The sequence below is a fragment of the Talpa occidentalis genome, unplaced genomic scaffold (assembly GCF_014898055.3).
Source record: "Talpa occidentalis isolate TD23 unplaced genomic scaffold, MPIMG_talOcc4v2.1 talOcc4.10, whole genome shotgun sequence".
NCBI classification, from domain to species: Eukaryota; Metazoa; Chordata; class Mammalia; order Eulipotyphla; family Talpidae; genus Talpa; species Talpa occidentalis.
This window is the reverse complement of record NW_023600993.1, coordinates 3269544-4352621: the sequence shown is the minus strand read 5'-3', so window position 1 is coordinate 4352621 and position 1083078 is coordinate 3269544. Positions and strand designations below refer to the sequence as shown.

At 49.7% G+C, this 1083078-nt stretch overlaps 4 protein-coding genes, 2 long non-coding RNA genes and 1 pseudogene across 9 annotated transcripts; 4 read left to right on the top strand and 3 right to left on the bottom strand.

Annotated features, from left to right (window-relative positions):
- Positions 1-5759: 5759 nt before the first annotated feature.
- Positions 5760-15686, bottom strand: CAV3 (caveolin 3). The gene is made up of 2 exons (XM_037519636.2): positions 15573-15686; positions 5760-6114 (listed from the first exon to the last, which is right to left on the bottom strand). The coding sequence occupies exons 1-2, from the start codon at positions 15684-15686 to the stop codon at positions 5773-5775; spliced, it is 456 nt and encodes a 151-aa protein (XP_037375533.1). The 3' UTR covers positions 5760-5772.
- Positions 15687-52784: 37098 nt separating this feature from the next.
- On the top strand, positions 52785-68192 carry SSUH2 (ssu-2 homolog). Its single transcript, XM_037519624.1, has 12 exons — positions 52785-52818; positions 58108-58206; positions 58577-58658; positions 59912-60041; positions 60914-60974; positions 62368-62492; positions 63315-63377; positions 64373-64458; positions 64705-64797; positions 65416-65521; positions 66431-66538; positions 68046-68192. Exons 1-12 carry the CDS (start codon positions 52785-52787, stop codon positions 68190-68192), a joined length of 1134 nt encoding a protein of 377 aa, XP_037375521.1.
- An 18975-nt stretch (positions 68193-87167) lies between these two features.
- Positions 87168-122930, bottom strand: LMCD1 (LIM and cysteine rich domains 1). The gene is made up of 6 exons (XM_037522103.2): positions 122898-122930; positions 99878-99966; positions 96678-96933; positions 93942-94277; positions 89040-89255; positions 87168-87812 (listed from the first exon to the last, which is right to left on the bottom strand). The coding sequence occupies exons 2-6, from the start codon at positions 99964-99966 to the stop codon at positions 87654-87656; spliced, it is 1056 nt and encodes a 351-aa protein (XP_037378000.1). The 5' UTR covers positions 122898-122930; the 3' UTR covers positions 87168-87653.
- A 125899-nt stretch (positions 122931-248829) lies between these two features.
- Positions 248830-298573, top strand: LOC129145794 (uncharacterized). The gene is made up of 4 exons (XR_008551866.1): positions 248830-249147; positions 281409-281625; positions 297301-297412; positions 298554-298573. It is a non-coding gene; the product is annotated as an uncharacterized LOC129145794 (long non-coding RNA).
- A 168298-nt stretch (positions 298574-466871) lies between these two features.
- LOC119237735 (U6 spliceosomal RNA) lies at positions 466872-466984 on the top strand (annotated as a pseudogene).
- A 32040-nt stretch (positions 466985-499024) lies between these two features.
- On the bottom strand, positions 499025-1072966 carry GRM7 (glutamate metabotropic receptor 7). 2 transcript variants are annotated; one of them, XM_054695057.1, is made up of 10 exons: positions 1072186-1072966; positions 854443-854659; positions 745543-745684; positions 738114-738268; positions 699845-699985; positions 676988-677188; positions 668909-669048; positions 600786-601721; positions 537201-537447; positions 499025-500203 (listed from the first exon to the last, which is right to left on the bottom strand). In XM_054695057.1, the coding sequence occupies exons 1-10, from the start codon at positions 1072702-1072704 to the stop codon at positions 500154-500156; spliced, it is 2748 nt and encodes a 915-aa protein (XP_054551032.1). In that variant the 5' UTR covers positions 1072705-1072966; the 3' UTR covers positions 499025-500153. The 2 variants fall into 2 exon arrangements, with proteins under 2 accessions (XP_054551032.1, XP_054551061.1); XM_054695086.1 differs by lacking the exon at positions 499025-500203 and adding an exon at positions 531721-531902.
- Positions 863852-875953, top strand: LOC119255108 (uncharacterized). Of its 3 annotated transcripts, XR_008551826.1 has the most exons (6): positions 863852-864300; positions 864468-864689; positions 865309-865459; positions 865740-865885; positions 873038-873135; positions 873408-875953. It is a non-coding gene; the product is annotated as an uncharacterized LOC119255108 (long non-coding RNA). The 3 variants fall into 3 exon arrangements; XR_005127421.2 differs by having other exon boundaries at positions 873038-875953; XR_008551833.1 differs by lacking the exons at positions 873038-873135; positions 873408-875953 and adding an exon at positions 870014-870209.
- Positions 1072967-1083078: the final 10112 nt, after the last annotated feature.

Below are 1083078 nucleotides of genomic sequence, written 5' to 3'. Positions count from 1 at the left end.
GCTGCCCTGACCCCGCGGCTGCCTCAGCTGGTGGGCGGGTTGGGTTTTCTTGTTTGTTTTCACCTGGACCTGTGATTTCACTCAGTGTCTTTTTACTCCTTCATCCTGGGATCTTGTGAGAGGCAGTGAGTATAGGGATGGTGGCCAGTGGGGTCCAGACGCCCAGTGTTCTGAACTTGGAGTAAGGCCTGGGAATGGGGCCTCCAGTGGGAGGGTGGTGCTAGTAGCCTCCACACCGTGCAGTGCTTTTGCCTTTGAGGGGACAAATCCTAGCATCTTCGGGGAGCCTTACGAACAGGGGATTCCCTTATGGCACCATCTGCCCAGGCAGCCGATGAAAAAGGGTTAAAATGTTTAAGAAACTAGTATCTAAGAAGCAATTGGGCAAGAAAAAGAAATAGAAGGCATCCCAATCGGAAAGGAAGGAGTAAAACTCTTTGCAGACGATGCGACTTTGTATATAGAACTTCCCAAGGATCTATGCATGCATACATGCACCGACACAAATGCATTAGAAAAACAGGCCAGTCAGCAAAGTTGCAGGGTCCTAGTCCACATTCAAAATTCAGTTCAATTTCTTGACACCAGCAATGAATGATACAAAAATGAAATGAGAAAGTAAGTCCATTTATAATAGTCTCAGAAAGGATAAGAGTAAATTAACAAAAGAGATGCAAGACTTACGCACTGAAACCTACAAATTATCACTAAAAGACATTGAAGAAGACATAAATAAATGGAAAGGCCTCTTATGTTCATGGCGCAGAGAGTGAAACATGACGAACAGGGTAGTAATCTCCAAACTGACCTACGGGTTCACAAGGCAGTCCCTATCAAAATGCTAATTGGCCTCGTTATACAAACTGACTGGCCGATCCTAAAATTTATGGAAATGCACAGTACCCAGAATAGTCAACAAACTTTGAAAAAGAACAAAATGAGTGGATTCACGTGTCCTGATTCACATTCCTTGTTTCAAAACTTACTGCAAAGCTATGGTAATCAAAATGGTATGGTACTGGGATGAGGACAGATACACAGTCCAATGGGATAGGATAGACAATGTTGATCTAAACCCTGGCATTTATGGAAAATTGATTTTTGACAAGTGTGACAAGAAAATTCAGTGGGATATAATAGACTTTTCAACATATGGCTCTGGCACAACTGGATCACCCCATGCAAAACATGAAATTGGATCCCTCCCTCACACTATCTATACAAATTAACTCAAATTAAAGCTAAGACTTAAAAAGAAAACAGAGGCATCATTGATGGGAACTTCAATTTGGCAATGGTTTCTTAGATATGACACCAAAAGGAAGAAGAGATTAGTCTGACCTCATCCAAACTGAAAACTTTTGTGCTTCCAAAGATGTTGTCAGGAATATGAAAGACAATTCACAGAATGGAAGAAAATATTGCAAAACATATACTCATATCTGGAATATATCAAGAACTCTTACAACTTAATAACAAAGAGATAAGACAATTTAAAGCATACACAGAACACTTGACTAGGAAAATGAATAGACATATTTTTATATCTCCTCCAAAGAAGATCTAGGAAGGGCCAGTAAGCCCACAAAAAGACACTCAACATGATTATTCATTAGAGAAATGCTAGTCAAAGCCAAAGTGGAATGCCCCTTCATACCCACAAAGATGACTACAGTCAAAGAGAAGGGCCATAACCAGTGTTGGCAAAGAGGTAGAAAAGTCAGAACTCTTCACATTCTCATGCAAAAGTAAAATGGCGGCAACCACTTTAGAAAACAATTTGGGGGGTCTCCAGGAAGCTCAACACACAATTACCATCTGACCCAGAAGTTTCCCTCATAGGCATTTACTCAAGATAAGGGAAAACTTTCTCACACACACACACATTGGTCCAAAAGTATTCAGAGCACCCAAGTTATAACAGCCCCCACATGGGAGTAACCCACATGTGACCAGCTGATGGACGGGCCCATAAAATGTGCTGTGTCTGTACATGGTGGAATATTAATCACCTCTGAAAAGTGCCAATACAGGCCACACGTGGACGAACCTCAAAAATGTGCTCAGCAAGAGCAACCTTTTTGAAAAGCCCCATCGTATGTGGCTCTGTACCTGAAAGTTCCAGAATGGGCAGTCGATGGAGAGACATCATACCTAGGTGGGGTGAATGGGCAGCGCAGCTAAGAGACACGGGGTTCCTTTTTTGGGTAATGACAGTTTTTTGGAATTAGCGATGATGGTGCAGGATTTTGAGCCATAGGCCCCAAACCGCTGAACTGAACACTTACCAAATTAAGCCAGAATTGTTTCCCTGCTGTGTTCAGAGGTGGCCAGCCTGATGGTGCCAGGGACATCTCCTCGGGCAGATCTCTTGTCTCTCTGCGTGTGTGACTCATGGTTTTTCTTACTGTTTTATTTTTCTGCAAGAGCTGGTGCTTCCAGGGGGCCCCAGCGGTTCAGCACTAACCCCTGGCTCTGCCCTGGTGAAGGCACGGGGGTGCCTGGGGGCTGCAGACTGTCCGTTTATCTAAAGCTGCAACCTGCAGGGCCTCCGAGGTTTGTCCCACCCAGGGGACATTATCCAGGGTCCTCTCAGTTGTGAGGTTGGCCGGGAGCGCCTCTAAGGAGTGCTTTCAGCCGTGAGACCGGGGGCGCTGGGGCCCAGAGCCTGGCTGACTCGGTGGCACCTTTTCCATTTGCACACCTGTTTCTGAACTCCCTGTGATGCAACAGGAGCCTCCTGCCCACCACGTTGTACTTGTGCGTGCACATACTCACGCTCACACTCACGCGGCAGGAGCAGCCCGCAGGGTCCATGCGTTTGGGGAGAAGAGGCCCGGAGGCGCAACATGGTCAGTGTGTGCCCAGTGGCCTTGTGGTGCTGCCGTGACCTGCACTTGGCGTCAACACCTGGCTGGGAGTCCCTGTGCCCACCACAGGACTGCTGGGGTGCTCCCGGAGCAAATGCAGCCATGGTGGGGACTGTGGCCTTTGGGGCTCTCTGCTTGCCAGCCAGGGATGCCCGGATCAGAGCCGCAGAGAGCAAGGAGGCAGCGCCCTCGGGGGGGGTCTCTCTGACCAGGGCACAACCTTCCGGGGAACCGGTCGTGAGGCTCAGGGTGAGTCGTGAGTCGTGAGGCTCAGGGCATCAGAACCCATGGGCCACGTCCCCATCCTCAGGAAGGTTCTGGGTGCGAGGAGGCGTGTGTGGCTGACGGCACATCAGCGCCCTGTGGGTACGCGCCCTCCCCTCCGGGCCTCGTCCTGGCGAGGAGAGTATTGTCACTGTTTCTTGTCTTTGTAGTAAAGCCCGGAGACTGTGTGCCACGGGGCCCGGAGGCTGCCTGGGGCGCAGCGGTTCTGACCCCCCCGCAGCCCGCAGAGCATCTCCCGCAGCTTCAGACCCGCCCACAGCGCCAGGTGGGCCGGCAGGCGCCAAGGCCTGGACCCTCCTCCGGGACGTGCCGCTGTTCCGATGGGCAGAGGGTCTGAGCACTGGGCCCCGTCTCCGTGCCTGAGAAATAAAGCCTGTCCGGTCCTTTGGGCTCCTGGGTCGGGAGGGCCGGGCGGGGGCTCTGAGGGCCGTGAGGAGGGAGGCTGCCTTTTACGACAATCCTGGTTTCCAAGCGCTTCTCCTTTTAGTGCTTAACTGCAATGAAACGCCACTAAGTGCAAGATGCAGAGCCCTTGATTTTGTCTGTGGGGGCCCTGGGGTGCCCTGCGCTGCCTGCGGGACTGCTGTGGCCATTGCCAGATTCTGCTGCTTCACCTGCTTGTAGGAGGTGCACACAATAAACTCTGTTTTCATACATTGTGTGGGCCTCAGTTCCCCCCCAAAGCAGTGGCTGCGTCTGGCTTTGCAGACGGGAGCCCCCTGTGGCCACGGAGCACGATGCCGCCTGGGATGGGGGAGCAGGGAGGGGACGGGTCATGGGGAACACTCTGGAGAATCCAGGGGGTTCTAGGTTGCTGTTTGAAGGGACCCTCGGGCCCGTGTCCTCCCATGGGCGTGGGGCTGTGTGGTCTCCACCCAAAATCACCCAGCCCCGGGGCCCCCACCTGCGCCTTGAGGGAGAGCTCCTGGTGATGGGGCTCTGAGCAGACTGGCCCCCTCCCCGGGAGGCTCCTGCTCCCCACGTGCCCCTGCTTGGGGGCTGCCGGGCAGGAGCGGAGCCCTGCGGAGGAGCACGCACGCAGCCCTTTCTCGGGATGTCCCGGCCGTGGGCCCGGCTACGCTCTGCCCCTAGAGGAAAAGCAGCGTGAGCACCTGGAGTCGTAGTTAAATTAATTCCCAGCAGGTGCCAGGATGGGGGTACCTTCTCGTCTGGAGCCCCAGGTCCTGGACGGGACGGCCCGAGGGTTTCAGGAGCTGTCTGAAAGGGCGGGCCTGGAGAGGGTGTCGGTACTGGGCTTCAGTCCCGACCCTGGGGGAGCCCGGCTGCTGCGTCCACTCACGGCCACAGTGGGAAGGGCGGGCAGGGCCGAGCCCCGGGGCCATGTGGAGCTGGGACTGTCCACCGCAGGGTGTGGGTGGAGGGGCACAGGCGTTCACTGCAAACCCGCCAGCTGTCCTGTCTTGGAACTACCAGACGAAGAATTAGGGGACAAAACCTGGTAAAATTTTAGAGCTGAATGGACACTCGGTGTTGTGTTGTGGGTGGCGCGAGTGGACAGTGCAGCCCAGCCCAGCACAGCCGAGGTTGCCCGCGAGGTTGCCCCCCACCTCGGGCTAACGTGGTGCCGGCCCCACCGCCAGGCACGAGCAGTGACACCCCTTGAAAATCTGAAAAGTGCGTGGAAGCTTCATTTCATGACGTACGTGCCGATGGTGCATGAGGAAAAAAGGTCCCCAAGGTGGGGGCACAGGCCTAGAAGGTTCTCTGCTGCAGAGGCGCTGACGTGCTGCTGGACGCCGGCGAGAAATCTGTGGCCCTTCCCAGCAGATGCGACCACGAGAGCCGCTCCCCCCTCTCTCCGGGACGAGTCCTGGGAGGCTCACCGGCTGTCAGACGGCGTGGTCTGGGGGACAGGGTGAGTGGGAGGAGGTGGGAAGCCCCTTCCTGTTGCCTTTTACGTCATGCCGAGGCCACACGGTCAGTTCCCCGTCCCCAGGGCACAGCTCGGCCCGAGGCCCCCTCCCTGCTCTAGGCTGCTGGGGGCCTGACGCACCTGGCATGGGGGTGGGGGGTGTGAGGAGCAAGCCCCGGGCATCTGCCAGCAAAGGGGGGCTCGGGGTTTTAGTCCCGGCTCCCCCACCGGCCCAGCCAGCCCCAGCCTTTCTCCGGTGCTGCCCACTGGCCAGCCCAGGGCGACAGATGCCAGCGGGCAGCCATCTCCCCAGGAGCACGGGGTCGGCCCAGCAGCCGGGGCCCCCAGGGAGCGCAGGCTGGCGCCGGCTCCTGGGCTTGGCAGAGAGCAGGACCCCGCTGTGTCTGGGGCAGGGGCACCGGGCCTCATGGACACACAAGCACAGCGTCCCCCGAATGCAGCCGAAACCTTTTATTGGCACCGTCCCCCACCCCAGCAGCCGCGGGCGGCTCTCCCAGGCGCAGGGCCGCGGGGCCGGGCCTCCTGCTGGCTCAGCCGGGTGGCGGGGACGCGGAACGCAAGGACTTGCAGTAGCTGCCTCTGAGCGCGACGCTCCTCCCACGGGGTGCTGGGCAGCCCGGGCAGGGCGTCTTCCTGGCTCCCCCCGGACTGTGTGCTCCGTCGTGGGGGAAACGGCTGTCCCTAAAGAGAGGGGCCGCCCTGGGGGGTGGCGCGGGCCCGGGCTTAGACCTCCTTCCGCAGCATGACCTTGATGTTGCTGCAGACCTGGCCCAGGGCGGCGAAGAGCGGGTTGCAGAAGGTGCGGATACAGAGCGAGTAGATGTGGCTGATGCACTGGATCTCGATCAGGTAGCTCTTGATGCAGGGCACCACCGCCCAGATGTGGCAGAAGGAGATGCAGGCGAACAGGAAGCCCCAGAGCAGGGCGAGCGGCACGCCCAGCAGCGTGGACAGCAGGCGGTAGCACCAGTACTTGGACACGGTGAAGGTGGTGTAGCTCACCTTCCACACCCCGTCGAAGCTGTAGGTGCCCTTCGGCTCCGCGATCACGTCCTCGAAGTCCACCTGCAGCGGCGGGAGGGCGGCCAGCGGTCAGAACCCCGGCCCCAGGCTTCCGCGAGCAGCACCCGATCCCCCAGGACCAGCTCCCTCCCGGTGGCCACTCCTGGAGCTCTTGCGGGAAGTGGGGGGGACTGGCTGGATTTTTGATAAGCCTCCAGATGCCTCACTCCTGGCCCAGGGGCAGTAGGGTCGGGGTCACCCCCTCATCTCATGGCTGGTAGCAACGCTTGGGAATTGAACGACTCCCTTAAGCCAGTGGTAAGTTACGGGGCAGGACTGGATCCACGGCGGCTCTCAGATTCCTATTATTTTGTGTCCCCTGGGGCCTGGGCAGTCCTGGTCATCCCAAACAGGTATGCGGGTGCCTACAGGTGGGGTGGTGAGTGGACCAAGGGTCCTGACTTCCCAGAGCTGTGTCACCAAGTACGCAGCAGTGACAAGTGCTTGGGGAAAGACAGGGCTGCGTGCACCTGTGGGGGACAGTTGTCTCAGCTCGGGGGGCGGCAAGGAAGGCTTCCTGGAGTAGGAGACAGACTGGAAGGTAGGGGAGCCAGAAGGGGACAGAGATGATGGCTGAGGGAGCTGTTACTGCTTGGAGCAGGCGGGGAGCCCATGAGCCCTCAGAGAGGGACTTGTGCTCTTGGCCTGAGGCGGCAGGGCAGGGCAGGGGAGGGCGGGCAGGCCGGCAGACAGCCCTGGTGGACAGTGGCTGACCTTGGCTTCTGCGCAGGGAGCATCTCGGGTGGGGCCTGGCTATGAGCAGCTTCGGGTGCTGCAGTGGGAGTGTTGGGGGATGGGAAAGAGGGTGCATATGGGGAGTTAGAAGCCCCAGCAGGAGTCCTGGCAGGACTTGATGCTGCCTGTCTTGGGGTGATGGCGTGAGAGAGTGAGGAACATGGATACTGATGGCTGTTTCAGATCCCAATGGCTGCTGCCCTCCCCACCGGTCGGATGCCCTGGCCAGTGCCTCACATAGCCAGACTGGCCTCTGGAGTGTGGCGCAGCCCCAGGAATTCTCCTGCAGAGGGAGGCCTTTGGGTGGAGACCTGCCTCCCTGCGTGGTCCCCGCAGGCTCTGCCTCCTTCCTGCCCGCTCCTTTGGCCCCTCCTGCCTTTTTTGGACCCCCCAAACCAAGAGTCACCCCTTTGCCTCCTCACTTTCCAGGGGGCAGACAGGCCAAGAGGAGGGAGGCAGGGCCTGGACTGAACCTGGGTGTCCTGACTGCCAGGCCAGGTCAGAGCTGGGGGGACGCTGGCCAACAGGGGTGATGACCCTCCAGGGCCTGGCCCATGCCCACTGGTGAGATGTGCCTCCAGGAGGCCCCGCCCTGCCCAGGGAGGCAGCGACCTCCAGCCCCATCACAGCCCAGCCTGTGTGCCCTTCCTTCCGGCCTGTCCCTCCGTCCAGCACCGATGGCTATGTCTGACCTCTGCGAGGAGGCAGAGTGGGAGGAGCCCCGGTGGGAGCGGCCCCACTGGGGTTTGAGCCCAGCTCTGCCGCTACTGCCTCTGGGGTCTTTAGCGCCGGCTTGGCCCCCTGTGCCGCGCCCCCAGGTTCATCACAGCGTGTCGGGCGTGAGAGAAACGAAGGCATGTAAACGCTAGGAGCGTGTTCTCGCCCCGCACGCCTGATTAATAACCACTGGCCACTGGGGGTGACGGAGCACTCCCAGCTGGAAGCTGAAGTCCCAAAGGTGGGCTTGCACCCGGCGCGGTGGCTCATCTGCTGAGTGGCTTCGGCAGTAACTCAGACTCTTGGGGCTTTCGTTCCTCGTCTGTAATGTGGATTTGCCAGTCTTACAACCTTGGCATGAGGAAGTCATTTTTCTACCATTCATCTGTCCATGGACCCTGATCCAGCCATCCATCCGTCAGTCTGTCCAGACAGCCAAACATCCATCCGTTGATTCATGTGTCCATCCATTCATAGCCACCCTCATCCACCAACCATCCATCCATCCACCACCTAGTTATCTAGGCACCCACCCATCTGTCCCCCATGCATCATCCCCATGCATCCATCATCCACCCGTCCATCCACCCGTCCATCCATCCATCCATCCATCCGTCCTTCCATCCCATCAAACGCCCACCCGCCCACTGACACCTGCATTCTTCCATGCATGTCAGCCACCATCCATCCATTTATCTGCCCATGCAAACAGGTAATCAGGGCCTCCCCTGGTGGCGCAGCAGTTGAATGCTGGGCTGCGAACCTGCCCGCAGCCTCTGCAGCGCCGGTTCGATCCCCGGCCACAGGCGAGGGTCCCACATGGTGCGGCAGACCTCTCCTGTGGCGCCCGCTGCTCCCCGCAACAGTGTGCTTCGTCAGTCTGTCTGTTCTGTTCCCCGCTCTGGCTCTAGTGAATTCTCTCACCCTCCTGCACTTCTGACTATACCCAGTGCTTGTATGTATGTATGTATGTATGTATGTATGTGTGTATGTATGTATAAATAAATAAATAAATAGATCAATCTTTAAAAAAAACAAACAGGTAATCACCAGCACCCACTCTGTGCTAGGCACCACCTCCAGTCAGCATTTAGCACAATTCCTTGCACCTGCTATGTGCCCAGTAATGCGAATGATTGGCTCAGTCTCTATGAAGTTCCTATGAACTATATTCCAGAAAATCTGTCAACACCCAGATCCCAGGCAGGACACATGTCAGGCTACCCGGTCGCACAGCCCGCAGCCCCAGGATGGAAGGGGTCCTTCCCCTCATTTTCTGCTTACAGTAACAACCCTACCCTCAAGAAGCTCTGCTGTGTCTTATAATTTGCATTTTTCTCGGAAGCCTTTGGTGACATAGGAATTATTTCCAGTAATCGCCCCCAGACACCATGTGCGGCGCCACACTGGGCTTTCTGGGAACCAGGACGGTGCTCCGGGCTTGGAGGGCTGTGCTGCACACAGGGGGCCGCCGCCTGCCGCCCCGGGGGAGCCTGGGTGGAGAGGCCGAGTGGGGGAGGAGCCTGCTCGGGCCAGAGCCGGTGCCAGTGTCTCAGGAGCCAGGTGACTCCACTCCTTAATCCGCTTCCAGAAGCAGAGGGGAGGTGGATTTTCTCGTGAGGGTGGCGAGGCAGCGGCTGGACCATGGGCTGGACGAGGGCCTGGGAGGGGGCAGCGGGCTGCTGCCTGGGGCGGTGTCCCCTCTCCGGCCCGTTTATTTTTGGAACAGCAGAGAAGGAGTAGATGAATTGGAACGCTCAGCCCCCGCTCCGAGGGCGGGGAAGGCGCAGGGCCTGGTGTCCTGAGGAGGGATGCAGGGGAGGCCAGTCGCCGCCCCCTACCAAAAATACGTCCCCCAGATTCCTGGTGACTCAGTCCTGGGGCATCTGGGGCTCTGGACAGCTTGTCCAGGGCATCTGTGGGTGGGGAAACAGCTCGAGGCAGGGCCGGAGACAGCTGCTCCAGGCTCCCCTTGGCCTCTGAGCTGCTGTTACTGCGTGGCTTAGGGCACCGTGATTTCCTCGCTGGGCCCCTGGGTTTTGTTTTAATTCTAGACCCAGAGGATTGGGCCAAGACCCCTAGTGACATGGAGAGAGTTTGGAGCCAGAAAACTTAAGGGGTGACTTAATTTTACGGGGTCGCTGTAGGGTAAGGTGAAAAAGCATCAGGCTTTTCTGCCCTCCCGCCATGAGGGTGGATGATGGACCTGCGGCCCCGAATGCACGCCTGATGGCGGCACCTGGAGTGGGGTGTGGGCATGCGCAAGTGGGTGCACCTGCGCTGAGACTGGGCCTGTAAGGGCGGGTCACGGGGACGCCAGCAGAGCAGCAGAGAGCATCAAACGACAGAGCGAAAGCCAGACCAGGAGAGCAAGAGTTCCCGAGAGAACGTGGGAGAGCCCAGAGAGAGGCGAGGAGCCGGGTACCTGGTAAATGCCAGGAAAAGTCTACAAAAGCCACGGAGGGCTCCAGGACTCTCCCCTTCACCTGCCCGCTCGGATCATAGAGATCGGGCCCGGTGCCCATCCTGCCACACAGGCGCCTTTTCCTGGCTAGTTACCTGGCAATTTCAAACAAGGTCCCCAGGCCTGCGCCCTCCCCAGGTGAGCACAGAAGTTTGGGGAAGCATTTGGAAACGTTGGCGGGAACTGGACAGGGTCATTGTATCGCCACTACATCGGAGGGTAACGCAAGTGGGAGGTGGTCTCGCAGAGGCCGGCTCTCCATTTCCTCTCTCCTGGCGCGTTTAAGCCCTGCGGGAGTGTTGGTGCAGCACCAGCCGGGCTGGCCCTTCACCCAGGTAACTTGCGAGGCGCCGGCCTGGGAGGCAGACACTAAAATGCAGAGCAGCTGCGAAGGGCCGGCTCCCTGCCTCGGTGAGCGCGGCAGCAGCAGGAACAGGAGTCCCTGGCGTCGGGCGCCCACGTCACAATCGCCCATGGGCGTTGGCCTCTGGTCTTGGTTTCTGCCTAGGCCTCCTCCGCCCCACGGGACAAGCAGAGCGCCCCGCGATCCTTGTCCTGACGTCAGAACCTGACATCAGGTGCCCGCAGCGGCTGAAGCAGGAGTGCGGTGCAGGGAGGAGGGCTTTGGGGCTGCTGGACCTGGGGTGCAGAGCACCTGAGGGGAGACCTGGGGCACCAGGGCTGGGCCTGTAGGTACTTGGGTTCATGTAAAGGGTCTGGGAAGGGACTGAGATGACAGGGCTCCTGGGGAGAGGAGCCCCAGCAGAGGACCCCAGCAGGGGCCCACAGCCCTGGACAGTGCCCCCTGGCTGTCTGCGCCCAGCCCCTCTGCTGCCCTCCAGTGCTGTTCTGGCCAAGCTAGAGGAATGCAGAGCAGTAGAAGAGCCGCACTGAGGCCTAGGCAAGGCTGTGCATCAGATTTTGGGGGGCAGAGTCAGTTTATTTCCCAGTATGAGTCTCTCCCCAGCTCTGTCCTGGCCTGTCTCTTCTCAGCGAGCCCAGCTGCCTGGCATGCCTCGTTTGATCCACCTGAATACACAGGAGGGTTGCTGGGCCAGTTCCAGAACTAGGCTGTGGGAAGGCATGGCAACGTTGACTTTGGGGCCTGAGCCAACATATTGGCAGCTCTTTTTTATATCCTGCTCTGGAGACGAATGGAGTGGCCCCCAGAATACCAGAAGAGGGAGCCCCCCAACTGAGCCCCCCTCCATGGCACTACCTAGCACTCCAGTCCAGGTGACTCCACCCTGCTGCTGCTGGGAGACCCCCTGACACGAGCAGCACTACCCAACAGAACCCCATCACCCCACAGAACAGTGACATCAAGTGCCTGTTGCTTTCAGCCCTCAGCTGACCCTCACAGAGCAAGGGTGAATGAGACCGTGTGTCCTTAGGGGGCGGGCGCTGATTCCGGAGCCTGGGCTGATCTTCTCTAGCACAAGGGGGAAATGTTTGCCTTTGAAAGTGCAGAATATTCAGCAGCCCTGCAGCGAAGGATTTCTGGTGCGTCTGCCTGCTAAGCTCCCCCAGCAGTGGGCCATGTTTTGGAAAACTCTAGACTAGTTGATCCCCGGACGGCCCCACAGGACTAAGTCTACAAGCCTTGGGGCGGGCTTCCCCTCTAACCCATCTTACAGGTATTTGACAGGAGGCCCAACCTTTCCAAAAGGAAGGAGCTGCCACTGGGGAGGCTGGCAGGGAGGGCGACCCTCTGCCCTCCCGTTGGCGGACTGTCCTCTCCTCCAGGCACGTGCTGTGAGCCCTTAGTAGTGTCTGCCCTGGACACAGGTGGGAGGGTCACACCTGGCCCTCACGGTCGCTGCTCCGCCGTCTGATGTCCTTCCCCGCCCTGCGGACCTTGCTGCTCTGTTCCCTCCCCTCGGGGAGCCTCACCCCACCTCCACATTTAGAGCTGCCACCTCCTTGCGAAGCGACATTTCCCAGGGGAAAGTGATGATTTCTTTGTCCTTCATCTGGTTGTAATTTCTGGCTTTAGCCCCTTCTACATACATTTTTACAGGAGAAAGAGCCAGGTCAGCCCACTGTCCTTCGGGGGGTGGCCGTGTGGTCCAACCCGGGGAGCAGAGTTTGTAAGACAGGTGGCCGGGGAGCCTCTGGGGGTTCATGAGCCTGAGCTGCAGGCAAAGTGCTGTGTCCTTCTGAAGGAGGAGGGTGTTTGCGGAAGGTGGATGCTGGCAGGGGGAGGGGCTGGCACCCTTCACCCAACCCCCTGCCAGAGGACTGAGGGGCGCAGGCGGGAAGCTGGAAGCTGTGGCATCTACCAGCGTAGGCACAGCGAGGGCTGCTGGGGACAGCCCTGGGCCCTCTCAGAAGTGGCTTGGGAGGCCTGTGGGTGAGGATGGGTCCTCAGGTACCCTCGGGACAACTGGGAGGCCCGGGGCCCCTAGACCTGCACAAGGCTTGTGGGCAGCGGGGGGCTGCCTGGGTCACCACCATCTCCCCCGACACAGCCAGCACCAGGCACGGTCTGGCACCCAGTCGGGATGCCTAGAGGCAGTGTTGGGGATCAGTCTGCCCAAGGCCTGGCCCTGAACCCCACAGACATGGATGACACCTGCTGGACTGTCCAGGGCCCGCTCCCCGCACTGTCCAGCCTGGGCTCAAGGGCGCTGCCGGGCCCCCCGCAGGAAGCTTTGACCCTGGAAAACCAAGAGGGGCCACAGCCCCGGCTGCCTCTGCCTCCGACTTCTCGTCACGGCTTCTCTGTGAACCTCAGAAGCTCTGGTGGAGAAGACGGGCTCCTTCACCAGCCTCTCCCCACACCAGGGACTCCCAGCCCAGGGAGGGAAAGGGATTTGCCCAGAGTCACACAGCAAGTCAGCAGCAGCGTCAGAGTTGGGGCCAGAGCCTGGGTCTCCGGGGCACCCCAGCATCTGTGCCCGCCGTGCCCTCTGCCGGCTTCTCCCTCCTCCCTTCCTGCCTCTTCTCCCCCGCACCCCCGGCGGGTAGGAGGAGCCAGGTGACCCCACCTGCTCACACAGACTGTCCCCTCCTCCCCTCCCAGCCCAGCACCGGCCTGCCCAGCCGGCCTGTGCCAGTCACCCAGCCCTGTCGGGTGCTCCCTCGTCCAAATCTCAAAGCCTTTTCATTTCTTATTCATTAAAAGTGAGTGGAAGAAGTCAAGTAATTCCCTCAACCAGGAACAGTCGGATATCTATGCCAAATAGTCATTTCCTCTCCACAAAGTGGTTTTTGGGGCCTTTTCCTTAGCCTTCAAGTCCTGCGTCTCTGGGGCTCAGAGCCTCTGGGAGGCTGCTCTCAGCCCAGGGGTGGGGGAACCCCAGGGGAGTGGCCCCAGGGGGAGGGAGGAGCCCCAGGGAGGAGCCCGAGGGAGGAGCCCCAGCAGCTGCCTGTGGCGCTGTCCTTCCTTGGGGATGGTCTGGCCCTGGAACCTGGGGCCAGCTCACTCCTGGCCCAGCAGGACCTGGAACCTTCTTTGCACTTGTCACCTTTTTAAAAAACTGCGTGCTCGTGCTCCTCCCTTGGGGTCTTGTCTCCCTCCCCAGCAGCCTACAGTGGATACCCAGGGGTGCCCTGGGGTATAAAGCTGGCCCAGGGCTGACTCTCTTCCTGTGGGTGCCTCTAGCTCCCGCTCAGCTCACACTTGCCCTGCTCTCTGCCCACCAGGCCCAGCGCAGGCCCCTGGTAATCGCCTGGGGTGTTTCTGTTGTGCAGCGGCTCTGAGGTCGGTTTACCCAGAGGGGGAAATGCTCTGAGCCTGGTTTTACAGGGAAGCAGGCTCAGAAAAACTGGGTGCCTCGGCCAGTGTATTTGGGTGGAAAGGCAGGGTTTGAGACCAGATCTGTCGGCCTAGCCTGGGGCTCTTCCCTCTAGGGGAAGGCCCAAGCCATGGCAGACACTGTTCCACCCCTAAACAATACCTTTAGTGTGTAAAATTCCTCCCTAGGCACCCCTGTTGCAGCACCTGTCACACTGTGCTGTTATGACCCTCATCCCACCCTTCATGGTGTCTAGAAATACTAGCTTAGTGGGGAGATCTGGGTGGGGAGAGATGCCCTGCGTGTAGTGGGTGCTCCTGATTGCCTGAAGAAGTCAGGAAAGGCTTCCTGGAGGAGGCGGTATTTGAGTAGAGTCTTGAAGGGGAGTGGCCATTGGCCACAGGAGAGGAGGCAGAGGCCTCTGGGGTAGCCCCGGGTGTGCTGGTTGGTGTGACCGGCTCCAGGCGTGGGGGCTGGAGACTGGGCGTGAACTAGGAGAAGTAGCAGGTGCGGCAGATTGTGGTGTGTTTTGAAAGCCGGAGCGTCAGCCGTGACCCAGGGTGGGAGGGAGCGTGGGAGGGAGACGCCCCACTGAGGTGGTGGTGCCAGGCCTGGCCAGCTTTAGAAGCAGCCCTTGGCCTTGACATGCGGCCCTGTGCAAGTGAAGAATTCTAACTGGGCTTAATTTTTATAAAAGTGTAAAAACAATACTTGACCCTGCCATTGGAGGACTTTAGAAACTGTTTGGAGCCATTTCGGGCAATGAGGCGATGTCGTTCTGTGCGCTTGATGAAATCGGAGCACAGCCAAGGCTTTCTGATGAAAATGCGGATCCGGACAGGCTGCACCCGCCTCTCCCCTACCTGCCGGGTGTGCAGGGGAGGGGGACGGCTCACTGGTCTCCGGTCCCCGCTGTCCACGGTTACGAGGGATAGGACACCGTTGGGGATCCCGTGGGTTAAATCTCAGGAGAGTTCACAGCACCTGTTTCTCTTTCTTCCTTAAAATCAGGGCTGCCGGACAGCAGTCACACAGGGCACTGCCGTGGGTGGTGGCTTTCCCTGTTGGGGACTGACCTGGGTTCTGATGCACTTGGGGGCCTGAGGCCCCCAGGTTTTGTCCTGTTAACAGCTCTTCCAGTCCCCCTGATGCTGGTGCTGGGCCCCCTGCTCCAGGAATTCTGCTCCAGAAAGCTCCCTGTGGGGCCCGAGTGGAGGCTGAGTGTGTGGGTCTGGAGGCCTGACTCAGGCAGAGACCATGGGGGGGGCCCTCGCCTGGGCATTCACATTCAGGGGCCCAGAGGCCCTTGGGAGGCCCCTGGCCTGGCCACCAGAGCTGGGGTCAAGGGGAGTGCAGGTGTATGCTCTGGACAGGCCTCCACACCTTGGGGTCCAGTCCCCAGGCAGTGCTGGGAAGTGAGTGTCCCTGCAAGGGGCCAGGCCTGCTGGCGGCTGCCCTCCGGGATTAACCCTGCACCCACAGGCAGATGCAGAAACGCCTCCTGGCACTGAAAAGAGCCCAACTTGGCCACTGGTTCTTTTCAGCCCAGGCCCAGGTCCAGGAGCCCTGGGGAGGGGCGGCAGAGTAGAAGGAGGCCTTTCCTTGGTCACCTGCCTCCCCACCGCGCCGGCACCTGGCTGTGCGCGCAGCTGTCTCACTTGGGGCTTGTGCAAGCAGGTCTGGTTGATTTGGAGAAGACAAAGAGAGAAGGTCTCTGGACGGGGGAGCTGACCACATGGCAAGTAGAGCCCTCCCCAGGTAGCCCCCAGATGCTCTGCAACCCGACCCCAGCAGACCCAGCCTACCTTCACGATGTCCTCGTTAATGTTCTTGGGGTCTCGGTTCACCAGGTCGATCTCCTTGCAGTGAATGTCCTTGACGATCTGGGCCTCCAGGTCTGTGTGGTCTTCGTTCATCATCGTGGCGGGGGTCCCGGGGTGGCAGCGCTGAGCTGCTGGGCAGGAGGGGCTAAAAAGACTGGGGCTAGGGACACCAATTCAGTGTCCCCAGACTTGTGCCCCCACTGGCTAAATAGGCCCCACCCTGCATGCCGGCCGACAGCTGTCCCACATAACTTCAGCCGGCCTCTGGCCCAGCGCTCGGTGGCAGGCCTCCAAGCTAAAATTAAGACTGTCGCTCGCCGGGCAGGCCCAGCACGCCTTAAAGGGGGCGCTTGGCATCCCCTGCATGCCCAGGGTGGCTCAGCCGTGGGGCCTCGGGGGTAGGGGGCCAGGGCAGCCCTCTTCCCTCCTCTCACAGCTGTGTGAGTGTGGGCTCACCTCGCCTCTCCTGGCCACCATGTCCCCACTTGAAAAATGAGGCAGTAGTCGAGGCTCTCCTTACCCCTGGGGAGAGCAGAGAGGCCCAGGCGTGAGTCGGGCTTGGGAACTTGAGCCCTTTGGGAACCTTTGGGTTCCTAGGAGTAGTTAGGCCCTGGCCCTGCTCCCGGCCTGGAGCGGGGCAGAGGACCTCCCATGTCTGGGGGTTTCCCCTGGGAAAACAGAGGAGAGTCGATGGACTGTGGTCTATGGAGGGGCTGGCAGCAACACGGGAAGGAGACCACCAGGCAGCCTGCCCACCCACCTCTGCCTTCTGATGCATGAGTCTGTGGGGACAGACTGAGCAGGAAAATAATTATAACAAAATGTGTCAAGGGTTACAGGTCAGAGGTATTTTCCAAACATTTGCCCTTGGAATACATACAGGGCAGTGACTTATTCTAAGGGCATCAGGGAAGACTTCCTGGAGGAGGTGGCTTTAGAGTTAGGTGTTGAAGGACAAGCAGGAGTTTGTCACATGGAACATTTTGGGTGGACTGACTCTAGATAGGACATTCATAGGGCTGGTGTGACCTGGAGTGGCGAGCAGTGTGCAGTGACCAGTGCAGGGGGCTTGGCCCAGACCTGGGTGTGAATCATCACGGATTCTATCTAGAGAAGATGGGAAGCCACTGAAGGCTTCAGAGCAGCAGAAATCCTTTATCGGTGCATAAAGAAGACGCTGGTGATTGCATCTGGGTGGGCTTGAAAGAAGAGGAATGATGAACAAGATGGAGGTCACCAGGGCTCTGTAATCACCCCTGGCTAGTAGTGACAAGGAAGCAAAACAACTGGGACGAGCACAGGTAGAGTCTTCCCCCTCTCTCACGTCACACACGAAGTTCAGAAGTGCCTCGGCGGCTCCACAATGTCCCAGGCACCACAATGTCCATCCTTGGGCTGCTGCTCTCAAAGCCTCCTCATAGTGGCCAGATGGCTGCCGCCGCTCTAGCCATCACACCCGAGTCTAGATAGAAAGCAGGACAGGCAGGCGCGGGAGAGGCTTCCGCCAGCTGAGTCTGCTCCACTAGACAGTTTTCCCAGAAGTCCACCTGACAACATCTGTTTATATTTCACGGGCCACCCTCTTGGCAATGGTGGTTGGGAAATAATTTTAGCCGAACACATTGGTGGCTTGGAGCATGTCACCTGGTGCACGGAAGGCGGCTGTTGCTAAGAAGTCTGTTGCTAAGTCTCTTTAGAATTACCTGTTCTGTTTTATCCTACCCCTGGCTGGGCGCCTGGTCCTCCAGGTCTTAGGGATGCGGATCTCCTCCTGCAATGAGCTAGGACAGAGCAGGAAGGCTGCAGCTTGGGCTCCTTGGGGATGTGCCGGGGCATGTGGCAGGGGTCTGCATCTGAGCTTCGGCCACCGGGACTAGATGTGTCTGGTGAAGAGCCGGGGCAGTGGGAGGCCGTGTCGTCGCAAGTGATGGAGGAGCCGCGTGGGTGGCCTTATCCTGGGGGGGGAGTGGTGGTCGCTGACACCTGGGGTGATAGTGAAGGGTTGTATGTTTCTAAGACAGCCGCTCTGCGCCCTTTCTGACTCCCCATCTCCCTGGAGGTGGTCTCTGTGCCAGCTGGGCAGGGGTGGTCACCGCACGGCCGGAGCATCCGGAGCAGAGGAAGGCCATGCCCGCAGCGCCTGTCTGGACCCCTCAGCCACAGGCTTGGGCATGACACTGCTTCCAGGCCACGGACTTGGGGCTTACTTCTTTGGCGGTCACAGAGCAGGGAGTGGAACCTTTGGAGGCTGATGGCCGTGACTGTTGCTTGGGGTCCCCGTGTGCTGGGGCCAGGTGCTGACTCTTGTCCTGTGGAAGCTAGGGGTCAGGGGTGCTGCCCAGGGGCTAATGCCCACTTTGGATTTCAGAGCAAGGACAGGCTCGGCGTGAGGTGACCAGGAAGGCGCAGGACAGAAGGGGGCTGGAATAAGAGGGGCAGGATGGCCAGGGCCTTATTGGAGGGGACAGAGAAAGGCGGCCCCTCATCTCCTGGGATTGTCCTGTTTCAACTTGGTGCCGACAAAGTGGTGCCAGCAGCCCTTGAGCAGGTGCCCTTTTCTGGAGATCTTCCTTGGCCGCCTCGCTGGCCAGCGGTGTGACCTCGAGTCAGCCTTCACCTTCTCTGTGCCTCGTGTGCTCACCTCCAGCGTGCCTGGCCAAGCCGGCGACCTTCCTCACCAGGGAGAGAACAGCTGACGGGGCACCAGGGGGCCCTGCCCCAGGGGGATGCTGGAAGGAACACACCGAGTGCGGGAGCTGCAGATGGACCTGGCGGCGCCGCTGACTCCGGACACTGTGAAGTGGGGAGCGACTCGCTAAGCCCGCCTGGTGCCCGTGTTTATGGAGGACGCTGCGTTCTCATCTGTGAGACGCTTTCTCGTAGCTGCTGTTTGGCTCACTCAGGGAGAGAGAGAAAATCTTTAATAACGGCCTGCGCAGGAGGACATAAAGTGAGATTGAAAAGAGGAGGGAGAGGTGTCGGGGCCGCTCTCCGAGAGCTGTGGCACCTCCATCAGCAGGCTCCGCAAACTGCCGGCTTTAGAGCCATCATTAGCCAGCGAGATGGATCGCTGGTGCACAATTTCCAAGACAGAGCGGCCAGGGTGGGTGACCGCTAGGAGTTTCAGATCTAGCCAAAGGGCTTCCAGACGATGCTGCTTTCGGAGGCCGAGGCTGCATGTAGAAGATAAGTGGAAGCAATCCAGTTTCCTGGCTGATGGAGGGGGCAGCTTGGAATTTGAAGGCAAAACTGGGAATAACTAGCCATGTGCCAAGCAGCAGGTGACTGTCCTTTAAGTTCTGTTTACTCATCTATATAGTGAGGTTATACAGAGGTCAAGAGCATTATATTATGGTCCTTGATTCCCTTGTATGTTTTGGAGATTTTTGGAATGGTTTCCACAAAGGGCCATGTGACCTGAGGATGCATTAATAGAGACATGCCATCTAGAATGATGGAGGTGACTGCTCCACAGAATTCAACACTGGTCCAATGATCCTTCAAGTCTTGTTTGGTCTCCACGCTTTAAGTAAGGGCTTAGACTAGATCCTATTGAAGAGGGTGAGCAAGACTGTGCAGGAGTTTGAATGTGACTGGTAAGAAAGAGCAAGTTTGGGGTTGAGAAGCGGAGACGCATGGGGAAAGGATAAAGAACTTCACTCTAGCCTCTGAAGGCTTAGAAGATGAGAGCCATTCTAGATGGCCTCAGGGACTGGTGAATAAGTGGCCGACACTGTTTTATTCAACCCAGTGCCTGGCTGTCTGGCTCCTTGAAGATGGTAGCTGATGGGGTTACGGTTAAGGGCACACACAAGGAAGAACTGCCTCTCAGTTTTCCAGCAGTGTAATAGGCTGCTTCAGAAAGGGGGAGCTTCCCGAGGCCAGAATTGTTGAGGCAGAGCAGGATTGGCAAACACGGATCAGAGAGTAAACATTCCAGACAGGACTTGAAAACATTCATGATTTACCAGACTGGTAGAGAACGAAAAGATGGGCCCCTTGTTTAAAAATGTTGAAGAATTTCAGGATGGGGCAGCAGAGCATTCTGCCAAGCTTGGGGTCACTTCACAGCCCGGGGACCTCTGGGTCCTCTCTGGGTGCCTCTCAGGTTGGCTCTGGCTTTAGGATCTGGGGTCATATTGTCTCTGTCCCAACCACCAGCCCGTAGCTCAGGGGCATGCCTGGGTTCTGGAAAAACTTTATTTATAAAAATAAGTGGTGGAGGGCCTCCCTGGTGGCTCAAGGGCTTAAGATGCAACCTATGAAACTATCGGCAGCCACTGCAGCACGAGTTCGATCCCTGGCCAGCAGACCTCCCCTGATTTGCCTGCTGCTCCCCTCAGCAGTGTGTTTCAGTAGATCCACCTGTTCTGCTTCCCACTCTGTCTCTGGTGAATCCTCTCACCCCCACACCTCTGGCCTATACCCCAGTTATTATATGCATAAATAAACAAATCTTTAAAAAAAAATAAGTGGTGGCCAGATGGGGCCCTCAGGCTGTAGTTTGCTAGCATTGCAGTAGCATCCTGAGGGGCCTCTGGGTCCCCTGGAGAAGGCCACTCCTGAGGATCTGGCCACCTCTGTCCTGTGTGAGGTTGGCAGTGCCCCCCAGGAGAAGCTCCCCACCTGAGTCCTGGGACTTCCTTGAATCCCTGCTTCTCTTCCCATCAGAGGAGAGCCAGCAAATGAGCCCTGTGGCGGGATGCCCCTCTAAGGGGGTCAACCAGGGAGGAGATGCCTTCATGGGGAGTCCACCTGGGGCGGGGCCTCAGCCACCTCTGGGACCAGGGATGGCTCTGGGACTGGCTGGGGCTGGGCTCGCAGGCTTGTCTTTCAGACTTTGATCTCAGAACAGCCTGTGCTTTGGGGTTCAGCAGGGCTTCATGCATTCTTGGGCTGGGATTTTTACATATGTGAGTGACTTGGTGGACTTATGTTCCTCAGACTAGAGACCTTGAAGCTGCAGCCAGTGTCTGAACCCTCCTGCTGAGGCTGTGAGGGGCTGAGATTATTACAGGGCAGGGAGAGGGCACCCCAGATTCCCCCAAACCTGCCTGCTCTAAATGGGTTCTGCCATCTGCCGCATCAACACAAAACATATGAGACTATAATGAAAAGGAACTTTAATACAATTAGGAAACAATACAGAAAAAGAATATAGTTTCTAAATCAAGCACCCAAAGTGACCCGTCCCCTCGTGGGTAAAAGTCCACTCAAGTGGGATTGGCCCAGAGCAAGGCCCCAAAGCCTGCCACAAGTCTAAAGCACCTTCCAGTGGGGACCCACAGAAAAGGGTCAGAAACAACCAGACAAGTCTGGGAGGAAAAGAGCAAAATCAACATCAAGACAAAAAACCACCATGGTCCCCTCCCCACGGGTCTCACCCACATCTGTGTCACCCCGTCCACGACCACAAGGCAAGCGCAGGTTCTTCACGTGTCTCTCAGCTTCACGTGCCTCCTCCAGGTCTCCTTCTGGCTCCATCCTGCTTCCTTCCTCCTCAGTCTCCTCTGCAGCTTCTCCTCCCTGCTCAGCTCCACCCTCCCTTGGGTGGGGCAGGAAACCTGGAACCTCCCCCTTTCCTGGGGACCCCCCCTGTTACAAGATGAGAGGAGCCTCCGCCTTCCCTGGTCAGCCTGCTCGGCTCCCACACTCCCTCCCTGGTGGTGGGACGGGAGCAGGTGCAGAGGGTCAAAGGAAGACTAGGATCCCACCCAGGGACTGCGGGTCCGCTGGGGTCACAGACAAGGCAGTTCATGGCATGGCGATGGGAGGGCCCAGCAAAGGGCCTGCATGTGGGGGGGCAGGAAGCTCGGGGAGATGAACCCATGTGTCTCCTGACTGGGGAGACTTCATATGGTGGGTGGGGGCTGAGAGAGCACAGAGGCTCCAAGCCCCACCAGTGAGGAAGCTGCAGCAGTGGCTGGAACTCAGGCGGTCGTGGTCATAGCACGGAGACTGAACCCCTAGGCCACCAGGGAGGCCCAAATACCAAACATTCTTATTGCAATAGAATGTTTGTGGCTTGCAACTGGTCTTAATTTTGTTCAAATAGACGCTATCTTTGCTTTGCAGAGATATGTGAGGACATCGCTGTTGTATTTCATTTTAATAGGCTGGCAGAGCTGGCGCGGGCTATAAAGAAAAATTTGAATTTTTGCCCACATGCATATGTATGTCCACACTTATGTGCATGTGCTGGGCGAGGAGGAGTTGATCTTATTAGGGAAACGGATTTCCTTTTGACAGATCTTAATTTTATGCCCATTTAGTGACCAGGCAAAGATTAATCCAGCAGGTTGGTTCCCTGCAGCCAAGGAAGTTGCTGGAGGAGGGCGAGGTGGGGTGGGCTGGGGGTCAAGGCAGAAGGCAAGGCCAGCAGGGCACCCAGCCTGTGATGACACACACGCCTCGTTTCTGTCCCAGGTCTGGGCAAAGCTCCTAAAACCCTTGGGATTCCCTAAGTGAAGAGGGTGAACAATGTCTCTTATTATGTTAATGAGGTGCCTTTTGGGAACCCCTGGGGTCACCTAAGAGTGGGGCTGGTAGTCCAGGGAGCCGCCACTTGTTGAGGGTTGGAACTTTCAGTCCCTGACCCACCCCCCTCTGGGGAGAGAAGGTGCTGAACTGAGGTCCGTCCCCAGGGGCCCATGAGTTGATCAACCAAGCCTAGGGAATGAAACCCTCATAAACCCCCAGGCAGGGGTTTCAGGGGTCCTCCCTGCTGCGAACAGGTGGTGAACAGGTGGCGGTGCCGGGGAGCAGTGGAGTCAGACTGGGTGAAGCTCAAGACCCCTCCCAGCCCTTGCCTGTGCCTCTCTTCCTCCGGACTGGCCCCGACTGTCCTCTGCAACATCCTGGGGACAGAGAGGATCAGCGCGGTAAAGAGAAGGAGAGCCAGGCCAAGTTTCTAACTTTATTTGCACTCCCGGGCGAGACTCACGGACCCAAGGTGGGGGTCAGTGAAGTCACACAGGTTGCCAGGGGGAGGCAGGCTCTTATAGGGTGAGGAGGGGTCAGGTGGGAAACTGGGTTCACAGGGCAGGAAAAGGTTGGTAGAGTGGGAAGAGGTTTATTGTCTGATTTTTTTTTAGGTGGGCTTCTGCATTCCTGCCCCCAGGTGGGCTTCCTGGTGGGCTTTTGCATGCCTGTCCCCTGTGATGCAGTGATGCAGTAAGATATTTCTTCCAGCGCCTGCGGCAGACTGGGTTTGAATAACGGGGGTCCTGGAACTTCCAATTTCTAGATCAGCTTAGGAGCAGCACAGCTGATCACCAGGACTGTGTAGGTGTGGGCAGTGCGCAGCTTTGTAGGACCCAGACATTCACCTGTGCGATCTGGTGAAATCTCTGGGGAGATAGTGTTGGTGTTACAGGGCAGGGGCGGGGGCACCCCACAACCCACAAGTCTGCCGGTTCTAAATAGGTTCTGGCTCTGCCGCATCATGATGAAACATGCTCCAGTTTGTAAGACCTTTAATGGCAGGGAACTTTAATACAATGAGTGTGCAACAAAGAAAAGACAAAGAATATAGTTTCCAAATCCAGCACCCGAAGTTACCCATCCCCTGGTGGGGAAAATCTTGCCCAAACGGGGTTGGCCCCAGGCAGGGCCGCTGAGGCCCCAAAGTCTGCCAGTTCTAAGACACTTCCTGCTGGGGACCCACAGGGAAGGGGCAGAAGGGGCCAGACATGTCTACAAGGAAAAGAACGAAATCAAAATCAAGATAAAGGCTGCCATTGTCAGCCTCCCCCCTGGCTCTCACCCACGTCTGCTTCAAGCGTCTCCTTCCTGGTCCCCCAGGTCCCGGGTGCAAGCCCCGGGCCCAGGAGCAAGAGCAGCTTCTTCGCATGTCTCTGCTCCACGTGCCTCCTCCAGGTCTCCTTCTCGCTCTCCTACTTTCTCTCGGTCTCCTCTCTGCTTCCCCTCTGCCCTGCTCTGCTCAGCTCTGCTCCACCCTTCCTTGGGTGGGGCGGAGAACCTTTCCCTGGGACCACCCGGGTACAAAATCAACATATTGACATATTTTGAGGTGGCAGACTTGTTCCCCTGCGGTGTCAGAACCGGGTTGGACTGTAGGGCATCCGGCTGGTGTCCGAGCATCAGACACACCTTGGAGACAGGTGCCAGGCCCGCATCCACAGACAGGCTCCAGGGAGGTGCAGTGTTGGTGGAGGAGACCAGAGGACCGGGGAGGAAGCTGCCTACGGAGAGGAGGGGGCGGAAGAGGAGAGCAAGCCCTGGGCAGTAGGCAGTGGCCTCGCACGGCTGCCCCAGGCTGGGCTTGGTGCAGGGGGTGGACTTAGCTGAAGGTGTTGGTACAGGACAATCTTTCCTTTAATAAAGCCGGGTTCACGGGGGAGTTATTGAGCCACAACAGTTTTAAGATTTCTCACCATATGTGCTGAAGAGTAGCTGTACCAGCCAGCGCCTTCAGAGACCACAAGTGACGTCTGGAAGAAATTGATTCGTGGGAAATGAGTAAGAACTGGGGCTAAGTTATTTCATCGAATTTGTCTTTTTGGAGAGTATTGCCTGTGGGGGCTTCCGGGGGGGCCTCTGTGGGTATTTGTTGAGTGAATAAACGGAGGCAAATACGGATGCCCATGAATCAGGCTCTGATTCACATCTGGGACGAGATGACGCGTGACATACTAAACTAGAAAATTCTGTGAATGGAGTACGATAGGGAAAAAAAGTGCTTTGACAGTGTGTGTGCGTGAGCCGTGCAGGCCCGAGGCCCTGGCGTCAGCTCCCACAGGGCAGAACAAGGGCTGTGAATGAGAGTCCAGCCCAATCGCCCGAGTGTCCGTCCTGCCAGGAGGGCAGCGGCTGGCAGCAAATCAGCCTCCCACTGCTTGCTCCGGGCTCTCTGAAGCTATTAGGGCGGCTGGTGCTGTGCCCGCGGCGGCTGCTGTCAGAGCCGCGTCAGGAAACAGCAGCAGTTTTCCGCTGGACTCCAAGGGCCTCTGAATGGGTGTTGTTGAGACACGAGTTCATCCCACTACGTTGGGAGAGCTCGGCGGCCGGGTCCAGTGAGTCCCCAGGGGCCCGTTGCCTCCAGCAGCGGAGAGGCAGGCCGGGAGGCGGCACCACTTGGAAGGTTTTTATAGCCAGAACGAAGGGAACAAAGCGATTATTTCAGGCAAGCTCACCCGAGCGGACCTGACACTCCACCTCCGTCGGTTCAATGTCCCCTTTGGGGAGACGGAAACGGCAGTTTTGTTCTGTGTTTAGTCTTGGCGGGGCTCGCGTTTACGGTTGCGGGTGCGTTGCTCTGGATCGGTTGTGCCTTTTGTCAACTGTGATTTCCCCATCTCCCGAGGCCCGCGTCTGAGGTCAGCCTTTTCCGGTTGCAAATGACAGAAAGTTAAACTGGCTTAAGGGTTAAAACATGGAGAAAAGAAAAAGATTGACCCCCCACCCCCCACGACCTGGCCTGGATCCTGGGCCACCCACCCCCAGGGCAGGGAGAAGGCGGGGTCTTGTAAGCTGTAGAATAGGATTCCCGTGGAAGTGGGGGTTCCACTGCACCAGAAGGGGGAGGAGAAACTAGGCAATCCCAGGGCTCCCAATCCAGGTCTGGCGTCCGAGCCAGCAGGCGGCTAGTGACTGGCTCTCTGAGGGATGTGAGGGGCACACTCAGGGTTTGTCCAGGGGTGGGGGGAGCCGGCCCCTTGGTGGGGGAGATCCCGCTGGGGGTGGGGCCAGGCTTACTGCCGGCTGGACGAGGAGGGCTTGGGGCTGTGAGGTTGCATCCGAGAGACTGGTCATCACCCTGTGGCCATCCCAGGGCCCCAGCGTCCGCAGGGGTGCCGGGTTGGCCTGCAGGCTGCTCCCCACCACCGCAGAAGCAGACAGGCTTCTTCCTGGAGCTGAGGAAGAGGATGAGCATTCAGCTTCCAACGTGCCCCACGGAGAAGCAGGAGACACTAAAGCAGCACAGTCAGAAACACGGCGAGGGCATGCGTGGCAGCGGGCAGATGTCACGGTCTGGTCCTCACAGGGGCATGGGGGTGGGGGTGATGTTGTTGATGGGTTGGGAGAGTGGGGTCCTTCGGTTCACCCTGGGAAAGATTTCACAGAGCTCCCCTTTCACCAGCACCGGCGAGTTCCTGAGAGTTTCTTCAGGACACAGAGACCTTAGCTGTATCCAAAAGGGCAGGTTTATTATAAAAGGGACAGAAGAGGGGAAGGGGTTAAGCACAGCACTATGAAGTAGTCACAGCCTCTGCAGCATGAGTTCCATCCCTGGCCAGGGAGCTACCCACAGGGCGCAGCAGACCTCTCCTGTCTCCCCGCTGCTCCCCTCAGCAGTGGATTTCGTCAGTCTGCCTGTTCTGCTCCCCACTCTGTCTCTGGTGAATCCTCTCACCCTCCCGCGCATCTGGCCTGCACCCCAGCTGTTGTATGCATAAATAAATAAATCTTTTTAAAAAATAAAAGGGACAGAAGAATGAAGGACACTTGCATAGACACAAGCGGGCAGAAAGGGCTGCCTCAAAAGGGACATGTTTGCTGAGAGGGGCCTGCGGCATCAGAGGGGCCTGCGGGTAGCCTTGAGGAGAGCTGCCCTGCCGAGGGAGGTCAGTGCAGAGAAGCTCCTGCATGGAACAGCTCACGGCAGGCAGGAAGCTGCTGCCCTGCGGAGGGACAGAGTTGGGGAACAGGAGCGCCTGTGTAGGCACAAGTGGGCAGGACTGCCACCCCCAGCCGGGGCAGAGAGTGCATGGGCAGAGTCTTCCTCTCTGGGAGGGGCTCACTCCCTCCTGGAGTGGTTGGTTTGTTGTTGATTTTGAATAACTGGAATTTGAAAGGGGCCAGATATCTGCAATGGCCTCAATCTCCATATCTTCACCTCAGGTCTGTGCTCCTGACACTCCCCCATAGCCTCTGATACCTGCTTGGGTCTTGCGCCTGGAGATCTAGGCATTGGCACCTGAGGGTCTCAGGTCCTATAGCTGGGTTAATGGCTCTGTTAATCCCTCCTACCCCTGCCTCCAGCTCCTGGCTTGTGTGACCCAGGCTTGTGGTCTTGCAGAGCCTCCTTTCCAGTTTTTCTATCCTTATCCTCCAGCAGGTGGGAGGAACCCACAAAAGGCCCATTTCTTAGAGGAAACAGGCTCTGAAAAGGCAGTTGTCTGATTTAAAGAGGTATCATTAGCCCCTGGTGTTTGCAAATGGTCTCCTGTGGAGACTCAGAAGGTGCATAACTTGCCTGGGTGGGGAGGACAGAGCAGTTTGTGGGGTTCTGGCCCCTCACCCCATCTCTCATTCTCGAAGAAGCTCTCCTCCTCTGCCTCTTCATGCTGCATCAGACACTGAGCTTGCTTTTTCACCTTTTTTTTTTTTTTTTTAATAAGCTCACTGATCAAAATGAGAAAAAGACCAGGCAAGAGATGATTTGAGTTTTGCAAGACAACTTTGTTGATTTACTGTTACTAATGATGCTGGAGATGGCTCTTTGATGAAGAAATAATGCATTTGCCCTGGTGAGATACTCTCCCGTCTACACCTTTGTCGAAAAGTGCACCACTTCTTCATTACCTAATTTAAATTTTAGGCCTATAAGAGAAGCATTTTAAAAATCTTGCAATTTCTCTTTCTGAGATGTGTGCTCCTGGCATTTGCTTGCAAACCACAGTTGTTCCCAGAAGCGTTAGGGCAGCAGGAGCAGGCTCTGGAGACTGGCCAGGTGAGTGGCAGATGCATTGATGACCATCACTCAGCCTCTTTGAGATTCCTTTCTTTTTATTTCATTCCATTTTCTGTTTTCTATTTCCACTTTTATTAAAATGTCATTGACACTGAAATTTCTTTTAGAAGTGTGCTGAAGATAGAGTTCAAATGCAGAGCTTGGAGGCCCAGGCAGTGGATACTGTCCCTGGCCAGTGTCCCTGCGTCTGCTGCACACAGGGTCTGATGGGCAGGTTTAACAGAATTGCAGCAGCTGCCCTGCCCCTACCCACTCTACACCCACCGCCTGCCTCCTCAGGCTGGCCCCCCACCTTTCCTTGCCTGAGGACTTTCCTTGCTCCAGGAGCCAGTTCTGGGGAATTAGCTCCCACTGACTGCTGCCAGCACCCTTGATTGACAGGAGGTGGTGTGCAAATCCCTGCTGGCACCTGGAGAGGGTTCTGGGAGGCGCATGGGCCACACTGCCTCCTAGAGGTCATTTTCAGACTTGCATGCCAGTCACCCATGAGGCTGCTGGTTTGATAACAAGGGCAGCCTTTTACTGGCACCCTTCTCTGGCTGTATCCACGTTCCCACTTCCCTGCCAGTCTTTCTCGCATCTCTCATACAAGCTACTTGGACTGAAACCTTGTCTCCCCATCTCCTGGGGAACTGAGGCTAAGACGCCTTCCTATCCCGGGGCCTGGCAACTGATTCACCTTTTTTTTTTTTTCCCCCAAATTTATTTATTTATTTTTTTAATTTAAATTTTATTTTTATATTCCCCATACAATTACAACCCCCTTATTTTGACCCCAATCCCTCCCCTCCCCGGCCCCTATCCCCCATCCCCATAGAGTGTCTCTGGTTCATAGTTTTTTGTTGATTTTGATTTTCACTTTCTTATAGTTATTCATTTTCCTGGTCCCTTATTTAAGTTTTCTAGATTCCTGCTATGAGTGAGACCATCTGGTATTTTTCTTTTTCTTTCTGGCTTATTTTGCTGAGCATGATCCCTTCCAGCGCCATCCGTGTTGCTGCAAATTGCATGTGTTTATCTTTTTTGAATGCTGAGTAATATTCCATGGTGTATATGGACCACATCTTCTTGATCCAGTCATCTATTTTTGGGCATTTGGGTTGTTTCCAAAGCTTAGCTATTGTAAACAGTGCTGCTGTAAACATAGGGGTGCAGGTGCTCTTTGGAATGGATGTTTCTGTGTCCTTTGGGTAAATACCTAGGAGTGGAATTGCTGGATCCTATGGAAGCTCTATGTTTAGTAGGTGCAGAAATCTCCACACAGCTCTCCATAGTGGTTGGACCAGTTTGCACTCCCACCAGCAGTGCAGGAGAGTTCCTTTTTCTCCCCAACCTCGCCAACATTTGTTGTTGCTAGTTTTTTTAATATGTGCCATTCTCACTGGTGTGAGATGGTATCTCATGGTAGTTTTGATTTGCATTTCCCTGATTACAAGTGATGTTGAACATTGACTTCAGCATTTTTTGTCCTTCCTGTGTGAAAGTAGGTGTGCTGGGACCTCCCCTTGCTATGACTTAGGGACTAGGATGGACTGGCTCTCTCTTTAAATCAAGGGTTCTTAGCCATTTTGCTTCCTGAGGGATACTTGGCAATGTCCGGAGACCTGTGGTTGTGATGGGTGCTCCTGGCATCTGGTAGTTAGAGGGGGGATGCTGCTGAGTGCCCTATAATGCACAAGAGAGCCCCACCACCAGCCACAAAGGAATGTGCAGCTCAAAAACAGCAACGTGGAGGTGAGCCACCCTATTCCAGGTCAGGGCAGCCCCTCAGCCAGGCATAAGCCTTGGCAGGAGGGAGTCCGCTCCCCCAGGACAACCTTCCAGCACTGATGCGGCCCTGGAACCTCCCCCCGCCCGCCCCTGGCAAACAGCAAGGTGGTGCGGACAGAGGACACCAGTTTTTATTGACAAAGTACCAGCATCTTCAAGGTGTTAATGAATCGGCTGCAGGAACATCAGAAGTAGCATCAGAATCAGCCACGTCTGCTGCCTGATTGCACAGACGACAGCGGCAAATTGAAGAAATGACAAGGTATCAAGGGAAACAGCCGATGTCCCAGCCACAACCCCCCACCAGCCCAGACCTCCACTGGCGAGCACCATCATTTGTGGGTTTCTCAACCTGAAATCCAGGTGACCTTGAAGATAAACCTGGATACCAGCCCAGGTGCACAGGAAATGCTACACAGACTCCGATCATTGGATTATAGGGAATTAGTGATTTTATGACTCAAGAAACATGATCTGCCACGAGCAATATTTGAACTTCCAGTTTTCCTGCAACCTTGCTGTCATCAGATAGTGGTGTTATTTGTTATTTTTGCTAATTTAATAGAACTCATATGGCACACAACAGGCTTTGGTTTCTACTTGGATTCCTCAGGTAACTGGTGATGCCAAACATTTTTTTTCTATGTTATTTTATTACAGCTATTCTCTCCTGGGTAAATTTTCTCCTTGTGTTTTTTTCACATTCATCTTCATGTTTTAATTATTTCTATCAGCTCTTTATATAGCTATTAATCCTCTAACTTGTGTTTGCTTATATGTGGTTAATATTTTCCCCCGGGCTCAGCCTTTAAATCAGGGCTGTAATCACGTAACTCTGTGTGCCTCTAACTTATAAAGCTTGATAGATTCATGGTGTTGCCAGAGGCTGAGCACTTGGAATATTGGAAGTTTAATTTGCAATGAAATGAATTGGCTGGAGAGGCAGTCTACAGCCTCGGAGGGAATGGATTTCTGAGCTGTGATGTCTCCGGTCTGGTGCCAACCGCGTGGCTTAGCGTCCTCTCTCATCACCCCGAGTTCCTCTTTTCCTCTTAGTTCGTTCCACTTGTTAACTGAAGAGGGGCCCAAATAAACCCCCCTCGTAGATGCAGACCTTTGCTGCTGGTGCAGGTCACTGCAAAACGAATGACCCTCCTACCTGTGGGACACCCCTGCCACTCCCAGGTCCCCTGGGGCCCAGGTATGGCTGAGACCGGACCGCAGGTGCGTCTGCTGCCTGCCGTGCGCAAACAGCCAAGCTCCGTGTCAATGGTTTTTATGGCAGGAAATAGCTTTATTGCATTGGCTGAGACCTGCCTCCTGCTCCTTACTGGGCCGGGGCTTCAAGGGCAAGTGGACGGCACAGAGGAGGCTGAGTCAGCACGGGAGACAGGCAGGGAAGCCCCGGCCTGCAGATGTGGTGGCGGTTCAAGCCCCTTCAGGGGTCGCAGGCTGATTTTCAGGGGGGCTTATGTGCTCTGTGGGGGGGACTTGGAGGGTTTGATGTCATTAGGTTACTCCATGTCACTTCTCTTGGGGTCTGACATGTGCCCTAAAACAGCTGCTCCATAGTTTCAGGACCACGTTGACCATTTCTGCTGGTCAGGCTCAGCTGGTTGTGCAGAAACCAACTAGCCAGTTTGTGAGAAAGGAGTTGGGGAGAGGCTGAGAGGCAGGAGGATGAACATGCTTGGACAATTCCTGGCGAGACGGCAGCTCCAGGTTCTGACCCAGGCTTCTGTCCACTCCCATGGCTTGTTTCGCCAAGGAAACTTGACTCAGGCAAACGACCACCCTCAGCGGGTGGCTTTCAATCTAGTCACCACCTGATCTGTGCCTCTGAGACTGTCCATTTCTGCCAGAGCCGATCTCTGGGTACCGCGTGGATCTCTGAGGTTGTGCCAGGTCGAGGGAGCACTGGGCTTGAGTCTGTGGCCAGGGTGAGCCTACCTTCCTCTCCAGCGTGGGACCCCAGAGGGTCACTGACTTCTCTGGACCCCAGCTGCCTCCACCTGGAGTGTGGGTTATGACTGACATTGGCAAAGCTCCCAGCTGCATGGGGTTTCCACGCACCACCCTGCTGCAGTCTCTCAATAACCCTACGAGGCTGGTTCTATTTACTCTCCCCATCTTACAGAGGACGTGATGCCCCTGAAGCAGTTAAAAAAGTACCCTGCTTGGGAGGGTGAGTGTCGGCTGGCAGGACGGCGGCTCCATCTGCGCTTTGAAGGACCACGTGCATGCCAGGCAGCGCCTCGCCATGTCATCCTGCCACTCTGATCATGACCACGCAGCAGCAGCGTCACCTAGAATGACGATTGTTCTAGCATCGTGGTGAAGAGCAAGGGTTCTCGAGCAGACTTCAGAGTTCTGGCCTTGGTCCTCCTACTTTTGGGCTGCATGACTTTGGCAAGTTCCTCAGTTTACTCCTCTGTGAAAGTGGACAGTAATCACAGCACGAACCTCTGAAGACAGTGGAAGGGTTAAATGGGGTGCAGGCTTCCCCCACTCTTGAGAGTGTTCCTGTTTGGTTTGATGGGGTGGGTTTTTATTGGGGTCTGGGGAGGCTCTTACTGTGAATCTACCTGGAGAAGTTTTCAGCACTCCCAGGCTCAGCTGAAACACCCAGGCCGTCAAGCCCCAGCCCCTCCCTTCTGTCTCGCCTCACAGCACCATCCTGCTTGCGAAGTCTTCCGCATCAGGAGGGTTGGGGCTAAACCTCATCCTTGTCACTCCCTCACCTGGGCAGGGGCAGGTGAGTCTCCACCTTTCTGGCCCTGTGTTGTCTCCAGCCAGTGTCCAGTGCACCTGTTATAACAGCGGGGAGTGGGAACATGGTTGACCCCACCAGGCATGAAGCAAAACTACCCCCAACGGAGCACATGGGCTTAGCACAAATGAGCTAAGTTAAATTCACACCCACTGCTTATGAAGACAGCTCAGAGAAGATATCCAAGGGCCAAAATAATAGCTCTGATCATGAAATTTGCTAGGCCCAGATAACCCCAGGCCTCCCATTTGATGGAGTGACCTGCTGGTGTCTGGTCTGTAGTTTTCCTCTCACTCTGTTTCAGGACAAAGATGCTCTAACATCCATCCGTCACCGGCAAACTTCGGCGATCACGCCACGGCTGGCAGGCCATTAAGCGCGGCCGCAGCAGCATCTTGCTCTGAGCCTGGGCTGGTCCCTCTCCCAGGGCCTTCCACCCACACAGCAGTGACGACTCCTGCGGCCTCCTCCATGTCAACAAACTTAATCACTGCGACTGCCCGCTGGGCAGGAGGGCAGGGACTGTGCTCCTGCCTAATAGCTGAGAGGTTTAGGAGGTTCAGAAATTTCTCCAAATGAGGCTGCGGGTAGAGCCCAGGGCTGGATGATGAGCCGGGATCCCCACTGGGCCCCCTCTCGGGTGTCATCCTCAGCCTCTGCTGGCACCTGGGAAGCCTTGAGAGACTTTAAAAATACAGAGTGTCTAGTTGTTTTTTTTCCTAGCAAATAGCAAAAGTGAGCACTGTCACATATAAATGACCTTGAAGGTTAGCCAATATGTCTCTGAATGCCAGTTATCTATGCAGATAATTCCATAAATGATTTTGGTAATCTATCATTTTAAGATGGAGAGGTTTTTCAATGCAGAGGTAAAGTGTAAACACTACCTGTGTAACCTCATAGCTCTTTAGCTGCACAGCAACCATGTACTTTATTTTTTAAAAAATATTTATGCATACAAGAGCTGGGGTACAGGCCAGATGTAGGCGGGGGTGGGGGTGAGAGGATTCACCAGAGACAGAGTGGGGAGCAGAACAGGCAGACTGACCGAAGTACACTGCTGAGGGGAGCAGCGGGCGAGGCAGGAGAGGTCTGCTGTGCCATGTGGGTAGCTCCCTGGCCGGCTGGGGATCGAACTCATGCTGCAGAGGCTGTGGATTGCTTCACAGTGTGGTGCTCAACCCCTTGTGCCACCAGGGAGGTCCCAGCCATGTACTTTAGATATTATTCCCTTTTACCTATAGGAAAACAGGCTCAGAGAGAGAAAGCGATTTTCCCGGGGTCACACAGCAAGTTAGTTGGAGGACTGAGGTTCGGTGCCGGGAGTGACTGGTGCCAAATAAAGTTGTGTTTTCTTCTATATTTGCTACAAGTATCAGAAGTGATGGTCTTGATGCATCTTCCCTTTGATCCCTCCCAGTAGTTAGAAATCACCCCTTTCTTGGCCACAAAGTCAGAGGAAAGCCCCCTGATTTGTCTTTAGGCTCCATCAACTGGTGAAATCGGGCTCTCTGTAGGGAAGACACCCAAGAAGGGTCTCGAGGAGAGTGGGAGTCCTGGGACTGCTCTGCCCCGCACAGGCCATCTCCAACACCATGGGTCAGCCGTGTGCTGTCACTGTGATGAGCCCTTCTGTCTTCTCTCGGGGTGCACTTCCCTGACTGTGGCAGCAAACACGCTTTCCCCGTTTCCAAGGCTCCCATCCACGGGTCCATGTTTATTGCAAAGAATAGGGTGTAATGACTTTGGGGTGGGTCTAAAAACACAAGTGATGCCACCACATCACCTCCTGACTGGAAGATATTTGAGTCAAACACAGTGTGGCAGAAATAAAGATTTGATGTCATTGCAGCTTCCCCACCATCTCCAAGGAGCCTCTGCTATTTGCTTTGGCTTCTGGGGGAGGATCCTGCGTGTGGACTGGGAGCACTTGCAGGAAGGCTGAGTTGGCTTCTGCTGGAGAGGAATGCTTATTAGCAGGGACTGTAAGTTTCAGAAAGACACGGAGTGAAGGGGGTTTCCGGTGTGTCTTGACAGGCGTCTCGAGGTAGAGTTCCTCTCTGGAGGCTTTGAGGAGCTGGACATGTCAATCAAAAAATACTTACCTTGCTTTTCATGATGACCAGTGACCCATTTTTTTAAAAAAAAGCAATGGCAAACCAATGGAAACACTCAATAAGCGTATGTATCTGCACGTGTTTTTATAAACAGAAGAAACTATAAAGTTAGCATTTAGGGGTCACTTTGGGGAGTGGAATGGATGGGAGAGAAGGATTCGGTTTTTCTTTGTACCTCCTACTTGCTTTGACCTGTTATAGTAGCATGCATACTACTTTGTTTTATTTATTTATTTATTTAGGATTTATTTATGCATATAAGAACTGGGGTCCAGGCCAGATGTGGGGGGGTTGAAAGGATTAACTGGAGACACAGTGGGGAGCAGAACAGGCGGACTAACTGAAACACACTGCTGAGGGGAGCAGCGGGGAGACAGGAGAGGTCTGCCGCGCCATGTGGGTAGCTCCCTGGCTGGGTATCAAACTAGAGCTGCAGTGGCTGGTGATAGCTTCATAGTGCTGTGTCTAGTGCTGAGCCACCAGGGAGGCCCTGAGTATTTATTTCAAAATTAGGTTAAAATTGTTTCAAATTTATTTTTGGATCCCAGCTATTTTATTACTCGAATTGTTCCAGCTTTGGCCAGTGGGAGCATCTGTCAGTGCGTCCTTTAGACACACTGTATTACTCTTATCATTTTAATAATACAATGAAGTGGAAAATAACTAGATTTCCTTGTCCCTGTTTCTAGCATGTTGTTCCATTAGAAAGGGAGATGTGCTGGACTGGTCACTCAATTTTATTTGGGTTACACAGACAAGCCTTTAGCAGATGTATGTTTCTCTCCCTCTTAAAGGAAAGGCACATTTGTCTTTCACACGTGAGGCTTGGAAGCTCTGGAATACAGAATCAGAATCTACCTAGGTTACTCTACCTGGGTTTCTCTTTTAAATCGCACACACACAAAAAAAATGACAAGAGCTTCATGTTGTTGAAGAGACTTGTGAAAACCTTGGGCTCTGAGTATTGCCACAACTTCACTTGTAGAGAAAATTACAAATATATTCCAGGGTATTGTTTTGTCTGATTTTACAGTCAAACACTGAACAGATGACTTAGCTGAGAACATCAAATTTTGAGGTTAATTCATCATCAATGAAGAGAAATTGTGCTTGCTACTCATTTATACATGTGGCATCAAAGAGAAATCACTCCTCAGCCCTGGGGATGAGGCCTTAAGTTGAGCTCTTTGAAGCACCATCAGAATTCTTTGGAGTAAAAAACTTAATGAGAAAGAAAACAAGATTGAGTGTTTGCTGGTGTTATTTCCTCCATGTCAGTTTCAAGATCAGCCTTAGGGACAAAAATCCGTTTTTCTTAATAAATCTCTCGCCCCCTGCGGGTCTGCTACCTGGGAGCCTGACCTGAGATCCTTGGGAGTGTTGGCAGGTAAATTTGACATCTGAATACATTGATGGTGAAACTTTGAGAAATTTCTCAGCATTTCACAGGTTGAGAAATGATAGCCAGAATTTCTCTATAGCTATGTCATATCCGGGTGAATGTTTATTTTTTGAGTGTTTAAGTTTGGTGCTATTCATGCTTTCCAAGGAAGAAAACTGTTTCATTGGATGTGTGGGCAAGGTGAATTCCGGATGGCATCAAGCCCTCACCTAGCATCAGGGACCAGGGCTTGGAAACGGTGACTTTATGATTATTTTTTATGCACACAGGACCTGGAGTACAGGCCAGAGGTGCGGTGGGTGAGAGGATTCACTAGAAACAGAGTGGGGAACAGAACAGGCAGACCCACTGAAATCCACTGCTGAGGGGAGCAGCAGGTGAGATAGGAGAGGTCTGCTGCACCATGTGGGTAGCTCCCTGGCTATAGATCAAACTCGTGCTGCAGAGTCTGCTGATAGCTGCATAGTGCTGTGCTTAACCCCTTGTGCCACCAGGGAGGTCGAAACGGTGACTTTAAATGAAAGGACTGAACCAGATGATGGTGTTCGAGAACATTTTTTCTTATACCATGAGTGGAAGGCACATTGGAAACTCTGCAAGGACCTCCTTCTCACCAGCATTCAGTCAGTCTCACCCCCCCAAAGAGTTTTTGTAACTCAAGGTCGACAGCAGCCAAGCCCACGTACATCAAATTGATTTCATAGATCAGGGCAGAAGTTCTCTCTGGTTTCCAGGAAGCAAGCAGGCATTCGTTGCCCACCATTCCACCTTTTTGTCAACATAAAGAAAGGTCGGCAACAGCCTTGACATTGAAAGTGACCTTGATTATTTTTTAAAGATTTATTTTTATTTATTTACACAAGCACTGGGTACAGTCAGAAGCGCGGGAGGGTGAGAGAATTCACCAGAGCCAGAGCGGGGAGCAGAGCAGGCAGACAGACAGAGGACACTGCTGAGGGGAGCAGCGGGCGGCAGGAGAGCTCTGCGCCATGTGGGACCCTCGCCTGGCGGTGGCCTGGGATCGAACCAGCGCTGCAGAGGCTGCTGGCAGCTTCCTGCTGTGCCACCAGGAGAGGCCCTGACCTTGATTATTGAAAGGAATCATGCAGTAAAGAGAAGGAGAGCCAGGCCAAGTTTCTCACAGGCGGGAAAACTTTATTGCGCCCCCGGGTGAGATTCACAGACCCAAGGTGGGGGTGGGTGAAGTCGTGGGCATTGTCAGGGGAAGGCAGGTTTTTATCGGGTGGGGAGAGGAAACACCTTGCAGGGGAGGGCCTGGTTTGATGAGTGTAGGGTAAGGTAAAAGGTATCAGGCTTTTCTGCCCTCCCGCCATCAGGATAGATGAGGGAACCCTGTGATCCTGAATGCATGCCTGATGGCGGCACCTGGAGTGGGTGCACCTGCACTAAGACTGTGGTTTTTAAGGGCAGTGTCATGGGGATGCCAGGAGAAGAAGCCAAAAGAGAAGCCGAGAGAAGGCCGGAGAGCCCAGAGTGAAGACCTGCTGGGGGCCGGGAGGCTGGCAGCCTCCCGGTAATCCCAATAAGAGACCTGCAAAAAACCACTGAGGGCTCCAGAACTCCTCCTTTACCCGGTCTGCTGGATCAGTAAACCTGCACTGTGTCATTCCTGACCCTACAATGAGGAAAAGTGTTGTTTTTCTCAGTCCAACGGTTCTTGAGTCAGTCGTGGTTCCGATGGTATCAGCAGGCCCTCATTCTCGCCCCTGGGTGGGCTTCCTCGTTCTAGCCCCTGGGTGGGCTTTCTCATTCCCATCGCCTGCATGGACCTTTCAATTATGTTTTAGCAGCCGCTGTTGACCCAGGAGAGAAAAGCGAGGGCAGGTGAGCCTACGGGTGCGAAGTAAATGAAGGTTCTGCATCCCTTGGAGGGAAACGATTATTTTCATCTGAAATCACCAGGTCTGTGCTTTGTTTTCAGTGGTGATATTTAATCCGTTCAGAATTTCCAGTGACACTGAAGGAGATGGGTGCTTTGCATCACCCCTTGTTTGGGTTAATGGAAAGGGGGCGAGGGCAGAAGGTGGAGGTGCTCCCCAGGGTCTCTGGCCCTGGCCTGCTCTGACATTTGGGCGTAATGGGATTCTTTCTCCCTTGGCTAAGCTCCGTCTCTGAGTCAGAATGCTCTTTCCCCCGATTAGGGGGAGCTTTCAACATCGTCTGAGACGTGGGTTTCAGGCAGGGCCACGGCTGAGGGGCAGAGACAGCAGAGCCCCCTCGGCGCCCCCCATTCGCACAGACAGCATTTTTCTTTGGGACCGTTGTCTCTGGCTGCTCCGGGTCCACAGGGTGGGGAGTTGCTAGAGGGCCCGGGGCTTGCTAGGGTGTCCTACCTCCCCTGCCAGGCACCTTCTTTCTTCTCCCTTCACCCCTTTCCTTCTTTCTTCTAATTCTTGTTTCTCACCATCTTCCTTTCTTTCTGTTCCACTTCTTTCTGTTGTAGCAATGAAATGCACCCAAGCCAGCAGCTTCTTCCTTCTTCCCCGACTTTTTTAAAGATTTATTTATTTATACAAGAACTGGGGTACAGGCCAGAGGTGTGGGGGTGAGAGGATTCACCAGAGACAGAGCAGGGAGCAGAACAGGCAGACTGGTGAAATACACTGCTGAGGGGAGCAGCGGGCGAGGCAGGAGAGGTCTGCTGTGCCATGTGGGTAGCTCCCTGGCCGGCCGGGAATCAAACCTGCACTGCAGAGGCTGTGGACAGAGTCACAGTGCTGCGCTCATCCCGCTGCGCCACCAGGGAAGTCCAGCTTCTTCCCTTTTTGACAATAACTGTTGTAGAATAGCACCCCAAAAGAACTCCTGCAGTCAAAGTGAAGCAGACCCCAGTGGAACAGGAGTGGGGAGGGACTGGGCGTGGACACTGCTCCGAAGGCCTGGGGGCCAGAGACCGGGGAGGGCCCAAGCTCAGCGTCTATGATTCACTTGCTGGCGTCGGAAGAATCTTTCCTGAGAAACGCTGAAGCGTTGAGGAGATTCTGACCTGGGGAACGTGCCCGGGATGTCTTCTGGATGGCTCGGTTTGCTTTTCTGAGAAATGGGAGCAATCTTGGCTCTTGGGAGGCCCATGGGCGGAGGCCAGAGCACCAAACTGGGAGCCAGACACTGAGGCTGTGGTCCCGGCTCTGCTCTCTCCTGGGTTGGTCATCACCGGCGTGTGAGGAGCTTCTGGAGATCTCAGTTTCCCTGTGTGTGAAGCGGGAAAGTTGGGTTTCTCCAAAGGGGATGAATTTCTCCAATTTAGAGACGTTACTTCCTCACCGGTCCTTTTGACTGTGTTTTTGAAAAGCTGGGCCAACGGTAACACCTGGAGAGAGGTAGACGCTCAGAAATCCTGCTGAACGGGTGGGCGGGAGGATGGATGAGAGGGTGGGGGCCGAGCCCAGTGGACCGGCCTCGGGGGCCGGGAATTGCCAGGGAGCACGTGGGGTGCTGGAGGGGGTCACAGCCCTCAGCCCCTTTGTCGGGCTTCATTTTCTAGGCGCTGCTAACCAGCTCCTTGGGCTCCTGTCTCTGTCACCTGCAGGAACCCCGGCCTGCGAGTGTTTCGGGGTTGGCAGAAGTCATGGGTCTGCAATTTCAGGGAGCCTTGGGCAGGACCCCCACATCAGCAGAGGCCTTGCCAGCAGAGATTATTAAATGATCTGACTCTTCAAGCCCTCCCACTCTAGACTATGTTTTGGAAGTAAAAGAGCAAAGGAATTTCTCACTTTCTAATCAAAGAAAATATACCACATTCAGAGAGCAAATGCCCCTTTTGGCCAATACATTTAGAAGAAAACTACATTTCCTTGGAAGATAATTAATAAATGGGCCTCCCTGGTGGCGCAAGGGGTTAAGCACCGCTCTATGAAGCAGTCCGAGTGCTGCAGCACGAGACCTGCTTGTCTCCCTCTCCTGTCTCCCCGCTGCTCCCCTCAGCAGTGTACTTTGGTCAATCTGCCTGTTCTGCGCCCCACTCTGTCTCTGGTGAATCCTCTCACGCCCCATATCTCCGGCCTGCACCCCAGCTCTTATATGCATAGATAGCTAAATCTTTTTAAAAAAGATAATTAATAAATGCTTTTATAACTGCGTCTATATATATGATGCCTTTTATGGTTCCCTGGTGTGTCACAAATGGTCCCTGCCCCTGGGGAACCCCCCTTTAAGGGAAGCGCATCCAGTGACTTTGGGCTGAGGGCACGTGGAGATTCCGTTAATGAGTTCGTAGCGCCCCCTGGTGGGAACTCTGCCGGAGTTCCTGGGCCTGGCTGCGCTGGCGACCGAGTTCCCAGCCCTGCCCTGGGTCCCGTCCTCAACCACATCTTTATTTTCTCCGCGTCATTCTGTGTTTGTTTCTCAGAAAGTCACAGTGAAAATGTTAGATAATAAAGATGGACGAGAGATCTGGATCCAGAGTCAGGAGATGTAGCACTTCTTGGGCTCAGCCACACCACTGCAGTTCCACCCACATCAATGCTGTTCCAGGCCTCTCTTGCTCTGCGAGACGTCAGTGATTTCCGCCTCTTCGGAGCAGAATAGTGCACCGCAGTGAAGCTTGGGCCTTGGGGGTCCGCTGGCCTGGGTCACATCTGAGCTTAGGCCTCGAAGCAGCTGATTTCACTTCTGTGAACTGTAGCTTCCAGATCTGTGACGCGGGGAGCATGGAGGTGCTGGCTGCTGCTGGGGCGCTGGCGAGGGCCGGCTGGCGGCGTCTGCAGAGCCCTGGCTCTGGACCTGGCGCCTTCTTCAGCAGGCTCTGTTGGTGGCAGTGCCCATTTTAATTAATGCCGCTGTGTTCTGCCAGTGATTTAGTCCATCAGTTTCTAAATGGGGGTAGAGACAGCCCCTTGGATGTGTCTTCGTACTTATTTTGCATTTGGAAATAATCCAAAATGATCCGTTCGTGCTCCCCAGAGCCTGAGCCGCCTCAGCCATGTGGGTGCCGGCGAGTCCCTTTTGTAAGTGAAGGTGCAGGTGGAGCCACACTGGGGGTCAGGATGTGGACAGGGGGACTTTGGGGGGACACCTTCCAGCATCATGACGGAAGATGCTGGCTGGGTGGGGGGACGAGGAGCACCAGCAGGGACAGGACAGGGCACTAGTAAGGCGTGGGGACCGGCTCTCCCAGACCAGGCGGGGAGGAGGCGTGGAGGCTGGAGGTGGAGTTTGGACTTTATCTTGAAAGAAGCAGAAAGCATTGAAAGTTCCCCAGGGGGCTTGGTCTTTTCCAGCTTCAGCCAGCTCTGTTTTTTTCTTTGCAAATGATGTTTTGGAGGTAAAGCAGGCCCGGCCTTTGCATCTGCTCCTGGGTTGTTGGTTCAAACCTCCAGGGACTCATGTCTCACACCCGCCCCGCCCAGGTGCCGCAACCCCCCAGGTCCATGCACCTCCCCAGGGTCCACCGCTCCCCAGCCCTCCCCTCTGGTGGGTCAGTTCTGGGTCAGGGTTAGGAGTTTATTCTTGGGTTGACTGCTCCTTTGTTATGCTTCTCTGGATTCCACATAGAAGCGAGAAAGTCCTGTGTTTGTCTTTCTCCAGTGACTTATTTCCTTGGCACCGACTCTTCTTGAGACCTCAGGAGTGGTGGAGCCGCCCTGGGCCCGGCGCCCAGCCTCCCCGCTATTGGCTGTGTGTGCCCTGCGTGCGCCCGGCAGCTCCCTATGCCTCTCTGGGCTTCTGTGCCTGCCTAGGGAGTGGGGCTTGCAGGAGAGCCGGGGGCTGCCGGGAAGGTGTGGGAAGCCCCAAGCTGTGGGGTGCCAGGGCGGCCCATCACCTCTGTTGGCTTGGGGGGATGTGTGGTGTACCTGGCTCAAGGTTCCTTCAGCAACTGCAGCTGCTGTGAGCAGGATGGAGAACTTTCTTTTCTCTGGCCTGACAGAATGAACTAGAGGGATATTAATACTGGTCCCCGGGGCCTGGCCTGGCCGGTGGGGCTCGTCTGTCCAGCCCGAAATAGTCTGGTGTTTGCCAGGGCAGCGGGCAGGCGGCCAGCCCGCATGTGTAGCCACCCAGCAGAACAAAGCAAGGCTATTTTTACGTTGGGTGGGGGAGGCCTGCACCTCAGAGCCCCACCCGCCCAGAGGCTGGAGCCTGGTCAGCGCCTGTCACTGGGCGCTGGGCTCCTGCAGGCAGCAAGGGAAGCAAACCATGGGGTCCCTGAAGGCCAGGTGTCCCGCAAGGGCCCAGCCCTGCCTCTCCTCCCAGTGGAGACAGCAAATGGAGCTCCGCTCCCAGGGCTGTGACGTGAGCTGGCAGGGAGCAGCCAGGGCTTGGCTGGATCCCCAAGGGGGGAACAGCGACCCCACCCATCACTATGGTGCCCGGTCCTGCTGAGCTTCCCTGCATGCTGACCGTGCTGACCCTTCCCAGGTGCCCCCTCTTATGCTGTTATCTTTGTAGGAGGAGTTGCCCCACTTTCCAGCTGGGGAAAGCAGACTCGGAGAGGCGGAGGGACTTGCCCAGGGTCAACCAGCCGGGAGGCGGTTTGGCCCCGGGCGTACCAGCTGCAGAGCTGCAGCCCTCTTGCCGCCCTAACTGCCGCCCGCACAGGCCCCTGGGCAGGACACTCGTGGGCGTGACGGCCGTGGAGCGACAGCTTCCAACCTGCGCCCAGGCAGTGCCCGCCTGTCCTGCAGGTGCTGAAATAACCGTCAAGCAGGCTTCGTGCCAGTGTGGCCATAAATATGCTCCGACCCAAACAAACTTTGGCTCAATCTTTGCATTTCTCTCCAGCCGCTGGTCTGTACAAAACATCTGGGGTGGGGATCAGTGTCTAGAGAGCCCCCTTTTCCCCAGGCCAGCCCTCAGACTCCTCTTCCAAGCCCAGAAAAGGGGAAACAGACCCTGCAGGGGTTACTGATAAATTTCAGAACCAAACTGCGTCACCTGCTTGCTCTCTGAGGCGGGTGACGCTGGTGTCGCCGGGCACCTGCTGTTGGCATCGCTGTTCTACCCTGGTCCCTGCTTTCCCAAGGACACTTCCTCCCCTTGGGCCCTCGACCCTGCACAGCAGGCCAGCTGGTTCCTGCTCCCTGGAAGCTTCGGAACGGCGCCGTCCCAGCGAGTGCACGGAAGTGGGCACACTGCAGGCCAGTGGGGGTGGGGAGGCTGCGGCTCGGGGAGGCTGGCAGGGGGTGGGGGGCTCCTTTCCCACGTGAATCCCAGCGGTCCCAGTGAGTACAAGGACTGGTCTTGGGCCAGACTCTGCTCCCTTTCCTGCTAGAAGGGTTGATGGGAAGCTGTTTTGTAGGAGACGTAGAAGGCGGGGAGTAGGGGGGACGGATGTCGCCAAGATTTGGGGTCCCTTTTCAGAGGCTCAACAGAGGCCCCTGGGGCTGCTTTCTGTCCGAGACCCGCTCGAGCCCGGCCCTGGACGCCCTTGCTTCCTCGGCTGTTGCAGGCACTGAGCGCAAATTGTCGTCAGACCTGCCCACCCCCCAGAGGGCTTGTGTTCATGACAGCACAGGCTTGGATTGAGCGAGAAAAATATTCTTTTGAAATTCAACTTCCTCTGCTCCATCACGGTGCCAGGCGAAGGAAACAATTGGAAAAGCCCCCCACAAGCTCCCTCTTCTGTCCCCCCATGTCCTGAGCTTAGGGGAGAACAGAGTGGGCCTGCAGCCGCCAGGGCTGTTTGCCGGCCCCTCCCGCAGCCCGCCGCGCGCGCTCTGCCTCGGGAGCGCCTGGGCTCCTGCTGGCCGCGCGTGCAGCATGCGGCTGTGTGGAGAGGCTGCCTGACGGCCTCTGAGCAAAGGCACCATGGTGTGGGCTCTCCCTGGGCCAGCTCAGGCGGCGCGGGAGACCGGCCTGCAGTGCCCTGGGGGTTCAGTGAGTCTGTGCCAAGCTGGCCACGACTATTTTCAATGAAATGAAGCAGACAGAGCAGCGCTACCCGTGCAGCGGGCCCGGAGGCCAGGGAGGCGCTGCTGGTGCTGCATGCCCCGAATCACGGGACCCTGGGGAGGCCGTCCATTCAATGTGGCCTTGGGGAGACGCCCCCTGAAACCCTGAGATGCTAGCTGTGCCCCTGAGCCAGCGTCCGTCTGAAAGAGGATGTGGCGCCTGCAGTTCTCGCTCTACTTGTCTGCCCTGCGAAACCTACACAGGTGTGCTGGCAGTGGACCCAGGCGTTTAAAAATCACATTTCTATAATTGCAAGATTGGGGAGCGACTGGGAGTCCATCCAGAGGAGGAGGGTTGAGCTCACCACAGCACGTTCCAGGCCGGGGAGTGTCCAATGACGCACATGTTGAGTGAAAGAAGCCAGATACAAAAGGGGCTCATGGTACGGTGGGGGAGGGGGGTAACGCAGCCCCCAGACTCACAGGGTGAAGCCCAAGCCACCAATGGATTTGGTGTGTGGAGGTGGAACCTTGGGGAGCAGTAAGGGGTTCATGAGGTCATGGGGATGGAGCCCCCATGGGGGGATTAGTGCCCTTCTAAGAGGAGATCAGAATGGTCACTTGCGCCCTGTCTACGGGGAGACAAGCGCCATCTGTGCACGGGAGGCAGGGCCAGCCTCCAGCCTCCAGCCTCCAGCACCGTGAGAAATTAGCCTCTGGAGGCCAAGCCAGCAGTCTGTTCCCCAGCAGGCCGAGCGGGCAGTGTGATCGCCGCCCTATGATCACGTGTACAAGAGCCACAGCAGGCAAGACCCAGCAGCGGTCTTCTGTGGGGGGTGAGGAGGCTGCCCTTGGGCAGAGGTGCTGGAAAGAGGCACGGAAGTGGGGTGCTTCTGGGTCTGTTCCTCTCCTTCCGTCTGCCTTAGCGAAGATTCACCAAGCCCAAGGTCTGTACAGAAATGTGTTCTATCCCAATGCCATCAACAGAAACAGATAAAACCACCCTCTAAAATATGCTGATTGTCAATCACACACAATCATTAAAAACCAAATTGTAGTCGTTTCTCTGTCATTGGTATCTGCCTGCGCTGAACCTCAGTGAGTGCAGACGAAACGTCGGCTTTGTCACAAGACATAAAGACCAGACAGAAGAACACAGGTCCAGGGAGACGCTGTGCGTTGTCTTTACAAATATGCTGAGCAATATTGATAGGGTGACCCCCACTATGCTTCGGAAGCAGGTGTCTGTTCATAGTCTCTGCAGACATTGACATGTGGACCTTGAAGGCGTGGGGCAGTCATTCTTTTTTTTTTAAAGATTTATTTATTTATACAAGCACTGGGTACAGTCAGAAGCGTGGGAGGTTGAGAGAATTCACCAGAGCCAGAGCAGGGAACAAAACAGGCAGACTGACGAAGTACAGTGATGAGGGGAGCAGCGGGCACAGCAGGAAAGGTCTGCGCGCCATGTGGGACCCTCGCTGGCGGCCAGGGATCGAACTGGTGCTGCAGAGGCTGCGGGCAGCTTCGCAGCCCAGCGCTCAACTGCTGAGCCACTGGGGAGGCCCCAGTCATTCATTTTTAACCCTTGACCTTTGGTAGGTTTCATTTTTTTTCCCCCACAGCATTAGTATATTTCTTTGATCCATAAGAAAAAATAATGTAGGGCCTCCCTGGTGGTGCAAGGGTTTAAGAAGCAACCCATGAAGCAATCCACAGCCTCTGCAGCACGAGTTCCATCTCCAGCGAGGGAGCTGACCCACAAGGCGCAGCAGACCTCTCCTGTCTTGCCCGCTGCTCCCCTCAGCAGTGTATTTCAGTAAGTCTGCCTGTTCTGTTCCCCACTCTGTCTCTGGTGACTCCTCTCACCCGCCCCCCCCACCCCCGCACCTCTGGCCTGTACCCCAGTTCCTGTGTGCACAAAAATAAAAAATAAATCTTTAAAAAAAAGAGAGAGAGAAAATAATGCAAATAGGAAAAGTAAGGGAATGAGGACCTGGAGCAGACGGTGTCGAGCACCCATTCCCACCCTGGGGTTTGTGGTCAACACGGAATCCCTACATTTCTGGTGGTGCTGGCAGCCAGGCTTGAAACCTCTGGCAATAAATCATCTCTGGTTCTTAATTTAGACCCGCAAGCCTGCTCAGCCATGTCCAGTCCTGTGGCTGTTGGTTTGGGTCTACACTGGGGCGAGGAACAAAGGATGTGCCTTGGGATGGCCATTTCAGGGTGCGACCCCAACTTGGCACCCCCCACCTGGAGGATCGGGCAAGACACTCAATGCTCATGCTCCTAAATGATGTCCCTGTGAAGAGTGGTGTGGAGACGCAGAGATTAATTGGGTCTGCCCTGGAAATCAGGGAGGACTTCCCAGAGAAGGAGGCACCTGGGGATGAGGAGGAGTTTGCCAGGCAGACACTGGGAGAGAAGAATGTTCTGAGTGGAGGGGCCTGCACGCATACAGGCTTGGAGCTGTGACTGAGGGTGGATGTTGGGGGTCTGTAGGAGTGTTGGGTGGCTAAGGACTCGGGTGTGGGCGGAGCAGGGGAGATTTTGAGAGATAAGGCTGGGAAAGCTGTTCGGAGCCAGGCTCAAGGTTCGGGTTTTATCCTGATGATGTTAGGGAGCCAAGAAAGCTTGAAACAGGAGACTGAGATCTAAGTGTGCCTGGAGGGAGCACTTGGTCCTTCTCTTTCCTTACTCTCCCCTCCCTCCTTGGGCAGGGGGCTCGGGCTGGTGGAAGAAGAGACGGCCTCTGGTCTTGGAAGCATCGCATCCATTTTGGTGTCTGCAGTTATGCTGCAGGTGGTGGTGGCCACGAGGACACAGACGTGCTGGCCTGTGCGTGTTTTGTTTGGCAGGATCTCGAGTCGGCGATGCTGTTCCCAGTCCTGGTCACAGAGCACCTGGGACCTGGGGGCGGGATGCAGGAGCAGGGACCAGGGCGAAGGGACTGAGGTGGCCCTGTGTGGGGGTGGGCCACACACCAGGGCCGGGTAGGGGGTTGGCAGCCCCTCTGGCCCTGGCACACTCAGGGTCCTCTGAGCACCCCGCTTCCTGTTGGGGACCTGGCAATGGGCCCTCGCCCCCTTCCCTTCCTGGCGAGGACTCACTGGCTATGGGTCCAGAACAGCCCCTGCCAGCCGAGCTGCAGAGCCGTGACAAGGTGCCAACTGCAGAGGGACAGAGAGGACCAGGGAGGTTTGAAGGCAGTGGGGAAGGTGTCAGACAGGAATGTGGGAACACCCCTTCTGGCTTAGGGCCGAGTGTCCAGTTGAGGTGGGATGGGAGCCGACATCATGCGCAGGGAAGTCATTTCTGCCACTTCTGGCTTCCTGGGGGCGCATCCTGGGCTGTGGCTCCAGTTACCCATGGAGGTCTCGAAGGGAGTAGAAGCTTTAGTGAGGGTTGGGGAGAAAAGGCCCAACTCAGTCCCGGAGAATCCCGGCACCGTACGTGGCACCCTGAGAAGTGGCTTGGCCTCTGGGGTCCTCACGCCAATGCCAAGCCCACCTGCCTTGGGAGAGCCCCTGGGCTGTTTGCTGCGTGGCCCAGAGCGAGTCCTTCCCTGGGTGTGACCTGAGTACCGTGAGGAGGGAAGGCCCAGGGCTTCTGCGAGGTGGCACCAGTGATGATGAGTCTCCCGCTGGGCGCGTGCTGGGGGCACAAACTGGACCCCAAAGCCCGGTGATGAAAGGCACCCCCCTCCCCAGTCCCAGCAGGCAGTCACGGCAGCGAGGGGTGCACGCTGCCCCAAGCCCGGGAAAGCTGCTTTCCTGCCTCTTGCCCAGCAAATTGAATTTGTGTTTGAAAATGTAAGTGACCGAACAGACTGGCCTTTTAAAAGCCCAAATTGGTCCTGGAGACAAGTGGATTGCATTAGCAGGGGCGGGGAGGCAGGCCGGGCTGCTGGCAGGCGGCCTCCGTGATGGGATTAGTGCCTCTGACTTGCTGAAAAGGAGCCCCTGTGCCAGGAGCCGGGAATGGAAACTCCTGTTTCTGCCCCATGAGGCCCACAGCCGGGCCATGGACACGTTTCTGGGGGCTGAGAACACGCCCCGTGCCTGCTTCTGCCCAGGCCTGCCGAAGAGCCTGGGCCTTGGGAGCCTGGCCCAGGGGGCCCGTGTTGTCTGTCACTGGTCAGTTTCCCGACTCCCTAGGGACAGACCTTCCTGGGTGCCCAGCTTCTGAGGAAGCATCTGAGCCTCCTGGTCACCCCGAATCCTCCAGTTCTCCTTGTCATGAGGCGTTCTGAGGCTGGTCCCTCTGTTTTTGAGAAAGGGAATGTCTAGAAACAGGGACAAATTGATATTTTATTTTTATTTATGTATTCAAAAGATTTATTTATTTATTTATACAAGCACTGGGTACAGTCAGAAGCGCGGGAGGGTGAGAGAATTCACCAGAACCAGAGCGGGGAGCAGAGCAGGCAGAAGGACTGAAGTACACTGCTGAGGGGAGCAGCGGGCGGCAGGAGAGGTCTGCGCGCCATGTGGGACCCTCACCCAGTGGCTGGGGATTGAACCAGAGCTGCAGAGGCTGCGGGCAGCTTCGCAGCCCAGCGCTCAACCGCTGCGCCACCGGGGGAGCCCCTGATATTTTATTTTTAAAGATTTATTTACTTATGCATACAAGAACTGGGGTGTAGGCCAGAGGTAAGGGGGGGTGACAAGATTCACTAGAGACAGAGCGGGGAGCAGAATAGGCAGATCTACTGAAATCCACTGCTGAGGGGAGCAGCGGGGAGACGGGAGAGGTCTGCTGTGCCCTGTGGGTAGCTCCCTGGCCGGCCGGGGATAGAACTCGTGCTGCAGAGGCTGTGGACAGCTTCATCATGCTGAGACTTACTTAACTCCTTGTACCACCAGGGAGGCCTGACAAGTAATATTTTAATATTACTAGTGGTCTTTCTTTCTCCTGTTTCTTTTTCTATTGTCCCAGAGACGGGACAAACTCATTTTGGGGGGGAAACTGCTCAGACGTCCAGATAATGGGCCAGTAACATCCCCATATGATCATATAGGTCGTGCATTCATTCATTCCTTCATTCTCCTTCCAACCTTCCTGCCTTCCTTCCATCCTTCTGCACTTACACAGCGTGTCTGTGCCAGGACAGGCCTCGGCCAGGGGCCCGGGCTGCAGCACAGTGCCCACAGAAGCACCCGTCGCCTCAGTGGGGCGCCCCACACCCCAGATGCTGGTGGCAGGTCAGGCTCTATCAAGTTGGTGAGTTTGGGGTTCCCTGGGGCATCGCGCCAGGTGGCAGCCAGCAGCTGCCACCTTCCCAGGCTCTGGGGCCAGTTTCCCCTGGTTTCCAGCTGAGAGCTGTGTGGTGAGACTGGTGGTGGGACTTGCAGGAGGCCTCCCTTCTGTCGGGGTGCTGAGGGGGTGCAGGGGGGGGAAGGGATGCAGGAAAGAAGTCAGAGCTTCCACCAGAGTGACGGGAGGTTGCATACCCAGCGGGGAGGATGGCAAGTGTGCCTCGGAACCCACCAGAACACCTGGGAAGTGTGGTTCACGCGGTTGTCACTTTGCTAGAGAAGTGCAGGGCTGCCCTTCCCGAAGCCAAGGAGACGCGGGCCCGAGACTCCCAGCTTACGTCCCTTGCTTTCCCGTGTGGCTGGCTGGGGAGCGAGACTTACGGGGACACAGCCACCTGCTAGCTAGCTTGGTGCCAAAACCCCCTCCCTCCCGCCCCCTGGCCTCTGGCAATGACATGTAGTAACGCAGGGGAGGCAGGGGCTCGGTGCCGCGGACCTTGCTGAATCCTGGCTCTGCGGCTCAGGAGCTGTGTGACCTTGTGGAGGCGGCTCACCCTTGCTGAGCCCCTGCGGCCTCTTCTTTAAAGAGAACACTGTCTACCTGTGTAAGGGTTGCGGCATCTCCCTGTACCCCTGGCATTTGGGGGGCACAAGAAGGTCTCGGTCCCTTTTCTGTCTCTGTGGTCAGGAGCCCAAGTCAGGGCCTGGAGGGAAGTGCCAGTTACCCTGCTCCCAGGGAGAGGCGGGGCTGGGGGCAGTGTTCCAGGCGCCTCCCCCTCAGGCGAGTTTCTCATTTGTGTCAAGCCCATTCTCGTCCATGTGTCCTCAGTTCCCTGGGCACCCTGGTCTCCATCCTCCCTGGCAGATAAGCCAGTAACAATGTTATCTGGGCCTCCAGGCCCTGGGGGGCAGCGTTCCTTTGTTGGGCTGTCTTGGCTGCTGTGGGGTTCTGGGAGGACCCGTGTGATGACGGATGGCCACGAGTGCCCGCCCGGGGCCCGCTGAATGTTCAAGGCTGAAGGAGTGGGTGAGTGAGGGCTTTCTAGGGGGTGGGTTGAGACCCCCAACTGGAAGGAGGGAGTCTGGACTCAGTATAGGGCTCCCCTGTCCTGGGCCAGGGGCAGCCATGACCTGAGGACCTGGGCAGGTCTCTTCACCTTTGTGAGTCTTTGAAAAACATCTGTCAAGAGGAGATAAGAACAATAAGTTGTGGGCCTCCCCCGGTGGCGCAGCGGTTGAGCGCAGGGCTGCAAAGCTGCCCGCAGCCTCTGCAGTGCTGGTTCGATCCCCGACCACTGGGCGAGGGTCCCACAAGGTGTACAGACCTCTCCTGCCGCCCGCTGCTCCCCTCAGCAGTGTACTTCGGTCCTTCTGCCTGCTCTGCTCCCCGCTCTGGCTCTGGTGAATTCTCTCACCCTCCCGCGCTTCTGACTGTACCCAGTGCTTGTATAAATAAATAAATCTTTAAAAACAAACAAACAAAACCAATAAGTTGTAACCCCAACACAGAAAACAAGTGCTGGGGGGATGGGTGCCCTGTGCACTGCTGGGGGGCGTGGTGAAGGGCTCGGCCTCTTTGGAGCATCTTGTGGTGGCCCCGCAACATCAATCCTAACCATGCGGACCCACAGCCCCACCTCTGGGGAGGAATGGAAAGCAAGGTCTCCGCGGGGTGTTATCCACCCATGCTCCCCGCGGCGCGACTGGCAATAGCCAGAAGGCGTCCGCCCAGGGTCCTCAGCGGAGGGACAGCAGAGGAAATGTGCCCGCATGAGGAAGGTGCTCAGCTTCCAGGAGGGAGGCAGCTCGGTGCCCGCTCCTGCCGGGAGCCTGGAGGGCGCTGCGGGGGTGCAGGACACGTGCGGTGTCTGGCCATGTCCGGGGGAGCCGGGGCTGCAGAAGCAGCAGGCGAAGGGGCAGCGCCAGGGCCTGGGAGGGGCGGGCGGTGGTGGGGGTGTCTGTTGGGCCTGCAGCGCAGTCCTGGGATGGAGCGTGGTGACAGTTCCACCATGTGAAAGTGTTTCGTGCCCTGAGCTGGACGCTTAAAATCGGTGAAGATGGTCAGTTCCGTTACGTGTCTTTTTCCCGCATGAGAAATGTTTTCAAATGCGCCGTGGAACCACCCACATCTTCAAGAAACAAACGTGCCTTGACTGGAATTGAGTCTTTCCCCTGCAGACTCTAAGTGGCTGCATCCCGAGTGCCTTAGGAGTCTGCACCCCGCCGCTGAGCACAGGAGCCCCAGCGGATTCCCCCAGAAGCCTGGGAAAGGCAGCAGCCACCTCGGGTGGCCACTAGGGGCCGAGGCCAGGCCGCGGGGCTCAGGCAAGGGGCGCTGGTAGCTGTCGGGGCTCCGGCAAGGCCAAGACCCAGAAGCTGTGCTGTCCCAAAGAAGCAACCGCCGCGGGGCTCACTCCTTGCCGTCAACGGCAGAGACACTGTGCCTGGCACACGCCCGGCCCGCAGAGCTCCTCTGCCCTCGCCCGCTGGGCCCGGCGGGGGAGCCTGCAGCACGGGCTGGCTGCTGCGTCAGCGATGCCGGCTCTGCCCGCGCCACAGCCCTGGGTGGTGGTGGCCATTGTTCGCCTGCTGACCTGTGCTGGCCCCTGCAGACGCATTCCTGCCTGATGCCTGAGCGAGATTAGAAATGTCTCGCCGTGAATTGCTCACTTCCACACATTTGAAGAGACATTTATTTACCGGCTGCGGTGTGGTCTGCGCGCGGGGGCAGGGGGCCGCGCGCCCTCTTTGTCCCGTGCGCCCCGTTCCTTCCAGCCAGCTCTCCCTTGTCTGCATTTTTGCCGCCTCCGACTTCTGACCCCTTTCACACTCAGAGCTCCAACACCTGCTCCTTCTGTTTCCCGGGGAAATCATCTCCGGGGGTCACTTCTTTCAGATGCTGGGGAGGGGCTTGGGGAGCCTATGCGGCGGCTTCTGAAGTACCCGAGATGCAGCAGCGCGCATTGTTGCCAGGCAGTTGTTGTTTTAGTTAAGCCCCAGCAGCCCCACGTCTGTCCGTCTCCCTGCCGTCTGTCTGTCCATCATCTGTGCACGTGTCTGTGTGATATGCGTGCATCTGTCACCCTTCTGCTCAGATACACACACATGCAAACACGTATTTCCGTAAGACACACGCCTTAGGTTGCTGTACCGTGCGCTCCTCCGGGCACACACGTGCATGATGATCCTGTTACCATGGAGACGATTCCGCCAGGGCTTCGAGTGGCTGCTGAGCTTATAAAGGTATCAAAAGACCGTCAGTGGCTCAGGGGCCCGAGCCTTCTCACGCACGTGTGCTCGGGACGCGCCTGCATGCTCAGGCCGAAGGACCCGGGGCTCCCCGCCCCCCTCCAAAGCCTCTTTGTGGACCGTGAGCCACGGCCGGTCTGCAGGCAGCGTGTGTTCTCGTTGCTGTGGAGCAGTGACACCGGGGGGCGGGGGTGAGGGTGGAAGCTGGTGAGAGACTAGACCACGCAGTGGGGCGCCGGGGATGGACGGCCTGTGAGCAGCTGACCCGGCGGCCCCAGGGCTGCCCAGGAGGGCGCCATGGCCGGTCTGCCTCTGGGGCCTCCGGTGCGCCCAGGGGCACCGCCTGATGGGCAGCCCAGGACAGAGGGTGCGTGTGCCCTGGGAGCCAGGCTGCCCTGGCTGGGGAACCCCACCCCAGAAGCGAGGGGCCCTTGCCAGTGGTGTGGTCACCGGCCCTCCCACCCCCACGCCAGGGCCCACGGGTGGGTGCTCATGGCTTAGGGCCAGCCAGAGGGGTTGAGGTCGGGCGTGAGGTAGAACGAGTTCTGAGCCCCGCTGCCCGGGCTTCGCAGGGGACCACAGCAGTTCCGGGGCTGGGCTGGTGAGGAGGCAGCGGTGGCCATGCCCGTGGGATGGGGAGCCAGCTGCCCGTGGTGAGCAGTGGGCGCTTTTCATCCCCAGGGAAATGGGGGGCTTGAGGCTTAAGACTTCAGAGTCCCACCCACTTCTCTCACCCCGGAGAGGTGATCTCCCGGGGTTATTGCTTGTGCCCTGTACCCCCAGCCCTCAGAAGCCCCTGCAGGGGGTGAGTGCAGAGGCACAGGGGTGTGGGGGGCACGGTGACAGGAAGCCCTACAGGAGCCCGCAGTAGGGGCTCCAAGAACCCCGAGGAGGCTCGGTCCAGCTGCACATGGACACCGCTTCCCCGAGGATGTTTCCCCCTTTTGTATTCAAGTCAAACAATGGGCCTGGCACTGTGGGAGGGGCTGAGGCTGGCCCCTCAGATCCCCGCTCGGGCCCAGGGGAAGCGCAGACACCGCTGGGCTGGACATCGGGACCATGGACAGGGATGGGAGCCGGAGCCGGGACGACAGTGAGTACGCTGTGGGGGGGCAGTGCCCCCCTGCCTGCCTGGCCCAGGACCGGGTGCTGCCCTTGGTGCCCTCTGCTTCTGCCCCGTGTGTCCGCGGGTGCCCTTCTCTCCGGCCTGCCCTCCCGCCTCTCCCCCTTGGGTGTGGCGCTCCCGCGCCTGCAGGCTGCTCTGACCTCAGGCACCTCGGGGCGCTGGGCCGGGAGGGTCAGCGCGGAGGAGACCTTTCTTCCTAAGCGCCAGTGCCTTCCATTCCTTTTCTGTCCTTCCTCTGGTTGGCAGCACCCTCTCCCCCGGGTCCGCGTGGAGGACGGTTCTTGTTTTAACCACGGTTGGGCTCAGTTCTTCGAGGAGGGTAATTTTAAGGAAATGTCAGGAAAGGTCTTCCGAGCTGCCGCGCGCCTGCTTGTTCACCCCCTCTCACACGACACCCCCAGTGGCTCCTTCCTGCCGTCACCGCGACAGAAACACAGCGCAGCCCAAGGGCTATTTAAAGAGATGAAGACGGAAATGATATTTTAGGAAGAAACGTGCTGTGTTCTTAAAAGGGAAGCTGTTGGTCCTGAATTTGGAAGGGGCACTGGGAGAGAGCCGGGGCGGGAGTTGGGACCCTGGGAGCTGAGTCTTAGCCCTGCCGGGAATTGGCTGTGTGACCCCGGACGAGTCACTTAACCTCTCTGAGCTGCGATGTTCCCGTCTCTCTCAGGAGATTGAGTCCGGAGTTCTTAATCTGAGGACCATGAAGGGGAGGGCAAGATGTAGGAGTGTGCTTCTCCTTCTCGCGCATGTGTGTGTGTGCAGGGGTGTGGCATGCTTTCTTTTGAATCCCACGGAGGCCTGTGACACCAGCACATTCTTCGGTCTCTAACCCGGTTATCTGGAAGGTTCGTCACTGGCTTACTGACAGTATCTTTCAAACTTTAAGTTCCAGAGTCGAAGCGGGGTCTGCGATGGGCCCAGGCTGACCTTAGAGAGAGCTCAGTTTCAATTTTGTTGGAATCCCTTTTCACACTGAAGCGGGAGCGGCGCAGAGATCTTTTGGCATGGGTTTGCAGAGGCCCGCATCTGGCCTCTGACGTATGCCCGTGGTAGCTGCGTGTCCACAGCTCGTCCACAGGAGGGGTTTCCAGACTGGCTAATGCGGTCATCCTCATCAGCAGTCTTTACTTTGTGCTGGACGTTTCTCTGAGTAGCCAAGGCCAGCTGGAGATTCAAACCCCAGATCTGCCTTCTACTTGCTGGGTGATTTTGCTTAAGTCACTTAACCTCTCTGAGCCCAATAAAAACAGAGATGGTGCCATCTCGGGGAGCTGGCCAAGGATTCACGGGCTGCTGAGTGCCTAGTACAGCAGTGGCCCCAGCAGGCCTGCCGGGCATGTTGGCTCCAGAAGTTAGATTTCTGGGGATCAGATTCTGCCCCCAAAGTTTCAAAATTAAACTGCAACTATTGGAAAATATTGTCACTGGTGCTGGTTCCATTTTGGCATCATGACTTCTGGAAAGTAAAGTGTAAGGAATGGGGACCCGATATTTCTTGGCCCCCTGCTTCTGCCTTAGTGTCACCCCGTGTTCTGATCTCCAATAGAAGCCACCCTTGGGCCTACAGCTCGGGCTGCTGCGGGGCAGGCGAGTGTCCAGAATAGGTTTGCGAAACCAAGAGATTTTCCTCCAGGTTTCAGAAGGGGACCTGCTGTGGGACCCTCCGTTTGAATGTCCCTTCTCAGGTGAGGGGTGGCTCTCCCCCTGACCTGCTGGAGCCACCCTTCCCCGTCCCTGAGTGTGGGCCCCCAGGTTTTGAGTCTGTAATGTGGACAGCTTCAGAGAGAATATTTTCCTCTAGTGGCACACTCGGGGACCAAGGAGGCTGGCAGGGGCATTCTGCGCTGTGACATCCAGCCGGAAGCCGCATTAAGGGCCTTTTAGCACTGCCACCTTTGGGTGCCTCTGACAGCATCCCCGACCAGAGGCATATATCACACCATTGCTGGAGCCCCCCCAGGGCAGGCCTGTCCCCTGTTCTGCCACTGAGGACATCAGTAGTTCACTCTAACCCTGAGTAGATATCTCTCTTTCTTTTCTTTTCTTTTTTTTTTTTTAAAGATTTATTTATTTATGCATATAAGAGCTGGGGTACAGGTCAGAGGTGCGGGGGGTGAGAGGATCCACCAGAGACAGGTGGGGAACAGAACAGGCAGAATGACTGAAATACACTGCTGAGGGGAGCAGTGGGCGAGACGGGAGAGGTCTGCTGAGCCATGTGGGTAGCTCCCTGGCCGGCTTGGGATTGAACTTGTGCTGCAGAGGCTTCAGATTGCTGCATAGTGCAGTGCTTAACCCCTTGCGTCACCAGGGAGGCCCAATTTCCTGGAACTTCTACTCTTGGTCATTATCTGTCCCTCCAAGAACCCTTTGGAGACTTCTTCTCTAACTTGACCAGGTTCTTTAATGGCCCCACATGTAATATGGTTTTAATTGATCTTTTTAGATGAAGATGTCTGAGCACAGGGCTGAAGTAGAAAAACCCCCTCCCTTATTCTAAAAGCTATATCTTTTATGCTATAACTTTTGTTACGATAGACTGAAATCTCTCCCAGAAATGGTGAGAGCCTCTTCAATAAAATGGGCAGCAACCAGAGTCCCTGGTAATATCAGGAGGAGGCTGTTCTCGGCCAAGACTCCAGGACTCGGTGGCCCTTCCTCATTCCTGGCACTGGTCCCTGGATTGGCAATGATCTGAGGTCACGCTATTCTCACCATCAGTGAGGAGGTGGGACTTGTTCCTGGGATCCCTAGTCAGCAGCTGCTTCTGCTTCGCAGGCTTGTCCATGAAAGTCTGTTCCCCTCCTCGGGCTGAGCTGGGGATCAGAGACTGGATCTCTGGCATCACGGTGCCTTAGTGGGAAAGGCTGCTGGACTTCACGGCCAGGGCCCAGCGGTGCGGCCTCACAGGTGGACTGTGGGACCCCAGTGCCTTCCTGGGAGTAGAAGCGCAGCTGTCCTGGACTCAGACCCTCCCTGGGGGGCGGGCCCTGGCCCCAGGGGACCCCCCTTCTCTTTCCCGTAGGCTGCCACTTTTCTGGAAGGGGATGCTGACTCTTCCCCTGTCCCACAGGTAATTTGGGCCTTGCTGCCGAGTCCAGGAGCTTGGACGTCAGCTGCGAGCCGTGGGGAGTCCTGGGGTGTGCAGAGGGGGGCGCCCTGGGCGGGGTGTCGTTTTGCTAGGAAGCTCTTTAAATAGCGTAGGAGATTATAATTTCTTTGTTCTTCTTGGCAAAATACACCTTCTTTCTTTTCTTTATCTTCTCATCACCCAAACGTCCCCGCCGCCTCTCAAGTTGTCTAGATTGTGGGAAAATACACTTAACCAAAAATTTGCCATCTCACCCATCTCTGAACGTGCAACAAGTGCATCCACGCTGCGGTGTCACCGCACTCTGCATCTCCAGAGCCCTTTATTTTGCAAAACTGGACTCTGCACCCACCTAACTGCCAATGCCCCCTTCTTGCCTTGCTCCCCGCCACCCCCAGGCCATCGGCTCAGTCTATGAATTTGACCACGGGACTCTTGCACCCCCTCGTGAGTAATGCAAACCATCAGAGGCATTTGTGGGGAGTGGCTGTGGGAGCCCCCGTCCAAAGGGGCCCTCACACCTGCTGAAGAAGGTCAGGAAGGGACCGACTCGAGCCAGGTGGCTGCGGGCAGAGGCAGGGACCCGACTCCTCTTAGCCCCTGACATACAGGCAAGGGGGAGGAGAGGCCGTTCCAGGGGTAACCCATGAGTCACGTCTTTCTCCACAAGACAAATTCCTGCTTCTGCAAAGGAAAAATACAACACCTGGCGGCCGCTGAGCAGGAACATTGTGGCCTGGGTGACGTGGCGTTTGCCAGCCCCACGTGGGCCCCGGCTGCGCGGCCGGTCGCGGGGGTCACTGGGCGGAGGCGGCTGAGTCCCACGCGCTGTGGCGCTGCTCGGAGCGGGCCCGTCACACCTCTGCGCCTCGGCTGGTCTCCTGTGACATGGGGAACGGTGATCGTGGGAGGCACAAGGGGACCCCGCTTGCACCTTCTGCTGGGAGAGCCCAGGAGCCATGCGGGGTGCCAGGCCCGACAGCCGGACACCATGGAAACCGCCACCCCTCGGACACCGTGCCGTGCCGGCAGTGACGGATGGGACCCCGGGGGAGGGACGCCCCCTCCCCGCGGGCCCCCGGAGGCCCGTATTTTGTGCCCAGCATAATGGCCAGACCAATTTAGCTCTGACGCTGGCGAGGCCGGAGCGGGCAGGGCGCCGGGGTGATGGATGGAGGCTGCCTGCCCCGGCTCGCCCTGGCGCTCCTCCTGCCTCTTCCTGCCCGGTCCCGAGTGTCCGCCCCGTCCAGGAACAGAGGGCCGGGCCCCAGGGGAGAGGGCCGGGATGAAGGGCTTTCTTTCCTTTCTTTCAGCGCGTGGCATTTTCCCGCCTGTCTCCCGGCCTCCAGGAGAACAAAGGAGGAGGAAATCTCCCTCCTGGGGGCGCTGACAGGAGCGTCCGCTGGTCTGGGCTGGGCCAAGTGTCTCACAGCACGGGCGTCACGGCCGTGTCCAGTTCCTCCCGGAGGGGTCACCCGCCCAGTGTCCTGAGTTCCGAGGCCCGGGCGCCAGCTTCCGAGCAGCAGGGGCCCCAACGCCGGTCACCCCGAATCCTGTCCAAGCCTCCATGATGGAGGCCCCGGCCTCATGACCTTATCTAAACCTCATCACCTCCCAAAGGCCCCACCTCCCCTACCACGCATTGGAGATTAGGGTTTCAACATAGGGATTTGGGGGCACACAGGCATGCAGTTGATAGCAGGGTCACGCTGGTATTCAGTGGACAGCTGGTCCAGTCTGGACAGTCCAGGATTGTTGCCGGGGTGGCTGGAAGGGGGGTGCCGGCAGCTCCGTCTCAGAAGGGAGTGCTCCAAGAGGCAAGAAGTAGAGGCTGCAGGGTCTAGTGCTCCCATCGTGCTCCCTGGGTTGAAGGACAGAAGGCTGGCCCTTTGTCTTTGATGGTGGGAGCTGCAAAGCAGCGTGATGGGCTGTAGATGACACAGTATCTACCTCCCGGGCTCAGCTATTGTGGGGACTAATTTCTGGTCCCTATTATTGCTACTGCTTCTGATCCCTGGCCCCCCGCGGGCCTATGTCCCTAGTGAGCCGGGCTGTGTTACACCGTGGAGCTCTTTACAATGCACCCGCCTTCACTGGTCATCTTCCTGTGAAGCCCCATCAACACACCAGTCCCCTGAGGCCCGGGACTCTCTGTCCTGCAGGTGTGGTGGACCTCAGCTTCCAGGCCAGGAGCCCTTTGGTGCCCCCAACCCAACTCCAGGAGACGCCGCCCAGCTATGACTGGCTTTTTCAAAGGAGCGGTAAGTTCTTGGGGTCTTGTTTTCTGTGATCAGTTCCTGGGGCTTCTGCTGACTTGGGGGGAAGTCTTGGAACAGGCCGGTGCTGGGATAGCTCCCCTTTGCGCTGGGGGCCCTGGGAAGGCCCCTGTCCTGGTTGGGAGGGAATGGGGGGACATGGGGTGTAGAGCCTGTGTCCATGCACCTCTGCCACCGTGACCATGTCCATTTCAAGCTGGAATCCCGCAGGCCTTAGCGCCATCATTCTGGCTCCGGGTGCGTGGGACTGCGGCCTGTCTCATATCCAGCCAGGCTCCCTTCACCCCAGAAGCTTCTGCTCCTCTGAGCTGGGCTATCCAGCACTGACCCTACCCTCTACCCACCTCCCCTCCAGACCAACAGGAATTCTTCCCACCTCTGGAGTCTCCAGGGAGAACCCAGGAACAGAGGCACTGGGCCTCCTTCCTGGAACACAAGTGAGTTGGAGGTGGGCTGCAGGTGAGGCGATCCTCACGACATCATCGCTTGTGGTCGCCACTGGCCCTGAGAGCCCTCCTCGGGGGTCTAAGCAACCACAGATCTCCACCCTGATGGGGTGTCAGGACCCCAGGCCTCCTGGATGAGATTCTCCAGGGCTGGAGTCCAGGAGTGTGTCCTTCACCAAGCTCTGCAGGCCGTTGGCCATGAGCCAAAACAAAGTGGCGATGGGAGGGTGGACGCCTGTTTCTGTGGATCAGTCACGCTGTTCACTGATCACCTGTGGCTGCCTTGCCATCTCCCTCCTATGGCCCGTGGAGCCCTGTGAAGACTGATGGGTTCCTACTGAGCCCTTTGCAGGGAAGTTTGCTGCACTCTGGCCCACACCTTCCCTGCATGTTTGGAGAGGCCTGGGGCAGGGAAGGTGGAGCCACCCTTGGGGTTTGACCTTGGTTGGCCTTCCCGTGTCCTGCCTTCAGGGAGTTTCCTGGGTGCTCCTGGCGCTGCTGCTGTCTTGAGCACCCCCTCTCTCCTCTCTGGTCACCCCATTCCATGCCTGCAGACCCCCATTGCACACACAAAACCCTGGGACCTGCAGACCCCTGTGTTCACTGAACCTGGTGCTGGGGATGGAGCGCTTGGGACAGGGAGCCATTGGGAGCAGGACTGCCAGGGAGACACCCACGCAGGGCACAGGGAGGAAGGAGGAGGGACTCCTTGTCCTGGAGGGGGTGTGGTGAAGGAAGGGACAGGCAGCTGATCCTCAGGGAGTTTGCAGGAGGAGGGGAGGCATCCAGAGAGAAGGGGGTGTCTGCCCTTTCCTGTGGATGGTTCCCAGCCTGGCTCTTCCAGGAACGCTGCTCACAGCCCCGGGGCAGGCACCGGACCTGGCCTGCTCTGCCGCCTTCCAGCTGTGGGACCTGCCTCTGGACCTCCGATTTCTGCAAAATGGCATAATTCACCTTTAGGGTGTTTTCTGAGTTCTGAAGGTCTAGCAGGTCTTCTCCCGAGGCCCACACTTCAGCTACAGCAGTTTTGCTGTCGTCCAGAGACCCCCACACAGTGTCTGTTCCCCCCGCGGCACGCGGTCCCCGAGCAGGACGCCCTCCAGCCGGCCGGCTCTCCCGCTGAGAGGGACCGGCCCTGCTGCCCGGGGCGATTCCGTCTGCACCCTGAGGGCCTGGCGGGCCTGGCGGGCCTGGTGGGCCGGGGTGGACCCCCGCAGCCAAGGCCTCCCTGCTCGCCCTCGCAGGGCGCCGGTGGTGACAGAGGCCGAGGCCCGGGAAGCGCTGCTGGGCTTTGTCAACGCCGAGTGCTGCCACGGCCGGGTGGCCGCCAGCGAGCTGGTCATCTGGCAGCTGAAGCGGCAGACCCTGTGCAGGGTGAGGCCTCTGGCCCGCAGCCCCCCACCCACCCCGCTCTCCTCAGCGGCGCCTTAGAGGGCCGTGGGCGGGGGCTGCGGCCAGAAACAGGGAGGACCCGGGGTGGGGCTGGGGTGTGTCCAGGGACGCCCCGGGGGCGGGGCTGGGAGAACTCAGGGGTGGGGCTGGAGGTGGGGCCATGGGCGGCCTGTGGCGGGGCTGGGGGCGGGGCCATGGGCGGCCTGGGGTAGGGGTGGGGCGGGGCCACAGAGAGCCTGGGGCGGGGCCACAGAGAGACTGGCAGAACAGGGGACGGGGCCACAGAGAGCCCGGGGCGTGGCCATAGGGATCCTGGGGCGGGGTTGGGGGGGGGGCTATGGAAAGCCTGGGGTGGGGCTGGAGGCGGGGCCACGGAGAGCCTGCGGCGGGGCTGGGGGCAGGGCCATAGAGAGGCTGGGGTGGGTCCAGGGAGGGCCGGGGGCGGGTCTGGGGCGGGGCCAGGGAGGCCCGGGGCGGGTCTGGGGCGGGGCCAGGAGGGCCGGGCGGGTCTGGGGCGGGGCCAGGGAGGGCCGGGGGCGGGTCTGGGGCGGGGCCAGGGAGGGCCGGGGCGGGTCTGGGGCGGGGCCAGGGAGGGCCCGGGGGCGGGTCTGGAGGCGGACTTGGGCTGGGCATGGAGGCGGGGCCATGGGGCCAGGGGCGGGGCCGGAGCGCAGGTGTGGGGTCACCGGGGTGCAGGCCTCTTGGGGGACAGCGCACGTGCCGGCATCCCTGCCTGCCCGGCCCCGCGGCCGGCATCGCGGGGAGCCGGTCGGGGCCGGGGCGTCTCTGCTGCGCACTCCCGCGCCCTGCCGTGCAGCGGAGCCGGGTCGCGCCTGACTCTGCTCCCCCCGCAGTACCGGCTGGAGACGTTCAGCGAGTCCAGGACCCGCGAGTGGACGTTCCAGCCCTTCTCCGGTAAGCGGCTGCCGGAGCGAACAGGGCGGGACCGGCGGCGCGTCCCGCTGGTCTCCGCCCTCACCTCGGCCACGACGCTGTCCTGCCCGAGCTGGGGCGCCCGCCCTGGGCTGCCCCCCCGGGACACGGGCTGTGGCCAGGGCGGCCGGGGAGCCTTCCCCCGCGCCTGCTGACCCCTCGCCCTCCCCGCCGGCGCCCCCCAGTCTAGCCCGGGCCTGTGCACCGGCCTCCTCTCCCTGCCTCGCGGGGCAGCTCTGTGTCTGGGTGGGCCCCCCTCCGGCCCACGCTGCCCTGTTTCCTCTGCTCGTTCCCTGGACCTGGTCACTTCAGGAAGCCTGTCGGGGGGTCTCCTCCGCTGCCGCTGCTCCCCCGCCCCACATGATCCCGTCCCCTGAGGGCTTGCTGTCCTCCTGCTGTCCTGTCGGAGCACCTGTCCTGCTCCCTCGTCCCTGCTCACCTGCGGTTTCAGCTGCCTGTGCTCACACACAGCCTGAAAATGTGACATGGAGTAAAAGATTTTGAGAGAGAGAGAGAGAGGGAGGGAGGTCATGTAACTTTTGTTCCGGGATTGTGTTATTTCTTTCCTTTCCTTTTCTTTTTTTTTAAAGATTTATTTGTTTATGCATACAAGAGCTGGGGTACAGGCCAGAGATGCGGGGGGTGAGAGGATCCACCAGAGACAGAGTGGGGAGCAGAACAGGCAGACTGACCAAAGTACACTGCTGCAGGGAGCCGCGGGCGAGACAGGAGAGGTCTGCTGCGCCATGTGGGTAGCTCCCGGGCCGGCCAGGGATGGAACTCATGCTGCAGAGGCTGCAGATTGCTTCATAGTGCGGTGCTTAACCCCTTGCGCCACCAGGGGGGCCCCTATTGTGTTATTTCTACTGTTTCTTGCTGTGCCTAGTTCAGGACTCAGCTTCAGGCCTGTGTGTGCACATGGTATAATCTGCACAGGGCTGGTGCCATCAGAGGTTGCAGGCACCCACTGGGGTCTTGAAATGTATCCCTGGTGAATAAGGGGGTGGTGGGTGTGTGTCCGTCTCCTTGGAAGGGCAGAGGTATGGGGAGGTGGCAGCGATGAGGGTGGAGCTTGTCCCCGGCTTCCTGGCTGAGTGCTCAGACCCTTCCTCAGTGACGTTCGCCTCCGTCCCACTCTGACCCGCACTGCGGACAGGAGAGAATTGCAGGCCGGGAGGCGAAGTGACTTGTCCGGAGCCACACAGCTGAGAAGCAGAAGATCCAGGGATCACGCACATCTTGGGTGTTTAATCCTGGGCCCCAGGGGACCCTTGTCTGCAGCCCCGGGGCCGACCCCGCTCCCTGCCATTCGTGAATCCATCAAAGCTTGTCCGCCCGCCAGGGCCAATTCTCACCACAGCCCTTCCCACGTCAGGTCACTCTGTGGACGGGCCACAAAGAGGAGCCTCCCCCCGGCTCTGGGACATCAAGGTCCAGGTCCCCCCGATGTTCCAGGAGGACACCCGGAAGCTCCAGGTCCCTCACTCTTCCCTGGTCAAGGTCAGGCGATGGCGGCTATTTGCCTTCTCTGATAGGGCTCCCCGGGCTCCCCGTGTGTCCTCCAGCTTTGTCCTTTTGAGAAGGAAGCCGGCTCCAGGCTCGGGCTGGTTCCCCGCCTGGCAGTCAGCCCATCTCCAAGAGAACCGGGGGGCCATGCCATTCCATACGCAACTCCGGGCAAGTTAGGGTGTCCAGCTAACAGAAGGAAGACCCCCTTTCGGACCTGCCCACTGGCGCTCCCGGCACCCACGCTCGCGGCCCATCTGCGTGCTCGCGATCTGACTGACCTGGCTGGAGTGCAAGCCGCTGAGGTGCTGGGCGGCAGCGGCGTAAACGCGGCTCGGGCGTTGCCGGGTTTTTCCAGGAAGGCTGGAGGGGAGCAGGTGACAGGCCCGGCGAGGGCTAGAAGGTGTCCACGCTTTTCTCGAGGGTGGGGAAGCCATTTGGCCTCAGTGATTAAGTTCTGGTAGTGAGTCAGAGCCTCACTGGCTCTCCCCAAACTGTGTCCGTTGTGTGTCACCTCCAAGGACGGCTTTGGCTACCCAGGGACGGCCACAGGCTGTGGCCCGGGCGGGAGGCCGAGCGCGGGCGTCAAACGCGGCTGGGGCTTCCAGGACGGACGGGAGGGCTGGGCGGGAGGACGCGGTGACAGCATCTCCAGGCCTCTGACCCTCGGGGGTCCTGGGCGGTGGGCAGGGCCCGCTCCCCGGCCCCGAGCGGCTGTGCCTCCTGCGGGGTGGTGAGATGGGGCACGGGGTACAGGTGGAGAGACCAGGGGCTGGTGTTGGGGAATGAGACCCACGCGGGGCTTGGCTCTTTCAGGAGTGTCACAGGTGCCACGGCCGGGGGCGAGATGCGTGTGGCGGCTGCCACGGGGCTGGCGTGGTGAGTCACGGTGGCCCCGGGGGCATGAGAGAGGGTGTGGGGGCCTGGGGCGCTCACACTGACCATGTGACCCCCGCGGGTATCCACGCACCCGCCTGTAAAGGGGAGGGGGCCAGGGGTGTCTAGTGACCTTCCCTCCAGCGGCCCCAGTCTTAGGGGAGCCTGAAAGAGACCAGGGTGGGGAGCCCAAAGCGGGGACTTCAGAGGACTGGTGGTCGCAAACCAGACCTTGCTGGGGCTCCTGGGGCGCCACCCGCAGGGCTGACCAGAGACAGGGTGGCTCAGAGCCCCACAGCTGTCTCCTCCCGCCGTTTCCCAGCAAGGTCACACCCAGTGTCCACATGGGGAGGGTTGTTGGGCCCCGTGCAGCCCTAGGCCAGGCTCGATGGCATCTGCTTGCTTTTCTGAGACCTTCAGAGCTGCTAACCCTCCCAGGAGGGGCCGAGCTCCTCACTGTTCCCAGCTGCCCCGTTCAGCTGAGTCCTTCAGGCCCACCCTGCCTGCGGCCACCCGGCTGCCCCACCCCCTGGCCACCCTGTGCCCTCTGCGCCCGCTGTGCCCTCTGCACCCGGCTCCCCTTCCCTCCTGAGCCCTCCAGGGCCCCTCCCCGTGGCCTCGCTGTTCCTCCCTGCCCGCCCCCGCCTCTCCCCCTCAGCCTTCCCTGGACTGTCTCTGGAGCCTCCTATGCCACCTGTGGGGTACGCCTGGTCCCGACCACAGGGACGCCTGGACCCGCCCACCCTCTCTGGCTTGTCTGCTAGTCGGGGGTCCCAGAGTCTTCATGGGGATCAGAGCTACGGGCACCTTAGGACTTAGAGTCTTTGAAATTTGGTGGGGCGCCCCGAGATACCCCTCGCCCATTTACAGGGGCTGGGGCTGGGCCGGGGCGGATGTGGCTGCCCGAGGTCGCCAGCCTGGGCCTGGAGCCGGTCTCCCTCGTGCTGCGCGGGGCGGCCTCCCGGGGCCAGTGGGCTGAGGCCGTGCCGTGTCCACAGGCCCGGTGTCCGGCCTGCAGCAGAGCCAAGCGCAGGGCCCGGCCGCCCCGCAGGTGTCAGATGTGCTCCGGGTCCGGCCGGCGCAGGTAGGCGGGTCCCCGCGGTGCTCTCCTGGCCGCCCCGTCCCGGCCAGCGGCTTCCCCCTGCGGCCCCTCCTGCGGGCGGCGGGTGTCCTGCTCTGGAGCCGAGCTGGACGGGCGGGCCTGTGGGGCGAGGGTGGCTCCGAGGGCAAATGGGGCACTGACCCAGGTGTGGGACTCTGAAGACGGGCTTGGGGCGGCTCTCTGGCAGCGGCCAGAGCCCCGAGACTGAGCGGCCCGGGGCCCCCTCAGGTGCAGCACGTGCTCGGGCAGGGGGAGCAAGCCCTGCGCCACCTGCAAGGGGGAGAAGAAGCTGCTGCACTTCAGCCAGCTGGTCATCGCCTGGTAGGTGGCGGCGTCTGGGCCGAGGCCCCGGAGGTGGCGGGGGGCACTGGGGACACGGCCTCGGCGGGTGTCTGCAGAGAAACTCCACTCGGGGCCTTCACAGGGCTGGGTTCTGGGGGAGGAGAGGCTTCGAGGGGCTCCGGAAGGGGTGGGTCCATGGAGAGGCTAGTGGGGGTGTGGGGCTGGCAGGGTGCAGGGAGGCTGGAGGGGGGCTGCCAGGATCTGGTTGGGGCTGCAGGGGGTGGAGGGGGGCTGGTGGGGGCTGGCAGGCCTTGGAAGAGGCGGCTCCGAGTTCAGGTCTGACTTCACCCCTTTCTAGCGCAGCTGCCGCCCTGCACTGGGCCTCCCCTTGGGGAACCAGCCCCTGCTGCCTCCTCGGTTCCATGCCAGGGCCACCCCCATTCAGGGCTGCCCGTCGGGTCGCTGAGAGCCGGGTCCATAGCAGACAGGCGCCCCACTAGCGCCCCGTGTACAGATGGGGCTGTGGAGGCCCAGAGAGGCTACAGAGCTTCCCAGGGCCCCTCGAGGGGTGAGGCCAGAGTCAGCTGGTCTGTTCCCAAGCCTGTGCTCTGGGCCCCCTGCTGTCCCCCCCCCCCCCCCCCCCCCCCCTGCCTCTAGGAAGAACAGCCTGTTTGAGTTTGTGTCCGAGCCGGGGCTGGACTGCCCCAGGGAGCTCCTGGCCAGAGCCAAAGGGGAGAGTCTGTTCAAGGACGAGAGCGCCAAGGTAAGGGCGGCTGCCTGGGCCCTGGGAGGCGGGTCCTCTGGCTTTTGGGGGGGGCGGGAGGAGGGTCCTTTGGAAGGAAGGCTGGGGGCAGAGCTGCCCTGGAGGATGGAGGCTGCTGGGGCCAGCAGGCTTGTCTCCCACTTCCACAAGCTCCCTCCTCACCTGCCTCCCTTCCCCCCAACCCCGAAGCCTGCCAGGGAGAAGGTAACATCTTCACCTCCAAGTCAGAGGGTGAGGGGGGGAGAGGCAGGAGGCTGTGGCTTAGCTGGGGGAGCAGGGATGTGACCCCAGACAGGGTCAGCAGGGAGTGGGCCGTGTAGCCTCGGGGGTGTCCAGCAGGGGTGTGGGCCGCTGGCGGGAGAGCAGGTCTGGGGCTAACTAGCCAGGTGCTGGGGGAGGGGCCCACGCCACCCCTCGCCTGCTTTTAACTCAAGCTTTACGGCACAGGCCTCACCTGTGTGTGCCCCAGGGCTGCAGAGCAGCATTGAGATGGACTCCCTCACCCCAGCTCCTTACAGCCTGGCCCTTCTGGACAGATGTGTGCCCCTGGCAGGATGGGGGTGCACAGCCCCACGCGGGGTGGGTGGGGCCACCGAGAGGGCTCCTGCTCTGGCTCCTTGGCTGGGCGCTCAGCCCCTCTGCGCATCCCTCCAGCTCCCCAGGCTCACCTTGGGCATCGCCCCCCTCAGGAGCCCGGCACCCCACCCCGTGTCCAAGTTAGGGGCCATGGAGACTTGCTGGGTGACAAGTGGGGTTGGCCCATGGCTGGAGCCTCCTGCAGGCTGTGCTGTGCTGATGGCGGAATGGACCCGCCCCTGGGCCGCGGGGCCTGGGCCTCCCTCCCGCCCCTTCTCTGTGGGCTCAGCCGGGCGGCTCTGGGCAGGGCAGCGAGGCGGCCTCTCTCCTCAGGTGTACCCCATTGTGGACTTCCCCCTGCGGGAGATCTGCCAGGCCTCCCGGCGGGGCCTCTCGGAGCACAGCGCCGCCCTGGCCTCCCGAGCCCGCGTCCTGCGCCAGGTGAGCGGGTGTGGGGCGCGGGTCACGCCGCGCAAGCCCAGGTTTTTGTGTGAAAACTTCCAACTTCTTGATACGGGCACAGAAATCAACATGCAGCGAGTGCTGGGCCCGGGCCTGCTTCGGCCTGGGCTACCATATGCTCAAGCTGCCCCCGGGTCAGGCCCAAGCCTGTGACCATTTCTGATAAATCAGCGGCGGCCCAGAGTGGGGGTGCAGGTCACCCACAGTCACGCAGCTGTTAGCGTCCAGGCGGGGAGCCCGAGATTCCTGATGCCAAATCTTCCTCCTGGCACCGAAGACCCGTGAGAAGCCCGCACAGGCTGGGGTGGGGGCGTCAGCGGGGGTGGGGCAGGGAAGGCTCTCTGGGGGCCCTTTCTGGGAGGACCTGCACCCTCCCCTGGTTCCCGCGGCCCCCCACCCCGGCCCGGCTACAGAACCACGATGGTGTCTCCTGCCTTTTCTCCAGTGGCTGCCCCGTACCTCAGGCCCCTGGATTTCAGACAACTGTTGAGTAACTCCTCAGGGGAGGGTCCGAGAGGAGGGGTTTGGGGGCCTTGCTGGAGGGAGGGGGCGCGACAGGCCCTGAGGGTCAGGTGGCTCCTGGGAGGGGATTTGAGAATTAAGTTCCTGCAGACCTGAAATTCCATCAGTCCTGGGCTTCGGTTCCCCCATTTCCAGCAGGAAGGAAATACTCGAGGTGAACCGGAGTGGGGGTGACGGTGGGGGCGGGCATGAGGACGTACCCCGGAGCCATCAGCACCCGCGGGGCTTTCTTTGGTGTCTTAAACTTTCATGCAAATGTGTAACCCACTCCTTGACCTCGCCTTGGCGCGTTTACTATGAACGTGTTGGAGGACGTCATCCTGTTATAGGGCAGCCCCGATACTGAACGGGTGCCTGGCTGTGGGTCCTCACCGCGCGCTTACAAGGGACTTATGAATACTCCACTGCAGGCACACACAGAAGGTTCATAAAAAGTTTATTTACAAGGGAAAAGTCTAAGGAAAATGGACAACTCAGGGAGAAAATAGGGAAATAAAGTCTTTCATGCGTCCTACCCGATCCGCCGACCTGGAAACCCAAAGGCACTCTCAGAGCTGGCCGGATGCTGCGAGCTGGCGGGGAGCCAAAATGGGGGACCCCCCCCCCCGCCAAAGCCCACGTGTCTGCCTTTATACCCACCTGGCTGCTGAACCCCACCCTCAGGTCCCAGCCCCCTTCCCTTGGGTGGGGATGGGATGTGGAGTTCCCAGTGTCTTTGGCTTTGGCCTGGGGTGGGGGTGGAGTCCACGAAGCCTGTATGGGATTAGCTTTAGGACAGCCTGTTCCCCCTAACAATTCCCCACCTTTCTCTGCCACTCCCCCACCTGTAAATTACTGCTTCTGTTGATGGAGCCCCCAAGAGAGTCATCCCACCGGCGGTGGGCGGTGGGAAGCCGGGGAGGTCGAGAGCCGGCGAGGGGCCTGCGCAGAGCACTGAAGTCCTGTTGGCCCCTTGTCTCCGCAGCGCCAGACCATCGAGCTGGTCCCCCTCACGGAAGTGCGTTACTGGTGCCGCGGGAGGACGCACGTCTGCTGCATCTACGGCACCGACCACAGGGTGCACGCGGCCGGCCGCCCCCAGCCCTGCTGCTGTGCCTGCACCCTCCTCTGACGCTCGCCCGCTGGCCCCAGGGGGCACGTGTTCTGCGGGATCTTGCTGCTGCCCCCAGTGTCTGAGCGCCTGGGTGCTGACCGCAGGGGCCGTGGCTAAGAGTTGTGTCCACCCTCACGGCGGCCCCAGGCACGAGGGAGCTTGACAGGACGCAGCAGGGCCAGGACTAGAGGCGCCGACACCGCAGCTCAGCAAAACTCCACGAGGCTCAGATCTGGCTTCTGTGCCAGGCCCCTGCATGGGGCAGGCCCGGGCGCACCCTTGGGTGGGGGCTATACTCTGGTCCTTAGGGACAGAGCCTGGTGGTGGCAGAGGCAGTGGGGAGGGGCTCCCCCAAACTTGCCACCCCTGGGATACAAGCTGTGTTGTGCTCACGTCCTAAAGGTCAGCACCCCAGCCCCAGGGGGACCCTGGGGTTTCCTCTGAGGTCTGGGGGAGCAGTGTCCTAAGGGGTTTTGGTGGTTGTCATGGCTGGAGGCAACACAGTTGACATTTGGTGGACATGTTCCTGGAGGCAGGACGCCCTCGATGATACCTGTGTCTCCCATATCCCCCCACATTCACATGGAGTTTGGTTGTGCAAAAGCCTCACCTGTTGTGACTTAAGATGTTGCTGATTGTTTATCAGCGTTCACCTCTGTGCTCCCCTCTTCCACCTGTCTTGTCTGCAGTGGCTTCTGATCCCCCTGAAGACTTGTGTTGGCTCCCGTGGGGCCAAAGCTGGGGTGCAGTAGCGTGTGGGTTGTGTGTTCTCAGGGCACGGCCGCTGCTGGTGTGTGAGGGGCTGGGGGCAGGGGTGTGGGAGGAAGAGGCCAGACCTGGGTGGAAGCATGGAAGGCGGGTGCTATGGTTTGGTTGTCTGTGTCCCCCAGTTCTTAGGTTGTTCTCCTAACCCCAAATGCCCCCAGTGTGGTGTATCTGGAGGTGGGGTCTCTGAGGGGTGTTTAAGTCATGAGGGCAAAACCATACACACGGCATCAGTGCCTTACAGCCCAGAGCACTATCCAGCACGAGAGGGGGGAGCAGCCTGTGAACCAAGATGCAGACGCAGCCTCCCCTCCCCCCAAAACTGAGCTGCCAGCACCTTGATTTTGCACTTCAGCCTCCAGAACTGTGAGGCATACATTTCTTCTGTTTATAAACCACGGATGCTGTGGTGTTCTGTTAGAGGGTGTCCAGGCACAGAATCTGAGCCCATCCGGGGCAGCAGGGCATTGAAAATGCACCTTCCCAGGCTCACCCATATCTGTTTGGGGCATCAGGGCCTGAGATTCTGTCATTTTCACCCCAAAGTCCCAAGATGCATGTTAAAGTGGGAAATAGACATTTGGATTCTTGAGTTTTGGAATCAGAACTCAGTCTTACATTTCTCTAAACTTCATCAGTAAGTTGGGGATTGTTCCCGCCTTTCCTACCCTGCAGGGGTGTTGGAAAGTCGCCCAACGCACTGGAGCCCTTTGCAAAAAGAAGCTCCTGGTCCCTCTTTTTCTTCCTGGGAGCAGAGAACCTTGACCTGCTCCAGCGCGTCCTGCCCACCAGGGGGCAGCAGGTGCACGCACGGGCCGCCGCAGCGCAGGGTCGGCTCCTGAGTCTCCTGCAGGCGGAACCCGGATAGGTGGTCCCGGTGCGGGGAGCCCCTCGCAGGGCCTGGCTCGTTGAGAGCCATTCGTAGGAAAAGTCAGGGATGACTCTGAGTTCTGGCTCGGTGCTTTTGCAGAATCAGAAAGTTGGGTTGTATTTTTTTGGACATTATTTTTTTTAAGATTTATTTATGCATACAAGAACGGGGGTACAGGCCAGAGGTGTGGGGGGTGAGAGGATTCACCAGAGACAGAGTGGGGAGCAGAACAGGCAGATCTACTGAACTCCACCACTGAGTGGAGCAGCAGGGAGACAGGAGAAGTCTGCTGCGCCATGTGGGTTGCTCCCTGGCTGGGGATCGAACTCAGGCTGCAGAGGCTGCAGTTAGCTTCATAGGGTGCGTCTTAACCCCTTGCGCCACCAGGGAGGCCCTTTTTTTGGACATTTCTTGAAAATAGTTTTTAATGAGGTAATGTGTGTTCACATCACCATGCAGCTACCAAGGCGGGGCGTTGAGTATCTTCGCTCAGTGGGCGGAGATCTCCCTCCCCCTCTGTTCCACCCTCCCTCCCACCGCACCCTGGGTGGGCTGGTCTGAGAAGCATCAGGAAGCCCCCGTGGGCTTCCCAGCCCCTCGCTCAGCCTGCCTGCATGCTCTCCCTTTGCAGCCCAGCTGACTGCGCTGACCTAGCGTGTCTCTGATGTGAGCGCGGCCCCCGGTCATGCCCAGCTCTGTCTCCCTGCATGGACAGTGGCTGCAGAATCCAGCAGGGTGGGAATCAAAGTGACTCTTTCTTGTCCACATGCTGTCACCTGCAAAGACCCCAGCCCCGGGGCTTCCTGTGTGTGGAAAGGGAGCTGAGCCAGCGCGGGGAAGGGGTTAAAGGCATCCTGGCCCCGCAGGGGGACTCTGTCCTTGTGGTCAACAGCGCGATGGGGGCGGGACATGGTGGATGTCTCCCGAGTGAGTCAGGGTTATTTAAAGGTGGGTCTGTGGGGCGTCCCGAGCCGTGTCCTGAATGGCCATGGAGCGCGTCCCTCGGCACGGACAGTCCTGCCCCAGAGACAGGCTGTCCCGCCACCGCGTCACATGGCCCGGCTCTCCGGGACCGGTGGGGACTGACACGGGCAGGTGCACACAGGTAAAAATGAGCTGGCGTTCGTCATCCCGGTCGCTCAGCCTGGCTTCCCCGAGCGGGCGGGAGAGCCGCGTCCTCACGCCAGGCTTCTCTTTAGAGAGGCGGCCCTGGGCGGTGAGGGGGCCGCCAGAGTCTCCACGGTGGGCCAGGGCCGCCCTGGCTCGTACCCACCGGGACACAACTCCACAGAGTTTCCCCTTCTCCATGAAGGAGCCGAAGCCAGCAAGTCAGTCAAGAAGGGGGACGAGCAACCTTTGGGGAGCGTGACTGCCACGGGTGTGCTTTTCCCAGGCGCGCCCAGCGGCTGTGCACCCAGACGCCGTCCGGAAAGACTCACAAGCGCTGACATAACTCGGATGCCAGCGCTGAACGCCGAGAGTGACCTTCGCAAAATATTTGCATCCTTTTAAAATTCTCTTTCTGGGCCAGGACATGAGCGGCGATGCTCACACTATTGGCAGCGTCGCCTTTTAAAATCTTTAATTACAGAAGATTTCAAGCCGGTGCCAGAGAGGAGAGAATAGCAAGGGTGCCTCCCCGCTGAGCGCCCCGCACCGGCACCCAGTTTCACCAAAGGTTAGCTCGCGGCAAGGCCTGCGCCCCGCTCCCGCCGCCCTCGGCTCTGAGCTCATCGCGCAGGAGCTGAGGGTCACGTGGCTTCGTGCTCAGATGCCTCCGAATGTGAGGGGGTCGAACCACACACAGCGGCTGGTGGAGATAGAGTAGGTCAGCTGGAGCGAACATTGGAACGTGGGCCCCCTCTGGGGTGGCGTCTTCAGCTGGCTCCCCCTGTATGTCTCCATCCCCCAGGGAGGGAGGGAATTTCTCTGGAACCCCAAGCTCTTCTGGGGACTGTCTGCTCAGGCACTCAGAGATCGTACATTTTCTGCCTATTTAGGAATTTTTGTTCTCTACAAATTCTGGTGCCCTGAAAAAAGAGGCTTCAGAGCTGAGGGAGCTGGTGGGTGGGAGGGGAAGAGGCTTCTGGGTGCTTCTGGACCCAGGGGGGCTGGCGATGCTGTTTAAGAGCACGCCGGGGTCTTGCCGCTGCTCTGCGCTCCCGGCCAAGCCACTCGCCCTCTCTGGGCTCCAGTGGCCGCAGCCAAGGCCGACCGGGGCCGAGGGCGTGTGCCCTTGTTTTCCCAGCGGGCAGGTCAGAGGCTCCTCTCTGAAGCCCCCGGTCACCACACCCACTCCTAGCCGGCCGGCCCTCCTTCTCAAGGGCCTCACGTCCTCCGCTGTGGGTCATGGTCCCCCCACTTTGAGGGGCTGATTGAGAAGGAAGCACCTGCCGACAACAGTGGAGAAGCGGGGGGGCCTGAGGCCACCTCCGCGGTGTCCTTGACTGCACGTCCCTCGGGGGGCACGGCCGGGTCCCGCTGCTCGGCTCTATTTCCGTCGCCGTTTGGCATGTGTCACCTTGCAGAGGCCGGGCCCTCGGCACAAAGGGCCAGAGTCTGCCACCGGAATGGTAATGTGAGGACGCTTGGCCGCCGTCCCTGGGGCTTCAGTGTTCTCTGGGACCGGCTGAGTGACCCCATCAGGGACTTAATTACTTTCTGGACTAGAGGGCCCTGGTCTGGGGCTCAGCCCCTCGTGTGGCTCCAGGGATCCTAATTTAGGAAAAGGAATCAGCGGGATGGCAGCTGCTGACGCCGCCTGGCTCCTGCCGGCGGCCAGGGAGTTGAGAGGCCCTGCGAGACCCTCGGGCAGCGGCGAATCTTCTCTGCAGAGGACGCCTGGAAGAGGCTCGGTCTTGGAGGTGACCGGGGCCAGGGTGGTCAGCCGAGAGGCCGGGCATTCTGGCCGTGCTTGGTTACTTCCAGTGACGGGGAGCTCAGTCTCCATGGAGACAACCATCTCACTGTTGACAAACTGCACAGCTCCTGCCTGACGTCATGCGCCCACACCTGCCCCGGCTTCCAGTCCCGCCCTGGGTGCCCCACGAGCGACTTTCCATTCCTCGTCCTGTGCCGCCCTCAGATGCTCGGGCAGCTCTCCTGTCCCCCCTGAGCATCTTCTCCAGGCTCAACGCGGCTCTTGCCACCATTGCTTGCACGACACCTCTGTCCCTACCGTCGCTTCCCGATGGGAGCCTGCCCGTCCTGCCCTCCGGATCAAGGGGCCTGGACCTGTGATGGGGCCAGGAGGAGTGGACACTCACTCTATCCGGACCCTCCTGTGTCTGCTGTCCCAGCCCTGCCAGGCAGACACCTGCACATCCCCCGCCCCCTCACCCCTGCTTCCTCACCCGGTGCGCACCCACCGGGACTGGCTGCTGATAGGGGGCCCAAGTGCAGGGCTCCCAACCCGCCGTCCCCACGGCGGTTTCTCTGTGGGTTCCTGCCGCTACTCCCCGCTGCGCTTCGGGCCGAGCCCTCTGACTCTGCCTGGGTCACTCGGTGCCGCCCGCTCTGGACGGGCAGATGCTGGGGCCCGGCCCTGCCTGAGGGCCACCCCCCGTGGCCACCGGCCCATGTGTCCCTTCAGGCTCCTGCCAAGTGTGATTCGGGCCCTTGGGGGTCGTTCCACAGATTACATGGAGCCGTGTTTTCCCCCGGCTCCCAGGGTGTGTGGGCGCCGGGCTGAGGTGCTGTCCCAGTCCGCACACCACCCGCAGGCTCCGTCCAATGCTGCTCATGAGCCCCACTCGGCACCTGGGGGACCAGCCGGCTCTGGGGGCCAGAGGGTCCAGCGGGGGCCGCAGCCCCTGTGTGGGGGCCAGGGGCTGGCCAGCAGGTGGTGAGGCTGCCATCCCAGCGAGGTGCCCAGGAAGGGCAGGGCCCTGGGTGACGGGCGGGGGAGGGAGCCTGCTCCAGGGATGGGCCGGTTTATAACTGGAGCGACTCCGGGCTCACGCGCTGTTTCCTCCCTGCCCTCTCCCGCACCTTCACTTCCTCTCCCTCTGGAGCCCTGGCCACTGAGTTTTCTCCCATCCTCGCCCCAGAGAGAGGGCGAGGCGGGTGCCTGGGTGGGGGTGAGACGCGTTGGGTCACCAGCCTGCACGGCCCGCAGCGTGACAGAGCTGTGGGATGTGGCGTTTCTAGAAAGTCCCACAGTCTGAGCTTTTGCCACAAGGACTTTGTCAACCACTGAACTGTCCCTGGACGCTCACACTTTGGTGGCCAGGTGACAAGCTCCCAGATGGCCCCTCACTCCTGAGGGGGATTGGGGTCCTCTGTCAGGCTCTGCGGGTGTTCTGGGCCCCATCGGAGGTGACCTTGAGCCGGCCCGGTCATCCTGGGATTCAGGATGCTGCTGGGTCTGGGAACACAGCCGAGGCCAGTGGGCTGGGAGCCCGGGAGCACCCAGAGGGCCTGTTCTTTTGGGAAGGCGGGCGGGGTCTTGCGTGGGGTTCTCCTCTCACTGGCTGTGTCACCTTGAGCCGCTCAGCCTCCCTGGGCCTCAGTGTCCTCCATCTCTGAGATGTGGTGATGCCTGCTGGCCCCGTGCAGAATGGCCAGCAGGCGCAGTGGACACTGCTTCCGACCTCACGTGCTGTGGCTCTTCCTAAACACCTGCTGCTTCTGGAAGGGGAAGCGGTGGAGACCGCGGATAACGCCGACTCCTCTGGTGCTTGAATCTCAGTTGCTAGTGCGTCCCCCTGCAGGTAACTGTAAATTCACCTTTCTTGGCTTTAGGCTTTGCCAGAAAGTCTTTTCAGAGGGAAAAGTGCAGCTGCATTCCAGCAGCCACTCTTGGGCCTGGCCTTTGCCGGGCCCAGCTGGGCAGCTCCGAGCCGGGGCCTGTCCTGTGAACAGCAACAGGTGGGCCAGGCCTCGGCCTGTGCAGCGAGGTGGGTGCATATCAGGGCTGTGGGTGCTGGGCCGAAAGTGCCTTTGGGTGCCGGACGGGAGAACAGACTGGGCCACTGTCATCCCACGCCCTCCCCGGGGGCTACTGGCGGGGGTTTGGGGTGGAGGAGGAGCAAAGGGGCACATAACTCTGCTCCTCGACCTTCACCTTCCTCCCCTCCCGTCTCGGGCAGGCCACCGCGGGACCCTGTCACCTGGCTGCCGGCCAAGCTGGCCCATGGGGCGTTGCGTCCCCCGGGATTTGTCCCTCTTCCTCCCGAGTCCCCACATCACTCCATCATTTCATGAGGTTTTCCCAAATCGGAATTCCGGGATGCGGCCAGCCCAGGCCACTCCATGCCGGTCAGCAGATTCCGCCCTATTTATAGGCCCCAGGCAGTTTGGGCCGGCGCCTGTCGGCTCGTCTGGCCGCCTTCACAGACTTTGTTTTCTTTTCTCTCTCTCTTTCTCTATTCACTCTCTGACGATGTGAAGGTAATTACTCTCAGAAGTTACGTGCAGGCATTTTCTAACTGGGAAAGATTCAGAAAATAGAGCAAGATGGGACCAACACAGGGGAAAATGCGTGCTCTGCTCATCCAATTTTGTTGACCATTGGCCTGTTTCCTTCCAGTCTTTCTTCTGAGTGTTTTTGTGCATATCTGTGTAAACACAACCGTGCAGTAAACGAATAAATACTGTGTGAACACAGACGTGTGTGTGCAGGACAGAGTTTGACCTCAACTAAAAGGAGTCTTTGTCCTCTGCTCCTGGACCATGATTCTTGGGCCAGCTGGATTGTAACAGTGGGATTGAGTGGGGGGCTCTAGGCTGGGCAGTATCCGTTGACCTGGAGACTGGACCAGCCATGTGGGGAGCCAGTCAATCTGTTAGGGGAAAGGATGTCCTGCGCAAACTCCATGCAGGCTTTGTGGACGCCACCCCCACTCCATCAAGACACTGGGAACTACAAATCCCATGATCCCCAAAGGGAGGTTGTGAGGACCTAAGGGCGGAGCTAAGCAGCCATTTTCTCTGCTTGTGTTTATAACCAGCCATGTGAGTGGGGCTCACTGTCTTGGCCAGGCAGCGCTTGGTCTCGATGGGCCATTTGGGATTCCAGGTCAGCGGAATGGGTAGGATGCCTTTACGAATTATCTCCCTCTTTCTCTCCCTGATTTGTTCATTTCCTCATTTCCCCTTTCCTTGTAAATAAACCTTTGATTAACCTTTTGTGTGTGCCTGCATTTTAAGTCCCCTTTAAGCACGTGGGTGAGGACCCACAGTCAGGCAACCCATTTTATATCGGGATTGCCCTGTAACAAATCCACTAGTCAGTCAGTTACACCGACGTCACGGAGCCCCAGTAACACAGAGTTCCTGAACCCCGAGGCATCAGTGCACCTGGTTGCGGGTGTCGAGGCCACATGCATTTGTCACGTGGATCTGGGGAGGGCGGCATGTCCATGGCCATGGGGAGGAAACAGTGAAAGGCCACACCTCTGTCACTTCTGGACTCTGCCATCCACGCTGCTTCTCATGGATACTCCAGTCCATTTCCTTTGTCACGAACCATGACCGTGAGTGTGGGGCTCTTGTGGTCCCTGAGTCCTCACACATTATCGACCCCGAGAGTTTTGGGGGCCCTTGCACTCGTACTTGGTGTCCAACGTGAAGGTGGTTTGGGGAGCCCTTTGACATTATAGTCAGTAGTGAATTGACTTCGTGTGTGTAGTTATGTGATTGGGAATTCTGTTCCTGCAGGATGTGGGACTTGAGTTATTTCTTCTTTCATGTGCTGGGAGATTTGTTGAAGCCTCTCAGTTTCTCCATGTGTGAAGTGGGGTGGTTAACTGGCATCCATCAGGTTATTGTGTGGTGGAAGGAAGGTGTGGGGCTGAGGGTCCAGTGCCATCCTGCAGTGAGGGCCATGGGGGTGGGGGATGGTGATGGTGGCCATGCCCATGCTAGGCCATGGGAGTCTGGCTTAGGCTTTGTTTATTTTTTTTAAAGATTTATTTATTTATGCACACAAGAATTGGGGTACAGGCCAGAGGTGTGGGGGATGAGAGGATTCACCAGAGACAGAGCAGGGAGCAGAACAGGCAGATCTACTGAAATCCACTGCTGAGGGGAGCAGCGGGGAGACAGGAGAGGTCTGCTGTGTGCTGTGGGTAGCTCCCTGGCCGGGGATCAAACTCATGCTACAGTGGCTGCAGTTAGCTTCATAGGTTGCGTCTTAACCCCTTGCGCCACCAGGGAGGCCTTAGGCTTTAACTGCTGACTAGCCAGCGGGGGTTGAGCTAGTACCTATTGATCCCTGTTATTTATGGGCTGATGCTAATTTGGCACATTCTGGTGCAGAAGCTCCATCCTGTAACTGTAGGATTATAAAAATTACATAAGAAGAGAAAAAGGAGACAGGAATGAACACCTGTTGGGGAGACACTGCTAATTCATCATTTCATTTTCTCCTCCCAACCACCTTGGAGGGAAACGCCAAGATCCCCATTGTCTAGAGGAGAAAACCGGGTCTCAGTTAAGAATCTTGGCCGAGTAGGCGCAGCCAGCGTGTGTGTGTTGGGGGTAGGGAGTCTCGGCTCAAAGCCTGTCCCTTTGAGCTGGTTTCACCTCTGGACACGGCATGGACCCTTGTTGCCCCAGCGACACCGCAGTTGTGAGGAGAGAAACGGGCGGGGTGGAGCAGGCTGTGGGGTGCAGGATGCTGCTTGAAGAGCAAGATCCTGGCCTTTCTGTTGACACAAAAAGGATGGGTCAAATTGAAAACTGGACTTAGGGGGCCTCCCCGGTGGCGCAGCGGTTGAGCGCTGGGTTGCAAGGCTGCCCTCAACCTCTACAGCTCTGGTTCGATCCCCTGCTGCTCCCCGGCCACTAGAGGAGGGTCCCACATGGCGCGCAGACCTCTCCTGCCGCCCGCTGCTCCCCTCAGCAGTGTACTTCGGTCCTTCTGCCTGCTCTGCTCCCCGCTCTGGCTCTGGTGAATTCTCTCACCCTCCCGCGCTTCTGACTGTACCCAGTGCTTGTATAAACCAACCAAACAAACAAATAATAAATAAATAAATAAGACATGCCTCTAGAAAATTAAAAAAAAAAAAAAAAAAAAAAGAAAGCTGGACTTAGGGCTTTAGGGAGGGTGAGTCTGCTAAGACTCCTGACCCCCACCCTTGGCCCCAGTCTTATTAAGTAGGCGTTCCGCTCATCAGTCCCTGGGGTGCAAAGTGCAGCAGCCACCGGCCTGCGTTCCTGCCATACCTGTATACCTGCTGCCCTGGGGCGATCAAGCGTCCTGCTCCTGTCTCACTTGAAAGGAGCCTTGTACACCCACAGACCCTGCCCTGAAAGAGCCCAGTTTTTCTCTGGAAAAGGGCGGCGGAGGCGGGAAAGAGGGGATGTGGCCCAGTTAAGGGAGCTCCGCGGCATGTTGGCACGTTTGCCAGAGTCACCATATCTTCCCGCAGCCCCTGCAGTTTTCACGGTGATGCTGACGGAGGCAGAGGCAGCGTGTTACCCCACTGACAGTCGGGGAAACCAACGCATAAAGGGGTGGGATACCTTGTCCAGCTTAAACATTTTGCCGGGAGCACCATGGGGAGTGATGTGGGGCCGCTCAGGTGGGTGGGAGCCAGCCCCGGCCAGGGCGCCGGGTTCCAGAGCTGCCACGCAGTCAGCGCTCAGTTCCCTTTTCTTCTGTAGAGCTGCCAAGTCCTCAGGACCCAGAAAACCTACCCCCTGGGCCTTTGGTAATGGAGCATTTTGAAATTGAACCTAAATGAAAAATAAGAGCCTTCATTAGTTTCCTTTGCAGCTTTATCTGCAGAGAAACAAGTGTCGGCCTCTGGAGGGTTTTCTTCATTTTTCTGGGCATGATTCATCACCAGTGTGTGCTTCCTTCAGCAGACGGCAGAGCTAGTGGGAGTTTAATCTCTGCCGAGCGAGCAGAAGCCACATTGAAGTTGGGCGCAGCCACTGGGCAGCCAGCTGGGCACTTGGCACGTAGATCCTGGGACTGAGTGTGGGCTCTGGGGCGGGGGGGGGGGTGTGCTGAGCTCCAAACCAGTCAAAGCTCATGCATGAAATTGGCATTTATTTCCCTAGGTCCACATTTAGGAGACACCTCGGGACTTCAGCCCGAGGGTCTCCCTGGAGGCAGCATAACCAGGGCTGTCTTTGCAAAAATACTGGCCCTTCTGCCCCTGGCCCAGCTGCTGCCAATAGGGAGGTGTCCTCCAGAACTGGGGTGCTCCCTCAGTTTCCTCTTGGGAATCACACGTAAACCTGGGGTGGATATTGTGACCACACTTTAAGCTCTTGTTTTGAGGACCCCAGGGTGAGTGGATTTGGGGGATTATTCAGGAAACTCCTGCTCTGAGAGATCTGTGCTCCATGGATGTGGTTCTTCTAGGTACTTTAACTGGGCAGCTACTATGTCCCTGCGCAGGACCTTGGGGCACAGGCAGCACCAGAACAGATGTGGGGCTCTGGAAGCTGGGATGCTGTTTAATCATCACCGAGGATCTTTGTAGACTTGAAGCTGTGTATGGTCCCTGCAAGGAAGACAGGGATTTGGTTTCCTCCCTGTCTAATGGGGGGTGTTATGACCAGTAAATGAACTGAAAATGCTTTTTCCCCCAAAGTGTCATCCATGGTGACAAGAGGCTGTGTTCACATGTCAGATTTAGAGTTTCCATGGCATTGTGTGATCTGGGGGAGCAATGAGGCCATTTTGTGATCTGGGGGAGCAATGAGGCCATTTTGTGATCTGGGGGAGCAATGAGGCCATTTTGTGAATCTGGGGGAGCAATGAGGACATTTGACACAGATTAAATGGTCCTCTGAGTCAACAGTCCCAAAGATGATATTGGAGCAAAAGAACACCCAGTGGCCCATCCTGGACATTTCAAGGAAACTATTTAAAATTAAATATTATTGGACTATTGATAACCCACAATGCAAGCTGAAAACCCAACTTTCATCTTAGTTTTAAAAGATTTGCTCAAAAACTGCTTTCTCAATTTCATATTGCCTTTAAGAACCTGTCTCTTGTCTTAAAATAAGTCAGTGTTACTGTATTGATGTACATACTTCAAAGAGGAAAAAAACACCAGAACAAGGAAACTTTCTGTTTTTCAAGGAACAAGAAAAACAGAAATACCCTCTCCTCCTGCCCCCATTTTCACCAACTTTGGGTGATAATTCTTTTAATAGCTCTTTTTTTTTTTTTAAAAAAAGAGTTCTTTTTATTGTTGATATTTATGACAAAATCGACCATTTTAGCCATTTTAAGTGTACTCTTAAGTGAGGTCAGGTGCAGCCCCGATATTATACACTTATCACTACTGGCCATTTCCAGTCATTTTTATCATCTCAGAGAGAAGCTCAGCAAAACTTCAGCACTAACTCCCCATTCCCCCTGCCTCCCAACCCCCATTTTACTTTCTGTCTCTATGGATTCCACGATGACATTAGGCACCTGGTGTAAGTAGAGACACATATTTGTCCTTCTGTGTCTGGCCAAATTGCTTAGTTTTAAGGTGTTCAAGGTATAGGGTGTTATGAGCTTGCTTGTGTCTGCTGAGATTCCTATGCTGAAGCTCTACCTCCAGCCCCTCAGAATATGACCTTATTTGGAGATTGGGTCTTTGCAGAGGTAATTAAGTTGAAGTCATTGAGTTGGCACTCATCCCGTGACTGGTGTCCTTTAAAAAGAGGCAAGTTGAACACAGACACAAATAGGGGACAGCCTGTGGGAGACTCAGGTAGAATGTGGCATCTGAAAGCCCAGGGGAGAGGCCTGGAGCACATCTTTCTTGCTGCCTTGGAAGGATCCCTCCCTGCCCTACCTTGACCTTGGGCTTCCTGCCTCCAGAAAGCCGGAAGACAAATTCCTGTTGTTTAAACCACCCAATCTTGGCACTTGTCACAACAGTCCTGGCAAACAGAAATTTCTTCCTTTTTATGGCTAAAAAAATACCCCATTGTCAGCACACTGCGGGTTTTGCTTCTACTCACCTGTTAATGACACTTGGGGCTAGTCTCATCCCCTGACTTCGTGAATGATGATTGGGGGATAAGTCTCTGCTGGAGTCTCTGTTTTTGATTCTCTTGGGGAGGTGCCCAGAAGAAGTGCTGCATCCTATAGTAAGTTTTTACTTAACTGAAAAATTGCCAAACTGCTTTCTGCAGAGAATACACCATTTTACATCTTACCACCAAGGCACAAGGCTTCCAATTTTGCCACATTCTTGGCCCACACTTGTTACCTTCCTTTTGGGGGAATTTTTAAAATACTTGTTCAACAAAGATGGCAGAGTAGGTGCCTAGCAGGTTGCCATTCCCTCAGAGAACAACTCTAAATTCTGGATAAAATATATATGTGAAGGCTTTGGAAAGTGCACTGAAGTGAGCTGATTTTGGAGAGTGTCAAAACTTAAAAGCAGGAAACAACACTGAGTGGTTTTCAGTTTTTATGGCTCTAGCTTGAAAGCAGAGTGTTGACATAGTGAAATAAATTGTAGCTGGAACTACAATAGAAACCCTGCAATATTTCTGGTGTGGGAACCAGCATTAGATTCTTTGGGGCTGCTGTTGACTACAGAAGAGCATGGTGGGGTCGTAGACATGAGAGAGTTGGAAAAGGCAAACTCCCAAATTCTTCATATTCTCCAAAATGCCTCTGGCTGAACATTGAAAATGCACATGCAGGGCAGATGTTAGCAGTTTGCAGCTAAGGCTAAGCAAAAAATTTTTTTTTATAAATTTGCTGTAAACACTTGTAAAATAAATTTTTTAGAAATTACAATGTTATAAACATTAAGAATAAATTTAACCTAAGATATCCAAGACTTTTCCAGTGAAAGGCATCTGCAATTAGAGAAATGAAAGAAGATCTAAATAAATGGAGTGACATACCATGTTCATGGATTGGAAGATTCAAAATTGTAGAGATGCCCATTTTCCTCAAATTGATCTTTAGCTACAACACAACCCTAATCAAAATGACAGTAGGTGCTTTTATCATAATGGACAAGGTGGTTCTAAATTGGTGTGGAAATACAAATTACTTGGAGCCAACCAAAATAATTTTGGAAAGGAACAAAGTTGGGAGACTTACACATCCCGATCTCAGGACTTTTTATAAACCATCGCAATCATGGCAGCATGGTGGTGGCAAAGGGTAGTCAAAGGGATCAGCCAGAGATTTCTCCAGGTGCCTGACTTTCTTTCTTTCTTTTTTTTAAAGATTTATTTATTTATTTATACAAGCACTGGGTACAGTCAGAAGTGCGGGAGGGTGAGAGAATCCACCAAGGCCAGAGCGGGGAGCAAAACAGGCAGAAGGACTCAAGTACACTGCTGAGGGGAGCAGCGGGTGGCAGGAGAGGTCTGAGCGCCATGTGGGACCCTCCTCCGGTGGCCGGGGAGCATCCGGGGATCAAACCGGCAATGCAGAGGCTGCAGGCAGCTTCGCAACCTAGCACTCAACCGCTGCGCCACCGGGGAGGCCCCAGGTGCCTAACTTTCTCTCCAGAGTGTCTCTCCTGATGGAGAAGACAGCAAAGTCTGTTGGAAATTCACCACAGAGTGGGGCTGAGCCAGCTCTGCCTTGGAGTGCTGGGGCCACCTCTCCCTGGATGTTCTGGACCTGAACTTCCCTCTCCAGCTATCCAGGCACATGCCTTGCATTTGGGCTGTTCTGTGGGTCTCAGTCCTTTCCCCCCCTACCAACTGTTAAACGTTCTGATTGGACTAAGTGGCTCACAGCCATTCTCCAGGCTGGTCAGCGGTTTAGCATGAATCTGGAAAGTTTCCTGGAATGAAGGGTGCCCCAGCTGTCATCATACAACATTCATCTGATCTGTGTTTACCTTGAAAATTTGAGAAAGGAGTGTTCTTCAGCAGATGGTGCCTGAGTGATTTTAGTTGCCCAGGCAGTCTGTTTTCAAAGTGGATCAGAAGGCCACATGTGCTTTCTCAGGTTGGGAGGAGGTTGTGGGGGCAGGTAGGTGGTGGCTGGGCAGGGAGGTGGTGGGGGCAGGTGGGGGCGGGGGGTTGCCATTCTAGAGAAAGCAATCATATCTGGGCAAAATTTGGAAGCTGTCACTCTGGCAGATCACCAGCCTAACAGAAACCCAAACTAATACACATTGTCTACAGAAGTCATTCCTGACTCTGAATATGGGAGAAATGAAAAAACAAAACAAAACAAAAAAAACCAACAAAAACCAAAGCCAATCCCCCTGAGGCCAGTGGGGCATCCAGAGGTTCTGACGAGAAGGTGCTGGCTTTTCTCTGGTTCCTTGGAAGTGGCCCTGGAGACATGTAAATATGACTCAGTTGTTCCAAATAAGGTGTTTTCTTTTTAGGCTTCAGGCATTTCATCTAGAATATTGGGCACTTTCTTCCAGGCTTGGATTTTAAGAAGCTTTGATTAATTAAGAAAAAAATGCTTTCCTTTAAAAATGTGGATGTACAGGTATAACCCAGGCTCATTCTCCCACCCAGCACGTGTCTCTGGAAGTCGCGATGGGCCCTCCTGACTCCATGTCCCGCAGTGAGGTGGTCTCAGTCCTCTGTAGTGGGAAACTGTGCAGGGAAGTGTGGAATGTGAAGTTTAACCTCAGAAAGGTGTCCTGTTAAACTTCTGGATCCCTGGAGGCCAGTCCATCTACCAGAGCAGACCACGGTCCTCCATGAGGCTGGAGGCAGCCTTCCCCTCCAGAGCAAAGGCTCCCCAGAGCATCATGTCTAACCAGCTCCCTGTGAGGTGAAGTTCCTCCCATGAATTACTTGCAACAGATCCCATGTCACCTCAGCCATGGACTTTAACTTGTGTGCACACTGCCCACTCAAGGTGCTGAGAAAATGCACATTGAGTGAGTGATCCAAAGAAAGACTCATGAGCTAGTGAGATGCCAGTTGTTTGGGAGACAAGTGACAGAGGCTGACTGAGGACTGTCAGTTGGGAGGGCATTACTGACGGAATCCACGAGGGCTTCCTGGAGGAGGGGGCTCTGGTGCTGAGCCTTGATGCTAAGGGGGCAGCGATATGTGGAACAGCCAATACATTTCTGGACTTGGGCCGGGGAGTTTCTGTGCAGCTTCAGCCCCAGCTGTGTCAGCCAAGGTTGCCAGCCTGTCTGCTCCTGCTCCTTCTCCTCTTATCAGCTGAAGATGGTCTCCTCAGGCTCCTGCCAACCCAAGAACAATCCATTCCCTTGTAGGGCCAAGGCTTGCAATTCTTTGCAACAATGTTTCATAATTTATATATTTGATTAAAACCTGAAGCGGTGCCAGCGCTGCATGATCTAACATATTGGGATCATTTGTGGTTGTGTCACTCTGCTATTTTAAAACCCTCCCTATTTGAATGCACGGAAGCTCATCCTTCACGTTTATTAAACTTCTCCCATAAAAAGTTTAGGACATCTCTATCATCTTTTGTAAGATTAAAGAAAAATAAAGAGGCCACAATAGAGCCCTTAAGACATTTCCTTGAGGGAATACCATTTTATTTAGCCCTTTAAAAGCATTCGTCTTATCTTGCCAGTAATTAAAAAAGTATCAAGACAAATGAGCCTTTAAGGGGCACAGTAATTGCTTCAAGATGAGCTTTGTGACTTGGCTTCCAGCCTCGCTATTTGTGGCTGATCCCCCAGGAGCTCCTGACCCCATCCTGTCTCGGTCCTCAGACTCCAGCGGTGATGTCTCTTCCCGCTTCTCAGATGCTTCCTTCTCAGCTCTGCTCCTGCGGCCTCACCCGCCCTTCCTGACTGGAGGAAGCCCCACTTGGCCCAGGAGGATCCCCTTGGCCACCTCCCATCCCACAGGGCTCCTCTCTTTCCACGTCCTGTGGGTGTGACTGTCCTTTGCATCCCCTTTGAGGGTGGCTGCTTGGTGCCTGATCAAGGGACGGCCAGAGTGCCCCCGCCCTCTGGGCTCAGTAATTGGTCAAGGGAGAAGCTCGTGACCCATCTTGGGCCGATCAAAGCCACCCCCAGGGAATATAAACACCCTGGGCTCCCTGACAGCAAGGGTGAAGGCCCCTTTGGACAGAACGGAGTCCTGTGCCCTCTGATTAGCTGCAAGAGAGGCTGGAAAAGCGACTGGTCTCGCCCCACAGGAAGGACACGGGGTGGAGAATGGCAGCATGTGGACAGGCAACAGTGTTGGCCTCTGGGTGAAATGTTTGATTTAGGCCACTTTGGAGCCCAGTGCCAAGTGTCCAACAGGGAAGGGGCCCAGAGCCTTAGGTGGTTGGTCCTGCTTTGACTTGTGAGGCCTTTCACTAAGGCTTGGGGAAGCAAAGATGTGGAGACTGTTCTCACGAAGTTCATGGAGGACCTTTCACTGGCTGAGAAGCTCAGCACCACAGAATTGGTGCCGGCCGTGGGCATGGGTGTCATGAAGGTGTGGGTGAAGGTCCCTGAAGTTCCGCAGGGTTGAGAGGCTGCTGAGGGCAGGGAGGTCCTCTAGAGTGATGGGCGCCGGCCGCCTTCTTGCCGATGAGGGGAAATCACGCACAGCTTACGCTGCACGTCCTTCCTGTTCTGGCGCAGACTCCCACCCAGCCACGGGGCCCTGCGGAGGAGGAGGTGGACCTGGAGCACCATGTGGGGACACCCGGGCAGAGGCAGCGGCGGGAGTGGTGGCACAGAGGGAGGGAACGCACAGGGCTCGTCCGAGGCCCGCCAGCTGTCCACTCGGCTTCTGAAGCAAGGTGAGTGGGACTGAAGAAAACCACAGAACTCGACCGCCAGGCTGGTTTTGCTTTTCACCTGTGTGTGCAGTGGGAGCCGTGAGGAGGAGGAGGAGGGTGCGCTGGCGGCCCGAGTGTCTGGCAGTTCATCCGCGCTCTGTGTGTCTGGACGCCCCCACACTGGTAAACAGGCCTTGAATCAATGAGTGCTGCTCAACCGCAGGGCCTTTGCACACGCCCTTGCATCCATATTTCACTGCCATCCTTCCCCTCTTTGCCTGCTCGGAGCACCTCACCCTTTAGATGACTGTTCCAGTGTGCCTGCCCCAGAAACATGTCCTCTTCCCATATCCCAGTGGGGAGATCTGGGGGGTCTCCCCAGACCCAATCTCTTTCATATGCTTTATAGCATCACACACCCTCTCCTGCAGCCACAGCGCTGCTGTCTTCCTGACGGGAGCATGTCCCGGGCCCACCTCCAGGCACGGACTGTATCCTCCAGGGCCGGGGGCACTGCCCCGCCTGTGAGCACCTGCCCCTTGCTTCAGGGTGGGAACGGAGCCCTGTAGGCTCAGTGACCGTTTGTGACATGAATGAATGAATGAGCGAAAAGACGAGCGTAGATTCCACTGGTGTTTGGGAGGGGTGAGCAGCTTGTTCTGCCGAGGAGCACCTGCAGGACAGAGTTTCAACAGGAGCCGGTGACGTTTGAGTCACAAGCACGGAACTAGCCAAGGCCCGGCCGGGGCGTGAGGGCTTGATGAAGGGCATTTCTGAATGTCTGGGAGGCGTGGAAATCCAGAGAAAGAAATGGTTTCAGGGCAGAAAGACAATGAAGCCAGGTTTGGAAGGATTCAAATATCAGGGCGGGAACTTGGCTCTTAACTTGAGAGGCAGTGGGGAGGGCGGGTGAGGGGGATGACCCCCCAACTTCTCCTTGAGAAGGTGGACCTGCCAGGGATGCTGAGGGTGACTGGACAGAGGCTCGGACACTCCGCCAGTGGGGGGAGCTGCAGCAGGTGAAACTTGCAGAGCACATGGGTGGGGTCAGGGAGCGGTGGCCAGAGTGGACTTTAGGTGTGAAATGAAAGGAAGTTGGGAGCAGGTTGGAATGTCAAGGGGAAAAAAAGGCGGGGGTGACCGGGTGGCGAGCTCTGGGGACTTGCGCCTGTTTCGTCCTTGTGCTCCAGGAGAAGCTGCGACGTTTTCTCTTAGAAATAGCGGGAAGGAAACTAATTCGGGGCCTGCAGATGCTCAGAGGCCTTAGAGAGGCGGCAGCCCACGCGGGCCCTGTTGGATTGGGCTCACTTCATGTTTGGTTGGCAACATCTCAAAACAGAGGTTTCTCCTAAAACCCCACGCTGTGCAGCTGGTCACCACGTCACCGGGGGCATCCAGGAGCTGAGCTTAGGTGACCCTGTGTGGCTGCTCCCCATTACCGTACTGGCCTCTCTTCCAGGTGGGGGGGCTTTTGTTGCCTGCCTGGCTCCGAGGGCAGCTTCATCCCTATTTAGTCCCAGGTCCCAGGAAACCTTTACGGGACCGTGAAACATGAGCCTCATGCTCCATCTGTGATTTGGGGGTCCCTGGAATTGGAGTTGGGGTTTCTGCCCCTGAGACTTTCACTCCTAGAAGTGTGATGAGGCACCGTTGAGGAAGCATTGCCCAGGGTCACAGCACTCCCTGCTGGCGGCAGCATTTGCGGGGCAGAGCCACCCCTGGGAGGCCCAGTCCCTGAGCTGTAAATAATTAGATAAGGATGTCTGTGGACTTCCTAAGACTTTTATTGATACACATAAAAGTTTTTTTTTATTTAAAATTCAAATTCCATTTGAAAAGAAGGCAACGCATGATGGGTGGGATGCTCGCCCGTCCTGGGGGAGCTCCCACCTTCGGGAAAAAGCAGGCACTTCCTACAGCTATAGGATTCCATCACTCACAAGTGCATTCTGGGAAACTCCTCCTGGAGAGCCCTTGCAGGATGCTGATTGTGTCTTTAGTGGGCAGCTGGGAAACAACAAAAAGTAACTCCACTCTGAGAGTTCTCAGGACACTTCTGCCTTGGGAACTGTGGACCCCTTAGGATCCACCGCCCCCCAGCCTAGAACATGCAGATGGCTATTCCCACTGAAAAAAATCAGTGTCTGTTGTTTGCTGGCCCTTGGGAGGGCCTCAGCACCCTTCACTCCCTCCCAGGGGTTCTCGGGTTCTGGCCTTGGGGGGCAGCCCTTCAGGAGCTTTTGGACTTGCTACAAGTCGGGCACAGGAGCTGCCCCTTGGTGACGATGTACGCCCGGCCACTCAGCGACTGCTCACAGCCCTCGCACACGAAGTGTTTCCGGTGCCAGGCCAGGTTATCCACGCGCTGGTAGTCCTCCGTGAAAATGATCTGGGGGGGAAAGAGGGAACGTGAGACTCAGGGTCTGACCTAGCAGAGAGCACACTGGGACAGGTCAGAGGGGTTCTGCCTGCCCTGTGCTCATTTTGGCCTTTACAGGCCTCCATGGACAGGTCCAACATGTATCTGAGGCAGTAAGTAACGATATTTGGTGAAGGCCATCCTAGTGGGTGACGCGCGGGGGGAGGTCAGCTCGGAAGCCCAGTTGTGTCCTGGGCTGGGGTCCACACCCCGGTGCAGACAGGCGAACAAGAGCTGAGCTGCCAATGGCTGGTCCTCAGGAGGAGGGCGGCCAGGGCCACCTGGGGTCGGAGTAGAGGGTCACTTTGAACGCTCCCCTCCCCTACTGTCTCTCTCCTCTCCCTGTATGGTGAGGAATCTGGGGCCCAGCAGGAGCGGGCCTGCACACTGGCTAAACGTGCCTTCGGATTCCAGAGTCGACCGGGAACCCCTCCCTGTGAGGTCTCACTTAAACACGTCCCAGCTTCAGCGCTGTGGCCAAATCCCCAAATCTCCCTGGGCCTCAGTTTCCACCTCTATCCAAGGGGCTGAAATCCCATCACGTAGGGTTTGGGAGCTGGACGGTGGGGAGGCAGAGCCGGCCCCGCTGGGCTGCACTCATGTCAGGCACACGGATGGTGGTTGCTAGCGCCTGAACTGCTGCCGCCCCGTGGGCTTCCCGTGCGCAGACCACAGCGAGGGCTGGTCCGCTCCCGGCATCTCCCGCTCCCAGGCGGGGTCGTGCCGTGCTCCCTCCTGTCAGCAAGTCCCACAGCCGGGCCTAGGCCCCAGCCAGCCGGTCGCCTCGTGCTAGCTATGGGTGGGGCCCTGGGCCGAGCATTCTCCGGCTGACCCGTCCTCCTCACACGGCGCCGACCGCCCCCTCCCTTATCAGGGGCAAATGCGGGCGCAGGCAAACACACGGCGAACGGGTGCAGAGCCGGGTTTGACCATGGCCGCCTGCCCCCGGGGACCCGTGTCCTCTGACCATGAGCTCAGTGCTGGCACCGTGGAGGGCGCTGGTGCCTGACCACCCTGCTCCCCCCGTGGGGACGGGCCCCATCTTGCAGCTGAGAAAGCAGAGGCTGAGAGCACGAAGCCAGGCCTGTGCCTCAGTTTCCCTGCCTTTACATCCCATCCTCGAGTCTGCCCCGCTGCCTGCGGCCGGGGGTCCGCCCCACCCCACCCCACCCCGCCGCCCACGGCCTGAGGCCTCACCTCGTCGCAGCCGGAGCACCGGGGCCGCAGGCTCTCGCAGTAGTGGCGGCCGCACCAGGGCGCCCCGTCCTTCCAGAAGTAGATGAGGTCCACGAGCGGCTCGCGGCACTGGGCGCACACGAAGCAGGTGGGGTGCCACTGCTTGCTGTAGCCCGCCCGGTCCGAGTAGACCACGGGGCTGTCGGCGGGGGCCGCGCCCTTGCACAGCTCGCAGACCTGGGGGCCGAGGACGCGTGGTCAGGAGGGCAGGGGCCGCGCGCCAGGAGCACCCCACCCGGCTCCGCTTCCTGGGTGACCTGGCCAGCGGCCCTGCCCGGGCCCCAAAGTGGGTGATGTCCTGCCCGGCGAACAGCATGCATGGCTGCTGCTCCCGCCCGAGGCGTCCCGGCCTCCAAGCCCATAATGCACAGCCCGCCACCGCGAGACCTGCGGAAGGGTGTGCTTTCACGGCATGCGGGTCGGGGCTGCCGGCCCACGCCCCCTGGGGTCACCGCCTGGGCCTCCGCCGAGGGGGCGCGGTCGCCGCCTGGCCAAGGACGCCAGCCAAGTGGACACAGAGCGCGTCGGCCACGCAGAGACCCAGGGTCCCAGGGGGGGCTGGACACTCCGCCCGGGCCCCCGCCCCAGGATTTGCTAGGGCGACTGCCGAGGCTGGTGTGGGGGCCAAACTTTGGGGACATGCTTAAGAATGACCTGATCTATGAGCTCAAACCAATTCGCTGCAGACACAGCAAGAGCCAGTCTGGATGCCTGGGCTGCCCCCACGGGGTCTTTCTTTAGGAAGCCCAGCGGGTCTCTCTCAGGCCAGCTCCTTGTGAGGAGCCAGCGTGGCCGGCAGAGCAGTCCTGCGGGGCCCCCGTGGACACTCCCACTGGACTGTGCTTCCGACACGCCTGCACACGAGTCTGCAGATCACCCCACCCAGGGGAGGATGCAACCACTGGGGCACTGACCTCTCACAAGTTGGCCAGAGGTGGGGTCCTCGCCCTGCCAGGGCACACTGCCCTGTCCCTGACCGGATGGGGAGAGCTTCCTAGTTACACGGATCTAAAGGGCAGGCTACAGAACCTTCTGCCCTTTGGGTGGAAGCGCAGGCACCTACTTTGACCAAGCTGAGGGACATTCTGGAGTCAGCTGCCCCAGAGGCCAGGACCCTGCAGGGGTGGGGTCCCCTCTGCCCTGGCGCACTGAACTGGGTCTGGCAAGTTCTCAATGCTCTCCCCAGGGGTGTCTACTCCCTTTCCTTGAAAGTGGGCCCCCCCACAGCAGCTCACGTCACTGAAAGTGTGGTGGAAGGGGCGCTGGGGACGCCCCGTGGGTCATGAAAGGCTGGGGGCTCTCTCAGCCTGCACCTGGGAGTCAGGCCACATGTAAGAAATACTCAGCAATGGAGGGACAGCCCAGGGCCTCTGCTGGGCCAGCCCCGCCTCGAGGCCAGGGTGGGAGTGGGTCAGTGGCAGAAGATTCCAGCCCCCGCCTGTGGCTGCGTGGACAGACACTGATGCTCTTGTTTTTAAGCTGCCATGTGTCAGGTGGTTGGCTCTGCAGCTTAGATGGGGGGCATCGCCGTGGGCTTCTGAAATGAAGTCACCAAGTCACAGAGCAAGGACAGTGGTCGGGGCCACGCGGCCCATGAGCAGGCTGCGAGGACTGAGCCGTCAGCAGATATGGGGAACCCTCTGCACGGCAGGAAGCTGCTCCAGGGGCTGCTAGTTCTGTCCCCGCCAGCCGCTCTCTTCTAGAGGCTCGTGTCCAAGGCCTGTCGGGTTTGAGCCAGAGTGCCTTGTGACACGCTCACGCTCGCAACACAATAAATATTAACACAAGGGCCTTGAATTGGGGTGCTGGGTTCCCTCCAAAGCAAGCACTCAACAACCGATGTAAACAGACTCCCCATCTCCTCTTATGGTGATTACTCACCATCTTCTCTGGCAGCCACGACCCCAGGCTTGCTGTTTTCTCTTTTCTGGCCCATTTCTGGAGCCACAGCCTCTTGTGCCAGGCTCCCTACACCCCCACTGCTGTCCCCCCGAGGCTCCTTACGCTGCAGGGTGGGGGCCAGCGTTAGGGTGACCGGCTTTGGAATGAGGCTCTGGCATCCAAGCCCTCCACCCCTGAGCCTCGGCAACCCTTCTGTGACACGGGGCTGCTGTTGGCCCGGAGGTGGCCCACCCCGCAGGCTGCTTCCTGGGCAGACTGTGGAATGCGGGGCTCCCTGCCATGGGAGGGAACAGGGCCTGCATTTCTAATGGCGTCTTCCTCACGGGTCATCTGGGAAGGGGAAGGCGTTCCTCAAGGCTGCGCCTGCAGAGGGGTGCTCCTGGAGGGGGGTCATCAATAGAGCCAGGCCCCCCAACATGGTGCCCGGGGCTGTGTGGGGGCTGGGGTGGACCAGGGCCCTGGATGAAGCCCAGTCATTCACGAAATGCTAAGACTGGCTTTATGGTTCTTCTAGTTCTGGGGTCAGCAAACTACTTTCATGTTTGCAAATAAAATTTTCTGGAACACAGCCCCGCTGGTCTCCGCTTTAGCTGCTGGCCACGGCGGCTATCATGTGCCAGGGAAGGAGACCACGTGGCTCGCAAGCTCTAGAAGATTCACTAGCGACTTCTACAGAACAAGTCAGCCAGCCCGTTTTAGTCAATGGAATACTTTGCAGGCCACTCCAGGAGAAAAAAAATGCGTCTGAGGCTTAGGTGGCAACATGGGAAAGTATTTATAGTATAAAAATGGGATAGAGGAAATTTTTTGTGGAAAAAAAAACCTCCTTTAATGTCATTAAAATATTTCCTCCATAAAGACGTGGGACACAGATGTTGAGAAGCCTGGTAACCACGGTGAATTTTGGGGGGCTGCTGCCCTGGGGTTCCCACCCCGAGAAGCTGGGGAGGGGGAGCTGGAGGCGGGGAGAGGGACGTCTCTGGCTGTGTCCCCCACCTGTCCCTGGGCCTGTTACCCTCTGTGTGGGCCTGGGGTGGGGCGCTCATTTCGGCCCCCAGGGGGGCCTGGCAGGAGAGGCGGCTGGCTGAGCCCGGAGCCAAACATCTGCCGGGGCAGGCCGGGCAGCGCCTGCCCACAAGTATGTCCCTCGCAGGGGCTAGAGCACAGCTGAGCTGCCAGAGGCTGAAGTTTCCGTCTGAGAGGCAGACTTGGCGCAGGCCGGGGGCCCAGGCCTCGGCCCTCCTGTGCCTGTGTGTGGGGAGAGGGGGGCAGAGGGTCACCCTATAATTTGGGACCAGGCCAACAAGTCTGCAAGACTTCAAGGAAGGTCCTCGCCGCCCTCCAGCAACACCTCGCCGCTTCCCGGGGTCATCGGGCCTGGAAAGGGCGGTGTGGAGGCAGGGCCGGGGCTCAAGCGTGGAGATTGCAGGAACTGCCGCGCCCTGGGATGTCTGTTCCCTTCCTTCAGTTACAAGTTTGGGGTCGGGGGACGGCAGATTCCCTGGCCAAACAGCCAGGCTTGGAAAGTCTGATCTTTGATTTCTGAGCAGGTGTCTGGGAAGCCGCCGCAAGGCAGGCGTGAGGCTGGTGGGGCTGGAACAACGGGGGCAGGAAGGCCACCGCCTGCTGCGCACAGGTGCCTCAGGCCGGAAAGGTGAGGAGCAGCGGGCTGGGCAGGTGGGGCTGGGCGCCCCTCCGGCTGGGAACGGTCCACACGGCTTGACCCACAAGAGCCCACGTGGGTGGCACTGTGGGGGCAGCAGGACACGCGTTTTGGCTGGCAGCAGGGCCTGTTAGACACCATCACCCAACTCATGGCACAGAAAAGCAAATTCCTTCTTTCGTCTTAGTGCTCAGATAAATCGGTGTGAGGCCAGGGGTCTTTGGCTGCCACCCCACATGGCCGAGCTGGTGGGGGGGCGGGAGGGAGGGGGGATGCAGCAGCGAACTGGAGCCGCTGCCAGGAGGAGGGGCCGTGCCTGGTCTGCGTGGAGGCCCAGTGGCGGGAGAGTGGCATGCCCCTGGGGTGTCTGGTTCCAGGGTGACTGCCTCCAACCTGTCCCAGCAAGGCAGGGGGTTGGCGTGGGGACCCCAGGGGTTGGGGCTTTTATTTTCAAGGCCACGGAAGGAATGGAGGCTGCTTGGCTGATTGGGGGGGGGGAGGCCTGGAGACCCTGTGGGTGGCAGCCCTGTGCAGCACTGCGGCAGCGGGGCCTTTACTCCCTGTGGGCTGGCAGACAATCCACCAGGCTTTGCCCTGATGGCCTCTCCTTGTGTTTTCTCACACAGCCTCCGGGCACCCTCCCAGATTAGGCCCCCGTGGAGTCATGAAAGGAAACAGCAGCATGGCTGGGAGCTGGGGCCACCTCATGGCTCCTGGGGACCTCAGAGCAGAGGCCTGAGTCCGTGAGCAGGTGGGGACAGTGTCCTCTGCTTGCTTGGCTTCTGGGAGCTTGGCCGACAATGGGGGTATTAATTGATACTTGAGAGGCGAAGTCAGGTGACACCTCTGAACTCATGGCCGCATCCCCCACCCCCAGCGCATCACCCCGCCAGCTGTGCATGGGGGTCAGTCAGCCCTCTGCCTGCACCTGCTCTCTGAGGCCGCCCCGGCACCCCGTCTGCTTCCTAACCACACCGACATCCGTGAAAGTCGGGGCTGGGTCACTCCTGCTTAGCCTCGGAGGCCAGCGTGGGCCTCCCTGCCTTCCTGTCCCCCTCTAAGCCAACAATTTGCTTGTCTCTGCCCTCAGCTGGGCCACACGTCTTGTATCCTTTACCCACAGCGAGTGGCTAAAGCGAGTGGCACAATGGGTGAGCACCCAACAGCTGTTAGAGGTGTGGCTGTGGGTGTGGACGCAGGGTGGACGCAGGACAGAGTGTGGGAATGGGGACTAGAGTCTCGTGCTGGGGGTCTGGCTGGGCCTTTCAACCCAACCAGGGGGCCTGGGGGAGACTTACGTATTCCACGTCTTTGGACGGGTCCCCGACGTTGCCGTTGGGGGTGGGGGCGGCTGTCTCGGCCCCCTCTGGCTTCTCCTGGTGCTTCCCGTCCTCCTTGGGCATGCCCCCCTGCCCGGGCAGGGCCACCTCCCCCACGCCCAGGGCCTCGCTCTTGTACTGCTTGATGAATTCTTCCATCAGCGCCAGCTCGTTCTCCAAAAGTCCGCAGCAGCGGGAGGGGTCCTGGTCATAGATGGGGAGCTGGTGCATGAGCTGGCGGCGGCGGTACAGGGCGCCCTCGGTGCCCGTCACCGGCTGCTGCTCCTTGGGGATGAGCTCCATGTACTGCAGGCCCTGGGGGAGGAGGAGAAACACGTGAGGCGGAGGCTGGGCTGCCGGGTCTGCAGAAGCCACGGATTCTCAAGGAAAGCGTCCATTTGGCAGCATCCAAGAGAGGCCCCAGGAACGTCGCTCCCCCCACCCCGGGGCCGGTCTCGGATTCACCTCCTGATGAGGATGCTGTGACCTGAGCCGGTCTTGCCTGGGGGTTTGCTTTCATCAAAACGGAACCTCATTCAATGCACACACTGTCCTAACGCAACAAGAGTCAATCTAGTTTAAAATCTCTTTTCCTAGAAGAGAGCGGTGAAGCCACCCCCGGCCTAAGCTATTCTACGGCCGTTTATTTAAAAGTGCAGAGAGATCCTCCCCACCGAGTCGACGGGGTCTCGTCCACACCAGTTCCTCCGGAGGTGAGGGCCCTGTAAGGATGTCAGTGTGTCCGGGTCTGGCGGGAAGCGTTCAGGCCCGGATCGGGGAGGCCTGGGTCCAAGACCTGGCTCTGCCGTCTAAGTCACTTGGTATCCCTGGCTAGCTGTCGCGCGTCTCTGAGCCTCGGTTTCCCTCTGCGGATGCGGGTGAGAGCATATACCCGCACAGTGTGGGAGAAGTGCTTGTAGGGATAGCCATCGGCCTAGCGCCCGACCCGTAGTAGGTGCTCAATAATCAGGAGCAATTTGGTTTCCTGGGACCTGTGTTTAAAGGCTTAAGAATTTCCCTGGCTTTCCTCCTGGCTGACAGCGAGATTCAGCTGCCTTTCCCAGACGGACTCAGTCCCTATCCCTGGGTGATTAAGGGAAAGTCCCTGAGCGCGGGTGGGAGGCACAGCAGCGGGCTGGCAGGCTGGCCAGACGCAGAGCAGACAGGGGCCTCTGGAGCCTGGGGTTTTATGAGCAGCATCAACGCCGGCAATGCCTTCCTCTTGCTAGGCTGGGCCCAGGCTTTTGGGTTTTCACCAGCCAGTTCCTGACGCCCACAGCTGGCTCTTTTACGAGCTGCCAGCTCTAGTTTCCACTGACATCTTGGGAACCAGATGGCTTACCCAGACGTGGCCGCTGCAGGCCGACCTGAGTCAGAACCACCGACATGCCTGGGGGCCAGGGGTTGAGGGGTGGGGGGGTACTTGAGGCCAACTCTGTAGCCCGGGATGTGCCCCAGGGTCCTCCACCCTCTGCTGGCCGTGGACAATCTCATGTCTCCTTACACGTAAGATTAACCCTAACTCGTGGTGGTCGAGCTCACGAAGGCTCGTGTGTTCTTTGAAAACAGGTATTTCAAAAGGCATAATTTAAAAAAACCTTTCTCTAGAAGGGATCGCCCCACTCCCATCTAAATAGCTACTGTGTAGAACGGGGTCACTCAAACCCTCTCCGGGGCAGGATCCGGGGTTCTGCGTTTGCTTTTATCCCCAGCTATAGGATCCCGTGTGGCCTCGTGTGGGGACACAGCTCACCAGTGGGGCCAGATTCTGTTCTGGAGCTCCCTGGTCACCCCTCTGGGGGTCAAACGCTACAAAAATCTCCCAACCATGATTCTGTTTCTGCACTTCTAGTTGGTGGTGGTGGGGGCGCAGTTCCTGGGCCCCATGTCGAGGGTCACTGGCCAGGAGGGTCCTGAATTGTGGGGCTGGATGGGACATGCATGGGACAGCACGGGGATGATGCTTCAGTCTTTGGGGGCGAGAGTAAGCAAGGCACCGTGGCCTGATGACAGCCTGCACTGAAAGCATGTAAGGAATCATGGGGGGCGGGGAGAGGGCGCTAGAGAGAGAGAGAGAATGCGAGCACTGAAGGTCACAAGGACCTTGCCATGCAAAGAGCAGGGAAAGGCCACTTCCAGTAGGGAAGAGCAGGTGCCAGGTCCCCAAGGAGGGGGACTGCTCTGTGTCACAGGAGGGGAGGAAGGTCCGTGCGCTGTAAGGTGTCAGGAGGCACCGAGAGGACCCCCAAAGGCCCCTGTTTTCCCAGCAGAGATTCAACCATGCGGCAGGCTTGCACCCCTTTTATCACATTAACTCACAGGGCCATCTAGGTGTGACCTGGGGACTGGCGCTTGTCAGGGGTACACAATCCTGCGGCTCAGGGTGCATTTACAAGCTCTCCAGGTGATTTCCATGCATGATGAATTTGAGGAGCACCATTCTGGGCCGCTGGGTCAGAAGGTGCCTGCAGCTGGGTTACTTGGGGATTCCTTCAAAGCCACGTCTGGATTTCATAGTCTGGGCCTGGCCTGTGCTTAGGGACTTTCTTTGGGTCCCCAGGACCCCAAGGGGTACAGGCAGGTAGAGGCCATTGCTCTCCCCACCATTTTGTGACCTGCCTCCTCTTACCTCGGCTTTGACTTCAGGAACCCCGGCGCGGGCAGTGTTTACGAGGGGGAGGGAAGCAGCCCCTTGGCTGGAGGAAGCCGCCTTACCAGTTTTTGGGTGACTCCAGGGGGAGCCCACTCATAGGTGATGGTGTCGAAGGTGGGGTCCTTCCCCGTGGCGATGGGGTTGGTCATGATCATCCTGTTCCTCTTGTAGATGCGGATGCCGTCCCCACCCTTCACCCTGGCTGTGAGGGTGGAGTACTTGGAGCCGGTCAGCAGGCGGCCAATTTTGCAGTCATCCTCCAGGTCGGAGCTCAGGCAGTGGGCCTCCTGGCTGCACTTGCATGTCTTGCAGATCTTCCTGTGGGTGGGAGAAGAGGCATGAGCTGACCTGCCGGGAGGAGAGGCAGGTCTCCTGCCGCAGCCTCTGCCCCTCTGAGAGCAAGTGTAGCGTTTAAGTCGAGTAGCTTGGAAAGGTCAGCAGCAGACAGTGGGCACGGGACCCGAGCCTGGAAGGCTCAGGGGCTGGAAGCTGCTTCTGCGAGACTGTGGTCTTCCTATGGCTCTCTCTGTGGGGACTGTGGGAGATGACCTTTGCTGGTGAAAGAGCAGCACAGTTCTCCTCCTGATGGTTTGGATCACTCAGGAGAGATGTTCTGAAGCAAGGTGTCTGGGTGCACCATGGGCTGACCCGGCCCTCAACCTGCCTCTGTCAATAAAGTTTTATTGGCACACACCCATGCCTGTTCACTGCCAATCAGCCAGGGGCACACTCAGAATTTACAAGAGACCATGTGACCTGCAAAGCCCAAAATATCTACCCTTTGGCCTTTTACCAAGAAGTTTTGGTAAAGAACTATTAAGAATGTCTCCCAAGATTCATGAGCCTCGGCAATTCAACTTTTAAACTCTTCAGCATTCACGCTGCAGCTAGAGGACAGCTGGGCAGGGGAGTCAGGAAGCTGCGGCCAGGGCCCAGGGAAGGGACTGAGCAGAAAGCCCACACCTGCCCCTGCACCCCCCGAGAGTGATGTTCCCTGGCAAGGCTTCTTCTTGATCAGGGTGGCGGTGGGAGCATCTGGGGAAGTGTCAAGCTCACGTAAGCCTGTCGTTTCTCTCTGACAATTAAAAACTAAAGCAGTTGGCTGCTGTAGGTCTAGCGTTCGGTTTAGCAATCCAGAGAGTTCAGAGGAAAACCGGGTGTTCCCTTTCTGGCCTGTCGCCCAGGTCTTGCTGTGTCTCAGATATTCTACAGCGAGCGATTTAAGAGCTTGAGAGGTAAAGGGAGTAAGGGCAGGACCTCCCGGGGGGTGGGCAGCCAAGCAAGGGAGGCGTCCCTGCAGCGGCTCAAGCTTCCCAGCCACACAAACCTGCACAGGCCCCGGTGGGACCCCGCGTGCTTCCAAATTCACGCGCCAGTCACCATGCATCACAGGTCCTGGATGGTGCTATTCAGGGGGCCCTGAGGGTGTAAGTTGGGCTCTGGGAGCACTTGGCTGGGAGCACTTGGCTATGTCACAGTGGAGCGTTACCAGCTGCAACATGCTGGGGCCCAGGGGTGCTGCCGAACACCCCACAATGCACTGGACAGCCCCCTCTCCAGCAAAGGATGAGCCTGTCCGGAATGGCAGCAGTGCTGCGGGTGGGAACGTCTCCTAATAGTAAGAGAAGGCCACCCCCGACCACCTGGAAGGGGCCTTGCGTGCGAGGTCCACAGGAAGTAGCCACAGGCTGGGTGGGAGGTGGGGGTGCAGAGTCCTGCTGGCCAGGCCCGGGAGAGAGGCCGGCGGCACAAGGGATGGGGCTGCTGGTGAACAGCTTGGCAAAGAGCAGGCACCCAAAGGTGGAAGGGGCTTCTTTAGCGCAGGATTGCTTCCCGGATGTGAGGCCACCATGCAGCTCAGCAGTCCGGCTCACGGTCAGCGGCTGCAGCCTGGAAAGCGGACACGGCGCCCTCCAGGGAAATTCCAGCACCGCAGAGGGGGACTGGACCCGGCAGGTGGTGCAGGGCAAACAGAAGCGGGCTCCCCTGCTCCGAGGAGAGCTGTTTGGCAGTGGTGGGGCTGGGGGGCACGGCTTCCCTGCAAGGCTGGGTAACAGCAGCTGCGGCTCCCGTGGGGGAGGGAGCTGGAAAGGGGGCGCGGAGGGGTGGGGAGGGAAGGCCCAGCACCCACGGGATCCTGACCTCCCTTCACCTTCCGTCCACGGGCCTGGACGAGGAATGGCCGGCGGGTGCCAGCGACGCCTTCAGGGATGTCACGTGAGACATTTTCAAGTGGAAAATGTTAACCCGCGTACGGCGCTTTTGGGGGCGGCGTCCCGGTGGTGGACCCCGCGCTCCGCCCTCACTGGCAGCCACCTCGCGGGGGCTACACAGGTCACCCATTCTTTCCAGCCGCCCAGGAAAGGTCCCCCCGCCGCTGAAATGGCCGCTGGAGAGGCCAGACAGAGGAAACTGACGGACCAGCCGTGGGGGGCGGACACCAGGCCCGGAGCGGGAGGGGCGAGCGTGTTGAACAGCCCCGGGGCTGTGGCTCGGCGGAGCACACAGTGGGGCTACACCCAGACTGAGTTCCGATGCTGCCGTTTAGCAGCCACCAGCCCAGAGCCCTTCCTCTGGGGATGCCGATCCCCGCTGCTCGGGACTAGCCTGACACTTCCATGGAAGCCTTAGCTCGGTCCCACCATCATTTTTGGAACTGCCACTTCAGGAGGGAGCTCAAGGTCTCTGAGACGAAACTTCCCGAATTATGTTGCCCCAAGGAGCGTCCAAGGTCACCCTTGGGTGTGGGGATAAAAGCTGTGTCTTTGCTGCCTGGCAGAGCCTCCTCCCTCCCCCCAAGCTGGGGGCAGTCCTACCTGGGCCCGGCCTTGCTCTGGGGGTGGGGCATCTGCCCTCCCTCCCTCTGCTTGTCCACGCGGGGGGCAGTGGTGGTAGGGGTGAGTGGGGTGAGGATGGCTCAGGGGCCTCTATTCTTCTCCCGGGGCATGCTGGCCTCCAGCCCACCCACACGGAGAGCAGAGCAGCGGGGGGAGAGCCACCCCAGGTCAAACCCAGGACAGTTCTGCCCCGCTGGACGGCACCCAGGGGTGACAGCTGTGTCTTCTCGGGCCACTCCACGAGGCCGGGCCGCAGCCCCCACCTGAGAGGTTTGGGATGCAGCGTGCTCCATCCTCCTGCTGTCGAGTGGGAGGCACGCACCCAGCCGTCCCGCCCAGCCACGCACACCCCCTCGGGCCCGCGGGAGGCGCAGGGTTCCCGGGGAGGACAGCCAAGCCCGGGCCTGTGCTGACACGGCCGTTACCTCCACGAGTGTGGCGCGAAGCCCGAGCACGTCCCCTGGCACCGCACGCACGGCGCGCCTCTCGCTGACGGCTGCTGGCCCAGCGACATCTGGAAAAGGAGGCAGAAAAGAGGGTGTTTTCCTTCCAAACGTTTTGGACTGGGGAGGCGTGACCGCTCCGAGACTTGGCGGGTGAGCAGAGGGACCGTGTGGGGCGCGGAGGCCTGGAGACGAGCAAGCTGGCTCTCGCCGTTCACCAGGGGCGGCGGGCGGGCGGGCGGGCAGGGGCGGCCCCGTGGCCTCCGTGATCAAGTGTCCTTCCCAGTGAAAGTGCAATGCGGGCGCAGGCCGGCCTCCACGGCTGTCCTGGGCATTGGACTCTCTCTTGCGGGGGGTCCCCTGGACCCACCCCACCCCACCGGTCACCCCCCACCCCACTGATCAGCTTGTCCTTGGATGGACTCTTCTAGCGACGGTCTCCTGTCCCTCATGCACTTGTGATTTATTGACAGGGTGTGATTAAACCAAAGCTACAGGCACAAAGGAATGGCCCTCTTGCCAAATGTTTAGAGCTCAAAGCATTACTTAAATATTTTGCTAAAATGTGGAAAATCAGGAGCCTTTAAGGGCTGGCCATCCTTTGGAAACAGAAGAGCATGTGAGATGGGTTTATTATTCGTGACTGGCCGCCCCGCAGAGCAGCTGGGTTTGAACCTACTCAGCTCTCCCAGGGGGTCTTCAAGCCAAGTGCCTGTCCAGAGACCCAGACCCTGAGCCTCCCTGGCCCTGCAGTCAGAATTTGCACTCAAGGCGCCCAGGAGACTCTAATCATGTTAACCCTGAGAAACTTACTGTTTATGGGGCGGGGTGGGGACACCTGGTGCAGGTATGCACGCAGGGGGCGACTGTAGCAGTGGCAGGGGCCTCCCGACCAGTGAGGCGAGGAGATGCCTGCTGGACTCAGCACGCTGTTGCTCCATCCTTTGGCATCTGCGAACGCCCAGCGGAGGGACCGCCAGGCCCTGGAGAAGCTCACAGCCCTGGGCAGGTGGGGAGGGACGCACATCCCACCTGCTCCAGGAAGGGGTATGTCTGCGGGGTACCCCTTGTGCAGTAGGAAGATGTGCACTTGGGAGTGTGAGAGACCTGGATTCCACACCAAGTTTTAAGACTTACTAGTTGTATTGATCTTGCAAATGAGACTCAGTTTTCTCATAGGTGAAATGGGTGCAGAGATAACATGCACGTACAGTGCCTGGTGATTTTAGGTACTGAAATGGTTGCTGCCATAGCTTTGCACAATTTAGGAGCAGAGGGTGGGTGTTTATAAACTTGGATGGGGAAGTCCAGGAAGGCTTCTCAGAGGAGGTGACCTGGGATTGTGCAAGATGAGCAGGCAGAAAAGAAGGGGGTTCCCAGTGGGAGGGAGGGCATGTGCAAGGGTGAAAAGGCACAGAGGGTCTTGGAGGGTGGGGTGTGCTCTCCCCACATGCTCTTCGAGCCATTTCCCATCTGCTCTTCGCTGCCAAGTGGGGAACAAGCAAGGGGTGGAACTTGGGAGTTCCACTGGCTAAATTCATGGCAGATGTTATATTCAAAGAGGAACAGGGAAAGAAACAGCTGTTCTTCCCAGGACCTCTCTGTTCCCCAGTGCTCCCACAACAGCGGCTCAGCTCCCCTCTTGGGGACCTGGCACTTCACATGCTGCCCTGGCTTTGCGTCCACAGCCTTGGGGCATCAGGTCGCTCTGTTGAGAGGGAGCCTGGCGCCCACTGCCGTCTGTGCATGGTTCTTGTTAAAATGAAAAGGACGGCGCTCCGGCTATGCTTGGTGCCATCCTGTTGCCAGTGCTGGGGTCCCCACACAGCCCTCTGTGCCCCGAAGCCTGGGCACGTGAGACCTCCCAGCTTCGGGTTGGACTAGCCAGTTACAACGCAGCCACCGGGTCACACAGCATCTGGGAGCTTCGTTGGTCACCCTGGATGGAACAGCCCATAAATTAGGCTTCCTCTTTGGGTCACTTCGGGAAGACCCAGGGGCCGGAGGCCTGGACACAGCAGAGCCATGCTGGAGCATTTCCAAACAGGCCATGAGCCTGTGTGGGGAGCGCAGCATCTGCTAAGGAGGGGGGCGGGTGTGGTGCTAACAGGGATCCTACCAGGACAGAGGCCCCAGTGCTTGGCCTGGGTTTGCTGAGAAGCAGCAGTGTCTGGCCTTGTGGGCCGGGGCGGGGGCTCCTGGAGTCCACCCCCCACTGATTCCTGGCAGCCGGACCTGCCCTGACCCCGCCCAGCCAGGCTGCTCCCTGGGAAGTGAGAAAGTGTCCTCTTCAGAGAAGCCTGGTTCTGCCAGATGTTCACAGTGGTTCATGGCTTTGGGGGGACGAGGACATGATCTAATAGAACCAGCTGGCGGGCAGTGGATGGGAAGAACGTTCCAAAAGGCTCCAGGTGTCAGGCCACAGCAGGAGTGAGAGGAGGGTGGGGAGCAGGCAGCTACTTTCAGGGGAGAGGTGCAGGCTCTGGGGTCAGCAGGCCTGGGTGGTTGTCTCAATTTTGTCCCCTTCCTCTGCTGGATTTGAGCAGAGTCTGGGTGCAGGATCTGCAGGGCCTGGGGGAGCTCATGAGCATTCTGGGTGCCAGGTGCCCAGGGAGAAGGGCTCAGCAGGCACTCGTTATGCACGGAGTGTTTGCGGTAGTTGTCATCACATCTTGTGAAGACATCGGCGAGGCCCCAATCAGAGAGAGGTTCTCAAAGATGAAATTTTCTTCCAGCTCCAGAATTTGGGGGGGACTTCAGAGTCCGCTCTGCTAGTGGCACCCTCTCTGGTTCACGTCAATGCCAACTGTCTGTCTAGGGGCTGGAACAGGGGTGACCTAGGACCCCATCCTGCTGGGGGGACTGTTTCCATGGCAACAGAAATCGTGGTGAGGAAACAATGGCCTGGGAGGAAGAGCCGGCGTCGGGTGCACCTGCAGCGGTTTCCCGGCTGACCGTTTAACAGGAGAGGACATTTGTCCACTGTGTGCCTTTCACTAGGTCAGCTCCACGCAGAGGACCGTCCTGTTTACCGAAGGGGTAACCCAGCCAGAAAGAGTGTTTCAAACAAGATGTTCTGGTTTATAAACAGTAGGTTTCTCTGATGTGGGCCCTGGCTCTGATGAAGGGCTCGCGGCAGAGGGGGTGCCTCGCGGCAGCTGAGAGGGGAGCTTGACAGGAGAAATCACTGAAGCATGGGTTCTGAGAACGCAGCGTCTTTCTATCCTCTCTCCCGAGGGGTCGATGAAATGTTTGACAGTCTTCTCTGGCGCAGGACAGGCGGGTGTGGAGCTTGTGCCAGCGAGGAACCGAATCTTGTGGGGAGCTAACCAGCACTGGAGCAGAGAGGCCGGGGCCGGGGGAGTCCACCCTCCTGTGAGCATCTGCCTTTGAGGGGCCCCGCAGGAGGGCTGCAGTGGGGGGATGTCACCAAGACCCAAGACCCACGGAGGACGGAGAGGCACAGGGGATGAGCTTGGAGTTGGGGATTAGAAAGTGGGGGTTCCCCTCCCAACTCTGCTTCTCCCTCCTCTTTAACTCCACCATTTAATCCCTCATTTAACTCCATCCCAACCTCTGAAAAAAAGGACTTTTCCTTTTCCTGTTCCTTGTGCCACAAGAGGGCTGTTGCAAATATCATGAGACATTAAAAGATCATAAAGTAAAAGCAGACACGTATGTATCACGGTTAAAAGAAAATATCTAAGTCTTAGATACAAAGCAGAACACAGCAGTGGCACGACCTGAAGGTCATATGTTTGACCTTGCTCCCTACATTCCCATTAGAGAAATTCCTTTGCTCAACCCCAAGACTTGGAGTTACATGTTGACATACAGAGTTTTGGTCAGCAGAGGTGCAAATACAAATAAGCTTTGGCCTTTTGAAAACGATGCCTCAAAGGCTAGGATTTGCCCTGTAGGCCACTGATTACACATCTAACCCATTGTTCTTAGCCTGTCGTTAAATCACCCACAAACACCTAGGTCTTCAGAGGCTTTTCCAGCTGGTCTAAATATCCCCCCGGCCCCTTCAGCAATGAGCGGGTGACATCTTTGCTGAGCATCATTTTCCATCTGTGGATGAGTCATGATGCCACCTTTGTGATTCCATCTGGACAACACCGCACGCTCTCCCGCGCAGCCCTGGGGCTGCTTTCTGAGCTGGGGCACTGGAATCGACATTAGATGCTATCCCACGTCAACTCCTCGGCCTTGTCCTTCACACGTCAGGCCGAGCAGCCCAAGCCTTGACCAAGCCTGGCCCATGTGCTTTGATGCTTAAAAGCAAGCCCCCCTCAGTGTCCCAGGAGACACCGCGGTGGGTTGGGGGGGGGGGTCAGGCCAAGGGCCACATACAGAAATGATCCCGGAAACCACTACTCTGGTCAACAACCCCACGTAACAGCTTGACCGCCCCCCGAGTGCCCCCTTCCTTAACTGGGACAACCCCGTGAAGCAGAGCCGTTACTCCCGGGGGCAGTGAGGCTGAGAGGGGGCAACTGGTCTACCCGGAAGGCCCGGCTGGAGCGCCTTTGGGTCAGGGTCTCCCGGGTCTCCCTGCATCTGGACTGGCCTTGGCCCATATCCGAGAGGATGGCTGTGGCTGACACACACTGAGAGCTCCTTATGTGCCGGGCATTTTCCTGAGGTAAGCTTCTCGAGGCGCCTCTGAGAGGGACTTGTAGTAACCCCTTTTCCAGGGAGGAGGTAGCCCAGAGAGCCCAGCACCCGGCAAGTGAGGGCAGCTGGCGCTGAGGCCGCAGGCCCGCGTGTCCGCTCTCACCCGCTGGCGCAGGCCCCTCCCTGGCGCGCTTGGCAGCTTACAGCGCACACGCGTGTTCATCTTACTTGGTTTTCACCACAAACCCAGGATGCAGATATTTTAAATTTGGCTCCAGAAAACAAGCTCATTGGAGTGATGGTCCTGGCAGCTCGGACCACAGTTCTCGCGCACGCCCTCGGCCTGCAGAGCCCATGCCTTTTCCAGGCCCCGATGGCGGCCCACACACGGGCAGCGCCCGTCAGTGGAGAAAAGCAGGGGTGCCGGCTTGGCTGAGATTCCCCCGCCCTCCCTGGATGCTCAGTGCCCGGGCGGCCCGAGTCGTGCTCAGCCCCAGATCGTCGCGAGGATTGGACGGAAGCGGCTGCGCGGACACGCCCAGGCGCCGTGTATTACCATCTAACACCAGTCAGCACCAACCCCGTAACAGTCAAGAAGCAAGTCACCCTGGGTTCATCCCCACTGCTAGCAGTTTGTCTGGTTAGGGAGGCGAGCCCCCTCCTCACGTTCCAGCCAGGCCGAGCTGCTTTCCCAGGGGGGAGCGCCGCCGAGGGGCACTGCCCCCGCGAGGCCTTGCTGTTCCCGTTTCATCTACTATTTCCACCCAGGTTCTCTCTCCAACCTCGGGGCCTCCTGCAGTTCCTCTGAATATGCAGGGTCATCTCAGGGCTTTGCTCGTCCACAGGGGCCCGTGTCAGTCCATTTTTTCTAGAGTCGGCGAGTAGCGCCTGGAGCAAACACCCGCCGTTGTGCTTTGCAGACCCTGCGCTGGCCCTGAACTGGGGCAACCGACAGCCCCTGTGAGGCAGTACGTCCAGGTGTTTCGCCTGGGGGTTCCCCAAACAGCACCAGGGAACCTGGCAACACGGCCAATCCCGCCTTCACCCCAGCCCTTCGGAGCCAGACATTGAGCCCAGGGCCCTCCCTGTGATTCGGATGCACGGGGCGAGTCCGAGCTGCTCTGATCGTGCCTGGAATCCCCAGGTGACGTGAGTTAACTGCCCATGGTGGTTGGACACGGACGCATGGCCTGGGTGCCAGCCCTCCAGAGCCCAGCCAGGAAGCCCCGGCAAACCAGAGTGGCGGGTCTCCCTGGTGACAGGGAATCAGAGGCCAAAGAAAAGGCTAGAACTTGGACTTGGCGCCTCCTGACTCCTGAATCCCCACTCTGTGACAGCGTGCTACGGGCAGCACCAAGCAGCCTTTCCCAGGTACCTGTGGGCCCTCCCACTGCTTTTGCAAAGTACCCCCAAATGGGTAGGATTATCGATGCAGGTGCCAGGAGGGAGGACGAGGGTGCACTGGCACTGCACACTGAGGGGCTCGGCCAGACCCAGGGGCATGAAGGCGTCTGTCTCTCTGATTAGCCTCAAGAAGCCCTAGCCTCTATTCTGTGCAGATTAGGGTTCAGAGAGTCTGCAGTGGGCCTGCCAGCCCACGGTGCCACCTCCTCCCAGGGACAGGGCAGCCAGTGCTCAAATGCACCCTACATTACTATCAGTGACCTTTCAGCCCCGAGGATGGGCTATGGGCTGCTGCCTAATTTGGAAGCTGCCCAGGTGATTCCAATATGCAGGCCAGTTTGCGGTCCACGGGCCTCGCACTGAACTCTGGGCTGTTGAACCTGGCCCTCGGGCCCTCGGCTCCTGACTTGGCGACTGCGCCCCTGCCCATAGCTGCTGTGGCCTCCGCGCCCCCAGGTGAGCTGGTCGGGCTGTGATGCGTCTCCTCAACCCTGGGCTATTCCCTACACGAGCTGCCCCCGGGCTTTCCTGCCTGACCCTCACTGCCCGCTGGCAGGAACCCGTCCTCTGGAGTTCCAGGGCTGGCTCACTCCCCAGGGGGCCCTCACCTGGCAGTAGACCCCCAAGCCTGGCGCTTGCCACCTGGGCAGGGTGGTTGGTTTTGGCCTTAGGAAGTATCTCCTTTGGAGGCTGGCCTGGCTGGGGGGGGTCTCTGCCACGCTCAGGCCTGCATAGAGGTCTGGGGGGTCCACTTTCTGAAGCTCCCCCACCACGATCCCACAATTTGCCAGAACAGGGTAACCCAGTAGTAACAGTGCGACGAGATCAACCTACTTGCCCTCATAACTGCCTATACTGGCAGCTTTTCAGGGCCCACCCTCCCAGGGACTGCCCCGTGTGTCCCCAGAGGTGGAGGCCGGGCAGCCCAGGTGCTGGGGGAGGGAGTTCACAGGCATGTGTTAGGTCACCACTGGCAACCTGGCCAAAATAGTGTTTTCTACCTAATGACAACGAACGCGTCCGTCTGGCCCTCCGGCATTAAGTAGTACTTGCTGCTGGCTCACTCCCTCGCCTGGAGCTTGGACTCCGGTTGGGGGGCCCATGCCTGGGCTTCCGGCTGTCCCCAGGGGGAGAGGAAAGTCTGGGTTTGCAGCCTTAATCCTGGGGGTCTTGTCTGATACGCCGCCCTGCCCGCAGAGGGCAGCAGCGGGCAGAGCTGGCAGCCGGGTTCTCTGGCTTGGAGTCTGCCGGCACGCTGTGTGCTACGATGACACCCCAGGCAGCAGCCCCTCTTCTCTGTTGAGACCCCTGGGCTGCAGGGTGCTCACACCGGGGCAGTTTCCTCCAGGGCGGTGCGTCCCTGTGGGCGGTGCGTGCGCGCGGTGGGTGCTGTGCTCACGTGTGCTGTGCTCATGCGTGCTGGGTGTGTTCGTGCAGGAGGTGCCTGCCGTGTTTATGCGTGTGCTCTGTGTGGGGCATGTGTGTTTACAGACGTGGTGGGCGTGTGGCGAGTGTGTGTGCTCGCACGGTGTGATGTGTGTGGTGGGTGCACGTGGGGGTGTTTGTGGGTCTGTGCCAAGTCCGCGTCGTCCACCCCAGGGTGGCGTCCGCCCTCCGCCTGGACAGGCTGCTCAGATGCCCTCTCCCCGACGGGGTCACGAGGCGCAGTGGGCAGACTAAACAAGCCGAGAAGAGCTCGCCTAATCTAGCTCTTAGGGCTGAGGGAGGGAGACGGCTTCTTTTCTTAAGACAATCTGTTTAAAGCCACAGGACGGGAAACATCTGGCGGGGAAGAGCCGATGTCGGGGAGCTGTGTGTGTGTGAGGCTGGTCCCCGGGACCGGCAGCCTCCCAATGTTGGGGTGCCTGCTGTCCCCGGTGAAGTTTTAAAGGACTACTTTTCATTCCCTATGAGAAATTATTTGCTATGGGTCAAGCTAGTTGGTCCAGGTTCAGCTCCCAGAGAATGTGGACTTGGGGTGAAACACGCCCGGGTGCCCTGACTCTTGCAAGTGTCCTTTTTAACAGGTAAAATCAAGTCAAGAGCAGGGCGCTGCCGGGAAGAAACAACAGATTCAGGGAACATGCCCCGGGGCGCGGGAGGGTCCGGAGGAGGCTGGTAGCCCCAGACCCCTGGCCGTGGCGAGGGGCCAATGCGTCTGTCTCCCACCCCGGCCCCCTCACCCTCTGCTCAGGCTCCGTCATGAATTTGCCTCTGGGAAAGTTCTGGAAGCCCCAGCCTTCCTCGCCTCCCTCCAGGTGGCCTTTGCCTTCTTCAGACCAGGCACCTCCCACCACTCCGGAGGGCGCTTTCTATCCCTGTCTGGCTGGCTCCCCTCCCCCTCCAGGGAGGGTGCGTGGCAGGTCCCCGGGCTTCATCAGGAGTCAACTCAAAGGGGAACCCGGCCACAAAACCAGTGGAAAAGCAAAGCCATATGTGCACAGGGAGATATAAAATGAAAGGCTTCTCTGTTAAGACCCTGCCTTGGCCTGCCACCCCCACCCTGTTGGCCACAAGTCCTGAGCCAGGCTGGTCCAGAGGCAGGCAGGGCTGGGGCCTGGCGGGAGGCAGATGGGCGGAGACGGAGACGGCCTGCAGGGTGGCTGTTTCCCAGCCCCACCAGCTCACCCATCCTTAACCGTCTGTGTCCTGGAATCCTCCCGATTGCTGATGGCCACAGCCCTCGCAGCCCCTTGGCCTGGCCTGGCCTGTGGGCTGAGGCCGCCCCGTCTTCCCATGGCAGCTCTTGACGTAAAGCCGCAGGCTGCGCGCTCGGCAGCGAGATGGCGGACGCCTACTCCTGTATCTGTTCTTTATTTCTGTCTCCCTTTTTGATAATTTTACTCCTTTGTACTTTGGGCACTTTTACGAGAAAGAGGCGAGAGGGGACAAGACTCAAGTTGGTGCGTGTTTGCAGGGCAAACCCCTTCAGGCCGGGCCGGGCGGGGCAGCCGGGGCCCTGGGGAGCGGTAGGAGGGACAGTTACAGCCTCTGCCCGCTCAGAGGGGCTGGGGCCGGCTCACTTGGGACGAGGCAGAAAGTTCCCCAACCTGGCCCGGGGACACGTGAGCCTCGCTCCCTCGAAGGGCGGACACGGTGACCATGGCGACAGGGGAAGACAGCAGCCGCGTCCGCTCGCAGCATCCCCTGTGCAAGCCCCAGAGCGGGGACCCAGGCGCTGGGGCTTTCAGGCTAAACTTGTGTTTGCCTTGGACACCGGCTCCCTGGGGTGAATGAGCTGCAGCGCAGCCCAGGCCAGTGAACTGTGAGGAGTGACCACAGGCCCAGCCACTCTGAGACCCGCCCCGGTTTCTAGAAAAGTCAGCTCCTTGTTTGAGGAGCTTGATGCTTCACTGAAGCAGCTGCAGGAGGGGGGTCCTCTTGGCCCCTCACCTTTGGGCTCTTCATGCCTCTTGGGAGACCATGTGGGTTCCTGGGGTGCAGGCACCGTTTTGGGGGCTAGGACAAGCTCTCCCGAGGGCGAGAGGGGACCCGACCTCTCTTGCCACGCAAAGTGCTTCCAGAGGCCCAGTGGAGCTTGCCTCCTTTTTAAAATCCTCTCCTTGGACAGGCCTGCCATCTTTTTGGAAGATATAAGTAGAGCCGCTTTGAGTCAGACTCCATCCCATCCCCCTGAAAGTCCTATCTAGAGAGTGACCTAGTAGCTTGGAGGAGGCAAAATAAAAGAAAGCCCCACAGGCACTGTTGCTCCCGCCCCTTCCCTCGATGAGAAGGGCTGTGGGTCTCCCCGGACCTGATGTCCTGGGGTTACACTTGGAAACGAAAATCTGACTGGCTTCACGCTCCTTAGGTTTCTGCTTAACAGACCCCTTTCAGGCACCCACTGTGACCGCTGCTGCCTTCTTCTTACACACCAGCCTTGTAAGACTCTCAGGATTTTAGCAGCCTGACATTTTAAGAGCGTCCTAAGTCCTAAGGTTGTAGCTGGGGACACATGCACTTTTGTGCCTGTGTCTGATTTCTTGATATGCAGCAGTCCCGATATTTCCAAGGACAGCCCGCGTTGACTGCAGTTAATTTTGGAAATGGGGGAGACCTAGCCAACAAAGTTAGAGACTTTTCTGTCTTGCCTACCTGAATTTTAATATCTTAAAAGGAAAAGTGCAGTAGGAAGGAAGAGCGCTGGCTTTAAAAGTCTGAAAACTTTGCTAATGCAAATGATACCCCAGGGGAATCACACCTACATTCTTGGGGTAACTTACAAGGCAGCTCACACACGCATGCACACACACATCCACCCTCAGTCAACACTGGTGCACAGATGATAAAGAACCCCTTGTGCTGCACTGTAGTGCTTCTAGCAAGACGTTTGCGTGGTTTAAAACAAACATCCTTCTTCTAAATGACTTCCTTCTTCTCTCTTTTTTGCTATTGTGCTTTTAAAATCCACATTAAACCCACTTTCAAATATTTCACCCACCCATTCATCCCAGCGCATAATGCACTGGCTGCACATATTTCCTATAGCAGAATCCTGCGGAGAAGAAAATCTGACACAAGAAAGTCATAGATTCTCAGAAGTGAAAGGACCTTAAAGAGCGGCGAGGCCTGTTTTCCCAAGTCTGTTTTTTTGCAACGGAAATTAGCGGGAGGAGTCATGGGCTCCAGAAGGATTTCAAGGCCTCACTGGGGAGGCTCATCTAACACCATGAGTAGGTAAAGTCAGAAACCAGAGAAGTCAAGTTAATTTCTAGAACATGATCTCTTGAGTGAATTGAGAATTCTTCTCTGAACCATCTTCCTTGGGAGGGATGCTGAGATCCTGGACTCCTCTGAGGTTGTCCAGGCCGCTCCCGCTCTGGAGCCATTTCTCTCCCCCTTCACCTGACCAATTACTTATCCTTCCTGTCCCCCTGTTGGATGGTCTTGGAAAACCCTGCATCTGTGCTTCTCAGCATCCAGCATGACTGTGATTATCTGTCACGTCTGCAACGCCTCAGTTGTCATTCTTTCCTGCAAGACTGTGAGCAGGTCCTCTGTGCACCTTCCTTTTTCGCCAGTTCCTAATGCCTTGTACGTAGGAGCGCCTCCATGAACACCTGTCTGCAGAGTTTCTTTAATAACCCTTGCATTTTTGCCTTCTGAAATTGCCTCCGGGTGCATATAAAGCTGACTCATCACGGGTCTACTACATCTGAGGCTGATGCTGCGGGGTGGGTTGGAAGGAAAAGGATGCGCCCTGGTTTCCAGGCTTCTGGCCACCCCTAGCCACCCCAGCCCCTCTGGCCAGCCTTCTCTGGCTCTCCCTGGCTCCCTGCCCTCACACTGGCTCTGCTGGCCTCTCGGTTCTCCGTATGCGCTCTTACGCCTGAGTTGACTCCACTGGCTTCAGCCGTTCCCCCCAGTTCCCCAGTGATCTCCAGGTGCGTTTCAGCTCCTGGAATCTCTGCAGATTGACCAATGGAACCGCCACCTCATCTTCCTTGCCACCCACACCCACTGGTCCCCATGTTCACGTTGTCACTGCCTGCCTGGTCACCTGGTCCTGCTGTCTGAATCCCAGACAACAGCTCAAGGCAGGTCAATCTGGGAGGAAATGCTCTTCTTTACATAGGACCCTGGCAGCCTTCCCAGTCTGGGGCATCTCCACGAGCATCATGAAGCCGTGAACCCCAAAAGTCATCTGCTCTATACTGTTCACTGCAGCGTTAGTTACAACAGCTAGGACATGAGACGGCCTAAGAGCCCACCAATCAGGACTGGAACAAGAAGAAGTGGTCCAGCCACACCACGGAATCAACACCACTCCACTCTACGGAGAGGCAGAATGTTGCCATTTACAGCAAAATGGGAGGTGTTCCAGGGAATTGTGCGTTGGGAAGCGAGTCAGAGGACAGAGACAAATATTGGATGTTTACATGGCGGATGATTCCACAAGGCAAAATATTTATTAAATCTAGTGGACATTAATAAATGAGGTGAGGCTCCTGAGGTTAAGAGGGGGAGGGAGAAGCTCTGTAGGGGAGGGTGGTGGGAAACACAACCCAATATATGGGAAGAGAAGAAAGGAAATGGTAACGCATTCTCCACTGTCAAGTAGACACGAACGGAAATTAGATACTGTCAAGTAGATACTTGACAGTGGAGAACACATGGGAATAAATCAAAAAACCTCCTTTTCTCTTAAAAAAGTATAAAAAAGAAGGTAACCATAAATACAACAAATAGGAAATAACATCATTAAATTCTAGCAACTGCCTATCACAAGCCCTGAGCCCGGTGTCCAGGCACCATCTGTGCAAAATGAAGTTAAGCAAGAGTTCCAGGGGTGAAAGGTATTCTATTTATTTCGTAGCCAAGGAAAAACATTCTAATAACTTAGGCATGGCGAATAGACGTGGCTGTAAATTCTGGAGGATAACTGCGCGAACCACGACTATTTATCCTGCCTTTGGGAACTTGGGGGGAGGGAGATGAGGTCAAGGAGGGGGTTTCACCTGACAGACAAGGGGGGTTAGAGACACTCCAGTCCCCGACATAGTCTTGGCTCCTGATCTCCCCTCCACGCGGATGGGGGGCCCTCAGCAAGGCAGGTCCATGTCTGACCATGGCACTCAGCCCAGCTCCCACCCCTGCAGATGTGCTAGGTGTGCACAAGGCCCAGCGAGGGGGCAGAGAGACCTCTGGACTGAACTTCCTACATTTTGCCCGTCACCCTAGAAGCTGTGTCACCGCTGCCACCCATGCCACCCCCCGAATCCTGGTTCACGCATCTGTGAAATGGGACTGGCGCGAGGCTGAGGGGGAAGCTAACGCCTGGAGCAATGCAAGGTTTGTTTCACCCCGGCTATCAAGGGTGGCCATGGTGGAAATTTCCAGTGTTTTGGTTCTGGGGAGTGTGTGGGGGGCCATTTCTCAACCAGCAGAGTAAATCAGATTAACTGGACCATTCAGATTTTTTCAAAAGCTGGGGTCCACCGCCAGCAGCAGAGCAATTTCACCCAGCGAAATTCTGACGCGGATTAGCCGACGCCTTCGCGTCCGCTGTCCACGCACGGTCAAGGACTTGGCTCAACCTTTAAGGCACTAAGAGGTGTGGCTATTAATCACTTTTAAAAAAGGGAGTGCCGACTCTTAAGACTTCAGGACTGGAAGAAATACGACGGGCCCAGAGCCTTCTCAGAATTTCCTGCTCTTCAAAGAACACGACTTGGCATTGGTTTTAACGGCGTGGCCGAGGAGAGGCAAACTGCTTCAATCTACCTAGATGGAACTGTTCCACTGGCCCTATTTTGGTGTAAATACTCATCAGGGACTCGGAACACGCTGGAGATAACGGTGGAGTGGTTTGGAGCATGCATCGGCCAGCATTCAGCGGCCCACCCACCCCCGCCTGCCTGGTGTCTCCGCGGGCCGCTCTCCTGAGACGTGGGGCTGTGGGCCAGAGCGCCGAGCCGGCTGCCTCTCCGCAGCACGGCGACCACTCACCCCTGCTGGCCAGATCTCCAGCTGGAAGCAGGAGAAGGGCCTTGGGGTTCAGAGGAAGGTCCGAGTGAGTTGTCTGAAGATGGAGGGCATCGGGCTCATCCCCCACCCTCAAGTCAGCCCGTTGGCAGCACGTCTGAAGGAAGCTAATCAGCTCGGAGCAGACAGCAAGCTCGCAGGGTCCAGTCTGGAAGGCTGCCTTCCCGCCCCCTCACTTTCATTCACTGTCACCTGGAGACCCTTCTGAAAGGGTATTGGGGCCTCCCTCCCGCTCCTGTGCCCCAGGGAAGGGCGAGGGCAGAGGTGAGGGTCTCAGCCACCCTCCCTCCCTCCTGTGCCCTTCCCTCTCCAGGCCCTCCGCCTGCTGCTCTTTCTCAGGTGGGAGAGCCACGTGGCCCTTCCTGCTTTCGCTCCCTCTCCTGGGCCCTGGCCCATCCACCTGTTACTATAACGGAGCCCCTACTGTGCCAGGCTTTCCAGGGGACAGCCCGCGACATTTTGCTGTCCAAAGCATTTGTTTTTTATTTTTGGTGTCGCCTGCTCTGAGATGGCGCCAGACATGCTGTGTAGAAGCCAGGCTCTGACCTTGTTCGTCGAACACCCCTCTTCCCAAAGACTGATTTTCTTCAGTCTGTCATTAAAGAATCCTCTTTTCTTCTAATTATCACAGAAATGGCTTCAGAATTTAAAAGATGAAACTTGGGGCGCACACAAGTGCGGTATCTGAATGTGTCATGCTCCCTCACACGCACGTGCCGAGCCTGGCAAAGGGTGTGAGTGTGGGGGTTCCTTTCTTCCGTGAACATTACGTATCCTCAGCTACTTTACTTCCCTCTGTCGCTTTCACATCTACATCCTCCTGCAAAAGAGGGTGAGTTGTCTGGAGTCTCAAGTCCCTGCCAGAGGAGCCCCCCTGCCCCCCAGGCTACCACCCTAAAGGGCTTCAGTTGGGTGGCAAGAACCAGTTCTCTGATGAGAAAATACACCTGTGCCTCTGGGGCTGGGCAGACACATGGCAGTGGATTCCACCGTTCAACGTGGATGTGATTCCCCAAGTCAGAAGCCAGGCAGGGGGGCCTCCCCGGTGGCGCAGAGGTTGAGCGCTGGGTTGCGAAGCTGCCCGCAGCCTCATCAGCTCCGGTTCGATCCCCGGCTGCTCCCCGGCCACCGGAGGAGGGTCCCACATGGCGCGCAGACCTCTCCTGCCGCCCGCTGCTCCCCTCAGCAGTGTCCTTCGGTCCTTCTGCCTGCTCTGCTCCCTGCTCTGCCTCTGGTGAATTCTCTCACCCTCCCGCGCTTCTGACTGTACCCAGTGCTTGTACAAATAAATAAATAAATAAATCTAAAAAAAAAAAAAAATAAGTCAGGCAGGGGGCCGTGGGGGTCAGACGTGGAAGGTCTCACACTGGACGGGGAGCCGCCCTAACAGCGCCTTCCTCCCAGTGTTTCCATGCTCTGCTCAGATGTCACTCCCGGGTCAGGGGAGGCGCTTCCTCTCTGGAGTCCCTAGTGCAGGCTCTACTCTGCTCAGGTCGCAGCGGCTTCTGGTGGCCAGCCTGTGGCAACCCCTGCCGTGCTCTTATTCTCTTTACCGTGTCACCCCCGTTAGTTTCTCAAGCAGTGACGCCCACTCTCATGCTTGACACACGCCTGTCGTTTGTCAAGTGCTGTTGTTAAGAAGAGGACAGATGCGGTGAGGACAACTTTCAGACCCACTGTAGTGATGTCAAGATGAAGGCTCAGAGTTGTCCAACGTGAGTTGACCAAGGCCCTGGGAAATAACCAGCGAAATGGCATCTGAACCCCGTTTGTCTGCTCTGACTCCGGCCTCAGACTCTGGGGCCGTCTGCAGGTGCATCAGTGGGGGTCTGTGTGCAGAGCCTCATTGCTGGGGGTGGGGGTCTCCATCTTAACACAGGCTCTTCTGTCTGACATGAAAGCACCCCCTTCTCAGCACATTTCAATTGCTTAAGATGGGGAGGATCCCACAGGAAACCAGTATTACGGAAATAGTCCCGATATATGAAACCCGAGTCTGCGATTTTGTGGCCCTCGTGCCTGTTGTGAGTTAATGAACAAGCTCTAGCAGGGAATCCGACGACACTATTTCAGAATAGAGACCCGCATAGCTGCCGCGCGGGGCCTCTGTCTCAGCTGTAACAGGAGAGGAAAATATCCGATTTCCATCTGTGTCAAGGGCACAGGGGCTGCTCGGGCCAGGACTGCTGCCTTCTTTCTGAAAGGCAAGACTGGGGCTATGAGGATACAATGTTTTTCTCTATTTATGATCCCTGACACCCTCAATTCTCTGCACAGACCCCCCAGTTAAAAACCCCTCTTCTGTCTACTGACAGGATTTAAAAATAAAACTGCTACCCACTTCCTCTAAAGCAAGAAGCCCTCAGGTGCTGACTCGTCCCCGTAGGAGGCAGAGTCCCTAACGAGGACGCTGGCTGGGCCAGGGCCGCGTGGACAGTGCAGGCATGCCCCCGGGGGTGATGGCTCTCCTCCACATGGGCTGATGGCAAGGCTGGTTCCTTCCCCTCCACCTTTTCCAGGCTACGGATTAGCTGGGTCAGCCTTGGGAATCAGTCCCCGGAATGCCACTGAGTCATAAGGCCCAAATAGATGCTGTCACCTGAAGGGCAGTTTCTTAAGGGGCATTAGTCAGCGGGGAGTCCTTCCCTAAGCCCCTGCCCTTCAGCGCCTGTGATGTCAGCACCGTGAAGGACAGGGCCAGAGGTGTTGGGTTGCCTCTGGGGACATGGGCTGAGCATGGACAACTGGTCTACCCCCATGTCTGCAGGAGGCTGACAAAGCCTGAGAGGGCTTCCCACCGCCCCCAGCCTCAGATTTCACTCAGTGCCTGGTGGAAAATGCCACAACTGGAATCACAAGCTCACTCTGCTGTTACCCTGAGGCGGTGGCTGGGGCATCGTGGGGCTCTTGAGTGCACATGGGAATCTGAGATGGGGAGAAAAGGCAGGGAAAGGCGTGTGTGGTGGGAAGGCCGGGGACTCACTGGACTTGAGTTCACATGGCAGGACTGAAACCTGCTTGTTCACTGTCTCGAATTTGGTACCCAGCACAGCTGGGCCACGGCAGATGCTAAGTGAACATTTTGCTCAAGGAAGACAGGAGTGGCTATTACCCTTCCTTATAAGCAGGAGGTCTGAGCCCAGCGAGGGTGTCTGTATAAGATCTCCTAGCAGGGGGCCGAGGGCAGGGCTGCTTTTGAGAGAAGTCGCAACCAGACACCCAAGGCAAATTGTTGTCATTGTCACAATATTGCATATGATGTGGTCGGAGGGTATTTATGGCTTTATGGCGAGGTCTAAGTTTAGCTACAAAGAGAAGGCCCTGCAATCTGATATCTTCAAGCCACATGTGACGTAGGTAATGCTGGTCTCCCGCATTCCAGCACTTAACTACCTCGGGGACGTGCACGCGTGCGGGCTGATAACAGGGACCCCACTTCACAGCAGCGCTGAGGCATCCACAGACTTAGATACTTCACCTCATTCAGCTATTTAAACGCAGAATGCAAGTTAACCCTTTCTCTCAAATGAGAAGTAAGAGGGGTGGAGAGTGGGTGAGCCCCTTGGTACTGCCTGGGCCTCAGGCAAATGGCAGGATTACAAGTCACATTGAGAATTATGTGCACACAATGGTACCCCAAGTGACGTCCACAGCTCAAGTGTCTGCCCCAACCTCTGCATTTGAAGGCACAAGGTTGACAAGAAACTGGGGCATACCCGGCATGGAAGGGACAGAAGAGAGAAGACACCATTTCCTCCTTGATTCATAAGCTACACGGTGAAGGCAGGACAAGCCTCTCAACAAGGGCACGTGGAAACGTTGGCTCTGCCTTGTCCCCGGGTCCCCTCGGACACATAAAGGCCCGCGCCAGCACTTTAATAGGGTGATTCATTTGCATTGTTCTCTTCAGATCCGTTTGACAGAGGGTCCAAGGTTTCAAAACAAAAAGCCAACCCATAAACACACCCCGTGGATCTGAAACAGACTCCACGGCGGGGTCCCTACTCCTTTGTCTTTTAAAAAAGCTACTTCTAGATGGAGCCTTTGCTCTCCCCTGGTAAAGTGCCCCTGGGCTGGGCTGTTCTGGTCCTGATTCCCATGTGGCCCATGAACCAGGCTGGCCAGGCATGAAGAGAGACATTCTGGAAGCCAAGCTCAGCCCCAGGCTAGAATTTCCTAGAAGCTCTAGAGTAGGGACCTCCAGGATTTTTTTTTTTTTTTTTGGTGGTGTCAGTGCTCATTCAATAATTTCAGCATAAAATCTTATGATTTCTTAGCTTGTCTCTCTGCCAGCCTCCTCCTTGAGAGTTTGACCAGCTTTCTAGAAAGCCAGGAGAGATCTAGAAAGTCCTGGTTCTAGCTCCAGGCAATGGTTCTAACTTGGGGGTGCAGGGGCTGGTGACAGCACGAGCGTCCTCCAGTTCTTTCTTGTAGTAGAAAGAACTTAGGTTTTGGAATCAGGGAAGATGGTGTGAGCTCGTAAGCTGCCCTCATACGATTTCAGGCAAGTTCCTCTAAACCCATGGTCTGGCAGGACATGACTACTTTTGCATCCTAGTCCTCAAGGCTAATGAGACGGGCTGTGAGGAAATGTCAAGCACCCTGGGGTGCTCAGCCGCTCCTCTCCCTTGCCTTTCCCTGACAGTGTGTGTCCTAACAGCACAAACACGGTTTGGGCCAGAGTCCCCACAGGTGATATGTCTAAGACCAAGCATGTTCCTTCTGAGCAGAAAAGTGGTAGAAAGGATTTGTTTCTCACAGAAAGGAGCAGATAACGTGCCAGTGAGTTCCTGTGAGGGTTTTATGAATGGTAAATGGTAGGGTTGTTTCTGTCTTGGCGCAAATGCAATTACATTTCCACATCAAATGCTTGGGCTTAGGTAACAGACGGAAGGTTTGGGTGCACGTGTGAGACCCAACCTCTTTTCTAGCTCTCTAAGAAAGCTTTATCTAAAGCCTTTCTAGAAGGCTGCGCATGCAAAGCTCAGAATGGGCTCAGGACACGGTGAAGGGAAGGAAGCATCACGATCAGGGGGACGCCTGTCGGGGTCGCCCCTGCGAGGTCCTGCCAGCTGCCAGCCAGCTGTTCCTCCCACTATCATATGACAGGATGGGGCTATTTCTGTGGGGCCACTTCAGCAGCAGCTGCCGCCGCTCCCCTGATGCCCCATGAAGTTACCCACAGCCTGTTTTCAGCAGGACAGAGTTTTAGGCCATGTCCCCATGGTCATTTCTTAGTGGGTCCCTGTCCCCCAGGGACAGGGAGGGTCCATGGGCTGGAGGGAGGAGGCCGTGTTCTCATCCAAGCTGAGCTCTTCCTTGGAAAAGGGGCGTGTCCACAGTGCCCCGTGAGTCAGAGTGGACAGACGTGAGGACAGCCTGCTGGGAAGGCCCTCTCATTCTCAATGCTGGGATGGTGTTGGCTGAAGGGGGCAAAACTAAGAACGCCCACGTTCCTCTATCTTTCAGGGGAGAGTTCCCCTGGCCATACACTGGGGATCTGAATGTGCCCCATTGGGAGGGTGATTCTCCTGCCCAGAGGCCAGCCCAGTGCCTTTCCTGGGGCCAATGGACGCCCATGGGCTGCAGGAGGAGCCGTGTCCTCCCTTCCCTGCTCCTTAGCTTGCCCTCCTGGGAAGTGCTGTTGGTGGAGGGAGGGTTAGAGCCTGTGGGGGGCGCTGTCCCTCCTCCCTGGGCCCTGCCTGGGCTCCAGTCAGCCTATTCTGGGTCTTCCTAGTCACCTTCGGGAGAAAAGACAAAAGTACAGGCTCTTCAGGGGAGAAGCAAGGTCTCCCCGCCCTGCTGGGCAGTGTCGCCGGCCTTGGGCAGGAGAAGGTGGTTTAGATGGACGCCCGGGGTGAGCAGCAGATGAGCGGCTCCCTGCCGCCCCACCAGGTGGACGGCCACCCCGCCCACAGGCTCAGACACCTCCGAGCAGCACCTGCCCCTCGCCAAGTAATGGCTTCAGCCGTGATTGGGGAGACCCTTTCAGAGGGACTTGGAAACGCTCTTGCTCTTTTAACAAGGCGCTTTGGGACCAAGCTGCGTATACACCTACGGGCCTCGGTCCAGGGCCGTGGCCATTACGGTTGGTAAGTGACAGCTTAATACATTTTTAAGATCGAGGGAGCCAGTTCTCGAGAAGCCGTGTTTACGTTGGAGCGGCTGGCCGGGCGGGGTGCCAGGAGCTCGGGCTGCGGGAACTGGAGGTGAAAGCAGGAAGGGCTAGGACAGAGGGGAGGTGCGAGCCGGAGGACAGGAAAGCCAAGAGGGGTGTGAGGGGGGTGGGGTGTAGGGAGTTGCCAGCGAGCCTGGCAGGCGCTTAGGAGAACCACCGTTGACATTGCTCCCGGCTCATGCCCGGTCACCAGCTCTGCGTCCTGGTCCTTCCTAAGTTCCTGCCCCAGGGGCCCCGGCAGCTGCAGGCTGGTCTTCCTTCGGAGCCTGCCGGCCACCTCGGATCTGGAGCTTGATCCTCCACGGCCACATCTACACTGAGCAGCGCCCCCTAGGGCCCTTGACGTCCACAACCGCAGAGCCCAGTGCCTGAGGCCAGTGAACCGAGCCAGCAGGGATTTTGTGTCTGCTGGGCCAGAACCAGACGAGCTGTTTGGCAACTTCCCTGGCTTATCGAGGCGGAGCAGCCAGCTCTGGCTCCACTGAGTGCAAGCCCGTTGCTCTTCAGACGGGGCAGTCTTAAAAGGGTGTCTTTCCATCACCGAAAGACTCTTCTCGGAGCTCACACTGTCACCCACACGCACTGACTGCAGACAGTAACAGTGGCCGGCTCTCTCGGTGAAGGACACCACAGGGCCCCGGCGGTGAGCTTGACATAGAGCTACACACATGTCTCCACAGTGCACACCTGACACTTCCGTAATGTCCCACGCAACGTTATGTCAGTTGCAGGATGTGGAAGCAGCTTGCCAACTGCATGAAAGAGAACACGTGGTTGACTCCATCTCACTCAAGGGTCGTGACCCCTTGGGAGGGAGGTGCTGCTCCCACTTCTCAGCAAGGACCAGACTCAGGGGTTGCTTCGCTTGCCTGAGAGCACACAGCCAGTCAGCGGCAGAGCTAGGACTGGCATCCGGAAGGGAGGCCGGGGATGGTTACAGGGACATTCATAACCAGATTCGTGAAGACACTTAACAAGCACAGAAGCATGGGTCCCAAACAGACATCGGTTTCACCAAGAGAAATGGGCCCTTGTCACCCAGGAATGCTGGCATTCCTTTCCTGCCCCCCATAGAAACAAAATGGCCCCAGAGCAGCCCGGGGAGCCTTCGCGGCACTGAGGGGAGGTGTAGGGGACCAGATGTGTGCGCTGCACGGCGTGAGTGTGTGATGCATGGTGAGGCCCTCACTGTCTGACTGGCTAGGTGAGCTCCAGGCCGCTTGTCTCTTCAAGATCTTCTTATGACTGTCCAGTTGCCGGGGGTTCCATGCACCCCCTCCCCTTTTGGGGCCATGGCAGTGAAGACAGCTTGAATCCGTTTTAAACCACATCTCGTGGTGTAAATAGGTCCCTTGCAGCTCTAAGAGATTGTTTCCAAACGCCTAAGTGTGATTATGGGCCTTGAAGCCAAATGCTATAGAAGTCCCCACTGTTGCAGATTTAAAAAGTAAATATGCAATAAAAGCTTTTCAGCATGCTGCAGAGATGACACAGGGCTTAATCACTGCTGTCACGCTCGGCCAGCGGCTCCCCCCCCACTCACTTCCCTGCCCTTGACTGGGTGAGCTAAAGACATTGGTGAAACTACAAAGTGGTCTTCCTCCTGTTTGTCCCAGTCCTGAGACGGAAAAAATATTAGCCCTTTCATCTCAACCCACCGCATTCTTCTCTAAGCCTGTAATTGGATCTAAATGGAAAGTAAACTCCTTGCAGGCCAAGGAAGTTGGCACTAGAGGGTGACAAGGAGAACATGTTCCGCCTCTAATCTGGATAATCACACTCCCATGCAAAGGAAAATAGAAACAAGTCTTTCTGCAAGTGGGGTGTTGGCTGGCAGCCCTGGGGGTCCTCCGCGGGGGTTCTGTGCACCCCACCTGACTTTACAGGGACTCTGGACCGGTATGCAGTAAAACCTGCCAAAAGCTGACTTCCTGGAGCACAGCATTCAGCTCTGAACTCTTACTTTGAATTTGGGGAGGCGGTTCAGATACACAAATATCCCAGGGCTCCAAGTTAAAGACATTAACACACAAAATGTGCTGCACACGGACATTGTGAGCTGCTGGGCGGAGGGGGGGTACTCGTGACTTTTGGAGGCCTGCTGTGTATCGCGTGCTCTGTGGGAACGGAGATGAGGAAGGAAAGCTTGCCCCCAAGGAGCTCGGGAAGATGAGCAGAGAAATAAGAGCCGCAATGCGTGACTCACTACCAGGTAGAAAGGAACAGGTACTCGACAAAGGCCTGCAGTGTCATGAGAATCCACAGGAGAGAGGACTTGGTTCTGCAAACAGTCCGCAAGTGCAAGGGGACACGGTACATTCCAGAGATGGCCGGTGAAGTGGGCGTGGGGCGCACATCCAGAAGGGTCCAGCAGACCCTGGGGTGGGGATCTGGGGCAGGGCAGCCAGGCAGGGCGCGGTGACCACTCAGAGGTGGGGCTGTCCGGCCGCTAAGAGGCTCACGTGTATCCTAAATTTGGTTCTGACATGCATTTTCTTGTTTTGCCTCTTATTCTACCTCACAGGCAACGGCAAAATTGGTCATGAAAGACCAGTTCCTCTGGAATCGGACTTTAAAGTGGTCGGCTTAACCCACGGGGCGCCAGCGCTGTCACTCTGCTAGGAGAGCCCAGGTCCGCTCAGACAGACAGCAAGACTCAGGACTTGGCCAACGTGGTGCAGCTGAGAAGAGGCAGGGTGGGGGGCTTGAGGAGCACCCCGCGGCCTGCGGCACCTACTCTCCTGGCCTGGGCTGACTCTGCTCCCTTCCTGCTCACGCGTCTGGTGACCCGGCAGGTGACCTCCCCAACCACAGGCAGGTAAGTCGCAGGGGCCTGGTGCTGGGAGCCTGGCCTGGGGCCTGCACGGCTCAGCGTGACCTCGGGGCGCCCCAGCCCTTCTTGAAAGGGAAACATGCAGACCCTGGGGGCAGGGGTGGCCCCCAGCACTGCAGCCCCTGGGGCAGGGCAGTCCTCTCTCCAGTGGCTTCTCATGACCTGCAGGGTAGCCCCCAGGGCTGGCACCGCCACTGCCCCCAACTAGAGAGACCTGGGGCTGGGGGGGTCAGCGCAAGACACCAGGGTGACAGCACAGGGGAGACTCCGAGTCCACACAGCGCCCCCAGCTCCCCTCGATCACCGGAGGGGGAGACAGGAGGGGGCTGGCACCCCCGCGGACCCCGATACTGCCATCAGAACAAGCGTCACCTCACTGCCTGTGCCCGAGCATCGCGCAGCACAACACCTGACCCCGAGGTCCGAGGCGCGGCTCGGGGGCGCGGCGCGGGGAGGAGGGCCTGGCGGCCCGGCCTGCTCACCTCTGCGCCGGGCGGGTCCTGGGCCGGTCCCGGGCCGGGTCCTGCGGGCGGCGGGTGAGCGGCGGGAGCCCAGCGGGGCCTCTTTAAGCGCGAGCGGCGCCCGCGGGCAGCGCGCCAGCCAATGGGCGCGGGCGCCCCCGGGCCGGCCAATCAGCAAGCGCGGCGCCGCCCGGGAGGCCCGGCCCCGCCCCCAGGCCCGGCCCCGCCCCCAGGCCCGGGGCCAGCGGGCCTGACGTCAGCGGCGGCCCCAGCCTGGGGGGGGGGGCGGGGGGCTCTGGGGGGTGGAGTGGGGGGCGGCGGGGGGGGGGGGGGCACCTCTGTCCCGAGCACGCCCGGAGCCCGCCCCACGCCCGGCCCCCCTAAAGGGCCGCGGGAGGGAGGGGTGGCCGCTGCCGCCCCCCCAGGTCGGGGGGCGCCTCCCCCAGGAAGGCGGGAGGTATTTTTAGTGAGCCGGGTCCAAAAATAAACTCCGGGCCGCCCTCCCCCCCCCACCCCGCCCCAGTGCTGCGCCGTCAGGGGCGAGTGGGGTTTGCGGTGGCTCCCGCTGACCTTCCCGGCGGGGGCCCCCCAAGTCCTGGAGGGGAGGTGCGGCCCCGCGACTTTTGCTTCTGGTAAACTCGGCGTCTGGGAAGCTCGAGCGTCCCGGCCGCAGCGCCCCAGATGGCACCTTGTGGGCTCCCGCCTGGCAGCTGAGGATTTTCTGGGGGTCACTGAGGGGCTGGGCATGGCCGGGGCCACCCGTCCTTCTCCCCGAGGAATCGTCTGGAACCTCCCGCCAGAGGCACCTGGGGAGGCGGGGCCCGAGGTCAGGGCCCTGTAGGGACGGACAGGCCGCAGCTGTGGACGGGCACCTGGATGGGCGGGTGTGGACGGGCAGGTGTGGACAGGCGGGTTGGGGGGGACACTTCTCCCCCCCAGGAGCCTCTGACAGCACAAGCCCTGCCAAGGGGCCAGCCACGTCCTCCCTCCGCTGCCCTGTTTGCCCCTGACCCACATGGCTCGGTTGAGCTGGTTCTGGTTCTGCAGACTGGGGTCCGCAGGCACATGCCCCTGCCCTGCGGAGGACCCAACCCAGGCCTGCTCTGCCCCCCGCTTCTCAGGCCTCACCCGCCCGGGCAGCGCCCGCCAGGAGCCAGGGCGCCAGGGGCTCTGAGGGTGGCTCACAGCACATGAGCCGGGGCTGATTTGAGGAGACTGGGAGCTCAGGGCACATTCTAGGACCTTCTCTTACAGGAGGGTCTTCTCTCCCACAAGCTTCCTCCAGCTTGGTTCTGGACATCATCTCAAACTCGCTGGGACCCAAATTGTGATCTCCTGTCCACATTCCTGGAAAGGGGTTTCTCCTGGTGCTCCCCTTGGCTGACATGAGGGGTGGCCTTTGTCTTCTTGGCTCGATTCCCGGTGTTTTTGGGGTTTGTCTTGCTTTCTTGCGCTGTGGCCCCAGAGCTGGTGATGGATGCTCAGAAGCTGTGGGTGGAATGAAGGGGGGTGGCCCCTGTTGAGGCGGGACAGGGGAGAGACAGCCCGGTGCTCTACCTGGTCTGGCTTGTCCAGACTTCCCAGGTGGGCTGCGTGCCAACCCGCGTGTGAACACAGTGGCCAGCGCAGCCTGGCCTGGAGGTGTCCCGTGCGCAGCTCCTTGAGTGGCAAACTCCACGGTAGTGGCTCGCAGCGGAGCTGGCAGGCTGGGTGCTTTGTGTTTAAGAGCTGCCGGAACAGAAGCCCGCGGGATAACAAAGCGAGCTTTATCCCTTGCACACCAGGCAGAAGGCCTTCCCGGTGAAGTCATTTCCCACTCGCTTCCCAGCCACCCTTCTTGTCCCATCTTGAACAAATGTTGTTCTGTGGAGGAGTTCTAATTTTATTAACCCTAACGCTGTTGAGCTCCAAACTCAAGACCCCATTCTTTCTGTTTATTTCCCCTTGGCCCTGCTTCTGATTAAGGAGGCAGGAGTGACCACTGGGGGTGGCCCATGCCTCCTTCCTGGAGAAGGGCCTGTGGTGGGCAGTGAGGTGGCCTGCTGGAACCTGCTTTCTCTCTAGCTAAGAATGTGAACTGTGCCACTTTAACCCCTGCGAGATGTCCAGGTAGCAAACTCTGGACACCTGCCAGATGTTCAGCCAGATGTTCAAGGGGATCTATCCTCAGATGCTGGCTGGACACTTGGACAGGGACTTGTGATTTAGGACTGTTCTGGATAATGGGGCCATATGGTTCTTACCACTCAGGCCCAGCTAGAAAGAAAATGGCCTGTCCTTTCCAGGTCAGGACTGTGGAGCAATCTGATTTTCCTCAGGCTCACTACGCTGTGGTTCTGGGGCTTAAAAGAAGCTTCATTCACCTCCTTGGGGTACTGACCTTAAGCTAAGGCCAGTGATAGATTCCCAAGGAATCCCCTGGGAAATAAGAGTCCCTCTCTTTCAAGAATGTCTTGGTGTAAGAAGTATCATTGGGCTCCCTGGTTGGCAAAGTTCTCATCTTACTCGGAGTTGGGGAACAATTAAGGACTCTACCCAAAGCCATACAATCAATAAGTGGCAGATTCCAGCTCAGTCTTTGTACCTCTACACTATGTCCTTTTACCTCATTCCCCTGCCTCCCCCCTGAGGATTCTGGGGAACCGATTACAGGGAGGGGTGAGCACAGCCAGTGAGATGGTGGTGGCTTCCCTGGGCTTGCCCAAACTGGGAGCCTGGTCTTTAAGTCTCCTACCCTTTTCACCATTCTTCATTCATTTGTCCATCATCCATCCATCCATCCATCCATCCATCCATCCACCCACCCATCCATCTATCCATGCATCCATCTATCCATCCATGCATCCATCCATTCATTGGTCCATCCATCCATCCATCCATCCATCCATCCATCCATCCATCCATCCACCCACCCATCCATCTATCCATGCATCCATCTATCCATCCATGCATCCATCCATTCATTGATCCATCCATCCATCCATCCATCCATCCATCCATCCATCCATCCATCTGTCCATCCATAAATCCACCCTCCCACATACCACTGAACTGAGAACTACAGGGGTTAGTTAGACCCTAGTTGAGGACAGGACAGACAGTGATAAGACAGGAGGGGTTTCTGCCCTCACATAGCTTCTATTCTATGGGGGGTGGGGTACAGGTGCCAGGCAGGTGAACAGATAATCAGATAACTGGGAGTGGTAGTGAGCACCTCAGAGGACAAAGATGGAGGATAGCTTCCCAGGAGGTGTGGTGCCTTGAGATCAGATAGCCCTCACTGCTAGAGGAGTGACATGTGAGCTGGGACCCGAAGAAGTAGAATGAGTCAGCTGGAGTAGATCTGCCTGGAAAGGACATTCCATGAGGGTGGAGTTATGAGACCAAAGTGGGTAGGTGGGTGGGTAGGGACTGGGGCTCATGTGTCTGCATGATCTTGAGGATCCCTTGGCGGGAGAGTGCAGGAGATGGGCAGGGACTAGATTCTAGTGGGCCCTGTGGATATGCTGAGGAGTTTATTCTCTTTTCTGAGAATAGTGGGAATTTAAAGATCTGTCTTTTCCAACTGAGACGTAGTGTGTGCCCCATAGGTCATTAAGGAATATCTAATAGTCACAGAAAATAATGTAAAAAGAAGCAGGTAAAGTATTTCTAATACATTTTGCTTAATCTGTTGCCTTTTCCAAAATGTTGCCTTTTCCACCTGTGGTTGATATTACCGAGATGATCTGTGTTCTTTTTTGGGTGTTTATGCTCACACACATGTGTGCCTACATGTGGGAGTATGTGCAAGTATGTGTGTATGTGTCCCACTGAGTGGACATCCCAGTGGTGTTCAGGCACATAACAGAAGCTCAGCGGTCACATGTGGCCAGGCCAGGGCACTGGATGGAGCCATGGTGGAGAATTTGAAGCTGGGAGTGACTGTATCTGATTTACTGTTTAACTTAAAGCAAGGACACCCGGGAGGTACTGATAGAAACCTGGCTGGTAACTAACAAGCCCTCATCATCACATGGGGACCCAGGAATGGAGCATCTGGCCTGCGATCTGTTTCCAGCTCTAGCTGGGCAGGACTAGTTACCCAAGCCACAGAGCTAGAAAGAGGCCAAGCAAAACCTGGAACCCAGACCTTTGGGTTTCATGCCAGACATTTAGGGAATCTCTAGAACTCATGGCTCACTGGGGTAATGTTTTTATTGCCATGACATAGAAAGTGTAGCCGACACAGTTTCAACATGCGAAAGGGAGGAATGGCTTCTATCTACTGGTGATTGCATAACATACTATGTTCATGGAAAACACCCATCGCATAAGAGGACGTACACATAACCCAGGAACCACAGTGCATGTTTTAATATGGATTAATTGGTTAAAAATACCATGCGCCACAAAAGCATATTTTATTTGGCATCAACTCGAGCCATGTACCTTTGATATGTCAGTTTTCTACAACTTTGTGTTTTTGGTTTGTTTCCTGCTGTTTTTACGTTTAATTTTAGAATAACTATCTTGTGTTCTCCAGATATGTGGATGGCCTTCTAGGCCAAAAGAGTCTTTGCCTAAAAGGGCAGAATACCTAGACAGAAACAAAGCCTGATCCTTGACCCCACCCCACCCCAGTGCCTTCTAGCTTATCTCTGAGGGGAACAGTGGACATCACAAGGAGAACATGTCCTCTGTGGAGGAGCACAGCGTCATTTGACCTGGCTCTGCGGAAAATGGTGTGGCTGACCGTCATCTGCATGACCAGTTGTGACTCAAATTTATTGTTGCTCGCTGGGATCAAGTGATCAGTTTGCTCTGAACAATAGCTGTACCTGTCACCTGATGGTGCAACGGAGCTGTGTCCTTTGCCGGGTGACAAGGGACCCAGAAGATCTCTCTATCACAGGACCTGGGGAGGGGGCTGCAGCTCAGCATTAGGGGCGACATATTTAGGTCTCTGAAACTTGAGGATGATTTTCTTTCTTTCTCCTGCTGTACAAAGCGCAGCCACATGTTCATCTGAGACTATCTGTAGTGAGAATTGTTCTAGGACACCCCGCGGAATACCCCGTGCCTGTGAGCACAGATGGTGCCTGTAACTTGCTTCTAGACACAGAGGGTGGCAAGGGCGGTAGGCTGTCGCTCCGGGGGGTCGTGTGTCTTATGGCAAAGGCGAAGGCATTTTGCAGATGTCGTTCAGGTCCCTGATAGGTCAGTCAAGGGGGAGATTATCCTCAGTGGGCCCCACCTAGCCAGGTGAGCTCTGTGAATGTGCCTGGATGTGGCTCCCTCTGCTGCCGTCAGGCTCTAGGAGCCTTCAGCCTGGATGAAGTGATCCCTCTGGATGTTCTCTGTGTGCCCTCTGGAGTGCTCCTTCCTGCCTCCTCTGTCCCGGGTGCTGACCCACATACAGGCGCCCTGGCAGTCCCCCTTCGGGTGCAGCCACTGGGGCCTGGGGGGACAGCAGAGGTGGGTGTGCTTGTCCAGGCTGGCCTGGGGGCAGCTCTCGCCCTTGGCCCGTCTTGTCTGAGGTGGCCCCTGCTTCCTGCCACCACTCACCCAGGGTGCTTCCTCCTTCCTCATGGGCCCACGGACCCTGCTTTCTCCTTCACCGAGAGCCCCTTTGTTCAGTGCCCCCCAGCTCTCCCCTTCCAGCACCACCATCCTCTGCCAAAGCCCCGGTCACTGCCTGGTCACTCCATGGCAGCCTTGGTGGGATGTGGTACAGACCGTGGAGGGGAGGGTCCTGGTTTGGGAGTCAGACAGAACTGGTTCAGTTGCCTGCTTGGGAACCTCAGTTTACCCACCTGTAAATGGGGAGCAATAATCCCAGGCTCCCGGGACTGCGATGCTGAGGAGCTGTGTTGGCGTACAGGGTGCCTGGCAGGAGGGGGAGGGGTTGGCGCTGGGCTGTCATGTCTTTATTATCTGCTAAATTCCATGTAGGTGGCCGCCAAGCGTGGCTTTTAGCAAACCTTCCCTGTGGCATTTTAGGTTTTGCTTAGTCTGGACATGAGGGCTCTTTTCTCCCTTGCAACTGGAAAATGACATTAAATGCATATTGTCCTTAGTTTGTGACATCACAGATTCTCAGGGGGAGGACAGGACCTCTCAGTACAGTTCAAAGGGCATTTTAAGTGTGTGTGCTCGAGGCAGGTTATAATAACAAGAACATAATCGGGCTCTTGTCTAGCTAGCTGTGTACATCCCAAGAGTTCCTCTGGGAGCCGGTGCCGTTCCAGACGTCCCTGGGCAGAACTCCAGAGCTTCTGAAAGATGAGTGTGTTCTATGGCTGATGAACAAGGTATGAAGACACCAAATCCCCCTGACGAAGGCCAGTGATGCCTTGCTGCTGATCAGCCTTCTGGAAAGACGAGATGAGCTCACTCAGGAGACAGGGGTGGACGGGAGATTTCAGGAAAGAGTCATGGTTATCAGAAATTAGGCAGGGAAAGATCTGGGGCTTCCTGTTAACCCCCAGCTGTTTTCATTACTCGAGACATGTGGCCATGACGTCCTCTGACTCGGGTGGACACTGAGGCTGGAGCCGTTGAGCGGATCCTGGATTAGAATGGAAGGGGCGGGGTGCAGTCGCAGGGCCACGGGAGGGTGACTGAGCAGTGCTTTCCAGTCGGGGGTTATTACCCCCTGAGTCATTGATAGGGGCAAGAAAAAGAGAATTGAATTCTTCAAGGTTTCCAAATTAGTAATTCTATAGTCCCAGAAGGACCATCCTATCCCAAGTTATAATCCTGTGTTTAGGGGGTTCATTTTTCCTCATGCTGAGGAGGTATCTTCGTATCGCCTGGTTGAACTTGCGTGATCCATTTCAGTCATTCATGCACTGAGGCTCCCGACGATGCAGTCCCTAGGTCTGGGATTCAGCCATCTGGCCTGTCATTTCATTGGTCCACCAGCTGTTCCGTCTTTCAGCAAACACATCTTTTTCTGTCCTAAGAGCTCCCGGGATATGGCATGCAGCTGTGAAAAGAGATTCCTGGGATCCATTCTCCCGGGGAAGACAGATGTGAAACAAGCAATTACAATGGAAGGTGATGAATGCGGAGCAGTGTGACAGGGAAGGCAGAAGATGCTCAGCCTGGCCAGAGCAGACAGTATTCTGTTGCCTAAAACATCAGATTCCAATGGCTTAATTTCTAGGGCCTCCAGATAAATAATCCCAAACACTCCTCCACTGGGAAGAGCAAGAGGTCACATCTGCAGAACTTCCTCCAGCTGGCAGCTCTGAGCCAAGTCCTTTACAAAGATGGTCACACTCCATCCTCCCTACAACCCCATGTTGGGGACTCTAGGTGTCCCCATTCACAGAGGAGGAGGTTGGGGTGCCAAGAGGATAAGCAGGTGGCCTGTAGCCACGTGGAGTGAGTGGCAGAGTCGGATTTGGAGCCTGGTCTGTCTGGCTCCAAAGGTCACGGTAAAATCTTAAGTGCTTTCCCACCTTCCCCCGCCCCAGAGTCCCCACTTGTCTAATCCAGGGACTGGACAGCCTGTGACCAAAGGCACTGAGAACTTAGGGCAAACAGAGCCTCCCAGCTAACACCTGAATTGCCCAGGTCCTGCAGGAGGTCGTGGCTCATCAGGACGAGAGTGAGAACTCAGGGTGACCAGGTCAGAGGGCATCGTGGAGTGAACCGGGTTCCTCGCTACAGGAAGGCATGAGAAAGCCTTGTGGGAGGTGGCCTGTAACATTTTGGAAGACCTTAGGCAATCCAGCCCAGTCATGACTCCGTCTCATCCTCGTGTGTGCATCGGAAATGTAGCTAGAATAAGATAAACGGGGCTAGAAAGGCTAATGTCCACGTGGCGTCTTTATTTAGTTTAACGAGATCTATTGCACACATTCGCTTTCCTTCTCAATGACCAAAAAAATAGAATGAGTCAGTCATTTTTACAAAAATAGGTCTTATATTTCAAAAGAAAACAATGTTTTCCCTCAGAGAACAGAGCTTTCTCTCTCTCTTTTTTTTTTTTCCTCTCCTTATGTGCCCTTCTCCAGCTCAGTAATATATATCTCCTGTCTAGGTGGGAGATTATTTTGAGCTAATTTGGAAATCAGGCTTAATTTAGATGTGATTCATCTTCCGATGGAGTGGTACCTAAGTTTGGTCCGAGTTGGGGATGGCTGCTGCTGGTGATTCAGGCTTGCCGGTCAGCCATCTGTCTTCCAGCACTTGAGAGGTTACTGAGTCGCTCTGATGACTCAGCCCAAGTGCGTACAACTGTGAACGCACCGGTGACTCCTTCAGCAGTGACTTGGTGTCGCTGGGTGGTTTGAGAGGATTCTGTGCTCCTGAGTGTGTGCCACATGCTCTCAAGGAAGGCGTGAGTGAGTCATGTGCCCGTCTCTCTCTGTGAGTGATGTTGGTGCTCTGCGGTTACCGTGCACCCTCTCCTCTTAAAGGGATTCTTTCACCCAGCCCCTCAGTCATTATTTAAGGTGTGTCTTTCCTACAGGCTCAGGACCGATAAGCCTCATGTGCTTGGGCCCTGGAAGACACAATGGCATTGCTGCTTCTTGGCGATAATTAGCACCCCCTTGTGGTGTCCTACTCTTACTCTTGTCACCATCACTTCAGTCACCGCTGCTAACACCGTCACAGCCATCCCTGTCACCTGACATGACAGCAACAGCCTTTGCAGATGTGATTAAGGGAAGGATCTTGAGATGTGGAGATTATTCTGGATTGTCCTGGTGGGCCCTAAAGTGGATCACAAGTGTCCTTATAAAGAGGGGTAGAGGGTGATGACGTGTGCAGAAGAGAAAGTGGCAGTGTGGTCACAGAGACACAGCTGGAGGGAGGCACCCACAAGCCAAGGAGAGCCAGCAGCTTCTAGGAGCCAGAGAGGAAGGGATGGTTTCTCCTCTAGAACATCTGTAGGGAGCAGGGGCCTGGCAACATGCTGTTTTCCACCTGCTGGCACTGATTTGGGGTTTCTGGGCTCCAGCACTGCAAGACAAGACATTTTTGTTTTAGGTCACCTGATTCTTGGTAATTTGTTACAGCAGACAAAGGAAGCTGCTAGAGGCAGCCCTTAGCTCGGGGGTGGGCCATGGCACAGTGCTTTTTACACCTGTCTGGGACACTCTGGGGGCTGTGTGGGGAGAGACAAGAGGGGCCAGGAGGAGAAGCAGAGGGGCCAGCAGGCATGCAGGTGCGGTGCAATGCAGCAGTGGAGGAGGAGAGGAGCAGAACGCGCGCGATTTTCTTAAGAGGTAGATTGTGGAGACTTGATTGTCATCGGGAAAAGCAATTGAAAACTCACCAAGAATGTAGGCTGAATGTCAATGTGGTTTATGACAGACACACAGAGACTTCTGGTGTGGGAAGTTAGGCTCTGTCATACCCCCGGTGTGTGAAGAGGTGCCCAGGGCGGGTATGTGGCATTTCCCCATTGTCCTGCGGCCCTAACCACCTGCTCTGTTTTGAAGCTGTCCCTCATCCCTTTTCAGAAGTATATGGGCTACCAGTCAACCAAGGAGATCTTCCATGACACCTCAGAGGGGATATGTGACACTGGCGGGGGGCATCTGGAGGATGTGGCTCACCTGCCACCATAGAGAGGTCCCAAGGACGTTTCCTTGCTGTCATTCACTATGGCTAAGACACTGCACCTACCTAAGTCTCCATCGACAGGCAACTGGATGAAGAAGTCATGGTCTGTAGACTTAATGGAATACTACCCAGTCGTTAAAAAGGTTGAAATAGTGAATTTTGCCACAACACAGATAGGCCTGGAGGTGATGGTGGTAGGTGAAGTCAGAAAGTGAAAGACAGTTACAGGATGGCTTTGCTCATATTTGGAATATAAATAATCAAAGAAACAACCGACAAAACTCATGGGTTTTGTGAACGATAGGGTGGCTAGGAGGAGTATGGAGTGAAAAAAGAGGGCCAGAGGCGTTGATGATGTGTTGGCATCACACAGGGACTTTGGTGGAGGGTGACTGAAGCTCTACCCCTGAAATCATACAGTTGGTAAACGTGGTAGATCAATAAAACCTGATTTAAAAATGAAGCAAAACAAAACGCAGGCTTTCTGCTGGGCCTCAAACATCAGCCTGTGTCAGTCATCTGGGGGGGATCTTGTCGCTGGACCTCAAGCAGATGTCCAACTGCTTGATGAGCACATACTGACAAATGTGCTCAGGTGACCGGGGCGGGGTCTCGGTCCTTTGGAGCGGTCACCTGGCGCCCGTGTGTGCGTTTGGCTCTGCCTGGGTGGGTCTGGTGCAGCCTGAAGTCCCGGCATTTCTAGCAGCTCCCAGGGCTACCGCAGTCGTGGTTCAGATTCCCCTTGGGGACAGCCGTGCTCCCCGGGATCATCGCAGAGCAAGTCCCCATGTGCCCAAGATGAGCCTGGCTCTAGCTGGAAGGTGGTGCTACAGGTGTTGGAAGGTGCCCGGTCAGCAGCAGGCCCTCTGTGCCCTGGCCTGCTTCTGGGTGGCAGGTCCCTCTCTCAGTAGTGACAGGCTGCCGCCCGTCCTACTGAGCCAGAGTCAGCAGTGGCCAGATTCCCAGACGAGATAGGGGTGCCGGGGGCAGGCAGGTCTGTGTGGCTCGGGGCCCATCACTCAGTGCCATTCTGACACAGTCCTGGCCATGGTCCTGACCCTGCCCGGAGGAGAGACCAGGCTCAGAGGCCGCAACACATGATTTCCTCCCTAGCTGTGACCATCGGCCACCTTCATGGAGCCACCTGCGTGTCTGACTGCAGGGCTCGTTTGCTCTTCTGCAGGCCAGAGTTGCCGCAGGCCACTCCGAAACCACCCTCCCACTGGAAGGACATGGCAGGGGCGAGCAGCGGGCATTGCGGGAGGAGGGGGTGCGGTGAGCCCGTGGTCCAGCCCAAGTGGGTGACCTTGGACAAGGTTTGGGGCCTCAGTTTTCTCAGTCAGAAAAACGGGAAAAGAAAACCTTCCTCTGGGGCATGGATTGCACCGTGAGCTCATGTTCCTGCAGGACTCTGCTCGCCCAGACGCCCGATAAGACTCCGGCCGCCCTTGCTGTCGGACCCGCTTCCGCCCGAGCCTCCTTGGCCCTGGCCTGCAGTCAGGCGCTCGCACCTTCCTCGAGGTGCAGTTCTTGGCGTTTCCTCCAGTGAAATTCCACAGGGGCGGGCGGCATTGATCGTCTTCCAGACACTGTTTTTGATCATCGACCAATAGGAAGGGTTTGGGGGGCCGTGTACCGAGCTACATTATCAGCAGCGCTTTAAAAGGAAATGAATGGAAATGCTCGTTATTCCGGCCATTAGTCCAAACTTGGAGCAAACAGGAATCTCTAGGTCCAAACATTTCCCCTGTAAAGCTTTGTTTACCTTGGAGACCAACGTCAACACAATTAGGTTTCAATATCAACAAATGGGAAGGTTCGCAGTCAAGGGCAGCGGAAGCCTTTCATGTCCGGGGTCCCTGGTGGCCAGAGCGCATTAACACCTTCCTTTCTAAACCAGGAGGAGCGCCCCGGCAGGAGGCCCCTCGGGTGAAGTGGTCAGGAGCTGCCGGGAGGGGCTGGGGCATGAGGCTGAACCACGGGGGATGCTGGGGATCTGGGCAGCAGGTGCCCAGATGGGCGTGCACTGACCTGCCTCTCCCATTGCCCATCAGGCCAGACAGGCCTTGTCCCTGGCTCACACCGAGCAGAAGAAGCTCACTCATTTGCTCACATTCGTACACACGTTTGCCAGAGGCCTCGAGTGGGTCCGCCAGGGCCAGGTGCCGTGGGGAAGGCCCCACTGGACGTCCTTGCCTTCCTGGCGCTCCCCTTCGAGTAAGCTCCACCTCCGAGTCTGGGCCTCGCCCGAGATCAGCAATGTAAAGGGTCCCAGGGCAGGGGCCTTGGTGGGAGGAGAAACCACAAAGACCACCTCATCTGGGGGTGCGTTGTCGTTCTTAGGGTCACTTTCTTGAGAATATTCCAGAAGCTGTGAGCCAGGCGTGGAGAGCTGAGAACCGCTGCTCTCAGCTCCTGTCCATTCTCTTTACTTCCCATGGCAAGCCCTCGCCAAAACCTCTGATGGGCTTCTACCTCCCTGAGAACATTCCTCCGTGTCCTTGCAGAGAGGGGTTCCCAGAGCAAGGGAGGGAGTTTAGGGATGAGATGGGGGTTTGCTGCCTGGCGGCCACCCATCCTTCCTAGGCTCTGGATGCGTGAGCTTCTCCAGTTTCCCTCCACCCTGTTCCAGCCTCCAGCCCCGTGCCCAGGATCTGGAGCCCTAAGTCCAGCCTCCGATTCACTGGCTCTGAATTTTTCTCGATGGTGAGATGCCAAGTCCCTTGACCACCAGGCTCTTGGGTGTGGAGCTGCTGCGGGCGTGGTGTCCACCCGTGACCTGAAGGGGACGATGCTGCTCACCTTCCCTCCCCCGGTGTCTCCACAAAGAGCTGGCCCAAGAGAGGGCTCCTAGTCTCCCCGCCCACTGTTTACCTTCTTATCTGAAAATATGCCTGGATTTGCAAATTAGCCAAGGGAAACAGAGACATGTTTTTAAGGCTGGCGACTTGCTTTTTGTGTCTGCCAATGTGTGTGACGCCTAAATGGCTTCTCTGTTCCTTGGCTGGTGTGGGAGGGAGGGAGCGCTCACCTACCCGCGTGGGAGGGCAGTGTCAACAGGGCCCCACCCTCTGCTGAAAGTCTGGTTTTCTTTCCACCCTGAGTCCAGGCAAGGTGAGATGCTTCAAAGGGCCAGCAGGGCCAGAGGCCCAACCCAGGGTCCCTCCGAAGTGGAGGTAGTGCAGGCGTGGGTGGTCGAACTGTAGGTTTAGGACTTGGAGGAAGAGCCGGGTGATCTGTAAAAGGTTCCAAGGGAGGAAAGCCACTGCAACTCTTGCCTGCACCATCGGGGGAGCAGGGAATAGGGGTGTTGGCGGAAAGGGGTCTTCTTTTTTTTTTTTTTTTTTAAAGATTTTATTTATTTATTTATACAAGCACTGGGTACAGTCAGAAGCGCGAGAGGGTGGGAGGATTCACCAGAGCCAGAGCAGGGAACAGAACAGGCCGACTGATGAAGTACACTGCTGAGGGGAGCAGCAGGTACGGCAGGAGAGATCTGTGCGCCACGTGGGACCCTCGCCAGGCGGCCGGGGATCGAACTGGTGCTGCAGAGGCTGCCGGCAGCTTTGCAACCCAGCGCTCAACTGCTGCGCCACCAGGGGAGGCCCAAGGGGGTCTTCTTTTCTTTAGCTTACTTCAGGCCACTGTCTAGTCATGCCGATATGGGCTACCAAGACCCCAGAGCAGTTGTTAGTGTGTGTGCACCTACTGTGTGCTGAGGAGAGGCCAGCAGCTGGGCCCTCACTCCCGGGCTCACAGCATCCCGCTGAGGAAGGGTCTTCCTTGTTGCCATGGGTGCTCAGCTCTGCAGGTTGATAATTCTAGGGTTCCCAGAAAGGACGTATTTTAATAAGAATAGGTCTCTCGGACTACGCTTTAGCACAAAGCTCAGATGTTGACATGGATTCACACCTGAGCCTCTGGCTCCCTGCCCCTTTATCCCTGGCCCCAGCCCATCCCATCCCAGGTGGCCCTTATCCCAGACCCCATGTCTGCCACCTTGGGCCCTCCTGTCTCTGTGACCGTATTGTATCTGCGCATATGTGCACACTTGCGTGGTCTCTAGTCTCTTTAGCTCTACAGAAGCGGTGGCCAAACTCAGTGGGGACTTGGTTTTTCTAGGTGCTGCTCTGCTGAGCTCCACCCCCAGGGCCGCCCATCCCAGGGCCCCCCGGGGACTTGCCACAGTTGGTCCATCCCTCGCCTGCTGCTGAGCTTCAGGAAGGTTGCCAGACCTTGACCTGTTTACAGCCTCTGAACATTCTTGGGTGTCTCAGCTTTCTAAAGTGGTTACACCAGTTCACCTGCAAACCAGCAACAAGTGAGAGTCTTCAATTGGCCTTCAGGCAAGTGCCGGAATTGTCAGAATTAAGGTTTTGTTCCCAAGCTGACGGACACATAAAAAGCTGATCTCTCATCCCAGTTTTCATTTGCATTTTCTTGACCATAATGATACTGAATTTCTTTCATCTGTCTACCTACTTATCTATTTGTCTATCAATCTATCTATCCCCTTATGTTTCTTTTGTGAATTTTCTGTTTCATTTGCCTACTTTTTCTATTACATTGGTTGTATTTTGCTTGCTGAGGAGGCATTAAGTCAAGGAGCAGGTGGCAGAGGGCTTTGCAGGATGGGTAGGAGTGCGCTGGATAGAACTGAGCAGAGATTATTCCAGGGAGAAGGACTGTCTGGGGAGATGCAAGTGTCGTTACCCTCTAAGTAAGAAAAGTATTGGTGCAGGGTGTGGGCTACTGTAAACCGGATCATTTTTGGTTCCTGGTCCAGCACCTGAGGATACAGCGTGGCTGTTTGTGTCTATGTCCTGGATGCTAACATGAATATTGTGTTAGGGTTTCTTGGGGGCCTTTGCCAGAGATGTGTTTCTCATGGAGCAGATGTGGACACAGAGGGGAAGCTGAGGCCACAGTTGGTCTTTGAAAGAGGCTCAAACAGTCAGGACTCATCCCCACACCATCTCTGGACTCCCTTCTCAAGTGGACCTTCCTGATGGTTCCCTCTGAGCCCCTGCCCCCACCCTGGGGGGTCCAAACTGACCCATGAGAAATGGTTTCACTCATGATGAAGGGGCCCCGCAGGGACCCCGGCACGCCCACGAGGCTCGTGTGGCTGTCTGGCCGCAGGAGGAATTTGGACGATCAGGGAAGCGTTATCAGGGGATGTGGCTCTTTCTGTTTCTTCTGCTTTATCTCTTCTCTCCATTTTTGGAGATTTTCAGGCTGGGGAAATGTGACCCCTTGGAATACGTTTTTAAAATTGTTTCTCATCCAAGAAGTGACTTACTTGGAGAGACGCTCATTCATATCCCCTGTTGTCATTGTTTTTGTGCTTGGTGTTCCAGAGGTGAGCTCCGGGGTCGCGATGCCGGCAGAGGTCGCCCCCTCGGGGAGCTGGGGGTTGCCATAGATGCAGACACCAGCAGGCCACGTGCCCCGGGAGGCCTGGGTTTATGTTGTGCCTTGGAGACAGCTGTGTTCTGTGGGGAGCTGTTTGCTGCCTGGTAACGGGGTAGATCAGGGCGCAGGGGAGAGACACCCGCTATGCGAGGCAGGACCCTCCCTGCTTGGGGATGCAGACTCTGGCGTGGGACCTGAGTTCAAATCTGCTCCAATGCCTGCTACCTGTGTGATCTCAGCAGGTTACCTAACCTCTCTGGCCTCTATTTTTGTCATCTTGTGCTGAGAAGACTAGATGGGAACAGGTGACAGGAGGGCGCTCAGGGCGAGAGCAGACCCAGGCTGTGTCCTGAGAGTTAACAGTAAAGCCACGGTCACCTTTCCGGAGGCGGCAAAGCAGAACACCCTGGGTGTCCCGCGGCGTCTGGCCTGCAGCCCTGGCTCTCACCTGCACAGCCGTGGGCACGAGCTGCCGGAGGTTCGCTAGTCTTGCCTGTGAAAATAGGGGTGAGGTCCCCATCTCACCCAGTGAGAGGATTAAGACAAAATACGTAAATCTTGCGGCATGATGCTGTGCACAGAGCAGGTTCCCTGCTGGGTGAGCCCCCCAACTTTCCAAGAAGCCTGATCGCCACCTGCCTGTGCTGGGGGTTGGGGGGTCCATCCTGTTGATATGTTTGTAGCCACAGAGGAGAGAGAGGGCATTTCCTCACACAGCTCAGGTGCTGTCACTTCGGAGCAGAGGCCACCCAGAGGGCAACGCTCCATGTTTTGGGTGGAGCTGCCTGTCCGTATGGAGACAACCCCCATCCATTTGGAGACAACATGGGGTCCTCCCGTTCATGTGGGGATAAGATTGGGTGTAGGAAAAATCCTTCCCCACCCCATGCTTCCTGGGCTGGATGAATCAAAACAGCAGCAGGCAGGTTCGCAAAGAAAAACCAATCAGTTTAATAACATGTATGAGGAATCGACATGGCTGTACATTCTAAAGAGCCGTGGAGCAGCACCGGGTGCTCATCCTGCATCAGTGCCCTGGGGCATCACGGAGAGGCGGGGAGACAGCTCATGAGCTCATGACACCTAAGAAGGGGTGGCCTCTCTACGCTGAGAGTATACGGGAGTTCAGACAGGACACGTTCACTGATGGGCGCCCCCACCCCGGGTGAGATGTGCAAACTGCATCCTTTAGGTCGTAAGGGGGGACAGTGGTTGCTGCTTCCGCTAGGGAGGGACAAAGGACTTGGGCAAGGGCGAGAGCTTTCCCTTAGCCTCTAGGGTCCTCGCTGCTCTCAACCCCAAATGATCTGCGTTCTCTAAGTCATGGCCAGAGACGCCCCATCCCAGGGCCTCCATGGACCTCCAGCACCGGCGCCGAGGAGATGGAGGCGCACAGGGAGAAGAGCTGCCCCGACCTGCCGGGGAGGAGCCTGGACTCCTGGGAAGGGCATGTGCAGGCCCCGTGCATGGCTGGTCTCCTTCTGCTTCAGTGCTACATTTTTGCACTTTCACTTCAAAAGCATGTTGGGTGCCTCATGCCCGCCTTCACCACTCTGACAGGAGTGACTTGTGAGGGATGAACATGCTCCCACAGGACACTGATGAAGCTTGGGAAACCACAGGCCCTGGAACCCAGGCCCTGGTGGGGCCTCTAGAATCCCTGCTGGGAGCCCAGGTCTGCTGCTGGATGGAGGCCCTCATGGAGGCTTGGGCTGCGCTTCCAGAGCCCACCCTGCTGCTGAACTGGGCCCACCAGGCAGGTGCATCATGATGGCTAAGTACCCCTTCACATTTGGGGTCCATGTTTGCACCCAAATGCTCTTTTTTCCTTTACCCATGGGCCTCAGGGATTCAGCCTACTCTGTGTTTTTCTCAGTAGCTGCCATTATACCCCATCCCTTGGGACACCCCACCACTGCCTGGTAGGGGAACATCCAGTACCCTCAATTCTCTTTTTCCAGCTGCCCCACAAGCCAAGTCCATAGGGGCATCTTTCTTTATTTAGTACTCATCCTCAGGAGACATCACAGCCACATTGGCTATGTGTTGACAAGCTTTGACTTTCTCTGGATGGTAAATAACAGCATCAAGTTCTTTATTTTCTTGTTACAAGACTGTAGAGTGTTTGCTGGCGTGAGTGTAGCATCTGCAGTAAGGGAACCTTCATTCTGTAAATGAACAAAGGATTTAAATCTCCTTTGTCTTATATTTCTATTGCTGCATAACAATTTATTCACATATGCAGGGGTTTAAAACAACACCATTGCCAGTGAGCTCCATTTCTGTGGATTTGGAGTCTGGCAGAGCTTAGCCAGGTCCCTGGCTCCGGGTCCTACCAGCTGGCCACTCAGGTGTGTCCACCAGGGATGTGGTCTCATCAGAGGCTTGACTGTGGAAAGAACCTCCTCTGAGCTCCCTCAGATGACTGCAGGATAGATGGGTTCTATGTCCGCAGGACTGAGGGTCCCCATTTTCTCTCTGGTTATCAGATGGGGGCCACTCTCAGCCCCAAGATGCCATCTATGGTAACTTGGGCCCCTCAAAGTGGTGGTCAGAACATGGCGCTCATCTGCTGGGCTGGAGTCTTAGCTCAGGCGATGCAGTTACGACTGGGGAAAAGTGATTGGAATTGGAATATATTTGTACCTGCTTCATCTACCTTCTGAACAGCTCAGTCAAACCCTTGCCAGTTGTTTTCTAGGTAAAGTAATTGTACTTGAATTAAAATGATCAGTTCCTTTAGTTCGGTGAATGTTTGCAAAGGCCTCTAGTAAAGAGGCAGTGCGGCTCTTCCCCATGCACACACTGGCTCAGGCTGCCCTCTCTGAGGCCCCAGCCGTCCATGCTCAGCAGCATAAGGCTCATGGAATAGTTAGAATTTCACTGATTGAAGAATTCCACATGCTGGGTCCTTGTGTGAACTTGACTTCTGCCCCTATGGTGCAATTGTGGGGCATCTGTAAATATCAGTACTAAATTCCCAGGGCAAAAGAGGGTAGCACCATGAGCATGAAGCATGAACATGAAGCAGAAGCAGGAAGCAGGAAGCAGGAAGCAGGAAGCAGGAAGCAGGAGCAGGAAGCAGGGAATAGGAAGCATGAGCAGGAAGTAGGAAGCATGAGCAGGAAGTAGGAAGCGTGAGCAGGAAGTAGGAAGGTTGAGGAAGGAGCATGAGCAGGAAGCACAAGCATGAACATGAAGCATAGGCAGGAAGTAGGAAGCATGAGCAGGAAGCAAACACTTCTTGTGGATGAGAGGCGCCGACCCAGCGGAGGTTACGTACCCAGGTTTTGGTACCCTACTATTCAGGCTTAAATCTCTTCCTGTTCTGTGATTCTGAACCTGTGGCTTAGCTTCCTCTCTGCTGCAGTTATCTCATATATAAAGGAGGAAAATAATAAAGGGACCTCATGGTTTGTTGCTAGGATTTAAGGAACTAACACCTGTAAAGCCCTGTTGGGGGGTAAAGTAAACACTATAAAGGCATCTGGTAAATTAAGAACAGAAGGTCAGATATTTTGAGTCTCTTGAAGACCCTCAAGGTAGATAAGGAAACTAATAAAACTGCAAGTTGCTTTTTCATTCTTAAACGTCAGCATGTTTGTTAGAGAAAAACCGTGGGCTTGGAGGCAGGAGACCTGTGTCAGCCCTGCCCTGCCCTGGATGGCTGTGTGACCTGGGCTGGGTCCCATAATTGCTCCACAAGCATCTTTGGGGTTGAGCTAGAAAGAATGACCAACACTCAGAGAAGAAAAAGACCCCGTTAGCAGTGGCTTCCAATTTCTGTGGCTTGAAGGCGTCGCTTTGGCTGATGTCAGGCGCTCTCTGTTGTCACCGAGTGCAGAGTTGGGAAGACAGGCTCTCAGTTGCGCGGGGAGGGAGCCAGCGGGATAGGCGTGCTGAGCCCTGCTTCTGCCCACAGCACTAAGCTAATCTGAGTGAAATGGAGCCCTCTGCTCCAGCATCAAAGCACCGTGGTAGGGAAGAGTAGGGAGTGGCGTCCTGCTCTTGCAGCAGATGCCTGGAGGCGGGGTCGGGTTTGTCCAAGGCCATGCTGCCCTCTGGGTGGGATGACCTGGGTCAGAGCCTGGCCCCGGGGAAGCGCTCAAGAGACAGACACGACACACTGCTTTGTGATCTTCTGCCTTTGATCTTGGTGCTTCTGCAACAGAAGGAGAGAGTCAGCCATTTCTCCAGTGTCCCGCTGGTTTTCCAGAGCTCACCCCTAATTGTCATGCTTCTAAGGAACTGAAAAATGTCATCCTTTCCATGGAAGTGCGGATGAGAGCTCGGGGTTCAGAGGCTCAGTCTTAGATGTTTAGATAAAAGCCGAGCATTGGGCTCTCGCGCTGGGCAGAAGGGTTGTGACTCGGAGAGAAGGTGCGGGCGTGTGTGGAGCCCTGAGTCCGCAGAGGCGCGTCACCTAACCCTAGAAGTGGAGACACTCATCCGGCCCTGCTCCCCGCTCCTGGAGGAAGATGAGGCTCCAAGCAATGCATGCACCTGCAAGTCTCACATCACATTCTTGTGCACCCCAAGAATGTGAACCCCAGCAACGGGCAAAGCTTGGTTCTTTTCCTTGTCCTTGCTGCTCACACTCGGGCTTCCCTGTCCCGTGAGCTTCAGCGAGGCTGTTTTCCAGCACCCAGGTAGAGACCGTGTGAACGAGCGGGGCCTCGCCAGTCCCAGGACACCTCCGGGCAGTGGGCCTGGCCCGCCCCCTCCGTCCACCAGCCGCAGAGCGGTGGCACCACCGATGTCACAACCAGTGGCTTAGAAAAACACAGGGGCCTTGCTCTGTGCCTCTGGGCTGTTTATATGGAATTGCTCAGACCGTGCCCCTGGGATGCCCAAATCCCTGGCCGCTTGTGGAGGGAAAATATCCACCCCTGTTCCATTTCTGGTTCCAGCTGTGCACATTCCACAGGACAAACAGTCCATTTTAGCTCATGGCCGAGCGCGGCCCGAGGCCGCAGAGACCCTGCCCGACCAGTCAGTGCCGCTTTTGTCTCACGCTGGGTCCGGGCCCGGCCTGGAGCAGTCCTGGGGTTCACGTCTCACCTGCTGGCCGTGAAGGGGGTGAGACTTCCCGCGAAAGCACCTTTGTAAACACTGGCGAGAACATCCCCACGCCTGTCACGCGGGTGTTCTGCGCTGGCAGCTGCCTGGGAGGAAGAGCAAACCAGAGTATTTTTCAAAGACCGTGAGAACCCGGACGGTCAGCACAGAAAGGAGCTTCATCTCCCATTGCCATCCGGTGCCGCCTTCATCAGACACTGCTCAAGCCTCTGCCATCTCTCGGGCAAGACTGCAGTAGAAGACACCGGAGCTCGGCGTGGTTCTCGTGAACGAGGTGGCTCCATTAAACACCTGCCCACACGCCCAGTGGCGCAGCTGTGAAAACGACGACAAAAAGGAAGGACGAGGCCCAACGACAGCACCGCAGAGACCTGGGCCCAACTGCAGGGGGAGGGAAGCCTCCCCCAGGGAAGTGACGCCTGCGCAGTGGGTGGCAGTGCCCGGGGGAGCGGGGGACTCCCAGGGAGAGGGCACAGCCAGGGCAAGGAAGTTGAAGACGCGACGTGTTTGATGGAGGGGAGACCTGGGGGGCCGAGTCACTGTGATTCATGAGAGTGTGAACAGGTGGCACTGGGGAGGGGGCAGGGGCGGGAGGACCTTCCCACCAAGCCCAGGGCCTGGCTCTATCTCCTGAGGGCAACGAGAGCTTCCTGCCCCCAGAACGGAACGTGACAATGGCGCCCACATCCAGAGCAGCTGCTAGGCCGGTCTGGAGGAGACAAAGTCAGGTTACGCATGGGGCTGGGAGGTCAGGTGTGTATTTCAGAGGTCAAGGGGAGAGAGGATGGTGGTTTGACCTGAGTGGAAGCTTTCCCTCCACTGAGGAGGGAGGCTGAGGAAGCTGCGTGGCTGGGACTTGGAATTGACTGACAGACGGATTGACTGAGATGGGGAAGAGCAAGGTGGCGCCACAGGTGAATTCCGGACTCATGGGTTGTGTGACCAGATGGAGTTTCATCCCCACCACTGACATGATCAAAGCCCGGGTTTGTGGAGTGTGTTCATCCACTTAGGCCAAGCTCTGCTGCTGTGACCAACGGCCCCCAAATCTAAGCGACTTAGACAACGTTCCGTCCTTGCTGTGTGATGTGGCCACACGGTCAGCTGCCGTCGTGTCCCACATCCTCTCTGCTCGGGACCCAGGGTGATGGAGCAGGGACTGTCCACAGAGGGGAGAGGAAAGAGATCGGGTGAGCTTTGGAAAACCAGGACAACGCCTCGGAAACGACGCACAGCTCTTCCTCCGCACGGGACAAAGCCGCCCTTGTGCTGCACGTGAGGATAACTCTGCTTTATGGAGGTGCCCCCAAGTGGGCAACATGCGAGACGTGGGTAATAATAGTGTTCACGTCACAGGAGTCACGTGATGAGGGGAAGATGAGAGCAGCACCCACTGGACACCCACTCAGTGCTGCCCATTACCACATGCGTCACTCCACCCAATGCCCAGGTGTGGGGTGAAAGCTGGCGCCATCTTTCCCTGGGCACGTGCCATGTGCCAGGCACTGTGCTGAGCTGCCTTTCAGGTGCTTTAAGGAGATGATGGTCTAGCGGGGCTAAGGAATGTGGCCACAGAGCCCAGGGGCCCCACCCCAGTGCTGCTTGGAGGGGGCACCCAGGCCTTCCTTGCCTTGCACCCCCTGCATGAGAACACATGTCTGCCATTCCCACGCTGTCTGGAAGCAGGACTGGCCGGCAGGGCCCAGCAGACGGGCTCTGGGGGAAGGGCATTCTGGGGAGGGCAGAGCTGCCTGGGGGGGACCCCTAAAGCACACCACAGGGTGAATGAGCTTGTGTACCCACCACCCCCAGCTGGGGCCTCCCCAGGAATGTTGGGGCTGCAGAGCATGTCTGAGGTTTCACAGAACCCCCAGAAAGCTGCCCCCTTTTGATTTTGCTCAGGATATTCGAACAAGGAGTTGGGGGGGTGGTGAGGAGAAAGAGTTAACCTCCACTGGGGAACTGTTTCTGTGTCAAGCGAGAGAGAGACTGTCCACAGTTGTCACAGGGAAGGAATTTGGAGGAATTTGAAGGAATTTGGAGGAATTTGAAGGAATTTAAAGGAATTTTATGGGGACATTTGCCCTAGTGATGGAGGTCTAACCCCTTCTTCACCTTCTCTCTGCAGACCTTGAGTGAAACTCTACGCGTGCCACGGGGAAGGAGGGGTGTGTGTGTGTGCGCGTGCGTGTGTGTGAGTGATGGGTTCACGTTGACACATGGCAGGCTCACTCTCCAAGTCCAGTTTCATGTGGCAGCCAGGTAGGCAGCTCTGCGTGGTCAGCATGGAAATTAAATGATAAGCAGCGTCAGGAAATGGACATGTAGAAACGGGCAGGTCAGAGTGAATGACCTTGGGCATCAGCTGAGAACTTGGGCCTGACCACTCCTGGCTCAGACCCCTCCCAAGCACACGGGCTCGGGCTGGGGGCTGGAGACGGAGGCGCCCCTGGCCAGGGTGGGGAGGGTGTCCTCACGCGCCCTCCAGGCGCTGCCAACACTGGTGGATTGTGGAGAGAGGGCACAAGGGGGGAATTCGTTTCAGTTTCAAGATAAACAGTGTTGCTTAAAAACCCAGGCCCAGATGTGCCCATCTCTGGGGGTGGCGCAGCAGCTGTTTTCCTGGGAGGTGAGAGCAGGAAGCGCCTTCATCCGAGAGGGAGGCCGGCGTGGGGGCTGAGCCGCCGCCCGCAGCATGTTTCGAGGGCAGACTCTTCATGCTTTCATGGCAGGAATGAGAAAAATGAAAGGTCTCCATGACCCATTCCTTCCATGTCCCCGCTGAATGAGAAAACACGCCTCAACCCCGCGGAACCGGGGCGCTCTTCCAGAGAAACGACAACTGGTTGGTGAAAAATGGTCCCCCACGGCCAGCCCGTGACCCCCGCCCTGCCCCACTAGCCCCCCGCGCCCCGCCCCTCTCCTCCTGCCCTCTGTGCCCTGCTGGTCGTGGTCGTGCCCCGGGGGCCGGGCCGGGCCTGGCGTTCTAAGGGTCTCCGGCTCCGGTGAAGTCTGAGTCTGTAATGAGGACAGAGAGATCTTTCCAAGAAAAATACGTGCTAAAAAAGCAGCACATTCATAGTGCTGGGAAAAAAATCCGGTCAGCACTGGGAATGGGGGGCCAGACCACCTTGGGGGGTTCGGTGGGCGCAGGTGGGGGTGGGAGGTGCAGTCTGGGGACGCGTGGGGTGGGAGGCTCAGAGCCGGCGCCCCGGAGCCCCGCAGCGTTCTGTTGGCTCCTGCCTCCTCTGCCCCGCGTCTCAGAGCTGGCCCCTGGCGAGGCTGACCGAGGGAGGGGGCGCTCGAGGGAGCAGAGGGCTGGAGAGCTGGCTCCTGTGCTTCTGGAACAACTCTGGGGGGAGTCAGCTCAGCTTGAGAGGTGACTGTAAACAGGCATCCGTTTCAGGCGGAGATGAGAGGGGGTGATACCGACCCACCGTGCCGTCCGCTGGTCCCGGCAGCTCCTCTCGCGACCCCGTGGCTCACACACACGCCGGGGTCAGAAGGGGGGCTGGACCCCGGGACCCAAACGCCTCTGTACTGTATGGTGTGGGAACGGGGCATGGCTGCTTTCTCATGGTGGCCCCGTTTCTCCTGGAAGCTGCATGGGCTCTCTCCGTGCGCTGGGATGGCTGCGGTGCCTCCCGGTGGCACAGGGTGGCACAGATTGGCCCAGGTGTGCTGGGCCTTGCAGCGGCATCCAGTTCAGTGGCACCAATGTGAATTGAGTGACTGCGGGTGGGAGCAAAATGCAAGACCTGAGACTCCAAAAAGAACCGGGCCTCAGGGACCCCCCCAGAGCTGGGAGGGCGCAGGCCTGGGGCGCGGGGTGGGGCGTGGGGCTGGCAGGCTCCACAGCAGTCCTGTTAACAGGTGAGGGTATGAGCTCCTCTTTTCAGATGAGGAAACCGAGGCACATATTTCCCCAGCACCTACCTGCTGCTTCCCAGCACTGAGCCAAGGTTCACCACAAGTGATCAGAGGGGGGCGGGAGCATGGGCTGGTGGTGGTGGTCGGGGTGTGGCTGGGCATGAAGTGGGCAGTGGTGGGTAGAGGAGGGGTTCCCAGCCAGCTGCAGGAAGAAGGGGGTGTTGGCTTAGGCTGGGAAGAAAGAGCAGGGCTGCACACCCTCAGGGACCCACCTGGGCCATCCCTGCACCCAAGCCAGCCCCACCCAACCCTCAGGGAAGGGCGTTCCAGGAGCGCAGAGCAAGCAAGGACAGACCCCAGGTGGGAAAAGGAAGCCCTAGAATACGTCCTGACCTAGTGACCAGGCCTGGGGCGTTCTCCGTGCCTCCTCTGGGCTCCTGTAGGGGCGGGTCTCGGGCCTCTGAACTGAATGCATTTCCTGTGATTCTGGCCGACAGAGAAACTGCTCACAAGTTCAAACCAAGTCCTTTTCCAGGCGGCTCGGGGTGTGACAGGCCGGGCTTGACTCCCGTAAACATGCGGGCCCGTTTGGTCCCGCTGGGGCCCGACCCAACATGACCCTCCCCTTTACATGAAAGGACACCGATGGCGACTTCCCTTATTCCCCCTGCGGCCACGAGAGAGGAATCTTCACGCACAGTCTCCCGAGCGTTCCCTCTCCCAGCCCAGGGCACACGGGGTCCTGCCAGCGAGGTGGCCGCAGACTGTCCGCTTCCATTCCTGAAGCTCGACCTTCTCCCGCCCAGCCCCAAACTGCCCCAGCCCTGCCCTGGGCTCGGGAGGATGCTTGGAGGTGATTTTTGGTGTTTAGAGGCCAAGAGGCTCCCGAGAGGCCCAGGTTGTTCGGTGGTGTCCTGCCTGCCAAGACCGTTCAGGTGGTGGCTGGGAGGCAACAATGGAAAGTGCCAGAACCAAGTCGCATCCCTGCCCCGCCTCCCTGGCGCCTCGGCATCCTGACAGACGCAGGTCCCCAGCTGCAGATTCGCTTGAGAACAACGAGCAACAATTAGAAAATTGGTTTGCACTTGAAATTTCACTCTGGTCTGGATTTTCTCTCCCCGTGGACGACGCTGTGTGGGGCCGGTGAGCACCGGAGAGGGGCCGGGGAAGGACACAGCCGGAGTCACAGTCTCAGCAGCCCTGTCCCCCCGTCCCTTCCCACTCCTGCCCTGCTTCCCCTCTGCCCCCGGCCGTGGGGCATCCGTCCTCAAGCCCCCCAGACTGTCCTCTCCCTCCCCAGGTTCTATCAGGTTCTGTCTTCTGGGTCACGTCCCCGTGTGTTCCCCACTTCCACGGAGTCGTAGCTGCCTTTTGACCTGCCGCCGCGCCCTCCCCGGAGTCCCAGGAGGCAGAGCTGTGTCCCTCCTGGTCCCCGCACCGTGTTGTGCTGCACGTCCGCACCTGCTTGCTGAGATACTGAGCAGATAACGGTGAAGGTGAAGGTGTTCCCGGAGCCCCCGCCTTCTTACTTAGGTGGGCGCTGCCAGTGGCCTCTGGGGACTGTCTTTTGTGGGCTTGTGGCTGAAGGAACTTTTCAGTCCTGCTGTGCTCACTGCCCCCCCTGAGCTGGTCGGTTCCAGCCACCCCCAGTGGTTCTGGGGTCCTGGCTGGATTCACACAGACCTGGGAGGTCAAGACCCTTCCCAGCACTTCCTCGGGGCCTGGGGAGAGTCTCATGCCCGGAGGCTTCGTTTCTGTGGGCAACTTGGGGCCACCCTCCTGCCCGGGCGTCAGGTTATGAGGAGGCGGCAATGGCCCCACTCCAGCATCTCACGCGCTCTGGAAGGGCCTGAAGTACTGGGGCGGATGAGGAGGTGGAGGCTCGGCTCGGCGCCCTCAGGGCCGGAGGCGGGGTCCCAGGGGATGGGGGTGACCTTTTATGGCTTCTGACAGCGGAAGAAAGAACTCCCGGCTTCCACCTAGGCTTCCAAAGAGCGTGCTGTTCCAGAAATAGTTTTTAAAAAACAAAATGTAAGAATGTTTGATTCCAGCCCAAGAATGGATGTTATGTTCTTTAAAAAGGAAATGTCAGCAGCGCGTTGGGGGCAGCATCTCGTGCCGGCCTCCGGGCCTCCCTGCCCGAGACCTTGCTGCAGCGGGCGGGACCCGGCTTCCCTCTGACCTCAGAGGACACCCCCGTGGGCGGCACCGGCACCAGGTGGGCGCCTGGCCTGAGCCCTGGGTGGGCTGCATAGCCCTGGCCCTGCACAGCCTGCTCCCCTCCGCCTGCCCCTCTGCGAGGCCGGCGACCAGAGACGCGAGGTGGGGCGGAGCGATGCTCAGTGCGTGCCTGCCCTGGAACTGGGGTGCTGCCTCCTCTGCCTTCCCCTTCTCCTGGCCCCCATTCCCGGGCCTCCACCCGCTGGACCACTGGCACAGCCGCTCCTGTCACGGCCGCGCGGTCCTCATCCGCCGGGTCTGCACCGTCGCCCTGGCCTCCTCTCACGGCAGCCCTGCCCGGCCACAGCCCTCCGGCTGCTGTGCTCCTGCTGCCCCTGCACCAGCTCCTCCTCACGGCTGCCGGCTCACTGCTCCTCCCCCTCCTCCCTCCCCTCCCTCCTCCCCCCTCCCTCCCCTCCCTCTCCTCCCCCCTCCTACCCTCCCTCCCCTCCCCTCCTCCTCCTCCTCCCTCCTCCCTCTCCCTCCTCCCTCCCTCCTCCTCCCCCTCCTCCTCTCCCTCTCCCCTCCCCCTCCTCCCCTCCTCCCTTCCCTCCTCCCTCCCCTCTCCTCCCTCCCTCCCTCCCCTCCCTCTCCCTCTCCCTCCTCTTCCTCCCTCCCTCCCCCTCCTCCTCTCCCTCCTCCTCCCCTCCTCCCTCCTCCTCCCTCCCTCCTCCCTCCTCCTTCCTCCCTCCTCCCTCTCCCTGCTCCCTCCTCTCCTCCCCCTCCCCTCCTCCCCCCCTCCTCCCTCCCCTCCTCCTCCCTCCTCCTCCCCTCCTCCCTCCCCTCCTCCCTCTCCCTGCTCCCTCCTCTTCCTCCTCCCTCCCCTCCTCCCTCCCCTCCTCCCTCCCCTCCCTCCCCTCCTCCCTCCCCCTCCTCCCTCCCCTCCTCTCTCCCTGCTCCCTCCTCTTCCTCCTCCCTCCCCCTCCTCCCTCCCCTCCTCCCTCCCCTCCTCCCTCTCCCTCCTTCTTCCCTCCTCCTCCCTCCTTCCTCCCTCCCTCCTCCCTCCCTCCTCCTCCCCTCCTCCTCCCTCCCCCTCCCCTCCTCTCTCCTCCTCCTCCCTCTTCCTCCCTCTCCCTTCTCCCTCCCCTCCTCCGTCCTCCTCCTTCCTCCTCCTCCCCTCCCTCCTCCCTCTCCTCCTCCCTCCTCTCCCTCCCTCCTCCCTCCTCCTCTTCCCTCCTCTTCCTCCCTCTCCCACCCCTTCTTTCTCCCCTTCTTCCCTCTCCTTCTCCCTCTTCCCTCCTCTTCCTCCTTCTTCCCACCCCTCTTCATCCTCCCTCCCCTCCCCTCTCCCCCTCCCCTCCTCCCTCCCCTCTCCCTCCTCCCTCTCTCTCCTCTCCCTCCTCCTCCCTCCCCCCCCTCCCGCTTACTGCTGTGACATCTAATACTATGTCCTTTTTGGTGGTTATTAATAAATATTTATTACTATTTATTTATTGGCGACTGAAACAGTCCTTTCAGAAAGTCAGTAAGGGGCCTCCCCGGTGGCGCAGTGGGTTGAGCGCGAGCGCAGCGCTGTGAAGCTGGCCGCAGCCTCTGCAGCGCCGGTTCGATTCCCGGCTGGCCGGGAAGAAACCCACATGGTGAGACCGACCTCTCCTGTCGCACCCGCTGCTCCCCTCAGCAGTGCACTTAGATCAGTCTGCCTGTTCTGCTCCCCGCTCTGTCTCTGGTGGATCCTCTCATCCTCCTGCGCATCTGGCCTGCACCCCAGTTCTTGTATAAATAAATAAATCTTAAAAAAATCATAAAAAAAGAAAGTCAGTAGATAGAGTTTAGTCAGAAAGAATTCTGCTGTGCTCTGGAACCCCTGCGTAATAATGTCAGCGAGAACAAAGTTTCCTGCTGGTCGTCTGAGTCCAGCTATTCCTGTTGGCGCTGCGGTTCCCTCGGTGCCTCAGACAGGACTCGCCCGTCAGCACGGCCCCAGCTGACACTCCCCCGCCCCGCCTCACCCCCTCTTCCTTCTCCCTTCTCTTTGCCGTTGTCCGGTGCGACGAGGTGGCCGGTGTGGTTGTAAACACAGCCGGGGGGCGCCCACCTCGCACCCCGTGTCCTGGCCGCCTTCTTGCCGACGCGGCTTTTGGACTCCCACTGCGAGGTGTGGACGTAATTTTCAGAACTAACTTTATTCACTTATTCATTCTCTTTGTTATTATCGTGTCAGCGGTTTACACAACTGTAGAACTCTGGGGTGACATTTTCACCCCGCCTGTGCACACGCTGCCCACACCTTGCCCCACACCCAGGCCTGCCTGGCCCCGCCTGTGCTCTGCCTCTTCTCTCCCCATCCCTCTGCGAGCAGGGAGTCTGTCACCAAGTCTAACAACTCTTCTTGTTGCTCTTTGCCGGAGGATGTCTTCTGTTTCTTTTTGTTATTGATAGTCCACAGGTCAGTGAATCCCCCAACCTCTGCCTCTCACTGTCGGGCTTGCATCACTCAGCATCGTCACCGCAAGGTCCATCCATTTCATCCCCAAAGGCACGGTCTCACCTTTTTCAGTAGCTAGTAGTATTCCACCGCGTGCACACGCCACCGTTTCTTGCTCTGTCCGCCTGTCAGGGGACGCTTGGGCTGTTTCCCCTCCTGGGTGACTGGGCCGCAGGGCCGTGATGCGGGAGGATGTACGTCTTTTCATGCTAGAGTTTTCCTCTTTGGGGGTAAAAGCCTGGCAGAGGCGTCGCTGGATCCTGTGGGGTTTCCATTTTATTCTCCTCCGATATCTCCATGTGTTTCCCAAGGAGGCGGCACCAACCTGCATCCCGGCCCTCAGTGTGAGTCTCCCTTTTCCCCACCTCCTCCCAGCACAAGCTGTTTCCGTTCTTCTTGCTCCAGGCCTTGCTCCCGGGGTGAGGCAGAACCTCATTGTGGTTTTTGCATTTCCCTTATAATCAGTGACACGGAGCAGTTTCCCTGTGTCCGTGGGCCGCCTGAGTGTCTTCCTTAGAAAAATGTCTGCTGAGGTCTTTAGCCCATTTTTCGGCTGGGTCTTCTCTCTCTCCTTGGATAGTGTAAGTACTTTGTATATTTAGGAAATCAGTCCCTTGTCAGATGTGTGATGTGCAAATATCTTCTCCCGGTGCGTAGGCAGCTGAGGAGGGGGCCGGGGGCGGGGGTGGGAAGAGAAAGGGCCCGAGGATTCCAGGGGACCTGTGGCTCTGCACACTACTTTGCTAAGGAAATGTCCCTCTGCCTCCCTGCTGGGTCAAACAACACTGTAGACATTTGTTGTAGGGAGTACCTATGCATCCTGGGTAATTGACAGCATCCCTAGGTATGCCCCCACGTCCCCCCAAATGACTCCCATGGCAAAATCACCCCAAGTTGAGAGCCAGTGGTCAAGATGGCCTGCTGCCTCTGGCCCGCGGCATCCTCAGACTCCTCCCGGGAATGCTGTTCTTCCTGAGGCTGTGAGGACGCACGGGTGGGGTTGACTGACCCAGAACTGGGGTCTCAGAGAAATGGGGCCCGATCTCTGGCACCCTGGGTGCTCCCAGATGCCTTGGCTTCTGCCTTCTGGAGACCTTCCTTTTCCTTTCAGATTCCACCCCCGTCTGAGAGTCAGCCACTCTCTTTCACTGAGTTCCTCCTCTACTTGAGTCAACCCAAGTCAGTTTCTGTGGCCTCTGCTCAAAGACTCCTCATGGCACCGTGATTGATCTGCTCCGGTTATGACCTGGTAACTCCAATCCAGGAGCTAACGGGTTCCCGGCCATGGGATGGGTTGGCCCCTGCTTGACCGTGACCACATCGCCTGGCTTCCAACCCCTCTCCCTTCACATGTGCTCGTTTGACCACCTTCCTGTCACTCTGGGGTAAGTTGGGTCCATTGACTCGAATAATCAGCACCCCGCAGTGAAGGGGGTGTATGTCACCCAGAGTTGGCCGGGTCTATTGCTTCTGGAGACAACATCCAACTAGGAGACGTATGTCTGGATGGTTTCCAAGGTTTTATCTTTTCCACGTCTCAGATACGGTTCTTCCTCTCCAAAAAAGGAGTTGTTCTCTTTTTTTTGGGGCTTGGGGACTATCCGTTCTGTTTTCCTGGAAAGCTATCTCAGGCTCTGGAGCTCTTCCACTCCCAGGGATGTGGCGTGTGGACCGCTCTTGGTGTGTGGAGATGCCTGTTCGGGTGGGCGTGTGGCTGCCTGGGGAGCTCTACCGGTCCTTCCCGCCAGACTTTTCCCAGGCCCCCTTCTCCAGATGTGGCAGACATCTCTCTGAGTTTGCTGGGGGCTGCAAAATAATAGGAGAAAGCATTAGTGGTGGCATGGAGGTCTCCTGAAGAACTCATCAATCCTACATTTAAATCATCAGGAGACATTTTGACCATCTGAGAATGTTCTTTTGGAAATTGCCATTAAGAAAAACCTTCCTTTCTCAAGGATCTGTTAAGACTCACTAGCCCTGGTGCTAAGAATTAGGCAGTGTTTCTTTTTCCCTCTGGCTGCCAGGAAGCTCATTGCTATAGTTGATGCTACATGGAATTCTTTGTTATCTATGCTCCCAGCCGTGTCTCATATTTTCTCTCTCTTGCATCTTCCACTGTCGAGATGTACTTTCCTTTTTTGATTTTACTGGTCTAGTTCTACTCTTTGTTGTAGACCCCCCCTGCCCAAAGTCCTTTTGAGAAAGAAGTAGGGTAGAAATGAATAATTTTTAGCCACTTGATGCTCCTATGAGATCGAAGAGACTCTGCCAGGCATCTGAGCTGTTGAATCCTCTGACTCCATCTGACTCCACCCTCCCCCACTCACACACACTGGAGTCTGGTAAATGGATCAGGTCCAGACATATCACAGACACTCATTCATGCTTTGATTATATTTCCTTTGTTTTGTTAATCCTTGGTTCTTTGGATTAGAAAAGATCATGTGCCAAGATGCTTAGTTTATTTCAAAGTGAGGGAAAAAGCATTTAATGTAGGAATCATAAGTGGGTGGCTGGCATGAGGGCTGTCTCAGCCCACAGAAGCATCTCATTCTGCCATGTTGCTTGGTCTCCCCAGCATTTTAAGAGGAAGGGGACCCCCTCAGTTATACAACCAGCAGCTCAGCCCCATTTGCCTTTCATTCCTTCAGGCCCACCATTTTGTGTGATCTGTTTGCCCCTTATCGTTATTTGTATTTCAGATGCCTGCTTTGTGGTTATTAACCCAGTTTACCAGCTGGTAACAGATGTATAAAAACGAAATCAGTTTTGAATTACAGGAATTGTCTGATACTGAAGTCATCCCAGATTTCCATTGAATGGTACCCACTTTGCTTTCTCTTGGTAAACTTGGACCTCAGGATATTTTTTTAAAGATTTATTTTATGGGGCCTCCCTGGTGGCGCAGGTGGTTGAGCTCAGTGCTGTGAAGCTGTCTGTAGCCTCCGCGGCACAGGTTCTATCCCGGCGGGTGGGGAAGATGCCCACATGGCTCAGCAGACCTCTCCTGTCTCGCCTGCTGCTTCCCTCAGCAGTGTATTTCAGTCTGCCTGACTGAATAAATGAATAAATAATTCTTTTTTAAAAAAGATATATTTCATGCATGTAAGAGCTGGGGTGTAGGCCAGAGATGCAGGGGGTGAGAGGATTCACCAGAGACAGAGTGGGGAGCAGAACAGGTGGATCCACTAAAATCCACTGCTGAGGGGAGCTGCGGGAGACAGGAGAGGTCTGCTGCGCCCTGTGGGTCAGCTCTCCGGCTGGGGATCGAACTCATGCCGCAGTGGCTGGTGATAGCTTGATAGTGCTGAGGCTTTAACTAGCGTGCCACCAGGGAGGGCTTGACCTCAAGATTTTAATAGAAGTTTGTCCAATGTTGAAATTCTATCTGTGGGCATTGAAATTTTTAGATGTATTACAACTGGACTTTGGAGGAGAGGGAACTTCCTATAGTGGATTTTAGTCCCTTAATATCCCAGAGAGAAAATGACATTGCATGGTCACAGCCCGGCAGGTTGGGTGTTGAGGGAGTGGGTGGCATCTGCCCCCATCCCTTCCGATACCTGTGAATTCCTATGAAACCGTGGAACAGCCACAGCAGCTCTCTGGAGAGAGATGTCTCTAAACTGTCTTCAGAGAAATCTTGACTGGATGTTTTCTCAACCCTGCTCTGTCGTGAACCTCTGCAGTGTCGCTATCACGTTGGAATTGAACACACCTTTGGATTAAAGGTGTATTGAAAGTGGCATGGGCTATCCAGAGAGTGAAAGGACAACTCACAAAAATGGCATACGATGTTTAGTCATCAAGTATCTGACGAGGACTGATATCAAGAAAATATAAATAACTCTTACAACTCAACAAAGAGACCAGCCCAAAGGACTTGAACAGATGTTTCTCCCAGGAAGATGTATGAATGCAAAGGCGCTCGGTGTCATTCGTTGTTAAGGACATACTGGATCAAACCCACTATGACTAATAGATTATACCCATTAGGATGGCCAGGAAAGAAAGCAAGGAAGGCAGGTAGGGAGGGAGAAATTTGAATCTTTATACATTGCTGATTGGAATGTGAACAGGTGCACCCCTGTGGGAATAGCACCACAATACATTGAACCCAGAATTTTCTAGATGTAATTCTGCTCTACATACAGATCAAAAAGAATTGATAACAGGCGTGCATACACAACCATGTATATGTGACTGTAGCAGCACTACTCACAGTGGTCCAAAAGTGGTCATCGTGGAACTATCCATCGGCTGCTGACTGGATAGACACACGTGGTCTACCCGTACAATGGAATATTATTCAGCCACAGAGAGGAATGAAGTGCTAGTACCTGCTCTAATGTGGAAGACCCTTGAAGCCAACACAATGCAAAGTTGCAATTTCCAAACATGTCCCCAGGATGTGAAGTGAGGACTTCCTTTGTTGTATGATGCCATTTATAGCTGAGAATAGGCAGATCCAGAGAGAGAGAGAAGGCCGTCAGTGATGTCAGTGACGGCCAAGGGCTCGGAGTGGGCAGGAACGGGAGTGATGTTTTGTGAGTAAGGAGTTTCCTTTAGGGTCATAAAATAGTTCTGGAACTAGGCGAGGGGATGGTTGCACAACACTGTGAAGGTACTAAATTCCCACTGAAATATGTACTTTTAAGATGGTAGATTTTTGTATGATGTGTATTTTACCACATACGCCCACACACAGACCCAAAATATCCACAGTGAGCACATCTGGGCTAGAAGAATTTTCTAGATTAAAAAACACACTAATTGGAAAAAAAAAAAAAGTCCTGTCCATTTTTGTTTCAATAGGATTTGTGGAGATTCTTTATATTTGGGTATATTTTTATTTTTTTTATATCTGGGTATATTTTGAAAAATGTAGACTATCCTCTCTGGCACGCCAGTGTTACTCCAAGTGTGATTTATGGTCGGCAGCATCTACAGTCCCTGGGATCTCACCAGGAATAGGAATTCTTGGGTCCCCTGATCTCCTAAGTCAGGTTCTTGGGAGGTGACCCTGGATTCTCGGCTTTCCCCAGCTCTCGGGGATGTCTGTGCACAGTGGCTACTGGCACGGCTTCTCGAGTCGTGGGTCGGTGGTTATCCACGTTTGTGTGGGTGGAGAACTTGCCACGTTTGTGTGGGTGGAGAACCTGTGGGTTCCCGAGTCCAGAGAGAGGTTCTTTTGATGTGGATGAGGCTGGGAGACCACCTCTCTGACTGTGTCCAGGAGATGCTGATGTGGAGGTGGGGAGCTCATCTGAGACCTGCGAAGACCATGGAGGCAGAACTGATTTTCTGACTTTGGAGGCATGACGATCACCTGGGAAATTTGCTAAGAATGTGGGTCTCTGGGCTCCCCTTGGATGTTCTGAGGCATTAAGTCTTGGACAGGGCTTCGGAATCTGCATTTTAAGCAGTTGCCTCAATTGATTCTGATTCAGGGGGCTTAGGACACCACATTTGTAAACCACTAGTCCAGACAGGAAACTCTCTGAGGGCAGAGGACAGTGTTCTAGTGATCTTGCTAGAGCTGTCACCCCAATAGAATGAAATGGGGTTCACTTGGGTGGGAATGACAAGTCCAGGACTTGAAGCCAGGTGATCAATCACACTGGTTAAAATGCAGGCAATCTGGCTTAGCTGTCATTGAGCAATAAAAAGGAAAAAAAATCACTTTGTGGTTTTGTTCAGTGGCATGTGCTAAGAAAACTAAGGTAAATTTGGTTTGATTAATAGAAGTATTGTGCCTAAAATGAGGGAGGGTATAGTCTCATACTTACATGTATAGTTCAGACTATACAAGGAGCATCTTTAGCTCCAGATGCACACATTCTATGCACACACTGGGGTGGGACATGAAACTAACATGTATTGAGCAGCTACTAAATGCCAACTACACATCTCATTTATTTTAGCCCATTGAATGCTCACCGTGACCTGATGACATGTACATTATGCCCGTTTTCAAGGTAAGCATAATTAGGGCTGCCAGACAGGGGAAGACACCTGCCTGCTCATTTCCTACTATCTGGGTCCCTCGGTCAGTGCCGTGGCACTGAGAGGGTCCTTTGTGGCCTGAGGACAGAGCTTCACGGTTCCCAAGTTCAACATATTGTGGACGGCTTCCCAGCCCAGCGCTGGGATGACTTACTGTTTGCTTTGTGTCTCTGCTATGAGCTTGGTGTAATATTTACCAAGTGGTCGGCTCTGTGGACACAGCGGCTGTGAGACTGTCTGTGTTTGCCCTGCTCAGCTTCCTGGTTGGGCCTGTTTCCATGGCAACAGCCTTTCCTGTCAGCAGCCTGGAAAGGGGGATCAGATGGCGCCCTGTCTGGTATTGCTTGTGTGGGGCCTGATGTGTAGGCGTTTTCTCTTAGATCCTTCTGGAGAGAAGGGGAGTAAGTCCCTCTCATGATCCCCCCACCATATTTTCCTGTCTTCCCCAAGCAGTCTTTCCAGCGTTGTGTTTACATGGGCCTGGGGGTGGTGGGGGTTACTGTTGAGGTGGGGGGGAGTGCATTTCTCTCCAAGGACTGTCAGGGATCCTGGGCCTTTACAGGGCAGTAACCCGAATTTGGAAGTTGTGATGGTCCCCCTGGGGCCCTCCTGGGCACGGCTGTGCCCCTTGGGTCTCTACCTGCCTGCAGCATAAGGTTTTGCTCCTCTGCAAAGCTTGGCCTCACCCCTGCTGCTTCAAAATGAGCCCCCAAACTCCCAGGGCATGATGACCAGGGGAGAAAACTGGCGCACACACACACCTCAACTGTTCTGCCGACCACGCTAAAACAGTAAACCAGATGGGGGAATTGATTTTAATATTTTATTTTGCTCGGTATACCCCAGGGAGGATCACTTCAACAGGCGAGGGATGTACAAATATCACCAAGGTGTCTTAGGCTCTTTGTTCCCACCGAACTGAGCCTTCAGAGTCTGCTGTGGTTTATGCTTCCAGCACATTCCGATTCCGGCGGCTGCAATTCATGTGCACCCACTGAGCCCCTGCCCCCTCCCCAGCCTCCTCATCCATATCCCAAGATCCTCCCCAAATCCCCACCCCTGGGGGCACAAGACTTTAGCCATCCGAGTGCCGGTGCTGCCGGCGCGCCTTTGGGCCTTTGCACCTGCCCTCGCACCTGCTGGTCAGGAGCCCTTTGTACCTGAACTTCATCTCCTAAGCCCAGCTCCCCTGGTTTTTAAAGTTGTTCCCCCTCAAGTCTCTTCTTCTTCCTGCTCTCTCTCCCTCTCCCAGGGCCCTGTGCCTATCACAGCTCCAGCCCGGGTGTGTTGCATTGGGATTATTTGCTTCAAGCCCTTCTGTGGGGACTGGTCATGAAGCCCAGGACAGGCCTGGACCTCGTCTGCAGCTCCCAGGACAGGTTGGAGCGAGCGACTGCAGGAATAAGCACCTGACGCTGGCCCCAGCAGACCGTGCTCCATCCCAGACCACTGCCGTCTGGCCGGCGGTGTTTGGGTGGCGGAGTCTGAGCCAGACGGCTCTGAGGCCTCTGCCTGGGCGTCTTCTCGCTGCCTTCCCACGCACTCCCCGCATCAGACCGTGCGAGCCCAGAGGAGTGTTACCCGCCAAGCCCTCTCTGGTCTGAGCAGCCGCGTCTGGCATGTGTCAGTGTCGGGGAGGCTGGCTTCCACCCACACTGCCCCTCCCAGCCGTGTGGACTGCAGTAGGCAGACCTGGCAGCCCCTCACCTGTGTTCTCACCTGAGCAGTGGGGCCAGGATGTGCTGCTTCTGGCAGGTAAGGGTTAACTGAGACACAGGCCCCAGACACAGGCCCCGGGATGCCACAGTGGTGGCATCACCTTTGGCGACGACTATAGAAATCAGTCCCCTCTGACCTACAGTGATCTGGGCTTAGCGTTCCTTGGATTTAAGACTTTTCTGGGACGGAGGCCAGGTCGGCTTCAGGTCCAGTCCCTGGTGCCTCGTTTCTCCCGGCTCCCTTGGGCTTTGTGTTTGGTGACATCTACTGGCCACACCAGGCAGTTGTCAAGGCGGAAGCAAAGCCTTAAGTGACAGTTTCCCAGTCACATCGTCCGCCCCTCCTGGGCACGCCCAACAGGTTTGGCTTGAAATGAGGCTATTGAGGTCCCCCAATTTTTTTTTTAATTTTATTTTTTAATTTTTATTTTTTAAAATTTTATTTTTATATTCCCCATACAATTGCAACCCCCTTATTTTGACCCCAATCCCTCCCCTCCCTGCCCTCCACCCCCCATAGAGTGTCTCTGGCTCATAGTTTTTTGTTGATTTTGATTCTTATAGTTATTCATTTTCCTGGTCCCTTATTTAAGTTTTCTAGATTCCTGCTATGAGTGAGACCATCCGGGATTTTTCTTTTTCTTTCTGGCTTATTTCGCTGAGCATGATCCCTTCCAGCGCCACCCATGTTGCTGCAAATGGCATGAGTTTATCTTTTTTGAATGCTGAGTAATATTCCATGGTGTATATGGACCCCATCTTCTTGATCCAGTCATCTATTTTTGGGCATTTGGGCTGTTTCCAAAGCTTAGCTATTGTAAACAGTGCTGCTGTAAACATAGGGGTGCAGGTGCCCTTTGGAATTGATGTTTCTGAGGTCCCAAATCTTGCCACAAATCTGGGCACCTTCCGTCAGGGCTCCGCAAGAAAGGGTTAGGCAGGTCTCAGAGAACGGGAGCAGGGGAGAGTGAAAACTCAAAATACACCACATCAGGGGAACGGCTGCCGCGGAGCAGGGCGGCCTCCCACATGTCTCTTATCCGCATGTCTCTTCCAAGCGCCTGCACATGACCCCCTCCTCTAACTCAATCTTCCCGCGTGTCCTCCTGTTTATACAGAGCTCCCTCCCAGCCAGCTGGGACTTGTAATCCAAGGGGACTGCCTGGAAGTGGGGGTGGGGAAAATGTGCCTGTTGTCGGCACTGTGCTGCTTCTCCCCCTTCTATGGCGCTGCCTCAATAACAGCAACTGATTTACAGTGACGGCTCCACGGATGAATTCTTGACTTCATGGTGGTGAAGGAATGATGTGCACCAGGAGGGCTCATGCCTTGAATTTTGGACCAGGGCTTTGTTTTCACTTTCAGCACAGTGTTCAACAAATTACACGAGCTCGCTAACATGTATAAAATGGGCCTTGGGTTCGCTGATTTTGCTCACCTGTAAGTGAATGAAAGTGATAGAAGCACGTTCACGGCCGACTGGAGTAAGTTATGCTGTTCCGCAGGTTAGGTGTATCGAAAACATTTTTGTTATAGGGCAGCCCCGATACTGAACGGGTTCCTGGCTGTGGGTCCTCACCCACGCGCTTACAAGGGACTTATGAATACTCCACTGCAGGACACACAAAAGGTTCATAAAAGGTTTATTAACAAGGGAAAAGGAAAGAAGGAAAATGGACAACTCAGGGAGAAAATAGGGAAATAAAGTCTTTCATGCGTCCTACCCGATCCGCCGACCTGGAAACCCAAAGTCACTCTCCGAGCTGGCCGGACGCTGCGAGCTGGCGGGGAGCCAAAATGGGGGACCCCCCAAAGCCCACGTGTCTGCCTTTATACCCACCTGGCTGCTGAACCCCACCCTCAGGTCCCAGCCCCCTTCCCTTGGGTGGGGATGGGATGTGGAGTTCCCAGTGTCTTTGGCTTTGGCCTGGGGTGGGGGTGGAGTCCACGAAGCCTGTATGGAATGAGCTTTAGGACAGCCTTTGCCCCCTAACAGTGTGACTTAGGACATTTTCACGGGTTTCTCAGGACATAACCCCATCCTACTTGGCGGAAGATCTGTACCAAGGATGAGGGGGTCCAGCCTCCCACACCCCCTGAACTCAACTCATTTAATCAGTGAAAAATTACGTCTAACATCTGCTAATTAATGACCCACTAGAGCAGATTTAAGTAGCGATGTTTGAGCCGCTTGAGGTGGAAGCTTCCGGAGCTTGGACCCTGATTGGAGTCCTTCAGAGGCGAACCCATCCTGCCCGGTGTGGACTCCTGATTGGGGAGCTCGGCTGCTGTGGGGTGCGGAGGGAGGGACCTGGCACACTGGCATGCTGCCGCGGCCACGCTCTGTGTGTCACGGTGAGCAACTTGTAATCCCCCCCTCACCCTCACCCGCTGTTTATGTAGCTGGTAGGGCTCGCTGGGGGTTGTAAGGAATAGCCACTTCCCCGCTCCCCGCTGCTCCCCCACCTCACTGGCCCGCCCCTCCTCTCCATGGTTAGTGAAGATCCACACCTTGTCCGGGTGTCACCTGTTCCACACCGGCACCCCCGACATAGGACCCTGCCCAGGAGCTTTATTTCCTCTGTGTTTCCAGGTCTTCTTTGTTGTCCTTGACGGGCGGTTTTGAAGAGGACAGGCTAGATTTTCCCTCAGCGTGGGCTTCTCTGATACTGGTCTTTATTCCACTAAAAAAAAAAAAATTCAATGTGATATAAAGATAAATATAGTAAAACCATGCAGTCAGACATTTTTTTTTTCACACCTATAAGTTCTTTCCTTTTTTTTTTACAAGGAATTGACACACATTCAAAATTCCCTAAATGTCACTCACGCCTTGGCCCTGGAGGGCAAGGAGAGTGATCTGGCTCCTCTTCACAAGCTGATTTCCCGGGGGTGCTCCCTGCTGGCCTCTTGAGTCAGGGGAGAGCCCCGCGGGGCCTCTGGGGGGAAGGATGTTCATCTCAGCACAAATGCTCTGGCCCAGGGAAGCCGCCTTCCTGCAGTGATTGTTTTGCTTGATGCTGAGAAATTACAAACCTTCCAAGGCCCTGTTTGCAGGCTGGGTCCACTTCTCCAGGCCTCTTTGAAATGCAAACTTGTTCCCTCAGCGGACTCCATGCATCTCAGCCTTTGAGAGAAATGCTTCTGACTGCTGCGACCCTCTTGAGTTTGGCGCTGACTTTCCCTGAGATTAAGTCTATCGATTGCCACCTGTGTACCTTTGTGGCCACCCCTCCCTCTTGGGGGAGGGGGGCTGGCATTTGCTTTCTCCAGCCATCATGGGCACTGAGCTCAGCCTTGATATAAACAAGCCCTAATCAACAGCCCTGTGTGGGAGAGGGGACAGGGCCACCCCACAGGCTGGCGGGGTGCGGGGGCTGGAAGACCAAGTTCCTTTCCTTTCTGATGGGTTTCGGGCTTCCTTTGGGACCAGGCACCGCAATGTGACTTTGAAAGGATCAGAGAACCGGGTTGGTGGGGCAGGAGAGGGCTTGTGGCAGAATGAACCCAGCCTGCTGTGGCAGAATCTGCTGAGGGAGCTGGGATGTGGGGTTTGTCTTTCTGTTGGGACCCCTAAGACTGTGAGGCTCCACTCTGGGGAGTCCTCTGCGTCTCTGTATTCTTTTCTGCAAAATGATAATAGTTGTGGTGGCTAAGTGTGCTTAGGACACTGCGAGAAATGTTTTGCAAGCTGAGGCTTTGCAGGGTGAGTGCACTTGGCCAAGACCCAGCCCTGCAGGGACTGCCCCGGGGCCGAGCAAGACCCAACTACGAGGTTGCGCCCTCTCTGAGTGGCCACCAGGGCCTCGCAAAGCTGTGACTGAGATGGTAGATGTCACCTTGGCGCAGGTGTTCTCCCAGGTGTAGTGGGAAGTCCTAGCCCAGTGTTTCCAGCATAGTGCAGGGCTCTGCGCAGGGATGCGGGGGCCAGCGGCCTGCCTGCAATCAACCACTCGGCCCCCTGGGCCCCTAAGTCTGCCTGCGTTTAAATCCTGGTCTGCCACCGACTAGCTGCGTGCCTCAGGCAAATTCCTTGACTTGTCTGTTTCACTGTCCTCCTGTGCAAAATGCGGCAAATAACAATACCTGCCTCATGTGGTTATTTCCAGGGTTACACGAATTTGTCCTCATAAAGCATTTAGAGCAGCGCCTTGTGCTTGGAATGCGCTGCGTGTTTGTTGAGACATTTAATTACCCTCCGTCCACAAGCGCGGGATCCCAGGCCCGACCTAGGAGGCGTCAGTGCCTGAGCTTAGCTGAGGCTTTTGGGTTTTTGTGGCCTCATAACCTTGAGGGTATGAGGCTGTGATTTTTAATACCAAATGGAATAATTAGGTGATGCCTGACTGGCGACTGGGAGAACCTCCCGTGACCCGCAGCACCTCATTTTATTTAGCAATTAGCGAGAACAAATTCACAATTAAGAGTGGAAATGAAAACGTGCGGTGTGCTTTCTGTTAATGAGCATTTTCTCATTATGGAAAAGAATGCGGTGCCTTAATTTAGTTCCTGTGGAGGCTGCAGCCCCTTGGCTGAGGACCCTCGATGGGGGGGGGGTGGGTTGGGACTGGTCCCTGGGGAGAGCTTTCTAGGGGAGGGTGCAGGGAGCAGGTCCAGGAGGGGCAAGGCTCGTGCTCAGGCTACATTTGCCTCCAGGGGCTGGAAAGAGATACTTCGGCAAGACAGACGCCATCAGGGTCTCCGAGCCCTTTCCAGAGATCAGAGGTTTCCAAGCGGCTGCACTACATCTCCCCTTCTTGGGGACTCTCCTTGTGCTAAACCTGGCTCGGGGCTGGGTCCTGGGACTCCTGGTCCCAGGCCTGGTGGTGGGCCTCAGCTCTGCCCCACACTTCCCCGGGCTGGCCAGGTGCTGCGAGCAGGGATGTGACAGATGCTGCTTCTGTGGACCCACACGGCTTGTTCTTATAAGGGATGGGCCAGACCAGGTGCTACCCGGGTCATGGAGCCAGAACTGGCAGAGGACAACCTGCCGGGGGTGCAGAAGAGGGACCAGCAGCATGTTACCTGGGTGAGTGGGAGGTGTTCTGACGGATCATCACCATGCTGTACTGTGTTGTTTTTCCTTTTTTAAAGATTTATTTATTTATGCACCCAAGAGCTGGGGTACAGGCCAGAGTTTGGTTAGTGTGAGAGGATTCACCAGAGACAGTGGGGAGCAGAACAGGCAGATCCACTGAAATCCACTGCTGAGGGGAGCAGCGGGGAGACAGGAGAGGTCTGCTGCGCCCTGTGGGTCTCTCCTTGGCCGGGATCAAACTCAGGCCGCAGTTGGGGGGGGGGGCGGTCATAGCTTGACAGCACTGAGACTTAACCCCTGTGCCACCGGGGAGGCCTGCATTGACTGTGTTTTCAGGGCTGTGCTCTCCACAGCTGCCCAGGGATAATCCTCCCAGCAACTCTTGTCTCTGTTTCGCCCGGGGGGACGGGATGGCGCAGACACTGAAGGCCACGCTCACTCGACCTGCCGAAGCTGGTCTCCCGGGCAGCGAATGTGTGACCCGAGGTTCATGATGCCTCTGAGGGGTGGGGTGTGCCGAGAAGGGAGCGACAGATCTTAATAACAGCTCCATGCTCTTAGTAATTAGTGAATAATACAATCACTTTGGCACTAAGTACGAATTATCAATAACGGATAATAGTAGTTGCCATTTATGGGAAATCCCGAGGCACCGAGGACGGGGCCACATTCATTCTGGGGGTCCGCCTCTCTCCCAACACTCATGCTGTTACAGGACGACCCCAATGGGAAGTGGGGTGGCCTGACTGTGGGTCCTCACCCGCGCGCTTGAAAGGGGCTTATCATGAGACTCAACTGCAGGCTCACACAGAAAGGGCAATAAAGGGCTTATTTACAAAAAGAGGACATGAAGAAAGGAATAACTCAGGGAGGAAGAAAGACAGAGATAAACTGGCGAATGCGTCCTACTAGTTCTGCTGAGCTGGAACCCCAGTAGCATGCAGAGAGCCGGAGAAAAACCAAGCACCCCCACAAGGCCCACCAAGCCGGGCTGCCTAACTCCACCCCCGTTCCCAGCACGCCCCTCTGGTGGTGACGACATTAGGGGTCTGTAGGCCTGGTGTCCACATGGCACAGCAGACCTCTCCTGACTCACCTGCTGCTCCCCTCTTTAGTGGGGGTGGGGGTGGGGTCCAGAAAACCCGTGTTTGTGGAGTTTGTTCAGGACATCTGTCTCCCCAACAACGCCAGCCCTGGGAGGCTGGAGGTTGATCCCAAATAAACCTTTCCTGTTTGGGGGGCTCTGAGCTCTCACCGTGGGCTGACATGCAGTCAGCTTCGAGTCCCCCTCTTCACGCCGGTGCTGGGTGGCGGGCCAGAGGCGGAAGAGAGGGCAGCCCAGGCCCAGCCACCTCCTCCCTGCTCCTCCGCAGGCCCTTCTGCAGCTCAGAAGTCAAGAGCCCGTGCGGCCGCTGTGCATAAGGCCAGCATCCCTGCCAGCAGGGCTTGGCCAGGGGGGAGAGTGTCAGTGTGAAGCTTCTCAACAGGAGATGCAGCCGGGACTCAGAGTGGCCTCCTGAGTGGCCAGGGGACGGGCTTCTGTCACATTTTGGGAATCAGGGCTCAGGAGAACAGGAGTTGCTGGGGAGTAGGGGCTTGGCAGGGGGCCACTGGGTGAGGCCAGCAGGGGACAGAGGAAGGCTGAGTTGCCTGGAGGCTGCTGCCAGAGGCGGGCTCTTGTCCGGAGAGGGGCACAGAGGGACACAGCCTCCTCCTGGACAGGGCTGGGCCTGTGTTGCTGGGTTTTCTTGATCTGGGAGACATAATAGCCGGGGAGGAGCCAGCTGGTGCTGTGTTGTTACAGAGGGGCTGTAGGTTGCCTGATCCAACCATCCAGGCCACAAAGCATAAACTCTTTAGGCTTGGTTATAGCTGGGTTGTAGGCAGGAGGAACGCAGGGCGAGTTTTGGGGGTGGGCTTCAGCTTTTGGGTCTGATTTCACTGCACCTTAATTTCTGAACACACAGTAGAAGAAATGAGCCATTGTATGGAGAGGGGCTGGTCCAAGCCTGACCCCCGCCTGCTGTGGTCTTTGGGGCGCTCAGCTGCCAGCCTGTGTCCCCAGGGAATCAAGAACGCGAGATGCACATGTGGTTTCGCGCTCCCGCTTGGTGCGTTGGGCCTCGCCGGGCACCACCTCGCTGGCCACTCTGGATCGGGAGGGGTTATGCGGCCCCCGTGGGGTGGTAGCAAGTGACAGGATGGATTTTTTTTTTACCGCTCACATAAAAAGAAACAGACCATAAACTGACGAGTGCCACTGCAGAAAATCCTTGCCTAGACAACAAAGCAAAAATGTCTTAACTATAAAAGGACAGGTTGGGAAAGGAAATCCTCAAGTTTCCTGACAACTAAGGGTTTGCATTCTTAAAGCTGAAGGGTTTGTTTGGCTTTTTGTTGATATTTTCAAGACGAATTGCTTTTATATTCTCCAAAACGATGTTGCTATTGGCTTTTCTCGTAAGGGCCGAAAAGGGTTTGGTTGGACTCACAGCATGAGCGCCATGAAACAGACTCATTAATTCATTTGTTCACTCATTTATTCGGCCACCCACCTGTTCAGGCACTCATTTGCTCCCCCCTCACCTGTTGATTTGCTCAGCAGGGTTTCCTCTGAGGTTGGCTCAGCTCTCCTGGAGTATTGAACCGAGTGAGACAGGCAAACCCACATCAAGAAACTGACATTCCGGGAGTAGAAACAAGTCCCCAGGTAAGCGCCTGTGTCGTCGAGCGGTCGGTGCGATGAAGGAAAAACTGATTTGTTAGAGGAGAAATGAGCGCTGGAAATGATTTCCATGAAGAGGACACACGATTATGACCTTCACAGCTTCCACTCCCCTGGGACCTCTCCTTTCTCCTGAGACCCAGTCATTGGAACTGATCCCCACCCCGGGGGTCTCCCTAATCAGGAAAACCCAAGGATATAAAAATGGGGAAGAAAGAGGCTCTTGATGCCCGTATTTGGGGGAGGGCTGCGTGCGTGTGAGGCTGGGCCAGGCCCCTGCCTTCCCAGAGCCCTGCTGTACGGGGGCTGCGCTGGGCCGCCAGGGCTGCCTTCTGTGTCAGGCCTGGCACACCCATAGCCCTGCTCCTCAGCCCGTCTGCAGGGGACAATAATGTCCCCACGTTGCTGGACGATCAGATGAACGACAGAAGCAAAGTATTTGTTACAGTTATTTTTCATCTGGGCTGTGCCTTCCCCGGGCAGGGCCCCGTCTGTCCACTTTATCTACACAAGCTTGCACACTCCAAGGTCTTAACAAGAGATGGTGAATGAAGGACTCCCCAAGGAGCGGGCCTTTGGGAACCCCGCTCGCTACTAGCGTTACTTCCTGCATCTGAGTGTGACTGGGCCCAGGGCTGGTCCACAGCCTGTCATGTAGCAGACGGCTGCAGGGGTGCGTGGAGCAGTGACCAGACAGTACCCCTTTGGTGGTCCTCGCTGGAAACTCATTTGTGGGGGTGTCGCTGAAACTCAAAGTGGTGAGTGCCACCGCCATCTTGCCCACGCACTGCTGGCCGCAGCTCTGGGAAGGAGGCTGCAGAAGCAAATGGAAAAGCATCCCCTCTTCCTGCCTGTCACTCCAGAGCCGTCTGTGGACAGTATTTAGCATGACCCGGTTTCCAAGGGCGAGTTCTCTGCAGGCGGTGATGGGCTGAGACTCTTCTTCCGTGGGTGACTGTGCTTTGTGCTCCTCTGAGTTCTGCCACTGCGCTTGGCACAGGTCTTACTAGATACGGAATAACGTTCACTGAACAATTGAATGCATACTCCATGCATTTGCCTTTTTTTTTTTTTTTTTTTTGGTGGTTGTTTCAAACAGTTTACCACTGCTTTAAGTTTCACCTACAGAATAGCGAAGGGCATTTTTACTCCTTCCAACTCCCCTCCTACTAAGTTTAAAATTAATTGAATTGTCCTGTTATATCTTGCCAGGGTTCATATCACTGATCAATTTGATAAAAATCCATTAAGGAATTGAGCAATTCAGTGGAAAAAATTAATTAAACTGGTTTGAATCGATCAGTTGTTGATTACATTCCCCGGTTGAGCATTGCTGTGATAACCAAGTGAAAACAAGAGCAGTAACTGTTTTTAAGACTAGAATATTAACCAAACTCTTGTGGACCGAGAAAATGGTTACCCAGAAGGCCAACAACACAAACAACTTGAGGAGCAGAATGAATCTGGACTCAGGTGACTAGCGTTTTTTCCGGATTGCAATGTGGAGAGATGGTTGTCACCCTGACTACGCCTGTGGCTGACTCAAGGAAGTGCAGCGAGAGGCCGTGGGCTGGACTGCGCAAGAATGGACAGGCCACTCGGCCACCTGGCCCTCTGGAAGGCAGAACCATACGCATCCCTTTGGGGATGAGTCAGCGCATACACGTGTGAAAGCAATTTGGAATCTGTGGCCATTGCGAGGACTGCACCCATGTGAGAGGCTTCCTATCAGCTCATTGGGGTTAAGTGGGCATTTTGGACTTGCGTAGATGTCCTTAGGCTCTGGGTTCTGAGTGTCTCTGAAGGCCTGAGGATGCACTTTCAATGCAAGGTAGAAGCCCAGGGGAAGGAGTTTTGGACTTAGGATCATCTATGTCTGATCTCCCACAAGTACCCCAGGACCTTTGCACATACAGAGCCCTCTGCTCGGGGTCTTTCCTCTCTATCCCCTTCACTCCTACTTGTTGCTGGCACCATTTCATGTCTCAACTTGCGGGATTGGCCACCTCTCCCTGCTGTATAAGGGATAAGGTGTCTGCTTTTATGCGGCCCACCTCCTCTTTGGTGCTTGCCAATAGGGGAAGTTTACCTTTGTGGTGATTATCCGATAAGTATCCGTATTCCTCACTGGGCTGTGGGGCTGTGACGGCAGGAACCCCTTCTGCTTTGCCGGTGATGGCGATTTCAGTAGGTGTTAAGTGACTGTTGACAATGAGTGAACGAATGAATGAATGAATGAATGAATGAGTCATGTCTCCTGGGTTTGATCTGCTGGTTGTATTTTGGAAGACACTTGGTTTTCTGTGTCTGTGGAAAGAACACTCCGGTGGACTTGGTGTACTGGATCACCCCCAGCTTCCAGAACGACCTCTGGCATACAGGAAGAGCTCAGTAAATGTTTGCTTAATCAGTTAACTCTGAAGTTTGGGGCCTGAGTTTTGACTCTAATATTTACAGGCTCGACAGTCTTGGCGAAGCTGTAGCAGCCTTGGAGGGCAGCATTCAGCCTTATTCGGTATGGCTGTATAACACAGCGAGAGCAGCCGGGAGCCCATTCCTGGGCCCGATCTCTACTTACTAGATGTTTGACAAGACATTTGACATCTCTCTGTGCAAGTCTGCTTATACGCAAAAATAATAATGTGCAGTAGCTCCACATTATTTCAAGCATTAAAAAAGAAAAGCGATTTCAATGGCTTTGCCTAACTTAGCACATATTAGTTATCAATAAACGCTTGTCGCGGTCCCTTCTCGCAAGGGAACATGGAAACCACAGGAAAGGCTTCGGAACCGCTGGATACCAAATGAGGTCAGGTACGGCAAACACCTGGTGACCTTTACCTGCATTCTCTCTCTGGCCAAAAGAAAAAAAAGAGGCGCAGACTCAGTCGTGGCCACCAGGTGACACTGTTGTAACAGCTTTGATTTCTGGGTTTTGGTTTTAACAAAATGAAGTCTTGAGGGGAGAAAGATGGGTTGCATTTAAGAGGGAGGCATTGCTCGATAATGGAGTAATGTCTGTTGTAAATGATATTTTTATGTCCAGGGTCTTACGCTGGGGAATCAGGAAGGGAAATTTTAAAACATTCCTTTAGATTCTTAATTTGGAAACATAAGAACCAGGTAAACGGAAGGTAAAAGCTTGTATTTGCTGTATTACAACAGAATTTATCACAGTGCACAACTTTTCCCTCTTGGAGCTCCATTTTGTGGCCTTCAGTATTTTGACAACTGATGTGTGTTTCTTTTTCTTTTTATAAAAGAAGCCTTTGGGTTGGTGCACAAGTATTTCTTGCTTATCTAACGCGGGCCTTGCCCCGTAGCAGATCCGTCAACAGGGAATCAGCTGCAGTCCGGCGGGGAGGCCCAGGTGCGCTGTGAGAGCCGTGAGCAGGGTGGGGGTGAGGACCCGGATGCTGAAGTGCAGGTGCGCATGGCGTCAGAATCTGCGGGGCTGGATCCCACCAAACCTGCTCCCCACCTGCCCCAGACTCGGTCGTGTCAAAGGCCCGTTGGTTTCGCTGGGTGCATGGCGGCTGTCAGGTTGGGGGCGGCTGGTTCTGATCCGCTTGGCCGAAGCCCGAGGCCTGGCCCTGAGGCTGGCTCTGCACCCTTATCCCTCCCCGAGACTGCTGGGCCGTAGTCTCTTCTCCTTTGGGGAGTGTCTCTCCTGAGCCCCCGTGCCTGGCCTGATGGTCTCACGGAGTTTGCTCTTGGAAGACTCCAGGCAGAGGCTGCCAGTCTCCTGTGGGCCCAAGGCTGGCGCTGCCCCTGTCCTGCGCCAGGATCTCAACGGGTGAGACCTGTGACCAAATGGCATCTGAAAGTAAGACCATGGGAGCTGACAGGTAGGGCTGCCCATGCACAGCCTTTTTTTTTTTGTAAAATCTGGTACTGGGCCTCTCTGGCCCAGGGCACAGAGGTTAAAGTCTCAGTGCTATCAAGCTGTCTGCAGCCTCTGCAGCACAAGTTTGATCCCTGGCCAGGGAGCTACCCACATGGCACAGCAGACCTCTCCTGTCTCCCCGCTGCCCCCCTCAGCAGTGTGTTTCATTCAGTCTGCCTGTTCTGCTCCCCACTCTGTCTCTGGTGAGTCCTCTCACCCCTTCCCCCCCATCTTTCTACACCCCAGTTCTTGTATGCATAAATAAATAAATTAAAAAAAAATAAAATCTGGTGTTAGCACTTGAGGGTAACCTCGGAGTCATCTCTTTCTTAGTCCTCTCACAGACTCCAGGGAGCCGGCACTGGGTAGACCAGGCCTCCTGCTTTGCTTCTTGTCTTGGTGCCAGTAGCAAAGGTTCCTTTTCACTTACCAAAGTGTCCTGGGTTGGCCAATAAATTGCATGGTCACCTGAGATAATGCCTTCATTTTATGGACGAGGAAGCTGAAGCACAGAGAAGAAAAATGCCTCATCCAGGGTCTCCTTGCAGGCATTGACGGAGCTAGATTTGATCTCAGCTTAGTCTCTGAGGCCCAGTCCTAAGAGGTTTCCTCTCTCTCTTAGCAGGGAGGTGGGCTTGTCTCCCTCACAGTCAGCTGTCTGGGGTGCCAGGCACCCTCGGGAGCCACTCTCCATGGCTTGGACACTCTGGGAATCTTCCTCTGCAGAATGATGTTTTTTTCACAAGTATTTCAATGTTAGACAGTCTTGGTCCTTGGAGCACAAATTTCATTTTGGGGAAAACCCAAAACACTCTCAGAGCCAAGTCTTATGAATGAGGTGGGAAATTATGCTGGGGAACACCGTTTGGGAGCCAAATTAAGGCTTAGTTTGAATTGGTGGATTGTTTCTTTGTTTGCTTGTTTGGCTGGTGAAGCTGGCTTAGAAGAAGATTCTCCGGGCGTCGTTCTGCAGATGTGTTCAATAGTGACACCGGCATTAGAATGGGGTTCATTTCCCAAAGTCAACTATTTTTCTAAGTCTCCTTTTATCCTGTCTGGGGCCTGTGACCTACCGCGTAGCTAAACAGATGGGCACTGGGAACGAGTGACTGGGTTTGCCTAGGTCGTTGAAATTCCTGACGTAAAATCAGTTCTTTCACCGGGAGCCAGATGTCTGTCAGTCAGGTTATCGAGCCTTCCTGTCCCCCTGAGGGGATTCCAGGGGGTGCAATTGTTCCACACCTAAAAATGAAATGTTCAGGTCACCTCTGTGTACAGTATAGGTATTTAAGTCTTTCAACTGATGATTTGGATGGGCTTATCTATGCAAAGTAATCATTATGCATTTTAATTGCACTTTCTAATGTATAAAGCGATGTCGATTCTATTTTCTTAATGAAGTTCGAAAGAACCCAGAGAGTCAAGTGAGGCTGGTGTTATCATCCCGAGTTACAGTCCAGAAGGGAGGTTCTGAGCTTGGGTCTTGCTTGTGGTGCCCAGGGCCAGTGTGCATCTGGGCTGGGGGCCGCAGCCCAGGGTCGGGTCCCCAGCTGGGTCCTTTCCACTGGCGCGCAGGCGTCCTCTCCACTGCTCTGTTCTCAGAGACACCCAGCCTCTTGCAGTCTCTATTTGCTGTGGTTGCTGGACTGAAATGCAAGTCGTGGCTTAAAACAACAGAAGTTATTTTCATACTGTTCTGGAGGCCAGAAATTCAAATTCATTCTTAATGGGGCTAGTCAAGGTGTCACTGCGGCCACTGGCCCTCGGAGGGGTCCGGAGAAGCGTTCATACTGTTGCCTTTTCCGGTTTCTAGAGCTGCATTCATTGGCTCCTTCAGCCCCTGGTCCTGTCTTCCCTCTCCAAGGCCTGCATGATGGCGCTTTCCTTTCTTTTTTTCTTTTTTTTTAAAAGATTTATTTTTTATTTGTACAAGCACTGGGTACAGTCAGAAGCGCGGGAGGGTGAGAGAATTCACCAGAGCCAGAGCGGGGAGCAGAGCAGGCAGAAGGACCGAAGGACACTGCTGAGGGGAGCAGCGGGCGGCAGGAGAGGTCTGCGCGCCATATGGGACCCTCACCAGGTGGCCGGGGACTGAACCGGCGCTGCAGAGGCTGCAGGCAGATTAGCAGCCCAGCGCTCAACCACTGATGGCGCTTTCCTTTCTGTCTCTGTGTTGTCTGCCCTCTGTGGTTAAATGTTCCTCTGATTCCCACATATGTGGGTGCCTGGATGGCACCACAGCCTACGTGTTCTTCCAGGACAGTTTCTCCACTTGAGGCCCCTTAACTGAGCTGCAAATACTTTTATGAGTATTTTTGCCATATAAGGTAGCATTTGCCTTTATAAGGGGGTGCCCCATGGGGAGTCACCTGTCATTCTGCCACAGTCACCCCCTTGATCTTCAAGTTTCTCCTCCATCCCACATGCACCATGCAGTCACCCTTCCCCGCTTCACCCTAAGTCTCACCCGTCACTTCGTCGACTCGGGTCCAAGCATCTCACCTAAACATTTTCAGCTCAGAAGTTTCACATTTCCTCATCTCGATCATCTCAACTGGGTGTATGCGAAACTGTTGGCACAATCACAGGTAGGAAAGTTCCCTCTTTGTCTGTGCCCGGTGGAACTAAAGGACAAGTAATCTGCTTCTGAGATTCAGGACAAGGATGCCCGTCACAGGCGATTATGTCCCAAAAGGAGAAAATGGAAGGAAGGAGGCGTTCTTGACCCTAAGCTCCTTCAAAACCCAGCAGAATGGCCCCATCGGGTCTTCCTGCGTAGAAGCCTCTGGTTCAGGGATCTGCGCCCTCAGCTCACGCTCTACCCAGGCACCATCCTTCCTTCCTTTGTAGTAGCCTCTGTTCACAGCGCAACAGTTTTATGAACTTTAGAATAGGTTTCTGGCCTGCAGAATTTTGAGAGTCCTGCTTCTTTCCTTCATGTTGTCCTCTCTCTGTCCCTTTCAGTCCAAATGGGCAGGATTTCTGCTAATAGAACATTCTCAAAAATCATATCGGTCTCCAGTGTATGTCATGGGATTCAGTCATTAGCCCACAGGATTCTGCAGGTGTTCTTGGATGACCTTGATCCTTGAGGCTTCTGAGATCTGATTGAGGGATCCCTGGGGCAGGTGTCTAATTTTTTTTTTTTTTTTGGTGCTAGGCAGAGGCTGTCCAGCCACACTTGAACTTCTCTGCAGATTATGATTTCCTGACAGCCAGTATTGCCTATTGCCTAGCTTTGGCTTTTGGCTGAGGACTTCCCAAACATCAATTCGTGATTCTTTTTATTTTTGGCCCTTGTTTGGTCTCTCTCTCTCCTTTCACATTTTACTTTAAATCATGAAAAGACACCAGGACATACCTTCCCACATTTGTTCTTCAGTCAAATTCCCAAGCTCAGGAATGACAATTTCTGCTTTCCATGCCATTGAAGGGCAGGGCTCATGCCTGCATCTGGCCATGGCCACTTAGCATCCAGGCCACCCCCCACCCCCAGCACTGGGGTCCTGCCCCTGCCTCAGGGGGTCTCATCCCCCTCCTTACCTCTGTGGCCATTCCCCCTGAGCACTGTCCCTTGTGCAGGACCCAAGACTCATGTTTTTTAAAGGCAAAGCATTTGTATGATGTGAAGAGAAGCAAGAGCATATAATGTTTTTTAAAATAAAAATGATATTTATTTAGCTCTTTGGAAATATAAATAATGCAATAAATGCCAAAAAGCAAAGCAAAATGAAAAAAAAACCCTGACATGTTATAGGATTGATCATCTTCAGGTACAATAGCATTTATTAATGAATATAAAACAATTCCTTTTATTATTTTTATCTGCACCGATCCCCGCTCCCCCCACCCAGCTTTAACTACAAGAATGTTTTTGAAAACTGAGTTCCTCAGAACTCAATCTCAGCCCTGAGATTTTCAAGTTGCTTCTTAAGAGAGAAATGTTATAGGGATAAGAGACAGGAGCTGCCTTCATCCACCATGTGGTAAAAACAAAGGACTCACCTTGCAAATGTCTCCTTTTTCATCCCTGAAATACATAGGGCAGTCCATTCCTCAAGGACACACAGCCAGGCTGTCTGCCTGTGTAGAAGGTGATTGGCAGTCATGGGGTGTGTGTGTGTGTGCATGGCGTGGAGGGGCATTCTTGATATGTGTGAGCCCACTGAGAAGTTTAAAATTTTGGGGGAATTTTTCTGGTGCATTAAATCATCAATGCGTCACCTTGACACATACATTCTCCTTCATAGCCACACAAAAAATTGCTCATGTTCTGGTTCAATATAGCACACATTGATTCTGGGGCCTTCTGAACCCTGCTAAAATGATGGAAAATGAATGGTAAAGTTATAAACCTACACAGACCAAGTGCCTGGGAGAGGAAACTATAGTGAATGAAAGATGTTGACAAATATTTGGAAAATGAAAAGCAGATGGACAGGTGGGAGCTGGATTGGCAGGGCGAGAGAACCGGAAGGAAGAGCCAGGAGGGAAGACTCCAGCAAAAGCCACCTCTACCCCAGAACCCCAGTTACTTGGGGCCACAGATCCCTCTGAGGACAGATGCAAAGAAGGGGTTCAGCAGAGGGTAGCACACATTGCGTGACTGTCCATCTTGTTCTGAGGAGCCCTAAATTTAGGATCATCCCCAGTTCTGGGGCTGGCTTCCTCAAGCTGAACTCTGACCCCAGCTGTCTTTAGCTTGTCTACAATCCCATGATCTGGCTGTGTCAATAAGTCACACTCCTTGAGAAGAGGATCTGTGTGTGTGTGTGTGTGTGTGTGTGTGTGTGTGTATGCACTTGTGCACTTTTGAAGCAGAGGGCGTGGGTGGTTATGGTTGAACAATAGTTCAAAGTTCTGGTTTCTGGTAGGAATTTGCTTCATTGGGGGGGGAGCAGAATGACTTCAGTGCTCAATCTCGCAGTGTCTGTGACGATTTCCTCATCAGAGCTCTTCTCTTGGACGTAGTTCCAGAAGTTTATCCTGGAGTCTGGTTCATCAGCCCTCCCAACAAGTCAGTGAACTACCCACCATTAAACAGATGCCTTTCCCATTTTAACTGCTGGGGTCCATTTCTACTGGCTACAGTTAAAAAAATAAAAAACCAAGTCAACCAACCCTATTATCCCAGATGCCCTATCCCACGCTGCAGGGTCGGATAATGGATTCTCCTCCAGGGCATCTGGAGAAAGCTTGTCTCTGCAGAAACTAAATTAGCGGGGTCCAGATGGAGGTCATCAGGAGCGGTGGTTAGCAGGATCCAGACATTAAAGTGAAATGGCGGGGAGAGACTTTCCAAGCTTCTTCTCTATCCGTAGCACGCAGGCGGCCCTGTGAATACCCTCCCCAACCCTAGGCAGAGGTGGGGGGATATTATTGGTAGTAATTGATCACTTCAAGGGGAAAGACTTCCAGTGAATTAGGCAAATTTCTCCCCAATCACGTTCCAGCAAACCCCCCCCCCTACTTATAGAGATTTACTGACCAGCTTTCCCTTAAATATATCAGGGTGTGCAGGAATCACCAGACTTTTGGGGAAAGCTTCTGTTCTGAGATAAGAACAAGCAAAGAAACTACTGGCAGGAAGTGCACGTAATGACTCCAGTAATAATGAAATGAGCAGAAGGCAACTTAATTAAAAATGCTATAATTAACATTGTCAGGGAGAAAAGAGAGACATTTCATTGATGAAACAAAATATGATACTATTTTTGAAAAGAACTGAAAACAAAGAGTTCTTAGAAATTCAAAATATTAAGCAGAAATGAAAAAAATCACTAGCTGGTTGGAAGTTCATGTTGAGGGATTCTCCTGAAAGTAGAATAAAAGAATAAAGATTCAGAGCAGGAGACAAATGATGAGAAAATGAATCAATCTAGTAGGCCCAACAACCAAGAGAGACACAAAAAGGCAGGAATTAAAAAAAGTGTAATATGTTTATACAAAGAACTGAAGAACTCGATAGTTCAGATTGGAGCATCTGTTTACACCAAAGCATAGTACCACGGCACTTCAGAGAGCTGGGGGTAAAAAGAGAAGATACTAAAAGCTTCCCAAGAAGAGCAAATGGTGGCCTCCCTGGTGGCGCAAGGGGTTAAGCACCGCACGATGAAGCAATCCGCAGCCTCTGCAGCACAAGTTCCATCCCCGGCCAGCCAGGGAGCAAACCACATGGCACAGCAGACCTCTCCTGACTCGCCCGCTGCTCCCCTCAGCAGTGGATTTCAGTCAGTCTGCCTGTTCTGCTCCCCACTCTGTCTCTGGTGGATCCTCTCACCCCCCACACCTCTGGCCTGTACCCCAGTTCTTGTGTGCATAATAAATAAATCTTTAGAAAAAAAAAAAGCAAAGCAAAGGGGTCATACATTAAAGGATTGGGAACCAAAATGAGTTGGTTTTCAGCAGCAAGTTTGAAAGCAATTCGTCAGGGAGCAGAGTTGTCAAGGCTGTGCAGTGGTGCTAACCTGGACACCCATACACCTCTAAACTGTTAGTCGTGTCTGAAGGTAGCATGCAGACATGGGCAGTCTCAAAACATTTACATCCAGGGAGCTGCTGGACGATTTGCTCCAAGAAGCAAGAGATAAAATAAAGAAACAAAACACAAGATTCTGAAAACAGAATGTGGAGACAGAGGATCTAACTCTGAGATTCCTAGGATAATGATGAAGGGCTTTCCGAGGGTAGCAGCTGTTCAGAGTCAAGTGACCAGAAACACAGAGACCATCGACCAGTACAAAAATAAAGGTTTTATGGGGAAAATATAGTACTTACGTATTTCCTAAAAGGTTGGACCTTTTTTTAAAAAAAGATTTATTTTATGCATATAAGAACTGGGGTACAGGCCAGAGGTGTGGGGGGAGGTGAGAGGATTCACCAGAGACAGAGTGGGGAGCAGAACAGGCAGATCCACTGAAACACACTGCTGAGGGGAGCAGCGGGTGAGTCAGGAGAGGTCTGTGGCGCCGTGTGTGTATCTCCCTGGCGGGGATCGAACTCATGGTGCAGAGGCTGCAGACAGCTTCATGGGTTGTGTCTTAACCCCTTGTGCCACCAGAGGGGCCCAAGGTTGGGCCTTTTTGAGAGGAGTTTTGTAATTCCCTCAGAGTCTGAGCAAAGCTGGTGATAGAAAACTAAGTAGATGAAAAATAAAGGCAATCACTAACTTTAGGGAAAACACAACTTTGCATAGTCAAGAAATGCAATCAGTGTATTATTGGTTCATCATGAAAATGATTATGTAACCACGACTAGTAACTGTTGGTACATCACAGTAAAGTTATAATACGAAGAAAGTGGCGGTGAAGTGGATGGGGGGAGGCATAGAGTGTAGCAGTGCCGAAACAGGGAAATCAAGGCATAATCCTTAAAACAGTCAACGAAGGCATAAAAATCTAAGTGTAAGAAACACAAAGATAATTGCTGGGAAGAGAAGTTGACAGAGTGGAAAAGTGGGAACAAGGTGGGGACTGGGTGGGTGGTGAGGGGCCTCTGGGGCCCGTGTTCACGGCGACGCTCACCTGGTGGCGCTTGGCTGAGCCGCGCTCCCTCAGCCCGCGCTCCAGCAGGGAGTTATAGCCAGGCGACTCCCTCGCAGCAGCTCCTGCAGGACCACGGCCTCCCCGGCCAGGGCAGCAGGGCCGGGCCGTGGCCTGGACCAGAGTCTTGTTCTGCACCGTTCCCGGGTGATGGCTCATGTCCGAGGAGACACGCACCACCTCTCAGCTCGGTGCGCGTGGTCAGCTCTGGCTTCTGGCTTTTTCTGACGCCCGTTTGATTTCTGGGCTTGTCCTTTCTGTGCCTGTTGGACTGTGAGCGGCCTCGAGTGTTTGTGTTTTCCACAATGAACGATGCCTTTGAAGCTATGTGAAAGGCAACGATCCTCAGATCTTTCTGTTTCCTGGGCAGGCCGTGATTTCAGGGGCACCCGTCAAAGGGCAGCAGAACAGGGGGGCCTCTACGTTCCATTGTGACATGGTCCAGTACGGGGGTTCCCTTGGGGCGTGGGGGGTCTCCTGCTTGCCCTTTCCTGTTATCTCAGGACTCACGGCCTGAAGGAACACAAAGCCTGCTGGCCCGGTCCCCCCAGGAGAGCCTATGAAGAGGGCATTGTCTTGCTTTTGCCCTTTTGCGTTATTTGTGCTAGAATCTCCGCTGTGCGAGTGGTAGGAGACGGCCAGCGGCGCGACTCCATCCTGCTGACCTTCTCATCAGGGCCCAGACGCCTCGCTGGCCGGTGCTGGCCCGGCTACCCTGCTCCCGATCGAGGCAGGGCAGGGGGGAGCCTCTGGAAGTTTCTGCTGCTGACACTGAGTCACAACAGGGAGCCCGGAGGACAGTCGGGTGTCTTTGTCCAGACGCAGGGCCGGGGGGTACCCACGGGCAGCCCCCTGCACCTGCCAGCCCTTCTCACCATGGGGGCACCTGCGGACCGGGAAGCAGGTCGTCAGCAGGAAGCAAGACAGGTCTTGAAAACCCGCCGATGCGCTTGGTCTCTTTCTTTTCCCTCCAAGGTGATTATTTTGGGGCAAGTTCAGTTGTTGGATAAAACTGAAACTTGACTTTGATTTGCCACATGAAGAAATAATCGATCCTTGATGTAAGTCCCAAGTGTAACTTCTATTCATTTTTTAGAATCTCTTTGAATCACCCCCATTCCATGCCCTGTTTGGGGTTCTGTGACAGGACTTAGGGCGTTATGGATTTCCATCTGAAATGTGTGAAATTACTGCTTGATGTTGATTTGCCTTCCCTCTTCCTCCTGTGCGCCCAGCAGGCCGGGGATGCGCATCTCCCACCCAAATCCCATGACCCTGAAGCCGTTTCAGCTCCTATTTTGGTGTTCTTCCTCCCTGACCGAAGGCAGAAGTATTCCAAGAGATACCTGTGGGATTAATAGGGTGATTAATTTAATCCTATTAAATTAATAGGATGGGACTCATGGTATATAAAACTTGATTTTTTTGGTCATTAATATTCTATCTTGAACTCTTTATGATGCCTTTAAATATTCAACTATGATATTCATGGTTGTGGCGTTTTCTATCCCACGACCCTGCTATTATTCATTCCGCCAAGGCCCCAGTGTTAGACATTTAATTTTCCAACTTGGTCACTGTCATAAATAAGGCTATGAGGAAGATTCTAGTACGGGGAGAGCTGCAGGGGTGTAAGTGGAAATGCTGGGTCAAGGGGTAACTTGGCACTTCTTGCTCTGACTCTCGATGGTCCAGAGGCATCTTTGCCTTGACGGGCTGTCCTGGTTATTCCTGCATCCTCGAGCCCGCCCTCATGCTGGGTGTTCACTTGACAATCCCCCAGATTTCACATGCAAGATGCTTAACGTTTTTCCCTTCTGAGCCTGGTGAGGCTGCACACCTCGTGCTTATGGCTTCTTGCACCCCCACCCCACATGTCCTCTGTGCCTCCTGCCCCACCATCCAATCTCCCCTCCTCCCTCCCGCTGTGGGGGGTTCCCCTGGCTCCCCTGCCTGCCTGTCCCTTGGGGTTTGGCCAAGGGGCACCCCAGCAAGGACGGGCTGGAATGGGTAGGAGGAGACAGATGAGCCTCCTGATCCCTTCCTTTGCATGGATGACCCAGATTTGGTCCTGTGTGCTTGATACCCCACGGGACCACCATTGTCACCTCCTGGGGTAACCGGTGGCTGTGCCTGGACCTGCCATTGCTCCTGGGCCTCTGACGCTGCCCCTGTGGGGATCCAGGGTGCAGCTCTGGCCCTTGAAGTATAGGCTGAGCCCCTCACTCAACCAGCTTCTGTGGATTGTTCTTGAATGTTGGGTCTTTTCCTGTGGGTACCAACTCAGAGTGATCTCATCAGCACTCACTGCAGACAGGCTGCGTGTGCTGAGGGGCACTGCCCAAGTCTCAAGCCATGAAGCCCTGCCCGGGAGCCTGAGGCTGATGGTGCCGAGTGCTGGTTGCTCCCGCAGAAGAAGGAGGCTGGTGAGCTTTCATCCCAGGCGTTCTTTGGAAAGGTGCTTTCTAAATAGGACCCACTGTCCCAGCCATGCCATTGATTCTGGTGGGTCTTTGTTTATAGGACCTTCCAGATCCTTCTTTTGGCTTGTGTAGCTGGCGTGAGTACTCAGGGCAACCCAGGCTTGGTTGTCAGGTCAACTGGCTAAAGGACCCTGAGCGAGCGGCCTCAGCATCTTCCTCTGAGATACGGGGGCAAAAATGGTAGCTGCCTGGGAGCTCGTCCTGTCGGCCCTCTCGTCTGTCTCTACTCTTTTCTGCAAGGGTTCAATGAGTGAAGCCATGCGGAGGGATTGGTAGGCAGGACTCAGAAATGGTAGATATACTGATTATAAGTAATGACCGCACTAGACTTCCTTCCTGTCCGGGTAAGTTATGGCACCTGCCCTAGGCGAGAGATGTATTTTCTTTATGGCCAGGCAAGTTTCCAGAGCTGCGAGGTGTAATCCCACCTGCTCCTCCAGGGCCCTGGGTCACACCTAAGTTGTCCATACACTGGATGAGACCCACAAGGCTTCTAGCCGCTTGCACACTACGAGCGAGTCACTTGTAGTGCAGCGCAGGCGTCCCTGACAATGGGTGACACTATTTCTGTCTGCAAATTTCCTGCCACACAAAACTCATCCTTAGGGGGTATCTGGCTGCCTGTTTGCATAGTTCTCAAGGCTCAAGACACGCTCTTCATTTTATTCAGGCCTCTGGTTCTGATTCAGGCTTTCTCCACATCCAGTCCTGGACTGTATTTCTCTTTGCTGCAGGAATGTCGTGGGCACTGCAGAATCAGCCACCTCCCTGTCCTCTACCCACTAGATGCCATGGTGTGCTCCTCGTTATAACCACACAAAAGCTCTCCAGACATTGACAAATGTTCTTTCTGAGACAAAAATCATCCCCAGTTAAGAACCACGACCTGAATTAAACATCTGTGATATTTTTCCTGTTCCCCATAAAGAGTGTTTTTGGCCAACTTCACCAGTGTGGGTACCTGAGCTGGATGCATTCCAGTTTGCCAGTGGTTTGCAAATGGTGAGCAAAGGCCTTAGAATTGACTGCCCAGGGCCCGTTCTGGGGTGAAATAGGGCATCTTCCACTGCAGCTCGTGATCACTGTGGAGGTTTGGCAAGGCCAGATCTGCAGGGTAGACCAGCAGGCTGGAAACACAAGGAAGAGTTGCCATTCAAAGCATCAGCAGCAGAATTCCCTCTTTATGTTGCTCCTAAATTCTTCAACTGATTGGGTGAGGCCCACCCTCACTCTGGAGGACAATGTGATTTGCTCAAAATTGACAGATTTCATTTTTTTAAAAAGATTTATTTATTTATTTATACAAGCACTGGGTACAGTCAGAAGCGCGGGAGGGTGAGAGAATTCACCAGAGCCAGAGCGGGGAGCAGAGCAGGCAGAAGGACTGAAGGACACTGCTGAGGGGAGCAGCGGGTGGCAGGAGAGGTCTGCGTGCCATGCGGGACCTCCCTCCAGTGGCCGGGGAGCAGCCGGGGATCGAACCGGCGCTTCAGAAGCTGTGGGCAACTTCGCAACCCAGCGCTCAACTGCTGCACCACCGGGGAGGCCCCAGATTTCATTTTTTTAATATTTATTTTTATTTATACAAGAACAAGTTACAGGCTAGAGGCATTGGAGGGTGAGAGGATTCACCAGAGACAGAGTGGGGAGCAGAACAGGCAGACGGACCAAAGACACTGCTGAGGGGAGCAGCAGGCGAGACAGGAGAGGTCTGCTGCACCATGTGGGCAGCTCCCTGGCCAGCCGGGAATCGAACCTGTGCTGCAGAGGCTGCAGACAGCATCACAGCGCTGCGCTTAACCTGCTGTGCTGCCGGGGAGGCCCCTTGACTGATTTCATTTTTAATTCCATTCAAAAAGACAGTTTCACAGAAACATACCCAGGTGTAGTTGGCTCATCCAAGGTGACATAGAAATAGCCATCACAAGGCTCAATGAACTTGGTTGCAAAACCATAGGCCTTTGGGATTGGCCAAGAGCAATCCGAATTCATTTTATTGTTAAGACACTGAGGTCCAAGGTGATAGGTGACTTAGCATTATCAGCGGGGATGGAGCCAGGCCCAGGCTGGCTTCCTGACTCTATTTCCCCCCCTTCTCGGCTCTTCTTTCACCTTCTTTCCTATAATGACCATCCAGGGAGGGTCAAAGATTTCATTTCCATTGGCATCAGGCGCGAGACCACACCAGGAGGCCAGGACCTTGGATCCTGTCTTTGCTTACGGTGTCTTTTCATTGTACCATTGATGAGGGAAAAAACCAATCCTGGCCAATTGCTTACCAGAAGGATGTTATTCATGGCCCTGCTTTTGTTATGTGACATTTCATTTAAAGCCACATGTCCCAAGGACCTGTTGATGACATTAAGTGGGGACTCACTGTACCTCTCTTGCATCCACCTCCCTGGTTCCTTTCCACTTAAATCGTCTGCTGGAGCTCTCTACATCCTAGCTCAGAGCAACCTCATTATCCAACTGTGTGATAGATTTTTAGTGAAATGGCACCTTCTCCTTTTCTTAGAAACAAGTTGATAGCAGTGAGAATGTTTTTCTTGTCCCCTTGGAAAAAACAGGCATCAAATAAAAACAGTGATTTTCTCTGTAGCCAAATCAGACAGTTTATCCCCCAGGCTATTGACACAAGAGAATCTGAAAGAGAAAAAATAGCAAATATTTTCAGCCAGGGTAATTCACAGTGAATGAGACAGCAACATATTCCAATTGATAAGAGAAATTAATTCAATATTTCATGTAAGGGCAGGAGAGTCCCTATCAAATACGGGTTTGAGAGCCTGAATTGAAGCTCTAACAACCTCCTCTTCCCTCCTAGAGGAAACACTCTATACAGGCTATTGCCATCGCCCTGCCTTCGATTTCTCTATTTTGTAAGCAAATACTTAGCAGGTGGTATGGTGTTGGTTTCTTGCAACGCCCAGTTCAAGACTCAGGGGATGCGCAAGCCGGCAGAACTAGGAGCTGAAACGTAGTGGCAGAAGGAGATGATGCCAAGCTCTGCTCTGATGTCACATGTGCAGCTGCACCTGCTAAAGAACACCCTCTTGGGGGCTCACCTGGCCCTCACCAGCAGCCGCCTGGAGCACGGATCCCTGAGAAGGGTGTGAGGCCTTGGGAGCACGGGGCTACAGCAGTTGATTGGAAACCATGGCTTGAGAGGTGCTGAGTTAGCACCAGGCCTCCAGCATGGCTAACTCTGGGTTCCTGCTTCTCACCCTCCTGGGTCCTGCATTGCATGTACCCTTGGTGGACTCTCGGAAGCTGCCCCGTGCAGGCCTACCTCAAGGCCTAGTGTTTGCTGCTCTGTTCCCTCTGAAGTGCGCCTGGCTGGTGCCTGTCTACACCTCAGGCTGGGGTCCAGCTGTCATCTCCTCAGGGCGGTTCCTCTGTCATAACACTGTGTTCTGTGTTCCAAGTGTTCCTCTGCCCCTGAAATTCGTAGGTGAAATCCTAACCCCCAAGCTGATGGGGTGAGTGGGGGGATGTTCAGGAGGTGATTAGGTCATGAGGGTGAGCCTCATCAGGGGGGTCAGTGCCCTTATCAAGAGGCCCCAGAGGGTCCCTTGCGCCTGCCTCCCAGCGAGGACCCACAGGAAGGCACTGGTGCCAGCAGGTCCAGTACCAGTGTCGCCGCCACTCCGTTACTTGGGGAGTCCGTGAGGGTAGAGAGGGTCTGTCCTGAGCACGAGCCGAGGGCCGAGCATGGTGGATTTGGGCCTGAATGACCAGCCATATCCTGATCAACACATCTATTAGGGCACCAGGTCAGACAGGGGCTCGCACGTTCTCACCACAGTCAGAACCTCATAAAGATGAACTCAACAAGCTCAAGTTGGACAGACTGTCCTTTGAAGAACTCAGCTGTCTCCTTTGAAGACAGACTGACCCCTGACTCCACACAGACGAGGGGCAGAGGATGTGCAGCCAGCTCTGAAGGGACTTTCTTTAGCCCAGAGGAGAGGCTGCAACGCCCTGGGAATCAAATGCACCAGCTGCAAGGCAGCGGAGCAAATGGCCTCTAACTCCGCTCTTTGGGGCTTTCATTGTATTTTGCTCCTCGGAGGGCAGGGACGTTGCTTCAGACCATGATCTTCTATCTTCCCAATTTTTGCTGGAGGTAGAAAGTGAGTTTCTGCCCCACTTTGCTCTTGACCTCATGTTCTATGCTCGCCGCCATGGAAATCAAAGAAAAAAGAAAGAACCAGCGGGATCGCCCAGCACGTGTTAAGCTCCCCTGGTTTAGAAAGACAGGAGGTCTTGAGCTGAGACCACTGAGTGGGGTGCTGTCCCCTCATGGGGGTTGACTCTGCAGAGGGCTGCACCCCGCATCCTTCCTCAGAGGGCCAGCCTGCACCGGGGCGTCACACCGGGTGCAGATGTGACAGACGCGTGATGGTTGTCTACGTCGCCACGTTGAATGGTCCAGCTGAGCTCCAACCTGGGGGGAGCAGGGTTGGGAGGCTTCAAGAAGCTTACGAGGCTGCCAGGCAATTCAGTCACTTCTGGGGTTTCTGGAACTTTCACCGACTGGCTTGAAAGGGCACCTCCAGATACCATTCTGGAAATTTGATACCCTCAGGTGTCTCTGGCTCTGTTTTGATGCCAAAGAGCCTGAGAAGGAGCCTCAGCACCCACGGCCTGCCCTCCAGCTTCTTCCTGTCTCTTCTCTCGGCCTCTTCCCCGCCAGGGCAGGTGAGCAGGTGATGCCCCTAGCTCTTGTCTCCTGTGTGTCCGTGTGTCATCATAATGCTGCTATCATTGCCCATTGTTTCATTATTCCCTCACTTGATCCTCATCAAAGCCCCCAGAGCTTGCCCCCAACAGGCATCACCCCATCACATGTTATTTAAAGTCCCCCCAACCCCCGCCATTTAGTGGGCAATATCACCACATACCGAAACGTGCACACACATATCTACACAGCTTAATAAATTAAGCGAATTCCCAGCTCATCACTGCTCAGGAAACTGGTGCTTGAACTCACAGCCCCAGCGAGCCCCTCCCAACCAGCTCCCCTGCCCCTGAAGGTGCCACCACCACTTCTGCGGCCACCACGGTGATGTCCTTGAGCTTCGTGTGAGTGTGGCAGTAGTCTAGGTGCTCTCCTGCCCCTGTTTTCTTCTCAGCATTAGAATCGTGCCTTTGTCACACGGCGGTGTGTCTGGTTTCTCTGTCTTGCTTGCAGAATATTGGACTCTGTCTGGCAAATACTGCTTTGAGGCACGTCCCTAGATGTCTTCTGTTGGCAGCTGGCATGTGTTTCTCTTGGGTGCAAGTTCAGCCTCACAGGTGAAGAGTTGCTCTCCAGAGTGATGGAGGCGGCCCACTAGGTGATCTCTCGTTCCCTGCGGTGATGAGCATTCTATGGGTCGGATCCCCGAAGCCCCAGTGTTTTCAGCCCTTTCAGTTGCTGACTTTCTGGTGGGCCCAGGGGGGTCTGGCCATTGGGATTTTTATTTGACTTTCCTGGTTGATGCATGAAGCTGATCGCATTTTCATGGCTGTCGGCCATTGGGGCATCCTCTTTTGGGCCACGCTTATTGTTTTTGTCCTTTTTCGTTTTTCTATTTGACTTGTCTCTTTCTCTTTGATATGGAGGGGTTCTTTCTGTATAATGGGTACGTGGCATTGCTAGTTAAATAAGCGACACATTTCTTCCCTTCTCTCCCACCTCTTGCTTTGTCCTTTCTTAATGGGCTTTTTTGCATTTGTCTGCTGCATTTTTTGTTCAGTATTATATTGTGAGATTTGGTCTTGTTGTGCTGGAAGCTACAGTCTACTCATTTTACTGCTGCAAGATATTTCCATTATTTTTAATTCTAACGTAGTCCACTTGTAATCTTTTCCCTAATGGTACCTGCTGTTTTTGTGTTTATTTTATTGAAGTATTCTTTCCCTGGGATGAGATCATATAAATACTTTACTGTATTATTTTCTGAAAGCATTATTGTTTTGCCTGTCTCATTTATATTGAGAGTCAGCAAATTATGAAGCACAAAATATCTGGCCCACCACCTGATTTTGTTAATAAAGCTTTATTGGCACATAGTAATGGTCATTCACTTACATATTGTCTATGGCAGCTTCCAGGTTGTGACAGCAAAAATGAATGGTGGCTACAGATTATAAAATCTGGATGCCTAAAATATTTACTCTCAGGTAGTTTGCAGAAAAAAAAAAGTTGACTCCTGATTTAGGTCGACCCCAAGTTTGGTTCAAGTGATATTTTCATATCATGAAATGCGCTTTTCACCTCCCACTGAAGAAGGAAGGCAAGTAGTCCATTCTTCTTTCTACAAACATTCATTTTGTGGTGGCTATGAAGGAGGCCCTGAGTGAAGCATGGATGATACGTAGAAGAGAATTCCTATGGAACTTCACAGTTCGGAGTCAATGTCCTTATATAGGTTTTGTTACAGCGGCAAAGCCATGTGCAATTTAACTCAGCGAACTTTCACCAAGTGGAATCTTAAGGTACCATGTGTTGTGTAGGGGACAACAGACTGACACATAAGACTTCCCCCCAGCCTTCAAGGGGTTTATAGTCCAGTGGCGTGGCCATAAGAGAGTGGGACAACCCACAGCATGACCCACCAACAAGACACAGTGGCTTGGTGGCATGACACCAACACGATGTGGCCCTAGAGCAGTGAGCAGATACCTCTTTTGACTCATGAAATATAACTGAGATTGAATTGGGGAACAGTCCTGATTTGAATGTTCTTTGTACAAAATCTGTGAAGTCACCCCCTCCTTGTTCTCAGCAAGCCCCACCACACCCCCTGCTAGGAGGCTGTGGATGAGGGTCTCGCTGTTCATTAAATTAATCATCCTGATAATTATAGGAGTTCAGAAATAACTGCTCAGAAATCAGCCCGAATGGGGGGTGAATCCCAGGAGTCAGTGAAATGCAGCTACGATAGGGCTGTGAATTCTGTGCACACATTTAAGGAAGTGCTATACAAAACAGAAGCTGTGTATTTCCTCAGGGCTCCGAAGCAACTTCTATGGCATCAGGATGGAGACTCAGGCGCCTTCCTCCACTACACATGAGCCTAGATGATAAGCGATGGGGAATCTCTGTACATATGGGGTGTTTTTCCCTTTCTCCCAGTAGATTCCTCTGTAAAGGGACAGGTTTGGAAGAGGCACTTGTCAGAAGACTGTAATTACAAAATAAAAGCAGGAGCAAAATCAGCTTAATAAAGACACGGTGGGCATGAGCAGGTTATGACTCCCTGGCAGTTAGCCAGTGGACACAGCCATGTTGTCTGTGTAGTGATGGGGGGTGCCCTGCACGTGGACGGAAGCCCGAGCTGGAACGTGGAGCCTTGACCTCCTGGGCTGCTGCGATCACTCCTTTGATTTCTGTATGGATCTCTGTAGATCTGCAGTTCTGCTTTCAAATGACCATATTTTGGTTGCTTTGTATTGACAATGTCCCATGTGACTGGTTTTCTCTGTTGAGTCTCCACTTCTCACTCAGGGAGTAGTTTGTGACCCAAGTCACAGAGAATCCCATTTCTTTCCCTCAATATCCCTGGGTCGACAGCGTCCGGTTAGGAAGGGAGAAACATCACTTCGCTCATCGACTGCACGGTGGGAAGGGCCGAGCCACGGTCTTTGAAACTCAGTCCACTGTGCTTTATTTTCTTCGTGCAATATTTTTAGATTAGCATCCTATGGAGAAGCGTTCCCACCAGTCACTCGGAACCCCATTTTCTTTAATAATAGAAGAGGATGATGGGAAGAATCTAGCATCAATTGGATGCTGGTTGTGTGCCAAATACTCATCTGAAAGTACTTCGGGTCGGGACTGACAGATTTTCTGTGGGACCAGAAGGCATTTTAGGTCACAGCTATGCAAATCTGCCCTGGAAGCAAGAAAACAGCCACAGACAATTCTTAGCCAGCAGCCTTGCTGGGTTCTAATACAGTTTTAGTTTTTTTTTTTTTTTTTTAAGATTTATTTATTTATTTATTTATTTATTTATTTATACAAGCACTGGGTACAGTCAGAAGCGCGGGAGGGTGAGAGAATCCACCAGAGCCAGAGCGGGGAGCAGAGCAGGCAGAAGGACCGAAGGACACTGCTGAGGGGAGCAGCGGGCGGCAGGAGAGGTCTGCGCGCCATGTGGGACCCTCCTCCGGTGGCCGGGGAGCAGCCAGGGATCGAACCAGCGCTACAGAGGCCGCGGGCAGCTTCGCAACCCAGCGCTCAACCGCTGCGCCACCGGGGAGGCCCTACAGTTTTAGTTTTTAGCCCAAACAGGCAGTAGTTAGCTATGGGCTGGGCTGGGAGGGTTGGTCTGGAAAGATTTCAGGACTGCAGGTCTGAAGTCCCACACCCTCAAGAGCCCCACAGCCTCCCGACAAGGGGTGGGCCCTGCCAGCCTCTTCCCTAGAATTGGAATAATGCATCTTTTATGCCTTGATGTTATGGGGTCTTGTGTAAGAATTCACTTGAGCAAAAGGCTGCGCAACAAGTCTTAGAAGTTTCGCACGCCCCTAAAATCTCTTCCAGCCATACGGGGGAAGAATCAAGGCAGCTAGACACTGTGTCCCCAGCCTGCACTGAGCCAGGCATTTCCATCTGGCTGTTGTCACAGTTGGGCTCGGACTCCATGCTAGGAGTGGAGACCCCAGCGGTGCTGCTGCAGGCCATCGACGTACTCAGGGGAGGCAGGACTCATATCTGGCACGATTGTTGCTTTTATCACAGCCACTTAGCAGCAGCTCATGACTAGCTCCCAGTTTCGAGAGCTGAGAGAACAGTTCTCTGGCATGGGAGGTGCCCCACCCTCCCAGGCGTGGTGTTGGACTCATGCTTGGTGACCATGACTGTGGAGGGTCCACACGGTCACATCCATGCGTGGCTGGTGGGAAGCAAGGTCTGTCATGCCATTTTCCGGAAGGTGGTGATACTCTGTGTATATTTTATGTAATTTATCTGCTTCATAGAGATCCACCAGCCGTTATGCTTCCCTAAAGATTCTGCCTCCAATACTACATTGAAATTTCAATTAAATCTAAAAATCCATGGTGCTTTTGGCCTTGGTGGCAGAAATTGGCCCGTGTTGGCCTGGGGAACCGTGGGGATAGGAGAGCAGAGATCGGTCTCCTTTTATTGTGCCCAGATCCCCCCCAAATTGGGACCTGGATTCTCCATGGGTGGGGGAGCTCTGGAGAGGGATGGTGACCAGTTACCCTCCCAGCCCCCAACTTCCGTAAGTTGGCTGCCACCCTGGGTCCATTGTGGGAATTGTGCTCAACCTTCTAAGGAAGGAAAAACTCAGACTAATTTTCAGTTTGCATCTCTTCTCCTGGGGTGACATAATGAAACTGTAGACAAAAGTCATTTTAGAAAAGAGGGAGAAGAGCTTCCTCCAGTGTGTTTCTGTCCCGTGTGTAGATTGCTTCTGGACATGGGCTGCAATTTGTACCCAGGAGGGGAGATCAAGAGCACAATAGAAAATTCTACACCAGATCAGTAATGACAGCTCTTCTCCCTCCTCTACAAAGATAATTGATTTATAGATGTGCATTTAGAATTGTTTCTACTGCTTTGTTCTTTAGCACAGAGAACATGGTGCTTTAACAGCAGTTGGTTATTGTATTTTGTTGTTTTCGATGGGAAGCAGCTCTTTGTGTTTTTCTCCTAGGAGACTAGATGGAAGAACCTATAAGAGCCGTCCTGATGGGGCTACATTCTGCTCTGTGTGTGTGAGAGAGAGAGTGTGTATTTTCCCAAGGAAGTAACACTCAGTGAAACAACCAGGTTTTTATTTTGCTCGAGTGTTTCAATAATTTATTTAAGAAAACAGCCTCATTTATGTGGGAGTAATGATGGGACTTGTGAAGGAAGTTTTAAATGTTTTCCTGATTGTTTTTTATATGGCTTATTATTATTTTTAAATTGACTTTTAGTTATAGGACCTCCCTGGTGGTGCAAGGGGTTAAGACGCAGCCTATGAAGCTGTCTTCAGCCACTGCAGCATGGGTTCTATCCCTGGCTAGAGAGCTACCCACATGGCACAGCAGACCTCCCCTGCCTCCCTCAGCAGTATATTTCAGTCAATCTGCCTGTTCTGTTCCCCACTCTGTCTCTGGTGAATCCTCTCACCCCCCACATGTCTGGCCTGTACCCCAGTTCTTGTATGCATAAAAAAAACTTAAAAAAATTGACTTTAAGTTATAGAAAATTACAACAGCATTGTAGAAATTACTGAAAGCAGAGGAGGCAGGATCACCTGTATGTCCAGGTGACTTGTTAACAAAAAGACTGGCTATTTCCAGTTTTCCCCTGCGCTGGACTCTCCTAGTTACAGTGTCCTCCTTGTCTGAATTCCAGAGAATGAGGTGAACGAGGAGCCTGGAAGACCCACACATCTCAAGACAGGTGGATAAATACAAATGTAGAGAACTGAGAAGGGGTGAAGGACAATCTGGTTTGGGGAGGTGCAGGGACAAGCCAGGGCATGGGCTTGAGCTGGCACAGTTGGCACCAACCAAGGCTTCATGGAGCCAGAAGGTGGCACCTGGAGTGGGTGGGAAGTTGAGGTCGGAAGGAGAGTTCTGAATCAGTCTGAAGGGGCTTAGTGTCCTGCTGAGGACCCCAGGCTTTGCCTGTAGGCAGAACAGGCCCTCTCTGAGTGTCCGAGGACCCCACTGGAGCTCAGATCTGCACACAAGGAGCTAGACCAGCGCTTGTGGCCAGCCCCGGGGGCTCGCGCGTCTCAGCGTGGCTGGGGAGGGCGCAGAGAAGTGTGTTTCCCTCCCCTCTGCTCCACCTCAGTCCCAAGACAGCAGGAGGTGGAAGAACCGCCTCCCCCACGCACCCCTGTCTCTCCTGGGACTCCAGCTTCCACCCACTTAGCCCGTGGCAGGGATGGAGGGGTTGAGGCCAGCTTGGAAGGGATGTGACATTGATGCTCAGAGACTAACACCACTGAGCCTGACAGGCCAGCCTGAGGCTGAATAATTGAAGGCGGCCAACAAGGTAAACAACAGGTCTGTTTATAGACTTCTACCCACGGAGCCCGGCCTGCAGAGGCCAGTTGGTGGACTTCCTAGAAAAAGATAAAACCGGGTCACATTTATACCCCTCCCACGGAGACCCCTTCTTGACTAGGTTAGAGGGCACGCAGCAGTCTAAGCAGCTAGAGGAGGGATTTACAGAAAAGAATAATTGTTGGGATTTCTGTATCCTCGGGAGATGACTGTTTCTAGAGGCTAAGAGAGATTTTTAAAAAGCAAGGTAATATGGTTCCTTATTACTATGCAGAAGATCCTTCTACATTTATGCTCAATTACAGCACAATAATGTGATTTTTTGTCTTAAGAACTTAATAATTAAAAAACCCCCTTCTCCTTCCCTATTGAGTTGAAATGAATGTTTTTAGTCTTATTAGTTTTTCCTATTACATCTAGCTGAGGACTTCTCCACGGAGCCCCCTCACACTCCCCTAAACCTGATGAACATTTCAAGCACATTTCTCCGTGGAGAAAGTCCTTTAACGGTTGCAATCTATCAAGACATTCTTTGGAGATTATTACTAAGAAGTCATATTGATTAATCAAAACATAAAGGAAAACAGGAAGGAGCGAAGCAGACGCTGTGGGGCTGAGGACTCAGCAGTCAGGGTGGCCCGGGGCTGGGGCAGAGACACCCCGGGTCCCGGGAGGGTTGTCTGTCTTGGATCGACTTTCATTTTAAGGAAGAGACTAGATTGGAGGGGTAGAAAGAGATGAAGTTAGGAGAATGGAAATGGCTTAGGCTTTTGGCAGAAGGGGAGATAGATTAAGAGAACTACTTTTATTAGTTGCCATCATGCAGCTTAAAAAAAATATGATATTAATCTTGATTCCATTGTCATCTAATTTTGAACAAAGGCATTAAGTCCAAAGTTAGATTCATCAATCATAACACAGGAAATGTTACTGACATCCATTATGAACTCCACAGTTGATTAGTTCCCTTGATTAAATAGTGGAGCTGCTGATGGGGGAACAGGACATGAGCCTGTCGCTCTCGTGCAGACACTTGCCGGCTGAGTCTCCATGGAGTCAAGAAAAGAGCAGTGGGAATAGAAGACAGAGTAGGAGGCTTCAGCAGGAATGCAGGACTCTCCAAAACACAGTCCCTTGTGCAGACTCCAGAGACATTGCCCGGTTCCTTTTAGATATACACAGGGCTGGGGGCGTTGGATTTTTTTGGGAGGGGGGCGATACAGCGGGGGGAATACTCTCAGCTGTCATGAGAAAAGTAAGACCCTAAATTAGAAAAAAATAATCACAGTGTCTGATGTGAATGATACCTGAAAGCTGACCTGAGCCAAATGCCACCTTTTGGGACAGCAGCGGAAAAATAATGTTGAAATGTTCGGTCATATCTTTTTTCCAAGTAGCAATTTTTCTGAGAGATTGGAAACACAGGAGTAGGCAAGCCAGCCTTTTAATTGCAGGTCCCAGTTGGAAAGACATTGTGGGACTTTCTGTTTAACCAAGTTAAAAAAAAAAGTAAACCCAAATGCACCACCTTGATTCCATTCCATTCATTCGCTCATTTATTTACTTGTAGTAAATGGCAAATTCCAGTAGTTTACAGAAATCATTACGTTTCATTGTCAGCTAGTAAACTTGCTTTGAGATGTGCGGTGACTCAATAGTACAGTTTCTGAGTCGGCCTCATCTGGAAATCACTGAACTAGATGCTGTTTCCCGTTTTGTCTCTCTTCCATGGTGCTTGGGTGCTTCTGTAGGACCCCGGTGAGGCTGTGCATCTCTGCTCTCCTGTCAGGACTTTGCTCTCCAGTTTTATATAGATGATAACTTAGGAATCTTTGCAGTTTCTAGACTGACTGAACACTTAGTCAATGGAATGAATTAATGCATGGATGGGAAGCTAGGTAGAGGGATGTGTAAATTATGCCAGAGGATCTGTGGATGTACTGATGATAGGAGGGATGGATAGGTGGTGATGGTATGGAGTGGTGTGTGGTATGGAGTAGGTATGTGTGGGTGTGTGGTAGTGATAGATGGTGAGGTGCACGCATGCATGGATGGATGCAGGCATGGGTGGGTAAGAAAGGGCTGAAAAAATGAATAGATGGGTCAATGGAATCATTGACCCGTCAAAGTCAAGTCAATTATCAAGTCAATAATTATCAAGTCCAAAATTATCAAGTCAATAATCTTGACTTATAATATTTAACATTAGATCTGACAGAAATTTTGCCATTTTTTTTCCTACAAACTTTGAGAATGCTTTAAAGAGTAAAGGTATTGTTTTAAAAATACTACATAAATGCAATGAATGTAGTATCTTAAAATAAAAATAGTTTTTGCTTTATTCTTTTATTTGAGCCTACTTTCTATTTTCTCTCAGAATTTAGGTGTAATATTTGCGATGGTTTCACCTATAGATTGATTAGAAGGGAGCTAGAGGGACAGTTTTATTTTAAACTTATGACTTTTTTTATCACATCTTGAGATATCACATAAAAATTTTATGGGACAGTATTGATAAATTGTAACAATATAATAGCCATAAGCTTTTTCATTTTCCCCTCCTTCTTTCTTTGTGTTTCTGACTGTCCCGAGTACTTCTGCTAGAGGGTGGAAAAAATTAAATTTTCTCATTTTTCTATATCCTTTTTTTAATAGAAAAAATGAGAGGGTAGTTAAAATTTACCCCTGCAGCTACTGAAATAAAAATGATCTATCTTCCAAGCCACTGCTGTAAGTGTTCCTGGAAATTAAATGGTCTGTCTTGAAAACAGGATACTAAACTTTACGCCAGCTTCCTATTCACACGTAGATGTAATATCAAGTGTGTCTCCTCTTGTTACTTTTGTAAGAGCCTTGTTGCTTGAGAGCATGCTTAAAACGTATTGCCATCTAGTACAGTGTATGTTAGAAAAAACTAACCAACACTGGTTGATTCGCGCGGACATTGCCACTGAATCTTTTCCTCTGCATTTTCTCATTTGTATTTGTATGAAAAGTATGACCTATAAAATATACATATTTTTGTTAAATATTTACATTATTTATATACCTGACAATAAGTGTATGAGTGTTTGTGTATATATATATATATATATATATATATATATATATTTTGAAAGATTTATTTATTTATACAAGAAGCGTGGGAGGATGAGAGGATTCACCAGAGACAGAGACAGAGCAGGGAACAGAACAGGCAGACTGATGAAATACACTGCTGAGGGGAGCAGCGGGCGCGGCAGGAGAGGTCTGCTGTGCCATGTGGGACCCTCGCCAGTGGCCGGGCATTGAACTGACACTGCAGAGGCTGCGGGCAGCTTCGCAGCCCAGCTCTCAACCGCTGCACCACTGGGGAGGCCCGAATGTTTGTATATTTTAAAGGCAACAATAAATTGGAAAGTGAGGTCGTATGAGAATGAATATGAGGACTTAAAATATTATTCCTTGTCACTCTCACACCTGAAATGAGCTTGTGACGCATGTAGTTCGTGGCCTCACAGGTGGTAGATATTTAGTCAGAATACTGCAAGGCTTAGTTGTAGTAACAAATAAAACCTTGACATCTCAGTGGTATGACACAGCAAGGTGAATTTCTCTCTCTGGCCACCTTTTCCATCTTGTAAACCATGACATCAAAAATATGTGATTTCTCTCCATATGTATCCAGAGAGGGAAGGGGCCATTGGAAATGGCACACCAGCTTTTAATTGCACCAGCCCAGAAGGATGACTGCCATCTCATTTACAGCTCACTGACAAGGAGTAGTCCCATGATCTGACCCTGAGTTCAAAGAAGTGGAGGAATGCAGGGGACCCACAAAATATTTGGTAAAGGTGAGTTGTCTTTGTTACATTTGGCACTCAGGGAAGCACAGTCCAGGCAGGGATTTCAGCCTGCGCGGTGTATCATGGGGCACCTGAGTCCCTGTTATTTCTGAGACTCTGAGCCCAGTTATACTAAGAGGACTCCGCTTCCGCGTTTCAGGTCTCCTGCCCCCACCGCACAGCTCCCACGAGAAACAGGAATTGTGGGGCAGGAGTGCTGCATTTTGTCATTAACTCTCAGTCTTTTTAACAGGAATCATGGTTTTTTGGGTCCTTTTTCCCAACGAATGGAAAACTTAACTATTTCATTATCCTTTTTGCAGGCTGTAGAAAGAGAAAACACTAGACCAGTATCTCCTTTAGCTAACAGGAGGAGAAAGAGGTTAACTCCAATATGTTGACAATTATTCTACATCATTATCAACAAATATATGATCCATCTGTCCATTTATCCATCCATCCATCCATCCACTCACTCACCCACCCACCATCCATCCATCCATCCATCCATCTACCCACCACACATCCATCCTCCATCCATTCTCTGTATGTTCACCCATCTGTCTGTTCATCCACCTACACATCCATCCATCCATCCATCCATCCTCCATAAGTCCACCATCCATCCATTATCCATCCATCCATCAACCATTCAACCACCATCATCCATCCATTCATCCATCCACCCACCACCCGCCATCCAGATTTAGGCATATCAGGACCCCTCAAATGTCAAATACATATTGCTTACATTTGGCTAGCCTTTTCTGATTACCTTTCCTCTCAGGTAGACAAATGATTCTATTGGTCACATTTCTGTTCACCTTTCAAGAGCTTTTACTCTGTCAAATTTGAAAGGCCTGAACTTCTTTCACATCTGTATCCCCAGCCTAGAGCCAAGGCTTTGCTCCAGGTGCTACAAATGTACTTGCTGTTCACGAGTGGCTGCTTCTCTCTTCCCACCCCTGGGAGGCCCATTTGGTTTGGACCTGAGTCTGCAACTGTAACAGTGTCTTCCCGGCTTAATACAGCGCTCTCCTTTCTGAAGTCCCCGGGCCCAGGAGGTGAAGCACTCTGATGGTGGCTTCTAGTTGACGAGCATATAGTCAGTGCCAAGGATGCTAGAAGGGTTTGCTTTGCAAAAACTACAATAAAAGAGTCTGTTTGACTCAAAATCATCTACAGCCCCGCATAGGAGCTGTGCCTTCACGCTGCTTCTGAACGTGGACCTTCTTCCAGCCGGTCTCTTGACCCCCCATTCCTGCAGCCACTCCCAGCTTCTGCCTTCCATTTCCCTCAAGTCCTGGGACTGTGTTTTCAGTTTCTACCTGGAGACCTGACAGGAATCATGTCCCACCAGGCTGCATGCCCAGCCGGCTGCCGGCAGAACCTGCCTTCTCTGTCTTACCAGCAATACCGGAGCCTCCTGCTGATCTAGACCCACAGTTCCCGCCATGACCTGCTGCTCACCTTCCTCCTCCTCATCTCTGGGCCAGCACAGCCTTGCTCCTGTTCCTTCCCCACCATGCCGCTTCCAGCTACCATTTTTTCCCCTTTCTTTTTTAAAAAATATTTTATTTTATATCATTCTTACATCATTTTTCATTTTTGCACAATGTATGCATTTTCATTTTGGTTACATTCCCCATACAATTGCACCCCCCCACTTATTGTGACCCTGATCCTCTCTCCACCCCCCGTAGTGTGTCTCTGGTTTATAGTTGCTTGTTGATTTTGATTTTTTCTTTATTATAATTAGTCTTTTTCCCGGTCCCTTATTTAGGTTTTTCTAAATTCCTGCTATGAGTGAGACCATCCGGTATTTTTCTTTTTCTTTCTGGCTTATTTCGCTGAGCATGATCCCTTCCAGCGCCATCCATGTTGCTGCAAACTTCATGAGTTTATCTTTTTTGATTGCTGAGTAATATTCCATTGTGTGTATGCACATCTTCTTGATCCAGTCATCAATTTTTGGGCATTTGGGTTGTTTCAGCTACCATTTTTTTATGTTCTTTGTCAGACTCTTAAAACTCTCTCCTCTGTGTCCTTTCATGCTTCAACTCATCTCTCTGTATTTTAATTTATTTTTTTGGCTCTACTCTTCTTTCTCCTCTACTCTTCTTTCTAGAGTCCCAGCTAACGGCATTTGGAGAGCATAACTTCTCTAATATAATATTTTTGATGATTCTATTTACCTTACAGATAATTTCTAGTTCCTAGTGAAGCACTCAAGACTTCCATCATCTGTTTCCAGCCTCATCTCTCTCCTAGACTTCAGCCGAGGGGCACTACTGTTTATTTCCTGCCTCCATCATGGCTCATGCTGTCTATTCCATACGGGATCGTGTCCCTGGATCTGTGTGTGGAGATGTTCTTGCTCCTCTTTCATCATCAGCAGTCTCTGCAGTAGGAATCAATCTCTCACCCGATGCGCTCCAACTCCGGTGTGGAAAATAGATTTCTCGTCAGGATCTGACAATTGGTTGATAAATAATAACTGCCTAGAAAGTTGTGTTGAGAAGGATTCTGAGGTTGTTTCTAGACTCAATGTGTCATGATTGTTAGAACTGTTGGTCTAGAGTGAGACAGAGAGGGGTGGAGCTGTGGATGTTGTTAGATGCTTCTCTATTTTAACTTTGCGCTTCTCCTGTGTGTGCAACATCACTTAATACTGATTGGTGGGCTCTTCAAGGGCCTGCAGTGTATCCTGTTGAATCACACACCCAGCCGCTAGAGTTTACCTGCACAATATCTTATTCTTACAATCTTTAGACACATCCAACCGGTTTGTTAAATAAATTCCCTAGTGCTGGGATATGCTATTTCGATACATAAAATTGAAGAGCCTTTGGCAGGGCTGTATTGCTTTGACTGGGCAGCTTTGTTACTTAAAGTGTTTGCTCTGCAAAGTTTTACTTTGTTAAGGGATCTGACTGTATGCCCGGTTACCTTGGGTGAAAAATGAGATCAGGCACTGCCGGCAGAATGGACGGCATCCAGTACTACAGTGTCGCCTGTAACAGAATTAACTTCCAAGTAGCATTGATGAATTCTGCTGTTAGCCTTATTCTCACAGGCTAGGAAAGCATGTTGTCAGATTTCCAATCCCTTGGTAATAGTCCAAAGCTAAAGTTTGGCCTAATATACACTCACAAGGAGGGCATTATTGATTAGGTGGCCCTTAAAATGCCTCAATGACTCGGACAATTAAACAGTGGTACAAATAACTATAAAATTATTGCTTCTGTCTTTTTCTTCTCCTAGATAGATAGCTCAAGAATTTCAGTCATTCTTTTTAAAAAAGATTTATTTATTTATGCATACAAGAACTGGGGTGTAGGCAGAGGTATGGGGGGTGAGAGAATTCACTAGAGATAGAATGGGGAGCAGAACAGGTGGATTTACTGAAATACACAGCGGAGGGGAGCAGCAGGTTTACTGAAATACACAGCGGTGGGGAGCAGCAGGTGAGACAGGAGAGGTCTGTTGCACCATGTGTCTGTTGCACCATCCCTGGCCAGGGATCAGACTCATGAGCTCATGCTGCAGTGGCTGGTGCTAGCTTGATAGCTGAGACTTTATCCCCTGAGCCACCAGGGAGGCCGTATTTCAGTCATTCTTATGACATGACTTTCAGAAACATCCTCATTCTGTTCTCCCTCTACTGAATACCCTCTATCTGGTGACACACTCAGAATTTGTGAATATTCTAGATGGGCTTTGGCTAGCCAAGATTGAGAACACATCTGTGTGGTTCCACACTCTGTTTCTGTCATTAATTATTTCCTAAGGACACGCTGAATTTCTCAGTGATCCCATTGTATGATCGTCTCATGGAATTGATGGGCATCGGCAAGTCCACGTCAGAAAAATGCCATCTTATTGTACCTTTGCCGGGCTAAGTCTCTTTCTGTTTGATGATGAAGCAGTCTGGCTATAGCAGGACCATCACTGAGTTTCATCATAAAATGCACAGACAGGGGCATAGGTTTGGTCCAGGAAGCAAATAATGCATCAAGTTTCAATCTCGATCATGTCAGCCTCACTCCCATTTCTGCTGTGTTGCCTGCATTCTCAGGAAGCTCCTGTTCTCATGGGCGCAAAATGGCTGCTGGAGCTCCAGCCTAAACCATGCTGGGCTCAGACCCAACCAGAAAGGGAGAACATGGATTTTCCTAGAAGGTCCCAAGCGATTCCTGATAGGACAGATTCGATCACGTGGCCATCCCTAGCCCAATTGCCACGTCTTAGTGGATTCAGTTTGCTGATGGACCAGCCTGGTCACATGACCTGGTCACACGTCCCAGAGCAGGGTCATCACAAAATCGAGGGGAGGGGATGCGCAGACCCCAAGTAACAAATGTTCCCTGCAACACAATTCTACTTCAGACCTTGCACAGGCAGAACTTACAGCTTCTTCATTTTTCATACACCCTCTTCCTACCTTTAACAAATGACCCAATAAATGCTCAAAACACTCGTTGTTGATGGTCTGAGCCCAGAGCAAATGGCTGTAAAGTGAGTGAATTTGAAATGGCTGCTTGATGTTAAAAATATCTTTGTCTCTCCTTTATCACGTTGTGAGCTAGAGACCAAATTGACTAACCATGTCAGTTGCGTTTATGCGAAGGAAAAGTATAAAAACCTCGATCTGTCATTACGAGGACAATTTTGCTCAGTGGCACTAGTGAGAACGGCTGCATCTTCAGTGCAGGGCGAGGGGGCTATTTTCTTGGGGGGAGAAAGCGGCACTTTCCTTAAACCTCACGGAGCAGGGATAAGGGAAGAATGAGCATTCTTTCCTCCAGACTCAAACCCTTTCAGTTGCCTTGTTTAAGACGATTGTCTTCGAGGAGTCAAGGGCAGCTTTATTTAACACGCAGGTTTCAATCTCTGCATAAATCCTGATCTGCTCTGCCCCGGCGCCCACGCCCTTCCTCTGGGGCTGATGATGTGACTCCGGGTGGTGTGGGGACCGCTGGCACCTGTGTCCCTCTGTCTGACTTCCACAGCCATCCCTGTGTCTCTGCTGCTGCTCGTGGTGGTGGTGGTGGGGGGAGGCAGTGGGGAGGCAGTGCGGGGTCAGCAGGGGTGCTCCTGGGCTGCCAGCTTTGCTGCTTGGCTGACTGGGAGGGCCAGATAATTAAGTTTAGGGAGCATCCCTCTGCCACAGGCATATGAGAATTTGTGGGAAGCGTCTGCAGAGGCAGACCCTCACCCAGGACGTGACCCAGATATCTCGGCCCTGTCAGAACAAAGGCCATTGACCCCTTGGGGGCTCCTCACTGCACCAGAACGGATGGTTTTCCTCCTCTCTGCTTTATTCTCCCCTCTCTTCCAAGTCTCCTGAGATCACTTTCCAAACCAGCATCTCCCCTCTCAGTCTTGTCCCAGGACAGCTGTTTGCGACCCCAAACTTTGACATTGGATTTCAAGGAAGAAAAGTCATTTTCAGTCCTTGGTGGGGCTGGGGGTGACCAGGCTCCCCAAGTGATCTGGGGGGCGGTTATCCCAGTGCAGTCTGGGCTCGGCTGGGCCAGCCCTGCTGGGTGGCGCTGGCTGCAGTGAGCTCGGCTCCTTCTGTGGCTTGCATGGACCTGGACCGCGGGGGAAAGCCCTGACCGTGTGCTGGGCTCCTGGGAGAGCTCCTGACTCGCTCAGGGCTTCCGTTCCCCTGCGCGCACAAGACCTGGGCTTTGGGGGCCAGACCGTCCCCATGGGGTGCACCCTGCCTTTGCAGAAGGCAAGCAGTTACAGGTAACAGCTGAACAAATGAGCAAAGCTATGTGCCAATAAATCTTTATTTGTAAAAACAGAGGCGGGCCAGAGGCGCAGCAGGGAGGAGCCCTATTTTGGGGGGTGGGTGCGCGGGCTTGGGGAGGGGCTGGCAGAGTCATTTCTGGCTGGATTTTCTGACAAGCCGGGTCCGGCATGGACATCTCTTGGCGAGGGGTTCGGGAGGTGATGAGGGAGGCAGCTGGAAGGTAAAGCGGACAGCAGGAATGGCAACTGGAAGTTCAAGCTCATTTTTTTTTTTGGAAATGGAAGTGGGAGAAAAAACACTAAATTCTGGCCAATCTTGTGGGGTGGCTATAAGTAGAAGGAACAGATTTAAGAAATGCCATAAAATTCAACTTTATAGGATTCGGGCTTTATAGCCCATGTTGTAGCAGCCACATTGAATAAATGTATGTTTTTCATTATATTTTTATTACACATTTAAAGCACATTAAGGCACACACAGCTATCAAAGAAGAAAAAAATCGAGAAACTTTGACTTCCCAAGTAATCACATCAATTTTACAGAAGCCGTGCTTTCTGAAGGCGGAGAGAGATGCATGCCTGTTGTCCTTCCCGGCTTTCCACTCGCTCATTCTTCTTCGGGGAACAATATTAATAGATGTTTTGCTGCATTTGTCTCCTGTTGCGGGAGCGTTTCCCTTTTCTTTCAAAGAATATCACATCATGGTTGTTGATTCACTTGCCTTTGTGGTGCAGGTAATTGGTTGCCATTCTCAGTCTGTAAAACAACCTGTTTTGTTGGAGGCTGGAAAAAAGACAGAAAGAGCGTTTCCAGAAGCTGTCAAGTCTGAGTAGCCAGGTGATAGTGGGTGGTCTTGGGCGGTATTTCATTTTATTTTTTAAAAAGATTTATTTATTTATGTGTGCAAGGGCTGGGGCACAGGCCAGAGGTGTGTGTTGGGGGGTGAGAGGATTCCCCAGAGACAGAGTGGGGAGCAGAACAGGCAGACTGACTGAAACACACTGCTGAGGGGAGCAGTGGGGAGACAGGAGAGGTCTGCCGCGCCATGTGGGTAGCTCCCTGGCCGGGGATCGAACTTATGCTGCAGTAGCTGTGTATTGCTGATGCTTAACCCCTTGCGCTACCAGGGAGGCCCTTGCGTGGTATTTTATTTCTTAGTTTCGGGGGCTGGTGGAGCTGGTGGGTGAAGCAGGAGGGCCGGCAGGATGGCCTTGTGCTGTGAGGCTGTCGATTGCACTAATGTCCCTGGGGCTGACATGCAGCCTGGGGGCCTGCCCGGAGGAAGGGGCATGTTTTGTTTAATACCAACAGACCATCCAAGCCTGGGCCTTTGGGGCCATGGCAGAGAGGTGGTAACTTTTTCTAATTTTCGTCCTTTGGGGATGGGGTTGGGGGCATTTGGGGCTTTGTAGATCAGGCATCGTGACATCAGGATTCCAGTGGGTGAAAGAGGCACCATTGCATTATTATTTTAAGGACAACTAAGAAAGACAAGATGCTACCAAGGCAATCTAGACAGATTTGATTATAAAACACGTGCCGACTTCAAAGCTGTTAAAAAGTGAGAAAGATGCAAAGCACTAATTTGTGCGTTGAGTGGGTGCATTTCTCTCAGGAGCACAAAACTGCTGCTTGGACTAGTGGCTGCCCTGGAGGGCCAGGTGAGTGGGGAAGTCCAGGAAGGAAGCTTCCCTGCAGTCACACCTGCACATTGTAGGCACACAAATGGGTGAGGAGGCCAGACCTGGAAGATGGGTAACTCTTGGTTGCTTTCGGGGTGTCTCTGCGCTCCAAAGCTGCGTGGCTACAGTGGCGAGGCACGGACAAGACTGCCCAGGCATCTGCAGGCCCCTGCTCAGCTGGTATTTCATTGCTTTTTCTAATCACCTTGGGAAAATGGGCAGGTGCGGTGATGCCCATTTTTCAGAGGGGGAGAGAGGCATCAAGAAGGGAGGAGGGTAGAGGGGCTTAGGGTCTGAATGCAGACCTGCCTGGCTGCTCCTGGCCCAGGGTTCTCTGCGCAGCAACCTGCTTCCTCTCCCAACCTTCTTGCACTTGATTCTTTAACTCTCACCCTGTCCCTGCTCCCTCCCTGTCTGTGCCCCCCAACCCCCAGCAGGAGATGCATGACCTGGAGGATGATTGAATCTGGCTGAAGCTCTGGCATCACAGCAAATAGGATCAATTTATTACACGTACTCATTCCCCATTCTACACTGTCACAGCTGTAAATTGAACAGTGACAAAGTCCAAATAACCTGACAGTCAAGGCAATTCAAGGGCTTGAAGTCAGACGTGCGGGGAGTAGACAGTCTGGGAACAAGAACTCTGAAGCTTGGTCCTCCGAGTGGCTTTGCTCTCTCCTCCCCACTGCGCCCTGCCCTGTGCCAGGTCCTGGACTGACCTGGCTGTGGGGGCTGTGAGTCCTGTGACTGGGCAGATGTGCTTTCCATGGCTCGCAAACCCGACTTAAGTGAAACTGGAACATAACCGCAAAGTCTAGGAATACCACTGCATTCAGGTTCAGCTGGATCCAGGAGCTCAAATGCAGTCATAGGAAAAATCTCCCTCTCTCTCTGAGACTGGCTTTCCTCTGTGTTGTCTTCTACTCATTTGAGACACTGGTGATCCTCGGTAACAGCAACAGACTTCCCAACTCCCAGCATAGACTCAGGGAGAACATCTAATTTCCAATAAGTGCAGTATAAGTTTTTGATTTGACCTTATTGGCCCAGGTTGAGTCAAGAACCTCCTCAGAACCACTCGTAAGCTAGGGAATGTGCGTTTTCATTGGCCGAGGTCTTAGTTATATGGCCACCCCAGAGATGAAGAGATGGGTTCCACAACCAGGAAGGGGGATTGTAGGCATCCCTCAAACAGCAGATGGCCACTGTGATAGCCCCCTGACTCGGTTTCCTCACAATCATCCTTAGAGACCATGGCCTGGTGCATCCCGTTCAAACAACGTTTCTACTCTGGTGGGACTTGATGTCCTCAGGAAAAAGTGGAGAAGATTTTGGATAAGACTCTTTCTGCTTTATTGGCTTCACGTCCTCAGTTATACGCTAGAACATCACTAACCCCTTTCTGATCCAGAATTAAAACTGAAAAGACAATTTCCTGAGTAACTGTCATGTCTGTAAGATTGAATTTGATGGGCACAGGGGGGATTTAGTGTTTGCTTTTCTAGAAGCCAAACTCATTTATTCTAAAAATGCCCCTGGTGTTTGATTGGAGACCAACTCCTCCCACACTGTCTGGAAGGAATTCCACTTCAACTCCATGAGTGGCATCTGGGATGCAGATTTTAAACTATCAGAGTATATTACATCTCCTGGTCCACAGGGATTGGTGCAGGGTGATATTGAGACTCAAGCCATCCAATCAAGGAATCAGGAGACTTTTTTTTTAAAAGATTTATCCATTTATGCATACAAGAGCTGGGGTACAGGCCTGAGATTGTGGGTGGTGAGAGGATTCACCAGAGACTGAGTGGGGAGCAGAACAGGCAGATGGACCGAAGATAGTGCTGAGGGGAGCAGCGGGCACAGCAGGAGAGGTCTGCGCGCCATGTGGGTTTCTCCCTGGCCAGGGACTGAACTTGTGCTGCAGAGGCTGCGGATTGCCTCGGTGCGGTGCCTAACCCCTTGAGCCACAAGGGAGCCCCGGAATCAGGAGACTCTTTGAATCAACTGAACTGCAGGCTCTGTCTTCCCTCTGGACTCAGGCAAGGAGGCTGAGGTGGTGCCATTGCCATGGAAAATCATGAAAGCTGAGGATGAAGCCACTTCTCGGAGGGCAGAACCAAGATGGGGAACCTCCTACCTAACTGCAGTGATTGAATCTAGCTGAGTCTGAAGTCAGAGCTGCCTGATGTTTTAGTTCTTTGAGTCAAGACAACAATGTCTTGACTTTCTTGAGCTGGGTTTTCTGTCATTGGTGGTAAAATGAAATCTGGTTGTACCTAATATCCAATGGCAAACACATGTCAAAATTCAAACCCCAGTGTGCTTAATGCCATCTTGAAATATCTCAAGTTGTCTTCTGGTGGTTGCCAGTAATGCTTGGTGTGCCTTGGCTTGTGGGTGCATCTTGCCTCCACCATCACGTGATATTCTTCTGTGATTTCATATGACTTGCCTATAAGCACACTAGTCATTGGATTTCAGGTCCATCCTCATCCAGGATGACCTCATCTTAACTATTTGCATTTGCAAAGACCCCTTCACCAGTTAAAGTTACATCCACAGTTCTGGGGACTAGGACTTTAACATATCTTTTGGAATTAGGCAATTCAACCTGTGACTTTACCTCTCACCTGTTATTGCTTTATAAATATAAATGCCAACTAGGTCAATAGTATTAGTTGATAGTATTGGTCAATTGGTTGATAGTATTATTCAAATCTCCGGTATTCTGCTACTGATTTTCTGTCTGATATTCTCTTGATTATAGACAGAAGAATATTGAAATATCTGACTATATTTGTGAATTTTTCTTTCTTACAATTTTATCAATTTTTGCTATTTGTGTGTTAAAGCTCTGTTTTGAAACATTCAGGATTGTCATGTCCTCTTGATGAATGACACTTTATTTTGATAAAAAAGACTTTCATTATCCCTGATGATTTTGTTATCTCTAAAATATACTTTATCTAATACAAAGATATGCCCTGCTCACACTAATCAAAGAAAACTGGAATTTACATACTTCTAATTTATTTGTGTCTTTATATTCAAAATGAGTTTCTTGTTAGTAGCAAATATTTGTGTCTTACATTTTTGTCCAACCTGACAACCTCTGCCTTTTAATTGGGATATTTAGACCTTTTACATTTAATGTTATTATTATATGGCTAGGTTTAAACTATCACCTTGCTATCTGCTTTATATTTGACCCATCTTGTCATTGTTCCTCCCTTTCTGTCTTCTTGTGGATTAATTGACTATTTTCTATTACTGCATTTAATCTCCTTTGTTGGCTTATTATCTACAACCCTTTGTTTTGCTATTTTGGTGTGTTTTGGAGTTTATTCTGTACATCTTTATCATAGTTTACCTTTAAGTGTTACTATACTATGTTACGTATAGTACAGTCTTAGTAATTTGCTTCCATTTCTCCCTTTCTGAACTTTGATGCATTTTATTTTTGCATGTTATAAAACTCTCACAGACTATCCTTGTTTAAATGATTACCTTCTAAAGATATTTAAATAAAGAGGAAATTCTTATATAGTTACCCATGTAGTTATGATTTCTAGTGCTCTTCAGTCTTTGAGTAGATTTATATTTCCATCTGATATTATTTTTCTTCTGCCCGAAGGACTTTCTTTAACACTTCTTATAGTACCAGTCTGCTGGTGATGAATTCTTTCTGCTTTTGTGTATCTGAACACATCTTTATTTCACTTTCTTTCTTGAAATATATTTTCACTTGGTGTAAGATTCTGTTTACAATTTTTTTCTTCCAGTGCTCTAAAGATGTTTTACTGTAAGATGTTTTGCTGTCTTCCTGCTTACATTGTTTCCAATAAGAAATGTGCTATCATCTAGTTCCTTATCACTGTTCTTCTGTGCTTAACAAGGCCCATTTCTTATACTGATTTTATGGTTCTCTTCTTTTAGTGATTTTGGGCAATTTGATTATGGTGTGCCGTGTATTTATTCTTACTTTTTTTTGGTGCTGTGCTTCCTTGGCTTACTTGGAATTGTAGGTTTTATAGTTTTAATGAAATTGGGGAACATTTTGGCCATTTTTCAAATATTTTTATTGCTATGTTTTCAAGTTCATTAATATTTTATTTTGCAAAGTTGAATATTAATCCCAACTAACATTTTGCAACTAACATTGACTTTTTAAAAAAAAGATTTATTTATTTATTTATACAAGCACTGGGTACAGTCAGAAGCGCGGGAGGGTGAGAGAATTCACCAGAGCCAGAGCGGGGAGCAGAATAGGCAGACTGACGAGGTACACTGCTGAGGGGAGGAGCGGGTGCGACAGGAGAGGTCTGTGTGCCACGTGGGACCCTCACTCACCAGTGAGGGACTGAACCAGGGACCGAACCAGTGCTGCGGAGGCTGTGGGCAGCTTTGCAGTCCTGCGCTCAACCCCTGCGCCACCAGGGAGGCCCACATTGACTTTTTTTATAATCTCCAGAATTCTATTTTGGTCTTTTAAAAAGTTATTTTTACTTAACATTTTTCGACATTTAGAATAGAACTATAGTAACCCTGTTAAAACCCTTAATCTGCTAATTCTAATATCTGTGTCACTCCTGGGTAGGTTTTCAGTGATTTTTCTCCTCAGTCTAGCTTGTATTTTTATGCTTTTTGTATATCTGATAAATTTTCATTAGATGTCAGCCATAATTAATTTTATCTTTTTGTTGCTGGATATTTCTGCATTCTTATAAATAATATGAAGTTTTGTTTTGGTTAGCAGTTATGCTACTTGGAAATCTGACATTGATCCTTTTGTGTCTTGCTTTTAAGATATCTGAGTTAGGAAACTCTCACTACAGCAATCTGGATAGTCCTAGGGTGTTCTTGTTTGTTTTCATTTCTCAGGCATCAACGTCCTTCATTTTCCAGTGTTTCACCTTTTCTGCTGATTTTTTGGTTGCTTCAGATGGGAGGGTAAATGTTACTTCAACTTGAGCAGAAGAAAATTGTGTTCCAGCCCTTCAGATCATTTTCATTACCTTCACTCAAATTTAAGATGGTTGTCTCCAGTTTCAGATGAGAAAATAGAAGTTCAGAGGCATTATGTTGGATAAAGGAAATGTAGTTTTAGACACTGATTTTTTTCCTTCAGAGTGAAAGCAAGTAATCAGGAAAGGGACTTTACAAAAGAGAAACTGATCACAAGCCCCCTTGTTGTGTCACTTTTCTTTCTTCTAAAAAATAAGCTAACTCTTGATCAAAGCAAGTCCGCCTTCCTCACACCTCCAAGATACCGGTTTCTTCCTTTATTATTTTTTGAACCATTGATTTCTACCTAAAATAGATTTCTACAGTTTGACTTTTGACATTTCTCATTTTGACTTCTTTAGAAATCAATCAGCAACAAAGTGTTACCTCATTTGAAAATGAGACAGAAAAGGGATTACTGTTGCAGAAGAAATAAATATCTCCTTCCAGTATTTTCTCTGAGGGTCTGCAACCAGTGGCATTTAAAGACTGTTTTACTTGATGATGTGAGCTAATGAGAGACTGTCTGGGCTGGAGGCTCCTGGAGTGTGGACTTAATTCCTTGCTGAGTTGCCCATTTGAGAGAGTGACATGCCTCTTGGTTTCTGTCACTATAAAACAGAGACCCCAAAATATCCCAACTCATTTATTTTCCTGCTTCACTGGGAAAGGCTAAGCATAGTCATGGATGTTCTTCCAGCAGGACAAGTTTAGAAGTAAAGAAACTTGATACTTAGCAGTCTCTTCCTCTGATGTGGTGTGTACGTGCCCATTCAGCTTTAGAAGAGATGCTTTGTGTCAGGGTGTCAGAAGGCGGGGACATTTTGTGTGGGGACAGGCCTGGATTTTAGCAGAAGACCCCCAGGCTTGGAGAATGGGGCCAAAGTGGGTTTTTACTCATTACATATACTCATTTACCTCCTGGTACTCTGAAGTTCATTACGATTTAGGCAAGCAATAACCAGGAATGAGCATCCAGCTCATAGCCCCACCGCACAGCATGGCCACCCAAACCCACCCCCATGCACCCTTTGACCCTTGGCTCTGCCAGTCCTGAAATATCTGGACCCAATTCTTTGTGGTCTCCAAAAACTAGCCAATGGCTTCCTGGAAGGCTTCCTGACAGATTGAGACGGTCCTTTGTCTGTGTGTCTTCTCAATGCTGTGCTGTTGCTGAGAGCTCTCCACATGGTAGAACAATCATTCCTTAACATTTATAACTATATTTTAAGTCCCTCAAAAGCTGGGAACAGATTTTAATTTATCTTATTATTTCCAACCCTCTGATGCTCAAAACATTTGAAATAGTTTTCATGGTTATTTACTTAAATTTTTTTAAAAAGGTAAATTCCTGGTAGATCACATGTTAAAGTCAAAGGGCTATAAACTAAAAATCCACCAAATTCCTTTAATCCTCTCAGGCCCCCCACTCTGGAGGTTACCTCTGTTAGGGGGCAGAGGGAATCCTATCTGGGGATATGCATTGAAGGGCTTCTCTGATAGATACTTGAATGCAAGTTCCTGGACACATCTAAATGGGATTATGAAGTGCATATAATTCTGCAGTGGGCTTTTTTTGCTGAATGTTTGGTATTATTATTATTATTATTTAAAGATTTATTTATTTATTTATACAAGCACTGGGTACAGTCAGAAGCGCGGGAGGGTGAGAGGATTCACTAGAGCAGGGAGCAGAACAGGCAGACTGAGGAAGTACACTGCTGAGGGGAGCAGCGGGCGGCAGGAGAGGTCTGCGCACCATGTGGGACCCTTGCCCGGCAGCCAGGGATCGAACCAGCACTGTAGAGGCTGTGGGCCACTTTGCAGCCCAGCGCTTAACTGCTGTGCCACCAGGGGAGGCCCCGTTTGGTATTATTTTTTAATATTCTATTTTTTAAATGCGGTGTTTATTAGTTTTCCAATCAACTGACAGACTTTTAGATTTTTACTCTTAAGTACAAGGCTGCGGAAGTATAGTTGAAAATCTTCAGTCTGCTGCCCACCCGCATGTAGAGATGTTGCTTAGTAAGTGATTTTGAAGTGTTTGATTTATTTTCTTTCCCTTTTCACCGAGATCACACAAACTTTACATTTCAAATCTGAGCTTTATGAAAACAGTTGATTTTCACTACTCTTTCCAAACTATTTCTCCCCCTGCCCCCATTCGAAGCCCAAATATCTCTAGGCACATTTCAAAACACTCTAGATATTAAACTAGTTTATTTTGTAAGCTTGCTGATGAGTTGAGATATTTGGAAAATAATTTAGAAACAATTTGGTGTTCCAAAAGAAATTTCTCATAGCTTGAAGCATTTGAAACCTCATCAAACTTTTAAAAATATTTATAAACTATTTAAAAATGATTAGAAATTTCAGAAAGAGGAGCGTGCTCCTTAGATGTTATTTTCACGTTTTTTCTTTTTTTTTTCTTTTTGCCTGGTAGGATCTGAAAATTCATTTAAAATGTTAGTTTTTTTTCATTAAAGGGATACGAATTCTTATCATCATGCCATCCTCTCTGCTTTACTTCTACTTTCTGCCTTCTGTTCCCATCACTCATTTAACAGATATTTTTGAGTGCCTAGCAGGTGCTCACGAGTGTTCTAGGGACTGGAGTACCAACACTAAATTAGAGATAAAAATTTTAGACAGGGTGGCCAGGAAAAGTCTCATAGTGCATATGCTTTGAGTAGAAGACCTGGAGGACAGCAGGGGGTGGGCTATGAAGCTCTTTTCCTGTTTTTCTTCATATCAACCTGCAGGCTTAAGTTTATTCAGATTAGTTGGTGTTTGTATCTTTGCTGGACTCCTCGGATTCATTTTCTTCTGTCTTACTGCTAGCAGCATCGTGTCGGGGTGAAGCAGGAACTCAATAACTGTTCGAAGTGTCAAAATCACCTAAAAATTAGCAATCTCAGTTTCCCAGGCCGTGCATGTGGAAGCATCCCGAATCGATGGAAGGGCCTGCCCAGACGGACATCTTCCTAGTAGAAATCACTGCCATGTTCCTCCCCATTGTTCAGCTGATGTGCCCTCGAAGCCAGTTAGGCATTGTAGTGTGTCAGCAGACTCTTGAGAAAGTAAATAATTGAACGCTTATAATTCTTAACTTCGAGTAATACCGCCTACCTTATGTTCTGCAAAAGGTCAAAGGAATCAATGCTTATGCTCACTAAACAGTTCACACAGACAATCAGTTGTCACTCAGCAAACATTGACAAATGTTTGAATAAGCTGTGGAGCATCCAAAGCACTAGCTCATGGTTCTGGTTCTCAAGAAATGATTCCATACCTGGGTGTCTGCTATGGGGAGATACATCTGTGAGCATCTCCCTCCTCTTTTCAGTGGAGGGTGTTACTGACTGTCAAACTCCCTATTGCTAATCCTGCATGTCACCTTAAACCCTTCTCTAGGAAGCCACTGGCCAGTGGGGTTCATATGGGAGATGCGAGCCATTGGCCCTTCCATGGTCTGCATTTCACAGGACAGGGAGGGGGCCTAGTCAGAGCCACACAGGGCACTTGCAAAGGAATGAAAACAGATCACTCTCTCACACCCCACACTAAAGTCAGCCAAAATGGACCAGAGACTTGGATGTAAGATCTGAAGCCAAAAAAATGTATTGTAGGAAACACAGGCAAAGCACTCATGACATGACTTTGGTGACATATGAGGAGACCCAACAGCCAGGAAACACAAGTGAAGATAAAAGGAGTGACATCAAATTTAAAAACTTCTGCACAGCAAAAGAACTGTCATTGAAATTAAAAGAACCACCCAGATGGGACCAGGGACAAATATCCAACATCTGCAAAGAACTCCTACGAGTCAACACAATCAAGACACGGGCGGAAGAGCTACATAGACCCTCCGCCAAAGAAGACATACAGGCCCACATCAGAAAGTCCAGAAACGGCGAGTGTTGTGACAATGCAGAGAAAAGGAACCGTCATCTGCTGTTGGTGGGAAGGTCCTGTGGATGACGGGGGGGGGGAGGCTCCTCAAAACATTAACAACAGTCCTACCGTGTGGCCCAGCGACCCTCTCCTAGGTCTCCACCCAACAAATGCAAACATTAGTTCAAAGGGGTGTGTGTTCTCCTACCTTCACCCAGCACCATTTGCAGTAGCCGAGTGAAGTGATATCACTTGAGAGGTGATTAAGTGCCCAAGGGCAGATGAGTGGGTAAAGACGGAGTTGGCCATAAAAAGAAAGATGAAGCGAACTCCTGGTGGCCTAGGGGTTAAGTCTTAGCACTATCACCACTGTACGAATTCAATCCCTGGTCGGGGAGCTACCCACATGGCGCGGCAGACCTCTCCTGTCTCCCTGCTACTCCCCTCAGCAGTGGATTTCAGTGGATCCACCTGTTCTGCTCCCCACTCTGTCTCTGAGGAATCCTCTTGACCATCCCGCACCTCTGGCCTGCACCCCAGCTCTTGTATGCATAAATAAATAAATCTTAAAAAAAAAAAAAAACCGAGCTGGAGCCAGAGGCCACACCCCAGTAGAGGTGAGGTGCCAGACAACGGGGCTTTTAGCGGAGCAGCTTTTCTCTTTGCCCTCTAGCCCCTGGCTGCAGTGGGTGGTGAGGGAGACAGTGGGACCCCGCAGGGGCTCACATCCCGACAGTGCCCTGGAGGCCTGCAGGACACGGCACCTTCAGGGCCGTCCGGTCAGTGGCCCCTGGGCCGCTCCCCATGCATTTCACAGGAGAGAATAAAACCCTCTCGGGTCTAAGCCTCTCTTAATTTGGGTCTGAGGTCACATGCCGTGAAACCTAATAATAACTAATACAGCCGGATTTCGTGGCGCCATGGAATGCTGAGAAAATAGAACAAATACAGGTATTTATTCTTTGAGCCCTTTAAATTAGATGCAGGTGGTATGAGAATCGTGTGCGGGCGTGTTTCAAAATGAAATTTCTCTTATTTGTTTTTATTACAAAAGCTATACAGGCTCATTTCCCACAGATCAGAGGCAAAGCAAAAGAAAATTAAAAGGGCCCCGTCATTCCTTCCACCTGGAAACAATCAGTTACTACCACCGTGTGTTCACTTGCACATCTATTCACTCAGCTGCGTGCGCATGGATTTCAGCGGCGATCATTTCTCACTGCTAGTTTTGCAACTTGCTTTTTTCTTGAGCTTAATGTTTTGTGAACATTGTTCTATACCAAGGGGTGCCTTTTGGGGTTCAGGTTTTCATGGTTTCATGAGTTACCTTTAGGTAGACATGTCATTTCTTAAACAGATCCCCGTCACTGGAATTTTAGGGAGTTTATAATTTTGTGATGAACATCTTGTGGCTCAGTTTTTTATTTTTTAAAAGATTTATTATTTTTTCATGCATACAAGAGGTGTGATTACAAAGGACAATCATGGGGAGGGGAGACAGGGCATCTGGGGACCTCAGCTGGGAAGCCCAGGGCCCCCAAGTCTTCTGGATTCCAGTTGGCCAATGGCCAGTTGGGCCTCACCTCCCCCCGCAAAAAAGGAGGGAGAGAGCAGATCTTTGTCTCCTGGGCCGCAGACTCCCAGTGAGTTCTCTGCAGATCAGCCCACCATAGACCACTGTACCCCCTCCTTCTAGGGCCTGGGAGAACTCCCTGTAGGGTGAGGTAAAAGTATTAGGCTTTTCTGCCCTCCCGCCATTAGGATGGATGAGGGAACCCTGTGGTCCTGAGGTCATGCCTGATGGCGGCACCTGGAGTGGGTGCACCTGGGCTGAAGACTGAGTTTATAAGGGCGGCGTCATGGGGACGCCAGCAGAAGCCAAGAATGAGCAGAAGCCGAGAGGAGAAGCTGAGAGAAGGCCAGAGAGCCCAGAGAGAGTGAGGATTGGCTGGGGGCTGGGAGACCTGCCAGCCTCCCGGCCCCCCTGCACCCCTGCCTGCCCTGTGCCTGGTAAATTGTAGGGTAAAGAAAATGTCAGGCTTTTCTGCCCTTCCGCCATCAGGATAGATGATGGATCCTTGTCCTGAATGCATGCCTGATGGTGGGCACCTGGAATAGGGTGTGGGCATAGGTAGATGGGATTCAGCTGAGCTAAGACTGTGCTTTTTAAGAGCGGCGTCACGGGGTGATGCCAGCAGCTCCAGCCAGCAGCAGCAGAACCTGAAGGAGAAGCCGACGCAGAAGCAGAGAACGCCAGAGAGCCCAGATAGAGTAAAGACTTGCTGGGGGCTGGGAGGCCTGCCAGCCTCCCAGCCCCCCAGCCAGCACCCCTGCCTGCCATATGCCTGGTGAACCCCAAATAAAAAACCTGCAAAACTACTGAGGACTCTGACTCCTCCTTTACCTGGTCTGCATGGGATCAGAGAACCTGCACTGTGCCCAGTCCTGCCCATACATAAATCTAAATAGAAAACCTGTACTGTCTCCCTTCCTGTCCCTACATTCCCCTTCCTCGGTTCCACTGGCATTGGGGTGCCCAGCTGCGGTCCCCAGATGCCCGTTCCCCCTCCTGGTGTTTGCCCTTTGTAATCTGTCCCTTCATCAATCAACCTCCCAGGAGCACTTACTGTGTCTTCAGTTCCCACCTGAGACCTGAAGACAGACTCCAGCCCTAACAGGCATTTGCTAATGAGATTCTAACATTGAAAAGTATTTGTTTGCTCGAAAAAAAGTGATACACGTATTTTTTATTGTACAAAATCTTTTGGTGAAATTCTTTTAAGATGGATAACTGAAACCCCCATTTAGCCTTGCGAAGGAAAATAAGTCCTAAAATATTTATAAGGGAATTGAGAGAAATATTCTATTATTTATAGTCTTGGTTTAAATCATTGCAGAAAAAGGGAGGCGGGCCGACTCCATCTGTGCTCCTGGCGGTACCAGGGGCCTCGGGTCTGCACGAAACCCCAAGCGCCATGTGCGCGCGTGAGGCCGGGTAATGGTTTAATTTATCCTTGAAGTTAATTTTTCAAAATTATCATGACATAAATTAAAGGCACTTTGAGTTATATTGTAAGCCAAATAAATGAGTTTTAGTCTTGACGTCCGTAAATTAGACCTCGGTAGGTAGGAAGAGAGACGTCCCCCGGAGCCACGGACGGGCCCTCGCCCCGCGCTGTATAAATCAAGGGTGCAATTTGAGAATAAAACACTTTTTATGAAATGGAATGTCAAGAGCTCCTTGTTAAATCTGCCGTGGCAATTAAGTTCTCAGGTGAGGAAAGGCCTCGTTTTCAGTGTTCATGAACTGTCATTCAGTCCTGAGCGAGGGGCTCTTCACAGCCGGCGCCCCCCAGAGCCAGCCCGGCTCTCAGCCCAGCTTCTGGGGGGCACGTGGCTCCTGTCCCCCGACCCAGCCCCACTCCCCAGGGCGGCCTTGAGCAGCACTGGGGCGGGGGCGCCCGCAGGTGGCAGAGGGCAGGGGAGAAGCCCGGCAGTGGAAGCTGGGGTCGGGTGGGGGGCGGCTGTCCCCTGTGTCCCAGCCGTGACCACACCTCAGGGTGGTCCTTGTTCCCAGCCAAGCCTCAGAGTCGCGCTGACCGCAGGGTTTGGGTTAAAATGTGAGAGCCCTTCTTCGTGCCACTCACCTGGCGGCCGCCAGCGGGAAGAGGGATGCAGGTGGGGGGCAGAGCCCCGGCGGAGGGTCGGTCCACCCTGCAGCTAACCGCGGCCTCCGCTGACCACCCGAGGGGCCTCCTGGTTTCCCTCCTGAAGCCCAGGTGGCTTCCCTCCCCGGCGGGGGATGCTTCTGCTCACAGGCAAGTGGAGGCCAGCGGGGTGCACTTCACAGAAGAGAAATTGCTTCTGAAGCCATCAAGCCCGTCAGAGCCCCCAGCCAAAGGGCACCGGAGCCGCCGGCTGCCCCCCGCTAGCTTCCTTTCAAGGGCCCCACGGGGAGCAGTGGTGTCTCAGGGGCCGCCAGCCCCCAGGGGAGCTCTGGTGGCTGGGGAAGGGGTCGGGCCGGATGCTGTTGGATGCAGGGGCCTCCGACTGGCAGAGCTGCCCTTGGCTCAGGCTGGATTTTGGGGCGTCTGGCAGTGTGCGGGTCTCGTGGCCTTGCTCTTGTCTGGACTCAGCTGGCCGCGGGCTGGTGGCGTCTGGAGGGCGAGACTGTTAGAGCAGCAGACACCGAGTGCGGCTGGCCGGGCCGCTGCAGGTCTTGGCTGCGGGAGAGCTTTTCTCCTGAGCCTTCTAGAGACGTGTAACGGCCCGCAGTTGAATTGTGGAGGAACAGAATTGCTGCGTTAGGAGTGCGTGCATGGGTGTGTGTGTGTGTGCACGGGAGGCGTGCGTGCACGGGTGTGTTTGTGAGTGTGCAAGGGTGTGTGTCTGCATTGTGCACAGGAATGTGTGTGTGCAGGGGTGTGGGAGCACGTGTGCTGTGCACAGGCGTGCAAGTAAGTGTGAGCGCGTGTGCGTTCAGCCCGCAGCTGTCTGTCTCCGGGGAGCCGGGTCTTTGATGGAGGCACTGCCAGGGTTCCGTGAGATGCCCTCCCCGACCGCCTCCTCCCCCGGGGTCCCCCTCCGCCCACACTGAGCAGCCTTGGTTAGCACCAGGCGCCTCTGTCCCCTCCCAGGTGACCGCAGACGGGCCAGGGCTGAGAAGGAGCAGCCGGCCGGTAGCCCCTGGGCTGCGCTGTGACCTCGGGCCGCGAGGCCTGGGGCGCTGGCTTCGACAGTTGGTTCTCCCACAAAGTGGAAAACCACGATGCTGGCCCACTGAGGGGGGTGGGCTCAGGCCTGGGGATGAGGCACCACAGGAGAAAGGGAAAGCGCTGGCTGACCCGCGGGCTGCCCAGTGAGGCTCCTGTGGAGAGACAGAGGTGAGGGTGGAGGGCGGCAGGGTTGGGGAGAAGCCTCCATGCTGGGAGGGGCTGTCCGCTCTGGGTGTCTGGGGCCAGACCGCCCCCCGTGGTAGCCGGGCGCCTGGCGGTGACCCTCTCCTGAGCCGGCCCCAGGGCTTCTGTCTTTTGCATCGGTGGATTTAGGTTTCAGTAACTGCATCCATCGTGGAGATTTCCAGAACACTAGCCGTCACCTGGCCTGTGCCTTCCCGCCAAGGAGACTTAGTGTAGCCGAATGAAGCCGCGCTGGGCCCACAGGACAGGCTGGGGTCGGGCGCCAGCGGCACCGTGTCCACGGCGGGAGGTGTCAGCAGTGCAGGGCTGGGATCTCCTGTGCCGACTCAGGTGAAAGCTTGCATATGAGTCCAGCGCCTACATGCGTCTGTCATGGACACCGGGAGCAGCTCCTTTAACAAACACAAAAGTATATTCTATCCTCATTTTAAAGATGTGGAAATCAAGGCCAGAGCAGCTGAAGGATTCATAGAGATGATCTTCCTGCGAGGATGCCCCCACCACTGTGGGGATGGTCCACCTGTGGGGATACTCCCCCTGTAGGGATGCTCCCTTTGTGGGGATGCTGCCCCTGTGGGGATGGTCCACCTGTGAGGATGTTCCCCCTGTGGAGATGGTCCACCTGTGAGGACACTCCCTCTTTGGAGATGGTCCACCCATGGGGATATTCCCCCTGTGGGTATGCTCTGTCTGTGGGGATGCTGCCCCTGTGGGGACGGTCCACCTGTGGGGATGCTGCCCCTGTAGGGATGCTCCCCCTTTGGGGATGCTCCATCTGTGGGGATGGTCCACCTGTGGGGATACTCCCCCTGAGGGGATGCTCTGTCTGGGGATGCTGCCCTTGTGGGGATGGTCACCTGTGGGAATACTCCACTTGCAGGGATGCTCTCCCTGTAGAGATGCTCCTCCTGTGATGATGCACCCCCTGTAGGGAAGAGTGTGAGAACCCAGGCCTCTTGGAGGTAGGGAAGAGAGCATGACAAGTTGGGGTGACTTCCTGACTTCCTGACTTCAGCTCTTTGTCCAGACCAGTCTCCATGCCCAGGAGCTAGCAAATGCACAGCACTCTCTCCATCCAGCTGCGAGTGTAATTCTTCTCTGTCCAGGCTTAATGTCGCCACCGTGATTAGCACCTGATCAGGAAATCGCCTCCTACTCCCGCACTCACCTTTCTCCTTCATCTCTGTCTCTGCAGGTGAGGCGAACTGAACGGCAACTGGAGGTTGGAGAACATTCCTCACATAATGAGAGCAGCCTTGGGGGTCCAGCTGAGCCTCCAGGTCATCAGAGGTGGGTGTGCGACTTTCTGCACAGATGCAGTTTATTTGAAAATCTCCTTTGAAGGCTGGGGAAGTGTGGACCCCCTTCCTTTCAAGATGAGCCATTCGAAAGCCACAGTTGCCGGGTGTCTGGGTCTTATTGTGGCTGGTGAGCAAGGCAGGGCTGACCTAGGAGGCCAGGCAGTCGGCACACGTCTGTGTGAGGGGGTGTCTTAACAAGGTGGCCCCCTAAGGAGCGATGCACATGGAATGCATACATTTTCTGAGCTTTCATATCGTCCTGAAATGCACTCTGGGCATATTTTTAATACCATTTGGCTTAAGATATTTATTTTGATCACAGTGTTTTTACTCACAGTCTCCGTTCATTCAAAGAGAAATCTACTCCTCCTTTGAATTCTTGTGTATTACCCCCACTTAAAACTTGAAGAGCTTAATTATAAGTAAATTTCTGGTTGCTGTTTCATATTCAAGTGCCCAATTTATTTTTTCAAACAAAATAAAACAGCAGTTTCTTCTGAAATAACACACATAGTTTATGTTCATGACGCACATTAAATATAGCCTTGGAGTTTCCATGAAGTATGTCTGCTCTGGATGGTAAAGTCAGTCTGCATATTAAAGGCTGATCTCACATCCTTAGAAATGTTAAAACTGCCAAGTAAAATGGAAACTTTCCAAGTAATGGGTTACCTTCTTTTTATTCTAAATTGATGTGTTTATTGGCAATAATGTTTTGAAGGAAGATTGGATCCCATTCTACCTCCAAACACCAGCATTTGAGTCTTTTGATTTATTGTTTATTTAATTTTTTGACATTTGATTCCCCCCCCCGCCCCCCAGGTATTATTGAGACACACACACACATCATTCTATCAGTTTCGGGTATACGACGCAATCAGTCACTATCTGTACACACCGTGGAATGATCACAGGGAGAAGTCCAATCCATATTACCTGTAACCTTACATAGCTGCCAAAGTTTTTTATTTTCTTTTAAGATCTACTCTCTTAGCAACTGCCAAACACTCATCACAGTGTTAACTGCTTTCACGGTGCTGCACATGACACTCAGGGCCTATTCACTCTGTGACTGGAAGTTTGTGCCTGGACTCCCTTCCCCCATGTTGCCCACCTCCCACCTCTGCCTCTGGCAACCACCCCTCTGTTCTCTGTATCTCTGAGCTTAATTTTTTCATTTTGTTTTGTTTTTTAAATTCCACATATAAGTGAGATCATGCAGTATTTGTTTTTCTCTGACTTATTTCATCTGGATAATCCCTCAAGGCCTATCCATGTTACAAATGGCAAGACTTCATTACTTTTCATGGCTGAATAATATTCCAGTGTGTGTGTGTGTGTGTGTGTGTGTGTGTGTGTGTGTGTTCACTTGCCTTTTGTGAATAATGCAGCAGAGAACATGGGGTGCATATATCTTTTCCAACTAATGTTTTGTTTTCTTTGACACATACCCAGAAATGGAATTGCTGGATCATAGGGTGGTTGTATTTTTAATGGTTTGAGGAAGCTTCGTATTGTTTTCCTTAGTGGTCACACCAATTTATATTCTCACCAACAGAGTACAGTCTTCCCTTGGTTCCAGAATACCTCATTATTTTGTCTTTTCGATAATGGTCACTCTAACAGGCATGGGGTACTATCTCATTGTGCTTTTGATTTGTGTTTCTCCGATGATAGGGATGTTGAGTACCTTTTCATGTATTTGTGGACTCTTTGTATGTCTTCTTTCGAACATGTTTGTTTAGACCTATATTTTATTGTTTGTTCTATTTCGACTGAATTGTATGAGTTCTCTATATGTATATTGGATATTAACCCCTTATCAGCTATCTGACTTGCAAATACTTCCTCTCATTCAGTAGGTCACTGTTTTGTGTTGGTGATACTTTGCTGTGCAACAACGGGTCAGAAAATATTAATAGAAGAAAATATTTTTCTGGAAATTATTTTCCTAGAAAAAGTTGCTTGAAAAATTACAATGAACTTTGCCAGACACAGTTAATTTCTTCATGTTTTTATTGATGAAGATCTCCATGAAGGAGTGTGTGTGTGTGTGTGTGTGTGTGTGTACTTTCTTAACTGTATTACAAAAGGTAGACAGATGACTTCTTGACCATTTTTTGGACCAACTTCATTATAATATCAGAACTTATGTGATATGACAGGTAGCCATTTACCTGGACAATTTGACCCTTCACTCCTGGTTTATCATCATTAATCTTCATTTCATGGAATCAAGCTAGAGAATTAAATGTCAACTCTGTGACATTAATAGCATAGATTCATTTCAAGAGGTTGCTTTGATTCTCTCTTTTAGGAGAATTTCTTTATCTTGCCAACATGACCTTCTTTTCAGCTGTTGTTACCTGAAAAATAGCCTTTGTTATTCTTTGTAACTTTTCCACTCTCTCTGGCCTTCAATTTTCTTTTTATCATTGTTCAGATATTTAGCTTTGCTCCCATAAAAGCATAGGAGTATATATTTTTCACAAGTCTCAATGTACTTGCCAAAACACAATGGTGGTTGTTAGCTAGTCATTATTGTGTGTACAGCAGACAAAAGCTCTTTAAAACGAGTGTAGGTTTGTTCTCTAGCAACAGTAATTCAGAGTTGAAGTTTTATCCATCACCCATGGCAGTGGCAGAGGCTAAAACTTGACTTAAGTCTCGGATAAGAGATGTGGAAAAGGAAAACGAACATTAGTGAGGACCATTTAACTGGGTGGGAATGAATATGAACTAGTTTAGTAGAACTAGAGGCTTGTACCTGTGCCATGGGGAGTTCAACTCCCCTCACCTGCCCCCCCAGCATGGCTCCCTGGGCCAGTGGACCAAGTGTTTGGAAAAATCTGTTCATGTGCCAGGTGGACATGTGTTATATTTTCTGACCACACATAATCTTCTGAAAAGCCTTTGGAGAAATTCCTCAATGTGAATATGTGCTACCCAAGGTAGGAATCAAATACTCCCTTTCCCAGATACCTTTGCTTCTGGGACAGTCATGTGACTTAGCCAGTAAGGTGAAAACACGATGTTGTTGGGGGCAGTCATGTGACTTGGTTCAGCCAAATCAGGTGCAAGCATGAGGGATTTTGATGTGAAGTGGCAGGAGAATGTATGGGCAGGGACCACTTTTTCTGGAGTACATCTTTTCATAAAGCCACTAATGCAATGATGACTTCTCTTGCCCATGTCTGTGGGATACCAAGTTCTGTGCAGGAAAATTCCTGACTGCTGTCTTCATAATAGTCTTTATAGCATCCAGTCCAAAGAAGAGGCCCCCTGGCTGTTTGTTGAATGGATGCTTGATGTTTCCTTCTTATTCTAGAAGTTGCTACCTATACTACTTAGAAGAGGTACAGCCATACGATAGCAATGATAATCAATGCTTCTGGCTGACGAGTAACTCAAACTTGACATTTCACCAACAAGTCCAAGTCAGGGAGGTTATATTGCTGTGGAAAACGCACCACTGAAATGAACCCAGCATGACTTCGACTAGGGCCAGATGGAATTTTGCTTCCTGGAAACCTTGGGTAAATAGCAAGTAAGTGGAGTATTGCAAAATGTAATTGTTTGCATTTGCTAGCAAACCCTTCTCGTTCCCTGGTTGCCGACTGGTGCATGCTCAGAATGTGAGTCCAGAGAGTTCCTGGGGAGCCCGGGGCTCAGAGCCCTCCTGTGGTTCCACCTCAGAGCCAGCAAGGACAGGAGAGAGCTTGCGCTTGGCTGTAACAAGTGCTCCCGCTTCCTAATCAGAATTTGCATTGTTTTGTCATTATGGTATTAAAATGTGAATTTTGCTTCTGTGTGCTGTAGAAATAACCAAGTCCCATAACTGTTGCTTTTATTGGTAGCACCTTCCGCTGAGAATCTCTGAGGATCTCATGAGAGGATAATGTTCTTTCCAAATGAGCTATTTTGTAATCACACTCCACATGATTGTTTAAAATGATTATTATTCTTTCACCTTAATATAAAAAGATTTATTTGCCAATACAACACTGAGTTTACCCAGGAATGCTTGTGTTAACTGCTTCTCGGCTCATCAAGGTCTGGGGGAATCTGGAGACTGAAGGCAGACGTTAGTTTCTGATTCTGTACACCTTAAGAAAACGAGGAGCAACAGTTTTTATATTCAAAGGTGAATTTTGCTATTTGACCTCATGCTCACAGTAGGGCGTAGCAGGAAAGGGAAGGAAGATGGAGCAGAGGGAGGTGCTCATCAGGGGAGGAAATTGGGTAGGAGGATAAAGTGAGACTAAGGAATTATCCTCCCTGGGGTCGAGGCTTCTGGAAGCTGTGAAGCTGTTTTTGTCCAGAGGTGGGTGGTGCAGTATGGGGCCAGAGCAGGAGTTGGAGATCCAAAAGAGGTAAAAACAGAGAGAACAGAAGGTCGAGCAGGTGGAAGGGTGAGGGCCAGGCACATGCAAACCCCTGACTTAAAATATCTTCCATGCACATGTGTGTGGGTGAGTGAGCTACATGTCTGGGTGAGCCCAGGTGAGACAGGCACTGTTTTGAGCACCGAATTTCTCCCAGACCCTGACTTTTCTTTTGTTGTGCTGTTTCTCATGGACACAAGCTTTACTTCTATTATAATGACGTCAAACAGGTGTGTCCCTGGAGCAGCCGTGTTCCTGGCCGATTTTAGTGCCTCCCTTCCTTGCTGACTTACAACCTGGTACCCGGTGATGCCTTCCTGACAATATCTAGGGTGCTTTTAGGTGAAAAATCTTGTGACACGATGCTTGGAGGTTTCTATTTCATCATTATTCTGTTCTGTTTATATCCAGACTCTACATTACATGGGTCCAGACTATGATTTTTTTCTGACTAGCCTTACGTGGTTAGTTTCCTATTCTGAAGTCACCTCTCCATTGCTGATTAGTAATCAGAGAGTAAATATTTTATTAAGCATTTACTTGTGGGCCACAGGTCTTTGCTGCAACTGCTCAACTCAACAGAAGCTGCCATGTGCAATATGTAAAAGGATGGGGGAGGTTGTGCACCAATAAATCTTCACTTATGAAAAAAGGTGGTAGGCTGGATTTGGGCTTTGGGCTGGAATCCGTCAACCCCTGTTCTAAATCACTTCCACAGTTTCTTCACTTTCATAATTTTGGAGCAAGTATGCAGTGAGCTCTCATTTCTCATTAGAGTCATGATTCCCAGGTTACTTGGTCATTTTCTTTCTTTCACATATTCAATAGGGAATCTTAGACTAGTGTAGAGAAATAATGTCATCTCAGTGACTCATGAGAGTCTCTCTCTGATCTCATTTTCCACTCACCTCTACCTTCAAATTCCCCGGCCTCCTTGCTGCTCCTTGAAAATATCAGATATGCTCCTGCCTCAGGGATCCTGGCACTTGCTCTTCCCTCTATCTGGAATGCTCTTCCCCAAATAGCCACAGATCTTCCTCCATTTTCTTCAAGTTGCTTCTCCAATGTCACATTCTCAGCAAAATCTTTTGTATTGGTCCATGTCTAGTTAGGAGCATAAGAAAACCCAAAAGTATTTCAAACAGAGAATTTAATCGAGGGGATTGATTTCAAATGGAAAGGCCTGGAGGAACAGAAGGAATCACTGGGCTTACACAGAGACAAAATGACAGCAGGAAGGCATTGGTGTCTGGCATTTTCAAGGAGCAGCAAGGAGGCTGGGGAACTTGAAGGGAGAGATACACAGAAAATGAGATCAGCACTTTGCATGCTTCTAGCCCCTGCTCTAGAAAGCTGAACCTGGAAGGACTAGGATGGAGCAGACCCATCTTAAGGACATGTGTGGCCATCCCAGGTGCATACCTGTCTACCAGGCCATACCTGTCTACTCTACCTGAAATGACAACTCTTAACAATTCATCCCTCATCCTGGCTTTGTTTTCCTTCAGAGTGTGTATCACATACTTTTCATTGCTTTTCCCAGAGTTCTTTAGTTCCTCCATTAATTCTTTGATCTCCTGCATTTCTTTTACTTCCCTCTTTAGGGACTCAATTTCCTTCTTCTGATCTATCACTTTTTTAATCATGGCAATTTTAAATTCTCTTTCTGGAAGGCTCAGAAGTTCTTCCAAGTTGCTGTCGTTGCAATCTGGGGAGTGGTTTTCTTTTTGTGGTGTGCTTCTTTCCTGAGGAGTTGTTAGGTTGCGTGTGGTTCTTCTACTCCCTACTGTCTGTTTTCTAATTTGTCATATGCGTTGGGACACTGTGTTGCTCGGACTGACTGGCATCTTGGGTGAACTTCTCCGCTCCCCTCTGGCTCTTCCAGGAGCCATCTCTGTCTTCTGGGGGAGCTTTCTGCTGGTTTTAGGCAGTTTTTACTGAAGAAATGTCCCTGTTCTAAAATGGCGAAGCAGGATGCAGTCCCTGCGCCTCCGGTTTCAGGCACACTCTTCTGCGCCCCCGGTCTGCCCCGGACGTGGGTACCTGCTCCCTCTGTGGGCTCAGACTGCTGGTCGGAAGGGGCCTGGCGTGGGCTAACTTCCCAGCTGGCCACTGGGTCCTCCAGAAGCCTTCTGCCCTTTTCAAGCAGTCTTAAGAAATTTCCTGTTCTATGGGGTGTTAGTGACTTTTTTTCCTGGTCGCTAGGTGGCGCCAGAGATCTCTCCTATTGTCCTTGGGGGGCTGTTTTTCGCCTTCCCCCACCCCGTGGGACAGGAAACAGAGCGGGAATGATAGGGTACACCTCAACAGCTTTGGGGTGCTGTGTCTGCCTTGTGCCCCACCGTCGTGGAGAAACCACGCCCTGAATTTTCGTGCCCCGGGTCTCAGTTCAAAGCCCTCAGTTCCAGGACGCGGGCTGTAGCCCAGTTCAGTGGCGCGGGAATGGCGCCTTTTGCACCCCGCTCCCGTGCCTGGGCGCCTGGTTCCTGCTCACTCAGGGAGGGACCTTCACCTCAGTGAGGACCTCCGTGCGTCTCCCTGCAAGCCTAGGTCGCAGGCGCGGGGACCTGGGCAGCCGCGATCCAGGTCTGCACTTGCTTTTCAAGCGCGCCGAGCGCGCCGCTTTCCCGCGCCAGCTTACCGGCAGCCCGGGCTGTGTGCGCGTCTCCCGGGGTCTTTGTTCTTCTCTAATGGCGCCCGGAGCCGTTCGCTCACCGCCGCGGCGGATCCTGCAGGGTTCTCCACAGCTCCCGTTCACGGGGTGTGGTGGCTGCAATAGTTCCTTTCCACTCACAGTCCCGCTTGCTGCGTCGTTTGTTCTTGTGGGTCGTTTTAGTTTGTTGTTTCCCTCCTCTCTGCCGGTTGGAGAGTGCCGCCTCTGTGGGCGGGGGAGGGGAGCAGGGTTCTGCGCTTCCCTCCCTTCTGGTCCTCTTTTATGGCCACTTTCTTCTTCGGGTAGTTCGCTGGAGTCACCCGTTTATCTTCCGTGTCCCAGTTCTCACTGGGACCTGCCGCTTTTCCTCCCTATTAACTTTTTTTAATGGGAGATCTTACTCGCAGTGTCTCCTCGCCGCCATGTTGCTCCGCCCTCTCCCACATACTTTTTATGTACTTGTGACTCTGCTTTGAGACACTGCCTATTTTTATTGGCATTGTAAGCCTGTTCAGGGGAGGGACGCTATCTTTGAACCTACTTCTCAGGTGTTTGGCAAATGTTGCTGTGTATTGAAGAGAGTGTTATGAGTTTGCTGGGGCTACCTTAATAAAATACCACAGCCTGGCTTAACAGCAGAACTTTCTCACCGTTCTGGAAGCTTGTGGTCCAAGGTCAAGCTGTCATCAGGGTCATTTCCTTCTGAGAGCCTTGACGGAAAGGTCTGCTCCAGGCCCCCCTCGCTGGTGTACAGGTGACCATCCTCCCCTGTGTCTTTTCATGCCTTCTCCCCTCTCCATGCAACTGGGTCCAGGTTTTCTCTTCTAAGATCACCATTCATATTCGATGGTGCTCATCTAATGATGACATTTTAATTATCACCCTTTAAAAGGTAAATTAAAACTCCAATTGCAGTTACAATTTTCAGTCCTGGGCTTAGGACATAGGATTTTTGGGGGTCACAATTCACCCATACAAACAGCAGAGTAGATTCTCCTTCAACTCTTGTATGTTGTAGCCAAGTTTTCATCCTTACAGTTTTTTTTTTTAATAATTTATTTATTTATATATATTTTACATCATAACCAAAACAAAAAGACACCCTACTAGTTGGGAGAAAATTTTTGCACTCCCTACAGTTGATAAGGGACTGATCACAAAGATATATATATATAAAGAACTCACATGACTCAACAAAAACAAAGTAAACAATCCAGTCAAAAAATGGGCAGAAGGGGCTTCCCCAGTGGTGCAGTGGTTGAGCACTGGGTTGCGAAGCTGCCCGCAGCCTCTGCAGCGCCAGTTCGATCCCTGGCTGCTCCCTGGCCACTGGAGGAGGGTCCCACATGGCGCGCAGACCTCTCCTGCCGCCCGCTGCTCCCCTCAGCAGTGTGCTTCAGTCCCTCTGCCTGCTCTGCTCCCCGCTCTGGCTCTGGTGAATTCTCTCACCCTCCTGTGCTTCTGACTGTACCCAGTGCTTGTATAAATAAATAAATACATCTTTAAAAAAAATGGGCAGAAGAAACTAAGACACTTCTCCAAAAAGGAAATGCAAATGGCCAACAGGCAAATGAAAAAATGATCAACATCTCCCTTGATCAGGGAAATGCAAATCAAAATCACAATGAGATACCACCACTAAGGATGGCACATATCAAAAAAAAAAAAATAGCACCAACAAATGTTGGTGAGGATGTGGTGAAGAAGGAGGTCCTCCTTACAGTTTTTTAATCCAGGTTTGCAGGTTTGAAATTGAGAGCCTTTGCCCCTTGCAATTTACCATGTTTGGTTTTTCCCAGTTTCTCCCCAAACCACCTGGGCAATATGTTGACATGGTGCTTGGGTTGTTTTCTGTCTCAGGACACTTCTCTGTGCGTCTGCAGAGGGAAAGTCTGCGCAGACTGTTGGTCAACAAGCACCATTTCGGGCTGATGGGGTGAATGTCAGCAGCTGTCAGAGATGAACCTTAAGCCTCTGCCACAAAGATCTCGGTGTCCCATGGGCCACAAGAGGGGCGTCTGCCCTGGCACATGTTAGTGACAAATGCCTCGTGCTCACTGCCTGTAACGCAGATCACACAGCAAGGGGCTCAAGATTGCACAGCCTGTCTTGACTGGTGAGGCGGACCTCGTATTTACAAGCCGGGGTTCCATTAGGGTGGACTCCAGCTGGGAACCAGTTGACCTCCGAGGTTGGGAGAGGCTCAGCAGGGACACACGCCCTCCTTGACCTTGATGTAAATGGACTCGGTCATGGACACGCAGGTGGCTCTCATCCTGTCTCTCTGCCGCTTGTTCCATGAACATCCCACCAGATCTTTCCATTCTCTTTCCAAATCTTGAGTGACCTTGGAAATTGCCTAATTTGTCTTGGCAGATTGAAGATAGAGAAAACAAGCCAGAGAGACAGACCTGCTGGTTCCTGCTATTGATCAGCGGCTGGAATGAAAGCTCATTATGAGCTGGAGAGATGTATCAGCCACGGTGTCAAGGGTGGAAAAACTCAAAACAGGCCCTGGCAGCAAACACAAGTGGCAAAATACACACACACACACACACACAGAGGAAACCTGTGCTCCCCCCTTTGGTTAGTTTATTCCAGGCACTCAGCTGTTTCTCTCCAATTCTACCACATTGGAAGTGGCACCAAGAGATAGACCTTGTGTAGACATCAACCGGCTATTAGACCAGTCATGGACTTACAGATGGGTAAACTGAGGCCAAGAGGGATGAGATGATGTGCCCAAGATCCCACAAGGTTGCTCAACCCACATCTCTCTCAACTGAAATCCAAGGGTTTTATTTGGCCATGTTTTCCAGCTCCCCCTGCCTGAGAAGGTCTCAGGGTCCCAGTGTTGGGCTGTAGTGATGGGATCCTGACTCCCAGGGGCCAGTGGAGCTTGAGAAAGATTCCAGCCTGAGGACAGGCCAGGTTCAAGTCCTAGTGCTGACACTTGCCCACATGTGGGTCTCAGCACAGCGCTCACCCCCTGAGCTTTGTGGTCCTTGTTCAGACCAGTGGGCGTAGCTGTGCTGGCCTCCTTGCTTGCCTGGGAGGTGGTGAGATCAAATTGCACATGGACACGCTTGTACAATGCACGGTCTCCCAGAGGGGTTAGCTGCCAGTTGTTCAGATCTAGTTCAGCTGCAACCAGAGATAGAAAATCAGTGTCCCAGCAAAGCTCAGCGGGCCAGACCCAGCACTGTGCATGGTGAAGAGCAGAAGTGGAGAATTGACCTGGGTCCTCCAGAGCAACAGAATCAATAGGATGGAGAGAGACAGACAGAAATTGACTTTAATGAATTGGTCGACATGATTATGGGGCCAGCAAGTCCCGAATCAGCAGAATGGCGAATGGGCAGAAACCCAGGGAAGAGCCTGAAAGGCAGAGGCAGAATCCCTCCATCCCAGGGGAATCTCCAGCTTCTCTCTCCAGGCCTTCAACTGATTGGGCGAGGCCCATCCGCCTACTGGCAGGTGATTTGCCTCCCTCAGCATCTACGGAGTAAACTGTCCATCACACCTGCAAACTTCCTTCACAACAACATCTCTATGGGTGTCTGACAAAACTGAGCACCAGGGACTAATGAACTTGACACAAAATTTACCATCACGGGTGGAAAGTTGGGTTTCTGTTGGGTGTCGGGTGTCAGGTGCTGCCAGGGGCAGAGTAGTCCCTGAGTGCTGTGGGGGCAGAGCGGACGTGGCCTGCCCAGCCCTGGGCCGAGGGTCCCTGCTGTGCGGCGGGGTCACCCTGTGGCTGACGCAATGCCCCCTCACGTTGCTCCGGGAGAATGTGTTCAGGAGCAGCGCCAGCTCCGGCAGCGCTGGGGCCAGCAGGGGTCTGAGGGTCCACAGGCCATGCTGTGGCCCCCTGTGCTCTCCAGATTGGCTCAGTCACAGTGAGATCTTGCGGTGTCAGGTCGCTGAACCTGATGTGGGAAGAGGAGTTTGAACTTCCAATGAGGCAGATCCTTGCTCCCTGTGTCTTGGAGACCCTGGAGGTGGGAGGCGTTGCTGTGTGTCCGAGTCCTCGTTCCAGCAGTTCCAGAAACTATGGCGCAGATGGCATTTTATTTCGCATTATAGGGGCCTTTCACCCGTTGGGACAAGGAGAAACGGCAGCAGGAGATCATGGTCTCCTTATTATCCTGACCCACAGCATCTGGGTAATTGTCTCGGTATTTGTTGTGTGGTCTACACCACTGTTCCTCTCCTGGCTTTATCCTAATGGCTTTCAAACTGCCAGACAGGGAGGGTGAGGCCGAGCAATTTTGGTGGTGATCTGGAGGGATGGAAACACGTGGTGCGCTCAGGTCTGCGCTCCCCGGCTCCTGGTCTCAGTGCGGCTTCGTCTAGCCAGGGCTGCAGCCAGCCAAATGCACTTACTGCTGTCTTTGTTCTGTACCTAAAACTGTGAGTGGGGTTCTCTGAGGTTTTTACTGGAGTGAGAAGGGCACCAGACCTAGTTGTTCTGGGGTGAGAACCTTCTCTGGGGTTTCCACCTGCCGGTCTCTGGAAAGACCTGAGCCCACAGTTATGGGGGTGCTTGACACCTGCTGGGAGTGGATAGCCCCGGCCAGCGCTGCCTCCTGTGAGCCACTGCTTTTATCTCTCCCACTCACAATATTTTTCTGATCAAGAGTTGATCCCACTTCATCTAATATCTCTCCCGATTCCAAGTTCTTTGAAACCTAGAAGCAATTAAAAATTTGTTTGCCTCTTGCATTCATTAAAAAGTTATCTCTGCCTCTTATATTTGTATTACCAGTTGGCTACCTTAGAGGGTTTGAAACGCATATGAAAGAGGCTATGGCTTTTGACCTGCTGAAATTAGGTGGACTATATTTAAGAAGAGAGCTTGTCTTAGACAGTTGTTTTTTTTTTTTTTTTTTTTTTTTTTTTACTTTTTCTCCACCTGAGTCCTCCAGCAGAGTTCTCGTCTATCCTTTGGAAGGTTCTGCTACTGACTTTTCGAGTTGTCCGTGATGGAAGGGATGGAGGACGGCCTCTTTCACCCCTGAGAAAACAACTTGGAATTTGAGCTCTCGCCAAACCTCGTCCCTGCCTGTGGTGGGGGGCCTCTGAGATGACAGAGAATAGCAACCGAGACATATCTTCCGGAAGTTTCCTGTCCTTACCTCTGCAGGAATAGGCAAATTGAGTGAAATGAATTCCAAACTGCTCATAACATTCTATGAGCCTAAATGACACTAACCCTCCCTGCCGGAGAGAGAGGCTATATTATTTTAATTCTTTAAGATGGTGCTGGCTGGAGTCTCAATCCTTGCAGGAAAGGAAACAATTAAGAAATCACAAAATCAGAGACAAACAAGAAGTCCCAGTAGCCCGAGCAGCAGCGCCACCGAGTCTGCCCCTTGAGGTGCTCGTTCTTGGGGGTTCCAGCCATGCAGATGCCAGCTGAGGACAGAAATGTGGACTCATCCCTTGCTTTTTGTTCTGACACATTTTTTTTTTTTAAATTTCTTTTTTTTTATTATTTTTTAATTTTTTTTTAAATAATAAATTTTATTTTTATATTCCCCATACAATTGCAAACACCCATTCTGACCCCAATCCCTCCCCTCCCGCCCCCCACCCCCCAAAAAGTGTCTCTGGTTCATAGTTTTTTGTTGATTTTGATTTTCACTTTCTTATATTCATTTTCCTGGTCCCTTATTTAGGTTTTCTAGATTCCTGCTATGAGTGAGAACATCCGGTATTTTTCTTTTTCTTTTTGGCTTATTTTGCTGAGCATGATAGCAGCACTGTTGACAATAGCTAAGCTTTGGAAACAGCCCAAATGCCCAAAAATAGATGACTGGATCAAGAAGATGTGGTACATATACACCATGGAATATTACTCAGCATTCAAAAAAGATAAACACATGCAATTTGCAGCAACATGGATGGCGTTGGAAGGGATCATGTTCTGACACATTTTAACCAGAGTTTCCTTCAGCCTTTGGGACTAAGGAAGACAATGGTTTTCCGCTCCGAGGCAGGCTGGCGGCCCAGGGCTCCGAATCCGGTCACCACATCTGTGTGATGTCTGGGCCGAGGGGCTGGGGATGCTGAGGCTGAATGCAGGGGGGCCTGGCGGTGCATGCTAGGGCCGGGGTGTTCGGGTGACCTGCAGGAGAGCAGTGGTGTGAGTGAGTGGGGAGCAGCCACTGTGGGCTGGGAGGAAGAAAATGATCTGTTGACTGGTTTAGGGGGCCCCTTGGACAGCGGCCTGGGAGCAGCATCCACAAGACTGGAGGCAGGAGGATGTACAGGCAGTGGCAGCCGGTGGCTCAGCATGGGACTGCGCCCCCAAGATGTAGTGCAGGTTGCCTATGAAAGTGGGCAGGTGTGTGCGTGAGTGTGCGTGTGAGAGAGAATGAGTGTGAAGGAGAATGAGAGTGTGTGTGTGTGAGGAAGAGTGTGAGGGAGAAACCATGGGTGTGAGACAGTGGGTGCAACAGACACTGAGTGAGAGTGTAAGTGTGATGGGTGTGAGTGAGCATGGGTGTGAGCGTGAGCAAGGGGAGGTGTGAGGAAGCATGTGAGGGTGTGTAAGAAAGTGCTTGAGGAGGTGTGAGCGAGTGTGAGTGTGGAGGTGTGAGCAGGTGTGTGAGCGTGCACGTGTGTTGGGTGTGTGTGCAGGTGTGTATGTGTGCGGGTGTGCATGGGGAGAGAGCTGGGGAGCAGGGGGCAAGGGGTGGACTGTGTTGAGTCTTAGCTTTGAGAGACACTGGGCCAGATTGTTCCATGGACCGGCTCGTCGTGCCCCTGCCGGGGACTCCTCGGCATCTGTTCATTCATGCTTTTTTTTTTATAGATTTATTTTTATTTATTTATGCCTTCCAGAGCAGGGGTGCAGGCCAGAGGTGTGGGGGGTGAAAGGATTCACCAGAGACAGAGTGGGGAGCAGAACAGGCAGATCTACTGAAATACACCACTGAGGGGAGCAGCGGGCGAGTCAGGAGAGGACTGCCGCACCCTGTGGGTAGCTCCTGGGCTGGGGATCGAACTCAGGCCATCGCAGTGATAGTGCTGAGACCTAACCCTGAGGCCACCGGGGAGGCCCCGCATTCACATTTTTTAAGGAGATTTGTTGAATCAAGTGAAAGGCTCCCGTGACTTCCTGGCTCTCTACCAGGACATCTCACCTTCGGCTTCTCATCCTTTCTCTAGTTTTTACCTCTGCGTGTGAAGTCCCCAGGGCCGTTGTTTATTAAGCGAAGGTTTAGGGGGTGCTTGCTCTGTGCCGGGGGTGACCTGGAGGCGGCGGATAATGGTGAGCAAAATCAAGACAAGGTCTTGGCCCCATGGCGCCTTCTTTTTTTTGCCCTATTTGAATCTTAGATTTTTGATTTGTTTTGGCATCACATTCGCATTGGGGCGACCCTCAGCATGGCTTTATTTTCCTCAGCAGCCGCAAAGACGGAAATGCTGCTGAAGCTTGAGCCCAGAGCCAAGCCCGCTGGCTGGGGCATCTCTCTAAGAGCCTCATTTATGGTGCCGGCACCCAGGGCCCCGGAGCGCCCCCTGCGCCTAATAACCAGGCGCTGGCGGGCGCCCCTGCGCAGAGCACAGCCCCCCTCCACCTCTGTTTCTCCTGCCAGGGGCTGGAGGTTGTGCTGAAATCAGGACGGAGAGCTTTTTCTTCGTCTCTTCTACCCAACAAGCAAGTTCTGTTTTATTTTAATTTGAGGAGCGCTGGCCTTTCAGCAGCCCTTGCCAGCAGCCGGGCGCGGGACCTGGGGCTGGTGCTGCTGGCGCTGGCAGAGGGAGAGGTGTCGGGGCTCCGGGGTGAGGGCGCAGCTCTTTATAAACTGCGCAGCCGGGCCCGGTGGATGCTTTGTAAATAAATGAGGGAAGCAAAGTGTGATGAACTAAGGTGCCTGCTGCTGTCCTTGGTGCCTGATGAATTTGCAAAACATTTTTCTATTTCCCTTAATGTTTCTCTGCAAGTTCCATCTCATTTCTTGCTCTAATGAGGACATTCTTTATGCCTAAACAAAACCCCTGCTGTTAGAACTCAAGCCTGTTAACCTCCGCATGCTGCTCCCAGGCGGGGCTTGGCTCCGCCTTGGGCTCGGTGGGCTGCCAGCCCCCTGGGGGACCCCTCTCCCAGCTGCCAGCCCCTGGTTCACCCTGTGCTGGGGGGGAGGGGACATGGTGCCCTCCCCGCCCATGTGACGTGTGCACCGACAAGGCCGCCGCGCCCATTTTGGCCCATTGCATTCTGTGCCCCGCGCGGGCCCGGCGCTGGCTGCCGGCTTTGTGCACAGCATCGTGGCCAGTCAGTGGTTAGGCACAGTGGACAGCTGTCCAGCCACGTGGAGGGAAGCCAGGAAGGAACACAACGCATCCTGCTGGAAAGCGCGCAGAAGATTCTAGCAAGGAGGTGGTGGCTGAACTAGGACTTCAAGGATGAGCTTCCCGCCAGGGAGGCAGGAAGGAGAGTTGCTCCTGATCAGACAGGCCTGACAGAGGCAGGGCGTCCATTAGCTCAGGGTGACTGTCCCTTCTCCATGGGGACAGAGAAGAGAGAGCTTGCAGCACGAGCCTGAGTGCCGGGCTGTGGGGCGCCCGCGCCTTTGGCCTTTCATTGGCGATTGCAGGATGTTAAGCAAGGACTGGGGCGGATGCTGGAGGTAGGAAAGCCCTGCCGGGCATGCAGGGGCAGCTGGGGGTACGGTGACCTGGAGGAGGCGCACCCAGTCATGACACAAGGCGGCAATGCCGTCGCCCCCCGGCCCGCCCTTGCGGTAGAGCCAAGCTCCAGAGGCACCTGGGTCCGGACCCCTGCCTCCTTCTCCGGTCAGCAGAGTGTCCAGTAAGCATCTCAGATGCCACCCGTCCCGGCCAGAACTCGCCATAGTCCCTTCTCCAAACCTGCTCCATCCCATCCTTCCGTGCCAGGCGATGGCAGCCCCACCCTTTCCCCAGCTCGCCCCAAGATACCAGGGTGCTTCTGTTGCGTGCCCCTCTGACCATGGGTGCAGTCCTGTCCCCTTGACCGCCTCACCATCTCCGCTCCCACCAGCCTGCTCGAAGCCCCGGCGCACTTTGCTTGGGTCATTGTAACCACGTGTCTCTGCCTGTCTTTGCGCCTTCAATTTCTTGCTCTAACTTCATCTCCCCAGGGAGGTCGACCTTGCCGCCATGTCAGACACAGCAGCCGACCCCTGCTCCACGCTGCGCATCCACTTACCTATTCCCTCTCCCCTCGCCGTGCGTCCCACGGCACCATCATGGTCATGTGCGTGCCGTGTGACTTTCTCAGACACTTATTGTGCCTCCTCACTCAACTGTAGCCCTTCAAGGGTCGGGTTCTTTTTTTTTATTTTTTATTTATGCAAGAGCTGGGGTACAGGCCAGAGGCGCGGGAGGGTGAGAGGATTCATCAGAGACAGAGTGGGGAGCAGAAAATGCAGGCAGACTGAAAGCACTGCTGAGGGGAGCAGCGGGCGAGACAGCAGAGGTCTGCCGCACCATGTGGGTAGCTCCCTGGCCGGCAGGGAATCGAACCCATGCTGCAGAGGCTGCCGACAGCTTCACAGTGCTGCGCTCAACCTGCTGTGCCACGGGGGAGGCTCAAGGGTCGGCGGGTTCTTTGCTTGCTCACGACTGTGTCCCGTACTCTCAGACTCTGCAAAAGAGCCTGGCACAAAGTGGGCTCAAGAAACACTGGGCGAATGACTTAATGGGAAGTTATCTGGAAAGGATGGCAGAGGAAGGTTAGCAGAGGGAAAATGGCACCTCTTGGCATCCTCTTGGCCTTGAAGGTGGAGAGAAGGAAGAGCAAGGACGGGCTCTGTGTTCTTTACCCTGGTGACTCGCCTGGTAAAGGGCAGGCTGGGGAAATGCATCCGGGGGAAGCTGATGAGTTCTACTGGGATTCTGTTGACTCTGCCTGCTTTGACGCACCGAGGTTAGTTGCTGGGCATATGGACTTTGATCAACAGAGAGGCCAGATTGCAATAAGCGCTTGGGTGAGCACCCGCTGTGGTGTGGATGAGTGTGAGGTCCTGGGTGCAGGGAGAGGGAACCCGGCAAAGGGACAAGGGTCGGGAAAGGTGCTGGACATGTGCGCCTGTCTTCATGGAACACGCCAAGGTGGCTGGCGTGTACCAGGCAGGATTCTCGGGTGCAGAGTTGGGTCTTCTTGGCCCACCGGACAACTCTTTGGAAGCTGGAGAAAGGGGCAGGTGTGTGAAGAAGCGAAGCATGAGATGATCAGAACGTCTGTCACTTAGTCTCAGCGAGTCTCTGCGTGAAGCTCAGGCTGCTTCCCGCGTCCTGCCTTCCAGCTGCCTGTGTCCTGCTCCCTAAACCCTCCTCTGAAGCTCCGGGGTGACTCCTATATCAAGATGGCAGACGGCAGCGCCTTCGCCTCAAACATTAAACACACTCGCAATTGTTTTCTTCACTGGATCGTCGTGAAGGCCGTGTTGCCGCCATCAGATGCTCTTCACATTCCGGGAGCCTTTTGAGACAATTTGCTACAGGCCTTCAGACTCCAATTTCTCAGAGCAGTCAGAGACCGCGTAAATGAATTTGGCATGTTTACAAGAGTCGATGGTGCTTGTTCGCCAAATGGGTCTTTAAGGAAATTCAAACAAAAAGTTATTTTCCTTTTCTCTTTTTTTTCTTGCGAACTTCCCTGGGAAAAGGCAGCCAATGTATCTGCAAAGTTCTTTATTAGCTTCCAAAGCAGCGCTGATTGGGAGGGTGGGCGCCGGGCTCGCGTTTGATCGCTGGCTTTGTGGAGCCCGAGGAGCCAGATAAATTCGCCTCTGATTGCCGCCTGCAGCTGCTGGGCAGCTGGCTGTGTCCACGCACGTTGGTGAGGACCTTTCGGGATGGAAACTTTTCAAAAAAAGGAAGCGACGGATTTCTTCCCTTCTCATGAAAGTACAAAGAATACATGGGATGTGCCGCTCTTCCTCAGTTGACGAGTCAGAGCTGTCACCTTCACGGCAGGTCCTCCTCATCTCTGGGCAAAATGGACAGTGCGCGTGGACTTTCTCCTCCTGTGTCTCCTCGAGGTGGCTTCGCTCAGGGGCGGCTGTCGTGCCAGCATCAGCACAGCTGCTGCGAGCGGCAGAGGCCGAGTCTGTTGGGGTCTGTATCGTGATGACAGCAAGGACAGAGCCTCTGGGCAAAACCCAGAGGTGCTCAGGGACCCCAAATCGTAAAGTAGAAAAATCCATGTTGCTCATTCTAAGGGTCTGGGCCAACGGCACGCACACAGGAAAGTAATCAGACTCTGGGGTGTTTAAGGACTTTTAATAGACACATCAATAGAGAGAAGACAAGCAGGAGAGAGGATTTTAAGCAACAGACTCTCGATCAAACTCCAAAGTCGTCTGTCCCCTCGTGGGCAAATGCTCAACCAAACAGGCCGGCCCCAGCATGGGGCAGCTGAGCCTGAGGGCAAAGATGCCAGGAGTCCGGGCACCTCCCAGCAGGGAGGCTAGGCAGGGCCCAGGGCCCAGCGGGCTTGGAGAGAGACACCCCAAATTCATGATGTACCATCCAAGACGGACCACTCCCCACGGGGTCCGGATGACGGCTGCCGCTGGATCTGAAGGGCCTGCTCAAAGCACTAAAGCTGCAGAGCCAAGGCCAGGCACAGCCTACTCTGTGTGTGTGTGTGTGTGTGTGTGTGTGTGTGTGTGTCTGCATTCCTGACACAGCTGCCACTTGCCTCTCCCCGACTACCCCACCCCAGCACCCCCTCTCAGGAGGCCCAGTCCTAGCATCCGGCAGCTGGACCCCAGTGACCCCAGGTGCCTAAGGTGGCGGCAGCAGCATGGAAGTGGTTGTGTGGAAGATGGTGCCTGACCCTGCAGCCTCAGTGAGTGCTGCTCCCCGGCCTTGTGGTGCGTTGGGAGCAAACGTGCTGTCATAGTTGTTAGCAGGTATTCCTGAAAAATCTGCATCTCCCACCTGCTGCGCAGAAATGCCAAGAAAAGAAAGGGCAAAGTCAGATCAGCAGGAAGTTGCTGCCCAAGACTGAGCTCTACCTCCCCAAAAGGCGACAGTGGGAAGGGATTAAAGCACGGTTTGGGAAGATGGGCTTGGGAGAACCAGAGTTGGAGTTCATTGGCTGGGGGTGGGCCTAGGGCAGGAGATTGTGGAGGGGGACGGGAGGGCGGAGGGGGCAGAGCCGGCTGATATCCAGGCTTGCGCTTGATCTGACCATGGAAGGGCAGCGTCACTTTTGGTTGCAAGTGCCAGAATCCTTTATGGGGTCTGGGTCGGGAGACTCCTGGTGTGGATGGGGCTGCACTTACGACTTGATCCATGAGCCCAAAGGGGATCCCTGGACTCCCTCATTCTCCACCTGGCGCCTCTGCTCTCTGCTGCGTTGGCCTAACTTCCTGACAGGCTCTCCTCAAGGGCTAGGAAAGGCGACTAGCAGCAGACCTGTGCTTCTGTGGTTTAGTTCTTCCAACTGCTGAGTGATAGAGGCTCTCTGCCCCCAGCATCTGCTGTAACCCCTTGCCTGCTCCATAGAGCTGTGATGTTTGCAGACCCCCCTGCTGGGGGACGAGGGGCTCCCAGCAGGAATCAAAGGGAAGCTGAGGGCTGCTGGAAAGTTTGGAGATCGCCTGGACTTCTCTGGGATGCTTACATCCTACCATTTACCTCTCGTTTTTTTTGGCAGCTGCTGAGCTGCCAGCTCTGCACCCTTTCTTCCTCTATGACGCTTTTGTTCTCTGCTGCTCAAAACCTCTATTCTTTTGCTCTTTCCAGTCTGATTATAGAAGGCTGTTGTTCAGTGCAGACTCCACAGGAGCTCTGTAGTCTTTGAGCACAAAATTAAAAACACAGCACAGTAGAGACCACTTACAACATCAGTCACCACCTCCAAGAAGACTCTTCACCATTCTTCACGAGAGTGAATATTGTTCTAACCCTGTGCCACCCTGAAGTCTCAACTCACCCCAATATTCTTGGTTATTTCTTCCCTTATGACTTCCTCTCCCTGGAATCCAGCATCCCAACGTTTGCTCAAAATAGTTTTACTTTCTCAACCCTGCCTCTAGCAGGTGCCAGAGCAGTTCATGCCCCATGACTTGCTAAGGAGCTCTGAGAAACCGAAAGACTCCCTGCAAGGTCATAACACTGACAAGAGCTTTGACAGCTCTGCACGCTGTCATGGGGTGGAGAGGGCTTTACTTACCATGCATGTTATTTTCCACTTTTGGAAATTACAGCCTTCATAAGTGACCTTTCCTAGAAAGAAAACTTACTTTTGTCAGTAATGTGCATAAGGTTCATGTGGCCCAAATCAGGGGTCACAAGCAATTCTTTTGCAATGAGAAGAACAGGAATCAGACAGGTATAGTCCAGGAGGGTGAAGGTTTGTGGAGAAGACCTGAATCTCACCCACAACCCAGAGTGGTGCCTAGAGGAGCACATTCTACATCAGGTAAAGTCCACCATCCTACAGTGAGAAAAGGTTTATTGTAAACTCTCTAACTTTCAGGGATGCTTGTTACACAGCGGTGTGGCAGTCGCAGCTGACTGAAACATGGAGGCTGAGAGTCAAACCTAGTCTCTGCCCCAGCTCTTACTTGTGCCAGACTACTCCTTCTCCCTCCCTCTAAGTGTGCTTATTCTTATATTTGCATGAAATTTTCCCTTTCTCTTTCTCCTCTTTGATTTTCAGTTCTTAAAGGATGAAAAATTCATCTCCCCTCTGGTCCTCAGTCCCTACCATGCATCTTCTACCTTTTTGCTGTTCACTAAAGTTTTGGATGAGTGGCATATTTGAGCCTCATGTTGGTGATAGCCACAGCTGGGAATTATGTCCTAATTACGTGTTGGTAAATAAGTATCACTGGTTCCAGGTGAGACCAGATGAGATTCAGAAAAGGATTGGCACAAACTCACCTCCCTAATAATGACAGAGCCTAGACCTGGCAGTAGAAGTATCCAGTTGAACTAGTCACAGGCTTGTGCCACCGATGGTCTCACCATTATTTCTTGGGGTTTTCTGAAAGGGACTGTGATCATAGCATGTGACTGCAGACAATGGAAGTAGCTCACGGATACTATTTTATGCTCTGCCAAGAAAAACCATTTTGTCTGCTGAGCAAATTGGGGAATGTTCTTATCTGTTTCTTAACTCCGTTCATTTCCTGTTTTCACTCAAAAAGATTCCCTTAAAATGATCCCAAATCATGACCTATTGGTGTGTAATATGCTGATATACCTGGTGGTACTTAACTGGTGGTACTTAACTGTTGTAATAAAGATGCTATAAAGCTGTAAAAGCTATAAAAATGGAAAGAATATACATAATAACATTGTGATACTTTGCTTATTCTCCAAGTAACACAAAAAACATTCATCAGATCAAGGTGAAAACATTCCAGGTCAAAGATAGGAGGGGATAGAGTGGTTTAAAAAAGTCCACTCACCCAGTACATTGTGTGATGCTTCTTTGTCTTAATCCTGAAATAGCTTTGGCTGCTTTTAGTAAAATGGTAGCAAAAAATAGGGAAGGCTATTTTAGATAAAAAGTCTCAAAATAGGGCTGTGATCATCTCTTGTCATGTGATACCAGAGAGAACAGATGTGTAACTCTCCAGAAAGTTCAAACTGTCTCTACCTTGGCAAAACCAAAGGACCTGGCAGGACCTCAGATAAGAGGAGAGGGTGAAATTATTCCAGCATCTGGCTGTGGTCTTGGAGGAGAGGACATGTGTCTTGGTCTTGCTAAATGAAGACTCACGAAACGTTGCATATTGGTCTCAGTAAGATAACAGGGATGAGGTCTAAAAGAATGTCACCATGACCCTTTATGTGACATAATGCCCTCTCAACTTCTCTTAGAGTCTTCGAGGGTAGAGTTTGTTCAAGGTATGAGTTTCTGGGGCAAAGGTAACAGGCATTTCAACCAAGCTTCTTAGAGTTGTTAGAGGAACTCAGGGCAGGTCAACTGGTCGACCTCCTGTGGTGCCACCGATGGTTCATCTCCGTGATTTCACTAGAGCCCAGTGTCTGACTCTCACCAGTTTTACTACCGGTGACTCTTAGGGGTATTGATCCCAGAAATATTCAGCCATCCCGATCTTACCACAAATGTATGAATTTTTAGGGGGAATTAGAGCTGTTAAGGAAATTAAATATTCATATTTGCTTAACCAGCACATCTAACATCTCTGATGGAGTCTTGTCATTCTTTCTGTATGTCAGGTATGTAGGAGACTTTGCTAGATGCTAAGATATCCTGCTGAAGGAAGCAGACTCATCTGCCTCCTGGGAAGTGTCTATCCTATGAGATGCAACAAGTCAGTAATTGAATAAAATAACTGCAGATCATGGAAAATGTGAAAGTAACTTAAAACAGGATTATGAGAGTAACTGGCAGGCTGGAGAAAGAGGTGCTCCCTGTGAGTCTTATGGTGTCCCGGCCCCTGTTTCTATTTGTCCCCAAGGACCAGCTCTAATTCTAATAATAGTCTGACGATGAGCAGGACCTGCAACTGCCTTTGTTGACTGAAGCTGTGGCAGTCAGCTCCCTGCCTAATGTGTCTCCTGACTAATCAAGCAAGATCCACGCTCCTGAGCTGGCATTTGAGGCCCCTCTCTGACCCTAGCTGACACTTGCAGCCCTAATTCCTACTGCACCCCAAAGTGCCTTGCTCTCTGTCTGCACCCGGCCCTGATGCTGTTCGCCTCTCCCTCCGCACCTGACTGACACAGGAAAATTCTGGGCGTGGTGTGGAAATTTCCACTGGGCCCTTTTAGTGCTGCCCAGTGTCTCAGATCACCCCTGCCTCAACCCTCTGGCGAAGGACACTGTCAAAATATAAATTGAGCCTCACAGCCCATCTACATCTTCCTCCTCGTGGGACATTTCAAATTCTTCAGCTAAAATGAATCTCCTTCTCATTGCAGGTTGAGCCTTTGTCAAAGCATTTAATACAATTTGCCTGGCAATATAATTACTTACATTATGGGTCTAATTGCACCACTAGCTTATGAATCCCCGAAGGATGGAGTCCGTGCCTTTTACATTTTTTTTTTTAGCTTTATACATTTGCAGTGCTTGGCAGCACAGATCGAATCCATCTGTCTGACCCAGACTTGTTCTAGAAGAAGTGAAGTGCCGTGTGCCCCGTGCCGTGTGCAAGCAAGGGCAGCCATGTCTGGGCTGCTCTCATGTCAGGCATGGTGCTCACACTGGAGACATAGCCTGGAGCCTCTTTTGGCTCCTGTAGGATTAGCTTCTCAAAGAGGTAAGTCCTGAAGTCTCAGTGGCTTACTATGGCCTGCTATTGTCTGTTCATGAGTCCAGTGTGGGGATTCGATGGATAGATTCCCCTCCCCAAATGATGGAAAGACTGGGGTCTCTGCTTCCTGCTCTGGCAACTCCTGAGCCTGCAGATCCATAATCAGGAAAGCCTGAAGTCACTTGTTAGGGCTTTTGTTCAGGAAGCCTGTGAGCTGAGGCCTCTTCCCTGGGGAGCAGAGGAGGGAGTTGTGCATTCATGGGGCCACACCTAGAGGTGGTGCAGCTCATGTCCACCAGGTCTGTGGGTCAGAACTCCATCGCTTGATCTCCTGACATACAGAGGGACCTGGTGCCGGGCTGAGCAGCACCCCGGCCTAGCCCTTCGGTATAGACAATGAGCTCCAGAACAATAAGGATTTTATAGGATTGTTGTGAATGTTAGTCAGCGCCTACACTGAGGAGGTGCCGAACAAAGCAAGCTAGACTTGGGGGAGGAAGAAGAGAGTCTGGTGTTGGGTGTGAAGCTCTTCCTCAGGCCGCTCTCCTTCCTGTGCTGTTTCAGCTTCAGTCACAACATCAGCCACAAACAGGCCGCTGGTGGGGGGCTTGAGGCATCTGAAAGTTTTTGTTTGTTTAAGTGTGAAAGGAGGAAACTCCTAGGGGAAGGTTCTAAGCATTCTCACGAGTGTATATATCGAGTGTCCTGATTAGCTTCTCCTTATAAAGCACCTCTTGAACTAATTAAACTAATTTGAGATGAAACTTTGGTTTGTTTTCAAAGGCCACTCCAGTGCAAGTGGCTGACATTTAGGAATGTCAATTTCCCCAAGTTTTTCAGTGATGTTCACTGGGCGCCCTGGGTGTTCTTGGCCGTTGAGAGTTTTGCTTGGAATCAGTGGACTGCTCCCCGCTGGGGTCACCACCCTGGACGCGCCTATCCAGCCCCCACTGCTCTGCTGACACGGTCAGGTGCCTGCAGAGGGGGGCCGCTGCTCCCCTGGGGATGGGTGGCTCTGCAGGACCCCAGGGGCACAGGAGAACATGCCTGGCTGGCTCTGCTCGTTTGGTCATGGCTGCCTCAAGAACTGTGTTCAGGAAGATTCTGAGTTCTGCTTTGGCCTCAGCAAAACAACAGGCAGATACTGTTTGTGACATTCATCATGTGTATTGGGTGGGTGGTGATGGCATGTGCTCGCCAGCCTGGCCTGCAGCTCCATGCCTCAAAGCAGAGATGGGTCCCGAAGCCAGGGACTTCTGGGGTTGGCACCCCAGATGGGTAGAGGGGACCACTTATGCTTAGATTAAGAGAGCCAGTGGTGCAAGGAACAGCTCTGATAACATTCCTCCCCCTGTACTCTCACCAAAAAAAATATTCTAGACTTTGGTGGAATGAACAGAAGTATAAAGACTGGCTTAGAGCAGCACAGGCAGCATAAATTAAGGGGGACAAGGGAGAGAGGGACATGAGGTGGGGAGGGTTCTGGAAGTTCTCTTGTCAGGACCCTGTCAACCCATTGACATCTTTATGTGAATGAGGACTTGCAGCCCTGAACCCCCAGAGAAGCGAGCGGAGAGTGTGGCCTAGGTCTCTGTCCCCCTCACCATCTCTGCAGGCACCCACATAAGGCACCCCACACAAGGCTCCCACTTAGCATCCTTTTGACAAAGACATCATCCACCTCTCATGAATCATGATTATATGTTCAGTAATGATCCCCCCATTACCCAACATGGTGGAGATTTTTGCTGAATAAAAAATTACTTGTGCAAAATGCACTGGCTTCAGCTATCAAACTATTTGGCAGAAATATGAAGGATGCAGGTGAAAATTTTCCATGAGGACACAGTCTGTCCGTATTTCTCCATGAGGTCTTATTATTGAACCTGAGGTAAATGCTGCACTTTAGTAACTGGCAGCAATGCCCTGCCTTTGTGTTTCAAATTTCAGTAAAAAAAAAAAAAAACAACTCAAATGTCAAAATGCATGTCACTCTCTAAATAAAATTTTACACCAGAGACTGGGAGAAATGTTGCTGTCGAGTCACTGATGTCATGGCTGACAGGACTGCTGATGACAGGGATGGAATGGCTGATGAAGACTGAGAGCACACTTTGCTAGGCATGAGATTGGAGATTTGTGTCTGCCAGGGTTGAATTTTCCTCACTTGCTTTGGTATCACCTGCAACAAAATCATGCTCTGGATCAGAGTCCCCATCTGGAAGTCATCTTCATCCTGGGCGTTGACTGGGAATATGGATCAGTGTCTTAAGAGTGAGCAACTTTGTGAGTCTGTTAATCTTTGTCAAGATGATAATTTACTTTTTTGGGGTGATGCTCCATGATGGCTTAAATTCTGGGTATGAAACAGTCACTCAATACATAAATCTCTTGAGGTGATGGATTGTGAATGTGTGGTAGTAACACATAACAAACATGTTTGTTTTCATGATGGTTCTACAGCAATGCTGTTTCTTTATTGCTGGGTTGGTAGATAGCATGGCTTAGAGGAAAGAGAGCAGACTTGAAAAGTCAGTTCAAATACATGCTCTTTCCGCTTCTTACTGTTGGAGTCACCTTAAGAAAATGAAAGTTCTATGAGTCTGTTTTCTCTTCTGTAAAGCAGGCGTGAGACCATCTACTTCATAGGGAAGAGGATCCCAGATGAGGTGCATGACTATGTTAAATGGCTCAAATAAAGCTCAAGAGTGCTGGTCCGTTTCCTTGAATTGCTTGGTACATTCAGGGAACAAACTATTGTAACCCAGTAAATATTAAGGTAGATAGCTTTTTGGATAAGGTAGTGTAAAGAGAATACAGCTAAAGAAAAGGGGTAAAACCAACCATGAGAGTCAGTTTGCTGTTCATCAAATATCTGTGGCTTTTCTTGCAGGCTCAGATTGTATTTTCCCATGTCGTTTTCACTCAGATGTGGTCATGTGACTTACAGTGGCCAAAGAAATGCCGTGGCAATTCACGTGCGGGAAGGATGGAGAACCAGTGTGTTGTTGGCCATGTTCTCTGTTTGGTGACCGTGTTAGCGAATAGAGTAACATCCGTGAACAGAGCCCACTTGTTGGCCAAATGTGCACATCCATCATGGATGAGGAATAGAGCGCTGGTGTAGAGCTGCTAAGGTTTGGGGGCTGTTTGTCACTGCAGCATAACCTAGCTTATCCTGACTGATAGCCTGATCAACCATTTGGCCAGGTTCAGTGAGTTGATCCTGGCTCTCAGTTCTAAAAAACTTATAGTGTTAAGACTGTCATTGTGTTCGCTTCCACTTCAGCAATGATTTTAAGTTTGGGCAACAGTTCTCTTTGTCTGTGGCCTGATTAGAACACCTCATTTTTTGGAGCCCCTCATTTTTCACCAGTGGCTCTATCAAGGGTGGGACTTGGGAAAGATTTTGTTCCTCATCTCTTCACCAGCCTCCTTTGTAGCTATTGCGGTGCCTGGTAAACATGGTAGCTACTCATCTTATATAGAAATTATACTGAAATAAAACTAAACGTTCCCTTTTTTTTGGTCACACAAAGAATAGCCACAGGTGGGTGGCGCATATACAGAACATTTCCATCATTGCGGAAAGTTCTGTTGGGCATCCATGAAAGTGATATTGGATATCCCTGATACAGATAATTGAAATAATTGAGGTCAGGGAGTTCTCAAGATTTCATCTGGAAGGTATTGTGAGTACCCTGAGCCTTTGGGAAGCTCCTCCAGGAATCTCAATCTATAGAGGTAGCTCTATATTGGTCTCCCAACTTGCAGTGTTAAAAATTCATGTTCTTAGTTTCCCCAGCCACCCAAACTCATGGGCACTAGTGATGGTATAGTGCCCAGAGGATCATGATTCACCCCAAAGTTGGAGAACAGCAGGCCTGGGTTGTAAGGACAGTGGGTCCCCAAGAAGCCCCAAGAACTCTCTTCAGTCGGGCTTGGCTCATGCTCAGGTCAGCCAGTGCTTCTGCCCTGCCAGTCCCCCAAGAGCCTTCCGTTCAGAGTCTGACCAGGAACCTCGTGAAGGTGGTGATGGGGCATGTAGTTCTCAGCTCCTCTTCTGACTTCAGAGGAGGCTCACAGAGAGCGGGACGAGGGATGGCGGTGAGGAATGACCCAGCGCGTGTGGGGAGGGCGTAGAGCTGGCAGGTCTTTGGAGTAATGGATGTTGGTGAGGAATCCCTCGAGGCTTCTGCAGCTGCTACTTCATCACCAGGCGGTCTCTTCCCTCCCTCCTGTCTGCCTCGCCAGGCAGCGTCTTGCTGCACTCTCACCCGATGTCCCAGATGCCTAGGGAGTGGCTTTCGTGACTGTTCCTGGAAATGATCTCCTGCTGGTTTCTGATTATGTCAAGTTCTATCCCCAAGCGCAAGCTAGGGTGCTATTCCCAATAAGCAAAGGTGGTCCCTTCTGGCAGGTGTAGAATGCAGGCGTCCCCGTCACAGGGAGGTGAGGAACACTTCAGGAACCTGTAAACCACGTGAGCCGTTGTGCACAAGTCAGGGTTTCTTCAGCAAACACCACACTGCGCAGAAGGGTCCGGTCAACCGCACGGCTGCACGGAAAGGCAGAGCGGAAATCACGCTGCTCTTACTTTCAAGGGAGCCCATCAGCTGGGGCTGAGAGTGGACATAGAGAAAATCGTCAGTGAGGCCAAGAGGCCCTGGATTACCTCCTGACACGGCCCCAGTGCTGGTTCTCGTGTTCCACCTGGTCAGCCCTTTGCAAAAGCATCTGATTCCACGCTGCCCGCAGAGTCATCTCCTTTCCCTTGGCTTCTAGAACACCTCCGGAGCCTTGCTCTGCTGGGCTTCTCATCCCACGTGAGCCTGTGACTTTATGTGGGTCAAGGTCCTGATACATGCGCTGCTTCAAAGCAGGGCGGTGTCTGGTGGAGGTGGGCGTGGGGGGCGCCCTGGATGGGTGAAGCCAGTGCTGAGAATACGGTTGCGTCCAAAGTCTGCCTTAATTAAAGAACAGGGAGCTAACAGCAGCGTCTGCCTGTTACTCCGAAGCCAGCATGCACGCTAACCAGACAGGAATCATCCATCTGCAAGCAGCGAGCAGGGCCCACCCCGCTGGGAATGTTAATTATGTTTTTAAAGGGAGCCAGGAGCCCCCGGCTGTTTCCCTGCACAAAGCAATAGTGAGAAGAATCACCCAGGGGAGGGTGCTAAAGAGGGTCTCGGGCCTGCACTGCCCTTCTTAGCGCAACTCTGGGACGGGAGAGGATTTCTGGAAAGTAACCGCGATGTCTCTTCCTCTGGGGGTGAGATCTCATCCTGCTGTTCTGATGGTCCCACAGGTGCCTCCCTGCCCAGGCCTGCCCTCCCCTCCTCAAGGCATTGTCCACATCCTGTGCCTGGCTGGAGGCCACCTGCTCCTCTGTGGCAGGCTCTGCTCTTGCTCCCACCCCACGCTCACACACCTTGGGAAATGCACATCCATTCCACCTCCCTTCAAGGTCAATTTTCAGTTGCGCTGTCAACAATTCTGCTTTCATGGAATCGAGGCTGGAAAATTCCCCCACAAGAAAGCAAAACACATCATACATGCACAGGCTCCTGTATGATAATAAAAATTAGAAATATCTGCAGTGCTTGTCAGTGCAAGATTATTTAAGTAAATCTTGGTAGAGCCAAGATTGAGCTGTTAAAATGAATAAGGGAGATCGCTACGCAAGAATGTAGTCGTATTATGCGGGAGAAGAAAGTGGAAGAATAATGTACATTGTAAGAGTCTGTCTTTAGATACAGAAAAATCCAGAATTTTTGCAGCATTCATTTATTCAACAAATATTTATTGAGCATATGCCCTGTGCCAGACAGAGAATTGAAGAAAAAACTGCTTCTGCAGACCTTACATTTTCATCCAGGGAAGCGAGCAGTAGACATAATTAACTGGGGAACTACCTATTTTTGGAGAAGTTAATAAGCACAAAGGGAAAATCTAGAGTGGAGTGGACAGAGCTGACCCCCGAGACGGAGCGTGCTTGGGGCCAGGCTTCATTTTGGACTTATTTACTTCTGTATTGCTCAAATGGGTATTGTTCTCATTAATTTTTCAGAGGAAGTGAAAGGATTTCCCTTTCTGCTGCGTCTTCCACTTCTCTCACTCAGTGAGAGCTTCCCTGTCCCTTTTCAGACACGGGAGTTTCTTTATCTTCAAAATGAAAATGAAGCAAAATCCTCCCTTTTCTGCACGACTCCTCTGGCCACAGACCTGTGCTTCTCCTGCCTTTCCCTTTGTGCCAAAGTTGTCGAGAGTCAGAACCTCCAGAGTGTCTGCCCTTCTCCTCGCAGTCTGCCTGGCCTGCAGCCTCCAGGCAGCCAATACTGCCGCCCACTCCCCTGAGAACTCTCTCCTCCCACCGCTTGGTGTCATCCTCAGTGTCCCTGGCACCCCCCCCTTCCACGGGCTCTCCAGGTCCTGTCCTGGGTCATCTTCTTTGTACCCCTACATCCCCTGGGAGACCTCACACACCTCATTCCTCATGGACTATTTGCTCATGTCTTCCAAATCGGGCCCTCCATCCAGACCTTTCTCCCCAGCTGTTGACACCACATGGCTGGCTGACCCCTTGGGACTTCAAATGGGGCCTGTTTAAAACTGAATATAGTGGCCTCCCTCGTGGCACAGGGGCTAAAGACAGTGTTATCAAGCTATCACAAGCCTCTGTAGCACAAGTTCAATCCCTGGCCAGAAAGCTGACCTACAGGGCACAGCAGACCTCTCCTGCCTTGCCTGCTGCTCCCCTCAGCAGTGTATTTCAGTAGATCTGCCTGTTCTGTTCCCCGCTCTGTCTCTGGTGAGTCCTCTCACCCCACCCCACACCTCTAGCTTACACCCCAGTTCTTGTATGTGTAAATAAATAAATCTTTAAAAATAAATAAATAAAACTGAATGTACTATCTCCCTCTTCAGCTACTCCGCCTGTATTTTTTCTCTGTGGTCGGTTGAGAACCCAGTGAGGTACTGGTGGAGGTTGGGAGCGGAGGCCCCTGATGTGGAAACGTGTCCTCCTTGCACTAGCCACTAAGTGGGTACTCGCCTGTGAGAGCTGGGGCTGGACCTGGGGTGGCTCTGAGGTCCAGGTGACACTGAAGTTCCTGTGTGGCATCACTTCCTTACCAGGCGGGATTGGTGTCTCTCAGCCACCTGGGATCTGGGTGGGAGACAGTGAAATGTGGGTGATTGTGATGTCGCCACTTCCAGGTCCAGCTGTGTGACCTTCACGTGTCCTTACTTCAAATATGCAGTACAGAATATTGACTCATAACCCACAAAGCATCCTAAGTAGGACTCATAGCCAATTTCTCAGCAGAAACCATGTTGGCACTGGGGTGACATATTCTAACTGCCAAAGGACTAAAATCTATTATCCAAGAATTCAAAATATGGCAAAACTTACTTTCAAGGATGAAAGAGAAATGAAATCATTTCCAGGTAAACAAAAGATGGAGATTTTAATAGTTGGCTTGTCCTGTAAGAAATGCTAAAGGAAATTCTTAAGGCTTCAATAAATGGACACAAGACAGTTACTTGAAGTCATATGAAGAAATAGAGAATGCAGCTGAAGATAATTACACAGGTAAATATAAAAGCCAGGATTATTGTGGCTTTGGTTTATAAGCCTTTATTTTCCTCATATAATTTAAAGAGAATTGCATAAAACAAAAATTATAAACTAAATGTGTACGCAATATATAAATAATCCGTGATAATAAGGGTTTTTGTTATTGACTCTAAATTTCAATGAATTTAAAATAGTTATGTAAATTTAAGATGTTAATTGCAAGTCCCAAGGTATCCACTAAAAAATTATCTAAATATATACAAAAAAGCAAATGAGAAAGAAATCAAAATGATACAGTAAACCTGAGTGAAATACGAAAAAGGCAGTATGAAGGACTTAAGGTACAACATATAAAATATACAGAAAAATAGAGCAAAATGGTAGCAGTAAGTCCTACTGAATTTACTTGAAATGTAAGTAGATTCAATTCTCCAATCAAAGGCAGAGATTGACATAATGGAGTTAAAAAAATGATTCATTTATATGCTCTCTACAAAATCACTTTAGATCCCCGCAATAGAGATTAAAATGAAAAGGGTGGGAAAATATATTTTCTGAAGAGTCCATCCAGTGGAGTAGTATTCAGCTGTACACAGGGATAAAGTAACGACATCTGCTTTAACATAGATAACCTTGAACATGTCATACTGAGTGAAAAAAAGTCAGCTTCAAGAGGCCACATCCGTCTGAATCCATTTATAGGATGGGACATACGGAACAGGTGATGTAGAGAGAAGAAGTGGGTTAGTAGTTGTCGTAGGTGGTGGGAAAGGCATTATAGACTCCTTTGTTGGCCCAGGAGCTCCATTGGAGGTCATGAAAAATTGGGGAACGAGGCAGTGGTGATGGCCACACAGCACGGTCAACGTACTTAATGCTTGCACATGTGAAAATGGTTCCAATGGTTCGTTTTTTAAATCTGAGTTTTCCTGGAATAACAAGCATAGAGAAGAGATATCCAACCCTACGATACTGGAAAGATCAGAAAAGGACCGTGAAGGCACTTTTACCACTCTGCCCAGTGTCTTACCAAAAGAGATGCCAGTCAGTGATGGATGAAGAAGAGACGTTCCATTCTGGATGGCTAGGTGGGAAACTAGACCTCAGAACCCTCCTGATCAAGAGGGTTAGGATAAAGAGAAAAGAAATAATTCTCATGCTGCGTCTAAGAAATGTGATGGGGGTGGCACTGAACTCCAGGTCGGGGGGATGGGGACAAGGTTTCTCTGCCGGGATGCAATCCAAAAAAGGCTTTAGAAGCTGGTTCTGAATCTAGTCTCTTTCTTTTTTGTAAATTTAATGCATCAGGATCTACTTTAGACTCATTGAGCTTGGAGATTAGAGTGGGAAAATGTCACAGAGTGTCCTCAGGATTCCTGTCTGTGTTTGTATACTGCTCAGGATTGAAATTTCAGAAACGAGATTCCCTTCCATGTTGCAAATCTTGCTTTTGATTCCCAAACAGGAATCTGACATTGGTTGTGCTTGGCTGAAAGGAAAAATAGTCTGAAGCTAAACAATCTCTAAGTATCCTTTTCTCCTTTTGCTCAAACAACTACTAAATTTTTACCAGGTGGCTGGTCATCTTGGCTCAACCTCTGTTTTGTTATTTTGAGGTTGAACATTTAGTCTGTATGACTCCTCAATTGCTTGCACAATTGCTAATTTTGTTCTTTTATTTTCTGAACAGAAGTCATATGTTACTTTCTGGCTGGTGACAGGAAATATCGAATAATAAAATAGAGTTGCAGTTATCAAAGCAAGAATAATACTTTTAAAATTTATGCAGTATTGAATTCCATAATAGACTGAAATTAATTATTCCCTGGCATAAAATCTCCAAAGGAACAGAAGGTTGTTAACTCTCTTTTCAGGACCAAAAACAAAAAAAGAAGGAAAAATCTGACCCTTGCATACATTGTCCCACACACACTAGTAATTTTTCCAATTGATTCCTTTTGTTTGAAAAACTGAAAGACATCTCAGTTGAAATGTTAACCTGTAAAAATGATTGGAATTCACTTCATAGATAATGTTGTCTAAAGTTAGAAAATAACTAGACTGGTCATGGATCTTTTATTGGGCAAATGAGTATTGGGCTTAAGACTGTAACTGCCTAACAGGTTTATTTCCTGGAGGGGGTGGTGAGAGTTTTTGATCTATATTAGCTCATAGTTAGCTGCTGAGGTCAGGTGGTTGTGCTCTTGTGATGACATATAATTCCTCCTTTTAACCTCACAGAAAGATAAAGTATGACAAGTGAATTTATTTTAAGGATGAAGTTCTTTAAGGATTGAGTCTTCCCAACCTATACCCTGAGATCTTTTGATCTGTATTTGTTAAAATCTCAAAGTAAGCTCTACAAAAAAGGTAGGGGAAAGAAAATGCCATAGGGAAATAATAATATTACAATTAAAATAGGAGTAGCATATGTGGACTTAGTCCTGAGGATGTGCTAAATGCTGGGTTAAGTAAATATTTTTTTAAAAGATTTATTTATTTATACAAGAACTGGGGTACAGGCCAGATATGCAGAAGGGTGAGAGGATTCACCAAAGACAGAGCGGGGAACAGAACAGGCAGACTGACGAAATACACTGCTGAGGGGAGCAGCAGGTGAGACAGGAGAGGTCTGCCACGCCATGTGGGTTTCTCCCTGGCCAGCCAGGATTGAACCCGCGCGCTGAGGCTTTGGACAGCTTCACAGCCTGGGTTAAGTAATTTAATGCATTCTCATTTAAATATCACACACCACTGGAATAAATTCAAGTATTCTTTTTTTTTTTAAGATTTATTTATTTATGCATGCACAAACTGGGGTACAGGCCAGAGGTATGGGGGTAAGAGGATTCACCAGAGACAGAGTGGGGAACAGAAGAGGAAGACTGACTGAAATACACTGCTGAGGGGAGCAGCAGGGAAGCAGGGGAGTTCTGCTGCACCATGTGGGTAGCTCCCTGGCTGTGGATGGAACTTGTGCTGCAGTGGCTGTGTGTGGACAGCTTCGTAGGTTGCATCTTAACCCCTTGCACCACCAGGGAGGCCCTAAATTCAAGTATTCTTTGAATAAGACTTTCAAAGTCTATAACTGGTGAGTGGTTACATTTAGGATTTTGAGCTGAGGATTTTGAGTTATGGAGTTGAACTCTTACCCCATTACATCATTTGGCACATATTGCATTGCAAAGATAAATTGAATCTAAAGTTTGCATCATCTGATGTTTTGTATCGCCTGCAGAATAGTTTCTACAAATTGACCAGGAATAAGTCTCAATCACGCCAGCCTTGCCGAGGTTGGCAGTGACAAGGGTCACTGAGACTGAGAACCAGGAATCTTTTCCTTTATCTCTTCTCTTGAATTCGCCCCAACTAGCAGGTGAATTCTGAGGAAAGTTTGTATTCTTGAGATTTAAAAAAAAATTATCCTGCAAAGTACATAAGAATTAATGAGACAATTACCTCAAAGCTTTCAGCTCTGGGGAGCTGAGAGGTGATTTAAGTATAACACATTTTTCTTCCATGTAAGTTAGTGTTGCATCTTAAACTAAAAATCCTCTTTAAGGAGTAACTCTAGGGTCCTGATACAAATCAACAAGTACCGAGCAGTTTGGTAAAGGCTGACTGACTCTCACCAGCACCGAGATGTGGAAGGCTGGAGAAAGAGAACCATAGAGACAGAATTTGAGGCAGGAAGGACATCTGAAGTCATGCCATCTGTTACCAAAATGAGGAGATAGGATGAAAGGGCAAAACCTGCCAGGTCAGGTATCTTGTCTAAGGTCACACAGCGAGGAAGGATTAAAGAACCAGAGAAAGACTGATGTAAGGTGTCTGCCATCGACAGGGTCCTCAGCTTGCCAAGAAGGATGCAGAGAGGGCTGGGCTGCTGGGCGTACGGGGGTAATTCAAGGAAAAGGCAGAAGGTGAACTAAGTCTAAAGGACTGGCAGGATTTGAATGAGGGAAGGTGTGAGGGAGCCGTATGCCCTGTCATCAAAACTATGAGATCTCCAACTGAGAGACCAGTGAACGCACGGTGAGAAACACCACAACACCTAACTCAACCATTTGATGTAGGCTCAACAGAAAATGCATCACCTGTAATTTACTCATGTTTTCTCAGCCTCTTGGCCCAGTTCTCTTTCTTTCCTCAAACACAGTGGAAAATTACACATATGAGGCATCGAACTGACTCCTATGTTTTTGGAAAAGGGGTGCAAGTAAAAACTAATAGATTATTTCCTACCCCAAGGAGATAAGAATCTATATCCATCCATCTACCCATCCGTCCAGCCACCCACCCATCCATCCATCATCCATTCATCATCCATCCATCCATCCATCCATCCATCATCATCCATCCATCCATCCATCCATCATCCATCCATCATCCATCCATCCATCATCCATCCATCCATCCATCCATCCATCCATCATCCATCCATCCTCCATCCATCCATCCATCCATCCATCCATCCATCATCCTTCCATCCATCATCCATCCATCCATCCGTCATCCATCCATCCATCCATCCATCCATCCATCATCATCCATCCATCCTCCATCCATCCATCCATCATCCATCCATCATCCATCCATCATCCATCCATCATCCATCCATCTATCCATCTATCCATCCATCCATCCATCCATCCATCCATCCATCCATCCATTTATCCAACCTTACACAACTATCAACAACACTCCCTTGTTACTGAGCAGAACATGAAAGGTGAAGAGAGAAAGAAATTGTTGTTCAGAGCAGTAGAGATTGATTGTAGCAGGAGAGACAGTATTAGCAGCCATAAACAACATTTATATTGAGCTTATTATGAGCTAAGCGGTTTAAAAGCTTTACATGGATTCATTTATTTAATTCTCACCACTCTCCCATGTGGTGGTTTCTATGTAAACAGGGATCCATCTCTCCACATCTCTTGGATCTGTTTCCCTTTGTCTTGGCTGGATTCTCCAGTGAAGGCAGGGTTATGCTCAGCTGATTTGGAGCCTGTGGTGAAGGGAAAAATCAGCACAATACCGATTCTATCTTTATTTTTAAAATTCTGTATTTTCATCTTGAAATTTTTGCATTACTTTTGATTTTTAAAAATATGGAATTAAAAATATTTATCTTGATGACTGAGTACTTTTTAAGGTAGACAGTATGGAAGGACTCTCCCCTCTACCTAGGTTGTTAATATAGCCTGTGCCTCCCATATTTAATGTGTGTGTGTGTGTGTGTGTGTGTGCATGAAAACATGTAAGATCTGCCCAGTAAATTTCAATTATAAACAAGTGTTATCCACTATAGATGCCCAGACCTTATTCATCCTGTAGCTGGAAGTTTGTACCTTGTTCTAACTTCTCTCTCTTTCTCTGACTTCCCAGCCCCCAGCAACCACTTTCCACTCTGTTTCTGTGAGTTTGGCTTTTTGCTGTTGTAGTTTAGCTCGTGCATGTTAGTGTTACCAGGTGGCATTTGACTTCTCCCCTCTGACTTGTCTCACTTAGCCCTATCTGGTGGAATTATTCAAGTCATTCCTTTGGAACTTTTGGGATGATCTCTTTGGCCCTGGGACTGGGGTGAGTGAAGCACGTGCCTCCTGTGCATAATCTAATGGGGGGTGACCGAAACAATTCAGAGTCTGAGTGTGAACTGGTGCAGCCGCTATGAAAAGCAACACCCAGGTCCCTTTAAAAATGACAGTCGGGAGTGAAGACCTCCAGCAGTGTTTATTTTCACCCCTTTTCATTGATTTGTTACAAACTTTAGGATTGTTTCTTCTATTTCTGTAAAGAATGTCATTGGTATGTTGACGGGGATTGTGTTGAATCTCCAAGGCTTTGGGCAGTGTGGGCCGTTGACAATATTCACTCTTCTGCTACACGAACACGTGATGTACCCATTTGTTTGTGTCTTAGATTTGTTTCGCTAAAGTCTTGTAGCTTCTTGTGTGCAGATATTTTGCTTCCTGGGGAAATATTCTGAAATATTTTATTGTTTTGGTGTGATTGTGAATGGGAGGGTTTTCCTTATTTCTTTTCCAGATGATCATTGGTTGTGTAAAGGATTATAGTTTCTTTATGTTGATTTTGTATCCTGCAACTTCACTGAAATCATGGATTAGTTCTAACAGTCTTTGGTTGACTCTGGGATTTTTCTATACATAAAAATCATAACAGAGTGTGACGACATTATTTCTTCCTTTCCAATTTGAAATCCTTTTATGTACTTGGCTTATCTAATTGTTCTACTAGGACTTCCGGCACTGAATTGGGTAGGGATGGTTACATGGGCATCCTGCTTTGTCCTAATCTTAGAGGAAAAGTTTTCAATTTGGCGCCGAGTATAATATGTTAACTGTGGGTTGTGTACGCAGCCTTTGTTCCATCGAGGTATATCCTGAGATACTGTGTGTGTTAAGGGTTTTTATTGGGAAAGGCTGTTGTTATGTCAAAGTTCTTTTTCCTCCCCTTACTGAGATAGCCATGTGGTTTTAAGGTTTTATTTCTTTGATTTAATAATGTATTGCATTGATTGATTTGCCTTTCTTGAACCATCCTTATGTCCCGGTGTAAATCCTTTTAACATATGCTTGAATTTGGTTTACTAATATCTTGTCGAGAATTTTCGCGCCTCTATTCCTCGGGGTCTGTAGTTTCCTCCTCTTGTGGGATTCTCACCTGGTTTTGCTGTCAGGTGCTGCTGCCCTCGTAGAATGAATTTGCATGCCTTTCTCCTCCCTGGTATTTTGGAAGACTTTGAAGAGGATGGTGTTCATTTTTCTTGAAATATTTGGTAGAATTTGCCGGTGAAGCGCTCCGGTCCTGGGTTTTCTTTGTGCTGGAAGGTTTTGGTTTCTGATTCAGCCTCTTGAATCTCTTGAAGCTGCACTGCTGCTTCCTTTGCCTCAGCTTCCCTGGCTGTGTCGCATCCGCAGGCGCGGGCACCTCTGTCCAGCTGTGGCCATGGACAAGGCAGGTGTAGCCAACAGGGAGAGGCCAAGGGAGCAGGGCGGCCACTGTGCTCCTGGCTCCTGTCCTGGTGGTGGTTTTCAGAGGAGCCACAGTGCTGCTTTCCACAGCCGGCCCCAGCTCACACCCCCAGACGCCTCACTGTTTTGGGCGCCCTCCTTAGACTGTGCTTCGCTCACCACCCCTCAGCCTAGCCCCTCACCCCTCCATCCCGTATATCCAAAAGAATGATTTTAATAATTGCACCAGCTAGGGCTGCCGTTGGCTTGGCATTAGTCCTGTGTCCAGCTCCAAAGCAGCCCCAGAGGCTGAGGGGGACGCAGGGCTGCTGGGATCTGGCGCTGAGGGTGACTTACCCAGAGCCCCCGAAGCGGAGCCTGCAGCGGGGATTCTTACTCCACCGATTTGGTTTGGGGGTGGCAGGAGGAGGTTGTGCTCAGGGGAAGAGGGGGTGCTAAGTAGGATGTGCTTTTAGGTGAAGACTGGAGTGGGACCCCACGCCATGCCCCAGGGACCCCCGTTTCGGGAGCCCCGCCCGCATCAGTCATTGGCGGGGGCAGGTGGTGGTGGAGGGAGGCGGCTGTTTGGCTCAGGGTCCTTCAGAGAACCCACAGCTCTGAACTGTTCACAGTCAAAGCTCAGCAGCCGCTGGGGCCACACAGTGTCCAGAAAAGGGGGGTCCTGAAGGATCCGGAGGTGACATGGGCGCTGCGAAACTATGACCATGTCCTGTCAGCGTAACCCTGCAGCACGGGAGGGGAGCCCAGCGGCCCTGAGCGACATCTCAGCGCAGGAAGTGCCCAGCTCCCCGCACCTGCACCTCCATACATCCCGGGTGTGTTGAAGGCCCAGGGGCTGTCTGAGCCGCCTGCCTGCTGCCTGGCTTTTAAGTAGAAGCTTTGAAAGCAGGGTCGCTCACCTGAGCGCACCTCCCTGCAGGCGCGGCAGCTCCCTTGTCCCTGGGCACCAGCCCATCAGCTGGCAGTCCTGGCTCCCGAGACAGCCTCACCATGAGCTAGGGGCCTTAGCATCCCATTAGGGGAGCTGTCAGGGCGTCAGAGGCTCCACAGCCTGAAACCTGCTGCGGGGGGCGTGAAGGAGTCGGGGTGAGGGCAGAGAAACCCACCGAGCTGCCCGCAGAGCCCGGAGGAGGCCGCGCAGAGGTTGTGCTGGCAGGACACGCTGCTGCGGGTTCATTAGTGGTAATTGATGCAGATGAAGGTGGTGATTGCAGGCCCCGGCCGGGCCTCACGGGCTCATCTGTCTTTGTTTATCATCACAGGAAGGGTATTGATCACCACCAGGCCGCCCCTCCCTGGCTTAGGGACGGGGAAATTGCATTAGTAAGGCCTGGAGTGTGCTGTGCTCAAGTGGCCAGCGCTGGAACCCCGGTGTCCGGGCTGCCGGCTTCTTGGGGCTTCCTGTGTGGGCGTCTGTTGAGGTCCCCCCACATCCCTGGAGCCTGGCTGTTGCTGGAGCCAGCTCACCATCAGAGATGGAAGACAGAGAGCGAGAGAGAGAGAGCGAGAGAGAGAGAGAGAGAGAGAGAGAGAGAGAGAGAGAGAAGATAGAATTGAAGCTGACGGGGTACGTCATGGTCACAGGGAATTGGAACCCCTCGCTCTTCACATGACCCGTTCTTTCTCCACCTTTAATTCTTCTCTTAAATATCTTTTCAAAAAGGTATTTTGACCACCCTCTCTGGCTGGCTCCCTGCTCTGCATTGCCATCCTGTCTCTCTATCTTCTGCTCTTGACCTCACGCCTCTTCCAGCTCCTGCTGTGTTTTTTTCTGCTCCTCTTTACAGAAAAAATTATCAAAGGAACGATCCACAGGAGCGCATTTCTCACTTCCCATTTTACTCCATCCCCTGCTAGTTTCCAGAGGACTGGCCGCCTGCCGTCCTCTGGCATTTGTTTGCTTGTGGTTGGTTCCTCCCAGACAGCTGTCCTGGAGCCTGCGTCTTTCTTAGCGCCGGGGCCTCTCCAGGGCTGACAACACTGCGAGGAACAAAATAAAGGTGCAGCATTGATTTCCTGAATCAGAATGAATCCCTCTCCAGCCGTTTGTAGGTTTCCAGATGCTGTTCCCACACTGGCTTTTCATTTCGGCTTCTTCTGACCTGATCAGGGTTCTCGAGCACAGATCATGGTATTTCGCCAGTTTTGGGGAGAAGTCGAGCGTGTGGAGTGACCGCCCAGGGCGGTGTGCCAGCAGAGCCAGGCCCAAAGGATCATCCTGTCTCCTCCACGCGTGCCAGGGTGGTCCCTCTGCCCTCCTGTCCCCTACACTGTCCTTGGCACAGTCACTGGCATTTTCTGTATATCCCATCGTCTGTTCCCCTGTCTTTTGACCCCAGAAGCACTGGCCACTGACCACTCCTTTCCCTTTGAGCCATTCCCGTCTCGGCGTGTTGGGTGCGTGAACGAACGGGCATAAGGAGTAATGACAGTCTCGGTGGCTTAACACAACGACGTTTTATTTTGTGCCTATTCTGCCCTCCGTGGTTATAGCGAAAGGGAAAAGAACGGGGCTCAGGGGGTGGGTGGTTTTAGGAGAGGGCTTGGGGTAACCTGTCTCCCTCCCACCCCACCCCATGCGCTACTGTGACTCCCTTGGCTTTTCCCAGACGCGTGGCGGGGAGCTAGGGCTGCAGGCCCCGCCAGCGCCCCTGTTCCCAGCAGTGAACACGCCTAGGAAGGGAGCGGGAGCCCGTCTCGGCCGCTCACGGAGAGGCAGTTGGGGGCTGGTGATGCCTGACCCCAGCTCTGCACACAATCCCCCCGACCCCGCAGCTTTGGGTACTGAGGGTCACTTTCTCGGGCCATGTTTCGTGCTAGTGTCTGTCTCAAGACCTCCTTGGGGATCCCGAGCTGAAACTTGGGCCATCGAGGGACCTTCCTGCTGAGGAGCGCCCGACAGCTGGGGGGACACGTGTGCCACAGTGTCCTCCGGGCTGGGCTCCAGCCGCTGGCACAGCACTAGGAGGGCAGATGCCGCTTGGGACGCTCCCGGCCTCGTCGCGCCGTCCACCGGGCCTTGAGTGCGTCCTCAGCGGTCAAGGCAGGGGAAGTTGTCGCTTGGCCCAGCAGGGAGTGAGTGGGTGTGGGAGGGTCCCGGATTCCCTCCTGGCTCCTCTCTCCTGATGTCTCTGCCCGTGAACTTCATTCTAGGCGCGCGTGGGGCTTTCAACACATCCAGGCAGAAGTGACCTATTCAGCGTGCATCCAAGAGGCCACCTCACAAGTAATGGGTTTTGGAAGATCAATAACCGAGTTGTCCCCAGACTGGCTGGAGCAGGTTTTACATTTGTCGTGAAAAAAGAACAAAAGGCTCAGAGGGGGAGGGCTTGGGCTGGAGAGCGCTGGACGGCACGTTCAACCTCTCATTAACCCCAGGGCTTCGAGTTCAGAAAGTCAACGGTGCTTTCTCCCTTGTAGGGAAGAATGATCTTAATATTTTATGTGCAAATGTTTATCTTTTATTTTTTTTTTCCATTCTGATATGCAACTTCTTTGGTGGCCTGGTTTCTTCTCAAAGTGTGTGAGTGTGTGTGTTTGTGACTGTATGGGATGTGTGTGCGAGTTTGAGTGAGAGAGTTGGAGTGGTGCAAGTGATTATGTGAGTGAACATGAGGGTGAGCAAGTGATGTGGGTGTGTGCAAGTGTGAGTATGTGTGAGAGTGTGTGTGTGTGTGTGCGTGTGTGCACATGTGCACATGCAGGGGTAAGGGTGCATGGGAACCTTTTTACGTGGAGGTATTTTTGTTAAAATCCGTCCCTTTGGGCAATTGCTGAGTCTTCCCACCGCATAGTTTATTTCAGCAGAGCCGCTGTGCAGGGAGGTGCTGCCGCAGGTGTTCTGGAAAGTCCCCGCAACGTCCTCATCTGCGCTTCCAGTTGGTTGAGCTCAAGTTTATTGGACGCCCCCTCGACAGTCAGGTTCTCTTCCCTTCAATCTCGGCAGCGCAGACACAGCCTTGAGCAGACATGTTGCGAGGACGTCCTGCTTAAATATTTGGAAGCAAGATCTTCAGTTGCGATTTTTTGGTGTCTTCTCATGAAGAGAATGAGGTTTGGGTTTGGGGACACAACACCCCTGGGGTAAAGCGGGTTTTCGGCACATCCCAGATGTAGCGAGTGCTGGGGCTGTCGGCGCGGGCAAGCTGGGTGTCGGGCTGGGCATCTGGCCGAGTGCGTTTCATGTCACTTTACCATTGCTCTTATTTCCCCGGTTTCCAGGCTACATTTTTTAAGGAAGCCACTGTGTGCGGGACACACTCACCCTCTGGGGAGCCAAGAGGTTCATCTGCATAAGTGATTTAGAATTCTGCATGGAGATTTATCTCTTCCTCAGCATTTATTATTTATTCAGGTATTCAACCATTTATATCAGTATGGATTCATGGATATTTATTTTACACTTTGAATAATAATCCCAAATTACTCAAATTAGTTGCTCAGATTGCACCTTTGGGAGCTCTCTCAGCTGTCCCTGGGTCCCTTTGGCTCCCACCATCCTTACTTTCTGTAGCTACAGATGTTGCCTAATGTCTGGCTTATGTATCTCCTGCTCCCATTCTAGAATTAGCCTTTTCTCCAATGGGCCATGACGCTCTTCGTCAGAGAACGGTTTGAGAGACCAAGAACTGTGTTAGGGTGTTAGGAATGCTCCTGACTACTGGGTACTGTGTTTAGACCCTCTCAGCTGACAGCAGGGTTTGTGTGTGCTGACCTGCATAGACCCACCTCTCCATAAATACCTCTGCAGGCAACTGTCTATGTCTGCATTAAGGTCATCACGAATCTTACTAATTACTCTGATCCATCACTCGTGACTCATAGTAGCTTCTCTCCATATTGACTGGAAAACTCCCTCTGCAAGAGTGAGAAACCTGAGCCCGGCCTCTGGCCTCCACCCACTGCATCAATTAGCTCTGGAATACAAGAGTGAGATCAGAACTGTGAACTTGCCTTCATGGAAAGAACATCGCCAACAGCAGGACAGGCTTATGTGCCATTTATTTTTCTTTTGATTGTGTAGATTCCACCTATTTGTCATGTTACTTAGATTATTTTCTTTCTCCCACACCTCTTCCACACAAGCTGTTTTGTACATTCACAAAAGAAATTGTCACATTCCATGTTCCTTCCTAGAAATTCCAACTTCATAAATGCCTTGAAAATTTTGCTTCCATCAGGGTTTCCTCTTGTGCTCTGTACTTTCATGTTTTGACAAATGCATGTATCATGTGCCCAGACGTATGGAATCAAACAGAATAATTTCACCATCCTCAAACCCTTTGCGCTTCAAATAGTCAGTCAGCCTACCTTCCTACCTCCTGAACCCTGATTTTTTTGTCTTTACTCTAGTTTTGCCTTTTCCAAAATGTCTTATAATTAAAGTCACAATTCATACATTTTTTTATAGTGACTTCTTTCATGGGCAATATACATTTAAGATTTATCTATATCTTTTCATAGTCTGACAGTTCATTCGTTTTTATGGTTGTATAATATTCCATTATATGGATATACCATCAGTTATTTGTCCATTTACTGCAGGCCCCCTTGGTTGCTCCAAGTTGTGGGTGATTATGAATAAAGGCACTATGAAGATTCATAGGCAAATTTTCAAGTCAGTTAGGAAAAAACCCGGGGCACAGTTGCTGGGTTGTACCATAAGACTAGCTTTGTAAGAAACCACAAACTGTCCTCCAAGTGGCTGTACCCAGCAACAAGAGCTCCTCTTGCTCCATATTCTTGCCCACAGTTGGCACTGGCAGGTTTTTAAGAAATCAGGTATTCTAATAAGTGTATAGTGATAATTGATCACTGGCTGATTCACATACTTGCTTGCCAGCCATGCATCTTCTCTGGTGTGGTGTCTATTGAGATCTTACATCTGCTTGATCAATTTTCCAGAGCATGGAAACCCCTCTTGATGTTGCTGTGGCCCTTGTCTGATTTTGTTATTGGCAAAACCATGAAATTCTTGCAGATGCTCGAGAGTCTTCTGTGCTCAATTAGAACGAATGTGTAGGAAGATTCTCTTTGGAACCTGATGATCTGGAAGGAAGAATAGGGGTTGGAATCTAGTTTGTGTACTAAGAAAAGGATATTGATGCCACGTAGGTAAGACTGAGCGGGATCTCTTGGTGATCAAGCACCTTCTTTCCCCAGTCTCGAATTCTTGCAGCCTGTTTATTAGTTAGGGACCATGTGGCCATCTGTTACAACAGGCAGGCAAAGCATATCCTCCTGACTGCAGACTCTGGCTTCCTAGGACTTCAGTCATCTCCCAGGAGATGTCCAGCGTGAAGACCATCCAGGCCTCATCCTTCCATTTCTGTTGTGGAGAGTCTCTCATTGGGCTCATTCTCACTTAGTTCTAGTTTGATGGATTGACTTGCTTAAAACCTGGCAGGACTCTTCAAACTCCTTGGCAGGGAGGAGGCTGGGGCCCTCCATGTGGAATACAGGCTGGAGGCAAAGCAAACTCTTGGCATGCTGCTTCACAGAGACTTGTAAACAATAATTAAATGGACTTATGCATCCCAATTTTGCTGTTTCATTGCCTTCTTTCAAAACACACGAAGGAGTTTTAGTTCTGATAATAAACAACAAGAATCATAGCACTCTGCATTTAAAGCCAATGGGCTCAATGAGGGTATACAATTCTTGCAATTACAATTTTACTGTTTTGCATATATCCACAATAGAAGAGGAAAACAAGGAGGCCTGGGCCTCTTGGTATGCTGAGAGATGGGCGCTCGTAAACGCATGTGGGGCCACTGGCCATCAGCTCATCTTCAGCCCATCCAGCGCTGCTTGGATTGGTCCTAGGTCCTGGGGGAAGCCTGCGTGAGTTCTGGCATCAGTGCCTGTGCTCAGAATGAGTAAGTGGAGGTAGAAGACATCTGATTTACTTTCAGGCAAAAAAAAAACCACAAAACAAAAAAAACCAGGATGTGGTTTTTGTGCCAAGGCCAGAGCAGAAGAGTGATATGTGTGTGGGCGGGCAGAGTATTACCTACCTTATGAGCTTTTCACTGACCCTATAGCATCAGGGGTGTCTAGAGCACCCCCACAAAGTATTGGTAGCTGTAGTTATGTGCTGTCTGTCCACCGACACTTTCTTTTCCCGTTTGTCAAAATCTCAGAGTTGTGTACCCTGCAGAAAACAGTGACACTTGGAGCGATGAGACTGGTGCTCAAGGATATAAACCATTTTAAGAGCACTATTTAGAGGGAACACACCACATAGTATATCTTTTATGGTATTGTGCCTTGCATTCAATTGACTTTGTGGTAAGGCAGCAATTTTATAAGTTTGTGGAAAAATTAATTTATTTTGATTGTGCATGTTTTCATGTTGGCCTTCTCTCTCTCTCTCCTTTTTTTAAATCAGAGAATTGATAGTTCTCAATGTAATGGTGTATATCACATTCCATTTTCCTAGCCCTGCATAGCATTCAGTGGTTTGTCATGGGCAAAGAGGGAACAGCAAAGCTGAAAAATCTCACAGACCTTCTGGAGTTTAGTCCTTTTATTGGATCAAGAAGGAAACCAAAGGGAGGCAGATGAATTTTGCACGAAGTCCTGCATGTCACTCAGGGGAGTTGGACATACTCCTCACAGTTATTCCAGGGGGCAAGTGAGAGCAGCTCCGGGACAGACTAACAAAATAAATGCACAGGTGATGGAGTTCCCCACCTGCAGGAGCAGACCCCAAGATGACCTGCACGGACTGTGAGTCTGTGAACTCCATTGAGGTGGCCTGCATTTCTCAGGAGGGAGGATTGAACAACGGCCATTGTGTTGTAAGTAGAAATAGAATCAATCACCGATGGGTGGACAAAGGTCGTAAGAAGAGGTTGGTTGTGGTTGAGCTGGAGCAGAGAGCCAAGAGTTCCACACTGGCCATTTGCGACCAACACTTCCCAGTGGCCAAAGCAAACTCACAGCAGATCAGGGTTGTCTGTGAGTTCTTACTATGGCCTTCATGAAATCACCCTAAAAAGCTTGCTCATTTTTTTCTTAATTCAATACACCCCGATATCTCCATAGTGACTCTACTGCTGAGAATCTGGACAATTTCCCTCCCCCTTAGACCATAAGAGATCCCATTTCTCAAGTGCAGTGTTGCCAAAAGCAAACATAACTAACCAAACTCTTCAACAAGGAGATATAAATGAATGATTGAAATGAAATAACCATCAGAGGATGTGGGGTCTGGTTTTGGTGACTCTAGACACTAGGGTTCAGCCCTGGGTCTTATTTGATATTTGATATACACTCGTCAGCAGGTTCTTGATACAGTTGTCAGGGTGCGACCAGGAGGGCTGCTGGTCAACCGCTGTTCTGCGGACGCTGGTGGGGTGAGGCTCAGACTCTGCCTTATCAACCATCCATTCAGGGGCCCCCCTTGGTTACACAGTGGGAAGTGGCTACTGGTATGTTATCATTTCAAACCCCTTCCCCACTTCTTAATCCATCTTGACCTCTGAAATTCTCCAGAGGGATACCACCTGCCATCTCAAAGTTAAGGCTCAAAATGTAAACAGGTGGGGTGGAGAGATGATGGGGTGCGAGGTCAGGGGACTTGGGCCTGAGGCCAACTCCATGCCCTACTAGCTTGTAACTTGGGTCAAATTCCTTAACTGGTCAGAACCTCTGTTTCTTCATCCAAAGTGAAGAAGGTAAGAACATCAGCACCCTAACACAGCAGAGGAGTAAGTCAAATTAGGGGTGCAAGTAAAGCACTCTGCACCTCCAAGTCTATGGAAATCCCCATTCTTGTCACGGGAGCACATTCTGCTTCCCGGGAGTGGATGTGCAGGGTGAGAGACACGTTTGCTTGTGACAACACATTTTCTCTCCATGTTCAAATGTGCTTTTCCCCATAGTCAGTATATAAATTTGATCAGCAGCTTGGTTTGTTAATCTGTAACTTGTGGTATTTGCCTAAGAAGATTTACTTCTCTTGCAAGTGGATGGAGAAATGGTAAATGAGAAAGCTGTTGGGTCATGGAAAATAGTAGTTGGTGGAGGAAACTTCCACTTGTGGGGGGACCATGGAGGAGCAGCCAAAGCCATGACATGAGGGGGCAAGGATATAGCTTGAGAAGAAAATATCTTTGTATATTTTCAGAAGACTTGCTAGTCCCACACTTACTCAGGGTTGAATGGCCTTGTGGTGGGGTGAGTCATCCTCTCTGCTCTTTTAAAGTCACTCTCTGGTTTTAGTCATCATCCCAGCTCCATGCTGCTCACGTTCACACGCCCAGTTTGTGAACACTCAGTGAGAACCGAGATTCGTCACATACGGGATTCGTCACATACGGGATTCGTCACACAGTGATGGGACGGGGTTTCTCCACAGCTTGTGCTGGCTGCATACTTTGCTCATGATTCTCATGGATTCATGTTGATTTTTGTAGCTTTCTATCTAGACTTCCTTTTGATCAGAGTGTATTAAAATCGACAGGTGCATGTGCACAATTACCCTGAGCATCAACATGGGGAGACACATTTGTCTCTGACACGGGAATTTCTTCTTTTATCCTTCAGTTTGGCCTCAAAGAACTTTGCTTATGCCTCCATATGTCATCTCTTCAGCTTACTTATTTATCCTGCCCACCCTCCACAGAAAAAAGGTTAGGAAAACATCTTGTTTCCAGTAGAGGAAAAGGTTTTATATATAGTAGGTGCTAATTAAATAACATGACCAGATAATTTATCATTCGAATGGGGACTCCTTTGTTATTAGAAATGTCAGCATTGTTTAATTCAATAAAGGCTGTGGGGTGACCTGGTGCACATAGTAAGTCCTCAACAAGCATCTGTTGATTTTGAAGTAGTTGAAGCTATTGGTGACCTCTGTCATTACTTTATGATTCAAGGGTGAGTGTGAACAGTCATCTGAAGACCTGTGTTAGTGAGACTTCTTTCAAGGGATGGAGAAAAAAATCTCATCATTACCTTGCTTAAGTCTAGGAGGGAATTTACTCATTCAAATGCTAGAGAGTCGAAGGGTGCAACTAATTCCATGCACATCTGGAGCTATGGGCTCATTCTCTGTGTGTCTCTATCTCTGTCTTCCCATCTTTATCTTCTTGTCTCTGCTCATCTGTGCATGTGGCCTAAGTCTCTGTTGTCACAGAGAGGCTGTTTTTATGTAGCTGGTGCGATGATGGTCCAGTGGTACCAAGTCTACTTTTTAATACCTTTGAGTTTCCAAAAATGAGATATAATCTTTCCTGATAAAAATTCTTTTTAATGAATTGAACATCAACTTGGCCATGACCCTGCCTCAAGCAAAAATCTCTACCTGTTGGAAATAATGATGTTGAAAAACTTTTATTGAGCCCATAGGTGCAGATTTATCCCATTAAGCCTCATCCCAACATTCTGTGCTTGCATTCCTTCATCTCACAGATGAGGAAACAGAGCATCAGGGATATTGAGGAACTTTCCCAAGACGACATGGTAGGTGCAGAGTGCTGGTTTTACAGTCACACTATCCAGGTTCTAATCTCAACTAGAAACTAGACACGACACACAATTTAAAAACTATCATGAGCATCGGCGAAGCAGTTTGCTTCAAAGATTTTGCAAATGGTATATATCACATTGTACTTGTGAGCTGAACAGGTGGCCCTTCCCCCAGTGAAGAGCAAGAACACTGATTCTCTATGGGAGGTGATTTTGCCCCTAAGGATACTGGGCCAATGTCTAGAAACACTTTCAGTTGTCGCTTCCAGAGGGGGTTGCTCTTGGTATGTAGTGTGTGGCAGTCAGGGACGCTGCTACAGGTGCCAGAGTAAAGAGATCACCACCCATGGCAAAGAATAAAGGGTCATCCAGCCAAGTGTGTTGAGTTAGAGAAACCTTGTGCTGGCTGAATAGAGATAAGCCATGAACCTGGGCTTCTAGAAGCTCACATTTTCCTCAAGGAGACATGTAAATAGGTAGTAAAAACACAATAAAGTTGGAGACATTGGGATTAAAGATAGAGTAGGGACAGAGTCACCTTGATGAGCCTTTGAAGGGCTCTTCTGTGAGAACTAGGGGTAGCCCAAAGGATCAGAGATTTCAGCTCCAGAGGACACAAGCAGTGAAGCTTCTGGGGGTGTGGAATGTGTGTCTCACCCCTCTCCCCCACACTGTTGCATCTTCATGCCTACAACACACTAGCATTGGAATGCAGTTCACCAAACACCCATCGACTGGGGACGGAGTCATGACCTGCATTTTTATTCTTTATTCTGTATATTACTTCTTATAATATATGCAAATCTACAAATATTGCAATAAAAACTTCAATTAAAATGAAAGAATTAGAAAGCATGGCTTATCAGAATGTCTTCAAACAAGCAATATGGCCCCCGCACGGGTCTGGAGGCCTGGGAGCCTAGCGGGGGGAGGGTTGCATGTTGGGATTGGAATGGTAAGTAGAGGGCTGATTACACAGACTCTGGTATTCACTGCAAGGGATGTTCGATGTTATCTGGACGTTAGCACCTGAGGTCAGGTGAAGACATTTAGGATTCTCCCATTTGGAGATTCCTTGATTTTACGGTAGCAATTGTCTAGGTGTTGGGGGAGAGAGCAAATCTTGTTGACTGGAACAAGATTTGGTTTTGAGGAAGGGCAGAAGAGGGAGGGTCTTTTATATTAGACAACATTGTGAACAGAAGTGTGGGGTTCCAAAGCAGAAGTGCAGTCTTCGTTAGCAAGGCGAGCCCTAAAGAGAATTCTAGAAGCTGCTACTGCTGCAATAGATGGATGGCCTCAGTGGGGACAGGTTTGATAATAGTTGCTATTTCTCTCTTGCCAGTTTGTTTTCTGTGGAAACAGAAGTGTAACTGGAATGAGCAATAAAGGGGAAGAAATATGTATATGTATATATATTAAGGGAATTACTTTGTTATTATCACTATGAATTAGTCATCGTCACGAGGTGTGGAAATGGAAACCGTAGAACACTCTTTCAGCATTCTTTCAGCATTACCTTTCTCCAAGTAATGATTATCAAACACAAAACTAGAATGGTAGAGCTAATGGGAATTTCATGAAAAAATATCACATGGCTACAGTTATAAAATCTACCTACTGAAAATCTACCTACTCTGTATTCTTAGCAAGTGCTGTTGGAAATGGCTTAATACCTTAGTTCTAAGCAATAGCCTGGCTGTTTTCCACTTTGCCATGAGGAACTTGATGATGCCTCAACATCTCCAAAATCCCTGAGCTTTCATGAACGTGTCGGTGACTTTGTGGTGAACATCCAGGCTTCAACTATAACACTGTCACCATGTGAAAAGAGGCCTGTGACTGCCACAGTAGCCCAGGGCCATTCCAAGGTTGGTTTGATGTGAGCTGCTTTTTTCTGTATTGTTCAAAGTTCTGTAGCATCGAAATGATCAAAGACAGTTCTTCACTTGCTGATGTGCAACAGAAGAGTGTCCTTTGTGAAAAGATCAAAAGTAAATCAAAATTAAAAGATCTAGTTGTTGGATGCTCAAAGAGCATTGTCTGCGTGACTAACAAGTCCTGGACTGGGGAGGGAGTCATGACCTGAATTTTTATTCTTTATTTCATATATTACTTCTTCTATGTGAATCTACAAATACCTCAATAAAAGCTTCAATTAAAATGAAAGAATTAGAAAGCATGGCTTATTAGAATGTCTCCAAACAAGCCATATGGCCCCCGCATGGGTCTGGAGACTGAGAGCCTATCGGGGGGAGGGTTGCATGTTGGGATTGGAATGGTAAGTAGAGGGCTGATCACGCAGACTCTGGTATTCACCGCAAGGGATGTTCGATGTTATCTGGTAGGCAAGGAAGGTCTCGTTGCTGTGTGGGTATGGAGGGAGGCAGTGGAGCTATATGTGTAATTAATATCTGGTATAATAGGGAGGACACCAGCAACGATTAGAAGGGCAATTGGCCATCGAGCTGCATGATCGTGAGCAAGTCATTGTCGGTCTTGGTTGAATTTCTCACATAATGAATGAACGCTGCCTCATTGGGGCATGTGTCCATTGTCCGATCAGATTCTGTGAGATAACTCAGACCTGATATCACTCATGATATGGTCATTGATGACTTGATGATTAGCTAATACATTAAGCAGTTTCACTTAATTTTGTAAAAAGTGCACACCAACACACAGGCAATTTTGTTTTCTGCTGGTGATGCTGGCATATGCAAGGGAACATTGGAGTTTAAAGAAAATTAAAAGAATTCATCACATTTCTCCCTCTTGGCTGGAAAGTTTCTCTGCTTAGATTTGTCACTTTGCTGCAGTGAAGCTTCGTAAGGGTCGCCCCATCACAGCAAATGTGTGTTGCTTATTTTCACACATAACAGATGACTCTTTCATTAACACTCCCACTGCAGCTTTTCCTGCTAGCTTTGTAACAACCATAAATTCATATCCTTACGTGCTTTTGTTATACAGATTGTGTTCTGCAGAGCCACACAAATGCAATCTGTTTTTAAAATTTCAAAGTAATTTAACGTGGACAAAGGCATATCTCAGTAATTATGTTGAACAGTTGCATCTTCTGTATCATTGTCTCCAGAGTTATTATTTTTTTAATGGACTGGTAGCACTATCCTCATCTCAATCCTTTGCTCATCCATCCCTTCCCTTTAGTCTCTTTCTATAAAATTCTGTCCTTTCTCCTTATATGCACTTCCTTGGGTATCTCAACTTCTTGGGGCAGGACCTCAGTTCTACATCTTCAGACGTGGCTGTTCTCCCAGGTGTTGATCAGACCTTCCTGACCCCAACATTCTGTGGTTACTCCACATTGACATCAAATGACGTCAATCAGAAGGACCCATCCTGGATACAATACTGTTCTTTCCTAATCTTCCAAACGAGCTCTGCTCTTTTGAGAGCCACCAGAGCTTCTGCTGATCCATACTGGAGGCATTGGAATCATTTTTCTCTGATCTTCTAGCTTTCTCTGTCTGCCAGCATCAGTTCCAATAGCCATTCAAGTTCTCTTAGTCCAAACTCCAGACACTCCCCCGTGTGTTGCCCTCCTGGCTCACCACTGCTGTGTTGAGGGTCTGTGCCCTGCTCCATTCACCTCGTCTGCTGCCTAGTTCCCTAGTCTGCTGACCTCAAGCCTCTGTCCTATGACCTGTTTCCACTGCTGGCCATTCCAATCTCAATCCCTTCCCGTGACAGAGCAGATCAGTTTCCTGTAGTCATGTCCCATCATCACATCATGCAGCTCACACTTTGCAGGTAACTTCAAAGCGATTCCATGAGAGTGGAGCTTGCTCTCCCACCACATGTGTTGCATGTGACCGTACAGCTTGCTTAGATGCGGGGAAGATGAGGGCACATGATGCAGACAGATTTGCTCCAGAGATTTGCTTCCCCCCTCTTGACCCACCATGAGAAGGGCGTGTCCTGGGCAGCCAGGGCTCCTGAAGCCTCAGCTCTGTAATGCAGATGATTGAGTGAACCAGAGCCCAACTCGCCAGGCTCACTGGCCCAAAGACTCAGGGGGAGAAAAATGGATAAGTTGTCCTCACGCCATAAAGCCCATGGGACTGGGGATTGCTTGTTACCTGGCACTGCTGCAGCCGTCACACGCTAGTGCTCTCAAGCATCCTCAGCTTTGCAGTACTCCCGTTTGTGAAGACTTAATGCTGGCGTCGTGGTCTCTGTCACTTGACTCCATTTTGAAAAAAATGATTTTCCTCACCTTTGTCCTTTCACTTGTCCCTCAAAGGCTACTGTTTTTCCCCTTTAGTGGACTCAACTGTGATAACCACAACCCACTGGAAAGTCTCCCATCTTCAGACTGCTCAGTGTCAAGATCTTTGGTCCATACTTCAAACTCGACCTAGTGCTGCTAGTTATCTAGGTGCATAAGCCTGATAATGCTTCTTCCCTCTTGGAAACCTTCCCAAAGATCCCACTGCCCTCAGGAGATGGCCCGAGCCTCTTACTAGGAACCTTAAACCTCTAGCTTCCTTGTCACTATCCCCTACTCAGCAGCTCTGCTGGATATATGATCTATTATCCAGCCATCAGAGGAATTTGCATTTCTCCAACATAGTAGAATTTCTCTTGCCTCTGGATCTCCATTCTTTCTGTTCCTTCTGCCTGGACACTTGAACTCCATCCCTTTCTCCCCAGTGCATATCTGAATCCAGGTGCACTGGCGCTAAGTTACAGAAACTCCTTACCCTCTATGGCTGGGTGACATTCCTTGTCCCCGCTGAGCTGAGCGCAGCTATGCTGCAGAAGCATCCACACCTGGAGTGTCTGTACTTCTCGTTCTTGTGTCTAACCTGCTGACTGTGGAAGATGAGGATGCTTGAGTCACTCGTGGGCCCAGGTTGAGCAGTGCCGGCATCTTGGAGCTGCGTCATCTAGGACAGATGTTCTCTGCCCCTTGCCGTGCACAGCCCCACCTGGCCCCAAGACCTGCAGCTACCTGCCGGGGAGGTTGGAAGGATTCACGGATTCATGGGATATTGGAGGAACATTTTCTGTCTTGGTCACGGGTTTCCTGGATATGCACCTACGGCCGTTACAGGCTTGTCCTCAACACACAAAGTGTTATGGCATCTCAGCACCTCATCACCCTGCCTGTGTCCACATGAAACTTAGTGATCCTGAAGGCAGATGCTGCATCTGACTTCACGTCACCTTCCAGAGGCCAGTGTAGGACCTGACACTTAGTAACTGGCCACAGCGACTCATTGACTTGATGCTGAATTTTGGTGTCTCTGTGCTTCTAAGAAAACTCCCTGTTCCTTGATGGTCAGAACCTCTTCTCACCCCCAACAATAGCTGCTCATCATCTTGCAGAGATTAGACAGCCAGTGTGCATTTTGGGGATGGCTTAATTTCATTTTCCAGCTTCTAAGAACCCAGGGGAGCGCTGGATTTCTCTTGGAATCCATCATTTCTTGGGCATGAATTCCTGCCTGCAGGAAGTTCTCTTGCTCCTTCTCACAGGCAGAGATGCAAACAAGGCTTAACACAGGGTGGCCAGTGGCCCTGGAAGAGCCCCTTTGTCTCAACTGAGACAACTTCCTCCAGGCCCTGGGGTCTAGGTAGGGTCATCTGATAACCCCAGCACAGCAGGCAGCTGAACTGTCCTTATGTGGCTCTCAGAGTGGGCAGCGTGACGTGCTGGAAGACCTGTGCTTTGGACTCAGGCATGGCTCATATCCAGTGGTACCATGTCTGGGCAGCTGAATTTGGATTTGGTATTCAACTTCTGTGGGCTCCATTTCCTTCCTCATTCAAATGAGGACGGAAAGAAACAAGATGAGGGTAAATAGCAGAGTCAGCACGCTAGGTCTCTGTCAGTGGGTTCTCTGCCCCTGGACTTCTCTGCTGCGGGGAGAGACTGATGAAGAGCTGGGTTGAGTATTTCTGGGGCCGCCTCTCGCTTGTCTATTTGTATTACATGATTTGCTCAGTTCCTGAATACATTCTCTTGGAAGATTTTCATTTTGCTTTGCCTTTTGTGCCAAAAAAAATTGCAACTCATTTTGTATTTGAAAGCTCTGACAACACGATGTGAGGACGACCGGAAACAATATTTTAAATTATGTTCAAATTCTCTCCTACTTTAAGTACACTTCTAAGAAAGCAGGCCTCGGTTTCTATGAAGTATATTTCTCTAATGACACCTCTCTCTTCGCTATTTTGTGTCGAGGTTTTCTTAGGGGAGGGAGAGGGTGAGGCACTAAGCAGAGAGCAGACTTCTCCTGCCCATCTTGCGTTCATGCATATGGCCCTTTCCAAATTGTGCACTCCCTGCCCCTGCTCTCCCTGTGCAGCGCCCGCCCAGCCTGGCAGGTGACATAATGCAATTTGCCTTTCTTGCACGTCTCCCCCTGGAGAAGTGTGGTTTCGCCTTCATATATTCAAGGGCAGCCTTTGCTGGGTCTGGATTGGCATTTGTAATTACACACTGTAAAAATACAATGCAGAGAGAGTTTAACTCTCCTCCCAGACTTACAGACAAGTCGAAGGTGTGAGTATGTGCAGTTCCCCCCACCTGGAAGGTGTGAGTATGTGCAGTTCCCCCCACCTGGGGAGCAGGAGATCGAGTTTCATTGCACGCCTTTGTTCTGCATGAAAATCACGTTCCCTTGGCATTAAAAAATGAGTGTGTGATCTCGTGGTGCTGCAACCTCTGCAGTGCTCCCCACCACTCCTCCTCAGTTATTTTCCAAGCAATGTGCTGTTCTCAACAGCACTCATTGCCCTGAGGTCTAATAGGCTGGAATTAATATGTCCAGACCTTCCTTTGTGAGACCGTAGCAAGTGATTAGTAGACATCTGACATTCTGGAGGCACCGATGATAAACTGAGGAACTCAAATGATCAATAGCGCTTTGCCCAATAAGCAATACGATTGCCCGACGACTGCGTGGACAGGTCATTTTTTCCTTCCTAGATCTATGTTCTGTCACTGCATTCCTTATATTGGCGGGAGGCAGACAGGAATAGCTCATCTGTGATAACTGGAGTTACTCCGTCTACCAACGGGAGGTGTCAGAAGACTTTTCTCCATTGTGACTGTGAGGGTTTTTATTTGATAATATGTCTGTGACATCATCACTGATTAAAACCAAAACAAAATGCATTAAAACTTTAGCATGAGTGAGACAAAAGGCAGGACTTTCAGAACTGAAGGTTGTCAGCTACAATGAATGTTGATTCGTTGGCAATCCTTGTCCCCCACTTTTTGGTGAAAAGCACCCCCTACTTTTCTTTCTTTTTTTTTTTTTAATATTTATTTATTTATTTATACAAGCACTGGGTACAGTGAGAAGCGCGGGAGGGTAAGAGAATTCACCAGAGCCAGAGCGGGGGCAGAACAGGCAGACTGATGAAGTACACTGCTGAGGGGAGCAGCGGGTGGCAGGAGAGGTCTGTGTGCCATGTGGGACCCTCGCCCGGTGGCCGGGGATCAAACCAGCGCTGCAGAGGCTACGGGCAGCTTTGCAACCCAGCGCTCAACCACTGCACCACCAGGGGAGGCCACACCCCCTATTTTTCATGGGGGAACCTCTCCTCCAGTCTTAACTCTTTGACTTAAGTTCCTTCCATTCTGGTGATGAACTGAATTGGCTTAAGTCAATGATCATATTCCACTCCCCTGAGCAGAGTGATTGTGTCGGGAGGGACAGAGAGCCCCTGTCTGGCCTGTGACCTTCACAGCTGCCATGCTCACACTGGGCCCTTGTGGGGAAGGCAGTGCTTTATCTCGCTGTGTGGGAAGCTGAGGATAGGTAAGGTCTGGAGCTGTGGCAGCCACATGGAGGTCAGGAGGAGACAGCCAGCGTGGGAAAGGAATCCCCTGAGAGCAGAGGGGATCTCTGAGACTAACAGAAGAGAGTTCGCGAGAAGCCTCTTGAGTCTCTGTCTTAAGCTGAGTTGAAATAGCTCTGGTTCTAGAACTTCCTAGCTCCGAAGTCAAGAAATTTCCCTTTTCCTGAAGGGAAAAGTTTTCTTTTCAGTTTTCTGCTACTGGCAAATCAGACTTTGGACTGAGTCGGGCACCCAGAGCATCTGTGCCCTCTTTCTACATGGACATCCATATGGAAAGGGGATCCATGCTAAGGGGACCCATGGCATCCCCGCTGGATGGACAGGTGTCTGTCCCCCACATCTGTGGACATCTGTGGGCTTGCACAGTTGTGTTTCCATCCTCTTCCATCTGGTGCTTTCTGTCTCATTTTCTCCTTATTACAGTTTGGGCTGTTATTCATTCTCACTATGTTTTTTTTCTAGTTTATGTTTTTTATTTGTATGTGTGAGCATAAATTCTGGTTACTGATTACTAATCTTCAGCACCCTATTTCCACCCTTTAAATCTATCCGAGCCTCCAGTAAAAGGGGAAATTTGATTTCAACAGCTTCTACCATATTGTCTTTTTATCTTTTCCTTTCCACATCCAAGTCACTCTGCCAAATTTAATAATCAGCTTTGTGACTATATTATAAATCTCCTTTAATGTTCTTCTTTATTGTAATAAATTTTAATCTTTTAGCTTCAGGATTCTTTCCCTTCCTGGGCTAATGAGCTTTCCCAGGTATTTAAAATGATTCACCTGCTCGACTAGTTTATTATCCACCACTTTATATTTTCTCACTCCCCCCAAAGAACCATAGCTCTTTGGAGCTATTGCCATGTTCAAATTCAGGCTCTTTCTATATTGTCATGGTTTAATTCCTCTGCAAGTGATTTCCAGAGTTCACACAGTGTTGTAACATTGCCATATAAATTTGTCAGCAATTCAAGACCGCCCTCAACACACACACATGCACACACAGGCACACCCCTCCCCCATTCCAGTCTTGATCATTGGAAAAAAAGATAGCTTAGGCATCCTCAGTGGCCCCACCCTCATGCCTGGAGGCCCAAGGAGATCTCTCATCACTCGTCTTCTATCTTCAGATGTGTGAGTAGGTCAAACAGGACCTAAAAATCTCTTTTTTCCATCCCTCAACCTCTAAGAAAATCTGGGCTTAATTTGGTCTAGAAAGAAGCCGACTCTTGTCAGCATTAAAGAGCCTTCAGAAGAAGAAAGTCAAAAGAGAGCTTTTTCAGGGATCTATTTTAGTGTTTTCTTGCTCTTCCATTTTCTTGTGTTTCTGGTGCCTCCTTCATTAGTAAGAACAGATTCCTCTCCTGACTTTGGGGTCCTGTACCTGATGACCCACTTCTCAGGTCTTCTATTGACCTATTGACTTTATGTCTTTGGTCCAGTTCTGGAATGTGGGGGCTCCTCTGGGACACAAACTCCGTTGACATTGTCCAGGGCCACACCCCAGCTTCCAACATTCCACTGAATGTCCCATCAGGATATTCATGAGTACCCCCAACTCGACATCTTCAGAGAAGAACTCACTGACCTTGTCCCTCAAAACTAAGTTCTTTATCTTTATTCTTGCTTCAGTTAGTGATTCTGCCTTCCACATGATCACCCTCACTCAGCCCCAGGTGGGTCTGTGACCCCACCTCTTCCACACGTTGCCCCTGGGATATCTGCTACTTGCCAGGTTCCAGCCTGTCTTCAAATGTTCATCCCTCTTCCCACCTTTACCTTAACTTCTTCTAGGAAGGCATCCAGGGCTGCTTTGCTGGGCCTGGCCATTTACTTCTCCACTTCATCTTCTGTAGTGTACCCTCCACCATCTGTTAAAATACACACCATATAATGTTGCTTTCCTGGTCAAAACTCATCAGTGACTCGCGTGTTAGTCCCACCCACTGAAATCAAAGTTTCTGGCATGGCATTCAAGGCCAACTATATTCCAGCCTCAAATTTCTATGGTGCCTGTTGTATACCACGGTGGGCCTGTTATAGACACTAGGAGCCCAGGCTTGAGGCCATATCAACCTAAGTTTAGATTTGGCTCAGCCATTTACTAATTGTTTGACTTTGGCAAAGCTCAGAGTTTTTCTCAGTTCCTATAAAGTAGGGATAATAATTGCCCTCTGGGGTAATAACGGATTCATGTACGTGACATCCGTGAGGCAGGATCACAGTGCCTGAGGCCTGCATGGCTGTTCGCACTTGCTGATCTGGTTGTGATGCAGCTGATCTGGTTGAGTCTTACAGTTGCTGTCACCTCCACAGGTGGCGACAGTCATCCCTCGCCTCTGCTTCCAGCCTATATGACACGTCAAGCCACTTCACCTCTCTATGCCTCAGTCCCCTCATCTGTAAAGAGAAGTAGTTGGGAGAATTAAATTGGTTACTATGCAACAATGTCTGGCCCAAGGGTAAATGCTGGAAATATGCCAGATCTTGTTCTTGTTCTCAAACAGCCGTGAAGGCATCTTCCTCTCCCTTGGTCTGCACCCTTCTGTGGTCCAGCACCCCACTCCCATCTCTACCATCCGTCTAGTGTGGATTCTTAGTTTTCTTTGCGCTGTGGGTGAAGTCTATTCACCTCTTGCCAGGACAACATTATGAAGTCCATACTGTGAAGCCCGTCATGTACCAAGAAAACCAGTATTCACTGAAAAATAATCAACAAAGTCAAAATACCACATTTGTGATCACCTGGCTACTTTTCTAAAAGACTTGTTAAACAACAAGACCTGCCAATTACTGTCATTTCAAAGGAGTGAGGAGCATAAATAAAATTTCTGTCATCTGTAGTATTGTACCATGACATGAAAATACCTGTCATTTCCACTGGTGACAGAATCACAGTGTCGGCCAATATGACTCTGTGCGTGGCCTAAAGCAGCATTGGAAAAAATGCCCAGTGTCACATCAATTGGTGAAAATAAAGATGCAATAGTTTTCCCACCCAGGTTCACAGCTCCATCCAGAGATCTGTAGAGTTCCTGTTAAGAGATCTCTGTCCTCGCCAGATCGTACACAGTCTCACAACTGGAGTGGGCTCTCCTCTCCTATCCGTGTGTGGCCCTGTCTTCCTTAAAGACCTGTTTAGTTTTCATTCATTTCCCCTGCTGTGTTGCTATTCCCAATACCCCGTGTCCTGCAGTCATCACGCTGGTGCAGTGTCTGTGACCAGCGCAGCCCTGGCTGGATAGTGATGGGAGGATGCAGCAGGCAGCCAGTGCTTACCTCTCCCTCCCTGTCTGCCTTTGCAACATCAAGTCCAGCAGGTCTGAGAAAGGATCCATTTTCATTTTGGTGCTGTTGACTGTGCCAGTTGATCTGCTGGACTGACAGATCGTGCCTCTGAAAGGCGTTTTCTAATCCCATAGGCAGCCCTTGCTTAGTGGCTATTAATATGCCAGGCTCTCGGAGTCTAGGCAAATACCCTGATATTTTAGCTCAGTTATTCTGACAACAGCAGGTTTTGCCTTATGGAGTGCATATGTCACCCAGAGCATCAACTTCCCGCCTGTGAGTTATCATGGTGAAACTTGAAATGCAAATGATGTGCCTTGGTGCTCTTTGCAAATCTTTGCTTGCACCTGGCACTCATCTTTCCCGTGAAGACAGAGAAATGAGGGGGGAGGCAGAGGGAAGAAGGAAGGAAGGAAAAGATGGAGGAAAGAAGGGAGAAGATTAGCTTTATTTTCTGTCTTGCCTGGTGCCCAGCACTGAGCAGACCATAAACTTTCTTGAAATCCCCCTGCCCCCCTTACACAAATCATTTGATTTCCATTTTGAATATTCTGGAATCAGAAAAGACTTAAGAATCAAAGGTTTAATAAAAATAGGTCAGGGCAGATTAGTATTTTGGAGCAGCAGCAGCACAGGGCAAGGAGGGCAGGACGTGAGGAAGGGATCTGTGTGGAGAGTGGCTGTCAGCTCCAGAGGTGCTGCAGCCTGATGTTGAAACCCAGTGGGAATGTGTCTGGAGATAGGGCTTCGGGGAGATGGTTAGGATTAGATAACGTCATGGGATGGGGTCCTTGGGATAGGATCGGCACCTTATAAGAAGAGACCGGCAGAGATCCTGCGCTTTCCCTCCCACCTCCCCTCTCCTCATTCTGAGGACTCAGTAAGAAGGAAGCCATCTGGAGAAAGGAATAGAAGTCTCACCAGCCCCTGGGCATTCTTGGTAACTTGATTTCAGACTTCCAGATATCACAATGGTAAGAAAACAAATTTCTGCTGTTGAAGTCACTCCATCTAGGGGGTTTTGTTGTGGCAACATGAGCTAATTAATATAAGTCTCAGCAAATAGAGGATATCAATAAAGGGGTATTAATTATTTAAAGCAAGGACACAAATAGAAATTTGCATTTGAACAGCGTAATAATGGGAATAAAAATATGTTAGAGGGATTTCACAGGAGTTTTGAGTAGGGCAAAAAGAACCAGTAACTTCAATAACTTGAAGTTTCATTATTTGATCTGTCTAAAAACAGAAAGATTAAAAATGTGAAGAAAAATAAGGAAGGTCTATGAAACTTGTGAGTGATTATGAAGCAAATCAACATACTCTTGGGAGGGGTGAAAAAAATCATATTCTTAATAAGAGTTTTAAAAAGAAAGGAGAGATAGGAAATTCAAAGATATTTGAAGGAAAAATGATTGATATTTGATAAACAAAAACCCACAGGTCAAAGGAACTCTGATTTTGAGTAGGATAAACTGAAAGAGTTATCTAGACACATCATAACAAAAAAGTCAATCAAAAGTAAAGAGAGGGCCTCCCCAGTGGTGCAGCAGTTGAGCGCTGGGTTGCGAAGCTGCCCGCAGCCTCTGCAGCACCAGTTCGATCCCTGGCCGCTGGGCGAGGGTCCCACATGGTGCACAGACCTCTCCTGCCACTTGCTGCTCCCCTCAGCAGTGTACTTCGGTCCTTCTGCCTGTTCTGCTCCCCGCTCTGGCTCTGGTGAATTCTCTCACCCTCCCGCGCTTCTGACTGTACCCAGTGCTTGTATAAATAAATAAATGAATCTTTAAAAAAAAAGTAAAGAGACAGTTTTGAAAAAAGCTATAAAAGGAAAACAAAAAGGAAAAGAAAGAAAAAAAAAGCAAATCATCATGTTCAAGGGTCCTGCAATTAAAGCTGATTTCTGATCCAAAAGCATGGAAGCCACAGGGAGCATGACATGTTCAGTAGAGTGAAAGAAAAAGACGAATAAGAATTCTATATCCAGCAAAACTATCTATCAAAGATGAAGGGGAAATAAGATGTTTCCCAGCAAAGAAAATCTGAGACAATTTGTTGTAAGTCCTTCAAGCTGAAATGAAATTACCATAGGGAATAATTTAAATCAACATAAAGGAATAAAATACACCAGCAAAGTTTACAAAAGTAATTCCAAGAGACAGTATAAATGTAGATTTTATTTGGAAGTTTTTTTCAGTTCATAATTTAAAGACAGTTACATAAAACAATGCTTACAAAATTTTGTCGATCTCTGTGCACTTTATTATTATTTTGAAAGATTTATTTTTAGCTATTTATACATACAAAATCTGGGGTACAGGCCAGAATTGTGGGGGTGAGAGGATTCACCAGAGCATAGTGGGGAACAGGTGGACTGACTGAAGTACACTTCTGAGGGGAGCAGCGGGCTAGTCGGGAGAGGTCTGCTGCGCCACGTGGGTCAGCTCCCTGGCCAGGGATTGAACTCCTGTTGCAGTGGCTGCTGATAGCTTCATAGTGCTGTGACTTAACCCCTTGTGCCACCAGGGAGACCCATCACTATGTACTTTATAAAGATGTGATTTGTATCACAATAACAGCATGAAAGAAGGGTGAGAAATAGTGCTATGTAAGAGCAAAATTTTTGTTAATTATTTAAGTTAAGTTGTATTAGTCTGAGCTAGACTGTTTTATATATATATATATCACTCTTACAACTCAGAAATAAAAAAAACAAATGCTTAATTAAAATTTGGATACTGGGTTAAATAGAAATTCTCCAAACTAGCCAAAAAAAAAAAAAACACACATGAAAGATGTTCAACATTAATAATTGTTAGTAAATTTCAAACGAACAAATCACAATGAGATACTATTTCACATACACTAAGATGGATAAAAAGGGGACACAGTAACTAATGCTAGTGAGAAGGTTGAGAAGTTGAGACCCTCATAATTTACTCCTGGGAACGTAAAGTGGTCAACCACTTTGGCAATCAGTCTGACATACTGTATCCTCTCAAGCAACTCTTCAGTGGAGGAGATAGATATTAATCAGGGATGACACAAGCAAATGTAAAATTATGAGTATGAAAGTCTCTGTGATGGAGAGGCATTTGGAACAGTAAGGGGATATAAAGTGTGTCCTTGACCCACTCTTTTCTAAGAAAGGAGCCCTTGAGATGAAATTTAGATGAGTAGTCTGAGGAAAAGGAGAAGAGCATGCCAGGCTAGAGATATAGGATGCGCAAAGGCCCTGGAACAGGAGGAAACCCAGTGTGAAGGAGAAACTGGCAGTCCACAGAAAGTGAGGGGAAGCCAGGTGTGAGTTGAGAGTGGGCCAGTAGAGACATTATTCTTTGTACCTGCAACAAGAGCCATCACCTGTTAGGAATGTAGAATCCCTGCCTCTACCCCAGGCCTCTGGTATTAAAGTCTGCATTTAGCAAGTACCCAGGTGATTTGTAGGGGCAAAGTTTCAGTTGCATAATCTATGCCCGGTGTCCACTTACTGGCCTGCAGGTCCAACCCTCCACTGCCTGTGTGTGCCTGGAATCCTGTTGGCTCGTAGCTCTGCCTGTTCATTGACCAGTTGTCCGTGGCCACTTTTATGCTACAGTGACAGAACGGGGACATTGCCCTGGAAATTGGCCTCAATTCCATGGGCAGGAGAAACTAGTTATGGTTTTCATCTTGGCAGGTTCTCTCTGGCTGCAGGGACGTGAGGTGCTGAGAAGACATACCCTGGAGGAGCTCAGAGTTCAGAGGCGACTCACTTTTATCCTCCAAAATGGTGGTTCACCCCATTTGTGGGGGAGATGTCATCATCATTACCTCCTTCTTATTTGTAACGAAACACTTCAGTGCCTGGCAGAGGGCTCGTCCTCACCCAGTACTTGCAGCCTTCTAGTAACTTGGTAAGTAGCTTGGACTTAGACCTGTTAATGTTTTCTGCCCCTCGAGACTTCTTGTTGGACACGCCAGGTGTCAGGATGCTACGATGCCTGATCTGCATGCAGCAGTGTCCTGTTCTTGGCCTGAACTTGGGACGGTAGAAGCCAAGTCCTTGGCTTCCTAGTGAGTTCCAGGACAGCCTGGAGAAACAGGAATCGGATCCAGTTCCCAGCATGGATAGGACTGTAGGAAGAAGCCTCTCGAAGGTGCATATTTTCCTTCTGTGTCACGAGGAAGCTGGACCCTTTATCCTTAGCTGGGACTCTTGATCTTTAAGGTTCTCTGAGGTTTTTGTCCTTGAGTGGTACAAGGTGACCAAGTGGGGACTCTAGCCAAGTCTCTGGCTTATCCGAATCAGCTCTCTGCATCTTTATTTCATCTAAATGGAGCTCTTCACCCATCATGCATAAACCGTAGTTGATGAGAACACTGGGGAAAAAAAAGAATTCCACAGTGACAAAAGAGGTCTTTGAATTATGCATTGTTTCCGATTTTACATACTTCTGCTCCCTCCCTGTCATCTGTAGAGATAATAGAACATTACTGGCTCGGCTGTAATGAGCGCAACCTTTCCTACCAATTAGGTGTGATTGTGTACACTCTGGTCACACTGCTGGATGGCTAGCTTTTCCTGTCATGAGTTGGCAGCAGTTGAATAAGCAGAATATTCAGGGAGAGAAGTTGGATGTGTATAAACTCATCATGGCAAATGGATATGCCGTCAAACCCACTGTGCGATCAGAAGAAAACGCTTTGGGAAAGTGGTAGCTGGTAGTTTCTGGAAGAGGCTGCAACTTGGTGTATATAGAACGAGGGAAATGCTGTGAGGATAATAAGTTGCTTTGAACACAGATAGATTTTCAGCAGTGTTGCCATCTTCTGGGCAATCTGCCTGCTGCAGAAGTGTTGATTCAGTGCATAAAAGAGCAGTTAGCTGGCTTAGTGGGCTGTCTGATGGGGAGCACGGAAGTAGGGGCAATAGTGTGATGTCAACTCGAACATCTTGTGGAAGTCATTGCTTAGAATTACCTCTATTTATTGCCGTCGATGGTGCTCAGTTAAAACAATATTTTGTCAAGTCATCCTATTTGAGATGCTGAGGAAAAGAGAGAAGCCATCCAGCTCCGTGGGAGTGTGACTGCAGCCTCGCAGGTGCTCACCCTTAATAGACCCTGTGTTTGGTTTGATGCTCTGCGGTGGCCATCTTGAAATTCTTAATAGGTTTTGGAAAACCCTGCACTTTCATTTTCATTGGGTTCTGCACATTATGAGCTTGTTCCATTAAGAAGTTGGCAAGGTCTGCTTCTTGCCTCTAGGAGCTTCCAATAATGTGCCTAGAATCCTACTGGGACAGTAATGGAGGGACTTGATGAATTGTCCTGGGCCTTGGCTCCTTCCCTTTGTGTGAAGAGATCACATGGGCTGTGCTCTGAGGAGAGAAACCAGCGGCCTGAACTACTAAAGTGCTTTTCCCGTGAGAGCGGATGGCCCAGGGCTTCGGGGACACCTCACTTGCTGTCCAGGGAGCAGGGACTGGGCTAGTGAGGCTCATTGATGAGTTCAAGGTGTGACTGGGTCCAGGGGTAGTGGCATCTGACCTCCACTCACTGGGGACTCAAGAACAGCAGGGGGTGGGGGCACAGTACCCAGTGGAATGTAGCTGGAGATATTGGCAAGTCTAACTGGAATATTCATCGAAATGGGAGCCAGATGAACAGGCCAGTCACAAGTCAGAGGCTCAACCCCACATTAAAAACTCCCCATTTCAGATGTCAGACTCGATCAGACCTTTGAAAAGTAGGATGATGCTTTCTCCACGGGATAGGTAAGACCTGCCTGGAATGTCTAGCCAGGACTGAGTATCTGTACCTGTTTCGAAGAAAACTTAAAAAAAAAATATTCATAGTTCAACATCAATTTATGTCAGGCATTTGACCAAGTACTTCCAAGTTTTGCCACCACTGAGTTATAAACTCTGGGTTTTTAGAGAGTCTGGATTTTGAATTGTGGGTAGCGATTGTAGTCCTGCTTCAGGTAAGGTTCAGGTACTGGGGTGATGAGAATGGGGGAGCAGAGAGAGGTCAGTGATTTCTCAGGAGACATCAGCGCCTGGATGCCTTCCATGGTTGTCGGGAGGCCTGGCCTCATTCTGTCCACCCCAAGACACAGACATCCTCCTAGCTGAAGCCAACAGGGACCCCTACCAAGCCGTGAGCTTCCAACCTCAGCATCACCCTTAAGAACCTGCTGCCTTTTTCCCACGGCTGCAGTTTGAAGCCGCTTCAAACACGTGGTTTCTCTGTTTTTGGAATGAAAAATGTGCTGTGGGAACAGGCCGTCCTAGGACTCATCTGTCCTTCCTGTTGCCTTCCAGGCGGTCTCATGGCAGCTCTCTCGCAGAGATGCTGTGGCGCTTGGCCAAAGAGCCAGCCTCGTATTAGTGCCCTTCTGAGCACAGACCAAGGGAAGCCAAGGAGACAGGCTGATGTTTATGTGGCATTTTCTCCGGGGAACATAGCGGTGAACCCCATCCAGGTTTCCTGTGGGCTGCGTCCCTCACTTGCAGCTTTGCTTGGGCCATAAAATTGATCCAGTAGAAGCTGTCAAAGATCAAGCAGAAAAAAATCCTATTCTTTTTTGTTTTGTGGGGAGAATGGTTCTCAAAGTGTTATCTCTGAGCCAGCAGCTGAGCAGGACCTGAAGGCTGTCAAAAATATCAATTCTTAGGTCTCACCCAGATACACTAAATTGGGAACTGGGGCTGGCAATCTGTGATTTGGTGGTAAGCTAAAGTCTGAGAACCCCGGTATTAGAGAAATGATTTTCTTTTTCATGTGTGTCAAATTCCATTTTTGTTTAAGAAATGTTACCTATTCAAAATCCTTAGTTCCTGAGACCCCACAGAGCTAGATTGTTGTGGTTCACTTCTCATCAATGAGGGCTAGGCAGAAGGTTATTGGGTGGGTGCAACATCTTCACAGGGGTGGGTAATTAAAGAAACCTTAAGACTATATATATAGTATACTATACATGTAAACTACATATGTCGTTTATCATATATATGGAATTAGATTATATGATAGACACTACATAGATTTTCCATTGCTAGCCAATTCATTTATTATACATCTATCAAATACATGCCCACAGGTTAGACGTTTAAGGATATATGTGTATGGCTTCATGTGCACACTTATCTCTAATAAAAAAAATAAGGTGCAGGTGGTGAGAGAGAAGTACAGGCTGACCCCAGGGAGTCCTGAGACCTCCAGGCACAGTGTTTCCATGTCAGAGAAAATACTTCCCAGCATATCCTAACCTACCAAGATCCACACCAACCAGCTTGTTGTCAGGGGACCACGGCTCATGTTTCCTGAAGGGCCTTTTATACCCTACTGGAGTAACCCAGGCTGTAACAGGTGAGCCAAACACAGACTTCCAACACGTACCTTTTATTAAACAATGTGCACAAGCTGGTCAAGAACATCTCCTGGGGGTTTTGTCCTTGAGGCAGAGCAGGTCACTAGTTTGGCCATTTCATCCCTTTCTTGGCCATGGCCAGCTCTGTGTCTGAGGCTCCAGGTGTCACAGAGGCAAGAATAGAAGCAACACAGACCAGTTGCACATTGACTCTGTCCCCACACATGGGGATTTCTGGAAATGCTGTTATTTTCCTTCCATAGAGAGCTGGTTTCAGCAGCCATATGCAGTTCCCTTTACCCTTTCTTCTTCCTGGAGAGCGATCACAATGAGTTAGTGAAGCAGCCTATCTGAGACTGTAAAGATGGCATCTCCATGACAGAGGCTGAAGAGAAAGATGCCCTAAGTCTGTGCCCTGTGACATCACTGAGACTCTTTTCAGACTTCTCATTCAATGATAAAATTGGTGCCTGTTTCTGGAGGTGTGGTGACTGTAAAGAAATCCTCAAGGAAGCTAGGGTGTGAGAGTCAACATTTCTTTACATTTTGTCCTTGTTGCCATAGGAACACAACCTCTGTGGTCCTCCCAACACCCTGTGATGTCAAGCGTATACACACCCATCTTGCAGGAATGGAGGTAGAAATCCCAAGAGATGTCAGTTTCTACAGACTCACAGTTAGTAAGGGTCAGGAACAGACTTGTGTCTAGAGCCTCGAGGGAAACTTCTACTTTGGGGGGAGGAGGGACAAATGGCAGCTGAGTGGGGTCCTTAGGTTAAAAAGTTGCAAAGCTCTCTTGAAAACAAATCAGTGAAAATTAGAAGTAGAGCATGGTGGAACACGCTCGGCCCTGGGAGGGGGCTGGGAAGATGAAGGGCCTCTTATCTCCATGGGAAATCAGCCTCTGTTCAGCCTCTGTTGTTAGGAACAATCATTTTCTAGCATCCTGTTTCACTCCTGCATGAAAAACCTACTACAGTGGAATCCAGAAAAAGAGATTTCAGGCACTTTTGGGGAATTCCAAATCGACTTCTATTTTCTCATGACCTTTACTGACTTTAATGTCAGCCGGTAGGTGGTTTCTATAGCCTGCTCTTCGCAAATTGGGGGTATGGCTGAGATGAAATATTGGTACAGTGTAATGGTGGTCAGGAGCCCTGTCTCTGGAATATCCCTCCTGAGGCATCAACCTGAACCCAGTAATTTATCAGTTCTATGAACTTATAGCTCAGTTTTCTTATCTGGAAAATGGTTGCGGTACCTTCAGGGATTTTGTACAAAAAAATCTTTAAAATTACCCATGTTAAATATTTGCTAGCATTTTTTTAAAAAAGGGTTATTTATCACCCCTGGTCCTGTTGTTTACTATGTGTGCGATGCTAGGAAAACAATTCTGTGGTCTTCAATCTCCTCATCCATAGAATAATGGGATGCATGAATTTTCTCTCACAATATCTGATTGAGAAGTGGAAAATTCCATACCCTGCCCCGCCCACATCTACACGTATTCCTAAGGTCCCAGACTGTTGTTTTGTTCACATCTGTTTACCTAGTTCGTAGTATAAAGACTGCCACCTCCTAGTCAATCAATAACTATCTGTTATATGAATGTTTGGAAAAATTTTGCTTCTTGAACATCAGACTCTATGGTCTAACCATGCAAAAATATGTCCAACTGGAGCTTTAAACAAACATTTCTCAAAAGCACTGGGCATGGTCCAGGAGAATGCTCAGCCTGCCGAGCTGGAGACTCGGGGGCTGGTAGTGGTGGTTTCACTCCCATGGGGTACCCTCAGGGATGATCTAAACTCCACTAATTCCCAGCAGGAATGCAGATTCAAAGTCTTGGGGACACAGGAAAAGTAGCATCAACACCTGTTGTCTTTTTGCTCACCTTTTATTTGATGACACCTGGCCTCGTGTCTTTGTGACAATGTCAGACCTATTTTCATTTAATCGTGGTCAAGGTTGGCTTCAGTTCCAGTGTCCTATTTTCCTTGTGATTTGGCTGTGAGAGTAGACTCCCTCTGCTGTCTTCCCCCTACAAACTCAAAGATTAAACCAGGCGATCTAGTTGACTAGCTGATACTCTTCCTCCTCCCTTCTTTGCTGTAGACATAGTGTCCTTGACTACAGAGAGTGACTTTTCAGAGAAAAGAGATCCATCCTGTGGTTGCGGGAGGCAAGTGTAAAAGTGTCCTTGAAACCTTGCAGCAGGTCCTCAAGTCCCCTTGTCATTTCTGGGATGTTCCATCACTCTGTTTACAAGTAGTTCTGAGATGGAAAGCAGAGACATACCTCTCTAGTGTCCCTGGGTTACACCACGGTCAGTTGACTACATGGAAGAGCATCCAGATTGTCAGCCATATAATAGTGGAAGTCATTTTATCTCAGAGGAGCAATGTAGCCCAAACTCATCAATAACTTTCCACGGTGAATTTGACTTCCCACTGGGGAAAATACTGATAGCATCATCACGAGCTCCAAAGAGGCCGGTTGTATCAAGGACAAACAGCCAAACATTGTGAAGCAGGTCACCAAAGTAGCAATATCCACCCCTGGAAGATCAAGCCGGATGCAAATGTCCCCATTCCAGCTCTGAAAAAAGACCATGAAGGTAATGAGGTGGAAACAGGCTCCTGTAACATCCTCCTACCACCTGTCCTCATCTGGATCTCCACCAGAAACAAGTTCCCATTCGCTTTCAGGATTATTGAATTAACATTTTAAACAGGAGTCTGATCACACAGCCGCCTGCCTAAAACCTTCAATAGTTTCCCGTTCCCTTAACATAAAACGCAAACCTCTCTCCAAGGTCTTCATGGGTGGATAAGCCATGGAGTCGAATTCTTTTAAGAAGCTGGAAATTTGCAAAAATGCACTTATTCAACAAGTATTTCTTGAATGGCCGCCTTTGGCCAGGCAGTACACTATAGCCGGAGTAAGAAATCATTAACAATGCTGTGTTGTTGTTTAAAGAATCAAAAAAAAATCTCTGGTTTATAGTTGCTTGTTGATTTCGATATTTACTTTATTATAAATTAGTCTTTTTCTGGGGCGGGGTGGGGAGGAGGGATTAGGGTCAAAATATGGGGGGTGGGAATTGTATGGGGAATATAACCAAGATGAAAATGCATACATTGTGCAAAAATGAATAATGATGTAAAAAATATATAAAATAAAATAAAAATAAAAATAAAATAATCAGAAAAATCTCTTGCTCTGTCAAGTAGGGCCCTGGTGACTGAGGCCATCGAAATGCCTCTGGCGTATGGCAGTAGTGCAGCCCTGAATGCTATAGACATTTCTACCTGAAGACCATGTGGCCCCAACCAGCCCCCTGTCCCTCCCACCTGCAGGTAGCCTGCTCCTGTCTAATGTCCAGTTTTGAGGGACAGAGCAGAGCGTGGCATCTGAAGGGAAGGAGAAAGGACCTTATCTTACACTCCTCACTAGAGGAGCAGGCGGGGATGTGGACTAAATGCCCACATGGAAGAAGCTTGGAGGCGGGAAGTTCATTCCCCGCAAGTGCACAGAAGCACGGAGCGCAGAACAGGTGAGTTTGCTATTTGAACAACACCAGCAAGGACCAGAATGTTGTGTTGGTTTTGATTAAGACTCATTTCAAGGCCTGTGATCTTTACCATGCTGGCTTGTCTCCTGATTCGAGTCAATGTCCACCCAACTCCTTGGAATTCATCTGTTTTCTTTTGCTTGGTGTTTTGTTTTTCCCTTCCAGTAGTGGAAAACGATGCTTTGGCTCTTGTTAGGTTGAACTATGTGAAGTTGATGATAAACATTTTTGATTCACCCAAAATAGCAATTTCACATGGTCTGATCTAAGAAATATGCTTAGAACACCATTGCAGCATATTGATATTAAAAAGAGATCGAACAAGAATGACTGTTTGAATACTAATGAATTAATCAATGATAACTGATTACCGCTATAGATAAGAGGTGTAGCAGGTGGCAAATCCATAAGGACTGACTCGAGGAACCACATCTCAGGGCTCAAGCTGTGACCTTTTGACTGCTCTGTTTGATTAAGAAATTTTGGCTAAAAGCGTCAAGGTCAACTCAACTAACGGGGCAGGGGACAGGTCAGGAAAGGGGCAGATCACTGGGTGATACCTGGGAAGAGACCAGGATCTTCGGGGAGGGGAGGCTTGTCATATTTTTCTGTGGTTGCCCATTCGTTTTTGGCTCCCAGCCTTCACCTGCTTTGTTCACAGGCAGAGTGAAGAAAGGCAGGGAAGAAGGCAAGAACTTAAGACCATGGTTATCACCATCTGTTCTTTGACATGACCTGGAGTTTCCTGGAGGTCCCTGCAGGGGTGCTGAGAGGTCAGAGGTGTTTTGCTTGTGATGCCAAGAGGCCATATGCATTTTCCATTGACGTTTGCAGTGATGATGCAAAGATGATGGGGTACAAGGCTTCAGTACAGATCAAGCCAGTAGGAGTATTTGTAGGAGTAATTGTTGACTTTGCATGATACAGTAAGAAGGGCCAGGTCACTCAGGAATTTCTTGATTGACTTATTCACTGTTAACCCAAAAGAATTATTCTGTGTGGGGCCTCCCCGGTTGAGCGCTGGGTTGCGAAGCTGCCCACAGCCGCTGCAGCGCTGGTTCAATCCCTGGCTGCTCCCCGGCCGCCGGCAAGGGTCCTACATGGCGCGCAGACCTCTCCTGCCGCCCGCTGCTCCCCTCAGCAGTGTACTTCGGTCCTTCTGCCTGCTCTGCTCCCTGCTCTGGCTCTGGTGAATTCTCTTACCCTCCCGCGCTTCTGACTGTGCCCAGTGCTTGTATAAATAAATAAAATAAATCTTAAAAAAAAAAGAATTATTCTGTGTGAAGAAATAAGAAACAATGGAATATTTCTTTTGTGAACAACTGGGCTGTCTTGAGGGAAAGCATTTCTCAGTGGCTGCAGTGCAAGAGCCACTGCTGCTTCATTTTTGGAGACCGTTCTTACTCGGAAAACAACTGACAAACGATGGTTCTTTAGATGTGGGCATTTGGCAGACACTCTCAAAAATGAACGAAATAAGCTTGTCACTTGAAGAAAAGCCACTGACAGTGTTGCCAATGACAAATCTGAGCGTCCACACAGACATGTCTAGAATTTTGGGAAACTGGTTTATGCCAACCTGAGCTTGGCAAATCCCTTTCTTCTTCCCCTTTCTGTCCTTTTCATAGAAATATGGTCTGAGTGTTAACAAGCAATGCATTTATTGTTCTAAAATAAATTAATACACTTTCTAGTTCTCCATTTTAATTTAAATATGGAAAAATAAAGCTTCCAGATAGAAATGCTTCCTGGAGATGTCATTCGTTTTTGAGGACATACAGATGTTTGCAAGGAGGTTGACAGACTCCTCTCTGAGCTGTCAATATTTTGTCCCTTTAGATAAACTCTGAGAGAGGCCTTCTGCTAACCACTGCTGCACCATCATTTCTGAAGTTTTCCCTCATGTACTGGCTCTTTGTATGTGTCTCTCTTTTTCTTTCCATTATAAACACTTAGATCTGGAAAACACGTTTGCATGATTCGATTAGTTACCATTGGGCTGGGAGATTTTCATCTTCGCTGCCTTATAGCTCCCAAAATAATTTTATGCTTTCAGTGAACCCTCGCGGGGGACTGTCAAATGGAAAAGCAGCATTATAAACTCATATGAGGTTAAGAATCCAGAAAGAGTAAGAGAGAATGAGAGTAATGCCGATGAAAATAGAAACCAGATACACAAAATGACAAATGTAAATGCTGGAGATGATTCTATTTTGGTAAAGTCTTGATGTGTCCATTTCTCCTGAAACATCTGTTCTGTGCTGTGCTGGTTACTGATGTTGCTATGATTCTGCTTGACAAGGGTGGCAGATTTAATGACAACAGGATTGCTAGCATGGAAGCGACACCTCGCCTGCACCCCCGACGAGAATGCTGGGCCCCTCATTGAGATTCTCAGCAAGTCACCGTGATGGCTGGTTCATTGCGCTTTCTAAGTGATATTAATAATAATGCTGCCGAAGCCGTCTAACTCTGGAGTGGGTGGGCTCTGGGGGCTGCTGTTATAATAGAAGCTGAGGGTTAGGTCACATAGAAACTTCAACAATATTCCATTTGGAGGATATTACCATCTTATTGTTTTCACATGAATTCCATTGGGGGTTTTCAGCAGCTGATTCCTTCCCCTATCTGGACAATTATCTCTTATGTAAGCTGAAAGCATTAGACTAGAGCGATTGTCTTTAACCAGCAAAATCTTAATCTGAAAATTCAGTACAGAAGAGAGAGAAGAGCTGCTGGCTTAAAGATGGGGAAACATAAGATCTCTTCTTGGTCTCCACATGTCAACAGCCCAGCCCTGACTTCCATCCTGTTTTCTACTCTCTGCAGAATTCACCAGCTCCTCTGTGCTTTATCATTTGAGAGTGACCATACCGGAATTCCAGCTCTCTGTCCATACTGCACCTCTGTCTCTTGGTTTTCTTACTGTTGCTGCTAATAGTATCTTTCCACAGCACTTTACAGTTTATAAAGTGCTTGTAGGTATCCCTTACCTGATTGTCCCTCACCCCATTATTGTAGTTATCCCTCACTTGATACTGACGAGGTGCGTAGGATCATCTCCTTGTTACAGATGCAAAAATGTGGCTTGAAATAGTCATAACTTTTCCAAGATCCCACAGTCAGGAAGAGACACAGCCCCTGGAGACTGGAACTCAAAGCTTTGGTGTCCATGGCCTTGGTCTTGATGACTCACAGAAATAGCGTTGTTGCTCCCGTTTCTCTCATGCACAACCCCAGGAACCCGAGCCTGCCTCTCTTGTCCACCTGTGAACTACTCAAGAGGGGCTTTGAGGCTATCTTGATGGGAACTCCCCAATCTTCGGCAAATTGGGATAATTGGTCACGGTAAACCAGGCCTACCCAACAGACCCTCAAGGTGCACGTCGTGACCCTGGTGATCTTCAGTTAAAATTGTATGTGGCAAACAGACTGGGGGTCTGAAAACCAAGAGAACTAGTTCCTCTGTTCACCAGTGGTGCGACCCAGGTAAGGGGTTTCAGTGACATCAGTAATCAAAGGAGGGAATAGATGGACGTGCCTGGAGCTGCCCATTGTGCCCGGTTCCTGCTCCTGCAAGCGGGTGAGGACCGTCCAGTGGAAGCAGTGCTTGTTTTCTTAAACAAAATCACTTGCTTTCAGTTTCCCCACTGGAAATTATGCCTATAGAAACTTAGTTTAAAATATTTAAAGTTTAAAAGAAATTATTAATACATCCAGTAAATAATTCATTCAAATAATGAATATAGGACCTATCAGCATTATGCAATGTTCGGTTAAGAATAAAAACATTTCATTTAGCCTTCCATGTTTTATTCAGCAATTTTGATCATTTTTATGAAACTTAGAATGGAAAGGAAAGAAGCCATGCATTGTAGAAATTAAAGAATGCGATCAGAAACAGCAGAAGAGAAGCTATGTTAGCGCAGACAAATGTGCAAAGAAATGGATCATGAACACGAGACGTGGCTGATGCCTTGTCAGGTTTCCTGCAATAAACGATTTGTGGAAACATGCGCTAAGAACATGGATACAAATGGGGTGCAATGAGGGTTTCTTGGGAAAAGCATGAGCTTGAGTCACGTGACCTGGGTTCTAGCCTTCGTTGCTTACCAGCTCTGTGACCTTGGACAAGTCATCCCCATGCCCTTTTTTCCTCCTCTATCTCCCCATCTTACAGTGACCTTGGAAATGCTAAGTAAGATACTGAATAGGTCAGTAACCAGGGAGAGCACAATGACCAGTGACCCTTTCGGGCCAAGAGCAGGCCAGCGGGGGCCAGGGGAGGGAGTGTGGCTGCCGCAGAGAGGCAGTGACCAGCAAGGAGGGAGCAGGCAGACCTCCTCCTCGTCCTGCCCTCTGCTTCCTTGATGGCGTCTTCCAGAAGGCAAAGTGACTGGAGGCAGGAGGACAAGGAGCCTGTTGCTGCAGCCCATGGATGTTCGTCTTCCCAGAGAAGCCCCTCTAATGACCCCAGGATCAAAGTGCAGGCATGAGCAATAGGATCTGCCTGTAACACAAAACTGCACAGAGGCAGCATGGAAGCTGCTGGAGCTGTGGTGCCTCCTTGTATAGGGAGCTTTAGTCTTCCCCCATGACCCAGAAACCCACTCCTGGATGCTTACCCTAGAGCAGTGGAGACGCTCTGTGTGAGTCTTCATAGCAGTGCTGTTCAGGATCTGCCAGCCTGGACAGGTGGCCCCACGGGTGAGTGGATAAACAGAACGGGGCATCCATAGGACGGGGTACCGGCCAGTGGGTGAGGAGTGACCCTTGCTGCTCTGACAAACAGGCTGTCTTAAAAACATGCTGAGGGAAAGACGCCGTTCTCTGAAGGCTACAGGGATTGATTCCACTCTCACGACCTTCTCAACACACAACCGTAGTGAGGAGGACCTGGTGGAAGATGGTTGCTGTTGGGGTGGGGGAGAGGGTGTGACTCTGAATGGGTGCCTGGAGCGGGCACCGGGGAGGTCAGTCTGTTGATTGTGGTAACAATTGACACAAATCTCTGTGGTAAAGTCCAGAGAACCATACATCAAAAAAGGCCCATTTCATTATATGTTCTTTTTTTTCAAAGTTGAAAACAATTTAATATATTGTATTGTTTCCTAAAAGTCCCTACATACCTCTATTATTTGTCACATATGCCAACTGAACACTTGCTCAAGATGCTTCCTTTTATTCTTTTTTCAATTTATTTGATTATTATTCTCTTTTAAATTTTTTTTATATATTATTTTTACATCATTTTTCATTTTTGCTCAATGTATGTATTTTCATCTCGGTTATATTCCCCATACAATTCCCCCCCCCCCTTATTTTGACCCTAATCCCTCCTCCCCTCCCTATGTTCTTTTTAAAGTAAAAAAAAAAGTCAAGGGCCTCCCCAGTGGCGCAGCGGTTGAGCATTGGGTTGCGAAGCTGCCCGCAGCCTCTGCAGCACCTGTTCGATCCCCGGCTGCTCCCCGGCCACCGGAGGAGGGTCCCACGTGGCGCGCAGACCTCTCCTGCCGCCCGCTGCTCCCCTCAGCAGTGTCCTTCGGTCCTTCTGCCTGCTCTGCTCCCCGCTCTGGCTCTGGTGAATTCTCTCACCCTCCCGCGCTTCTGACTGTACCCAGTGCTTGTATAAATAAATAAATGTAAAAAAATACCGTATTAAAAAAAAAGTCAAGCTAGTTATCTGGGACATACATGTGAACAAATGATGGATTTGTTCTTAGGACAATAATGATGAGCTATTTGTCCAAAGTTGAAGAAGCTTCCATCCAAGCTGAAGTAAGAGAAGTAACTGCAGAATGGCCTGACAACATGAACCTTGTGTACATGTAGATTTTGCACATGTGAGATGCGCAGATCTGCCTGTCATCGTAACGTGGCAGCCTGGACGGGGGCAGCAGATATGAGGGGAAGCTCTGTGTGAGGGGGATGAAAGGTAACGGACATCGGGGCTGAGTCTGAGTGTCAGAAAGTGGACCCCCTGGGCAGATGGAGTTCAGGGGTCCGGAGCAGAGTTCAGACATGAGCCCAGGACAGAGATGGAGATGAGCTGGCGGTGGTTTGGCTGCATCACAAGTGTTCAAGGCAAGAGGCCATCCAGCTCTCGGCAGCTGGTTCCCAAGCAGTGGGGAGAAAATAGAAGAAAAAAGGGGAATGTTGGGGTTTGGGGGCTCAGGGGTAGGCACTGGAGTAAGGCACAGCTGGGCTGGCTGCTGGCCCTGCTACCTCCTAGTGTATGACCTGGGACAGTTTTGACTTCTTGAGTACAAGAAGAGACCTTTCCCCACTGCCTTGCTGTGAACATTAAATGAAGCCCCTCAGCTGTCCAGGCAAGGAACTAGAGTCCACGCCCAGTTACAGTTCAAGTCTAGTCCGCAGAGGCTGGTCACAGCAGGACCCTGCGCCCTTGAGCTGTGCTTCTGGGGAGCTGCTCACTCTCCTAAGCTGCAACGCCTGCAAAATGACAACGATCATGCCCCCCACCCCACCCATGGGCTTTGGGGGTAAGGCTTCCGCTGAGATAATAACCATGATGATGCTCTGTGAGCTGGAAATTGCTATTCAAATGGACTTTGAAGGCCAGAACCTTCAGGGAGAAATGTTTTCTTCTTGCTTCTGGGTGTCCTGGAGACACAAAACAAGCCTCCAGGTCAGGGCTGGACTCAGAGTAGAAGAGGGTTAGGAGGCCAGGAGGTTTGGCCAGAGGCACCAACCAAGCAGTCAGTGGGGAGGCCCCAGAGGGTTTCACCTTTGACCCTGGGGATTAGTTCCAGGGACCACCAGATGGGTGGTTACAGCAGTGGCTCCCGAGGCAGAACTTGCTGTAGGAACTTGGGCCAGTGGTACAAACAGGCTGTCAGGGTTCCTGGTTGATGGGATAAGCCTCTGTCTGCTTGACTCAGGAGTGGCCAGGCCTCCCAGCAGAGGCGCAGGCCCTGCCTCTTATCCCTCTCACTCTGTTTATCCAGTGGCTCTTTCTTTTTTTTAAGATTTATTTTTTTATTTACTTATGCATACAAAAGCTTGGATGGAAGCCAGAGGTGGGGTGGTGAGAGGATTCACCAGACACAGAGTGGGGAGCTGAACAGGTGGATCTACTGAAATACACTGGGGAGGGGAGCAGCGGGGAGACAGGAGAGGTCTGCTGTGCCATGTGGGTAGCTCCCTGGCTGGGGATGGGACTGGTGCTGCAGAGGCTGCGGATAGCTTCACAGTGCTGAGACTTAACCCCTTATACCACCAGGAGGCCCTATCCAGTGGCTCATTTTGAACAGTGCAAACTCAGGCCTACTGCTTTCCTCCAGGTGGCCACTGCACCTTCAGCTCTGGCCACAGATCAGTGATACCTGACACCCCCGAACCAGAATTCACCCTGCTGTCCCACTGATCCTTTGAGTGACAAATGAATAGTGGTTGTTGGGAGCCATCACGGCTAGGGGGTGATGCGAATGCAGCGTTATTGTTGAAATGTCTGACTTAGCACAGTAAGTTCCTTAAGTGTTCTCAGTTTTGTCTTTGGTGGGTTGAAATGTATGATGCCTGATTGTCATCACCCCCTAGGACATTTATCAGGAGTAAGCAGAGAGACATATGTGAAGGACTTAGCACAGTACTCAATGCTAAGCAAGGGAATGATCAATGAGTCAGCACCCCGAGGACAGTGAGTTGGGAAGAAACTCTAAAACAAGGTCTTCCTGGCTGAGTCTGTTTCCTTACCTCCTAAATGCTTAGAAAAAATGCTTGTCTCACTTAGAAAAATGCTTGTCCTGCTCCTCAAAGGGAAGCTGGGTGGGGATGGAGGTGAGCCGCTTGCCATCTGAATTGCTACCCAGGAGTTAGGGTTATCCTTCTTATGGGAGTGGAGCCTCTCGTGCCAGAGTTTCTATCATCAGCATCCCAAGGTCATGGCTTATGTAAGCGTGAGGATGAGCAGCTCTTGGGTTTCAGCCGGCGCTCATGAGTTGTCTGCTCATCAGAATTAAAACCTTCCTCGACACGTACCATCCCGCTCGCAGTAGCGCATCCGTCCCTCGGCTGGCCCTCTCGCCAATCTGACAGCACAGCACAAGCAAATTGCACTTTGATTGCAAAAGGAAACTGCAAACTTTGAAAAAGATGCAGGGTTTTGTAAAGATGAAAGGGATGATGGAGAATTTCTCTAATCTCATGCAAAATAATTGACAAATGAGGATCTGACAGGGTTGGACCAGTTAATAATTGAAAAAGAGAAAAATCGACAAGGAGGCTGGCATGCCAGGCTTCACAAGAGAATAATTCGATGATTTGAATATCAGAGGGTGCGGGAAGCCTTTGGAAAAGTTGATGAAACCTCAGCATTTTTGGCAAAAATTATCCTCTTCATGGCCGTTCTTGGAGCCGTGTCATGTCACGCTATTATGTAATTTCCTCGGAAAAGGATCGCTTGTTAATTTTAATGGTCATCAAATGACTGCAGGATAGCCATGCTTTTATTAAATATAAACTTATTTTTAATGGATTTTAGTTTCATTTGTTTTCACCATAACATTCAAATTTTCTCCACCCTCCATTTTCCAGGAAATTTTGGTTCCCACTTTTCATGGTCTTCTGTCGTCAGTGTCCCACGCGCAGTTAAGAGTTGTGCTCCTTTGTTTCTCCCCGTTAGGTCCAGAGAGTTCCTAGAACAACCACTTACCTGGAGATTTCAGACACGGAAGCTCCAGCAGGTGGTGAAGGTGGGAAAGCATCGGTCCCGGCCCCCGAAGTCTGCCGCTTGGGTGAGTTCTATTTTGCAACCCACCTCATGAGCTGGTAGCAGCCGGCGAGTGTGACCGTAGTGACCTGACAGAAGGCAACAGCTGTCACGTGCTTTCTCTCTTCTTGGTGCCTTTGGGTGTGGCCGAAGCTGGGGCCACAACGAAACTCTTCTTCTGTGGAAGTGAAGGAGCTTTGTGAGGACTGGGTGAGACCCTGGGCGTTGAAGTCTACTGAGCCATGTTGCACAATAGATGCTAAAGTAGCGCAGTCCTGGGTATTCCAGGAGACAGTGGCCCTTGCTTCCTGTGCTCTGACTTCTTTCACTTGAGTGTATTTGTGGATTCCCTAGATTGCTCTGCTCTCCGCCCACCCCAGCATGCACACTCTGGAAGACCGAGTCTCATATTGTATTGAAGTTATGTCTTATGTCTTCTGTTGGAGAGCGGGGGTGGGGGAAGACCCACTTCTGCTTTGTAATCATCCCAACCTTTGAGGTCCCGAGGGGGAGGTGGGGAGCAAGATGGTCTAGAAGAGGGCCTGGCAGTTTCTGGCCCAGGGCCATAGGAAGGACCACTGCCTCCTCTACTATTGTCCTTTGACCATTCCTTGATTTCACCCTTAAGACAAATATGGTACCCCATTGCACCAGAATTTCTAGAACTCACTGTGTCCAGAGCTAGAATCAGCCCAACAGTGTTCATTATGTCATCCATGCAACTCACCGGACAGTAACGCTGTGAGCTGATTACTTTATAGACAAGGAAAGGTGTTTTGTAGCTAAGTTGGAATGACTTGCTGGAGCTCCTGCCTACATCTAGAACTGGAGGCGGCACTGGACCCCTACAGGTCATCAAGCCCCTTCCTCAGGTGTGGCCACAAAACTCTACTGCTCTGGCCAAATGGGGGCACCATGGAAGCACCTTGAATTTTTATCCTTGCTGGACTGTATATGATATTTCTCCAAAAAGTTGCATTCCTAAAATCATTTTTCACCTCCGCACTGTTCCCTGAGATACGTCAGGCAGGAGGAATCCCATTTTACCTATAAGTATTTATGGTTTAACCAAGGTCATGTATTTAGTCAGTGGCAGAGCTGGACGACCACACCACGGGGCACCTGGCCCCGTCCTTGTACCTGACATTCCCAGGTCCCCTTTTCAGCGCACATTGTGGGATGTCAGTCCTCGCTGGGTGTCTGGCGGCCAGCTGTGCGGGGGTGTGCTGCAGAACAGAGATGGGGAGAAGCTGGTCCTGTGGGGATGCCTCTCCTCTCTACTCCAGAGAGTGCCATCCATCACCTTGTCACCACGGAGCCCCGGCGGATGCCTGCCCAGCGAGGCTGCGGGTACGTAAATGTAATGGAAATCAGTCAGGGGCCAATTTTCCCTATAGAAAAGGGAATTGCATTTCTCAGGCATGTGGGCAAAGAGAGGTTGATTAAACATAAAACATTTCCACAGAGGGGGCAGCGTAAAGGAAGACTCCAGCTCTGCCTGTTCGGGGAGGGAATTTTCCTGCAGAAAACTCAACGCAGGGCCTTCGGTGCCGATAATTCCATCTGACGGGCGCTCTTGTCTTGGGATTGCTGATTCCAGCAACTTGGAGGCACTCGCGCTGACCTATGTTCTGTCATCTAATTTGTCGCAAGATTTTGAAGTTTCCAGAAAAGGATGTGAAATGTGAAATCATGCAGGAGGTAATGGGGTGGTTCGCCCTACATTTGGTCATGTCACCGGCTGTTGACAGAGATCAATAGTTCCTTTTAGAGTTGGCACCCTTGGGTATCGGCTGTGCTGCCACGTCTGGGAACTGACTAGCTCTCTTGTCGGGGACAGCGGGTAGGAGGAAAAGCAGTAAATTAGTGCTTGGAGTTAGGACAAGTCGCCAGTCAACATGTGCACCTCCTAGCAGGAAAACACGATGAATGTGGACTCGAAATCATCGTAGAGATGAGGCAGCCCAGGGCCGAGAGTTCATTTTCTGGCCTAGGGTTCTATGGGGCCAGTGCACACGGATTTGAATGTGGACCTTCAGTTCTGAAATCCACACCCATCATTCTGTTTAGTCTGCCTTGCTACCTCTTGTTCTCCTCATTTGTCTATCATTATTACTTCCTTCTGTCTATATTTGCTGTCATCATTTGATCCATTTACTGTGGCATTTTTGGGATGGCTTTTGTTTTTTTTGACCTTGTTTGCCACTGTGGCAATTATTTTTCCATGTCTCTGTGAACCACTATTACCCATCAGCTCTCAGCATGATGCCAAACTTGAGAGCCTGCCCCCAAGACATATTTTTATTCATAGATTTATTGGTTCACTGATTCTCCTGTTACTATCATCCCTGTGTTTGGTTCTCTGAAATTACCACCCATTTCTCTGCCTAATAATTCAATCAACATTACTGAGGGCCGTGTGGGGGTACAGTGTTTCATCTCATGCCCTCTGATCACGCCCGTAGGTAAAGATGAGAATCGGCTCAGGATGGAAAGTACATGCTTCGGTGCATTAGAAGAGAATGTTGCCGTTGTTTTTGCTCCATGCCTATTTGAAACTCTTGCATATTTCCTTCAGCGTCTTTATTCCCAAGACCAAAGGGTCACAAATGAAAACCGGTGTAAGTTGTATTTTGACATTGTGTTTAGCAGGGTTTTCTGGAGAGCCAGAAGGACGAGGGCGTGTGTGTGTGTGTGTGAGAGGCTGTATGCATGTGAGTGTGTGTGTGAGTGAGTGTGAGTGTGTGTGTGTGCATTCTGCAGGAAGAGACATAGAGTATGAGCACATTTCCACAAAGTTTTAAAACACACCCAAAAAGCAAAGTTTACAAGCTGCCTGGAGGGACATGTCTGCAGTAGTGTCAGCCCCACACCCCCCGGGGAGCAGCACATCCTCTAGGAAGGAAGGTGGGTGAATGCACGGTGTGGGGGTCTTCAGAGGACTTGAGCCACATTGCCAATGTTTTCCTTCTGAGGGGAAGTGTTCAGGTTTGCCAGGTGTGGCAGTGGGTGAAATGGTGTGTGTTTTACTATTTTGTGCACATTTTTATAGGCTTGAAATATTTGCTACTCAAATGGTCGAAGTGCTTCCTTTCCCTCTCGAGAGTGCCTGGCCGTGGCGGGCTGTGTCGTGCCTGGGCCGTATCTCAGCTCCTCCACCAGCGCCTCAGGCACGCGGGAGTGACAGGGGCTGCTCAGGGTGGGTGGGAAGGAGGGGAGGGGCCCCTCGTCGGAGGACAATCCCCCCCAGCCTGTGTGTGTGCTAATCTGTTTCCGTGGCCGGACTGAGTCTATTCAGCGCGCAGCGGTGGATCCTGAGCATCCCCACAGGAGCACACGCTGTCAGGGTTCCGAGGAGGAAGCGAGGAATACACAAGCAGGCGACCCACGCCTCCTCCACCACCCCGGGGTCCAGACACATGGCTGCTGAGTCTCAGGGCGGAGGCCGTGCTTCACCTCAGCGAGCAGAGCACCCTTCATTCCTTCCGTGTGGAAGTCCTGCTGGTCACCCTCGTCCTGCTGGTCACCCGCCTGCCATGTGGAAGGGCGGTTTGGCCACACACCTAGGGAGGGTCAGAACTGCACCGTGGTCTTCGTGGTGGGCAGTTCTGTTCCCCCTGCTGAGGATGCCGAGTCGTGGCTGGATCTCTCCTGAACTAGATTTGGGGAGAAAGTGCTCTAAATTGGAGAGACTAAAAATGGATTTTTTTTGTTTTGGTGCAAAATCTGCAACTTTCAATTTGCCAGTTACGTGAACACAAATGTTTACACGCCTGTAAGATGGAAACGGAGGGGCTGCTTCTGGGAAAACAAGTAGCTCTGCCGGCGAGGCCCAGTGCAGGGGAGCTCTGCACCCCAGGCCCTCAGGGTGGCCGGCGCAGACGTATCACCGAGTAGCTGCCATCCGCAGGGACTCCGAGGCATCGGTGATAAGGGAGCTGGTAAAAGTAGTGCTTTCCCAGCCTGAGTGGAGGTTGGAGCAAATACAAAATTGCATCTTAAAAGTTGGCTGAAGGAGAGGGGCCGGGTCTCTGAGTGGGGTTGCTGAAGGGAGCCCTGAGGGAGTGATGTGTGAGCTCCACCCTCACACTGGACAGGAGGGAGGGGGCCGCAGGGACACCCCTGGGTCACAACGGGTTCCTCCGTATCTGTTGGCTGCCAGACATCTTTCTGGGTGATTAGGATAAAGAGGCCACTCCTTGCAAAGCTTTTGCATTCGAGAAAGGACATTTCAAAGCAGAAGAGACAATAACTACGTGATAAAGTGTGTCGGGAGGGAGCGAGCGAGGCGGATGAGGGTGAGGAGGGGCAAAGAGAACCACGAAGGTCTCCAGGTTGAGGCCGCTCACCCCTTTGAACAGAATGACCACCATGGCCTCTTACAGTGGTGGCCTCCGGGGTGGCTGGCTGCAGGGGAGTGACTGGCTTTACAGACGCTGACTCAGGCAGCAGGCCCAGCCGGCTCCAAGGCGTGAGTGTGCCAGGCATATCCAGAACCCAGAGGAGGATGCAGGCTGAGCAGTGTGGACAAGGGCAGGGGAGCGGGCCTCCCGTCCAGTCCGGAAGGGACTGGTGGGCTCAGGTCTGGCTGGAGCTGGTGCCGCCATCAGCTGTGGCTTCTGCTCCGCGGGGAGCAGCTGCTAGGGGTTTGGGGAAGAGTCCAGGCAGGAACTGACTTCTCTTTTAAAAGGCCTTCTCACTGCCACGGGGGACATAGGGGCAGGGGCGAGGCCGAAGCCCAGGCCACGAGGAAGGTGGAGGTGACTGCTGAGAGGTGCTCGTGGCCTGGCTGGGCAGAAGCAGAGCAGGTGATGAGGGGGTCCCCCCTGGCTGCACCCTGAAGTCAAGGTCATGGAGTGGGGTTATGGTGGGGACAGTCAGACGCTTCTGCAGAGTGTCCAGCCTGAGTGACCCGCAGGCTCGACTTGCCCTCAGCTGATGTCCCTGCTGGGCGAGCTGGGGGAGGCGGCTGGAAGTGTGTTTCTGGACATGCCGAGGGGAGATTCTTGTTTCCTGTCCGGTGGAGACACCGAGGAGGTGCTGGGGGAGGACCTGAGGGCCACCAACACGGGCCCGAGACCGGCAGGGCCAGCGAGAGCAGCACCACACTTTTGTTTTTGTAACTTTGGGGGAAATGTGCAGGGTATGTCCAGATGGGAGTGACCTGGTGAGTGATGACCCTGGGGGCCGGGGAGGCTGGCGGCTGGCCAAGGAGGAGGTTCTAAGGAAATGGGTTTAATCATGTGTTGGGAAAGCTTAGAGATTTTAAGCAGAAATGCTTGATGGGATGGGATTTGCCTTCTGAGGGTTCCCTCTAGATACGGCAAACTGAGGGTTGGGCGCCTGGTCGCCAGCGCACTGAAGCTCAGACTCTGTGGCTTGGCCAAGTTGTGGCCAGGGCTGGTGGTGCTGTTTGGCCCCCAAGTCCTGGCCATTGACTCATGCACTTTTTAATTCAGGAGGTCTCTCAGAACTTCTAGCCCAGTCCCTCGGGTGAGTGCATCCAAGGTTTCCAGAAGCAGCAATTTGCAAATGGAATCATCATTTCAGTGCACCAGGGGGAGGTTGCTATTTAAAGTGTGATTCTGGGAAATCCTTTGTCAAGCCATGGATCCTTTTGTAAAGCAAATAATCCACTTTCCAGTTTACCTGTGGAGCAGATATTATTCCTCAAACTTCAGGTAAATCTATAAAACTAAAGAGCGCTCAGAATGTTCTTTCTCAGGGACAGGAGCTGTGGCCCTGAGGCCTGGATTGGGGTGGGGAGAAGCCGGGGAGAACCCCTGAGCAGCAGGGGCTGGCTTGGTGTGCTGGCAGGCCCTCTACCTTTAGCTGAACTCTTGGTCCCAGATCAAGGGGGCCCAGTTTCTCTCTCTCCCATGCTTCCTTCCCTGGCAGTGCTGCCCCCTAATCCCCTGGCAGATGTGCTGGATGACACCACAAGGCTCACCTGCTCCCTGATTATCTCCAGCCAATCAGAGCCTCCCGAGACTTCCACCTGTGCTTCTGTTCTCCCTGGATCATGAGTAGTAAGTTTGAAGCACATTCAGATGAGCAGATGGTCAGCACGTGTGTACACGGAGAGAGAACGCATGGGAATAAATGCACACAGGGGTAGGTGGAGCCAAAAAGTGGAGAATAGCCAAAAAGTGGAGCTAAAAAGTGTAGAACCCAGTGATGTTGCCTAAAGTTCTAGATCAATCAGACCAGGATCCAAATCCAAACCCCCTAATGGTGCTCTCTAATTAGCAGAGTACTGCAAAGGAGAAGAGCTGTAACACCCCGGATTGGAAGCAATATGTTACCCGCTCAGCACGACCTTGGAAATTACTATGCTTTAATGATCTAGTTTGCATGATCCATTATTTCTGGTGACTCTCTCCTCAATGGTTTCCGTTGTGTAATTATTTCTATCTCTTCTTGGTTGGTTCATCTTTAATTGCTTGAGATTTGAGGGGAAAATATTGAGAACACTCAGTTGTTCTTCTGAGGCCGTAATATTTATTATTTCCAGGAATAAATACATTGTAGATTTTCGTGCTTATTAATTTTTGATCGCAGAGACTATCGTATTATGCAAGGTGTGCTGTGAGTACATTTAAATTCATTACATAAATTCCATCAGGAGTATTAATAACGATTTGATGATTTTCATTATTATGTCACTAAAGATATCGCCAAATTTCAGTTTCTTCTGTTTCCAAATCCCACTGGGGATTAGCATAAGCCTTTCTCATTGTTATTGTAAAGACAAGCAATGTGAAAAGGGTGTGGGGTTTTCATTTTTAATTCTTGGTAGAGAGTGGGGACTTTGCTCAGAGCAAAAGGAGCTGACTTAGGCCTGCGCTATCGTATGTCAAGAGCAAATGTAAGCATTGCAGTTTCCCACAGTAACCAGAAGAGTCTCTAGCAGTGGAAGGTCCTACTGTGTTCATAGGTGATGGCACTACTGCCATCCAGCACACAGGGGAAGCCTTTAGTTTTGGATTAGCTTGTTGTTGTTATCTTTGATTATATCGCTTTGAAGATCCATGTTATCAATTCTGCACAGTGGCTTCTGTATTAATTAGGTAGATGACGATAAGAATTTACTCCAACATGCAGTGGTTTAAAAAATGATGCTTTGTTATCTCTTACACCACATGTGGTCAGCTGTTCTGGAACTGCACAGCTGCATAGTGCTGGCGTAGGCATCTCATGAGGTTGCCACCAGATGCCCACCAGGATTGCTGTCATCTGAAAGGGTGACTGGGGCTAGAAGACCCAGTTCCATTTGGCTCACTCATGTGACTGACAAGTTAGTGTTGCTAGTGGTGGGAGGTCTCTGTTCCTCCCCACGGTTGTTTCTACAAGGAGACTGCGATGCCTTCATGACACAATGGCCAGATTCCTCAGAATGAGGAATGAACATTCCAAGAGACCAAGAAGAGGCACAATGCTCACCAGTCAGCAGCACACATCCACCATACAGGCCATTCTGAGTCCGTGGGGAGAAGAGTACAAAAAGGTGGAAAACCGGAGAGCAAGAATCATTGGCCGCCATCTTGGAGACTGGCCACCACCACTGTGACCAAGTGACTGTCTCTTGAGGCCAGCTTCATCAGTCATCAGAGATGCAGTTCATTTTTCTGTCACGTCTGTGAGAGATAGCCTGTCCCAAGCATGACTATGAAGCCAGTGGTTTATGTCTTCAGAGTCCCCTGGTCTGAGTCCTTTACTAGCATAATAATGCCCTAGTTATCTCCTCCAGGAGAATCCAGACCTTTTCCTTTCATCATGGTATTATCCCACAAATAACCTCTGCAGCATCTTAGGAAAATTGTGGACTATTTTTTTCAGAGCAATGTATTTACATATGACTATACATGACAGGTTCAGTAGATTCAGGAACTAAATAAGGATCTTTCCTGTCAAGTGAGTTAATCCTTATTTAGAGTGAGTTAAGATTTTTTTTTAATGAAAGAGGTTAAAAAGCAATCTATACATTAATTGGGGAAAAAATTAGGCAAGATTCAGGAATTATCTGTGCAGACACAGCCAGAAATAATTATTTCCCTAAAGAATTTGATTCTTTAATCTCTCAAAAATAGAATGATTCTTACTCCCTTTGGAACTTTAAAATTTCTCATGTATTTCATATCTTTCCCCCTAGTTCTTCCTATGCCGTATTCTCCCGAGTAAATCATTTTCTAAAGCAACCCCCCAAGAATGAGAGCCTCACTTGCTCTCAGTGTTCAGAGCAAAGTGTAAAGCCTCTTTACACTTTCACATTTTTCTCACTTATATCTCCTTTTCCTTCCAGCTTTTCATTATGTAGATTGACTTGGCCTTTCTTATAAAGACTTTCTTGCCTCTATTTCCTTCTTAGTATTCTATCTTTCTGCCATTGTTTGATCGTGCATTGACACATCCAAGCAGTCAGCTTGGTGCTAAGGAGCCCCTGGAAAGCGAGGGCTCGCCCAGGAGTAGGGTGAGGGAATGGAGGGCTGAGAGTGAGTACTGCATTCTCTTTGTGCATTCTGGTGGAAGAGGAGGCCTAGGAATCTTGATGCATTCATTGTGTGTGTGTGTGTATGTAGAAGAACTGGAGCACAGGTCAGAAATGTGGGGGGTGAGAAGATTCACCAGAGACAGAGTGGGGAGCAGAACAGGCAGATCTACTGAAAGACACAATGAGGGGAGCAGTGGGGAGACAGGAGAGGTCTGCTGCGCCATGTGGGTTGCTCCCTTGCTGGGGATCAAACTCAGGCCATAGAGGTGATAGCATTGAGACTTAACCTCTAGACCACCAGGGAGGCCCCCATACATTCGTATTTTTGATCTCTTTACACTTTCACTTAGCAGTAATTGATCTGAGAGAAAAATCTTTGGAACACTTTCTGTTTAGAGAGTCTTGTCCATTTGAGGCCCCTGAATCAAGAAACCAAATCGCACAACCTAGTTTCGTCTAGGTTCTCCTGTTATCTTGATAAATTCTCACTCCGTGTGCTCCTTGATGGACTCTTTTTATAGATTTCTATCAAAGTCAAAAGATGACAACAAAAAAACACGCATCACAAAACATTAAGTTTCGACTTTGGTGTAAATTAAAATCTCCATTAGTTGAGCAACTTTAGGACTGGGAAGCAGCACAGTCCTTGCTCAGGGGTGCAGTACACACTTAAGGGCTAGTTCATTGGTTCACTGAAATTCGAGGTCAACTCAAGATGCTTTACTTCCTCATACCTAGTCTTTCAAGGTTAAGGGGGGGGGGAAATCGCCCATGTGGAAAAGCAGAGAGAGAGAATGGCAGAATTTAAGAGATCCCTACCCCTGATTGACCCCTAAACTGACTCTGATGGGTGTCACACCCTCATTGGGTTATTTATATGGCACAGATGGCTTTAAGGAAGGACATGGTCCTGGACAGATGTGGCCTAGTTAGATGAGCCTCTCAAAGGCTAGGATCATTCTAGAGATAGGGTTTTGAAATCTGCAAGATTTCATGGTAGAAAAAGCCTCCCTTGCGGGTTTTGAAGGAAGAGGAGCCACATGTTGAGGATCTGAGCTCCTGTGTGGCTTCCCCGGGCTTGCGACGGCATCTAACTTGAGGACGTACAGTATCTGCCACAGGAACGAACACAGGTTCAGTGCCACGAACTAGTGAACCTGTTAGGGGGAACAGGCTGTCCTAAAGCTAACTCCACAGAGGCTTTGTGGACTCCACCCCCACCCCAGGCCAAAGCCAAAGACACTGGGAACTCCACATCCCATCACCACCCAAGGGAAGGTGGCTGGGACCTGAGGGTGGGGTTCAGCAGCCAAGTGAGTATAAAGCCAGACCCATGGGCTTTGGGGGATCCCCATTTTGGCTCTCCGCCAGCTCGCAGCGTCCGGCCAGCTCTGAGAGTGCCTTTGGGTTTCCAGGTCGGCGGATCGTGTAGGACGCATGAAAGTCTTTATTTCCCTATTTTCTCCCTGAGTTGTACATTTTCCTTATTTCCTTTTCCCTTGTAAATAAACCTTTTATGAACCTTTTGTGTGTGCCTGCAGTGGAGTATTCATAAGTCTCTTTTAAGCGCGTGGGTGAGGACCCACAGCCAGGAACCCGTTCAATATCGGGGCTGCCCTATAACAAACCCAGTACAGATTGAATTCAAATCTCACCATCAAATGGCTTCATTTTGCATACGAGAAAAATGAGACTTATTGGCTGATTTCAAGTTGCCTTTGAAAGCTGTGGTCAAATTTTGTGGATTTATGGTATACATCACTTGTCTCTGGGCCTGCTGGTGCTCAGGAGCAGGGAAGGTCAAAAAAATGCAGTCTTAACTCTTCTGGCTGATTAAGATTCACCCACACTTTTCATAACAAAGGCTCCTGTTTGAAACTTTCATTTTCTGCAGTGAAGAAGGCATTGCAGACTGAGTGTCTGAAGGCCAGTTGGCACCAAGTTGCCATGGCCACGGCCTACAGACACACACGACATTTATGCACCTGAACAACATTCCAAAGGCCATAAAGATGTGAGAAGTAACCTCATCTTTTCTTCAGGATTCTCACACAGAAAGAAGTCAGAGCGCCTGAAGATCTCAGGAAAACTGCCTCGGCCCTGAGGTCGGAGCCTGGGAGTCTGAGGATTCAAGGGACCCTTTGCTGTGATAGTGTCTTCCCTGGACCTCTCTGCCTCGGGGGATTCCATTCCCGCATTGTTTTCTGTGCTTCTTTGTGGAGCTGGATCTGAAAACCTTTGAGTTCCACACCAACTCTAGTAACCTGACGTCTTTTGAGAACTTTTGTGGGAGGTTTTAAAGGGACAGTGGAGCGTATGAAGCCACTTTCATGGTGGATGCGAGTCTCTTTCCTAGAGTCCTCTGGCGTCTACATTCTGCAGAAGTCTCCCTCCAGGGCCTCTCCCGGTCTCCTGCCCCCAATTTCTCTTCTCATCCTTCTGGCCCACGGGAGGAAAACTACTCCCTCCCTTTTCTTTTGTCCTTCTCTGACATTATGTTCCAAAAGCTTAGGCTCGAAGCATCTACTTAATTCCATATCAATCTTTTCTCCAAAGATTTTAACTCTCCCTAAGACGGCATCTGGCGCCAGGTAGGAGATGAAATCGCATATGGCAATTAATTGCTATTTTATTATGCATCCATTATTAGCTTAACTTTCCCATACCCTGTGTTGTTCTGCAATCTCTAAAGCCCCTGCTGGGCCTTAACTACCTCTCTGTGTCCCAGTTCTGTTGGCAGAATGTTCTAGAACACAGTTACAGTGGCTGCTGTACCTTCTGGTTTAATGAATGAACCAATTCTTACTGCATTTTGAGTGAAGGTCACTGCTGGGACCCAGAGCGCCAGGCGCGGGCCAGGTGTCTTATGTGCTTTAGCCTATTTAACCCCCTCCCCACCCACGGCACTGTGAGGAGGGCTTCAATGTGTCCCCCTTTCATGCCCTTTCACACATGTCCCATTTTTGCACGTGTCCCAGAAAGGGCCAGGAAGGGGGTGAGGGCTGGAGGCGGGCTGAGCCCCGGCCAGTCCTGAGCAGCCTGGGGAGGATCTGGGATGGGGAAGGCGCTGCCTCATGAGCACCCTCTGCTCCCCCACCCCAGGGGTCTGAGGGCATCCCGCGGGCATCCTGCCACCTGCTCAGGAGGCTGGCGGAGCTCCCCTCGGGGCACCTTCTTGAAAGCCACCTGCGATGGGAGGTAGCGATCACCATTTTACCTGCCTGGGTCCTCCTGTCCCCGGGGAGGGGAGGGGCCCTTTGACACAATAGGGTGCTCAGGCTGCCTCCCCATCCTGCTCCGAGCTCAGGCGAGGGGTCAGGCGAGCCCTAGGATGTCAGTGGCTCAAATCGAATATCGTAGCACACACGACTCAGGGAGTTGCCCCCTCAGCTGAGACCTGCTGGACTTGCGGCCGCCCCGTGGGTGCAGCCTGGAGCTGGGATCCATCTCATCTCTCCCGACCCCAGGCCACGGCAGTGGCCTGCAGAGAGCTGGCGGGTGTGGGGGGCAGACACGTGTGTCCCGTGGCTGGTTGGTGGGCTTCCCGGTGCAGGGGAGGGAGGGGCTGTTTCACGGTTTGCTGGTAGCTGCTAAGCCCCGGTCCTCACCAGTGCGCGCAGGACAGGTTTGCTCTTTGCTCGGGGAAGTGGCAATTCCCCTTTCAGGACTCCTGACTTTTACTCCTGCACCGTCAGCTCGCCCTGTGCTCCAGGCAGGTCAGCCTGGGTTGTGGGGGAGGAGCACCCACCGAGGAGGAGGGGCAAGGTGAGGGGGGTCCATTTGGGCACAGATTTGGATGGTGAGAACCACATAAAGTCAAACCTCCCACTTTATCCCGAAGCCCACAAGGCACTCCCCTGGCCAACATGCAAGGGTATTTTCTTTGCATCCCGTGTCCACAGGTGAAAATCTTGCATTTCAACAGGCGTGACACCCTGGAGGCAGGTAAGGCGGGCGGGTGAGCCAGTTCTTCCTGGCAAGCCCGGCATCCCCAAGGCTGCAGAAGGCAGCTCCAGGCTTCACCTCTAGGTAGGTCTTTGGAGTTGAAATCACACCAAGAGCCCCTTTTCCAAAGGAGCAGAGGCTGGTGACCCCTCTTTATATTATTGGTGTCAGATGAAACATTTTTTAGAATAAAGTATTGCTTTAGCTGTTACATCCAGCTGCTTAAAACACGCAGCGACTGTCATTTATGTTGGCTGCCCACTTCTTATCTTGCTTATTTACAAAGAAACTGGCTCACCATCCCCTGGCTTTCTCCCAGAGTTAACCAGGAATAATTTTTGTTAAGGTTTGTCCTCTGAATTCAGACTTAACTGGGCCATGACGGCAGCTGCCACCACGAACGTGTGTTATTTACGTGTCCAGACAGCAGCTTCCGGCTGCAGACATGGGGTCTGCCTCCCCCCACCTGGCAGAATTAACTACCGTAGGGGAAGTGAATTCATGGCGAACTGTCTAACGGAAGAGTAAGGACAGCAGAACACACAGTTGCCAAAGGGAAGCTTGCCGCAGAATTTAAATCTTGTCCCTGGCTCCAGACATGGAGGGTTGGAAATGCAAATTGTTCCTTTGAAAACTCACTTGTGAATGGAAGGCACAATCCCTGAGTTAATGGACACCATGGGGATTGTGCCCTCCCACTGGCAATTTGAGGAGTGTATTAATTATCAAGTTATTGGGCTGCCGGCTCTTCTCTCGCCCACCGCCGGCCATCCCAGCCAGGAAGCTGTGTTTGGGTTCCGTCAGGTTCTTAATCTCATACTTGTGTGAACTTGGAGTGACTCAAGTGCAGTATGGCATGGGCTGGATGATTCTGCTCGGTTAGAAGAACATCCAGACTTCCAGTCCTGGTGGAAGGAAATGGAATGGGTGACAGCGTGTGCCTTTCTGGAAGCTTCCATCAGCGATCTGACTGCGGCCATCAGCAGGGAACTGCACCTGGAGCAGCTTTGCTTGGCAGAGGACCCTGCTGCGGGCCTTGTCCTGGGGGGATGAGAGGCGTGTTCGGTCACTGGTCACGCCCAGGTGGTGGTTTTGATATGCTGATGGGTCCCTACTTTGGGTGTCTGCAAGGCAGGGCCACGCCTCCAAATTTTGTTTGGAAAATTTTATCATGTGAAAGAAGCATCCAAGAGGCCATTCCAGGAGAGCCAAGAATGGTCTTGGGTGCTGTTCTGCTCCTTTTCTGGTTCAGTATTTGGGTTGTCCCTGGGCTTGATGTGTGTTCACCTTCCTTGGCTTTGCCGGAGACTCTGAAGGTCTTACTCAGGTCTTGCCGGTGGCCCAGCTCCACATGGGAGCTGGCTGGAGGGTGGGCGGTCACCAGGGGAGAGGGAAGGTGGGAGAGACTCAGGGGCTGTGTCATGTGGCACGGGCTGACAGCCAGCCTGCTTGGGTGTCGTCAGACAGTGTGGACGGGGAGACCCGGACAGGAGTGTGGGGTGCTGACTCTGGCGTCTGTCCCTGCCAGCGTCCTGGTGGAAGACCACGGCTGTGCGGGAGAGTCCTTTGTAGATGCTGTGACCCCCCTTCTGCCACATGCTGTTTCCCTCTGTGGGTCGCTGTGAGGATCTGTTGAGAGGGCAAGCCCGGGAGCATGTTAGAAAGTAAAGAAGGTGGCATGGCATAGGTAATAAACCTTCTTAGAAATGCAAACTACACCCTCTGATCCAAACCTACACTCCAGCAAATACGCAAGACAGATTTTCATTCTTAAGCATCTATTGGAAAAAATATGTTGACTTTCCCTGTCATAGACAAATGGATGTGACATCAGAGTTGTATTATGTCAGAGCGAGTAATTCTAAAGTTATTTAAGAGATAAGTACCAGCTAGAGATTTTTTTCCTGTTTTTTTTTTTTTTTTAAAGATTTATTTATTTAAACAAGCAGTGGGTACAGTCAGAAGCGCGGGAGGGTGAGATAATTCACCAGAGCCAGAGCGGGGAGCAGAGCAGGCAGAAGGACCGAAGTACACTGCTGAGGGGAGCAGCGGGCGGCAGGAGAGGTCTGCGCGCCATGTGGGACCCTCGCTGGCGACCGGGGATGAAACCGGCGCTGCAGAGGCTGCGGGCAGCTTTGCAGCCCAGCGCTCAATTGCTGCGCCACCAGGGAGGCCCCGAGATTTTTGTTTTTTCTGATTGATTTTTTTTGGGGGAGGCAGTAGGAGTTTGTCTCCAAGGATAATTGCCATTAATAGGAATGAGATATTTTTCCAATGTCCACTACTGATTTATGTAACAGGACAAATGTAACAGGACACATTTATGTAACTGGGCAGTAACCTAGTGACTAGGAACCATAAATGATTTCCAGCCAGCAACCTGAAAAATAGATCAAGCACCTGCTGGTTATTAGAACCTCTTGTCTTGACATGTCATTAAATAATCCAGTGTTCCATGTAATGCAGATGTTATTAACTCATTAGAAACAAGTGAGGACACCAGGTCTTCCAACTTCCCTGAAAATGAAAACAGGGATTGATGAAGCAAAGTCTTTCCATCGTGACATGTATAGCTTGTGTCTTCCTCCTCCTTGCTATAACCTTAGAGAAAACCCAGGGTGCCTGTCTTTGCCCAGAGTCGGGTACTCTGGGAGAGGGCAAGCTGAAGACAAAGGGAGGGCTTGACCTGAGTGGTTGGACCGAGTAGATCCCACGAATGCTGGCTGCGCACCTGCAGCGGTGCGGCACATTCACAACAGCACACAATCCAGGGGAAGGGGAGACACTGGAGGTTGAAGGGGAAAGTTGTTACTTATTTCTTCTCCTCTCCCCTGGCGTCAGGGTGAACTGACTTGCCCAGGTCAGAAGTGAGGAACAGAATCCGGTCTGGGACGTTTGCATCAGCAGGGCATCTTTCTTCTGAGCAAGCTTTTAAGAGCAAACACTAGGTTAAGGGACGATTTCAATTTTCCGGCAGTTCAGAATCTAAGACTCTCCTAAGAACACTGCCTGGAGCAGATGGCGGCCACAATGAACTTGCCAAAGAGAGATGGGATCATCCTTGTATTTGAAAAGCTCTCCGTTTTAAAACTTGTCCTTGCATAGGTGTCTGTTTCCTCTCGGTGCTTTCAAAGTCAGAGTCAGACTCTGTTGTGCGGAGAGGAAATTTTTAACAAAACAACTAGTCGAGGGCTGGGCATTCATGATTTGTAACTGTCATAAAATTCAGGCAAAGAACTGAGGATCCTGGATTGTTTGGAAATGGGAATTATGATTGCATTGCGCTTCTGTCATCTACGCTTGCATCCCAAAGTGCCACTGTTTTAATGGTGGAAAAGTTCCATCCACAAACCCATTTACTTTTTCCCCCTGAAAATGAATGAGCGAGCCACAGCTATCCTTAAAACAGTGAAAATAGATGTCAAGTCATGCACTGTGAGATTGATACCAGAGCAACCCCTATAATTGATAATAGAGTGAAAACACTGAGTCCTGTGTCTCCCATCTTTCAGGGTGGTAGGTACGCCTTCATCCTTCGTCCCATTGGGCATTGATTGTGGTGGGGAGTCCTGATTCAGGATTCAGCTCATCTCTGAAGGTAATTTCTTACATGGAAAGGAAGACAGACACCTTGGCCACTGTGAGGATGAACACTTTCTGCTAAGACTGATTGAGCTGCCAAAGAGGGCACCTTTCTTAAGACCAGGCATGACTCCCAAAGTCCCATTCACTTCCACTGCCATCTTACCAGAGCAAGACTTGGCATGGCCAATCACTAGAATTCATTACAGTGAATCCAATTTTTCCCGTATGTGTTGGAGGTAACTCAAATGTCAGGACTTAACATTTAGCCCTTGTCCCATGTTTTAACTCTCTTTTATTCATGCAAACAAATGTTTGCCTTTCCCCTTCTGTCCCTCTATTAAACCTGGATGAAATAAGTTCTTCCTGATTTTATCTGGGTTTTCCAAGGGAGTATCTTTCCGAGAATGGTTTCCTTAGGCCAACCTTTGTGAAACTGTGGTTCAAGAATTCCCTGAAGTTAAAATAGAGATTCTTGAGTTCTACTCAAGACCTACTGAACTAGAAGGACCGAGGTGGAAACTCAAAGATCTAAATATAGGACACTTCCCAGGTGGTTTCATGCATGCTCGTGTGTGAAGAGCACTGCTCTAGGCTTGGGTAGAGTCCCAGGTGTGTAGTGTCTCATGTTGCTGGGAAATTAATGATGGGGAAAGAAGCATGTGTGCTCTTGACCTGGAAAAGGATGCTGGGGGAGGTCTGTGCTTCGAAGTAGTGACTCATAGGACTTCTGTCCTCTCGAGAAAGACCCTCTCTGGTTTGCTGGTCCCCTTTAGGTTATTCTCCCATTTCAGCGGCCATCATCCTGCATCTCTGAGTGTTCATTGATGGCATGTCCCAGTGCTGCAGGTGCTTGGGGAAATGTGGGCTGAAGGACTGGCTCTGGGAATACTTGCACTCACCCCTCCTCTGTCTCCTTTCCCTCAACCTCATTGAGGTTTCACCATCTGAACTGTCTCCCCATTTGAATGTGACTCTGTGCCTGCCGTGGGTGGGTGAGTGTGGCTGCATCATATGCTAAAATCTTCTACCCGTCTTGTTGCACTGCTTTGGACTCTCATGCAGCACAATCCATCAAGACCTACATCTTTCCATCCTCACTCACCTCCTAGGGAGCAAGGGAAGAATCCCCCATCCTGCAGTGGTGTTTTGAATCTTTCTTATTCCCAGCACAGAACCTGTGCTGCTTGATTACTCTGGTTGCCATAGCTACTAGTCTAATTTCCCTCCGGATCTGTCTTTGCTGTCCTGTGTTCCCTATATGTTTTCTCTGTAAGGGAGCTTTCCAGAAATTTATCTACTTGGTGTCATGAGGAAATGCAACATTAGGACATCAAAGTGGACCATTCGTCGTTTCAGAGAATAATCACTCCGTTCCTGATGTTATATTTCAAGAACAAAACACTGCAAAATCCATCTTCCTGAATTCTTCCCTTGGTTTTCTCCATTTTCCTCCCTTCTTGGCCTGAATATTTTCATGTTTTTCTAAGAGCCTTTGTGATCATTGTTTATCTAAAAAATTGTCGTGAACTTCTTAAGTATTTCCCAAAGTTTCTTATATCCATGGGCAGGTAAATGTCTACATTTCGATTTTTCATCTTCCCTGAGATTTTCATTTAATGTGAGAAAGCAGAGTCTTCCAGCACTGTTGTGAAGTCTACTGTTAACAAAATATTAGCTATTTTTTAACTGTGATCTTTAGCCTCTGCCCACAAGGGCAATTGCATGGCCTGAATTGTTCAGAGGATTCCCTAGAAATCCAGTTAGAATCAATGACTGTTCAGTGTTATCCTTCCAGATTTATTGCAATCTGACCTTAGGTATGTTGCTCCAAAAATATCTCAGGAGCCTAAGAGAATTTTTGCCTTGCAGGGTTCCATCCCACTCACCAAATCAAATTTAGAAATACAAAGTGAATTGGCATGGAGCGTGCCAACTTTTTCAGAAGGCCAAGATTTCTCAGTGATTGGGTTACCTGTTTTGAAAGATTATCACCATTATTTTCTGCCCCTCATTTTGTGGCTTGTTTAAAAGGAAATCACCCACAGATTTGAAAGGAATGCCAAATACGTGGGTCATTTGTGCTCAAAATGACGAGAAAGGAGAATCCAGGCTAAAGTGAACTCGAGATTCTGGAATTCTTTAAGGGAAAGATGTTTCAGCAAAAGCACAATGGAAATGATTAGTGCAGTCATTTGAAAACAACCAAGATTTTTTTTTTTTAGCTCACCTGTGTCTGCAGATTCACCAATTCAGGCACATGGTTGAGCCGAGTTGACAGACTTGTCAGACTCTGAAAGGCTTGTGGTGTAAGGTGTTTTGATGCTTGGCGAAGCATGAATCCAATGGAACGTGAATAAATTCATTCTTGGGATTTGTAAATAGATGCATTAAATGCCTTGACTATTTAATCCACTAGTTCCTAATAATATTTGTTGACATGGAAGATAATAAACTGTAATGACTCCTAACCTCCTAAATGGGGATAATCCGTAGGTGCTGTCATCGATATGGAACAGTGTAGAAAAAGTTTCAGGAAAAAAGCCTAATTATAATAAAGTGAAAATCAAAATCAACAGGCAACTATAAACCAGAGACACACTATGGGGGAAGGAGGGAGTAGGATCAAAAAAAGGGGGGTGAGAATTGTATGGGAATTATAACCAAGATAAAAAATGTAAACATTGTACTAAAATGAAAAATGATGTAAAAATATATAAAATTAAAAAAATAATAAAAAAGGGAAAAAATCATGAGATTAACTTAAAAAAAAAAGGTCGGGTTTCAGTGGCTAATAATACATGTGCTGCCTCTGCTTAGACTAGTTCTTGATGGATATTACAACCTTCTCATGGGAAAAAAATGACAAAAATAACTTAGTATTTGTATGCTCAGACACTTTTTAGACACTTTTGCTCATTATATCCATTTTTTAGCATTAGCATTTTAATTTTAAAGACAACCACCAAGATGCGGAAAGGAGGTCCCTATTTGAGAAAATACCTGAGAAATACAGCACATTGAAAGCACCAAGTGATTTTCTCTGAATCACTCCAACAACAGCACAAGTCGTCTTCCAAACCCGATCTCCTGAAAACTGAACTGAGAAAACCAGCTGTGGTAAAAGACCTGCGGTCTCTCTGCATAGAAAAAAACAACAACCGTGTTTGTGGAACCAAGAAGCGGGTTTCCCCCTGTGTCAACAGAACTCTGTAGCCAAGAGAATATGTCATTTTTGAGTTAAAACTGGGAGAGACCCTTCCTTCCGTCCCTCTCGTCTTCAAGATGGCGGCTCGGAGGCCCAGGCTCCGGGTGGAAGAGGGTCTCCAGGCTGAAGGTAGCAGAGCTTCTTCAGAGCCTTGATCTCAGTGGAAAGACAAGAACAGAGACTAAGTTGGTTCCTTGGATTTCTCTGAGTTCCTGCCTTGTCTGGACACATCTGAAGCCCTAGAGAAAGCAAATTCATAACTCTATGTGATTTTATCATATTTCTTTGAAACCTGGACATTGGAATAGGTGCTAAATCTCTAATCAAAACGTTGGTTAAGCAGATGACCTACTTTGGGGCCTACTTTGGGACCATGATGGGAGACAAACTTTTTCTCAGTGTTTTTGCGGTTTTGCCTTTTATCCGCTCCGGGAGAGACCTCTGAGATTTTTCATTTTCTAGCATTTACAGTGTTATGCAGTTGTTTTGCTGGAGGGATTTGTCTTTTATCCTGTTTTTCAGTGTGAGGAATTGTTGACCTTTTGAGGACACAGCATTTAACGAGGTCCCCACACTGCTCAATGAAGCAAGATTCAGATGCTGGCCACTCAGGTGTGGGAAGAGGACTGGGTCGCGAGGGCGGGTGACTCACACCCCACAGGAACGTGTCCTCTGGAGGAAATGGAATTAGTTCCCAATAACTTGCAGAGTCTTTAAATCTGGGTCTCCATTCTGCATTGTGTCAAGACAGGGTATCTCTTAATAGTCTCAGCGATGGCAGAGGTGATTGTATCTTAGAGCAATTCCCATAAGTTATTTGGAAAGGTAAACAGAAATAGAGGGGGAACAAACCAACATATTTTGTTTGTAGTCTTTGAAATCCATAGCCAGCAAATAGTCTTTGAAATCTATATCATTTTATTACAGCGTCATAAATTTAGCAGGGGCCCTACATTATTCTGAAAGTACAAACCTTGTTGTAATGTAATATTTTATCACAGGGTGCAGACAGGCTCTGGGTCAAATTATGGCTGCTACAGCTACCTCCACAGAAAGTTCTTGAGTATTAGCTTAAAAAGAAGTTTGTTCTTTTTTTTTTTATTTTCAGAAGGAGACAAGGATTCTATTGTGTCTTATCACGGGGAGAAGAAAGACATCTCCCTTTTGAAAATAAAACATAATATTTATCTAAATAGATGGGGAAGAGTCACACCTTTCCTCGAAGACTGAGACTAAATTGTGTCTGTCCTTTCTAGATTTTTCCCGCACTGCTCTATCCATGCTGCCATTCTGAATATTAAACACACCGAAGGGCCTGGGCTGATTGAAGGCAAACAAATCCTAATTGATCCAATAAAGATGTTAGTGCCAAATATCTGCTGGTTCCTTAACCACATAAGAATAATAAAGGAAGCCTGGCTTTTTCTGAAGGAGCTCGGCTTGGAGAGTATCATCAGCGTCCGGTGACAGCGGAGTGTGACGCGTGACAGTGGGAAGCAGGAGCCACAGGGAAGGGGCTTGTCGCACCCTCAGGCTCTCTGTGAGAGCTGAGAAGAAAGTACAGCAGCGGCTCGGGGAGGACACTGACGTTGTCCAGTGCAGGGCAGCGAGAGAGCGGCTGAGCAAGGAGAGCCGGGGAAGGCGGACGTCTGCGAAGACAGAAGGAATTTGCCTTCAGGTGCAGGAACACAGGGTGGCTGAGATGCACTTGGCTCTCCCAGAAAAGGCTCCCGCAGTGCATCATGTGCCCAGGATGCCAGCATGTGCGTCGGCCACGGTGCCAAGTACAGGGTGGCAGGAGCTTCCTGGAAGCGGCTTTCCCCTTGCAAGAGCCTGAGGAGGTTGCCTGGGAAACCACGTCTGTTACAGTATTTATTTCTGACGTTAAGGCAGAATATTTAGAGGGTTTTTTTTTTTTCTTATTTCTTGAGCAGGGCGGGGTGGGCCGGGGTGTTCTTGGCCTGCAAGGGAGGTCTGATGTCAAGGAACACTGCGACAAGCTTCTGCCCATAACCGTCCGGGGGTGCTGGCACGCGGGCTGCAGGTCCCCAGCGCGGGGAGGCTGCTGGGGCATGTTCTTCCCCGGAGATGTCTCTGACTTGGACAGGCTCTCGCATGCTGACACGTGCCGGAGCGTGCTGAGTGGGGTTCGGGCCAGCGGTGAAGATGAATAATTCGATGAGGCAGTAAACGAAGGTCCCAGGCTGCTTGTCGCCGTCGGCCCCTGTTTAACGGTGCCAGCTGCGCGCTGCCTGACAGTCGTGTTATCTTGGGTTCTTTATTTTTAAGGAACTGGGACTGTTGCTGGCTCGAGAGAGTTGGTGCAGGGCGGGCCTGTGGGCTGGGAGCTGGGAGACGAGGCTGGAGACCTGGCCCCTCCCAGGGCTGGTGGTCCCTGCGCCCCCACCGAGTCCCTGTGCGCCGGGCCCCCGCCCCAGGTACCTTACCTGCAGGACTAAACTCAGCGAGGGATGGGCAATTCTGCAAACACACCAGGGCAATTATCAGAAGTGGGGATGGATGTGGGCAGGAAGGACCCAGGGGTTCAGTCCATCATGAGTGTCAAACCATGCCTGGGAGCTGAGGACATCAACTCCCCCAGTAGAGAAAGGCAGGAACGCAGCTGTGCTCAGGGCCAATATGCCGATATTTTGGAAACTTCCATTGTCCATGTGTGACTCGAAGGAGCTTGCGGGGCAGCAGCAAAAAGCTGTGTCCCCAGAGCATGGCCATGGGACACCTGCTTGTTCAGGACAGGCCTGGGGCCTAGGGAGGGACTTGGATGACATCTGGGGGAGACAGGTACCAGAACAACCCGCAGAGAACATGTGCCCCTTGAGAAATTTGAAGAGGCCAGCCGAGGGGCCAGGTCACGGCGCGTGGGGACGTAGGCCGCTGTCCCGGCAGCTGGTCACAGGCCGGGCGTCCGGGACAGAAGCGCTGGAGCAGAGCTGGTGGCATCTGCTGGCTGTGGGGGAGACTCAACACAGGAGGCGCACGGGGTTTAGTCACGCGGTGGACTTTTTCCTTGACTCCCTGGTGGAGAAACAGGCAAGTGACCAAACTTTGTGGCCTCTTTTCTGGTGCCAAGAATTCATTATTTGGTGGCGCACAGGGTTAGGTCACAGCACTATGAACCTATCACCGGTCCCTGCAGCTCTAGTTCAATCCCCAGCCAGGGAGCTGACCCACATGGCACAGCAGACCTCTCCTCTCTCACCTGCTGTTTTCCTCAGCAGTGGATTTCAGTGGATCCACCTGTTCTGCTCCCCGCTCTGTCTCACCCCCTGTACCTCTAGCCTGTACCCCAGTTCTTGTATGCATAAATAAATAAATTTTTAAAAAAAGAATTTATTATTTGGAACAATTCCATGGACTATAGTCCAGGAGAAGAAAAGAAATGCTGCTGCTGTTCCCAGTACACACCACTGATGATTCTAGAAACAAGAAGAACCAGCACGGGATGGCGAGATTTCATCCGTGTGATAGATTCCTAATGCTTCGTTATCCTGCAGTGAGAAAAGTTATCTGGGAGGGAGGCAACCAGCAGTTTTGACTTTTTCAGGCATGTTTTCAGCTGCCTTTGGGAGGGGAGTGTGATTGTGTTAATTATTGTTTCTGCCCCTGCACGTCTCTGGTTCTGCATTTTACGAAGACCCCATGTGAATCATTGGAGGAGCAGTAGTAATTCTTGGGGTTACTTTTGGCAGCAGGTGAAGGCTGGGGTGCGGATGGACATCCCTGTGTGGCTCAGGCCCTCTCAGGCATGAGCCCATGTCCCTGGCATTTACTTCATCAGTGTGTGCGGCCAGATCCTACCTGCGCAGTCAGGTGACTCTGCAGCTGACCAGCTGCCCCCATGCACTCGCCAGCAAGACCTGAAAAGTGAGCCTGGGCAAGGGAAGCCGGTTCTGGAAGGGAAAATCATAAAACACCCAGGCGTTGTCACAGGGATTTGCACAGGGCCAGGAGTGGGTATCGCCTGGTGCCTCTTTCTCGATTGATTCCGCTGGAATAAGCCCAGCCATGTTAAGAAAGCGATAGTTTAGGATCCAGCGCTAACTCATCTTGCACGCCCACTGAAGTCTTCAAGGGGCTTGAGAGCATTTAGTAAAGCCATTTCCCTGTCAGTGGCCTCTCTTTAATTCCATGGTTATGAAGTGATGTCTTTCCAAACCCCTCATGAAAAGAAATTACGAAGAGACAAAGATGCATCGTTATCAATTCGGAATAAATCCTGCACACTCTGCAACACGGCGTCATTGAGAGAACATCACCACTCCGTGCTAATTGCTTTATTATGGATAAAAGCTTTATGATTAACTACGAGGGACACTCCTAAGTCATCATTGAATGTGAAAGTCTACTTACTTCTGCCTCTAATGGCTTAAGCAGAATTCTTCCTAGAGTGATGGAAAGCCTTGTTTGTGGCAGGGACTTTAGCCAAGCGATTATTTAACAAGAAACTGTATTCATGTCATGTTTCAAAAATAGATGATTATGAATATTTTCTTCTGACTGCTTGCCCTATCCTGGTGGGCCATCCATCTCCACAGCCTGGTGTTGAGAATTTCCTAAACCTTACAGATCTGCAAAGGCAGGCACCTTGCTTTTGCAAGGTTGAACAAATTGTTCACCAAATAGTGCTTCAAAACAAGCTGTCTTTATTACATCAAAGCTTCTGTGGGTCTGAAATCTGGGTGTGACTTAGCTGAAGCTTCCATCAAGGTATAGGCTGAGATGCCGTCTCGTCAAGGCTTGACTGGGGCACTGGGGGTGATCTGCTTCCAAACTCAGTCGAGTGATTGTTGTGAGCTTTCCATTCCTCATGGGCTGCTGAGCTTTCCATTCCTCATTGACTGCTAGGCTGAAGGCCCCAGGTCCTTACTGGCTGTTGACCAAAGGCTTCCCCTGATCTCCTGCCACTGGGGCTCACCCTTGGAGAGCTTTCAACATGGTCGTTTGCATTGTCAGAGAGAGCAAAGAATATGGTCAGATGGAGTCTAAGCAAGATGGAAGACTTAGGTTTCTGTTACATCACCATGGAAGTGACATCCAGGCACTTTCACCATATTCTGTTTGCTAGAAGCAAGTCACTAGATCCATCTACTCACAAGGGAAGGAGTTCCCCGGGGCCGTGAAAGCCAGGATCCAGGGCTGATCGGGGACCATCTCAGAGCTTGCCTGCTGCAGATGCCAAGGGCCAATGTTTGCAATGGGTCTGAACCTGTGATGACTGTCTAGATGTGAAGCCACCACACTGAACGCCATGGTGGAAGATGGCCATCCAGGTGTTTACAAAGGCAGATTTAGGTGACAGCCCAGACGGAGTTAAAGCCTGACTCCATGATGCTCTGATCATATGAATGTGGGCAGGATGCTCAGTCCCTCTGCAAAATGGACAGGATTCCTGCACAGGGCAGGAGGTGTAAGTTTCTCAGGAAGTTGCTCACTGCACAGTAGGTGGTTATAGGAGCAACCGTCGGAGTATTTCGTATGACCCCAGCAGGTCCAGCTCTGTTTTGGGCATTGACTTGCTCTGCTATTCGTGGGAACCTGCTTCCATCACTCCATCTCATTGTCTGCCTTAGTTTGGAAGGTGCGTGCTACAAGTCATGGAAAACTACAGTGGTGAAACAAAACGGAGGATGTTTTTCTCCAACACTTGGGAAGGTTGCGTAGAGCTAATCGCGTAGTTTGGCGATGATGTTTCCAGAGAGCCAAGCTCTGCCTTCCCTTTTGTGTCTTCATCCTCTACGTGTTGGTCTCTGTGTTCAGGCCTGTGGCTTCAGAGTTGCTGGAGAGTTGGTCTTCTTCCTTCCCATCTCATGTCTCAGCAGGAAGAAGGATCCTCAAGATCACAGCAAGGAAGCGTTAGGAGGATGAGTCGGCCTCCAGAGAGAGCAGTCCAAGCTTAAGAAGGACAGAAGGAGGCCCAGAGTACGTCTAAGAAGAAGCCTAAACGGACATGATCTGGTATGATTATTGATGGTAGAGACCGATGTTTATGTTGGAAGATTAAGGAAAGCGAAGGGAACAAAAACAAACAAACAAAAAAATGAGGCAATAGTCAGTTCCAGGGAAAGCAAAATATCCAGTAGCGAAGGCAGTGAGGTCACAGACTGTGACAGGGGTTAACCGCAGAGCTTTCACGTAGCCACCTCGGAAATGAAACACGCACAACAACCTGTATGGTCCCTGAGTCTCAGTCTGCGTTTTGTGAAATGGAGATAAAATGGCAACTCCCCGAGCACCCCACAAAACACGCTACCCTCAGAATCACTGTTTACACTATTGGGGTTTCTCCTCATTTCTACCTGCAGTGGACGGTGCCGGCTCAGCCCTTCCTGGGACCTTGTCCTTAAAGCCCAGTTTTTGAACGAGGAAGAATCTGTACAAAAATGGAACTGAATAGGGCCTCCCTGGTGGCGCAGTGTGTTGAGCACAGCTCTGTGAAGCTGTCTGCAGTCTCTGCAGTGCGGTTGGATTCTCGGCTGGCCAGGGAGATTCCCACATGGCACAGCAGACCTCTCCTGTCGTGCCCCCTGCTCCCCTCAGCAGTGCTTTAGGTCCGTCTGCCTGTTCTGCTCCCCACTCTGTCTCTGGCGAATCCTCTCACCCCCCACCCCAGTGCCTCTGGCCTATACCCCAGCTATCGTATAAATAAAAAATGAATCATTAAAAAAAAGAAATGAATAAAAAAGAAAAAAAGCTATTGGAAAGTCGCAAGTTATTTGCTAAGTGAAAACAAACAATGTTTCCCAACCTCCCTAATCTACATGGTCCCCGCTGTGCTCAAGCCCCATGGCTCCCCAACAGCTTTTGCCACAACCCTCGGCCCTAATGGACTGTTGACTCCGGTTAAATTTGGCTTCCAGGATGGGGTTTGTGTGTATGATGTACAGTCTGCAAGAAACATGGGGCTAGTTTTGTTTTAGGAAATGAAGATTAATAACCAGCAGCTGGTCCATTAATAACCTTGGGCGTGTGGGACAAAAACAAATTTTTAGATAAATTTGTAATCCCATAAATATTGGTGAAGCAGTTAACTTCTGATTCTAAATTAGTTAAGTTTCTAAGGTCATAAAACATTTTTACTGCAGCTTTCTTTTCTAAAATATCCAGCTGGGACCTTCAAGGAATAGCTACCATCCTCTTTCAACCAGTCTTTTATTTCTGCAGTATTTGTAGAGGGTGCATTAGGATTTTTGTTTGTTTTAATTGAAGTAACAGTGCATATAACATTATGTAAGTTTCAGGGGTTCAACCTCGAGGATCAACGCCTTACCTACTTTATTGAGTTTACCCCTATATCCAAGTGTATCCTTCACCCTATAATTAACTGACTCCTTTTACCAGATTCATCATGTTCCATCTTCCTTCTCTCTGAGAGCCATCAACTGCCCCATAGTTGCAAAGTTTATTTTTGTGTTATTTAGTCGTCTATCTATTTGTTTTCTCTATTTACCACATGAGTGAAGTCATAGTGTTTGTCTCTCTCCGTCTGACTTATTTCACTAAGCATAATACCCTCTAGGCCATCCATGTTGTCATCCATGGCAGAATTTCATCTTGTTTATTGCTGAATAGTATTCCATTGCTCATCAGTGGGCACTGTGTTGTTTCCAGCTTCTGGCTGTTGTAAATAACGTTGCAGCAAACAAACTGAGGGCCCACATGCTGAGTGGGAGTAGTGAGCTATGTAGTCAGCACTGACCCAGGAGAAAATTAGTAGAGAACTAATTGAATACATGCCTGTATCTCCCACCCTTTTGTCATTTCATCCAGCCATTTGCTCGTCATGGCCTGCGTGTCATTCATATCTACGAAGGCGGCAAAGACTAATCAGAATGAATACTTTTTTTTTTTAAAGATTTATTTTTATTTATTTATTTACACAAGCACTGGGTACAGTCAGAAGCGCAGGAGGGTGAGAGAATTCACCAGAGCCAGAGTGGGGAGCAGAACAGGCAGAAGGACCGAAATACACTGCTGAGGGGAGCAGCGGGCGTGGCAGGAGAGGTCTGCGCGCCATGTGGGACCCTCCTCTGGTGGCCGGGGAGCAGCCGGGGATCAAACTGGTGCAGCCGAGGCTGCGGGCAGCTTCTCAACCCAGTGCTCAACCGCTGCACCACCAGGGAGGCCCAAAATGAATACTTTTATGTGCAGGGGCTGAATATCTAGAAGGGGCTCTGTTAGGGAACCCAAGACACAAGAGATGTAGCAACGTCTCTCCTGTGAGGCGGACAGGGGCCGGTGCCATGGTCATAACTAGGTACCCTACCTGGCTCAGAAAAGAGAGGGCCCCGGCTTGCGATGGAATCTGATGCATGAGGAGGATTTGTTAAAATTAAACCCTTGCTTGCATTTTTAGAATATGTGACATGCTGGGTATGATCAAGTTTTTTTTTTTTTTCTGTAGAAGAACTGGGGTGCAGGCTAGTGGTGAAAGGATCCACCAGAGATAGAGTGGGGAGCAGAACAGGTGGATCCACCGAAATCCACTGCTGAGGGGAGCAGCGGGGAGATAGGAGAGATCTGCTGCGCCATGTGGGTCAGCTCCCTGGCCGGGGATCGAACTCAGGCTGTAGCGGTGATAGCACTGAGACTCAACCCCTGGGCCACCAGGGAGGCCCCTGATCAAAATTCTTATTCCAATCAGTTAATTATCTCTATTTGAAATGACAACTTCTGTAATCCAGATTATTCCAGGTTGTGACTGATGTCTAACTAGCAAAGTGACTTTCCTGTTTCCCAAAGTGAAAATACCTAACTTGGTCCTTACTTTGCCGATGCGGGTCCAGCAGGACACTTGTCAGTACCTGTGCTCTAGCAAGCGTGTGGGAATGAGCGGGTGGAGTCACGTAGCTGTGGGACAGCGGCCGTCATGTCCGTTCTGGAGTAAATCGCACAGAACATTGAGGTGGAGATAAGATGAGGCTTTACGATAAAGACTTAAGAGCTGAAAAGCTGAATATTAGGAACAAATCCTATCCTTACACCATGGCAGTGCTCGGTTTCTGCCACAGGGAGTGCGGCTTATTCCTTTATGCACCTGCCCCCACTGCAGGTTCAAGGCTGGTGCACAGTAGGTGTTCAGAAAAGGCGTGTTGGATTAATTGTTGGCTGTCTCGGGGATGCAACCATGAATGAGGAGTTATCTGTGTGGGGCAGTCGGCTGGGCCCACCCTGGACCTACGAGCCGATTGTTGCTTTACGGCATTGAAGTAGCAAGGGTGGTTGTCCACTTTTCCTAAGTATGGCCTAGGGGGTCTCCAAGCAGCACTGGAATCTTGGTAATTTGGGATGTTAACATTTTCCATTCTACCTCCCAAATCAATATTCTTCAAGTGAGCCTCGGTTCTCCTGACCATCCAGTGACTGAGTGGGCGGAGGGCAGGAACACCGACCCGTCTCACGGGTAAGGTTGTGAGGGTGACACGATCAGCTGGATCTACAAGCTCGGGCAGATCGGATTTTCATGTCCAGTTTGTACCCATGAAGGACGTTATTCAACAATAGATAGCTGGGGACTTAAACTCAAGTCAGTTTCTCGTCTGCAAGCTGTGGCTGGTTTTGTGGCTGTGGACTGAGTAATGTGAATCCACTGCACCCAGGGTGAGAAAGGCCTGGTGGGTGTTGTGTGTTTCTGGGTCAAAACAGTGATTGCAGCAGGTGCACGGTGCCCCGCCCTGATCTCCTGGGCCCCTTGGGGGCACCCTCAGCCCCCAGTGGCTGGAGGGCTGGCTGCAGACAGCTCACAGCTATCCCCTTCCCTGGAGAATTGCCTGGACAGATGGAGGTGCAATTGCCTGGGAGAGGCTCCCCCACAGCCCTGGTGGATTAGGGCTATGGAAGCCCCTGCATCTCGGCGGGGATGCCCTGTGCCTGCACTTACACTGCAGAACTCCCGGGTCAGGTGGCTTCTCCTTCTGCCCTGGGGGGCCTTCCTGCCCCGGAAGGATTCTTGTTTCAGGCCTGCTACTAGGGCTCCCACCCGGAGTCAGAGGTCAGAGGTAAACTGAATTCAGATCAGTGAGCTGCAGCGTCCAGTGTGTGTCTTTCTGGAAGTAAAATGCAGAGCTGTGCTCATGGCGGCAGCGGCATGTATGTCAGAGCTCCAGCAGCATTTCCTTCAAAATTAGCTTCACTGGCGGGGTGGGGGCATTCTGTCTGGTGACACAAGGGGTTAAGTCTCAGCACTATGAAGCTATCCACAGTCACTGCAGCATGAGTTCTATCCCCAGCCAGGGAGCTACCCACATGGCACAGACCTCTCCTGTCTCCCCGCTGCTCCCCTCAGTAGATCTGCCTGTTCTGAAGTGAGTCCTCTGGTGAGTCCTCTCACCCCCCTGCACCTCTGGCCTGCACTCCAGCTCGTGTATGCATAAATAAATAAAATAAATCTTTAAAAAAAATCACTGGGGAGTTATTAATTTCCTATGAGAACAAGACTCTGCTAACAAACTTGAATGCAGGTCTCCCCCGCTATCCAAAAGCAGACTGTTCCTATTTGGTGTGACTGGGAAGGTTGTTTTGGTTAGTGGTAATGGCATTCCTGAAACCCCCAACCCCCCCAAGTAACCCACCCAATCGTGGCGAATAGGAAGGCTCTGTTGGGGTCCTGGGCACAACTGCAGGCTCGTGGCCAGGCCCCCGGCGCTGTCCACCTCCAGCCTGACTGCTTTCCTGGGGCTCTTTCCTCTTGCAAGCCTGGCTTTGGGGCTGCAGAGTCACGTTCAGTTCATTGCTTTGCTTTTCACTTCTAACCACAGTCATTTCTGGATCGCCCTGGATTCCTTTAGACCAAACAACAAGAATGAAACAACCCGTTTGAGATATTTGACTCCATCTAAATGTCAGAATTTTATTGCTTTGGGCACAGGCCGTTGCGAAACTTCCAGACCAAAGCTAAACATGTGCATTGTGTTCTGCAGGAAAGGTTATGATATTTCATACAAAACCGAAGGAAGGAAAGCATCTGCATATACAAGTAAACAACTTCTCAGAATTTATTCTTCAGACAAGATAGTGCCAAGAGAAGCGTGCCTGGCTCCCGCCATGCCTGCGTCGGGGAGAGAGGAACACTTAAAATTATTAATCAGCGCTCATGAAGCCGACAGGCTGCTTTCGGCTCTAAATCCATGCCGTTGTAGAGTTTACAGACCTCGGAAATGATAGCTTACTGCCCGAGAGGAGGCAGGCAATATAGTTCTTCAGGGTAGACGCTCTTAAAAATAGGTTAATGTATAGCATCAATGATTCCTGGGGAGGCCGTCCTGATCACATCATCGCACACTGTTGCTTGGCGCCTGTGTAACAAAGCTGGCACGTGGTCACGGTGCTGGCAAATGGAGCTACAACACTTCGGACCTTGTATTAAATAATAACACAACCGTAAAAAAATAGATATATGGAGAGAGAGGGAGGCTGGTTTAGGGAAGATGGTTCAAAGATCGCTTTGCCAAATTGTTGTCCTTCCATTCACTTGGTACTTACTTATTAATATTTATTTATTCATTTATTCACTTATTCATTCATTCATTCATTCATTTATTTATTTATTTATCTATCTATCTATCTATTTATTTATTTATTTTGTAGTGAGACACTGCTCCATAATGAAAGATAATTAGCTCCTGCTCTCGTTTTTGGTCCTGAATGCTGAATGTTAGTTGTTCCATGTGTATGTACCTGGATAACAATTTGATATGTTCGCTGGTATGTTTTATTCCTAGTGAATAATTTAAATGCTTTTTTTGCTTTACCAGGACAGAGCTATTGATTTTGGGTGTGGCTGTTTTGGCTCCTGCCCTGTAGCACCCAAGTCCAACTGAGGTGAGGCTTTTGGGTTTGAAAGCAGACTTTCCAAATGCACTGGAGAGAGCGGTTTTGAGAGGAAGGCCTTTCAGTTGTAAAAACCTGACCTTTTGATGTCTAGAGAACACAGCCTAAATTTTCAAATATAAATAACTAGGTCCAGAGGAGCATGTGGCTGAGCAGAACCAGCTTCCTGCCTTCTCAGTAAATATTAATCAGTGCGGGTTAGTATTGTCAATTGACGTTACCTTTCAGACTAGATCAGAGCCCACAGGTGACCTCTGGCTTGAACAGAGTGGTGGAAAGTCACCTGAATAAATGGAAATATCAACCCCACCTTCACGGGCAGGAGGGGATTGCTGAACTCCCAAACTATGAAGTAGGCAGAAAGGCAGACCCAAAATATAGGGGCCGAGCAGGGCCGTGTGTCAAAGGATTATCTTAAGAGTCTACAGATCTCAGGAAAAGCCTGGCGGGGGCTGAGTGCAACCATCAGGGCCTCAAGCTGGAGCCCCAAGGCATCTGCTTCCCCAGGGTCTTTGGAGCTTCTGCAGGTGGCTGTGGGGAGACAGCGGGGCGCCCAGCGCTGAAGCCAGAGTTGTTGCTCCACCTCATGCAGCGCCAGCGTCCCGGGTGGAAGGGGAGCTGAGGTGTCCTGTCGGGGCCTGGCAGTGGGGCGACGTCGGGTAGGGTGTCTTGAGCCCTGTCCTGACCAGCCTGGCTGGGGCGCGTGGAGAGCTGCTTGGCGTGGGCTCTACCGGGCCTGTGGGGCTCTGAGCATGCCAGCATATCACGGAGGAGGGGGGTGATGAGCTGACAAATGCACAAGGCACGGTGACGTCTGTCTTGCTTGGCAAGCATCACACTCCATACAGCTAGTAGTAAACCCGCGAGTGACCGCAGAGGGTCACACACGTAACGCCTTTAAGAAAAACAGCAATTAAACAATCAGAAAAGAAGCAAAGGCTCTGAGAACAAGGCCCAGTGTACCCCCAAAGGGCCGAGCTCTGTCCAGCCGATTCGAGCCGATGCGGGACTGTCCCCACCACCAGGAAGGGCTGAGGGCCCCTCTGGCGCAGCAGGACTGCTCAGGCATGATGCCCGCCTTTCCCACCAGAGGGCACCGCGGCTCCAGCGCAGGAGAAGGCGGGCCTAAGGCCCAGAACCGCTGCAGGAGGCAGCTGGCTGCTGGGGAGGGGCTCTGGGGGCTGCATCTCCACTGAGGTCACAGGCCCCCTCTCGTCCTTCCACGGGACCCGTACCCATCACAGCTGCGCAGGATGCTGGCGCCGATGCTGGCGCTGGTTCCTTCGGCTACAGCCAGGGGCCTGGGCTGATACGGGGAGAGCCAAGCAGAAGGCAGGTATGGGACCCTGAAAACACAGTTCAGCCTGGGGAGACTTCAAGTGCACCCCAGGATGGGATCCCTGCAGGCCCACACTCCAGCTTGGGACCGTGAGAAGGAAAGGAGTTCAGATAATGAGAAACTCCTGGAAAAAACACTTTAACAACACGAAAGCAGTGCACAGGGGATGTCTGGGGTGAGTGCTTCCCCGGGGGGACAGTTCCCAGGCACGGGCTTGACGGGGACGCAGTTGGTAGATCGACTTCTAGATCCAGCAAGAAAACAAAATGTAGAAGCATCTCATTTAATTGCATTGCAAGGCAAAGGCTGGGGAGGAAGAGAAAAGGGGAGAGCAGGAAGGAGGAGGGTGTGTTTGTGTCTCCAGCTCCCAGGTCAGGGGGCGTCTGCGAGGAGCCCCGGCTGTCAACAGTCCTGGGGTCGTATTGGAAATGGAAAAGGCCGAACTATCTAAGCAGGCCCTAAGTTCATGACCTCCGGCTCTGCTACATGGCAGCAATCAGTGAAGCCTGCATTTGATCTTGCTGACACGTTGGAGGTGTATAAAATTTCAGGAGATTGGAAATGGGTGTCTTTGCCGACTAGGACGGAAACTGTGAAGAATGGATCACGGCATCGCTTCCGAGCAGGGCATGACTTTGGGTGCAAATTTTTGAACTGAAAAATATGGAAGAACAAAAATGTCACCCCCCCAAATTAAATTTTTTTTTTTTTAAGACCAGGGAGAAAGATCTAAGGAAACCTTCACCCAGGCGGGAGCAGGATGGAGCTGCCGCCGTGGTTCTGGTGAAACGAGCTGGCAGCACCGCCCCTTGGCCTCCTGTCTCTCATGGGACAGAGGTGAGATGCTTGGATTGTGAGCTGCAGATCCTGCACTCGGGGGGTGCCAGTGACCCGGCGTCGCTCCAAACCCTGCAGCTGTGTGACTTGGGACAGAGCCTGCACCCTCTGAGCCTCTTGCAATGTGGGGAAGGAACGCCCCTGTACTCCCGCGTGCGTCACGAGGGATAAGGTGACAAGATCCTTTCATGTCAGCAGCGTGGTGCCTAGAAAGTCAGAAGCACCTGACGAACGCTGGCAGGCCCCGTCCTTGCAGAACAGACCAGCTAGTGCGAGAAAAGGACACGTGTCCAGCGTGCAGACAGGACAGGTGCTGGCGCCAGGCGACGCCAGGCCTGCTGACGGGCGAGGCTATTTCCATCCTCCTCTGCCTCCCGTGCACAGCCACGCGACTTCATTTGGTGAAGTGACCAGGACATTTCTTAGCACCACCCCCAGCCCAAGCATCACGACGTGGTGCGCGCAGTCCCTAGCCACCCACTGATGCACACGACCTCCAATTCCCTGAGTCCCCAGCCCTCCTGGGCCTTATGTGTGGGTGTCCCCCAGACAGGTGTCCTGCTAAGACTTTGGAATTTCCAAATAAAGGGCCAGCCAAGATGTGGCCCATTTTGAAGAAAGGATGAACGTTCTCTGGGGTCACTCGTGACCCCCCCATTTCTGAATGAGTGTGGGCTGGTGATTTTCCAAGCCAGAAGGCACTTTTTCTACAGTTGCTTCAAGTCTATGCACTTTAAAAATACCGTGACATTTTGCTTCTGAGACAAAAGTCAAATGCAAAAAAAAAAAAAAAAATCACTTCTACAAATGTGAGTATTAAAGACTTAATTTACAAATGCAAACAAGATCAGCTGCCAAGATGCCAACACAGTAACTTAGTTTGCAGACTGGGAGATGGTGGATATTCTTGTACCTGCTGGCACCTGCGCGTCTGCTGCCTTCTCAGGGAGAAAGAGGGTGGTTCCGAAAGCCCGCCTTGGCACCCTTCCCACCTGGACATGGAAAGGCAGCCGGTGGGCTGGAGGCCACACCTGGAATCTGCTCAGAGGACCCGCGGGAACTGCGGGCGCCAGGCCATGTGCTCAGCAGCGCCCACAGGTGGCCGGAATCCTCCCCTTGCTCTTGCCATGGGGCCCCAAGGGGACTCAGTCAGAGTGAGGGTGATCTGGCCCAGATTGTTCCAGACACAGAAATAGAAGCTTCATAGGAAGAAGAAGGGCTTGTCTACGTGCCCCTTCAACAGCGCTTCCAAGATCTCAAGGGTTCAGTGCAAGCTCAGAACGGATCCATCTCAAACGGGAGAAAAGACCGGTGGTGAATTCGAATAAGGATGTTGGACAAGAGGGTCACGTTTCCTGGGGACTCAGGTTGCTGGGGTGCGGGAGCCCCTGCCGGGACGGGCGGTGTGCAGGGAGGCCACCCCTCTTCGCGACCCGCTCTCGGCCTTGCCCCGAGGTGGCGGCAACCTGGGCCCGTCACGTGGCCTCGCTCAGCTCCTTTTCACTTACGCTGCTCAGGCTCAGGCCTCTGTCGCTGCTGCAAACACCGCAGCCGGGTTGTTCTCTCAGTTCCCGTCACGTGCGCCCTCCAGGCCTTGCCGGTGACCCGGGTGAAAGGAACCGGTGTGTGTGTGTGCGTGAGTCGGGAGCCAGATAAGCAAACGTGTTGTTTGCAGAGACACTGGGGGAGGCTCAGCCTCCCAAACGTGGCCCCGCCCGGGGACTGCTCTGGAGGCCTGGGGTGCAGACACGGGCTCCGTGAGCAACACCTGCCCACGGCCGCTCTGTCCCTGTGGAGGCAGCACTTGCCTTTGGCTGGGTCTCAGGACACAGATGGTGGGACAGTAGCAGGTGACCGTCCATCGTACAGGGCTGAGCAAGGGCTGGGGACCCAGGACAGCGGTGTGGTTGGCCACCCCACTGCAGAGCTTCACTGGCCTTGGTCCACCTGAAGGCTCCAGGACACAGCCCCACCCCATGGGCTCTCACCGACCACCCCAGAAGAGCCTCGGGCACTGCCACCTTCAAAGACTCTTCCCGAAGTGCCTGGGCCTGAGACTGCATAGGCCACAGCAACCTCCATTCCACCCGGACAGATGCCCACCCGATGCCCACGCTGACCACCAGGCACCCCGCCCAGACTGGGCGTCCCCCGAGTCCTCTGCTGTGGCTGGACCGTGTGGACACGTGCCTCTGGCGGGTGGTGAGCGTCTGCTCCACGAGCCCTTGGCCTCCCCAACTCACGTCCGAGGCCGGTCCCCTTGTTTCATGCCCCCTACTCCGGACGCAGCCTTCCCACCTCCGTTCCATCCCCAGCCCCACGAGGCTGCACCCAGTGGCCTGACTGAGGTCGAGGCTCTGCAGGGCCTTGTGTCAGAGCTGCCGTGGGTTTGCCAAACCCCCCATGTCTGCCGTCTAGGCTCGGTGACCAGCTCCGGCTCCCCAGGGCAATCTCTCCTTGCTCCAGCCTCTCTCCCCTCCCCTTGGTCTCACCTCATCTCGTTTATTTTCTCTTCAGCGCAACTTGGTTCTCTCCAGCCTGTCCCCCAAGCCCTGGGTCAGCTTCCCTCTGACCTGGATCCTGATCATCCCCTGCTGGGGTTCTTCTGCCCTCCAGCCACGGCGCCATGGCCACGCACACGTGCCCCACTCTCCTCAAAAGTGCGTGCACGTGTGTGCGCGAGTGTGTGCAGCGCCACACACACACACGCTTTCCAGCTCTATCTACTGTGTCCACATCTACTGCTAGTCTGTTTATATCTGTATAAAATCTATATCTGGGCCTCCCCTGGTGGCGCGGCAGTTGATAGCTGGGCTGCGAGCCTGCCCGCAGCCTCTGCAACACCAGTTCATTCCCCAGTCGCCAGCGAGGGTCCCCCACACACACAAAAAATAAAATAAAATCTATATCTACGTGTCTAGGTGACCTGGCCTATGGCTATATTTAATCTATACCTGCGCCTGCGTTCAGGTCGTGAGAGCTCACCTGTGTCCATGTAAGATCTGCGTGTCTGTTCTGTAATCTAGATCTACCCTCCGTCTGCGTCCATAGCTAATCTACTAAGGGTCTGCATTGAATCCACGCCTGTGTGTCTGTCCGCGTCTCTGTCTGAATCTAATCTTTAAGCCAGGATCACAAGGTGGACCCTGTATGTCAGTGACCCCTGCTCAGAATGCCTTCAGATACCATGTGGGGGGCACGGGGCCCCCCCTTGATCCCGCCCCCCTGCTCTAGTTATCCCCAGCGCACACGTCATGTTTGTGTATTTCTGGGGTGACACGTATTAGGCCGGTGAAAGGTGGTGTTCGTTGTACATACGGCTTCACATTTTCCATTGTTTTTAATGTTAAAATAGGATGTCTTCACGTAGTCAACGACTGTGAAATGTTACCATAATTATAGAATTACCCAGAACTCTAAAACATAATAAAGTTTCTATTTTCGTCCCAGGGCTCACTGGAAGAGTTATTAATATGAGCGAAAGGGAAGCGACGGAATGTCCCCAGGCCCCGCGGGAGGAAGGTTGCCCTCCACGTCCCCTGCCCGGCGGCGTTGAAGCGGCTCTTTATGTCCCTCCCTGCCCTGGCCCTGGTGGTCAGCTCCAAATGCACCTAATTTCACGGTCAGCTGGAGCCGGTCAGCGCGCCTTCCTGGCCAGGCCGAGACCGCGGCGGTGTTACCGACGGCCTCATAAAACGCTCTGCGATAATGAGGGTTCTGCAGGCCACGGCCGCTGAGTGCATGTCAGAGTTGTCTGAAGGCGTCTGTCTCGATGAATCTGATTTGTTTTGCAGGAAATACATCAATTCCTTAATTATAGGGTAGTGTTAAAAAAAAAAAAAAAAAAAAAAAAGCCCAGGCATGAGGAATTATTTCCAAAGCATGACAGAATTGGGCAAACTTCTTTTTGCTGGATTTGATTTCCGTGAATACCAGCTTTTAAAAGTGTCTCTTTCTAGTCGGGGAGCCGGAGAGAATGGTGCAGTCCTGGCTCCAGGCCCCCGGCGTGTGACCTTGGGCGTGAGCGCAGGGTCTCCTTGCTGACCTGGAAGGGCAGTCCTTCTGTCTTTGAAGGTAATACTTACTTGTAGGAGGATTAATTAAAAATTTGAGGCACTCAGGTGAGAAAGGAATTTGAGTCACGCCCACACCTGGCCTTCCTAATGCCCCTCCTCCTCCTGGCTCCATCCTAATCCACAACCATTTCAGGTTTTTACTTCCTGGGCAGTTGGGGTGGTGCCCTAGGCTTTCTGCGTTGCCTTCCTACGGGCTGCTTTGTGCCTTAAGGGACCAGTCGGGAAAAAGCAGCTGCTTGGCACCTTCATAGCAAGAATAAAATAGAGCCAGGAGTCGGAAGGGTACTGGGAAGCCACAGTAGCCAAATGGGATGGAAGGTACCTCCGGGTTTAACAGCTGCAGAGAGCCTCTGTCACTCTGGGGCTCAGAGGACAAGAAGACAAGGAGGGGGTGCCCCAGAGCCCAGGAGCCTGGGTTGCTAGCGTGGCTGACACCAGGGATGACACAGTCACTGCTTGCAATACCACCTGTGACGGAAAGAAGGGGGGGCAGATACCTTGTCCCCACCCACTGGAGCCGGGTCTGATTGAGGGAAGTGGAAACCATGTGTCAGGAAGATGTGGGCAATGTAGCTCACCCCCCACACCACCCCCCCTACCACCAGAGTAGGTGGAAGAACAGGGAAGGGCCAGGAGCAGATTGGATGCAGATGGCAAAGCCGGCCGAGAGCCAAAGCAGGGAGGCGCCCCATGTGTTAGTGTAGGGAAGTGATTTTCAGCTTTTCTGCCCTCTGGCTATTAGCATTGCCCTGCCTGATGGGGCACCTGCACTTGTTACACTGTGGTAAGGTGTGTTGTTGACGTCTGTGGGCCATGGCTGCAGTATTGAGATATTGGCCAAGAGAAGCAGAGGCAGGAGAGAGAACTGGAGAGAAGGGGAAAAAGAAGCCAGAGAAGCCCAGAGTGAAGACTTGCCAGGGGCTCGGAGGCCTGCGGGCCTGAGCGCCCCGGCACCCCTGCCTGCTGAGGACCTGGTTGCTGCACCACATGCACAGCTCAGAGAAAGCCTGAGAAAGGCACCGAGGGCGCCAGGACTCTCCTTTCCCAGGTCTGCTCCAATCATAGGTATCCTGCTCTGTGCCATCCTGCCACTAGAGTGAGTAACCCCAGTTTCTGCCTCTGCATCAGGTTAAAAAACCCAACCCCCAAGTTTTCCCCAAGAAGAGCGGCTGAACTTTCTATCCCGGGTGTGCCACTGCCGGGCACAAGCAGCACCTGCAGCTTCTGTTGCCCCTGGGAGTGGACGCGGGAATCTGGAAGGACTAGGGAGCAGCAGGGATGGTTTTCCTGGAGGGGAGGGGAGCGTGGGGGTTGCCGCCATCTTGAATGCAACAGGAAGTCTGCAGGGCTAACCCGAGAACCTTCTCTCGCCAACGTCATGGGCAGAAGTGAGCGCAGCAATCCGCTGCCGTGCCGGGCAGGTGACATCTGTGCGTGCTGAGCAGGAACCAGCAGCCCCGGCACCACGCCTGCTTTGGGACCACAGTGGGTGGCAGGTGCGGGTGGAGAAGGACGTGGGTCAGCCTGGCCCTTCCTCGAAAGGGCTTTCTGACAGCGTGGGGACAGACACGCAAGTCCTAGTCCTTCGAGAGGATGCTGCGGGCGTCCCCAAGTCACCTGGTGCCCTGTTATTGGTCAGAGTCCCCCACACTTTGGTTAATACTTAGAAAATGTCAGCTGATTTGTTTTAGTTTCTGCCTCTTTCCACAAGTGTATGAGAAAAATGAAACAGAACATGAGGTCAGAAAAGAGAGAAATGGAGAACTTCCATGCCCCCACCCCCACCCAGAGCAGCTCCCACAAATGCTCAGTCCGCCTCTGTGTACATGGCAGCTGTGAGAAAGCGTCCTGAGTTCTGGCAAGACTGATGTCCTTTCGACTCTTGTCTGTGGGGAGGCACTGCACTTGGGGTTTGCAGGTATCATTATGTAAAAATGAACTTCACGTGTGGTAAATTGTCAAAATCTGCCTTTGAGACATGCTGGGTGCTTGGGCCACTGACCGAGTTTTACGTGGACACAGAGAAGCCATTTTTGACTTTTGGGTGTGTTTGGCCAGTTGCTTCCTGTGGTGTGATACCCCATCCAGGCCTGTGTTACTGTGTGAGAATCCAGCGCCTCACACGTGCAGGTGCCTTGCACAGATGCATTTGCGTTGTGTGCAGTTACGGAATCAGTGCTGCCCCAGGTATTTGTTTATTTGATTTTGCCCATGTTCTTAAAACTCAAGCTTTCCTTTGCAAGAGTAATATTCAAAGCTTTCATTTTTTTTTTCAGTACCAGAAAACTAGAACTGGCCTATGTTTCGTGAGTCATTTCTCCTCCACCTCCCGCTTCCTGTAGCCATTGTCCTCATGGGCCTTGCTGGGCGCTTGGGCGGGCACCCGGCCTCTCTCCATTGGATTCCCACGGCCACCCTCTGCCTGCAACACCTCATCCCCTCTGTGGGGCTGACTGTGGAGCAGCCCTTATAAAATGGGCTCTACCCTTGCCCCCCTCTGGCTTAGTGATCTGCAGAGACTGATGTTTTCAGGGTCAAGTGCCAACACGTGGAGGGAGTCTGACCAGTCTGTTCTCTAGCCACGTTTGCACAGCCACCTTCTCTCCGTGCAAAGTGATCCCTTCCTTTTCCAAAGGCTCCACGCCCTCTTTGTTCATGCCTTTGCACATGCTGTTCCATCTTTCCCGAGTACCTCTCCTTCCTCTGTTCACCTCGTCAAATCCAGGGGGCCAAGTGCAGTGAAGAGGTCAGACTTTGCATCTGGCTTTACAAGCTGAATTAATTTCCTTCTTGCTTAAGGTTAGATGTCCCTGATTCTTTCATCTGAAAAATGACTTAGTGATACCTGTTTTGTAGGTTTCCTGTGGAAATTAGATAGTGTAAAAAAAGCACGTGGGGCTTAGCAGTACATAAGTCATAAGCGTTTCGATTTTCCATCATGTTGCTGTTAATCATAATATTAGCATCAACATGGATTTTATTGATCACCTGCTGACGAATCACTTTTATCGAATGCATTTTAGGACATCCCACACCAGGGCTAGCTTTGCCTCTTTGTACTCATCCTATGACGTCAACACCCCTCTCTGCGTCCGTGATCACGATACTGTATTAGAAGAAAGAAGGGGTGGAGGGATCCGGTTGTAATAGCAGCTTATTTCATTTATGGTATAGTTTATTTTGCTGTTCTTTATCCCAGTAAAGACTTAATAGATTTTTTTTAAAAGATTTATTTATTTTTTTAATTTATACAAGCACTGGGTACAGTCAGAAGCGCGGGAGGGTGAGAGAATTCACCAGAGCCAGAGCGGGGAGCAGAGCAGGCAGAAGGACCGAAGTACACTGCTGAGGGGAGCAGCGGGCGGTAGGAGAGGTCTGCGCGCCATGTGGGACCCTCCTCCGGTGGCCGGGGAGCAGCCGGGGATTGAACCGGTGCTGCAGAGGCTGCGGGCAGCTTTGCAACCCAGCGCTCAACCGCTGCGCCACCGGGGAGGCCAAGACTTAATATGATTTTATATTAACACTATCCACTGTCCAATCTCCCTCATCACCACAGGCATCTGGAAGCTTCTACAGTGCTACACTAGAATGTTAGAGACACTTTAGATGGTAGACATTGTTCTCCCAATTTGCATTTTGATTTTGTGCTTACTATTTTCTCTTAACCAATTTCTCACTCATGTAAGGCTCTCTCTCTGAAAATCATGGCTCTTCTCCTTTGCGGCCCGTCCCCTCAGGTCATTTTATCCATTGGTCCCAGGACAATCTTTCTGACTCATGGACTTGAGATGTCATTCAATATGTCCGTGGTCTTCAAGGGCTCCCAAAACCTACGGGATGAAAGTCAAACCAACCCGGTGATTCGGCCCCTCTGGCCACGTGTCCCACCCAGCCTGCTGCAGGGTCTCTGCCTCCCCCGCTGCCTCGGTGGGTGTCCTCCATGCACAGGCTGCGTGCTCAGATGTTGCAGGCGACACTCTGCAGACACGCCAGGTCATCAGCAGCTCATGAAGTAAAAGATGAGACAAAAACTGAATCAAACAAACATGATCCAAAGATGAAATGAGAATATTTATCTGCTTGCGTGAGTGGCTGGAAGACTCGGAGCCTCCTAAGTGAAATGGGTGCACATGGGACTGAGGGCGGCTCCTGAGTTGTTCTCTCAGTAGATCCATGTGATAGAAGGGGTCGCAGTCAGTCCAGACGTAGAATAAACTCAGACCTAAAATGTCATTGATCAGAGGAGATGCAGGGGGTGTAGGCCTTGGGTAGCAGCAGGGTAGGGCGTGGCATCCACAAGTGACATAATTTGGCAAGAATCTGTAGGAGTATCTAGGAGGGAGAGGGGGTGTGATGCCGGTGCAGTTTCCAGTCTGGCTTGAAGATATTCCCAACATCCAAAAAAAAAAAAATATATATAAATAAAAAAAAGGAAACTCAAGAGGAGATTTCAGAAAGAGCTTGACTTGGAGGAGCGTGGAAGTGGGGTCTTCCGAGGAAGATGTCTGGTGGTTGTGTGGGGGAGTGGGGTGACGTGGGTGTCACAGAAGGCCGGGGCCGGCCGTTGCTGGGAGTGACAGTGCTTCAGTAGAGAGAACAGAAAGAGGATCCTTTTCTCCCCGCCTCCCCGGCCTCCCCCCTTGGCCCTGCAGCCCCAGACTCACCTCCTGCACCCCAGGCCCCTCCAGGACCTGCCATCCCCAACCGTTTTTCTCTCCACCCAACCTTGGCTTCCTCATCTTGACCTCGTATCTCTTGAGTTCTCCAGAACTGAAGTTTCTTTCACCTCAGCTGCATATCCAGCATTTAACGAGATGCCCCAGGTTTCAGAAGTGGCTCCCGCCTCCCTCGGGAGCTGTCTTTAGGATCCTTCCCCGCGCTGACCTTTCCCTCCTCCGAATGCTTGAAGTGCATCCCGCGACATGCCTGACATTTAGCGCAGTGAGTCCTGCTGTTTATTTATCTGGTTAGGCTCTGGCATCTCCCCCTTTAGACAGTGGCTCCGGGAGCACAGACACTGCTGTCCCCTGGGTTGAGACTACACCCCGCTCAGAGCCGGCGCTGTTTTAAAGGCCACGTGACTGGTATTTCCTCATCTTCCCCTTTCACCCTCAACATGCAACTCTTGCTACTCTTGATATCTGTTGGCCCCAATTTTTCCATCTGAGGTTTCTAGCTTGATGACTCAATCGTGGAGATAAAAACATGGCTTGTTATGACTCACAAATTATAGAGACAATTTGAATAGACACTTCTGCTCACCTTGTCATTCAAAAGTACCTTCTACCTTCTAAATACACGATGATGCTTCATATAAGCGCCGCAGTGAAGGATGAGGTGATAATTAATACGTCAGTAATTAATCATTCTGCTCAGCCCATGGTGGGTCATTTGGTGTAGTTGCTGATGTTGAGATCATTTTCTCTTCATTACAGTGACAATCCTTTAAGAGGAATCTGAGCAAAATGTAAAGGTTTCCATGGATTTGGGACAGTGGAGTCAGAAACCCCAGGGCTCAGAAGGCAGCATATCACTGTCTACCACAGGGTAACTGGTTTCTTTTCAAGAGCCAGCTGCGCAGAACTGGTAGAACTCTTGAGAAAAGGGGTGCAAGGTGGAGTCTGGGATCAGCAGCAAAGTATCTCCATGGCAGGGAAATGGACTGTTAGGGCACCCGTTGCCTTCTTGGGCCACGTCTTACTCTAAGATGAGGAAACTGGGTTCTGGAAGAGGGAAGCTTTCAATGACTCAACGTATATGGAGACCTACTATGTGCTGGGCAATTTACATCTAACACCAGCTTCCGGGTGTCTGCACAGCCTGTTGAGAAGAGGGAGCGTGGCTTCAAAGGCCTTGGTGCTGGGCTCCTTCTTCCTGGAATGTTCTCACCTGAGATTTCAGATTCACTCTCTGATTTCAACTAGGTCTCTGCTCCATTCTTCTGGAAGGCTCTTCCCTTGCCATCTCTACAAGTCACTCACTGCTCTCTTACCATATTATTTTAGTTTTATTCACATGTTTTTAATTTCTTCAAAGAACTCTGGAGATGAGGAAGTGCAAGGTAACTGTGGACTTTAGTTTTTCTCCCCTTATCAATCACTGCCTGACTTTTGTGTATGTATACTCTCTCATTTTCCCGCTAGAAATAAGTTTTGTAAGCTCCCCGAGGTCAGTTATGATAGTTTTATATATTACACATTTCCATATCTAGAGCTGTGTCTAAAATAATAGATCTGCTCTCTATCTATACGCACATACGTACACCCACTCCTGCAGGTGGGGAGGGCATGGTGAATGTGAAAGACATTTTGGAGACTATTATTATCACTAGATAAAACCAGCCCTCTCCCAACCCACTGACTAATCATTCATAACACCATTTGCTGAGTGCACACTCTGTTCATATGTGAGATTGCGCTAATGACTAGTTGCATAAAGAATTAACGTGGACACATAGCGCTTGACTTATAATTTAATTTGTTTGTTAGATCATATTATAAATGACAACAGGTCTGGGTTACATTCTCAGAGAGTTTCTGCTTGACCATACTGCATAGATTGACTTTCAAACCCTGCATTTCAACTTTTCAATTACATGTGCCAAATCACAGCCTTGCAATTAGATGTCTGAGTTTATTTGTAACTGTTCAGATTGTCCTCAGAGGGGGAGCTAAGGCAGCCATTGGTTGGGTGTTCACTGTGCCTCTATCAGTTCAACAGGATCACAGTTCTGTGAAGCAGCACTTAAGAGCCCAGGCTACTGTCAGAAGATCAAGGTTTATGCAATGAGAGTTTACCTCGCACTGGTTGGAGTGACTACTGTGAAAATATCAGTAACTAATAAGTGTTGGTAAATTGGTACAGCCATTATGGAAAACAGTGTGAAGAATCTTCAAAACATTAAAATAGAACTTCCATATAATCCAGTAATCCCATTTCTGGGCATTTATCCAAAGAATATGTAACACTAATTAAGAAACTTATATGCAGCCACATGTTCACTGACGCACTAGTCACAACAGTCTAGTTATGGAAACAACCCCAAAACTTGACAATGGATGAAGCGTTAAAGGAGATGTGGTCTGTGCACAATGGAATACTACACAAGTATAAAAATGATGAAACCTGGGCCTCCCCGGTGGTGCAGCAGGTTGAATGCTGTGCTGTGAAGCTGTCTGCAGCCTCTGCAGCGCGGGTTCGATTCCCGGCTGGCCAGGGAGATACCCACATGGCACAGCAGACCTCTCCTGTCTCACCTGCTGCTCCCCTCAGCAGTGTCTTCTGTCCATCTGCCTGTTCTGCTCCCCGCTCTGTCTCTTGTGAATCCTCTCACCTTCCCACGCCTCTGACTGGACCCCAGTTCTTGTATAAATCAATCAATAAATAAAAACTTGAAAATAATTAAAATAAAAGGATGAAACCTTGCTATTTGCCAGTAGAACTTGAGGGGATTATGCTAATGAAGTAAGTCAGAAGGAGAAAGAAAAATGCCACGTGATTCTACTCATTTGTGGAATACAAAGGCTAAAAAAGGCCTTTAAATTCCAACATAAAGGCCTATATTCCAATATATTCCAATATTAGGGCTTTTATGTTCCAAATGAGCAAACGAAACAAACCTTTGACTCCATAACAGAAGGATGGTCCCCAGAGGGGGTCGGGGAGAGTAGGGAGAGTTGCTGGGTGGTGGCTGCGCTGACACAGTTGCTGAGGTGAGAAATGCTGAGAACGAGTGTTGCTTGAATAATAAAAAAAAGAAACCTTAGCTCTCGGATGCCCGGTTCTCCCATTGCTCTCGTGCCACATCCCCGCTGGCACGGCGGTGCTCCGTGAACCGTCATCAGATGCGGAACAGAAGACAAGTTCACGACATTGTTTGGAAAGCATTTCGCCTGGAAGGTGAGGTGCCTGAATTTGCATCCAGAGAGTCTCCGAAGCCCACATTTGCTCCACCAGCCCAGAGCATCAGCGTCCAGTGTGGAAACTGGAGGACAGGAGACGCCCGAGAGGCAAGAGTTACAGATCCGCTTTGAAAGTGTGATTGAGGTGAGAAATAGGATGACTGTTCTAACTGACAACATTTTATATGAGATGCTACAGTTGGTGTGATGGGGAACATCTGTTTAGCATCACATGCGAAATAAAACTTTCCCTGTGACGTTTTTTTGGCTCTCGAGTCTCCTAGAAAATACTGGGTGATGTATTGCCTGTGAATATCAATGAAACAAATTAGCTCCCCAAATGCCCTACTGTGCTTCCACTCAGGAGCCAGCGTGTCTCATTAGACTCCTGCTGATCGGAAATGTTCAAGTGGGTTCCTTACTTTTCATTTTAATTAAATAAGTGGACAGGTTCTTGATTCCCAATGGGCCAGAGCAGGGGAGGTGAAAGGGGGGGGGGGCCTCACTTTTAAGCAACGCTGTGGGGCTGTGGTGGATTTTATTCTTTCTTGAAGAAACCCCAGAAGCAATCAGCAAGTTTTTTTTTTTAATATATTTTATTTTTGGATGGCGCTGGAAGGGATCATGCTCACCAAAATAAGCCAGAAAGAAAAAGAAAAATACCGGATGGTGTCACTGTAGCAGGAATTTAGAAAACCTAAATAAGGGACCAGGAAAAAGACGAATTATAATAAAGAAAAAGCAATCAGTAAGTTTTAAGACAAATAGAATCCAGAGGTTTTGCTTGTGGGAGAAAAGGTAGAAAGAAGGATGAAAAAAATATTTCCTACATGACTGCAGAAGAATGGGCGCCAGCAAAATTAGAAATTGGACCTGGCCGTTTTGGTAAGTGCCTCAAAGCCGTGTAAGCAGTGAGAGTGATTTTAATTCCCCACCTCCCGCCGAGCTGTTGGGAAAGACTGCCTGCGTCCAGGGCACGTACATTTTCCATCTGGATGGACTGACGGGCAGCCGGAGAGCAGAGCTGGTGCTGACCCAGAGCCTGGCCTTCCAGCCCAGAGCCGAGGGCGCTGGGTTTGATTTCTTTGACTTCCAGTGTCCCATGGAAGCATCCTCACCTCAAGCCGTTCCACTTTTCGTCACCTTATAATCACATAAATACCTTTTGTGCTGCCAAAATGAGGCGGCACTTGACAGCAACGGGGGCCCTTGTGGGTGTTGCCAGGAAAGGGGTTTCCCTTCCCTTGAGGACCAGCAGGTGTCTCCAGGCAGCTTTGTGAGGGACACGGGCCGCCTCACTCCAAACTTGAATTTGTAGAATTTAGCGCCCTTGTGGGTGAGGAGGAGTCTGAAGGGGCGAATCTCCAGGCACCTCCTCTCTGTACCTGCAACCCACCTCCCTCCTTAAACCCTAACAGCTCAGCTTTAACTTAATTTACCCATTGGGTGTCTGGACCAGACGCCACTTGAACAAATCTTACATGGTTACGCTCAGGCCAGGCTGATCCCTTGGGATGTCCAGAAGAACGCCTCCAGAAGGCTTTCTCTAGGACCCTAAGTATGTGATTTGGGACCTTTGAGAAATCCTTTGTCTATCGGTCGCTGTCTCCCTGCGCACACATATGTGTGTATTTGCAAAATTCCCTTTATTATGTTTATTGTGCTTGTGCTTGTCTGGCACCGAATGCGATATCTGCACGGTCTGTCCTTGGTCTGCGTCCCCAAGACCCGTCCCAATCACCCAAAGTCTGTGGTTTATGTTAGTGGTTGATCTTGATGTTTTACATTCAGTGGGTGTGGACCAAGGTGCACCGACGTCATCACGGTATCGCTCAGAGCACTCTTGCTGCCCTAAAACACAGCTGTGCTCCACCTTGTCATCTCTCCCTCCTCCAACTCCTAGCAACCATTTTTTTTTTCTTTCTTCCTTCTCCATAGTGTTTGCTGTTCCCAGAATACCGAAGAGTTAAAATCATACAGTCCACAGGCTTTTCAGAATGGTTTTCTGCAATTGGTGACAGGCATTTAAATTTCTTAAATGTTTTTTCTGGGCTTGAGTGTTCATGTCTCTCTAGTGGTCCATAATTAATGTTCTGGAAAATTCTGCAAATTTTATTATAATTCTGCAATTTTATTACAATTCTGCAATTTCAGTATTTTTCAAACTTTTCCATCAAAGGAATACTTCTCTTTTTAAGCATCCCACAGAGCCAGGTTCTGTATAGTCCTCTTGTGGGGCACCTCCCCCCAGTATTTTCCGAAGTAGCTTTGATTCTTGGCCGGAATCTCTACTAAGAAGGCCCTGGGTCCTTGAGTTTTCTGAGATTACCTCGTCGCTTACCTTCTCGCAGCCTCTCCAGCTCCAGATTCTTGCTTGAGCTGTATTTTTGGTTTTGCTTCCTTTTGTTCTACTTCTCTTTGTTTCTGATTCTCTTCAAAGATGGCTATTTTCTGGAAAACTTCCTATTTGCCATCTCCCTCTTCAAATGTGACAGCTATAGCTAATCGGTGTCATTGCAAGCATGGCACAGGAGAAACAGGACTATCCTATTTCATAGAGTCTAGGGTGTACATTTTTTCACACCCTGGCTTCTCTGAAAGTAGACTCCATCTTAGGATAAAGGTTGTAGGTTTCACTGGTAGCAGTTTTTTCCTTTTTGTGTTACATAAAATGCTGGTGTATCTCACAATCAATATAATCTTAGATTTGATAAAATATGGCACTGGTTGTATTTACTCAAGGGACATGTGTTGTGAAAGCCCGTACACAGATGCTCAGGAGACATTAGAGGGGCCTTGTGCGTGGATGTTCAATGAATGAATAAATCAAACTTTGCTGTTGCTGTTGTTGCACGTCACCTGAGATGTGGGGCTCTACCTTGTTTCCTAACTTCAACACAGATACACACAGACACGTATGCATATGCACATGCTCACACATACACAGCCCTTTCAGCAACCAGCTCCACTAACTGAACTCCACTCAATTAAAATTCAATGTCAGGCTTACCTCTTCATCAAACATACCAGGTGCCTTTTCTCACACTGAGATTCCAGAACAGTCTTTCTCTTTCCCTTTTTACTTTCTCAATTTTTGAAATAGAGTTGACATATAACATTGTGTGTTGGGTGAATGTGTTGATTAGGTGCATTTATAAGCTGTGATTCAATAGGGTGGGCATTGCAGTGAGGCTAGTGCCTCTGTCACGTCACATTACCCTTTGTTTCTTTGTGACAGGGATGGTTAAGATCTAGTGTCTTAGCTGATGATTATGATCAAATGTTTTTATATTCTTTATACAGTGCCCTAGATCTCTAGGGTTCATTTATCATCCTTGGAAAGTCTATATTCCCTGCTCAGTCTCTCTCCTAGCCCACCTCCCCAACTCCAGACTCAGTAGCTACCATTTGACTTTCTATTTTAATGAGCTTGACATTTTAGATTCCACTTTTAAGTGATATTTTACAGTGTCTGTGTTTCTCTAATTTAACTCAGTTAATGTCTTCACAAGGCAGGATTTCCTTCTTTTTCATGGCTGAATAGTATTCCACTGGGTATATATTGCTCACCTCTTCTCTGCCCGTTCATCCCTTGATGGAAACTTGTTTGTTTTGCTACTTGTCTCTTGTGTCTAGTGCTATCACACACACAGGAGTGCAGATATCTTTTCAAGATTCCTGTTCTCATTTTCTATGGATGCACAGGCACAAGTGGAATTGCTGGGTGAGAGGATAGATAAATTTTTAATTTTCTTAGGAGCTTCATATTACTTTCTGCAGTGACCACCCATCTATAGCACGGATCCTTTTCTCCACATCCTCACAACACTTGTTCTGGATTGTCTTTAATTTTATTTTCTCCTTTCCTCCCCCACCCCCAGTTCCTTTCCCAAGCAGAGCCCAAACCAAACTTTCCCCCATTTTATGTAAGGAAATGTAGCAATCTCCAGCTTTTTCAATCCTGACCAAGGTGACGTCAGCATAGCAGCAGCTCGGGCTAAGTTCTTTCTTGCAGACTCCATTTAGGAGGGGATGGAAGGAAGGATTAGGTGTGGTTTTGGTTTGGGGTTTACATATGGTTTCTAGACCATTCTGGGTGGGTGGCCCTATTACTCTGTTATAATGTCCTGCAGTGTCTCCCAGAACTCTCCCTCAGGTCCACAGGTGGACATCCCGATCATCAGGACCTCGGCTCCTATATCAGCTGACATTTATTTTCCTTATTGCAAGGTCAGTTGACTTTGAAGTCACACACACGCGTGCGTGCGTGCGCGCACACACACATACACACACACACACACACACCCCAATAACGTCTTTTCACGTGACGGTTGTTGAAGATCTTAAAGAAAAGTGTCCCCCGACCTCTGAAACTTCCTTGCACACACCATCATTCCATCATTTCCTTCCTCGGTGCCTCGTGTGTCCAGGCTCCTGGATGCTTCACAAGGAGACCTGAGGATGTGCCCGGCTTGCAGGGTTCAGCTGGGTCACAGAGGCGGCGCCCAAGTGGTCAGCACCCGTGTGGGTCTGATTTCCTTCATCGTGCTTCTAACCCCAAATGATTCAATTTCCCTGTTCATTGTCTTTTAAGTCTTCATTACAGTGTCATTCCCCAGGGACAGGGTCTCACTTTTAATCACAGGTGTTTGGCAAATAGTAAGGAGATGCTCAAAAATGTATTGATTACCCGTCTGATGCCGTGAACAGGCGAGCCTTTCCCCGCGGCCCTCGTCCACGCGTCACTCCCACATTCCACGCGCCGACTCTCTCCCCAGCCTCCGGTGCTCTCGATCAGAGACTTCACCCAGGTGACTGATCGCGTTTCACTCCTCGCGGATCCGCGTCCCTTGCCATGTAATAGATCAGCAGGAGCTAAACACGGAAAGATCCATCTCCACCCGCCCTAGTCTTTCTCTTCCCATCAAAACAGACCTTGAGCAGCGCCCTCGTGATCCCCTGGGGCCAGCCTGCCGTGGGTATAACAAGCAGTTGTTATACCCAGGAATAGGGAGCATACCCACTGGGCTGTTAGGTTCTCTTGATCTGGGGGAGGGGAAAAGAATGCATAAAAATAGAGGGTGGCTTGTTTTATTTGCTTGGTTTTGTCAGCACATGTTACCATGTCCCATCCATAAAGAGGAATATTCTAAAACTAAGGGAAAATCAAATGAGAAGCCTGATGACTCTTCACAAGAGGAACCAAAGAAAAGTTGTCAAAGAGTAAGATTTCTAGACATGTTCTCCTGTATCTTTTTGTAAATCCCCCCATTGAGAATGTGGTTTTTCAGGGACACGGGAGAGATTTGACATCTCTGAGCCGGGACGAGCCTGAAGCTCATAGCATGGCACATGTGATTCTAGACGGGTCCGTGGGCAGGACTGTCTCCTGGGGTGCAAAATATACAAGCTGTCTTCTCTTCTTTCCAGGAAACTCAAAGGAGGCCATTGTGAAAATACATAAAAAAAGCAAGTTTGTGTGTGTGTGTGTGTGTGTGTGTGTGAGTGTGTGAGTGTGTGAGTGAGTGTGTGTTCCTGCAGGGCTCTGAGATCAGGTGATACTAATGACATTAAAAAGCAGCTGATCATTTCTTACCTCCACTGAGCCGTGGATTTTATAACAGGTTTGCCATTGGGGATTGTTGTTTTTCATTTTAGATAAATGCAGCATTTGGCACCTAAATTTGCCCGTAAGCAATGGCTGAAATTCAGTTCTGGTCTCGAAGAAAAAGCAGCCTAGCAAGTAGAATGTCAGAGCTTGGGGTGGGCACACAGACTGCAAATTCTATGGGCCACCGGACCCGGGGTGTCTGGGCCTGGAGGACGGCGTGCAGGGTTATCTGACGTGGTGGGGGCAGTGAGATGCTTCTAGAACACATCGCAGAGCACTCTGAGTTACAGAAGGCTTTGAGCAACGCAGAGCAGTCCTTGTCTAGAGACGTGCACGTTCTGTCCCGCCCGAAGAGTCTTTCCCACTGCGGCAAAGGAGAGCGGCCGAGGCGCACGCTCTGGTCTGCACACGTGCCTGCTCTGCGGACACTCTTTTGAAGTAGGTGAAGAATCTGTCAAGTTCCCTCATGGATTATGGGGTAGCTGTTTAGCACGGGGTCACTTTATATCTGCACAAAAATCATGATTTTACCCTACTTGTAAAATAACCTTTCAAGCGCTCCTTAGGGGGCCCCCAGGGGTGGACGCCGGCGTGTAGGGGTGTGGCGCACATTCGTGCTGGCTTTCCCTCCTCCCCTGGCCTCCCTCTCACCCACGCTCCTGAGGCCTGAGTCCCAACATCACCCGCCCAGGCCATGCCCAGGGCAGGCTGTTGTCTTGGTGTCTGCTCTGAGCGGTGGGGGCCGGGGCTTCGGAACATGGGGTTATTCTCTACATGCCAGTTGCTGGTATTTGGGCAAACTGGCAATACAGACGGGACTCCTGCCACTCAGCTTGAGCGCCACGGACTGAGGATGGCAGCGCCATGAGGCAAGAGGAAGCTGGCAGGAGGGGGAGGTGCCCCAGGTGTTGCCTGGGGGAAAACAACGCCGAGCCCAGCGTGGGCTCATTCTGCGGGGCCCTGTCCTGGCCGGGAGGTGACTGGAGCGGGTAGAGGCGGGTCCCAGGGCTTGAGGGAGCACAGGGATGGCGCGGGAAGCCCCAGGAAGCCCGCGCAGTGACGTGACGAGCACAAAGTAGCTGAGCAGGGAGGCAGGGGGCGGCCTGCCCTGGGGGGGGCGGCAGGGCTGGGGGTGTGCTCCTGCTCAAGGGGCACCTTCTCCCCTGGCCCGGCCAGTCCAGCTGCCAGGGCAGCCCCTGCCCTCACAGGCAGATCTCCACGTGCCTCCTGAGTCCATCTGCTTTCCGGGAAGGGCACGGGCCGCGGGGATGTGGCTCCACAAGGTGGAGCAGGAAGAGGACCTGCCAGGGGGTCCACCGTCCCCGTTTTCCTCTCCTCTTGCCGATGACACTGTCTCCCCCCAAAGTTGAGTCCTGGGTAATTAGCACCGCAGCGCCAGCCCCTGATTCCTAACGGTGCTAATTAAGCCATTTAGCTTGTCTGCAGACACCGAGAGGCATATCAAGGCTTCCCATACTTGAAAAAATAATGAACCTTTCATACCAAACGCTCGTTACAGTAACAGTTCCCAAGCCTGGTGTTAATTGTGCCTCTTGTTATGTGGTTGCCGTGGCTCTGCCTCACACCATGTAATTACCTTCATGCCTTAATAGTCAGCAGGTAGGAAGCACCAGAGCCCCCCACCAACCCCCCACCCCGCCCCCGTGGAAGGGGGTCTCTGGGGCTCTCTGGTGCCCCTCACGGCACCTCGTCAGCAGGAGTGTGACAGACTAGGCGGGTTTGTAGAAACCAGGGACGTTCCTGTCCACTGGCTTAAAAATATTTGTACACCTTTTGGAGGACGTTTATTGTGGGGAGTTTAGAAAAGGAGCGGCAACTCCTACAGGTCAAGTTTTTTAAAAATTTAATTAAATGGTATTGGGGTAACACTGGTTTGTGACACTGTGTGCACCTTAGAAGTGCAGGCTCTGCCCCTGGGGGTTACCTGCTGCCCCCACCACCAAGGCATGCAGTCCCGAGGCTCCATCTAAAGAGCCCAGCTCGATGGTGAAGAGAGCATCTCGCAGTGGTGCCCAGACACTGCCTGGAGTGTGTGCATGTGCGTGTGCATGTGTATGTATGTGTGGTGTGTCTGTACAGGTGCATTTGTGGACTGTGTGCATGCAAGCATGTAAGTGTGTATGTGCATATACTTGTGCACGTGTGTATTTGTGGTGTGTGTGTATGTGTGTATGTGTGCATGTGTATATGTGTGTATTTGTGGTGTGTCTACATGTGTATGTGTACATTTATGTGGTATGTGCATGCAAGTGTGTATGTGTGTGTGTTTGTGGTGTGTGTGTCCCTGCAGTGTGTGTGTATTTGTGTGTGTGTGTGAGAGCTCTTGTGAAGTAACTGCCATCAGCTCCAGTCATCCTGAGTGGTGTCCTCCAGCGTCCAGATGACCCCAGGTCTAGCTTTCCATAGACGTGCACACTGACACTCTAGTCCTAGGAGTGGCTCAGAACTGAACCCCTCTTGCTCAAGGGTGGCCCCACAATTCCAGCTTCTACGCATGCGAGTACCGGTGGCTTCCCAGGGGCTGCGGCGTGGTGAGGTCCGCAGGCCGGAGGCTCCCGCTGTGATGAGGCCGTGGCTCTGCAAGCCGACGCCAGCCCTCGGCGCCCTGTCGGCGTCGGCGGCGTGGAAGGCAAGGTGGGGCTCGGGCCTCTCGTGGCGTGTGTCATCCGCCAAATCACCCACTAGATGGCTGGGAAGACCGAGGTTTAGTGTGTAGGTGTGGTCAGCCGTGCACACGGCCAGTTCAGGCCCCTCAGCCACCCCTGGCGCTGCCACCCAAACTGCAGGCTGCCTTGTCTTGGAGACCAGACTGTGCCGAGCTGTCGCTTCGGGGAGAGTTTAGCGTTGAGCCGCCGCGTTTACCTGGAACCAAGTACGAAAATCCCCAGTGGCAAATCTGGGATAATATCAGGGGCTCAGCTGGGCCAGGAGTGATCGATTATTTGTTTAATGTCGTTAGTATTACCTAATCTCAGAACCCCGCAGGCACCCCCAGCCTGCCCCCCCCCAACCTTTACTGAAATAGCTGTGATGGCTTTTCTCCTCTCAAAGCCAGAGCACACGGGGACACGAACATGGTGTCCTTGGAAAAGGGGGATATTGTCTTGCGCATCTTGGCGCAGAGGGACCTGTGGGGTCACTGGCCCCGCTGTCACCAGCTGTGCAGGGATTGCCCCAGCCTGGGTGCTGGAGGTGGCACCCAGGGCCCAGGCCCGGTGCCTTAGGGCAGGCATTTACTGCATTTCTGTTCCTGCTTTCCTGGTGGCCTCACTCTGCTCCGGCCATGTTTCCATGCTGGAAAAGCCTCTCCACGTGCCAGGGTCAAGCCTCCTGTGGTGCCCCCGGCCAGGCCACCCTGACACTAAGCAAGTGCTCTGTCTGCAGTGGGGAGATGCTCACGGGGCGAGGATGAGGCAGCAGAGGCAGCCTGGGCACGGGGGAGAGTCTACAGGCCTAGACACGTATTCCCTGTGCCCTTCTCAGCCCTCCTGCGGGCTCTGTGCCCTGGCATGGGTGGCTGAGACCAGTGGGGAGCAGGTGACACCCCACCCCATTTGGAGGGGGGGCTGGTGGCCTTGAAGAGGGAGCCAAACATGGGGTGAAGTGCTTGTGACCTGGGAAGCCCATGCATCTTAGATTCAGCACGTGCTGAGCTTGTGCACCCTGAGCGTCCATAGAAGAAGACCAGAGTGTGGACCTAACTCGGAGGACATTGAGATAAAGGGAACGGGCTTTGCCATCGGCTCCAGGTCCAGTCGGCCACTGCCTGCCCCCCCGAGTCCCAGAGCCCCAGCTCGGAGGTACCCGCCTGCTTTCCCAGCAGTCACCGCTGCTGCGAGTCCTGGCGTCCTGCGTGTTTCCAGCCTCCACGTTCTCCAGCCACCTCCTGGGCGCCCTGACTGCAGACCCAGTGTGTCTGCGGACTGGACTTGCCGCTGGTGCGGGTCATCCTTTCAGGAGCCGCCCTTAAACCACGGCGGAGCCAGCTGGTGGGTACGCACGCCGGCTGCCGTGTCTCTGCGGGATGGGGTGCTGCTCTGCGTAGCCCCAGGGTCCCCGCAAGATCAGTCCTCGTACCCACGTCGGTCCCTGCTCATCTCCACTCCCTGTCACCTTGGCTGCGCTGCCCAAAGCCTCATTTCCAAGTTCACGCCAGGGCTTGCCTTCTTCCCAGAGCCACGCTCTGCACTCAAACAACCTTCTTGGGTCTGGAAGACAAATAACGTCACTGTCCCGCCAGCCTCCAGGCCTCTCCGAGGGTTTATCGGGAAGTGGGCGGAGGGGCTATTTCAAGATAATTTTGCAGGAAGAGAATATGAAACGGGAGGCACTCGGGAGCCGGGACCATTTCTTTGGCTACCACGTGTGGCGTCCTACTGTGTGCCAAGCTCTGTGCTGGAGAGACAGATGTCTTGGTGTTTGTCGTCGAGACAGAGGTTAACTGGGAGTTAGCTGTGGTGTCCCAGGAATGGGAGCTGACATTTGCGTCCTGTCCTCTCGGAGGCTGGGGCGCCCTGGCCCTAACCTCACAAATCCAGCCCCAGTCCAAGGACTCGGAGCTGCTTAAGGCTCCGTCCTCAGGGGCGGCTCAAAGCTGCTAAGCAGGTGTCCTCCCTGCCATCTGTCCCTCTAATCACAGCCCCTGTGCTCCTATTAGTCTCAGCGAGCTCCGCAGAGGCTGAGGGAGCAGTCGGGACCCCGCTTTGTCCAACACCGCTCTTCCCGGGCTCCCCTCCAGACTCACAGGGCTCGTGGGGATGCCGACTCGGCCCAGGATCCCAACAACAGCGACACCGTGATGTCTTGCGGTCTCGCTAATTAGCCCCGCCAAAGCCATTACCAAGGAGAGCCAGAGAGCTGAGGCGCTCAGTGATGATTTGGCTGGTCTCCACCGTGGCCAGATGGTCTCTGCAAGCCCCCACGTTCTCAGAAAAATTCCACATGGAGGCCAAGCTGATGTCCTGGAAAGCGCAGACAGAAAGAACACTCCGGGCACGCAGCGGGCAGAGAAGACAACAGTAAGTAGGACTACTAGTGATTGAACCTGTGCCAGTTTTGGGGCAGCCCTTCCACCGGTTACCAGGTCGAGCCTCTCGTCTCCCTTGTGGAGTCGGTGCTGAGATGACCTCAGCACTGAAGAGAGGCCCAAGACCTTGGGAGCTTGTCCAGGGTCACTCAACAGGAAGATGTAAAGCTTGGGATACAAAGTCAGTTCTGTCTGGCTGCAAAGCACATTCTGGAACGATGTAGACTATTTCTCCATCCCTTAGTAGAAGGGTCTCCCTTAAATCTCTCACCTCCCCAGCCTAGAGCTCGCCCTGCCGGAGTGCCCCCCGATCGGATCGCACAGGCAAGCCCTGTCCTGGCGGCCATAACCGCCGTCTGCTGACCACCTGGCTCCCCCCTTGTACCCATCCACGGAGGCCACTCTTTGCGGTTCTCGTGACCCTTTTGACCGTAAGTCTTTGCATTGTAACTGGCATGGAAAATGCATGTAAAATGTATAAAACCAACTACTTATTTAGCGAGTGAATGCAAACAATCAAACAAGAAGGACCAGTGATGCTTAAGTGGTCACTGAGCTTCATGCTCACAAGGGTCTAGCAGGGTGTGCTGGTCAGCCGGTGTTGGGGTGGGGGGAGAAAGCCCCCTGGCCTGCGTGTCCCTGGCCGTGATCCCTGTCCTACAAGCACGACAACGCCGGAGGCAGAGTCAGGACAAGAGCGTGGGGTCAGGCCGCCCCCCAGGGTGACTTTCTTGGTTTATTCTCAAGTCTAGACAAAATCAACCTCCCCTCTGGTGTTTATTCTCCCCTGTCGAGCGGGCTCGGGATTCGTGGTTTGCACACTCTCTGTGAAGGTGTCCTTGCTTTGTCCTTCTACCGGGCTGGAGTAACTGGGGTGGGGAGGGAGAAGACAGAGGACTCGGCCCCGGTTAGACGGCAGGAGGGCCCGAGACCCTCATGCTCCCATCACCCTGGCTCCGGGCCTGCCTTTCTCAGGAATGTCTCCAGGCTTTGAAGACTCCACTGCTTGTAGTCAACTTATGTCCAACTGGACATGCTTCCTCTAGTCAGACACAAACACAGCTCGTCAGCTTAAAGAGCCAAGCCTCAGTGCATCTCAGAAAGCTGGTCCTGAGCTGAGAAGCAGCGGAAGGTAAGACACCGTGTGCGAGGTGCTGGGTGGTGGAGGCACGGGACCGGCTTCCTCATTGAGAAGAGCAAGTGACGCCCTGAGAGGTAGCTCACCTGCCTCCTCCTGTGTGCCTGTCCCCTCCCTCTCTATGGCCATCTGCATCCCAGCAGCGGCCTCAGCCTGCACGGGCTGTTCTGGCGAGGACTGAGAGCATGCGGGGGCCACTGTACACCCCTGTTGGTTACCGACAGGGGTGTTCCTTGGCCCCCCAGCTCAGGATGGCTGGGCTCAGTCATGAGGCTGAGTGTTCATCCTCCAGAAAATTGGAAAACACAGGTTTCGCTCAGCAGAGAATTGTGTCAAGTTAAGTCACTGATTTGGACAGTTTTGCATGGAAAGCCTGTCCCAAGGGGTGCAGGGATTTAGAGACAGAGAACGAGCTGGGGATGTTTGCCTTCTTCCGGGCTTGGGGGAAATGGATCCCCTCAGATGCGGGCGGCGCCGCCCACACAGCCAGGCTAATTAGGCCTCTTGCCTGGCGGATTCTCTCCACCCCTTAGTCAATATGCATAGGGCACTCATTTAAAATTCGGATGCAGAAGGCGTGTGTTGAAGCAGCGGGATGTGCCAGGACTTGGGAGGGGAGCAGAGAGGGAGGACATGAGGGAAACCAGTTCTTTTCCTCCAGGAGCTCTCGGTGCGGCAGCCGAGGACAAATGCAACATGGAGATAAAAATATGAAAGAGAAAAATGGCATTTGGGGAAATGAGGGGAAGAAAAGGCTCTGGAGTCAAATCAAATTTATTTACCCACCTTAAAGAAGTTACCTGGTCTACTGGGCTCCCGTTCTCCTGCATGTGAGGGGGATAATGATGATCGGATCTGTCTAGCAGTTGCTTTGGGGATCAGGTGCGATGATTTATGGAAGCGCCGGCCTGGAGCTCCCCTGTAAAGCTCAGCCACTTCGGAGCCTTCCTGGGGGTGTCCTCTGGGGCGAGTAGCGGGGCGGGGGGAGAGGAGCTTGGGGTATTGCAGGAGAGAAGACCACCATATGTTTGGGTAATATCTCACACATCAATTAACCCACTGATTATTGGGGAGCAGGAATGGATGCAATTTAAAAATGAAACTGGAACAAAGTCAGAAAGCGCTGATAGGCCTTTTAGGAGGAGCCCCGAGCCTCTGTGCTGCTCAAATCACACAATGAGCTGGAGAGGGGAGTTTTGAGGTGGGGGTGGGGGTTGAGGGGGTGGGGGGTGCTGTCAGGAGGCCCCATCCGGAGGTGCAGATGAGGAAACCACTGCATTTGACAGTAGTTGGCGCCTTGGAGGTGCAAAGGCCTCTCACCCAGGGAAGTCAGTGATGAAGTTTCGGGAGCCTCATTTCAGGGATGGCGAGAAACAAGCACTGACACCAAGGAGAGAAGCAGAGCCAGGAGCAGAAGGCGGGGTGACTTCACAGAGACCAGACGCACCTCTGGGGGGGCTGGGCTGGCAACTTCAGTGCCTCCGAGATGCCAAGTGGGCTGGGGCTTGAAGAGAGGCCAAGAGCTGAAGCAATTAGTGGTTCATTGAAGGTCTAATTAAAGCAGCTGAGTAGAGTCTTAGATTGCAACCGAGTAAAAGAGGGGGGTAAGGGAATGGGGCAGCGGGTGCATGTGGCTCCTCAAAGGCCTGGGAGGGAAGGGATGGACAGATCAGGCTAACTATGTGAGGCCTGGGAAATGAGTAGGAACTAAATACCTTAAAAAATGGGGATGGAAGGGGAAGGAATTGGTTAAAAGAGAGGAACTGAAATCACTAAGAGGAGACTCTGCTGGCCGGGCCTTGCGGGTGTGAACTTGGCTGCCCTTGGGGTGTCTTCCCTGGGGGGGTGTCTTTTCTGGGGGGTGTCTTCCCTGGGGGGTGTCTTTTCTGGGGGGTGTCTGCCCTAGGGTGTGTCTTTCCTGGGGGTGGCTGCCCTGGGGGGTGGCAGCCACTGTGGGGGTGGCACCCTGGGCTGGGCTTTCCCTGCGGTGTGAGGTGGTCTCCTGAGTGAGGGGGGGGCAGCGGGGCAGCCTTGACTGGATGAATGCACTCGGGAGCAGCCCCCACAGACAGCAGGAAGGCCCGTGGTGACAGGTGGAGGCTTGAAAGCATCACGCAGAGAGGAAACCACACGCATGCAGCAAGGAGCTCTCGCTGTGAACCCTCCTGCGCGCGGGAGCCCGGGGAGCCGCTGCAGAGAAAAGCGGGTGCAGGGTGGGCTCGGGTGGAGGGCTGGAGGGACCTCGCAGCAGAGATGTCGGGTAAAGGAACGGGGGCTGCCGAGGGTTGTGGACGCAGCAATTAGGGGAGCCAGGCTGGCGGGAGGAGCCGTGGGAGGAGGCTGGGAAGCTGGAGTGCTGGGCGATGGGGAATAAGAGAGGGGAAAAGCGCCCCTCGCCGTGGCCCCACGTTCTCGCAGGACACCCCAGAGCATGAGTCTCTCTCTCCACTGTCCATGGACACAAGTGAGGGAGCAAAGTCACCGTCACTAAAACAGCCTCCAGAGGGTGTGCACCAGTGCAGGGGCGTGTAGAGCCCCGATGAGCGTCTGCGGGGCCTTGGGGGGCCTGGAGCTTTCAGGGTGGAGCGGAGTGTCTCTGAGTGTCTCTGAGTGTCTCTGGAGCAGTCCCAGTGCCAGGCTTCTGATAATTCCATGTCTAATGACCTGGGCTAGCGTGTGTGGGGTGGGGGGGCAGGCCTTTAGCTCCACCTTCATGTCTTCCCAACATTAGAATATCAACAATTCCTGCAGGTGACATGTCCAGGGAATGGTCAGCGTGGTCCAAGGGACATTTCCTGCAGGAGCCTGCAGAGGCGCGACTCAGTCATGTGCATCTCACAAGTGACCTCCACAGTGAGCTCTAGCGTGAGCCCGGAGCCATCCCCGGCTGCTCAGGGCCATGTGGCCTGCGTGAGGGTCTCCCACATCGCGCTGCAAGTGGGAGCCGAGGATTATAGAGAGGAAACCCTTCGACTCTTCTTAAAGAAGTAGGATATTTGGGGGGCAGACCTATGGAGGGAATAATCTTACTGACAGGTACTCATTTGCCTTTGAACTTGCGCTTTTTGGTGGAAGAGGGAGGAGAGAGATTCCCCAGAGTCCATCCACGAGGGGTAAATTCTTACAGCTGCTTAAATTTATTTGTTTCTTTTTTAAGGATTTATTTATTTATGCATACAAGAGCTGGGGTGCAGGCCAGAGGAGTGTGTGTGTGTGAGGGGGGTGAGAGATTCACCAGAGACAAGAGTGGGGAGCAGAACAGGTGGATCTACTAAAATTCACTCCTGAGGGGAGCAGTGGGGAGTCGGGACGCAAATACCAGGTACTTCCATTGCAGACAATGCGACAAAGCAAAATACTTTTCAAAACTAGTTGCCATCAATGAAATGGGATTTCTGAAGTTAAGAGGGAGGAGGCAGAGGGAGAAAGAATCAAAGCGATGTAAGGGATACTGGTGGGGAAACGTTTTTTTAAGTCCCATGAATGTTTGTGCAAAATCTGGTGTCCCCACCATCAAAAAGGCTGGTCATGGTCTGGCCTTTGCCTCTCTCTGCGTCTTCCTTGTTCACAACCTTCTAACCCAACTGGAGGAGCTCAGGCCCTCATTTAGCCCCGTGTTTTTCTACCCCAGGACCTTTGAACATGCTGCCCCCTTCCTCAGCTGCTTTCACCCCTACTTCTGCCGTGGTTGTATTTTCTTCTCCTTAATGTTCAGCGAGGATGTCCTCTCTTTGGAGACACTTTCCCTGACCTCTCTTACCCCAAAGAGGCTCAGCTCTGATTTTGAGCTCCCTGAAAGCCTTGTTTGACATCTGCATGGCACTGCCTGCGAACTGGGATGCTTTTGTGTGTGTGTTAACACGATGGCAGGACCTTTATCCATGTTTCCCCCTTCTCCGTAGTTATTCCAACGCAGAGCATGGAACGATGTAGGCATCCCATAAGCACTTGTTAAATAAGTGAAGTGATAATAACAGTAACCTTTCATGAAGCTTTCCGGCACCCAGGCAATTGTTAAGCACAATCCATGGAGTGATGTACAGCTATCCTATCCACAACTCCGCAGAGGGGGTTGTCATTATTTCCCCTGTTCAGATTAGCAGGGAGATTAGGTAATTTACTCAATGGCTTTTAAGTGGCTGAACTGGATTTTAAATTGTGACATAAATGTGTGCCATCAGGCCTGACATTTTATTTCTATTGCTTTTTTTTTTTTTTTTTTATGAGTAGCAGACTGGAGGCCCAAATTCAAATTGCCCAGAATTCCTTTTAAACATGTAATAATCAGCCAAGTTTTTAAAACCCTACAATTAGTCCTTCAACTTCTCCAAATCTGCACCTCATTCTCGTGGTATTGAATCAGCTGCCTCAGTCTCCGTTTAATTATTCAGGAAGTTTCCAGAGGCCTCTTTCCCCTCTGAATCGAATCCCATCTCTTCATGGCCTCCATTAGCGAGGTGGTGAGAAGCAAACAATCACTGTGAAATATGTATTTTAATAGGTATTTCAGCTGCGTGGAAGATGTGCAGGATCCCGAGAAAACAGCATCCCAACCTCTGCAGAATCGCGTCCGAGTGGTCTTTCATCAGCCTGCGCTTTTATTCCTCCCCAAGAACTCTAAGTCCCCGGAGCTGTTTTAATCTTGGCTCATTAAAAGTTAATATAATTTGGATTGGCGCTATTCGTTGTGCGTCTGGACACCTCATTTACCCAGCTCAGGCTGGGCTCCGGTGCACCAAGCCTCCTCCGTGCACAGGGTGGTGTCTCCGCCTCACCTTCCCTCCGCTTGCACACCCAGAAGGGAGTAATCAATAGCTGATCGTTGATAAATGGTAATCGTTCACCAGAATACAGATTCAAATGTCAGCCTCAGAATGGATGCCCGCTCTTTGTTGTTGGGTAATTCAGGAATGTCAGGAGGTAACAAAGAGCGATTGCTATGCCGCAGCCGTTATCCAGCCAGGGGGAGTGTTCAGCGTTATTGCTTGAGCTGTTGGGAAGGTAGCGGCCACCCGCGGCCGGGCAGCTGTGCGAGGAGCTAAGTCAGCTCCCGCCGCTCAAGCGTGTCCCGTGGAGGAGGCCGAATGTCCCTGATCCCCCTCCTAAGAGTTAGGGTCATCCTCTCTGACTCCAGTCATAGGAAAACCAGATAGTTACATGCCGGAGAGTGGGGACTGGACGGGGTTAGGAGAAGGAGACCAAGCAGTGTTTGCAGACTGAGCCCACCCCGTGGTGTAGGGTAAGGTGGAAAGTGTCAGGCTTTCCTGCCCTCCCACCATCAGGGTAGATGAGGGAACCCTGCAGTCCTGAGTGCATGCCTGATGGCGGCACCTGGAGTGGGGTGTGGGCAGAGGTAGATGGGATTCACCTGGGCTAGGCCTGGGCTTTTAAGGGCGGTGTCACGGGGACGCCAGCAGAAGCCGAGAAAGAAGCAGAGGAGCAGAGAAGCCGAGAGAGAAGCAGAGCCATGAGAAGAGCAGAGAGAACGGGAGAGAAGGCCAGAGAGCCCAGAGTGAAGACTTGCCTCCCGGCCCCCAGCACCCCTGCCTGCCGTGCACCTGGTAATCCCAATAAAACCTGCAAAAGTCACCGAGGGCTCCAGGACTCCTCCTTTGCCCGGTCTGCTGGATCAGAAAACCTGCCCAGTGGCCTGTCCTTCCCCTACACGTGTCCACCGGAGACAGTGTCCTTGGTGGGCACCGCCATTTCCTTGGGCACCCTCAGCCCTTCCATTGATTGACTCATTGTTCTCATTCGGTTGTTGGCTCGTTCACCGCAAACCATCCGCAGGGGGCCCGCTCTATGTGGGCGGTTGCTTCAATACGAAGGTACAAATATGGAAAAAAAAAGATTGAACTGTGGACCTTGCCTCCGGAGTGATCATGCTCTGGGAAGGCGAAAGACAGACACCAGCAAGATCGTCACGAAAATGCGGTGTGATGGCATCTGGGGCGGAGGCTGCTGGAGTTATGGGAACACGAGCTGCAGGGGTGTTAGGTGAGTGAGAAGGGGTGGAGGGGATTGTAGATATTGGTCTTGGATGAGTAAAACATCATCATTCCCCAGGTGGACGTGCGAGACAGGACAGTTTAGGGGGAGGGGAACGTGGCGAAGCTTGTCTGGGGGAGAGCGAGCAGATTCAGGAGCTTGGAAGAGAGTGAGAAATGACCCGGAGGGAACGGACGGCAGGGCGAGCAGGGGGTTCCACCACGCTGAGAAGTGCCAGGCTCTGGCCGGCTGCCCACCAGCTTCTGCAGGTTTTACAACAGGACATCACATCCACATTTTACATGACGCGCTCTCTGAAAGGCGGGGGCGAGCGTGTTGCACGGCTGAAGAGCCCAGTCCTTGTGAGCGTCGAGGCAAGAGTAAACAGGGAGAGGCCGAGGCTGGCTCACCCAGAGGGAGAGCTGGAGGAAGAGCAGGGGCGGGGATGGGAATAGGGTATTTGGAAAAGGAGACATCGAGTTGGAAAGGACTCTATGGCTTTCGGGTGAGGATGGAACAGGGGATTGGAGGTCTGGGGCTGGAGCTTGGTAGAGATGTCAGTGAGGAAGAGACAGAGGGAGTCGAAATAACTGTGGAGTGGGCATTCTGATTGTTGAGGACACGATGGGGCTGAGGACCCGGGGCAGTGTCGACATCCGGGGGAAGGCGGGTGAAGGAGGCTGATGTGATGAAAGGGGTTGGGAAGGTCAGCAGGTGCCTCCGAGGGCCACCCTCTCGTCCCACGGCTCCACTAAAAGGAGACTCAGTGAGGAAGAATCCAAGTTGGCCCTTAGAAGGAGGATGTTTTGTAATACTTTGTCTTGCCCACTTATGCTCATGGGCTCTAGTGAAGTTTAGTTGACCATCTATTTTGTGCTAATTGGAGAAAAGTGAAAACTGGGTGTGGCGATGCTAGTAGTTATTTCAGAAGAATCAGAGACATCTTGGGAAATCAGGGTGGACAAAGCTGTGTGTCGGAGAAACTCACCGGCTCCTCACAAGAGGAGAGGACCGTTCTCATACTTCCCAAAGTGACGCATTCTGCTGGCAAACATTCTTCACGAGTGGTTCTGCATTCTCCCTTGTAGTCAAGCTTGGCCTGAAGCCCGAGGAGCACTGGTCTCAGCTTATTGGTGGCCTTTTGGCACCGAGAGTCCCACATAGTTGTCGAGTTGCCTTTGGATAGGTCATAGCTGGTTGGGGGGTCCTGGTTGAGGAATGCCTCCCCTCTCAGCATGTTAATTCATTCACCGAGCTCTTACTGAGACTCTCGGAAGCACTCTGGACTCTGGTCATAGAGTAGTAAAAAAACACTCCGCATCCCCGCTCCCCTAGGGCTATTGGATGATGGCAGGAGAGAGAAAGATCAGTCCATAAACCAATCAATTGTCAGCAGGCACCGACAACAGCTTTGAAAAACGATGGCAGGATGAGGGATGGAGATGAAAGCAGCCTCCACTGAAGACCAGAGCCCCATCTGCCGTGTCCGCCGAGACGCCAGCCAGGGGAGCCTCTTGTCTCAGCCTCTCCTCTCATCCCTGCTGGCTCCTTTGTTCCTCTTCCATGTTGACACCTATGGGCAGCAGCTGGTGGATTCCAGAGACTCACAAGGTCCTGCTGTGTCTTCTTTGGTTCTTCCATCTATGGAGTGACTCTTCTGACGCTTGCTGCTGGCTAGATGCTGCTGGCTGGGGGTGGGAGGTGGGGAGCAGCTCCCTGCAGGCTGCAGCGGTGCCCACTAGCGGCACATCCTGGACCAACCAGCTTCTTGGTTTTCAGTATTTATTTCTTTAATTTAAACTAGTTTCAGTAATTGGCACAGTTGTGCATAAAGTCGAGGAAACAGTCAAACGCAGGAATTTTAAACAGTTTCTTCTCTCACACACTGCCTCCTAAGTGTTGCCTGCTCCCTAGCAGGTGTCATCTCTGTTTCTCTTGTGTTTTCCTTGTATGTATGGTAGCGACCCCGAGGGCAACCCTGCATGCCTGTGTCTTGTCAATATTTTCATGTCAGGATGTGGCTGGACTCTCATCTTTGGGCTCGGCAGCTCAAGAAGGTCTTTGGGCGTCCTCGTAGGGCTAGAAAAGCCAATTACATACTAACAAGGGGACTCCAGTTAAATTTAATGCTCGTGGACTTCCAGAAAGAGTGTGATGAGAATGCGCAACCTGTCACGGCAGTGATGCATCTGATATGGACTAATTCCAGAACACACTGTGAGCAGTCATTGCTTGGTGCTTCTCGGAACGCCCCACCACCGCCTGATGGGGATCCCCTGCTGATCTGGGGTCACTACCCACACGCTTGCTTGCTTTCCCCCATGAAGAGTCAGCTCCTTGTCACCAGGCTTTGTCCTATTTCATCCCAGGCCATGGAGGCTTTAATTTGCATTAATTGAAGGAGGATCACATTGCATGTTCCAATTAATTGCCTTTTTAAAGGAAACTTGGTGTAATCATGCAGGGCAAACCAATTCCCAGTTTTATGAGTATGATACAACTATAAACATAAACACGGCTAGAAGGAAGTCCTATCATTAAATTTTAGCAGGATTCCACTGCCCACCAAGTCTCTGAATGTGAAACCCACAATATCTTTTATGTGGGGAGCAGAGGTATTTCTCCTTGAGGTATCCAGCAGAATAAAGGAAGAATTAAGGGGCCTCCCTTGTGGCCTACCCCCCGGTTCTTGTATGCGTAAATAAATAAATCTTTTAGAAAAGAATAAAAGAGGAATTAAAGCAAATAAGTAAAATTTAAAATATGACTTTCTCTCTAAGGACGCACCCCCAAAGCCTCCAAAGATTTCCGACACGTGGCTAAGGGCACGTGCTCAGTGAATGGCCTCACCCTGAGTGCTTCCTGCAGGGTCCGCATCAGTGCATGGTGCCCCCTCTCTGGGGGCATCTCCTTCCCAGGGCAGAGCAAACTCAGCCCCAAGAGCCATCTCTCGGACAGGTCAGCCTGTGCAAGGCTTTCTTGCTACGTCCTTCCCTCTGTTCATTCCGAGTTCCTCCCTTTTCCCCTACAGCTCCCGACCTCTCGTCAACACCCAAACCCCATGAGCCACCTCTGCATCTGATTCTGAAGCCTCCAACCAAGACCTCAGGATTTAATGTTATTTAATATTGGGACAGTTTGCCACCAAAATATAGTCAGGCGCTACCAAGAGAACCCAAATTTGGAGTGAGACAGACCTAAAATCCTGTGTTCTCATGTTCCATGAGGTTTCTTTCTGGCCTCCGGAAAGTCCCAATTTTACTAAAGCTAAAATGTGAGCAGCACTTTCTCACTCACTTCATTATATAATAAAAGAACACATGGAAGGAATTGAGAGCCAGGACTCAATTTTAGAGAATATATTAGATCTAGATTATGCCTGAGATTGTTGCTATCCAATAAAAATATGAGACAAACCACATGTGTCACCTCTGGAGTTTTAAATTGTCTAGTGGTCACATACAGAAAGGTAAAATGGTGGAAAACACTGTTAATAATATATTCTATTTCTCCCTGTCTACCCAACATTTAATCATCCCATATCTAATCTCTATAACAACTAGAAGGAGGTAACATATTTTGGGGGTGCTAAGTCTTCTGAAACTTACACTTGTGATCTTACACCAGGAGCTCATCTCAATTTGGGTTAGTCTTGCTTCAAATACTCAGCAGTCATGTGTGGCTTTTGCCCATTGCACAGCTCTAGGACTGTCCTTGTGTTTTATCTCCAATCCATTATGAAAGAGAAGATTAAAGGGACTATGAAGTTGTAGAAAAATCGGGAAAAGGTCAGATGGACTAAGTCAGGACCTCCTCTTGTGCACACTGAAATCCACAGATGCGGAAATCTGCAGACGCCCCTGGCCAGCCGAGACGTGCTCCCTCCTGGCCAGCAGTTGGTGGAAAAAACACAACATTAATTCAGACATATAAGCATAAAATTGCATCTTTCATCAGAGATCTTATTTTCAGCAAGATGCGAAGAAGTCCTCTTCCTAAGAGATGGGGAAAGAAAATGAAAACTTAAAAGGAAGATTGGATATAAAATGATGTGCTGAAGTTCTAAGGGGTCTTTTGGAGACCACCTGGATTAAATCAGTATTTTTGTGCTCTTTGGAGGGGTAAGGGGTGGAATTAAAAGAGTTAAGAGTCCAAACATTATTTTCCTAATGAGGAAGGAAGAATAACCTGTTATACTCACCCACAAAATCACTGAATCAATAAATAATTATGGAGTCCCTAATGAAAGTACTAAAGAGCTAACATTTATGGATTAACCATGTATCACTCAGTGTCTTGGGTAAAATGCCTGGACTGGACAAACCATATGTGGGCATGATCCCAACCCCACTGTGATGTATGAGGGAATTGGGGTGCAGAGGTTATGCTTATGTCTGATGCAGGAGATAAGGTCACCCAGGAAGGGTAGAATCCTGACTCCATCTCAGGCAATCTGATTCTAGAAGTGTTCCTTTAACCACTGTTAGGTGGCTTTGGGAAAATGAAGATGAATCAGTCAGTTCTTGCTTCTAATTACACGAGAGGCCCAGAAATGGGGGTAAGATAGACTTATCAATAAATCTGAGAAATGATAGAACAAATTAGAAGCATGAGAGAGGCAAAGCATCCAGTGAGAATTCAGCAGCGCGCTGGGAAGCACCTAGGACGCTGCCTCCTTACCTTACATGTGAAGACCGAGTGGCTCCTGGGCTTGTCCAACTGTTCAATGACAGAACCTTCAAGAACCAAGCGCTGTGTTTGCAGAGAGTGTGCTACACAGTCTCTCCAAAGTGGTGGCTGTTTTAATACCTCCTGATTCCATTTTCTTTCCCCTAATCTGTTTGTGCTTCATGTGCAACCTTTCTAGCTAGAGGTTCCCGTTCTGGGGAACATGGGTGAAGATTGCGCACCGCCCCGGTGCTGAGGTCAACACTGCGCATAGGGGTAGAGAAAGCCATCCCTCCACCTTCTTGCTCTCTGGCCACTTGAGAATATGTGTGGATATCAACTAAGGGACATTTCAGCTGAAAATGGGGAGATTTATTGCTCTCAGCTTGTCGTCTTACATCTCAGAAGGCGAATTTTATGTTTTTCCAGAGATCTCACTTACAATGCAAGCGCAGCCCCCTGATGATCTTGGGAAATATCTGCAGATGTTGTTCTGCATCAGCTGGAGACCCCCAGGCCACATTTTTCAACACACAAAAACCCTGTCACTCCCGAATGACATTATGTTGCCTACATCAGTTCTCGGTGACATGTTTGGGTACTGAAAGGCAGTATTTCCCAAAATGCCTGCAAGACTTCCTCTGGGGAAAAGATTTACAAAGTCAAAGACATTTGAGAAAGACAGTTAACATATTTCTCAGGCTTGAATACGCTAATGTGGAGCTTTAACCTATAAAAACTTGCTGAAAATCATGGATCAAGAGCTTCACCTCACCACCCTTGTTTATTTTTGTCTATTGAGGAATAGTTCCTGCATCTAGGGTGGGCAGAAATGTATTCATTCAAACTGTATGAAATTGTACCATATTTATTTATTTATTTATTTTAGGATTTATTTATGCACACAAGAACTGGGGTACAGGCCAGAGGTGTGGGGGGGGGTGATTCACCAGAGACAGAGTGGGGAGCAGAACAGGCAGATCTGTTGAAATACACTGCTGAGGGGAGCAGCGGGGAGACAGGAGAGGTCTGCTGTGCCATGTGGGTAGCTCCCTGACCAGGATCAAACTTGTGCTGCAGAGGCTGCAGATAGCTTCACAGTGCTCCAACTCAACCCCTTGTGCCACCAGGGAGGCCCCCTGAAATTGTATCATTTTAAACCTGCAAAAGTGGGTACATCCTATTTTTCTTAACCTAGAACAGACCATATTCAGCTTAATTAGGCCACTGTGTGGAAGCTTAGTTCTGAGAAATGTCCAGGCTTTTATACTAAAGCTTGGCTCCTGATTCACAATAACTTCCCAGCTCTCACCCCTAACTTAATCTATACCTGTTTTTGATGTAAGTCCTAATCCTGCTTGCCTCGAGTATTTCTGTAGCTAGAGGTACTCTTCTTGAGTCCCCAGAGGACCCCCCCCCACCCCCATGAGATGTGCCTAGATAGTGGCTCTTCATGGTGAGCCTCTCATGAGATAGTGAAGCTTTTGAATATTAATATTAGATTAATTTAATTCCAGCTTCACACGTCTAATGATCTTCTTTGCCAGAAAAATTCCACCCTCTATGCTAGAGACAGTTAGGTCTAAGCTCAACACTCTATTGATAGTTGCATTTAATTTGCAAAAAATCAATAATCATGGTAGAATTAACAGTGGAGATTGTGGTGGTGAGAGTTTTAAAAATACTATGTTAATAAAATCCATAATCCATTCAAATGTGAAGCACAAAAATGGAATTTAACTACTGTTCAAACAAGAAAGAAAAGCAAGAAGAAATGCAAATCTTTCTTAAGAAATGAAAGGTTTTGTTTAAATTTTTTGAGAAATGTAGAAATGAGATTAAAATGACCAAGTGTTTTGACTCAAAACCAGCTAGATTGTTGCACGCTGAGATGCTGGCTGTAATTCCCAGTACAACGATTAGAGGCAAACGTCAAAGAAAATATAGAAGAAATGACAAGGGAATTAAGATGTCCCCTGGAAAATAATTAACCAACCCCAAAGAAGGGAATAAGGTAGGGAGAGAGGAAATATAGGCACAAGACAAGAAAATAAATAGTAAGGGGCTGATAGGAATTCTGTAGATAATTGCATCACCTATTCAAAGGCAAGAATTTGCAGAATGAATTAAAAAAATCAAACCTGTCTACAAAAGATGCACTTTAGTCTCAAAGACATGCGAGTTCAAGGACACAAACAAGTACCGAGAGAGCCACGTGACTCTGGACCCCTAGAAACAGAGGTAATACCTACCGATGCACTATCTTAACTTCCTAAGTGTTAGTTGCTGGTGATGCAGCCAAACAGTGGTAACATGCCCCTTGAGACCGAGGCATCGCGCGTCTAGCTGTGTATTGTCTAATATATGGCCTTTGGCTCTGCAGAGCTATTTAAATTTAAATTAAGTTAGAAATTCAGTTTCTTCTCAGCACCAGCTCCATGCTAAGGGCTGAGCACTCAGAGGCGGCTCATGTCTGCGAATGGGATACAGAGACATCTCATTCCTCATGTGGTTGAGTCCTATCAAGCCCCATGAGCCTGGAATGAATGAACACTGGGTTTTCCTGTGAGAGGAAGCACAAGGTGAGGTTCTCATGAGCCTCTGCTTATGACATGCTCAGCAACCAATTGACACATAACCTTGTGTTTCTTAACACATTGTAGATTTGCCCTGCCAACTTATGGCCAGCCATGGCACCGTGCCTTGTGGGACGAATCTCATCTAACCCTTGTATTTTCTCCAGAAGTGGCATCACAGCCTTCTCGCATTTAGGAGTGCTAGCTGGCATCCTAGCCCTGCTCATGGGGTCTTTGTAAACAGTGAAATCACTGGCACAGTGTGTGAAAATGTGAAAAATGTGCCACTTAAGTAGATCCCCCACAGATACCTGTCTAGATGCTGAATCAAGAAGGCCGAGGGTGGTCTTGTTGAACCTTAGCACATCTGCACATGACAGTAGAACACCATGATTTTAGACTCTGGGGGAAGGTAGGCAAATTCACACACTTGGAATCTACGCCAAACAAGAATTGACTGTGTTCCCAGCACTGCATACATTTCTACTGGAAACTTTGGTCTGGAGAATTTGGTAGATTTTCCAGCTTCACCGGTGTCACCCTCTGAAGACAAGCAGTCCTCTCACGACCTTGGGAAAGAATGACGTGCAGGTGACATGGGTGGGAAACTGAGCACAAACCCACATCCAACCAGCGACGGGCATATCACGGCAGGCCAACCACACGCTGGCTCCTCACCTCACTGTCTTCAGGGGCCAGTGGTGTTTCTCAGACCCAGAGAGCTGTTCCACTTTGCAGGAGTTCTGATCAAGATAAACATGCTTGGGGCCTCCCGGTGGCGCAGCGGTTGAGCGCTGGGTTGCGAAGCTGTCCACGGCCTCTGCAGCACCGGTTCGATCCCCGGCTGCTCCCCGGCCACCGGAGGAGGGTCCCACATGGCGCGCAGACCTCTCCTGCCGCCCGCTGCTCCCCTCAGCAGTGTCCTTCGGTCCTTCTGCCTGCTCTGCTCCCTACTCTGGCTCTGGTGAATTCTCTCACCCTCCCGCGCTTCTGACTGTACCCAGTGCTTGTATAAACAAACAAACAAACAAATAAAAAAAAAAAAACATGCCTCTATAAAAAAAAAAAAAGAAGATAACCATGCTTTTTCCTTGAGTCTAACTTCAGCTTTAAATTCACCTTTCATAACTACTTACCATTTCAAAAGCAGCCCTGTTTTTTTTTTTTTTTAAACAAATAATCAAGCTGCTCTTAATTTCACGATGATGAGAAGACGAAGAGGCAATGTTATTTGAGTTCAGCAACTCTGTCAGGTGTTCAACAACAGCTTACAAAAGCAGTTTAAAATTTTAAGCTACACCTGGTGGGGCCAAATACTGTTTAAAAATGAACAATGATGGAAAAAATAAAAATATTTAAAAATAAAAATTAAAAAAAAAATTTAAACTCAAGCCACATAAAAACGATGTCTTCACTGGGCATGTCGTGGTTAAACAAAGCCTAGTTTGGATTGTGAAATGCTGGAATTTGGGAAGTAGTGTGATGACCTCTAGATGACAGCATGAAAGACTTGGCAGTGCAGCCTCTCTGGGAAAGCCGAGGGGCACTGTGGCTCCTGCGCTGTGTGGGTCCTCAGAGCGGCCTGGTCTGAGGCCAGAGGCAGCCCTGACCACATATTCCCGACTCCCTGTCTGTCTGCTTCAGTCGCCACGCTTGTACCTCCAGAGCCTTGCTCCAGAGCTGGTGCAGAGTAAGCTCTCATTAAAAAATTGTTGAATTGAATCTGCCTTTCCCTGTTCACCTTCCTGTGGTTATGTCGTTAAGCAGTAAATTAGTCAGAACAACCTAAATTGGCGAGGAGAAAACAGAAATACATTATCCAGATAAATAGAGAGAGGTGTGTGGGTGGCCCGCATCCCCAAAATGACTTCCCTCAGCACCATTTTACTTAGCGATTGTTAGGGAAGCCTTAATTGAACCAACCTGCACTTGCATGGCTCAGGAAATGCTCCTCTCTCTTGTCCTGAATTTCCAGATGGACACGAGGCAGCAGCAAGACCCTGCGCGCCCAGAGTTCAGTGCAAGGGACTCTCTGGCTGGTGCCAGTTGCATGTATTAATTGAACAGTTTCTCCCGAACTTGATTAAAACCCCCATGATGCCCTGAATAGATTTGGCCTAGAAACCACTCTGACAAGGTTGACGAATCCATTTTGCCTGTGGAGTTTGAGCTTTTGTTTGGAAAGGGTTTCTCATTTCTTGGTCGTGCATTCCTTTCTGGCACCAGCCTGAACAGCAGCCAGAGAACAATGCTGCACCTAATTTGCTTCTGCAAATGAGAGCAATTAAAATGACTCAACAAAAAAGATGGTAGCTCTCAGATGATTTACACACCAGGAGAGAGGTGTGATGACTGTTTATTTCTCTATCATCTGACTTGCCCAGGGCCCTGGGAGTTTGGGTGTGAAGGCTTCAAGTCGCTGTTGGGTGCACCCAGGCTTCTTGCTGAGACAGGCAGTGTTGTTGTGACCTCTGGTATTGGAAGGAATGGGCCCGTCGATGCCAGGTCATTGCCATCAAAAGAACACACACAGCCAAACATGGGGGACCTGCTCGTGAACTGGTAGCCCTGATCCATGAGTTGTGGATGTGTGTGTGTGTGTGCTTGTGTGTGTATGAGTGTGTGTGCGTGTGTGTGAACTGTCTCTCAGTACAAAGAGCGAGAGCATCTATTGTAGAAAGAGCTTGCTGAGCTGCAGAAATTTGATAGTCCTTGACGCTATTCTTTTTTTTTTAAAGATTTATGGATGCATACAAGAACTGGGGTGCAGGCCAGAGGTGTGGGGGTGAGAGGATCCACCAGAGACAGAGTGGGGAGCAGAACAGACAGACTGACTGAAATACACTGCTGAGGGGGGCAGTCAGGAGACAGGAGAGGTCTCTGCGTCATGTGGCCACCTCCCTCCCTGGTCGGGGATTGAACTTGTGCTGTAGTGGTTGCAGATAGCTTCATAGTGCTGCGACTTAACCCCTTGCACCACCAGGGAAGCCCGGCACTAGTCTATTCTTTTTCTTTTCTTTTTTTTTCTTTTATATATTTTTTACATCATTTTTCATTTTTGCACAATGTATGCATTTTCATCTTGGTTATAGTCCCCATTCACTTCCCACCTCCCTTGTTTTGCTCCTACTCCCTCCTCTCCCCACCATGCCGTAGTGTGTCTCTGGTTTATAGTTGCTTGTTGATTTTGATTTTTACTCTTAACCACCTTTGGGTTCCTTGAATCTGATCTTGACCTCTAGGCACCCCTGTGTCTCAGGCATGGCCATAGTCTTCAGGAGGGTCTCACTTGTGATGTCTTGTTTCTCTCTGCACCTCACCTTGTCCCACTCCCTGACCCATTATACCTGGTGTGACCTTATTTTGGTGTTTCCAACAGGTTGAGGTCTTTCCAACCTCAGGGGGCAGGCCTGTGCTGTCACTCTTGCTTACCACCCACCTCCCACCTCCCACCTCTCTGTATGTAACTCTCCTTTCTGTCCTTCAGGTAACAGCTTAAATGCTACTCATACAGGTCTGAATTACATTTACTCTCATTATATGTCCCTTCATATCATGTTGTTCTTGCATTAATTATTATAGTTTGCAAGCCAATATGGGTATATGGTAGTCACCCAACACTCTGTAATAACTCCCCACCTGAATTCTCTGCAGAGTGCCTATTCATTTCTTACTTTTTATCATCAACTGATTATTGTCTACCCTTCCCCAGAACATAAGCTTCATGAACATAGGAACTTGACTTTTCTTCATAACTGCATCCCAGGGCTGGGTATAAAAGTGTGAGCATTGAGTTTGAGCTCAGAAAACACATGGGGAAGGACAGATGTTTGGATCAGCAGTGGGTGAGTGTACCTTGAAATATGCCCTTTGTCATTCTGAGGCCTAGAGGAGATACTGATGGAGGATGATGGGCTCACAGCTCTCCAACAAGGTGGTGATCTGGTTGTTAGTGTGATTCACCAGGAGGAGTGCAGAAGGTAGGAAGGGTCTGTCCTCAAACTTTGAGGGTATTTCCAGAGTGTCAACTCATCCAGGCCAACAACCTCTACCACCTCCTTGAAGGTTCTGTGAAATCCTGCTACCATCGTCATATCTGCCAGCTATACTCTTGGTGCCAAGTTCACTGAGGGGCACTACTATTCCCTTCCTCTGTCACAGCACTCAGAGCTCCCCCATCTGAAATAACTTGAGGAGTGGCAGAGACAATTTATTCTCCACCTACCCATAATTAGGGGTGTTATAATTAAGGTGAGCTTCCAAGAAACTCCACTGCTTCTTTGGGCCACAGCTCTTTCAAATCCTTGATAAATTGTCAGCACTTCCTCCCGCTAATGCCAGGTTGTTCATCTTTTTCTCTTTAATTTTCAGAGACATCCTCCACTGAGTCTGTGAAAGGCCTCAGTACTAAGATGGAAGGATAGAATCTACAATCTTAAATCTCTCTAAGATGTTGACCTATAAATTACTGTCTCTTTTCTATGTTCGGAATTGAGTACAGATAGAAGGGGCTGACCAGGGATACAATGAAATACTCTGTTGGTAATGCGGATGTGTCTGAGACCAGCCAGATGAGGAAAAGGCCATTAAGTGGGCATTTAGTTTGAATAATGGCATTATTGTGTTGCTCTATCATATTTTTCCGGTAGAAAAAGATCAGTAGTCTTATTACATTAGTGACACTTTAGCAACTTAATACTATACAATCCCTCAGAAAAGTGAGGTCTGGAATAATTGATTGGTTAGTTAGTGAGAATTTCCAGCCCTGGACTATGCCTGGACTCTCCTTAACAAAATCATCTTCATGATAAAGCTTTAAGTAGTGGCTGGACTCAGTGTTGTTCAGATCTATCCTGATCTATCCAGATCCATCCTGACCCACCCAGTTCCACCCAGATCCATGATGCACTAAATCACCAAGGATGGCTGGCAACTCATACGCCCACAAGAGCTAGGCTGGTGATGAATGAGTGATGCCAAAAGATCAGAGGGAAAAGGACACTTACCACTTGACTCTATAGCAGTGGAAAAGGATATACAGTCAGCCATAAAGGGTGATGGACAGTTGACCTGGAGGATTCTTGGGAATGGCAGGCTGGTGGCCAATCAGAACCACATGCCCCATTGGAAAAGGTCTTTACTATTAAACTTCAGCCAACTGTTCCATGAAGATGAGCTTGATCTTGTCAGGTCTCCATGTGCTTCAGTATTAGCGAGAAATCTAAATTTGGGGACAAGATTTACCAACTTTAATGATTATCAATTAATTGCAATTTATTGTGATGTTTTGTTTGTAAATGCTGTGAGCTCTCTGAATAGGTTGGTGCCGTGAGGTCTTGCTCATGTGCTGTGTCACGTAGGTGTCATTCAGTGTTGAGTCTAGAGCTTCACCTAGTATGCTCTGCAGGTTTCCGGGAAGGAGGCTGAATGAACCAACATGGCGGCGCACAAAGTTCAGGGTTCTCTTGAGGCAAAGTTGGGAGGCCACTACCCAGGAGTGACCCCTTCACTCCATGCACTCCTCACCTACCACCTTCCCCCAACTCTGGAGGCTGAGAGGCTAGTCCACCTGTCAGCTTGAGGCCAGTTCCCTGAAACATGGTACCCACTTGCTGGGTGACAGCCTGGACCCTCTCCAGTTCTTTAAGAACCTTCTTCAACCCCGGTGTCCTAAAAGGCCACGCCCTGCGCCTGGTGTGGGTCATTCCCCTCTTGGTCCTGTGCACTCCCTGCACCCTGTCAACACAGGAACTCGTGTTTATTTGGTTCTGAATAAAATTTTTACATTTTTTGATCATTTCATTCCCTCAGGGTTTTTATCCTCTTTCTAGACCTGTCAGTTGAATGTCGTACTTCTTGATTGAATTCTCCCAATATTCTTATTATTCTCACTGCATTGCTCCATCTGTGGGACCATTTACCTTAACTTCAGTTGGATTTCACCATCTTTTTCTTTCAACAACTGTCGTGGAGTTTTGAAATGTTGGCTCTTCTGTTTGAAGTCTTTAAGAGTTACCGGAACCCCCCATTCCTTCGTGACAATAACACGACAGTCTCATTTCGTGAATGTGATGCCTCTTCTCACTAGCATGATACCCATTATCCTGGAAGTGTCCCTTCCTCCATGTGTGCCCTTTTCTGCTCTCGTGTCAGTTGCTGTCTCTCGCTTACCAACTTGTCTCCCCATTACTAGCTTCCTGAAACTTTCTGGTAGTCGTCTGTCATCTGCCATGTGCAGAGTTCAGCAAAAACCAGAGAGTCCTATGTGGGCTGCGGGGAGCTTGCTGAAAGGCGGGCTTCTCTGCAGAATGACTACACAGGACCAGCTGCTTCACTGGGGCCCCAGAAGTTCTTTTCTCAGTCACAGAAGGAGCTCCCGGGGGACAGCCCAGTACTTACTTGCTTGGGGTAGAGAGGATGGAGGCAGGGGTTGGAGGCCTGACTGGCAGTGCCCTTGGGGCCCAATTGCAGACGCCTCCATGTGACTTCACATAAACCACTTGTTTTCCAACTGCAGCTTCTCCCCAGTCTTCACAGAGCTTGCACCTCAAAGTAGAGAAATCTTAAATTCATTTCTCCCTAGATAGCGCTTCCAGATTTAGCCAAGGAACAAAATAGAAGCTGCCTAGAAATCTTGACTTTCGGTTGAATGAGGAATCCTTTTTTTAGGATAAGTAGGTCCCATGCAGTCATCCATTCTCTGAAATGTAAACTTAGCTGGGCCTCTTGTGTTTGATCTGGAACCATCTCCATGGCATACCCCTGAGGGCTGAGCAGGAAAGTAACTGCCTGTGTGGGAATGTGTGGCGCTGGGCTGTGGGGGACTCCCAAGTTCCTGTACCCACTTTCCACATGTCCTGTTGGCCCTGCGGCCACCCCCACCCTCACAGAACCTGTCCCTTCCAGGCCGTGGTCTTCCTGGACTTCTCAAGGCCTCTCAGCTCCCACGTTGATGCCACTCTCGGCGAACCTCCTGGCTTGTGGTTTCTCTGTTGCTCTCAGACTTCATCTCACCTAAGTGCCAATGCATTTGAGGGAAAGTGCTGCCAGGTACAGCTCCAGGCCACCATGGCGAGAGCGGCTGGATTCCTGAAATGTTACAATGCAGAAAAGGCAGGCTGGAGAATTGGCCACACAGGTAACGCTGCCGTGGTTTGGGCGACATCTAAATTAGTCACATCTCCAGTGTACTGTCCTCTCCTGCTGCGTGGTCCCTGCAGAGCCACAGCTTTTGTAAAAATCCATTTTCCTCCATTTTGTCATTGCAGAGACATTCTAGGCAACGGCAGGGACCCGCGCCCCCGCCTGCCCATCCTTATTCCGTAGTTGATGGGCGTTTCAGGGGCTCCTGCGGTGCAGCAGGCAGAGGAACGGGCTCAGGCCATGTGGCTCTCTGTGTCCACCAGGCGTTTGAGCGAGGCAGGTGGGTGGTGGAAGGGGAGCCGCCCTGGCCTGCGGGGCCCAGCCCTGCCCACACTGCCCTGCCCGCAGCCCTAGCGGCTGCCCCAGGAACCACCTGCTCCCACTGCCCCCCGCGGTGCTGCGGCGGCTCTTTCAGACAGAGCAGAACTTCTGGGACAGCCGCAGCGCCCTGCAAAGGCCAGGAGGCAGCACCAAGCCCCCCACCCATGCAGCAGAGAGTCTTATCCATCCTTTCCACCCCTCTCCACGCTTGGGGCTCACGTCCAGAAGGGGCAGAGGGGGGCAGAGAAGGACAGTAGGGAGAAGTGAGGTGTTGGGGTGACCAGCGCTGCTGGGGGAGGCAAGTTAGGAGGGGGGCCAGGCAGGGGGCATTTTAAACCAGACGCCTGGGAAATGCTCACAGACTAAAGGCCTGAAGAGGCAAAGGGTGAGCCGGGGGTGACTGGAGGGAGGGAGGAGAGAGAGGAAGCAGCGCTTGCAGCTGTGTAGAGGCAAGAGTCTGCCTGGAAAGTTTCAGAAGGAGCCAGAGGCTGCAGAGGCTGTGGAGCCAGCAGGGGGGAGGACAGTGACCAGAGGGGAGGGGACATCACACCAGTGATGTCTGTCATCAGCTCCCGTCTTCCCTGCTTGAAGGGGGAAGCCTCCTTGAGTCCCCTGCCCCACATGAGCCGGGGGCGAGCAGGGACAGGGACTGGCCTGTGTCTCCCCAGGACCTGCAGGCCCACTGCGCTTTCTCAAAGTCCTCCTTATCTCTAGTCTCCTCTGGGAACCCCCCTCTGATGTCACTGCCACCCTGCCCTGCCCTCCCCTTCAAGCCAAACCCGCCCCTTCTGGGAGGACCCTGCCTCTGGGATGTGAAGGATCCTGCCCCCTGCCTCAAGCCCTCAGTGCTCCTGCTGTCCAGGCCTTGGATGTGACCTCACGTGTGGCGACTAGATTCCCCAACCCCACATAAAACTGAAGGAGTAGGGGCCACATCTCCTTGGGGCGAGTGGGAGGTGGTCCGGATCCTAGTGCAGCTGTGAGCGCCCCAGCCTGGGGGGACATGGCCCGGGAGCCGGCCTGTTCTGGGCAGCACGGCCCAGGCTGAGGAGACTCTGGCAGCTGCTGTCAAGGTTGAGAGAGCCCTGAGGACCCTCTGGATCTCGTTCATCCAAGACTCGAGTCATAAAGCAAAAGGTGGGTGAAACGAAGCAGCCCACTGGCGTGTTCTCCGGAGCGTGCGGAGGGGCCATCCCGTCCTGACCGCCAGTGAGCGGGAGTGGGTTTCCATGGAGGCAGAGCTCTGATCGCGGGGAGCTGCGCTTTCTCTTCTCTCGAGAACAAGCTGACAGTGCTGCTGCCCCATCTCCTGCCCTTTGTCTCGGGCCTGACCCGCAGATCTGGGGGTGGCTCTGGGGCTGCTGCTGGGTGGGGTCTCCTGCTGGCTGCAGATTGGGGACTGGATGAGATGGGCGGGCTGTGTGCGTCCCAGAGGCCTTGGCCAGGGGCACTGGGCCCCAAGGGCCTCGGGCTCACCTGCTGTGTGATGTGGCCAGTTCTTCCCTCTCTGAGCCTGAGGGAATCCTCTCGCCTGTGACCCGGTGCCCTTCTGTTCTCTTGCACTTCGAGGGCCTGTTGGGCTACCTGGTCTGTGGACCAAGTGAGCAGGTGTCCAGGATGTGCTTCTGGGTCGCCACCTGCACCTTTGTGCACGGAGGATGAGGTCCCAGGGCCCCGCCTGCTCCCTGCTGCTCCTCTCCTGCCCAAGGCCAGACCCGGCCAAGGCCCGGTGGACCGGAGCCCTCCACGCCCACCGCAGCCTCCCACTGGCCTCCCCTGAGTCCGCTCCAGAAGGATCCTGCTGCTTCTGCAGAGAAGGGCGCATAGTTCCGCCTCGCCCAGCTCACCCGGAGCACAGAGGTCGCCGCTGCAAAGCCGAGAGTGGCACAGCGGGCTGCACTCAGGGGCCTCCCTGACCGCCACCGCCCGGCCCCTCTTGCGCCTGGGCTGTGTGGCTGCCCCGCTCACGGCCCCTCCGCTGGGAGGGAGAAAACCAGGGCTGTGTGTGCCACGGAGGTGTCCCTTTCATCATGCTGTAGCCTCAGCTGTCATGTTTTACAGGTAGAGTCGATTCCTCCTCCCTGCCTCCCTCTCCCTCCCTCCCACCCCTTCCAGCCCTCTGCTTCTATCCCCTTCCTTTCTTTAGCAAATACTTGCTGAGAACCGGCTAGATGCCTGGCCTTCCCTGCCATGGGGGGGGGGCAGCATAAATATGGCAGGCAGTGTCTCTGAGGGAACGTCTGATAGCCAGAGAACGCAGGGGGCTTTCTCGGAAGGAAGGTGGCCAGGCCCCGGGCGAGGACCCAGGGCTCTGCACTGCGGGGTCGGAGCCTTGGGGACGGGAAGCCTCAGCTCCTCCTCGCCCGGGGCCTCCTGCGCCGAGCCCAGCCGGTCTCTCCCCACATGGTTGTGGTGAGATGCTCCAGCCAGCAGCTGCGTTTTCAGAAAGCTCTAGAAAGCATCTCTTTCACTTGAGCCGAGCCCAGGCCACGGCATTCACTTCTGCCTCCCGAGAGTGTGGAGAAAATCTGCTGCCACTTGGTCCGCCTGCCCCTTATTTGAAGGCAGGTTTCTTGTCTGCAGAGAATCTCCCCTTTGACGCCGTGCAGATCCTCTCGTCCCCGGTGCCTCTCATCCCCGGTCCTGGGCTTGGCTGTAGCCTCTCCCTCCTTCCTGGCCACTCAGGATGTCTGCCCTCCAGGCATCGCTCTGACGAGTAGGTGGGGAAGGGAGCTGGTGGGACTTACCCTCCACCCTTTGCTCTCTGTGTGGACGCTTCTGGGAGTTTCCTGGAGGACACAGATGCACCCTGGCGGGAAGACACATTTGGGGATCTTCGTGAGATTTTATTTGGTTATATCACCCCAAATATCTTGGGCGCTGTTAGGAGCCTCAGAGACAATGTACCCCAACTCAGTTGTTTTGCAAGAGGGAAACTGAGGCCAGAGAAGTGCCTGGCCTGAGACCAGACAGACAGCAGAGTTGACAGTGGGGACAAACCCAACACCCGCCCCGTGTGGCCTGCTTAGCATCCCGACCTGCAGGGACGTCTCCGCCCGCACGGGCGTCAGGCTCAACAGGGAGAGGTTCCCTGTTAAGTTTCACCAAAGAGTGGTCCACGCCCCGGGGGTCCTCGCTTGCTCCGAGGGGCGCCCAGCTTCAGGAAGGACACACGTGGCCCATCAGGAAGCGAGGGGGGCCCCCAGGCCAGCCCCACCAGCCCGAGGGGCCGTTAGGGTAAGAGAAATGACTGTTGAGCCTCTTCCTCCTCCCTCATCTCCACTGAACAGAGGTCAGTGGGTATCTTTCCTGGAGTCAAAAACAGCACTTGACTTGTTCTACCAATAAAGATTTATCAGAAAACAGCTGCAAAATATTTATCAGAAAACAGCTGCAAAATGAACTCATTCATTTGCAAAATATTCTGACTGCTTCACTCTACAAGGGCAGGGTTGAGTCGTTGCCATGGACACCACAGAGATGGCGAAACAGACGATGTCTCCTACCTGGCCCTTGGCAGGGACAGTCTGCTCACCACTGCTGTAGGGCGTGGAGGTTCAGTCATTGCTCTGACCACAGCCCCAAATTTGCTCGTTCCCCTGTGCAACCTCTTTGCTTGATGCCATTAAGGTAACGTTGATTGAATTGCTTTATTTCAATCAATGCTTGGAGTAAAATGGTGCCAGTCATCAATACTACCTCTTATTTATAGTTAACAAACACACAAAACCATGCCAGGAATGGTAATTACCAACTTTGGGGGAGTGGGGACCTATGGGAATGGGAGCTGGGGAGGTAGGTTGAGGGTGCTTTGTAAGTTTCCATTAAAAGCAAGCGTTCTGAAGAAAATATTATGAAATATTAACTTTGGTTACATTTGGCCTCTGGATTCTCTTACTGTTTTTTGATATTTTTGTTTGGCTTATACAATATATTTTACATGTAAAAGTACAAATGCAAAGTTAAGGCAGGCAGTTCTCACTGGATAAGTCATTTAGTATCTGTTTTTTTTTTTTAAGATTTATTCATTTATGCATACAAGAGCTGGGGTACAGGCCAGAGATGCGGGGGTGTGTGTCTGTGTGAGAGGACTCACCAGAGACAGAGTGGGGAGCAGAACAGGCAGATCTACTAAAATACACTGCTGAGGGGAACAGCAGGCGAGACAGGAGAGGTTTGCTGTGCCATGTGGGTAGCTCCCTGGCCAACCGGGGATCAAACTCATGCTGTAGAGGGTGCGGACTGCCTCATAGTGTGGTGCTTAACCCCTTGCACCACCAGGGAGGTCCTAATATCTGTTTTTTAGAATAAACCTTTAGGTGGGAGGTCTCCCAAAGTCTTTGGTAAAGTCTTTCTCTACTTAAGGAATACGAGGTAACAGACATCAGACCCATAGAGAAGAAATCTCATCAAGATACATCAGTCCACACGTATGTATTTCATGTTCTGTAGTTGAAGTGCACACTCAGATATGTTCTCCTGTAAGTGAGTCAATGTAGAATGTGACATTCCATTACCCTTGCTCAACCCACCAAGTGGTGTTGCTGTAACGATTGCTTACTGCGTGTTCTTCTGTCTCCTTCTGTACATTTGTAAGCAAATGAACATTTCTTTCCTTTAAGCCCATGAATGATCATATGTTCTGTGAATTACTCTATGGCCTATGATTTCCTTGGGGATATTTCTACCTCAGGACATGGAAGCCTGCCTCCTTGCATGCAATGGTTCAATAGCATTTCGTTCAATTCCTGTGTCATATTTCATTGAGCCGTGTCCCTGTGTGAGCCATTTGGTAATATCATCAGCCCTCTGTAGCCATGATTCTACAGTCACGATTCAGCCAAGCGCAGATAGAAAATCTGTCCTGTGTGGCTGCACCCAAGGTGGTTGTGTGTGCGCTGAACATGTACAGATTATTCCTATTGTTCTCTAAACTGTACACTACAATGGCCACTACACAGCTCTTACACCGTGGAAGGTATTATTAGTCATCTAGAGTATACGGGAGAGGGGATTGTGTAGATCATTACAAATACCATGTCATTTACACACGGGACTAGAGCCTCCATGGATTTTAGTCTCTAGGGGGGTCTTGGGACCAACCCCCCTCCGATGCTGAGGGACCACCGCACAGGTTATTCCTGTCTTTCTGTGTGTGCCAGTGTTTTTCCTCTGCTGCACAGTAAGGCTTACACAACTGACCAATCTATAAGGAATGGAAGAATCTCTTCATTCAAAACTTAAAGAGAACTGCCCATCACTTTGGATCTACATTCTGCACGGTGAACTCCGTAGATACTTAGCCACTATGAGACACACATGATAAATGAGTGGGTTGGAGCAGCAATCATTTCTCCATTAATTATTTCTTCATATTAACTAAGATGATTCCTTTGTTAATGGTCTTTGTACACGTGTTAAATGGGGTCAGGTTGTCCACGCTTTGGCAGTGGAAGCATGTGATTTTGTCTTGTCCTGTTTTTGATTGGTGTGTTTGACAGATGACCCCGTCCTGCTGGGAGTCAGAACTGAGGGACAAATCCTCCCTCCTGGTGCAGGTCTGGGATAAATTAAAAGTTCTCAGGATGAAGCCTTAGGAACAAGTCAATGTTTCCTCACTGCACACCTGCCATGGTGCTGCATACGTGACCTGAGGCAGCTGAAATTGGATGGATCCAATCACAAAACAGATTTCTCTGTATTTGTGAGACCTCCTTGTTTTGAGAAGACACTCAACATCCATCTTAATCACTTTCTATTTCCCCAAAGATTTTGAAAAGTATCATGGCTTCTCACAAGTGTAACTGAATAGGGTTTGTTTCCGAATGATGTACCAGCATGTCCTCACGGTGCTAGGTGTGACTTTTTTGAATCTATAGTGAGATTGAGCTGTCATTGAAGAGAAGTTAGGAAATTTACGATTAAACCAGATAGAAAGACCCCGAACTATTATCTTTTCTTTGCGAGATGAAGCTTCAAGAGTGTAAATTTAAAACAACAAAATATCTCTCCCAAATTAATTGAGAAAGAGGCTGGATTTAGCTCGGTGAAGTTGCCTAGCAACCCTGCAAGAAGCTGGAAAAAGGATGAGGGTGTTTTTGTCTCTGGGCACCACTTAAGGCAACGAGTTTCCTTGAAGGATGTGAAAAAAACACTCTGCTCTTTTGGAAGTTTCTAGTTAAAAATGTCTGTGATCCATATCCTATTCTTGGATGGCCTGTAAATCAGATTCAACATTCAAATTCAGTTCAGCTGGCACCTCTTCCATGAAGCTTTCCCTGACCACCCCAAAGTCTCCCTGAGCTGGGACCTCGCTGCTCTCTCTGAGCCCTGCATTCTGTTACCTTGCACTCCATACAGCACCCTAGATTCACTGGCCTGTCTTTTATCTGCTGCGCGCCTGTCTGCCCAACCTGATGGCTACTAGCACTGGCTCCTGTTTTTAATTTGCATCTTCCATGAATAACCCCATGTCTTGTATTATGGTAGATGTCCTGGCATTGTTTGCTGGATAGATGGATTAGTGGGTGGATGGGTGGTTGAATGAGTGGATGGGACAGATGGAACAGGGAATGCATGAATAAATTGAATAGCCAATCAGGCTTCAGTGAAGATACGACTAATTTTTAACAGATGTATCAAGGGCTCTATTATAGCAGGTATAAAATATATGGAGTGAATCCTACAGAGACCCTTGGGAGGAACTATGTGACAAGGCTTTCTCAAACCCTGTCCTAACAGTTGGTTTGAAACTGGGTTCTTTCCTCCTGTGCTCTGTTCTTGGACCCACAGGCTGCTTGGCCTCAGCAGTCCCGGCTGGCTCTGGAGGTGAGGTCATCTCACCAGCCAGTTGGCCCCAACTTCCCAGCCAAGGCCTGCTTGTGCACTGCTTCTCCTTGCTCACTGGGCTCTGCCTGTGGTGTCGCACTCTGTGGATTAGTGCTCAAGCGCAGCTTCTTCCCTTTCATTTTTCGTGTAGTAGTCTTCATCTCAGCTTGGCATTTGGAAGATTCTGTGGGAAACTCTTGATTCCCTGTGGCTATTCCCAGGCTTATTTACAACTGCAATAACCTCAGAATTCCCCCAGATGATCCTCTCGCAGGCTATTCTGCTTTGGCTGTTTCCTGAGTTTTGGAGCCATACAGGGAGCACCTTCCTCACTGCTAGGCCTTCACGTCTGAGGTCTTTGAGAGACGGTTTTGGTCAGCATCACTGCAGGCAGCAGATGGCTTGCAAATTGTGCCCTTGCCAGAGAATCTTAAAAGGGCACTATTTGCAAAGCATGTCCAGTGTGTAGGGACTTAAGAGAGAAAAGGAACTGATTGCTCTGGGGCTGGAAATCAGTGAAGGGGAGTGAAAAGGAGTGGCCACCAGAACCTTGACGAAAAAATGAAGAGACAGAGAAGAGCAGAGTGTGTGACGGCGTTTGCTTGAGAGGAGAGGAGAGCTTCGTTCAAACCCTTGGAGGGGTGGGGAGGCCCCGGGAATCACCATCCTTCCCTCTTCGCTTCCATGCATCTCCTGCTGATGTGCTCAGTGACTCGGTCCCACTGGAACCAGGGGCAGAGGATTCTGAAGTAGGGGCTCTCACCGGCCAGCCCTGGGGCCACAGAGGGGGTGCGTGGTGGAGCGGGGAGGCTCAGGGAGGCGGGAACAACACAGCCTCCTGGGAGAAAGCAGACAAAGCGGGTCCCGAGAACGAGGGTGCGCCCCACACTGCTTTACTCCACAACAACTCTGGGGGGAGATACATCATGTTTTCTTTTGCCTCGTCACCCCCTTCTGTGAACTTTCTCTTGCTTCTCCTTGGCATCAGCTCCTTAGGGGACCCATAAGAACAATCATCTCATAAAAACAAATGCAACGTTCTTTGGTCACTGCTGCCTCCGGGGAGAAGTGCAGCCTGAGGGGAAGGTGTCCTCAATCTCTGCCCCTGCTTCGCTCTGCTGTCTCCTTCGCTCAGTTCTCACACTGTAGAGCGTGACTGGCTGACGAGAGGCCTGCACCATGCTGACTCTGGCCGGGGACACAGGTCCCTGGAGAGATGACCACTCTTGAGGGTCCCTCAGCTGCTTCTGGGGTTTCAGCACCACCAGGTGCAGAAGCTTCACCCTAGACCACCCAGAGGGGACAGGCCCAGGCCCTAGGCTCTGTCTGCGTCTCAGCTCCAGGTCTCTGCAGACACAGTGGGGTTCCCCTGGCCCCAGTGGGGGGCTTGGGGTGGTTCTCATAGGCGTGGTCCCCGGAGCTGCCCAACGGGCAGGGGTTGGCGGGCATTCGTGATGGAGCCGACAGTTCTCAAGAAGAGAGGCCAGTGTAAAGGTTTAGATTTGTGGTGATCTCAGACTCCCCAAGAGTCTTGGGTACCCTTCCCACCACTCACGTTTCGATATAAACTAATTTGTTTTCTAAATAGTTGTCAGCTACTCCCCTAAGATGAAGACTTCAGTGCACATTTAAGACATCATCTTAGTGTCCTTTGTGGCTCAAGTCCTGGCAGCGTGAAGCAACATCTACTCCAGGCTTTTAGCTGTCGGGTGTACGAAGATCCAAGTGGGAACAGAATGGACTTGGAAGCGCAAGACCCAGGTGGGGTTATTTCACTCATTTATGAGATCTCATTGGTTAACCAGCTTGTTTCTTCATCTCAATAATCACCTCTCCTCATGGGCTAGGCCCCAAGTGATAATTCACACTGAAAACTTTTCTGGGGGTATCGGACCTGGTGACTTTGGAACACACCCTTGCTTCTTGTTTGATGGCGGGCGCCTCCGAGTCAAGAGAGTCAGACCTACGTCATCAAGGTATGATGCAGGGTAGTGTTGGTTTTATACTGTCCTTGGCCCTTGGAGGTGGCTTCTAGATGTTACTTGTAACTACTCAGTGGAATTCTAGGCACCTTGGGAAGGAGATAAAATCTGGTTCTATACCTATTAGTTGCCATCATGGCTGCCACCCGCGCAACCCTTCACCTGGTCCTCGGAAATCACCTTCCAGTTCCACAGCAGCTCGGGGCTTCGTGTGCCCCCTCCTCCTTTGCCAGGACTGACTCCTGATGTTCCTTTCCCTCCTGCAAAGACTAGGGGAAACAAAACTTACAGTCACCCCAGCTCATGTTGCAGAAGATGCTAATGAGTTCACAGCTCCTCTCAGATAGCCACCATATGCATTTTTCTGGGCACAATTTGGAGATTAAAAGTGAGTGCCACAAAGTGGTTTCTGGGGAGAGAGATTCAGACCCTGGGCTAGTGCGTGCCATCGAGCGGTGTCTGTCTCCTGTCATCACAGAGGGGAGGCCTGTGCTGTACACCCGGGGGGATTCCTTGCTGCGGGTCTATCCTCTCTCAGGCAAGGAAAATTACAGAAGACTTGAACAGGCACAGAACAAAGTCAGGACTTCTTCTTTTCATGACAATATTGTCTATTGCTCCTACATGGGTCACCCTTGGCCTCACTGCCTTGCTCCTTCCATCTGTGAAGTGGGCCTAATTCCCATCCTGCTTTTCTGATGGGTGGTTGACGAAAGCAAAAAAATACCATATATGAACCATTTCATGAAGATCCAAGAATCTGTTCCTGGAAGTCTGAGTTTCATGTAGCTCCCAGTGCAGAGGGCACGTCCAGTCTCCAAGAGTCTAGTCCTTACGTGTTTACTCTCCCCTTAGAAGGAAGCTCCAGGCCACCCTCTCCCTCTGTTGGCGGCAGCAACCTTTGTGACACAGTTTAGGTTTCAATTGTTGGGAAACCCTTTCTTTTTTAAAAAAATGATCCAGTTTATTAGGATGAGCAATAGGGGGGTGTCAATATTGGACGTCACCTCAAAAACTGTTCTGGGATCTTAGTAGTATCGAGAAAAAAGGAGGCTTGGTTGTAGATGTCCGTGGGATAATGTGATTTGCACCAGTTCCTTTATTCTAAATTAATTTACAACCGTGGTGCCTAAGAGTACAACTTATGCACGCGCCGTCTGTCCTACACCAGCCATTTTCTACAACTTGCTACACTTTTCTAAGAGGTGTTTTTATAGACCTGGTTCTAGAAGCACGGAGGTTTATATTTCAGGTGCATTTAATCAGGTTCTGTAGTGAAATGACTGGAGAGTCCTTCCTTCCTTTTTTGCACCGATGGGCAGAAAGGCGCGGCTGAGGAGCTCTTATTTATGATGGAAACTCAGCTGAGTTTTCTGCCTCAGCTGGCTTGTCAGCCAATCAAGGAGCTGCATGTCTGCAGGTCACAAATTACGGGCTCTGTGGCTTTGCTGGCAGCACGGGAAGGCATTTAAAGCTTGAATAAACAAAGCACTCTGGCATTCTAGAGATTGGCTTCACCGATTCCTTCCTTCGGATAAAGTCAATTTCCTTAGTAAAGAGAGCATATTTCTGACCTCTGTTCCCCTTCTTTGTTTTCAAAGCCAACACTCCGTGTGTTCAGTTCCCACAATGCAAGCGTCACATGGGTCCTGATGGAGGGTCCATCTTTCTCTCTTTGAAATGGTTCTTCCCTGTGAATACCCAGCCCGGGATGCTCTGTGTGTTGGTTTCTTGATTTGTCAATGAGCTTTGTGCTCTCCGGGGTCATTTCCAGGATTCAGTGAGTTAAGTGTGTGGCTCTTAGATGTGGATTCAGCTCTCTGTGTGCCCTGGCCTCTGGCTGCCGCCATCTATGTCACCCCCAGGCCTTCATGGGTGTTGTCTCATAAAACATGAGGGGCCTGGGCCTCTCCTCCTCCTTGTGCTCTGGCGGAATTCAGAAAGATTGGGCCCGCTTGTAGGGTGATCTCTAAGGAGAGAAATATGAGATTTTATTACTGAAGCTTCTGCGTTTGAGCGTCTTTGCCTTGGGAGCAGAGTGATGGATATTTGGAGTACCCCAAAGCAGAATAATGAATATTTGCTTTTCGCTCATTTTTTACAATTTTCCTGAGCCAGAAGCAGCAGTGGCTTGTGCTGTCATTTTGGAATTCCCTAGTTCTACTGTGGGCGCCTTGCCTGATTCGGTTATGCTTTATAAATTTTAAAATGCGATTGGAGTCTCCACTCCTTCATCTCCGAGTCTGAGAAACCTGAAAGTGAAAAATACAGCACAAGGCTGCACTAGCTAGGATTCAGTTCAGCTGCAGATGAAAGAAATTCAAACAGCAACAGCCTGACAGAGAGGAGGGCCTTTTCCCCTCTCGCCCCAAAGATGACCCACGGTGGTTGGTTGGACCAGGGCTGACGCATCCCTCCTCTTGCTCCTCCAGCCTCAGTCTACCTCTAGCTGCAAGGCTGCCCCCATCACTTCAGCCATCATGCTCACATTCCGAGAAGGAGAACGGCAGAAAGGAGAGGAACACAGGATGATCCCCTCTGAGCTTTCGCACACATCAGACTCACACATCAGACTCTTCCTACTATTTCAAAGGAAGAATGAGGGCAGGGGAGGAATTTTATCTAGAATTTGCAAAAAAGGCCTTCCCATCTGGGGGTGTATTGATGCCATCTCAATCAGCTGGCCTTGTCGGAGCTGTGTGGCCTGTGGTGTCAGAACCGACTCCATGGGCTCCAGAACCCGACCTGTTGTACTGGCTCCTGCTCAGCCCCTGGGTGCCCCCGGCCAGTGATTAGGTATGCCTATTCAGCGCCAGGCCTGGCTGGTTCCCCCCATTTCTGGTTCCCCCCATTCCTGTCCTTCCCGCATCGATGCCATCTCCACACTTTTCATGTACTCCCATTACTGTACATGGCATGGTGAATGTAAATAAATCATATTTATAAACAACCAGACACTGGGCCTCCCTGGTGGCGCAAGGGGTTAAGTCTCAGCACATGAAGCTATCTGCAGCCGCTGCAACATGAGCTCTATCCCTGGCCAGGGAGATATACACATGGTGCAGCAGACCTCTCCTGTCTTGCCCACTGCTCCCCTCAGCAGTGTATTTCAGTATATCTGCCTGTTCTGCTCCCCACTCTGTCTCTGGATCCCCATAGGTGTTGATTTTATCTTAATTATTGCCAAAAAAAAAAAAAACTAACATGTTCATTACATCCACACTTTTCACTGGATTCCATGCAGATCTATAGAAGTGAGGGGACTTCTGGTCTACCGGAGGCGGAGGTCTAGATCTTGTTGGTTTATGCTTGGACACGCCTAGTTCTTAGATTAGAGACAGGACAAGGATGATTGGGATAAAAATCTAGACATTTTGCGTTACTTCAGAACTGTTGGAAAGATAGGAGGACATTGTTTTCTCTTGGAATTTTTACTAGAGATTTTATTTTTGTTTATCACAGCAGGCCTTGTCTTGCCTGGCCATTTTATTTGAATTATTCAGATACCTCATGAGTTAAGATGGTCTCATCTCATATTTCCAGCTCATTAACTAATAACCAAAATCCCAAGTAGTTAAGGCATTTACAAATGCCATTAACTGCCATTGAATTTTGTCTCCCTGCTGAATTCTGCTGAATAGTTAGGTAGAAACACCTAACCCTGGGCTCACATTAACTCCTAGGTAATGGCCTTCTGGTTTCTTCCCAGGGCACGGGACTAGTTTTCTACACCATGAATTCTCAAGGCTGTTTTTCCCATTAACTATTATGCTGTCCGGAAACCTGTTGTCAGTTCAAGGAGAGGTGGAAGAAAGTTTGTAAGTCCCACTTGTCCAAACACAATTATTTCTTTGCTTGCTTCCTCAAAGTTCCATAAAAACAAATGTAAGGATACCCAAGGGTTCCAGACTCCTTCTTCCAGTTAGGTAATAATGTTAAATTCCTTTTTACTTAAATACCAAATTTAAGAAGTGAGTGCTTCTTGTGTGTGACTGCGGAACACTGACTTTAGGAGATTTGATTCCTCACTTGTCTCTGGGCAGCCACAGAGAATGCTTCCATGTCCCACAAGTTCCTCCTACTGGCTATTCCTGCCCATTGTCTGTCACTTGACCTTCTAGAGCTCTCTCCTCTGCTGCTAGTTACAGCTTATGTGAACCCAGGAAGTTCACTTTCTGTAACTGGGCCTGGGCCCAGCCTCTGTCTTTCACTCACCCTAGTGGTAACTAATATAGGGCAATGAGGTTTTGAAATGATAGAAGACAACCCATCGTTGTCTTCAGCAGATCTCAGGGACCCTAGGCCAAGACCCCCTCTGAAAGACTGACTAAGGGATCTATTAGGAGTCAAGTTGTGTCCCCCAAAATATATGCTGATCTCCTTAACCCCCAGTACGTCAGAATGTCATTGCAGATGTAATTTGTTGGGGTGATGGTGGAGTGGATGCCTTAATGCTCCATGACGGCGGCCCTCTAAGAGAAGGGTGCCAAGTGAAGACAAAGACAGATTAGAAGAATGCAGCTCAAGAAATTTTTATTGCATTACTAGTTCACAATACTATATGTGATTCAGGGGTGTAGGGTCACAGCTCTTTGTATGTATGTTGCCACATACCTGTGCCATCAAAACATCCATCTTCTTCCACTGCATCCCATTGGTCTCTTCTCTATTTGCACCCTACCTCTCTTGTTGCCTCAATTCTATGGTCAAATTTATTCCATGGAGTCATGTCATGGCACAAAGAGCTAAGAGACCTGAGCCTAAGTCACTTTAAAGCTCCCCCTTTACTGTGTGAATTTTCAAAAGCCCCCCTCCCCATATCTGGGAGCTTCCTTTTCTTTATTTGCAAATAGGGAGGATTACTCCATTCTTACTGACTTACACTTTTTTTTTAAAGATTTATTTATTTATGTATACAAGAGCTGGGGTACAGGCTAGTGGTTCAGGGGGTGAGACGACTCACCAGAGACAGAGTGGGGAGCAGAACCACTGAAATCCTCTGCTGAGGGGAGCAGCGGGGAGACAGGAGAGGTCTGCTGAGCCATGTGGGTCAGCTCCTTGGCCAGAATCGGACTCGAGCTCAGAGGCTGAGAATAGCTTCATAGTGCTGTGTCTTAACCCCTTGCACCACCAGGGAGGCACCCCACTTACTCTTAAGGTTAAAAATGGTTGCCCATTAAAGATCTCATGCCTGTAACGTAGCTCGCAGTCATCTGATGAATTTACTGTGCTCCTCTGTAGCTAGAGAGGAAAGGGCAGCAGGCCCAATAATTGCAGCCTTTAAATATAAATACTTGAAGGAGCCACCTCGAGGTCTTTAACGATAATCCATGAGCCTCGTCTTTTTAATGTAAGGTCCCCCTGGCATGAATAGATTGTTACAGCGGCTCATTTTCCATCTTCCAGCAGATTAACTGCTTGTCTGAACTCCTGAGAAAAGGAATGATGAGCCTCTGAGGAGATGAGGGACTTCTGACGAACTCATCTGTTTTCGTCTCTTGTAACCAGAAGTTACCGCTGGGCCCAGGTGCCCCGCTGCTCTGAAGGGTGGGGGTCCTCAGGATGACTCATAGTGGCAGGTGGGTGCGCCGTCCATCCAGCCCGGGAGTTCATGGCCAACAGCTGGGGAGGAGGGACACTGGGATAATGATAACACATCAATGCCTCCTTCTCCCCGTTGTGTGCTCCCTCCCTCCTCCAAACCAAAGGCCCTCCCTTCTTCCCTGGGCCACGCCTGGCCTCCCAGCGGGTGCCCCTTCTTCCACCCTCACCCACCCACTTCTCACACACTCAGGACCATCTGGAAACCTGACTTAGATCTGTCACGCACAGACGCTGAGCTCTCCACGGTGGGGAGCTGGCTTTCCCGACCACCACAATCACTTGGTGTTTCCCTTGGTGGGTATTTATTGGCGGGGGCAGCCCAGGTGACCCCTGAGCTGCATTTGTCTCCTGTGGCCAATTTAAAGCTCTGGAATGGTTACCGACGGCAGGAGCTCAACACAGAAATAAAGCAGAAAACTGTTTTTAAGCTTCATCATTGGAGAAGTGACGGATGGACGATTTTTTCACGCGGCTCTGTTTTATTGGTATATTCCTCAACGAGCGCTAATCAGACAGACCTGGGCAGACGGCCTGCGGAAGAAATAAATATCATGCGCTGGCAGTAATTAATTTATGGCAGAGTGTGGTCTGGAGGGGAAGTGCATCTGTAAAATTCTGGGAGAACTTGACAACATCCTATCGAAGCAGAAATAAAATGTCGTCAGTAAATGGTGAAATGCCGAGGACACTGCTTAGTTACCTGCCTCGGGTTGCTGGGCTGCTCAGGGCCTTTGGCTCCTGCTGGACGTGGGGGGTTCATTCCTATCAGGCAACTGGAGTGCAGCAATTTCTAAACAGAGAAAATAAGGAGCAAAGGAGATTTTGTGAATTTTTATTTGAAGATCACTTTTCTCGAACAGTGTGGGAATGAGCTTCCGGATGGGTTCACCTTCCCTGCTGGGTCTTCCAAGAACCCCCAACTCAATTGTTTTGGTTCAAATAAGCAATCGTTCCGATGCTGTCATCTCGTAGAAATGTGATTGCTGTGACCAGTAGACATGACTGGCCTGGTCGTCCTGCTGAGTTTTTCTAGAATCCCCTGCCCCAAGCCTGAAGTCTTGCTGACGGTTCTCATTGTATTCGTTCAGATGCCCCGGAATCAGAGCCTGAGGTGGCAAATCCTGTGCAAGGAGATTGTGGAGGAAGGAACGCAGGGGAAATCTGGGCACAAACCTGATTTCAGGAGAGTGTCGCCTCAGCTGCACCCCAGCAGGTGCTCTGAAGGGAATTGTGTCCCAGCGCTGCCCCCCTCGAGGATGGGGCCCAGCCTCTTGTTCTCCAGGCCAGTTTAGTGATTAATGGTGGGGAGGGGCGGACAGTTTCCCAGGCGAGGTGACCAAGGGCAGTTCTTATTTGGAGATGAACTCACCGCTGAGCTGCACTAATGGGGGGCGGGAGGTGTATTAGCTCCCCAAAGGGCCCCTGGGTGGGGCACGGTCCTCACCCACTCAACTCACCTGGGGAAGGAGAAGGAAAAGACTGACAAGTTGGTGTATGAACTCAGTGCTGTGAAAATAGCAAAAATAATGATCTTCCACTGACCAGCAAGTCTCGGCCTCAAGAATATTTGACTCCTGGTATTGCTGGTCACCTTTTCCTCCTCGAGAAGTTAAGCTGGTAAGGAGCTCATGCTTCTCTGATGAGGCTGTAACCTGAACCGTGTGCTAGGAAATCGGTTGCCTTTGCCACAGGGACGGGCTTTTGCACTGGATCACAGAATCGAGGGAGCTTGCCTGAGTCATCCTTAGCCAGGAGGAGGCACTGCTGAGAGGAGCCTCTCACATCCCCCCTCTGCGGAGGTGCCCCACAAGCCCAGAGGACTCCCCCCATGCTCATCCTGACCTGGGGGCCCAGAGTACCTCAGGTCCTGGTCCCAGGGGCCCACTGACATCTGTCATCATCCCAGCCAGCCTGAAGAGGACCCCGATGCTGGAAATACCCCCCTGGGAACATGGGGACAAGCTTGGGGCAAATTAGCACGGGTGACGCGGTTTTCTCTGCCGTCTATCTTGTAGTTACGTAAGTTTACACACTCCGTCCTTCTCCAAGACCGTCGGGGGCTGGCGGGTGTCTCTCACCTGCAGGTGCAGCTCAGGGGACAGGGGGCGCGTCCCCCGCCCGCCTCCTCCTCCAGTTGGCTTTGAGAGCACCTGAAACTCTGGCCTCCACGCCCTGTGGACCGAACCGCACGCCTCCTTTGCTTCTCCTGCTCTTCGTCTTCAGTCCCTCCTCGCCCTCTTCTGCCCTCCCCCAGTGCGTTTCCCCTCCCTCCCTTCTTGAGTGTTAAAAGCTGCCATCCAGTCCTTTGTTCTCCCCATCTCTGCCTCCCTCCCGCCTTTCTCCCACCCTTGCTCCTTTTCCTTTTCTCCTTCCCGCTGCACATGCTGCATTCCCCTCTTCCCTCTGCTTCGCTCTCCCTCCCGCCTCCCCTCCTCCCAGCCCTCCCTCCTGCTCATTCCCCCCTTTCTCTTTGCACCTGCCCTCCCTCTTCTCTGTCCCTGATCCCCCTCTTTGGCTTTCTCCCCCCAGGGGCTGCCCCCAGGTGGCCAGGAGGCCTGAGGTCTCAGACTGGCATCTCAGGCTCCCCTGTGATCCAGAGCTCCTGCTCAAACTGGGGTTCACTATGATTAATTTGGTGACAGTGATGCAACTGCGTGCTCTACACACCAGGGTTTGATGATCCAGGGAAGACCCTGAGGGTGAGGGGCAGGCCACCCAGCAGACTCCCCTTCCCTCGTGAGTACTGAGCACAGGCTTAGCTCTGTGGGCCCCTGGCCACCAGGGTCCCCGTGCTGTGGACGAGCAGCTCTGCCAGGCTTCGGGACGCTGTGGTCAGATCCCTGCCATGAGTTCACCACCCACCAGCCAGCTCTGAGGAAGGTCTGTCTCCACCGCCTCATGCTCATTAGACATCCATCTGCCTCGGGTGCTCCTTGCCAGCTGCAGAGGGTGATGCACTGTGCATCCCAGAATATTAGAACAATTGTATAACCGCAAGGCTGTCCAAACCAGGAGACCAAAAATAATGGGGGCATCTCTGTCAAGGCCTTTCCTCTCAGTTCGGAGGTTAAGGAGGGCAGTGGTTTTAGTTGGAGGGTCATAAGCTGGACAAAAGATACTCCACCGCAGACACCAGTGGGCACTTGCAACCTCAGACCACAGCCAGGATCACTGTTGGCTTGGTCGAGGGAGTGGAGGTACTGAGCACCTTTTGGCAAGAGCCCTGAAGAGCCATTAACTGATTTTGTGACTCCACAAAGCCCTGCAGATTGCAAGGGCATTTCCACAGAGATGAGTTTATGGATAAATAGGTGAAAACAGAGGATGCTTTATCTCTTGTGGGTGGTCTGGTGATAACCACAGGGAGGCATGTTAGCTATGAAAGTGAGTTTCTAGAAGGAATTGATGCCAGTCATTTCTTTCCTTGGTTGATTTGCTCTTCTGACTTGGTGGCAAGTGATTTGACACGAGAATGTTCCAGGTTATCCTTAGCATTACTCTCCGCTCCATTCATTGGATCATTCAGTTGTGAGAGATGGAAGCTAATTAATGCCCAGAAGGCTCTTTTCACCATAACTAGGAGGGAGTTACTGGACTCTGGAGACCATATGCGAATGTAGGGGCCAAGCAGGAAGACCAGCAGCCCAGAGGAGCAGGGCATCAGAAAGCCTGACGGTGCGGGGGTTGCCAAGGTCAAGGAGGGATGCTATGAAGATGTGAATGCCCCAAATCTGACCCCCCACAATCCTGCATAATTACTCTAGACAGTTTTGTTTGTTTTGTAAGTTGTATTGAACATTCAGGTATTGGCTCTGGCTCATGGATTTGCCATAAAATCCAAGCGTCGGCAGCGTATCTGCACTGGTCGACCTCAGGAGAGGAAGGTTAACCGGTGCCAAGGCAGCTTCATTCTCCATCTTCTTCTGAAGCTACAATTGTCTGGATTTCCTTTAAGAAGAGGAAAGACTCTGCTTCCTTGCACATAAGTCATCACATCTACCCCCCAGCTGATGCCTTTGGGCCATGGAATTCTCATGCCTTTACGAGCCTCCTCCCAGAGTCACATGCTCTTGTCTGTGTTGATCCAAGCACCCAATTTCAGGATTGATTCCACATGGGTCACCTGATGACCTCTGACCCCATCTCCTATGACCAAGAGGTCACCTTGTGGCAAGCGCATCGTCAGGTTTATGTGTTTGGTGAAGGGGCGGGTAGTTAGGGGAAAGCTTGGGTGTGGCTGGGAAGGTGCCTCAACAGGTGTCTGCTGTGCGATCACATCACCCCAAAGCTTGTGATGAGGTGCAGGCCAGGATGAGGATGATGGCATCACGGTGTGCAAGTGTAGATAATGAGTGGGGCTGTTACTGTGTCCTGATTCAGAAGTATTGTTCTTATCAATGTGCCCTATAAAGCTATGAGGGCTGCATAGAAGTTTCCATATATAGACATGTACCATGCTCTTCGAGCTCATGCTCCCAAAGGCAAAAACATTTTGCTCTGATCCCGAAACAGCCAGTTCAAAGTAAACAATCTATGGGATGTTTTTCACTGGTTGTATATGTCATTGCTCTGTGTTTTCTTAACACTCATGTTGACTACTAGGGGGCCTTGAGGTGGCAGTGGCAACATGTCCAGCAGGTTGACCAGTATCTATCGCTATATGACATATAGAAATCTGTAACACGTACCTGTATCTCTATTTCATGGACAAGGTGACCTCGATAAGAAAATTAAAAATCATATTGAAAAGTGAACACCATTCCAATTATCCTATTCTGCTTTTAATGAAAAGTTCTTATTTTCTCTCACTATGTGAGTTAAATTACATTCTCACTGCCCAGCTCTCCACTTTCCCCTTGAAGAAATGTGTCTAATTCCCTACCTTTCAGGTTGACTTCTTGCTGTGCCAATAACTTCTTAAATAACAAAAGGGACCAGCAATAAACCCTGAGGTATGAGTTTTATAAATAAAATCTATACCTCCATCACCACCGCCACTCACTCAAGTGCACGAACCCATAACTCTTCTTTCTCCAACCAAAACCAATCAGTCACCGGTTCTGCCAATTTCTTCTACTTGATGTCTATCAAACCCAGCTCTTTCCTTCAATCTTCTCTGCACACGGCTGCTCCCCTGGCTCGGCTCCGCTTCGCCTGGCCTTTCTGCTAACAGACATTCTGTGGTTCATCATTGTTTTCAGAACCAAGTCCGCTTCCCCAAGCTGCTCTTCCAGAATCTTCCTGCTCCTCTTGTTCTCTTTACTAATTCCCTCTACCCTCATTCTCCTTCCTAGCTAAAGGTAACAGACACAAGCACGAGGAGAACAGAAAGGAGAAAATAAAGTCTGGCGTGTTGCTACATGCCTGGGCTTGGCTGGTTCTGCAGCCAAGTGAGAAGAAGCACACCAAGATTTAGCTCCTCTTGGCTCCACAGCCTTTGTAGTCATTTCTTCTTTATCCACATACTGGTCCCTGAGAGGATTTCAGGGCCTCCAGTGGCTTCTGAAGGAGCCCCTGGACAATTTTGCCTCCTTATCTACTGTCCATCCCATTGCTGGTTAGTGGGACGAAGGAGGTGAGAAGGCCAGAGTGGATTTAAAAGCTTTTCCGGAAAGTTTTTCCGTTTCTCTCTTAGAATTCCTCCTTCAATAGTAAGTGTTAGTTTGCATTTGCTCACAAATGTAGGTCATGGAGGGGATGCTTTGCAGATGTTTCAGTATTTTTCCAACTGTAGAGAAGACAAATTTGGATATCTTGGTTTGCTCTAAAATGATCCTATGTGTACCCTTTAAAGAAAGGTAAATGTGCAGAAATATATTATAGAAAAGAATTAAGAGCCAGAAATCACCCCCGACATCTGGTTAGGGATAGAGAACACATGAGTTTGTTCTGGAGCGAAAACCCCCAGCGGGTTCCCAACCTTCCCTCTCAGTGAGGGGTGTGAATGATCACTGGAAAAAAAAAATCCTCTTTCTGGAAGTCCTGGTTCTGCTTTCTTGACTTTCTAGTTTATAATTTTTGTGGAGTGGGTCATATGTCTATGAGTCCATTCCACAAATCTCTATCTTGAGCACCTACTATGTGCCAGTGGCTCCTCCAGTTCCAAAAACAGATTGAAGAGTTGGGTTGCAATTGTCCAGACCTTTGATGAAATTCAAAACCTATTTTTAAATTAATTAAGTGAGTGCTTCACAGGTCTTATATTCTCAGTGCTTCTTGCCGACACATAGCATGCAATCTAATCAACACAGGACGAGGGCTTTATTGAGTCATTCCAGGAGGTGTGAGCGCCAATGCTATGAAGACACACTGTCCCACTGTCCTTCTGAAACAGAACATTTCCTGCGCTCCTCCCCTGGACCTAATGTCTCGCTAGACATACAGCTAGCAGCATGCGGACCCTCCTTTTGAAATGCTCACAGCCTGTTGGGAGGGAAGAGGCGCAGGGCTGGCCTCACCTCATTCTGCCTTCCCGTTTCTCAATCTCCTCACTCCCGGTGGAGGTGGAGCATCTTTAAACAAAATAATCCATGGAAGTTCCCACTTGAGTGGCGTTCAATGTCTCTACTCTTTCCACGTCTATTGATTCATCCTAATGATATTAAAGCAGAAAACAGCTAACATTTATTGAGCACTTATTTGCCAGGCAGGCTTCTAAACGCCTTACGTATATTACCACATTTATCCTTGTAACGACTCCATGAGTTAGGTGCTTTTATTGTTGTATTAATAGTTAAAGAAGCTAAGACAGACCCAGTAATTCTGAAGAGATTCTCTCTGTCAACATGAGGCTCCTCCCTTCTGGCCCTGGCCTCCTGAGACCAGCAGTCTTGCTGTGCTCCACACAGAGTAAGGGAGTGGCTTGATGTGAGGAACCTGGGTGAGGGCAACGGGGTGGATGCAGGAAGGGGAACGAAGGGACAAGGGACTTAGGGGTTTCCATCTCAAGTAGGCTCTGTTGACCGAAAAGCAGCCCCGTGGAAACGGTACAGAAATCCTTGCATCTGGAGCCGACCATGTCCGAACTTGACTGGAACTAGGCATCATTCCTGCTGGTGGAGGAGAGAACATGTACATGGAAAGACCTGGAAGGCAGGCAGTGTGGCTGGACTTGGGGCAATAAAAGATGGGCTGGGGTTGGAGAGTCAGGAGGGTGTGCCAGGCAGGGCCAAGATTACTCGAGCTGACCTGTGAGTGGGATGTACTTACCTCAGCCCTCAAATAAGGTGGAGGAAGCCCTGGTTGACCATCAGCATTACCCCATCATCAAGGAGGAACTCCCGTCTGCCATTCATGGTCCTGAATCACCCCAAGTCAGTGGCTGCTGGTTCTCTTTAGGTGGCGTTTCTTATCAAGAAACTGAGTCCTGTGAAAGCTGTGTGAAGGCCCCTCAAATTACTAAAAATGGATCTACCATATGACCCAGCAATTCCACTCCTAGCAGTCTACCCAAAGGACACAAAAACATTAATTCGAAAGAAAACCTGCACTCTTATGTTTATTGCAGCACTATTTACAATAGCTAAGATATGGATACAACCTAAATGCCCCCAAACAGATCAGTGGATCAAGACAATGTGTTGTGCATACACAATGGAATAGTATTCAGCAGTCAAAAAGGATAAGCCCATGCCATTTGCAGCAATGGCGTGATAAACTCCATGGATACAGCTGGAAGGGATTATGCTCAGTGAAGTAAGTCAAAAGAAAAAAGAAAAATATTGGATTGTTTCACTTACAGGAGAAATATAGGGAAACCGAACATAGGGTCAAGAAAAAAAGACAAAACTCGCAGGCAAACTATAGATCTGAGGTACACAGCAGGGAAGGAGAGGATGTGGGGTCAAAACAGGGGAGGGAAAAGCACAAGAGTCTGTGGTGAGGGCTCACGGGTGATGTGGGGCCACAACTGCGGGGAGAAACCAAATACTGTTTGAACAATTATCTAAGAAAATAAAAACAGTCAATAAAAAAAGAAACTGTGATGCAAGTGGACATATGGAAAGGAAACGTGTCTCCTGGGGAGAAGCGTGTGGTCAGGGACTTTTCTGTTTCGCTGTCATCCCCAATTTTTCCTCCTGTCTACTTGGTTCTCAGTAAGGCTCTCGTCGGGGTTCTAGTGACCTGGGCACACCAGCAACTGGAACTACATGGAGGGAGATGCCCCACCTCCCTGATCCCCGGGGAATGTTCTTCCCTTCAGATACTCGGCGGGACTGACTTACTGAGTCCACCTTAGAATCAATGGGGACCACCAGGAGAACTTCCAGAGCAGACTGGTCCAGCTTAAAGTGCTTTCCAGGGGTAGGAGTGGCTTAGAGGAGCCAGGATCACTTCTGGAGGTGAAGAGGCAGGTATGTCATGGCAGTAGCTTGAGTCCCTGGGCATGATGATTTTGAAAGGAAAGAGACAAGAAAAAATGAGGCTGGGCAGTCCCCAGAAACACCTACTCTGCTCCTGAGGCTCTCTGTTCTCCAAAATATTGTTGCTACAGAAAATACACTAGTGATTGGTGCTTTTTTGCTTTTTTTTTTTTAAGATTTATTTATTTATGCATACAAGAGCTGGGGTGCAGGCCAGAGGTGTGGGGGGTGAGAGGACTCACCAGAGACAGAGTGGGGAGCAGAACAGGCAGATCCACTGAAATCCACTGCTGAGGGGAGCAGTGGGGAGCTGAGAGGGGTCTGCTGCACCGTGTGGGTAGCTCTCTGGCTGGCTGGGTATCGAACTCGTCGTGCAGCAGTGGCTGCGGAAGCTTCGTAATGCAGTGCTTAACCCCTTGAGCCACCAGGAAGGCCCTGATCATTGCGTTTTTAAATATAGCTTTTCTTGAAACTTAGCATTTGAGGCCACACAGTATGGCAGGTAAAAGCCTTAGAGTCTGAATCTTAACACTGGAATTCAAGTCCAGATTTCCCCCTTTGCCAGATGTTTGGTCTCAGATGATTTCATTCCTCGGTTATTATTATCTGCATAGCGGAGACACTAATAATCATACCACCAAGATGCTGAGATTGATGACATTTATAGAAATCTCAGAATAGTGCTGAGCTCATGGTTAAAAAAAAACAGTAAATTTCAGCTAATATTACCTGTTTGCTTAATACACGCTGTTTCTCTGTTCCCCACCGCGTACGCTAAAATAGAGCTACAGCATGAAATGGGTTAGGGAATCTCTGCGTAAGGACATCTGTGGGAATTGGGAGACTTGATGTAATTTTAAAATGGCTCCTTCTATATGTCCAGTTTGCAGTATCCAGTTTTGAAATGCAACAGAGGCATTTGAAAGAGCTCTCCCAGTCTGCAAGCTGGTGCAGGGTGTTAGTGTTTCTGTGTAGAGACATTCCCGAGCCCTTTCAAGGAACAGATGGACTTAAATATGAATGAATGAAGTGATAACCTAGGTGTAATTAGTTGGGAGGGATAATGGCACTGTTATTAGACTGGGGATATGTAGAATTAGAGAAGGCTCCAAACACCTATCCATCATCACCTGCAAACCTTTCTAGGAGGTTGGGACAGAGGGAGCTAGGAGACCTCACTTTATAAGGTTGATTCCATTGCTGGTGCCAAAACCCATCCAGCCATTTTGTAGTCTTGCAAATCTCTCTCTAGAGACAATGGGAAGATAATTTTCGAGGCAGCCAAGCCCACATAACCAGTAAAATGGAAAAGAAATTAATGGAATTGTTTTTATATTCCCTCTCACACTCATCTATAATAAGTCATATGGAGACACAAGTGTTTCTGCATTTATCACACAAACAGTCCCTTTGCTCCTGATGGCCATACTTCTATCTAAGTTTCAGAGGAGTAGATGGATGGTCCTGAGTCCGGGAAGAGCAGCATTCACGCACAGATCGTTACCGCAGAACCCCGCTGGCTCAGCCCACCTGGCTCATCTTGGAACTGTCCGGCAGTGGGGAAATGAGTCCAATAAATTCAAATCAGCAGGGCAGGGACAGACATAGCCTTCCCGTGCCTTTGGCCCATCCGCCATGCTGCAGCTGGCACGTCGGGAAGCCATGTTTTCGGGACATCTTTTTTTTTTTTTGCACAACATATCTGGAACCAAGAGCAGACATTTCAGGCAACTTGGGGGCTCTTGAACAAAGGTGTCTTCATCCTGGAGGAAACAGATGGCCGAGCTCTCTTTGCTTCATGCTGATGTATCACCTTTTTATCTGAGATCTTGAAGTATTTTGTGTGTAAGAGAGCATCAGCCAGTTCCCAGCCAGTGGACCAAGAGAAACCCAGATGCGCAGGATGAAAGAAGCCTCTCTTGTCCAGCTCAGTCTTGAGGACCTAAACTGTTCCTTTGCTGAAACTGAGCCATGGAAAGAATTTTGAACTAGAAAGTAAGAGCAAACTCATTTGAAAAGTATATTTGCCCAAGGCGATGCTTCTCTTACTGTGGCCAGCTCTCTAGCCTGGGGTGCCTGGTGATACATGAAACCTCAGGATATAGTTAGATGTCCTTAATGGAACATCTGTTCTACCCGAGGGTTAGTATATCAGTAGGGGATGCATTTGGGTGCAAGTAACACAAACAGTGCCTTAAGCAAGTGGGGACAATTTGCTGACCTAACAAGATTTCCAGCCTTAGCCAAGTAGGGAGCTTGTAGGGACACGATCTCAGATTTCAATCTTTTCATCCTTAGCAGCCATCCTTCAGCCGCTTTGCATGCCAGCTCTGTCCTATTCCTTGCCCCATTAGCAGTGAAATATACTGCTATAATTCTGCTGTGTTTTCAGGGATTAAATCTGCATACAAGGTGGGAGGAAGAAAGAAGGTGATTGGTCCATGACAGATGACTGTCTCCTTCTCAAGAGAAGGTCCTTTCCACGATCCTATCCCTAGAGAGCTAGCATTTGGAGGGACAGTCACACATCAGAACTCAGAATTGCCTCCATTGACTAGTGATTCTGTCTCCGTGCTCATCACGTTGCCACATCGAACTAAATTCCCCTTTTGTTAACAAGGATAAAGTGCCTGTTTGTTGCTCAGTGAGGTGAACCATTGGATACAGTTCATGGCAGAATGCAAAATGTGCATCTGATTTTAAACAAAAACTTGAAGAGACTATAAATACAGGTGCACCTATAAATATAGGTGCATGTTCTTATACACTTGTCTAACCCAGAGTTCACCACCAGTGTGAGCTCTGGACTCTGGCGATGACAACGTGCCAGCGTAGGTTCATCAGCCAAAACCACACAGCCTCCGGTGAGGCCTGCTGAGGCTCCCTGCACATGCGTGGGGGCAGGGCCATTTGGGAAATGTCTGGACTTTCAAATTTACTGTGAACATCAACTAAAGAAAAAAATGTAAAATGATTGTGGCTCTTCAAAAAAAATTGCAATGGGCAAGTGTATATTTGGCAAAAAGATTCCTTGGAAACTAGGTTTTCCCTTTGACCATGGTCCAGAGCGATGCCTTGAGTCTTGGCTTTATCGGGCTTGAATTCGCAGCAGAGGGTGGTCTTCCCTTGAACGGGGTCAGGAGTCCCATAGAGATGGATAAAGCCAGCGCATCTTAAAGAGGGCGTTTCCCAGGGGAAGTTCTGCATTGTGCTGGCTGAAAATGAGCCCCACTTCCCCTGATTTCTTCTCCTTTACCACATCTCTGATCTGATGATGATAAGCTGCCTCATTTTAAGATCATTTCTTTCTCAGTAAGCACTTTGCGGCAAGAGGGGCTTCTTTCCAGTTCCCACCCAGTCACGCGCTGACTCAGGGACACGACCCTTGGGTGAGTCTGAATGAGTCAACCCCTGCTGCAGAGAAGAGCAGCCCCGCGTCGTAGCACCTTGGCACACAGTGATGCTCCTTGTCCATTGTGGGTGTCCACAGTGCAGAGGCTCGGGTCGTCTTCAGTGCTGTGTCTGAGGGCCCCACAGGTGCTCCAGCAATGTGCATAAGCACACACAAGGGCTTATGTGCTCCCACTGAGAAGTGATGCTTCCCTGGACCCTGAGTGAGTCACGTGGCCACATTTCAGGTCCAGCGGGCGGGGCATTGGCTCCTCCCTGAACCTGTTGAGAGGACGCCTGGCATGGCTGGACGTGAGCGCTGCTGATCACAGGTGACTAGTTCTTTTATGCCTTTGCTAGCTCATCTGTAAAATGAGGATGCTAATATCCCTATCATAGTAGGAATTATTTATGAAATTGGAAATGAAATAATGAATTGAAAAGTTCAGATTGTACCATATTCAGAAATTAATAACATTAAGTGATATTATTGGAATGAATCTATACCTTTAAAGGGTACTGCTACCCTGAGTAGCATTATTCCAGGTTTGTTTGTCTGTTTGTAGAAATATTTCTTTTCTGTAAAGTGAGTGAAATGAGTCAGTTACCTAATCATCAAATTTGTTTCTTCTTCTGCCCCTACCATGTCTGGAAGCAACATCATCATCCATCCATTACTCAAGTCATAAAGTTAGGCGTTATCCCTAACACCTGCCTTTTCCTCATCTCCCTAATTCAGCCAATTCATTGAGTCCTGTCCAGTCTGCTTGGTGAATTACCATCCACCCATTGCTACCCTCTGTTCCAGCTTTTCCCTAGAACTGCAGTGTCACCTCGCAGGCAGCACAGGATGGAGGACAGACAAGTCAAAGTGCAAGTAGAGAGAGAGAGAGACCTAGTGCAGCTTGCACCTCTGGATATGCAGTGGCTATTTCCCGGGCAGTCTCATAGTTATTGGGGGTCAGGTTCAGGGAAGGTGGACAAGTCCATGGAGGAATGTGTGGAGGATGTCCTCTGTGGTGGGGATGTGGATTGGGGGTGCATTAATGTCTGGCACAAGCTGAGGGGGAGAGAATAGGGGCTGTTGCTGGCATGGGGTGGGGGTGGACCTCATTGTTCCTCCTAATCAAAACAACCTGTCTCTGGTCCCTGTTCACACTGGACTTCCTGTCAAGGTGTCTGGCTGGCTATGCTAATCTGGCCGTAATGTCCACCTGCTGTTTTCAGCAGCTACTGGTTTTCCAGAATGTTCCTCATACCAAGACTTTTGTCCTGGTGAGAGGCCCCTGCCTGACTCTACAGTTTAGCTTGACCAGCAAGAACTCTGGGCGCCAAGACAACATGCTGAGAAGAAGGGGCTTTGGAACCCACACTATAGCTCCTGGCTCTCAGCTGGCCTCTTCAGTGTCCACTCTTGTTTTCCTCTAACTCTATTTCACATAGGAGTCAAAATGATCTTTTTTAGTGCAGACATGAATAAATTCTCTCTGGAGTACATCCTTAAATGACCATGAGTATCCTTGGTTGCTAAGGAAGGCCTCAGGCTATCTATGAACACAGGCCGCTCTCTGCACTGAGCTACATTCGAATGCCACAGGGCTGAGAGAAGCAGCTTGTGTTTCTCCAGTTTGCTTTCACTAAACTCTGATGTCTTTGGCCAAAGCTCCTCATACATCTTGGTGGCCACGTGGGGTCGTCTCCCCTCTTCCAAGTAGAACTGTGGCCAAATGAAGTAGATTCCAAGTCCAAGATTCCCCTCCTCAGGGTATTCAGAGGGCTCTCACTTTACCAGAAAATAGAGCTGGAATTACTTGCTTCCACTTGTCAAAAGCCCTAAAACCACGCCTACGTCACAGTACTCAGAGTTGTGAGCCTCAGCGTGATCACAGAACACATGCCCATTTGAAAACCTGTATTGGTTTCTCTATTTTTAACATGGCACATAGAAGCAGACATGAGACAAATTAAAAATGACTGTTGTTACACTTGGTTCTGTCAACTCCTCTGAACGTGATTCAGACGAGACTGGGCTCTCGCTCCTGAACGAATCGCCTTGGTCACTCCCTGAGGTTCTAGTCCACTCGGTAGATGTGCAGACATTTGTAACTGGACCTTCTTTTTTCTCCTTGGTTGAGCATAATTTGGAAGATCAACATGGTGGAGGCAAAATTCACATGTAGACAGATGTGTAAATGTTGACTATCAGTGCAAGGAATGTTGACAAATGTATGCACGAGGTGAACAACCAGAATGAAAATGAGGGGCGTTTCCATTTCCTACCGAATGTTCCTTGCTGTCCTCCACCACAGCCAGCCCTTCCCTCCTCTGCTGAAGGTGATCTCCAACCTGTTGTCTGCTACTCGTGTTGAGGTTTACCTGTTGATAGGCACTTACTCTTTGGTGTCTGGCCTCTTTTTCAAAACAGCAATGCTTTTAGGTTTCTCTATTTTGTATGTCCTAGCAGCTCATCTCCCCCACATGACATTCTGTGAATGTAACACAATGTTTACCTGTTCTTCTGTTCATGCACCTTTTTCCAGTGTAGAGCTTGTATGAATACAGCTTCTGTAAACACTGCAGGTGGGTCTCTTCTATGGAAGTGTATCTTTATTACTCCTGAGTAATTATGTCCCCCAATTTAGCTTAATTTTTAAATGTTCCAGGATGTTCTTGAGATTAAAAAACAAATTCAATAGTAATTCCATTTCAGTATTTTAAATGGAGGTACTGTTGGTAAGATGCGCCTTTGAAATCTATCAATTCAGAGCAAAATTTAAAGAAATATTAGTTCTTTGATACAGTAAGGCCCATCCAGCCAACAATAAAACGATTTACAGATTTATCAGCAATGTCAAATCTCACACAATATTTTCAGTGCTAGACATTGACAGCAAACTTCAGACCGCCTCCCTTGAGTTTCCAGTTGGTTTTATTGTTTCTTAAAGGGAAGACAAGGGGCAGGTAGGAGCAGGAGGAGGGTTAAAGGAATAGCCCATCAAACATCTCCTCCCCTTTTGATCACCTTTTCTCAATAAACAGTAGTTCCACAGAACAGTAGGGCTATTCTGCAGCGTCTACTTAGTAATTTAAATGAGAGAAAAGATGACCAATGTGTTTCACATTCCCTTTCAGTTTCAGTTTATCACTAGTGGCTTTTCAGAGGCTTAAGGGTAGATGGTGGAAGGTGAACTGCTGAAGAAGCACTGACATTGATTAGTGATGTCTAATCAATGTTGGCTCGCTGTGAGATGTCTAGTAATGTCTGCCACTGGTAGGAGAGGGGTGAATGGTGACAGGTTTTGTCAACCTTTCTCTGAACCTTCTGACCCTGGAGCCCCACATGTCATCTCCCTTTGGAGAACTTTCACTCACAAGGCATAGTAGGGTAATGACCTTTTGTTTTTGGAGAGTGTCAGAAGGTTCATATGCTTATGAAATCTGGGGAACCTTTGAGGAAAGCACATCATCATGCTTGGCAGGTGTGACATTACTTCTCTGTCTTGTGTTCGCTTTCACCACTGGAGATATTTTTATTTCTCTCCCCTGTGTCTCAAGAGTAACAACAATATTTAGTTCAAACAAAACCTTTTTATTCAAGGGCCTCACACTGTAATGGGTAAAAACTTGGAAAATGCCTGTGGGAAATTAGAAGAACAAGTTGCTTACTCACTTTCAGCCTATTAAAATCATCCTGAACCTTATAAACCAAAGGATGTTTTGCTCCTGAGGGTCTGCTGCTGCTTGGTTTCAGCACTTAGGAATAATCCAAGGAAAGTAAACCCAGAGTCTGGGAAGACTTGAGCAAAGTTTTGAACGAGACGCAGAATTCAGTTACCTCCCTTTTTATTTTGTTTCCTTGCAAAGCCCATGGATCATACACACGTTTCTTTCTGCAAAACAGTTGAGAATTAGCGGTAATTGGGACTATTTACATTCAATGCCATCACAACGGAATCAGCTTTATTATATTACAGAGGGATGATTAATAGATGCCAGGGATTAAAGATTGCATCGCAGCGGGTAGGCCTCTTGTCTGATCTGTCATTTCGCTGATTACAAAGGCATGCAAATTATATAAACAGAAAAATGATTTTCTTTTATGCTAATTTTAGCTCAGCCCACCTGCACATTAACTTGTTTTCAATTAACTGGTGAAAGGTGGCCTCCAAGGGAGATTTCGGTCTCGTTGGCCCACCCCCTCTGATATCAAATGCAGGGTATGATAGTCTCATTTCCACCTGAGTTTCAGTGCCATCTTTTTTGAACCCATTCTTTTTCACTGCCCCCAAAGAGGAAATTCAAGCAGCTTATATGAGCAGTAGAACGTGGGGCCTGATTCTGGTTATCTTCCGAAACACTGCACACATGAAAGCAATATTTGCAGCAACTTGACGATGGTAATATTTTCTTTCCCGAAATGTGTGCCCACTTGAAAAGAATCTTTAATTTCATCATGTTGAATCTTTAATTTCATTAAAGAATCTTTAATTTCATCAGTTGCACACAATGGCAGCCTCTTCTCTGCCTCCATCACGGGTCCAACGTAGATGCAATGAGGATGAACCATTTTAGGTTTACTTCTACTGAAGCAAGAATGGAAAATAAGCACCATCTCCAATCCCACCTTCAAGCAATTGGCAGTGGTTTCCTGGAGCCCTGTGTGACCGGATTCAGTTTCAGTGGAGAGACGACAGGATCAGTTCTTTGTGTCTGCTCTAGGCAAGTAAAAGCATTGGTGGCTTGTGATAAAGGGTTCCCATGTGTGCATTAGAATTCAGTCTTCTGTTAGGCTGTGAAGCTCTGAGGGCAAACGCTGTGTGCAGCTCCTTATCACAGTTCAGTCCCAGGCACACAGGAGCTGAGAGCTGAGCCCCTCGGCTCTGGAGTCCCGTGTTTGCACTTGATGGCATCTCTGCTGCTTACCAGATGAGTGAGCAAGATTTTAACCTACCTGTGGTTCAGTTTCCTCTACTACAGAAAGAGAACAGGGGAACTACTAATCCATAGGGTCAGGACACTTTGTCTCAGGAAATAATGTCATGCCAGGCTTAGTACTGTGCCTGAGACACGGTGGATGAGTCGGCCATGCTTGCTTCATTAGGAAGGAAACATTTTGATGTAGCTCAAGCTCAGTGTTCATTTAGACCAAGAAAACATAGGGAAAGAGCAAAGGCAGTCCTGCCGGGGTAGGTTTTTATGATTCCAAAATCCTCATTATAGGTTGTTGCTGAGAGCGAGTCTGTTTCATTGTTGGGAATAAGAACAATGAAAGGAGCAGCCAAAGGAGGCACAGGTAGAGGTTGGGAAAATGGGCTTCATTTTCATTACGTCACGCCTGCTTTTTGTCTTCCCATGCACAGTCCGGATGTGATACCAATATGACCTGAGGATTCTTTAAAGGGCATTTCAGGGCATGTCACCACTGCCCCCCATTAATTAAGAGGCTCCCTTTCACTATGAGCTATGGCCCCTCCACACCCTGCGTTTGCACATTACGCAGATCATCTCAGTCCCCTCAGCAAACCTGTCAAGTGGCCTTTGCTATCCTTCTACAAACAGGGAACTGAGGCTGAAGGGGAGTGGCCATTTTCCCCATTCCCTGCTCTTGCAAGTTCCTGTGACTCCCAGGGGTCCCCACTAGTGTTATAGGACAGGGAAAGGGTCAACTCAAACCCCGCAAACCTGCCTATTCTAAATGGGTTCTGCCATCCGCCGCATCAACACAAAACATATAAGACTTTAATGGGAAGGAACTTTAATACAACTAGGAAACAATACAGGAAAGGCAAAGAGTCTAGTTTCTAAATGAAGCACCCAAAGTGACCCGTCCCCTCGTGGGTAAAAGTCCATCCATATGGGATTGGCCCAGAGCAAGGCCCCAAAGCCTGCCACAAGTCTAAAGCATCTTCCAGTGGGGACCCACAGAAAAGGGTCACAAACAACCGGACAAGCCCGGAAGGAAAAGAGCAAAATCAACATCAAGATAAAAGCTGCCATTGTCACCTCCCCACGGGTCTCACCCACATCTGTGTCACCCAGTCCACGACCACAAGACAAGCGCAGTTTCTTCACGTGTCTCTAGGCTCCATGTGCCTCCTCCAGGTCTCCTGGCTCCATCCTGCTTCCTTCCTTCCTCAGTCTCTTCTGCAGCTTCTCCTCTTCCTGCTCAGCTCCACCCTCCCTTGGGAGGGGCAGGGAACCTCCCCCTTTCCTGGGGACCACCCTGTTACACTAGGAGTCAGGGAGCTCTTGGGAATGAAGGGAGATCCCAGAGCAAGTGTTGGCTCCTGGGTCATGCCTGCTCAGCTCCAAGGACAGGCAGCCCTGTGCTGGCTGAACGTTCCTCACCTTCATCTTCTCCTCTAAAGACGGATTAAGCAGGCCAGGTGACATTCGACATCAAGCTCTGGACATTTGAGAATGGTTTTCAGAAGCTTCTGTGCTTTCATGTCGGGCTGAAGTCAAGGCTTTTCAAACTCCAATGCGGTGTTTGCCTCCCCTGGGGTCTTGCTCAGCTGCACCTTGGCTCAGAGGGGGCGGGGCCTAGAATTTTCTGCTTTTCTTGAAAACTTTCAGGTGAAGCTGGTTCTGTGAGAGCCCAGTCCATCTGTGAAGCTTCCCCAGAGAGCTTCCTGCACACGACTGTGTCTGAATATGCAGACAGGCAGAGCTGGTCCACGGGCTTGGGGAGCGCGTGGGGCCTCCAGATGAATCCACTCCCTCCTCGAGACTGACAGGAGCTGAGGCTGCTTCCCAGACTTGCCCCATCATTAGAGACACTTGGTGGTTCAAATTCCAACTCCCAGCAGCCTCTCCTTTAGAGACTCACATTTTTCTCACTGAATCTGTTGGCACATGAAGACAAACATACTCTTCGTACATAAGACATTCGATAAAAGAGCTTTAATACAATTACTGTGCAACAGAGAGAGGAGAAAGAGTAGAGTTCAAATAGTTTCCAATTACGCACTCAAGTTTACCCACCCCTCTCGTGGTAAATGCCCAAGTGGGGTTGGCCGAAGCAGGCCAGCTGAGGCCAAAAAACTCGCCACGGTCTAAGGCACCTTCTGGCAGGGACCCAGAGGGGAGGGCAGCAGGGGCCAGGCAAGTCTAGAAGGACAAGAGCAAACTCAAATGATAAAGGCCACCATTGTGGGCCTCCCACGGGTCCCCACCCATGTCTCCTCCAGGGGTCTCCTGCCATGTCCCCCAAGTCCCCGGCACAAGTCCCAGGCTGAGAAGCCAGTGCGGCTTCTTCTCACATCTCTGCTCCACGTGCCTCCTCCAGGCCTCCTCATCCTCCTTTCCCTTGTTTCTCAAGTCCTTCTCCCAGTCTTTCCTGGCTGCTCCTGGATGCCCACCCCCACCCTCCCTTGTGAGATCCCAGAACTTTATGAGATCCCAGAACCTCACAGTATCCCCATCACGTGAGGCTAATCAACTCGTTCAGGCTCCAGAGAACTCGCAGGGATTCTTGGGAAAGCGCGTAGGTGATAGAGAAGCGGCAGAGAGTCGAGGGGGACTGAGAAGGTGAGGCGGGAACTGGACAGACGCCCGCCGCAGGCAGCGTGCCCAGGCCTGTGGCCCTGGGGCCGCCGAGAGAGCTGGTCCAGCAGCGCCTGCAGCGTCCTCTGTGGCGGGTCTGCTTCCGTGGCGGGAGGCGTCTCACTGACACACAGGTAAGGCAGATGCCAGGAGGGAAGAATCGTGGGCTGGGAGTGGCTGGAGAGGTTAGCTGAGGGCCCTGTCTGAGTTTCTCATGTGTCCTCACTGGCTATCCCACCCTGGGCCGTGGTGGCCACAATCATCCAAGTCACTGGAAATTGCTTTCTGGAAACAACCTTTCTAATGAGGCTTTACCCTCCTGCGCCAGCGTTTGGAGTCACCTATAATCCCTTTTCTTCACTTTTACACACACACCCACGGTTCCAAGTTTGCTCAGATTGTTAGTTCATAGAAAAGTTAGACATGAGGGCAGTTGAAGGTTCAAACGTGCCCTGGGGAGAGAAGTTACTGGGAGACCTTTTGGGTCTGGGTCTCCAGACCATCCATGGATAAGGGTTTCCAATACCAACATGAGGACTAATTAGAGCAGAACTACCTTAACCTTTGTGGCGCCCCGCCCCGCCGCCGGCTGCTGGAGGCTGTGGCGAGGACTGGGCTGCTGTGTGGGCAGCAGGCCCCACATTCCCGGAGAGGCGTCCTCTGGGCTCTGGGGAGAGGGTGGTCACTCTTGCCAGATTAGACCCTTTGCGACTCTCTCCCTGAGGCTCTGAGGGCCGGCAAACATGGACTTGTGATGACGGTGGTGGCTGCTTTGTTTACAAATTATTCCACCCAATTTTTCACCTCAAGAGTGCCTAGTGGACCGAAAAGGCAACGACATGCTGAGGAATGTCTAGGCCATTGCTCTGAAGGTCTCCTCTACATCATTTTCGTAGCCCAATAACTTAAGAGAAGCTTGAGGGTGAAGAAGCTCACAAATGCCCAGATAATAAATATCCGAGGCATCTGGGGCCCAGGGGTCTGTTGCAAGAACTTAACTCGCTGGCGGAAGAAAGCAGCTGCGGACAATGAGGTTAGGCCGAGGTGGGCAAGGGTGGCCACAGGGACTGATGCCCACAAACCGGGTGTGGGGACCTTGAGGGAGAGACTTCCTCTGCAGACAGTACAGACTATGGGGTTAGGGAAACAGGCAGAAGGTGACTCAGTGCTCGGGGTGGGGCACCCCACGGAGCCCCCTCAGCCTCCGTCATCTGATTTGCGCACACACACATGTCGCCCGAGTTCTCGTGGTGGTGAGGATGCCCTGGGCCTTTCCAGCTGGATGTGACCAAGGGGCTGTGGAGGTCATGGGGCCCTGGCCCTCTTTGTTGATGGGGTTTTGCAGCCAACAAGGTCAGTGGTGCCCAGTGGACCTTGAGTGAAAATGGCAAGTGGCTGAACGTACCAATGTCCCTTTCACCCTTCAAATACCCAGCTTTTCCGTCAACAGGCTTGGGAGAGGCCTTGTTAAGTGTGGCTTTTTCCACTCCACAGCATTCTTGTCTGAGAGTGACTTTGCAAATCTCCGAAACAGGCAGGAGTGCCTATTATGCACATATTCTTGGCTTGGGCAGCTTCATTCCCTCAGGCAGTTTTGAACTCTGTGCTTTTAAAGTGGAGGGCTGGGGAGGAGAGGGAGGCCTGGTAACTGCGGTGGCTATTTTTATTGCTTGCAAGTTTTTCAAGCTGAATTTCAACCAATCCTTTTAATCAACTCTTTGAAAAGACCTTGGAGGCTGAGTCTTGTGCGTTGATTAGACTGAGTGAGAATGGTTCTGTGGGTGAACGTGGGCCCTGGATTCTGGGTGTCTGTGCTTTGGTATGTCTGGGGGTTTGGTGAGGAGTGGCCCGTGACTCCTGCTCTGTTACTAATACTCGGAATATACTAGGCTGGTCCTGCCTGGGGTCTGGCTCTGCTGCAGCGATGGTGATGGGGTTTAGGATGTCACTAGAGCAAACACTTCCACCACCATGGAGAAGGAGGCGCGAGGGCTTCATGGCTGATGTACCCTCATTCGCCAAGGAACCTGGGCTACCTCCAAGGGGTTTATCATCTCTGCCCCACTGCACCACAGCCCTCAGGAGCAGCTTGTGTGTTAACTCTATGCATTTCATCCCGTGTTCCCGACTCTCCTTCCGCCTCATCGCTCCCTCCACCCCACAGACCCACACACTCTGATCATCGAGGGTTCGTCAGGTTATCTTGCTTAGGATGATTTAGATCATTACACAAATCAACCTCCCCGGCCCCCGCCAATTCCCATTTTCTCCTTTCTCTCCCACTTTCAACCCCATCGATGAGATTTGGGCAGTCAATTTTCTTTCCAAATTTCCCAACCTGCTTTCTTTCTGACCCATGCAAAGTTCAGATTCAACATTAACTTTAGAGGTGGAGAGAACACTATTTGTGCTCTTCAGTTTGATATTTCCCTATGTATTCTTAATTTTCAGAAATCTAATGCTAATCAAAAATCTTTACTCTCCTCCTGGACCTTAGGATGTCCAAATTCTAATCCCCTCTGTGTGGATTACATACTATTGCTGTTCAGCATTTGACTTCAACTTCTCTTTTTAGCTCCTCATTGCTCTTATTAATTCACAGAGGCTGTACCTGCCAAGCTTCTCCCACGTATGTACCTTGCTCCCCCTTTTTTTTTATATAAAATTCCTTCCTTCACAAGTTCATATTTTAGAAATTCCTTTGAGGAAGGTTTGGGGTGGTGATTTCTGTGTGTTGGCTTATCTGAAAATAGTGTTTTATGTTTTTCTTGAGAGTTTTCTGCGGGAGACATAATTCTAATTGACAGCTATTTTCCCTCAGAAGTTTGAACATGTTCTTCTCCTGTGTTCCCCTTCCATTCTTGCTATAAAAATGTTTTCTGTCCATCTAATTATTACTTCTTTTTTGGGTGGTTTGTTTTCCTGTAGCTGCTTTTAAGACTTTTTCCTGAGTGTGCTATGGTTTCACCACAAAATGTCTAGCTATAGATTTGTCATTGATTTTCCTCAGAACACCTTTCCTTCCCAAAACCTCAAATCCATGTTTCTTTGTGAATTGGGAAATATTCTCAGCCATCATCTGTCATGGTAAGTGGTTCATGGGCCATTTAAAAATACATGTGTGTGGGTGGGGTACGATAAGACATTTGTGGAGGCGTGACATAAACCCCTAAAACAGAAGCAGTTTTGTAAGTCAGCACTACTTCAATTAAAAAAAAAAAGAAAGAATAAATGTGTAACCTACCAAGTTGCTATAGCCTGCTTATGTCAAGGAGGTCAAGTTGGTTGATAATGTTGTTTAACTTCCAGATTACTACTGCTTTTTCTGTCTATTTTTCCTCATAATCTACTTTTTCTTGAAAGAGGTGGGATAGTCTCCAACTACAATTGTAGATACACATTCCTTTTTGATCTATTTTGAAATTCTGTGATTAAATATATAGTTGGAGTGCCTGTGTCCTTTTCGTAAACTCAACTTTTTCCTCATGAAATGAGGAAATATGCCTTATCTGGAAATATACCTTAACCCGAAGTCTAACATATCTGTTTCTTGTATAGAAAATCCATTTTTGGATCAGCAGTTTTTGCATATCACCTCTTTCTCCACCAACCTTCTTTTGACCTATGTGTGCCTTTATATTTAAAGTGCATTTCTGGTAGACAACATGTGGTTGAGAGTTGATATTTCTTGGGACTACCTTTCTACCATTCGAGTTGACCCAAATTGTGTGGTCATCCTGGTCTGATCTCATTTTGGTGATTAATGGAGAGAAAAATGGACTTGATCAAGATCACATGTGTAGAAGCTGCAGCTATGAATAGAAAATTTGGGTGTCTGATTGCTCAACTTGGCAGTGACCTTGTTACTCTACAGACCTGACTCATCTTTTGCACCAAAATACGATTCCTCAGATATCCTGTGGTAAGTCTGATTTTCAAAGAAATGTTTCAAGTAAAATGTAGGATGAGAACCACTGTTCTGGCTTAGTTGGAGTCTTTGACTTGACTGCTTCAGTGACTTGCTCTCAACAGCAATATCCCACCTTGGTGCCAGGAAACTCCTCTTAGAGCTTCAGAGATCTTAGACCACTAAAAACCTTTGTAGTGTGGGACTGGACATTTCAAAAGTCCAGTGTTCTTTCAAGGGAGGGGAGAGAGGAAGGTCTACCCATTGCATATCTGGCCTTTAAACTCTTTTGATGTTTCTCTTCGTGAAAGTGGATCCTGTTGCGTTTCCTTCTCCCCATACGGCTAACATGCAATGGTCCTCTTCAATCTTCGATTCCTTCTGGGATCCATTCAAAAGGACAAAACATTCAAAGTTCTCCCTGAATGTGAAGGGTCTGCCAGTTGGTTTGGTTAAGAAAAAGAAAAAGGTGATGATTAAAAAAAAGAAAGTATATTTTTACTCTTTTGAACTTGGAATTATGGAACTATTCAGAATTCCAGGAAAGCTCATTTTTACATGACTCCTAAATCTGCAATATTGTAACTGATTTACAATGAATATCAGTTATGCCAACACACGGGTTTGATTGGGAAGATTCAAGGGTGGCGTCCAGATGTTATGTGGGTTTTGATAGGTGATGGTGTGCACTTCCTACTAAGTCCTATCCAGTCATTGTTCCAAAAAGCTCTAACTTGAATCTAGTTGTGTCTTTATCCTCATCCTGCAGTTAATATGAAATACAAGAGAAAGAACAAGTTAAATGACCCCATGAGAAACCCTTTGTGCAAATCACGGATCGACACAGTCCCTTTAGCTATTTGACATGGCGGGGCGGGGGGGGGCGGTGGGAGGGTGGAAGCTCTTCCACATCTTTGCACCTAACCTATTGTAAAGACAGGCCATTATTTGGATTTCATCTTGGACAAAATGGCTTATAAAAGTTTTGAGGGACAACTGGGTTGAATATGGGGTGAGAATTTCATGTTAAGACAGTATCACTTGTGTTTCGTATGTCCATGATACTGAGTTGGTTTGTTAAGCAAAATGCCCTTGTTTTTTTTTTTTTTTTTAAAGATGATTGAAGTACTTAAAGGATAAAACAGGTTTGTAAATTACTTTAAAATATCTAATAATATTTGAAGGCTTTTATACAGAAAAATATCTGCTTCCTGTAGTCTGTGAAAATATTCTTAATAAAAGTTTGGAAAAATCCACTTATTATTTTTCATGATCACACGAACCAGTCACTCCTTCCCAGGCCCTGCTTTTTCTCCATGGAATGAATCAAAGTTTGTGAAATGTTTTATACATGGGTGGTTTTGACTCCTCCCCCTAGAATGTTGGTTTGACAGGAGGAAAGAGCTCCTCTAGCTTTACTCTCCACTGCAATCCTGAAGATGGTTCCAGATATATGGTAGTTGATCAAATGACTTTTTAACTAATTAAAATAGCAGAATGACCTATGATGGGATCAGTAATTTAGGGGAAGGTCATGAAATGCCAGGAGAGGTCAGATAAAAGACTTAAGGCAGTGATGGGTCAGTGAGATGTGACTGAAGGCTTCCCAGCAGACCGTGACATGATCCAAATTATTACAAGATTTCCCACCTCTGCAAAGAGACTTCCAATCCTTGATCATCCGAGTGCTTGCATAGGAAAATGGCAAGTAGACAGCAAGTCTTTGTGATTTGTCACTGACAAAAAGTTTGAGTATTTTTTATGAAGTCATTTATCATTCTGTAGTAATCCTGGTCACAAAACCTATGTAAATATTAAACTGGAAGGGACTTGGGGTCTCTGATGGAAAAGTTGAGGTAGGACAAAAATTGCATCTCAACAGAAGAAACTCAGGGAGCACCTCCCAAATTGTTGGCAGGTAATATTTGTCCTTAAGATGGTTTCTTACTTTTGTTCAGTTGTAAAATACCACGCAATGTACTCAAAGATACTTTCCACTTACCTAAGTGATTCTTCTGAGCATTTGTAATTAATTCTTCTATTTTTGAGCAAGTGGAAATGTCTGTCATCTTTCCCCACTTCTCCCATCACGTGAGACACTACAGCTGTTCAGTGGTCCACCAGCAAAAGGAAGGTACTACAGCCTGGAGAAAGAAAAAGGCAGTCTCCGTCTTTATCTGCATTTTCAAATTAGGAAGGGAAGAAAATTCCAATTTCCTCTTGCTATGTGACAAATCACTCTAATATTTAGTGGCATAAATCAACCATCGAATTAGGCTCATAACTCATGTGGTGAAGAATTTGAACAGAGCAAAGCAGGGGGGACTGGGCTCTGTTCTACAATGTCCAGAACCTCAACTAGGAAGCTCTGATGACTTGTGCTAAAACCATCCACAAGCCTCCTCACTCGTACCTGTGCGTTGGGATGACTTGACAGATGAACTCAGCTCAGCTGGACTGTTAACCACAGAGCCTGTGGGTGGGGTCCTCAGGTGACTTGGGTTTCCCCACAACATGGTAGCCTACGGGTTGTTGGGCAACTTACTAGCTCTGGACATTAGCATTCCAGTGCCCATTGGAAATCACGTGGTATCACCTCCATTGTCCTTTATCAGTTAGAGCAGTCCCCAGAATTCAGGGGAGAGATCTTAGATTCCACCCGCAGAGGGGGAGAGGCTTGTAATCATGTTCTAATGCTGCCATGACTGGCACAGGTGCGCCACCGCAGACACTTGCCTGTAGCGATACTTGAGATGAGCCTGCTTGTTCTCGGGTCTGCAGACTTGCTGTGAGACTGGCAGCCTGGGCGCTGAGCTGCTGTCCTTTGCACATGGTTCCTTTTTATTTCTAGTGCATGTTCTATTGGATCCTGCTCACGCACGCAAGGATAGTGTATAAATGAGTTCTCATACACCAGCTACCAATTTTCCATAACTGTGCTTTATAAACATGAACACAAACAAATTCTGCAGAGTCCAAACAATTCTGCAGAGGTAAAGGATCACCACGTCGTTTTAAGATGATGAGTGGCCTCTGGTTCCTCCCAGTTCTGATCATCTATGATTCTGAATTCACTTTCTTCATGATATGTCGAGAGTTGATTCTATCAGATCACGTGACTGGTAGGCAACTTGGTCCAGTCATTACGCTTCTGAATGTTGACCTCAAGAAGTGTGACCAGCAAACAGGAACTTTGTAAACTGTACCAGCAGTCCCCCTTAGTCAGTTAATTATTGAAGAGTCCCTCCCCAATGCTGTTGACATGTGTGTCGTTTGACAAGGCAGCTGCAGTGCCCGGGCCTTTCGGGAAAGTAATTCTGTAAGGAAATTGCCTGGGATAGAAGATGTGGGACTCAGCTGGGTGACATCATGTCACTGCAATCAATATGGGAACCAAAAAATCAAATATTAATGAAAGATGGATTTGTTCGTGCACAAGATGGGTATTTTTTGTAAATGCCATTTTATTTCTGTGGCCAATGCCGAGTCTGAGCTCACTGACACTAAACTCAAGGTGACATTTCTCATTTCAATTATCTCCTAAAGTGTCTTCCTCCTCCTCTTTTACCCACCTCTTGTTGAGATCCGTGTGCGACATAATGAAATACTCCATCAGCCATGGAGTCTGAGGTCTGGAGAGGCAGGAGAGTTGTGTTAAGATCTCTGAATGGAGAATACATCCTCGTTGGAACCAGCATGTGCATTTGAGAAGCATCTTCTTTAAAAAAAAAAAAAAAAAAAAAAAAACAAGAGAATTTAACCTTAAAAGAAGTCTGAAATTTTATTTAGCAAATTAGCTGTTAATTAACTATAATTTGGAAGCTTTCGAGTTCAGATTCATAGGGATTATTAGCATAATAGCTAACACTTACTGAGAACTTATGCTGGGTATTGTTAAAGAATCTCTTGTCTTTTGAAGAATTGTTGCCCATTTTTAATCAATCCCATTCACAAGATCTGCTAACCATTCTGGTTTTTTTGATTGCTTATTTGACATAATGTGAAAGCATCCAGAAAAATTAATGGAGAGGAGAAAAGGCTATACAAATAATTATTTGGTGTTTCTTAAGCTGGCAATAAGTTGTTGAGCAGTTTCTGGATTGATAATCTTGACTGGGTTGGACAATGAATAAGGAGTGCATTGAAGGCCTGTCCAAATAACTGAGCTGGTCAAGTCCATTAAAGCAAGTCCAGGGCAATTGTTTCCAGAAGTATGGAAGACGTGCCAGTTGCTGCCATTTTGATCTGCTTCCCATCAAGTCCTAACAATCTCAGCTCTATCTTAATTTGGAATGGATCATAATTGCTCATTTGGGTATGTAATAAACTAAACATAGACATTCTTTACAAAACATTTAACAATGAAGGATGGTGTCATTAAATAATCATGAAGGAGTAAAAATTTGGAGTGGCCATGGCATTTTGTGAGTCTCAATCTGAATGCACAAAAAAATCAGTTGAAGGCAAGAATTTAGAGTTTCTTGAGCAGACAGTGTTGCAATGGAAACTTCTTTGAGTGGAGATGGGACTCATTTTTTGATAATAGCCTGGGGTAAAGGATTGGATGGAGAATTATTCCACCTTTGCTTCTCTTCCTTTCCTTTCCCCCCTCTGTGGTGGAGAGAATAATGGCCCATCAAAGGTGTCCACATGCTTATCCTTGGGCCTGGGGGTATGTGTCCTTACACAGCAAAAGGTACTTTGCAGATGCAAACCAAGTTAAGGGTCTTGAGGTGCTGTGGAGAGGATCCTGGTTTACTCAGGGGTGCCCCATGTAATCACAGGGGTCTCCATCAATGGGAGGCAGGAGGGAAAGAGCTCGAGAGGGAGGTCAAATCATGCCCTTACTGAGAGGGGCCATGGGCTAAGGAAGCAGGTAGCTTCGAGAAGCTGGAGAGTGGTGTGTGGGTTCTCCCCTAGGGTCTCCTGAGAGAAAGCAACCAGCTGCCCCCTTTATTGTAGCCATTTAAGGTTCATTTTTTGACTTTCGATCTACATAAGGATAATAAAAAATCTGTTGTTTTAAGTCCTTCAGTTTGTAAGTCAGAAATAAGAAATTAATACAAACTCTGGCCCCTCCCTCTACGCAATTACTTGGAAGTGAATGAGCCAGGGTCAGAAAACGTGAAGGCTGCATTGGCAAGGTCATTTGGGAAGATCTTGCGGAGGCGATGACATTTATGTGGAGATTCCAGACCAAGAGGGGTGTGTGCGGTGGAGCTGTGTGTGGTTCGGGGTGGGTGGTGGCTGGTGGTCATCTCTCCAGATGGGCGGCCAGTAGAAGGCTGGGCGGGGTGGGTAGCGGCACTCAGGCTGCTTTCACAGAGTAAGACTTGGTCTTGTCAAGCTGGAATCATTCTTCTAACCTCAGTGAACAAAAATATCACTGTCCCTGCTACATGGATGTGAAGGCTCTCCTAACATTTCCCTCATGTGCCGACATTCTTCCTCCTCAAGACATGGAGGGGGTTTGAGTCACTGGTTTGGGTCTAAGCCCCAGTCTAGCTTGGGTGATGATGTCTAGTTACATTCTGTGCTGAGAGTGATGGAGGCTGGCGTGGCTGACTTGGCACTGAACCCAACTGTTAGGGAGACGGTAGCTGCTAGGCATGGCCTCTTACCTCCCGCATACGACTTGAGTGGGGGTTGACGGATGGGCCAGTTGATTATCTTTCTAGCCTCTTCTCACCTTTACATTTTAGTTCTCATTTGTGTTCAAGGCCTTTAATAGAATGATCTCACCTTCCCCTGTTTCGAGCTCTTGGCCATTGATGGTGAAGCTATGGATGCCCCGTCCTCTCCCACCTGGCCTTAACCCCACCCCTCTCTCATAGAAGGTGGAAGAGTGAGAAGCTGGCATGGAGAATTCAAGTTTTTTAGTGTTTCCCTTTGTAGCATCCAGTTAACTAAACAGAGTGCTCCTTTGGCTTGAATTACCTGGATCATTACCTTTCTGAAAGATACTGACTTATTATTGTAACAGATGGAAAGGTACAGCCTTTATAAATGACAGAAGGAAAAGCCGGGTAATCATTGAAGGCAAATCAGGTCACCGGCAACGTAACACTGTGTTCGTGAGTAATTGCTTTGTTTCTCTCATCCTAAATCTTAGCATTGCCCTGTCTCATATTTGAATTGTCAATCTCACCACACACGTACTCCTTGATTTTTCCTGTTTATTCCAACTCTCTTGAAGGTCCCTCCTAATCAAATACAGTAACTTTCCAGCCCTTGCTCTTTTTTTTTTTTTATTTCTCTTCCTGGTGACGTTTTAGACATCTTAAAATACATTCTACCAATAGCTGTGCTGCCTCACTCTCATAGCTTGCCTATTTTTTGAGGTTACCTTCCTCCTCTGCAAGTGTTCCGTCTCTGACTCTTCATCCTCAGGCAAAACTCAAGGACTCCGCTGGGATTTGCTCTTTGTCGTGTTTTCTTTTTTTCTACTTTGACTTTGCTCTGTGGTGCTTTCTCTCCCAGGCTGACCTCTCTACCGAGCTGCATCTTCTCCACCTGAGATAGGGTCTCCAGGCAGGTTTCTCCATCCAGGCCCCTCCTGGTGCTCGTACAGGGCTTGTCAAAGCTCGCCACTCAGCCCACAGCAGATCAGCCATGTAAGCGTGTTGTTCTGTGTCTTAGTTGTTTAAATCCCGGCCTGTAGGTCTGGACTGTCATGTGGCTCATGGTCCAGGCCTCCAAGCACCATGACCAGGTGGTTCTGCCACCAGTGGCTTCTACTGCAGTTGTCCTCTCCAGACTTATGTCTACCAGAGCTTAGGTCTACCAGAGCCTCGGGCAGTTATTCCAGGAGTGTCCATGTGTGTCTGAGAGGGGTCCACCTTCCGCCAGCCCCTGGCTGCTGGCAGTGCACACATGTCCAGGAGGGGTTGAGAGCCTGACCTGCCAACCCTGGGGGCCTGTTCGCCCACTCTCTTCCCAGCATCCCAGCTGTGCTTCTGCAGCCACGTTCTGGCTGAGAAGGCTTGAAAGATGTTTCCAACTGCTCCTTCCTTCCCTGTGTCCCTGGCTTATTTCTTATGAATGAAGGAAGCTGAAGTCTGCAGAAGTGGGGTCCATGATGTCGTGGCCTTTAGGGACATGACCTCATGGTGAGAGGCTGGTCAGCCCCTTCCATGGACTCCTGGCCACATGCCCTACTTCAGCTCAGAGCCCCCTTCTACAACAGTCTAGCCTTTTCTTTCGCAACAGGCTCTCCAAGTGCCAGAGAGTTCACTCACCATCCCACCCCTGGAACCCATATTCTGGAGTTACGTTGGCTTCTGAGTGGAATGCTATTGAGCTTCCATAACCATTTGGTAATAAGGGTCCGTCTAAATGGAGCAGCAGCTGTGGCTGTGGGGATGGAGAGGGAGGGCCGTGTACAGAAGATCAATGATGAACATTTGAGAGTTCACTGTGAAGGCAGGGCAAGGAGAGGGTGGATTGGGCAGCAGTGATAGTTAACGTGCATCGAGCCCTTCCTTACATGCTGGGCACTGTTCCAGGTCTACTCACCTCATCTCCAGGGAGGAGTTGGAAATCATTAGGGTTGAACCAGCTGATGGAAGAAGTCGGGGACACTCAAAGGAAGGCCCAGGGGTCCGTGTGGGTCATGGGCTGTTGGCACTGATCCATGATGCCAACAACATAGAAAGGGAAACCAAGGATTAGAAACTTCTGGCAAGTTGAAAGTACCTTTCTGCTGTTTAATATCACAGTAGAATTTTCACTTCAATGGTTTATGTCTTTGCTTTGTATTTCACGTTTCATGTAATTTGCTTTTCTTGCATCTTGTGTGTTAGATGCATATGATATTATTACATAAAACATGGATCTTCTGCATCAGGGAACAGATGTCTTATTGCCCGCAGAGTGTCTTGCAATAGTTTCCAAGCCCCCCGATCTTTTCGGGTAATACGATGAGAGCAAGAGAGAACCCTAACATTGTGAGACATGGAACTTATTTATCTCAGCCCCTCCCCTGCTGCAGAGAGAGAACCTTTACCCTGGAATATAAATGCAGCCTCTCCAGGAAGCAGGGGGCACGGGATCTGGTGCCTCCAAGGACTGGACTCTAAGCTGATGGCTCCAGGAGCGACACGTCTCCAAATTCCTCCAGCGCAGTGCACTCTCCCTGGCTTCCAAGGGTTATTTGCCATTAAACCTTCCTTTACCCAAGTTTCCCAGTACTCGGAAAGCTTAGACAAGCAGAAAGGTGTGGACATGGTCACAGAGAATGAGTCCGGGCTGGGGCTTCCTCTAGTCAGAAGGGGAATCGAAAACCTAAAAAGCCTCCACTCCCTGTTTGCTGTGAGGTGTTAGTCTAAGTGACCCCAAGGAAATCAAGACTTGAAGCCAGATTCAGAGAGGGGCAGGGTAAAGACTGTGTTCACATGGCATCTTCCCTGGAGCTTAGAGGAGAGGGGAGTGACACACAAGCCATCAGTCACCCTTAAGGGAGACCCGACAGAGGAGACGTGCTCTCCAGCGAGCAAGGAGAGGGAAGAGGAGGGTCAAGACCCCGAGCTGGCTACGTGTCTGCATTAACAGAGAGAAGGGGACCCCTTTGGGGTGTCTGGGGGTGGTCATTGGGGCATCCAGGGGAGTGGGGCTGGCTCAGGCTGCAGGTTCCTATGGCCCCCTCTGTGGCCCTCACCTTGAGGGCACCATTGGCTGCCCTTAGGCTCATTCTGATGAAATCACTTTCAGGTGCTAATTCTTCCAGAAACTGGATGCTTGCCAGAACCAATATTTGACAATCTGGATCTTTTTTTAAATAAAATCTCACATTTCTGGCTTCTCTCTCAAGAAGCATCTAAAGGAATAGCTCAGGCAGGGTCTGCCTCTGCCCTGGGAGTGAGGCCTCGAGCACAGCATGGCTGTGTCTGCAGAGACCTGAACGGGAGGAGCAGCGCCCAGCCTGGACACCCCTCCCGGGGCCGCCCTGGCTCTCCTGGCCCCTCGCTGCTCGGCATCTTTCCCCAAAATTTTCTTTTGGAAAATATGCTTTCGTATCTTGAAAACAAAGCTCTCCCCTCAAAGCATGATGCTGGGAGCTGACCCAACCGAGGGTGTTGAGAGCTGAATGTCCAGCTCAGCTCTGCGGTCCGCCCGCCGTCTGGAGCGGCCCCAGGTCACACCTGCCCACGGCTCCTGCCCAGGATGGGGGCTGTGGCAGGCAGTGGCTGCCTGGCTAGCTTTCCATTTTGGGCTCCATTGGCTGGAAGCAGGTGATTTGTGCTGGAAAATAAAATGTGGGAAGCAATGATGCATGTCACAGGCTGACCTAGAAAGTTTCCAAGAACAGCGTTTGCTTTCTCCACGCTTCCCCTATCCTGCTGATGCTCTGGCTTCCCACGTGCCCAAGTCTTGACCTTCCCGAGAGGCTCCTGCCCTGGCGCCCTGAGTCTTTGAAAAGAATCACCCACTGGGATGGGAGGTCTCCTTGATCTGGGGTGCCTGAATAGACTTTACTGCAGAGGCTGACACATGGCTTATGTGTTCACTTGCCCAGATTTTAGGATCGCCAGAGTAGTGTTCAGCCTCCTGACAAGAAAGCCAGCTCTGCGCCTGGGGTGGGGAAATCGAGCTCTCTGGGCCTCAATTCCTCAATTCCTCCTGTACTATGAAGAGGCGAATATAAAACCTAAATCTGTGAGAATTAAACAGGAGTGATTTGTGTAAAACATTTAAAAGCGTGCCTGTCAGTTACAGGGATCCAGAAAAAATCTTAGTTGTTGTAATTTGTGGGCAGATTATTTGTCTTCAAATTAATGGGGTTAAAGCTTTATAAACGTTTCTGCAGATGAGACTTTGTCATCGTCTTCCCAGTATACGTGGTCAGATCACAGAGTCGTATTAGACAAAACCAACCCCCGTCCCTGAAATCCAAGTTAAAACAAAAATCTAAGAAAGTAAGCAATCTATTGTCTGTATTTTATTTTATTTTAAAAAAATATTTATTTATTTATACAAGAACTGGGGTACAGGCCAGATGTGTGGGAGGATTCACCAGAGACAGAGCGGGGAGAAGAACAGGCAGACTGACTGAAATACACTGCTGAGGGGAGCAGCGGGTGAGACAGGAGAGGTCTGCTGCGCCATGTGGGACCCTTGGCAGCCCGCCAGGATTGAACCGGTGATGCAGAGGCTGCGGACAGCTTCACAGGGCTGCGCTCAACCACCTGCGCCTCCAGGGGAGGCCCTATTGTCTCTATTTTAAATTGCTACAATAGTCTAGATTAGAGGACAGAACTTTCTGGAAGTGGCCATCCTGTCCACTCCTTATTTTCCTTGGACTGAGCCTATTGCACCATCAGACTGATGGCCTGTGGGGGAGGTGGCCTGTTCCGGAGAGAGCCGAGGCCCTGAGGGGTTCTCTGCACTCCTGGGCAGACCAGGTGCATGATGGCGCAGACAAAGCTGCCACGGGCTGGAGTCCCGGGGTGAACGTGCAGGCTTGGTGCTCACTCAGCGGGGCCGCGTCCACTGAAAAGCAGGACTAAGCGGGGGGATCACTTGACTCCCAGGACCCTCAAGGGCCGGGCAGGACTGGAGCTGAGCAGATGCTCCTGGGGTGCTGGGTCTGGCCGGCCAGCACTCCTGGTTTGGAGAAATGCAAAGAGGGAACAGCCAGGAGGGGCAGCCCCAAGAAACTCCTACAGTTTCTAGGAAGCTGGCCCACGGGGCGAAATCTCCTCCCCCACCCCTTTAACCTGTGTCAGAATGGCCTTCATTTGACCTCTGACCCCCCACGCCCTAGTCACTCTCATCCCCCACCCAGTTCAGAGGCTCCATGTTCCTCCCTCTCTGGACTCGCTTCTCGCCGCCTTGACATCACCGGGATAAATCAAGGCTGACTTTGCCTTGACTCCAGGGGAACGCACCAGCCTGGATGGATTCATTTATCAGAGAGCTCAGGGAGCCCTTCATCAGGCCCCAGGGCACATCCTGTGTCCCCAGCGTCCGTCCCCAGGCGGGTCCCCTCCCAGACAGCAGCTCTGGAGGAAGGCACTCGGCCCTGGGAAGAGACACGAGTGGATCATCAGGAAATCCAGCGCCGGGCCCCGGGCCCTGGTGGTGCAACAAGTTCAATTTGCAACTGATTTGCTTCCCACACTGAACCTCACCTACTGCGCCATGAAGTGCATTTCGGTCTGCGTCTCCTAACTCAATCAGCATTCATTTAATCATGCAGATTCCGCGGAGGTAAACACCCCAGGACTGGAGACAGGCAGGTCCATGTCTGCTGGCCTGAGCTGGCGTTTGGCAGGAGTGCCCTTCCCACCCTGCGCGGGGTGCCCACAGGGGCAGGTGGCCCCACCGGGCAGGCGTCAGAGCTCGGCCACCTTCCTGCTTTCTGTGCCTCAGCTCTGGTGCTCCGCCTGGCCTGATGCATTTTCGTGCCTCACAAGCAGGAGGGCCGGGAAGAGCCTTTAGAGTAAAGGGCATTGCCGAGGTCGTCAGCCCTGGAAAGAGCACCCTGGGACCTGAGCACTCCTCACCCAGGTGGGGAAACTGGCCCCCGGGGGAAGGAGACCTTTCTGGTGGGTGGAGCAGGGCCAGGGCTTGGCCTCCAGACCCGGGGCTGCTCCCGCCGGGGAAGGGGTGAAGGTCTTGTGACGTGGGACACAAGGGCAGCTAGGGTGCCTGGCTCGTTGCTCAGAGGAGTTGAGCAGCTAAAAATATTGAGTAAGAAATGTGAGAATTGAATGCAGGGAGGCCTCGGCGCCTTCCCTGCCTGTCCCCTGAGCTGTCCCTGGAATTGAAATCACTGAGAAAATTTCTGTGAGGAACTTTCAGCGAGAAGCCTTGTGGGGAGCCTTGATTTTCTACACCCCCCCCCCACCGCCCCATGTTTCATGAGTAGAAAATGATTATTAGCCATTTGACTGTTTGTTCAGCACACACTTCAGTGGCAATACCAAGTCCTCCTCCTGGAAGGAAAATGCATCTGCAGCTGACATTTTGCTGGGTTTCCTCACAGGCGAGACTCGGAGGCATGTTCCTGTGCACACACCGTCCAGCTCTCTGGGACCTGCCTCCTGTGGGAGCCAGTTACGCAGAGTTGGTTTGTTAAAAAAGATGAGAGGCATGGAAAGGGTTGGCGGCCAGAGGTTGGAAGACAGGGGTGTCACTGAGGCGTCTGTGGGTGGCTGTGTGGCCCGGGTGAGTGCAGAATCCCGAGAGGGCATTATACGTACTGAAATAAGCCAAAGACAAGCACTTTGGTTGCAGCTTTTGTTCTGCTTTTGTTGCAGAAGGCCACTCCCCAAGGGGGACGAAGGGCTGTAGTGAGTGGTCCCAGACCAAGGGAGCCATTTTCCCACCCCTGCTTGCATGCAGCTGCCGTGGCCTACAGCTCCCAGCAGGCCACGCCTGGCCTTCCTGAGTGGGGGCAGCTGGCAAGGAGCAAGGCAGATATATAAATAAAGGTGACCCTAGGGAGAGGGGACATGTGGGTGAGAGAAAATGGAGAGGATGTTGGGACTTTAGCGTTAAGGAAGAGACAACGGCAGCCACTATCTTGACCTCACGGTGATTTTGAATTAGGGGTCTCTGCCGTCCCTGCTCCCTGGGGCCTGCCTAACCTCTTTTTTTTTTTAAGATTTATTTATTTATTTTTTAAAAAAGCTTTATTTATTTATACAAGCACTGGGTACAGTCAGAAGCGCAGGAGGGTGAGAGGATTCACCAGAAGCAGAGCAGGGAACAGAACAGGCAGACTGACGAAGTACACTGCTGAGGGGAGCAGTGGGCAGCAGGAGAGGCCTGCTGCACCATGTGGGACCCTTGCCCAGTGGCCGGGGAGCTAACCGCCACTGCAGAGGCTGCGGACAGCTTCATAGCCCAGTGCTCAAACGCCTCGCCACCAGGGGAGGCCCTAACCTCTTTCTTGTGCTTCCTGCTCATGTGCTCGTATGTGCGATTGACCTGGTTCTGATGCTTTTGGGCTCCAGGTGCCCTGCTTTGGGCCAGGCCTGTCTGGCTGGGCATTTACCTATTAGGGGATTGGTAATACTGGGGGTTCGATTGGATCCTGTTTTTTAAAATCCTTTCTTCTCTCTCTCCCTGCCCTTTAAACTTCCACACCACCTAAAGCTCTCCTTGAGGGTACTAAGGCTGCGTACCTTGCCTTTGTGCCCAGGGATGGCTGCACCCTTTAGAAATGGGTTGTTTCCCCTTTGCAGTTTGGGGTCCCTGGGCTTCCCTTGGTCACATGGTTATAATTTGTCTCTCGTGGTATATAGAGAAAGCTGAAAAATGAAGTAAAGAAAACAAAACCATGGTAGGCTGTAAGGCTAGTCATTAATCGTAGCTACCAGAAGCGGAGGAGAAAGGCGGAGCAAGTTAGGTGAAAGGGGGCAGCTGCGTGGTGAAGGCAGAGCTGAGCCTGGAGTGGCGAACTCGGCATCCACGTGGATTTGCAATGTCGGGAACTGTATAGAATGTGATACTGCAATGTTGCTGCCATTAAATAGTGATAATGTTAATGATAAAAGAACTTCACCATCCAGCAGTTTGGTTTTTAAATTACCCATTACAGTTTTTTTGGTGAACATGACATTTTCCCTGCCCAATTGAAGTCCCCTCTAGTGACCTCACTCATGACAAAGGGCTCGTGCATTGAGGCATCGCTTTAATATCCACTTCAGTGCGGGCACGCAGGTCTGGCACATAAGCTAAGTCGTCCAGTGTGTTCCCAGCCCACCAATTTGCCAAGGTTCAGAGAGTATAAATATTGTTTAAAATGTAAGAAAGAGGTCTTTGGAGGAGTCAGACACTTTCAATGAAAATAAGGAAGGTGGTAACCTCCCTAAGTACTTCAGCTAAAAACCTAGATAGACGGAACCGAAGCTGTGAGATTCTGAAACTTTGCAGCAGTGGATGCCCTTTGAAGGTTTCAGGGCTCAGAACTGCTCTTTCGGGGCCCGAGCATTTGCATTTTTAACCACATCTGGTTCACGTAAATGTCTTCGATTCTCGGAGGAGCATTGCCGTGATGGTCAAAATAGTGCATCGTGGCATTAACTACATTAAGTGTGTTTGCTCACAGCCTGAAATTACTACATCAGTCAAGAAAATTGCAACTGGCTTGGTTTCACATTGGGAGAGAGATTTACTTCTGAAGCTGGAACTACGCAGAGCGATTAACTGGAAGGATAATGCCATTATCAGAAAAACTCACACAAAAGGAGCTACTCAAAGGTGTTATACAAGTGGGTTTGGGGGAATCATCAGAGAGAATTTTCTAGGCTGACACATTGTATAAGAGTTGATTTTATCTACCAGCCTTACTGCTTCGCAGAATGTGTTAATACGGGTATACGTGGCGCCTGCCTTGTTAGTGTCCTCACCCAACTGGTGACCTGCTTCTCACTTAGAGCAAAGACGGGGTAGCGTTGATGCTATAAAATGTTACAGTAGAATGAAAGGGGTTAAGTTAAGCATTGCAGTTGTCAGTTTTTACTGGGCATTGGGATTGCCTGGGCTGCTTGCAGTCCTGTAGAGTCCAGGGTGTCACAGCCAGGTGTTCCGGGTCGTCAGACGCGGGGCAGCCAGAGCTGCAGTCGCAGCACGCCAGGTGAGTCTGACACAGGTGGCTCCGAGCACGTATTGTCAAAATTGATACAACTTCCTCAGTGCTGAGAGGTGGACATGGAGAACCTTAGTGTGTGACTTGGATGAGGTCATTGGAATCCGGACAGCAGAACCAAGGCTGGAACCCAGGGATCCGGTCTCACGCCCCCAAAACTACCTGGGTCTCTGGCTGTCCCTTGCCACTGTAGGATGCCCTGGAGGCAAAAGCAAACACGTATTTCTCAGTTTACAACTGGGATCTCTCAAACAGGTACAGTTTCTAGCAGGTCATTGGGCTGATTCTAAATCCTACTTTGGTTTCCCTGCATCTAGTGACTGCCTTGGGGCTGGTAACCTCAGACACAGCCCAGTGTTTGCTGCAGCTGGAGAATCTAGAAATCGTAAGAGGGAGTAGGACACTGGGGTTCATGTCCAGGCCAGTCATCCAGATGTGAGGAAGCTCAGACCAAAGTGATTTCCTTCCGCATCATAACACCAGCAGTTCTCCTGCCCAGCCAGATAACTCATAACTCACTTCAGTTCCAACATCACTCAGGGCTACCTCAGACCCCACAGGAGGCCTCCAGTCCTATAAGTCTGTGCCCCTACTTTAAACACTAAGGCGTAATGTCCCCCAGACGCCCAGCTGAACCCGCAACTAACTGGGAGTTCCCACGACCCCACCTACAAGTTTGAAATTGATTAGGGCAACTCCCAGAACTCAGGAAAGAGCTGTTTACTGTGACAGCTTTACCATAAAGGCTGTGGCACAGGAGCAAATAGAAGAGGTGATGGGGCGAGGACAGGGGACGTGGCTCTTCCCCGTGCTCTCCAGGAGTGGCACCCTCTCAACTCATCAAGGTGCTCCCCAACTCTGTGTCTCCATGTTTGACCAAGGCTTGAGCAATTCTATCCTGGCTCCTGTGGCTGGACTCGGTGCCTGTCCTGCTCCTCCCCCAGAGACTGGGGCTCGGGGCTGCCAGTCCCCACTCTCTGGTCTTGCTGGTGACCAGCCCTCCAGTCTCAGACTCCCTATGGGCCTTGCCCTGAGTCACCTCAATAGCTGGAGATCTGGTTGAAAAGGCCTTTGTAAGCAACAAAAGACACTCTTGACACTCAAGAAATCCCAAGGGGTTCCAGTGCCCGGTGCCAGGAACTCCAGATAACAACATCCTGTGTTGCAGTATCACATCTTTTCATTTTATTTTGAATAAACACTGCTGTCAGAGGGGCTGTTAGTCTTATTGACTAATCTGTGCGCTCACACCAGGAGGGGTTTGCTCCCCAGGCCTGAGTGACGCGCTGGAGCTATATTACAAATAATTATGTGTGCTGTTTGCATTTCTTATATTAAAAAAGATGAGAAACAAGATGGCTTTATAGATTATTTTGTACCTGCCTAAATGCTGTCATGGTGCATAAGGAAGGAAAGATTTATATAGGATGGTGCATTACCTTGTTAGGAAAGTTAGGCTGTGGTGATGAATAAAGCGCGACAGTGTAGAGTGTATAATGTGCTTCCATGGGTGTCGTGATGAGAAGCTCGATGGACCCACGGCTGGGTCAGACCCTGAGCTGCCTGCACCGATGCAGCCTCGCCCTGGGATCTGTGGGCCACCCCCACCGGGCAGGTGCTTTGGCCCCTCCATGAGCCCATGAGGAAACTGAGGCACATGTCTTTGTCAAGGTCACAAGGGAGCATCGCAGCTTGGAAAAAGGTTCCTGAGTCCAGAGCCCTGCCCTGTGCTTTAAGTCTCCCCCACTACCCCTACCATGACCCGTGCTAGGAGCCGAGTGGCTGGGGCAGTCACGGCCATTGCTAGTGGCCATTGCTAGTGGGCAGCTGGCTTCTGTCTGTCTCTGCTTCCTCCCTTGGCCTGGATGGGATACAACTCTCTGACATGTTCAGTTTGGCTTTTGGTGACATGTTTGCTGTTGAGCGATGGTGCCCTGCACTGGGGACCAGATGTCTTGTTAGCCTGGGGATTCAGAGAGTGAGCGGCAGCTTCCTTGAGCAATTCAAGGGCCAGGCCCCTGTCTCCTCTAACCCATAACACCTACTTCCAGCACATTTAACGCCAACATATTTACTTTCTCTGTTTTATGTTTAATAAAAACAGAGGCCGGGCATTCCTGGTGGTGCAAGGGGTTAAGACACAACCTATGAAGCTATCGTAGCTTCTGCAGCGTGAGTTTGATCCCCGGCCAGGGAGCTACCCACATGGCGCAGCAGACCTCTCCTGACCCGCCCGTTTCTCCCCTTAGCAGTGGATTTCAGTCCTTCTACCTGTTCTGCTCCCCACTCTGTCTTTGGTGAATCCTCTTACCCCCCTACACGTAGTCTGGCCTGTACCCCAGTTCTTGTATGCATAAATAAAAAATAAATCTTTAAAAAAAATAAAAATGGAGCCATCTCCTGGAGTCATATGGAAGTGTAAACGCAGAAGAGTGATTTTGGACGAGATGGTGACTCAATTTTCTCTATAGTTTTGAACCTTTTTTAGTCAACCTGGGGATGTGGAAATAGCAGACCAGGAGTCCCTGCTTGCTTGGGATGAGGCCAAGGCCCAGTGGTGGGAGAATAAAACTCAGTATTTATGAGGGGCCAGTTTCCTTTGGACAATTTCAGAATAAGAAATGTTCTTAAACCAAAGTTGTGGCTCTAAGGACCCAGAGATCTTGAAATGCAAGTGCAACAGAGACATGGATTTCCGCGGACTTGGAGTGAGATGTGATTGCAGAAAAGAATTTTTTGGAAGCTGTGGGCTTCTAGTTTTCTCATTTTTCATAAGCATAAGAATGTTCTGTCAAGTTGGGCATCCTGTTCCCAGTTACCCGTAGTCAAAGGAGAGAGCTTAAGTGAATGCAAAGCAGGAGAACCAAAAATATCTAGAAACAACATTTTGGAAGCTTCCATTTATTTCCTTTTATTTATTTCTTTATTTTTACTTAAAAACATACTGGGGTAGAGGAGAATGAGGAGTAATAGCTACTCATAAAGACTGACTGTTTTAAAACAATTTGGGAAATCACTTGAGGATGTCTAGAAGGCCGGGATATGTAAAGTGCTTGTGATCACTCTCCAGAACTTTCCATATACACAATAGTGACCATGATAATTATGGCTGTGAACTTTAAGATACGTTCAGTTAGGTTAGTTTATTACATGTGTTTTTAACTTCCCAATCATGAAATTGATTTGCCATTTGAAAGTGTTTCATTTGGATGCAACTTTGACAGAAGATGTGAGCTTCCTTTGTTCTCTGAAATTATTAAGGGGCTTGGAAATAGCTGAAAGAAAACCAGGGAGACAAAGGCCTGACATTCATCATTATTGGCTGATGCATTCGCTGCCTCCTCTCTATCTTGAGGATGTCCAGGAAATGTGATTTTGGGGGAAAAGAGGAACCAGGTAGGAGGAAAATCTAACAAAAACAGCACTGAGTTAATCTCGGGAAATTGTTATCATAAATAACAATAGAAAGAAGCTCTTCTGGTTGAAATACGAAGTAGATATCAGGACCTACCTGCTCTTCATCAGTCATTTCGAGACTGAAATGTGGGCAGAATGTCATATTTAATAAGCGTTTTCTCAGAAGTTATTGAAGTGTCTTAGGGCATGGAAGGAGAGAGTTTATATCTGCCAAATTCACTATGTGATAAAACTTTTACTCACCTTTATATTCAACTTCAGGAACCCAAACAGCATTCTCGGGAGTTGGCAACTGGGTGGGAAAATTGCTGCATTGACTGTCAAATAGCGTGGAAGCCAAGTCTTGGCTCCCCCGGCTCAAGGGTTGCAAAACTGCCAGTCTTGAGGCTCCCAGGCCTGCCGACTCCTCCTTTGCAAAAAGAGTTGAGACTGACTCACAGGAGAACCTATTATCCTGAATCTCTTCGCATTGGAGTATCTGGCATAATACAGGCTCTGTATGTTTTTGTTTTGGACACAGAAAATATCAGGACCTGAAAACTCTTCTAATATCTCCTCTTAAGGAGTAAGACAAAGGAACTGAAAAATCTAAACCAAAACTAACCCTAATAATATGACTGCAGAATTGCGGCTGCCAGAGGGCTAGGGGAGGTGGCAAGGAGAGGTCCCCAGTGGGGCAGGAGGATGGATGCTTTTGTGGAGGGGTGGTGTGATCCTAGTCTCCTAAACCATAGACAGCGTTGCACATCAATGTTACCGTAACAACAATCATCAACACCCTCCTCTTTTTAAAAAAAGTTGTCTTTTCTTAGGTCAGTAGCTGTTCTGACTATCATCTTGTTCAAAGAGCAACACACAACAGCCAGTGACAATGGACTAGTGCGGCCTTATTCCCCCCTAGGCCATCATCAAGACCTATGAGCAGGCGCGTATTACCCTCATGCTCTTCTGTGAACTATACTGGATCATTTCGAAGCCCCACCTGTGATCCCAGGCCAGATCCCCACTGCTGGCGTCTGGGATCGCTGTTCACAAGGGTAACATTGACTGTCCCATTCCGTGGGGTGTCTGGTTAGGGACAGACAGGTAGTGTTTGTAGTTGAGGTTGTCCGTATGGCTGTCCGTGGCTCGTAGGCAGTGTAAGGAGGCCCCCTGGTGTGTCACTGTCCCTTTTTTGGGATTATCCCAATCTTCTGGGTTGTTCGGAGGGCTGAGCACTTGGTAAGTCTCACACTCGGCTATCTCCCCGTCTTGCTTAAAGAAGACATAGTGACAGCAAACCACTTATAAAAACAAAAAGAATCATTCCCTCTCGGTTTGGATTCGAAGGAAGACCACATATTCAAATAGGTCCTGCTACAAACAATTATGGGATGTATTTATTTTTATCTTCTTCGCTTCCTCTTCATTGCTTTCAACTCTTCTTTACAATCCACTTTAGTTGTGTCTATTAAAGTCACCCTCTAGTGAACTGCTAGTCTGTCTTTAATAAAAAGAGGCAGTCATTCAACATTATTGGGATGGATCTTATGTCCTCCACTCTCTATTTTTTTGAGTTTTCTTTATTTTATTTATTTCTTTATTTTCCTTTCTTTACATTCGTACAATTGAGTCATACTTTTTCTTCCCTGCTAATTTGGAATATCAACTAAATATCTTAATTTTGCTAAGTGATTAGCTTCATATTGTGAGAGTTCTTAACCCTCTCCCCCACTCCACATTTCCCCCAGCATTTTATTTTGAAACATTTTAGACATATCATACAGCTGGGTGACTCTTACAGCGAACACCTGCGTGTGCTCTACCTGGATCCCAGAGATGACTTTTTAATTATATTTGCTTCATCAAAGACATCACTTATTTGCTGCTGTTTGCAAGAGTGCACAGGCATTTTCATTAACCAAGAAAGTACATTTAAGTTTTCTAAATCCCTGCTCAAGAAGAGGGCCTCGAGTTAATGTGCCTTATTGAATTTATAAAGGCCACTTCCACATCCCAGGAGACCGAGTGACCTCAGAAAAGACTCATTATGCGAACAGTGGGACTTTCCAGGCTAGTATCATGTTCACTGGCAGCGAGTGTCTCAGATTTTCATCTTCTGAAGTTAAATTTGTTTATCAGATGCAATTAGATGTCATCTACTGCCATTTCAGAGGAAAAGTAATTAAATTTGCCAGAGGTTGATCATTTTTAAGTAAACATCCAGATGGTCGTCTCGACCTATTCTTTATTTATTAGAAATCTCTTTGTAATAAGTTTGAGCTGATTTCATTCACTTAAGCTCTCTTAAATGTGTCCCTACTTGTGTAAATGATCAATGAAAAATAATTTTAATTATGTTATTATTGCATCTACCTTATGAGGTGTGCAATTATTCCCTGAACCTGGAACTTATCAAATTGTAAAATAAAGCATCTGGTTTCAAAATACTGAAACACACAGATGAATCATAAAACAAGCAAAACCCAAGGATGGGAAACATGAAGAAAAATAATTAACATGTCAAATGTTCTAAAAAAACAGCAATGTATGTATTTCATGATCAGGCGCTTTGGCATTCTATTGTCCAAGTGATGACAGAAATATAAAAGAAGTATAAAATAGGGACTCTGGATGGTGGTTGTCCCAATCAATCACCTGCAGGAAATTACTAAAAACCAATGCCCGGGGGTGTCCGTTCATGCCTGTGTGGTCACCCGTGGACCGGACAGTCCTGGATCTGCGATGCAGTCAGTCATGTGCTCCAGGTCCCCACGCCATTCTGGGTCAAAGATAGTAGCTCCTCCCTCCCTCCCCCTGATTTCACAGTCCAGTAAAGGCACCAACCTGCACCTCCAGTCTGGGGGGAATCTGGGGGCTCACCTGTGATCTCCCTCTTTCTTGTTCTCATCTGACTTTGAATAAACCCCTTCCTTCTCCTTCCTCGGGTCCTCTCTGTACCTTCAACACCCTCCCTTTCCTCCATCAAAGTCCTCGGCCTCTCCCCTGCCAGCCCAGGTCAGCTCTATTCCGAGGTGCTCTCCGTGAGCCTTCTGGCCTTCATCACCTTGTTCTTGCTCAAGTGCAAATTGGATCGTTAGTCTCCTCTGCTTAAAATTCTGGAATGAAGCTTCATGGTTCTCAGCACAGCATTTCAAAGAGCTCTTGCTTTAGCTCCTGCCTACCTGTCCCTGCCTACCTGTTTCTGCTGACCTGTCCCTGCCCACCCATCCCTGTTTACCTGTCCCTACTTACCTGTCCCTGTTTACCTGTCCCTGCCTACCTGTCCCTGCTTACCTGTCCCTGCCTACCTGTCCCTGCTTACCTGTCCCTGCCTGCCTGACCCTGCTTACCTGTCCCCTGCCTACCTGTCCCTGCTTACCTGTCCCTGCCTACCTGTCCCTGCTTACCTGTCCCTGCCTACCTGTTCCTGCTGACCTGTCCCTGCCTACCCATCCCTGTTTACCTGTCCCTGCTTACCTGTCCCTGCCTGCCTGACCCTGCTTACCTGTCCCAGCCTACCTGTCCCTGTTTACCTGTCCCTGCCTACCTGTCCCTGTTTCCTGTCCCCTGCCTACGTATCCCTGCCTACCTGTCCCTGCTTACCTGTCCCTTGCTCTCCTCTCCCCTCCCCTGGTGTATGGCCCTCTGTATTCCTGGCCTCATTCCACAAAACCTGCTCCCCGTCTGAGCCCACACTTTCTATTCTGGACCCCACTCCTGCTCAGGGGTGCCTCTCAGGCCTGGGAAGCCTGTCCACTTCATCCTTTCCTTCCAGAACGTAGCAGCGCCTGCCACAGGAGCAAGGCGGTGAGGCCGAAGAGTCACTCACGTTTTGTTCTCTGCAGAGGGACACTGTTAACCGGGAGGGGCAGGGGATGCCAATGGGGAATCAGCCCCTGGTCACAAGCTCCTCCTGCCGACCTCGGTGTCCACTCTCAGGTCAGCCTCAGTTAAGGCTCAGTGCTGGCCGCTGCGCGAGGCTGCGTGGACTCCTTGTGGACCCTGTGTTCCTCGTGTAGCCTGTCTCCCGCTGCTTCCGTCATTCACTCAGCTGTCCTTTCATGTACTCATTCATTCATTCATTCAGTGGCTGGATCCTCCCCCCAGGAGTTACAAAGCTGGAGACACACTTCCGGGGCTGGGCTCATGGCAGAGGGAAAAAACAAAAGCAGAGGCCACTGCTGCCCTGGTGGAGACGAGCCGGCTGCAAGCCAGAGGACGCCTTGAGAGGGAGTCCCGCCTCCACTATGCTGAGGCCAGGGGGGAGACTCGGGAAGGCCAAGGAAGAACAGAGACAGAGATCTTGGGGGCCGGCCCTGGGCATCATGGCGGAGACAGGGTGCAGCCCCCCATCCCCCATGTGGCTGTGGTTTCTCCAGGAGCCGCGCTGAGGGGTCCAGATGTCACACCTGTGGGTGCACCGTGACCTGCGGGAGAAGGGGCTGCTGCTACCTGGACCCACATGAAACCCTAAATACTCACCCTTCACATGCAATTTACTTGCTTCCAAATACCTCAGCAGCCAGCTCTCTGGATGAGGCCTCGTCCTGCTCAGAGGAGAAGCCAGATGAAAATGGATCCTCACGTTAACATGCCGACAATTAAGCCTTTAAAAAAAAACCCTGCCGCAATGATGCAATAACAAGCGAGAGAGGACGTGTTTGAATTCATTGAAGCTTAAAATCAAATTAAGCAGATAAACGCCTGTTTTGGATCTATGCGAAGACGGCTATTTAAGGAGTTAATTCTTAAACAAAGGCTCCTGTCAGGGTCCTGAGATAAATAGTGTATGTTCAGGGGTAAAAGGAAGCCCCACATTAGACAAATTTAAATAATCTAGACTCCTGCAAGAAGACATTCATATGCATTTGGCTGCCTTCTCGGGGAAGCGAGCCGGGAGCCTCCAGCTCTGATTCCAGAGTGCCCGACGCCACATCCATCCACGTTAGCGCGGAGGTAATTTAATACTCACCCTCGTGGTACACATCTCCCATCTGTTTATCTTACTAATGCTGATTTCCAAATCACTGTCTCAAAAATAAATATACCAGGAAGCACTGTCTGTAATGATTCAGGGGGGAAAATCCCTTCCCCTGAAGAAGCGCAATAGAACCCCGAAGGTCTGTCATCTGGGTCTTGCTGTGACTTCCCACGGGACCTTCATTGACATCCCTCCGCTTTACTGCCCCTGACTTCTGGGTGCTAACAAAGTGAGTTTAATTCTCCCACAGAGAGAAGCACCATAAATCATATGGCCAAGCTTAACGTCAATAAGCCAGGAAATGTGTGTTCTTCCCACAGATACTATCTTGAACTTTATTACACGCATGTGGCTATGCCAGCTTGGGAGAAGAAGCTAAAACAGCGTAATACAAAGCTCTGAGAGCCATGTTACCCGAGCCATGTTACCAGCAGCTCCCCAAAGTCTGGCTCGATCATTTCAGAGACATATTAGTTCAGGATCTTCACGACTGCAGATCTTGACCATGAACTCTGTGGTAGTGAAGTTACTGCTTTTCTGTGAAAAGGGATGAAGGAGACCAAGGTTCTTGCACATCACAGAATCTGCATAAGCTGGTGACACAGGAAGAAAATCATCAGAACTCCAGGAAGCTTCCAGAACCCCCAGCAGGAACAGCATGGGGGTCTACCTTAGGGAGCGCGTGTGGCCGGGCGAGATGCTCCTGTGTGGCGAGGGAGGGTCTAAGTGAAAGCTGCTCCAGCTCTCCTGTCCCTCGGGCTGGTGACACTGGGTCTGACTCCGGAGCTGTCTCTGGTGCTAGGCGGAAGCTCCAGCCTCTCTCCACCAGCCGCCCCTCCTGCTGCTCCGCTCAGCTCCCGGTGTCCGGGACTCTGCGTCTGTGTCAGCCTGGCTGCCCCCAGCTCAACGCAGGGCGTCGGGACGGTGGTTCTCTGTAGTCAGAAGTCACACCAGCAGGGGCGCGAGGGAGCCTGGGAGCCTGCATGCCCAGGGCAGGAGCTTTGCCTCCACTTGAACTCGTTCCAAACCTCCCTCCACCCTCAGGTCCTACTTTGAAAATCACATCAGTCCAGGGAAGAGGAAGCTCTAATAAGCAAAGGAGAGAAGCTTTGGCGACCACGGCAGGGACTGAGGACCTTCAGGAAATGGGTTCATACCTCTGTCTCTCTCCTTTCACCTTCCCTCTCCTTTGTATCCCTTTGGCAGACGTTCGACATCCTGGAACCACCTCTTTCAGTCCCCAAATTCTGTGGGAAGGGAAGCCTCTTCTGTTACCTGTAGGTTGACCCCAGGAAGCACATTAACTTCTGTGCACACGACTAAGCGTGTGGCTCCGCTGGCACTGGGTTTGGTCTCCGTCACCCAGGGCCAGGCCAGCCCTCACTGGCTTTTGTCTGTGGGGCTGTGTGGGTGAAACAGTTTGTGATTTCACCATTCTCAAAACCCTACTTGAAAGAAAGCTTTCCCCAATCAGGTAACATGGCTCTCAGAGCTTTCTATTACGCTGTTTTAGCTTCTTCTCCCAAGCTGGCATAGCCACATGCGTGTAATAAAGTTCAAGATAGTATCTGTGGGAAGAACACACATTTCCTGGCTTATTGACGTTAAGCTTGGCCATATGATTTATGGTGCTTCTCTCTGTGGGAGAATTAAACTCCCTTTGTTAACATGCGAATTGGCGCAAGAAAAAAAAGCATCTTGTTTGTTGAAGGCCCTTGAGATTTGGCATTTGTTACAGCAGCGAAACTGAGCCTGAGCTGTTGATACAAGCCATTTCTTTAGACATTTGCATATTAAACCCGTAGAGAAGCTGCACTGGCTCTGCTGTGCAGGCCTTGAGCCAATCAGCATCCCCGGAGGAGGCATGAGGATGACACACCCGCTCCAGAGGTCACAGGCACAGTTCTCTGACCGATGAGGAAAGGTGTGACCGTGGGCGGCAGTGGGATGTTCTCTTTCTCTGTTGGTGCCACCAGAACAGCAGTGTTTGGGAGGAAGGGGTGGTTGTCGAGGAGAGGAAGCCTGGGCTGCTAAACACAGGTGTCACTAGGGCTTCCTCCTCTTCAAAATTCTGGAATAGCCCCCCATCCACCTCCCAGAGTTGCTGGTTCCTCTGGAGCTTTGCAGAGGTCATGGGCAGGTGGCGCTGAAAAGGTTTCTAGAAATTGAAAGAAAAGGATCATTTAGTTTGGAGTTGGTCTGTCCTGTGTGAAGGTGGCAGAAGTTCATTTCTTCCTCTCCTGGCAGGAGACCAGAGTCCTCCCTCCTGCACTTCATCTTTTGATTTATATCAAAAACAAAGTGACTGTTTCATGTCCTTTTATGAACCAGACTCATCATCATTCACCAGCTTTAGCTCCCAGAAGGCTCTGTAAAAGCAAAAGCTGCAACCTCAAAGCCAGGAGAGCCCGGGGGTCAGCCTTCATTAATAAACCCTGTTCTGTGCCTGTCCGGGTCCCGTCCAGACTGCATGAGACTGGCCCCCTGCGGGCGGGGAGGGATGGCGCATCTATGGCCAACCCGCCTCGGTGCCAGGCGCTCCTTGGAACAAAAGTGCCTTAGGGAAACCTGCCTGCCTGACTGGGGGCACTGCTTTGTGCTGATATTTGTGACCAGGGAGAAATTATGGGCTAAACCCCCCAAACACACCCCTTTTAATGAAGACCTGGGCCCTGGTGACCCAGAGGACTAGATGAACATCATCCGTTATCTTGTTTTCCTGGACTCTAACAAACATTTCCTTGGGAATTGCTTCTGGGATTTTCAACCTGAACTGAATGACTGTTGGTAAAATATAAATGAAGACGTTTCTCCCTGTAACTCAACCCAACGGCTGCAGGAGAGGCCCGTCTTCCTGCCATGCCGGGTGGTGACTGACGTCCAGGCCATGGGGGAACCCGGGTTTTCTGTGTTGCAGCCCGACTTATTTTGCCTGCCGACTGGGGGAACAGAAACACGGATTCATAGGCTTTACCTGTGAATAATGGCAAGTGGTGTGATAATTCTTCGATGTGTGGAGAAACAGAGAGGGAGGGAGGGAGGGAAATGAAGAAACAGAAGAAGACGGGGTGGGGGGCAGAGGGACTCTCCAGGGTGGTGAATTCTGTCTTTGCGGCAGTGGATGGTGGAGCAGGGTTTGTGCTCCGTTCCCTCCGCCACATCAACATTCCTGGAGCCGGGGCCTCCCGGTGATCCTTGAGATGGGTTTCCAGGCTCTGTGCTGCGAGCCATCCCCTCCCGGATGTCTGTCAGCCTTTCCTGACTCCGCCGTGGAGACGGTCCCCCCTCGGTCTCGGACCGCACGTGTGTGCACCTGCAAATCTTGTGTCACAGATGAGCGAGCCTTGTTCATGCTGCCAGATCCGCTAACATAGCTTTTATTTTCATGGTTGCCTTCTCAGAAGGGATATTGCTTTTTTATGTGCATTAGCTATATAGAGTTCCTTTCCCAAATAATGATTTAAAATGAAGTGAGTTGATTCCAAGAGAAACATTAAACAAGAAGCAGAGATGGCGTGAGGAGATGATCACAATTTAACAGTTAAACTACCCTGGGGCTGTTGCTTTGGAAACATGGGGTCACAACAAATTGTTCTTCTAATAGATGCAGAAACAACTGACCACCAGCCCTTACCATGATGGCACGGACACACACACACACACACACACACATCCGCACGCCAGTTGCTTTGTATATCTACTGCTTGGCTGACCTTGCACGGGGCATCCTGTTACCATCCACATGTCCATGTACATTACATAGAGTTCATGGATATACACACATGCACAGACACACACAGACATGGACACACACACTGTTTTTAGCCACAGTTACTTTCTAGACCCAACATTCTTCAGCCCTCATGGAGGTGACAGCCACCATCTTCCACTGTCTGCTCCTTGACTGCCTGGCACGATGCACATCACCTCCTGCACCTCATTTAAGACTCTTAACCACTAGCCATGGGGTAACACTGGCACCCGATTTTTAAGAAAAGACACCGAGAGCTGGATACAGTGAGTCAAAGGTGCCGCCCGAGAAAGAAGCCATGCCTGGCTGGCAGCAAGGGGCTGACACAGATCTTACCAGAGAGTCCCCCCGAGGCCCAAGGTGAGGTGTTCCTGGAGCCCTGGGTGGGGTGGGCTCCCTGCAGAGGGAGGTGGGTGCAGCTTGGAGAGTGGGCGTGACCCCAGCATGCAGGGTGCAGATGGCCCTGCAAGGACATGACCCTCAAATGGCACCTGGGACACTGGAGGGGGAGCCTCCCTTGACCAGCACCCCATTTCCAGCCTGGCCATTTCATGTCCACGTGACCTTTATCCGCACCAAGCCCCCTGCCCCCCACACCTTCCCCTGTGCGCCTTGGCCAGCTGAGCCTTTGAGCAGCGCTGCTTGGACCTTCCACTTACCACTGGCCATAACCTGGAGCAAATCACGTCCAAGGCTATGGACAGACGGGTGTGGATTTACAGCACGCGCCGCTGGCTCTCTCCGCTTGCACCGCTAATTACAGTTCTCTAGCATGGCCTCAAGAAATCGGCTGCTTCCGATCATCAACCCCAATCACCATAGAAACACAAAGTGAATCATGTCCTTTAAAAGTTATTAGATACTTTTCCTGTTACTTCTAAGGAAACACTTGCGCCGGCACTTGGCCTTAATTTGACAGACATCAGAACCCGTGATGGAACATCGCGTCACTGCACACCAGCCACTTCCCAGAGGGGGTTGCTGTGATATGGGCGAAGAGAGTGAATTAATTTCCATGCATTAGCGAGGAACAATGCGAACCGTATCCTCTGGCTGATGCACGCCTCACCAGCAGAGCAACCACCTGCCCAGCACAGGTGCGCTACTCCCCGCGGGCGGAAAGTGGGCGCCGTGCACCGGAGACTAAAGCCGTCCCCTCCGGACAACGTTCTGGGTGATGCGCGCAACATCCTGATCTCCACCAGCCCATCTTTACCTGCTCCTGTGTGGTTCTGGCGCTGGTCGTGCTCTTGCTCTTCCCGGGGCCAACCCCGCGCTCGCCTGCGCCTCCCGACAAGGAGCCTGACCCCCAAGCCTGGGTTCCTGGCTGGCCCGGCAGGGATCGGCCCTGGCAGGAGGTTGGAGGCCTGGGGAGGAAAGATAGGAGGACGCTTCCCTCTCTCGCTGTTCCAGGGCCTTCTCCACTGTGGTGGACACTGAGGGCTCCAGCCAGCTGCTCCCCCCAGGGGTCGTGTCTTCCAGGAGGCTGCAGAATCATTTCTGTTGCCGCTGCGGGGCCATCTCTTGGCTTCTTTCAGGCTCTCCTCTCCCGTTGTCCATCCCACCCTGGGGTGGCGGCGGCTTCTGTAGGAGGCTGACCTCTGGGGGCTTCGCGCTGCTTTAAAGCTCTGAAACGGAGCTCTGTTCTAAGGAATACCCCACACCCACCTCTCTGCTGAGTTCCCTGTTCTGGGTTTTGGCTTTTGTCTGTGCTCTGGCATATACGGCTCCACATCCAGGGGGGAGCAAAGTCTTGTGGCCATTTGGGGACCATCTGATCGCCAGCATCCAGCCCCAGACCCGGAGCTCCGGAGGAGGCTGACCAATATGTGAGTGTGATCTGTTTCTCACACCCAAGGAGCAGCTCTGGGGAAGGGATCTGACGAGCGATCTGCACATAGTGCAAATATAAAACTCCTGACAATGCTGAGGCCATGTAATCACCTCACTTTCCAGCAGAAGAAACTGAAACCAGTGGGGCTTAAAATGTGGCTTAGAAGAGAAGTGGCTTTCAACTCAACCCTTGCCTGTCTGTCCATGACCTCAGAAACTAGAAATATTTGTTCCACGGCACAGCGCTGCAATCACAGCAAATGGCGGGGCAGGGGTGCAGGGGAGCGACAGCCTCTCCCCTTGCATGTGAGCCCCTCGTGTCTCTGGGACCCTGCCAGCGCCAGCTGGTCTGGGCTGCACCTGAGGGGAGGGGCCAGGTCAGCCAAAATCAGAGTGACTAGCTCTGTTCTCCTGGGGTAAGGTGAACCCTCAAACCCTTACCTCCTGCACCCACCAAGTCCCAGTAACAGGCATGCAAGGAGCGCTGAGAGGGAGAGACACAAGGCAGCCTCCATGTGGAAGGAAAGTCGCCCTTGATTCCCTAATATGACCTTTCAGCCTGCTGTTGAACATACAAGTCCATACGCCACCGTGTCTCTGATTCTTTACGCTGCCCTGTGGCCAGTGGAGTCTTGGGCCCCAGGGGCAGTGGCCTGGGGCTCGGGCCTCCCTTGGGCAGGGAACAGGAGCTGTGGGTGAGAAGGGATGTTCCTTCCGCTCCACGCTGTTACCTGGGATCGGGTCTGAGTGGAGGGTTGGGGCACGCATGGGGGAGTCTGGACTGTACAGAAGCCGCCGGAGTTGATGTTTAATTATGGTTATTAATCCGATTCTGGTGAATGTTATTCTGTCAGTATTTCGAGCGGTGGAGGAGGCCCGGAAAGGACATTTCTTGGCCTTTCGGGGCTGACGAGCGCCCGTCCTGCCGGCAGCTGTCCAGGCCCGGCCGTGGGTCCTCGAGCAGGAGCCTCAGCCTCCGCGCACCCACGGTGGCCACTTGCATGAAAAGAGAATTTGTGATTTCGCATTTCACGTGGGTGTTCAGGTCCAGCAGATTCTGGGTTAATCTGAACTTGGTGAAGCAATTTGTTTCCTGGTGGACCTCCCTGGAGAGATTGCTCTGGAACTCATTTATGGTTAAATGAGACTAACAGGAAACCAGCGAAACCCGCCGGGGTGGTGGGCGAGGCAGCTGCCTCTCTGGGGTCCGGCCCGCACACCCTCTTCCCTCGGCGGCCCGGACGGAGAGGTGATCCGGGCAGGCGACTGGAATCTGAAGTCGGAACATCACTTGAAACTGTAGGGGCCAGAGCAGCACAGGATCTGGGGCCCTTTCCTGCAGACGCTGCTGGGGACACAGGGGCGTCGTGGGAGGGAAGCGGTTCCTCCCGGCTGTGGCTTCCACTTGAGTTGACTTGGGGTGTTGGGGGTGACCCTCGTACCTCCTCACAACTGCCCTGTCAAACCACAGCCACCCACATTCACACACACAGACACACAAGTACCCACACTGATATGCATTCACCCGCATCCATGCTCACTCGCAGACATCCACACTGAAACGCACACATTCACACACCCACACTTGGACAGCACACTCACACCTGCACATTCACACCCCCCCATGTACTCACATGCATTCACACACCTACACACACAGGCATACACACACGCTCACATACACCCGCGCTCACACATGCACTGTGCACACCCCACAGACTCACACACACTCACTAATGGAACCACTGCTCGGCCTCACCTACACACACAAGGGCCACACAATCCCCACAGGGGGCTGAACATCATCTTATGGACACGCTGCCTTTCCGAGTGACGCCTGCGGCCTCTGGGTCTCTCCGGGCACGCCCGGTTCTCCATCTAATTCCAGCCCGGCAGCCTGCCCGTGGGCTTCTCAAGAATGAAGTGCGTTGGTGTTGCCTTGAGTGGGGATGATTGACGGTGGGTCACGGCGTCCCTTTGGCGGGTAAAGCCACGGCGAGAGCAGTGACACCCCACTGGGTCCCTGACCTCACGGGACGGAGAGGTGGTTACACAGAAGGGGGCGTCTGACCAAGGGCAGTGATGCTAACGGAGGAAAATCAGCACCAGCTCGTGGGGACGGAGGCAAGATTGACCCCCCGGTGTACAAGGCAATTGGCCTGTGATTTTCACACTGTACTTAGTGTGAATTGTTTTGGGGGAAAATAAGGTTTATTGATCAGCATTTGAAAAACCAATTAGTCCTCTGCTTGCTTGAGAGGGAAAATAAGATTCGTTGTCAGAGGCAGACAGAAGCAGCGCGGGACTAACCAGCGCCCGGGGCTAGGGCGTCGGTCCTGAAGCTCTGGAGACCCAGTGAGAAGGGGGTCCTGGCTCCGCCCGACCCCCAGCCCAGCCCGCCCGCCGGGGCCAGCCTGTCCTCTCTCCTGTGGCCACGTGGTTTAGGAAACAGCGCTTTTTTGTTTGCTTTTCTCCTCCATCTCGCCCCCTAGTCTTTGCTCCTGATGGAATAACGGAAATCTGTGGACGTGGCCAAAGATCTGAAAATCAGCCATTTCTAAAATCTATCACGTGCACATTCACTCCGAGGGATGAGCAGGTCTAGGAGGGAGCACTCGGAAGGGCAAGTGGGTTCGAGAATGACTGGATTAAACACAGTTTGATAGAGAACTTTCCTGCAGGATCTAGAAGAGTCTCTAATAAGCTAATGTAAATGGTGGCTCTTGAAAGAGAACTGGGGAGAAGAGGCTGCCTCCCCTGTCCCCCTTCTTTTGCTGGACCTGTTTGTCCACTCCTCCATCTGCCCCCCACCCACCCCCAGTTCCTCACGCTGGGGTGCAGGGGTGCTTCAGAGCTCGTCTCCATGCCTGACCCCCCAGGGTGCGCCACGGTGAGCTGTGCTGGGCACGTGGAGACACGTGGAGCACCTGCCAGCTGTGGCCCTGACCTCCAGGAGCAGGTTCCTGCAGTGCTCACACGCCTGGAAAGCAGGAGCCAGGCGCCCCCCGCGGCCAGTCCAGAGGCGCAGCCTTCGCCTGAGTTGCGCCCTCTTGAGTTGACTTGTGCAGAGATGAGTCCCCTGAAAGCCGGAGACGCTTAGGGAGTCGTCACAATGGCCAACTCCTGCTCTACAATTCCAGGAGCGGGACCCCACCCCATGATCTGCCACTAGCTACACGGGGTGTGACAGTGGGCACGGGGACCCCTATATGCCCAGTGTGCCCCACACCCCATCACGGGGTCTCTCATTCCTCAGTCTGCCTTTGCCTTTTCCTCCGTGTTGCCCCCGCCTTCCCTCCTGTGCACCCACATTGCCTGTCTTGGCATGTTTTCCCTCAGCCTCTCCCCTCCCTTCCAGCCCCCCACCCCGCCCTCCTGGTGGGAGCTGCTCTTTGGCGCTGCCTTGCGTGTCGGCGCTTCCAGCCCTCACTGCCCAGCCCAGACCTCCATCTCCACCTGCTGCGTCCCGGGCCGCTCTTGGCTCAAGCCGAGCCATCTGGAACCTCATTCATCATCGTCCCGCAGCCGCTCGCCCTCCAGACTTTGCAATTTTCTGTTATTGGCAACATCAGTCTCCCTCTTTGAGATCTTAGTCATTAATAATAATGATCATATTGGTTTTGAATTTTTCCTCTGGTGGAAATCAGGACAGAAGGAAAAATAGTGAAGGACAAAGCTGTGGGAAAATTGACCAGATGCCCCTCCTGGGCATCCCGCAGGTGACGTGGCCCCACCAAGTGCCACACGGCTGGGGGCCGTGGGTCTGGGAGCTGGAGCTACATCTTGGGTATCACCTCCCCTCCTCCGGCGGGCAGCCACCCCGGCTTCCCCTCCTCCAAAATACCCTGCCGTTTCATCAAATGGATGCTCCCCGGATTCCCCTCTTTAACTTATACGTAGATCAAAACCGACCCAAGTGCATTCAATCACCACGGTTTTATGGATCTCTGCTCCTACCAGCACAGATTTATCAAAATAACTGTCCCGTCAATCGCTATGCAAGGATGTTTGGTTTTATTTTCTATTTATTGAGGTAACATTGGTTCACAACATTTTATTTATTTATTTATTTTTATTTATTTATTTATACAAGCACTGGGTACAGTCAGAAGCGTGGGAGGGTGAGAGAATTCACCAGAGCCAGAGCGGGGAGCAGAGCAGGCAGAAGGACCGAAGTACACTGCTGAGGGGGGCAGCGGGCGGCAGGAGAGGTCTGCACGCCATGTGGGACCCTCCTCCGGTGGCGGGGGAGCAGCCGGGGATCGAACCGGCACTGCAGAGGCTGCGGGCAGCTTCGCAACCCAGCGCTCAACCGCTGCGCCACCGGGGAGGCCCCAGGTTCACAACATTTTATATGATTCAGGGATGAGGGTCATGCCTCTTCAGATTTATCTTGCCACCCCACTTCCACCACAAACGCACCCATAATTCTGCACCATGGTCCATTGGGCCCCCTCTCATACTGCTCCCCACTCCTGGTCTCTACTCCAGTAGCCTCGGTTCTAGTCGGGTTTGTCTTGGTTTGGTTTTGTCTGCTCCTTTGTCTCTTTCTCTATCATCCCCATAGGTGTGAGTTCATGGCATACATGCATGGAATACTACTGAGCCAGGAAAAAGGACCACAGCTTATCATTTATGACAACGTGGCTGGAAGTGGAGGGATTAGGCTGAGTGAAGTCAGTCAGATAGTGTTTGAGTTTTATCTTTGCTTCTGCCCTCTAACGCTGACTCCATTTGAGAGGCGGATACGGAAGCCTAGAGGGATTTAGCAGCTTTGTAGTTGCATCAGCAGGAAGTGGTCAAGTGGGGTCAGACACATGGAGGCCAGACAGTGAATTCTTTAATGTCTGTAAGTGTCGGTGTGATGTTCTGTCTTTATCAGCCAGCGCTGTGTGGAGAGGGGCACGCCGATCTGCAGCATTCACTGGTATCTGTGGTGTAACTATTCTCACACCGACCGACTTTGAGCTATCTATGTTGCATCACTGCTTCACACTAAGCCACAATATCGAGTAACCAGCTCTGGGGATCCTGTGCGGACCAGCTCTGCACAGACCAGATGTACATGCTGTGCTCGTGGAGGTTTTTGATCTGCTCCCCAGTGACGATGGCAGGATGCTAGCCCTGGGAAGACAGTGTAGACTCCAGGTCGGGAGGCTGGAGAGATGAGATTGGTGTGAACTAGGGGAGGCTGGTTTTAGGGGACAGTGGGATTTACACTGGTCTCTGGGAGAAGGCTTGGGAGGTAGCGGGGTTGTCTACCTCCAAAGGGCCAGGCGGGAGCTGGGCTTCACACGGGTCGTGGGACACGCTGACCGGTCCTCTGGTTATTCTCTGTCCAGCTCATCTCTGGAGGAAGAGCCCAGCCCCCACGAGGCTGCAGGAGACACTCTCTCCCCCCCTGCAGCTCCCGGCATGCCTTTAAAATAAAATTTTATTGATTTGCCATTTATTTGCAAAACGATGTGGCTTCAGGAATATAGCTTCACACTTTGATGTGTGAATATGCTCCACTCAAAGCTTCCAGAAAAATACACCATCCTGTCATCTCTGCAGCTCCCTCCTCTCTGGCAACGGCCACGGTTTTCAGAGTCTAAGAGCTATTTTTGTTTACCAACTTGTCTTTGGTTGTTTATATTCCGCAGCTGAGCGAGACCATCCGGTGTCTGTCTGTCCCTTCCCCAGTCACTTCACTTCACATCCTCACATTCATGAATTCCATCCAGATGGCCACAAAGGCACTAGTTCATCTTTTTTAATAGCCGAGTAGTATTCCCTTGAGCATGTGGGCACAGTGGCCTTATCCAGCACCCACCAAGAGCACCTGGGGGGACCCCACCGTGTGCAGGGCTGCTGGCAGTGCAGGAGGGCGTGTGTCCACCCAGCATTTTCATTTTCTTCAGAGAACTACAAAGAAGTGACATCGCTGGATCACATGGCTTTGTCCATTTTTAGCTGTTGGAGGACTCTCCACACCATTGTCCATAGAGGCTGCACCCAAGGGCTCCAGCCCTGCCAGGAGTTGCTCTTTCTCCACAGCGTTGCCGGCACTCATGCTGTCCATTGCTTCTCCCCGGGGAGCCGTCGCTCACTGTGGTCTTGCTCTGAGTTTCCCCGAGGAAGGAGGAAGGGAGGATGCGCATCGCTTCGGTTGTCGGAATCGTCAGTGTGTCTTCTTTGGAGAATGTCTGTTGAGGTCTTTGCCTGCTGGCATCTAATAATTAATGATCCAAAGCCTTGGCTGGTGAAGAACTATCCATCCCCCAAATTGCCTCTTCCCCAGACTGTGTGTAACCCCTTTGAGGGGAAGGGGTCCATCTCTTGGGCATCTCTGTGACTGTCCCAGCAGGGAGCTGGCGCCAACTCAGACACAGCCTCCCTCTGCCCGTCCATGAGCTGTTACCCCCATGAGAGCGAAGCTGGCTTCTGTAGCAGTGACTCCTTAATAAAAGCATGACCAGCGGGTGCTGACTCACTCGCCAGCCATGCCAGGTGACAGACGCTGAGCTTATCTGGACCTGCTCACTAATTTGTAAGATGAGGTGTTGAGATGTTGTATCACATGGGAAGGGGGTGGTCTCCGGGGAGGCCTGAGGAGCTCCAGCTGCCCAATGTTTCCATATTTCATGAGCCGTAAGGGTGCAGAAGGCTTGCTAAGCAACACCACAGAGGCTGCGGAGCTGAAAGGGGCGGAGGGTGTTTCCATGACAAATCCAGAACACAAAAAAATGGTGGCAGCTTGGGATAAAGGAAAACTCTTCCTCTGAATGTAAAGCCTTCTAGGATGGGATAAAACCAGGGAGAGCAAGAAAACAGGCCGTAGCTTGGAAACAGCATCTCTTGAAGTTAGGTTGGGGAGAAGTAGGCGGCCAGCTTAGTGCATAGTAGGACTTGAATTCAAAAGCTTCATGTGTGTGAGCCCGTGATTTCAAGAACATGGCATGTGTCCAGGTCAAGTGAGTTGATCTCTCTGGGACTGAGATTTCTCTCTAAGCAGGGGCACTCAGGACACCTGCATCCTGTTAGATCTCTAAGTGCTGCTACGTCCTTTGCCTGGCAGTGCTCGGCGATCTCAGCAGATGCTCAGGTAAGTGTAAGAGAACACCCACTTTGTAGATGAAGAAGATGCAGCATTAACTCCCTGGTCCATCGTGCAGGGTGTCACAGGTGACAAAAGGTAGAGTTTGTCAGTCAGTCCAGTTCCCTCTGACCTCAGAGTTGTACCTATGAAGGGCTGTGCCTGGGGCTGCCCTTGGAATGGCCAAGGAGGGTGCATTTCATCTTCCATGTAGAAGTGGAGGAGAGGCCCGCGTGTGAGTGGTGGAGCCAAGCTCTACCACAGGTGGTTGGTGTTAATAGACGCAGGTCTTGAATCAAGGGGTCTCCACCCCCACCTCCGCAATGTCTCTCATCACACAGATCAATATTTGTGTTTCAATACGTTTCCATTTCAACTGATGTTTTCATTTGCTTCAAATTCAATTTGCTTTCTTAACTTTCAGCTCACAACCTAGCAGTCCAGGCCTCAAGGTAGGATCCTCAGAGCCAGCAGTGCTGGTGTTGCTTCAGTCTATTAGCCTTGGAGAATCCCAGGCCCACCCTGGTCTTCTCCATCAGATCTGCATTTCAGCAGGCTGTCTAGGTGATTTGCATCACAGTGAAGTTTGAAAAGTTCTTTTAATTACCTCCTATTGTTCAGAAATGTGTTCTCACATGAATGAGAAAGTTGGATAATCTTTTACTTCAGTGACTCTCAAACTTTTTTTTACGTGTAAGATAAACTAGACTCACTTTTAAATGTAGATCCTTGGGGATGACGTGCAAAGATTCTGTTCCCTGAGGCCTGCCGTGGACACGAGATGGAATTATTTTAACAAGGTGTGCAAGTGATTTTGATGCATGTCATCTTTGAAACACTTTTTATAGCCCCTTTGTAGCTGGGTGTTTATAAATATCTTCATTATTTTCCTTCAAATGAGTGCCTGGAACACTTTTATAACACAATTGTCAGGACTAGGATAGATCTTGAAGATTCTGGGACGGATGCCTGAAACAATCAGATTAATTAAACATGGTATGTAAACTACTCTGAATAATTTCTCTGGCACAGCATCATTATGCTTCTCCAGAGAAGTTCAGATAGTCTCTCGCTCCTCAATTCTTTATCTTACAGTCATATAACATGATTTGGCTTTAACAACATAGGGTTTGTATTAGAATTCCTGGTTGTTGGCTACATAAACCCAGTTGAAGAATGAAGCAAATGGGACTCTATTGGCTTGTGTTACTGAAAAGTTGAGAAATATTAGCTTCAGGTAGGGCTGGATCCAGAGGTTCAAAGAGACACCTTCTTTCCTCCAATTTTCTCTCAATTTTCTTTGTCTGCATTGACTTCCTTTCTCTTCTATACAGAGGTGTTTTCTGCTAAGGTGGGGAGAGGAATATGGACATATGATACTTGCACAGGGGCCTGTTACTCCTGGTTCCACACTCTACCACAGTGGGGTCTTGGGGTGCCCGTGACTCCATGGTCATGCTCCCCAATGTGGTTGGCGTATGGAGGCACACGTCTCATCCTGGTCCGTGAACATCAGCCGAGGTGTGCTGGGGTCCACTCTGACCTCTGAATCCTTCTCACCCTCGCCCACTTGTTCAGCGCTGCTCTGGCTGTCACCCCAGCTGCACCTGCTTCCATGCGCAACATTCAGTCAATTTTGGTATATCTAGGAAGCATTGTTTTGCTTGATTCCTCAGAATTACTGAATGCTTTTAAATTCCAATGTTCACTAAACTACCACTTAAGAGAATAGTAAAAGCCTCATTGTTGGTGGTTTCGCTTTGTTTTAATTTCCAATCTGTTACTGCCCCGCACTGATGAAAGCACACATTTGGATGTGGTGGAGTTCCAGATTGCTCTATATTTTTCTAAATGCCTGCTCTCAATTTGGTATGTTTCTGTTTGTAAATATGCACGTGTCTGTTTCTGGATTTTCTATTTTTGTTCTGCTGGTCTATTGGTCTTTCCTGTGCTGACACAACCGTGTGTAAATTCCTGTGGCTTTATGAGTCTTACTATCTACTGAGATGGGCCCCTCCTCAGAGCCTGGATTCCCTTTCAGGAGAAACAGCAACTCTTGGAACTTTGCTCTTTCATGTAAATTGTAGAATCAGCACATCCAGCTTTATGAAGAAAATTTATAATCTTTTCACTAGAATTTAATTGGCTTATAAATTTAGGAAGAGTTTTGATCTCTCTATAAGGTATCATCTTTTTTTTTTTTTAAGATTTTTTTTATTTGTAGAAGAGCTGGGGTGAAGGCCAGAGGGGGTCCACCAGAGACAGAGTGGGGAGCAGAACAGGCAGATTGACTGAAATACACTGCTGAGGGAGCAGCAGGGAGGCAGGAGAGGTCTGCTGTGCCATGCGGGTAGCTCTATGGCTACCCTGTTTTGACCTCTTTCCTTCTTACTGCCCTGCTATTTGTCTCAGATCTACGGTCAGCTTGCAAGTTTTTTATTTTATTTTATTTTTATATTCCCCATACAATTACAACCCCCTTATTTTGACGCCAATCCCTCCTTTCCCCACCCCCCACCCCCCATAGAGTGTCTCTGGTTCATAGTTGTTTGTTGATTTTGATATTTTCTTTCTTATAGTTATTTTCTTTCCTGGTCCCTTATTTAAGTTTTCTAGATTCCTGCTATGAGTGAGACCATCCGGTATTTTTCTTTTTCTTTTTCTTTTTAACTTATTTCGCTGAGCATGATCCCTTCCAGCGCCATTCATGTTGCTGCAAATTGCATGTGTTTATCTTTTTTGAATGCTGAGTAATATTCCATGGTGTATATGTACCACATCTTGATCTAGTCATCTATTTTTGGGCATTTGGGTGTTTCCAAATCTTAGCTATTGCACATAGTGCTACTATAAACATAGGGGTGCAGGTGCTCTTTGGAATTAAACTGGTCCAACCACTATGGAGAGCTGTGTGGAGATTTCTGGACCTACTAAACATAGAGCTTTCATATGATCCAGCAATTCCACTCCTAGGTATTTACCCAAAGGACACAGAAACATCAATTCCAAAGAGCATCATAGGCTTTGTTCTAAATTCTTTATGGTCTTTTTTTTTTCCCCATGGCATTGGTTGTAATGTCTCCTCTTCAGTTTCTGGTTGAAAATCAAAACCACACTGAGATATCATATCATTCTTGTTAAGATGTCTGTTATTGCACATACATATGTAGCATGTATCGATCAGGATATAGAGAGAAAGGGACCCTTGTCTTTTGTTAATGGAAATGCAAACTGGTGCAGCCACTGTGCAAAACATTGTGGAAGTTCCTTACTAAATCAAAATAGAGCTGTCACACAACCCAGCAATCCCGCTTGGATGTCCATAGTCAAAGGAAGTGAACTCATGATCTTGAAGAGATTCCTGCACTTCTGTGTTTATTGATGCATGAGCCACTATAACCCAACCATCGAAGCAAACTAATGTGTCCATCAGTGGATAAAGAGAATGTGTTATTAAACATAATGGAATATTAGACAGCCCTAAAATAGAAGGAAATCCTGCCATTTGTGATGACATGGGTGAACTTGGAAGGCATTATGCTAGGTGAAACACGCCAGACACAGAAGAACAAATACTTCACAACGCCACTTATATGTGGAAGCCGAAATAGTTAGACTTGTGGAAGCAGGGAGTTCAATGGTTCAGAGTCTGGAGGAAAGCAGAATGGGAGACATTAGTCAAAAGGTACAAAGTTTTAGTTCTACGAGATGAAGGAGTCATCTACTTTACTTGGTGTGTATTCATTGTACAGTGTAGAGCCAGTAGTAATGTTCTTAAATGTCTGCTAAGAGAGTTGACTTTATGTGAAATACCCTTATTGCAAAATAACAGCAATAATCCATCAAGAGAGCAGGAGGAAACTTTTGGTGGTGATGGTTTCACACGAATATGCTTATCTCAGAATTTATTAAGTTGCACAGGTGAAATATGGACAGCTTTTACTTATCCATCATTCCTCTATAGAGCGATATAGTTCGATATAGTTGATAGTGTTCCCTTTCTTAATTCTCTAAGAAATCCTATGTGCTTTGGAATTATCAGTGCATTTTCTTTCACTAAAATTCATTATGACAGTATCTGGATCTGTCATTTTTTTCTTTCGGTGAGAAATGCTTAAATATTTGTTCAAGTTTTATGGAAGATACAGGACTGTTGACTTTTCATTCCTGATTCAATTTTATTGAATTTGATTTTCCTAGAGACATGTCCATTTTGTCTGTTTCCAAATTAGCATAGAATTGTTCATAAAAACACTGTCTTAAAATTCGTACTGCGTCTCCTGAGGCTACTTTGGCCTGTGGTTCCTCACGCAGGTTCTGCTTTTCTCTTGCTCGATTTTTGAGCCAGCTTGGCTTTGCTTTCTCTCCTTCTCTGCCTGGTAACTGGCCCCATGGGGCCCCAGCCCACTTTGTGGTAGCCCCACTTCTTTTTTTTCTTTCTCACTACCTCATCTCGCTCATTAGCCTTTATATTTTGATTTCCCAGTGGCTTCCTGTGTAGTTTTAACTGATATCAACATTTTGCTTTATCTTCCCACTCAGATTTTTATCAGTGCTCACTCCTTGTGAGAGGAGCTTGGAGGTAAAGGTGCTTCCTCCTGACCTTCCAATCACTCCTGACAGGGGAGTGCTGGCCTGGCCCGTGGCTACTCCAGAACATGGTCTGAGTTCCCTCCCCCGGCTCCTGCAGGAGCAGTCTGTGCTCAGGTGCCGCAGGGCTCCCCCCCAAGAGCAGACTGTGGCTTAAACTCCACCTTAGCCATCTCTATCCCCTTATTGGTAAACTGGAAATCCTGAGACCAGGTCCTGCATGATGCAGGTGCCCTGGACCTCACGCTCCCACACCCGTGATGCAGGTTATGTGACTATGGCACGTGTCCCTTCATGTCATCCCTTATCTTGTGGATAAAGACAAGGGAACAAGATATTTTCTCAGCCTATGAGGGCACATTGTCTGAGCCCGAGAGGCACGAGTGGGCTGTGGGTTGTGAGAGGCCCAGTCACCACCTTTTCCTTTAAGAAGCGTGGTTTGTACAGAGTCGAGGTCATGGCCAGGTGCTGGGGGGTCAGGGAGGAAAGGGTGATGTTGGCCCATGGTACGTACTTCCAGGTACAAGATGAGGGGGTTTTGGGGTCCAGTGTGCAGCGTGGGGTCCATGAGAGCCGATGACACGGTGTCATATCCTTGGAGTTGCCAGATCTCTGGTGTTCTCACCACAACAAAAAGTGTAGTTTTGTGAAACGGTGGACGTGTCAGCTGACCATCTATCAGTAAGGATGTTACGTATATGGGGTATGGAATCAGCATATGTACGCCTGATTACATATACCATGTCAATTACATTGCAATTATGCCAATTGCATGTTACATGTTAAGTATAGCTCAATAAAGCAAGTACAAATTGTGGGCACTGTTTATAAAAATGTTCCTGTGCACACTCTGATGTGTAATTGTCTGTTTCATATGTCCTGCACCGACTGTCTGTCCACTGAGCAGTCAGAATATCTGTTTCAGAAAGTAAGAGTTTTCTTCCAGGTCAGCCGATGGCGTCTGCTTGACAGTGCAACCGCCTGCGTCCACGCAGGCCCACCTATCTGGAGTCAGAGTAAGCGTCTGAGGTGGACAGATCCATTTCTTAGCATTGTTCTCTTGCTATTCCTTTGGTATCATAACGGCCGTAAAAGGAAACCCAGAAACAGCTTATGCACTTAGAAACAGATGCGAGATGGTTTTCAGCTATTGGAGCGGCATGAGGGATGTGTCGCTGGAGAAGTCCCGGAACTCTCGCTCCGAATGCATTTGGAGCTTTCCAAACTCTCCTGCCTTGCATCCACCTTCCCCTGGGATGACTTTGCACAGAGGCAGGAGCTGAGCAAGACCATACAGAGCATGTCAATAATAACCGAGTAACAGAATGCCCTTCTAGCTCTGTTTCAAAAACAAATGGGGCTGTGTTGGGCCCCAAATCATAAATATATGCATGTGTGCTCCTGTCTGCACGCGGTGCTTGCAGGAGAGCGGGAGCGGTGAGGAGGGAAGTGGAGAGAGGGAGAAAGAGCAAATTATCATAGATTCTGACCTAATGCTCAGAAGCGGAGAAGTATCAGAATATTCTGAGTGTTTCCAATAGCTATGCTAGTGGGATATGCATAAAAAGGTAAACTCAGAAAAAATAAGTTTAAAGACTTGAATCTTGAAAAAATCAACGATGAATAAATCTATTAGAAGTCCAGGCATCACAGTGCTGTCGTGGAGATTAAATGAGGTAATATATGCAGTTATTTAGCAAGTGCCTGGTGCATCATTGAAGTAGCCAAGTTTGTTATTAATTCCCACTCTTCATTTAAAATGTGTGTATTTACAAAGCCCTGGAATCATCTAGCTTCTAGTGCTGCTTCTCAAAATAAATTTTGCAAAGTGAATTAATGGTGGAGATAATTTTTCTGGGGGAATGGTTCATCTTGTCAAAGGAAGTGTTTGTTTTCTAGGATTTACGAGGAGTAGGAGCAGATGAAAAATTATTTTCTAGATAGGAAGGATCACATAAATGTAGTAATGGTGATATGAGCACAAACCAGGCTGATTTAGTCTTCAAGGCTGACGGGAGATGGGCTTGAAGCTCAGAGCATACCCATGGGCAACTTGAGCTTACTCCTTCTGAATGTGAGTGTGGGGTGGCATGTAGGGGGACAGCTAAGATGCACTTAACATAAATCGCCTCTAAGTTGTTAATATCCTTCCCGGACCCCAGGGGATTTATTTATTTATTTTTAAAGATATATTTATTTATGCATACAAGAGCTGGGGTATAGGCCAGAGGTGTGGGGGGTGAGAGGATTTACCAGGGACAGAGTGGGGAGCAGAACAGGCAGACTGATGAAATACACTGCTGAGGGGAGCAGCGGGTGAGACAGGAGAGGTCTGCTGCGCCATGTGGGTAGCTCCCTGGCTGGCCGGGGATCGAACTCATGCTGCAGAGGCTGCGGATTGCTTCATTGTGCTGTGCTTAACCCGTCGCGCCACCAGGGAGACCCTCTCTGTTGTCTTGAAGGGCAAAACTAGTAAGACACTTTGGACAACATGAATGTTTCATTGACTCTCAAAGGAGAATTGAGGTACATATTTATATGCTCATTTATCATTCATTTCAGAGTAGTGGCTTCTGGTGTCTGCACTTCCTATTACCTGTTTTACATATTCTCGTGTGAGTGACTTCTTAGCAGCCTTAGAGAGGTGTGCTAATCGCCAACGTAACTCTGAGCACAAGTAATCACTTAACTTATACACGAAAAACATCTATGCTGTTTCACAAACTAAGATGCCAGCTAGACCCAGAATCCTCTAGAAATAGTCTGACCTTAAAAGTGTGGTGGTTTTGGAAGGTGAGCAACTGATCAGATAGACACATAGATGTAGCGCAGGGGTTTTATCCCAGGAGAGCCCAGCCTTTGCATCTAGCACGGGGTTTGCCCCAAATCAAAGGTGAATGGAAAAGGTGATGATTCAGTCAATACCTAGTATCTGCAAAGTGCTGGGGAAGCAGCAAGTAGTGAAACACTCTCCTTCCATTCAAGTGGCCCAGGCTGCTGGGGGTGACAAGCTCGTCATCATAAATTTACAGACGCTGCGGCAGGAACTGGGACAGACTCTCCCAGGATGGAGCTCTGCAGTGGGAGCACCTGACTGTCCTGAAGGATGTTTCGTGGGGGAGGAGAAGCCAGAGGGGTCATGCACGACATGTTGTTCTGTTCACCTGATATTTAGGGGTGCATCAGTGGGGACCCCTCTCTGTCCCTGGCTCATGAGGTTTGCTGTGCTGTCAGTATCACACCAGTATCTGAGCCAAGCTCTGAAAGAACCCTGAGTATAATTCAGCCAGATTCAAAATAAAGGGGAGAAGAAGGGCTGGGAGACAGTGAGCGAAGACTTGAGCTCAGAGGTGGCGGAGTGCGCGGCTGCTGATGTAACCAGCAGGGGGTCCTGGGGAGCCACTGCTCAGGGCTCTGGGTGCACCCTGTACCCCTATTGGATGTGAGCAAAGAGTGAGATAAGGCAGGTCTGAGAGATTGAGTCTTCTGTGATCCTTGTATAGATGCATGATGGATGAGGCAACCCGCCGTGGATAGAGGAGAGAGAAAGGCTGTTATGACGCGGAATCATGAGGCCATTTGTTTCTACAGCAAAACATGGTCTAAGCTGATCGTGCTGGTCATATCAGAAAGTGTAGAGTGGACAATATGAAAGTCCCTGTTTGTTGTCTTCTAGTTTTCTATCTTTCCTTCCTTTTCTCCCTTTCTTTTTCCCTCTCTCCTGCCATCCCTCTGTCAGTCTAACCCAGCATCCATCCATCCGTCCATCCGTCCTTCTGTCCGTCCGTCCATCCATCCGTCCATCCTGTCTATCTAAATAGACACGTGTAGAATTCACACAAGTTGAGCCTGAGGAATGTGACATATATCCTGCTTTAAGATGCGGTACATACACACCATGGAATATTACTCAACCATCAAAAAAGATAAACTCATGCCATTTGCAGCAACATGGATGGAGCTGGAAGGGATCATGCTCAGCGAAATAAGCCAAAAGAAAAAAAAAATACCGATGGTCTCACTCATAGCAGGAATATGGAGGATCCAAATAAGGGATCAGGGAGAAGAAAATAATTATAATAAAGTGAAAATCAAAATCAACAAGCAAGTATAAGCCAGAGACACACTACGGGGGTTGGGGGAGGAAGGAGCAGGATCAAAACAAGGTGGGAATTGTATGGGGAATATAAAAAAGATGAAAATGCATACATTGTGCAAAAATGAAAAATGATGTAAAAAATATATAAAAGAAAAAAAAGAAAAAAATACATTACCAGCAGCCCAGATATTCTCCATATGCTCACGTTAACCTCCTCTGCCCTAGGAGTAGCCACTATCTTGACTTCTAATAGCACAATTATTTTAAACTTTGTGTAAATGGACAAGCTGCATTGTGTACTTTGCTGAGCTCAGGTTCTTGCACTCAGCATTATTTTTTGAGAGATTAAATCCTATCACATGCAGGAAACTTCATTTTATTGATAGATGGTTTACTGTTTTATGAATGTATCAGCATTTATTTATGCTACTTTGATGTGTTGTTTCTGTTTTTTGATGATGACAAATAGTGCTGCTGTGAATATTCATGAGTTTTGGGAGAACTCATATATGTATTTCTAGTGTGTATTTACTAAGGAATATCAAAGGATATGACTAGATTCAGCTTTTGTAGATACTGAAAAATGTGTTTTTCAGAAGAGATTGTAGAGTTTATATTCCCACCACTAATTATGGAAATTTCAGTTGCTCCATGTCCTTGACAACATTTAACACTGGCCGCTCATTTTTAACCTCCTGTGGGTGTGCAGTCATATTTAACTTTTGTTTTCATTTTCACATCCCTGATGACTCGTGAGGTTGAGAATCTTTTTACATATTTCCTTGCCTTTGGGATATCTGCTTTGTGAAGTGTTTAAGTCTCTTGCCCATTACTTTAAAGGATTTGATAATTTTATTGCATTTTATATCTATCTGAATATCAACCCCTCATCAAATGTAGGAGAAATATCTTCTACACTTTGGCTAGAATTTTTACTGTCTTAACATTTTTTTTGATAAACACATTCTTAATTTTAAGGTAGTAGAGTTTGTTCACCAATTTTCTCCATGATTATTGCCTTTTATATCCTTTATAAGAAATATTTGCAAATTCGATCAAGGAAACAGCCTATATTACAACTCCCCTTTGAAATGACTTTTGATCATGGAGATAGGGAATCTATGAATCAAGACTCTTAATTTCCATAGTAATTTCCAGTGGTCTGGCCACCTTGATCTGAAGGACCAGGTGCTGTTCACAGCTCTCCAGTGTCATTTTGTCATGATCTAAATGTCTCAATGTGTGTGGCTTCTTGTCTAGATTCTGGTCCTTTGAGCTTTTTGTCTTCATTGCACCAAATCCTATAGTATCATAATTATTGAAGCTTTTTCAGTCTAGTTACCAGTCAGCATAAATCCACCAACTCGTGATGCTAGATTTAAACCTTTGGGAATTTTGTACAACCATCTAAAGGAAGCATCTTTTCAGTTTGTGTACACAATCCTGAATCTGTCAAATTTAATTAAGTACACAATTATTATGTATCAGTTTGAGAAGAAGTGAGACCATTACAATTTTGAATCTTTCACTATCAATAAACATGGTGTGGTCTGTCCCTCTGTTTGGATCTTTTTTGATTTTAAGGTTTTTTTTTGGAAGGGTGTGGGGAGTTTCCAAGTCAAGCAGCTGTCATTTTTTTGCCAAGTTTGTAAGAGAAAGACATACAAGTGGTGAGAGAGGACATCCTTGTCTTGTTCCTGATCTTAAAGGAAAAGCCTTCAGCTTTTCACCATTGAGAATAATATTGGTGGCGGGTTTGTCATATATGGCTTTTATCATGTTAAGGTATGTTCCTTCTATCCTGAGAATTTCAAGGACCTTCATCATAAATGGATGTTGGACTTTGTCAAATGCTTTCTCAGCATCTATTGATATGATCATATGATTTTTATTTTTCTTTTTTGCTGATGTGTTGGATTACACTTATCGATTTTCATATGTTGAACCATCCTTGTGACCCTGGGATGAATCCCACTTGATCGTGGTGTATTATCCCTTTGATGCATTGTTGGATTCTGTTGGCAAGGATTTTGCTGAGGATTTTTGCATCAGTGTTCATTAGGGAGACTGGCCTGTAATTTACTTTTTTTGTGCTGTCTTTGTTTGGTTTTGGTATGAGTGTAATTTGGCTTCGTAGAATGTATTTGGTAGTATTCCTTCTTTTTCAATTTTTTGAAAGAGTTTGTGTATGACAGGCACTAATTCACTGCTGAACGTTTGGTAGAATTCATTTGTGAAGCTGTCTGGGCCTGGGCTTTTGTTTTTGGGAAGTGCTTTGATTACTGCCTCAATTTCACTGCTTGTAATTGGTCTGTTTAGGTGTTCTATTTCTTCTTTATCCAGCTTTGGATGATTATACCATTCTAGGAATTTGTCCATCTCTTCTAGGTTGTTGAATTTGTTTGCATGTAAGTGTTCATAGTAATCTCTGATTATTCTTTTGATTTCTACTGAGTCTGTTGTGATTTCTCCTCTTTCATTTATAATCCTATTTATACATATTTTCTCCCATTTTTTCTTTGTGAGCCTGGCTAGGAGTTCATCTATTTGTTTATTTTTCCAAAGAACCAACTTTTGGTTTCATTGATCTTTTGGATTGTTTTTTTAATTTTTATTTCATTTATTTCTGCTTTGATTTTTTATTATTTCCTTTCTTCTGCTGGCTTTAGGGTTTTTTTTTGTTTGTTTGTTTGTTTTCTTTTTCTAGGTCTTTGAGATGTGAGATTAGGTTGTTTCTTTCAGTTCTTTCTTGTTTCTTGATGTGAGCCTCTATTGCTATATATTTTCCACTTATTACTGCTTTTGCTGCATCCCATACATTCTGGAAAGTGATGTCCTTGTCATTCAACTCAAAGTATTTTGTAATTTCTTCTTTGATCTACTCATTAGTCCAGTGGTCTTGCAGTAGTGTGGATTTTAATCTCCATGAAGTGGTAGTGTTCCTTTTTTCTTTTCATGATTTCTTTCTAGTTTGATGCCTTTATGATCAGAGAAGATAGTTGGAATGATTTTGATCTTCATGTATCTATTGATGTTTGTCTTGTGGCCCAATATGTGATCGATTCTGGAGAATGATTCACGTGTGCTTGAGAAAAATGTGCACTCGGATTTTTTTGGGTGCAGTGTCCTATAGATGTCTGTTAAGTTCATGAGTTCTATGTCTTTATTTAGGGTTCTAGAATGCACATATATTTTTTTATTTTCTGTACATATTTAAATAACAGTACGAACTAAAAATGATGATAATGATTATCCTCATTTCACTTTCAATCTTAAAATGGAGGATCAAATGTTCTTTCATCAATAGCAAAATTTCTTGTAAACTTTGGAAGAATAGCCATAGTCAGTGAAGAACCTGAACTCATGAAGCAGCCATTTGAGGTCTGCTGTTGTCTGTCTGCCAACATTTTTTTTCAATTTCCTATTCAAATCTACTTTTTAGTTATACTTCTACTCAGATGGTCTATTATTTCTATATCAGTTCTAGTAAACTTAATTTTTTTTCTAATATTTCTGTCTTTTAAGACAAATCCAAACATCATTGCTAACTGTCACTGTGATATCTATAGGATCTGTAGATGTAGCTCCCTTCTAATTATGATATGGAATCCCACATGGCTCATTCATCTTAAAAAAAAAAAATCTCTATTCTTTAGACTATTTTCTACCGAACAATTCCCCAATCTATAAATTCTCTCTTCAACATTGTTTATCTAATACCAGGAATTTTATTTCCTAGTCTTATGATTTCAATTTGATTTGCTTAAATAAATTATTATTTCCTAAAAAAATCCTTACTATAGCTTCAAACTTTTTGAATAAATAGTTATTTTGAAAATCCTGTTTCTGATAGCCCCAACATCTGAATCTCTTTATGAGACTTACTTAATCTCAACTCCTGGTAAACTGAGTGATAAGATTTTTAAAAATTTTATCAAGGTCATATATTGTGTGAAAAATTCTAGAGATAAATTCAATAATCTGATGATGCTATCTTCTTTGAGATAAAATTTAATTTTCCTTTCTGTAGTCTGTTGCGTTAGTGACATCTATCTCCTGGGTTGAGTTGCTGTCAGCTGGGTTTTAGTCTTTGTGTTATTCTGTTTCTGCTTAGCCTTTCCTTCTTTGATATACTATTTCCATGATTCATGGAGAGTTGGAGATGTTTACCTGGGCCCCTTGTTTTTGGCGGCCCCTAAACCCCAATGCTTAGTTCTCCAACCCTTGAGATGACTTCATGTTCTGCTTTAGTCTCGCACTGCTGCTTCCTGCCCATAATTGGCACATAATGTCTGGTGTCTCTGTGCCCCTGCTGGTGTCTGCTATTCCCATTATTGGTTTGTCATCTGCCAAGTTAAATTGACAATTACCATGAGGCAAAAGTCAGGATCACCTTTGTAAAAAATTCCATCCCTGTAGTCCTTGCTACTCCAAGGTTCCTTGCCTTGTTGCCCTTAAAACCTTTAAATAGGGCTTCCCTGGTGGCACAAGGGGTTAAGTCAAAACACTATGAACCTATCCATGGCCACTGCAGCACAAGTTTGATCCCCAGCCAGGGAGCTACAGACATGGCACAGGAGACCTCTCCTGACTCTCCCGCTGCTCCCCGCAGCAGTATACTTCGGTCAATCTGTCTGTTTTGCTCCCCACTCTGTCTCTGATGAGTCCTCTCAACCCCCCACCTGAGCCCCAGTTCTTGTATGCATAAATAAATAAATCTTTAAAAAAAACCAAACAAACCCTTTAAATGTACTATTTTTTAAATATTCCATCCAAAATTCCTACTTATTTTCAGTGGGAGATTTGATCCGTGTCAAGCTAAAGATGGAAGAACTGTAAACCACATTCCTCTGGAGGGTTATAAGACTACTGCACATGGGATGTTATCAGGTCATCAGTTTAGAAAGATCATTCAGTTTACTAAATTTTGGGCCCATGGGGAAGCCTGAGAACAGCTAATGCCTGCTCCGAGTCATGTTGATTTGAATTCATCAGAAGCACTTGTCACTGAAAATGTCATTAAACCCTTTATAAAGAGAAGCCTCCTTTTGAAATTGAGCATCTCGTTATTATGATTCTTGAGAATTTGGATTTTATTTCAATGAGACACACCTGTTATTTTTCTGGTGATTGTTGTTGATAACACTTGTGGTTTTAGAAATATTTTGATGTAAGCAGAGAGCCTAGTATTTAAAAAAAAAATCCACATAGTCCTGAAGACCACATGACTTTCTTTTTTCAAACCGAGTGCTCCAGGAAATATCCATTTTTAAAAGATGATTTGCTGACACTTTGAATCTTGAATCCAAGTTGCTGATTCATGCAGTTTGAGGTTCAGAGAATTATTTAAAGTTATAGCTTCCCAGGAAATAACTGTGTTGATGTCGGAGGAAGTTTGTAAAGCTGTGAATTGCAATTGCAGCCTGGTAGATAAGGGACCAATATAACAATGGGGCTGACCTCTGAGCTGTTATCGAACTTTTTGTTTTTAAATCAGAGAGGGACCTCATGTGACCCAAAGCAGATCACTGAGCGTCTCAGAGCTTCAGCTTCTTTATTTGTAAAATAGGCAAAATCCTATAATCTGTTTAGATTTATGCTGCAGGAATGGAGTTCCAGAAACACAGAACATGCTCCAGTTTCATTTCTCCATGGAAAAGCTTTCCCTGGAGTTCCTTCCCTCCACAGAGGAAATCTGGGAACGTACAATTGTGTTCAAATCCTTAACAAGTTCAAGTTCAGTTTTGCCCATGCTGGACAAAGAACAAGTCTGGCAAGGGCCCTGGGTAGATTCAATAATGTTGCATTGAAGTTAGAATTGTGACATGATGACTATCATTAAATTTATCCTCATCTCTTTTTTTTTTTTTTTAATATTTACTTATGTTTTAGACAAACTGGATATAGACCAGGGGTCACAGGGTGGATGAGAGGACTCACCAGAGACAGAGTGGGGAGCAGAATTTGCAGATTTACTGAAATGCACTGCTCAGGGAAGCAGTGGGTGAGACAGGAGAGGTCTGCTGCACCATGTGGTTTAGCTCCCTGGCCAGGGATCGAACAGTCTCCAGCGGTGATGGCATGGCGGTGATAGCACTGAGACTTAAGCTCCAGGTCACCAGGAAGGCCTATACCCATCTCATTACAGCTTCCTCTCTCAAGTATAATCTCAATATAAGCACAATCACAAGATTGATCTGTAAATAAACTCAGAAGTGTTTCCCTGTGCACATCCACTATGAAACCAAAGTATTTTGAAGGTCATTTCACCTCTTTCCAAAGGTGAAGGTTGAGACCCAATAGGGGGAGTGAGGTGTGTGATTATGGCGGCTCAGTCACTGGGCAAAGACAGTCTCTTCTTACTGCTCAGCTCGTGCTTAGACACTTCTTTGCTGTCCACGCCAGCATCAGCCACCTCACAGACATTTCCTTTGATGAGTTAGAATGGAACCATATTTTCAGTGAGGGCTAGGATCTCAGGTTTAAGAAAGCGCCATCACCAACAGTCCCTTGGGGGTAGCCCTTCAAAGGCTCATAAAATATAATACACATTTTTCTATACCATGTTGGAGGAAGACATGAAATATCCTCATTACTTCACTATCTCCTTTTCCCAGTAGCATGAGAACTGAATGCTTTCTCCATATCCTACAGTTACTGGTCAGACACAGACACAGATCCTGGCTTGCCTTTGGGGCTCTCTGGTCTAAAAATGAGCAGGAATTGATGTTCTGTTTGGGATTGGCCAGTCTGGGGTTTACCTTCTAACACCCACTCAGAGACTCTGTCCATTCAGTAAATTGGTGGGCAGAGAATTGCTGCACGATGACTGTTGAAGTGCTCCTGTTCCCTTTTATTCCCTGGGATTTGAGAAATTACTTCTGACTAGTAAGCAATGCAAATCACATCACTTTTCATTTACCTGCTTTCATCCATTTTGCATCTAGTTTTAAGTTTGTCACCTAAAGGTAAATCTTGCTTCATTTCCCAGTTCCAGGGGGATGTGAGCACTGCCACTCCGAGCCAGCAATACTCATTTTTGCTGTCTCCGTTATAGAAAGGAAAAGGTAAGCCGTGTGGCTTGTCCCACTCAATGGTATAAAGTGGTCATCTGAAATTTTATTCCAAAGCCCATTCTCTTTCTATCACTTCCACGTTTTTCAAATTTGTTTTTATGACGTGCTAAAATATCATGGCTCTGCTAAGACTTAGAAGATGAATGGATGGATGGATGGATGGATGGATGGATGGATGATGGTTGGATGATGGTTGGATGGATAGATAGATGGGCGGTTAGATAGATACATGAATGAATGATACATATATAGAAATTTTAAGGGTTTTTTTAATCACTACTATGTTCTTTAAAATTAGGAGCATATTTTTGGTCAACTTTTAACTGAGTACAACTCATAGGTATCATTGTCCATGTTTGGTGCTGTATTTGCAAGATATTACTGTCAGCAAATGATGGTTTAATTTTTTAATTTGTGGTGAGATGAAAGAAAAGACCAGAGCTGGACTTAATCATAAAATTGTATCTTTCCTCCCAGCGAGGGATGAATGATATCATATGAAGTTCTGAAAAGACATTTCCCTACAGTGTTTGAATAGAGAGAAGTGGTAAGCCTGGCAGGCCTCTAAGCGGCTGTATTGTGGCGGGCACACACTCACTTTGTTGGCTCAAGTTGTTTTTAGGAAAACACAGAATAATGTTGTTTTAGTGGTTTTACAGGTTCCCCCCAATTTTTATTAGAGAATTGAATTCCAGAATTGGAAATGTTTTAGAAATAATAAGAACTTACATAGCGCTCTCTTTATTTAAGGCACTTTATATAAAATAATTTTCCAACACTGGATTGTGGGATTCTGTACATTTTTCAAAATGGGTATGAAAATTGATAAAATTTAAGAACCACTACAAAAATTTCTTTGTTCTTGTAAATACCTATAGTGTTTCCTGTGTACTTTGAAAATATTAGTCAATCTTTTCAATTCTAAGATGTTCCTTTTTTTTAAATTATTTTGCCATTGCTTCCCCACCCTCGCTCCCTTGCCACACTCCTGCCCCTTTACCCCCGCCAAGTCTCTAAGATGTTCCTTTTCCCTACACTTAATGTCTCCAAAATCAGTATATGATGTAATGATGTGTTTCCCTTCCTTATATATAAAATAGAATATTTTATTCAAATAAATTTGATAACTCATTTGGTCTTCATTTAAGCCTTTGAGAAATACTATCATTCCCACTCTTGAGGTATGGAAACTCAGGCATAGAGCTATTGATGAACTTGTCCAAGGGCAAATAGCTAACAATGGTGAGGTGGTTATTCCAGCTCAGGCTGTTGAACTTGAGAGTTGGATCACTCTAACCGGTGTGACTGTACGGCTATATCAAACATAGTGTTAAGAAGGTACACATACTGTTAATAAGATTTGCCAGTGGTTACAACCAAATTGTTGTAGCTTCACCATTATGCTATAAACTGGCTTGATGTCTGAGAAACATTCCCTGCTGTTCTTACCAAATACTGCCCCCATGTCACTTTAAGATGGGGAAGATTGACAACTGCCTGAGACACACTGAATCTCAGAAGACACAGCTGGGAATTGAGTTCCTCTGAATCCATAATGTGATGGAAAATGTTCTGTCCTGGCCAGTGATTAATTTATAATAACTGGGTCCATTGTCATTCCCTCATTTAGATTTTCAGCTTGGAAAACCAGTAGAGTCAACATTATCTATAAAAGAGATTCAGAACAGACTGCACTGGGTTGAAACACAAATCTTGAAGACCCACCAGAGAATTTCCAAGGGTGATAGACATAACACGCAGCATCTGTTAATGAGAACAACGCAGAAGGTTGCAGTTTAATATGAAAGGTCTTTGGTTTGGGGGGTTTTCCTTTGTTAGGAGCTTCTTGGCTTTCTCAACTGACCTTGACAAAAGGGCAGAGGGGGAATATGACAGAGTAAAATGTCATTAGCCACTGAATAATACAGAAATGGCTGCTTGTATGAACCCTCTTGAAAGTAAGAATGTACAGTAACTAGCATGGTTTATTGAGCTAATGCTTTGGTCTATAGCCATTTGTATGATCTTTCGGGGAAAAAATCTCCTTTTGGGTCCATGTGGTATGTTTTCATTTTCTTAGATATTTGTAAACAATGATAGTAACAACAGCCATATATTTTTAAAACCAAAGGATGTTTTATTTTTCAGTTATTGCACTATTTTATATTTTTATTGTATATTGATTAATACTGGTTATGGTTCCTTGAGGTTATTATATGTTAGTTGCAGACAAAGTATATCCATTAGTTTTTGCTGTGTAACAAACACCCCTAAAACTGAATGACTTAAAAAAAAAAAACACCTATTTGGTTAATCCATGGCTCTGCAAACTGGCAATTTCATTTTGCTTTATTTGAGTTATTACTCTTCTCTCAACTGGTCTCACTTACACACTGTGATTAATTGTTGGGATGGTTGGGAGCTGGTTCATCTTTAGTTCATGGTCTCTCACCTTTAGGCAATTTTTATAACTGAACAAGTTTGTAGGAAACTGTGTGAAAGCTTCCAAATTTCTTTAGGCACATTGTCATCTCTGCCCCATGGTTTTGTCTAAAACCAGTCACAATACCAGCCTTTATTCAAAGGAAAGGTAAATAGAGTCCAGCTTTGGATTGAAAGGGCTGTAAGTACACCTTGCAAACATTCGGGCTGTAGGAAGCCGATGTGCTTGTAGGCAGACTACACCAAAGAGTGCCATCTTGGCATATGGATTATCTTGTACTTGTTAAGAAATATCCAGTGTGGTGCTCATTTCAGCGGCACATGTGCAAAAATTGGAATGATGAGGAAAAGATTAGCAGATTAGCATGGCGCCTGTGCAAGGGTGACAAAAATTCATGAAGCATTCCATATTAGGGAGAGAGGAAGGAAGATGGATCCAGTACAAAAAGTGCTTTGCAACATCCCTTTGTCCTTGCTTGGAGAAGATGATTTCCCCATGTGGAAAAGTACCCTCCCTGTAAGGGAAGAACAGAGTCATCTTGTCACCAGGCCTAGCGAACTTAGGGTCAAAAGGGTTGTGTAAACAGACTTGTTGCTTTTTAAATAATTCTTAACCCAAAACCTTTTTTTCTTCTCAATTGTCTAAAAAGAATATGAAATTCCATATGTATGAAATGAATTTTTTTCTCTGGTTAATCTGGCTTATGTCAATATTACTCTTAGACCAGCCAAAGGACCTAGAAGGTGAGAAATAAAATAGATTTCTTCCCTACAGAGGGATGGAGATCAATGTGATTTTTGTCATCTATGCCCCTTAGACTTGCAGAGGTGCTGAGTGGATAGTCTTGCTTTTCTTGTTTCTGTTCCTTCTTATTATTCATGAGTATGTTCTACCCGAGCATCTAATGTCACATTTTTTTTAAGATTTATTTATTTATGCATACAAGAATTGGGGTACAGGCCAGAGGCACAGGAGGATGAGAGGATTCACCAGAGACAGAGTGGGGAACAGAACAAGCAGACTGACTGATATATACTGCTGAGGGGAGCAGCATGCATGACAGGAGAGGTCTGCTGCACCATGTGGGTCACCTCCCTGGCCGGGGATCAAACTCATGCTGCAGTGGCTAGGGATTGCTTCTTTGTGCTGTGTCTTAACCTCTTGTACCACCAGGGAAGCCCCACATTTCTTTTTTTTTTTTTTTTTTTTTCCAGTGGGAGAGAGGTGGAGGGAAAAAAGACCATAGTTTTCCAAATAAGCAACCCTTTTCACCAAGTCTTGCTACCTAATGGTGTCTGTAATTATGTGTATCTATAACTAATTACACCGTCACTTCAACCTCTTCTAACTCACCACAGTGGCTAACAGAGTATATTAAAGAATTTATTCAAAATGTAATGAGAACCTTCCACAAGATGAGTTCTTGATGTGCAAAGGGATTGGAGCCTATAAGACGTGTAGGGCAATGGAAGGAACAGAGGATCCTATTCAGAGAAGAGCCATCTTGAAAAGCACAGGTAGCACCGAACATAAATCATGCAAGGAGAAAATTGGTTTTACTTGGTGGCTAGATGATGATCTAGGATTAAGAACTAGAAATGATAAGAGTCAGGTTTATTATAAAATAGGCAGGTTTTTATTTTAAGCAATTGGGACTTTTTCAGAATGGAAAAGAGTTGTATCAGGTAATAGTTCAGAGCCTGGCAAATGTGGAGTCAGACTGACCTGGTTTCCAGAGTCCCATCTATGATCTGGAACAAGGTAATTAACTTTCCTCATCTATAAAATGGTACTAACAAAAATTTGCACTTTCTGGTAGTATTTGAGGACGCAGTGAGAACATATTAGGTATGGAAATTCTCACTGTAGCGGCTGTCTTGGCAAGTGCTCAAGCGGTGAATAGTTAATAATAAAAACATCTCTCTGCCCAGAACTGACCAGAGGACACTGGGAACAGGACACGCAGTAAAACGCCGGGAAATAAAGTCTGCTCGTCCTTACAAGCTGCCCATATAAATGCCATGGGCCGTGCTATTAACTGTTTTCTCGCACCTGTTACAATTGCCCTGATGGTTGAGTAAAAACCTGCCTTTCCCTCTGTCCATAAAAACACATTATTACTATTTTGGTCCAGTCCTAATTACTATGGATTAGAACCTTATTTTCTCTTGCCGGTGTAATCAATAATTCCCAACGTGCAGAACTATCTACTTCCAACTGTAACTTCATCTGAAAAATCATTATTTCAATGATCATAACAACTTGTTTTCTTCCTTTTTGCCAACATCATTCTTCACCAGCCCAATGCTTTAGGTGACTTTTAAAAAAAATCAATTTAAGGGATAAAATGCAGTGTCCGGAGGCGGGCAGAGCAATGGCGGCTGGTGCCCAAAGCGGTGGCTTCTGATTACCAACCAGCCTGAGTGGCTCTGGGGACTGGAGACAAATCATTCAGCCTGTAGCGGCCTTATCAGTTTGTTTGTAAATTGGGGCTGTTTGAGTTACAGGGTATCTCGGAGCTTTCACCAGGCTCATAATGGGCTGGCGAGACTTGGATAAAAGATGCTAATAGCGTTTCTGGAAAGTTGGGCCATTTGAGTGATGACCACAGACTTTCCTTAATAAGGGCTAGCAGTCAGGAGCGTGCAATCAGAGAGAAAATCCATTTCTTGTGTCCAGCCTGCCCTGCTTAAAAGAAATACCTTGAGAATTCCTGCTTTGGACCAGCCAGAATCTTCCACAAGAGTCCTTTAAATAACACCTGCTGTCCTGATTCTACAGGCCTGTATTTAGATACAGATGTGTAGTTTGATCAGTACAATACAGAGCTGTAGAGGATACACAAGCATATAAATGTGGACACAGAGGCCCGTGTGCATGCATGAATAAGCAAAGGGGTCATACATTTTCAGAGGATGCTAGAAAAACAGCGAGATTGTTACCTGGATAATTCTAAAGGTCGCCCATCAGAATTCAGGCACTGACATCTGATTGTCTGGGTGTCAGTCACAAGCCAGGCTTGGTGAGCGCGGTGCCTGGGTGCGGCACCGGCTCATCCTCCAGCGTCCCTGGCACAGCTTGCTCAGGCCAGGGAGGGAGCCGCCGGCCTCTGAGCTAGATGGGGCCCTTGAAGGGGGACGTTTCCAAACCGAGATCTACTGTAAGTGGGTTTTGTAGACTAGGATAAAAACAAGCCAAAAGATGCCCTATGCCTAGTCTTATGTCTAATTGTGGACATGATGGGACTCTCAAAACTCTCCCTGCCCCCCGCTTCGAGACCAGCTGCAAGTCTGGGGGTGCTCAGACTACCCACTTTCACTTCATAACTGGCTGCAAATTTGGAGGTTCCCACTCCCCTCTCAAGTTTGACATTTCTCTAGAAGGTTCGCGGCACTGCTGCAGTTCTAGCGTGGAGCAAGGACAGAGGGGACCAGCCAGGGGACCTGTCCTGGGGTTGGGAAAGTTCCAGGTACAAGGCTTCCATGTCCTTGGAGATGGGGCACCCTCCCTGCCAGGAGCATGAGAGGGCTCGTGGGGTGCTGTCAGCTGAGGCAGCTCCCGAGCGTCCATGCAGTCTTGTTGGGGTTTTGCCTTCTGGGGTTGACGGATGACTCTTTGGGCAGGAGGCTAAGCTCAGGCTCAAGGCCCTCCCGGCCCCCAGGCATTGGCTGATATCACGTGACTCAGTCCTCTCCTCGCCACCTGTCCTGAGCCTCCTTGTGCGCCTCAGCTGGCTGAGAGCAAGTCACCTCCTCTGTATAACGTGTGGCCTCGGGAGCCCCCTGGCGCAGGAGAGCCACCCTGGCGTTTGGGAAGTCCCAAGGGTTCAGAGGCTCCATCCCAGGAACTGGGAACAGAGGCCGGTCGAGTCCTTTATTCCCAGGTACTGCCCTGTCCTAAAGCCTGCAGCGGTGCCTGGTGGACAGGACACTCCAAATGGGGGGACACGTGAAGTCCCCACGTCTCATGTAGAACGTGGCTATTAAGAGCTCGATAAAATTTGCCAGTGGCATTACTGGCCTTGACCGCCTCCCTCAGCCCCATCTCAGAGGATGGCCGGACTGAGCGTCCTCGGCAGGGAATCTCCGCCTGCTGCAGTGCGCCCGGGCAGAGCCGTGGCCACGGCGGACCAGCCACGCGCGTGAGGGGAGCAGCTCAGTAAAATGACTGCCAAATGGCATTGGAGCCTTTTCCTCCTGTAATTAATTATTGACAGTTTACGCTCATTACACTTCCGGGGAGGAAAAAACACCAATTATTAATACTTCATGAAAACTCCCACAGATTAATTTGCTTTTTTGATGATTATTTTGGTGTCCTCCAAAGAACCTCTCTCTGCTGAGAATGGCGACTGTGTGCCCTTTTGATTCCCAAATTATTGGTTGGAGGAGCGCACATGCCACCTGTATCCATCAGCAGAAGCAGCGAGGAGAAAAACAACATAGAAACAGGAGTTTTCAGTTTAAATAAGACTAAACCAGGCGTAAGATTGAATCTGTGGCCTGATATCGGCTCTGACCTCACAGTGATTTCTGTGAAAGTGAAGGGAGTCAGCAGAAAATGAGGCGCACGCGCCATGGAGGATGGGGGAGCAGGTGTGGCCATGGCCATGGTGTGTGGAGGAACCCCACTACAGAGCATTCCAGGTCACACCCTCCGAGGAGCCCAGAGAAATCGGGAGCTGGGGCTTCAATGCTGAGGAAGCTGCCCCTGGGCCCTGCACCTGTTGAGAAGTGATTTGGGGCTTCCTGGGAGCCTGCGGAGATGCCATCAGGGGGTGCCGTCTGCCCGTGGATGTCAGCTCGTGCCTTGGTGCTCACACCTCATGCTTCACACTTGAGATGGTGAACGTGTGAGGAATTTTCCAGAAAACTCCAGGTTGGGGCAGAGTGTTGGAAGCACCAGCTTTTGTCAGGTGGTCTGTGGCAACTCAGACAAATCCCACAAGCCCTCTGGGGCGATGCAGGGACATGGGGGTGTCGCCACAGTGCTCCTGAGTGTGGACTCCTGGTTCGGTCCTACCTGTATTGTTGGTTTGTCTGTCGGGGGGGAGTAAAGGACGTCAGTGCACCCCTTGTCCTGGTGTCAACGCAGGGAAGTTTCCAGAATCTTGGGACCAGGAGGGGCACGAGCAGGTGTGTGTCTAAGGCCAGTGCTGGGGCCGCATGAATGCCCAAGGGAACCTGCTCTGGTTTATTAAGATACAGATGTATTTCTTAAAATTCAGAGTCCAGGAGTGGGGCCTGCTCAGGTGTGGCTCTGACAAGCTTTCAGGGCCAGACCCCCTTTGAATGCAGGGTGTGGAAGGTTCTGGACACTGCCTTGCAGTGAGCGCTCTCCAGGGGCAGGTCAGGGCCCCCAGCAGTGCCTCTTCTGCCAGCACACGTGCCTCACATGTGGTGGTTCTCACAGCACTTCAGCCTCTGTCACGATTCTTCTATTTTCATGGCGGGTGTGACATTTGTTGTTACTATTGTTGGTTTGGGGCAACTTAGCCCATATGAGAAGGTGCATTTAGCTGGTAGATACATGTGCTGCAGCCAACAGCGCCACCGCCGGCTGTCCACACCTCCCTCTCCCTCCTCAGGCCTCCCTATTCCTGAGGCACAGCAATGTTGAAATGACGTCTTTTAAGGACCCTAAAAGGGCCTGTAAGTGTCCATGTGAAGGAAGAGTCACGTGTCTCTCACTCTAAATTGGAAGCTAGAAACAAGGAAGGCGTGTCAGAGGCCAAGGGAGGCTGAGAGCTGCTCTCTTGCCTCAGTGAGCCGGGCTGTGGGGCAAAGGAAAGGTTTTGCAGGGAATGGGAAATTCTGCTCCAGGAACAGCCTTCTTGCTGATAGGGAGACTGTGGCTGTGGTCTGAATAGAAGGACCAGCCAGCCACAGCATTCCCTGCAGCCAAAGCCTATCCTAGAGCAAGGCCCAAACTCTATTTAGCTCTATGACAGTTGAGAGAAGCTGCAGAAGAAAAGTTTGAAGCTATCAGCAGAGGTTTCAGGAAAGACATCTTGTGCATAACCAGAAGTGCAAGAAGCAGCCGTGCTGATGGAGGAGCTGCCGCTGGTGAGCCAGAAGACCTGGCTGAGATCCCTGATGAAGTGGCTACACTGAACAGTGGATTTCCAGTGGCTGGGAGTCTTAGATTGAAAGTAGATGCAACCCAGGACGCTCATAGCTAAAGAGGGGAAGTCAGTGCCTGGCTTCAAAGCTTCAAACGACAGGCTGACTCCCTTGCTAGAGTCTTATGTAGCTGGTGACTTTGAGTTGAAGTCAGTGCTCACTGACCACCTGAAAACCCTCGGGCCCTGGACAGTGACGCCCAGCTTCTCCGCCTGTGCTCTGGCAGTGGGACAACAAAGCCTGTGGCTGTTTACAACATGATTTACTCAAACCTCTAAGCCCACTGTTGGAAACGACTGGTCTCACACACACACAAATTCCTCCAAAATGTGGCCGCGCTCACTGGCAATGCACCTGCTCCCCAGGAGCTCTGATGGAAACGTGCCAGCAGCTTCATGGCCATGTGCTGCCATCCTGCAGTCCATGGGCCACAGGAGTCATTTCGATTTTTAAGTCTTACTATTTAAGAAACACATTCTGGAAGGCTATAGCCGCCATGGACAGAGATTCCTCTGACGGTCTCGCTCAAGGTGAAACTTTTGTGCATCACTGTCTTGCATAACTGAGGTAGCTACTTATGATGAAAACCTGAACTTGACAGACATGGCTCAACCTTGAGAAACTGAGTATCTGGATGGAGGGCAGTACAAGGTTTGAACTGAAAACCTTTGGAGAGGACTCACCTTGAAGAACACTTGTGATTCATGCGGGGAGGCCAAGATACCAACATGACCAGGAGTTTGGAGGAATTTGATTCTAGCCCTCATGCATGACTTTGAGAGGGTCGAGATTTCAATTTAGAAAGTAAGATGTGGGTGTGGTGGACAGAGCAAGAGAGCCGGAGTTAGAAGTGGAGGGTGAAGACTCGACTGAACTTCTGCAATCTCATTCTCAAACTTGAACAGATGAGGACTTGCTTCCTACGATGAGCAAAGAATGGTTTCTTGAGATGGAGATTACTCCTCTGAAGATGCTGTGAGCCTTGTTGAAATGACAATCAAGGATTTAGATTATATATCAACTGGGTTAATAAAACAGCAGTAGGATTTAAGAGGATTGACTCCAATTTTGAAAGAAGATCCACTGTGGGTAAATGCTGGCCAACAGCATGACATACTCAGGGGGCTGTCCAGAGCAAGAGCCAGGCAGGGAGGCTCTTCACTGTCATGATGTTTTTAGAAATTGCTGCTTCTTCCTCTACTCTCAGCAGCCACCGCCCTGACCAGTCACCTGTCATCATCATTGAGGCACGGCCCTCCACCAGCAAGAGGATTACGACTCATTGAAGGCTTAGTGATGGCTAGCTGCTTTTAAATAAAGCATTTTTAAGTTAAGGTTTGCATGAGTGTCATGGCACTAAATAGACTTCAGTACATTGTAAACAAAGATACTTGTGTGTTCTGGGAAATTAAAAAATTCATGTGGCTATTTACAGTGATCTAAACTTTATTGTGGTCCCCTGGACAAAACAGCTTTGGGTTTAACTATTTCTTTTAAGATTTATTTATTTATGCACACAAGAGCTGGGGTGCAGGCCAGAAGTATAGCGGTCAGAGGACTCACCAGAGACAGAGCGGGGAGCAGAACAGGCAGATCCACTGAAATCCACTGCTGAGGGGAGCAGTGGGCGAGACAGGAGAGGTCTGCTGCGCCCTGTGGGTAGCTCCCTGGCCGGGAATCGAACCCATGTTGGAGAGGCTGCTGATTGCTTCATAGTGCTGCGACTTAAGCCCTTGCGCCACCAGGGAGGCCCCCTGGGTTTGACTATTTCTTGCAAGTGAAATAGATGAAATGACAACCATCTCCGGAGCTTGTATTTCTGTTTTGAATCCAGCTCCTCTCTGCTCTGCTCCTATTTGTTGCATCCTGCTTGACTCTGTTACTGCTCCCCTGACTACGGCTTCCCTTCTGCATTTCCAGCTTGCTTTTGTGGATCATCCTTCATCCTTCCCGTGACACCTCTGAGGTGCGCCGGCCTCTGCTAACTTGCCTACACACATTTCAGGTGTGTAGACCATGTGACCTCTGGTGCTATATTTAACTCTGCCTTTATAGCATGAAAACATGCACAGATGACACATGAGTGGGTGGATGTGACTGCATTCCAATAAAACTTTATTAAAAAAATACACCAGAAAAAAGTGGGATTAGGTTCATAGGTCATAGTTTGGCAATCCATGGATTAAGAATATAGATCCTCAGCGAGGAACACCAGTAGTGAATAGATAGGTTGAAAGGATAGGGGGACAGGTCGCCCAGGGAAGGGGTAGGAACTTTGGTGAAAGCTAATGAGGGCTTAGACTAGAGCAGAAAGATGGGGACCTGAAAGCGAAAGTGGAATTGATGGGACCCTACTCGGGGACCGACAACCTGCAGAGCTGGCATCAATGTCGGGTAGGGTTTGGAATCCATAGTGATCAAATAAAGTATGACTTTTTACCGGCATGTTTGGAGAGGACACAATGGATTAGCCTGGGGTCTGTTGCTTCCAGGCTACGACAGTTTGTGTGAGTGACGTCCTTCAGGATTTATGAAAGCCCACGCAGATTTATGCTACTGTTAATGATGCCAAGTTGGAGAAAAATTATATGAGGTTTCAGGTTTTAGGAGAAAAGCTCTTTTCAATTGTCTTCTTTCTATTATAACACGAAGATTTATTTTCACCATTAATTGAAGTTTTTAGAGTTAAAGAATTGTACGCCAGTTATCAAATAATTGAGTTCCCCTTCTGCTCAGAGGCCCCTGGTGGGTAATTAGGTCTATTCAGGAGCAGTCAGTAAGTCAGACTTTGTATCTGAGGTGCCATGAGGGGAAGGTGACCTTGACAGACATGTCTCAAATCTAAGTGTCTGTGTGGGGAGCCTAAGGCTCCCCTCTGTTAAATAATAGAAGCATTAAATTATATCACAACGGAGTGTTGTGTCAATGAACCCTACAGCTGGAACAGATTAATTCTGTAGTTAAACATCTAAGAAACACCAGTTATGCACTTTGGTATCCAGAAGAAGGGCACAGCAAATACCATAGCAAAGCCATGTGAAAGAAAATCCCATAGTGCTGAAGTTCCAGTCCATCTACAGTTTCTCCCAGTAGCACCTATAAAAGCTTTCCTTGATTGCTTTAAATCAGGACTGAAATGAATTGTGCTCACAGTCTTGGGTCCTCATGTCTTTCGGTCCTGTGTCCTCAGCATCGTTCGGGAACAGGTCAGAAATGCAAATTATTTTTTAGAGCCGAGTAGTATTCCACTGTGTATTTACACCACATTTTTGAACTCTTGCCATTTGTGACAATGCGGATAGAACTGGATGGGATGGAGCCAAGTTAAATAAGCCAGAAGGAAAAAGATATACCAGATGGCTTTACTTGAACGTGAATGCAGAGAAACCACGAAAAGGGTCAGACAGAACCAAACTAATAACAAACCCTAAAAATCTCACCATGGACTTGAGGCTACAAGATGGGGAGGGGGCACCGTGGACCATGTGGCCTGAGGGAGCCTTGGTGGAGGGTGTGCGACAGCATCTGAGGAAGAGTGATCCTGTGCTCGAACCACAGAGTGCTGTCCACCAGCGTGCCCACAATAAAAGCGAATGAATGAGTGAATGAATGAATGAAATACCAATTCTCGGATGCCTCCCCAGCTCTGCCCAGTCAGAAATTCCAGGTTGGGCTTCCATGGTGGAGAGTCTGATGCCAAGTTTGAAAGAGACTTGTACAGCTGCCCTTGGAATCTCCATCTGGGCTGTCTAGCAAATCCCCCAAAGAAGCTTTTAAGGAGACCCAACATCCGGTGCACTCCAGGCCAGAGAAATTAGGGTCTCCAGGAGTGAAACTCAGGCAACAGCTCTGGCTTCCCTCCTGCTGCTTGGGCCTGTCCCCTTTCGTGGATGACATTCGGCGTGTCTTGCTCACTGTCCCAGGAGGGTGTTTCCACGGTTGTGGGTGTCTCTGTGATCACACACCTACTTACTGCGCCTGTATTGGGTCTCCCATTTCAGACACGTGCGAGGGATTAATCATGTATCTTTTCTAAAGCCTTCCTAAAACAGCTTTGGGTTTAACTAGTTCTTTTAAGATTTATTTATTTATGCATCCAAGAGCTGGGGTGCAGGTCAGAAGTATAGCGGTCAGAGGACTCACCAGAGACAGAGTGGGGAGCAGAACAGGCGGATCTACTGAAACACACTGCTGAGGGGAGCAGCGGGCGAGCCAGGAGAGGTCTGCTGTGCCCTGTGGGTAGCTCCCCGGCCAGGAATCGAACCCATGTTGGAGAGGCTGCTGATTGCTTCATAGTGCTGCGACTTAAGCCCTTGCGCCACCAGGGAGGCCCCCTGGGTTTGACTATTTCTTGCAAGTGAAATAGATGAAATGACAACCATCTCCGGAGCTTGTATTTCTGTTTTGAATCCAGCTCCTCCTGCTCTGCCCAATTTGTTGCATCCTCCTTGGCTCTGTTACTGCTCCCCTGACCGTGGCTTCCCTTCCGCATTTCCAGCTTGCTTTTGTGGATCATCCTCAGAACTCCGCCCCTCTGTGTCTGGGTCTTATCAGCTTTCTCTGCTCCCCTGGACTCATCCCTTTCCCTCACCCCATTCTTTTATTGTTAGAGCCTTTGTCTTCCATATCTCGTCTGGCCATCTTCCGTGTAGAGCAGATTCTCATGCTCTTGTGTTGTGTTTTTTTTCTTTTCTCTAATCAATCGGTACAGATTGGCTGAGATCCGATTCTGTGGCATCTGCACTGACAGTTACACTGAGTTTCTTTTTGTTTAGTTTTGTAGGACAAGCAGGTTTGTAGTTAATATGCCTCTGCGTTCTCACGGAAACCTCCAAGGCCCCGCAGACTGATCCACTTTTTTGGTAACTGAAGAGGCAGCAAGTCTGCAAGGTCACAGCAGGGGTGTCCCCTGCATATCAAGCAATCACCCTCTAAGGTCAAGGTCACTGAAGGTGATGCAGAGGCAAGTGGGGGTTCCCAGGGGCTGTGGATGACTCCTATGCGGACGGAAGTTGGGAGCCCACAATCAGATATTTTAATTCGTCCATAGTAGTAATAATGTTAAAAGATAATTTTCATTCACAAAAAGATACAGTCAGAATTCTCACACAGACCTAAAATGAGCACGTTCGTTAGCGATTTCACGGAGCTCTTTATTAGTGAGCCAACCGGCCGGCGACTCTCACAGGCCCCCAGGGGAGGGGGAGACGCACACATTTATGTGGGGGAAAAGGAGGTTGCAATGAGCGCAAATGGAGACCAGCTGCTCCCCCACGGGACGGGGGTGAGGTCGGCAGATCCCCCAGCACAGCTGACGGTGGCCTCAGCTCTGTCGCAGAGAGTCGTCTCGCAGCTCGAGGGGACGAGGCTAGGCGCACCCGCCGCACCGGCCCGAGGCTGGGGCTCAGCAGAGGCCTCATGCTGGAAGGCGCCCTCCCGGCCTGGCGTCGAGCTTGTGGCTCCTCAAGGCACAGTGTGGGGCCGGGACAGAAGTGTGTGGCTGTTTTTGTGGGCGTCTCAGCGCGACGTGGCCGGGGGTCTGACCCCCTGTGTGTTAGCCTCCACACCTGTGCATGTGCCCCTGGGCCAGGGAGGCCCTGTGGTGGCCCCCAGTCTGCAGGAACAGACGGGATCAAAGCAACGAATCGTAGTCTCTCACCTTCGTGGGGGCCAGTGTCTGACGTCATGGTGAGAGCAAGGTGTTCCCGGGGCAGGCCCCACTGTGGTAGCCCTGATGTCCCCTCGGCCCGTGGCTCCTGCCTGCACCCCCAGCCTGTCTCCTCCTGGCCACCGCCCCTCTGGGCGCGGCCTCACAGGTGTCCTCCTCCGTGTGTCTCTGTCCCGATGCCCCTGTCCTCGGAAGCACAGCGCTGTTGGGACTGAGGTCCTGACGCCTTCAGGGCCTTGTCTTCCTGGGAGCACCTGCAAAGACCCTATTTCCAAATAAGGTCACGGTTGCAGGTACTGGGCTTAGGACTTCAACAGGCAATTTGGGGGGGGTGCAGGTCGTCAGTCACACCACCCATTCTTCCCTCAGAGACCCCGTTATTTTCCAGACTCTGAGCTTTCACATGTGGGGTTCCGGAGTCCTCTCATCTATGAAGGTCGCTTGAACACAGTGTTTCGTGCTGCCCCACTGTGTGCAGAGCATTGCACTGACTGTAATGGTGGTGGAAGCAGAAAGGACCCAGCCCTTAAGACCCTTCTAGATGGTAGGGGGGACACAGATAGGGCGACAGGTGGATGACGAACCTCAAACTGCACTTGGTGTTGGAAGGAGGGAAGCAGGGAGTTTGGGGTGACTGGGGAGGGGACACGCCAAGGTCATGGGGAAGGTTCTCTGAGGAGGTTACAGCTGAATGCGGTGCCGCACAGGGTATGAAGGGATGTCCCCGAGAGCTTGGGAACAGTGACCCAGGCCCATGCCCCCCCAGCTCGGAGGCCCCGAGGCTCCCGGGCAGGGCCAGCGTGCCACCCGGGGCAGGTGACTGGTACTGCCTGGGGATGTTCGACACGGCTGCGGCCTCCCAGACACTCTGGCCTTCAGGTTAGCCCAGGTGGCGAGTGGGACGCCATCCCTCCTTGCAGGTGCGTGAGCATGAGGGGAGACCACAGGGGTGGGGTGCCCCCCACAGGGAGAGCACTGTGCCGTCTTCGGTCCTTATTACCCCAGCCGCCCAGCCTGTGGGCAGGGAGGTGGCGAGGCGAGGAGCCCACGGGAGAACAACGCAACTCGCACCAGCAGGACCTGCCGCAGCTCAGCTCCCCACTGCAGCTTGGAGCATGGGGAGAGGTGCCTGCGGTTGGATGGGGCTGCTGCAGGGGGCACCACCGTCTAGACGCTCCCAGTGCTGGGGGAGAGACCCGGAGGGCACCACCTTGCAGACCCTTCTGCATGCAGTTTTAGCAACAATGAGCATCCGAGGGTAACTGCAGCCCCTTCCAGGCTTCCTGCTCCCGGGCGCGGCCTCTGTGCAGCCCGGGCCTCGCCCTCTGGTGGTGATCGTTTGTATTTCGCTCGGCGGAAGCAGCAGGGCAGGGGGATGTTCTTCAGGAGCGGCTGGGGCACTTCTGGGCCTGGGCTCGCCCCCCCATTCCCCACCGCCCCTTGCAGACAACAGGCATGGGACAGGGCCGGCAGGTCACTTACCCTCAGCTCTGGCGTCTTCGCCGCGTGTCAGACACTGAGAATGTGCCTGTCTGTGCCCACGGGGATGAAAGCTCGCAGCGGGCAGGGTGTTGTCTGGTCCTGGACCCCAGCACGACGCCAGTGCCGGGCTCGTCGTGGGCACTGTGTGCAGAGAGGGCGAGGGAGTGAGGAGGACAGGCATGTGGTCGAGCCGTCGTGGGGAAACCCAGGTGCACGTCAGCAGTCGGGGCCCTGGGCACCAGTTAGCTGGGAGGGACAGCAGTGATCACAACGTGGGGATAATCCAAATTCCAAGAAAAGTGACACGTTGGTTCTTAGTTCATTGGCTGCAGGGTAAGTGCTTCGGAATGACCAGGAGTCCTGGCGAAACTGCAGATGTCCGGATCCCGCCGCACACCTTCTGGCTCAGAATTTCAGGGGAGGCCCCCAGGAGCTGTATTTTTAACTGAACTTTTGAGTCTATGGGGTAGTCGTTGTGGGCGCTAAGCTGTGAAGAATGGATGCTTCCGTTGCTGTGCCAAGGATCCTCTGCTGGGAGAGGCAGGGTGGGGCGGGGCGGAGAGGCCTGTGCAGCTGGCAGAGGGTCCCGTTTGTGCCCATCACGTGCACAAGCACACACACCCGCACATGTGTGCCTTCACCTCCCTCTGCCTGTGTCTTCAAGCCTCAAGTCAAGTGTGTCTCCTCCAGACAGGCCTGTCTTGACCGTGGCGTGGTTGTGGTTGCAGCTTCTTTCCATTAAGCGCTGGGCCCTGTTCCCCCTCCCCTTGAATCCAGGCTGGCCGGCTCCACCCTGACCACTGGCATGGCCCTGAGTCCCAGTGGCTCAGTAGCAGCCTCGGCAGGCCTGACCGGCTCTGGTGTCCCCTTGGAGTCCTGCCCCCGCCATACGCCGAGCCCAGCCTGCCCCGCGAGCTGATGGGGCACACAGGCTGGTCACCCTGATATCCCAGCTGGCAGCTGCCAACCTCCAGATGCTGACAGCAAATTCGGGAGTGACTCTAACTGAGATCACTGTGTCAGGTCCCGGCCAGCAGAGCTGCTTGGCCTCCTGCTCCATTTGCAGGAAACAAGAGCTGCTATTTTAAGCCCCTTTGTTAAGAGGGAGCCCTCTCCAGTCAGGGGGGCTTTGGCAATAGGCAACGGACACAAACACCTTCTCTGAAGGCCTCGCCCCTGCACTGCCATTTTGCAGATAGTCTTCTATCTCCTTCTTTCTCATTATTTGAAGTTATTTGCTTATTTTTGCCTGACGTTTGCCATAAGAATGTAAACCTACTGCAATTCTTTGTCTTTCTGTCTCGTTTGTGGATGAATCGCCAGAGCCTGGCTGGTGGTAGATGTATTGATTCAGCAAATACGTTTCCTACAGGCCTGCCTTGCAGCTTGAGCTCCTAATCCTGTTTCCCCAAGGCTGGCCCGACAAGCTGCTCTCCCGGGGTCTGTCGTGGGGCTGGTGGGGAGCAGCTTCCCTCTCGTGTGAGATGGTTTGCTGGAATTGCCAGCTTGGGGGGATGAAGCGGGCTGCCCAGTCTGGAAAGCCTCTCAAGGGACCCACAAGAACACATGTGTCCAGCACCCCAAGGGGCTCCTGTCACATTTGGTTTTAGGCCCAAGTCCTTTCTGCTGCTCTGACTGCTGATAAAACTGGGGAGGTTGGGAGATATTTTCAAGATTTTAAATCATTTTGGACAGAGCCACCTCCTTCCAGGCCACAGGCTGGCGGTAACTCTGCCTGCAGGTGATGTTGTCCACTTCTTGAGCGTGCAGGAAGGAACCCCTGGCACGCCTGTCTTGGGTGAGGGCTCTGGGTGCTGTGCACAGACCCAGAGTCCCCAGTAGCATGTCTCTTCTTGGGGTACCTGGCTCTCGCCGTTTTCTGATCTTTCTTTTCCCAAAGGGGATGTAGGCTCTTGGCTGAAAGTATGCACTTTGGAGTCTGACCTCCAGTGTTGGTGGACAAGTGTCCTCAGCCCTCAGTGCAACCTCGGGCCTCTGTTGCATCAGCGGGGTGATGAGGACACCTACGTTTCAGGGCTATTGCAGGAATATTTGACCTAATATACATGCACCGTGACCTGCCTACAGAAAGATCTGTGAGTATTCTTGGGTTGTATTATTATCGGCATCCATTATCAATCAAATAACTTTGGACACAATTGGGAAATCAATCTTAGAATCTGAAGTTGATGATCAGATTCTGGTAGGAGAGTCATTAATAATCATCAGTATTAACAGTGAAGATAATTCCGTTGGCCGGCTGTCTTCTAATAATCACCCATGTCAATAGGGGTAATAATTACATTTGCTCAGCTCCTTGCGTTGAATAGACTGGGCGCTGAATCACTTTACATTCTGTCCACTGAATGCTTGGTGACCCCACAGGAAGCAGGCAGCTTTTGTTCTTTTATAGATGAGATAATCCAGACTCAGAGAAGCAGAGAGTCTTTGCCCAGGTTGCACGGGGCAGTAAGTGGAGGCTCAAACCTAGGTGGGCTGTCCCCGAGCCCCACCCAGGGTGACCTCTGATTGCCCACCCACGAAACAGGCAAGGTAGACTCGCTGACACAGGACACTGCACAGCAACCAGGCCGTCTCTGCAGAAGGCTGGCCCCTCAACTCCGCAGAGGTCCTGCCCGTCTCCCCACAATCCTCACAACAGTATCAGAAGGTAAGTGGCTTCCTCTTTTCCAACATGGTGGAAAGTGAAGGTTGGAGAAACTCAGTGCCTTATTTTAAATTTCTCTGCTCTTAAGTGACACTTTGACGTTCTCCAGAGGCCCCGAGTTCAAGCCCCTCACTCTTTAGCCAAGTAGCACTGGCTGACACCCCCTACCAGCCACTGGCTCCTTGATGTGAATTCCATCTGAAATTTCAGCCATGCTGCTGGAATTTCACAACTTAAGACAAGAGGTGTTGGAAGGACTCTGAGACCTATTCCACCTCCATCCAGAGCGCCTTTAGCTACTTAGGAGGACAAACTATTTTTGGAGACTTTGGGGAACTCGTGCTTTGTAGCTAAGTAATATTTTCTATGAATTAATCTTTAAAAATGCTAAAGAACTAAAATATTGAGCTTGGTCCTAAGTGTCCTTCTTGTGCACAGTCTTATTGCACACACTGTAGAGCCATGTTTCATAAAAGGCTGCTGAAGGTAGGTCTAGGTGGAAAATAATCAATACAGCTTTGCAGAGTGTGCTATTAAACATGTCTTTACTGAGCTATGAAGCTCTGAAAGGAAATAAAGCATCAGCATCACAAGTTTATTTTATGAAACTCCCTGGACCAGAGGCTGCCAAACTACAGCCCAGAGCCCACCCAGCCTGCGGCCTGTTTCAGTTCAGCCTGTGAGCTGGTCATGGTATTCACGTGTTTAATGGGTGGCTACAGCCAAGGAGAACATGCAAGAGACTCTGTGTAACTTACAAGGCCTGAAATGTTTCCTGTCTGGCCCTTCTTTGAGAAAGTTCATTGGACATCAGCAGTGTCACCATGTCACACTGTCACGGTGGTGGCTGGTCACTAAGGCAGCCATCGGCATGTCCTTCTCTCCTTACACATACAAGTGACTCTTTACTGTCTGTCCTGTCTGTCCCTGCACTGTCTGTCCTGCTCCTCGAGTCTGGGCTGGCTTGGGAGTTCTGAGATCGCTAGAATATGCGGCTAGTGAGGGACAATGAGGGGGACCACACCTGATGGGGGGTCCTGCAGCATCCAAATATTAACAACATGTGAAACAATGGTTTCTCTTAACTAAAAAAAAATATATTGGGGCCTCCCCGGTGGCGCAGCGGTTGAGCGCTGGGTTGCGAAGCTGCCCACAGCCTCCGCGGTGCTGGTTCGATCCCCGGCTGCTCCCCGGCCACCAGGGGAGGGTCCCACATGGCGCGCAGACCTCCCCTGCCGCCCTCTGCTCCTCTCAGCAGTGTACTTCGGTCCTTCTGCCTGCTCTGCTCCCCGCTCTGGCTCTGGTGAATTCTCTCACGCTCCCGTGCTTCTGACTGTACCCAGTGCTTGTATAAATAAATAAATAAATAAATAAATAAATAAATAAATAAATAAATAAATAAATAAATCTTAAAAAAAAAAAATGTTGCCAGTGACATTATGACAGTTTAGATCCTAACCATTAAGAATTTGTAATTTCCACCGTAGTGTCTTGAAATGCCAAGGTAGCATGCACAATTTGAATTGTCTTGCTAGAGAGATGATATTGATGTACTGCAGAACCGACTGGAGAGAGAGAGAAAAAGAGAGAGAAAGAGAGAGAGAGAGAGAGAGAGACCTAGCTGAGCCAGCCCCATCAAGGTCCCGGGTGTACTGGTGAAAGCAGTCTGAGTCCAGCAACCAGCCCAACGCCAACGGAATACCCACAGGTGACCCTAGTGGGCGCCACTCAGTGCAGAAAAGCTGGCTGATCGTCTCATTAGTGTCGCACCATCGTGAGCTCTAAGACAGTTGGTATTTTAAGCCAATGAGCTTGGGAGTCACCCGCTCCATAGCAGTGCTGACGGGAACAGTGTCCTCGCCACCCACGTCACCGCCACTGTGGTGGTTTTGCAGACGGTGTCTGTGCCGCGACGCTCCACTGTCAGGTGTGCTGCACCTGCAGGACAAGAGACGCGCTGCTCGCCCACTGCCCCGGCTTATCCAGGGCCTGTGCGCGGCCTGGGGTGTTGATGTCCAAGAGCTAGTCCTCTGTTATCTGCCTGCAGCCACGGTTCTCTAGGGGGTTATGAGATCACACTATAGGGAGAAAACAGGGCTGTGCCAGGCACCGAGGCCAGCGGAGGTGGCCAGATGCACAGCGATGGGCTCTTGTGATGTTAATTCTGAAATTGGAGGCCCTTCTTTCAGCCCACAGGGCGGCTGCTTCCTCCCTGTTGTGACAATTCCGTGTCCTTGTCAGAAGCAGGGCGCCCTGAGCGCTGTTCTTCCTTATCACACTCCTGCTTACAAGTCCCCAGCACCCGCCCTGTCTCCGGAACATCTCGCTTCTTTGGCTGCGCGTGACGCCTGTCCACCATGTAGCCCCATCTGCTGCCTGAAATTTAATGTCCCCGAATTTTCCTTTGCTCCCAGAACACAGCAAGTCCTCAGCTTGTGGCCTGCGTCTCCCCTGAGGGAGTCCCGTCTTCCCTCCTCCAGGGCCCCTCCACTCCCACGCCTGGGTGTCCCCAGGCCTCTTGCCAGCGGCCTCCTGCCGCCCCGCGTGTCTGTCATGGCGCTTGCACACGTGGTTAGAATTTCTCTTCCTTGGTTAGTTTTGCCTCTTGAATCCCTGTTTTTGCACCTGTGCAGTGGCTGCACTGTCGCCAGCCTGCCTGTGGGCTCGTGGCACAGATTAAAGGAGACATCCCCTGAGGAGACACTTGCTGAGGGCGAGGCCCTCGGAGACCCTCCCTGGCTGCCCCTGTCCCCATCGCACTCGGCTCCACCACGTCTTGGCAGAGACCAGGCCCCTGGAGCCAGCCACCGGCCGAGTTGCTCCCGGCCCCGCTTTAACCTGACTCGTCCCTGCTTTCTGCCTCGGACCGAGAGCCACCTGCGGCGGCGGGAGACCTTGAAATAGAAACACAGCTGGCACAGAGCTCCGGTATGTCTGGGGACGCTGTGATGGGCAGAAAAGGCCGTGCCAGATGTGGCCATTTGTCCAGCCCCCTTGGTGGGCCGCCGGACGGCCATCTCTGCTGTGCGTCATGTTTTCCTCGTGGAGAGCCAAGGACAAACCTGGGCCTGGGCCCAGCTGTTCCCTAAAACGCCGCAGCGCCCTCCGGCTTGTGAGGAAGGGAGCGGGAAGGTGGCATGAACACGCAGGTGTCCGGTTTCGGAATCTTCACTTTGATTTATGTTCTCTTTGTCTCTCCCGCTGACACGGGGTGTATTAAAGCAACAGATTGAGATGCGGCTTCATTTAGGCACCCTTGCTGCCTGCTAATTGATTCTGGAGCGCTTCGTCTTTTGGCTTAATATAATTTATGGCAAACTCGAGGTTTCGTTGATAACATTTTGATTGTCATTGTCACGTGAAGTGGCTGGTGCAGCACAGGCTGCCTGTGGGCAGAGGATAGTCAGCCTCTGGTCACTCAGCCACCCTTCCGGGAGGGGCGTGTGGGCCAGGGCAGGTGAGTCACGTGGCCGTGTCAAGGAGCAGGGTCTGCTGCCTGCTGTGCTCCCTGTCACGGGCCAAGAACGAGAGAGTGTTCAAGAGTCACAGACAAGCAAAGTCCCGGGACTCCAGGCAGTACGAGCTTTGCTTCCAGGTGTTTAAGCAAATGAGGGCGGCTGCTCAGCCCCTGGAAATCCTGTAGCAGGGAGGCCTGAGAGAGAGGCCGCATGCAGGACCCCGTCCTGTGGAAGGTGAGCACCCCTGGGGTCCCTCCAAGGGAGGGTGGTGCTTTGTGACATGGGGGTTTGTGACTTCCCGTGCATTTAGGAATATGTAACTTTTCCATCCACTCCACCCAAATCACACTCACTCTTCTGCTCAGAAGCCCCCCTCCCTGGCCCTTTTTTTGCTAATAACATGGCCAGGTTTACGCACTTTTCCAGCCTGCAGTTCCCGGCTCCTGCCTCAAGCCCCGCACCCCAGCTGCCCTGGCTGAGGGGCCCACCGGGCTCCCCGGGCTCCACACATTAGACGTGCTGAGCAGGGTGTCCGTTGCTGCCATAACCGTTTGCCACGAGTCCACTGGCTTCAAGCCGCACAGATGCACTGTCTCGGGACAGCTCCGTGGGTCAGAAGCCTGGAGAGACTCCACCGCACCCCAGGTGTGGGAAGGGATGGATGCCTTCCCTGCTGGGGGCCCGGGGAGCGACTCATTCCTGGCGGTTGGAGGACCCTGGGCTCTTGCTGTGGCTGGTTGTCAGCTGGGTTCAGACTTAGCCCCCAGAGCTTGTCCACGGTTTTCTCAAGCTCCGAGTGACCCCTCCCGCAGCGAGGCTGGAGTCCCTCTCCTGGGGCACATCCATCCAGCATCCTCTGCTCTCCTACCTTGTGGCGTCCAGTGACAGAAAAATATAGCTTTTGGGGCCCAGTGATTTGCCTGAGCCTGCCCAGAAAATCCGAGGGAGGTTCTTCTCCATTTTAAAGTCTGAAGCCGTCATTAAATTGCAAAGTGCCCTTTTCAGGTACTTAAGATTTTAGTGCTTGGTGTTTGCAGGTTCTGAGGACTAGGGCGCGGGCATCCTCCCCTGCTGTGCCCCCCTGAACTTTCAAATTCCAGCCCCAGCACCCCTCCCTGTCCTTGTCTCCCCACCCCAGAACCCGCACATCCCGTCTGGTCTCCTCAAGCCCTGGTCCCGTCTCCTCTCCACCCCACGCCAGTGTTCCTGCTCTTTGCCTCTAGGAGTTTCGAGGACACAGCGATGTTTCCGTCCACATTCCCTCGAGGCCAGCTCAGGCCTGGCACGAGCAGCCTGGCTCAGTTCACTTGCTCGGACATGCACTTGCCACCCGTGTTTTGGAACATTCCATTTTAGCAACCTCTGACCGCTCCCAGCTGTTCTTCCTCCCTCCATGACTCCAGATCCCCCCGGAGCAGGACGAAGGCTTTACCGACAGATGCAATCATCCACGTTGAGGCTCCGTCCCAGACTCACGCTCAGCCAGCCCCGTGTTCTTGACCGTCCCCACCCCCTAGAATCAAGTGATAGAAGACTGGGGTCCGCGGGCCTCTGAGGCGTGAGCTGTGCCTGTCTTCACAGCTGAGCCATTTTATTTCATCCTTCTGCAAACCCCTGTCCTGCGGGCCTGCCTGTCGCTGCGTCAGATGACATGACATGACGTTCAAAGCCGGCTTTCTGTCCCCTTTCCTGCGGGGGCCCAGTGACCACAATCCTCCCTCCCGGCTGGGCGTCCAGAGCCCCCCACGCCTCCGGGCTGCAGAGCGGGGTGTGTGAGGTGCGGGGAGATCACAGAAGTGAAGGCCGACTCCGGAGCCAGCGCGCCCCTGCCCTGCGGGCCTGCTCCCCGCAGCCCTGGATGTGGCCCGGGGCATCCTGTGTCTGCAGAGAGGCCGAGGGAGGCGGGGAACAGAGAGGAGCAGGGAACACATTTAGCCTGAAGACACGAGCAGCAGCCAGGCCTGGAGAGAGGCCCCCCGGCAGCCCTCAAAGAAGTATCCTCATGGAGATGCGCAGCCTCCCCGCAACAGGCAACTTGGAGAAAGTGTATTTTTTTTCTTTTTTCCAATTTTTTCTTTTTTTTAATATTAAGGAGAAGTTGTCAGGCTTTTGAAATTATTTCTAATTCAGCCCAACAGTCCTTGAACGGTGAGCAGAGCCGTGGTCTCCGGAGCTTGTTAGATTTTCTTGCAACGGTTCATCCGTGGGGGCGCCCCCTCACCCCCTGGGGACTGCTGACGCATCACCCCGCTTTCTCCCTCAGCCTGAGCTGCCTTCCCTGGCAAAGCGCGTGGGATGGAGTGTTCACTTTTTTTTTCTTTTCTTCATTACCTGGTGTTCATGGCGTTAAAGAGAGTTCATTGCTCTGCTTTTGAGGGGCCCGAGTGCACAGCCGTGATGGGGGGCAGCGAGGGGAGGGGTGTTGTGCGAGGGTGAGGGAAGCTTTCTCCCAGGTAAACGCAGATCCGCCCCCCAAACTCAGATCCAGAGCCGACAGAGACTGGAGTCTATAAATCCCGTGCTGACCAGGCAAATTCTAAATTGGCGTCTTTATTTGCTGCATTTGTTTATTTTTAGTGCGAGTGTCTCCGAGGCAGGCATGGGGCTGCGCAGGGGCCGGGCGGGGCTGAGCCTCAGATGGGGCTTGGCACTATCTGCCTGTGCCCGCCTGGCTTTGGGGACACACAGCTCGCCCCCCTCCCCTCCGCCAGGTGTGCTCATGAGTTCCCCGCCCCGTCTGGACTCCCAGCTTTGCCTCAGTCAGGCTTTTAAGCCTCTTTCCAAGCATCTTCCTCCAGAAGGAGAAGAAATGTTGGGCCTGGGGGCCTCTCAGCAGCTGCCCATTGTGAGGTGCTCACCTGGCCGAGGCAGCAGGCCGCTCTCCAGAAACAGCTGCTCTGTGCTGGGAGAGCCGCGGAGTCTCCACACCACCGAGGTGCTGCCGCCTGCACGATGCTCCGCCTCTGTGGTGCTTCAGGAGAACGATGGAGCCTGGTCCTGTGAGCTGCTGGGTCTCTGCGGAGAGAGGCGGGCTTGGCCTGGGACGAAGACCTTCCGCTGGGGCCTGGGGTGTGTCCAAGGGAAGAACAATCAGTTTCCAGAATCCAGGATATCTTTGGGGTCAGTGGTGAACACGAAGTTCTTTTACCCCCAACTCCTGTGACCTGCATGTAAGGCGGGTGTCTTGTATGCAGCTCACAAACCCCAATAGTAGGGCCTCCCTGGTGGCGCAGGGGTTAAGCCATCAAGCTAGTGCCAGCCACTGAAGCAGGAGTTCGATCCCCGGCCAAAGGGCTACCCACATGGCGCGGCGGACCTCTCCTGTCTCCCCGCTCCTCCCCTCAGCAGTGGATTTCAGTAGTTCTGTCTGTTCTGCTCCCCACTGTGTCTCTGGTGAATCCTCTCACCACCCCCCTCTGGCCTGCACCCCAGTTCTTGGATGCATAAATAAATCTTTAAAAACAACACCCAATGGTCATTGTCTTTTAATCGGCCTGCTAAACCCACTTCACGTCATTACTCAGCTACCAATGTTTAGATTCAAGCAACGTCTTAGTGAGGACTGTCTGTCCTGCAATAGTTTTCTCCCTTCTTGCCTTCTGGATGAGTAAATTATTTTTGTATTACCCTCAGCCTCCTTTGTCTAGATCTCACATGTGTGCTCTAAAGTACTGAAAGCTCGTTTGCATTCAGAGTCTTCGCTGCAAAGGCATCTGGGAAATGTATCTGCTTCTGCATCTTCCACGTAGAAGAAGCGTGGAAAGGAGCTGAGAGGAAAATGCCAGCGTGAGCTCACGGGGCGCCTGGACCAGGCTGATCGTTGGTGTGGAGAGTGAGCTGCCCTGTGTTCATGGGCTTTCCAGAACCAGCCAGCTACCTGGACATGAGCGGATGGACGCCAGCCCCAGCCTGACCCAGGACCTTGGCCGTAGATGGACACCACACCCCCAGCCTTGACATTTCTACAAGATTTCTGCGGCTGAGCGGGCCGAGCGGGGGAAATGACTCCGTGACTTACACTTGATTTTCAAGAGCTTTCAGCAAGTTGAGGCTGGTAATTAATAAATGGGAATAAGAACACAAATAAGCAAAAGACATTCCAAAATCCTTTCCGTTCGGGAGGCAAAGCCTGCTGAGAGGCACAGGCGTCTGACTTGCTGGGCGGGGAAATACCCTGCCTATATTGTACCTTTGATGACTTTTGCCTCCATTTTTAAATGGAAACATGCTGCCACATTTTAGAATCATGCTTCGTGTTCGTTTGGGTATAGAGCAGAGGAGAATGGAAGTGAGCAGGGAGGGGTGGAATCAGAGCTGTGCTCGGTTTGATTCCAAGACAGTTTGGCAGAGAAAGTGCAGCCTGCAACGGAGCAGCTCATTGTGATGCCTCGTGTGTGAGCCAGAGTCTGAATAGATAATTTGCCTTCAAACATCATGGCGAATGGAGCGAATGTGGTGAGAATTGCTGCTACCCGGAGAGCAAACAGGCTGGCGCAGCAGCCTAATGATCGATGCAGAATGCATCCTGGCGGTCCTCTCCAGACCTGCTTGTTCCTGCGGTGCATGTTAGCGAAGCAGCTCTGGGGACCGTGTGGGTTGCAGCAGGCTCCCGAAGCTGTCTGGAATACAAGCTGCCCTGATTCAATGCTGCGTGGAATTCCCAGTGCTATTTCCCTTGGAGACAGTGCACGAGCGTCTCTGTCCTTTGTGCCAAAGCAAGTTTCCAGAATTACATACTCCTTGGAGATCTCCTAGGTTTGTCTTATTGAGGTTAGTGATTCTGAGTCACAAATAGCTGTCGTTATTCAGAAGTTGCCAGAAGTGTGAAGGTTTCTTGATCTCTCCTAGGACAATAGTTTGAGAAACACTGTTTTCTTAGCTAAGGGGCATTCCTAGTGCCTCCTCCTGTTCTCCATGCCGTAAGCTAAAGGAACGAACTACAGAGGTAACATGTTTGACTATAATCTCTCTCTCTCTCTCTCTCAATTTACCTTCCTGAAGCAAAATACAAAACTGAAAGAAGACTGTAGCTTTTTCATGTTTACTGCTAGGAGTCTGGGTGTGATGTCCGGAGGTGCAGCAGCCACTTTATGAATGTGAGGCTGAAAGTCACACATCAGGATGCAAAACAGGAGAAGAAAAACAATCAGGGTCTTGACATGATCCTTCACCATTTGCAATAGACCTCAACTCCCTACAGATACTGGCTTAAGAAAAACTCCTATGTGTTAGTTTCCTGTTACTTGCACCAAATCCAATCCTATTTGATAATATTTTTTGAATATTTTAAGCTTGTCCCCCAGACTGCTCCTTTGCTCAGGTGATACTTCCTCAGGACAAAACCCCTCACCCATATCTCCCCCTTCCTGCCTCCACACTGAAACGCCACTCCTCAAGACATAACACTCGGTGTTTTAATATTTTAAAACTTCTGTGTGTGTCAGACCTACAGTACTTGTCATTTATTTTAAAATGGCGGGGAGAGAAAATATAATTTATTTAAAAGGAGTGAGTTTTGTGTAATCCCAAATAAAACTAAAGAACACAGTGGACAATGGATTTAAAAAAATAACTTTAATAAGAATTTTTGAAGCATATGAAGTTGGAAAAAATTATAACAAATTCCCATAAGCTCCAACCTAAAGCCAACAGTTACATTTTGCCATATCTGCTTTATCACATAAAGTAGCTCTTGGAGTCTGAGGGTCCCTCCAGGCACCACTTCTAGGAGGTGGTTAGAAAACCATGTTGGTGTGAAGGAATCTTCTAGAAAAATTCACAACAGCTTTGCCAAGTTCACTCCTGAGATGGACTATTGGGAGACCCTAGAACCTGGTGGGGGACATTACTGTCCTGTGTTCCCACCCTACCTTTTGTCCAGGAACCTTCTAGAACATGGTTCTCACAGGGTGATGTTTGCTGGGCAGGGAGAGGGACAGGCTGAGAGCTCAGAGCTCAGTTCGCCCAGGGCTTCTAAATCTGAGACCCTGGGATCCGATCCACCACCTGCTTTTCAGCAATTCCTCCCAGGGGATTCTCATGCTCGTGCAAGCCTGTGAAACAGCATTCTAGGGGACTCTGCTGTTCAGTGCCAGGTGGCATGACTGAGCGCTGGCCTTGTTCATTCCCTTTGTGTAAATCATCTTGGGGAGAAATACCACACACAACTTTTCCCCTAAAACAGCATCGTAAGGGACAGTCCATGGCCACAGGTGAAGTAGAGTTTGATCCCACCAGGGTGGTGGATCCATTACCGACCGAGCTCCCCTCGGCTCTTGGGTGCTGATTACCTTCATTAGTGCAATTGATCTGGTCATCCAGATAAAATGCAAAGCAACACAACTGGCAAATTAATATTTAAATTGCTCTGTCTACATGTCTGATGAGCTGGGACAGGTGCATGCCTCTCCTGCAGGTCAACCTAGGGGAGCTCATGTTCATATGACATTTGTCTTCCCCATTTTTGAGTCTCTCCCCAAAGAGAGTGAAGAAATGGACTGTGTGTGATTCCAGCCTTTGGGAACATATATCCCAATACTTTGATCTGGAAGTTACTGTCCATCCCAGTGAGTGGTGCCAGTCATACTTAATGAGAGGCTTGAGATGGAGGAAATGTAGACAAGAGCAAGAAATTGGAGAGTGCTGAGGGATTTGTGAGTAGATCTGCCCGCAGCTCTGCCAAGTCCCTTCCAGGGGATGTGGCCCTGGCCCCTCGTGAAGCCTGAGTGTCACCAGTCTGAGTTCTAGACTTCTGCTTGAGAGAGTGGCAACAAGAGGTCAGTGCCACCAGGCGAGACAGCTGGGTGTGTTGGAGTTAATGGGATCAGCCATCCCTGTCTACCTGAGATCTGGGGACTTCCTGGGAGGCTGGACTTTGCTGCATCCAGCGAAGTCCCTTGTCGTGGCCCGTGAGAAGCCTGATCAGAGTAAAGAAGGGGACCCTCTTATTTCTCTGTGATGGATTCTTGCTGTGGACATGAGGTTCCTCCAGTAGCCAAGGTGTGTGGTTGTTTCAGGTATCACCAGGTGTCATTTTTCAGCAGGTGTATGTATAGACTAGGAGACTATAGACTAGGAGACCCAGGAGTACACATAGAAAAGGCACACTTGTCTGTTCCATGGAGAAGAACCATCACTTTCACTTGTCAGGGCTTCCTAATCTGGCGAATGTCCGTGGCACTGGAGGTGAGGGGGCCAGTGGCCCTTCCCACGCACTCCCCAGTTTCCCCTTGGAGGTGACCACAAGCCTGAATTTTATAATCTTTGGGGTCTTGCTTTTTCCACACAATGTTACGTTACAACAATTTATTCCAGTAATTTCACTGCTGCATCCTACTCCACAGCTTGTTTGTCCATTGTTCTGTAGATGGACTTGGGGTCATTGGCTGGACTGGCCGCTGAATGGACTTCTGCGAGCAGCCCCTGCTGGGCTCTGGGTGCCCGTGAGAAGTGCTTCTTGGGTAAGTGCCAGGTGGCAGAGCTCCTGGGTCATAAGGAACATGAACGTTCGACTTTATGGCACGGGCTTGTGTGCCCAGGCGGTGCCAGTTCGCGCTCGAGTCAGTAACACGGGCGGCTGCTTCTGTGTGCTGGACTGTATCTTTCAGCGTTGCCGCTTGGGTGCCAGTGGGAAGTGAGCGCTCACTGTGTCTGCATCACTTTTCCTAATTACTAACCAAGTTGAACATCTCTTTGTGTCTATTCATCTTACGACATCTATGAAATGCCTGCTCTTTGGGTGTTGAGTTGTTTGGTCCTTTGTAATTATTTTACTTGTACATAGGGCTGTGTGTATCTTCTATATGACTCATACTTTGTTTATATACGTTCATATTCTAGGGGCATGTTACACACACTCTGGTGTGTATTCTTTGTACACATGCATATTTCTTCCTACTAAGTGTGCCTAATATTAAGCCTTTGGTGATAGAGGTATTTGCAAATACTTCTCACCAGTTATAGTTTTACTTCTACTTTAAAATCTCTTTTGATGAATAATAGAGTTAATTTTAATAGAATCTAAATGACCCACCATTCCTTTTATGCTTGGCCTTCTTTCTGTCTTCTTTAAGAGTTTTTTTTTTTGGTTGTGACCTAGACCCAAGACAAAGATACTCCCATGTATATGTGTGTGTATATATATATATATATTCTTATGTGTATTTACATATATACTTACACATATCTAAAACCTTTAACAAGTAAGCCTTCAGTCCCCCTGGAATTAATTCTTGGAATGTAAATGTTCACTCCCATGTTCCCGTGACTAAATGCTCTCACTCATGTCTGCAGATGACAGAGACCCGTAAGCATCACTCTCATCCTGACCCCTGGGGATTTGGGCTTTTCTGTCCAGTGGTGACACAGAGAGGGGCTGACTTCTCTGGTGAATGAGGGTAGTTCCCTCATTCCCTAATATCTACTGTTCAACAGGCTTTAGTCCCTGGTGTTCATGCGTCTCTCAAAACCATATGGTGGGGGGCCTCCCCAGTGGCACAGCGGGTTGAGCGCCGCACTGTGAAGCTGTCCACAGCCTCTGCAGCGTGGGTTCAATTCCTGGCTGGCCAGGGAGATACCCACATGGCGCAGCAGACCTCTCCTGTCTCACCCTCTGCTCCCCTCAGCAGTGTCTTTGGTCCATCTGCCTGTTCTGCTCCTCACTCTGTCTTTGGTGAAATCTCTCACCCTCCTGCGCCTCTGGCCTGTACCCCGGTTCTTGTATAAATAAATAAATCTTAAAAATATACAGGGTGGGGAGATTTAAAAAACATATATCAGAGTATAAATCCATCCCCAAAGTTTCCATTTTAATTAGGCTTGGGTGGAGCAATTGCATCAACATGTTCAGAAGCTCTGGAGGCAATTCTAATGCAATCCCAGGGTCAGGAACCCCTGTTCTGGAGTTTGTACTTAGAGATGATTTTGAGTAGAGATGATTTTGAGCCAGCCTCTTGAAACCCATAAAATGATATCAAAATGAGCTTCCCTCCACCCTCCCCACGGTTATAAATACTGTGCATGCTCATTACAAAGCAAGGGGAAAGCTAAGCATACATGATGCATAATTGCACATCTCATTTTGTAGATTTCTTGCAAGCTTTATCTTGGTGTGTATGTGTGTATTTATGTAGTTGGGGGTCACCTTGAAAATATCAGTGTGAGCATTTTTCTGTAACATTTGTTCTTCAGAATCACCCTCAATACGGTTTAACAGTCCACCTCATCATAATTATTATTATTATGCATTGTCCATACATACACCTGCTGTGTTGAAATCATATTTAATTCTGTTAGTGATTTGTTCTTGTATATATGGTGATTGTAATTGCTCTGCTTGGGGGAACAAAGAATCCGTGATGAATGATTAGCAGTATGATGTCCAGAGTCAGCGAGAGCCAGGTTCAAATCCCAGCTTTGCCACTCATCCGTTGCATGACATCAGGGAAACGACTCTGTTACTCTGCCTTTTTATACTACTCTTAAAAACGAGGGTAATAATAACCTTCCCACACTGGGCTGTTTTCAGGACTCAGTGAGACGATGGATGTGACTTGCTTGACTCAGGGCTGAGCACATAGTGCCTGGTGGATCTTCCTCCAGTGCATGGCATCTGGGAAAGAATAAGGGCAGCCCTGGGCCTCACTCAAGTCCATGTGACTGGCCTGGCCTGACCCGGTTCCCCCCATAGTAGGCGTTCCTGGGAGGAGACAGTCAACACCACGATGGACTCCAGCCGTGCCCAGCTCAGTGGCAAATACAGAGCTGGCTGGTGAGCCCTGGTTCATAGGAGAAGGTAAAAAAAAAATGCTGATTTCACTAACAATGGCTGCTGCTAGCTGGCAGGCTGAGTCAGCGCTAGAATTCGTCCTCCCTGGGACTTCCCTGCCTTTGAGAAGCAAATCTCAGCTACAGAACTGAGCATGAGCACAGGCCATGGGGGTATTTACAAGTGCCTCAGTGGATCTAAGGTGCAATCAGGGTCGACAGCCAGATTCTTTGGGGTCAAGCAAAGTGATCTCCCTCCAGTGAGCTTCTCAGAAATGCAGAACCCCAAGCCCGACCTGTTGAAGAGGAATCTGCCTTCTTAACAGGTCCCCAGGGGCTCACAGGCACATTTAAACTGGAGAAGCTGTTGGAGAAGAGAAAACTTCCAGGAAAGACATCAGGATTGGTGCATGCTGTCACCCTCTCTAGAGTGACTGTGGATGGGTGGCTTTGAGCGAGAATGATGGCACAGGGAAAGGCAGCATAACCCACGGTGTGTGAGAGGAGAGGAGCATATGGGGTCAACGATGTCAGGTGATCTGAGAGTGAGAGAAAGGGGTGTTTGGAAGGCGTAGGTGTTTGAGTCACATGTCCCCCGCTGGCCATGCTCACGTCACCCATTGTCCAAGCAAACGTGCCAAAGGATGTTGGCTTCCAGGTCAATGTGAGGGCCACTGGGGATGGGCTTGATGGTGTGAATGTCCCAGGGTTGTCCTGGCAGATCCTGCAGGTGCCCTGCGCACCCCGGCTCGGTGGGGGGCCCTGGGGAGTGACGTGTGCTCCAAGTCTGGAGGAGGTACAGCTTAAGCAGTCCTCGAGGGGGAAGAGCTTGGAAAGAATTTGTGAACTTGACTTGATTCCCTGGAGACTTGTCAATGCTTGGAGAGAGAAAAGCAAATCCTTGAAGCAACTCGGGGTCCATGAAGTGACAAGTTGTAGTTTGACTTTTCACTCTCGTGATTGAGTCAGAGTAATGCCATAGATAGAAGCATCTCGACTTTAACACGGCCTGACAGCTCTTCTTGCCTTTGGTTTCTTTCTTCTTTATTTTAATTGGGTCCAAGAAAATAGCACAGCTGACTGTTCTCCAGTTCTGCGTATTTCTTCCTGAAGAAACAGCCACCCCTGCATCCATCTACTGCTCTTCAGTGCACCTGGCCATGTGCCCCAGATTCCTGTAGAAACTCCAGGGCTCTGTTAGAGGCTCTGGAATCTTCTAGAATACTATCAGTACCTTATTGGAGAAATAGTGTAGAGGTTGGAAGGGTGGAAAATAGATATGAGTGTCAGGCTCTAAACAGACAGTCAAGAGAGAGATCAAGATCAAGAAAAAATGGCAAATAAAATAGTGTTTGGTGGAGATATTGAGGGGTTTTAGTTCCCTGGGGTCTAATTGCTTTTGTTGACATGAAGTGACGGTCAGGGCTCTGTTCTGCTGGGTGCCCTGGCTGCTTTACTGTCAAGCAACATCATGCAGTGACTCTGATTCCCCATGTCCAGCCCAGCTCCGGACTCCAACGCTGTTCGAGGTTGTAGTTTTCAATCTCAGCTGACATATTTTGATCATGAAATGAATATTCTAGAACAACTTGATGGCGAGAGGCCTGATGAGTGAGAAGACTTGAATCTGTGTCCTGTTCTCATTGCAGAGATGAAGACATGAAGGGAGCCAAGGCTGCATGGATTCCCCGAGGTGGCTGCTGGTAATGAGGAACGCAGAGCTCCAACCAGGTGCTGTGATTCTGAGTTCTTTGACTCACTGCTGGGTTGGGGGCAGAGGATTGGGGGAGATGGCTAGAACTGCATTTTGAGGATTAAATATATTAATGTCTTTAAAGTATACATTGAAATTCATGTAATGTGTGAAGTCCACACTATGTATCCGGTCTGTGAGGTGTATGCATACCTATGCCCTGTTCATGGAAGTTTGAGCTGGTGTCATGACTACGGCTTTCTCAGTTCTACCCCGAGGACCCAGAAGCAGAGCTGGGGCGTTGGTATAAGTTCTTTCCAATCATAAATGGCACTGCTTTAGCTAACCCCCTGCACTCTTGGGTATGCATTTGGGCAGCTTGGAAAGTCTCTTTGTAACTTGCTTGTAAAAACAAGAAATTCTACTGGGCGAGACGACAGCCCCACTTGTCAGTATGTTGTTTCACAGAGGGTGTCTGTGTCTGGAATAGAAAGCACCACATGCCGTATTTTTAAGACCAATGTAATAACCCGATAGTGCTAAAGCTGCTGGTGGCCAGAGTGGAGGTCACAGCAGCTAGCAGGGAATGAAGACAAGCGGACCCTGTGCCAAGCTGGCTCAGTCCTGTGTGTCAATTTCCCCTCAGAGCCTTCTAGACCCTATGCGATAGGCGGTGCGACCGACTCTTTTCTCCAGCTGAGAAAATGGAGAATTGATGTAATTCCATCAAGGACGACTAGCAGGTGGGGGGATTGCTTTTGGAATGTAAAATGTGGATGATCTAGACTCAATTTTGCTTTCAGGTGTTTTCTTCCCCTTTTATCTGTTATTTGTAGGATGTTTAAGAGACAAGGGAATCTGGGAGAAAGATTAGTTCTTCTCAGTCTGACATTGAAATGAGAGTGGCGGGCACCTAACAGGGCCAGGGCAGCTCAGGGGCCGCAGGAGAGGCCTGATGCTGCCACTTGTGGGACTCAGATGTGAGTCATTGTAGAGTATCTCTCACCATTTCGATGCACAGAGAGTGGTTTAAATACAGGTTGGAGTTTGGGGTCAGGTCCTGAGTGCTAAGCACCCATGTCACCGTGTAGACATTATTTTGTGCTCCTGACATTGAAGATGCTATGAGCTGACCGTGAGGGCATACTTCCTACTGCTGAGATTTGGGAACTTCCGGTGTTTATCTCGCCAGCCACACGGCCGCCATGTTTGTCTGCATATATAGACAAGTGCCTTGCTGTAGTGATCTTCCAGTTATGTCTTTGGGTAATTTTGCAGACATGTTTACTTTCCATTGACCGGCCCCCAGATGTCTGTTGATGGAAACAAGTCCCTTCTCTATTTTCCCTTCCCTCTGGCATTGTTGCTATTTTTGCTGGGTGACATGTTGAGTACATTTCTGAGGGTAGTCAGGTCTCAACTTCAGTTACCAAGAAAAATAATGCACAGGTTGGGAAGGCCTCCTTTTCTGGGAGAGAATTTAGTGGCTCTGCATTTAGAATGTGTGTTTCAGCTCTGGTGGTGAGTTAACGAGTTTGCTTCTCCACACTGCTCCCTGACTTGAGAGTTTATGAAATAGACTTTAACTGAAAGGGGATAAACAACTAAAATATTTATTGCAGGAAATAAAAAAGTTAACCAAAGTATTTTATTGATACATTCTTGGACAATATCACAGAATTGAGAGAGAATGGAAGGGAGGGGTAGTTTTTCAGCAAGGGTTTTTCTCTTCCCACTAAATTGGCACATAAGCAACAAGATTAACGAAAGTACTTATTACAAACAGTAGAAAACATACATGCTTTTTTTTTTTTAAAGTCCTTATCACACTGGTCAGTCATGGGGGAGCATGAACAAAACCTCAAGACATGAAAAATCCATATTCTGGTCTCCAAATAGCGTCATCATTATTAAAATTATTGCAAAATATCCATATACCCTAATGAAAATAACAAAAGAGAACACAAATACAAATATTGAACGGAAATTGGTAACATGTACTGTAAAATACGTAACTGGCATGCATTCTGAAGATCAAGACCTCTATTCAGTCTAGCCGTTACCTCCTCCTAGGGCCTACGTCTACCAAGGATAGGTGGACATTCTTCCTCAGCACAGTTTTTGGTCTTTAAATATCATTTTGTCTTAAAAAATATAACATGATTTGCAGCGCTCCTATTGGCATTACAGAGTCCTGTCACAGGCGGTTCTGTTTTGAGTCGGCCGAGATCTTTCGAAAAATTGAACTGCTCTGAAATTCTCCCCAGTGTTCCACCGTCCGAGTGAACAGGGCTCTGAAAACCAGGCATTCGAAAACAAACAGCGAACCAAGGTACAACCAAGGATGGCAAAGTGCAAGAGTCCTCACAAACTGTACAGAAAGTCTCTAGAGGTCCGGACAGCGCTCGGCCCCACCGCGGTGGCCCGGCGCCCGCTGGTCACCCAGAGAGCCAGTGGGACTGGAGTCTCTACTCTCCCTTTGGCAGGGAAGGTCCGAAATTGCAGCCGAGTTGGCAGTGCTGATGCCAGTGACTTATTAAGCCAAGATAAAGGAAGAATATTTCATAAAGCAGCCATGTAGGACACTTGGATCCTCTAACGTTAGTCTCCCGGCCAGGGAAGCTCCACCGGTGATGGGTGGCGGGCAGGACCAAGAGTCCTATGCCAGGTTGGGTGACGAAATAACTGAGGGTCTTCCTCCTCCGTGGTGCTGTGGCCTGGGCCAGGCTAGATCACCAGGTTATTATAACTGACATACTTCTTTTTTGCAGCAGGGCCTGAAAGAAAAAGGTGCAAGAGTTAGTGGTGGCAGTGGCCCTGTTGGCAGAGGTAGGAGCCGCGTCTGTGAGGCCTTGGGGGCAAAGTCGAGATGGGGGGTTCATGGGGGGACACACACATTGTTTTGGGTCCCTGGGCTCTGAGTTCTGAGGTTTCGTTCACTAACTTCTCAAACCCTCTGGGTTCAGTGTCCGGAGACGTCTCCAACCTCCCTCTTGACGGTCCAGAGGGCGAGTACTTGACACAAGCATGGCGGGGTTTCTAGCTGGCTCCCCTGTGCTGAGGCCACCCAGGTGGCGGTGTGTTTCGAGCGGCCTGGGCTGGGGAAAGGAAGCCCTGGGGCCCTGGCACTGACCTGGGTGGACTATAGATCAGCTCAGCCAGTGTTTCCTCCTCCAGTTCTGAGTCACACGGTGACCTTACTGCAGGCTGCCTGTTAGAACGTCATCAGCAAGTCCTACCTGCTCATGGGCCCTGCCTTCCCATCCTGGTTTGACGCGTGCAAAAATCTCCGCGAGTCTCATGTGCACAAACCTACGCTTGCTTTCCTCGATGTAGACTAAATTATTTTTCCATTTGGTAAGTGATTTCCAGACTCATCTTCACTGACTCACTCACTCACTGACTCACTGTGTCGATTGCCTGCCAGAGGCCAGGCTGAGGGTAGGCACTGGTGACAAATCAGATCCTTTCCTGCCCACGTGCTGGAAATAAGGACTCAAGCTCTAAAGCGGGACTCTGCTTTCTGTTCTTATTCTCAGTCCTGAGTAATTCAATTTCTGTGACTGGACATGTTCTTAGTCATTCTGCACCTGCTCGTTGGACATGAAGTAACTGCCGTGTGCTGTTCGGCAGCGGCTGATCTTACTGACTGTTCTCAAACCCTAAATGGTGGTGTTCATGGAACACAAACAAATTGTACAGATTCTTTCAGAACCTGTAAGTAGGGATTTCAGTGTGAATTTAGTGGAACAGAGAAGCTGCAGTCACAGACGGCTGAGAGTTTGTGTCTGTACAGTGAGGAACACATCTGGGCACCAACACAGAGAGACGGTCTTTCTGGATTAAAAATTTGGATCCTGGGGGGCCTCTCTGGTGGTGCAAGGGGTTAAAGCACCGCACTATGAAGCAATCTGCAGCCTTGGCAGCTTGAGTTCGATGCCCGGCTGGCCAGGGAGCAACCCACATGGCACGGCAGACCTCTCCTGTCTCGTCCGCTGCTCCCCTCAGCAGTGTATTTCGTCAATCTGCCTGTTCTATTCCCCGCTCTGTCTCTGGTGGATCCTCTCACCCCCTGCATCTCTGGCCCGTGCCCTAGCTCTTGTACGCATAAATAAATAAATCTTTAAAAAAAAATTTGGATTCTCCTTGAAAATCCCCACTGCCAGATTCATTTCTCTATTAAGTCATCTTTGAAAACTAGAAATAGGGGGGGATAGAAATCCAAGAAATGGAGGGTCTTAGAGACAGTCTGGTCATGTGTCCAGTCATGTGTCTTCACCACACACACACACACACACACACACACGCAAACACACACACACACACACACACACACCCCTTCCAATGCCGGGGCCTTCTAGGCAGGCTCCCATTGCCACCCAGCCCTCGTTGTCTTCAGTCCTGTTACACTAGACGATCCCAGCTGACAGTTGCAATAAACAGCCACAGCAAGCCCTGTGAGCCGTGGACAAAAGGAGAGAGGAGAAAAACAAACAAAAAAAATCCAGACACTTGCACTGACCTAAATACTCAAGACCACCTCCACTGTGTGAATAACTAAGATTGTTTGCCGCGGACGCCTAGCTGTCCAGGACAGGGAACGAAACGTACTTGAAATTCCTCTCCCAGATTACTTTAAAACACCAATTACTCGGAAAGAGTCTGCACAGAGAATAACTTAGACAATAATGTCCTTGCAGGCAATGTGAACATTAAGCTGTCACCAAGACGGGGCGATGTCTTTAAAACTGAGAAATGATCATGGAAATGACACTTGTGTGGATTTCTGCTGGTTTCCAGCGGCCGCAGTGAGTGTGTGTCATTCCCCCTTGGAGCTCAGAGGGGTTGAGCGCTCAGAGGACCAGAGTCCTGAGCAGGGGACTCTGCTCTCCAGGCAGGCTCCCCCTGGACACACCTGGCCAGGTCTGACCAGCTGCATCACTTCCTTGAGGGGTGACCTAGACCCCGCAGGTGTGGCTTCTCCGAGCCTGTGGGCTGTTGACATCCCAGGCTCTGCGGTGGGGACAGTTGCGGTCACTTACGGGCTGTTGACTACACGGATGTCCAAGCTGTCGGGTTTCTCCTGTAGTAAAAGAGCTTGTGTATTTTAAACTGCAAAGTTCTAGACACTCCATCAGCCTTCCCCCTGCTGCTCTGGGGAAAGTCCTACGAACGTGGCCATGAGGGATGATGGGAGCAGGCAGGGCCTGGGGGGGGGCAGTCCACGCACCTGCCCAGAGCGACGGCCAGTGTGTTGTTTATTGTGAAGACACGTTAGACTTATGAGTAGACGAAACAAGTGTCTAGGGCGTCTGTTAATTCCGTTTATTTGCATCGTCACGAGATCTGTGATCCAGGGAAGAAGATCGCTTCACTCAAAATAGTTGTGCCTTGAAATCGTGGCTAAGGAAACAGGCTTGTGATTTTCATAGAGCTGCTATTTTTCTCTCCTGCTTCAAAACTAAAAGTGTTTAGGGAGGAGAGCAGCATGGGGCATGGTCCCTATGGAATGTTCGAAAGTTAGCTGCATCGGCAGTTCTCAAGCAGGGTGCCTTGAGCCGGCGCTGACCCCGAGGGGCGTCAAGAGCGGGGTAATCACCGTGAGTCACCAGCACGCCTTTGCTCCGGGAGAGGGGTCAGGCGTGGCACTTTATCCTTGGGATATTATGAAAATCAAACGTAATTTAACACTAATTTCAGTCAAGTCGTTGTTTGTGCTTTTCTCATGAACTTTTTTGTCTCACAAAAATTTCATCTCACAAAAATTCCATTTGCCAAGTGGCTCACTCAATACCCGGGTCGCACAATGTCAGGGGAAAAGGACAGATGTGACGACGCCAAGGACTCTCTTCAGGATGACGAGAAACACTGAATCATGGAAAACACTGATGGGGTGCCAGGGAGGAGGCTTCCTCCCTCAACCTACTTCTGCTTTCTTTTTTCAAAAATACGGTGCCATCACTTAATAATGCTACACCAAGTGTTTCCTTGAGTTCTTTAAAACAGTTGGCTGTGTGGGCCTCCCCGGGGGCGCAGCGGTTGAGCGCTGGGTTGCGAAGCTGCCTGCGGCCTCTGCAGCGCCGGTTCGATCCCCGGCTGCTCCCCGGCCACCGGAGGAGGGTCCCACATGGCGCGCAGACCTCTCCTGCCGCCCGCTGCTCCCCTCAGCAGTGTCCTTCGGTCCTTCTGCCTGCTCTGCTCCCTGCTCTGGCTCTGGTGAATTCTCTCACCCTCCCGCGCTTCTGACTGTACCCAGTGCTTGTATGTATGTATGTATAAATCAATCAATCAATCAATAAATCTTAAAAAAAAAACAGTTGGCTGTGTGCACAGACGTAAATATGCATAAGGGTGTGTATGGTGTGATTCAGATGGACATAGACACAAAAAAACCGCAGGCCCCACCCCAAAAATCACAGGCCCCTCTAGTGGCATCTTTGCTTCAGGGGCTCTGCCTCCCTGTAGGGGTGGGTGGAGGCTTCCCAGCTCCCATCCCCAAAGCCACTGATGTGATGCTGTGGGCTCCCTGCTGTGCTGCTGTCCACAAAGCTGACTGTTGTGCCTCCTCAGATCGCACTCCTGACTTTTAAACCACAGCGAGCTATTTTCCCTTCAGCGTCCTAGGGAGGGCCAACACAGTCTGGGGAAATCAAGAAATCAATTCTCAGTTCTGCCCTGAAAAGAGCCAAGGAATGAACTAGTGTTTCTTTAAGAAATCTAATTTGTACTGCACGATATACAGTGCCAGGCAGAGGCTTCCACATTCTGAGATGATGCCCAGCAAGCCAGGAGGCCGGGTCTGTTTTGAACACTGTAAGCTCAACTGAGTTGATATCTGGGGCATTTGGTTGATGTTTTGCCCTGGGGTGGGGGGAGAACCCAGCATTACTACCTCAGAGACTTCGACTTCTTTGTGCTGCGCTCTGCCTGGGCACGATAGAGCTTTGGAGGCTGACTGCGTAAGCGATGCCAGGCCGTGGAGCAGGTGGACCTCAGCAGCCACGTCTGGCTTAAGGATACCGTTGCAATCCCAGCCACACTGGCTGAGTGGCAGAGTGGAACTTGTTAGCCCTCCTGAGTGAAGGCTCCTGCTGACACCGTGTCTTGCTGCCTGCAGTAGGAGCTTCCCAGCGCAAGCATGGATTCCCTGAAGTCATTTATTCAGCTGTTACTAAGAGTGCACAGTGTAATAACTAGCTTAAAAACGAGTGGTGTGAAGGGAGTGGAAACCATCTCCAACCTTGAACAGTTCCTGATCCCATGCAATTCAGCATGTTTCCTGAACACCTACTATGTGCAGACACTTATAAGTAGTGTGCAATGCGGCACCATCTGCATCCTGCTCTTAGGATATTGTGTTCCACTGGGGGAGATGTCAGTTGTTATAAATAATTAGAGGCAGCCAATTCTTGTTTTTCTTGGCCGTTCCATTCTATAAGTTCCCCCCAATGTTGAGCAATGATCCATGGCTCCCAGAGCAGGATGAACCGAAGTCATTAGTGCACTGCAAAACACACACATTTGTGTGCAAGAAACCGGCCGGCAGAGCACTGCCTTGTCTGGCTTCAGCTGATGTGCATCCAGAGACTCAGCTGTCTCGTTGCTCTGCAGGTGACAGCCAAGTGCCACCAGCACCGGCTGGGGCTACAGACCCATCTTGGTCAGTGGGCGAACACAGCTATATGCCAGGTCAGTTGTCTCTCCAGCTCTGGGCTGTGGTTGCTGCCCTGAGGAGGGAGGGGTTCCAGGTTCACAGAGGATGGCATTTGAGGGAAATGTGAGAGAAGTTTTGCAAATCACCAGATCACAGTGCTGTGGGGGAGCCCCAGGGGCTCTGATAGCAAATGCTGGACCCCCCGAGCACACAGGGGTTCTTGTGGGCGTGAGTGCTGAGGAGGAGGACAGGCATTGGTCTGGGAGACCCAGTTGAGAAGCAGGAGGGTTGCCTTGTGTCAGAAGACGTGCAGGCCTGGGCCTGGGTGTGAGATGCTCTCAGAGAATCCCTGTGAACTCGACTGGTGAGGATAATGATGGGATAGTGATGTCAGAGATTGCACTGCTTCGTCAGCTAAAATACTTTGGCGTAAAGTATCCTGGTGTCTGTGGTTAACTTCAAAATTGTTGCAAACAAGACCACATGGATCCAGAGGGAGCAGATCCAGGACAGGCCGACAGTGTATCTCACGGGGCTCACCTGCCGCCTTCCAGCTTCCTGCATGTGTGCAAAATTTCATGATGGAACGGGGAGGTCTCTAAACTCCAAAGCTCGATGGATGTTTCATGCTGTGGAGGGAGTTGTCCTTCCTTTGTCTCCCAACACCTGCCACACTCGAGCAGTGTCTTTTCACTGAGAAATGTCTTGGGAGCGTGTCTGTGGCCCGGGCTGAGTGATTGGCAGAGCCGCTTCCAGATTAGAAGGTGGCGCCGTGGGAAAATCCTGATGCTAACACAGGAATAGGCTCCATTCAGCTGTGTGACCGTGGGCAAGTCACCCAACCTCTCTGTGCTGCCACACCCTCCTCTGAAAAACTGACCATCCCTAGAGTCTTATGAGGATGAAAGAAGTGAAGGCCTGTCAGGCTCTTGGCAAGGCTTTGGGATAACTTGGCTAGTGCATTTTAGCTCCAACCTACAGTCTTTCTGGATGCGTCTGGAGACGCCCTCACACACACCCCACACGGACCCAAACAAAGGTCCTTCCAAGCAGGAGGTTGCTCTCCTGCAAAATGAAGCTGCTTTAGTTTGGGCTTAAGGTTCTGTGAAGGTATCAGCTCGTCTGGAGGAGGCTGGAGTTGCTCAGCGCACCCAGCATTTTTCATTTCTTCAAAGGAAAAGGAATCGTCGGCCCTTCCTCGATCTGCTTCCACTTCCCTCCAGCTGCCTGTCTTCCCTCCAGCTGCCTGTCCTGAGACCTGCTGCGCCAGCGCTGGTGTTAATCAGCAGAGCCAACGCAGGAAGCAGGGCTTTGCCAGTTTCCACTGTGGCGAAAGTTCCAGTTTCTGCTGCCCATGCAGCTTGTCCCACACTGTCCACACCACCCCCACCACGCTGCAACGGGTCATCATTGATTCCAGGAAGCCACGCTGAAGCCCTCTTATGTTATTTGCAAATCAATTGCTCTGCAGCAATCGCAAATGTGTGTTTATTTGTATATTTCTTTCATCCATTTTGATTTAATAAATTGGATTTCTACTGATGAGTGCCACATGAATGTCATTTAGATTAGCCGAAGCGAGTTACCCTCTACTTATTCACGACTCAATTTTGCAGTTTAGAATCGAGCTGTGTGTGCATTGCTAGAGCACAGTGCAGGCTGAGGCAGCTCCCAGCAGGTCCCATCAGACAACTTGGCTGGGCCAGCCACACCCGCCCACAGTGTGGGAGGTGCTCAAGCTCGGGTCTGGGCCATTACCACTGATTAGCGACATGATCCCCAGCAACTGCCTTTCAGGGTGCTCCCCAGCACCTGAGGCAGGCTGTGATACCCCCAGGGTTTGTCCAAGTGACACAATTTGTGCAACAACTATATGGAGTGACACAGAAGCCTTCAACTCTGTGGAGATAATAGGCCCCCCAAATTACGGGACCCCCAATTATGGGACCCCCAAATTCTTCTCAAGAGGTCTTTCCTAGATGTTAAGAAATGCCTGGCTCCTAATGAGGCATCAGAAAGTAGAAGGGTTCATAGTGGAGTTGGCTGGACTCTGGGCATGTGCTGGACACTGGACGGTACTTCCCAGCCAGTGCCGAGGGCAACATCAGCATCCCTCCCTCCGCTACGTGGAGGCTTGAGGAAGGGCCGCATCCAGTGTCACAGCAGATACTGCCTTTTGCAGCTGTGGATTTGCTGCAGTGGAGAAGGCTCTCACGGCAGGCTATGTCAGGGTCACAGTGGTTCCCATGGGCCAGTAACCATCAGAGCACCCTGCCCTCTCCCTCCAGCTGCCCCTCCCCAGTCACCATCATCCTTTGCAGTCTTGGATTATTTCACTTCTGGTTTGTGCATCTGGCTCCTTTCGTTACTTCTCTCCTGCAGAGGGTGAGCCCGCCCGGGATCTGCCTTGCCTTCCTGATTATGTCCCTGCGCATCATCACCCCAGCTCTATTTGTGTTAAGGTCAAAGTTTGGGCAATATTTCCTGTCCACCCATCATTAGATAAGGAAGAAGTGGGTCAACAACGCCATTCTGCAAAGAGAACGGCGGAGAAGGTCGGTTCTCAGGACACTGAGCACTATCCGGCCACACCTGTAGCCTCTCTGGACTCAGCTGCCTGATCAGAAGAGGCCCCGGGGTCTTCCAGAATCCCCACTTGAGCAACAGAATGTTAATACCCAGAGCACTTCCCCGAGGAGACTGAGCACAGTGTTATTTTTTGAACATTAGCATTTGAACTCGAGGAATGAAGCAAGGAGGGAAACCCACGCCCCCGGTGCGCACCCCCCTCGCTCCCTCGGAGCCAGGAGCTACTGGACACGCGTTTTACAGGCCCGTCACTTTCCACCCAGCTGTTTTGATGTCCTGCAAATACAGCCCCATGGCAATTTCTAGAACCAACTGTGAAAACTGAACCCATCAGCAGCATCATTTGGCCGTGGGCGGATCCAGTGGGCCGTGTGCAGTGTCCCGCTGGACAGATTTCCTCTGGGCTCTGCATCCTCTGTGGTGTCCAGGAGCCGACGCAGCCCTGGCCCGGCCATGGAAGTTCCTTTTCCATAAAACCCGGCAGGTGCTCCCCACTTGCTAATAGACGCCCCCGGCTTAGTCCCCGACACGTCCAGGACTAAACATCAGTGTCGCTTTTGCTGGAAATGATGCTGCGTAATGGTCAGTTTATAGACTCGAAGCTACATTTTGAAAACCATTATTTTTCCCGTAGGCAGAAGAGCGGAAATGATGGCAGGGAATGCGTCCCGGCGTGGGGAGTGATGCCATGCGTGGGGGCGGCTGGCTCGGACAGGCCCTAGGCAGGGGCAGCCTGCGCGCATCGGCGGGGGGGCGTGAGCGGGCAGGGGGCCGTCCACCCCGGTTCCTGAGCCCTGAAACATCCCCGGCACCTCAGCGAGCGCCGTCAGCTGGTTCCAGGCGTTGGCGCCAGAAGTCGAGTTTCCCAGATACTCTGCACCAGCTCAGGGGTCCCCACCGTGGAAGGGGAGAGCACCCTGGGGTCAGGGGGCAGGGTGGAGGGGACTCCGTCTTGCAGGGCTGCTGAGCACCTGCCCCATTCCTAGGGGGAGAGGATGCGCACACACTCACACACACACACTCTCACACACACACACACACACACACACACACAGAGACAGCATGTAGGGGGGAACGAGGAGAGTCTAGGAGGCAACAAATGATTTTAAAAATGAAAAGCCTGAATTTGCGACCCTTGAGTCCTGATTTCCGTATGTGCAAAGTGTGTAAGTCGAGTGTTAATAAACAGACTGGCGGGTGTGGGAGGGGGTCCGCATCCCCAGCCTGTCACTTCCCGTGTGACCGTGGCAGGCTGCCCTGCCTCTCTGTGCTTGAGTTTCCTTAACTGTTGAGGAAGAATCTCGGCGGGGCATCGAGTCATCGCGCGGCCCCCAGGATCCTGCACGGGCCGAGCAGCCGCTGGCACTTAGTGGTCACTCCCTGCGTCCTTGCTGGCCGCACCACGTCCGTCCCTGATCAGCACGCAGCTCCTGCCCTCTGGCCCCTCCCTTGCTTTCTCTTTGTAGAGACAAGAGACGGGTATAGGAATGAGGTATTTTGCTGCCCAGTCTATAGGAATCGTGGGACGAATTCTTCTGTAAACCTCTTTGCAGTCACAAGGGATTCCAGGGTTCAGGCTTGCCTGTGAAGGGACGTGTCTTTTAGTTCTGGGCGTTTCTTCACTCATTTTCCCAAGAGGTGTTTCACTTTGCCCGCCACACTCTGCCGTGGGCCCTGGGGCACCTCTGAAGCATCCTCGCCACAGCAGCAGGTGCAGGAGGCCGTGTGCTGCGGGTCACTTGGATGGTGTCCAGATTCCGCTCCCGGCTGTGAGTCTCCTGGCTCTTTTCAGCCCCTCCTCCCCTAAGGGGACTGGTGCCATCCGGACCATCCCCAGGGCCACAGGGGGGCTCACCGTGCTTGGGGGTGGCAGTGCTCTGCGGGAGGCTGAGACGGGAGCCCTGGGCTGCTGCCCGAGGTGGACGACTGAGCCTCATGGGCCAGGTCTGCTCCCCTGTGCATCCATCTCCTCTTGTTTTGACCAAAGGACACGTCCATGTGCTTTAACCTCCTTTTTAACATGCGGGTTGGTGGCGAAGACCCTGTTGAGTGTGGCCAGTCCTCTCTCGATGTGGTTTGGCAAGTTAAATAAAGGGGAACCTCGGGGGCTCAGCTGGGGGGCTCAGCTGATGACCACGCTGCTTCCATGTCTCTCTCTAGCCATCACCCTCTGCTCTGGAAGGGTGTGCGGGCTGCCATGATCTCTAATCATTCCTTTGGATGTGGCCGGCTAAGGCATCGCCCTCCCAGAGAAGGTTGCATTTCCTGGCGCCACGTCAGCTCTGCCACTGTCCGTGAGGCCGACAGGCTCGGAGAACCCTGAGGGACGTCTTTGGAAATGGACGTGGCCCTACTGCGTGGGCTGTGATCTCTCAGCAGATTCGGCGGCTTCGGTCCACTCTGTGAAGCTCCTCCGGTACCTAAGGAAGTAGTCACTCCCCAGAAGTACTTGAGTCCCTCACGGTTGAAGGATCTTATTTCCATTCAGAATTGCTTAGACCTTTCCCCAAAGACTCCCAAGGCAGGAGATGCGGTGCTTTGCCAATTCCCTAAGGTGGCGTCTTGTGGGTAGCTCTTCTCCCTACTGTTTCTTTTAGCTGACGAGGAACTCTCTAAAACAGACACTCTTCTTATAAACATGTTTTCAATTTGCTAATGTTTTCCCCAAGATCTTTGTATAATCAGTAGAAAAAAGTACAGAATGGGAACGGAAAAAAAACAAAGACTAGGAAATGAAGCCAACAAATACAAACAGCCTTTGCCCGCAGGCGCCGTCACGGGTGGGCACGGGAGTCAGCCGGCAGTGAGCGCCCACTTAGCCTCGTTCCCGCTGGGCGTGTCCTACTACCCCGGCCCCTAGGAAATGCCGGTTACTGGAGTTGGCAGGAGATAGGTGACACCCGCTCACTCACTATAATCCGGTTTGGATTAAAACAGCTTCTTCTCCCAATGGCGTGGAACAAGAAAGAGAGCAGCATGGAGAAGCCAGGCTACCTATCGTTTCTAGGGTACCTACGTTTGTAGGGGCGTTTATTTCCAGTTCCTCCACAGTGAGAGTGGAACAGTGGACAGTGTCCTGTCTCAGCAGATGGGGTGTTAAGTCCTTGGACATGTGAGTGACCAGCTCCAATTAGCTCAGGCACTGGTGGCCAGGGCTGCAGACTTCCCTAGTGGGCCCTTCAGCGCGAGCCCTTTATGCCCACAGAAGCAGAAGGTGAGTCATTTCTCCAAATCTGTCATGCCAGGAGAGCCCCGAGTGCCACATTTTTGGCAGGAGAAGCCTAGGTTCGGCCGTGACTTGGGCTGGGAACGAAGCGCCCCGCCGGGTGGGTGCTCACTGGCCATGGGCTTGGAAACAAGACCCACTTAGCATTTTCCGGGACTTGTGAACGTGACCGCGTTGGAAACAGCCTCCGCCGCTGGGATCAGTTTGGACAAGCTGGTTCGGGTCAGCAGAGACAGGCAGGCTGCGGGCTCCCTGTCAGCGTGGGCGGCAGCCGCTGGAGCCAGGTGGAGAGGAGCTGAGAACACTCCGGGCTGCGGAGCTGTTAGTCTGGGTGGGGCTGAGGCTCCACGTTCCCACACCCCGTCATACCATTACTTAGGCACGTGCTGTGGGCCTAGGGTTTGGCCCCGGTTCTTGCCATCCCGCTTGGCTGGGCGCCAGGAAGGTGAGTGACAAGGCTGAACAAGGTGCCTGAAATTACCTGTAATGAAGATGACGGATAATCTCCAGCGATTACTGTGTCTGTGAGTGACAGGGTTGCACTGGGTGCAAGATCTTTTGCAGCAGCAAAAATGAGTCCTGTGGGGTTTCCAAGTTGTTTTTTTTTTTTTTTTAATGGAAATAGGCTGAGATCTGTGAAATCAGGCATTCTTCCACCCAGATGGGGCCGATGATGGACGTTTAATGCGCTTGAAGGAGAATATGAGCCACTTGAAATTACAAACCCAAGCTAGAACGAATGCAGAGTGTAATTCTTACACCTGTGCAAGGCCGGCATTTACACTCAGAGGGGGTCCCCTGAATTCTTCAGATAGCACCACAGGCCCCAGGGAAGAGGGCGCTTTGGGGGGCAAAGGATAGGATCCAGGCCAAGGAAGCAGGGCCCAGGAGCCTGGCAGTGTGCCTGGTTGACACAGCACTGGGCCACCGACTCCCAGTTCTGGAGAAAGGTCAGAAATCCTGGGGGTCCGCCTAGCCAGGCCGGGGCACTGAAGACACCAAGCAGATGCCAGATGTTGAAAGCAGATGTCTTCAAACTTGTTTGGTCCCAAACTTACATGAATTCTGCCTGGAAACCCCACGCGTCATAGAGAGGCTGGAGAAATCGGGTTGATATGAGGGGGAGCTGCCTGCTCAGCCACCAGAACCCTGACTGTCCGGCCATGACGCCCCGAAGGCCAGTGCGCTGGGTGGCAGGCCAGCATGTCAAATGGGTACACAGGCACAATTTTAAGATTAGATATAATTGCTATTTATATATCACATTTCTAGTCTGTTTATTTATACAGAGGTAGGTCATATATAATTTTTTTTTCTGAGAGAGAAGGCTTGAGCAGACGCCTCACACCTACCCACCAGCATCACCCAAGTCCCAGGTGCTCTGTCGGGTCCAGGCGATGGCATGAGCTGCAGTAAAACACAACCTTAGGCCGCCAGATGTCAGCTTCACAGCTGGGTGCTTCCCACCCCCCATGCTGCCCTCTGAGGCTCCATACACAACCCCTGTCCTCCTTCTGGCAAATGCTTCAGTCCCTGTGAGCGGAAGCCTGGTCAGCGGCCCACAGGACCTCAGCTCCCTCTTCCTGCATCTGTGAACTCAAATGCCTGCTGTTTGCTGCCTTCCTCTGTCTCAGCTGACAGACTGTGGCCTTCACCTACCACCTCCTAGTCAGCCTGTGAGATGCAAATGCACTGCCTCCTCCACCAGGAAGCCTTCCTTGACTTCCCCAGGCAGAATAAGCTCCTTTCTTCTTTCTGCCCCTCTAGCAGTCTTTGCTTTCCACACCATTAGCTATTCTGCCATCTTTTGTTTTCTGTCTGTACTATTATTTCTTCACTGTGTTGTTGGACTTGAAGGCGAAAAGAAAGCAGAATTGTGGTGAGGCATATAAAATTCTATGTCTTGTAAAGTCCTATCGTTAGGATTATCAGTTTACAGAGTATGGAAAATAAGGTCAGTTGGGCCCTTTTCTGCAACATGTTCTATCCTGGTGCAGCCTGAATCCTGCGAAGCATGAACGAGGTGGCCGGAGGGCAAGTCCTGCACACCCAGTGCTGGAACCCACAGGCAAGGAACCCACAAGCTTCCTGAACGGCTCTGTCTTGGCTGGAGAGCCCGCAGGGGGAAAGAAAAAGGGCTCTAGGGCCTTCTGTGGCAGGCACAGGTTCCTGGGAAAGCTTTGTCCATCTGGCCTAAATGTTGTTGGAAATTTCTGGTGACCGTGATAGTTCCACCATCTGCTGGTATCTTGTAAATTGTGTTTTCATCATCCATTCAAAAGGACGGCTTTGATAAAAAAGAAAAGATAGCTTATCAGCCGCCGTGCCAACTTAACATGGTGCTGTTAATTATTGTGCCATTACTACGTGCTTGTCAAGTGTCAGTCTCCATGGAAACGACTCCACGGGTTTTTATCGACCGCAGCGTCCGCAATGTTCATGCTAAAGCAGATACCATCCAACACAGGGTTTGACATAAAAGTCTATTGATAAAGACCTTAAAATAATTGGCCTTGTATCTTGGAGAAATTGCCCTAGAATCCAACGCACAAGTAACCATAACAAAATCGACTAGGTTTGGGTGATTCAACTCAGTTTATCCATGTTGGGGCCACACACCTGCTGGGGTGATTACTTCATACATGGACATCAGACCATGCTCTTCATTTTAGTTCAGAACTCTTCTGTCGTTCCCATTTGCTTTTAGAACAAAGGCAGACCTTTGTCATCTACTCAGCAAATATTGGTGCGGCTTGACAGTGTTTCCTGAGCTGTCGTCCCGTGCGATTCCTTCTCATCACGAGGCCCTGGCCTGGCTGTCATGCTTGCCCTCCTCCTGCCCCACAGTCTTTGCACATGCTCTTCTCATGGCCTACATGGCTTTCCCATCACTCTGCATTCACCCATGTCCACACATCGCCCAAGCAAAGCGTCTCCAGAGAGCTAGCCTTGACCTCAAAGCCCCTGTGCTCTTGGCCACAACAGTTTCTCACAGCACAGTTGGGTATTTATTAGCTTGAGGGTCTGTCTCCAGCTAGACTGAGTTCTTTGACTCTTGGGGAATCTGTGGTTCTTCTTGTAAGACTCCCGGGTCATTCTGGTTAGGTGGACGGCCCATCTAACTTTGTTCAGAGGGACGATGTGAGGCAGAATGCTAGCAGATGTCCTTTTGGGGGGGACTCTTAGTTGGAACGAGTGACCACAGTGTGGAAAGTGCCTCTCGGCACCATCGTTTGCAATTTTTTTCTGTGTTTTTCTTTTTGTGGAATGTCCTTTCTGCAAAGTGCCCTTGCTGTCCAAAGATGGCTTGGGCAGCAGAGTTGACTGAGGTCTTCCATCTTGGGCTGCAGAAACACACTGTCGTGACAGCCCAGCGAGGCCTGGAGTGACCGTGCTGAGCCTATCTATCCAGGACGAGGAGCCTTGTCCGGGAGTGTGGGGTTAGCACTAAGGCTTCCAAGACGGAAATAAGCAGAGAGTGAGCAAGAGCCAGGTCTTGCTTTCTGCAGGGAGCACGGCTGATGAGGTGCTCTCCCACCTGGATTTGAGGTTCAGGGCGGCGTGTGCTCCTCCCACGGTGGATAGGAGCTGGGGTGCCCCAGGAGGAGTCTACCCGTGCGGGGCCCTGAGGGCCAGGTAGGCGGGAAGACAGCCACGTGGCCTTCTAGCTGACTCACATGGGCAGGGGCGCCACGTTTGCATCATCTACCCTGGGTGCTTCTGCCACTGATACTGAAGCCTTTTGGGGGCCTCTTTGGCTGCCGGAGCACCCCATTAGCAGCACAGATGCACCAGTAAATGGAGCGCCATTGCTTTTGAAAACACTTGAGAGAGAAATGCTTGAACGGGATTCAAAATCCATCCACACGATCACATTTTCATAGCGCTTTTCCAATAAGGGGGGCACTATTGGGTTGTCTGCATATAAATGAAACTGTTAAACATGTCTGAGTTACTGTGAAAACACTTGCAACCTTCTTAGCTGCTCAGATAAAATGAGTGTTTCACTAGGTTCTCAAGAATTTGAGGACATCGTCCATATGCCTTGGCCAGAGAGCGTGTGTGGCTGTTTCATGCCCGTGAGTCACTATGAAATGCCCACTCGTGGTCGGGACCCTCGGAGTTTTCACGGAAAAGACTGGAATGTTGAGAAGCCCCTTGTGAGGAGTAGGTGTGATCATAAACAAGTCATTAAGCATCTTGCTGCTCAGCGGGACCAGCAGGGAAGCAAAAGGGCGAGAAACGCAGCGAGGAGCAAAAGGTGTTGATTTTGGAGACAGGGCACCGTGGTTTTCCATGGGTCTTCTTAGTGAAGCTTCCATGTGGTCAGTCCTGAAAATGACTTCTGCCTCTTACTCTAACAGAACTCGCTGGACATTTCAGAAGGAAGCACGTGACTGTGGCAAGTTGAGAAACCCCTCCCTCACCTCGTTTTCTGCAGGGCTACATGCAGGCCCCGTCCCTCCTGGGGTCACTGTGACGCTCAGTGAGCTGTCTCTGCAGAGCCCTGAGTGCAGAGACTGCCTGTGAGCACCTTAGGCTGGAGGCAAAGCTGCCTCCCATCCCCAGTGCCACCTTTGGGGCGGGCTTGCTAGTGAGTCGACGTTGAACTAAATACCTTAACATTCCTTCCACAACTGAGCCCCCACCCAGGAGGCAGCGGAGCCAGTTCCAGATTTCCTACCATGTCCAGACTGTGGACAACCCGGCAGCAGAGTCTCAAACAAGGTCTTCCAAAGGCCTCTCAGAAGACTCTGGGTCAGAGACTTGAGAATCTGTGTCCGAGAGCAAAGGGTCTTGTTCCAGCCACCTCGACAGCCACCTGGCGCCTGGCCCCTGTCCCAAGGCCCAGGATCCCGGGGGCAGGGCCCAGGCACAGGTGGGTGCAGAGGGCCCTGGCGACCCCAGGAGTCCGTCAGTGCTGAGCAGTCAGAGCTTCTGCACGCCCGCCTGGGACTACCTGGTCTGCTCGCTGCTAGGTTGCGATGTTGGACTAATATTTGCATTCATTTTCTTCTTACTATCTGTCTCTTTTGAATTTTTTTTTGAAAATGTCATAGTGACATTTGAAAAACAAAAGTGTTTTTGTACTCTGAGGCTGTTCTGATGAGAAGGCTCACCCCTTCCTCCTCCTAATTATTCAAGAGCCGACTTACTGTTAGCAATTAGATGAAATCTGCAGTCTGTAATTAAGATCAGTGTATATGACAGTGCCAACGGGGCCGGAATATTTTATTATTTACCCTTTTATTACTTTTGGTGCTTTAAACCATTGTACTTGCAAGAATAACCTAAACACTTGGTAAATGAAATTACAGTGTTGCCGGTTTTATGTTTTCTGCTGAGAGCGATAAAGAGCCTTCAGAGAGCAGTAACTGATCTGTGTCAAGTTTTCACATTCACGGTTTAATTGAATGACCCAGTGACTCTGTGAGTTGAGATGAAAATGCTTATGTCCAGTGAACTTGATAGGGGGAAAAGGCTGTCCTAAAGCTCATTCCATACGGGCTTTGTGGACTCCACCCCCACCCCAGGCCAAAGCCAAAGACACTGGGAACTCCACATCCCATCACCACCGAGGGGAAGGTGGCTGAGAACTGAGGGTGGGGTTCAGCAGCCAGGTTGGTATAAAGCCAGACACGTGTGCTTTGGAGGGGTCCCCCATGTTGGCTCCCCACCAGCTCGCAGCATCTGGCCAGCTCTGAGAGTGACTTTGGGTTTCCGGTCGTCAGATCGGGTAGGACGCATGAAAGACTTTATTTCCCTATTTTCTCCCTGAGTTGTCCATTTTCCTTCTTTCCTTTTCCCTTGTCAATAAACCTTTTATGAACCTTCTGTGTGCGCCTGCAGTGGAGTATTCATAAGTCCCTTGTAAGCGCGCGGGTGAGGACCCACAGCCAGGAACCCGTTCAGTATCGGGGCTGCCCTATAACAGCTGGCGCCCAACGCAGTTTCCAAGCTTCACCCGTGGTTTGACCAGCCCAAAGTAATTTTTCTTGCGTTGGTCACCATAAAGCAATCTCTCCCAAGGGTTAAGTTTGAAGTCAGCTTGCCTGGTAAAAGCTGGGCATGGTCAAAATCTTTCACAATCCCTTAAATGCACAGAGTCCAGAGTGTGGTACAAAGACCACACATGGACTTGGTTAGGCCCTCGTTAGAAACGCCATGTTAGCAAACTGTCAGATGCCCGCCTGCATCTTAACAAGATCCCTGGGTGAGCCCAGGACATTAACATCTGAGACACGCTGCCTTGAATTATTCATAAGGCCAGGAATGCAGACGCTGGAGAGGCCAGGATGACTTACTGGGCTTCTAGGTGCATTTCTGCCGAAGCTCCGCTTCCCCCTAGGCATGGAGACCTGGCTCTGGAATGAACAGGGAGAGCAAGAAGAGCAGCTTCTCCTGCCTTCTCTTCCCCTCTCCTCCCACCCTTGCAGAACCCACTGCTTGAATTCAATGTTGCTTTTCAACACATACATCACAACTCCCACTGCCTTACATACTCAGCTCAAAAAGTGGACTCTCCATCAGCCATGAGCCAGGGATGGTGCCAGGGAGTGAAGATACAAATGCCAAGGAGGGAAAAACAGTGCCCGTCACCAGAGTTAGTGTCCCTGGTAGGAATCCCTGCCTGGGGACCACGTACTCTTTTGGATAAGAGGGTGTTTTCTGGATGAAGCTCCTGCCACCAGTAGAACCTCTGCCCCCAACTTGCAGAAGTGATGGCATCAGGGGCATGCCCTGCGTGAGTCCCCAGACCCAGGCCCCCACATACCAGGGAGAGTGGTGATGAGACGGAAATGCATCTCCTGGGAGAAGCTGGGCTGCGTGCCAGCAAGAGCCCTTCCGTGGCTATGCCCAAGTCTGTCGCCACACGTGAGCCCAAGTGAGCGGTGCCAACGACATGGCCCAAATCAACACCCCCCCAAATCGTCGGCACCAATTCCTGCTCCTGCTCCCTGGAGGACAGGAGGCGAGTGCTTTGTTTTCACGGCCCTCTTGGGATTGCACGAGTTGTGCTTCCCTGGCAGCTAGCTCTCTGTTTCTCTTGGGGAAGAAGAAACTCCACTTCCGGAGGGTAGGGGGAAGCCAGCGTGAGACTCATCTGGTGACTTGACCCCAGGATCCCAATTTCTTCCTGGCACCTTAAATGACTCACATCTGCGCCCGCTGTGTGTGTCCTTAAAGTGGCACCACTCGGTGCCCAGCATGTCTAGCGGGTGTCGGGGCGATGTCTTTAATCCCTCCCTGAGCGCACACCCCGCGCCTCTCATCCCCCCGTGCGTGGCCGCTGGATGATGATTTATCATCTTTCATCAGTCATTGCAAGTTGCCTCCACATGGAAGGAACAAAGCCCATATTACAGCGTATTTATGACCAGCGCCACTGACTATCTATGAAGAACCTAAAAGCTTAGTAATCGTCTTCAAAGACTAACTGTAAAGCTTGGGGAAAAAAACTCCAGCTGTTTAAAATTTGAAATTGTCAGTCGAATGCCTGCTGGAGACTCAAGCTTTCTATTTGTGCGTCTATTTTAAAACAAAGCTTTTGAAGACAATTGTCCCGATTTTGAATTTTTCCCATTACGCTGCCAGCCGAGGGCTTGCTGCTCCCTGGGGGCGGCTGCTGCTGAGTCGTGGGTCCCGGACGCCGGCCTTCCTGTCTGGCCACGGTCCTGGGTCACCAGGCAGGTTTGCGAGGTCATGGGGCAGCCACACCATTTCCTTATCTGAGCACAAGAAGAGGAGCTGAGGGCTCCCAAGGCAGCGCTGATCTCCTCAAAGTCCAGATAGCCTCTGAAGTGCCAGCTGGGGACGGAGACTGTCTGGAACAGCAGCCCTGTGCCAACACCACATCTGGCACCATAGTGTGTGCAGCGCCCGCAGCCCTGGAGGCACCTGACGGGTCCTTGTAGGGCCAGGTGAGGCAGCCGGGTTGGGGGACGGGCGCCTCGAGTTTGGTCTCTCTAGCTGCCAACCCGACTCCAATCTTGGACGGGCTTTCTGTGGGCGACGCGCTGGTGGCTCCTTCTGGGGTCGCAGAAAAACCATCAAGTTGTTGTTCTTAAGAAGAGTCCACCTTGACACCATGAATAGGGTTAGGAGTTTGGAGCCGTCCTAGGTTCAGAACCGTCACTGCAGGCCTGAAAAGGGGGGCCAGGGGAGACGTCCCTTCCCGGCCTCCCGGGAACACAGTAAAAACCCTGGTGCCAAAGCAGGAAACAGAACAACGCCAGGTGGTTTTTAAAGAGTGCCCGGAATGGCCCAAGGAGGCTGCTGTCTGCTCCCCGCCAGAGGCATGGTCTGAGTCAGCTCACCTCCAAAGTACATATTTGACTCACTTTTACTAAGGGGTGATTGACATCTTCTATGACATTAAATGCACAACACGGCGGCTCCATAGTCGCATATCTTGTGCGGCTGTGAGAGCCACAGGAGGGCCACTGAACAGCCAGGACAATAACTAAAACGTGTCTGTCTTGTGACGAGGATTTTAAGATCTACTCCCAGCACCATTCGAACGCGCCCCGCGGCACTAGTAATGAGTCGTGTGCTGCACGTGATGCCCCCCACGTTTTTATTTCCTAAGTGGAGATCTGTGCCTTTTGACCTCCTTCACCCATTTTGCCCACCTGTGGTCAACAGTCACTGCTCTGTCTCCTATATCGACAAGTTTATTTTCTTTAAATTTTATTTTTTTTAGAGTCTGCATTGACGTGAGATTGTGCAGTATTTGAATTTCTCTGAGTTATTTCACTTATCACAAAGCCTTTGAGACACATTGACATTGTCACGAATTGTCAGCATTGCCTTCTTTTTTATGACTGAATACTGTTCTAGCAACTGTCTATGTGTTTGTGCAGGAACACGTGTAGACATACAGAGTACAGAGGTCACGCGTGTATATGTCCAAATGCGCACACACAGATCCCACAATTTCTTGATTCCCTCCCATTGATGGACGGGCACTTGGGTTGTTTCTATTTGCTATTATGAATAGTGTGGTGGTCAACTTGGGGATTTCTTTTTGAACTAGTGTTTTCACTTCCTTTGGACGTGTACTCGGAAGTAGAATGGCCGCATGACGTGGTGATCCTGTTTTCGGTGTGCTGGGGAATGTCTGTACCATTTTTACAGAAGCTGTTTCCATTTCTCTTGCTGCCAACAGAGTCCAAGGGTTACTTTTTCTCCACATTCTCACCAGCACTTGCTATTTCTCATCTTTTGACAAGGGCCATCCTAACGGGTGCGAGGTGCTTTCTCGCTGTGGTTTTGATTTGTGTTTCCCTGATGGTGAGTGATGCTGAGCCTGTCTGCACGCACCTGTTGGCTGCTGGTGGGATGGGAGAATATAAGGCTTTTAGATTCTTTCCCATATTTAAATTGGATTGTCTCTTGGAGTTGTGTGCATTCTTTATATGTAATTTTGTATGTTAGATGTCCTATCTATAAATTGCAAATGGAGCAGGTAGTTAGTTTGCCTTTGCATTTTGCTCTGGCTTCCTTTGCTGGAGAGAAACTTCTCAGTTTGATGGAGTCCTGCTTAGGGCTACATCAGCTATGCTTTAATTGCCTTTACTGCGGGAGTCACAGCCAAACATCCGTGACCAAGGCTGATGTCAAGGAGCTTCCTGCCTGTGTTTGTTCCTGGGGTTTTCCTGGCTTGGAGTATTACACTCAAGTTTTTAATCCATCTTGAGTTAATTTTTCTGGATGATGGAAGCTAGGGATTTTAGCTTTTGCACATGGCCGTCTAGCTTTCCCAGCACCTCTGTTGGAAGAAAATTGTTATATTGAGCTATGGTGTCGAATCAGATCATTTCTAGACCATCTTTCATTTTATAAAAATAGCATGTTTGTTGCAGAATATTTAAAAGGTGCCAATATCATGTGTGTGTGTGTGTGTTTATCAAAGAACTCTGACCACATGCACCCTTAGCTTGACACTCTGTCCATATACAGGCTGGAAGGAGGGGATAGTCTCATTCTGTCCTTTGTTGCCAAGTGTCTAGTAAATATCCCTACAACAATGGCCTTTCTAAAGTTTATATAACTGAGTTCACACACAGTGTCACGGAGTCTGATATCGGAGCTTCTTTTAAAAATTGGAGGGTCATTTTGTTCCCAAACCCGGAAGCTCTTTGACAGAAATAAACTTTGAGTTTTAAGCTTTCAGGTCAGAGATTGGGAGCACTCCAAGCCCCGGGGTGAAAGGGCTGCCTGCACTTTGTACTGTTTTACAGATGATTCTCTGCTCTCTTTAGCTTCAGCATTTTCCAGTGCACAGTTTCCAAGTTCTGAGCAAACAGCCGAGGACTCAGAACCATGTGTCTCTCGTGATGCGTCTGACCCTAGAACTTTGCATCTTCTCTTTCCGGTTGCTCTTCAGTAATTAAGCCCCCAGGGCTTAATCCTGCTCCAGGTGCCTCCGCAGCCTCCAGGGTAGACATTGGGGCTATTCATGGTGGCGTTTTAATGCATTTGCCTCTCTTTCGCCAGCCTCATGCATCATATGCTTGTCCAGTGGCTTTCAACTGGGGCAGGTCTTCCTCCAGAGAGCCTCTGGAAAAGCCTGGAGACATTTATGATGTCACAACTGCAGGATGGAGGTGCCACGGGCATCTGGTGGGTAGAGCTCAGCCAGGGATGCCACTTAGCTGTCTCCCATGTGCAGGACGCCCCTGCACACAGCGTTGATAGTGCCACCCCAAATGTGACTATGTCTCGACTGCGAAGCCCTGTGCTCCAGCTGTACCAGATGACGCAGCCGCTCCGGTGCCCACCACCTGCCACTGGTGCGCAGGCAAGATCAGGAGCATGACCTCTGGGCCCAGGTGGGGGATGGTACCCAAGATCCTCTACTCATTACAGGGGTGCCTTTGGGAAAGTTACCTGAGATATCCATGCCTCGCTCTCCTCCCCGGGTGATGGGCCAACGATATGTATCTGGCAAGGTTGTCATGACTGAGTGCGTGCGCATGGGGTAAGTGCTTGGCATCGTGGTCGTGTTGGGGGGATGCCAGACCCACCGCCCAGCTCACCTGCTAGCCACCTGGTCCCTGTTGCTGGACTCGAACTTTAATTAAGAGGCTCCCCCTCTGTCTGGCACCCCCTGTGTTACCTTGTTCTTGATGTCACAGTGAGCATGTTGCCTCGCTCCCCCAAGAGCACATGGCTCCTTCCAGCCCTTTCCATGCTTGTCTTGGGTGTCAGCGCACTGTCCGACGAGGAGCTCGCGCTGTCCCTGCTCCTGTGCATTGTCAGCTCCTGCAGGAGGCGCAGCCTGTCCTCGCTCAGGGCAGCCTGTCCTCGCTGTGGCCCGGGCTGCCCCAAGAGCTGGCACGCTGTAGGCCATCTTGGTGGGTTTGGGGTGAGACTCCCAGCCCAGGAAGTAGCACTTTCTAGTAAGTTATTTACATATAGTTTAGAGGCCGTTTGCTTAGAAGTGAGCCGCCTGGAAGTCCATCGGGCAGAGGCGCTGTCGTGGAGTCCAGGCTGCGATGCTGTTGAGAGGCGAGAGCGAGAGGAAGCTCGAGACCGGAGTGTTCCCACCAGACTCGCGCCCCAGTGGAACAGCACATGACGGGCAGGGGAACCTTCCCATCTGCAAGGCAGCCACGTCTGGAAACCACTGTTGGGCTGAGTTCACTTTCCACTAGACGCCACAGAAGGGGGGTCCCTGTGCCCGAGAGCGAGCCTGCGGGCTATTTAGGGGGGGCTGGGTCCGGGGCAGCTGGTCCACCCCTCCGTCCTCTCGCTGGGCTGGGGCTCGGTGCTGTCCAGCGGCGCTTCCCGTGAGCACGTCTGTGCCGCATTCGCTTTGCTGTCTGACCTGACAGTCATCAGCTAAGGGGCCCGGCGAGAGCTTCAAATGTATCTCATGCGAGAGACGGACGTTTTTAATTTTATGTAACTGTGTAATTTTATGTAATTGTTAATAAATTTAAAGAGCCACAGGTAGCTCCTGGCTGCCTTACAAACCCAGCACTTAAGCAGCTCCGCCGGTGGCGTCCGTGAGCGCAGGCGTCGCGGCCGGTCATGGGCATTGCATGAGCCCGGCGCCGCGGGAAGCATGCTGAGACGCCAAGGCAGCCCTGGTAACAACTACCTTGCGAGGCAGCTACAGCATCACACCCGCTTTCCGGGTGAGAAAAGCAATGCGGCGAGACTAGGCGGCGCTCTCACATCACCGCCAGAGCTGGAGACTCGGGAGTACCGGCCCAGCACCCTCGGCCTGAAGCTGCATGTCAGGCTGCCACAAAGAGGACCCCCCGCCTCTGCTAAAAGTGCTGACTCAAGCAGGGGCCACCCTGACCATGGCCACTCCCAGCCCGGCAGAGAAACACCCAGATTTGAAAATAGGGCTCTCTTTGGGACCCTGAGCTAATGGAGGCAGCTGGACTGGTAACTCAGAAGGCCCAGGTAGAGGCGGGTCACCCTCGGGGCCTCCAAAAGGCCCGGGTCTGTGGCCACTGAGTGCAGGAGAGAAGGCGAGAAGAACTGGCCTTCTGATCTCGTGTTGCCATGGAGATCCAGCCTTCAACAAAGATGGCTGATGCCTTCGGCTGCAGCCATGCGGAGCGCCAATTAGCATCATCTTTATTTAGTCTGCAACACCAGACTGCGAGCGTCTCCAGAGAGAAGACCCTGAAATAGCTTCCCACAGCGTGAGCAGACAGCCCGAGATGGCTGCCTGGAACCTGGCGGAGGCTGCCTGTGAGATAACCCAGAATCATGGGAAAAAATTCATTGTTTTAATTAATATCCTGGAAGACACCGTTCGTGAAAGCGATCGCCCTCACCTCAGCCCCACTGGGCTCGTGCTGCTTATCAGGCAGGATTCAAAGGAAGCAGTTCCCAGCCCCGGGCGCATCAGAATCCCCGGGGAAGGGTGTGAAGCAGCACAGGGGACGGTTCTGATGAGCACAGGTTAGGAAGAAAGGGTTTCAAGTAGACTGAAGCCGGACCCGGAATGCATTTCAGATTTCTTTTTTGGCAAATTCTCTGCCATAAATAGGGCTTTCATTTTTTTTTTTTTTTTTTTTTTTTTTTTGCACTGGGCAAAGAACTTTATTAACCTTTGTTTCCAACACGATCCCCAGGTTTCCTCAGCTTAATTAGCTGCAGCGGATGAAGGGCGCATATGCAGACACGGGCAAGCTGCGGTGTCCGAGGGGCTCAAGCTGCAAAATAGGAGCAATCCCGATGGGATCAGGTCCAGGGACAGAGTTTTAAAAGGCCATCGTAATTAAAACAGCAGCTCCCAGGAACTCCTGCAAGTTTTACCGTCTCCAGAAGTTGTCTCAGTTCCGGCCAGGCCTCATCTACACTTTCTGTGAGCTCTGGAGCCTCCTCCAGGCCCTCCTCCTCGTCCTCTCTGCTGCAAGCGGTGCTCTGCCAGCCACAGGTGGATCGGATGCAGCTTTGCTGGCCCCTCGAGTCTGACTGTCGTGCTGCGCTGGTTCCCAAGGCTGAGCTCCAGCTTTCCAGCCTGCGCTGCCGAGGTGAAGGGCTTCGCCGAGGACACCGGGCCTTGCGGTCGTTGCAGGGGGCATCTGTCCCTTGGTGAGTGAGCGTGTGTGATCACCCCGTCAGTCCCAGAGGCGGCATTGACCCGCCTCCTTCAAGGAAACCAAAGCTGTTACCATCTGCTGGAGCCGCTCCACCAGCCCTTCCTCCTGGCGCAGTCCCCCCGCCCCGGACACTGGTGCCTGCAGCTTGGCGAGTTTCTTCTGGCTCAAGACAATTTCTTTCATTGTATTGGAACAGAAAAGGGAGCACTTGGGGGCCGTGGGTTGGTACTCGGGGGTCTCGGGCAGACCTGCTGAGCCATGCATAGGATTTTTAAAGTGTCCTATATGCTCAACTACCTGCACACCAGCAGGTAGTCGTGATCCACGGTGACCTTGGCGTTGCAGGTCTCTGCCGGAGGTCTGGGGTGCCTGCCAGGTGACGGGGTGCAGCTCAAAGGAGGCTCCTTTGACTCTGCAGTGAACCTGCACCCTTAAGACCTTGCCACTGCAGAAATGATCAATACTAAGTAGGCTGGAGACGTCCTGACATTTCAATCTGAAAATCCTGTGGGTTTTTCTAGACAAAAATGAGATGCAGATGGATGCGTGACACTCTCAGGCTTTATTGTGCGTGATACAGAAAGATATGGGCACATGAAATGGGGAAGAGGCTCCGCAGGGCTTCTCCAAGCTCTTCCCTGGAGGAGACACAAACAGAAAACCCCATTAATCCAGGCGACGGCGGGACCGCAGTGATGACTAAGGTTTGAATCAATCTGGTGCTGAACTCCATGCTCAGCACCTTCCTTCTCTTTGGTCTTCACATCCACCCTCCGAGGGTCTCGTTTCCAGATGAGGAAACTGAGGCATGGGGCAGCACTTTGCTTTAGAGGCAGCATTTTGCCCGCTGGGCGTAAGTGGTAGTGTCCCTCCTGATTCTGGTTCCACTTTCTTTTGTTCTCTGAGGAGCTGAGTGGGATCCCCAAGGATGCTACTGTCCCTGCAGCTCAACCCAGCTTGGACTGAAGCTCAGTGTCATGGGAGATGAGCTCCTCAGGCTGCGAGGAGACACAGCTGGCCCTGCACCAGGGCCACTCGGGACGAAGCTCCCGGTCCCAGAGCAAAGTCCCTACCAGGCGTCACATCTGGTGGTGATGGGAGCAGCTTCCCGGGGGCCCGAAGGACCAGACCACCCTTTGGTGTCACGCACAGCTGCCTTGGCAAGGGAGCAGGTGCTCTTCACCTGGAGAAAAGCAACAGCTCAGTCTCAGCCTGGATTTGGACAAAATACGGGAAATTAAAATGCAAATGGAATGTGCAAACATGACCAAAAAAAAAAAAAAAAGAGGGCAAGAGGAATTAGGTTCCTACAAGGAGAATCTAGCATTTTCCATGCGAGCCCTAGGAGGCCAACTTAATCAAATTTGCAGCTCACACAGACGATAATGACCCCGGTGGCGAGTTTCTTTATAGAGCTTTGCTGTGGCAAAATCAGAGAGAAACTGGTGAAGAAGCTGTGGGTGGAATTAACTTTTCACACTTGTGGGCCAGGGAAGTGCCGTTTTTTAAACACTAACAATTCCTCCTCCAAGGTGGGTGTCCCCTGCCAAATCTCCACCACTTAACGCAGGGCAGTCGGCTTCGAGCCATGAGTAAAGGATGCCTTTGTGCTTTTAACTCTGAACAGGCTGCCCTCAGCCCCGGCGGGCAGCGGGCTCTGGTGTGTGCTGTGAATTTCGGTGAATGCTCAGACGTAGGCGTTCCCGGCTCTAGGAGGTCATGTTCTTGGGGCCAGAACTACAGTCTTAATTTTTCACACCACCTGAAGAATCCACGAGTGGGCGGGTCTTATCCTCTGTGAACCACAGAGAAACAGAGAGGGGGGCTCTTCTCGCCCCAGAAGGTGCTGACATCAGAGTGTGACCCCTGCTCGGAGGTCCAGACAGGCGGTTGCATCTTCAGGAAGCTGAGAGCTGGGGAATCAGGTCATGAGCACAGTGAGGCTGACGGTTAGGTCACGTAGACAGGCGCGTCCTGTCCCCCTGAGGAGAAGGGGTGTGACCAGAAGCTCCCTGCAGCCACCGTGCCCCTCCCCGGTGTGTAACGTGGAGCCGACCTCACTGCTCTGAGCCTCGGTTTCTTCATGTGTCAAGTGGGGACACCATCTAGCGGGTGCTGGACACTCGGGACGGGGGCGCGGCAGGGAGACTTCAGGGCGCCCTAGGGCATGGACAGCCTCCTCCGCAAGGGTCACTAACTAGAAATTGCTGCGAGGCGTGCGAGGCCCTGTGACGACCCTCCGGAGCAGGTCTGTGTTCAATGTCAGCTTGATACAGACCCAAATCCAAGGCCTCAGCTGGAATCTCTGGACTTTTGTTCACTGATCTTATTGTCACGTCCGAGCGCCAACAGGAAACCAGTGTGTTCTCACAAGCAAGGGTTTCGGCTCATGGCTGTTCTTCCACGCCACACACCCCAGGAGCACCATTTGTAAAGTGAGCGTCTGCTGCTAGCTGGCCCGGCCCCCGGGGGGGATCCCAGAGGGCATCACAGGCCAGGTGGCTTGGGCCCGCCCAGCCCTCCGCAGCCCCACTGAGCCCCTGGTGGCCTCTTGTCAGTTTCTCCAAGTGCAGAGACCATCAGTGGCCCAGGGAGGCCACAGTGACCCAGGACGGAGCCGGGCACCTGGCGCCCCCAGAAAGCTCAAGGCAAACCCTGCAACTCTCAACAGCTGGCAGCGACAAACTAATGCCACCAGCAAAAAAGAGAGTGGAAGCCAAGCAAGTGGAAACGTGGAGAGATGCAGGGCTGGGCACCGCCCTCTGCAGAGGCGCCTTTGCAGGCGTGAAGCCCGTCTCCCCGGGGCCCGCCAGGGAAAGCGTGTTCCCGTCTGAAACAGGCGGAAAGCGACGGCCGGCTGGGCTGTGACTTATCCAAGATCAGAGACCCAGGGGCGGAGGACGCGCTTCCTAAAATCAGAGCCAGGGTTCGCACCCTGGCTGGGGCTTCCTCCTCAGCCGGAGGGTAGGGCCGGCTCACCCCAGTCACAGCCACCGCTTGCACCCACACTTACAGAGAGCGGGCTGCCGGCTCACGTCGCGTTCCCCTAAGCGTGTGGGTCGGCTTAGCAAGAACAGGCTTTGAGACGTGTCCTCAACGCTCTGTGCAAGCTGGGGTCCTCAGAGCTGGCTCTGAAAGAGGGCAGAGATGTAAAGAGAATCCAAAGCTAATCTTAAAGTTGAAAAGAAAAAAAATGAGAATATTCATGTGGATCATAAAGAGAAATAATGATTACCTTTGGTCCGAGAGAAAGTTAATTTAAAATGCATCCAAGTTCCATTGTACAGTCAAAAAAAAAAAAGTCTGTGAAGTGGAGACACGTCCTTTGTGGCGGACATGAGGCCGTCCCGGTGCCGAGAAGCCGCTCAGCCGCAGGAGTGGGAGGAGGGGATCGCAGGCGCCCACCGCCCTTGGCTAGGATGTGGGGAGTTTCCTTTCCACGCGCACGTGAGCCCTGGGCCCTGACTGACTGCGCTCCGGCCTCCGAGACGCCGCCCGTAATCAGAAAGCTACCAAACTGATCAAGCCGTTGTTTATACCGAATGCAAAGCTGCAACCCTTTCAGATCAGCCCCGCGTCCCTCAGAGCCCTTTCCAGGGGGAGCGCAGAGCAGGCGCCCTGTGCAGGGACGCGGGGGAGCTGCCCACCATCCATGCGCGCAGGCCCCGGTGCACAGCGGGGCGACTTCAGACCTGGTCAGCTCCTCGAGGGGTTACACAAGGCAGAGGCAGTTAGGTGACCGTAAATCTGCGACACAGTTTCAAAACCTGTGACATCAGGGACAAAACATGCCTGTCCGGGAAGTCTTCATCCCTTAGATATTTCACCTGCAAGAAGACAATTCTGCCGGGGGAGACACAGGCTTGGCGCTTCCTTACTGCTGACCACCCAGATGTCCATTTGTGCCTCCCGTGTCGTCAGTAAGGGGAGGGGCCTAGCTCCATGCACCGAGCATTTCTAAAGGCCCAGACATGAAGGCAGGTCCCCTGACAGCTGGGCAGCTACCCATGTGCCTCTGAAACGCCCTCCCCAAGGCAGCGCTTCAGCCGCATGCGCGTGCTCTCCTGGCCCCTGCACACTGTGTTCTTTTGCACCCCAGGCTCTTGGTGCAGCGTTGCCTTCGGCCTCGAGTGTCTGCCTTGGGCCGTCCAGAGTCCCTCATCCTTTGAGACCAGCTCAGCCAGGCCTCCTGGGTGAGGCCTTCCTGGCAGAGCTCGCCAGCCCCAGTGTAGGCCTCCCCCTCCAACCTCTGTGCGCTGCATAAGCCCTACGCTTGTCTTCAAGTCTCCCTCAGCTCCGGGCTCCCCCAGGGTACCGTCCCCGGCTGTCCCCCGTTCTAAGTCGGTGAGACAGGCCCAGGGGGAGGGGCTGGTCAAACATTTCTTGGATGTTGCAACGTAAAAACACGCTAACCACTCGTCGATGCTGGCCAGAGGGCGGGCGGCACCCTTGAATGGGATCTGACATCGTGTTTATGATGTTGGGGCATGACGTGTGTTTGTTTTGTGCTAAGAACTGGTATAAACCCCACTTGGGTGAGCTGCTGTCTATTTTTTAAGTCAAGCTGAAGTTGCAGAACATAGATGATGAGCATTGGTTGGTTTTCGAGGATGTGGAGAGCGACCAGGCTGGTGTGAGAAAGGGTGTGATTTCCAGAACTCCAGGCAGATAGTGGGCCGGGAGGGCCCCAGAGCTGCATTCACTTCTCAGGCCATTGCCCGTGAAGGTCGGGTAACATATTCTTTGCTCTGCCACACTCACTGAGTATTTGAAAACGGGCTTTAAGTTGAGGAAAGCTCGCGTGAACCCAGACCTTTCTCGGGTATGTGAAAGAGGCCGGGGAAGCTCAGGGCTGTGCGCTTCCAGTGGCCTGAAAATGTGGACGAGCCCAGCATAGGAATTAGCAGAAAGAGGAGATGTTTACCATCATACAGCCGTTCAACACATTTGTGGAACACCTCCAGTGTCACCAGGAACGTGCTCGGAGGCACAGTCCCCCTAAAAGCAGGACTCGGGGCTGCGTGAGCCCTGGTGGCTGAATGAAACCCTGTCTTTCCCCAGAACCCCTCCCCATGGCCTGCACTGTCCCTCCGTGCAAGGCCACCTGGTCCCTGGCCTGCTGAGGCCCGTTCAATGGCGCTCGGTTACTTCAGTGCATTTTACCCTCAACGCGGCAGGCGGCTGGCGCTCTGCAGGGTCCTCCCCATGCCATGGAGAGTGGAGCTGATCCCCGGGGCGGGGAGGCGGGGTGCTGTCTCTGGAGGTGGTGCATGGAAATGGGGCTTAACCCAGGTTAGGTTGCCGAGTCTGCGTGTGCACCTGCTCAGTCCAGCCCCCGAGACACAGGCTTGCTTTGGTTTCCCTCTCGCCTTGGTTCGGGCGCCGGGACTGCATATGAGTCTGCCCCGCGTGGCAGTGCCAGCCGGCCCTCTCGAGTCTACACACATCTCTTTATGGTCTGGGGTCCCTGCAGCATCCGCCTGGGAACGATCTGCACACGCAACACAGCCCCTCCTTTGACTGTTTCCAACACGGGCAGGCTCGCGGTGACCCAGACAAGATGCTTCTGTCCCCCACGTGACTCGCGTGACCGGGGCCAGCGTCCTTCCTGGTCCTCGCCCCGCAGCTGCGGGAGTGGGGGTGCTCCCTGGTCCCGCTACCTTTACTTTGGCAGGGCAGGGAGCACCGACTCCAAATCTTTGAAACCAGGTAACTGCAGCAAAATCTTTATTTCTGAACAGCACATGTTGTTTTTTTTGTGGAAGGTACTTCAGATATTTTCATCTTGCACTGTTGAGACCAAAGGCATCCGCCAAGGATGGAGCTGAAGACAACGCCAGGCAGTGTGAGATTCAGCCTCTCGGGCATGTCCCGGTCTCTCCCTCCTCTATTCTCCCCAGGCTCGCGGGGAGGTGGGGGACACTGCAAGCCTTGGTGGTCTGACCAGCCTGTGCTCATCAGAGACTTGAGATCTCGCTGGCACGCGCTCCCCTAGGCCCTGGGAGAAAGCGCGCCCCACTTTGCAACTAGGACAGAGGATGTGGATAGGAAAAAGGAAGTAATGAGGGACAATGGTCCAGAATGAGACAGAGAGCTGCCAGCGTCTGTGGGGAACCGACAGGAAATGCAATCGCTCTTTGAAGGTGCCCCTGTCTTGTCTTTGGAGCAAAAGGGATGAGAGATAAAGCAAGGTATGCACACTCAGAACAGCACCCTGAGAACAAGAAGCGGAGGGAAGTTCTGCCAGCAACATGGCCGAGAGCTCAGCAGTCCCCCGCCCCCGGGACGTGACCCCCTGCTCCCCCAGTCTCCCTAAGGAGGGTCTCCCTATTTTCTGAGCATAACAGGTGGTTCAGAGGAAATCCAAAGGGACCCTTTTCTTCGATGCCACCCCCAGGTTTTAATAACGCTGCTCCGTGTTGCTCCCCCAGTTTGGGATGCCCCAACTCCAGCTTATATTACTTGCCAAAGCCAAGATGTTGCCCGCTGGCTTACAGCATCGCCTGGGCTGGGGCGGGGAGCAAGGGCAGGAGTAACGGCCAGTACTGTTGCTCCTCTACCCAGAGCCCGGGGTCGGAGGGAGCCTCCAGGCGAATCAGTTCCTATCCTGTGCCCACATCACACAACTTACCGTTTCCTCTAAGCTCTTAGTCTGCATCCTCTTGGCATTCGTGGACATTCTCGGTGGGACTCATCTTGGGACCCCAAGGTCCCCACTGAGGCCCCCCCTTTGAAATGCCCGCGCTGACCTGTGGTTTCTCTGTGACCCACACACCTCAGCTGGCCCCGCCGGCAAGCCAGCGGCTGCTTCTCTGCAGCCAAGAGGGCACCAAGGGCGTCTCGTGTTTAAGATGGTGGGACCAGTCATTTTATTGTTTAATGGGCCCATTTCTGGGAAGGCGGACACTTCTCTGCGCGTACCTCACAAAAACCAAGCCAGAACAAACCTTTCTACTAGCCTTGTAAGCAGCTCCCTTCCCTCCCCGTGAGTTTTCCGCACTGTTACCTAAAATCCGAGAGTGAAAACATTTAACAAGCTTCTCTCCCCACTGGTGGGTGAAAGGGAGGCACGTATGGGAGGGATCGCCAAGCGGCCGGCCTCGACTGTCTCTCCCAGACGGGACAGACTGCACAGACCCCGCCTGGTCCTCAGAAGCCAGGCGGGGACGGGAGCTGCCCACCGCGCAGGCTCTGCCCACTGGCCATCCTGGAGACACGTCTTCAAGGCCCCGGATGGACAGACCGTGGGACAGACCATTAGGCACAGTGCTCGGGGAGGCATTTCCAATTCTCAGTGGAGACAAGAACACACAAGGAAATAAAAACGAGCTCAGGTCTTACCTTTTGGGAAGCAGGCAAGAGCTATACTGTTGGTGGGATAGTGTACCAAGTCACAGACTTTTGCACACTCTTTCTTACTGGTGGTGCACAGTCTACAGGAAAAGTAAACACACAGGCATGTGTAAAATCAGCACGCACACAATATTCCTCTTTATTCTTTTTGTCTTTTTCTGCTTTGGGAGACGAGGCTGAGCTGGAGACCACCGGCCGCCCCTCTGCCGGGCTCAGCGGGCAGCCTGTCGCCACCAGCACCTCGGAACGGGGGAGTCGGGCCTCTCGGGCCAAGGCTTTGGCTTTGACTTGCTGGAGCCGGAGCAGTGTGGGCACAGGCCCCAGAGGGCTGATCTACCTGGTCAGGCCTGGCTTTTCCTCCTAACCCTTTTGCCTCAGCCTAGTCCAGTCCTGCTGACCAGCCTGCGTGATGAGTCCAGCGAACGAAACAAATAACACAATGTCGAGGATGTTAGGGATCCAAACAAATGAAGCAGCACAAAAATGAAGAAGACAAAAACCACAGCAAATTCGCGGGCGCACGAGCGTGTTCCGGAATTCCTAGGCGATGTCCGTTTCCAGCGGTTTGATTTTTTGGCATTTCTCTCTGTTTCCCTATCAAACACCTCTTTCTGTTGAGCGTTCTGTTAGTTTGGGTCACTGTGCCTTCTTTGAGCAAAGTGCAAATTTTTATCGCTCTATCTTGCTTAGACTATTATAGATGAAGGTAGAAAAGAAAAATCACTTCAGAACATATTAGATTTCCTGTCTTAGGTTGTTTTCCTAGAGCATGCTACACATAGCCCACACTCCTTGGCTTCAACTAGTCTGAAGCGTCGCTTGCCTGTATCTCAGGGCTGGTTTATCAGCCATAAACAGCCCCACACCCTAGAAGGGCGTGTGCCCCAAGCCGTCCAACCCTGCCATCTCTAGCTGTTGCCAGGCTGACCACTCTGGGCACGGCAGCAGTTTCCCTGCACTGCCTGGGGACCTTAGCTTAGATAATGGGTGAGCGTTTAGTATGAAGGTCGCTTGAACGTGCCATCGAAATGCACGGCAATCCTTTCCAAGGAAGCATCTGGCCAGAGGATCACTCGCAGAGCATCTTCTGGTTCTACCCATCGGGTGAGGATGGCAGCTGTCCTTACCCACCCATCCCCAGACAGCCATGCTGCTCCGTCAGCATCACCCCCCAACTGGACACAGACTGGGGGGCCATGGGCCAGCCCAGCCCCCAGACTCAACCAAGCCTCCCTGTTTGTCTGACATCTACCCGTGGCCTTGAACATACCTGTGCCAGGTCAGCAACAGAAAGGGCAGGGAACATGCCATGTTCAGTGCCATAAGGTGAGGACCAGGGCTTGAGGCCCCCTCCCTTAGGAGGGCATGTTGAGAAGACTTGACCAGACCTGCAGCTGCCCACCCAGGTCGGGCTCTCCCGACCCTCCAGCCACAGGGATCTTGTTTATAAATGAAAATGCCATCATGAGCTGGGCCACCCCAGGCCCCCTGCTGCTATGCCATCTGGGTGCAGAAAACCAATTAGCATTGGGCTGCCTCTGATTAGCTGTGATGTCCATAGCACACAGGCCCCTGAAAATTCTGAGATTTACTCTGTTTACTCTAGACAATCTTTTCTTCAAACAATGGCATTTTAACTGACGCAGCAAAACCTAAGAGGAAAATTGAACTTTTTTGGGAAACGATCAGGCAGTGCTGGGCACCTTTAATGTCTGCCCCATGAAACCAACAAGCCAACGTGACTTTTGTGGGCGTGAAGCTGCACGTGGAGCTGGATGGTAGGCCGGGCATGCACCAGAGGGCACACTGCAGGGATGGAGCAGAGCTGCTGAATGGAAACACTGACAGCTGAGGAGTAGATCGACACTCAGTGGTTAGAGCAGCAATGAATACAGGACGTTTCTATTTCGTTATTTACTTGTAGTGCAGACTCAAAACTACCTCCTCTCGGACACTGTCCCTCAGAGAGCAGCATGTGAAACTTCCCCTTTGGAAAGACACCTTCCTCTTTCTAGCACAGGGTCTGTGCTTTTCTTGGCTTCTTTTCAACTAGACAACTTGATGTCAATAAATAATTCCTCTGTGTCAGTTACCAAAGTTTAGGAATTTGAGTTAAATAGAAGTTAATATTCCCTTGCTTCAGAAGAGTCTTTCCTGTTCTCATTAATGGAGCTTTTCGCTACTGTTTTTCCCTAGATATGGATATCGTACGCTTTTCGCTACTGCTCTGTCCCTGTGTATGTTCGTGTCACATGGCCAGGGACGGGTTTTCCAAATAGGGTTGCTATCAGCATCACTTATTGGCATGTCAGTGGCTCCTTTTGAATCATTGTAAACAATTTTTGTTCATCTTTTTGTCTCATTTCAAACATTTTGTTCCTTTAAGTGGAATTTGCTACAGATAAATATTGTTGCTAAAACTTTGGGAGCTAATTCCAATGTGGGCTCAGGTTGAAATCCTTGCCTGTTAAGATACAGTAATTTCTGGAACTATTCTTCCCAGTCCAGGAGCCACAGCCACAGCCCACTACTTAAAGGATTTAAAACAAAGTCAAACGAACAGTGTACCTCCTCAGTTACACAGCCGTGTTTCAAGTCGGCCATGGCCGTCTGTGGCTGGACAGCATAGAAACAGGATGTGTCCATAGTTACAGAAAGTTCTAGGGACACGCTGTTTGTGGATGTCTTCAGATGCCTCCTCAGGAATTTTGAGAGCCGGGTCATCAGAAACCACGTTTGGAAGTGTGTAAATTGCTTCCAGTGGTTTAGCAAATCTGGGGTCAAAGCCTTCCTGGTGTTTTAGGGGTATCGGCACCAAGCCAGAAATGCTAAGACATCTTTCAAAAGCCCTTTGAACTAGTTGTGAGACAAAGACTCCATTTGATTCCACTTTGGTTTCTGAATGTTTATCTTTGTGGAGACGCCATATGCACAATGACAAAAACCAACACCACTCTGTCAAGAGAAAGGTGCCCGGTGAATTGCAAATGGCGTCACCCTTTTGTTGGGGGTAGGGCAGGGGGTCATTGTAGCTTTGAGTCAGTAAGATGAGGGCTCTACCCGGGCAGCCTTCTTTGAGCTCAGTACCCTTGTCTTTGTAGCAAGTAATAATACATTTCACAGCATATTGAACAGGGACAGCCACCCCCACCTTATATTCTTCATATCGAAGGTGGATTGTCCAATGAGGAAACCAAGAGCAACTTCTGTGTTGGGGTTGTGACATGTCACTCACAATCTAAGAACCAGAAGAGCAAAGAGAAAGAAGCATGGGTTTGAATCAGACCTGGGTCTCACCCCACCACTGCTGCTAGTGAGGTGTGTGATGCGGGGGCATCTCTCACAGAGCCTATGTTTTATCAGTTAAACAATAACAGTCCAGATACTACAGATGTTTTGTGAGGAGTTAGAAGAGATTTTTCCATACAGAGCATTCTACATAAGGCCTATTTCAAAGGGCAGCTGGTGGGAGTATGATCATTCATGGTAGCTTATTATTAGTGTTTGTATTAAAATCTTAACAACGATTATCACCCTCCGAACAGCCTCAACAAGGATAGAACCACATCATGAAAAGTTAAAGAGTAGAAATTGTGTTTGCTTGAAAGCTGGTCATTTTTAAATAACATAGCATTGGGTTGACTGGCCAAATGCACAATTTTTCATTTCATCATTTTCCTTCACTGAATGAAACTTTGACCACCTTTTCTGCTTATTGATTTGGCTTATATCTAGCGTGTGTGTGTGTGTGTGTGTGTGTGTGTGTGTGCATGTGTGTGTGTATAGGTAGGTATAAATGTAAAAGTGTGATTGGAATATCTCCAGGAAAATGTCTTCATGATAACCCAGCACCTGGAAATGTACTTGAGGCAAAGATTGTTCCCTTTTCAGGAATGAAAGGAAATTAACTTTTCAATGAAATCCTCTTTTCTAGACCCGTGGTGTTTTATGACACGCTTCTCTTGTGACACAGAAATGGTTCTTTCCCTTGGATTGGGTTGCTGAGCTTTAGGAAAGCTCGGTGAGTCTCTGGGTCACACAGGTGCTAAGTGGAGGGGTAGGATTTGAACCCAGGTCTGTCTCTGCCCGAGGCCTCTTTCTCCATGACACTGAATACAATTTTTATCCGCTTCCCTCCTCTCAAGCAGCCATTGGCTCTGAAGACACGGGACCAGTGCCCACACATGTGACGTGCTTCTCCCTTCTCACATTCACCCCCACCGACAATTTTGCAATGGAGGCTCCAACTCAGCTGCCTCCTGCTTTGCAGAGATCTCTATCTGTCATGTGCAGAGCTTAAAGGATTTACCTCTGGCGGCCTCCTCCTGCTTGGCAACAACAGCCAAAGCCCTTGGCTACAACAAAATCAGCTCAAATTACAAAGACAGTATGTCTTCTGGATGACTTAATGGACAACCTGAACTCCCCCTTGACTAAAAATAGGAAGTGTCATCAGCGCTTGACTCTGCATCATTTTATATGGAACTCACCAAAAACGTACTGAAATGCAAGCCTTAGAAATGATGTTTTTCATCTAAAATTCATTCTTAACCACCATAGTGTCTATAGAAGCAGCAACTGGGAGGTCTATGCCTTTAACCTCAGGTTAAATGGCTTTTGTATATTTTTTCTTATTTGTCTGGATGCACGTCTTCTTTGGGGTCATTTGCAAAGGTGTCTAACAGCCACCCAGGGGTTGCGGATAGGCCCAGTGGTACATCAGATCTGATCTCTCACCCTTAATCCCAGTGCTGATATTTTCTCTTGGATGGAATGGAGGGTTCCACAATGTTTTGGTAGATGCTTTTCTTGTGTGGGGATGCCCTCTGCATGGCAGTAACTGGACCTGTCCGCTTGGCTGGACATTTGCCGAATTTGGTCAATATTTTATATTGAATAAAATTAACATTAACATACATAGGATCTGTTGTTCCATAAAGAATCCTAACTTTCTCCACATTCATGTTCCAACGGAAGGTCAAGCTATACCTCCAAAGTTCTTAAATATTTCAACTCCAGTTCAATCAATTATTGAAATCCCCCTACTTTCTTGAGAAAGGGAGCCAGATTGCTGGGTCACACGTGCCATGTGTTTATGTCCATTGGAGGGTTGGCTACCAAAGGACTAGAAGCCAGGCAGGGGGAGGTTTCACACTTCTGAAGCTTAGTCTCTAAATGCTACTTCCCAACAGGGAGCCCAGGGAATGGTGGCAAGAACAAGGCAAACTCTTCAGAGCAGAAGTTCCCACTCCCTAAGACAACCCAGTCCGTCAGACAAGGAGAGTCATGGTCTCTCTCCAAAGGCAGACAAGCTCACACCACATGGCCTAGCACTTCCAGATGCACGGCGGGAGATGAAAAGGAAGAGAGCTACTTACTGTTTGGGTCTACATTTTCACAGAGCTCTGTCTTTGCCTCACCGTTGGGCCTGTCACTGGGTTTGTGTGACAGCCGCGATGACATGGTGGCTGCTGTGACGACGGCCTTGAAGCTTCGCTTCCGTTTCTGGACATTGAGTTCAGGGTGGAAAATGATGATGTACACTTTCGGCATGTAAAGCATCCCCAGCGCCACGGACGCACTTAGGTTCATGGAGATTGTGAGCGTGGTAGTTTGTATGTAGAGCTAGGAGACACAACACACAAGACACTATTACAAATAAAATGACCGCAGCTGGAGTCCGAACATGTCCAGCCATGTCAAGAATGACTATGGCTGGGAGCAAGCACAGTGACCTCCAGGGTCTTCGCTATAACAAGAAGACAGCACGTTTATTGGAGAGCTTATGCATATATTAATTGACGGAATGCCATTGGTTGAATTTGTGGGTAACTCAGTGGATCTACCTGGAGGAGTCCCCATCATAGACTTTCAGAACAGACCTTTACCCAGGATGCAGTTAAATATGAAGACATTCAGGCCACAGAAAATTGTAATCTTGAGTAAGAGGTGGCGGTTCTGCTCCCCCACACGTACACAGAAGTATTAACACTACTTGAGCTCTTGACACATGGAAATTCTGGGGCTTTATTTGTATAGTCATTATGTCAATATATGTCTCTCTTTCTATTTTTTAAAAAGACTTGCCTTCACTATACCTACAGTGTAATGAGTTGAGTATTCCTAAAAAGTAAATCTTGTGGCTTAATTCTGATTTACAAAATGCCAGTGGCAGGAGGCCAAGACCTCGTGGTGTTGGCTGGTCCAGTCTACACTGACAAATTACTAATTGGATTCAACACTTCATTCTGACACAATGTTGTGTGTGCTTTGAACGGTGACCCCACGGCTGTCCTTGTTTCCTTTCACTCCCTTGGGAAGTGGGTGGAGGGACCATTCACTTGTGCACAACATGCTTAATCATTTCCTTGGTTGAAAACTTGGCAAGATGATGGTTGTGTAACCGAAATACATACAATTTTTATTCATTGATTGTATCCCTCCAAAGCAAGAATTATATGAACAAAGACATGAATAAGTAGATAGAGAAGCACATTTTAATCACAAACTATAAAAGAAAGCAATGAATAGATTCTGTGGCTTAGTTCCTTGACCATGTATTTGATCATGACCTTTCACAAATGTGCCTTCCTTTGATCTGAGGATAAAATGCCTGTCCGTACTGGAGTGTACAGCCCCCCAACCCCCTCCCTGGTCTTCACTCTGTCTATCTTTTCAGACTTATTTCCCCCATAGCTCCCCTCACTTTCCCTCTGAACACACTTCTACTTCTGAGTCTTAGAACGTGCTTTCCAGTGAGCTGCTCTTCCCCCTCGCCACAGGCCAGGCCAGCCTCTTCATGTGCATGTGCTCCAAGACCTTGTTGGTCTGCATCTGTGATTATACATCCAGTACCCAGATGGTTTCACTGCCCACCTCCCCTCTAAGCCATAAGCTCTGTCCAGGCAGGAAGCTGCATTTGTGCCTGTCACTTGCAAGCCGGCCAATCACAGGCCTTTCCTGAACATGCCAGTGGGGCACGTGCCTGTGTGGTATGGACAACCTCTTCCTGTCGATGACTTTTCTCTAAAGACACAAGCACTTTTGCCAGACTTAGGACTTGCCCGGACATGTCCAGTCTTATTTCTTCAAACAGAGACCCCAGTAAAGAAATGAGAAGAAACTTGGCCATCTCGTCTGGCAGTCCTACAGTTTCCTGGCAAATAACCATTTGAATGTGTATGTTTTGGAGTGGTTTAAAGGAGCTGCGAGTTGCTAACTGTGTAACACATATAACAGATGCAAAATGGAAAGACAAAGCAACATGGGGTGAATGACCCTTGGGCTGTGAATTACACCATATTCTAAAATTAAGCTCATCTCTTCCCATGAGGTTGGTGTTAGCCTTTCAACTCCACCCCTCCCTGCTAGACTGCACTGTAAAGAACAGCTCACTATTCCCACAGGGCTCTGTGAGCCTGCACCACGGCTACTGCTGACCAGCTGCTAATGAGGGCTTTGTGAATGGCAGCGAGGCCAGCGCAAGACAATCTTGGGCGCCAGGCACCCCTGGTATCTGAGGGTTTGCTTCTGTTCCTCTGATCTTGAGCAAATTTTGTAGTTAAAGAAATAATTTGTTTCACTTCACTGTCTGTAACTGTAGATTTCACTATATATGTGTGTGCATGTATGTCCACAGACATGGCTCCTTGACAAGGACCGGCTAAGTGCTTTGAGACTGCCAAAGCGAGCCTGCGCGTTTCCTGGAGGGGTGGATTTCATGCCCCTCTGCCTTGAACCCACTGAGACTGATATTTCATTTTGGAAATGTCTCAGACAACATTTTGAAAAGTGTCATGTGAAAACCAACATGAATGTCATGGCCAAATTCCCACCCCCCAATCCTCCTGACATCATGACAGAAGAGCAAGTGTAGAGCAAGTCGGTCTGATTCATTTCTGTGACCTTGGGCAGATGACCTCACCTCCCTGGGCCTCCCATTGGCCCCTGTCAGTGGGGTTAGTGGTGTCAGCCCATAGGCTGTGATGACTACACGAGTATTTGTTCAGTGCCTAGAATGGGACACAGCAATACCACAAAAGTATTTTTAAAGATGTGTCTTGGCGTCATGATAGGAAGGCTCTCTTTACAGGGCTCTAACCCACTGAGGCCCGGGGTGGGGAGCGGTGACCTAAGTCACTCTCTTTGCCTTTGGTAGCTCCCTTTGGTCCTCTGAGTTTTCATGCCAGCATCTCTTCAGAAGCTTCCTTTCACAAGATACCACGTGCCTTCCCTAGTCTGTGGTTGTTCCTATTTAACTGGGTGCTTGCTGTCAAGGACACTACCTGTTCAATTTGGATGTTTCACCCCATTTTCCTGTACCTTCCTTACACTAGCATTACAGCCATGAGGGCATTGGTGATTGCTATTGACCTTATCGAGGCACAGGGCCTTTCCTTGCACACATGGTTTTGTCCTGTGATGTAGCTTCTCCTAGGCTGGGCCCTCAACAGGGCCCCAGTCTGTCCTGGCTGCCTCTGAGTCAGCCCTGGTGAACGCAGGTGCCTCCCCACCTAGGTGGATCCTTGACGGCCAGCCCTGGGAGAGGACCCGGACTGCTTGAGATTTTCCACGTGTTGTAATGCTGAAGCCTGAATTTTGGCATCAACCAAAATGCATTTCCAGAATCCAATTTCTGCTCCCTGGTCGGATATGGCTTTTCTCACAGCTGCCATGCATAATCCAGCTTTTCTAACTAAAGAGCATTTAGGCAAGGGATTCTGAGTGAAGCCAGCACTGTATCCTCAGCACAACTGAGTCAAGAGCTTTGAACAGTGTTCCAGAACAGCAGCTTTCCGCAACTCTGGTACATGTCACCTTTGCTGTCACCGTTCTCTCTCAGCTGTCATTTATGAAATGAAGATAATAGTTCCTATCTCTGATGGTAATTTTGTAGCAATGTAATGAGTTACTCCATGGAAAGCACTTAGCAGAATATCTGAGAAATAAGTACCCAAGACACCGTTGCTGCTAATGCTGATAGTCTGCCAGATATTTCCATGAGGTTGTTGGGATGGAGGGCTTGAGATAAGGTTCCTCTGTCACTGCTTTCATTTGATTTAAACTTCTCACTTGTTACACTGGCTGCCTGGGTTGTCATGTCTGAAACACCAGGCCTGTTCACGTCTCCTCTGTGGAATGGTAGCAGTGGTTATGACAAGAAACTGGAAATCATGTGCAAACGTTGAAATTTGCCATCTCTTCTGTGTAACTTTCAGAATCAGTTTAATTGAAGATTACTTTGAGAGATGTCAAGGCAAGTTAATATTTGTAATGGGGACAGGTTTCCAACTTTGAAAACCAGAGTACTTTTGATATTAGCCAAAGAAGAACAAGACCAGAGTTTCAGGCCACAGCGATACAGACACAACCCAAGCGATCAGGAAAACCCAATTTCAGAATTTTGGGTTTGTTGAAATAGACATGAAATAGACTCACCCTGAGGGAGATGCCTTGGTAGTAAGTGTGCACTGCAAAGAAATCACCACCATGTTTTCACTGATGAATCACCACCTTTATCTGTATGAAAATCTCATTAGAGAAAGAGCTCTGCAGCTATTTGGTGTTGTCAAGCCATTGATATAAGAGATAATTAACTTAGGTCCACATACTGTAAATTCTGTGTTAATTGTGTATTCCAGAGAGGCTGTGTGAGAGACACCTCACTTCTCCAGCCCTGGTGTGTTTATGCTCTTAGTGGTTTGCCATTTTTGGACATTACCAAGTGCCTGCCCTGGACAGGCGCTAGGCCCAGCACCATGATGACAATGACAGGCGTTCTTCCTGCCTCCAGGGACCCACACTGTAGCAGGGGGCGGGGGGCTGAGGGAGGCAGTGGAGGATGGGCTGGTTCATCATGTAGGATGCATCAATCATGCACCACCTGATTTTCTCAGTGTGTTTTGACTGTGCTTTTCCCCGTTGGAAGGTCTTTGGCTCACTGGCTTTGCCTGTGATACCCTGTTTATATTTAATGCTCGATCCAGGGGGACCTTCTGTGTGAAGCACCCCCACCTCCTAGTCAGGACAATGTCCCACCGGTCCTTTAATGAGGGAGAGCCCCAAAGAACACCTAGCCTGGTCTGCGGAGAAAGGGAGTCAGTGGGGTAATGATGCATGCTCTGAAAATGCAGATGCCTCCCCATGAGCTCCACCAATCAGGGGGTCACGAGAGCATAAGACAAAGTTCAAGCCCACGGATGTGACTTTTTTTTTTTTAATCTGTAGGAAACACTACATGCATGCATGCACCCAGCTGACTCAAGCTGTGTGGGAAAACAGAGAATGCCTCTCCACGTACCTCAGCCAGCTGCCAGCTGCCCCCTCCCACAAGTTCATGGTCAGCCTCCAGCGGCATACTTCTGGTACCTGCTTCTTCACACAAATGTCAGGTCTTCTAAGACCAAGTGCCATTTTATCATCACATTTATGCACTTCCATCCACTTGACATATCTGGGACCAGGCCGCCATGTTGGTCGGAGTGCTGTCCGCTGCATTTAAGGTCGCTAATGGTGTTTTGAGTATTGTGTCCCTAAATCAGTTTTGCCCACGAGACCTGTGTTTCTTCATTGTGCACTTTTGCCTGACAGTGATATCTGAGAACATCTATGTCACATTTTAGCAGAACTGAGTGGGTCATAAACATGCTGTCTGCCACAAAGAACGCACTTATTGAAATCTGGCTGAACAGAAAGTCTCATACCTGCAGCAAGTATTAGGTATGATAAATACCCTTAACATTCAACAGTGTCTTAAGAAAAGCTATGATTTGTGGTCTGCCAGAAGTATTATTAATTTTCGCTGTTGTGTTCTCACTTTTTAGCCTGGAGATGGCAATAGTACAACTCCTCTGAGGTTGTTTGGGATCCAGTGGGTTGACCATTCCAACAAGGTGCTCGTGGGATGGATTGATTGCTTGTTTGCCTCAAACATAAAATGACTTGTTTGCTGCACTGTTCTTTTCCATATCATCATTATTCATTTTGAAATGATGATCTTTCTTATGGAATCCACAGAAAAGTAGCCTATTGTGGGGAAAGAAATCTCATTATGTTGGCTTCTGTGCTGTTTGAAAGAATGCTCAAACCCCTATTTTATCTGTCATTGACTATTTTATGAGAAATAACCAATTTTGAGTATCCCGGGTGACAGTGGAGATAAGGACAACACAGTGGTAATGGAGTCTTCAGTGGGATGGGGGAAGTTTATAATTCTCATGACAACTCAAAGTTTGTGTAATAGAAATGAAAAATATGTCTGATGTAGTCACCGTAAAGAGGAAGGGTAATTACTATCTAACAAGTGTTCGGAACAGTCATATGACTCACATGAAAGTTCCTGGCAGTTAAGATCAATGTTTTCCATCCTTGCCACCTGCACCTTTTGCTTCCTAATTAGAGTAGCCTCACTTCTGGGAAGTAAATAATGGTGTGTGATTGGGAATGGGACAGGATGTCGCAATTAGGACTTCCTCAGCCATCCGGTGGGTCAATACACAGAAGGCTCATGCTTCATTGTAAAATAATAAATGATGATAAAAAGACTCAGTCTAATGCTGGGGGTGGGAAGTACTGCTTTTTCCAGGGAGGTAGATTTGCATCTTCTAGAAGGATGGTGTGATGGAAAGAGCAAGATCTTTGATTTTAGAACTTATTTCAAATCTTGACCTTGGACTGGTGGTTGGTGACTTTGGACAAGCTGCTTCAGCTCTGGCACACAGCAGCCAAAACTCAGACCCAACAGTTTGTTACCAGAGGGTCTGTTTCAAAATCCTACCTCATTTTACCACCACCATGGAGACCTTCTCACTGTCTCGGAGATGAAAGGAAATCACATCGGAAATAATGAGGGCAGTAGGTAGATAGTAAATAGAGGGTGGATATTCATAAAGAGATCCCACCAGGCCGGACAGTCCAGAACACACTCTGGGGACAAGTGTCTGACATAGAATTACAAACAATGGCGACAACTGGATGATTCTTGGACAAGACCTCGTTCCATTGTGTTTTCTTTTTCTTGCTTAGCATCTCCAGGCACACAGGATAGTCCACACGTAATCACATTCTTTGGATCAAGTCAGACAAGTGTCCCAGGTGGAGGCAAATCAGCTTCTGGGCACGAGATCAGCACTTGTATCCTGCTGACGTCACTGTATCCCAGGGCTCGCCCCCTGACCAGGAGCCTGGGCTGTGCCTGCCCCAGGTAGTGCCAGCAGCGTGCTGCTGCTGTCATTCCCGTGGACCACACCTCTGGGGTTCTGTGCTTTGCTCTGCCGGCCACCCCGATGGGCTGCAGGTCCTCTTGGGTGCTGATTCTTGCAGGCCAGTCATGGCTGGTCACACTGGCCATGCACAGGCACAGCCTGCATGCACCCAGGTGCTGCTTTCTTCCACCGGGGCTCTCACCCCTCTGTTTTGATTTCTAGATATCACCCCCAACAAAGGCCAGGTAGGAGTTTGACTCTGATCTAACCATTCATGGCCCATTTGCTCTGTTTGTTATCTGGCTGGGGAGTCCCACAAATGTGAGGGCTCATGTGAGGGCTCAGCCTTGCAGTGATTCAATGTGGAGAGGCAAAGTATCTTCCCACCATCAGCCTGGGGAGACACGTCTGCCAGACCTGAATGAATCCTGGGTTCCATTCAAGACTGAATGCTGGGCTTTTTGTGGGCAGCAACATCAGATTGTCTTATAATGTGAAAATGCTGGCATGGGCTTCCCCAGGAGATATAGCTCGTGCTCTATAGTGGTGTCCTTTATCACTTTGCAGGCCAACGAGTGGCGTTCAGAAGTCTGAGCTTAGGGTGTTCAGCTTCTAAAGTTGTCATTTGAAATAGTCGATTTACAGAAGTCCAAAAACTGTCTAATCTTGCCAGCCTCTAAAATCATCTTTATAGTTCTGGAGAACCTAAGATGAGAAGACTCAGATGAGAATTTCGATGTCAATTAGTGGCTCCAGGACAGAGACAATCTTGGCATCTCTTGGACACTGTGTTCTAAGCTGGACTTGTAAAGAGCGCGTTGAGACTGGACCCCGGAGTGTCATTTACAAGAGGATAGCGCCAGACTCTTTTAAAAGGAAGGCTGCTTCTCATCTCAGTATGTCAAAGCTTTTGACAATGGCTCTCAGATGGACTTTGGCAGGTTTTGATCGCCCCAGTCAGCCAGTTTTCTCTTTCCTCTTGTTAGTTCTGGCTGTTTGTTTTGCTGAGCTCCCCCTATTCCTTCGACACGTCTCTTTCCCTTCCAGCAGTGAGCTCTCATAGCTCCCTTCCTGCCCTGCAGGCTCCTGCTTTGCCCTTGCAGGACCTCCCAGGGTCCCCAGTATTGTCTTGGCTGCCCTGCTTTCCCCCCGGGCGGCAGCGTGTCCATGGAGGGAGGCAGGCATGGTCCTCTGCTCTGACCTGTACTCAAGGTGGTACCGAGGCCATGTGCCCTTGGTCATGGGCAGAGCAAATCAAACGGCTGGAGAGGCCGGCTGACTTGTCCATGGGGAGGTCACTGTGTCCTTTGAACGCCTCAAGGAATTCAACTCCATCCTGGTTTAAAACCCACAGGACATTTCACCAAAGAAGATATATACAACTGACCAATAAACTCATGAAAAGACGGTCAATATCATATTAGCTATCAGGGAAATGCATTCAAAACTAGTGTAAGCTACTACTTCATGTCCACAGTGATAAGTTATAATAATAAAAAAAAAAAAACAAAGAAAAAGAGACAACAAGTGTTGACAACATATCTTCTTTGGTGAAATGTCTACTTAGGTCCTTTGACCATTTTTTAATTGGGTTATTTGTCTTTTTACTCATTACTGAATTATAAGAGTTCTTTACATATTCTAGATCTAACCCATGTCAAATATATAATTTGCAAATATAAAAAAAATTAAAAAAAAAAAAACCCACAGGAGCAAGTTACTGCAATAAGACAAGTGAGAACTGTAGACAAATGGTTTCCAAGGTCATGATTAGGGCTGCAATCTGACCTCCAGAGTCTTCCCTCTACGCCTTCCAGACTCCTTGCCAGGCCTGAGAAGCCACTTTCAGGTCTCATTTCTCTTAAAAACTCAATGCGGAAGACAACTGCACCAGCAGCTCCAGCAGTCTTACTGCATTCAATGTTCAACTTCCATCACACTTCAGATGAAAATCAAATCTTTGGCATGGTCAAGGGACTCAGCAGAGTCTTTTTCTAGCCTTTTCTGAGTCCTTCAGATGAACCATGCTCTGTACATCCTCTAGGCCTTTGCACATGCTGTTCCCTCTGCCAGAGATGCTGTTCCCGCTCCTCTTTCCCTGACTACCTCCTACCTGCCTTTCAGGTCTATCACTTCCTCGGGGAGGCTCCCCTGATGCTCAACTGTAGATATGCCCATCTGCTCTTGCTTATAAGATGTTATTTCCATTTGTGGCGTTCATTACAACTTGTGATGATTCATCCATTGTGTGTGTTAGTCACCTCACTGGATTCTCCCCCAGGAGGGCACAGACTGTATCTCTGCCTTAATGGCCACAGCTCCTGGAACACAGGAGCTTCTCAGCTTATTGCAATAGCTGAAGAAATGAGTGAACACGACCTAGGAGACCAGTGCTCTGCAGTCAGGAGCAGACACCCAGTGTACCTGGCATGGCCTTGGGCGTTGTGGTTTTGGAGGGCAGTCTGGTAGCTGGTGTGGGAACTCAAGCATGTCCCTCAGCTGTGCTAGGCCAGGAGTGTGACACTTACAAAGCAAGGCAGGATGGCATCTGCCTCCTGGAGCGGGTGGGACAACTCTGCAGGGGCCTGTTCTGAAGCTCTGCTCCCCAGGACTGTTCTCCAGCCCACAGCTTTCCCAACCATCAAGCGCATCCAGATACTTTTCCTCCAAGGCTTCCCCCTCCTGGCCATGCCCCTGCCTAGCCCCAGCCCTCACAGCTGATACACACCTGAGATACAACACAGAGATGGATCGGCCCCTAAGGTAGGACTGGCCAAGTCCTACACAGAAGCCAGGGCGGGAAAGGACTTTCCAGTAAGTCAGGCTGTCGAATTTATCCACCCGGCTCAGGGAGCAGGTTCTGTCTGAGACACACAGGGTGCTCGCTGCTCCTTCTGTGGGTGCAGGCCACGTGCTCGCAGCCTCCCTGCTCCTCGTGCTGGGCTGCCGGCCACTCTGGCCTCTTGGTTGTCCCTGACCAAGCCACACACTTGTCCACACCCGGCTCCTGCTCAGTGCTCGTGCCACACTCTGGTTTATGCCTGTTCATCCTGCCTCTGCCCCAAGCCACTCCCGCCCCCAGGGCTCTGCGAGTGAGCCTGGGGGACGTCTTGTGTTACTAGTCCTCGCAGCAGCACAGGGGTTCGTGCTGACTCTGTGAGTGGCATCTGCTCCCCCGCCTGCAAGCAGCTAGTCGGGGTGCATGTTGGACCCCCAGGCCTGGCCCTCTGGGCGGAGGTACAAGGGTGTTACGGATCCTGCCAGGGGAGGACGTCTGAGATGTGCAGAGGCGGTGTTAGGAGTCTCCATCCGGGCGTTCCCCAGAGAGGTGCAGCCCCTGGGGTCCATGCTCCATCCCGGGAGGAGAGCCTGCAGGGCCAGGCAAGGGAGGAGCCGCTGAGTGGGCCTGGGCGCTGCACGGGCCTCTGAGCCCCTCTACCACGCATTCCCCGAACAATACAGCGTCATTATCGGTAATGACTCCCGGAGCAACACTGACAATCAGCCACCTTCCCTACCAGCGAGCGGCGGGGACTCCTGAAAAGCTTGGGCTGCCACCCAGGTTGCCACCTGGCTGTCTCCTCACAATGGAAAAGGAACTGGTTGCTATGACGACTCAGTGACAGGTTCCAGCATCGGGCTTTTTTTTTTTTTCCCTGACAAAAAGCTGCTCACTTTGTCTTCGCTGAGACCACAGGCACAGTGTGGTTTTCCAGTGGGATTCCTTTTTTTTTGCCTTTCAAAATCACCAATATCACAGAATAATCCACTCTCCCTAGAGCATGTGCTGGCTCAGGGGAGGCTCTGCAAGCAAGTGGGGGGGTGGCAGCGGAGAGAATTGTGGGCACCCATGGGTGGTCTGCAGGGAGCGGGCATCATGCTGGACATCCACCCCCAGGATAATCTCACTCCATGTCACGTCAACCCTGTATCAACCCCAGCGTGCGTCTGAGTCTCCTCACAAAAATATTTCTGGCTTAGTCTTTGGCAGGAATTGGAATTGATATCAGCGCCATAGCTCCGCCTGTGCCCAGCCCGGGCCAGCACCTCTCCTACCCTCCCAGGCTGGCCCTGATGACCCATAGCTCCTTCATCCTCATTGCTTCCATGTTCAGGCCTCTCTCTGGGCCTCTGGCCTGCACTGACTCCCGCTAGGAACCCCTAACCTGTCTTTCTTTTAACAAAAAAAATCCATCTCCTTTAGAGAATATCACAGGCATTTCATGAAAACGTTCACTAAGCACATGAGCAGGTTGCTCTCTCCACACTCAGAAAATACCTGGCTCACGTAGTCTCTTTATCATTTAAGATTTTTCTTTTGCTGCGGCTCCTCTTTTCATTCTCTTAATAAAGTCTTTTGAAGAGCAGAATTTAAACATTTTAATGAATCCCCCTTTTTTGATTTTTTCTTTTATTGAGCGTCCTTTTGGTTGACAGATTCATAAGAAATCTGCCTCACTCGAGGGCACCGAGATTTTCTTGCACATATTCTAGAAGTTTTGTAGTTTTAGGTTTAGAGCTATAATCCATTTTACGTTAAGTTTGTATGTGATACTGAGTATGGATCTCAAGCGGTTGGTTCGGATAGGAATAACATTCTAGCACATTCTGTCAAAAGGGCACAGCCTTTGGACCTTTGACACAAGTCAGTTGTCCATTGACATTTGGGCTTATTAGTGGACTCTTCAGTTCCATTAATTGACTTCCTTTATGCCGATATTTTACTTTTTTTGGTGATTAGAGCCTTATAACTATTAAAATTCGATGGAGTTTCCCTTTTTATTTGTTTGAGAGTTGTTGTAGCTCTCGTAGTTCCTTTGCATTTCCACATAGAATATGGAACTGTCAATTTGTGTAAGAAGTCTGTTGGAATTCTGATGTGAATTGAATTTATAGAATAATTTAGGGGGATTGCCTTATCAACAATATCGAGTCTTCCAACCAAACAAAATGTATGTCTCTATTGAAATTCACTTTATTTTCACTCAGCAACACTATACAATGTTTATAGGTTTGCTGCATTTTGCTTTGCAAGACAAAATTGGAGGGAAGATCCTACATCTATGAAAACAGAATGCCCAGCATTCTAGTATGTGTGTGTTCTTAGAATTAAATTCCACTCAAATATATCTGGTCAGAAATACAGCAAGGTGATGCTGCAGTCACCTGGGGGCCTCCTTTCAAGTCGTATCCAGGTTCCACTGCCCTATGGTGAGGGGCGATACCTAAGCACCTGCTCAAGGTGGGGACCCCAAGACCTCACATTGGAAAGCTCCAGTTTGTATGAAAAGTGATCTAAGTATAATAAGACTTTTTTTTAAAAAAGTGAAACCAAAGTTCTGACGTACTGCTTCTGCTCTGGCCTGTAATTGTTTTTATTCTACATTCTTCCCGGTGAGCAGAATTCCAATTTTTCTGTAGCTGAGAAAGAAGATGCTCATGGTACCTGACCCTCAGTTTCCTGAGGTAAAGAACCACTGTAATATGCTGCTGGGAGGTGTCTGCCTGGCCCCAGTGCCAAATCCTGGATGGATGAAATACTAGGGAGACAGCCTGGAGGAGAAGGTGGTTGACTCTAGACATAAGGATATTGGAGAACAAATCGTATTAGTCATTTTGAAAACACCTGTCAAAGTGCTGGCAGCACAAGTGAGGTCCCTAGCTCAGGGCCCCCCTCCCTGTGCAGCCAGCCAGGTCTTGATCCTTGCTGAGAACACATCTATCTCAGAGGCCTTCATCAACATGAAGCATGAACAGGTGTCTCACTCATATACCTACTGCATGTGAGCCGGTGGGGCTTCCCGCAGGTGATCACCTTCCTGCCAGACAGGATGCGTCTCATGCTCTGTGATGAGAATTCCCAACTCCTGATGCTACACTTTGTATCAGACCTGGCGCTATGGGCATTCCGTGTGGTTGGTTCCAGAGAGGCACAGGCTGGCCCTTGTTGGAGTCATGGGAGATGCTTTTAGATTTTATTTTTATTTATGTATGCCTACAAGAGCTGGGGTGCAGGCCAGAGATGCAAGGGGTAAGAGGAGTCGCCAGAGACACTGTGGGGATCTATTGGAATCCACTGCTGAGGGGAGCAGCAGGGAGACAGGAGAGGTCTGCGCTCCGTGTGGGTAGCTCCCTGGCTGGGGATCAAACTCCTGCGGCAATGGCTGAAGATAGCTTGATAGCACTGAGACTTTACTCTCCTGCACCACCAGGGAGGCCCGGAAGATGCTTAGAAATGGACACTGGCCCTCTGCTCTCACCTACACACCCCTCTACTCCCTCCTAGGACCTCAGCTCAGAATAAGCCGCCTGTTCCACATGCGGGTCTCCCTTGCCCCGAGTAAACAGGAACACGCAAATTATGGGGAAGCCACAGTATTTCTTTTTGCTTGTGGGGAAGACTGGCAAGGGCCAGCAAGTTGCAGCTGATAGAACTATGAGCCCTTCAGACAAAGGGGAACTGAGTACTGAGCTGAGGAACTGGAATCACTGTTACCATTCTAAAAACTGTGGTTTGTGGTAATTCAAAACCTTTGATTAAACCACCAGCGCCTGTTTGACCCTGAATATCCCCCGAATTGTGTTTATATAAAATATTAGTACTGACCTTTTAAAAATGATCATCCCCTATTATCTTTTCATCAATTTTGAAAATAGTGAATAAAAGAACTAAAATGCTTGTCAACTGGGGAGAATGTGCAGAAGAATGGAATCTAGGACACGGACTTTTAAGTATTCGATGATTTCTTTCTATTTTATGTTTGCCACTCCGGGGACTAGATTATAAACAATATCTGGATTTTCCTAGGACATGTTATTACTGTTTTGTTTTTTTTTTTTTTTTAAGGTTTATTTATTTATTTATTTGTACAAGCACTGGGTACAGTCAGAAGCGCGGGAGGGTGAGAGAATTCACCAGAGCCAGAGCGGGGAGCAGAACAGGCAGACTGATGACATACACTGCTGAGGGGAGCAGCGGGCACAGCAGGAGAGGTCTGTGTACCATGTGGGACCCTCACCAGTGGCCGGGGATGGAACCGGCTCTGTAGAGGCTGCGGGCAGTTTTGCAGCCCAGCACTCAACCGCTGAGCCACCGGGCCTCCCCAAAACTCTTTTTCCCCCAAAAAAAGACTTCCTTTGAAACCATGCCAGCTGTCAGCAGCCTTCATCACAAGGGCGCCATCAGCCTGCTTGACACGAGCTGTGAATCTGAAACTTGACCCTGGGTCAAGCCACGGGTCGTGCTCCAGCCACAGCTTGTTGTTATCGAATGTCACACACTGAATGAGTCGGCAAAGTAAGAGGACTCTGGATAGAATTACTGTCAACCTCTAAGTAGACAGAATGCTACGGAATAGCAGCCCTGGACGAATCTTCCTTTCCCCGAAACTAAGTTTCACACAATCACCTGTTTTTTCTCCACCACTTTTCAGGATACCTTTATTCAAAAGACTAAGGTGAGGTCTCATCAGGGGTTTGTATGTGGCTTTGGCTAATCTCCCCGTTAGGGATTTACCAAACCCAGTTTAGTCGCATGAAACCCAGCAAGGCTTAACGCTTCAAGAATCCACATCAAGTTTAGGGTGCACTTCTGAGGAGGTCCCCGCACACCCTCTCTCCTTCACGCAGCCTTTAGAAACGCCTTTTGATGCACATGGACACATGGACTTGGGGGTTCTAGAGAAATGTTAGGAAGAGAGTGTTCGTCTCTGTGCAGCCCCAGCCCAGTCACTGTGGGGGCGACCCCCCGGGACACGCCCATGGCCCCCCAGCGCTGGAGCCTCAAGTCTGCTCTGTATACTGAGAACAGCGGTCCTGCTCTCATCGGTTGGGGGTTCCCCCCACTTTCCCCGGCAGAGTGGGGTGTTCCCTGTACTATGATTAGTATCACCCGCCTTTGCCTTCTCTCCCCTCCCTGTCACCACCGCACTCCCCTCTCCTGACATTTTAAGGTGCCGTCTGAACGTCTTGGTTATTTCATTGGCTTTTCTAGGACCTCGTGTTCAACCTTTTTTAAAAAAAAATGCGTCACTTCGGCACTGGAAATTATTTCAGACAGAGAGTCTCCCTCTGGTCATGTCAAGGACAGAGCTGCACGCTGCTTCTTGTTCCTGGGTTAAGAGTCGCGAACTTTGGACCTTTGAGCCGATGCAGCGCCGGGAAATGTCGCAACTATCATGGGCCATGTCAGTGCGCGCTCCTCATGCCACTGGCCCACGCCCTCATTAGTGAGCACAGTCCCATTGTTACATCCAATTTGCCCTTGAAGTGTCCTTTCTTCTCACAGACAGGTTCTGCTGGGTGCCTTGTCCCCCCCGGACCTCAGTGTTTGTATCTGTACAAAAAAGTGTCATTCCACAACAGCGGCTCTGAAATGCAGGTGCATACAAGTGACCCAGGCACTGCAGCGCAGGGTCGCTTCTACCCCTCTTTGATTCAGCGGGTCTCGAATAAGACCTGGAATTTTGCGGGTTTTTTTAATATTTATTTATTTATACAAGCAATTTATTATTTATTTATACAAGCACTGGGCACAGTCAGAAGCGCGGGAGGGTGAGAGAATTCACCAGAGCCAGAGCGGGGAGCAGAGCAGGCAGAAGGACCGAAGGACACTGCTGAGGGGAGCAGCGGGCGGCAGGAGAGGTCTGCGCGCCATGTGGGACCCTCCTCCGGTGGCCGAGGAGCAGTCGGGGAATCGAAATGGCGCTGCAGAGGCTGCGGGCAGCTTCGCAACCCAGCGCTCAACCGCTGCGCCACCGGGGAGGCCCGAATTTTGCATTTTTAACAGTCTTGGTAGTTTCCAGAAGGGCGCCCTTTGTCTGTTGAAAGCAGCTCACCTGACTTTCTCAGGTCTCTCCTCAGGCGGAGGTGCTGTGAAAGGCATGAGCTAATGTTGATCTGTTTCTAGGCTGTTCTGTCTCTCGCTTTTACAAAGAAACCGTGTGCACCTTGTGCCTTGTAAATGCCAACACTGGGCAGACAGGGGCTGGGAGAAAGCACCGCTTGGGCCTGGCAGCCCGCCCCCGGAGTCCCTCCCAGTGTCCAGACAAGCGAGGCGGCCAGATGCCTTCAGTTCTCTTTCTGACTTCCAGGACACATGACCTGGAATCTGCCCCCTGCTGCTCGGCCCCTGTGGGGGACACGATCAAGGGACTGACTTTCTCAGAGCCTCAGCTTCCTTGTCTTGAATGGGTGGGGGATTATCCTCCTAGGATCATGTTCTGTGAAATAAGTCACTAAAATCAGACGGAAGGCTGACAGTGGCACGGGCATTTAGAAAACGGTCAGTTAGGGGTAGCTGCGGGCGGTGTTCTGCTGGGGACACTATTCCCCCTTGGCCCCCCGCCTGCCCTGGTGCCTGCTGTTGGGGGGACATAGATGGGGGAGGGGGCCTGTCTGCTGTGGGGGGCCAGGGCCTGGAGACTTTGGAAGAGGAAGGCATAGCTAGGCCCTGACTATCGCTGCTGCGGGCAGGGGGTGTGAGGGACATTTGGAGGTTTCAGAAGAAGTGTTTGTGCAGAGATGGGGTAGATTCAGGGGAGAAGCAGAAGGAACAGGCTTGGTCTTCTCAGCTTTGGGGAGCCTACATGGAATTCCAGCGTTAGTGCGCTTGCTTTTCTACCTGACTTTGAGCCGCTCCCCCCCAGAAGAGGCAGGACGCAGCGGGCGGCCCAGGCAGGGGCCCTGAGCTCTGGCTTCTCGTGCGCTGCCAGTTTCCTGGCCGAGATTGAGAGAAGCCAGAGGCGCAGTCACCCACCCCACGTCAGGCCGCTTGAGGGCGGGGTGGGGCGCCCTGTGGGGTGTGGGCGCAGGCCCCGGCCCTGTCTCTTGGATGAGCCCTTTGTCCAGGTTCTTTGTCTCTGTTCAGCCAGCCAGCTGCGTCCACCACTTGGCACCTGCTCAGGCGATCACGCTGCCCTTCGGGAGTGGGTTCTATTTTCCTCTTCTCAGATGTGTTCAGGGTCCTTGTCCAGTCCCAGAGGGGTGTGGGGGGGAGTCGGCAGGCACCCCGCAGGTGTGCTTGGCCAGAGGGAAGGGATTCCTCTCCCACCTGCAACCCACTTCGGGCCAAGCCTCTGTCCTGGGTGGACTGGCCCCTGAGCGGCTCCCGTGTGGCCTCCTCCTGCCTTAGTCCCATCTCTCCTGTCAGGAGGAGGGTGGGCTCTGTCGCCCGCCCCACCCCACCACCTTGGCAGCCCTGCTGCCAGAGCGAACCTCACTTTGGGCTCACTCCCTTGTGGAAGCGCCCCATGGAGCCCAAGACAGGCTTTCACCCACAGCCAGCACCCCGGCTTCATTCCGAGGAGGCCTAACGAGATGTATGTAAATCTCTCCCCTCCACCAACGCCTCAATTACGGAACAGGAGCTCTGCCCGTTTGCCCGACTTCTAGAAATTCACCCCACCCCCTCTGGTCCGGCAAAACAGGCACTAAGAAGCCTATAAATAACCGTCTAATGCCACATCTCTGCAGCAGCAGAGGCTGGTGCTGCCGACACAAGACTCGATGGCTCGCCGACAGCGCAGATGAACCCGGCTGATGTCGGCACCACGGGGAGGGAAGGCGGCGGGTTCCGTGTTCACTAAGAAGGGACACCAGCCCCTCGTGCTCTCCAGTGTGAAGCTGCGGCTGTAGTGCCCAGGCCCAGACCCACAAGTCTGTCCTTTGCAGACGCCGCCGCTGACCTCTAGGAAGGAGTGAGACCCGGGCCCGAGAGCTGTGGGGTCCCCGCCCTCCTCAGGCACAGACCTGGCTGCATGAACGCCCCTGCTCTTGCAGTGCCATGGGGAGAACGTGAAGGCGCACCCCGTTTTCACTCTCACATCAGGAGCCACAGTTGGAGCCAGGGTGGGGGTCAGGGGACTGTTGTGAGTTTTCATCAGCCCCTGGCATCCTAGGCTGTTTTCTCTGTTTCTTTGATGAGGGTAATATGACCATGGGCTTTGAGTTTTCTCAGCCTACTCTTCAGACATGATGCCTGCTTCCTCTGTGTAAGACGGACCGGAGGCCGCGCCCCGTGGACAGCAAGACGGTAGCGAATGTTTTCCTGCGTCTGAAGGCCACAGGGTCAGGGCCCTCACAGGGGGCGAGGAAAAGCCTTCCACAAGGTGAGCAGAGAGTTGCTGCCTCAGCAGAAGAATTATTAAAGTGGTGCAGACATTTCCCTACGGCCCGATGGGGGGCGTCTCCCTCTTACGTAGCTACAACTGTCGAGGCCCCGCGCTCTCCATGTGTCTCGCCGGATCCCTGTGCATGTGGCCGTGGCCAGGGCTGCCATGACGTCCAGCGGGCAGGTGCAGAGGGGCGGCTCAGGCGAGTGACATCCCCCTGCAAGGCCGCACGGACCGGGACGGCGGAGCTCCAGTCCGCGCCCGGGTGTGGCTTCGCCTGCCTAGACGAGCAGGGTCTCCAGAACCACGGCGCTGGCCCCATGTCACGGCTTCAGAATATCCAGAAGTTTTTCCAAATTACCGTATTTTCCTTGCGCAGGGGAAAGTTTCCTGCCCTTCTGAGGAAGCTGGCTCGCGGAGAGCCGCATTCAGATGGAGATAATGTAGGCAAGAACATAAAAACAAATAACTCACCCTGTAATTAAGTCCTCACATTTTCCATCTGAAGTCTAGATAATGATGAGATGTAATTATTATAAAAATAACAATCTATTATCACCACTATGAAATAACAATTATTACAGAATTCAGACTGGCTGGGAGCGTCTCTCTGTGTTAAAGCAACACGCCCCCATTTTCCCTCTTACCAACGGCGGGGAAATGTGTGTGAGAAATAACACAGGTCACGTAACACGATGAGGGACAACGTGGGGGAGGCGGGTGGTAAACAGTTGGAGTCAGTCAACCATCACTCTTGACCTAAATGCCAAAGCTACCGGTGTCCAGGGAGGGCAGAAGGACTCTGCGATGAGGTGATGGTCGGCAACACACCCCCACTCTGTTCGTAGACTGAGCCCCCCTCATAGCCCTGAGCAACCAAGCACACGCCTGCCCTCCGCAACAAGGCAGGGGATGCATCTGTTTTGGAAATTGTACCAAAAGGTTTGATTCACCGCTTGGCCAAATAAAGGCCACAGTTGTCTAAGGAGAATGTTGGGGTCATGCAAGTGGCCCCGTCCCGGGCGAGCAGGGTCCCCGCCAGAGGCAGCGGCGGGAGCAGTGCCTGCGTGTGCCTCGGGGGCTTGTCCTGCCAGCCAGCAACCTGGCCCCCTGCACCCCACCGGCCCCCTGGACGCCACGGGCCGGGGCTCCAGCCAGGCTGAATGAATCTCTGGCCTGAACGCACCGCACGCCAGACCCCGGCATGTTGGGGAGACCGTGGTTCCAAGTGGCCTGGAAGGAGGCACCCTCTGTGCAGAGCTCAGCTGAGCCTGGAGGCTGCTGGCTTCCCAGGACGGGGCCTCTGTGCTCTGAAGTCCTCACTCTCTCCCAGCCTCTTCTGTGGAAGCTCCTGGTGTTCCTGCCACACACGCCTGAAAGCAAGCTCATGACGTGTACCATTGAAAGCCATGGCCGCTTTCCCTGGGGTCTCCTGTGGGGGCTGCAGACACCCTTCTTGGCTGGAGCAGGCCCAAGCTCGGCAGGCTCTGCCATGCCGCTCGGCTGTGTCCCACCACGCCCCACTCTGCACACTGCTGAGGTGTGTCCAGTTCTCTCCCCAGGAAGCAGAATGGCTGCTGCCTCTCCAGACCCAGCTCCCCGTGGCTGTGCCTTCTGGAGGATGACCTGTCCAGTGAGCTTCTAGATCTAGAAGGTGGAGAAGGAAACTTGTCCATTTGTACTTTTCTAGGGGACGCAGAAGGAAATTGTTTCTCTGCAGGTGGCCTTCTGGGGGCTCCCTGACGCATCTCGAGTCAGGGGGGTGAGCATTCCTGGGGCAAGGTGGGGTTTCTCCTGCTGCTGACCATGACACTAGGCTCCTGCGGGGACATGAGCAGAAGCAGCAGCCTGAGGGCTGTGCCATCCTCTACCCTTTCACCCCACACCTCCAGGCTGAACCTGCAGGCCTGGGCTGCTGCAGAAGCTGTGCCTGGGAGTGTGGGGCCAGCCAGCAGCCCTGGGCGCCTGAATGGAAATTCATGCAGGAGGTGGATGGGGGAGGCAGGGACTGAGCAGAGACCCCAGCCCTCTGGACCTGGCCAGGAAGGGAGGGTGAATCCAGGGTGAATTCCTATGGGAAGGAAGACCAAACTGTTCTCCTTGAGGGCCCACAACATTATGAGGATTGCTTGTGGGCTGGCAAGGTGTTAGGGGCCATCCCCTAGGTCACATGGGTCTAAAATCTCCCTGGGAAAATCCAGATAATTGAGACCGAAGACGTTTCCATGGTAAAATATCAGGACACGTGGTCCAAGACTTCTTTTCCCACCAGCAGCCCACGGATTGCCCTGTCAAAGGTTGTGAATTGAGATGCCAGTTTCCAATATTCAGCATGAAGAAGAATAAGGAACCATCCCTCCATTTCTGTGTCTTTTAATATTCTGGGAACTTGTCTAGAAGGCAACTGAATTATTTAGGTAACTTGACAGAAGGAATAAGGGAAACTCATGTTATTCTCTGACATGATCTATATTAAATGGCGACCAGGAGGCGAAGGGGGGATTAGGTCTGTACTAGGAAAGGTATTTCTGCAAATTATATTATTGGAAAATCTGTAGTCACAGAAACTTGCTCAAGTGTGTCTGAAGCTGCGTCTCTCGTCTTGTGTTCAACGGGCATCTCGGTCACTTAACTGGACGTTAAACCATGACGGAGGTTGTCTGTCTGTCATCTGACAATCTTCCAGGCCAGAAGGAGACAATCAAGAGCATGGGATGGTGCTGCCCTTAGGGGCTGTCCAGTCCCTTCTCACGGGGGTGGGGGCACTCGGTACACAAAGAGACTTCAAAAAAGAAATAGCCTTAGATCGCCTCCCCACAGCGTGACCCATCAGGCTACAATGGCTATGATGAGGATAATGATGTTAATAACCTCTTTTGTGCTTTAGGATTTAGAAAACGCTTTTCTCCTGCCTGATCTCTAACCTCTGCCACAATCCTGCACAGCAAATGTTGTCAGCCTCATGTGACAGTGCTCCAGCAACAAAAACAAGCTAGTCCCCCCCAACTCCCACCCCCACCCCGCCCTGGAAGCCAGCAGGCCCCTCCTAGGGATCGAGCAGTATGCATGGTGTGTTTAAAAACCTACGTGTTCATGTCAAACACTGAGCTACTAATTTCCTCTGTAGACGTCTCCAGGCCTGGTCAGGGTTTTTGACTCCCTCTGCCACAATCCCAAGGTGCCGGCTGCCCTGTCCACCTGCTGGCCTCAGTGGCCTCCCTGTCCAGTCCCCACGGATGTTAGAGCTCATGGCCAGGCCTCCAGCAGCGTGAGGTGTGTGCTAAGATAAAACGTCCAACAGAGAACTCTAGAGCCAAGTCTGTCTCCATGGTGTCATTCTCAGAGTGGCCCGAGTTGGATCTTGGACTCCCAGGTTTGGGGGCCAAGATTCTGCCTTTTGAACAATCAAAGTCAATGACTCTGTGAAGTGACTGAAGTGCCAGTGTGTGGGAAAACGCAAGGAGCACCGTCCTGGGGACTGGAGACAGGACCTCCCCTGCCCCCGGCCCTTCCACTCGCCTGTCCCCTGTCTCTGAACTAGCATGTCTTCAGGCGCCACGGCACAGTGCTCCTTGATGTGTGGTGTCAGGCTGTTGTTGGGGCTTTCCTTGTTCCTTGCTGTAAAATGGGGTGAGAACATCGCCTCCCCAGACACCATGTATCGTGAGATTCCGCCACTAGGTCTCCATGAGTGCCTGCCTCGGAGCAGGCCTGATGCCTGCTGTGGGGTTCGGCAGCACTGCTGGGAACGGGGCCTTACGGGGAGCTGTGCAGACACTGAATCCTGGGGAGCCTGCCCCATGGACCCGTGTGGCCCTGAAAATATTTCGTGTCTCACACTGGACAAGCAGATTCTCAGAGTCACGTGGACCCGCACGGTTTCACATATCCTGTGGCCTCTCTCGTCGTCATATGCACTCAGTTGCTGGACTAAAGGTCCTTCCCAAACGCAATCTGTGGATTTCGTCCTATGGACAGGGCCTTGTGAAGGTGGGCAGCTACACACACATAAGCATCTTAATCCCCAATACTTCATTCGTTCCCGTGAACTTGACAACAGCTGAAACGCCGGCCGTCGTCCACGAGACGACATCAGTGCACCTGCCTGTTAGTTTTTTTAATTACTATTATTTTTATTTGATATATTTTTACATCATTTTTTATTTTTGCACAATGTATGCATTTTCATCTTGGTTATAGTCTCCATACAATTCCCATCCCCCTTGTTTTGCTCCTGCTCCCCCTTCCTCCGGCCCCGTCGCGTGTCTCCGGTTGATAGCTGCTTATTGATTTTGATTTTAAGCGTCTCTTGGCAGTTTCCTTTAGGTCCCTGGTGACACGTATGGTGATTTTAAGCTGCCGCCTTGCTGGATGTTGAAAATGGATGTGCAAAATGTGGCTGTAGGCCCAACTGTGTCAGTGCTTTCTGGGTTTCCCTGGCAGCCAGGGGTGGGGGTGAGAGAATTCACCAGAGACAGAGTGAGGAGCAGAACAGGCAGGTGAGGAGCAGCGGGCAAGACAGGAGAGGTCTGCTGCACCATACGCGGGTTGGCTCCCTGGTCAGGGATTGAACTCAGGCATAGTGGTGACAGCGCTGAGACTTAACCCCTAGGCCCCCGGGGAGGCTCAAATATGGTCTCTTAGACCCAAATCTGCATTTAGTAAGAGGCCAGTTCCCTCCTCCGAGGCCGGCTGATGTCTGACTGGGTCACATGCCTTGTTAACAGCCCCAACTACTCTGCGGGACTCGCTACCCACAATGTACGTCTCTCAAATCACTAGCCCAAGCTTACGCGGCCTCAGATGGCAAGGCTAGCTCCATGAAGCTGATTTAAGCATAGCTCTCCCTGACGAGACTCGTTTCATTGTGGATTTGCGTTATCAGGGGCTGTACGTGTGAAAAGTGAGGCGGTGGGGAATAGGGTCAGGGTTCAACCCACTAACCTGCCTAAATAACGTCGGTGTTTCAGGAGTCCCCCAACGTGCGGACGAGCGGGCATGGCGGGCGGGAGGGCACAGAACTCGGACGGGCTGAGGACCCTGCGGGAAAGAATTTATATGGACTCCATGGATTGAGGACACGGACACCGTTTGCCCCGTTATGTGTGGTTTTGTTTGTAATGTGGATCGGGGTCTTCCTGCAAGTACTCAGACATTTGAACGTTATCTTGTTACTCAGGGGGGGCTAAGGAAACTACTGCTGATGCTCGGCTCCTCTCTTGCTGTCTTCCCAGCTGCACTGATGTGCCCCACGGCCACGGGGACTGCAGGACCCGCCGGGGGACGGCTGAGCAGCACTGCCCTGGAAGGCCTTTCCGGTCTCGAGATCGGAGCCCCCTCAGCTGTAAGTGCCGCCTGCTGTTTCACGGTTTGATTCTTTATCTACTTCTCCTTTAGTTTATCATGAGATGCAGTCTGGGGCGTAGCCCAGGATGTGCCTGAATTCTCTGAACGGGGTCCTCATATCTCCTTTCTGTCGCTAATTTGTCTTCTACCGCCTCCTTTTAACTGAATAGAACAGGGGGTTGATCTCACCATCAAATTCTAGGTGACTTATCACTGCCGTGGTAAAGGGTCCAAGCGAACACCAAGAAGTGGTAAGTTCAGGAAAGTTCTGGTCTAGAAGAATCTGGGAAGCAGCAGGAGGAAATAGGATTCACTGCTTCATTTGCAAGGAGTCACTATTGGAAACTGAGCTTTTCACTGACCAAACTGGCGAGTGATGAACTGAGTAAACGATGCTGTTTAGAGAGACTCCACCAGGCCTTAGTAGTAATCATGAGAGAGCCAGTGGAAAAGTCCATCTCTTCCTTTAAAGGCTCTTAAATTCTACTTTTGAAAAACAGCTGCACAATGACAACTCCTGTCTTCCATGGAAGGTGGTTTGTGGATGACAAAGGAGCTGTCTGTCAGAGCAGACTCCACTCCTGGAGTTGAACTCGGAGGTCTCGCCGCATCACACTGTCCTGATTTCAGCCTGGACACAGCCCTATGTCCTTCCCGGGAAGCAGGTGGCGTCGGTGCAGAAGGCACCGTTTCTCCCTCTTGTCTCCAGGCTTCCAAGCCCTGCCAGACTGGCACCAGTCCGGAGACTTTGGCTTGAAGTAACAGGCTCTAGCTACTGTGCTAAGTGGCACCACCCAGCCGCCCTTCAGATTCACTTAATATATAAACTAAAAGGGCAAACAGAATATATTTCCTCCTCAGTGCTTGCTTGACTGGTATTCAGGCTTTCAAGTCTTCACCTTTATCACTTTCCATTATTCCAGAAAAAGTGGAATCTTTAACATTTTAGTTTGAAGTTTGCGGTCGTAAAGTGCCAGCATGCAGGGCATGGAACACCTCCCGAGCCCCCGCTCGTGCCAGATACCGCCTCTCACTACACAAAGCACCGAGCAGCTGCTATGAGTTCTCACAGCACATCATCAGGCACTACAGATCCTGCTCTTCACATCCTGCTCAATGAACTCATCAGCTCTCCAAAACGCCAATGGCATAAAATTTCACACACGCACACTGTCCTGCTGACACTGGCTCTCCCCCACTTATGCCATCTGGCGACCCAAGAAAGGAATTGATGACTTGCTCAATTTAACCCAAGAAATAAGTATTGCTCAGCTGTAAGTCAAAACCCTGTATGGGGCCTTGTGCGAGAGCAAAGATAAGTGGGTTGCAGACTCTGCCCATAAAAGTTATTTGCTATGAATGGGGAAAAAGGACGAAAGCAGATGCCTTCTGCAGCAACAAGGTGCTAGGAGTTGCGAGCTGGGTACATGCACAGGGACGGGACGGGGTCGCCACATGTTTTTGAGTGAAAAATGCAGACGCTGAAGAGAACTGACGTGTGATTTCAGTGATACGGTGCTCAGGAGCAGGCAGACCCGCTGACGACTGGGTCTGGGTTACAGTGCCTGGAGAGGGGAGCATTCTGGGAGATAGAAATCCACCTTCATTATATTTACCAAGTGTCTACCTTGGTCAAAATTATTTCCAAACGCAGGGAACACTTCCTATTTCACTGCATCGTGTCTATGCATGTGTGTGCCAGCACTGGTTAAAAAATAGGAACAGTGGTCACGGGAGCTTGCTAAGACGTCAAGAAGGCGGTTGCCTTGACATGAGCTGTAACAGATGCATTGTGTTTAATAAAGAATACTTCAGTGGGAAGGAAGAAGGCTGTCGGGAGTGTTCATGGACAGACCCGCAGTTCAGAAGTAACACAATATGTACAAAGGAGACAACTACATCAGAGCGATTGTTTTGTACTGAGAGGCAGCTTCCACCCTGCCTGGAATCATTAGGGGAACAGGAGACATTCACCACTTGGGGAACAGCAGAGCCGGGAGGTGACTGGGTTTATGGGAGGTGAGTCCAGCCACGGTGTGTTCTGCAGATGGAAGTAGAGACAGGGCATTGACAGAAATGAGTTTGGAGGCTGTTAGAGCCAAAAATGGTGCTAGATCTGTTGCTTGAGAGCTAAAGGGCGAGGGGAAGAAGCACATTTAACATATGCTATGTGGGGACTGTCTTTGAGTTGTCTTGGCGTGGGAAGAAAGGATACAGAGGTGGCCTGCTGGGAGGAAGAAGCAGGTGTGGCAGGTGTGGCAGGTGTGGGAGGGAGTTGGTCATCCTGGTAGAGAGAAGTCAGGGTAGACAGGTGAGTGCATCTGAGCAGACAGTCCACAGCTGGCGAAGATGAAAATTTCAGAAGCTTTTGGGAGAATCTCTCAAATCATTAGCTCTCTGGGACTAGCTTCCGCTGAATTATTCCCCCGAGAATATTCCTCTTGAATAGTACACTTGCAGTCCTTGACTGAGCTCTTGGATGAAAATGACCCAAGGAGCAAACCATGGTCCCATCTTGTTTTGATATTGTCTTTTTGGGTTCTATTCCCAGTTGTTTTGAAGACTCGGCTTTCAGCCCATGGAAGGCACTGCCACCTTTGCTGCGAAGGCCTCCCCGGAGGGGCCTGCATCCAAGCTCGATGGAAGGGAGGCAGCCTTGCGTGTGGGAGGTGGTGTGGGGTAGGGTGGACGGCCTCCATTATCTCCATTATTATCAACTGTGATCTTGGGCGCGTCTTTAGTTGTAGTTGGAGGTTCAGCTTCCTCTTCTGATAAAGATAATGACGTCTACCTTCGAGAGTTATTCTGAGCACCAGCTAAATTAATTGGTGTCAAAATGCACTAGAAACTGCAAATCACTCAAGAAAATCAAGGAGCTGTTACGCCCTGTTGCAAGGCCAGGCTGGTCTTCAGGCGCTGGGGCCTCCGACAGGGCCCGGCCCCAGGACAATCCAGAGGCAGATTCTTCTTCCCAGAGGGTCATTTGCGGCTCTGGCCTCACGCCCGCCAGAGGGCACGGGCCTGCTGGAGCGAGGGGCTGGGAGTCGGGGAGAAGAGGCGGCTGGTGGGCAGAGGACCACGCGTGCTCTCGCGCACCTGTTGCTGCCGCTCCAGGGCCCCTGCTGTGGGGACAGGGCGAGGCCCCTGTGCAGGTTGGCTGACCTGTCGCCACTGCAGTGCGGTGCCAGGAGGGCATGCCCGGAGGTGCGCTCCTGTCAAAGGACTTCAAGTCATGTTTCCAAACCCAGGGTCGCCCCGTGGCGCCTGCTCCTGCAGAGCCTGGCGGGGTTTCTGGAAGCAGAGTCTGTCTCCCGTGGGGCTCTCGGCGCTGGAGCGGCTGCAGGTGGCACTGGCTCTCACGGCTGGGCCCAGCAGAGTGGCGGGCAGGGCTGCTCAAGGCCAGAGGCCATGCTCCTCCGTTCCCCCTGGCTGCCTGGAGTTCTGGAGGGTACGGAAGGGATCTCCTTTGGAGGGGGCGTGTCTGCGGGGTTCCCCTTCCTGCTGTGCCTGCATGGCCGAGAACCCCCTTGAAGAGAACAGACCAGGCCGGTGGCACCGCAACCCAGCTCCAGTGTTGCCATGAGCAGCCACGTAGGGGTTGTTTCCACGGCCAAGGGACAGGCCCACCGCCTCATGTGGGGACCACTGGGTTCAGCAGATCAATGCTGACTCTGTGTGTGATCTGCCGGGGTCCTGCAGGTCACCCCGTGGGGACTGTCTCTGCCATGAGCAGGGTGTCCGGGCAGGGGAGGTTGACACGCTCAGACCTGATGTGCAGCCAGGGCCGAGCGGGTGGCCCAGGGCTCACGTCACGTCAAGGTAGGGGTCTCTCTCCACCTGCATCCCTATTTAGCATAGAGAAAATAGTCTGTGCTAAAGGGGTACCGTGATTAGATGCTCGCAAGCGTCTGACCACCTCCATGCCAGGGCCTCCTGTGTGCTTTTGAAAGGTAGAGTCGCTGCAGGGTAGTTAGAAGCTGCAGGGCCCAGCAGACAGCTCTTCTCTCCTCACCTCCAGATGGTTCTAACGTGTTCTCACGGAAATGTCCTCGACACACTGTTCTCAACGTGCAGAATGAGCATGTGTTTTTATGACGTATCTGCGCTACGTCCACTAAGTCCAGGCACGATTATAGTCTCAGGGGAAAAAGACGACCAGGACACAGCCCCGACTTCATCTCCATGAAGCCCAGTGCAGGGTAAGGAAAAGTATCAGACTTTTTTGCCCTCCCACCATTAGGATTGATGATGGATCCCTGCGGTCCTGAATGCATGCCTGATGGGGGACACCTGCAGTGGGGCATGGGCCTGCGTAGATGGGATGCACCTGGGCCAAGAGACTGGGCCTATGAGGCCAGGGCGGCAGAGGATGGCGTGGCGTGGAGTACGGAGCCGTGTGGCGGAGTGCGGCTGCGAACAGCGGAGAACGTGAAAACACCAACAGGTCTGCTTGGCCGGTACGGGATGGTTGCGGTACAGCCAGTGACAGAGACAGAAGAGCTGCCTGAGCCTCTGTTCCCTGACCCGACCTGAGCTGAAGTCTAGGACCTGGGAGGGAGACAGGCCCAAGGAGAGGCTCGGCCGAGAAGGAGCTAGCACGTGCACACGGTATTGCAGGCTAGCGCGGGGCCGCAGGAGGGACAAGCCTCAGCCACACGTGCTGGTGGTGACCAGGCCGCGTGTGATCAGAGTGGTGGGTGCGGCCGTGTGCTTCTGGGGGCAGCGGGGATTAGCGCCCGTGGGTTGGCAGAAAGTCCGAGCGGCAAGCGACTCCCAGCCAGGGCGGCCGTGAGCCTCCACCAAGGGGCCACACGCAAAGGCAGGGGGCTCGGCCCAGAGCTTCCCGCTGAGCAATAATGAATTTCATCTTAAACACTAGTGACGATATCATCTAGAAAAGTTAATTAAAGATGCCATTTCATTAGAGAGTCAGGCTGCTGTGACAGCCTCATGCCTCAAATTTCTTGATGAAACCGACACCGTGTTCAACATCCCTCAAGTTCCGCTTGACTTCAGCCCGAGCTGGCTCTCCCACTGGAGAGCGCGAATGCCTTTCCATCTGCTGAGTTCACCTCTCAGGATTTCCGGGCCCCACCTACTTGTTGTTTCAGGAATTACACCTTCCAGTGGCTTCCTCGCGCTCATACTCCAAGAAACCGCTCTGGCTGTGCTCTCCTGTCGGCCGGCTGCTAACCTCAGGCCCTACCTAAATAAATGTTCATCTCATTAAAATGAAGGACTTCACCCCGCAGGCCCAGCAGTCATGTTCCGAGCGCTCAGCAGCCACGTGGGCTTAGACGTCGGGTGAAGGAGATGCAGACCATCGGCTTCGCCACAGAAGCTCCCACTGGCCAGTGCCGAGGCGGGGACGGCGGCGAGCCGTCAGCTGCTGGTGCTGCAGGAGTGTTAGAGTCCGCTCTTCAAGACAGCTGCGGTGTCTCTTACAATCTGGACAAGTCATCAGTAACCTTGAGACACCAGCAGCTTTTTAAATAAATAAATGTGCAAACTGGAGCCCAGCCACCCCGCCCCGGCAGGTCTGACAGTGTGTTTGGTTGTGTGATAGCGTGTCCCTTCGGTCGATGATGTGGGTGTTGTTTGAGTAGGAAACAGGTTCCCAATGGACCCAGGAATGAATGAGAGGCATGGCCATTCCGTCGGTGAACAAGCAGGGGTGCGGGGGGCAGATGCAGCATCTAGGTAAGCTACCTGGTGCAGAAGGTGGTGACTTTTACAGTTCTGAGCTGAAACTCACGGCTGCTTTTAGGGGCTATTAAGTGATCAGCCAAGTCATCCAAATGTCACTGTGCACGGAAGGAAGAGAAACAGAAAATGCGCGTCTGGGTGGGACCCCAAGGACTAACCACACTGCCGGAGTCTCCACATACCCCATGGTCTGCTAGATGTAATGAGATCTTCGGCGCTTATTTGAAAACTAAATTAATGGTGTCCTTGTGAACAAAAGGCCAGCGCCACACAGAAGGACGAAGTGGGATATTTTATCTCAGGGTGCTGTGATGTGATGTGTATTGTTGTACATGCACCCCAAGGTCAAGGAGTAGGATGCGGCTAATTAAGAAAGAACCCTAAGCATTGGAATCCAATTAAGGTAACTAGAATGAGCTGAAATAAAAGGTGCAAAAAAAAAAAAAAAAAAAACGAAAGGGTCCTCTTGAAAGGGTCTTGTGGATAAATCCTGGGGTCCAGACAAATAAATAGTCATGGGAACGCTTGGCAGGCACAGAATACAGGTGATCGTTTTGGAAATTCTTGTCAGCACCTTCTAGTAGGCTACTGTGCGTGGTGACGACATGAAGCGAGTTTGGTCTGGCTTTAGAAACTGTGAGGGGGATTGGAGGTAGAAGGGACCCCGAGGACTTGGCTACCATCAGCAGCATGGGGTACAACCCACATTGGTCTGTCTCTGGACTCCCTGGGAGCTGCTCTGTGTCTGCAGAGGGGTAGCTCTGTCACCCGCCTTGGGGATGCATCTTGTTTCCAAAATCCTGTTTACCATTTCCAGGGACACTGACTGTCCTGGCTGAAACCCGACAAGATATTTGGAAGTGATGGAGGAAAAGAATGGAAAACTTGGAAAGGAGGGGCCACAAGACCAGAAATGTAACTCATGCAAAGCCTGGAGCTGGAGGTTGAGGTGGACATGATTAACACAGTCAGTCTTCAAAATAGCTATAGAGATGGAAAATCCCCAGGTGCCAGCCCCTGGATCGCAGAGGTTCGGGAGGCCCAGACCCAAGCAGGTGTCAGACTGCTATAGAGTCCTGGGGCACAGATGAGCCCCTCTCAAAGAGAAGACTGTACAATCTCTGCCCTGGCCAGGGGCCGCAGCCATTCTGCCCACCAGCGCCCGTGCAGGAGTGTCTCACTGCCAACTCTCTCCCCCTGCAGGGCAGCGGTCTCCGGCCCACCCATGACCTGTGACCTTGCCAGGCCTTCCCTGCACAGACCTCCCTTAGCACAGGCAGCTCCCCCCAAGGCCACCCGCCTGCAATGCTGGCCTCTTCCTCAGCAAACCTGTCCCTTTGGGGGCAGCTCTTCCTTATGCACGTGTCTTTTACCCTCATCTCCCCGTTTCACCAGAAGCCTGCCCTTTGGATAACTAATGCCTCTGTCTCCTGGAGAAACTCTCCTGGGAATCTCCCCAGAGCTGCTGAAAGGGGAGCTCTGGTGAAACTTTTCCCAGGCTGAGCCCAAGGACCCCACCCTCCCAACCCAAGAAACGACTTCAGAAGGCTCTTTTTTGTAAGTTGCTGTGTTTTTGGCCAAATTGGAATTTGAGGTTCAGCACATGATAGGAGCTTTTATTTTCCAGCCTTCTCCTCTAAGCTAAAATGCCAAACGATGTGCTCAGAATGAAAGAAAAATATTGCAAAGACAAACAGCTCCAAAGGGTTGCTCGGATGTCTAGCTTAGTCATGGGCCTTCTTCCCGAGATAGACCCTCAGAATGAATATACTGCGGGTGCATAGCTGGGCCAGCTGGTTTGAGGTCATCCTGGTGGAAGTTAAGTTCTACTGAGGAATTTAAAACCACTGTCCAAGTCCAAGAAACTGGCTCTTTAAAAGCAAAGTCCACTGATCTTTTTCACAACCCCAAAGTACCTGCCTTGTACCTGGAAGCACTCCAAGAGAGCAGGATGGGGTGACATTTTTTTCTCTGCACCTTTTGAGATGTAAATGCTTAACCTGGTCTTCTCTAGGAGATAAGGTAATTCTTACGTGAAAGGAAAAAGAAAAAAGGCTATTTGAAAATGAGGCCCCTGGAAAAGCTTCAACCACCAATTATACTGAGAAGGTGAAGGCATCTGAGCAGGTAGCCTTAATGTAGACCATCTGCCAGAAACACAATTTGCATCCAACTGTTCTTGTATAAATGAGGGAGCTTTGAATTATCATGCTGTCTCATGGTTAAAATTTTAAAATGAAGGCTGTACGATCTTTGTTTGTGTCTGCTACAGAAGTATGATCTATTTCTACCTGGAGATGGCATTGCCAAAATTAGTGTGTAAAGAGCTCTAGTTAATTGGCTTAAAGAGAAACAAGTGCCATGCAAATTAAGCAGACTCTCAGACACATACAATCTAATGCAAATGTTTTTCTGAATGTTTTTCTAATTCTATGGGCTCTAGAATAATCTTTAGTAGATAAAAGACAGTCTATGTTTGTTGATTTAACTACAACAGGCCTGTTTTTAGAGTCCCAGCATTCAGTATATTTTTATTGAAAGTTAAGCTGATGTTCTCTATGTGACGGAAGTTTGTTCACAAGAAATGGAACTTAGGATAGTGAGTCGCTCCTGAAATTTTCATGAGTAAACATAATTGTTAAGAATAAGTAAAAAACACGGGAGACACAGACAGAAGTTTGAGTTTTTGAAAGTAACTTTTTTTTTAATAGAGGCATGTTTTATTTATTTATTTGTTTGTTTGTTTTGTTTATACAAGCACTGGGTACAGTCAGAAGCACGGGAGGGTGAGAGAATTCACCAGAGCCAGAGCGGGGAGCAGAGCAGGCAGAAGGACCGAAGGACACTGCTGAGGGGAGCAGCGGGCGGCAGGAGGGGTCTGCGCGCCATGGGGGACCCTCCTCTGGTGGCCGGGGAGCAGCCAGGGATCGAACCGGCGCCGCAGAGGCTGCAGGCAGCTTCGCAACCCAATGCTCAACCGCTGCGCCACCGGGGAGGCCCCTGAAAGTAACTTTTATAACATTATGCTTTATGGTGTATCAAAAATAGCTTCAGGTTATAGATAAGGTGAATGATATTCATTAGCCCATCTAGATACTTCCCATGTACAGATGAAATATAGAAAGAGCGAGAACTATGTATTGGTTTGTCCACTTCTGGTTTCCTTTACCTGAGGAGCTCAAGCTATTTGGTGCCACGGTGAAACTGTGATAGAAGCCGACACTTCTGGAAATGGTGCGATACGTTTGGAAGTGTGCAAACCTACAGAACACACTATAGAAAGTGTGCACAACTGCTCGCATTTGAGTTTTCAGAAGGGATTAGGACTCACAGGTGTTCAAATCAGTAAGTGTGCTTGCAGCAAGCACTTCTTTCAAGGTGGAAAAGAAAGAAAATGTGAATGGAAAGAAGGATTTTTAAAAATGAGTTTCAATATCAAGAGCAAGCCAGTGCTGAATTAGAATTGGGTTCGCTCAGCTGTTAAAAGGATGAGGATTTCATGGACGTCTTTCTAACCCTCCAGGAAACCACCCACGCCTGTTCCCTCACTGCTGACCCCCCATAGCCCTCAGGTGACTATTGTCTTCTTTTAGGCAGAGTTCAAATTTTTATTCTATTGTTTGTATGTGATTATATTGTAAATAATTTTATGTAATTGCATTCTGTAGGTGAGCGTGAGAGGAGCTGAAAACAGCCGACCACCTAAATACAGTCAGCTGGGCCAGGAGGGCAGTCTTGGGCTGGAGCAAAGCATTCTCTCTCAGACCCCTTCCTGCTACATCCACGCTTGCTCTCATGTTGGACGTGTGGCTGTTACTGGACACACCCGGACCCACTCACTCCCCCTAATCAAACAAGTGAAACCATCCATAAGCCTTAGTCATTGTTATGATTTCACCCCTAAATGTAATGCCCCAGGAATCCCTCCATGATTTATGGTGTGTTTATCCAGAAGCAAAATCAAACCCTTACTGTCTGTAGACCCGTAGTCTAGACCTTTGCGGGGAATACCTGCTTGTTCTTCCCTTGCCTGGGTAATGCAGGCTGAGGTACTTAGAATTTGGGTAAATGTGAGCTTGTCATCATTATTTAATGTTGCAGAAATTTTAAATCAATTACTGGATATGTGACTGACAGTCATCAGAGGGTCTAGGGTTGCCTGCTTGCAGTGGGGGTGGGTGGGGCACACATGGGAGGGGGAGGGAGGAGAGGGGGCAGGGAGGAGAGGGGGCAGGGAGGAGAGGGGAGGGGGCAGGGGCGAGGAGGCACACAGAAGGGAAGACAGGAACATGACTCATCAACACCACTAGGGGGCGCAGCGGGCAGAGAGGAGGCCCCCTGCACCCTAGGTGGGTTGGCTCCCTGGCGGGGGCTCGAACTCAGGCTGTTGCAGCAGCACGGCGCAGGTAGCGCTGAGCCTTAGCCCTCTAGGCCACCGGGGAAGCCCGGCTCTAGGAGGCTCTTAAAAGCCCCTTAAGCGGCTGTGGGCGCTACCCCGTCGAGCACCTTGAGCGCCAGCTGCCAGCTCCTTCACTGACGCGTTGGAGAAAGTGAGGTTCACCTAAGGTGGCGGCACCAGGCCCTCCGGGCCACGGACACCACTGCCAAGCTAGGGCGTGTGCACGGGGTGCATATTTCATAGCTGGTATAAGGCTCCCCAGACATCAGGTCTACGGGCGAAGGGAGACCTGAAAGCCTCGGGGGACAGCCGCGGGGAGGGGAGCTTGCCCCTCCCTGTGGAGCCTCCCATCCGCCCCTTGCATCGTCTGGGCCTGGAGACACTTGCCCAGCTGGGAGGCCCTGGAGTCCCGCCCTGTCCCGATTTCCACTGTGCCCCAACCCTTGCCCTGGGTCCACCCCCCTGACCCGGGGTCACAGCTCCAAACTGGGGACACCTGGCACCCAGGAACCAGGCAAGGGGACCGCTAAGGGTAGAGCCCCTATGGGGTCCACACGCCCTTCCAGGCATTGGCCTAGCAGGTCCCCTTCCTGGTCTCAGGCCGCAGGCTCAGGGGAATCCCTGGGAGACGTCCGTCCATGATCCAAAATCCGCTCCCACTAGGAAGCTGTGCTCGGGGACTGCTGACCAGTGTCGCAGCCTCCGCTCCCGGGGCGGCCAGCACGGGCCCAGGCTGGCCAGCCGCACGTGGTGTCGGGGTGGCCTTGGTCGTCTTCCAGCAGAGCAAGGGGCGTCTGTGCTTTGGCTGGTGACACTGGCGGGGAAGCTGAGACTCAGCTACACAAGATGGCCGAGTGGGCCAGCGGGTCTAAGGAAGAGACTCCTTCGGGGCTCTTTTCTGTGAGTCTGCCGGCGTGGCCCTTGGGGGCCGTGGCCCATGAAGCGCCTCCAGATTTTCAGTCTCCTCCGTGCACAGTCATCTGCACTGAAGCTTCAAGTCCACGTTTGCGCTGCTAACCCCCAAGCACGCCGTCCCCCTGGGCCTAGGGCCGCAGAAAGGGAACGAGGGAAGCGGCACGTCCGAGCGCGTGAAGCCGACACCGTGGTCACGCGCAGGCGAGCGAAGAGCTGGGAATAACCCAGAGGGGGCCGGGGGTGGCCATGGCGCCTTACATTTTGATCATATCTGTTACGCTCACACACTGATCCAAACAGAGCCCCGTTCATTAAGGCCCCCATCACCCCACTGAGATGAGTTTTGGCTCTTCCAGAAATGGAGTCTTAGTCCGGACAGTCGGGAGCCAGGGGAGGCCTCCCGCGTGACAGACGCGCCCTCGCCACGGCCAACCCCTTCGTGCCCGAGGACCACGGCCCCAGGCGGGCCCCCTTCTGCCTACAAACTTCTCCCATTTCACAGCCACCCAGAAGTCCTGTCCACCTGCTGTGCTGGACGGTGCGCGACTCCCGGGTGACGGGATAAAGCCGACGCGCTCTCGCCCACGGACTCGGTTGAATTTTGTTTGAGAAACTTGCTACTGATCTCGACAGCCGCAGTGTGCACAGTGTGCCCAGAGCCGCCGCTCGAGGGCTGGAGTCTGTCCCTGATGTGAGGCTTTGCTTCACTGACCTAGCCGGACGCGTGCGATGGCACATTCCGTGTCCAGCCCCCGCTGCAGACAGGACAGCGGCTCCCAGAGCAGCACCACACAGAGCCTGCACGTCCCCGTTCTGATCGCGTGACATAATCAGTTTTCTTAAATAAAGAAACGGGAGGTCAGATTTTGTTCAAACGCAACCCCCCCCCCCATTGCTGCTCCTCCCTCTTGCCCTGGTCTGGGCTTTGCGCCCCTGTGAGCACCTGCCCTCAGTCTCACCTGCAGAGGGACGCCTCCCGGAGGAGGAGCCTCGCTGCTCACTCACTCTCAGCTGGTTGCATCCCTGCCCATCACATTTTTACACCCTCGGGGGGAAACCCTTAAAGTGTAAGCCACGCCCCTTCCTTGCTTGAAAATGCCAGCCTCCCCTCAAGACCCAGAACAAGATCCACACATAGCCCCGCCCCGGCCCCTGCTCTGCCATTGCCTCCCGCACCCTGGCCGGGGCGCCGCGAAGACCTGACCCAGCCCCCAGGGCCTGGGCATGCTCTGTTCTTTCTGACACCCTCCGATTTCTGCTGTGCTCTTCCTTTTGTTGGGGGGAAGGACGCCCTGAACAAACTCCACAACTAGGTTTTCTGGACCCCACCCCCACCCCAGACCAAAGCTCTCCACACACCGAGGGCTCCAGATCCCTAATGTCACCCCCGGAGGGGCGTGCTGGGAACTGGGGTGGAGTCAGGCGGCCGAGCTTGCTGTACACCCAGACATGTGGGCCTTGGGGGCGCTTGGTTTCCCCCCCGGCTCTCAGCACACTATAGGGGTTCCAGCTCAGCGGGACTGGTGGGACGCATTCACCAATTTAGCTCTTGGTCCCGGAGCTATTCATGTCTTCATTTCCCCTTCTGTGGTAAATAAGCCCTTTATTGCCCTTTCTGTGTGAGCCTGCCGTTGAGCCTCATGATAAGCCCCTTTCAAGCGCGGGTGAGGACCCACAGTCAGGCCACCCACACCCCGTTGGGGTTGCCCTGGAACACTTTCAATCTCACCTTAAATATCACTTCCTTGAAGAGGCCATCGCAGCCCCGCATTAAACCACAGGCTGTGAATTCCTCCAGCTAGCACCGCCGGTCCCCTGCCTCAGAGACACACACGTATGTTTGTTTCCTTGCAGTTTACTTTAGCTCAACGGGGAAGTTTTGCACCCGACGCTTCCCAGGGGACATTTAGGGTCATCAAACTGAGGAAGAGGAGTTGATGCTGGCACCAGTGCGTAGAGGCCAGGGATGTGCTAAATACCCCACATCGCACAAGACGGTTTTACTTCTTGCTCCCAACAAAGAATTATCTAGAACAAGTTGTCAACTGTGCTGCACACGAGGAGCCTGGTCTTGCTGCCTCTTTATACTGATGCTTCCTGGAGGCAGCCCCCTCCCTGGCTTGTCCACCACTGTGGCCCCAGAAACTAGCAAGCACCCCTCTGGATGAGAGCACGACTAGCCACCAAAAGGGCAGAAAAGGCGCAGCCTCTCACATTCAGTGCGAACGCAGAGAGCCCCAAGTCCCGCTTGGAGGGTCTCAGTGAAGTAAGCGTCCCCGGCTGGGACTAGGTGATACTCCCCACTGCCAGGCTACCCCCTCCTGAAGCAGCCACACATTCCTCTGCTGCAATCTCTGTCCTGCACAAAGGCGGCGATTTGCAGCAGAAACAGATGCCCCCCAAATGGGCGCTGCAGGACCCGGAGAAAGCAAAGGGGCCCCCCACGCAGACTGGCCCCTGGTGGTCCAGGCCGGCAGCGTGGCACTTGCCTTGTACTCCAAGTTCTGTCCACACGGCCTGGTCCCCACATTGGCATTGGGCAGACAAAGCATTTCCACTCAGCAGCGGGAACCAGACCGCAGACCTGGAGGGGCTGGAATGAGGCCTTCATGGTCATTCCCCCCTTTGTAACAGCCAAGGCGGAGGTGAGGCTCTGGCGTTCCTAGCGAGGCTGCACCATCATCAGACCACGCATTCCTCCCTCGCTGACCAGCACTTGGTGCCCAGGGAGATGCTAGCAGGGATCACAAACAAGGTTCATCTATCGGCTGCCTCTGAGCAAGGTCTGCCAAGTGGCTGCTCCCCGGGGTGACCAGCGGACACGCTCTCCTCTGTGAGTTGGCAGCAAGACACGCATGTCCAACACTGGCTCTGGTCCACTGTTCTAGCTGATTCTCCAGCCCTCCTGTGAGACGCCCTCTGGCCGCTCCCTCCCGAAGGGCTGAAATCGAAGGGCTTGAGGGGCCTGCAGCCAGTCTGATGCCTCTGCTGTCCCACGTGACAGCCTGACCCGGTCAAGGGTCCTGCCCCCCAGACGCTCCCCAGAACCTTCCCAGAACTTCAGCCAAACCAGGCTCTGGACTGAGCCGAACTGTCCCTCCTGGGCGCTGTGGTCCAGGTAACGCCTTCCCCTTCTCCCCTGCTGTTGCCCTTACAGGGCCTGTGTCTTCCTTGGGGCTTGCAGCTCCCCCCACCCCAACTCCTGCAGTTTGTTCCCCAATGGTCTCCAGCAGTTTTTCTAATCACCTGACCTCCCCCCACACCCGTGGGCCTTGAAAAAGTCACCACCTCTGCTTCCACGTCATGACTCAGTGAGGCGGAGGCCAGGTGGTGCCAGCCCGAGTCCTGCCTCCTCTCTGGGTGTCCAGGTCCAGCAAGCACCACAGGTCTCGCCCATGATGGGGAAGACAGATACGAACACCTGGTCACGCCAGTTGCCTTCTGAGCTGACGCCTCCTCCTGGATCCCCCTGCAGCTGCAAACTCAGGGTGTGTGAGTGTGTGACACTGAGTGTGAGTGTGAGTGTGGCTCCATCACACGCCAGCAAGGGCGGAGGCAGCAAACCCTGGCACAGCCTCAGTCGCTCTTTCTGACTCCAGCTTGTCCTCACGTCGCCCCATTTTACCTCCCTCTCCTCTTTCTGACCCCCGGCCCTGCGGGCTTGAACCCCAGCATGAACAGCCAGGACAACAGCCCCTCAGACACTGCCCTGCCAGCTCCCAGCACCTGGGGTCCTGCCTCTCCTACCTGTCCAGGTTCAGACTCTCAGATCCCCGCTGGCAACTCGGTCGCCCCACCCAGTCCGGTCCCTCTAGCACGACAGTCCTCTCCTTCCAGCACCTTCCACGTTTGCCATCTCCCACTTCTCTGGGGTGACACAAAGACCCGCTGCCTCCCCAGCTGGCCACAGCTCCGGTAACCCAGGGCTGGGCCCACCCCACCCATGGTGCAGGAGCCCCACCGTCCACATGCACCGGCTACTCGCGGCAGGCGAGGCTCAGCCTAGTGATGTGGGCGAGCGCTTCCCCGGGTGCAGAAGCAGGGGGTCACGAGCCTTGACCGCCACACAATTCATCAAGTCCCTGCTCCTCTCAGTGGGAAGCCCACCCCGCTTTCTCTGGGCATCGGAAAATGGCTGCCCACCAGATGCTCCTGCTCTGGGGAGCTCAGAGGTCCGTGGCGCCCCCATTATCTCGTTGCCTTGAGCTCCTACCTGCTCCACGGGCCATCGCACAGCAACACTGGCCACGCCGCGCTGACCAGGGCTGCCGGCTCTCGCTGGGCATGTGAATCATGAAGGAGGCCCGGACTGGACCTGGGAGACAGTTCAGGACGCGCCGGCCCACCCGCCCCACCCACAGCGAGCAACACACGCTCCGCAGGTGCCCTGGCTGCACGCTCATTCCGTCTAGAAGTCTTTTAGCAGAGTCCAAGTGTGTGTTTAATTAGCTAAATGACTGGAGCCATCCAATTCTTGTTGCCGCTCGTGTATCACAATTAGAGCCAACGGTCACCATGGCAACCAGCGCTCCGGCATCATCATCCCCACATCTTCCTCGCGCTGGCACCACGCGGCCCAGCCTCTCCGGCATCCTTGATGGTTGTGGCTAAGCGGGGATTTGGTCCCTTTGCGATATAAGATGGAGCGCCTCGTCCCCAAGCAACGTCCTTACCAGGAGTCTGTCATTTCACTCATGTCTGCGAGTCCTGAGCATTCCCAGACGCCTCGTATTTATGTGCAATTTGGGAGACGTCGCAGTTCATAAAAACAGATATGAGCTCACGGCGGGGGAAGGAAGCGGGTCCTTTTTTCTATGGTGGAAAGGGGAGAAGGAAACAACTCTTGGCTTAAAACTGTGACAACCCTGGGCCTCCCTGGTGGCGCAGGCAGTTGAGCGCAGCGCTGTGAAGCTGTCTGCGACCTCTGTTGTGCCGGTTCGATCCCCGCGGCCTCAGAGTAACCCACACGGCGAGGCAAACCTCTCCTGAAACATACCCCGTGTTTCCCAAAAGATGCTGCGTGTAGCAAACAGAATCAGCAGCTCCAACAGAGGTCATGCAGTTCAATTTAAATTCCAGATAAACGATGGAGCATTTGTTGCGTACATCTCTTCCAAACGGTGCCTCTTTTTTACAAAAATGCTTCCTGGTTTATCTAATGTTCACATTTGACTGGGTGGGTCTCCTGCATGTTTCCATGTGACAACCCAGCACCAACGTTTTGGTGGAGATTTTTTTTTTAAGTCTAGACGCCCTACTTTTGAGGGTCGGTCTCTTTCCTTGCTGACCTGGTCATACTGGACCAAGTATGATCCCAGAGTTCAGGTAAGGGAGGGGTGTGGATGGTGGGGCTGGGTGAAGAGAGGTGAGGGCAGGGAGGGGTCTGTGGGCTGCGTTCAGTTGGCTGCCATTTGTAAAAGAAAGTCAAGGCAGAATTTTCAGAAAAATGGCCTCCATTTTTGGATGGCTAGAACACGGGGCGACAATGGCCTCCTTACTATGGCCAAGGCACTCTGAGGGAGAACTCACGACATGCCATGAGGGTGGCTTACAAAGCACAAGGCCTCGCTAAGCATTGGCCTAAGTCTCCGACGATTTGCTCCCAGGAGAACTGTCCACCAAGAAGTCGCCTTTTTCAAATCTACCTGAGGAAAACCATCTACACACCAAACCCCGCCAGAATCAGGCCCACGCTTCACGGAGAGCTTGGCCTCCTGCACGGCAGTCCCTGGATCACGTCCACGTTATCTGCTGCCATGCAGAAGACACTTGAGATTGACAAGAGTCTAGCAGGATGGACCCCCTCAAGCTCCAAACCACCCCACCACTTTCTGTTTGCTCCCCAAGTGAACCAACTCCACTGAGCCAGCTGCTGAGGACATAAACCCTGGGTCTCCGTACCCTGCCTCTGGTCTCCACGGGGCGTCCACGAGCACACAGATGTGGCCACACGAAGGCCAGTGTGTCCCTGACATCTGCCCCCTTCCCCTTGCTGGGGCCACAGGCTGACTCAGAGCCGCCACATTGTCCAGTTGAGGCCTTCCCTGACACCTGACATTGTGGAATATCCCCATTCCTCGGTGTTCTCACTTTGGGCCAATTTAGTCTTCACATTATGTTGATGACCTAGATTGTTAGCGGGAGCTGTGTCACCACTAGAGAGGGGAAAACATGTCTTCAAATTACATTTAATTACCTTCATTAAGGACAACGGCCTGCATGACACAGATTTGCAAAATGGGCGGAGCCCACAGCCCCTCGCCGCCTGTTTCCTGCACACGAGCGGCCGCCCCCTCCCCACCCGCCTGCCTGTCCTCCAGGCCTCGGTCCCAGGAGGGCCCTCACACCCTACTTGGACACGCTGTTCGCTGCCCTGAGTCCTGCCGTTGTTCTCCGGCCCTCGACCAGGGGACTTTAAAGCAGCACTCAGGAAAGACGGGCCTTCTCCTGAGGGATGGCAGCAGGGCCCACAGCCCAGAGCTTGTCCCAGCAGTTAATTCTGCCCCCTTAGGAAGCAGCCACTGACCAGGTCCAGCCCCCATGGCCCCCACCTTCTAAGCTCTGTGCTCCCAAAGGAGCAAGGTGCCAGAGTGGCGGCCCCATAGTTCCAGGCACAGAGAGGCGGCTTCATGTTGGCTACTCCTATCAGGGATTCTAGGTCATGGTCCAGATAGACTGACCCAAAGAATGTTCACCCAGACTCTTCCAGACCCCAGCAAGTGTCTGTTCTCACTCTGTGGTCTGTAACTAGGTTCCTTAAAGCCCCAGAAGAAAGGCAATAGAAAACAGACCACTGGGGTCCACATTAACTTGAAACAAAACCAAGAAATGTGCTCTCAGAGGGAGCACCCTCAAAGTGCTCCCGTTTCCTGAATGTTCCCTTTGGCGCTGAAGCCTGCCACCTCCACTGCTATAGGTATTTTTGCCTAGCTGGACTGGCCATTTTAGCAAACACACAATGGGCACTTAATGGATGCAATGCACATTGCCAGGGTGTGCTAAATAGTATCTCATTTAACCACCACACCAGCCGACTTTATTTTTTTTCTCCATTTAACATATGAAGAGACTAAGGCCAGGAAGGTTAAGATATTGACCCAACATCACCCCCGAGTCCTCCAGGCAGAGATGGGTTTTGAGTCTCACCTCCAAATGATAGAAAGAAGGAGAGGGAGAACTATAGCACTCAGCAGTTATTAAGCACCTGCTGTATACTGCTCCCTGAGGTCATGAACATTTGCCATTCTTTTCTGCAACAATTACATGCTACCTGTATTCCTACCTCCCCCAGCTTTGCACAAGAGAGAAGCAAGGTACAGGAGGGTAGGAATCAGCCCCCGGGGCACCAGGGACCACCGCGTGGAGTCAGCTGCTCAGCCACGTTGGAAGCTGCCCACCTCCATATGGAAGGTGAATTGAAGTGGTTTCGATTCATTTAAAACAAATTTTCATCTTTAATAAAGGGCCAAAATATGGACTTGCTTGTAAGGAGACACCCCTGTGCCCCTCCTCCCGTGTCACTCTCCCGGGAGGCTGTGGCCGCCTGCCCCTCCTGCCTGGCCTCGTTACCACCCGACTCACTGTCTGTTCTGTCCCGGTTCTTATTTTCTCCCCTGGATTTACACCATGTTCCTCCCTTACAAGAATTCTATTTTCTTGCTAGTTCTGTTTGCTAACAATATTTTTGTCCTCTCTGTCAATCTTTGCTTTATGGTTTCTGGGTTATTGTTTTTCTTGGAAAGTTCTTCCCATTCCATTGAGTTTCAAATGAATATGCTATTTGTGGGCTGCTTTCCTTTTCATTTCTACCGTGTTCTCCAGCTGGTTTCCTCTCGGTCCAGACGTGACGTGTGGTTGACATGTCCCTCCAGGCCGGATGCACACTCCAGCTTACTGCACATTACGTACGAGCAGAACCTCTTCATTTCATGGTTTGCAGCGATGCTGTTATTTTGAACCAAATGTCCCCATGTACATGAATCTGTTTCTGGATTGTTTATTATGTCCCTTCAAGCAATTTATTCACCTTGATGACACCACAGCCTTTTGGCTTTGATGGAGACCTTGTGTGTGGTTTACTACGTCACCCACGGCACCTCCCAAACTAATCTTGATCATTTATTCCCCCACATTCCCTTTAGCATGGGTTTATCTAATTCCATTGTAATTCTTATCAGAATTATATCAAGTCTACATATTACCTGGGAGTTCATCATCCCCTTCCCCTCTAGAAGTCTCCTTCGATTCATGAAGCTGTCCTTGAGCTTTTTCTACCTGGAGTCATTAATTCTGGCAATAAAACAGAAGTAAACCTGTTATCTACAGTTTCTAAACTAATCAGCACTTTGAAATAGTCAGTTTTTTCCAGGGGGCTCCACGGTTTTGAAATAAAGAATTCTGAGGTTCTTTTATATGTCTGACCTATGTCTTACAAGTTATTATGCATCCATAGGAGAAGCTGGCCATATGCATTGGAGAAAGTGAGAGAAATAGAAAAAATCACAGTAGCTGAGGGGTGTGAAGTGTGTGGCGCAGGAGAGCAGAGGGTGGTTGAGGCAGGAAGGCTCCCTGCATAGGGGTAGGGCGTGGCAGGTTTCTGGTTGACCTCATAGCAGTGAAAGTGGCAGCAAACTCGGTGTAACAGGGGCAGCAGGAATTCTGCCTTAGTCTCCTGATATTTCAAGTTCTAAGAAGGACAGGGTGTATTGGCTGCAAGTATGACAAAAATAGCCAAAATGTAGACTACCTGGAATGATCTGGGCTGCAAAGAAACCATTTTTCTTTAAAGATTTATTTATTTATGCATACAAGAGTTGGGGTACAGGCCAGAGATGCGGGGTGGGGTGGGGGTGAGAGGCTTCAGCAGAGACAGAGTGGGGAACAGAACAGGCAGACTGACTGAAACACACTGCTGAGGGGAGCAGCGGTCGACACAGGAGAGGTCTGTCTCAACATGTGGGTTGCCCCCTGGCCGGCCAGGGATTGAACTTGTGCTGCAGAGGCTGTGGATTGCTTCATAGTGTGGTGCTGAACCCCTTGCGCCACCAGGGAGGCCCCAAAGAAATCATTTTTGGGGAGGTGGAAGCTTTAGTGTTGAGAGGACTGTATGCTTCTCAGCTTCAAAAATATGTATCAAATGTTGCCATGTGTGAAGTCTGTTACCATGTGACACTGTTTTCTACTTAAAAAGTAAACATTTTTTATTTGACCTTTAAGTAAAGGAATATCTAAGTACAGTATGGTTAAAATTTACATTTCAGGACTCTCCTGTTACCAGCATACTAAGTGCTCATATCAACCCTTCCACTGAGAATAATTAGAAAACCAGAACAAAATTACAGCTATCTACTTATATAATGACCTACCACACATTTCTATCTACCTACCTATGTACCCACATGTATGTATGTATGTATATATGTATGTATGTATCCATCCATCCACCCATCTATCCAATCCCTCATCTCTCTATATCTTATCTGTCTTCCTGTGTATCTACCCATCTATCAATTATCCACCTATCTAATCTATTCTGTCCATTTTTCTACTGACCTCCCTACCTCCCTAGCTATCTGTCTATCTATCTATCTATCTATCTATCTATCTACCTACCTACCTACCTACCTACCTACCTATCTATCTATCTAAAATCTCCCTACCTATCACCCATATCTATCAGCTATACATATATCAATCATATGGCTATATCCCTATCTACTCTGTCAATCATGTATCACCTGTCTATATCTACCTATCTTGTCTGTTTGTCCATTCTGTTTCAGGGCACTGAAGAGTTAACAAAGCAGAAAAGAACTATAGAGATAAGATACTAAGATGGAGGTAGAAACAGAGAGAAGTAATCCTGGTTATTTGGGGCAGGTTTATTTTTCAACTTTCCCATTTCATTTTTCCCCAAGAGCCATCTGCTTATTCTGAAAAGCTATATCTACATGCAGCCTGGATTTGGAGACCTCAAAGGGCCATGAGTTGGGAAGGCAGACGATCTGAACACACACAGCCTCAGAGGAAGCAGCCGAGTCTTGCTTAGAAGCAACAGTTTTCTCTGGGAAAACACATTATCCACTACCTCACATTTTCTGTGTATTTTCTCCTATCCAGCATTCAGCATTATTAACGATTAAGTATTCAAAGCGACAGCAGTGGAAAAGATGACAACCAGTTCAGAATTTAATACTGAGGGTTAATGTCAGATTAGGACAGAGCTAAGAAAATAGATAATTAGAAGACTGGTCAGAGTAGTAACCAGAGGAAAATATGCACAGTCAGGGCACTTTAAACATTATAAAGTGACTTAAACTTAGTGTCTCAGTAAACAGTGATGATGAGAATGGGGGAAGAGAAGTATTTCAGTAGACACTGGCTGAAGTTTCCAAAATGAACAAAAAATAGAGACAGCGGCATACATATTTAGAGTGCTGTGAAACCATATGGCAGGGTGGACACACACACACACAAACACACACACACACAAGAACACGCAGGCACAGACATATACACACACAAATGATGAAGACCAAAGAGAAACTCTTATACAGAGGGGGAAAAAAGACACCGTTCTGAAAGGGAAAGGCTGTGACTAATTTCTCAACAAATCAATGTTAAGAAAAATGTTAACCACAAAACACTATCTTTAAAGTGGCATTTAATTTACAAACAGAATACGAACTGCCCATTGCTATCACCCAGCAAAGGAAAACTGAATTCGGATCACAGCTTAGAGATTCATGAAGAAATGAAGGGCCGGAAGGAATATGCATAAGTGGGTACCTATAAGAGAACTTCAAAGCAGATACATTTTCTGTCTAAGCAAAACTTCAGGCATCTGGTCAACCCCGATTGCCAATCCATATTCATTTAGGCAGAGTCAGACAGGCAGAATTTAACGCGGCTCAGGAGAAGTGTTTCCCAGGCAAGCCGAAAGGGTAAATGCACTGAGAGATTGTTTTTTAAGGTCTTTACATCACATAAATATGTTTCAAAAGACTTAGAAGCGCTAATTATATATTCATGTTGCTGATAATTATATGTTCGTATTATCTGTTCATTAAAGCAGCTCATTAATTTACTCTGAAGAAGTAATTGGTTCAAGTTACTGTGCATATTTGAAAGAAATGAAATTCTGCTTCCTTAAAGATAAGCAACTGATCTCGCCCTGAATCTAATTGGTCCTCTCCACCAACTAATTCAAATTCATGCAGTTTTACTGAAGTTGTATTTAAAAATTCTTCCTTGGTGCCCAAGTCAATTACTTTTCTCCTAAATCTAAGCCTTGCCAGATATTAACAAATCCAAATGGCTGTTTTCCAAATCTTTATTAGTCATCCATCCAAATCCCTTCTCCCCTTCATCTTAATTCTGCCCTTTGACGCCCCGGGGAAGTGTCAGCCTCCACCCCTGCTCAGACCTCTCTGTTTTACGACAGTTATGATGTCTCTTCTGCTGCCTTATCTTTTCCAAACTAAATAGATCTCATTTCCCCCTGAGTTAGAGCTTAGTTTTTCCATGATCCTCTTCAATTTAGCCAATGATCCTAAATCCGGGTTACCCCAATTTCAGCACTTCCCAGGAATTTCAGCTCAGAGTTTTGTCCCCAAAAGCAGGGGCTTGGTTTTGAATTTGTGCACATCTTCCTCCCAGACCTGGCATAGGAAATGCATCTTAGCCAGTGGTCTTAAACACTGTACACAGATGGTCTCGACTTAATTCTAAAAACAAACTGGAGGAAGCCATCACTATCATTTCCCCACCATTTCACATGAAGAAACCTGACCGAAGGCATTGAAATGATCAGGTGAGGTAGTGCAGGCTCTCCCTGCCTGGCCACTCTCAGACCATCCTAATAAAGTATTATTAACTCCAGGAATACAGAACTACAACCAAAGCCATTTTTGACTGAGTTCGAACAAAACCCTTGACATTAAAAAAATGACTCTCCTCTGGGAGAAAAGATGGGGTAAGAGAAGGGTCAGAGGAGGTCACACTGTGACAAAGGCTGTAGTTTGGATTCAGAGTGTCACAGTGGAGATGGGCAGAGCAGCGGAATTGCAGAGATTTTGGAGGAAGAACTTGATCAAAGACCATTCTTCCTCCCTAGAGGCTTTTCTGCATCCCTTCCCAAATCCTGCTTCCCCCTCACCCACGCTGCTCTTGCATGTCTCTCACCACTTACTGTGCCACTCCCACCCTTCTAGCAGATTCTAGCCCCCTTCGTGCAACAAGGCATGTCTCTATAATGGCTATTAGCAGTATTGGTCATCAGGTGCAGTGGCAAGGAGCTGGCGTGAATGGATGAGCGTGTCACGTGGCTCCGTAATCCACAAGGGTTAGGAGGCTCAGCAGACTAAGTCTGGTCTGGAATACTCACACGCACTTGTAGAACTAAATGGAGTATGATTGATAATGAAGTGCTCTGGTCCTTTCTACATTTTCTCTATGATTCCTTTGCATGCAAATGCTAGCTAAATATTTGAGGGCTGGCAGTAAGTGCTCCATTGGCTCGGCTCTGTCTAGAGATCAAAAAACCATCATCACGCATTCAATATGCTGTTACTGGGACTCGTTTTTCAGTTGGGCAGACCCAGAGGGTCCAAGTAATGTTCTTGCTAATTCTAATATTTTGGTTATAATCTTCTCCAGCGCAGAGAAATAGAAAATACAGACAAACATCTCACACCTCTGCAGACACATGTCCTCAGGGGCGATCTGGAGGCCATGGAGACAGTATTTACATTTCTAGAGGGAAAAGGAAGAGGCCAGATGTAATGTCCTGAGCCTGAACATGGGGAACCAAACCCCTGGGCACTTCTGAGCATGAGCCATTCTTAATCCAGTTGGGCCCCTTGGCAACAGCTGACTTGCATTTTTCTGGGGTACTTCTGTTGCTTAGGCCAATGACCCACTGAAAAGTGACTATCGTCCCCGCAATGCACAATCGCCAATACACAATGCACAGTCACCTCCCACGACACAGCAGATGATCTAATTCCATGTGGCTGTTTCATGGACATGGCCCAATACTTCAATAGACTTGAGAACACGCGTGAAAATGCCTCTGACATTGGAGAGACTGAAAAAAACTGCTACCTAGTGGTTTCCTCTGCAGCGTAACTGCTTCTCTGGACTGGACTGAAGCCGATATCAGCAGTTCCTCGTGACGAACTGTCATGTCAACTGGTGATGGGGTGCCAGATTATTTTGAAAGGCGTACCTATGGCGGCTAATACTTTATTTGGTAGAAAACACGCAAGTGGTTCTGCACATTTCTAAAGAAAAGATTTCTGGAGATAACTACCACCACTGGGATTAAAATCACATGCTATTTTACACTTAAAGTTTAAGTAACTGCTAGCCCAAGGCAGTTAGCCAAGAATTCTACTAAGTGCCTGACATTCAATAACATAAACACTCCATCATTCTGGCTAAATGACCACCGTCTCTTTTCAAAAAGGTAAAATATAAACATCAAGCGTGGCGAGACAGGAGCTGAATCTGTTTTCTGTAAGTAAAATCAAGTCAATGAAGCACAGTGACAGGACTAAGTACGAATGTGCCGTGAATCCCCAGCGGAAGCGAGGCTGCGTCGAGAAGGGCATTTCCTTCCTGCAACCCCTCGTCTCAGTCTTCCGTGTTTAAGGGCGTAGTTTAAGCGCCCAGTGGGTTCCCCATGATGCCAATTGTTATAAAATGTGCCCAAAAAAGGGGGTGGAGCGCTGACTGGGCACCATTTCCCAGCCCCACTTACACGCAGTCCCCTTCAATGACAAGTGCCAGCAGGCCATGGACGGGGCTTCCTGAATGGGGGCACCTGGGAAAGAGAAAGGTGGACTGATAAAGTGAGGTGCAGTAAACGGGGGGGGGGTGACACTTGAAAGAAGACACGTGGAGGAGCGACATGGAGACGCACCGTGAAGAGACATGTGCACGGGACACGCGGAGGCCCCCGGCCTCGGCGAAGACTAGGCAGCTGCCACCTCATCCCACGGCGGGTTCTGTGGCACATTTCGAAGCTGGAGTCTCCTTTCGCTCTCTGGGACGTGCGTGACGAGCCCCTGCCGAGATTTCCCACCGTCTCAGGTCCCAGTACCTTAGCGTCGTGGCAAATTTTCAGGCCTCAGCTGCCCCCACTTTAGAACATGCCCGTTTGGCTGGACATTTGCCCAGAAGAGGAAACCACGACTGGAAATCCTCTCTGCTGCCCCTCTCTTCTCTCTGCACCCAAACCTATTCAAACTCGTTCGCACTAGAGTTCGCTGTCTTTGCCTTAGCGCATGCAGAGGGCAGGGCCCCTGTAGAGCACGCACCCCCAACAGCGTGGGGTCCCTGGGCACCCCTCCTTCTCACACTAGCAGTGTCACTTTAAATTCACTACCAGCTGCCGCCGCGGTCCCGCCACCAGCCCTTCTGCCCTCGCATCCGGCTCCCGGATGCCCTCTCCACGCGGGCCGCCCATAGAATCCAGCCCCGAGCCCTCGGCTCTCACCTTCATCGGAGGGCCCCGCTGTCTCATGCCCAGCAGAAGTCACCAAGAGGAAACCCCCGCTAACTCGCACTCCCGCACTTACCCAGGGGCATGGGGGACTGTCCACCCGCAGCTCAATCAGCCGCTGCGCCGGTGTCCAGAGCTTTCTACTCGCGTTTCTCAAGCTCACTCCAGAAACCTCCAACCCCCCGCCAGCCTCGGCCCGTGAGCTCAACTCCATCTCGGTGCAGCAGCTCCCACCCCCTCCTGGCCTGAACACCCTTCCCGAGCGACGTGGCGCTCCGTGGGTCCCCCTGCTGCAGGCCTCGGTATCTAGAGCACTTGGAGGACAGAGCTCGCGCTACTGACCCTCCTGCGTTTCCTTCTTGCTTCCAGGCTGCCCCTTGGGTCACGAGAATGGGCGCCCCGCCCTGCCACTCTGAGAAGCTGTTCCAGGGTGAGTTGGTGGGAGGGTGTGTGTCCCGAGTTGGCTGAAATGCTGGGGTCCGGAAGCCGCCCTCAGTCAGCCCCCCGGCTTCCTCTGAAACTGTGGCGGCTGGATTTGGCCAAAGGTCGTGAGGAACAGAGTGTCTGAGGTTCCACTCGGGACCGGAGGTCTCGGGAAATAAAGCCGTGTGTGGTTCCGTTGGCCAAGGACGGGAGAGGCTCTGCCCCGAGGTGACGGTGATCAGGTTTTATGGCTCTTCTTCATCGGCGCCTTTTACCCACCTGGCACTTCTACGTCCCCAAACCTTCCTGCGAACTCCAAGGAGGTTTAGTTTGCAGGTGCGTCAATATTGACTACGTTGGAAATCGAAAGGGAGTCATTTCTATGGTTCTTATAAAAAGGCTTAAATGAAGACAGCAAGGACGCAGCCTTGCCTAGCAACCCCCAGACCCGTCCTGGGAGGAAGTGTCAGTTTGTTCCAGAAGACAAAGACCCCAGTGACGGGCAGGACTTGGAGCGCAATATGTATCCACCTTGGTTTACAATACCTGGATGTGAAAGTCTACAAATGCATTAAAATATCACGAAGGCGCTTCACTTTGGAAGGACTTACTTTCCTCACTGACTAATGCCCTCAGCAGCAATATGAAGACTCTTCTTTCCCCGTGTAATTTGTCCAGATAACTATTTTCTTTTATAGACTCTTCTGCTTTATGTTGACCTTATTATGCCCTTGATTGATTGTTTAAAGATTTAGTTATTTATGCAGACAAGAGCTGGGGTGTAGGCCAGAGGTGTGGGGGTGAGAGGAGTCCCCAGAGACAGAGGGGGAAGCAGAACAGGTGGATCCACTGAAATCCACTGCTGAGGGGAGAAGCGGGCAAGACAGGAGAGGTCTGCTGTGCCCTGTAGATCAGCTCCCTGGTTGGGGATTGAACTCACGCTGCAGTGGCTGTGGACAGCTTCACGGAGCCGTGCTTAATCCCCTGGGCCACAAGGGAGGCCCTATGCCTTTGATTGTTAAGAAAACAAGTAAAGGTTCCTACCGAAAAATCTGTTTCTTTACGTCCGTATTGACTTGTCTGCTTATCCTTGAGTTTTATCCTCCCAGTTTTATCAGGAGGCCAAATCTTTATTTCAGATGCTTATGGCCACACCCTCCCTTCTGTTATTTCGAATCGAGCATTTTCTAAGACAATGGGTTTCAATTAGGGATGCGCTTCAGTTTTATAAAAATGGGGCAGTCTAGGGCCTACTCCAGGCTCCCTGCTCTCCTGGCATTCTGCCATGTCTGGGATGCCATTGGCATGCCACGTACATTCCGTGTCAGGAAATTACATAACAGAGAGCTCTGTTTTTTCTCCCATAAAAGTAATGTGCATTCATATTTATAAATATAGTATTGCCTCTTTTCTTTGAAGACACCCTTAGTCATTTACATCATTATTCTTCCAGGTATTCTGTCTAAAAGCTGTTTTGGGCTGGCTTGATTAACTCGTCTTGCAGAGACCACCAGGTCCCTTGTCAGATGCATCATTCTTGATATGAACGCTCACCAGACTGTTCTCGTGTGACAGTGGCTGGCGATCAATCCTCCACGGCCACTGTAAGTCACTCACGCGCCGACTTAAAAGCGGGGAAGACTGGGCCTCCCTGCGAGGAGTTAAGCTTCACAGCACTATGAAGCTGTCCGCAGCACAAGTTCGATCCCCTGCCGGCCAGGGAGCAACCCACATGGCGCAGCAGACCTCTCCTGTCTCGCCCGCTGCTCCCCTCAGCAGTGTATTTCGTCAGTCTGCCTGTTCTGTTCCCCACTCTGTCTCTGGTGAATCCTCTCACCCCCCGCACTCTGGCCTGCACCCCAGCTCTTGTATGCATAAATAATATTTTTTTTAAAAAGAGGGAACACCAAGGACTCTGGCAGTGAATAAAATGATGACTGGCGTTCCCAGCGGGAAACTCTGCACTTTTTAGTAACGAGCCCATCTGGGTTTTCTGATCCGGACTCTTATTGCCTTTTGCTCTATAACCTACATGCACTTACATGCAAATTGCCCTCGTCTACAGACACATACACTGTGTCCAGAAATTCAGGCGTCTGGCTGGCTCTGCACCCCCGATGGTAGAGAGAGTTTGAGGACAGGCACCCCTCCATTTCAACACACCTTTATTCTCCATCAACCTGGCTTCCTTGATGTCTCCTTTGAATTGGTTGTTCACATCTGCCGAGCACCCTTGTGAACAAGGTTATGAGTTCCAGAGCAGAGTCTCCAACATGTATTCATGAGCTTTTCTTTAAAACTACTTCAGTTGGATTCGCTTTTCATAACACCAAATTAACCCACATCTCTCCTTCCCACTTGGTGGAAACCAGTGACAAAGAGTGAGGAGAAAACAGACAAATCCTATCATCCCAGATCTTACACGCAGAGGAGGGGGAGGAACAACAGATAAATCACACCATAAATCATGCCGCGCATTGAGGATGACAGAACTATGAGAAAATACAAGATACGATCTGTGATTCTGGGTATTTAACTCACTTGCATGGTATTTCTCCGGGAGGCAACAGCAAGACTGAGAGGGGAAGTCTGGGAATTCTGAAGCACCCCTGGGAAGTCTGAGCACCCCTGTCGGGGGCTTGACGTCTAGACACACCATAGAGCAGCAGGTATTTTTGAGCCGGAGTCACTTAGAGGAAAAGAATAAACAGCAGCCAACGAACACTGTCTAACACGTGCCACCCGTAGCAGTCTGAAAGCTTTGCTTCCTGGAGGTACGAATCCCACCTCGGGTGTGTGAATTAAAAAGCTGATTTGACAGACAGATTGATTTCCCTTTCATTCAATAAGCCAAGGTTTGCACTTGACCACGTTCAGGTCTTTGGAACAGACAGAGCAGCTCAGCTGGAGCCACAGAGAGCAGACACACTGGATCAAAAGGCACCTCTCTGGGCACTGGGGCAATATCCTCTGGTGACTGTAACAAAAGCAACCTCTTGGGGCCTCCCTGGTGGCCTAGGGGTTAAGTCGAAGCAATGTCACCGCTGCAGCCTGAGTTCGATCCCCGTCAGGGAGCTGCCCCACAGGGCGCAGCAGACCCCTCCTGTCTCCCCGCTGCTCCCCTCAGCAGTGTGTTTCAGTCAGTCTGCCTGTTCTGCTCCCCGCTCTGTCTCTGGTGAATCCTCTCACCCCCCCCAAGCACCTCTGGCCTGTACCCCGGTTCTTCTACAAACAACGAGCTGACTGGGGACCCCACCTGGGGGCTGTACACGCTCAGCTTTCCAGAGCTCCGCTTCCTAACTCAGGCCCTGCAGACCAGCAAGGCTCTGGAAACAGGGTGGGCTGGGTGGGGGAGATGGCAGAAAGCCCTGCTTTTCCAGAAGAAATATCAAAGCACAAGACTTGCCAGCTTCAAAGAATCCCACCCTGACTACCTGCCCGCCTTGGAGAATTCTAACTTATAAAAAAGTAATTTCTTCTGAAACAGCTTCCTTTATTATGAAACAGTAGCAGGCAAATTAACCACAACTGCATCTTCATAAAGATGCCGGTGCCTGCGCTGAGGTTTCGGGGCGCGACGGAAGGCGAAGGGCACGTGCCCCGGCACGCGGGACCCGTGGAGGCGGCGGCACCTCGGCAGAGCGCCTCGTCCCTTCCGGGGGAGGCCCCGGAGCTGTCAGCAACCGCAGGGAGAAGCACGCTGCCTTTCAGCGCCTGCTTTTGTCTCCCGTGTAGAGGGTGGTGGGAGCGACGGATGCCAACGTGAAGAACAAAGCATGGCAGAGCCACGGAGAGCGGTGATAGCTCTGGTGTGCGCCTGGCACCTCCCTTCAGGGCGGGGAGGCTGATTCCTAGGGGCCCCCCGACTCTGGGGGGGTCCTACTTCCCCTGCGTGTTCTTGTGGCAAAGTCCACGCAGGATGCTGAGAAATAACCCCCTGACAGCCCCGCGCCCTCATCTGTCACGGGCGCTGAGAGACACAGCTGCCCTTCCCCCTGGGGCTGCACCCTGCACGCCCGGGGAGAGGAGTCGGTGGCCTGCCTCCTGCCCCGTGACAGACTCGGCTTCTTGCCTCCTTATTTTTTAATCTGGCCCCTCCCCGCCCTCCAGCTGGTGGTGGAGACTGACGATCTCACCCAGTTGAGGCTCAGCAGCACCCAGGGGTGCAGGGTGCCCAGACCTCCTGTTTGGCTCAGGAGACGGGATGGGGGAATGTGGGGCCTCCCTTTTCCCTGCTGGACACGTGACAGACTCACCCTGAGGCCACGGGCAGCATCTGTGGGCCTGACTGCGGACATTGCACAGAGACACAGAAGGGAGTGTCAACCACGTGGGAGGTGCTGGCCACCAGGACCTGGAGCAGTCGCCCTTGGGGGGGGAAACCTGCTCCCTGTAGACATTGGGCCATCTTTTTTTTTTTTTAGCTTTATTTTTATTTATGCATACAAGAACTGGGGCACAGGCCAGAGGTGCAGGGGGTGAGAGGATGCACCAGAGACAGAGTGGGGAGCAGAACAGGAAGATCTATTGAAATCCACTGCTGAAGGGAGCAGCGGGGAGACAGGAGAGGTCTGCCGCGCCATGTGGGTAGCTCCCTGGCCGGGGATGGAACTCAGGCCGCAGCGGCTGCCGACAGCCTGATAGCGCTGACGTTAAGCCCGTGTCAGCCTCCGCGAGCCAGCTTTCTGTGCTCTGCAGCCCCAAACTTTCTGATGAGACACAGGCCTGCTGTGGTTTCCCGAGCACTCAGCCTCGGCAGGTCACACAAGTAACAAGATCCCCCGGGAAGGGTCATCGTCTCCCACCTCCTCCTCAGAGACGTGTGTTATTTACACCAAAGACCTTGGTCCGCAGACTCGACACAGAGCCTGCTCCATGGAGTTTCTGCTCTAAGGCGGCTGCTCTGAGGCTGGCGGCCCAGGCCTTGTTGGCGTCGGGAAGCACCTGCGGCTCCTCCCAAGACCACACCTGCGTGTGCAGAGGCCGGCGCCGCAGAGGAGGCCGCGGGGGCACATCGCTGCTGGACTCCTGACACGGTGACCGTGCTCAGGCTGCGCCTCTCGGCAGGCCCGGCGGCAAGTCCCGGCAGCAGGGACCGCGGCGGGACCTCGGCGCCGTGAGGAGCGTAGACACCACCTTTGGAAACCGCTACGTGTGATGTGACTTGCACATGTCTGTGGTTTTTCACAGGTGCCGCTCCCCTCGCCCGTCTCCCCTCGCCCCGGCAGCCCAGATGGGGCCAGGACCCGGGGGAAGGCCGTGGGGCTGGGCACACAGCGGGCTGCTGCTTTTCCCTTTCTTCCTCTCTCTCACCCTGACCCCCCGAAGTAACTCGTGGGGGAATACCACGTGAACAGGGGATAAAACAGCCCGGGAAGGAAACAGCAGGTGCAGCTTTGGCCAGGAGCGGGTTTATCCATCCACTCAGTCGAATAGGAGTTTTCCCAGCGCCGCTGTGATCTGCCCTCAATTAAAATCGAAAAGAAAAGAAAACCGTGGCGAGGCCATGCAGGCGAACCCTAAGACTCTCAGAGCCTCACCGCAGAGTCAGACCCTGACACCGTGCGCGGGTCCATCTTGGGGCTCCTGACCTGCAGGTGAACGGGCGGATGCCGGGGCTCTGGTCCCCCGGGGAACACCCAGCGCACCCCAACCCGCTAACTAGGTCAGGGGCGCGCCGACCAAGGGCTTTCATTGCCAACCAAGAACTCGGAGGAGACATTCAGGCCGAATTCTCAGAAGCGAGCCTTGTCGCCCTGCCAGCCCCGCTCCCCACCACGGCCCCTGGGAGGGAGAATGAGAATTTTATTTGCTGTCGCTCTCATTTACGCTGCGTTTCTCTGTGATAAAGAAAATCCATTTCCCACTAAATTAAAATTGCTTTTTCATCCTAACAAACACTATACCCCTGGTACACACCAGAATAAAAATAAATTGATTTTTAAGTATCCACTGGAAAAAGGAAAGCTGCCATAAAGCTGCGGCGCCGCGCTGCGCCTGCTCGACAGTTTAGCCGTGAAGACGGCGCCTCTCCCGGCCACGGCATCTCCAGGATGGCGATGCTTCTGGGCAGCTGAGCGGCTCTGATTCTTCCAGAGAGTCTGCATGAAGGAGGCTGAACGACCCGTCCTCCGGGTGGTTGCTCAGGGATGGCAGCTGATGGAGATACCCCTCCCTCCTCCAGGAGGGCAGCGCCTAAGGGGTCTGAAGCTAGTGTCTGACACCCAGCGCCAACCGTGCACCCAGGAAACCACAGCAGGCACCTGACCGTAGCCAGGGCTGCTGGTCCTTCCTACCTGAACTCTAGGGCACCACGACCCATCCTTCTGACAGTCCCTCTGACAGCCCCACTCCACGGCCACGGTCATTGCTGCCTCCCCAAGCAATGGGGAGACTGAGGCACCAAGGACGCCCTCGTGCTGGCCTTGGACATGAGCCCAGCGAGCTCCCCTACCAGACCCTCACATGCTGTCCACGGCAGCACCGATGCCCTGGAGAACCAGGGCACAGCGTCATTCGGCTGCTGCTGCTGCTGTTTTGCATGTTGCTTGTCTGGTACTGTGCTGGGGCGTCCCCGCAGCTCCAGGAGTGTCTTCTGTTGTGTCTCCTGTTGCAGCTTCTGTTGTCTTCGTGAGTCAGAACCTGGCCTGGAGTTTGGCTGCCGCATGCTCCAGGTCGCCAGAGGCAGGGAGGTGCCATCTTGGACACGTGGCCTATTGTTTGGGAGAGGAGCTTGCATCCTCAGTGGTGGGAAGAGGCCATTTGAACTGCTTTTGTTTAGAGCTGGAAAGCACTGGACACTGCTTTGGGTGAGGTAACAGCCACGACTGGCCTCGGTAACTCTTTGTTTTTCCCTCGTTTGTTAAATAAACCCCTTTGTTGTGGTTCTCTGAGCTGAGTACTCTTGCAATTGTTCATGCGGGTGAAAAACTCAGTGACCGGTAAACTATTTGGGCAGTGTCCTTGGCCAATTTTATTGCCCCTTGCTGCCCTGTATCACCAGCAGAGGCCCAGGTGGCACTCAGGGATGTGTCTGGATTCTCTAGTCGGGCCTGGCTGCTGCTCATCTCTGTCACCTGCTTTGATCACAAATGCTTCTGATGGGTTTCCAGGATGAACACTGCTGCGGGCCACGCTAGCCGGCAGGTGTGGGGGTTTTGTCTTTTTTGCAAATGTAGCCTGCTGTCAGTGTAGACACTTCAGTATCTACATAAAGGGGTTTGGTAAACAACGGAACTCATTAGAAAGCTGAGACCAGGATGATTGCTACAACCAAGGCTCTAGGTGAACTGAAAAGATTCTGTCTTGCCATCTGTAGCCCCATTGCCTAGCACCGCGACAGGCTGCAGGTGCGGTTGTGCAGGCTGCACACTGAGCAAGTTCAGAGCAGCTTCTCATCATGGTCAGGGTGAACAGTAGTCCCTGGCATGGACCGGGTACACGTGTGTGGCCTTATGTGGCACGTGCCACATCTAGGGGCTCAGAAAAATATGCCACATGAGCTGGCAAGAATGACCACCTCAAAGGCTCATTTGCTCCCTCGAAATTATCACAGACAGCCAATGAGGGAGCTGGGAGGGCCCACAGTAGGAAAGTGGGGAGCTTATTTTGTGAATGAATCACTATCATTTTCTAGATTGTGTTAAGGATATTGCTCAAAGCTCTATCCAATGTGCAGATTTTGAGGAGTCCTCAATCGGGCCTCTCTCATCCCCCCTCTCTCCCCTTACTCACATAAACTGGCCTTTCTAAGCTATAAATCAGACCCTAAAGTCAACGTATGTTTCTCATCTTGCTCAGAATGGATTCCAAAGACCTCTATGAACTCCATTCATGGCTCCATCCATGATTCCATTTCTTACCCCCATCCTGTGCACTTCACCTTCAATTTCTCAAGGCAATCACACTTTCCTCTGAGAACCTGTGACCATGCTTTTCCTATATGCATATAGAAAGCTGGAGGCATCATGTTTTGATTTCCAACTATACTACAAAGCTACAGTCATCCAAAACACTATGGTGCTAGCATAAAAACAGGTATATAGCTCAAAGGAGCCAAAATCCATAACATGTGGTCAATTAGCTTATGATAACTGAGTCAAGTATATATGATAAGGAACGGGCAGTCTCCTCAATAAATAGTGCTGGGAAAACTGTCAAGCCATGTAAAAAAGAATGAAGTGGATCCCTATCTTATACCATACGCAAAAACCAACTCAAGTGGCATTAAACTCTCGAACATAAAACCTAAATCCCCAAAGCTCTTAGAAGAAAATGGGAGGTAAACTCCTTAATTTCACAGTTGGCAGTGAGTTTTTTTTTTTTTTTAATAAGACTACATCAAACAAAAGCTTCTTCACAGTAAGGAAGCAATCAAAATGAAAAGTAACAAACACTATGTGACTTAACGCATCTGTGGAATGAGTTAACACGAACATACACAGTCACTGAAAATCAAGTGATCACACCGGTGGTTACCATGGCAGAGTGGGGATGGGGGCTGGAGGAAGGCAGTTTCTTTCCCAGGAGAGGTCAGTCCCGGAGCTGGGATGCACATAACGAAGACATGTAGGAAAGTTGTTAAGAGAGAAAATCCTGAGAGTGTTCATCACAAGGAGAATTTCTGTTCCTTTTTTCTTTTCATTGCAAATATGTGTGAAAAGGGATGTCAGCTGAAGCTCTGGTGGTTCTCCAATATATATAAATCAAATCATGTGCTTTACAGCTTGAACACACACCCTATGTCAGTCAATTGTTTCTCAATGAAACTGGAAAAAATAAACAGAGAGAGTGAACAGGCATTTTTTTCCCCCAAAACATCTAAATGATCGATAGAGGGCCAGCATCACTAAGCATCAGAAAAATGTGAACTGAAACCACGAGACACCACCGTACCCCTGTTAGGGTGGTTACCAAGACGACAGTAAGTGTTAACAAGGATGTGGCTAAAAGGAAATCCCTGTGTGACTTTGGTAGGAATGTAAATGGGTGGAGCCACGATGGAAGCAGCATAGAGGGTTCCCCCCAAAATTAAAACTAGAATGACCATCAGATCCTGCAACCTCACTTCTGGGTATCTATCCAAAGGAAATGAAATCATTACCTTTTTTTAAAAAAAATTATTTATTTATTTATACAAGCACTGGGTACAGTCAGAAGCGTGGGAGGGTGAGAGAATTCACCAGAGCCAGAGCGGGGAGCAGAACAGGCAGACTGACGAAATACACTGCTGAGGGGAGCAGCGGGCGGCAGGAGAGGTTTGTCGCGCCTTGCGGGACCCTCGCTGGCGGCCAGGTATCGAACCGTCGCTGTGGAGGCTGCGGGCAGCTTCGCAGCCCAGCGCTGAACCACTGCGCCACTGGGGAGGCCCAAAATCACTATCTTAAATAGATATCTATGCCCCCAAGTTCACTGTAGCACTTCTTACAGTAGCCAAGACAGGAACACTACTTATGTCCATGAACAGATGAACAGATAGAGAAACTGTGGTGTATACTATCGATTCTCTTACTGAAAGGGTATGTTCTAAGAAAAGTGTTGCTAGGCAATGTTGTCATCTTATGAACATTATAAACTGTCACTACACAATCCTAGATGGCAAAGCCTACTACACACCTAGACTGCATGGTCTGCTGCAGAGAGGATCTGTCAATGCCCAAAACATAGTTAGTGTTTATCTGACTTAATATATGCAATGGAATAGTATTCGGCCGTGAAAAAGAAGATAATCACATCATTTGCACCATGGTATAAACCCTTACATAAAATAAGTCAGAGAAAGATAAATATTGTATGATGTCACTTATATGTGAAATCTACAACCAACAAAAAATGTACTCATAGAAAGAGAGAAGAAATTGGTGATGATGAGAAGGTGGGAAAAGATATCAGGTGGGTGAGTGAAGATTGTCAAAGGCACAAATTTTCAATTATGAGATAAATCCGTCCTGGGGATATCATGCATAGCATGGTGACGATAATAAACAATACTGCTGTGCCTATTTGCAAGTTGCTAGAGATAAAATCTAAAAAGTTCTCATCAAAAGAAAATTTAAAAAAATATGACTAATCTGGTTGAGGTCATCATTTTGCAAAATCTACAGATATGGAATCATTATTTTGTGCTCCACATACTAATACAATGTTATAAGTGAATTATATCTCAATAAAATTGGAAGAAAATAGAAGTAAAAAGCCAGAGTCAAAGCAAAATGAAAAAAAGATTTGATTAATTTAGACATCCATTTGTAGTGTACAAGAATATCCAATTTTCTACATCCTAACCATCATGCATATTATTAGATTTTTTTCTTCATCTTTACTATGCTGAAGATTGAAAATGATGTGTGAGATTGGACGTTTTCATATATTCATGGATAATCAATTTCAATAAGTAATTTTCAAAATCAATTCCTTCGCTTTAGAAAGGCTTCGTCTGCCTAACAACGCCTGGGCGCCCTGCAGATCTGCTCACTGCTCGTGGTCTTTGTGGGCCTGCGTCTCCAGCAAAGCTGGCTTCCCTCATTTCTTGCTATAAAGCTGCTCTCCTGCAGTTTCATAGTTTGGCACACAGTCGCATGGATATCACTTCACATGGTTCTCTCTTCTAAACTGTTGACGGCAAGGGCTGTATCTTACTCCAAAAATGCATTGACTCGTTCAACCCACAGAGATTTCGCAAGCCCAAGTCCATGCCAGTCCCTGTTCAGGAGCATTAGGGATCCAGACAAGACTTCGGTGGACCAAGTGCTTGCATTCAGGGTATCTGTGTGACGCAGGCAGAGCACACCCACAGAATAATAACTGACGTCAGGTCACCAGGTACTGAGGAACGACAGGAAGAGGCAGGACGTGCCTGGCTGGGGATCATTTTTGCTTGAATGGCTGAGTTAAAAGACTCCTCTCGGAAGAGTGTCTAAGGGGAGGCCTGAATAATGAGAAAGAGGCCAGAGCATCCCAGATGGATGCACCCCCTACGCAAAGGCCCTGTGCTCGGGGAGGAGGTGACATCACTGAGACGGGATCGAATGAACCTGGGCAGGGGAGGGCGTGAGGGTGAGAGATGGAGGAAGGCACAGGGTCACCCAGGGCAGGGACAGTGAGCATCTTTGGTAAGGGTGCAGGTTATACACATTTTCTGCTTTGCAGGCTACACGATCTCTGCCACCGCACTCCACCCCGCTGGCGTGGACGTGCACATGGGAGTATGTAAATGAATGATCGTGGCGGCTGTGTTCCAATAAAACTTTACAGAAGCAATCAGCTGGTTGGGTGAACCCGTGAGTAAGAGTCCGCGGCCCTTGCTCTGTGTCTCCTCCTCTCTAAGGATGACTTTAAATACCATTCCAATTCAGGGGCGTGAGGTGATCCCCAGATGTTAGGGTCTGAGGGTCTGGCATGTTACAGGCACTTAAACATAAAAGGTAAAATAACATTTGCCCTACACTTTCTCTGCTGAATATTTACATCTTCCCCTCCCCAGCCCCCGCGTGTGTGAGACCTGCACGGGAAGCGGCTTGGGTTCAGTGAGGTGATGCCTTCCTCATGAGCGCTCTGGGAGTCTATAACTGGACGCTATTGATTTGTGACCTCCTGCTTCCGGATGCACTGAGTCCCCAGTGGCTATGGCCAGTGGTCTATGGCCAGACCGAGTCGGGCCTGGACAGCCCGTGTGGCTCGAGCTGGGGCAGAGCGCGACCCGAGGCAGAGGTGAACAAGCTGGGCCACCTGAGGGCGCGTGGCCCCGGCAGATGGCCTGCCCCCTGGACCCTCGAGGCCCGAGTTCCATCAGCCGAGGCCAGCTGTTTCATTAGGAACTGGCTGTAGCCGAAAGTCAATGACCTATTTGATCCTCAGGAGAAATAGAAAGGATTGCTAGTCTGTAGATACTCTTCCAAAGCAGCTCTCACTGATCCCCAGGGTGTGTGCCAACTACTGTCCTGCTGGAGACTCACAGGCGGGTCACCTGTGACTTGGGGAGAGGGTACTCACTGGGCCCTGCGGCCTCCCCACCCGCCGTCCTGTGGCACAGGAGGGACGTGGGATTGTGATTCCCAGGTCAGATCTGAGGGCCAGAGGCTCTTGGGTGGGACTGGGAGGACTGCCATGCTGAAAGGGAACAGAAAGGGGGTACCGCTGGTTACCAGCTCTGACCCCCTCTTTTTCCGCCAAGAGTCTATCCTCTCTCCTCATGTCTCAGGGTGGAGACAAGCACAGTGTGAAGGTTTGGCAAGGGCAAGGTCATCTAAATCGTCAGTGGGAGCCGCGGTATTGATCATGAAGGCTCTGCCCCCAGTCCCCAAGGTTTTGGGGGGAAAAGCCTCAGCTACAGAGCACCTGACGGGCTCCCGTGGGAGCCTGCATCCTCCCTACCTGAAGCCTGCTCTTTTCCAGGTACAGGTGCAATGCCCTGCTAGGTACATACAGCCACAGGCCAAGTCTTTGTTTTTCCTGGAGAACGGTGTAGTTGGCCACCCCACGGTAGCAGCAGGGAACAATGGGGTGCAGCCCTGTCTCACTGGGCCAGGACTCGCTGTTGGCTGTTGCGCATTACCCTGAATCCTTGCAGACACCGAAGTAAAACCCCCAACGTCTAGAATTCATTCTCTTTGACCCCTGGCCATCTTGCAAAAACCTTCCTTCGAGAAGTCACAGGGTCGTAATAAAACAAGAGAAGAACAACCACCTGCATCCTTCTTAACAGAAGCAAAAACAAACATCGAGGGTTGATATTTTGCAAGAAAATAAGCATTTCTTCTCCTTTACACCATGTTAATGAACTCAACTGATGGGAATTCCACAAAGATATCCCTGGCATAATAAAAATGAATTCAATTTCCTGAAACAGTAAATAGTTATTACTGAACTTGCTGCCTAATCTCTTTCCCCTGCTACAATGGAATTCTTCCACTTGAAACACTTAAAATGTTCAATCTAAATAAAAACAGAGGCGCCTTCTGTCTGTGGCCGCTGGCCCGATGCTTTTTGCGGTGAGCTCATAGCTGCGTTTGACAATCTGCCACCTTCTGCAAGCGGAATCCACAGTCTCGTGTGCATAAAGTGTGTCCCACCTGCTCACACTCAACCTTCTCTAGCCCCATGCCCAGCCCCAGGACTTGCTTTTTCATGGAGCAACTCACAGCTCCTGTTTTGCAAGTCGGCACCTTCAATTGTGCAAATCCCCTGTGTGAACATCGCACACCGCTGAGAGGACAGAGAGAAGGTCATGCTCAGCTCTGGGGTGAAAGGCAGGCTGCCTGGCACAGCTGCGCTTCCTCCGGAGTCTAGTCTTCGTGGCACAGCATCTTCCAGAACAAACCAAGTGGTGAACACATTCCTGAAACCTGTAACATTTCCAGTTTTTAAGCCAATAAACTTAGGTTCCTGACCTTTTCTAGAAGATTCGCTGATAGGACTAGAAATAGCTAGCCATGGAAATGGAAACGGTAGTGACCTGTATTGCCAGCTGTGCATTCCAGCAAGGCTCGCCTAGGAAACAAAAGCGAGCATGCCCCCCTTCCGCATTCCGCAAGAATAAACGTGCAAGAAAGGGAAGGCATGTCTGTAACCTGCGGCGTGGGGAATTGTGCTGGTTTTATTAAGAAAATAATCATTATCTCCAAAGGTTGTGATGGTGCACGGCGCCCCCCATAAAAAGTGCAATGGCTGTCAACTTACCTGTGTCACCGGGGATGTGTTTCTTCTCCCCTCTCCTGCATTTCAGACCCTAACTCATCTTTTACGACTCCCCGGGCCCAGGGATAGATAGGAGCAATAAAATGAGATTCAGGTTGGCTTCTCAGACAGTAAACATGTATTATAAATTTGAAATATACGTGCTGTATGCAATGGGGCGATGCCTTGTATGGGTCCCGGAGCAGACCCAGTGCACAGCGCAGGTCTCGACGGCCACTCGCAAGGCAGAGAGAGCAGCCCTATGGCAGCTACAGGTGAGCATCCCAGGCCCATCCTAGGAAAGGGGCAGCGGCCCTCTTCTCCCACCCCAAAGAAATAGGCCTGTAAGTAGAGAGGGAGGAACGGATGGACAGGAAGGCAGGACTTAGGTAGATGAGTGATGTGCTGAATAATCTGCTACATCAGATCACTCTATAACAGGGCAGAGGGTCTCCCGCCGGCTGGCGCCCTCACTGAGACACGGGTCTCTGCAGGTGCTAGACTTGAGACTTGCACGGCCTCGAGGCCTAATAACTCAAGACTTCTCTACTTCAGGGAATTCCAGAAGAATACCGTGCTGCCTACACACCACCTCTCGCTCGCTACCGCCGACTCGGTTTCCGTATTTACCAAAACGACCCATTTTTGACATGCATGGCGTGGTGTGTCTTTTCTCTTACCTTTTCCGCAGACTGGGCGGTGCCAAAAAAAATTGGAATGAAGGCAAGCCACACTATACACGTCGTGTACATAGTGAATCCAATGGGTTTGGCCTCGTTAAAGTTCTCCGGGACACCCCGAGTCTTGATGGCGTACACAGTACACGTGACCATGAGCAGGATGCTGTATCCCAAGGAGCAGATGATCTGCAGATCTGTAATGTCACATTTGAGGACGCCCCTGGCCAGCTCAGGGTTCATGGTCTTATGCTCATCGTAGTCCACGATGATGTTGGGGGGATCCACGCCAAACCAAATGAAAACACCCAGGAGCTGCACCGATATCAAGCTGGACGTGATGGCCAACTGTGAGGTGGGGCTGATGAGTCTCGGGGCGGTCACTGACTTCTTGCCCTGCTCGAATATGCGGTAGATCCGATTGGTCTTGGTCAAGAGCGCCGCGTAACTGATGCACATGCCCAAGCCCAAGAACACCCTCCGGAAGGAACACACGGCCACGTCGGGCTTGGCGATCATCAGGAACGTGATGATGTAGCACAGGAAGATGCCGGTCAAGAGCACGTAGCTCAGCTCCCGCCCCGAGGCCCGCACGATGGGCGTGTCGTTGTAGCGGATGAACGTGGCCATGACGAAGATGGTGGCGACGATGCCCAGCATGGCCAGGAAGACGGGGATGACGGCCCAGGGGGAGTGCCACTCCAGCTTGATGATGGGGATGTCCTGGCAGCCGGTGCGGTTCTCGTTGGGCCGCTGGTCGTACGGGCAGTGCTGGCAGGTCAGCTCGTCCAGCTGGAACTGGTAGCCGTCGCAAGGCTCGCAGGTCCAGCAGCACGGGGTGCCCTTCTGCGTCTTCTTCCTTTGCCCGGGCTTGCAGGGCAGCGTGCACACGGAGGAGGGGATCTCCCGCACGCCTCGCCCCCACTGCATGTCCTCTATCTGCACGTGAGGAAGAAGAAGGACAGCAGCACATCACTCAGGAGCAGAGCAAGGCTCAGTGACAACCGTTATAACAGCCGCGCGAGACCTGAGGGGTCTCCAGCCCTGGCAGGAGCTAGGGCAGACCCGGGTGCACGCAGATCCTGCCCTAGCTCCTGCCAGGGCTGGGGTCTGCGTCCGCCTGGACCCGCCCGCACCCTCACCCAGGGCTTGCTCTTCACCTCCATCCACCCAGATGCGCTAAACAAGCGTGATTCTCAGCCCCCCTGAGGCAAGCGTTAAGAATACAAATTCCTGTTTCCCACCTGAGGCCTCCCCATGAGGCCGTCCTGAGCACCAGCCTGCTCCTTAATTTGAAACCGGTGCCTCAGAGGCGTCTGCTGATCAGATAAATTGAGAAACTCCCACCGCAGCGCTGCAGTCTTCTCCTGCGCCGTGGTGGTGCGAGTGTTCACCACCCAGTTAGAAACTCATGAAAAATGTGAGTAAAATGCCAAGCTACACCCGACCCACATTACACACTTTTCAAAAATTTTTTTAAATCCTTGTGGATGCTGCTGCAGCGCCGGCCCTGAAATGGCCTGCGCCACCAGCCTCCTCCTCATTGAGAAATCCTGACGCCCAGGGGACCTGGACTGTGACTTAATGCGAAGGGGCTCCAGGTTTCCCCGAGGTTTCTTGCTGAGGGCAGGTAGAGAGTCGAAGCCAAAGATGACTCTGAGCCTGCCTGACCCCCCGCGTCCAGCCAGCCCGACGCAGGGACCCCCAGAAGGCGCTGTTAGCTAAGCCAGGAAATTGCACTTCGCGCAAATACTTTACACTTGTGTTACTGGCAGCCGAGCGTCCTGAGCAATAACTACACTAAATAGACAGTTTCTAGTATCCGCAACTTGCAAAAGATACACTTAGACAGCAAATTACTTTCCAGAATAAATTTCAGTGAACAAATTTGGCTGGTATTTGCCATACCTCGTTAATTCATTTTTTAATACAGTTGAGCCAAAAAATAGGTTGGGGAGATAATGGAAAGTCAAACTTTTCCAATGCATAATTTTAAGAGATAAGGAAGAAAGAAAGCCGATTTATTGCTCGCTGCAATTTCAGCGCGGTGTTGAAACGGCGTGCCGTGTATGCAGGGTCTGGCCCTGCCATCCCAACTTGAATGAGAACGACATTCAAAATCTGAATCGTGTGTAGTTAACTCTGAAAGAAAACAGTCCAGGATTTACATTTCATAAAAACAGCCTAATTCTTGCAACTTTAACCAGAGATCCAATCATCTTCAGAACACCCCTGGGAACTCATCTGCTTATGCACGAAGCCCAGGTCAGCACTAGTAAATCTATTAAATATGAAACATAATCATTTCTTTCCTAACACCATCATTTGCGAGGCAGTAAGTCGCTGGCAGCCATTCCAGAGTCATAAAATTAAGGGAATAATTTGTAATGAGAGGAAGATCAGCATTACCTTTACAAATGTCAAATTTCAAGAAGCCGTAATCTACCAAAGGCCATTTATTAATACAAATGTTTTCAAAAGTTCAATTAAAAGGAACTGCTCAAGGTTAATAAGAAAGATTAACAAAGAACCCACAAATAGCTTCACTCACTAAAGCTGAGGATGGTCAATTCCAGCGGATACTCATGTTACCTGATTACACTTGATCTCCTGGCAACAGATGCAGGACTCACACAAACATCACAACACATTGTCATTCTATGTAATATTTTATAGCCCATTTCGAATGTTGCCAGCTCACTATTTTTTACCCCAGGAATAAAATAAAATGCCCAGCAATGCTGAACAGACTTTCCCCCACCCCTTAACTTATCCAAATATATACAAGAGCTGTAACCACAATCATTACATTGACTGATGACTTAATTTGTTTTCAATTTTCATTTAAAGTAGATCTCAACTCAATTTAATTGTATATATTAAACGAACAAAGTTGCCTCTTGCTCCAAATGAACAAAAGTCTAATTGACTTGCTTTGCCAACAAAAATCATTATTGAAAATATAATCTGCGTTCCATGAAGGTACCAACAACCTTTAAAAGCTCCAGTAAGTGAGCATTTTGTTCAAGCAACAAATATCATTTGTGTGTATCGATGCCCATCTGCACAAATTCAGCGCATTCTTTCCTAAGGAGAAACAGTTGCTGCGAATGCCCACAGGCACCTATTTAAGGCAGGGTGATCATCTAGGACTAAGAAAAATCAACTATAATGTCTATTTACTTTGCCAGAAGTAAATTTCAAGTGTATTCTGAACTCTGTAACAAAACTGTATTTCACTTAGCTGGAAAGTCAAATTTAAGGCACAGGAAGATTAGGAGGAAGGCAGGATATCTGCCATAGTTTTCTTTAGAAGACAGTGGTAAACGCCCCAATACGAGTCCACTTTCCTCCTGGACACCCAGAGTTTATGGTTATTGGATATTGGGCAGCTTGCTGGGTAGCACTGGAAGGTTATTAAGATCCTAGCTCATGGCAAGAAGAGAATTTTATAGCTAGTGCGGTTTAGGAACACCACACAGGACGTGGGTTATATGGCCCGTCTGGGAAGGCTGGAAGTACTCAGCGCTGGCAATGGTCACAGAAACTGAGACTGCTCTGGAATCCTAGGGATGTATTCTTCACTCTTACAAAATAAACACACACACAAAAGAAGGGATATATTGTCTACAGCCTTTGAACTTTGATGAGTGCAAAGGCGATGTATGGAGCTGCAGCAGCCATTTTGCAACCAGGAACACAGGAGCAAAGCAAAACACTGAGGACAGCAGCAGCAGCAGAATGTATGTCTTTGATGGAATAATTATGTCATGAAATTAACCAACTCCAGTACCACTCTACCCCTGAATTTTGAACATGAAATGATAAACTTTTCTTACTGGTTAACCAGTTCTTCCCAGGCAGTGAATTCCTTGCAGTCAAACATCAAACAGATTCTTTCTTGCCTCTCTGCACAGGCAGACCTGAGATTGTTAAACAATTAACCAATCATTCCAGTTCTTGCATGGATAGTAGTAGGTACCTCCAGAAGGAAAGGCAACTTCTGAGTCACTCGTGATCAGAAACACTCATTTCCTGCAGGAGCAGACAAGGTGATGAAGCCCTGAACTCAGGAGATCGGCTGCAACTCCTGACTTCTGGCTCAGGCAGAAACAGTGAACACACACCTGTTAGCTCAAGTTTCCTAGCACGTGTGCTTGGCATGGAAAAAATCGGGTCTGGTTCTAGTAGAGAAAAAAGGAATGTGCAGATTCTATAATCACTGCCAAGCCCAGACATCAAACAGAGATAGGATTTTTATAAACACTGTTTGGTGCATCCATTTTTATCTAGCAGGGATCTGCTCCTCTCCCGAACACTTTCTATCTGAAGGAAAATTTTATCACTCTGGGGATGTTTTCTTTGGTGAAATTCCATCTGCCTATTTCTAAAGCTTTTTCTGTAGACCAGGCTGGTTGGGGCTTTTACTGGATAACTCTCTGCAACATTATTTTTACTTATTAAACCCTTAATAAAATGAGCTAATTTAAAAAGAGCTTTCTTATTAAAATGCCATCTGTTCATTAAAATACATTTGTCCGGTTTAATTTATGCAAAAAGCTTTTTTAGGAGAAACACTCAAAGAATGCTGAATTTTTATTAGTAGTATAGAGCCAGGTTTCAGTTCTGGTGGGGATGGAGTGGCTAGCCAGTCATACAAGGAATCCACAACACCTGCCTGTCCTTTTCTTCTTAAAAGTACACGGCCTCTATTTTTCAATCTTAGGGCCTGCGATAAGGTTTTGGAACTGCTCTCTTAATAAAAACACTCACAAGACAGAATCTACTTATTCAAGATTTGCAGTGATAGGAATCATCCTTTATGTTCTCTGGGAAGAAAGTTCCATCACAGTCTTATCAGGAATAAGACAGAGTCTGGGCGTCCAGGGCTTTAGCTGTCCATGAATCTCTGGGAGTCCCCAGATGTGAATAATCCGACACTGACACTAAGACTTTACTTTGAACGAAATCAGTGGTCCCCAAGTTTGCCTGCACGACTGAATGACTTGGGGATCTTCTAAACATTCCAAACAGACATCAGTGTGTCCGCAAGCTCCCCTGGTGACACGCACACAAGTCTGAGAAGCAGTGAACCGTCAAGGTCTGGGGCAAGGTAGGTCTTAAAAGAAAATTTCTTGTGCTGTTTAAAGAACGGGCTAAGTTCAGTTTACTCTCTGTCTTCCTTGCTTGACCTGGGGATGCTCTCGGGCTTGCAAAAGGTCCAAACGGGTCACATCAAATGCTCAGCTGTCCTCCGGTAGGATTTCATGGGCGAGGATGAAGCGCCCCAGGATCACACATCTACACAGTGCAGGGTCAATGAATTCATCAGGTTTTTATGCCATTAGCCTCTGTGGCCATCACCTCCGGCCTTGATCTTGTTAATGCAGAAGACACTTGGGAACATGGGCCACACGTGCCTGATTGTGGACACCTGAGTAGGGGTGTGTGCACATGTGTACCTGTGCACACCTGAGCCTAGAGTCAGGCTACAGGTGGTGGCAGCGAGAAGAGAAGGAGCAGCCTGACCTCAGAAGAGGGGAGACCATGAGACAACACGTGGGAGAACGCCAAGGAGAGGCCAGGGATAGAGCAGAAAGATTTGGGGGTGGGGGCTGTGGGGCTCAGTTGCCTGCCTGCCTGCCTGCCTGTCTCCCAGGACCCCCTCCCCAGGGCCCCAGCCCACAGTCGCCTCCTCGAATGCTACACCCCCACCCCGTGCACTTGGTCCCTGAGAGTGTTCAGGCCCATGAGCCCCACCCAGGGCTTTGGGACTCTGTCCCTCTTCCCTGTGTGTGCTGCTCGGCACATGGCCAGGGAGGTTTCCACATCAAAGCTTCATGATGTCACTGGCGAACGACTTAAAAAGAAATAAAAAATTGCCAACAAAAACCAAAACCCCACGCACACAAAGTAAACGGACGGAATTGGTGAGGAGTAAGAAGCATTTCTTCCGGCAAAGCAACACAGTCTCAGCGCCGCGGTGGAATTGCACAGACCTAACTATGTGCACATTATCCATCAGGAGCAGATTTCATGGCAGCTCTGCCTTGACTGTCTCAAGGCTCACCTTTTCCTCAAATAGGGGCCGTGGGGTGAGGACTTGTTTTTTTTTTTTTTAAAGATTTATTTATTTGTTTATTTATACAAGCACTGGGTACAGTCAGAAGCGCGGGAGGGTGAGAGGATTCACCAGAGCCAGAGCGGGGAGCAGAGCAGGCAGAAGGACCGAAGCACACTGCTGACGGGAGCAGCGGGCATGGCAGGAGAGGTCTGCGCGCCCTGTGGGACCCTCCTCCGGTGGCCGGGGAGCAGCCGGGGATCGAACCGGCGCTGCAGAGGCTGCGGGCAGCTTCGCAACCCAGCGCTCAACGCTGCGCCACCGGGGAGGTCCAGGACTTGTTTTAAATGGACATAATTAAAGGTTCCCAGGCTAACTGAACAGGTAGGTTGTCCTTCAGTAAACCTGAGTTTATCTTTTGTTATGAAACCGTTCCAGAGCTCTAAGACGGGCTTTTCAGGATTTCTCTTGTTCCAAAAGAATCAGGACAACATGATGCTTTTAACAAAATACTGAATCTCAGAGGGCTCCGTGTTGCACATCTCCCCCCCACTGGGTGGTCCCTTTCCAGTCCTTCCACCGGAGAGCCGCCTCCTTGCGCCTTCCAAGCCAGCTGTGTCCCCAGAGTGGGGGGGTCACGTGTTAGATACGTGTCCCAGTTATTAAACACATTGGAAAGTTTGTGGGTTTTTTTTTTTTTTTTTGGTTCCAATTATATTTATTGGGGTAAAGTTGGTTTACATCATTGCATTTGTTTTGGGGATGTTGGCACAGCCCCCCCACCACTGAAGCCCCAGTAATCCCCCGTACCCCACGGGGCCTCTGTCTTGCTCTGGAGTAAAGAATAACTTATAGAGCAAACACATCCATCAACGTGCCTCCATCAAACTGGCTCAGAACCGGACTTAAGACCTGCCCCAGGCCTGGAGTCAAATCCTGCCCAGGACTGTTTTGTAAATAAAGCTTTATTGAAACAACAGCTTCTCATTCACCTACACATCACCTGCAGTTGAGGCTGCAGGGCAGAACGGAGGCGCGTGAATGCACATGGCCGAAAAGCCTAACTCCCTGGCCCTTCACAGGAAACACGGACTGACTCAGAGCCAAAGACAACAGCAGAAAAGCCCTAGTGCCAGGCACCCTGATGGGTCATATACTGGGAGTCATGGGGCCCCTGACTACCCCCTTCCATGTCCCCCCAGATACTCACACACCAGCAACTTGTGTGGTCAGTTACTCTGACCATGGCACCTTTCTAGTGTTACCTCCTCAGTGACTCTCCTGCTGCAAACTCCCAGGCCCCTGGCCCCAAGTGCAGCCTGCAGGACACCCACCCACCACCTGCTGCTCTTGCCTTGAGCAAGTTCCAAGCAGCTTCTGCCCCTGTGACTTTCCTGCCCTGAAGCAGCTCAACACCTTCAGGGCAGCAGACTCTGGCTCAGCATGTCCCTGACCTGCCCTCCCCCGCAGGGGTCCTCCTTTTATAAATGGGCAAAAAGCTCTCTCTTCAGAGGAGTGAATGCAATTTTCAATTATGCAAATGTGCCTCCTCATTAAAGTTTTAGCTACCGGCTCACCTGGGAGTCCATGAGCTCAGAGCTCCTACCTGCTTCATTCAGGGCTGAGACTCAGTTACCTGGAGGGGCACACGGGCTTGGGGAGAGAAGGGGTGGGCGGCAGCGTGGACGGAAGAGGGGACTGACCACTCCTCTCCAAGTGATTTTTCTGACCCAAACTTGGCTTCCCTGTCATCAGACCCGGTGGAGGACTCCATGGTCACTCACATGAGCCTCGTCTGCTTTGGGGTCATTCGATGGACATCTCCAGGGTGGCCCTTGAAAGCTGGAGCGTCCTTGGCATAGTCTTGTGGGAAGACAGGAAATTAAATTGCGAGCCTGAACTGCTAGGTAGGGAAATTAACACAATGCACCCAGCGGGGGAGGTGGAGGGACACCAAGCCGTCCCTTGAGGTGGGCGGCGCGGACAGCACTGGACTCCAGTTGGGCCCTGGCTCTCTCTGGGCACTATTCTCCCTGGTAACTTAACTCCAGCTCAAAAGAGAAAGAAAGAGCTGGAAAGTCAGATTTCCTGGGGGCCAAGACGGGCTTGGGGTCCGGACAGTGTGGCCAAGACAAGCCACAGTCCAGAGAGCGGCTTTCCAGGGCGTTCCGAGATGAAGATGGATGGAGACGCCGTGTGAGGAGGCAGCGCGGGGCTGAGGCGTCCTCCAGGCATGTCAACCCTAAGCAATCGATTCAAAAGAACTAACTGGGCTGTGGCTCCGGTCCACCCCTCACTCCTGAGCTCGGATTCTTCCAGCCAAGTATCACGGGCGGTTAACGTGATGGGGCGCAGGCTCCGCGCCTAAAGGCACCCCTCACCCTTTTCTTCCCCTCCCCACACCCCGTTAGCCTCTCGCAGACCACAGCGGCCACAGCAGGAGCCCTGGAACCCCATGGACGTGGGCTCAGGGCTCAGGTCCTCAGCGGGAGGCCTCGGCCAGGGCACTTGCTCTCCCTGACCCTCGCTCTCTGCACCTGCGCCGTGAGCATCGCAAGCCGCCTCCCGGGCCCGCTGAGAATAGTAACTTCTGGACGAGCTTCGGCTAACACTCGCTGGACACTGGGCGCTGCTGTCCACTGCAGTGGTTCCTGGAGTCCTGCTGTCATTCTGGACGCCCCTTTCTCCCGGCGCCCCTGGAGAGACGCCATCGCCCCCCTGGGTTTGTCTTCTTTCTTAAGAGCTTCTCCTCTGTCCCTGGTGACACCGTCTATAAAAGTCGCCTTGATGCTGCTTCCCCGCCCTGCACGCCAATTGGGGTGCCCCCCTTGGGCCGTATTTCTTTATCTCCTTTATTCGTCTCCGCGCGGGCACTATCTGAAATGAGACTCTGTGTCTCCTGGCCTCTCCCAGTGCCCACCCGCCCTTTGTCATCAGCCTCCAGGCCCATCTAAGGTTTCTGCTGTGCGGGACTAAGTGCACCCCCCCAGGCAGTGCAGACCCCTGGCTGGCAGCCAAGTCCCTCCAGGGTGGACCCTGATGCTGCCCTCACACCTCCCCGATGTCCACTACCTCTAGGGATGGACTCTGGTCCCAGTTCCTTCAACCCGTGTCCCCACTCATACCACAGGTGACCCTCGTGGAGCATGGTGTTGACCCTCTGAGTGGTCACCCTCTTAATTCTTCTACCACAAGCTCCCACGCCCCAATCTCCACCTCCACACGGGGGGTGCCTGAACCCCCTTGGCTTCGTCTGCTGGTTCTCTGACCTGTCGTGCTTCTGCTTGGAAAACTGGGGCCACTGTATTTTTTCCGGGTCCCCTGCAAACCCTCACGGGTGGACTGGGCCGTGGGCAGATTCCGACCCAAGGAAGAACAGCCGGGGACACGCAGGGACGACTCCTCAGCCCGGAAAGGTCTACCCGGGGCCCCTGGACGCTCTTTCTTCCTCCCCTGGGTGTGCGCCTGAGTTGCTGCCAACATGACAGGACGTAAGTCTCAGCGGCAGCTGCCCCTCCGGGCCCCGCGTCCAGCTCGAGCGCTCACTCGCGGCAAGGTGTGGATTGCTTTTCTCCCCCACCTGGGGTGACTCACCTCTGCCAGGTGAGGGGGCGAGTGCACCCCATCAGGTCACCCGCTGGACCAGCGCTCTTTGGATTTTGTCTCTTTCTCGCTCTTTTCTATTCTTCTCGGCCTCTGCTTCTCCCGCTTCCCTTTCCTGACCCGGAGGACAGACGCCTTTCATGCAGCCAGTGTGAGGTCGCTGTGCCCATCCCACGCTCACCACCCGCCCTGCCAGGTCATCTCCCGACACAGGAAACTGGCCTGCTGAGCGTGGCCAGGCCACAGGGCGCCGCCCTGCCCGCTGACTAATTAAAGACCGAGCGGCTGGGCCTGGACGCCTGGCTCTCTCATCCCTGCACTGGAACAAACGCCTCCCCGCAGTGTTCGTCAGCTCCCGCCCCGCAGGGCAGGCTCCTCCGGCAATGCTGTGGAGACCCTGGCGAGGGCTGGGGGACACCGGCGGGGACTCGGCTCTGCCCTTCAGCTCTTTTTTTTTTTAAAGATTTATTTATTTATTTGTACAAGCACTGGGTACAGTCAGAATCACGGGAGGGTGAGAGAATTCACCAGAGACAGAGCAGGGAACAGAACAGGCAGACTGACTGAAATACACTGCTGAGGGGAGCAGCGGGCGGCAGGAGAGGTCTGCGCGCCATGTGGGACCCTCTTGCAGGCAGCTGGGGATCGAACCGGTGCTGCAGAGGCCGCGGGCAGCTTCGCAACCCAGCGCTCAACCGCTGCGCCACCAGGGGAGGCCCTGCCCTTCAGCTCTTTTCCCTCCCTGGGCTCCCTTAACCCATGGGGTCATGGAAAGTTCTAGAACACGAACTAGTCTGTCTGCTCTCGGCATACCAGCTGACCGGCGTGGGCTTCTGTGAGGCTCTATCTTCTCGCCAGGAAGAAAAGGAACTAGGTCGGGGGAAGACAATATGATGGTGTATGTGCAAGTGCTTTCAAAACAGGGATATTTAAGTAAAGCAAGTCTTTTTATGTCTCTCGCCCATTAGTTTTCATTCCAGAGGATGAGTGCAAAGTCACATGCCGTCAGCACGCCTCCCGCTTTTGCCCTCGCAGCCCCCACTGCCGGCACGTCCTCCCTGACCAGGCTAGCAGGAGTGAGACAGAGTCCTCCCGGGAGCACCTGCAAGCAACCCCGATGGAAAAGTGGAGTGTCCCCTCTGGTCAAGCCTGGAAGGGCCCACGATAGCCGCATCTCCTCCATCCCAGCCTGGAGCCTCACAGCTCTGGAGGGCAGGACTTTCTGTCCTGTGCTGAGCTCCAGGCCTCTGGGGATTTGCCCATTTTAATGGAAAAAGCAACTGTTAATATATATGCATTATTAAAATGCACTCTCCCATCTTTTTGCCAACCTGCACATTTCTATAATAAGCCATTTGTTCAGAGCTCAATTATTTTGTGATGTTTGATTAAACAAAATCAGCACCAAAATAATTCTATTAGGGTTAATTGACATCTCCTCACAGGAAAATTAACCACTTTGCCGGTCATGCTTTTAATAACAAGCTTCCCCAATTTCAATGGCCGTATCGGAACACAATTCTTGAGGATGACTCTGAAAATTGAACACAACCTTACACGTTGCTTTTACAAAACAGTTACCATGTCAACGGTGCAAACAGTTCTTCAGCTTTATAGATCGCACCACGGTATTCATAAGACTTGGCAGCTGGGATTTAACTATTAAAGTCTTGTAAGAGTTTCTTAATCCAAAACTTGGAAATGATGATGGTTTAGTGCCCAGACTACGTCAATCACATTCAGATAATGCAATCCACTGAAATATATCATCTTCTGATTCGCTTATTAAGAGTCTGATAGAGAATAAAACTCACTTGAGCCTGAGTTACATAGGTAAGTTTTCTGAACAGAATAATAAATAATAGGTCATTACTGTATCATTATCATCATCATCACCACCTTTTGCTCTCTCCTCTCAGCCAGGGTAACAGTGCGGGAATTGTGGGTTCTTCTGTGGCCCAGAAGCACTCCAGCCACATATGTTGGAGGCCCTGGCTCACTTTTCTTTTTTAAAGATTTATTTATTTATGCATACAAGAACTGGGGTGTAGTTCCGAGGTGCGGGTGTGTGAAAGGATTCACCAGAGACAAAGCGGGGAACAGAACAGGCAGACCTATTGAAATCCACTGCTGAGGGGAGCAGCGGGGAGACAGGAGAGGTCTGCTGCGCCCTGTGGGTAGCTCCCTGGCCAGGGATCAAACTCATGCTGCAGAGGCTGGTGCTAGCTTCACAGTGCTGAGACTCAACCCCTTGTGCCACCAGGGAGGCACCCCCCCGGTTTACTTTTCTTTTTGAAAACCAGGATAGCCGTTCTACTTGCAAAACCTCTTCAGATCTAAAACTTGGCCAGAACAAGTTTTATTTAGCTACAACCTGTCCACAAAGATGTTTGCTTTTCAATAATACAATTATTATTGGGCATCCACTCTGTGCCAAGAATCGAATGGGCAACCTCTCCAATCCTCATACACCAGGCCCAGTGAGAAGCATCACTCATACCCTATGAGCCAGGAAACTCAGTAGTGTCTGGGTCATCATCTTTCTGTGTGCACCTCGATGGCTCTCCGGCCATAAAAACAATGGAATTAAAAACAAAACTAAGTGAAATTGATCTATAGTGCACTTAGAGGGCACGTAGGGACACAGTAAGGCTAGCTACCATCTATGCCCACACAGTCAGAGTCGCTTTCCTTGGGTTGAGGACTTCTGAATGTCTTAGCAACGTGTCAGGTGTGATGCAGTATGATGACCCAGAGCCCCCATGGGCGCGTGACATCCCCAAGATTCATACAACAGGAAACTGTTGCCTTTGGACCTCTTCCTCCAGTCTGAGTTCAAAATTTATTTACATTTGGGCGGCTTTCAGGCCACACACACACACACACACACACACACACACAAAACACACACACGCAACTTCAAAAAATGTATTTAGCTACAACTTCTTCTAAAAATTCAAGAGGCACATGATGGAATACGAAAGGCGGCCCCCCTACCAAGCCAGCAGCCCACGTCCCCAGAGGCAAACTCTATTATCAGTTTCTTGCGAGTGTTTTAATGGATTTGTGAAAACATCTTTGCTAATTGCATGGCTTATGGTATTTTTCTTTCTTCTTTTTTTTTTTTCTCCAGGAGAGACAAGAGGGGAAAAAGAAGGGAAAAGATCTCCAAGGAGTTCAAAACGTTGATCATTAAATATTGATCCTGCTCCCAGGGAGGGGGGCTGCTCCCCAGCTCCCGGACTGCCCAGCCTGCACTCAGACAGCAGAGAGCCGCAGGGGGAGCACGCCAGGACCTTGCATATTCATGCCCTGCTCACAATGACTTTTAATAATGCTAATTACATAGTCTTCCAGGGCTGTTCTTGAGCCTGTTTTTGCTGCTGTTACCTGGTATGTTTAATTTGTTCTCCAGGTACTGTTTCCTTGGGCAAGTTTCGGTTTTCCAGCACAACAGCGGCCAGCACCTCCATCAACCGCACCCCTTGCTTCTCCTGCCCAAATTGTTAGGGGCAAAGGCTGTCCTAAAGCTAATCCCATACAGACTTTGTGGACTCCACCCCCACCCCAGGCCAGACCCAAAGACACTGGGAACTCCACATCCCATCCCCACCCAAGGGAAGGGGGCTGGGACCTGAGGGTGGGGTTAAGCAGCCAGGTGGGTATAAAGCCAGACATGTGGGCTTTGGGGGGGTCCCCCATTTTGATTCCCCGCCAGCTCGCAGCGTCCAGCCAGCTCTGAGAGTGACTTTGGGTTTCCAGGTCGGCGGATCGGGTAGGACGCATGAAAGACTTTATTTCCCTATTTTCTCCCTGAGTTGTACATTTTCCTTATTTCCTTTTCCCTTGTCAATAAACCTTTTATGAACCTTTTGTGTGCGCCTGTCATGGAGTATTCATAAGTCCCTTGTAAGCGCGCGGGTGAGGACCCACAGCCAGGCAACCCGCTTAATATCGGGGCTGCTCTATAACACCAGGACCTCAAGTTCAACCTCCATCTCCAAATTACACGGGTGTCCTCCTAAGACATCACTGCAAGAGCCTGAAGGCAGCATCCTGGTACAGGGCAGCAAGGGGCACTAAGACTGGCCAAGGACACACCCAAATGGTTTACCAGTCACCATCTGAGTCCTTCACCCGCAAGCACAATGGCAAGACGACTCAGGCTCAGAGAACAACAATAGTGGGGTTTATTTAACAAACCAGGGGAAACAGAGTTACTGAGGCCGCAAATGGTCATTTACCTCACCTGAGGCTCCCAAGATGGCGTCTTCCCGCCACGGAGGCCTGGAGCACACGGCAGCCAGACCACAGGCTGAACTCGGGAGACAGCAGGAGACACAGCAGGAGACACAGCAGGAGACACTCCCGGAGCTGCCGAGATGCCCCAGGGCAGCACCCGGCAAGCGGCACTGGAAACAGCAGGTGCAGTAGCCAAACTGCAGCCGGAGGCTGAAGCCAAAGGCTGTCACAGGTGGTGCCCCCTGAGGGGTGCTGTTGAGGATGGAGAACCCCGGGGAGGCCCACAAAGTATTGAGGTCCCTGGGAGTCAGCGTTTGGGATTTCAGCATTTTTGGATCTTCAGGGATTCTGGGATCAGCCATTCCTGCCCCCACCACGCTGACCTTCCAGAAGGCTGTTGGGGGCTCTGAAGGACCATACAAGGCTTCCAGCAGCCACCCTCAGAGGGGAGAACTTCAGAGGCTTTGCAAGCAGCCGAGGGGCTGAAATGCCCAGGCTGCTGCTGTCACAGCTGGAGGGAAGGGCCAGGCCCGGAGTGGGGCCTCCTGTGTGGCTGCTGGCTGGTCGTTCGGCTGCTGCGGCTGCTGTGTTGAGCGGCGGGAAGACACCATCTTGGGAGGCTCGGGTGAGGTAAACGGCCATTTGCGGCCTCAGTGACTCTTTGTTTTCCCTGGTTTGTTAAATAAATCCCACCATTGTTCTCTGAGCCTGAGTAATCTTGCCATTGTGCTGCAGGTAAAGAATGCAGACGGTGACTGGTAAACTATTTGGGCATGTCCCTGGTCCATTTTAGTGCCCCTTGCTGCCCCAAGTCACAATGACCCTTCAAACAGCCACACTCACAGCTCCAGTGACTGTGACAGCTCCAGGCTGTGACAGCAGCAAACTGGGGACAGTTTCAGTCGCTCAGCTACCTGCAAAACCTCTGAGCTTCTCCCCTCTGAGGGTGGCAGCGGGAAGCCCCTCCCTGTCCTTCAGAGGCCCCAACAGCCTTCTGGAGGGTTGGCGTGGTGGGAGCAGGAATGGCAGACCCTGGAATCCCTGAAGATGCAAAACACTGAAATCCTGAATGCTGAATCCTGGGGGCTGCTTCTGCCGTCCTTCTATGTCTTATCCGTCTCTCCCCCCACCAGCCCTTTGTTGGCATCCCCCAGGGCTCTCCATCCTCACGAGCACCCCTGCCAGGGGGCACCACCTGTGACAGACTTTGCCTTCAGCCCTGGGTTATAATCCCACAGTGTTCCCCACAAAACCAACCTCGAGTCGGGACAGAGGACGTACTTTGCCATGGAGAGTGGACAGTATTTTTGATCTCATGTAACCCTGTGGCCACACACGCATCTTATCCTTAATTATGTGTCCTTGGGCCTGCAACTGCATCTTGCAAAACCTTTTTCTGATGCAATCAAGGAGAAAGTGTCTGCCTTAGGCTTCTAGAAAGACACACCAAGATCAATGAAGAGCACCCGGAACATAGGAGGGGGTGAAAATACAGCCATTTCTTTTCTTTCCCTGTATGTTTCTGGAAGCGACAAAGATTGCCATTCTTGTTAAAATTCATCGTAAAATATATATTCAAGCTTCAAAAGTACTTGTGATTGTCCCCTGTCTTGCCCAGGCTGGGGGACAGCTCAGCCCATTACATGGCGGCCGGAAGCCCGTCCGGCTGTGACAGGGACTGAGGCTTTACTGCCCCGGACAGAAACAAACGTGCCCCTGGCCCGGGAGGAGCGGCCTGTCTGTTCACCACAGCATTCAAAATACAAACAGCCTTGACAAGAATAGTCTGGAACAAACGCTGAATTCATTTGCTCACAAAATATACAGAAAGTGAGAGGCCCAGGGAGGATTAGCTTGCACTTTACAAATGCACCCACAGCTCCTGAATCATTCAACGATTCCCCCAGCTCAAGTTACACAGCACTAGGGAGGCCTGAGGACTGCCCTGGCCTGAGGACTGCAAGGGGCACCACACCCCCGCTTTCCTGCACACAAGACTGGGGCTTGGGGGAGCAGAGTGCAGGGAGACCAAAGGGTGAGGGATGTGGGGCACTGGCGGGTGGAGCTTCAGGCCTGGCAGCCTCGCCCCACCCTGCCCCACCCCATATGGCCTCCTCACAGAGGGAGCAAGCACCACCCTCAGGACCTTGCTGGAGAGCCGGGCCTCTGGCCAGGTGGGTGGGAGTGGAGGGTCTGGGCTTGGAGCTGGGTCGGGCTTGCAGTCTGCAGCCTCTGGGAGCCACCAGTTCCACCTGGGGGACCAGGGCACTATGTCTGGTGAACAGGTACTTTGGGGTACACACCTGCCTCTCTGCAGGTGAGCTCTCTAGCCACACCACACACCCTTCCCCATGCCTGAGGGCTGAGTGCAGAGGGCAACGGAGCGAGACCCCACCAGTGGTGGGAATACAGGCCCCTCCTGGGGGGCAGGGACCCTGTCTGAGGGCTTTAAAATGGAATGGACAGCCCCCAAGTGGCAAATGCGAAAGGCAGTGGACAGATGGCTGGCTTAAAACAGAGAAAGAGGGCCTCCTCAGTGGCGCAGCGGTTGAGCGCCGGGTTGTGAGGCTGCCCGCAGCCTCTGAAGCGCCGGCCGCTTCTATCCCTGGCTGTCGGGCGAGGGTCCCACATGGCGCGCAGACCTCTCCTGCCGCCCGCTGCTCCCCTCAGCAGTGTCCTTCGGTCCTTCTGCCTGCTCTGCTCCCCGCTCTGGCTCTGGTGAATTCTCTCGCCCTCCCGCGCTTCTGACTGTACCCAGTGCTTGTATAAATAAATAGATCTTTAAAAAAAAAAAAAAAAAAAAAAACAGAAAGAAACAGGAATGGCTTCTAAACCTGAAAAGAGGTTGGTGGCAGAATAAATGAAGCACAAATTAACATTCCGCAGAGACGCCCTTGCTCACCCTGGCAAAACCCAAACCTCTGCCCCTGGCTCGGCCGTGGGGCTGCAGCGGGTGACTCCTCAGAGCGCCGTGCGGACCAGACAGGACCTAGCAGGGGTGCAAGGCCACACGCTGAGCACACGACCTGGAGCCTGCTCCGGGACAGAAGCCCCGCAGTGGCTACTTTCAATAAAGGAAGGTGCTCCCACACTCTCCACGCTTGCCTGGGAAGAGCCGGAATCTGCAGTGCCGGGGGCAGGCGCGGGCAGGACAGGGACCTCGGCCTCTGCCATTTTGTGCAACGAGGGGAGAGTGACGGTGCTTAAAACATCCACATTTACTTGGAATTGCAGAAAAGGATGAAAAGAGCAGCCGGAGGCTGCTGGTGGCGGGGTTTTAGGACAGTGGACACCTCGCTTTCCAAAAGGAAATGACCAAACCCAGTAACGAAAACAACACCGAGAACTTCCTGGCCGAGCCGCACACGCGTGTGAGACGTGTCATTCTTTTCACTGAAAAGCACCGCTGGCCTGGCCGGGCGAGCCGCGCTGCCCAGAGCGCCTTCCCAGGGCTGGGCTGCAAGAGGAGAACCTGACTGTCCACCCCAAAAGAAGCCACGGGAAGGTGGGAAGGCGGCTGGGGTGGCTGGAGGGTCACTGCCGAGCGCAGGGCTCGGCACACAGTGCTCCAGCAGCCAGAACCGCGGGGGTCTAGAGAACACGGAGGCCCGTCACATCCTGGGGGTTCTGATTGCACGGGTGGGGAGCGGGGGCATTGCTGATCGACAGACACCCTCCTAGTGACTCCAGCCCCTGGGGCCGGCCGTGCTGCCCGAGGCCTCCCCGGGCCTCTCTCCCTGACCTGGCGGAACAGGACAGGTTCACCAACACAGCGACGAGTCGGGCTTTTCCGGAGCTCCCCTCCCTGCCCAGGTGCCGTGATTCCTGAGGACTCGGCTGCCCTGAGATCCGGCTGGATTTTGCTGCCCGTGCCTCCTTGTTGTCAAACCAAAGAGAACAACCTCCCCCAAGACGCACCGGAGTTGCTAGAATCCCTCCGGAACAGTGTCCCTCAGCTGGCCCAGGAGACTTTGTCAATGGTTTATTAAGTTCCTCTCCGAGAGGCATCTACAAGCAAATAATTAATGGGCCCATTACAAATTATTTGTTTTTGTTCATTAAAGCAGAACCACGATTTATTAAAGCAAGAGCCCAAACAAATGCTCGTAGTGTACAAACAAACGTGCCACAGCTCTTCCCCAACATGGAGACTGTAGAAACTCAGCGCGTCTGTGAGAGAGAGACTCACGCTGGGGGCCTCTGGAGCCTTTCCGTGGAAACATGACCGATTCAAGGTCGGTGTTGATTCGCGGATTCAGAGGCTCCGGGGAAGAATTTACATCTTGGCTGCGTGTGCTCCTGGCTGCGCCAAGGTCGCCGAAGACTTTTGTTTTGCTTTCGCGCGGCGCACAGCAGCCTTGACGCTGTCCTCACCTCCATTTCCAAAAGCAAGATCTTATGTGCGTGGACGCTGGGAGTGATGATTAGGGCGCCTGAATTAATCAATAGGAGACGGCCCCGCTGGGCTGACTCCAGCTGGCCCCACGTCCAGATCGTAGCGCGGTGCCCAAAGTCTCTTTAGGCGCCTCCTTTCCAAGGCCAAGGTCAAGGCCCGAGGGAGGGCGGGCCGGATGGGTCCATGATGAAGCAGACCGAGCAGCACGGTGGGTGCAGAGCGCGGGGCTGGGGCGGGCCCAGGAGAGCCGCTGCAGCGTGCTTCTGTGGTGACACAGGTGACACAGCCGTGCGAGCCGAGCTCTCCCCTCCCTGCCGCTGCACCGCACGTGATGGACGGAGTGACATGGCGAGCACGTTCTCAGTCGGGCGAAGTGGGTAATTAGAGGTCGGAGTGTAACGACTGGCGGTGACCCAGGCGCTGCGTGGAGGGTCAGGCTGCCCTCCCCGTGGGGCATCATGGCCATTGTACAGAGGAGGCAGCCGAGGCCCAGACAGCTGTGCGCCGCCGAGGCGACTCCACGCTCACTCCCTGACTCGCTGTTTGTCCTTCAGTGCAACGATGACCATGTCCCTGGAGCTGCCCCGTGCTCTGGGGTTCGCAGCCCCCAGACCGGACACAACCTCTGCACAACCTCAAAGTCCCCCCGTCCTCCTGCCTGTCACCACACGCCTGCACCAAGGGACGCCTCCCCTGTCCACTATGCGGATTCCATCTGAATCCCTGGAGAAAAGGCCCTTTCTGCACGGCACCAGCCCCTCCCCCGCAGGCTGTCTGTTGGGCGTGCGCTGAGCGGGCTCCATCCAAAGTGCAGGCTGCTGCCTCTCGCGCCCGCGAGGGTGTCCAGGCACAGAAGCGGTGGCTTCCCTGAGGCAGAAACGGCACCTGCAGGCAAAGGTCTGGCTGCTGCTCTGCCAGGGCGAGGTCACTGGACTGAGAGCTGAGCCCGACAACTTGAGTCTTCGCTCCCTCCCTGTGTTCATTCATGCAGCAGTTAACAGACCGGACACAACCTCTGCACAACCTCAAAGTTGTGCAGGGGCGAGAGTGTGAGCGACCAACAGGCGCCCCCAGTGTGTGGACAGTAGGATCAGGGCCAATTCAAGAGGACGTTCAGCAGAGCGCCCAAAGGCTCCGACAGGGTGCAGAAAGTGTCCTGGATGTGGGAGCAGGTGAGGGCCCCAGCGCCTGGCAGCGCTCGAGGACGGTCCCCTCCCATTGCTCTTGGTCACCCTCAGCCGCCAGCTGAGTCACCCGCCCACCCCCATCCAGCAAACACTGGGCGGCTGCCGCCACATGCGGGGATTGTTGTTCGACGGGGCCGACGCCAACCTCAGTTACAGGCAGGGGGCGCATTCTCAACAGGGGCAGTGATGCCCCGACAGGGGCAGGGACGGGCTTAGGGAGGCCAACACATAACCCTTGCGGTATTTCACCCTCCAGAGGAGCCCATGGCAGCGGCTGCTATCAGACCGTATACTATGAAAACGTCATGGGCGCAGGAGAGCCCAGTAAGAAAAGGATGTCAAAGGTCCTCTGGCCTTTGGCTTCTTGGAGCAGCTCCCATCTTGGAGTGACAGCTGGGACCCGGGGCTCTGTCAGGCTGGGACACCCAGGCTCTCCCGCTGGGGATGGAAGGGCAGATGTCACTTCAGATCCAGGCTGCTCCCCACGTGGTTCGAGTTCAGCTGTGCGTGACCTCTCTGCTCCGGCCAGAGGCGGAACCGGAACTTCATCTTCCTCCTCTGGACACCAAGCAGTGAACCCCCCTCCTGTCGTCATCAACTACGAGTTGCATCTCTCAGTCCTACTGGCCGCCGCTGCAGAACTCAGACCATCGGCATTTACCAGCAAAGAGCCGGGACTTAAGGATCATGGATGTCTCTGCTTTCCCCGGGGCACACGTCTGGGCCGAGTCTGTGCCTCCTGCTGACCGCTGACTCCCCAACCCCACACGGAGTCGGCCCGAGGCCAGGGCTCGGTGCTCACTGAGGCTGCAGACCTGGGTGTTGGCTCATCACCTCCAGGAGGCAGAGTCCGAGAATTCTCTTCTTCCACTGAATTCTGGCAAATTCTTCCTTCCCAGCTTTTTAGCACATTCACTCCATAAAGTCTCCAGCGTGAGCCCTCCTGGTCCCTGCACAGCCTCTCTCTTACTGCAAGGGCTTGAGCTGCTTTCTGGGACAGGCTGGTTCTCAAACACACAGCTTGGGGGCACAACTGCTGCCTCACAGTCAGCTGAAGGTGCAGGGGTGAAAAGCACAGAGGTCCCAAGATCCGCAGCCCCCATCTGCCAGGCCCTCGAGCAGGCCAGGCGCCGAGGGGGACAGACAGGGCCATGGGAACCTACCTCTTTGCACTTTAATGAGTCCCCAGATGATCCTTCTGTTATAGAGCAACCCCGATATTAAACGGGTTCCTGGCTGTGGGTCCTCACCCGCGCGCTTTAAAGGGACTTATGAATACTCTACTACAGACACACGCAAAGGGTTAATAAAAGGTTTATTTACAAGAGAAAAAGAAATAAGGAAAATGTACAACTCAGGGAGAAAATAGGGAAATAAAGTCTTTAATGCGTCCTACCCGATCCGACGACCTGGAAACCCCAAAGTCACTCTCAGAGCTAGACGGACGCCGCGAGCTGGCCGAGGGCCCCAAAATGGAGAGAGCCCCCAAAGCCCACGTGTCTGCCTTTTGTACCCACCTGGCTGCTTAACCCCACCCTCAGGTCCCAGCCACCTTCCCTTGGGTGGGGATGGGATGTGGAGTTCCCAGTGTCTTTGGCTTTGACCTGGGGTGGGGGTGGAGTCCACAAAGCCTGTATGGAATTTGCTTTGGGACTGCCTTTTCCCCCTAACAATTCCCCCCTTTCACTTTTTGCCACCATTTCCATGGTGATGAAGATCAAATATATGGAGGTTGGGATGCAGTCTCAGATGAACGTTTTGTCAGGTTCCAGTGTGAAAGAAAACCAGTCTCTCCAGGTATTTGTCCATTGTGGAAAGCAAAAGTCCTCCACTCCAGGAAAAAATAGTTCATCAGTTTAAGCCAAAAAAAAAAATCTGGAGGCGTTAGCCAAAACAAGTCAGCAGATATGTAAAAATTTCAGGAAAAAAAAATCTTAAAATGGTTCAACTGATGTAAAAACACAAATTTTCTCAACCTTGATCCCAAACTTTTAACAGCAAAGCAAAAGTTTGCAAACTAGATCTACTTTTAAACCATTTTTCTATTTTTGCATAAAATCACAGAGTAGAAATAACTAACAGCAATTTTAGCTGGCTTTGTTGAAATATTCCATACAGGATCAGAGCGAACCGTTGGCATCTGGTCGATGCAGGCTTCAGGTATAAAGTTGGTCTCATCAGACTCCACCTGGGCTTTCCTCTTCTCGAGGGTACCAGGGCATTTTCGTTGGCCAGGTTGTCCAGTCCTGCCAATGGAGGCAAGCTTCCTCACCTTCTTTGGAGGTCTCTGGAACCCTACAAACAAGGCAAACAGGTTCTCCTCTTCTTGGTTCAGCTCTTTTTCAACTTTCTGGAAGAACCCCACACAAAGCCACACAATCAAACTCACGTCCAATTTTCGTTAAAACAGACAAAATCCCTATGGAAGTTATGCAAAAACAGACTCTGAAATAAGTAGCAAAAATTACTACCACTATTTGTATGCTGTGTTGGTATCAAGGGGAGAGAAAATGTGACAAGTTAGCTTTGCTGGAAAAAAATTACAACCTTTCTGCAGATCCTGGTTAGTCAAAACAAAACAAAACAAAACAAAAATTTCGTGGATTCAGGACAGAATGCATAAAAAAAAAGTTCCAGTATTATGTCAAAGAAACCTTAGTAAATGTCAGGTGTATTTCCAGGTCTATTGAGTCCTTTGTAAGAAAGTTTTACTCTCAACAGTTCCATCAATAGGAATCTGTTGAGACCTTTTGGGAGAAAATAGGGAAATAAAGTCTTTAATGCGTCCTACCCGATCCGACGACCTGGAAACCCCAAAGTCACTCTCAGAGCTAGACGGACGCCGCGAGCTGGCCGAGGGCCCCAAAATGGAGAGAGCCCCCAAAGCCCACGTGTCTGCCTTTTGTACCCACCTGGCTGCTTAACCCCACCCTCAGGTCCCAGCCACCTTCCCTTTGGTGGTGATGGGATTTGGAGTTCCCAGTGTCTTTGGCTTTGACCTGGGGTGGGGGTGGAGTCCACAAAGCCTGTATGGAATTTGCTTTGGGACTGCCTTTTCCCCCTAACACTTCCAGAGTCGCCCACGCCTCTGCTCTTCTGCCTGCTCCTCCTGGGCTGAGCTGAGAAGGTTCAGAGCTTAACCTGTTTCCTGGAAACACACCAGAGACTGACTAGAAGGCCCAGTGCAAGCGTGTGTGTGGAGGTGAGCTGTGTCTCAGTTTAGCCGCTCGGCCCTGAACCGCTTATGTAAAACTGATGCTCAGGAGTGTGTGTGCTTCACGGTACCTGCCCACGGTCTGTTCACTCACTCCTTATCCATGTACTCACTCAGACAAAGCCAAGGACAGTAACCCTGGGTGAAGCGCCGGCCGCAACTGGCAAGCAGTAATCAAGATTCCTGCCCTTCAGGAATTTGTATTGTCAGGGTGGGGGCGAGGGGCAGAAAATAAGGAAATAATGACATATTTGCAAATGCTTCTCCTTTATAACTTAATCACAACTATCTGCAAGTTGTTGTGCAGGGAAGTATGAAAAGAAAAGAATAATGACAACTCAGAGCCTGTGCGAGTTAATCTCAGCCATGAGAGGGACAAGGGACCGTTCCCGGGAGGCTGACTGTCGTGCCAGGCTGAGAGTGGCGTGTGCAAAGACCCTGTGGTAGAAACTAACTGGGATGCTCCGGGAACTAAGGCATCAGTGTGGTGCCACAGGCTGGGTGGGAGGGGGTGAACGGGCCCTGGGTGACAGGCAGCTGACAGATCTTAGAAGCCAGGGGGATGCCAGCACGGCCTTTAGAATGACCTTGAGGTTCCAGCACCACAAACACATGTCCTTTTCCATGCAATTGTGCACACGGCCTTATCCAGCTGCCTTTCTTCTCTCTCTCTCTCTTTTTTTTTTTTAAAGAAATTTGAATCAAGCCCTGCAAGAGGCCTGGGGGCGGATGTTGGGGTGAGGGCTGGCAGAGAGCGGCACCTTCCCTCAGGCTCTTGTGCACCCAGTTCTCTGCTGAGCTGGGCTCAGGGAAGCCCTCCACAGACGTGGCCTGTGGCCCCTGAGTATTTGGAATCCCAGATCTCATCTGTAAGAATCAACTCTCCGAAAGTTTATTTTGGAGACGCAAGAAGAGGAACCAAATTTTGCTTCATCTGGCAAAGGCACATTTAACTGGGGGTGAGGCTGGTGAGTCTCTCCAAAGCAAGAGGGCAGAGCTGCGGGAATGCAATGTTGCTTTTACAACCTGCAGTCAAGCATAAAATCACATCCTATCAGCCAAGTCCCTGTTCCGATAACCTGCTTAGTAACCCAGGTTTATCTGGCACTTATTCACTTGATTTTGTTAGAGAAAGAACAAAAACACAAGAAAAACAAGATCCCTGATAAGCAAGCCTAGATTCCTTTTGAATCCCCAAATCCCTGTTGAGCTGGGTTTAATTGTACGTTCTTCTTATCATTTATTTTTCCTGGTTGCTGTGAAACCGTGTATTGCTTTATCACCCCGCATCTGCTATCTAGCCGGCACGCAGGAGCCCTTCCTGATTTGAATGTAATTTTACCAATGCTTTAAAAAGTGCCATCAGGCTGAAACGCTCTCACCAAACAACGCGCTGATTAGTGGAAACCCTGATGCGGTTCAGCCTGCGGAGGGGGAGGTTTCGCTGACACGGCTCCCCAGCCTGGCAGTTCCCCGCCCCGGGCAGCGACGGCCGAGGCGGGCCACAGGCAGACCAAGCCTGCCCCTTGGAACACGGCAGGGTCCCAGCCAACAGCCGATGAGAAGCTGAGACCCGGTGGCATTTTGGACTCGGCTACCAGCACGTTCCTTCCAAAGGTTGTTATCATCTTGCCAAGAAGGGAAAACACACACACACGTACGTGCACACACACACACACACACACTCTCACACATTCCAGCTGAGCTCCACTTTGTGCCATGTTGATTCAATCTGCTGACCCTACTGGCTTACATCAGTTCTTCCATTTTGGGGGGCCTCTAAGACTCTCCAAAGCAATAAGCCGTTCCTCCTCCAGATGATGCGCACCCCACTGGGGGCAGGTACAGGACCATCAGCAACCGCCCGCCTTCCAGAATGACCTGGGTTGAGTCGTGTGGCCGTGGTCTTGGGAAACAGCATGGAGAGCAAGATGTGTGGACCCCTCTCTGGGGCTGGCGTTGGCATCAAGCCAGGTCACCAGGTGTCTCCCAGCTCTTTGTGGCCTGCAGTGTCATTTCTGAGCCTCAGTCTCCCCATCCGTGACGTGGAAGGGGGCGGAAGACAGTGTCAAGCACCCAAGATGTGGAATTAGCCAGACTTGGGTTCAAGCCAAAATGTCCCCTGACTCCCAACACGCAGCGGGGGTGCAGAGGTCACTGGAGAAATGGCAGGGCTGGGCCTCGACCGAGGAGCCAGAAGGCCTGGCTCCCTGGCCCTTTAGTCCCAGGGTAAGTTGGCAGCTGAGTGTAGCCCTTGGAAGTATCTCTTACCTGTGGGAATTAAATATTGATTTCATTTTCACTTCATTAAGTCTCCTATTGATTTCACCCAGGCGGAGTGGGAGACGGCAGTCAATCACTAAACAGACACTCAATAAGTATCAGGAAGTCTGCTCCCCGCTCAGGACGGGGGCCCCCTGAGCTGTGAGCACCCCGGGGTGGGGCCCGGGCACAGCCAGGCACAAAGTGGAGTCGCCAACAGAGGTGCCGTCCGCTCCCCAGACGCAGGCTGGAGAAGGGCCCCGACATTTCTTCCTTCCTTCCTCTTTCTATTAATATTGAGAGAGAGAAATTTAACCTAATGCTTCTGGTCATACCAGGATTTGCCACCCTGAGCCCTGGGGCTGGGCAGAAGCGCCAGGTGGAGCGTTGCCTCTGGCGCTGAGGAGGGGGTGTGGCATGGTGAGGCAGGAAGGGCGACCTGAGCATCACGCAGAGGGGCTCAGAGGTCCAAGGTGCCACCCGAGACGGGATGGGATGGGATCCCCCCAGAGTCACGCAGGAGAAAACTGACTCCTGGCTCAGTCTGGCCCTCAGGAAGTAGCCCTCAGGCTTGGGGGTGGCCCCAGGGAGCTGTGGGTCCCTGTCTCCTGCGCAACCCATTGGGCGCACGGCTGGGGTGCAGGGGACACGTGAGCCAGGCTGGGACAGACCCCGCTGTGCCCCCTGCCCTCCACTTGGACGCAGTCGGGGTCCACGCCAAGATGGCCTCGCCCACCTTGCCATGCGGCTGTCTCTGTGGCTGAGCAAAGAGCAGAGAAAGCGAAAGCATCCGCTGGCGGCATCCAGGGTCCACCATCACCTACCCCACAGGGTCACACATGGACCAACAAACCTGCCTCTTTTTGCTTCAGGTTGTTTAAATTTTCTCTTATTTACTGACACAATAAAGGCCTAAAAAATACAGGAAACGCAGTAAGAGCTCCAAGATGCACTTTGCTGCCGAGGCTTAACCGGGGTGGGGTTCGGGCCTGTCTTAAACTATAACATATCCATAGAAGTCCTTGGCTTTTCTTATCAAAAACTACGGAGCACACCTATGCCAGGCCCCGGGGACCTGTGTGACCTATGCTCACTCTCGCAGCCCCCTGGGGGCAGGGACGAGCAAACCAGGGCTGGGGGACGTCAGAGAGCAGAGCCACGGGCAGGCAGCTGAGATTTCCCGACCCCCAGTGGCCACAGACACCTCTGCTGTTCAACACAACATGGCCCTGGGGTGGTTTCTGGGCTTTCAAAGGGTTTTATCTTGGTGTATAACTGGGCAGGGGGTGGGGGGTGCTGAAGTTGACTGTCACAGGTGGCGCCTCTGGGGGGGGTTGCTGCTGAGGATGAGGAGCCCCAGGGGAAATGCAAACAAAGAATCAGTCAGGGGAGACCCTGATAAGATACAGGAGGGACTGCAGAAGCAGCCCCGGGGTTCAGCGTTAGGGATTCCAGGGTCAACATCAATGCCCCCACCACACCCACCCTCCAGAGGCTGTTGCTGGCTCTGAAGGATCAGACGAGGCTTCCAGCAGCCAACCTCAGAGGGGAGAAGTTCAGAGGCTTTGCAAGTAGCCGAGGGATTGGAACTGAGCCCAGGCTGCTGCTGTCACCGCTGGAGGGAAGGCCCCGGAGCCTGGCCTCGCTGAGCTGGGAGTGTGGCCGCTGGTCGGGTCATTCGGCTGCTGCAGCTGCTGTTTCCAGTGTCGCTTGGCTGGGGCTGTGCTGGGGCATCTCAGCAGCTCCTGGAGCATCTCCTGGTGTGTCCCCTGCTCTCTTGTGTGTTGGATCCTGGCCGACAGTCTGGCTGTCGCGTGCTCCGGGCCTCAGTGGGGGGAAGGCGCCATCTTGGGAGGCTTTGTGTTCATGACTTGAAGACACTGGACACGGCTTCCATGAGGTTAATGGTCATTTGTGGCCTCAGTGACTTTTTGTTTTCCCTTATCTGTTAAATAAATCCCATTGTTATTGTTCTCTGAACCTGAGTGGTCTTGCAATGATGTGTGTGGGTGAAGAATACAGATGGTGACCCGTAAATTACTTGAGCACTGTCCTTGGCCGGTTTTAGTGCCCCCTGCTGCCCTCATCGGGATGGACAGATGTGCAGAATTTGAGGTGGTGACTGCTCGCATTCAAAGTCATTTGGATCCTTTGAAAGATTAAACAGACAGAGCTTAAGGGCGCAGGGAGGACCAGAAGTCAGGAGGACTGATGCAGGCAGGCAGGGGTGCGGGCACCGAGCCAGAGGCACCGGCTGTCCAGAGTGGCCAGACCCTGGCAGTTCCCCAGGAACTGCTGCCTCCTCCCTGTGTCCCTGCCTTTCCCTTAGCAGCTCAGCAGCCCGGATGTGGGCTACCAAGCTCTCCTGGGAAGATGACACGTTTCAATGAGCACCGTGTGCCCCTCTGGGGCTGGGGCTGGCTCCCTTCTCCCTCGGGAGCCGAGCTCTCTGTTCCCTCTGCAGGGATCTGGGGAGGGGCGATCTGGGGGTGCTGCAGCCTCGCTTCTTCCAAGGCTGGATGCTGGGGCTACAGTTCGCACCATTTCTCTCTGCATCTCAGCAAGGCACAGCCTGCAGGCAGGAGAGGGACCGCAGAGTGAGGCCCCGGGCGCCAGCCAGAGCTGTGGCTGCAGCTTCTTCCGCTGGTTCCCAGGCTCGGCTCGGCAGCTTCACCAGCTGGTGCGAAGCAGAGCAGGGACACGGGAAACCCACCGGCCCAGCACCCACTGCAGCCTCGGGCCAAATATATTTATCTTGCTTGAACTGCAGATTCTCAGGGTAATTTCCGACACCGCTGGAGGTAACTGCTGCTGGCGAAGCTCTCAGGAGCTGCTAGGGACTGGGTTCCAGGCCCCTCCTCCTGCCAATTTACACGCTGACGCCCCAGCCCCCAGCGGGACAGAATTTGGAGCTGGAGTCCGGGAGGGGTTAGGGTTCCAGGAGGCCGCGGGCAGGGCCGTCATGGACACACGAAAGCCCCCTAAGAGGGAAGAGGCACCAGAGCTGTGTCTGCCCCGGAGTGAGGGGCTCCCGAGGACACAAGTGGGGGGCCGGCACCTGCTCTTGGACCCGCAGCCTCCGTCCTGTGAGAGTCTGTTTCTGCCATTTAAGCCTCTGGTTGGTGCCATTTTGTTCGGCAGCTCGAGCCAACAAAGGCAGGTGCCTGGCGCTCCGCAGGGACACAGTGGTGGGCAGATTCCTGGGCAAGCCGGGACGGCCGCCGTGCAGATCACCGGGGACCTGGGGTGACCAACGACGCCCCTGGCCCCTCTGGCCAGGAGACCGCACGCTGCTCCCCGGCGCCATCGGAAGGTGGGCGTCCAGAGCCCCCCTAGCAGGAAAGGCCCTAGACCCAGCCGTGGTGCAGACGGACACACAGACGTTCAGGCGGGAAGGAAACAGGACAGGTGGACACCACGGAGCCCCGCGGAGAGGAGGTTTGGTTCCTGGGGATCAGTAAGGTTATAGTGAGAGGAAAAAAAAAAAACCTGGGTTGAATTGTTCAGTTTTCACCTGGCGAGTCACTGAATTTCTTCAAGACCCTCTTCCTCCAACGCAACACCAAGTTGAGGACACCGTCTCCCCTGGCAAAGCTCCCGGGAAGATTCGGTGAAACGGGTCCAGGGCCCACAGGGCTCGAAAGCTCCCCGCAGACGAGACGCTGCTCCTCAAGGCAGGAGAGGCCGATGCGGTCCCGAGGGGCAGCGCCGGCCAGTGTGGACGGGCGTCCAAGGGGCGGTTCCCGCCGAGGCACGCAGGGACCAGTCCCGCCAACCCGCCCGACGTTCTGCTCGGCGCGCGGTGCCCACGCACGGAGAACCTCCCTCCTCTCTCTCCGGGCAGCCGCGGCCGGCCCTGGCCCCTGCGGACAGCCAGGCTGTGCCAGGCCTCGGGCCAGAGCACAAGGTCCAGGGCGCACAGGCTGGCTGTGGAGCCCACTTGGATGTTTGAAGAATCCAGTCCACTCACAGGGTTTTCTGAGCATGTTAACATCAGCGAGCTAATGGCGCAGCGACAGCATGGGGGAGTTCTGGAGGAGGAATTGTAGCTTTTCTGAGGGAGAGAGGAAAGCACACCCGGGTGGCATCTTCTATTCTCATGCTCAAAGTCATGGCGCCGCTTTCCAGGGGCGATGAGCCAGGCGGGCAGAACGAGCCAGCCTGGCCACGATGGCCTCTGAGGCACGTCGCCCCCGTCACAGGTCAGCCGGACCTGCAGTTGCTCCAGGAGCCAGATGGGTCGGGCAACTTGCACGGCGGTGCTCTGGACGGCGAAACCTGCAAGGTTCACATCAGCCGCGGGCGAGTGTCATGTCCTCGGTTCACGGCACAGGAGTCGGGCCCCGTTCCCTCGAGGCTGGGACCTGGTCCAGGCTGAGGTGAGGCATCTGGCCCTGGGCTGTGGCTGCGTCTGTGACCTCGAGGCTTCCTTGGTGATTGGGGGGGGGTGGATGTCATGCACGTGTTAGGCCCCACAGCGCGGTGAGACCCTGCCCTGCCCACTGGTGACGAGCTCCTCTTCCTCCGAGGCTGCTTCATCAGCACGTGGGCCCACTTTCTTTTCTTAGTTTTGCTTTGCCATTTAGTGTCTCAAAATTGCAGGTAGAGGGCCTCCCTGGTGGCACAGGGGTTAAGTCTCAGCACTATGGAGCTATTGGCAGCCTCTGTAGCACGAGTTCGATCCCCAGCCAGGGAGCTTCCTACAGGGGGCAGCAGACCTCTCCTGTCTCCCCACTGCTCCCCTCAGTAGTGGATTTCACTAGATCCACCTGTTCTGCTCCCCACTCTGGTGAATCCTCTCACCCCCTGCACCTCTGGCTGCACCCCAGCTCTTGAATGCATAAATAAATAAATCAAATAAATATTTAAAAAAAATCACAGGTGGAGCCAGGGACCGTGGCTCTCAGAGGGACAATTTTGTCCTCTGTGGGCATTTGACAAGTCTGTCGACATTTTCCAGCTGGGGGTGGGTGGCAATTCCTGGCACCCAGTGGGCAGAACCTGGGACACTGCACAGCGAAGGCTGACCCCAACCACGGAGAAGGCTCGGGTCACGGCGTGAGTAGCGCGAGCCGCTGAGCAACAAGAGGAAACGCGTTTCTTCTCTCTCTGCCTGAACCAGGTCTCAGGGGACAGAAACTGGCATCCCGTGGGGACTCTGCAGGTGTAAAAGTCACTTTTGCCCGTGCTCTGACCGCGCACGCCACCCTTTCAGGCTATTTCTCAGTCTCCCCATTTTACACCTGGGGAGATGCAGGGCCGGAAGGCTGAGTAACTCCCCAAGAGTCCCACCAAATGCCGCTAAATTGCAAACAGTCTGCTAATCCCGCGTCTCCCCCTGCATGTCTTTGCAAAGCAAGCCTGATGTGGTGCACGGGACGCCCTCTGGGAACTGTGATTCCTAATTTGAACTCGGGTGGAAAAAAATCAAGCTCTCCAATACAAATTACGTGTTAGAGATAGAACAATCTGAGCAAAGCCTCCTGGCCAAGGACTCATGAGTAGACTCAAGGGCTTGGTGTTGTGGAAAGTTCTCCAGCGAGAGGCAGAGGGGACGGACCCGGTGGCTCCCTCGATCACGGCTTAACTTAGACCAGTCAGGCCAGCCCTGGAGCGCCACGGGGCATCGATGCACCTTCATCTTTAACTTGCACATGGGAGATGCACCGAGGGCATCTCTGGGGGTGTCTTGGGAGGAGCGCTCCGAGTGGCAGAGGCCGAGAACAGTGATCCCCACCGAGGGGGCCAGAAACAGGAGGGGGCCACGTCAGCTCAGCCTCTGGGATGAGGACATCACGTGGAAACAACACCCTTGGGAGTCAGGCCTTGCCTGGGGGTCGCCATGTTGTGAGTCTGGGGCTGACCCTTCCCCTTTGACCAGCATCCTCAGAATTGCCTAGGGGGCTTATTCAAGAGGCAGGCGTTTTAGGGTGCTGTCCAGGGATTCTAATTCCATGGGAACACCCCATGAATGAGCATTGCAGGCAGCTCTGGAGCTCCCTTGGGCACTGCCCTGAGCTCCCCGCGCGGGGGCCCCCAGAGTGCATCTCTCGCCAGCCCCTTCTCTCCCTCCTTGGGACCTTTCACTAGGAGAAGTCTGAATCCTTTCGGTCTGTGAAGTGCTCTGATTGTTTCTTTATAGAAAAGAGACAAGAAGATAACCAACCACAGCATCAACAGCTGCCATCTCTCCAGCCAAAGGCCAGATCTTTTGCTAGAAGCTTCGTTTGCAGCAACTCATTAATACTCCTCCCAGACACTATCATGGTTCCATCGTCCGGCTCAGAAAATGGATTAATTCAGTCACTCAAGTCATTCAAAGCTGGGCTTTGCACTTTACTAAAATGAGCTATTGCCCTTGAGCGAGTTACAGACACGCTGCAAGATAAGACAGCCCACAGCCCACTGGAGATGGGCAGGGCGGAGTGGGGCTTTCTGCGGACAGGGGACAGTCAAGGGGCAGTGGCCCTGGAGGTGCGCCTGGGGCGTGGCCCCCCAGGAGGGATGGAAGAAGCGGACCGTGGTGAGTGCCCCCCAGGCAGGCCCCCTGTGGCTACCACAGTCCCAGGAGGAAGTGGGCGTTGGCGTGGAGGCCAGAACACCCTGGGCATGTACAGGCCATGCTTGCTTGGTGGCTGGGGAGCCATGTGGACACTTCTGGCGTGGTTTAGTCACGTGGTAACAGGTGCAGAGACACCCGAGGACGTGGAGAGCCGGCAGGAAGGGCCTCCTGGACACAGGGATTCTGCTTTCTGCACAGTGACCTCCTCCCTCACGCCCACCATCCTCCTAGGACCCAAGGCAACTCCCATCCTCCCCAACTCATTCACTTCCTCCAGGTACTGCCTGGCGGCCATCTGTGACCGTAAACAATAGTTCCATTTGGGACAATTAAAACTGACTTTCTATTAGCTAAAAACACTTCATTAGTATTCCTGCCTTGGCCACAGAGACGGGATGTTTAAGCACAGGGAGCTAGTGCTCCAGGAAGGCCGGCAGAGCCCTGGCTGGCCGCCCCTCAAGCCCTCCCCCGTGCTCTCGCCCCCCACCTACAGGCACAGGGTCCTCCTGGGCTGCTCCTCAGAGCAGAGGCTGCTGGGTCTGCCCGCGCGGCTCGCGGGGGGCACAAAGGTGGTGTTTTCAATCGGAGGGTTTGTCAAGAATAACTGACTTCATTTCACATTCTTAAAGGACACCCGTGAGCACCTGTACATCAACGCCTCAAGCTCCCTAAGCCTCTCTTCAGCCCAAAAACAAACAAATAAACAGAAACATAAAGATGCAGCCACCCTCGCCATCACGCACGTCCATGTCCTTCCCCCCAAAGATTCGGGGGGCGTCTGTCTTCTTCCTGAGCTCGAAAACGAGGAGAATAAAGGTTTAGCCCAGCACAGCCACACTGTGGGAAGGTGATGTGCCACGTGCATCCTCATCACTGCGACACACACACACGTGTGCACACGCAAACGCAGACACACGCACGCACATGTCTTGGCTGCTGTGGCACCTGCTCTGGGAGCCTCGGCAGCTGTGTCTCCCAGGGACACTGAACTGCACGCAACGGGCGACTGCCAGCCTCTTCCTTCCTCATCGCGCTCAACTCTTTTACTCGTTCCCCTTTCCAGGCCTGCAAATTGTCGACATCCCCGAGTTCTGCTCAACACGCGCCTCCCTCTAGGGCAGACGGCCGACGCCTGGCCCCGAGCACAGGGCTCCCGGCCTCCCCAGGTCCCACAGGTGTTTCCACCTTCAGGGGACGGCTTCCGAGGGCGCAGCCTGGGCCTGCTGCAGGCAGGACCCCAGGTCAGTCCTCCCAGCCCCGCCTGCTCCTCCCCCGAGTGCCCCGTGCCCAGCTCCTCATGGCCAGCTGGCCCATGGCCGGCGCGGTCATCCTGGCCGGAGCGCAGCTGAGGTGACGGGTGTCGGCGCCCGTGATGGATGGGGACACTTTCCGTGATGAGGGGGCCACTCAATCTCCGTGACAAGAGGTCACAGGGGCGCGTGTGCCCGCCCAGCTCGGCCGCCGCTGGCTGTGCCCAGGTAGCAAACAGCTTCTGTTTATCTTTGGAAGGAGAGAGGGACAGGCGCAGCTGATTTTATCTTGGCAGGGCTGTTCGAGTGCTGGGGCAGACATCTGTTCCTTTTGCTAAGTTATTATGTGACGGGGTGATTAATTAAGGCTCCCAGCACCCCATCCCCAGTCAAGGGGTGGGCACAGACCCCACGCCAGCTACCCAGCCTCTCTTCCTGAAATTTAAAAGCTGAGCAGAAGGAAATTAAGGATGAGGGTGAACTCTATGGCGACACCTCTACATCATTGTCTCGTCCTCTCCCCATCTCGATGGCCTAGAAGGCCCTGGTTTCTGAATTCCCTACTCCTGGCTGTCCACTTGGGGTTCTGTGAGCAAACTTAGGGATTGACAGACGTTGTCTGCAAAAGGTCGGATAGTCAAGAGGTTTGACCTTGCTGGCCACACCGTCTGTCTCCCTCAAAACTATTCCCTGGGCCGTTGTTGAGCAAACGGAGCCACCGAAATCACCAAGAAATGGACCAGGCCGTGCGGTACTGAAACCCACCTTGGGGACACTGGCGTGTGAGCTTCAGGTGATTTTCCCATGTTCTAACCTATTCTTGTTTTGATTTTCAACAATGTGTAAACATAGGAACTATTCTTAGCTTGTGAGCTACAGAATAACAGCGACCAAGGCCTCCCTAGTGGGGTTAAAGACAGCGCTATCAAGCTTTTGCCAGCCATTGCAGCACCAGTTCAATCCCTGGCCAGGGAGCTACCCACATGGTGCGGCAGACCTCTCCTGTCTCCCTGCTGCTCCCCTCAGCAGAACAGTGAACTGTTCTGTTCCCCACTCTGTCTCTGGTGGATCCTCTTACTGCCCGCACCTCTGGCCTACACCCAAGCTTTTGTATGCATAATATATCTTAAAAAAAAAAAAAGAAAGAAAGAAAAACAGCCACCGAATCCATTTGACCCAGCCCCGAACTACCCCTGAGCTATCCCTTCCCCTCTCTGATAACATCCTTTATTTTACCTAATCTGCCAGGAGCTGCTCTTCACCGAGGAGAAGGCTGATCCGCTGAATTCATTCCTGAATGTGGAGGGACTCTGCCTGCAGGATCCCGACACTCCCTATTTTGTTCACTCTTGTTTTCATCTGTGGTGAGCACCTTTTATGCTCCAGCAACTGTCACAGGCATGGAAAATACAGCTAGAATTCTGGCCAACAGACCCCTGCCTTCCTGAGGGAGGCTTCTGTATAGGACGCACAGATAATCTTGGGGTGATTCAAAAGAGGGGCTTTTGAGACGGGGGGGGGGCTGCACAGCACACTGGGGAGCTGGGATGTTCCAAAGTTACGTTTGATGGCCAGGCTGGAGGTGCAAATTCCTAGATGCTGAGACGGGATGGAAATCCCAGAGGACCCCTCGGGGCAGGGAAGGGATGGGCTATCAAGAGCAGAGTCTCAGGCCATAGAACCTGCGAAGAACCGAAGTAAATAAGATGCATTTCTAAAACAATCTGTGGCTCACAAAGATGTGATAAATGTCGCAGGTGCCGCCTGGCTACCCCGGCTTGCCGGGGTAGGTGGAGCCACACAGAAGAGCTTCTGGCCCAGCTCTCTTCTTCCAGAATGGTGTGGGATTTAAGCAAGCCGAAGCAGGGCCTGGCTTTTCCAGACCTCGGGGGGTTCCAGAGCCTCCCTCTCACCTGTTCTTTTTAGAAATCCCCTAATATTTTGGGTTGGGATGTCCTTATTGACATTAAGGAGAACCTTTCAAGCTGACAACACAAGCCTGGCCCCACTGGCCACGCACACAGAAAAATGAAGTGTGTGCGCCCTGTGCAGGGAAGTGCTTCTTGGAACAGTGCTACCAGCTGGACCTGAAGACTGTCGCGTTCTGGATTAATCTACTTGGCCGAGTACACCTCCCCCCAGAGCGGCTGCAGCCAAAATCCATTAGGAAGACAATGATCAGAGCAATTATCGGAGCTCGTCGCCCTGATCTGGACAGTGAGGCCGGGGGTGCTGCTGCCTTCGGGCGTGGGTGCCGTGCCCAGCAGAGACAGCACTGGATGTGGGCTCAGGAAACGCACATCAGTAGGTGAAAATGTTCCCAGCCCACTCTAGCATGGCATCACTGCTGCCTCCCCAGGCTTCCTGCGAACCCTAAACTTCTCATGTCATTTTTCAATCCTCTAATTTTCTCAGAAATGCCCTATGACCCATGGCTACAAAGACAATGTTTCAATCCCCTGAGATGAAAACTGGCCCAACACAGAGGCCTCAAAATTCATTCTGTAACAGGGTGGTCCCCAGGAAAGGGGGAGGTTCCCTGCCCCACCCAAGGGAGGGTGGAGCTGAGCAGGAAGAGGAGAAGCGGCAGAAGAGACTGAGGAAGGAAGCAGGATGGAGCCAGGAGACCTGGAGGAGGCACATGGAGCCTAGAGACATGTGAAGAAACTGCGCTTGTCTTTTGGGTTGTGGACTGGGTGACACAGATGTGGGTGAGACCCGTGGGGAGGTGACCATGGCAGCTTTTATCTTGATGTTGATTTTGCTCTTTTCCTTCCGGGCTTGTCCAGTTGTTTGTGACCCTTTTCTGTGGGTCCCCACTGGAAGATGCTTTAGACTTGTGGCAGGCCTTGGGGCCTTGCTCTGGGCCAATCCCATATGGATGGACTTTTACCCACGAGGGGATGGGTAACTTTGGGTGCTTCATTTAGAAACTAGACTCTTTGCCTTACCTGTGTTGTTTCCTAGTTTAATTAAAGTTCCTTCCCATTAAAGTCTTCTATGTTTTGTGTTGATGCGGCGGATGGCAGAACCCATTTAGAATAGGCAGGTTTGTGGGGCTTGGGCTGCCCCTCTCCCTGTCCTATAACAATTCCACGCAGCCTGGTCCACACCAGTGGAAAACAGCGTGGGTTGGGCCTCCCCGGTGGCGCAGCGGTTGAGCGCTGGGTTGCAAAGCTGCCCGCAGCCTCTGTGGCGCCGGTTCGATCCCGGCTGCTCCCCGGCCACCGGAGGAGGGTCCCGCATGGCGCGCAGACCTCTCCTGCCGCCCGCTGCTCCCCTCAGCAGTGTCCTTCGGTCCTTCTGCCTGCTCTGCTCCCTGCTCTGGCTCTGGTGAATTCTCTCACCCTCCCGCGCTTCTGACTGTACCCAGTGCTTGTATAAACAAAACAAACAAACAAACAAAAAAAACATGCCTCTATAATATAAAATAAAACAAAATAAAATAAAATAAAAAACACAGTGTGGGTCTGCTCAAAATACGAAAAATAAGTCTACCCTATGATCCAGCAATTCCATGCCCAGGTATCTGCCCAAAGAATGCAAAGACACTAATTCAAATGGGGGGACACACACCTGCATTCGCTGCGCTCTGCACAATGGGCAAAGAACGCACTGGCTGTTACAATAGCCAAGTCGTGGACAGCAAGTGGCCCGCGTCAGAGGAGGCGATAAAGCAGGTATGATCCACATACACGCTGGGGACTGCTCAGCTACTGAAAGAAAGAAAAGATGAACTCACACCATTTGGCACACGTGGAGGGATCTGGAGGGGTGATACTAAGCAAAACAAGTCAGAGGAGGAAGACAAATACCAGGTGATTTCACTCATATGTGGAGTTAAAAAAAAAAAGGAACAGACAAAATTAAAATAAAAGAAAAATCTGCTGGATTGAGGCTTCCCAGAGGGGGCCCAATGGACTCTGCTGGAGGGTTACTGATACGTGGGTGGTGGGTGTGGTGTGGCAACATGCATCAGAAGAGGCGTGAGCCTGTGCCCCTCACACACGGAGCTGTCAACCTGCCAATCAATTAAAAACATAATAAAAAGATGATATTGCTTATTAATCATTATCAACAGCTATCAAAAACCATTCAAGTAGGGTACCACAGAACCAATCAACCCTTTTATAGTTACAAAGATGTGTGTATATATTACACCTCTATGTAAAACTATGTGCATTAACATTCTTTAATACATAAATATTCATTGAATGCAAATTCTGTGTGTTCACATGTTAATACAAGGCTAATAAACCATGCGAAGAAACATTTAAAGATAGATAACTTGGTGGCACAGCTCAGTACCTTCTCCCCCAAAATCCCAACTGCTCCCTACTGCTCCCTAGATGAAGCCTCACTTTCTTTACATTTCATCCATGGGGCTAATTATCGATGTGACTCCCATGTCCAGTGCTGATCATGACACCGAGGCCAGCCCACGCGCTCTGGTTGGGGAGTCTTGTGAGACTCTCCACAAGCTGGACCAGCTCTGCCTCCCAGGCTGCCCAGGGGAGGTTACTGACAAGCATCAGAACAGCAAATAGCAGGGGCCAGAGTTTCAAGACCTTGAGTTTCACAATATTGCTTTAGGTTTTTGATTTTTGTTTATTTTGCAAATGAAAAACATTATAGTTTTTATTTTCATATTCCGGGGTGGGGGGTATATGATGATCACAGAATACCTCCTTCTCTAGACATGGTGCAAAATAATTGCAAGCCCACTTTTAGATTTATCTGGTGCTACTCCACCCTAGTCTCCCTCTCCGGGATATAGCTGGATAGTTGGAATCGGATGGGGACTATAACCAAGACGAAAATACATATATTCTGCAAAAATGAAAAATGATGCTTTAGTTTTTTAACCCGCTAGATAAGAAAGCAACATGCATTGTCCTCTGCTGACGATGCTCCAGGCCTGTTCCTGGGATGAGGGCAGGGGAAGTGGAGTGACTGCCCCAGGGCAGTCAGTACCGTGACCTTGACACTCTGAGCTTGGCCTGCAGTTTTTCTAACCACATTGAGACATGAATACATGAGGAAGTCACCTTGTCTGAAGCAAAACTGATCCTTACAATGCATACTACAAATTCTTTAGAAGAGAAATAAGACACTGTGTTACAGAACGCATCTCCGTGAAAGGCCACGCACTGGACTTCCTGAATCTGGGAGCTAGGAGCAGAGTTGAGCAGCCCCCACATAACATGGAAGGCAGGTGGCTGGTCTCCCTCTGGCTTTTGGTTTTTGTGACTTCGACTTGTATCCTGGTGCTGCTGGCAGGAGATAGGTGGAGAAGAGGCATAGAGATGCTCTTGAAAGAATTACTTAGACGAGATAAACAGGTAGAGACCTGGGGGGAGGCTGCTTTCCTGGTCCTGGGCAGAGATGGTGGCAGCCATTGTCCTGACTTCAGGGCGAGTTATTTGGCATACTCTGAATTCTGGAGCTCTCTTTCTGCCCCAGTTCTCTGAGACCTGTCTAACGCTTTCCTTGTGGTTCTTCACCAGAAGGTAACCGACTTGTGGCAAGGCTCCATGCTCCAGCAGCCCTTCCTCTCTTCTCTGTGGGCGAATTCTGCTAAAGTCTCTCTCACTAAGAGTATGATTCCTTTGCCTTTGTGTGGTAGATGGTTGGGCCCCTCTTAGAGACACTTAACAGTTTGGGGCCCCCGGGTATCTCTCTGTTATTCACTAACAACACAAAACACAAGAAAATGAGCAACGTTTCCAAGAATCAAAGCAAGGAGAGGAATCTACTGCTTCCTCACCTGTAACTATCGGGTCATAATCAGCTCAGGTTTACTCCCTTTGCTTCATGTACCTAAAGTGATGGAACTACAAGAGTTTTCCAATTGAACTTTGCATCAGGAGAAGACTCAGCCTCAGCTTTTATCTGTGATAGGTTAATTGGCTTCAATTAGCTCTCCCACCTTATCAGAGCCCTCTTGCTCCCATTAGTCTGACAAATCTTTGGAGTATCCAAGCATTTTCCCGAAGCAGCTTTCCCTGCACGGCTCACAGGGCTGGAGTTGCTGTCTCCCCGGACTCCATTGGATTCCCATCTGCCCATATTTCTCTATTTGGAAAAAAAAATTCTCTTAGTGTCCAAATTAAAAAGGTGTGGCTGGCATTTCCTTATCTCCGCAGCCCCCTGATCAGAATCTCCCTGCTTGGAGCCCCGCAATACAGTCCCTGCTCCAGGTCCTCTGGCCTGGTTTGCCAGCCTCCCAAGAGATAATTCCTTTCAACCCCCGCTTTGCTTACATCATCCAGAGTCAGATTCTGCTGTTTAAAAAATAATAACAATATAAAACACAACAACAACAAAACCGAAACAAATGATTATAAACCAGAGACAAACTGTAAGGAGGAGATAGGAGAGGGATCTGAGGGAGGGAGGGAGAAGCACATGGGACTGAGGTGATGGCACACAGGTACAATGGGGAAGGAAGTTCTATGGGGTTTACACTGAGGGGGAGGGAAGCAAACATTGTTTAAAAATGAACAGTGATGTAAAATATATATAAATAAAAAAATTTAAAAAAATAAAATATTTTATCCTTAAAAATAAATAAAAATAAAAAACAATACCCCTATCTGACAAGTTATTTATTCAACTAATGTTTTTTTAAATACCCCAAATCTGTCAGCATCTGTGAATCCAAGATGGGCAAATGCCAGCTCTCTGCTCCTGGGACCAGAGGGGAAGGAGAAGAGATGATTAAGAGAATGGGGATGAGGCTCGGTGATAAAAGATGGGCTGGGGGCGGGGTGTCCCTTTGATAGGGAGAGATGAGTCTGGGGGTAATTTTAGGGCTCAGCTCTAGCTGAAGAGCAGGAGGCAGGAGACAGACATTCAAAGCTATGGCCATAACATTCCCTCAGAAGGAATAAAGACAAAGGAGAACAGTTGGGGCAACTTCCAGGAGAGTGGCTGGCTGGTCCTCCACATGGCCCTGGTCTGTCTTGATCCGGCCCCCAATCACCTGTGGTGTGCAAGTCCCCACCAGGCAGCCCCAGCCCAAAAATGGCATCTCCTTTCTCTAGAATGATTTTGTCAGTTTTTACTTATCCTCAACTTGATTCATACACGTGGGCTTTTTTTTTTTTTTTTTTTTTTTAAACCTAAGCCCTTTTCCAGTCTGGGACGTGTTAGACACTTTCTTTTTATCCCCAAACATCATGTTCATGGTGGGTGACCCCCTGTAGGGTGAGGCACAAGTATCAGGCTTTTCTGCCCTCCCGCCATTAGGATAGATGATGGAACCCTGCGGTCCCAAATGCATGCCTGATGGTGGGCACCTGGAGTGGGGTGTGGGCATATGTAGATGGGATTCACCTGGGCTAAGGCTGAGTTTATAAGGGCAGCGTCACGGGGACACCAGTGGAAGAAACATAGAAGCAGAATGAATGGAAGGAGAACCACGAGAGTGAAAGAGAAGCAGAGAAGCAAAGAGAGCCCAGAAAGAGTGAAGACTTGCTGGGGGTCTGGGAGGCCTGCCAGCCTCCCAGCCCCCCACCACCTCTGCCTGCCATATGCTTGGTAAATCCCAATAAAAGCCTGCAAAAGCCACTCCAGGACTCCTTCACCCCAGCTGCTTAGGTCATAGAAAACCTGCACTGTACCCATTCCTGCCCCGCTACATTTGGCGTAGTAGGCAGGATGATCCATGCAGATGGGTATGGAGCCCTCCGAAGACCTGGAGGGACTGAGGAGTTTCAGACTGTGTTTGCCTATGACAACGCTGGACGTTTCATGGTAGCACAGGAGATGGACAAGGTCCGGGAGCTGCGGGATGAGACCTCGCCTGGAGGAGGAGATGCCTGAGAGGACCAGCCAATGACCCCCGAGGCAGCAAGAATCATCAGGGAAGAAAGGACTATGATTTGGAGCTTGCCAGTGTGGACAGAGAGAAGCCGAGGAGCAGCAGGAGAAGCAGAACCATGAGAAGAGCAGAGAAGCAGAGACCAACAGAGAAGGCCAGAGAGCCTAGATAGAGTGAAGACTTGCTGGGGGCTGGGAGGCTGGCATGTTCCCCTGCCTGCCATGTTCCTGGTAAATCCCAATAAAAGCCTGAAAACCCACCGAGGTCTCCAGGACTCTCTTCTTACCCCATCTGCTGGATTAGAAAACCTGCCCTGTGTCCTCCTACCCTTATACCCCCACAAGAGTTGCAATGGATTTTCCAAGGGCCCACCCAGAAGAGGTCACTGTTATTCTGTTACCACATGTGGCAGTAACCCTGTAAAGATGTAACCCGTGCCTCTCCATGGGCTGCCTTATCTCTGCATTCATTAATTAAAGCAATTAGGATAGAGATTATTTATATAGCCAGTCTAGTCTGAAAAAGCTGACAGTTCAATTGGATTCATCAGCTAAGTCCCTAAAGTTACAAGCTCTTATAATTAGCAATCGACTTCAGAGGATTTAGCAAATAATGACAAACATGCTGACATTACCAATCCCTCCCAACACAGAGAAATAATCACCTTTAATACATTGTATTAGCCCCACATGCAGAAGTTGCTTGCAATATTCTACCAAATGGGGGATCCATTTGGTAGTGGATGATAAAAAGATAATGTTTTCAGCACAACTGATTTTTAAAAGAAAGGGAAAAAAAGGAGTAATCACTAGAGATGTGCCAAACAGTAGGCATGTGATTTGCTTTGATTCTGGAAGTCAAAAGAACTGAAATAAATTGCATTTGATGTAATACGCAGATGTCTCAGCCAAGTCTTGGGAAATGTATATTTTTCAAATAATTCTCTTAGCGGGGAGGTCAATGGCATCTAAGAGAGAAGTGTGCCTTTATTTGTCCCTGTGGCCCTGGGAAGTTAAGTAAGAGGATATTACAGAGAAAACTAAAGGAGATAGCTTTTGGCATTTGTTGGGAATTCACCTGTTAACGAAATTGAACATTCTTTAGGCTGCTTAATTTTGTCAAAAATACTGACACAAGGGTGGGTGTGGGGGTTTCCTTGTTCCTCAGGAAGGATGGTATCATCCTACATGGTTTCTCCAGCCCAGTGTTCCAGACACTCCCTCTGAGGCTAATTTGACATAGCCTTGTGGCAGGAATAGGAACACCTTATGGAACAAAGTGCATGTGTGTGTGCACAGGCTGCTGCTACTGCTAACCCAACTGTTTGCTGTTTGGGCAAAATAGTGGGGCGGCAATTTAAACTTAGGTGCACAAGTTATAAAGTACTGTAGCACTGACTGGAAATATCATCTGTAAATGGGAACTGCTAAGCTATCGAGGGTTGTCTTAGAATTAAAATGCCTAATAGTCAATCAACAACCACCACAGAAAAGGAGATTGTGTGTTTTGTTTTTGAGTTGTTATAACTAATATCCTCACTTTGAATAGCAGTAGCTATTTAATGACCAGTAGAGAAGTATTCTGAATCAATACCAAAATACCACACATGTCCTCAGGCCTTCTCAGGACCCAAAACCTTCTTTAAGCCAGACTTAGAGAAACCTATCAAATAGGTGGGAATTCAGTCTATTATTCACTCTTCATTATGCCTTTTGACTTTCTAGTTGGTTTCGTATTTTTAATAGCTATGAAGAAGCAAAACTTGATCTTAAGCCAAAGGTCTCATTTTCATATAAAGAAAGCAAGATGCAGGAAGAGGAGCAGAGGGCACCAGTGTCACGGGTACATCCAACTGAAGTTGAAGGTCAACCAGCAGAAGATGTTCAATTCTGTGATGTTTTTAAAAGCAACGTGTTCCAATGAGAAGATATTCAAAAACTGAGTGTGAACAAGATGGTGAGCAACTGGACATAATTCCCTTAAGAGTGAAAGTTGTTATGTGATTGATGGACTGGTGGAGGGCAGTCACTAAACAAAGAGCTTCAATACTTTCATGATCTTGACCTTCTGGAACAACCCAAAGGATAAAGACCCTATCACCTGCTAAAGCTCATGCACAGCAGGCAGCAGCGTCTGAACTTGAATCCAATTTTGTCTGACCCTGAAGCCAAGAGCTTTTCCTCCAGGGAACACTGCAGTGTCTGCCCCATGAGGGTGAGGTTTCAGAGGACAGACATTCAACTGGAAGTTCCATGGGAAGCCTGGTCTACCCACGTGTCTATAATCTCACGCAACAGAACCCAAGGTTTCTGCTTTCTCTGCATTTCCATTACACTGGCACATAATATATTCTCAATAAATATTTGGTCAAGGGAAAAATGCAAACACTTGTTAAACTCATTCAAACATGAAATATAACTTCTCTACAAAGAAAATGACTGTGAACAAGGTGGTGAAGCATGAAGCACGGGTAGGTGCTCTACTCAGTAGCATCATAGGGAAGTCAGGTGCTGGGTTAAGCTGAGTCACTTACAGGCTTTGTGACTTTCAGTCACTAGACTTGAACGCTGAGCTTCAGAGGTCTGTCTCTCCTACAGGAGACAAAACTAGCAGCAACTCAGAGGGCTACTGTGTGATAAGCACATGGCGTCCAGTGTGACGCAGGAGCCACTGCTCCCCACCCTGAGCACAGCTCTTCCCAGCCATGTCTACAAAGCCGGGTTCCAACATGACTTTGCCAATATTGGGTCTTCAAAAGCAGAAGCTGTCAGTGTTCCCCAGGAATTCCAGAAGCATCTGTTTTTCTGATCTTAATAAGGATTTCCAAAATTCACTTTGGCACCTTATTCAAAAGGCTAAGTTTTGATGAATTATTTTACTCATTTTTATCAAAGGAAAAGGTCCTGCTAAGCCTCTGGAATGAAGATAACAATATTATGTATTTTATAGACTTGTTTTAGAATCAAAAGAGTTAATGGGCAAAATGTACTTAGATGGTGCCTGACGCCCTGCCCTAGGTTATTTAATAATAATAATTAAAAGATAGCCAACACTATGATGATATTGACATATCATTTCCAAACTGTGGAGGATGTTCCTCATGTCACCAGGCAGTTCTCTGATACCAGCTGACACTCCCAAGATTCTGACATTGCCCGGGAACAACAGATCCCACAGGTTAAAGGCTCAGTCCTACAAGACCACCTGTCCCCTATGCTAATCCCAAGTTCAGGTCATCACCTGTGCTTCAGACCATCTCCACTTAGTACATCCCTGAGCCCTCCTCCTTGGGTTTGAGAAATTTTCCAGGTTGGCTATAGAAACACAGCCCTGCTACCTGTCCCCTCATCACACTGCTCCGTGCCCGGCACATGATATATTGAATATATGCCCCCTACTGAGATGGATTTTGATAGCAAGATTGATGGAGATATAAGTAGGGACAGCCAGTTCCGCAGGTGACAAAGGCGTTGCCCCATACTACGGAACTGACATAAATGTTGCAAGAAGAGTACAGAAAACTTGGTCTTTCCTGCTGAGCACAACTATCAACTCTGGAAACGGCATAAGGGACAGTGAAAGAGGAGCTCTTAGGGTTGGTGAGAAGAAGGCAATCTGGGCTTGATGGAGCACTGGGGGAGAGCACAGCAGCAGATTTTGCAGAAGAAACCAAGACCCAGCATTGCCCAACTCACAGCTTTAGGACAGACAACAATAAATAACAGCCAGCATTTATTCTTTCCCCAGGGGAAACAGGAGTGCCCTGAGGACAGGGGAGGCTGACACTGCTGACAGGGAGATCTCCTGGGAGCCCAGAAGAAATGAGCAGTCTGGTGACATGCTGGTTCCCTTCCCTGTGCTGCACCCTCCCTTTCCCGGAGAGATGAGAGATACTGAGGTGAGCAGGCAGGCTGCACCAGCAGAAGCCATAGCAAGCAGCCTGACCTAGGAAGCTCTTTATTTCTGCAGAAACAGGACTCTCTTAGGAGGGACTCCACCGAAGATCTCACCACAGTCCTTCTCAAGACACTGGCAGCCTGGCCTGGGGAAGAGTCTTGTCCCTCAGGCAGGAGCATGAGGTGAGCATTGTGGCACTCGATAAGCCAAAGTAACCAAGACCAAAATAATGCTGCAATGATTGCAAAAATTACACTGTCTTCAGAACCACAGTTCACAGAAGTAGGTCAGCACCCCCGAGCTGCACCTGAGCACAGTGACTGCCTACCTACCAAAATAAAAGATTCAAGCGGTACCCAGAGTTTCCTAATGGAATAAACAAAACAGGTTATAAGTGAAAATTGCCTGTCATGCCAAGAATCAAGGATGTCACAATGTGATTAGAAAAGTTAACCAAACTATGTCAACATTGAGATGAACCAGATCTTGAAATTATCTGTCAAAGATATTAAAGCCCCACCATGAAAATGATTCAGCAATCAATGATAGATTTGCTTGCAACAAATGAAAAAAAAATCTCATCAAGAAAATAATATCGCAAAAAAATGAAAATGACAGAACTGTAAAAAGTACTCACTGAGCAAGTTCAGAAGCATGGAGATGACAGAGAACAGAATCTGCACACTTGGGGACATAGCAACAGAATTCACCTAATGAGAACAACAGATAGAAAAGAGACTGAAAACAATTGAAGGAAGACTGAGTCACCTGTGGGATAACAACAAAACATCTCCTATTTGTATCATCTGAGTCACAGAAAGAGAGGACAAAGAGATGAGACTAAATAGCATTAGAAAAAATAATGTCTGAAAACATCCCAATTTGGATAAGACAAATTGCAGAAGTTGAACGAACCCAGCCAAAATAAACCCAAATAAACACATCAGACATGTATAAAATTCTGAAACCTTAAGACAAAGGAAAAATCTGTAAGCACCTCACCCATAGGAAAATACCAATTGTAATGACACTGAATTTCCCACAGAAACATAAAGTCAGAAGAACAGCATTTTTTCCAGTGCTGAAAGAATGCTGCCAACCACAGAGTCTACCACCAGAGCAAATGCTCTTAGGAATGAAGGAGAATTAGACACTTTTCACATGTAGAAAATAAATGACAACAGCAAAAATCTATTTGTTTCCTGTAGATCTACTCTACAAAGAAATTCTTCAAACAGCAAGGAAATGATCAAAGGAGGCATCGCCAGGAAAGATGTAACAACAGACCTAGTTGGGATAGGCGGACGTACAACAGTCTATAATGGTTCTCTTGTTTCATAAATTGTATTTGGTGATTATAACAGAAATTCTAACATTGCCTGACAGCAAAGACCATGGTATTTAAATGGGGAAAATATAAAGGGAGAATGAAATTTCCAAACGTCATGTAAAGTGGTAAAATATTTATTACAGTAAACTACTAAAAGACATGTATGTGTATTATATTCCCATCAACAGCGTCTACATGAAATATACAAGACACTTTAAATCAAGATGGAATCCTCAAATTTGTTTAAGCAACTCCAAAAAAACTAGAAATAGGAGAAAAAGACCCAGTACTGAAAACAAGTATTCAATGAAAGTGAGGCTCTAATATATCAATGGTTACCCTAAAGGTAAATAGTCTAAATATGCCAAGCCAAAGCCACAAATTAGCAGAGTGAGTATAAAATAATGACCAAAAGAAACTCCAAATTCAACAATATAAGTTGAGAGTAACAGGCTGGGAAAAGATATACCAGGCAAACATTGATTTTTTATTTTAATGGAGGAATGATTCTATTCTTGTCTGATAAAGCAGACCTCAGAGCAGAGACAATTACTAGAGTCGATGAAGAATGTTACAAGAATGATAAGAGGATCAATTCCCCAGGAAGATGGAATGAACTTACATGTGACTCATTAATAAACAGCACTTCAAAATACCTGAAACAAACACTGATAGAGTTGAAAAGTATTATCGACAAATCCATAATTAGAGCTGGGGACTTCAACACTCCTAACTGGTTAAACAGCCAGGCAGAATATCAGCAAGTCTACTGAAGATGTCAACAACTTTGTCAACCAACAGGTTCTAACTCACATAAACACAACACTCCACCCAACAAAAGAAACCAGCAATCTTTTCTGGACCCACAGAACCTTCGAGATGTCCATTTTCTGGGTCATAAATATCTATTTTCTGGGTCATAAAACAAACCTCATTAAAGTTAAAATAATTGAACACACCAAATGTCCTAGAATGCAAATTATAAATTAGTAAAAGACAATAGGAAAATATCAAAATATGCACAATTTAAAGAACATTTCTAAATCATTGATGGGATAAACAGGAAATCTCAGAGAAAAATTTTAAATCTAGAAGTGAACGGACATATATGTGGCATGTCAAAACTTGTGGGACACAGTTAGAGCTCTGCCAAGATAACACTAAATGCCTACTTTAGAAATGAGAAAAGTCCTTCATAACCTAAGTTATTAAGACACTGGAAAAAGAACAAATAAACTGAAGTCAAGCAGAAGGGAGAAAATAAACAGCAGAAATCACTGAAATTGAAAATAGGGAATCTATAGAGAAACAATCAATAAAATATTAAGCTGATTCTTTGAAAAATCAATATCATTGATAAACTTCAAGTAAAACTGATGAAAATAAAGGGAAGACACAAGTCAGCAATATCAGGAATTAGGTAAGATGTGTTACTACAGATCCTACGGTCATTACGATGATAAATGAATACAGTTAACAACTCAACATTCCTAAATTCAGCAACTTAAATTGGACCAATTCCCTTCAAGCTATAAACTATCTAAACTCAATGGAGATGTAATAGTCCTATACCCATCACATGAAGCAAATCTGTGATTTAAAATATCTTTAAGAAGAACTCTCCCAAGTCCAGATGTATTCACGGAAGAATTCCATAGAACATATACACAGAGGAATTAATACCAGCTTTATTCAATGTTTTCTAGAAATCACAAAACACTTTCCAATTCATTTTATGGAGCCAATATCACTCTGATAATAAAATTTGTCAAAAATAGTATATAAAAGGAAAATCATAGATCAATATCTCTCATTATTTCAGTTGCAAATTTCCCAATAATGTATCAGCCAACAGAATCTCGTATTGTATAATAGAATGATATTATACATCATAAGCAAGCAGGATTTAGTAGATAGGCAAGGCTGGTTCAACATCGGCAGATCAATCAATGGAATCCACCGTACCAACCAGCTAAAGAGATGCTGTGATCTGTATTTGTGCCAGGATCATGGTTGGGTGGATGGAGGCAACTTGAGAGAGGTTTACAAGAAGGAGGGCATGTTCTTTTAAATACTGGTCTTTATGAAAGGCTGCTGGTCATTCAAGCATTTACTGAATTCCTACCAGGTGTTAAGACTGTATATGGGGCTTCTACATTTTATATAAATTATAAGGGAGGGACAAGATTTAAAGAGGACAAATTTATTTGCTCAAGGTCACATAGCTATTATGTAGTGGAAGTGATGGCCAACCATTCACCTTCCACTGCTGACTGGAAGGAGCTCGTACTCATTCTAAAAGCTGGAGGGACCAAGGTACCACTCTGCACTCTACCCAGGGCACTGTCACACCCACAGAGTAAAATACTGTATGCAAATTGTGAACCAAAGAAACACTAACATTTAAAGGCAAAGGTCTATTAATCTTGCTATATATCGCATATGTGACCTAAATCATTTTCTTTAATACTTTATTGCACAAACACAACTATAAAGCAAGTCAACACCAGCAGAGTAATTCATCTATCTAGCACTCCAATACCCTAACAAATCATCTCTGGCATGTTTGCATATTTCTTCCAGTACTTGTTTACCTGCATATGTTTTTTTCAAAATTATTCAGTCATTGCTCTGATAAATTTTAATTGGGCACCAAAACAAGCTAAGAAAGAGGCTGGCTTTTAGGGACATAATGAAAAGCAAAAACAGTTTTATTTCAGGGAGGAGACAGTGATGGGGAGATTATTATTCTATCAGAGTCACAAGTTCATATAACTGCATTTTTGAGTCAACAAAACAGTCCTTTCTGTTAAAATATACTTTGCTTACTTACTTTTGAGGCAGTGTTTTGTTTTCAGGTTTTTACCATTTTACATAATAACACATTTTTTTCTCTTTTGTTTTATATGATTTCTTTATCTTAGACACAAGTAGCAGCATTTAGGGTAATGACTTAAGTATATAAAACCAGTGCCCATTTACTTCTGAAATAGTTGTTAAAACTACACAGTTAAGGGGAAGATACACGGATTCTTACTACATGGGTAACAGGTTTGGTTTTATGGTTTAAAAAAATGCTTCCGATAACACTTTCAAAGACAAGAGATAGATAAATCTAACGGAAACTACGGACAAAACAATCATTTTCAACGATCATGAATGCCACCTTTGGAACTTCTTCTTGTAACTGAAGTCAGCTGGGGAAAAGGTTCTCCCGCCCCCTCCCCACACCCGAAACCGACATGAATATGCCACAAGCAAAATTTCAGCATGATAGTTTCAAGCAATGACGGATCTAACCATTTCCCGCACAAGTCAGTTTCTAGTTGAGAGAACAGCACGTGGAGAGAACACTGCATTGGGGGGCTCGCTTGGAAGAAACCAAAATGCAGCTTTGCCGAGGTCTGCCTCAGGGGAGGGGACTCGCTCCACCTTCACGGCCTCCCAGAGCCCTTGGTTGTAGCTTGTACTTTGTTAAGTGTAACTGCAAGATGACTGCCTGCCTCGGGGCAAAAACTGCAGGAACGGACATGGTTCAGAGAGAAAAAATGAATCCGATGAATTTTCATCACATTCTAGTTTACTAGGGCTTCTGTGTGCTGACTTCCGGGGGCTGCTTGTCAGCACTGCACTTACTGTGATGGTCGAGTGTGCGTGTTTTTGTGTTGTGCTCGTTTGGAGCCCTGGGGTGGAATCGATTTCAGCATATGTTGATTTATAACCTCCCAATGGTATTGAGATATATTCCTTGTAATATTAAATATAAAATATGGGGGTACACCATGAAATAATCCATACTATCACCGGGAAACACGCATTTCCTACACACCCAGACACGGCTGGTGCCAGCACGTGTGGTCCCTGCAGGATGTGGCTTGGCCGCAGGAGCAAGGGCAGCGCAGCAGGCCACAGGCCACCTGGAGAGTCAGTGTCTACACGGAGGTCCTGGGCGCCAGGCTGGGAAAGCTGGTTCTGGCTCAAGTCCTGACTCTGGGTCCTAGTGGCTGGTAGGGCGACCTGACGAGGGGACTTCAGGGAACTCTCTGAGCTGCCTTTGTAAGGTGGGAAGAACAGGGTGGACACGAGAAGGTCATGGCCGATGTCAAGACAGTCAGCAGCTGGAGGCAGTGGTGCAAGAGGGGGAGCGGAAGGACAGAGCGGTTAGACTTCACCACATCCCCGGCAAGGATGGAACAGGGGTACTTGGGGATGTGCGCGTGTGTAACTGTGCGCTTGGGTGGTGAGGTGAGATGCACGTGTTCTCTATTCCCCATGTAAGTGAAACCATCTTTTTCCTTCTGACTTATTTTGCTCAGCATCGACCCCAAACGAAGGGTGAAAGACAAACTGGAAAGCGGACCGTGAATCAGAGGCATCCACGAGGGGAGGGGAAGAAGGTGAAAATGGCCGGCAGAGAGCACAAGGACTACGGTGACGGACTGTGGGTGCTGGGGTGGTGGACGACATGGTGACCACACCCGAGGGGAGAAAGCATGTGTTGTCCAAAAATTAACTAGAAAATAAAAACCAAAATAACCTCCACATGTGTGTATCTATAAAATCCTCACTCTACATTTTCCGTAAATAGAATTGTACTTGCCAATTATTCTTTAATAACTTTGAGGAAAACAAAACAAAAACCAGAGTTTTTACCATGAATCTCAAAGACATTTTTTAAAAATGCATCTGTGGAGACATTTTGATACTGCGAGATGGTTCTAGTGCTGACATCACTATGTTTTGTTCAATGCACCAGAACGATGCACAGGTGGACAGTCTGCAGGGTCACCTGCACCGCTGGCTGTGGCCTGACTGTGGGCCATCCATTGGTCTGCCACCTGGTGCCTTCTTCCAGAAGAAAGAGATAAAGACCTTTTCAGATGGGTGGTTTTAGCATATGGGCCACCACCAGGAAGGTTGGGGGGTGTCACATCAGACAACCCCATGTGGTTGGACAGAACGATGACATACCTTTCACCATCACTGCTGTCACTGTTAGCATCCCTTAAACAGCAAGAATACTTGGGCCCCCCTAATCTCAGGGCTATCAAGTTATCCGCAGCCACTGCAGCACGCATTTGATCCCCGGCCAGGGAGCTACCCACATGGTGAGGCAGACCTCTCCTGTCTCCCCGCTGCTCCCCTTCAGCAGTGTATTTTGGTCAGTCTGCCTGTTCTGTTCCCCACTCTGTCTCTGGTCACTCCTCTTACCCCCTACATCTCTAGTCTACACCCCAGTTCTTCTGCACAAAAATAAATAAATCTTAAAAAAACACAGGTAAGTCTTACCTATGCCATTTGCCTCCTGTGCAGGGGACCAGAAGTTCCCCTGGCAGTGTGCCAGGAGACAAGCGATCTAAGACAACTACAAAAAAAGGGTTTTCTGTTATCTCTGAAAAAGCGAAAATTAAGACAGCTGAAAGGCTCTCTGTGGAAACAAAGGCTGCTGGCGAACTGATCAAGAGAGTCAGCCATTTCTGAAATTTCTCAAGTTCTTAAGGTAGTTTGGGATGCCTGATGTTTATCCTGGCTTTGAGTTCAAGTTAAAATCCTGGTTGCTAAATTTGTTGGAATTATTTTTTTTTCCAACTTACTCAGAGAAAAGTCTGTGCAAATGAGAGCAGAAATGAAGTGATGAGGAAGAAATCTGTCTCCTGGAAGCCAGGGCTGGTGAGGGCCCCGACTGCCTCAGTTCCTCTACCCAGAGGAGCTCAGTGGCCGGGCCAGGCCACTCTCGGGGCACCCAGGAGTCCTGGAGCAACTCCCATTGCTGTCTCAGCCGCCGAGAGTTCAGAGCCTGAGGAAGAGGAGGCCGAGGAGTCTCCTGCTGCCCTGGCACTGGCGGGTTGAGCATCTGTCCTCTGGCCTCTGCTAAATCACAAGTCTGGACACAGCTTAGTCTTCCTCTGCCTCAGACTTTCTCCCCTTGCTGAGTCGAGTCTCACCTGGAGGCTCAGGGGGGGCTCGTCACCTCCCGGCTCATGGGCAGGGGTGAGGGGCCCGTGCGCCTGCGCTGTCGGGGGCCTGGGCTTCTGCTCTCCCTGGCAGCCAGGGGCAGGCCCCAGCTCCTGGCCACAAGGTCTCACACAACTTACCCTACCTGCTGTCAGACCAAGCAGGGCCACCTGCCAGCCCTTGGCAACGAGCACCCCACGCTCTGCTGTTCCTTGTTGACGTGGCCTCGAGCTTCTGTTGACACAGCAGGGAAGAACCTGGAGAACCTGGGCCCCGGGCGTGAGGGACCCTGGACCACTTCAGAGGCCCCATGGCAGCGGGTCGAAGTTTCTGTCCAGTCCTGAGTCTCTCAACAGAGCAACTGGAAAAGTAGGGTTCCGAGGGACTTGTACAGATGTTCCCATATCGAGCAGGCACGTGTGTGTGCATGTGTGTGTGTGCATGTGTGCGTGCATGTGTGCATGTGTGTGTGTGTATGTGCATGTGTGTGTGCATGTGTGTGTACAGCTCACTATTGCATCCCAGTTCCAGGACCTGTGCCTGCACGTAACGGGTTGACAGACATGCAGAGGACGCCCCAGCCGGGTCCGCTGAGAGTGCGGAGCCTGAGGAGGAGGAGGCCTATGAGTCACCTGCTGCCCCCTGTGTCCATCCCCCTTCTGTGATCGCCAGGCCCTGGGTGCGGGGAAGACACAGTCTCACACATGCGGGGACCGCCTCGTGTCCCGCTTGCTGTGCACTGACACTATCCGAAGTAAATTAATCCTCATCATGGGCAAATGGATTTAAATGGAACCTTGGCTGGAATACAACTGTATCACCGCCGACCCAAGTGAGCATTAAGGAAATGGGAGAGCCGTCACGTCTATTATCCCTTCTCCAGCCATTAAAGGGAATAAAATATTCTGACCCAATTAGATCTGACAAAGTCGACCAAAGAGAAGCCTCAAACACGCCAGTAAGACAATTAGAAGTAATGATCGCTCCGCGGTGAGGTACTAATAGCGCACCTGATCATAAGCCATTATTTATATTTAATAACGTTCTCTGATGAGGCGCTTCTCAGTTGTGACAAGGGTTCAAAACAACTCTGGAAATAATTGATTTTAAAGCCAGTTCTCTGAATCTTTGTATCAGAAGGTGTTAAGCCAGCATTTGTTATTATTTTTAACATAATAAAGCAGAGCCACTTTTACTACACTTGCTAAAATATTAAAACTGCTTTTCATAGTGAGAGTTGAGCGTGAGCGGATTTTTACTGAGCCTCTTTAGCAGATTTTGTAATGTCTGTTTCGAGTGTTTTATTATTTTTTTTAGTATTTTTTTAGTATTTTTTTTAAAGATTTATTTATTTATGCATACAAGAACTGGGGCACAGGCCAGAGGTGTGGGGGTGAGAGGAATCACCAGAGAGAGAGTGGGGATCAGAACAGGCAGATCTACTGAAACCCACTGCTGAGGGGAGCAGCGGGGAGACAGGAGAGGTCTGCCGCGCCATGTGGGTAGCTCCCTGGCTGGGGATCGAACTCGTGCTGCAGAGGCTGCGGACAGCTTCATAGTGCTGTGACTCAACCCCTTGCGCCACCAGAGAGGCCTGTTTGACAGTATTCTTACATGACACTTCAGTAGCCTATATATCATCTGTGTACAGTGCACACATACGCACACAGATACCCGCGTGCAGACAGCACACACTGATATGTCCTCATCTATTTATGTAGCTACATGTCTGCATGCACATGTGCCATATATCCCGAGAGGCGTGGATGATGCTAACAGCTGCCCGAACTGCTGCCCGCTGCCTTCCCTGCTGCGGCTCAAGCTCCTTTCAAAACCACAGAAGAAGGCAGATCCTACCCCTTCCCTAATAAACTCCTGAATGCTGCCTCAGGCCCTGGCCTAGCCCTCACCTCCTGGCCCCTCTGTCCCCAGGACCCTCCGGGGCATCTCTCCGTGACGTCTGCCCCTCGGTGGCTTTCTCTTGCTCCCACCAAGTCTGCTCTGGCCCCCAGATCGGCAAGTCTGTCTTCCCGTCACGTACTGCTAGGAACTGTCCTTAATCCCTGGCCTGTCACCTCCATAAAGGGGTCTGCCTTCCCTCCCCAAGCAGCGCCCGTATCTGTCACTTGTGCCCTGTCCTGCAGCTCCACGACTTGCTCTTCACCATTGCTGCCGGCACCTGCCCCCAACCCTATGTGCCCACGGGCAGAAGCCTGCGCCCCGCCTCACGGCTCAGTCCTCTTTCTCTAGGATGTGGCGGGGCGCACAGCAGGCACTCGGCACGCAGCTGTGGGAAGAACGGAAGCCTCCCTGCAGGCGCCGGGCAAAGTCGCGTCCTTCATTTTGTGGCTCTTGTCATTATTTGAAGGTGGGAACTCAGGCCGTGTGCGTGTGGCGAACATCCCACGAGGCCCCCACACATCCACGTACAAAGGCTGGCGCGCAGGAGACGGGACGTCAGCGCTGGCTCTTCCCTCCCCACGCCCAGGAGCGTGAAGTTTGCCTAATGGGACTTATTCCAAAAACCACCCTGTGCACCCGGCACACGCGAGTCTCAGGGCCACAGCCTTGGTCTCCTCCCGGAACACACCAGCTGCTCCGCGCTGAATTCCTCGCTAGGCAGGGTGCTTCCCTCCCACCTTCTCCACCAGGCTTCCCCTGCGCCCCCCCCCTCCCCAGATCTGCGTGGTCAGAGCAGGAGAAACCAGTCTGCAGCCGCCCCAGGGCTTCTGCCATGTCCCCAGGTCAGCCGACAGCGTCCACCCCTCCAGCCTCTCCGCCAGAGCAAGACAGGCTCAGGACGCCGTGGGACTCGGGGACAGGGCGGGACAGCGGCTCCCGGGGGGCAGGAGCTGAGGAAGGACAAGATCAAGTCGGTTTCAGGAAAGGCACCAGCAACAGCAGTGGCTGCCAGCTCCCGGGGGCCTCTTGCAGACACATCTCATGACACCCCTTCAGGGCCAGCCCAGTTGTACAGACAGGCCAAGCGAGGCAAGCGTGGAGGTGGTGCTGTCCGCGGAAGGGCTCAGGCTGTGAAGCAAGGCAGCGAACGCGAGGCGGGCTGCAGCCTCATAACCCACCTGTGTGGGCACATGACCCGGTAACCCGCCCTACGGGTTCCTCCCCATTCTGCAGAAGGAAACACTCAAGGAGAGAAAGCGGATTTGACTTTGGAGGGCTCACACAGAAGAATCAATAGTCCTTCCTGCTTAAAAATCTCCCCATCAGCCACATGAGCACCAAGTAGTTTTAAAAACAAGTTTAAATGGAGAGCAGAGGGCTGCAAAAGGCAGCCCTTTTGCACGAGTCGCTAAAGTCGGTAAATCTAGAATATTCTGTTATAAAAAGGCTCACAGTGGCTCTGCCTAAGAGGATGCCTGGCAGTAAGATCCCTACGTCGTCCAGGAAATCGCCCCTAGTTTCCCACCGCATTGTAAGTGAATGATGACAAAGCAGAGGGGACCGTCCTTGGCTCACCCCGCCCCTGTCGCGGGCCATCCCCTCAAGTGGCCGGGACACGGCTCGCGGTGTGACAGGAACCACAGCCGTGGGCGCCGGCCCCCACGCCAGCCTCCTGACACTCGCTCTGGCACTCTCGATGGAATCCCATCAGCCGCATTTACAGCCCAGGTGATCCATCCCTTTAATGGAAGAAAATTAACTATCAGGAAATAGGTGCACACATCATGGAGCTGACGATCCACCTCCTTCCAAGCCAGCTTCTTATTGAAGCATAAACAATTTCAGGGCAATTCCGAAGAGTCGCTTGCCTTCCCGAGGCATATCCATCACAGCGCTAAAGCCGGTGCTCGGGACTGCAGGTGGCGGCCTGGTGCTCCCCAAGATAAAGGCCCTCCTGTCCCCGCCGGGCGCGCGGCTCTTGTGAGGGCGCCAGACAATAAATTAAGGACACGTTCTTACATGTGAGGGATTCGGGCCTCTTTGTATTTTCCCACCACCTCTTTTCTGCCTTGCTGAGCTCGTTCTGAGCTTGTTACTTCTTCCCCAGGGTCACACTCTGGAGGCTGGGGAGCAGGGTGAGCGGCGTCTCCCCACGTCTGAGTGGTTGAGTGCTTGCCAGGAGGCTGCAGGACTGTGCACCTGTCAGCCAGAGAGCAGGAGCGAGGGCAGGCCCGCCAAATCCAAGACACCAGAAGGAGCGCTGCTTCGCAATCCCCACTCCTGGGGTCTCTGCTCCCCATTTTCAAAGAGGGCAGAGATTTCTCCCTGGGCTCCAGAGTCAACAAATGAGAGAGAGCAAGGGGGACACTGTGGTCAGACCTGCCCCAGGAGTGGGGGGGTGGAGGGTGGTGCAAGGCCTGGAGGGGACTGTGCTGCATGTGGCATAGGAGCCTGTGCCACACCCAACCACATTTTGTTTGGAGAAGCTATTTGGAGACCTGATGTTACATAAAACACTGGAAAGAAGGCTGGCAGGAGCAAAACACCCTAGGAATGCAGTGCTTACTTGAGAAAACTGGGGTGAAGGGGAGGGGTTCTTGGTGGAGAAAAACAGAAAAATGCTTTCAGAGTAAGGTCTGTGCTTAGGACATAGACACTCAAGTCAATAGCTCCTTGGCCAGGCTGCTTTGGTTCAGAAGGTTGGGGACAGTGGAAAGTCCAATTGTTTGACTTCTCCCCATGGCCGATCATGTTTGGCAAAAGTGACCCCTGAATGTGACGAGAGGTGGAGCCACCCCAGCTGGGTGAATGCAGAAGGAGGTTGCTGCTGTCCCTCTCCCCAGAACTGACTGCACCACGCAGTTAACAGGGCCAAGGAAACTGAAACTGTGCAATCAACCTAACTTCACAGCCCAAGAAACACAAGCTACAGATATTAGTAAGGCTTATTTTCAGGAACTTCCCCCAAATCCATCTATTTGAACGACACATCACCCCATTCTCAAAAAATAAATTTCTACACTTGATCTTAGCCCAAAGGCCAAGAAGTGATAGAAAATAAATTTCTATGAGAGTAAATAATGATTTCCAGCAGCATTTACCACTCAATGTGCACAACCTCTCATCAAAACCCTGTTAACAATCAAACACATAGAAGAAACCAATGGCAATACATCCCACACGTCAGTATGTTCTGCAGAGCAATAAAGGTACTTTTGGTGACTCAAGTCCTCTGGCAAGGGAATTAAAAGCAAAAATAAACACTGAGATGATGTATTAAACAGATTCTATATAGCAAAAGAAATGACAAGATTGACTGAATAGACATCCTACTGAAAGGGAGAAAATATTTATACAATATATAACTGATAATGGATTAATATCCAAGAGATATAAAAAAATACTTACACAATTCATCAATTTAAATACACGGCCCAATTAACAAATGGGCTGAAGCTATGAACAATTTACCAAAGAGGATATCCAGAAGGCCAAAGACGTGACAAAATGCTCATCGTTACTCTGAGTGAGAGAGATGAAGATGAAGACTATGGTGAGGTATCTCCTCATGCTTGTGAGAAAGGCACGTGCTAAACACAAGTGTTGGAGAGCAGGCTGAGAAAAAGGAATCCTAACACTGTGCTGGGAATGGGAACCGGTGTACATCGTGGAAAGCCATCTGGATTTATCTTAAATTAAAAATGGAGATGCCCTTATGTCCTGACAGCCCCACTCTTGGACATCTTTTGACCCACAGGTTATGAAACCATCAACAAAGCCCACATGTTCCACAATATCGCAGGTGCTGGCTTATGATGACAGCAGAGGCATGGAAGCGGCCTGAGTGTCCTTCACTGGGCAAGCAGAGCTCGAAGACTTGGTGACTACACCACCATGAAAAGGATGAAATGCAGTCATTTCCATCAAAATGGAGATAATTGGAGAGAAGTATGTGCAGCAAAGTACGTGAGCATGACAAAGTCAAATACTAGACATTCACATAGCAGATAATTTGACATTAAATCACTTCCAAACTGGGGGACCTCACCAAACATCCAAGGGCTCTGAGGTTGAGACAGAGGGGGAGGGAAAGGATGAGGGGACACAAGGGATGGCATGGGGGGAGACTGAACATTCAGATACATACACACCACACACATATTATTTATTTTTTTTTAAGATTCATTTATTTATTTATACAAGCACTGGGTACAGTCAGAAGCGCAGGAGGGTGAGAGAATTCACCAGAGCCAGAGCGGGGAGCAGAGCAGGCAGAAGGACTGAAGTACACTGCCGAGGGGAGCAGCGGGCGGCAGGAGAGGTCTGCGCGCCATGTGGGACCCTTGCCCAGAGGCTGGGGATCGAACCGGCACTGCAGAGGCTACGGGCAGCTTTGCAGCCCAGCGCTCAACCGCTGCACCACCAGGGAGGCCCAACATACAATTTTTAAACAAGACTGTTACTCAAAAAAAGCTTGCTTTAAAACTCTCCTAACTGGTTACACCAACACAAAACCATAGTATCACACATTTTGCCCAATTTTTATCAATCATCCTCCACTGGAAGGGGCATTGATCTAGACACCCCAGTCATAAAAATATCTGCCCTGACCTCCCTCTGCTGAGACAGCTCAGGGGGTGTCTCCACCTGCAGTGAAAAGGAGATGTGTGACTTTGCTTTATCAATGGGAGGTTCGCCAGGGAGTTGACAGTCAATCCCTTGATCCCAGCTACTGCCTGATCCACTCCACTGCTCCCTGGCCTTTCACCGGCCAAAGAAGTCAGAGCTGGGTCTACACCCAGGAGTGGGATTGCTGGTTCACACACAACCCTAGGTTGAATTGTCTTGTCTTGATGGACTGCCAGTCTCTTCCTTCTCTCTGCATTTCTGCTTTGTCGTTCAAGGAGAACAAAAGCATTGAAAGCAAAATGTTCAGGAATTTGGAAGCTAAAATTGGAGTAGAATATTTAATCATTGAGATGAGGATGAATAATTAATGGGAAGTAAAGGATTGATTGGGACTAGGCTGACTGTTAAATCAGTTAGCATGGTCAAAGTACTATGCTACCACAAGGGAGAAAGTGAGTGAATACAAGGTGTTGCCGCCACGCTCACTCCTTTCCATTCCAACAGAGAGGATCCTACTATCTCTGAGTTTGTTTATTTGTTTTAAATATTTATTTATTTATGCATACAAGAGCTGGGGTACAGGCCAGAGGTGCAGGGGTGAGAGGATTCACCAGAGACAGAGCGGGGAGCAGAACAGATGGATCTGCTGAAATCCACTGCTGAGGGGAGCAGTGGGGAGACAGGAGAGGTCTGCTGTGCCATGTGGGTAGCTCCCTGGCCGGGGATCGAACTTGTGCCATGGTGGCTGCTTATAGCTTCATAGTGCTGCATCTTAACCCCTTGTGCCACCAGGGAGGCCCCTATCTGTGAGTTTAGAAGTCAACAGAACTCCCTCCCAGAGCGTGCCTAAGTCTCCTGCAGTGTTGGCACAGCTTCAATTCACCTTTCGTCCAAATTCACCTTCCATCCTGTCTCCTCACCTGTCTGCTCATCATTAATTCAGCAATCCTAACTAGGTTTTCTTCCCTAGGCATTTCCAGGGATGTGACGAGAACCTTTATCAAACAGATTAGGTGCCTAAGTATACAAACTGCATAACACTCACATCTGTTTACATAATTATCTTCACTCTGTTTAAGAATAATGAGAATTCAATATATATGGTAAAGACTTTAGAGTAAAACAAACTGAGGCAGTCAAGAACTGTGGTCAGGCATAATAACCTGCCCCCTTCCACGCCTGCAAAGACCTCCATCTCTTAATTTCTTGAATCTGTGTATATGTTAAATTACATGGTAAAAGGGACTTTGAAGATGGACTAAGGTTACAGACCTTGAAATAGAGAGATTATCCTGGACTATCTGGGTGGGTCCAAGGTAATTGCGGGGACTTTCACGATAGCAGAGGAGGCTGGAAGTCGGGGGAGAGGCAGCCAAGTTGCTGGAAGTCTGAGAGGCACCTGAGCTATCACTGCTGGCTTTGAGGTCAGGAGCAAATTCAAGGAGCTGGGCCTACCCCCAGCAGACAGCAAAGAGAGACTCAGTCCCATCAGCCCAAGGAACTGAACACCACTCCATCATCCTGAATGAACAGGAAACAGAATCTCCCCTGGAGTCCCCAGAAAGAAACAAGACCCTGGGGACACCTTGATGTTAGTCCATCATGCTTTGGACCATAGCACTGTACTCAATTTGGGGTGGACAGGCCACACCCCTTCAGACCTAAGTTGCCACACCACGCCTCCCATCCCAGCCCCAGTAACACCCCACCCGAGTCCACTGGGCCCCACCCTTTAGCTCCCCCTCTCCACTCTCCACTCTGGTAGCTCCGGTTCTGTGGCCCAACTGGGGGCGGAGGCAAAGCCCCAACTCTGCCCTTCCTTGCTGTCCCACTTTGTCAAATTATCTCTAGGTTATTTGAGAAAACTTGAAAGCTAACTTCTGCATTTTCATTTTAGCATGACCAGGTCATTCTAGAATCGTTGACCTCCCAGGCAAACATTTAGGCAGAGGCTACACAGAATTCATCCTTTTTTGCCTGAGCCCAAAACACAGCTAGTAAAGAAATTCAACAACTTCCTGCACAGAACGTAGCAGCATATTAATAAACATGAAGTGATTTGCTTGAATGCCTACAGTGCAAACAAAAAATTACGGGGGTTTAGGATTCTCGAACAGACATGTTTGCGGAGCCATATTGACAATTACAAATACTATTAATCTTCCAGACACTCATAGACAGAACACGGTTATACACCATTGATTGCTAGAAGAAATGCTGACAAAACAAGGGTGATCTTTGTTTCTTTCATGTTCAATATGTTGCAGAATATGTACAATTATGTATTTCCTAACAAAAGCACGGTCTTTACCTTGGCAGTCTTCTTTGCAGGCTGCTGTTATCGACCCTTAGAAGAAAGTATTATTACATACTTGTGGGTATTTTGGATCATTGTTCATTTTTAAAGATCGATTTCTAGAGACCATGAATAGAAAGTCAAGCATATGCTCAAGCCAAATGAGTAGACATAAGTTAGGCTTGGCTCTACCTCTGGATTAGGCGAATGAGATGAAATGCGTGTGCAGTCTGGGAATGAGGAGCGTGAGTGGTATGAACTGGTGTCAGGCAGTAGGGAGTGGTGTGGTCTGCGGTAACGTGGAGAACTCACAGTGAAATGGGAGGCAGCTGCTCAGATCCAGCCAGCTGGCACTGCGCAGGATAAGGGTGTATTACTGCCAAATCAGATTTTTAAAAGAGAAGCCAAAAATATCATCATTCTTATGAAATGTTTTGATTTTTAAAAATTGGCACATAATTAACTTTTTAAACCTACCTGCTGTCTGTATTCAGCTCGGGATCTCTCATCTCAAGATGGTTGACAACTGGAAAAGAGTATTTACTGTACTGGATTTGTAAACATCCTTTGTAAAAGATCACAGATTCTGAGAGGCTGACAGGTGGCAATGACTCGTGTCACTCTGGTGTCAAGTTAAATGGCATCGCTCCAGAGAGGCCTTCTGTCCTGGCCCACCGCCCCGGCAACTGGCTGGAGCCAAGATTATAGGCAAAGGCCTCCGGATCCAAAGCCCTTCCCCTGCTGACTTTTCCTGCAGCACCCTGACTTATCTTGACTTTTCCTGCAGCATCAAAGCGTGAGCAGCCAGGGCTAAGCCTGCCCTTCAGTGGTGCCGAGATGTATCACTTTAACCAAAACAAGCGTAAACAACTCCCTGGCCTGATGCCTCGGGAAACGTAACCCCTCCCTCGATATTTCTCAAATGGGCCTGGGTCACTTTCTAAAACCACCATCGTTGGGAACAAAACTAAACCAGTTCTTCTGCCCCATTTCCTACTTTTCTTCGACTCGAGACCAAAACAGCACTTGACTGGCACAATTTGAACGAGTAAACTAAACGCCTTGAGGAAACTATGGTAAAGTGAGTTTTTGAATGTGTTCCTGAAGCATATGGACTGGCTGCCTGGGGAAGGATTCTGGATAAACCCTTTTGTCTATCCCAACAAGAGGCACCAGGAGTTCTAAGTCAAAAATGACAATTCGATGCCTAAATAATGTGTAATAGAATTCAAGTGTGTGCTGAATTAAACTACTCATTTGTTTAGCAGGTAACGAGCCTTATTGGTATGGCAAGCATCGTGGGAAGCGCTGGGGCATAAAGAAACGAAATCTCACTCAACGTTGGAAACTGATATTTTGAGCAGTTAAGGATGACGTGATAAATTAAGGACACGCAATTATTATTGAGGGTGCTGGTAACGCTTCTGGCATATTAACTATGTGCTAGACACTGTTTTAAGTACATCTGTTCATGATGATGTTTTATTCTAACAACCATCTTACGAAATTGTGACCACGGAGAGTCTGCTTTACCACTAGTGAGTGGTGGGGCTGAGACTCACATTCATTTCATCAGGCCAGCCTCGAAGCCTGAGGCCTAATTACTAACAACAAAGCTATCAATTACAAGATAAGAGCCATTAATTAATGAAGCGCAATAAAGGTGATTCCATGAAAAAAAGGCTTCAAACTGAACCTGAAGAAGTAGGAGGCTTTGACAATTTACCTATTTTTCTCTGTCAACATTGCTTTGAGGATGACTATCCATACCCCCAATCTCATGCGATGCATTTTATATTATGAGCATGATCAGATTTTAAAACATTTTGTACTGTGCAATTAAGAAACAATTGAGTGATTTGAGGTTTTATGGCCAGGTGTAACTATTGATTTTGAGATATATAATTTGATTAAGCAGTAATTTTGACAATCAACTATTCTTTTCTGCCTTTAAATGACTTGGGAGGCAAAATTCTAGCCAATATAAAGGATTCAATGTTTAACAAAAAAATCACAACTTTTCAAATTAATTTTTAATTGCCTCAGTTTAATGAAATCTGGAAATTCTTAGGAGGCTAAGCTAACATTTTCTTTGCCAATCTGGGCGTATTTAAACAAAACCTTTTTCATTTTTGATTTTTATAGTGAATGAGATTGCAACTAAAGACTCACCCACATGCCTTCATTTACTTTTTTTTAATATTTTATTATATGTACTTTTTACATCCCTTTTCATTTTTGCACAAAGTCTGCATTTTCATCAATTCCCACCCCCCTTATTTTGACTGTAATCCCTCCTACCCACACCCCTGCCGTAGTGTGTCTCTGTCTTACAGTTGCTTGTTGATTTTGATTTTTACTTTATTATAATTAGTCTTTCTCCTGGTCCCTTATTTAGGTTTTCTAAATTCCTTACCAGCAGCCCAGAGGCAAATAAATGACTTCAGAGTCTGCTAAGCTCAAAGGGACCGAAGCCTCGATTCTCTCTCCAAGTTTTCATTTTCCACCCCTGGGCCTCTGGCTCCACAGCCTCTCAATGCCCCTGTGGCTCCCGAAACCACACCCACTTCCAAGAAGGGTGTCTTTTGGCCCAGATGGGCAGTGCATGTTCGTCCTGACTGGACAGCCTTGCTTTGGCACCACCCCTGCTCTCCCTCTCTAGAGTCAGGACATTGGCTGGGCCTGAATCGAGATCTCTGGAAATCATCACTGCTTCTCATGCTCATCACCTACGTGAGGTTTCTGCGCAACACAAATTCTGAATTTTGAAGACATTTGCATTCCACGTCTTGCCATGTTTATGACCTAGTCCCCTCCCCTAATTTTTAGTTATCACTACATTATTCATTATTCATCCCAAAGCATTCTTTTCTCTCTCCCTCCATCTCGGGGAACTACTCCTTGTCCTTCAGAGTCTAGTTCAGATTCACCTTTTGGTCACTTGCCCTGGATCAGCCTCTATCTGAGCCTGAATGCAACGCCTCACACCCAGAGCCTGTGTGCAGCCTGAACTCCGGGAACAGGGCTGCCCTCATGTCCACATAGGCCCCTCCACTAGCTCCTCCCCCCCAGGCCGCAGATAACCCCAGGCTACCTTCTGCTTCTCAGCCAGGGATGGTGTCTTAGTAGAGTAACCACCTGAGAGGGTGAACCAGGGTCATTTCTGCAGGGTTTGCAACTGGGGAGGTCGTGGCTGTGCTCATCCGATTCCTTCTGATACAGCCAAGGCTTAGTGGGGAAGCCCCTGGTTATTTCGTAGCCCAGAGAGGAGGAGCAGCCGGGGCCTGAGCGCCATGCAGGCAGGAAGAGGCAGCTGACATGCTCCTAGCACCCTCCCAGCACCTGTGCTCCATAGGGGCGGCCACAGCCCAGGGCAGAGCGGGTTCTGTATCTGGACGACATGGGATTCGGAGGCCCCGACGCTCTGATTTCTTGGCGTGGAAACTCATTTGCTGTGTATTAACCACAGAGAAAGCTCTTCTGAAAATTTCATTTGCTAGGAATGATCTAGCTGGGAATTCAGAGAGGCCCCCTGAGCGGCTGTGGACAAGAGGGGTGCTGGCTCCGTGAAATGCTTTGCTGTGTGCTGTTGATGAGCAGGAAGCGAGCTCACAGGGGCGCAGCGACCTAAATCGAACTTTCCACTGATGTGGAATAACTGGAGCAGCAGAACAGCCTGGGCTGGGGGGCGCTGGACCGGTCACCTGGAGCTGGGGGTCTCCAGGTGGGAAGGCAGGGTGCCCTGGGGGACCCTATTTATATCTCTTTTTTTTCCTTTTCAGATTCAAATTCCACTTAACAACACCCTAAGGGCTAAAAGGTAGATAAATAGGAGTGGCAGCAGCAGGGCAGCCTCCCAGGCCAGCTGATTATCTTTTATTGTGGAAATAAACCAGCCTCAGCCTCTGGAGAGGGTGCTGGGCCTGGCTCACCTCACACCGTGGGTGCAGAGCACCGAGCCCAGCCACTGGCCACCACAGGACGCAGAGCTCCCGTCTGTTCTCCACAACAGGCCTCTCCGGGGTGACCAAGTAGATGCTGAACATGTCCTGCCCCTACCAGGGCAAGCAAGTGGCCCCGGCCTAGTGTCCCCCGAGGTCCAGAGCAAACGGGAGCAGCCCCCACCCAGGACTCCCGCGCCCCAGCCTCGACTTACCCTGGCGTCCCCTCTCCTGCCCTTTGACTCAACACCCCCAGCACAGCAGGAGAAGCAGTTTTAACTCTGACACTTGTCCAGTCACCCCCTCGCTTAATACTCAACACGCTCGGAGTAAGCTTAACAGTGCCCCCAGCCCCCGGGGACGGTGCGCTCCCAGGCTGCCCGCTGCCTGCGGCCCTGACCGGCTGATGTTCTCGCGGCCTGCTCCAGGGCTCCTCACACTCGGGCACGTCTGCCTACACATCTGTCCCCTTGTTCCCAGAGCTCCATTGTGCCAGGACAACCTCTCAGGTCTCCACCGCCTGCCCATTGCTTCTCACGATGCTCATGCAAAGGAGACTCAAGAAGCAAAAGCAAAAGTCGCCCAGTAGCTAACCCAGCACAGCTCTCCTGACAGATAAACCACAGATCCAGAAAAATTAAGTCATGTTCGTGCCGGTTCTTAAGAACCCCCAGGCGGCACCTGACGCTGGTGAGGGTGGCTGGAGTCCCTGCGTATGCGGACAGTCCACACAAACCAGGGGTCCGTCTGTGCCGGCAGGATGACGTCCCTCGTTGGCCTGGGCGAGCGGTGACCCTGTGCACCCCAGGCGCCCGCAGAGCTGGGCCCTCGCTGCTGGTTCTGCACAAAGCATCTTGGCATCACATGGGCCACACTGGTGAAAGCATCCTGAGGAGGTCAGCCAGGTCGCGACCCCTGACCCTGCTATTGATTACAGCCTTCTGGGTTTTCGTGGTTGGTTGGTGTTTTTGTTCCTCCTTTGTTTGCAAGTTTAGGGCATCGAGTTCATTTTAGCTTCTTCTTGGTTCTGGCTCTGGGCTTCCTCCAGCATGGCTGGCTCCCAGCGTCCGGCTCTGTCCGTTCCTGGATGCACATCATGCCCTTGGGCCCAACCTCTGTGTCATCTCCCGGGGATGCTGGGCCTCGGGAGACAGAGCTGGGCCAGGTGCTGTGCAGATGAGGACACTAGTCCCTGAGGGCTCCACCCCAGTGCGCCCCTCTCTGCCCAGTCCTCCACTGTTGGAACCCCCTGCCCAGCCCCACCACCCCCAAGCTGCCCATTCTGTACCCCACTACCCATAAGCCTTGCTCCCCATACTGATTTTGGGGATGTAGCATCTCCTACATGCAGAGAGACAGGCATAATTTCCAGCTTTGGAGACATTAGAAGGAATTTTCCGGGTTGGGGGCTGTGATGGTTCATTTTATCCTGACTGTGCCACAGGCTACCCTGGCTGGGTCTGCGGAGGTCTTTCTGCACAAATGGACATTTGAGCTGGCAGGATGAGTGAGGGGGCTGTTTCCTCAGTGGGGGGAGCCTGACCCAATCTGCCGGGGGCCTGAGAGAACAAAGGCAAGTCCTCTGCCTGCCCGCCTCTGCGCTGGGACCTTCGTCTGCTCCTGCCTTCAGACACAGCACAGAACCCACACCATGGGGCTCCCTGGGGCTCTGGCTTGTGATGCACATCTTGGGTCTTCTCAACCTTCATAAGCCATAAAATAATTTCTGATGATAAATAATTATTGCTACCTACCTACCTACCTACCTATCATCTATCTATCTATCTATCTATCTATCTATCTATCTATCTATCTATCTATCTATCTATCTATCTGGGTAGCTTGCTATCTCCATAACTACCTACCACCTATATCTATCTGGCTATCTACCTACCTACCTATGGATGTATCTCTCTATCTGTATGTCTATCTATCTATCTAGTTAGCTAGCTTGCTATCTCCATAACTACCTGTCACCCATATCTAGATATCTGGCGATAGATAGCTCTATGCATCCACCACCTCTACCCAGATCTCTAACTAACCAGCTATGATCCACCCTGTTGTCTGGAGAAGCCAGAGCAATGTAAGGCCCCCATGGACAGAGAAAGCTGTGCTTGGATATACTGTGCTCTCAAGGTATATTTATGGACCCTCGAGCTCTCACCCAATGTACCTGACCATGACCATGAAGTCCCTGCTGAATGCTGTACCCAAGTTCAATGCCACAGGGAAGGACCAATCTTAGAAACTCTTGAAGGGACCCCTGTTCAGCGCACCTCCTCAGAAGAGGTCCTGCCAGCGCCCACTCTTCTCCAACTTCTGCTCCCACCCCAGGCTCCAGAAACCTGGCTGCCAGGCTGGGGCCAGCCCCTCCCAGGGTGGGGGTGGGGGAGCACAGGATGCTGCATTCCTCTGTGCCAGGCACGGCAGGGCAGAGGTGACCCAGCCTGTGTTCCTCGCTCCCTGGAAAGACTGGCATAGTCACCTAAACTAATGACAGTTGCAAACAGGGCACTGTGAGTATTATTAGAAGCACAGTATTAAATGCTGAGGCTAAAATATTAAGAAATCAAAGGAAGAAAAAATAATGGCTGCACTACCGTCAGCGGAAATCTAGGCGGGCACATTCCCAGCAGAACACGCATCGCAACCGGACAAGGTCACTGCGACTCTGGAGGAGCGAGACAAAACCCCACCACGCTACGGCCACGGCCACGTCTTCCATCAGACAGCAACCGGGACACTCTGCAGCCACAAAAATGAGTGAACTTCCCCCATTCCCATTCATGTAAGAGCCTGTTTCCTCGTTAGTGACAACTCTTCCCTCGCTTTTATCCTCCCGCCTCACAGATAAAAGTCCCCAAGACACACAATCTGCAAACCGACGCTGCTCCCTAAGAGGACACAACCTCCCGAAACCATCCAATTCAGCCCAAGGCTCGTAATGAAACCCATTCTAGCTCCTCCACCCCGAGAGCTCCCGAGTGTTGCTGGCAGGGGTTTGTCCTTCATGCAGCCAGTTACATAAACGTGGCCGTGTTTGCATACAGATGAGCTCCCGTGGCCTCTGGTGGGCGAACTCTGACTTCCCCTTGCATAAGGAAGTGGATAATTATCCACATTTTCCAGAAAGCGGGCGAGGTTATAGAAGTGGCCAAGACGACAATTACTCTGAGAATCTCAGTACAAAGTGACTCACTAAAATGCATTCCAAGGAAAAAAAATGAAATTCCACAAAGAAAGCAGGGAGAAAGTAGGAGACGAGGCAGAAACATCCGACAAAGAGAGAGATCTGGTGAAGGATGAGCTGGGTAAGCAAATCCAACCTCAGATTAAGTAAGCTCAGTCACACAGCGCTGAGAACAGCGGGCGGTGCCAGCGCAACCACGTGTCCTGTCACCACCCCCGCCATCGTCAGCATCAGCCACTGCCCGTGTTACCTCACGGCTCACCATCAACCCGCTGATGTGGGTAACGAGTGGCACGTTCCCGCTGGCTCGTGCAAACACCAGCAGAAGCAGGCCGGCCCTGTGCCCGCCCGCGCCAGGGAGGAGGCACGCGTCTGACTCACGTTAAGCTGAAGCTCGTCCGTCCACTGTCCGATCAGCCGGTAGCCGGGGTTGCTGGTGTTCGTGGTCTGGTACTGAAAGATGTCGTAACGCCCGGGGGCGTCCCCGTTCTTGTTGAACATCACCGGGGTGCCCGCGCTGCCTGAGGAGCAAGAAGACCATGGTGTAAACAAGACTCTTTCCTCGAGTGCCAGGGCGGGGGCCTGCAGCCCTGCTGGGGGTGGGAGGGAACAAGCAGCTAAGCCAGTGGGCTCCCCCAAAGTGACCCTGAAACTCACAGGCAACTCATGGCTGTGGCCTGGGGGCACCGATTACAGGCGCAGGGAAGGCAAACTGGCCCCTCAGCTTCTCCTGATATTTCACTCTCATCATTTCACTCTTGTGAGGAATAAACATTGAATGGGTTATTTTCCAGAGACAACTTTCCATTTAGTGATGATGATGATGATGATGATGATGTTTCTACTCAACTAAATTATGGCCAGTAAAGTGCCATTTATAAAATAATAGACACATTTAGCACCTCCCCGGTGGCACAGTGTGTTGAACGCAGCGCTGTGAAGCTGTCCGCAGCCTCTGCAGCGCCGGTTCGATTCCCGGCCGGCCAGGGAGATCCCACATGGCGCAGCAGACCTCTCCTGTCTCCCCTGCTGCTCCCCTCAGCAGTGCCTTTCAGTAACTCCACCTGTTCTACTCCCCAATCTGTCTCTGGTGAATTCTTTCACCCTCCCATGCCTCTGGCCTGTACCCCAGTGCTTATATAAATAAAACATAAATCTTAATATATATATGAAATAATAGACATATTTTAAACAGCTCATGTCAGAGAGTTGAAAAATACACAAGCAAACAAGGGAAAAAGTTTACTGAAATATATAATGGATACCGATTTGCAGATACTTTTTTTTTTTTTTTTGCTGATTATTCCTAATTTACTTTATGGGATAATCAGTCTAAAATGCTTAGCGGTATGCCCGATGAGTGTTTAATAAATATTGATTTCTTTCTCAAGCTCCCATTTGGGTCTTACTTCTTTAAACTTCCACCTTAAAGGGAAATCAATTATTTTGGCATAATTAGACAATAAAGCCGATTTTAAAAGACTAAATACATTATCGGGTACACATGTGTGTACGTGTAAAAAGCTTACATGTATAATGTGAGTGTGTATGTCCATTGAAAATTGAATATGAATCAAACATCCCTTCATATTAACCATATGGAACAATTGGCAAAACAAAACAGTAGAGTGTAAAATAGTGTGTTGATTTTATGGACTTATTTTTTTTAAAGATTTATGTATTCATGCATACAAGAACTGGGGTGCAGGCCAGAGGTGGGGGTGGTGAGGATTCACCAGAGACAGAGTGGGGAGCAGAACAGGCAGATCCACTGAAATCCACTGCTGAGGGGAACACCAGGGGGACAGGAGAGGTCTGCTGCGCCATGTGGGTAGCTCCCTAGCCGAGCTGGGGATCGAACTCGTGCTGCAGTGGCTGGCAGTAGCTTGAAAACACTGTGTCTTTAACCCCTGTGCCACCAGGGAGGCCCTTTCTGGACTTATTTTTACCGTCCTTTATTTGTTGATTATCGCAAGATCAGAACATGAGCCTTCAAAGGGCAGGATTAACCTCTTTGCTGGCACAGCAACACATCTCTCCCAATTGGTATCTAATTTAAATTTTCCCATCAGTGTAAATACGTTTTATTTTCCAAAACGCAGGATGCGTCCACGCTGGGAGTGGGCCCTGGCCGGGGGAGGAGCCGCCGGGGGTCCACCATCTTGAGCCAGCGGCCCAGGACTCCTCTCAGGCCCTCTTGGGTGTCGTCCAGGCCTCAGCAGGCCGGCAGCATTCCCAGCAGGGCCCCGGGTAGCGGCCCAGCACAAGGCTCTCCAGGCTGGGGGAGGAGATGCCCACGAGCAGCAGCACGCGCCTTAACACTGATTTCGCCCCAGCCAGCCTCCCAAGCCTTTAAGGAGAAGAAATGAAGTCTGGATTTTACCCATTCGGCAGAAAATAAGAATTGTATCGTTTCGCAGGAAGACATTATTACTTGAGACTTAGCTCTTTCCTTTCACATTGGTGCAGGCCTCGGCTGGGCCGTTACTCCGCAGCTTCCATGCAAGGCACAGCACGGCCGGACGCTCCACTGTCCTGAGAGGGCAGAGGCAGGACGTGGGGGGTCTGGGGCGCCAGGGGTCTCGAGCTGACCCTCTTGATATTGACCAGCATGGAGCACGCCGCCTGATCCTTTTCCCTCTTTAGCATCTCCGTTAAGAGAAATGATTCCTGTCATGCCCTTTCCATTCTCGTTAAAGTTCACGCTTAAAAAAATAAATGAAGGCAGAAGAGCTGAACACTTTCTCTAAGTGATGACTTGTAACACCGCAGCGTGGAGTGTTGACCTTCTGCTGGATTCGATAATGCACCTGAGTTCTTGCCAATTTTTTTCCCCACAGCTGCTTTTTAGCAGCAGCTCTGAAACTGTTGAAAGATAAAGCAGAATTTTGCATTCAATGAACTCTACATTAAAAACTACAAGTGCAAAGGCGTCTAGAGAAGGGGACAGCATCATCAAAGGAGCAGCCATCACCTGCAGAAATGTCCACAGGTGCCAGAGCTGGGAGGCAGGTGCACAGGTACCTGGAATTCGGAGGGGGTTGGGGGGCGAGGACCGAGCACACCTCCCCCTGAAGTCTCCTCTACCAGCTGCGAGTCTCCTGGGAAATGCCCCTCTCTCTGGACACAGGGGGATCTGGGAGCTACATGGCCCAGAAAAACAGTCTCGACCTCAAAGATTTCACCCCAGCATTTTTTCTTCCCATTTCATCCCCTCCTGGTGCAGTTTCCAGAAACGCTATGTTGACGGTGGTTCCAGTCATCTTTGCTGCTCAAAGAATCCTGGCAACTTAGCGCTCGAAGCAGTGACAGCTGCATCTCACCAACTGGCATTGCTCGGCAGGGGCGGCTCCTGGCTCCCAGCGGGGCTGCTTGAAGGCCCTTGTCTGTCAGCAGCCCCGGCCGTCCCTGGGTCTTCACCTGGGTGGAGGCAGGAACACCCACACGTCAAGTGACCAGTCCACTTGGCTTCATACTCATTCAACTTCCTCCCACCAGGAGAGCTGAGTCACTCCTGCAAATGACCCAAGAGAACCAGGCAGCAGCCCTACTACCCGGGAGGCCTTAAAAGTCACATCGTGTCAATGCCAGAGAGGTCCCGGGTCAGTCAGCTGCCCGGGAATGAAGGAGCTAACTTCGTGTTTCAAGAAGGGCAGTGGAGACGCGCCATCTTCATAAAGTCTATGACCAATCAGCCCAATCGGTCTTCTGGAAACTAGTGATCCTCGAAGCAGACACGCGCCACGCCAAACACCTCCTTACACAGCGGCGCTCGGCGGTGATGTAGCCGAGACAGCGCTTTTGTGACATCTGCAAGCACTGACACGTGGCTGGACTCACTGCCACGGAGAGAACAAAGACACACGCGGGCTCAGTCACGGCACGATGCACTCTTGCAGGGGAAAATGGCTGGGACGTGATGGAGGCAGGACGACCGCCTTTTCTCCCAGGGCCTCCGGGGAGGCTGCGTCTTGGCGAGGTGGCGGCGGTGCTTTCGGGGCATTCTATTATCGTTCCCTAAATTGATGCTTTGGAAAATGTGGAGTCAGAGCTCCTAAATTGCGCACTACTGGTCTGGAACAAAACTCCCAGGGGTGTAGAAAATTTTGCACTCAAGTAACAGAAGAGTATAATTAAGTGTATTGAGACAAAGAAAAGAAGCAAAATCCTCCTGAAATATGCAAAAGAAAGGCTGAGTTGCTCACAGTCGACCAGCAAAGAGACTTGACTTCCGCCGTCTGCTCGCTGAGAGGGCGTGGGCAAATATTTACTCCTTTCTAGGGACTGATTTCTTTGCCTAAAAATTGGGATAGAGAATGAGTAAAAAGCTCCTCTCCCCTCTGGTCACTTCAGTTGGCAAGGCGCCCACTCGCTGAGTCCAGTAAGGTTCCCTCTTTGAGAACATGTCAAGGCCCCCCAACATGGGTTGTGTCACTGCGCCCCAGCAGGAGCGTGCCCGTGCCCAGAAGCAGAAAATGCATCCAAGAGTAGGAGATGCTGGTGGCCACAGTGCAGGGCTGCGAGCAAGGCAAAGAGCAACAGCTGGCCTGCCGGTCGCCCCCACCTCCCAACCTGCACCCCGGGAGGCGAGCACAGCTGCCCGGCCTGGCCTCTGGGGAGCACGGAGGACCCAGCACACAGCATCACTGCCTGGCTACGCGACTTGGTTGTCTGATTCTTCACTCCCCTTGAAAATCAGATTCCTCATCTTTTAAAAAAAGGAAAACAGAGCTTCTCTGGCGGCGCAGGGGTTGAGTCTCAGCGCTATCAAGCTAGGGTCAGCTACTATGGCCTGAGTTTGATCTTCCCTTCCCGCCTGCTCCTGCCAGGGAGCGAATCCACACAGTGCAGCAGACCTCTCCTGGCTCCCCGCTGCTCCCCTCAGCAGTGGATCTCAGTGGATCCACCTGTTCTGCTCCCCACCCTGTCTCTGATGAGTCCTCTCACCCCCCACACCTCTGCCCTACACGCCAGTTCTAATATGCATAAATAACTAAAAAAGGGAAAACAATAGTATTGAAGCCAGGGGGGTGTTCTGAATATTAAATAAGCCAGCACGCCTGGTGCGTGGCACAGTTTCGGGTACGCAGGAATCTCTGGATAAACACAAGCTCTGTCTCCTGCCAGAACTCAGACACAGTGACCTATCGGCGGGCAAGACCTTCTTGATGAAGAGTCTCTGGGCATTCTCTGAATGAGGATCAGGGGAGACTCTCCAAGGGCATCCTCAAGGTGAATTCTTTATCCCTCATGTAAGAACCGTCACCTGTCTCCATGGGCGGGAAAACAAAAGCCAGAAACTGACCCGGCATGTGTCATTTAGTGTTTGATCGATGATCAATTCTGTGTGTGTTTGGTTCTGGGAAAATGCGTCACATATTCTAGTAGATCCTGGGAGAGAAGAAACCATGAAAGAAGATAGCTTGTAGTCGAGCTCCTTCCTGGTTTTATATAGTTGTTTTTCCCTCCATCTTAACTAAGAGATCGCTGATCCTACTGATTCAAATACTAGGTGATTTCTGGAAGATTGATACAATACGGTGGGGTTAAGTGGATTGTTATTTGCAAGCAGAGAAACCAGAAGATTGTTTAGCTATAATATAATTACCTAAGTCAGATGATTAATATTGATATGATGCTAGTTAGTGTCAGAGTTTTATTAAAACTCCTCTGTAGTCCCATTAATGTCTCCTTCCTGTGCAGGGTCAATCACGGAGCCCACACTGTGTTTAATAGTAAGGTCTCCCTAGTTTTTCCCAGTCCGTAATAGCTTCTCCATCTGTCTTTTTCATGACCTGAATGCTTTTGAATAGAACTAGCCAGTTATTTTGCAAAATGCCCTTCCATATGGACTTGTCTTATGTCTCTTTATGATCAGAATGAGGTTATGTGTTTGGCTACTAAATCTCAGCCATGGTCTGGAAGCTTCTCAGGTGTCTTCTCAAGAGGCTCATGAGGTTGACAAGTCTCATTACCAGGGGTGTTAGCCTTGGAGCTGGCTCTGGTCTTCTCCACAGAGCGACTGTTTCCCCTTTGCTACTAATATTTTCTTGATGGAAGATACTTTGAGACCATGCAAATAACTTGTTTCTTATCATACTTAGCCTAAGAATTTCAGCCTCCATCTCCGAGTCCTGCCTGAAACAAATATTTCTGAGGTCTTGGCAAAACAGTGGCTTGTTCTTCCATCCTTCCATTATTCAATCACGCTGCTGCTTCTGAGTTATTTATTCAACTGAACCATGCATTTGTACCAGGATGGATTTTGTTCTACGAAGTGAATCCACTTGTGTCCCAGATGGGCCAGAGAGATGTCCCTAAAGTTGGTGCCATGCCCATTTGACAGGGCCGTCTTGAGCAATTGCTTACTTTTTGGTACCGTGTGATGTTTCCAGCTCATCCTACACGTTCCCCGATCTGGCTCTGGAATCAGCACTTTCTCTAGGGAGCCCTGGTTCTTACACAAGTAAGAGCAGTGCTAGATATCACCATCTCCACCCAGGTGTCGCTGCTTCCAGGCTCTCATTGGATAGAGCTAAGCAGGGGAGGTGTGTGCACATGTGCCCAACTACACAAGCTCCTTCTACACCTGCCAGGTGTCTGTATATTAAAAGCCATGAGTTCATGGTGCCACCCTCTATTTTAAACCAACCCAACATTTTTATTTTAGCTTTCTCTCATCGTTACTAGTTCCTAGTACTAGTTCCTAGTTGACTCTTGAACAACATGGGTTTGAACTGAACCGGCTGACTTATATGCAGGTGTTTTCTATTGTAGGTAGAAAAACTGGCTTGGGGTATCAGTTGACTAGATTCAAGGATGCAGAACCTGCAGATATGGATAGAAACTGCAAAGGAATTGAGCATCCTTGGATTTTGGTATCAGCAGGGGTTCCTGAAACCAATCCCTGGGGATACAAGGGATGACTATAGGGAAGTTTTCAGGGAGTCCAAAGGTATAAGCAGATTTTGATGACACAGAGATCAGTGCCCCCAAGCCCAGAGTACTTCAAGGGCCAAGAGTAATTTATTTTTCTATCAGTGAGAAACTTGGCTCTCATCACCCACAATACACCTAGCTATTCTATCAGTACTCTTATGTCCATAAACAAAACGTCTTATTAATTGAGAACAAACACAAATTTATTCCTTGTTATAGAATACCTGTGCATAGTTATTTTTGTTTTTATTCTAAAAGCATGTAGTCAAATACTGTTTTCCAGAATTACTTCCATTCAGTTTTTTCTCCTTCTGTCTCTTCAGTGTGGATCTATTACTTATTTGCAGTAGTTGTGTTTATTTATTACTGTCTGCACTGAATTTGTGTGATTCCATGTGATGGCCAATTTTATGAGTCAACTAGACTGTTCCACGAGATGCTCAGAGAGCTGGTAAACATCATGTCCGGGTGTGTCTGTGAGGGTGTTTCTGGAATACATCTGCATTTGAATCTTGGGAGAAAGCAGATGTTTCTCCCAAGTTGGGGAGGCACCAGCCAGTCCCTTGAGGGCCTGAGAGAACCCAATGGCAGAGAAAGGGTGAATGCACTCTCCTGCTTCAGCTGAGACATCCATCTTCCTCCGTCAGAGACAACTGCTTCCAGTTCTCAGCTCAGACACAGAGGGGAGCTCACATGCCCAGCCCTCTGATTCCGAGGCCGAGGACTGACTGACATACCGCTTTGCTGCTTCTCCAGCGTAGAGATGGCAGACTGTGGAGACCTTCCAGCCTCCGAAACTGTGAGCCAACTCCAAAATAAACTTCCTCATGGATCTACACTCCTCACACATCTCTACAGGTAACCTGTCTGTTCTGTTTCTCTAGAGAACCCCGGTTAATAGAACCCACATACAGATTTATTATAATTATATATTTAGTTGTTGGTGTGTGTAGCGTGAAGATGAAGATGTTTTAGGCATAAAGACTTTCCTAAAATGATAACAGGCATTAGCAGAGAAGTGGTGTTATTCCTTCAGGCCTTCTGCCTGCTTTACCTTTGTCCCCACCCATCTCTTTTTTATGTAACCATTTAATTTCTAACTGAGTTTAATGCCCTGAGATAATTATTTTTTTAATGTGAGGTATGGCTGGTGTGGAAGGCAACAATAATTACCTCAATTAGCTTGGGTACCTAGAGCACCTGTCCCTTCCTTTCTTCGTCCCCTTTTTATTTCTGACTTGTGTCCACCCAGCATGAATTTAGATTTGTGCAAAACCTTCTCTATTTTATGAAAAGGGGGCAAACCATAACCCCCAAATATCTGTTTGTTCATTCAGTTGGTCCTTCATTCACTCACCACGTGCTCACTTAAATATCGATTCAATCACTTGAAATTATACAATCAGACAGATGTTGACACATACGCAAGAGGATTTAGCAATCCAAGCATGGACCTCACAGGACACAGCCCACCAGCATGCGGGGCTCCAAAAAGCGTGGCTATTTACGTTGGAGACTCACCGTTGAAGTTGACATTGCGGATGTACTTCAGCAACTTCTTGCCCCCGGCCTGCTCCATCTCTGGACAGACGCCTCGGTAGTCAGCACAGAGGTCCTTGTTCATGTGGTGAAGGGCGTGAGCCATTGCGTAGACCGCATCGATCACGAACTGAACTTTACCCTCCTGCTCATAGTTGGAATCTTTCCCAATTCTCTCCTGTCCTGCACATTAAAACAAGAAATACACACAAAGATTGGAGTTGAGTAGAACGTCCACATGAGCAGTTACTTTCAACTCTGCTTAAAGAAGAACACACTGTTTGGGGCCTCCTTGGAGGTGCAAGGGGTTAAGTCTCAGCACTATGAAGCTATGGGAAGCCACTGCAGCCCGAGTTCCATCCCCGGGCAGGTGCAGCACACACGGCGCAGCAGACCTCTCCTGTCTCACCTGCTGCTCCCCTCACAGTGTATTTCAGTGGATCTGCCTGTTCTGCTCCCCACTCTGTCTCTAGTGATCCTCTCACCCCCTGCACCTCTAGCCTGCACCCCAGCTCTTGTATGCATAAATACATAAATCTTAAAAAAAAAAAAAAGCCAAAACTCTGTTTTGAGAAGTCTCATTGCACAGGCCACTCACCCGCGTTTGACTCCTTGTTAGGCTGGTTTGATAGTGCTTGGCATTTGACTTTGGAAAATATTACACTAACCTTTCCAATGGCCTAGACAAACTTTTGAAGCAGCACATTCGGAGAACACAGTGACAGCTTTTATAAGAACCCAGAGCGGTATCGCAGAATGGAGGGATCACTGAGATTAGAGGCTGGGAGCACGGTCAAGCATTCAAAGCATGCTCACTCTAGAAAGGACCAAAGGTTCAAAAGGCCCATGATAAATAACAAGCTAAATTCCATGCCAGCCTGGTTACCTTCTCCCGGCCTTCTCCACCTCCTGGGTGGCTCCTCTCAATTGTTGCTATTACCAGAAACGCAGGTGTCAAGGGAAACCCTGGAGTCATTTTTTTATTCTTCCTTCCTCTTTCCTGATGCTCACGTGCACGTATCTAAGCTCTAGAGACTCGGCCTCTAAAACACCCATCAGCTGCAGCCACTCTGCCAGCGTGCTGTGAGGTCCCTCTCGTCGCCCCGCGGCTGCGGGCTGGCTGTCTCCTGCTATCTATTCTTGCTTTCACCTTCATCTTTCCAAGCTAGGGGGCTAATGGCTTCCCCCACCCCGTGCTCAGAACACTTCGATGGCTCCCCGTGCCAACCCCATAAAACCCGAATCCCTCTCCCTGACGACTGAGGGTGTTCATCATTTTGCCCCCATCTGCCCAACAGCAACCAGAGCTGACAGTGATGAAGTGTCCGCCACCATGTTGGAAGCTTTGCCTACTTTATTTTTATTCCATCCTCACTTTGTGAGGCAAATAGTATTTATCCTCATTATAGAGAGGAGAAAGCTGAGCCTTCCAGAGACTGAATCACCTTCCCAAGGTTACTTACAGGTAGAGCAAAGATGACAGTGCAGGCTTGGCAGACCACAGGCCCGCACCCTCCCTCTGCCCAGGAGCCCACGGGCCTCGCCCTCCCTTGCCCTGCATTATCTGTTCCTGACAGAACTAATTCCCCCTGAATATGGCACAGACTTGCATATTAAGCTATCTTTACTGACATTCTTTCTCTAGCCAGGAAGGTTCTCCCTTCTTGCTTCCAGCCATCGAAGCTTAATTCTCTCTCCATGAAGCTCCCAATTCAACGGTAGCCTGACACGAAGCCCCTCAATCACACTCTAAGACTTTCATAAAATATTTAAAATCCATATTATAAAATTAGCCATGGCTCTATATTTTCATGCACTCTCTTATTTTTTCACTTCTGTCTTTTATCTGCAGCACAGAATGCGGCAGTGTAGGTGCTAGTAGATTCTGAGCAGCCGTGTATTAAAGGCAGCACTGTCTTTAGACCTCTTGTCCTTCTGCACGGATGATCCACAGACTGCATGTCACATTCACAGCAACATTGTACAAATTGTTTTCTTGGCACATTTGTGTGAAGAAACAACGGGAATTCTACAGTCCCCAACCCTTCCCCAAACAGGGGTCCTGAGAGTCCCAGGGGCAGACAGTTTTAGATTTCTTTATTGAGAGAGTTTCTGAGAACACGTAATGTTATAATCTCCAAGAAAGAAATCTAGAACTTCCCAAACTGACTTGAAATTGCATTTTTTTCCCTCTCCAAAGTACACCCTGCCATCTCCTACAGCAGATGCTTCCTATTTTACGTATCTCATTTAAATTCCAGCGAAGCCTACAGTTTCCTGCTGGGGGTCCCGACCGTGCCTTTTCTTGGAGTGAAGAGTAGGATCTGTATTTGAAAAAGATAAAATTCATCACGGATTCATACTGCTACATCCAATTCAAACTCACACTGTAGGATCTGTACTTAACCTCCACCCTCTTACCTCCTAATTCTACCTCCTTTCAAGAACAAAGTCCTGATTCTTAATAACATCATCGTGATGGCTCACTTGCTTGATGCCGTGCACGTTCAGGTCAGAGTCATTTGTTAGCCATCAGATCTAACAAACATCGAAAAGGTATGGTTTTGCCATTTTTGTCTTGAGTATTTTGGTGACATGAATTGAGAAGTGGGTTGCTTTGTTAGAGGGTCCAACCATAGGTAGGTTGGCTTGATCCCGGCACACCCCCCTAGTGGTGGCGCCTGTCTGTTCTCCCACCTGCCAATGATGAGCCTGTTCGCCTGGCCCACGATGTATGCTCAAAGTGGGAACCGCCGCTGAGTTTTTTATTTACATTTTTTTTTTTTACTTATAAGGGAGGCATATGGTTAAGGGTCATTGTATTTCTTTTTCTGCAAATGTTATACTCTAGTCAATTTTTATTTTTATTTGAAAGATTTATTTATGCATACAAGAACTGGGGTACAGGCCAAGGTGTGGGGGGTGAGAGGACTCACCAGAGACAGAGTGGGGAACAGAACAGGCAGAGTAACTGAAACACACTGCTGAGGGGAGCAGCGGGGAGACATGAGAGGTCTGCTGCGCCATGTGGGATTCTCGCTAGCCGGCCAGGATCGAACCCGTGCTACAGAGGCTGCAGAAAACTTCACAGTGTTTGCGTCTTAACCCCTTGTGCCACCAGGGAAACCCCCTAGTCAATTTTTAGAAAAAGTTGGACATGTGCTTCTCCATTATTAACTTTATCAATTAGAAAGAGTAACTCTTGAGATTAAGTTGCAAATGTTTCCCAATTTGTCTTTTCCCCTTTGCTTTCTACAGGTGCTGATGCTTCCAAATCCACTTCATGAAATAATTTTTGTAAAAGAATTTTTATCAATTTATATTTTTTGGCTGCTGCTTCTGGAGTTTGAATCATGCTTAGAAAAATGGTTCTCCTCTCAGAGTGCAGAATATCATTCCATCTATGTTTTCTTCTACTACTTGAGCAATTTTATTTCTTAAAGTTAGGTATTTGATCCACCTGGGATATATTCTGGTATGTGTGAGGAACAAATCAGTATTTTATCTATTTTTCCATATAGTGCTTTTATCACAACATAAACCAGCTCGCCTTTTGTTACTGATGTGAAGTGATACCTTTATTACATAGTTAATTTCCATATGAAATTAAATATAATTTTGCACTTCAAAATGATTCCATTGTTTGGTTTGTCTATTCATGCACCAACACTAGAGCTTTATAGCATATTTTAATAACTGATAAGGTTATTTCCTTCACTCCAGAATTTTTTTTTCCAAATTGACTGGTTATTTTTGTTTCTTTACTCAAATGAACTTTATTAATTGAGAAATCCAGTTGATGATACTTTTGGGGGTGTTTATGTCACATTTCTCAATAAACTTAGCCAGAATTGAAGACTTTATGAAGGTGAGTTTTCCTATCTGATTTTTTTCCAGTTGCTCAAGTGTGTTTTTGCTTCTATCAATTGTGTTTTAAGGTTTTTCTTACATAGGTTTTACTATTACAAATGTGGGGTTTTTTTTGGCTTTATATCTTTCTGCTGGGTTTTGGTTGTTGAGGCTTTTAATCATTTTTCAACTTGAAAAAATTTAAAAATAGAGCAAAGCAGAAAGAACTTTACAGTGAACCCAACACTAGATTCTTCCATTAACATTTTATTAGATGTATTTTATAAGGCAATTCATTTTCTAACATTAATTTTATAACCTGCTACTTCACAAATTTCTCTTATTTTTAGAGTACTTGAAAATGGAGATCTTGAAGGCATTATGACCATTATAAAATACATACTTTGCAATGGGTTCAGGCTAATAATTCAGTACAATAGTTTCTAAACTGCACTCATAAAGACATTCATCCTGGGGAAAAAAATGCCTTGAAAAATTATTTTCAAGAGTGGATTATTTTATGATTTGTGAAATGTTACAGGTTTATCCCTCTCTTGGAGGGTCACCAGCAATGTTAGCATATTACAGCTGCTGGGAAAACTTGAGGGCTAACTTTGCCTTTGGGCTCAGCTACTAACACTTGGAAAGTGTAACCTTCTAGCAAGAAAAGTGAAATGACAAGTTCATTAAAAAAACGAGTTGTCCTTTATTTTCCCCCAGGGGTGGCAGGTACAACTGTTGCCAAGCTCTGGTGTTCATCTGCTCCTGAAGCCCTAGAAAACACACACACACACACACACACACACACACACACACACAGTTCCTCCCCTGAGTCTTTCTCTCTAGAGGAAGTGCCCCCAGAGCAGGGAGGCTTCAGCAGGGAGGCTTCAGGCCCTCTCCTGAGCTTCACTGGGTCAATCCTGATCTCTTGAAGTCAATCCAATTACTTCTAAGTGGGCTGATTTAGGAATAGGCATGAGGGAGAATTTTAGCCAATACAACTTAACAGTTTACTGAGGAACTCCAGAGAAAATTGAATTGCTCTTAAAAGGAGAAGTACTCAGTTGTATCAAAAGCGTGCACACACACTTGTGCACACACACATGTGTGCACACACACACGCCCTGGAACCTCTCTTGGCATTTTGGGGTCCTGAGAAAATGACACAGCACACAAACAAGAGAATAAGAATATGCTAGCATACAATAATACAACTGGGATGTGAATCAGCCAAGTCTGAAATCACCATGCATTGTTTGCTTCTTCCATGTGATGTGTTAAATAGTTTATGTATGTAAACAAAGCTCAGTATTTTCCAGTTTTATTTGAATATTACTATTCTTATTCATGCACTGTTTTACAACATCCAAAGGGACTCACATGAAGAGTTTAGCCCCCTCAAAACAACAACAACAACAACAAAAAAACAAAGGGCACTTAAAAAATATTTTTAACAGCATAGTTTGAAATAGAAAGAGAAAGCATTTTCAATTCTTTCTCAGCCAATAGGACAATTTCTCTACTCTTTCTGATTAACTGAGGTGTTGTTGTGTTACTTTTTTGGATGAAGTCCATCCTTTTCATCATTGTCCCCAGGAAAGAATCTGAGGTTAGAATAAAATGAGCAGAACTTTGAAGCCCTATCTTTTACTCTCCAGTATGCAAAGAAGCTTACCTTTTAATGTCTCCTGTTTTTCTGCTCCATTGTTATTTTTACCCAAAGAACCCAGCATTTATCTCAAAAATGCACACACCTGAAACCTTCTGGGGCATACACTGCTGCCCCCACTATAGGAGCACAACACAGAAACTCCTTAACGCCCATCGTGCTGGTGTGTCTCCTGAAAACCCTGTTTCCCTTGCCCAGAAAATATGCCTTAGTTCCTAATCATAGGCCAACCACATAGGAAATGCAAAAATAAATGGATTTGGTAATAAAAAAATCCTGTTGATAAAAAAATAAGTATGGAGCCACCTGGGCTGTCTGGGTAACAACCAAACAGACCATGGAGGTTGTTGGGGTGAGGTGTCAGGCAAGTTCTGGCACCCTACCTGTGTGTGTGGGGCACACAAAAGTGTCTGCAGCCAAGAAGAAGAAATCACAGCTCCAGACCCACCTGGGTTTGAAATCGGTGGAACAAATGCTCCACCAGTCAGAAATGGGCTCACTGAAGAGCTCATTTGCATAAAGAGCTAGCCCCTCCCCTTTGGCGTATAAAAGCTTGTCCCCACATCGCTCCTTGGGGACCAGCTCAATCTCCTTGACTCTGCTCCCCAGAAAATTCAGTCTTGAAGCCTTGGTTGGGAGCTTGCTGCAAAGTCTGAGCAGTGAAACAACAGCTCTGCAAAAAGGCTGTGCCCGGAGAGTGGCTCTCCCATGTGGTGCTGACACAGCTGCTGTAACTGGGCCAGATTTTGGTCTCCGTGGCCAGGGTTTCAATGGGGAAAAGACTAGGGTGGAGCACGGGCAGAAAGAAATCGAAGCTTCTGTGCCACACACCAGGAAGGGTCTGCATGTGTGACCCTTGGCCCGGCACCCACCAGATGTTTCCAAGTGAACATGAATGAATTTGATTTCACTTTCAAACAGGAATTGAAGTGACATGCCTTGGGAAGGCCTGTCCGTGGCGATGTGTGCTTGTGCTTTCAAAATTTGCATTCCACAGATTAATTTTATGGACTGGAAAACCTCAAATATTTCTCGATGCTGAAGTCCTTTGTATAATGGACTTTGTCAATATGAGTGCTTGACCATGTTACAATGATAAATACCTTAACGAACATGCAGAGTTGTCATGGGGGTGTGGAGTATTGTAGTTGTGTCAAAATTGGCAATTTTGGTAATAAGGATGCAGGGAGAGCTGGTAGATGCCCCGGGGAGCTAGAAGGTGTCTCAGGCTTCTGAATAATGTCACAGTTAAGATGCTACTGCGGCCCCTCCCATCATTTAAGAAGAAATAACTCCATTTATTGGGTCGTTTCTCCCTTGTGGGTGCACATTTCTTCAAAGATGAATGTTAATGTAAGATAAGGGTCTGTGTTAATGGACATTTGCTCCTGGCCATTGTTCACAGGGGTTGCATCTAGAGAATCCCAAAGTAACAGCCCATTCACCTGTGAGCTGCAGGAATTACAAGTGGAAGGAAATTCTGAAGATGTGGATTGAGCAGAAACCCGTGTTGCATTGTTGTGCCTCTGTGTTGGGGGGAGGAGGAGAAGCCAGTGAAGCCGGGAACCCTGGAAGGAAGGATGGGCTGGCAGAGACTGGGCAGCAGGTCTGACTGGGCAATCTCTTCGCCAGGTGCAGCTCTGAGCCCCACTGGAGGGTTCCTCTGAGCGCTCCCTCCCCTGGGTGGGTGTTATCAGCCTTTTCCCGGGCCAGGGCCCTGCCTCTCTCTGGCCCTCACCATGCAGCTGCCTGTCGCCTTCCAAATTTGCACGTGGAAAAGCAGTAAACCTGGATCTGTCCTGTTAACTCTTTTTATTTTCAACTTTAGAGCTGCAGATCATCTGCAAACTCATGCTAGCCATAGCGTTTCACCTGCTCACCTCCCTGAAGGTTTCCTTGTGTATCCCGCAATGGGGAAACCCACCACCTGACCACCAGCGCCGCCGGGGCCCAGACATAGCCTTGAATGGAAAACGAGTGTCCTGTGGCCCCAGGAACAGAGGAAATGGAGCAAAAATGCCAGACGACTGACCAGCTGCTCCTCCAACCGAGAGATCATTTCTGATGAATCACTGACGTCCTCTTGGCACTTATAGACTCAAAACAGAGTTCTAACAAGCTCGAGCCACAAACTCGCATTTCCAGGCATTTTCCTGGCAGAGAAACACTTAGTTGTCCCTTAAAGCTGCACTTTCTTCCTTGTTCCATTTTCAAATTCCAGGTAAATACAAGTAAAGACAAAAGCAGTGAGCAGACAGGTGTGTGGGGCCAGGTGGAGGTGGGTGGGGTGGGGTGGGGTGTGGTGCGGTGGGGTGCACCTAGGTTCTAGCACCTCTCCGAGATCACGCGAGTGCAAGGGAGGGGAGCTCACCTCGGTCAGGCTTCTGTATCTACAGACTCATTTCCAGGAAATTCAGGAGACAGCAAAGTGCAAATCGACATTGCAGAGCTGTCAAGAGCAAAACCCAAATTTGGGAAATCTTACAAAAATAGCAATAAGCTGTTCACTCCAACAAACACATAGCAAGAAGTGAAAACGATGAAGAGGCAGGATTTTAGAACAAGACTTAAGAGACGTATCACAGCAAGTGGGATAAAGACTCCCACGAGCCGAGGGAGAAGAGGTTCGAGGCCCGCGGGAGCTGCTGACCCTCAGGCGTCTGCGTGCATGTCACGGTCTCCACGGCCGCCCCTCCCAGGGGTGCATCCCGTGTGTGTGAAGATGAAATTAAACGTCTGGCTCTAAACGGGGCAGGGTGAGAGGCAGCCGTGTGCGCAAGGAACCCGGTCAGATGCGCCGTGGAGACGCGGGCCTGGGGCCGGGGCCGCGTTACCCCCGCGCTGCTTCTGGCCTCCTCTGCAAGTTCTGTGATGCCCATGAAGATGCCAGGAGAAGAGGAGGCGGGGCGGGGAGAGAGGAGGTGGGGGAGAGAAGCGCAGAGGGGGCGGCCAGGTGGCTGTGTAGGCGGGGGCAGCAGGGTGGAAGCTCCTGCCCCGAGGGCGCAGCTGCTAGGCCCGGCCAGTAGCGCATGTGGCCGCAGGCAAACCCCCGAAGGCCTTCCCGGTGTTCCGCTCACTCAGGGCTGCTAAAGGCGGCTGCTGAAGCGCAGAGCTCAGGGCCTAGAGGATGGTGCGCCCCGGGCCTCGCGCGCCCCGGGCCTGACGCATGGCTGCGCACGGTGGCTGGAGAGGCTGCGCCTCGCGCTCCGGCCCTCTGGCTCCCCTCTGGCTCCGAGCCCTGGAGTTAGGGCAGGGGAAGGCGCTCCATGGCCACAGTCCAGAGTCAGCCCCGGGGTCCTTATGGAGAGCAGGAAGCGGGGCGCAACCCCGCGCGACCTCTGCGCGGGCCGGGCTGCCCTAATAGACTCTCCACAGACGTGCGCTCGGACCCCAGGCCAGGCGAGGTCTCCCCGCTCTGTTGCCCGGGGACGCGTCCCGCCGCGAGGGTGTCCCAGCGCGGTGCGGGTGTCCCCCAGGGAGACGAGTAATGGGGGTGGCGGCTGTGCGCGGGCAGGACAGAAGGTCCGCGTCCTCCCCGACAGCCGCCGGCCGCGCGGCCCGGGTGGTTACGGAGAAGAGGCGGCGGGATGGCAGCCCAAACCCTGCATGGAGCATCTTTCTCCTGACACTCGGCTCCTGTGCGGCTGCACTTGGCATCTGTGCTTTTTCCTGGTTTCAATTAAGTTGTTCAAAGAAAGCTGGCAGCAATAGTGTTAGCTCTTTTTTGAAGACAAGGTGAATGTCACACTAAACAAAAACATACACTTGACGCCAGCACGGACACTTCTGACCATTTAGTTATGGTCATTCAAAAATATAATGTATAGTCGGAGGGTCTAAATAGAAAGGAACCTCATGGTATGCCTAGCTGAGGAGAGGAAACAAGAGATGCATTTCAGTGAGAGAGAGAATGAATAAAGAAAATAAAGAGGTATTTTTATGAGAGTAATAAAACTGGTAAATCTCTAGACACACTAGGAAAGAAAGAAGATACAGGAAAGAAGGAGGGATAAAAAAGCGCTCTAGACACTAAATAAATAATAAGGGAGCATTAGGAACTTTTTGCCAATAAATTAAATTTCTTAAATAAAATTTACACACACTCTTAAAAGATAAACTAGCATGGTTCACTCTAGAACAAATATGCCATTTGAATAGATCTTGTATATTAACTGACTGAACATCCATTGTAAAAGGCTCAGGTGACGTCTCTGGTAGATTCTAGGTAACATTTAAAGCATCGCACAGCACCCGCACTGCACACGGCCTCCCAGGGTAGAGCGGGGAGCACACCCCCAACTCAAAGCAAACGCGACCTTCACTCTCTGGGCCAGAGGACCACATCCTCTCTGCAGACCGGTCATCGGTGTCTCCCCAGGAGGCCACTGGTGATAGGAACACACCTTGAAAAGACTGTCGATGTCTCTGCTTCCCAGATATGCAGAAATAAAAGCTCCCCCCGCTCCGACAGCCGACTGTCCCTCATGTGGCAATTACGAATAAGGTTGCTCTTCAATGACAAGGCTTTGGTGTCGGGCCTGTGTTCTTATTTCTCTTGGGAAAACACTTAGGAATAAGAGCTGCTTATCTCAGTCTCCTACCCCTGACTTTTTAAAGAAGTTGCCTGACCACCGAACCAACCACACGCTGGCAGCATGGTGTCATGGCCAGGCCTGCCTCTCCGGGCCCGCGGCGGACACTGTCAGTCTCCGGGATTGGTCCATGTGTAGCAGAACCTCACCAGGCCTTTCCTTTGCCTTTCTCTGGCAGATGCTGATGACACTCACTCACCTTGTGTGCCTCCTGACCCTTAGTGCCCGTTTTGTTTTTTTAAAGATTTATTTATTTTTATACAAAAGCTGGGGTACAGGCCAGAGGTGCCGGGGGAGGGGGGGTGAGAGAATTCACCAGAGCCAGAGCGGGGAGCAGAACAGGCAGACGACTGAAATACACTGCTGAGGGGAGCAGCGGGCACAACAGGAGAGCTCTACGCGCCATGTGGGACTCTCCCTGGCTGGCCGGGAATCGAACCCGCGCTGCAGAGGCTGCGGACAGCTTCACAGGGCTGCACTCAACACACTGTTAGCGCCCGTTCTAACAGCCCCCCTCGCCAAGCACCTCAGGAGCTCAGCCTTGCAGGTTACGCAAACTCTGCTAGAGCAACGCAAGAGGCCAAGAGAACACAGGCTCCTGCCTGAAAGACGGTCAAATTCTAGCATTTATTTTAAAATGCTTTTTTTGACTGCAGCCTTGAAGGTCTGCTTTAGAAGACAGCAGGCTCTCAACTGTAGAATTCTTTGCCATTTAAAGCATCTTTCAAGAAGTCCGTTACAACAGAGGATCTCTTTAGTGGTTTCCAAATAAACGAAAGGAAGCAGCTTCTAAGATGTCTAAATCATATTCTCCTAAAGCCTCCAGCTCAGCAGAGGGAAAGGCTAGGCCTTGCCTATTCATCCATCCACTCACCCCAGCATTAACCCTTTAATGCCAGGAGGTGCCACTTCTGTGAATCATCACTACAAGAGGAAAGTGAGGTGCATTGGCTCAAATGCCCACTTGGTAGACACCAGCCAGGCACTCTGGGCCAGCCCCTCCCGGAGCGCTCGAACTTCACTTTGCTCTTTCTCCTTAGTAGCGACTGTAAATATGAGTGGCTCTGCCAACACACTGAGTTGTAGGGATGATCATATGACACAAGGGATATTAAAACAATTTAAAGACTCTAAGTGCATCTCATAAAAAAGATAAATCAGTACCCAAACAGATGGAAAAAAAGATTCAGTCTTGTGAGATTTCCAAGAAACGCAAATCAAAACAGAGGTAGCATTTTCGTGGTGTTGCCAGTGGCTGAATAAATTAGTGCAGTCCTTTCAGAAAACAACTTGGCAATACAGTTGGGCTGTCCAAAAATATTTACACTCTGCATCTGTAATGATGAAAATAGGTAATGTGCATTTTACTATTGTTTATCAAAGGCCTCGCGTGTGGCAGGCCTCATACTAAGCACTTCACGTGCAGTAATTCAAGCCCTCGGTGCTTCTCCTTAAGACACAACACAAAACTGCCAGGTGATGGTTGTCATGGACATGTCACTAGTTAGGAATCAGGGCCGAGAGAAGTGACATCATTTGGGTGAGGCGTCACGGCCATGACCGACAGGACAGGCAGGGTGCGGCAGTGATGAATGGGATTTGGCTTCTAAACTCCTAATCTTTACTTCTGCACTCAATGACTTCTAGAAGTTTATCCTCAGAGAGTAATCCAAAGGAAGCAAGAAGAGGTCTTAAAATATTTCTTAACATACTTAGTATACACCTTCGAGCTTCGGGGCCACATAAATAAACAGTCAGCAAGGGATGGCACAGCTAACCACTGGGCACTCACACCATTTAAATCAAGCAAGAAGGGGCCTCCCTGGTGGCCTGAGGGTTAAGTCTCAGGCTGTCACCACTACGACCTGAGTTCGATGCCACATCAGGGAGCAACCCACATGGTGCTGCAGACCTCTTCCATCTCCCCGCTGCTCCCCTTAGCAGGGCATTTTAGTGGATTTACTGTTTTACTCCCCACTCTGTCTCTGGTGAGTCCTCTCACCCCCTGCATCTCAGTTTGATGCAAAAATAAATAAAATCTTTTAAAAAAATGAATCAAGGAAACCAGCAAAGAGACAGTGCTCATGGCGTACATGAGCATACAGCAGGGTTCTGCCCATGCTGGACTGCGAGCTCCTCAAGGACTACAAAGCGCTATGTTAAGGTTCCCTGTGAATAAGACCAAGGTCATGCCCAGTGACTGCACCAGGAAATCCGTTTCCACGAGTGAACGAGGACAGAGTCAGTGAGATGCAATTCAGCATTTTCATGAAGAAACACAGAAGAAACACACAGAATGGTGTGAAAATCAGGACACAGATGAACAGTCACATATGCTCTCCCAGAAGGAAGGAAGTTGGGTCTTCGAGGGACAGAAGCCAGAGTTAACTACACTACAATCTTTCTCCACCCGAGAAATGAAATCCCTCTTCTAAGGACAACTGCTTTGCCTTGACCTGGCCCCCCTCCTCCTGGAAAAGGGTCTCAGGCCTAGCACGGAGCTCCTGCTGGCCATCCCACGCCCAGAGCCTTGGCCACATGCCACCCATTTCCTCTCTCATGTGTTACAGGCTTTTGGTGCTGGGACCTGAGTGTGGGGCTTGTCGGTTGTGAGGTGTGTCCACCACAGAGGCCAGCTTGGAAGAACCACATGGGGACAAAAGGTTCTGGAATCAGCCAGACTCAGGTTGGGACTCTGGCCCCACCACTTCTTAGTGAATGATGGGAGGAGGTGGCCTCAGAAGACACCTGTCCTCTGCCCCCAGGGGCTGGGAGTCCCCTTGATGTCCAGGGCCTCAGCTCTCACCTGCAAACCAGCACAAACAGCCGTCTTGGAGATTCGCTGTGATGGCAAAAATACCTACAAGGTGCTTCATTTTCCTCAAGTGGGGGTGTAAACACATACCAATTTAAGGGTCACTTCCGTCCCTGCCAGGTGCTTGGCTAGTGGCTGGCACAGAGCCAGCGCTCAGTACCATCAGAGACTGTCATTCCTTTTTAAAGGATACTCAGAATTTAAATCCGAAATGTAAGACCTGCAAAGGACTCAAGATTTTGTTCATTTAAATGCGTGCTTATCTGCTACTCCTAGGCAGAAGGAGACTCTGCCATTTAAGAAAGTATCTAATAAGCAGTGGCTGTTTTACTGCTTTGATTATTATGGTTTGGGCTCTGGGTCTAATTTCTTCCTCCTGGCCTAGAAAATGCAGCAATTCTTCAGCTGTGAGCTCACCAGGAACCATCACAAGGAAGGACACAGCCCACACTGGGAGGCCCAGGACCTCCTCAGTCCTCTGTCCCTGAGATTCTGCTTGTTTTGTTTTCCAGGAAGCTCTGCCTTCTTACAGCTTCGTGGACTTGGGGCTTTTCTCATTTTTACTTAAAATTAAGTATTTGCCTACAATACACAACCAAACAAAAACAGACAAGTATAAACCAGAGACATCCTGCAGGGCAGGAGGGGGAGAGGCATCGGAGGGAGGGAGGGAGCAGCGCAGGCACTGAGGTGATGGTGCACGGCTGCATTGGGGAAGGAAACTCTATGGGGACTACACTGAGGGGGAGGGAAGCAAACACTGTTTAAAAATGAACAATGATGTAAATTTTTTTTTAAAAAAGAAAAAAATAAAGTATTTGTCAACTCAAATAAATGCAAGTCTGCTATGATCTCATTGCACCTTACAAAGAACAACAAACAGGCTTATGAAAAAAAAAAATAACACATGCAGCAGAATAAGCCCTACAAAGCCCCTGATTCAATCCATGTGCCCGAGCTGATTCTGCAGATGGCAGAGAATGTTCATGACTGCAGCAGACCAGGTGCCTTGGGGGAATTCCGGCGCACAGCACCCCACCCCGCCTCATCACCACCCCCAGTTGGATCAACAGCACTGCAACACTTTATGCAAGCAGGTTACTGTTTTGTTTTGTTTTTTTAAAGATTTATTTTTTTATTTATACAAGTGTTGGGGTGCAGGCCAGATGTGCAGCAGGGTGAGAGGATTCACCAGAGACAAAGCGGGGTACAGAACAGGCAGACTGACTGAAATACACTGCTGAGGGGAGCAGCGGGCGCGACAGGAGAGGTCTGCTGCACTATATGGGATTCTCGCTAGCCGGCCGGGATAGAACCCGTGTTGCAGAAGCTGCGGACAGCTTCACAGCATTGCGGTCAACCGCCTGTGCCACCAGGGATGCCCCAAGCAGATTACTGTTTTAAGTATGGGAAGCAAATTAATTCCTCAGTAGCTCAACTGTTCAACTTCAGGTCCGTCCCAGACTAAGCTAGGCTGCAGGGGTCGGGGGAAAGGCATAAAAAGAGAAGTGAGTGTCTGTTTTCACTCAGCACAGGAGAGAGACACTCATCGCCTGCGCACCCTGGTGAGGATGCCACACAGGAGGCCAGGGAAGGAGGCCACAAGGAAGAAGGAAAGGCAGGCAGGACAACAGGTGCGTAGGGTGTGTGACTGGTAAGGAATCAAAAGCTGTATCGAGGAAGAGGAATTCTAGGCAGAGGAAACAGCACATACAAAGGTTCTGTGGTGGGGGGAATGCAGGTGCCTTTGCAGAACTAGAAGGTCAGGCCTCAGAAGGATGAGGTGGACCTGCCCCAGGGGGTCTAGAGACCATACAAGAGGGTGGTCTCCTGACTGCTACATGGTCGCTGGAATACCTTAAATGATGGGGCCCAGAGCGTTACTTTCACATGCTAAAAATACCATTTTTTTTTTTTAAGTTTAGAGAACCTGAAATTCAATAATGCTTCTGCAGTCCCACAACATGTCTAGGAAATGAGAGAATCTACTGAAAGAGTCTGTACTGGTGTGATTTATACAGTCAGGTGCGCAGCCAGGCTGCCCGACATTAGAAATCCCATAACTATTTGTCCTGATAATTTCGGTACACTTGTAGCCACACGGGGAGCTGCTGCAGCCTGGCTCCTGGCAGAGCTCTCTTTATATTATTTTATATATATATATTTTTTAAAAAATTTAATTCTAAAGTGTAGCCATTTGTTACAAACTTGCCCGAAACTTGTTCGTGACAGTTGCATTTTTCTCAAATGAAAGAGCAATAGCATCTCGCAATTCAGTACTTTCCTGCCACAGTAAATCGCCAGCTCTGCTGGAGCTTTGGACCACTCGGGCAGCCCAATTCAAAACCGCTCCCCAGATGCCAGGGTGCCTTTCCTGGAAGGCACCATTTTGTTCTACCTCCATTTCTCGCTGTTTCCGCCTCCATCATCTGCTTCCAGGTCTCCGGGGGCCTGTTCACCCCACCTACAAGGGCAGGGCGCCCCTGGAGAAGTCTGCACTGGTGGCCACCCTGCCTGCCCTGAGCAATTTGTCTCCCCTTTTTGTTCCACTGATGAAAAGCCAGTAGCTTCCCTGACGTCTGAGCATCAACTAGAAAACAGGGACCTGTTCTGAATTCAGGAGACGAGGAGAAAGGAAGGAGGTCAGTTCGCTTCTGCTCTGCAGGCGGGACCCGCCAGACCCTCATCACCGTGTCCTGCTGAGAACCGCGTATCTCGGCATTGCCAAGAGAGGAAAGTGCTCCGTAAACGAAGCCACAGAATTAGCCCACAACGAGCACACCTGTCACGTTCAGTTCGCAGGTTTGGGAGGAGAAGTAGGCACCCTGGAGGACGCCCGGGGAGAAGGCTGGTGTGCCCAGAAGCACAGGCATGTGTCTGCCCTAGGAGGGGCACCCCAACACACAGGTGCTGTCTCCCCAGGGCAAAGCCACATTGGGGTTTTCTGGTTTAGCTTCTCTTGTTCCCTGCATAGCACTAATCACAACTGGTCATTCTTTTATTTGTTTTAATTCTGTCTGTCTCTGAACCTGGAATAGAAGCTTCCAGAATGATCCAGCACCATCCCCAGCCCAGTCATGCAACACGTGCCTGAGCCAATAAGGGGGCAACAGAGGGTGAGAAATGGGAGCCCAGCCGGGAAGCTGGGAAGGCCGGAGTGTCCTGCTCTGCAGCTACGCTCTCAGGTAAGTGACGGGATTTCTCCAGGGTTCGGTTTTGCTTTGACTCTGTAAAAGAGGAGGGTCCCAGCCTGGTCTGTTTTTCTAGGTTGATTCAGGGCGGCACTGAGGATGACAAACGCGCGTCAAAGTGCCAGATGTGTGTGGCAGCAGGGGAGACCAGGATGTATTAAGGTGCAGGGAGAGCAAGTCCCCACGGCATCTGAGTTGTGGGGAGTTTGGTTGTTTTGGTCTCTAGGCCAAAGGCAGCCCTGGTCACCCCCACCTGCGGCCATGGCCACAGATGGTGTTCAGACCTTCTGTGGTTCTGTCTAGCCAACCCCTAGGTTCCACCTGCAGTCCTTGCACACCACCCATGGCGGCAGCTGCTGCTACCCCATCCACAGAAGACAGAAGTAGGGGCTGAGAAAGGTGGGGTTAGTCACCCGTGGGGACACAGTCAAAAAGTCAGCTTCACGCCCAGGCGCTGGACCTCTATGTGCCAGCCAGAATCCTGGGAGTCAGTCCAGAACCCTTTGCACCCTGGATGGTGAGCAGAGACCCCCTCACTCAGGATCTGGGGTGCTGGCCCTGGGCCAGGCTCCCTGTTCATGGAAACCTGGAGACAAAAATCACATGAAGATGGAAGAAGTTCTCCTCTGGGTTCATACATATATAGTAGATAATGATCTTGTACTTGCTTTATTAGAAAACCACAGAACAGCCTCCATTCATTCTTGTTCCCACAATCACGCATTGTCATCCTCTTGCTCAGCCTCTCTCTAATTTATCCAGTGCAGTAATCGGCAGAGCTGAGGATAGGCTGCCCTTTGAAAAGAGGCTGCTCTTTTTGTTCTGAAATTCCTTGTGAAAGGGAACTTGATTGATTTTAAAGTAATACAAGAAGATAAACTTCTGTATCTAAGTGAATTAACAGCAAAACCTTGAACTCACTATGCATTTAATATGATGATGTTACGCTAAAGCCTTTTTTGGACTATTTCATGTGGAGGCCTGATCACCTTTCATGAACATGGGATTTTTATTCATGACTCCTATTCCAAAAGAATTGAGAGGTTTTCCAAGAACAATGAGGATTCAGGTGTGACAGGAACCTTTTACTTTGGGGAATACTGTGTCCATGAGGATGTCATCCAGTTAATTTGTATTTGCAAACTCACCCATACAGTGGCTATAAAATAGCATTCTACATCCAAGGTCACATGCTTCAGCCTCTCTGTGCGGATTCTGAGACATATGATAACAGGTAACATTCATTTAAAGAGAATATAAATACAAATCCTTGTGGGAATATAAACACAAATCCTAGTTACAAAAAAAAAAAAAAATAGACATATATTTCCCACAAGGAGAGAAACCAGCCACCTGGGAGGGAGAAGGGGCAGGAGTAAGGGGGGGGTGGGATCAAGGACAATGCCAGCGAGGACTCTGATACTTAGAGAGGAGTCAGAGAACCAGAATTCAGCAAAGCACTGTCCTCACTGCAACCCCACCGTGGATGCCCCACACAGATTAAAGCAATCCGTCCACGTCAACTCTGTTTAAGAAACCACAGAAGTGGAAAAACCCATTTTACATTATTTCTCATCAAAATGGCTTCATAAAGTTTTAGGAGCACCAAAGGGTTTGACATAATTTATCTGTAACATTTGGATGTGGATTCCTCAATCATGCCAAAAAAATTAGGTGCTGCAATACAACATCCATGTAACAATTAAAGGTCAATTCAGAACTGAATAATAAAATGACAGGGAACACTAATTAATGCAGGCACACATTCTTTCTGCACAAACACCCTCAAGCTCTCTGTCGCTTCAGTGTAACCGCTGCATCCCATGCTCTTACTAGCCATCTTGATAAGCTCTGATTAGGCCTGCATCCAAGGTAAGAAGACAAGACCTGAGAAGTAGATGGTTTATTCACTAACACCATTTCTGAATAGACTTATTGCACCACCAAGAAAGAGACCTTGACTTAGCTCTTAGTTTTAAGTAGTGAGCTGTAAAGACAAACTCAGCTTCAGGGATGGGACCTTCTCAAAGTGGACATTCCCAGTCTATGCTTTTTAGCCCCTGCTGTCTTTCCACAGTAAATATTGGTTGATTAGGGACTGACATAAAATCTGAATTTGCTTATTTTGTGACTGGACAGCACTAGTCATGGCGTATAACAGCTTGTTACCAAAAAAAAAAGTAGCCAATCTATTCATCTTCTGCCATCTCAAAATGAATACATCTTGGGAAGTCAAATGACCCCTTCATGGAAAGATGAGTTTCTAAATCTGAGCTTGTAAGCAAGGAGGTGACTCTGATGCATGAATTCCCATGCATGTGGAGGCCTCCACATTGCTCCCCATGTACACTCAGTGGAAAGCTCTGGTCTGTGTGTAAATACTTATTTTGTTTTCCTGTCAGAATTTGTCAGGTACCTGCTCTTTGTAAGGACTGAGACACTCACAGTCAACCATGTCCTGCCCAGGACAGCAGGTGAGCCACTGTACCATGCCAGAGCCACCTAGATACTCCACAGATCTCACTTAATACCCCCACTCTGGGTGTAATTAAAGTTTTATTACTCCTGTTTCAGTAACAAAAGGGGGAGCAGTTCAGTAATGTCCTAACTCCCACTGGGTCTTCAGGGTTTCTCTGGAGCCCAAGCCAGGGCCCATTCATGCCCACACCTGTGGTGTTCAGTCCCTCAGGGCAGAGTGTTCCTGGCCTCCAAGGCAAACTCCGTCTTCTTTCTAAGAAGCCCCTTCATGTGTGGGCCTCTCCTCTTCTTGACCTTGGTTTCTCCACAAAACATTCCCAAACTGATCACTTTCTACATTGGTCTTTCTGTCAGGGACCTACCCATTGGCAAGTTAGGGGGTGAACTCACTCATCTCAGTGGGGTGGGAGAAAAGAAACTAATAGAACATGAAAAAAAAATTAGTCTTTCTGTTCAATGAGGACAAGTGACCTTTGGTGAGTGGTCTAGAGGCTTCCTTTTCTATGTGTGTCTCTAGCATGACATAATCAAGTAGCACACATGGCATTCCCTAAGAAAGCATATATTGTAAAAAAATGAAGAATGATGCAAACAATATATAAAATAAAAAATAAAATAATAAAAAATATAATTTAAAAGAGGGTTAAAAACATGAAGAACCGGAGAATAACTCTAACAGTAGATGTCAGAGCTCTTCGTGGAGAAAATTACAAAACTTTCTGGAGAATCATTAAGAATATAAAGAACTAGATATATGAAGACATAGTCCAAGTTCATTTATTGGAACATACATTAATTTAAAATGTCAATTCTCCCCAAATTGATCTCCAGACTCAACAGAATACCAATAAAAAAAATCCCAATTAAAAAAAAAAAAGTTTGTGCTTTCTGTGAATGTTTAAACTACCAGTAAATTTAATCAATGGCCTGACCCCTTAGAGGAGGGTTGATAATGCCTGATCTGGACAGGTCACTCTCAAGGTTTCACTTATAATCTACATATCTGGCCACCACCAGGGAAAGAAGGAGGAAGACTTTCTACTTCCCGAGGTCAGGAGACCTGGGACTCTGTGTCAAGGGAAGTTGGGATGTTCTTAAAACACTGAAGAATATGATAGTTTTCCTTCTGTGAGGAGAGTTTAAATGCATATAGTTAATTTATAGGAGAAAGGATTACATGGTTGTTCAGCTATGTTTCCATAAGAATCCATGTAAATCACAGTTTTTACTTCATGTTAATTTTTTTCAATCCTTATTTCATGACCTCACTGTCTTGGAGTTTTAGAACTCACCCTTGGGGTCATCCTCTCAGCTCAGGCATTTGCTCTCTCCAAATAGTAGGGGTCCTGCATCTCTCCTTCTAATCTTGTCTGGCCAGATGACTGATTCAGTGAGCATCTACTCAGTTAATAGATAATAAATCGTCCGCATTATAGCTGAAGAAACTATATAGTCCAGGGGAACCAAAAAGCATTTAATGTGTGTCTGAATACCCAGAAGTGAATATTTTAAGACAGATTCTTTAGCACAGCCGAGTCACAGAGAAATCTGGGAAGTGCATGGAGTCTGCAGTTCTCGGAACAAACACCCACGGTCCACACTATCTGCCAGGCCAGACCCTGGCTTCTTCCCAACAAGCTTGTTCTTTAAGAATGCAAAGCTCCTTACCGTTCCATATACCACGCACATTCATAAGCCCACCCATGCCTCCCTCTCTCACCTTTTCTTTTCCATCATTAAAACTTAGTTCCCAACAGTTTCAAGAGTCTCATTAATACAACTGTCACTTCACTCCCTCACCTCTTCTTTCCCTCCAGTCTAGAAAACCTCATCATGATTGTCCTCCCATTTCTCCACTTCCAAGTTGAGGTGCACTTGAATTGGGAATTTTTAAATATTTGGACTTGGAAAAAGGATTTTCAAGCAAGAAACACAAACACAGGACCACACACATGCTCAGCTTCAGTAACAGTAATAGCGAGAGACACGGCAATGGTAGAAACTCCATCCAACATGGCGCACCTTACCAAAACGACCGCGGTAAGGAGGGATGGGTGGAAAGGACTCCAAATGCTGTGGGGCCACAGGAGGTTAGGAAATAAGAGCACAGCTTTTTCTCCTGGAAGGAGCATGATATGAATCACACAAACGGTTCCATTTGCATTTTGAATGGTGATGGTTTGGACAATGCACTTGTTTTTATAAAACCAAATTCTGCATGATCAGCAATCAAAGGTGACTAGAGATGAAATGGCCTGTGTTTCAAAGGGCTGGGGCTCAGCCTTCAGCAGAACAATAGCCCTCAGACAATCCAGTCCTCTTCCAGACACCCCCTAGAACGCCACATGTCACAAAGAAGCAGAGAGCTGCCATCCATCATCCTGCTGCTTCCACTACACTTGATGTTCCTTGTCATATAGACAAATTATCCAGATGTCAAACTAATTTTTTTAGTTTCCACTTGAAAGCTTTGTGTCACCTAGGTCTAGTCAACATTGAATTAATTTTTTTTCCTTTCCCCCCAATATTATAAGGATCATATTTCTGGAAACCCTGTGGCTATCCACCATGGCCCAGAGAATGCAGCGAATCTGATAGTCGAGTTAGTTGAGTCACACGGCCATGTATGCATATTGACTAGGTATCACTGCTTTGGCTCCTGGCTCTACTCATGTCTTCTCTCTCCTTATTGGTAGAAAACTCCTTGAGGAAAAGGCCAGAATTAGCCATACACACAACAACTCACCGTGTTTTTAGCATCATGCTTTCCATGCATTACTCCTATTTAATGTTTGTCAAATGGTTGACTCTATACTACCTGAATGACCAATGTTCAGGAGCTGGTAACTAAGCTAAATGCAGGAGCAGGTAACTAAGCTAAATGCAGGGTGAGCTAACCGCAGGAGCTCACCCACTGTGAGCACACCTGTCCTGATATCACGGGGTGGTTTTGGGTTTTTTGGCAGCTCCAGGTCATCCTCACATACATTGAAGGCCGTGAAGTCCAGGACTGCATATAGAATCGGGGAATGCTGCTTGACAAGGGGCTAGGTAATAGGATGGCAGAACATTCCACACCCTTGTGGAACCTACCCACAATTTCAGGATTCTTAGGATAAAGACCAAATTCCCAAGCGTCCTGAACTGGCTTATTCCTGGCCCACAGAGCCTACACTTTTGGTCTCACTCGCACCTGTCCTGATTTCCGTACTTGAGTCCTACTTTTCACACCCTCAGGGCACCATAATTCTTTCTGCTACAAGCCCTTTGCCATGTTATTCCTCTGTCAGAAGTTCTCCAATCTGTCCTTTCTCTGTCCTAGCCAGCAAACGCCTACTTGGCCCTCAAGGACGTCTTTCAAGTTTGCTTCTGTGATCAACACGAGTGAATTCCTTGGGAACATGCCCCTCACGCCCTCAGAACCCTCTGCATTCATAGAGGGGTGGGTGGAAGGATGTTGACTTTCCCCAACTAGACCCTCAGTGGTGTGAAACCTGGGCCCTAATCTGCTCACAATCAGCCCCCCGGTGCCCATGCATGCCTAGCAAGGAGGACTTGCTCAAAACATACTTGAAATGCATGGGCACATCCGTATATGATCCTGGCTCATCCTGCCCCCTGGCTTTTATCCATGCATCTGCCCACTGACCCCTTGCTCCTCTGCCCACCTCTACCTCGATTTGGTATGCAGACATGCATATCCCCAAAAATGTCACACACACTGTTTTTAAAATTTGGAATACTTTATGCAAAGATGCATATGAGACTAGGTGAGTATTTTTAAGTGTATTTTTTAAATAGCAGGTTTGCCTTCAAATTTATGAAAACCATTTGGAATCCTCACTAGGCCTGTGTTCTCATAATCAAATATACCCTCCACAGTCACACAGTTACATCTGGGATTTGTTAGAGGCTTTTGTCTATGTGACAATTACTTCATGGTCCTGGATATACCATGAATGGATGTTTAACAGCAAGAACAAAGAACACGCACCCCGCCCTTTGAATTCAAGGTATCAATGAAGACGCCAACTGCTGCTATGGACAGGCAGAGAAGAATACGTGCTCGTGGACACATCTCTTGTCCTGCAAGGTTCATGCTCCTGTTCTACTTTCTAAACAATCTAGTAAAATTCAATTTGCTTTTTCAATTTATCTCCAGCCAAGCTTCCTTCTGTTGCCACACACACATTCCCGTGCTGGCCACGCGGAGGGACGGGGGCAGGACAACAGGGATGAAATTACCTGTGCATTTGCGATCTGTGTCTTCCTTCTTTGACCCACTAATCGTCAACTTGCAGTTGAAATTCTCCTCCCAGTATTCAGCAAACCACACGTTCCTCCTGTTGTTTTCCAGCGTACGGGACGTAAAATAGGCATCAAACCCTAAACAGAGAGAGATGAAAGGTCATTGCTTGTGGGGCAGGGCTGGCTCCTCTGAAGATAGGACGCCCGTGATAGTTTTCTTTGCATCAGCAGACCAGATGTTCTTTTGTGTCAATCAAAACAAAATGAGCAGATGAAAAAGATATTCTAATGCTAAGCTGCGGTTAAATCCCAAGTTGTATCTTGCAGGCTGATACTTGGCCTACAAATAATATTTCCTTAGTGGCATGTGCATTAGAGCCCCAGACCTGGGGCACGAGTCTTCACTGTCCTTGTCATCAAGATATTGACTCTTAATTCCATGCTCCCTGTGGACCAGGTGCCGCGCTTTCCAGACATCCTCTCGTCTCCACACCCTGGGCACTGCCTTTCCCATTTTGCCAAAGAGGGAAGAAAAAAACTCATAGGGAGAAATGATGATGTGCCCAAGGCGACCTTGATGCCACGTCTGGACCCAAATCACGTGAGCTGCTGACCCGTGAACATCATCTAAGGGCCCTGGCTCATTTGGTCACATCCCATTAAGCAATCCACTTTCTAAATGAAAGTAAGTTTGTGGAGAGGCCACAGGTAAGCCGAGTTCAGCGGAAGTTCAGCGCTATCCATCAAGACTGCAGAGGGTGCCAGCAGCCCCCAGGCCAGGTCCGCGGGAGGTGTCCAGCCCTCCGCAGGGTGAGGCAGCATCAAGTGTCCAAAGCAGCCAGACGAGCGCGTGAGTCAGGCTAGAGTCGGTGTCGCCGGGCCTGCGCGGGAGGCCCAGCTCTGCTCACCCCACCGAGTCATGCAACCTCGTGCAAGGGCCTCAGCCTTTCTCAGCTGCGCGCATCTGCCTGTAAAAGTGAAGACGGTGCCGCGTCCCCCTTCATGTCACCTCGAGGCAGGGGAGGACCTTGAGAATTTAGGGCTTCAGATCAAGAGCCACAGAAGAAGAGGACTCACTTCCCCACTACAGAAATCACACGGTTTTCTCGGAACATTCAGGCCACGCACACGAGGAGCCGAGCGTCTACACGGCACGAGAGGGGCAGGGCAGGTGGACTTGACCGCTGCAGCCCGGCGCCCGCGCCGGCGTCTGGCAGCTGGACACTGAGCAAGCCCGGCGCAAGTGGGGGATTTGAAATAAATCAAGACCAAGAGGGAGGAGGAGCAGGAGGAGCCGGAGGAGAAATAAAGAAACCCACCCAGCTAAGGAGACCGCCTAACCTTTTAGGGCAACACAAGACCATTCCCCACCCCAGGCATTTTTAGGCGGTTGTCAGAACAGCAGGGCTTTTCCAAGCCGCTGACCGGGGTGACCTGCTGTGGACCGGGCTGTCCACGCTGACTCCTCTGCCGAGCACCCTCTGGCCGTGCTGATCTCCAGCCCCTGCCTCCACCCCTTAACACTCAACATAATGGTCTTGAATGAAGGAAAATTTGGCAGGGGTGAGGGACGCTGGGTCCTGCTCTGTGTCTGGGGACACCCCAAGTGCACTGGCCATAAAGTTAAGCCTCTGACTTAATTCTCCACCTTGACCTCCTCCATCCCCACCCAGTGCCCTCGGCAGCCCCATGGGTCGGCCCACGCTGGACCTCGGCTCTGCTCAGGGACTCGGAGCCTCTCAGGCCCGGCTGAGCTCTCGGGCGGCTGCGGTCACTAGCCCGTCAGCCCTGGCCTGCAGTCACAGCCTCTGCGGCACACGGCTCGTTGGGCCAAGATGCACACCACCAAGGTCAGGGCGGCCGCAGCTCTCCAGAGAGTGCCGCCGACTCATCATCCCCACTTTCCCAGTTCAAGTGTCGTCAACATACATCAAATCAGAGACATGCAAACCGGCTTGGCAAGAAGATCATGACTGATCTCGTGGGAAGAGCTGGGCTCTCAGATGCATCCACAAATTTGCTGGCTGTGTCTCCGGTCTAGAATGGTGGAAACCTGCCATTATTTTTGCGCAAACAAATAAGAATTATTGCAATGGAAATTATCCCACAAAGAACAAAAACCCCTTGGGAAGTGTCTATGGACGAGGCGGAGGGAATAATGTTTGCGAGATGACTCCCCCCATGTCTCCGAAGGGCCGTTGCTATTATGCAATGCTGGCGTGCCTGCCATTTTTCATTCCTGTAAACTGCCTGGGAAACAGAAGGGCATTTTATATAATCTGAATACACTTACCCGGGAGTGAATGTGGGGAGACCAGCACATATCAAATGGATAGTTTATAGTGAAAATGTTTCAGAGCAGACTCGAGCTAGAATTCCAGGGCCGGGCCCCCCTCGGGGACTTGCCAGCAGAGGGCCTGAGCAGTCAGTTCTCAATTGATACAACGAGGCTGCGGGTGCTGTCATCTCCCGGGGTGGCCGCCAGCGTCCTGTGCAGGTGCATGCAGGTGAGACAAAGCCGGAGGGCGGGGCGGGGGCACAGAGTTACTAAGTGAACAGCAAAGCAGCACAGGAGCACAGGTGAGGGGGAGGGGACCCGAGGGGGCACTGAGCGAGCTGTCCACTCGGCACCGGGAACCGCGCTGGCCGCTGCTCGAGGGCCTAGCGCTGGAGACACCTGGACCTGGTCTGAATTCTGGCTCTGCCCAGCTCCCAGCCATTTCACTTCCCCTTATCTTATGCTAAGTCAATCCCTTTGGTTTTTATTGCTTCTGTTTTGTTCTTGAGCTTTGTATTTGTTCACTTTATTCATTTTTCTTTTTCCTACTTTCTTTCACTTATTTCAGAGGAGGCTGGACATGACACCCCCCTTCCACTCTGTGAAGGCAGCAGTACGGACCTTAGACACAGAGCGGGGGGATTAAAGCCACACTCACGGACACCCGAAGCTGCAGCAGACGCAGATTCTTTCTTCTTGTTGGGGTAAGGAGTCTGGGTGTTGGTTCCAGACACTATGAAGTAACCACTGTCCATCCCTGAAAGTCCCTCGCCTTTCCCTACGCCAAGTGTGGCCATGTGAGGGTCACAGCCTCAGCACCGGGTGCTTTGGGGTAACCCAGGCTGCCCAAGATCTGAAGAGATGAGGGAGAAGATGTCACCCACCCAGCCCCAGTGACCACCCGGTGCACAAGTCCTGGCATGGACCCATGGCCATCAGGGTTGAAAGTCCACCCTGAGACTGAGGCATCTGCGGGCAGTTCCTTCTCGATCTGTTTGTTCAGAGCAGGCTTGCCAGAGCCAGTCATCTACCAGAATTCCCCCGTCTGTCTCCTGATCTGTGAGCTCCCATCTCAGCCTCAGTTACATTCTCAGCATGAGGAAGCACGCCAGGCAAGCCGCTGGCCTCCTCACTGGAGAAGACCACGTGAAACCAGAGGTGATCACAGAGCATCTGCCAGGGAACTTCCCCACTGCGTCCCACCTTTCATAAAAGATGGCTTTGCGATAAGGAGAGGGGAGATTGCCAAGACCTGCTGCCTGCAGATGTGTCTGCCTGGGTCTACGCTAGGACAGCCTACCCGATCCTTGTGTCCGTAGGTTTTCCCAGGAACACGTGATCTGATTGAATGAGATTGTTACAGAGAATCTATGCTTCCAACAATCACCCATGTCCCCGGCTACACCCTGGAATTACATACGGCGCTAATTATACTTTTGCCTGGACACCAAACCAACCCACCAGATCAGAGTTTCAGTGGGTAGCCCAGGCTCCCTCGGTGATTCTGAAGTGCAGTCGGGGTAGACATCTCCTTTAGGACATTATACAGCCAAACTATGAAAAATCATATATCTATATGTTTTATATAAAATAAATTTATCAATGCAGTAATAAAGAATCTTATGCAGGGCCTCCCTGGTGGTGCAGGAGGTTGAGCGCCGCACTGTGAAGCTGTCGCGGGTTTGATCCCAGCCGGCCAGCGAGAATCCCACATGGTGCGGCAGACCTCTCCTGTCTCACCCGCTGCTCCCCTCAGCAGTGTACTTTGTCAGTCTGCCTGTTCTGTTCCCCGCTCTGTCTCTGGTGAATCCTCTCACTGTCCTGTGCCTCTGGCCTGCACCCCGGTTCTTGAATAAATAAATAAATCTTTAAAAAAAAGAATCTTATGCCATTGGATCACCCATCTATCCATTTTATATGCAGCCCCAAAGAGCTGTCCAAGGGATTCCAGAAACACAGAAGGTCCCTGAACTCCAACATAGCTGATCTTGATCTCTATATATACCACGATTACTCAGGCAAGAGAACACGGCCCTGTGTCTTCTAAATCATCAAATAAGGATCGAAGTATGTTCTCATCATGACACCCCAGAGCTGTTCTTTGAAAACTGTTATTCATTATACGAAAGCTTTCCAAAATTTTAATTAATAACACTCTGCTATATATAGAACATACATCTGCTTACTCAAGCTTGTTATCATCCTCATGAATGTAGGGTCATATTTCTGTTTCTGTAGTAAATTTGTGCACATTTAGAATCCATAATTTTTGTGAGGACATATTTAAGAATTTTTCAGTCACATTAAGTTATTATGATTGCATGCATGTGTGCTTACACATTTTCAACACTCCTCATCTTAAAAAATAAGAAATTTAACCAATAAAAAGAATTGAGCAGCCCGACTAATGGAAACACCCATTTTTCCAGCCAGCAGCAGAGTGAAAGCCAGACAAAGTTGTCAGAGGATTATTCTGCATCGTGGAAGCTTCACATTTTATTTTTAATAACTGTACAAGAACCACGTTGCTTGGTTACCATCTTCATTTTATACTCTGATCTAAAATTGTCTCAGCAGCCCGAAGTTTTCAGTGAGCTTAACACCTAAACTTATATAATCAAACATCTACAACAATTCAGAAGGAATTTTACCAACATGATACTTCATTTTTTTTTTTTTTTCTGATCACAGATCCAGTGACTCTTTAAAAATTGGGTGAAAAAAATCACATTTTGAAAGAAGGATGCTAATTGTGCGGGACTAAAAATGGGGGGTGGAGGAGGAAGAAATGATAAAAAAAAGGAAACCTTGAAAATCAGTAAGATGGTGTCCCCAGTGTGTGGCCACATACTAGCTGAATTGCCATGGCTAGATAAATCAAAAGAAGAAAGATATTTTGGAGACTAAACCTTTGTTCAATTGCTATTTAAAATGTTGCCTAATAATTTCATGACAAGAGTCACTATCATTTTGGGTTATTTTAAGGTGTGAGTAGAACCGTTTAATAACCTGGCTTTTGATCCCTGTTCTGGCTACTCCTAACACGAGTTATTTTGATATCTATTATTTCGTTGTGTTATTTGGCATATTAACGAAGATGGCATACGTTCAGAAATGTAAAAACAAGCAGAGAACAGATGTCCCATGCAAAGAAACATCTTGCTGAAAAGGTCAAGTTCAAGAGGCAAATTCAGATAATTTTGTCCTTTCACCACCTGAGTTAACATACTTCTCCCATGGAGACATTACATGAGGTGCCAATACCGGAGGCCACGTGTCTGAACTCTCCTCTGGTCCCCTCTTAGGCAACCACGTGCTACTTTCTAAGGATCTGCTTACACATCCGTGTGGTTTACTAGCTGGTGACTAACTGAGTTAGGGTGAGTGCCCAGCCCAATTCGGGTCAATAAAATCCCTTCTTGGGAATCTGAAATCAGAAAGAATGAAAATTCTAGTCTAGGCATAGAATGTGCATGGAAAGAAGAGCTGTAAACCCAGAGGTTGCTGATAGGGGCTGGGTGACTGGCAGGTAGAAACCGTTTCTACCAGGAGAGAAGAATGAACCAATAAGAGGTCAAGAGAGAAAGGACATGGAGGGAAGAACAGTGTCTTACATTTTCCAGAAGCCTCAAGTACCAGGTGCCCATGTGTTTCTAAGAGCTGACTCCATCTCTTGACCTTGGTCTTATGGTATATACATCATTATCTTTATAACAAATTACCCCCTCCCCTGTGCCTAGGCAAAAGCCAACATGTGTCTGTCATGGCCTGGCAGCTAGAGGGCTGTGACTAATCTTGAGGTCTGAGCAGGACATGTATGGGTCTTATTCTCAAGGAGACTGTGAAGAAGCAGGAGATGCTCAGATGATGTTAACACAAAAGGCAGGTTTCAGGCATTGGGGAGTGGGGCCGACGCATTTCACAGGAAGGAGCAAACATCCCCAGCTCTGCGGAAGGTGGATCAGAGTGAGTTTTTATAGAGCAGTGATATTTAATTAATGCATTTGAAAATGTCTAGCATGAAGATTAACGGCTGACTTTTTTGCGTTCTATTATTGTTCTGGATAGTTGGTTTTGTAGGCATAGAAATTCAACTCATTGCCATTTGGTTTGGACGCAGAAATCCTTGTTCTTTCTCTCACCATGGATCGGTAGGAGAACCCATGCTCTGTATTTTAGCACAAGCAGTGGGGGAGACTCAGCATTCAAGGAGATAGGATAATAGTATGGCCCTAATGTGGACACTTGTCTCTCACAGTTACATTGGCGAGCACTGCTTGTGACCTGGCCTTGTCTGCTAAGGGGCAGGTGCACACCAAGAGCAGAGGAGCTCAGTGACAGCACCAGGCACGGCCCAGGCCAGCAACAGTGTCCAAAGGAACACAATCCCTTGTGAGTCACCAGCAACTAGAACTTGTCACCCAAATTTTAAGTGATGAAATCGGAAAGTGGCATGACAGCGCATTTAATCACAGCAAAAATGAGTGAAAGCAAAAGCCCCGGGACTGAGATTAAGAAAAGCTCTAACACACAATGCGGCCCCAGAGCACTTTCAGTTGTTGGGGGCAGATAAACCAATGTAAACGATAGCGAGAATATCGGCTAATGGTTTTTGCACAAGTTTACATGATTTCACTGAGCTAAGAGTTAGACATCGTCACTCACAATATCTTTGAGTTGCAGCCATCGGCGTCCAGTGTCGAATGCGTGCGTTGAAACTTCTCACATGTAAATAACGTGTCCAAGGATCCTAGCCAATGAGTAGAAGCTGAACACAATCTGCCTGACTCCGAAGGCTAAGATCTTGACCTCAGTGCAAGGACCAAGAGAACAATCACGTGAACACTTCAAAGATACTCCCCAAATGTTACAGGATTTCTGGGGGGAGGATTTATGAGCATTTATACCAAGGCAGAGTTGTGGTTCGACGTCAGTTTTAGAAATGCAGAGTTCCTAGACAGGAAGGAAGCGGAGGAAGAAAGCAAGAGTAAGGGGTGAGGTGGTTGGATTAGATGTGTTTCTGGATTGGACTAGAAGGGATGATTCTGCAGAGGCGAACCTTGAGTGAAGGCATGATGGAACCAGATTGTAGAAAGTCTGATGTGTAAGGACTTAGGATTTTATCTCATGGGCCTTGTGATGTCATTAAGGGCTGGTTGTTACAATAGGTACGATGATAACAGAAGTGCTTGAGCAAGAATTTTCTCTCCAGAAGGGGAGGAAAAATCACACTTCTGAGTGGTATCATGCTAGCATCATTCATGTATGTGGCCTACTAGAATTCGTGTATCACCCTAAAATGTGGAGACCACCGTGTCTGCACCAGGGTGACACAGAAGACCCTCTTTCAAGGCCACCAGAAGGAAAATGTGGACATAGAGTTAGTCCTAACCTTTTTTCCTGACAGTCCTTATTTTTTAAAATTCAATAGGAAAAACACTAAAAAAGAAATGTTGCAGAATTTTAATTAAAATATTAACATTGTTGGGCCTCCCTTTTGGCACAGTGGATTGAGCTCAGTGCTATGAAGCTGTCTGCAGCCTCTGCAATGCGGGTTCGATCCCTGGCCGGCCAGGGAGATACCCACATGGTGCGGCAGACCCCTCCTGTCTCCCAGCTACTCCCCTCAGCAGTGTATTTTGATCTGTCTGCCTGTTCTGTTCCCCACTCTGTCTCTGGCGAATCCTCTCACCCCTTGCATCTCTGGCCTGTACCCCTGTTCTTGTATGAATAAAAACGAATCTTTAAAAAAATCATAACATTGTTGAGCATTATTATATCTAGGTTTAAAGCGATTTACAGGGAGTCTATTTAAATTTTCCAATAGTCCTGAGAAAGGTACTACATTATCCCCATTTTTCAGGTGAGAAAAGGAAGCTTAGATAACCTGGTCATCTGCCAGGGAGCTGGGCAAAGCACCTGTATTCCTGGAAGGGATGTGGTTTCACGCAGACCCTCTGCTCTAGAAGTGGGTTCCGTGGTTCTGCCATAAGTCTCGACGACAACAGCAACTAACACAAATAGTCTCTGAGGCCCTAGATTAGAAAGTTTGCAAGGACAGACTGCAAACAAGGATGTTGAAAGGGACAAAGGAGACTTGGTGATGGGGTCTGGACTTCGGGAGAAAGGGTGAGGACAGATTCCAGAATGGGTTGAAAAAAGGATTTTTTTATTTTTATTTTTTTTTAAATAGAAAGATGACATGGTTTCCAAATCACTGAGCTGGAGATGCAGGCTGAACCATGAAGGGAATGCTCTGAAGTGTAAAGCCATAGATTTAGGAGTCGAGCAAATCATGTGCAGCTTGGGACCGAGGAAAAGAATAACAGCAAGGAAGGAAAGGAGAGACACATGAAGAAATGAACAATGAGAAAGGTCCTCATTTAAGGATGTCAAAGAGAAACAAAGAAGCTGTTGGGGGGTGGACAGAGACCTGCCGGAGACAGAGGTCTCAGGGCACAAGTCCGGTAAGACCCCAGGGGCAGCTTGGCTGGCGTGTGGCTGAGACCACAGGACCCCCAGGTTTGGAACCGACCCGACTTCTGTTTAATGCTCTCACGTCACCACCTGGAAATTCATAATAATCTTTGAACATGGTCCTTAAAGTTTTATTTTGCATGGGACCCCCACAAAAATGCACAACAGTTCTAGAAAGATCTCGGGGATCAAATGTCCTAATTCCCCTTTCAATGACATTTCCTTTCAAATTCTCCCAACTGTAGACTCTCCAATTTCTCTATAGACATTTCCAGTTCCAAGGAGCTTGGGGGTGGCCCGTTGCATTCTCAGAGTGATAGGAATGTTAGGAAGTCCTTCCTGTTAGGAGCAAAAACCTGCTTCTCTGTAATTCTGGGTCCCGCTCTTGAAGAATGCAGAGTATGACTGTGGCCACGTTCTCTGTAACTTTCAAAGATTTCGTCCCACGAACCTCGTAAGCAGTCATGGCTGATCGCCAAGGGTGTTGTTCACACAGCAGAGACTGGGTTTTACCATGAATGAAGGGATTCTGAAGGAATTCTACATCCCAGGTGGTTTTGACTTTCAGAAAAGATATTCCTGACACCTGGAAGATGACCTCAGGTGACTGCCTCACTACCTGGCCAGAGGAGCACTCAGCATACCTGGAACACTCCCGTGTCCTGAGTGGACAAGGGCCCTTCACAGAGGCCACCAGCAAAAGCAGTGCTGTGGACTCCGCCACTGGAGAGGGGTAAGAGGGAGGACTTCAGGTTACTGACTACAGACTGCCACAGAACATTCCACACAGAACAAGAAGGCAGGGCCAGGGCCTCCCCAGTGGCGCAGCAGTTGAGCGCTGGGTTGCGAAGCATACCGCAGCCTCTGCAGCGCCGGTTTGATCCCCGGGTGAGGGTCTACATGGTGCGCAGACCTCTCCTGCCGCCCGCTGCTCCCCTCAGCAGTGTCCTTCGGTCCTTCTGCCTGCTCTGCTCCCCGCTCTGTCTCTGGTGAATCCTCTCACCCTCCCGCGCTTCTGACTGTACCCAGTGCTTGCACAAATAAATAAATAAATCTTTAAAAAAACAAAACAAAAAAATCTTCATCTAAAAAAAAAGAAGGCAGGGCTGTGTAGAGACGGGAGCACGGGTATTGGAATCACACAAATCTGGGCTCACCCTCAGGCTCTGGGCCCTGAGTGCTGTGTGAGTGTGGGCACACTGCTTGCATCTTCTAAGCCTGGATTTATCTGCAAGCTGGGGACGACGGTGGCCATGCCTTACAAAGGGTTTAAAATAACAATGGTAACATCTGATCCAAGGGTGGAGGTACAATATATACACAGCACCAAAGTCAGGGAGACTGACCCCCGATTGTCACGATGACTCTCACTAATGCAGCTACGAGCAGTGCCTCTGGGAAGGCTGGGGTGGTGTGCAGTGGCAAGCTAAGGGGGCCTCTCCCTGATGCCCATTATTTCACTGCTTTAAAAAACAGCTTGTGGAATCCAGACTTGCCGATGCACTCACCCCACTCCTACGCAACTCTGACTGCGGAAGGAAGCTGACTGTGCTAGGAGGCAGATAACAGCTGGAATACATGAGATGAAGTTGAGGGGCCTCCCTGGTGGCGCAAGGGGTTAAGATGCAACACTGTGAAGCTGTCCGCAGCCTCTGCAGCACGAGTTCGATCCCCAGCTGGCCAGGGAGCTACCCACAGGGCGCAGCAGACCCCTCCTGTCTCCCCGCTGCTCCCCTCAGCAATGGATTTCAGTGGATCTGCATGTTCTGCTCCCCACTCTGTCTCTGGTGAATCCTCTCACTCCCCCCCTACATCCCCACACCTCTGGCCTGCACCCCAGCTCTTGTATGCATAAATAAATTAATATTTAAAAAAAATAAATGTGATGAAGTTGAGAGGAGCAGGTGGGCACACAGGCAAGACCAACTCGATGGTGAGCTGCGCACATGGAGAAAAGCAGCTAACACGTATCGCGTAGAAGCTGGATGGGCACAGAGCAAGCACCCACGTGACCAGCGTGTGCCGGACGCGGCACTGGGCTGGAGGGCGAGACGGAGGCCCAGGGACACCACAGGCCCAGCCCCGAAGCTGCCGTCCACCTCCACACCCCCTGCCCTGGCCAGCCAGCCATTGCCCTGGTTTTCATGAGAATCAGTTCCAGGTTTTTCTTTGTGGCTTTAGCACACGGACACGCCCCTCAGTGGCAGAGCAGAGGCTCCTGGTGCCTTGGATGCAAGCGTGCTGGGGGCACAGAGCCAGCCATCTCCCATCAGTGCTGTGCTTCGTGGAGCCCTTCTTGTGGCCACATTTCACTGTATTTCACACCATCTCATCCATTTCCCTGTGTGCCCAGTTTCAGGATGGGAATATGTGATGGCACCTTTATCCACTCTGCCACTCGTGGGCACTTTGGCTGCTCCCAGTGTTTGGCTCTTGGCGAGAGGGATGCTACAAATATTTTGGTTCATGTCTTACAAGTACATGGAAGAGATTCATGAAAAATATATTAAAGTTACTTTTCAGGTTATGTTTCTATTTGTCATTAACCAGGTTCATGTAATTTAATTCATGTAAGTTACATCTATTCTTTGGACAGTTCCATATTTCAAAATATATGTAGGAATAAGATTCAAGAACATTTCGTGGCAATAGCTGAGCATATTTTGTGTGAATTAAGATTCCGCAATGTATCTTGACCAAAAATAAATGCTTTTTTCATCAATATGTCTAACACATTCCTTTCAAAAGACATAAATTGTATTAAAATAAATAAAAGTCACACTCTGTATGGTTAAATATAACATGATTTGATTTCCTGGAAATGCATGGCCCCTTATTCTGATGAGAAAGGATATCAAGGCATTGCTTGCATTTCCTAAAGGGGGATGTTTTTTTCTTTAGCCTTAAGGGGAACTGTGAGTTCTGAACACCTTTTGGAGGTTTTACAGCTGAAATAGTTTCCATTTAACGGCGGTTTCCACAGGAAGGGGAATTTATCATAAGTCACAAGTGTTGTTTAAAATGAATTTGCAGGAAACTTGATCTCCATAGTCTGTTTCTCACATTTCTAACACTAAGTGAAGGGAAGGGTGGAGTAAGGGCAAAGACAAAAGTGTTTGATCAGGCAAAGGTGAGACCCTCCGAGGCGTGCCCTGGTCCTCCCTGAGCCTTGGCCACCTGGTGACGGTGCCACCTGCACTGCCCAGGGCATCGCCACCTGCCAGGTGTGGCTCCTGGGGCGGCAGGACCCTGTAGTGCTCTGCTTGGAACATGCGACCAGGAATTTGAAGACTTAGTAGGGAAAAAATTGTAAACTATCTCATTAATAATTTTATATTGATCCTCTACTGTGATATTATTTTTGGATCTATAGGGTCAAATAAAATAGTAAAATTAATGTCACCTTTTTATCTTAATGCTAGAAAATATGAAAGCACATCGATGCTTGCTTACAGTCCTATTGGACAGCTCTGCTCTAGACTTTTAACAAAATATTCCTAAAGTTCACGAGTTTTTTTCCAGATTCATATATTTATTCTACGATACTCCTCCAGTGGAGATAAACATGTAACTATATTTTGGCGGACAATGTCACGAAAAGTTCATTTTATATTTAGAGTAAGTTCTGGGTGGCTAGTTTACTCCTACCGAGAATTATTAATACACTTAGATAGAAAGAATCAACTCCACAATGCCAGAGAGACGAGGGAAATTAGAGATCCATTTAAACAGGCAAACATTCAGGTTAATTAAAATAAATCTTGAAGTAGACTTCATCTATTCCCACGGCGGTAGGCGAGACTTATGTATATTTCATCAGGTTAATATCTGGATGACTTAAATGCAGACGCATTTCTGCGCGTCTCTGCCTTCCCGCGGGGGCGGGGAGTGAAGGCTGAGTGTAAGTGGCCTCTGGGGAAATCTATGACATCGCACATCGAGCTACTCCTGGACGGTGCGTCTCAAGACTGTGCGTTGAGATGTGTCTTCAGAGCTTCTTGTTCAATAGGTAAACGCTGCCCTGCGACACCCACCAGGGAAGCAGGTGCTCGGGGCGCCGCGAGGGGCCCGCTCCCACGTTCCCACACCAGTGCCGTCCGCCCCTACAGCACAGGCGTGCACAGAGCTCATCCCTGTCCTGTCCACGGGGCTCACAGTGTGCACGGCGTCAGGTCTCCACACTCGTTTCCACTGTGTCCCCTCGGTGACCCCAGTTCTACAAACCAACCACACTGGTTGCCGGAGACTGGGCTGTTCCTAGGGGAAGATGCCAGTTCTCCGAGACTGTGGGCTGGGAAGGGACATGCGGGCAGGAGGAGTCACTGGGCGGTCCCGGGCTGGGTGTGTCCTGCACTTCTGGCCCTGGGGCCTGGGCCTCCACTTGCTGGCTCAGGCCTCCTTTAGTTTGGTCCAAACTCACTGCCTTCAGGTAGGCTGCTAAGTTCAAAGGTGACCAGGCCTTGAAAGATTAAATTTTGCCACTAGGTCGGTGAGAACGGGCCTGGGCTTCTCCTCAACTCCGTCTTCCTCACCCGGACACAACACCTAAGACCCAAACTGTTCACCGTTTATTGCTCCAGAGCCGTGCGTTCTGCTCTCGGGAGCTGCTTCCCACGCCAGAGGACAGGAAGGCGAGGAAGGGGCCGTGCACAGAAGCAACGGGATGGACACGCATGCACTGTCCAGCAGACACGCGGCCGTCAACGTCGGGACTTTGGTTGATGCTGCGTGACACAGATTCTTTCTGAATGGAGCGGACCTCGGCCTGCAGAGCCCAAAGTCCTCACCCGCACAGCTGAGATCCCCCGAAGTGGAACGTTCAAGCTCCTTGAGTTCGTCCAAACTAGGCCATATTAGCCCTTTTCTGCCTTCAGGCGGGATGCAACTCCTCTGAGCAAAGCATTATTTCTCTTGAGGAGATACCTGCGTTCATTTGTAAACAACTGAGTCTGAATTCCCACATATCAAGCCTCCCTGCTCGCTTCCCCAGGGGATCTGATTGCTCTGAATTACCATCTAGAACGAGAGTGGAAGAAAATGAGGCGTGAGCTACCTCTGCCCTGGATGCCTGTCAGCGGGAAACAGAACAGGGCAAGAAGAAGGTTTGGGGAGTTGGGGACCACAACTAGAGCTCCAGAGAGAGAGAGGTGGGCAACAGGGAGATGCTGAACACGGACGCCAGCAGCCACCCCGTCCTCCATGCAGCGGGAGCCCAGAATTGTTTGCTTTCCATCTGAAATTTCCACCACGGATACTTTTCCCTCTGGAAATAAATATATTTGCATACTTTAAAGATTTATAAAACATTTGGTCAATTTCACACCAAAAAGACAAGTAAAAATATCTAAGGGAAACAGGAGAATCCCACTTCTGTAATTTTTAAGGAATATGAACAGAAAGACTGGCCAGGGATGGGTAGGGAAGTAAAGGAGGCAGCATGAGGGCCATGGGCCAAAGATGGGGTGGAAGGGGCACGTGTCAGCGAGTCCCCAGGCTCCCCTCTCTAGAGTTTGTCATAACTCAGGTGAGATGTCCAGAGAGAGGGACACACGATGTGTTCAATAACTACTAAACATAGAGCTTCCATAGGATCCAGCAATTCCACTCCTAGGTATTTACCCAAAGGACACAGAAACATCCATTCCAAAGAGCACCTGCACCCCTATGTTTATAGCAGCACTATTTACAATAGCTAAGCTTTGGAAACAGCCCAAATGCCCAAAAATAGATGACTGGATCAAGAAGATGTGGTCCATATACCCCATGGAATATTACTCAGCATTCAAAAAAGATAAACACATGCAGTTTGCAGCAACATGGATGGCGCTGGAAGGGATCATGCTCAGCGAAATAAGCCAAAAAGAAAAAGAAAAATACCGGATGGTCTCACTCATAGCAGGAATCTAGAAAACCTAAATAAGGGACCAGGAAAAAGACTCATTATAATAAAGTAGAAATCAAAATCAACAAGCAACTATGAACCAGACACACTATGGGGGGGGCGGGGAAAGGCGGGATTGGGGTCAAAATAAGGGGGTTGCAATTATATGGGGAATATAAAAATAAACTTAAGATTTAAAAAAAATAAAAAAAAACTAAAAAAATAACTACAGCCAATTCAAAAACTTTGTTACAAAGACTTCGTGAGCCGACCAGAAACCTTGATATCGCACGGGTATTTCTTGTCAGCTGGGAGAGCAGCACTGCATTCACGGAAAGGGAGACTCCTAATTCTCAGCGAAACATACAGACTTGTTGAAGGGCGAGAAGAAGAGATGTCTCAGGTTGTCTTTGAAATTCTTGCATTAGAATAAAAGCGGTAAGTGTGGCAAAACCCTGGTGATTGTTGAGAGTAGGCAACAGATCTGTGGGGATTTACTGCTCTATTCTCCCCACGTTTGACTTTATTGTATAACTTTTTTCTTGGTAACAAAAACTGAAGTTGGTAATTATTAGTATTTTTCATTCTGCTGTGCAGTGATACATTGCACTGATGCGGTCGATGTCAGAGAACATAACACTGTTCACGTGTCCGAGCTTACACGTGCCGCTGGAAGAGCAGCCGTCCTCGTCATGAGACCGATTCTATCACTGCACGATCCTAACCCAGCGTCTCCTGTAAAGAGAGGAACAAGGCAAGAGTCTCGGCCTCACAGTGGGTGCATCTGGTCCTGTGCCCGATGTCACACTTGGAGCTTCTCTCTTTCCAGCGGGGAGAACCCAGCCCGAAGTGGCTTCGGCAAACAGGAAAGTTCTCCTTCATTTAGCTTCACGCGTCTGTGCACCTGACTACCTTCAGGTTGGTGCATTCAGGCTACAAAGGACAAGTTCTATCTGCCATATATCCTGGGATTTCAGATTCACCTGGTGGTAGAGATGCCAAACCCTGCAGTCTCTCAGGTTCTGGGATGAGAGGCAGGGGAGCCTCCTTCTCAAGGAACCCCAAGTCTGCTGGTTCTGTTGGGTCTACCTGGACTTTGCAGCCATCCACCCCAGAGTTTGCCTGGGACGCTGTCTTGAGGTCACGTGCTATTGTCCAGAATTGAGATGAGAGTGAACTCCCCCAAAACTGGGTGGACTGGAATGGGGGTGGGGCTCCCCAGAAGGTGCTAAAAGCAAGAGATCAGGTTCTGGGAAGTGAAAGAAGAGTTGATTCATGTAAGTGAGAATCCAGCGTCTTCTCCCCCCAGATACAGAGGTAGAACAGAGACACTTTTGGAAAGAGATTTCAGTCCCGTCAGTACCCAAGTGGTCACTTCTGATGTCCTGGAGACTTTAACTGCACGCGCTTCATGTTCTATTAACACAACTAGTGTTTGGTATTTTTAACTGTTCTTATGTAATGCCCTGTTATATAAGTATTTCTATTTATCTCTGAGAGGAGCTGCTTGGAGAAATGGGCCGTGTCTTTCTTCCAAAGACCTGCTCACATCCTGCAGGGACACGGTTGCTGTCTTCACATCGGGCAGGACAGTCACCCCACGCTCTGGTCTCAGCAGTTCTGACATTCCACAAATGCTTTGCACATATAAGTGTCTTTTTCCTCCTCTTTCTCCACTCCCCTACCCTTGGTGCTGTTTTTTTTTTTCTTTCAAAGATTTATTTATTTATACACACACTGGGTACAGTCAGAAGCGTGGGAGGGTGAGAGGATGCGCCAGAGCCAGAGCGGGGAGCAGAGCAGGCAGAAGGACCGAAGGACACTGCTGAGGGGAGCAGCGGGCGGCAGGAGAGGTCTGCGCGCCAAGTGGGACCCTCCTCCGGTGGCCGGGGAACAGCCGGGGATCGAACCGGCGTTGCAGAGGCTGCGGGCAGCTTCGCAGCCCAGCACTCAACCGCTGCGCCACCAGGGGAGGCCCTTGGTGCTGTGTTTATGACGTGGTTTTCATGGGAGCCGAGGCTAAACTGAAGTCCAAGAGAAGGTCGCCCTCCCGCATCAGAGGGGATTAACACTGGGTCTGAGCAGCCACACAACCTGGCCTCACTATGCGCCACATGTACAGGAGCAAATTCAATAAAATTAGCCAAACTGACGTCGTTTGGGGCTGCCGCTACGCTCACCCTGGCTAACGAGATCAGGCAGTGGTGAAAACGAAAATTGGTACCAACTTCCAGGTGCTGAAGCTGTGCAAGAAGGCTGGGCTTTAGTCAAAGACCAAGCATCAGGGTGCATGTTCTGTAGAAAGCAGCTCTGGTGCACCCGCAAACGGAGGGCAGCAGCAGGCCAGGTAAGCCGGTGAGGATTCGAGGTGGTAGAATTTAGTAGATTTTTTTTTTAAAGTTATGGGGTCAGATATATTAGCATGAGACGTGCTGGTGCTGACTCTCACACTTTCCCTAAGCAGGTTTTTGCCAGACCACTATTGTGTGCTGAGCACCCTGTTTGGAATTACAGACCATGCAAGTCAAGAACGGGTGTAGTCATGGCTGCACTAAGCTGGGACAGCGAGGTCGCAGGAGCGTCTGTCCCGCTCTCTACCCCGTCTGCTAATCACCATCACACATTTACAGACGAGGAGGACAGGCTCAGAGGATTGTCAAGTAACTTGATCTAAATCTTGCTTATTTGCTGCTAAAACCTGTATTTTCTCAACTAATGCGAGCAGCTCCCCCAGGAAAACCACAGCACACAGGAGACAGGTACTCTCTCTTCAACAGTAAACACAGAAGCAACGCAGTGGCGTGAGTTACATTTTAAATGGGAAAAAAAAGAATTATGTCAATTATCTAGGGCAACCCACAAAACTGGGTATGTGGGTTCCATCTCCTCTGCTGCAAACTCACGCTGTCTAAGAATTTAACTACTGAAGTGAAACACTTAGCAAGGAACAAGTTCTACGTACAGGAACATTTTGACTTTTTCTCGTGAGCTGGTAAGGAGGCACAGTCCTAATCTCATCACCCCCATCTTTTAATCAGTGGCCTAAGTGTAGGTTGTACCTTGACAATCTCACCAAATCTGTTTCTGGGAGCGAAACTCCCAGGTCTGCCTTCGTGGGCCCGGATGTCCAGCACCAGGGAGAGGAGCAGGGCCCCCACCTGTGTCCCTTGCACAAGCTCTATTCTCTCTATGGAGACGTTATTTCTTGTGTTTGGTTAAGCTTAGGATTCTCACTTTGGTTATTGTTTAGATCTCATTTTATTAAGGATGGTTTTTCCCCCATGACAGTCTGATTGGGAAATACTTTTGGCAAAGGAGACTGGAGGATGTAAAATTCCCACAGATGTTTTGGGTCAGCTGTCCACAGCGCCCCGAGGCCCACAGGTCACAAAAGAGATTTTACTATCTGGACTCTCCAGAAGTTTCCCCCAAATTTGACTACTGCGTCCCCCCTCTCTGTAAAAGCAACAATTTCATAAGCATTGTTAAAATGCAATGCTCTCTTGAGAAGATAGGGCTACGGTTATTTTGCTTTTGCAGCCAGACTATTATTATTCTTCCATCTCTTCCTCTGAAGGAGTTAGACGTGGTCTGGACAAAACACAACAGGGAAAGAAAAAAAGTAATGATATGCAAACTCTACTAAAAACACTCTTTCTAGTCCCATGTCAGGAATTCCGAATATAGTTTGGCAATGGAGTTGGAATAGAAAGTACATTGATTTTTGATGCATTCAGATTTTAGAACATTACCATTCTTACAGAAACAGGGAAAGAAATGACCCTCCGATAAAAAGTCCAGTAATAGAAAAATCCATCCTCGAGACACACCATAGGTGTCAAACACCACCAGCCATGGGCTGACCAGCTGTCCACGCAGAATAAACAGCCCAACCTAGCGGTGTCCCCGTGGAGAGAGGCCGGGCGAGACCAACACATTCTATTCCTGACCTTTCTCTGACACGTCTTTAGGGCTCTTTACAGAAAGGCTGTGGAGACAAAGGTCAGCACTCTTGGAGGAGGAGGGATGGCATGTGATGTGGGGTATCAGGACCATCTCAAGCAGCACAACTGCAGAGGTGATGTAAGCACGTGAGGCGTGACATCATCGCATCCCACACGGACCCTCGGGAGAGTCAGTGAGAGCAAGAGCACGTGCTGCCAAGGTAATTTAAGATTAACTAAAAGGGCTCATTAAATAGTATGTCATAGCAAGCTCCGTACTCTATCTGACCGGCTTCTATTAAAACTAACTTTGATTAAGTAGAAAACTCAACTACCCATGGCTTCGGCTAATATATTATTTTTAGAAGAAATTCTCAAATGATAAGAGAGGAGTGCGATGCCAGGTATTACACAGGGATTGTGTACTTCAGAATGGTGCAACCGGCTCTCACCTCACCCACGACTGCCCTTCCTTCGCACACAGTGAGAAAGGATGTTGTGTCTGGACAGACCCTCAGCACCACAGGAAGATTTGGGATTATTAAATGGTATGTACTTAAAGGAATTTTTAGATCATTCCCAGCAAGTGTCAACACCAGAAATAGGAAAATACTATTCTTCTGAACGTATGACTGAAACCTTCCTTGACCAAGGATGTCCTTTACTCAAAACATATAAAGATAAAGACACTGAAAAGAACCATACTGCTATCTCCATGGGCCAGAGGAATGCAAACTTTCCAATTTTTTTTTTTTTAAGACATCCAGAAAGTGTGGAAGACACAACTTTTACTATTTATATATATATCGATGAATTTGAGAATGTAAACAGAAGGTGCCCAGGGGTTGAAAATACAGAATGGAATTAGCAGTCATGTGGTGCCGGAGTTGAGGCAGAGCTGGTGGTGTCCAGAGACCAGCCATGACAGGCAGAGCTGGCTCTCAGAGTCCTCCTGGGGACAGAAGATAGGGTCTTGGAGCCAGAGGAGGTAAAGTGAGACCTCTGGCTAAAACTAGAATGCAGCAAGAGGTGGTTGCTTCCATTACCTTAAAGCAAAACAATTGGGTCCTGCTGCAGAAAAGTAATAAAAGAGAGACATTTCAAGTTCACAACATACACTGTTATGCTTTCTAAGTTCACTCTAACTACAGCGAGAGATTCTCACAGTGAAAATTTACGTAAAGATGGGTCCAGGCTGCTGAAATCCCAGTCTCCTGGCAAGTCACATATTAATCTTCTCTGCAGCCATATTTCCACAGACCGAGGCATCTAGACCCAGAGAGAACAGTTCCCACTAAAGAGAAGTTTGCAAACAAAAATGATTACAAGGGCCTCCCCGGTGGCGCGCCGTTGAGCACTGGGTTGCGAAGCTGCCAGCAGCCTCTGCAGCGCCGGTTCGATCCCAGGCTGCCAGCGAGGGACCCACATGGCGCGCAGACCTCTCCTGCCGCCTGCTGCGCCCCTCAGCAGTGTACTTCATCAGTCTGCCTGTTCTGCTCCCCGCTCTGGCTCTGGTGAATTCTCTCACCCTCCTGCACTTCAGACTGTACCCAGTGCTTGTATAAATAAATAAATCTTTAAAAAAAAAAAGATTATGAGGCAAATGTGAGTGGGAATTAAGGGCGGGAGCAAATGGCTGATGAGCCCGTGAACCACGCAAGAAAGCCCCGCGGGAGGCTGTGGCCTGTGGACTAACCAAGTACGGCGATGAGAGGAATGAAGACACCATAGTCAAACACATCCACTCATGCAGGAAATAAGAAAGGCAGATTAAAGGCGGAAAATGAGAACATATGCAGAGACAGAAATAAAATGCATTTGAATGAGGCAATCCATAATGAAAAGTAAGTTATCAGATTAGATACAGACGAAGAGGCAATCAGTGAACCAGAGGACGGTGGCAGAAATTTGACAGATTTAGCACAAAGAGATGAATGGAAGAGAAAATGAAGTGATTCCATCGGGCCTGGGATGGAGAATTTGGAAGGAAGTTGGGGGAAGAAACGAGATGGGCAAAGTCAATACCCCAGGGAGGGGGCTGAGTGTGTTCCCGACTTCATGTGATGTGTCCATTGCAAAGCACATACCAAGTGAATCTTTATATAGAGATGCGTGTGTAGACTTATTCACAATCACTGTTATCTAACACCAGACACCTCAAGGCTAGAATCCATCTTTAGTGATGGGAAAATGCTGTGCTGCTGGAAAAAATTTCAAAACATTAGAGTCACTTGGTTCCAGCTGTCACTCATCTGTGGTCCAGGCCGATTAATCATGAGGTCACAACCACCCCAGATCGCTGCTTTCAAAGAGAATTTCAAGTACAAGAGCAGGATAGAGCCCTCCCTGTCTGGCTCAACCCTCCATGCTGCACGCGGCGGGAAGGGTCGCCAGATGCCACCACCAGCGACACTGATGCTCAGCGTTGGGATTACCCAGTTATCCCGTGGGCCTGTGATGGGGCTCGATGTCCGAGCATTGTCAGAGCCTCATGTCACCTATCCCAGTCTTTCCTCCTTCCTTGAACAGTTTTGGGGGAGCCCATTCTGGGAGCCAGATGAAAATACCCATTAGCCCTAGATCTTGTGAGCTGTCCGCTTGTTTATTTTCTGTCATTCTGTAAGGCGAGCACTTGCAATGCACCATCTATCGCTCAGCATGGCTGGCGTCTGCTGCTGCTGCCCAGGAGCCCTGCACACCTGGATTGCGTGGGTGGTTCCCTACGTCCAGAAACAGGCAGGGAGGTCTTCAGGGAGCAATCTGAACCACCAATAACAGAGACGAGGCTCTTGGCGAGAATGATTCTGAAAACCTAATATTGACGCCAAGTACACAGAATGGGAAGCAAGTGGGTGCACGGGGTCATGGTGAGGGGCGGGGGAGGGATGGATGGTCCAAGGGACAGGGACTGGGTTTGGTGTTTTCAGGGTGTTCAGAATTCAAGGTAAGCTAAAGGCATAGGGCAGAGGCAGCTACTGATGAGAGTCTGAAAGTTATTTTCAAGTTAGAGGGAAAAAACTGGTAAAAAAGTGAGCAATTATGATCGGGAAGCCTGACTTGGCTTTTTAGGAGGCTAAATTCTGCTTGGATCTGAGCACAGATAATAAATAAGGGGATGAGCAAACATTTAAATATAAAACAGCACACTGGTTGCGTCAGGGCCCTGGGAAGTTCTGACTGGCAGCCGACATCAGCAGCAGGGATTATTTAGGGGTTCATTCTGGAGTCCAGCCCAAGACAGGAAGCACAGGTAAGACAGCTTCAGAGCTCCCCAAAAGGACAGTCTTCAAACGTAAATGCAGGGACTGTCTGACCATCTAAGACAGGGTCTTGTGGGAAAGGAAAATTTAAAAAGAAAGAAAACATTTGGGGACCAGGGGTTTCTTTGGACTCTGAGCACAATGCGTGAGTTTTGTTTAATGCGCTTGGACCATATTTACCCATAACTGCCTACAACTTGTAGCCATGCAGGACACCATGAAATCACAAGACATTCTATTCTAGAAGGAAACAGTACAGGCTGGTAAAAGAAGCCTGCAATCCAGTCACGACCTGGCACTTAGGCAAAGAAACAGTTCTGCACGTCCATTTGTTTGCTAGAATGTTCCCGGTCACAGATGGACTGGCATTCCTGCAGTTGAACAAAACAGAAAAGCTGCATAATAGAGACATTGTGGAGAGCAAAATTAGGAAAATAGTTTATACATGTGACCCCAAAGTACAGCTTCCTAGCTCTTCAGAAACAATTTACATAATTATAATTTTTAGTAATTGCAACTATTTTTTATCTGCAGTCATGTAGTTCCAAAGGCCCACTGTTGCAGTTTTATTTCCCTGAAGAGTACATTTTTGTGAGTGTTTACTAATTTTCACTTTTTTCCAATTAATATAAATGCACGATGATGTTTAAAATGCAAATTTTAAGCTTTATTTTCTGAATATCTGAAGATATCATCATCTTCCTTGATTAAAGCTGGTCTGCGAATAAGCACATGAAGGTTGATACAAAAACATATATTCATGCATTAATCGATTCTCTCTCTCCCTTCATGTACACTCACACACACAGAGTCAGGCACAAGCAGCAAATTCAAGGGCATCATCAGTTGGCTAACAGTATATAACTGAAATTTCAGGACGAGTGTGCCCCAACATTAAAGTGCACCATTAATTGTGGTAAAATAGTTCTTTATTGGGCCTCCCCTGGTGGCGCAGCGGTTGAGGGCTGGGTTGCGAGGCTGCCCGCAGCTTCTGCAGCGCCAATTCAATCCCTGGCCACCGCGAGGGTGCCACAAAAAAAAAATATATATATATATTTATATATATTAATAAATAAATATATATAGTTTATATATATATTAATATATATATATATATATATATATATATATATATATATAGTTCTCAATCAACAGTCAGATTTCCGGCACATTACAGTTCTGTCTGCTGGAAAGCTGGGGAGCAGATAAAGATCTCTCCTCCTTGCTGCTTCACTTCTCGGCGATTAGAGGAAACTGCAAGGAGAGTGAATACCTGGTTGCTTGAGACTGAATTCTGAAAAAGGAAGAAATGATAAATGATGGGAAAACAAGGGTGAGCAGGGCCTCACCATGGAGATGAACTCCCTCTCGGATTGTTCTACAGCATTTTTTTTCATGCCCATTATGTGCCATGAGCTGAATTTGTATATGAAGAGGCAAAGTCAACGTCAAGAAAGCAGGTTTCAAAAAAAGAAAGCCAGAGAACAGAAAAGTGTCCCTGGACAGAGACATTCAAAGGGAACGCAGTTCAGTTATTTTTACGAGGCGTCTAATAAACAGGAAAACGAGCACAAAAATGCAACACACATACACACACACACCCCTTATAAAGTGGCGTGGGCATTGTCATTTTAAAATACAGTATATAGATCTAAAGAAATTCTCCAAGTTCAAGTTTATAAAGCCCTTGCACAATATAGTGAGGAACAGCCTCATAAATAAAAAGAAATGGTAACAAGCGGCCATCACCTATAAAAATAATCTGTAGTCAATAGAGAAACTTATCACAAAAGGCATTAGGTGGAACTTTGGTTCCGGAGGAAGTTAAAGCTTGTGATTTGTAAGGAAGAGCTGCACAGTGAAATAAATTCTGGAATCCCTGGGTTTCAGGTAAATTTGTTCCTTTATTGCAAGGCCTCTCAGAGCCTGTATAGTAATCAAATCTATTGGGAATCGTCCAGGAAAACATAGAAAATTCACTTCCCAAATTTATTTGGCCTTGGAATTCTTTCCCTGCTTGGATTTTCAAAGCCAGTGTTCTATGAAAGACACTTAGGAAACTCTTGTTCACGTCTCGTCGACTCCCTTCCACTTACAAGGATCGGTTCCTGATCCAACAGCTCTGGGTGCTGCCCTCGGGAACCTACTAAACTCAACTTCTGCTGGTAACCTGGGGCCTGTCTTTTCTTGCCTCGCCACCACCTGGGCTGAGAAGCATCATCCATCCCACCCACTGAGGTGTGGATGAGGCTTTGAGGGTGAGACACCAGGGACAGTGTGTGGAAGTCTGTTCCACCATCAAGACTGAAGCAGGGGTTAAGTCTCAGCACTACAGAGCTATCCGTAGCTGCTGTGGCCTGAGCTCCATCCCCAACCAGGGAGCTACCCACAGGGCGCAGCAGACCCCTCCTGTCTCCCCGCTGCTCCCCTCAGCAGTGTATTTCAGTCGATCTGCCTGTTCTGCTCCCCACTCTGTCTCTGGTGAATCCCCTCACCCCCCACCTCTGGCGTGCACCCCAGCTCTTGTATGTATGCATAAAAAATAAATCTTTTTAAAAAAGACTGAAAAAAATTAAGTAGCAGGGCAATCTTAGGGCAAAGTACTCGATCACAGAGCTTCAGTTTCCTCTTTTGCACAATAGAGTAATGGCCTTTCAGGGCTATTACAGGGATTAAATTCAAGTAAGCGGGCAGAGAAAGCCACTCGCATGAAGGTTTGCTGGAGATCCACAGCCACCCCTAACTGGAAGAGTAGGATTAGGATGGACACAGTGAATGGAAAGACTCCAAGGGACAATATCAGAGAGGAGCTCATCACCAGTCCCGTGTGGGAGAAAGGATGGGCAGGATTCTGATGGTGTCCACTCAGCAGCCCCAGAGCGGGACAGACAGAAGCAGCGTGGGCAGGACGACGCCAGACGGTGAGGCTAGAGTGGGTGTCTTTGTCCCTTACTCCTTGATGTCCAGCACATGATGAGTCACGAGTGGGACTGTGGAAAATCTTGAACAAAATGGTCTGTCCAGACGTCTCGTCACTGCAGGGGCCCAAACCCACGGTGGGGAAATCAGCCCCATGGTCATGTGCTTGAAAGCAGCCTGGGCAACCCGGAGGGGCCATGACGGGGAGATTCGCTCCATTTCCATGTGTCTTTGCGATGCTACAGAGACTGTTTTCCAAATTAAAAACATTCATTGCCAAGAAAATCTTCTTGGAATGTTTGCAAATGTTGAACCACGGAGGGTTCAAAAACGGTTTAACCGCTCAAAAAAGGGCTTAACCACTGTCGGTTAACCCGGCGCCGTGCAGTGAGCTCCAAACACCCATTTATGGGAGAAAATGGAAGGGGCGCCGGAGGCCGGGCCAGCCGCCTGCCGCTCAGAGGTGCTGTGAGAAGCTCCCGGGGGTTGTAAACCAGCTATGAGAACACAGCAGCAGCTCCGAGTACGTTCCAGCGCCACCCTCTTCTCTCGGAGCCCTGGAAGGCTCTTTGGAAGAGCGATGACATTTTATCGATTTCACTAAGTGACCTGGATTGATTGAAAACTTGGGGAAGCTGAAGACACTAAAGGTTCCCCAAGGGCATTTTCCCTGGTGGGCGTTCGGATTGTGTTTCAGGCAGTGTTGTCCCTCCATGCCTTGTCTGGTTTCCTTCAGACAGCCCAGGTGGGACACGGAGTCTCGCAAGACCTAAGCTGGAGTCAAAAGCCCCAAAGTTGGTGCAGGGGCGGTCACCCCGGGGGACCAGCTTTTCCCAGTGCCAGAGCTCACCTGGCATTCCCGTCTTACCAGAAGGCATCAGATGAGATACGATGGGGCAACTTCAGTGACAAAATCAACCAGAATTGGGAAAGATTTTTTTTTTTAAAGATATATTTATTTATGCATACAAGAGCTGGGGTGCAGGCCAGAGGTGTGGGGGTGAGAGGGTTCACCAGAGACAGAACGGGGAGCAGAACAGGCAGACTGACAAAATACACTGCTGAGGGAAGCAGCGGGCGGCAGGAGAGGTCTGCCGCACCATGTGAGTTTCTCCCTGGCCGGCCGGGAATCCAACTCTTGCTGCAGAGGCTGTGGGCAGCTTCACAGTGCGGCGCTCAACCTGCTGCACCACTAGGGAGGCCCTTGACTCACAGTTTATAGCGACATCTTGATAATGATGCTGGGGCTCACTGGGCTCACCAGGGCATCAGCTGCAACTGCACCTCCGTCCACACAGAGGCACTTCTAAGGTTTCACACATCTTCCAGACTGAACTCGATTTATTCTTTGAGGCTCTCAGTATGGACACCTCTTACCTCCATGTCCTGCAGGGCCCAGCTTCCCCAGCCACAAGCAGAAATCACTACTTTACAGGCAACCCCCCAGAATTGAGTTCCGGTCAAGCTCAGACTCGGGGACGTGCCACAGAATGTTCACAACCACTTCTCTGGGAGATCTGAGGATTCCATCAGTCTCCTTTGTATTTGCCTCATTTTCAAAACATCATGTCTCAGCATTTTTACAACTCAAGGCTCACACGCACTGTAATTTTATGCCAATAACCTCACAAGTCGCAGAGAAGAAACCTCTGCTGAGGTCGTGTTCTGATCAGAGGTTCAAGCCAGTCAGTCCCAACCTTGATTTAGCTCCGGCCGCAGCACATCCCCCCCCACCCCAAACTCCCTCTTCCCGGGCAATGGCGAGGTCCTCGGGACCAGGGACCAGCAGGGCCAGCACCGCTGGGGACATGTGCAGGGATGATGAAAAGGGCAGGATAATTCAGAGGACAGGCTTCAGTGACCATCATGAGAAACGTCAGTCACAAAACCAAGCCCTTTGGGGTGCCAACACGGTGATGTCCACATTCTCCCAGCGGCTCTGGGCAGCAGCATCAGGTCCCCTCCCCCTACACAGGCCCTGTGAGGACGATCCAGCAGCGCAGTGCACAGCTCTGGGATGCGGGTTGATTCCCCAGCGCCAGGGTTGGCACGGTCTGCCCGTCCCTGCACCAATCCAGCCACCAATGGTGCAAACCACCAGCTGTGCTGTCTGGACTGTCCAGGGCAGGGCCCCTCCCAGCGCTGTGAAGGCCACGGCCTCTCCCACCACAGTGCCGCCCACTGCCCAGAGGCCTCTGCTGGGGCTCACCCCAGGGGGCAGGGGACAGGGTGGGGTGCTCGTCTAGCCCCCCAACCCGCAAGCACCTGCCCTCGCACACCCTGGAACTGAGGGCAAAGCCGCAGTGAGGGGACAAGCTTAGCCACATATTTCGGTGACTCTACAAAGCTCAACCCTCTTTTAGCTTTTAATATATTCAACCTCAACCCTGATGGATGAAGACCCCACGGGTGTGTGTGGGCAGGAGCCCCCCCAAGTCTCAGCACCGGCCCCACAGCCCGAGCAGCAACGGCTAAGCAGCGAGGAGGCACCTGAGCCCACAAGCTCGGCCACAAAGTGGCTCGAGGAGCCGCACTGTCCTCAGGGGGCAGCACGGACAGCACCGGGAAATGGTGGGGCCAGAAACTCTGGCGGCCGCCCCGACACCCCAGTAGGTGCCCTGGGTGCGGTCCAGGAATCTGCTGCAGCGTGGGGTTCTGGGATGAAGCCGAGGCAGGAAGCAGGTTGAGAATAACTGGTCTAGAAAGGGCAGCCTTGAGACCACGGCCCCTACCTCAGTGACCTGGGGTCAGAAAACAAAATCCAGTCTCTCCAGCAGGGGGAGGCCACTGTGGACTTGGATATGGAAGGACAGGGGACAGGCGAGCGGTTGCAGACTTATGTTCCTCTTTCTAGAGACAGCAGGGATTCTAGAACCTAGGCATGGCTGATTCTAGTTCACAAGTTTGAAGGTCTGGGTTGAGGGCTTGTCTAAGGAGAGCAGCCGAAGTCAAAGCTAACACAACTTATGTCTTGAAAATCAACCACAAGGCAGGGAGCGCCAGCGGAACCGCGGGACCCGAAGCCACGGCAACATCATTTATAGCAAAGAACAAAACCAAAAAGGGATTCTAGAGCCTCTCTGGGTGGTGAGCCGCAGACCTGCAGGGACTCGACTTGGGGTAAAACTAAGGAACATGATTCCTTCCATCCCACATTGACATGTTTACTCTCAGGAAAGCTTGTGGGCCGGACCCCTAACTCGCCTACAGGCCCTTCTGTCCACACCGCCTGTGAAAACCGGCCCCTGTGCCTGCCTGGTCTCGTGACAGAGGCAGAGGGCTGACAGGGTGGGCGCCCGGGTCCAGCCTCAACCCCTCTTGTGACTTGTGCAAAGCCGAGCAAGTCACGAAGCTCCTTAATTCCCTCAACAGGAGGGCCCAGTCCAAAAGGTCTCAGCAAGAATCACACACACGTGCCATGCGTACTGACCAGCGACAAACACCCGCTTTCCAAATGAGACGAGAGCTCCCTGCTGGGCAGACAACCCCTGGCCCCCGCCAGGGCTCTGGGATGAGTGGACTCAGGACACCTTTGGTGAAGGCGCTTCTGCTAATCTGCTCACCACAGAGTCCAGGACTCATGTGAGCTGACGTCTGCTGACGAGGTGGTAAACCCCAGAGAGGGACACGATTCCATGAGCCTTTGCGACCCCAATATTTCTACAAGCCTTTGCAGAGGCCTCACACAGAGCGAGTGCTGGACAAACATCAAATACACAGGGGAAACATCTTCCCATACTTTGTGATCCTCCCGCGCTGGCCCCTGAGCTCATCGGTGTTTGGCCCCCACACGCCCGTCACTCTCCAAGTTATTCCATTTAATTTTCACCCCTGACATCATCTCCAGAAATGCTCTCACGCCACAGGCATGCTCGTCCCCAGGCCACAGTGGACCGTGGCCCTGGACTCTCATTCAGAGACACGCTGCCTCTTTTTAGTTAGTGATTCTTCTCTGAAGTTCTCGAAGCCAGTCGTCCTGCCAGGGTTAGCAAAGGTTAAGAACAAAGAGCTACATCCATAGGACTGTTCTGCACCCCAGCCTGGCGTTGTGCTGGATCGTGTTTCTTCTTGGCTGCAGAAAGCTGAGGGCCCTCAGACCGCCTCTGCAGTGCCAGGAGCAAAGAGCCAAGATGCCAGCCCTCCCCAGGGGCCAGGCTGGACGCAGCACATGGCTCCACCCTTGACCCTCAGAGCTCAAGGCAGAGACAATTTACGTTGCTTTTTATTTTTTTTTAAGATTTAATTATTTATGCATATAAGAACTGGGGTGCAGGCCAGAAATGCAGGGGGTGAGAGGACTCCCCAGAGATAGAGCAGGGAGCAGAACAGGCGGATCCACTGAAATCCACTGCTGAGGGGAGCGGCGGGGAGACAGGAGGGTCTGCTGCACCGTATGGGTCGGCTCACGAGGGGCGGCCAGTGGAGCACCTCGGTTGCTGGGAGGCAGGGTCCTGCCTGCGAGGGACACAAGCGGCCGCCTCCAGCCCAGCTGTCCTGCTTAGAACGAGCACCGGGGGCTGTTCCCTCCGAGCAGGAGAGGCAGCAGCGCGGCCACGTCCGGGAGAGAATCTCCGTCAGAACGCCCGCCGGTGGCCGTGGCCTGGGCCGGGCGCGTGGACTAGGCCGTGGCAGGAGGCAGATGTGACCAGCATGAGCATCGCAGAGCGCGTGTCTTCCACGCAGGCCGCTGTGACACAAGGGGCCTGGGATGTGGCTCTGCTTAGGTTCTTCTTCCAAGCTGACTTGCAGGGGCCTCCAATTTATGATCAGAAGGACGAAGATCAGCGAGGAGAGCAGCAGGCCGGGAGAGGAGAGGGGACACACTGCAGCAGCAACACAGACATCACACGTGTCCGTCCCCCAGACACCCTGCTGGTGCCCCTGCCTCGTGAAAACCCAGCTCTGGGCCGGTCTGCCGCGGGTCTGCCGGGAGCTGAGCTGCCGTCCAGCGAACTTCACGGCGAGGAACACAGTGAGCCAAAGGGAAGGACGACCAGGCCGTCAACAGGGACTCGACTTTCCCACCGAGCTTCCGGCAGCAGGAACCCGGCCACAGCTGCGAAGGGCGGTGTCGGCGGACACGCAGGCTCTCCAGGGCCGTCCGCCACAGGGGCTTGTTGACCCACAGGCCAAGCACGCAGCCCCAGGGCTGCAGGTCGGCGTGGAGAAGGCCTGAGGGCAAGTGACGTGGCTGTCGCTCTCCCCTCAGGGGACAAACCCACTCCCCTGGCAATCGGGGCAGTGGGGAGAGCCTGATACTGTGGAGGAGGTGGGCCCAGGAAGGACGGGAAGGCTGGAGACATCCGGCCGATAGTGTCTGTTCTGTCAAATCTTTCTTCCAGGCCTCGGCAGCAGCCCCGTGACGGGTGTGCGGTGGCCACAGCTCTGTCAGATAGTGCAAGACACAAAGGCACGACTATGTGCTTCTCCCGATCTGCTGGCCACGAGTGAGTCCCCTGTGAGTCTTTGCATGGGGAGATCTTTTTTTATTAGCTCAGATCAGCTACAATCCTTGAATTTCAGTAAGCAGCACCCTCGGCACATGAAAGCAGAGCAGGGTTTCAGGTCAGAGAGCCCTGGGTTTGAACCCTGACTTCAGCACCTGGAAGCTACTAGTCCTGACCCAACCAGCCCCCTCAAAGCCTTGGCTCCCCAACTATGAAATGTCTCCCAACTTTTCCAAGGCTTGCAGGACTCCCAATGTCCCTCTCTGTAATTTAGAAGGAGCGTGGAAGGCTCAAAGCTGCTTCTGGGGTGTGAGGGGTGTGAGGTCAGACTGGGTGACACATCAGAGCCAGCTGAGGGATTTGTTAAAAATGCAAATATCATGAGACCCCTCTGGACCTGTGCAATCAGAAGCTCAGGTGACAAGACCCAGATTCTTGCTTTTCAATACGCTTCCTAGTAGGTAAAAGTGCAGCTTGGGGTGAAGCCCCAGGAAGCCCCTGTGTTTCCAGCGTGGGGTCCTTTCTTCCAGGAAATACCAACCTGACTTTGAGAGTAAAAGTAAAAAGAGACTTTTGCTCTCAGACAATACAATGTTAAATATATAGATGCATATAAATACATGCCACCTTGGGGGTTATAATAAATTTCCCCTTGTAGACCAAAACTGAACGGCCAATATGGAATTATGCTCAGACTGAGGAGGAAGACGCACAGGTGTATTTTCCCTCTGGTCTCCCGCCCCCACCCACGGCCCGGCGCCCACTCTCTGCATCCCTCACCTTGCTCTCCGCCCTCCTCAGTCCCCTACATCCCGACCTCCCTCTCAATGTCCTTTATTTCTCCTCACTGTCTCCTCCTCTCTTGAGATACACCAAGTGCTTCATTTAATGACACGGCCATTACTAATTAAAATATCACCTGGAAGCACCTTTAGCTCTGAGCTCTCGAAAGCAAAATGCTGCCGATGCTGTGATGGGCCACCATCTGCCCTTCAAATGCTGCGACTGTAACTCACCTGCAGGTACATCTCGTAGATGCGCAGACGAGATGAGCGGGTGCTGACAGAGGAGGCGCTTACCCAATGACTGTCATCTCAACTTTCAGGAAGACTTGTCTTCCCACCAGACTCCATGATCAGGCTGTTGTTTTCCTCTCAAAACTTATTATTCTTTGGCCTACTGTTCTCTAGATGTTGGCTCCGCAATCACTGTGGTTGTCACTTAAATCAAACTGTAAAGCTCTTTTCACTTGGTCAAGAACCAGGTGGTCCCGGCTTTGGGCAGGAGAGATGGTCTGACTGTGAGTCAGGGCGGGTCCTCAACAGACAGAATCTGCCAGTGCCCGCGTCTTGAACATCCGGAGCTCTGAGAATAAATTTCCGCTGTTTATAAGCCGCCCAGCTGAGGGTGGGCTGGGAGAGTAGCCCAGAAGAACTGAGACACGCGATAAGCTACTAATGAGTCGTACACTCTTTGGCTGACCAAGAAGCAGCTGTTTATAGTCCATGCTTGAGGGGGGCCTGTGAGAAATGAATGACCCTGTAATCCAAATGTCCGTGCCTCTTGTGAAGTCGGACTGATCCTCTCTAGAGGAGCTCATGCTCCATGGGTGAGGCTGAAGCTAGACCCCAGGTCCTTGCTTAGCACTTCCCTGGCCCTCCCTGCCTTGCTTTCCCCCAAGGACCTTCTCCAACAAAACGCTGGCATCACAGTCTCTGACACAGCCTCCACTTCTAAGGGACCCCAATTCAGACCAGGAATCTATAAAATGGCACATTCCTAACATCAAAATGACACTTTCTATACTTCCCCAAGCTCCACTTTTCAAAAATAGTAACACATTTTACAGACCAACTGGTCAGTCTACCCTTCATGAGGCAGAGTTTAAACAGCAGTGAAGAAGAAAAGGGCTAGGAATAAGGAAGGGTTTTTTTTTTGTTTTTGTTTTTGTAATACCCAGTTTCAGTGATTTATGTTGTATGACTTTGGGCAAATTACCTAAGCCAAGTATAGCCCAAGCATCCATTTTTCCATCAATAAAATGGAGAAGAAAATAGTATTTACACTCAAAATTCCTCATCGATATATAAATTAAAATAGTTCTTACACTCAACATTACTTATCAATATAGTTAAAAATAGTTCTTACATTCAAAATCACATCTCCTAATACCTGACATAAGTGTAAAGCAGTTCATGATGGTCAATCCTGTTCGCATCATCACCACTACTGTCAGCATCACCACCATCATCACTACTACCACCACCATTCTCATCACCATCACTACCTTCACCAGCATCACCACCATCATCACCACCACCATCAGCATCACCATCACTATCATTACCACCACCAGCACCAGCATCACTGCCACCATCACCATCATCACGACCACCACCAACAGCATCACCATCATCTTGGTTGTCATGGGAAACACCTCCATGGAATTATCTAATCACCCTTTCCAAAGAGAAATAGAACAAACCTCCATATTCCATACAGACTCTTTTTTAATGTTTTTTTTTTTTTACTATTTGCATCATTAATTTCAAAGGAATTCTGTTTTTCAGTGTTTATTGTTCCCTTAATATTCTTCCCCCTCCCCCCTTAGAATCACACACTAAATTTCTAGAGACCATTCTCCTTGACTTGATACCTGGAGGTCAGCTGTAGCTTAGCCATAACCTAATCATAGCACAGGTAAGTCAGCACCATCAGTATAAAGAATGCTGATGGTTGAAGGAATCCATTTGAGGCAAGAACAATTTCTGGAAACCCATGTTACCCAAAAGTGCTGGGTAAGTGCGCAAGTGCTGTGCTTCACTTGGCTTTTATATGAGAAATTTCATGAAACCTTTCTTAAGACATCAGACAGAAATTTTCAATGCTCAATTTATTCCTAAAAAGCAAATTCCCTGAGGTTAGAATAAATTAGTGCTCCAAATGTCAGTGGCAGAGTGATTGGCTTTTGGCAAACTGGTATTTGATTTTTAAAAAAACAACAGCCACAAACCCAAGAGTGTTAAACTGTGCTAAAATAGGAAAAGAGAGATTTTGTTCCTCTATAATTTGTGTTAAGGGCAGAAAAAATTCTAGCAGAGATCATAAATTACTAAAAAATATATCTGTTTCCTCAGGAGAAAAAATATGTGATTAATCACTCCACTATGTTGGGACTGGTCAGAGGTTGGCTTCTACATTCATCAAATTCACTAAATAATTGAACTTCCTACTTAACATATATTGCTATGTATAGCACAGATTTGGAGGAAATTGGGTTTTTAGGTAGGACTATAAATAGAAACGCCATCTATCTTTAAACCTGTTGGTATTATGATTAATTTCAGGTTTTCATGAACTCTGAAATATTTGTGTGACAACTTAGGTTCTGATGATAAATAATTCATTTCTAATACATGAATGCATTAGGATCTAATGCATTGCATTGCCATATCTTTCTGTATCCTGATACCCCACTGCTTTCCAAACCCATATGCTGCTTTTAGTTATGACTTTTCTTTACGATTGCATCAGAAGCGCGTCTTGGGATCTCCAGGAGAGTGAGACATCAGACAGCAGAACAAAGCACCAAGAGGTTTTGCTAAAATGGCACATTAGCCCCCAAAAAGTGCAAGGAAATAAGTTGTGCTCTCTCACTGGGAATAATAAATAAAACATAACAGGGTTGTATATTTATGTCAGTACCATATATATCAGCTTGAAATCAGAAGTATTAGAAATTATATCTACGGAGCACCAGAAAAGAACGTTCAGGATACATCCATGGGTAAGTGCATTGCGGTGTGTTTGCACAGTGGAATAATATAAAGCAATAAAGAAGCGACTGATGTACAGTGATATAAGTATTTATGTTTATATGAAGTGAAAGAGGAGACGGCTAATCTCTTTGAGTCTGGGAAGGTGAGTTCCAGGAACTGGAACAGAGAGGATTTCTCTGGAGTGATGGGATCACTTTGTGTCTCGCTTCTGAGATGGTGACCTCGGCAGAAACAAATGTAAAAAAGCATCGAATGGTGCCGTTAAGAGCTGCATATTCTAGTCTATGCAAATTATACTCCAATGACTAGACTTACAATATTTTTTAAAAGGACAACAGGATACAAAAGAAATCAGTTTTTAAATCAGGAAATACATCTAAGACCAGTGAAAAAGCAAGAATGGTACATTATAGGTCCTTTTTTTTTTTGGTAGATGATTTAGTTACCAAGTATTATCATTAATCTTGGCAGCTTCAAGGACTGGAAAGGACCAAGAAAGCATATTGGCTTTTGGGTAAAATTTACTAGTAGCTTGAGGCAAATTGGATCTAAGAACTTTCAAATTACAAGTCTGTCCTGGGCGTTTCTGCTCCATCAGAGGCAATCTGGTTCCCTCCTGACAAATGCCGGTGCCCGCTAGAATTCTAAGAGCGATTCCTATAACCAATAGTCAGAGGCTCAAATTGGTCCATTTGGCTGCAGGTCCTCAAGAGAGCATGACCAGGGGCTGTGATGACCTGGCCTTGCCATGTCACCACCTCTCATCCAGACGCCTTCACTCTAACAGTGCTGTGCTCTTTGCTAATTGGTCCTTTGCAAATCCTGGCTCAAGGGAGCCATGCTTTGTCCTTTAAGGATTAACACTCCTGCCACCTGCTTTTTTCCAGTTCATGGTCTCTACCTATTGTTCCAGCAACCCCCGGGTTTATCCCTATCATCACAAGTCATCCTCTGACACTACAGCGGTCTGATGATTTCATCTGATCCACCAAAATTCCATGTACTCACTTACTGCAGAGATGGTATCTTATCTCTTCTCCCCAGAACCCAGCAGAGTGAGCTGTTCTTAACGAAAGTCTCTTTAAGATTTTAAAACTCAAACAGGTGGGGAACATTTTAGGTCTTGGATTTAAAATTGAACAAGACAAGTTGGCATTTGGGGGGATCGTGAATCATAAGAAAAAGCAGTCGGCTCTTTCAGCTAGAGTAAAGAGGCTGGAACATGAAGAGGTTAGGGAAATTTTTTTTTAAAAGTCAAATTCCAAATAGCACAGTAGCATCAATGCTTTAAAGACAGTCTATAGCCCATCCTCTTTCACAGCTGACTAATGGGGAAGAAGTTTCTAAAGTTAGACGGTCATTTTTAACTTCAGGATTCCAGGGAGCCTCACAACTCCCACCTAGTGACGGGTCTGAAAATGAGTCTGAAAACACCATTCTGCTTCGGAGGGATTTCTTCTCCCTTCTGTATCCAAATAAGCAGAGATGATCAATTGACTAATTTTTGTTAAAGACCATGATAGAAGTCCCAGTTCATAAAAAACTCCCAGTTTTTACAAATGATTTTTCTTCCAACCCTCCATTTGGCTAACTCAATGGTCCTGTGAATTCTCACCACTGCTGTGGTTTCCGAGTCAGCCCCTGCATGTAGCAGTTTCAAAGGCTTCTGTCTCATTCTTCATATGCAGTGTAGGCTCATTACAGCCCTCCCCACCCCAGGGCTGAGCTGGCGGGCCCCTGGGTGACCCCAGGCAGGCCAGCACTCAAGGACTTAGTCTCAATTTAACTGCCTTATTCCAAGCTCTGGACCAAGTCAACTCCCTAAGTGATGAAAGCAAATGTTCCCTTTGCTTGTGATAAGAAAGTAAACAGCTTTTGCTCTGCAAAGAGAAGAAAAGTAGGTTCTGGACGAGCCAAATTCAAGAAAAGCTTTTTTTCAAAGCAGAGAGATGGGTCTGCTGCGCACCCCTCCTTACTCAGTGTGCCTGCTCCCTTTTCTGACTTGAGATGGGCCTTACTCTGGTCCTTCTTGCTTGGTTTCTACTTCAATCTCCCTTCTAATCAAGTCACAATTTTCTGTCTATCCTTTGTGTGAAAAAAATCAAGATGGGGATTTTCAGAAGTTTTTTATCATCTACTTTACTCTTGTCTCTGCAACTCTGCAATGCTTGTGACAACTTCTCTTTCTTCCCGTATCTGTTTTTCTTGATTGCAACCTCTCTAATCACTTTTATATAGATTTCACACACACACACACACACAAAACACAGATACTTTTCTCTATAATAGATAATCAGAGAATGTTAGGGTTTTAAAAAAATTCTCACTTTGCATTTAATTGAATCCATTTAATTTCTATTTGAGAAATCTGGAATGGCAGAAGACAGCATCTCCCAGGCCTACTCAGGCCTTCACCAGTTAGCACAACACAAGAACTGGTGCTGCTTCGCTCCATACCTGACTCCACGGTCTCTGTGAGAAGCACCAGAGTTGGTGATAAGCACGTCACACACACACGTTCTAATGGCTGAACTATATAGGTAAGTACAACTATATGAACAAAAGCCTAGAAGCGCTCAGCATCCTCCATGAAGGGAGCAAAATCCCTCGCATGGTCGGTGGAGCTGAGTTCTTGGCTCTGAGATATCCATGACATCACCTCACGTGCAAAGTGAGCTTCTGCTCTGGGGCTCTGGGCTACTATTTGTTCTAGACGTTTGGGGCCCTTTGCTATTCACAATGGGGCATTGTTAGAAGATGCTTCAGAGAGAGAGGCCAGGAGGAACTGGTTGGGGGGTGGAGTAGGGGCTGATGGGACCCTAAAGAGAGTCCCAAGCAGGAGTGGCTGCAGGAGAAGGCCACAGCCCCTTCCAGGTTAGCCCCTGTCCAGGCAGAGACCTAGGAATGGAGGCGATCAGATGAGCCACGCCCTGCCAGACTGGACGCGCCTGTCACCTGAGCGGGAACGCTCTGTGAGGTCAGAGCAACTTCCAGGTAGTGAGCCCCAAGTGCTCTCAGCTTCTCTGGGTAGGTGGGGTTTCCCGAAGATGCCTGGGGCACACGTGTGGGCTCCCCACCAGCTCGCACACCCCCTCTGATACCCCCACTCAGCTCCCTCTGTGAGGAGGGCGGTTTGCCCTCGTCTGATGTCTGTGGTGCTCAGCTGGAGCAAGGCGGACAGCAGGTGCTCCAACTGCCCAGTGAGCGTCGGGAACCACATGCTTGTCCCTGCCAGCCTTGCCCAGACACCTGGGCCTGGGCGGAGGGAGGCAACCGTCTCTAGCCGCACTGAGAGAATAAATCCTTCTAAGCCTCCCCGGGAACACGCAGGGCCTGTAGGGTCTTCATCTCCCCACAAAGGAGAACAGGACAGTTACACTGCCAAGCTCCGCTCCTTTCCAAAGGCCGTGAAGCTTCTGGGAGGATAATTAGATTGCAAGGAGACAGAATAGAAAGAAAAGCAAATATTGGATCCTTTTGGAGGGAGAGGCCCGGGTCCTGGGCAGGAGCCGCAGGGTTTCAGGGCATCTCAGGAGCCCGCCCGTCGGAGACAGCGCAGAGCGGGACACGGAGACAGGCCTACTCTTCACATTCTCGCCTTTTGAAATAACTTTTCTTTTCAAATTAAAGGGGAATGTGAATTGTAATCAGCAACTCTTTGCTCCATCAGAAGGAAGCCAGGAAAAGGCCTCTGCTCCTCTCCCTCAGGGAGAGCCTCTGTGGCAGCAGGAGGCCAGAGAGAAAGGAGGAGACAGGTGGGCAGGAAGGCGGGGGAAAGGCACAGAGCAGGGGCAACAAGAGACCAGCACTGAGACGGGCCTTGTCTGGGAGTGGGGCCTGCTGTGTAATCCCAGCCTCGCTAGGCTGAGAGACACCCGGAGCAGCGATGGGGGAGAGGAGTCTGTAGCCATCCTGCCAGGAAAGTGATGGATAAATCACCAAGGAAAAATACTCCTCAGAAAATGCAGCTCCCTCCCAGCCTGGGTTTGTGTTACTAGCACACACCTCCTCGTGTAACGTGCTTCTCTCACAAAGCTCCTGTGGCATAAGGGACAGCAGAACATGTGCTAAGGTGGCGTTATGATGAAGCTAGCCTGCGCTCTGCCAAGGAGGAATAACAGCCCAAGGTCAGACTGGGTATGTGGCCTCAATTGTAGTTCGTGGCCGCCACATGGCAAGGCTCCTGGATAATGATGCAGAAACGCCCCATGTGCCCCAACATGAGCTTCTCCCCCTCCAGGCACCAGCCCCTCCTGTGTCCTGTCCCCACGGAGCTCCTACCTTCCACAGTGGCTCGCTTGGGCTGAATGGTGATGGCGCCCTCCGCGATGTCTTCGTGCTGGTGCAGGGGGTTGACTTTGGATCCCCAGCTGTCTGACCCCACCCAAAGAAAATGACCCACTTGGTCGGCCCTCTTGGCTGCTGCAAGGATCTGCCTGTAGAAGAAACAGGAGAAGGCGCATTAAGGAAAAAGAGTAGGGCTGAACACGGAGAATCAAGCAGAAGGAAACAAGCTACCAGCTCTCCAACCGAAACTTAAAATGGCCAAGAGGTAGTCAAAGGCTTGATATCCTTCATATATAAAGAGATTTTGTAAATCAATGAGAAAACTCATCAAAACAGCTTCATGCAATGGGCATGAAGAGTCAAAAGGTAAAGGGAAATAGAAATAACCCACTAGCTGGAGACACAAGTCCCCACGCATTAGAAGGAGAGAAACGTAAATCCAGTTCATGTATCAGTCCTGTTTGAAATATCTTTTGCTTTGTGAGTACTGACAGGAGGCTGGAGAACTGGCCTGCGTTCACAGGCGTGTGTCACTTCTGGGAAGCAAGGAGCCTATGAGATGGCAAAGCCCCAGGTGTCCCTCTCTTTGTCCCAAATATGGAAAGATAATTTTCTTTTTTTTTTAAAGATGTATTTATTTATTTATTTATTTATTTATTTATTTATTTATTTATTTGTTTATTTATACGAGCACTGGGTACAGACAGAAGCGCAGGAGGGTGAGAGAATTTACCAGAGCCAGAGCAGGGAACAGAACAGGAAGATGGATGAAATACACTGCTGAGGGGAGCAGCGGGCACAACAGGAGAGGTCTGCATGCCATGTGGGACCCTCGCTGGCGGCTGGGATGGAACCTGCACTGCATAGGCTGCGGGCAGCTTCGCAGCCCGCGCTCAACTGCTGCGCCACCAGGGGAGGCCCTGGAAAGATAATTTTCTAATTTTAAAGAATAGGTTCTGATAATGGAAATACCCAAATGGCAGAAAGTTGTGGGCGAGATGACAAGTTAAACAGGAGGGTGGTGGTGTGCTAGGGATGGGCATGGGTAAGTGAAAGCTACCAGCAAGGCAGGCATGGTGGGACCCTCGAGGGAATTTATGGTCCTGGAAAACAAAGGTAGCTCATCCCAGACCAGAAACTTTTTCTGGAAAAATCTGAAATACTCTAGAAAAAGATCCTAGATGTTGCTAGAGAAATACACTCAGGGAAGGACAGTTGGGAGCTGGCCAGTCCACTGAGAACACCATCAGCTGCCCATGGACATAGAACCCTTTGGTGTTTTGCTGAAATAGGAACGGCCAGAAATCAGCCATAATAGTGAGAACTCTCCAAAATAAAACAGAAACCAAATAAATCAACAAGAAAAAGGAGACTGGTGTGGGGCGGGGCAGAAAATATATATGAAAAAGAACAAAACAATACATTAAATAAGAATTATCATCGGTAGGTAAGAACACAATAAAACCTCCAATAATAAATAGCTCCTAGTTATTAAAGATATTGAAGTCATATCAGTTGAGGTAAAGAAGAAAGTGAAGAAAACTCCCCAGCGAGCAAATAATAACAAAAAGGTAGAATATAAACAAGAAAAGAATGTTAAAAATTGAAACCAAGAAGACCTACATCCAGCTAATAATAGAGCTGAACAAATGTGTCAGGAAAATAAAGTGACAGCTTTTATTTTTCAATGAAGAGAATCCAAGAAATTGAAAGGATAAGTTTCCAAATTAAAAAAGGCTTATCCAGCAAATAATGGAGAAAGATCAAGCACATCATAAAATGTAAGATCTTTGGAATCCATGAGCACATCCAAAGAAACTTCAAGAAAACATCAGGACACATGCAGAGAAACAAGAAGGGACTTTCAAGAGCAAAACAATCAAACAAAAGAACACAGTAAAACCAATGGAAAGATGATGAAGGATCTATTGCAGAGCGTCCAAAATTCCATGGGAAGAAAGCCATCTCACAATCTAGAATTCTAATATATATGGTTTTTTTTTTTTTTTTTTTTTTTTTTTATTTATTTATTTATTTTTTTTTAAATATTAAATTTTATTTTTATATTCCCCCATACAATTGCAAATGCCCCATTCTGTTTTTAATTTCTTTTTTTTAAAGATTTATTTATTTCTGCATATAAGAGCTAGGGTACAGGCCAGAGGTATGAGGGTGAGTGGATTCACCAGAGACAGAGCGGGGAACAGAACAGGCAGATTGACCAAAATACACTGCTGAGGGGAGCGGCAGGGAGACAGGAGAGGTCTGCTGCACCATGTGGGTCAACTCCCTGGCTGGGGATCGAACACATGCTGCAGAGGCTGCGGACAGCTTCATAGGTTGAGTCCTAGCCACTTGCACCACCAGAGAGGCCCCAGCTTTTTTTTTTTTTTTAATTATTTTTTTAAAAAGATTTATTATGCATACAACTGGGGTACAAGCCAGAGGTGCGGGGGACGGGGTGTGAGATGATTCAGCAGAGGCAGAGTGGGGAGTAGAACAGGTGGATTGACTGAAATATGCTGCTGAGGGGAGCAGCAGGTAAGTCAGGAGAGGTCTGCTGTGCCATGTGGGTAGCTCCCTAGCCACGGATCAAACTCATGCTGCAGTGGCTGCCAATAGCTTTATAGGTTGCATCTTAACCCCTTGTGCCACCAGCGAGGCCCTAGAATTCTAATATTTGACACACAGAAAATTCCTAGACAAGTAGAATGGCACATTGGTCTAGTTGGCCTTATAAATATTTGCATCTCAAATTTGAACCTCAAACTCCCTGGGAGGTAGGAGTCACGTAACATATTAGTCAGCACAGCAAGATGTATATGCTATGTGTGTGACAAGTATGACATACTTATAGCTAGAAAAGAGGACACAGCTTACATTTCCAAGTACTAATTACATGTGGAGGCAGAGTAAGAACATTTCTGGAAATGGAATACAGTTTTCCTTTCATTTAGCCTTTGTTAGAAAGTTATTGGAGGATATGTTCCAGCAAAATGAAGAAAGAAGCCCCAAATAGAAATGAAAGAAAATTCTTAATACTATAGATACTAGTCTTAAATAAAACAGAAAGATGGAAATTTTAGGAAGGAAATGTCCAGGAAAAAAAAAAAAAAAGGAAATCACAGATTAGCTTCTATCTGGACATATGGGAAATACTGGTAGACCTGTGGCATTAATAATAAATAAAAATTAAAGATACTTATGTAAGAAAAAAAATCATGTTAATTCCATATAATACAAAGTTCTCTCTTAAAAAATCATATCATAGAAAAAAATCCTTAATGCCATAGCACATAATATTTGCATATTCATAATAGTATAAACATTGATTTTTATTTATGAAAATCTGGTAGAACGATGCTGGGAGGACAGAGGAGGTATCAGTGTGTTAAACTCTACCCAATAGAAGAAGGCTTAATACATAATGTCTGAAGTTAAAATTTCAAGGCTGCATTAGAGACACATTAAGCAGAAACGACAGGGAGAAACAGCTTGAAGAGTTAAAACAGGTGCTCAAAGTCCACGGAGCCAGAGCAATGGAGGGGGCGTGGAGGTCAAGATTTTGTGTCATAGGCACTTCTGCTTATTTTGTGAATACGTGCACTTACTATTTTCATAAAAATAAAATACCAGGGCCTCCCCTGGTGGTGCAGTGGTTGAACGCTGGGCTGCGAAGCTGCCCGCAGCCTCTGCAGTGCCGGTTTGATCCCCGACCACTGGCGAGGGTCCCGCCTGACGCGCAGAACTCTCCTGCCGTGCCTGCTGCTCCCCTTGGCAGTGTATTTTGTCAGTCTGCCTGTTCTGTTTCCCACTCTTGTTCTGGTGAATTCTCTCACCCTCCCGTGCTTCTGACTGTACCTAGTGCTTGTATAAATAAATAAATTTTAAAAAAAAAAAAATAAAATAACATAGATTATTTATGCGCTTGACCTAGAGACACCTTTTCTACTGATATATCCAAAGGAAATGATCAAAGAACATATGTCAAAAACATATGCTCGTTCCTGGAGACGACCCAAATGCAAAGCAACAGGGAACTGGTTGAACAAAGGATGGTGCGTTCAAAGATGAAAAAGAGCAATTAAAATAGACCCAGTTTGATTTCCACAAGGTATTGTTAAAAAAGATAAGTCCAATTAAAATTTAAAAATTATAGAAGAAATTCTTTTGCGATGAAAGCTGTCTAAAACTTCCTGTGTATGTATATATTCAGAGTTAGAAGGATTGGGTCATCTGAGAGACCACAGTTTTGGGTAACACACAATTCAATGTTAACAATAAAAATTCACTGAGGATTTGCTAGCAGGTTTGAAGAGGATGAGAAAGGGAGAAGCCGCAAGACCAGGAATAGAAGATGCAGCTGATATAAACACAGAAAGCACAGGTCTCTCATATATTTATGTAAAAAAGTGGGTCTCTTTATTAAGGCAGCTAAGATTACACTATTTCAAAGTACATAGTTATGAAAAGGGAAATGTGAATTGCAAAAAGAGGAATAGAAGACTTAGGTGTGTTTGGAAAAAACTGATTGTAAACCAGAATTTTATTAGTGGTTATCTCTGAGTACTGGGACTGCAAGCTTTATAGATTATTTAAATTTTATAGATTCGTCTCTCTAACCTTTACTTTTTCTAGAAAAGCAAGCGGTTAAGGCAACTTCAGGGCTTACACCAACAATATGCTTTTCATAGCTACAGTGGAAGTACGACAGCCATGCATTACATGTACAATTAGAACTGAAAAAAAGAATCCGTTCTTGTCTAAAATCCAAATTATCGGCACCCATGACTGAGTTAACACTTATCGTAGTTTCAAATCTAGATATTAATGTCTTTTGACTGCTCTTCTCTGACAAAGCATTTGAAGTTAATGTTCTAAGAAATCTCTCAAGTTCTCATCTCCAGTGTAAATCATCTGAAGACAGAAATTACACCACATGGTGGGTTATCAGGGCTCCCCAGACAGTGAGTGTCCAAGACCAGGGTCGGGAGAAACATACATGCCCCTGACTTTCATGAACACGGCCCCAAACAGTTGCTGCTGTTGTGCCTGTGAATCACATACACAATGTTCACACAGCCAAACCCCGAAGCAAAAAAATGCACGAAGCTGTTGGGTGGAAATATGCATTTTAACATCCCAAATTAACAGCTCATGCTACCTGTAGTCAAGAGGAACAGCCAATTAGTCACCATACCTATTTGTATTAAATCTTATATGTGTGTGTACAATGTATTTAAAAACAAGCAATGAGGTCATCCCTTATTAATGTATGACATATTTAGAAAATGTATGCAATAGCTATGGAAAAGATTTAGGAGCTGATTAACAAGGTAACAGAAATGAAAGGAAAACAAGCCAAAAAATGAGATTTAAATTATGAAAAGAAAAATCCCTTAAACACATCAAAACAAAGTATGGAAGAAAAATGTCCTAAGAGCAATATTACCAACATTTTGTAAGAAGAGAAAGGACACATATAAGGAGTGACTGGTTTCATGGATACAGGCGTGCCTGAAATAGTTTATTTTTTTTCTGTGGAAGAACTGGGGTGCAGGCCAGAAGTGAAGGGGGGTGAGAGGATCCACCAGGGACAGAGTGGGGAGCAGAACAGGTAGATCTACTGAAATATGCTGCTGAGGGGAGCAGTGGGGAGACAGGAGAGGTCTGCTGCACCCTGTGGGTAGCTCCCTGGCGGGGACTGAACTCAGACTGTAGCAGTGATAGCCTGAGACTTAACCCCTAGGCACGAGGGAGACCCACGCCTGAAAGAGTTTTGAAGAACAGATGCCATTTCAGTGGGTTGAGAAGAAAGAAACACCACCTGCATAGGTGATGATGCAGGAGGGGCTGGGACAGCATCCTGAATGGAAAATAGGGGAGGGAGGCTAAGGTCTAAATGCTAAACAGGGCCATATTGTAAAGCACATAAAGTTCAGAGAGAGAGTGAGAGAGAGAGAGAGAGAGAGAGAGAGAGAGAGAGAGAGAGAGACCTGTACTTAAATTCTGAAACAGGCAGTAGGCCAGGCCCTTCAGATCGATTTATTTGCTCACTGTCACTCCCTGAGTGCCTACTAGGTCCTGAGCACTGTGCCAGGGATTGAAAATAAAAAAGGCGGCAAAAATCTCAGTCCCGATGCTGCTTCCAGGCAAGTGGGGAAGAAAGGCACTAACTCAATGACCATGTCGTGAAACACCATCAATGACGCAGATTTGAGATTGGGTCATTTGGAAGACTTTGCCAAAGTTGCATTGTTCAGAAAATCTTCCCTCAGAAGCAGCTGCAGAGACGGCACTGGGATCATTGGCTGCCCAGGGAGCCGGGGAGGACTCCAAAGGAAGAGATGGTGTCCTTTCAGGAGCATCCCCTGGGCCGCCAGCCCTCAGGCCCAGCATCCCTTCCACCTGACAGTGCTGCCCCGGCACTCAGAACTCAGCACTGGGAGGTGGTGGGATTTGGGGTGGCATGTAGGAGGGACGTGGGGACCAGGAGGTGGGCGATGATAACAGGACAGCCCAGGAGGAGGGGAACATGGCCTGGGCATGCAACCCTGACGAAAGACCTTCACCTTCAAGTTCCACGCACTTTAAACGAGAAGAGTCTGGAAAACCCACACAGCTTCTCACACCAGTGGGAACGTGAGTAAAAGTATGTTGTCACTTACATAAAAATGTAGAGATTGTCTGCAGAAGAAAGTAAGAAACTGCTAATTAGCCATTCTATCTGAAGAGAACGTGTTAGCTCAGGGACGGCATGGATGAAACTTTTTATGAAGCCTAGATATTCTTATAGTTTTGAGATTTGTGTCAAGTAATATCATTGCTTATTCTAGGAAGAGAAAGCAGGGCCAGGAGGAAGTTAAAGGGAATGAGAAGAGAGAGAGGAGGAGATAGAACATTCTGGATCAGGATGGTAACCATCAGAAAAGAAAGTTGAAGATATTTCTGTTCTAGAAATATTTCAAAGGTTAGCTCTCCATGACATGGCCAAGAAGCTGGAGGAAAACAGCAAAAGCAAGATGCTCCTGGGCTCTAGTTCAGAGGTGCTCCCGCAGGGAGGAGAGGTGGTTGCAGGATGTGGAGGTGTGACTGTGGTGACTTCGCGCATAGGGAGTCCAGCGCGAGCAACTCTGAGAAACTCACCTCTTTTCCATAAAGAGGAACTACTCCTTGGATAAAAGTTTGCTATACCTGGAGATGTGCTTCTATGCGACCCTCTAAAAGCCCTATTGAATGTATTTTTTTGCTGATGGGGGTGACACACGCCCCGACCAGGCCTCTCAGTGGTTTGCGTCGCTGAGCACGTGGCGCGCTGCCAGGTACCTGCAGTGTCACCTTCATACACCGGCCCCTGCCCCCTGGCCCGGGCCCACCTAAAGCTGCAGCATGCAGAGTAAGGCACATGGCCCTGCCTCCTTACTTTATATCCTCATCATTGGCAAAAATCACGACGGCCCTGGAGTTGGGCGTGTCCAGGAGCTGCTTGATAATCCTGTCAAAGTCGATGGTTCTGTCTTTGCGTTCTTGGGGGATTCTCACGGACTGGGCAATGCAGAGCCCACCTGTTTGAGAAAAGAAAGCAGAAAGTCAATAAAGCCCCCATGGAGGTGCCAGAGGAACGGGGAAAGTCATGGGGAGGAGGGAGCGTCGAGGAATGTCCCTCAGCGTGAGGCTGAGTCCTGGGCTGTGCATGACGCTTCACCCTCCGTGGCCTCACACCACAGCCTTCTCCTTGGAATGCACCTGCACATGGCTAGCTATGTCCAGGACACCAAAGATAGCAACACGAGTGAGGTGAGTGGGAGAAGAAAGCTTGAAGCGCAGCAATGTGTAAACGTGAAGCTACAGAACTGTGATAGACGCTATCGTAAACTACAACAAAAATAAGCACCTGAAGTATTTACTGCAGGTGCTGATCTCTGTGACTTTTCTAGAGTTCATAGCCCCAGGATCTTCCCCCTTCATATCCACCCTAAATTTTAAAGCTCGGTCATTGGACTAGATCTCGAAGTAAAACGAGAACAACAGTAGCAACGATGGTGATACCAGCTAATAAAAATTAGAGCAACAAACTTTAATTGATAATGAGCCTGGAGCTCAAGCCACAATTGTTTTATGTGTGTTATCGCAACAAAAAAGCTTTACAAAGTGGGGAGCCTTCCAAGTGGCCTAAGGGTTAAGTTTCAGTGCTATCACCACTGCATGAGTTCGATGCCAGGCCAGGGAGCTACCCACATGGTGAAGCAGACTGTCCTGTTTCCCTGCTGCTCCCTCAGCAGTGTGTTTCAGTAGGTCCACCTGTTCTGCTCCCCACTCTGTCTTTGGTGAGTCCTCTCACCCTCCACACCTCTAGTCTACACTCCAGTCTTCTATGTATCAATCAACCAATCAATCAATCTTTAAAAAAAAAAAAGGTTTACAAGGTATTTAGTGTTATCCATTTTATGTTAGAGGGAAGGGGATTAAACAGACAAGTAGATTTAACTCCAGACCTCTCAGAACTGTTCTGATTCTATTAATTGACTTTATGAATTTCAAGACAGGGACACGAGCAGCAGTTGACTAAGCGGCTAATAGGCTGATAGACTTGCCATTACCCTCTCATTTTTGTAGTAGCTCCCAGATCTAGAATTTCACAAAACACACTCTGAGACTGGTATAGATGAAAGAGTAGACAGGAAGTGGGTAGGTGTAAGGGGCAGGACTGGATACAGTGCAGGTTTTCTGATCCCATGCAGATCGGGTAAAGGAGGAGTCAGAGTCCTCAGTAGTTTTGCAGGTTTTTTATTTGGGGTTCACCAGGCATATGGCAGGCAGGGGTGCTGGCTGGGGGGCTGGGAGGCTGGCAGGCCTCCCAGCCCCAGCAAGTCCTCACTCTATCTGGGCTCTCTAGCGTTCGTTCTGCTGCTTCTCGGCTTCGGCTTCGGCTTCGGCTTCGGCTGCGGCGGCTGCTGCTGCTGGTGCTGGTGCTGCTGCTGGTGCTGCTAGCGTCCCCCCGTGACGCCGCCCTTAAAAGCAGTCTTAGCTCAGCTGAATCCCATCTACCTATGCCCACACCCTATTCCAGGTGCCCACCATCAGGCATGCATTCAGGACAAGGATCCATCATCTATCCTGATGGCGGAAGGGCAGAAAAGCCTGATATTTTCTTTACCCTACAGTCCACCCCCTCAGGGTTTTCTGCCATACAGTCTATACATATATTACACAATTTCTAAGCAAACAAACAATGCAGCCATGGCCCACAAAGCAAACATCAATAAACAAAATACAACATAACAAAATACAACAGAACACAAATAAGTCCAGGCAGGGCACCAACCAAGTGCAAAAGACAATTATTGGTACCAGCAGATGAGCCACCAAATCTGCTGCCGAAGGCACTGCTCATGCGAGGGAGGGGAAATCACACACGGCATCTGCTATAACACACCAGGAGCCGTCAGGCTTCCTGGCCTTCTCTGGCTGTAGTCTCGGCTACAAGGCATACACAGCATCCACCCCAGGATGCACTAGCTCTGGGATTGGCAATTTTATTCTGTTGGGGGTAATCGCCAACCCTCAGGGTTTCTGTCTGCAGTCGCTCCAACACTCGGCCTTCATGGCCACCCATGCGACTCACAGACCCCTGCTCTCAAGCCAACCCACTGCACAAGCACATGGGTTGGGGATCCAAACTTTGCATTTGGCTTGGGCTCCACCCCAAGCCACATTCCCCACCCGTCCCCCAAGGACGGGCTCCTCAGCTCCTCACCCTCACTCAAGAATGAGCAGGGCATCACCCATAGGTGATTTTACGAGACTCACAGGGCTTCAGCATACCCAGGCTGCTTAACAGCCGCTTTAGGGCTTCTCAACTTAGCATCAGTACCAGCTTTTGCCACCTTAGTTGGCTTTTCTCCTCCACCTGGCCACTGGGCATACACAGGCTGCTTTTGGCCATCTAGGCCCACTGGCCCCCCAGATTCTCAAAAAATAAACATAACCTGCTAAGGTCCTCCGCCTTCTGGCGGGATTGTCAGTCCAAAATCATCAGTTCATCAGTCTATCAGTCCATTGGCCTCTCCCTGCTTCAGCAATGGCCTGCTGCCTCAGGGGTCATTGGCTGGTCCTTTCTGGTGTCGTTGGCTGGTCCTATCCGGTTCGTTGGCTGGTCTATCCGGTGTCGTTGGCTGGTCCTTTCCGGTGTCGTTGGCTGGTCCTTTCGGCGTCTCCTTCACGCCAGGTCTCATCCTGTAGCTCGTGGACGATCCATCTTCTATACCGCCATGGTGCCTCCAGCGTCGTCACAGGCAAAGTCTGCTCTCCTTAGTCCCTCCAGGTCTTCGGAGGGCTCCAATACCCGTCTGCATGGATCCTGCCGACTACGCCAATTGTAAGGGGCAGGACTGATACAGTGCAGGTTTTCTGATCCATGCAGATCGGGTAAGGAGGAGTCAGAGTCCTCAGTAGTTTTGCAGGTTTTTTATTTGGGGTTCACCGGCATATGGCAGGCAGGGGTGCTGGCTGGGGGGCTGGGAGGCTGGCAGCCTCCCAGCCCCCGCAAGTCCTCACTCTATCTGGGCTCTCTAGCGTTCGTTCTGCTGCTTCTCGGCTTCGGCTTCGGCTTCGGCTTCGGCTGCGGCGGCTGCTGCTGCTGGTGCTGGTGCTGCTGCTGGTGCTGCTAGCGTCCCCCCGTGACGCCGCCCTTAAAGCAGTCTTAGCTCAGCTGAATCCCATCTACCTATGCCCACACCCTATTCCAGGTGCCCACCATCAGGCATGCATTCAGGACAAGGATCCATCATCTATCCTGATGGCGGAAGGGCAGAAAAGCCTGATATTTTCTTTACCCTACAGTAGGGAAGTTCCCAAAGGCCAACCAGTAGGAACAAGTCCTTGGGGCAGCGGGCAAGAGAACAGCTCTGCTCTGTTTGTAATGTGCTGGCGAGAGGCTGGTGATGGCACAATCACACCTGAACAGTGAAGCCAGGGTGGCGCTGCCAGGCCGTCGCAGACACAAGTATCCGCTCCAACCCCACACTGAACCAGGACACTTTAATCAGTGTTATCTGTGCACAAGTGGCTCTCAACCCTCAGTGGGAGTGAAATCTGCTGTGATCCTTCTCAAAATGGTCTAACAACACTTGCAACCAACTTGACCTAATTGATGTTTGGAGAACAAGCCCACAGGACTGCAGAAGATCACACAAGAGCTCAGTACAAATGGGACATTCACTAGAGAGACCCTGTTCTGGCCATAAATTAAATCAAGTTGAACCATAGAAACTACACAAAGTATATTCTCAGACCATAATAGATCAATATAGAAATCATAATTAATAGTTAAGAGGCAAATCTCCAAACACTGGGAAATTAAACAACTCATAGGTCAAGGAAGAAATGTGAAGGGAGACTTTAAAGTGTTTCTAACTCAATGACAATGACAGTAAAATGTAAAAAAAATATATATAGATTGTTGCTAAAGTGGTGTTTAGAGAGACATACATATAATTAAATGCTGATGTTATAAAAGAAGCTTACAAAGCCAACATCCTGAGTGTCTACTTTACAAAAGAAGAAAAAAAGAATCAAATACCATCCCCCAAAGAAGAAAGGACATAATAAAAATAGAAAAAAAACAATGAAATTGAAATCAGAATAGAGAAAATCAATGAAACCGAAGCTGCTTCATTGTAAAGACCAATAAAAGGCAGAGACCTCTAGTTGACCAGAGTGAGCTCTCATGAGGGACCACCACAGGCATGAAAAAGGAAAACACGACTGATCCTACAGGTAGGAAAGAACTTTGTACCAATAAATACATCAACTTAAGTGAAATGGAAGAATTCCTTAAAGAAGCAAATGGCCAGCAGGAAATGAAGGTTAGGATAACCTGAATAACCCTTGAAATATTCAAGGTACCAAATTCAAAGTTCAATAAATTCTTAAAGAGAAAGATCCCAGTGTATAGGGGTTCACTCATGCATTCTAACAAACTCCCCCAGAAAACAGAAAAGGAGAGAAAATGACACATTTTTTAAGCACCATAGTACCCGGATAACCCAGTCAGAACAGATAGGAACAAAAATAAATAAATAGGTACCATTGCCATTCATGAAGATGTTTGTAAAAATCCTATAGAAATTTAACAAAACAAATGCAGCAATATATAGAAAGGATAATACATAATAACCCAGTGGATTTTATCCAAGGAAAGCAAGGCTGATTCATTGTTTGAAAATCAATTGTTATTCACACATTATCAGATTAAGAAAAACCACATGACCATCTCCATACATGCAGAAAAGCAGTTAGTACAATTCAGAATGCATTCCTGTTCAAAAACTCAAACTTACTAGAACTTAGTAGAAGGGAACACTCCCTTCACTTAATAGGACATACCTACAAAACGCCTACAACAAAGAACATACTTAGTCATAAGAAATGACAGGGTGAGATAGTCCTCTTACCCCTGCTTTCAACATGGCACTGGAGGTCCATGAGGAAATAAAGGTAAGTAAAAGCTATGTGAGTTGCAAAGAAAAAAATGAGAGAGTTTCTAAATGCAAATGACAGGATTGTTGCCAAAAATCTCTTAGAACTAAGAGGGGAATTGAGCACGTTTGTGGGATATAAACACAGCATGTAAAAAATCAACCATATCGCCTGTATGTCAGCAACACACAATTGGAATTCAAAACTAAAACCAGTGCCACCAACAATATCACAAAATATGAGGTGCTTACATATAAATCAGACAAAATCTGCATAGGCTTTACATGCTGAATCACGGATGAAGCACAGAAGAAATATAAAATAGTACTTAAAAAATTCTCCCCAATTTGACCTACAGATTTCATGGAATGCATATATGTATGAATGTATGTACGTATGTGACTAGACAGACAGAGCAGGACAGCGAAAGAGAGCACTGATAACAGAGTTTATTGAAAAAGTCAAACAAACTAGAATCCTACCTGACTTGGTAAAAGAACAAAATCCGAGAACTCACACTGCCTGAGTACCCAGGTTCAAAGCCATTGTAACCAAGACCGTCTGAGGCTGGTAAAAGGACAGATCAATGAGACAGAAAATTGAAACCGAACAGACCGATGCAAATATAGTCAACAGATTGTTGTTGGCAGAGATGAAAAGACAATCAGAGCAGGAAAGACAGACCCCTCAACAAGTGAGTTGCAATCACTGGCCATCCCTGCAGAAATAGTGACTCCTGACATTTACCTCATACTGCACACAAATAACTCCAATTGAATGAAGGACCGCAATGTAAAATGCAAATTTCGAGAAGTTCTAAAGAAAACAAAGAGGGAAATATGTATAATCTTGGGCTTGGCAATAAGTATTTGGATCTGACATCAAAAGCACAAGCCACAGAAAGAAAAAAACTGCTCAATAAGATTTTGAGTATATTGTAAAAATTGTCTTTTATGGAAACAGTGTTAAGGAAATGACACAAATTAGAAAGTCGGAGAAAATCACGCAAACATAGACATAGATGACGTACGATCGCCACTGGACTGTCTTCAGACTCTATCAAGAACTCAAACTCAGGAATTAAAAACCTCAAAATGTAATGGGCAAGACATTTGAATGGACAGTCAACAAAGGAAATAAAGAGATGGTGAATAAGAGTCTAATGACTGTATATTGGACACCAGGCACAGGAAATGCTAATTAAAACCACAGCGATAATCCCCCACAAATGTAATGAAGTAGGTTTACAAAATACAATGCTGGAGCCACCCTGGTCATGCAAGGGTCAAGTCTCAGCACTATGAAGCTATGGGCAGCCTCTGCAGCACGAGTTTGATCCTTGGCCAGGGAGCTACCCACATGGCGCAGCAGACCTCTCCTGTCTCCCCGCTGCTCCCTCAGCAGTGGATTTCAGTCAGTCTGTTTTCCCTACTCTGGTGAATCCTCTCACTCCTGCACCTCCGGCCTGCACTCCAGTTCTTGCATGCATAAATAAATAATAGCAAATCTTAAAAAAAAAAAAAAAAACCAGAAAGGTGGAGGGTCTCGTCCAAAAAGGGGCAGACACCAGCTCAGATGCCCTGAGCCTCGGCTCAGCTGGGTCCTGAGGTGATACACTTTCTGCTGTGGATGAGCCTCTGAGTTCCGGGCCTGCATTTCCACACTTACACCACATTCATTCAAGAAAATATCTGCAAAGTATCTGCCACATCTCAAGCGCTCCGAGTTGCCGGGGTATAGAAATCAACATAAAAGATGCACATCTTGCTCATTCCCAGGGAGACACATACTCATAGACGACTTTTCTTTTTAATGCCCTTTGCAGCTGCAATGGCCTCTGGGAAGGCTCTGTGTCAGCTCCCCCCGATGCCCCGGCTCAGAGAATGTCAAGTTCTTCCCAACAGCTGGTAGCCTGGCAGGTCGTGAGTGGGTTCATCAAGAATATGCTCTGATTCAGGAGCCTTTGGAAGGCAAGCTGTTCCCGTCCCTGAGCAAGAACTAAGAGATTGGCTGATTTTTCACAGTTGCTGGTTTTCTCTGCCTTGAGCGGCATGGGCGGTCAGGACCAATCACCACCGTGTCCAGGTGGCCACTGCAGGCTGCTCAGCCTGCGCCGGACCAGGGAGGGAGGCCAGCCCCGGAGTCTGAAACACGCCCCACGCTGCTAAACCACTGTTTGCACTGAGTCAGTTCTCGCCTGGGAGTGTGTGGGAGACACGAACAGGCCTATTTTGTGATTCATTTTAAATCTTGAAAATTAGGGGATAAAAGGATATCATGTCTGTCTGGGAATCTATCCAGAGAACTCAAATCCAGTGGGAGTTTAGGGCAGACATATATACATACATATACACACAACACTGTCTCGCTACGTTTCTCAGGCAGTGGCTCTAAGGACGGGCACTTCCCTTGGTAAATTCTCTGGCAGTCTGTGTGCGATCTTGCAGTGCTCTGCTGCAGTAAGAACCATGACTGTATCCTTATTTTCTCTGAATAAATTAATGACTGATTTCTGTAAGGAGTCCTCACTGTTTCTTTCACTGAAGCAAGATCTTTGCCCCCTCATGAGACATTTTACTAGGTTCAAAACACTTCTAACTCCTCCACTCTTACTAGAACACCACCAAGTGCCGTAATACCAGGGGCAGCTGAGCAGGCGAGGGATGGGAACTGGGAAATGAATTGGCCTGTCAACACTAAATAGCTGAAGACACAGGTTTCCTCCAAGAATGCAGGAGTTTTCCTACAAAACGTGGCCTACGGGGAAATGGAGAAAAGAAGCCATTACCATTCATTTATATGAAAATAGTTTTGAGAGATTCCAGGTCCCAAAAACATCCTGCCAAGTAAAACATCAAACCCGTAATAATACTAAGAATGTATTATACTAATTATACTGTAATAATACTAATATTATACTAATTATACCGTAATAATACTAATAATACTAAATAGGAAGGAGCTTGGTGGGGCCACTTTCTACCGGGGAGTGGGGTACAGCTACCACTATGAGACTCGCTGCAAAACAAACACTGAACACTATTGTTGTGTTGATTTCTTGAAAAAGAGCAAAAATCCCCGTCAGATTCCTTTTGGTTAGAGAAGATAGTTGCTAATATACGTCTTTCTTAAAAGCAAAGTGGCGTGATGCAAACTTTCATAAAGCAGGGGATACCTGCAAATGGAATTTTTATGTGTTGTTTCTTTAAACTCCGGTGACCTGCTGGAGTTTTTCTTAACTGTAGAGATATCTTTGACTCTTTTATAAGGTTTTTTTCTTTTTTCATTTGGTAAGAGCAGTGCCAGACATTTTAATTCTTCCAAATACATTTCTCTTTGTACATCCTTCGAGAAGAAAATGATTAAATTGCCATGCTCTTATTAAGAAAGAGATTTTTACAGATTCTAGGCTTTTCCTGCATGGTTGATAAAATGTTTAAATACATAAAATTCAACTTTACAAAGAAGTATAAAGCGCATTACTTTCATACAATTAACGCTATCAATTTGGGTAATAGTTTGCCACCTTGGATATCAAAATTAGAGTTATATAACATGATGAACTGTCAACGAAATAGTCACTTCTGCATGCTGAGGCTAATTAAATGGAATTTTAAGAGCTGTGCTATTTTTCAGCATCATTTTCTTCAGTTTTCTTCCTCGTCCCCTTTGCATCTCTGGTAAGATCCATCAGTACTCCAGCCAACTGTTACTCCTTAAGACTTGAAATCATGCACACATCAGTACAAAACCCATTTAAAGAAACTGAGTCTTTATTATCATAAAGAAACTTAGTTATTTATCAGTGTCTGTCCTAAATCAACACAAAAATTAAACAAATGAACCTCTCATCAAATGGTTTTAGAAATGTGTCAACCTCACCATTTTCACAAAGCCCGTAGAAAATTCTTCCCTTGAGTTTCACAGTTAAGCGGATGCTTCTTGTAGTACAGAAGGTCAAGGAAGATGCAGGATAGAGTGAGGGTGCTCCTCTAGCTCAGAGACAACAGCTTTGTGTCGCTGCTCCCCAAGTCCCAGGAGACTCACTGAGCCCCTGGGAAGAGCAAAGAGCTGCCTGAGTTTTCCAAGAGTCTTGGACAGATCGACACATTGGAAGTTCATCCCCCACCTTCCAATTCACTGGTCTGCTCCTGGCCTTGCTTCCCACTTTCTGTCTCTTTAGGAGTCCTCACAAGTTGCCGAGATGCAAAAGGGCACCAAGTTTGGAAATCCAATACTTTCTGTCTTTTCAGGTCACCGAAGAGTTGGGAGAATTTACCGCATTAAATCTCTCAGACAAGTGAGTGTACCATTTGCAAAGCAAGATGAGCTGACCGACAAGAATCTACTGAAACACAAATTCCCTCTCCTTCTTCCTCAGTGTCAAACCTGCTGGTTCCAGAGGGCACGCCAACCCACTCACTGTCTAGGAGGCAGACACCAGGCTCTCCACAGCCACCTCGCAAGTGAGTTACCCAAAGCTGCAATGCATAAAGCCCAGGTCCTGTTCTGAAGAGGTGCTGTTAGTAATAAGGCGAGATGACATTTGTGCAAACTTAATTTGTCTCTTGTGATTTATCATTTTTATTGTGATCTGTACAGGAAATAAAAGGTTTTTCATTCTCTAACACAGGTATATTCAAAGAGAAATAAATAGAATCGCACCTTTAATGACCTCAATATAAATTTACTAACCACTTGAAATCATGCAAGAATATAGGAAGAGAGAAACATGGGCTACCTCCCTGGAAGGAGCCAGGAGTGATTCCATGAAACATGGCCATTTTTTAAGACTTTACGTTTTGGCTCACAAAAAAGGAAAAATAAAGAGAGAGTAAGGCTTCATTTCACCTTTGCCATTGCATATTGAAAAGGTTATTGAAATTGAGCAAATGAAATAAAAATGAATGAGGCTCTGTTCCATGCATCAAAACCAAACCAACGCTTTTGAAGCAGCTGGGTCTGCGAATCCATGGTGTCTGATAAGTGGTCCCAGGTCAGCGTTGGGGCGACATCTGCCAGGGAAGAAGGTGAGCAGTGAGTATCCACCCAGCGTGCAGGAAAGCAAATGTGGAGACTTGAAAATTAGTCTCAAAGAAATAAAGACAGGGTGTTTTATTGGTATTTTCTGATGAAATAGGAATTTTAGCAAAATTATATGAGTTTTGATAAAACTTATTGTTTATTTTTTTTAATTTCATTTTTTAAAGATTTATTTATTTATGCATATAAGAACTAGAGTACAGGCCAGAGGTGTGGGGGGGGTGGGTAAGAGGATTCACCAGAATGGGGAGCAGAACAGGTGGATCCACTGAAACACAATGCTGAGGGGAGCAGAGGGGAGACACGAGAGGTCTGCCATGCCCTGTGGGTAGCTCCCTGGCCAGGGCTCAAACTCATGCTGCAGGGGCTGCAGACAGCGTCATAGTGCTGCATCTTAACCCCTTGTGCCACCAGGAGGCCCTAAATCTTATTGTTTAAGAACTTCCCTATTTGATATTCATTTCTTCTGGTAAAAACATGACTTTTCACAGAGAAATTGATAAAAAATGTTCTTTGGTTAACATAAATCGGCAGATCTGGTTGAGCTGTCTAATGGTTCCTGAAAAAAGTGGACAAATTTGCACAAGTTAAAAACCTTGAAACTGATATTATCACTTGTTATCCCAACAGGCCAATTAATGCATCAGTATAATATTTTCCCCTTTTTGAAAAGATAATATATTTAAAATTTGTTCTCTATTTGTTTTTCCTCTATAATTTATATTTGTATATTTATTTATAACTTCATTACAAGCATGAATATCCTTACACGATACAATGAGATTTTCCCTTCTTGCAGTTTTCCTTCCCATTATTATTATTTATTTCATTGCACAATGATTATTGAAAGTATCATGGAGAGCAGGTGTAAGGCAGGATTGGACATGGTGCAGGTTTTCTAGGATCTAGCAGACCAGGTAAAGGAGGAGTCAGGGTCCTCAGTGGTTTTTGCAGGTCCTTTATTGGGGTTCACCAAGCATACAGCAGGCAGGGGTGCTGGGGGCTGGGAGGCTGGCAAATCCTCACTCTATCTGGGCTCTCCAGTGATCTCTGCTTCTGCCTCGGCTTCCCTTCGGCTTCTTCTGGCGTCCCCGTGACGCCACCCTTAAAAGCCCCGTCTCAGCCCAGGTGAATCCCATCGACCTCCGCCCACACCCCACTCCAGGTGCCGCCATCAGGCATGCACTCAGGACCGCAAGGATCCACCGTCCATCCTGATGGCGGAAGGGCAGAAAAGCCTGACATTTTTCCTTACCCGACAGCAGGGAATTGTTAATAAGAAAGAACTTCTTTGAGGTCAAAATAGGTCAAGTGCACCCCTGAGGTAAACCATAGTTAATGTCTCATCAATGGGCACAGGAGGGAGAAAATGTGTTGCCCCAAGTGATTCACCAGCCAGGGGGCAACTTAGGCCTGATTTCAAAACTAGGTCTAATTATGTAGCACAACTATCCCACGAGGTCGCCCTAATGAACAGGTACCGGCAAGAGTGGCCGCACTTGGGAGGTGGTGAGTCAGGCCTGGGTAGGCAGCCCCAGGTGGCCCAGCCAGGGCTCATGTGAGGTCACATCTCATCGGAGCACTGAGGCAGAAATCACAATTTGCAGGTTCACCATGCTCAAGCTTCCTCCAACTAGACCTCCATTGTAAGGCGAGGACATCGTCCATGCTAGTAATTCCATGATCCAGCGCTGGGGATTCTCCAAGTATCTCTCTGTTTTGACTGTTAGCACCAGCTGTGTGCAGCTCCAAGCCAGAGCATGCACAAGGGTGTACACACAGTCCCATGTGCACACACACGTGACATGCAGGCCCCCACAGCACACACACACTGCACATATGCAGGTACACCACACACGCCATGCTGATGTGTATCACACACAAGCATCGCACATCATGTGCACAAACACCACACAACACATCACACATAAACAACACACATTATACACACCTATAGACACACTGTTCAATACACATATCACCAATGTCAGGCTTTTCTGCCCTCCCGCCATCAGGATAGATGATGGATCCTTGCGGTCCTGAGTGCATGCCTGATGGCGGCACCTGGAGTAGGGTGTGGGCATAGGTAGATGGGGTTCACCTGGGCTGAGACTGTGCTTTTAAGGGCGGCGTCACGGGGACGCCAGCAAAAGCCGAAGCAGAAGCAGCAGCAGAAGCCGAAAGAGAAGCCGAGAGAGAAGCAGAAAAGAAGCAGATGCAGAGAAGGCCAGAGAGCCCATATAGTGAGGATTTGCTGGGGGCTGGGAGGACGGCCAGCCTCCCGGCCCCCCCAGCACCCCTGCCTGCCATATGCCTGGTGAACCCCAATAAAAGACCTGCAAAAACCCACTGAGGACCCTGACTCCTCCTTTACCTGGCCTGCTGGATCCTAGAAAACCTGCTCAGTGGTCCATTCCTGACCTTACACACACACATAAACAACACACACCAGACTCCTCACACATGCACACCAACATCATACACACAACACACACACACACACACACCGCACCACACTCCTCCCTCCTGTAGCAAGCACTTGGGTGCCGCGGTAATCAGGGTTGGTACCCATGTGTGTCTGTGATTATAAGTATTGTGATTTCTACTTAGCTAATTAAACCTGGGGAAATTAGTGTGTTTCTCTCAATTTCCTTCAAAGCTCATTTTTCTATCACAACTTAATTGAGTTATTAGGCTGCAATAGAGACAAATTAAGATACAGGCTGATGTTTTCCTCTCAGGGAAGATATTGACACTCAGTTCCAATGATATTTGAACTCACTTCACAGAGGTGGAGACAGCACTTTTAATTACAAGACCCACTCCTCTGAGGCGGCTTGACGAATATGTTGTTGGAGTCAACTTTCATATAAAATTGGTTTTAGGAGAATTTCGAAATAAAATATCAGGTCAGGAACCCCATTATTTCTCTCAAAAAACTCCTGGAAGGTTTTATGTGTGCCAGCAATACTTCTTTGAGAACTTTTTTTAACAGTCAGGAAAGAGATCTGCGTAGAACTGAGGCGTGTCTGTGCGTGATTTGACCCCCGTGGGCCGTGGAGAGATTCACCGCCACAAAAGGTGTTGATGACAGAGCTTCTGCCTTGGCGTGCCCCAGAGCCTGGGAACGCAGAGCCTTATTCATGCAGCCAAATGTCTCTTCAAATGATTCTCCCCGTTTGCATTTAACAGTCATTCTTCACTTAGAATCCTTTGCATTTTTTAGCGCCAAGGGCCTCCTTTACATCCATGTAAATCAACTGGGTTTCTCCTTCTTAGATGATTTATTTTTTTGGCTACCATGTTGCAGTTTACACTTGTGTTCTAATAGTAATAAGGTCATAAAAGCCCTCATCAAGACGTCCATCCAACACTTAGCGCGTTCGGGCCACGCATCAAGTAGTTTAAGTACATTATGTAATTTGAACTAACCACGATTTTATGAGGTTGAACCTCCTCCTGCCTCTGTGATACTGTCATTTATAAGAAGAAATACAGTGTTTGGTCTTACTCTCCTTTCTGGCAAGAGCCCTAAGCCTCTTGGGGTTTCTGAACTGAAGATCTACAAGGCGTCACTGTTACACTGATGGGTGGCCTGGGGGCTGGTGGCCAGGCCAGCTGACCAAGGAGGAGAGGTTGGAACCCACTTCAGACTCCCCACTAGTGAGCCTCTGGGAGGAGGTTGTCAGTGGCCAACGAGTTACATCAGTCATGTCTATGGGAAGAAGTCTCCAGGAAGCCCAAAGGGAGGGATTGCAAGAGGTGCCAGGCTGGTGACCTGCAGAATGGTGAGTGGTGTGGCTGGGGGGTGCAGAGCACAGGGCAACACTGCCTCCCCAGCCTTGCCCCGTGCACCCCTCCATCTGCCTGTCCCTTTATAATAAACCAGTGACCTAGTAAGTGGGGGGTTTCTCTGAGTTCTGTGAGCTGCTCAAGCAAGTGAATTCACCCCAAGAAAGGGGTCATGGGAACTGTGATTTATGGTGCATTGGCCAGAAGCATGGGGGTGATGGCTGGTGTTTGAAGTCCAAGGTGAGTCCTTGGGACCTCCAATCTATGGCCTGTCCATCAGAAGTAGTGTCTGAAGTTGGTATTTACCCAGGTAGGATGGTGTTGGGATTGAACTGAACTCTCAGACACGCTGCTGGCGTCCAAGGCTGCTTGCTGAGGAGAAGCCCCACCCCTGCCCCCCACGCATTGTCAGTTTAGGTGTAAAGACCTTTATCTAACAGATGTGATCACTGAAGCACAACAGGTTCAGTACCTTCCCTAGGCTGAGAGGGACTGTTCAGACCCAGGTACTGCACTCTGGGACATACCCCCATTCTTAACCAGAACTTAGAACTTGGAAAGTCACATTTAGAAAGATTAAACTCAAGACCGCAAAATGAGTATTTCTAGCTGGGAACAAGGGTTTTGTAATTAGTCGATCTGAATGGAAACAGGAGCGTTATCTGCTGCAATTAGAATGATTTCAGGTGAGGTCTAAAATTAGCCCAAAACCTCCACGCCCAAAACTCGGTTGTGTGTCAGGCAGTCCTTGAACAGAACGGAAAGAAAGAATGAAAATTGCTCTCTGATTTCCCAGATGAAGACCCGACTTCTGGCCCCACGTTCACGAACAACTGTGGCTGAACACTCTGAGATCAGTGCATACCTCAGCTCACCCCTATGCCTCACGATGCAACATTAATATACTACAGATTTTGAGAGGTCCTGAAAAAAAAACCACCCCTTTAATTATGTTTCATTGCCACGGACCAGCACAGCAGTAGACGATGAGGCCACCTCAGGGTTGAGAGAAGCGTGCAGGGTGGTCAGGGCGTCGGCGAAAGAAATGACAAACAGACACACTTCAAGAGTGAAAATCTGAGTGTAATTTTCTCTAAATTTGTGACCAGTATATATATGTTTTCCAAAAGCACAGGAATGAATATCAAGGAAATTAGCTTGCTCATGGGCTCAGTCTACCACTATCAGGGAGGTGATCTACATAACAAGCAATGACCATTATAGAAGAAAGAAGGAAGTTTAGAAAGACAAATAAGGGATTAAAGTTTGTAGTTCTAGGAAGAGGGATAAGATTTTTAGCATTCTTGTAGTGGTTCTTGGTGGTAGTTATCTATTGATAAGCTTCTGCCTTTTCAGGGAACTTCCGTTGCACTTCCTCTGCTTCAGGCTGTTCTCCCCCTGCGCCTAGGGACCGTGGCGAAAGCCATTCCTAAAGATCACTGCGGGGGGAGGTGCAGCAGGTAGGGTTTTGCTGTTCTTCCCCTGCGCGCTGGTTGCCCAGCCGACCTAGGGGCGGTTAGCCCTAAAGGTCACTGCAGGGGAAGGTGCAGCATTTCATCAATGCTGCCCATGTTGCTAAGTCACAGATCTAATCCTGTAGGCAGAATAATAACACTCCAGAGACGCCAGGCCTTCATTTCCCGAGTCTACGAAAATGCTGGGTTTGATGGCAAAGAAGATTTATGGTAGCAGCTCAAGGGCTCCTGAGTTGCCCTTGAGATGGGAGATTATCCTGAAAGCACTAGTGGGTCCATCATCACAGCAGGGTGCTTGGAAGAGGTGGGAGTCAGGGTGAAGGTGCTGGCTTTGAAGAGAGAAGGGCGCCCGTCGAGACACAGGGACTGCCAGGCCAGGAAGGAATTCTTCTAGAACACAGAAATGCAAGGACTGAATCCTCGACAGCCTCCGGGAGGGACACAGCCTTGCTGAGACCTTGACTCGGACCACTGAGACTCATTTTGGACTCAGGCGTTGGACTTAGCGCCAGCACTACACACACAAAACTACCTCTTCCTGTGTGCTGTGCTCCGTCACTAATGGCGAGGTCGTTTGTGAGAGCAGCAGTAAGTAGCGGACACGCCATTTTCTTTAACACCTATTGTCAAAATGATCTTTCATCCCGGCTTGAAAGCTCAGGGAAGATGGATCTGGCGTGTTGCAACACGGCGCTTCTCAAATTGTAATGTGCAGAGGAATGATGCAGGGAAGTTATGGGCGGATTGGATTCAGTCAGACTGGGGTGGGGCCGAGATTCTGCATTTCCAGCAACCCCCAAGTGAGGCTGAGACTGACTCTGCTGGCGGGAGGCCCACATCAGGGGAGCCTCGTTTAAAGAACACCTGAACAGGGCCTCCCCGTGGCGCAGCGGTTGAGCGCTGGGTTGCGAAGCTGCCCGCAGCCTCTGCAGCGCCTGTTTGATCCCCGGCTGCTCCCTGGCCACTGGAGGAGGGTCCCGCATGGCGCGCAGACCTCTCCTGCTGCCCGCTGCTCCCCTCAGCAGTGTACTTCATCACTCTGCCTGTTCTATTCCCCACTCTGGCTCTGGTGGATTCTCTCACCCTCCCGCGCTTCTGACTGTACCCAGTGCATGTATAAATAAATAAATAATAAAATCTTTTAAAAAATTAAATAAAGAAAGAACACCTGAACAAAATCTTTGATCTTCGTAGGAAAACTTTTAGAAAAGGAATCCCATGAAGTTCCAAAAAGCAAATGTCTGGCTGCACATGAACGCTCCTGGAAATGGATTGGTTAAGTATTGCCCCATCTATCAGCATTTGTGACAAAGAGAAATGTCTAAGGAAAAGGGACAGGAGAGGAAAGTCACAATTCATTGAGGTCTCCCCTCTACCCATTTAGAAACCGTCTGGCTCACTAATAAGACAGAAGAGTTATGGGCACTAAAGGAGGTTTTATGAAATATTCCCAATTTGATCACAAAGTCATATAAAATACCTGTTTAGCACTGTGAAAAGTATTAGATTTTCATAGAATAAAATCATAAATAAAAAAATATTGCAGAGATTTCTGCCTTATTCTCTTTTAAAAACTATCTTTTAAAACAAATTTTATTTCCAGGGCTGCTCACAAGCTATGGAAATGCCAAGCAAGCACGTGTGAGCAGAAAGCCTCATCAACTATCTTCCCTCTTGCCGGCCTGGGGGAGGAAAGAGCTTAAGTAAATCCGAGGGTGCCACAGAGAACCATTCTCTGCTCCCTCTGCCTGCACAAAAGGAACAGATGCTTTTTCTTTTTCTCCTTTCAGGATAAATTGAGTGTCCGTGAAGGTGCCAAGTTAAAATCTCTAGAAATGAACACATCCTCTTTACCTGCAAGCCTGGCACCGGCGATAAAAGCTTTTCCAGATGCCTGCTCAGTCCCACACGAGAGCTTATTTCTAGACCATTTGCACTGAACTGGTTTTTATATAAGGAGATCGAAATTACACACTGAACCGTTAGCTTGTCGTCCACTGCAGGGGCTTTGCAGATGAACTCAGAATACATCGGCTGAGCCTCCAGAAACTTTTGTTTAAACATCATCACAGCCTGCAAGATTTACAGAGCACTTATTCGAGGAAACACTGCCAACACTTTCCTAAGCTCTCACCACGTGCTGGGCTTTGCAAAGATGCTTACGTGTCGACTGCCCTGACTTCCCCCAGCAGCCACACAGCAGGCACCATTGTTCTTTGTGTTTGGCAGGTGCAGAGCTAACATGGTGACCTCCATCCTCTTGTCCCTCTGGACCCAGCCAAGCGGGAGAGCAGCCGGGGTTGGAATCTGGGACACTGGTTCAAGGGCTCATTCATTTAACAACTGCATGACATGATGGCTGACCCCATTCCAGCAAGGAGAAAGCAGCACTCAGCAAATGATGATCTGATGCTCAGGGGGCCTGGGGTCACCCCATGTCCCAGCACAGAAGGTGCCCACCAGACCTGGTGCATTGGCTCAGTTTTCAATGAGTGATGTTGGCGTAGGCAGATTTAATTTTGCCCACAAGAATAAAGGGGGGTAAGCTCGGGCCCTCCTGGTGGTGCAAGGGGTTGAGTCTCAGTGCTTTGAAGCTATCTGCAGCCACTGCAGCATGAGTTCAATCCCTGCCCAGGGAGCTACCCACACGACGCAGCAGACCTCTCCTGTCTCCCCGCTGCTCCCCTCAGCAGTGTGTTTCAGCCGATCTGCCTGTTCTGCTCCCCGCTCTGTCTCTGGTGAATCCTCTCATCCCCCACATCTCTGGCCTAGATCCCTGTTCTTGTATGCAAAAATGAATAAATCTCAGAAAAAAAGAGAATGGGTGAGCTCTTTTGTGATTAATGAGGTTATGAAATGGTAAATATTAGCTTTTCAATGAAAGGCTGATTTCCCTGTTATTTGAACGCAGCGGATCCACTGCTAATGGATGTGTCCCTGACCTGGGACGGGACTCACCCAGTTGAGCTCCCTTGGGGTCCACAGACTCCCTTTCTGACACGCAGCTCACCTGGAGGGCTAGTGGGGAAGAGCACCAGCCACTGTTTCCAGAGCCAGGATAAACCATTCACGATCTCCCCGGGCTGGTCAAGCTGAGCTGAACACCAGTCGGCCACTGGGCTGCTCAGTATGAGCCAAGGCCAATTTTCAAGCTTCCTCTCTCTCTCTCTCTCTCTCCTGCTCTCTCACCCGGACAGGTATGGCCTCTGGAGGAGTGCACAGCAGGTGGAAAGTGTTCAGATGGGCCTCGCAGATGTGCTGCTGGAAGCTGTGAAGGTCCCTGCCTGCTCGCACACTTAGGGCCACACGTCCTCCAACCTCTCCTTCAGACCAGCCTTTCCCCCGGCAGGCCCTGCTCCTCCCTCGCTGGCTTGCCCACAGCTGTTGGGGCTCATGCTGCTCCCTGGCTGAGCGAGCCCAAGGCTCCTGGGTCCGATGCCCCGTGCCGAGCCCCGCGTGGGCAGATGTCCACTGCTGCCTTCCTGTGCAGAGAGGGCAGGGCAGCGACCCCTGGAACGGGTACTCTGATCCAGACGTCCTGCAGCTGGGAGCACGGATGAAGCAGAGGCACTGGGCAGTGTGGTCCCGCCAAGGCCTGCCTGCACCCTGCACACTTACACGGGGAAACGCAGCCCGGCTCGCGCGCACCTTCACTGCTCAGGCTACGTGGAGATTTCACACCTTCCCTCGACAAATCACGCTGAGAGATGACAAACCCCAGCACAGCCCTTTCATCAACTCAGTTGTGAGTAAACCTGTAATATAATGTGTTCTTATCTAAGTGGGGAAAGCGGAGTGTTATCGAAATATTGAATATTCTCAAAAGTGAATATTAGAATCAGAAGTTCTCAGGGCTCCAAGAACTCATCGATATTGGAGCTGACACTGTTTTCCCTGGAGACCAAGCAGTGAAATTTCAATAATATTGAAATTCCGAGTCTTAGGCCTACCACACGGCTGAGTGATCATCGTGCCTGATGTTTGCTGTTTGCTTGGAATGAATCGGCGTGGAGCTAACCCAGTCGGGGGCACTCTGTGAGACCCCTGTATTCTAAGCACAGTTGTAACTCAGGCCTTTTCTGCAAAACCAGCCCACGATGTCATCAAGGCTCTTACACTCTCTGAACTCGCTCATCTGCTCGTCTTCCCAGCAGCAGAGGGAGGCAGCAGCTAGCAGGAGTCACGCCTCACCCACTGCCATGTCCTAACACCAAGAAATACCAAGTGCAAACAAGGCCTCAATAATTGTGTCAAACCACCAGATAAATGAATCAATATAAAATCGAAATATTAAGTAACCAGTGAATACACTGAAAAGAAATAAGGGTAAAATAAAGGCAGTAAGATGATCTTTTAAGAAACTGAACAAGACAAATAAAGTAAACACATCACTTTTAAAAATATGAACATACTATTCAGTTATTAATTAGACACTTGTTTTCATTTCTCTTAACACTGATTTGTCCAAGGAAGATGTATCATAGAGTTTTGGCTTCATTGTATTTTTATTTTATATTTAGTTTAAGCATCATTAAATAAAAGGCAAAGGTAAAATAAAACTGAGGGTACAATTCTAATATGTCATTAGGATTTTGTGTCCAGAATTTGCTTTAAGGCTTTTAGTAAACCTTCCCTTAGAGTTTTATGTGTACCTTAAATAGAGCTTTCACTCATTTCCCTCATTTCAAAGACAACTAAATCTAATTCCTCATAATATAGAAATTCTTCTAGAAACTTAAATTAAGAATCAAGATATCCAACAGCAATTGAAAGGCAGATACTTAAAAGACAAGCTATCAAAGCAAGTAGAATCTGTTCTCAGCAATAATATGCGACTTAGAATTCTTAATATCTTGAAAAATCATCAATTACTACCTAGCCTCAAGGTGGAAGGAAGAAATATCCAAAATGAGTTTCATCTCAAGAATACTTTTGATTGGTTCAGAACAGCCACCTTGATCAAAAGTGGCAAATAAAAGAAACTTCTCTTTTATAAAATAATGTGGACAGTAGATAGAAATGGCTTTTCTTAAATGATCTTACTTGGCAAAATAAGAAATTGGCAATCAATATCAGCCCACGCATTTTTATTTTCTTTAGAAAATTGTCTGGTGTGTGAAATCCATCATCCCATAAATCACTCGCCCAGCTTCATGTGGAGGGATAAAGTGTTTGTGAGACAGAAAATAGGAGTTAAAATTAGAGGTGAGGGTTAATTTGACAGAATCCCGGGGTGCCCAGAGGAACCACTGTTTCCGAGTGTGCCCAGGGGAGTGTCTCCACATAAGGTCGCCGTGCAAATCAGTGGACGAGTACAGCAGAGGGTACCCCCAGGTGCCTGGTGGACGGGATTGTCCTTGCAGGAGGCCAGGATGGAACACAGAGGCCAGGGAAGCCGGACTCCTTGAGCTGGGACATTGTTCTCCCACCACAGACTCAGAATCCACCTCACCTGTCTGCTCCCTCGGGCCTTTACACCTGGACTGGCACTGGCCTCCCTCTTGGAGATGGGACAGTGAGGACTTCTCAGCCCCCAGAGCTGCATGAGTCCATCTTGTAGAATATGTCTGTGTCCATTCTGTCCCGTGTCTCTGGAGACCACTCACTCCCACAAGGTCAAGAGGAGAAAAACACACTGCCATGAGGCTGGTGATGGAGTAAGCAACCCTCCTTCCTTTGTCTGGACTAACTCCCAACCGCAACATGGCTTTGAGCTGGTTCAAGCCCTTTCGACAGAATCCAAGCAGAGGTCAGGAAACAGCTGCCCTCACAGCAGCTGACCGCGCGGAGCACGCGCCCAGCAGTGACAGCTGACCGCTGCGTTGTTGCGCCGACACACACTTTTGGATGTTGGTTTGGACCGTCTGACCAGGACCCCAGAAAGCAGCTCACTAGCAGGGCCCCACCAGCATGTTCCAGGCCCTTCATGAGCCTTGTCTCCCCGCCACCCCACGCGTGCTGGTGATGGGGGCGCAGGAAGTGCAGGGCTCCCCGGAAGATGAGGAACAAATGCCAAGGGCAAGTTCGGGTCTCCCCAGAGTGCCCTGCCCTGCGGGAGGCTGAGCACCCTAAGTGTCTGGGCAGGACAGCAAGGGAGCAAGTAAGCAAATTAGCCTTTCGCAAGTCACTGGCTGGGGGGTCACAATTTTGGAATGGCGACCCTAAAACTCAGAGGTTCTTCATTTTTTAGATGAAAGGAATGTTTTTACAGAAAAGGGACCATTGTGCATCGATCCCTCATTAGAGATGAAGTGGTTACGCGGGAGACACCTGCCGCTGGATGGGGCGCAGCGTGGATTCCACGTCACCTAGAGCCTGTTCCCCGGGCAGCTGCTGGGTGCGGACAGCAGCGCCCGGCCAGGGGCAGGACGGGTCTACTCCAGAGAAGCACAGGCAGCCTGAGCTACGACGACCCGCACCCGAAGGGAGTGTGCGCGGTCTGTGTCTGGCATCATGTGCGAGTGAGACTCCAAACAGAGGGGGACAGTACAAAACCCCACTGTCAGATGCCTGAGACAGGGGCAGAAGGGAGGGAGGAGCACCGAGGGGAGGGACTTCAGGGGCCCAGGACCCCAAAGAGGTTGGGGAGGCGCGGAGGTAGGAGGAAGGTAAGACTAAGCGCCTGTGTCCTAACGACCCAGAAATGGATTTCTCAAAAAAAGTGTGGGTATGATTTCCAACTCCTTCTCGAACTCTCTCCTCCATGAATCTGTCACGATATCTGAATCTGCTTCCTTACTTCTTTTAGATGCTGCTTGGGAAGAGCCTCTGAGAGTGGGAAAGCTCATCTCCAAGGAAAGTGCAGGAAGCCGCTATCAGCCGCCAAGAGCTACCCAACCCTGTGGGTGAGGCTGCACAGGCCCTGACTTGGCGGAGTCAGCCCTGCGAGCCCCCGGCCATGCTCCAGGCCAGCTGTCTTTCCCAGCACGCACATGGGCTGGACCGAGGATGCGTTTAGGCTGGTGGTGAGGAAGTGAGCCTGACGGTGCCACGTCTGGGCTGGGCCCTGACCACCAAGGGATTCTGGTGCAGGGAGGTGGGGCGGGGCCTGAGCTGCTGCATTTCTCAGGTGCTCCAGGTGCTCCAGAAGCTGCTGGTTCTCAGGCTTCAGTTTACAGTGAAAGAGAACATGACTCAGACAGGCCCACTCTTCAGCCCAGCAGGGGTGCCCCAGAGGCAACTAAATACACTGTGAAAAATTAACTCAAAGCAGCTGAAAAAAAATGCATTTAAGATAAATGCTTAATAAAACAAATGTATTCTTCAGCCACTGTGGACCCTGAAGCCAGGGCCTCCTCCAGGCACCGTGGCCAGCCAGGCCCCAGCCCACATTCAAGACCCACAGACACAGAGGGAGGAACATGATGCCCAGCCAAAGGCACAGACCTGAGGTCCCTGGAGTCGGTGTCGTGAAAACCCATGAGGGGGCCACAGAGGCCGTTCAGAGCAGAAAGGAGAACCAGCAAAGATTTAAAGTGAGCTTGACCCAAGTGTGGTCCTGATGAGCTCGTCAGCTCCACGGGGCCCTGGTTAGAAGGGCGGGTGACTGGCACACCTGCCTGGAGGAACCCAGCCACCCGAGGAAGAGCCAATCACAAAATAGGATGATGAGATTTTAGAATCGAGGGGAAAAAGATTTAAAGACCCTACACACAGGCCCACAACAGCTTCCTTGGCCTTCCCAAGTACTGCAGACTTGGGAGTCCTGACTTTCTTCCTGTAAATAAACTTTACTTTCTTAAACTAAGTTTCTTTCTCTCTATTTACTTATGTAAAATGTCTAGGAATTCCTTTTTACTGCTTAGCATGACAAGAACCTGTGGTGGCCCAAGGGCTAAATTAACTGTGCACACCAGTGTCAAGGCTGTGCAAACGCACGGAGAGCGTCAGCAAATGTCCCTCCCTGTGGAAAGCCGAATCCATGAAAGCCTGATTTAAACACTAAAGGGACCCCTGGCAATTTGAAGTCAAGGCTGCTTCAGTGGCTGTAAAATAAATTAAACTCGCATTTAAACACGGACTCAAACTTACTTTAGAAGACTTGGTTAGTTACCCCTGTTGAAAAATAGGAATTATCCAAGTTTAAAAAGCGAATGTGATTTTATGATCGCAGGTTCAAGTACATTCAGCAACTTGAAATGTAATAAAACGCAGTTTCTGTTTGGACTGCCATAAAATAAATATGTTTTTCTGGGTGGTATTGAATTTAAACCGAAATCTCAAGCTGAGTATTTTTGCTGAGTCGAAAAATGAAGTGAAATAGAAATTACTTTGTTTGGTTAATAATAAAGAAGTAGACGCGTTGCTTTCCCTGCGTAAGATTGTCAAGGGTGAGTAATAGCAGTGGCCAAGCATTGCTAATTCAGAGATTTGTTTGTTGCAGGTAATTTCTGGGTAGGGCTCCAGTCACACACGCGGTCCCTTCTGATGTCACTTGGGCTGCCTTGCAAAAAGCAATTTCCAGCAACCTCTACCTGCACTGAGAAACTCCGCGTTCCGTGACACGATTTTATTTTTCAGGAACAGTTCTTGTAATTTCATGCAGGAATTTAGGTGATTGTCAGCCACAGAGTATTCAAACTAAATGCCTTCTTTGAAAAGTAATGCTTCGTGGTACCGAATCCCTCAATTTCGAGTCAGAAAAAAAGTGAGTTTTAATGGCACCGACTCTAACCTGCATTTGGATTTTTCTCCCTTGAACACCAGAGTAGTTATTTTTTTTCTCATGTATTGTTACACAGTTCTGGCCCTTCCTTGCTTTTCTCATCAGCCCTGGCCACACTCTCTCTCCCTTCAAGCCGTTCTTCTACTTCCCGGCTCTGGAGACACCCTGGGGCTCCAAGGATCAGTCCCTGGGCAGTCAGGAGGGAGACCCGCCCTTGCTGGCACTCGTGACAGGCACAGGCCGCCTCGGAGACACAAGGACAGCCAGAAATCCTGATATTTGCAAGCAAAATCTGAAGTTTTCTGTGTTGACAACTGCGTTCGATGTCATTTATACACGCTCAATATCGAGGGTTCAGGAATACGATCTCCACATAGGTCAAACACCGCTTGACTCACCTTCTAGCCAAATATTCAACACGCTTTGCTCTCCAGTGTCCCCGAGATCCCCAAAGGACCGTGAGGGCGGAAAAGGCCATCTCGGGACCATCGACCTCCGGAGCTGATGGGGGGTCACTGTGTTTCACAAGGTGTTCTGAGACCAGGGAGTCTGCATCTGTAGGGACTCCGGGGTGGTGGGGCTGGGGTGAGCAGAGAAGCAAACTGTCCTCTTCAAGGCTGTGCTCCTATTGCCAGTACCGAGATCATCTCGATCTACCTGCCTTCTCTCTCGAGAACAACGTCCTGCCTCTCTTTCTGGCTTCCTTTCTGGAATCTTCTTGTCCCCTTTCACTATCAAAAAGCCCATTCAGGAAAAAAAATTATATAGCTTAATCTGAAAGGAGCTTAGATATTGTCCAACTCCCGTCATCCGGGATGGAGAGGAAGGTAAGAGGTGGATTTCCCAAGTTTTCCCCATTCAGCCCAGCTTAAATAAATTATCCTGATCGTTGAAAAAAGACTTTGTTTTTTTGAATAATAGAATAAGAGAGTTTATTCATCCACTTTGGGTGTCTCACTACTAGCCACAAAAACAGAGTGATGTACTCTCTCTTTAATAACTCACTCTCTGAGCCTCCCTGGGGGCACAAGGGGTTAAGATGCAGACTGTTTAGCTGCCCACAGTCACTGCAGTGCAAGTTCGATCCTGGCCTGCCAGGGAGCTACCCACATGGTGCAGCAGATCTCCCCTGTTTCCCTGCTGCTCCCCTCAGCAGTGTATTTCAGTGGATCTGCTTGTTCTGTTGCCTGCTCTGTCTCTGATTAATCTTCTGACCCCTTTCTCCCCTCCCTGAACCTCTGGCCTGTACCCCAGCGCTGTATGCATAAATAAATCTTTAAAAAACAATAATTCACTCTCCACCGCTGTTTATCCATATAACTTCCAACGAATACAAGGGCATCAAAGGTCTTAAATCCCGGTTGCCAGGGGATATTGTGAGGAAGCCGCTCTATCTGAGAGATCTGTTCCCAAGCGCAGATGGGGTGGACTGAAGGTCTTGGGATCGAGCGGATGGCCATCAGTGTGCTTGGAGTGTTTTTGAACTTCCACCATCTGAAACAAACAGGGCCCCATAATGGCTCTGACACATTCAAATGCAAGGCCCGGGACAGTTTAACACAGCTCTGCAAAGCCAGTCCATGCGATCTGCTCTGGGACTGAGACAGCCGAGTGAAAGAAATCGCAGGCCAGGAGGATGAGTTGCCCCAGTCCCATTTGAACAGGGGGGGCTAATCATGGGCTGGTGGGTGCTGTCCCAACAGTCCAGGCCACTAAACTGCCCAAGAGGCCCCGTTACAGGTGAAAAGCCTTAGAGCCTGACTAGTGATTATCTCACATTTCTGGAGCGGAGCCCTGCACATGCCTGGGAGTAGCCCAACCCAGACAAGCCATGAGGTTTCTCTTCAGCTCCCCGCCTCATGGTCCTGCCCTTTAAATATGTCCTAACGTCCTCCGTGGAGGCAGGTTAGACCCTCCTTTCCTGCACCAGCTCCCTCATGCACAAGTCTCTGATAAAGACCTGCCTGGTTGAGCCACACCGGGCGCTCTCTGGTGAATTCTTTCCAGGACCAAAGACCACTCATAGTGTTAGGGGGAAAGGATGTCCTGAGCAAGCTCCACACAGGCTTTGTGGATGCCACCCCCACTCCATCAAGACACTGGGAACTACAAATCCCATGATCCCCAAAGAGGGGTTGTGAGGACCTAAGGGCGGAGCTAAGCAGCCATTTTCTCTGCTTGTGTTTATAACCAGCCATGTGAGTGGGGTCTCTCTCTCTCTCTCTCTCTCTCTCTCTCTCTCTCTCTCTCTTGGCTGGTGCTCTTGGCCAGGCAGGTTTGGTCTTGGCGGGTCATTTGGGAAATTTGGGATTCCAGGTCGGCAGAACGGGTAGGATGCATTTTTAAGAATTTGTCTCCCTCTTCTCCCCCTGAGTTGTACATTTCCTCATTCCCCTTCCCTTGGAAATAAACCTTGTGTTAACTTTTGTGTGTGCCTGCAGGGTAAGTCCCCTTTAAGCGCAGAGGTGAGGACCCATAACCTACAGGGTTGCCCTGTAACAATAACAGAGAGTCAGACAATTCAAGTGCATGGGATCTGAATGGCAGTTCATATTTTTTCATATACTTCATTCATCTTTTCATTACAGTCCCTACTGCTCTGTGAAAGGTAACACACAGTGTGAAATCCTTAAAAAAAAAAAATGGCCGAAGAACAGACACTTGGAAGAATAATTTGATTATTTTGAATCCTAGCCCAGCAGACTTTTCTCAGTAAACGAACCCCTCCCCTTTTCCCCGCTTTGAATACATTAAATTTTTTCACGGTTATTCACAGTTTTAATAGCCCCTTGTTGAACTGTATCAACTCTTTGTGCACTGCTTTGAGGATATCATTAGTAAAGACCTAATAACATAACATTCATCTTATGTCTCCCAATTGCCTGCACAATAATATCCAAACCCCTTACCAAGCTTGGAAGGCTCTTCACAATCTTCCCCAAGGCAGATTCGCTCCCCATTAGACTCTTCCACCTTCTACTCAACACCCCCTCCAGGCAAACTGACCTTCTGTCCTTCCTCCTCCTTTTTCTTAAGCTTCCATAATTGGTTTCTCTCATTTGTAATCAAGTGCCTTCTCCGACACATTCATAAATAAACGAGACTTACTGCCAACTTCCTGAGTCCCCACCATGCAAGAGTTTTCCAGTCCCCCAAGTATTTAAAATTTCTGAATGTTTAGTTTTTTCCATGAATGCTTATTTATTAACACAAATCATTTCTATAGCTCCATAATGTTACACAATATGCTCAGGCATTGAGCTTCTTCTAAGTGCTTCCTGCCAAAACAGAAATGAAAAAATTAGGACTGCTGGCTCTCCAGAGAGTGGTCACAAGAACATAATCCTTTGAGAGAAGTTGCATAAAGGGAAAAGAATCTTCCAAGCTTTTACTGTCCTTTCTTTTAAGCTTTGGATCTTTTGGGATATTGAGTTTCAAGAAGGTTGTTCTATCACTCTCCCTTCCTTCTGCAGAATAAGTTCCCTGTTTTCCAGAGACAGTAACATAACTTCTGGCTGAAAGCAATGAACACCAGGATGCCTATAACTTCTGAACAAGTTCCTAAAAGGAAACCGTGTTCTCTGTCCTCCCCATGTCCTGCTTCCTGGCTGGGAGGTGGACATATTGGTGCCAAATTGATTCTTGAAAGTGAGGGCAGAGAACAGAGATTCTTGCAGGGCCCCTGAATACCTGAAAGTGGAGCCACTGGGCATGAGTGAGACGAGATACCCACCCCCTTTTGTGCTTATTTAGCTCTTTTTTGCATCTACACTATAGTAAGTACAGACGACAACCTCTTTCCACAGATCTTGCACATGCAAATTCCAGAAACCAGCCCATCCTAGAGTGGTGATTTGTCTATGCCAATACTTTTCATTTTGCTGATTAAGAAGTGACTTGTTTGGCCAAGCATTTTTTAACCTCTAAATCTAATTTCATTTCCCTTGTCAAAGTCCGTTTCTGTGTGATTAACCTATATTTAATTTTTAAATTCACACAACAGTGTGGTTTTGAAGATAAATATTTTAAGTACTAACCCACATACCCTAACTGTCTCTAGGTATGTAGGTGACAACACAAAGCATTATTCTTTCCAAAGGAATACTGTGAAATCCTTCCCCACCTCTATTTGTCTTCACTCCAAAGAAGGATGGGGGATTATGAAAGCTAAACGAAGCGCAAAAAAAAAAAAGGCAGAGCATTCCAGGTGGCCCACTGACTCTGACATCATGCCAGAAACCTTTTGCTTTTATTTTCAAAAGCTGGGTAACTACTTAGAATAAAAATCTGTCATGAGAGAAAATTTCATGAAGATATTGAAGATATTTATATATATATATATATATATATATATATACACATATATGTACAGATAATTCATCTTTTGGGAGAGCTCACAAAACCTCTTTGAGAATCTCAACAAAGTTTTGGAAATTCTATCCCAAGCAATATGCATATAAATATACACATATATTATATTAATATACACATATATTATAAAATAAAATAAAAATATAATATAATATAAATATTATAATATTTGCAGACTTCTAGAAGGCCATACATGAATTCCAGAATCAACAATTAGACTTGAGGTTGGTGTAAATATCCATATCTATGATGAGCGATATTTTTCTCCCTAATTTTCTACATTTAGTGCTCAATATTAATGAACTATTGTGTTCTCCATCTGAACTCCACTTATGAGTGATGATACAAGTGATAATAAAAACAATAGGAGCTGTAACTGCTCAAATCCACAACCTACTTTGCCTCTGAAAGGCACTATGGGTCTCATTTAATCTCCAGTACAAGTCTCTAATACAGCTGATGTACAGACGGCATACCCCAAGCTGGGAGGGCTTATGTCACTGCACAAAGACCGCCCCCCACCCCCAAGAAAGTGACGGATGAATTATTTTAAACTATAAATGCTTTATATAGAACAGAATTCAGAACCACCTTATTACACTGGGTAAAATTAACCCATGCAGTTAATGTCATTCCCAATGACTTATTTTCTTTTCAATGGAGGAAAAATAAACAGTTCATCAAGTGCACAGATTTAAAGTTCAAAGTTCAACTAAATTTGATAAATTTGTAACCACCAACTTAACAAAGACAAAGAGACTCCAAAAGATCTCTTGAAATGAACACACGTTTTCCAAAGGCAAACACTGTTCTGATTTTCATCACAGTGTGTTATCTTGGAGTATTCAAGAATCTCATAGAAATGAAATTATTCAGCATGCAATCTCTTGTGTCTGGCTCCCTTCACCCTAAATGTTTTTAAGATCAGCAGCACTTTTGTGTGCAGAAGTACTTCATTCCTTTCTGTGGCTGTATAATATTCCCTTGCGAATGCAGCACATTATTATACTCTCTGCTCTTAATGAACATTTGAGTCATTTCCATTTTGATATTATGAATAAAGCAGCTGCGAGCATCTCTGTACAAGCCTTCAAGTGGACACATGCTTTCACATTGTTATTATTATTTTAAAATAAACACTAGCAGTGAACTTGCTCTGTTTCAAGCCTGGTACCTGGGTAACTCTACAAGAAATTACCAAGCATCTCTAAGATGGCTGCCCCATCTTACACTCCTAGGGCAACACAGGTGAGTCTAGTTTGTGGACATTGTTGGTTTACCTGCTTTTTTAGTTTTGGTTTTAATTTCAGTCGATCTTGTGGTTATAAGGTGTCATATTATTGCAGTTATCCCTTGATGATAATGACATTGGGCCCCTTTTTAAATATTTCTTACTTTCTACATGTGTTCTTTGTTTCATCTTTATTAAGTTTCTGACTTTTTCCTCACTGGATTCTCTTGTTATGATTGATCTGTAGGCATTTTTCACATATAAAACCCCATGCATATGAAGTTTTATTTATACGGTTTTTCCTCCTATTTTGTGACATCTCTAGTGAGGGAAAATTTTGGTTTGAGAAAGTCCAATTAACCATTTTTCTTCTTACAATTCATGACTTTTATGTTCTATGAAGTCTTTTCTTATCCTAGGTTATGCATGTATAACCTTATGGGTTTCACTTTGTCTAAAAGGTTAATAGTTTTAGTGTTTACAATTATATTTATGATTCTGATTAAACAGAATGCATGCAAAGAAGTTGGGTTTAAAGTCATTTTTGGTTTTTTGGTACAAGTATTCTGTGGTTCAGCACTGTAAATTGAATAGTCTGATGTCTACCAGGAAGTCTTCTTAGGTCTACTCATGTCTTATTCAGATGCATAAAATCAAAATAGGCTATACCTGGCAAAGTGTACTCAGAAAGTTCTAGATCAGGAAGGAGTAAGATAGTCTGATCAGTTGAAGCAGTGCTAATATCTGTCTAAAAAGCCATCTAGGAATTGTCTTTAATTCACCAAGTGATGAGAAGTCACAGCCCCTACTGTGCATGTGAAGTCACCCTCCTTAGAAGGGTCTCATATCTCTTGTAACAACTTCACAGATTTAGTTTCTAGGGCCTCTGCAGGAGACAGTTCATTGTAGAGTTCACCTCACCTAGGGAGGCTCAGATAAAGACTTCTCACCAGGAATTGATACTAATTCCCAAGCAGATGCAATGTGCTAATCTACATTTACCATGTAGCTGACATTTCATACTTTTCACATTTTCACAGAAGCAGAGCTAGAAATCTAACAGTTTGGGTTGCTAAAAAAGTTTTCCTATAATCAGATACCATACATCCCGTGTATTTGTGACTTTACACAGCGCACGTTCAGCTCTGGATTTCCACTCAGTCACTTTTTTTAAGCATTTACCCCTGTCCTGAATATAGTACAACAAAGAGTGATACACACATCAGAGAACCAAGGCTTGAGAATGTGGAGAACGTGTTATTTTTACCAGCCACGCATCCCCTGCCCCTTTGTTAAGTGTTGGAGTCTTCCTTGGGGGGCTGTCTTTCCCCCACTGTCTTTAAGCTCACACAGACTCAGAGAGAGAACGCAGGGTCTTGGCTTTGGACAGTCAAAGGATTGCATGTTCCTGAGCACACTCATTGGTTTAGGGATAGATTCACGCTTCCTTCTGAACCAGAGAAATGTCAGAAGAATTTTTTTATAGGAATGCTGAGAAAGAGCCTCACATTCTTGTAGGTTTTTAAGTCAGGAATCAGAAAAGTCAAGAATGGAAGAAACCATCTTACCACGGTGAACTGATCAACCCCCTGAGAATGCAACTGACTTATAGTGAGACAGGTGTCTATGAGAGTGAACGGGGAGGGGGGGCAGGGGAAGTCTGACCCGCTGCATCAAGCCTCAACTTCACCTGTACCACCTGAGACAAAGAATCGCCAGAGGAGACTGGCCTGTGGGTAGCTCTGATAACAGTTGAAGTTAGGCCAGAGCTTTGCAAATGGTGTCTTAGGGAATGTGTCATAAATGAGTGAAAACTGCACTTGGCTCTTAATCTCTCTGTCATTGGGAGGCCAGAAAAGGTCTCCAGACACCAGAGCCTCTGGCTGGTCAGCTATAGCCACTAACAGCTTCAAAAGGTGACCCCAGTTTTTCATACACAAGCCATTATCTTCCATCTGTGCACGGCCATGAAAATGTTTAGAAAGCCTTGCCTTAAGCAAGCCATTCAGTATTTCTGAACTTCATTTTTATCCTTTGAAAAATGAAAAAGCTATTTAATAGTGAGTCTTTAAAGGATTTTTAATCTATACCATTTTATGAGTCCACATTGTCAATTTTGGCTGCAAAATTCCAATAGCAAAATCTAAAACCATATTGTCCAACCATGAGGGGAAGTGGGTTATGTCAACACTGCAATAAGCAAATGGAGAGGCATAATTAACAAGTGGAGAGACACTTAAACCACAACCCCAGAATGCGCAGAGGCTCTACCGACGGGTTTGCATGAAAATAATTCTAAAATGGATCCAGCCCCTTTATCTCAAACTGAGATGCCTTGTGGGAGCACTGAGTTTTACGGAAATCCTACACCCCAAACTCCCAACACTCCAGACAGGTAGAGAGAATTTAGTCTAGAGGTTCTGTGGCATCACGTCTCCATCATTTGAACAATACACTGTATGTTCAATAAGTGCATTCACAGGTAAACTATCAGAAGTTGCAAAAAAGAAAAAAGTCAACCGCATCCAGTCTATTGCATGGGCAAAGCCTAGCCTGAATATGGCTTGGGAATTCCCCAAAGCAAGAACATGGTACTACGCTGCAGGGTCTCAGCGTCCTCCAGTTCTCTGCTGTCACTTCCAAGATGAGGAAGACCATCTCTAATCTGATTATTTTCTCATAGCCCAATAGGTTCTTGGGCACATTTCACCCAACCTCAGTCATGTAATTGGAGGTGCACCCCTCACAACAGACTCGTGCTGCGAACTCCTGGGGTCCCTGGGAGGTAAACAGCATGGGCGCTTTCTCTGGCCCACTTAGATCTAGCCATTCGCAGAATCATTATTTAAGTTGACATCTTTGTTTAATCTTCTCCTGGTGCTAAGCTGCATCCTGCAGGGAATCATATAAAAAGATCTAGCATGGAGAGGGGTTATAAGTTAACAGCTCCGTTGGTGGTACCAGCGCCTGCTCAGTTTCCTCGGAGATAAAGACATTGTTTTCATCCCATTTCATTGAAGCTATGAAAAGGTTCCGGAGGTAAAGACCAAGAATTTCAGCAGGGGACACAGGGAAAACAGGTGTCGGCATTGTCACCGCTTGCCAGCAGGGTGAGGAGGCTGCCCTGGGCGTGATGACAGAGCCGGGGCCCTGGGAAGCTGGCAGATCTCAGAAATGTTCTAACAACCAACACACGTCTGTGTGTAGGAACTGGGGACCTGGAGATGTGCCCCAGAAAACTGCTAGAGGAATCACGCGACTCAGCAGCAAACCTGAAGCTACACTAGTGTCCTAGGTCCCTGCTCATGCTGACAGAGGAGCGGACGGTGGCGCTGGCAGGATCATCTCTCCTTGGCTTGCTCGTTCGATTCCTCAGTGGCGCAGGGGAGCTGGGGGAGCCAAGGGACCAGCTCGTAGGGGGTCACCGATGCGTCTTGTTTATTCCATTCAACACCCTGGCAAACAGTCTTCCCTTTGTTTGTCTTGCTTGAGCTCAGGTTTATGGGACAGTCTGATTCACTTCTTATTTTTCACAAATGCCAAATTTAAACTTTAAGGAGCAAGCTCCTGTGCAGAGAGAGTGCCGGGTTGTTACAAATGTGGAAAACTCAAAGCTGCACAGCACAGCTCTCAGCAGCAACTATAGGTTGTGTGACCATGGCAAGGGCGCCTGGGCCACCACCACCATCACGAGGGCGCCTGGGCCTGCTGTTATGAGTCAGATGCCATAGCACAGCTCCCCACCTTCATTCACTTCCCCAAAGGACTAGAAAGCAAACACTTTTGATCACATGAGGTCACGTGCTACACTGGGTGCTGAGACCCTCTCAGATATGAGATCAGGCAGAAAAGGCCAACCCAAAAGCCAACGTTGGGTATATCTGACGTTACTCCCTAGTTGCCACGGTCAGCACCAGTACAGGGCCCGGTGCTGGGAGCCATGTGACAGAGCATGTGGGGGAAGGAATAGGAGTTAGGGGGAGGCTGGAACTTTCCAGGGGAGCAGTGGAAAAACGGGCCTTTTAATCTCATGTCAGTGCTGGAGGCAGGACCGTGGGGCTGCAGAAGGACTGTCCGGGGAGGAGGCCGAGCGAGCCACATGGGCTTCAACTGACCAGACCTCCCCCGAGCCAGCTCTGAGCCCTGTGCTCGGAGTGATCATCACCTCACGTACTTCAAAAACTACTCCGAATGTCTTCCCGCGAGCATCTCTTAGAGGTCACAGACTGACTGAGTCAGCAGTTGAACTTCCTCCTGGCAGGTGTGTGTCTTTGGGGCATTTTAAAATGAACGGGAACTTTCAGATTAAAAAATATCCATATGTCCAGATGCTGTAAACACTTGTGTGGTGTGGCTAGGAGGATCCTCATTCCTGCCTGAAGTCAACCAGGCACAGAGGATAGAGCTGCCTCTTCAGGGCACACCCGAGGACACCAGGATCCCTCCACACAGCCCGGGAAGGGGACATGCACGTGGCTTATGAGCCCCCTGATTCTTTGCTCAGCCCCCTACAGCCATCAGCAGACACACCCTCTGCCCTAGAGTCACAGATTTCTAATGACCCCAGTGAGAGCCACCCACAGCAGAATCAAAAATGCCTGGGCCCAGGGCCCCTCACCCAGTGACACACAGCCCTTTACCAGGCCCTGGGCCTAATTTCATAGCCTGATTTACACATGATGATGCGATCAAACGTTCTCTTCACAGGTTATATATTCTCAAAGAAAAAGTAAACTCCAGGGAGTCTTAATTCTGGGTGAAGAGCAAATTATATGTATGTTATATTTTTCCTCGTTTAGAGATGATGACTATTTGGGATGTGTGGGCAACTCAAAAATAGGATGTGTTTCTGTTGTGAAGTGAATGCATTTGCATCTTTTCTGCAATGTGTTAAAATAGAGGAGCAAGTTACAAACACACGGGGAGGGAGGCGTGTGAGCTGCCCTGGAGGGTCTGCGGGCCACCCTACTGGTGGCCTGGGTGTGGTCTGTGGACAAAGCCCAGCAGGACACGAGCACCACGCGGGCCCAGCGTGCTCATCAGCGCTGTGAAATCAAGGAAGGTGGCAGCCAAGCCACTAAGATAACCAGATCTCTTCAGAGACACCCCCCAGCAGAAGCACAAGACTCTGCAGCACCAACACGGGAAGAGGCACAGCAAGCTCAGAGAGGAATTGGCACAGAGACCCAGAGCTGGAAAATGGTACTGACAGGAGCAGAAACTTTCAGGGGTACAGAGCACAAGGGGTGTGTGCCACTGCCCAGGACACCCGTGTGGACAGAAAGGAAGGCCAGCACCAGCTTATCCCAGGGCTTCTGTGTCTGGTTGGTTAGTGAAACTCGCCAGGCAACCAATGTCTATGGTGAAAAGCTTTGAAAGCTCATGTTCTGATTTCCAGACTGGAGATTTTATTCTAATGAGAAAGGCCCTTATATAATCATTAGGTATCAGAATGAGTCTACAGGGAGCGGCCTAAATAAATGTAGTAAAGAGTACAGTTTCCTTACTGGCAACACAAAGCTGCCTGGATGTCAGGCTACAGAGGCCTGTCCTGAAACGCATGAAAGAATATTCTTGAACTCAATGAAGGAATCTTTGATCTGGCACCACTGGAGAATATTAAGCAGTAAAGCCAAGCACCATTTCTAATGCAGCATATATTCTGGAAAACAGTCTCCAATCTTGGCCTCGTGTGGACCGCCATATTAAATTTTCTATCAATAATCAGGGTTTTACAAAACTGTCTTTGGAAAACGAATGGCGTACGCCCCAAACATAAAAACACTATTTTTCTGTTTGTGTTGCCAAAATGTATATGGAAAAATGCAATCTCTAAAAAATGTTCTGTAGGGGAGCCAGCAGGCACGTGTCCTCGCTAGAATCACTCCTTAGATGTGACACTTGACGCTTGTCCTTACAGGCATTGTTGGATGAAGATCTGAGTGTGTGCTGGAGCTCACCCACTTCTCACTAGGGACAACATCATCTGGCCACATCAACACCACGGTCTAGGCAGCAGGGCTATGACAGCAGGTGAGGAAACTGAGGCCCAGAAGGGCAAGGTAGCAAGTAACAGAGTCGGGGAGCTAAGCTCGCACGAGCAGACTCACCAGAGTCTCCTCTCAGCAGAGGGGCGTGATTAACAGGAACGGGACCGCACACATCTGCTGACGAATCTCGGAATCCAGGCTAAGAGTCACATTTGACTTTCATTCCCAAAAGTTACTCATTTCTCAGTGTTTTATTGAAGCATTGCTTCCTTCTGGGTAAATATGACATCATTGCGTCTTAAACTCCATCACCTCTTGGTTAAGAATTCCTTTTCTTTGGAGCTGAGCGTGCTTTATACTGTAAACTTCTAAGACCTTGTTGAAATCATTTAACAAAAAGTGGGGGAGGAGGTCACTCAAATTGGGACCAAGAGGTAGAAGCTGCAGGAAGAAAACTTAAAATGTTCCAAACTGTTTGAAAAGTCTTGGGGCTGCTTTGGGACATAGTAACTTATTCCTAGAGGAGGCATTGAAGAAAAGACCAGGTGGTCACTGGGAAGAGAGGCTGCAGACTAGGAGGCATCAGAAGGTTGGGGAGGGTTGAGACAGGGTCTCCTGTCCAGCCCGGAGACCCCGGGGGAACCCAGGAGTTGGGCTCAGTCACCGCCATTTGGAGTCACTCTGTGTAAGGAGCTTCTGACCTGCTCAAAAGCCACGGCTGTGTGAAGAAGACATGGAAGCTTTCCAGTAGTCTGGTGCCTTCCACTCCTACGGTAGCTCACGTAGTGGGGATTCAATAAATCCCGAGCTCCATGACTCATCGTTGGTACAATTACAAAAATAACTATTATCATCTTTTAAGTCTCCCTGTTCAGATTAAATAAGCTGTAAGACTTTGAGAAACAGCAGTTACAGTCGCTGGCACAATCTGATACCATAACCATGACTTTACGTTATTCTCTACATCCGGATCCTCCTATATTCCAGCAATTATAGTGGCGGTTATTCCTCACTCTATTAGAGGATTAGCCGCTGATGTTTAATCAGTGAAAGGATCATAATTAATCAACACACCCATTTGGAAGAACTTGCCAGAGGTCAGGAGGACTTTTGAGCCTTCTCTCAGATCTTATCTGGGAAAGCTGCAATAAGCAGATTAAATAAATTGCCCTTTCTCAATTCAAAATGTAATTCTGTAGCTTCAGTTGCAAAGTTTGCCAGAATTCCAAACTAGGACATGTACATTCTATTTTCTACCTCAAGAAACATAATCAGTTTTCCAGGCAGGGGAAAAAATCCTTTGATACATGGTCCAAACCAAAACTTGGTAGCAGCTTTCTATTCGCTCAATGCAAAGAATTATTTTAACATCACTGTCCCTAGACTCATGCCAATAAAAGAGAACCTGTGCTTGGGTTCTCCATGGCTGTGCGTTCCCAGCAGGTGCCAGCCAGGAGCCACCCACATGGCACTTTGGGAGACTCATTGACAAAATGCTAATGAAAGTAGCTGCTCTGAGCCTGGTGATGAGCGGGTCCATTGAGTTAAAGCTTCCAGTGAACTGTGCTTGGCAGGTAGCAAATGCCCCAATTGATGAATCAACCTTCTCTGAAAAACTGCAAGAGTCCCCCAAGGATCTTTTAGGACTAGGGAGACATCCTGAGCGATCTTGACTGACTGGTGTCCCTGCCATACAAACAACCCTGAGGAGCTTCCTCCATTTTCACATTTCTCCTCCTACCACCTGCTGCTGGCCCCGTTTTCTCTTCCATACAGATCTAGTCCACCTGGCCTGGTCCAGGGGGAGTCAAGGTGGGCAGAGAGAAGACACAAGTTCAGCAGAACTTGTGTCCATCCAAGCCCCACGGCAGAAGCTTCGCTGTAGTGATGGGTACCTGTCATCACGTGTGTGTGCAACACAGAGAAGGCACAACCCCAGAGGGATTATTAACAATTGCATTGTTAACAATAATTATTATTATAAACAATGCAACACTCTGGTGGGTCATGGGTAATGGGGGAGACTATACCTGTGAGGGGGCAGGGTGGAGAGGGGAGTGCTCTGTCCCTTCCTCCCCTTGGTACTCTGAGCCTAAGACTGCCCTTTAAGAAATCTTGAAGTTGGACCTCGCCGGCGGCGCAGCGGTTTTGAGCGCTGGGTTGCGAAGCTGCCCGCAGCTTCTGCAGCGCCAGTTCGATCCCCAGCTGCTCCCCGGCCACCGGAGGAGGGTCCCACATGGCGCGCAGACCTCTCCTGCCGCCCGCTGCTCCCCTCAGCAGTGTCCTTCGGTCCTTCTGCCTGCTCTGCTCCCCGCTCTGGCTCTGGTGAATTCTCTCACCCTCCCGCGCTTCTGACTGTACCCAGTGCTTGTATAAACAAATAAATAAATCTTTTAAAAAAAAAAGAAATCTTGAAGTTAAAAAAGAGCATTGTCATGCTACAATAGCCACAAAATCAACCTAAATGGCCATCAATGGAAAACGAGATAAAGAAGTCGTGGTCTGTGTCTGCAATGGAATACTATGCAATTCTCAAAAAGATGAAGTAATCCCTTTGGGAACAAAAATGGCAGGATCTTGAGGAGTCTGTGCTAAGCTAAACCAGTCACAAAGTGAAAAACAGTTACTGGATGGTTTCACTTAGTTGTGCCAGCCAACTGGCAAAACACAGCAAAAGTAATTTTGAGACTCTGGAAACTATACTGGTTACCAGCGGGGATACAGAGAGGGAGGAAGAGCTCGGGCAGAGAAGGTGACGGGGCAGGAGCACCAGAGCTTTGGTGGAGGTGTGTGAAGCACGTGCACATATGGAGGGGTGAAGCTGTACCCCCCAAATTATACAGTTAAGCAAACAATCAGCAAAATCAATAACATTTAAGAACAAGAACATTAATAAAATAAGTAAAGCTCCGCCCACTTTGAAATGGTGACCTACTTTTGTGGAAAATTGACCAATATTTTGATTCAACCCAGAGCCAACACTGCCCATTTGATTTTTTTTTTTACACCATCTAAGTGAGAAATGATATTGGAGCGAGTCCCCCGGTACACGGGAGAGCTGTTCACCCCTGAGCGGCAAACAGGCTGCTTCTTTCTCCCTCTGTAATACCCTGACTCCCCATCTCTTGAAACTCCTAGGCACGCACCACAAGCCACATCAGATGCTGCGACACCCCTGAAGTTTTCCTCCTGCCTCCTCACATAGAGTGAATCACTCATCTGCCATTCGACTTGACCATTGTCAATGCACTTTGCCCAGCACGATGGCAGCCATGTGCGCACATCTCCCCAGCAGCAGCTCCAGGGGCTGGGGTTCCTCTCCATCTGCAGCCCCTGGTGCTCTTCCCAGCGCAGACTGGGTAGTGACAAATACTGAACTGAAGCCTGGTGCACTGGAGGGCGATTCGGAGCAGGACCACCAGGTTTGCACCAGATCTGCTTCTTCTGAATGGTGGGACCTCGGTAAGGACCTCATCAGTAACTGGGCCTCATCAGTTCCCTCACCAGTACCTGAACATCACATCCATGCCATACATCAACCCATGGGAAGTCTCCAATCCATGCCCCCACATGGCAAGGGATCTGAGAAGCCAGCCTTGGAATGCCAGCTGCAGGAGACATTCCAGGGACTCTCCCCTGGAGATGGGTCAAGTCACCACCCACGAATATCCCCACAAAGATGCTTTTATTGGTTAACCGACCCTGGAACGTGACCTATATAGAAAATGTTCTATAAAAAAAAATACACTCCTAATTAAAAGAAATGATTTCAGGCAAAAATATTTTGGATGCCATCTGTTCATATGTCAGAGATGGCCAATTTGATGAAATGCAAGAGAAACATATTTAGGTGACATGTATTATCAGGCAAAAGTTGCCTGGGTGTTGAGCATATTCAACTAGTACCTTTGTAAGGTGCACATTCTTTGGATGAATTATGTGTGCAATAGAAAATGAGGTGGAATTCAAGAATCATCAACTCCCATGCCAATGACCATTTCAGTGCCCAGAGCTGATGGCAGAGACTGCAGGGAGGGGTGACTTCTAGTCTTGTCTTCTGGAGTGCTGCCAAAGACAGCCTCCCTCTTCTGCTGTCTTTTCAACCCTATTCTCTCTCCAGAAAACACCCCCCTCCCACACATGCACACGCGTGCACGTTTAAGCCTGCTGGGGAGGCAGCTTTCCAGGGCCCCTGTGAATAAGTGAAGGCATGGGCGGGTGTGAATTCAGTTTCTTGGGGTCCAATTGAGGTGGTAATGGCCTATGTCACGATCCCCCTACTACAAGAGCCATAAATATACAAAAAGAGTCTTAGGCAATAGCTGCTTCCCAGAATTACTCCTACTTCCTCTTCCTTGGTTTGCTCCATTATTTCTTCCCTGCGGCATGCTTAATGCTGTTTGCAAAATTTTCTTAACACGTCAGATTTCAAGCCTTTCCAGATCATCGTCAATTCACACATGCTGTTTGTGGGGGAAAAAAAAAACCTGATCTTATACAAACAACATTTCTGAGAAATCATCTTCAACACCCTGGTTCGTATCGAACATACATGTCTGAGCTTCTCCTCACCTTCCAGACCATATTCCTTGGCTTCAGGAGAACCTTGGACATTTGCAAGCTAAGACTCAAAGTCACACTAAATGTTACTCTTATCACAAAACAAACCCTCCCTCAGAGCTGTACACCGAGAAGAGTCCCTGGCTCACAATGAATCAGATGAACAGAATTCAGGGAACTTTCTGGAAAACAGCAACTCAGCTCCATGTGATCTTCTTCCCCTCAACAGACAAACTCCTTCAACAACAATAAGCAACTTGATGTTGCCTTTTCCATTTTAGTCCTTCATTCCTTCCATGTGTGGGTATAAACTGTTGTTTCTGTTCTAACACATGTGAGAACACACTTCTATGTCCCCAATAATACAATCAGTGTGAGGAGGCTATTTCTTTTCTCCATAAGGGTTTGAGTAGAAGAGTGGAGCTTCCTGATCCGTCAAGTCTAGAAGCAAAATGAAACACTCAACAGGCCAGCCAGGAAGCACCTGCATCTGGGGCGAGCTACGTTGAGGAAACCAAGAAGCTCATTTGTTTTCTGTCTTTCCTACTGTCATTCTCCTTCCCCAGAGAGTATTTCCCACCAAAATACATCTGCTCTTCAAATTTTCTTGCACAATATTCAAATCTTCTCAACATTTCTAAACTCCTGTTTGGAACAAGATAATGACTAAGTGACCAGGCTCTTCATGGTGGATTCCAGGTGGCTCTACAAAACCCTCAGACAGGTAACGAGGGATAAACGTGTGGCAAATGAGTAGGAACTTACAGCAACGAGAGGTAAATAAGTCATAGAGATTTAATGTACCATGTAATGAATGGAGACACTATAATATAAGCCTGGAATGTGATAAGTACCATTGCTAAGGCAATCAGATCACAATATATGATGGTGTCAAAGGCATTGTACACCTTAAATTTAAACAATGTTCCATGTCAAGTATGTTCAGTAAAAATACTCATAGTGTTGGATTTGAATCCTAATCCTGGCACTTCTCGATGGAAGACTGCATGAGTTTTTAACTCTGTGCCACCATTTTCTCAGCTATAAGCAGAAATAATAAAAGAGTGTACCTTATAGGATTGTGAGGATTAAATGCATTAATACCTGGAAAGGTTAAGGCAGTGTCTTTCATAGTAAATGCTCTGGAGTGGTAACACTATGAGAACATCTCCTAGAACTCCACTGAAAACATTGTCCAAAGTAGCTCAATTAATCTAGAATAAATGACCAACTTTATTTCTAAATGCCTGACCTATGGGCCACAGATTCAAGATGAATTGAGTCATTGTCATTTCCCGTGGGTTTACACAAGTGGTAAGATTACAAATGGCAAAAGTAATCCAAAAAGAAAGTATAGCTAATATAGAAAATGATTAATATAACTAATATAGAAAATGATTAATATATGACTAAGTAAGGCATCCACAGTTAAACAGATTATTGCAAGAGAAACATTAATTAATATTAAAGTAATTTAAATAAAAATTATAGCCAGACGTTCCATTTGAAGTCTATTTTTGTCTAATCTCTAGGTAACTCCTTAACCTCCAGCAAGTCTTAGCTAAATCAGAATGCCCTTGAGAATGCCCTTTGAATATGCTTAAATGTAAGTGAAATTTATTTATGAGAGCAAATGAGAGCAATGCCACTCTTAGGCTTTGTATGGTTTGATCCTCAAACAAATGTTTGTGATGAAATAATAAAAACCCTTAAAATAGAGTTTTATTATCATGCAAATGCCCTTGGAGCAGACTAGAGACTGTCACACAGCACAAGGACTTTCACAATAACACAGCAGATAAATGAGAGGATCAACTGTACATAATGAATAGGGCAGGAAGTGTGTTGTAGCCAATGTCAAATAGGAAATCCAGGCTTTTCTGATCACTTCTTATGGCAGACATACCCTGAGTTGACCAGATGACCCGTGGTCCTATGTAGCCCTGTCTCCTTGAGCACCAGTAGATCCTATGATTGGGGTCTAGCCAGTAGGCTTTGGAAAGGTAATGGGATAGGGCAGCCATGATTATGCTATACTGCACTGGCTCCCTCTCAGCTAATCAGAAAGGGAGACTCCTCCGCCAATCTTGAAAAGCAACCAACTCAGAGAGGACACATGTCCTCTGCACGAGACCTCGAGTGATCTCTAGGACAGGAGGAAGAGGAGGAGGCTCTCTGAGAGATAGTCATGAGAAAATGGACCCTCACTGGACCCAAAGGGTGCACTCCTACAGGGAAGCACTGCTTAGGTCAGGTCTGCCCACACGGTGACTGCAGACTGCTCTTCACTGACCCTGAGGTAACTGGGAGATAATAAAGACGAGCTTTATGTAGCTCACTCCACAGTGATTTGTGACATAGCAATAGAAATGAACACCCTGCTCGATAATCCCTGTTCTAAATTTTGATGAAAATGACTAAAACCTGTAACATCATAAACAATAAATATTTGTTAGATGAAGGAATTTTCTTGAAATGGGAATTGAGAATACACCCTCCCAATGAAAGACAATGATACTCTTTAGTAAAAAAAAAGAGAGAAAAGAAAAAGAAAAAAGTCCATGAAAATGGAGGTCATGATGTACACCTGAACTGCTAACACCTGCATTTGTTGTGTAGAGACTCAGATAAACAGTCATTACAAGTAGATTATCAGATGAGGTTGATGTTCCTGGTACCGTCTGTTTGATTTTCAGTAATTTAGCATTTCCCCAAAATAGTTTATGCGACATCATTAGCTTATACATGAGATAAGGAAGTGTATGTGTTAATTCTTCAAAAACATTCTACATAGACTAAGAAACAAGAAAACTCATAATATGCTAAGGAAACAATCACCGTGGCAACTTGGCTGTGTCTATTTTTAGCTAATCAAGTCATTTAAAATATAAAACAAACTATACCCAATGCTGCTAAGTTTAAGTAGAAACTGTTTGAGTTGCATATTATTTAGAAAGCTGCAAATTGGTTTAAATCTTTAAAAAAGAAATTTGAAAAGTATGAGTGAAGGATTTGAAGATGAAGTTCATACTCTGTAGTACTTTAATCCTACTCTTTCTAGAAATACATATAATTAAAAAAGCCAAGTGAATGATTTAAAAGCAAATACTAATTCCAATATTTTCTCTAATAACTAAGATAGCAGACAACTAAAATGTGATTCAGCAAGGAAATAGATCAGTATTATGCAAAAACTAACTAAATATTATATTAAATATCCATGAAGTTATAGCTATCAGAATGTAATAGTAACATCAACAAATCCTAGCACCCAATTTGAAATACAAGGCATAACAGAAGGGCAGGGCCTCCCTGGTGGTGCAAGGGGTTAAGATGCAACCTACAAAGCTGTCCACAGCCACAGCGGCACGAGTTAGATCCCCAGCCAGGGAGCTACCCACATGGCGCAGCAGACCTCTCCTGGCTCGCTTGCTGCTCCCCTCAGCAGAGTATTTCAGTCAGTCTGCCTGTTTTGTTCCCCACTCTGTCTCTGGTGAATCCTCTCACTCCCCACATCTCTGGCTTGTACCCCAGCTCTTGTATGCATGAATAAATAAATCTTAAAAAAAATTAAATTAAAACACACACACAAGGGCACACAGAGAATGAGCAAAACTACTGGTGTAGAATTTATTCAGTCTTTGGTACTTGGGAGTGGATGGCACCTTAGAGATGTGTGTCCATGTCTGCGCATGGCCTCCCCACCCATCACATATATTACACTAAATACAGATCTACAAACTGTCAAAACTTTACAAAAATGATCACAGGAATACAGAGAAAGGAAAGTTCTGCCATAATTGTTGGAGGCACAGGTATGAATCATGTCTGTTTCTAAAGGGCGGGGCACTTTGCTAGGAGCAGTGGTTCCAAAAACCAATTTGAAGAAATACAATTTTCTGTCTGAATACCTTTCACTGTGCCCTCCATTCTCTTACACTCCCTAAATAGAAAATAAAGCAGTGGACATCAAGGTTAGTGATAAGATCACAGGGACAACTATTTTAGAATTGTATCTCCTATTCAAGAATAATAGCTTTTGAATGTCATTTCCTTGGGATGATCAAGGGTAAGGAAGGCATCAAAGAGACAGTCAATAGATATTTGGAATGACCCTTAAGTCAACAGACAAAAGCAACAGGAAAGCAATCATGGGCTGCCATATTGTATAAAATAAATGGAGACCAGTTAAAAGAAAAAACAATAGATGATAGAGCAGTTTCTCCAACATAAAGATGAAAACAAGAAGAACTCAATTTCCTCTGCATAGTAGACAATAGCTGTAGCTTTGCTGAATTGCAACTGGAAAATCTCTAAAATGATATAGTCTATTATCCAGTTCTCCAGATTACGATTTAACATGAAAATTCAAGAGCATCTTGTGGACCATGGTATAAGAAAAATAATTTTCTTTCCATGTTTACAAGAAAGGTTAGGCCAGAATAGATTTCCCCAAGTAGGATGAATAGACAGAAAATATCCAAGGAAAATCATGAAAATTTCCATACAAAGGAGAAAAACATAACTCAAGGAGAAGAGTTTATTTTCAAAAAAAATAATTCTTTATGGAGGGAAGAGAATATTAGAATATATACCTTGTGATTATAAGAAAATCAGATATAAGAACATGAAATGAAAGATGGGTTAGAAAACAAAATCTACAGATGCCAGGAAGAACTAAAAGAAATAAAACGATGAACAAAAACCCAACAAACATCTCTGTGGTATAGGCTGGGAGCTTAAGAACTCTTCCAGTGCTGGGGGTATGTGTGGAGGGGTTGGGGGGCATGGGGGGAGAGGCTTGACAATAACCAATAAAACAACAGTCACAGAATTACAGTCCGGATGGCAGAACAAACAAAAGCTGAGATAATGATTGATCTCAAAGACCAAAATGGGAAAAGGGAATGCTACAGTCCTCCATAAAAATTTTCTGAGTATCCATGCAAAGATCTTACCAATTAATTAGCAAGATGAAGAGCAAAAACATCTCATAGACACAATTAGTCAACCTATACATTTCAAGAACAAATATCTAAATAGAAAAATAGCACAGGCAAAAGGGAAAATAGGCTGTTTTCTCTCTAATATTAGTTTAGTAATGTGTATGAAATTATGAGTAGAGAATGTGTGATTCCAAAATTCATTATCTAGATACGCTGTCACTTACGTTGATGGCAAGAGATAAATATTCTTACATATTCAAGTGCCAAGAAAACAAACTGGGTAAAACTGCTGAAAGACTGGCATTGAGCAAATAATTAGAAGATAGAATGAATTCTAATTAACACTTAGGAAATGTGATGCAAATCTCAAGATCACTCCAAGCAATGGAGGGTGGGCTGGTGTACAAAGGGAAACTGGGATTGAGAGAGTGTCACTGCCAGATGAAGTGGTTTTCTCCTGCTCACAACAAACTAACACAAATGCTGTGGCTTCCAGCAATGGGGTGAATGCTCGCACAGTTCTGCTGGGCTGACAGCTGCTTTTGAGTATCAAACACTGGATGGTGTTCCCTTCCCTGGGTTCTGCTCATGAATCTGCTTCCCGTTTATTCAGGCCATGGGCAAGCGCAGGTTCCCCTGGTTGTAGGGCTGAGATCCTTCCCCCTGCTGGTGTCAGCTGCTGTCTTCTCAGCCTCCGCACATGCCCTCAATTCTTGGACTCTGCCGCCATCTTGAAAGCCAGTCAGTGCAGGTAGAGGCCTTCTCCCTCTTCAAATCTGCCTCTTCTTGTGCCTTATGTCTCCTTCCTGTCTTCCAAGTGCACGCATCTAACTCTTCTGCTTTTCTTTTCTACTTTCAAGGGCTCCCCTGATGACATGGGACCTACCCAAATTATCTAGGGCAATCTTACTCTGTAAATATCATCACATGACATCTTCCAAATCTTTTCAGAACACTCCCCACATAATTAGTTGATGGAATGAACATGGGGCAGGGATCTTGGGGGAGCAGCTTCCAATTCTTTCTATTGTCCTCAGCCAGGACAGTACTCAGACTCTGCCATGATGTTGGTGATGATTCCTATATATAGTCAAAGATGATTTTCTGAGTCTAAAGGTAATTATTAAGAACTTTTAACACAGATTGGGTCTCCTCCAAATTACTCAAGAGGAATATGAAAACTCAATGTATATATCAAAATATATAAAGTGAAGAAAACAGAAGGAAAGAAATCCATAAAGAAAAAAAAAAGTTGGCAAGGAATAAAATTGATAGCTTTTTATATTAATAATAATATACCAGTTCAGATAATAAGGGAAATAAACTATAAGTATATTAAATGAAAATGTGGGGGGTAGTTTAAAGAACTTCCAAGCAGCAAGTCCTTATGATATAAAATGCAAAATCAATGGAAGAGGTTGACTAACTACATAAGAAGCAAGTAAAGTATTTCAATTTATCAAGAAACAGTCAAAAGACAATCACAAAGTGGAAAAGCATTTGCTCCAAGGGGTCCACCAACCAAATAAGAAGTACAGCCCAATGGGAAAATAAGCACAGGGTACGAGTTGAGCATTAAAGTCCTCCCTGGTGGCGCAAAGGGTTAAGTCTCAGCACCATGAAGCTACAGGCAGCCACTGCAGCACAAGTTCCATACCCAGCCAGGGAGCTCCCCACAGGGCACAGCAGACCTCTCCTGTCTCCCTGCTGCTCCCCTCAGCAGTGGATCTCAGTGGATCCACCTGTTCTGCTCCCCACTCTGTCTCTGGTGAGTCCTCTCACCCCCACATCTCTGCCTACACCCCAGCTCTTGTATGCATAAATAAGTCTTCAAAAAAGAGTTGAGCATTAATAGAAAAACATATATTTTTCAGACATCTGACCAGCTGCCCAATTTACTTCCATAAAGAAAAAAAAATCATAGTGAGGTTCCAGCTTTACCTGATCAAGAACAGTAAAGCACAGACTACCTAACACATGTTTTCTAAAGGAAACATCTTTCACATTGCTGGTGGGAGGGAGTTAAAATGCAGACACCCTCAATGGATGGCATCGGGTGTAGCTCATGTTTTCAAGGAAATTTGATTTTTAGAGCCTTGGATTTACGGGAAAAAATAATAAAAACAGCTGCAAAGACCTTCACCCAGTTTCACACTGTTAATGCGAGTGTGGCCCATTGCACAGTGAAGGAAGCCTGTACCACTCCGGCACTATTATAAAACGTTCATATGTTCTCAAAATTTCTTTCTCCCCTAATGTCCTTTTTCCACTGCAGAGTGACGACCTTATGCTTGGTTGTCCAGTCTCCTTGGGCTCCTCTTGGCCATGAAATTCCCTCACGCTGTCCTCGTTTTTGATAACTTGTGCTGTTTCGAAGCGTAATTAGTCAGATGCACTCCTGCCTATTGGGGTTGTCTGATGTTTTCCATGCGACCTGTCTCCATATGGGACTTGGGGCAGAAGGCCGCAGAAGGCAGGGTCATCCTCAACATAGGGTATCAAGGGCACATGCTACTGACACACCTAATTCCTGCCGACCCTCACTGGACCACCCTCCTGGAGAGGGTCTGTACGGCTCCCCACTTTTGTCAGAACTTCTTCCCTTTCCATGCTGTGCTCTCTGGCAGGGGCCACTCTGAAAGAATGGAGAGTGACCCTCAGACTCTTTTTAGGGGGAGCATCCATAAGAGTTCGAGGGCTTCCTTTGCAGGGGGCTTTGCCTACTCCCCCCGCGCATGTATTTATGAAGCACTGGCCGGTGTCAGCGCACACTGGCTGACACCTGCTTGTGATCTAGGTTATGATCTGATGTGACTCTGTCTTGTTGCTCATGTTGTTTGCTCCATGTTGGCAGTGACAGCTCTGTCAGCAGCTTTCCTATGATCCTTTGACTTATTCTCATCATTTGTTTTGTTCTTGTTTATTTTAGCATTTCTTTGCCTTGTAAATATAAAAGGCTACAGGCTAATGTTGACTAATTCCTGCTAGAATCATAAAATAAGCCATGTCTCCAAGGAGCCCTGGTTTGATTTAGTGGAGAATAATCTGGAAACCAAGACCTGGGTGCAGGTAGCTTGTCATTCCTCAGGTGAACTAGAGTACAGTTGTTTCTAGATGCTTCGAGTTCGCACTAATCAAGCAAGAAATATGTGTGTACACAAATCCTGTGTATACAAATATCTATAAATATTTCTATGTGTAACTATTCTGCGCTGTCATAAGCTAAACGTGAATTCATTCTCACACCTCCAACTCTAATCCATCACCACTGTTTATTTCCAAACAAATATCCAGCAATTAAGACAATGTCTTTTAAATAAAAATAAACATCCTACTATTTAAAGTAAACACATATGTGCATACATGTACAAAATGATATATACAAGTATATTCACTCTAACGCCGTGTATAAAGATATGACAATAACTATTAATAGGTGACCCATTAAAGCAATTAATTTTATATGCAGTTATTCTATCAGTGCTATATGTTCTGAAAAGATCCCCAAGTTATCGTGTTCAAGGAAATAATACATAACTGGATGAGTGAATGAAAGATGAATAAGGGGATTTGAAGAAGAACCATAGGATATTATATGAATAATTGAGGTAGAGAAACCTTCTAATTTAGGAAGGAAATTCAAGAGCTAGAAAAAAGTGACAATTCTCCCCAATCTGTATGCAATAATTAACTCCTAGAGGATTTAAGACTTAAAAGGGGAAAAGAAATCCTATACAATCATATGCATATACAGAAGGATCAAAATACAATATAATTTATACCAATCAGCAAAAACACCAAATATTCAACAGCATAAGCACCATTAATTTCTTTTAATGGCAAAAATAGCAAATGCAATGTCAACAGACAAAAGGAAATTTTGAAAACTAGTATTTGTAATGCACATGATAAATCAATATCTACAAAATTAAAAGCTTACAAATTGATATGCAAAGACAACACAATAAAAATGTAGTTAGAGCATATGACTTGACCCTTAAAACAAGAGCAAATTCAGATGGGTAAAATATCTAAAAAGATAGTCTTTTTCAAGCAATTATGAAAACATGTCAAAGAGCATGTCACTTTAGAGCAGGAGTGGTTACAAACGGAAATGTTGGTAGCTCGTTTTTTTCCCCTTAAACAATCATGTCTTTTGAGCCGCCCCTATATTGGATACTACACGACGCAAATAATACTAGTTCCATAACCAAAACCAGGGTTATTTTTAATAAAAATCAGATATAAAAATAAAGTGTGGACATAGGCAATTCACAAGAGTAGAAAATGCACAGGCAGATGAACAGATGAAACATCGTGGATTCCATCAGAAATCACAGTAATGTTAATTACAGCAAAACCTTCTATCAACTAAGAATTTTTCCTAATAACACATAAAGAGACCTGTGCTGTGCTGTGGATGCTAAGTTGGTAAGCGCTTTCCTTAGGACTCTGAAAATATCTATCAAATATTTACACATGTAAGTCATCTTTACTCAACAAGTGAACCTCCAGGAATTTACACCAAGGAGATAATTTGGGATTTGGGAAGTTCAGCCATAGCACCAACGGCTGCAGTTAGTCCCAGCCCTGTCTCTGCACAGGGCCAGCGAGGCTCAACCTTGTCAACTGGAGTTGGCTAAAAGCATTTTAGTAACCGCCCCCCCCAATAACTTATATTCCAGTGCACTGACCTCTCCACTGGAGAAATCAAAATTTCGAATAGTAAGAACATGGAGGATGACCAGCCTATTGTGAGTGAGAAGAGAAAAATCCCAATCTGGGATTTGAAAATTACAAAATGGCAGGGCTATTTTATTTTCATTTAATTTTTTCAAAGATTTATTTATGCATAGAAGAACTGGGGTACAGGTCAGAGGTGCAGTGAGAGGAGTCACCAGAGACAGAGTGGGGAGCAGATCAGGTGGATCCACTGAAATCCACTGCTGAGGGGAGCAGCGGGGAGACAGGAGAGGTCTGCTGCGCCGTGTGGGCAGCTCCCTGGCCGGGGATTGAACTGGTGCGGCAGCAGTATGGTGCTAAGATTTAACCCTTGGCCACCAGGGAGGCCCCCTATTTTATGTTTATGTTTTTCTGATGTTTATGTGAACAAGGGTGAGCTCTGAGTTTCGAAATTTCAAACACTACATGCAACTTCGGATTACCCCGTGCTGTGGCATGCATCCCGGGGGGAGACCCAGCAGGGGCGAGGGCTCTGCATGGCGGCGTGTGTGGCCCAGAACAACCCAGTGAAACATGAGCAAAGCTGGGTTCATGGGCACTGTGCCTCTCCAGCTTGCTTGTATTCTTGAAATGTCCCTTCAATAAAATAAAAAGCATAAAAGACTCGGTGATTTGTAATTTTTTCCCTTCGATTTTAGGTTGGAATAATCATTTCCATTTAAGAAGTCTAAGGAACACATCTGAACCAGAGGGGAAAAATCAATGGCAGGTAATAAAGCTGAAGAGGACAGCCAGGATGCCAGAGGGAAACAGGCCACTGGGGCTGCCCCTGTGTAGGGACCAGGCCAGGCAGCCCCCGCTGCAGCCCCCACTGGCCACTACCTGCAGGGACTGCGAGGGAGCAGGCCCGCCTGCAGCCCTTCCCTGCCTGGACAACCTCAACCCTGGCTCCTTCCATCCATGAGGGGGTCTGTCTTTTTAAAATGTTTCGCTTTCTTTCAATTTAGCAGCAGTTATGTGCATAGACGACCTGAGAAGTCTGGACTAGCTTGCTTACAAAAGGAAAGCATTCATCAAGGTGCAAAATCTAGATGATATGTTCACTTAGGTGACTAGAAAGTTCGAGTGTAGCTGGCAGGGCTTGCCAGGATCACCAACCCAAGCCAGAAGCTGCCCTGGCGCGAGGCCCCTAGTAGGTGCTGATGTAGCAAATTAAAATCGGCATAACCAGCGCCTTCCAGAAATCTGCCGGGAGCCACTTGTGTTGCCATGAGAGCAACACTCTCATGGGAGTGTTGAGGGAGGAAGCCTGTGCACACACACACATATGCACACCCCCACACGCATGCACACCCCCACACACGCATCATGTGTGCACTTTGAGCCGGAATAACAGAAACATTTGCTAACACAATTCCTACAATAATAGAAAAAGTCTGTTTTGGGCATGTTTAGGGCGCACGAGGGTGGTGATGTGAACAACCCGATTCTACAAGGACGTGGTCATGAACTGTTTACCCAGCTCTGAACACAACACTAACGCAAGTACAAGTCACATTGCAGCTTGGAAAACAGAAAGAACCTCATCTCTTCACAGTGCTGAGACACTGCCAAGATATCCTGCCACAACTCTGGCGCCTGCTTTTACTATTTTGAGGAAATAAAACTTAGAGAATATATTAAAAATTCTCCCTTGAAGCCTAGCACACATGTACACACCTGCGTGTGCCACAGGTGCCCGCACAAGCCTTCTATTAATTAAAAGGACTCTTGTTTACATAATTATGCTAACATAACAAAAATTCATGTTTTCCATGGAAAAAAATCATACTTTGCTCTCTCCAGCTTCTAGCCTGCCAAAGTTTAGGCATAAACCTGCTCGTTCGCGCAGGGATGTTCTGCTGTAGCAAGGGAATAACAGAAACAGGTGAGTTTCCAAGGCATTTCTAAAACCCGCTGGAAATAAAAACCACCGAAACTGGAAAGGCCTTTATTTTAAGGCTATCGGAACATTTTCCAGCGCTCGCAGAGAGGGGACCCGTGTTTATTGAATGGTAACTTGACACTTGTGATTCCCTCCCCTGACATGAGGCATCTCTGCCCCAAGGCCTCACCCACGGACAGCTTGTGGGGGCCCCAAAGACCCCCAGAGTCCACTTGGTGGCTAAGTCCAGTTCTGCCGGATTTTCCAGAGACTGCGTTGAGGGATAGAACATCTAGTTCTTCACGATTTCATTCCCAAGGACAGTCATGTCGTCTTTAAAGCCCACAGGACACTTTCATGCGTGCCTGCTGGTAAGTGCACGCAGCACCCCTCTGAGGGCAGCTGGGAGGTGGATCCCCAGCAGGACTTGAGGGGCCAGGAGGGACAAGGGTATTGTCCAGGCGACACTGAGCTCAGAGCCAGGAGGCAGACCTCACGCTACTCCTAGTCCTGTGCTCCTCCTAACACGTTGCTTCTGGCTGTGCAGAAATGCCCCGTCAAGGCTACTGCCCGGATTCTCAAAACCAGAGGTTCAAGGGACCCATCTCAGAAAATCAATCTATTTTCAGCAAACGCCCCCAGTGATGCCTGGGTGCCAAGCGTGTTACCATCTTGTTAAATCATAGCCCCGTTTCTGTGGAGGTCATTTTTAAAACACATAACAAATACAGTTTCATTAAGCAGAGAAATTGTATTTTCTCACTGTGAAGGCGGTTGAAATGGGATCCTACCATTATCTGCCAATGAGGTTTTCAGTTTTTCTGAATACTAATCTCAGCAACATCCTGGCGAGTATGAAGACTCTAATGTTGCAATCTCTGCAACCTTCTCGGGATAAGCCTGTAGGTGGCTAAACAACTGCCAAGAAAACAAGAACAAAAAATAAAAGCCCAGATTATTTTGCACCGTGACTAGCAAATGGTGCTTTTCCCCTCTATCTGCGGCCTTCAAACCTGGCAAATTCCAAACTTTCCTTTCCCTCTGGCTCACCCTTGGGAGATTTATGGGCTCTCGGAAACCCGGCTCAAGATGAACCATTTATTGGGCTATTAAATATTCAGAGGCGTGAAGCCCCAAGTTCAGCCATGTCTCCATGTGCAGAAGGGCTTGTTACTTTATTCATTCAACAAACATTTAAACGCCATGCTCCGCAAAGGAACAGAGTGAAGTGGAAGGAGCTCATGCTCAGAGCCCCAGATATCAGGGGAAATGAGAGGAAACACCAAAGAAGGTCAAGAGGGGAGGGCACAGGCCAAGGACGTTATTTGCTGCTGAAGCTCAAACATCTAAAGTCTTGTCTGGAACAGAAAGGGCTCACTGAAGAGTAGTTGTTAAGATTTTGAGAAGCCGGCCTCCCTGGTGGTGCAAGGCGTTGCGCACAGCACTGTGAGGCTATCGGCAGCCACTGCAGCACGAGTTCGATCCCCAGCCAGGGAGCTACCCACATGGTGCAGCAGACCTCTCCTGGCTCCCCGCTGCTCCCCTCAGCAGTGTACTTTGGTCGATCCGCCCGTTCTGCTCCCCACTCTGTCTCTGGTGAGTCCTCTCATCCCCTCACACCTCTAGCCTACACCCCAGTTCTTGTATGCATAAATAAATAAATATTTTTTTTTTTTTTTTAATAAAAGGGTCTCCCAGTAAAGAGGAGAAAGAGGCTTGTGTTGGATCTTTGCCAAGAGTCTCACTCCTGAGTGGCATCTTAATTTCTCTACTTTATAGAAAAGGTTCTCTGTGAAGAAGATCCATTTACTTGTCCTTAAATGACTTATCAAATGGAATGATTTGGTTTTTGTTTGGGATCTTAAAGAGGTTATCGGAACTAATCACAAGAGGAGGAAAGGAACTTTAGCCCGGGGTGATTCTTGGAGAGGACCCCACAGGTAAACATGAGCTGTGCTATTGAAACTGAGGTCCTGAAGAACCTCTAGCTTACATCCCCAGTTCTTGTATGCATAAATAAATCTCGAAAAAATAAAGAGTTGGATGAATTCCAGTGTTTGACACACAAACACGATGCTTCAACTAGAAATTTGTAGATCTGGGGCGTGGTGACACCAAGCCCGGGAAGGGCCCAGGAGGAGGGGATGTGCAGGCCTGTGAGGGCAGATCCTGGGTAAAGAAAGAGCAGAGGGAATGCCGCTGTTGAGCGGGGAAGAAGGGGTGCCGGGCCACAGGGAAGCCAGTCACAGCGGGGTCACCAACCCAGCGGGACTGAGAGCACCGAGTCAGGGAGGCCGAGCGTTTTCATGAAAGCCGCCAAAATCAGCGGTGCCGAATTCAGCAGGGGGTCTACGAGAGCTGGCGCCTACATGCCTCATTAATAATTTGTGCTACTGAATCCCACGTGACGTCTGCTGTGCAAAATGAATTTCATAACTTTCCTAACGAGCCTTTTGTAAGTGTTCCTCTTGGCATACACCACGGCGACTGCTCCCTTTGGGGTTCCGCTTTCTCTGCTGGGAGTACAGAAGGATAAACTGGGGTATTAGAATACTGGGAATTTATTAGCTTTTCTTTAAGATTTTTTTTTTATTTATACAAGAGCTGGGGTACAAGCCAGAGGCGCTGGAGGGTAAGAGGATTCACCAGAGACAGAGTGGGGAGAAGAACAGGCAGACGGACCAAAAGCACTGCTGAGGAGAGCAGCGGGCGAGACAGCAGAGGTCTGCCGTGCCATGTGGGTATCTCCCTGGCTGGCTGGGAATCGAACCCATGCTCCAGAGGCTGTGGACAGCTTCACAGCACAGCGCTCAACCTGCTGCACCACTGGGGAGGACTTATTAGCCTTTTTTAAATTGGTTTGTGTAAAATTCAATTCCCCAAAGGGCTCCCCTGTGCTGACCTGCTGAACAGGTGGTAGGGTCACCTTATCTGCCAGGTGAGGACTAGAGGAGACTTTACCAGTGAGGGTTTCCCAAAGTCACGCTCAGGAGCACCAGGTGAGCATCCTCCACGTCCAGTTTCTGTCACGGTCTTTTTTCTTCTCACCTGTGTCAGCATCCAGAGGGATCTGGCCTAACTTCTGAGGGATCTGGTTTAGAGGCACAGAGGCCATCAGAAACAGAACAAGCACCTCAGATGTCCAAGATGCGAAATGACACTAGAGTTGACGCCAAATTCATCTCTGTGTGTTTGTGCTTTTGGAAAACTTGGTGAAATCACACATCTATTTTAATCCAAAGTGAGGTATTTTAATTAAAGGTGAAGAAGAAAAACTGACCTTTTTTTATATTCATGTTAAATACTGTGAAAAAAATAAAAAAACCTAAACACCTCAGAAATAAACACAATAATACCTCGTTGCTAGCCGAGTATTTACCTACCTCCTATATTTATCCATTTATTCACTCATTTATTTACCCCTCTATTTCTTTATCTCTGCATCTATGTACCCATTTATGTACCTGTTCATGACCTCATGGAGTAGTCTCTTGGGAATAAAACTGGTGGCTAATGCTTCTGGCCATGATCTAGCACCACCGGGGCCTGAGCCTTCTCCATGCAATACATGATTTCATTTCTAGTAGTATGTAGACACCACTTATTTATTATTTATTCAGTTATTCATCACCCAAGACTTGCATCACAGAAACAGCCACTCACAATTACAAGGCAGCACACGGAGCGTGAGGCAAACAACAGATCACAACTGTCCTCTCTATGTGCCGCCCTGTCCAGTCACGGGTAGGAGGGGTGGCAGGGGGCACTGGAGAAGACATACGAGGTGAGCACGGTCCTCAGTTTCCACTTCAATGATGAGATAGCCAGAAACTTATTTTGCCAACACTGCTTGAATATTTCCTTTATCTTTGCCGAGAGCAAGATCTTCAGTGAGAAGGAAACTTCCATTAAAACCCCACCTGGGCAGCTCTGAGCATTGCCGCTCTTGACTTGACTCTTACTTCCACATCACCTGGCCTGGTTCCCGCACCTCTGCACACTCTGAGCTTATCGGCTCCCAAAGAGAGAAACAAAGAAGCCTCTACCCTCAGGATGACAAATTCAGCTGAGACACCCTGTAAGGGCAGGACTGGTCATGGTGCAGGTTCTCTGATCCCATGCAGACCGGGTAAAGGAGGAGTCAGAGTCCTCAATGGTTTTGCAGGTTTTTTATTGGGGTTCACCAGGCATATGGCAGGCAGGGGTGCTGGGGGGCCGGGAGGCTGGCAGGCCTCCCAGCCCCCAGCAAGTCTTTACTCTATCTGGGCTCTCAGGAGTTCGTTCTGCTGCTTCTCGGCTTCTCTTTCGGCTTCTGCTTCGGCTTCTACTGCTGCTTCTCCTGCTGCTGCTGGAGTCCCCCCGTGACGCCGCCCTTAAAAGCACAGTCTTAGCCCAGCTGAATCCCATCTACCTAGGCCCACACCCTGCTCCAGGTGCCCGCCATCAGGCATGCATTCAGGACAAGGATCCATCATCTATCCTGATGGCGGAAGGGCAGAAAAGCCTGACATTTTCTTTACCCTACACACCCCAAGCCTCGGCCTGTGGAGAGGCACCCTGGGGTCTGATAAGGACGTGAGGGGAGCATCTTCAGGGTTTTTCTGATGGCTGTGAAGCCACTGCAACTCACAGCAAACCCTCCATTTGTCTAAGCTGATAATACTTCCGCCAGTTCTGAGCGGCAAAGGCTCTGTGTGAAGTTCCTTCGCTAGGATTCCTTGACTCAGCACCCAAGTCACTTCCAATTACCTTCAAGAAAGCAGCAACGGTTGAATGCAAAGAGAGATCGTATGTGATCAGACTGTGAACACTCGATGCAGAGTTGGCCGCTCAGCAGCCCGAAAGGTAACACTGAATCAGGTGTTTCAACAGGACGGCCGCGGCCCGGTCCTGACTGTGAGCCCAGCTTGCTCCTGGCAGGTCTTTTCATTTCCCCTCTCCACTCCCCCAGGCCCTGTTCCTGACAGAAGCGTCCCTCGAGGGGTCACTGCTATTAGGATGTGCCCCCAGCGCTTGGGTGTGAGGGTTTTGTCTCTACTGACGCAGGCTTCTGTGTGGCTGAGACCATGTACATGGAGGAGGGGAGCCCATGGGAAAAGTATGCAGGCGCAAGGACAGGGAGGTGACCAGAGAGGACGACATGGAATGGCACCTTCACATTTAAGTGGCAGCCGGCAAGCTGGGCTGGGTATCAAAGCACACTCCTGAAAGCCTCCTGATAGCCATGCCCTGCCCGAGGCTCTCAATTCCAGATCTCTAGCCATGGGGCCCAGGCGTATCTATTTTTCAAACTCCCCAGGTAATCCCAACCTTCAGCCCAGGTCGACGGTCCCCATCCTGTGTCTTACTGCAGACAGCTGGTAGAGACTGGGCATCACAGCAGCTCAGGCAAGCAACCACAGACGTGCTCCTTTGTCCTTTGCCTGTCCCCGCCTTTTAATGTTCTTCTACTTCTCTTTCACTTCTCTGCTAGCTTTCATCACTGCTGTTACCTTCTCTCCATCTGAGGAGCCCATACCTAAATTACCTTTAACCAAAACTCCTACTTCCTTGAATGTATATACTGTATCCAGATTTTCAACCTAAAAGCTTCCCTGGCATTCCCTCCACTTACTGGCCCCAGCACCTGGGGCTTTGGATTCTATTACAAAGCCAGTTGTTTGGAAGCAGGCATCCATTTCAGCACATCAAATGAGAAAAGAAGGCTGAAATGGCTTCAGATTTACTTTACATCACCTTATGCTTTGCACCAATTATAGTCACACTATAAAGAGCTGCATCCTGAAAGCTCTCAGCCTCTGGAGTTTCTCAGATGCTTCTCCTTCCACTTTGCTTGCAAAGATACACTCTGTTGTCTTGCACCTCAGAAACAACAGGGTTATTTTTTCCTGGCCCAAGATGATACAATGTAGTCATTATTAGCACTTCGGTTCATCCCAGGGAATAAAGGGGGTTGGCTTCCTGAGGCCCTGGACCAGGTTTTATGCAATTTCAGGTTTATGAAATATGTAATACTCGATTTCCTTCCCAGCAACAGTTTTTTAATCCATGGGCAGAAAAAAAGCACATTTGACATAATTTGGTTGTGCAATAAATTGGTTGGCTTAATTTAATTATCAATTATTAATGAATTAGTAACAGATAAATAAACTCCATAGATTATCCCTAAGCTTCATTTTAGCTAATAATGATGGCATCTTCTCCCAATGAACATTTAATAGGAGCTGCTAACAAGTTACGAAATGAGCAGATTTAAGTTTCATTACCTTTTGATTTCCCTATCTGCCTTGTAATGAGAGATCTAACGAGCACAGAAGTGGCCAGGAGGAGGCAGTGAAAAGAGAAAATAGAAGCAGAAAACATAAGGAGCATAGAACCAAGGTCGTTGCCATGCCCCCTCACTGTCACAGCCAGCAGCGCTACGTAAGAGCTCCTCATTATTATTAAGAATTTAGTTAAAATTTATTATTAAGAATGAGTCAGAATGATAATATCACAAAGACAATCATGTAATACATGGAGGCACCTGGAGAGAAACTTCACCAGGATTTAAAGACACACAGCACCATAGTATCTATCCCTACTTTCACTAGGGTGCTTAAATAAACAAAAAAATTTAGACCCTTTATATGAGCTTTTCTTCAATGTTGTTAAATGAGCAGACCATAAATACACACTGGTCTATGAAAACCATCGCCAGGGACCGGCCATCAGTCACACATGGAAAGGACAATTTCTCCTCCGGATGGCTTTGTTGAATTTTCAAATTTTGAATGCATCCTCCAAAAAGACCATCTTGGAGAATACTAAAGTCAGTGAGTCCGGATATTTGAAAGCAATTTCAAAATGAAACATGAGGTGAGAGTATTGAGTAAACACAAGGCAGCTGAGTAGCCCCACTGTGTGCTTCTGGGGGATTGATGGCCCCTGAGCACAGCCAGCCCCCCAACAGGACTCCCCCACTCCCTGCTGCCCCCCAAGCGTGTGCTCTGGGGTTGACCCAGCTAGGAGGTGACTTCAAAGTTGTATGCCCTCCTTTCCCAGATGTCGAGTTCAAGGTTATAAGCTACTCGAGAAAATTGTGACACTAAATCTAACTCCCTGTCGTAACCCAAGACTCTCCAAGATCTTCGGCCCCTTTGAAATGATTATTATTTTCTTAACATGTTTCAGAAAGCCAAGACCAATTCCCCCAGTTCATGTGGACACTGATGTTAAATTATAACATGAGGTTTGGGAGTAGCTGTCTTACATTGAGAGAGAGAGACGGGGGTGGTGAGGGGCTGGGGGGCTGGGGGGAGGGGGGAACAGAGCCAAACAAACATTGTTGGGGTGCAAACGCCACTCTCCCTATTCTCCTGGTCCAGTCTGAATGGACAGAACATACCTGGTCACCCTTCAAAACCCTACCCTCTTTCTCTATTCTTAGAGATGACACATAAACAAATCTCCCCCACAGCATGGCAATTATTGTTTACGTATCTGGAGCCAAAATGGTTTAGTTTTCACTAAATTACTGATTTACAAAAGCAAAACAGCGCAGACATTCCCAACATAGTGACCTAGAATATAAATTTCACGTCATTTTCCTCTTACTAAGCTATTTTCAATAGGAGGAATTATTCATTCATTCATTTCCAAATGCAGTAGGGCTGTTCTACACTTATGCAGCGCTGGATCCATTTCTTTTAAAAAGGAACAGACTGCCCAGCTCTGATAGGGAGAAGCCAGCCTGGGGCGTTGGCCCTCCCAGGACCCTCCCCGCCCAGCCTCGCCCTTCTCCAGCTGCCACTGCCCTGCGCAGGGCAGCTGTCCCTGTCCCTCTGGGGTCGGCGCTGTCCTGACCTCGGCCTCACGCCTGCACATCTTCCTTGAACTGCGGCAACAATTTCCCACATTGTGTGAGTGAATTTTCTACTTTCCTATTACTCATAACCCCAAACACTTTGAAATATTCTCCATTCACAAGCATCATATCCAGCTTCCTCCAAACAGCAAGAGCCTGTCCCTCACATTTGCCTATTTTTGTTCTTTTACCACAGTTTAATTTCCTCTTTCCCAGCACATCTCCCCTGCCTGATCTGGGGCCGATCTATGCGTCCAATATCAAAATGCACGTGAACACATATCTCCACTTCCTGTGAGCCTGAGTACAAAGTAATTTGCTTTTTATATGGTGTGCAATATACCCAGAAGGGTTTTTTTTTTTTAAAGCCTGGATCAAAAAAAAAAAAAAAAAAAAAACGCACTTTGAAAGAAGACTTCACCAGGAATCAGTATCTAAAGTGAGCGGGGTCGTCTATACCGCAGCGACACAAAGGCCCGATGGTGACAATGAGGTTAATACAGAAGCCTGAATTTCCGGAAAGGCAGAATCAGTTTCCTGAACCTCTTCCCTCGAGAGTTTGACCTGGAACAGCCGGGGCGTGTGGAAGATAGGTAATTATATCTGCGACAGACTTGAGAACCAGGAGTGATGCTTTAAAGCAGGAAAGAAACCCTGTGTCTGCTGTTTTAAAACCTGTGTAAGCTTGACCTGGGAGTGGGAAATTGAGAAGCGGCCGAGAGCAAAGGGCTACTTGAAACTCTCCCTGAATTCAGAGCGCTCCTGACAGCAGGTACGGCAGGGGAAACATTTATATTTTCCAGCATCAGAATGAAGAACAAGATGACCCTGAAAATTGCGTTTGATTTGAGTCAGGATGATCCAAACTTTTTAACCAGCCAACAAGCGAAAGCAAAAAAGCACCACTGGAAACTACCTAGATCCACAAGCTCAGCTTCTAATGAGGATAATGAAAAATATTTATATAGCTTTAAAAACTGCTTGTTAACATAATTGTCAAAAATAGTAAAATTCAACCATTGCCACATCTTGTCAAAGAAATGAATTAAATCTTGTTACAAAATATTGCCTTTACTTTGTGTGGAAAGGTCATTGCATTCCCACCATTTTTTTAAGTAAGACTTGTTCTTGATTGTGGAAAAAAAAAAAAAACATATTTAAATGCAGATGTCCATCTTCTAGCCTTTTTTTAAAAAAAGATTTATTTGTTTATGCATACAAGAACTGGGGTACAGGCCAGAGGTTCAGGGGGTGAAAGGATTCATCAGAGACAGGGTGGAGAGCAGAACAGGTGCATCTACTGAAATCCACTGCTGAGGGGAACAGCGGGGAGACAGGAGAGGTCTGCTGCGCCCTGTGGGCAGCTCCCTGGCCCAGGGTGAGGACATTAGACTCAGGCTGTAGTGGTCATAGGGCTGAGACACAACCCCTTGGCCACCAGGGAGGCCCCTAGCTTTGGTCTTAAATTGAAAACATGCAACTCTCCTTTTCACTTGAACCATACAAACAGACCTAATTTCAAAATTGTTGTGTCCTGGGGAACAGGAAGAAGAAGTAGGGGGGCAGCCAATCAGAGGAGCAGCCAGCACACACACGCTGCTTATCAGCAAAGTGACCTCCTTGTGCGGGTGTGGCTCAAGGCATCCTCAGTCAGAAACAGTGACACCAATGACCATTGGCCACAGGTCACCACAGCATGTACAGTAATGAGGAGAAAGATGGAAATTCTGTGACAATCACCCAAGTGGGACGCAGGCCAGGAGTGAGCACCGGCTGCTGGAAACAGGACCAGCAGATTTACCCCATGTGGGGTCTTCACAAATCATCAATCTGTGAAAAACAGCGTCTACAAGCGCCATCTTGGGAAGCTCAGTAAGATGAACTGGGCTGTATCCCCAGCCCTCGGAAACGGGAGCAGCCAGCCAGCCTGCGGTTGCCCATGGTGCAGAACTCAGGTGAGGCTGGCCAGGTGTGTCTCCTGCTCCGGTGGCTTCAGCCCCCGAGGTTCCCCAGCTCCTCCCATCAGCCTCCCCGTGGCAGGCCCAGGCTAACTCACACCTGCCTGGTTCCCAGAGCTCTGCCCACGTGAAAGCCCCACACTCAGCAGCCCAACCCCTGCTTCTCTGCAAAGAGAAGCTTCCAGTCCTCTTAATGTCTCCACATGGAACTGCCCGTGTAATTGTAGCCACCTCTTACAGATCAAAGCACGTGCCAGGGCAGCCCTAATTCAAGGGGAGGCGCCAGAAGCTGCACACGAGGGCAGGGAGCAGTGGACGGCTGTCACCTCTGAAGACCATTTACACAATGAGCTTTGTAGGCACAACCCACTTTAATAGCTGAACCGGCCACATCCAGCTGACACCTTCCATTAGACTTGGGGTCATTTTCTTCTAAAAGAGACATTGGGGGGGGGGGAATCCTGGCTTTCAATTCATTGTCTTTGTTCTCACCCCGTTCTCCTTCTGGGGAGCAAGCGCTCTGAGCTATAGGACAATAGGACACGTGCAGGACAGGCACGCAAGGGAATGGAGAGCCGGCTGCGCTCGAGCACAAGGATGAGGATGGGCCAGGCTGTGTGGGGAGCAGACCAATCACTGGAGTCGGTCATGATGTAATGTCGCCTACTTTTCCATTTCACATGAGCATCGCTCATCTGTGTCCGGCTACCTTCACTCAAACACATGTCTGGAGGCTTCAGACACACGTGCAGAGCTGGACTCCTTCTTCTCTTAGCCGGAACACACCTGTCCCTCACCTCTTTACTGCTCAGTCATCCTTCACTCCTCAGCAAACCCGTCTTCTGGAAACACTGATTTCACAGCTTCTCTGGTAGAAACACATCATCAACACCTGGTTCTCCACTCCTTCCGAAAGCAACCTGACTGTCTGACCCCCACGGTCTGCTGCCAATCCATTTCTCTTCAGACTTTATGCTCCTCACCTACCAGGACACCTGGATGGGTCCCACTTACTCTTTGACCATCCATCCGCGCTGTCTTCCTTCTAGCTTCCTGGCGTCCCAGATGGCGACACGGCCTCCTGCCAGGTTGTGGCTGTTTTGTGCTCATGCAAGTTGGCTGGACCTTGAGTTATGAGTTTTAAACACTGATAACCACACGCTCCATCAACCGGGCACTGAGAGACTCTTAACATGAGGCAGGTGAAGCTTGTTCTGGCTAAGCTAGAAAAACGCCTTGAGCTAAGAAGTAGCCCCTCCTTGATATGTTAATTAGAAGCAGGAATTCTCAAAATATACAAGTTGACTGAGAGTTCAGAACACAAGCTGGTTAGGAACAAGTAAAAGAGAAGGTCAGAAGAAAACAACTGAACACATATTTGTCTGAATGGGAGTTCGTCACCTTGAAGGACTCACCTCCCCTGTGCGAGGATAACGTCAGGGGAAACAGCATCGCTTGACCCATCACAGCTTTGGATAAGATACGACCAAGGTCAAAGTCACGAGAGTGGGCTGCCTGTCCACACGGAGGACTTCACTGAGAAGACTGGGAAGCTTTATTCTGCACATGAAGGCACAGCAGAGATGGAAGACGTCTTTAATTACTTGGAAGGATGTTGTGTCTCCGCTAGCCTAGAAGTGGCTCAAATTTGTGGGTGCCGATGTGAGATGAGCATGAGCAGACACATCAGAGTCCTGACTGAGGTCAGAGTGTGGGCTCGCCCAGGCAGCCCAGCTGCTGGAGTATGAACTGCAAGGATCAGCTTCGGTGAGGCGCTTTCAACCCGTCAGGCCTCTAGTTCCCATTCTGTTGACTCACGTGGAACACAGAGGCTAGTAATACACATTTACACACACACACACACACACACGCCTATTGGTTCTGTTTCTCTTGAGATACAAGTCTTGGAAAACTTATAGTGTATGTTTCATTATGCCCAATATTAACATAGGAAGGTGTTGCAGGCCGGGAAGCACCTTCACCAAATACTGGTCACTACATGTTTAGTTCATACAGGCAGGTGGTGCCTGTTTCTTGCTGATGTGAGTTGGCTGGACTTTGAGTTATGAGTTCTAAACACTGATAACCATACACTCCATATGCTCTATACATACACACACACACATAACTTATAAATTTTTTATCTCATTCTGTACCTCAGTGCAGAACGCTGAAACAGACCACCTGTTTCACAGTCTCCCTTAGTCCCTAATGCCTTCCATATTCTCTGCCATGCATTTTATATCTTATCTTTTGCTCTATTTGTTTAATGAAGTTCAATTTTAAAAAGTGCCACAATTTCCAGTTTTAAAGATTTTACTGGGAAAATTAATAAAATAAAGTTTCTTGGGGGCCAATTTAATTCCACGGCCCATGACATACAGTTATGAAATCCCCACTTCCCCTTTCTCTAGAACTTGCACACAGAGTGTAGTTTAATAACCAAAAAACAAATTCAGCCCAGCTCCCCAAGTTGAAATAAATACCAATTTCTTTTCTTTTCTAGAAATAAGCCTGGAAGGAATTCTCTTTGAATTGGGGGGGCATGGTTGGGGATGTCTTTTTATTTTCATGGCTTCCATCCAAAGGAAGCCACCAAAGTAAACCACGTGAGCCAGAGGTTACCCATGGGGCTCAGTGGCACATGCAGGGAGGCTGCTCTTGGAGAGCTCACACCACCAACGGGACAAGGAGAGCACCCCACCTTCTCACCATGTGGTGTCTGCATAACTTTTACTTTTACGAAAGTCATGTGAGCTGTTTGTGCTTTAGCATCATGGAATATATTTGACAACCTGCTATAAATAAGGTGCTAAGTCAGGTGACACACGTCACTCACTCACTCAATAAAGTCACCAGGACCCCACACCGAGGTGGCACGGGAGGAGTGGGGGGCCCCTCCCTCCTCTTCCACTGGCTCCGCGTTCACGCTGACGGCTGAGGTCTGCCATCGTGTGCCACGGGGCATGGTGACTTCAGAAAATAGTAAGTGCCGGGACTATATTTAAAAAGAACAAACACTTAACATATATTTTGTGCCAGAAACTGTACTAAGCATTTTACTGAAATGAGCTCATTTTACCCTCACAAACAGCCTATGAGTCAGGGGCTGTGATGGCCTTTGTGTAACACACTGGGACACTGGGGATCAGGAGGCTCAGAAATCTGCCTGAAACCCAGCGGCACCAGGTCAGGCCTCCAGGCCTTTGGCTCCATGTCTGTGCCTCCTTCCTGCCAGAAAAGGGGCTTCTCGGGGGTCCTCATCAGATGGAAAGGTGTGAAAGGTCTCCCTGAGGACTGACACACCTTGGAGGCATGAATAACACAAAGGACCCAAGGACTGAGAACATTCCAGAACTCAAATGATGAAAAATATAAGCAGAGACAAGGCCTCTAGCATTCTTAAAATGCCCCAGGTGCTGAACACCGAGTTGGGTGCACACACACAGCTGGGGTCGCTTCATGCCCACATTACCACAAGGCTCCCCATGCCAATGAGGAGAAAACAGGGACTCAGAGACAGCAGCCTTCTCCGTTCTGCGCAGGCCCAGGAGTGATTCTGCATCCAGACTTGTGATAGCCTGGGGATTATTCAGGGGGCTAAGCTGAAAACACAAACTAGAAGAGGAAGTACAGAAAAGTGACTTAAGTAAACAGAAAAATATTTTAAACCCAGAATTAACTTTTCTACTGAGAGGTGGAAATGCAGTATTTGGTTTAGTTTATTATGCCCAATGCATTGTTCATAGCATCTGGAGCTAGTGATTGTGATTTGCAGACTTGAAGTCCTTAAGATTCCTTCGGCTGGTGTCCACGTGCACAGTCATCACCTCCCTCATCACCCTGGTGAGCTGTCGGCAGCCTGGTCTCCAGTGGCAGAGTTCTGGAATGTTCTAAGTCCTTGCATACCATACCCTAGTATATGAAATCCCTGAGCTTATATTACAACTTGAGCTCATACTGAAAATATTGCCTCTTAATTTAATAAATTACCAAATGTCTGTGATGAAGGGTATATGAGTGAACGAGAGAGAATATGAGAGAGAATATGAGAGAGAGCGAGCGAGCAAGCACATGCATACAGAGCTACAGAAGAGAAATATGAAGAGATATGTCACAAAACATCTCAGTGCCTGTGAGTGCTTCAAAGATGTGTATCTTTGTGTATCACCATGTTAGCCCATTAATTCAGACATTTTCTTTTTTTAATCTGCACCACAGAAATCAGGCTGCTGGCAGAAGCAGAGGGAGTAAGAGGCCACTGTGTCCTTGGACTTCCCAAGTGTTCCAGTGGCCAGTACGGTTTCACTTCCATCATGGGAATTCCGAGCGAAATACAACTGATTGTTAAGATTATCCTGAAGCGCTGCTCACAGGATTCATGAGAGGAAATAAGCAACCTGATATGTCTCAGCTTATAAACAAACCCATGCAATCAGAGAGGGCAACCTATTTCCTCTTGCTGGGGTTTCTCCCATCCTTCTATCCAGACAGTCACCCAATTATCCGCCAAACAAACATTTATTGAACATCTATTAATCCCAGACGCAGGACCGTAGCCAGAGGTAGAGTTACAGCCTACAGGTGATGGCTGCGATCATGGAAATGGAAGAGACTTCCCAAAGAAAAGAATGCACCAGAAAGAAATGAGACCCCAGGGCACAGCCCCAGAAAATGCAGACAGTGGAGCTCAAGGACTTGCAGGCAAAACAATGACACCTAGAACAAAAGGTCAGGAAGCAGCAAGCCAGAAAAGGTAGAAATTTTTAATGACGCAGGAGGACCTCAGCAAGATCACGTCAGATGAAGACTGATGGACGTGGGTCCAGCAAATTTAGACCCCAGCAGGTTATGGGTTGATTTTGCAGTCGGGGTTAAATTGTTCAACTGCTTTCAGACCCTGTGGCACAGAAGAGAAAAATATATTTAAACTTCTCTGAGACTTGCTTTTGCAGACACAGCAGCGCCTGGAGGCTTATCAGCAAATGACCCAGCCTGAGCAAGCAGATGTGACTAACCTTGAACTAGTCCTAGGTTTGCTGGAGTCAAGAGACAAAGATGCAGAGGAAAAGATCTCCCCGGGCATGAGCGGCCCACCCACAGAAAGGCAAACCTCTAGCTGTCTGCAAGAATGGTCTCTTCACACTTCTCTCTGTCTGGGCTGACCTATAAACAGCCAATGAACTGCAGCCAAGTCCACATTTCTTTGCCATTAACCCACTCCTTGGCCAATGAAATTTAACTCCTTTATTCTCAACTCTGTTCCCAAAATCTATATAATCTCATTCCCTTTCTTAGTCACGGAGCTGGGTCTGAGTTTACGCCTCCTGCATTCTTCCAGCAGATTTGCAACACAGCGTTCTTTTCTCAAAGTTGGCATCACGGTAATTGAGCTCAGGCACACCGGGCAGCAAGCCCAGAGCTCCATGACTGTCATGCCTGGTACGCCTTGGTGTAAGGATGGAGTGCAAGTCTGGCTACTGCGTGTTAAAGAGTGAAAAGTAGAAACTGGTATTTAAAATAAAGACTGAGGGCCTCCCTGGTGGCGCAAGGGGTTAAGCACAGTATCGTGAAGCTATCGGCAACCTCTGCAGCACGAATTCAATCCCCAGCCAGGGAACTGACTCACATGGCGCAGCAGACCTCTCCTGCCTCCCCGCTGCTCCCCTCAGCAGTGGATTTCAGCAGATCCGCCTGTTCTGCTCCCCACTCTGTCTCTGGTGAAACCTCTCACCCCCCACAGCTCTGGCCTGTACCTCAGTCTTGTATGCATAAATAAATGAATCTTTAAAATAAATAAAGACTGAGCAACGAAGGGGTACCCCAAGAGTCGGGGACGGGGTGACGTGCAGTGGAGAGGACTCGGGCACGTTCCAGGGCTGTGTGCAAGGAGCCGCTATAGGGGGAGAAAGTGAAAACACAGGCGAGAGGAAGGAGAAGCTCTGGAATCACTGAGGCTGAGCGCGGTCAGCCTCTTCCTCAGGCACAAAAAAAAAAAAAGAAAGAAAGAGAGAGAGAGAGAGAACATGGTGTTAAATGTAAGTCCATACTCTTAAGTGTAAGGATAGGGAGTTGAGGAAGACCTGAGGAAGCATCAAAAAAGGCTCTTTTTGGAACTCTCCTGCACTGCTGGTGGGAGTGCAAACTGGTCCAAGCACTATGGAGAGCTGTGTGGAGATTTCTGGACCTACTAAACATAGAGCTTCCATAGGATCCAGCAATTCCACTCCTAGGTATTTACCCAAAGGACACAGAAACATCCATTCCAAAGAGCACCTGCACCCCTAGGTTTACAGCAGCACTGTTTACAATAGCTAAGCTTTGGAAACAGCCCAAATGCCCAAAAATAGATGACTGGATCAAGAAGATGTGGTACATATATACCATGGAATATTACTCAGCATTCAAAAAAGATAAACACATGCCATTTGCAGCAACATGGATGGCACTGGAAGGGATCATGCTCAGCGAAATAAGCCAAAAAGAAAAAGAAAAATACCCGATGGTCTCACTCATAGCAGGAATCTAGAAAACTTAAATAAGGGACCAGGAAAATGAATAACTATAAGAAAGTGAAAATCAAAATCAACAAAAATCTATGAAACAGAGACACTTTTGGGGGAGTGGGGGGTGGAGGGGAGGGATTGGGATCAGAATGGGGGGTTGCAATTGTATGGGAATATAAAATAAAATTTATTAATAAAAAAATATATATATATATAAAAAAGGCTCTTTTTCTAGGTGACAAAGACAAGGTTCAGCTCAGCCCTGGGGGTGGGAAGAGCACGTGTGGAGGCCAGCGTGGCGAGGAAAGCCCTGCGCTGCAGAAGGGGGCGGGCGGTCAATCGGGGACATTTAGAATCGCTGAGTGGCCACCAAAGACCCGCAGCGGTGACATTTACTCGCTGGTGTTGCGCTGGAGTGACATTTTGCAAAGTCCATCTTGTTGACATGTGCATTAGATTCTTCAGGCTCCTTGCTAATAATGGTGATTTGTGTCCCATCCGACCGGAATGACTTCCCGGCGGATTCGGTGCTCACTGAGGTTTGGCATCACTGGCTTGGAGGAGTTTCTCACACGTTCTCGTCCCGAGTCCCCAAGCCCTTCCCCAGGGCACAGCTGCACCGCCCTCCTGGCACCTGCTCCGTGAACTGAAGGCCCGGACTTCAAGGCTGGTCTGATTACACAGAAGGGACCCTCTCTCTGCTCAGTGCCCGGCTGGTCTTGTAGAACCCCAAGGGCTCCGATGCAATGAACAGGCTGAAGCAAGTGGGAGAGGGAAGCTTTTATAAACACTCCGTTCACCAGTGTATCAGAGCAGCGTAGAATGTGCAGTCAGTGCACGTTTGCTGAGGAAAGCAAGGAAGCAGCACACACACACACACACGCGTGCACACACACACGTTGCTGGCCAGAGGGTCTATTTCAAGAGGACAATGGGCGGAGGCTAGACTGTCAGAACGCGGGGAGCGGGGGAGAGCAGATGCATTCCAGCCCTCGCTACGGTGCGGAGCTGCGGCAGGGGCCGGCAATGCTGGCTTGGCTCTTGCAGGACCCTGGCCCTGCCTCTGGCCGGGGAGAGCCCCGTGGCAGCTCTGGCCCTTCCCGGCACTAACACATCACTCAATGCAGCGGCTTGTGCTCTTGGAGGCTTCGACTACGCCTGGGCTCTTTGTTTGGGGGATTCTATCCTGAAAAATAAAACCAGCAATAAATTGCTTGCAGGAGAGGCAGCTGTGAAACGGTGATGGGCCGGCAGGGTGATGGCCCTGTGGGCGCTGCCGGGTCCAGAAACCAGAACTGGTGAACGCAGAGAGCAGGTGGGCAGGAGGCTGGCTGTGAGCAACGCAGTGGGGCAAAGCAGGCCTGCTCGGGAAGCGGGGGAGGGACCAGGGGCTGCCAGATCTCGCTTCCCAGAGCAGCAAACGAGACTGTAGAATCTCCCTTGGCTTCAAGCATAGCCCCAGGAAGCCCGAGTGTCTACACCCAACACACATCTCTGTTGGAATCTGGTCCCGTCTTTATTTTTGACTGAAACGACACCTGTTTGGGAACATGCCCAGAAGAGACACTGCACGGAGGAAACCCGTGGGCGCGTTCTCGGTTGCTCAAGGAGGAACTGGCTTAGTCAGGTGACGTGAACGCAGAGCGTCCGCCTGACTCGACGGGTGTGTCCCTCACAAGAGCGTGTGGCGCGCAGGGGAGGACAGCACCCAAGGGCACGCTGGGCGTGTCACCTGACAAGAGTCTTGGTGCAATCAGGACCGTGGCTCCAGCTTCAGGCATGAGCAGAAACAACAACAGCCTTGTGAGCAAGACCGCTGGATGCGCCCGCTGCTGGTGGTAACACGGCAAAAACACATGTGTGCACTTTGCCATACAAATGTGACATCTACAATTACATGTATATAAGTGCATGCATGGTCTGCATAGGCAGAGTTTCATATATGCACACTCACATATATGCAGTGTGATATTCTTAGCCAAAGAAGCCATGGTCAGTCGGCCAACACGGTGCTGGGGGAGCCACTTTTTATCCCTGCGATTTCTGTGATGTTTCATGCATGATTTGTCACCGTTAAGTCCCTGAGTAGAATACAGGTGACAAGAATCGGGTGTTGTGCTGTGTGTGTCGTGCTGCTGGGTACACAGCCGGCTCCTCCCACCGCCCCTGGTCCCGTCAGCCCTGTGGGAGTCACAGGCTGAGGACATCTTGCGCATGCATCTCCTGCATGTGCCGGGAGGCAGCTGCTACGAAGCCCACATGTGCCCAGCTCTCACCTGCCACGGAGCTGCTGCAGCGGCAGCCAGTTCTTACTGAGCACTGTGCCAAGTCACAGCCTACAACAGCCAGCATTAGTGCTCACTACAAAGCCAGCGCCTGATCATCTTCACTGGGTAATAAGAACATAAAAGTACATTAGAAAGGATATCACTGTGCAATAGCCTAACTGGAACACAGACAGTCTCTTAGTTCCAAACCCACCTTGATTCATTGCTCGTGTGTGTATGTGTGTGTGTACATGAGCTACATGCATATATATGCATACATGTGTCTACCATCTATCTGCCATCCATCCATCCATCTATCCACCCACCCACCCACCCACCCACCCATCCAGCCATCCATCCACTCATTCATCTACCCATCCATTCATTAATCCATAATCTAACTATTATCTATCTATCTATCTATCTATCTATCTATCTATCTATCTATCATCTATCTGTCTGTCATCCTTCTACCATCTATCATCATATGGCCTCAAGCTTCACTGTTAGGTAAATAATCACCTCCCAGTCGAGGCAGCCACCCCACCCCCACTCTGGCCTAAAGGGGAGCACAGAGTTGGTGACAGCACAGAGCTTGAGTGGGAGGGGCCACACAGTGGGAAGTCCAGCTCTCTAGAGCTCCCGTTTCTAGATAAGGCCACACAACCAGCGACTGTCAACAGACAGTAAACGGTCATGTCAGAATGAAGGCTTTGAAGAAGACCTTAACTCCAGAGCTCTTCCCTCTGGATGCCATGTGATGAGACCCCACAGAATGTCAGGACCTCGCGCGGGGGAGCCTGAGTGTTGTCACGATGCTTGCAAAGCTGCCCTGCAGGGAGGGAGAAATAAGTGCCTGGGTTCAGCTGCTGAAATGGGGAGATGTGCTTACCCCACTGCCCTCCTCACGCTCCGCGGAGGACGGCCTTCCTCCCAAGCCGCGCCCATTGTTCACCAGCTTTCTCGCTTGCAGGAAACTTTTGCTATAAATGACCTAAGAGCAAATACTTCAGGCTTTGAGGGAGACATACCATCACTGTCCATACACTAATTTATTTTCTCATAACTCTTAAAGAATGTAAAAACAAAACAATTCATTTGCGGGTATATTAAAGACAGGCTGAAAATTGGATTTGGCCTATAGGCTATAATCAGCCAACCCCTCATCTAGAATGTTGTTGTCAGGCGGAAATTTTAATCACAAATCATATTACTTTACATAAGTACTCATAAAATAGAAAGCGTGGCCCAAAGACCTGCACCAACTACAGTTTCTTGGGCTGGCAATGCTCGCCTCCCATTCCATCCCAGTTACTCTCCAAACACGTCTACTCCACGCCCATGTGTGGCCTCCCCTGGATACTCTCTTCTGTGCTCTTGCCCGAGTTCAATGCCAAGCACAAGACTGGTTAGCCAAGGCCAGCCCCACAGCTCTCGTCCCCCACGGCCTTTCACAAGGTCCACTTGTCTTCTGAGCTCCCGAGTAAGGAATGCAGCCGTACACTGACTGACACTTCATTATGTGCTTGGGAATCAGCTCTGTGCGGGTCATGTACAAGAGATAGAGACTGCAGCGGTGAATGTGCCAAAGCCTGCGACCTTGAGAATTTATGGAGAACTAGAAAGACAACCAGGCAATGACCAGGCAAGGTTGTGGGCGCTACCAATGGGAATTGGAGACAGGCTGGGGGCACAGAGTTTCGCTCATGGCTTCTGCATTTAATCTTAAAGGCATGTCATGTTGCTTATCAGAGAAAGGAGAAAAGGGTGTGTGTGTGTGTGTGTGTGTGTGTGTGTGTGTTCTCCCCTCTTTCTGAGCCATGAGCATGTTGCAGAAGAGCATTCATCTGATGGAGGAACAAGAATTCTGAACAAGTCAGTTGCTGAATTTGATATACTTATGTAAATGACACTGTCCTAGATGGTTAAGTGCATTGGCTAAAAATTAAGCATCATTCATAAATATACTAGCTCCAGGAGAAGTTTGAAATTTCTAAAAATAAAAGACTAATCAACATCAAGATTATTAAGATTAAAAAAAAATCTGTGAGAGACAGATTACTCCAGGACAAGCTAGAGAACAACAGTACAATGGTAGAAAGCAACCCAAAATATTCAATAGAGATAGATGATATACAGATAGATAATATTGATAGATAATATTATCTGATGAAGAAGGAGTATCAGTTGACCAGCCCGGGGAGATTACCTGGTGAGACACTTATCTGTGAAATAGCTATGCTTTGGACTTACTGATTTTGGAAACTCAGACTAAAGTGCTTTCAGTGAGTAGCCAGGATTGACACCAAGGTGTGCAAACTCTTTTCTGGCAGTAAACTTTAAACAATTTATTGCTGCAATTCTTATACAAGGAAAAATAAGATGTTCCCAGCAAATAATTTTGTCATTGACTCTAGGAAAAGGAATGAATTGAAAACACAGACCTGCACTTAAGGAAAATGGGAAAAAAAAAATGACGTGCATGTGCCAATAGTTGGTTGATTTAAAAAATGATAAAGTTAGAACAAAGAGACAGGCAAAGCAGATTTTGAAAGAAGGGTGAGTTTTGAGTCCACTCCTCTGCTTTCTCCAGTGTCCCCAGGGGCAGGAAGGTTTCTGGCGGTTCTGAGGAGCCATCGCTGGAAAAGCAGCTCACTCAGGATGAGCAAGAACAGCTTTTGTCTCCTGCTGATGGAGCAGCCAGGGGTGTCAAGAAAAATGTGATGTTTGCTAGGGAAATGGAAGATGTCGTCTCAAGTTTCATTTAGACAAAGGCCTCTGGAAGATGTGTGAGGACCGGAGGGCAATATTGGTGTCATGCATTCAATTAGCTCAATTTCCAGGTAAGTGTTTGGCCCCAGGCTGGGCAAGTCTGGGGCTCTCTGCAGGCAGGTGTGCCCAGCTGGCGACATCAACTGTGACACACCTGACCTCACATGTTGGCAGATCAGAAGCTCCTGGAGAATGGGCACAGTCAGATTGCTGTGCCCAGGTATCACGTAGGTGAGATGTGATGTGAAGTCTATGCTTGCGTTGTCCACAGGGCGACGGTGACATCAATGCTTGGACGGCCTCACCGGGGGGCTCCTCAGCAACAAAACTCGGGTGCCTGTGGGTCTGGTACTGAGCGAGAGTGTGGCCATGGGCTCACCCTTATTGGTTAGTTGCAGGACACTGAAATCGACCAAAAATGCCCCAATACATTTCCACAGTGAGAGCCATCTGAACGTCAAGGAAACCTGGCCAAAATGATGATTTTCTCCCAGGCACAAGCTGCCCTGAGCTCTCCTCTGAGATGCTAATTATGCAGCCAGCTCCGATGAGGCTGTGGACATAATAAATGACACAACCAAGGCAGCAGAACCATTTCTCCACTCCCTAAGTGCAGCGATGCAGCGGTGTGGAACCATCCTTCCAGACTCCCCGAGAAGGGGTCAAGGTCTATTTTGGAACCGGGGGTGCGAGGGTAAGAGTACACGCTATTCTCTTCATAAAAAGGCCAAGTAATCAAGGCAATGGTGCTTGCAGTCACAGAGCCCAGGCTTCAATCCTGGCTGGGCACTTAGTAAACTGTCGCCTGGACAAGTTACTTTGACTTTCCAAGTCTCTGTTTCCTTGCCAGTAAAATGCTGGCAATGCCACTGGTAACCACCATTTTCCCGTCTGTTTTTACAAATCTTACTTTTTTAGATTCCACACATTATTACCCTACAGCATCTGTCTTTCTCTGCCTGACTTGTTTCTTAGCATCATGTGCTCAAGGCCAACCATGTTGTCACAGATGGCAATATTTCCTTCTTCACTGCCGAATAATATTCCTACATATGTGTATACACCCCCCACTGATATCGTTACTGCCCAATGACCCACTGACAAATGTAGTTTAATTTAAATAGCATCAAGATGACATTTCTTTTTTTTTTAATATTTACCCATTTTTGCATACAAGAGCTGGGGTGCAGGCCAGAGGTGTGGGAGGTGAGAGGATTCACCAGAGACAGAGTGGGGAACAGAACAGGCAGATCTACTGAAATACACTGCTGAGGGGAGCAGCGGGGAGACAGGAGAGGTCTGCAGCACCATGTGGGTAGCTCCCTGGCTGGGGATCAAACTCGTGCTGCAGTGGCTGCGGACAGCTTCATAGGTTGCATCTTAACCCCTTGCACCACCAGGGAGGCCCAAGATGACATTTCTGAACATGGCATTCAGGACTAACCATAGCCTGCCCACAAATTATCACATTTTCCTCTATGTTCTACTCCCAACACATTCTCTTAATTGCTAATTTAGACTTCTCTTCTTTTATAAAGACTCCCTTATTCAGAACTCTGTTTCCTTGAGCTTTTACAGCACTCTGTGTGCAAACATTTGGCAGAGCATTAATGAGACTCTGCCACATTCGTGGCCTCTACAGCAACCACGAAGGAAACATGAGCACTGCTTTGCACCACACCCGGGACAAAAGCTTTCTAGGCATTATTTTCACTAATCCCATTTAAAGACAAGCTGCCAAGCACTGGAGGCAAGAAGTGTCTTCTCTCGTGCACACTGGACAGCATGGTGCTGAGGACTGAGTGACAGGTGTTCCCTGGACCTGGGATGTTTCACTTCAATGGCTACAGCTCTGGATGCTCTTTGGATTTCCATGAGAACTTCCAAAAATGTGATGTAGAGACACAACACAGAACTGGAGGCAGAAATTCGTGGAACAAGGCCAAGGCAAGAATATAGTTGTTGACATAGTCGAGTGGTTGCCTGGTTGGTTAGCGTTTACCATGAGTCATCAGGTTTATATCATCCACACTTCACCTTCTGAGCTGAGTCTACCATGTTTTTCATACATTCTTTATTTAGTCAACGCTTTATATTTTAGCATAGTTTTAGTTTCTCAGCAAAATGAGGGCAGGTACGTGATTTCCATAGACAGCCTGCCCTTATGCATGTGTAACTCTCCCTCTTATTGATGATCCCCACCCAAGATGTGTGCTATTGATACACCTACATGTGTGCTATGTGTTATTGATACACCTACATGGAAGCATCAGGGACACTCAAAGGTCACTGTTCATCTGAAGGCCGCTCGTGGTGCTGAGCTTTCCATGGGTTTAGACAGATGGTAACCACATGTATCCACCATCATGGTAACATACAGAGATTTTCAACGGCATAGAAGCATCTACGCTACCTCTATTCATTTCTCCCTCTTCCCAAGAATACACCTTTTATAAAGGATTTAGAATTTATCGTGACGCCTCCTCTGAGAGTTACCCCAAGATGCTACAGTTACCATGAGGTCAGCAGTGCTGTTATATTCTGCTCAAAAACCAGTAAAATCTCAAGACCACTGTTTTATCAATCTCCTTAACATGTTCCCCTTTACCTCATACCTAAAACTTAGTGCACAGTAGGGTCAGATGAAGCCTGCCTCAGGATGTCACATGCCCACACATAGCCGTCCACCCCCGTGAGCTCCAGGACTGGAGGGAGGCAGAACCGACAGAGGGATGCATCGCCCCCAAGGGGGATTCTTTTACACTGGACATGACACTTTGCCTTGTGGCCTTTGTTTACTGTCAGTAAGATTAGGAAAGAGTTTTCTTCAGAAGAAAGGCTGGTTAAGCTAATTGAACCTTTCCTACTTGTGGACTGAGGGATGAAATAAAACACCCAAATCCATTTTCAAGGAGTCGGTGCCATTTCTGCACTTGATGTTTGACAAGAGCTGAGAGCAGAACATAAACTGCTAGATTGATTTATTCATCGTGCTGAAACTCCTTTTTATTTCCCGAGGTCTTTCTTCCTGGATTTTGGGGAACAAAAGGTAAAAAAAAAAGAAAAGAAAACAAATAAACAAAACACATAAAAGCAGAAGTAATTCTTCCCCAAAGATTCTTTTGAAGCAATAATGTTTAAAAGGTATCGGGAAAAAAAATACTAAATGGAGGAAAACCTGCAAACTGCAAAATAGCTAATTCCAGGGCAGTCTATTTCATACCAGGCTTAGATAATGACACATTAAAGGGTGGAAAGCTTGAGGCTGGCTAGAGGTTCAAAGAGATTAGGATGTCCTTTTATTTAGTTATTTTTTTGCATTATCAGTAAATTCTGAGAAGCTTTTTTATTTACCTTCATAATTCTTTGGATGAGAATGTTGAATGTGTGTACAAACAAGGACAATGGAGCTAAAAGAAAATATACAAAGCAGAAAACAAACAGATACAAGCAGTGTTAGACCACCCTCCTCTCGGCTTCTGCTGCCCTCCAGCCACCGGAGAGAAGTAACAGACACTGTACCGAGGCTTCTGCCCATTGGACTTACAGGCACATTCCAGCACTAAGCTCAATTCTGATGACTTTTCCTAAGATTTTTTTTTTTTTTGTAATTTAATGGTATTTTAAAGGTTGGCATGAGATGATGTTTCCTCTCTAAGATATGGCAGGGTGCAGCCTATGAAACAGAGTTTTGTCTTCATTGCTACTTGCAATGCTTTTTAAGAAACACGAGAACACAGTAAGTGAACAATGAGCTGAGCAGTCGGGTCATGGAATGGAGGGTGGGCTTCGGAGCTCAAATAAGGCTCCAAAATGATGGTTGCTCAGCTGGGAGAAGACTGGGGACAGGGTCATGGCTGTGAAGAGACAGCTCTACCTGGAGGGGTTTAGATTCCACCTGCCAAAGTGGGGAAATCACAAGGTGAGTGATGGAAGCTGTGCCAGTCACCACGGAGGGCGATGGTGCCAGCAGAATGGGGCAGGTGTGGGCACTTTCTGCTCATTTATAAAGGAAAACAGCCAAGAAATTTGAAATGACGTGGAAGCTCTTCTATGGTGTGGTTCACACTCAAAAATGCAGGTAAGTGGGAACTTAGAACGCAGCAGAGGGGAAGCTGATCACAATGATCACTAAGACTTTGCTGATCTGCATTCATTAAAAAGGAAAAAGGACATGGGATGTTTTGCCCAATTTAAAGACAAAAGGATTGTTAAAAGCAAAGAACATGATGGTCACAGAGTTTTCAATTGAGCCCCTGATGGTGTTCATTAAGTACTGGAATGAATGCAGGAAATACATGTACTAGAAAAATAAATAAGTAAAATGGAGGTCAAGTGCATTAAGTATAAAACAAAAGTGGCTGAAAATTTAAAGACTAGGAGTAGCAAACATAATAGAAAAGTTCTTACTCATGACTGACCCAGAAAGTAGACCTAAGAGTGCCGGAAGAGGGAAGCTTGCTGACCAACTGCTACTGCGCTTCCCTGTTAAAAGAAGCATCAGGTTAATCTTTGGCTTGGTGTGGGGTCTATTAGAAAAGTGAATGAGCTTTTGGGCCATAAGTTCAGACTCTGGATTTGAACTCTAGCCCTTCCAGTTAGAAGCTGTGAGGTGAGGGAATTATTCTGGCCAGAGGTGAGTGTCAAGTGAATGAACTGCATTTGGTTCCTGGGAGACCTTGGGCGCAGGCACCCACACTGTCGCTCAGGGTGCACCTGGCAGTGCTGAGAAGTGAAAGGTCGAAGAAAAAGAACTCTCCCAGCCAGGGTAAGAAAGTGTCACAATGATTCTATCACTTTCTTTGTAGACAGTGACACACCCTGGTTCAAGACTTCAGTACAAATTAATAAGAAGATATTTCAAAAGAGAAGTTGCCAGCCTGAAGCCTGGTTTACTACCAGCAAGTCATTGCAAACTAATTTCCATGATTATTTCTTTTGAAATTGATTGACTGTCTTCATTAGGTGATGTTGGAAAACTGTCTACGCACTGCAGAAAGTAGTTGGGTCTTTAACTTACATATAATATGAACTCAAAATAGAGCATAAGAACCAAACGTAAGTACCACAACTATAAGACCCTTAGATTAAAACTTAGGGGAAATGTTCATGACATTGGATTTAGCAAGGATTTCCTAGGTATGATACCATGGCACAGGCAATGAAAGTAAGAATAGACAAATTAGACCACGTCACAGTTCAAAGCATGTGTAACGAAGAACACAATCAGCAGGGTGTAAAGGCAGCCTACACAAGGGAAAAGATATTTGCAAATCATACATCTGCTGAAGGTTTCATAGCCAGAATATATAAAGAACTCCTATAACTCAACTACAACAGTATAAGCCAATGTTTCAAGATGGGCAAAGACTGGAACAGACATTTTTCTATGTGTGATCGACAAACCTCCAACAAGCATATGAAAAGCTGTTCAGTATTCCTAAGCATTAGGGGGGTGCAAATTAAAACTATAATGAGCTATCCCCTCATGTCCCCTAGAAGAGCTATGAAAGAAAACCTAAAAGCAAAACCCCCAAAATGACAAGTATTAGTGAGGACGTGGAGAATCTGGAACCCTCTGCATTGTTGGGAATGCACAATGATGAAGCCAAGCAGAGAATAGTAGATGGTCGTTCCTCCAGAAAATCAAAAGGAGGGTTATTATGTTATCCAGCAGTCACCCCTCTGGATTCCTCCAAAAGAAGCGAAAGCAGGATTGTGCAGAGACATTTGTACACCTGAGTTGAATAACAGCACTATTCACAGTCGCGAGAGATGGAGGGGACCCAAGTGCGCCTCAGGGGACGCGTGGGTGACACCTGGGGTGTGCCCGCGCGTGGAGTGTTATTAAGAGAGCGAGATTCTGACTCATGCTGTACATGCATAAACCTCCAGGCATTGCGCTAAGTGAAAGGCATCGGTGACGAGAGACAAATATTAGGCGATTTACTTACAGGGAACACCCAGAGCAGTGAAGTTGCTCCAGCAGTGGGGGGCAGGGCGGGGAATAGCTGTTTAATGGACATGGAGTTTCAATTTTGCACAAGGAAAAAGTTGCGCGGGTTGCACACACAACCATAGTCAACAGCCTTCACATTCCCCGGAGGAATGTTGACAATGGTCAATTTTATGCTATGCCTTTCAAATTTAAAAAATTTGAAGACATTGGTCAATTCTGTTCTGGTTCCAAGACCATCATTTCTGAAACCGCATCTGCCAGTGTCACAAGATGCTCATTTAAGGGAGGTTAGATAAGAAAGAAAGAAAAAGCGCAAGAAGGAATTCCAAATCAATTAAATTTGGCCTTATTAACCAACTCAAAGGGTTTTCCTAGGGACGCGTGAGGTCATTAATATGCTAAAGTGCATGGAAACCTGGATTAGGGGGTGAGGAAAAGAAGATTTCTCAAATTTTCATTTTCTGTGTAAAGCGAAAACCGTGGCGGTAAAATGGAGTTTTTCCCACTTGTACTTGGTTATTCTGCGTGAAGGGAACCCAGCCCCTGGGTAGACCTGCTCGCCCTTGAATAGGATCCAGCCAGCGCCATGAGGAACATTAGAGAGGGGGTTCCATTTATAATTCAGCACCAGAAATACTACAGTCCCCAAGCCACCGCGCGGGGCCAGGTAGAGGCTCGCAAGGAGAGGCCTGCGTGCGGGAAGAGCTCAGCCAGCCCTTGTCAGTTCAAAGAAGCCCTTTCATTTAAACCAAGTAGATAAAATCGACCACTTTTTCTTGAGGGACCTGAGGTGTCTTCAAATCAAGGGGCTGTGTTGAGTCAAACAAGAGGGTAGAGAATCGAGCAGCGCTGATCCCTGTCGCCTCAAAGGGGCGATCTCGGAGAAAGCTGAGGACACACAGTGGGCAAGCCACCAGGGCCCGCAGGGAAAGCGGGACCCGGGCTTCATGTTCAGCGACAGGTGGGTCGCTTGCACAAATGCAGGTTTCATCTTAGCAACAAATAAAAACTAGCAGGGAGAGGGTTACAGTCACAGATGCTCCCACTTGCTCACGCGCTGGGGGGTGTTCTGTGAGCTGATGGGGGTCAGAGGGGAGGGGAGACGTACCCCAGACACGTCCTCCACGCACGCAGATACCAGTTCCTCCGTGCGTAGGGGAGTCTGGACGGGACTCTGATTCGAGACAGCCACGAGGCTGTGTTATTTAGATCGCATCCCTGAAGCAAAAGCGAACCAGTGTTCGCTTGAAGAAACAGATGACTGGGTCAGCATTAAGGGGAATGCCCGAGAGTATTAGGGCAACTGAAGGATGTGTCTGGCTGCAAATTCCCCCCTTTAGTATGGAGTTCCCAGGGATCATTTCAGCAAATGCAACCCCTGCCTCATGGAGGGCTTCTAGAACTGACCCACGCTGGGCTGTGTGCCGGGGTAGACCTGGTGGGTTTAGAGGAGGCCTCTGGCTGGGGCTAAAGTGTGCACCAGGCTGAACTCTGGACACTTCTCATTTTACAGCCAACACATCAATGGGGGCTCTGAACGCAACAGACCCAACAAAGGAGCAAGATCACAGGGCCAGTTAAAACTCAAAGTGAAGAGAAGAGAAAAAGGTAATAATGCCACATAAAACAAATAAGGCAGACCAAGTCAGGGCGAGGCTAGCAGATATAAGGCATTGCAGAAGACTGAAAGGAAGGATTCTGGATCAATTTTTGTCCTGGTCCCTGCCCAGGATATAGAGGTGTTGCCTTTAGAGCAATTTCAGCTGGCTGGCAAACATTCTGAGACGTCCTGTCTAGACTTTCTGATGTCACGATAAGACTTCAGCTTCAATAAAACACGGAGGAATTGTTCTCGAACAAGTCTGCTTTCCTATCCGTGGAAAGCTAAGCTTAACCAACGTGCTCCATGCAATAGTCACCTGCTAGCAAGGAAGGCACTTCATCAGCAAACCAGACTGAAGTTAAGAAAGAAGTGAAGCAGGAAGCAGGCGCTGAAACATTGGACACGGAACTATATAATTTGAACAAGATGTAAAAGGAGTTATTTCTGGGAGCCAAAGAACATTGCTACCGGAACAAAAAATTCTATTTTAAAAGTATTTTCATTTGTGATAGAATTCAATCAAACTTGAGGACTTAATTAAGTGACAGTGAATTGCAGATAATGATGAAGAAAGTGCTACTCGGGCATCCTGAGTGCACACTTTACCGCGAGAGGTTTCGTAAGCAGCGGTGTTAAAAACACATCCCAGGTCTTCATTCCCAGCATTTAAAAACAAAAATGACAACATTATGGCCTTCTTTTCTCCCTCGCTTCCATTTATTTCCGCTATAAGATTAAAGGCACCTGCAAAGAATCAGGCACTCCTCTTGTTCTCATTAAATGAGGGGGTGAAAGAGGTACCAGGATGACTTGAGTATCATTCCATAGCCTCAAACCACTCGTGTTCAGGCAGCAGAGAGGAGACCAGTGCATTAGCTGAGCAGAAAGTGCTGCTTGTCCTTTCAGAGAAGCAGACATAGGGGAGGGAGGCATGGTGGAGGGGGGCGGGAGGGAGTTGAGAGCATGAATCTGGGAATCCAATAGAAGAATTTATATCCTTTTTCCAATATGGACTCCCCAGTCCATGAGGAATCAATTTGATTCTGTCTTCTAGAGATGAGATTTAGGAAGAAGGAGGCAGGACAAGCAGAAAGAGGGGGGTTCAGAAAACTTGGGGGGCATTGCATGGAGAAGAGAGACAAGCTGACTATTGTTGAACTTGATTTCACTGAATGGCAGCAGCTGAGCCAGGTATGATCACAAGGTCAGCTTCTGTTCTCTGCAGGTACCGGTGAGTCACAGAGCGGTCGGTGGCGTATGTGAAGATGGTTCCTTACCTCGCAGGTGTAAGCCGGAAGGCTACTTGGGCTAAATGACTGTTACAGTTGAGGGAGAGTCATGACTAAAGCTAGAGAATGTGAGGGCAAAGGGTGGGTGTGACCTACATAAAAGTGACTCAAAGCCGTGTCCCATAAAACAACTCAGAGAAAGGTGGGGGCTTCTGAGTGGGAAAATCCCCACCAGCCTCCAGTTTAGGTTCACGGGAAGGTCAATGTCCACTCTCTGCTCTTGTAGGAGTCACTTTAAAGACTACCTACTATTTAATAAATCATCCAAAGAAGAGCATATTACATTTTTGTTTGCAGGTAAATTGCATTTGTTTTTTTTCTCTAAAAGGACAAAGACAAAAGGATAAGCTTGTAAATCATAATATGAAGTGTCACATCATGTGGATTTATTTGATTTTTGACCTAAGCCACAAATGCAAATCCATCTCTAAGTTTTCCATGCTTCATGGTATCATTTTAAGCCAATGTCATAATCAGAAATTACATAGAAAAGAATGATACCTAGTAACACCAGTATCACCTCTTTCAAAAGCATGGATAGACAAATACAATAGGTTGGTCACAGATACACAGACACATAGACGAGCAAAAATTAGCCAATAATGAAAACTTCACTTCTACTTTTTAATGGTTCTGTCCTGAAGATTTTTCTGGCACGATTTTTGTTTTGCTTTTGACTTTATTTACAGGCAAAAGAGAAAATTTCAAGTGGATTCCATTTTCTATCCATCAGTCAATTGTTTTCCCATTTGTCCCATACACTGTGTTAAGCACTAAATGAAGACGGGACAGGATCACCTCTCCCATGCCACCAGCAAAGTCCAATAATGTTTGCTCGTTTCATTGAGCCACAGCAACCCTATCAACCCATCTCAAAAAACTAAGTAACTCAGGATGTAAAATTGCTCGAGATTATAAAGCCCTGGCTCCCTCTGAACACTTGGGTGCTAACCTGGTGGATGCAGGACTGTGATATGTGCATAGAATGGGCCTGCAGGGAGCAGCCAGGGCCACCTTGCAGCGCTGTCTCCAGCTGAACCTGGAAGAGTTATCATTTGCATTCAAGTTCTCAAGAGCTTAAATACAGGTTTCAAAGGCAAAACAGTTAAATAATATTCCATTATATGTATAGAATACAGTTTTTCTATTATATGGTTTAAATTCATCTTTTGTTTATTACAAATAAAGTTGTTGTGGACAGCTCTTTACAAAAAAAAGAAAAAGAAAAACAGAAAACATCAGTTTAGAACAAAGTCGGCTACATGAGCTTCTTGGTGACTCCCCTACGCTTCCTCCCCCACTGTCCTCAGTGGAGCTGAGTCCCTGATCTCTCTCCTGAATCCATAAGAGCAGGTCCTGACCCCAAGGGGGACAAGTCACAGGCCGTCATTCCTGCCTCGGCAGCCAGGAGCTGGCCATCATGGCGTCCTCACTTTAGCGGAAAGAAGCTGTAGCTTAAGCACGCAGCCCTCCCAAATTATCAGAGTCCTCTCTCGATAGTATCCTCGGCCTGGAAGGCGGGCTGCCAGCCGTTGTATGTCCCAGCACCTTCTGCAGCCGAGTCACTTGTCCTCATCCACGACAGGTGGGGCTGGAGCTTGGAAGATGTGAGGGCACCTTCTCTTCCACCTCAGCCCTATTTGCAGGCTGAACAGCACAGACTAAGGCTTTAGGGGGACCGCAGGGCACGAGGATACAGGGGCAGAGACTAAGCACTACTGGCCCGGGGGCCTGCACTGTACAACACCTTGAGATAAGCTCTCACTGTGCCAGTCACGGCAGGCTTGAGACCTGCTGGTGGCCCCCAAGGCAGACGTGAGCCAGGACTGAGGCCCGATGCGGCTGATTCTGAAACTCTTCACCCTCCTCAGTGATTCCTCCCAAGTCATTGTTACCATGCCCCTTCTTAATATTTTTGCCTTTTTTTTTTTACAGTTTCTCACTATTTATAGGATAAAGGTATGCCTCGTGGTCCTCCCAGCTCACCTGCACCCGACTTTTCAAAATCTCCCTCTGATACTTTCCATTTTCCCTCCGACATCACAAAAATATCAGCACTACTCACAAGCCACCAACAACGTGCGTTTCCATCACTAAGATCTGGGATTCTGCTCCCCAAAAGATGTCTCCCCCACCCCCGCCCCCAGTCTTATTTAGCTCCAAAGGGAGCTTTAAGTGCCACCTTCTCAGGACCACCCGCCTGCCGAGGCAGAGCCAGGTCTGCTCAACAGCACCTCAGCAACACCAGCATGAGGCCTCTCACGCTGGATACAAGGCTGCAGCAGGAGAGAACATGGAGAAAATTCTTCCTCTTGTGAGTTTACATTTTAGAGGAGAGATGAAGACAAAACAACCAATGACTTCTTCGTGACAGCTGGGGCAGAGACCAACAAGGAAGAACAGGTTTCTGTGTTTATTCGAGAAAGACCAGCCCAAGCGGCCCAAGCGCTGGGACTGAGACTCCACAGGAGATGACACCTGAGCCCAGCTGGGAAGAATGGGCGGGAAGTTCCTCAGCAGGTGCGGGGGGATGGGGCTGAGGAGCTGAGGGCTTGGGGAGAGTGGTCTGGGCAGAGGGAACAGGTTGTGTGCACAGGCGAGGATTCTGCTTCTCACACACAGACGGAGCAGGCCACGGGGCAGTTTGGGGAAGACTGACTTGTGCGATGCACCACCCAGGAGCTGGTGGCGGCCGTGGGAGGCGGCGCTGGAGTTAGGGGAGAGGCGGGGGAAGCAGCTGACAAGCTCTGCTGTGGCCACATGAAGGTGTAATGTATGTGAGACATTATGCTGGTCTGGACCAGGGTGATAACAGCAGAAATGGAGAGAAGTGGTTGAACCCACAGAACTGTAAATTAGAAGGTGATAGAATTTGATGATGGATTTGCACATCATTGGTTACATCCTGGAGACACAGTCACAGCTTTGGGGAGCCCAGTCAGACAGGAGCTGGGAAGCCTAACTAGTGACCCAGCTGCCGGGGCTTCCTAGTTCTGAGACCCAGGACAGGGGATGACAGCCTCAGCATCCTCCGGAAGGTGGGGACATTAAGGTTTATTAATAGCACTCACTGCCTTATACAGGCTGCAGTGAGGATAATCGGTGGCTCTATATGTACATGTTGTTATTATTATTATTATTATTATTATTATTATTATTATAGCACGCACATGTATTCCTTTATTCCCAACCCCTCCCCACCCCAGAAACCAATTATTTCCTTAGGGTAGGACTGACATAGGCATAATCTCTCATATATTAGAGAATCGATATATACCTATTAAAAACTCCCCCCTGGACAATATCCATCGTTTTTAAACACTCAGTCGAACGGTACCACTGGGTGCCATCCGTCCAAGGAAGTGCTGCTTTCCCGCAGAGCTCCCAAAGTGTATTCTCACATCAGCACTGCCCAGAACATGTTTTCTCAAACGATAACCTCAAAGATTAAGTTGCTGGCCAGCGACACAATGCCCGGTTGCAGCCACTGGGGGACGCATGGAGCAGATGACGGCACACACCGAGCGGCAGCACCGGCCCGGGCACAGGCGTCCCAGGGTGGTGAGCTGCGGAAGATGCCAGCGAGCTCCGCTTTGAAAGTTTCCGGCGACAGAAACAGACGCGCTCAGTTCTTCAACATGAGCCAAGAAGGGACTGTCACCTGAGCGAAGGCCACCCCGCCATGAAAACAGGCCTGGAAATCATTAGGCTTAGTCTTTGTTGTTGCTGTTGCACATCGCTGTCTGCGCAGGGCGACTGCTCACTTTGCAATGACAGTGCATGTGACTCCAGAAATTTTATTTCAGACTTTTTAGTGTCTATCCCATCCTGCAATCTCCTCAGCTCTCACTGTTGTCACTTAAAAATAAACAGAAGACAGAAACCTACTATTTCCAACCCCAGAGGACACGACACGTATTCCTCTGGCAAAGTCTCTGGCTGTTTAACAGTTCGAGTCCCACCAACATGGCACCATGTTGAAAACCGGGCGCTCCAAGCACGTCCAGGGAAGAGGATTCGCTGCCCTCTCCCTGCCCAGCCGTCCTCCTCACCCAGCGCGCAGGGGCTGCCTGCTGCTTCTTCCTCCTCACTGGTGTGTCCGTGTCAGGGGGAGCTGCCGAGGGAGGCCTAGAGCCAGAAGCCGTCCTGACCGCACACGGCCCTCGGCGGCACCACCCTGGCCTCGGCACTCACTAGCTGGGCGCGAAGTTGAAGGAGGAGGTGCTGCTTGCAGCTTGTGAGTCAGAGCTGTCCAGTCAGACCTGGGATCTCACCACAGCTGACAACAACTTGGCAGCTGTGTCTGCTGGGCGGACGATTTCCTTTGTACATTTAGCACGCACACACACATGCCTGTGCACGCATGCATGTACACAGACACATATGCACATGTGTGTGCATAGGTATATGCGTGCATGTGCATGCAGAGACATGTATGCATGCACATGCGTGCACACACAGAGGCCCCTTTCAGGTGCTGAGCGTACCTCCTTTCTGAGGGGCAGGGGTGGGTGGGGAGACAAGGCACTTCCACACAAGGCCCAGCACCTGACAGCTGCAGTAGTTGCTCAAATGAGAGCCCGTGTGCTGGGACACGTCCCGGGGGCTGTCCAGTATCCCCCAAATAAAGCTGGCATGGGTCCTGCGCCCCAGCTCCTCAGAATGCAACATCACAGGGGTGCAGGGGCTTCACAGGGCTACTCAGCAGACAGCGAGCAGGGAGGGCCTCATCAGGATAACCGGTGTCCTGATGAACAGGGGACACGGGACAGGACACCCACAGCGGGAAGGCGGGTGACGACACAGGCGCCGACAGCCCTGGACAGAGGAGGTGCCTGAGCAGGTCCCCTCAGCCCCAGGGACGGGGCGGGGGCACCGCGCATCTGGAAGCCTCCAGACTGAGACAAAGCGCCGCTGTGCCTGAGGTGCCCTCTGTGGTGTCCCGCACAGCCACCCCGTCCACTCCCGAGCAGACAGCACCCAACCCGCGCCAGCCCCGAGGCCACCCCGGGGGTCCCCCATCAGCCTCGCCGCGGCCCCCAGCCGGCCTCGACGAGCAAGAGGGTCTCCGCAGGGACGCGGGCGCAGACAGCCGGCTGCACAGGCGGGGCCGGCGGGGTCCCCAGAGCCGGCGTGGTGGTCACAGCCCTCCCATCGCCATGTGGATAAGAGCTAACGCGGGGCTCCAGGCTCTCCCCAAGCTTCCCCCCACCCCCGCACCCTGCCACGCACTCTGCCCTGGGGTCCCTGCGTACCTCGCTTGCGTCCGGCGGGTGCAGCCGGAGGGACTCGGAGTCCTCCCGCACCCCCAGCCCCGGGGCTGCCCCCACTGGGCTAAGGTCCAGTCGCCACCGGGCACGGAGGGGCAGCCATGGTGGCCCCGGCTGCAGGAGGGAGCACAGCCTCGGAATGGAAGGCTTTGTGCGGGGAGCGTAAGCCTTGCTTACCGGGGATGGCATTTCTTATTTTGGAAGTGTTTCAAAAAGAGAAACTACTAATGTATTATTTTTAAGATTTTATATATTTATGCAAGCACTGGGGTGCAGGCCAGAGGCACAGGAGGGTGAGAGGACTCACCAGAGACAGAGTGGGGAACAGAACAGGCAGACTAAGGAAACACACTGCTGAGGGGAGCAGCGGGCGCGGCAGGAGAGGTCTGCACACCATGTGGGTAGCTCCCTGGCCGGCTGGGAATCGAACCTGTGCTGCAGAGGACACAAACAGCTTCACAGCGCTGTGCTCAACCCTCTGCGCCACCGGGAAGGCCCAGCCTTGTGTATTTTTGCTTAGCGTGCTGGTGAGGAAACATTTTGATGGACTGCAAACAAAGCCCCTTTAAGGGTCCACTACTAAGGGAACTGCGGGTATTGAAACGCCGCGGGCCACCTTGTCTGTTATTAAATACCCTCACCTAGTGTAGCGAGCCTCCATCCCAGGCAGTGTGGCCAGGCTTAGCTTGTTTCATAAGTGAAATGCACTAAAACGCAAAGGTGGTCAGGCTTTGCAAGCTATTTCCTTTCAACACAAACTGCCTAATTTTATTCACTTGCTAAAGCCAGGCGCATGCCAAGCCAATGTGGACATTTGTTGTTAATAAAGCAGAGAGCAGGGGTCGAGGGACAGGCAGAGCGGTGGGGGACTTCTGCCCCGCCCAAGAACTGACTTGAGCAGATCCGTTTTCTCTGATGGATGTAGGTGCCATCAAGCGACATCTGTTCGTTAATAAGCAGCTGCCCCGGACTTGGCTTGGAGCGTGCAGGCCTGGGTGTGCGCGGCCAGGAAGGCAGGCTGAGTCCACACTCTGGGCTGCAGGCCCAGGTCTGTTGCTGTCACTTCAGGCTGCCTTGGACTGAAACTCAGGCGTTGTGGCCCTAACAACCTGCTAATGTGGGGGTTGGGCGTGGTTGAGAGTGGTTGGGAGGGTTCACACCAATTTGACACCCTAGAGTAAACACTGCCAATGACTGCTGCATATTCATCAGCTCGTGGGGGCAGACAATTCTAACACCAAATAAACCATCAGTTGATGGTTTATTTATTCAAAATGCTTGTTCAGGCTCTTGGGTAAACTGAGCACATGAGCAACCCTGCAACGTTCCAGGCATAAGAACAGGGGAGGGATTCGCCATGGAAGTTCAACAACAGTGTTTCCCTATTTAAACACAGGGATAGTTGGGCCTCCCCTGGTGGCGCAGGCGGTTGAGCACAGCTCTTTGAAACTGTCCGCAGCCTCTGCAGCGCCGGTTCGATCCCTGCCTGCCACAGAGATGCCCACACGGTGTGGCAGACCTCTCCTGTCGCGCCCGCTGCTCCCCTCAGCAGTGTATTTTGTCAGTCTGCCTGTTCTGTTCCCCGCTCTGTCTCTGGTGAATCCTCTCACCCTCCCACGCATCTGGCCTGTACCCTGGTTCTTGCATAAATAAATTAATCAATCTTTAAAAAAATAAAAAATAAAATTAAACCCAGGGATAGAATGAACACAAACACTCTACTTCAAAAGGAAACCTGCACGCCTATCTTTACTGCAGCACTATATACAGGAGCTAAGATATGGAAACAACCTACGTGCCCCCAAACAGATGAATGGGTCAAGAAATGCTGTATGTACACACAATGGAATATTACTCAGCGATCAAAAATGATAGCCTCATGCCCATTGTGACAACATGGATGGAGCTGGAAGGGGTGATGCTAAGTGGAAAAAGTCAGAAGGAAAAAGACAAATATCAGAGGGTTTCATTTCTGTGAGGAATAGAGACACCCAAGAGAGGGCCAGGAACAAGAGGAAACTAGCAAGCTGACCATAGGTCTGAGGCACACAGCAGGGAAGGGTGGGGAGAAGGGTCAGAACAGGGAGGGACGAGCACAAGGGACGGTGGTGATGGGCCATGGGTGCCCTGCTGGTGGGAGTACTATGGGGACCCGGTAGTTCTACGTAGTTCTGCAGGGAGAGATCCTACACTGTCAAAAAACTAACAATGATGTAAGAAAATTAATTAAAGCATAATAAAAATTAAAATGTCAACCCAGGGATAGCACCTTTCTTAAAGGAACAAAGGACTTTGCCCTCAGTGTGGGGAGACCGCCCAGGACAAATTTACAGCACAGCTCAGTGCCCAGTTTATTCTAATTCTAAATGGGTGATGATAGCCCTTGATCAAATCAATCGGCTTTGCAGAAAACATACTAGAAATAACAGCCATTTAAAGTGAAATTAGCGTTCATAGAGATGAAAGTCAAGTTTCCCCCTTTGATATTAAACCAATATTTCCAAATACTTAAGAATTTAAAATTCCTATCAAAGGTAACACAGATTTGCAATTTTGAGAAAATCCATTGAGAATGAAAAATTAATGGGCACTACCCCATAAATAATGCAGGTGTTGGTACTAGAATGTAAATTTGGAAAGCCAGAGGGACAACTGAAAATTTAATCATTTAAATAGAGCTTTAAAGGATTTTATCTGTAATATATGTTTATAAGTCCAATTTCCCAAAGAGACTTATACTAAGAATATCTTTCCCTAATGGTGTAGCAAGGGTTTAAGCCCTTGTATTTTGACCAGTTATATAGATGTTGGATTTACTATGGGTTGAAATTACTCAATATATACTGCAATATCAATACTACTTTATGTTCGTGGAAACTATTCTTCTCTGATTTATCTTGAGTCCACTGTTGAGAAAACAATATGAGATTTTGAGCCACAAAGGTAAACCAAGCATAATCCAACCGAAACTACATCCAAATATGTTTATAGTCTCAAACGGTGAGGCGAACGGAGCACACGGATAGGATTCTGCGTTTCTTTCCTAATGTTTTCTTCCTTGATGGAGCAGGGGCCCGCCGGGAGTCAGCCTGCATGTGCCTCGTTCAGGGCTGCTCTGCACACGCATCTGGAATCGCAGGAGCTGGCCAGGCACGAGCTGCAGGAGCGGGCACAGGCCGGGGGATCCATCAGGAAGCCAGGTCAGGGTGCCAAAGAAGTGCCAAGACTGGAGCCTCAGAGGCCTGCAAACATGACCTGCGCATCTCCCGCCCCGGAGACAACAGGGCTCCACGACTCATCGGGGCTGGCGTCCTGGATGCTTCACCTGCTGTGACAGCTCCTGGAGGCGCCTCGGGAACAGGCGGAGTGCTGATGGGCAGGGAGGGCAGGGTCCCCCTCCCAGAGGGGCTGGTGCAATTCCTGGGGATTCTTCTCGCCTCCCCTCTTTTCCTCTCCCCTCCACCCCTTTTTCATTTTTCTTTTCTCTTTCCAACCTGTCCTCAAATTGCACGACTATCACCTGGTGACAGGCAAGGGACCCAGTGGGTCCAGCTGGGCACACTCGCCCAGATACTGTTTTAATCCAATGTTACAAGAACTAAAAATACGTTGGAATTAATTCTAAGGGGGAGCCAGCAGTGAGAGGCCAGTAGTAAGTGGGTGACTCTTACAGAAACTCTCAGGCTACCTGGTTCCCACCACCCGCCCCACTGGTGCCGGCCACTCTGCATTTCTTTGCATTGAAATGGGTGATAGTTCAGTTTTGGGGCTTGCCGCCAGAGAGCTTCATCGGATCCCGATGGCAACATCAGGGAGGGGGACGTGGTCTAGGAGGGAGTGGGCTTCAGGAGAGAGCGTGAACTGAGAACTTGACTGATACAGGAGATGCTGCAAACAGAAGTGGGGGGCGGCTGGGCCCCAGACGGCCTGGGAGTCGGTGAGGACTTTGTAGAAATGCAGCTGTGAGAAAAAGCCTCCGTGTCCGGGACTGCCCCACCGCGGCAAGCGCCCGCAGCTCTAAGCAAGTGGATTTTGAGTCTAGGTGGAGATTAGTCTTTGGTGCACAATAGAATGGGGGAGTCACTAGGAGGCTCACCCCACAGGTTGTCAGAAGGCATCTGCAGGACTTGCGCAAGTCCATCCGGCTCATCCTCATGTCTGACTGCTGTTTGCTCTGAACACACAGAGCCCAGAAGACCGCCGAGGCCACCGCCGCCCAGATTCTGGGTCTCGCCTGCTTGGCTGGGGTTTGCCCACTAGGTGTCTGGACCTTGAAATCCTTTCTCCCCTGCCCCTCTTCTCGCTCTGCTAAAAATCTTTGATCACAAAAATATAAAAAGATGACTTGTGCGCTGGAAAGAGGTGAGATCATTGTGCTGGGGATTAGCCTTTACTTGCAAAGATTCTTTACCCATCGGTAAAAAGCGATCAGAGGAACTTTTTAGAAGAACAACAAAGACGCGGTCTTGAATAAATCATTCTGCACAACGACTTGCTTTGACGGTAGCGAGACCCTCCTCTCACAACCTCTTTGACCACGGCTGTTCTAGCAGCCTACAGTCATTTCTCCTGAACCTTCCCAAGCTCAGGCCCTCACGCCATTCACCTCACGGTTCCAATGTCTCCTTCTCAGAGAGGTTTTCCAGACCTTCCGTGGAAGGAAGCAGCCAGGACACACCCCTTCCCCTCTCTGCTCTTCATCGGCTTCATTGCTGATGAGCGACAGGCTTCCCGCCAGGGCAGAGTCCCCGGAACAAGAACTGGCTACCGCCAGTTATTCCGCAGCCCGCACGGTGATAAGCAGGGACCCACGAAATAAGTGAAAAACGAGTTTGTGTTCTTTTCTCCTTCTTTGAGCTTTGTTTCAAGAGAAAGGAAGTGCCGCCACTTACACTCACAGTCTCGGAAAGATCCTTTGCATCTCCCTGGATATGTGATCCTCGATATTAACTTACACAAGAGCCCTGGCTGCAGCTCTTGTGGACCTGCTGGTCCCCTCTGCCGATGCCCCGGGGGCCGGCCCTGGGCAGCAGCTCCTGTCCTTCCACAATGGCCTTGCCCTGGACCATCAGCTTCTCAGGAGCCAGGCTGTGTGGCTGCATGTTTCTGCCCTCAGTGCAGGCTACGGGCAGTTGGCCTGGAGCAGCAGTTTGGAAGAGGAGGAAGGTAAGAAAGAGGGAAAACAGAGATAAGGGGCCTCCCTGGTGGCGCAGGGGTTAAGTCTCAGCACTATGACGCTACCCACGAGTTCAATCCCCAACCCACATGGTGCAGCAGACCTCTCCTGACTCGCCCGCTGCTCCCCTCAGCAGGTATTTCAGTCCGTCTGCCTGTTCTGCTCCCGACTCTGTCTCTGGGGAATCCTCTCGTCCCTCCCATGCATTTGGCCTGTACCCCAGTTCTTGTATGCATTAATAGGTGAATCTTTAAAAACAAAATAGTAAGATTAGATCTTGCTTGAACAAACTCAACAGCATTGACAAGAAGAAAATCACTAATATTACCATCTTAAGCCTGGTGTTAATGTTAGGAGGAAAAGAATGTCCTAAAGCTAATCCCATACAGGCTTTGTGGACCCCACCCCCACCCCAGGCCAAAGCCAAAGACACTGGGAACTCCACATCCCATCCCCACCCAAGGGAAGGTGGCTGGGACCTGAGGGTGGGGTTCAGCAGCCAGGTTGATATAAAAGGCAGACACGTGGGCTTTGGGGGATCCCCCATTTTGGCTCCCCGCCAGCTCGCAGCGTCCGGCCAGCTCTGAGAGTGCCTTTGGGTTTCCAGGTCGGCGGATGGGGTAGGACGCATGAAAGACTTTATTTCCCTATTTTCTCCCTGAGTTGTACATTTCCTATTTCCTTTTCCCTTGTAAATAAACCTTTTATGAACCTTCTGTGTGTGCCTGCCGTGGAGTATTCATAAGTCCCTTGTAAGCGCGCAGGTGAGGACCCACAGCCAGGAACCCGTCCAATATCAGGGCTGTCCTGTAACAGCTGGCGCCCAACGTGATTTCCAAGCTTCACCCGTGGTTGACCAGCCCAAAGTAATTTGTCTTGCGTTGGTCACCATAAAGCGCATTAGGTCTGCAGGACTCGCAGTGAAAATCTTTGTTTCACGTCTCGAAAACATTAACACTGTAAAATTTTTCTAATCTGTCCTAAATGAGCAGTTAAACCAACCTCAAGGCATGAGGGAATACACGTTTCTTCACCAGACTTCCAGGATAGCTTGTCCCTAGTCTTCCACAGGGTGCACAGAAAGGCTCTCCGGGGAGGCGAGATTTGCAGAAGGATTTGAAAGGAAAGGGCAAGTAGATTTATGGATTTTTAGATGCCAGAATTTTCCTACATAAACCAATGTTTACTTAGTATTTTGTATTTCCATGGGGCTTTATTATAAGCTCTGGTCAGCACCTGCAGTGGAGATGCCCAAGAATTTTTTCTTCCCCTTCACCACTTTTAATATCTGCAGTTGCCCTTAAGGGTTCCATAATCTTTCCTGTCATAACACTGACACAATTGAGTACATGTTGCTCCAGGTATGTGTATAAATGCCAGGAACATACACAGAGGCGCAGATGGGGAGAAAAGAACATACTAGAAAATTTCACTAAAGGTGGGATTTGCTGGGCAGCGAGTTTGGGAGGAGGCAGCCCAGACACAGGGGGGAGAAGAATAAAAGCATGAAAGGGTGTGACATTTTGTGCTTGGGGACTGCCTTGTCAAAGGAAAATAAAGGACAAAGGAAACTAACCCAAAGGCCAAACAGAAACTGAGAGAGGTGAATAGACTCAAAGAGGAACGAAAGGTCTTCAGTTGTCTGCCTGAGATCAAACTCACTGAACTGCATTTCACAATAGAATAATAAGCTCCCACCCTAAATATTCGCATTTTAGTTCCACACATCCGTACAACTCACATCTTGGAAGAGAGAGAGAGAGAGAGAGAGAATCTGTTATCTATAGACAGGTATAGTTATCTCTGTTAAATACTCCTTTTTCATACAAAGAGCATTTTCACACCTGAACAACTAATGGCAAACTCTATAAACAGATTTTTCTAGAAGCTTTTCTTTTTGCCATTGTCTCCCACACAGTTTTTGAAGTGTTTTACTGGGCTCCACGGCACAGACGAGCAGAGGTTTCTCATCCCTATGCCAGCAGGCAACGGTCCCCATCATTTTCTCTCTCAAAGACTCTTGCTTCTCCTAGGCTTCAACACAGAACGTTCAGCGACCTTATTAAACTCAAGCCCCTGCAGGGAAGAACCGAAGAATGAGGCCTGCCAACTGCCACTTCCACATTTCAAAGAAACTTTGTTTACTCTGGTTATCAAAAACCCGCAGTCACAGAGGTTGACTTGGAGGAGTTCAGGGACTGTGAGAAATTGAAATGGTGTTTCTTTTACCAAACTACTTGGCACAAAAGAGCAAAGACCATTCTTATCACGCAAAAAGCGTCCTTTGGGGTTCTCCCATGGAACCACCGCTCAAGATCCTGTGGAATTTCCTGGCAGGGTGGTAAGTTTCGGCTCTATACTCACTCCTTGTATTTCACATCATGGGACCAAGCAGAGCTAACTGGACACCTGATGATTGAAATCTGGCTATTAACGAATCTTGTCATGGATGGAAATCTTTTAAAATGCAACCCCTATCTCTTTAGAAAGTCAGGGGCTTGGGAAATCTTCTATAATTATTTAAGGTGTTAGTGATCTCCTTTGAAGGTCTGTTTAAAGAATTCTATCTTCACTGCAGAAATTAAACAGAACTGATGTAACCAGAACATGCCATACTGCTCTCCATTCTTCTTACTTCTTCAAATGGGTGTGGGAACACATTGCAGGGATAGAGAAAGAAAATCAACTGCATCACAACTGATAGTGTCCATCTGTCAGCCATACTGGTTAGTCCCACTAGCTACTGTTTGGATACGAAGATCTGATGCGTATCTCAAAAGTCTCCAATAATTCCAAAAAACTCTCTAGTTGAGCTGCCAATCACCTGCCAAGGAAGGGGGCACAATGGCAGTTTGGGGACGCCTTCTCAGTGCACCTGAGTCTGAAGCATGGAATTGAACACCGAGGTGGAGGCGGGGGCTGACCCACCGTGTCCAGCTGCTCTGAACACACAGTCCTTCAACTCCTGATCCCTGAACAGTCAGGTAGATTTTCCCTGTCTGTTCCAAACACAGCATTTGTCCTGTGCTCTTTCCTCTAATTTCTTGAGTTGCTTCATAACCTTCCAAAGAATTTTCTGTTTTGTTTCGTGTTAGCATCTGAAGTTGGTTCATGTTACTGATATTTGACTCTTTTAGGGGGTCAATTTTTATTTTTGCCAAATAATTGAAATAGCTAATAAAGTCTAAACAAATACATAAAAACAATACAACAAAACCACATTGATTAAATATAACTTCCAGACGCAGCACTGTGAAGCTATCCGCAGCCACCACAGCATGAGTTCGATCCCCAGCCAGGGAGCTGACCCACATGGCACAGTAGACCTCTCCCGTCTCCCCATTGTCTCCCCGCTGAAATACACAGCAGTGTATTTCAGTCATTCCGCCTGTTCTGCTCCCCACTCTGTCTCTGGTGAATCCTCTTATCCCCTGCACCTCTGGCCTGCACCCCAGTTCTTATATGCATAAATAAATCTTAAAAAATAATGTAACTTCCAGGGCCTCCCTGGTGGTGCAGGTGTTTGAACGCAGCGCTGTGAAGCTGTCTGCAGCCTCTGCAGTGCTGGTTTGATCCCCGTTGGCTGCAGAGCAACCCACATGGAGCAGCAGATCTCTCCAGTCTCGCCTGCTGCTCCCCTCAGCAGTGTGTTTCAGTCATTCTGCCTGTTCTGCTCCCCGCTTTGTCTCTGGTGAATCCTCTCATCCTCCCGCACATCAGGCCTGTAACCCGGTTCTTGCATAAATTAAATAAATCTTAAAAAATATATTTAAAAAAATGTAACTTCCAAAACAGCTAAAAAGCCTACCGTCAGGATCATGGGAGCAGTGCTGTCCTTCTTGGGCATAAGACAAGGTCGGGGTACAAAAAGGTATTAGTCATCATTTGACTGTGAGCTAAGACGTGCATTTTATACTTGGGCGGTTGATTTCAAGGCTGAAACTACCTTTTGTACACACTCGACTGTAAACAAGTTTTTATGTTTTCACATAATAGATATAAGGACGAGTTAGCCCTATAAAAAGTAAGGACACACGTCAGGTAGCAAATAATAATTATCAGCCAAAAGCCAGTCACACTGGGCATCACACAGCTCGGTAGAAGTGTCTGACACTATTGATCCAGGCTGCTATCCAAAACCATTATCCTAATACGAACGCGGCGATCTAAGGCAGAATGAGTTTGTTCAGAGAAAATAAGCTACCGTCAAACCTTTTCCCATATCGAATAAGAAAACAGAAACCTGACTTCGTTCAATAACATTAAAGGAACACCTTGGAAAATACTGTCATTTGTTACCAGCGGTCTCCATTTCCTGATGATCTCCTCCAACCCACGGCCATGGCCCTCTTTCTCAGCTCTCCATGTTATTGACTCTAGTCTAGTCATTTTCTCCAATATGTAGCCTCCAACCAGCTTGCCCCATTTGTCAGCTCAAGAAGATCTTTTATTTAGAAGCTTAGGGATATTTGGGATCACGTATTGCCATTTGGCGGAATGCTTTATCCTGACTTAGCAAATCATATAAGCAATAGTGAGTTTTGTTGAAGCTGATCCAGTCCAATTTTTTAACCCAGTTCATGGGTTAACATAAACATTTTTTCATTATAAAATGTGTTTGGTATATTTTCCTTTCAATTTAGATTTGACATGACCGTGTAGAACCCACATTCCATTCTTTAAAAATACAGAGACATCACTGCCACGGCTGGATTAGACACGCCTCAGAGTCATTTGCTCTAAGAGCATCGACAAAGTACCTTGTGTGAGATGCATAACCAGCACCGCACACCCAGAAACCCGGGAGGAGTCTCCCCAGCCACGTGCCATGTAACAGACAACACACCTTGGAGCAGGATGTGGACACTGCAGTGACCCATGAACTGACCACAACCCTGCTTGGCGATGGGATGGCTTTCTCACCACTGGGGAGCCCTGGCTTAGACAACCATAGGTGAGCTAGTCCTTGTGCAGTCCATATTTGAACAACATGGGGAGGGAAAAAAATGAGTCTGGATAAGTGTATCCAGGTTGCTCAGATTGCTATCCAAAACCATCACCCTAATATGAATGCAGCAATCTAAGGCAGAGTGAGTTTAAGGAAATCTGGGGAAAGAGTAACAACATCCTGACTTGCCTACATCACCATTCCCCCAAGAAGCCATAATGCAATGCCAAGAGAGAGCTTCTTGGTCCATGATTTATCCCAGGGCAAAGCCAGAGCAAGGAGGTGAGGGTCCAGCTTCCCAGCTCTGTGCTACACTGCTAAAGACCTACTTCTCCCTTAACATTCAGACGACTGAGTCATGACCTTCTTTATTTTGGTGGTGGGCAGAAACTGGGAGAGAGCTAGGTTTCTCAGAAGGCATGAAGGGGATACAAATCCTACTAACTATTAAGGAGCCCACAAAGAAAACCTACCCAGTGCTCAGTGCACCTTACCCATGACCCTCCTCCACCCACGATGGGCCCCCATGTATGCTCCTGGTGACGGCAGACGGGAGCACTAGTAGGTACCTGGCAGACAAGCGCAGACAGCCAACATGAACCTGTGGGTCAAGGAGAGGCCACAAACTCATGCTTTAGTTTGGGAAAACAAAAAGGAAGCTGTCATCCCCTGGCAAGATGGCTGGAAGGTGCAAGAGAAGAAGAAGAAACTCAAGAATTATCCACAGAGGGAGTCAGAAGCGTAGAGCAGGCATGTCCACAAGATGAAGAAAGTCCCAGATTTCCCAGCAAGAAAGGTAAAATGCATTTATCTCCTGAAGCCAGTTTGTAATATCTAGAGATGACGGCAAAAATAGCAATGTAAGATTTCAAGAAACATGAAAAAAATCAAGGAAATAAGACACCACCAAGGACATCATAATCTTCCAGCAACCAATGCTAAAGATAATAAGAGTCTCATTTTATCCAAAGAAGAATTCAAAATAGCTGTGCTGAGGAAGCTCAGTGAGCTACAATAAAAATAATAATAGAAATAAAAAACCCACAAAAAACAACCACATACACAGGAAGGTCAATGAAATCAGGAAAACAATACATGACAAAAATGAGAAAGTTAACAAAGAGATAAAAATCATAAAAAGAACAAAACAGAGTTCTGGAGCTAAAGAATACAATGAATGGAATGGAAAATGCAAGAGAGACCATCAATAGCAGAATCGATCAAGAAAAGAATCTGTGGATTAGGAGACTGGAACTCTGAAACGATTAAGTCAGACAACAAAGAAAAAAGAATGAAAAGGTGAAGAAAGTCATGTGATTTATCAGATACCATCAAAAGGCACAATCTGTAAATTATTGGAATCTCAGAAGAAAAAGATGGGAAGAAAGATTATTCAAGGACATAAAGGCTGAGAACGTCCCAGACCTGTAGAGGTGGGTGTCAAGTTCATAAAGCCCAAAGGTCACCAAACAAACTTAAACAAAAGAGACCTTCCCAATGACACAATATAATGAGCTGTCAAAAATCAAAGACAATGAGAATTTTAAAAAAACAGCAAGAGAAAAGAATTGTGTAGTTTACAAGGGATCCCTCATCAGGCTATAATCAGTTTTCTAAGCAGAAACCTCAGAGGTCAGAAGAGACTGGGAGTCTCTGTTTAATGGGAAAAGAGAAAAAAATAGCCAAGAACAATGCTTTATCTGCACAGCAATAAAGCAGATTTTCCCAAAAGCTGAGGGAGTTCATCTCCATTTGACCTGCCTTATAAGAAAGCTGAAATAAATTTTTCAACCTGAAATGAAAGGCTACTAATTGTAAGATAAAAATGTATAAAAATATACAACACAGTGAAAAAGGTGGTACACCATCCAACCCTGGATCCTTAATAGAGTGTGAACCACTGCACTCCAGTACAAATGTTAAAGGGGGGAAAATATTCAAAAATGATACCTTCAATAATAGGTTAATAAACAGACACGATAAAAAGAGGTGACTTATGATATCAATACCATAAAAGAGTGAAGGAGTAAAAGGGTAGAATTTTTGTATGTAATCAAATTTGTTATCATCATAAAAAACTCATATCTATAAAATGTTTTATTTTACGTAGGAGTCATGGCAACCATAAAGCACAACTTATAGTACATAAAGAAAAGGGAATAAAAGCATGGTAGCACAGAAAATCACTCATTTGCAAAGGAAGGTAACAGGAAAGGAAGAAAAGTGAGAAAATAATTAACAAGATGGCATGAGTAATCCTTTCCTGTCAACAAGTACTCAAAGTGAACAGGTTGAATTCTTCAATCAGCAGGCATAGAGTGATTCCATGGATTAAGAAATAAAAGCCAACTATAAGGTGCTAAGAGGGTCATTTCAGTTTTAAGCCACTTGTCGGCTCAAAGTGAAGACATGAAAAGAACATTCTATGCAAGTGGAAACCATTAGAGGACAGATTACAACATTTACAGCAGACAAACAGACTTTGAAGACAAAACTCCAGCACCACACCTTGAAGGATGTCAACTCTTAAAGCAAAGGCATTGACAGGAAACCAGTGGCCTCCTGAAATTTGGAATTGGGGTATGTGGGGCAAAACTATAGAGCTGAGGACACTGAGTCTGTAACCCAGTGAATATATTTTACCAGGAAAAGTAGCTTTCCCTCTCCTGAGTGAGGGGATTAGCCCTGTGTGGAGGGGGAAAAAAGACAAACTATAAGAGACAAAGAATACCATTAGGTAAAATAAAGGGTAACATCTATCAAGATGATATAATAATTATCATCTGTGTATGTGTGTGTGTGTGTGTGTGTGTGTTCATCCAACACCAGAACATCTAAATATATTAAGTAAATACCAACGGATCTGGAAGGAGAAATAAACAATAATACAATTATTGCCAGGGACTTAAATATCCCACTTTCAACAATAAATACATCATCCAGGCAGAAAATCAATAAGGAAATGTTAGACTTAAACTACATTTAAAAATAATTGGGCCTAACAGATGTGTACTGAGCATTCCTCCCAACAGCAGCACACACACATTCTTCTCCTGTGCACACAAAAGAATTCTCTAGGATACATCACAAGATAGGTCACAAAAAATTTTTAACAAATTGAAGAAGATTGAAATTATAGCAAGTATCTTCCAACTATCATGGTACAAAAGTATAAATCAGTAACAATAGGAAAATGGATACTTTCACATGCTAAAATCCAACAACATATTGAAGAAACCAAATCCAATGATATTTGAAACAAAAGAAAATGGAAACAACATACAAAAACTTATGGAATGCAGCAAAGGTAGTTCATATTCAAAGGGAATTTTACAGTGATAAATGTCTATGCTAAATAAAAAGAAAGACATCAAATAAGCAACTTAATTTTAAACCTAAAGGAAATAGGAAAGGAATAACAAACAAATAATCTCAACGTTAGCAAGAGGAAGGAAATAACAAATATTATAGCAACATAGATGAAATAGACCAGAAAAAACAATAGAAAAGATTGATAAATCTAAAAGCTGTTTTTTCAAAGATGAACAAAACTGACAATCACTAGATAACTAAGTAAAAAAGAAAGAAAATCCAATTACTAAAACCTGACACCACAAAAATAATAAAGTTTTTTAAACACTACTCAGTAATTATATACCAGTAAGTTGATGATCAATATGAATTTGAGTGAATTCGCGGTGTATGCCATGTCACAAGAATGAGCCAGAAGAACAGGAAGTCTGGAGAGATCAATAACAACTAATGAGGTTGACTCAATAATCAAAAATGTCCCCCAAAGATAGGGTCCAAGACCAGAGAGAGTCCCTGATGAGTTCTACCAAGCATTTAAAGAAAAAATAATGTCAATCTTTCTTAAATTCTTCTAAATAATTGGAGAGAGGAAACACTATCAAATTAATTTTATGAGGTCAACATTACCCTGACACCAAAAAACAATGATATTACAAGAAGACTACAGACTAATAACCCCAATGAGAACAGAATAAAATATACTCAGCAAAATAGTAACCGACCAAACTCTACAGCACATTAAATTATTCATGTGCCATAATCAAGTGACATATCCCCCGGGATAAAAGAATAGTTCAAAATGTCAAATCAATGCATGTGATACTACATTAATAGAATGAAAGATTAAAATCATGCAATCACCTCAAAAGGTGCAGGGGAAAAAAATCATCTGAAAAAATTCAGCATTCTCTCTTGATAAAAAGTCTAAAACAAACTGGTAAAGAACATACCTCAACATATTAAAGGTCAGTGAGGACAAGGCCACAGCTAACATCGTACTCAACAGTGAAGGCTGAAGGTTTTCCTCTAAGATCAGAAACAAGACATGGACATTGGGTCTCACTACTTCTACTTAACACATCCTTGGAAATCCTGCACAAAGCAATCAGACAAGAAACAGAAACAAAAAGCATCCAACTGGAGCTCTGTTTACATCTGATATGCTCTTATACAGCGAAAATCCTAAAAGCTCTACAGAAAGAAGTGAGACAACTAAGAAACAAGTGTAGGAAGGGTGCGGGACACAAAATCAACTACAGAATTCAGCGGTATTGCCATATACAAACAACGTATCTAAAAAAGAAATAAGGAAAATAATCCCATTTGCAAAATTGTCATTAAAAAAGAAACAAAATACTTAGAAATAAATTTAACCAAGGAGGCAGGTGAAAGTTCTGTACACTGAAAACTCTGACAAATAAATAGCCCATGTTCCTAGGTCAGAAGAATGAATATTGTTCGAAAGCCGTGTTACGCAGACCTCTGTGGAGCTCGGTGCATCTGGCATTGGCCAAAAAGAAAATGGAATCTTGTCACTGGTGACAACATAGGTGGACCCTGAGCACATGATGGTCTGAGGCAGCGGGTGGTGATCATCCTGACAAAACCGTACCGTGTACTTGCAAGTTGCTGAGAGAGCAGATCGGAGCTGTTCTCACCACTAAAAAAGAAAAGCCCATTAAATGAGGTGAGAGGTGTTAACTCGCCTGGAACCACTTCACAGCATCTGAGTGTATCAGATCATCGAGTTGAACCATGTAAATTCACGTGATGTTATATGTCCATTAAACCGCCATAAAGCTTTGGGGAAAGAGAGTGGGAATCTAAGCGATCCATGAGGCAGAGCCCAGCGCAGGCTGCGCCTGGGAGGGGAGGCTCAGCGTTCTGACTCAGTTCCCGGCTTGATGACTTCCTGGCTGTAGCTGAATAAAGCGCCCAGCGAGACTGACAAGTTCATCAAAAGTGTGCAGAGTGCGGTGTGCCCAAGTGTGTCAGCACGCGCCAGGATTTTAGAAAATAACACTTAGGCTCCTGATAAAGAACAAAGCACTAAGTACTATTTTGCCCAACAATAAATTGACCAGAAGAATCTGAAATTGCTGTACATCCTCACATGAAGGCTTTGAAGACAATATGCTTGAATACAATTAGTAACTCATCATCAGAATTTCTGTGGTTACCATCCCAGCTTCATCCTTCCCAAAGGGATCTTTCATCGCTGCTAAAAATATGCCAATAGTGTCTGCGTTACTTCGTTTTAAAACACAATTAAGTCTAAAACCCTAGGAAAAATAAACCTTTCATATGCGAACATTTTTAGCAAAATTCCTTTTCTCTTTAGCCCTTCTAACACATAGCTCTAATTTTTCTCTTAAGTGACCTCACTTTATCATTATAGTGACCTCACTTTTTTTTTTTTTAAGAATTTTTTTCCTTTTTTTTTTACTTTTAAGATATATTTATTTACATAAGAACTGGGGTGCAGGTCAGAGGCGCGGGAGGGTGAGAGAATTCACCAGAGACAGAGCAGGGAGCAGAACAGGCAGACGGACAGAGGACACTGCTGAGGGGAGCAGCAGGAGAGACAGGAGAGGTCTGCTGCGCCCTGTGGGTTGCTCCCTGGCCGGCTGGGAATCGAACCTCCGCTGCAGAGACTGCAGGCAGCTTCACAGCATGGCGCTCAACCCACTGCGCCACTGGGGAGGCCCTAGTGACCTCACTTTTAATATGGTTCCTTGTAAGCAAAGGCCAGTGTTGGAACCTGTATGCCAGTTGTGATCACATCCTAGCAGCAACTACCTAAAAATTTAGGGAGAAAATAGCTTGCTTGACAATTGACAACTCTAAAATATGAATGCAGAGGAGTAATCCTGTCTAGTGATTATCGATTATCGGCAACACATTTTAAGTGCTTGCTAGTTAAGTCATCCCACCAGAAGGGTCACAACACCATGACAAAATCCAAAGGCAAATTTAGAATGACACAAGGTCAAAGTGCATTGTTGTGTCCCATGCAGTATGTGTCGGGGAGGCTACGCTCCCTGCCACAGACTGGACTACTGCTGAGCTTTAGCCTGCCTAAGAGTGCTGCTGCAACAGACGTGGGTGGGGCTTCACAGATTTCCCTTTAACCTCTTGGAAGATGTGGCAGCAGAGTTCTATTTACCAAATGAAAGGAAAACAGATCCCTTCACTCAAGTTTCAAAGAGAGTTATTCAAAATACAAAATAATTTAGGAAGGAGTTAAGTCCAGTAAATAGGCATTTGCAAGCCACCCATTAATTTAATGTGTCTTGCACCGGAGCACCAGCCTGTTTTTCAAAATTCTCCATCTGTCTAATTCCAACACTTACCTCCTTGCCTTTCTAGAAAAACACTGCATTTTCCCTGTGGGCAAATCTCACACCCTCTAAACTTTGCTTGCCTGATCTCGGTAGAGTGGACACTGGGAATCCCCTGGCCAAGGCAACCGAACAGATGCCAATTTTTTTTAAGACCACGACAACCCCAACTTGTGGTTAGACCCAGATTGTGTGTTGGGGAAAGACCCTTCCCCACTGCTGTGCGCTGCCTCTGTGGGACTGAGAATCAAGGCACCCTCCTAGCCTACAAGCAAAACCTGCATATGCCCCTTCAGCAGCCCAGGTATGTTTTTTGAGAGGGATTGAGCCTGAACAGGGCCTGGCTCCAGTGCAAGGTATGGAGCTGGCTCTGCCCTCAACAGTCACGCCGGACCCTGGAGTCGGTTTGGCTACTTGGAAAGGCTCAGCCGCCCTGCCCTTGGCCACCCTTGCGCTGGGTTCTGCAAGGTTCCAGTTCTGCAAACGAATAATTTTCCACTATTTTTTTTCCAAGTGAAATTTCTTTGACATCCATGAAAATCTAGGAGATTCACAATGAGAATTCTCTTCCAATGAACATTTTCTTAAAGATTAGAAAGCAAAGGCTTCACCTGAAGAGTGAATGCAACGTTTAAACTGGAAAGCAGATCAAACTTTGTGCCTCTATAAACTTTGGTGGGTATAACGATATGACACAAGTGCATGACCTCCCAAAGTCAGGGACCCCAGAATGCACTTTCTACCCACCTGGTAGAGAAATTCTGTTGTTCACTAGGATTCTCTATACTTGAGTCACTATCCCTGTAGAAAAGATGAACTATGTTCCTTTTCACTCTCTAACCTCCATGTAGAATCCCATGCCCTTTCGCTCCCCCGCACTTCTGGTACTCAAAGAGGTGAAAATAGTTTACTTTCAGATCTCATGTCCAGCTATGCTGCTCTGGGGCGTGCAGGGAGGTGGAAGAGATGAACAGGAATTGCTGAGATGCTCCATCTCACCGGCTAGCTCTCTCTGCAGTGAATTCTGTCATCCTCGATGTCCAGCCCTGCAACCAGGACAGGCTATTGCCTGCGAGAAACACATCCTCGGCAATCAGGGTGATATGCAGCCGAGAATTGTCCGGGCCAGGAGAGTCCAGGTTTCTCAATAAATATGCAATGACTCTGCAACCAAGCAAGAGCAGCCCAGCCCAGGCCCAGCAGTCAGAGGGTTCACAATAGCCCCCCATCACTCCACTGGGAAGAGTTCTTCACTGCACAGGGATTCAAGTGGCAACAATTTTACAAAGCAATGCTATTCATCTGCTGCTTTTCAAAAACTCGAATTCCACTAATGATTTTATTTTGGGTTTGTAACATGACTATCTTCCTAAACGGTGGCTCACCAAATTAGCCTTGCCTGGCTAATTTCTACCCACCTTTGGGACTTAGTAAACGCCTCCTTCTTTAAAAATCAGAGTGCTCGAAGGAGGCTGTGCTCTCTGCTCTACCTCTGCATTTTACTCTTAGAAAGCAGAGATTATGTTTTGTTCTTGTTACTACTGTAGTTATTATTTATCATTATTATCCTGGAATAGTATCTGACCTCAAAGAAAGTATTTAGAACTGCATTACATGAGCAAAGGTCTCTCACAGGACCTCCTATCCCATAGTTTTTCCTCTTTAAAGTCATTTATTACAACAAATTAATATTTATTTTAGAAAATAAGAACTGGAAACACTTTCAGCAGTTTCAGTGAAGCAGCTATGGCCTTCCTGTCGCCACTACTTACATTGGTAACAGGCTACTTTAAAACTGAAGGTGCATTTACTGAGTCTATTCTACGAGACATGCTCCTGGGTATGGAGTCCTGAATGTCCAATACAACATAATACCTGTCCTCGAAAAACTTCCATTCTACTGGAGAGACTATCAGACAAATTGCAATGATTTCAATGAAACTCCACAAATTCTGGGCTCAAGTGATGCTCAAGGTGCTAAAAAAAACTCTTAGAAGCAACACCCTCAATTGTATTAATGAAGGGTGATGCCAACTAAGCAGAAAAACAGTTTACTGAAATGATGCTGGATGAGTCACCGAGTCACAGGGAAGTCAGGGAACCGGAGGCTGTCAAGTCAGAGTCTAAAGAAGGTGACAGAACAAAGCTACTTGGGGCCCTGCTGCTGCTCCCCCAGAAGGCCAAGATGGAGAGGTAGCGTGGCAGCTGACTCACGCTGGAGTCCACACCAGAAACCAAGGTGACTGCCGCTGCAGCCAACACACTGATCTGTCCTTGGCTGCTGCTTATCCGTGTCCCTAGCACGTGATTCCTGCCCGTTGGGCAGCACTGATTAGCTGAGGCCGGCTTGGAGCTTCCAGAGGGACGGGACTAGGACTCTCAATCCTTTGAGCTCTACGGGGATCTGCAGGCTGGTTCTCTCATGGCAACGCGTGCAGCTGGTCATTCTCCATGAGCTAGTCACAGAGGATGGCTTCAAAATGGGGTGTGTCAAAGAAGACAGACACACAGCACAACCCTAGAGAGGGCCATGCACAAAGACTGGTAGGAACAGCTATTTTCCGAGGTGTTATGGTTTGAAAAAAACAAATTGCAGGTTAACAGCAGTCCCGGGCCCAAGCAAAGCATCATCAAAGGCGCAGATATCCTAACTGCTTGGAGGCTGAATGTGGTGGGGCAGGGGTGTGGGCTTCAACTGGGATCACAGGAGACAGGAGCAGCGGGAGGGATATTGGAGACTGGAGCAGACCCACATCAGGTCAGGCAGGACCTCACCGTCCAGACCAGGCCTCTTCCACCCGGCCCCCTGGGGGAAGGAAGCCTGGAGCTATTTACCATTGGTGAGGTCTTGAGAAGCAGTCCTCACAGGTGATACCCTCATTTTTATAATCCTTAAGCCAACTTTGGTTCACAGATCTGGAACTTATTCATGGAACTGGCGATCATAGTGTTTACTCTGACCCTCAGTTAGAAAAAAAGTCTTTTTCTCTAATTTAGACAATGTAGGTTATTAGGTTGCCCTGAATTTTAAAGCAAGCAGGAGTGAATATTCTCTCATCTTCTGTGCTATTAAGCAATAAATTGCTTTTGTTGACATTGCCTGTGCATCCATTCACATAAACAGGGCAATTTATGCAAATATAACAATTTTACAAAAATCTCATCATCTGAGAAAATCACGTTACAGCCCTCTCAAAGTTCAACAGGGAGCCGCACCCCCGTGTCTTCAAATCTGCCTGGAGCACCCAGGTTTTCCTTGACAGCAGAGAGAGACTGCACAGGGGACAGAGCATGTGGCCTCCGGGGTGGGGTGGGGTGGGGAGAGGCTTCTTTCCTCTGACGCCACTGCCAAGGGCTCCCTTTGCTAGGTGACCAGGATGGTCACCATGGAGGGCGGTAGAGGATTACAGGGGCTTTGGTGATGGAGGTGGTTGAGAACAGTTGAAGAAACGTGAACTTATATTCTGAAAACATGTATAGTGCTATAAATTAACTGTTATATCAAGACACATAATCTAATCAATAAAAACACAGCAGCAAGGATTATTATAGTAGTGAATGAGATAGACCTGATGGCCTCCTAGAGCCTTGGGGACAAGACAGAAAGCCACAATTGTACTAACGCGTGTGAAGTGCAAGAAAGGACACTTTGCAGCACCAGCCCAAGTCACTAGAACCCAGCATGCTTTGTGCATGTGAGTGAGTGCGTGAGTGTGTGTGCCTGTATGAAATCTGTCATTGATTAGGAGCGAGCTAGCCACAGTTGTTATAAAGGAACAGTCTAAGAATGACCCAGATTGCCAGCAAATTTTGAAATTGGAGCTAGTGATGAGGTACTGAATTAAAATGAGTGATTTATAAGCAACCATGGCTCCTTCTCTCGGAAGCCTTGTGCAGATGCACCAACTACACATTGATGCACTGCATGTCGAATGCCAAACCCTCAACGCCACGTCGTTAGCATTTATGACATTTTCCTCATGAAATGCACCTGTGCTACTACTGTCACGCCTGCCTGCTTGTCCTCAGAGTTAGTTAAAGATACTGATCAGTAACAGTTTGCAATAGATGAAGTTCTTGCACAAGGAGTCTGAGGGCCTGACTTCAGCATGACGAAATCTACAGCACCAGCCAAGCATGAACTTTACAATCTATGTTGATTTTAGCTCATAATTCTATATGGAACCCTGAATATGGATTGTCAATATCCCTATCTTCAAAGATTTTGTCTCATTTTTTTTTTTCAAAATGAAAATGGAAGCCAGCTGGCCAAACATTTAAACCCATTACTTTCGATTTGAGTTAAATAAACAAACAAAAGAATCTTCTCCATGTGCTGCTGAGTAGAACTCTCGTTCTGCTGCTGAATAGAACTCTCGTTCTCAAAATAATCGAAAGTTTCAAAGACTATGTTTCTAAATCTACTCTACTGCCTGGATTATTTATTTATTTTGTTTGGGCCAATTCGTTTGAGCCATCACCGTGATTCCTCTCCAGGCAAGCATCGACGTGATTGGGGTCTCGTAATTCTAACCAACTCTCCCAATCTGGAGAAGAGCAGAGAGGAGAGACACACATGGAGAGGCACATTCACCCACACTTGTTTGGATTCCCACATACGGACTGAAGTCCACACTATTAGCCATCATGCAGAAGAAAGATAGACTTGGGTACATTTCTTCTCCTCTTCACCCAAAGACATTTTAAGGGCCTGGAGTTTCACACTTTTGAAAACATTCTCTTTCAAAAACAAGCATCACAGATGAAGACTTTACAGATTCACGTCACAGGCAACAGGGCACGCGGGAGGGGAGGTGGGGGGGAAGCTACAGGGTTGTTTCATAAGGCCTGAAAAGAACCATATAAGTTACAAACATATGAAGAGGGTCACCTTGATCATCGCAATCTCTTCCTACCTGCCTCTTTGGAAATCTGAGTGAAGGATTCCACACCTTTCTCTCCGTAACTTCCTTCGGACGCGAGCGTAGACACGTAATTCCAGCCCAGGGCCTTCACAATGTCTACCATGGCCTGGGCTTGGAAGGAGTCGGGAGGAACCACGCGAGAGAAGAAGTCGTAGCGCCGGTCGTCACTCAGCTCGGGGGCCGTGGATGCATAACTAATCTGGGGGATCTGAAAGACAAGAGAGCACCGTGTTGGATCACAGCGTCAGGATGGAGACTCACCGATGCTTGAGGCACTTAGTTGTCGCTTGAGATGCAGAGCCTGGGCTCTAGCGGGGATACATGCTCCGCTGAACAGCAGCGCGTGACTGTAGGCCACACAGATGGGACCAGCCACTTGCCGTCAGCACTAGAGCATCTACCTCTTTACCTTGGCCTCTGATTGGCTCCTCCTGGGCACAGGGAAGGAGACAGCATGGGAATTACATGAGCCCTGTTGGTTAGGAGAAAAGAATTCATAACCATTTTGGCCAAAATTCTGTACCTGCTTTACTTCTTATAAACTAAGAGAAACAAGCCAGCAAGCAGCGAAGAGCAGTCTGAGCAGAGCATGGTCGAGGTCGGTCGAGCTGACACGTACTGGTGGGCATCGCTGGTCACTGACATTGCGCACTGGTGCCCCGAGCCAACAGCGGAGCCAGCTGCCTACATTATTTCATGTATTCTTTACAAGAAAGCTATGGCGTAGCTCAGTAACCCCTTTACACACAACCTCCCTTTACAACCTCCCTGACTGGGGTTGAATTCGTGCTGCCCTGGCTGCGGATAGCTTCATAGTGTTTCATCTTAACCCCTTGTGCCACCAGGGAGGCCCCCTCAGTCGATATTTTCTTTACTTAAAATATATATCCTCCAAACTGAACGTGGGAAACTCATTCTTTCTCACAGGAACTTTGGGCAGGGTGGGGGACAGAGTGCCTACCCCCAGCCCTCACAGTGCAGAACTGCTCTGAGGCTGAGGCCAGCCTTCGCTACCGTGGTCCCTGCACTTCACATGGGCTTCCTGAACATGTTCTAGGTTCTCCTGTGGGTGCCGGGAGATGGGCTGCAGTCATCTGGGGGAGCCTCATGGGCCTCTGGCTCCCCTTTCTGACCTCTGGCAAACTCTCTGACCCTGTCTCCATGTGACTAACCAGCTCTCCGAGCAGCTCTGGAGCTCGCGTGGTGGGGACTGGCTCAAGCAGCACATCCCAACCAGCCGACCACGCACTCGGGCCGGTGTGGTGTTTATTTCTCAGGATCATGTCGGATCAGACTACTTGAACAGTCCTGATGTGCTGATTTTAGCTAAATCAAATTACACGCACATAAAGAAGGCCCCCCAAAAAGTTCACCTGCCCTAGGGGAAGTCCTGAAATAGTCACAGTGGAGGGTCCTGGCTTAGGTCTAGCTTCAGAAGCACCCCGCGAGCTACCTCCACATGCACTGGGCCCCAGTTCTTTCTCTCAAGACCAGCAGCAGCAGGATATGACTGGTGCAGTGAATGAATCTACCTGCAAGAATGATCAACGCCTGCAAATTTCTGCTTGCAACCTCCCAAGGCGTCGCCCTGCTTTAACAAGGATCTAAAAGGCAGTCTTTATCTTTGTACAGACCAAGCCCAACTGCTCAATGCTTGGTTTCAACAGTGGACAAACTACACTTAAGTTGATTGTTTGGACTTATTTCTCTCAATATGAACCCATCACCCCGCTTCCAGCAGTTTGTCTAAGCACACCCATGCCTCACTGTTCTAAGCTGGCTACAATGCTACAAAGCTCATTTCTCCACCACCCTTTCTAGCTCAGCTTTACAGTCAGGTCACGTGGTCCTGAAGACCAGCGGCCCCGCCATCTGCCAACAACCATCCCCAATGCAGTTCTGCACTGTGAGGGCTGGGGGTAGGCACTCTGTCCCCCACCCTGCCCAAAGTTCCTGTGAGAAAGAATGCGTTTCCCACGTTCAGTTTGGAGGATATATATTTTAAGTAAAGAAAATATCGACTGAGGGGGCCTCCCTGTGGCACAAGGGGTTAAGATGCAACATTATGAAGCTATCTGCAGCCAGGGCAGCACGAATTCAACCCCAGTCAGGGAGGTGACCCTCACGGCGCAGCAGCCCTCTCCTGTCTCCCACTGCTCCCCTCAGCAATGGATTTCAGTAGATTTCAGTAGATCTGCCTGTTCTGCTCCCCACTCTGTCTCTTACCCCCCTCCTCACAACTGCAACTCTGGCCTACACCCCAGCTCTTGTATGCATAAATAAATCTTTTTTAAAAAGAAAGAAAATATCAACTGAATAAAGACTTTGGACAGGAAAAAGGAAAGGGGAGGTAGAGAAATGGGTGGGGAGAGAGAGGTTCTTACCAGAAATAAAAAGCAAAGAAGCCAGGCACACCAGTGCACTTCCATCAGTTCCAACTTGTGGAAATACAAAAGCTTTGTTCTGTTACATAGACGCCTTCCCTGCCAAAGTCTCTTTCTACCTTTGACGAAGTACAAATAAAGATACACCCGACAGTCCACTTGAATTTATGTACCTGATATCAGATATCAGAGCTGTGACATGTGCTCAGTGCAAATGTTTTCTAAACATCTGATGCCCCAAATTTCAGTAATGACAATCGTGGTAAAACATTTCTGTACTCACTACCAGGACACCTTGGAAAACAGTTGCTCTCCGAGGCTGATCCTTTCCATTATTAATAAGAAATATCTGGTGGCTTAAGACACACATGCCCCGTTAGGATCACATAATGATCCTATCCTATGCCCACTACATCGTCATACAGGGAACACGCACTGGATGATGATGCTGAAAATCTGCCTGGAAGGCCAAGAGGATGTCGTTGCATGAGATGAAGATACAGTTGGAGAAGAACATCCTTCCCAACCAGAAGAGATGGAAGATTGGAAGAATTTATCTAAGCTCCCAAATAGGATGCTGGGGGCTTATTGAGATATTATTCTTCATATTTACTTGTTTACAAGCAAATGTTGAAGACTACATCGTAATTACGTTGAAGTGTTCCTGGTGACTGGTACTATCGATGCAAAGGGCCAGGTTATCCTTAGTGATCTTCAGTGATTAACTGCCACACGTTCCTTGATATCTAACTATACGTTCTCTTTGTGCTACTGAAATCCTTCCCTGCAGCCAGTGTTTCCCGGAAATGCAGAACTGGTCCTCTGATAAAGAAAATTGTCTGCAGTATCACCCCATCTCCAAATACAAGAGATATTCCATCTCTCAGTCTTCCTTCCTCCAATTTAAAAATCCAAACGCTTTTCATCTCTGTGTGAAGATTAAAATTGCTTCTTATTGTATCGGGTTCCTCTTTTCATGAAAGATTTTTTTGAGTAAGTATCAAATAGGATTAAAAGCATCTATAACCTACTATATTTGTTTAGAATGAGTGTGTGCTTTTAGAAAATTAACAAGATGTATCATCTGTGAAATGGAGATAAACTAAAACAAGAAATTAACGTCCATGTCTGACGCTATTCGCATTTTGTTCTGAGTACAGGCGGGTCCACGCACCTGTTATTAGTGACTGGACTGGGGTCTCTCTTCTTTCCTCGCCAGCTCTGCCCAGGTCACCTTTCTTCCTCAGCTCTTTCTGGTTGCATACCAGCCTGTTAAATAGATCTAACCTAGACTTACCCTTCAATGTGTCATAGTTAATTTTTTTCAAGTCTTCACTACCATCAGAAATAAAAATGCATTGAAATCCTGAGCTAATTCAAGCCTCTCTTATCTCCTGGAGTCATGTCTCAGAACCCTGTTCAAGGCCCTCCCTCTGCTAGTAAAAGATGATTTGAGGTTACATTTAAATGTTCATAGGGACATTTCTTTGAGCTGTTATATAGAAGTAGAACAACAATATTTTTTTCTCCCAAATGTCTCACCGCTTGCTCCAGAACATCACTCTTCACTGATTTAAAAAAAAAAAAAGGCCAATTCTTTTCATCAATTCTTAAATACCTCCGTTTCTCTGGGGTATATTCTTTCCTGTTCCACTTTTCTGAGTGTTTGTCCAGTGTTTTACTGTCCCAATTCTTATCAACGTAGAGTGATTTAAGGCTATATTAGCTGAAACATATTCCTCTTTATGACCACTTTTTAAGAAATGACTGTGGGGAATCATACATAGTCAATTTTCTAGCTGAACTTCAGCATATTTTTTTTTCAAATTCATAGTAAAACTCCATTAAAATTTTGATGAGAATTATATTACATTTACAAATTAACTTGGGGAGAATTGATCCATTTACAATAATTGGTATTCCCCTCTGGAAAAATATCTATTTTCATCCATTCCATTATTCATTCTTTTCTCGTAGTAACTTTCCTCCACTCCGACCTTACATATTGTTGGTTGGTTTTATTTCTAGGTAGTTGTTATTTTCATGGCATTGTGAATGACATAAAATTTTCATTTTGTTTTCTATTTAATGCTGGATATAGGTGTTATTAAAGTTTGTGCATTTACTTGTGACTTAAGTGCTTGTTAAAATTCTTATTAGTTCAACGGCATTCAACTTATTTTCTTGGGATTTCCAGGTAAGCAAATCAGATTATAAGAATTCATTTAGTTTTCTAACTACATCAGCTAGAATTTCTAGGAAAACAAGAAAGACAGTGGTGAGACTGCTTTCCTTTTCCTACGTCTGGACAGCAAGCACTTGCAATCAGTTATTTGTTCAAATTATTTATTTTGAGACATGTCTAATGAAGAATTAGGATTATCTGTTAAAATTTTATTTAAACTCATAGGACCATAAATGTCTTCAAATAGCTGAAGATGTTTCCCCTCCAGGAAGTATCCTCCATGCAGACGGTCAACAGGCACATGAAAAATGCCCACCCTGATCTAGGACCAGGGAGATGGAAATCAAAACTGCAATGAGGTTCTGCCTCATAACTGTGAGAAAAGGCCCAGCTTGAAAAGATCAGAAACAAGTGTTGGCGAGGGTGTGGAGAAAAGGGAAACCTCACACAATGTCGATGGGGATGAAGAGTGTCCAACTCCAACGCAAAACATGATGGTGCAGATGTTAAAAACAGATATATCATATGGCTCAGTCATTCTACTCCTCAGAATAAAAAAAAATACATATTAAAAAAAAAACACCAAAAAAAATGTGCTTCAAAGGGATCTATGTACTTCTATGTTCATGGCAGCACTGTTTACATAGTCAAGTGTGGAGACAACCTAAGTGCCCAGGACAGATGGGCGGACAAGAGAGATGTGATACACATACATGTGGAATAGTATGCAGCTATAAAAAATGATATGAACCTCTGCCACTTGTAAGAACAGGGATGGAAACAGAGGGGATTACACAAAGTGAAATAAGTTACAAAGAGAAAAATAAATATTGGATGGTTTCACTCATACGTGGAATATGAAGGAACAGAACACAGGGTCAGGCCAACCCAAACCAAAAACCAAACTTTAGATCTCTTACTGAAAAACTGACGCTGAGGGGAGGGGTGAGGAGAGGAGGGTGGACAGCAACGTGTCGTGGAGCTCCTACGGTGGAGGGCCACCTCACGGGCCAGCAGTATTGAGAGCAGCGCAGGACAGAGGAAAGACAACTTAAAAAGTCCAAGTAGTGAGGGAGACCATGTCGCGCCTCTGGACATGCAGTGCCTATTTCCCAGGTTGTCTCACATAGTTACTGGGAATCAGGTTCAGGGAAGGTGGAGGAGTCCATGGAAGAATGTGTGGAGGAATGTCTGTGGTGGGGATGTGGATTGGGGGTGCATATTGTCTGGCACAGCTAGCGGGGAGTGGATAGGGGCTGTTGCCTGGGGGGCTCATTGTTCCTGCTGATCAAAACATCCTGTCTCTAGTCCCTGTTCACACTGGACTTCCTGTCAAGGTGTCTGGCTGGTTATGCTAATCTGGCCGTAATGTCTACCCGCTCTTTTCAGCAGCTACTGGTTTTCCAGTATGTTCCTCACACCAAGACTTTTGTCCTGGTGAGAAGCCCCTGCCTGACTCTACAGTTTAGCTTGACCAGCAAGAACTCTGGGCACCAGGACAACCCCAAGAACAAGGCAGGCTGGGAATCCACAGTAGAGGACTATGGGTTCGTTGTGGTGAGAGTGGTGTGATGACACACATCTGAAGAAATGTGATTTACACCTCTTAATCATATGCAGTGTTGCAAACCAGTGCTACCTCAATATAATGAATAAATATACAAAACACAAAAATCGTTAATCTACTTGGCAAAAAATAAAAATAAAGAAAAGCTATCTGATTATTTCTCCCAAGACATGAATCAATCAGATGCCAGCAACGGCAAGATGGAAAACGAGTTTCAAGTAATGAAGTTTTGAGACAGAGCAGTTAGTTCTCACATCTCATTTCAAGTTTATGAAGACAACTTTTGATCCTTTTTAAACACTGAAAAACAAACAGAATTTAAAAAAGCAATAAAAGCTATCATCCTTCAAGCCATCAGATTTAACTTTTTATAAAGAAGGAAAAAGCTCAGATCATTCTAATTCCTAATTAACCTTTAAAATATATACGCCTAGGGGCCTCCCTGTTCACACAAGGGATTAAATCTCAGCACTATCAAGCTATCGGCAGCCACCACAGCAGAAGTTCAATCCCTGGCAAGAGAGCTAAATCACAGGGCGGACAGACCTCTCCTGTCTCCCGACTGCTTCCCTCAGCAGTGGATTTCAGTAGATCTGTCTGTTCTGCTCCTCACTCTGTCTCTGAGTCCTCTCACCCCCACACCTCTGGCCTGTACCCCAGTTCTTGTATGCATTAATAAATAAAAATAAATCCTTAAAAAAAATATATATATATATGCATATTTAAGATCTTAAGAATTACTATAAATCTCTGACTGGACTTCCTGTCAAGGTGTCTGGCTGGTTATGCTAATCTGGCCATAATGTCCGCCTCCTCTTTTCAGCAGCTACTGGTTTTCCAGTATATTCTTCATACCAAGACTTCTATCCTGGTGAGAGGTCCCTGCCTGTTGAGAGGGGCCGCTGCAGGGAGTCACCCCTGCTACAGCAGGTGAAATCTCAGAGAAACAGACACAGGGAGAAGTAATTTTATGAATAAACATGGACATTTAAATAAAGTGCATCTCCACACCCTGGAAACCCCTCAAGTCATCAGCTTTCACATCTTGCCAACAGGAGAGTTTGTGGCCACGACTGGGGTCACTGAATCATCCCAAAGTGAAAAACACCCAGTCAGTGGGGCCTGCCAGTCACTAGGAGGCCCTCCCACGTTCGCTGGGCTGTGCTCTGGAAAGCCTGACTTTCTAGCAAGGCCAGCTGGTGAGGTCCCTGGTGTTCAGCACACTGCGTCCTCCTGGGAGGCAGCACACTGAACAGTCACCTGGACAAGCATCTGTTACTGCGCCTTCCTGCCCTGCTGGGCACTTGCCCATGAAATGCACATCACTTTATTCCCACAGGAGGGCACTGTGCTGGGGACAGAGCAGGAAGCCCATCGGCATGTGTTGGATGGACCCACCACTGAATGACCCAACGGCGCTAAGAGTGCAGAGTTTCCGCGTCCCTCCACAGGGCTGTGAGGCCAGAGGGTCCACTGCAGGTCTGTGATGGGCAGCCTGGGGCACACTTTCCCCGGGACTGTCTCCTCATCTCCAGGACACAGGACAAGCGGACGCCAGGCAGAGGCTTCATCTCTCAAGTTGCAAACCTGACAAGGAAGGGACGTCACACCACGGCCCTGGGCTCAGCTCCCTCTGCAGGGCTCACCCACATTTATCACCTTAAATCACGAATCTGCTCTGTCATTTCCTTCGCTTTCCTCCCAGGAACCAGGCTTGACTGTCAGGTGAAAGCAAGAAATAATGCTTGGGGTCCCGGGTCCTCGCTTCTATCAGAAACTTTAACTTTATGTTAATTATCAATTATGTTGTCATTATCAACTCAAGAGAGAAGGGGCAACTCTATGCCCTTTTTGTGCACGTGAGCTCAGGGACAGCGAGAAGGGACAAGCGTCTACCTTCCTGGGTTTCACCTGTCACCCCACAGCCACTGCAGAGTCAACTCTGATCTCATGGACTTTAGGCTTCATCTTAGTGTCAACATGTGTCAACACAACAGCAGACCCAAGTCCAGAAGCAACTTGGTAAGGCATACGGTGCACAATCCAAATTGCCAATACAAATTTGATTCTCCTTAAAATAAATTCCAAAACATTTATAAAAATGAAGGAACCATTTATTTAGAAAAATAGAAAGACCTGACGTTGGCTTCATGCATTTTGAGCTTTGCCCTCTTTCTACTCCAAGGCGGTGCCAATGCCCAGGTCAGTTACCTGGAAAGCTCTTTCTTTGGGGGAGGGGAATGAGGTTCACTTTCTTGTGCTCCCAGGGAGTCAGTGTGGTGAGGACAGAAGATGGACACTTATTCCAGAGGTCAGTTTGCACTAAAACTATAAAAAGCCTTTGGGGAAGGGTCACGTGTGATGGAGACAGTGCGTCAGTGCACCTTTGGAGAAACTGATGCGCTCCCAGGGGGGCATTATTAAGTCCACAGTTAGCAGTGATTTCACTCAGTTTTACTGCTATGGATCCCCCAAAAGGGAGAGGGAACAATGACCCTGATGGCTCATTCTTCGGAGAAATGCTCTCTTTGACCTATTCTCATCTCTCCCCTAGATGACAGCTCTGCTCAGTTCTGATATTTGGTGCATTTCTTTATTCCCAAGTACCTAGCAATGACTAATAACTCTGCCTTAGTTTAAAATCTGGAGTTTCACTCAACTTCAAATCTCTGATGACAGAGCTTAGAGTCAAGTATTGTGAATCTTTCACTTCGCCTTCCGTTTCTCTGATTGCATACCACCAAACACCTTCAACGTTCTGTGAGAGGTAATAACAATTTTCTTGAGAACCAAGTGATTCTGTGTGTGGATTACAAGTCAAGCTTGTGCAATACACAGTTCAGAGGATGCTGGGATTCCCATTATTGGCACTGCTTACTAGCTCATTCCTGTGCTGGTATTTGCTGTGTGGCATTTCACGCACGTAACCTCATGTAGTTTTGTGACTACCTGAACCAGGTGCAAACAGCCTTAGCATAAAGAGCCACTGTTTCACTCTCCTTGCCTGGGTGGCTGTGGTTAGGGAGAGATGCATGGACCCCAGACAAAGGTGTGGCGCAGCACAGTTGCTAGTCAGGACACAGGCATCCTCGCAGGGCTAGACGGGGGGAAGCCGGTGCCCAGCTAGGCCAAGTGAGTGAGGGCCACGTCCAGGAGACTCAGAATTTATAGACAAAGACAAATGCTTGAGAGGAAGCTATGCAAGGTTGCCATGGCTGGTGATGATGACAAAAATGAGAATTCTGCCAGTGGGAGGGGCACCTGGTTACCTGACATGTCAGGTGGGCAAACAGGAGGGGCGGAGTTGATTGAACACCACTCAGAGCCCATCCCTCCCTGAGTTTCAGGAAAAAGTCCCGGGGCTGGACCATGTCTCTGAGCTCCCTCAGCCTCGGGCCTGGCCTTACAGGCTGACTCTACAAACCACGCTTCACACATCATCAAAGAAGGAATGAGTGCTCTGGGGACCAAGGCCTTTTCTTTTTATCTGTTGGCTTTTGATGGAAGAAGTTATTTTTTCCTGAAATTTTCCATTCCTCACTTGGTTTTCATATACCTGACTGGCCAGAGCTGTATCACTTCGTCACCCAAACTTCCATATGCTACCAAAGTAAGCAAGATGCTGTTGACTGGTTTACAGCTCAGCCTCTGAGGATGGGACTGTTCTAGGTGGGAAATAATGGTCTGGATTCTCTTGCTAAGGAAGAAGACAGGTAAGTAAAGGCTCACTTGGCAGAGGTGTGCCTGGCCATGTTAATGGTGGTATCACCATTTCAAAGGAAAACAAGTTTGAAACACTTATAAGAACCCAAGAGAGATGGGGAGAATGCATGAATCACCCAAGTTTTTATGTCAGTCTTATATGATTTTTGCTCCCCAGAAACCACTTTGGTGTGAGGAGTTCGGTCCAAATCCAATATTGATGGGTCATCGAGTGGAGAACAACTATTAAAAACTGGAAGTGTGAAGACCACCTGGCCTGAGGTGTGGCCACTGTAAAGAGGATGGGGCAGCCTTGCCACTGGAAACGATGTGAGAACACAGAGAGTAAGAAACAAGTGGGCTCTCTGGCACAAAGCAGAGATTCATGTCCAGCTTGCAGGTAGAACCCATAATTCCACCTGATTTGTAGCTAGAGAAAGAATAAGGCTAAAGGATGAAAGAAAACTAGCGCCTACCTACACCTGTTCTCATAATCACTCATACAGACCAATCACACAGGCAGACTCTTGCTAATGTCCTCCGCACACTCTTGTGAGGACAGTGGGTGACACCCACATACATGGAAATCCCGAGTTACTAAGTCCTGTGCACCTCCAGGGTAATAACTAAGAGGCCCTTCCGTAGGCACCACCATCTCTCAGGCAGGATTCAATTAGAGAAAGTGTCACTGGTCCTTCCACAAGTCTCTGTGACAAAGGTCTTCAGGGCAGCGTGCCCAGCGTGATGAGTGGGGTTAGGCTCACGTGGCTCGGCAGGGCCTCCATGATCTGTTGCCTGAACATCACAGGGGGTGGTGGAGGGAGCAGAGCTGAGCATCTGTGGATGAGACTCCTTCAGTCCTCTTCCGAGCTGTGAGGTGGGCACGGGGCAGCAGAAGAGGAAAAACAAATGCTAAAGCGTCTGGAAGGGATAAGTCTTAGTCAGAGGTGCAAAGCACTGTGTTCACACAGGGGCTCAGAGCTGATCTCACTGTTGTGAAATATTTGGATTCACATTAGGCAGAAAGGCGGACTTGAGTCAGAGGCATCGTACTGGTTTCTCTGCTTGTCCTTCCCCTGCCCCCACGCCTACTCAGAAGGGAAGTTACCCAGCCCACCTCTGTGTGCATCTGCGGCAGCAGGGACCTGGAATCTGTGGGCTGCAACTTGGGTAAGTGTGTGTGTGTGTGTGTGTGTGTGTGCGTGCACGCGTGTGTGTGTGTGACAGAGAGAGAGAGCGAAATCCCTCCTATAAATTCCACAGGTATTTTCAGAATGGAGCAGGAAGGTGGGTTCCCTTCCCCGCATGATGCTGAAAACACCTATTTGCTCTAGAATTTATCATTCTTAACATTCCCACCCTATATCTTGCAACTTCTGCTACCACAGCACCTGCCACGGGATCATCTTCCAATTACCATGATTGCATCTTTTTTTTCACATGTAATTAGCTTCAGGTTGACTGCGTCCTGTGGAGATGGGGGAAGAGAATGTCATCAATGATGGTGCCGCTAGCTGGATTTTAACAAGGCTGCCCCAGTAAAGATTTTGAGACGGAGCTGCTCACCCTTCCATAATTCATGGCTCCCCGATGCAGGTGAGTCTTGGCTGAGGTTGGGCATGTTGGTCGCCTTCTTGACCTTGTCCTTCAGATGCCAGCTGCAAGGACGAGGCATCACAAATGGTCAAGAATGGGATGTCAGTGCTCCTGGAGTCTGGTCTCTATTTTTCCAGAAGAAAATGATGCTCAGAGAGGGAAAGTAATTTAGCAACAATCACATTGCCAATGACTGGAATTATGTGATTTGACGAGGCCCTTCAGGGTCCTTTCGCCAAAGCCATTCTGCTCAGTCCCTCTGTATATTACATCTCAAAAACCAGAAAAACCTGTGTCATTCATGAATTGCTTTGGTGGCAAAAATTGAAAGTAGCCCCAAATATGTATATTTCTCCTTAAAAATGTTGGTAGGTAAGTAGCCTGGAGCCGGAGAGACAGTCGTATGAGCACCAGAGACCTGGGCTCACTTATTCTCTGCTCCACCATCCCAGCACATCTCCTCCATCCTCAGTGTCACTTCTAGCCCCACGGGCCGCCTAAACTCCAGCCATCATGGATTCCGTCCAGGTAGCAAGATGGGAGATGTGGGAAGAGACAAAGGGAGACTTTTTCAGTTGGATGAACTACTCAGGTCCCTTCCCAGCTTCATGTTTCTACCTACATGTCACTGTCCCAAATAGACACACCCAGTTGCAGAAAAAAATTTGAAAAATTCAGTCTTTCAACTATAGATGTTATTTCCCCAAATACAACTGAGGTCCACTACTAAGGAAGAAGAAGAAGAAGGACTTGCCTGCCAGAATCTTGAAGGATGTATAATTTGGCCATGTTCAGTGCTAGGTGAGGGAACCAGTAAACACAGTTGATGATTTTTACCTGCTTAAATCACTTTTTTTTTTTTAAACTTTTATTTTTTTTTTTTATAGAGGCATGTTTTTTTTTATTTATTTATTTGATTGTTCGTTTGTTTCGTTTATACATGCACTGGGTACAGTCAGAAGCGCGGGAGGGTGAGAGAATTCACCAGAGCCAGAGCGGGGAGCAGAGCAGGCAGAAGGACCGAAGTACACTGCTGAGGGGAGCAGCGGGTGGCAGGAGAGGTCTGCGCACCATGTGGGACCCTCCTCTGGTGGCCGGGGAGCAGCCGGGAATCGAACTGGCGTTGCAGAGGCTGCGGGCAGCTTCACAACCCAGCGCTCAACCTCTGCGCCACCGGGGAGGCCCGCAGCCTCTGCAGCGCTGGTTTGATCCCAGGCTGCTCCCCGGCCACCAGACCTGGTGCCGCCCGCTGCTCCCCTCAGCAGTGTACTTCGTCAGTCTGCCTGTTCTGTTCCCCACTCTGGCTCTGGTGGATTCTCTCACCCTCCCGCGCTTCTGACTGTACTCAGTGCTTGTATAAATAAATAAATACATCTAAAAAAAAAAACACAACTGCACAGAAGGCAAAGAAGAAAAGCCATCAGTCAGTAATTCCCTAGATGTTACTGACAGCATGTTGATCATAGGTGATAAATGACATTAGGATCCCACACTTCCACTGGGATTATCCAATGGAGATCCCCAGACAGGACTCAAGAGAATATTCCATGCACTGATTCAGTATTCTTCTAAATGAAAGCCTTCATAACTTCCTAATTTTTCTGTTACAAACATCCTTCAAAGTTCACCAAGCGTGGTCAACATTCTACTACTGGAGAGTCTTTTTAAATAGTTGTAATATGGAGAGATTTAAGATCTATTGTTCTTCCTCCCAACATCAGCTTAAAGACAACTTTGTGATCATGTAGTCAGGTTACTGGGGCTCTTTTGGCCATAATGGGCTGGAAAGAGAGCTCCCCTAATTCTAGAATTTTCTGCTACCAAGAGCAGGAAAACACCTACGGCCATCATACTCTCCCCCAGTGACGAATGCACGAGGCTCCCCATCATCACGATCAGCCGGTGCATCCCACAGCCCTGAGTGTGGGTGTCAGCTTTCCCATTTCCAGCCATCAGTGTCAAGTCATGTCCACATTCGTATATAGAAAATAAAATAAAAAGAATGAAAAGGGTGTTTCCAACTAAAACATCAAAGGAATTAAGAATTCATTTCTTAGCATGAACTGATAAAACTGAAAAAAATCAAAATTAAATTTTGATTAGACTCAAGAAGACAACCACTTTGAATATTTTTTTAAGTTGAAAAATTACTGAGTAAAGAACATCTTCTAATTTCTCTCCAATAGTTGCCATTTCATTTTACATCCACCAGATTTTCTTAAGCAAAGGACCCCATATATATATTTAATTTTGAGCTCTTCAAATCTTCCCTGTGCCAGCTCTCACCTTTCTTTTCTAAACTCACATTGTGTGTGCTTCCTACTTGAAAAGAACCCTATCTGCCCAGACTGGCCCTATTACACCTCAGAGAAGAAGGTTCACTTTCATCCTGACCCTAATTTATCCCTGTAGTGAAATCAATACACACGTCGAGGACGACTGGCTTCATTTCTAACAGACAATGAGCCTAAAACTTCCCAAGTCTGGAAACTGGCCCTTGAGGCGAGGCAAGCAATATCGGAAACACCACAAATGTGAGAAAACCCCAAGCTAGTTTCTCCCAGATGTTGAAGTAAAAATACGGATCCCATTTGCGTGTGTACCGTAAATCACTTTTACTACTATTATACTCTATATATTATTACTCGTGATCATTATCGCTACTATTACAAGTAACTTAAAAAATACATCTTAGGGCCTCCCCGGTGGCACAGTGGTTGAGCGCTAGGCTGTGAAGCTGCCCGCAGCCTCTGCAGCGCCGGTTCGATCCCCGGCCACCAGAGAGGGTCCCACATGGCACACAGACCTCTCCGGCTGCGCCCGCTGCTCCCCTCAGCAGTGTCCTTCGGTCCTTCTGCCTGCTCTGCTCCCCGCTCTGGCTCTGGTGGATTCTCTCACCCTCCCGTGCTTCTGACTGTACCCAACACTTGTATAAATAAATAAAATCTTAAAAAAAAAAAAAAAAAAGTCTATGACCTTTAAAAAAAAAAATACATCTTAGTGTGAAGAAAATGAAAACTGAAAGCCTCCACACCTCCTCAAGCACCCTCAAGAGGAGCGCGTCCACAGCGGCGACCCCCGAGCAGGCGGCGGCCATCTTGGATTTCACGGGTGTGGTGATAAGGAAAACAGATGCTGAAATGTTCGCTCTAACTGGGCTGAGAAGAGGCTGTGATCCATTTGCTTTGTGGTGGTGATTGTCTGGTCTGGTGGGACCGGTTCTGCTCCCTGAACCCCTCACTGGCGCCATCCTCTAGAAGATGTGAGGGGCACACGTAAAGAATGAACTTTATTCCACATCTTAGAGACTGGGGTACCGCCTGCGCCCAACATCTCAGAGAGAAGATGTCCAAATACATTTTAACGAACTAGAATTTCACTCTCCCTGACGAAAATAGATAGAGACAAAGTGGTGTGTTGAGAGGCTGAGGTTACTGAGAGGAAAGTGAAGAGAGTAACAGGGATAAAGACACAGAGACAGAGGGGAGAGAGACCGGGGAGAATGTTTTCTTGGACACAACACGCCTTTTATCTTGGGGCATTTGATTTTTGTGAATTAGGACCCTTTTAAGTTCTCCAGGATGTAAAAATTTATCAGTCATTCCCGCCCCCCAGCCCTGGAAACACGAAACTGAGGAGGGTGAGCCCAGGCGTCTCCAGGCCTCATGGCTCCTCCACCAACAGCCAGTCTCCTCACAGCCGGCTCCTCAGTCCATCCCGGCGGGTTCCCAGGACCCCAGAGGGCAAGCTGGGCTGCCCAGTGGGCAGCGGTTAAAGCCAGTGGGTGGTTTTCCATGCCTCCCTCCATGTCTGAGGGCCACGCATCTGAAGGCACAAGCGGGACCTCGGGGGCAGTGAGGGGAGAGAGAGCTCTCTCAGGCAGGGGGTTTCTGATCTAGAAGCACCAGCCCCCCTCTCATTCAGGGAGACAAATCATGGGGTCCACCAGCAGTCCAGTCCACAAAGGCTCCGGCAACACAGACCACTCCAGTGACCGACCCAAGGGGCACAGCTCACACCTCTGAGCTTTTTCTAGGGTGACTTTCCAGAGCCCTCAGGCTACCCCAACCTTGTTTTGAAGTAAAAGAGATTGTTTTCTGTTCTAATTCCTGACATTGCCTGGAACAGATTGTCCCTAAGGCAACCACCTGAGGGGAAAGAGACAACTCAGTTGGCAGTTTTCGTGGATAAATCCCATCTGTGTCCACACACACAAGGCAGACCTCTCGCTCTGCAAAGAGAGACTTCGGGGATGCAGTGGTGAGCTGGCCCCTGGCGGAGAAGAAAGCCATCAGGAAGATGACAACTGCTACAGAAAACACGGGCCAAAGCAGAACCCGCTCTGACAGTAAGTCTCGGCGCCACCGACAAGTCTGATGTGGGAAGGAGTGACGGGCCCCAGCCAGTGCGCAAAGCGTCCCTCAGAAGGCCCACTGAGGTTGTCCTGTCAGCGTACTGAAGGGAATCGACTGGCTCTCAGAGAGAAATGAGGGCAGTGTTCAAAATGCAGAGCGTATGCCAACATGGTTGTGGTGGGCGTTTTTACACAGCCAGCCTGGGCATAGACGGACTGGAAGGGGCTAAGGAGACTTGTAACCTTCCTGATCTTTAGCCGTTTGGATGCAAATGCTACAAGTGTGTTGGTCAAAGAGGTTTGTTGCTGTTTTTTCTAAATTGCACATGAATTTTCCCACAATAACAATATCCTAGGCATTTCTGGATTTCTCCATGAGAAATCCAGAGAGAGAGACACAAGATGCGGCAGCAGCCACGAGATTCCAACAAAATGAAATATTAGAAATAATAAAGGGCTTCCCTGGTAGCACAGCAGTTGAGCACTGGGTTGCAAAGCTGCCTGCAAGCCTCTGCAGTGCCGGTTCGACCCCCGGCTGGCGAGGGTCCCACATGGCACGCAGACCTCTCCTGCCGCCCGCTGCTCCCCTCAGCAGTGTACTTCGTCAGTCTGCCTCTTCTGTTCCTTGCTCTGGATCTGGTGGATTCTCTCACCCTCCTGCACTTCTGACTGTACCCAGTGCTTGTATAAATAAATAAATAAATCTTTAGGGAAAAAAAAAAAGAAATAATAAACAATGCTAATGGCCAGCGGCACCGCACAGCTCAGCTCAGGCCATCATCACGCAGTGTGTGGGACGGTACATCAAAACTCCCTTGAAATGCGCTTCTCCTCTGTGCCCACCTTCTTTTTCTTCACCAAAGTTGCTCATTTTTGAGGGCAAGAGTCTGAGACAGGAGTGGGTTTATTTAGATACAACAGAACCAGGTCCCTGTTCTTAAGGAAGTCAGGAAAGCTCAATTCTTTTTGCATCTACCCTAAAAAGCAGTCACTATTCTGATGAATGATTAAGTCATTTTAGTCAAAATTCGCCAGTTTTACTTGGCTCCAAATTTTGTTGCCGCCCCTGCAAGTCACGATTTTTCCATATAATTTTGGATTATCTATAATCTTTGCAGGAAAAAGTCCTTGCCCATCCCCCTCAACCTTTCCCTCCCCCCCCCCCCACACACACGCTCCTTCAAATCTCAACATTCTGCTGCTGACAACTCCCTGACATCAGGATGTTTCTCCCATCACAAAGGGGCTGGGACAAGGGTCCCAGCACTGACCACTGCTGGTGGTCAGTGTTCCTAACTTCTGATGCGATGGTACCTTGTGCTTCAACGATACTGACCAAACACCACAGAAACCACAGCAGCGCCAGCACAGGGGGCCGTGCACGAGGCGTGGAGAACGAGAGCAGGAAACACAGACTTGCTGGATTAGAACAGAACAGGCCATCGGTGGAGCGAAGGGCAGGGCGCTGGGAATCGGATTAGGTCCAGGACAGAAGCCATTTCGAAAGGACAAAGAAAATACTCAAAATAGAACTGAGCAAACCAGAGACCCCAACCTCAGGACCAAGATCAGCAGACAAGGTTTAAGCATCCAGGAATGAGTTCATCAATAAGCCACGGAGGCTTGAACACACAAACATTTCAGATCGGTCTTTAGAAGTGCAGGCAGTTCAGGAAGGCTGACCTGTGGGTCCACCAGCCTCCACCACTCCCCCAAGGCTAGCGGTAGAATTCCTGAGAAGCTCTGCTGGGTGGACAGTGAGTGAGTCAGAAAGGTAACCCCTGCTGGGGTCTATGCTGGAGCCTGGACGGCCATTGAGAGCGGGCGCGCACCATTCCCACACACCAACTGGCCTCAGCCGTCGGTCAGCCTCATCAAAGAGCTAAGAAGACAGAAGAATTAGTTTAAAAATTCTCGGCAAACATTATTGTGATGAAAAATAGACAGAGGGGAAAAGAATCCCAAGCTGGACAAACCAGTTGCTTGAATGGTGCGTCCCCCCTGGCACATTCTGTGTCCCCCCTGGCACATTCTGCATCCCCCCCTGGCACATTCTGCTTCCCCCCTGGCATGATCCTGAGGATCGTGATGGACTCAGCCCTTCCTGAGCAACAGTGCAAGTGTCTCAGTGGGGAAAAAGGTGCCCAGCCCCCCAAGCTCCCACACCCTGGTTTTATAGGTGCCAGGCTGTTCCCACTGCTGCCCTTGAAGGCTCACAGACGCCCCTCTCGCAGGAAAACCCTGCCTGGGAGTTTATCAGCTGCTCTCGCTGTTTAGTGTATCTTGTGACTATTGTATTTGACAAGGAACCTCACCCCATGGCAGGGACCCGCCCCAACAGACGTTTTCTAAAGAACTCATGCTCGATGTAGAAATGTTCTCTTTTTTAACAACTGAAAATGAGGGCAGGGAAGTACCTCGCTCGCAAGGATTTGCAAAGGAGATTAACGTCAGGTCATCACTGCGTGGCGACGGCAGTCATGTTTTTCAAAGCATTTTGCCACCGTTTTCTGTAAAAGTCATCTTGGCGAAGTACCCAGTTTTACAAAATTAGTTGATGCAGTTTGAAGAGCCAACTGCATTAAACCATAGATAATAATATTTTGATTAATTCTTAATCTGTGTCTTCACAGTCATTTTGTCTTTCAGAATAAGGATCTCCTTTTTTGTTAATCTGTGTTTTGACAACTCATAACTGTATTATATACAGTGTTCAGCGCATCTGAAATCATCCCTTAGTCTTCAGATTTCATGTCACTCCTTCTTCATGGCGCTTTTCTCCTTTTGTTGTCTCAAAGGACCCTCTGTGGGAGCGGACTGGAGCGCGTGGAGGCTAACACTGCAGAAACGCCTGCCCGGATGTGTGCAAAGGGACAGCCGGCGCCTTCCCGGCCAGGTACACCAGGGATGGCCTCGGTTGCCTGTGGCCCCTCACGCTGCCAGGTCTGGCCACCACGTGCCGGCAATGCCTTCAGCAGCGGCCATCACCCCCTGTCCATCACTGGTCTTTACAGCGTGGGGGCTCCAGAGATGCGTCAGCGTGTGCGTGGCCAGCCCGTGCCGCTCTCTCTGAGGGGGGATTCTTGCTCACTGGCGTCCGGGGAGACAGGAAAGCAGCAGGAGCAGCAGTAAGTGTGGATAACGCTGGAGCCGGGCCTCTCTTGACAGCATCTCCGGGAAGCCAGATCAGCACTTGAAGGAGAAACTTCCTACAGACTCAGCGTTTGTGGCCCGGCAAATAAAATGCCATCCCTACAATGCTGGCACCCTGTCCCTGCAGTGGGACGGCGCTGTGAGTCCATGTCGCGACTTTCTCCTACTAGTCCTGCTGCAGTCAGCTACACCTCAGCGTAGGCCCCAATCCCTCCTGCCACATGAGGGCACGGCGGGGAGACGGTGTCTGGGAGCAGGAGACAGCCCGTCTCACCACGTCTGCTGTGCCTTGAGCTTGAACTTCTCACCTTCCCGACCAGGAGAAGTAGTTGTTATTTACCAGCAACCTAATCTGCAGGATTGGTTCCAGCCCCCCAGTAGACAAAAGCAATATCTAAACACCCTGGAACAGGACAGAGGTTTGAGGAAGAAGAAATCATAACGTATCTACTAAGAAGTATCTACACATCCATCACCAGATCGACTCTGTGAGATGGTACCATGGGAGTATTTCTTAAGTGGAGGGATGGATGGCTAGATGCATGCACAGACCAAATCTCACAGAGCCCACAGCAATGATGGTGACACAGCCCTGCTCTCCATACGTGCAGCTGGAGCGCCTGGTCATTTAATCACATCCTGTTCATGGTCATGGAATGTGCCGTCAGGGACACTGAGCTCAGGGCCACGCCTACGTGAGAGGCAGATGCGAGTGACACTGGCGGCAGTGGAAGGACCTTACGGTGATATTCTTGCACCTGCTGTTTAACTCAATAGATATTTTTTAACACCCGTCTGTGTGAGGAACCAGGTAGGGCTTGTCCACGTGATGGCAAAGGGGCCTCCTATTTGGATCTGCAGAAAGATGGGAAGGGAGCCCCACTAAGAAAGTTGAGTGCTGGGACCCCAGAGCTGAGCATGGTGGCCGGGTAAGAGCCCTTCTGCTTGAGCTCTATTCTTCCACCTGTGCTAATGAATGAAAGCATTTCCCTAGAAAGTTATAGAGGGACCTTTACTGTGGCTTATGCATCAAGCTGGCGTTAGACACAGAGAATGTTGCACGAGCTTTATAAGGTCATGGAAAAAAAGACTTAATCCAAGCAGTTTGTGGATTTGAGACTTGAGTTGGTTTTGGAAATGGAAACTCGCCTTTGGCCCACACATGATGAAAGTGTTTGCCTATTGAACGCGAAATACTATCTTCGTGCAAATTATTTATACATATGCAGCAGAATCCTGGCATCATCTCGATGCATTTGCTCAGTCACTTATTACCTAGATCTTCCCAAGTTCTCACAAAACTACACACGTCTGATAGAAATTGCTTCGTGTGGAAGGGCATCAATCACTCCCACGGCAAGAGGAATACGCTGTGCAACCAGTGGAAACATTAAAAGGATATTGACTACGACTGTGATAGAGAACGATACCTTGAGTCCTCCCAGCTTTTTATTCCCCAAACAGGTAACGTAAATTCAGGTGGCGCCTGATGCCTCACACTGTGGACTGTGGATTTAGGAGCTGAGAGAGGGAGAGCTTTGGTCTCCTACACAAAGTCGTGTTTTTCCAAACTTGACGCACAGGTTCTGCCTCTGCGCTACATGGATATGGCAGTGCTGTGTCCACCAGCGAGTCCGCCCTTCTGGCCTCCCTCCTCCCTCTTTGCTTCTAGTGTCCCTCGAGTGTTGGTTACTCCTTCTCTCTGAGTGTCCTCCAGAGTCAAGTGTCTCAAAGGCCTTCGGTGTTCCTAGGCATCATGAGATTCTTCTCGTGTTTCCTGATCTGTCTCCTGAGATTTATTTGCAAGGGTGTGGGAAAAAAGTCCTCATTTGCCACCTTAATGAAAGACGCTTCTCTCTAGAAAACCTTACAAGGAAAAACCACATTAAATGAAAGCAGAACCAGGGTCATGTAAACACATTTTACAATGGGAGGAAATGAACTATGTAAATCAGATGCACCCGTAAATTTGAAATGGGCGCTAAAGTCAAGCTTCCAAGATAGTTGACCTGATTTTGCTCTACCTGGAATAAATGTCATCTGAATTCACCTAGAAAATAACAAAAATGTGTCAGTCAGCGTATAGATCCTAATTCCGGACTCTAATTAGAGCAGAGGAAGGGGTTCCGGAAGCGATGAGGGCAGCACTTCGGCGCGCAGGATTTGGCACAACGGTAAGGGCCCCAAGGAAACATCCTGCCCCAGATCACAGATAGTGGGGAACATCCCTGCTCTCCCCCAGGAATACTCACTTGGTAGCTCAAATATCTAATAATGGTGAAAACTGCAAAGTGCGTATGTGAGGGTTGACTGGCATTGGGCGCCTTTGGGGCACTTGATGAGGTTTCCAAGGAATCAGGTGCACCAGCGTGCACCCTCGGGAAGGGTGGGGCTGCCGCCACCAGCCAGGGGAGCCTGCTGACACCAGCAGGGACTCAGCTGCGAGGAGACACGGTCCCCAAGTCATCGTGTGGAGACTTTCAAGTGACCATTTTTAAGGGTTTTAAGTAAAAACCCTCCCCTGAAAATGAAATGGGAAAATGATGGTGGGGCTTTGTAAGACACGGTGGGAGGCGGGGGTGAGAAGGCCAGCACAGCAGCGTGCGAGGAAGAGCCGGTGTCCCCGTCCCACGCGCGCCCATCCAGGGACGTCAGAAGACGCAGGACAGAGGACAGAGCTCATGGGCTCAAGTCGGAATTCAGTGGGAAGGGTTCTCGCTAGGTTTGAAAGTCAAGAAATTAGAAAGTTCCTGTTAATCTAAAGGAGAAGGAATAAAGGGTTAATCATTATTTAGCGGGAAACCAAGATATAGTTGTGACTGTTTCTCATCCAAGATACAGAGACGTCGTCCTGGGGGGTGGGCGGAGGCCCTGGCGGGTGGAGGGCGCTGGACTTGGGGGCAGCCATATTGATACTCTCATAATAATAAAGAAAAAACCCTGAGTTTTTATTTTCAGGGTCTTAGGGCCTCACATGACAAAGACTACCTCAAGGAAGTTTCCTGAAGTCCTGGCTTATTGTCTTCAGAGAGGGCAGTGCAGAAACCACACCAAAAACCAGGATGGTCTGCTCACCATTTTGAAAGATGAAACCTTGGGTTTATTAGGTTTTTTTTTTTTTTTTTTTTTGAGGATTTTTGCAACTATTTTTACAGTTCATTTGGGATCTCAGTTTATACATCTTTTGTGCTGTCTTTGGTTTGGGAATCAGGTGAACGTTGGCTTCATGGAATGTGCTGGGAGATTTCACCCTCTGCAGTTTTCTGGAAGAGTCTGAAATAGTGTCTTTTATGACAAAGAGGGTGGGTTTCCAGGTGATGAAGGGAAATAAGTCAGAAAGACAGATCTCAAATGGTTTTACTCATGTGTGGAAGAAAAATGCCACCCCCCAAATAAATATATAGGCCAAATGCAGCAGGAATAGATCTTGGACTTAGTAAAGAACTTAAGGTCACTGGAGGAACAGAGGTGGGTGCGGGTGGGGTGGTCCCCTATGGTTGGGTGGAAGGTGACTGGAACCTGCCCACACCTGGAGGGGCAAATGTGTCACCCAAAATTAAAAAAACTATGGGGCCTCCCCTGGTGGCGCAGCGGTTGAGAGCTGGGCTGCAAAGCTACCACAGCCTCTGCAGCGCCAGTTTGATCCCCGGCTGTCAGCAAGGGTCCCACATGGCGCGCAGACCTCTCCTGCTGCCCGCTGCTCCCCTCAGCAGTGTGTTTCATCAGTCTGCCTGTTCTGTTCCCCACTCTGGTGAATTCTCTCACTCTCCCACACTTCTGACTGTACCCAGTGCTTGTATAAATAAATAAATATTTAAAAAAATTTAAAAACTATGTGCATGAAAAAGTGAAGGGAAAAAAAGAGAAATCAGCTTTTTCTTTATTCTCTTATTTTTTGACACCCTAATCAACCACATAGCACATGATGCTAGATCAAAAGAAACTACTGTTTCCTACACAATAGTTTCCATAGTTTATTTTTTTGGTGGGAGAACATTAGAGTAGACTCAATTATATCCCTGATGGTTTTTCCCTTATTCCCTAAGGGTTTTCATTCTTTATGGGTTTTATAGATAATTATGTATAAGGAAAATATTTTTTCCTCTTTGGAAGCCATTTTTCTTCTATTTTTTAAATTTATGGTGGTCATTAAGTTTCCTTCCTATACTTATTAATGGGTTTTACGAGGCCCAGGGTGACCTGGGGCTGGACTGAAGATGAATCAAAATGGTCCTATGTGCTCGCAGGTGGCACAAAACTAGGGCTCGAGCTTTACAGAAGAAAAGAAATTTCCATGAACCTGGCATTTAGAGAAGCTTCATTTACTCTTCACGACACTCAAGTAAGTGGTCACCACTGGTCAGTTTACAGCGACATCATTGAGGCCTGGAGTGACCAGGGATTTGCTCAACTCCACACAGAGACACAGGTGGAATTTAGGGATTTCTCACCTGAACAGTCTACCTCAAGGCAGATTTGGGGTTTTTCCACTCATCAGCTGCATCTCTCTGGGCCTCAGTTTCCCCATCTGCCTGTAGGTGGCCAACCAGACAACGCGGCAGTGCTCATAGGAGAATGGTGTCCCATTATAAAAGGTTCGCCACCATCACCACACACTTTAGGCATCACTGCAGGTAGCGCCCTCAGGCTGGCATACTGGGGGACGCTGACGCCAAGTCTAGAACTGGCCTTGCCATCATAACACCTTCAAATCCTTCCTCTACTTTCTCACATGCAAAGTCTGCAGGTTTATGACAGGAGCCTCGCATAACATTCCTCTGGAAGAGTCAACATGCTCAGAGCGGCTGTGATGAGACCATGGACAAAGAAGATCAAGCCCTGGCCCCAGGACTGCACCCCCACAAAGCAATGCCAGGAACTGACGTGCAAGAGCTAGAGAGTTCCAGGAGGTGGAGAGGTTTGTTGACATGAACTTCCTTTCCAACCCACACATTTGTTCAGAATGATTAGGGATTTCTCTGGAACAGGATGGATGCATGGCTTCTCCAGTGTGGATGACTCTGTCCTAGCAAATTCCTAAAGCAAAGACCAGTACTTGTCCTAGATTAGTTCTGGCCCAGGGGTGGAGGGTGACATGGGATTACCAGCCACTGACATTCTGCAGGCCCTAACATGAGTCAAAGGCACTTGGAAATATTCTTTAGCATCATCTACAAGCTCACTGGCAGCGTGATGGGCAAAAAAGGTCTTAGTTTGCGGAGGGTTAGTTTCTGTTCTGAGCCACAGGAGAAAGGGGAATCAGGAGAGAAGCTGGTATGCCCTGTGTGCCCCGGAGTCAGCGGGCACTGGGTCTCTTGCTGGCATAAGTTGTGGCAAACTTGCTTACAAAACCCCACCAGGCTGTGACCGCTAGTTATAAAGATATGGACATGGTCGGAGAGAGCCATTAAGCAATGTACACAAAAGAGCGTAGTCAGATGCAGAAACTTCCAAGACACTCCTGTTCTCAAGGCCGGGCTTCTTAGAACAGCTTCATGGGTAAAAATCACAGGTTTTGATGTCTCCAAGAGACTCGCTCATGTCACCTCCAAGCCATTTCCTAGCTACATCAACTTTAGATGGCACAGCCTCTCTGTAACTTGGACTCCAGATCCATCAGTGGGATGAGAAGATTCACTCGCAGAAGAGCAAAGACAAAGCAAGCAAATCACCATCATCAGTGCCTGGCACACATCAGGTACTCATCAAATGGTGGGTGCTATGACCTCACCCAACCTCCGTCTCAGAATCAGCCCCTTACAGAGAAGCAAAGGGAGCACCATGCTGCCACCAGGAGAGGGTAACACATGGCTGGGGCAGCGATGGGCTCCAACTGGGCCTGAGACCAGCAAAGGGAAGAAATCACCCAAGGTGGCAATTAGAAAGTGATCAAACCTGGCCCACGCTGGAGGCTGACTTCTCCCCTGACGCTTCCATCTTCCATTCACAATAGATTCTAATTTCTACTCACTCTCAGCTTCTAAAAGTGCAGGATTTAGGCACCGCCAGGCCTAAAAGTTTTGTGGTGATTCCAACAGAGTCCAGTGAGGTGGGCAAAAAAGCCAACTGATCCTTTTTATTGACACCAAAGCGACAGATTAATTAGCTTGATTTTGCCTAACTTGTGGCCTTATTAGAGGAAAGGCAAATTCGCTCTCCTGGCAGAAGATTGTATGTTTAGGTGTCCACATTCTAGTTTACATAGTTTAGTTTTCTATAGATTTCCTTTATGTAAAATACATCAGTGAATTTTATCAAAATTATATTAGTTTGTTTATATAAAATTATTTATCACTGCTTTTTCCTGGCCTTTAAGTCAAAATTCCTCCATTTATTAGAGACCACCAGATGAATTCTGTATACACCAGAGTTTAGGAACTCCTGCCACACCACACCAGAGGGTAGATTTTTAGTGGAATGCTGCTATTATTATTATTATTATTATTATTATTATTATTATCACCGACATGCTTTGAAGTGAAGGCCCAGTGTCAGCTTCCAGAATGGGCTGCCGTCTGTGATGACTGTGTTGCTCATTAAGCTGTTAAAATGCTGAGCTGGGAGGCTGAGTCACACTTCAAGAGAGTGTGTGATCGCAGCTGAGCAAGAGTGCCCACGCACTAGGAAATCTTTGACCTTCTGAAAGTCATTCCATAGTTCTAGGTTTTCCAACCCACGAAGCTGGACTCTGGCAGGCATGGGCTACGACACAGCCACTCAGCAGAGATTCTGTGATCAGCTGCCTAAGAAGTAATAGTGTTGTCGTAGCTCAACTCAGGGCCTCTGGAAGAAGACAGATGTGGGCTCCACATTCAACTCTGACTCTGAAGATCTATCAAATCTTGGGCAAGTTACTCAGTCTCCAAAATGAGGATAAGATAATTTATAGAGATGTTAGCATTAAACATGATACATGGAAGGCACGCATCAGAATACAAGATGATACCAAGTACTCTCGCGTCCATTGCTATTTTCCCTTCAGTCGTGTGCTTGGGTCAACAGTCTGTGGAGGACCCGAGACGGTTCAGTGGGGGCTCACCCGCTGGGGTGGGCAGAGAGTCTATATTTCATCGCACTTGCCACCATGCACTGTTAGAGGCTCCATTATTTAATATGCCAGTAAGAACAAAAAGTTAAAAACAATAAAAAAAAAACACGGCCATGGAACAACGATGCAAGGTCTTCTTATCGCTTAGGGTTGTTTTGCATATACAGAAAGAATTATTTTATTTTTATTGGAACAAACATTCTAATCTGTCCTCATTGTATTGTGCGTGCTCTACAGTGTCAAAAAACAAAGTGGCCCAAGTGGCCCAGAAACTTCCTCATATGGAATCCAGCTCTTCTCAACCACGGTCCTCCTGGGAACCATCAAGGTCCACTCCAGTATTTTCCACGGAATGTTTCTCCACCTTCATCTTGCAGGTGTGCACGCCAACCACTCTCTCCCCATCGGCGTGTCTCCTCTGCTGGGTCACAGGCCATTGGAGGTGAAAGGGCCTTGGTTCAAGGGCGTCAGGAAGTGGCCTCCCCAGTGTCTGCTGTGCCCTCGCTCTGCCTCTCCTGCCACTGGCGTTTCTTTCTCCTGCTGGAGGAGGGGACACCTTCTCCTGCCTTTGGTGGCGCCAGCAATCCGCACAACTCAGCTGAGCTGGTCACAGCGGCGCTCAGCCCGGGAGTGAGCACAGAGGGGGAGCAGGGGGTGGGGCTGCCGCTGGCATCCGCGGCACATTCCACCTCAATGTTGGAGGCGCAGATGGAAAACATCCACGTAAAAAGATAACAGGACATCCCGGTTGGCAAGGGCCGTAGAGTAACGCGCCCCCTCCCGTAAAGCAGGCCGGCCAGGGCCCCTGCTACCAAGTCGTGGACTGAGGTATCGCCCTTGCTTTCATTGAGAGCCGATCTTTGCCACATACAATATTAACAGCGTCCATAAATCTCTTGCCTTCTGCACCCCTGCCAAGCTAAATTTCAACTTCATCCATTTTTGCCCTTTGCCAAGCACAGCGGGCAGCCTGAGAAAGAAAACTTTCACAGAAAGTCAGGCTTAGCCTTAACCTTAAAAGGTCCTGAAGGGAGGCTTCCTGGGGCAGCGGGTGGGTGTCCTATGCTGCTTCCTCATCCCAGGTGCCCTTTACCTGGACGTGCTCACTTTGGGAACAAGAAGCGGGACCAGGTACCGATGCAGCTTCACGCGAGGTGAGAATAACGCAGTTCTGACGTGGGCTCCCTTCTGCATGTCTATTACCGTTCAGTCGAAAGTTAGATTTAAAAGAGCCTTGAAATATTTGGAAGAAAAATAACAGGTGGAAATAGACATCAATAATCCAATAGTGAGTTTATCCCACCATCAACGGTATTAATTACAAGTCACAGTCGCGGCACAACTAAAGCGATTCTTTCAATCGACCCGCCACCCATCCCGTCTGTCAGTCAGAGGCAAGACCTTCCCTCTGCTGCTCTCCTCGGAAATGAGCCCGTTCCAGCCGCACCAGCTTCCCATCTTCAATCATCTACTAAGACTTGCCAGCGTACTCCATCTTGACTGGCCCCTGTGCCTCCATCCCGACCACCAGGCCCTCCCAGCCTCCCACCTGGGCCTGCAATACGACACCCTCTAGGGCAGCTGTTCTCCCACCTTGCCTACTTCAATCTTTTGTCACCATCTGTCCTGATGTCGCCCATCAAATGCACGTCAGGCACTGGCAGCCCTGAGGCTCAGCACCTCAGCAGAAGGTACAGTCGCTATGGGAGGGGGCGCCCAGCCCAGCCCACTTGCACGTTAAGCCCCCACAGGCCTCTGGCCCCTCACACCAGAACCCCCTCTGCTGCAGCATTTGCACGCTGCCCTCTCCCCTGCTCCCCCACTGAGCTCCCCCATCCTTTCTCCTCCAGGTGTCTCACTGCTCGCATCTCCAACATCACTTCTAGAAGACTCTGCAGGACTCCTTCCACACAGCTGGCGGGGATGTCCACCTGCGTCCACTCTGCAGCGCCCACACCTCTCCTGCAGGCCTGGCCATAGCTGGTACTGGGTTGCTCAGCAGATTCTTCCAGCCACCGTGTTCATCCGGGCATGCTCAGCCCGGCAGCTGGCACTTACTGGGGGTGCCTTGATACTTGATGCAATGAAATGGATGCCAAAGGACTCACTGAAATTGGGGGCACCTCTGGCCAGAACTAATTGCAGTCATAAACCTGAGGCTAAGTCAGCAAAAATTAATTGACTCCCTTATGATCTGTGCAATGTATGGCCTGCTTCTTACTGATTTCCACAAGTCAGTGTCATAGTTTACATTATAAGTTGCTAAAATAATCGATACTCAGATAATATGACGTGGTTGAACATCTGCCATTAAAGTTTTTAAAAAGTTTTCGCCCTATCGGGGGTGGGGTAGGGAGAGGAAGGATTATGGTCAAAATAAGGGTAGTGCAATTGTGTGGGGAATATAACCAAAATGAAAATGCATACATTGTGCAAAAATGAAAAATGATGTAAGAATGATATAAAATAAAATATTTTTAAAAAGTTTTCACCCTAATCAAAACCTGTTGGAGGTTTAGGTAGTGTGTGCTAAATCACTTGGCCACTAAATTATTTTCCATAGTCAATGGACTGAAGTTTTATAGTTTTAATGTTTTAAAATAAATAATGAGATTTAATCCCCAGGGTGGAAAAACTTCATGTCCTATGTAATTTATATATATATACATATATATATTGCTTTTTACAGTCAGAGAAGCATTGAAGTATATTTGTAGATAAGATAGTTTGGCTTTGATTTTTCGTTCATCTAATTTAAGGGAAGCTAAACAGATTTAATTTAAAAGTAGAAGATAAAAACATAAAGAAGACAAATCAATTCTAGATGAGAAGATTGCATCTATAATGGAATCCCAGACATGCTCCTCACAACGGTGGGTAGAGTGGGGAAATTGTAATAATTGCTTGCAATGGTATTGCTTTGCTCTAAATTGGTATTACCTGCATACTATTTTTTTTTTTGAAAAAATAATCAAAGCAAGATACAGATGGAAGTTTCGTTTTCACTGGCAAGAGAATTGATTCACTGGTAGAGCAAGTCTTTATTTTTAGCATGTAATACTGAATAGAGCAGATGAAATGGAAAGAGCCCTTGCTCCTTCCACACTGAACAGTAACTGCAGAGGAACATGCTGGAACACATCCCCAGCTGAGCACCATCATACCTGGGTCACTGGAGACCCTTTTGGATAGTGAGTCATGGACACTGGTCATTTTTCCAACAGAGAATCACAAGTCTCAGCACAAAATAGCTAAATACAGAAATTAGTGAGATTGAATCAACACAATTTTGTGGCCAAGTCTGGGGGCGTGGGGGAGGGGCACACTACGGTCATCAGAGGTGGGCAGGACTGGGTCAAATCGCTAGCCTTGGTGCCACGTTAGCAGAACATGCATTGTGCAAAATGAGAACAAACAACTGTCCTTGGCTTCTGAGTTTTTATAGATGTACGTCTCCTCATAGTTTTTCTTGGTGATGAAATTTCAAAGTAACCTCTTTCTTAAATTAATTTAACTTCACATTAAACATATGGCCAAGCAGAGTGCACACAGCTCTATCTCAGCACAGGAGAGAGGGGGCGTGCAAGGGTGGGGTCATGGCTTCCTTCTCGTTCTCGCTCAGTCCCCGAGTTTAGAGCAGAGTCACGGGTATTTGCCCAGGGGGGTTCTCTTGACTCTGGCCTTCATCTCTTACTCAGTCCCTGAGACCTTTTTTTTATTATTATTATTAAAAGTAACCTTAATATTATGCATGGAAAAAGATAGATATGACATGCTCCAACACCTGCTACCTCTGAGTCCAGCCTGTGGATGCAGTTGCTCCTGCACTGAGTCCTGTCATGGTGTCAAACATGGGAAACGCCTTCTACACGGAGGCCAAGTGCCTGGCATGGCTGCCACCTCCTCCTGGAAGAACAGCCCGGTGTCCCTGCACAGACCAGGTCTGGCTCACATGGTGTGAGGTTCTACTACCTTTGCTGGATAGGGTGGGCCAGGAAGCTATGGCTTGACCCATGGAGCTACAAGGGCTTGACCCATGGAGCTACAAGGCCAGCCTCTAAGCTTGCCTGGCATATCCCTGTGGGTGGTGAATGACCGGCACAGTCACCCCTCTTTCATTCCGGCGCATGTGAGATGCAGACAAAAGAAAGTACAGTAGCAGAGAAGCTGAGACGTCCAGGTCAAGAGACACAGAGAAGGTGGCAAATGATGGCTGAATCCAAGGTCCAGCAACAGCAAAAGCAAATGCCTGTGTTCAATGCAATATAAGGTCTCTGCTTCCTCACAGCCGCGGCAGCAGGTGTCAACTCAAGAACATATTAACCATGTTCTGGTTCCCCCCATAGACTGACCACATGCCTGCACGCTCTCTCTCACTCCATCTGACTGACTCATGCACTCAGAAGAGCCCAACACAGCTCCTGGCATGCTGCAGACTGTCCACTTTGACTCAGAAATCTAGTCTGCAGAAGACTGGCTGGTTTGCAAGTTGATTTGCAATTTGGTTCGTGAAACTTCTGTCAAGCAGCACTGATCCAGTCAAACCAGCGTCAATCACAGCCAAACATACTGCCACTAAAAATGGCTCTCGCCAGGCAGACAACCCCAACGCCCGGGGCAGTGACTAACAACACGAAGATGGCCATCCCCAGAGGCTCACATGCATCACTTTCTACCTGCTCTGCCCACCTTGCAGTCACTGTCAGGCTTCCTTTGCCGACTCAAACCCCTGTCCTGTCTGCCTTTGTCTTCTTCTGAGTCTCTGAAATTGAGTCTATGCCACGATTCCACCACTTACACTTGCAAAGTAGAAAGTCAAGTAATTACTACTCCACTACGCCTAGTTCGAGCTCTTCACTTCCCACCTCACTGGGCCTTTCTTCTTTGAAAGTCTCCAAAGAACGGTTAACACATTACACATGATTCTTGACAACCTATTGGCAAGACAGTGCATTATTGACTAAACTTCAGTGACAACGGATTTTACTCCTGTCTCTTCTGAAACTACAGAAGCTCAGATCCCCTGGGTCTACCGGAACTCTGCACCCAGGATCTGGTTTATGCATTTCCGTGCAGTCACTGCGGGGTCACAGAGGGCGCCTTCTGGGCTGGACTCCACTGTGGCAAAGGCCTGGCTGGTGTGACATCTCTCATGGCCAAGGACATAGTAGTGGTCATGTATCTATGCTTGAGAGGGCCCCCTCCCCCCCATTACAGAGCATCCATCCACATAAGAGACCGATGGGACATGACCACTTGAGAAAACAGGTAGAGACTTTACCAAGGCGTCCATTGCATGAATGTCCATCTCCTATTAGGCACCAGTCACCTGTGCTTCCGGGGAGAGACTGGACTGCAAAACCAGCAGGCAACAGGGGCCGTCCATGTCTCTGGCTCTCTGCTGTGTGCTGGGTGCCAGGGAGAGCATCTCTATTCTAATAGCTGCTCAGGACTAGTTTGCTAAATGAGGAAACAGAAGCAAGGGCCTCCCTGGTGGCCAAGGAGTTAAGTCTCAGCACTATGAAACTATGGCCAGCCTCTGCAGCATGAGTTCGATCCCTGGCCAGGAAGATACCGACATGGCGCAGCAGACCTCTCCTGTCTCCCCGCTGCTCCCCTCCACAGTGGATCTCAGTGGATCTGCCTGTTCTTCTCCCCACTCTGTCTCTGGTGAGTCCTCTCACTCCCCCACACCTCTGGCCTCCACCCCAGCTCTTGTATGCATAAATAAATCTTAAAAAAAAGAAAAAAAAGAAAAATGAAGCATCATGGACCTGTCCCACCTGGTCTTTCTTGTCCTTCCCTATGTTTGTCTTCACCTCAGGGGGCCCATGTGATTTAAAGGGCAGCACTCTTCTAGCTCGGGCCATGACCTTCTGACCACACCACGTGACATGTCCCTGGCGCCTCAATCATGTGTCCAGGGAATGGAGTGATTCCTCTTGTCCTTTGCTGGGTGGGACTTCCTCACTTGTCAGATATGCCCTCCGTGCCCTCGTGGGCACTCCGTAGCTGGGCAGAGAGAAAACACGTGAGCACCTGCTTGGTCCAGAGGACCATTCAGGCTTCGTCCCACCAATGTGTGTCAGGTGTCTGAAAGCAGCAGTGACAAACTCAGGTGGAACTAGGTCACTCGCAGAAATTAAATGTGGTCCAAATGCCAGAACTGAGATGGACCTTCTGCCAAATTAATCCAATTGCAGCCTTTGCTTCAGCTGGAGCGTCCGTTGTCTCTGCCAGCTCAGCTGCTGCCATTATTCATTTGTTAATTGCTGCCCTGTTCTTGGAAATGCACAGGCATCCCATTCATTTAGAGCTTTGTTTTCTTGAAAATTATCATCTACACAAATTTGGATTTTTTTTTTAGTTGCCTAACATAACAATGTTCGAAGAGTTTGAAAACTCAGGCATCTGATGAGAAAAGAATTGGACCATGAGTGGGGTCAATAAGGAAGCCAAACTCTTCCAAAAAAGAACAAGAAAAAATCTTAATTACCTTATTAAAGTGGTTACTGACCTTCTCCAGCTTCTCTTCTAATTTGATTTTCTGAGAAATCTGAACTCTGAGGAAAATACCTAATACCTTGATTTTAGATACAAATCACTGTTTTTAGCTAAAAGCATCTCTGGGTGAACACTGGTTGGGTGAATGAATGAACAAAGTAGTGAATGAGCTGAATTAAGTAGAAATAGCTGCCTGGGTAACACAGTCCAAGTACATTTTCCAAATAGAGTTTTTGAGAAGTTAATGATTTTCCAGGCAGGATTATGCTACATAATTTGGATCATGAGCGAAAGTACCAATAAATGCCACTAGACATTCCAAATGGGGGTATTTGAAAGCAAATTCAGGTTATCCCTGTATTATTATTGAATGGAAAGAAGTTTGGGTTTTGTATATTATTTCATGCATCTAATAACAACCAAAATACTTTACTTAAAAAAATCTCCTGTACTATATACAGGAAATCATTGAAAATGTTCCCTCTGACTCTAATTGTTTCTTCTAACATTATAATTCTACGCATCTCACCAAATATTTGAAGGAATTCAAAGCAAATGAAAGTGAAGGTAAACTGTGATGTTGAGTCACCATGATTTGGGAGTTGCTTCTGCAGTGCTGATCAATGAAGTCTGACTCACAGAGTAACATTTTATAAAGAGAGAAAAATTGATAAATGGCCATATTATGGCAGTAGGTGCCCTAGTCAGGTCAGACAACCGCAACAAAACACCCATAACAGAACGTTACAGACTGGCTGGCTTCAGCAACAGAAATTTATGTTCTCACAGTTCTGGAGGCTGCAACTCCCAGAGCAGGTGTCAACATGGTTGGGGTCTGGTGAGAGCTCTATTCCTGGATTACACCCAGCCACCTTCTCCTCACTGTGTCCTCACAGGGCAGAGCCAGAGAGAGCAAGGAACAATCCAGCATCTCTTCTTCTAAGGGAACCAACCCCATCGAAAGGCTGCACCCTTATGACCTCTTTTAGACCTAATTACTAAGCAATGTTCTACCTCCAAATACCACCACATCTTGCGGGGGGGGGGGCTGTCAAGACTTCCACATACACATTTGGGGTCTGTACAACCCAAAGCATAGCATGGACCTAGATCTATAAAGGCAGACAAAGGTAAGAAGCTCCTGTTGATTTCCAACACAAGTGGCAGCAGATAACAGTGGTGCAATCACTGGGGATTCTGAAAACACTGGCCACAAATAATCTTAATTTGCTGGGTTCTGCAGCCCCAGTCCTAACACGCACAAAAGAACCAGCTCTAAGGACCAACACACAGGCATGGTGTAAAGGGCCCCTAAGTGTCAGCACACTTCTGATGGTGGAGGCAGGTGGAAGCTGGATACGGAGGGAAAAGTGTGCCTGGCTTATCCCTGTTCCCTATAGAAGTGACTCGAGGTAATGATGGACTTGCCTTGGGTAAATGTCACCTCTCTAATGTGTTTTGTTTCTGTTTATTTAGTTTCCTTCATTTGGTCTTGTTCTCAGTCTGACTCTTATACTCATAGACACACACACAAATGTATGTAATTTTATATTATAAATTTTATATATTTACATATGTTTTGTTTTATTAGACTATATAGTTTATATTATATTTACATATTTATATATTATATAGATTATAAACTATATATACATTATAAATATTGCTTTTATAATAGTTATTTTTTTCTTAGCTAAGATCCTTACATTCTCAACAAACAGCTTGACTTTGCTTCAAAGAATAAGCTATCCTGAAGTGATTTCACTTGTTAAAGTGTGAAGTTGGCAAAGCAAGCATCCATCAGGAATCAGAGGACTGTGCCCTGGGTTGAAACATTGCTCCCATGAGAGCATTTGAGGAATATTTATCTCAAAGAAGACATATTCTTGTAAGATAAAGTTATGGACTACATGCAAATCACATGTCACATGTAATCATTAGATCATCCAGCAACTAATCTCTAGAAGGACTAAGAGTACCAAGACCCTCATAAAACTTGTTCAGTTGCAACTGCAGGTCCAAGAACCCATTTCCTGTATTCACATGTATTTGCACACAATCCATGCAGGACTTGAAGGAAAAACACACCCTAGGAGATCTCAAAAATCTGGAATCAGAGAGAAGTTAGGGGGCTACTAACAGTGAACAGTTCAACCTCTAAGTTAGCAAGTCACCTTGAGAAAGGCCTTCATGATAAAAGCCAGAGAGAAATTGAGTCATTAACCCACTAACAGAAGAGAACTACACTGGTTGAGACCATTTGTTAAAATGGCGCATCACCTGAACAAGCTGCTCACGTTACATTGAAGAGCAGCTAGAAGTGGCAGAAACTAACAGTAACACCAGGCTGCCAGAATGCGTGGAGAAAGAGTGGGTGGTGGTGGCTCCTGGAGACGTGAGAATGAGTAACAGTTGAGGAGGCCCCACATCTGCACAGTCTTGAGAGAGACCAGATTATAGAAGTAAAGATAAGAAAACATGGAAAATTTAACAAAAATAAAGAACCTGCATTGGAATGCAAAAGCCTGCAGCAACCAGACCAGAAAGGTACAATGTCGAGGTTTATTGGAAACACTCACCACAAACAGTGCTATCTTGGCAAGCTCAAATCCTTCCTCACCTCTTAGATGAATTTGTATCACAAAAAGTTCGATGATGGGCCTCCCTGGTGGCACAGGTGGTTAAGTGCAGCGCTGTTCAGCTGTCTGCATCCTCTACAGCACAGGTTCGATCCTGGCTAGCCAGCGAGTGAGGGTCCCACATGGTGCAGCAGACCTCTCCTGCTGCACCTGCTGCTCCCCTCAGCAGTGTGTTTCCTCAGTCTACCTGTTCTGTTCCCCACTCTGTCTCTGGTGAATCCTCTTACCCTCCCGCACATCTGGCCTGTACCCTGGTTCTTGTATAAATAAATAAATAAATAAATCTTTTAAAAAAAGGTTCATTGATCCCAGCAGAATAAGTAACTGGGAGTGTGAAAGCAGTGAGAAGTTTTAGCTTGTGCTTTTCATAAGACAGATAGAAATCAGAGGGTGAACCCCACCAAATACAAAAGACTTAGGAAACACTTTAGGATCTCAACTTAGGACAAAAGGTAAAGGCTCACAACAAACTTAAGGACAAAACTGAGACAATTCCTGAAACACTGCCTCCCTAAATTCAAGGTAATTAGCTGGGATTTTGAACAGCATAGTAGAAAAAAACATATATTCTCCAAAGAAAGGTAACAGAACTTGGAGAATCTACAATATATTTTTTTTAACTTCTAGCATACTTTTTAAAAACAAATTATAAATGCAACTTGCAAATGTGATCCATAGCCAAGAAAAAAAAATCAATGGAAACAAATTACCCAGTTGTTGGAACTAGCGAGGGAAGACTTTAGAGAAGTTATCATAAATATATTAAGAACTCAAAGGAAAAGATGGTCCAATGAGGAATCTTTGCAGAGAAAAGGAAATGATTTAAAATGATGAAATAGAAATTCTAGAACTAAAAAAAAAAATCACAGTATGTAAATAAACATTTACTTAACAGAACCCTGAAGGCATCCAGAGAAAGTCTCATAGACCTGGGAGACAAGTAGACTTTATGAGTGAAATAAAAAAAGAGAACACAAGATTAGAAAACCAAAATGAACAGAGTCACAATGACCCACAAGACTATCTAAAATCATAAAATTTGTGCACAATTAGAATTTCAGGAAGAAAGAGAGAAAATGCAATGGGAAGCCATATTTAGTATTTCCATGTAAGGAGGTACTAGCTAAATATTCTACAATTTCAGGAAAACACATTTACAAGCAGATCCAGGAACCTCAACAAATCAAAGCAAAATGAATACAAAAGAAACCAAGCCTAGGCACAGCATAGTGATTTTTCTGAAAACTAAAGACAAAAAGAAATCTTGAAAGCCATCAGAGAAAAACATCACATTACATGAAAAAGAACATTGATTTGAAGAATCACAGACTTCTCTTTAGAAACAATGGCAGTCAGGGGAAAATGGAACATTGATAAAATGTGAAAGAATGAACCACTAACTACAATTCCACATGTAGGGAGAAAAGCTTCCATACGAAGCAAAATACACATATAAATAACAGCCACAACCAGCAAAATAAAACATCTAAGACAGCTGATAGCAGAAATGCATCTAAGAAATGACAATAGAGGCTTGTTCAAGTCTAAAGCAACAGGATGGAACCAAAACAGGAATGGTAAATAAATGAGTAAAATAAAGCCTATTTTTGTTTAGCTGTTGCAAAAGATAACAATGTTCAATGCAAAATATAACATTATCATATGAGATATATATATATATGTATATATATGCATATATAGATATAAAATACATAGATGTAAAATACCTGATGACTTATCACAAAGGAAAGAAGTTAAAGGATTTATAATTTTGCCAGTTTCTTCCAGTTTATGTGAAGTGTATGAGACTCTCTCTAAACAGAGAGAGTTAACTTAAAAATAAGTTAAAGATGCAGATATCTAGTCATAGAAAAAACATTACAAGACACTAAATATAATAGTCAAAAAAGCAGTTTAGCCGAATGCCAGGTAAACGATTAATAAATGGTTAATTCACCCCAGGACAAGATGTGAAAGGAAGTGGATTTTTTTTAAAAAAAAAGTTAGAATACATATAAGAAAATGTTAGACTATCATCACACATGGCAATGATTATATTGCATATAACTGCACTTAACACTCAAGTGAACTGAGTACAAAATTAAGACACAATTATATGCTGTCTACAAGATCTGCACTTTAAATATAAAACTCAGTAGGAAATGGGAAAAGATAAATCATATAAACAGTAAGCATAAGCTGGGAGGCTATATTAATATCTGACAAGTCTTCAGAGAAATGCAAATTAAAACCAAAATGAGATGCAAATATACACCATCAGAAAAGTTAAATTTAAAAAGACTGGCAACGTCAAGTTGAAGGAGTTACGGAGCGACTGGAACTCTGTGACTTGCTGGAATGAAGTACAGTATGTCTTACTTTGGATAATAGATCTTTTTCTATTTTTAATAAAATTAAATACAGAGTTACCCTGTGGTCTCACGATTCCACGCCTAAGTGTTGACACCAAAGCCGTGAAATACTGTTCCAAAAAGATCTTTGCAAGAGCGTGCATGAGGCTTCACAATAACCCAAAACTGGAAACACAGACGTCCATCAACATCGGGGTGTGTTTGCAAGATGGAATCTGACTCAGCAATGGGAAGGAAAAAATCCAATAATGTACATAATCACACAGACGATTCTCAAAAACATGCCCCGCAAAATAAAACAGATAGAAAATAGCATATATTGTATTATCACCTCTGTAGACGTGTCAAGAACAGGCAAAATAAATCTCCTGTGATAAAAATTAGACACAGTTTGCCTTTAGGGGGGGAGACTGGTTGGAGCAGGTACGGAGCTTCGGGTTGATGGGTTAGCCCAGCACCTCGACAGGCGTGGGTTATCCCCTCACCAGAGAAATAGTCATGCAGGCAGACACACTTCTCAAAACTCGTGGAAATGTACTTTTTAAGATCCGAGGGATTTCACAGTAAATTTTTCTTCAATGAGAAGAATCACATTCCCAAATAATGATAGAGCTGGAATTTTAAAGCTCATCTAGATTCAAGCCTCATGCTTTCTTCACTATTGCACACTGCACTTATTGACATTAAGCGGTGCCAGGGATTTTTAGACTCTGATTTAGGTTGGTATTTTTGGCTTATGAAAACTACCCTATTTTTGTTTTTTCTAATAGCAACATCTTCCCCTTGTACAATTTTCTTTCTGTGATAGAAAAAATAAGTGAGCCCCTTGGGAAGCTGCATCAAGCCCTTTCAAACAGCAGGGATGCCAATTAACACAGTTTCAAGAAGTGCCTGAACTTAAGTCCCAGGGAGACATTCCCATATTACCAAGCAGGCAGCCCATGAAACACCATGTTAGCCTCTAAAGCCGATATTTCAGCAGTCATCTGAAAGAAACCAGAAGTCCCCACAATGGAAAAGTTGACGAAGCCAGTGTGTTATGAAGTGGGGGTTCTTTAGCTCTGCCCCATTTTTCTGTTGCATTTGTAAATCTACATCCAAGACAGAAGTCAGTGAGGGCCTCTGGCCTTCCGTGGAGAAAGAATTTTGTTTTTCTTTTACAATTAAACCTGTGAAATTCTCTGGGTCCAATGCGTTTCTCCATTTCTTGTCTGTCTACTCAGCGGTCGATTGCCACAGCTCCTCAACTGTTATTACAAGAGATCTGTGGGTCAAAGCAAGTTCAAGCATAAATAAGGTCAGGTCTTGGCTTTAGAAGACCCACAGTCGACTAGCAGTTAAGGATAATTAAAAAGATAACATTATAATTTCCTAATAAGTGCTGGAATAAAGACGAGCCACGAGCATCAGGAAGAGTCATGTTTCACAGCTATTTCAGTACGCGTGAGCATGCCGACGAGCTCTCAATGGGACAGATGAATCATTGCTCATCTAACACGTTTGCCTGTCTCATCTCTGCCTTAAATGGAAAATGCATCACATGCCTAACCCATCCCCCCAAGGAGCCCACACAGATTGGGAGACCTTCTTGCAGTGCAAACAAATGGAGACCATCATATGGTTATTACCCATCTTAGATGTCTTTTGAAATGGCACCTAAAAATATTGCCTAACAGCTTTCTCCACCAGAGCTATAATTTAGTCTTTCTAAAGAGTCCAAACCAAAAAATAAGGACACATATTTTCACCTTGAAGTTCTTCTTGAGGTGATGTCGTCCTTACTGGTTTGTAAAGTACACAATTATGTGTGAGGAGAAATGTATAAATTTAATTCACAGAGGAGAGGGTGATACTCTCATGTCTGATTCTAAATTGGAGGATTGGTGGATATTTCTAAATGGCCTCATTCCCATTAGTTTGATAGCTCAAGAGTGATCCTAGAAATCACCAGCTCATTTATGGAACTGTGCTATGTGTTGGGAACAGAGAGTTCGATTTTTGAGTTTTAGAGACCTTGGTTTTACTGCAGTTATTTTAACATGCAAAGGACCCAACAAATAACTATGTACTAGGTTTGAAATTGTTAATTCATTTATCTAGTCATTCAAAGTGCTATGGAATACACAGCCTGGCACATCATTCCCACATTCACGACACATAAAGTTGAATCACTAGAAGACAGAAGCAGCTGTTACTGTGGAAATAAGGGAACTCTGTAAAGAATTTAAAAATCATTCCGGGTAATCAGTTTCAATTTTGGAAATTAACAGCTGCTTTGAAAACACAAAATCCATATGCTTCAGGCTTTATTTTGCTTTTGTCCCTTTGCCATTTTAATGTTTGTCACCAGGGTATAATAGCTGAGCGCACACACGATACTGGGTTTTCATCAGCTTCCTAACTCTTCAAAGGGATGTATCAGCTCCCTCTTGACATCTACGAGTTAAGGTATGGCAGACTCAAATACCGTGGGTGATGAAAGGAGAAGAATCCCCATAAGAACAGATGGCTACAAAAATTAGATGAGGCAGAGGAGTCAAGGACTTTGACATGTGAGCCGGCCCACGGAATTTGCCAGCTCTGATGACCTCAGAGAAGCTGTTAGTGGTATCAAGAGTATGGGGACCAAGCTGGGGAGTGAGACAAGGAAGAAGCAGTGCAGAGTATTCCACTGGTTTCTAATTCTCAGTACGGTGACAGTGAGAGTCTTTCTTCCATTATCGATTTTAGCCATCTTGACTGTCTACTTCATACCAGTCTAGTTGCTAGTGTGTGGATGAAATTGTTCATACACTGGAAGAACCCAGACACTGGACTGCAGGAGAAATAAAAGCTTTGGGGGCTGTTTAGAGTTCTCCATGTAATACTCCCTCCAGCCAAGGTGACAGAGCAGTGGATCTGATTTGTAGAAGAGACTCATAGCCAATGGCCCAGATTTTTCACGTGGAAGATTGCTACTGGACAGAAACCATGGCATTGACCATGTTTCTGGTGGTTTCAACCCCCTCAGACATGTCTGTGTTTAGGTACAATGTTCACCTTGATTGTCAACATCAGTGGTGAGGGGGGCAAACTCCTAGCATCTGGGTTAGGTCTGTGGACCATTCTGCCTTCTCCACCTGTAACAGGGGACCAACTGGGCTTGGCCCTGCATGCAAGGGAGGCTTCAAAGTGAAAAAGGAGGTCTAGGGACACAAGTCAGACTCCAAGTTCATATTGTAGCCACATTTGTTCCACATGCAGACCTTCTGGGTCTATTTACAAGTTCCTGGGATGGGAGGAAGGGCAAGAGACGGGTATCTACAACTCATGATTGATGCTCACGTACTTCTGCTTTTATTTTCCATCTATGGAATGACTTTCACATAGGATATCTGTAGCATAATAAAGTAAAACATTAGGTCTTCATCCCTGGATCCTAGCAAGAGCTTTCAAACCCTGGGGTTTCCTGGAGGATAGGAGTCTTTGTTATGCCAATGAGATGCCCCTTGGCCTTCCTCAGGCAGCTGCAGGATGGAGGCCTAGCAGAGCAGCAGGAAGCCCATGGCTTTAGCACTGGAAATCTGCACAACCCCAGTCTCCCAGGAAGGAAGGGAGCTAAGACAAGCAATCAGTCACAGCACCAATGACATTCCATCCTACCTAGTCAATGAAGCCCCAATAAAAACTCTGAGCATAGGGGCCTCCCTGGTGGCACGAGGGCTTAAGCACAGCACTATGAAGCTGTCTGCAGCCTCTGCAGCATGAGTTCCATCCCTGGCCGGCCAGGGAGCTACCCACATGGCGCAGCAGACCTTTCCTGTCTCCCCGCTGCTCCCCTCGGCAGTGTATTTCAGTAGATCCACCTGTTCTGCTCCCCACTCTATCTCTGGTGAATCTCTTACCCCCCCCACCCCCCGCACCTCTGGCCTGTACCTCAGTTGTTGAAAGCATAAATAAATAAATCTTAAAAAAAAAAAAAAAAAAAAAAACCTCTGAGCATCAAGGCTCAGAGGATCTTCCTGGGGACACACTGACTTGCCCTGAGGTTGATATGCCCTGTGCCTATGGGAAGAGACTGTAGCAATTCTGTGTTCCCGACCAGACCTCCCCTCCTGTGTGTCCTTCATAATAAAACTGTAATCATTAGTCTGGCACTGCCTAGGGTTCTGTGAGTCATGCTAGAAAATTGCTCAGCCTGATGGGATTATGGGAACACTCAGATTTATAGCCAGCACGTCAGAAGCGTGGGCGCTGGAACCCTCCATGTGCCTCTGCCATCTGAGGGAAGGGCAGACTCGCAAATGACTGAGCCCTTATGAGGTCAGCACGAACCCCGGGCAGTCATCATGGAACTGCAGTGCTGTGCAGCCAGTTGACGCTGGCCAGCGGGGTCAATATAGAACAGCACCCCAAGGAGCCAGCTGGCTTGAAGCGCTTTGAGGATAGGGCAGGCCAAGACAGTTTTGTAGGCATGATAGAAGAAACTGATAGAAAAGATATTCAAAATAGATCCATCAAGACAACTTATTCACATAATTATATAGTTAAAATATCAATTTCAAGATTTTTACTTTTAAGCAATAAAGACAAGAAAGCCTATGTGTGTAAGTGCATGTGTCTACACACACGTACTTCATATACGTACCTGTAGTGTGTGTATACCTTATTGTATTTTACTCCATATGTTATAAACATATATGTGTGTATATGTGTGTGCATTTATATAGCTAAATACATACACACGTGTATATACAGATATATAAATATATACATACACATACCACATGCACACATAATGCACCTACACGTAGGTGCATTACATGTGCACACACTTGCACACACTCACACGCACACATTCTCAAAGCTGAAAGCACACTGACTAAGTAGCTCTAGCAATGCCAGGTGAGCCAGAGAGCAGGGCTCAGGAAATCCAGTCAGAACCAGGTCCAAATGGCCCCCAGAGATACCCCATGGGCAATGCCACCAGTGTCTGCCCACGAGCATCTTATGCCAGAGTCACCACAAGGACACAGGACACACCACGGCTGCCCCAGAAAGTGGGTGCTGTACCCTGTTCTCAGTGCTGAGACTGTGACCCATGAGCTCACCATTCCAAGTCAAGTGCTGTGGTGGGAGAACTGTGAGGTCTCAAGGACAACCCCCGAGGGGAGAAATCAAATGCTGCCCCCAATTTAGCAGTGATGTAAAAAAATACATAGAAGAAACACCAAAGTCAACTTTGGATGAGACCAACAGGCTGAGCTCGAGCGCGTGTCCCCAAACCTCAAGGGTCTCCAGACAAACGGGAAGGGCGCCCTCAACCAGGTGTGACCACCTCCCCAGTTCATGTAACAATTTTTTATAAGTTCAATAAAACTTGGAATAACTTCTAAGTGCAAAGTTGAGTTGAAATCCGACCCCAAGTCAAGCCCAGTTCTCTGCTTTGTTTCACCCCTACCCAGTAGTCCATTACGGACAATGTCAAACAAACCTATATGTCCATTATCTGGATTCTACTATCTGCATTGCTTATCACGAATCTGTCTCTTTATCTGTCCATCCATCCAAGTTATTTTTCATAAATTTAAGCTATAAACATCAGTCCACTTTCCTTAAATATTTCAAAAGGCAAACAATGACTTAGTGGTCTATATTTTTTAAGTTATGGATTTATATACACTGAAAAGCACTAATTTTAAATGATGTTTTGTTGCATTTTGAAAAATACAATAACTATATAATCTGAGAGTTATATAAACTTGACAGTCATCACACTGACATCACAATCCTCTCCCCAAGTCCCAGGTGTAGGCATTATTCTGTTTTGTTTTGTTTTGTTTTTAAATTTTTTTAGCCTACTCTAATGCTAGATTTGCTAATCTAAAGCTCTATATAAAAGGAACGCTATACTATTTAATCTGTTTAGGTATGGCTTCTTTCACTGATATTTTAAGTTTTTAATAGATAGATCTGCTACTTTCCTTTGAGAATATGAGTTTCTTAAAGGATCGATGATAAATAGGTGAAGAAATTCAACCAGCACCAAGAAAGAAATATGGTTTAGTAGACACAAGAGATAATTTCCTCTAAAACCCAAATACTGACCGTATTTTTTATGACATTTTGCATTTTAGCTCATCTCTGAATTTCATGATGACAACATACAGCATATATTCCGCAGAGGGTATTAAAAGGTGTATCACAGATAGAACAGGAAACACTGGCGTATTTTGCAAACATGGAAAGGAATTTTGATTTGCATCCCCCAAAGGCCCAGGCTCCGCAGAAACAGTGCACTCAGTGTGATGAATCTCTACCGGGGCACGAAAGAAAACCTCAAAGTAATGGAAGGAAAAGCAAATGGCCGACATTGAACTTGATCTTTTCATAAAGAAAAGGCCTCAGTTTGGTGATGAATTCCTCACTGAGGAATTCTTGGGAAAAAATAGTAGGAAGTATCAAATTAATGAGTTTATAGAGGAAGCCAAGCCACTTATGCAAAGGAGCAGGATCAGGGGACTCATTGCTTCCATTTCTCCATCTGTCTGATAATTAAAGTTATTTACCTTCTTTTAAGAGGTTTAGAGTGGATTAATTAATTTCTTGGAGTATGCTGAAGGTGAAAACTCTTTCCACTTTCAGCAAATCTCTTCCTTCCATTTACTAGCTCGGGCATTACAGTAAACCCACACTAGAGACCGAGAGATCCCAGAACAGCACCCCACCCTCCAACTATAGGGGACCAGCAGGAAAGTAAAGCTATAGAATTGGGCCAGAGTCCCCAGATTTAACCCCCAAATTTGGTCCCTGTCAGGAGTACCACTCTTCTATCTTAATCATCAACCATAAATGAATGTTCCTACATGTTAAATACTATAATGAATGAATGAGGGGTCCTTGATTTAATAAAGATCTGATCATTGTTTTAATATTGTATTCTGCCAGCCTATGTGTAAAGTGACTTACACACATGAATTCATTGAATTTCCAAAAGTTTCTAATATATCTAATACGTTTTATAACTTTCATTTAGCAAATTATGAAATGGAGTTTTAGCAACTTTAATTATTTTGCTCCAATTTACATAGCTAAGAAGAATCAAAATAAAAACTCTGTTGCCTAAGGTTTTAATTATATTGCCTATAAAACCTATTTAAAGTATTTTCATGTGATAATTGAGTTCAGGAGAAAGGAGAGCCCAGATGGAGTCCATCTGGTGCAGGAAAGAGAAAACTATATCGGGGAGACAGGTGACATATTTTAAACCCAGTGCTGCTATATCCTAACTCTTCAATGTCGATCAGATTAATCGTTAGTTTTCTATCTGTAAACTAAGAAAAATGGCCCGTAGTTTCTCCTTGTTCCGGGGTCACCCTTCTTGAGGCAAAAGTCTTTTCCTCTGTGAAATGATACTGTGCCATAATCATGCCTAATTCTGGTGAGCACAAAAAATAGTTTTTATAGTCAATAAGGTAGGCTGGATGTCATGAATCAAGTAAAATATCCCGCCACGCTTTTTTTTTTTTTTTTTTTTTGGCTTTAATCATTATGCTCTTCTTCGTGTGATTTACTTTTCTACAAATCCATCTGTGTTTATTTAATGTCACTTCCACTGGAATGAAAGTTCTTTGAGGGCAAAGTACATAGTCACACCATTTCCTGCTGTGTGTCAGTTTTGGATCAGGGCCCAGTAGCCTCTAAATAAGTGGTTGTTGAACGAATAAGTGAATGAAAGCTAATGGTCAATGAATTCAAAAAACAAGATGGAAAGAGGGTAAGAAAAGCTGTTAATTATTAAGTAGTAAGAGATTTTATATGCACATATACATCCTATATATCACCTCATCCCATAGAGTTCTCCAACTCTGACATTTGGGCTAATACCTTGTTCTCTGGCTGCTTCAGTGTGGTAACACATGACAATGTCTGGCACACAGCAGCTGCTCAACAGGGATTTCTGAAGCTTAACCCAAAACTCTCACCTGGTTCCAACATCTTAAATTTTAAAGAGCAAAAACAATTACTGTTACCAACACTGTAATAATTTTCTCTTCCCTCACCCCCCTGTCCATGTGTGTGTGCAGGTGAACATGCACACACACACACAGGAATGGGTGTGTGCTTACACAGGTGTCATAACATCAACCTGGAAGGGGGTATCTTCTCTCCCACAGTTTGCCTATGCAGCTTTGGGAGATCAATTAACCAAAATGTCTCAGTTGACTCAATGGAAAATTAAAAATATTTTCATTGTCTGCATTGCCAAATGAGGAGAGTGACTGGCAATATATTATGTGTTTCTCATAAATTAAAGTTTAAAAATTCATTTGTTTTCTTTGAAACATAATGTTGGGAGATAGAAGGAGAGCATCTGCCTTTATGGTGAGCCTCAAATATTCTGGGGGGTGTTGTGAATATGACAATTACCTTGTCTCAAATGTCAGCAGTCCCTCTGACTCAGAGTCGTCAGTGCCCTGGGAACTACTGCAGGGCCCCAACAATTCAAGCACTCACCAGATGAGCACTTCAAAGAAGGTAGCAAACACAACGAAATAGCAAATCCTGGCATTTGAATGTTGGCTGTGTCCCCCAGTCATCATTTCACATAGATTACCCTGTTAAGTCCTCCAACAAATGATCTTACAGAAAAACAAACAGAAGTAAAAAACCAAGGTCAGTTGTCCCAAAACACAAAACAAGGAAGTAACAGACCCAGATTAAATCACGCAGGTGTCACTAAAATCTCTGGTCTCCTGCTAGAGTTAAAACACCTTCTTAAGTAGGAAATATGTCAATTAATAAGGTCTGTCCTGAAGTTGGTTTATGAGCCATGGAAACAGTTGATGCACAAACTTGTAACCTGCTCCTAATCTGGTCTACTGTTGGCTCATCAATTCCTTTATTTTATGACATTAAGAAAAAACTTTATCCAGTACATTCTTCCATCTTATAAATGGGAAAACTGAAGTTCCAAGTAACGACGTGTATCCACACTATTGCTTTGAGTTTGAAAACTGCAATATCAGTAGAGAAGGGATTGTCCTACATTGTGCCAAGGTAAAAACTGCACATAAGGTAACAGTCACCTACTGTAGCCACTGTATCACTCAGAGTTTCTGAGGTTATTCTGAGCTCACAAACTCCGTCTGCATCATACTGTCAAAAACTCTCTTTCCTGACATTAGATGCCTGCCTTTCATTAAGTTATTTATATAGATTTTATTCCAAATGTGTTTGCGGAAAAGATGGACCATATCAAAAACAAACTGCGAGGTTTTGTCATTCACTGCAGCATCTCCCCTCCTGCACATAAATGATTTAATGAGATAATGGGGGCTCTGGATGAGAGCGCGAATCCAAAAGGTAGCCGGCGCTGCCAAAAAGGTCATTTTTTGTTGCCTGTAGCAAAGGGAAGTGTTCAAAATGGACTCACATAAACACACCAGGAGGCACTTCATAATGTGCCTTACCACCATTTATAAGGTATTTTATGTGTTGTGTTTGATGAAAATAATAAATATCTCCTATCAAATAGTAGAAATGAGTTCAGGCACCTGCTGTGGTGGCTCTTTATGTGGCTGAGAAGCTGAGGGGACACAGAAGTCCCAGGACAGTGTCTTTAGTGACCAACATTGAACAATCCCATGGGTTGCCCCATTGCAGGTCTTCTTAACACTTTGTGGCTGGACCCACAAATGAACACTTTTGATACCTTTTAACCTATAAAGTTCCTGAAGCAGAGCTGATGAATTTACATCAATGAAACAGCAAGTAATGCAAATTGCAGAGATTGCTCCAAAATAGGAAGCATCAAGGTCACTATCCTGGGACAAGTAAGTCTTTAGACACATGTAGTACCTGTGCCACTTAGAGTCCACATTTAATGGCAGCTCAGCATGCCCTCACCATTCTAATCGCTCTGAACCTCCAGGTGATTTTCTTAAGCAGTTGTTGGAAGAAGCTCTCTAATGGGGTTCTGTAATAGGGTAAGATTGTTTTTAAAGATGCTAAATATTCATTTCCTTAAGCATCTCAAAGACTCATGGGCCACCTCGAGTCAGCAACCTGTGTATGGCAGAAACTCGCTTTATCAATCTTGCTATTTCTTTATAGTTTTTACTACATTACCTACCACTGGCTCCCAGTTTGAGTTGTTTAAAAATAGTATACGGCAGAAGGAAGCTTTCCCTACCTGTTCACTAATGAAATCTAACTCTTTGAGTTTTCCTGGGATACTACCAACTTTCTGTGGCCACACGGATTTGAAGTTTGAATAACCCACTGACATAGTAAGAATAACTTAGGCACGACCGGGGAATGAAGCAGCTGACTGGTCAGTCAGTCAGGGCTGACTGGTCGCTGGTCAAATCTTCTTCCACCTAGGAAGAGGGGGTGGGGACTCTAGCATCTTCCCTGTTGGGGACACGCTCGTATCGTGCATCAGCATCACACTCCTTGTGTGACAGACCCACCTCCGGGTCAAGTGCCGACACCACTTCTGTCAAGGCAAGGCTGCACTCCTGTGGTCTGCTAATTGGTCTACACTGTCTAGACTGATCTTTCTACAATCCACAAGTCAGTTTTTCAGATGAGTCTTTCTCAGAGCTGCCCGTTCTTCGGACACAGGCAAACAACCCAAATCCTCATATATATTACTGTTCTCAAATTCTACTTACGACTAGGCATTTCTTTAAAGAAGCAAAATTCAGCACTCCTTGGACTCTTTTACACTCTTATCCATTAAAGCTAAGTCTTCCATCATTGCACCAGCCTGGCCTCGCACTTAGCATCCCTGGAAGTGTAGTTATTTGCCGTCTTCCCCTGTGTTTATCATTCTCATTCTCTGGCGGTGCAAATACAATGTCTTCAAAGATGTAGCTTAGGCTCCAAATGAATAATACTGATCAGTCATCCACTCTGACACCCCAATTCCAGAATGTCTGTCTCCCTCGGTGCTTTTATCAACCATCATGGTACCCAGCCACTTGTTGCCTCTGATCTTAATATTCCTGTGCTTAAGTTCCCCGAAAATTCTGCTTCAAGAACAGAGATAATAGGGCCTCCCCTGGTGGCGCAGCAATTGAGTGCTGGGTTGCGAGGCTGCCTGCGGCCTCTGCAGCGCCAGTTCGATTCCCCGGCCACCGGCGAGGGTCCCACAAAAAAAAAAAAAAAAAAAAAAAACAGAGATGATAATATATACAATCCTTCTGATCCTCCCACAGCCGACAGTCAACTTTTGGGCGAACGGATACTATCAAAGGAGAGCGAATATATGTTTGGAGAATAATGCAGGAAACAAATAGATTTAAAAAGAACTGATATACAAAACACTTCATTATGTGGATCCCACAGAAAATGGCACAATATCATACGACTCTATTTTTATGTACTTTCTTATTCATTTTATGACGATGCTTTATTTATATTCCTTCTCTACCCTATTTTCTCGCCTATAGATTTTATGCTATCCCTGGTACTACTGAATTCTGCAAGGGGCTGGGTGACTACTTGCCCCGACATTCTAGCAAATGAAACAAGAATTTCCCAAAGGATAGACTTCTCACCAAGCCAGCAGAAAACTGGGAGGTTAAACCAAAAGAAATGAAAATGTGCACAGGCGATTTTTATAATTGGCATTTGCTTTCTGCAGGGAAGGTGGCCTGCTCCCCCGAATCGGAGCAACGCAAGCTAGAACCACTTGGCTTCTGCCATCATGGGATAGCTGAGTGTGACAGCCGAGGATGACAGCCGAGTGTGAACCGAGACACACCCCTTGGGGGCACTTTCACCAAATCTAAGGTCAGAGCTTTTAGAAAGGTCTCAGCTACGTTCTTTCCAAATGCCTGTTTCATATTCCAGTGGCTGTCGATTCAAGTTGCTTTCCACACTCCCGTCTTTGCATCAAGAAGAGGGGTGTTGGGTGGGTCCCCAGTTATTGGAGCTCCCACAGGCTCCTTGCGCACACTCAGGGAACGGAAATCATGAGCCTGGGGATCCACTGTGGCCTTGGGGGTGACTCTTAAAGGAAAAGGATGTAAAAAGGCTCATTCAATAACCTGTCTTTTTTTTTAAGATTTATTTTATTTATGAATACAAGAACTGGGGTGTAGGCCTGTGGTGTGGGGGCTAAGAGGCTTCATCAGAGACAGAGTGGGGAACAAAACAGGCAGATCTACTGAAATCTACTGCTGAGGGGAACAGCAGGCTAGTCAGGAGAGGTCTGCTGCGCCATGTGGGTAACTCCCTGGCCGGGAATGGAACTTATGCTGCAGTGGTTGCCGATAGCTTCATAGTGCTGAGACTTAATCCCTGTGCCACTGGGGATGCCCTGTGTCTAATTTTTAAAGGTGAACCTATAACTATGAGTTCTCTAAGTCCACAAGGTGAGACGACCCCTCCTTCACCCCTGGCATGGTAGCAGCCATTAAAATTACACTCACACACACACTCACACTCACACACCCTCATGCTCACACACCAAACATTATTCTGGGTAAACACTCATTTACAAGCAATGCAGCACTTCTGTCATTTTTTTTCAAATTAAATTAAACCTCAAATCTTGATTCCTGATCCATTCCAGTTTCCCACTTACAGATGTTTTGAATTCACGATCTGCTCAGCTCACACGAGGACCAGTTGAGTCACATGAGGACTACGTGCTTGGAAAACAGTGCACACACTTCCCAGACAGCTTTTCCTTCCTGCCAAGGCCCCTCTGAGGGCAGCCCAGCCAGGCAGGAGTGAGGAGGGACTTGCAGCCTTGGCTACCTGCTGAGTAATGACGTCTATGGATCAACTACAGGTTTCTTGTTGAACAAGAAACCCCAGGTTCAAATCCCCAGGAAGACCCTGAACAAGGAGTGGTCATTATTATTTAATAGATGCGCAGCGTCAGGGCCAGAGATGGCGACTACTTACTTCAAGGATGTACAGCAGTAAGCAGTAGAGAACCGGCCCGCGGGACGTCAAGGTGACTGCTCTGTTCACCCACTAAGCCATGGGTGTCACATACAGATCACCAAGTTCAGCCACCCAGCATAGCGCAATCATCTCAATACTGATGGTCATTCCATTGCATAGTCATTCAAGTCCTGCGATTCCAAAATCTCAGTTCCTAAAATCCAGGGTATGTTCTGGATTTTTAAACACCTCATTTTATAAACTACTAGAATCCTGTACTTCATCTGTAGGACACTTCATTTGAAATCACTCGTTTCTCTGTCTCATCTCTGAACTCAGAGCTTTGATGCCAAGAATAGTGATATAGAATAGTGTTTAAATTCTGCTTCTGTGGACCAGTTTATCAAGGAATAAAGACATTGAAAAGTCTCTGTCTTTCCCCGCCTCAGCTGTCTCTCTCAAATCCCAGGATCCTGGAGGCTTCCTTCTCTTAGCTGTAAATGAGCTTGTCTTTGTCCTAGCTATCAGCTGGAAAAAGGTCATGATAGCTATAAATACTGTTTTCGTTAGGGTGAAAGAGACGAGCATATCCCAGCATAAAAGATATACAAGCACTTAGCAGAGAGCTTGGCTCACATCAGACATAATTATTAGTTGCATCCAAAAAAATTAATGAAATTAAGAGAGCTGTTTACTTGGAGGAGAAAAGGGTGATGTTCCAGAGGGAATAATCTCCTAGGAAGATTATCACATTGAGCAAACCTAGAATAACTCTCTTAAAAAGATGAAACCGCTTCATCATAAAAATAGGCATGCCTAGCCATCAGATATCTGGGGGCTATTTTAAAGATTTATTTTATTTATTTATGCATACAACAGTGGGGTGTAGGCCAGAGGTGCGGGGGTGAGAGGATTCACCAGAGACAGAGTGGGGAGCAGAATAGGCAGACTGACCAAAGGACACTGCTGAGGGGAGCAGCAGGGAGACAGGAGGGGTCTGCTGCGCCATGTGGATCAGCTCCCTGGCCGGGGATTGAACTCATGCTGCAGAGGCTGCTGATAGCTTCATAGTGCTAAGACTTAACCCCGTGTGCCACCAGCGAGGCCCTGGGGGCTATTGTTTTAATGGCCCTTATTTAATGGCTTCTTTTCTTGAGAACATCTCCTCTGTAAGCACCAAAAAAGCATGAAATAGGAGACGCCTCCCACTGCAGGCCCTTCCTCCCTCACACACCTGCAAGCTGGGCATCAGGCTACCGAGCAACTATCACAAACTACATAGGTTTGGGGGAATATTTTCCTTCCTTGACTCAGCCCTCACTTTGCCTTCTCGAAACCCACTGTGCTCACATATTCCTCCAGCTAATGTGATTCCTCCATGCGTAGCTCCAACCTGGCTTCGTGGACCTGTGGTTAAAATGAAACACAGGAACTGGCCTTGCCGACGGGCTTCTGGTTTTCAGATAAGCCTTTCTGAATATTTATAGATTCACATACACACTCATGTGGAGATATGTCATTTATTCTAGTAAAGTGCCACTTGGCATGGTCATTCTAGATAAATCAAATACCCACACAGTTTGAAAGTATGACTTTGGTTGAACAGATTTAATCTTGCTCGGGCGAGTATAACAAACTGAAGTCACAAAGAAGGATGCACTGGCTTAGTTTAAGTTTCTGTGCAATAGCGGCATGCCCGGGGGAGGTCTCCCTGTATTAGACATGGCCAGGAGGAGGCTGGCAGCTGGCTAGAGACAGGGACACGGGTGCTTGGGAGGACTGACTCAGATGGGCTGGGAAAGGTTCTTCTGTTCCAAGGATTCTATGACTCGTGTCTGGATTTTTTTTTCCCTAATTACTTGGATTAACTAGAACCAGGGTTTTCATTCCCACTTAACACTTGCAGAATGGCTTGAAAGCCACAGTGACTGACCCAAATGCTGTAGAGACCAAGTCAGTCCTCAGTTCTGATTCCTTATGTTTCTCGAAAAAGCTCATACAGCCCCTTCCTATGGCACCCTGCGGAAACTAACCTTCACCTCTTTGACTGAATGTGATAAAGAAGATGCCTTACTTTTAGGGAGAACCGATTCCAGTGTGTTTTCCCAAGGGGTACACATATTTTCAAAGAAAGCTGCCAGCTAAACAACACACGTGGATAGAAAAATTGTGGAGAGAAATAGGAAAAGGTAATGGAGCAGAAGAGAAATCACGCAGATTTTAAAATGACCTCTTTTCCTGACAGCTTCAAATCTAATAAAATGTTTAGCCACTTCAACTACATACATTACACAGACACATACACTGCATATGTATGTATATATATACACACATACATGTTTATATACATGTCTATCTATCTCTAGCTGTCTCTCTCTATATATATATCTCTCTCCACCATCTGATACCAGATCATTCTAGGAAATCTCTCCTAAACTGAAATGGTGTCAAGTGAAGAAGCCATTACTATTAATTAATTTGGAATTTTTTTGGTTTTTAATAATTTTTTTAAGGAATTATCTACTCATGCATACAAGAACCAGGTACAGGCCAGATGCGTGGGAGGGTGAGAGGATTCACCAGAGACAGAGTGAGGAGCAGAGCAGGCAGACTGATGAAATACACTGCTGAGGGGAGCAGCGGGCGAGACAGGAGAGGTCTGCTGTGCCATGTGAGATTTTCCCTGGCTGGCCAGGATGGAACCTGCACTGCAGAGGCTGCGGACAGCTTCACAGCACTGTGCTCAACTGCCTGTGCCACCAGGGGAGGCCCCCATATGGAAAATATTTTGTTTGCTTGTTTGTTTTTAAAAGATTTATTTATTTATACAAGAGCTGGGATACAGGCCAGAGACGCGGGAGGGTAAGAGGATTCACCAGAGACAGAGCAGGGAACAGAACAGGTGGATCTACTGAAATCCACTGCTGAGGGGAGCAGCGGGTGAGACAGGAGAGGTCTGCTGTGCCATGTGGGTAGCTCCCTAGCTGGGGAGCACACTCAGGCCGCAGTGCCTGGTGAGAGCTTGATGCAGTGAGACTTACCCCTGCACCAGGGAGGCCCCACAAAGATGGGGCCACCTCAGACGTCCGGGTATTACAATATTTATGACACAGCAGCAAATCTGCCTGCGCCTGTGCCAGGCAGCCCACCCCTTCCTGTTCAATCAGAGTTTAGTGTCCCGACACCTCCCTTCACACTCTGGGCACTGCCCTCCCTTGCTCCTATGTCCACTTAGACCTGTGGCTAAGCTTGTCCAGAGAAGTTGAAGCATCTGCTCACCCATCCCACGCGGTGCTTCTGAGCCAGCTCACCGCAGGCCAGCTCACCAAACCAATGGGCCAGCATCACAAAATCCCCAGGGCTGGCGGCAGGACCTGGCACCCCCTAGCCAGTCCAAGCAGCTCGGAGCTGGGCCAGTGAAGGCAGAAGTGTGGCAGGGCCTGGTGACAACCAGAACCAGACATGTCCCCGGCGCACACGCTGGCATCGTGCCAGACAGAAGGGCCAACAGATCTTTCTTCACAGAAATGATGTCAGCAAATTTTGATCCAGGACAAAAGTTGACCCTTAATCAATTCACAATCAAGTTGGTACAGCTCAACGTGTGTCGTAAGAATTTTTTTATCACGGGCTTAATTTTATCAGTTATGCCTACCACACGCCGCTCTTAGGGCTGGCTCCTGAACGTGCATCTTTAGAGTCTGCTGGCCTTTCTCTCAGGTTTGAATAGCCTTTGCGGGCGACCCTTGTCTGCCAGCACGGAGTAGGGCTCCCTGTCTCAACAGGAAGGCGGGGGTTTGGGCTCATTACACATTGCCTGAGAATGAGGCTCACTGGAAGCTCCTCCCTGGCCCCCTCCCCAGGACATTTCCCTCCCTGGTCACCACCTACTTTGCCAACCATCCAACTCCCTATTCAACAACAATCAGTTGAACTGAACCGGTCTTTACTTAATTCCCAAGACACCTGGCGCAATTAGCCCTAAAGTTTATTCTACTCTCCAGCACAATCTTGCCACTATCCAACCTCTGGTTTATAAAATCATCAAGGACATCATTGCCGACAGAACTATGCAGCCACGCTCACCTCCAGCGAGGCAGAGTGAAGGCCATTCAGGCCTAAATATAAGTAAGAGGCCCACTGCAAGTTCAGGTATATTGTTATCTGGGGAAAAAATGGGATATTTTATGCTAAAACTAAAAATAAAACATAGTCTTTTTCAAACAAAAAAAATGGGATAACATGACACATAACTCGTATATGAATTTTGTAAAAGAAGATACAGGTTACCAACCCATATAACTTGAGCCTGGACTGTCCAACATGAAATAGATTCATGTAAATTAGGCTGAGCAGATTCTGAAGACGTCTGCTGGGAGCCAGAGCTCACAGACTAGTAAGATCCTTGGAACTATATCCACAAAAACACCACTCTGCGGACTTTCAAAGCCAGCCAGCCCCTCCGCGGTCTATTAAGTCAGATTCAGAGCATCACCTGAGGGTGTGACGAGCCCGTGGCACCTTTGTCTTTCAAAGCAATAATGGAATGATTTTAATTTCTGGGCTCATTAAAATATACTTAGTCATTTAAGAGATTCTATGAGTGATCTACAGCATTTGACAAGTCGAAGGAATTTGTCTTTGGAAAAACTGAAGAACTGACTTTTCTTTCTGAGCTAATTTTAAAATTGCTGCCCTAGATAGTTCTTTAATCTCTACAGGTCCTTTTCTAGTTTTATTTTGTGAATAATATGTATGTCTCTACATAACAACTCAAACAGACCTATTAGAGAGACAGATGAATCCAGGCTTCAGCTCAGTGGCCCCATCTCTGAAGGCCATGGGAACTTATGTGGCCCCCGCTCCACCTGCAAGTCCAGGGTCTTCTCTCAACTCAGGGGGTTGGGGGGCACTTCATCCCGCCAGTTTCTTAGTTTAAAATCCTCAGTTACTCTTTTCTGACAATGCCTCACAGATGCTCTTCAGTCAACCCGATGAGCTCTAGCTTCAGCAGACAACACGAAGTCATGACTCTTCACTGTCCCCCAAAGCTACCAGTGCCCTGCAACAGGGGTCCTGAAATTCTGTGGGCATCGGAATTTTCTGGAAGGCCCATCATAACAGATTCCTGGGCCCCACTCACCTGCAGGGTCTCTAGCTCACAGGTCTGGGATGGGATCCTGTTGGTGCTGCTGTTTCTGGAACCATCTTGAAGACAATGATTTAGATCAAGTCACATGACTTCTGGCCAAGACTATTTCACAGAGATAAGGGACTCTGGTGGTTCCTGTCCCTGCCGCTCCTCCCCTGGGGCTTTCTCCAGAGCAGAGACCAGATGCTCCGCTTTAAATCTTAGTTAAGTCACTTAGTTACATCACACACCCCTGGCCCAGCAGCCCTAGATGACCAGCACCGCCTACAGCCCAGCCAGCCCCTCCCACCTCTCCAGCACCACAGACCCCAAGCTCACTCCTGGCTCAGTGCTGCTCGGGCTGCAGGGGTCTGCCTGCAGCGCCCCCACCCCTCAGCACAGGCCATCTCGGGTGCTCAGCTGGGGTCCTCCCACCCCCAGCCCCTGCCTGGGCACCTCCAACCATCCTGGACTCCTGCCCGGCAACGTCCGCTCAGCCAGCCCTGACGGGAAAATATTACCAAGTCAACTCGGATTCATACTTTAATGGAAAAACTGTGAACTGTTTCAATTTCACCAGTTATCTACACAAGTCTCCTCATTTTTTTTTTTTTTTTGCTTCTAATAGTCACTGCTGCCTGCTTAAAAAGTTGAAAAGAGAAGTTTCTATTTTAATGCTACACTGGATTTAGATAGTGCCTGTCTTTCAAAGAACACAGTGACCTTTATCATGTGTCCTCACAGTATCTACAAAAGAACAGGCATTATTCTCATTTAACAGCTGACAAGACAGACACAGAAGGTGAAGAGACTGTTGGCCTAGGCCCCTCCTAGCCTGCTTAGCTGCGACCTAATAAAGCAAATGCTTTCCAGAACATGCTCCTGAGGAGAAAGAAGCATTCGAGCTGTCATCTGGGTGGCTTGCACGTAAACCAGAAGGTTAAATTAATGTAGAAAACTAAATTCTCGGTACTATGACAATTTCACGTGATGACAAGTAGCAAAAGAATGTACACTCACATTTACTTACATTGATGATTAACTAAGAATACTCTGGTTTGGCTGATGGCTCCAAAACTTTTCCAAACACAATAAGTCTCTATAGCTTGTTCTCTTCCAAGATGGCAGGTGTCCTGTTTGGATAACAACTCTACTTCACACAGCTGAACTCTGGCGGGGGGAAACCCTTAGGATTCCAAGAAAACTAAGAAAACACCAACAGGAGAGAAGTCTATGTTTCTCCCCAACCTGGCTTCACAAAGCCCAGTACTGACGCCTCAGTGAGGGCACAGCCAGGACTTCTGACCAAAGACCAGCACTGAGTAGCGTGTCCATGCCCTGCTGCTCTGTGATGAGCATCACCTCATCGCCAAAGGCAACTTCAAACAGTATTTTTCTAAATCCCACCAGACTGTGCTCTCTAAGGAGCCCCAGCCCAGGTATGAGGATGATCATTTTAGCCCCAGCATTATGGTAAGCACTTTTATAGGAGTATCACTCAGTTGACCACATAACTGAACTAGGGCGTAAGGTAGTGTGAGAGGCACAGTGAGGTCAACCTCCCGGCTGGTGGGAGAAGGCAGAGCTTTCCAGGCTCTGCCCCATAAGCAGAGGCTGATGGAAAGCAGCAGGGCTGGGCTTTGGCAGGTAAACCTCTGGCGAGGAGGGAGGGGTGTCTGCAGAGAAGTGACAAGTTTGCCACATGCGGCTTCAGCTTGGATCTTGGTCTCTGCTTGGCAGATGCTCTCTGGGGCAGGACAGATGGTACCTGGCCACATGCCAGCCTGTAAACTCTCTCTTTTCTCACTCCCTGTGCAACTAAATCCTGTTGTTATTGTTCTCACCATGTGGGTGCTTTTGGGTTATGTCCTTGGTTCTGGGTTTCTCTGGTTTCAGCTGGTACTATTCCCATGAGCTACCTCAGGGCCTCTCTAACTACAATGGGCAACACATTCCCCAAGGAGCTTGTCCAAATGCAGATTCTGAATTAGTGAGCCTTGGTCAGGTCTAACGAGTTCCTAGGTGGTGCCTCCTGGGATCCAACTGAGGAATTTAAGCCTGGAGTTGATACAACAGGCATGATCACAGAATTCATCACCCACGTAATTCCAAAGCCTGGACTTTTAATCTGGGTTTGGCAAGCGACAGCCACAGAAATTCCAGCACATAGCCAGGACCATCTGCTGATCTATCGCCTCTGTTCGTTCATGCAGTTGAGTTGGTTGTGACCAGGAAAATGGGGCTAAGCCTAAAATATTTACCATCAGTCCCTGTTTAGAAAAAGTTTGCCAATCTCTGCTCTTTATCATTGTGCTATAGTGTCATATAAATCCAGTTTTTATTTCCCAGCAGCGGATAGAGAGAGTCCTGGAAAACAAATGCTGCTCAGAATCCTTTCAGCTCCCATCTGCCACTCCCTGTCACTGCATCTGCGACGTAGCGACACACGGCTTTCTCCGTGATGACATCTTTACCTAATACCCGTGTGACTTTACGCTTAAGTAAGGGTCTTTACTATGGTGGGGGGGGGCACTTGTGTCAGGAGTGTTTCAGACAGTTCACTGGGATGCAAAAAGAAAAAAAATGGGCCTTATGTGTTTTTTTATGAAGCCTTATCCTATTTAAATCTCCTTGTTGATAAGTGCTTTAGTAATGTCCCTGATGCGCATTGCAATGGCATTCCCAGTTCGCACTGAATGAGTAAATGACTCATATCTGCGCTCGTATCTGTCTAGTGCCCTGCACAGAGCAGACACAGTAAATCCCTACAAAACTCTCATTCGTGTAGTTGGGATTTTTCTTAAACTTTAAAACCCTAGAGGTGATTACTTTCATTAAGGTTTCAGGCGGTAGGATAGAGGGTTACAGCCAGAATAAAAAGTCATTCCAAAACATGAGAGGGGAAATTTATTGTCCAGAAATGTGGCACAGAGAACAGCTGAAACAGGTTAGCATTTGGACCAGAATAGTCTATTTAAAAACTCTTTCTAGAATATTCTGTGAAAGCTGTGTGGGAATGCAGACCCTAGGAGCAGGGAGTATGCAGAGGGAGAAGAAATCAAGAGCACACCATCTACTTGGCACGAAGGAGACAGGGCCTGAGGGCACAGAAGTTACTGAGCAGAGAGGCAGGTGTGTCAGGTGGAATCCCTGCAGGCAGCAGCCTCCCTGACTGCCCTGGGCTCCGAGTCTTGGGAAACCAGACATGGACCCTGGATGTACCTGAGCGGCACTTACTTCCTACCAGAACCACCCGCAGAGTATGGATCAGAGTCCAGGGACTCGGATTCTCTGCCAATTCTTTTTGCATGAATTCCCAACCTCAACTCTTTTCATCTCATTTGCCTCTTTCTCCAAGGATGGAATTACACAGTCAGGCAGACTGAAGAAGGCTCTGCCTCCGTCCTATTCCTCCAGCCATAGCGCTCGCTGGCCTGAGAGGCGAGAACACTGGTGAGCAGGTCCGAACTGATGCTCTGGCCAGCATGTGGAGCTGGCATTGACTGAGACTCTGGGCAACACAGTGCCCGGCACTCCTAATCCGCTCCTGCTTTCAAAGCTGGCACCACCCTCCATGGGAGATGCCGCACCCTCTCAAAGAATGGGTGGCCCTTCTCATGGCTCAACTCCAGGCCAGAGCTTCGACTTCTAAGCCTCATTTTCCCTTGGTGACAGAGCTGGAATAATGATGGCACCAACGCCATCCTGTTATTTTGAGGACTGAATGAGTCAGAGATTTCTTGAAATTGAACTGGACAATCGGAGAGTATGGGAAGATTGCAATAATCTACTCCTTACGAAATCAGGATGACGGTTGGAGGATCTCAGACTGTAAATAACAAATGGCTAGTTCTTTGGTTTGTAAGTTTTCCAATCTCACTTGGAAACTGATCATTAGTAATGATCAACTCATTATTGGTCATCACAGATTGAAAATACTAAAAATTAAGTCCTACAAGCTTGAAAAGAAAAATCATGCAAAGTTTTTAAATATTGGAGTCAATAGACATAAAATTACTGTCAAATTGCTACAAGAGCATGAAGTGCTGATTTTTTAATTCTGTGCTTATTGGGCCACATCGCAGGGGTGACACGATGGCAGTGGTCCCTGGGCCACCAGGGGCAACGCTGCACATCACACCTGGAAGGTGGACCCCTCTTCACACCCACGGGTACCCTCTCCATGTCCTGTGGTTCTTAACGGAATGAGCTCGACTCCATGCTGACACTCACAGAATGAATACACAGGATCTGCTCGTGAACCCGCCTCTCGTGGCTCTACTCCAAGCCAGAGCTTTGACTTCTAAGCCTCATTTTCCTTTGGTTACAGACCTGGCATAATGATGGCGCCACCACCATCCTGTTATTTTAAGGATTGAATGAGTCAGTGCATGTCAAATGCTGAGGGCACATTTGACTAGATCAGAAATGCCACACAGGTGTTGTTGCTGCTGTTAATGGGAAAAAGAACAACAGAAATATCTTCATCCTAGTCCGACTCCTCTTGAGACATGCACTCCTGAAAGTCTTTCCATGCTGTCTTACATATCAGCACTCTCTAGTGAGCCTTCTCCTAAACCCCACAACTTCTGTTCCTATTTATATCCAAGTGAATTTTTAATGCAGCCATAAGGGGATCCTTGGGAAATGCTTCATCTCCTGATACTCTTTCCACCTCCCTCAGGACCAGTGGGGGCCCTTCTCCAAGGTGCCCTGGCAACTATATCCCCAGGGCAAGGAAACCATAACTGCATCTTCCTCTCCTTAACTGTCCATACCTCCTGCGTCCTAAACTTAGTCAGACTCTAATAAACACTAATAAGGTCCCGCTACCCAGCCAGACCTGGGCCCTTTAGCATACCCGTCAGTGGACTAACATGGAAGATTAACACACTCATCATCAGCAACAGTGTTTTCAGGACAGAGGGGCATGAGCCGCGTTTCTTCTCAGGCAAACCCTTGGCCTATCTGACAGCCATTTGGGAATCAGACATTTCTTGAAATTAAACTTGACCATCAGGCAGTATGGGAAGATTACAATAATCTACTCCTTAAGTAAAAAGCCAGTTTCCTTGTCTGTAATGTCAGGGCAGAGTCTGCCGGAAAACAAGGGATTTAGCAGACCCTCTTGATGACTTCCTTCCAGATCAGCAGGTTTGCAGCTTGCAAACAATTATTTTCAAACTCTATTGCCAATAGCTTATTCACATCCGCTTTGACAAAGCAACAGGTGTGGCGCGAAGAGGAAACGTTTCAGATACAAGTCATGAAATAGCCCAAGTGTCCTCCGCCCATTAGCTGAGGCTTGCATCCATTTCACTGTTTTATCACCCTATCAATCGAAAAGGAGCCTTTCCACCTCGTCATGCATTTTGCCCATTTGTCACGAAAATAAAAAATAGCAGCCCTTGACCGTTTGTTAATGGCAACAAAGACAATATAATTAAATGATTTTCTGCAGGCCTTGGTATCATATGCAGGCCTATCTGATTCTCATTAGGTTAACTTCCTTAAAGATTGCTTCATTAAAAGGCCATCAATTCCCACTTCGGAACCCTTAAATCCTTCTTATGGCGCCTCCAGAAAAGCACAGCCCAGAACAGGAGAGCTCAATACCCTGATCTAAATTTAGTCCGAGGTTAGGAGGAAGGGACGTTTCTGGAAAACAGCAATCCCTCGAACAAAGACACACACTGCAAAATCTTAAGAGCATCAGTTCCCTTCTCCAGAGTTTTGAGATTCCCAGAAGTGGGGGCCGTTTTACAATGTCAGTGCCTTGAGGAGAGGATTATAGCTATGACATGGCCTGCGGGGCCGTGAGCAAAGAGTAACTGAGATGGCACGGAGGGTTCCCGGCTCCCCGAACCAGCTGTGACAGCTGAGTCTTCTGGCCTCCCTGTGCAGTTTGGAAGAGCAAGAGAAGGTGAGTGGAAGAGACCCCGCACGCCACCACACCCGCTGCCAAGACCTGCCCAGGCTGGCCCCGTGCACAAATCTCTCCCAAGGGAGCTGAGCGTCCCCCTGTCACCTACAGCGATCCAGGCCCACCAGGGGAGCGCATCCCAAGACTCAGCAAATCCATCACAAAGAGGGAACCCGGATACTTCCCTTGCCTTGTGGTTGTCATGGTAACTGTAGTCTGAATCGAACAATGTACTCAAGCATGTTTTTTGGGGGGCAGAGTTCTCTGAAATTAAGAAATACCAAGTAAATGTTAAGTATGACTGTGGTTCCGCAGCCAGGCTGCTGCAGGCTGAACCCGACCGAGTGCAACTCACCCCACAGACCCCCAAGCGTGGTTCACGCATCGGTTTGTAGTTGAGGCCCTTTCTTGGGTTGCCAGTGACACCAAAAATAATACAGTAATAGTCAAGAAAGTCAATGTGGTGTGACTCTAGATCAATAAATATTTAACAGACTTATCGCAAAGGACAACTAGCCTCAAAGAAAGATTCTTCCTTGTTGTATCGTTTCCTTCATGACACACCCTTCCACGCTGGGCTTGGGAAAGAGTGGGTGCTAGGCTGTCCCTGAGACATCACTCACTCTAAATCGAGGACAGTATCACTAGCACACCCTAGGAGCTGAGAGAAGGCACAAAGAGCGCTGAGGAAGGATGCAGCAGTCTCCCGTCTGCGGAGTAGCTAGACTGTTTTTCCTCCTCGGTCACAGAGAAGCTCCGGAGGTTGTGCCCGGATGAAAACTAGGTGGGGCCCTCAGGTTTGGATGCTCCTTTGAGAAGGGTTAAAGGTTACTCTAGCAGTAACTGTGGAAAGCCACCTATTTCGTTCCCATCAACTCTCTTCAGGCTTTTGCTAAAACTGAAGTTCTCCACTTCAAATTGGAAAGCCTCTCCCGCCTAGACAAGTCCCAGGCCCAGACTGATGGGCCTAGGTCAGAGCCAAAGTGAGAACAGCCACCATCCTCTCAAGTGTAACACAAGTGGGACCCACTAAATAGGCGTGTTCCCCTTAGAGTGGGGGGCTGGTTCTGAAATGCACACGGTGGCAAACCTTATGAAGAATGAACACTGCATCTCGACAGAAGAGCTAAAAGGGAAAACTCTCAGCACTCTCAAAAAAGTAAGTTTTGAACAACTTCAGAAAACACATCTAGGACAATACAAGAGCAGCTAAATTACGGAAACAACCTGAGTGCCCCAGAACAGATGAGTGGATCAAGAAGAAGTGGTATGGCAAGGCCTCCCTGGTGGTACAGGGTTAAGTCTCAGTGCTATCACGCTATCAGAAGCCACTGCAGCCTGAGTTTGATCTCCAGCCAGGGAGCTACCCACATGGCGCAGCAGACCTCTCCTGTCTCCCCGCTGCTCCCCTCAGCAGTGTATTTCAGTCAGTCTGCCTGTTCTGCTCCCCACTCTGTCTCTGAATCCTCTTGCCCTCTGCACCTCTGGCCTGTACTCCAGCTCTCATATGCATAAATAAATACAAATAAATCTTAAAAAAAAGAAGTGGTGTGTACACACGATGGAATATTACCCAGTGGTCAAAAAAGATAAACTCATGTCACAATTTGTGGCAACATGGATATAGCTTGAAACGATAGTGCTAAGTGAAATTAGAAGGAGAAAGATAAATACCAGATTGTGTCTCTAATATGTGGAATATGAAGTCACTAAAGTAATAGATAAAGACCAGCTAGATAAACTGACTATAGAACTGAAGCACCGTGTGTGTGTGTGTGTGTGTGTGTGTGTGTGTGTGTGTAGTGGGAGGGGGTAAGAACAGAGAAGGAAAGAAACACAATGGTCTAGGGTGATGGACTATGAGTGAGCCAGTGGTGGGTGCACTATGGTGGAATACCCGGAGGGGGCACCCCAATATTACCTCAGTTAAAAAGAAATAAATTTTTTAAAAGTGCTTTCAGTGAGGTGACCTGGTTGACTGATGTTCAGGAACAGGTGTCACCGGTGGGATTTGCAGAGCTAGAGAGACAGCTTGAAAATGATGTTTCCAGGGTAAAACCTGACCTGACCATTTCGTGAGCCCTGTCTGGACTTCCCGGCGCTCCTGCCGTCATGTCAGCTCGCATCCCCACGGTGCCAAAAAGGAAGCACAAGCCCCTGGCTGCGCTGAGATGCTAAAAGCTCACTCAAGGTACAAATCACTGTGGGAAAAAGAGGTGACCCTGGCGAGAAATCAGTTTGATGGCCAATATATTCCCAGGGGACTGGTATCTTATGAGACCACTTTCACCAATCCAAGGGCAAAGATTCTACAGGAAAAACAATTTGATAAGAACTTCCCTTATACTAGTATGTACACACTACTATGCCTTTCGGTGGCCTGAACTCTTTTCTGAGGTGTCAGGCATGATTTTCTTTCTCCACCTTCCACACATTTCCCTAAAAGAAGATCTGGCTCATTTCTCCAAAGGAAAAGAATGGTGAATACCTCATGTTTTACCTCGGGGTTTATTCTCCTGTCTTCTCTGTGAAAAACTAGATTATTTGGTTGGCATGAGTATAAATACTTGGCGTCTACTGAGCTAGTCACCAGAGGGGAAATCTGTGTCTCCAAAGTGGACACAGTGACCACCATGTTCCCCTCATACTCTGTGAGAGTGTGAGCATCGTGGATCCCTAAAACTGTTTCAGTGGAAGCTCCTATCCATCTATGCGCTCTGGCCCAGCTGTCCATCAAGTGCCCTGACCCCACGGATGCACCTCGGGGTCCACACAGGCACAGTAAGAACGTTCCCAAAATGGCACATCTGGCTGCGTGAAGAAAGATTGTCTTTCTACTCAAGAGGCTAACTTGGATATGTTGACATTCTTTGTCCATTTTCCCTTCATTTAATTCTCACCCTGCTCTGCACCTTGGAAGCCAACCTCGATGACCTGCCTCAAGCGGGTCCTCTTACACTCAGTTGGCATTGGCTCATGGGAGGTGCTGAAAGAACAGAGACCGGAGAGAGGTGGGCTCTGCCCCTCTGGTCTGCACCGGGCAGCCGTGGTGTCCTTCCCTGCAGGACACAGCTCAGGCTGGCAGCCCACTCTCTCCACCACTCTCTCCCTGTGTGCTGTTGGCTACCACACCTCAAACTTCAAACACCTTCCTGACAGAAATCACCTTAATTGCTTCTTTTGACTATGCTATTTCTTTGCAGCAAAGCATTCCAGGCTGACGTGTATCATGATCCCAGGAAAACAAGCCTTAGTCGGACTCAATCTGCCTGGTGGAAAACGCCTGCCTTGGAACCAAGGTCCGCTGAGGGACGGGCTGAGAGAAGAAGGGGGGTGGATCCCTACAAGCCGTGACTACAGGTGTGCCCGCAGCCAGCCAAACCCCTGGGCATTGCAGTGATGTGAGTCAACACGTCTCCATTTTCTGTGAGGTAGTGTGCAGTGGGTCTTGGCAGTTGTGCTGAAAAGAGAAAAGTGTCTTCTCCAGTGGAGCCAGCCCAGTGCTGAGAACTTCCCGTTCTGGAACATTCATAAATATAATAGGGTTTAGGAGGAAAATAGAGGTGAGGGCCAAGCATTCACAATACAGCTGCACCTCTGCCCCTCTCTCACCGGCAAAAATGGTCCCAAAAAAAACACATTTTTTAGGAGACACGTTACATTCCCAGTATAAATAGAGCAGCGTAAGCAGCACGGCCTGTAGCACCATAGAGAGTGTCTGGTGAGAGCCAGGACTCCCGACAAGTGTGAAATGCTTGGAGACCTGGACAGAAAACCATCCCTCCCTGGCTTGGGAAATTGGCTGTTCGGGTGTATCTTATGGTTAAATACACTTACTTGGTGAGGATAAAACCTTAAGAGGTTGGGAGCACAAGCATACGCATCAACGTGACTCCCACACTACGCTGCCATCATCACCGTAGGGACAGGTGTCACACGAGAGTGTTCACACTGCTCGGAACAGACCCCAGACTTTCTCCTTTGCGCGGCTGTTCCGCCAGTGATGAGGCAGATGTACATGCTGCATTTATTTTATCAGTTAATTACCTTTAAGTATTCCGGCAACACATCTGAATCTATTTTTCATTCCCATACAATCTCCTGTCTCCGATGAGTTGTCGGAAAGATTCCTTGCCGCGGCTTCACAGACACAGCCTCCCCATACATCATGATTAGAACGTAGATGGAAAATGGTAAGTTTCTTGGAGGAGCGACATCAGAGAATGGCAGGTGTTCTGAATAGGCTGGGATATGGATGAATCGCTCCTTTATTTTACTTGAAAGATAACATATCCACTATATAAACGCAGACAGACAGACAGATCTATAGATAGCGAGAGATGATCATCAGCATTCTGGCGGCTTAACAGAGAGCGTATTTTAAGATAATCTAGTCCAGGGAGTTGAGCTGTCAAGGCACCGACGGGCTGGCTGCTGACCATTTGCTCCTTTTCTGCTACTTACCAGACTGACCTGCCCAGGCTTACCTGGCGTCAGGTAGGACCTGCTGACCAACTGTGGACTTCAGACAAGCCTAGCTTGACCCATGAAGACTTACTTCTCGCCAGCATTCTCCTGCTCTCCTCACATGTCCCTCGACTTCCTGCCCCTCACCACAGCACTCCCGGGAGTCCCGCGTGAGAAACAGCAGATCCCCCGAATGACCATGCAAAGAGGCATCTGTACCCTGCACCCCTGAAATCTTTGCTTTTCTTGGATTGGAGGCAAACTAGAATCAAAGTGAGCCACGACAGCTTCCAAATCCAGCTACGTAACATACGTAACAGCTCCTATTGTCTTACTAAGGTGGAGAACTTCTGTTCAACATTATCTAGATTTCTTATTCAAAAACGGAAGACCTAGATGAAGGAAAAATTATATTTTTTATTTGTTCTTGTGTTCACTGCAGTATTCGGCCCCCTGGGGGGTCTCACGCAAGTACCACCTCGTTTCTGTTTTCGGTTGACATGCGTTAGCCAGGACACCTTCTGTCACAAGCATCATGACTCTTTCCAAATTATGTCACATAAAAAAGGGATTATTTTAAAGTAGACAGAGTCTTACTGAATTCATGGAGACTGGCCTTTGTGTAAAGAAATTCAGATCAGGAGCTACCACCACGGGGTCTGCTCATGTCTGTTTCTGCTGCTTCTGCACGTCCACTCCATGCTCTGTCTAATGGGCCCGCATGGCCACCTAGTCCACCTTCACCCACACGGGACAGAAACAGTCTCAGAGTTCAAATTTTTGGCAGAGGGAAAATGAGTGGATATGGATGGATCTGATAAATTAAGATAATCGCTGCTTCAGTGAGTCTTTTACACCCAGTCATAATTAGGTCTTAATTGCCCTCGGATTAGGGATGTGTGATTCTAGACCAATTATACTTGGCTCGAGAGAGCTGGGTCATGAGATCCGTACGCACGCACCGGGGTCTCGGTTTCAGATTGGCGGTGTGGACACAGTGGAACAGCACAGTAGCCATCTGAGCTAACACTGCCTGTGTTGCTTCAAGATGCCCCAAGGAGTCTGAGTCTTTTCTCAGTATGACTTTCTGGTGCCCACGCCGGACCCTCAAAATGCAAGTGAGTTAGAAAGTCCCTTGGACAATCATGACTTCTTTCAGTTGTAAATGTTACTGCAGTTCTAGGGCTACAACAGGGCATCAGTGGTTCCACTTATGAATATTCCTCTATGAAGAGACACAGATAAAATAAATACTTGGTGACATTCGATCTCTTATGTGTTATGTTTGGCAGAAACCCACAATTTTGACTGTCTCAGTTTTTTGCACAGATTAGCAATTTAATTGAATGTAGACCTGGGAAGACAGGCATACACAGGTACCCTGAAATTCAGCATTTTCCTGGGAATTCTCTGCATCGCTCACTATCATTACCACGTGATGCCTCAGCTGACCTGTTATCTGGGTCACATTTCTTCCAAACGACACACACTGTACAATGAAAGGTATGCCGGCTTGCAGAAACCACATTTTCTATCCCTTCGTATGTATTCTAAAAGTTGGCTTAAGGGCCTCCCCGGTGGCGCAGCGGTTGAGTGCTGGGTTGCGAAGCTGCCCGCGGCCTCTGTGGCGCCGGTTCGATCCCCGGCTGCTCCCCGGCCACCGGAGGAGGGTCCCACATGGCGCGCAGACCTCTCCTGCCGCCCGCTGCTCCCCTCAGCAGTGTACTTCGGTCCTTCTGCCTGCTCTGCTCCCCGCTCTGGCTCTGGTGAATTCTCTCACCCTCCCGGCTTCTGACTGTACCCAGTGCTTGTATAAACAAATAAATACTTTAAAAAAAATAAAATAAAATAAAAGTTGGCTTAAGGTTGTATGTGCAGTAGATACTATTTTTCTCAGTTAACGTATCCACATTCTCATTCTGAGACTGAGATCCCCCTTTTTGTCCTGGCTTTTCATTTTTTCCCCTTCATTTTGTAGAGAGGGGCTCTTAATTTCAACCTACAGCCCTTCCCTCTGCCTGAAAGTGACAGGATCCCCTTCAAGCCCTTTGAAATGACATCAACTCTTCCACACAGGGCACCCTCCCTTTTGGAAACTGCCCGATTCTGAGGCCCTGCCTCCTGCCCCTCCTCTTCCGAACCCTCCCGCTCGGAACAACCTGAGACTATATTCTGGCCAGGTTAATTTCCGTCAGTGGCCCCCATCACTCTCCTTCCATGAAGACCCTGTTAGTATGTTGCATAGATCAGAATGGGGGAAATCTTCTATTTTGAATAAAAGGTCTCCTTCAAATCCAGCTTTTTGTCTTAGTTAGACAAGAAAGTTGTCTGACGTTCCCGAGCTTCGGCTGTCTTGCTTTAAACTCAGTGATAAAAACCAGTTCCCTGGGCTTGGGGGAGGCGTATATGACATGAGGGCTCTGCCAAGTGACCAGTGAGCGCCTCCTGTCCCTCTTTCTCCATCAGCCTCGCTTATCCCAAGAGCAATGGACCCGATTCCTTAATTTCTCATGAAATCCGTGCTTCATCGCATCTGTCTCATGCCCACGCCTCGTCACTTCAGCACAAGAGCGCCGAGATGCACGGTGGCGATTGTCTTCTGTCCCAGAGCCCATCCCACTGGGGGGCTACACAGCGTAGAGGGTGACAGTGATGAGCCCTCATGTGAGCACAGCTGGCTGTAGCCTGAGGAAGGACAGGCAGGCAGACACCTGGTGCCTCTGTCCCGTTCTCCCTCCTTTGTCAATGAGGGTCATTTCAGACATTTTCATCAGGATTGAGCAAGTTCACGTGTTAGGAACTTTGACCAGCACCCAACACACACCCTGAGACGCAAACAACTCTGCCTATTATCATCGCTGCCACCAGGGACATCAGTGTGGCCAGAGAATAATGACACAAATATAAAAGGAATGAATCCATGTTATACTGGGTTCTCATCTGCAGACTTAGATTTCTTCACACCCCAAATCCTAACATAAGGGGACTGATTTTCAGGAGGGCGCCCTACACATGAATGCTAATATTTGGACGGGAGCATATCACCAAAGGCCTGTACTAACGCCGCGGTGAATTCCAAGTGGAGCTGAGAGGCCACGACATCACGTCCACAGAGCTAGCTGGGGAGAGGCTTCCGGATTCAGAGGCAACGCGTTCCATACATCAGTCACCCAGTCCCGACGGCAGGCCCGGGGGAGCAGATGACCCATCTCGTGTGAGATGGAAAATTGCTTGCGAGATAAACAATGATACGCCTTATAAATATAAACATGATTCAAAGACACTGCTTTTATCCTTCCTCATAACAGTTTTTGCCTTTCCAACGTTTCACAATATAAATGAGGCTATTTTTTTCACTTCTAGACACGGGGAGGCAGAACCAGGCAGCGAGAGGGATGAGTGTATTCTTTCTCGCTGACATGACTGATCTGAGAAGCCTGTTGAATCGCTGTCATGCTGGTGGCTGCAACGCACCGACACCAACACGGGAGAGGCTTGGGGATCACGCTGGTTACTTCAGGAGGGACGTTCCTGACTCGTGGGCTGTTCACTTCCCCGAGGTGGTTCTACGTGAAGCTCGCTGACTCCTGAGTTCCCAGATTCCTCAGTCAACCAAGAGAATAAGAAAGAGAAGACACATCTGTTTCTTGCCACCTTGTTGCAAGGATAGGGCAGGACAGGACAGGGCGGGACAAGATGGGAAGGGACAGGACATAGCCTCGCCTCACTGACCTAGCAGGCAATGGCTTCACACAGGCCTATTAAAGTGCGCGGACCTGCGCAGCGCTGGCTCGGTGGCCGCATGGAGACCCACTTCCAAGCACTTCAGATTAAACCACTACAAGGGACCCGCGGCCCTGGGGGGAAGATCCAATCTTCCTGGCCCAGTTACACCGGCTGGACGCATGGAAGGACATCTGTAGTTATGAACCCAGGGATCTTGCCACTTATTTAAAGCCCAAGTGAAACAGCCCCCCTAAGAAACTCTGGTCTATCTTCTTGGCTGCCACCCGTGCCCACCTCCTCCCCTTAAATCATTACCAGGCACAGCAAGGAACTGAGGCTGGGCTTCTCCAAGGACATGATGCTCTACCCCCTGGCAACAGTGGAAAAGAAACTAGGTTAGGAAGCCTGAAGAGAGTTCTGGCCTTCTTTGGGGGAAATCTTAGTACTAGCAACGATCAACAGAGCTAATATAGACAAATCTCTTAATCTTTGAAAATATCTTTGTTTTTATAGTAAAAAGATTGAATAGGAGGTTTTCTAAAGGCCTTTTCAGTAATAATAGTCTGCAAATTAACCAATGGTGAGGAATGAGGGAAAGTAAAGGATCGTGTAAAGGAGGTAGTATATATTGACTTTGTAGACATGGCTCACTGGTATGAAAGTTTTTGCTTTGGAACATTCAAAAATGATACCTCAGATTATCACGACTGTATGAATTCACGTTGTCCTAATTATGATACATATTGCTGAAACACCAATTAAAAAAAAAAAAAGATGAAATCTAACCAAGTAAGTGACGACAGTTCCAGCAATCAAACCTTCAGCACCATCAGCACCTAGAAGTGTAAGACTGAAAAAAAGGAATAGCGTCCATGGCACAAGATTGACTCTATGCAAAACTCAGTATCTAATATTAATTAATGTGATCTTCTAAATTAATCATTTAACATGACAGAGGGTGGCTTTAATACAGTATTTCTTCTAGATATAAAATGCATAGGACATAAAGCGACAAACAAAAATTTATTTAGTTTACACTTCCCAGAACTGGTTTATAGACTTTCATAGGGCTAGTTACCTGGAAGTATAGGTAGCCTCAAAAAGAGACTTTGATACTATCGATGATCTCATGAAGGCCCAAAACTTAACTGCTAAATGTCTCAACTTTCAAAATCCAGAATGTCTGGTGTGTTTATGCTCATTGAAAACAAGGTAAATGTGGCTATCAAAATATCCCCAGGAAATTTAATTAGGTCACAGAGGGGAACTGACCAAATACTAATGGGATTCCTGGGAGCTGAAAGCCACAAGTAGAGCAAAGATGTCCCATCTCGCTACTTGATGAATCCATGACCTCACCCTGTCTTGTCCTCACCCCAAGCAGGTCAATCAGCTCACAAAAAAGTCAGAGTCAGAGGCATCACAACCTGGCAGCAAGTGCAAAATCATGACCTAGGGAAGCAACAGATTATGCCACCGATCCCAAAATCTTGTGGAACCTTAATCTCTCTGGCTGGAAAATGCAAACTGGAAAAAAAATTCAGAGATAAGGTTCATCTAACTCAAGCATTCTAATATTTTAAAGCATATATGCTGAAGGTGACATATTCTCTAGAAATACCACCGTAATGTTTTTGTTTGTGAAACACAAATACTTACAATTTGATTATGAAAAAGTAAATATTTGATGGAAGAAAGTTTGGGGGCATTTTTATCTTCAATGTGGATAAACATTATTTGTTTAGGGAAAAGGTTATTAAATGCATAATGCTTATAAAATAACATCTAAAGGAGAAAATTTACATCACCCTTATTGCTATTGCTTAGAGATAACTGCTGTATTACTTTGTATTATAATAATTTAGAATAGCTTACTAGAAAGGAAGGATCCTGGATAAAACAAAAGATATGTATAAATACAAGGGTAAACAGATTTCAGAGGTAGAGCTTGCAACTATTGTAATTAAATGAACTTTTCAAACATTCCCTTAAGCACTGGAGAAACCTTTATTTGCATAGAAACAACCCATATGTTAATTGCAACGCATTCCAATCTACTAATTCAAACAAATTTCCTAGGGATTTATCACAGAAAACACTTAGTAAAAAGCTTAGCTTTTTACACCAACTGGTATTAAATGAACCTAACTGAATTTCTTTTAATATTTTCCTTCATTCACACCATATTTATACAGATTTCTCCTTCAATGTCCAAATTAGTATGTGTAATTGCACTGGAGAATGCTTCAGAAAATCAAATCAAATCATAAAAAGAAAATGACATTTTTAATACCTTATAATTAATAGGGGCATCCATGAGATTTACAGTAAAATCAATTACTAAATTTTATTAATGTAATACAAAAGTTCAAATGGAATTTGATGATGTGATGAAATATCATCCTGATTTTAGGAGGAAAATAAGATTTCTGTCTCTTTGGTACCACTCTATTTGGCAATAGCTGCCAAATTTTTAGTCTATTTGGATGGCATACTTGGAATAAATTTAGGTGATGTGGGGCACAAAACCTTTTTTTTTAAAGACCCCATGGGAATTGACACGGGTTGGCGAAAGGTCTCAAATAAATCAGCAGTCATTTTCCAAAGCGGCTTCAAAATCTAAACTACACCTGAAAGTTTCTCAAAATATTAAACACATTTTTTTGCCATGTGCTCCAGCACGCCCACTCCTAGGCACCCACCCAAAGAATGGAGAAGTCCTCATTTGAAGGTAGAGATGCACTCCTATTTTAACTGCAACACTATTTACAGTAGCCAAGGTAAGGAAACCACCCAAGTGCCCTAGGACAGATGAGTGGATAAAGAAGATGTGATTAGGCCTCCCTGGTGGCACAGGGGTTAAGTCTCAGGAGCTGACCCACATGGCACAGCAGACCTCTCCTGTCTCGCCCGCTGCTCCCCTCAGCAGTGTATTTCAGACCATCTGCCTATTCTGTTCCCCACTCTGTCTTTGGTGAATCCTTTCACCCCCTGCACCTTTGGCCTACACCCCAGTTCTTGTATGCATAAATAAATATTTTTTAAAATCTTAAAAAAAAAAAACAATGAGGGGTCATCTCACAGCAGTTCCCTAACAAGTGCTAGGGAGGAGAATCTTGTTGCATCACTGGTGGTGTAACAGGGTGGTCCCCATGAAAGGGGGAGGTTCCAGGTTTCCTGCCCCATCCAAAAGGAGGGTGGAGCTGAGCAGAGAGAGAAGAAGCTGCAGAGGAGACGGAGAAGGAGGGAAGCAGGATGGAGCCAGAAGGAGACCTGGAGGAGGCACAGGGAGCCGAGAGACACATGAAGAAACTGCGCTTGTCTTTTGGTCGTGGACTGGGTGACACAGATATGGGTGAGAGACCCGTGGGGAGGGGACAATGGTGGCTTTTATCTTGATTTTGATTTTGCTCTTTTTTTCCTGGGCTTGTCTGGTTGTTTCTGACTCTTTTCTGTGGGTCCCCACTGGAAGATGCTTTGGACTTGCGGCAGGCTTTGGAGTCTTGCTCTGGGCCAATTCCATTTGGATGGACTTTTACCCATGAGGGGACGGGTAACATTGGGTGCTTGATTTAGAAATTATATTCTTTGCCTTTCCTGTATTTTTTCCTAATTGTATTAAAGTTCCTTTCCATTAAAGTCTCAAATGTTTTGTGTTGATGCAGCGGATGGCAGAACCCATTTAGAGCAGGCAGGTTTTGGGGGGGTCTGGGGTGCACCTCTCCCTGCCCTGTAACAGCGGGAGTATAAACTGGCATGCCCACTTCAGAAAGTGATCTGCATTTATCTTTAAAAAACTAAAACTGGCCTCCCCTGGTGGCACAGGCGGTTGAGCACTGTGCTGTGAAGCTGTCTGCAGCCTCAGCACTGTATTTCATCAGTCTGCCTGTTCTGCTCCCCGCTCCGTCTCTGGTGAATCCTCTCACCCTCCTGCGAATCTGGCCTGTACCCCGGTTTTTGTGTAAATAAATAAATCTTAAAAAAAAAAGGTAACTAAAACTGGCAATCTCATATGACGCAGTAATCCCACTGTGGAATACCTATCCAAAGATCACAAAGCGATCAACTCAAAAAACTACATGCTCTACAGTGCTTAAGGCAGCGCGATTTACAACAGCTAGGACATGGAAACAATGCCAATGCCCCCTGGCAGAGGATGAGTCAAGGAGACACACACAATGGAATACTATTCCGCCACAGGGGAGGATGAAATGCTGCCACTTAGAGCAACATGGAAGGAATTTGCCGGAATCAGGTATTGTCAAGCAAGTGCGAATGACAAAGACAAGTACTGGACATTTCCATAGCAGGCAAATTTGACAAAACAAAACACTTATACAATTTAGCAGACACTAATAAACAAACTAAGTCAGCAGAGGTTAAGAGGCAGGGGGCATGGAAAAAGGATCGAGGACTATAAAGGATGGTGGTGGGGAAAGAAATCCTTGAGTTCTTGGGTCCACACTGAGGCAAATTAAATGAACCTAACTGTGAAAGTAAAGTATCTGACCTCAAACAATAAAGTGAAAAAGAGAAAGAAAAGCAAACAGCATCCAATTAAATGCAGAAGAGCAGATCAGTGAAAATGGACACATAGCAATAGAAATCAACCAAAATTAAACAATGAGAGGGAAAAACGTTTGAAGAAGTGGATGGAGTACCATGAGCTGCAGAAGACACCAAGCAGGCTCACACCTGGGTGATAGAAGTCCTAGGGGAGACAGCAGGAGACGGCCTAAAACTTTAAAAGATGATCAAATAATTGTTTGGTTTGATATCAACTATAAATTAGAGATCCAAGAAACGCAATGCAAAGCTGATTAACAAAAAGAAAAACAAACAAAAGGGTGTATCATCATCCAATTGCTGAGCACTCTTAGCAAAGAAGATATTTTTAAATCAGCAGTAGAAAATAAGGTTCATTATATATAGCAAGCCAAAAATGAAATAGACTTCATTTTGTAACAGGGTGGTCCCCAGGAAAGGGGGAAGTTCCAGGTTCCCTGCCCCACCCAAGGGAGGGTGGAGCTGAGCAGGGAGAGGAGAACCTGCAGAAGGGACTGAGGAAGGAAGCAGGATGGAGCCAGGAGACCTGGAGGAGGCACATGGAGCCTAGAGACACGTGAAGAGACTGCGCTTGTCTTTTGGTCGTGGACGGGGTGACACAGATGTGGGTGAGACCCATGGGGAGGTGACAATGGCAGCTTTTATCTTGATGTTGATGTTGCTCTTTTCCTTCCGGGCTTGTCTGGTTGTTTCTGGCCCTTTTCTGTGGGTCCCCACTGGAAGGTGCTTTAGACTTGTGGCAGGCTTTGGGGCCTTGCTCTGGGCCGATCCCATTTGGATGGAGTTTTACCCACGAGGGGACGGGTCACTTTGGGTGCTTCATTTAGAAACTAGACTCTTTGCCTTACCTGTATTGTTTCCTAGTTTTATTAAAGTTCCTTCCCATTAAAGTCTCATATGTTTTGTGTTGATGCGGCGGATGGCAGAACCCATTTAGAACAGGCAGGTTTGCGGGGCTTGGGCTGCCCCTCTCCCTGTCCTATAACAATTTCAGAAATATCGCAAACCAAATGGCTACTGAGTGAAATCTCTGAAGAACAAATTGGGGCAGACAAGGATTTTTGCACCCACCAAAAGTATCTTTCAAACCTAAGGGTGAAGCAAAGACTTTTTCAGACATCCTGAGTTTGGAGATTCCTTGTACAGGCCTGAACTCAAAAAATGTTAAGTCAGTTCTCCAGACAGTAGGAAAACGATGCTAAAGAGAAATGTGGATATAGACACTGGGGTATAAGAGCACCTGGAATGACCATTTTGAGAGGACATAGAAAAGGCAGCTTTTGCCTTGCAAATGCAAATATATTCCAAAAGATAGAAATCATTAAAGTATATATTCTAAACAAATAAGAATTAATTAGAATAATGAAAAAACCAGAGAGGTAACTGGCAAACTCAAATAAGTGGAAATTAAACAATATTCTTCTAAAAAGATACTAAGACAAATTAAGACATCACAAGGGATTATATTATTTTTAAACTAAATAAAATGAAAACACAATCTATGCATCCTCTCAGATACATGCAGAGGCATGAAAGCTTAGCAGGACTATTAATAGCATTAAATACTTATTGAGGACAAAAGAAAAATACCAAGTACAGCATCCCAGTTCCCACCTAAGAAACTACCAAACATAAAATAACCCTTTTCCCCCACAGCAGGAAGAAAACAACACAGACTAGAAATCAGTCAATTTAGAGAAAATTAATGAAACTAAAGACTCATTCTTTGAGAGGATCAATAAAATTGATATTACTCTCCCCAGACGGAAAAGGGAGAAAAAAAGAAGACAGAAATTACCAATCCTAGCAATCAAGGAGAGGAGGGCTGCACACAGATTAAACAGACATCAAGAAATGACTCGCACAAAATTCCCACTGAAGGAGCCTCCCTGGTGGTGCAGGGGTTAAGTTTCAGTGCATCAAGCTATCGCCAGCCACTGCAGCCTGAGTTCAATCCCCAGCCAGGGAGCTACCACATGGCGCAGCAGACCTCTCCTGTCTCCCCGCTGCTCCCCTCAGCAGTGGATTTCAGTGGATCCACCTGTTCTGCTCCCCACTCTGTCTCTGGGGAATCCTCTCACCCCCTGCACCTCTGGCCAACATTCCAGTTTTCATATGCATAAATAAATCTTTTTTTAAAAAGTCACCATCCCAATAATGAGAAAAATCTGAACAGTCTGAAAACGCAGCACCTCTTCTTGGACAGCAAGAGAGGGAAGGATGCAGACAAAGCACTGTCTACGGACCGGAGAATCAGGGCTGTCAGGAGTCACTTTCGGGTCTGAAAACCTGGATGTTCCAGGAACCGCCCCTGGAGGATCTCTTGTAAGCACCTCTGAGGATGACAAGCTCCGGGCCACCCAGACAAGAGAGGAACAAACTCCTGGCTTCACCTCCTCCAGCATCACTGGGCTGGAATCACTCAAAATCAGAGAAAAACCCCCTGGTGATTTCAGCAAGCGGAGGAGAGCGAAATCTAATTAAGGGACAGAGTCTCCTGCTCCCACCAAAGGCTCCTCTGCGGAAGGACTTGGGGGAGGGAGGTACCCAAATCCAGCCCTTTCTAGTGATCCTGTCCTGAGCTGGAGGGAAAACACTGAGAAATTCTTTAGGTATTGAATTCAAAGGAAAGACAAAGAAATTTGGGTGATGATATAAATTGTTTCAATGGTGGTTGTGACTTAGATTTTCAAAACTCAGCACATTTGCCACTGACATTGGTGAATTTCATATTAAGTTATACTTAAAACTAATAAAAAATAGAAGAATCAATGTCTCAAAGTTCATTGTCCTTAAATGCCTGCATGTGGACAATTTGCAGGGTCCAATGAACAGACGACTGTATGAACCTTTTACTGGCACATGGTTAGGCAGACAACAGGGCGGGATGGATGCAGTATCTCTTAGGTGATGAAGGCACCAGATTAAAAATCAGGCCAATCAGGCTCCAAGGCAAGCAACAATTCGTTCATCAATAAATTTTTGCCTCCAATAACAAGTGTTACTTCATTGTCATTTGGAAGCTGCAAAATGGACCCCTGGAGCCAAATATAAGAAAAAAGAGAATTTCTAAATTCTATAGCGATGAGATGCCTTTTCCCTAACATGAATTATTTATTTATTAGGTCAAGACCCTGTGTTTCTGTGAAGAGAGTCAAGGTTGAGCATCTCATGCCTGTGAGCACCAAGAATTAAAAATTAATTCATGTAAATATTGTTTACAACTAAGCAAGGTATTATTTTACATCGTTTCTACACTAGTAAATAAAGCTGCCCACTGATACAGAGATTATAGGTTGATCCAGCAGGTCAGCTTCTCTTCCTGTTTTCACTATCTATACTGAATCCTTCTAAAAATATCGTTTTGACAGAAATCAATAGAACTACTGCAGAGTACACGAAATGCTCTCGTTCCTTAAAAGGCATTTTCAATGACTGATGTCATTCGAATCTCTAATAACTGAAACCAGATCTTTTAAATGACAGGATTGGGGGGGTGGGATTAAAGGAGAAACCCTCATGATTGCCTAATTCCTCAGACATTTTGGAGTCAAAGTGGGATTGGACCAGCTTTTCCAAAGGATTTCCTTATTCAGCGCTTAACTATGTGTGTGCTCCACAGCCTGATTCTCTTAGAATGGGGAGGAGGGGTGGGAAGCCACCCAGAGAGACAGGAAGATGGAAGTGAAGATGCCAGTAGGTTGTCATTTGGATTCTGCCGCACAATTATTTGACCTTACAATTTATTGGTCAGTGTTGATCTAGTTCAGCAGCAATTTATATGCTGCTACTTCACCGGGCACGAGCTACCCTTCATTTCTGGTCAACCATTATTTTCAATTAATTAATCAATCTCACGGGGTTGGAGTAAAACTCAAGGAAGAGTTGGAGTACCTTTGCAAAGTTTCCTGAAGGAACTCGCCTCTCCAAGACAGCACCTTTGACGGGCGCCTTTGCATGGAAACCTGCGCTTCCTCAACTGCTAATTCCTGTCAGATTTTCACCTTAAATTGAAGTGGTGATATGCAGACTCTCAGAGGATGTGTATGAACACATGCATTTCAGATATATATGAACTGGGTTTAAACCTATGCTGGTTCCTCTCTAGACCCACCTTTTATCCAACAGTCACCTCAGAATCCACTTCATGTAAGTATTGTAACGGGGGTCAGTGCCCAAGGGGATTATTTGCTACAATTCAGGGATGTTCTGGAAAGTGCACCCAGGTCTGTCTTTTCAGAGGAAGAGGAAGTGCCTCAGAGGCCAATAAGTTATTGCTATGAAAGCGACATGTGTGTATGTGGGCACCACACACACAAAATATATATGAAATGGTCTAAGTTGAGCAAAACAAACTTCTAATACTTGTCCCCACAATTTTCTCAGGGAGCTAACACATACAAACCACATGTAAGCAAATACAAAATAGAACTCTGACATCAAGACAACTGGAAGTTTCTTGCGAGTGGGTCTAACAGGTGATGGATGACTCTAACTCTGGGGAAAGCTAAACTGACAGTCACACAAGGGGTCCTGGCTGTGTCTGAGCACACGTGGCTCCACACCCTGAGAGGCATCACCCTGGTGAGCAGGATTCAGACAAAATCACCCCCCACCTCTACCCCCATCACTCCCTTCCCCCACAATCCCTGCTGTCCCGGACTCGGCCACACAGCCTCTGCGGGTGTCTCGCTTTCTATAGCCACAAGTGTGGCCAGAAAAAAATGGACATGGGTGAGGGAGAGGATGAGGGAGAACCTTCCTGTCAAGATTTTAACATTTTTTGAATCCCTGAGTATTAACACTGCGCCAGTGCACTCATGGGAGTTCCAGAAATGCCCTTGCCATTAGCTAACTGATGACCAAAGTCCCTAAGGAAAGAAATGGCATAAAACACGGGAGGAAGGGGGTCACCTGTCTTTCCAGCCCTACAGATCTCATTCGTGTCAAATGTACCCAGCGTTTCCTTCCTTTTCTTTGAGCACAGTAACCTGCACCCCTGGTCAGCAAAACTAAAATACTAACATCATCTTCACATACATTTCAATGAACTCTAATGTGAACACTTCACACACTGATTTTAATGACAAAGTATTGATTGTACATGCAAGCCTCGTTATAGACCAATCATCACAAATAGAATGAAGAGTCTATTCAGCTCTCCAGTGTCAAATGCTAACCCCACCCTGGGTTCTGTGTTCTGACAGACAAAGGCATGAGGCCTTGCATCCCCAGGGAGCAGCCTCTGAGTGTCATCTGCTACTCTGTTTATCTGTTAGACCTGGAAATCTAAGTCAGAAATAATTAGAAATACAGTAAAATCAAACTTTTGTGGAGGACTTGGATATTCCAAGAACTCGAATCACAAATTCAGCTGTTTTCCATTTCATTGCAACACTGAACTTAAAAGAATTGTGGATTATGTTCATGTCAGAGGAGATTATTGAACACCAAAATCTTCACGTCATCAGTACTTAACATCAAGGGAGTACAACTGAGCGCTTTTTCATGTCTGTTGGCCAGCTGCATGTCTTCTTAGAAGAAGTGCCTTTTTAGCTCTTCTGCCATTTTTTGATGGGTTATCCTTCATTTTGAATTGTATAAGTACTCTCTACTAGCCAAGATATGGGAACAGCCTAAATGCCCCAGAACAGATGAGTGGAACAAGAAGATGTAGTGTATTGTATAGACACAATGGACTACTACTCAGCGATCAAAAAAGATAAACTCACGCCATTTGCTGCAACATGGGTGGAGCTGGAGGGATTTTCTAAGTGAAGTGAGCCTGAAGGAAAAAGATACATTCTGAATGGTTTTACTTCTGTGTGGAATTCAGAGAAACCAAAGAATCAGACAAACTGTAAGAATGACCACTGAAAGCAGACCATAGATCTGAGACACTCTAGAGAGGAGTGATGGGGGAAAGCACTACAGAGTGTGCTGAAGGACTGTGGGTGCTCAGGTGGGGGGAAAACCATGGTGACACACCTGAGGGGACAAATCCTGTCTTGTTAAAATATAAACAAGGATATTTTGAGAGAGAGAGAGAGAGAAGAAGAAGAGATTACAGCTAAAAAGAAGCATAATTAAGCCAAGAATCTGAATCACATTGGTAGAATTGGGGATTTGAGGTCTCATAGGAATCTTCAAAATGCAGAAAGGTTTTTGAGAGCAAAAATCATCCTTGGAATCAATAAAAAACCTTGGGAAAGCTCACTCAAGCTTTATGCTAAAACTCCCTAGGATGTTGTCCAGGACCTTCACTGCACAATGAGTCCACAGTCACAGGGTCTTTCTGTTCATACTAGGGGTTTGACTTCCTTGGCTGGAGCCAGGAGATCACAATCTCCCTTCTGCCATTGTACAGCAAAAGAGCCCAGAAAAGGCATCCATGTCTTTCCCAATAAAACTTTATGGATAAAAACAAGTAGTGGGCCAGAGGTGACCCAGAGAGCAGGTTATAGCAGCACCTGGTCCAGACGCTGGCAGCTAGGACTACAGATTTGGGATCCAAAGCCTTCCCAGTTCTATCTCTTGACCTGCGCAAAGGATTCAGACTCATTTCATAAGTAGTATCAGTCCTCTCTTCAAAGATCATCCCTTATCCTTCCCTATTCTGTCATCACACACAGCTCTGCTTCCCTCTTTCTTTACAAGAACCCCCACACTGCCCCTACAGCGCTTGCTCCCATGATTTATTTAGAACACAGCTCACAGCAAAAATACAACCCAAGGCACCGAGTGACCCTGGGGCTTTCATATCAGAAGCTCCTTTCTTTCCAGAAGCTGAAGATTGTCAACCAGAAAAGGTGTTTCCTCTGGACCCTGGTAAAGGTAACTTTTCTCCTTTCTTCCCTTCGCCCCTCTCATTCAACTACCGGTCTTGACGTCCCAGATGAAACTGCTCAGAGGAGACAGTTACCCACAAGACTGCACGTGGCCCCTGCAGGGGCGTGCCTGGCCTAAGTAGCCAGGAAATGAGAGAAGTGCAAACCAAAACATGCAACAAATCTGGCTGTTGACAGATTCTGAAAAAGTAGGTAACACAAGGCAATTCTGAGGAAGAAAGCCCCAACCCAACAACCCAACAGCCGGCAACGACGCTGTGTGGTCTCCCTGTGGAAGGAATATAGGCGTCTGCAGAGGGAAAAGTCCTATAAAGGAACCAGCTCTGGCTCCTCAAACTACCTCCTGCCATGTGCTCACACTCCAAACCCCCTTGTGGTGCGGTGTAGAGGTGCCAGCTGCCAGGCATCAGCAGCGCTCAGCCCTGAGGGCCCCTCAGGAGCACCATCTCCTGTGCTCCATCTCTTAGAAGGAGCAGCAGGAAGGGAAAGGCAGGGGGATTCAGCACATTCGAGAGTTTTCCCAGCAAACGCTTGGGCTAGTTTGCTGGAGTGACCAAGACATTCTCCTAAGAAGCAGACACAGAAAGACTGGTGAGTCACACATAGGATGCCTCTGGCTACGCGTCTCCCCCTGAAGCAGCCAGCTGACAGCAAAGCTAGTGTGTGTGTGGGGGGGAGGAATGTCCTGAATGAATTCCACAAAGACAGGTTTTCTGGGCCCCACCCCCACCCCAGACCAAAGAAATCTAAGACACCAGGAACTACAAATCCCATGTCATCACCACCGGAGGGGGGTGCTGGGAACTGAGGGTCAAGCAAAGCAGCCAGGCTTGGTGTATAATCAGACTGTGGGCCTTGGGGGTCCTTCATTTTTTGCCAGCACTCAGCATACTCTTGGGGTCCCAGCTCAGTGGAAATGGTAGGACACATTCACCAATTCATCTCTTTCTCCCTCCTTGAGTTAATCATTTCTTCATTCCCCCTTTTCATGTAAATAACTCCCTATTACCCTTTGTGTGTGAGCCTGGGGCTGCATCTTACTGTAAGTCCCTTCTAGGCACGCAGGTGAGGATCCACAGTCAGGCCACCCATTTCATATCGGGGCTGCCCTGGGACACCAGGACCATCCTGGTGCATGCACGTGTGTGTGTCCCCACAGCATGGGACGGGATTGGCCGTGCTCCTCACACCTGCCCCGTCCCCTGGCTGCAAGGGCACCAGCAGATGCCATCAGGCCAAGTCCACCCGGTTGGCGCCTCCTGCTTCAGAGGGAGGCTGCTTGGGCGGTGGGGCACTGAACTGGAGCCCCCAGCTGACCAACTGCAGGAGACATGTGTGTCTCCCCAAAGAACTGACGTGACAGGCACTCGTGGCAGGGCTGGCACCCAGTCCTGCAGCCGCCTCTGCTGGGTGCTCAGGGATTCTCCTTCCTCCTCACTGAGCCCCAGCCTCTGTGGTGGGAGGTGCGACCCTGACCTTGCCTATTCCTCACATCTATCTTTGCTGTGGTCCAGCGAAGGCAGAAGATCCTGCAAAAAAAGTCCTAGAAGATGCCACGGCCACAAGGTGGACACACTGCACATGGGGCCTCTCCCCACATCTGACCAGAAGACAAACGTGCTAATACTAGACCTTGAGGACTTCGTGACATTGATGAGAGTCGGTGATCACAGCCCCAGCAACACAGGTGTGAGCCTTATGGTGCTTCTCAGTCAGGAACAAGGTGGGTCACACACAGCAGGAGAAGTCACACCTGAGCTCGAGAGGCATTTTTGAAGAAACAACTGTATATTGTCTGCAGTTGTAAAAACAAGAACAACAGGCCTCCGTGGCGATGATTTACCACACATTACACAGCGTGGTAGTGGAGGCTTCAACTCATTGCACTGCCAAAGCTTTGCAGAGGAATGATGATGACGAGGGAGCCTGCACGTCAGGCCTGGTGGAATGAACACCTCTGCAGGCTCAGTGAGGAGGCGAGAAGAAGCGGGATCTGTATCAGGTGAGATGTGCCGGGAACCGCGTGAGTACTTGGAAGTGAGGGTGCTCAGTCTCGGCGCCACTAAGACCTTGTGCGTTGAGAAGGAGGCCCGGCCGCCCTCCCCTGTCAGCAGTCTTGTGCTGTTTTACAGAATCCAGGCCTACACCTTGCATTTTATATGCTGACTGTTGCTGCCTCACTCGAGAAATATATATATTTCTCATACTATACAAGTGTGCACAGGGGCCATCCCGGTGGTGCAGCGGGTTGAGCACAGCACTGTGAACCTGTCTGCAGCCTCTGCCGCGCTGGTTCAATTCCTGGCTGGCCAGGGAGATTCCCACATGGCGCAGCAGACCTCTCCTGCCTCGCCCGCTGCTCCCCTCAGCAGTTTATTTCATCAGTCTGCCTGTTCTGCTCCCCGCTCTGTCTCTGGTGAATCCTCTCACCCTCCCATGCCTCTGGCCTGTACCCCAGCTCTCATATAAAAATAAATAAGCCTTAAAAAAAAAAAGATTGCTTTAATTTTTTTTTTAAAGTATACTGTTATGTAAAATGACTCCAATGACTATTAAAAACAAAAAAGAAGATGGACAGGTCATCCCACTGCCAGGAGGTAATTACCATTAATGTTTTCCTATAACCCACCATTGTGTGCATTAAAAACAGGAAATACTTCTGGATACTCCTGAGGCTTTTGGGAGAGACTCAAGGTCTCGCTGTAAACAAACACAACTTAAATTGTCATACTTAGACAGACCCGCGACTTGCTTAAATGGCAATATGCAAAATATTGACTCTGGACCCACGTCAGCCTGGATGGAGACCACAGAGGACGCCCCCGCCCCAGGCTGCTCAGTATTTTAGTCAGTGACTTGGATGACGATAAGAATCAGCGGCTTATCATATTTTCTGACTACATGCACTCGAAGGCATTGCTAAAATAAGATGATGCTATTAGGATCCAAAAGGCACTGGCTGCTTTGAGCGATGAACTCAAGCAAATGAGACAACAAATCAACATAGAAAATGCAAGGTTTGGGCCCGGCTTCTCAAAGCATCTGTGGGATACTGAGAGGCGAAGGCGGCTGAGCACCCTTCACTCAATACATATATTTCATATTTTTCAAAGGGTGCACCAAGGCCTCAGGATGATGCTGGGAGAAAAGCAAGGTCCAGGAAGGAGAGAAGGCCGAGGGACCCCCGAAAGACATCCCAGGAAGAACGCTGCTCCTGATTTTAAAGTGCATGATTTAAGGAAGGAATAAGAGACACTCAATAGTGTGCTCATTACACTTTCACCAGAAAAATAAACACAAAAGTTTGAAAAAATATCTGGAAGGACTTTTTTTCAATCTCTGGGTGTCAGGCAATGAAGAAAAGTCAAGTCTGGAAGCAGGAAATGAAGGTGAGGATGGTGGTGGCCCCAGCTACTAGGGGGACAGGCCTCATGGAATGAGGAGGCAGAGCTGAGCACAGGGGTACAAGGGTGCCTGGAATTTGTAGGACAGACACCCCAGAACAAAGAGAAAGCCCGGAGAGAGGGTTCAAAAGAGCTGCACAGCATCCTGACACCCTCAAGGGACAGCTGGTCAACTCCACCTACAGCCACATCATCTGCACCCCATCAGCACCCACAGCAGACACCCCAGCTGTGGAATAACACCCCAAGGCCATCAAAATAATGATCTAAATGTATGTGAGACAATACCACGGGCCTCACAAATCTAGAAGTAGCTTCAGTCCCCCCTAGTTGACTGGAAAGTCTCACATTTCATTGGCCTTAGAAAGAGATCAGTCAGGAGAGTTTTCCTCAGCAGTGGAGCAAACATTAGCTCTTTACGGAACACCCATCTGGCTCTACCTGTCAGAGTTGGAAAGAGATGAGAAAGGATCAAACTGTTTTCAAGTAACTTCAGTACAGCTTAGATCGGAGTTCAAGAATATTTGTAAAAACTATAAAAGCACCCAGTACTCAACCAGACACAACTCTCGCTTCTTGACAGCTGATAAAAAAAATTGCCCATCGTGCAAAAAGAAGGAAACTGACCCTTACTGAGGTGGGGAATCAATCAATTGGAATCAAGCCAGGACTGATACAAATGTTGGAATTAGTAGCCAAGGACATTAAAATAGTTATTATAACTGTATCCCATATGCGCAAGAAGCTAAAGATTGAACACTTAGGTAAAGAATTGGAAGACTGAGAAATTCTAAGATGAAAACTATAAGATCCAAGATTAAAAGTACCGGTGGGGGTGGTCTCCCTGTTGGCGCAATGGGTTAAGACACAACCTATGAAGCTATCCGCAGCCACCACAGCACGATTCTATCCCCAGCCAGCCAGGGAGGTGACCCATGTGGGGCAGCAGACCTCTCCTGACTCTCCTGCTGCTCCCCTCAGCAGTGTATTGTGTCAGTCTGCCTGTTCTGTTACCCGCTCTGTCTCTGGTGAATCCGCTCACCCTCCACACCTCTGGCCTGTACCCCAGCTCTTGTATGCAAAAACAAATAAATCTTAAAAAATAAAAGGCACCAGAGGGGATTGGAGGTGGACCAGATGCCCAGCGAGAGAATACCCATAAAGCTGAAGATTTTCTGGACGACGATTCTGAGCCGTGATCGCTAGTGTGCCTGGGAGTCTGCATTGAACAGTCCCTGGTAAGAACCATGCTGTGGTCTCAGGACAATCCTTTTATAGCCAGAGGCCCGATTCATCCTCGACGCTAGACCTGAACAGTAGGCAATAAGGGGACCCTTTTAGGGAGGCAGGGAGGGAGGGAGGTGGAGTCACGGGACACACCTCAGCTTGGAGCGCAGGAGCTCCTCCTGGAGGAGGTGTGGAAAGATGCCTCTGTAGAGGCTGGAACCAGACACTGCTGAGCACCCCAAAATAGATGACGCACTGAACGTGAACTCCTAGTAAGTGTGTTTTGTCAACAGGCAGTCTCGAATGCCGGCCGGGAGGGGAGAGAACCACTTCCCGAATGAAGGAAGCATCACCCCGATCTGGTCAGAACCTGTCAGGCAGGCGCCATGTGCCTGGCACCAAGGGTGCAATAAGTGAGCAAGACTGATCTTCCTGAACGTGGCAAAGTCATCAGTGTGCAAATGCCCCGGACAGGACCAGGGAAACCAGCCACGGCTTCCTACTTGTGAACATCCCAAAACACTGCAACAGGCGAGGGCCGGTTTACACATTCCCAAGAGCCACCCAGCTGGGGGGACGGGCGGGCCACGGCACCCTGACTGCAGTCGGTGGACCGGTCAGGACCCAGTTTCTCCAGGAATTCTCTAAGGGTCAGTTTTGCAGTGACTCTGCCAGGTGATGATCAGGACGGCTCATCTCCTGGGCTGAATGTGACTTTGCATGGGCCGACACTTCCTAGGCTGTGTCACCCCCGCTTCCCCCGACCAGGACGCAGCGGAGAGGAAACACGGGGCATGCGTGTGCAATATTGTCACCGCTGCGAGACAAATGATGCCACCTCGGATGCTAAGCACATGCCCTGCTCTAATCTCTCGACAGGGAATAAGGGGTCACACGTGCTCAGGATCAGGGATCTGCTTTATCCTTTAGCGCACTTCATTAGCAAAAGCAAGACATCAGTGGAATTTCATAATCCGTATAATACCCGCCACAAAACATAAAAAACACGTTCTCACTGGAGACTAAGCCAATCTTCTCCTCGTCACCTGTCTTCCTGGATGGTTAGGATCACAAATGCAAACTGCAGGGAACTTGGGAAACCTGGAAGGTGTGGCTTTGTCCCAAGCCCTTCTGGATAACCTGCTCTGCTTCACAGGAACCCGCATATTCCGGAATCACAGGTTTGTGCAAAACCCGGCAAGCTCAGTTGGGACGAGGGGGCTGTTTCGTTAATCTTGCCATGAGGCACTGCAGCTCTCACACTTCAGCCTGCATCAGCATCTCTTGGTAACCTGTAGAGCCACCGATGGCGGGGCCCAACCCCAGCTCCTAATTCAGTATCAGGGATGGGGCCTGAGAATGTGCATTTCTAATTCCTAGGAAGTGATGTGGCTGCCCCAGGGGCCCTCCTTTGAGAACCACTGACAGACCTTTAAGAACTTGTGTTTTGGTATAAAAGGGGGGTCTCCAGTAATCACCTTATGATCTTATGAGCCCCCTTGAGCAAGTTATTAAAATTCCCTGAGCCCCACTTTCTCATTAGTAAAATAAAAATAAGTATATCCTGTCTCTTTACTGACGAAATGGTTATAGAGAAGAATGCCTGTAACACACTGATCCCTGCCAGGCAGGCTCGAGGCATAAACAAATGCCAGCCAGGGCATCATCACCAGTAGAGGCACATCAAGTAGCTTAGTAGCCTTTTGGGGAAGGCACTACGGGTCTCCTGACCAGGGGAGTATTGTCCTAAGTCTCGCTCTGCAAATCTCTCCCTTCTTACCCGTGAGCTCCCACCCTCGAAGATAAGGATGTTCTTGGGCAGCAGCTAAGACATTGAGTTTTGAGCGCAGTGCTAACAGAAAGGAAAGGCAACTTGGGCAAATCTGACCATAGTTTCAGAAGAGTAAGGCTTTAGAAGGTGAGAGGTGATCCGAATCTTGAGGAGCTAGGGCTGTAAGGGTGTGTGCTAATGAATACCTTGGAGCCTCTCTTCTTGGCTGGCTGCAGAGCTTGATATTTGAAAAAAATCACATATCCTGGAATTCGCTGCCGGGGTAGAAGGCCTCAGCAGCCTGGGCCTTGGTTGAGGATGAAGCTACATTAAGCTGCGGTAGATTAAGCATCTTTAGCCAACAGAGGGATTTCTACATATGAAAAGGAAACTTTACTACCTTGAAAGCCTTTTTTGTTCACTGAAATATTATTATAATTCATCAGTAGAGGCAAGCAGGAAGAAAGAGGATGAAGTAGCTGTCTCTCCTATGGAAAATAATTTGATTTTAGTTAAATGAGTACAGTGGGGCGGGAGTGCTTTATGTGGAGAACACACTTCCATGTGTATGAGGTCCCTGTTTATTACTTAATAACTAAAGACTTGGAAATCGGCTAAGATTATAATTTCCCTTTGTAGTTTCTATGACTACTCTCCCTTTTCTCTTACAAACTCATTGTGGTCAGATGGCCGGCTGTGGCTGCAGTAACAGGTGCAATTCCTTGAGGAAATTAAAATATTTGGATCGAACACACCTTCCCTGTTCCTAAGGCGCACAGCACGCTGGTGTCAAGTCCACAGTCCACTCACCGTCCCTTCATTCAATCAACCTGGGCATGTTAAAATTCTTTTTGGTTTTTCAAGAGGTACAGAGTGATATCTGGAGTCCCTGGGGAAAGGCACCTCCATTCCAAAGGAGGTGAGAAACGTGGTAGCTGACACTTCCTCCAGGCAGCACCATTTTCCACCCATCGAAAATGTTAAACTGACTGAGTCCCTAAAGCAAGCCGGGGACCTGCTGTCACTGCTCCTGTTTTTGAGATGAGGCCACAGACCCCAGCAGGTTGAAGGGTCACCCAGAGACACAGCCAGAGAGTGACACAGCAGGGCTGGAGACCCCACCGCCTGTGAATGCCGCCCGCCAGCACGACTGTTCTCCACAAAGTCATGGAAACACCATCAGCGAGTCAGCCGGTAAGCTCTAAGGAAAACATGGATCTCTTTCCTGTCTGGGAAACATGCACACAACTTCATAGATAATTCTAGGCATTCACCCATGGCCAAAGGAAACCCTAGGTACTGGGTGACGCACCGTTAGAAGCAGCATTACATTCCAATACTCTGAGATAATCGTCAACTCATTACCCGGGGCCAGGCCATCTTTATATGGGGGGCGGGGGGTGATTATTTTGTAGGAAAATCTACACCCCAGGATTCTGTCTCACCCATCTCGTCATGCCGTCTTGTTTTCCCACACCTGGGGAGATATTTTGGCCAGATTTGCATTGTAGCAGGATTAATTTGATGGCATGCGATTGTCTGAATCTTATTCAACATTTGTGACTGAGTTTGTAACTGCTTTTCAGTGTGCTGAAAAGCAATAAAGACATTGCTAAGTCTTTAGAAGAACAGTGATTTAAAACGGCAAAATTGCAGGGCAGTAACAGAGACAATGGAGTTTGATGTAATTTCTGTATTCAGTGGGGAACCCATTCCCTTCATTCAGTGGAATTAAAGTATATAAGATTTTAAGGAGAAACGTCACCCAAATAAAATGTCTATTTTATAGTTCAATTAGCTCCTCACTGAACTGAGTGGATTGCATTCCACCTCGCTCCCCTCCCCCAGATATTTTTAATGAATTACAAGGACAAGTTACAGATTCTATTATCATCTCCGAGCTTGGTTGTCTGGATGCCACTCCGGAGATGATGACTTCAGAGCTCTTCCCATTTTCAAAATCATCATTCAGGCCATGGTCCAGCAAGAGGAGCCACTTTCTCACCCCACAGAGCAAGTCCACTAAATCCACCACCATCAACAAAATTAGCCAAGGGAATTACATGTTAATATCCTCGCGCTGGAATATGTTTCTCACTCTTTCCTAATTTTCTCAACTCTACTTAAAACCGAGGGTCACAAGTCCATCGTCAGCTGCCTTTTCTCTAACTGTCCTTTCCGGGGACGTTGGACAAGTCACCCATCAGAGCACAGTCACCTGTCCAGCAAGGCTAACCTCACAGCGGCTCCGGCATCTGGCAGGCCTCCAGCTCAGACCTGCCCTCCTCTGGCTTCGTCCTTCTGCAAGTTACTTCATCTACCAGCTTCAGTCTCCTCGTCTGTAAAATGGGTGTCATAACCACACCGTCATCTGTCATCAAGGATAAACAAGGGAACGGAACACGCCACCCCAACACGGGACTGTGAGGGCTGGGAACACGCCACTCCAGAATACGTCTCTTTGGTTTGCTGATTCCTTTGAGTTCAAGGCACTTGAGAATCAGCAAACAGAGCAAGAGGCTGCCTCTGAACTCCCCTTGCCGAGATCAAGGCAGGTCCTCCCGCGGGCACTCGGCTGTCCCTCAGCCCCTGTATGGAGTTTCCTTAAGCAGGGGGACCGACCTCCTGCAGCAGAGGCAGCCAGACGCCGGCACCACACCCAGACTCCCCGAATTTCCCCCTTCCACCTGCTCTTCATGGACCCATTTGTCCTTCCAAACAGTCATTTTCTCTCCCCTAAGAGGCCAAGCCAGGTCCCCCCAACCCAAGCCAGATCTCACTTCTGGGGGCTTCCCATGTGCACACGCTGCCGTCGTCATGTAACAAACCTGCATCTTTTCTTACTCGCGTTTCTTATTAAAGAGGTTTCAGGGCAAAACTCACAGGGGAAGAGGGGAAAACAGTTTTTTGTCCCCTACAAAGACCTACAAAGCCCTAAACCCAGAACATAGTACGGACTCGGTAAAGGGTTAGCCCCAAAAAACATCCAGGCAGACGACTGCACGTGTGTGTCACTGGGCAAAACGGGATCTTCTGAGGGCCAGTGGGCTGAGCAGACGGCCCTGGGGCTGGTCTCTGACACAGCCCCACCTCTGACCCCCTCCCATGCACGTGTCCACACCCATCACCCTTCCAACTCCACCCAAAAGGAAACAATCCGCTTTTCTTGCTGCTCACAGCTCCATAGGCAACATGGCACACAGGCCTTGAAAAGCAGCGCGCTCTGCTGTGTTCCTCGGTCTACACTCGCCCTGACCCTTCTGTGACTGCTTTGTATCCCAGCAGGGATGCTTGCTGGACGACTGGCTAAAACACCGGCGACGCCACTTGCCTGAGTGAGCAGCGAGAAGCCCTCGCTTGGCCGCTCCTGCTGCCACTGTCCCCAGCTGTCCAGCCTCAGGACGGGTGCGCGCAGACCCCGGAGGGGCTGGGGGCGACAGAGTCCGGGGACCCCGAGGCCCCCACGCTGCCAGCGCGGCTCTGCGGGGCTCAGAAGCCGGGGAGGCGCCCAGGGGAGCGCGCCTCGGGCACAGGGACTCCGCGAGGGCGCGCGCCTGCCGCCGGCCTCCTGCACCTGCGATGCCACCGAGGAAGCTTCCAGATGCGCGCCGCCTGCCCACCCGCCCCGGGGACACCCGGCTGCCTCGGGCAGAGGCTCGGTCTCAGCGGCGGCCTGTGCAAAGGCCAGACGCCGCCTCCCCGGCTTTTCCAGCCCTCGCTGCGCCCCGTGCGCGCGGAGAGCCCCGCGTGCCGCCCGGCCGGAGCCTCAGGCCCGTGTCCTCGGGGCTCCTTGGCTGTCTCGGGTCTTACCTTCTGCAGGCGGGAGCCCTCCACGCTGCCCCTCTGGACCCCGCGGCGTCCCCACGCCGGCCGGGCAGGAGCGCGCCACACCCACACTGCTCCACTGCGCGCAGCTGAGGGTCGGCATCCCCCGCCCCGGGCGCCGCTGCACCGGCCCCAGCCCCTCATCCCAGACAGCTGTGCGCCCCCCACGCTGCGCGTGCACCTGCAGGAGGGGAGCAGGCACCGGGGGACACCCAGCTCCCCAGCCGGCAGGAGGTCGTCGTACTGCAGCGGCCTTGTCCGGCTTCCCCCGACTGGCGCGCCGCGCACACTGCGCCCCTGCGGGGAGGCCGCCTGCACAGGCCACGCTTTGCGCTGGTTCCTTTTTGATCATTCAAATGCGGGGCTTGAATGGTTCTTTCCAGACGTGGTTGGCAATCAGAATCACCTGGGCGAGCCTGGCTGAGCGCAGCGCTCTCATCCACACTGGAGACCCAAGACCCGTTAACCTCGAGGTGGGTGAAACCTTCTCCCCCCCCAGAATGTTCCCCAAGTGACTTGCTAATGAGTCTATTTTGGAACAAACAAGCAACATGGAAAGAGATCACTGCAGAAGCCTGGGACACTCTCCCTGTAGGGTTAGTTGAAAAAGCATCAGGCTTTTCCGCCCTCCCGCCATCAGGATGGATGATGGACCTGTGGCCCTGAATGCACGCCTGATGGCAGCACCTGGAGTGGGGTGTGGGCATGCGTAAGTGGGTGCACCTGCGCTGAGACTGGGCTTATAAGGGCGGCCTCACGGGAACGCCAGCAGAACGACAGCGAAAGGAACAGAGAAGCAAAGGCCATGAGAGAACTTCGGAGAGCCCAGAGAGACAGAAGGCTTGCCTCCCGGCCCCCCAGCACCCCTGCTTGCCGTGTACCTGGTAAATGCAATAAAAGCCTGAGAAAGCCACCAAGGTCTCCAGGACTCCCTCCTTCACCCGTCTGCTTGAATCATAGAGCTCCTGCCCTGTCCCTTCCTGCTGCTACACTCACCCAGGGGACAGTCCTGGTCTCCTGGGCGAGCCCCTGTCTCTGTGGCGCTTCCATGGGAGAGGCATGAGGTGTGTGCAATCACATCCGAGCGCTGGATGGAAAATTCCAGCTACGCGGCCTACAGATGCAGGACAGCAGATAATCACACTTTGGTGTCTCGGGCCTGTTCTGCTGTGCTTATGAACTATGGCAGCTGCCAGAAGAATGCACTTATAATTTATAATAACTTAGCAAATTAAGACCACTCTGTCCTCATGGGTTCAATGGAGTTACTGGACCCCCAAAGCCCTCCACAGGCTGATCAACTCCTCCAGGCTACCTGGGTTGAGGCGCTGCCCCCCAGGATGCTGGACTGTCCACACTAAACCAGGGGCAACCAGACAAATGGGCACAGCAGGTCACCTTCCCCTGCTTACTATCTCTCAGACACAGGGACATGAGACGAAACTGGGGAAAGCAGGGCAAGGTAGGAGTGGATGAGGCCGGCAGCCTAGAGGGCACCTTCCAGGAGCTTCTGCACGCAGTGGGCTGCAAGGAAGTATGTTTCAAGGCAGAATAAGCCTGAGGATGTATGTGGTGTGAGAGGAATGGCAGTTATACAGTTCCAAAGTGTTTTCAAAAAGGTTGTCCTGGGCCTCCCCGGTGGCGCAGCGGTTGAGCGCTGGGTTGCGAAGCTGCCCGCAGCCTCTGCAGCGCCGGTTCGATCCCCGGCTGCTCCCCGGCCACCGGAGGAGGGTCCCACATGGCGCGCAGACCTCTCCTGCCGCCCGCTGCTCCCCTCAGCAGTGTACTTCGGTCCCTCTGCCTGCTCTGCTCCCCGCTCTGGCTCTGGCTCTGGTGAATTCTCTCACCCTCCCGCGCTTCTGACTGTACCCAGTGTGTGTATAAATAAATAATTAAATAAATAAATTTATAAAAAAAAAAAAAAAAGGTTGTCCTTGGTGTGCGTCTTTAAGTAACAACACAAAACCGAAGGCTTGTTTTTCTTTTTTTCTTTTTTTTTTTTAATAGTGATTATGTGTGTGATTCTTTTTAATTATATAATTCATTTATACAGAGAAATCATTTGGATTGATCTATTTACATGTTTTTTTTGTTTGTTTGTTTTCATTTTCACTGGCCAAATATATTTCACAAAATAGTCAACATTTACTTGGATGGATCAACATTGTAAATCTGCCATGAGAAGACTTTTAAGACTAGGATCTCATTTTAACAGAAACATTTTACAATAAAAGATTAATCAGTCTTTTTTCCATCATATGAATAAATTGACCAAATAATGCAATACAGTCAAATTTCCAACACATATCATTGTTTCTCTTCAAACCCATTATTTGCAGGTTGTATAAACCAAGGCAAATAAAATTCACTTCCCCTCAAACCTTCTACAACTTACTACATACCCTCAATTTTAGCTTTTTCTCTATTCTTCCACATTCTGGCACAACCAGACATTTTAATTTTAAGACAAAACTACTCTCCCTTCCCTTCTTATTTTACTTACTATCAGTCATCAATTGCTCTCCCTCTTTTCTTCAGACACCACTAAAACTTTCAACAAATCATGACGGTGGTTTCCTTTCCGTAGTCCAGAACACAAGGAGGTGCTGCTTTGTGTGTTTGCCACCCCAAAATGCTACTTTCAACATTGCAGTTTTCAAAATTGGCTCAAAAACAGTATGGCTTGGTTTCACTTGGTAAAGTTAATATGACTAAAAAAATTTACATATATAAGTATATATATATATATACACACACACACACGCATACACACATTTTTAATCAAGGAAGAAAAATACTTTAAAGACATGCCAATTTGAAAAGGCATTAAAGTAAAAAAATAAAAGCAAATACTAAAAACTACTTTACAATAAAAAAATTAATTGGTTGGTTAAATGAATGAAAAATGAGGAATGTGCAGTGAAAAAACAAACATATATAGCATTCCAGTTGATAAAATGGAAAATCTATTAAGTTGGATGGTTTCCAAGGAAATTAAATTTTGATGTAAATTCTAAAACATTACAAACATCTATTTCATGTAGACGTCAGATGCCAATGTTAAGACTTCAAAGTCTATGCTAGGTCTATCAAAGAAACACTGGTAAAATCCCAGTATTTGCAAAATTTTACTGGTAAAATCCCAGTATTTGCAAAATTTTAAGTTTTGGCAAATATAGTAAATCCCACAATGGTTTGGTATTGACAAATCATGATGAATGCAGAATGAGGAGAAAACTTATTTCATTGGATTAAAAAGACCAGGTTTGAATGTTCTAAATAATCTGAGAACATAGCTAAAAAAAACAAAACAACCAAAAAAAAAAAAAAAAAAAAAAACAAAACACCAAACCCCAAAAAAGCCCCTGCTGTTCAGCAGTAATCTGCATATATATCTTTAGCTGCCACTGGGAAAAAATAAAAAAGGGACAACCACCAAAACCACAGGTGTTAAGACTGGTATTAAGTGACCCTGCGAAGGCTTGTTTTTCAACTCTTCATTTTGTGTCTGACAAGTCAGGATACTTTTGTCTATTTTGTGAGTGGAATGACACACCCCAAAATTCAGGTGCCCCCTGGAACCTCAGAATGTGACCTTACCTGGAAATCAGGTCTTTGCAAACAGAATGAGTCATAATGAAGTCCTGTTGGATAAGGGGGGCTACATGCACCAACTGGCATCTGTGCAGGAGAAGCCCAGGAGTCAGAGGCTCAGAGAAGGCCACGAGGCCCAGAGCGGAGCGGACAGGGATGGAGCACCTAGGACTGCGGCAGCCGGCTGGGAGCAGAGTGTCATTCCCTGGGAACTCCAGAAGGCACCACCTCTGCTGGAACCTGCACGCCCGGCTTCCTGCACACCCTCCACAAAAAAATAGGTGAGAGAAGCATCACCTCTCCAACTGGGCTTACTAATGGCCACCCTTGACAACAGGTACAGAAGTGGGTGGGTCACAGGGCCCTGGAGAGAGCCTTGGAAGGAGCCACAGCCCGAGCTTTCATCCCAGGACTGCCTCTGCCTCACTCTGTCACCCCCACCTGTTATTCCGTGGACTGTACTGACCCCACTTGCAAAATGAGAGACTAGAACCAGATGACTTCCCAAGAACGCCGCTAGCCCTCCATAATCTATGGCTGGAGAACGAGAGACTCTTACTATGATTTTTTTTAAGATTTATTTATTTATTTCTACAAGCACTGGGCACAGTCAGAGGCGCGGGAGGGTGAGAGAATTCACCAGAGCCAGAGCGGGGAGCAGAGCAGGCAGACTGACAAAGTACACTGCTGAGGGGAGCAGCGGGCGGCAGGAGAGGTCTGCGCGCCATGTGGGACCCTCCTCCGGTGGCCGGGGAGCAGCCGGGGATCGAACCGGCGCTGCAGAGGCTGCGGGCAGTTTCATAGCCCAGTGCTCAACCGCTGTGCCACCGGGGAGGCCCAACTTACTATTATTTTTGTATCATTATTGTTTCTACAGATTTGCTAGCTCCCTCCTGCCCACAACTCCTACAATAGTCCCTCTGAGCAAACCATTTCAAATACAAAAATGTAGCAGCCCCTGTTTAAAAAAAAAAAAATGCAGGCCTCCCCTGGTGGCCCAGGTGATTGAGCACAGCGCTGTGAAGCTGTCCGCAGCTTCTGCAGTGCCAGTTCGATCCCCGCCCGCTGGCGAGGGTCCCACATGGCAAGCAGCCCTCTCCTGTCTCGCCCACTGCTCCCCTCAGCAGTGCATTTCATCAGTCTGCCTGTTCTGCTCCCCGCTCTGTCTCTGGTGAATCCTCTCACCCTCCCGCGCATCTGGTCTGTACCCTGGTTCTTGTATAAATAAATAAATCTTAAAAAAAGAAAAATGCCCTGGGGAATTTGAGCCAAAACATGGTGGTGGAATCTCCACCGATGTGGAGAAATGAGCTCTGTCTCCATATATCTTTCTGGTGATTTCTCCTAAGTTTGAGTGTAATAATAAAGATGATGATGATAATAAACACATTTACTGGGCACTCACCAGGTCTTACTATCTCAAGTGCTTTGTATCTGTTATGTTCTTTAATTCTCACATAATCTTATGAAAATGAAATGAAATATTACAGACTTGGCTACCTGGACTACTCATCTCTCACCAAATAACTCACAGGACAATTTCCAGCACAGATAAGCCCAGTCTGGGCTGAAAGCCACATTTTCCCACAGCTACTTAATCAGGCATGCATTTGGGAATGAAGTATAGATCCCACATTCCTCTCCAGCAGAAGGCCTACATACATTTTAGAGAGCAAAATCATCATTTAAAATATAAGAACATATTGTTCCACAAGCTGGCTTACCAAATTAGCTCCCATAGCGGCTGACATCTATGTGAGATGTCTTTTACATATTTTAGGAGATCAGACGCTTCCAATGTAACATTCATCTGCAAAGCCCCCCTTAGCCACGGAGGCACTGATTACCATTTCCCTCAAGCCCTGATCGATGGCGGAGGCTGGGCAGGCTAATGGAGAGGACACAGGTCAGGAGATTGCGTTGGTCTTCTGAGATGAGTTTCCTGGGTGGAGTGACCAACTTCTGTCTCTGTTGGAGGGATGTGTCACTGTCACCACATACTCGCTAGATGTCTCCATGGGAGGCCTTGTGCTCCATACTAGGGATAAATGGATGAACAAAATGGAAACAGAGCATCCACTCTCATGCAGAGACAGACACCAGAGAAATATGTCATGTCTCAAGGCGTTACTATTAATACATCAATGCAAATGAACACACGATTAGCCATGGCAAGCATCAGAAAAGAAAAGCATTTGAATTCAGTGAATTCAAGGAAGGTCACTCAAAGGACCTGAAACTAACAAATTAAGGGACAGGGAAAAGCCCCGTAGGAGTATTAGGTGGGAAGGAACTAGGTGCTCTGAGGAAGCCAAAGAAGTGGGGAGACCAGAGTGAAAAATACGAGAGTGGCGTGGGATGAAGAGATGCATCTGCATCCTGAATTCAACTAGCAGACATGAACAAGCTAGCATCTATGACATGACAATGGCAGCACTTGCTTCCGTATTTGCTTCAGAGTTAATCATCTACCTAAGGAAGAACATAATGGTATTTATGAATATGCCCTCCACAAGTGTCATGCAAAATAAACTATTTTCTGCTGCAGGTCTGTTTGCTCAAACAGTACAACTTGGAGTCTATTCTTTCTTCTATTTCAATAATTGCCCAAAGACAGGTCTCCCTGGTGGGACAGGGGTTAAGTCTCAGGACTATCAAGTTATCACCAGCCACTGTAGCCTGAGTTCGATCCCCAGCCAGGGAGCTGACCCCCATGGTGCAACAGACCTCTCTGGTCTCCCTGCTGCTCCCCTCAGCAGTGGATTTCAGTAAATCTGCTTGTTCTGCTCCCCACTCTGTCTCTGGGGAATCCTCTCACCCGTTGCACCTCTGGCCAGACCCCAGTTCTTGTATGCACAAATAAAAAATAAATAAATCTTCAAAAAAAATTGTCCAAAGAGAACCCAGAGAGAAGGAAGCTTTATTATACTTCAAGGGAGCTAGAGCTTTGGTAAACCTGAGTGTGCATCATTTTTTTCTAAATAATAGATGCTAGACAATTTTATGACAGACATTAATTATTCATTGGGATAATTTAAATTGATTTCATATTATCATCTATCATTTTCTATTAAATTTCAATAAGACTGCAAGGAATCCATTAAATCCCAAATCATTATCATTAATTTTCATTAAGATGCATGGAGACCAAATACATTCCATCTCTTAAAGTCAATGATTTCCAGGATCTACCTGATCAAATTTCCATGACCATGATCCAGGTCTTGCTCTGTGCCCTTCATAAATAATGAAGGCTCTGGGTCAGAAGGCTAGCCTGTCCGTGCAGACGATGCTGGGTTGCTATTGTGTTAAAGATTTGTTTTTTTTAAGATTTATTTATACATGCAAGAACTGGGATACAGGTGAGAGGTGTGGGGGGTGAGAGGATTCGCCAGAGACAGAGTGGGGGGCAGAACAAGCTGATTCACTGAAATTCACCACTGAAGGGAGCAGCAAGTGAGACAGGAGAGGTCTGCTGTGCCCTGTGGGTCAGCTCCCTGGCAGGGGATCAAACTCTTGCTGCAGAGGCTGCGGACAGCTTCATAGTGCTAAGACTTAACCCCTCACGCCACCAGGGAGGTCCATTACCATTTTTAGTGCCCTTTCATTCAGTATAATTGAAGTACAACAAAATTCACATATTTAAGTGTTTAATTTGATGTTGTGATACATGCACGCATGAGGAAATCACCACAATCATGATAATGAACATCTCCATCACCTTCAAAAGTTTCCTATTGACTCTTCAGAATTCTTCCATCCACCCTGTCCTGTGTCTCCCCGCCCCCCAGGCACACAAATCCACAGGCCGTCACTGATGCGCTTTCTGTCACAAAGCTCGATCGCATTTTTGAAAGTTTCACAGAAAAGCATCCCAGGGCGCACACCTGTCTTCTTCCACTCAACTCCGCTATTTTGACGTGTCTTGACGGTCTAGTCTTTTTTTACTGTTAAGCAGCCTTTTAGTCTATAAATGCACCTCGATTTCTTTACCCACTGTACCTGTTGGTGGCTATCTGGATTGCCACTGATATCATGGGGTGATATTTCTTCCAAACAGCAGACACCTGCCAAGCCCAGAGTCCTCACTGCTGGTCCTACATGCCACAGGGCTCCTGGCAACTTGGAGGTGGCCCTGTCAGGGGACAACCTCCGCTGCTGCCCACATGCCCCCCAGTGTCTGGCTATTCTAAGTCAAAGTCTTAAGCACATTTAGGTACAAGTCTGTACAGATGCGGTCCTTCATTTGGCTTGGCCGAAACCTCGACGTGGGATGCCTGGATCACATAGTTCGTGTGTGAGTGTCTCTGTGTGTGTGTGTGTGTGTGTGTGTGTGAGAGAGAGAGAGAGAGACAGAGAGAGACAGAGAGAGAGAGACAGAGACAGAGAGAGAGCAGCTGAATAAAATCAAAGGGGAATGTTTAATCATTAGTAAAACAAAGACGCAATTCCCAGGTGCAGAGCAAGGCCGCCCCTCCATCCTAGCAGTTATTACCACTTTATGCATCGACCCAGTAATGTCAGCTCTTGTGATGTTTCAAGGGTCCAGACATCCAGATTTCAGGAGATCCCAATTCTCAGAATTGCATGGGATGCCTCAGCAAGTCTGGGGACAGACTAACGCCACGGTCCCCGTATCCACTGACAGTGGAAGAGTTGGTCACTGGGACAAAACTTAATGGCCAGTGCCGTGATCTCTCCAGATCCAAAGCTCAGGTGGAGGCAGGGGATGGAGGTGGGCTGGCTGCGTGTAAGAGCCTGTATGGGCTGATAGTGGAAGCCACTGTGTTCTTTAAAGATCAATCACGATGGGGAGGGGCACTTAGAGAACAGCCTGGAAGGAGTCAGGGCAGGAGTGCTGCAGACCCGGGAGGTGATGGGAGGATGAGCCAACTATGGGCACCAGGGTTTGGTGGTGGAACAGAAATAAATCCAGCTGGAGAGGGAGGCTGGTGTCAAATACCTCCACTTGGACAGCTTTGAGATTCAGTTCGGAAATGCTGCAACCCGATCCCATATTTTCTGGTAAGATACAGTCAGAAGTGGTGCAACAATTGTGGGCTACGGCCGCAGAAGGCATCTAGCCCAGCTGGGTGAAGGGCAAGGGAGAACTCACCGGTGAAGAACCGAGTGGGTACCCTGGTGCCTGCTTACATGGGCATTATTTCTGGGCAGGCATTTTCATAAAGGAACAGTTTTCCCCGCAACTCCCTCCACCGAGGGCCAGGAGGATGCTTCTCTTCTATGTAGGTGCCATGGTGATAAGCACTCCGAGGTGCTTGATTAAAGACAATCTAATCCACTTCTCGAAAAATGCAGTGGAGAAAACTCCCGGGATTAGAGAGGCCCTTGAACTGCTCACGGCTGTGAATCCTCTTGTCCCAGGATCAAGAGTCGCTCCTGCCGCAGAAGTAAATGATGTGCACCTGAAATGGGCATTTTATTTGGGATTCGGCCCTCCGCTGTGGCATGGGAAGACTCGGGCTATTCATGGGGTGTTATTTCTTCCAAACAGCAGAGACCTGCCAAGCCCGGAGTCCTCACTGCTGGTCCTACATGCCTCGGGGCTCCTGCCACTGTCCCCCTGGCAGGGGACAACCTCCGCTGCTCCCCACATGCCCCCAGCTCGTCTTAGGAGGCGGCCGCATGAGTCTCACTGCAAATCACAGGGTTAGTGTCAGGTCCCGTCATGCTCTCTGGCGTGACGGGTATCAGCTGCCACCACCCATTGCAGTCTACTTTTGCTTTGGGGATAAAGCTGGTGATCAGCTCTGAGAAGCTGCAACTGAGTCACTGTCAGGGGCAGGGGGTGGGCTGCATGTCTTAGCCCATGTAAGGCTTTGCAAGGTGGGTGTCAGGAGAGGTAAGGGTATATATATATGCAGACGTGTTAATCCTGATGCCTGAGACACCCACTGCTTATAACTGAGGGGTGGGGGACCCTGCAGAGTGGGATTTGCCTTTTAAATGAGGACGCTGGAAATGCCTTTGTCTCAGTCATGGTCACTTGCTAATCGCCTTTAACTAGATCTTTGGGTAATGAGGTTTCTTAAAGAGCACAGGAGGCTAATGCTCTAATAAGCTGGAGGCAGAGGAAACTATGCGGAGGAAGGCCATAAATGGGAAAAACCTGGGCGCTGGAGAGGGCATGAGGGTGGGGAGAAAAGTGTTGCAATAATTCTGATCGGAATCCAGCCCTGTGCCCAGGGGCACTGCTGTGTCTCGGCCCTTACAGAGGTGATCACTGGCGCTCTGGGGGCCCTGGAACTCCATATTTTAAGAACCAGCTCAAGAGCAGCCCCTGCTGTGTATCAACAGGGACCTTGGACTGCCCCCTCCCGCTGCTATGCATTAAATCCCCAAACAGACAGCCCTTTAGTTCCTTCTCGCTGCAGGGATATGCAGCCCAGAGCCTGCAGTTGCTCTCACCTCAGATGGTCAGATGAAGACCCCTGGCACCTACGGATCTGTCTAGTGCTTGAAGAGTGGGGTTAAGAGTGTAGACGGGGGCCTCCCTGGTGGCACAAGGGGCTAAGACGCAGCCTATGAAGCTAGCCACAGCCACTGCAGCACGAGTTCGATCCCTGGTCAGGGAGGAGACCCACATGGTGACCTCTCCTGACTTGCCAGCTGCTCCCCTGAGCAGTGGATTTCAGTGGGTCTGCCTGTTCTGCTCCCCACTCTGTCTCTGGTGAATTCTCTCACTCACCCCTCCACACACACACACCTCTGGCCTGCACCCCAGTTCTTGTATGCATAAATAAATAAATCTTTTTTAAAAAAGAGTGTGGACGGAATGAAGGTTGCCCACCAGCTGACCTCGAATGGGGAGATGATGCTGGATGACCCCATAGGCCTACTCCCAAGGAACCCGTGGGGTCTCACGTGTGGAATTCATTGCCGGCCGTTGCTGGCTGTGAGCTTGGAGCCTCTACAGATGGAAAAGGCAAGAGACAAATTCTCCCTGGAGTCTCCAGAAAGGCCCTGCCTATGGGGGCTCACGCAGGTGCTGACCTCCAGACCACAAGACCGCAGATGTGTATTGTCTCAGCCAGTGAGTTATTGGTGACCAGCCACAGAGGTCGTGGAAAAGCAGCACATATCATGGTCAGACATTATAATGCATTTTGTATGGCGGGTTTCCTGGGGCAGAGGAGATTTCAGGAGAGCTTTCCAGCAACCTCCTTCACAGAGCACAGTCCAATGGTGGCTGACCAACAGCGCTTTCTAGACTCGGCTGCTGTTCTATAGACCTACAGACCGCAGTCCTGTCTCACGTGGCACCGTTATTCTGTGAACACGTCATGAGTTGTCACACCCGGGCCTCTGCTCACATTGGTTGTGAACCGCCAGCTTGTCACAAAAGTTGCCTTTCTGTGCCCAGAAATCTTCTGTCTGTGAAGGTCCAGGTCAAACACCCTCCCTCTCAACATCTCTCCACTAGGAACACGGCTCTGCCTCCTCTGTGGCTCGATGCTGAGGTCCCAGGTACGCAGCCAGTTTGCCACGCTCTGGAAACACAGCGACTTTGCTTGGCGTGGGTGGGCTTCTCTTCCATGGCAGCAAAGCAGCGTGGTGGGCATTGCCCTCCACCGAGGAGAAGGTTTCTACATTAAGCCTTTCCTGACCCAGGTGAAACTAGTGTTTCCATTACTGAAGCTTCACATTTTGAGCTGAATGAGTCTGTTTGCAAAGAAGACAAAAGGAGGTTTCCGGAGAGATGGCCCCTGGAAGCTAAGATTTCTGAAGGAGCTAAGATTTCTGAAGAACCAAAAAGAGATGAGCTACCAGGGCTATTTGAACGAACTGTCCAGCCAAGGAGAGGCGGCTGCTCTGGGATGAAGACCTGCGGGGAGGGAGGGGCCCGCAGAGGGAGAGCAGGCTGAGGCCCAGCCCCGACACTGCTCCCCTCCCACAGCAGCTCGTCTGTCTGCCCCAGGAGTGACCCCACCAACTTGTTCTGGTCCCCTTCTGACTGCCCATGCACACAGTCTGTTATGTGTTGAACTGTGCTCCCTCACCTCCAGGAATAAAAGAATAAGTAGATACATGCACATCCCAGCACCCTGGTGGCTGTGGCTAGGACCTTATTTGGAAATCGGAGCTCCGCACGTCATCAAGGTGGGAGAAGCCCGCTGGGTGTGACTGAATACAGCCTGACGGGCTCCATTTAAGAGGGAACTTGGACACAGCAGGAGGGAGAGGGCCGGTGCTGACAGTGGATCGGGTGATATGACTACGTGACGGGGGCTCCAAAGATCACGAACTTCACCAGAGGGTGATGAGAGCAGGCAACAGAGCCTTCCTCAGGGCACTGCTCTCCCGCCATCTTACCTTGCAGTCCGAGCCTCCAGAACTGCCACAGAGCAAAAGCCTGATGTTCTCAGCCCCCCAGTTTGCCGAACATGGCACAACAGCCCTAGGAAGTGAACGCACAAGCCTCCAGAAGGAAGTCATGAAGCCAGGAGGGAGGCGCCCCGAGGCCCAGTGGGGTCAGGACGGGTGCTGCCTTGAGTGCCTGCAAGGGGCCTTCTGGGCTCAGGGCAGAAGGGCCTTTGCTACCATGGGCCTCTTCCTCCATGAAAAAAATTATACTTTACCGCTGCCTTGGGGTAAATATGAATGCACTGACTGCTCTTCTATAGTCAAACGTTTTCTTCAACGTAAAGGTTCATTTTTGACCTCTGATTTTAAAAGAAATTAAAACATCTTGAGCTCCCAGCAGTCCTGTGGGCCCCAGACATGTGCCTCTATGTCCGCTGAGGCCTCCACCTGGCTGCTGCAGAGCCAGGTAAGCCTGAAGTTCTTAGAGCTGGGACAGCCGTCCATGGCATTGCCATGCAACGCCTACTGTTGCATGCCTTTTTTTTTCTTAGTATTTTTTAATCAGAATTGGTTGCCTATGCAGTCAGCCCTGTGTGAGTTATTTCTATATGAAAATCCCAGCTGTGACGCATGTGGCAGTGCTGAGGTCACACCGAGTGCTAGTGCATATGCTCCTGAAACAATATGGTGGATTTCAGACACCCCCCCCCACCCCCAATGTGCACCCATGTTAACAAGAAAAATGATCAGGAAAGTGAAGCAAATGAAGCTAACTTGTCTGAAAATCTCTGAAGCCTGAGTTTGCTCTATGCTATCCCAGGCAAGGTTCACCTCTTTAATTCACGCTTCAGAAATGTTCTCCCTCCCAAGTGGGGCCTGGGCAGCCCTGAGCCAGAATGAGCCGCCAGGAGCTCCCGTTGTTCTGCCCGTCCATCCTCAGCAATTACCACCTAAGTGACCTTTTGCAGGAAGGCGCTCCCATCACTCAAAGTCTGGTATAACTTAAAAGTTCATTCACTTAATGTTCCTTCTGATGTACTAAGTGGACAATTATGAGCAGGGAGAAAAAGAAAGAAAAGAATCAGCTCAAAACAATGGCTTCTCCTCCATTAAGGTGAAAGATCTTTCCTGGATGCTGTAAGGATGAATCTTGAGCTAGTGGAACACGGTCCGCCTTTATATGCGACTGCCTGCCCCTGGGGACACGCGTGGCAAATGGAGAGTTAGCAACTTAAGGGGATGCATTTCTTTGGGAAGTGAGAAAAAGCGAACATATTTACTGACTTGAAAGATACTTGGTCGTTATTGTCAGATTATCAATGAATCGTTAAGAGAGTGCAGTGTGTCTGGGAAGCACAAGCTCTGGCGAGGCATCAAGGTGATCAAGGTGACCTGGGCTGGTCACTCTGAACACGACCCATGCAGAGCAGATCTAGGCTCTTCCCCAAAAGACCCACCCGCAGCCACAGCAAGATGCCCCCTGATTGGCTCTCAAAACCTATTTTATGTTATGAAACTTGACCCTCATCAAATTTGCGGATGAACGACCTTCTGTCAACCAGCTGAGCATTTTTAGACAAAAGAGACTATTTTATGTCATCGTGACTTGCCTGGCACCTGAGCAGTCACACCCAGTAGACGCCCTGGTTAGTAAACACGTGTATACGTGAGACAGGAATAAACTGAAACTCCACATTTACACCTGCGATCATGGGGCGATATTTACAGTGCTGTGTTCAACCCCAACATGGGCTTTGTGCGGTAGATTTCATCATTACAGCCCTTTGAATTGTGATTAGAAACATTAATGGGCACACTAATTGTGTCGGCAGCTTGTTTAAAATCCAGGCTCCTAGCAACCACCCTCATAAAGCAGGACTCCGTTATGCATGGGGCGGCCCGGGAACCTGCATTCGGGAACCCACAAAGCCAGGTGACCGTTGGATATTTAGAACCGTGTTTGGGAAACCCGGTTCTAAATAGCCAGGTCTCCTGGGTGCATTCGAATTGATGTCCAGGTTATGATTCACTTCTCAGAAACCTATCTGTTGTTGTTCTGTGATTTAACCATCACAAGAGCACTGTAAACAATTGCATGGAGAGAACCCTGGTGCCCTACTGTGCTTCTGAAACCTCAGGGTACACTGGACCGCGGGGGATCTTACCAAGATAAAGACTCTCTTAGGGGTGAATCCCATGTATGTCCCCAGTGGCAGGCACTTGCATATAATGGCAGGCCGTGTTCCACTAGTTTGACATGCGCCAGGCTGAGCGGGAGGGACACAGACGAGGTCTCTGTGTCCCTTGCAGGCCCCCAGCAGCGCTGAGGCAGTGCAGGTAAGCACCCCGGCGGCTGCTGGCCCATAAAACACTCTCTGGGTAGCAAAGATGGCCGCGGCCCTGCAAGACGTGCCACGGGACACTTGTCTCATGAGACACGTGGACAGGCTGACATTTCCACCAGGGTGCTCAGCGGTCCACCCTGCAAAACGCCACGGCCCGCTACATGATCTTAGAAACAGGAAAATCCGCTAACCCTAAGCCACTGTGGGCTCCCAGTCAGTGCCACCGCGGCAGCTGCAGGGACGGGCGCCCCGAGGGAGGGCACCTCCTGACTCACCTTTCCTTTTGCCAAATACCTTGCCCCATGCCCCCCCCAGGCCCTCTCTGTCCATCAACGCCCCCCAATCTGTGAGCCCAGGCAGGATTCAATGGGACACTGTCAGGGTCATGAGTCACCCCATAGAGTCCACTAGATCTATACATTTGGGGGTTTTGTGGTTTTTTTTTTTTTTAGATTTATTTATGCATACAAGAGCTGGGGTGCAGGCCAGAGGCGTGGGGGGTGAGAGGACTCCCCAGAGACAGAGTGGGGAGCAGAACAGGCAGATCCACTGAAACACACTGCTGAGGGGAGCAGCGGGGAGACAGGAGAGGTCTGCTGCACCATGTGGGAGCTCCCTGGCCAGGGATAGAACTCCGGCTGCAGTGGCTGCAGAAGCTTCATAGTGCAGCCACTATGAAGCCTGAGCCACCACGGAGGCCCCGGTTTTGAGTTTTTAACCTGTAAATTGTGACGAGTCATGTGCACAAGTCGCAACTGCAAACCCTCCTGTTCTTCAAGCAGACTTAGTCCCCAGAGCTCTCCTCCCCTGCGCCCCCACAGCCTCTCCAGGGCAGCCTGCTCCACCCTCTTCAGCCTGACCCGCCCCTCCTGGGCCCAGCACTGCCACACCCCACTCACTGGCTGCCAGGGGAAGGCAGGTCGGACCCAGACACTGCTGCAAGGACCCCAGGCAGCCACGGGCCTGGGCACCCGCAGAGGCTCGTCCAATGAGGCTGGGGCCGTGGGTCCCCTCTGTCCACAGCGGGATGGACACCCCTCACCCCCAGCCCCCTGGCAGTTCTCAGACTCGGCGATGAGGTGCCTTGGAGGCCCCAGGGCAGAACGCCAGCCCCTGCACGCATGTGGCCAGCCGGGCACAGCCTCTTGCCCCTTGCGCTGTCATTTTTGCTCACTCTCCCTCACGCTAATTCCCTGAAATCATTTCCCAAGTAAACTGGCATGAAAAATGGCCGGTCTAAATTTAGTTCTGCTGCAAATATAAAATAGACACCCGATTTCAGAGATGATTTAAAAAAAAGAATGTCAGTGTCTCCTTCATAATTTATTGTATCGATTACAAGTTGAAGTACTACTTTGGATCCATTCATTGGCAATAAGGGGATTTACAGTAAGAAATGCCGATTTGGTCTTCACCCCTATCCTGGAGTCCAGCTCCGAAACCCTGGGATTTCCTCTATAAGAAATAAAGGTGGGCCTCCCTGGTGGCGCAAGGGGTTAAGATGGAACCTCTGCAGTCACGGCCACTGCAGCTGGAGTTCGATCCCTGGCTAGGGAGCTACCCACATGGCACAGCAGACCTCTCCTGTCTCCCCGCTGCTCCCCTCAGCAGTGGATTTCAGTGGATCTGCCTGTTCTGCTCCCCACTCTGTCTCTGGTAAATTCTCTCACCCCCTGCACCTCTGACCTGTACCCCAGCTCTTGTATGCATACATAAATAAATCTTTGAGGAAAAAAAAGAAATAAAGGTGACCCAGGATTTCTGCTCCTCATAACAAGGTCCTTTCAACTATACTGGGGTCAACAGCAATGAGGGGACTCTGGCGAGCCCCAGGGGGAGCCTGCCTTGTGACCAGAGGGCCGGGAACTGCACCCCCTGTCCCCAGCACCAGGCTCCGGGAGGGAGAAGGCCTGTAGGCGCAGTCAGCCTCCACTGGGCGATGCAGCCTCCAGGAGGAGCATGGACTACGGGGCCTGCAGGCATCTGGCTGAACCCCGGAGCTGCTGGGGGTGCTGAGGAGGGCCAGGAGGTGCCACACCCCTTCCAGCCCTTATGCTACCACCTCTCCCCAGTGGCTGCTGTGTCCTTTGACAACATGATTGTCTAGGAAGTGAACTTACTTCCTGAGCCTCATTCTAGCAGAGGATGGGGTGGGGGGCTCTGATATACTGCAGGGGTCAGCAGCACAGGTGACCACCTGCCTTGGGGATTTTCTTCAATGTGGGGTATTCGTTGGGGTGAGCCTTAACCGTGGGGTCTGCACCCACCCAGGCACCCACCTCTGGAAGGAGCAGCCACTCACAGGAGGATTGAAAGAGGCACTTCCAACGGGGCACACAGAATGGGGGTGCAAGAGCAGGCATCTGGGAAAGGTTACAAACGTTGTTATGATTGTTGTCGTCATGCTCAAGTTCAAATCTGCACCTTCCAGCGTCAAAAATTTGACCCAAGGAGGAAAAGAATTTGGGTTTCAGAAATTTGAGGCCCAAAGTCAGTGGTTGTCAAGTTAGCCCGGACTTCAGCCCCACATTCCACACCCTTTAACTCTCTGCTTCTCCCTGGGCAGTAGCCTTCCACTGGCTTCTAGAACATTGTGGACATCTGTCTGCTCCAGCCTTTGCTGCAATTTATGGTGATTATTTCCTGTAATTGTTCGCCATATGCTCAAACATCTTGTGGCGCTTTCTTAGTGACTCAGCTCTAATGAACGGAATACAGGTTTCCCCCAAGTCAGAAAGGACAATGAGAACTGTGAGTGTGACTCGGGCCTGGGGATCCTCAACTTTTCTCCATGTCAGAGAGTGGTCATGGCATGCGTTGCAGTGAAAGAGAGCCCGCTCCCTCCCCAAGTTCAAGGCAAGCAAGGAAGGTGAGCTGAGTCAGAATGATGAGCTGGTGAGGAGGGCGCCATAAATCTGCTGTGTGTTTGTTTTTAATTCCTCAGTAAATTAATAGACCTAGACAATGATGATCAAAGAACAAAATATCCCTGAAGAGGCAGCCGGGCCTCGAATGCCTCTAAAGGCAAGTCCACAAAACCACAAAGGTTGTGTTCCAGGAACCCTGGGCCTAGGCCTTGCTTCCCAGCCTTCCTGCTTTGGGCCTCAGGCTAAGAGGAATCCAGCCAGTCTCCATGAGAAGCAGAACCGTCACCCCACAGAGTCCTCGGCTTTCTGGCTGTGACTCCAGAGCCAGCTGAGACCCAGTGGCAGCCACGCAGATGCCCGTGGCAGCAGGCTGCCCTAGCAGGACCCAGGACCCCTCAGCCTGCTGAGCTGCGCACCCCTGGGTGGAGAGTAAGATGCTCAGGAGGTGTAGGAAGAAGCACGTGACCCGCCTGCAGTACCCCAGCACAGTCCAGTCTGAAACATGCTATGATGCTGCTGCCAGACACCCCCAACCCAGTAGCCGAACCCATAAAATGAGGACGCCACTGCTCAGGCGGGAGCCTGACTGACCCGTGGTCAACTCTCTGCGCGTGAAACCTGTCAGTGGCTTCTTCAAAATATGTAGGGGTCGAATTAGCCAAAGCTAGAGACCCTTTGGGATCTGTAAGTCACACACATAATCTCGGGGGGAACCTGCCAGAATTCAACTCAACCTTTATATATCACTATCAGCAGAGTGGACATTCCAGGGCTAAGCAAATCCTGGATGATGTCACGAGTAGAAATATAAGCTGTGGGAAAATACACAGAATAAAAAATAAAGGTTCTTCCATAGTTCATTACGAGAAAAGGGTGTACTCTAGATTAAAAACATGCAAGACTTAAAGGACAATCGCCATGCATAGTTTTGATTGAGCTTCCAGTTCAAACTTTCAAAAGGTAGAAAGAAAATAGTATTTCTTTGTAAGGCGCTTTACTGTTTAAAATGTCAGTAAAAATTAGGAAATTGTGAACACTGGCTACATATTTCAGGATGGTTCTGATGTTTAGGAAGCTTTTTAAAAACATCCAGTCCCTATTTTTTAGAGATATCTACAGATGAGATCATAGACTCTCTGCAGTTTCTTTAAACATTGTTTTCTAATTTTATATATACTTAGGAAAGTAACAACCAGTGTTCTTTAAATTTTGCAAAAATTCCAGATTTTCACCTCCTCTTAAATCACCCAGGCATCGCCCAACACAGAGTTGGAGCAGGGAGCTGAGGGAGTCCTCAGGCAGACGAGGCTGGCCCGTGTGGGACGAGTCCTCGGGTCACACAGGCATCTCCATGAAGTGGGGGAGCTACCAGGACCCAGGCCCCACTCAAACAGGGCTGCCCAGGACTAGCCGCTGGGACTAAGATGGGGCTGAGCGGCCGGTGCAGCTGTAACATGGGAGACAGGCGGGCTGCAGAACTTCCTCTGTTCCTCCTCCCTGTGGCCCGACCCACTCCCTGGTGCTGCTGGGAGGGAGATGCGGTGTCTCCTTTGCTCCCAGCTTTCTGGGGCCTGCTTAAGACGCCCTTCCTAGGGTTCCCCACAGTCTTGCCTTAGTCTGTGGCAGCTTTGGGCCGACCCTGTCTAGCTAGGCATTTATCCAGGAAGGGATGGGTAACTTGGGGTGTTTTATTGGGGCCCTAATTCCCTTTCTATGCACACTATTAGAGTGCTTTTGTAACAGGGTGGTCCCCAGGAAAGGGAGAGGTTCCAGGTTTCCTGCCCCACCCAAGGGAGGGTGGAGCTGAACAGAGAGAGAAGAAGCTGCAGAGGAGACTGAGGAAGGAAGGAAGCAGGACGGAGCCAGAAGGAGACCTGGAGGAGGCACATGGAGCCGAGAGACACGTGAAGAAACTGCGCTTGCCTTGTGGTCGTGGACGGGGTGACACAGATGTGGGTGAGACCCGTGGGGAGGTGACAGTGGCGGTTTTTGTCTTGATGTTGATTTTGCTCTTTTCCCTCCAGACTTGTCTGGTTGTTTTTGACCCTTTTTCTCTGGGTCCCCACTGGAAGGTGCTTTAGACTTGTGTCAGGCTTTGGGGCCCTGCTCTGGGCAGATCCCACTTGGGTGGACTTTTACCCATGAGGGGACGGGTAACATTGGGTGCTTCATTTAGAAACTATGTTCTTTGCCTTTCCTGTATTGTTCCCTAATTGTATTAAAGTTCCTTTCCATTAAAGTCTCCTATGTTTTGTGTTGATGCGGGGGATGGCAGAACCCATTTAGAGCAGGCAGGTTTGCGGGGTTTGGGCTGCCCCTCTCCCTGCCCTGGAACACTTTCACACTAAGAGGCTGCTACGTCTTTGTGCACACAGATGGCTGACCTGCTTAGAGCTTGCTCCTCTGGGGACCCAGGGTGGCCCTGGGGAGCCCCAGCCAAGCACTAACACTCATGGCTTCCTTTTGCCTTTGCCTGACCAGCTCCACAACTGCACAGTCCTTCCCTGGCCCTCAAGGCAGGTGACCTCTAGGGGAACTGGACTTTTCTGCAGCACCAGCGTGGAAAGGGAGGCTGCCAGAGGCCTGAGTGGCAGGGAGGCCTCTCAGAGCAGGGCTGAGCTGATTCAGCAGTTTAACCTCTTTCTGAGGTTAATTCAAAAGCTTTCTCTTAGAGGAAAGCTCTCCTCTAGGAATCTTCATTTGCAAGACAAAGGACAGAATAAAAATGAGCCATAGGCACCCAAATGGCTGATTTGCTATTTCCTAAGGCTTTTGTGGAAGCTCAAATATAAAATGATACCTTTCCCACTGTTTCTATTACAAAATCACTTAACAGCTTAAAATCTCTTTTTAATCCTTCAAGACTGAAGAAGAAACTCCCCTTATCATGCACATGGATCTCGGTGTAGGGAACTCTGCCTTTTTTGGTTTCTAGGTTTGCTTTCAATTGTTAGTCAATTATAGGAATATGGTCCTGGTGTTATTAAGTGAATTCCATTTCAGATAAAGCAGGTTTTCACTGCTAACGCAGCTGGCACTGAGTGATAGCTATGTAAATGAAAAGCAGGAGTTAATTACTGCATTAAACTGGAAAAAAAAATGAAAGCAAAGACCAAAAATGACTCCCCAGAGTTACTCCTGGTGGTCACAGCCCACCAAAGAAATATAAAATGCTCATTTAAAACTCAAGGTGTTTAAGGGAACTGTCACCCCGGCCACGACAAGCCCCACCCACTCCAATACCACAGTCCTCAAGGCTGGACCAAACCAGTCACCCCCAGATGGTGATGTGGTGGGTGTGCAAACAGAGAGGTGTGCAAAGGTGCCATTTCACAGGAGCACAGGGCCCCCGACCCCAGGCCTGTGATGTGCAACCCTCCCCCCAGAAAGGACCCTTCAGCCCCTTGCTCGCTCAGGGAGAAGGTATCCTCTGAGCAAGAGCAACCCTTCTCCACTCCTCCACCAACAAATAAAGCTGCAGCCTGCTGTGCTCGACTAGTGTCCTTTTGAGTCCCAGGGCAAGTTAGGGATAAGCAGGCAGCTTCAGGGGCAGTGCAGGGACTTCAGGAGAGTTAAGGAAGACTCCAGAGATAAGAGCAGCAAATTCCAAAGTGGACCAATCAAACACGCCAGGAGTTGGGGCCACAGGACATTCCAGAACAAGGATGATAGAGAAAAGCATGCTAAGATGAGGCTGGGGCACGGACACTTAGCTCTGGGCACGGAGACACTTGGGCAGTGAGTGAGACTGTTAGGGGGAAAGGATGTCAGGCAACCCGTTTTATATCGGGGCTGCCCTGTAACAAGACCACGGGACTAACCATCACCCAGAGCCTGGAGGGCTCTAGAGCATCAGGGAGAGAAGGTCTGCACTCCCCAAGGCTCGGCTCCACATGGCTTCCTTGGCCCTCCCTGGCTTGGGAGTCCCACTTTATTTCTGTTCCTTTTCTCCTCAATAAACTTTTTCTTTCTCTAAAAAAACCTGCCTCTTCTGACTTGCTTGCCCAAGCAGCCGCACAGTTCCTGTCACCCCCTGGCGGCCCAGTGGCCGGCACTCAGCGCTGCCCCCGCTGCCCGGGATCCCTTCCTGCCTGGGCGGCCAGGCCTGAAAAGCTGACATGACAGCGTCACTTTCCGTGGAGCAAGGGATTCTGAGGAGAGAAAGAGCCAGTCAGGGGACCAGCCCCAAAGGCAGGAGACAGACAAACAAAGGTGTTGACAAAGACATGGTTTCACTAAGAAATCTTAGGAGAAATTTATCTATTAACGGATGATGATAATCAAAGTTATTTTTTTAGATATAAGGAGAGATCTTGTAGACACAGGGTTTCAAACATGTCCCTGTGAGTAACATTTATCACTGGTATTATCACGCACATTACCACACGCCTCTCTAGGCAAGACTCCAGAGCTTTCCACTTAACTCACCTGACAATCCTGTACATTATCACCCCTCTTCCCGGCATTTTGGTCAGATAAGAGACCAAGGCAATGGGAGGTCCAGGCCCTCATAAACTGCAGAGGTAACCAGGGTGGGGAAAAGGGACCCACCTCCCAACCTTCTGCGCCTAGCAGCCTGGGGTGCACCCACCGCATGTTTTGAAAGCACAAAAATAAAACACAAATAATACCAACAGGCCTCAGTGGGCCACCGCCGTGACCTGTAGAAAATAGTCGTGTCCCTCAGATCACCGATGTACAGACTCCCCGCAAAGGCCTTGAGCAAACGCGCAGCACCCCGCCGGGCCTGTTGTTGGCAGATGGCCATGGAGATGCACCCAGAAACCAATTGTGCCTCCCCCGCACCCCGCACAGCTTCCTGGAGCTCGAGAACCAGACCAGAGGTGACAGCGGAGCCTGGACAGTCAGCTCACCAGCCGGGCCTCGGTTTCTTCTCAAGAGGCCCTCACCACGGCAGCGAGCTCGAAGATTCGAGATGGATTCTCTAGTGTCTCTAGTCTTCGCCTCAGAAGTAGCAGTTTTCTGAATAAACCCAGCTTCCCTTGTCCCCGCTGCTCTTGACTCTCCTATTTGTTTTACAAATGCAGACGGCGGGCTTGGATCCTGGATGCATGCAGCACGTGACTCAAGGGTCTGGAGGCCTGACCGCCTCAGCCCTTTCCCGACTCTTCCCTGCCACAGGGAAAAAGGATCTTTTTCCATCGTCCGGCATCCTGTGGCCACAGGCGGCCCGTGCTCTCTCCCAGAATGTTTCCTGGAAAGACGAATGAGCCCGCCCTCCGCAGGGCCCCGTGACGGGCTGGGTTGCAGGCCGGGCTGGGAAGCAGTTGTTTTTAATGCTGAGTTTAGGGAAAGGTTTCTCTTGGATAAAAATCCAAGTCGCTAGGTGTAACTCGGAGGGCCTTCTGGGGCCTTGCATTCTGGAGGCCAATTTGAGAATCTGTAAGTCGCTCATCTACCACCACATTTCGCATTCAGTTCCACAGATTTCTCGGGCTCCCAAAACTAACGAAACCATCTCCCCGAGGCACACGCAGTCTGGCTCCTGTGACTTTGCAACAGCCAAGGTGGGTCTGTTATAGGACAGGGAGGGGGGCAGCCCAAACCCCACAAACCTGCCTGCTCTAAATGGGTTCTGCCATCCGCCGCATCAACACAAAACATAGGAGACTTTAATGGGAAGGAACTTTAACACAACTAGGAAACAATACAGGTAAGGCAAAGAGTCTAGTTTCTAAATCAAGCACCCAAAGTGACCTGTCCCCTCGTGGGTAAAACTCCATTCAAATGGGATCTGTCCAGAGCAAGGCCCCAAAGCTGCCATAAATCTAAAGCACCTTCCAGTGGGGACCCACAGAAAAGGGTCAGAAACAACCAGACAAGTCCAGAAGGAAAAGAGCAAAATCAAAATCAAGATAAAAGCTGCCACTGTCCCCTCCCCAAGGGTCTCACCCACATCTGTGTCACCCCGTCCACGACCACAAGGCAAGCGCAGTTTCTTCACGTGTCTGGAGGCTCCACGTGCCTCCTCCAGGTCTCCTTCTGGCTCCGTCCTGCTTCCTTCCTCCTCCGTCTCCTCTGAAGCTTCTTCTCTCCCTGCTCAGCTCCACCCTCCCTTGGGTGGGGCAGGAAACCTGGAACCTCCCCCTTTCCTGGGGACCCCCCCGTTACAGGTCCTGTGGGCAGGACCAGACACGGGGCCGCACTCCTGGCTCCCACTCACCACCCTCGTGGCCGTGGGCACTTTGTTCTACCAGCTCCAACGTCCTCCTCTGTAAAGTGGACGTACTTATAGCGCCTGTGCCACATGTGTGGGGGGAGTTAATTATATCACGTCCTTTAATGCTTAATACACATTAAATCTAAGCACGTTATCAAAATGGTGAAAATACGGCGCTACAGAGATTATTATCACCCAGACGTGAAAAAAGCCTTAGTAAAACTGAGAAAAGGATGAGGAGGAGTTTAAGCACCAGTTGTTTTATTTCTGAGGACGGAAGGGGAGTTGACTGGCTTACCTGACGAGGCCAGGTCTACCAAGCAAGGGATAAATGAAGGCCTTCACAGCAGCAGAGATTAATGGATATTGAAATTATTTCTTTTAAGAAGTTATTAGATCCTAATTACAAAGACTCACAATTTTGGAGAAGGTCTTTCACATCCATTATTTCATCCAATTTTCACATAAATGTTCTGAGATAGTCATTATTATCACCTGCAGTTTCCAGATAAGAAAGTTTGGGTTTGAGACTAGTGAGGTGTTTTATGTAAATTCATGCTGTTAATATGCAGCAGATAGAATTTCTGTCTTATTCGCTGGTTCTAAAATCATGGCAAGAAAAAGGAGGAAGAGGGAAGAGGGGTTAGGATGAGGGGGCGCAGAGAGGGGGGGAATAGCAGGGGCAGATAGAAGGGCAGAACAGGTGGAAGGTAGACTAGGAACAGGGATGTCAGAGGGAAACCTGAAAAGCCACTTCCAGATCTAAAATGAGGCAAAAAACAACTAAGTGCCCCATTTTCAATTATAGATATCAACTCGTGTTGGAGTAAAGCACCAGCTCGTCACCGGATGGATAGGTGTCTGCCCCTTTATAGCAGCCTTTTTCTTGAACAAGATAGGATTTTAATTCTGTTTCCTTTTGTTTATCAGCCGAGGGGATGTAAATTTCCAATCAACTGAGCTTCTCATTCAGCAATTTCCTCCCGAGGAGAGTTTTCTTAATTAAAGGTAAAGACATTTGGCAGATCCTGCAGAAGGGCACGGTGGCCCCCAGGAAGGTGTGAGGCGTCGCCTGAGCTCATATCAGTCATGAATGTTCGCTCTGAAGACCCAGAGATTTCCTAGAGGCGGAGCCCGGATCCTCACTGTCAGTGGGCCGCTCTTGACGACAGCGGGAAACAATTGAGAGACCATGTCAGCTGATGCACGGGACACCGCACAGGCCTTTCAGTGCCAATTAGCTCACCAGGCCCCTCTCTGGTCCAGGGAGGCGCCTCGTCCGAAGGACAGTATCCATCATCCGTCATCAGTGACCAAGTCAAAAAGGCCAAAGGACGGCTAGAGGCGAGCGTACTGTTTTCAAAAACTCATGTTCATTTTTATTGACAGACATCATCCATAGCGCCATCGGCTGCAAAAAGATGACAGCTTCATGTCTTCATCTCCGATGTGGGGCAGGAAGGCACGGGCGCTGTGAGCATGTCTTTATTTCTATCTTGGCGGGATTTTTGGGTCGAGGACCAGATGGCCAGGAGGTGCTCAGTCAGTTAATGGGGGCCTGGCCTATTTCCCAGCCTGGACTCTGTCCACCCTCCCTGCACTTTCAGTTTAGATTTAAGCTGAAGCTGCACTCGCTACTGTATGTCATATGCATGGTGGCTTTTGCCTCAAGAAAGTAACAAACTACGGATGAATTTGAACTTTTTGTGGACCGTAGCTCCAAACCCTTTAACAATTAACATCAAGATTTCTAACATGGGGGCCTCCCCTGGTGGCGCAGCGGTTGAGCGCTGGGTTGCGAGGCTGCCCGCAGCCTCTGCAGCGCCAGTTCGAGTTCGATCCCCGGCCACCGGCAAGGGTCCCACAAAAAAAAAAAAAAAAAAAAGATTTCTAACATGGGCCTCCCTGGTGACACAGTGGGTTGAGCGCTGTGCTGTGAAGCTGTCTGAAGCCTCTGCAGCACGGGTTTGATTCCCGGTCGGTCAGGGAGATTCCCACATGGCATGGCAGACCTCTCCTGCCTCGCCCGCTGCTCCTGTCAGCAGTGTATTTCTTCAGTCTGCCTGTTCTGTTCCCCGCCCTGTCTCTGGTGAATCCTCTCACTCCCATATCTCTGGCCTGTACCTCAGTTCTTGTATAAATAAATAAATTTAAAAAATAGATTTCCAACATGAGGAAAATGCAAAACAGATTTTCCAGGCCCAAGCAAACTCAGACAGGAGCAGAACATTGCAAACTCTTCTCTTTTTAGACTATGAGGCTACTTCCAGGCATGGATACAAAGACTGGGAATATGTGTGTGTGTGTGTGTGTGTGTGTATTATAGAAATATATTGCCATGTGGGCTATTATAGTTTACAAATTATTTTTCTAATTACAAAACTAAATTTAATGAAATTTTTCTAATTTCACTTCCCAATATGATTTGGCGTGTCTTGTATTATGATTGTAAAATTAGACATTGAAGAAGTCATGGGGAAGAGGAGGAAGATGTACGAGTGACAACATTTTGACTATGGAAACGCTAAATAACTTTTCATGGAGCTTCCTTGCAGCCACAGCAAAAAGGTAAAGACTACTGGATAAGCCCACCCTAAAATCTGATGGAAAGACATGTCACTCAGGAAGAAAAGATACTGATAGGATATATCCTATGGGCATTCACGCTACGTGATACTGGATGTCTAGACGACAGGTCACAGTGAGTAGACACGTGCTCTGCCACACTTTCTGGTGATCCAATTGGCGTGGCTCTATCTGTTACCCTCTCTACCTAGAAGTGTTAAAGGCAATGATGAACAGTAGACCAGTTGTTTCTTATTCCCTGGGGAATCATTTCCCAATAAAGAGCCAAGGGCCTACTCCTTTGAAGTTCAGATTAGCAGATACAATGGATTTGGCAGAAGAGGTGGGGGAGCTACCAAGTATCTAGCACCTCCTCCGGTGACAGCATCCCATGCCCTTTGGAGAATTGTCCCCAACCACATCTCAGCCGTGTGGCTTGAATGGAACAGGCTCTATGCTTTCCTTACAGGAACAGGCACCGGGCACAGCTCTGGCAGGCCAGGGCATCTTCTCCACTGAGCACACTGCCCGTCTCGGCAATACGGCGGTGAGACTGGTCCCCACCCGCTGGCAGAACTGCTAGCAAAGAGGCCCCTTCTACATGCTGAGCGCCGACGCCGGCGCAGAGACCAGCGAACATCCTGGTGTTGATTTGGGGGCTCCTGGCTTTTTCTCTATTTGTGGTAATTCTGTATTTCTAAAATGAAATTGAATTATTGATAATTGCAGGAGTTCCAACAAGCAACGTCTAATGATCAGTGTTTCGAAATCATACGAACAAGTTTTCCCAGATGATTTCCTGATCAACCAAGTTAGAAAAGCACTTGACGAAACGTGCTCGAGGAGCACGTCTTATTATATTTGCAAATATCCAAATCAGCACAAATTACTATTGTAGTTCAATCATAAAATGAGGTATCACTATGGAATAGTGGTCCCCCCACCTCCTCACATCAAACTTTACACAGAGCCTGGGGCACAGCCAAGGAGCAAGCTGCAGAGGGCGCTGTGCCTGGGGAGGGCAGGCATGCTCCTGGCACACCGGCGGGCAGCCTGAGACCCAAATTTTCTTGTATACTGACTTGACTGGCCTTTGTCTGCTAGGTCTGTGAGAGGCCTTTGTCTGCTGTGCTTTCTTACAAGCCTGCAAGCTGCGGTGAGGCCTGCAACCCAGAAGTGTAAATGAGTCTCATCATTATTTCGAAACACTGGACATGGAAAAATTTTGATTGGATTTTAAACCCATTCACATTATCACAATCAATTGAAAAGAGAGTTGCTATAATTTACACATACTTTGGTATAATTTTTAAATGGCTATCAAATTATTTTATTATCTACTTGTGTGAATGAAGTATCTTGTTAAAGATGCTTATCAAGGAGGTGAAGAGAGATCATCATAAAAAGGTCTTGATCAGAAATTTCATGTAATCATTACAAAAATAGAATTAGTTCTGATAAGCAGTTTCTCATTAACGGAACAGATTTTATTTAAAAGTTTTATCCAATTCAATATTTGCTATCTTTCCTATTCTCTTTAAAATTTTAAACAAATTAAAAATAACATTTCCACCAAACATCACTTGTATACCTTCAAATCTTTCCATTCATCTCAGTGTCCTACAGCTACGTCACTCTTTTTATTCTTACTACGGGGGCCAACCTACCAGACGGGCCTCAATTGTCCTGACCACCTGTATTCATTCTCCCACTTTCCTCCATCATCACATATGGCTGATCTATCTAACCAGCAGATATTACCAGAAAGACGGAGTGTGGCTTCTGCCCTCAGCACTTCGGGGTCACTCATCCCGGGGGAGCTGGTGGCCATGATGTGAGGACACTCAAGCTCCCCTGCTGGGCGCACCACTGAACAGGAATTAAAGCCTTTCTCCTAGCCCAGCACCATTTCACCAGACCAGCAAATGCACCATATCGGACGTGGGTCTTCCGGTCCAGAATTTCTTTCAGGTGGCTTCAGGTCTAGCTAACACCTCGACTAAACCTCACACCAGGCCGGCAGCCAGGGCAGCCCCTCCCATTACTTATACTCACAGAAAACCGTATGAACAAATATTATTAATAATGAATATCCATTGTTGCTTAAGCTGCTGCATTTCAGGGGAAACTGGGACGCAGGGATAAAACATACACCGTTGTACCAGGTCACTACTTTAGGGCTACATTGCATTAATTACAACTATAGTAGCGATTGCTCAGCGCAGCTAAAATTGCACAGTAAAACGAAACTAAAGTGTGTGCTTGAAATAGACCTAGACTCATTGCCTCATTTCTGTATCACAGTCTGAGCATGAACAAAATTCACAGTAGTAGCTCAGTAGTAGCTCAGAGCTTCACAGAGTACGAGCCTCTGAAATCATCACATATATTAACCCATGGGATCGTATGGCCTGTTGCAGACGGTCGCTGCAGACACTCATACTCTTAGGGTCTCTGCCAGGCTGTGCTGGCACATCTCTAGTCCCCAGTGGCTGGCAGTGTGCTCAGGATAAAGTAAGTTTTCAATAATATCCTATCCTTCATGTATTCAAAAAATATTTAAGCACCTCAACTGAGTATATTCATGACCTTTTATCCATAATCCATTTTTTTTTAATTCTGTAACCTGTACAGTGGTGCATAATGTAAGAACCATGCATCCAAGAGTGGCACAATCCGCTAGGCACATTAGTTCTAATTTACTTATCACAGCAACTCTGTCAGATGCTATTTTTCAGATGAAGAACTGGAGGTTAATAAAGGTTAAGCAAACTACCTCAAACACAAATCTGGCAAGGTGTGGAGTGAGACAATACATGAGGCAGGTCTGTCTAATGCAAGACACCCTCTAGTATGTGCCTCCCTTTATAATTCTTAATGATTAAATATGCAGATAAAATTAGTTGTCTTTCTATGCCTCTGATTTTTCAAAACTAAAACAATAGATGCATACAAAATGTCTTTCAATGTCTAAGATGTTTCTGTTAATTAAATAGGAATCTTGAGGCTATAATTTAAGATTATTTCCACTATTAATCAAAAGTGTATAATTAAAGACTAGAAGGAAGGAAGTATCTCCAAAAGGAGGACTCTGTGCTCACTGCGGCCGCCCATGGATGGGGATCAGATGGCATTTCCACCTGCAAGTGGCACATAATTCATGTTTACTGCAGACCAAAGTCTGATGCAGAGCCATAAATGTGAAAAATAAAGTTTAAAATAGTTTTATTTTTCATGCAAAAGAGTCAGTCCAAAGACAAATTAATAAACAAAACTTACATTGAGCACATTTTGTTCAAAAATAAATTAATTTCAAAGCCCTTAATTCAGTTTTAAAAAGTGAAACCACTCTCGTAACTCAATTTCTATGTAACTTACTCTTTTTTCAACTCAATTTAAAAGTTAATCTTATTATATCTTAGACTCTGAAACAAGCTGTTCTTTATGTGTGGGAAGAGCCTATTTGCCAGTTTACAAATGCAAGGTTTTCACTTGGTCTTCACAGATCCAATAAGCACGCGCGGTTCACCAGCTCACCTGCACCTGCCCCTGCGCACAGCGGCCCACACTCACCGTGGCTCGCAAGCACAGCCTTTCAAAAGCTTTGTGTAGAAACATTCTCCAAGAGCGCTTTTCATTTTTTGTTTTCGTTTCTTCATTTGGGCACCGTCCCCTGGCCCCAGGGCTTTCTGAAAATCATCACCTGGGCCCTGAGTCTCCCCACTTGGTGCCACCATTAGCATCCACATCATTTCTGCCCTTTGGCTCCCCTTCCAGCACCTGCCTGGGAGGGACCCTGGGTCTCACACACACCTTTGCTTCCGCACCGGCCAGTCCACAGCTGTCCACGCATTTGGCACCAGCCTGGGGTCATAAACCAGCAAGAGTTGAGGGTTGTCCCTAAAGTACTGGCTGAAACGGGCTCCTGACAGGACACAACTTAGCCCAGACACTAGAGACCAGAGCACCTGCCTCGCCCACTTTTCCACTCAGTCCAGATAAGCACATGGTGAAGTAGGGATGGGGTCCCCCAGAAACTATGTTTCTCCAAACCACGCAGCAAACAAACAGCAGAGATGGAAATTCCATCCTAGGGGCTCCTCCTCCAGCTGCTGCTTTCTCGCTCACGCTGTGAGGCCTCAGATGGGCTTTGTAAAATGTCAAGCCCTCTGCTGCCCTCCTGGTTGCTGCACTGATGCTGAGGATTGTTACAAGGACACTTTAGCCTAAGAACAAATCCTGAAGAATGCGCCAGGCACCCTATTGTGTTCATATGGCACATAATGAGTCCAATGCAGCCTATGGTTGAACGTGCAAATTTTAGTTGAAGTTTAATTTGAAAACGGAATTAAACACTAAATTAAGTTTAATTTGAAAACGGAATTTGAAAACACCTTTTTTTTAAAAAATATCGTAATCACATTCACTTACATAGTAAGATATTAAGCCTAAGTTTTTATTAAAAGGAGATAAAAATAAATTGCCCCTATAGAAAGAATACCTCAGGAATGGCCTCTGACTAAGAAGATATTAATTGTCCAACTTAATTAATAAAACCAGTTTGAAATGAAATAAGAGAACAGAAGAGTTAGGGGAAAATATGCTAAGTAAATCCATAGACTGTACAGTGAGGGGGAAATTCAGTTAAAAAAAGGATTCTGAAATTATTAACCTATCTGGTTTTTTTGCTTTTTTAATCACTGTCTCCCCCTATGATGTGGGCAAATGATAATTTTCCATCCTGAGTGCATCGTCTGGGGACAGTATGTGCAGGTGGGGTGCTGGGTGGACCGTCCCCCTGGCGACAGCGTGTGCCTGCTCCTCCCTGGCCTTTTGTGGATCAGCAGGATTTGTTTGCCAGAGATTTTCATTCCGGAGAATTAGATCCTCTCAGGTGTCATAAGGAATCCTGGCAGAGGCCATGCTGCATGGAGGAGGAGCTGGCACAGGGAGGGCAGACACATGCCGAGACGCGGAGGGGAGGGGGCACCCTGGGCGTCCAGATGGGGCCTGGGAGGCTTGTGATGAACGGCCTCAGTGGGTGGGAAGAGGCCGCTGGGCACATCTGCTCGCCAGAGAGATGGGCAGCCGCTGGGATGTGACCACGACAAGCACTTTTCCAGAAACCAGGAGGGTCCAGATGCCAACACACAGCTCCAGGTGTGCCAGGGGGTCTCGTGGGGTCTGACGCAGGGCTGGCGTTGCTGACGTCACACCCACACACCCTGCCCTCCCTCACCCCAGATTGTGCGCTTAGCAGGGAACGGTCCAGAAGTGATTTCCCTCACGCTCCTTCTTGAACTGCTTAGTTTAAGGTCCACGCGGAAAGGTCACAGGTTGCCGCTGAGACACTCCAGAGAGCTCGTCCCTGGGGTCCCTGTGCGCCCCGGCCTCTGTCCCAACTCCAGGCCCACAGGGAGCTCGGCCTGTCTACAGACGCAGGCCTTTCTACATCTCAGGCTGATCTTACCACGTCTGCTAAGGCACCAGTCACCACAATTTAACAGATAAAGCTCGTTCTCTGCCCTTGGCAACTCCATTGACTCCCACAAATATGTGTCTCCCAGCATCTGACCCCAGCACCACACCTGTCATCCAGGCTGTAATCCAACCAAACTCTCCCTTCCCAGAACAAAGTAACTGAAAAATGATTTTATCACCCCCTACCCCCCAGTTGAGCTCCGGCTACCTTCCCTCCTTGCACCATAGCATCGCCAGGTGACCTAAGCCCCAGGCATTTATCCCGGGCCTTGTTACTTATCTGATCATTGCTGAGCCCTGCCCCCTCGAGAACCATCATTTTCTGTTTCCTCCCCACTGCCAGCATCCATATGGGACCAACATAATAGCTTCCTGCAGTATCCTCCTGACCGCTCTCTGCATAGCATCTTGACCAACCCCAGGCATCCTACATCCACCATCACAACATGCTATTATTTTGATAACAAAACCCTTCGACTACCCGCCACAGCACAAACCAGCAGCTGGGCCTCTGAGGCTTCCCCATTACTCTCCCCAAGACCAGTAATCTGCCACACGCCAAGCATTTCAGGCAGGTGTTAGCCTTGACTTTCTGCTTCTCCCCTCTTCTCAACCTGCTATTACCCCCGGGAACGCCGTGCCCGATATTACCCAGATCATCTAAGCCCAAGCTTGAGGCTCCAGGTGAAGCTCCTTCTTGACACCTATAACCAGAGAGCATCCTGTAACCAGGATGGTGTCCTCATGCTCATCATCCATGTCAGCAGAATTCCAGATCGGCATGGCCAATGGCCATATCCACCAGAGAGGAGTGCAAAAGAGAGTAGGTTGGGGTAGTTCCTCCTTGCTCTCTCCTTTTCTGCTCCCCGGCTGTCGTGGCTAAATTCCACAACCTCAACACCCCTGTTGGTTCCCTGGAACCTACCCAAGCCCCTACAAATAGTCCCTTCATTATGGTTCTTTTAATCATCTGTACTGGGCCCTGCTGGCAGCCTCACTGATATGAAGGGGTGACATGTCCCACTCATGAGACCCCACAGCAATTTGTTTCTGCATCTGAGAATCATGTCCAACGCTGTACTGCATTTCAGTTATTTGCACATACATTGTGCCTCTTCTACCTGAAAGTAGTGGCTTCCGTTTAAATATTTATCTTTGTCATCTCCAGATCATCAACAAACAATCTGGTCTATGCAGAGAGCCAATAAGCAGGTGTTGAACTAGGTTTATTGAATACTGCTCAGGTGTGGCAAAGAGCACACAGCACAACAGACAAGGCAGGAGAGGAAGATGAAGAGCAGTTTTCTCAGGAGACGCCCAGTGTCAAAACTCTCCAACCTCTCGGCCCCTGGCTGCGCCCTGCCTCCGCTATGCCGCCTCTCCGGCTGCCTTTCTGTCCTTTCTGCTTTCTTCTCGGACCCTCGTCTGCATTCCCCTTAAGTGGCAAAATCAGGGAAAGCAAATATTTCTTAGCATTTCTATGCTTCTCGCCAGGAAAGTTGAAAAGAGGGATGACAGCAAAGGCTGAAAATGCCCCGGTGCTTCACAAGGGAAAAAATGGCCAGAAAAGGGTTTTTTGTTGCTATGTGAGTCCTGATTATAGACTCACAATCCAGGATTAATGGCCCTTGAATAGTAAAAAAAATGCACATTTTTGATTCCCAAGAAGGTGCTCATGAGATTTTACCATCAGATTTGTCTGTTTGCTAAATTGCAGAGCTTGATTTCTTCTCGAGGAACTTACAAATATTAAGGAAGAAGTGAACTAAAATCTATGGCTAGAGAACCAACATCTTTCAGAGATTTTGGCAAAGTAACTATCAAATCCAAAATCCTACCAGCTCCCTTCACTTTTCATGGAACCCAGATAAAACCTGGGAGGGCTGCCCGTACGTGGCACTGAGCCATCCATCGTCGGCCCCAGCTGGCATCAACAATAAGCAGGTGAGTCAGTCAAGCCTTTGAAGATGAAGGAATGCAGGTAATTCAGAGAGGAAGTGGAGAGGCAGCTGGCATCCTGTGCTCTGGGAAGTCACAGCATCACAGCAAGGTAGGGGAAGAGGTGCCCCGAAGATCAAAGGAAGCAGTTCTTGTCTGACATTTGTGAACACTTATGCCCGTGCCAGTCACATGCATCTTGCTCTTTGACTCTGGAAACTACTTCTGGTCATGGATTCCAGGACAACATTCGCTCTTCTCACAGCTGATGACTCACACTGGGTGAGAGATCAACTGACACCACAGCTTTTCACTATCGACACTCTTCACGGCAAGTCCAAGATGATGAACCCAGAGGTTCAACTTCCCTTGGCCCACATTCTCTCGTGGCTTCATAGGGTTGGTCACATTCTCTTAGAACACCTTTTGGTCCTAGATTCAGATGTTTGAGTTTGTCATGGTGGTTGCTCATAGTTGTGTAGTCCAGAGTGAGGATGTAGAAAAGGCACAAGGGCTTGGAGGGCAGGAAGGAAATCTGGGGGGTGGGTGGGCATATGTGGTAGCCAGGAACACAGCAGCTAAAATGCAGAATGAGAAAGAAAATGCTGGATCCCTCCTCTCACCAGCTATGTTAGCATAAGTAACTCACCTAACCCTAGTGGCTCCGAGTTTCCTTATTTATTAGTTAAGAGTAGCATCTAAAAAATTCTAGTCTTTGAAAATATTTTATGTATTAACTGGTGTATGTTGATCCAGGTAGTATTAACAGCATTAGCCAATTTATTAAAGTACATGAAATACATGAAAAGGGTATTTTATTCTTGTATACCAAAGAATAACCCTCCAAATTGCTACTTGAGCATACAAATAGCTTTAAATTATATCAGTTGATGGGTATTCCACAGACTACTACTTCTAGAAGCTTTTGGTGTACAATAATTCTTCTGTCAATTTACTTTGAGAAATGTACATCCTGGTCCTCCCTGGTGGCCTGTCACCACCATGGCCTGCGTTTGATCCCCAGACAGGGAGCTACCCACATGGTGCAGCAGACCTCTCCTGTCTCCCCGCTGCTCCCCTCAGCAGTGTATTTCAGTCCGTCTGCCCGTTCTGCTCCCCACTCTGTCTCTGGTGAATCCTCTCACCCCCCCACCTCTGGCCTGCACCCCAGTTCTTGTATGCATAAATAAATAAATCTCTAAAAAATAAACAACAAAGAAATGTACAACCTACTCACCCCTGGCCACTTAGAAAGCCTCACAGCATATTAGCATCTTGAAGGGTTTAAGAAATGTCATCCTAAAGAAAACTGGTCTTGTTTAATTTATCATTGAAAATAATAGGAAACAAGGAACTTCATTTGACAATAACACCTAGCAATATATTAAGAATCCCCCTGAGTCTCTGGGAAGCGCTGCCTGAGGATCATTTATTGACACGGCCGAAGCACGATCCCGCCTCCGGTGTGTCTGGAGTGAAGAAATTGCCAACTTTCATGATGGCTTGCGATTCAAGGACAGAAAATATAAAGGATTTGAGTCTTATAGTCCAAATGAAAAAATTTGGCACAAGATGAGTACGTACTGTTTGGAAGATTTGCAAATGGAAATGAAATTTTAAGACCTCAATCTCTAATGCTGTCATGTGAAATGGGAAAAAATGGTATGAAATATGAAGTTCAGGTATGAAGAAATAAAACACTCCAGTGAGCGCATTTCCCAGCATACCCCAAACCAGGGTTGATCAGTGCTGATTCTTTGGTGTTGCTAATTATAAGGGTCACATTAAGACCTGCCATTTTAGGATTCAGTCACTAGGGAAATAAACACGGTGCTTGAAGCAAGGTGAATCCCCACCCTGGTGATTGAACGGGGGTTTGGGGGGATACTGGGCCATCTGGTGCCTGCTGGATCCCCACGGGCACCAGCACTCCTGCTGCCAGTTCCTGCAGGGGTGGTGATGGACTCCCTACGGGGTCTGGAGCTGGTGCAGCTTCCCTGGTGCCAGGGTGATGCTCAGGGACAGTCCGTGATGGGAGGCGTCTGGCTCTGGGGTCCAGGGTCTCCTTGGCCACGGGTGCAGCAGCACTGCAGGGCTGATCTTTGCCTCTACCGACGCCAGCCTGGCGCACACTGCTGGCCGGTCTCCCCTGGACCATGTCCACAGCCACCTACTTGTTCTCCCGGTTTCCAGAAGCCTTTCAGGGCTGGGCCCCAGCACTCCAATCCTCACAGGGCAACCACTGCAATCTCTCGGCATCTGATCATGTCACTCCCCTGTCAAAATCTCTGCACTGGCTTCCCCTTAGGACATGCTGGCTTGCCAGGAGCGAGCACCATCTCGCCTGGAAAAGCTCCAACTTCCCCTCCAGATCCTGCTGCTCCCTCCCGTCTGCTCTCCGAGCACCCAAGCTCATTCCTGACTCCAAGCATTGCAGTGTCGATGCAAATGCCTCTTTTCACAGAACTCTTCCCTGATCACCGCCTTGAAAGAAGCTACTTTTCATCAATTTAATACATTTGATTTTCTTCATAGCATTAACAAGTTCTAAAGCCCTCTTGAAGGATGGCCTGTCTATTGTCTGCCTCCCCTCCACAGGATGGAGTGCCCCAAATGAAGGGAAATTGTCTGCATTTTCACCAATTTGCCGTGGGAGGTCATATTCCTGCTCCTCAGCCCACTCAGGAAACACTTGTCAGCAAGCAGAGTGAGAAGCTGGAGCCGGGATGGGGGAGGCAGGCAGGAGGGAGCAGAGGGAACTCTTCCTGGAATAGTGAGGGGAAGATAAACTTGAAAAGACAAGGTTCAGGAGGAAAAGGCAGCAGAAAAATCACTGTTGAACGGGGTAGGAATTAACAGGAGACCAGGGCCACCTTTGAGAAAAGTTCATCACGCATTCATCCGTAGCAGGACAGGTGCGAGGAACTCGGGGGGCGGAGAAGGTGGGGACAGTCCAGTGGCTCCCTGGCAGGAGAGAAGGCACGTGAGCGGCACAGCCGGCGCCGAGATGAATCACGCCAACGGGCCAGCCCGCCCTCCTACCTGTCACACCGGCGCAGGTGTCTTAGACACATGGCTCCCCGGTGAGCAAAGAGATGCCAGGAGGGAAAACCAGTGGGCTCCTCCGGAGAGAGGGCTCCGAGGACACGCCGGTGCTGAGGAAGTCGTCAGGGCAATCCCAAGACCTTGCGATGCCCCTTGGGGCACAGGGAGGCTGGTAGAAGGCGGGGACCCACCCAGAGGCCATGGTAACAAGTCAGGACAATAAGGACACATCTCAGGAACCACATGATCTTATGGAGGAAATACTGGGGGTTCTGAAACTCCCCGTCCTGGTGAATTTGAGTCTTTCTAACACCACCAGCAGGGTCTTCTCACACCTGCTTGTGACAGGCATAGGGTACGGACAGACTTATCACTGATGCCCCCGGCAGTCACGCCCACTCCGGAGCCGAACACACGTCCTGCCCAACGGCCTCAGCCAGCGCCTCCCCAGAAGCTACAGAACAGTCGGAAATGATTGGCTGGAAAGTGGGGTGCTGCTCAGGTGTCCTCTCCTGCTAGGCCCCTGACCTGGGCAAGCCGCTGCATCCCCCAGCCTCAGTGCCTGCATCTCTACCATGAGCCCAGGAGTCACGCCCGCAGCACTGCCCGGGGCGCCACCGGCGCGGGTTGTGGAGACACCTGCAAACCACCTGGGCACAGGTGACTGGTACACCTGCGGGCGGCGTGAGCCTGGGCCCCAGCCCCGTGACCTGACTCCACAACCCCCACACTCTCATACCCCCGACATACCCTCCACACACCCACACACCCCAGCACACCCCACGCACCGCTCCAGCACGTACAGGCCCATGTCCACAAGGCGCATGAACGGCGGCCTGCTCCCCAGGCCCCCCGGGAAGGCTTTCTCCGCCTCTGGGCGACTTCTCAACCGCCCATGACCTGTGGTCTATCTTCCTTGCACTTCATTTTCTGGCAAACTCTGACTCCTAAGCACACGCTGCTGGGGCGTGTCCACGGGCTCAGAGAACGCTGAGGCGGCTGCACGTCCACAACATCAGACCCAGCCAGAGGCTCGCTGATGTAAGTCCTGCTGGAGGTGGTCTCCCCCGTGCCCGGGGGTGGGGGGGGACAGGCACAGAGACATGTTTCTGTCCTTAGATCGGCCGTCTCCTGCTCTGCTCCCTCTGAGACACAGCCAGGGGCCAGTCACGTGGAAACAAGCAGATGAGGAGCAATTCCAGAACAGGCTGGTGACCGGAACCCACGTGGCCATCGCTAGACACTGCCACACAGCAGGCTCCGCTGGGGAATGGCGTCTCTTTGCCCAACTCTCCTGCACTGGTTTTGGTCATGAGGTAGGTGCTAGTTGGTGAAATAATAATAATAATAATAATAATAATAATAATAATAATAATAATAGTGCAGCGACACTAGTGTTTGGACTTCACAGCTCACCTTCCCCACCAGCACTCACCGTGTCTGGAGGGTGTGCCCAGTGGTTCAGGCACATCTTAGCCGGGAGCAGCCAGGGACCAGGTCTGATAGGCCCTATAAAGGCCCCAAATCCCGGGGCTGCAGGTAGCGGGAGGGACCTTCCTGCGCGGAGCACCGAGGACTTGTCTTTCAAGTGACCCCCCACGGATGTGGCCACCTGTCGGGGTCCCCTGCCTGGCTCGAGCTCTTGGTTTTATGGTGACAGAAGAACAAACCCACGTGAGGGAGCCGGGCTGCTCTGTGGACCAAGCGGGATGGCCTTTTCAGTCAAATCTATCTAGCTCTGGCATTCAGAAAACTAAACACTAAACATTGGGCAAAAAGGGTCATTTGAGGTAAGATTGTAGCAAAAAGTCTAACGCACTTAAGTCTATAAATAGGGTTTTTGTAAAAGCAGGTTCTTCCCAGGGTTTGTAAAGAGGGACTGCACTGCCCAGGGTCAAGCCGGGAAACGAACGATCCTGCAGTGACTTACAGCTTTGCAGTGTTCTGGCCAAACAGAAAACTTTATATCTTCTTAATAAACTTGAGTTAGTTTATTGGGTGAGAATAAAAATGAGATCTGCTGAAAACATCTAATTCACAGAGTGCCACTGATGGGTCCCTATGTTACCCTTAATAAACAAACATCTTGGGCCTCCCCTGGTGGCCCAGGTGGTTGAGCGCTGCACTGTGAAGCTGCCCTCAGCCTCTGCAGTGCTGGTTCGATCCCAGCTGACCGGCGAGGGTCCCACATGGTGCAGCAGACCTCTCTTGTCGTGCCCGTTGCTCCCCAGTCTTCCTATTCTGCTCCCCACTCTGTCTCTGGTGAATCCTCTCACCCTTCTGCGAATCTGGCCTGTACCTGGTTCTTGTATAAATAAATAAATAAATCTTAAAAAAAATCAATATCCTGCAGTTGACTCTCCCACAGTAAACCCAGGGTCCTAACCACAGAACCCTAGACATTTTCCTCAGTGGGTTTATGATCTTTCCTTCTTTGAAACAGGCCAGGTGTATCAGAGCTAATTTTTCTTGAAAATAAAAATATTTAGCATTTTCTTGAAAATAAACTACTTGCCATAAATTATCACTGTTCTGTTTTTATTGAACTTCCCCTTAAAGTACTGTGGCAATGTTTCTTCCCAAATATGCCTGGATATTTGGGAGACCCATGTCACTCTTGTGGTTTGTGCTTCTGCCTGTATTTTTCAATCTTGGTTACAATCCTTCGTTTTTGCATATTGCGTCAAAAGATAAAAATCAATAAAAATGGAATTTCTAAAAGACAAATTACTTGGTAATTTTAGATAACTACATCTTGCTTTTTCAAAATCTAAGGTGAACAACTCCTTTCCTGGTTATTTTCTCTAGAAAAAATTAAAATGCACATTTGTACAACATCCTATAGATGAATGTTCCCAATAGTTTTGTTACCTCCCAAACAGGAAACAACTGAAATACCCTTTCCCAGTGGAATAAATAAACAAACTGGGGTACATCCTTCCAGTGGAATATTACTTGGCAATGAAAAAAGAATGCATTATTAATACACATGACAACTTGGATGGACCTCAAAGTCATTCTGCTGAGTGAAAAATGCCCAGTTCCACTTACATGACTTCTTCAAAGGGGCAAGACTACACTGATGAAAAGCAGACCAGTGGGGGCCATAACATGTCTGTCAGAGGTGGGCATGAGGGAACCGTCTGTGTCCGAGGGTGGTGATGCAGCCATGGGTTAAGATGCATGCCACTGTGCACCTGAGGCATGGCCCTGTGATTGTTTAATTCAAAAAGCAACATTAGAGGAAAAGTTGTAGGTATCTTATAGTTGGTTTTTGTATTGTATGCTCTATTTTCCCCCCACTGACTTCCTGGCACCATCAATTCTGCCAGATCAAACGGTGATTTCAATAGAACAACGCATCTGCCAAGTAGAGAACCCGGAACCGGAGGCCATGGATACGAAGTGATGGAGTAGCCAGAGAATCACCTGTGGGGGAACTGACTCCCCACCCCCACTGAGGGGAATGCTAGGACACCACGGGATGATTCTGCAATGCAATTTCTACACTCAGGATGGACATGCCTGAGCTAACACCATCCCTGCCTCAGACAATTATTTATAAAAGAGCAAGGACACTTCTGGAGCCTCATTTAAATATTTTCATCAGGGATAGGGAGATTCCATTTTCTTCCTCCAAGTCCCCTGTTCACCTTCATCTCCTGAAGAAAAACACCCACAGTCCAGAAAGCCCAGAAGTTGCGGTGAATTATATAATATGCCTAAATTTAGAACATGCATATAACTGTATTAGAGTACCTAGAGCCAAGATACTTTTTCCCTTAAGAGATCACAACTGAATTATAAATGATTGAAACATTTATAATTTAAATATTAAAAACATGCAATTGGTTCCCAATTCCCTTCAGAACTTTAGCAGAATTCCACCCCACAGACTGCACAGATTTCCATCCACTCTCACCAGACTCTGGGTCCAGTACGTCTAAGCTAGTCCTGCCCCAAGGAAGAGAGTAAAGTCCAGCCCCCTTGGGGCTCTGCCTCCGGGAAGAAGCCCCCCGCTTAATGCAGCATTTTATGACTTCAACAGATTCACCAGTTTACACTGGATGGACCACAAAGAGGGAGTGTCTCTCCACCTCTCCAGCATCACATTTTCCTCTGATGTTCTCTTATTTCCTTTTTGGAACACAAAACATTTATTTTTCTCCAGCAGAGAAGCTTAGTCAGGCCCCTGATGAATCAGTTTTCCTAACCTGCCTCTCTAACAGAAACCTGCATGGGTGGCTGAGGGACTCAGAAGCACGCCGGCCTAGGAGCAGTGGGTGTGTCTGCTTGCACATCAAGTGCATATCCCCCCCATTTAACACACATTCTTATGACTAATGGTGGAAGTTCTCATTCATGAAGACATGATCACGTTTATAGCTGGACCCCTAGGACAACAGGCTTCCTGAGAGACCAGGAGTGCAACACACAAGCAATTTCCGTTTCCTTTTTTCTTTCATTTAAAGGATTTTCTGGGAAGACAAAGAAGAAGTGACTCAGGCCTTGAACAGGAGGGCTACAGACTAATGCTTGTCTTGGCCTAGAAGAATCATAGGTACAGGGGATTGTGGAGACAACTCAGTCTACGAGTTCCTAACCTGAGCTTGGGAAATAGATGTGTGACTGGTTTCACACAGCTTCTGTGTACTATTTTCTCCTCCCAAAACTACTTAGAATATTTGGTGTAGGTGCACTTCTCTGGAGAGAAGATCAATAGTTTCCACTGGATTCTCCAAGGATCTGTGAGTGAGAGAGACAAAGAGAGAGAGAGGGAGAGAGAGAGAGAGAGAGAGAGAGAGAGAAGAGAAATATAATTGAATGCGATGTTACTATGCTCTGATGATTCAGGTCAGGGTTTCACTTACTTTTCCTCCCCAAGACTTCTTGACTAGAACTCAAATAAATAAACAGCAGAAGCTATTATGAAATTGAGGTTAGCAAAACAAATTCCTTCTTAACATTTGGTCCTAGAGAACATTCACCCTGGAATACTAGAAGGTGGATGGGGAACAAAAGAAGCTGTTCTACGAAGAATTAATCAAGCCCTGCTGCCCACCCCTCCGCCTTCACGAAGTCCAGCTCAGTGCCTGTCGCCAGCCCCCTCACATCAGTGTGTACCGCACAGAGGGAAGAGCATGGGGTCTGAAGCCAGCCAACTGATAAACACACATAACCTAGTAAAACACTAGTCTATTTTCTCACATCTGTAGGTTTTAACAACGATGGGTTGATGCTCTATATCGTGCCCGTTAATAGCACAACAGACAGAGATCTTCACAGACTTTAAAGACTGCCTACTCTGTGGTCTGGAAGGCAATTATTGAATTAAGTTCTACATCTGAATGCTAAATGCATTTGATTTTTCAGCTGTCTGCGTGCTTCATGTGATTACTGTGAGCCCAGGAAATGTGGTTGGTGGGTCAGAAAGTTTGGGAAGCACGTGGGGCTTGAGCTGCTGGCCCCCAAGTCTCTGAGGCTCACGGTGAACCTGAGATGCCAACTGTCCCTCTCTCCCCAGTGGCAGGAAGCCCGCTGTCCATGTCATTCAGACAGCTCTTCCCTGGACTGTCTTCCTGGATGTAGCGTGACTCAAGACCGTGATGGCTGACATGACCTGCGGGGAGATGTCTCCCCTGCCGAGGTCTAGATTTCACTTCCTTATTATCACTAATAGGAAACATTAGGGAACTTCCCATCAGGAAATCTTAAGTCAAATAGGGGGTCTTTGTGGCTGCTGTCACTGGGAGACACTTTAGTGCAGATACTTGCTCATCAATAAAAGGTGTTGTTTAAGAATACAGTGGGTATGTTGAAATAATCTGTTTTTGTCTCTTTATTTCTTTTTTTTAAAGCTTTATTTATTTATTTATACAAGAACCAGGGTACAGGCCAGATGCGTGGGAGGGTGAGAGGATTCACCAGAGCCAGAGTGGGGAACAGAGCAGGCAGACTGACTGAAGTACACTGCTGAGGGGAGCAGCGGGCGTGGCAGGAGAGGTCTGCCGCACCATGTGGGACCCTCGCTGGCCGGCTGGGATCGAACCAGCACTGCAGAGGCTGCAGACAGCTTCACAGCACGGCGCTCAACCGCCTGCGCCACCAGGGGAGGCCCTGTCTCTTTATTTCTTGATTAGGAAGTTACTCTGAAACGTTGATATCCTCTCCTTGCAGCTTCTTCCTGTAAGAACTTGGGTAGCATGAAGCAGAGTGTGTGACTGTCCACAGCTCTTCCCTCCAGGGCCTCCTCCTATCCCTTAAGCCACCATGAGGAAGGCTTCCTCCCAACTTGCGAACACAGTATTTAATAAATGCATAACAGACACGTGCCCACTTGTTAACAAAGTCTTTCCTCTTGCTTTAGTAAAGAATGGCATTCTAAGAAGTCATTTCCAGCCACTTGCCCCCCTCTAATGGAATGATGTAGCTAAGTCACCCCCCCAACAAGCCCCATCAAGGGAAGCAGTGACTGAACCCCCTCACTCTGCAGTTTCACCTAACTCAGCACTCACCTGACTAAATAAGTCTCTGCTATGGAGATCAGTGACCAGTAGTTATTTAACTATTGCGTCAAATGGGAGGAAAATAACCGCCAAAGCAATCCTTCTCGCTGTCTTTGCTGTAATAGTTTCTGGCTACTGCAGCCATAAAAATATTACCAAATACTCAGTGGCTTAAGACAACACAAATGGATCCAGTCATAGTTCTGAAAGCCAGAAGTCCAAAATCAACACCTGTCCCTTTCCAAAGTCTTTAGGGGGGAATCCCGCTCTTTGCTGACTCTCCCACTCTCTGGAGGCTCCAGCATTCCTTGGCTTGTGGCTGCATCTGTGTCTCAGCTTCACCTGGCTGGTTCCCCTTCTCTGTGCTCCCCTCCATGGTCGGTGCCACGTCACCCTTTACCTTTCTCTTACAAATATTCTCATCATTGGATATAGGCGCCACCCAGATGATTTCACCTCACGATCCTTAAGTCCACAATGACCTTTTTCCAAGTGAGCTCCGCCCATGGGCTCCGGGCCAGGACACGAGCATAACCTTCCGGGGCCTCCACCTGGCCTGCTCCTCTGGCTCACCTGGGGCCTTCAAAATGAAGCTGAACAAGTTTGCTGACAGAGGACAAGTGTAGAGCTCTATTTTTCCAATTCAATTTTAGAGAAAAGCATTTTATCTTCCTGGAATCAGGAAGAAATTGGCCAAAAATACTGTCACGGAGGGCTACTTTTATTGAAAGGCAATTTTCCAAGAATTTATAATAACTTCTTGACTCACCAAAGTTGTGTTTGAGCCCTGTATTTGGCAAGGCCCACGTATTTCAGAGCAGTTAATATCTCCCCTGTCAGCCTGCACCTTGGCTTGTCCCAGTAAAGTCTACCTAGATACTCCATAATGAAATAAAGAATGAACGACGGATAGGTTTTTAATCATATGTGTGGTTGTTTGCTGGTCTGCTTGCTCACTTTTGCTTTTGTTTGTGGGGTTGGTAGGGTCTAGCAATTTAATGGCGAGCAGGTATTGCTGCATCTAAATTCAGATGCCGCATCCTTCTACATGTGCTGACACTGAAGAGAACAGATTAAGTGACTGTAGTAACGTATGATAGAATAGATAGATCTTAAAGATCTATTTCAATCACTCACCCAATGTGATGTAACACACACACACACACACACACACACATACACACACCCTCGTTGGCACGGGAGAAGACTCTCAGCCCAAGATAAAGAATATGGATAAATCTAAAAGCACTCCCATGTCTACCAAAGTTAACTCTGATCTCGCGTCTAGCTCGTGCTGCCAACTGAAACAACAAATGGCAGCAAATACCCACCAATATTCCCACCGAGCCTCCCATCCAGCCAATAGTCGGCTTCGCCACTCCTTCCTCTGCATTTTTCCCACTGCAGCAATTATCCACACACATTTGCTCTCTCAGGCGATGTGCTCCAGCAGATGGACGGGCTGGATCCTGAATATCACCAGCTCTTCCCTGCACAATCTATCCTGCTTCCTGCTTGCTTAGTAATCCCTGCGCTGAAACTGCCCCCTTCGCCCCAGCATCGTGCCACCAGCCGCCGCCGAATGAAAGACATCAATACATAAGCGAACTCGAATAGCTCCCAGCCCGTCCCCAAAGCACAATCTGTCTCTCCTCTTCCTCCTCCCTTTCCAGCTCACCTCCTTGAACAGTGCGCCATGAAATCCCACCTTGTTTCTTCTTTTCTGAAAAAGCACACACAGTTCCATGCCATGCCCCCCTCCCAGCATCCCTCTATACCGGAGCCCTGGCCAGGGAATGGCCTCCCGGGGTGCCCTGATGGCCCCCACACTCTCTTTACTTGCTTCCCTCCTCACAGGAGGCTGGTTTTCAGTGTTCCTCACGGGTGCCCAGCAACCACAGCCTGCAAATGTGGGTATCCAGGGCTCGTCCATCTTATTTTCCTCCCAGACTCACTCCCTTGATAACCTCAGCAACTGTGTGTAAAGAGGGCATTAAATGCCCTCGTTAGGTGTATAAATATCCCACACCACCTCCTGAGCTGGCTTCCAGAGCCCTTTTGCTGCACTGCCTGCTCCACAACTCCAGGAGAATGGCTGCTGGACGTCAGCTTCAGCACCACACTGAGCTTCTGTCTTTGCCCAGACATGGCCCTTCATGGCCCCTGAAACATGCGCCGTGCATCCTCTTCTCTCTCTGCAAATGCCTGCTCCTCTGGTTGTTCCGTCGTCCTTGCTTTAATCTCCTCCATCAATAAACACTGTTGACTTTACATTAAATGCATGTCTAGAATCTAATTGCTTAATTTCAAATTCAAGGTCTGTGTTCTAGACAGAGCTACCGTCATCTCGCTCCTCAGTGCCGGGGGTGGACGTACGTGGGTCCCTCGCCAGCAAATCCTCTCACAGGACCACCAATCTAACGCATCATCCCCACGCCCGCGCCTATCCCTGTGCGGCTTCCTCACTCAGCAACCAAGACCCAAGTCCTCCCCGGGCTCGCTAAGGCCCTTGTGACAGGCACCTTCACTACTTCCCTGACTTCATCTCTTTCCGCACACCCTGTGCTCGCTCACTCCAGCCACACCCAACTCAGCTATTCCCCCAACATTCGAGGCACATTCCTACCTCAGGGCCTTTGCACTTGCTATTCTAATGGTTCCTTTCCCAATGATCTCATGACTTAATCCACCTTTCACTTCTGAGTAGATAGGGATCTGCTCAAATACCACAGAATCAGTAAGACCTGCCCTTGACTACAACATACAGTAAGAGATATTCATCTCTTACCCCTTATCTTGCTTGCTTTCTCTCCAGGCACTTATCACTGAGAAGATCATACAGCTATAATGTTATGAAATATTTCCCCCCAGGCCTGGAAGCCGGAGTGCCCTCTGGCCTGGCAAGGCTTTCTCAGATCTAAACTGCTGTCCGTGGTGGCCCTGTCCAATCCCATGTCCTCTTTTGCTTTCTCAGCTGGCTCTGCAATGAACCTCTGGGCACCTCTGTCCTCAGCTCATCATCCTCCTTCCGGAAAACCCAGGCCAGTACACGCCACTGATGACGGCCAGGGCACATTAGCAAAGGCACACAGAGAAACCAATGACGGAGAAGGATTTGCAGCTGGACATCCAGCTGACCTTGCAAAAAGATCATTTATTTATTCCTCACCTAGTCTTCTTCTTTCTACAGGAAGACTGGGGGACACGGAAAATCAGGATTCTTTCAGTGTGGAAGATCCCAAGATGGCGCACGTTTGAGGAACAATATTCTGCATCTAGTCTGAATATTTAAAATCTAATTCAGAGAAAAGTCAGAGACATCTATGAAGTGAGAGCCCTCCCGGCCGGGGCCAAGACACACCCCCAAAAGGAGAGCATTGTGGGCTCTGACGTGGGCGGCACAAGACAGCAGTGGCGACGACCCGCAAGTCTCGCAGGAATGGGCACCGGCATCGCAGCTCCCCCCTACAGAGTTAGCTGGTGACAGTGACGGAGAGACCCTCAGATGCCTCAAGTGGGAAGAGTGACAGAGACAGTGATCCGTCTGCTGCAGGGCTGCGTGAGGGGGGCGTGCTGCACCACCAGCACGGTGCTCGGTAAATCCCCCTGCTGCTGCTGATGTGGTACGAGAAATGCCATAAAACCGTCATTTCTAAGTTTTTTTTTTTCCTAAAGATTTATTTATGCATAAAGAACTGAGGTGCAGGCCAGAGTGCAGGGGGTGAAAGGACACACCAGAGGCAGAGCGGGGAACAGAACAGGCAGACTGACCAAAATACACTGCTGAGGGGAGCAGCGGGCAGACAGGAGAGGTCTGTACGCCATGTGGGTAGCTCCCTGGCTGGGGATTGAACTCATGCTGCAGAGGCTGCGGACAGCTTCACAGTGCAGTGCTCAACTCCTTGAGCAACCAGGGAGGCCCAATTTCTAAGTTCTACTTTACTTTTAATTTTAGAAAAATACCTGTAATGAGGTCTGTAGAAAGTTATGCATCTGCTACCACTTGTATTTGATTCAGTGTCGCATCCTCCCTGTATCGCTGTAAGAGGCCTCTTCCCTCTGTTAGTTCTGGCTCAGTGAAGGGAATGAACAGAAATGGGTCACACACAAAAAAGTAGAATTTGGAGCTAAACACACACAGAGACGTGTACACACACGTGTCGTCGCTGGTGTTCTTCTAACGTCAGACATTCTGCAGCACGTGATCCCGCGTGGGTGTTTTCCTACAAAGGACGCCTTTGGAGCCACTGGTGAGACTAGAATTTGGACTTGAGGACAGATGGAAAGTAGCCATGGCGCAGTGTCGGCGTCTTGATTTTGAAGGGTGTGTTGTGGTTGGTGAGGGGAAGAGCCTTATTTGTGAGGGAGACTCCATGCCGGGGAGGATGGGCATCCCTTGATGCCCCTTGATTTCCCTCTTGAATAGCTCTGGGAGGAAAGTTCTTCCCATAAACTTCTGCAAGTTTGCAATTGCTGCAAAATAATAAGTTAAATACCAACCACATTTTTAACTTCTGTTGTTGTGACTTACAGTTTTTAAGCTAATGGCTTTTAAATACACATTTTCATTAGGACCAATTAACACTGCTTTATTATTATTTTTGAATAATTTGTTTGTCTGAATTCCAAGCAATTAGCTTTGAAGGCAAAATAGTAAGTTTGAACAGCGTTTAGCTAGGCGGCCTAGCAGACTGACTTGATGCGTTAACAGTCCCTAATTATACTACAGTCATTTAAATATTAGTTCCAACCTGTGGATCCTCAGAGAAAGCCTTGGAGGGTTGGGGGTGGCGGGGGCGCTGGCTTCCAGAGCTGAAGACACCCCGAGCCACTGATGGCCGGGAACCAGGTGCAACACAGGAAATTTCTCTTTTGCAAGCTCTGGCTAGAACCGTAACGACCAAGAGTTCCCTGCCAGGGTGTTCTGTCCCAGTGCTGGGGAGAGGGCGCAGGAGATGTTGGCCCATTTCTCAGGAAAGGCCAGCTGCTTTGTGCTGGTGCCTGAACGTGGCCTTGAGCACTCAGGAGGAATAATCCCAGTCACTCAGTTCTCTGCTGTTCCTGCTAACTCCCTTGGGCTCTAGCAAGAGACAATGTGCCAAGTCTGCAGAGAAGGAGACCCCAAGCAAACACAGGGATGCTCCATCCTTGAAGGACACACCCTGGGCGGGGCTGGGCGTGTCTGCCTTCTAAGGGAGCGCTCACGTGTAGCCAGGCGATGGACAGACTCCCCAGAACCTTGCAGGAGCCCGTGGGCTTGCTTTCTTCTTCTTCTTTTTTTTTAAGATTTATTTATTTATTTATACAAGAACCAGGGTACAGGCCAGATGTGTGGGAGGGTGAGAGGATTCACCAGAGACAGAGCGGGGAGCAGAACAGGCAGACTGAGGAAGTACACTGCTGAGGGGAGCAGCGGGCCCGGTAGGAGAGGTCTGCGGGTCATGTGGGACCCTTGCCGGCTGGCCAGGATCAAACCAGCGCTGCAGAGGCTGCAGACAGCTTCACAGTGCTGCGCTCAACCACCTGAACCACCAGGGGAGGCCCTGGTGGGCTTGCTTTCTGCTAAGTCATTCATGCTGGGTCAGAAATGCACAGCTCTGGGCCTCCCTGGTACACAAGGGGTGAAGTCTCAGCACAATGATGCTGTCCACAGCCACAGCAGCGAGTTCGATCCCCGACTAGGGGGGGTGACCCACATGGCACAGCAGACCTCTCCTGTCTCCCCGCTGCTCCCCTCAGCAGTGGATTTCAGTGGATCTGCCTGTTCCGCTCCCCACTCTGTCTGGTGAATCCCCTCACCCCTTCCCCTGGCACCTTTGGCCTGCACCCCAGCTCTTGTACGCATAAATCAATCAATCTTTAAAAAAATGAAATAAAAAAGAAATGCACATCTCACCTCCTGTGATGTTCTCATGGCTCCCTAAATCCCCTAAGCATGAAACAAGCCACAGTGCACAGGATGCGGGAGGAGAGAGAGAGAAGACTGGGGTGCAGGTGTGTGTTCAGAATTCATCAGCGATTCAGGACCTGCGTCACCTGCAGGGGTTGCATGACCGCTCTGCGCAGCCAGTCCTCCGTCGCTGTGGCAGAGATGACGGTGACGGCCTCCACAGCTTCCCTGAGCAGGACAACAAACCACGCAGGTGTGTATTTCGTGAGGGGGCATCCGTGTCTGCGACGGCCTCCCCCAGCGGGACAAAGTGCGCAGTTGGCAGGAACAGCTTTGGAGCTGGAGATGTCAGATGTTAAAAGCAAAACCAAAGCCCACAACGAGCGTCCTGGTGACCGTCAGGCACCGCTCGCCGAAATCCAAAGCTGGCACAGGAACGTCGCGCTCGGCTCCCGTGCTGGCCGAGCTCGGTGTGGACACGCTGACCCCGCCGCCAGGTGCGGCTGCCACACGCCAGGAGGGCGGCCCCCGAGTGGGAGCCCAGCAGGGGTGCAATTGGTTTCCAGTGCTGAGCCCTCCGGCAGGTTCCCTGTCCAGTGCAGGGCGCCTGGAGGTAACCTGACCCGGAAAATGTGACGGGCAGTCCAGGGGCGCTTTATTGGCTGCTCCCCTGTCCACTTCCCGACACTGCAATAAACTGCCCCTGAGCCCAGGGAACCCCACATTCCCAGCTGTTTCTCTGGAGGATAAAGCAAACGGCAGCGACAGTGGGTGACAAGCACTGACAGAGACCCTCCACCAGGACAACTCTGGCTCGTGACTGGCTGGGGGTGGCGACAGAGCACCCCGGGATCCGCCTCATGCTCCCGACAGCGCAATGGATGAGGGGCGGTCACTGGCTCCACTGTCCAGCGGAGAGGTGTGGGGGGCTGTGGCTGGCAGGGTGCCCCCCCATGAATCTGACGGGCTAACCCCAGGACCTCGGGATATGAGCTGACTGAGAAGTGGGGTGAAGACACAATGAAGACAGAGCGAGCTGGGAGGGTGGCTTCCTCCCACGGCTGGTGTCCCTGCAAGCTGGAGGCCTGGACGGGAGGGGAGACTGGCGAGCCGGAGCCGGGGCGACGACATGCCGGGCGGAGGCTGGCCTGCGCCCACTGGAGCGAGCGGGGACGCGGGGCACCTGCTTCCCTGGACCTTGGGGGGGATGTCCAGCCCCAGGATTTCAGATTTCTAATCCCCAGAAGGGAAGACGTGAAAGTCTTTTTTTTTTTTTTAAACTTAAGCAGGTTTATTTTTATTTCAAAAAGATGTTCATATTTTCAAGACAAATTTGAAAGAGCTTGTATATAAAAAGCCGAGTTGCTTTTCCTTAAATCAAAGAAATAGTCACGAGGTGTGCAAGGAGCGACTCCCACCCACACACTTTTATTACTCTCACCTGCCTACTTTGAGGGGCTCCGTTACCGCAGCCGGAGGACGCAGATGCGATAAATCTCCGAGAGGAAGAATAAACGCTCCTAACACAAACAGCGGCTCATTCTCAACCTGGCTGCCATGACTCTCTTTGCTCCTGTTTGGTTTTTAAAAATATCAATCCCCAGATGTCCTTACCCTGCCCACTCCCCACCCGGACGAGGACTTACCCACCTGGGGCGGGCGCTAACGGGAGCCCGATGGGCAGGCAGATGTGAGAACCACTCACTGTCTGAAGAGGCAGGACCGCACCCGAGGAGGCCACCTGACCCCGGCCTGCCTGCGGGGTGCACCAACACCCGCATCTGAGCTTTGCCTTCACGTTTGTTCTACACACACATCTGCCACTGTCCATCCCACCTATGGAGATATAATTCCCCCCGAAGTGCAGCCCTCTGCTGAGGACTGAGGACATGTGATGAAGTATAATGACATAGAGGCTCCCTGGTGGCACAAGGGGTTAAGTCTCAGCACTATGGTGCTAACTGCAGCCACTGCAGCATGAGTTCGATCCCCGGCCAGGGAGTGACCCGCATGGCGCAGCAGACCTCTCCTGTCTCCCCGCTGCTCCCCTCAGCAGTGGATTTCAGTAGATCCGCCTGTTCTGTTCCCCACTCTGTCCCTGGTGAATCCTCTCACCCCCCACACCTCTGGCCTGTACCACAGTTCTTGTATGAATAAGTAAATAAATCTTTAAAAAAGATAAAATAAAGTGTAATTACAGAAACTCATCTCAACCTCTGAGAATAAAGTGAGAAGACATCTGTGGGCAACAAGAGTCAGTGACTTGAGCAAACGAAGGAGCGCTTAGGAAGGTCCATCACAGCCCAGCGCCCGGCCAGGCCCGGCGGCTGCCATGCCCAACAGAGCTCGCTCTGCCCCACATGCTCTCACCCCAGCACTGTCTCATCAGCCTGCGTCACCTTCATCTGTGATCTCTGCTTCCCCTCCCCATGGGGGACAGAGCCACGGGGGCAGGTGCAGCCTCGTGGCCAACCACAGCCAAGCATCACAAATCACAAATAGCAGCCAAAGCCCTCACCCCCAGAGCAACACCCCCAAACTCATGCTCACCAGCAACATCCAGCTCCACCAATTTAGTTAATTAATAATTACAGGATTACGGACATGACTTCCACGGTTTCCACATCTGCCTTTAGGAACTACCCCCCGCCACACCCCATAATTCATCTTCCAGTAAGGCCACCTCTGGACCTTTCTAACAGACGCCCTGATGTGCCCCATCTATTGAACTGAAACAGGGTTTTGTGTCTTGAGCACCGTGTTGTAGGGTGAGCACAGGAGGACAGAAACGGCCAGGGAGACTCCTGGGGGAAGGAAAGGCAGTGAGTGAGGCGGGCAAGATGGGGTGCTGCGCCCTAAGAATGTGTTTATGTAAGAAACTAGCTACACAACCACACCTTGTGCTGACAGCTGGAGCCCCAGCAAGCCCACAGGTCAGAAGGCCCAGGGCCACCGCCTGCCCGTGTGTCTGCACGCCGACCTCCTCCTACCAGAGTTAGCCTATTGGATCTGCAAAAGAGACGCGCCGATGATGAAGGAGGGTTGTGCTGTCACCGCACTTTCACCTGCTGCCTACTCTAATTATGTGGTTGCTACCGGAGATTAAAACGATGCCTCAAAAAAACATAAATTCTAAAAGCAGACACAATTCCCCGAATTTAGTTCCTCAGGGTGGAATCACAGGACGTTCTTATCCTTACCACATTTCCATCTAGAGGGAGGACCGACAGGCACTGGACACACCCACCAGTGGCATGCCCCTTACCTCTACATGATCTAGAATACTCTAGAACATCCCAGCAGAGGAACTCTCCTCCGGGTCTGAAACTCTTCCAGATGACGGGACAGATGATGGGATGCGGCGACACGGGCAACAGAACACTCTCTTCAGCCTGCACAGCCTTCTCGAGTGTGAGCTGTCAGTGGACGAGCTACCAGCCGGGAGCTGCCCCTCCTGCTGCCCCCACCGGCAGACCCTGCCATAGAGGTGGCTCCGCACCCAGTAGGGCGGAGCTGGTCTGGAAAGCGCTGGAAAGTGTGTGTTCCTCAAGTACATGTCCAGTTTGGAAGGGAAACTGCTACCTAAGGTCTTCAGTTTTAAAAGCCCCCCTTATGGCGTCTGCAGGAGCTGCAGGCGCGGCAGGGAAGTGAGAGCAGAAGTCGCCCCAAAGAGACTGTGCTCCACGGCGCGCGGAGCGGGTGGTAGAGACACGCACCGGCCACTTGGGCCTCAAGGTCAGCCCTGCTCAGTCACCACCTCCCAGGAGGTGCGGGCAGACTCCCTCTCGGCCCAGGCTTTGGACAGGGGTCCCCAATGCTGGGAGCACCACCTTCTCTGCCCCCGTCAGTGCCTCCTTATCCCTCGGCCAAGAGGTCGCTTTGGCACGGCCCGGCCCTCCATCCTGCAAGGCGGTAATTGGCAGTCCAGCGCAGCACTACCCCCGGCCGCCCCCATGCGGCCTTGAGGGGAGTGATCTGAGCGGACCGCCCTGCCCTGGACAACGCAGGCACACACGTGGCTGCGGTCTGTCCCTGCGTCACGTATTTCCCCAGATCCTGGGCCGCCTGGCTCCCAGCAGGTGTCCAAGACGCAGAAGGTGGACGGCACCGCCGGCCCCTGCACTGGGTTCACGGGGTAAAAGGTCCCCCTCCCAATTCTCCCTCTCCCCCAGGCACGGAATCCCCAGGAGCCCAGAGCCCCTTCCTGCTACCACGGGCATCTTGTTGCATCGAGCAGCTCTGATAGGGAAGCCGCGTGAGGTGACGGTGTGTGGAGTAGTTTGATTCTAGCACCAGCTGACAGCGCGCACGACTGGTCACAGCCCAGGACTGCTTTTCATCCACTTTTTCAAAACTTGCTTAAAGTTGCCTCAAAATCCAAAAGGGCTCCAAGCAGAAGACGCTGAGGTTTAAGCGAGCTTGGTGGTCATCCCGGAAACGCAGGTCCTGGGCAGGGCTAGCGGGCAGGGGCGGAGGGTGACAATCTTGCCGAGCTCGGGGACCAGGCCTCCCCTGCCCCGGGGCTGGCAGGAGGACCTGCTGCTCAGGTTCGTGCTTCCCTCCTCGACACACAAACCAAGGTCGGGTGCGTCTTTCCCACCATACCCCACCCCAGCCCTGTCTCGCCTGTGGCCCCACATCCGTGCGCACAGTGGTGACCCCTCTGTCCACCACGGAGCTGGGCTCTGACCTCAGGGTGCGCACGGCTGACGAATGCACAAGCAGGGCGTGAGCGCCTGTGGCCGCCGGTGCGCGGATCTCCCTGAATGAGAAATTGGACAGAGCATGAATTTGGGCCCAAGGGGTGCGCACGGAACAGACAGAAAGCCAGGACCGGGTCAAACTGGCGCTGGAAGAAGGCTCCAGGGCGCCCGGGGACCCGTCCCACAAAGGCCAAAGCAAAGGAGAAAGAGACTGACCCTGGAAGGCGAGAGGGTGGCCGGGGCCGTCTGACCCCAGACGTCAGATGTCTGCAGGGGTGGGGGGTGGGGCGTGGGGTGGGGAATGGTCAGACAGAGAGCCGGGCCCAGGAGGGAGAGAGAACCAGCGTGCAGGACGATGCACGTGAAGATGGCAGCTGAGGGTGAAGCTCGCGGACTTGGGAGGGAACTGTCGGGAGGGGACACGGCCTCAGGACGCGACCGGGTGTCGCGGGCAGGGGAGGAGGCAGGGCTGGAGGCACCCGTGGTGGGGGAAGACGCGATGTGGGGCCAGAGCAGGGTCCCAGGGATGGGCCCTGGGTGCTGGGGGGTCGGGGCCGTGGGGATGTAGAGACGGGCTTGGACCGATATTACATGTGAACGAAGGGGCGGCTTGGAGGCTCTGACACGTCCAAACAAACATTTGTGAAGCAGAGGAAACCCCAGCGGAGTTGGCAAAACCTGACGCCGACAAGGGCAGCGAGGAAAGAAGCAGACGTTCTCTTGTTCACGGTGAGAACATCCTGAGGCAGTGTTTGTCTCATCAACCTCGGGACGCCTCCGTGCAAATGACACCATCTCCCCAACACAGGAATAAATGCTACCAATTAAACTATGACCCAAATCGGGCCTCCCTGGTGGTGCAAGCACCACGCTTCATAAGCACCGCACTGTGAGGCTGTCCGCAGCCTCGGCAGCACAAGTTTGATCCCCGGCCAGCCAGGGAGCTACCCACATGGCGCAGCAGACCTCTCCTGTCTCCCCGCTGCTCCCCTCAGCAGTGTATTTCGTCAGTCTGCCTGTTCTGCTCCCCACTCTGTCTCTGGTGAATCCTCTCACCCCCCGCGCCTCTGGCCTGTACCCCATTTCTTGTATGCATAAATATTAAAAAAAAAAAAAAAACGACCCAATCAATGGTAAGCTCTACCCTGAGTTCAGAAATACTAAAATGTGAGTGAGGATGAGGTGTGGTATCAGGAGGACTTTTATTATTGTGCTTTTATTATTTGTCTATGCTGGTTTCAGCCCTGGGCCGGGGTATCTCGTCCACCCAAGCTTCTGGTGCAGGATGTAGCTGCAGAAACATCTGGATTCTGGCTCGAGCGCAGATTCAGCACTGGTACAGATGCTGTTTTGAATTATAAAGTAGGTGTCTGGAGTTGCTGAGCTAAAGACAGCAGGAATATCCGTCCAGGCTGTTCTCACCTGTTATTTCAGAAATACAAGAAATGTGCAGCCTGAATGACACAAACGATGTTTTATTTTATGATGACTTACTTTACCAACACTTACGTATCTTGAGAGGTACACAAAGCTTATTCTTCATAAATATCTGAACTTTGTTAACTCCAAAATAAGAGAAGAAGCTTCAACTTCTGAATTTTCTACATGGTCCTGTCTTGGCAAGGAATTTACGTCTCTCCTGGCAGAGTCGCAAAGCTCCAAGTTTATGCTGAAGCAGCAGCCGGGCCCACTTTGCAAAACACTGGCCCCCCTGAAACATAGCCCCAAAGAAGAGAAGGGCTCCCGCAAACTAATCTTATTTATAAAAGCGCAATCACACACGGCACAGGAGCACCGATTACGGGTCTGCTGGCAGGTTTCCAGAGATGAAGGCACCCCCCCCACATTTAACCTCGAAGCACACCCCCCCACAATCGCTCATGATTGAGAATAGCAGGAGACAAGGAAGCAGCTTAAAATTTAAAAGTGAAATGATTACAGCATTCTTTTTTCTTTGTTTTTTGTTTGTTTGTTTGTTTTTTGTTTTTTTTTGTTTTTATTTAAATTTTATTTTTGTGTTCCCCATACAATTACAAGCCCCTTATTTTGATGCCAATCCCTCCCCTCCGGCCCCCAACCCCCCATAGAGTGTCTCTGGTTCATAGTTGTTTGTTGATTTTGATTTTCACTTTCTTACAGTTATTCATTTTCCTGGTCCCTTATTTAAGTTTTCTAGATTCCTGCTATGAGTGAGACCATCCAGTATTTTTCTTTTTCTTTCTGGCTTATTTCGCTGAGCAGGATCCCTTCCAGCGCCATCCATGTTGCTGCAAATTGCATGTGTTTATCTTTTTTGAATGCTGAGTAATATTCCATGGTGTATATGGACCACATCTTCTTGATCCAGTCATCTATTTTTGGGCATTTGGGCTGTTTCCAAAGCTTAGCTATTGTAAACAGTGCTGCTGTAAACATAGGGGTGCAGGTGCTCTTTGGAATTGATGTTTCTGGGTCCTTTGGGTAAATACCTAGGAGTGGAATTGCTGGATCCTATGGAAGCTCTATGTTTAGTAGGTCCAGAAATCTCCACACAGCTCTCCATAGTGGCTGGACCAGTTTGCACTCCCGCCAACAATCCTCTCCACATTATTCTCCTCTGGGGTTGTTAGTCTTCTGCATGAAATCTGGAAGTAGCTACCCCCCCATGCCCTTGAGAACTTCATCTGCAGTGGGGCTTCGTGGTGAAGATGAAGGATCCTGGCCAGTTCTGGCTTTGAATCAGTCTTGACACTGTCCTGGGCACATGCCTTGTGCTAACTGTGCTGGTCGTGTGCAACCTCTTCTCGCCTGCCGCAGACGTGCTGACGGGGTGCGACTAGAGATGGTCATCACCACCGGCCACTTGGGTGTTATTTCCTTCCTCCCTGACGACAGCACGATGCTGCAACAGAGTCACGTCCCAGCGTATCTCTGCACATCCGGCTATTTTTCCCTTTCTTTGCCTAGTTGAGCCCCATTTTCATCAGCCCAACCAGTTCTAATGCACTGTTTCTTGACCTTTTCATGGTCACTGACTTTTTTAATTATTTTATTTATAAAATAAAAACTATAAGTTTTACATCATTTTTCATTTTTGTCCAACATACTCATTTTCATCTCAGTATCATCCCCATGAAATTCCCACCACCCATTCACCCGTGAACCATTCTTGGAGCGAGGATCTATAGGTATAATTTTATAGATACCACTAATCATGGGGAAAATCCTTTAAAAATTTGGTTTGCATTTATCCCAAAATCTGCTCAGTATGTACACTATGCACCAACAGTGCGCAAGACCATGCAGGTGTGGACACCCCCGACACGCTCTCCCTTCTCCAAGGTCCAGGGGGAGCAGACGAGCAGTTATAATGCCGCAGAATATGCACTAAAGGCACTTTAACTCAGAGGATGGTAAAAGGGTGCGCAGGTGATGTGTGAGAAGTGACCGCCCGATCTGCCATGCTGAAGCTCTGAAATGAAGGTGTGAGTGGAATGGGCTGAGGACAACTTGGGGGTTGAAGGGGTTTGGACACATTTTTCAAGAAGTTTTGCTGTAAAGGGAGGGCGAGGTGGGTCTCTGGCTCTAGGAAGTGTTGGCTCTTTAGGTTGCTGTGCAGTGTGGGCTCTCTAGCCCCATGAGGAGAGTCCAGCAGAGGCTCCCAGGCCGGGGAGGGCAAGCTCACTCACACCAGGAGAGATGGGCGCTGGGGACAGCAGAATAACCACCTGCTGGGGGCGAAGGCTGGAGTGGGAAGGCAGGCGTGGGCAGGGCAGGACGCACAGCAGGTGCCTGACCTCATTACAAACCAGAGAGCGTAGCCACATCACATGCACATGAGTCTGTGCATGTCGTGGTAGAAAGATGGGGCAACTCTCCTCTGATTGTGTCTATTATTTTTTCAGTAACACAAGGAGTAGAATCACTGAGAATAGAAGGAAGAACCGCGGGGCTGGGGTTTGTGTGGCGAGAAGCAGGCGTGTTTGATGGAAAATAGGGAGCGGGACTTTGGGTCACCGTGCAGATCCCGGAGGCACCAGGTGAGCTGCCAGAGCATGCGCGGCTCCTCCCGAGCCCTAGCCTGTTGTTCAGACCCGGTGGTCTCACAGGTACGAGTCCGGCCAGGGTTGGTAGGAGCTGGGTGCTGGAAAGGCACAACGGAGCTGAACACAGGGGCGAGGACATGACTGCACGGACGGCAGCACCGAACAGGGGAGGGAGGAACCGAATGACCAGGGATGACTGGAGATAGGAAAGGGACATGCCAGAAAACTGGGGTGTGTGGGTCTCCCTGGTGGCACAAGGGGTTAAGCACCGCGCTATGAAGCTGTCTGCAGCCTCTGCAGCAGGAGTTCGATTCCCGGCTGCCGGGGAGCTACCCACAGGGCGCAGCAGACCTCTCCTGTCTCCCCGCTGCTCCCCTCAGCAGTGGATTTCAGTCGGTCTGCCTGTTCTGCTCCCCACTCCGTCTCTGGGGAATCCTCTCACCCCCCACACCTCTGGCCTGCTCCTCAGCTCTTGTGTGCATCAATAAATAAAAAGAAAGATAAAAGAAAAAAAAAGAAAAAGAAAGAAAACTGGGCTGTGGGGAGATGGTTGTGACCTCACGAGACACCAGCAGCTGAGGGGGTGCCCTGGCTCCTCAGATGACGACGCACTCTAGGCCACGTCCCGGGGAGGGGGAGGCCGGAGTGAGTGGAAGAGAAGGTCGCGGATATGCAGGGACAGGAACCAGGAGGACGGGACCTGAGCACGTGGCCACGCACACCAGGAAAGCTCCAGAAGTAGCGACAAGACGAGTGACAGAGAGACAGACCCTGCACTCACACGTTCAGGAAATGAGAAATCAACGAGACCGACTAGATGATTTTGACAACCAGGATGGCGCAGCTTGTTGGCGTGTGCCTCCAACAAGCAGAGATTTTGAAATTAAGAGAAATGCCTTCGAGACAGGGACGAGGGAGTGAGCGGCCCCTGGAATCTGAGCCCTGCGGGGGGCAGAGGGGGCGGGTAAAGCACCCCCTCTGGGGGACTCAAGGGAAGCTGTGTCAGCCAGGAGGTCAGCTTTGATCAGAGCTGGAGGACGGAGGAGACTTAAAAGAAAATATTGAGCATTTTTCCAGAGGGCCCACAGTAGCACCTCGGGGAGGGACAGCCAGGGGGCGTCAGGAGCTCAGTGTAGGAGATATAAGGGGAAGTGGATCAAATGTGGGTACTGAGAGAGCCCGGGGTACTGGACTTCGGGAGTCACAGCATGTGGGAACAGAAGCATGATGCGTGATTCCCCTGGTGATCTGGGGAAGAGGAGTCACGGAGAGAACAGAGGAGAGAGAGGACACTGAGCTGCGCTGGGCGAGTGCTGGCCACGCGCCACGCTCCGTGGCCTTCTGAAGTGCCAGCGGCGAGGCCAGGTGTGGAAAGGGTGGTCCAGGCTCCAAGCACGGACCATCCTCCACCGAGGCCTCCTCCGCCACTGCTTACACTTCCTGCACAAGGGTGCAAGTCATCAAGCAGAGGGGAGGCTGGCAATGAGGCGCCACAAAGAGGCTGGGGAGAGGCGGATGTGGCCTGGGGGCCGGCTGACCTCAAGTCCCTGCTGCAGCGACCGCTCCTGAGAGAGCAGCGGAGGGGGCTTCCGCCTCGTGCGACATCAGAATTAATTACTTCAAGCAACATGTTATTAGGATGGAGGAGTCTATCACTCACGAGTGTGGGGGGAAACATCTCCCCCTAGAGACATGGTGTTTTTATTTATTTATTTATTTATTTATTTATTTATTTATTTATTTATTTATACAAGCACTGGGTACAGTCAGAAGCGCGGGAGGGTGAGAGAATCCACCAGAGCCAGAGCGGGGAGCAGAGCAGGCAGAAGGACTGAAGGACACTGCTGAGGGGAGCAGCGGGCGGCAGGAGAGGTCTGCGCGCCATGTGGGACCCTCCTCCGGTGGCCGGGGAGCAGCCGGGGATCGAACCGGTGCTGCAGAGGCTGTGGGCAGCTTCGCAACCCAGCGCTCAATCGCTGCACCACTGGGGAGGCCCTAGACACTGTGTTTTTAAGTTGCCATCAGCAAGACAAGTGCTGATGGGGTCTGCATGATTGCGGCCTGATGACCCACGACAACGCAGTCGTAAAGACGAATGGGTTCTAAACGGGTCTGGTGATGGATTCTGTTTACACTTCTGGTACTTATCGAAAGGACTGTGGATTCCGTTGAGGGATACGTGTTCTTTGCAATGAAAGATGAAAACTGGGCCCCTTAACGAGCTCATGGGGGCACACATTTCCTGGTGTCAGTGTCTCGCTTTTGCCACGATGGACGGACTCATCGTGGACTTCCATCGGCTCACAGAGTCACCAGGCTTAAGGGGCTCGTCAGGGAGCCTCACAGAAACACGTCACCTCCCTGGCATGGTTGGGAAATGAGTGTTTCTACCTTCAGTGCTGTTTGGGATAATTCAGACATTCCCCTGAAATTCCAAAATTTAAAGATGAGTCTGGTAAGGAAGCCATTCTTTTCAAATTTACTGTTTCTTTGAACAAGATAAAGCACATCATTTAATCTTGAGTACTTAGACTCAGCTGGCTGGAGTCATGACTAAAAGCTACGTAACCACGGCCATGATGTTTAACTTCTCTCGGCTCTTTTGCTTCTCTGTAAAATATAACGTTCCCATGTACAGTGTCGTTATTAGCATTTAATGAGATAAGGCATGAGGAGAGCTTAGTTTCCATGCCGGCACACGGACTACTATCAGAGGTACCTTATCGTATCGGTGGCCTTATCATATCAGCATATTAATTGGCAACATTGAAATCTACTCCCTCTGCAATCAAGTGATGCTCTAAGGCCCTATGCCTACGAACAGCATGGGCCTAGGTTTGGAAGTATAATTTCATGTATTTCAATATCCTCTGTGTTTGCCACAGGGCCCGTGCACACACACACCTGCACGACGCTGCTCTTCCACTATTGGATTTTCTGCTTTGAATATACTCTGGTATAAGAAACTTGACACCTGAATTTACTAGGACTGTATAAAGCAAGTATAAAATAGATTTTGAAGGAGAGCCAGAAGGCTCTCTTAGAAGCAAAGTCATGGATTTCAGGGTATGAAATTGGTGACATCCATGTTGGTTATTGGGAAACTTTTCTTGAATTTAATTTATCTCAGCTTCTCTTCTCAAATATTTGTCAGGTATCTGTTACACAAGGTCTAGATGCATGTTTCAGCCATTGGTTCCATGAAAAAAAGTGCTGGGGGACTTAGTGTGCTCAACGTGAGTCGCTGTACCAAGTACCGGGGTGTTGGGGCTGCCGCTGTAAATGAGTTAGGCCTGCACTTAATTAGGGAGGTTGAACAGAATCATGGCCACTGTCATCGCTTAAGATTGGCATAAAGTATCAGGCTGAAACTAGATATGACTTTATATAGACAAATTATATTTAAATTGATTAAGCAAGAGCTTGACAAGGCAGGGAAGTTGATAGTCCAGAAGTACAGAGGTAAGAAAGAAGCCGGAAAAGCTGATGACCTGAATAAAGCTCAGCCTAGGTCAAGGGCAAGACAGAACAGGAGGAAATACTGAGTCATCAGACCAGAGCATGACTGAGCGGGGACGAGGGTGTGCAGGCTGCATCAGCCACGGTTATGGTTCACGGTCTTACAATAGGTTAACAGTCTGGGCTTTATGGTGATGGAAGGCCGTGGAAAGGGTTTAATCTGTGGAGTGACACACTCAGGTCACCGCTGTGGAAGGTCATCTTGTCTTCACGGCAGAGAGTGGACGACATGTACAAGTCGAAGGATGGGGCAGCGAGGCCACCGTGCACTGGCCTGGGACGCCGGCTGTGCAAATGTAGGGGTGTCACGGGAGAGAAAAGGGGGACCTTAGGACCGAAGAATGAAGGAAGGAGGCCCAGGAGGGGCAGGTGCCTCAGCCCGCTGTGCAGATGCGGCACCAAGAAATACTGACGGGGCTTTGGAAGAGAAGGTCAAGAACAGAAACTCAGAACTTGTCAACTCTGAAGAACTCTGGCTCTGTGTCCGGGAGGGAAGGGCCCACCTGCTGCCCAACGGGGCCCCCCACCCCACCCCCACCCTTCAAGGCCGCGTCTGCGGATGCTCCAGCTTCCCAGTCCCGGGAGTTCCCGCGTCCCACTCCAGGTCTCTCTCCGGGATATGCGAGAGGAAGGCAAGCGTCACAGAGGCTTGGGAAGGCAAGTGTCCATCACCGCCTCTGCTGTCCTGACTTGTGCCACGCAGCCTGGCCACACGTGGGACTGAGTGGGAAAGCGGCCAGGCCTGAGCGGCTACGGGAGGAGAGAGCGCCCACCACGTGTGCCCACCACGCATCGAGGACCTACTGGCCTCTGCGTGATGCGAGGGAGAGACGGGGCGGGAAGCACATGCTTTAGACGGCGGGTAAGGCCCAGGGGGTGCTTCTGTGTGTCCGGGGATGGTGAGTCATTGAGCCAAGAGCTACCCCGCCCCCCACGCCATGCCAGGCTGCTGAACACGTCTTGCTGGGCTGGCAGGCCTGGGCTGCATGTCCTAGCACCTCCTGCAAGGATCTTGCTGAGGGAAATAGAGTCAAGGTCAGGGATGCCACCTCCAGGTGCAGGTGCCAAGGGCCACAGCCCCCAGCCGCTGCTGCCCGCCTGCCCGCTCTCGTCCAGAGCCGCTGAGCCCTCGGGCGTGGCAGAGCAGGACGGAGCAGCAGTCCAGGCCCCTGCATCACTCGCGAAGATGGACCCTCAGCAAACCAGAGCCCCCGTGCTGGACCACGGAAAGAAACAGACTTCTCCTTCACTGCCGTGGAGACACAGCTGTGGCTGCGTGGCGCGTGTTCCTCCCGCTGACAGCACGTGGCAAGGGAGGCCTCTTCCCGCCACTGGAGCAGATGGCATGTGTCCAGCTATGCCCAGCGTCACGGGCGCTCCACAGTGTGACGACGGCAGGGATCCCCGGGGAGCCTGGACACCGCATCTTCACGAGGATGAGGTAAGAGTAAAGCGGAGAGCAAAGGCCTCTGGCACCATGAGCTCAATTTTGCAAATTCATCAGCTCCTGATTCTACCTAAGATGGAAGGCGAGAGACTGGATTTTCCCTCTTACCTCAAACACTGGAAGAAAAGGCAAAACTTTCAAGAAAATGGGTATCTGGTGAGTGATCCCTAAGAAACAGGGAACAGAGTGTCCCCACTCACTGCGTTAGCTGAGTTCACTGGGCGTGAGCAGGGAGGGGACAGATCTGAGGGCCTGGAGCCATCGAGGCCTCCGGAGTTGACTGGGCAGAGTCCTGAAAGGCGAGGCTGGGCACGGAGGGGCCTCCAGAGCCCTGCAGAGAGCAACCTGGACGCGGCTGGCAGACGACCGAGCAACGCAGGCTGGGAAGACGTCCTTGGAAACAAGAACAGGGCCGGTCAGCGGGTCCAAGGTTGCAGGCTGGTGCCCGCAGACCTGGGGCAGAGGTGGTGCTGACCACCAGATGGAAACCGCCTCATGCAGTGCTGGGAGAAGTGGGCAGGAGGACGTTGCCTCTGCCCTACATGAGCAGGGACTCACGTCCTTCTAGCAACTTTTTTTTTTTTAAGATTTATTTATTTATGCATACAAGAACTGGGGTGTAGGCCAGAGGTGCAGGGGGCAGGGTGGGGCAGGGTGGGAGGTTCACCAGAGACAGAATGGGGAGCAGAACAGGCAGATCTACTGAAATACACTGCTGAGGGGAACAGCGGGCGAGTCAGGAGAGGTCTGCTGTGCCATGTGGGTAGCTCCCTGGCCAGGAATAGAACTTGTGCTGCAGTGGCTGCAGACAGCTTCATAGTGCTGAGACTTATCCCTTGTGCCACCAGAGAGGCTCATTCTAGCGACTCTTAAAAGCAAGACTAGGAAGAAGGAAACGACTCCATGTAATGTCACCCCCGCCCCCGCCGCCAGAACTCAAGAATATATGGGATCTAAGGTACAGAGCAAAGTGGGACAATTGAAAACAAACCATGAGATGATGGACTTGAGTGTAAAGATATCGGTAATCAATAAAGAAAGGAAAGTAAGGAGTTCAATTAAGATAAAGCAGAATGGATTTCAGAGCATAGAATAACCCCAGGGATAAAATGATCATTTTACAATGATAAAATGATCATTTTTTTCCAAGGGACTTGATAGTCCTAATTGTCTGCACAGAAGAAAGTAACAGAGTTCCAAAATATATGAAGCAAAGTAATCAAATGCATGAGCAGCTGGAAAATTCAGTAAGCATATACCCGACATGCACAGTACTATCAACTAATTTGACCTAATTAACATTCATAGAAATCTTCACCTAACAATAGTAGTACACACAAGTGAATGTTTATCAATACAAGTCACATTCTAGGCCATGAATCCATAAACCAAGCAGCAAGAAAATTTTAAAAAGATTAAAGTTTCCTAAATTGGAAATCAGTAACAAAGGTCTCTGGGGAAAAAAAAAATCTCCAAATATTTGAAAATATTAAGAAACTTCTAAATATTACCCATGGATCAAAGAAGAAATCAAAAGAGATATTAAAAGCTGTTTTGAACAAAATTTCAATGAAAACAGAACCCACTGGTGTTTGCAGAATGCCACTGAAACAGGACTTGAGAGGACAAGCAGCAGGACAGGACTCTATCAGAAAAAGATCCCAAATCAGTGATTTCATACTCCACAGTAAGAAGTCAGAACAAGTAGAGAAAATAACAGCTGAAGACGGCTGACAAAAGAAAATAATAAAGATCAGACTGAAATCAAGAACACGGAAAACAAAAACAATATATAAATTTTAACAAACCAACAATTGATTTTTTGGAAAAAAAAATCAATAAAACTGATAAATGTCTAGTGAGACCAGTCAAGAAAAAAAGAAAGGAGATACAAATTGCCAATATTGAAAACAGGCAAGGTAAAATGACTACTTCTCCAAATATTAGACTTACAATAGAGGAACGAACGTTAGAAAAACTTTTTTGCAAATAAATTGACACTTAGATAAAGGCACTAGTTACCAAAGCTCACTAAAGAAACAGAAATCCTGAATAGGCTTATAACTATTAAAGGAATCAAATTTGTGGGGGAGATTCTCACAATTAACTCTGCAGGCCAGATGGCTTCACTGGGAAATTTTACCAAGTATTTAAGACAGAATTAATACCAGTTCCACACAGCTCCAGAAAACTGAGAAGGAGGGAAGACCTTCCCCACCCATTCTATGAAACCAGCTTTTTCTGACATCAAATTTTTAAAAAGGCATCACAGGAAAAGAAAACTACAGATGAGTATGTCTCATGAATACAGATGTAAAAACTCTAAATGAAATTTTAGGAAATAAAATCTTGCCATCTATATAAAGTACCTGATATCATAACCAACAAGGTGTACCCTGAAATATAAATCTGGTTTGATTTTTGAAAGCCAATCAATGTGATTAAATGTGTAAACATACTAAAGAAAAAAAAAAAAAACATAATCATCTCATAGGTGCGGAAAACTCAATCAACAAAACCAGCATCCATTCCTAACAAAGAATCTCGGAAAACTGGAAATAAAAGGGAATTTAAAAATCTATAGTGAATCTGTAGTAAATAAAATAAAAACAAAAATAAAAATAAAAAATAAAAATCTATAGTAAATAAAAATCTATAGTAATAACATGGCATTTAGCATAAAAACAGACACACAGATCAATGGGACAGAATGAAGACCACAGGAAATCCTTGTTCACTACTGATGGAAATGCAAATTGATACAGCCACTGTGGAAAACAGTATGAATCAGCCATTCCGCTTATGTGTAAACAGCCTAAGGCAATGAAAACACTAACTTGAAAAGACATGGGCACACCCTCATTTGATGCAGCATTCATTAAGATATATAAACAATCTAAATGCAAATCAATAGATGAAAGGACAAAAAAAAATGTAAGATATAAGTGATGGAATATTACTCGGCCATAAAAAGGAAGGAAATCTTGCCACCGGTGACAAGATGGATGGAACATGAAGGGATTATGCTAAGTGAAATAAGTCAGAAGGAGAAACTAATATTGTATGATATCACATATATGTGGGACCTTACAGAAAAAATTGAAGCCATAGATAAAAAAGACAGTTTGGTAGGTGCTAGCAGTAGGAGTATGGGAGAAATGGGTGAAAAAGTTCAAAGGAATAAACTTAAACAAGGAATTTCTAGAGATGTTGTATATTAGAAAGTTGCTAAGAGAATGGATCTTAAAAGTTTTCATCACAAGAAAAAATATCTAACTCTATATGGTGATAGATGTTAATAGACTTACTGTGGTGATCATTTCCCAATTTGATATGTGTATGTTTATACCTATCAAATCACCATTATACACCAAAACTAATAAAATGTTAATCACATATGGATGAAGAAGGCCATTCTGCCCAAATTGATCAATAAATGCTATGCAATACCCATCAACGTCCAGCAGATAATTTCTCGACATTTTCAAGCTGCTTCTAAAATTCACATGGACATCAATAGTACCCAGAACAGGCAAAATAACCTTACAGAACCAAGTTAGATAATTTTTATTATTTCACAAACATGTGTTATAAAGCTAAAGTAACTGAGATATCATAGTGACATAAGCGCTTGCACCAATATAAAGCAGAGTAGAAACTGACTCACAGTGTCAGTAGATTTTTGACAATGTTAAGTCTATGCAGAAAGTAAAGCTTTTTCAGTGATGGTGCTGGAAAATAAGTAACTTTAATCTAGCCTCACATCACAGAAAATTTAACTCAAAATAGACTATATCCTAATCTTAAGTCATAAATCTATAAAAACACTTAGATAAAACATAGAAGAAAATCTTGGACCTTGAGTAGGGAAAGATTCATAGATACCACGCTGAAGCATATAGTCCACAGAGAAGAAATGATACTTTCTAAAGGCCATAAACCCCAAATACATCTACTGTTTGAAAGACTCTTGTAAGAGAATAGGATAAGTCACAGCCTGAGAAAATAATATTTGCAAAGCATATATCTGATAAAGGACTTGTCTCCTGAATATATGAAGTATCCTCAAAATAAAATAAAAAATAATAAAATATCTTCAGAAACTCAATATTAAGACAACAAATTTAAGATTTGAATACTTTATCAAAAAAAAAAAGAAATTATGAATGGCAACAAGACATCTGAAGAAAGAAAATCATCAGTCATTAGGGTGATACAGATAAAAGGCCCAAGGTGATATCACCTATCAGGTGGGCAAATATAGAAAAGACTGCCTGTAACAGTTTGGTGGGAACACAGAGGCTGGGGCCTCTCAGACACCGCTGGCAGAAATGTGACATGGTACAGCTGCCTCAGAAAACAGTTTGACAATTTCTCTAAAAAGTTAAGCAGATCCCTACCCACGCCTAGGCATCTACCCAACAGAAATGAAAGTGTGCACCCACACAGAGACTCGTACATAAATAATTCATGGCGGCTTTAGTCCCAACAGCTGAAATAGCTGGAAATAATCTAAATTCCCATCAACGACTGAATGGAAAAACAAATACTGTACATCCATGCAATGAAATACTACTTAGCAGTTTAAAGGAATAAACTACTGATACATGCGAAAGCGTGGCTAAATCTCAAAAGGAAGATCCTGAGTGAAATAAGTCAGGAAACACTGACTGTGTGAGTCCTTTCTTAGAACACGGTAGGAGGATAGAAGTCTCCATGGGGACCAAAAAATGCTTGAGGGGGGTTTTGTGGGCATTGGATATTGTGGTGAGGCGTTTCACAGAATTAGACATCAATCAAATGTTATACCGTTGTGAATTGTATTGTCAGTTTATTTCATGACAATTCTGTGTTCTGCGCACTTCTAACCCATGGTGAGGAAGAAAGAATTTTTGGAACAACTGGACTTATTGACCTGAAAAATTAGTAAGTTTCATCAGAGGGGATTACTGTAGAAGTCTAACAGGCAAAACCAAACTTTTCAGCATTTGGGCCTAGTGAGGTACAAAAGTGGACGCTGGTATTGAGACCAAAAGGGGTGCTGAAGCTGCAAGACTTGTCACAGAGCAGTGACAGAGGCAGACCTCTTGAATGTGCATGAAACAGCAACTGGTCACAGTTTCTGCAAAACTCAAAGGAAGGACACTGGTCCATCCAGTCACTTTGCGCTATGATAAAACTGCATACTCACGAACTTGAACTCAGGGATATTCTTGCCTGGTTTAACCAAAAGGTAGCAATGAAATTTGGGTCCTTTTCCTTTGACTCTAGTTTTCATGCAAAAGAAGCAGAGTTATTGTGCCCATGCTCACAAAAGAAATGTATTTTTGTAACTAAAGAAATGGACGACCTTTTTTTTTAAAATTGTATGCAAAGTGAGGAAATGGTATAACTGATACTGTATTTAAATCTAAATTGACCACCGTCACTTTTCATAACAACAGAACTACAATGAAGCTACCTCAAACTCAGACTCGTGTAGGATGAGTACCTCTCTCCCAAGGCTGCCCGCCTGTGATGATGCAGGCATATCTTTTAAGAAACCTGTACCTCTAAGGGACAGCTCTTTCTGCTCGCTTGTGTCTGTGCAAGTATCTTCTCCCTTCTTTCTTCTAATAAACTTGTCATGTTTAAAATTAAAAAAAAAAAAAAAAAAAAAAAAAAACATCATCAAAATCAGGCTTTTTAATGCAGTTTCTTTTCCTTCTCACAATTTTACTGGTAGTAACTGTGGAGGTGTGGCCACTCTGCAAAGCCAAATGCTCACTTCTTGGGAAGAGGAAGGGAGAAGGGGATGATAAGAGGAAGCAGAAAATATATCGTGTGCAAAGCAGCTGATGAAACACGTGCAAAATAAGAGGGATTAAGTCACGGGCTGCGCCCTTAAAAGCACAGCTTCTATGAGGTGGACTTCCCATCTTGGCCAGGTAAATAGTCAAACAGAACAAGACTGAATGAAATGGTTCTCTGCTGATAAAATGTCCTGACAACAGAAGGGCATCCCCAGTGTCCACTCTGCCTCCCCCGCCCCCCGCAAGACTGAGAGCCTCTGAAGCAGGATAATGCCTTGTCACTGTTTCTACTCAGTGCCTTGGCAATTCCAGCTACAGAGCCCACACCTCCAATCCTGCGATTTTGGGACGAATCTGTCAGTGGCGTCTACCTGGAACACAAGCATGAAGAAATGATTGAGCCCAGCATACTCAGGGAATGAAACTATTATCTTCATACCAGGACCTCCCAAAATACTCTGACTCCAGAATGTCTTTTTCAGCTTATTTTAGAATGTGCCTGTGTCTAAATCTGTTCACAGTCATTCAAATAATAAAGTCACGTGTTTAGCGCTTACATCCAGCAGAAAAAGCTTGTCTTCGTCCTCCATTTCTCTCCAAAGACCTTCCTGACTGAGGCAATGCACTAACCTAACTTGAATTGCCCTTTTTTATTCAAAGAGCGATACCTTCCTGCTGATTATCTTAAATGAATGACACAGAATAAATGTGTGTTTTCAGTATGAAGTCAGAGATTTAATTTAGATAAAGGAGGAGCAAAATGAGAAAGTTTGCCATCTTCTTATTACTTTTGAAGTTCTTAAGGCTATTTTAAGTCACAAGCCCAAAGCAGAGGGCTCTGGCCCGGCCTGCTGAGCTGCACTGCTGACAATCTACTGCTTCTATGTGGGAGGAGAGATAATGAGCCCCTTGATCCCAGGGCTGCCACGTAAACCCTGGGTCACCCCGAATCCTGAAGCCACTAGGGGCCTCTGGGGCTCCCCAGAAAGGAAACTTCAGAGATGGCAGAGTCTGAGCCAGGGGCAGGAGTGGACAGAGATGGTGGGCCCAGGAGCAAGACCTGAGCCAGGGATACTTCACAAGGAGTTATTCAGCCAAGTGGGAGTCAGGCTCGAGGCACTCCCTGCTCACCACAGCAAAAGTTTGGGGGTTTCCAGAAGAACCCCCCTCTCCAGGCACAGCACAGCAGGGCAGGAAGGAGGTTCAGCCTGGTGTAGGGAGTCCCCAGAGCTGTCTTCACTGAAAGAGGGTAACACCGTCAGCTGGATGTGGGGGCGCTGACCAGCTTGTCAGCACTGTGACACCCCAGGACAGCAACCACCTGGGGTGGCAGGCAGTCTCGGACAGGTTACCAGGTGAGGCTTGGATGAGCTTCTGCCTGTGGAAGAGAGAACCCAGTTTTTCTTTTTGAAAGGTTGGAATGTGGCAACCCCAAACTGGAAGATAATATGAAAGCATCTTGATTAGAGTTGTAGTTGCCACTTAGCTGAGAAAAACATGTTTGTGTGGAAGCAATCATGAGTCTCTCTTTAAAAAAAAACTTGCACAAGATTATTTGAAATTTCAATGTAAATTAAATATTTAATATTCCCCTTTGATTTTTATTAAAGTTTTGTATTTATACTAGAGTTGTTTTATTTTTATTTTCATTATTTAATAAAAAGGATATAAATGTTTTACCAAACTCCATTTGAATTCCTTCCTGTGTGCCCTGGTGTGGCATATAAATATTTTATAAGTGTGTGTGCCACAAAGGAGAACAGGAAGCAGCACCGCAGGCATATGAACAACATACCGATATTCACAATGAAACGCTTTGTTTTAGGATTTTGTGGGGCAGAAACCAGAAGACACCCTCAGCCTGTCGACTTGGTAAATACTAGGTTTAGCATTATATATTCCCTAGACCATACAAACCAAAAATAAATAGCACGATAATGACGGGATTCGAGATCTGTAATTTCACTTGGCAACTTGAAGCCTTAGAGCTGCGATTGCTGGAGTTTCGTGCATTAATCGCCTACCGTGGGCTTCCGGACACAAAATAGAAATTAATTTCATACAGCTCGCTAAGGTAAAACTCACTTGCATTTTTTCATGACACGTGCAAAATCTAAAGATTTATAAATATGGAGCCGATATGCTTTCCACTGAACTGTGGCATCAATGTATTGCTTTGAGGCGAAAATCACAATATAAATACGTTTCTTAAAAAAATCACAGATTAACTTAATTTTTGCTACTAGATGTTCTCATTTTTTTTTTTTTTTTTCAAAAAAGCCTTTCCCCATGAAGTCCTGCCCTTCTGTGTTTGAAGAATCAGATTTACTGATCAGGCGAATAGATCCCAAAATTAGGAGGTAGAACACTGGGTATTTCTGACTCTAGCTCTTGCACAGATTTTTTGGTGGAGACTGGATCAAGGACCTTTTCTTATCGGCACTAGAATGTCCTCATCTCTAGAAGGTTTGCATTAAGTCTTCACTGTGTTCCCTGGAGTACCCTGTGAGCCTGTGAGCCTGCACAACTTGATGCAGAAAAACCAAAATCAAAGGTCCCGAGCAGGAGGATTGATTCTAGCATCACCTGGAAACCGGGGCTGGGGGACGTGCTAATGAGCACACGGCAAGTGTCCTGAGAGTGAGTCTAGAAAACTGTGGGGCGTCAACAGATCTGGGGGCTGGGAAGTAGCTTGGGGTTGGCCTCCTTGCTCCTCCACTTCTGAGGCACAGCTTGCTCTGCCTCCAATCACCCCAGGCCCCTTCAGCTCTGGGCCAGGCCGAGCAAACCTTCACGGTACAGGATTTCCCCAAAGAGGCCTTCATGGACACAGCAGAATTGAATGCGGAGAGCCAGGAAGGCACTACCTGCAGCTCTCCCTGCTGCTGCCTTCCTCCTACCTTCTTTCCTACCTCTGTCCCCGGGGTCGGGCCAGCCCAGGCGGTCTCAGCATTTTTAAATCTCATACAAGCCTTGCCAGCGGCCCAGCTCACTGCATGTGCCAGAAGCTCAGGATGTGTTTATCAGGCAGCACATCTCTCTTCAACCTCTGACAGGAGGCCCTTAAATGCAGACGCTGGGTTAAGGGGGAGACAGGAGAGGCATGGCCTCGAGCACATGGCGCCACGGCCGGAGACTCGCAGGCACGCCAGTGCCCGTGGGAACTCTGGGTAAGCGTGTGCTAGAAGAGTGTGCACGTGTGTTGTGTCCGGTGTGGAAGTGCTGGGCAGGAGGGCGCTCACACTGCACTAGGAAACAGCTGGTAAGTCCAAGCAACAAAATTTAAAGTGGTCAGTTCAGGGCAAGCACAGTCACCTGACTCATCGTATCAGGAGCCGGTGAAATAAAGGAAGCTGAGAGGAGTTGACGAAGGTGGGGTGGGGGTTTCTCTACGCTCCACTGTTTGCACCCCGAGATACTGCGTATCTCTTGTGTCCTAGACGCCAGGCTAGAAGTTTTAAGACTTTGCATCTCGCATCTTGGTGAGCGAACGAGTTCATGATGACAACAGGCGAGGTCAGCGTCGGCGGCCGTCTGATTTGGCCTCTGTGAGTGGGTTGTGGTGTCCCTTGGACAGAAAGAAGGTCCTCGGAGCTCAAGGCTGCCAGACACTCACCGGCTCCGGCTGGCAGCTCAGGAAGCTCTTGAGTCTCCCCGCCAAGTCCCAACCTTGAGCTAATGTAACGTTTCACCCTGATCCTCTTGGCTTTCTTCCTATATAATCACTTTGTTGAGAAAAAATAATGTTCCCAACGTACACTGGCTAATAAATAAAATAGCTGCTGTTCTGGCTTCGCCTTTCTGAACACTGGCATCGGGCCTCAAGCACCACTTGGGTACAGTCTTGTACTTGAGTCTGAGAACAACTGACAATGCTTTAGTTTATTGCCAGATTTTTCTAAAGACATGTGGTCAAATGTGACCTGCTGGATGACAAAGTGGGTGCGCGGCACAGAGCTGGGGTGCTGAGCACTGCAAGAAGGGGGCCAGCAGGCCTTGCAGGCCCCACCCTGCAGTCACTTTGCCGCCCTTTGCTTCTCTGTGCTTCATGGTAAGCAAGTTGCTACAAGCAGTTCACACCACGGCCTCCTGGGCTCCAGATGAAATAGGTCTGAAGATGGCACTGACTTTGCATAAATTCCTGCACTTTAAAATTCATGAGATAGCTTTCTCCCAAAGCAAACAGCATCCATCTGACTTAAACACTCTCTGCCTCTTACTGTACATGACAGACCCAGAGGTGCAGACAGAAGCACGGCAGGATCAGGATCCAATTAGACCCCGGAGAGGACCCAACAAAATAATCTTCCGTGCACAAGACCCCGTTAAGCTAAATGGACTTTGGGGTGGGGGGTGGGGTTTTTCAAGGCCCTCACAAAGCCGAGAGCTCTCTCGGTGCGGTGAAAACATTATAAAAGTTTTTTTTTTTTTTTTTTGGAACAATGAATGTTGCCTTCCAGTCTTTCTTTCTATATTTTATTAAACTCTGCCTTATTTTAAATGTGATTTAAAGAAACACTTTGCCGAATGCTTTCGTAATTCACTCCCCCCTCCTTCTGCTCCACCTATATGAAAATAAACAAATGATCAAGCCTGGACGCCCACTTACTTCTAAAAAGACTTCTACAAAGACACTGCACAGGTGTCTTCCCGGTGGGACATGCCGCCTGCCGGGTCACTCAGAGGCGCAGGGAAAGCTTTCATTTTAAACATCACTTGCTGAACAAGTAACGGTTTTCTCCTAATTATTCCCAAGTCGTATATTTACATCCGAAAACATGTAATGCCAGTGCTTTAAATTTTTCCAGTTAACATGGCCCTAACTGTGGCAGATGCTTGCACTGTCTTCTGATAACATTCCAGAAGGCCCAGCTCACACAGTCCCCGCTGAGCCTTTTGCAAATGGACAAGCGCTTCCATCCAGGGCACTGATCAGAGCAAGCAGAAGACCTCTCGCGTGAAGGGCAGGGTAAGGGGTCAGACTCAGGATGTCCTTGAGGGAAAAGGTTAACTGTGCACTCTCGAGGCCAAGGCAGCCAGAACACGTCTTTGAAGATGCTTTTAGGACAGTACCATAGACAGTACTATTTGGTCTGGGATAAGGAAAACCTCAGTGAGGGGGCCTCCCTGGTGGTGCAAGGGGTTAAGAGGCAACCTCTGAGGCTGTCCGCAGCCACTGCAGCCTGAGTTCGATCCCCGGCCAGAGCCAAGGAGCAACCCACAGGGCACAGCAGACTCCTGTCTCCCCGCTGCTCCCCTCAGCAGTGGATTTCAGTCAGTCTGCCTGTTCTGTTCCCCGCTCTGTCTCTGGTGAATCTGCTCACCCCCCACACCTCTTGCCTGTACCTCAGCTCTTGCATGCCTAAATACATCTAAAAAAAAAAAAAAAAAAAAAAAAACCCTCCATGACGTGCACCATTCGCCCAGGGTGTGAGAGTAGCAGGGTTAGGTGGATCTCAAGTAGCAATTTTATTGAGTTCCACTTTCACTCCGAATCCTTTAAATCTGATCTAAACCTCTCCTCGGGGTGCTCGCCCAGCCCCGGCCCCTCCAGCAGCAGTGCCGCCTTGCGTCCACAGTGCTTGATCACATCGCACTGTAAACATCTACTTAATCAACTTTCTTCTTCACTGGAAATGAGTTCTGTGAAGTTAGGATCCCTGTTTTATTAAGTCTGAACCCTCAGAGTTTAGGGCACCCATTGTTTCAACAAATATATATGAAATGTTTCCTCTCTCCCAGATGTGGCTGGGAACAGGGGGCTAGTCAAAAACAGAGAAGGTTCCGGAGCTCCAGGAGGTGAGTCCAGCAAGGGCCCCAGCAAACCCAGAAGAAGCATTCCGAGGAAGGGCTGCCAGTCCCACAGGCTCTGCAGCATGAGAAAGGAGATGCAGCATGCACTAGGTTGGGGAGGTGCTCAGGAGAGCGCAAGAGACTCCCTCCTGGCAGAAGCCCTGACCGGAGCGTGGGTGCTCCTGTCTCTGCGCCAGCGAGGACTCTGCAGGAATAAGCAGGGGGTTGAGGAGTAAGTGAAGGGTCTGCATGCTAGCCACGTGGCCATGGCGACATGACGGGAGGGACAGGCCGGCCCTGCTCCGAGGAGGTCACAAAGAGCAAGGAAATGAGAGGATCCGAGAGCTGCCCCCTTTCAGCCCTGCGGCTCCTGTCCCCCAGGCAGATGGCGCCTACCCATCTCCACCTCTTCCCAGCGGGGGCCAGACTGAGGCCTGGCAGAGTCTGAGCCAGGCTTCTGACAGCCACCACCAATCATGGAAAGTGGGCCCTCAAGACGTTGTTTCGCCCTCCCTGATTGAAGCGATCAATGCCACTTTACCTAATAAATAAAGGATTGCTATTTGTTTGGGGGAGACGCTGGCTAGCAAGCTGAGCAAAAGTAACACTGCGTGAGTGACGGCCAGGATTCGCACCCTGGCCCTGGGGAGGGGGGTTTCTGAGCTGAGGCAGCGGGGGTGAGGGTGGGGGGCTAGGGGCAGGGAGTGCAGGGAGGGGCAGTGGCGCATCCCCAGGGCTGGTGGAGCTGACAATAGGGGTCCTCCTGCAGTCCAAGACAGGACCCGGGGGAAGCGCTGAGTGGCCCCCTGAGACTGGAGCGATGTCGCTGGGGACAACTCTCATAAATAGAAGAAACAAGGGTGCTCACACCCAAGCAGGGGAGGCTCTGGAAGGGGACACGCAGCTGGAAATAAGCTTCTTGACTGAACTGCAGGGCCACAGAGGGGACCACCCATTGGCTTTCTGACTCCAGCTCCAGTCTGTGCTCTGAGCCCCAACACGTCCGGGCCGGCCGGTCTGAAATGTTTATTTTTTTCCACCTGCAGTGAGCAAAGCATGAGCTTAGGTATTAAATGATAGCATTTATAATTTAGTAAGAGCTAAACCCAGAAGTAGCCTGATGCATTATTAAGGTTGAAAAATCACTTAGAAGGCAAAGGATTACAAAGGTTTAGAGCTTCTGATGACACTAACTGGAGCTGTGCTGCCGCGCACTTGTTCAGATCCCCAGGGGTGGAGGTGCCGCGCTGCGACCAGCCCGCAGTCAGGCACATGATTGCCTGAGCCCTCGCTACAGGGCGTTTCCTGGATCAGTTTACACCCCCACTCGGTGGCCTACCTGGGGGTGCGTGTCCTCCTGAGCTAGAGGAAGAGTCACCACGTGGGGTGTCCACCGCACGTGAGTCCTGAGCTGGGCCTGTCACATACACCATCTCCACAGCTCAGGCTCACCAGCAAGCGCTGGCTCCCTCGCCCCCGATGGAACAGGTAAGTGCGGTTTGGAGAACTGAAGGGACTTATTCAGCGTGGAGACTGAATGAATGCTGGGGTGGACTTTAATCAGTGCGTGTCTCTACGAGCTCACGCCCCTCCCAGCTCTGCTTCTGGGCACGTGACCTGTGTCCACGTCACAGCCTCAGCTGCTACGGAGGCCCTGGAGCGCTTTGGACACCCCCTTTCCTGGGCCGTACCTCGCACAGGGGCCCAAGGGACTAGTGTGCAGGGTGAGCGACAGTTTTCTGTGTGTGTGTGGTCTTGTGTATACAAGTGTGATCTTGTGTGTGCACATGTGTGGTCCTGTGTGTACATGTGAATGTACGTGTGTGTGGTCCACTCTGCTGCAGATGGACCATGCCAAGCTCCCTCGGTCCAACTTTTAGCACCCCCTTTTTAATAATAATTTTAGCAAATAAAAGCACATTCAAATGTCAGGAAACAAGACGATGGAAAGTCTGGATAGACATTCACAAGACCAGTAGGAATGCGACCTGGAAGAAAGAAAGTTTTCAGGGATGTGATGGTGGCCTGCAAATATCTCACGTGCCAATATGTGCACTTGAATCTGGCATATTTTTCTCTGAGGTTCTATCATGTCAAACTAAGATCAACAGGTGAGCTGCCTCTGGGAGGCAAACAGAAGGGAATATTTTCTAGAAATCACAGCTATTCACATACAGGATGAGCCAACCTGCAACACAGAGAACTCAAGACATAAGAGGCACCTGGTTTTGCAGAGTAAATCCTTTGCCTGGACTAGATGATAGAAGAGATAGCATCAACTTCTAAGATCGAGATTGCAGTTCCCACCGAACATCATGAAAATACAACTTTCTCGGTTATGATACAAAGCATGTGACTGAGCTTGAGAAGGGCACTGAGTCTGAGGTCAGATTCATTGATTCACTGACTCAACACACACTTCCTGAGGGTCTGTGATAAGTGCCCGGGGTCCAGAGGAACAAGATTCCAGCAGAAGTGAATTTCTTTAATGGAGCATAAAGTACGTGGAAGACAAATCATTAAAAGCTCCTAGGCAAGCAGGAAATGTACCTAAAAGAGGAAACAGGTGATTCTCTGAACTGTGTGTCACAAGGACCCGTCTCCTCTGAATGGGTTGCTTCTGCTTGTTCGCCTTTGGTGCGCCCCCACTCAGACCTCCACCTCCCTCTGCAGTGCAAGCCCCTTCCTCCTCCAGCTGAATAGGACTGTCCATTTCCTACAGAACCATGAGACTCAACGTTATGAAACAAGACCTGAGGCCCAAGGCCCTTCTATCATGACCCCAAAAAGGGTTAAAGGTTTCTCCAAACATTTCAATACTTCGGGGATCTTACCCATATCTCTACCCTATCCAAGACCTGGCGATGAAGGTCCCATATCACAGCTCAGATCCCTTCCACTGAGCAGTGTGGTGGAGATGTGGTTTTCATGTTGACATCCTGTAAGTTCCTTTAGTTGGTGCCTCAAAGGTTCCCAAAGTAGTCTAGTCCCCCTCTCTCTCACACAGATAGATAGATAGATAGATAGATAGATAGATAGATAGATAGATAGATAGATAGATAGATCGATAGATGATTGATAGATAGATAGGTAGGTAGATAGATAGATCGATAGATCGATAGATAGATCTATATGTAATGGTGCCACCATTTAAAGAGAAAGCAGAGAAGTCATGTTGCCTCTCCTCCTTACTGAAATGACCATTCAACAAGCAGAAATACCGCATCTGAGCAAGCACTTTTGTGATACTTTAGCTACAAGATTTTAACATATGTATTAGTTATTAACCTTCACTTTGTACTGGAATCACCCTGAGTATTAGTATATTAGCCAGAGCTCTCCAGAGAAACAAAACCAACAGGACATACCTATGCATCCATAAACTGTATACAATATATGTATGCACATAACACGTATGTTATTACAGTGTATAAATAATGTATAATGTAATACAGAATTACTTCAATATATGTGATTAGTGTTCAATATATATAAACACGAGTAGTTAACATTAGATATATGTTAACTATCATATATATATATATATATACACACACACACATATATATACACACACACATACACATCTGTATGTTAAGAGAAGCTGGGAGCCAATTAAGAATAGGGACAATTATGTATTTCTATCCTAAGGTATTTTCAAGAGAAATAATTCATGTAGTAATGAGATAGAGAAGGAGAATACAGAATAAAAAGTACTAATAAAAAGGATACTTATTCTAGAAATAATGTTGTTCCTGGGAAAAACCACCCAGGAGTTTCATATTTTACATCTGGATATAAAGGGTGGTAGCTCTGAGCTCCCACCAGTGGGTGGTAGCCCATGGGGGTAGCTCTGAGCACCAGGGGCCCGTGGTGCACGTCCCCATCTGAGGCAGGTGATGAATGATGCCCCACTCAGCCAGGCCGGCAGACATTGCGCAGTCTCCCTCAGCCTGCCAGAGCCCTAAGTTTCAGCACCCTGGAGAGCGCCACCCCCTTTACTCCAACTGCCCATTTCACCCTGATCCTTTCTGGAGAGTCCATCTGGAGACCCCTCCCAGACCCCCCCAAAATCATTTACCCAAATACCCAAACACCTGCGACCCACTCGGGCTGACAGATGAAACAGCCCATCACGTTCTGCAAGCCTTGAAAGACACCAGCACCTTAGTCCAGTTCCCGAGAAGTCGTATTTCATTGCTGCAAGCCTAGCTTTTACGATTTTGAAAAGCTCCCTGGGAGAGTTTAATGTGTTCAAAGTTAAGGACCAGGGACATCACAGATCACCCTCCCACAGGGGCCCAGTGTACCCCATGGGATGCCAGGCAGTCAGTCTCCACACAGTCTCTAAAGTTGGGGGAGAACCAGTCTAGTTCTTTCCCCAACACGGCAGCAGATGGGTGGCCGCCTTAACATCTGCCCCATGTGGGGCCATGATCACGCCCATCTTATAGGAGTGGAGCCAATTCAGAGAAAGGAAGAAGGTCAGTCCACCGGGAAGTCAGCGCGCCAACTAGCTAGGACGAGGCCAGTCATACTCCCAGCTCAGAGGCATGCAGGGGCCACTCCTGTATTTACTCCTTGAGTTAAGGTGAAAGAAGCAAATGCTTGGAAAGGCTTCGCTGGGGAAGGGGGAGGCAGTGAGCGCCCTTCACACAAAGATCTGTCACGTGTTCAGCCCTCAGAGGGGGTTAGTCAGCTGTGTTTACAGCCCAAGAGTGGGGGAAACATCGTGGGAGAAACATCGTGACAAAGGGGAATTCTATGAATCCAGGGAAAAACACATCAAATGAAATACATAATTCATAGAGCAAAGATCAGAGCTGGTTCTGATAACAAAGTAACTAAAATAAATGTTGATATGGTTCTCCAACCACCAGTCCCCAAGTCCAGGTGCAGCGGAAGCAAATAAAACTATTACAGAGCTAGTAAAGTTAAAGACAATGAAGAGCAGCAGTGGAGATGAATTCCAAATTGGTGATTCTCTGAGTAATTCTCCAAAGATTTCATTTGCTGTGTTAACGCCATGTCAAGGCCGTTTTAGAAATAAAAGCACATTGTTCTTTTTGCTAAAGTTTAGAAATAAATCCTCCAATTACATGAAATCAAGATGGTTCCAGAATCACAGGGCGTAAGAGCGCGAGGATTACTAAGAAACTATAGTCACTCCTTCCCTTTACAGATGAGAAAACCCAGGCAGTGAATGATGGGGTGAGGCGCTTAAAGTCAGCTTTATTCCTGCCATGGCGGAGAGAGGATTAGAACGCAGGTCTGCTATTTGGCCTCCACTCAATTATTCAGCGTTCTTTACACAACTAATGTAGTGCTGCGTGAAACCTGACCATTCCGATGACAGGCCAAAGGCCACCTTCAACATCGTCTGGGGACAGACTATCAAGTAACTGGCCGCCACGCTTGTGCGTGTGTCCCGGTGAGTGTGTGTTCAGCTCCGGCTCTGGTAGATCTGCAAAGTGTCACACGGCACATTCATGTCTCCTTACAGTCCGTGCTGCATCCTACCCAGCGTTCCTGATGTGTGTGATTTTCCAAGGGATGTGGCTGAAACTACTATGTTAAACAATCCTTTCTAGCTTGTAGCTAGAGGGAAAAACGCTTGAGAAATGCACAAAGTGAGGTTCTGTGCTCAGTTCCTCTCTGAAAAACAGAGACCCATGTGGTTTAGTATCTAAGCTCTAGAAGCCCAGTTGGGGCTTAACAAAATATATGAGTCTCCTATGGAATATCGCACCTGGAAAATTCTTGAGGATTTCCCATGGGGGCACATCATTAGCTATTCATGCCCACTAAGCAGCGGAAGACCTCCCTTAAGAGAAACAAGGGACAATCCTAGGTAATGGAAATGTAATGACACTTCAAGTATATTTATGGTTGTTCCTTTCTATCCAGAACCACGGTCACGTCTCTTAACATCAGTACAAAAGTCAAATGGCTGGTGAGGAAAAGGAAAGAGAGGATAAGAGAATGGGCTGAGGTGACATGGACGAGGTACCCAGCTCCCCGGCCCTCCATTTCTGCATCTCTGAAGCAGGGAATAAAACAAGTTAGGAAGGTACGTGCTCCCCCAGGCATGTACTGGCTGTCATATGTTTGGGAGGGAATAAGAATCCTGATCCCTTCCCTGCCCACCCTTTTCCTGGCAGAGAAACTGCTGATGTTGTTGCTCAATAACCGGGACATCTATTGAGCAGGGAGATGGGGAAGTGACAATCTTGGCCATAGTCTGTCCCAGTATCTCAGCCTTTCCAAGATACGGAATATCAGCTCAGACTTGGGCTGTGATCTTTCCACCTGTGAACTGGAGGCAAGAAAGAGAGATCAGACAAGGGCTTTAGAATTTCAAAATGAGAGGGCCTCCCTGGTGGCCTAGGGGTTGATTCTCAGCACTATCACCGTGAAGGTCCGAGTTCAATCCCCAGCCAGGGAGCTACCCACATGGCACAGCAGACCTCTCCTGTCTCCCCGCTGCTCCCCTCAGCAGTGGATTTCAGTGGGTCTGCCTGTTCTGCTCCCCACTCTGTCTCTGGTGAACTGGCCCCTGCACCTCTGACCTACACCCCAGCTCTTGTATGCATAAATAAATTTAAAAAAAATCTTAAAAAAAAAAAGAATTCCAAAACAAGATAATTCACTATTAGTAATTAACCCTTTGGTCTTGTCTAGCTACTTTTCCTTGTATACAGAACCGTTGGCAGGGGCCTCCATCTCCCAGACATAGTAGGCCATACCAGGAGATGTGTGCATGCGGTGCCTGGCACACTCCCTGGCAGGGTGTCTGGACTCAAAAATTTGTGTTCAAATCAGTCTGTGAGGGCCTAGCTGCAGAGTCTCCTCATGGAGTAGACCCACACGTTCTAACATATGAAGCTCTCTGAAACTGTGGGTGGCGGGGCGTGCTGACTCAGTAAGTGGGAGTTGTTGGCTGGGCATCCCCTGGGCAGGTCCTGACTGCGTGAGGCCTCAGGGCCTCGAGGCCAGCTTGGCAGGAGAAGATGAACTAGTGCGGTCGCAGGCGGCTTCCTGGGAAGCAGAAGGCTCGCGTGCGAAGTGCTTTCTGAATCATCAGCTGTCATCTCCCTCGTCTCTCCTCCTGTGGCTGCTCTTTCTGATTTCCGCCTGCAAACTTTTCACACCGGGCAGGCTCCCAAGCTAGACAAGTTGCCTCCTGGCAGCCTCTGTTCCTGCTGGGGGTCAGAACTGAGCCCCGCAGACCAGCCAGCATCAGAGGGCGGCCCGGGCTGGTGCAGGCCCCTTGGAGTTGATGCGATGGGATGGATGCCTCTGGAAGTCATTTTTATGCTGGCTCACTTGAGAATGCCAGCCAGACTCCCAAAGCTCTACGCTGCAACTGTAAAATGACCTGCCCCTTTGGACTTTTCTAAAGTTTCCATCCACTAAGAAGTATTGTTAGGTAATTCTCTTCCTGTTGGCTGTCCTAGGCTGTTGATATTCCTGACCATGCATGTAATTTCGGAGACTATGTCTGGGTCCAATCAGGCGAAAGGAAATTAAATAAAAAGTCTATGAAACATCTGGAATACACTTCCCTCCCGGGAACAAGGCTTTCAAGCACCAGCCACACGGGAAGGAGACCACACCATGGTCGGAAAATCCCAAGGAAAAAGGGTTCCTGGCTCAAAGTGAGGGGTGTCATGAGTATCAATAGGAGAATGAAAGTAACTTGGTCATTAAACTGGACATGAGAGATTCCAGCAAACCTCTTTGATTTCATCTGCAGAGATATCCCATTAATCTGGGAGAAAAGTCATCCATTTCTATTTTTCTTGATTTCGTGAACGATAAGAATGTTCAGCTGCTGCGTCACTAATCATAGTTTCACAATCTCATATCTATTCTCCAAATAATGGAGACGATGGATGCACTTAAAATAAAACGAGCAAGAAACCTGGCTTACCTGTCCAGCCAGCTCCGAAGCTTCTGGGGGCCAAATGTTATTATCAACCTGTTGGAAAAGTCATGACATATTTTTTTCTGTTTTTCAAGCCAAAATGCAGCATGACTTGTCCAACCACCCAATCTATTAATTGCTGGAGTCACAGATCCTACACACTCCACTATTAAAAAGTGCCACGATGAAAAGGCATGGGGGAAACATGAGTGTCAGTGAGTGGAAGAAGCTGGTGACACAAGTGCACACGCTGATCCCCACCACGTCATTACGCAAAGGCAAAGCCCTACGTGCAGTAGTAACACAGCAAAGGTGGTCGGGGTCAGGGAGGCACAAGGAACACCGAGGCTCCCGGGGCGGTAGAGCTACTCCCTATGCACTAAGACGCTGGACCATGTCATTATACATCACCAAACCCACAGAATGCCCAGCACCAAGGGGGAGCCCCAACGCCAGCCGTGGCTCTGGATGACAAGCACCACTGCAGGCTTGTGGGGTGCCCGCTCAGGTGGGGCAGCTGGTACAGGGGAGACGTGCATGTAGGGGGAGGGGAGGTGGGAAATCTCTGTGCTTTCTGCTCAGTGTGACTGGGAACCTAAAATCGCATTAGGTAAATACGTATGTGTGCATATATGTAAAATATATTTACACGATATATATGAAGCCCTAGAAATATGAGAAAAGGAGATCATGTTCTCTACATTTTAATCTTTAAAGAACAGACATGGCGGGCAGTGCTGGGTGACTATCACATCTGGGGAGAGCAAACCAGGGCTACTGAGCTCATCCCTGATCATGGCCATGCCCTGGCCGAGGAACCCAAGGCGAGGCAGGCACAGAGATCACTGGACGAGTGAAGATGCAAGAAAAGGGAGGAGTGCTTCAGTCACCCACAAATTCCCCATGTGGCCAAATATAAGATCAGCGGGGCCTCCCTGGTGATGCAGGGGTGAAGTCTCAGCACCATCAAGCTAGTGCCAGCCACTGCAACCCAAGTTCGATCCCCGGCCGGCCAGGGAGCTACCCACATGGCAGAGCAGACCTCTCCTGTCTCCCCGCTGCTCCCTCAGCAGTGTATTTCAGTCAGTCTGCCTGTTCTGCTCCCCACTCTGTCTCCGGTAAGTCCTCTCACCCCCCACCTCTGGCTCATACCCCAGAGGTGCATTTCTTGTATGCATAAATTTAAAAAAAATTACAAGATCAGGAACTCGGACACTTAGAATCTTTTTAAAAACTCCCTCTATTAAGAGATGCTGCTGAGGGTCAGCGTAAGCGCATCCATCCAAGCCACACCCAAGGAGCGACTCCTCCCATTAGCTGGGATGTGAAATCAAACTTCCTAAGTGTTTTCTTCAGCGTGTGTGTTGCCCAGGTTCAGAACAAAGAGAGTTGATGAGTGTGTCCAAAGGTAAAATGGCAAAAAATAAAGGTAAGTTTCTCTACATTTTTGAATGAAAAATCCAAAATGCACTCTTTGGTTTCCCTTATATATGCCCACATACCTTAGGGAGCAAAATTAAATTAAATTATATCAGAGCAGAGGGTGAAGAATTTCTAACCAACAGAAAGGGTGATGCTCATGTGCTGGCGAGGAAATGTCCAGACTGAGCTGGAAAAGCAGAGGAGATGGTGGGTCCGGGCAGAGCTCACGGGTACGCTACAGATCGCCTCACAGGGTCCTCCCCAGGTCCTTTCTGCTGGCATAATCCTTACCTGGCGGACTCCGCAACTCACCCTTGCCCATCACCCCTACAGTCCAGACGTGGGGGACGAGGCACGTCCATAGTCACCGCACTGTCACCCCAGGGGTCCTGACTGCCCTCCCTGACCCCTGCGAATACCCCGTCTCCACCAACATCCAGCCTTGTGCTTTTTCCCATGGTCAGGCCAAGACCACCTCCTGCCATGGGTCCCCATGTCGCCCGGGCCTCCTGGAGGAGCTGGGCTGGTCTCAGTAGAGTTCGAGCCAGCAGCAGGTGCTCTGCAGAGCGGAGGGTGGATACTCGTGTGTGGTCGTATTAAAACCTCCACTTAATGGAAGGAGGAGCAGGCTCTGAGAGGGAAAGTGACTTCTTTCACGTAGTGTGGAGCAGAGATTCCAGTCCTAAAAGCCCACATGACCAGCCATCCAGAGCCTGAGTCATCTTCACCTGGACAGGGCACGAGCAGGCCGATTTCCTCACTGGACTCAAGGTCCATGTGGGCTGTTGGGCACTTAATGGATTCCATTTGGGATAAATCTTTCATTTACACAAAAAGGCTTGTGTGAAGATGGATGGACGGCGGGAGCCGTCCCCGCTGGCCTCCGGCAAGCAGCTTTCCCTTAGTGCCGCCATCAGCTCTGCTGTGAAATACTGTGGACAGGGCTGTCAGAACTGCTCAGAAAGGCAGACATAAAAGCCCCTTGGAAGGGCCTCCCCGGTGGCGCAGCGGTTGAGCGCTGGGTTGCGAAGCTGCCGGCGACCTCTGCAGCGCAGCGGTTCGATCCCCGGCTGCTCCCCGGCCACCGGAGGAGGGTCCCACATGGCGCGCAGACCTCTCCTGCCGCCCGCTGCTCCCCTCAGCAGTGTACTTCGGTCCTTCTGCCTGCTCTGCTCCCCGCTCTGGCTCTGGTGAATTCTCTCGCCCTCCCGCGCTTCTGACTGTACCCAGTGCTTGTATAAACAAAACAAACAAACAAATAAATAAATAAATAAATAAATAAAAACATGCCTCTATAAATAAAAAAAAAAAATGTGTTTAAAAAAAAAATAAAATAAAAGCCCCTTGGAAAATATGATGCTAGGGGCCTCCTTGGTGGCACAGGGGTTAAAGACAGTGCTATCAAGCTATCGCCAGCCACTGCAGCACGAGTTCGAGCCCCAGCCAGCCAGGGAGGTGGCCCACACGGCGCAGCAGACCTCTCCCTCCTTGCCCGCTGCTCCCCTCAGCAGTGGATTTCAGTAGATCTGCCTGTTCTGCTCCCCACTCTGTCTCACCCACTGCACCTCTGGCCTATACCCCAGCTCTTGTGTGCATAAATAAATAAATCTTTTTTTAAAAAAGAAAATGTGACACTGTTGTCAAAAGCAAGCTGATATTTCAGACGTCACTGCGGAGAATGCCCTAGAAGGAGACTTTACACAGTGAAAAGAAAACTCAGTGTATCAATTGTGCAGCCAAACCATAAAAAAATGGATACAATTATAATTCCAAATAATAATTCCAAATAAAAAAAATCCCTCTAACAGCTAAGGAAGAGTCATCAAAATTCTTTTCTGGGTTGTTCTGAGCCAGCGCCAAGAGCATTCCTTAAGAAGCTAGGAGGTTTAGAGCACAGCGTCCCCCTCCAGATTGCACTGCGACATTTTCCCCTGAACTAATGCTGCCAGTCTTGCTATCAGTTCCGTTGCAATGTAATATATGGCTGCTTTTCATTTCTAGGCAAGAACATTATTTACTCGCAGGAGAAATACTTTCCAGAGGAAAGATTGTCTTTGGGAACTTTCAAGGACGTTTGAGAAATGCTTCCACCCAAACCATGAAATTATAAACATTTGTTTGTGCCTCTCTGTACCCAGGGAACCATTTTTAAAAATCTTTCATTTAAGTTTATTGCCAACATCCATCTTCCCTTTCCAAAAAAAATAGCAATTAACAAAACTTCATTGAGTTCCAGTTTTCCTAGGTGGCGTTAGGAGGCATATTTCAATCAGCCTCCATCATACTTTTTTGTCCCTTTCAACAATTTCTTGATCTTTCTATTTGAATTTTGACCTTGTATGGAAATTTGGTCACTGGCAATTTACTTTAAATGGATAAATTTGATGTCAACATTCAGCATCATCTGGTATGCTTATTTTCTTCAGCTGACTTCTAATTCTGCAAACTCAGGGCACCAGTGCCCCACACTGCACTGCGCTAGCTGAGACTTATACAGAGACCGTGTGCTGGACATTGTTCTAAACTCTTATGGGGAGCCTCACCAGGCCCTACACAGTGGGTGCTACTAACTGTATCCTGTCACCCAGGCGGAGACTGGGACTGCTGGGATTCTTCTGAGGAATCACAGGAGTGTCCACATGCCCCTTCCCAGTCAAAAGCAACAACTGCGTCTGGGGGGATCCTCACACCACTCAGTGGTGACCTTGCATCACACTCAACTGGCATCTTCCCTGTCTTCTCTCAGCCACCACAAACTTTAGTTTTTGGGAATTGTTCTTCTTACACGAAGGCTAAAGAGTTTAGCTATATGGTAGTTTGCGAAAAATAAACAAGTTAGCATCCTGGACTGCTCATTTCTCTGAAGCTCCCCCATCACCACCCACATCCATGCAGCCCCTCGATCTCAGTTTAAACGGCACTGACAGGGGTGTGGCTCCTGGATATCCTGAAAACGCTGGGTCTCCTTCACTCTCGCGCTCATCCAGCACATGCTGATTATTCATACTTAGAAATATCTGGGTGCTTATTTAATGTGTGTGTGACCCTTCCTTCCTAGTGGCACCTCTAACCTCGTGTCCTTTCTAAAATGTGGTGGCCTTGACTGCAGGGCCTTGTCACTGGAGCTTCAGGGCTGCGCCTGTGGCAATTATCCTGGAAAAGTGCTGAATGAATGCAGGGCTTTGTAAGAGCAAACGAGTAAATGAACAGATCGATAAATCTGGTTGATCATAATAACATAAACAACAACAGTGCCCTCCATACCCGGATGCCCCTCAAACTGAGCTCCGGCCTGCTCCTGTCCGCACTGCTCCTGGAACAGAGGTCTGCTTTGGTCATGGTGAGCACAGGCTGAGGCAGATGGGCTGAGCTGAGACAGGATGCTGTCAGGATGATTCTGCTGCTGGCTCAGCTCTACATAGAAATGAGTTTCAGGTAAAAAGCTTGCTGTTAAAATGCTTGTGCAAAGACTGGAATATGGAATAAGAGCATCAAGCCTATCAGTTGTGATATTTAATGTTATTGTCCCATTTCTACATTCATTTCCACAAATGTGGGTGCCTTTAGATCAGGCTCACCCAAGCATTCACAGCACCCTGATGAACAGTGAAATATCTACGGATACATAGAAAGAAATTTCCCAAATTTAGCAGAGAACACACTGGCATGAACTTATAAATTTAACATTCAAGTTCATTGGCATGTATGGAACCATGTGATTTTGTCAAAGTAGCAAACCTGATGACTGTAGGAGGAGATAAACATTGAAAAGTGCTTCCTATTTTAAAAGCAGGAAATTAGAAATATTTTAATGAATCACATTTCTTCATATCTACCATTCAGGTGATGGTAAAATTCAACCTCAACATGAGGTTTTTAAAAACCTGTGCATATATTCTATCCTGCCAAGTTAAAGCTGCCCCAAGAGCTCTGAGCTACAATATGGGATAAAACAAAAAGAACGACAAAAAAAAGCCAGCTGTTACATTTTGGCTCTTCCTATTTGTGAAATAATTATTATATCCAGAGGAATAAAAAACAAAACATTGAAAAGAACTGTACTCTAAAGAGTACTTATAAATATTAATGACTATTTTACATGCAATGCATCATAAAATCCTAAAAGTACAATTCTCCATAGTGTGTGCTGAAGAATATATTCACGATGTTGAATGAGGGCCTTGGCTGACTGTGCATCTTGGTTGAGGTCTTGAAACTAGTGGAACTGTTTTTCTTGTATTTTCACAAATATATTTGCTCAATAGTTGTAAGCGAATAACGTTAAAAAAAAATGGAAGGTCCATACTAGTCTTGAATAGAGATGGGCAGATGGAAGCGGGGGTGGGGGGAGTCTCTCATTCTCCAAAATGTGAAAGCTCAAAATTTATTGCACACACATCAAGTATAAACCAGAGCTGGAAACTAGAATTTTGAAAGAAATGGATAGTTCATACTTTAAGACTTCAAGGAGTTATTGTGCCGTGGGGATAACCAAGTTAACATAACTAATACATAAAATAACTAAAGCAACCAACACAAGGAGGCAATATAGCACCAATTTAGGTAGCACGAAGGAAATCAGTAAGTTAAAGTGAATTCCTCTGAAGGCACTATAAGTGTAATGAATAAAGATTGACAAATTTCTTTAGATTGAGGAGGAGAAATTTCTGGAAGCGACCCATCAATCTTTTAGAGTTTATTGATTGATTGACTTATTGGTCCTGGAAAGGATACTGTCCTCTTAAAGCTCTACAGGTGAAGCTGGATTGAGACCTAGGCAGAAAGTCTAGGCCAAGTAAACAAGGAGACTCTGGAACACAAGAGAAGGAGAGAACCAGGACCCCAGGGAGCTGAAGGTCGTCTGGGTGAGGGCACGTTCAGTGTGCGAAGCAAAGGGTGTAGGGGGATTAGGGGATGCAGCATTTTAAATTCCATACTGGGAGACTGAGGTTTTCTCTCACAGGCTGTTTTGGAGCAGAAGGACGGCAGGTCCAGGAGGCCGAGACTGAAGAGAAAATTGCTAGTCACAGTTAAGGACTCGGCGGTGCAATCTGCTTGTCTTTCGCTTGCCAGCTACTGACCAGAGCAAGCTTGGCGACGGCTGAGTGGGCTGAAGACAACTCATCCCCACCATTACTACTAACATGAAAGCCTGGAGTGAAGAGCCTCTGACTTGGCTGGGGACACCCCTTCAGAAGGAAAGGATGAAACTAGAGGCTTCATCAAATTTGGACCTAGAAATGAAGAGGCTGGTGGGGAGGCTGGAAAATAGCAGAGAAATCAGTGCTGGCCCAAGAATCAAGGACTTCAGAACTAAGGAGTGCAGAAAAGTAAGAGCAGAGAAGATAAAATTGGGGAATTCCATTGAACCATTCTCACAAGCACTCATTATCTACATCCTCTTGATGGGAAGTTGCCCACAGAATCCCTCCTTCTAAGACAACAAGCCACCAGTCTCCATTAAGTTACTTACCGATGAATATATGACAAAGTATTCCTCATACCATATACATGAAACAGAAAACAAAATTCAAATAAGCTGCACATGAAACCCCAAGTATGATCGATAGCTGATCGGGAAGCCATTTTAAATTAATATCAAAGATCCTCAAGGTTAAACACAACAAAAAAGATTGATAAGTGATGACCTGGGAATTACGTATCGTCAACAATTAAGAGAGAGAACAAGAAATTTACCTGGGTAGGAAATAAGAGAAGGCCTTAGAGAAATTGATGAAGTCCTCAGATGAATTTTTACCAGAGTTATCCTGTTTGATTTTATTTTTATGTAGAAGTTTTTGAGATTTTATTTTTATTTTTACTTAGAGGAGCTGGGGTGCAGGCCAGAGGTGCAGGGGGGTAAGAGGAGTCACCAGAGACAGAGCGGGGAACAGAACAGGCAGACTGACTGAAATACACTGCTGAGGGGAGCAGCGGGCAAGACAGGAGAGGTCTGCTGTGCCATGTGGGTAGCTCCCTGGCCAGGGATCGAACTCAGGCTGTCATGGTGGCAGTGCTGAGACTTAACCCCTAGGCCACCAGGGAGGCCCCTGTTTGAGTTTTTCACATGGGACATGCAGTAAGGGCAGAGCACTGGGCCAAGCACGATCCATGTTGGCTGGAATGATCGCTAAAGCAACGTGATTCTTTTTTGTTTATTCCAACAGTTGTGCCTATTTACAACTTAGCCTACATTTGATTAGATATGGGAAAATTTATTGGTTTCATTTATTTAATTGCAACCTATTTTGACAAATTTTGAGGCAAAATTATTTTCCATTAACCTTTCATCACTACTTTTTTCTAATTCTATTGAGATATAATTGGCACATAACTGGTCACTATTTATAGATGAGTGTTAAGTGTTCTTGTTTTCATTTTCAGGTAAAAGTCATCTTTGAAAAGCATGCTTTATTTGAGTAGGATTTATGTTAAGCCAGAAATCGGGATTAGGTCTAATAGGCAAAATCAGATCTGGGTCCAACAGACAAACAGAAAATTTTCTGACAGTAACAGGCACTGACGAAGTTAAAACTTCCTAACGGAAGAGCATTCCGATGAGAGAACCAGCGGCTGGTTTGTGGAGAGCGAGCATTTTGTTATCAAAATACTCTTCCATGGCCAAATGCGCCTATAGCATGGATACAGTGCAGACTCTGCATTGAAAACTGGATGAGCTTCTGTGGGCCTCCATCCAAACACTAAGACTTGAGCAGCATAGCTGGGACTGGAGAGCTTTTCCAAACATTCTAGAAACAAGAGCCTTTCAAACATCCTACTGACAGAGCCATGCGTCCTGGAAATCCACAGGCCACGTGACAACTCATCCCACATCTGGAAACGCCTCATTCAAGAAACATGTTTAATTCGATCAATTTCAGCATTTTCATACTTATTTCATTCCCAAATCCTTTTTCTTTTTTCTTTTTTTTCACTTGACATCAGCTAGTGTCCCGTGGAAATACAAATGATAAACTATTGAGCAACCTTGGGCTAAAGGCATGAACCAACGAGATGACCGTCTAACTGGAATGATTATGAACCTCGTTCTTTGGGACCATATTTGGGGGAAATCTGGCTTACAATCAAGACATTAGTTAATCATCTAGAGCCATCACTCTTCAACCTTGCCCTAATTATCCGATCTTTTGGCGTGGAGCGTCTGGATTTGAATGCCGCTGACTCGACCACTCACAGAGACGTCTGTCTGCAGGACTGGGATGTGGGGTTAGCATCATGCTCCACTGAGTCCACGCTCCCATTTAAGAAAGTCACTTTTTTAACCTTGGAAGCCTTAGTCCTACCCTAGAAAATAAATCCTAAAAATAATTTTCAAAATGACACAAAGAATCAAAAAATTGGGCCTCCCTGGTGGCACAGAGGTTGAGCGCTGGGTTGCGAAGCTGCCCGCGACCTCTGCGGCACTGGTTCGATCCCCGGCTGCTCCCTGGCCACCAGAGAAGGGTCCCACATGGCGCACAGACCTCTCCTGCCGCCCGCTGCTCCCCTCAGCAATGTACTTCGTCAGTCTGCCTGCTCTGCTCCCCGCTCTGGCTCTGGTGAATTCTCTCACCCTCCCGCGCTTCTGACTGTACCCAGTGCATGTATAAACAAACAAACAAACAAACAAATAAATAAATAAATAAAACATGCCTCTATTAAAAAAAAAAAGAATCAAAAAATTAATAAGGACTTTATAAATAAGCAAAAGCTACAGTCATTTTCATTGGCTATGAAAAAATGCCTTCTTAAATCCAACCTAAGATAAATAACAAAGATTGGTTATTAGGTTCTTTGCCCTGGTGATGGCCATCTATTTGGGATGATACAAACATTTACTTAACTTTTTCCAGTCCCCCTTTTCGGTGAGTTCATGATACACAATCTTGGAAATACACAAGTGTGCATGAGCCTTGGTGCACCCACAACTTCTGATGGACACACAAGGGATTTGGTTGTGAAAAAAGAGAACTGCTTGGATGAGGGGGACAAAGTCCCAAAGGAATTTCCACTATTCATCTTTTTTACATTATATGGTTTTGGATGATGTGGTCTTACTAGTTATGCTAAGACACAAACAAAAGAATTACCCTTTTAAGAAAAAAGTCTGACGAAAACATGGATTTGGACTTCAGCAAAAAAAGGCTGAAGGAGAATTTATTACAGTGCTCAGTAGGCCAAGAAATGAGACCAGAAAAAATAGCAGATTTTAGGGGTCACTTTCTGATAGGCAGAGCAGTAAATCTCCCCCTTTGCTTTGTTTCTGGTCAAGGATGGTTCCAGGCTCCCCCCACCCCAGTGGGGGCTTTAAGATGAAGCCAAGCATGTGATCCTTAAACCAACCACCCCAGGGCCCTTGGGTGCTGGTAGTAGCCTGCAGGTGGCGACACGGAGCTTGGTAGACAGAAAGACCAGTTGATTCACTGAATAAATAGGACAACCTCTGCTATCCAGCACACAAACTGGATGGCAGTTTTCTGCGGGTGATTTAATTTATGACGATCCAGAAGCCAGTTAGATGGGACAGTGCTCCTCAATGATTAAGAAATCAATCTTTCTCCATCTGCGGGCATTGCCATCTGCAAACATCGCCTCTGCCACAGATCACCCATCTGCGACTGGGCTCGGGGGTGAGAGACGCTATGCTGTCCTCTTCCTGAATGCACACAGTTGCCTTCCCCAGTCCTTGCAGCCAGGTAGAGGTCATGCTCCGCTTTCTGGGCAAAAGGACACACACCCACCACTTCTAGACCTGGCCAGGAGGCCTTAGACCTTACTGTCCTCATTCCCTTCTGCTGGCAGGTATTTAAGACAGGGACGCATCATGGCAGGTGTATGAGTTCCTCAGTCATGACGTGAAGGGGATGTACTAAGAAGACAGAACTACCTGATTCATATTCACCGGGCGCGAGAAACACTGATTGAAGCAACACATGCAGTCAAAGGACTTTCCTTAGAGTATCTCAGTTGCCTTTTCCTTGCATAAGGAGACAGCCTGGCCAGTGGGAGGGCACATTCTCAAATGTCCTTAACAAGGAGGATTTAATGCTTCTAGTAAGCGACCTGCTGGGCTGCCACCTGAGGTCATAAGATTTTGAATCATGAGAGGATTTAATGACTTGGGCAACTTTCTTTTCTGCAAATAGGTGCAAGACAAATGACGAATAGCACTAGCGCATAATAGATGGTGCCGGCTGCGAACTGAAATTCTCTAAGAAATGGAGGAGAAACAATTAGCGAAGGGCGTTCTTGACTTAACTGAGCCTCCCTGCAGCTCTGGCTCCCGAGACGCTCATTTTAGCAGTCAGGCCACAAGACCTAGCTTCAATTTCTGCAAAATCTAGTCCTCGCTTGAACTAATGGGAACATGATCTTAATGAATGTCTCATGTTTCTCGTGCAGTGTAGCTGTGGCGTTTTATGGGACAGTCAACAAAAAAAAGACTAGTTCTTTTTTACATCATTCTCTGTCTGCTCGGTCCTGACACTGCCTTTGTGTCCCAACAAAAGGGCACTTCAGGGACAGCGTGAGGACAGGCACAGTGCCTTCCTGCAGTCCGAGTGGCTCTGTGGATGGAGAATCACATGAGAGCAGGAAGTGGCTGTCTGCTATTCCTGGCTCTGGCAGCACCCCAAAGAATCCCTTGGTGGACCCATTTAACCTCCTGCCACCTCAGTTTTCTCATCTGTGAAATGAAGACGAGAACAGCTGTCCCCTTGCTCCCTGCCAGAGTTATTGGGTAATTAAACAGGTCAGGGCGATAAAGCAAAGTTCCTTGAGTGAGTCTGTGAGTGAAAAAGAAGTGAGTCACCCTCTTCACACCCTCACCGATTCCCAAGGTGGAGAAGACTTGGTAGAAGTACCATGGAAGCTAGCTGGTTCATTGTGGAAACAAAATAAATAAAGGCCCTATTATAAAAGAGAACTTGGAGCTGGGGCCTCCCTGGTGGCACAGGGGTTAAAGACAGCGCTATCAAGCTATCACCATCCACCGCTGCACAAGTTCGATCCTGGCCAGGGAGCTACCCACATGGCACAGCAGACCTCTCCTGTCTCCCCGCTGCTCCTCTAGCAGTGGATTTCAGTAGATCTGCCTGTTCTGCTCCCCACTATCTCTGGTGAGTCCTCTCATCCCCCGCACCTCAGGCTTACGCCCCAGTTCTTGAATGCGTTTTAAATAAATCTTTAAAAACAAGACCTGAGCACAATAAGTGTGATACCTTTAGCCCATTTTAGTAGCTATAAATTTTTAAAAAAATCAAGATAAAAATCTAATATATACTGAGTTACCGTTTTTGTGATCCTAGAGACACTTTTCATGGAGCAGCGCAGGCCTTCTGAAGACCATCTGTGCAGGCAGGGGGCACCGCCTGCCTGAGACTGTGGGATTTAAGACCTCACACTTTTTTCTACTCCTTCAGTCCACTGAAGTATCCCAAGCTAGAAAGACGGGACTGAAGGGGAAATAAGAGTGTCATGCTGAATAGGGAAAATTAAAAAAAAAAAAATTCAAATCTCCCCTATAAAATAGAAGCCAGTCGTGTCAGTGTTATTCAACAATGTTTAAAGTGTATTAAGTATTTTGTATTTTGCGAGGGGACATAGAAACGTGATCACCTACCCCCTCCCTGTGTCCTCACTCTCAGGCCATGCACTGCGCTGCTGACTCTGAGCTTTGCCACACTATTAGCTGCAGACAAGAGACGACAGCTTGAAGCCTGGCCTCACGGCTGTGGCGGGCTGGCCCCTGGAAGTTGAGGTCAATACCAGGTGTGCCCACTGCCCCAGCTAAACACGGGAGATGCCAGTGAGGCTTTCTCTGACCAGCTGACTGAGACTGTATGACGGGGCCCCGAGAAAAAACTGTCCAGATAAATTGAGTCCCAAGTGGCCCTGGGATTCTGTTTTAAGACCGCTAAGTTTTCGAGGTGGTTTGTTACGCGGCCGAAGCTGACAGACACAGCACTACCACATGGTCAAGTGAGTTTATGCCAGAGAATACAGGGTTTGCTCAGAATCATAAGAATAATCAGTGTGTTTCACCATGTTAGTGAAGTAAAGGATGAAAGTCACACGATCATTTTTTTAAATGGAGGAGATAAAAGGCATCCAATGAAGTTCAAAACCTATTGGATGGGGCAGATTTTTTGAAGCCACACCCAGGTAAAAACTACCTTTCCGCAATAAAGGTGTGTTCCAAAAATACATGACACGTGCATTTATAATGAAGTGTCAACGCAATTTTTTTTTTTTTTAAGCATGACCATTACACTTAAGGAGAGACTGAGGATAAAAGATTCCCAGCATTACTTCTAACGAACATGATCTATTGGGACTGGCCAAAATGGAGAGAAAAAGAGAGATGGCTTAGAAGAATATAGATAAAAACATCATATTTATAGATTGTTTTGATCGTTTATTTGGAAAGCCAGGAAACCAAAGAGCTATTAAAACTTAGAATTCGACAGAGTCGTTAGAAAGAATCATTACCCCAAGCTCACCAATATCATCAAATCCCAGACAGAAAATGTGATACATTTGCAACAGCAGCGAAAACCATAGAGTGTAGGGCTTCATCTAATAAATAATTCAGAAAATCTTCATATAAAAACTCTAACTTTACTAGAAGACACAAGAATGGAAGTAATATATACCAGAGTTAAGAATGAGCTAGCACTACAATAGCATCACTCTCCTTATAGCCATCTATAATTTTAATGCAATTCTAATTAAAACCCAAACTTTATCGAAGACAGCTTGAAAAACTGCTTCTACTATTTACCCAGAAGAGTAAGCTTCTCACACTCAGGTAGTTTTGGAAAATAAGACCAAGACGGAGAACTCGCCTGACCAATGTTAAGATAGATTCAGAACTCAGGAAGGATTAAAAGTGTGATGCTTCAGAAGAAACAGCTCACGATACAGCACAACTGAACGGCTGACTTAGAAATAAAGTTAAGTCTTGATGGGAAGTTGGCACGTGGAGGAAATGCACCATAGTCCCGTGGAGGAAGTTAAACCGTTGCTTTATGGGGTAACAGGGTAGTTGTATGAGGAGAGAGAAGACTGACACAACACTACCTATTGTAGTGACACAACACCACTCAGCACAACACTACTGTGTCAGGAGGAGACCGACTCTGACGCCCTGACTCTCCCTGACTCTTCACAAAAACTCCGGCGAGCCATGAATGTTGTAAGATTCTATCACTTTGCAGTGACACGGCTGGCAGTGCCATGGGGGGCTGGCCTCTGCGTGGCCGAGCTGGACAGTGACCCACCCGCCTGCCATCAGAGCCCCTTCTTCTCCATCACAACACACAATCCCGCTCCGTGTGTGAGCGTGAAATCCGACAGGTTGAAGAACCGAATGTGAAAAAGCAAGATGTATAGTAAACGACAGCAACTACGAGACAGCATCTTTGTGATTTCAGGGAAAGGGCTGAAATCAATCTTTGAGGGAAAAAAGAGAAGGCTGCGTGGTATAAAGCAACACTAATGAATTGGGGTCCATTAAATGTGTACGGTAAAGGACACCAAGGTCAGAGCTTAAAGCAAATGGTGTGCAAAAAAGACATGAATTATCTAAAACGGGTAAAGAGATCCATGTCTGAAAACCAAGCGGCCCCTATGGATCGAAACAAAGACTTGGGGCACTCGATGGTGAAAATGGGTGGAGGTCACGGTGGGCAAGTCACAGGATGGGGAACACGAGGAGCCACACCAGGAGGAAGACGAGGCCCTGGCAGGACCAGAAAGCAGCAGAACTGAAAGAAACAGCACATATGATCGTGCACCTGCCAGGCGCCCAGGAGGCAGTGGGGGAATTCTCATCATGTGACCGCAGAGGCTTTGGAGAGAGAGAAGCCTCAGTCAGGCTGGTGAGAAGCAAACGGAATTGCGGCTCTGACAGCGACCTCTGACAGTCACCTCTGACAGTCACCTCTGACAGCGACCTCTGACAGTGACCTCTGACTGTGATCTCTGACAGCGACCTCTGACAGTAACCTCTGACTGTGATCTCTGACAGTCACCTCTGACGGCGATCTCTGACAGTGACCTCTGACAGTACCTCTGACAGTGACCTCTGACAGTACCTCTGACAGTGACTTCTGACAGTGACCTCTGACAGCGACCTCTGACAGTCACCTCTGACAGCAATCTCTGACAGTCACCTCTGACAGCGACCTCTGACAGTGACCTCTGACTGTGATCTCTGACAGTCACCTCTGACAGCGATCTCTGACAGTGACCTCTGACAGTACCTCTGACAGTGACTTCTGACAGTGACCTCTGACAGCAATCTCTGACAGTCACCTCTGACAGCAATCTCTGACAGTCACCTCTGACAGCGACCTCTGACAGTGACCTCTGACTGTGATCTCTGACAGTCACCTCTGACAGCGACCTCTGACAGTACCTCTGACAGTGACCTCTGACAGTACCTCTGACAGTGACTTCTGACAGCGACCTCTGACAGCGACCTCTGACAGTGACCTCTGACTGTGATCTCTGACAGTACCTCTGACAGTGATCTCTGACAGTGACCTCTGACAGCGATCTCTGACAGCAACCTCTGACAGCGACCTCTGACAGTGACCTCTGACGTAAGCGTGAGGACCTCTCCCTTGGCCACCCCCGTGCTCTGGAGGCCCTGCCCACACGCCCGGCCTCCAGGGGACGACAGGAGAGGCCAGGAGTGCTTGATGGTGGATGAGATGCGCTGGAAACAACAGGGGGCAGCAACATGTGCAAAACAGAGGATGGTGTCCAGAGAAAAACAGTAATTTATAGGAGCAACACAGGTTAAGTTGTGCGGGGAAATGTTACCAAGAAGAGATAGAGTGTGACTTGTCATCAGTGTTACTTTTTAAAAATTAAACACCCAACAATCCAATCAGTGTCCGAAAATACACAGGTTTAAAATTAAGTCTGAAAAATGAAGTCAGGAGATTAGATCTCAAGTGACTCAAGTGATGCTAGTAGGAAGGAAGGAAGGAACTAAATCTGGGAAGAGCAAGAAAGACTAAAAGCATCAAAAGTATCAGAAAAGAGGGGCCGTCTGAGTGATGGCTGAGTAAAATGGCTTATGGGCCACTTTGTCTAAGTACCTCAAAAGCAAACTTTTAAGATGACCTATTAGCATTATAGACATAATTAACATTATTATATGATGTCAACTTGGAGTAAGTAAAGTCTTTACCCTTTCACGTAAAAATTAGTTTTTATATCTAATTGAGCTCAAGGAAATTCCTATAAATCTTCTCTCCAAGGAAAGAATAGAGAGAGTTCTTATGACCGGAAAGTTCTTAGCAAATGTGTAGAAAATTTGAAACATACCATCTAGACTAAAATATCAAATTAGTCTAAGGGAATGTCCAAGAAATCAAAACCGAAGAGATTTCAATGAGACTGTCGTAATGAGGGAATTGAGTTATTTCTAAATGAAAAAAGTAAATGGAGATAATAAAGATTATAGCCCAGAGAGAAAATTAAAAACAGGAAAAATACAAGTCAACACAAAGTGAAAAACTCATTCATGGTGATTTTTGGCCAAAGGTGTCCCCAAAGATCTCAGCAATACCACAGATTAAAGTAACACCAAAAAAGTCCCCCAAGCATTCTTGGCTAAATTGTGGCACTAGCTGTTTCTTGCTAACTTGTGGTTAGGAAAATTCTCCTCCACTGAATTTCTTTTTTTTTTAAATCTTTTTTTTTTTTTTAAACACTAAGCTTGGTATTTCTTTCTTTATTTATTTATCTATTTATTTATTTATTTATTTATTTATTTATTTATTTATTTATTTATTTATACAAGCACTGGGTATAGTCAGAAGCGCGGGAGGGTGAGAGAATTCACCAGAGCCAGAGCGGGGAGCAGAGCAGGCAGAAGGACCGAAGGACACTGCTGAGGGGAGCAGCGGGCGGCAGGAGAGGTCTGCGCGCCATGTGGGACTCTCGCCCGGCAGCCGGGGATTGAACCGGCGCTGCAGAGGCTGCGGGCAGCTTCGCAAACCAGCGCTCAACCGCTGCGCCACCGGGCAGGCATCTTTTCATCTCTTCAGTGGATCCTCCCAGATCCCAGTCTGATGTCCAAAGGAAATGTGTGTTTTTCTTAATCGGGCATCTTGGCACCCTCCTTGTATGTCTGTGAGACTCGCCTTCGATAACACCTATGCAGATGCAAATAATGCATGTGTGACGCGGTTGATTCTGGTGCTCGAAGGCCTAGGGACGGCTCTCCAGTCTGCACGGGGAGGGACTTCCCTGCTCCCTCCAGCAGAGACAACCAACCGTGACCACACAAGCAGAAGGGGCTGAGCCTGGAGCTGGCCCAGGAAGGGTGCGAGAGTTACACCAGACTGTGTAAAAATAGCCACTGTCCTGGCATGCACACGCCTGGGTGTCTGGGTCGTGGCATGTGAAGCACTAATACCCGCCCGGATGGAGCTCCTTGGGGCTAAAAAGCTTTCACCCGCATTATTCCATTAGCCTCACTGCCTTGTTATGGGAAATGTGTTTATTTTTTGAAATGACATTGAAATCTATTCTTAAAAAGAACATTTTAGGTCTCAGCAAGGTTCACTTTGCTTTCAGCCAACACATTACCTTTTCAAAATCAATAGTCCACTTCTCTTTCTTTAAATCATTGCATTTCAAAACAGTCGAGGCTAATATATGTGAATACGATTTCGCCAAATCCACGACCTCCCAAATTCCCTACACCCTCATCTTTAGACAGCATTCCCGGGGCAAAGGCTGCCTTTCACTTACAGCAGTATTAGGATTATGGATCTTGTTCGTTTTGGAAGTGATGTTCGTGGACAGGGATTAATGTAAATGCAAAAATCCCCTGCCCTGTCCACCAGCTGGTTGGATTGTGCCAGGTGCTTTGAACACAACTGCTGCAGTGCCCTCCGATCGGCGTTAAATATACAGACACGGGCTGAGGCTGAGGGGGCTTGACTAAGCTGCTGTCCACCTGTCAGTCTCCATTTATTCTTCACTTATTGTTGTTGCTTTTCTATTTTTTAATTTTATTTTGCATTTTTACATCATTTTCCATTTTTGCACAATGTCTGCATTTTCATCTTGGTTACAGTCCCCGTGAAATTCCCACCACCCAATCACCCGTGACCATCACCACAGTCCCTTGTGCTCTTCCCTCTCCTGTTTTGATCCTACTCCCTTCTCGCCCTCTGCAGAATGTCTCTGGCTTATAGTTGCCTGTTGATTTTGACTTTTACTTTATTATTATTACTTTTTTTTTTCCTGATCCCTTATTTGGATCCTCTACATTCCTGCTATAAGTGAGACCATCCAGTATTTTTCTTTTTCTGGCTTATTTCACTGTTTCGCTGTTGCTTCTCAAGCGGTAAAAATCTCTCCAGAAGAACCTCAAGTGCTTGTAACGTAAACTTTTACTTTTGGTGACCCACGGCTTTCAAATGCACCCCTCCTGGTGAACTCGTCCATCCCCTCCGCCAACAACTGTTCTGCCTTGAACTCCCGTTTTAGAGCCTAAACAGCTGTTACAGTTGACTTAGTTGGCAGCATTTTTCCAGGGAGGAAGTTCACGCTAGCTTTGACAAGCATGAATTTGACTTAAAGCACATTGTCCTGAGCACTGCAGAAATAAGCGTGCGTCCAGAGCGCATCGTGGAATTCTGGGTGAGCCAGAACAAAAGGCTTCAGATGCTTTCCCGGCTCAGTTGATGAAGAGTGAGCTGATTAAGAGCGTCTTGTTTATGCTCTACTGCCTTGATTTGGTCATTGGAAATCTCAAAAGTCCATCAGATTGTCATTATTTTCATTATTAGCCCATTTTGTTCCCACAATGCAATTTATGAAGCCAGCATTTCCCACTTCTGACACCAAATCATTGTAAATGTTTCTCATGGACCTGTTCTCAGACGTCCTGGGCCGAGCTTGGCCTCTTACTGATTGTCCCTTTTAGCAACGTGGGTCCCTGCTGGCCTTTCAGACAGAGCTTGTCATCACTTCCCAGTGTTCTTTTTCACCTCAAGAGAGCGTAGGTCCTTGGGAAGACGCCGCATGAATCCCGCACTGTCACACGCCCGCCCTCTCCCCAGCCCGCGTCCGCCTGTTCATCAGCACTTGAGCAAACTCGCCCAGCTGAGCGCTTCATGCCCAAGTCTTTGTCAGACGTTTGACATCCTCTGTTATCGGACTCCAGGGTCACCAAATATTAACTTTCTGGAACATACTCCCTCTGATACCTTGCTCATGACTGAGTCATGAATTGTCTCCTGCTACAGAAAGAGAAAAAGCTGGGTGAGGCGCGGCTGGACCAAGCTACATGCAGCGGATGGGGCCTGCCCGGGGCACCGCCGCCCACCGCCCCCTCTGCTTCCAGAGCTCACCACTGGGCTCAGCCTCTATTTCCACTTCCCTGTAGAGCTTCACAACTGCCCCGCGGGAGCCCCATCTCATCCCCACTTTCCTGACTGTGAGGCTGCAGCCCAGGAAGATGAAGCACCTCGGCCGAAGTCATACATTTCAGACTGAGCCTGTGTTTTCCACAACCGCTTGGCCGTGCGGTGCTGCCACAAACCCCGGCCACCACCAATCCAGGCTCCCCGAGGAGCTACACAGGGCCTAGTCTTGTGCCTCTCTCTGGCCCTTAGGCATGCCCTCACCCCAGCCACGATCATGCTGACTCTCCCAGTCTTGGCCAAGGGGTGGAGGCGGAGTGTGGGGTTCAAGTAGGAGACACCAGTGCTGCTCAGGTCTAGACTTCATCGTCCCCATTCTCTGCTCCAGGCAAACACAGACTATTGCTCAGGCATCTGCTGGGCTCTTGGACTCTATCTCCAGTGGTGACACGTCTCGTACTTATAGAAGCATACTTGATATACTCATCAGTGCAGTAAGGGGGCACCCCTGAATATATGCACTTGAGGGTCACATTCTCTTGGTGGGAAGGTAATAAATTCCATCTCAGATAGTCAACAATGGGACTAAGTATTTAGAGAAGAGCTATTCTCCAGGAGAGGGGGAGATGTGTATTCTAAGGACAGGAGATGCCCTTGGGGAAACTCACAAAGGGAAGTAAAGATGCGATGAGGCTCTGGAGCCTGCGTTATGGACACCACGTGTCCACCTGCTCTTTAACTGTGCATGCTAGCACGTGTGCACACGCCCACACCGCCGGCACCCGCCTGGGGTCTCTACACACCAGCTGCCCTCGCTAGTCAAGGTCTCCCTATGGGCAGACACTGCTGCCCTTAGAGCAGGCAGCCTCCATGGGGCACAGCAGCAAGACACCACGAGGTGGACAACACACCGGGTTCTAACCCCCTCTCGAGTAAAAGGCACTTGTGCCAGTGACCCAGGACAAGCTGACACCCTCATCTCAGAATCAGTTTTAAATAAACGGAGTAACAGCAGCTAAAAATTCTTTCATATGTTGAGATAGGTTTTGTTTAAAAGACATGAGGAGAGCCTCCCTGGTGGCGCAAGGGGTTAAGCATAGCACTGTGAAGCTATCTGCAGCCACTGCAGCACTAGTTCAATACCCGGCCGGCCAGGGAGCAACCCACATGGCACAGCAGACCCCTCCTGTCTCCCCGCTGCTCCCCTCAGCAGTGGATTTCTGTTTTGCTCCCCGCTCTGTCTCTGGTGAGTCCTCTCACCCCCCTCCCTGCACCTCTGGCCTGTACCCCAGTTCTTGCATGCATAAATAAATAAATCTTTAAAAAAAGTAAATAAAAGACATGAGTAGCTCATAAATAGGACCATTTCTAGAAAATAGTTTGAAGGAGCTTCTAGCTTCTTGGAACTAGAAGCAAGAAGGAGCGGTTGAGGTGGGAATACCTTCATCAAAGACAATCTCACTGCAGCCGCCCAGCCCAGCTCCAGTTCACATGCTCATGACTGGTTTCCAAACTCAGTAATTTAACAAAGTGATGATGAAAAAACGGCCCATTAATCTTAGGTTGTACATTATGATTTAACTCTGGGTTTCACACAGGAAAAATAGTATTTGCATTGATTAGAAATATGCTTTATGGCTGCATATATTTTCAATGCTGAACATTTTTAAATTATTGGCGGGGCTGACATGATAAACTCCAGAGAAGTACAACGGGATGACTTTTCAATGTCATCTGTTCCTTATCGCCCATTGGTCTGGAAATAAATAAATATCCAGCTCAGAGTGACCTCTTCTACCCAACGCCAAAGTAGGCCCACTCCTGTTCACTGTCTGCAAACAGTAAGCCACAGCTGAACAGCACTGAGACCTCAATGCATGTGAGTCCACGTCGTGACTGCTCGACTGTTATGACGCCATTTCTCCACGCTGCTGATCTGGTAAGTGCTATGATGAGGACTAACTTATTCATTCAGACATCCTGCGATCTTAAATTGCAGCCTGTAGGGTCTGACAGAAAGGGAACAGATTTCACTTTCTTAGATGCGTGACCTTGGGCCAAGTGACTTAGCCTCTCTGAGCCTCCGTCTCTTCATCTGTAAAATGGAAATAACAACAGAATCCAGATGGTGAAGCTGAAGAATGCAGTAACTGTGGCAGTGCCCCGGGAGGGAGAGCAGCCCCCGCGGGCCTCGGTCATGAGGACATGGCTTTAACATACCGAAAGCCTGCTGTGTGCGGGGTTCTTCTTTGGAAGGGGCTAAAATTTCCATCTTATCCAGTTGTATCTCTCTAAGTTCTGCCACCCACTGGGGGGAAAAGTGAGCATTTCTAGTGAAGGATGCCCTGAGGTGTATGAAGTTTGTGAAAACTGTTGCATCATTGTGGGCTTTCCTTGGCTTTCTAGTTACCTGTGCTAGAACAAGCCTTAATATCCCCCTGTCGACACCATTGGCCAGCCTGGCGGGGTCAGCACCTCCTCTGCCCCACAGACAACTCACAGAAACACAGAAGAGACTTGGTCTTCCTGTCACTAAGAGGCCTCCTGGACAGAGGTGACCCAGGATACATCAGCACGCTGTTGCGTTAGAGAAGCGAAGCATTTCCCTAGAAATGCTCATCAGAACAAAGAGCCCAGCCTCTGCCGCACACGCCCCTGAGGTGGCCCTGGGACTGTGCTGCAGCACCTCCGGGCCTGGGGTGTCCCCGTACAGCCGTCTCCAGGCCTGATGTCTGAGCTATCTAGTCCCTCCTGAGGGGGCACTGTCCCCTCTACAGACTGTCCAGCTGAAAAGCCCGAGGCAAACCTCCAGTCAGAACCACAGAAACCAGCGTGTGGAGAAACAGCTCTGCCTTCCTCGGGAGACCACATCATACGTGTAAATATGCAAACGTGCATGTATCTCTCTCCTACATCAAATTATCACCACTGTGTCTGCTCCTCCTAACTGTGCTCCCTTACAAGGGCAGTGCTCCTGGGCATCTCTGCAAACTCCAAAATTCAGAATAACGTCATGAATTCGGTGCCTTGTTGCTTGGTAGAAAGTCGTTTACTAGCCACCATGGAACTCTAGTGCCCTCCACATGGGCGAGTCAGGCGTGAGTCTCTGAGAGATTCTGTGAAGGGAGGGATTTGTTCCAGACCAACCGGGACCTGGGACACTACATCTTTTTATTTTTTTAATGTGTACTACATCTTTAATCAGATGCTCATGATTCGAGACTCTAAGAAGTTCCACAGCAAAGTCACAGTTCAACTTACTTTGACACAGTGTTTCCCTTACAAAAGTCTCAGTTCTGGAGGACAAGATTATCGCCCACCTCTCAGGAAGGCCTCCCTGCCTGGCAGAGACCGCCACCTCGCAGACACCTACAAGACACTGGCTGAGAGTGAAGAGATTCCCCTCCTAAGCCATAGAAGATGAACATACTGTGTGTTTTGATTTATTACTGGAGTAAAGTGAGATGAATAATAAATTCAGACTAATTGTTTTTGAAGATGGATGTCAATGTTTTTGTCTAGATTTCACAATCGCACACGTGTGGTAACAGTAAAAGGGCCATATCTGCCACGAGAACTACGAAGGATGGCAACTGAAAACCACAACTCCCATCTACAACAGAGTGCAGTTCGTTTGCTCCCATTCCCTACATGTTCAGGATAGAGAGAACAGATGATATAAATTCATATTCTGCCATAATATGACATCACCTAAGGACTCTATTTTATAAGCTGGAAATAGTATTTGCTTTTGTTATTTTAGTATGTTTGATAATATAAGAACATCATTCAGTTTTTCCTTAGAGATTTTCATAGTTTCCCCATCTAAAATTTACCTTGGAGATTTACATCAAATGTCATATCAGGGCCTCCCCGGTGGTGCAGCTGGTAGAGCGCCATGCTGTGAAGCTGTCCACAGCCTCTGCAGCACCAGTTCGATTCTCGGCCAACCAGGGAGCTACCCACATGGCGAGGCAGACCCCTCCTGTCTCGCCCGCTGCTCCCCTCAGCATCGTATTTTGTCAGTCTGCCTGTTCTGTTCCCTGCCCTGTCTCTGGTGAATCCTCTCACCCTCCAGCACATCTGGCCTGTACCCCAGTTCTTGTATAAACAAATAAATTTTTTAAAAAATGTCACATCAACTTAATTTACTGCTTACTGTGAGATCCACTTCTGAATTTAATGCCAATGCAGCAAGGCCGGCGGTGGGTTGCAGGCAGAGAGAAATGAAATAGTTGTACTCAGCATCGCTGATTTCCCAGAATTTTGTGGTAAGTTGTATCTATGCAGAGGAAGATTTTCCCCATGGAACTTAGAGTGGTTGGGTTTTTAAAGAAGTGTTTTGTTTTGTTTTTTTCATTACTGAAAAGAACACGTTCGATTTTACCACTACCTAAAAGTTTTCCACTTTTCCTCCTCTAGAGCTGCCTTCAAAACTGCCATGTACCTTGACAGAAGTTGCTCACGTGGGCTGAGAAATAATGCACAATTCAATAGGAAATACTAAAGGAATAGTGTTAAATTTAGGTCCTCACCCCACCAGTGAAAAGATACATGGAGAATTTCCACTCTCCACATTATTTTCATGATTTTGGAATGAAAATATTGGGCCTGATGAGTCTGTCAATATTCTATAATTATTAGTGTTGTGATACTTAACAGAATATAAATAACAAACCATATGTGAAGAGGCTTTGTGAGGGGAATTGCTATACCAAAAAAACACAAATTACTGAATGTCAGTGAAAGGAAGCAGGATGAACAATAGAGTGGGTAGAAAAGCTGATGACGGTATTTCACACGCTGAGAGATTAATTGCATACGAGTCTATTCTCACGACTCTCACTTGGTCCCTGAATAACGGCGAGGATAAATTCACAAGATGGTGAACATGCCGTGGATGTTCAATTTGTGTCTGTGGAAATAACAAATTAGGTTAGCCCCAATTAGGCTAACTATATAAGAGATGAGTGAGATCAGAGATCAGATTAGGCGTCATGTTAGTCAGCTGCTCAGTAGCTAACCAGTCACCGACATGACAGCGCAGGGCAATGCGCCAGTAGACTTCCAAACAAGTGCCCTGATGTTATTTATTATCTGTAAAGACTCTTAGTTCAACCACACTTGACTGTTACACATGTTACCACAGAGCTCCTGACTTAGAATTTGTCAAATAAGACCCACATTTCATAGCTTTGACAATATTTAAGTGGCTCTATACTGTACCGTGTAATTGCTAAGATTACGGTTGGAAATTCGGGCAAAACTAGTGCTCCATTCTGATTGTCCTTCCGCACAATTGTAATCTAGGGTGAATTCTTTAATTAGTTGAAACTCAAAGATACTAGAATAATATTGTCTACTTCACAGGGTTGTAGTAGGAGTAAAAGATCATGAGGATGAGGTGCCTTCCACCCAGGAAACAAAGGTGAATGTTACTGATGCTATCTCCAACCATCGCTATCACCACCATCATTAACATCATGGTCACCATCACCATCAACCTCATCGTCACCAACATCATCACATCACCATCACCACCATCTTAACATAATCATCCACATCATCATTACCACCATGATTAAAATCATCATCACCCCATCACCATCATCACCATCAACATTACCACCATCATTAACATCATCACCAACATCACCATCATCACCACCATCATCACCAACACCATCATCTTAACATAATCATCCACATCATCATTACCACCATGATTAAAATCATCATCACCCCATCACCATCAAATTACTATCATCACCATCAAATTACCACCATCATTAACATCATCATCACCATCATCACCACCATCACCACCATCACCATCATCACCATCATCACCATCATCACCATCATCATCACCATCATCACCACCATCACAATCATCACCATCACCATCATCATCCCCGTCACCACCATCATCATCATCACGACAGATCAAGGGCACACTGCCACATGCAAGCTCAATATTCCCTGGACCAACACACTTTTCCTTCAAGACTCATATCCTACGTGGGATTCTAACACTGTCAAATGACAACACGTATAAGTCTTTATGTTTTCTTTTACTGTAGCTAATTAAGGCATCATTTACTTCTATTTATGCCCTGAGTAAGCACTTTTGTCACACACAGAGAAGCTGTTCTCCAAAAAGAGGAATAATACAGTTTTAAGTGAAAAAGACACTGTGTAAAGTCTATCACATCCTAGGCTGCCCATGACACCTGTCAGTGGGCTCGGGGGGCTGGCAGCTCTAGGTTTACCCCCACCTGGCGGCACCATGAAGGACACGAGGCTCAGCATGTGGCCCGTGAAACAGAGGCAGGGAAGATAAAAATTGCAGCACATGCAGAACTGGCTTCAACTGTCCCTTCTTAGGTCTCTCCACCTTTACTCAGATGTGCAAGGGACTTTGCTGCCCTCTGTCCCCAGCAGGAATATGCTACATCTGCCTCGATAACTAGAGGGTGTATTAGAAGTACTTGCTTGCAAGCAACAGGAATAGCACATGAGTGGTTTGAACAGAAAATGAAATTAATGCGAGGTGACTGGTTAGGTCTCAGTAACTAGCAGCAGACTAAAGAGTCAGAAGCCAAGGGTTTGCTCTTGAAATCACAGAATCATGCCAACTTGGTGTTACATGTCCAGCTTGCCTTGCTGGCCAGCAGGAAGAGGTTACAGGAGTCTGACCCAGTTGCTCTGGCCTGTGTCTCATCACATCATTTATTCTGATTCAAAATCTAGGACGTGAGTGGCACTGGCCAGTGCTAGGTCACCTGGCTGTGTCCCAGCTTCAAGGCAGACTGAGAGCAAACAGGTATCGGGGATTTCCAGCCGTATAGGGCAAGGAAGCTCTGCAGCTCATCAAGACTTACAAAGTGGAAACTTCCCCAAAGAATGTCAGATCAGAAGCTTCGAAGTCAAAGCAACAACAAGCACATTCAGATGTGGAGCTACGGACTCGGAGGAGTGGCGGGCACACAGCCGCATGCGTGACTCTGTCCTGAGTTGCCACCTGGAGCGAGCTACTCAGTCTTGTCCATATTTCATTCCTCTGAGGGGAAAAATGGAAGGCAATATCTAGACTACAGTCTGTGTTCCATATTAAGTGGGACAATACATGAAAAGTACCAAGCACATCTTGAGCATAGCATAAAATTACGAAGATGATGACTATTTTATTAGTCACTATGAAAATTAAGAAAGAGAATAATAATAGATGCCAATACAGTGCCATGTCACATTTATTATCTCAATCAAGCATCTGTGGATATCACATATCAGAAAATAACCTGTTTATATATGTATGTATGTATATGTACATATATGTGTATATAAGTACATATATATAAAACACAAAAGAAACTAAATCCCTGAGGTTTAGAAAGTATAATATACCGAAAGTCACTAAGTTAAGAAGCGACAGAGTATTATTCAGCCCTTAAAAAGGAGATCCTGTCATTTGCAAACACATAAACGAACCTGGAAGATACAGCTGCTGGGAGCTGAGGGTGGGGGCAGTGGGGAGAAGCTGGCAAAAGGGGACAAGCCGTCAGCCACACTCTGAATCAGGTCTGAAGATCTCATGTAAAGCATGACGACTACGACTGATAGTGCTACGTTGTGAAATTTTCTTGAGACTAGAGTTTTGTCATCAAAAAAGGGGCAAATATTTGAGGTGACGGAGGTGTGAATGAACTCAATGGGGGGAATCTTGTCACCGTGTGGACCAACTCACCACAAAGTTCACTGCAATGGTCTTGGCATTGGCAGTGCCAAGGTAGAGCGCCAGTCCAGGTGACTTAGCTCAAGAAACTGCGCTCTTCACCAACACAGTGTCCTCACTCTGTTATGACCCTAGAATGTTTAAGGAAACCAAGGAAACATTCAATGCTATCAGCTGTAACTATTAAGTAAACTTACTTTCCACAGATCCACTGTTGAACAGTGGAATGCTGCAGAGAGCAGACTTGGAGGCTTGAGCATTTGTTGACCTCGCAAAGTCTCGGAGCTGTGGACTCATCTGTCTCTGTCTTCACCGGGCACCAAGTGGGGGTGGACAGCACATGAAGGGACGTGGCCCAGTGACCATCTTGGACTAGAAAAGAGCAGCAGGAGGCTGAAAAGCATCTATCTAGACATAGACACACCTGCTCATGCATGTTCTAGGTTTATTCACATTTATATATGTGGACGCATGTAACACAAACACATAGCACATGGCATCGATTATATAGGTATGTCTATGCAGCTGCCCCTGGGGCCCAGGGGTACTGTCCTGGCCAGTTGAGGATGCTGGCCCCTGTCATTTACATCGGGCAGGGCCGAGTCCCCAAAGACGGTGACCAGAAGTGATAAGAGGACTTTATATTTAGAAGTTCAATGAGTTCTCTTTTGGACAAATACAGCATCACACAGTGACGGCGGCTGGTTCCCCAATCACAGAGCAGAAAACTGACCCCAAATCTGCCAAGGCCATAGCCAACTGCTTTGTGGGGAGAAAGCTGCTTCCTGCCACACCGCCGAGCCTGGCCCAGGGTGAAGACCTGCGGCGAGTGTTTCATTATTTACAGCATCTTTTCTTTAGACCTCGGTTGCCTCATCTGTAAATGGAAGTGTTTGAAGAGGATCAACCCTAAGCTTCTTCAGACTTATGCTCTTGTCTTATTTTTAATTCTCAGAAGCAGCTGACAGATTGTTTACCTTGGCAGTTACTCAGTAACTCTAATTTTTTTCCCCTTCCAAAGGAGGTTCTTCAAGCTTCTGGAGAAGTCCTAGCAAGAGCTCCTTTGGTTGAGATCTGAGCCCCACGGTGAGTGAGAAGAGGGGGTACCCAGAGAAAGGCTTTCACCAAGACGAGCGCGAGGAAACACTGGAGAATGCTTAATGATAAAGAGCTCAGGCAGGGGGTGCGGATGGGAGAAAGCTAATAGATTTGCTCCAAAGCATTTTGAAAAGGAATATTTGTGAAAATGCACAGAGCAGAAAAAAAATCGCAAAGACATGAAACATCTTTTGGTCTCTAAGTGGATTTTATTTCCACGAGATTCCTATCGCTTATCTTATCACAAAACTTCTCTGTCCACTTCCGCCAGGATTGTCTAGAACCTGACAGGACATCTGCAGAGAGAGGACGTCAGTCCAGGATAATCAACTGCTTATCTGAAGGTACTAAATTAAGATCAAAATGTCCTCAACCTTGAACAGATTTCAAAGAGTTTTTAGAAGGAAGCAGCTCCCTGGGGGCTGTCTAATTATATAATTGTACCCTTTCGAAGAGGCTCTTACAGATAAGTAAAGCCCCCCCCCAGAATTCTTCAAGGAAAACTTCCAGAAATGCAGTAGAGTTTGGGGTGTTGGTTGGGGCCAGGGAGGAGGGAGCCCACAGACTCTGCTGCATCATTGATGCTCCGCTCCTTATTCTCGCCTTCAGGACTCTGGCTTAGGAGACCCGGAGAAGATTCTTAAGGCTGAGGTGGCCTGTTCAAGGCCTTCAATAAGGAGCTGATGGCCTTGCAAACAACTGTCCCTCTGCTCTACGCACTGCTGCCCCATCCCCTCACTGCCCCCTTGCTGCCCCTTCCCCTGTTGGGAACAGTTGGGTCACTCTTAAATTCCACAGTCACCTGTCACCTGCAGGGCGCAGTGGCACCAGAGATGCAGGGCTGGGAGGCAGGGGCACCTGGTCCCCACTGACATTCTCCAGAAGCTGAATTAACACCAGAGCCACTGTCCCCACACTCGTGACATGTGACAAGCGAGGCAAGACAGTCTGACCTGCCACTAGCTCAGCCAAAGGCTTGCTAATCAGTCTGAGGTTCTAGCCTCAGTGGCTAATGGCCTTCCTGGCATCCCACGGCCGCATTCCAGGTCTAGACCCCTGATAACAAGACTTGCTTGTGTTTCGGTCAGCGTTTGCCTCTTCGATCAGAGAGAGGAAAACAGATAAACACAGTTTTTTGTTTTCCAAAATGCACAAAAGTCAATAGGTATAAAGGAAATTAAATAATGAAATAATTTAAATAATTATGTAAATGTTCAAATGATTTCTTTGGTATGTCTGTCATCCCAAACATCTATTAAAGAGTAAAATTGTACTGAAACGTGTGTGGCGGCTGTATGTTGTTAAATGAATTTAGTTCTGTGTAGAGTGGTGGAAATATTATCTTTAGCAAATACATTTGCTGATAGAGAAAACACAGCCACAGTTACTGATGGGCTGTTCCTGCGCGCGCGTGTGTGTGTATGTGTGTGTGTTAAAAATTTCATTTGCATAGATTCCTAGGCGTGGATTCCCTGGATCATAGGGTAGCTCCATTTTATAGTGTTTTGAGGAAGCTCCACCCAGCTTTCCATAGTGGCTGGACCAGTCTGCACTCCCCCCGAGAGTGTAGGAGGGCTCCTCTTTTTCTCTACACCCTCACCAGCATTTGCTGTTCTGTGTTGTGTTGTTTTGTTTTGTTTTAATATGGGCCGGTCTCTATCTCATTACGGTTTTCACTTGCACTTCCCCGGTAAGAAGGGATGGTGAGTATTTTTTCATAAGCCTGTGGCCACTTGCATTTCTTCTTTGGAGAAGTGCCTCCTTAGCCCTTCTGGCCATCTTCTGACGGGTTGTTTGATTTGTTTTTGTTGAGTCGTGTTAGCTTTGCGGATCTTTGACATCAGTCCCTCATCAGAGGTGTGGTGGGCAAATATTTTCTCCCATTCAGTGGGGTGTCTCTTCATTTTGGTTACTGTCTTTTCCTAGGTAGAGAATCTTTTGAGATTGATGTAATCCCACTTGTTTGTAGTCCTTTGTTTTCGTAGCTGCTGCTGGAGGAATCTACCCAAAGAACACAAGAACACTAACTCCAAAGGAAACCTGCACTTCCACGTGTACTGCAGTGCTCTTTACAGTAGACAAGATAATGCCCCAACACAAATGACTGGGTCAAGAAGATGTGCTATATATGTGCTATATATACACACACACTGATAAGAAGAAAAAAGATACTCTTGCCATTTGCAGCAACATGGATGGAGTAAAATAAATCCAAAGGAGAAAGATGAATACCGGTGGTGTCACTTGTATGTGGAATGCAGAGAAACCAAAGAGTCAAGGGCAAACCTTGAAAGCTGGCCACAGAGCTGAGGAGGGGCGGGGACAGGTGATAATGGGGGGCAGAGCACAGGGACTATGGGTGTTTTCCTGGTGGGAGAGCTATGATGAGCTCACCTGAGGGGAGAGGTCCTACACAGTCCCCAAATTAACAAGGATATATGGATAAGAAAAAAACTACTTCATTAAAAATTAAATTGCTGGGAGCCTCCCTGGTGGCACAAGGGGTTAAGCATAGTGCTGTGAAGCTATCAGGCATCATGAGTTCGATCCCCGACAAGGGAGCTACCCACATGGCGCAGCAGACCTCTCCTGTCTCCCCGCTATTCCCCTCAGCAGTGTATCTCAGTCAGTCCAGCTGTTCTGCTCCCCATTCTATCTGCGGTGATTCCTCTCACCCCCAGACCTCTGGCCTGAAACCTAGTTCTTGTATGCATAAATAAATAAATCTTTAAAAAATTAAATCACTTAAATAAAATAAAATATAAGTCTTATAGGCACAGAAAAAGTTTTAAAAAATCATTTGCTTCTTGCTAGCAGAAGCCAAAATTTAAATATACATACGTATAGAAGTATATGATACATATTTGCATATACTTATACACAATATACATGGCATGCAGTTATTTATATGTATACGTATTTATGCCTGTGAACAATTTTAAATCAAGACAAGCATATCTGCTTGCTGATCTTCCTCAGGAATTGTAAAGGAACCCCACATTCAAGGGGCAGCAGTGGGATGTCCGTCTACCTCAAGGGTCATTTAAAGAGCATATTGGATGGGGCCTCCCTCGTGGCGCAAGGGGTTAAGATGCAACCTACGAAGCTGTCCGCAGTCTCTGCAGCACGAGTTTGATCCCCAGCCAGGGAGCAACCCACAGGGCGCAGCAGACCTCTTCTGTCTCCCCTGCTGCTCCCCTCAGCAGTGGGTTTCAGTCAGTCTGCCTGTTCTGCTCCCCACTCTGTCTCTGGTGAATCCTCAAACCCCCCCCATACCTCTAGCCTGTACCCCTGGTCTTGCATGCATAAATAAATAAATCTTTAAAAAAAGAAAGAGCATAATGGAAATCCCACTGGGTTAGCCAAGGACGAGTTCTTGGGGGACACGAGGCCCTAGCCCTGGGCCCAGGCTGACCACAGGTGGGGAGGAGGGAGCTGCAGGCTCACAAGGCACCAATGTGCTCCTGACAGCACCCACTGTCCACACCAGACCCAGGGCCCCAGGTTAGGAATTCCTGCACAGGCAGTAGGACCATGTGTGCTTCCGCTGGCAGCTCCCGAGGCCTAAGAACAACCCCAAGCTCCTCTGGTGGTTTCAATATGGGACAATCCAGGCCCTGGCCCCAGCCCTCCCCCAGGGCAGGCCTGCCAGCCCCAGGCCCCTGGAGGGCAAAGGGCCGTCTACAGGGGGGCTCCCTGCACCAGGGTGAGTGGGGCTCAGAGGCCTGAGCCCTCCATGGACACCCATAAATGCTGGACGGGTGGTGAATGCACGGGTGGGGAAGACAGAGCTCACACGCGTCTGAGGACACACATTCAGCAGGCCGCTCCCGCAGCCTCGCCCCGTGAAGTCCACCACTAGACAAGTATGAAAAATGAGAGCTGTTAGGAGCTGTCCAGGCCACCCTTGTGGAGTTAAGCGACTTTAATTTCATGGTCAAAATCACTGACTTGGGAGTCAGACACAGGCACGTCCACGCTCCACTGTCACCACATTTTAATGAGAAAATAACGACTCCGAGGCTCTGTCCCAAGAGTGCCAGATGGGGTCAGGACTGCCGGCTTCTGCCCTGAGGCTCCCCGGGCATGAGGGCACAGCCCGCGTGGTGGGCAGCAAAGTCCCACATCCAGCAGGCAGGCGAGAGCCCGCCTGCCCGTCACAGGGGGCAGCCAGACTCAGCCACCGGTCCCTGCCCGGGGCCTGGGGCCACCCTGACTTCCTTTCCCTCCTCCTACTCTTCCCCCGAAAGGGTTGCAGAGACAGATGGACACAGTAGGACAGGTCACTACTTCCGAATGAACAGAACTAGGAAAATAAAGCAATCTGTGGGCTCTGCGGAACATGACAGGACTGCTGCTCTTCACGTGAGTTCGCTAGAAAACAGATTCATGGCTCCCGCCACCTCCCTGGGCCCAGGCCCGGCCCTGCTGGGGTCACACGCTCACTGTTAGGGGGACGCCTCAGAATCATCCCCTGCGTTACACGCCCGGGAGCCTCAGGGTTTGAGGGCAGAAGTCAGGTTCATCATCACATGCTAAAATAAATAAGTGCCATGAAGTACTGAATCTAACAAAAAAAATTAGCAGGAGACCCACAAGCTCTATAACAATCTAATTAAAACACTAGAAATTTATTTATGAAAGTTTCCTTCGAAGAAAGCATCCTCTGTGTCACTTTTAACGTGCAACTGATAATCACAAAACTCAAGCTCTCGGAGCTGTCCTGCAGGAGAGAGGCCCCGGGCCAGAGACCGCAGATGAGTGTGCTCGGGAATGAGTAAAACCCCACACTTGACCTTAAATAAATTAACATAAATAGAGTGGGTGAGTCATGCACGGAACGCAAGTGGCTGGAAGGTCAAGGTAAGGACCGAAAAGAACATGTGGGTATTTTTAAGCAGGAAACAGTATGTCGGTTAGTGGATCTGTAAAGGCTGAGGGAGGAGCTTCCTTCGGCTGGTCTTCAAAGAGGTGCCGTGTCCCCCTCCTCACGGAGGCCAGGGTGGGAGGCGGGTGAGGGGCCGAGGGAGGGGCCGGAGGCCGCAGCTTCCAGGATGGTGGAGTCACAGCCAGGGCACCGGGCTCCGAGAGACCAGGGCCTGTCGCGCTCCCTCTCCTGCGGCGGGTCAAGCTGCTGGTCTTGTCAACACGCCAGGGTCTTTCTCTATAAACCGGGGGTGATGACAACGTAGCCCACCGGAGTTGAGCACAAAATAAGGCAATGCATGCCCAGGACCGCCCTGGCGCCTGTGACACAGACAGTGCCAGGCAAGGTCAGCTGAGGGGCAGCCGTGGCCACGATGGAGTGGAAGTGGGGTAAGAGCTGGGCCCCCAAGACGGGTGCGGAAGGCACAGGGAGGTAAGACGGGGCTCCTGAGCCTCTCCCGGAAGCCACCCTTGAAACCGTAGCTTAGTGTCCAAATGACTCGGCGCAACCTAAGAGCGAGAAGCGTCTCGACGACCTGCTCACACCTTAGCCGTAGGATCAGACTTTACCGAGTGCTCACGGCAGGCCAGGCGGGGCAGCACCTGCTTTAGGGGGGCTTTAGAAGGACTCGGTCACCCCTGCTCAGAGGCTCGCCGCGCGGGGGTCCTGGCACTCCTTCCTCCCAGAGGCAGGTGCTGCGGACCCCGCTGGCCATACGGAGCGGACGGAGCTCAGATGCAGTCTGCCTCGCTGTCCCTCGTCGCCGGGGCACGGCAGGAAGCTTTCTGTGCTCGGCCTGATTCTCCTTCGGAGTCAACTATGTCACGCGGCGCCCGGATGAGGAGGAGAAACGAGCCTCTCGCCCTGACCTGCTTTGCCTCAACATCCAATCTCCCTTCTCCACGAGCACAGGTGGACGTGTGTCCTGGCCCGGCCACCCTGAGCACCAGGGGTCAACCCCAGCTGAGCTGCCACCATGCTCAGTGGCGACTCAACCCCTCAACCCCAGGACAGAATCGCAAGAGCCACGGGGCAGGGGAAGCTGGTCCCGCCCAGGTAAGCGGCCTGCAGGGGGAGGGCAGCCACAGACCTCAGTGCCACAGGCACTGCACAGGAAATGTCCTCGCGAAAACTGACAACTGCCCCAGCAGGACGGAATACCATTATCCTCCACGGGGACACTGAGACCAGGTGACCACGGCTGGCAGGGTTAGTGCGTGGGATGTGCAGACCAGGACGCTGCCCAGGGCCTGCGCTCTGAGGGTTGGTACATTATTTGGGCCCCTAGAGACAAGAGCCCCCTCCACCGTGCCCACAACCCACCTGGAGATGAGTGAGCTCAGGAGGGAGAACGAGTGAGTGTGGGGGGGGGCGTGGGGGGCCTGTCAGCCCCTGGAAACCACGCCCCATGGGACATGGTTGTGCGAAGGAAGAGCCAGCGGCTCAGTCTCACCAGCCTTCCTGGGCCACCCATGCAGAAGGCGGGCAGAGGCCTGTGGGCCCCTGGGAGCAGTCCCAGAAAGGGCGGTCCCAGAGGTACGGGCACTAGAACTTCTCCCCCACACCTGGCATCTCACCTCCATGCGGCCTTCACAGCTGCACTCACCTCCCTCTGGCTGCCTTTCCTCAGCTTCTGCACAGAGGCGCCAGCCCGTGCTCTCTGCTGTGCAAATGGGGTGCTGTGAGCAGAGCCACTGTGCCTCGATGTTATTTTTTCATCTTAATTCTATTATGCCAACTGCGCTGAACTTAATTATAGTGAATTCGGGATTACACAATTACCCTCTGTTCTGTTCTTCCGATGCTATATTTTGATAAAATTTACTGCATGCTGTTCTCCCCTGAACGCTAGAAATGCATGTGTGTTGATATAAAATTTGTTATAATTACAATTAGAATATAGCTTACATAATGATAGTGTTAAAATGAAATTATAGACGTGTGGCAACAACGTGGCCATGCATATTTCAGTGTAAGTACTCGCTGGGACCAAAATCCAGCGGCCCGAGCACAAGGGGAAGAGTTTGGTGAGGCCGGTTCAGGATTCACAAATACCTGAAAGGAACTGGGCGCCAGTAGGAGGAAGCCTCATGGGCCTCCCTGGTGACACAAGGGGTTAAGTCTCAGCACTATGAAGCAATCCACAGCCACTGAGGCCTGAGTTCGATCCCTGGCCAGGGAGCTACCCACAGGGCGCGGCAGACCTCTCCTGTCTCCCCGCTGCTCCCCTCAGCAGATTTTAGTGGATCCACCTGTTCTGCTCCCCACTTTGTCTCTGGTGAATCCTCTCACCCCCACACCCCTGGTCTGTACCCCAGTTCTTGTATGCATAAATAAATCAATCTTTAAAAAAATGACATCACCCCACCATGCTTTATCACTGCACAGAGAATAGAAGATGCAAGAAGCCTGCATCGCACCATGCACGTGGTGCTGGAAGACAGGCACCTCATCTGTCATGGAATACCTGGGGTACCAGCAACGGAAACTCCCAACTCAGTTGTATGAGGCAAAAACTCATTCAGACGGCTGAGCCCTGCACAGCAGAGGCCTGAGCTGTGTGGCTCCACGTACACACGAGTGTTTTCCAAGAAGTAGACCAGGAGGGCCTCCCCTGGTGGCGCAGGCGGTTGAGCGCCACGCTGTGAAGCTGTTCACAGCCTCTGCAGTGGGGGTTCTACCCCGGCTGGCCGGTGAGGATCCCACAGGGCGCAGCAGACCTCTCCTGTCTCACCCGCTGCTCCCCTCAGCAGTGTACTTCGTCAGTCTGCCTGTTCTGTTTCCTGCTCTGTCCCTGGTGAATCTTCTCACCCTCCTGCGCATCTGGCCTGTACCCCGGTTCTTGTATAAAAAAAAAAAAATGGACCCAGTATGGAACACGGGCAGCACATGACATATGTGTTAGCTGAGTACTAGTGCTAAGGGACGGCTCCAGGCAGCAGCAGGCTACAAGTAAAGCTCTGGGGCCAGAGAAAGTTACACCCACCGAGTCCCCCCTGCGTGGGGTGTGGGCGCCCCAACTCCCAGTTCCGCGCTCGACTGTATGTATGCACACACCCAGCCGCAGGCCCACGGAAGCGCCCCCTCCAGTGAAGGACACACATGTAAACGCGTGATGACGGCACGGAGAGTTCAGGATCCCCCAGGAAAGGCGGGCCACCGCAGCGACACGACCCTGACCGCTTACGTGGCGCTCGCATCAGGACGGCGATCGGAGACGCGTGTATTCTAAACGCAGTCATGGTGTCTTGATGAAAACAAGTGTCATAAATGCTGTTTCAAATAATTCTGACACATTTTCATCAGTTTTACAGTAGCACAAACGACGGGCCCGTGGCCATCTTAGGGAACTATTTTTAGCAGATGTTATTTTTTGAGAAGGCAGTGCTGCCGGCCGGCCTCACCTCAGCTAACCCTCACACTCGCACTTCCGTGTGACTGGCCTCCGTCTTGTTCAGACGGTCTCTGGCCAGACCCCCCTTCACAAGGAAAGCCGGTGTCCAGCCACGTCCGTGTGTGTGTCAAGGACACTTCTCAGGCCTTAAACCTCCCCAGCTCCCCCTGAGCCCCCAAGCACCCTCCAGTTTTGCAGGCCCCGTCCCGACATCGCCCATCTCGCTTTTTTCTGCTCGTATCTCAGGCCTGACCCTGCAGGAAGCACTGCCCACTCTCCCAATGGGCCTTCTGGAGCATCTGCTGAGAGCCTCCGGGCGGGCGACAGCATCTGCCTTCAGGACCCAGGACACCCCCTCCCGACGGCGTCCACCCTTAGCCCTGCTCAACACCACCGATGAAGCTGTTCTTTTCAAACAGGAGGCAGGTCCCGCCACGCCTCTGGGAACTCCCACCATGGACAGCAAACACACAGGACAGAAGACAAAGCCTGTGAGGCCCCACGGACCTTCCCAATCCACCCCTCAGGTCGCTGACCCCAAGGCCTCCTGCTGCCCCTTCCCCCACCCTGATCACTCGGCCGCCGGCATAGTCCTCCACCTGCCAGGCATATTTGGCCTCAGAGTTACGGTTTGGGTGGTTTATGGTCCTAGAAAGTCGTCTCCCCCAAACCCTCTCTGCCAACTCCTGCACCTCAAGTGTTTGCTCCAAAGTCCCCTTAGGAGATTCACCCTGACTAGCCTATTAATAATTAGAACCCAGGGGCCTTTAGTAAAAAGGCCTTTAAGATAAAAGTACTTTAAGATAAAAATATTCGCATCTGATGGTGTAAGGGGTTAAGCATCAGCACTATGAAGCTGTCGCCAGCCACTGCAGCATGAGTTCGATCCCCAGCCAGGGAGCTACCCACATGGCGCGGCAGACCTCTCCTGTCTCGCCCGCTGCTCCCCTCAGCAATGTCTTTGGTCCATCTGCCTGTTCTGCTCCCCACTCTGTCTGTGGTGACTCCTCTCACCCCACACGCCTCTGGCCTGTACCCCAGCTCTTGTATGCATAAATAAATAAATCTTTAAAAAAAAAAAGAATTAGAGCCCACCTCTAGACCTCTCCCACAACCCTAGTCCAACACTCTTGGGTGCCGGCCACATCCCTTCCGGACCCACAGTGTCAGCCGCGTCTAACTCTCACTGCAGGGTCCACCTCAGACGCCCGCCCATTGTCACAGGCGCGTGTGGCGATAGCTCATGTTTGCTGCCCACAGTTGTGCCCACGCTGGTCTGTCCCAGCATGTATCCCCAGCATGTGGGAGATCCCTCATAAGTATTTCTGGAAAGATACAGATGAGCAAATCAGTAGAAAAGCTAAAAATGTCTAAGTCACTGCCTCGAGGCCCTGCAGCCCGGGAGGGTGGGGGGGTCCCGATGGTATTCAAGAGCCAGGCTGCTCAGTGCCGGGCTGCCCAGTGGCAACCGTGATGTTCATCATTCGCTTTCCTGGGGCCACGGAAAAGCTCGTCTCACAAACAGTGTCACCGAGTGCTCTCGCTAGAGTCCCTCTCTCTGCAGACACATTCCACTTAAACAAAAGAAACAGAAAAGAGTGGAATCCAGCATGGATTATTATGGCAATTTTACAGCAAATTTAGCAGTGGTGGCATTTAAGCAATGGGGATAATTAATGATAACATAATAATAAAATAATGGTTTTTAAACGTATTGAACACTCATCACACGCTAAACAGGGAGCAAAAACTATTTCCATGCATATTCTATGGCGTCCTCACACTTCCACTGCCAGTCAGGGGACCCGCGAGAGGCGTGGCACCTGCCCCGCCAAGGTCAGACAGACACAGGGAGGTGGGAGGTGTCTACACTCAGGTCCAACTCCAGAATGTGACTCTTCACCCCCACCGCGAAAATTCTCATCATTCCTTCAGGAGATGTTTCCTCTTATGTCCGCTGTTAACACCTTCAAGAAAGCCCAGTTTTAGAATGTTTGAAAAGTACTTAAGATAAAAATATTCGCATCCGAACAATGCGGGAAAAGCAGGCTCCGCGCATTGAAGTGACTTCCTAGCTTCCCTCCATCACCAGCAAGACAAAGGATCAGCCGCCTCCGAGATGGAGAAAGCACACCGCCCCCCCCCCAGATGGAGAACTCTGTAAATGACCAATTATAAAACTATTAAGCAGCAGCACTTTTCTAGCAAGAGGCAAAATAATCCATTAAGCTGAAACTCCTCCAGCCCCTCACGCCAAGGCCCACATCAACACTAATGTTGTGTTTACCAGGATGGGTTTCCGGTGCCCCATCCACCCGGCTCTCAGCGATTTTCTGAACAGTCAGACATCTCTGTCTGAACGTCGCATCTCCCCACTTGAGGCCTGCAGGAAGACTGGCGTGAACGAAGCCGAGTTTAGGTCGCGCCACCAACCTCCATAACGTGGGCGGTGGATCAGGGCAAGAAGAAACCCCTTTGCATTCCTGTGAGCGGGAAGGCCGCTCTCTACCCACTGCCCGTTACAGGACTACCCGTTGGATAATGGAGGCCAAGGTCAGGCCTACGGAGCTCACCTTGCTGAGACAGTGCTGAGTGAGGGCGGCCCCGGTGCCCTGGGCACGGTCAGACTGAGTCCAGACGTCGCCACTTGCCCACCTGGTGACTTTGGAGGACTGGGGTCGCTTTCTTTGGCCACGTGGTGGCAACAGCAACGTGCCCGTTGCGGGGGTGACGGTGTAAGAAAATGAAGAGTTTGGGGGACATGGCTTAGGGGCCTGTCACAGCCCCGATCACCCTCACGGTGGATGTCGCCACGCCCACCTTTGGCGAGAAGAAATCAAAACGTGTAGCCTCATAAAACGATACGTGTCCTTGGTTACTGCGTGTTCATAGACCTCATTTTTGGCCTCGTAAACTAACAACTTGATCCAAGACATACTCCGTAGTAAATATACCCGGAAGGAAGACACCTGTCAGGCAGGGAAGTGCCTTAATACTGTGTCCCGGCATAACACTCTCCTCAGGTATTTACCTGGGTGAGGAATGGATGATTTTGCTTTGCATGAAGTGCAGAAAGACCTGTACTGACAGCGTCAGCTGGCAAAGGATGTACTCGTCAGTGAGTCCGACTATGTGCAGAAACGTCCTCCCGAAGAGTGCCGCGTAATCACCTGTGCTTTTCAGCTGCTGGGAAAATGTGTGCCCATTGTTCTCTGTGGCTGGAGGGGTGTGAGGGGGGCTGAGCTGACTGTAGACTGACCCGAGTTTAATGTTCTCTGTGTCCCATTATGCCCTGGAAATGCTTCTGTGCCCTGGGGACACGGGCGAAGAGCCGCCTTAATGAAGGAAGCAGGTGGGTCCTGCGCGCCCGCTCAGGCTCCTGAGAGCCCCATTAGCGGCACTTGGCCCAGCCGCACCGCGAGGGAGCTGGGTCAGGGCCGGAGGCCAGCACGGCAACTCGGAAGGCGGCGGAAAACCGAGCTTCCCCAACCTGGGCTGGAAGGACCCTATTTAAAGAAAATGCCACCCATGCCTTCTCCCTGAATGCCCGGCACCTCCCTAACGCAGGCATCAGCTGTATCCACGCACCCGCTTTCCATTGCCCCGGGCCACAAGCAAACTCAGAATAGCAGAACTTTTTTTTTTTTTTTTTTTTTTTATAGAAGGACTGTGGCAACCCTGGGATGCAGTCAAGTCAGAGAGAGCAGAACTTGAGGGTTCCTGAGTGCAGGCAGAGCGGGGGTTCAGCAGCCCCTCTGCCACTCAGCCTTGCCAGCCTCCCCGACCTCGGCCACAGAAGGCCTCTGCTCGGGTTGGGTGGCCTCTGGGAGGTCCAGGGTGGTAACTCCCAGCCAGGAAATTCCAGAGAGGGGAGACAACTTTCCCATTTTTCTCTCACGGAATTGAGTTTGGGGGTTGCTGGTGGGTAGGGCCAAGGTCAGGCACCTCCACCTCAACCAATCACCGGCTTTGCTGGAGCGCCTGGGGGACTTATCCCTCCACCCAGGAGAGAGGCTGGACACCATCATTTGGAAGTTTGCCAGAAGAAAAGCCTGGTGTTTTGGCAAGATGAGCGGGAGGAGGGCCTGGCCTCGGGGCCTGGCCCTGGCTGCCCATGTCTGGGACCCTGCAGGACACCGCCCAGCGGTCACCGCCTAGGGGTCACAGCCCAGCGGTCACAGCCCTCACCAGCAGCCTGATGTTATGATCAAGAAGTGCACTGGGGAGAAAATAACAGTAAGGGAGTAGGCCTGACTATGGGAATCAGCTAGATATTAACCAAGATGGCGCAGTGAAAAAATATCCTTAAAGTCCTCCACCCTCACTGACATTCAAGGTGGGAGCCTTGGATGTCATGGGATTTGGGCCAGTGCAGGTCTCCCCAAGCTGATCCCGGACACAAAGCATTAGAGACTTGTGGAAACTGCATTGCCTGAAAGAGTAAGGTTGTGAGGAGGAAACATGCAGAGCCAGAGGAAGGGGCTGAGTGAGAGGAGCAGCGGCCTGCTTGGCCCAGCCCGGCCACAGCCTTGTGAGCGCATGACCCAGCCCAGACAGGTGAAAAGCGGGGCGCTCACGATTTGTTAAGATTGCATGTTTGTGAAACTGGAGTAAAGGCATCCACTGCCTCAATTGTTCCTGAAGAGGAAGCAGCCAGGTGTCCCCGGCTCGCTGGCCGGCGTGTGCCAGGGACACCCAGGGGCAGGGATCTCTGAACACCCAGGATGCCTGTCTCCAGTCCTCCCTCTCTGCTCCTTTAAAAATTGTCCCTTTAAAAATTGCCCACTCACCATCTGTTAGGTAAATTTCCCGAAACACAGCGAACGTGGAGGCAGAGATTGTTATAGAGACTATTCCAAATGGCACTGACACCTATATTCATGACATTTCATAAAGAGTAGGTTAGAGTTGCTTTTTGCGGGGGAAAAGCCCCACTATAGTAATAGCACATCATCCCAGGTGCCAGCTCTATGTGATCATGTAAAATGAGAAGAGACACAGAGCATACACGTGGGCACTTATCAATGTGGCCCCAAAAGTTTGTGATTAATTGACACCTCAGTGACCAGAGGGACACATTTCCAGAAGCCTCGCATTCTGGGTTGTCATTTGCAAGTCTCCAAAAAGGTCAGCCTGACCACTTTTCCCGCCTAGTGGCTTCTGAGGAGGAAAAAACACGGACACGGACACCATTCAATCCACGACGGTAGCTCAGGCCACGCCAGCACACGCGAAGCATCGCGCACTCAGCCTCAGGAGGCAGCAAGAGAGATTTATACTCCGAGTGTTGCCCTCCAGTCAGTAGCAGAGGACCCTTGAATAAAACCACCCCTACTACTTCCCACTCTAATCTGTCTCACGTAGAGCCCATAAAACAGTGGTCAGGGGAGATTCTGCCTTTGCCACCCTATTACATAAGCTCTCCACTGTGAGCCACCCCTACTGTGATTCTTTTTTAAATATGTTACTCATAGTCAATATTCATTTACATTTAATCTTAGCATTAGGAGAGTATTATTCTGCACAGGCTCAGAAGCAAATCTCCAGAAATTCCTTCCTGCTGCTTCTTTGAGGCTGCAAATGCATTGCAGGGCGATTGCAGTGACTTAATTCTAGTTGGCAGAGCCCTGGCCACACACTAATTTCATTAGCCTCAAATTCCTGGATTTGAAAAGCCCACTGGCTGCGTGTGCCTCTTCTCATCTGACATCTCACTTTGCCCCGATCCGGCGTGTGTGCAGAGGGGCGCACGGACTCCTCAGCCCCGATCTTGGGTCAGGCACACCAGCAGGCAGGCGCCCCCCAAGTCACAGACACCATGGTCAGTCCTGTGCTGCCCGGGCCCTAGTTTCCAGAGAAGAGCTTCACTGCAGGCTGACCGGCAGCAGCACGGCTTGCATCGCGCACCGCCTGCCCCAGGGCTGAGCCCCCCGCCCCGGCACATCACTAAGCTTTCGCCCTTCCTGCAAGCACAGCTCACCGTAAATTTTCATCTCAAATGATAGGTTTGGCATCACCCCCACAGCCACCCACAGGGAGCGTGGAAAAGGAAACTCAAATCTCTGGAGAGCTAAGCAGTCAATCATCTGGAGGAGCTGCGCTTATATAGGACAATCTTAATTGAGCTGAACCCCGTGATCCCGGAAGACGCCCCTCCTGTTCTTCCTCGCTCGCTCCCGAAATTGATGGTGCCTTTCACCAGCGGGGCCACGGACCACTGCTGCCTCCCTTCACTTTGCAGCCTCCCCTCCCGGAGGCTGGCGAGCCGGGAATCGGGCTTGCCCGCCAGGAATGTCTAAGGCCCCGGGAGAAAAAGCACCGCTGGAAGGGACGGGCAGGGCCAGGGCTGCATGTCCGGCGGGGCCACGGTGACCAGCGCCCGCGCCGATGCTCCAGCTAGCTTGCAGCGTCAGCCACAAGTTGGCACATCCCTCCTCCTACCGGCCTCTTCTCAATAAATGCAGGTGAACGCCGGGCCCCCGACTCCCTCAGCTGTTCACGCCAACATGAATAGCTGCAATTTGCAAATTAGAGGCAAATGACAGTGTTTTCTCTGAATGGTTCTGGTCCCAACCCACACTGCTGCCACTGGCATTCGGATCCTCTCCTTCCCAGCCCTGGGGAGCGGCTCCTTCCTCACCAGGCCTCAGGCTCACACCCCGGAGAGGGTCAGTCCCCCTGGAGGCTCTCAGCATGCCCAGCCCTTCCCAAGGCTGCCAACCTCCCCCGACATGGAACACTGCACCCTTTCAGACAGCCAGGCCCTCTGCAGTGCTCCCAGCCTTGGAGCCAGAGACAAAAGGCAGCAAAATCATTTCAAAGGAGCTTCCACCCCAGGGCTCTGGGAAAGGCAGTGAGTGGCTGAAGGGGTTCTTGGGTACTCTGTGACCCCCACTTCTCCCTCAGCAGCGGGGCTCCTGGGTAGCCTGGCTTTCAGCTCAGAGAAGGAGGAAGCCCTTCTGGGTTTTCCTTGCAATAGCCAAGGCTCTCCTGCAAGCAGCAACTCAGAGCGAAGCCACCTCTGGGTTTGCAAACATCTGGGCTCTTCAGGATGGTATAAGCAGGCGCTGCCGGACGCCCAGAGGCCAGCCTGCACCTTGAACCTGCACCCCTGCTTCGGACGCCCCTGCTTCTGGCGCCAACACAAACTGCACACTCCCAGAAGCTGAGGTGTCCACAGCCCGAATCTCAGAAGTCCCCCCAGAAAGCCAACACCCTTAGGGAAAGCATCTGAGAGGAAGTCAGTTCTGTCAACACAGAGCACAGAAGGCCCCCGAGTGCGCTGGGACCTCTGGAGAAGGGGTGACCGGGTCTGGGTACACCTGATGCCAGCATCCTCGGGAGATGGGGACAGACCAAAAACTTGGGGGTGGGAATGGAGAGAGGCGGGCGCTGGGAGTGAGGGGGAAAAAAAACCAGGATGGAGAAAGAGACAGGACAGAAAATGCATGCCCCTGGAGAAACAAGAAGGGCGCCCCCAGTCACACAGACCCCGAAGCTCGCTGTCTGAACCCCAGAGCCACGCGTGTGGAGCCGGCCGGGCGCAGCGCCGCGGGCAGCTCTGCAGTGAAGCCCCGCTCGGCCCCGATCCGCCGGCTCCCGGGGCGCTGCGCCCCCCGCCCTGGGCGTCGGGAGCCAGAGCGCCCCGGCCTCGCCCGGCCCAGCCCCTGCCGCCCCCGGGGGCCGCGCCGGCCGCGGGCAGCGTCCTCGGGGCAGGCGGCGACCGGGGCCGCGTGGGGAGGTCGGGGGGCCGGGGGCGCGGAGGGGGGAGGCGGAGAGCGAGTCGGTCTCCAGCAGCATGAGCTCATCCCGGCTCGCGCGGCGGAGCGGGGCGCGGGGCGCGGGGAGCGCGGAGAGGGAGCCCCGCTCCTGCCCGCGGCCGGACTGCAAATGCCTTTCTGGCGGCGCCGACAGCTGCCCCGGGCCAAGCACCCGCGGGGCAGGTCTGCGCTCCCGCCCGGGGGCCCCCGCGCCCGCCCCCCTGGCCCCCGCGGGGCCGGGCTACAGGTCGGGGTCCGCCCGGGGAGGGCAGCGCCGCGCGCGCCCCCCGCGCAGGTGAGGACCCGGCGCCCGCGTCTTCTGGACACTCTCCCGGGGCTGCGGCGGGCCGGGCCGGGCCGGGGGCGGGCGCTGCCCAGTTTCCAGGCGTCTTCTCCTCGGAGCTTCTCCTTCCACGCGCCCCGCGGCTCTCCCGGGAGGCGCCCGGCACTTCTACCAGCCCGTCTCGGACCATATTTCACTCTAACGCGAGCCCATTTAAATCATCGCCTTGTTTTTCGCAGATTGCTTCTTGTAAATGGGGCCATAAATCCAGAACGTCAAGCCGGAGGGAGCGGCGCGCGCAGAGGAGCGCGGTGGAGGGGAAACGAGCCGCGCGGGGACGGCGGTGCCTCCTCGGGGCGCGGAGCCCGGGCTCTCCCGGTGGACGCGCCAGGCGGCCCTGACCCGCAGCCCCCGCGCGCCCGCCTGGCCCGGCCGGCGCTGCGCCCCGAGCGCGCGGGGAGCCGCGGCGCGCTCTGCCCCGGAGGGAGCGCCCCCCTACCTGGAAAAGCCTCAAGATGTTGGCCACCATGATGGAGACCGAACTCCCCGAAGCCCCAATCACTCCAACTACTTTCTCGGGCTTGACGAACACGGGCGGCTCGCCGTTGGTGCAGCGCACGTCGGAGGTGTCCTTCTGGATGAGCGCCTGCACGAAAGTGAGCGACTGCTCGAGCGCGTAAGTGTCCCTGGAACAAGTGTCCAGGATCCGCGCGCCCAGCGTCACGTTGGGCAGCAGGTTGGGATCGCTGTTGATCTGGTCCAGGGCGTAGAGCATCGCCTCCAGCCTGTGGATCCCGTTCTCCCTCTTGATGTCGCCGCAGGGCACGCCGCTGGGCCCCTTGGCGTGCACCGGGAAGAGCCCCCCGAGGGTGACGTCCCCCTCGATCCGGATCGAGTGCGGGGCGTACATCTCCTGGCCGCGCGCCGCCGCCGCCAGCGCGCACAGGAGCACCTCGAGCACGCAGCAGGGGAACTTCATCAAAGTCAGGGCGCGGAGCAGCCTCCCCAGCTGGACCATGCTGCCCGGGCTGCGGCGGCGGCGCGGCGGGGCACGGCGGCGGGCGCGCGGGGGTCCGGGCCCCCGGGGGCGCGCGGCTCCGGGGCGGCCCGGGGGCTCCGGCGGGCTCGGCGGGCGGGGGCGCCCGGGGAGGGGCGGCCGGCGAGGGTGGGGGGTCCCGCGGCGCCGGCCGGCTGGGGCGCCGTGCGCTCTCGGGGTCGCCGGCCCGCGCGCCGCGCTGCGCTCCTCGGCCGGCCGCCCGCGCGCGCCACAGCCCGGCACTGGGGAGAGGGCGCGGATCGCTATCGCTTTAAATGGTCGCTCGCTCCCTCTCCAACGCCTCCCACTCCCGCCTCCCGCCGGCGGAGCTCGTCTCTCCCCACCCAGCTCCGCGGCGCGCCTCCCCCCGGTTTGCATCATCACGCAGGGAGGGGCTGCGTGCCGGGGGGGCGCGGGGGGCGCGGGCGGCGGGGCTCTGCCTCCGCCGGGGAGTTTCGCGGCCCCCGGGGAATCTGGGGATCGCGGGGCGCCGGCGAGGGCTGCGCGCCTGCCCCCAGCTCACCCGGGCGCCGCCGGCGCGCCCGCCGCACCCGCTGCGCCCACGCGCGCCGGCTCGGGGCCCCGGGCGGGACGCGGCGCGGAGGTCGGGGCGCGCGGCCCCCCACCCGCAGGTCCCGAGCCCCCGCCGTCTGCCGGGGGGAGCGCGCGGGGTCGCGAGGGGGGATGGCAGCGGCGCCCAGAGCGGGGGAGCCCCCTGCGCCCCCTCTGCGCCCCCTTTTCCTAAGCAGACGCAGCCCCCGCCGGAGCGCGCATCTGACTCGGAGACCCCCGCCCAGGGGCTTCTGTGGGGCGGCAGGGCCGGCCGGGGACACGCAGGACGCCGCGCGGTTAGGAAGGGACGCGCACCCCGGGTTTTCTGGGGTGGCCGGGGCCGGGGCCTGAGGAAGCGGCCGCGATCCCCAGCAAATCCGCGGCGAATCCTCGGACTCGCCCCCTTCTCCGGGGCTCCCTCCAGCCGAGGCGGAGCCGCGCGCGGACCCGCGGAGCGCACGGGCTCCCCGCGCCGGCAGCGCCGCTCCCGCCCGGTCTCCTGGGGCGCGGGGCTCCGCGGGGACCGCCTGGGGAGGCCACGGTAGGACCCGCGCGGGGCGGGCGGCTGCTGTTCTTCCCCTGGAGGCGGCTTTGGGGGCGGGATCCAGAGGCCGAGCAGGTGCGGCGCGATTTGGAGGCTGTTTTGTGCGGAGGCCGCTCCGCCGGGGCCTTGGGAGCAACAAGTGCGGTTCCCACGGAGGGGGGGCGCTGTCCGGGGGCCCGGGGGGGGGGGGCGCGGAGGAGGCTGACAGCGCCCCGGGGTTTCCGCTGGAGGCCCAGGGCTGTAGCCCACAGACGGGAGGCCAAGGGAAAAGCAGAACAAGTCTCAGTTTGTCCTTAATGTGCCCCAAACCACCACACCCCAGAAGTCTGGAGGCCAGCGGCGGGCTGTCTGGGTGTCTCTGGGTTCCGCGTCCCCCAGGGGGGCCGTGAGCCAGCACCAGCTGCTCCCCAAGGCCCCTGGCCTTGCAAGGCTCTGCCTGTCCCCTTGGCCACCTCGGTCCTTTACGACCCGTGTCCTCTGTGCGTCCAGGTGGACAGTGTGCTGCTCTCCAAAGACCATGACGCGCATTTCCTGGTGGAGAGGGCCTTTTTCCCTCTGTCTTGCTCACTGTTCATTCCTCCTCCTTGTAGGGGGAGTTTGTCAACCACCCCATCTCTTCTCCCCATTTCAGGACCTCAGGTTTGAGGGGAGCAGGCCCCACTCCCTGGGATAGTCCAGGCCTGGCTGCTGAGAGCAGGGATGAGTTCCGGGAGGGGCAGAGGCCGGGATCCTGCTGCAGATCCCGGGAGTAGCAGCCAAGACCCAGGGCACAGTCCTTGGGAGGTTCCTCTCTTGGGAGGGTCCCTCCATGCAGCCCGCAGCTGTGCCCGGGGCTTCCTCAAGACCAGGGAGATGCTGGGACCCTGGAATAAAAGGTGCAAGAGGGGGAAAGAGAGAAAGAGGGGCCTGATGAAAGCGTGTGGAGGCCTCGCCCCAGAAGCGCCGGAAAGGTTGCTGGTGGACTTCTCTCAATTAGACGGTATTTTCTTTCTGGGGTTTTGAAGCCAGGAGGTCTCCTCTCACTCCCCTGTGCCACACTAGATCCGGAAGGGACGGCTGGGGGAGATCTGCCCCGGTGAGGGACGTGGCTAACCGGGAAAGGCACAGGTGCAGCACTGGGGTTCCATGATCAATACGGCAGGTCTGGGCTGCCTCCTTAGTTTTTAATGTAAGGCTATTTATTAGAAATTCAGTCACAAAACCAGCGAGTTGGGTAATAAGTAACGTGACTGGGTGTTTCATCGGCCCCCCATTCCGCACCCCCTATTCACTTGGCTCCCGGGATTGTCCCCCTGGCTGAAGGTCCACGCTCTGCTTACTCTCCCTGAATGTGGTGGTGGCAGGGCCTTCTCTTCACGCTGGGGGCACGGGCACGCCTTGTAGGCTGTAGGGGCCTTGCGGGGAAGCCCGGGCATTGCAGATCTCTCCTCGGACGACACTGATTGTGATGTCCGGTGCCCCGGAAGCAGTGGGGTGTTGACTGAATCGGCTGGCTTTGCCACCCTCCATGCCTGCGTGTGACCGCGACGGCAGAGAAGATGGCAGATGCTGTCCTCCCAGTCATGGCGCACGGTCTGTAGAACTCAAGGGCTCATTGGTGGGTTTGGAAATCATTTTGCTTTACAAAAACTGCATGCGACGAAATTCTCCAACCTTGAAGCTCCTGGTCATTTCTCAGGGAAGTCTGTGACGGTCCTTCCCAGTCACGTGCTCCTCCCTGCACCAATACTGCCCATTTGCCACAGGCCGGTGGGGGAGACCGGATGCCAGGGGCAGCAGCATCTGGCCCAAACTGGCACCAGAGAGACAGGAAAGGGATGCCCACTTGTAAAATCAACAGACACCCAGCACAGGTGGCACCTCGCTCATCTGCATGTGCAACCGCGCCGCGCAGGGTCTGAACCTGGTGGTGACCGAGTGGCTTGGTTTTTTGTTTGTTTTGAGATTCTACGAATAGGAAAATCTTTGTGTAACATCAGTTCACCTTAAACTGGGCCAGTACAGTTCTAGGGTCAGATTTAAATGAACTAGATTTAATCTAGCTGGAGGTACAAAGATTGCATTATAAAATGTGTTTACAGACGTGGTTCTCTTCAGTAATGGATCTGGATTCAGTTAAGGATAAAGTTAAGGTCTCAGTGCGAATTTATCATCTTAGTGTTTTCTTAATCGTATCGGTTTTATTTTCTCTCGTGTTCTCCCCTGCCCATCATCTTCTGCAGAACATGTCTCTACATTCAATTTTCTCTCTATTTCAATCCAGCATGTAACTCACAAAATTGTTGCCCTTCACCACTGTTGCCCCCGTCACTGCTGCTAATGTGCTGACTTTTTAATCCACCTCTCAGGTGCATCCTCGTGAGTACACGTGTGACTCTTTTTAAAATCTACACGCTTCCACTTGCATTGAACTTCTAAGCGGAGGTGACTTTGGTTGAGGTGACGGGAGGGGGTTGGAAGACATTCTGTGTAACTTACCCAGCATTAATTTCCTGATCCCGTGTCCTGCTGCCCACTCTGTCTCTGGTACATACTCTCACCACCTCACCCACTGCCCGCCCTGCACCTCTGGCCTGCACCCCATCTTCTACTTGAAAATAAATAAAATCTTTAAAGAAGAGTCCTGATGAGGTCCTCTGAGATCCTGGATCCAGCAATGCCTGAAGCTGAAATCCTTTGAGCCTTCTTTTCTTACCACACAATCTATCCCATTCTCTCTTAAGCTCCTGACTCATTTGAGTTGGGTCTTTCAAAATTGAGTGCGCTAATTTAGATTGTTACTGCTTACAGGGAGCAGATAATTAAAAGGAAAAATACTTACTGGTTCTTAGAGTCCCATGAAAATTACAGAAAATTTAGAACTCTTATCACATGAGGTTCAGCATTCTTTGAGTTAGTTCTCGACATGAGTCCAGGTCTTAAGGATACAATATCATGCTCTAAACTCTTAAAACTGATGGTTTTGCAAGTTGTCTTAAAGACGCAATTTAGGTCCTCCCCAGTGGCGCAGCAGTTGAGCACAGGGTTGCGAAGCTGCCCGCGGCCTCTGCGGCGCCGGTTCAATCCCCAGCTGCTCCCCGGCCACCGGAGGAGGGTCCCGCATGGCGCGCAGACCTCTCCTGCCGCCCGCTGCTCCCCTCAGCAGTGTCCTTCGGTCCTTCTGCCTGCTCTGCTCCCTGCTCTGGCTCTGGTGAATTCTCTCACCCTCCCGCGCTTCTGACTGTACCCAGTGCTTGTATAAATAAATAAATAAATAAATAAATAAATAAATAAATAAATAAATAAATAAATAAATCTTTTAAAAAAAGACGCAATTTATATTCATCTCATCTTAAGAAATGCAGCAATAGTATAGGTTTTGTATACATGCATTATATAGAGATGGTGAGATAATTTCCATTCTAAAGCTACAAGTGATTGTAAAGCAGTGTTGTTTGCTTTTTTATTTGGAAGAATAACGCCCTGTGTTCTTGAGACCTGCTTATCCTTGGGCAATGGACATTTGACCCTGCTGGTTGAATGGCATGAATTTCTTGACTCAGCCAAGGTTTATTCTGTTCATTTGCTACCTTCTATCTCTTCGGCACTAGAATAGGAAGTTCACAAGCAGTGACTCATTTAATCTTTGCATGAAACCTGTAAAAGAGTTACTATTATCGTCACTCTAATCTTGCACAGGAAATAATTATAACAGCTCACTCTTATCTGGCACTTAACTATGCCCCTAGTGCTGCTCAGATGGTTTACATATGTTGATTTATTTATTTCTCTGAATAAATGATGATTTATTCAGTGCCCACTACATATAGGTAGGTGTTATCATCATCATCTCTCATCTTCAGATGAAGACATTGAGTAGGAAGAAGAGACTTGCCAAGGACAGAGACGTAGGAAGCACCAGCGCCCAAATGCGAAGCCCAGAAATCTACCTTCAAAGTCTACCCTTGGGTCACTGCCACCCAGGTCAGGGGGACAGAGTGCACACCCAGCACAGTACTTTCAACTATTATATTCCATTGCCTGTTATTAGTAGACAGCTAGCCTGATCAGTAAGGTGTTTCCAGAATCATCTCTCCTATGGGAAGGACATCCAGTAACCACAGGTTCTGACTTGTCCAATTCCACGCACCTGTGAACAGTCCACACAAGAGCTAGTGAGTGTCTGTTTTTAACCAGCCTTCCAGGTCTTCACATTGCTCCAAGTACCTTGACTGGACCTTATCGCCCTGGACAAGCTTCCCTATCTCCCTGGGTCATGGCTTATTGTAACTTTACAGAGATGCTGTTTCCAACTAGATGCACCCAGGGCCCTAATGCCTGAACTGCTAAGTACAACAACTGCCTGAATCAAGTTCAAGTTCAGCACCTCCTGTGGAGTGATCCAAGGATGCATCTTCCTCTCTGGTCTCCAATTGCCTTTCACTCCTGTATTCATGTATCCTTAGCCCAACCCCCAAAGCTCTGATTTGATTCCGTAAATACTTACTGAGTATTTTATATTTTCTATACCTCTAGTTCACAATACCAGAACTGGGCCATCCAACTGAGTTTCTGCATCCTCCAATGTAGTCAACAGAGATGTTACACATCTATTTCTAAAATGTTCAAAATATCAAACAGTTCTCTGCAGAGAGTGTCTTAACATGTCTCATGAGACCATCTGGCAGGTTGCTTAATAACCACATCTCATTTAAGATTCAAACTGTATGTCCTAGGGCGACTAACTCATGTTCTTTACGAAGTTTGATTCTTTGAGATGTAACCCATTTTCATGCTCATGTCTCCTCTGAAACTGTGCAACACACGTTGACGCTAGTATCTGAGCCAAGAAGTTCTGTATCCTAAAGTAACGTTAATCCTCTAGTCTTTCAGAACCCAACCTCACCCTCAAAAAAAGTGTAAGAATTGGAATCTGGCCTCATTTCTGTGAGGAAAGGGTGGACAAGACCCTGAAGACGTTTCTTCAGTCAATCGATCTCAGCTGCGGACTTCTGCTTCTAGCCATAACCAGGACTCGGTCCCACACCTAGTATAGACCTGAATTGTAGACCTGAATTGTAACTCTCACTCACTTGCGGTCATTAGAAAATTGAAAATTGCACATTTTATACAACTCTTTGAAGACCAGGCAACCTGCCAGTCAGGACTGGGAATAATGATGAGGAGGAATGATCTCCTGAGTGGAGGCCGTGACCGCCCTGGCTTTCTGCCTGGTGCCTCCTTTCAGGCCCAGCACTGAAGACTGAAAGCTGAAATTCTTCCCCCCAAAAATGTAAACTTAATTCAATCACCTCCACTGTACATTAGAAACTAGAAAAATAAATTAAAACCAAAGTAAGTAGAAAAATAGAGTGTATAAGTGAATGAAACAGAAATGGGCAAAAAGATAGGAAAATCAATAATACTAATAGCTGTTTCTTGAAAGCATCAATAAATTTGAAAATCACTAGCTGGAGAGATTGAGAAAGAAAGAGAGAAATCGCAAACATTAAAAAAAAAAAAAACTACAGGGGCCTCCCTGGTGACGCAAGGGATTAAAGCACAGCACTATGAAGTAATCTGCAGCCTCTGCAGCATGAGTTCAATCCCCAGCCGGCCAGGGAGCTACCCACATGGCGAAGCAGACCTCTCCTGACTCCCGCTACTCCCCTCAGCTGTGGATTTCAGTAGATCTGCCTGTTCTGTTCCCCACTCTGTCTCTGGTGGATCCTCTCATCCCCCACACCTCTGGCCTGTACCCCAGCTCTTGTATGCATAAATAAATAAATCTTAAAAAAAGAACTCTGAATTTTAAACTAGTGACAAGGATAATACTGTATCATGAAAAAAAAATATCAAGAAACTGATAGCTAAAGAGAATGGACAAATTCAGTGAAAGATATAACTTAGGAAAACTGACTCAAGAGAAACAGAAAATCTAAAAACACTTCTATCTGTTAAGTTTCAGATCACAGACCTTCCTCTGGCTGGCTGAGGCTGGTGATTGGGATAGGGATAACTATAAATGGGCATGCTAGATCTTATTAGGGTCTGAAAAAGGTCTAAAACTAAACTATGCTGATGGTTACAAAACTTGGTACAGTCATTAAAAATTATTTTAGACCTGAAATTGGTGGATTTCATAAAAAAAATTCCCAATACATCTGTCTAAATGGAATAAAGTAATGTATTAAAAAATCCTTCCTGCAAAGAAAATATCAAGTCCTAATGACTTTCCTAATAAATTCACCAACAACTGAAGGGAAAAGAGCCATCGGACATGGACTTTTTCAGAAAATAGAAGAAAAGGAAACAGAAATGAGGAAATTAAACAAAACAAACATTTGATAAGGAACTGGGATGTAACGAAGATTATATATACGCAGCAGAGGATAAAAAGCAGCATGTTCTCCACAGAAGATAGATGAGAGGCAACAGCACATGAAGAGATGCTACAGAGCTCAGTCAGGAATAAGCAAATCAAAACCACAAGGAGACCCACTTCACACTGAAATGGCCAAAATAAAGGCATCCGCCTTTGAAGTGTCTGCAAGGATCTGGAGGAAAAGGTACTTCGCACATGCTTGTCAGAAGATGACATGGCGCAGCCTCTTCAGAAAGCCCTTGGCCAGTTTCTCCTAAATGCGAACACGCACTCCCCTTGCACCCAGCACTTCCGCTTGCCCATGGAAATGAAAATGTGTGTCCACAGAGATGTCCACACAATCATTTACATGGATATCATTCAAAATAGCCATAAAATGATGTTATTCAAAAAACCCAAATGTCCATTGGCAAGTAGGCTGTGGCATGTTCATCAGGTGGAATACTACTCAGCTGTGCAATGGAACAAACAACCGGCACATACAAATGGGCAGATCCCACCGACACCAAGGGAAAGAAGACAGACAAGACTGCGTGCCACGTGACACCGTTTATACGAAGATCTAGAAAAGCAATAGTGTTAGTGAGAGCAGATCAGCCTGGGTCTGGGACAAGGGGTGTACTGAACAGGGGGCGAAAGGACCTTTCCAGGGTGAGGAAGGAGCTCTCTATCACGATCGTGGTGGTTTTTATTATATGAAGTTTCATTTCTAGCTTGCATATCTGTAACATAATTGCCTACGTATTTAATGTGTATGCATTTTGTTTATCTAAATTATACCTCAATAAAGTTGATATAAAAGAGTAAAAAAAAATAAAACACATTCTGGACAAATCATTCAACTCTTCTCTTATACATTTTTATCATCCAGAAACTAAAGAGTTTCTTTTACCCTCTGAGATTTTTTTTTTTTTAAGATTTATTTATTTATGCGTACAAGAGCTGGGGTACGGGCCAGAGATGCGGGTGAGGGCGGGAGTGAGAGGATTCATAGAGACAGAGTGGGGAGCAGAACAGGTGGATTGACTGAAATCCACTGCTGAGGGGGCAGCGGGCGAGATAGGAGAGGTCTGCTGCACCATGTGGGTTGCCCCCTGGCCGGGGATAGAACTCGTGCTGCAGAGGCTGCAGATAGCTTCATAGTGCCAGGGAGGGCCCCACCCTCTGAGTTTTAACATTTCTTTTAGTTCAAATTACAGGCTACCATTCTTATAATTTTTGATAAAAGATCAACTTAAATAATGTCTCTTCTCACTAACTTTCACTTTTATTTGCTTCTTGTAAAACACAAAATTCCCCTATAAATCTAACAGTAGTGAATATTATACCCAACACCTTCAGACAGAAGCTTTCCAAGCCTCTCTTTCCAACACTTACAAAATCTTACATAAGAAGCTAAGTTCCTCCCTGTCTGGCTCCTACTTCAGGTTCCCTCTTTTCTTAGAAATCTTTGAATGGTTTCTTTGAAGCCATTTGTTTCCCTTGCATCACATCCTTCCTCTTCAAAAGGTGGGAGCCCACGACTGTTTCCAAAATAGCCTTCTCCAGGCCAGGTCTGTGAGACTCATGTCAGGCGCTTCACATTTTGTCAAATGCTTTGCAGTTATGAAGGAGCCATTGGGTCTTTGTGATTTTTCTTTAATCCCCTTTTCTTAGGGTAGAGTTCCACTGTTACTCATCATCAAGCTACTGCTTCTGGGGTAAGGCTTCCAGTACCTGGGATGGTGAGGCTATAGGTCCTAATTGCTACATGCCCTGATGGAAGGATATGGAGGGGCAGCTAGTCTATAAAGGTTACCAGGTGGAATTAAGTATCGTTCAGAACCTGTCTTTTCATTTCCAGAGCAACTCAAAAATGCATGACATGTCTACTAGTGTTGGGACACTTCTGATTCAGTTTTAACTGATGGGATTCTTTAGACGCTCTGTACAATCAAAAAGCTGAATTAAGAAAAGCTAACATGGATTATGCTTCAAATTAAAAAAGCTTTTATACAACCAAAGAAAATACAAGCGCACTAAAAAGACATCCTTTTGAGTTGGAGAAAATATTCACACATTATACAACTGACAAAGGTTTAATATCCAAGGTAAATAAAAAGCTTATTAACAGTAAAAAAAAAATCTGATTAATAATTGGGTAACTGATCCAAATAGACAATTGCCCCTAAAGAGAATATTCAGAAGGTGAACAGACACATGGGAACATGTTCATCAAGTTTATCTAGAAAGAGTAAACTTTACAGTGAAGAAATATAAAGGTCAGCTAAGTATAAATCTATATCTGAGCTATGGTCAGCTCAGAAGCAAAGAAATCTAAGAGGTATCAAGGGAGACAGAGCCCTGGTGCCTTGGTCTGAACTCCTGGATCCAGCTGTGCCTGAATACATTCTCTGGAAATGTTTTACAACCTATGCTGTTGAGCTGAATTTTTTTCTGTCACAGCTGATAAAAACATAGCTAGTAGAGTGAATTTCCCATTTCTTCCTGTGCTTGCCTACGCTCCAATAGCTACTATACTGTGCATGATTTCTTACATTGTTTCTTTCCTTCTTGGACTGAAAACTTTTTTTTTTAAAGATTTATTTATTTATTTATACAAGCACTGGGTACAGTCAGAAGCGTGGGGGGTGAGAGAATTCACCAGAGCCAGAGCGGGGAGCAGAACAGGCAGACTGACGAAGTACACTGCTGAGGGGAGCGGCGGGCATGGCAGGAGAGGTCCGCGCACCAGGTGGGACCCTCGCCTGGTGGCCGGGGATCGAACTGGCGCTGCAGAGGCTGCTGTCAGCTTCACAGCCCAGCGCTCAACTGCTGCGCCACCAAGGGAGGCCCAGACTGAAACCTGTTTAAGCACATTGACTTGTTTTGCCCCTCCCCACCCAAGTTATATCTA

Coding starts and splice junctions, on each gene's coding strand:
- GRM7 (XM_054695086.1), bottom strand. CDS start 1,072,704: ATGGTCCAGCTGGGGAGGCTGCTCCGCGCCCTGACTTTGATGAAGTTC. Junction 738,269..745,542: donor GCCAATGATGAGGATATAAA/GTAAGGAGGCAG, acceptor TTTCTTCTACAG/GCAGATCCTTGCAGCAGCCA. Junction 537,448..600,785: donor CCGCCCAGTCTGCGGAAAAG/GTAAGAGAAAAG, acceptor TGTGTCTCCTAG/CTCTACATACAAACTACCAC.
- CAV3 (XM_037519636.2), bottom strand. CDS start 15,686: ATGATGAACGAAGACCACACAGACCTGGAGGCCCAGATCGTCAAGGAC. Junction 6,115..15,572: donor TTAACGAGGACATCGTGAAG/GTAGGCTGGGTC, acceptor CCGCCGCTGCAG/GTGGACTTCGAGGACGTGAT.
- SSUH2 (XM_037519624.1), top strand. CDS start 52,785: ATGGACAGGGATGGGAGCCGGAGCCGGGACGACA. Junction 58,659..59,911: donor GCCTCCTTCCTGGAACACAA/GTGAGTTGGAGG, acceptor TCGCCCTCGCAG/GGCGCCGGTGGTGACAGAGG. Junction 64,798..65,415: donor AGCCAGCTGGTCATCGCCTG/GTAGGTGGCGGC, acceptor CCCTGCCTCTAG/GAAGAACAGCCTGTTTGAGT.
- LMCD1 (XM_037522103.2), bottom strand. CDS start 99,966: ATGTCGCTGGGCCAGCAGCCGTCAGCGAGAGGCGCGCCGTGCGTGCGG. Junction 94,278..96,677: donor CTGGAGTCACCCAAAAACTG/GTAAGGCGGCTT, acceptor CTCCTCCCCCAG/GGCCTGCAGTACATGGAGCT. Junction 89,256..93,941: donor CGTCCAAAGACGTGGAATAC/GTAAGTCTCCCC, acceptor CTCGGCCCCCAG/GTCTGCGAGCTGTGCAAGGG.